General features: G+C 34.6%; 2 protein-coding genes and 1 pseudogene across 5 annotated transcripts; 2 read left to right on the plus strand and 1 right to left on the minus strand.

Moving 5' to 3' along the window:
• Positions 1-291,520: 291,520 nt before the first annotated feature.
• CNBD1 (cyclic nucleotide binding domain containing 1) lies at positions 291,521-854,938 on the minus strand. 2 transcript variants are annotated; one of them, XM_085024295.1, is made up of 14 exons: positions 854,797-854,938; positions 834,909-834,981; positions 788,224-788,331; positions 769,617-769,775; positions 555,593-555,738; positions 537,447-537,640; positions 469,882-470,019; positions 468,644-468,776; positions 448,222-448,278; positions 422,240-422,349; positions 420,518-420,668; positions 356,353-356,420; positions 312,285-312,344; positions 291,521-291,637 (listed from the first exon to the last, which is right to left on the minus strand). In XM_085024295.1, the coding sequence occupies exons 1-14, from the start codon at positions 854,882-854,884 to the stop codon at positions 291,521-291,523; spliced, it is 1,602 nt and encodes a 533-aa protein (XP_084880421.1). In that variant the 5' UTR covers positions 854,885-854,938. The 2 variants fall into 2 exon arrangements, with proteins under 2 accessions (XP_084880421.1, XP_084880422.1); XM_085024296.1 differs by lacking the exon at positions 448,222-448,278.
• Positions 591,688-593,122, plus strand: LOC100738396 (ornithine decarboxylase pseudogene; annotated as a pseudogene).
• A 141,837-nt stretch (positions 854,939-996,775) lies between the features above and the next one.
• Positions 996,776-1,147,205, plus strand: CNGB3 (cyclic nucleotide gated channel subunit beta 3). 3 transcript variants are annotated; one of them, XM_085021127.1, is made up of 19 exons: positions 996,776-996,886; positions 1,002,434-1,002,515; positions 1,020,665-1,020,791; positions 1,070,551-1,070,705; positions 1,072,354-1,072,482; positions 1,073,345-1,073,553; positions 1,079,327-1,079,377; positions 1,082,170-1,082,256; positions 1,086,219-1,086,283; positions 1,087,017-1,087,139; positions 1,097,170-1,097,311; positions 1,102,207-1,102,366; positions 1,104,710-1,104,807; positions 1,115,807-1,115,890; positions 1,122,980-1,123,098; positions 1,143,155-1,143,301; positions 1,144,046-1,144,220; positions 1,145,403-1,145,510; positions 1,146,842-1,147,205. In XM_085021127.1, the coding sequence occupies exons 1-19, from the start codon at positions 996,776-996,778 to the stop codon at positions 1,147,100-1,147,102; spliced, it is 2,433 nt and encodes an 810-aa protein (XP_084877253.1). In that variant the 3' UTR covers positions 1,147,103-1,147,205. The 3 variants fall into 3 exon arrangements, with proteins under 3 accessions (XP_084877253.1, XP_084877254.1, XP_003125633.3); XM_085021128.1 differs by lacking the exon at positions 1,145,403-1,145,510; XM_003125585.7 differs by lacking the exon at positions 1,145,403-1,145,510 and having other exon boundaries at positions 1,070,560-1,070,705.
• The last annotated feature ends 6,228 nt before the right edge of the window (positions 1,147,206-1,153,433 follow it).

Consider the following 1,153,433-nt stretch of genomic DNA (forward strand, 5'->3'; position numbering starts at 1 on the left):
AGTCAGGTATCTCAGTGTAAATTTTGTTACCAGTCCCTTAAACAGATATTTTTAAAAATTGAAATAAATAGAGTGGATTCATTTGGCAGTTAATGTTGGGGATCAATAGGGAGTCCCTTTTGTACCCCTTAGGTAGCATAGTATCAAAACCTTGTTTTTCAATCACATATGTGTCCATTTTATTTGTCCCACTTTATTTAATTAATTAATTTTTTTATTTATAGCTTTTTAAGGCTGCATCCTCCGCATATGGAGATTCTCAGGCTAGGGGTCAAATTGGAGCTACAGCTGCTGGCCTACACCACAGCCACAGCAACACCAGATCTGAGCTTCTTTGGTGACCTACATCACAGCTCATGGCAATGCCAGATCCTTAACCCAGTGAGCGAGGCCAGGGATCGAACCTGCAACCTCATGGTTCCTAGTCAGATTCGTTTCTGCTACACCACAACAGGAATTCCATATTTATCCCATTTTAGATAACTATCAAGATTTCTATATTTAAGATATGTCTTTTTCTAAATTTCTACCTTGTCAGAAAATGTATCTAGACTTTCCTTACAGGACTTTTTTTCTGTTAACATCAATTATTCTAAAGTTTTATTTAGCACTTCTAAGATACATTGAGACCACAAATAAGCTTCCCAAACCATTTTTTTTTATTTAAACTAAGGAAATTCTTAGTTATATTTCTTTTTTCTACCTTTAATTCCATTTTTGTTTTTATAAGTACCAGTAAAACAGCTGTTTATGAGAGTGCTCTAGAAATTCACAGATTAAGGATCCATCCTTTAGGCATTAATGAAATATATATTAATGGTAATTCAAATCAATAAGACACAAGAGGCTTAAGACGTCACCAAAGTAAGGTCCAGAGAATTTACTCTCAAAATCAGTATGGAAGAGAACAAATTTTCAAAAAATGTACACACATACATATATACAGGGAGTATGCTTTAGGAAAATCAGGTAGAACATTTACACCTCAAAGACACAAGAAGAGAAATACAAATCCCCCCACAGAAGGCCTTTGTTTAAAGTCAGAATTCTGAAAAGATAATTTTATCAAGTCAGGTTTTTAAACTTAACTGCATATGTGATAAAAGAGTCCTCTCATTTTTAGGGTGAAATTTCATTTAATTCCTGTTTAAATAAGTACTTGTATGTATGAGCTCCATACTTATTGCACATGAATCTCGCTGGGGTGTTAGTCAAAGATCTGTTTTCTGAGTACTTTCATTTCTCTGTTTGAGAGACATTTCCCATTTTAAGTTGAATATGTCTGGGATTAAATTTTCTAGCGAAATTAGAACCAGTGGGCTGGTGTACTGCTAGAGTTTAATTCCTCTAGGTTTTTGCTCCAAATATACTTTAGCCCCTTTTATGTGTTGGGCTTTCCTGGTGGCAGTATAAAGCTACCACAAGTGCTCAGATCACAGAATGACCAGTTCTTATTCATGTCCCTGATTGAGTATTTTTAATTAATAAATGGATTTCCCTATGGGACCACTGCATGGTATGAGTCCTCAGCCTCTACCACTCCCACAAACATGTCAGTAGCCTAAGAAATCTGTAAAAGTCCAGAAAGAGTTCTGTCCTTTTTCCTCAGAGCATACACTCTCATGTAATACCTTTAGTTTTGTCCTGACAAATTCTATTAAGGCAGACAAGTTGAGGAAAATTATCAGATCAGCCTCTTACTTAACATTCAGCCTAGACCACTGAGTGTACTTCAACTGAGTAAATCCCAGAATCTTTCTACTGGGTTGGTAAATCACTGGTATATTTCAATCAGCACCCCTCCAACCAGTTTTTATGTAGTAAAGGTGCATGTACCTGTTATACAGAGACAAATAAAACTCAGGATTATCAACAAATATAGGAGATAAAAGAACAAAGAGAGACACACCCAAATCTGTCTGGATTCCCCAAAGAGGCTGATGAGTGCAAAGGGCCTCTTTTGGTACCAAAGCTCCAGTTCCTCATACAGTTTAGGTAGAGATAATCTATAATCTGATCCAGGTCCCTTCATGGTCACCAAAACTGCTGAGGAAAAAAAATTGAGAGTTGTGAGTTAACTTTTATTTGGGGCAAAATGAGGACTTCAGCCCAGGTGGCAGGATCTCAAGTAACCCTGAGAAAAATGATCAAGGAGAAAGGGGGGGAGCCAGGATTTATAGGATTTTTGCAATAAAGAGTAGGTAGCAGGAAAAAAAAAATGATTACATTGATAAAAGAAAACTAGATGACTCAAATTAAGGAATTTTGTGCTTTTCCATGTATTGAAAGCTGCAAGTGTCTGGGATCACTGAAATCATTCCTTTGACATGCATCTCAACTACCTGGGGCCAGTATCCTCCTGAGGGCTCACCATCAGGAGGGCTGCAGTCTGATGGCTGCTAAATGGCAGGTATTCTTTGTTTCCTTTCTGAGTTCCCTCAGGGCTCACTGGTGTCAAATTTGGCTGTAATCACTGATGACTGTGATATCCTTTGTTTAGTTACATGGCAGGCAATATTTTCTTTCTCAGTGATTTACTACATGCAGCCCAAACTCTGTTCAGCTTCTTCATTAATTAAGCACTCAAAGCCTAACTGTCTTTGCCCTTTGTTTCAATTCCCCACAAATTTATTGTTTCTTTGTCTAAAAAGTACAAAGTCTGCCTGCTTTGGCTACTTCTTAGGTCCTATTTCTATGAGAACTCTACATGTGAATTTATTTTTTTTCGCCTGTTAATCTGTTTTGTGTAAGTTTAATGATAAGAACAGCCAAATGAACTCAAGAAGTGTAGAGGGGAATTTCCCCTCTACAATAGCACCCACAGAGAAACTCAAGGAGATAATGCCAATGGCTAGCATCATTTTGCTTTTTTCACCTCCAAAGTCTACCTCAAAATCTGTTGCCCAATTCCTCAGTTTTATGCTCATGTGAAAAAAGAGAAAATCATAAAAGAAATGTTATGAGGGTAAATTTGAGGGGAAATCAGAGATGAATTTAAAATTTTGATTTGATCCAGCACATCTAGACAAACTAAATTAACTATGACATTAAAAATGATACAGTGCAGGTATAAGAGATTTATAAAGAAATTGTGCATTAGTTATGTACATAATTGACCTGAAAACTGGTTAAAGGATGAGTAGTGGTAAAATGTTGTATTCAGTATGGTTTTAATAAATGAAAGAATAAATGAACGATAGGAGATCTCAGGTTAAACCACTTTTGTGAGTTTTCCTTAATTCAAAATCTATTAAAGATCTGGAAAGAACCATGATTAATGTCGCCAAAAGTATTTGCCACATCTCCATCTCACAGCTAATATCCCTCCACATGAGGCAACAGGGATTCGATGTTGTGTTATGGCCATATGGCTCACTCCTATCTGGTATGATTGACACAGAGAAGGAATGCTCTTAATTGAAGTTACACTTGATAAATACATGACAATGCATACAATGAAGTTTGATTTGATGTCTCAGAATCACTTTGCTTTCAGACTAGAGATGTGGTTTATGATATGGGAGATTTAGAGATGGTTCAGTCTTTGAGTAGGGGTAGGGAGGTAAGTATAATAAGTAAAATAAGCCAACTGGCAGGTAATGATCAGCAATGCTCTTTCAAATATAGTTTTACCTCACAGTTTAGGAAGAGCTTATTCAAAGAATAACCATTATAGTAGCACTATTTACAATAGACAAGATATGGAAACAACACAAAAGCTCATCAACAGATAATTGGCTTAAGAAAAAATAAATTACGTATATATATTCCATATATATACCAATGGAACAGACTAAGTAATATATAAGCCGTATATATTACTTAGTCATAAAGATAAATACTGCCATTTTCTCCAGTGTGATGGACCTGGAATATTTTATGTTTAGTGGAAAAATACAAATATTATGTGATCACTTACAGATGGAAGCTGAAAAAACAAACAAACATATCTATATACAATCTAGAAACAGATTCTCAGACATAGAAAACAAAAATTTTGGTTACCAAAGAGAGAGAGTGGAAAGTAGGGACAAAATAATAGTATGGGATTAATAGAGATGAAGTACTATATGTAAAATAGATACACAACAAGGATTTACTGTATAGCACAGGAAATTATACCTAGTATCTCATAATAACTTATAATGAAAAATAATCTGCAAAATCCTTGACTGAATCACTATGCTTTTCATCTGAAGCTAACACAGTATTACAGACCAACTGTACTTGAATTTAAAAAAAAAAAAAAAAAGAATAGCCAATTTCATGTTCACCAGTCAGCTTCACTGTTTCTCATTAATGGTCATAGTCCCAAGTATGTTTAAAAACATATAAATATGATGTTACAAATGCAGGTCCTCAAGCGTCAACATTTGTTTGCTTTAGGTTAAATTTTAATATTTATATTTTCTAGAAAAAAAATCAAATTAAGATTTGTTTTTATTATTTCTGAAAGATAATTCTCAAAAATATTCACTGGGAATTTCAGTAGGTTTGTTCAAGAAAAAGACCTTATTCTACCTTTATCAGCTTTTAAAATTTTTCTGCTGGTTTACCAGAGGAAAATTATAATTTTCATATGCATAATGGAATTCATCTTTATCCATATAGTTGGAAAACCAATTATATGGTAAATGTTTCCTGGAATCCAGTAGAGAAGTGCTTATTTTAAAAATAAATCTCAAATATATCTCAAAAGAGTTTAGGGTAGGGATGGGAAATATTCTCAGGAATGCGCAATATGTACAATTTTACTGGACAGAAGGAGAAACCGTATTTCATGTTTTAACATTATCCCATGGTTGACAAAATCTTTCTCCAGCTTACAATAAATTAATCAGTGAGATTAATCTTGGACTATGTATACCTCATTAGATCCATCTCTTGCCTTGTAACTCTACCCTCATTATCATATTGTTTTTCTTATAGCTTTTTTTTTTTTCTTTTGCATAAGGTGTTTCCTCTGTGTTTGCTTTGTGCTCTGCTTGGCAAGATTCTATTCCAATGTGATAATCCAACTCAAAATGCTCCTCCTTTGTCTTGCCTCAGTTGTCATTCCCAGGTAGAGTTGGTGGCATCTTCCTCTGGGTTCTTTTGCTATTCTGCTTATAATCTCTAATGGAGCAGCTATCCCTTTGTATTATAATTTACCTATTTGCCTGCCCTTACAAATAGGTATATTTAATGTGATACTCCTGCAGACTAACAATAATTTTTTGATATCACTGCTACCTGATATTGATATTTTGCTGTTAAAAGACATTTAGAAATGGCTTAGACTAAATGATGTATGACTAGTAGGGGAAATACTATGCAAGTACCTTTAAATTAGAGGAACACATGCAATACTAAAGGAAATAAAATCAAAAAGGAAGAGGTAAATATAAGCTGGGGCAGTAAAAGATTTTCAAGATTAAAGTGTCATTAATTTTTTAAAGAATTCAAATCCATTTTATAAAAATCAATATTCATACCTTTTTTTTAAAATGGGCGACTGTTGAGGAATAAGTATGTGTAAGTGTATGTACATATATGTGTAAACCACAGTGAGGGTGAGAAAGAGACAGAGAAAAGGAATTTTAAACATCCAGTTTCTGCTGTAAGTAGAATCTGGGCTTGCTTTTTCTAGTTACACTGGATGGATTCTTCCTCCACTCCATCATTCTATCCACTTCAAAAGGCAAGCAAAAAATTAAAAGTCTTTTCTCTGAGAAGAACTTGCCTGCCAAAAATGGGTTGTTAGCCTTTTTTCATGGAGCTGCACTCTATTACAAAGTTATATTTGCACTGTTTAATGTAACGGTGCATTTAAGTAACAATTACTCGGGTTTAGATTTTTGTTAATGAGCAAAAACTATCAGCTTCTGTGTCATGTTAACTCTTTTTCCATTGTTATTTCATTCCATGCGTTCTCTACCAAAGTTTAATATGGCGTGTTAAATATAGGCGGTTGCTTTAACTTTTTGAAACTCTTCCAGCAGAGAAATTCAAGGTATATACACTCTATGTTAAACATCAAGTCAAGACTTGTGTTAATACCTTAGTAGATTCTTGTGATCTTAAAAATTTTTAAAGCTATTATTTTTATTTTAAAACATCTTTAAACATATATGCACTTACATGACTAGGAGAACAAGATTTATATTCTGGATTCCAATAACTCCATCTTATTAAGATGTCTGGGGAGACTTTGTAAATAAATATTTCCTATTCTAAGTGTAGTCTCAGATCACATGGCATAGGTTCATAGTGTAGAATATGGGAGTTTACTTTATATTTCTATAATCTAAATCTTCCTCTTTTATGGTGTGGTTGAATTGACTTTAAAATCTTTTTTCTAGAGTTAACGAATTATATTGGAAAACCCTATATGATCTTTCAGAGTTACATGGCAACTATCTTTTTCTTTAATTTAAAATTGCCACCCAGGAGTTCGCACTGTGGCAGAGGGGGTGGTTAAGGATCCAGCATTGCTGCAGCTGTGGTATAAGTCACAGCTCCAGCTAGGATTCTGTCCCTGGCCCAGGAACTTCCATATGCTGTATGGGCAGTTAAAAAGAAAATGAATAGGGAGTTCCCGTTGTGGCGCAGTGGTCAACGAATCCGACTAGGAACCATGAGGTTGCGGGTTCGGTCCCTGCCCTTGCTCAGTGGGTTGACGATCCGGCGTTGCTGTGGGCTGTGGTGTAGGTTGCAGACGCGGCTCGGATCCCGCCTTGCTGTGGCTCTGGCTCTGGCTTTGGCGTAGGCCGGTGGCTACAGCTCCGATTCGACCCCTATCCCTCCATGTGCCGTGGGAGCGGCCCAAAGAACTAGCAAAAGACAAAAAAAAAAAAAAAAAAAAAAAAAAAAGAATAAATAAATGAAATAAATAAAATAAAATTGCCCCCCCAACTCTAACCTTCCAATATTTTAGATGACGCTTTGGTTGTAATGATAAAGTATGTGTAGATGAAATAATATGAATAAATTCCTTTTTTGGAATAAGTTTTATCTTGTGGAAGCAATCCATATAATGATTCTGCACCTAAGCCATGAAAGTAATACAAGGAAACAATTTTATACTTTATTTACTTCTTTTTACATAAGGCTGGGAAGACTTTTTTCCTCATTGGAAATAGCTTAATTTAATTAAACATATGGATTTTTAGTGGATTCTGGTAATGTGTTTTATACATATTGACATTTCTGACATACTTAGTTTCTGTCTTCAAGTACAAGTTTTCCAAATACCATATTCAGGGTAAACTTTTGCTTTTTAGTTTTTAAAAATTTGTTTTGTATAAAGATTCCTTGTTATATCTTAACTTCTAAGACAACCTCTAAATGGTGTTTAATACATAATACATACACATCATTTTAAAAGACCACAAGACAAATATTATATGGAAAATTAATAATGGAGAATGTAATATTTACTTTGTCCAGGAAATAAAAATGAATGTGTATTCAGTAGTATAGGTATGATAGTACAGAACAAGTGACTAGCAGCAAAGAGAAAATGAAATGGAAAGGACAAACATTAAAAAAGCTACCAGGAACTGGACAACTGTGTCATATTTGATTGGATGATATGAGCTCTAACTTCCCATCATACTGCCCTAGATTGAAAGACAGTTATTTCCAAAAGAAAATAAACTTAGAAAAGATAAAAAATTTAAATGATTATGTACTCCTGTGTTTTTAAAAAACTGGATCATCTATATTTTCATTTAATTGTTTTTACTTTGCTGATATGAAACCAGATTCAGGAAATATGAGTCACATTGCCTGATATCCTCTCCTGTGCATTATTGTGTGCTGGGAGATCTTTCTCCTGATTGTGAGGCATATAAAGCTTGAACAGGGTTGCTGACAACCTCTTCCTGCAAAAGCATGTAATTTTTAAATGGAAATAAACCTAAAGTTAAGTTTTCTCTTTTTTGAGCATGTGGAAAATATAAACTCTTTAAAAAACTTTAAAATAGAAATATATTTATTGTCTATTTAAATGGATCAAAGACAAAACTGATCCTTTTATCTTTTATTTGCCGTCAATTCTTTGTTAAATGATCTAATAGATGCCAGTAAGTCTTCAAGTCTGTGATAGTCTTTTCCTGTAACTAGCATTGCTCATTGCTTATTTATTCATTATTTCATTCAACTACCATTTTTTTTTTTTTTACCAACTTGATTGAAACATACTACAGAAATCCACCATCCAGGTCACTATTTTATCTTAACTCAGAACCTACAAGGACAGACACACATGAAAACAAACAATTATGAGATAATACAAAAAATTCCTGAGCACATACGCATATCAAGGAAGTTACTAATTGAGCTGAGGACAGTTACTCCATCTGCCCTCAGTCAGTTGAAGAGAGGTCCGAAGAAGAGAGGCTACTGAGCTAAGCCGGAAATAATTAATATAAAATTTCCAGATGTGCTTTATGAGGGCAGATGAGTTCTATCTAGTCTTACAGATTTCTTTTCAAGGTAGAGACATCTTTCAGATTTTTTTAAGCGTCATTTTCTTAGTCCAGGCAGTACAATTAACTCCATGAACAGTGAATTTAAATAAAATCTCTTATAGAAGATTTAGAAAAAGGTGATGTGAGCAATGGAGATCTCCACTTAAGCACATGGTTTTCCAAGTTTTGATTAGTTTCTGGTTTCACTATGCTAGTTCACAGATGAAGGATTTTCTCATTGCCTCACTGAGCTGCCTAGCTCCATTTTAATTAATTAACCACGAACCAGTTAGTGACTTTAGGCTGCTTCTGTCATATATCCTCTCCTAATTTAGTCTTGTGATATATACTTAGTAAATGTAGAAAGAATTCATTGTAATTGAAACTCTGAGGGTCTTAAAAGTGGGGTTTATTGACCAAATAGTTCTGTGGTGTATAAATGCAGTTCACACAATATCAGTCATCACATGTTTGAACACCCACTTGCTATTGATTTTGTGGACAATATTGGGACTTGATGATAATAGGGAATATGTAAATGTTATCCTGAAATATGATAATAACATCACTATCTGCCTTAAGTGTTGAAATATTTCAGTTCAAAAGTCAAAGAAAATTTTCCAATATTAGGCCTTAAAAACCTGCTTTAATTTTTTTTTTCTTTTTGATCAGAGAAGAGAGAAAATGCTGATCTCCTAAGAAAAACTGGAGTTCTCAGAGCATGAAGATACAAAGATCAGATCAGAGAGACAGAGAGATATAATTTTAAGAGCCAGAATCAACTCTTTGCACAATATAATGGAGAAAACCAAAGATGTTTGTGGATGTAAATCAATTCTTAAAAGTATATTGGAGTGAACAAAAACTATAACAAAGTTAGGAAGATTGAAGCAGAAGTCTAGGAAACTAGAGTTAAGAATATTTCCTTGATTTTTCTTTTTAAGATTGCATAGGTTTCCTAAATTTTTATATTGGGAAGACTATTGTATTCTGTAAGTCTATAGTTACTTCCTAAGAATAGTTTGTGGACTTTCCAGTGATTAATGAGGTCATAAATGCATTTCTATTTTTCTTTAAATTCTTGATCAGATTTTCACTAGAAAGACCTAAAATGCATATTTAATGAAATCGTGACAGATACTTAATGATATGCATGTCACAAAATGAACACATCTTTGCAACCTACCTATAGATCAAAAAACAATTTTAATGGCACCTCAGAACCACTCCCATGTTCATTTCAAGTCCCTACCGTCTTTCCCAAGGTAACAGTTATAATATCTTCTAATATTATTTATATTAATTTTGCATGTATATGAACTCTGTATAAAAGGAATCATACAGTAAAAACTTTTTAACATATGACTTCTTTTGCTTGATGTTTATCAGATTTATCCATGTTTTTGTATGTATAAATGCATATTTTCTTTAAGCAACCTAAGTATTCATCAATAGATGAATGGATAAAAAGATGTATGTGTTTGTGTGTGTGTGTGTGTGTGTGTGTGTATATATATATATAGAGAGAGAGAGTTATATATATATATATAGAGAGAGAGTTTTATATATATATATAGAGAGAGAGAGAGACACACGCAGTGGAATACTACTTGACCACAAAAAATGTAATTTTGCCATCTGCAGTGACATGGATGGACTTGGAAAGCACTACACTAGGTGAAATAAGTCAGACAGAGAAAGATAAATACTGTATGATACCACATATGTGGAATCTAAAAAACACAAAAAACTAGTGAAGCAGACTCACAGATATAGAGAACAAACTATTGGTTACCAGTGGGGGGGAGGGAAAGGGGAAAATGTGATATAGGGATGGGGGAAAAAAGCATTATCATGGGAATGTATGAGATTCAATGGGTGAAATTTTTGAAAATTACAAAGCACTATAGACTTTAAAGAATCATTCAATAAAAATTTAAAAATTTAATTTCATTACAAAATTCATTTTGTCTTTTTAACATTGTTAACCTCATGGTAACTTTGTCTTATTTATTTTAGAATTCAGCAAAATAGGAGTATCTCTTTCTGTGTATTACAGAAAGCAAAAGCTTAAAAATAGTGATATTAGTAAAATCTTGAGATGCCAGATTATCTTGAAAATAAATTGTAATGCTAGTACTAATTAATAGGCTAATATGTATTAAAGACTCATCTTCCTTATTCTGTGTTTTGATAAATTAAACTATTTTGTATACATATCAATCTTCTCTAAGTTTTGTAGGAATTCTTATATGATAGCCATTACTTATACAAATCCTGTACCAATTATTTTATTTCAGCTTTAAGTAATATCAGCAGTTCTGACCCAAATGAGCAAAAAATTTTAATTTCTGATATAAATTTGATATTGACTCCTTAAAACCTTGCGTGAATTTTGGTGTTCCTAGTCTAGTAAATTAGACAGTGTAACATGACAGAGCAAAATGGAAAGTTCTGCACCAAACTGATGAAAAGCTTACCAAGTCCTTAAGAAGGCAATAAAATTTCTCAGTGCAAATGGTTTTAAAGGTCGTCAAAGCACTTAAATGCTCATAGATGTAGTTCCCATCATATCCAAACCCACTACAAATTGATAGCTCATATTAGGAAAACAGGTTGAACAACATTGTCACTGCAGACTTTATTGGGCTATGTAATGGATAATGACAAAAATTTGTGCATTTAAAAGGGAGGTCAGCATTGCGGGTTCAGTCCCTGCCCTTGCTAAGTGGGTTAACAATTAGGCATTGCCGTGAGCTGAGGTGTAGGTTGCAGACGCGGCTCGGATCCTGCGTTGCTGTGGCTCTGGCGTAGCCCGGTGGCTACAGCTCCGATTCGACCCCTAGCCTGGGAACCTCCATATGCCGCGGGAGCAGCCCAAGAAATAGCAAAAAGACAAAAAAAAAAAAAAAAAAAAAAAAAAAAAATAAAAGGAAGGTCAGGATACTTCCTAGACCAAATCCTAGGTCCAATTTAAGTGTATAACCAGATGAAGTGTCAAAAGTATTAAAACCAGTTCTGATAATTAAAATGGTTAATTGTATATGACTTTTACAACTTTATCAAAATATAAAAGATTTATAAGTGGAAAGTCAGGAGACACTGAGAAAAATATAATTATCCCTTTATTTGATTTTTGGATTGTCTGATTACTAAATACAGAACATATTTTCCCTCCCATGACAGTGTTAAAAAAGAAAAATCCTGAAATTAATGATAAGTAAATACTAACGGTGTGAGAAAACTAATCTATGGCTATATTTATACTGTTTTGCTATGTGCATATTCTATGAGTATAGTTCAAGTAAGAGAAGAAATTTAAGTGTCTTTAGGTAATTTACACATATTTTGAGCATAGTCACATTTTGAAATAGAATCTTGTTATTTGAATCCATGTCAATCAATTGAATTTTGGCAAATTGGAGGAAGATGGTTGGAGTGGAATAAAGTAGAGGTGGTAAATATTTAGTAAGAAGGCATTTTACCTATCTTGGACCATCACATTAAAAGACGATATTATTTATGAATATATTTTCTAAGCATTCTTCCTCCCTTGTCATAAATTAAAAGAACTTCATAAATTAAAAAATAATGATATTGAAGTGAGCAAATTATTTTCTTGTCCTAAATTCTCAAGATAAGTAAAAAACTTTTAAAAGTAAGTAGAGATGTGAGAGCAAATGTTTCAATCAGAAAAAAATTATAATGGAGACTTATAAGATAGAAATATGAACATCATTCCAGGAATATACTATAATTCCAGAATCTGGTGTCAATTATAATAAAGGAAAACAATTTGAAAATACAGAATAAAGGTTTACCAAGTGGTGACTGATAACTACCAAAAGTTATTCAAGAAGTCTTTATATATATTCCATGTTCATGGATTGGGAAAATCAATATTGTAAAAATGGCCATACTACCCAAAGCAAACTACAGATTCAATGCAATCCCTATCCAATTACCCATGATATTTTTCACAGAACTGGAATAAACAATACATAAATGTATATGGAACCACAAAAGACCCAGAATTGCCAAAGCAATCCTGAGAAACAATAACCAAGCAGGGGGCATAACTCTCCCAGATTTCAAGAAATATTACAAAGCCACAGTCGTCAAAACAGTGTGGTACTCGTATCAAAACAGACAGACAGACCAATGGAACAGGAGAGAGAACCCAGAAATAAACCCTGGCACCTATGGTCAATTAATCTTTGACAAGGGAAGCAAGAACATAAAATAGGAAAAAGACAGTCTTTTCAGCAAGTATTGCTGGGAAACCTGGACAGCTGCATGCAAAGCAATGAAACTAGAACACACCCTCACACCATGCACAAAAATAAACTCCAAATGGCTGAAAGACTTAAATATAAGACAGGATACCATCAAACTCCTAGAAGAAAACATAGGCAAAACACTCTCTGACATCAACCTCATGAATATTTTCTCAGTCAGTCTCCCAAAGCAATAGAAATAAGAGCAAAAATAAACCCATGGGACCTCATCAAACTGAAAAGCTTTTGCACAGCAAAGGAAACCAAAATGAAAACAAAAAGACAACTTACAGAATGGGAGAACATAGTTTCAGACGATGCAATGAACAAGGGATTAATCTCTAGAATATATAAGCAACTTATACAACCCAACAGCAAAAAGCCAATCAATCAATGGAAAAATGGGCAAAAGACCTGAATAGACTGTTGTCCAAGGAAGAGATACAGATGGCCAGCAAACACATGAGAAAATGCTCAACATCACTGATTATAAGAGAAATGCAAATCAAAACTACCATGAGATACCACCTCACACCAGTCAGAATGGCCAACATCAATAAGGCCACAAATAACAAATGTTGGAGGGGTTGTGGAAAAAAGGGAACCCTCTTGCACTGTTGGTGGGAATGTAAATTGGTACAGCCACTATGGAGAACAGTTTGGAGATTCCTTAGAAATCTATACATAGAACTTCCATATGACTTTGCAATCCCACTCTTGGGCATATATCCAGACGAAACTCTACTTAAAAGAGACTCATGCACCCGCATGTTCATTGCAGCACTCTTCACAATAGCCAGGACATGGAAACAACCCAAATGTGCATCAACAGATGATTGGGTTAGGAAGAGGTGGTATATATACAGAATGGAATACTACTCAGCCATAAAAAAGAATGACATAATGCCATTGGCAGCAACATGGATGGAACTAGAGAATCTCATACTGAGTGAAATGAGCCAGAAAGACAAAGACAAATACCATATGATATCACTTATAACTGGGATCTAATATATAGCACAGATGAACATCTCCACAGAAAAGAAAATCATGGACTTGGAAAATAGACTTGTGGCTGCCTGATGGGAGAGGGAGGGAGTGGGAGGGATAGGGAGCTTGGGGTTATCGGACACAACTTAGAATAGATTTACAAGGATATCTGGCTGAGTAGCATTGAGAACTATGTCTAGATACTCATGTTGCAACAGAACAAAGGGTGGGGAAAAAAAATGCAATGTATACAAGTAAGGATAACTTGATCCCCTTGCTGTACAGTGGGAAAATAAAATAAAATAAAATGAAAAAAGTCTTTATAGAATAAAGTTGTTTTATTTAACTTTAACCTAAATTATTTCTATATTTTTCTACAATTTAATCTATCTGTTCATTTATTCATTTATGCTTTCTTTCAAAAAATTGCACATTCACATGCTAGACACTGTTGTAGGTATTGGAGAATAAAGATAAGCAGGACAGGGAAAGACCTGTTCTCAAGGAGCTTTTATTCTGGTATAAAACTGGAATAAAGGAGGAAACAAATGTATACTATAATTTCACGTAGCTAGTATAATATATATACAATTTTAAAAGTTTCAATGGATAGTGTATATTATATTACATTATATATGTTATAGCTTGTTCATCTTCAATTCTGTAACAATTAGTTGCTAAATCTTAAAATATTATACTCCAGGAGTTCCCGTCGTGGCTTAGTGGTTAACGAATCCAACTAGGAACCATGAGGTTGCGGGCTTGATCCCTGGACTTGCTCAGTGGGTTAAGGATCCGGCGTTGCCGTGAGCTGTTGTGTAGGTTGCAGATGCATCTCGGTGGTGTTCCTGTGGCTCTGGCATAGGCTACAGCTCCAATTAGACCCCTAGCCTGGGAACCTCCATATGCTTTGGGAGCGGCCCCAGAAAAGGCAAAAAGACTAAATAAATAAATAAATAAATAAATAAAATATACTCTAGAAATTGTCAGAAAGCCAAAAACATGAACTATATAAGCAATTAAGTATTCCATGCTTTAGTAATGACCATGATGGACTCCTATTGACTAAATTAAAGGTATTCAAGTTGTTTAGATGAGCTAAAATATTTTAGGGACACAACCACATTTGTATACTCTGGGTATAAAAATCCAGCAAACTATATCCTTTCTTTTAGAGATAAGGCCAAAAACTTGGTCCATAAATGGTCCTTTGTATACCCATGAATTCAGTGTATTTCTAGTTCTCTGTGCCAAAAATAAGAGTAACTATTTTGAATAAAATAATCCTGTCTGCCTCCGGTAAGCATTAATGAAAAGTACTTGAGGACAGAGAGTTGAAACTCCATAATTTATAGAGCAATCTACAAATTATTTTGGCATTTTCTCACTGGTAAATTATTTCTTTAAAAAACTTTGGATGAGTGGGAGAATTTATCATGAAAGTTTTCATTATACTGTTAATAGTAAGATTATAAAGGAAGACTTCACCTTTATTTCCTTCTAACTATGTTTAGTGATTTCCATTATGTACCATACATAATCTGAGGGTTTGTATGACAAAAGTTTAAGTAAGTTTACAAAAGTGGTTAAGTATTACAAAGAAATACAAAACAAGATGAACTAGTTTTTATATGGGAATGTGATTATAAAATGTAGTCTGGGAAGTCCTCACTGAGAAAATGGTATTTAGACAGAAACCTGAAAAAAAGTGAGAGAGTAATATGTGTAGAAATTGATGAAACTAACTCTGGCAGAGGAAAGATCAAGTTTAAAGGCTCTGAGGTGGGAACAAGCTGTGCATATTCAAGAAACATTGTGAAAACCAGACAACATGGGCAGAAAAAGAAAAATAGGAGGAGAGACGTTCAGAGAAATAAACAGGGGTCAGATGATACAGGGTATTGCTGACCATTTAATTTGCTTCTATTCTGAATAAAAGGCAGGTCATTGGAGGAATTTGAACAGGAAAGTAACCTTACATATTTATATTTTAAAATCATCTATCTGGTAGTTGTATGTAGAATAGATTTTGAAATGTCAAGATGGAAAGCCATGAGACCAGATAGGAATCCATCATAGTAGTATAGACAAGAGGTCTTGAAAACTTCATATATATTTTAGTAATTGAGGTAATAAGACTTGGTTACTTTGGCATAGGTGTTTTGGTGATGCCAATTGGATTCTCATTGGATTAGTGTAAGATGTAAAAAGAAGTTGAAAAATGTAGGGAAAAAAGATTCTGTAAAACTGGAATATTGTAGCAATGCAGGTAATAAAAATTTGTTACTTGGGGGATATGTTTTAAGTGAAACCATCAGGATTATATATAGAATGAAAATAAAGGAAAGTAATCCTAAATATTGCTCTTTTGGCAATGTTGGACTAGATGGTTTATATCAATATTCCTGCTAAGAGAAAAGCTAGAAATATGTAAAAAGAAAACAAGTATTTGAAGCAACCAGAAAAAGCTTTCACAGTGAGAAATTGTAGACAAAGATCTGGGTGAGAAGAGATCTCCAGATTAAGCCCAGCTGTGGGGTTCACTTTTCTCTACAAAGTGATGGCCGTTCCCACAGTAGGTTTAGAGAGACTGAGGAGCTGAGTGGATCTTCAGACACACACACACTGGTGGAACTGTCTTGTGGAAAGTTTAAGATTCACAAAAAAGTGTGGGACCAGATGATTTTCCCAGACTTTCAGTTAGAAGTCCAAAAGGCCTCAACTTGAAGGAATAGTGAACAGAAAATAGACCAACTCAGTTTTGAATATTTTCAATTAAGTGAAAGTGATCTGATATGGCTATTGCCTCTAGCCTAGATTTCAAGAAGAAAACATAATACAAAAACAAATGTAGCCAAAAGCCAACTGTGTGAAAAAGCAAAAAGATACTAGAGTGCTGAGACTAGCTCAGCAGGTGAGGGCTGAAGAACAGGTGATTTGAAACTTAAGCAAAAATTTAATATAACACAAACACAGAGCCATTTATCTTAATTAAAGGTGGGAATGAGGGGACTCCAGGTCTCAGGGACCAAGAGCCCCACCTCAAGAAACCACACTGCTTTTATTGTGCTCTTTAGGATTACATCAAGTGAGGAGGGGTTTGTAGGTGCAGGATATAGTTCTTTCATTATTTTAAAAGTTCTTTTATTATTTTAAAAGTCACATAGCTGGTAGATGGTTAAGCTTGTATTCTGACCTTTAGGCATTTAACAAGCATTAGCATTTGAGGAAGCTTGGCAATAGCTGACGATGCATAGCATCTAGAGAATCATCATTGTGCTTCCACAAATAGCATGCCTATCTGTGTCAACCCAGCATGCCTAGGATTGCACCTTGTTCTCCTTGCTGATGCATATTCTGCTAATGACCCACTCCTAAACCCCCTGGAGCCATGAGGTTCCACTTTCTCTTATTTTAACAGGGCATATCATGCTGTGCAAACAGCATGCCAATCTGCACAGGTCCTGGCATGCCTAGGCCATGCATTATGTCCTCATTCAGCTGACCACATGAATAACTTAGGCCTTTTGGTCTTTGTTCTTAAACTTAAATTATTTACCAGTACTGTGACTATTTTTCAAGCAGGAATATGGGTTAAAGTAAAGGAGGACAAGATGGCATTTTCGGCATAGAAAATAGAAGCAAACAGGCTAAGAAAAGATTGTAAAAACATGTCTTCTGATGCTAGAGCTCTTAATTAACTTATAATTTTTCAGATGCAATGTTCATTTAATCAATAGTGACCAGACATATTAGAAGACAAAATGGAACTATAAAGCAAGAGAAAAAATAGATAATAGAAGCAAATCCACAAGAGATATAAAGTCTTGAGTCATGTCATGCCATTTAAAACAAATTGGCTGATGCCTCAAGGAATTAAACAAGTTTGAGAATTTGACAGAGAACTATAAAGTGAAAAAAAGAACAAATTGGGAATTTTATAATTTAAAAATACAATTTATAAATGGTTAAAGTTAATAGCAGATTAGCTATAGCACAAAAGAGAATTAGTGAATTAGAAGGTAAACCAGAAGAAAATATCTAGAATGAAATTCAGGCAGACAAAAGGATAAAAACTACAGAAAATGAATATAAAATATATGCAAAGGAACTGAAATTTTATAAATTTCATTTGAAAAATAAAAGGAGCAAGAATAAATAAGACAATCTTAAAGAAGAGTGAAAAAAGGTGAAGGCAGACTCCACGTGATAATAAGATTTATCATCAAGATACAGTAATTTACACAACATGATATTGATATAAAAATAATTAATTAGGCAAAATTGATTAATTAGCTCAGAAGTACACTCATTCATACAAATATAGCTTATATTTGACAAATTTTGTGTTGTGGAGCAGTTGTGAAAAGGCAGACAATTTAATAAATGTTGCAGGGTCAATTAGTTATTCCTATGGGGAAAATGAAATAATCTCTAATTCATATCATAAACAAAACTCAATTTTAGTTGGATTATAAGTTATAATGTGAAAATAAAAATAAAACAATGTTTTAGAATATAACACACTCATCTTTATAAGGTTGAGGTGGAAAAATTTGTCTTAAAGGACAAAAGAATCAGAAACCATGAACAAAAAAGTAATAAATTGAGCCATATAAAATTTAACACCTGTTCATTAAAAATGCCATTGAGAGAGTGAAAAGGTAAGCCTTAAAGTGGGAAAATAAAATTGTAACATAGATAACTCATAAAGCACTAATATTCAGAATATATACAGACAACTCTGACTCAATAAGAAATAGATGGATAAGCCAATGTTTAGAAAAAACTGCAAGATTTTAACAGACTCACTAAAATACAAAATATTCAAGTGGTGACTAGGCATGAGACTGTGCTCCATCCCATTAGTAATTATAAATACAGAAATTAAAATCACAATGAGATATCACTACTCATTCAAGAATTAGTAATGGAAATATTAAAAATAGCAACAATATCAAGTGATTCTTAGGCTTTGGAACATGTGGAAATTTTATCCACTGCAGTTAGAAATATAAATTGATAGTCACTGAAAAATGCTATTAAATTTCAACATGTACATACTTTATTACCCAGAAATTTCTTATACATAAACATACACACACACAAACATACACATATTTGGGAGAAATCCATATATAAGTGCACCAAAAAACATGTCCAAGAGTGTTTATAAAAGTATTTTTTTGCAATTGTTCAAAGCCGAAACTCACCTTCTCATCAACAGTAGAATAAATCAATTTTACATATTCACACATAAGATACTATAAAATAATGAAAATAAATTAACTAGTGCAGGCAACAAAGTTGATTAATTTCACAGATTTAGTGTTGTGTGAAAGAACCTAGACAAAATAATTCATACTTTATGAATACATTTACATAAGTTCCAATATAGGCAAACCCCTGTTCGGTGTTATTAATTAAACACTGGGGATGAGGAAAAGAGTATTAAAACTAGTCTTGAGAAGGGCTTCTGGGATACCATAACGACAGGTAATTTTTGCTACTTTTTTTTCAGCTGTCTGAAACATCAAAGTGTATGATTCTCAGAAAGATATTTGGAAGTTGCTGGAAAAATATCATATCAGTGGTCTCCCAAAGCCCACAATCCTGCCTACTTTCCTCCCAGTATCTAAACATGTTTTGAACATCTCTCACAATTGTTAACAATTTAAAGTTATAACACTTTTTACTTCTTGGGAAATGTAGTTTCCAGTCTTTCTGCCTCTGTAATAGAAGGCAAGGAAGAGCTTGGCAGGGGCAGGACAATGGTAATGAATTGCAGAATGAAAATCCAACATACTGGATTGGAGCTCTTATTCAGAAAAATCAAATTTATTTATTCTGCTTAGAGAGTATGAGGAATTGTGAATAATCTCCCAAATCTTTCCAAGGAAGTGAGCTGAACCTGCAAACTGAGCCAGAAAAATTTGAATACTCAAAGAAATGTTAAATTATTATAGGACATCCAAGCAATATATCTTGAAGGATAAAAGAATTATACTTGATTTACATTTCTAAGAATCAGAGATCTATAAAGAATCTTTAAGAAAGTGCAATGATTAAATTTATTTATTAAGTTTAAGTCATCTTCTTTTCATATTACTATGAATTTTGCAGTTGCTGGGCTTTCAGAGAGGAGACCTTCAAGTCTACTTCCTGACCAATCTCTGCTGAGGACTTGAGAGCACTCCCTTTCAAGGAAGGGTATACAGCTATGAATCGGTAAGATTTAAGGATATTATCAGCTGTTGTGCTAATGGCTGCAATCACTGAGATAATTTAAAGATTATAATGGTCTTTATATAGAGTTTTCACTTTTTTTAGATAAATTCTTCTGAAGAAGAACTGTCCTCCCTTTTTGCTCATTCTATTGGCCTTTAGAAAATCTAGATCAGACCGCCTAGAGAAACTCCTCTCTGGGAATTAGAGGAAATATTTGTCCTGTATCTAACACTCCCACTTCTTTGCTTTGATTCCTTCCCCTAGGTGGCTATTTTTAGATCCCTCCAGAGTTCTGAGACTTTGGGTTCACATTTGGGTTCTGATGAAAAAATAGAGAGAAAGACACATATCCTACTTTGAGCCTTGGCCTTATAGGCCCACTTAGTTCAGACAAAGGGGTTCTACATGGGACACTGATGTAGTTCCATATAGGGTTAATCATGGTATGACACCAAAGCCCTATGAGTAATGAAAAGCATTTTGCCTTATTACCTGTAAATATATTTTCCTCAGGCACATTGAGAGGAGAAAAAATGAGTAAGGGATTCAGGCATTTCAATTTCTTCGGTGTAATTCTGTCTTAAGTAATTATTATCTGTTTATCATCCTTTGATTCTAGTGCCACATGTTCATTCAAGAGTATATATATATATATCCTTCTTTTCAGACATGTATTAGTCTAGTGGTGTTACTAAAGAAATAGATACAGGTAGGTACTCAGCCACTTATAAATCAATTTAAAATCATGAGTTCAGTATGTGTGTGTGCATGTGTGCACTTAGTCATGCAATGCCTATAATGGTAAGATTTTAATAAATATTCATATAATGAAAGCAAGAATTCATAATCAATGTGTTGCTAGGTATTCTCTTTGAAAAGCAAAACAGAATTAAAAATAAAGAAAACCCCCAAAGGATAAAGTAATAGATCAAAAGATTTGTTATTGTCCTCAGAATCAATGAACAAGAGGAAGATGAAAAAGGAGATAATGTATTAACTGATTTCTAATCATTTTTTTCTTGCTTACTAGACTTTTGTCTTCTGTTTTATCAATAGTGTGTGTGTGTGTAATTGTGAGTGTGTGTGTGTGTGATATCAAAACTCTTACTCTTCTGGTGACTGAAGCAACAGTAGAAATCAAGTATTTTTCTACTTCAATGCTAAATATTTTCCCTATTTGGATTACCTATTAATTTTGAAGGGCATCTGTAACTGCTTCTCTCAATGGTAAGATTAAGAAAAGAATGAACAAAAAATGTTTTCAATAAAGCGCTGCTACAGATGTATACAAAATGGCTTTTAAGTCATTTTTATAGTAAATATATCATTATGCCTCAAATTTGAGTGGTGAAATATTAAGTATCTTTTCTTGTAAATTTTTGTAGCCTGTAAGATTATCTCATTAATTACTTGATTTATAATGGAAGCACTCTAATACAATGCTAATTTTAGCACACTAGTTGCTTCATATTTTTCTACCTTCGGGAAATGGTAAAAAAAAAAAAAAGCAATAATTATTAAATCTTTCACTATGCATATCAGGTTGTTTGCTTTAGAATATAAATCTAATTGAATAGTCTCAATTTTTACTATTTTAACACAGCCTTGAAGGAAATGAACAAACTTTGAACACTCCCTATATTGCAGATACCCCTGTAGACTCTAGAATCTCAGAGTCTATGAACATCCACACACATAAGTATTTTTCTAAATTTTTTCAAATCTTTTCTAAAAAGCTTGAATTATCTTTATTTGGTTCAGTAGGGACTAATGGCAAAAGCCTTGTTTTGAAAACACTTTTAAAAGAGATGAATGCATTTGTATCAATTTATAGAAGTTCTGTTTACTCTCTTGGAATCAGTAGCACATGTATTTTTGTCTCATAAATTTTCTTTGTTTTGAAATCCCCATGTGTCTTCATAGCAGTAAACTGAAACTAAATTTTGAAAAACTGAAGAAACAAAAAAGGAACCTTACATAAAACTGTATCATACAACATCACACAAACAGAGAACTTACTGTAGTTAGTTTAGACATGATTTGGGCCATATTATGTGTAATTTCAAGCATTAAGAAACTGGAATAGGTAAATTTCAAATGTTTACAAATAAAATTATTAAGTGGGATGGTAATTGACACAGAAATTAAGAAAATCATGATCTTTCCCTTGGCAATGATTATTTTCCTAAACAACGTCATGTACTCAAATTTTGGATTCTAACTCAAACTACATTTTCCTTTCTAGCAAACATCCTCTCACATATCTGTAGAAATTACAGGATAGAGCCTTTTACTCTTTAGAGTGGTATTCATCACATCCCTTCAGGATAATTTGAGTGATTATGACCTATCTAATAGATTCATTGCTTTTATTTGGGGCTCCTGGTTGATTTTGTCAAAACCTAATTCCATGGTACTTAATTTCCATATTGGAGATCTGTGTGAAAGTGTATCTTGACTTTGGGTTTTCTCCTCTCAGCTTTTGAAAATAAAAACAGGCAAGACTTTTTGCTTTTCAGAGGAGAAACAATAAAATACGTTTATGTTCTTTATATTACAGCATATTATTGTTGTATATGCTAAGTCAGATTCTTTCAGAGCCTATGCTATTGCTTATGTTAAAGAGTTACTTTTGGAAGCTGTTTGAGTTTTCAGTGTGCAAGGATCAACCAAATATTACCCAAACTAAATGAAATATAAAAGAGGAGAACAGAATGATTTGAATTGCTAAAGAATTAAGGATTGCAAAGTTTGTAAAACTAAATTTAATTCTCAGAATAATTGCTTGAAGTAAAAACAATTATCCTCATTTTATTAATAAGGAAACTAACAATTAGGTCAGTTAGGTAAGGCTATAAGTAGCATTGACTTAGAGATAGCCCTAAAATTTAGAAATCCATTTTGCTAAAGTTTTTTTCTACTCAGTCATGTAACCATTCTTGCCCTGAGTTAGATATTAACTGGAAAATGCACTGGATATGAGCAATTTGTAGTAGCTTATTAGAATAAATTTTCACAGAAAAACAAACTTGACGCTACATATCAAAATATATTTTTATATGACTTAGCTACATTGTCTATTGCAATCAGAGAATTTGCTGATGATACTTTCTGCTTTAAAATTATCCTAGTTATTAATATTTCAGAGAGGGTTTGTCTTTCTGAAAACTAAATTTGGGGATGAAATGTGATGGATTTTCAAGCGGAATTATGGATTTTATTTGAAATGATAGTTAAGATTGTTAAGACAGTATACCAAGGCTGAATTCTGTTTCATCCCTTCCTTCCTAAATTCATATGCAGAAATTCCATCCCTCAGTATCTCAGAATGTAACTACATGGGGAGATAGGGTCTTTAAAGTGGTTTTTTAGGTTCAAATAAAGTCATTAGGGTGGGCTCTTATCCAATATGACTGGTTTCCTATATGGAAAGGAGACTAAGACATAGAGGAAAGACCATGTATAAAGATGGGAAGAAGAGAGCCATCTACAATCCAAGGAGAGACTCCTCAGAAAAAGCAACCCTTATGACACCTTGTATTCATCTAGCACCCAGAATTAGGAGAAAATAAATTTCTGTTGTTTAAGCCCCCAGTCTGTGGTGTTTCATTACGGTAGCCCTAATAAATACCATTTTATTTGATACTTGAAGAACTAAGTTTTGCTGATTCCATGTCTTTAAATAGTTCCACTTGGGAATCATCTATAAGATATAGAAATCATCTATAATAATATATGGAAATATAAATAGAATTAGTCAACCTATTATTAAATTTTTGTGAACAGTTATCATTGTGATGGTATTAAAGAGACACTCTGGATGTGATATGCGTATTTAGAGTCTCTATATTTAGATTGAATGAACTACAACAAAAATGTGTGCTATGCTGCTAAGAACATAAAATAACAATTGCTTATAAGGCTGATATTATATATTGGTGGTCAAAAGTCTACAAGATTTGATACAAAGATATTGAAAAAATGCTTTCTTTGTAAGATATTTTACCAGCAAGCATACAAAAAAGTTCCACATCACTGGGCTTTAGGCTATTATGGAATTCATTAATATGCAAATTTGATATATCGATAAATCAACAAATTAGGTTTTCATTATTCGTTGACATTATAGTATAAATTAATTTAATAAATCATATAGCCAATCAGCCAGTTCCTGTGGCACGTGGATATGTAAGTTTCAAGCGAGATTGTTGAAGGCTGAACCAGGTATAGTGTATACAGTGGAAGGGTATGAACAGAAGGAAGAGAAATATTAAAATAAATAGGTATGCAAGGAGAAATACAGCTCATAAGCAAAGAAAGATTATTTTCTTTAACTTGCAACCAGTACCACATAAAAGTATGACAAGAAATGTAGGCAGGTTTGCCGTTTATAAACTGATAATAATTTCAGAGAGGTGCCTAGTGATAATAGACATGTCTCAGACACAACACCAAGCCTCATATGATTGTGCATCTGATACAAGCTATGTCATGTTTTGTGATTTAAAACATTTCTAGGAGTTCCCATCGTAGCTCAGTGGTTAACGAATACGACTAGGAACCATGAGGTTGAGGGTTCGATCCCTTTCCTTGCTCAGTGTGCTGAGTGTGTTGAAGATCTGGCGTTGCCTTGAGCTGTGGTGTAGGTTTCAGATGCGCCTCGGATCCTGCATTGCTTGGCTCTGGCGCAGGCCGGCGGCTACAGCTCCAATTAGACCCCTAGCCTGGGAACCTCCATATGCTGTGGGAGTGGCCCTAGAAATGGCAAAAAGACAAAAAAAAAAAAAGATAAAAAACAAAAAAATAAAACATTTTCTAGAAAGAAATACAAGCATCCCAGTTTACTTAGGGCTTCTTCATTTTGTTCTTTTGCCTCCTAATAAGCACAGAGTGAACCAAATGAAATTGTCAATGTGTGACCATTTTGACATAGGAAAACAGCAATTTTCATGTAGCTTACTACTATCTCCTTTTACTCTCAAGAGTGCTTACATTTAATGAGAAATTATTTGGTCACCCTAAGTAAATATCTGTGGTATTGTTATTTTCCCAGGGTTATCTGGTAATGTTTTTCCTTATTTCCTTTAATTGACAGTCATAATTGGTTACATTTAGAAAGGTATTTTTGTTGTCGAAACATACACACACACTCACAAACTGAGAGTAGGTACCAAGGATAAAAGCCAATTTCTTCCACCGCAAAATATGAGACCAGTAAGGAGAAAATATTTTTGTAAGTTAATATATTAAAAGCTCATCATTTTAGCTTCTTAGATATGACCTATCTTTTGGAGGGATAAATGGAAATATTTTAAATGGAAAACCAATAAAATAAATTTCACTATGTTCCTAGTAGAAATTGAGCACATTTCTTGCATAAACGAAGCATAAATATTTCATTCTCCCTCTAGTACCTGACAGAGCTGCTTCAAACAAAATTCTGTAGATACTGGAGCCTCTTCTAGGACCTTGACATAGACATGTAATAATTAACTTTGTCAGATGGCTACCAACCAAAACAATTATGTAGCAATGCAGACATGTACTGCTTCTCAAAAAGAGAAAGGAAAATTGACTATAAAATAAAGAAAATCATTTTGACAATGGTGATAAGTAATCATTATTGCTTCATGGTGCTTTTACCTTATTCACTCTTCCTGATTTAAAATAATCAATAATTTAAACTCCAATGACTAAAATTGAATTACCAAGTCCTAATAAACATTGAATCTATCCTTTACTTCTCTATTGCTCTTTCTGCTGTCACCTATTTTTTTTAAATTTGTTTCTTTGTCCTTCATTTATTATACATATTTTAAGAAGGCCAGGAAACTGTTTTTCAGCTAAGGTTAATGCCAACATTTCTCTCCTTAACTGGTATTAAAGTGTTAATAGTTTTTCCAAGGGCAATTGTGCCTATCTTATTCCACTAATAGTGAGATGCTGAAAGGCAAAGAATCTTGAGAGGGTTTAATGCCAAGCCCTATTGAAGGAAAATTCATATCCTTGAAAAATGCAAAAAAGTATGGGCATCTTCAAAAAAATCTGCTCCAATACAGCAATTTACTATTGTGTGTGTGTGGGGGGGGGGGAGAGGAACCTAACTGCATATTTTTAAAGACCCAAGTAAGCCTATCTTTTATTAGAGGTCCCTTTTGACCTATGTATTCTTTTCTTTTCAAACTTGAGATCACTGAACTAATTAAATGTATTTGCTTAGACTCCGTTTTTTTTTTTTAAACCAGCTTTCTGATATGAAATTATTCTTTATAAACACAGCTATAATCACAAATGCAGAAACAAATGTTCACTTATCATTTCTTAGCCACCCAAGAAGAGTTGATATCACACACACACAACGCGGAAATTTAAATAATACGTTTTGAATGACACTGTTTTATATGGTTAGAATTAGACCTAAAGTGGCACAATTGGGTACTAAAAAGTTATTTGCAATTCCACAGTCAGACGGCATTATTTTTTTCTAAAACAAAAGCCTGAAACACCGTTCTCTTTTTCTTTCACAGTAAAGGTCAAGGTAAAACTGCTTGTTTCTCTTTTTCTTTCACAGTAACAATATCTCCTACTATGGTGTTTTAGGCTTCTGTTCACATATAAAATTATACTGTACATTGTACTTTATTTTACTTACATACATTATGAATTTTGCTTCTCATCTTGTATTCTGCACTTAATAATCATTGTGAATTTTATATGAACAAGTAACTTTTTTACTTAAGGGTAGTTCATAACTACAGCTTTGTTTTAGAAAGAAATAATGTCATCTGACTATGGAAGTGCAAATAACTTTGTTGTAGAGCAGAAACTGACAGAACATTGTAAATCAACTATAATAAAATTAAAAAAAAAGTAAAAGATCAAAAGATAATAAAAGTGTAAATTAAAACATTTAAATAGAAAACGTTTCAAGCCACACACGCTCACACACACACACACACACACACACCCCCCAAAAGAAAGAATTGCTGAATTGTGAGGACAATTTTCATCCTTACACTCTGGACTGATTTTCATCTACTGCTTTCACACTTTTAATGTCTTCATCATTTCAAATTAAGGTTACCCACATTGCATTCAGGTTGCCGCTTTCTCTGAAAGCCCACCTTAAATCACTCCTGCATTCTTTTTTGTCTTTTATTTAGTAATCCTTTCATTCAAGATATATTCCTTCCCGGGTGTCTCTTTTGGCCAGGCAGGTGCTAAGACTTACTGAGAAGAAAGGACAAAGTCCCTTCAGGATAAGAGCCCGTAGTTCATGGCAGATGACAACAAGTAACCAAATAATTGGAAACGTGAGAAGCATAGGTATATAGACAGTGCACGGGGGTGGGGGTGGGGACATTTTTGTGGGAGGTAGTATGTGGGACTATAGGGTAACCAAACCAGATGAGTTCAGACACCCCCACACTGTAGCTCTTGAATTCTGGCTAGTCCTAAAACCTGTCTGATCCTCTATTTCCTATTGGCAAAAATGGAATAATAATGTTGGCCTTGCCATATTGTTGTCAGGATTAGAGGAAATGCATGCAAAGCACCTGAAATTTAACAGATACTAAGAAACAAATGCAAGCTAGTTTATCTTAGAACGAGACTTGGTTTGTCATGTCAGTGAGCTGTTTTAAATGTTCTTGTGTCTGCTAGAAATTCTTTAAATATTTTAAAGCAGCAGAATGACAGGGTCAGAACGACTCTTTAGAGAGATTAGTTTGGCAAGAGTGAACAAGAGAAATGGGAGGGGGAAGAACCTGGAGATCAGAGCAAGTTAAGGGACTATTGAAATAATTCAGGCATGAAATTAAAGGACCTGAAAATAGAGGATAGAAGGCATCCCAGGTGACTAGACTGATAAAATGGAAAAGATTTTGCAAGGGAAAGAAATGGCACTTCATCTTCACAAGAACAAGCACTGATATCCTTCAGGGAGAAAGGAGCTGGCATTATCTTATAACTAACAGTTGCTCACACAAAATTAGATATTTAAGGCACTTTAACTCCCTTAAATATTCCAACAATTCTTATTTTTTTTTTTTAGATGAGAAAACATTATGAAGTTTAATTGACTTGCCCAACGATATATTGGTAGAAAGTGCTTGAGTAAGATTCAAATCCTGGCCTTTTGCTGCTAGAATATATGAGACACCCATTATCAACTAACCTGACTTACAGGCTTTTATATTAGGGAGTGTTGGTGATAAATGTAATAATAGAAGTAAGGCAGGAGAGAAGTTTATGGGAGAAGCAAAAGGCAACTGTTTGCTTTCTCTCCCACCAAACCCACTCTAATACTCATTAGTGGAAAACACATTCCTCAGCTGGCGTCAAGCCCTATTCCTGCCCTCTCTCACTGAGGCTTCTGTACTCCCTACATGTACACAAACTGGCTTAGATTCTCACTTCATCCAATTCTACTGAGGAGTATGGCTAAAGGACATATCAAACACATTACTCAGAGGTGAAATTTAATTGAGTTCCTTCTCAATTTTTATTCACTTTTTTTTTATCATGCTGGGCTGAAATCTGTAATTTTTTTTATTTTATTGGAATATAGTTGACCTACAAAATTGTATTAGTTTCAGGTGTACAGCAAAGTAAATTAGCTATACATATACATACAAGTTTTTGGTCATTAATTAATATCAGTATCATTGTTTCATTTTTATTTTAGAACAATGAAATATTTTGTGCATCACTTTTGCTTTTCTATTCCATGGATCTTAAATGGTATTTAGGCTAAAAAGTATGAATACATTGAACTTTGACAAAAGCTGAACAAAGCCCATGATTTTTGGACTAGACTACACAGGTCAGCTATCCATCATACAAATCACCTACTTGAATCCTTTACTAACTTACCTTGTCTGCTAAGAGAATTTTAGTTGAATGCAGTTAGAGCTGTTGAGGGCAGGATGTTTGAGTAAAGTCCATGTTTAAGTCCATGTTTAAAAATAACAAATAAGAAAACCATCAGACCATAATAAGAAAATGAGAAGGAAAAGGTTACATCTTAAACTGATAAATATCTAACATTTAAGGCAGCAACAGTAAATCCTATATTCCATAGAATATTAATCATAGATACAATCTCACTTGTATTTGCTTGACATTTGTATAATTCTCCCAACTGCTATTAAAAAATTACCTAAATAAAGAACATGGGCATTTTATCAAGTCAAAGAGAGAAGAGAATAATGTACCACCCTCATTTCTATATAATGTGTCACCATTTAGATATCTTAACAAAATTCTGACAAAACTATTCTCTTTTGTTGTTTATTTATCAAGGAAAGACTAAACTAAAATGACTAAATTTTAAAAGATGGCATGCACTGATTTGAGTGGTAAGTCATTTAGCTTTACCTTGCTTTTAAGTGAGACCAAGTGTATATCATCCTAGGAAGATGATAATGTATCTTAGACGGACTGACTTTTTATAAGGAATTGCATTGCATAGCTTCCCTGTATTATCAGGAATTTCAAGGAGAAAATATGTTATAGCTAGCATATATCCCTCCAGTTATAACTTGGGTACACTTCTTTCATGTTCTCCTGGTCATTTTTATGTAATAACTGTCATATACTTAAAGTTAAGTGACCTTTACTATATGGTGAATTATCTTTTAATATAGTAAAAGGTCACAGGTCGGGAAATGGCAGTTGCATAGGCTTCAACAGTAGGGAGATGGAAACATATTTTTTGATAATTTTATCTCTTCCTTTTTCTTTATACTTCTCCTAAAACAATAAGATTGTTTTTCATTCTGTGAGTATTATGTCATAGTATATACAAAGCATTTTCCACTTGTTCCTTGTTTTTTTTTAGGATTTGTGAGACAAAGTTTTCATCCCTTAACAGTTCTTGCTTAAGGTAGTTTTGACTCTAGTATAAGGAGAAATTTTAATGGGGACTTTTACCAACAAAATGCATGTTTATTTTTGTTTATTCATGAGACATGTCTGAGTGTTTATGCAGAAAACTGGCATTAGAGGATAGGAACAACTAAGAAGATGGATAAGTAGTCAATTTTATAATTTTAAGATGCAATTCTCAGGGCCTTTCTTAACAAAACCTGATGCATATTTTATAAAGGAGCAAAGCCAAAAGACAACATAAATATCCAAAAGGGGAAAGAAATACCTGAAAACTGCTGGTTCATATACAAACCCAAAAATATGAAGGATAAATCATAATAACCCTATCCTCCTACATAATATGGCATGCCTTGATATTCTCTTTTTTTATTCCCCCATTCATAGCGTGGTCATATGTGGTGTTTCTTCAAATCAGTATCCTGAACTCTAGTCCTATTCCATATAACACTGCTACCTCTCTCTCATGCTAGCACATTTTTTTGGCCACACCTGGGGCATATAGACATTCCTAGGCCAGGGATCAAACCAACACTACAGCAGCAACTCAAGTTGCTTCAGTGACAACACTGATCCTCAACCTGCTGAGCCACAAGGTAACTCCAAAATAATTTTTTTTTTTCTTTTGGGCCATGCCTGTGGTATGTGGAAGTCCCTGGGCTGGGGATCAAACCAAAGCCTCAACAGTGACAACACCAGATCCTTAATCACTAAGCAACCAGGGAATTTCCCATGCTAGCACAATGATATAAACACAATAGTGAAATTTTATACAACAAGAGTTTAGCAAGATAGCTTAGCAGATTATATTAGTTCACTATAAATTTTATGACATCATTAAAACAATGATTTTGAAGATCTCATATCAACACAAAGACATATTTACTATGTGATACTTGAGACAGGGAATAAGAAAAAAAGGTTGAATACATTGTAACTACTACTTTACTATTTCTGAATAGTAGGTATATGAAAAATGGCTTGAAGATATACGGCCAAATGAACAAATGTAGCTTTAGAGTGATGGGATTATTGCAAACAACTAATATTTTCTGTAATACTGCCTTGTTTCTGTAACATAGCCCTGAAATTTCTGTAATTTTATAATTTAAAATGTTTTAATGATAATTTTTTAATCACCCACCCAAGTAAGGTGAAAACTGAGAAAGAGGTAATTAATTCTGCCAGAAAAGATCAGATTTAAAATGACCATTTAAAGCATTTATTCCAAAGTGGAAAAAAAAGAGAGCAGCAAGCACCTTGCTATACCTTGACATATTGTGTCCTGGGGCAAGCCAAAACCTTATGTGGTACAGGAGGTTCAGCCATGAACAGCCAGATGGAGGCAGGTCTTGCTAAGAGTTCAACTGAGCTGGGAAAGAGCTGTTAGGTGTCAGAGTAGCAGATTAAAGCAACAAGCCCAAAAGGAGACTGAAAACAAAGCTTTTAGGGACTTAACCCTGATGGCGTATAATAAGAGTCTAATTTGGAGAAAATACTGACTTTCCCCTGTACATTTTCCTGAAAGAGAATGTCAGTGTGAGGATTTGACCACCCATGGACCTTGAGTTGGACCTGAGCAAACAAGGCTCCTCCTGGCTTTATAGTGTATGTGCTGGTCACCATAACCACACTAGGAGCTGTTCAAGAGCATAAACTTGAGAAGAAAGTAAGTCTCTGTTAGACCTTCAAGAAAGTACACATGACTGAACTCTACTGAAGCTGCTATAGAAATTCTTGGAGATTCTGATGGGCAGGTACCAAGATCTTCCACTCATTTTACGGTGCCAAAGAAAAGCTTCTTAAGTTCTCCTGCTTATTAAAACTGCCACCTACCTATCTGAAGTGGTCTGACTCTTTCTTTGGTCCCTCCTTCCTCACAGTGTATGGGGGCCACATTAAGATTTCACCCTGGAAAGTTACTGCTGAAGAAGCCCCAAACAAAAGTTTGGTAGTTTTATAGACCCTGGGGGTACTGAATCAGAGTGGGGAAAATTGCCCTCACATTTCCCCTCTCCTTGGCAAAGAAGCCTCAGGAATACGTCTGCCAAAGGTCTCAGAGAAAGACATCTAGGAATGAAAATGCCTGGGCTAGGAATGCAAACATGCCAAAGGTATGACTAACCACTAAGATTTGTGTCCTTGACTGTGTTGGGAGGAAGAAATTTCCCTCTGCCCTTCTAAATTCTTCTGGCTGGTCTAAGAATTAAATTGACGCGAGGTAGATTAACAAGAGAAATTGAATCAAAATTTTAAATATATACATGCGAGAGACCTAACTTGTCAAAGTGGCTGAAACCCTCACTTTAAATACTGTTAAATATCATTTTCTTCTAAAGAAAAAAAGGGATCATTAGAGGTAGTGGTCTGGGACTTCAAAAGAGAGGAAGGCAATTGACATAGAGATGGAAAAGCAAATGTGGCAAAAAAATGTTTGCTGGGCCATGAAGAGATAATGGGACACAGAGTGGACACTGATCCCTAAGAGTTTCTCTCAACTGCCTGGCCCATATTTTTGCACATGGTGATAGCGCTATTATCAGAACTGGCCCTTTATCTACATTTTTTTAGGCAAGTAAGGGAGAGGTAAAAAGAAACACAAACTGAGTTTTCTCTTTCTTAAAATATTCAGCCTAAATTTATGCTTATGCCAAAGAGACACATTTGGGCCGGCGAATTTTGCCCTTCTATAGACTGCAATGCCCTTCACCCTTCAAAGACCACAATGCACTGGCTATGCACAGATTTAGGCATAGGAGGTCACCTTTTCCCATGAGGCCTGTCAGGGGAAGCCATTTCAAGTATTAATAGCTAGGCTTGACAGGTCACAAAAAGGTTTTACCAGGAGGTTAACTCAAGTTAGGCTCAAAAAGTGAATACCGCAGATGTTCTCTTTGGAGTCTGGGGTTTCTAGATTTTTGATCAAGATGGTGACTCAAACAATAATAAATTTTAGAAAGATAACTGGTGCACATTGAGAGGATTAGCCAGAAGAAGGTTAGATGGAGACACAGGGACACTTTTTCAGTATTCAGATGTGGGCATGAAAAAATCATTTCCAAAAACAAAGAATTTATAAAGAAACTAAAGAGAAATTGATTTCTTGATGAGAATATAATCAGTTTCTTTCTTCTGAATTAATTTAAATTCATTTAAAACTTTTGCTTATACTCACTGGTCTACCTTTAGGATAGTCTTTTAGCTGCCTTTAAAAATATTTTACTCATTAAGAAAAATATAGCTGAAGTTGAATTTATACTATCAGAGTTATGAATCATGTTATCCATTTTCAAAACTAGGTCCCATGGACTAATTCTATGGAAACTACATGAAAAATTGCTTAAAGTTTTTCTTGACTAAGTTTGCATTTCCAAAGACATTTCTCAAGAGCAAGTTCAATAATTTGAAAGCCATCTGTTCCATAGACTAAAATAATACAGCCAAAGCAAGGAATTGGAGGGGGGAAGCATGTATTCTCCCCATGGGAAAGAGAAGAATGAAAAAACATAATGGAATTCTGCTGGAAATGTTGAAAACTCTTACTTCTGAAAAAGACTCTAATTGGGGAAACATTTACAACACACAGGTCTACAACCCATACATTCATCAATATATCATTTCAAGGTTGTGTTTAATGTGAGTAACTTGCACTTTCTTTGACCTAACATGTTTATTTTATCAATGTCAAGGAACACCAGTGTTTAAAATACACAAATTAAAAAAATAAAAACAATATAACTTTGGTCATATGGGTCAAATAATTTTGAAAACTATGTGAGAGGTTAAAGAACACTTTTATTTTCAGATATATAGTTTGTTTTCTGAACATTAATAGGAAATTATCTTTTAGAATGAAATACACTTTAATGAGACCCTGCTAAAAATAATGATAATATGTTGTTAAAAGAGTGGGTGCTTTTGCAAGAATGAAGTAAGTCAGGAAAATTGACAGAGTGTGGGGAATTCTTAGAAGATTTAAGCATCTTTCATTGCCCTAAGTTTACTTGGTGAAACATTATTCAGAACTACAACTAAGAATATCCAGCTGTTTAAGAGAATGCTTCTCTGAAGGGCCAGTGAAAGAATATTCTAAATGGATCTGTAAAACCAGTGACAACGTTCTATGTGGACACAGAAAATGTATTCATTAACAAGTTTTTTTATTGAATGGCTATCATGTGCCAAATACTATCTAAGTCCCTTAAATATAGTGATAAGCTAGATAAATTTGCTTGGAGACTATCCTCCACTGAAGGGGTGGAGATTTCTCATGAATGAATAAATACGTAGATATAATGATTTCCAAATCAATAAGTACAGTGAAGAAATTAGATAGCAATAAGGTGTTACTAGATGGAAGGATAGGAGAGGCCCCTTTGTAGAGGCTGGCCAGGGAAGATATCTGAGGAAGGGACAATTCTAAAGATACTTCGTGTATGTCCTAAACAATAAATAAAACTTTGGTGATTAGATGGTAGAGGTGAAGAAGAATCAGAGTGACACTTAAGTTTCTGGCTTAAGTAACTGGGTAGAGGATTGAGTCATATATCAAGTTAGAAAATAGATTTTTACTTATTTATTTATTTATTTATTTGTCTTTTTGCTATTTCTTTGGGCCGCTCCCGCGGCATATGGAGGTTCCCAGGCTAGAGGTCTAATCGGAGCTGTTGCTGCTGGTCTATGCCAGAGCCACAGCAATGCGGGATCTGAGCCGCGTCTCCAACCTACACCACAGCGCACGGCAACGCCGGATCGTCAACCCACTGAACAAGGGCAGGGACCGAACCCGCAACCTCATGGTTCCTAGTCGGATTAGTTAACCACTGTGCCACAACGGGAACTCCAGAAAATAGATTTTTTAAAAGTAGATTTAGAAGAAGATGTTAAATTGTGTTATGAACACAAAGAATTTTTAGAGCCTAACAATTTTAGGGCCTATGGAAAGAATACAAATGGAGGCTCACATGCCATACTTGTAAATATTTTAAAGTTATAAGCCAAGCTAGAAAACTATTAAAAAAACATAGCCTATTATCCTACTTTAAAAGATATGCTTCATCAGGAAAATTTTTATACTTCTTGTCTCGGTATGTGTGTGTGTTTATGTATGTATTTGGCCACTGCATGGAGCAGTTTGACAGTTCCCAGACCAGTGACTGAACCTGGGTTGCAGTGTTGAAAGTGCTAAATCCTAACCATTAGACTTCCAGGGAGCTCTCTCTTGTCTCTTTTTAGTTTTTTCCTTTTCTGGGCCATACTTTTGCACTTTTGATAATTATCATGACATTGAACCAACTGAATGATTTGAGTGATTGCAAATAAAATATAATTCTATTTAAATTGAATAAAATTTAAATGTCTTCATCAAAGTGTAAATTAAAATAAATGCAAAAACTACTTTCAGTTTTTTTCTGATTGTTATAAATAAAAGTCAAAGTATATTAAATATTAAATTTTAAAGTAAAATTATTAAAATAAAACAGAAATTTTTGGAATTTAGATATTTTTAAAATTTTTTATAAAAAACACATTACTGTATTTGTGACATGCTATATTCATCTAGTTGTCAACAGAAATTGGTATCATGTTTCATGCAAATTGTCTAGCTCTACATATAGACAATTCCCCAGTCCCCATATGGTACTATTGCAAATACCATGCTAATTCCTTAGAATCTTCAGAAAGAAATGGAAAAGAAAGATAACTTGTCAATACTGGAAAATGCTACTCTTTTTAGATGTTCTGCAGTTGGATTTTATAAGGTAATTAAGTTGTCCTTTCTTTTACCTAACTACTTCTGCAGTTCAAATTCTTCTTCTCTAAAGTAGTTAGTGTCTGTCTCCCACTGCAGAACCACATTCCAATGCAGTTGCCTTTTATTTTGCAGAATGTGGAGATGCAATTCCCAGGAGAAAACTCTGGCTTGAATGTAAAGATTGTGCTAAATTTGAGGTATCTGTGGAATATCTGGCTAAAAGTTTCTAGGCAAAATTATCCTTAGAGGCTTAGATTGAACTAAGAACACACAAGTTAGTTGAAGATTTGGGTAAAACTAAAATCACTGAGAATTCATAGAATGAAAATAGAGGAGTGTGAAGGGACTTTAGAAAATGCCAAAAATTAGGAGCATCTGAGGAGTAGAAACTGACAAAAGAGTAAAGAAATATTTAACAGAGAGGTACCAGCAAAGTCTGAAGAGAAGTCTGATGAGAGTGAGAGTCTAAAAAGAAAGACTGAAATGTATTTTTCACTTAGAACTTATAATTTATAATGAATATTAATAATAGCTCTGAGTTTCCTCTAAGGTATTTCATATATCTACCCCTTGAAACTAAGGTGTAAATCAGGTCAAATTTTAAATAACGTTAGGCCTGGGGAAATTTGTACAAGAGTGGTGCAGAAAGGGATGTTATTAATATAAACAATCGCTGAATATGTCAAGGGGTGTGATAGAGGAGAAAAATCTTGATTTTTTTTTGTTTTAATCATCCCCAAATCTATTTACATAAAGAAATGAAGACTTTGATTATACAAAGGATGCTGAGTGGTGCTATAGCAATCTGATGCACCCCAGGAGCAAAAGTACTTACCACCATCTAAGTGAAAACAAGACAGTGTATTAGACAAGCTCAAGTTTTAATCTCTGACTGTTTAGGCACTCATACTATCAAAATATAAACCAAGAGGTTACTTCCATCTAAATCTCTTGGATTACTACATTCTCCATTCCTTGTTCTTAAGGACAATGACATGATTTCTATTGATTCCACATGATGTACCAAAAATGATAGAATTGCTGTATGACCAATTTATAAAATACTTGTTTCATAACTTTAATTTAAATTATATTAATCCTCTCACTTTGGGTTCAGATTCAGTTTTAAACTGATTAAGTATAAAGACATAACTAACAAAACAGAAGCAGGTTGCGTTTTGGTTTTGGTTTGGTTTGCAGAATTGGGTTACCAGTGTTGTGCCGTGAAAGTACAGAGACCACTCCAACAGAGAAAAAAGCCAAATTAGGAGTCTTTACTACTGGCGAGGGCCACACATTGCCTAAAAGCGGCTTGAGTGTGAAGCCCCAACAAAGAAACGGACTGAGTTTATAAAGGCAAATTTACATCCAGATTAGGTATGCATGCCTAAGCAGGGGTACAGAAGTGAAGCAGTAGTTAAGTTACTTTAAACCTTAACTAGTGACAGTGTTTAGGTTAAATAGTAATGATTTAGGGTAAGGGCCATATTTCATGACTTCAAGCAGGCAGCTTATGCCTGCGCCAAAGAGGTGGTTAGATGAGTAACCATGTAGCAACTGCAGTTCTCCTTATCAGCTAACTTTGTTCTCTAAGGAAGGGGGCAGCGGCCAGAGGCTTAGGTGCCAAGTTGATTACATTACACCAGCGCTGTGGAGTGTCAATAAGGCCCAGGCATATGTCCTGAGCTGTGGAATGTTAACAAGGCCCAGGCTTATGTCCTTTACCAGGTTAACAAACAGATCTTAAATACTCAGAAGTTCAAAATACAGATTTTTTTCCAATATAGCACAAAGTCAGATTAATATTACCATGACATTTAGAATCTTATTTCTAAAATGATTCCAAAGGTATATCTTAACAATAATTTCTTTTCTAATGTTTCATTCCTAACCTTAAGTAAATGTTACCTCTTTTTGTTTTGGAAAAATTAAAAGATTTTTTCTAAAAAAATTTGAGAATAATTGGTTTTGCTATGACTCACTTTTTTTCATTATAAACAAAATAAATGGATTTATTTTAGACAAGTTTGTTGTGATGGCAGTTATTTTGGAAAATAAAATTTATGTTCAAAATATTGTTAAATATTGTTAAAATATTATTCAAAAGTTTCAAAATCAAAGATGAATTTTCAATAACAGTTTTTAGTGGCTGGTAGATTTAAACATTATAATTATAGTTGAATGTCTTCATTCTTGAAACAATGTGTCAAGTTTCACACAAATGAAATGAGCAGATTCCTCATAGCCTTGTCTCTACATTTACAAAAAACTTGTTAATCTCCAGGCAGAATACTTTTCCACAAAATGATACCTGTTTTTGATTCAGCTAGAAATATCAAGAGAATTTTCTTGGTAGTCATGTAAAAAAAAAAACTTCTTGACTAAGTCAGAAATCAAATGAGAAATAAAAAAATAGAGAGAGGAAAATGACAAAACCCATGCTCACATCATGCTGCATTTAGATTTTTCGGTATTTATCTCTCCTAAACATAATTTCCACTTTTATTTTTCCCATACTGTAACGTTTACCACTAAGTTTATTTCTGATAGCAGCAAGCAATTGTTTCTCATTTTGTCAATTTCCTAATCCTAACCATATGTGTAAAATATGTAGTGTCCTACTTTAAATATATTAGTCCTTTGGAAAGAATGTTATAGTATAGATAGTCCCATCTATTTGTTAGAAATCCCTATGTCTGTATTTCCCTCAAAATCTTTGATGGTGTTAAAATATTTGTTTATACGGTCAAAATACATTTGTTAAATAAAGTTGTTTACTAAGTATAAAATATAAGAAAATGAAGTCATGAGTATAAAAATTAACCTCAAAGAATAGAAGTTATCGTTGCAATATGTAGAATTTTTGCCTTATGCAGAATTCAGTGATGAAATTCTATATCTTTAGTATACATCTTTTCATTTAATTAACCATTTGTTCAACAAATAGAAAAATCTTCTGTGTCTAATATGAAATCAAAAGAGTATTTATAGCTCACATCACATAGGTATACCATACTTACAGTGAAATCGTTTGAAGAATTGGGAATCCTGGAGTTCCCGTCGTGGCGCAGTGGTTAACGAATCCGACTAGGAACCATGAGGTTGCGGGTTCAGTCCCTGCCCTTGCTCAGTGGGTTAATGATCCGGCGTTGCCGTGAGCTGTGGTGTAGGTTGCAGACGCGGCTCGGCTCTCGCGTTGCTGTGGCTCTGGCGTAGGCTGGCAGCTACAGCTCCGATTAGACCCCTAGCTTGGGAACCTCCATATACCGCAGGAGGAGCCCAAAGAAATAGCAAAAAGACAAAAACAAACAAACAAACAAACAAACAAAAAATTGCAAAAAAAAAAAAAAAAAAAAGAATTGGGAATCCTTGCCAAAAACATATTTCCCCTAATAGATAATCCAAATATACTTGGCTAAGCAGAATATTAAGAGTCAGAAACATGACTTTTTTTAATAAAAGTGTATAGTTAAGGTAGAATTTCAGTCCTGTCTGTGACAAAAAAGTAGTAGGTTTTTAATCAGTGAAATGTTAACATTTTAAATACTTGATCTCTCTGAATGATTAGACATAATAACAAAGGAACTACGTACCCTCTATTACAAGACAAAACGGAATAATAGAATGATTTATTCTGATTTAATTAAAATTTTATTTTTCAGGACAATTCATGAATTTTTCTATGTTAATTTCTTTAATTTTGCCAAGAGGGTTGTATCAATGGCATTTGAAATTTGATTGAAATGTATCTTCTTAACTATACTTTAGGTAAGATATTTCTGGTTAGAAAATGGAGAGTTTATTTTTTTTACATCAAGTAAAAGACTTGGGATAATGGGAAAAAAACCCTCTGAATAAAATAAAATAAATCTGAAGCTATAAAGAGTATAACATAGATATTACATTAGATCATAAAATCAACAAAAATAATGAGACTAGGCTTGTAGTTGGCAGTTGTTGACAGGTGCCCACAAATTCTTTTAGCCAAAAAGCGGCTGGGCAAGTGGCATCTAAATTAGGACATAGAGAGAGAGAGAGGAAAGCTAAGTGCAGAATGCTAAGAAGCATATAAATTCACCTCTATAAATTCACTACAGATCTCGACAATCGAAGGGCTTCAAAACATACTGAAAATAAGATTCATGGAGGTTTTAAAGTAGGATGGTTGATTAAAGCTCTGTTTAAGAATAGTTTGTACCTCTAGATTCCCTCTCCTGTATCAGCAATTCAGGCAATGCTTCTGCCTCCCAAACAAAAGCTGATAGATTTGCTCTCTAGAGCATTTGACTCAAAGAAATTCTGTACCTAGGAAAAACAGACATGCTTAAGTTTGAAGGTGCCATACAAAAACTCCACTTAAAAGTGAAGACCATCTAACCCCCTTCTCTACTTGATTCGTAGAACATAGCATCCAGGATTATCTAGAGATTAGAGGATTCCTTTCTGGGAAAACTGATTAGTACAAGAGAAATAACCTATACGTAATAGCAGATAGTGACCCCCGGTAAAACCCTGTCCCTGGTTCATCATTCTATAATAAAGCCTACCCCATGAAATGTTCTGCCTAAATGCAGAAACTTCTAAGAAATATTTTAGAGTTTAATCATTAAACATAGATGGAGGGTCAAGGATTATCCCTCATTAGGAAAAATCTCTAATATTAAAAAAAAAACAACAACAAAAAAACTAACGTTTCCATTGTGGCTCAGTGATAATGAACCGGACTTGTATCCAGGATGCAGGTTTGATCCCTGGCCTTGTTAAGTAGGTTGAGGATTTGCCATTGCCACAGGCTGTGGTGTAGGTTACAGACATGGCTTCGATCTGGCGTTGCTGTGGCTGTAGTGTAGGCCAGCAGCTGCAGCTCTGATTTGACCCCTAGCCAGGGAACTTCCATATGCTATAGGTGCAGCCCTAAAATAATCATACACTAATTATTATACACTAATAATCATAGATCCCAACAAACAAAGGAACTTGGAAAAGTCAAAGACAATACAGAGAACAGGAGAACACTTGCAAAAAGTAGGTGCAGCCCTAAAATAATCATACACTAATTATTATACACTAATAATCATAGATCCCAACAAACAAAGGAACTTGGAAAAGTCAAAGACAATACAGAGAACAGGAGAACACTTGCAAAAAGTATAATTTATACTCTCAGATAAGAGGATATATTTAATTTAAAAACTAGATGCTATAAAAAAGTAGGAAAATAATAAAGTTTGTTAAAATGAAAATACAAGACATTTTTAAAAAGCCAAAATATTAGAAAACAAAGTGAGGACATCTCAGAGAAAGTGGAACCAGAGCACAAAGAGATTAAAAATATAAAAGAAAGATAAGAAAATGAAAGTGACAGCTGTAGAGTTTCAACATCTATATTTTAATGGGAAATGGAGATCGTGAAGTGAAAGGAGAGAGAGGGAAGAAGAAAGAGGAGGAGGAGGGGGAGGGGGAGAAGAAGGAGGAGGAGGAATGGAAGAGGAGGAAGAAGAGGACAAGGATTTCTAAAAACAGAGGACATGAGTTTGAAAAATAAAAGAGCCCATAAAGTGACCAGCATTATGATCAAACAAAGACTCTCTTTCAGACATAAACTTGACATTATAGATCACTGGATTTAAATAAAATGCTCTAAAAGCCTCCAGACATGAGGAGTTGGGGTGGAACTAGTCACATAGGAAAATATCAAGAGTCAGAATTGCATACTTACTGACTGTAGTTCCATAATCTTAACAAATGAAGATAATACTTTATAAAATCTGAGGGCAAATCATTTTCAATCTAGGATTCTAAGCATGGCTGCATTAGTTTTCCTATTGTTTCATAACCAATTATCACAGTTTAGTGGCTCTAAAGGATATTACAACAACAGAGATACAAAAGTAATGTAAGAAACAAATGGGTGCATTATTAATTATCAATAGGCCATTAGACATATTGCCCTTGAAGAAATGAAAACTATGACTGGGTATATTGCCACGATGAGGAAATACAAAACCTTAATAAAACAATCACACCTTAAAATATGTTTGTGAAAGAGAAATGCAAGGAGAAAAGAGATAATATTGCAAATGGTAGAAAGTTGTTATATGAACTGGCAAAGTCTAGAAAGAGAAATCGGGGAAATGAAAAAAAATAGAAAAAGCATTTTTTAGGAAACACAAAACCATAGAAAAAGGAATGAGACAGTTGAACAAAACAAAATGGCATGTAGGAAATATTAAAACTTTTAGAAAAAAAATAATAGGTAAAAAGAAAGGGAAAGGGATTCATCAGATGCATAGTTGTAGTCTCCAATATAGAAGAAAGTAAATGTACAGACTAATATTGAATATAAACTTTTAATATGAAATAAAGCATACCTTTTATGTAAATATTTAAATGGCACACTAAATGTCAGGGAGAGACTTAAAATTATCAACACAAATATGTTCTTATAAAAATTACAAGTCTTCAAATATATAGAAAAAATACTTTATGCAGTTAGGCAAAAAGATCAAGTCACTCATAAAAGGGAGCAATAACCTGCTGGCCTCATATTTCTAACAGAACTGCTGGTGATACAAGGATAAAGACAAAAGAGAACAACCTTATTGTCTAAAATTTGATGATAAGAAAAAAAATGAGAGGACGGGAAAGGAGAGGTGACATTAATTTTATTATTCTTTCCAGGGAAATCACAGATACTACTTACAAATGTAAAGGATCAAGGAAAATATATAGAGGATAAAGTCTTCATTACAAAGGTAATCCTAAAATGAAAAGGCAAACTCTAAAGTATTGGGAAGTGGTAAAAACAGAAAATACATTAAATAATAAAGGATTCCAATTAAAAATAAGTAAATAATATGAAAGAAATAATAACAAAATAGTTATATCAACAAATGTAACTGGTCTATAATCATCTATTAAAATAAAGAATTTTAGATTTGACTACTATAAAAAAATCCCTATTCTTTTTTATGCAAATAGATAAATCCAAAAAAAAGTGAGTTTTAAAAGTAGGACTTTAAGTCATAGCAGGCAAATTGAATAGGAAGAAAGAAGAAGAAGTAGTGGGAGGAACAAGAGGAGAAAGAGGAAGAAGAGGAGGAGAGAAGAACAGAGAAAGCGTGAGAAGAACAGAGAAAGCGTGAGAAGAAAACGTAATAAAGGAAAAAAGTAAATAGGGCTTACAATATCAGACAAGATGAAATTTAGGTAAAAAAGTAATTACACAGAGCAAAGTGTTAAAGAAACAGTAGCTGCTATCACAGATACTATCAAATCTCAGAGACTTATTTAATAGGAGTTTGCTGTTTAACTGACCTAAGAACCAACCTAGGTAAACCTGGTCATAATTGGTCAGATGATTCAGTGACTCAGGCTTCTTTTATATGTGGTTCTGCCATCTTTAGCAAAGTACCTTTTGTTTCTGGTTGTTTTCAGTTTCACCTTTTCTCTTTTTCCACCCTTTTTATTTTGAGCCATTACCATAGCTTAAATGTTTCCCTGAATCTTTATTTTATAAAATTTTTTTGTTGTTTTTTTGCCTTGGATGACATGCACCTAAATCTCATCCCAAATTTTAAAATCTTGTGTTTTTCCTGCCTTATAGAAAACATAGATTTTCCTCAGTACTTTTTTGGTTCTAGATCACTTGCATTTTGTAGATCACGTGCATTTTGTTCTTATTTTCTTATTTTCTTGGCATATATCACCAAGTAACTTCTGAACAAAAATTTTTTAATAGGGAACATTTCTGAATCCTGGTAATATTTTTATTCTACCTTCACATTTAATTAATAGTTAATATAAAATTCTAGGTTAAATCATTGTCCATCAGAACAATGAATGTACTGTCCCACTAATTAGAACTTCAAAGACAATTTGTTTCTCATTCTTCTTACAGATATGTTTTGTTTTGTTTTTTCTCTCTCTGGAAGCTTGAGAGGTCTTTGATTTATCATTCTTGCTCTGACAATTTATATTGCTTTGATTAAGTTAAAGTCTTTTTTTCCCCATTTATCTTGTTTAACACTTGGTGGGTGATTTACATTTTTATATTTAGGAGGGTTTTCACTGGGACACTTTCCCGGATCATTGGTACTTCCATTAACAAAATGACAAATTAAAAGTTCCTGTCACTCACAAGTCCACCTGAGCTAGCCACCAGAGTTTGGACAACCTTTCTGTAATATCAGATTATGTCAGTGTTCAAAAAGTTCACTCTTAAATGATCAAAAACCAGAGATAATTAAATAGAACTCAAAAGAGTCCTAATATAATTAAAATATTAGGTTTTAGTAGTCTTTCTTGAATTTTATTTAATAACTCACTTGACATTTGTTTGACCTTGTCTAATAATTTAAATATTTCTTCCTTAAGGCCATGTAATAGGAGGGTGACCTTACAGGATGAAGAAATTGTTTCTCATCAGGTGAGGTAAGTATATGCTTGGACCTGAGTCCAGGCTCAGACTATGGACTTGGCTGGTATGGACAGAGATTATGACAGAGTCCACAGGGTAGGAAAGGAGAGACTATAACTAAAGTGCTGGGCTAGGGAGTCCTAGAGAGTTAGAGGTAAGGGCTATAAGAATTGTCAAAACATGCTGGCTTTGCCAGATCGTGATCTTTTTAAACTAAAAATATAATAAAATGTAGTATGTTATTCCCTTTCCTTACATAGCTTTCTCTTTACCCCAGAAACTTCTTACTCTTTCCCCACCTCCTCATTGCAGATATAGCATGTTTAATCCTAAAAAACATTGTCTTTCTATCTTTACTGTCTCTCCTAGAGTTGGAGCCACTGGTTCCTTTTCTCACTAGATACCTCACATCTTGTGCTGTCTCAGAAATGCAATATGTTCTATGCTTGCTTCAGCTTATTAGAAGTGGTGTCCAAGAATGTATTTGGCTATCCTTTGCACTGGACACCTTTTCTTCTAGTTCTTCATCCTCAGAATGGATTGGTTCTGATGAGGATACTTTTTCCCTGGGTATTCAATTATTTATATTATTATATTATCCAACCCCCCCATCTAAACTGTAAGGTTTTTGAGGGCAGGATGTTTTCCTCATAAATCATCCTTAATGTCATGAATACATTATTATTACACACACACAAATATGCATAGGTATAAATGCAAATATCTCAGGAAATCCTCACACTAATTGAGGTCATAGACCACAAATAAATAAGAATTCTTGATTGACAGGAATTTTTTTTCCCCTTATGTACTTTACAGATGCCATTCTACTGTATTCCAGGCTCCAGATTTTATGACTCAAAGTTAGGGGTTTAAAATTCTGCTTCCCTTTATGTAATGTGTCATTTTTTCTGGATGTTTTTAAAAGTTATAGTTATCTTTTATTTTTAGCAGTTTGCTTGTAATATACTGGGCATGGGTCTTTTCATTCTATTCTTGGAGTTTACTGAGCTAGGGATTTACTTGTTGACTCTGTAGGTTTATATCTTTCACCAAATTTGATATATTTTCACTCATTAACAAAGTATTTTTTTTCTATTCAATTCTCATTCTCTCTCCTTCTGGGAGACTAATTGTAATTGTAATATTGTAGATATTTCAACACATTGTATATTTTTTTAACCTTCTCTTCTCTCTTTTCTTGAGATTGGATAATTTATATAGATATATCTTCAAGTTCATTGGTTACTCCCAGTGATATTTTTGATTTGTTTTCAATATTAAAACCATTCCTTTTGGGATTTCCATTAGGCTTTCAAAATATCTATTTCCTTGCTTCGATTTCCTATATTTTCTTTTGATCAAGAATAATTTTCTTTATTTCTTTGAGTATATTTATACTATCTGCTTTAAATCCTTGGGTGCTCAAGGGTGCTCACTCCAAGATCTGAGTTATCATAAGGTTGAAGCTTGTTTATGTTTTTTTCTATTGAAAATAGGATATTTATTTCTGGTTCTTCATATATCAAGTAATTATGTGTTATGCTGTGGAGACTCTTACTCTCTCATAAACTTCTTAAGAGTGTTACTACTATTGTTGTTTGCTATTTGTGTTTCATAATGTGAAAAATTTAATAAACTAAATCCTAAATTGAATAGTCAGGAGACCAGATGGGGGAACTCTTATGCCCTACAAGGATAGTATAGCATAACAGGGAAAAGAAGAACTTCTCTTTTTTCCTGTCAAGGACTCAGCCAATGAAAAGCTGTGTGTTCTTTCCTTTTTATAGCCCCTCCAACTTCCTTTTCTACACTATAAAGCTGTTCTCCTTGTATTGACATGCGGGGAATTGCTCATGGCTTGCCATGGTTGCAGACACTGAATTTCAATTTGTTGCTGATCCAGAATAAACCTATCTTTGCTGGAGAGATGTGTATGTCAACAATAATAAGTTATTAAGTTGATTGGGCTCAGAAGCAATCTTTGGCTAATTGTCTTGTAGCATAGTCTTTGCTCATTTCCTTAATCTGAAGTTAGTGGTCCCATGTTAATCATTAACTTGTATCAAAAGCTAAAACAATTGGAGTAATACAGGAAAATGTACTTTCTTTAAGAGTTTACTTAAGAAGAGTGACATTTAATAATTTGGCCTTGAAAAATTTTAGACATATATTTGAGAAAATATATTCAGGGAAACTTTTTCTTGAACAAACAAACAAACAAACAAACTATTGGCTAAGTTTTGAATTGCTCTGTCTTTGGGATTATTCACCCTTTATTGGATATCTTCATCACAATTGACAAAAGTATTTTCATACCCATTTTAAATAATTTTGAATCAATACATGTGTAGTCCCTTAATTAAATGCGTAAGAATCCTTTTTCTGGAGTTCCCGTCGTGGCGCAGTGGTTAAAGAATCCGACTAGGAACCATGAGGTTGCTGGTTCCGTCCCTGCCCTTGCTCAGTGGGTTAAACGATCCAGCGTTGCTGTGAGCTGCGGTGTAGGTTGCATGGCGCGGCTCGGATCCCGCGTTGCTGTGGCTCTGGCGTAGACCGGTGGCTACAGCTCCGATTCGACCCCTAGCCTGGGAACCTCCATATGCCACAGTAGTGGCCCAAGAAATAGCCAAAAAAATAAAGAATCCTTTTTCTTCTCTGGTTCTTGAATTTAGTTGCTACTAAAAACAACTGAAGAACTTTGGGTAGTAGTTTTATGCACAGTGCAAAAGTTTTTGAAGTCAAGAATCAACTGGCACCATTTAACTAAGGCAATTAATTGTAACACTTTTGCATGGATAATATTTAGAATACATTTCTTACAAAAAATCTTGACTGAATTTATAATATGTCAGAGTAGTTAGGTAGAATAACTTACTATCTTACTTGTTTTATTTTTATTTAACTTGAGCTATGTAAAACCACATTTAAAAAATCCAGGTTGTCAGAAAAAAATATGTAATCAAAAATATACCCAAAGAATCAAAGCTTACTATCAACTTGAGAAATGATGCCTGATGCTGAACAGATGGAATTTGGGTTGGAACAAAATTACCAATACTATTATTACAATTGAATGCTTTTCTACAACTAGACTGTATTTTTGACAGATGGGAAATTTTAATTTTCCTTAGGTCTGATTATGCCATCAATGAAGAGACTTGAATCAGGGAGAGTTCAAATTTTGCCTGAGCAGTAGCAGATAGGATACTGTGGGAGAAATTTAAGATTTTAGTTTTCTACCCCTTGCTTTTTTTCCCACCCCTCTATTTTCTTATCTTTCTTTTTCCCGTCTTTTTTTTTGTTGTTGTTGTTGTTTAAAGAGAATGAAATTGCTTTTTAATTTTCAAAATCCAAATAATTAAAGTGTTTGGGGCAAATATATCATTGGTTGTGTTGTAAAAAATGGATTCCAGTGGTAAGATTGAAGGAGAGAGCTAGAAGGCAATTTCAAGATTTTGGCAGGAGTTGAAGTGATATAAGACTTAACCACTGAATTATCATTGGAAATGGAAAGGAGTTGGCCATAGCTTACTGTTCTTCATTGTGAGCTCTGGTTATATTTAGGGAACTGTGTGTGTGTGTGTGTGTGTGTGTGTCTGTGTGTGTCTGTGTGTATACATTCTACTAGTGCTTCCTTTTTTCATTTGAGAATTAAGTCAACAATTATGGTCATTTAAATTTTTTTGTGATTATGTTTTGCTTATTTGCTTTATCATGTTTTTTCCCTGGTCTTTTGTTTGCTGCCTTATACTTTTTAAATATCAGAAGCAGTTATTATTTAATATAGGAAAAACTTGGAACAAAAAAAATAACAAAATTAAGAAATCAAAATGCACTAAAAATAATTACAATAATCAAGACAGCAAACACAAAAGCTAAAAATGAGAGAAAACTGTCAGGTCTGGTAGCTGAGGATGGTTTAGAATGTCAGGCCACTCTGCATTCTCTATTTTTGCACACATGCAATCAAGATTTAGAGATGCAGGTGGTCTGGCTGTGAGTTGTTCTGGCTGGGAAGTGCTGCAGCAGTTCTAGGATAGAGCCAGTGGTCTCACTGTACAGGGATGGAGACAGGTAGTCTCTCTAGGCAGGAACTTTCACTTCAGGACTGGAGTAGCTCTGGGCATGACTACAGCTTAGTTTGAAAGTCAAAACTCTTTGATAGGGCAGTCTTCATTGCCTGTTTCCAGTTGTCTCCAAGTGAGTGAAAAACTGCTCCCTCCACAGGTTTCCTCTTGCTCACAATCAGGAGTCAAGGTCATAGCAGTGTATAGCAGATTTTATTTATGCCCTCAGAGAGAGTGGGCCATCCTGGGGTAGGGGCTGGCCCTGGCTGCAACTAGATCTTTTCTTATGTATCCATATAGCAGATATGTTTGGGGAGCCCAATTCTGCCCAGGCCCACTAATTTTCCTGTTCCAGCCCTCCTGCCCTGAGTGTTATTTGAACCCTAACCCTAACCCTAACCCTAACCTCTGTATAAGGGGTGCATTTTGATCCTCTGATTGGTTCTGGGCTGGCATGCCTTAATTGCATGGGGAACAGGTTATATAGAGGCAAGATATGGAATGAATGACATTCTTAAGTAGGGAGTGAGCAGCACAGGCTGTTCAAAGTTGGGGAAGGGGCGTTACAATGAGACATGGCTAGAGGCTTTTGGCTTTAATCTCCTTGAAGGGGATTTGAAGACTGTAACAAAATAACTGAGAAGCCTAGTTGATTATGATTCAGTATGATTCCAATATCACAAAGAAAGAAAAGCAAAGGCCAGTACAACTCTTTAAAGAAGTAGAATTATAAAATATTAATTCCAGAGAAGAAAAATAAATCTGGTAAATAAATAAAAGTATAAACTACTGCAATTTATGAACTTATGAGAGCAAGGAGTTCCCCTCACAGCTCAGCAGTATTAAACCCAACTAGTATCCATGAGGATGTGGGTTCAATCCTTGGCCTCCCTCAGTGAGTTAACCATCCTGCATTGCTGTGGCTGTGGTATAGACCAGCAACTACAGCTCTGATTTGACCCCTAGCGTGGCAACTTCCATATGCTACAAGTGTGGCCCTAAAAAGACAAACCATAAAAATAAAAATAATAAAAATAAACTTAGAGCAATGTAAAAGTAAGAATAAATTTAATTAAATAGGAAAGTCAAAGTATTTCCAAAATTAAGAATAAGAGAGCCTTATATATGCATGAGCTAAAGCAGTTTGAGAATGCCAAGAGTCCATGATCAAAGTCCTTGAAGTTGCAGTTAATGGGGCCTTCAAGAAGCCGGGCAGGTAAAAGAGTTGAAATCCTGGCTTGAGGGCATAAACAAGAGTTCTTCAGATATTCTCAGATAAGGGCAAACAAATTATGTCAGAGTAAACTATCAAGTGCTTCAAATTCAGTCTTCTTCAATAAAAGACAAAATAAATAGACACATTTTAATAGAAGTTAACCCTACCAGAATCAAATCTCTTATTTTTCTTTCTATTAAGTCAATACAAGACAAAAATATTTAGCTTAGTAGATCATAATATTTTTCCTTCAGAATCTCCAATTCTTTAAGAGATAGTGAATCATTTTCCCCAATGTTTCTCACTTAATTTTATATCCTGAGCACCCACAGGTCTTAAAAAAATTGTTGAGACCAGTCAATGTTCTTAGGTTTCCCAAGGGAGGAATGCACCAGGCCAAGTTGGTCACACAATAGAGATTTATTAAGGCATCAGAGAGGGACAGGCTGAGCTCAAGATGGCACCAGCTTTGACTGAGAGGAGGTGCTAGGCTTATAAAGGATCTTGTGGTGGGAATCTGTGGCTGGAGGTCATGGTGGGAACTTGTGGCAGGAACAATGATAAGGAGGAGGGAAGGTCAAAGGAGGGGTAGGGGGTTGAGTCCCAAGACAGAGGAAATTAATCCTTTTTGGCAGTTAATTTATGCAGGCAGTTGTTTTCCTCAGGCCATTGTTTCTTGCTGCCCAACTTCAGCATCCACATTCTGGGAGAGGCTGTCTACAGCAGGTCTCCAAGGTGAACAACCACAGTTGGTGTTGCGGGGGGTGGCCTGTCTCTATCCTCCCGGGACCCTATAAAATGTGCCACAGGCCAAATGTCCAACAATCCATATATAAACCCTCTGTTTTGGCCATTGAGATCCTGTACGCTAGTTACATTAATAATGTATTTGGGAAAGTCTCCCCATTAAAATTTATGCTAGTTGACTGACTTGTGACTGATAAACTATGTTGTCCAAACTCTGCTTAGAAACACTTTTGAAAAATGATTATCTTTTCCTCAGTGTTTTAAAATCACATTCCCAAGTTCATAACAGTATGAAAACTGCTATTATTGCTAATTCTTTTGTGGCAGCTTACTCCTGATACAATTTTCTGGACCTCTATGGAAGTAACAAAGCTGCTTCCTTTGCTATTATAACCTTACCATCAAATATAATTCCTATCACATACTAACTACCTAAGTATCTAAGGAATTAATGAATAAGCAATTAGAAAAAAGTCACATTTACAATCTTAGCATCTGTAATTGATGCTGATTGAGAGCCAATAGTTATATCGCCAATTATTTTACTAGTAGTGTTATACTTTTTTAAAAAGTACAATTGCATTTTCTTTTAAAAATATTAGTTTTGAATTATTTCTACAAAAATTGTTAGACTGAAGATGTTACATCTTAAAGCTTTAATCCTTGAGCTTTATAACATTTTTCTTCCTAATCAATTATCTGTAATTAACCAGAGTACAGGGCAAGGAGAAGCTGGGACCAAGATTTGTGTTTGAACTTTCTACTCTGATACAAGATGTTGATTTTGTAAAGAAGAATTCATTGTGTTTATATATAGAAATGAGAATAAGTAACAGCCTGAGGATTGAGTGACAAGCCTGTGAAAATTATTTGAAATGTAGAATGGTGGTTAAACTGTAGTCTGTCAAACAGGACCTATGAGTAGATCTACTGTGTGGTTGTGTGTTTTTAAGCCAGTAGGACAAGCTCTCTTGGCTTCAACTTTCTCAAAACTAAATCAAGTTGTATAAAATAGCATAGTTGTCAAAGTACTATGGTCTTAATACATGCATATTAAAATGATTGGCAAATTGCTTTTAAATATTAATAAGAATAAACACAAAAATTTTTAGTGCTGACAATAGTGACTATAAAGCAAGTCCATTGCTTGGTAGAACATATTTTATATTCAAATATCCAAACTTACCAACTCTATAGGGAAAAAATGAGGATCTAGAAAACTAGGTGTGAGGGAAAAAACAGCTAATGAATTGTTAAGCAAGTTTTATATATTATTTATAAAAATCTGTTCTAAATTTTTTGATGTGCATCATTAGGCTATATCTATCCTTCTTTATCTTTCTCACTTTCTGTATCTGACACTGTTCTGTCAAAACTTTTCAGAAGTATGTAGTTTGCTCCTTTTCTTTGTTTCATTTTCATCATATGTTGTTTAAATATTTCATAGTGAAAATCCTATTCTCATATCCACGAGGCTTAATGAAATAGTGTTTACTATGGCATTATGTTTTTTTCTACACTCGATTTCTGAGTTTATTTTTAAAAATTTATATTTCACACAAAATTTTTAGCATGTACCGTGTGGTATTTGTTTTTCCATGTCTGGCCTATTTCACTTGGCACTATGCCTTCCAGGTTCATTATATTGTCCAAAATGACGGGAATTTCTTTTTAAGACTGAATAATATTTCATTGTGTGTGTGTGTGTATACTATATTTTCTTTGTTCATTGATCTGTTGATGGATGTTTAGGTTGTTTTTTATCTTGACTATTGTGAATAATGCTGCAATTAACATGGAAGTGTATATCATTAAGGTAATAATTTCCTTTTCTTTGGATATATTTCAATAAGCGAGATTGCTGGATCAAATATAAGTTCTATTTTAAATTTTTAAGGACCTCCATACTTCTTTCCATAATGACTATACTAATTTATATTCCTACCAACAGAGTACAAGGTTTCCTTTTATCTACAACCTCACAAGCATGTGATATCTCTTATCTTTTTGATAACAGACATTCAAATAGGTGTGAGGTGATATCTCATTTTGGTCTTGATATGCATTTTTCTGATGATGAGTAGTGATGTTGAATACCTTTTTATGTACTTCTTGATTAGTTGTATACCCCTTTGGAAAAAATATCTATTCAGGTAGATATTGAATAGAAATTTTCAGACAATACTTAATTGTCTCATTTAATTTTTCGCTATCGAGCTATAAGTATTCCTTATATTTTTTGATATTAACCCTTTTTTGGACACATGGTTTACAAATATTTTATCCCACTCTATAGGTTATCCTTTCATTTTGTGGGTAGTTTCCTTTATGTGTAGAACCTTTTTATTTATTTATATTTTTTTAGGGCTGCACACAAAGCATATGGAGGTTCCCAGGCTAGGGGTCAAATCAGAGCTGTAGCTCCTGGCCTCTGCCACAGCCACAGCAATGCAGGATCCAAGGCACATCTGTGACCTTCAACACAGCTCAACGCAATGCTGGATCTTTAAACTACTGAGCAAGGTCAGGGATTGAACCTGCATCCTCACGGATGCTACTCAGATTCGTTTCTGATGAGCCACAATGGAGACTCCAAAAGCTTTTTAGTTTGATGAAGTTCTACTTGTTTATTTTGCTTTTGCTGACTTGGTTTTTGTTAATTCTAAAAAATCATTGTCAAGACTGATTCCAAAAACATACCCCTTTTGTTTTCCTCTGGTATTTTTATATTTCCAGATAATATATGAAGTCTTCAGTCCATATTGAATCGAGTGTGCATTTTGTGTAAAAGAAGTATTCACTTTCATAATTTTGCATTTGTCTACCCAGTTTTCTCAACACTGTTATTGAAGAAACTGTACTTTACCCATTGTATATTCTTGGCTCCTTGTATCAATAATAGATTGACTACATATACATGAGTTTACCTCTGGGCTCTCTACTCTGTTCTATATATCTGTGTTTGTTTTTATGTCAATACCATAACTGTTCATTTTTTAAATTTTTTATTACCCCAATACATTATTTCTTTTTCTACTGTACAGCATGGTGATCCGGTTGCACATACATGCATACATTCTTTTTTCTCACATTATCATGCTCCATCATAAGTGACTAGGCATAGTTCCCAGTGCTACACAGCAGGATCTCATTGCTAATCCATTCCAAAGGCAATAGTCTGCATCTATTAACCCCAAGCTCCCCATCCATCTCACTCCCTCCCCCTCCCCCTCCCCCTCCCCCTTGGCAACCACAAGTCTATTCTCCAAGCCTATGGTTTTCTTTCCTGTGGAAAGATTCCTTTGTGCCATATATTAGATTCCAGGTATAAGTGACATCATGTGGTATCTGTCTTTCTCTTTCTGACCTACTTCACTCAGGATGAGAGTCTCTAGTTCCATCCATGTTGCTGCAAATGGCATTGTTTTGTTCTCTGTTATGGCTGAGTAGTAGGCCATTGTGTCCATATACCCCGTCTTCCTAATCCCATCATCTGTCGATGGACATTTAGGTGATTTCCATGTCTTGGCTGTTGCGAATAGTGCTGCAATGAACATGCAGGTACATGTGTCTTTGTCAAGGAATGTTTTGTCCAGATGTATGCCCAAGAGTGGGATTGTTGGGTCATATGGTAGTTCTATGTATAGATTTCTAAGGTACCTCCATACTGTTCTCCATAATGGTCATGCCAGCTTACATTCCCACCAACAGTGCAGGAGGGTTCCCTTTTCTCCACACCCCCTCCAGCATTGGTTCTTTGGGGACTTATTGATGATGGCCATTCTGACTGGTGTGAGGTGGTATCTCCTGTTAGTTTTGATTTGCATTTCTCTAATAATCAGGGCTGTGGAGCATTTTTTCATGTGCTTGTGGGCCATCTGTTTATCTTCCTTGGAGAACAGTCTATTCAGGTCTTTTGCCCATTTTTCCATTGGGTTGTTGACTTTCTTGCTGTTGAGTTGTATAAGGTGCTTGTATATTTTAGAGATTAAGCCATTGTTAGTTGCATCATTCGAAAGTGTTTTCTCCCTTTCTGTAAGTTGTCTATTTGTTTCCTTTCTGGTTTCCTTTGCTGTGCAAAAGCTTGTTAGTTTGATGAGGTCCCATTGGTTTATTTTTGCTCTTATTTCTGTTGCTTTGGGAAGCCGACCTGAGAAAACATTCGTAAGGTTGATGTCGGAGAATGTTTGGCCTATATTCACTTCCAGGAGTCCGGTGGTGTCTTGTCTCATAGTTCAGACTTTTGGCCATTCCAAGTTTATTTTTGTGCATGGCGTGAGGGTGTGTTCTAGTTTGATTGCTTTGCAAGCAGCTGTCCAGGTTTCCCAGCAATACTTGCTGAAAAGACTGTCTTTTCCCCATTTTATGTTCTTGCCTCCTCTGTCAAAGATTAATTGACCGTAGGTGTCAGGGTTTCTTTCTGCATTCTCTATTCTGTTCCATTGGTCTGTCTGTCTGTTTTGGTACCAGTCCCACACTGTCTCGATGACTGTGGCTTTGTAATACTGCCTGAAGTCTGGGAGAGTTATGCCTCCAGCTTGGTTTTTGTCCCTCAGGATTGCTCTGGCAATTCTGGGTCTTTTGTGGTTCCATATAAATTTTTGGATTGTTTGTTCTCATTCTGTGAACAATGTCATGGATAATTGGATAGGCATTGCATTGAATCAGGAGATGGCTTTGGGTAGTATGGCCATTATTAATTTTTCCGACCCAGGAACATGGACTATCTCTCCATTTCTTTACATCGTCTTTAATTTCCTTGATTAATGTTTTATAGTTCTCAACATATAAGTGTTTCACCTCCTTGGTCAGGTATATTCCCAGGTATTTGTGCAATTGGGGGGTGCAATTTTAAAAGGTATTGTGTTTTTGTATTCCTTTTCTAATATTTCATTGTTAGTACACAGAGATACGACTGGTTTCTGAATGTTAATCTTATATCCTGCCGTTTTGGTGAATTTGTTGATCAGTTCAAGCAGTTTTTGGGTTGAGTCCTTAGGGTTTTCTCTATATAGTATCATGTCATCTGCCTACAGTGGCAGTTTTACCTCTTCTCTTCCTATGTGAATGCCTTTTATTTCTTTTGTTTGTCTGATTGCCATGGCTAGGACTTCTAGGACTATGTTGAGTAACAGTGGTGAGAGTGGGCATCCTTGTCTTGTTCCAGATTTTAGTGGGAAGGCTTTCAGCTTTTTTCCATTGAGTATTATATTTGCTGTGGGTTTGTCCTAATGGCTTTGATTATGTTAAGTATGTTCCCTCTATACACACTTTGGTAAGAGTTTTGATCATGAATGGATGTTGGATTTTGTCAAATGCTTTTTCTGCATCTTTTGAGATGATCATGTGGCTTTTGACTTTTCTTTTGTTAATGTGGTGTATGGTGTTGATTGATTTGCCTATGCTGAACCATCCTTGTGTACCTGGGATGAATCCCACCTGGTCGTGGTGTATGATCTTTTTTATATGTTGTTGGATTCGGTTGGCTAAAATTTTGTTGAGGATTATTGTGTCTATATTCATCAGAGATATTGGCCTATAGTTTTCTTTTTTGGTGGTATCTTTGCCTGGTTTGGGAATGAGGGTGATCGCAGCATCAGAGAATTACTTTGGGAGTGTTCCTTCTTCAAACTTTTGAAAAAGTTTAAGGAGGATTGGTACAAGTTCCTCTTTGTATGCGTGGTACAATTCACCTATGAAGCTATCTGCTCCTTGACTTTTATTTATAGGGTGTGTTTTTATGATGTATTCTATTTCATTTCTAGTGATCTATCTGTTCAATTGATCTAATTCTTCTTGTTTCAGTTTTGGCAGGCTGTAAGTCTCTAGAAAGTTGTCCATTTCTTCTAGGTCATCAAATTTTTGGCATACCATTGTTCATAGTATTCTCTCATGGTAGTTTGTATTTCTGTAATATCTGTTGTGATTTTTCCCTTTTCATTTCTTATTTTGTTTATTTGGGGTTTTTTTCTCCTCTTCTTAGTGAGTCTAGCCAGAGGTTTGTCAATTTTGTTCACCTTTTCAAAGAAATAGCTCTTGTTTTTACTGATTTTTTTCTATTGTTTTTTTATCTATATTTTTTATTTTCTCTTTGATCTTTATAATTCCTTCCTTCTGCTGACTATAGGTTTTGTTTTATCTTCTAATTCATTTAGGTGGTGGGTTAAGTTGTTGATTTGAGATTTTTCTTATTTTTTGAGGAAGGTCTATATTGCTATGAATTTCCTGCCAAGAACTGCTTTTGCAGCTTCTCATAGATTTTGAGTGGTTTTGTCTTTATTATTATTTTTTCTAGGTATTTTTTAATTTCCTTCTTGATTTCCTCATTGACCCAGGGGTTTTTTAGTATTATGTTTTTTTAGTCTCATGTAGTCAGTTTTTTCTCATTTCTTTTCCTGTGGTTGATTTCTGGTTTCATGCCATTGTGGTCAGAGAAGATACTTGAAATAATTTCTATTCTCTTAAATTTGTTGAGGTTAGCTTTGTGCCCCATTATGTGGTCAGTTATTGAGAAGGAACTTTCATGGTTTGTTCTAATCTCTGATCAATATGTCCTTTTCACAAGTGCTATTATTCTAGGCAATAACCCAGATGAGCACCACAAGGATCAAACCAAGATCTCCTGGATGCCAGCTTTAATGACTAAGATTCCCTCAAAGAAATAAGAATGTATGTTTGCCCCAATCCTGGTAGTTATTTGAAACCCTGCTTTTATCCTTTTAGACTAGAGAACTCCCTGTAATTCTTCCTCAAGTAGGGATACTGTCTTTAAGGCATTAGCCTGCTCTGGCCTCCTTTGCCTGGCAAAGCAATAAAAGGTATTTTTTTCCCTTTCATCCAAAACTCTATCTCCACATTTCTATTTGGTAAGATGGACAGAGACCTGAGTTTTGGTGATAATATATATTATGATGAATATTATTTAAAAAAAACCAGGAAATGGAAAGTGTTAAGGAGTTTGGTTTTACTATTTCTTCAATAATATTACTTTCTATAATAACTTATTTCAAATTAAAATATATTTATGTAGCCAAAAAATAAATCTGGCTTCCTAAAAAGAATCAGAGTTGGGAAACCATAACATAGAAAGCCTAGAGGAGATTAATAAACCTCTGGAAAACAGAATTAAATCTAAGTAATTCCTGGCTATTGAGATGTAAAATTTTATAATACTAAAAATTATTCTCAAAGAAATTAAATATGTATATTTGATCACACACACACATATAACATAAAGTGATAGCTGATGATATTATTTTGTTAAGGATGCCAAAATAAAATTCCATAGATTGGATGGCTTAAACAATAGAAATTTATTTTCTCAGTCTTGGAGGCTTGAAGAGCAAGATCAAGGTGTCTGTAGGAAATTTGATTTATCCTGAAGTTTTTCTCTCCTTGACTGGCAGATGGCTGACTTCTTTCTGTGTCCTTGTGAGGTCATTTCTAGGTGTAAGTTTATCATTGTTATACCACGCTCTTCTTATAAGGACATTAGTCATATTGGACTGATGGGCTCATTTTAATGTAATTATTTCCTTAGAGACCTGATCTCCAAATATGGATATATTCTCAAGTACTGAGGGTTGGTACTTCAACACATGAATTTGAAGGCATACAATTCAGCCTATTATATTTATACATATATAACTATTTGGAATATAAATACAAATGACTTAAACTATTCCTCAGGGTTCAATCCCTGGCCGAAGAACTTCCACATGCTGCAGACACAGCCAGATATATATATATTATATGTATTATATATATACTTTTCTGCTTATTTTTTTTGATTTGGCTTAAAATAAACATTAGGAAAAGTTTTAACACAGTGATTTTATTATTATCTGTAACAAAAAGTGTAGAATGCAAGAATTATACTAAGTTGGATACCAACAACAAAAAATAATTTTATTAGCCAGGATCCTGGCATGAAAACATGGCATACTCAAAAGGGCCTAAGTAAAGAAATTATTTACAAAGTTTAGAGCAGGGAACATGACAAAATAACAAAGCTGATGAAGCCCCCACAGAGTAACAAAATGGATATTATCACTTACTCTAGTGCTAGAGGAAAGTAAATGGTGTTACTAAACCCTTCAGAAAGCATAAGAGCAGGTCTTTAAGAAAATAATTACATTAAAATGAGCCCATCAATCCAATATATCAGAGCCTGGGTGGGACAGGAAGAGAGCAAGTGGAAAAAATACTAGTATGTGTTCTCTTACTATCTCTCAACTCTTGCAAATAGCTTCCATGGGCTAAAGCCATTCATCAGCCAGAGGCAAGGAAAGTGACAGTCTACAGGCTTAGCTCTCTGGAACACAGATGAGGGCAGAAAAGAATGTAGGATAGTAACTTGGGAGATGGAAAATAACAAGCAAACTATCTCTTTATATCAGTCAACATCTGTTCTTGCTGTGTGTGTGTGTGTGTCTATTCAACTTAGGGAAAACACAGGTGCCATCATGTAATGTATTGTGGCATCATGATTTAAATTCAGCCATACTCCTGCCTGAAAGAGAAACTATAATGCTAGCTGCCACCAGTACATTTCATTTACATAATACAGCTAAATAAAATAAAATGTTGCTGCTACAGCTCCCAATCTGTAGATGATCATGAGGCCTAATATGATATCACAGGTGATATCCTCCACCATATACTGCTGTTCTTCTTATCCTCTTCCAGAACCTCAGCAGATTGGTTTTAATTTATATTCTTTATTTGGTGGAGTAAAAAGAATCTTCACTCTCATTATTATTTTTACACAAATTCAGGTTTACATATTTTAATAAAAACTGATAAAATAAATAATAGCTAACATTTACTGGGCTCTTCACATGTACTGTCACAATGACAGAGCTTAACCTCGTCTTAAGAGTCTCATGCTCTACTGATTGAGCTAGTCAGGCAGTGCTTAACCTCTTTTTAGGTCTTTTAAACAATCCCAATACTTCCCAATTTTTTTTAGATGAGGAAACAGACTTTGAATGCTTTCATGATACGTAAGATTTTTTCTCTAATTACATGGTAAATATATGTAACTCCAAAGCTTACCATGGCCCCATGGCGCACATGGATTTTGGACTCTTACATACAAAAAACAAAAAACAAAAAACAAAAACACACTTCCATTTTTTAACAATGAAAAGAAAGTATAAATAATATACAAATTATAAGATGATATTAATACTGCATAAATCCTTAAACTTTGAAAGTAAAAATTAAATATTCATTTCTGTATATATATTATTTCAGTTGTGTGAGCATTTGCCCACTAATAAAATCCTTTTCTCCTTCACCAGTCTGTCAAAAAATATGCTATTTATTTATTTATTTATTATTTTTTTATTTTCCCACTGTACAGCAAGGGGATCAAGTTATCCTTACTTGCATACATTACAATCACATTTTTTTTCCCCACCCTTTCTTCTGTTGCAACATGAGTATCTAGACAAAGTTCTCAATGCTATTCAGCAGGATCTCCTTGTAAATCTATTCTAAGCTGTGTCTGATAACCCCAAGCTCCCGATCCCTCCCACTCCCTTCCCCTCCCTCCCCCTCCCATCAGGCAGCCACAAGTCTCTTCTCCAAGTCCATGATTTTCTTTTCTGAGGAGATGTTCATTTGTGCTATATATTAGATTCCAGTTATAAGTGATAGCATATGGTATTTGTCTTTGTCTTTCTGGCTCATTTCACTCACTATGAGATTCTCTAGTTCCATCCATGTTGCTGCCAATGGCATTATGTCATTCTTTTTTATGGCTGAGTAGTATTCCATTGTGTATATATACCACCTCTTCCTAATCCAATCATCTATCGATGGACATTTGGGTTGTTTCCATGTCCTGGCTATTGTGAAGAGTGCTGCAATGAACATGCGGGTGCATGTGTCTCTTTTAAGTAGAGTTTTGTCCGGATAGATGCCCAAGAGTGGGATTGCAGGGTCATATGGAAGTTCTATGTATAGATTTCTAAGGTATCTCCCAACTGTTCTCCATAGTGGCTGTACCAGTTGACATTCCCACCAACAGTGCAGGAGGGTTCCTTTTTCTCCACAGCCCCTCCAGCACTTGTTCTTTGTGGATTTATTAATGATGGCCATTCTGACTGGTGTGAGGTGGTATCTCATGGTAGTTTTGATTTGCATTTCTCTTATAATCAGTGTTGTTGAGCATTTTTCATGTGTTTGCTTGCCATCTGTATGTCTTCTATGGAGGACAGTCTATTCAGGTCTTTTGCCCATTTTTCCATTGGGTTGATGGCTTTTTTGCTGTTGAGTTGTATAAGTTGTTTATATATTCTAGAGATTAAGCCCTTGTCGGTTGCATCATTTGAAACTATTTCCTCCCATTCTGTAAGTTGTCTTTTTGTTTTCATTTTGGTTTCCTTTGTTGTTCAAAAGCTTTTTAGTTTGATGAGGTCCCATGGGTTTATTTTTGCTCTTATTTCTGTTGCTTTGGGAGACTGACTGAGAAAATATTCATGATGTTGATGTCAGAGAGTGTTTTGCCTATGTTTTCTTCTAGGAGTTTGATGGTGTCCTGTCGTATATTTAAGTCTTTCAGCCATTTGGAGTTTATCTTTGTGCATGGTGTGAGGGTGTGTTCTCGTTTCATTGCTTTGCATGCTGCTGTCCAGGTTTCCCAGCAATGCTTGCTGAATAGACTTTTCTTTTTCCTATTTTATGTTCTTGCCTCCCTTGTCAAAGATTAACTGACCATAGATGTCAGGGTTTCTTTCTGCATTCTCTATTCTGTACCATTGGTCTGTCTGTCTGTTTTGGCACTAGTACCACACTGTTTTGATGACTGTGGCTTTTTAGTATTTCTTGAAGTCTGGGAGAGTTATGCCTCCTGCTTGGTTTTTGTTCCTCAGGATTGCTTTGGCGATTCTGGGTCTTTTGTGGTTCCATATAAATTTTTGGATTATTTGTTCTATTTCTGTGAACAATGTCCTGGGTAATTGTATAGGGATTGCATTGAATCAGGAGATTGCTTTGGGTAGTATTGCCATTTTTACAATATTGATTTTTCCAATCCAGGAACATGGAATATCTTTCCATTTCTTTACATCTTCTTTGATTTCTTTGATTATAGTTTTATAGTTCTCAGCATATAGGTCCTTTACCTCCTTGGTCAGGTGTTTCCAAGGTATTTGATTTTGTGAGGTGCAATTTTAAAAGGTATCGTATTTTTGTATTCCTTTTCTAATAGTTCTTTGCTGGTATACAGAAATGCAACTGACTTCTGAATGTTCATCTTATATCCTGCTACTTTGCTGAATTTATTAATCAGTTCAAGTAGTTTTGGGGTTGAGTCCTTAGGGTTTTCTAGGTATAGTATCATGTCGTCTGCATACAGTGACAGTTTGATCTCTTCTCTTCCTATACGGAAGCCTTTTATTTCTTTTGTTTGTCTAATTGCTGTGGCTAGGACTTCCAGGACTATGTTGAAGAGCAGTGGTGAGAGTGGGCATCCTTGTCTTGTTCCAGATTTGAGTGAGAAGGCTTTCAGTTTTTCCCCATTGAGTATTATATTTGCTGTGAGTTTATCATAAATGGCTTTGATTATATTCAGGAATGCTCCCTCTATACTCACTTTGGCAAGGGTCTTGATCTGAATGGATGTTGGACTTTGTCAAATGCTTTCTCTGCGTCTATTGAGATGATCATATGATTTTTGACTTTTTTTTTGTTAATGTGGTGTAAAAATATGCTATTTGAAACCAAATACTGGAGTTCCCATTGTGGTGCAGCAGAAACAAATCCAACTAGGAACCATGAAGTTGCAGTTTTGATCCCTGGCCTTGCTCAGTGGGTTAAGGATCTGGTTTCATCATGAGCTGTGGTGTAAGTTGCAGACGCAGCATGATCCTGCATTGCTATGGCTGTGTTGCAGGCCAGCAGCTGTAGCTCCAATTCGACCCCTAGCCTGGGAACCTCCATATGTTGTGAGAGTGACCCTAAAAAAAAGCAAAAAAAATACTGATGATTGATATTTCATTTATAGTTAGAACCATAGGCAGAAATTCATGAGTGAATACTGTTTTAAAACACTTCCCATTAAAAAATATATCCTCTTATGAAACTCATTGAATTTGTAAAGGCAAGTGGCTTTAAGACAAAATGGTAATGCTGTAAGAATGATGGAAAAACAATTTGTGACCCATGCACATAAAGTACAGCACTTTAGATAAAGACACAACAAATCTTTAGATGTAATTCTCCTCGACTTGAAAACCACATAAAATTGAGTGCATGAAAGTTGCAGGTTCAGCTTCCCAGAAATCAGACTCTGAGCTAAAGATTAGCATACATAAAGTTCTCTCATAATTAAAACCTGTGATAGAAAAAGGAAGTAAGAAATCCAGCTTCTGCTGAACTCATGGGGAGCTCTGAAGCTAAGATGCCTCTTCAGAGTTATCTGATTTTAGTTTGAGGGGACTAGAATTTTATAGTAGTCATACAACCCTAGCTGAGACTAGTACAGAAGGCAGTATGTCCTTAGAAAAAGCAGTTATTTTTAGCTGAAACAATTCCCAAAGAGGACTGGACACTAAGAGCTGAGAGCATAAATCCTTCAGTCCTGAAAGAGGGACCCAAATATATTGGCACAACTTTCACAGGAGTCTACCTGGTGTGCATTTAGATAACACCCTCGTCATGTTATATATGATATAATGATCACAGATTCTGGGTAAATACTGCATTGTAGAGAGTAGTGACTCATACTTCAACATACCATCCCGAACCTCTCTTGGCCTTTCAGCAGACCATCCCACTATTCTTTCAGGCTGTAAGATTCTATTAAGCACAATATGGGATAGTGTTCCCACTGTATGTCTTTGCTATAAAGTAGATCTTTTTGCTCAAGGTCATTTTATGTAGGATCTCAGTGAGTTACAAAGTCTGCAAGATCTTAAATAGTGCTATTATTTGATACTCTGTAATCAAAGATGGAAAATCTGTGCTAAGTATCAATTCCCAACAAAATGAATCACTGCCCCTCTAAGATAAAAGGGGTCCAAGCCAGTCTACTTACCGCCAAGTGAACTGCTAGTCTCCTTGAGGGATAATATTGTATTAAGGATTCTGCATTGGTCTCTGATGTTTACCAATATATTAAGCAGCAGTAGTAGCTAATCAGTCTTGATAAATGGGAGTCAGTATTGTAGGTCCCATGTATAGTGTTCATCCCTACCATAATCACTACTGAATTTGTGAATACATTGAGTCAATATTGCTGTGACTTATAGAAAAACAAATGGATGTTAATTGTTTGATTCACCTCAGACTTGATGCTCAATTAAAAATAATTATTGCTGCCCGGCTTATAATGTTGAAGGCCCACCACTGGCCCCTTGCTTTTGGCTCCATATTATTATTATCAATAAACCCTGGTCTATGACAGCATCATCATTTAGAACAAGTCCTGGCCAAAAGAAGCCAACAGTGATCTTCTCAATAATGATGGTGCCCTTTACACCGTGAAAAATGTAGAGGATTAGCATAGCCACTATAGGAAAATTATGCCAGCAATCTATGAAGTTTTTGTTTTTGTTTTTAGCACTGAATGACAAGTTAAGACTCCAATATATGGTTATGCATTTTTTTTTTTTTTTTTTTTTTTTTTTTTTTTAGGGCCTCAGGTGTGGCATATGGAAGTTCTAAGGCTAGGGGTCAAATCAGAGCTCCAGCTGCTGGCCTACAACAACGCAGGATCTGAACCACATCCTACTGACCTATACTACAGCTCATGGCAATGCCAGATCCTTAACCCACTGAGCAAGGCCAGGGATTGAAGCCACATACTTATGGATACTAGGTAGGTTCTTAAGGCACAGCAGGAACTTCTTGGTTATGCATTTTACTTGTAATCTCTCAATTGCAGTAAGGTTCTAGGATGTAGCATTTTCTTGTAGTAGAAGCAGAGGTTTCTAAACGAAGCAATCCTAAATTTAGATTTCTGTTTCATTTTTTTCTCATAAAAGAAAATTATTTAGTCTTTTGTAGGCTTAATTTTCTCATATGTAAAATTAAATACACAAAATCTATTTACAGAGTGCCTATTAGAAACAATCCTTACTATACAGTGGTTGGCACACAGTGAATTTTCAGTAAATACGTCGATAAAGAGGAAATTGGGTAATTTAATGGCATGGAGTTGTCAAGCTTTAGGAGAGTTCTGATCAATTAGGGCATAAATCTCAGGGAGCAAAGGAATTCTAGGTGTGAAAAAAAATAAGGGCTGAAATTATGCACTTTGAGCTTCTATGGCTAGAGAAAGTTAAAGTCACACAAGGCTGAAAGTGGAAGAAAGAAAACAATCAGCTAAACTCTGAGATTGAGAAGCAATGTGGCATGAATATGGGAATGAGAAAGTCGGAGATATAGGGAACTGTAGTTGGGGATTAGTGTTGTAGAATCTGAAGTTTTATAAGTATTTTAATTCTGAGATACATAAAGACCCAGCATATGATATTTGTGGGAGGTTGCAAAAATGCAACAATGGCTACTTTGAAGTGCTACAGAAAAGGAATTTTGGTGCCAGAGCACTAGAAAGCTAGCATCTATGTAGGTAGTGAGATCTTCCATCATAGTGCCTGGAGCTAGGAATAGAGTGGATCTAAAACATGTATTAAAAAAAGGGAACATGTATGGTCCCAATGAACCCCTTTTATCTTTTAACCTAATAAAGGTTCTTTCTATATTTATCAGAAGTTGCATAATGTTCATGTCAACAAAAATAACCAGGGAACATCTTAATTTGGGGAATGTCTTATTTGCCCTATGTTTTGTATATTTAGTGTGAATCACGATGTCATTATTCTGACCAGGTTCTACATATGCCAGACTTCATTTGGTGTGACCCAGGTAAAGATTTAGCTACTCATTTTCATCTTGATAGTTAAGTAAAATGCAATTCATGTCCCACAGATGGTTCTGGATATGATTAATATCTGGGGTACAACTAACTTATTCCTGGAATTAATGTTGAACTTCTGGAGATAACAAATCTAGCAGTGTTTATAAAATTGGATTGTATAATCTACAGGGACAGAATATTAATACTTTGGTTATTTTCCCTCAAAACATTTTAGTTATAATTCTGCAATAAATTTTACATGGTATAATTTATGGAAATAAACAGGGTATTTAAAATATTTAAAGAACAAACATTCATTAGTTAGAAAAGAAAAGCAGTTATGTCACATCTTATACAATACATTTATCCTTTATTATCATCCTCTTATTTCCTCTTTTGATAAGGATTTTTAAATGAATAAGTGATTTTTATTGATTATTCAAGATATCTATATATACAGAGTCCAGGATCCAAATGCTGGCCTGATTCTTAATAAAACGATGCCTTTTAAACATCCTGCTTCATATAAACACATATTTTCCTGAATTATTTGGATTTGGAAGCCAAAATTTTATTGTGCTTTAGGTCGTGATCAGAACAAGCATAATTATAATAGCTTCGATTCTTTAACAATTGTGCGCATTTTGCAGAACGCATATATAAAAGAAGTCTAAAGTAGAGAAAGATTCAGTATGATTGGATTATGTATTGTTTGTTGTTGTTTAGATGTTAATATAAATTCTATAGTCGTAAGTTAAGGACTTTGACTTTAATAGCTTGAATTGCTTTAATGTGAACCTGGATTGTTACTAGAATATTTTACACACATATCTGGTTATTTTGTTAGCATAACAGTACTATAGAAATCCTCAATAATATACTATGTGCTAATGAATTGTCTTTGCTGCATAGACAAAAATCTGTATGCTATATTAAATGTTCATAAGTGAATTACTGGTTCTGCATAAGTCTATACCAGTAACTAGAGGCTTATTTTCAGGTAAATTGCTGGCTATTTATTAGCATGGTGTATTCTGAAAAGAAAAAATTGCCAGAAGTATTTCAGAAGATTAAGTAATAGTAATTCTCTGACAACTTGGAAATCCAATAAAAGTTTCTGATGGTTTCCAGATAAGGTGCAACAGCTTTAAGTTCAGAAATAAAATAATCAATTCTTCAGACCATTCTATAAACAAAAAAGTGATCAGTATTATTTTTCATTTGAAAAAGATAAACTAAGTTTCAGACAGCTGAACAGGGTGTTTTGTGAGCTTAATTTTGTGGAGGAGAGATATTTATGTGATAAAAGAAGACAAAGGGGAAATTAATTTCTATCTAATTCTAGTTGGTTTTGAAATCCTATTAGTAGTTTTTCTCTAAAAGCTGGCTATATTTTGCATTCATTTCCTGACTATACCAATATAATATCAAATATGAAGCAAACATCCAGCTAAAAAGTGAGAAATTCTGACAAAGCTGTATATTTAGCTTTATGTATATATAATATATCTAGTATTTAATAAAATTAATTTTTTAGGTAACTCACCTTGGAAATATGTAACTTGTGAATACCATCACATATAGCTGTATTTGGAGAGGAATGTGAGAACAAAAGATTTTGTTTTGTTTTGTTTTAAGATAGTAGATATTGCTATGATGGCAAAGTAGGATGATCCTGTGCTAACCTCCTAACCCTAACCACACTAAAATATAACTACACAGAGAAAAATTCTCTCTCAGAATCACCTAAAGACTAGCAGAATAGCTATTCTACAATGAATAATTAAAGGGAAAACACATGTTGAGACAGGTAGAAGGGGCAGAGATGCAATCTAGTCAAGACATAAACCCCTGGCAGATTACCCTAAATTGGAAGTGAATATCACTACTGAGAGGACGTCACTACAATTCAAAGAGTTTGAACCTCCAATGAGTACTACAGGCCTGGGGTCTGGCACCAGGAAAATGAGCCTCCACAACTGTTTTTGAAATCTAGAAAAACATTCATTCAGGACAGCCTGAGGGCTGTAGGAAAATGGCACTCCATTCCTATGGAGTCATGCATAAACTTACCTACTCTGAGTTCCAGTTTAGAGGCATAAAATAGAAAAGCACCTGGTGCTCTAGCTGGAATTCTTAAATCACACCAGCAGCCCCATGGCCCATACCCAGATTCAGCTCCAGCCCTCCTGCCAATATGATGGCCCCCATGTGGCCTGGTAAAGGCCTAACCCATAAATACACTAAGTCCAGTACTCCCAGCAAAACTGCACGACACACATTAGCTATAGTTGGATGTTCCTACACAAAGCTGTGCCTTCAAGACTGGGAGAGGTAATGTTTTGATTCACTCATAGAACCAAACACAGAAAGTCAAACAAAATGAGAAGACAAAAGAATTTCTTTCAAATAAGAGAACAATATAAAATCCAAGGAAAAAAAATCTTAATAAAATGGAGATAAGTAATTTACCTGATGACAAATTCAAAGCAATAGTAATAAAACTGCTTAATCAAATTCAGAAGAAAAACAGATGAACACAGTAAGAGTTAAAAAAATATTAAAAGAACTGGTGAGAGCTAAAGAATACAATAACTGGGAAAAAACACACTAGAGAAGATGACAGTAAATGAGGTGAGATAGAACGCATAAGTGACCTAGAATACAGCATAGTTAAATAACCCAATGAAAAAAGCGAAAATGAAAAAAGAATTTTAAAACTTTGATAATTTAAGCAACCACAGAGACAACATAAGGCATACAAACATTCATCTTATATGGCTCCCAAAAGGAGAAAAAGAAAGGGGCAAAAAAACCTTATTTGATTAAATAATTGTTAACAAATGCCCTTGCCTAGGGAAGGAAACTGTTATATAGGTATAAGAAGCACAGAGAGTTCCAAAGAAGATGAAATCAAAGCGAACCACACCAAAACATATTATAATCAAAATGACAAAATTTGAAGAGAATTTAAAAAGCAGCAAGAGAAAATAATAAACCACACACAAGGGAATTCTCATAAAACTGTCAGTTTATTTTCCAGCAGAAACTTCACAGCCCCAAAGGAAATGGCAAGATACATTTAATGTGCTGAAAGGGAGTAGAGGGCAGACAAGGATACTCTACTTTGCAAGGTTATTATTCAGAATTGGAAGAGAAATAGTTTCCCAGGCTTGTAAAAGCTAAAAGAACTAATCACCACTAAACTGGCATTACAAGAAATATTAATGGGTCTTTTTTAAGTGAAGATTCAAGTCATAACTATAAATAAGAAAATATATAAAAGAAAAATATGTCACTAGTAAAGGCAAATGGATAGTAGAACCAGTGGTTGAACTATATAAAATGCTGGTATGGAGGTTAAAAGACAAAAGAGATATAATGAGCAATAACCATAATAAATAGTTAAAAGATATAAAATATGACATCAAAACATAAAATGGGGAGTGTGGTAAAAATGTACAGCATTTAGAATGTCTTTGAACTTAAGTGAACATTGGCTCAAAAATGTGTATATGGCTAATGAATATACATATATTCATACATATTTAATGCTAACCACAGAATAAAAATCTACAATTGATAAACAAAAATAAAGAGAAAGGAACACAAATATAAACTAAAGAAAATCATTACACTGCAAGAGAAGAGTCCTAAACAGAAAGAAGGGAAAAAAGAATTACAAAATAAACCAGAAAAAAAATTTTTTAAATGGCAGTGACTACACACCTTTCAGTAATCACTTCAAATATAAATGGACAAAATGATCCATTCCAAAAAATAAAGTGTGCCTGAATGGATTAAAAAAAAAGTGCTCATCTATATTATGCTTCCTATTAGAGACTCGTTTCAGAGATAAGGACACACATAGACAAAAACTTAAAGGATATCAAGAGATAGTCCATGCAGATAGATGCTAGAGGAAAGCTGAGATATAATATTCAAAAAAGACAATAGTAATCTTAAGACAAAGATTATAAAAAAAGAAGGGCATTATATAATGATAAGTAGGTCAATACAAGAAGAAGATATAATACTCATAAAGATATATTTCCCAACATAGGAGTACCTAAATATACAAAGCAAATATTAACAGACATAAAGGGAGAAGTTGATGATTATATAATAATAACAGAGGATTTTAATATTCCATTTACATCAATGGATATATAATTCAGGCAGAAAATCAAGAAGGGCCTTTTGGCATTAAGGATGCATTAAGCCAGATGAACCTAATATCTACAGAACATGCCATACCAAAACAGAAGAATACACATTATTTTTGAGTACCTATGTAACATTCTCTAGGATATATCATATTCTAGGCCACCAAATAAGTAAATTTTAAGAGTTTGAAAATATATCAAGAATATTTTCTGATCATTGTGGTATGAAACTAGAAATCAATTATAGAAAGAAAATTGGAAAAATTCATATATGTGGAGACTAGATTACATGCTAGAAAAAAAACAATTGATCAAAACACAAAGTTAGTAGAAGGAAGGGTGAAAATCAAAGTGAAATAAATGAAACAGAGACTAAAAAAGAATACTTTTCTATTTTTTCTATGATACTAAGAAATGTCTTTTTAAAAGATAAACTAAATTGACAAATATTTAGCCTGATTCATCAAAAAGGTGGCAAAAATATTAGAAATGAAAGAAAAGACATTTTAACATTTTAGAGAAATACAATATATCAGAAGAAGTTGCTACAAAAAATGAGGTACTAATAAATTGGACACCATAGAAGAAATGGATTAATTCCTAGACACATATAATCTTCCAAAACTAAATCAGGAAGAAATAGAAAATCAGAAAAAAAAAATGCTGCAATTAAATTTATTCAGTATTCCAAAAACACCCAACAGACAAAACCTAGGACTGGACAGCTTCATGGAGGAATTTTACCACACATTAAAAAAAGAGTCAATACCTATCCTTTTCAAACTATTCCAAAAAACTTGAAGAGGAGAGAATGCTACCAAAATTATTCTATGAGGCCAAAATTACCCCAAAACCAAAACCAGACAAAGATACTGCAAAAGAAAGAAAAGAAAAGAAAACAAAACAAAACAAAACAAAAGAAGGAAGGAAGGAAGGAAGGAATTACTGGCCAGTAACCTTGACGAATTTAGATGTGAAAACTTTCAACAAAATATTAGCAAACCAAATTTAACAATACATAAAAGGGAACATACAACATGATCAAGTGGGTTTATTCCATAGATGCAAAATTGGCTTAATATCTGCAAAGAAGTGTGCAAAATATACATCATTAACAAAATAAAGGATAAAAATCACATGATTATCTCAATAGATGAAGAAAAAGCATTAAAAAAATCAACATATATTCCTAATAAAGACTCTCAACAAAGTTGGTATAGAGGCAACATGACAGAGGATATAAAGGCTATTTATGACAAACCTATAGCTTATATCGTGCTCAACACTGAAAAACTTAAAAGTGTTTCCTCAAAGATTTGGAACAAGAAAGGATATTCATTCTTACTACTTTTATTCAACATAGTTTTAGAAGTCTTATCCATAGTAATCAAACAAGAAAAATAAATACAAGTAATTCAAACTGAAGGGGAAGAATTAAAACCATCGCTGTTTGCAGAAGACGTGAAACTATAAACAGAAAACCCTAGGCATTATACTAAAAATCTTTTAGAATTAATAAACAAACAGTAAAATTTCAGGATACAAAATAAATATTCAGAAATCTGTTGCACATCTATACACTAGTAATGAATCAGAGAGTAAAATTAAGAAAACTATCACATTTGCAATAGAATTACAAAGAATAAAATGCCTAGGAATAATGTTATCCAAGGAGGGGAAAGGCCTAGTCTCTGAAAGCTATAAGAATTTGATAACACAAACAAATGGATCATGGATTTGGATCATCTGATCCATCTTGTTCATGGATCAGAATTAATATTATTAAAATATCCATACCACCCAAAAGAATATAAAGATTTAGTATAATCCCAATCAAAGTAACTATGATAGAACTATAACAAATACTATTAAAATTTATATGGAATCAAAAAAGGCCCCTAAAGTCCAAAGCAATCTTGAGAAAGAATGATGCTGGATGTATCATATGCCTTGACCTCAAAGTAAACCATAATGTTATAGTAATCAAAACAATGTGGTATTTACAAAAAAAGGCACACAGATTAATCACACAGAATAGGGATCTCAGATATAAACCTGTATTCATATACTAAATTATTCTACATCAGTGGAGGCAGAATATACAATATGGAAAAAATCAATCTTTTCAATAAACGATGTTGGGAAAACTGCACAACTACATATAAAATAATGAAACTAGATTATTTTCTTACACTTTATACAAAAATAAACTCAAAATGGATGAAACACTTAACTATAAGACCTGAAACCATAAAACCTCTAGAAGGAAAAAATAGATAGTATGCTCTTTGACATTAACTTTAGCAATATATTTGTGACTCTCTTTCCTCAGGCAAGAGCAGCAAAAGCAAAAATAAATCAATGATAATGTATCAAACTAAAAGATTTCTGTGTAATGAAGGAAACCAGCAGCAAATGGGAAGGTTAATCTGCTAAATGTGAGAAGATATCTGCAAATAATATGTTCAATGAAGGGTTAATATTCAGAACATAGAAATAGCTTATGAAACTTAGTATCAGAAAATCCAATTTAAATTTTGTGGCTCAGTGGTTGATGAACCCAGCTAGTATCCATGAGGACTCAGGTTCAATCCCTGGCCTTGCTCAGTGGGCTGAGGAACTGGCATTACTGTGAGCTGTGGTGTAGGTCACAGACTTGGCTCAGATCCTGAGTTGCATGACTATGGTGTAGGCCAGTAGATATAGCTCTGATTTGACCCCTAGCCTGGGAACCTCCATAAGCCACAGGTGTGGTTCTAAAAAGACAAAAGACTAAGTAAGTAAGTAAATAAATAAATAAAGGCAGAAAATCTAAATAGACATTTTTTCCAAATAAGACATAGAGATGGCTGACAGGCACATAAAAGTTGTTTAACATCACTAATGATCAGGGATTTTCAAGTTAAAATTACTGTATCATTTCACACCAGTCAGACTGGGTATTATCAAAAAGATAACAAATAAGTTCTGGAGAGTATATGAAAGCTTCATGCATTGTTGGTGGCAATGTAAATTGGTACAGCCAGTATGGAAAATAGTATGGAATTTCCACACACACACACAAAAAAATAGAACTACTATACAATCCAGCAATTCCACTTTTGGCTATTTATCTGAAGAAAACAAAAATACTAAATCAAAAGGCTATATGCTTCCCAATGTTCACTGCAGCAACATTATTTATGATAGTCAAGATATTATTTACAATAGCCAAGATATGCAACTTAAGAGCCCATCCATAGATGAATGAATAAAAAAGTTGGGCTATGATGTATATGTGTGTGTGTGTGTGTGTGTGTGTGTGTGTGTGTGTGTGTGTGTGTATAATTCAGTCATGAAAAGGAATGAGATCTTGACATTTACAACAACTTGGATTGGCCTAGAGGGTATTATTCTGAGTAAAATAAGTGAGAATGAGAAAGGAAAATACTGTATATTTTCATTTATATATGGAATAAAAAATACAAATGAACTTACATAACAAGACAGAAACAGACTCATAGATACAGAGAACAAACCAGTGGTTGCCAAAGGGCTAGGGAGTAGGGAGTTCGGTTAAACGAGAGAAGAGTATTAAGAGATACAATCTTCCAGTTATAATGTAATAACAAGCATGTAATGTACAGCACAAGGAAAATAGTCAATGTTGCAAAAAGATTTATATGATTGCAATGTATAAAAATATCAGATCACTATATTGCACACCTGAAACTAATATAGTATTGTGAATTAATGATACTTCAATAAAAATGGGATATATTACAATTTGAGGTGATGAAAATAATTCTGTAGAGAAGCACACTGAAATTTCAACTTCTAGTTTTAAAATATTAAGAAAAGTAAGTTATTTTAAAACAACGATGAGATATATCTACACATCTATTAGGTTATGCCAAATCTGGAATACTGATAACATTGAATGCTAGAAATAATGTGAAATAATAGGAATTCTCATACATTGTTGGTAGAATTGCAAAATGGGTATAGCCTTTTTGGGAGACAGTTTGGCAGTTTCCTATTAAAGTAAACGCACTCTTACCATATGCTCCAGCAATAATATTCCTTGATATTTACCAAAAGGAGGTGAAAAATAATATCCACAGAAAAAGCTGGGCAAATATGTTTATAAAGGTTCATTTATAATTGCCCAAAATTGAAAGCAACAAAGATGTCCTTCAATAAGTAAAGGGATAAATATATTCTTGTATGTCCAATGGAATAATGGCCAAAAAGAAATGAGTTGGCAAGACATGAAAAGGCATTGAGGAACATTAAATGAATATTATTAAGTGAAATAAGACAATTTGAAAAGTCTATATGCTATATAATTCCAACTATATGACATGCTAGAAAAGGCAAAACTATGGAGACAAAGATATGATCAGTGTTTGCAAGGGATGTGGGGTACTTAAATATGTTGAACACAGAGGATTTTTAAGTCAGTGTGATATTATGATGGATATATAAATTATACATTTGTCTAAACCCATAAAATGTACCACAACAAGAGTTAACCCCAGGGAAAACTGTAAACCTAGGGTTGTCTTGATACGTTACTATAGGTTTGTACCACTTTGCTGAGTGGTGTTGATAGCAGGGGAGACTATGCACATGTGGGGCAGGTAGTACATGGGAAATCTGTGCACGTCCCTCTCAATTTTATTGTAAGCCTAAAATGCTCTAAAAATCTAAAGTCTAAATAAATCAACACAAATAAAAACAACTAAATACATAAATAATAAATTGTTTTAATCCTTAAGGAACAGTGTTTAACTGCAACTTATCAGACTGTATTATTGAATCTACTGAAAAAATAAATTTCCACAGTTCTAATCCATGACATAGAAATACTTTAATCTTTACTCAGTTTTTCAATACTTTGTTAAAATGTATACTTTTAGTTATACAAACAGTTTTTACAAGTCATTAATTTTTCCATATTCATGTCACATTATTAATATTGGTGCTAAGTATATGTGCTAAGAATGTAATATCCACTGAGGCATGTGTGGCAGATAGTCAAGTGTGAACAGCATCAATATATTGAGAATTTCTCTCAATATGTCTTTAAAATTGTATTAAGCCTATTGCTTCAGGTACTCTATAAAGCCAAAATTTCTATTTATAATAACTAAGATTTATTATGAAGTAGATGCCAGGGAATAGTTTTTAGTATATCATATTCTAAAACATCTGCAGGGCATTTCATTAACAAAACTAGAGACTGTGAGGTCATACTCAAATAAATCACAACATTTCCAGTTGGGCTTTGGATGATTTTTTTTAGTTTGGGGAAAATTGTTTAAACCATCCCGAAATTATATAATATTCTATAGTCAGGGATTTATCTGTTGATATTCAAGTGAAGAAATCATACTTATTATTCTCATGTATATTAGTTCAACATTCATCTTTTGTGAAATATTTGGTTTGTGAATATCACAAAATAAATTTAATAATTGACAATTAGAAAACATTTTGAAGAGAGGAATGGGTAAATTTTTAATCTCCTTTCAAATACAAAGAAATTTTATCCTCTATTCTCTTTTATGTTGCATCTAAGTAAATAAATAAATTCAGAACAAGAAGCTCTGAAATACTGATGAAGCTAGACAGAATGTTTAAGATGCACATTGGCCAGTTTAATCATCCAGAATAGTAAAACTCTGAACTTGCACTCTCCTCTTCTATTCTGGGTTCAATAATTAACTGAGAACCACTGCATAAACTTTAAACTATTCCATAATAAACACTCCAAGTGCCCTTTCTTAATGAAACACTACTGTTATTAACAACAGAAAAGGTGACACAAAAAAATCTTGGATTAAAGACAATAAATAAACATTTTCTGCTTATCAATACAAGGTCAAAACCTTATATTACAATAACAAGGTAAAGGAAAAAGTTTATATTTCTCAATAATCACAGAAATAAAATGACTACAGTTATATAAGCTTAATTTCTCATGAAAATTTATACACATTGACATATAAAATGTGAACCATTCTCATAAGAAAGTTAATTAGGAGAAATTCAATTATTTTTCACTAAATTTTGAATTTGTGAATTAAACATTTTATGCCCATCTATAAATTATTTTGTTCACAGCTAAATCAGAGTATGTTTAGGCTGAATTTTGGCTAAACTAAGGCTTTAAAGCAATACATTTTACACGTGGAAAGTCTTTGATTGTTAGTGTTGTGTCATTTCTCCTTTTATTCACATACATTCTTGAACCAGTCTACTCCTAGTTCAAGTTTTTGCTATAAAAATTTTTCATGTAAGCCCCTTCACCAGCAAATATTTGCAAATGTTTCAACTTGGTGTGGCTGCTTTCTTTCTTTTTTTTTTTCATTGTTCTTTTTTAAAAATTTATATATTTTTAAAAATTTTACTGGAGCACAGTTGTCTTACAATGTTGTATTAATGTGAGGTGTATAGCAAAGTGAATCAGTTATGCGTATAAATACATCCATTCTTTTCTTCTCATATAGATTATTGCAAACTGTTGAGTAGATCTTCCTGTGCTATAGAGTAGGTTCCTATTAACCATCTATTTTATACAGTAGTGTGTATGTGTTATTCTCACCCTTTAATTCCTCCTTCCCCCCTGTAGTTTCACCTATGGTAACCTTATGATTGGATTTGAAATCCGTTTTTTTCTATTTTATAAATAAATTCTTTTGTATATTATATTCCACTTATAAGTGATATCATATGATATTTGTCTTTCTCTTTCTGACATTTCACTCAGTATGATAATGCTGTATGCAGCATGCCATGTTGCTGCAAATAGCATTATCTTGATTATATTTTGTTCCTCCTGTGACATGGAAGTAAGGCCTTAAGCCAATATTCACGTTATTCAAAAGGGAAAAAATTAAATTCAATTATCTGAAAAGTGATAGATTTAGCAAAAATTAATTGAAATCCTACTGTATTATATGTGTTATAACTATGCTTGGTTTTGAAAGTTAAGATAGACAAGATAGAGAAAATTCAGGAAAATCTATGTGTTTTCCAACCCATTTTTTTCCCATGGAAACAGAAACTTAATAATAAGTTCTTCATAAGTAAATATAGTAAAATTATCAAATAAATATCTAGAACATCCATTGAATAATATTATCACTGGAATTGATACACAGAGTTATCAGATACTATAAAATAAAAGGTTTTTAAGTATGCACATTACATTTAGTGAATTCACCTTATTTTGTATGATTTAGCAAGGAATTGTAGTCAACTTTTATAAGTTAGGAGATCTTAATAATAACATCTTATATAACAAGGTTTACTTTTTTTTACATACTTATTTACATATTTACTTTTCAAAAATATTTATAATGTAGTATAAAAATTGAAGATCATAAAGCAATAAAAATGTGCCCTCAAATCAGTCACTCATAGATAAAAACAATTTACAAAAAATATTAGTATTTGCCTTCTGAAGTTTCAAAGATATTTTTATACTATGGCAACATGACAACAGAAAGGTGTTCATTCTACATTATAAAATTATAAAATACCTACCCTAGGATTTTCTTAGTGAAACTGACCTCTCACAAGGCCAAAAATGCAATCATTTAGATTTTAAGAAGAGATCAAGAGTGTTGTACACAAGTGAAAGTAAAAGAGTTAAGTACCAGCTTTATAAAAAAGGTTAAATGGGCTTTTCTTTTTTTTTATTATTATTATTTTTTTATAATTTTTTTTATTTTATTTTCCCACTGTACAGCAAGGGGGTCAGGTTATCCTTACATGTATACATTACAATTACATTTTTTCCCCCACCCTTTCTTCTGTTGCAACATGAGTATCTAGACAAAGTTCTCAATGCTTAATGGGCTTTTCTAAGCAAAAAAAAAAAAAAGTTACAACTAGAAATATTAAAATTATTAAAGGAAAAACCTCATCGATAAAAGTGAATATACAGTAAAGAGAGTGGATCAAACACATATAAATTTAGTAGGCAAGTTTTAAAAAAAGCAGTAAAATGGGAGTTCTCTTTGTGGTGTGGCAGAAATGAATTTGATTAGTATCCATGAGGATGCAGCTAGATCCTTGGCCTCACTCAGTGGGTTAAGGATCCAGCATTACCATGAGCTGTGGTGTAGGTCACAGAAGCAGCGTGGATCTGGCATTGCTGTGGCTGTTGTGTAGGCCAACAGCTGCAGCTCCCATTCAACCCTTAGCTTGCAAACTTCCATATGCTGCACAGGCAGCCATAAAAAGCAAAAAAAAAAAAAAAAGGCTGTAAAATAATCATATAGATTATACCACAATAAATATTTAAATGGTACACAAAGCAAAAAGATATAAAATATGATGTCAAAAACATTAAACTTGGGAAAAGAGTAAAAATGGAATCCAATTTGTTAAAATGCATTCCAGGTTAACGTATCAGCAAATAAAATCACCATATATAAATATAGACTGGTATATTTAAATTGCATGGTAGCAACTATCAAAAATTTATAATAAATGCATGCATACACAAAAAAGAGAAAATAATCCAAACATAACACTAGAGATAGTCATAAAATCACAAATTGCTAAAACAAAATTAAAACCAATTAACAAAATGGCAATAGCTATACATCTAACAACAAATACTTTAAATATAAATGAATTAAATAATCCAATCAAAAGACATAGAGTGGCTGAATGGATACAAAAACAAGACCCATATATATGTTGCCTGAAAAGGACTCACTCCAGATCCAAGATAAACATAGACTGAAAATGAGTGCATGGACAAAAAGGTATGCTATGAAAATGAAAACGAAAAGAATGCTGGAGAGGTAATACTTATATCAGACAAAACAGACTTTAAAACAAACATGGTCACAAGAGAAAAGAAGGATATTACAAACCTTTAGCCAGATGCATACAAAAAACCAAAAGATAAGGCTTAAATAAATAAAACAAAAATGACAAATGAAGGTTTAAAATCAACAATACAGAAATGCACAGAATCATGACATTACTATGAAATATTATATTCTAATAAAATGGAATACTTAGAAGAAATGGACAAATTCTTAGAAATATAAAATCTCCCATGACTGAATCAATAAGAAATAAAAAATATGAACACACGAATTACCAGTAATGAAATTGTTTAGTAATCAAAAAATTCCCAATAAACAAAATTCCAGGACAAGAAAATTTCACAGGTGAATTCTACCAAACATTTAGAGAAGCATTATCCTCTCAAACTATTCAAATAAATAAATAACTAAATAAATAAATAAAAAGATACTTCTCAACTAATTCTACAAGGCCAGTATCATACTGATATTAAAACCAGAAAAAAGATATAAAAAAAGAAAATTACAGGAAAATATCCTTGGTGAATATAAATTTTAAAAATCCTCAACAAAATTGTAGCAAGCCAAATTCAACAATACATTAACTGGCTCACATACCAGAATTAAATGGCGTTATCTCAGTGATTCACGAATTTTTCAGTATCTGCATATCAGTCAATGTGAGGCACATTTATAAATGAAGAAGCATATGATAATCCCAATATATGCGGAATGCTTTTGACAAAATTCAACATTCCTTTAGGACAACTCTAATCAAAGTGAGTATAGAGGTAATATACTTCAACATAAGAAAGGCCATATATGACAAACCCACATCTAACATCACACTCAACAGCGAAAAACTGAAGCATTTCTTCTAAGATCTGGGACAAGTCTGCCCACTCCCACCACTTTTACTCAACATAGTATTGGAAATTCTAAATACAGCAGTTAGACAAGAAAAAAAAAAAATAACAGGAATACAAATTGGAAAGGAAAAAGTAAAATGGTCACTATTTGTAGATGACATAATATTATACTTAGTAAAATCCTGAAGCTACCACTAATAATTATTATAACAATTCACTAAAGTTGCAGGATACAAAATTAAAACACAGAAATCTGTTGTGTTTGTATACATTAATAAACTATTGGAAAGAGAAAATAAGAGAACAATTCAATTTACAACATCATTAAAATTAATAAAATACCTAGTAATTAATCAAAAATGATAAAGACCTGTACTCAGAAAACTATAAGCCACAGATGAAATAAATCAAACACAACACAAACAATGGAAAGATATACTGTACTCATGGATTTGAAAAACTAATAATATTAAAATAAACCATACTACAAAAGTCAGTCTCCAGATTCAATGCAATCTTTATCAAAATACGAACGGCACTTGCTTCAGAAGTTAAATAATTCTAAAATTTGTATGAAAACACAAAAAACCTCAAATAATAAAAAAATCTTGAGAAAGGAAAATAAAGCTAAAGGTAATATGGTCCCTGATTTCAAACTATACCACAGTACTACGATAATCAAAATAGTATGATACTGACAAACAAAAAAGATGAAGATCAATATAACAGATAGAGAGCCCAGAAATAATTATGTATTCATATGGCAGTTGACTAGGAGAAAAGAGCCAAGAATATACAATGGGAAAATACAGTCTTCAATAAATGATGTTGGGAAAACCAGACAGCTAAATGGAAAAGAATTAAAGTGGACTATCTTCTCACACCATATACAAAAATAAATTGCATTAAAGACTTAATTGTAAGATCCAAAACAATAAAACTCTAAGAAGAAAACATAGACAGTATGTTCTTTGACACTGATCTTAGCAATAAATTTTTGGGTATGTATCCTCAGGAAAAGTAAATGAAAGGAAAAAAAAAAGACTTTGGGGAATTCCTGTCATGGCTTAGTGTGTTATGAACCCAAAAAGTATCCATGAGGACATGGATTCAGTCCCTGGCCTCACAGAGAGGATTAAGGATCCAATGTTGCCATGAGCTGTGGTGTAGGCTGGCAGCTGCAGCTCCAATTCAACCCCTAACCTGAGAGCTGTCATAGGTGCAGCCCTTAAAAAAAAAAATAAATAAATAAATACTTTTGCACAGTGAAAGAACCTATCAAAAAAAAAAAAAAAAGAAAAGACTGCCTATAGAATGTGAGAAGATATTTGCAAATGATATATCCAATAAGGAATTAATATCTAATATTTTCTAAGAACTCATACAACTCAATATCAAACAACCTGATTAAAAAAAAAAAAAAATGGGCAGAGGACCTGAATAGACATTTTCCCAAGAAGACATACAGATGGCAAAGGGCACATAAAATTATGGTCAACATTGTTAATCATTAGTAAAATCCAAATAAAACCACAATGTGTTAACACCTAACATCCTAACATCTTCTAGTATAGCTATTATTTTAAAAGACAACAAATAGGTTTTTTTTTTTTTTTTTTTGAGTATACACCTAGGTGTGATATCACTGGGTCAAATCAGAGTTCTATTTTTAGTTTATTTTTTCTTTTTTGTTGGTCTTTTTTTTTAGGTCTGCACTTGTGGCATGTGGAGGTTCTCAGCCCAGGTGTCTAATTAGAGCTGTTGCTGCCAGCCCATGCCAGAGCCACAGCAATGTGGGATCCAGGCCATGTCTGTGACATACACCACAGCTCATGACAATGCCATATCCTTAACCCACTGAGTGAGGTCAGGGATTGAACCGCAACCTCATGGTTCCTAGTCAGATTTGTTTCCTCTGCACCTCTATGATAACTCCTATTTTTAGTTCCTTATGAAACCTACAGTGGCTGTACCAATTTACATCCCCATTAGGAGTGCACAAGTATTCCCTTTTCTTTCACATCAGAGCTGCAGCTTCAGTCTTCATAGCAGTTTGCAGCAACACTGGATCCTTAACCCATTTAGTGGGGTCAGGGATTGAACCCCATCCTCACAGATACCACATTGTGTTCTTAATCCATTGAGCCACAATGGGAACTCTTAACATAGAATTCTTAATCATCTATTATTTTTTTATTTCTGTGATCTTTAAAATTGGATAGATTATAAAATGCATCTGCATAGCATGTACTTTATATTCTTTATACTTGGCAATTATTTGTTTACTCATCATCATTTTCCTAAAGTCTTTTGCACTTGGGTTCTTTGATTGCAAGGACCACCAATCAATTAATATTGATTATTGGTTGGATAGCATTTTAAATAGCTACTTTACTATTGAATTACTAAAGGTGAAATAGTGAATCTGTGTCTCCATGCCTGAAAGAGTAAATAGTATATTTTGTTGAATGTTCACTAATAATCCCCTTTTACCAGAAGGTCTAGTTGGGAAATCATATCACAGATTAATTTATAAAATATAAAGTCCAATTCTGGCTTTGCAAATGGCCTATCATCTACACTGCCATGGGACCATAGGGTTAAACATTAAAATGTGTGAAGCCAGGGATCAAACCTGCATCCTCGTGGATGCTGGTCAGATTCATTTCCACTAAGTCACAACAGGAACTCCAGGGATAACTTTATAACTATTAATACACAAAGTAGTCAGTTTCCTTTCTAGTGAATAGATCAATCATCCATCTCAATACATGCCAAAGAAGCATCTGAACAAATTTATCATCTCAATACATGCCAAAGAAGCATCTGAACAAATTCAACATTCATTACTGATAAAAAAATAAATAAACTCAATGACCTGTCTATAGAGGGCATATGCCTCCAGATGATAAAGATCATATATGACAAGCTCACAGCTAACATAGTACACAACAATGAAAAGCTGAAAACATTTTCTTGAATATTTGGAACATCAAAAAGATGCCAACTCTCACCACTTTTATTCAACATAATATTGGAAGTTGTAGCCAGAGAAATTAGGCAGGAAAAAATAGATAAAAAGGAATCTAAACTGGAAAGGAAGAAGTAAAACCATCACATGTCACAGGTGACAAAATACTATACATAGAAAATTCTAAAGAAACCATCAACAAACTGTTAGATCTAATAAACTCAGTAAAGTTTCAGGATACAAAGTCAATATAAGAATCAACTGTGTTTCTATACACCAACCAAGTATTATCACACAAAGAAATTTAAAAACAATTCCATTTACACTAGAACCAGAAAGAGTAAATATTCATAAATAATTTTAAACAAGGAAGTAAAAAAATCTGTAAGATATTGGTAAAATAAACTAAAGACAGAAATGAGTGGAAAGCAATTCCATGTTCATGGATTGGGTAAATTAAAATTATTAAAATGTTCATACTATCAAAAATCATCTATGAGTTCAATGTAATTCCTTTCAAAATGTCCAATGTCATTTTCACAGAAACAGAAAAAAAACTAAAATTTGTCTGAAACCAAAAAAGACATGGAATAGCCAAAGCAATCTGGAGAAAAAAAGAAGCTGGGGGCATCATATAACCAACTTTCAAACTCTAATACAAAGTAATAGAAACTTATACCCATCCTCCTTAAACTTTTTCAAAAGTTTGAAGAAGGAACACTCCCAAAGTAATTCTCTGATGCCGCCATCACCCTAATTCCAAAACCAGGCAAAGATACCACCAAAAAAGAAAACCATAGGCCAATATCTCTGATGATCACAAAAATCCCCAACAAAATTTTGGCCAACTGAATCCAACAACATATAAAAAAGATCATACACCACGACCAGGTGGGATTCATCCCAGGTACACAAGGACGGTTCAACATAGGCAAATCAATCAACATCATACACCATATTAACAAAAGAAAAGTAAAAACCCACATGATTATCTCAACAGATGCAGAAAAAGCATTTGACAAAATCCAACATCCATTCATGATCAAAATTCTTACCAATGGAGTTCCCATCATGGTACAGTGGTTAATGAATCTGACTAAGAACCATTAGGTTGAGGGTTTGATCCCTGGTCTTGATCAGTGGGTTAAGGATACGGCATTACCATGAGCTGTGGTGTAGGTTGCAGAGGCAGCTCGGATCCCTCATTGCTGTGGCAATGGCGTAGGCCCGTGGCTACAGCTCTGATTCAACCCCCAGCCTGGGAATCTCTATATGTCACAGGAGTGGCCCAAGAAATGGCAAAAAGACAAAAAAAAAAAAAAACTTACCAAAGTGGGTATAGAGGTGGTGCCAGGGGCCAGATCCGGCGGCCAGGGAGTGTACACTTTCCCAAAGAAGAGGGACAGACGTCGGCTTTTGCAATGGAGATAGCTTCTTTGTCCCTTCTTTCAGGGTGCTGGACTGCTCAAATTTTATTGGCATCAGTGGTTGATTATATAGACAGTTTTTCATTACAGATTACATTACAGTGTTAAAAGTACATTGGTTAACTATTACATGGTATAGCAGCTATACATCCTGTTTTAAGATCTCTATCTTAACTGGATTTAGTGAGTACTTTGAAGAGGCCATAAACCACAAGAATTTGGCATTTACAAACTTTGTTTGTAGACTGGTGCTTATCTTCAAAGTGTTATGGCAGGGAGATAGTGTAAGTAAATACAAACCAACTTAGTTAAACTAGCTATCACTAAAAAGCTTTTAAAATCAAAGACACAACTCACAGCTAGTTTTTTTGGATAAGATATGACTAACTTCTATGGACCTCATTAAAATCCTAGCTCTATAAAGTTTACTATATAATTAGTTAATAGATAAACACTATGTTTTACCTAAGTTGGATTTAAATAGGGGAAAGTCTTTCAGGATGAAATTCTTATTATATTATTGTTGTAATTTTGTTAAATCACAAATAACCACAGGAAAATAAGAATGGAAAATAAGAATAACATGTAAATAATCAGGAAAGGCTGAGGAAAACTGAATAACAAATAAAACAACAGGAAAGACTAGGTACCCAAGAAACAATCCATGTTCTCCAGCATAAACATGGAAATTGTTTTCCCAGGAAAGCCCCAATTTTTCCCATCAACATCAAAATGAGAGCTGTATAGCCTGAGGCCTGCCTTTGGCTTGTACCATGCAGGCAGGCTTTTATCCTGACCAGAGGCCCACCTTCTGCATGTACCATTCAGGAGAATTTTTTCCTGACCAGGAGCCCACCTTCGGCTTGTACCATTCAGGTGAGCTCCCTTTCTTGGTTAGGAACCTGACTTCAGGGTTGTTTTTTTTTTTGCCATTAGGCAAGGTCATTATTTTGAGTCCCTGCATTTTATCGGCTCCCCACATAGAGAGAACATACCTTAACATAGTCAAAGCCATTAGGACAAACCCACAGCAAATATAATACTCAATGGAAAAAAGCTGAAAGCCTTCCCACTAAAATCTGGAACAAGACAAGGATGCCCACTCTCACCACTGTTACTCAACATAGTCCTAGAAGTCCTAGCCATGGCAATCAGACAAACAAAAGAAATAAAAGGCATTCACATAGGAAGAGAAGAGGTAAAACTGCCACTGTAGGCAGATGACATGATACTATATAGAGAAAACCCTAAGGACTCAACCCAAAAACTGCTTGAACTGATCAACAAATTCACCAAAACGGCAGGATATAAGATTAACATTCAGAAACCAGTCGTATCTCTGTGTACTAACAATGAAATATTAGAAAAGGAATACAAAAACACAATACCTTTTAAAATTGCACCCCCCAATTGCACAAATACCTGGGAATATACCTGACCAAGGAGGTGAAAGACTTATATGTTGAGAACTATAAAACATTAATCAAGGAAATTAAAGACGATGTAAAGAAATGGAGAGATAGTCCATGTTCCTGGGTCGGAAAAATTAATAATGGCCATACTACCCAAAGCCATCTCCTGATTCAATGCAATGCCTATCCAATTATCCATGATATTGTTCACAGAATGAGAACAAACAATCCAAAAATTTATATGGAACCACAAAAGACCCAGAATTGCCAGAGCAATCCTGAGGGACAAAAACCAAGCTGGAGGCATAACTCTCCCAGACTTCAGGCAGTATTACAAAGCCACAGTCATCGAGACAGTGTGGGACTGGTACCAAAACAGACAGACAGACCAATGGAACAGAATAGAGAATGCAGAAAGAAACCCTGACACCTACGGTCAATTAATCTTTGACAGAGGAGGCAAGAACATAAAATGGGGAAAAGACAGTCTTTTCAGCAAGTATTGCTGGGAAACCTGGACAGCTGCTTGCAAAGCAATCAAACTAGAACACACCCTCACGCCATGCACAAAAATAAACTTGGAATGGCCAAAAGTCTGAACTATGAGACAAGACACCACCGGACTCCTGGAAGTGAATATAGGCCAAACATTCTCCGACATCAACCTTACGAATGTTTTCTCAGGTCGGCCTCCCAAAGCAACAGAAATAAGAGCAAAAATAAACCAATGGGACCTCATCAAACTAACAAGCTTTTGCACAGCAAAGGAAACAAATAGACAACTTACAGAAAGGGAGAAAACACTTTCGAATGATGCAACTAACAATGGCTTAATCTCTAAAATATACAAGCACCTTATACAACTCAACAGCAAAAAAGTCAACAACCCAGTGGAAAAATGGGCAAAAGACCTGAATAGACTGTTCTCCAAGGGAGATAAACAGATGGCCCACAAGCACATGAAAAAATGCTCCACATCCCTGATTATTAGAGAAAGGCAAATCAAAACCAACAGGAGATACCACCTCACACCTGTCAGAATGGCCATCATCAATAAGTCCCCAAAGAACCAATGCTGGAGGGGGTGTGGAGAAAAGGGAACCCTCCTGCACTGTTGGTGGGAATGTAAGCTGGCATGACCATTATGGAGAACAGTATGGAGGTACCTTAGAAATCTATACATAGAACTACCATATGACCCAACAATCCCACTCTTGGGCATATATCTGGACAAAACATTCCTTGACAAAGACACATGTACCTGCATGTTCACTGCAGCACTATTCGCAACAGCCAAGACATGGATAGAACCCAAGTGTCCATTGACAGATGGGATTAGGAAGACGGGGTATATAGACACAATGGCCTACTACTCAGCCATAACAGAGAACAAAATAATGCCATTTGCAGCAACATGGATGGAACTAGAGACTCTCATCCTGAGTGAAGTAAGTCAGAAAGAGAAAGACAGATACCACATGATGTCACTTATACCTGGAATCTAATATATGGCACAAAGGAAGCTTTCCACAGGAAAGAAAACCATAGGCTTGGAGAATAGACTTGTGGTTGCCAAGGGGGAGGGGGAGGGAGTGGGATGGATGGGGAGCTTGGGGTTAGATGCAGACTATTGCCTTTGGAATGGATTAGCAATGAGATCCTGCTGTGTAGCACTGGGAACTATGCCTAGTCACTTATGATGGAGCATGATAATGTGAGAAAAAATAACGTATGCATGTATGTGCAGCTGGGTCAGCATGCTGTACAGTAGGGTAAAAATTGTATTGTGGCAATCAATAATAATTAAAAATAATAATTACAAGAAAAAAATAATAAAGAAACAAGTTCCTGAAAAACATTATGTGGTAATAATCATTAACCTACAGGTAATTGTGTTGCCTAATTTTTAGCTTAGAGTTGCTCGTGTTTAGGGTGCAAGCAAATGAGGGAGAAGAAAAAGGAAGGGCTCCATACTCTTCAATATTAAATTATTCATTTCTAAAGAAGCATAAGGAATATATCGTTTCTCTCAGGTGTATAAGATGCTGACATCATTATTTTTATTCCTTGAGGGAGGACCAGTATCCTTCTCCAAGGCTGTGCTATTGTTCCTCTACTGTTCCTTCCTTGAATTTGCATCTTCCCTTCCTTGATCAGCAAATATCTGAAACTGTCCCCTGGAAATCAGGGAAGTCCATGGGGGCTGAATGAGGCACATTTCCTAAAACCAAGAAATTGGGGACACAGAAAGTTTTTTGTGTCCAGAAGCCCCACAGGGCCCTGCTTGATTTCAATATGAGGTAATATTTCATTGTGGCTTGGATTTACATTTCTCTGATTATTAGTCATACTGAATATTTTCATATTTCTGTTTGTTCATTTGTATTTTGTATGTTTTCCTTGAAAAAATGTCTATTCTTTTTTTTTTTGCTTATTTTTAAATTGGATATTTGAGAATTTTTTTGTTGTGCTTTGTTTTTTTGTGACTTTATTTACAATTTTAAATATTGATTCCTTATCATATATGTGGTTTTCAAATATATTCTCCCATTACTTGATTACCTCTTAAATCTATTAATAATTTTCCAAGATGACACAATTTGGAAATGACAGTCTCAAACAAATGGCACTGGGAAAACTGGATCTCCTCATCTTAGGTATATTTTTTTTATCAATAATGACAACATTTCAAAAGAAAAAAGTTTGAAGCCTATGATATATGACAGAACAATGGACCATAAATCTTTGTATCAAAATAGAAATATTTTAAATTGCTTGTTATTGTAAATGTTTCTTTCACATAAGAGGTAGAAATTTCATTTTTTGCTCTCAGATTTGATTTCATTAGTCATATTGAGACAAGCACTTATTAGGGGATATGAGGATCAAGGAGAGTTAGTGAGCTGCTCTTTTCTCCTCAATTTTGTAAACTCTGTGAAGTACTAAAACGACTATGAGTTTCTGTTTGCAATTCTATTTTTTTTTCCTAAAAATTCTGGAAGAAAATGACTTGTTTACACAATTTTTTTAAGGTAAAGATCAATCCTTTCAGTCCGTTAACTTTAAAAATCTTCCTTAGGATTTGGCTTATAGATCCTTCAGAGTGAAACAATTTTTCTTGCTACTTTTTTTATTATCCTTCTTAGCATTTGTCATTATTCTAAGAGAATCCCCTTCTGGGGGTTGAGAAGGGGAGAAGAGAAAATGACTGGGCATGAAAGACATCTATGTTCTGTAAAATACAGCCTTGCACATAGTAACAACAATGTGTTTTTTAATATGATTCATATTGAATTTAAGAACTAATGTGAAATGAGCCATTAATAATAAAAGATAAAATGTAATTCGACAAACCTAGAGACTTAAATATACCTGAATTTCTTTCATTATAGTTATTACTGTCCTCTAGTAATTACTCCTAAAATTCACTCTGAAATAATATAATTTAGCCTAGTTTGTCAAATTACATTTAAAGTCTGCATTATATTATACAATGTGTTCATTTTATTTAATGTCATATTAATCAAATTATTCCAGATTCAGAAGAACCACAATGAAATAATTGTATCTTTAAAACTTAATATTTCCTTGGGAGTTACAAATTGTGGCTCAGTAGAAATGAATCTGAATAGTATCCATGAGGATGCGAGTTCAATCCCTGTCCTCAGTGAGTCAGCAATCCAGCATTGCCATGAGCTGTGGTGTAGGTTGCAGATGTGCCTTCAATCCTGTGTTGCTATGGCTATGGCTAGGCTGGCAGTTGTAGCTTCAATTTAACTCCAAGCCTGGGAAATTCCATATGGCCTGGGTATTGTCTTAAATGGAAAAAAGAAAAATGAAAAAAATTTCCTTAATATCCTCAACTGTCAAGTCAGCATTGAAATTTCTAAATGGATTACAATTTTATTTATTCTGATTTCATCATTTTGCATTTTGAACCAGGATAGAAATAAGGTCTACATGTTGTGATTAATAGTTACTTTTTTGTCTCTTTTACTCTACATATTCTCTCACATTCTTGACAGTGTATTTATTAAAGAAAAAAAAACCAACATACTATTTTGTAAATATTTCCACAGTCTAGAATTTCTTGGTTTATGTCCATAGTGTCATTTAACATATTCTTATTTTGCTGTATTTTCTGTAAATTCGTAGTTGATTACATAAACTTCATTCAATTTAGGTTTGTTAGACATTTTGCTAAGACTGAAGTATAGGTGGTATTTTTTTTCCATTCAGAGTCACATAATGTTTGGATGCCTTTCTTTCACCAATATTCTAATGTCTAAATCCATTAATTTACTTGGCTTGCAAAGTGATATTTGATCAATTCTTCTTTACTGATAATTAACTGTTATACATTTATAAAGTGAAACATTCCCCTTTTCTTACTCAGTAGTACACTTTAGATTAGATAAAAATCAGGATAACTCTTGATTCTCTTTCCCTTCATCCATCTATATTCAAATCAAGTGTTGGTTTTCTAGCATCTGAAGACATCATTCTAAATGACTGAACTTCATATGAATGTAAATTACTTTTTTCTCTTCAACCTATCAACTTTGTACAGTGACTAAAAACCAAACACAATCACTATCTTTAGAAAAGTGGAGCAATGGAAAATTTCATATATAATTATGGAAAACTAGAACCAGAAATAATGATACTAGAAATTATTTTTTTTTGGTGGTGGTAGGCATGTGGTTAATAAACTGGAATATATCCAACTTCCTGAAACACTTATAGGCTTCAATTCCCCTTCAAGGAGATTAAACCCAAAAGCCTTTGTCCATGTCTCATTATAATGCCCCATTTCCCCACTTTGAATACCTTGAGCTATTTACTCCCTACTAGGAAAGGAATGTCATCCATTCCTCACCCCACCTCCATATAACCTGTTCCCCATGCAAATAAGGTATCCTGCCCCAAACCAATCAGAAGATCAAATATGCCCCATATAGAAATCAAACAACACTCAGCCCTTATGCATGGATAGGTTGCTGTGGCAGGATAAATTGGGTCTACATCATGGGGCTATAAAAGCAAATGAGAAGGGCGTTTGGTCTTTCTTTTAACCCATATGTTAGACTGCATGTGAGATCTCCCTATTTCTGAAAATGTACTATTGCTTTAATAAATTTGTAAATCCCAGGCCACCTGCCTCTGCTGGCTCTCTCCCAGCACTACTATAGCATATACCAACAGCAGGCACCACCAAATCCTTGGTGTGTGTGGGCAAGAATTGAAAGAAATAACACAGAGGAACCTGAAAAAAACCACATTTGTTTAAATTTTAAACAATATTTAAGAATAATAAGGATAATAAACAAATTTAACCATTCTAGATTATTTAAAGTCACTATAAAAGTCATATTAACTCAAATCTGAGGTTATAAAAAGTCAAAATTTAACCCTACATTTACATCAAAATGTTTTAACCATTCTTTCATATATTGACAATAACATATTTATAGGTTTGAAAATACTTCTTTTTTTGTGTGGTTTTATAGATAGAAATGCAAGTGTTACCCTTTGGAATTTAAATAAGTTGTGGACCTTTGGCGAATATGTAGTCTATGTCAAGAGGAGGGTCTCAAGGAATAAACAAAGTTAAATGCTGTGTTGATATTGTGAATGATGTGTGTGTGTGTGTGTGTGTGTGTGTGTGTGTGTGTGTGTGTGTGTGCATGTGTATTTAGGAGGCAATGTTAATTATACTCAAACAGCTTTAGATATTTTATGTTCCTGTGTAAGTATAGATCCATAGTTGGGGAGGAGCACAAAAAGGAGAGGGGAAGCATCAGATTGGTGGGACCTTCAGCACGACTGAAAAAAAGGTTTGGTCAGTGATTAACAGGTGGGATTTATGCATCTCAAATACCACTAAAGTAAACTTCCTTATTGATATTTGCAAAATAGTTTGGGGATTTCATGTTGACCAAACATACATTGTAGGAAACTGACTTCCATGTGATATCCTTATTTCTTTTTAGTTATTAATTTAAAAAGAACATAAAACACAAAAGAAATAATTCTTCAACTTTGTGTAAAAAAATTAATAAGCAGAGGCCTCAATTAAATATTAAATGAAAAAACCTCCAAAAAGAGAGAGGGAGAATGGGAATCTCTCATGCCCCATGAAGAGAGCAGAGCCCAATAAGAAGCAAGACTCCTCTTCTTTCCTGGCAAGGGCTCAGCCAATGAAAAGTCATGGTCTCTTTGTTTATTACAGTTTTCCAAAAATCCTTTTTCCCACTAGAAACAAATTCTCTTTCCTTTGCAGTCAGGGACTTGCCAGTGGCTTACCATGGTTCCAGATTCCAAATTGCAATTGCTACAGAAAACCTCCCTCATTATCTGATGAAACAATCTCATAGGTCAAGAGAGAATAGTAAAAATCAGTGATATATTTACACTTTAAAATTGTACAACTCTTTACTCCTTTCCTCCTAGAAAAGATAGGATTTGAATACCTCAAACTCTTTTTCTAAAAGACAATCCTTACAAATCATATATAAGATATAGTCTCATATCTAACTGCATCCTCTAACTTCAGTTAAATTTGTCTTCACTTGCCACCACTGTTCCCCTTGAAAATCTCTTGATTAGGTGAGGGTTGTTGGGATAACAGATGTCTGGTATTGATCAGGCATCTACTTGGTCTATGTTTCTGCAAATCTATATTCGTACAATTTAATGACTGAAAAAGATGGATCAAGAAAGTTGTTTACTAAGCAAATTTACTTGGGAATTTGCTTAATGTTGTTATTGAAGGTCACATAGGTTATTGGGTTAACATCACTTTTTCAGATTTGTAGAAAATGCTGTCAATGATATACTATGAGGCAAGGTTCTCTACCTTAACTATACATTAGAATCTCCCAGGGCACTTTAAAAATATAAAAAAATATAATGATGACCACCCTAGATCAATTAAGTCTAAATCTCTGCTGAGGGTGAGGCTTGAAAATTGCTACTTTAAAAAATCCCCAGGAATTCTAATGTGTAATCAAAGTTGGAAAGTGTGGCCTGAGGGGATAAAGACCAGAAAATGAGTATAATCCATGAAAGTACTGGCAATGTGTGGTAGCTCCAGAACTTTTGATGTTCTTCTTCATAACATTTTATTTTGTCTCATTCTACTCTGTTTTTAGTCTATTTGTGGATAGTTTTTGTTTCTTTGGTTTTTTTTTTTTTTTTTGCTTTTAGTAGGGAAAGAAGACCTGATTTTTTTCAATGTATTTCAGTATTCTAGTTTTAAATAACTCCAGTAACTTAAAGTGAAGTATTTGAAGTAAGAAAGAGTGGCTTATATTCATTGTGATGCATCAGCACAAAACTGGAAGTACATAAATACCAGTGTGACTTTTCCCATTACAGCCTCACTCTGGTAAATCCAAATTTGTGGAACACTTTTTATCTAGTAGGTGACGAAATCATTTTGCAGTGATGGGCTTTTTATTGTTGTTGAAAAAGAAACTGTACAAAAATTGGGCACTTTAGGGGAACTGGAAGCTTAACTTCAGTTTATAGTGTTGACGTATTCCTTAACATACCTGTAGAATTGAATCTCTGCATAATTAATACAAAACCTCCAAAATTAAATTTTCATTTATTATATTTCTGTTAAAAAACTCATATTCTTGATACATGGGATAACTTTCCTAAAGGCTGTTTGTGTATTCCTTTTCATTTGAAAATAGTATCTTAGTATAGTATACAAATCCAATGGAAAATTTCACTTGCGAAAGAGATGAACTCATAGTTGAAATGTAAGTGCCCATGCAATAGGTGACACTGATGAAAGAGAATCATTTTTGGCCATATATAGACACCCTTAGCCAAAATAAGTTTTAACATGACTTTCTCATTTCTTGGCTAGTTCTGGCTATAGATAATGGCTGCTCTTGGTTGGGACTTCTCTTATTTTTTGTGGAGTCCCTGACTTACCAGATTCTAAGTTCTTGGTCAACTATAATTATTATAAATATTTGAATATCTGTAATGAATTTAGGAAAAAACTATTATGTTATGTTGCTTTAATTTTATTTTAATAGCAAAAGTACATTTTCATTTTAAATAATTAATGCATTAATTGTGTCCAGAAGTTTTTTATTTATTTTTTATAAAGATTCAGGTATATGAAGTATTAAAAGTTAATGTATTCTTAATTAGTTTTTGCAGAAAATATCATAAAGTTTGGCTGAATATACATCCAGGTAACACCAGACAATCCCTAAAAGGTGACAGGGAGGGATGGATTCGGGGTTTGGGATTGGCAAATGCACACTACTGTATATATAATAGATGATCAATGGGGACTTGGTATATAGCAAAGGGAACTCTCCCCAATATCTTGTAATAACGGATATGGAAAAAGAATCTAAAAAAAAAGATGTATACATATGTACAACTGAATCACTTCATTGTAGAGCAGAAATAATCACAACATTGTAAAACAACTATAATTCAATAAAATTTAAAAAAAAAACAATAAAACCCCACAAACTCATGTAGAGGCCAGTTGGCAAGGATTCCCTTAGCATTTTCTCCTTCTGAGCTGTTATATAGATCTTTTCATAGGTCTTTCTAGTGCTTTCTTAAATACTTTTAAGAGCAGTTGACACTGTTATGAATAGTATTTCTTTTTGAAGTTGCAAATTTATTAGTGTTTTATTCACAACAGCAAATTTTATTGGTTCATAAGCATCTTTGTAGCTTGTTTACTGCTACAGTAGAGCCACAGGGCCTTTATTGTTTTTAGAGACTTGAGAACTCCTATAGTAAAAACATTTTTCTGGAGATATTAACCTTAGGATTTTTTTTTAATGCAGAGCTAATAAGAGATTGTAATGTCTAGTGAGCTTAGGTTTGCTCAATCAGATCTCTCTTCATGTTTATTTTGGTTATGCTATTGGGCTGGTTCTCAGTCCTCACCATACTTTAAAATGGCTGGAGCAACTTTTAGAAAGAAGTTATGCTTGTGTCCAGTAGAAATGGAATGAGAGGGATATGGCTTGGAATATATATTTTCAAAAAAATCCCCCAATTGATTTTAATGTGCAGTGGTAATTGAGACCTATGAATTACAAACTTCATACCACAGGTCCATTCAATGTAAGACCAATGTCTCACCTGAATGGTGATTCTATTTGATACATTTGAATCTATGAGTAGGCTGATTTCCCACTAGATGAATTGATAAATAAAACTTAGTGGATATATACAATGGAATACTATTAAGCTATAAAATGAAGGAAATTCTGCCTATAGTGACAAAATGATGGACCTTGAAGACATTACGCTAGAGAACTAACTCAGAAGAGAAAGGCAAGTACTGTATGTTCTTACTTTTATGTATACCAAATCTAAGAAACCCCAACTCATAGAAATAGAGAAAAGAATGGCTGTTGCCAATAGGGAGATTTTGGTCAAAGTGTACAAACTTACATGTATAAGGAGCTAATGTCATTTATGTCAGAGAATGTTTGGCTGATGTTTTCCTCTAAGAGTTTTATAGTATCTGGTCTTATATCTAGGTCTTTAATCCATTTTGAGCTTATTTTTGTATATGGTGTTAGGGAGTGGTCTAATTTCATTCTTTTACATGTGGCTGTCCAGTTTTTCTTAGCACCACTTATTGAACAGGTTGTCTTTTCTCCATTGTATATTCTTGCCTCCTTTGTTTGTAGATTAGTTGACAGAAGGTGCGTGGGTTTAATTCTGGGATTCCTATCCTGTTCCACTGATCTCTATTTCTGTCTTTGTGCAAGTACCATACTGTTTTGATGACTGTTGCTTTGTAGCATAGTCTGAAGTCAGGGAGCCTGATTCCTCCATCTCCATTTTTCTTTTTCAGGATGTCTTTGGCTATTCTGGGTCTTTTGTGCTTCCAAACAAACTTTAAATATTTTCTTCGAGTTCTGTGAATAATGTCCTTTGTAGTTTGATAGTGATTGCATTGAAGCTGTAGATTGCCTTGGGTAGTATAATCATTTTGATAATATTGACTCTTCCAATCCAAGAGCATGGTATGTCTTTTCATCTTTCTGTGTCACCTTTGATTTCTTTCATTAGAGTCTTAGAGTTTTCAGAGTACAGGTCTTTTGTCTCTTTAGGTAGGTTTACTGCTAGTTATTTTATTCTTTTGGATACTATGGTAAAATGGATTGCTTCCCTAATTTCTCTTTCTGGTCTTTCATTGTTAGTGTATAGAAATGCAGTTGATTTCTAAGCATTGTGTTTGGGATACAAAGATGTTTAAGACACATTGCCTATTTTTAAATGGCTCAAATTTTCTCTGGGAGAGGCAGACACTAAGAAGGTTATCTATCACATGATACATTAATGATAACCACAGAGTTAGACATAAAGAATAAAGAGCACATTCTGTTGTTATGAGACAAAGCAATCTTCTTGGTTTGTTTAATTGAATTGTATATTCATATTTTTATAAATTATATATGAACATGTATAAAAGTAAAGTGGCATTTCTCAGCTATATTTCTTGAAAAAGTGAGTTGAATATGAGACCACTTTTTAATGTCTAAATGTGGCCTTACTTCCCAATCTTTAAGACCTGGGCTCCTTTGTGAATATGTATAAATTTTGAATGTTGATTAAACAGAGTGTAACCTAGTTAAAATAGCAAAAGGTAATGGCAAAATGTATTTTAGCCCTGGGGTCACTGGAATATCTTTCTCTCTATCTCTAGCTCTATGTATATTTCTATCTCTGTTTGTCTTTCTGTCTATATATTTGTCTTTTACCTCTATCTCATTCACACACACACACATACACACACACACACAAACACACACACATATTTCTAAAAAAATCAAAGACATCGGAAGAATGTGGAAACCCTAATATTCCTTTCTACTGTCTTATAAATAAGACTCAAAAGGGAATGTTGTTAGGGCAGCATATGATTTTTTTCTCTCTCTCTAGTGTTCTGGTTTATAAGCCTGACTATTACTAGAGACAGTTTGATATATTGCAATATATATATTTAAAAAATTATTCTGTAAATCATATATTGAAAATAATAAAAATGTATGAGAAAATAGAGTTAAGCCAGTGCATTTAGATGTTGCATGATGTTCTAAATAGAGCCCCAACTAACATAATACTTCATTAAAACAAAAAGCACAGTTAAAAGAACACATTAAATTTCTAATAAATAAATAAATCCAAAAATTAGGAGTTCCCGTCATGGCTCAGTGGTTAACGAATCTGACTAGGAACCATGAGGTTGTGAGTTCGATCCCTGGCCTTGCTCAGTAGGTTGAGGATCTGGTGTTGCCATGAGCTGTGATGTAGGTTGCAGATGTGGCTTGGATCCCACGTTGCTGTGGCTCTGGTGTAGGTCAGAGGCTACAGCTCGGATTAGACCCCTAGCCTGGGAACCTCCATATGCCATGGGATGGGCCTTAAAAAAGGCAAAAAGACAAAAAAAAAAAATCCAAAAATTAATGAAGAACTTATCTTTTAACATAAAGAAGATAGTAACTCATTGGAAAGGAATATAAAGAAGGGTTGAGTCTGTTGTGTGATGTAAACAAAGGAAAAATGCCCAAGGATTGTTGAGCAACACAATGTTTCTGAACAGAGCACATGCCTGAGTCAAACAAAGAAGACTGAAGTTGAATGGACATCTGTGGACACATTTCTCCTTCATGGCTCATTATGTTTAGCTCAGTTTGAACACTTTCCGTTCAACTGCTGTTGTTTAGTGGAACAAAATCCTAACTAGGAAGAAAATGCCTGTGAATGAAGGCAATTTCCGATTTACTTTGACATCACACCTAGAGTTATTATTGTGTGTGAGTTGATGTGCAAATAAAAATCTATTATACCAGAGGGTATATTTTTTTCATTATTCCTATCACTTGGACATTTCAGTTACTCTGGATTTTTTTCACTCTGCTTTTTTCCTTTCAGGTTTTGATTATATCTCAAGTACTTCCTACCAACCTGACCCTGCCTGATTCTTGACCACATCCTTTACAGATAGTTAGAATTTTGAAAGAGACTGTATGTGTTTAAGTCACATGAATTCTTTAGAAATATGGTTATAAGTCTTATCTTAATTTTGATAATTCTATTTAATTTAAAGGAAAGCAAGGGGACATTCCTTTTCTCCCAAATAAATCATATTTTAAAATATTTCTATAGCATAAAAATCAGAAAATTAATGTTTTCAGAAAGCTCAAAATTATACAGACTTCTGACTTTAACATTTAGTTTGTTAGGAAAGCCTCTTGATGTTGGAATCAATATTTGCCATGAGATATGTACAGTATGCTTTATTCTGGCACATTGATTGCACTGCACCCAACTTTGTGACAGGAAAGGCAACTGGAAGCTGGTGGTGGGTCATGGATGAATAATATTCAGGAGTATTAAGCAATGTGGTAATTATCAGCCCATTGATTGCAACAGGTAAATAAAGCACAGTATAGCGACCTGGATGTTCTGGGAGATAATGGACTTTTGGGGACCCTGAGTATTAAAATATTTTACTTAATGATCTTCTTCCATTTGTAAATGTATAAATGGTATTGTCAGCATTCTGTGTTGTCATGCTTATAATTGTCCAAGGAAAACAGAACTGCATTATGATCAAATTGCTGGATAGGTTTAAATACAGTTAATCTGTAAGATCATTATCATTGTAAACTGCTACTGCTCGATAATGCTTCAGTCCTCTGAAGAATTCTATTTGTTTCTTCCTTGGCCTTGGATAACCATAGGCAAGATGTTCCCCTGAAAATACTTCATACTGACTTGTTTCTGCTACTATATTAATTATAATAACAGTAGATTTTACTTATTTAATATTTTCCTTGGAGTTCCCATTGTGGCACAGTGGAAACTAATCTGACTAGCATCCATGAGAATGATGGTTCTATCTCTGGCCGCACCCAGTGAGTCAGAGATCTGGCATTGCCATGAGCTATGGCGTATGTCACAGACATGGCTCAGATGCTGAGTTGCTATGGCTGTAGCATAGGCTGATGGCTGCAGCTCTGATTCGACCCTTAGCCTAGGAACTTTCATATGCCTCAGGTACAACCCTAAAAAAAAAAAAAGACCTGTTTCAAAAGAATAAAAGAAAACAATTTGAGGTTTAAAATAGAAATCCTGTTTCCTTTCCATCTTTCACACTCCTGAAATAATGCTTTTTCAAAGAAAGACCCCATGTGGTGCTTAATGATCTCTCTACTTACACTGCTAATGTTTAAAGGCTGTCAACTCTATGGTCAAATGCCTAAATCATTTTTGGTATGTTCATAGGCAAAGATTTTATTGCTTTCTTCAGCAGCTTATTCCACACACTAATAATCCACTACTAAAGAAAGTTTTGCTAACTTTCCAAGCTTGCTTTTTCCTTAATTTAAAGCAAGATTTTTATATTTTGTCATATAATTTTGTGACATTCATTTCCTGGGATTTTTGAAATGCTTTCATCAGCTACTTTCCTTTTAGGGCAAGAGACATTAAATTCACCTCACCTTTCAGAAATGGTTGTAATCTTTTATTAGCTTTGAGACTTTTTACAAGATTTGATTTAGATAACTCAAGCAATATTTAGGGTGACAAGTATCTGTTAGTCTTCTCATCTCTTTTGATCTTTATCTCTTCAGTTGTAAAATGTTACAATTAAGACTTAGAATGTAATGAAGACCATTACTAAACTAAGAGACATCCAAAAACTTCTTTGTCCAGTCTTTTTTTTTTTTTTTTTTTTTTTTTTTTTTTTTTTTTTTTTTTTTGCTGATGTGAGAATTAACTTCAGTTTCAAAAGTCTACCATCTGGAAGCAGAAAACAGCAATGCAATTTACTATTTGCCTTAATGATTTCTCCACATACCAGAACATTCTCATCATCATAATATTCTGTATCAACATTATCCACTTTTAACATTTAAGAACATTTCATCTTCTTTTGACCTTACATTTCTTTGCAGTTATTCTCCATTTCTCAGTTCCTCTTCAAAGAAACTTCTCTCCTTAAAGAAGCATTACATACTTCTTCACAGCGTATTTCCCCCTCAATCTAAATCTGCCTATTCTTTCCTCTCTTCCTTCTGAAAAGTCTCACCAATGACCTACATCTTGCCAAAATAAATTGCTGGTTTCTTGTCTTTTTCTTGCTTCCTTGCAACTTTGACAGTTTGACTATTCTCTACTTCTTGAAATAAATAATTTCATTTCTAGACTCACCTGCTTTTCTTTTTTATTTGTCTTTTTTTTTTTTTTTTTGCTATTTCTTGGGCCGCTCCCACGGCATATGGAGGTTCCCAGGCTAGGGGTCGAATCGGAGCTGTAGCTGCCGGCCTACACCGGCCTACACCAGAGCCGCGTCTGGAACCTACACCACAGCTCACGGCAATGCCGGATCGTTAACCCACTGAGCAAGGGCAGGGACCGAACCTGCAACCTCATGGTTCCTAGTCGGATTCGTTAACCACTGCGCCACGACGGGAACTCCTTCTTTTTATTTTGCTAGTTTTCTACTATCTGCTTTTCTAGTAAAGCTTTGTCCTTTGTTCTTCTATTTACTGTTCATTGTATAAATTCAAACAGGCTCTATATGCTAAGTTCCCTTTCAAACTTTTTTCCCAACATCTTCATTTGGATCTCAGTCGTATCCCAAATACGACATTTCCAAATGGACGGCTTAATTTCCAACACCCAAATCTGCTGTCCCCAAAAGGTCCCCATTCTATTCCAATCTATTTCCTCAAGAAAAATATCAAAGTAGAAATTATTACTCACTCCTGCCTCTTCTTTACATCTCACACCCAGTTCACCAGGCAGCCTTTTCAGATTCTGCCATCAAAATATAGTCCAAATCTGGCCACATATTTTCATATCCATTGCAACAGTGCTAAGACAAATGGCATTATTTGTCACATAGGCTACTGCAATAGCTTCTTATTGAGATCCTATGTCAATTTTTATCCCTCTACAGTCTTTTCTCAATTAAGCAGTTAGCCAGAATTATCTTTCTAGAACATAAATGATTTTTCTGCTTGATAAACTTCACTACTATCCCAGTATTTTTAGAATAAAGTCTTAAGTGTCTTGCCATGACCTAAAATATTCAAAATAATCTGAAATTTGTGGAACTCTGGATAGAACATCAGTTCCATTCAAAGTGTCTTTTACACATGTTTTGTCTATTTGCAAGATACCTTATTCCTTTTCTTAAGACCAAGATAATAATTTAAAGGTATAAAATCTTGTCCTTTTTTTTTTTTTTTTTTTGTCTAGGTACTGCAATTTTTCCTCACTCTCCTCTGCTTTTCTTCTACCTTTTCCAATAGTCACTCCTCATTCAAGTAACTAGCCATTCTGTCTGTATTCCTTGATTAAAAAAATGAATAATATGAAAGAGTAGAGATCCTCCTACCACATCCTCACCCCCAAAATACTAGAAAAAAATTCCCAGGGCAGAACGAGGGGGCAAGATGGAGGAAAAGTTGATGAGATAAATACAGAGATTAGTGGAGCTTTAGAAGGATGGAGTTGGCCAGCATTCATTATTTTATCTGGTCACAAATGAACGCTTTACCCCTTGAATAACCTGAGACTTTCCTTAGCCTCTGTCTTTCTTACTCTCTATGGATGATGTCTTCTGCAAATAAAAAAGAGTGGGAACCTGAATGACAAATAGATTCATGGCTATTATGCAGGAGGCTCGTGGAGACCACCTGCTGCCCTTATACCTATTTGAGAGCTAAATGGAATACAAAATCTTCTTTAGGACAGTGATTTCTCACCTTATATGAGTACTTGTCCAGAACATTTATAAATCTGGGTACAACTTAGGTGTTATTATTTAACATCATAATTCTTTCTTACTAATCAAGTGTATATTTTTCCTTATTTATTTATTTATTTATTTTGTGGCCATATCCAAGGCACGTAGAAGTTTCCAGGTATCCTTTCACTCTTTAGTACCATTCAAGACTGCAAATAAATATGACCCATCTCTCATGGCATGAATGGAAGGAAACCTACAGCAGAAAACTGTCTCATACATAATCTATGTAAGTCTGCCAGAGAATTGACCCAGACAGGATTTCTCAAAAACTAGACAAAAGGAAGGAGCATGGAAAGTAACCTACAAACCTAAGTCCCTTTCCCACAGATGTAATCTTCCCAAAATATGACCTTGTAAACTGTTTTTTATCTTAATTACTTCCTAGTTCCCTTATTCTTTGTTCTGGACTATATTTAGAGGAAGCAAGACAGAGCAAAACTCAATTAAAAATGACAATTGAAAATCCATGAGTTAATTTGGTTAGCATTTTGATGTCATAAGAGGAAAATTATATTATAATTATACTTTATCTGTAGTAAAACTGTATGTGAAAACTTGTCTTGATGCCAACTCCTGTCACTAAATACTATAATCAAAAATAACCTTTGGAAGTTCCTGACATGGTTCAATGATATTGGTAGCATGTCTGGAACATTGGGACACAGGTTTAATACCCAGCCTGGCACAGTGGGTTATGGGTCTGCCACAGGTGTGGCATAATTCTCACTTTTGCCTTGGATCTGTTCCTTAGTGTGGGAACTCCATACACCACGGGGTGGCTAAAAAAGGAAAAAAAAAAATCTCTGAAGCACTACATCCTCAATAAATTAAATTGCAATGAATAGAATTAAAAAAGGAGAATCTTTTCCTTTTTTGAAACATAATTCTAAATTATCAGTCACCTTATATACTGAATGGCAGTTCCATACTCTTGACATTTGCATTACCTCATATTTTTCTGTTATGAGGATTTTATTCATACAAATTGGCATATTCACACACTTACATTAAATGCATTGACTAGATACCTATAAAATGTATCTACTTGAATTTGGTGGTGATTTACATATATAAAAAAACCTTGAAACTACAAATCTACCTTTTACAGATGTATGATATTAAAAATAAGCAAAAATATTGCTGAAACTGACACCTAAGATAATCTTTTTATTTTTATAATCTTTTTATTTTATCTTTTTATTTGCATTTTGCATTATGTGATTGCCATTAAAATCCCCATTAAAATTCCTTTCAGAACTAGCATGGCCTCAGTGGAAAATGTTCTTCTTGAAGGTAGGATAAGAGTGGAATTAGAAAGAAAAATCCAACTTTTCTCTAGTGGTAGTACACTGGTCAACAGTTAAGTTCAAAAGGTTGCTTTTTTTACAGTATCATAAGAATTGTAACATCTAACTTTTCTGATTTTCTGTTGTTTTATTCATTTCTAGTCCTGCATACTAAAAGAACTCCAACCAAGGTAAATGAAACAAAAACTAGTCCCATTGTGTAGGATACAATGAAAATACCCAGTCATTTTTATTCACATAGTTTGTCAAGACAGATTTAACACCTTTACATTATTTGTTAAAGTAGTTTGCTCTAAACTCTCCTAGCTACTTAATATTGGGAGAACTTTACTAATTTTCCTCAGAAACTGCATACTTTGATCTGTACAATGAAGAAAATAGTGATGAAATTTCAAGTCTTTCTTATGAATTAAGTAAAATAATAAACACCATTTTTTAGTAGATTATCCAGCTAAATTAAGTACTGAATGTCTGCTGGCCATTGTTACTTTTATTAGATACACTTATGTCTCTGGAAATTCTTCCCAAATTTCATGTGGATTCCTTTTTCCTTCTCTACTTCTTATCTGTTAGTGTTCTCAAATATATGCTAATACTTTCAGCTAACATCTATAGTTCAATGTCTTAGGTGTGTCCAGACTTTTCTCACTTTCAGTTGTTTTCTTGTTAGGATCACCAGATGTGTAGCGGCACTCCAAATTTAACCAGTCTTAGGATGCATTAAGATTCTCTAAAACCTATTTTGTCTCTAGGTTCTAATATACCATTGAATAATATGATTCTTTGTTTCATGGCTTCACCTCATCAATTTTTTTCTTATTTGTTACATCATAAAGATCACCAAGGCATGAACTTTTTTTTTTTTTTGGTCTTTTTAGGGCTGCACCTGCAACATATGGAGGTTCCCAGGCTAGAGGTTGAATTGGAGCTACAGCTGCTGGCCCATGCCAGAGCTGCAGCACTGCCAGATCCGAGCTGTGTCTGAGACCTACACCACAGCTCATGGCAATGCCAGATCCTTAACCCACCAAGCGAGGCCAGGGATTGAACCCACAATTTCATGGTTCCTAGTCAGATTCATTTCCGCTGTGCCACGATAGGGACTCTGGCATGAACATTTTTATGTGCACACTGTTACCTTTGTTCAGGATTTTATCATCTCTTACCTGTGCTCTTGCACTTGTTACTTTTCTGTATCCCTGATTTCGTAAAGACAATATCAAGTGCTTTTTCCATACAGCTGCAAAAATATGAACATCCTCATAATTCTCTTGAAAATTCTTAGTGGTTCTATTGAGTACAAAGTTAAAAGTTGGGAATTTTCATCATGGCTCAATGGAAATGAATCTGACTAGTATCCCTGAAGCTGCAAGTTCAAATCCTTGTCTCACTCAGTGGATTAAGGATCTGGCATTGCTGTGAGCTATGGTGTAGGTCACAGACATGGCTCAGATTTGGTGTTGCTATGGCTGTGGCATAGGCCAGCAAATACAGATCCCATTCGACCTCTAGCCTGGGAATCTCCATATGCCGTGGGTGATGCCCTAAAAAGACAGAAAAAGAAAAAAAAAAAAGTTAAACTCTGGCTCTTTATGATTTACTCCAGTCAAATAATCCTGGATCCTCAATTGCTATGGCAGCTGTTAATGTGAGACCATATACTGCTGTTTGTCAGACACCTTGAATGTCCACAATCACTGTTTTATGCTTTCATTTCTTGTCATAATTGTTTAAGTCTCTTTTCCTGCTTTGTCTGTTTGGCAAACACGTATTCATTACCCCTACTCCAAATTGTCTTCCGTGAAGTTTGTCCTAATCAATCAAAGGACTACTTTGTCATTACCATTCCTCTTTTGTGCTTCTCCTCTACCCAGTTGAGTCTTCCATCTAGGTACCTAAAAATGAACCGTTGGCTTCTTTTCTTTGTGTAGCAGTAACGTGATTAGGGGGATTGAACCACATGAATTGAACCACATGAAGGGGAGGCTCTTGATTTGTCTGAGCTTCCAGTGGAAAGCTTTTCTCTTTTTTCCAGGGAAAGACTGGCCTAAGCAGTATTTTGGGACTTTGAAACAGAAGAATTTTCACTGGGAACTGCTAGAAAATAAGTTTTATTACTTTTAAGAGAGAGATGTGGAGTTCTGGGTTTCTTATTTTACTGAATGTGAAACACAAATTAGGCTACTGGTAACAAGCTGAGAACAAAGCAGCTGTGAGAGAGAGAGGAGTAGAGCTAAGAAAACAAACAAACAAACAAAAAATATGATAGAAGTTCCAGTAAACTGTTTTTAAATACAACTGTGCCTCTAGACTTTTGGTTATGTGAACCAATATCATGTAATTGTTAGAAAAGTTTGAATTTCATGCTTTTGAATGCAAGTAACCAGAAAAACTCAGTGGAAAGAACATGTAACAAGTTCTTATGTTATTTAGTTAGATAGTTGTCTCTGCTTTCTATTTTCTTGAAGGTGCAAATTCTATCTAATTTATGTCACTCCAAGTCATATTTATGTCACCCCACTTTGACCTTGGGAGTTGTATTTGTTCAAAAATTGTTCGATGATTGAAAAAAATAATTTTCTGGCTTCCTATTCTGTTTCAGGCCTTTGTGGGAGGCTTTTTCACATACCTTATTTCATTTAATTTTTATAATGATGAGTGAAGTTTTCTTTTTGTTTTACTGTCACATATAGTGAAATTTGAGTGTCTTAGTGATGATGACCTAGACTTCCAAAAGAAGGACATTTTCCCCATTCTGTGAAGTACAGCAAGACTCTAGTATACTAAAAAAAAAAGCTCTTGGAAATGAGAATATATAGAGTTTCCTGGTCAAAACTAGAGTTCTCAAAATGGTTCCAGCACTACTTGGAAACAAATAATGGACATTAATAAAGGGCTAGGAATAAGGAAGAAAAGGTCATTTGTGATTATAAGTTAGAGTTCCTTAAGGATTATTTCTAAATACTAGGGTGATATTCTGCAGTAATTGTATTGGACTTTATTTATATTTGTTCAAGTGAACTTAAAAAAAAACATACCCACAGTCTATGAATCCTCGACAAAGAAAGTAACACTTAGTAGGCAGTGTTAAATTAAAATTACAGTCCAAATTTTACTTTTTGGAAGGCAATTTGGAAGAAGAATGAGTTAGGTCAGGCTTTGAAATATTCAGGAGCAATAACATGGCTTATACTTCATTTAAAGTATGTTTTTATATATATACACTCACACTCAATAGGAAGGATTACACAAGGACTACTACAAGGCAGTGATCATTGGAGGTACCTCAGTCTTCTTACCACAATTACTATTAAAAATATTCTCTATGGGAAAATATTCTTGAGTTTTAGATCCCTTATTAGTTAATAGTTTACAAGACAAAATTCTAGTTGTGCAGAGTAAGGTATTATTCACAAAGTATTCTAAATATTTATGTTAAATTATATCAAGATTTGATGTTTCAGGTGCTATCTCTTGATCATGTCTAAAATACACTTTTAATATTCTATTAATTTCCTTATGTGTGTACAGATGGTTATTTCTAGACAGATTTTCCCTCTCATGGTATTACTTTTATTTGTCCAACATTAATAATTCTGTGGTTGTAGGATTAGACAATGACACCTTGACTGAACTATCACTTCACAAACATCCCAGAAAGAAGCAATAATGACTACTTATGATGAAAATCTGCAATCATTTGAGTAAAATTGGAATATATGCTGTACCTTAGAAAAATATATAAATAAATGATAATAAATAAATAAATAAATGAAAATAATTTCCAAAGTAATACACATTATAACATTCATCATTCTTGATTCATTATTTCCCAGTGAGTAACAAATAATAAAATTATAGAGCAAAGGATAAAAATTAGATGTTATAAAAGGTCTCAATACTTTGCTGTAAACTAAAACTAATACAACATTGTAAATCAGCTATACTACTCTCCCTCTCAAAAAAAGGTCTCAAATAATATTTGTCCTTTCATTATTCTAGAACAGTGATTCTCAAGGCATGAGTTGACAATGCTTGGGAACTTCTAAAACCCCGATTTCAGAGGTCTACAATGTCAAAATTATTTTCATTAAAAAACTAAAATGTTATTGGCCTTTTACACTACTTTTCTCTCTGAGTGTATAATGAAGTTTCTCAGAGGCTACATAAAATATGTTACTATTTCTCTTATGTTTAAATATTTCTCAATTTTGCTTTCTAACGTATTACATATTGATAGATACAAATACTGTTATGCTGTTAACTGTTTGAAAGCAAAGTATTTGAACCTTAAACACCAAACCCTGATATAGCCTTTGCTAAATTTCTGATATATATTCTTCTATGATAATCAATTTAAAGCTAGCAAGGTGGTGTCATTGAACACAGAGTATGGAATAATCACACAGGATCAGTTCTTGTGAGTCGGTGTGAGCTGGATTGATTGCATCACTGGATATAACCCAAATAAATAGAACTTTCTGATTGAATCATTTTCAAAAGTGTAAAGAGGTCTTAAAATTAAAAAAAAAGAAAATGAGAGCCTCTGATTTGTTACTTGTCCCAAAGGATTTCCTGGTAGAATTGGTGTAGGCAAAGTTTTCTCAGGTACAACAGCCAATCATTTTCATGATTTTGTTTTCTCCTTTGGACTGTGATCCTTCACAAAGTCCTACAAATTTAATTAGTTTTACTTATAAAGAAAGAAAATGTTCCTTTTCTGGTGCTTCCATGGCACTTCTTACCTATCTTAAACAGAAAAAAAATAATATTGAATTTGTGTCAAAGTGTTTATCTCCCTCACCCAATAGTAATCTGGGACCTCATTGTTTCCTCTGTAACTACTTTGCTTTATCTGCTAAATTAATGAATAATAATCATAAATATTTTATGACATTGGAGTATTTATATTTTAAAAGAAAAGGTGAGAGGGAAATTTTGGAGCTGATGGATATGTTTATAGCATAGATAATGGTGATGATTTCACCGGCATATAATAACATCCAAGTTCATTCTTTTAATATATTAAACATGTACAGCTTTTTTCATGTCCATCACATCTCAACTCTAAAAATGGTTAATAAAGAAAAATATAAATACTCTGAATAATGCATAAGAGCACACATTATTTCTTATAATACCTTCATAGTAATTTTCTCTATGACATTAATTGACTACATATGTAACTATCTTTTATGAATTTGCTAGACGATTTAGTTCTTTCTCGGATTTTTTGAACTTTTTGTAATGATTCAGTTATTACTGTGAGAGACCATAGATAAAATAGACCAAAGAAGTTGGAGAAAATATATAAAAGAAATAATTTTTAATAGTGTAAGAGGTTCTTTGTCCTGGAAATCCTAGGATCGAACTGTTAGTGTTCATTTAAACTACAACAAATAGCCAGGTCTGACGTGTCTTGCTGAGAATCTGAGAAATTCATATTTCCTCATCTGATTTAGAAGATCTAAGGTTTTCTTTAGACTTCTGCTTCTTATTCAATGTCTTTGACTCTGTGGTGCTATTCATAAATGAATATATCCTTCCATATTTTCCATGTAGTTCATCTCTCATGGTTCTTCATTCTCAGGAAACTGTTTAATGTTGTGAATAGTTTTCAGTTCATAAATGTAATTATTGGATAAATTTCTCAGCCTAAGCTCAAAGATGCCAATTCATTATTTTATTGGGTGACCAGCCAGAATGGCTAAAGATCATGCTCTTCAATCTTCCAAAATGTGTTCTATAAAACAAGAATTTCAGAAACTTTATGTAGAAGGTACATAGATCTAATTATATTTGTGTTCAAATGTGTTTGGAAATATCTTGGTTAAATCAAATTTAACAAATTGCTGAAGAGTTTCTTGGAGAATTATTGTATCATTCTGATTATGAATCCTCTAGGGAAGATATTGTTTCCCAATTTTTTGACTGTGAAGTATGTTTTTCATAGAATATCCTATAGGAACACATTTTAAGAAACTTCTATATATATATATATATATATATATATATATATATATTCAAAGTGGGATACTTTAAGAGTGAATGAGAGCATTAAAACAAGCAGTATTATTTTGAAATATTAACTGTTTAAGCAACAAATTTGTTATTACTGGTGGACTTATAAAGATTATTCAATAATGATTTTTAACGAAATTATTAAGAAAATAAAAATAATGCATATTCACACACATTGTAGTCAAAAAACCCTCTCATTTTACTCATTATTTGAACTTTCATAAATAAACAATTTAAGTTATTCTTCATATGTATTTGTATTACTTGGTTAGTTCCTTTGCTGTATTTTTTTCTAATATAATTTTTGATGAATATATTTGAATATGGTCTCTATTTTTAATTTTTCATAAAATTATGAAATTTTTCATAATTACATTTTATGAGAATATAAGTGAAGTTGAATCTTTAATTAATTCCTTTCTGTAAATGATATTTATAATTGGCAAAATCATATTTTAGATGCCTTGTAAATGCAAAGCAAATTCTTCCAAAAGCAATTTATTTAAATTCTAATTTTAGTTTGGGCTTTATTATAAATACATTCATTCAAGTGTTTTCCTAGGTACTTTTTGCTACCATTTTAATTACTTGTTCTCAACAATTTTTTAATACAAATCTTACTCTTTTCTTGATTTGTTATTCGTTTCAATGTTGTGTCAAATGTATTTGCTGAAAAATCTTATATTTTTCAGTTTTATTCACTTCCAGTATAGATGATCAATCTAAATATGTATTACATTTCAGAACTCATAATTTAATTTTTTCAGTTTCCCGCTTTCTTTTTGATAAATTTGAATGTTTTGCTATATTCATATATCTTTTTTATTTTCATAATTTTTATTTTTTCCATTATAGCTGGTTTACAGTGTTCTGTCAATTTTCTTTGATACTGAACTTGCTAAAAGCTTCAAAAACTGAAGGATTGTTTATTTTTCCACTCTTTCCCTGAATTACTTTAATTGCAAACTTCTGATTCATGTGAGCAAGTAAAATTTTGGAGATATATAAAATTTAGACGACGTGAAAAAGACAAAAATTTAGAAGAGACATGACCTTTTGACTTACAAAGTAACTTCTCAGAGGTTCAAATATGTCTATATTCTATTTGTTGAAAAGCAGCAGTGAGAGAAAATCACAGCAGAGTGCTCCTTCTGCAGTTTTTTGTTTGTATTCAACATCAGCTTCTTATTGTAGGGTAGTTCTGCAGTTTAATTATGATGAATATATACAAAACATAAGTAATTATTGACATAATGTTTTTATGTCAATTGTCAGACTATTATAGATTTTTGACATGAAATTAGTTTACATACATTTAATTTATTAATAATATTCTTATGCCATAAAGCTGGATTCAGCAAAAATTTTAAATATTGTCATAAAACAATCTATCTTCTATGTTGAAATTTTTACTACTATAAATGCATATTTGCAATAATAGACATTAACTTAAATAGAATGAAATTCCTAAATCTTTATTTGATTTAAATAATTAGATAAAAACTAACAATTTTTAGATTTAAATAAATTGATTTTTCTATTTCAGGCATCTAATGACATGAATATAAAATGTGTATCATCTAAATGTATATTTTTTCTGCTAATGAAGCAATCATTAGCATCAATTGCGTGGTAATTTGTACATTGATAAGTGAATGAACAAAATTAATTTTAAAACTATCATTTGAGCTAGATAAAAATCTTACTTCACAGAGTATCATTAAACATGAATTCTACAGCTGTACTTTCCCTCCTTTAATAATCTTAAAATATTTACTTTCAAATTAGATGTCAATGTTTCTGTAAATTTTGTCTTCAGGTGATGTATTATATTAGGCATACCTACTCCCTCCCACCTGAGTATATGTTAAATGTGTTAAATGATGACAGTTTAGGCAAATCACATATACATTACCAATTTTTTTAGAATGAATTATATTTCATGTTTTATATTTTCACTTTGGAATATCTGACAAAACATCCATAGCAAGATATGTAGATACAACCTAAGACAGGACTGCTCAGCATTCATTTCCCATATACCTGCTACATTTTCTATTGACCTCACAGATAAGTGAGATGGCAGTTTTGTGAATCTGACAGAGATAGGATGAGCCAAAGAGCAACTGGCTAGCACATCAAGTAGCCAAAATGTACACTGTCATTAAATACTTTTAACTCCCACTAAAGACCGGAAGATATTAGATTTTTCTAACTTTTAATGTTAAAGAGAAATTAATCAGGTCTTCTTGAAAAGGAGGTGTTAGTTATGATGCTAAATCTAGATCAGATTAAGAAAGTGAGCCCGATTTCCTCTTGTAGGCTTTCCCATTTAGCTCTGTGTGTGTGTGTATGTATGTATGTACGTATGCTATATATGTATGTATGTATGTATGCTTTTTTCATTTTTTAAAGTTTTACTGAAGGATAGTCAATTTACAATGCTGTGATAATTTCTGCTGTACATCAAAGTGAGTCAGTTATACACATACTCATATCCGTTCTTTTTCAGGTTCTTTTCTTTTCCCATACAGGTGATTGCAGAATATTGAATAGAATTCCCTATGCCATACCACACAGCAGGTCCCTATTAACCATTCAGTCCATATACTACTTTTCTTAATGCTTTCTTTTTAAAAATTTTATTGAAGTATAGTTGATTTACAATGTTGTGTTAATTTCTGCTGTAAAGTGAAGCAGCTATATATATATATATATGAAATATATTTCATATTCTTTTCCATTACATTTTATCACAGGACATTTAATATATTTCCCTGTGCTATACAGTACTTGTTTATTCATCACATATATAATAGTTTGTCTTTGCTAACCCCACACTCTCAATCCTTCCCTCTCTCTCCCTTCCTAGGAAACCACAAATCTATTCTCTATATCTGTGTTAACTCAGTGTTAAACAGAGAACTGTTAGTGCCCATACCTCTCATACTATATTGGACAAAACCATGGCAGAACCTAGAGATACAACATGGAGGCTCATCAAGAGCATTTGAGTTTATTTTTGTGTTTGATGTTAGAGAGTGTTCTAATTTCATTTTTTTACATGTAGCTGTCTAGTTTTCCCAACACATTGATTAAAGAAGTTGTATTTTATTCATTATATATTCTTGCCTCCTTTGTTTAGATTAGTTGACCATAAGTGGGTGGATTTATTTTTGGACTTTTTATTCTTTTCCATCAATTTATATTTCTTTTTATTTTCTGTTCCAGTACCATACTGTTTTGATGACTGTAGATTTATAGTATAGTCTTAAGTTAGGGAGCCTGATTCCATCAGCTCCATTTTTATTTCTCATGATTGCTTTGTCTACCTGGGTCTTTTGTGTTTCCATACAGATTAAAAAAAAAAAAGTTCCAGTGCTGTGAAAAATGCCATTGGTAATTAATAGGGTTTGCATTGAATCTGTAGATTTCCTTGGGTATTTTCAAAGGAATGGATAGAGAAGATTTCCTTAGGAAATGGATTATATATATATATATAATGGAGTCTTACTCTGCCATTGAAAAAAGAATGAAATAGGAGTTCCTGTCGTGGCTCAGTGGTTAACAAATCTGACCAGGAACCATGAGGTTTCAGGTTCAATTCCTGGCCTTGCTCAGTGTGTTAAGGATCCTGCATTGCCATGAGCTGTGGCGTAGGTTGCAGACATGGCTCAGATCTGGCATTGCTGTGCCTGTGGTGTAAGCTATTGGCTACAGCTCTGATTAGACCCCTAGCCTGGGAACTTCCATATGCTGCGGGAGTGCCTCTAGAAATAGCAAAAAGACAAAAAAAAAAAAAAAAGAATGAAATAATTTAATTTTCAGCAACAAGGATGGACCCAGAGATTATCATACTAAGTGAAGTGAGTCAGGCAGAGAAAGACAAACATTGTAAGATATCACTTATATGTGGAATCTAAAAATCTAAAAAAAAGGGACATAAATGAACTTAATTTCAAAACAGAAACAGACACAAAGACTTCTAAAACAAACTTATGGTTAATGTGCACACTATTTTATGTGGAATGGATGGTCAACAGAGAACTACTCTATAGCACAGGAAACTACTCAATACTCTGTGATAATCTATATGGAGAAATAATCTAAAAAATGAATAAGTGTATTTATGTAACTGAATTTTATTATTACAACATTATAAATCACCTATGTTTCAATAAAAATTTTTAAAAAGGAAAAAACATCATTTGATAAATAAATGACTAACATGCTGGTGGTTTTTTGTTTTTTTTTTCAGTTGGGGGAGGCATTCTCAAGAGAGAAAGAAGTTGACCCTGTCATATCTTTTTATGTACTTCTACCAGCAAACAAAGCAATACTATTTTCTGGTGAGTCTTTATTTTTTAAATGCTTTTAACTGGGTATGTTTCCTTTATATTATGGTAAACAAACCTGTAATCTATAGTTTTACAGGATATGGCTCCCTAAGGAATGTCATAGAAGATATGTAATTATAGGAAGATAAATTGAGAAGTTTCCTGACTAAAATGGCTCCTTCTATGTAGGATACTGTATATTTGGGGCTATAGTCCATCTTGCTGCAGCAAGAAGGAGCCTGGGGAAATGCATTGGAGAACCGATACCATTCCTGTTGTGCTTATGCCTTGAAATTGCTTATATCCTTAAAATTATTAGTAAATCTTTATACTGAGTAAAATCTTTGATTTATGCAAGTCTTCGAAAATCTAATCTTTTATGTTATTATACCATTTTAGAAGATTTTACTGCAACCATGGTGCATTAATTATAATACTTACTTCCTTAAAGTGAAAAAGATGGAACAACATCTGAACTGGATGGGACTCTGTCAGCAGGAATAGGCCAGGACTATTTCCTCCTTATACTAGAAAAGTGCAGACCTCTAAAGGAGTCTGGTTTCCAGGAAAGAAATTTGCCCCCAATGGCTCTAACAGACATTTTGACATTCTGCTACTCAGTGTTATTCAGAATGAGACTTCCTCTTTCTAGACACCATCTGTCTGCATGGGATGGACTGATTGGCTGCTGCTTAGCAGTAGTTTCTGAATAATTGTTTGGTGTTGGGCTCATTCCATTGCTTATTTTGATCATAATGGGTCATAAATCTAGTTTAGTCAGCATCAGTAAGAATTTCATTAAAAAAATAGAACAGTAGTGGAAGAGAATAGATAGAATAGAATAGGCAGAGTGAGATAGAACCAGAAAAGAAAAATATACAGTCACACCTTCCTATGTAAGCTTAGGTATTTTTTCATTATACTTTTGGTTATTTGTAAGTGGTGTGTGTGTATGTGTGATGACAGAACATGAAGTATATTTATTACTGAGGATCAGAGCAAAAAAAAAAAAGGAATACAGTGAATTCTCTTATGAGATAATAGACTAAATCGTAAGCTGCCTTCATTGAGAGTACATTTTTTGAAAACTTAAGAACAATAATATTGCTTTATATGGAATCTGCTCTAATATTACGTAGCATAAATATTTTATGTAAAGAGACATTGAGGGAAGATGTTTACAAGGCTAACCATCAAAGCTTAAATCTTGAAATTCAAATATGAAATTGAGGTTTGAGGGTTCAGATTAATTTCTAATTAGCAAAATTATAATTTTTTTAAAATCACTGTAAATTTATACAAAACATTTAACATCAAACAGCTTTACCAAATGATGACTTGTGTACAAATGAATCATTAGATGTGAAATAAATTTCCCATGGCACACATTTGGGTTTTTAATTAAAAGAAAGGTGCTTATAAAATGTAGGTATGTATTTTGCACATGCTCAAATATTTGGAGAAAAAAATTTTGGTTTGCTTGGATGGTGCAAAACACAGAAAGTCTTGCTTATCTCTCGATGTACACTGTGGCATACACACACAAAAATTAAACATTGAAAAAGTATTATGAAAAAGAAAAAAGTAAAATTATCCATTTAAAGTTTGATTCTTACTCCAACTAAAATGTTTATGGTTTGCACTTTTTATAATGCTGTTATTATTATTTCAATTCAACCAAACTAGTTATTGAAACATTGAACAATAGTTATGGTCAGTCTATTAAAATCAATAACGTGCAATTTAAGAGATTTTTACACCATCAATCCGTGAAGACAGGCGTTTCCCAAGCTAGGAGTGCAGGAAGTTCTCAAAGATGGTCACAAAACCCACTTAACCTTTTGCTATTTTGGTATGAAAGCTGAAAACTATGTATATATTCAATTACTTTCCTCAAGATAAGTACATTGTAATGCTGATGTTGAACACTGATATTTACAGAGGACTTATTCTGTACCTGAAATGCTGCTCAATTCTTTAATAGATTATCTCATTTAATGTATGAAATCACCCTCCAAGGTAGTTATTATTATCCTTGTCACATGAGTAAGGAAAGTGGGAGAAATGTAACTTGCTATAGACTCCAGAAAACACTGAAATCACCTGAAACAACTCAGACCTACCCGGATCAACATTGCTGATCTCTTATATCATGTTCCCCCTTCCCCCTTTCCTCCCTCTCCTTTTCTTTATTTCTTTTCATTTTTCTTCTTCCTTCCTTCCTCTCCCTTTTTTTCTTTGTTTCTTCTTCCTTCCCTCTCTGTCTCTCTTTCTTTCTTTTTTTCTTTCTCTTCTTTCTTTCTTTCTTTCTTTCTTTCTTTCTCTTTCTCTCTTTTTTCTTTTTTTTCTTTCTCTCTTTCCTTTCAAACTCAATGCCATCTTTCTCAGAGTCATTGTCTGTTTCTTTCCTAGTACCTGTTCTCCACCCAGAGCAGTCAGCAGCTACCAGGATATGCCTTATAGTATACCTGGCATATAATCCAAGTCCACTCTGGTGAATAGTTGTTTTTTTTTTTAGGGCTGATGTGCAGCGTATGGAAGTTCCCAGGCTACGCATATACTTAACCACTGAGCAAGGTCAGGGATTGAACCCACATCCTCATGGATACTAACTGGGTTTGCTAATGCTGAGTCACAATGAGAACTCTGGAGAATAGCATTTTAAAATTACAGACTTTCACAATTGCTTGAAATTAGCTTCTCTTGTGGAATAACCTAATACTTAAATATGTGTTAACCAAATGCTTAACAATTTTGGTAATTAATCTTCCAGTAATAGGCAGCTTGCTTCTAACTTTGAATATGCCTATTATAACAAATCTTTGTATTAATGTGAAGTTGACTTTTGGCTTTATTCATTTATCAAGCAAATATATATTAAGTGATGATCATATGCCTATCATAGTTTTTATCCCAAAGATACATAAGTGGGAAAAAACTCAGATACCCCAGAATTTTTAGTCTTCTCAGGCCATAATAAATATATTTGTATTATTTTTATCATGTTCATCTTTCAGGTGTTAAATTACAGGTCCTATGTACATCTTTAATCTTCTTTTCCCTAAATAAAGTATTCTCTGTTGAAGATATATTTGTGGAACATATTTTAAAGCCTCATAATTTACACTCATCTGGAAGCTAACTATTCTTCAGAATAGTCCAAAAGGAGTATATCCTAATCTAAAAGTAGAATATTGATATGCTTAATCCAGATAATCCATAAACAAAATGAGCTATTTGAGTTTGGATATTTTCTTCTACAAATATACTAGATTTAAGGACTAATGTATTTGGTGGGTTATTGGATCATATAGCAATCCCTCATTAGCACACCTCTTTAATCTTTTTTATTTTCATAAGACTTCAGGTTTTTATAAAAATAAATCCTGTGTAAAGATCATTCATAACTGGTTCCTTTTCCTCGTATACTCCTACACATGATCTTCTCCCCCAGAACTATCCAACTCTTTTAGGTAAAAGTCTTTCAAAGTCTCAGTTGATTCCTTGCAATAGATTTGCATTCACAAACACAATTAAGTGGGGATAGTGAGTGAACAAGAACTATACACTGTCCAAATTTGTCCTATCATTTTCCCACATTAAATAGTATTGATATTTGAAGAAAAGGAGCAAACATCTTTGAGGAATAAATCTTTAACATTCAGGTGTTAAGAACACTTTTTTGTCAGTGACATGAATTTTACTGCTCATCTTTAGCTTAACCCATGCCCTTCGGAAGGGCAGGATTCAAGTGTCAGAAATGCCTATGCTCATCACACACAGAGTGAAAGTCACCTTGAAATGAGAACTACAGTATGTCTGTGGTCAGAAAATACAGAACCATGTTTGACCAAGTTTTTTTTTTTTAAGATCTGATAGCACAACATTTTAAAACATAGAAAAAGGAATTGTGAGAATTTAAGTTTTTCATCTTTTTTTTTTTGGAACTGCCAATTCTGCTACCAAGGAGAATTCTAAATTTAATGACTAGTATCTTTATGTGAAAGGCTTGTGAAAACACATAGAGAAAATTGTCATGTGACTGTAGAAAGCAGAGACTGGAAGGGTATATATCCATTCTTTTGCTTCCCTACTGGGAATATCTGTTCTTGCCTGTATTGCCATTGTATTTTGGAGCAGATAACTTGATTTCTTGTTTCACAGGCCCACAGATGGAGAAGAATTTTGTTCCAGAATGGCTCACACCCAGAGTCTCACCCACATCTGATTTAGATGATTTTGATGGTGAGATATGAAACTTTTTGAGTTGGTATTGGAATACAGTGAGTATATTTGGCACATGGGACAGATGCAGATTGGGTGGGGGCAGGCTATACTGTGTTGAACAGTGTCCCCTCAAATGTACATTTAGCTCAAACCTCAGAATGTGACATTATATGGAAATATGGTGTTTGAATATGTAATTAGTTAAGATGGTGATCAGTGTCCTTTTAAAAATGCTATTTGAAGACACAGAAGACACAGGAGAGGAAGATGCCATGGTGATGACAGAGACAGGGATGGGAGTGATACAGCCACAAGACAAAGAACACCAAGGGTTGCTGATACCCACCAAAATCTAAAAGGAGACAAAGCTAGAACCTTCAGAGTGAGCATGGCATTGTTGACACCTTCATTTTGAACTTCTATCCTCCAGAACTATGAGAAAATGTATTTCTCTCTTTTTATGTTACCAAGTTTGTGAAAATGTGTTGCAGTAGTCCAAGAAAGCTAATACACAAACATACAAAAACCACTTCATCTTTTTCTGTAGAACAACACATTATGAACTTATTCCCTTTTATTATGACAGAGCTTCCAATGCCTACCTTAATCTCTTAGTTTGGCCTTCTCTAAGCTAAAATCAACAGTTCCTTTAAACATTTTTGATGTAGTATAATTATATCTTGGTTCCTGTACCTCAAGATTTACAGTTTGTCAACCCCTTATTAAAATATCACAGCCAAGACTGAGCATTCTCCAGATGTGGGATATCCAAGGGACGTAAAATACGTCTGTATTTAATCTCTGAACAGAACAATTCTATTCTTTCCATGTAATAATTATGTGAGACTTTTAAAGAGTATCATTACAGTGTTGACATATTAAGTTTGCAATATACTAAAATCTTACAAATCTTTTATCCTATACTTTACCAAATTCTGGACATATCCAGCATACACTTGAGCAAGGGATTTGGGAACTAATATACATATTATTGTATGCCCATGAAAATTGACTTCAGTTTGAGGTTATGCATTTAGCTACAGTGCTTATGTCTAATTTGGATTTTGAATTCTGTACATAAGATCAATTCCCTAATTTTGCATTGCTTGAGAATTTGATAAACATGCCATTAATGCTTTCATTAATGCATCAAGAAATTTATCAATTTTAATGAAAACTATTCAATCAGATAGGAACCTACAGAATAACGTTAATATCATTCAATGTTATCACAGAGCCCACAAGAAGATAATAAATGATCTAGCATAGCTTATGTTAAGAAAAATTTAGCAATATTTATAATATACTAATTTTCCAATTAATAACAATTAAAAATAAAGTTATTTTGGCATGATTAACTTGAGGAAAATTTTCACCATCTTAAGTGTTCAAAGTTATTTAATATGATATTCTAAATTTTTATCTTAGGAATTCAGATTTGCTTACAAGTTTAGGTTTTCTAAAATCAGCCATGTGACTCTTAAAAATTTAACCTGTCTTAAAAGTCTAGATTCATCAGTGTTTTATTTTTTATAAAAATAATTAGTAGTTTTAGTATATATTCACATGATGCATTCCAGTTTTCTGTTTAAGGTGTTTATCCTAACCTTTCTGGTTTAATAATTGATCTCCTTAAAAAAAAAAGGTTAAAGCAAAAGGATATTAATAATATTTTCCTGATATTTTCATATGACTTCATTTCTCTTGAGCAAGAATTCCATTCTATCCTTGTTCTTTTTGCTATAAACATGGTAGAATAGACAGAATCCTTCTTTCGAAGGCTTCAAAGAGATTCTGTCCTTAAGAAGCACTTTCAACACTTGTCATCATGGCACATATATTCACAGCATTTGAATTAATATCTTGTGTCAAGATTTTCTATTTTCACAAATCTCTTGAGAAATTAAAATTTTATATTTTTTGTGATACGTGTTCTATATTAAGACAATTTTCTAAACTGTTCTGTGTGGGTCATTAGTATCTGAATGATATTAAATACATCATTGGAAGAAAATGAAAGTTTCTATATATAAATATATTTAGGAAATAGCCATTCTATGACTTTCTTCTTAATGTTTTTTTGTATTCTAGATAATATATAATATTAGTAAGAATGATAAATTCTGCAGCAAAAGTATCTCTCTAATTTAGTGTGATGAAAATTTCATAGAATTCCATGAGCACAAAACATTTTTTTTCTACAGAACATCTCTTAGCATTTCTTCGAAGTAATATATTTGAAAAAGAGTTAAGCCATTAGCACTCAGGACTTCAGTATGAATTACTTGATCATACGAGTTAGAATGACACAGAGATGTTCATTCTAGATCCCTTTTCAAAGAAAGACTTCTGTACAGCTGTCAGCACACTCTCAAGCTGACATCTCTGGATGGTGCTGTGCAAAAGTTCACAGCTCCTAGGGGAGTTTGAATGTGGTGATTGAACAAAGTAGGGGTATAAAACTTTGGTCATTTAGGCCAAACATCACACTTCTGATGGGCGGTGTTAGCCCCAGAACTCCCTGCTGATTGGCTGAAGTTATCTGGCCTTAATTTCAATTCTTTTTCTGCCTAATCTTACCTCCTTCCCCTTCTTTCAACTGCTAATCCCATATCGTGCACTCCAAGTTCTAACTCAGCATTTGCTTCTTGAGAAACCTCTGTGGATTGAAAGGCAAAACATTTTAAGAATTATTTGAGACAATTTTCTTTAGACATATATTTTAGAGAAAAATAGAACAAAGGAATTCTAGCACAGAAGCAGTGTTAGAGCAGAGAATCAAGGTACACTCCATTTTGGACTTGGTACATGAGAAAGGAAATTCTAAACTACCTATGTGTCAAGGCAGGAACAGTAGGAGAAGTAAAGAAAATGAATGATTCCAAGGACAAATATAGTTTCAATTCAGCTACATTCTTTTGGTTAACCTAATGGTAGGTCTAGCATGAAACATTTCTCTGGTCTCAGGACCAAAGACAAGCCCAACCTTAATTTTAAACAAAACTATAAATTATGGTCTGGGCCAGATAGTCAGCCCATTTCATTATCTCAAACTTCTGCTGAAATTAGTTTCATGGTGAGCTGAAGGAAGTGGTGATGCTGATTCAGAAGAAATATTTTTGAACTGAGATGTACATGAAGATAAATCAACTAGTCAGTTCAGGGGAAAATAAAATAGCTTTAAATTCATTGTTGGGATAAATTGTATCAATTCATTGGACCATGTAAGCAAGAAAACTATTCTAAACTCTGACTAAATTGAGTAAGTATTCTATGAAACTGTAGAAATAAATGTACTCAATTTCATCTAAAATAGATATAAAATTTACTTTGGCTATTACACATTGAATTATACCTTAATTTGGTTCTCAAGTATACCATGTCCCTGTAGAACAGTTTTTTAATTGAATCCTATTGGTCAACAAAATGAGTTTCTCTTTGACCCCTTTATAGAAGACTCTTTTCGAAGAAATGTGCCATTTTTTTGATAGTTAACAATACTACATTTTCAGTCAGGCTTATATATTGAGAGAAGGGACTGCTTTATTTCCTTTTTGGTGCAGATATATAGATACTGAATATAATTTAAAAGAACCAGAAAATAAATTAATATACCTCACTTCAAAAACTGAATTTAAGAATTAATAACCTCCCTCATGTTTTTGAGTGAAGTTTATTTCTTTACAGCTGATACACATGTATCAACTCAGAAACTATCAGAGACTTACAGGGCTTAGTTATTTGCCTATTTACAAATAATATAATTTTTGCTTCACTCTATCACCTGAAGCATAGCTTTTCGTTCAATGGAGTCCTTGCTTCATAGAGATTTACCTAATGCTGCAGTTTGGTTCACTGATGGTTTGACTAAGCTAAAACTAGAAGGTATAAAGTTGGTTTGTATACCTTTTCAACCTATTATCAATCAGCTATGGAGAACTAATGTTAGACCTTGTTATTCCACCCATAAATAGAACTCTACTGTTCTTAGAGCTCTGGATAATACTATCTTTGATGAACCTTATTATATTTTTAATAACCTTTTAAATCTTGCCAAAGGTGTAGCTGTTTGGTCTGCCACTTGGAAAATAAAAGACCGCCAAGTTAAAGACAGACATCCTTCTTTGTTCTCTTTTTCTTCCTCCTCCCTTTCTTCCTTCTCCTCCTTCACCGCCCCCTCCTCCTTCTCCTGTTTCTTCTCTTCACACTCTCCTCTCCCTTTCTCCCTCCATTTGCCCCCCTTGCCCACTCTCCTCCTCTTTCTCTACTCCCCCCTCCTGTTTTTGTAAATGCCAATCACAATGAGCCTATATTTGAGTCAAAGTATTTGATCAACATTTCATACCTCCTGTCTTCCACAAGCATCTGATTTTGTCTTGTGTTGAAAAATCTGCTTAAAAATAAAATAAAAAAAAACCTTCTAACTCTACTTTTCTCATTTCTTTGTGGTCCACACATTTCAGTAAGTTAATTTTTGTTCATTGAATACAACTGTCCCAAGAAATGGATTATCATTCCTAGTCTACTTCCTGGCTAATTTTCATGACAAGATGGGTATAGTTATATAGATCCTTTTTCAAAATTTAAGATTTAATCCATTCCTGGGCATAACAGTTATTTCTTGTCTGTAACAACAACTTTAGGCAAGTCTAGTTGGTACACTGCGTACAGCCAAAGAAGACCTATGGAATTCAAAATAATTCAGTCACATGGATTCTTTTTTTGAATTGAGATGGTTATAGATCATAAGTATAACAGCATTTGGTTGAGTACATTGGATACAAAGTCTCCCAATGGTGGTCTTCATAGGCTAAAGTGGCAGATGATGTATCTAAGTTACATATAAACACTATCCTTCTTTCACCTGACCTCTCTGGACAAAAGTTCTGTATTCAAGTAAGATATGGTTGAAGAAAAAATGAGTTTATAGCTGCTAGAATGGGACACATCAAGTCTGAGGTAGGGGAGTAGAGGGAGGAGGAATCGTGATGATATTTGAGGGTGAAAAACCACAGACTCTAAAGTAATATGGTGATGTGCGAGACAACAATGATCTTTTTTTCTTTACCAACCACCCTGGTACAGCTCTCATTAAGGAAAACTTTCTGCATCAAGCATGTAAAATTAGTTGACTGTTATTATCCTTGGTAAGACACTCTGATTATGACTTAATTACTACTTTCTTTCTTTACATGAAAGTCTGTGAAAACTGCAAAGCACAGCCTTAATTTGTATACCTTCCATGTAAAAACTACTGTCAGTACCTTGAAATATTTTTCCAACTTCCATTCCTACAATGGTTGCCGATTCATTTTCTGGGGAGACAAATGCCTCCTTCCTGGTGGCATGAACAACAGAAAAGAACTGGCTCCCTTCAAGATGTTTAAACCAAAACCACGTCTTAGTCATACTTATTTTAATTGAAATGGGAACTCTAAAATCTACCAGCTTACTGGCAGGCCACAATGAGGGCACTGTCAACCTGGTCCCATGCTGACAAAGGTCCTACTTGGGATCTCAATAACTGTAAAAGCTCCTTTTGTCCAATGACACCGTGTGCACCCCAATACTCTACTTACTGTCATTAACTCGCCTTTCTCCCCATGGTAATTTAGAGTTTAGAAGAGATTATAAGAGATTTTATCTATTAGAGAAATACCAGTAGATTCTGTAACTCTCAGATAACTACAGAGATCTCTCCAAGCCATACTACCCTTGATTATTGAGGGCAGCCTCCAGAGGTATAACTGATGTGAATTCTATAGGGGAAAAAAATCATTCCTGTGATAGGAGTCATACAATTAGAAATGATTGTATGAAATTTGTTGCTGATTTTAACTGAAGTGACATAACTCTGTTCCTGAAAGACATTTACACCAGTATCAACTCACTGTCCCAGGAATTTTTTATGGATGATAAAATTGCCCTAGGCATTCTCACATGCCAAGGTGGAGTAAGTGTAATTACTAATATATACTTCTGATCTCGGATTAATGCCTCAGGGAAAATGAAAGAGTCAAAATAGGAATGTAAGTACACAATCATCTGTATATTTAAGATAGCCTGTGATGGTTTATGGGATTTGTTCAGCCAGGAGTGTTCAGGATCCCTGGATCATGCTTGATGTCAATATTATAGGTCGCTTTCAATCTGTTGCTAAGTGTCCTGTTGATAGAATTTTTTATTAAATGTGCTATATAATAAAAATTACACAAAATAGTTTTATATTAATCATATTATTTTATCACTTAATCAATGTAGTTGATGGAGTAGGAAAACTCAACAGAGACCAAGAGTGTACAAAATGTAGATTAAAAGGAAGGGTGCATATTGTTGGGAGACACGAGTCTTTCACACAGGTCTTTTATATTTCTACTCATGTGGTATGCAAAGGACTGGCAGCTATAATTCCTGACTTTTTCCAAAGATGTTTGTAGATAGTGAACAACCTGAGAGGATAGAGATAATGATTCCCTCTAGAGGAAAGGTTTGATTTCCTTTTGCTTATAGCCCTAGAAGAGAGATGGTCTGGTTCTACACACACACACACACACACACACACACACACACACACACACACACACACAAACCCAGCATGCTTATAGTCTGTTATAATATATTTAGTTTCCCTAAGCCCAGGTTTCCTCACCTGTAACTTGTGTCATATTGCCCTCTTCAAGTGACCCTGTGGAGATTGTGGCTTAAGAACATGGCATAAGAAGATACTGATCATCTTGATACTTCTAATGCTTTGTTTACTTAAAGCACTTGGTCTCTGGTCCAAGACTCATGTCTTCTGTAAGCACCCATAACCTGGTGGAAGGATAACTTACTCACCTTCAAATACAGTGATACAATAAACATTTTGTTTTTTAACTTCAGAAACTGAATCTTGATGACAAAGGGAATATACTCTACCAGCTTTCTTTTATGAGTACTAAGTAAAGAAAAAGATGTAGTTAGTAGAGACAGCAAATAACAGGGCAATGTACTAAGTAAAGAAAAAGATGTAGTTAGTAGAGACAGCAAATAACAGGGCAATGTGCTAAGGTAGAGAAAAATGTATACATATGTCTAAGTAGGCTAACACAATTCATCACCAAATTAGTTGGTTAAACAAATTGCCAGCATTTATGGAGCTCCCGTCATGGTGCAGTGGTTAACGGATCCGACTAGGAACCGTGAGGTTGCAGGTTCGATCCCTGGCCTCGCTCAGTGTCTTAAGGATCTGGCGTTGCCGTGAGCTGTGGTGTAGTTTGCAGACACTGCTCGGATCCTGAGTTGCTGAAGCTCTGGCGTAGGCCAGTGGCTACAGCTCCGATTAGACCCCTAGCCTGGGAACCTCCATGTGCCGAGGGAAGCGGCCCTAGAAAAGACAAAAAAAAAAAAAAAAAGCCAGCATTTTGAGGAGTGAATTTTAAGGTAGTAAACTTTTAAGAGTTTACTTAAAAATTATGAGGTAATTTTTAAGACCAATTTGAGTATTTTAGGTTTATTACCTACAAATAAAAATAAGGGCTCTAAAACAAATAAATGACATATCATTACAGAGTGTCATGAAATAAGACATTGGCAGGGGGTGGGGAGTGCAATGGAGATTAACAGCTGATCTACAACGACCCAGGAAAAGAGAAATCCTACTCTCAAATTTTGACAGCAAATAATTCCATTAATCATACTTGTTCATGGTTTTACTCAATACTGAGAAAAAATTTGGAAGTTAGGACCATTAAAATTGATTAATTGTATATAGTTTTGCTTATGTTGGTATACCACAAAATGTATGTAGTTCTCACCATACAAGATAGAATCAGTCATTTTCAGCAAATTGGTTTGTTACCTTTCATAAAGATAGGAGTTAAACAATCTCTCCAAGTTACTGCCATGCATAGGTATCTCATGAGCAGAGTAGGTACAACCAGATGAGTAAGAGTGTTTCATATTGACTCATTGATCAACTCGAATGACTGCTTGGTGTCAACCAACTCAAATAGGCAGAATATGAAGAAAATAACTAAACACTATAATATCACCATACTGAGTCTTCTCTGCTGTGGTTATCCTGGTCAGGAAAGACCTCTTTGAGCAAGTGGCACTTAGGCTGAGGCCCGAAGTGAACATGCGAAGAGGAAGCATATTCTGAGTAGCAGGAAAACCAAAAACAATGGCTTTGAAACAGGCCATCTATTCCTACTGCCTTTTTTTTTTTTTTTTTCTGTTTGATAGTGATAATTAGAAGTGTGGACCACTTGAAGGACTCATTATTAACTGTGATATTTAAGACTGATATGCTCTTTTCTGAAAATAATATTTTGTAACTTCTTGTTGATGTTGCTAATGCTGTCAATAGATATATACATGCATATATATATTAAATTATAGTTGATTTACAATATTTACAATGTTGTATTAGTTTCAGGAATACAACAGTGATTTAATATTTTTATAGATTATAGATTTTATAGATTATACTCCTTTTAAAGTTATTATAAACTATTTGTTATATTTCCTGTGCAGAAATATATATATGTGTATATATTTCTACATAATAATTTGTAACTCTTAATCCTATACTCCTATTTTACCCTTCCTTCATCCCTCCCCCTTTAGGTAACAACTAGTTTGTTCTCTGTATCTAGGAGTCTCTTTTTTTTGGTTATATGCATTTGTTTTATTTTTTAAGATTCCACATATAGGTGATAACAAAATTTTTGTCTTTCTCAGTCTGACATTTAACTCAGCATAATATCTTTCAGGCTTTCCCATGGATTTGCAAATTGCAAAGTGTCATTTTTTATTGCTGTAATATTCCATTACACATTTAACCAACACACACACACACACACACACAGAATATCCCTATACAAATTGGACAGCAGCTGTCATTTGTATAGGGATATTCTCTGTTTTGTTTTTTTTGGTTTATACTTCTGTGGTATTTGCTGTAATTTTTCCTCTTTAATTTCTTCTTTTTTTTTTTAACTTAGGTCCTATTTCTTAATGAGGTTGGCTTAAAGACATCAATTTTGTTATCTTTTCAAAGAACAGCTCTTGTTTTCATCTGTCTTTTCTGTTGTTTCTTTGTCTGTAATTTATTTCCATCCTGATCCTTATTATTTCTTTCCTTTTCTGCCTTTCAGTTTTGTTTATTCTTTTTTTTCTAATTCATTTAAGATAGTACATTTAGTTATTTATTTAAGATATTTCTTGTTGTATGACATAAGCCTGAATCCTATATATTTTTCTTTTCGAATTTCTTTTGTTGTATCCCATAGATTTTGGAAAGCGATATTTTTATTTTCTTTGTATAGAAGTATTTTCTGATATCCTCTTTAATTTTTTATTGACCCATTTGTTTCTTGGCAGCATGTTGTTTAGTCCTCACATGCTTGTGCTTTTCCCATTTTTTTCCTGTAATTGATTTCTAGTTCCATACTAGTGTGGTGGGAAAAAATGTGTTTTTTTGTTATGTTTTGTTTTGTCTTTTTAGGGCCACACCTGAGGCATATGGAGCTTCCCAAGCTAGGGGATCTAATCAGATCCATAGCCACTGGCCTATACCACAGAGACAGAAATGCAAGATCAGAGTACCTCTGTGAATTATGCTGAACTTGTGGAAACTCTGGATGTTTTAACTCACTGAGTGAGGCCAGGGATAGAACCCACATCCTCATGAATACTACCTGTGTTCTTAACCTGATGAGCCACAATAGGGATTCTAGAAAAAATGTTTGATTTAATTTCTATCCTCTTAAATTTGTTAAGACTTGTTTTTTGGCCTACAATATGATCTATCCTGGATAATTCTATGTAAACTTGAAAAGATTGCTTATTCAGTGGTTTTGGGATGAAATATCCTGTAGGTACATATTAAGTCCAACTGCTCTAATGTGTCTTTTAGGATCACTCTTTATTTACTCATTCTTTTTGTGGATGATCTATCTGTTGGTGTAAGTTGGGTGCTAAACTTCCCTTTCATTATTATATTATTGCCTACTTCTTCATTTTTGTCTGTTAATATTTGCTTTATATAGGTAGGTATTCCCATATTAGGTGCATTTATGTTAACCAGTGTTATATCCTCTTATTATCATTTGATCATTTTATAATGCCTTCCTTTTGTCTTTTGTGATAGACAGTTTTAAATTATACTTTGTTATCATCATTGCTATACCAGCTTTCCTTTTGTTTCCATTTTCATAGAATATCTTTTTCCATTGTCTCATTTTTGTATGTCTCTTGCACTCAGCATACAGATGATTCTTCTTAAAAATTCAGTCAGCTACCCTATGTCTTTTAATTATACTATTGAGTCCTTTGACATTTAAAGTGATTATTGATGAGTATGTACCTGTTGCCATTTTGTTACTTGTTTTCTAGGTTTTTTTTTTTTTTAAGTTTTTCCTCTTTTCTTTCCTTCTTATTTTATTATTTTCCTTTGTGGTTTGATTATTTTCTTAGTGTTATGCTTATGTTCCTCTCTTTCTCTCTCTCTCTATATATATAATATATTTGTATTTTTTATAGGTATTTTATGTGTGATTACCATGTGGTTTGTATTGTTGACCTTTACCAATATCATGTTTTAAACTGATAGGCATTTAAATTCAAACATATTCTAATAGTGTTACATTTTTATTTCCTTCCCCTATGCTTTGTGTTTTGAAGTCATATTTTTACTTTTTCTATCTATCCCTTAACTCTTTATGGTAGTTATAATTAATTTTATAATTTTTGTCTTTAATATTTGTTTTAGCTTATTTAAGTGGTTGGACCTTGGAATTTCCTATGTATTTACCTTTAAATTAAACTTTAATTTAAATTTAAAATTCCTTTCCTATAAATTCTTACTTCTTGTCATAGCTTTTTCTTTTACACTTAAAAAAAACCTTTTTGTACTTATTTTTTTAATTTTAAAGTTTTATTGAAGTATAGTTGATTTGAAATACTGTGATAATTTCTGTTGCACAACAAATTGATTCAGTTTTATATGTACATACATCCATTCTTTCTCAGATTATTTTTCCTTATAGATTATCCTTATAGATTGTCTCTGTACTATACAGCAGGTCCCTGTTGGCCTGCTATTCCATATACCACAGTGTGTATACTTTTTGTAAGATCAGTTTAGGCATTAAATAAAACAGTTAGCTATCTGAGTCTTAAAGTGGTGTCCAGGTGTGGGTACATCCTTATGAAGTCAAAATGTATCCATTGGCTTTGGTGATAGAACTGGATCTGAATTGAGAATGGGTTGTGTCTTCATTTGGGGTGTGCTAGCAGCTATCATGCTGATGGAAAGAAAGGCTAGCATTGGTGGGGCTAGAGTTGGAGCCATATATGATCCAGGGCTTCTTCTGTGCTCAGTGACAGTCACAGTTCAAATTAAATATATTAAATTGTAAGTTTAAATTTGTTTTGGACCCAGATGCTTTGAATACTTTTGCATTATTCAGCGAATTTTACTACTTTTGCTTAATGATAAATTTGAAGTCAGTTTTCCCACTTCCCACACCCCCCAACATAAAAATAGTGAAAATACTGTACTTATCTTTTACCTCTATTGGCTTAAAATAAATTTTAATATTTATTAAATATTAAATATAGATTTTAAATATATATATTTGTAAGTATACTAGCATATATAATATATTTATGTATATTAATAATAACTGTTAGAGAATTTGGAGTAGCATGGAATGAAGACTAGATAGGCAATGAAAAAAGAGTGCTTATTGACACTTATCAGGTGTCCAATTTCAAAATCCTACTTAACCTCTTTGAGGTAATATTGGCATTTTCACTCACCTCATGTGGTTGTTCTAGAGATCCAAATTTAATAATGTATATAGAAGTGCTGTTTTTGAAATGTAAGAGATTATTATGACTAATAAAAAGAAGAGTAGACTTTTTTTTTTTCCTCATAGCAGATTGGGGAATTTTTTTTTCAAAAAATTACTTAATCTTCTCTTAATTTTGGAATAATTGCCTGAAACAAATTTCATAAATGTTATTTTCACCTACTATTTTCTGGGTTATTACTTTGGTTTTGACAGTGTTACTACCACTTTTTTTTCCCATCAAGCAGGGTTTTCTCAGATCTCTTGCAAAGAAACACTTAAGGTTTATTGTATTATGATATTTACACACTTCCAAATTATGGAATAAAAATTAATGTTATATAATTGGTCTATTAATGTCAAGAAAATATCTATCGTAATATTCACGTTACCAGAATTATTTAAAAATGGATATTTTGCAATCATATTCAAAGAAATATTTTAACACATTTACAATTTAAGGTAGAACAAATTACTCATTGAAAATACAAAAATTATTTGCTTCCATTTTCCTCATTTAAAATGAAATATAGCTAAAAGCTGCATTTTTTATGCATATTTTTGCTGACTATACATGAAACTTCAGTGAACTAATCTTTTGCTTCTATAAATGTGCATTATAAATGACTGCAAATTAAACACATTGATTTAAATGACCTTCATTGGTTTTCTTTAGGTAACTCACTATTGATCTTTTGTTTTTCCTGAAGAATCAGAAAAGTAATGAGATTGCAATAGCTGCATAAACAGAGCAAATGAAAATTATGATTAATCATGTAAGTTATACAGAAATAAATCCAAGCAGAAAATATTAAAATAACAACTATTGTATACAAAAGTTGTAATATATTAAATTGTTTGAGTAACAGATACATTTGAATTATTCTTATTCTATAGATAAGACCACTGGGTTTCACCCAGCTCTAACATCAACAGCAGCAGGAGCATTCCATCGTTATAACCAACATCAATATCCAACAATGGAAACAGCAGTAAATGCTATGAATGGAAAGGATACTGTCACCACAATAGTTAATATTTTTATCATTTTATTAAAATAATTTTTTCAGATAGATAATATACTCATTTCCTAGAAATAAGCTCAGGTAACCTGGTTCATTCCTATTCACCCAGCTAAAAGGTCAGATTATTTCCAATGCAGAAGTCAAAGATAAATTTGGGTTTCCTTTTCTTCATTCTTTATATTAAACTATGCAGCCTATGTATAAAGTAGTTTTTATTCCTGTGCCTTATCAGATAGTTGCTAAACTAAATTCTCATTATAAATTGCAAGAACGAAAGAAAATTTAAAAGAATATAATTAATACTCTCAATCATGATCATAAGCACTAAAATGGATTAAATTCCATTTGCTATGCTCTAGCTGTTGAGAACATAGCTTAGTTACCAAGAAGAGCCAACCAAATATTAGGGTTACATAAAAATTGATTACAAAGGTTCAACGTCCCAAGTTTTTCTTTTTATTTTACCAGTTATCACTTATCTATTTGTGATTTATGACTGCCACTGATTATCCCCTCTAGATATAAATGGCATTACAATCAAATTTAGCCAATTTATTTTCTTAATAATTTATTCATTAGTCACACAATATTCTTGGTGCTGAAGAATTAACGGTGGAGAATGGTACTTGCAGAGGGAATAGATATTAATTGTTGAATTGCATGTTGTTCTGAGAGCATGTTAGAACTTGTAATGGGATAATGAAACTATTCAGGTACATATATAACTCTGAAATTTGATCCCAAACTGAAGGAATAGAAGGTGATCTTGCATAAGTGATGGCAATGAAGGAAAAACTTTTCAAGAAGAGGACACACCATTTTTTTTCCCCTCCATTTTTTAAATTGTAATAAGATAGTTATGTTGCTTAATTTCTTTACACAACAGTTTCTATAGCTATAAAAAGAAGATACTATTAAAACCTTTCTCCAAGAGACTTGTGGTTGCCTGATGGGAGGGGGAGGGAGTGGGAGGGATCAGGAGCTTGGGCTTATCAGACACAACTTAGAATAGATTTACAAGGAGATCCTGCTGAATAGCATTGAGAACTATGTCTAGATACTCATGTTGCAACAGAAGAAAGGGTGGGGGAAAAACTGTAATTGTAATGTATACATGTAAGGATAACCTGACCCCCTTGCTGTACAGTGGGAAAATAAAAACAAAAACAAACAAACAGACAAACAAAAAAAACCTTTCTTCAATAGTTTTATAGTTAAATGAGATAAGGTACACATAAAGTGCTTCTGCACAATGCTTAGTAAATTAATCCTTATCAAATTTTAGCTATTATTATTGTTTTAAATACTATTAGTAATGCACTCTAAAATCCATATGTAAAATAACTACGTAGCAGGCCCCAGAGTAGAGTGCATGGCATGAGATATTAAATATGTTCAATTTCAAATGAGAGCAATTATTAATTATTCAAATATTTTGAATATGAAAAGAATGCAGGGATCAGGAGAAGTTCAGATTTGTGTTTCAAAAAGATGACTCTAGTTGGAATGTGAAGATATACCATAAAGAAGCCATAAAAAAGATTGAAATAAGGTCATTTCAGCAACACGGATGGACCTAAAGGTTATTATACTAAGTGAAGTTAGTCAGACAAAGACAAATATCATATAATATCACTTATATGGGGAATCCAAAAAAAGATACAAATTGGCATATACAAAACAGAAATAGACTCACAGACATAGAAACAAACTTATAGTTAAGGGGAAAGACTGGGGAGTTGTGAATTAGGAGTTTGAGATTAACAGATACATCCTACTATATATAAAATAGGAACACAAGAAGGGCCTACTGTATAGCACAGGGAACCATATTCAGTGTCTTGTAATCATATATAATAGAAAAGCATCTGAAAATGATTATGTGTATGGGTGTATGTGTATATGTGGGTGTGTGTATATATATATATTATATATGCTAAATACTGAGTCATTTTACTGTATACCTGAAAAATTGTAAGTCGACTATACTTCAAAAAAAAATTTTTAAATGGAAACATCAGAGATGCTATAGCAATTGAACCTGAAACACCTTTTTGCTATTTGAAGTTTGCCTTTCTAAATATATTCTTCTTAGTTCAATACTTGAAAGACATTAGTAGCCTCAGAGTAAGGACACAGAGTAAAGTCTTCACTTAATTTATCAAGTTTTACTGATTAAAAAAACTCCCTGGTAAAGATCAACATTTATAATACGTTCTATGCATTGAAATATTTTGAAGTACTAGAATATTCTTATTTTATCTTATCTTTGGGGGTATAGTTGTAGGGCAAAGTATTTCGACTCAATAATTAGCATATATATGATAAAGGAAGCAGTATTTTTAGTAGTAGCATTGTGAATTGTGCAAGTGACAGTGTCGGTGGGGAAAGGGATTTGATAGATATGTGGAACATTGTGTTTAGGCTTAGAGGAATAGACACCAAGAAGAGTAAGTTCAGCTGAGGAAAGAGCAGGAAATCTATGGATGAAGAAGAGGAGAGCTTTATGTTGTCCTACCACAAATAACACTAAATTCAGTCAGGAAAAAAAAAAATTCAAATAATTCTATTTGATGAAATAATGTTTTATGTTCCATGAAGATAAATGCAGATAATTTTAAAAATTAGAATGTCAGAAATGTAGAGGGACTGACATGTGAGAACTATTTTAAATTAGATTATAATGACAATGGAGAGCAAAAGGAATGCCTGGGAGAAATGATGGCTGGCTTTTCAATACTTCCAGAATTAAACAAAACTATTCTGTCAAAGAATTGAGTGATCTGTCAAATAATTTACATTGATATATGAGAACAATTTGTTTCCATTGATCAATTAATTCATAGTTCCTAAACGTTTATTTAGGAGTAATGAGGAGGAGTTAAACCTATTATTATTATTTTTTTTCTTTTTATGGCCACACCTGTGGCATATGGAAGTTCCCAGGCTAGGTGTCGAATAGGACCTGCAGCTGCCAGTCTAAACCACAGCCATAGCAACACCAGATCTGAGCCCCATCTGCAACCTATGCCACAGTTTGCAGCAATGCTGGAGCCTTAATCCACCAAAAAGGCCGGGGATTGAACCTACAATCTCACGGATACTGGTGGATTTTTAACGCACTGAGCCACAGTGGGAACCCTGAACTTATTGTTTAAAGGTCTACTTCGAAAAGTCATTTATTGAATTTGTCTTATTCTTTGTATTTCAACATTGACAGTATCTTGATTATAATTTTCACTTTGTTGGCCTGTGGATTATGTGTCAGTCCTCTAAGAAATGAAATCTCTAACCTCTAAGCATTCAGATGTCTTTTCTAAGGATTCCAGAAGACTAAGTTATGTTTGTTCTGTCCTGCATGCATTTCTATGTTTGTTATTACTGTTTGTCTCTTTTTGTGTGGAAAGGTATACATTTGGAATCAGATACAGTGTTGTTACTAGTTATATAATTTTAGGGAAAATAATGCACTTCACTAAGCTGTAATTTTCTCATTTGTAAAATGAGAATTATTCTATCTTATAGACTTATTTTTTATTCTTGGACTGATTCATTCATTTACTGACAGATATTGTTTGAATGACAATCCTAAATGCTGGGAGTCAAATGGAGAGTAAAAGTAGATATAATCTATGTTGTCATGGAGCTTAAAGGATAGTAGCAGAAAAATAAATTATTCACATACTCATAAAAATATTAAAGCTATGATTAATGCTAGAAAGAACAAAAAATGATATCTATAAAGAATGGATAGCAAAGAGTTGGGCATAATTAAAGAGTCATCTAAGGTTTCCTTGAAAAAATAACTTGAGGTTAGAAAGGTGAAAAATATTTACCAGTTGCACGTGTTTGTCAAGGGCAGATCTGAAAAAGAGCGAATAGCATGTGCAAAAGCCTCATGGAAGCAGAGAGAACATGTTATACAACTGACATATGGCCCAGGAACACAAAGAAAAAGTGTATTGTGATAAAAGTTAACATTGGATAATGAGTTAAGTGTCAAATTAAGCAGAAGAAACGAAGTGTTTTTGTCATTCTCTAAATAATATAGCACCTAAAGCAGAGGAATGGCAAAATCAGGCTTGTATTTGTTTATACATGTTCAGCCTCCAATAAGTGTTTTCTCCATTTTAAAGTAGTGATAATCTCTAGTAGATAGGTGATATGTTGTACCAGCACTAAGAAATATAATATTTCTTATATAATATTTCTTATATATTTCTTATATAAGGAGTACAGTATAATGTTTCAAAGGATGTGCATTCATTGATTTTTTTTTGTCTTTTTAGGGCCACACCCATGGCATATGGGGGCTCCCTGGTTAGGGTCGAATCGGAGCTGTAGACCCCCACCCAAGCCACAGCCACAACACCACCAGATCCAAGCTACATCTGCAATCTACACCATAGTTCATGGCAATACTGGATCCTCAACCCGCTGAGTGAGGCTGGGGATCAAACCTGCGTCCTTGTGGATGGTACTCAGATTCGTTTCTGCTGAGCCATGACAGGAACTCCCTACATTTATTGATGTATCATAGCAGGACCACTACATCCATTATGCTGACCAAAGATATTTCAAGACCAAAAAAATGTGGTTTCAGCAATAAATAGATACAAAACTCAAAAAATTTTTCTAATACATTTTAATGTAACAGTATTTCCCATACTGTGTTATGAATATGACAGCAATCTTGTATTCCATAAACTTTTATAATGATTCATTTTTTGGTATATAGGCTAGGCTACTGTGAATCAATCATATTGATTACACTAGGTTTCCATTAAATAACTATATTGCTGATTCTTCATTATCAGTGCATGAATTGTTATATCTATAAGTAAACATAAGTTAATCTGACTTTTTTTCATTTGTTATGTCTAGTGTTAATTATATGGACAACATCTACACTTGTATAATTTAAGACAGTATTGATATAGAGTACTGATAGACAAATTATTAGTCTTGTACACAAATGCCATAAACTTAGGGTATTGATAAAGTACAGTACTGTAAATATATTTTCTCTTATGATTTTCTTAATAATATTTTCTTTTCTGTAGCTTATTTTATTGTAAGAATACATTTTATAGTATATACAACATATAGAATATATGTTAGGTCTATGTTATTGGTAAGACTTCTGTTCAGCAGTAAGCTATTAGTTAAGTTTTATGGGTGTCAAAAGTTATATATGGATGGAGTTCCCATCGTGGCACAGTGGTTAACAAATCCGACTAGGAACCATGAGGTTGCCAGTTCGATCCCTGCCCTTGCTCAGTGGGTTAACGATCCGGAGTTGCCATGAGCTGTGGTGTAGGTTGCAGACACAGCTCGGATCCTGTGTTGCTGTGGCTCTGGTGTAGGCTGGCAGGTACAGCTCCGATTAGACCCCTAGCCTGGGAACCTCCATATGCCATGGAAGTGGCCCAAGAAATAGCAAAAAGACAAAAAAAAAAAAAAAAAAAAAAAAAAGGTATATATGGGTTTTCAACTGTGTGAGGGATTACCATACAAACACTAATAACAATAAAGCTGGAGTGGTCAAATTAAAAAACTTCAGAAGAAGAAAAATTACCAGGATAAAGAAAAATATTTTTTTTTTTCCTTTAAGGGCCACACTTGTGGCATATGGAAATTATCAGATAGGGGTTGAATTGGAGTTGCAACTACCAGCCATACCATAGTCACAGCAACAAGGGATCTGAGCAGCATCTGTGACCTATGTCATAGCTTGCTGTAATGCTGGATCCATACTGAGCAAGGCCAGGGATTGAATCCACACCCTCATAGATACTGACCATGTTCTCTTTTTCTCTTCTTTCTTTCTTTCTTTTCTTTTTTTTGTCTTTTGTCTTTTTAGGGCTGTACCCATGGCATATGGCGGTTTTCAGGCTAGGGGTCTAATCAGAGCTGTTGCCGCTGGCCTACGCCAGAGCCACAGCAATGCCAGATCCGAGCTGCGTCTGTCACCTACACCATGGCTCATGGCAACACTGGATCCTTAACCCATTGAGCACAGTCAGGGATCAAACCAGCAACCTCATGGTTCCTAGTTGGATTTGTTTCCGCTGCGACACAACGGGAACTCCCTGACTGTGTTCTTAACCCAAGGACCCACAATGGGAACTCCAGGAAAGATAATTACATAATTATTAAAGATGAATTTATATAGAATGTAAAATTATCTGAGGATGCAACCAAAAGTAGAGTTTAAAATACATTAATAAAGTGACAGAACTGGTAAAAGATTAATCTACGTTTAGGATGGTGATTTAGATATTTGGATATTCATCTCTGAGTTACTGATAAACAAGTGAGCAGAATGTCAGAATACCTGCCCTACAGCAGCAAAATACATGTCATTTTTCAAGTGCAATGAAATGCTGCCTGATGCAAATTGGTATATATTGTTGATGATTTAACAGAATTATATAAAGTATATTCTTTGAGCCTATGCAAACAAAGAACAAAAGAGAACTGAAAAAATCCACAAACTTTTAGAAATTGAACAACACAATTCAAAATAAAACTTTAGTGAAAAATAAAATCAATAAGAGGAATTAAATATTTTGAAAATAGTGAAAAAGGCAATAATCATATATGAAAATTGTAGAATGCAACTTAAACAGCATTTAGAAGGAAATCCATAAAATGCTTATTTTAGAATCAATAAAGCCTAAGATAAATCAACACAAGAAGAAGTTAGTTTAAAAATATCAAATTAAACCCAAAGTAGAGGGAAAGAACAATAATGTTAAGGGCAGAACTCAATGCAGGAGAATATAGACAAATAATATTTTTAAAACATTTTAAGCTAAAAGCTAATTCTTTTGAAAAATCTGTACTATAACTGAATCACGTTGTTATCACCACATTGTAAATCAAATATACTTCAATAAAATTTTTAAAAAATCTATCAGTCTGACTGATCAAAAAAAAAAAAAAAGAGGAAACAGATTACCAATATCAGGAATGGTATGATGATGCTATAAAATCTGCAGATACTAAAAAAAAATAAAATTCTATGAGTAACTTTGTCAATAAATGCTATACCCGGGGGAAAGAGAGAAATTTTCAGAACAATTTATCAAAAATGAATCAAGAATAAATAAAATCTTAATACTCTTAGATCATTTTAAGAAGTTCATAATTGAAAGCTTATCACTAAATAAAACTCCAGGCCAGAAGAAGTTGGCCTGGTGAATACTATAAAATATTTAACAAAAAATCACATAAAACCTTTTTAGTAAATAGAAGAAAATAAAATACTTCCCTTCTCATTTTGTGAGACAATTATAATCTTGATCTTAAAATCAGATAAAAACAATATAATAAAATAAATTTACAGAACTGCAAAAATCTTAAAATAAGCACAAATCAAATGCATAACATATAAGAGAACATAAACATAGGAGTTATCTCCCCTCCCAGGAATGAATGGTTGGATTAACATTTGGAAGGAAATTATTATAATTTGCTATTTGGTCAAAATAGAAGACTAAAAAAATTAAAGGTCTACATTCACCTAAAAAATAGTAACTGGGAAAATTCAATTACGATCATGGTAATATCAGTTAGTCCAGTAGAAATAGAATAAAATTTTCTCATCCTTTCAATTATTATGATAAGTAAAGCTTACATTTTAAGTTATACTTGATGCTGAAAGGCTAAGAACTTAGCACCTAAGATTGCAAACAATACAATGATATCGCCCCTCATTATTTCTATTAAACAATATACATGAGGACCTAACCACTGACATAGTCAAAGGAAAAAACTATGCATATAAAAAATTTTATTCACAGGAGACATGATTTGTACATAAAAAATAAGCAATGTACAAATAGAGTAATTAAAATCACCAGACTCAATTGATACAAAGACATTACAAATTCATATTTTCATGGTCCAAACCAAACTGGATTTTTTTTTTTTTTTTTTTTTTTGTCTTTTTGCTATTTCTTGGGCCGCTCCTACGGCATGTGGAGGTTCCCAGGCTAGGGGTCGAATCGGAGCTGTAGCCACCGGCCTACATCAGAGCCACAGCAACGTGGGATCCGAGCCACGTCTGCAACCTACACCACAGCTCATGGCAACGCCGGATCGTTAACCCACTGAGCAAGGCCAGGGACCAAAGCCGCAACCTCATGGTTCCTAGTCGGATTCGTTAACCACTGCGCCACGACGGGAACCCCCAAACTGGATATTGATATTAATAAAGCAATGACATTTCCAACAGCATTAAAATCTTCATAGTACTGATGGTAATACTGAAATCTATAAAACTCCGCTGAGAGCAGTTAAAACCTAAATAAATGAAAACATATAGTATGCATCTGATCAGAAGTTTCAATATTATTAAAACGTTAATTTTCCCCACTTCATAGAATTGAATAAAATTTAATTTCAATAAAATTTAATTTCAAATATTAGCAGTCTCTTTTGTACTTATAATGATCTGATTTTAAAATTTATATATCATAGCAAAGGACATGCAATAAGATAATTTTAAAAATGACAATCAAGTTGTAGACTTATACTATTTAATTCCAAGGCTTAGTATAAAGCTGCTATAATCTAGTGTGATCACAATATAAGAATAAACATGTGGATCAATGGAAAACCCAGAAACAGTTCCATACAATATACAGTCAATTGACTTTTTATATAGGTTCCAAAGTAATTTAGCAGAAAAGTTACTCTTCAACAAATGATGTTATAAAACGCACATATCCATATTCATAAAAATATATTAACCTTAAAATCTACCTTACTCAAACTTTACAAAAGAAGATGCTTGAAAGGAATCATAGATTTAGTAGGCTTTAGATGCATATTAAGAGTATTTTAATCATATTGATTATATATAAAGATGTTAAACAAGATGAGATTACTTAGGTAATGTGTGATAAATAAAAGTCCAAGGTACATTCTCGTAAAATCTTTAGATTTTGAGAAAGGAGAATGAACCTCTTGTTGGTTCAGTATGGGAAGAGCAGCCAAAGAATTAAGTGGAAAACTAGGAGTGACTGCAATCTAAGAAAGGGATTATTTCAAGTGGTTGTTTCTCTTGTTTCTGTTTTAAGAGACCTTGACTCCTATAATCCTTGTCCCATTGATAAACTTTCTTACTCCATCCTCTCTTGTTGACTTTGTGTCATCTTTGAGAATAAATGCTAGCATGTACATATGAGACTTTTTCCTAACTCTTGAGAGGCAGCTAGCCAGAAAGAGCAAGTAGCTTTGTTCTGTCCTTTCATGTTGTAGCTTTTGCAGGAGTATCTCCATATGGGGAAGCTAAGGTTTTTTCATTGCAACCAATATATGAAATTTAGAATCGGGAGATATATTATGGCCGCGCAGTTAAGTTGCAATTGCTAATGTGAATGTGAGCTTCATTACTAATATAGGTGATTTTTTCATGTCCAACTACCTAATTCCTTGTCTGTTTGTTTTAATATAATAGGCTTTAGATTTGTTTTAAAGAACTGTTAAACAAAACAGTTTAACAACAAAAAATTGAGCAAATAGTACAGGGAATTCCCATATACCTACAGCACACAGCTTAATCAATTATTAATGCTTTATATCACTATGGTAATTACAATTGATTAACCAATATTGATACATATTTATTAAATGAAATTTTTAGTTTATTCATGTTTGCTTAGTTTTAACCTAATGTTCTTTTTCTACTCAATTATTTCTTCTAGGATACCACATTATATTTAGTTGTCATATATCTCTTTAGCCTTCTCTTGGCTGACAATTTCTCTGACTTTCATTGTTTTAGATGAACCTGCAGTATAAGTACACTTTCTCATGACTAGACTAAGATTATGGATTTGAGAATTCTAGAAGTAAAGTGTTATTTTAATTACATCATATCAAGGTTACATACAATCAACACAATTAATGACTGACCTTTTTCACATGGTTGAAGAGGATTTGCCATGTTCCCCACCTTCCCCCATTTAAGGAAGAATTTTAAACATTGATATCTTCTTTTGAGTAAGGAATATTTTAAAATATTTCTAGGATGATTGAAAGGGACAAGTGAGAAGGTGAGAAAGAGAGAGGATAACAAGATTGTGAGTTCCAGAGAAAATTAGAGGGTTTCTGAGCAATGACACAATTGGACAGGATCACCATTGCTTGAGTTGGATCACATTTTAGAGACTATAGGGAAAGATGCTGGGAATAGTGAACCTATAATTGCGTTTGAGCATTCTCAAATGTTCATTTTTTAATGGCATATTTTATATTGTTTGTTTGGTTTGGTTTTGCTTGACCGAGTGAAAGGAAGTGGCTGAGACTAACCACATAAGAAAATAGAAAATTTAAGAGACTAGAAGTTAGTGAAAAGACCAGTAAGTAACAGTTGAGGGTCTATTTGAGGTTAGAAACTCTCAGTTTTTCTAGATTATGCAATCTTATCCAGATAAAGCAAATAGACCTTTGCTTTGAACCGTAGGAACTGGCAAAAGCAAGTATAGTGGAAGGTCATAGGGATGTGAGATTTTGGTGAGAGTAGAACCAAAATATCAGGAATAAAAAAGGGAATTGAAAGCATAAAGGAAATAGATGATGATAATATTTAAAAAGAGGTGATTTCTTGGGTTTGAAGTTTGAATTCAATGCAATGATCGAAATGGGGTTAAAAAGGTGTTATCAGAGAAATTTCAAATTTCAATATGTGAAAGATAATGTGAAAGTCTTCATCCAGTGTATAGCCATATTAAAAGTCTACCAAAGTAGATGGATGATTTAAAGAAACACATTGAATTACATGCGGTAACTGTATAGAACTAACCATAGGGCTGGCTACCATGGTGATAGTAGTACATATGGATATTCTGATGACAGTAGTTTATGAGGTTGATAAGAAAGTGAGTTAGGTATAATGATCTTTTTAAAATATCAAGTTGTAATTCTAAAGTTAATACATGTATGTGTAACTGGGTCCCTTTGCTATATAGTAGAAAATTGACAGAACACTGTGAACCAGCCATAATGGAAAAAATAAAAATCATTATAAATTAAAAAAGAAAGTTAATAGATAAATGAGACAAGGATAAGGAGTGGTAAACATACTTGAGATTTCGCGAAAGGAATGGCAGTTGGCAGGCAGTGTAGAACTAGAGGAATGTTAAACCATTCTAATCTTTCTTTATAATATTTGAAATAATGGGAAATGGAGTGGCCTCCTTTTAAGTGGAAATCAAGAGGAATGAAAAAGTAGGTTTTAGCTGATGAGATAATATGGTGCATTACAAGAAAATATGTATTTTATCACAAATTGAGGTCATAAAAATTCACAGAGAATTTGGTAATTTTTGTACTTTGGTTTTATTATCAGTTTAAATTTAGGATGATGGAATGTAATTTCCTCCTCCTACTCATCAGTGGGCTGCATATGACGAAGATTGAAAAGAGAATTCTACCTATAATTTGCCTCTAGAAAACAGGCTGTGAGTCAACTAAGCACTTGAACTACTTCTATTTAGACATTAAATACATTCCAATCAATATCTGGAATATGAAAATATATTTTAGTATGTATCCATTTTTTCAGAGGAGGTGTTCTATACAAATAAAACACCTATTTTTTTTTATAATAGTGACACAAGTTCTGTTCATTATTGTGTTGCTTAACTCCTACCTATCCTGTTATAAATTTATTTGGTAAACTTGTATGTTCAAAATTTCTCTCCACAAAATGAAATAAAACTATTCACTTTATATGTAAGAGAGAGAGTAAAGAAATCCCTATGCAAGGATTTCTGGCTTATACATTTAATATTTTAATAATTAAAAAAAATCCATATCACTTGTGATTTTAGGGTTTTCTTTAACTGAGCCCTCTGAAAATATTTCTGAAGTACTTAGAGTTGTACCAATATTTCTTCAAAGACTTAGCTTTTTTTTCACCAGGAAATATCCAAAATGAACACAGGAATTTCACTGTGTAGGATTATTAGTGTTAAGTCTGTGATTTTGCAAATAAGCAGTGTTGAATATCTGAAATTTTTAAGATGCTTCTTTCTATTTTTAGTAGACATTCATACTGCTTTCATGATATTTGCTTCGATGAATCATTTTTTGAACTTTAGCACTGGAATCACAAAATATATTAATAAATTAAATTTCCATAAAAATTCATAAAATGACAAAAACTAAGACACAGAGACAGTAAAAATTTGAATTTTAACCCCTATTTTCATGTAGCTGTCACCCTTTTTCACTCCTTGATGAAGTTTTCATCCATAGGTTATAAATCAATTTAAGAGAGCCTACATGCTAGGCATTGAAGATCAAGGTGTTAAGTTTGTTTTCTCCTAAGACCTGTCTCCTTGGCTTGTAGATGACTGCCTCTCCCTATAAGCTGATGTGGTCTTTTCTCTATTTGTGAATATCCATTGTGTCTCTACGTCTTTCCAAAATTTTTCATCTTATTAGGACACTGGTGAGGTTGGATTAGGCCATCATAGCAGCTTCCTTGTAACATAAATGCTTCTTTAAAGTCCTCATCTTAAAAATCAGTCACATTCTGAGGTGCTAGTGGTAGACTTTTAACACATGAATTTTGGAGGAGATGTAGTTCAACCCATAACATGCACACACAAACACTACAGATATATATATAAATATATGTATATGGCTATCTTAAGTAATGTCTACTTAAAGGTATTAGCATTCAATATATCAGTATATTATAAGTACATTTGGGGAAAAGAAACTGTGGGACTGTTTGTTGCATTTTCCTTTGAGTTTTATGAAATGAAAAATCATTATATAGCTCAAGTAATGTTACAAATCTTTGATCAAAATATGCAAAATAGGACTTGAAATAGAATTTTTTTCTAAATAAGACATATAGATGGCTAACAGACTATGAAAAATGCTCAACATCACTAATCATCAGAAAATTACAAATCAAAACCACAATGATATCTTTGGGTTTATTTCTGGGCTTTCTATTCTGTTTCATTGATCTATATTTCTGTTTTTGTGCCAGTACCATATTGTTTTGATAACTGTACTTTTGTAGTATTGTCTGAAGTCAGGAAGCTTGATTCTTCCATATTTGTTTTTCTTTTCCAATATTGCTTTGGCTATGTGGGGTCTCTTGTGTTTCCAAACAGATTTTAAAATATTCACTATAAGCCAATTATAACAGAAAAAATATAAAAATCCTTTAAAAATATTGTTTCTGTTATGTGAAGAATGTTCTTTTACATTTGATAGGAATTACACTGAATCTGTAGACTGCCTTGGGGAAAATAGTCATTTTGATAATATTGATTCTTCCAAACCAAGGGCAATGTATGTCTTTCCATCTGTTTGTGTTGTCTTTGATTTCTTTCATCAACGTTTTATAGCTTTCAGAGTATAGATATTTTTCCTCTTTAGGTAGATTTATTCCTAGGTATTTTATTCTTTTTGATGCAATGGTAAATGGGATGATTTCTATGATTTCTCTGATTTCTGTGTATTAATTTTGTAGCCTGTAACTTTGCCAAAACACTGATGAGTTTTAGCAGTTTTCTGGTGCTGTCTTCAGGGTTTTCTAGGTATAGTATTGTGTCATCTGCAAACAGTAATAGTTATATTTCTTTTCAGATTTGGATTCCTTTAATTTTTTTCTCTCTGATTGCTATTGCTAGGACTTCCGAAACTTTACTGAATAATAGAGATGAAAGTGGACATGCTTGTCTTGTTCCTGATAAGTTCCTGATAGGTGGAAATGTTTTCAATTTTCCCTATTGAGAATGATATTAGCTGTGGGTTTTTCATATTTGGTTTTTATTATCCTGAGGTAGGTTCCCTCTCTGCCCCCTCTCTGGAAAGGTTTTTTCAGAAATGGCTGTTGACTTTTGCCAAAAACCTTTTCTGCACCTATTGAGATGATCACATGGTTGCTATTTTTCAGTTAGTGATATGTTGTATCATATTGATTGATTTGCAGATATTAAAAAATCCTTGCATCCCTGGGATAAATCCCAGTTGATCATGGTGTGTAATACTTTTAATATATATTCATATGTGGTTTGCTAGTATTTTGTTGAGGATGTTTGCATCTGTGTTCATCAGAGGTATTGGACTGTAATTTTCTTTTATTGTGGTATCCTTGTCTGATTTTGTTATCAGGGTGATGGTGGCCTCATAGGATGGGCTTGGAAGTGTTCCTTCCTCTGCTATTTTTTGAAAGAGTTTCAGAAGAACAGGTGTTAACTCTTCCTTAAATTTTTGATAGAATTTGCCTGTGTAGCCGTCAGTGCCTGGACTTTTGTTTTGGGAAGATTTTTAATCACATTTGCTATTTGGTATTTGTGATTGGTCTTTTAAAATTTTTAATTTCTTCCTGGTTCAGGCTTGGTAGATTATATCTTTTTAAGAATTTGTCCATTTCTTATAGATTGTCCATTTCATTGGCATACAGTTGTTTCTATTTTCTTATAATCCTTTATATTTCTATGGAATCGGTTGTAATTTCTCCTTTGTCTTTGCTAAGTTCATTGGTTTGTGCTCTTTCTCTCTCATTTTTTTTTTCCTTGATGAGTCTGGCTAGGGGTATATCAATTTTTTTGATCTTTTCAAAGAACCGACTTTTGGTTTCATTGATCTTCTCTATTGTTTTCTCTGTCTCTCATTCATTTCTGCTCTGATCTTTATGATTTTTTCCCTCTGCTAATTTTGGGCCTTTTCTGTTCTTCTGTTATTATTATTTTAAAGTCAAATAAGTTTTCTTAAAGTTTCAAAGTTTTAATTTATAGTATGATAAATATCAATGTAGATATGGCCCACATTAGGAAAATTTCCTTGGGATCTTCCATTATTTTTAAGGGTGTAAAGGAGTCCTGAGATGAAAATGTATGACTATTGGAATATAAATGTCTATAATCGAAAAGTCAAAAGGTAGCAATATAAGCATTTTTTGAAGAGCTGTGTTGTTGGAAGAAATGCCGAAGAATTGAATACATCAATTTTTCAAATAAATACTTAACAATTTTGATAAAATTATTTCATGATATACAAAGCAATGCAGATCAGAAAATGTTTGCTTTTACTTATTACTATAATTAGTGGATTGTGTCCTGGATAAATTTGTAGTGATTTCATTTCTTCATTAATAGTAATAAAAAATTACATGGCCAGCAGACAGACAAGGTTTATATGAAAAGAATAATGTTGCTACTTTTCTTGGAATTTTGTATATAAGGCCTGATGCTTGGCTTGTTGTTGTTGTTTTTTGCTTTTTAAGGCCACACCTAGGGCATATGGAGCCCAGGCTAGGGGTCAAATCAGAGCTACAGCTGCTGGCCTAAGCCACAGCCACAACAATGCAGGATCTGAGATGTGTCTGTGATCTACACCACAGCTCTCAGCAAAGTTGGATCCTTAACCCACTGAGGAAGGCCAGGGATTGAACCCACAACCTCATGGTTGCTACTCAGATTCATTTCTTCTGTGCCACCATGAGATATCCTGTTATTATTTTTAATTACTTATAATTGTCATGGAGATGAATAAGGAAATGGTGACCTGAGAAAATGATACAAAATATTAGAATATACAATTATTTGTACACACCCCTCTGCTCTTCTTATTCAATCCTGTTGTTAACAGGGTTCTTAGACTCTTTTATCAACAGAAATTGATCATTCATTACTGTGGCTTTGTAATATTGCCTGAAGTCTGGGAGAGTTATGCCTCCTGCTTGGTTTTTGTTCCTTAGGATTGCTTTGGCAATTCTCAGTCTTTTGTGGCTCCATATAAATTTTTGGATTGTTTGTTCTGCTTCTGTGAACAATGTCATGGGTAATAGGATAGGGATTTCATTGAATCTGTAGATGGCTTTGGGTAGTATTGCCATTTTTACAATATTAATTTTTCCAGCCCAGGAGCATGGAATATCTTTCCATTTCTATCCATCTTCTTTAATTTCCTTGATTAATGTTTTATATTTCTCAACATATAAGTCTTCCACCTCCTTGGTCAGGTGTATTCGCAAGTATTTGACTTTTGGGTTGCAATTTTAAAAGGTATTGTATTCCTTTTGTAATATTTCTTGTTAGTATACAGAAATATGGCTGATTTCTGAATGTTAATCTTATATCTTGCTACTTTGATGAATTTGTTGATCAGTTCAAGTAGTTTTTGTGTTGAGTCCTTAGGGTTTTCTCTCTATATTATCACGTTATCTGCATACAGTGACAGTTTTACCTCTTCTCTTCCTATTTGGATGCCTTTTATTTCTTTTGATTGTCTGATTGCCATGGCTAGGACTTCAGGACTATGTTGAATAACAGTACTGAGAGTAGGCATTTTTATCTTGGTCCAGATTTTAGTAGGAAGGCTTTCAGCTTTTCTCCATTGAGTATTATATTTGCTGTAGGTGTGTCATAATAGCTTTGATTATGTTAAGGAATGTTCCAACTATACCCACTTTGGTAAGAGTTTTGATCATGAATAGATGTTGTACTTTGTCAAATGCTTTCTCTGCATCTTGTGGTTTTTGACTTTTCTTTTGTTAATGTAGTGTATGATGTTGATTGATTTGCATATGTTGAGCCATCCTTGTGATAACAGCAATCAAGACAGTGTGTTACTGGTACCAAAACAGACAGACAGAACAATGGAACAGAATAGAGAACCTAGAAAGAAACCCAGACACCTCAGACACCTGTGGTCAATCAATCTTTGACAAAGGAGGCAAGAACATAGAATGGGGAAAAGAGTCTTTTCAGCAAGTATTGTTGGGAAACCTGGACAGCTATATGCAAATCAATAAAATTAGAACACACACTCCCACCATGCACAAAAATAAACTCTAAATGGCTGAAAGACTTAAATATAAGACAAGACACCATCAAACTCCTAGAACAGAACATAGGCAAAATATTCTCTGACATCAACATCATGAATATTTTCTCAGGTCAGTCTCCCAAAGCAATAGAAATAAGAGCAAAAATAAACCAATGGGACCTAATCAAACTGATAAGGTTTTGCACAGCAAAGGAAACCAAAAAGAAAACAAAAGGCAACTTACAGACTGGGAGAATATAGTTTCAAATGATGCAACTGACAAGGGCTTAATCTCTAGAATATACAAGAAACTTATACAACTTAACAGCAAAAAAGTCAACAATCCAACTGAAAAATGGGCAAAAGACCTGAATAGAAGATATACAGATGGCCCACAAACACATGAAAAAAGGCTCCACATCCCTGATTATTAGAGAAATGCAAATCAAAACTACCATGAGATACCACCTCACACCAGTCAGAATGGCCATCATCAATAAATCCACAAAGAACAAATGCTGGAGGGGGTGTGGAGAAAAGGGAACCCTCCTGCACTGCTGGTGGGAATGTAAGCTGGTACAACCGCTATGGAGAACAGTATGGAGGTACCCTAGAAAACTATACGTAGAATTACCATATGACACAGCAATCCCACTCTTGGGGATATATCTATTCAAAACTTTCCTTAAAAAAGACACATGCACCCACATGTTCATTGCAGCCCTATTCACAATAGCCAAGACATGGAAACAACCCAAATGTCCATTGACAGATGATGGGATTACGAAGAAGCAGTGTATATACACAATGGCATACTACTCAGCTATAACAAAGAACAAAATAATGCCATTCGCAGCAAGATGGATGGAACTAGAGAGTAAGTCAGAAAGAGAAAGACAAATACCATATGATATCACTTATATCTAAAATCTATATATGGCACAGATGAACCTTTCCACAGAAAAGAAAATCATGGGAGTTCCCATCGTGGCATGGTGGTTAATGAATCCGACTAGGAACCATGAAGTTGCGGGTTCAATCCCTGGCCTATGCTCAGTGGGTTAAGGATCCGGCGTTGCCATGAGCTGTGGTGTAGGTCATAGACACGGCTCGGATCCTGTGTTGCTGTGGCTCTGGCATAGGCCGGTGGCTACAGCTCCGATTATACCCTTAGCCTGGGAACCTCCATATGCCATGGGAGCAGCCTAAGAAATGGCAAAAAGACAAAAAAAAAAAAAAGAAAAAGAAAAGAAAATCATGGACTTGCGAATAGACTTGTGGTTGCCAAGGGGAAGGGGGAGGGACTGGGATGGATTGGCAGCTTGGGGTTAATAGATGCAAACTATTGCTTTTGGAATGGATTAGCAATGAAATCCTGCTATGTAGCACCGAGAACTATATCTAGTCACTTATGATGGAGCAATATTGGGAGAAAAAATAATGTATACATATATGTGTCACTGGGTCACCATGCTGTAGAGTAGAAAAAAAAAATTGTATTGGGGAAATAATAATAATAAAAAAAAAGAAATTCATCATTGCATTTAATCACTGAAATTTTTAAAATGCCAAACCAAAAATTCAGTCAAGGCTTTATTGGGTTTGTGCCACAGCACAAGGGAGTGAAAACAAATGACAGGTGCTCTTGCTCACTCCCTGAAGGTCTGTGAGTTGATCCATTAAATGGGATGAGGTTAGGGATATGCTAATGGGTCAGGCCAGAGAGGTGGCTCAGGTGATTTATCCCCCCCCTTGGTGGTGCTGTGCACAGGACCCTGCTTTTGTCCCTGACACTTCAGAAGTAGTAGTTGAGTTTTTAATCTTTTTGTAACTTGTTCATAATTTGCAGCAATAGCACATGTACATGGTTATTTTTAGTTCCTTGTAGTTTCTTTATATTCAGTTGCTCAAGGAGATCATCATCTAGGTACAATCACTGCAGCCAAGACCCCAGCCAATGTCCCAGGCCCCAGTTCCCAGCCTGTCACATAGTTCTTTTCCAGGATTATATATGAAAGGCTAGAAGTATTTTCCAGGAAAGGAACTCATGGGCCACAAGATATAATAGCGTAACACCCCAAAATACCCAGCCATTTTCTTATCTGTTTTATATAGGTGATTACACATGAATATTGCACATTTTTAAAAGATAATTTGAAACCAAAATATTTTAAAACTACTGATCTATTCCAACCCATCATCTACTCATAAAGGACTTGTATTATGACAGTGCCACTGTTTTATTATACAATATCTAGCTAATTAAGGAAAAAATATCTGGAGTTCCCATCATGGCTCAGTGGTTAACAAATCCAACTAGGAACCATGGGGTTGCAGGTTCCATCTCTGGCCTCGCTCAGTGGGTTAAGGATCTGGCATTTCTGTGAGCTGTGGGTGTAGGTTGCAGACATGGCTCAGATTCCATATTGCTGTGGCTGTGGCATAGGCTGGTGGCTACAGCTCGGATTAGACCCCTATCCTGGGAACCTCCATCTGCCCGGGAGTGGCCCTAGGTAAGAAAAAAAAAGAAAAAAATCATAACTCCCAAGCAGATAAATTTCTCTCACCTAATTTCAATGGGAAGAGTAAATTAATTAAAGAGAGCATACACTTTCTAAATACTTCCAAGGTTATACAAACATTTATTTATTTATTTAGTCTTTTTACGGCCTCACTTTTGGCATATGGAACTTTCCAGGCTAGGGGTCAAATTGGAGCTACAGGGGCCAGCCTGTGCCATAGCCACAACAATGTGGGACTCAAGCTGCATCTGTGACTTACACCAGAGCTCACAGCAATGCTTCATCATTAACCCCCTTAGCAAGGCCTGATGTTGAACCTGTATCCTGATGGATACTAGTGGATTCATTTCCTCTGTGCCACTAAGGGAACTCCCAAGTTTTATTTTGGAATTAGCAAAGAGAGTGGGAATATCCTTTTTCCTAAAATAACTGCTCAAGATTCTGTCTTTAAAAGTGAGAATGAAGGTACACACAAGCAGATTATATCATTACCCATTTCCTCACATAGTCTCTTTTCAGATATTCTAGCTCTAAATTTAATTTACAAGTCATTTAAAAATAAACATTTTTGAGGGCCTATTAAATAACAAATTATTTCCCTTGTCTTGTTTCATTACTTCATGATAATTAATATGGAAATTATTAATTTAAGAAATTGAGGGTAGGTAAACTTAAGTAATTTTTATTTAAAATAAATAAATATTTTTTATTTTTTTGTCTCTTTAGGGCTGCACCCATGGCATATGGAGGTTCCCAGGCTAGGGGCTGAATGGGGGCTGCAGCCACTGGCCTATGCCACAGTCACAGCAACACCAGATCTGAGCCATGTCAGTTATCAACAACTCAGTTCAATGCAATGTCGGATCCTTAACCCCTGTGAGAGGCCAGGGTTTGACCCTGCATCTTCATGGATGCTAGTCAGATCATTTCTTCTGAGCCATGATGGGAACTCCCCTTAAATAATTTTTAAATTCTTACTATAAAAATAAAATGTTAAATCTTAACCCAGATCAGCTTTATTCCACCTTTTCTCGTGTATGATATATATAATTCTCACCAGGAATCCTGGAGAATGGCTATAACATGGGAAATTAATACTGAAGCAATTCACACTATGATGCTAATATTTACTTAATTGTTACATATTCTCTTCTGGCAGAGAGAAGTAGAAATTTTGAAGTACCAATTCCCTGGAATCTTGTGAACTTTACCAACTGTGTAAGGATTGTGTCTATAAAGAGATAATCAAGGTGGGCACTGAAAGTGTTCAAAACACAAAATATAAAATAAATTACCTTCAGAGTCTCAGTGTTGAGTGTCCCTACTCTGAAGACAATTTGATTCATTAACTTACATGCAGATGAAAGATTGTTCTTTTCTGTATCTCATAGTCACTATGGCTATTGGTTGTTGCGGGATATACCAAGGGCAGAAGGCCAAGTCTGGCAGAGAGGTAAATAGATTTTCTATGAGCTTCCAAAAAGTAATCGGACACCAACAACAAAAGCTCAGTCAGATCTTTTATTATTCAAACCATGTTATCAGGTAAAAATAACATGGGAGGGCTTTATTTGTGAAGTGTAGGATTAAGAATAAAACCAATTCTGCAAAATTGTTACAAACTTTTGCTGTTGGAGACAATGATACATGCTCCTCCTATTCTATTACTTTCATACTAAACCAACAAAAGCCATTGTCTAATGAGTCTACACATATGGTATTTATAAGAAAAGTTTAGTTTACGTCATATGATTTTATTTTACTCTGGACTTCCTGCAATTCAGATAGTCTTCCTTTTCAATTACTGAAGATAATTTAATAAAGCTGTTTTTCTTAGACAAAGAACTATTCATTGTTCAAAGTCAAAGAATATCTTTGGGAAACTTCAAGGATGAGTAAATTCTTGAAGCTTTTGGAAACATGTCGCCAACATTTTATGATACCAGGCCTTAGCTGAAAAAGTACGCCTTTCTTGAGTTTTTGAGATGACTATGAACGGACTAACACCACTTAAAAAAGTATTACATTCTATTAAAAAGTTTCAATGATAAAATTTAGAATTAAAAGTAAAAACTCTGAGATCTTTTATGCTTTCCTAAAAATTCAGGTATATGTCCATAGGTTAAAAAGAGAACATCCTGGATATAAAGTTAGGTAGACATTTACAAAAAGAATGGCAATAACTGTATGCTCTGAGAATTAATACATAATTTAATTGCACAATTTCTAAAGAAGAACTATAATTTATTCTAAATAACCTAATGCAGAGATACATTTTTTAAACTCTGAGGACTATGTAATGGTAGCAGAAGTCTGTCCAGGAGAGTGCTAATGACAGCTAACTTTTAGAAACTAGAAATACATACAAATTGTTTCATGTGATTGCGATGTGGTTCAAAGGGATTATACATACCTTTTGGTGACAAATATTGAATAGGTGTAGTTCATCTTCCCTTCCAGGATGAATAAAGAGGGAAAAAATTATATTATTGACCTTAAGTTGCAGAAAAAGGTATAAATATATTAAAAATTTCTACAAAAGGCAGAGCAATATTTTCAATACATATGCTAGACCTTCAATAAAATAAAATAATAAAAGACATTACAGAAGAGAAGAAACTGAGGTGAAAATAGAACTCCATTTTTGAGAAATAGAAAGAATTAATAGGCATTAATAAGAGATAGTGATAAAAGGGTAACGAAAAAGACAATAGCAAACAATGTTCATTAGAGGGTACCAAGAGAGAAAGTATTTCATTATATAATAGAAATTTATATCAGTGATGTTTAGAAATAGTTAGGGAAGTTGTTTTAAGAGTAAAGAGAAAGAATAAAGAGAAAAAATGATCAAAAAAATGATGGCTGTGGAAGGAAGGGGCATGACCCTTTTTATATAGATAATCAGAATCTTGAAAAGGAAATAGAACATGCCTGCTAGAAATGTAAATAAACATGCAGTATAAACCAAGGAATACCTACATTTTTAAAGCAAAACCACCCACTCTGGTGCAACTGCAGTGAAAAAAGACCATATATAGATATCCTTTCACCAAAAAAACTATAAAACAATATATATAGTATATATATGTGTGTGTGTGTATATATATATATATATATAAAATAAGAAAAAAATATCTATATGAGGAGTTATAGTACAATTCCTATAATCCTTATATTATCCTTGAATTATACATATACACAAACACACATTCACGCATATACATACATTTATATATGAAATATATGTCCTGTTTTGACTTTCACGAATAAAGAACATTTGACTTTTAAGAATAAAAAAAATATTCTTCATGAATACAAATTTAATGGAATTCCTGTCATGGCTCAGTGATAGCAAACCCATCTATTATCCATGAGGATGCAGGTTCAGGTTCAATCTCTGGCCTTCCTCAGTGGTTAAGGATATGAGCTGTGGTGTAGGTCACAGATGTGGCTCAGATCCTGTGTTGCTGTGGCTGTGGTGTAGGACAGAAGCAGCTACAGCTCTTATTCAACCCCCTAGCCTGGAACTTCCATATGACCTGGGTACAGCCCTGAAAAGACCAAAAAAAAAAAGGGGGGGAGGGGGAATACAAACTTAAAAATTAATAACAGTTTCATCACATGCAAGATGCATTGAATTTTAATATATTTAATTAAAATAAAATTATTTAAAATATATGTTATTGTTTGGATAACATGCACTTTACAAATTGGCTTCTTCCAGGAATGTAAGGGTGGTTTAACTTTAGGAAATCCACTGAAGTAATTTGTGGTATCCTGAGTCACTGGAAACATGTGGCAAGGGCAGCACTCTGTGAAACTCTTTTGATTCCAGGGCCACTAGAATTTTCTATAGAAAAAGTCTGCATGTCCCCTGGGGTCCTGCTCAGTCTCTCTGTGGAAGTGCTTAGCAGCAGGGCTCTGGAGTCCTACACTGTTCTTACAATAGAGGGGTATTTGGGGCAAAAGTTTGGCCTGTTTTGGGCTCATTTATACAAAGAGAAACTCCTCTCCAATCTGGAGAAGGGAGATAGTCTTAGTACACTTAGCTGACTTAAAAGGGAAGAATAATTTTTAACTGCTTGTTCACTTAACACTTAGAATCAAATATTTTCCACCAGACTGGATTGAATTTTGTGCCTCTAAATAAGACTGGAGTCAGTAGCATTTCAAATTCTTTCATGTCTCATCATCAAATTTTCACTGAACAGTCTCATTGCAATTATCATCCAAAGCACAAAGGCAGTTTAATTACATTTCCCAATATAGCTACATTTCATATAGCTGTCATCTTCATCCTAAAATAACTGTAGTCTGTTTTCTGTGAATGTTAACATATAATCAACCATACTCTCATAAAGTGACCTTTTCTTGACCCAAAGATGAAAAGAAATGGTGGTATATAGTTTCATGCTCAAAAGGCTCTTTTGAAAATTAGCAAACTCTTTACAATAGAAGCTCTTATTAGTGGCCATTGTAACAAATCTCACTGTGTATTGTCCAAAAAATTATTGTAAGTTTACTGCCAAGGATAAGCAAAGTTGGATCCACAAGAGGTTATAAAATATGGGCTTGCCCCTTTATTTTTACTTAGTATGAAAACTATATAAGAATTTGAATGATTAGATACCATTAGAAAACCTGAGAATTTGTGAACTTGACTACAATCCCAGCTGTTCTTCCTGTGGTGATTATTTCCCTGAATATCTGAACGAAATTATACCCACATACTGTCTCTTACTACATTTCCTTATGTCATCATTCAAACTAGTTGATTTTGCGTGGGCAACTCACTAGTATTTGCTTATTATTGTACTTCCATTTTAATAAACATATTTAGGAAAATAAAATCTACTAAAAATGAGTCTTGCCAAAGAGAGCTATATTTAATAACAGCCAACCTTGTATGGCATTAAAAAATATTTTTTCTTTGTCTTGGTGCTGTGATTATACAAGAAAAAAGAGAAACATTTCAAAGTGCAGAAATATTTCTTCATGGCTTTTCATAATGTGGGAGGGTAATTCGACAAACATATTGAACCATAGAATTATAAGGAGTAATAAGTGACTTTCTTTTTGTGTTTCAGACAACAGAATAAAAATTTGGGTCAAATTGGGTTTATTTTATCAATTGGATTTGTTCTCATTAGTGTTTTCCATATTATTTCTATGAGCCTAAAAATCCAAAATTTTAATTTTGGTCACAGTTGGGAATTTCTTAACTTTTCCTATTATTCCAATTTTCCCATTATCTTATTATTTTATTTGATTTCTCTTTGGCCTCACCTGCAGAAGTTTGAGTTTTCCAGCTCATACCTCATTATTATTTTTATCTATGTCAAAAATTCACTCTTTTTTCATTTTATTTTTTTCATCCTTATGCCATAATCTCAATGCTTCCTCTCACATAGGCACCTCTTCACTGTGTTTGATATATGTCTTTAAGTATACACATATCTGGCATAAAATATAATTTTGTATATATTTTTAAATCTCCATAAATGCTATTGAAATCTGTGTCTGAATAATTTATTTCTTTTCCAAACAATATTATGTTTTTGTTTGTTTGGTTTTGTCTTTTTGCCTTTTCTAGGGCCACTCCCGGGCAGATGGAGGTTCCCAGGATAGGCGTCTAATCCGAGTTGTAGCCACCAGCCTATGCCACAGCCACAGCAGTATGGAATCTGAGCCATGTCTGCAACCTACACCACAGCTCACGACAACACCGGATCCTTAACCCACTGAGAAGGGCAGGGATTGAACCGACAACCTCATGGTTCCTAGTTGGATTCGTTAACCACTGAGCCATGACGGAAACTTCAAACAAACAATATTATGTTTTTATGATTGTTTGCCATATATTTATTGAGTCTTTATTTCTACCTACTACATAATCTGTAATTTAATTTTAATGATCTGTTCCACAGAAAATGGACATCTTCTATTACAAACAAATGAGAAGGAGTTATGGAACTGAGTGGAAATATTTACCCAGAAGTGGAATTTATAAGTCCCAAAATATATACATAGTATTTTACTGAGCCCTGAAAAAAAGCACTTTCTACAATGGCTGCAACTATTTAAACTCTCAATAGAAATATAGGCAACATTCAATATTTTTTCTTCCCAACATTGGTATTATCTATTTTTTTCTATCTTCAGTATTCTCATTTAAAAAATTCACATTGACAAACTTCTTAGTGAGTTAGAAAATCAAATATTTATCAGAAATTTCATGATACTCTACTTCAAAATATTTATTCTTGTCCTTTGCTCACTGATTTTTATTAGATTTCTTATTATTTCTTGTTGACTTTTGAGACTTCATTTTCTATTCCACTTATATGGTTTTTTTGGGTTTCAGACAGGATATCATTTTCTAGGCTTTTGTTATGATATGTGTCCTTTGTTGAAGTGCATAATAGTTAGGATAGAATAGGCTGTACTACAGCAACAAATGACTTCAAAATCTAAGTGTCTTAATATATAGAATATCATCCAAAGTTTGTGGCAGTTCTGGCAGTCTAAATTAAGAGTCCCATTCAGAGTGTGGACTTAGGGATCTGAAAGCTTCCCATCTGTTGACCTGTCATTTTAAATATTGTCTCAATTAATACAGAGAAAAGGATAACCAAGAGCATGGCTTTCCTAAGTATCTTTTAAGAGAAATAACCCATGTCACCATGCAAATGGCTCATTGGCCAATACAAGACACTGTTCCCCCATATAGCTACATGAGAGGCTAGGAAATTTTTGATGGTATGTAGACAGTGATCACTATCTGCAAAAATAAAATCCTTAAAATTTACATAATTTATTCCATCAAATTTTTGCTTCCTTGTTTTCAAAAATTTAAATTGTGAAGTATTTTTCTATCATGAAGATATTCCTCCATGTTTTCTTTCATGAAGAAAGTAATCTATTTTCTGCCATTCATTTTATATTTTTAGCTTTTGCATTTAAGTCTTTAATTTATTGAGTGTTCATGTATGCATGGCTATAATGTAGAAGTCTTCCTACATCTTTTAATCTAAATTTCCTAACTTTATTGTACTAAATAATCTCTTCTTCCCACGTTAAACCATGCTACCCACTTTACCATCAAAAGCTTAATTCTAAAGCCACTTTTCTTATATTTCATTAATCCTTTCTTAATTTCATTGTTTACTAAAGTTTTTACATTCCCTTTTTAAAGTCCAAATAGCTTCTATCTCTTGATTTCTAAACTTGAATAAAATGTGTTAATTTATTAACTATCTTGCTTATTTAACAAATATTAAATGAAAATTTTCATATTCCATGAGCTAAATAGACAAGATAGATAATTGAGAATTTTTGCATGTAAAAATTATTTAAGAGTGACTGTGGCTAGCTATTTAGCTTTTCAGTGCTCTTTTATTTTGTCTATTAAATGACAGAAATTTTCCTCAAAAATTTTTTGGGAGAATTAAACGTGTTAATAGAGTATCCATCAAGCGCCTTGTATATAGTAAGTCTTTATTAAGTTTTAGTTATTATTATTCCTACTTCTATTTTTTGAATACCAAAAATACTTGAGTTTTTACATTCTCCTTTTCATATGTCTATATAATTATTGATCTCCCAGTTACTTAAGTGTTATAATAAATATAAAACAATTTAATAAATATTCAAGAAATACTCAAAGAAAAGAAACAAACTTTTCAAAACTAATCTTAAGGTTACCATAGGTGAAACCATTGAGGGAGAGAAGAATTGGGAGTGTGGGAAGAACATACACATACTACTGTATAACATACATAACTAAGGAGAATCTACTGCATAGCACAGGAAAATTTACTCAATAGTTTATAATTACCCATATGGGGAAAAGGAATGGATATATTTTTGTATATGCCTGCTTCACATTGCTGTACACCTGAAACTAATACAACATGGTAAGCCAAATATACTCCAATAAAATAGAATTTAAAAAAAGAAACAAAAATTGATCACAATGAAATAAGTCAACCAAGAGTTATTCTTCCTTTTAAATGAGGAAGCAAAGCCTTAGAAATGAGGAAGCAAAGCAGTAGGTGAAACAAAACTTAGCAAATCATGCAGAGTGCAGCAAAGTGCACATAACCCTGGAAGGCCTTTAAGAAATAATCACTATAAATCTTCAAATCCTCTTTCTACTTCCCCAAGGAAAGTTAAAAATGTTTCTGTACTCCATAAAAAAAGAGAACTAAGCACTTTTGCTGCCATGAGAAATAGCAGGTAAATAAGAGAGTAAAAATTCCAGTAGAGGAAATTCTATCCACTCTTTTTAATACTTCATCTTCATTAGAACCAAGAGTCATATGGCACATTATATTTTCCCTGACAAGTGTGCTATTAATAAAATTTTTCTCAAAATTACAATTATGACAAAGTTAACATAGTATTTAAAAATATATGATACACTAAATCTAACACCATAAATACTAGATTTTAAAAAAGTATATGAGCTTCAAAAACATATATAAACCTATAGCACCCAAAAAACTATCATTATAAGCTAGGATATTTATCACTCTTTGCCTATTACACTTATGATTTGTTTTTTAGTTTCCCACTATTACATTATACAAATATAAATGTAGAGCAATTTTCCCAGATTACAAATGAAGGCAGGTGCAAGCATATAATTTTAAGACTTGTTTGCAAATATTATTCCTGTCTATTAAAGTATCCCGTTCCTTATGACTTTAAATCTGAACATAAAGCAATTAAAAAAAATAGACATATTTAAGATGTAATTTTTCCACTATCACTTGCTCATTGGTAGGGGTATCTTGAGATATTTTGATTATAGAGTGCTAAATATTTTTCCTTTGTGGGCAGTCTGTTATTATTTTTATTATTATTATTATTTTTAGGGTTATGGCATGTGGAAGTTCCCAGGCTGGGGGTCAAAATGGAGCTGTAGCTGCTGGCCTACCCCACAGTCACACCAACATGGGATCTGAGCCATGTCTGTGACCTACACCACAGCTCAAGGCAAGTCCAGATCCTTTAACCCACTGAGTGAGTCCAGGGATCAAACCCACATCATTATGGATACTAGTCAGGTTCATTACTACTGAGCCACAATAGGAACTCCCCAATCTATCTTTTTTAAATTAATAATATGAGTTGTTTCTCTTTTCAGATTACCTAATCCTATATAAACTGAACCACATCTGGTCTATACAAAGAAAAGTTAATTAGAATGAAGCATAATCCCAGAAATTCTACAAAGATTGTAAGCATCAAGAATGAAACAGATTTTTATTTACTTACTGACTAGTGTTTTAAGTCACATATAAAACAAACAAAAAAATAACCTGACACTTTCCTTCCCAATGTCTTTAATTAGTCTTAACAAAACTAAAAAAAAAAAAAAAAAAAAAAAAAAATGCTGCCATACTGCTAACATATGCCTGTTCAACTGATTTTCACAGCATAATATGAATAACACAAAATAAAAATTGTGAAAGCAAGTGACCTTTCAGGTTTTCCACAGTTTTCTTCTTAGACTAGTCAGGTTTACATTACATGCACGTAGTTCAACTGACTCTATTGGATGGAAGTTAAATTTTGTCCAATGGCCAAATTGGGACACACACTAGGACCTCAAAGGAAAGAGGAAGAGAGTCATTAGGAAAAACCTCAGAAGACTGGCATACTTAACAAAGCTATCTGTATCTTTGTTACTAGATCAGCAGATTTTTCAGCCTACACTAGGAATATAAGTACATTATTATTCAGAATTTTTTGGTAATTTTTTCTATATTGAAAATTAAACATATGGTTATTACAGATATGTATATATAAAGCCAGGACAGAGTAAAATATTTTTTTCTTCATGTCATTATTTGTACTTTGAGTAGGCTTTCATCTACAGGAATGACTTTCTGGATGTTTAGAAAAGACTAAATTTACTCAAAGAAAACAAGGCAACCACTAAGGGCTATATACAGTAGTGTGGTAAAGATAAATACAAGGTACTTCCAATATGATATAAACTTTTAAAAATGTCCTAAGCTAGTTCAAAAGAGTTCCATAAATTTGACTTAACTCAGGGCAAGTTATTTTTCCAAAAGGTTCACACATCTGTATTTCCCATTTAAGTGTTTTTTATTCCTTATTGGATGCAATTTGCTTTCATTGCCAAGGAAAACAGACCCTCTTTCAGCTGCATCCGTTTGGCAGAGGAGTGACATCTAAAGACCAATTGAATTGAGGGAATTTATTATTTAGGGATCATAGTTTCAGCTTTTCCCTAGAGAAAGATATATTTGAAAACGATATTAAAATTTTGTACACTTTAAAGTGGATTCTTGAAAAATGAATCTTGAAAGATTAACAAGAACCTTAAATTTCAGTTCAAGGTAAGTTTTGGTAGGGATAGAGTAGGATAAATAAATACTCTGTTTAAAACTCCACTAGAGAAATAGACAGAAAGGAAATATTAAGTGAGTTTGGGAGATGGTTGCAAGCTCTTGACAACTCAAAAGAGAATCTAGTAACCTGGCAACAATATATACTACCTTGAAGGAAGATGTGGTGTATCTAAACAACAGGCACACTCAAGTCACAAATTCAAATAGAGCACAAGGTAATAGACATGAGATCTGAATCTTGTTATATGAAGTCAGAAAAAAAATAAAACCTCCTCTTCAATAAATCAAAACAAAACTATAACTAGGAAAAAGGGGATGTTATACTGAAACTTGAAATGAATTACCATTTCTTTGAGTCTTCTTTAATTTCTTTGATTGATGTTTTATAGTTCTCAGAATATAAGTCTTTCACCTCCTTGGTCAGTTTTATTCCTAGGTATTTACTATTTTGGGGTGCTATGTAAAAAATTATTGTATTTTTATATTCTTTTTCTAATATTTCTTGTTAGTATACAAAAATGCAACTGATTTCTTTCTTTTTCTTTTTCTATTTTGTCTTTTGTCTTCCCAGGCCAGAAGTCCACTTGGAGCTGTAGCCACTGGTCTACATCACAGCCACAGCAATACCATATCTTAGCTTCATCTGTGACCTACACCACAGCTCATGACAATGCTGGATCTTTAACCCACTGAGAAAAGCCAGGGTTCAAACCCATGTCCTAATGGGTGCTAGACAGATTCATTTCCACTGAGCCACAATGGGAACTCCCAAAACTGATTTCTGAATGTTAATCTTGTATCCTGCTACTTTGCTGAATTCGTTCATCATTTCAGTAGTTTTTGTGTAGATTCCTTAGGGTTTTCTATATACAGTACCATGTCGTCTGTATACAGTGAAAATTTTAGCTCTTCCCTTCCAATTTGAACACTTTTTATTTATTTGGTTTTTCTGATTGCTGTGGCTAGGGCTTCCAATTCTATGTTGAATAAAAGTGGTGAGTGTGGGCATCCTTGACTTGTTCCAGATTTTAGCAGAAAGTCTTTCAGCTCTACTTTATTGAGTATTATATTTGCTGTGTGTTTGTCATAAATGACTTTTATTATGTTAAGGTATGTTCCATCTATTCTACTTTGGTAAGAGTTTTTATCATGAATGGATATTGGAGTTTTTCAAGGAAATTAAAGATAACTTAAAGAAATGTAAAGATATTCCATGCTCCTGGATTGGAAAATTAATATTGTAAAAATGGCCATATTACCCAAAACTATCTAAAGATTCAGTGCAATCCCTATCAAATTACCCATGATAGTTTTCACAGAACTAAGACAAATAATTCAAAAATTTATATATGGACCCATATATAAACCAGAATTGCCAAAGCAATCATGAGGAACAAAAAACAAGCAGAAGGCATAACTCTCCTAGACCTCAGGCAGTATCACAGAGCCACAGTAATCAAGAAAGCATGGTACTGTGTACCAAAAAAGACATACAGACCAATGGAACACAATAGAGAACTCAGAAATAAACCCAGACTCCTACAGTTAATTAATCTTTGACAAAGGAAGCAAGAATATAAAATGGAAAAAAGACAGACTTTTAAGCAAGTGGTGCTGGGAAAACTGGACTGTCGCATGTAGGTCGATGAAACTACAACACACCCTAACACCATGCACAAAAATAAACTCAAAATGGCTGAAAGGTTTAATCATAAGACAAGACTCCATCAAACTCCCTGAAGGGAACATAGGCAAAATATTCTCTGACATCAACCTTACAAATGTTTTCTTAGATCAGTCTCCCAAGGCAATAGAACTAAAAGCAAAAATGAAACAATGGGACCTAATCAATCTGACAAGTTTTGCACAGCAATGGAAACCATAAAAAACAAACAAAGAAAAAAAGGAAAACATATAGAATGGGAGAAAATATTTTCAAATGATGCAACTGACAAGCACTTAATCTCTAAGATATATAAGCAACATGTACAACTCAACAGCAAAAAACCTAACAACCTAATTGAAAAATGGGCAAAAGGCTTGAATAGACATTTCTCCAAAGAAAATATACAGATGGCCAACAAGTACATGAAAAAATGCTCAACAACGCTAATTATTAGAGAAATGCAAATCAAAGCTACTATAAGATACCACTTCACACCAGTCAGAATGGCCATCATTAATTAGTTCACAAATAACAAATGCTGGAGAAGGTGTGGAGAAAAAGGAAACATCCTACATTGGTGGGAATGTAAACTGGTACAACCAGTATGGAAAACAGTATGGAAGTACCTCAGAAAACTAACTATAGAACTACCACATGACACAGAAATCCCACTCTTGGGCATATAGCCAGACAAAACTTTCCTTAAAAAACACACATGCACCCATATGTTCACTGCATTACTATTTACAGTAGCCAAGAAATGGAAACAACCTAAATGTCCAATGACAGATTAGTGGGTAAATAAGATGTGGTATAGAAGTTCCCATAATATCACAGCAGAAACAAATCCAACTAGGAACCATGGGGTTGTGGGTTCAATCCCTGGCTTTGCTCAGTGAGTTGAGGATCCAGCATTGCCAGGGGCTGTGGTGTAAGTTGCAGATGCAGCTCGGATCTGGCATTGTTGTGGCTCTGGGAACCTCCATATGCCACAGGTGCAGCCCTAAAAGGAAAAAGACCAAAAAAAAAAAAAAAAAAGATGTGTTATACATATGTAATGGAATACTACTCAGCCATAAAAAAGAATGAAATAATGCCATTTGCAGCAACATGGATGGAACAAGAGACTCTCATACTAAAAGAAGTAAGTCAGAAAGAGAAAGACTAGTACCATACGATATCACTTATATGTGGAATCTAATATATGGCACAAATGAATCTTTCCACAGAAATTAAGTCATGGACTTGGAGAACAGACTTTTGGTTGCTAAAGGGGAGGGGGAAGGGGTGGGATGGACTGAGAATTTGAGATTAATAGATGCAAACTATTGCATTTGGAATCCATAAGCAATGAGGTCTGGCTGTATAGCACCAGGAAATATATCTAGTCACTTGTGATGGAGCATGATGGAGGATAATGTGAGAAAAAGAATGTGTGTGTGTGTGTGTGTGTGTGTGTATGTATGTGTGTGAGACTGGGTCAGTTTGCTATATAGTATAAATATTTTTTGTCTTTTGTCTTTTTTTAGGGCCACTCCTGTGGCATACGGAGTTTTCCAGGCTAGGGGTCTAATCAGAGCTGTTGCTGCCAGCCTATGCCAGAGCCATAGCAACACCGGATCCGAGCTGTATCTGCAACCTACACCACAGCTCATAACGGCAATCCTTAACCCACTGAGATAGTCCAGGGATTGAACCTGCGACCTCATTGTTCCTTATCAGATTTGTTTCCTGTGCGCCACGAGGGAACTCAGTATAAAATTTACAGAACACTGTAAATCAACTATAATGGAAAAAAAATAAAAATCATTTAAAAATGAAATATATTACCATATTTTAGTATATGCTACCAACCTTTTGCTCCTATACATACGATTTAAATACCATCATGACAATACCAGTTAAACTATAAATGGTCAAAGGAGGAACTAACAATTTAAGCCTAGATACCTACCTAATGAGGAAGAGGATAGTCTCCCCCCTTTTTCTTTGCTTATAAAAACGTGGCCCTCTTTGTTCTCCAGGGCTGCTCTGAGCCAGGCTGCTTGTATCATTCACTCTTTGCCTGACATTTTCCCTCACACTGAAGTACTTCTGTGACAAGATGAAAGAAACTGAGCTTCATTAAGTTCTGGAATCAGGTGAACTGTTTTAATTAAAAGACAGTGGGTTTAGTCCTAAGGACTCCACACAAAAACCACACAATATAATCAATGAATTCAGGAAAGTAGCAGGATGTAAGATTAAACAGGAAATATTAGAAAAGGTATATAAAAATAATATTTTTTAAAGTCACCCCCCCCAAAATAAAGAACCTAGGAATAAACTTGACCAAAGAGGTGAAATATTTATATGCTGAGAACTATAAAATACAATCAAGGAAATTAAAGAGGATTCAAAGAAATGGAATGATATCCAATGATCCTAGATTGGAAGAAGTAATGTTGTTAAAATGACCATACTACTCAAAGTAAGCTATAGGTTTAATACAATCCCTATCAAATACCCATGACATATTTCACAGAACTAGGACAAAAAATCCAAAAATTTATATATGGAACCGTAAAAGACCCAGAGTTGGCAAAATCCTGAGGAAAAACAAACAAACAAACAAAAAAAACAGGAGGCATAACTCTCCCAGACTTCAGGCAATGTTAGAAAGCTACAGTAATCAAGACAGTGTGGTACTGTTATAGGCTTCAAGTCCCCTTCAAGGAGATTAAGCCCACGAGCCTCTGACCATGTCTCATTGTAATGCTCCTTCCTATACCTTGAATAGCCTGGGTCACTTGCTCCCTGCTAGGGAAATTATGTTGCCCATTCCTCACCCCACCTCTATATGACCTGATTCCCATGCAAATAAGTTATCCTTCCTAAAACCATTCAGAAGATTAAATATGCCCCATACAGTGATCAAACAATACTTAGTCCTTACGCAGGGCATAGGGGGCTGGGGCAGGAGAAATTGGGTCTCCACTCAGGTCCATACCATGGGAATATTAAAACAGTTGTAAAAGTGAGGTGGGTTCTCTTTTTACCAACATGCACTTGCCTGCACTTGCATTCACTCTCTCTCCCTGAAAATGTACTTTTGTTTTAATAAATTTGTAAAACTTCCATTGTTTCAGTATTTTGTTATGGCAGCATGGGGAACCAAAGAAACTGAAATTTTATCATTCTGGAACAAAGTCTATCAGTATTCATACAAAACCAGGTGTACGGATCAATGGAACAGATAAGAGAGTCCAGAAATAAATCCAGACATCTATAGCCAATTAATCTTCAACAAGGAGGCAAGAATATAAAATGGGAAAAATATGGTCTCTTTAGCATGCGGTGCTGGCAAAACTGGACAGCTGAATGTAAATCAATGAAACTAGAACACACCCTCACACCACACATAAAAATAGACTCAAGATGGCTTACTTAAAGACTTAAACGTTGTTACGACACCATAAAACTCCTAGAAGAGAACATAGGCAAAACATTCTGACATAAACCTTACAAGTATTTTCTTAGGTCAGTCTCTCAAGGTAATAGAAAATAAAAACAAAACTAAATAAACCCTCAAATCCCAGTCCATCCTACTCCCTTCTGCTTCCCCATTAGAAACCGAAAGTCTGTTTTCTATGTCTCTAAATCTGTTTCTGTTTCATAGATAGATTCATGTGTGCTATATTTTAACTTCCTACACTCTTGGTGGGAATAAAAGTTGGTATGATCCAGCAATCCCACTCCTGGACATATATCTGGACAATATTACAATTCAAAATATACCTAAGCTCCCATGTTCATAGAAGCACTGTACAGCCAAGACATGGAAATGACCTAAATGTCTAGCAGTAGATAAATTGATTGAGAAGATGTAGTACATGTATAAAATGGAATACTACTCAGACATAAAAAAGATGAAATAATGGCATTTGCAGCAACATGGATGAGACAAGATACTCTCATACTAAGTAAATAAAGTCAGAAAGAGAAAGACACACACTGTGTGGCATCTAAAATAAGGCATAAATGAAGCTATCTGCAAAACTGAAACAGACATACAGACATAAAAAGCAGACTTGTTGCCAAGGGGGAGGAAGGTGTGAGTGGGATAGACTGGGAGTTTGGGTTTAGTAGATGCAAACTACTACATTTATAATGGATAAGCAATGAGGTTGTACTGCATAGCACAGGGTACTATATCCACTCTGTTGGGATAGACCATGATGGAAAATGATATAAGTAAAGGAATGTGTATGTGCATATATATACGTGTGTGTGTGTGTGTGTGTGTTTGTGTGTGTGTGTGTGTGTGTATTTATAGCTGGGTCACTTTGCTGTACAGCAGAAATTGGCACATTATAAATCAACCATAATTAATAAAAAAATTAAAAGGAAGACAATGGGTTCGAGTACCCTTCTAGCCAGGGATCATGTGTTCAAGCCTCAATCTGAGTTTATTTATTTATTTTTTTCTTTTGAGGGCAGCACCTGCATCATAAGGAAGCTCCTGGGCTAGGGATCAAATCTGAGCTGAAGTTGGAGCCTATATTACAACCAAAACAATGTCACATCTGAGCTGCATCTGTGATCTATGCCACAGCTTATGGCAACACCTGATCCTTAACACACTGAATGAGGCCAGGGATGGACCCTGCATCCTCAGGGACACTATCATGATTTTTTAACCCATGGAGCTACAACAAGGACTCCTCAATCTGAGTTTTGGCTGCTTTGAGTCCCACCAGAGAAGGAACGACTCAAATTGTGTTTTTGTGTCAAATATAGCAAATATGTTTGAATATGAAACAAATATGATAATTCTCTCCCCAGTATAAGACAACTGCTCCTTTCACCCTTCCACTGAATAATAGAGACAAGGATTATAAATGTCAAGTCTAAATTATCTTCTCTGTATTGTTCGAAATATATTCATTTTCAGTGGAATGAGAGATAATTTCTAAATAAAAGATATTATCCAAATTCTCTTGTGGTGCAGGCTGGTTAAGGATCTGGCATTGTCACTGCTGTGGCTTCGGTTGTTGCTGTGATGTGGGTTCCATTCTTGATCCCTTGCACAGGAACTTCAACATGCCTTGGACACAGCCAAAATAACAACAATAATAATAATAATAATAATAATAATAATAATAATAATAAAATCTTACTATTTTCAGTGTCCATAAAAAGTCCTCACACAGAAAAGATTCAAGAAAATTTCTTTGAATAATTTTTAAATTTGTTTTCTTTTTAAGTGAAGAGACCAAAGAGAAATTCAGAAATAAAATCAAAATGTGTTACTAATTGTGGAATCTGAGCCAAAATTTCCTTCCTTTCAATGTGAACACATAGATTTTAAAAATCACGGAGAACAAAACTAGAGGGGAGAGTAGTGGGGAAAGGAGCAAAGGTGAAGAGGATTAAGAAGGAAAAACCACTAGATGCAAAATAAATAAGTTAAGAAGGGTGTAATGTACAGCATAGGGAATATATTCAATATTTTATAATTTGCATGAAGTAAATTCTATAAAAAGGCAAGTTACTATGTTGTACTCTTGAAACTAATATAATAAGTCAATTATACTTCAATAAAAATAAATTAATTGAAAAATTACAATTTTGCCATTTAAAAGTCTTCATGTCTGTTCCATTTATTCAATGCCTGTCTTCTGCATTTTCATGATTCCCCCCATCTGTAACTAAAATGAAAGCCCTATAATCTCAGAAAATTTTTTTCCCCTCTTTTGGGCTCTGCTATAAATCTAGTGGTTAAAAGAGTTCCAATCACTTGGTAGGCACTCATGAAAATGTGTAGTATATTGTTATTTGTATAGTTAATATGAAGACAATGTACATAATCTACAGAGTATAATTTGAAAAAGAATGAAATGCAATCTAATCTTACAAAGGTACACATACATATTGTGGGGATAAATATTTAATTTATATTATTCTGAAATTTTATTAGTGAAAAATATTACTTTTATGAAAAGTGCATTATTAGATATTATTTTCTTTCCAGAATACCTGGGGGAGAATGTGATAAGACTGAATACCTACTTATACTGTAAATTATTTTCCTATTTTTCTAGAATTTTGAAAAAGCCACAGAAGTTCGCAATTATTCAATTATTTTCAGCATGCAATTGTATGGAATTATATTTTTCAATGTATAAAGTTATTAATTTTTATCCATCTCTATACATGCCAATGTCATCATGATTTAATTCCTAAGCTATAGAATTCCAATGACTTCCGAAATCACTAAAATGGTAGAAATGTTTTTTGGTCAAACAAAATTATAGCTAGAAGAAAAATATAATTTCTATTCTGTGCAGAGATACAGCATTTGTGATGCTTGATAGTACATTCAGTAAAGATGGTCATTTTTGCTTGCATTGTAACTCAGTGTTTCTAGGCGTAAACATTTATGCCAAAGAGGTTGCTTATTGTTGAAAAGTCTTCATGAGTTTCAGGCCCTTCAACCATCATTTTTATCCCATGTATACGGTAAAGAAAAGAGGCAGAACTTGGTAATCTCTGTCTTTTCATGCAGAAACTCATTGACTTTCCCTACAATACTTCTTGAAGTATTTTTATCTAATAGTAAATAACCCCCACCGACTCTGTTCATCTCCATTCCTATACTGTTTTTTTTTTGTTTGGTTTGGTTTTTATTAATTAAGAGAAAAATAGTAGTAGGGAAGTTAATTCTCTTGATTTGAAACCATTATTCAGTTAAAAGAATAAGATATATCTACATACAAATACCTATACTCCCTATAAGAATAAAATACAAATCAGTGACTTACAATTTTGTCCATGGTGCAATCATAAAGAATAAGGATGAGACACAGTAGGATTTTTCAGGACTGTTGTTACAACTTCAGGAAAGGGGTGAAAATAATAAACTGGTCAATTTTCCTGAAAGAACAGAGAGAACATTGCCAGATTATCTTTGAATTATTTTGTATTGGTGAGGAAAATTTTAAATTAAATAATTGTTTTCTTACTGGCTTATCACTGATATACACCTTGGCAAAGGTAACCCATATTGGCTTGAGGACAATGATAGTAAAAATTCTCAATTCAAAATAGTCTTAAGGTGTTCTAACACTCTAAGGAAGGAACAGGCAAAGCAATCTATGTAATTCCCAAATCGTTTTTCATTTACTACCAACAAAATCAGAATTTAAAATTGAAATTCAGAGATGTAAAAGATCATTTCCCAAGGGATGATCTTTCTTTCTCATGCCAAATCATAAGTACTTTCTTCGTAACTTATTTTAAAATGTTTCTTTCTTTCTTTCTTTCTTTTTTTTGCTTGGAAGCTTTCTTGTCTGAATTTTGTATTATGAACTTTGCTACAATGTCACCTCCTCAGAGAAGACAGTGTTGAAATCTCAGTCTAAAGTAGACCCACTTCCAGTCCCTGTTACTATTATTACATTATCACGTATTATTTAATAAAACATATTATTATGCTGTCTAGACTCTTTAGTAACCCCAAATAGAGATGATCTTTCCAAGTAATCCTCGAAAAATGTATTAATTACATCTCTTTAATTTGGATGATCTGTCCAATGTTTAGCCATCAACAGTGATGATTGAGGTTGCTTGCCAGACTGGTGTTACATATTTATCTTCTTTAGGAAAATCAAGATGAAATGGATGGTAAGCAGTTTTATAATAATAGTTGATCACTAAGCCCAACAGTTTTACATTTATGTATGCCCACCATCTCCAAAGCCAAAACAACTCCAGAAATTTTAGATTTTTATTTTTTAATTTTTAAAATTATTTTAATTTTTTCCATTATAGTTGGTATACAGTTCTGTCAATTTTCTACTGTACAGGAAAGTGATCCAGTAGTAATACATATATACATTATTTTTCTGACATTATCCTACATAATAAAATGACTAAAAATATCTCCAAGAATATCTTCGCAGTTTAAAGATGTTTTAATAAAAATATATTGACTCTATTATGAGCCATACTACCTTAATGCTGATTTTGTATGATATCTTTATATGAAAATAATATTTAAAAGTATAAGTAGTTTGAATATTATATTTTCTTTCAGAAATTTTGGTCTAAATTTATTTTTTTTTTTTGGTCTAAATTTAAAGTCTAATAGCAGTAATATATCTCTCCTCTGAAAAAATGTATAATTTCCTATTTACTATGAAATTAAGGGTAAAGTGCTATATTAAAATGACACTGAATACAGTACCAGCTTGTGTTTTCACACATACTTTATTGCTCACATGTTGAAAATACATCTTAACACTTGTACATGTGATAGCTTTTATTTATTTTCAGAATTTTTGGAGTTATTAATATAACATCTTGACCAAAAAAAAAAAAGACTTAAAACTTTTACTGAAATTCAATTTAGTAACTCAATTGGTTATAAATTGGACTATAAATGGACTATAAATCTTACGGATTTTACAGAAACCCTTTAAAGAAAATATACATACATTATTTGCCTAAAATAAGTATGTATACATTTTATATTACTCTTGGGATAACTACTAGTTAATTCAATTTGCTTATTTAAAAGGAATTATTTTATATTCTTAATATATATCTAAAATAAATCTATTCTGATTATTTGTAACAGTTTTAGTTACAGCTTTTTTGACATTAGAGTTGAAATTAGGATATTTTGTTAAAAAGAAAATGCCATTGTTTCTGAGGATAAATGAAGAAGATATTTTCTCTCTCAAAGGGAGGGATATAACTCCTTCCTCTAAAATACAACATTCTAGATGCTTTTTGAGAACAATCAATATTATTCAGCAAAAATTAAGAGCTGTGGAACATTCAAGATCAGAGTAGGTAAGGATTTTGGGTGATTTGAAATGATATTATTTCTAAGTTTACCAAGCCTTTGATTTTGTGTTCTCTTCCCTAGTAACACCCCTGTTAAAAAATTAATTACTAGAAAACCTATGAACATGTGTGAAAGAGTTAATAAAGACACCTAGGTTATTTCCCAGATGCAATCCAAATTTCAGTTGTATGCAAACAATGTAAACTTTGATGCAGTATTTACACCTTATTGATAGGCAAAAAGTGTACTTTATTACTGTACAATTTAAACATTCTGAAATGTTTTCAATATTACTAAGTTTTTAAGAGTTAATTTCTTATATGACACTTTATGTGTTGACTCTGATTCTGATTGTAATGAGAGTAGAAAAATAGTAAAGTTCATTACAGATCAGGACGTTTTAAAACCAGCTTATGGAGTAAACTTAGGTATAAATTCCCTTTTCTAAAATTTAGGCTGCATGCTTTGAAGTGGAATCCTATCAAGGAAAGCCTGTGGAGCTAGGACAACAGAAGAGATCAATTGTACACTGGTAGTTTATTTAAAGGTCATTTTGCCAGAAGGATTTTCAAACTGGATTTCATGCTACAATCCACCCACCACATCTTTTAAGTGATAGAGAAATTTCTCTATGTTTCTTGTTTTTAATTCTGATTATTTTCTAGAAGAACTTATTCTTTGATTATTTATCCTGAATATTTAAACAAGATTCTCAATTACCTGTAAATATATCAAAAAGTAGAATTATGCATTCACAAGAAATATGGTACATGGATTTTTTTAAAAGAAAAAAGAAAAGAAAACTTTAAAAAAAAATTAAAATATAGTTGATTTACAATGTTGTGCCAATTTTTGCTATACAGCAAAATGACCCAGTCATATATATATATGTGTGTGTGTGCATGTGTGTGTATATGTATATATATACATTATTTTTCTCATACTATCTTCCATCATGTTCTATCAAAATAGATTTGACATAGTTACCTGTACTACAGAATAAGATTTCATTGCCTGTCCATTCTAAATGTAGTAGTTCACATCTACTAACCCCAGACTCCCAGACCATCCACCTTTCTCCTCCCCTCTGCTGCCCCTTGGCAAACAAAATTCTGTTCTCTTTGTCTGTGAGTCTGATTTGGCTCTGTAGATAGGTTTATCTGTGTCATATTTTAGATTCCACATAAAAGTGATATCATATAATATTTATTTTTCCCTTTCTGACTACTTCACTTAGTGTGAGAATCTCTAATTGCATCCATGTTGCTGTAAATGCCATTATTTTGTTCATTTTTATAGCCGAGTAGTATTCCAGTGCATACATGTACCACATCTTACTCCATTTATCCGTCAAGGACAATTAGATTGTTTCCATGTGTTGGCTATTTTGAATAGTGCTATGAGTGTATCTTTTTTAATTGTAGTTTTGTCTGGATATATGCCCAGTCCAAGAGTGGGATAGCTAGATTACATGGTAGTTTTCTGAGGAAAACCATCTAGTTTTCTGAGGAAGCTCCATACTGTTTTCCATAGTAATTGTACATTCTCAACAACAGTGTTTCTTTTCTCTCACCTTCTCCAGCATTTGTTATTTGTAGACTTATTAATAATAGCCATTCTGACTGGTGTGAGGTAATACCACATTGTAGTTTTGATTTGCATTTCTCTAATAATTAGTGACATTGAGCATTTTTTCATGTGCCTACTGGCCATCCACATGTTTTCTTTGGAGAAATGTCTATTTAGATATTCTACCTATTTTCCCACATTTTGATGCAGTTGTTTTATTATTGTTGAGTTGCATAAATTGTTTGTGTATTTTGGAGATTAAGCCCTTGTTGGTTGCATTTTTTGTAAATATTTTCTCCCATTCTGTAAGTTGTTTTTTTGTTATTTTTGTTGTTGTTTTTGCTGTGCAAAATCTTGTTAAGTTTGATTAGGTCCCATTGGTTTATTTTTGTTTTTATTTCTATTGCCAAGAAAACATTTGTACCATTGATGTTAGTAATATTTTGCCTATGTTCTCTTCTAGGAGTTTATGGTGTTTTACCTTATGTTTAAATCTTTAAGCCATTTTGAGTTTATTTCTGTGCATGATGTGAAGGTGTGTCCTAGTTTCATTGATTTACATGCAGCTGCCCAGTTTTCAGAGCACAACTTGCTCAAAAGTCTGTCTTTTTCCCATTTTATATTCTTGCCTCCTTTGTTGAAGATTAATTGTCCACAGGTGTCTGGATTTATTTCTGAGCTCTCTATTATGTTCCGTTGATCCATATGTCTTTTACCACATTGTTTTGTTTATAGTAGCTTTCTAATATTGCCTGAAGTCTGGGAGAGTTATGCCTCGCCCTGTATTTTTGTTTTATCCCCCTCAGGATTTCTTTGGCAATTCTGGATCTTTTTAATTTCCATGTATAAATTTTTGAATTATTTGTTCTAGTTCTGCAGAAAATGTCAACAGTAATTTGATAAGAATTGCATTAAAATTATAGATTGCTTTGGGTAGTATGGCAATTTTAACAATATTAATTATTCTAATCCAGAAGCATGGGATATTTTTCAATTTCTTTGAATTCTCTTTAATTTCCTTGATTAATGTTTTATAGCTCTCAGCGTAAAGTCTTTCACTCCCTTGGTCAGGCTTATTCCTAGGTATTTAATTTTGGGGAGTGTGATTTTTAAAGGTATTGTTTTTTATACTCATTTTCTAACATTTCATTGTTAGCATGGAGAAATACAACTGATTTCTGAATGTTAATCTTGTGTTCTGCTAACTTTGCTGAATTCATTGATCAGTTTGTGTAGTTTTTATGTGGAATTCTTAGGGTTTTCTCTATATAGTATTATGTCATTTGCATATGTTGACAATTTTGCCTCCTCTCTACCAATTTGGATACCTTTTACTTTTTTGTTTGTCTGCTGTGGCTAGGATTTCCAATACTATGTTGAATTAAAGCGGTGGGAGTAGGCATAATTTTTTGTTCCATATTTTAGCGGGAAGGCTTTAAGATTTACTCAATTGAGTATGATATTATCTGTAGGTTTGTCATAAATGGCTTTCATTGTTTGAGATATGGTTATACCCACTTTGGTAATTTTTTTTTTTTTTTTTTGTCTCTTTGCCATTTATTGGGCTGCTCCCACGGCATATGGAGGTTCCCAGGCTAGGGATCCAATTGGAGCTGTAGCCGCCGGCCTATGCCAGAGCCACAGCAACGCAGGATCCGAGCCGCGTCTGTAACCTACACCACAGCTCACGGCAATGCCGGATCTTTAACCCACTGAGCAAGGCCAGGGATTGAACCCTCAACTTCATGGTTCCTAGTCGGATTCATTAACCACTGTGCCACGACGGGAACTCTGGTAATTTTTTTTATATCACGAATGAATGTTGGATTTTATCAAATGGTTTTTCTACTTCTAATAAGGTGACCATGTGGTTTTTTACTTCTCTTTTGTTAATTGTATATATATTTATTGATTTGTGTATGTTGAACTTGGAATGACTCCTTTGTGAACTTGGAATGAATCCCACTTGGTCATGGGTGTATAATCTTTGTGAGTTTTTTTTTTTTTTTTTTATTAAGTTGGCTAAACTTTTGTTGAGAATTTTTGTCTCTATATTCATCAAAGATATAGGCCTATAATTTTCTTTTTTGGCAGTATCTTGGTCTGGTTTCGGTATTAGGGTGATGGTGGCTCCATATATTGCTTTGGGAGTGTTCTTTCTTCAGTCTTTTGGAAAATTTTAAGAAGAATGGGTATGAATTCTGCTTTGTATGCTGTTAGAATTCACCTGTGAAGCCATCTGGTCCTGGACTTTTGTTTGTAGAGAGCATTTTTTTACATATTCAATATTATTTCTGGTGATGGGTCTGTTTAATGCATCACTTTCTTCTTGAGTCAATTTAGGTGGACTATATTTTTCTAGAAAGTTGTTCATTTCATCTAGGTTGTCAAATTTGTTGGCATAGTATTTGTTGTTCATAGTATTCTATTAATTTTTTTGTTTGTATTTCTGCAGTTTCCTTTGAGTTTTATCCTTTTTCGTTTCTTATTTTGTTATTTGTGTTCTCTCTCTTTCTCTTGGTGAGTCTATTCAGATGTTTGTCAATTTTGTTACCCATTCAAAGAACCAGCTCTTGGGTCTATGGAATTTTTTTCTATTTTTTCTTCTTTATTATTTTTTTATTACTCAATGAATTTTATTACATTTATAGTTGTACAGTGATCATTGCAAGCCAATATTATAGCATTTCCATCACAAACCCCCAGTGCATTGCCCCACCCCCAACCTGTCTCACTTGGAAACCATAATTTTTCAAGGTCTGTGTTAGTGTCATTTCTGCAAAGAAGCCTATTGTGTCCTTTTTTTAGATTCCACATGCAACTGACAGCATTTGATGTTGGTGTCTCACCATCTGACTGACTTCACTTAGCATAGTAATTTCTAGGTCCATCCGTGTTGCTGCAAATGCCATTATTTCTTTCCTTTTAATGGCTGAGTTATATTCCATTGTGTATCTGCAACACTTCTTCTTTATCCACTCTTCTGTCAATGGACATTTAGGTTTTTTCCATGTCTTGGCTATTGAAAACAGTGCTGCAATGAACATTGGAGTACATGCGTCTTTGCGAGTCATGGTTTTCTCTGGATAGATGCCCAGGACTGGGATTGCTGGATCAGATGGTAATTCTGTTTTAAGTTTTCTGAGGAATCTCCATACTGTTTTCCACAGTGGTTGCACCAATTTACATTTCCACCAACAGTGTACTAGTGTTCCTTTTTCTCCACACCCTCTCTAGCATTTATTGTTTATAGACAGTTTGATGATGGCCATTCTGGCCAGTGTAAGGTGATATCTCATGCTGGTTTTGATTTGCATTTCTCTAATAATGAGTGAGGTTGAACATCTTTTCATGTGCATTTTGTCCATCTGTATGACTTCTTTGGAGAACTGTCTGTTTAGATCTTCTTGCCTTTTTTAATGGGGGTGTTTGTGTTTTTTTGGTATTGAGCTACAGAAGGTGTCTATAAACTTTGAAGATTAATCCTTTGTCAGTCGATTCATTTGCAAATATTTTCTCCCATTCTGTGTGTTATCTTTTTGTTTTGATTAGGGTTTCTTTTGCTGTGCAGAAACTTTTAAGTTTAATTAAGTCCCATTTGTTTATTTTTGTTTTTATCATCATTACTCTAGGAGGTGGATCTGAGAAGATATTGCTGTTGTTTATGTCAGAGAGTGTTGTGTCTATGTTTTCCTCTAAGCGTTTTATGGTATCTGGTCTTATATTTAGGTCTTTAATCAATTTTGAGTTTATTTTTGTGTATGGTGTTAGGAATTGTTCTAATTTCATTCTTTTACATGTGGTTATCTTTATTTTATTGATTTCCTCTCTGATCTCTATAATTTCCTTCCTTCTGCTGACTTTAGGTTTTGTTTTTCTCTTTCTAATTCTTTTAGGTGATATGTCATGTTGTTTATTTGAGATTTTTCTTCTTTTCTGAGGAAGGTCTACATTGCTATGAATTTCCCTCTAAGAACTGCTTTTTGCAGCATCCCATAGGGTTTGAATGCTTGTGTTTTCATTGCTATTTGTTTCCATATAAATAAATTTTTTTTAATTTCCTTTTTGATTTCCTCATTGAGTCATTGGCTTTATAGCAGCATGTTGTTTAGTTTCCATGTAGTCAATTTTTTTTCTCATTTCTTTTCATATGATTTCTGGTCTCATGCCATTATGGACAGAAAAAAATGCTTGAAATCATTTCTATATTCTTAAATTTGTTGAGGTTAGTTTTGTGCCTCAGTACATGATCAATTTTAGAGAATATTCCGTGTGTACTTGAAAAGAATGTGTAGTCTGTATTTATGGTGGGGGCTGTATAATGTCCTGAAAATATCACTCAAATATGAGTTTTCTATTGTGTCATTTATGATCTCTGTTCCTTTGTTGATTTTCTATCTAGTAGATATGTCCATTGATGTGAACGGGTTGTTAAATCTCCTACCATTAGTGTATTCCCATCAGTTTCTGCTTTTATGCTGGTATTTGTTGTACTATTTGGAAGATTTCTATTGATGAGTGTACTATCCTTTTCTTGAATTGATCCTTTTATCCTTGAATAGTGTTCTTCTTTATCAGCTTTGTAGCCTTTGTTTTTAAATTTATTTTGTCTAATACAAGTATTGTGAATCCCACTTCCTGTCATTTCCATTCACATTAAATATCATTTTCCATTTCCTCACTTTCAATTTATATGTGCCCTTTGCACTAAGGTGAGTGTCTTTTAGGCAACGTATTGTAGGCATTTTTTTCATTGGGTGTGCCACTCTATGTCTTTGATCAGAGCATGCAGTCCATTGACATTTAATTATTGATAAATATGTGTTTATTGCCATTTTAAACCTTGTTTTCCAGTTGATTTGGTGTTTTCCCTTTGTTCCTAATTTTTTTGTTTGTTTGTTTGGACAACTTCCTTTTATATTATGCTTGTGTCCTCTTCATTTTAGTTTTTGTAAATGTTGTTTGGTTTTGATTTGTGCTTGCCCTATTTCAAGTATGTTAACCCCTTCCTATATATGTTTGCTTTAGCCTGATAGTCATATAGGTTCAAACACATTCTAAAAAAAAAGAAATGTATCTAGATTTTCTTACTCTTCTTCTCCACATTTTATGATTTTACTTTCCTTTTTACATCTTCATGTTTATACTTTTGCATTTCTTATGTTTTCAATGATTTTTATTTTTTCCATTATAGTTGGTTTACAATGTTCTGTCGATTTTCTACTGTATAGCAAAGTGACCCAGTGAGTGTTGCTTGTTTTTAATCATTGTTTCCACAATTTTTTTAAAAATCTGTATTCTGGCTTAAGTGGTTCCTTTCCTTGTGATTTTCTACATCCTGTATCTTCTTAGCTCTTTCTTATTTAAAGAATACCTTTCAATCCTTGTTTTACAATGGTTTAATATTGTTGTAGTCTTTTAGTTTTTGTCTGAAAAATTCTTTATTTCTCTTTCTATTTTAAATTATATTCATTCTGGGTAGAAAATTTTAGGCTGCAAATTTTTCTTTTTTAGAACTTTGAATACATCTTGTCATACTCTTCTGACCTGTAGCATGAACCATTTCTAAAAAAAGAACTTCTTGTGAAAAAATAATTTAGAAATTGTAGTTTTGAGATGTGTGTAATAAAATTGTTATTATCTTTAGGCCTATCCAAGCAAAACACTGATCCTCCACAAAATCAAGGGTCTTCATTGGAACATAATTTAGATCTGGTAGAAAAGAGAAAAATTGTCATTGTAATCAGGGACCTATTAATTTCTTAGAAATAACACAGTTATATGTTTTGAATATGTGAGAGATTGACTATATAATAGTTATATTGTATTTACTATTTTATCAAAATTAACTTTTTATGTATTTTCATCCCATTTATATTTTTGAATTGAGTTATATCACTATATTTATACTATCAAAATAAAATAAAGAAGAAAAGGATAATAAATAGCTTATTCAGGGACATTTGCAATAACACAGATTTGACCAATTGGAAATGTAAATTATCTATGTAGAATTAGTGTAATTATTAAAAACAGCCTTTTTCTGTTCTTATAGCTTTTATAGCTCATATAATTCTGGTACACTTACTTTGATTGAATTCCCTCTACTATCATTCAGAAAGATCACCTTACACATGTTTACTTATAGTATTAATCACAATTTTATATTTACTGGAAATATTAAAATAAGTAGATCTTTAAACCCTGCATGGAGGTATGTTCTTTAATCCATGAAGAAATTAAAATATAACATTTAAATGGAATTGATAAGTATCAAAATGATTTTATAAACTTTACTGAATTTACTTGCAATTGAATATTTTCATAATTTCAAATGAAAAGTAAAAGACACCACATGACTAGCTAAAATTATAAGTACTATAAACCTTTCTTATATTTCTAATAAAGAAATATGAGAAATATGAGATTTCACCTAATTTCATTAATACAGAGAAAGTTAAGCAAAATGAGAGAAGTTGACCTCAATTGAAAGAGCAAGAGAAAGCCCCAGAAAAACAATCAATAAAACAGAAATAAACAATTACTAAATAAGCATTCAAAGCATTAGTAATAAGAATACTAATACTGAGTTAAGAGAAAAGAAAGGATGAACACAGTGAGAACTTTAACAAGGAATTAGACACTATAAAAAAGAACCAATCAGATTTGACTAATACAATAATTGAAATAAAAAACACAGTTGAAAGAATTAACAGCCTACTAGGTAATACAGAAAATGCATATGCAATCTAGAAGTTAGAATAATGGAAATAACCCAATCATAACAGCAAAAATAAACACAAATTAATAATGAAAACAAGAATGCAATTTGGTGCAGCCACTATGAAGAACAAAAACTAAAATTAAATTTATCATGTAATCCAATAATTTCACACTTGGGAATATTTATCCAGAGAAAGCTGTAATTCAAAAAGGTAAATGAACCCTAATGCTCATAGCAGTACTATTTACAATAGCCAAGGCATAGAAACAATCGAAGCACCCACTGAGAGAGGAATGGATAAAGAATTGAATGCTACTCAGCCATAATAAAGACTGAAATAATGCCTTTTGCAGCAACATGAATGGACCTAGAGATTACCATACTAAGCAAAGTTAAAGACAAATATGATATCACTTATTTGTGAACCTAAACAATGATAAAAATGAACTTTACAAAACAATAACAGACTCACAGTATCAGACATAGAAAACAACCTTATTGTTACCAAAGGGGAAAGGTGTTGGAGGGATATATTAGGAGTTAGGGATTAATAGATACACTCTACTACATACAAAATAGGTAAACAACTAGGGTATACTGTATTGCATAGGGAGCTATGTTCAATATCTTGTAATAATATATCATGGAAAGGAATCTGAAAAAGAAATATATATATATGTATAGGAGTTCCTCATGGCTCAGTGGAAACAAATCTGACTACCATAATGAGGATGCAGGTTCAATCCCTGGCCTTCCTTAGTGGGTATTGGTGTAGGTCACAGATGTGGTTCAGATCAGGTATTGCTGTGGCTGTGGTGTACACAGGTGGCTACAGCTCCAATGTGACCCCTGGCCTGGGAACTTCCATATGCTGCAGGTATGGCCCTAAAAAAGACAAAGGACAAAAAAAAAAAAAAAAAAAAAAAAAAAAAAGAATATATATACATCTGAATCATTTTGCTGTGCACCTGAAACTAACACAACATTGTAAATCAACCATTATTTAATAAAATATTTTTAAAAATTTGAAAACCATTTCAGGGATCTCTCAGACAACAAATTAATAGTTACTAGTGGAGTGGAGGAAAGAGAAGGGCAAGAGAGGGGTATGGGGTTAAGAGATACAGAATACAAATAAGCCATAAGGATATATTATTGCCCAACAAAGGGAAATATAGCTGTTATTTTGTGATAAGCTTAAATGGAGAATAAATGATAAAAATATTGAATCAGTATGGTGCACACCAAAACTAATGTAAATTGTAAATTAAGTATATTATGATTTTTAGTGTTCTAAATTATCACCAAATAATTAACGTATCATCCACCAATCATGCTCATCATTAAATATATACATATACATTTATATATACATTTAATTGTAAATGAGACACTAGAATATTTTTTCTCTATATCCATATAGTCCTCACAGCATATTATTTAGTATTCAGATAAGTGTTTTTCAAATAAAATTCCATAGCAGAATTTTCCCTTAAGGCACTTTGCCCCACCTAACACCAACCCCTAAGTCTCAACAAAAATAGTTCCCTTGATTATCTAATTTTGTGAAATAATTCATGTTCTATCATCCTCCTCAAAGATTGAAAAATACTTAAAGATTCCGAAAAAGTCTTGTAGTAAAGAAATATCTTTAACTTGCTTAATCCCAATGTTTTCCAAACCTATTAATCATAGAAATAAAAAGTAAGAAGAACAATAGCAGCAAACAGATATTTATTAATAGCTCAGGGAACTCTTTCTCATGGAGACATTTGGAAAATGCTTCTAAATATCAGTGAAAACTATGGCGATTGCCACTTTTAAAATAAGAAATATCAGAATTCGTATATTGCTAGATTCTACCTAAAAGTTGTCTCCAGGGGGCCATAAACTGCAGAGTTATAAAACACTCCATTTTTATGTTATATGGTTATATATATATTGGTAGATCTTTATTCTAGTTAATTAGTTTAAAACTTTTTTAGAGTATTTTTGAAATCAATAAGAATTTAAAATGAGGATAAGCCTATGAGTAGTTTTGAAGATAATCCCGTTATTTCATAGCTACAAAGAAGAAGGACGAAAGATCCTTTTCTGTGTCCCCATTTTATGTTCTTTTTCTTTACTCCAGATGTGAGTACCATTTTCACTGCTTTGGGGTGAAAAAATTACAGTAAAAGAAAAATAAGTCTGAGGCTAAACACTACAGACTTAAAATTTTCATAATGTTTACCCTGTGAAACTCACAAATCATATCCCAACAATTAAATGTACATATCCTTGAACTTTACCATTTAATTATGATTTTTAAGGTGCTCCCACCATGTTTTTTAATATTGCTCTTATTTTTTGTTTATTTGCTTTACAAAATAAGAGTTGTTATTGGTGGCATGTTATTGTTTTAATAATGTAGACCCACTGAGGATTTACATTCTGCCTTTGCCGAAGTCTTAAGTCTGTTAAGAGTAAGTTTTGCTCACGATGTGGGCAACTATTTGTTAGCATATATATATAGTCAGTCAAAATTGTACATACTTGACTAATATTTTTTAAAACTACAGTATCAACAGTATTGATTATTGTATTTTGTAAACTTCATTAATGCTGTCATTTTTTTATGATGTCACACAAACCATTACCTAACAATAGCTGTAAAGAGTCATGCCAACTTTCACCGTGCCATCATTAGTTCATCACAAATGCAGTATATAAATACATGCATCAGGAGTTCCCACTATGATGCAGTAATAGTATTGTCTCTGGGATAGCTCAGGTTTGATCCCTGGCTGAAGCAGTGAGTTAAGGATATGGTGTTGACAAAGCTGTGGCATAGGTTGCAGCTGCAGCCCAGATTCAATCCTTAGCCAGTGAATTTCCATATGACATGGGTGCACCTAAAAAAGAAAAAAATGTTTCAACTTTATTTATTGACTGGCTTCTGTATGTCAGAAACAGCAGTCATTATAGAGATTTTAAATATTTCTCTGTAACCATCTGTTCTCATCAATATATAATGGGGTTTTAACAATAGATACTACTACATCTCTGTCAGGGTACCACTGTACAGGAAAGTATGTAGAGAAGCACTCAGCATAAAAGCCTGCTTTTATCAGTTTTACTATTTATTACGTTACAAGCTACATACAAGGCCATGGTTAATATCATTACTCATAATTGATTTTCAGGATATAGGTGGAGGTGGTAGTGATGTGTCATAATTTTAGAAACAGTATCTCTGTACTGGTTTTCACCTATCATGAAACTGAAAATTTCCAGTTAAATAGCTGAGCTTAACAGTATTTAACTAACTCATTCAAAAACATGTGCAATCATATAGTGAAGTCATTTTTAGCCTTTCCTGACAATTTATCTTTAAAATGACTACAAATTGGAAAAAAATACTAAAGTGTTTACAACAGTCATCTCTGTGAGATAATATAGTAGATTCCTATAACTGATATGTACTGCATTTCTAATTAAATGATCAGTAAGTGTTATGTTCAAATATTTTCTCCTTTGATTTTTAAAGTATTTTAGATATATCTTTAAAATATAAATCTTGTTATGATCATTATACAACTACAGATATGATAAATTCATTTGAGTAATAAAAAAATAAAGTAAAATAAATAAATAAATAAATAAAATATCAATATTTCCACTGTTTGTTTCTACTTTTGCTTTCACTGTTTGTATGTGTGTGTGGGTCTGTGTGTGTATGGAGAGGGTTATGGAGGAAATTTGAAGAATTTAAAAATAAAAATATTGAGAATGAAACACTATGTATATTACCACAAATTTAGTTTGTTTCAATTCTGTATTACATAAAATTTGGAAATATTTATTACTTACTTCTTTTAATTATTTAGTCATTGCCTAACTAGTTATTAATTAACATTGAAAGTTAACTATGTGCTTGAGCCTATCATAGACATTCTGTATATAAATATTGCTATTTATGATAGCCTGTATAATGGTGAAAGCAGGTGTCTCAGCGAAGAGTAATTATGACTATAATGTTGTAAATCCACTGAAATATATCACAGTAATGGATGTATCACTATTATATAAACTCCAACATTTCATATACAGGAAATGTGGAAAAACAATAGCAATCTTTTCATAGCATTTGTCAAGTAGAAAAATTAAGAATTTGGAAGTGAAGTTTGTTTATCCTCAATGATCTAATACCAGAAAGCTAGATTTTATAAAGATAACTAAAATACAATTTGAAAGATTGTTTTTTAGATAAGACTGTAAATTATTAACTCTCAGGACCATTGTCAGCTTCATAAATTTATCTAATCCTTCATCTGTTACTCAGCATTAAAATGATACACTTTATAGTATTGCTTTGGCATCAAAATAGATATTTATACTGCTGAGTATGGTTTCTGTAGAAAGGATTACTTTTAGCTCACTAATGAGATCAATACTTCACATCAAATGACCGCCATTCTAATCCACATTTTATTTTCTCTGAGTCTGAATATAGTAAAGCATTTAATCAGATATTGTTTGAAAGAGAAGGAATTATCGAGTGGTTATCTGGACTAGAAATGGGGGATTAAGTATACTGATTTGACAGTATTTGTGTCTTTATTACATACATTTTACCTTGTCCAATACAGTGTCCTGCACATAGTAGGGACTAGGGACACAATATTTGTTAAATGAAGGATTATTTTCCATTATCACTTATATGATCTATTATATTTTAGTATCATTAACACTATCAAGAAATAAAAGATCCATACTTAGTTTCTAATTGGAACTGGATGACACCAAATGTAATTTGGGTAGTAACAGGTAAGTCTTCTAACATCAAAAATTAAATTATCAAAATAGGATTTGGAAATAGAGGACACTGATTTAGTCCTAAGGCTTTAGAGCCTGACATTGCTTGAATAAGTCATTTTACTTCTCTTAAAATGGGTTTTATCATCTTTAAAGTTGAGCTAGTATTATTTATTTCAGTGTGATGATAATTCTAAAAAGCTGTAATATATAAAAATGCACATTTTAAATTACAAAGCACTACATTTTTTTATGGGTAAAAATCATAGTATATCATTGTTTGGAATGATAGTACACTAAGAGTACATCATAGAAATGGGACCACTAAATACTGGTGGGGAACAAAGTTGGACAAGTGGAGAGAAAAGAGAATACATAAAGACAAACTTCATCTATTCCTTAATTGTGCCATGGTTTGCATTCTACAAAATTCACCCTCATAACAAAGTTTCTTAAAATTGAGAAATAATATTTTCTTACTATAAAATAATATCAAGTAAGCTAATCAGTTATATGATTTTTAAACTTTAAGTATGTTTGAATAATTAATTATGAAGACCCATTTTGGAAATACCAGGTTGATACTGTATTGATAACAGGTTGTACTACATTGATCATGTTGATAATGTATTGGATGAATTTAGCTCAGTTCAACCCACCTTTTTTGTTAATTAGTTCATAGTGAAAAAAATACAATGTATCGAAGAAAGGAGTCAATGTAAGCAAAAGATAGCAAAAAGGAAAATATTAGAACTCATAAGTAATTATCTGCAAAATGTTTAAAATGCTTAATACCTGGATTAGAAATATGAGGAAGAAATAGTAAGACATTTTTAAAAGACAGAAATAGAAAATAGCAGTAAAAGTTTAATAGCTAAAACTAAAAATTCAAGCCCCAGGCATTCATTTCCATTCCTATCCATAATGCAGCCACCAGCCCTTTGGTAGGAACACCATAAAAGAGGACTTACTGTAATCAACACATGCAAACACCTATTAGAAATACATTCAAAACTCTGAAATAAATAGAGACAAAATAAATAGTTTAAAATAAAGATATAAAACAAAACCATATTTATATATGTACATAAAAACTTTTAGTGAGGAAAAATAAAATATTTGAAAGGAAACCATCACCACAATTTCCCTCTGTACCTTGTTCATACATATTGCTTGTGGCATCTGGATACTCTCTGGGGCCAAGAGCTGCAGGAGCCAAGCACCAGGCATCTGAGAGGACACATGGATACCCCTCTGTGGGCTTGGAACTGGGCTCCTGGGAGCAAGGCACTCCAAGAGTCTGTGAAGCCACTCTGACTTTCCTGTCACCTGGAAAGGCAAGGAACCAAGCAAGATGAGGCTTCTGCTGTGGTTACTCACAGGAGTCCATAATCTGAGCTGCCTAACCCGAATAGCAGCTACTATGCAGACACGGAGCTGCACTTGTAAACTCTCTTTGCCATGAAGCTACTGTGCCACTAGCAGCCACTCAGGCACAGAGATCCAGCAGATTTTATTGGCTGAAAATATAAGTAAAGAAACTTTTATAAATGTGGGTTTTCAGAACTTCATGACAAAGAGGAAGAAAAGTCAGAATTCTGTCTTCCTAATGGACCTCCTATGCATAGAGTGACCTTCAAGTAGGACATGTTTTAAATAAGATTTTGAAAGACACCACCAACAGATAGCTTATGATGAAAGGTTCCAAAATACATTTATGTCAGGCTGAGATTGTAATGGGTTACTCATTGATGTAAAAGTATTACCAGAACTTGATGAAAAAGCTCAGAATTTTTCATCTGTGAAACTGGAAATTTCATTTGCTAAAGCAGCCAATGAGAAACAGAAATCGGCATTTATTCTTAGAATAATAATGATAGTTGACAATAATTACTACTCTACATTTGATGGAAAATATGAAGCCACACAATTGAGAATTTTCTATTATGTGTATAACAACTGCTTGGTTTATTGATTTTAAAATCTGGTTTTTGGTTTCCTAGATCTGTTTTTTGGGTTGAAGCAGAACTTGAATAAAATCCTGAGTCTGTCAGTTGTTCTATACATGTAAAACTCTCCCTCTTGAAACCCTCTAAGTTGAGGTCCCTTATAGTCTTATCACCTGTTAGCTTTTTCAGTCTGGACCTCACACTTTTGAACATTTCTAGCCTATCAGGTGGTTTTCTATGTGCCAGAATCCAAGTACCCTCTTAGAAAATGTGCCAATTCTGGAAATATCTAGATATAATGACTGCAGATAATATAATATCTACTGCCTCTGGAAAAAATATTCAAGGTTATTTAAATATTTTCGAGTGCATATTTAAGAAATGGTGTTTGTACCCATCCTATATTTCCTGATAAAACTCTCCTCTTTTATCTGTGAATTATGTGACCATGACAAAAGGAACTGGTAGGTTTACACAGTCCCAGCTCATAATATGGAAGATTACATTGAAGATTTTCAAAACAACCATATTAATGAATTTTGTAAGGGATGATGATGGTACTTCCAGAGTTGTTGCAGATCCTAAACTTCAAAATTGTCCTTGAAGAAGGACCTGATGTGGTAAGTGATTTAGGTGGCAAAGTATTTGTTGAAAAAGAATAATTTGATATATAGTTATCTTTGTGACTGGAAGACTAAGAAACTGGTAATTCATGTATGTAAGCACTGGTTTGTAAGATATTAAGAACACATGAATAATAAGAGCACAGCCAGAGAGGAACTTACTCCTTGTTCAAGAGGGAATCTGTGGTCAAAATATGCCTGGACATATTATATACTGATATATATTATGACAAAGAGTTTGAGGAGTTCCAACATTTGTGCTTCATCTTAATACAAAAGATAAGTTATTGATTGGCAATCAAATTTTGAGCTTGTGATTGAACAGTTGGAACAACTTAGCACTGATATCTCTTAGATTCCTTCCCCTGAGAAACTATTTCCAAAATAAGTCAAATCTCAGATTGGTGGTTCTGATGCCTTGGAATATGTGTTAAGCCTGAACATTTTGAAAATTTTGTTGACAGATTTTCATGGTCTTATATTCCCCTAGGTAAGAACTAAAGAGTATTTAAGAGGAAAAGTCCAGCTTGATGGCTGGTTTCAGTCTTTTTTGATTATCATGTGTGAAAACCAGGAAACAAACAAACACCTTGTAAGACAGCGTTTGTTCATGGATTTACATTTGGAGAAGGAGAAATAAGATGTTTAAACCTCTGGGAGCATCATTAACCCTAATGTTGTCATCAATGGAATAAAGATCAAAGCAGAGGGCCTCACTATGTTGCTGATATACTTCCTTGGTGGGTAGGTGAACCCTGTGTTGTCATTAAAGTGACAGTTGGCTCATCTATTTTTAATGCTGCCAGAAATTAGCAAATTTAACAGTACACTCTGCTTCTTTTTGTTTGTTTGTTTTTAGTGGGTGGAAGGAGGCAGGCTATGCTTGGTTTCAGTAGAGAAACTAATTTCATTCCTGCTACAGATATGTATGTCACAGACCAGTAGGCTGTGCTTCACTGTAGGATTTGCAAATAAGATTACTGAGTCATCTAAACAGTATGATTTTAGAAAAGTTCTTTGGTTATTACAAGCATTTTATGCCAGAGAACTCTCTAACTTTCATGTAAACATAATCAAGGATAGGCTTTATTTTGAAAATGAAAATGATCTCAAATGACACTCTTGTCAGAGTGCACTAACTAAAATATTGGATGTAAAAATTTTTATTCTTCCTCTTGACTTAAGAGGTATTCCAGCACATATCTCATGTTAAAGAATATGAGTGCTTTTTGTACTAAGTAGATTAGTAGAAATTCTATCCGGAAGAAGTCTGGAAGCAGTAAAGAACACCTACCTATACAATAAGAGATTCATTTATTGGAAGCTTTCCAGGCAGAAATGCAGCAGAGTACAAGGCATTCATGGTGATAGAGCTTGGGCTGCTTTTTGAGGTGCTAGAGATGCAACGAACTGAGACTTATGGCACTTCTCAACTGAAGGAATTAATGATGGTTTTTCACAATTTACTCACTCAACAACAATGAGCAACAAATGCAGATGTAATTGAGCTTAAAGAGACAATAATTATCAATTTTAAATTGTGATATTCCTGAATAGTTTTCATATAAAGCAATTGTCATGCAAACTACCAAAGAAAAACACCATCCTTGTTGGAAGTATACAGTCATATCTTCAGATATACTCTGTCACTTGTGTGCAGAAGTAGATGGTATGAAGTAGTACTTCTTTCTGATATTAATAGCTCTCTGGAGCAGGAAGTTCCCTGATAGCAATGACTAGAGTTTTAATGAATTGTTTATAATGGAAAGAAATCCAAGATTTAGATAACCAGCAAAAGAGTAAATGGTGGAGGATGGATATCACAATTATAAAAGAAGTATACCTATAAATAGAGAATAATATGCAAATTTATATGTGAAAAATATTTACATCTATATATTATACATCCATATCATGGACTTATTCAGACATAGATGCTGAATATTTTGCATTCAGAATTGGCTGAGCAGAGGATATTTTGTATTTTATAAATCTTTTTGATACAGTATTCAAAGTTCTACAGTGTCTGAAAGGGAAGACAAATGGATGACCTTAATAGCAGGGTAAATATGATAGGAAAAAAGATCAGCAAGCATAGGCATATCATGAAAGAAAATATCCAAATTAAAACAAGAAAAAAAGAGCTCATAAAAATATTAATTATCCCATACACATGCAGCAAGGGTTTCCACAAAAAAGGAAGGTAGATAGGTAAAAAACAAGAGAAATATGGCAGAACAGTTTCAAATTCGACAAAACTATAAATCAAATTATCAAAAAGATGAACAAATTTCAGTAGGATAAACACAAAGAAAACCACAAGTCACATCATCATCACACTGCTAAGAACCAGATAAAGAAAATATTTTAAAAATATAGAAAGGGAATTAATATAGGAGTTCCCACTGTGGCTTGGCAGTAATGAGTCTGACTGGTGTCCATGATGATATGGATTTGATCTCTGGCCTCCCTCAGTGGGTTAAGGATCTGGCTTTGCCATGAGCTGTGGTGTAGGTCACAGACATGGCTTGGATCCTGCATTGCTGTGACTGTGGCATAGGCCTGCAGCTACAACTCCAATATGACCCCTAGCATGGAAACTTCCATATGCAAAGGTATGGCCCTAAAAAAAACACAAAAAAAAGAAAAAAAAGAAAATAAAAAGGAAACAATACAAAGGGCAACAAAATAAGAGTAATTTCAGGCATATTATCAAAAACAGTATAAATCAGAAAGAATAGAAGAGTATTTATAAAGGCTGGAAAGAAAAAGAAAAGAAAAGAAGACAACAACAATGGTGACAAAAACCCTGTGAACAAAGAAATGTTTATTCAGTAAAAATATACTTCAAAAACAGAAATAAATATAGGAGTTCCCACTGTGGCATAGTGGGTTAAGGATCTGTCATTGTCTTTGTTGTGGCTCCGGTCACAGCTGTGGCTTGGAGGCTTTGATTTGACTCCTGGCCTGGGTACTTCTCTATGCCACATATACAGCCAAAAAAAAAAGAAAAGAAAAAAAATACAGATATTAGATATTTCAAATAAAATAGCAGATAAAATTAATCTTCTGTAGAACATTATTATAGAAGAAATGTTAAAGATAATGTTTCTGTGTGGTAAATTAAAATGTAAATAACAAATTTTGGAGCAACCACAAAATTGATTATATGATTACAACCCTTCTTATTTATTCCAAGTATAATATTAATCTTAAATAATCTATATTTCAAATACCTTCAACAGAGGTGATCACATACACATTTTATACAAGAAATTGTTCATATTAATTAAACATTTTGCACAATTATTCCTAACCATCTATGAAGATTTTGAAACATTCTAATGGCCAGGCCTCACCCAAAATAAACTGAATCAAAATATCTAGGCTAGCAGTTCTGAGCAATTCCGCAAATCCAAGGAATAAAAAAGCACACTGAAAAGTTTTGTGCCTATTCAAACTAAAGCTCTGAACTTTCCAAAGGTGAAATACCTTCATTTTTTTTCTTCTACCTGCTTTCTCCACAATAGCAAAATCAGATTTGCTGATTTCAATAAAATAAAAAACAATATAATCAAAACAGGCCTGAGGGCAGTGGGTGCAATGCATAAAGTTTCCAACCTAGCTGAGCGATGTACCTAAATTGCCACAGCACTTTAGCATTCAACATATTTTGTCTGTTCTAAGAAAAAATGGTAAAGAACACAAATTGTTAGGACCAGAAATGAAAAAGGGGACACTACTGCAGAACTTGTGGATGTTAAAAGATTAATAAAGGAAGCTATGACCAACTCCATGACCATAAATTGAATAATCTAAAAGAAATGGGCCCTCAAAGACATTTTCTGCCAAAAGTCATGTAGAAGAAATAGATAATCTGAATAGAGACATTTTTATCAAAGAAGTCAAATCAGTATTTAATCAAAAGCACCAGATCTAGATTTGTTCAATGGTGAATTCTACAAAACATTTAAAAAAGAAATTAAAGAAAAAAATCACCAGCTATTTTAGAAGATAGAGGTAGTTTGAATACTTCCTAACTCATTCTATGGGGCCAGCATTATCATAATACTAAATCCAGACATTTGTAGTAAGCAAGGCAACCACAGATCAACACTTCTCATGAATAAATTTTCAACAAAATATAAGCAAATCAAATTCAACCATGTATAAAATAATTGTACACCATTATGAAGTGGAATTTATCTGGTCCACAATTCAAAGAACAGTTAATGTAATCCATTACATCAGTGGGCTAAAGAAGAAAAATAACATGATCACATCAAAAGATATGGAAAAAGTATTTGACAAGATTCAACACCCATAAAATAAAAACTCTCAGCAAACTAGGAATAGAGATAAACTTCTTCAACTTGATTTAAAAAAATAGGAGTTCCTGTCATGGCTAAGTGGTTAACGAATCCAACTAGGTACCATGAGATTGCGGGTTCGATCCCTTGCCTTGCTCAGTGGGTTAAGGATCTGGTGTTGCTGTGAGCTGTGGTGTAGGTTGCAGACATGGCTCAGATCCCATGTTGCTGTGTCTCTGGTGTAGGCTGGTGTCTGCAGCTCTGATCAGACCCCTAGACTGGGAACTTCCCTATGCCATGGGAGCAGACCTAGAAAAGGCAAAAAGACAAAAAAAAATAAATAAATAAAATAAAAATAAAAGGTAAAAAAAATTGATAGCAATCATCATATTTAATGGAGGGGAACTTGAATCTTTCCCACTAAGATCAGGAACAAGAGAAGAATACCCCGACTCATGATAGATTTTCAGCCCCATGGTGTAAATTTTAGCTAATGCAAGAAGAAAAGAAAAGGGGTATATAGGTTGGGAAGGAAGAAATAAAACTCTTATTGTTTAGAGATGGCATAATCATCTACATAGAAAATCTGTATGAGTCAACAACAAAAAAAGAACTCCTAGGACAGATAAGTGATTATCTGTTGTAGGATAAGGTTGTAGGATACAAAATGATGTGCACAAGTCAATCACTTTCCTATATGCCAGCAATGAACTTGGGAGATTTAAAATTAAAAACAAAATAGTGCCCCTCAAAATAAAATACTTGGGAATAAATCTAACAATGTATAATATGTGAGGAAAACTACAAAAGTCTAATGAAGGAAATAAAAGACAAATGAAAAACATGCAGGGATATTCTATGGTCATATATCATGAGATTCAATATTGCCAAAATGTCAGTTCTTCCCAAATTGATCTGTATAAATTCAATGCAACCTTTTTTTTTTAATTGTCTTTTTAGGGCCACACCCACAGCATATGGAGGTTCCCAAGCTAGGGGTTGAGTCAGAGCTGTACCTGTCAGCCTATACCACAGCCACAACAATGCAAGATCTGAGCCATGTCTGTGACCTATACCACAGCTTGAGGCGATGCCAGGTCCTTAACCCACTGAGTGAGGCCAGGGATCAAACCCAAGTCCTCATGGATACTACTCAGATTCATTTCTGCTAAGCCACAATGGGAACTCCTAAAATCTTAATCAGTACCAGTTAAGTTATTTTTTGAGTGTCAGTGAACTGATTCTACAATGTGTATAGAAAGGCAAATCACCAGAATAAATTTGGGGACTGACACCACTTGAAGACTTACCAAGCTATGTCAATCAAGACAATGTGACATTAGTGAAGGAACAAATAGATCAATAGAACACAGTAGAGAGCCTAGATATTTCACCCTTTTAAATATAGTCAACTGATCTTTGATAACAAAGCAAAGGAGAACAGAACACCCAAAAAAATATGAATCTAGAGTCAGACCTTACATCATTAAAAAAAGTAACTCAAAATGGACCATAGGCTTAAATGTAAAACATGTAACTATAAAGCTGTATAGAAGAGAAGGAAATCTAGAAGTCCTTGGGTTTGGCAATTACTTTTTAGATAAAAAGGAAAAATTCAAAAAATATATATAAGTTGCACTATATTAAAGTTAAAAACTTCTCTGTGCAAACAATATCAAGAGAACGAAAAGACGAGGAAAAGAATGGGAGAAAATATTTGTAAAAGACATAGCTGATAAAAGATTTTTATGCAAACTATGCAAAAATCTCTTAAATCTTGAAAAAATAAGGAAACAACTCAATTAAAAAAAAATAGGCAAAGGATGTTAACAGATAACTCATTAAAGAAAAGATACAGATGGAAAATAAGCATATGAAAAGATGCTACACATAAGTTGTCAGAAAAAGGAAAATTAAAGTAACAATGAGATACCACTAAACACCTATTAGAATGGCCACCACCTAGAATACTGATAACCACAAATGCTGGTGAGGATGTGGAACAAAAGGAACTCTTACTTACCACTGATGGAAATAAAAACGGTTATGTATAATCTTTCTAGCTGGAATCAGTCAGTTTAATCAATTCTTAGAGATAACAAAGGGTCTGTTGAGAGCATGTTTTTCATATGCAAAGTAATAAATCCAGAGAGCCATTCCTCCTCTAGCAGTCCTATACACACTGAGAGACAATATTTTTCTGCCTGGGCCAGTTTAACAGCAATGAGTAATCACCCCTCTACCTTAGAGACCACCCAAATTATTCAAATTATTCAATCTTAAACTACTCATCCTGCCTTGCTTTGCCTTTTCCTATAGAATACCCATTAAGGCTCTGGCCTAAATGATTTCCCTTCATTCCTCTCTTCCACTTCCTGAACACCCTGGTTTTCTTCCATACCTCTTGTTTTTTGGACCTGTGAGAATAATAAACCCTGTTTATTTATTTCCGAGTCTTTCCCCTGTCTCCTCTTGTGGCCACACTTGACTAATAATTTCATAAAAGGGAACAAAACATACAGCCACTAAATAAGAGTTTGATGGTTTCTTATAACATTAAACTACATGATCCAGCAATCAAATTGCTTGGTATTTACCTAGGGTCGAAAACTTATGTCAACACAAAAATTTGTGGAGAGATGTTTACAGAAAAATTATTCATAATTGTTGAAGCTGGGAAAAAACAAGATGTCCTTTAGTATGTAAATGGATAAATTGTGGTACAAATAGGTAAATAGACTAAGGGCTAAAAAGAAAAACACCATCAAGCCATAAAAAGACAAAGAGGAAGCTTAGATACATATTACTAAAGTTAAAGAAGTCATTCTGAAAAGCTACATATTGAATGATTCAGACAATATGTCACTCTAGAAAAGGCAAAACTATGAAGATAGCAAATTAAAGAAAAATAAGTAGTTGTTGGGAGAGGGTGGAATGCAAGGTGGTAGAGCAAAAAAATTTTTACTGCAATGAAACTACTCTGCATGATACTGTGATACATGTTATTGTATATTTGTGAACTCTAATATAAATAATTTTGAGTGATTTGATGTGTTACTGTAGGTTTTTCAACTGTAAGAAATGTACCACTCTGGTGGGTGAATTATATAATAGGGAGGCTATGATTGTATGAAATCAGGTAGAATATGATATGGAAAATCTCTTTACCTTCTGCTCAGTATTGCTATAGACCTAAACATGCTCTTCATAATAAAGTCCAATAAAAAGTTAAAGGATTTGAAAATACATTAGGCAAAAGCTAACAAGAGTCCAATTACTCTTAGTAACAGGATAAGAATGAGAAATTTACCAGTGATAAAGAGGAGTCAATCTAAGTAATAAAAAGGTGAATTCATAAATAAGTTAGTATAATATATAATTAACTGAATGAAAAATAAACTTTAAAATTTGAGAGAGATCTAAGAAAACACTTAAAGATTTATAAGCTGAAGTTTTTAAAATTGAAGAGAAGAAAAATCTTACAAAATATCTACTTATGTACCTTTAAAGACTATGAAACAAATATGTGCTAAAGTAAATGAAAAGAACAAAAAAAGAAATAGCAACAAAAGAAAATAAAAAATACAGAAAAAAAATCTATGAAATCCAAAGCTGTTTATTTTTAAAGATAAAACATTTATATGATTTTAGATTGTTGAATATAAAAGGAGAAAGTGAGGCATATTGCAAATAGTATAAATAATAGAGAAGCAGCCCTACAAATCCTACAGATATTAAAAGGAAAAAAAAAAAAAGGAAGTACGATAAACTATGTGCCAGGAAAACTGGTTAATCAAAGGAAGTGTGCATTGCCCCAAAAATGTAACAAATTACCAAAACTTACACATGAAGAATAGAATACCTGAACAGAATTTATTCTAACAAATAAATAAATGTGAAGGCAAAATCCTAATCAATAAAGAGGTTTGAGGCCCATGTGGGTTTACTGGTGATTTTACCAAATGTTACCAAATAAGAAATAATTCCAATTTTATGTATAATTTTCCCCAGAAGTAACGGAGGAGGAAACCCTCCTTAACTCATCTGAGACCACCATTATCCTGATGCTATAACCCTATAAGTTATTTGCAAGAAAAAAATTGGCAACTAATACCTTTCCACATCATGAAAATAAAAATGTTTAACAAAATATCAGAAAGTCAAATTCAACAACAACAAAAAAGATAATACATGTTGAAAAAGCAGGGATGTAAGTCTTGGTTAAAAGTTTGAAGATAATCAAAATAATTTATCATAAAAAATGACATGATAAAGAAATGCAGAAAATTTTGACAAAATTCAAAACCCATTGACATTAAAAATTATCATCAGGATATAAATAAAAGGGAAGTTCCTTAATTATTTAAAAGACACATAAAAACAACTATAGCTACAATCATAATTAACAAAATGGTTAATAAATTTCCCTTCACATTAGTAAAAAGGCAAGATAAAGAAATAAAATCAGGGAGTTCCCATTGTGGTGCATTAGAAACAAATCTGACTAGTAACCATGAGTTTGTGGATTTGATCCCTGGCCTTGCTCAGTGGGTTAAGGATCCAGCGTTGCCACAAGCTGTGGTGTAAGTGGCAGACATGGCTCAGATCTGACATTGCTGTGGCTGTGGCGTAGGCTATGGCTCTAATTCAACCTCTAGTCTGGGAACCTCCATATGCCACAAATGAGGCCCTAAAAAGCAAAAAAGAAATAAAAGTCATGTGCATTGTGGATGAAACTTGCTAAAATAATTTTGAGTGAAAAATACAGACATAAAGTATAAATTCACAATATGTCAAATCTACACAGTGTTAGGTGTATACACTTAACAAAATAGTGAAAATCATAAAAACTAAGATAGTAACAAATTTTGGGTATGATGAAAACAACATTATATTTATTAACCTGAGTAATGATAACATTTTAAGTAATTTTTTTAGTTGTATATATTTTTACACATTAGGGGAAAAAAAGAGGTTAAAAAGAAAGTTAAACGGGAATTTGGGGAGGCCCACAGAGAGTGTGCCAATAATACCTTATGGTAGTCTAAAAAAAAATGGAAGATACTTTTTTTTAAATTACTTAATGCATTTTATCACATTTATAGGTGTACAACAATCATCACAACCAAATTTTACAGCATTTCCATCACAACCCTCAATGCATTCCCCCCCCAACCAATCTCATTTGGAAACCATAAGTTTTTCAAGGTCTATGAGTCAGCATCAGTTCTGCAAAGAAGTTTAATGTCTCCTTTTTTTAGATTCCACATGTAAGTGACAGCATTTGATGTTGGTATCTCATTGTCTGACCGACTTCACCTAGCATGATAATTTCTACATCCATCCATGTTGCTGCAGATGCCATTGTTTCTTTCCTTTTAATGGCTGAGTTATATTGCATTGTGTATATGTACCGCATTTTCTTTATCCACTCCTCTGTCAATGGACATTTAGGTTTTTTCCATGTCTTGGCTATTGAAATCAGTGCTGCAATGAACATTAGAGTATATATGTCTTTTCAAGTCATGGTTTTCTCTGGATAGATGCCCAGGACTGGGATTGCTGGATCAGATGGTAATTCTGTTTTAAGTTTTCTGAGGAATCTCCATACTGTTTTCCACAGTGGTTGCACCAATTTACATTTCCACCAGTGTACTAGTGTTCCTTTTTCTCCACACCCTCTCTAGCACTTATTGTTTGTAGACATTTTGATGATGGCCATTCTGGCCAGTGTAAGGTGATATCTCATGCTGGTTTTGATTTGCATTTCTCTAATAATGAGTGATGTTGAGCATGTTTTCATGTGTTTTTTGTCCATCTGTATGTCTTCTTTGGAGAGTTGTCTGTTTAGATCTTCTGTCCATTTTTTGATGGTGTTTTTTTTTTTTTTTAGTATTGAGCTGTAGGAGGTATTTATAAATTTTGGAGATTAATCCTTTGTCAGTCGATTTATTTGCAAATATTTTCTCCCAATCTGTGGGTTATTTTTTCATTTTGTTTAGGGTTTCCTTTGCTGTGCAGAAACATTTAAGCTTAATTAAGTCCCATTTGTTTATTTTTATTTTCAAAGACATCCTGAAAAAGAAAAATGGAGTTGGGGGAATCAGGCTCCCTGACTTTACACTATACTACAAAGCTACAGTCATCAAAACCATATGGTACTGGCACAAAGACAGGAATAACAATCAGTGGAACAAAGTAGAAAGCCAAGAATTAAACCCACACACCTAAGATCAACTAATCTATGACAAAGGGGGCAAGAATACACAAGACAGCCTGTTCAATAAGTTCAATAGTGGTGCTGGGAAATCAGACAGCAATATGTCAAAGAATGAAATTAGAATACTTCCTAACACCATACACAAAAATAAACTCAAAATGAATTAAAGACCTAGGTATAAGACCAGATACTATAAAACTCTTAGAGGAAAACATAGGCCAAACACTCTCTGACATAAATGACAGCAACATCTCAGATCTACCTCTTAGAGTAATGACAATAAAAACAATGGAACAGTCTCTCTTAGCTACAGGGGATTTCATTAGATGTAGAGTATAGTTCTAACCAGAAATTGTGACTTTTTTGTGTCACATTTCTATGGCAATTGTTATATTTATAAAATAATATATAATATTAAACATTGTATTCCTATAGTATATGCTAAAGTATATATTCTATGCATAAATTTTATAATTATATAATTCTATCACTATTAAAAATTCAATCATTCAATGAAATATTAAAAACTGATTAAAAATTCTAAACAGTGAGTGCGAAATTCAGTCTAGTTGTTACTTTGATTAAAAACAAAATTAGTATGGAATAAAGAGCATACAACTAGAAAGGCAAAGCTTTTGAGGATAATCTAGTTCTTGAGTTAGTGGGTTTACAGGTGTTTTTCTGCTGCATTGCTTCATAATTTACATGTATGAAATGCAAGTAAAGAAGAAGTTTTGCCTTTATCAAAAATTTCATGTTTAATATTTTATGAAACAAGTAAAACCAACAAAATATTTCTTAGTGATAGGAATTGTACAACAAGGAATCTCCTTCATTTACCATATAGAGCTGTGCCATGTCACTTCCTCTCAGGCTCACTGAGCATTATATACCAAAACTTAACTACCTTAGTCACCAATATAATTCCTAACAAAGGCGTTTATCATTACAAAAACAATGTTAATTCAGTGCCAAATTGCTCTTTCAATGGATGAGAAAATATTACCATTTTATTTAAGTAGCTGCTGTTAGTGAGCTGAATTTAGAAGATTGTAGACAAAATAGGCAAAGACATGTCAGGCTGGCATGCAATGGCTTTATAATGCCAAGAAGTCAGGTTTTTGTAACATTGGAAAGCAACTGTAGTGCAGTCTGTTATGCAGAAAGGAGATATGTTTTTTTAATTCACTAATGGTACTGATCTTCCTATTATAGAACAGTCTGTAACAATGTGTCATAAACTTTTTATTACAGTTGCTAACCTAGTAAGAATTTGTCCAAGTTTTCTCTTGGAAGAAGTTTCTTAGTCATTGACCTCTGTTAGTAAAACTCATGCATTTGAAACAAAACCCTTTAAAAGGTCCCAAAGCAGTTAATCTCAAAATTAATTATTCACAAATCAATTTGCTCCTACAGACACACACACAAATCTTCAGATGAACACTGAGTGCTTTCACACTATTAGTGGAATATATAAATAATTCTACAATGTACTAATGGTAATCATTTCTATACGCCTTGATCAAACTAAATGATATCTCAGGATTCCTTAATGGAAAAAGACAAAAGGGGAGTACCCATTGTGGCTCAGTGGTAATGAGCTTGACTAGTATCCATGAAGATGTGGGCTCCATCCCTGGACTTGCTCAGTGGGTTTGTTACAGGCTTCAAGTCTCCTTCAAGGAGATTAAACCCAAAAGCCTACAGCCACATCTCATTTTAACGCCCCTTCCCCCACCTTGACCAGCCTGGGCTGCTCACTCCTTGCTAAAGAACGAATGTCACCCATTCCTCACTCTGCCTCTATATAACCTGCTCCCCATGAGATTAACCTGCTCCCCATGAGATAGGTATCCTGCTCAAGACCAATCAGAAGATCATATTGGGGAGTTCCCATCATGGCTCAGTGGAAACGAATACGACTAGGAACCCTGAGGTTGCGGGTTCGATCCCTGGCCTCACTCAGTGGGTTGAGGATCTGGCGTTGCCATGAGCTGTGGTGTAGGTCGCAGATGTGGCTCGGATCTGGCGTTGCTGTGGTTGTGGCATAGGCGGGTAGCAACAGCTCTGATTAGATCCCTAGCCTGGGAACCTCCATATGTCGCATGTGCAGCCCTAAAAAGACAAAAGACAAAAAAAAAAAAAAAAAAAAAAAGATAAAATTGGGTCTCAACTCAGGGGTATAAAAAATATTGCATAGTGAGTCAGGTCCTCTTTTTTAACCTGAACACAGTGAGTCCTCTCTCCCTCTCTGAAAATGTGCTTTTGCTATAATAAATTTGTAAAACATCTGACTTTCAGTGCTTTGCACAGCAAGATGGGGACCAAGGAAACAGTGACTGTCAACAGGTTAAGGATCTGGTGTTACTGTGAGTTGCAGTGTAGGTCTCAGACCAAGCTCTGATCCTACATTGCTGTGGCTGTGGCAGAGGCCAGTAGCTACAGTTCAATTTCAACTCCTAGGCCTGGGAACTTCCATATACTGCAGGTGCAGCCCTAAAAAGCAATAAAAAAATAATTTAAAAAAAAGAAAAATATAAAAGGAAAAAAAAAGAACACCAGGGATATAGTATTAGTTTATTTTAAAACATTAAGATTTATTGAGGAATTACAAATGGGAAAATTCAAAGGAGCAAAATACGGAGAAAATATTTCATGACAATAAACAATAAGGGAACTGAAATAATATGTTCCATTTTTTTCTCTGATATTAGGAAAATTAGAGCATGATTTGTCCATAATTGCTGTGAGTCTGTTGTAACTGGTGTTCCGTGCATTGTCTCTGGCTATATAACTAGGTGCCATAAGTTTTAGAAAAAGTTTAGAACTCAGATTTCCCATCATCGCTCAGTGGTTGACAAATCTGACTAGGAACCATGAGGTTGAGGGTTCAATCCCTGGCCTCGCTCAGTGGGTTAAGGATCCGGCTTTGCCATGAGCTGTGGTGTAGGTTGCAGATGTGGCTCGGATCCTGCATTGTTGTGGCTCCAGAGTAGGCGGGTGGCTAAGGCTCTGATTAGACCCCTAGCCTGGGAAGTTCCATATGCCGCAGGTGTGACCCTAGAAAAGATAAAAAAAAAAAAAAGTTTAGAACTCAAAATGTTACACTATGTTAGCATAATACTATGTAGACATAAATAACATAAGTAAAATTTAAAAAAATTACAGAATATGAAGTTTTGTAAAATTATATTTATAATTAGGTAAAATAAATAGGTAAAAAACAATTTGGAAGCAAAATATTAATAGTACTTTTGTAAGTAGTTTATATTTTTTCTTGTTCTTGTAACTTCTTTAATATTACCAGACTATTTTATACAAATTCCTTAAAAACTTATTGAGAATGACTACAAGCTCATAGGATGAACTTTAATAAGATGCCCATTTATTGCATCCAATTTAAAATAGTAAAGTACATACTTCAGTTCTTTAATTTCCTGTCCCTCAAAAAATATTCATTCACATGTCATTGCATTTTACCTAAAGCATTGAAAAATATAATTAAATATATTTTCTTCATTTTAATCAGTGACTGAAATATTGATAGTTAATATCCACTAAGTAAATGTGTTCACAAAGGAAATTTGAAGTCATAAGGTAATAATTTAATAATGCCAGCAGAAAGTATAAGGTACATTCTGAGAGAGCTGTGTCAAGATGGTGAGTGGACCTTTGCCATCTATGTAGCAATTTTGCAAGCACTTGTCCTTACCTCTCAAAAGCAGGAATTGAAATTTGCTCATCTGGCAGAATGATTGGCATAAGAGTAAGCATTAATAAATGTTTGCTGAGTAAATGCATATACAAATAGCTGAAAATTAAATAAAAAATAAAAGCCTCTTTTTCCCCAGATATTTGGATGTAATAGACCAGTAAACTTTCAGCAAACATTTTCAGTTTGCCTGTTATGCCAATGTAATTACTAATTGAGCTACTTTCTCTCTCAAGTATATCTTCCCTGGGTGGTAGAATATATTTAATCTCAAGTGTATCTGGTGACAGGAAGTGAGACACAAAAGGCTTTGTTTTTTTTTGTGCATGTTAAAACTGACTTCTCCGTACAGTTCTGGCTTAACCTCAGTGAAAAGCCAGAGAGAAAAATAATGTTATAAAGCAAGGGGTGATATACTGTATTTGTCTTTAGAAAATACATTCTAGAGCCAGAATGGGAGATGAATTGCAGTGAGGAGAAAGTGGTATTAGGGATTCTAGTTGGGAGAATGCTCCAATTACCTAAATAGGTCTTTTAAAGGCCTTGGGTTACAAAGAAGGGACCATGTTCAAGTAGGTTGCTTTTTGTCCTGCATTTCATAGATTTCCACACAAAGCCAAATTGGTCCTAACTGAAGTTTTCTGTTTTTTACTGATTATAATTGACATTACCATATTTTTAAATGTTTGCCTTTTAAATTTTCTTGTAGAAGTTTTATAAATGTTGAACACTATTTTTTTACATATATCTATGTTATGATTTTGGAATTTTTTTTATCACATAAGGAAAACATTTATTCTGATTACTTCTCATTCAGTTCATCACATAGAACTAGGTTCATGAGCTAAATATGGAGAGACAGCAAATGCGGATTCAAAGACTTTTGCAAGAAGGCAGCCTTATTTCACTTCTCTTAGTAAAAGTAAGATTTTAACAATTTCACAAGTTGAAGATAGGTAAAAACAGATCATAGCCATTTGGTAGAAAAGTTCAAGTAGTTCAACTGTAAAATTTCTTTTTTAGTTCAGTTTAATCTGGGCCATTTTTGAATAAACACTTACAAGGAGGAGAAGCTACATGCAAATGGACAGGCTATTCCCTATAAAATAAATCAGATTAAATTATATGTGCTGCCAAATTATTCATTATATATATATATACATACACACATGCAGATATAAGGCATATGAGAAGGAAACGCTGTCACCATAAGTAAGAGTTAAACCTTCCAAAACATATGAATATTTATTATTCATGTACTCATGTAAGCCATATATAGGTGAGTATATGTATATATATGTGTGTATACCATATATACGTATATAAGGTTTATATATGCAGATGCACACACCATTTTATATTTCACTGTAAAGCATAGCTCAAAAGAAACTATGCATACAGACTTTTATTTTGAATCATATAGAAAGAAAATATGAAACGTGCTTAGAAACTTTAAATAATCTATATACCTCTGTAACACTTTTTTAAATTTGCAGCAATAGAGCCACCTTTGTAATTAGGCATCATGGAGAAAGCCTTTTACAAATATATCACATTGCAGTTTTTCCTTTTAAAGGAAGTACTGAACAGCATGTTATGTCTCCTTCCCCTACCTCCTAGAGCCTACATAGTTTGAGTAGAGGCAGGAGAAGACTTGGAGAGAACTCTCACAAAATGTTCAGACCTCAAGGCTAGCCAGCACAAAGTAGAATGGAAATGGTAATCTTGTGAGGCTCTTTTTTTCTCCTTAGATTTTCAAATGAAAGCAAGGCCATGTTTAACTCAATGAAGAAAAGAAGCAAAGGCACCCTAAAGTAACATAATGTACATTAGTGCAGAATTTCCCTCCAAGGTATAATTTTAATTTAAATTTAATGGCTCCACAATGTATTCCCCTGTCCCTGCTGTGTAAAATGGCATTGGAAAAGAACATGTACATTGTACTTCCTTCTTTGGAAATTTCCTAGATTAGCAGAATTACGTGGCAACTTGCTCTGCAGCAAAATAAGTGTTAATTTTAGAGGTTTAGTATTCTCCTAGAATGGGGTGAAAATGAGAGGTTAGTATTTATTCTTCCCTTTCCTCTCTAAATCTCTGAATATGGATACTTTTTCCTTCCACAATCCTAGATTTAAGAGACTAAAAAAAAAGATAGGAAAGTTTTTCTCTATAATAAAAACAGATAAACAATTTAAGAAAACACACACACAAACACACACAACAAAACAAAGCAAAACAGCAACAAAAAAAAGAAATTTTTTCAAATTTTTTTTGTTGCCAATGTCGACAGCATCTTTCTTCCCCTCAACTTTCTTTACTCTCAGTCATATCTGACGTAACTGAAAGTGCCTTCTTTCTTAAGATTTCTTTTTTCTCTTTCATAGCACATTTTCCTTATTTTCTTTTATACTTAGAAAACAATGTATTCATTATGTTTTTCATTTTATGTGTTATTTGATGCTTTGACAGCTTAGGGTGGAAAGCCTGCCCCTCCCAGGGCTAGCTAATTCCTAAAGACGGCAAATGATTCCTCTATGAATGTACCTTTCATGAACCAGTCAATCCAAAGCCTATACCCCAAACCACTTATTTTATCAGGCTCTCACAGGGCTGTTAAACTCAAAGTTAATATTCCCTCACCCTAATTGCCCCAGGCCCAGGTAACAGGTAACTAAGGACAATCCCTACACCCCAGAGCTTGCCAAAATTATTCCAACTAGCCACAGTTCAGCCTTCCTTCCTGAATAAAAACATATTCTTTGGCTCAACTGCTCCTCTACTTCTTCTCCCTCTTGACCAATCTTGGTGCTTTGCCATGTGGATCTTCATGGCTGCTCTTCCTTCATGACAGTCATTTCAGTGTCTTCATGTCTTGTCATACCTGATTAAAACAAATTCTGGGTACATATTAAAACAGTTTATCTTCACATTTCCCTTTTATAAAATTCTAATCATCTGCTAGAGCAACAAATGTCAGCATGACCTCAATATTATTTCTGAAATGTTCACTCTTCTTCAACTGGTGAATTCCATCTATATGCATCTCTACTCTCAACTTCTTCAAATGTATATCTCCATTCTAGAATTTCTCCCACAGCTTTGTATCCAATTACTTAATGAACCACTCCATGGAGGCCAAAATAAAATGCATATTTTCCCCAAACTATATTCTTCATCCAAAATTTCCTTAGTACATTTTACCTTGATGAACTCAGTTGGTCACACTGAAACTTTGACATTATTCCAGAACATTTTCCTTTTCTTACCTCACAGTCTTTTCCATTTACTGTTACCACTCTAGTCTAACATCATGTCCCATCTAAACTGCTTCAGTAGCAGCTAGAAAGATCTTTAATTCATATCATGACACTGTCCTGCTTCTAATTGTATATCATACACTGAAGACAATAAAGACAATTCAAGTTGTGCTCCAATGATTTCTTGGATTTTTAATATTTAGTCCTTGCCTACCACTTACCCTCTCTAATAAATACACACTGAGTTCTAGCCACCAAGACATTCTGGCTACTGTACACACATGCCAGACTCAGCCAGCTACTTTGCCAAGGCTTTTGCACGGGGTGATTTTTCTGTCTGTAGCTATTCCCAAAAAACTTGATGCAGCTTTTTCCTCCTGGCCGTATCGTAGCCTAATATAAGCCCTTCAAATGTTTCATATCACTTATTATTTTCAAAAAGTATTTTACCTCTTTACTTGACTGGTTCCATGGCCCCTAATATATGTAAGTAACTTATTAACTAATACTTTATTTTAACCTTTATTTCTAGAGCAAATAGAACTGTGATTGGAACATAGTTGGTTCTTTATATGTTTTTGAAGGCTAAATGAATGAACTGTAAATACAGTTACCTAGTTTCCAGATTTAAACCTTAAATCATGTATGTATTTTGGTTTGGTATAAAGCATTTATTAGGAACTACCCCTTTAATGGCTATGCTTTGTTTAACAGTTTTAGTATACTGGCATTTCCTGACATTTGAAAATTCCTTGCCAATGTCCTCAAACTCATTCAATCCTGAAACAGAAAATTCAGTGTATTTGTTTTATAACTATGACTCCTTTCTGATTCACTGAACTGTGTTTCTCTCATACTAGATTTGGTTTTTGAATATGACAGTTTTAGAGAGTTAACGGATGCTCTAGAAAATCACAGTAAGCATTGATGAAAATGGATAACACTTCCATTAATGTTACATAAAAATGAATACAGGAAGCAGGACATGAGTGCAGAAAGTTTTGACCCTGATTTTTCAAATTCTAATCTTTCTAATTGATGTTTTCCTCCAGTTTAAGTATAGTAGGACTGATATTAAAATTGACATCTTCAGAATATCTTGAAAATGGTTTCTTTCCTAAAATATTTGGAGCTACAAAAATAAAATAATTACTAGCTGTATTGCAATAGAGCCAGTGTGTGTGTGTGTGTGTGTGTGTGTGTGTGTGAGTGTGTGCGTATTAATTTGATTGTATAGTGAAAATTCAACTTAAATGGAGACTCCAACATGTAGATAAATAAGGGGGGGAGAGCTACTCTGCAGTATAGCAAGGTTTAGGGAATAAAAAGCATTTTGAGAAATTAGATGTCCTATCTAATTTGCATTATAATTTGAAACCCAAGCTGAGTGGTTGCCATGCTGGTCCCATAAAGGTTGATAAGGCCAATATAGTTTGTACTAAAAGACTCCAATCTTAACTTTTATGCTTGTGTGTGTGTGTGTGTGTGTGTGTGTGCGTGTGTGTGTGTGCGTGTGTGCGTGTGTGTGTGTGTGTATGTGTGTATCTAAGTATGTTTTAAAACTAATTAAAATTATTGTTTAATTACCACCCATGAAATATAAATATATGGAACACTTGGGACCCAGAAAAAAAGAAGTGTGGTAAAATGTTTTAATTGCATCACTTTCCCTGTTTTGCTATCTATCCTAACACAATTTAGTGTTTACCACAGAAAATACAAATGCTAAAGACTCAACAAGAATATTTATGTGCAAATCACCTTATGCAGTATTTCCTAAATGTTGAATCATAACTTTATATTCTAAGAGAGCCAAATTCTAAAGGGTTATTATGACTCTGAAAAGGGCAAAAAATATGCCTCTGAGATTGAAATATATTAATTTTAGAGAAGGGTGGAAAATGAATTGTGAACACTTGCAATATGATTCCCACTGTTTTAAACACTTTGCATGCATTGCCATAATTATTTCTGTCAATTGCCTAATGGTTGTAGGCACATTAATAAGCTTATTTTACAGATGAAAAAACTGAGGCCTCGATGGAGTTGTAAAAATTGCATAAGACACACAGTGAATACCCCCTAGAGAAAGGTTTATGAATCCTAATAATCTGGAGCTAATGCAGGCCCTAAATACTACCCCATAGTTGCTCTAAGTTTTGTTCCTTCTTCCTCTCCCTCTTCCCTGCTTCAATCACCTATATATTTCCTCTTTCATCTTCTTTATTTATCAAGGTATAAATATTAATCTGAAAAAGAACACCTTAAAAATTTTCCCACTCACTGAGAGATCCCAAAATGGACAGATTCTAATAAACCCAGCTATGGAATTAATTATCTAATGCAGTATTTAATGCATTATCTTAACTTGTAGGTTATTGCTTTTTATCAGAAAATTTTTAGGAAAAGTTATATTTCAAGTATTGTTGAATTAAAAGCATTGAGCCATCTGATTGTGTGTATATGTTTGTTGAGAGGATTTTTTTGGGCTATACTCCCTAAATCAAAGCATTTAGACGCCTGCCTTACATAAATTTATTTTGCCCTCTATAATTTATTGGTTACCTTCATTGATTTATTCATTTAATAAGTAGTTTCAACACCCACTACATGATATTGCAGACACTTTTTGGAACACAAAGGCAGGGCAAAACTAGACATGTGCCCCAAACTCACATCATTTATGGTATTTGTAGAAGACATATTCATCCAATAAGTACTAAAATAAGGGTAAAAATCCAATGTGATAAGTACTACAGAAAAGGAGAAGGACCTTAAGCTATAAGAGTCTTTAAGTGGGGGATGTTTGTAAGATGGAACAAGGCATCTATGCATAGTGAACATTGTGATGATATCTGAAAGGTGAACAGGAGTTAACCATCTACAATGTACATATTGGGTTTGTATTAGCTCTTAAAGAGAAATAACTTGAAATAGTTATCTGTGTCCTGTCCTGTACAGTTGTTCCCTCAACCTCAATGTTTGCTTCTTTTTTGTTTGTTTTTTTAGGGCCACACCCCTGGCATATGGAGGTTCCTATGCTAGGGGTCGAATTGGAGCTGTAGCCGCTGGTCTATGCCACAGCCACAGCAATACCAGATCTGAGACAAGTCTATGACTGACTCCATAGCTCAAGGCAACACCAGAATCTTAACCCACTGAGTGAAGCCAGTAATTGAACCTGCTTTCTCATGGATACTAGTCAGATTCATTTCTGCTGAACAATGATGGGAACGCCAATGTTTGATTCTTGATGCTATCAAGACTGGCATTAATTATCTGGGAGAATTCGTCAATAATTTTACCCCTAAAGCTGATGCACTGATATTCCATTTAGGAAACAACTGCCTGGATATATCAGAGACCAATCTACTGGATCTGAGATGTTGAAGCCTTTCCAGGAGACTTGATAAATATTGAATTTGAGAACTCATGACCATTGAGCCTCAGTGACCCTTATGGCCATATCCATGTGTGATAAAAGAGATGACATTTGTATGAATGTATTTGCCCTTTTATGTTACATGGTTTGCTAAAGTTGTAGGCATTACTGTTGAATGAAAATGTTGGATAGAATCATAAAGCAAGACTCAGTGTTGTGCCAATTCTCATTACCCAAGTGTTATGAACCTAATGTATCTCCCACAATATACAGAGTATTAACTACTGTAACAGGGACTATTTATCAGGGACACTCTAATTTTGAGACAAAAGCTTTACCCATTACACCATGGATAAGTGTTATAAAAACCGACAGTATAATTTACTGAGGCCAGACCATTACAGTTCAGAGAGCGTATTACTCTTTTCTTCAGATATGACATCTACTCTCAAAACAATTCCCCAAATGCCTTTTGGGAAGCATTCTAAGTTTAAAGAAATAAAGATATTTTTTATACTATGAGTCATTAGGATCTCTTCATATCAAGGCTGTTTTTTTTTTCTTTTTTTCCTCTCTGCCCTCCCTTCCTCTTCTTTTCTTCCTTACTTTTTTCTTTTTCTTTTCTTTCTTCCTTCCTCCCCCTTCTCTCTAGTTTCTTTTTTCTTCCTCCCTCCATACTCCTTCTTTCCTTTCTTCTTTCTTTCTTTCTTTCTTTCCCTTCCTTCCTTCCTTCCTTCTTTCAAATGTTAATCCATCAATTCAACTTTTACCCTGGCTAAAATATTCCCCCTATGTCTTTGATTTACTATCTATGAACTAATTATATTTGCTAAATAGATAAATTCAAATTTGAAACTAGGTAAAATTTTGGCCTAGAGTTCAAAACTCATTCAAGGGGATCACATTAATTTTCACTTCTGTTCTAAAGCATTTGAAATACCATCCAGTAGTCCCAATAGGAAAACACTTACTCTAATGTATCAAGTGCAACAAGGTTATCCATGGGATCTTAAGTACAAATGCAAAGGAGCTGACTTTGGAAAAAACAGAGAACTAGCTGAAGAAAAAAAAAAATCCCTTAATAACCTTACCCCTCCTCATAGTTCTCACTTGGTGGACTCACTTTTTCCTAATGTCTTGGCTTATACATCACTTGCTCAGAGATGTTTTCTTACCATCCTGTCTCCATCCAGTCAAACTTTCTACGTAAGATCTCCCATCATCTGTTTTCACAGCATATTCCACTTCTCCTTGGCAGTATTCATTATACTTTTAATTACTTCCTTGACATATATATATCCTATTAGATTGAAAACTTTGTTAAGGCTTGGGTTTTGGCTGATATGTATTCATCGCCCTATCCTTACACCTAATAAAGTGTCCCTTGATGTAAGGAAATGCTCAGTTATGCTTGGCTAAATAGATGAGTAAGTGAATGAATGAGTGAGTTGATATGGATGCTGGAAAAATTCTTAATTCAGTGATGTTTGCCTTCTGTTTCCAGTCAATATTTTTCAAGTCAATTTTTCTCTTTATTAATGCAAGATATCAACTTTACTTATACCTAGGTTTCTCAGTATTTTCCCCCCTTTTTGGAAACTGCTTTTTTGAAACCAAAAGATTATTTCTACAAAATTATTTATGATAGCTGATAGTGTACAGATTTTTCCATTATATTATAAAAGGATCACTGTCTTTAAATAAAGGAATGATGAAATCTGGGGAATGAATTGTCAGAGGAGTCGGCTAACTATGGGCCACTGGGCAGTTTTAGTCAGAGAGCTGTTTTTATTAGAACACAGCCATGCTCACCATGTATTTATGGCAGTTACATCTCCTTGCACACTACTATAGCATCTAATTGAATATTTACTGTAGAGCCTAAAATATTTGCTGGCTGTTTTCAGAAAAGAATTTTCAGAAGCTCAGAAATTGGTTTGCCTTAACTAGACTTCTAAGAATCCATGGATTCATACCATTTATAGGATTCCCCAACTTCCTTCAGGAAAGACTGTCTCTGAGTGATGAGAAAAATATTACCACCTGCTGTTCAACTTTCATATGGTTGAATAAAGTTAACAGCAGCTAGAAGGGACAAACTGGAATATTGCACAATCTTCCACAGAGTTAAAATTGAGTAGATATTGCAAATGATATGAGAGAACTGAATAAGGAATTCTGAAAATCAAATTTAGGATTTCCAGGTAGGCTGGGAACAGTTCCAACAAATACCAAAAGGGGCTCTGTAGTGCAGAGTGGAATGAAATATGTATGCCTTCAAGAGATTTGTCAAAATAACCTATACTCTTTCCTTTTCTTTGAATATATGGGCCATAATGAAGAATACCAAAATGGTATAAGCTGTGCATACTACTGAACAATTTTTTTTATCACCAATAAAGGAAGCTTTCTCTTCCTTTCTCAACGTAAATACCTTTAGGTAGAATCAGGGAAGGGGAATAAAATGTCCATGCCGCTCCTTCATCTGTATTTAAAAGTTAGTAAATGCCATAAAGAAAGACCATATTCAGAGCTGTTTAAAGAGTAATCTTGCATCTTTTCTGTCTGTAAAAAAATGTTGTTGCTTTCTATAGCGAAAAAGAGAACCTCAAAACTCTCTCATTATGATGGTCCATATAACCTTGCAAGTTGTTAAAAGCTACTAATTTTGTATTGTTTTGATTATATTTTCCTCATTTTGATAAGTTCAAAGTCTTTTATACATTTGACGTATTTGCATGTTACATGTCATATAGTACAAACTGAGATACTGTTTGCTGTGCAACTCGGGTCTCCTTGCTTTTAAAGAGAATGTAAGTCGAAGTTTTTCAATTTGTTGTTGTGATCTTTGCAACCTGTGCTTTAAATATAATACTTTTTTTAAGAGGATATTTGAAAATTAAAATGATCACAATTTGTAGCTCAATAAGCTCTAATTTTGCCTTCACTTCTTGATCATGGCCCCATGCTGGGCCCCAAATTTTGCATAAATTTAGGAATAATTGAAGTGCCTTGGTCTTATAGTATATGCTTGCTTTTCTGAGCATATTGAATGGATTTAGTATTCAGGTGCATAAAAATGGGGACTCCAAATAGAAACAAATAAAAGCTCAGATGCCAATAGATTTTTTTTTCGGTGCTTAAATGGAAAAATTCTATTCAATAAAGAATTACTACAGACTAAAAAATGTAAGATTTGGAATCGTGATGATCTGGAAGGAAGAGAACATGCTTAATTTAACAACAACAACAGCAATAAAGGAAAGTTGATGTCCACAAAATAGATTCAAGTGTATTTTATACCTGCGGGGGACAATTGTATCCATGTTAAAGTGAGAATAAATAAGGAAAACAGTCGTATTCAGGAATGTAGAATATCAGGTGATTTTAACTTTATTTGCCCAATTCAAGCATAATGCTAGTGAGATGGTAAGGAATAGAGAAGGTGAAATAGTGATAAACAGGGGAAAAATTGTATAGAGGATGAGGCTACTTTAGTGTTAGTCAGTATTTAGACATTCAAATGTATTACCTAAGGACAGATTAGACAATAAAATCTCAGATAACACACTTATAATAAAAGGCACTTCTCAGGATGCCTTCTGTAAAAGTAATTTGGAAGAATTTATTGCAATTTAAAGTCAGTGGTATACCTAATTCTGAGAATTTTGAGAATAAATATATCTTGCATATCTGAGATCAAAAGTCCAACTGTGTTATTGTGAATGAAGCTTATTTTATTTCATTCATACATAGAAGTAATTCCTGTTCAATGTATACGATTTAAAAAATTTATGTATGTATATGTATCAAACTTTCTATACAAAACAATTACAGTTTAAAAAAATTCTCTATTTTTTTGACAGAGTAGTCATAATAAACACCATTACCTGCTTCAAAAGCTGAGGAATATGATAAGGTCACATTTTTCAGGTAAACCTTTTTTGACATATTACATTCATCGCAAAGGTGCATAAGTTATAAATACATAAATCAATTAATTTTCACAAAGTGAATACTCTTGTATAATTATCATCCCTGTCAAGAAATAGAATATCTCCAGCACACTGAAAGCCCCTTGATGGTCCTTTACATAAACTACATAAAACTATATTTAAAATAGGTGGGTAACAAGGATAGATTATTGCACAGGGAAGTCTACTTAATACTGTGTAATAATCTAGATGGGAAAATAGTCTGAATAGGAATGGTATATGTGTATGTATAAATGATTTACTTTGTTGTAAACGTGACACTAACACAACTTTCTAAATCACCTATACCCCAGTTAAAACAAAAAACAAACAAAAACTTACATCTCATCCAAAGAACTACTGTCCTGAAGTCTATCATTGTAGATGGATTCTGCTTCCTTGTGAAATGTATGTACCTGAAATCATACAATGGGAATTTTTGTTAGGTTTCTTTCACTTCATATTGTTCGTGAGGTTCACCTATATCATTGCATGTATGCATATTTCAGACATTTTCATTGTTTAAAAGTGTCCTTTAATATAATTGAAACTAATTTATATAGTTCTTCTAATGTTTGATAAATGTTTAGGTGGTTTCCTTTTGGGGGCAGTTAGAATAGTGTTGCTATACACATATCCGTTCATGTCCTTTGGTACACACATGGATATATTTCTTTTGAAATAGAATTACTGAGTTACTGAGTTACTGAGGGCATACAGTGCATATTCTCTTTGGTAGATGCAGTCAATCAATTTTCCCAGGTGGTTATAAAAGTTTACATTTCAACTGGTGTAAGAGTTCCAGCTGTTCCAAGTCCTTAATAACACTTGCTATTGTCAGTTTTTAAAAAATTGCTGATGAGAAAGTAGAAGAATGTTATTATGATTTTTCATTTTCATTTTCTTCAAGAATATTGCCTTATGACTTTTGATTTGAGCACCTCTTCCATGTATTTATTGGAAACTTTGTATCATTTTTTTGAAATTACTCTTACAGTCTGTGACATTTTCTTAAGATTGTATTTCCTCATTGACTTGCAGTAAGTATATATTCTTATAATATCTCTTTCACACATGTCTATCTGTCAAGATATATTGATAATACCTTCTCTCAATATGTAGGCTGCTATCTATTGATAAAAAATTCTCAATTTAAATGAAGTCAGATTTATCCATGGCTTCCTTTAGTGTCTTTTTTCCTGTTCAATAACTTTTTGCTTACCCCAAGGTCTCTATTGTTAATTCCCCAAACTTATTTTATAAACTTGACCCTTCAGATTTAGATTTGAACTTTTTGTGAAATATTTTTGAATATAATGCGGAGAATGGTTCAAGAGTTGTGTTTCCTCTATGCATTTACGTAGACTTGACAAAATTTATTAAAATAGTCATACCTGTTGCATAACAGTGTAACATCTGTCCTAAGTCAAAAGGTAATATGCACATACATCTATTTTTAAACTCTTCAATACATGGGAGACAAATTTTTTTAAAGGCCAGATATTAAGTATTTTAGACCCTGTGGATCATATGGAAGCCATAAACAAATATGTAAATATGTAAATGAATGGCTATGGCTATGTTCTAATAAAATTTTTTAAAAGAGACAGCAGATTCACAGGTCATAATTTGCCTGCTGCTGTTCTTGTCACCTCCATTGTCTACCTTTGCACAATATCAGTCATGAATCATTGGTATGTTTATATACACATATGGAGAGCTAGCTGTCATATCATAGATGATGAATTAGCTCAGTTTTTATTTGTTTGAAAATATTTTCATTTAGCCTGTGTTAGGAAGAGTATTTTTGCTGGGTTCATTTTTTGTTTGTTTTTGTTTTGTTTTAGCTATTTAGAATGTTATTTCATTTTCTTCCAGTCATAATCTTTTTGGCTAAAAATTCAACTGTTGGTATTCTTGCTTCTTTAAAAATTCATTTTTCCTTTCGCTTTGTTTCTTCCTTTTTTCTTTTTCTTTATTTTATATGCTTTTTTATGATATGTTTAAATATGATTTAAATTTTATTTATTCTTATAAGTGGGTCATAGAACTTCTTTCATCTGTGGCTTAATGTTTTCCATCAGTTTGGAAGAGTCTTCATCAATATATTGTCATGTACTATTTCTATTTTCTGAACATCAATTACACATACGGCAGATTTTTTTTATGTTATCTTATTTGACTTTGATGTTTACTTCTGTATTTATGCTCTTTTCAGTCTCCCTAATTCAGTGCAGATATTTTCTACTGACTGGCTAATTAGAATGCTGTTAAACATTCTATTGATTTCTTTATTTTATGATATTTTTGGTTCAAATGCAATCGTCTAATTATTTACGGTTTCCATTTTTCAGGTAAAATTTTTCATCTTTTCTTTAAATATAGTAATCTTCAGAAATCCGTTCGTGGCACAGCAGAAACAAATTTGACTAGGAGCCATGAGGTTATGGGTTCAATCCCTGGCCTCACTCAGTGGGATAGAGATCCAGCATTGCTGTGAGCTGTGGTATAGGTCACAGACCCAGCTTGGATCCTGCATTTCTGTGGCTGTGGCATAGGCCAGCAGCTGTAGCTCTGATTAGACCCTTAGCCTGGGAACTTCCATATGCCATGGGTGTGGCCCTAAAAAAAAAAGCAAAATATATAGTAATCATAGTGTTCACTGTACATTTATCACTGTGGCCATGAAAACATTAATATCAGATTAGAACAATGTCTAATATCCCTAAGTATCTGAATAGGCTGTGGATCTATTTCTATCTTCTGTTTCTTTCCATTTTAATTTTTCAGCTACTTGAACTCTTGGCATATCTTGTGGATTTTAAAATTAAACCCTAGACATTGTGTATTAAAAAAAAAAAGTAGTAGTCTTTGACTGATGCCAGTTTTCCTTAGGGAGGATCTATGATTTTTTTGTGGAAAGCAGTTAAATTAGAGGGAAATAACCTTAATCCAGTCAGCAACTGAGATGATTAAAGACTATTTACAGTGATTTTTAAGGGCTTCCTCATAATTGGTTTCCTCTTAGTGGTAGGGTGTGGTCCTTTAGAGTCTCAACTTAAGGTCTTGATTACCAGAACCCATTTTCTTTGCAGGGGCATGAACTCCAGTTTTTATTTCCTCATCCATGTGGGACTTCTGAAGTCCCTGATTGATTTTAACTTCTCATATCTCAATTTTTTAAGTTTTCAGCATCTTGTACACAGTTTAGGAATTGGCAGAATGCCCCAAGAGAATATATATCCCCCAAATATTTTTTTTAAATCTTACCTTATAGTATGGTGCCTGCCTTGCTAACCGTAAACTTCAGTTTTATTTGTCCAGCCTCATGAGGCTGTGAGACAACAAGCTGATTTTGTCTGCTTAGTTGAAAAGGCCAGGAGGTGGAAGTTTCCTGTTGTGGTGCAGCAGAAATGAATCCAACTAGGAACCATGAGGTCGTGGGTTCGATCCCTGGCCTTGAAGGGTGGGTCAAGGATCCAGCGTTGCTGTGAGCTGCGGTATAGGTCACAGATGCGGCTTGGATCTGGCATTGCTGTGGCTCTGGTGTAGGCCGGCGGCTACAGCTCCGATTAGACCCCTAGGCTGGGAACCTCCATATGCCACGGGTGCGGCCCTAAAAAGACAAAAAAAAAAGAAAGAAAATACCAGGAGGGGAAAATTGTCAAACAATTCGGGACTCAGCATAAGGTACCTACCTTTTTACTGGGATCTTTCGTCCTTTCGGTCTGGCTGCTTTGTTTTTCTCCTATGCCTTCAAACAGCTTTTTTTTTTTCTTGTTTTCTGTTGTTTGTGCATGTGTTTGTGTGTGTGTTGTGTGGTCTAGCTTTCTTTGTTTCTCATGGTGGGAATATTGATCTTATATAAACTAATCTTTTACAGCTGGAGCTATTCAAATAAAATAGATAAAACCCCCATCCTCTCTATTACCAAATGCATCTCTCATTTCCAGGGGTTGTACACCCTACAATACTTTTAAGGATTTTATGAGTTATCCAAATTGGCAGTCTTAGTTACTTTCATTTCAAAGAAAAAAAAGGAAATCCTGAATAGAGCTCTGAGAATGATCATTGTTGCTATCCTGTTAACACAATTTCAATTTACAGTCCTAAATTCTATGCTAAATTTGACATCAAGATACCAATAACTTATATTCTGCATTATAGAATTGCCCCCAGTAATAGTCAAAATATACTTTGGCATTTTGGGCTAAAATACAATTTTCAGAATTCTCCTCCTTATATAGTGGCTAAAAGAATGTAGCATCCCAAAGTCTGAAAAGTGGACTATCGAGAATCCACAAATAAGGATGTTATGTCTGAGTATTATTTATGCTTTACTTAATATAGGAATAATTGGTCAAGGAGGCTTAGAGAACTTCTAAGGATTGGACCTAAGTCTTTTCTAGAAATGTCCCTAGAAATTACATTCTTGGAGTTCCCATTGTGGCGCAGTGGTTAACGAATCCGACTAGGAACCATGAGGTTGCGGGTTCGGTCCCTGCCCTTGCTTAGTGGGTTAACGATCCGGCGTTGCCGTGAGCTATGGTGTAGGCTGCAGATGTGGCTTGGATCCCGTGTTGCTGTGGCTCTGGCGTAGGCTGGTGGCTACAGCTCCTATTGGACCCCTAGCCTGGGAACCTCCATATGCTGTGGGAGCGGCCCAAGAAATAGCAAAAAGACAAAAAAAAAGAAATTACATTCTTGGTTTGTGCAAGTACAATTTTGTGGTGGATCATTCACTTCCTACTGATTGTGGTGTATTCTATTTCCAAAAAGCTCTAGGTTACTAAAAAGATATTGACTTTATATTGAACCAAAACCGACCCTGGTCTCAGTACTATCTCTTGAGACCATATAGACCAGGTTTAATGTCCTGTAACCTGATACATCTTATATATTTTAAGATAGCTGTCATATTTCCTATGTGTTTGTCTACACAAGACATACAGTTCTGGCTTCTGAATTGGGACAGTCTCAGGTTTTCAATTGGTTTATTCTCTTGTGGAAGTGCTCCAGCTTAAACATGCCTTTATTTGCTACTGTGTTCAAAATTGTACTTTATATTCAGGTATGTTCTGAGTAGCCCAGAATGCCATAACCCCTACCACATTTTAAAAATATTCTCTATATAGTGTTATTTATTATTTTTAGGATATAATTATCACATGGCTATTACACTGTTAACACATTCTGTCTATATTACAGGCTAAAGAAAATTAAAAGAACTTGTCTGCTAAAATGCTATATTCTTATTGTCTCTGTATTTTTTTTTAAATTCAAAGTTATCCTTAAGTTTTACCTTTTAAGATTTATTTAAAACATAGGAGTTCCCTTTGTGGCTCAGCAGTAATGAACCCAACTGGGATCCATGAGCATGCAGGTTTGATCCCTGGCCTTGCGCACTGGGTTAAGGTTCTAGTGTTACCATGAGCTGTGGTATAGGTTACAGACTCAGCTTTGATCATGCATTGATTGCTCTGGCTGTGGCACTGGCCAGCAGGTGCAGCTCCAATTTGACCCCTACCATGGGAATTTCTACATGTCATGGGTGCAGCCCAAAAAATACAAAAAATAAAAAATAAATAAATAAATAAAAGAGAGAGAGAGAGAAAATGTCTAGTTTTTATTTTTTTTATTAAGATATTTTTGGAGTTTTGGTTTCTCATAGACCTTTTTAAAAATATTTTTATACTTTTTATTAGTGTACATATGGCCTTTTAAATAAAATTTATGGGAGTAGAGTTACAAAATTGTGTTAGTTTTAGGTGTACAGCAAAATAAATCAGTTATACATATACAAATACACACTAGTTTTCAGATTCTTTTTCCATACAGGTTATTACACAGTATTGAATAGGTTACCTTGTGCTATAAAGTAAGTCCTTGAACCTATTTTATATATAGTAGTATGCATATGTCAATCCCAAATTCCTAATTTATCCCTCCTTCCCCCATATGTTTGCTTTTTGGTAAACATAAATTTGGTTTCAAAATCTCTGAGTCTATTTCTGTTTTGTAAGTACTTTTGTATCATTTTTTATTAGGCTCCACATATTATTGCTCTCATATATTTGTCTTTATCCATCTGACTTTCTTCACTTAGTATGATAATTTCTAGGTCTATCCATGTTGCTACAAATGCTACTATTTCATTCTTTTTTGTGGGGATGAGTAATAGTCCACTTTATATATGTACCACATCTTTATTCAGTCCCCTGTTGTTGGGCACTTATGTTGCTTCCATGTTTTGGCTATTGTAAACAGTGCCACAGTGAACACTGGGGTGCATGTATATTTTTGATTTATATTTTTCTCTGGATATATGCTCAGGTGTGGGATTGCTGGATCATATGATAGTTCTATATTTAGTTTTTTCAAGGAACCTCCATACTGTTCTCCATAGTGTTTTCACCAATTTATATTCCCACAAACAGTGTTGAAGAGTTTCTTTTTCTGCACACCCTCTTCAGCATTTATTGTTTGTAGCCTCTTTGATGAGGGCCATTCTGATTGGTTGTGAGGTGATATCTCATTGTAGTTTATATTTACATTTCTCTAATAATTAGCAATGTTGTGCATGTTTTCATGTGCTTTTCGGCCATCTATCTTCTTTGGAGAAACGTCTGTTTAGATCTTCTAACCATTTTTTAATTGGATTTTTTACTTCTTTGTTAGACAGCTATATGAGGTGTGTATTTTGGAGATTAATCCCTTGTTGGTGAGTTATTTTGCAAATATTTTCTCTCATTCAGTAGATGATCTTTTTTTATAGTTTCCCTTGCTGTGCAAAAGCATTTAAGTTTAATTAGGTCCATTTTTTTTTAAGTTTTGTGTTTATTTTCATTACTCTAGGAAGTGCATCAAGAAAGATATTGCTGTGATTTATGTCAAAAAGGGTTCTGCTTATGTTTTCATATAAGAGTTTTATATTATTTGGCCTTATGTTGTGATCTTTAATCCATTTTGAGTTTATTTTTATGTATGGTATTATACAGTGCTCTAATTTCATTCTTTCACATGTAGCTGTCCAGTTTTCCCAACAGCACTTATTGAAGAGGTTGTCTTTTCTCCATTGTCTATTCTTGCTTCCTTTGTAGAATAATTGGCCATAGGTGTATGGGTTTATTTCTGGGCTTTCTTTCCTATTCCACTGTTCTATATTTCTGTTTATTGTGCCAGTACCATACTCTTGATTACTGTAACTTTGTAGTTTAGTTTGAAGTTGGGGAGCCTAATTCCTCTAGTTCTGTTTTTCTTTCACAAAATTACTTTGACTATTTGGAGTCTTTTGTCCTTCCATACTTATTTTGAAAATTTTATTCTAGTACTTTGAAAGATGCCATTGGTAGTTTGACAGAGATTGGATTGAATCTGTAGATTGCCTTGGGTAGTACAGTTATTTTGACAATGTTGATTCTTCTAATCCTAGAGCACGATATAACTTTCCATCTGTTTTTGTCATCTTTGATTTCCTTCATCAGTGTCATAGCACAGGTCTTTTCCTTCTTTAGGTAGGTTTATTCCTGGGTATTTTGACGCGATGGCAAATAGAATTGTTTCCTTAATTTCTCTATCTAATCTTTCATTGTTAGTGTAAAGGGATACATGAGATTTATGTGTATTAATCTGTATCCTGCAAATTTATCAAATTCATTGATGAGCTCTAATAGTTTTCTGGTAATATCTTTAGGATTTTCAATGTATAGTATCTTTTCATCTGCAAATAATGACTGTTATTTCTTTTCCAATTTGGATTGCTTTAATTTTTTTTTTTTTTTGGTCTTTTTTCTGGGGCCTCACCCTCAGCATATGGAGGTTCCCAGGCTAGAGGTCTAATCGGAGCTGTAGCCACCAGCCTATGCCACAGCCACAGCAATACCAGATCCGAGCCACGTCTGCAACCTACACCACAGCTCACGGCAACACTGATCGTTAACCCACTGAGCAAGGCCAGGGATCAAACCTGCAACCTCATGGTTCCTAGTCGGATTCATTAACCACTGAGCCATGATGAGAACTCTGGATTCCTTTAATTTTGTATTTTTCTTCATTGATTTTGGTGGCCAGGACTTCCAAAACTATGTTGAATAAAAGCAGTGACAGTGGACATCCCTGTATCATTCTTGGTTTAGCAGGAAAACTTCAGGTTTTCACTATTTAGAATGATGTTAACTATGGATTTGTTATATATGGCCTTTATTATGTTAGGTAAGTTCCTTCTATTCCCAATTTCTGGATAGTTTTTATTAAAAATATCAGTGTTGAATGATGTAAAAATCTTTTTATGCATCAACTGAGATGATCATGTTGTTTTTTCCTTCAATTTATTGATATAGTGTATCACATTGATTAATATGCATATATTCAAAAATCCTTACATCCCTGGGATAAATCCCACTTGATCTTGTTGTATGATTCTTTTAATGTATTATTGGATTCAGTTTGTTAATTTTGTTGAGGATTTTTGAATCTATATTTTTTAAATGTATTTTTTATTGTTATTTCCCCCAACACACTTTTTTCCCCCCACTGTACAGCATGGGGACCCAGTTACACATATATGTATACATAAATTTTTCTCCCATTGTTGTGCTGCCTTGTAAGTATCTAGACATATTCTCAGTGCTACACAGCAAGATCTCATTGTTAGTCCATTCCAAAAGCAATAGTTTGCATTTGTTAATCCCAAACTCCCAATCCCTCCAACTCCCTCCCCTTCCCCCCAGGCAAACACAAGTCTATTCTCCAAGTCCATGATTTTCTTTTCTGTGGAAAGGTTCATTTGTGCTGTATATTAGAAACCAGATATGAGTGATATCATATGGTATTTGTCTTTCTCTTTCTGACTTACTTCACTCAGGATGAGAGTCTCTAGTTCCATCCATGTTGCTGCAAATGACATTATTTCATTCTTTTTATGACTGAGTAGTATTCCATTGTGTATATATACCATATCTTCCTAATCCAATTGCCTGTTAATGGACATTTGTGTTGTTTCCAATGAGTCTATATTTATCAATGATATTTGGTATCAGTATGATCATATCATATAGTGAGTTTGGCAGCATTCTCACCTCTACAATCTTTTGGAAGAGTTTCAGAAGAATTAATGTTAACTCTTCTATAAATGTTTGATAAAATTTGCCTGTGAAGCCATCTGGTCTGGAATTTTTTTTTTTTTTTTTATAAATTCTTAAATCACATTTTCAATTTCAGTACTTAGAATTGGTCTATTCACATTTTCTATTTCATCCTGGTTCAGTCTTGGAAGGTTGCACCTTTCTAAGAATTTGTCCATTTCTTCTAAGTTGTCCATTTTATTAGCATAGAGTTGATTGTAGTAATCTCTAACGATCTTTTATATTTCTGTGGTGTCAGTTGCAATTTCCCTTTTTTTCATTTCTAAATTTATGGATTTGAACCCTCTCCCCCCCCCCTTTTTTTTTCCTCCATGAATCTGGCTAACAGTTTATCAATTTTGTTTATCTTTTCAAAGAACCAACCTTTCATTTCATTGATCTTTTCTATTGTTTTCTTCATCTCTATCTCATTTATTTATGCTCCGATCTTTATGATTTCTTCCTTTCTGAAAATTTGGGGTTTTTTTTGTTGTTCTTCTTTGCTTAGTTTCTTTAGGTGTAAGGTTAGATTGTTTATTTGGAATTTTTCTTGTTTCCTGAGGTGAGATTGTATTGCTATAAACTTCCCTCTGAGAACTGATTTGCCGGGTCACATAGATTTTAGATCATTTTGTCTTTGTTGTCATTTGTTTCTAGGTATTTTTTATTTCCTCTTTTATTTCTTCAGTGACCCACCAGTTATTTAGTAACATATGTTTAGCCTCCATATGTTTCTGTTTTTTGCAGTTCTTGTGATTGATTTCTAGTCTCATAGTATTGTAGTCAGAAGCAGTGCTTGATATGATTTCAGTTTTCTTAAATTTACTGAGACTTGCTTTATGGTCCAAGATGTGATCTGTCCCAGATAATATTCCATGTGCACTTGAGAAGAAAGTGTATTTTGCTTCTTTCACATGAAATGTTCTATAGATATCAATTAAATCTATCTATTGTGCTATTTGAGGCATCTCTTTATTGATGTTCTGTTTAGAGGATCTGTCTATTGATGAAAATTTGCATGTTAAAATCCCCCTTTACTATTGTGTTATTGTTGATTGCTCCTTTTATGGTTGCTAGCAGTTGCCTTATATATTGAGGTGCTCCTCTGTTGGGTGCATATATATTTACAACTGTTATATCTTTTTTCTTGGATTGATCACTTGACCATTAGATAGTGTTCTTCTTTGTCTCTGATAATATTCTTTATTTTAAAGTCTATTTTGCCTGATATGTGTGTGCCACTCCAGCTTTCTTTTTAATTTCCATTTGCATTGAATATCTTCATCCATCCTCTCACTTTCATGTGTGTCCCTAGGTCTGAAATGAATCTCTTGTACACAGCATATATGTATATCTTGTCTTTGTATCCATTCAGCCAGTACATATCTTTTGATAGGAGCTTTTAATCCATTTAAATTCCAGGTAATTACTGATATGTATTACTTGTTGCCATTTCTTTAATTGTTTTGGATTTTATTGTTGGATTTTTTTTTCTTTCCTTCCTCTTTCATTCTCTTCTTTTATGATCTAATGTCTATCTTTAGTATTGTATTTGATTTTAAAAAAATTTTTAATGTATCTATTGCACTTTTTTTTTTTGGTTTATTTTTCCACGAGGTTTTGATATAGCATATAGCAATAAATACACACACACACACACACACACACACACACACACACACACACAAAGTTGTCTTACATTCCTGTTTTTTTAATTTCAAATACTTTTTAAATATTCGGCATTCATCATCTCCTTTTCTTTTGATTGCTGGTTTTGAGGTCATATTTGTCTGTGGATGATTTCCTGCTTTTATTTTATGTTTGCCTTTACTAGTTAACTTTGCCATTTATAATTTTCTTGTTCCCATAAATGTTTTAAAAATACATTTATATATTCATATAGCCAAGTCTCATTAACTGTTAATATTCTCAAAAATCACATTTTTGTGATTGATTTCATTGAAAGTTGCTATTCTCAATACAGTTTGTTGCTATGTGAAACTAATACAAATGAATCAAAAGTAATCTTTGCTATTTCTCTTATTTCTCTTTAGAAAACAATCTTGTTTTGTACTAAATTAATATAAATGACTAGTCTTCATGAGTTAATGTGTACATAGAATTAGCCTATTTTAGAAATTTGTGATGGTGTTAAAATGGAAACAAACTCATCTTTTAATAATATCTGTCATTCATGTAATTCATTGAAGTAATTAGTTCTAACATCTATAATATAAAGATGTAGTCAACCAAATAAAACACTTATGTAAAAGAAAAATAATTTTATTTTTTTCTAAATCATTGTTATTTTGAGTCTCTATTACAACTAAACATAATTGGTAGGTGATGCAGGAATTTGTTGGCAGCAGATGACCCTCACCAAAGGTATTCACATCCCAATTCCCAGAACCTATGATTATGTTACCTCATGTGGCAAAAGGAAATAAGGTTACAAGTGCAACTTTATAATCAGCCAAACTAGATTATCCAGGTAGGCTAAATCTCATTGTATGAGACCTTAAAAGAGGAAGAAGAGTGCAGAAGTTTGTTTCAGAGAGAAGCAATGTGAGGACTCAGTCCACAATTGGTGGGTCTGAAGATGGAGGATCTAGGGGCCAAGAAATCAGGGCAGCCTCTAGAAGCTGAAAAAAAATAAATGAAACAATTCTCCTTTTGAGTTAACAGAAGGGGATCCAGACCTGCCAATGCCTTGATCTTAGCCTAGTGAGACTTGTGTCAGATTTTTGAGCTCCAGGACTACAAGTTTATGAATTTGTGTGTGTATGTTTAATTAGTTTGTGTGTGTGTTTAATTAGTTTGTGGTACTCTGCTATGACACTAAACAGAAAATGAATATAGAATCTCACACAAAACAGCACAAAATTCAATGTCTTTTCTTTTATCTAAAAGTGTAATGAAAATTAACTCTGCAAACATGAACCTAGATAGGGAGAAACTGAGTATTTAAGCAAAATTCTTTGATTATCACCTTTTAAAATGTGAATAAGATGTTAATTAACTGTGAGGCCAAATGATCTTGGCTGTTTCCTTTTTTTTTTTTTTTTGTCTTTTTGCTATTTCTTGGGCCACTCCCACGGCATATGGAGGTTCCCAGGCTAGGGGTCTAATCGGAGCTGTAGCTGCCAGCCTACGCCAGAGCCACAGCAACGTGGGATCCGGGCCACGTCTGCAACCTACACCACAGTTCACGGCAACGCCGGATCCTTAACCCACTGAGCAAGGGCAGGGACCGAACCCGCAACCTCATGGTTCCTAGTCGGATTCGTTAACCACTGCGCCACGACGGGAACTCCTTGGCTGTTTCTAATATTTCTTTAAGCTGTAAGCTGGAAACAAAATATTTAAAAAAATGATGAAAAACCTTATAGCAGTTTTTACTCAATATTTTTGAAGAAATGTTGCAGTGGTTATTAAGATATCTTATTTATAGAACAGAAATAGAATTGAAGACTTTGAAACAAAATTTATGGTTACCAAAGGGGAAATGTTGGGACAAAGGATAAATTAGGAGGTTAGGATTAACACATATACACTACTATATATAAAATGGATAAATGGCAAGGACGTACTGTATAGCCCAGGGAAATCTTTTCAATAACCTGTAATATCCTATATGGGAAAAGAATCTGAAAAAAATGGATAACTGATTCCTTTTGTTGTACACCTGAATCTAACATAATATTGTAAGTCTATTATAGCAAATAAAGTTTTTTTTAACACCGCCAACAACAAAAAAAACATATATCTCAATGCTGCAGTCCATGCCCTTCCTCCTATCTTTTCTAAGCTTCTCAGATCCAGGCTACTGGCTGATGAACCACCCCTCCCCATGCAGCCTCTGAGGGAACTCTTGCCTCCCACTCTTACTAATTTTTGTTTTCTTTTCTTACTCATTGTGTATTGCCCTGAGAATGTTAGTACACAACTTAAATGTGAGACAATAATTATCTAAGCTGCTTCCTCTATTTTTCTAAGTTAATTCCTGAAGAAAAGCTGAATGCTTCTGATATTATACAAAGCCAATGATGCAGTTGTTTAAGAGCAGTCAGAAGTCTTTTTGTGCTGCATTCATCACTCAAATTGTTAGCTGAGTTTTAATTGCAGAACCTGTGATATGAACCAGAAAGGACATGGTATGATTCTTAAAATTCAAGTTCTGCTAACTGTCTGACATTGAGAAAAGGCATTTTAAAAATTTGTAAGTAGAGGTCATTGGCAGGTTGAATGCATAGGATTTTACTTCCCAGAAAATACATTTTTATGATTTTATGTAATAAGACAATAACATCGTTTAAACACAGGTTTTTGGTTTTTTTTAAGAACAATTTAATTTCTATAACCAAGAGGACAATTTTAGTCTCTACCTCAGAAAAATGCCATAAGTTCTGATATTACTACAAATAATGAGTTTAAATTAATTGATTTTTTTTCATATATCAAGGAATTCTTTATTTAAAAGGAAATGAGAAAAATTACACTAACAAGTGCAATCTAGAAATCGGTAAGTCTCTGAAGCCCATGTTTATTTATCATAAAGTGGAATCGCCCATGGGCAAAAAATAACTTCGACTTTTAGTGAGATGAATATCCTAAATAGTCTTCTGATTTAAGAAAGGCTCTGTTTCCCAACTGGAGATGAGGGAAAAATATAATGTGTATTTCCCTGGTTTATGAGTTTCTATAAAAGTCATTATTCTTAATATCTGCACATAAACAATATGCCTCTGGATACAGTGACTTTGCAACCACATCTCAGATCAATATTTCAGCTTGAAATAAAATGTGAACATCTTTACAGATGTTTTATTGGTTATGAAAAAGCATGAAGTAAACTGACAATAAGATAGCCAGTCACATTTGCCCAGTCACTAAAGTAATTATATCATTAAATAACTGCCATGTCAATTAAGAGATGTTACTGATCTTTTTGAGGCAAAGCGAACTCAAAGAACGTCAACCCTTTGAAGATTTCTTAAAAAACATCTGCTGGATTCTGTTTAAGCCAATTTTATTTCTAAAAATAAATTTTATACATGTTGAATATATGTTGATTATTGAAAAAATGGAAGTATAGAAAATTGTTAGAAGGGAGACTTTTAAAATCCTATTTGATATTAAATCTGTAAAAATTTGGGTAATGATAGTTTACAGAATATTATATGAAATATTTCTTTTGTCATTTTAAGATTCACAACATATTTTTATATAAGACCTTTTTAACAACTCTTAAAAATATCTGCAAATGCCTAGGTGTTTTCTTAAACATACTCTCCCTATATATACTTATAGATTGGTCTTAATGCCTAAAAATATCATTTTAAGGAAAACATTTATAAATTGAATTCTTAACTTGGGTGTCACTAATGAAAATTTTCATATGATACATGTCGATTGTAACAAGATAGTGTATAATCAAGTGTAGAACAAATTTTGGAATAAGTTAAACCCTAAAAAATTCAGTTCCTTTACTTAGATTTTGAATTATAGGTGTAGGTAGATGTTAAAATGAAACTTCCTCTGCAGTTTCAAAATTTCAGCTGAGGCCACAAAAATGAGAAGATTGGATGTTAAATACCCTATGCAGAATTTGCAAAGGGTAACATGGAAGATAGATAGATCAGTGTTTGTCTATTAGCTGCTTCAAGGTGATATGAAGAGAAGCAAAAAGTTCAGTAAGCAAAAATAATAACAAATGGGCTTCTGTAGGAAGAGTTGTATATTTTTCCTTTCTTCTCCATATCTGAAGCTAAGTGGGGAAACTTAAGAAATGCCCTCACAGAGCATAGGCAGGTTTAGCACCAGGCGGGAGACTAATCTGCAGCAAGGAAACTGAAAGACCCTCAGAACTTGACCTGATGCCTTGGAGTCAGAGGACCAAGCTTGGTGTTGACCCATCCTTGAAAATGTTTGATGTCAAGAGGCGGGGCTGCCTATAGTGGCCTGACTGGTGGAGTTGCAGAGAATCCTTTGATGGAAGCATCACCAACCACAGGTAGGGGTACATGAATATTTTTAGAGGCCTCATGAAACTCTGAAATGATCTAGCCCTGAATTATTTTCTGTGTAACGCTGGGAAGTATGTATGGTCACTTATGATGGAACATGATAATGTGAGAAAAAGAATGTATATGTGCATGTGTAACTGGGTCACCATGCTGTACAGCAGAAAATTGACAGAACACTGTAAACAAACAATAATGGAAAAAAATAAAAATAATTATATGAATAAGCAAAAAAGAAAAAAGAAAAAAAAAAGAAAGAAAGTGGGTTCACTCAAAGGGCTTCTTGCTTGAGGAGTGATGATCCTGGCTGAAAGAGGCAGGGTGTGTTGTCTAATGCTGAAGGAAAGGATGAAGATGGAGAGGGCAAGAAAGGACAAAATTTAAAAAGTTCCAGCTGGGGCGGGGGGCTCCATTAATGCTGTAGGCAATAGTGCTAAGTAAGATCTATAGCAAGGATGGGAATATTTCTGGCCTCCCACAACTCCCAGAAGAGAAAGAGCCAGCCCTCTGGTTTCAGCCACATCATTCCGTATTATACCATTTCTACCTTGTCCTCTCTTTTCTCTCCCTGCTCTAACCCTGAGGAGCCAGAGGCAGCAGAATGAGTGGAGGACAAGGAGAAGAGGAGGAGGAGATGAGTAACGATGTGTCCAGGAGGAAGAAATTTCCCTCTATTCTTCCAGGTTCCTCTGGCCAGTCTAAGAATTAAACTGACATGAGACAGATTAGCAGGAGAAATATCAGACAAATATTTACCAACATGTAAAATGGGAGAGACCCAGTAAAACTGAGTAACTGACCAAAATAGCCAAAACCTTCACCTTAAATACCATTCTCAAAGAGAGTGTTGAGGTGGGCAGTCAGTTATGGGAGATTACCAGGAAATGAACAGTAAACTAGGGTAATGTTGTTATGCAGATATAAGTCAAAGCCTTTTCCATTGATAAGTTTCTAGATATAGACCCTTATAAATAAAGATTTACCTTACAAATGTAAATATTTATTACAGGGGGGGTACTCGCATTGGTTTTCAGTTTTTTCCCATGTCTGATGTTTCTTAGGAAATAAGAAATTCCGCTTGGGTGGTAATGAGCACAACTAGTATCCATGAAGACACGGGTTCAATCCCTGGCCTCACTCAGTGGGTTAAGAATCTGGCATTTCCATTAGCTGTGGTGTAAGTCACAGACATGGCTTGGATCTATCATTGTTGTGGTTGTGGTATGCATGGGTGGCTGCAGCTCTGATTGGACTCCTAGCCTGGGAACTTCTATGTGCCATGGGTGTGGCCCTAAAAGGATTTAAAAAAGAAAAAAAAAAAAAAAAAAGAAAAAAGAGAGAGAGAGGAAAGAAAAAGAAAAAAGAAAATAACCAGCTTAAGTTAATTAATATGGCAAAGAGACAAATTTCCAAGTGGCAAACTTTTCTCCCCTGCAGTAGATAAATGGTAAAAAAGAAAACTTGCCTCTTTCTCTGGTGCTAATTTCTGAGTCTGATCATTTGTGTCTGGGGCTACAAAGATCACAGGTTTTATGCTTAAACATGACACTTCTGTTTATTAAATTTGAAAGTGAACAGTAAAGTTATGAGAGCTTCATAGACTTTCTCTTAGAGACAGAGGAGAATTGGCATAATAGGTTTAATAGGATTTCAGTGAGGGAGAACAAAACAACACTGCTTTCTATTTGCACTTGGCAGAGTCCAGTTCACTCATTAAATTTACCACCATTACACTCATGAAAATTTGAAATATTCAGAAATATAGTGATAACTGCTATTCATTTTCTATGACAAATAGGAATTTTTATTTTACATTTGGATCCCCAGAAGACCCTGAAACAAGGATTAGAATCCAAGTAATTTATTTTGGAACTGGCTCCAAAAAAAAAAATAATAAATTAAAATCAGTTTGTGGGATGAGAAAGTAAGGGAGATAAAGGAAGGCAGCCAGTAAAGTGTTCATTTTGAAGTGAGTTTTACACTGTTGGTTACTAGAGCTTAATCCTGCTAGAACTCTGGTAGCCTATGTTTCTACTCCAACGTCATCAGTCCTTGTTAGAGAACTATATTCAGAGACATTCTATGGAGTGCCAGTGTGCAAAGTTGATGACAAAGCAACACTAACAGTGAGGACGGGTATTCGGACAAAATACACATGCTGACAAGAGCCTGCCCTGTGTAGGGCAAGAATATATGAACACGGAGTTCCCCTTGTGACTCAGGGGTTAAGAACCCTACTAGTATCATGAGTTGGCAGGTTCAATCCCTGGCCTTGCTCAGTGGGTTAAAGATCTGCCATTGCTAGTGTAGATTGCAGATGATGCTCAAATCCCATGTTGCTATGGCTGTGGTATAGGCCTGAAGTTCCAATTTGACACCTAGCATGGGAACTTCCACATGCATGAGTGCAGCCCTAAGCAGGAAAACAAATGAATAAATGAATAAATAAAAAAAGTAAATAACATTTGAACAGGGCACTCACAGCATCAAGTATGTATAATGGATCACATACCAAGATGGGGGTAATACATGGTTCGATTTTTTAATTGGAAACAAATTAAGAATGATTTTATTTCTGACTTGGGAAACTTTATCTGTATTGTATCTGAAGCAAAGAATGTTGAATAACTCCTGTAGCTTTCTATCAGAGTGGTTAAATATATAGTTATAAAAATTAGTCATTGTTATTTGTACTAAAGATTTGATGTTTAAGCATTAAAAATATTCTTCACTAGAATGTTTTGAAAGAGAAAAATCTATTTTGTGAATAAGAATATACTTTTCTCTAATACTTAAAAGCAAGTGAGTTAACTCAGGTATTTCTAACTCTTTTATATCTGATAAATTGCATTAAGTCAACGCACTGAAATTAAAGTATCATAGAATTTTCACTGGTAATCTTTAAACAACTGTTTCTGTAACCACCAATTTAAATCATATTTTATGAATTGCAAATTCAAGATATGAACACATTTAGAAAGTGTATTAGCATTTAATAAATATACATTTCTGTTAGGTATTATACACTAGGCAGCAGCAATAATAGAGTGGGGAAGACTGACATGATTCCTATCTTCTAGTGGTGGAGGCAGGTATAATAATAAGCAAATAATCTAATACCATACAGTAACATAATAAATATGCAATTACAAAATGGAAAAGTGTTTTAAAAGAAAAAAGGAGTGTACTTTGGAAGTTTAAGTATCATGGTAGATTTTACTTTTTATAAATTTATATCTTTTGGATTCTCCCACGTACCAAGTTAAAGTAATAGAATGGGGCACCATACTCTTAAACTCATGACTCAAAGCATATCCAAAGTCAAACTAACTTTTAGAAATGACACTCATAAGCAACCAAGATGGCTAATTTTTTTTAAATATAGTGTCAACTTCAAATGTTGGTGAGAGAAATTGGATCACTCATATATTTCTGACAGGAATACAAAATGATATAGTTACCTAGAAAAAGTGTTTGACATTTTCTTTTTAAACTAAGCAACTACCATATGACTCAATAACTTCACTTTAGGGTATTTGTCCCAGAGAAGTAAAGACTCACATACACACAAAGTTTTATACAATTATTTGTAATATCTCCAAACTAGAAACCCTTCAATGAGTGAAAGATAAATTAAGCCAATATGGTGCATATATCTGGAATATTACTCAGAAATAACTTCAATTAACATATTAAAAAATACAGATATATATAATAATCTCTATGTTGAGTAGAGAACTATGTTGAGTGAAAAAGCCAACTCCAAAATGTTACACACTAAATAGTATTAGTAAAATTTCATTTATTTAACATTATTGAAAAGGCAAAATAATAAAAATAGAAAAGAGATTATGGTTGCCAGGGATGAAGGAGAGGGTGGAGGTGGGATAGAAGTGAATGTGGCTATGATGATAAAAATGTTTTCTATCTTGTCTATATCAATATCAATATCCTGGTTGTGATATTATGTATATGTCACTATTGAAGGAAACCATTTGGAGGGTACAGGGGATCTCTCTACCCCTGGTAGAGAGTCCCTCTCTCTGTGGACTTCTACCACAGCATGTGAATCTACATTTATCTAAAAATTATCTTAAAATTATTCAATTTAACAAATGATAGCAGCTTTTACTATTTTATTTTCTTTTTTTTGGCCGTGCCCTTGGCATGTGAAGTTCCTGGTCCTGTGTTCAAACTTGTGCCACAGCAGTGACCCAAGCCACCGTAGTGACAATGCTATATCCATAACCCACTGTGCCACAAGAGAACTTCTGATAGCAGCTTTTAAATAAATATTTTTTGTCTTGGTGGCAGGCAAACATTTTTTTCTTTATGTAGTTTACAAAAAGCAATAACCATGCCAGAAAAAAAAAGCAAGACACGAAAATTAATAATTTATGTTAACCAGAGTATGCTGCTTAAAAAAAAAAATCAATGTTTAGGCCACAACAGTATTTGGAAAAATATTGAAAAAATGTATCAAAAGACTGATATCCAGGATCTATACCTATAGTTATGCTTAATTTCCACCTCTCATTAATAATAATAAATAGATTAATAAAGCAATAAAAGATGGGAAAATATTTGGACAGAAATTTTACCAAAGATTTACATCTATCTGATATAAATATAGAAGTCTGTAACCTCATTTACTTATCCTTACATTTTGGGGCATGAGAATGATAGCATATCTTGACAAAAAAACTTTTGTAAGAATCATCATGGCAATTTAACTTCTAACCTCCATAATAGAAACCAGCCTAGATATCCATCAGAAAAACAGTATGTGAACTAGCTTTGATATATCCATATAAAGTAGTATGTCTTAGCAAAATAAATAAATAGCTAATACGAGCAACAACCTGAATTAATCCAGAAGACACTATGCTGAGTAACTCACACAAAAGTAGTTTTGCTCTATATTTCCCTTTTTATAATATCCTAGAACAGGCAACATTATGCTGAGAAATAATCAGAACAATCATTTCAGGATGTGGGGGCAGCTGTTCATTGGGAAGGGAGAGAGAGAATTTTTGGAGGTAATGTTAATAACCTGTATCTTCAAAAGTTTTGACTAATCTTAGAGAACATATACTTGCACAGTTTATTTTGATTTTACATCAAAAAGTATAATAAACAAATACAATGTTTCAACTTAAATTCTTAAGTATTTAGGGAAGATTGTCCTGTTGCTAATCACTTAAATGCATTTAAAATATATTAATAAATGAATATTAAAAAGAATGGTTGATAAAAGACATTAGGTGTTTATATATAAAGTTCTTTCAATTTTGTTTTTTGTTCTGTTGAATGCAGAAATTGCAAGTAAACAGGTGCTTTAAATAAAAATTAAACTTCTTAAGTTTACCTCTTTTTCACAGCCTCTAACCTCAAGATCAACATTCTTACAGATCATTAGTACTTTGCAGAGTGACTGAGTTGTTCATTTCTTGACAGCCATCACTTTGTTAATTTCTTCACTTCACCATTTCATCACAGCTTGGGTTCTTAGTGTGTTCTGTGATATCCAGTCTACAGTATTTCTTTAATAAATTCAATATTTGAAGTTGAGTTAAAACTGAACCAGTCAGAGTTCCCATCGTGGCTCAGTGGTTAATAAACCCGACTAGTATCCATGAGGATGTGGGTTCGATCCCTGGCCTCCCCAAGTGGGTTAAGTATCTGGAGTTGCTGTGAGCTGTGGTGTAGGTCATAGATGAGGCTCAGAACCCACATTGCTGTGCCTCTGGCATAGGCCAGTGTCTACATCTCTGATTCAACCCTTAGCCTGGGAACCTCCATATGCTGCCAGTGTGGCCCTAAAAAACAAAAAGACAAAGGGGGAAAAAAAAAAAAAAACCCTGAATCAGTCCCTTTTATTAATTACCCACAAATTCTCTAGATTCACTTTCTTTATACATTCCTAGAGTACTCTGTATACTCTGAAAGTGGAAACATAAGTTAGAACACTTTTATATATTTTGGCATAATGCATTTTATTATCAATTCAGATAAATGATTGTCACAAATCTCTTAATAAATAATTATCTTTTATCTTTTAACCACAAGGGGAAAGTATATAAGACTTATTATATTTATAAAATTATGTTGGCACATTTAAAATTTTGAAATTTATGTAAGATCTTTCCAAGTATAATGAAACAAACAAAAAAGTCATTGTTTGATTTAAACATGCATTCAACCAGTATTCACTGAGTACTGAACACTACTCATCTGGGGGACATGTCAATACTTGACTAAACTAAGTCATGTTTCATAATTATCTAACACGTGTCATTAAGGTTGTTGGAGACATGGCTCAGATCGTCAGTGTCGGAAAATGAGACATATGGACATGGGGAGATCTTGACAAGGCTCTTTACTTCTGCAGAAGGGCGCTGGTACTCAAAACACATGCTCAAAGAAGAAAAGACCTCTCTACTTATCCCTGACACAGGTGATGTACCTGTCCCCTTCCCATTAGTTAGGTCAGGGTGCACATTCTTCTCCGTTGGCTAATTACTGGGAGAAGAGGGAAAGAGGAGGGGAGTCTCAGGAAGGTGTTTCAGCCAAAACCAGAGCAAAATGGAGTAAGCAAGATTTCCTTCGATAGAAAAGACATTATGTTACTTTCCACAATTTTTAATATTCCAAATAAAATTTGATTTCTTGCTATATAAAACACAGAATTCAATAGGAAGAATGAGAGCCTTTTTCCACTTGGACAATTGATATACTAAACCATGCACTGAGGGCCCTTCTCTTAAAATGTGTATTACTCTTATTTTGTAACCACTCTAAGAAAATGTTCATCTAATTCTGCCAATTGGCAGTGTCCAACATGTTTTCTGAGCTCAATAAACCTTAAATTAGAAGTTGTTATAATGTTCTCTGTAAGATTCTGCCTGTTATTTTGTGGAATCCATAAAGCATTAAATAACTCCACTTTTCATAAAAATGAAAATATCACATTTTTAAACAAAAATTCTACAGAGGTTTTCCTTACACTACAGTTTAATTTTTCTTGCTTTATATGAAGTTATGTATTTTGAGAACATTGGTATATATAGGGGCAAAATGTCTCTTGCTCCTCAAACTAGTTCTTAGCAGGCTGAGTATAATTTAAAAGGCAGCTTTTATTCATACATAGTTATTTAAATAAAGCCATAAGGTGCAATGTTTTATATTCTGATACCTATCTTCCTTCCTCTCTTTTGTGGACTCAAGGGGTCACTTGGGATCATTGTTTCCTGAATTTACAAAATAAATGGCTAATAGTTAAATAATAATAGCATTTATTGGCTGCAATTTGTTTCAGAAGTAGTTCTTTTAGTTTCATTGGATACCTTGTACTCAGGCCCAACCCAACTACTAATCTGAATATCAGTAGGTGGTATTCAACATCAATAAACCTGGAAGATAAAGTGAAGTGAATCTTTTTGCCAATCCAGAATTCCCAGTCTCTACAAGTTTTTGGTATCAATGAGGTCTTAGCACTTGTGCTGGTTAAGCAGTTGCCTGTGATTATAATACCTTCATTCTCCTCTTAAACTTTGTATCCATTAATAAGATTCTTCAGAGTTTTCTCACAAGTGTTCAAGGATGGTGATGGTCATCTTTTAAGACATAAGTGTTTTTTATGTCCAAATTTATTTAGAATTACAAATGCATAAAAAATTTAAAAAAATCATGGATTATTTTAAAAACTTAAATCTTTAAGCAGCATTAAAAAAAATTCCTGGATCTTGAGGCTTCTTCCAGGAAATCTTAAAATCATTTTTATGACAGTAGAAAGTTTGTAGTTAAAGAATTAGTGTTTATGAAGCTATGCTTGCACAGTCACTAGGAGTTTTCAGTGAATTTCAAGGCAAAAATAACAATTTTTCCCTACCGATATTTATTAAGTTAATTCATTAATTAATTCAGTTACCATTATTGAGTTTGTACTACTCCCCATGCTTGCATTTCTACTTTTATTATTACCGGCAATGACTTAGCATCTCTTATTCACATTTAAACCAACAATTAGGAACAAACAAAAATTTTCTCATTCTTTACTCACAAAGCATAACTTGCAGACTTTTTCTGAGAGAATGAAATAATGCCATTATTGTCAAGTTACTTGTATTGTTGGAGTTGATGCAAAACACTGTGTCGTAACAAACATTCAAACTTGATAAGGTATTAGAAAGTGAATCTTGGTGTCCAAAAAAGCTCCAATTGTTTAACTTCTACACTCAAAACAGGTATCATCATAATAAGATTTCTTACTTATGAACTCTTATTTATCCTGGTTGATCTGAAGAACAATTTCAGATTCCCTACAAGCACTACTAGTCCATTACATACATACCCAGTCAGGGTTTATTTGTATAAGCAAAACTTTTGTTGATTTGATTTTAGTTAGTTCCACATGTATCAATAAACCCCTAAAATCAGCCTGTTATTATTTTTCCTTACTTGTACCTATAGGACATGATTCCTGGGGCTACTTCATAAACACAGTCTGCTTTCATTTCTTTACTTTCTTTCAAAAATGTGTGTCTATAATATAGGATATAGGCAGAAATGTGTCTGAGGTAGAGAGGCAATGTCCAGGAATGTCTTGAAATTCCTAGAGCTCCAATGAAAATATTTTGAAAATCCTTTTCTAAGGATAACATATTGTATTATTTTACCTCCCACTACTTCAAAGGGTAAAGAGGTACTTCATTTCCCTTGTTCTGGACCTATCTCTTCATATTTTCCCTTTTGTTCTGTTTATCTACAGTTGGATCAATAATTACTTATTTACCAGATCCTCCATTTAAAAGGTTCAGTCTGTCCATGACTTTCTTTTCCATGTTGAATAATGAATATAATAATAAACACTGAGGATTTAGTTTCTTCACAATACGAAAATGTCTCCACTTCTCAGATAATTATTATATTATTCTCTGGACCCTTTCTTGGTCCCATTCAATTTGTTTAAGGTTTGTTATTAACACATTTCTACCATAATTCAGGATGTAATGCAGTCTGACTGTACCTTTTAGGAAACCCTATCAGTCAACTACGGTAGATAAAAACAAAAAGTAAAAAAATACATGATTTTTAAAGGCTTCATAGATTCAAACTATTCCATTTAGAATGGATAAGCAATGAGGTCCTACTGTATAGCACAGGGAACTATATTCAGTCTCTTGGGATAGATTGTGATGGTAGATAATATAAGAAAGGAAATGTATATGGGCCACTTTGATATATAGAATAAATTGACACAACATTGTAAATCAACTATGTTTTAATAAAAAAATAAATTAAAAATTAAAGCCTTGGAGTTCCTATTGCGGCTCAGTGGAAACAAATCTGACTTGTATCCATAATATATTGGTTCAATCCTTGGCCTTGTTCAGTAGGTTAAGGATCTGGCATTGCTGTGAGCTCTGGTGTAGGTTTCAGATGCATCACAGATCCCAGCCTTGCTGTGGCAATGGGGTAGGCCTCCAGCTGCAGCTCCAATTTGACCCTTAGCCTGGGAACTTCCATATGCCACAGGTGCGGCCCTAAAAAACATTAAAAAAAATGAAATGGGATAATACATGAAAATACTTACTTCAGTGTCTTGTACTGTACAGTAAATGATTAAAAAATACATATGGCACATAAATGAAACATAATGAAAATATGTTATATAATACTATATATGTATATGAAAATTTTACTATTACATTGCACGACTCACTGAAGAAATGTTCTAAGTGATTTATGCTGCCATAATAAAATAAAATAAATAGTACACATTGATGAAAATTTAGCAATACACGTCTGAAGAATTCTTGCATAGTGGTTTAAATAGACATGCAGCTTCTGAACTTTGGCTAAAAAAAATTATCCACACTCTCATATTAACATTTTTCTATGTTACGGCAGCTACCCAGCAGCCCTGTGCCTCAGCATACCAGCTCTAGTGACAGCCCTGTGGCTGTAGTGTACTAACTCCATCAGCTCTGTGGCTGCAGTGTATCAACTCTTTTACCCAGCACTCGGAGATTTGGAGAACTCAGGTTTATTATCCCGGCAGGCTCAGAGGAGATCGATCTCCAGAGTCTGAGCCCTGAAGAAGGGTTTCACAAGGCTTTTATGGGCTACCTCTTCTGGGTCCATGCTTGGCTAGTTGGACCGGAGTGACGTCAGGCAAGGTAGTAGATGCGGAAACAAATTTACAGAAGCAGATGCGTGGGGGAGGGGTGGTTGGGGCAGTTGGCTAGATTTTGCTTAGTCATCATGGCTGGGGTCTCTCCTTTCTACATTTTTATCGGGACATTTTCCCCTACACTTTAAGATCTAAGCTCAGATGATGTTGCAAAAATATTTTATGTTTGCATTGATGATCTTATATACTACTTCTTTTACTGCCTTGATCCAGCTAAAGTCATGATGTTATGTTTCAGCCCCTATGTTAACTCTGGAATACTTAGAAATATTTTTGCTAATGCCCATGTATGAAGAAAATCAAAACTGCTTGTTATTGGTGTATTTATAATTATTTTGATGGAGAGCTGATTTTGGAGCAAAATATTTACTTTCATAAACTTACACTGTAGTCATGAAATGGCATTGCTCATTCCACCCTCACTACCCTCACCCCTGCACTCCAGTCTAAAGATCTATTGTGAGCATCTAAGAACTCAGTAAAGTTGCTGGTATAACTTTCTCTGTGTAAACAGGTCATAAGCCAAAGTTCAACATATCGCTGAGAACATTCATCTTAATGGATATAAGAATAGACCAAATTTATGATATAAATGTTTATCAGTGTTCTATAAGGCCCAATCATAGCAGTAGCCTAGAAATTCCTCTGATGGAATGTTTATGACTTCTTTTTTGGCCACACCTGCATCATGTGGAAGTTCCCAGGCCTGGGATCAAACCCCTGCAGCTGCTGGGGCAAGGCCAAAGATCCTTAACTTACTGCACCACAAAGAGAATTCCTCTTTATGATTATTTTAAACTCAAGCATTTATTAAATAAGATTTTCTCTCCTCTGGAAATATAGAAAAGTTTTCCTCAGAAAAATAAATATGTAAAGAAGTTTTGCTTCAAAATAACCCTCAAGTATAGACAGTTTTAATAAGAGTCATTTCTGTTTAATATTTTTAATGAAATTAAAAAATAGAAGTCCATTTTTCATAAAGTATATTTTTTAGTCTAAAGAATTGTATCCAATTTTCAATCTAGCATTTCAAATAAATCAAGACAGAGTCAACACTTTGAAGTTGGATGAAAATGAATCTGTATAATAACAAAGAAAGACATCCAAGAATTGATGTTAAAGTGTACTAGAATAAATCTCTTTTAGCTGTTCAGAGAACCCTAAGGTAACGGCTTCCTCCCCAACCTGATCATAATGTTTCAGTTCAACAGCTATTTCAACTGAACTAAAGGCCCTTATCTCAGCTTTCCAGATGGGCCCTATAGGTGCTTCTTTGACCTTAGAAAGGGTAATTGCTTAACACTTGAGGGAGGATGGTGCACGTGGCAACAAGAAGTTGAAAAGAATAATTTAAGAAGGAATAATAGGATCTGGATTTTAATAATTCATAAGATTCCTTAACAGGCAAGATTTTAATTACATCTTTATCAGCTGTCCCTTTCAAATTTGAATGCCTCACAACAATAAATAGCCTAACATTTTTAACTCCAACATACTAAGGACACATTATTTGAAATGCATTTCATGCTCTTCCTGCTAAAATTATGTGAGCCAAAATGGATCCTCAGATGTTATGGGATAACATTAAAATAGAAGCTGTTTTGGTGGTAGGTTTTTAATAAAAGCAAATGATTGAATTAGATTTTCATGTCTCCTCTATTAAAGATTAAAAAAGGACCTACAAAGCAAAATTAAACAATTATGTCGTGAACTAGATCACCCACAATAGCACATTGTTGACTGATTTCTATACAATGTTACCCCCAGATTTGCATTGTAAACGTATTTAGTCTAAAAATCTTCTTCCATTTTGATGGTTGCTCTGGCAACACAGATTATATTTGAAATATATTTATGAGAGCTACTTCATTTTCTTTTATCCATACATTTGAGAAAGATCTGAGATATTATTAATGATAACACCTTGAATTATGCATTGAGAGGTTAGAGTTGGTTCTATATTTTATTCACGTCTCTAATTTTAGCACTTAACAGAGTATGTGGGATATGGTATATGTACTCAATCAATATATCTCACTAGAACTGAAATGCTTGTCCTAAAATGAAATTCCACAGTTATCCTAGATTATTCCTCATTATGCCAAACTACTTGGAATGAAATCAATTTACTAACTGGTCTACATAATAGCAAATTGACATAAACACTGAAATATCAATGTTGACAAAGTAACTGGCTATTTTGGCATTGCTAGATATTTTGGGGAAATGTTCTGTAGTTAGACCTTTTTCTCCTTCAAGGCTGTGTATGAGTGGGTAAGTATATGAGCATTGGGTTATTTGTGGTGTAACAAATACTCCTGAATGAAATGTCTCAATATTGTTTATTTTCTTTTTATTTTGTGATTAGCTCCTTCAATTTGATTTTATGTAAATCACCAGACAGGGTTTTTTGGTATGTGTAAGAAATTGGATATTTGGGGAATATTTTGGCTGCAAAAAAATAGAAAACTCAGTTCAACTTGTCTCGAACAATATGAATGATCATCATCTTCATCGTCATCATTATTTATCTCACTGAAGAATAAAGCCAGAATTAAGCAGGCTGTTTCCTTGGTATATTCTGAAATGTATAAATATCATTGAAAATCCAGATGTTTTTCCTCTTCTCTCTGCTCTGTCACCCTTAAAGTGTTACATATTTGCCCTTTATATTAACTTTTAAGAGTTACAAAATAGCTACAAGCAATTCTAGACATCACTTTGCAGGAAGCCAAGGAAGAAGAGTTGGGGTTTTGTTTGTTCGTTGTAGGTTTTTTTTTTTTTTTTTTTTTTTGATGATAAAGAAAGGTACTTCCAAATACTTCAAGAAAAGTTCTCCTCCTTCCTCACTGGCCACAGTTGGAGTCGACACCCAATTCTAAACCAGTCACTGGGAAGGGAAGGGGAACTGGCGGGAGTGGCAGGATTGAAGCAGAAATGGGAAACTGTTAGGTAATGTGATGTTGATAAAATGATGTAGATATTTTTAACTCTTTTTTTAACTTATTTACTTAGATTTATTTTGTGGTCATTCCTATGTCTACATCCTAGGTTTTGAAAAATTTAATTGTGAATAATGATAATCTCTATTTGGAAGTACTACAATTACAGATTCTGAAATGTTTTGTCGCTTTCAATCATTTGGTTAAAATTTTGCATTTGTCTTAGGCATATGCTTTGGTCCCATTTAAATCTTAAAATTCTATCTACCTTCAGTTACTTTTTTTACTCACCTAATGTTATCTAAACCATATATACAGTGACAATCTGTATTCCTGTTGAAGACTGATAATATTATCTGAATAAAGATGTTTCATTATTAAAATTAAACACAACATTGTTTTTTTAGAATGTCAGGAAAACAGGTAGAATTTATTCATTTTAATATCCTTTGTTAAAATACAGTATCTGTTATAATGGAAAATAATTGAACAACCTCTGAAATAATTGCTTGTGCTTCATTTGAGAGCTTACTTTTTTTCATTATCAAGTATGTTTATGTTTGTAATTTCATGTGATACTTATATATTTCAAGTTCTCATCATTGTAGTTTATCAAAAACAGTATTGTCTTCCATCAAAAGCAACAGAGGGATAATTGAGCCCTTTAAAGAATCACCCAGCTAGAGCAAAGATAGTTAGTGCCTTGTTGATAGAGTTCTGCTCCCCCAAAAGATCTCAGAACAAAATCAAACAAATCAAAACAGAGGATAAATAAAAGTATAAAAATATAACTTACTGGACACTATTAGTAGTTGTGGTAGTATTTCTTATTTAGTTTTGGTTCTTGGATTTCTATCATGGCAAATTGAAATATTTCCTTAATGCAATGTCCAGCTCACTGAGGTAACTATTTTGAAATTCTATATACAATTATATTGTCACTCCTGAAATGTAAATGCAGGAGAAAAGAAAAGCAGTCTCTTATGAATTACAGTATTGAAACAAATCGTTTCCAGTATAGGCTGACTAAAAGGAAAGCAGAAGAACTGAAAAATCCACATTATTATTAACAGTAGGATTCTATTTGATATTTATTTTTTAAAAAATGGAATGTTGATAAGGAGAGATTTTGCTCATTGTCAATAGACTATTTTTATTAAGTTAAGAAGTAGAGGAATGATGGTACCTTATAATACCTAGTCGTAGGACTCTGTCTCATTAACTGTCCTCAGAATTCTTTATGTTCAGCCTGTACTAAGACAGATTTCTTGAGTACTTATGAGCTATTAGCAGCAGACCTGCCACTGATACTAACAAAGTAGTGATGTGCTTGATACAGAGGCTATCCAAACACCAGATTTTCTGGTGTTTCTCTGTGTCAGGCATTCAAAGGAAAGAGCATTTTGGAGCAGAGTTATTTTCAGTATTGCCTGCTGCAATCACCATTGCTATTTAGCATCAGTGGGGAAGAGCTGGTGTCAGACCCAGAAGCTGAAGTGAAAGTAATTACGTCCCTGGAAAATTGTGTACTTTTTCCCTGAAAGGAAGATAACTTCCCCACCCTTCTTTCTTTTGGAAAGCTTTTATTTCACATACATTTCTTTTTCATTCATTTGGTAAATGAATACTTCAGAATTTCAAATATGGCAATAGAGCAATTTTTTTTTCCTTTAAGGTTTCTCACCCTGTTGACTGATTCTTAGTAAATCATTTTTTAAATTATTTTATTTTATTTTTGTTAAAGTATAGTTAACAATGTTTCAGGCAGAGTTTCAAGTGTACAGCAATGTGATTGTTATGCATATATGCATATATATTCCTTTTCAGATCCGTTTCCATTATAGGTTATAGCAAGATATTGAATATAGATTCCTGCGCTATACTGTAAATCATTGTTTGTCTATTTTATACACAGTAGTATATATGTTAATACCAAACTCCTAATTTTATCTCTACCACCCCCTCCATCCCCCTTAACCGTAAGTTTGCTTTCTGTTTTTGTAAGTCTATTTCTGTTTTGTAAATAAGTTCTTTTGTACCCTTTTTCTAGATTCTACATATGTGATACCAAATAATATTTGTCTTTGTCTTACTTCACTGCATATGATAATTCATAGGTCATCCATGTTGCTGCAAAAGACATTATTTCATTCTCTTTTATTCTGAGTAGTAGCCCATTTTGTGTGTGTGTATATATATATATATGTATATATATATATATGTATGGATAACTTCTTTATCCATTCACTTGTCAATGTGATATTTAGGTTGCTTCCATGTCTTGGCTATTTTAGTTAGTGCTTCAGTAAACACTGGAGTGCATATATCTTTCCAAATTGTGGTTTTCTCTGGATATATGCCCAGGAGTGGGATTGCTGGATCATTTGGTAGCTCTAATTTTTAGTTTTTTAAGGAACTTTCCTTCTCTTCTCCATACTGGCTATACCAAATCACATTCCCAGGAACAGTGTAGGAGGGTTCTCTTTTCTCCACACCCTCTCCAGCATTTATTACTTGTAGACTTAAGTGATGGCCATTCTGACTAGTGTGACGTGAGACCTCAATATAGTTTTGATTTGCATTTCTTTAATAATTGGTAATGTTCAGCATCTTTTCATGTGCTCTTGGTCATCTGTGTGTGTTCTTTGGAGAAATGTCTATTTAGGTTTTTGGCCCACTTTTTTTGGGGGGGTTGTTTGTTTTTGATATTAAGCTGTATGGACTGTTTGTATATTTTGGAAATTAATCTCTTGTCATTAGCATCTTTTGCAAATGTTTTCCCCCATTTTGTGGATTGTCTCTTTATTTTGTTTATGGTTTCCTTTGCTGTGCAAAAGCTTTTAATTTTAGTTAGGTCTCATTTGTTTTTCTTTTTATTTCCATTACTCTAGGAGATATATCCAAATAAAAATATTGCTGCAATTTATGTCAAAGAGTGTTCCGCCTATGTTTTCCTCCTGAAGCTTTAGAGTATCTGGTCTTATATTTAGGTTTTTAATCTATTTTGAGTCTTTTTTTGTATAAGATTTTAGAGAATGTTCTAATTTCATTCTTATACATGCAGCTGTTAATTTTTCCTAGCACCACTTATTAAAGAGACTGTCTTTTCTCTATTGTCTATTCTTGCCTCCTTTGTAGTAGATTAATTGACCATACATGTGTGGGTTTATTTCTGGGCCTTCTATCCTATTCTTATTTTTTTGTACCAGGACCATATTGTTTTGATGACCATAGCTTTGTATTATAGTCTGAACTCAGGGAGCCTGGTTACTCCAGCTCTTTTTTTGTTTTGTTTTGTTTTGATTTTTCGGGGTCTTTTGTGTTTCCATAAAAATTTAAAATTCTTTTGTTCTATTTATATAAAAAATGCCATTGGTAATTTAAGAATTACCAATGGATTGCATTAACTCTGAAGATTGCCTTGTGTCATATGGCCATTTTAACAATATTGATTGAAGAACAGAATATATCTTTCCATCTGTTTGTAGCATCTTCAGTTTTTTTCATCAGTTTCTTACAGTCTTTGGAGTACAGGTTTTTTGCCTTCTTTCTTTTTCTTTTTTTTTCTTTGGCTGAGTCTGTGGCATGTGGATGTTTTCAGGCCAGGGATTGAACCCACACCGTTACAGTGATCTGAGCCACTGCAGTGATAATACTGGGTCTCTAACCTACTGCACCACAAAGGAAGAATCTTGCCTCCTTAAGCAGGTTTCTTCCTAGGTATTTTATTCTTTTTGACATGATGGTAAATGAGATTGTTTCCTTCATTTCTCTTTCTGATCTTTCATTGCCTGTGTAAAGAAATGCAAGAGATTTCTACACATTAACTTTGGTTCTATCAAATTTAATGAATTCATTAATGAACTCAAGAAGTTTTCTAGTAACATCTTTAAGATTTTCTGAGTAAAGGATCATGTCATCTTCAAACAGTGACAGTTCTACTTCTTTTCCAATTTGTGTTCCTTTTATTTCTATTTCTTCTCTGATTATTGTTGCTAGGACTTTCAAAACTATGTTGGATAAAAGTGGCAAGAGGGGGCATTCTTGTCTTGTTCCTGATCTTACAAAATGCTTTCAGCTTTTCACCGCTGAATGTGATGTTAGCTGTGGGTTTGTCATATATGGCCTTTTTTATGTTGAGGTAGGTTCCCTTTATGTCCACTTTCTGAAGAGTTTTTATCTTAAATGGATGTTGAATTTTATCAAAACTTTTTCTGCATCTATTAAAATTATCATATAGTTTTTATTCTTCAATAGGTTAATGTGGATATCACACTGATTGATTTGTAAATACTGAAAAATCCTTGCATCCCTGGCATAAATCCCACTTGATCATGTCGTATGATCATTTTGGATTTGGTGTGCTAGTGTTTTGTTTAGGATCTTTGCATCTATATTCATCAGTGATATTGGCCTGTAAATTTTTGTGTATTATATCCTTCTCTGGTTATGGTATCAGGGTGATGCTGACCACATAGAACGAGTTCAGAGGTATTCCTTTCTCTCATAGAGATTGGATCCTGAGAGAAGCCCTGTTTTCTCTCTGGGTTTTATGTTGTTTCTCCTTGCTTTAAATCTCCTTTATGGATGTTTTTTCTTTACCTCTTTGTTTTTTGCCTTATGGAAGTAATGCAACACCAGAAAAGGAGAAAATTTGAAAAAAAGTATCAGAGTAGTGACAGTGTAATCTCAGAAAATCTCAAGAAAGAAAAAATAAATCTAGTTTTTTACAACAGATGGACTTATTGTTTGTGTACTCATTTTGGATTTTAGAATCCCAGAAAACAAAGCATTTTCAAAAAAGTTTGACATAATCACACAATAATTTTTAAAATAATAAAATATATTAAAAATAATAAAAAATAAAAACAGTGAATTAAACGCAAATTTGTATCAAAACATTTCAGAGGAGAAAGAGAATCACAGTAAGTTCTTGAGGTAATTGAAATCTGAAGTTCTTTTCTCAATTAACAATGGGTATAACAATATGATTCTAGATTATTTGAATAATTGACTTTGTTCTCTAATTTTCTATGAGGTTATGATTATAGAAGAAACTGATGCATGGATCAAGGGCTATATCCATTTTAATGAAGGGAAATAACTCTACTTGTACATAAAATAGCCTCAAATTACCAAAATAAGACTTGGAATAAAGAAGGGGTTAAACTGCAACTTTTGGCATAAAAAGGGACAGCACTAAAGTATTATGGTATTTCCATTTCCATTCTCCCACCTTCTACCTATTTCCATCCACTCTTCCACCACCTAATGCATTGAATATATAAAAAGAACTATGAGTGGAAATAGAAGCAAAATATTTGTAACTGTTTAGCCTGAAATGGAATAAGAACTACCCCTGGTATTGCAAAACTTTTTCTTTTGCCTTTCTACCCCAACACAGAAAAGGTGAGTTATCTTTAAGAATAAAGAAAATATTATTCTCTTACATTTGATAGTATCCATAATTTGAATAAATTTTCTATATATATTGATGGATACTTTCTGTGTGGAGAGAATGATCCGGACCTATTAGCTGAGCTAGTAGAATCGATATCACAAATCCTCAGTAAAATTGCTTAAATATATCCCTAATTTTCCTTCAAATTCTAGTGTTTGAGGGGATCCAATAAATACTCCTCTTTCCTGCCTAAGTTCTGAATAAAATGTATGACAATACAAGCTAATCATTACATAAAAAATAAAAAATTTTCCTCTGTTTCTTATTAAGATTTGGTTACAGGACACAGCTAATGTGAGAGCTAGACCAGGTTTACTAACAGCTCTTTCTTTCTACTGTTGACCTTGGAATTACCTACCTGAAAGGGAGTTTGAGTTTATATGAACATTACCTAGTCTCTATTTTCCACTGGTTGATGTGGACAGGGAAGGAGGAAAAAAAAATGTTTCCTAAGTCTTAAGACATTAGGTAGATTTATTTCATCCAAATGGGAAAAATTATGGTGGTTGCTTATTTTCAGGAGAGATGGTACAGGAGTGTATAAAGAACACTGTTCACCATGAAAATCAGAAAGAAGAGTTAAACCCATTTCTAGTAAACTTCTTTGTGATGATACAAGAGAGAAACAAGCTCTAGCCCAAGGAAATTTTTTCTCTTTCATATACTTCCACAAGTTCAAAATGATATTCACAGCACCTTCTAAATTTTGGCCAAGAGTCAAAAAATGCATTTAAATTTTGGAACATTGGCATGTTTACAAGCAGAGAGACAATAGAAAGTAACCATGAGTTTTTAAGGGACAGGTCTGCCTAAAGTAAGGAATGTGCAAATATAAAAGACTGTGTACCTTTCTTAAATGCAAAAGATAGATTCTTTACCAGAGCCTGAAGTTACTGAGTAAGATAGGAACTAGTAGGATCTTGGACCAGGAAAGGAGATGTAGAGAAAATCCTACACAAGTCAGGGAATCAATTTCTACTCTTCAGTGCTTTCTGTTATGACTACACCCTGAGAGGGGGTGAAGTGGCATATAAATAAAATTTTAATGCATACTTTTCATTTTCTTTATTGTATTGGTTGAGAGTTTTCAGGGTTTCTATATCTATATTATAATTTACCAGTTTCAGTATATATAAGAATTTTGTGGAATTTATGGAATTTTGCAAGATTGAACAGTCAAAAAAAAAAAATAAAACAAAATGAATGTCAGAAAGAATGGTTATCAGATCAGCAGCCCACAAGTATTTAACTTTGGAATGAGTTTGGGACATCTCTCTTTGGAAAAATGATTCACATTGCATCATGTTGGGTGAGAACAGCCTTGGAAATATTGTGAAAGATTTGGTACCAACATGTGTGTGTGTGTGTGTGTGTAAGTGTTTACTGAGAAGTCAAGCAACGGACTGGGGTAGACTCCTATTTATTTTTATTTTCCATTGACCTCATCTTCTGTAACAAAACAACTCTCTTCAGTGAATTGTGTCTTCCCTCACTGTATCCTCATGATTCTTTGGCATGTTTGGCCACAGAAGTTTGGTTTAAAACTAGTGACTTGAACCAAAATGACTGTAATCTCTAATCCCAAGTTTTAATTGATGAATTCCTTAGCCTGTCATTGCAAAATCTTCCTTGACCTCAAAGTTCCTTAAAGTTTGATTTTAACCTAGACTGTAGTTTAATCTATTTCATTACTGGAAACTATTTATTATAATTAAAAAAATACTTCTCTATTTGTCAAAAGCATTGGTTTGAAGACTTCCCTCTACCAGCATTTTTTATCCTTTTTATATTGCAGCCACATAAAACTATGTGGAAAGAAAATTAATCTTAAATTAAAACAGGCAGCCAAACATCTTATCTCTCAATAATTAATATAGTAATTAAAATTGGAATTATCCAAATACGATAATAGATTAGGTATTTTATTATAAGAATAATTTTAAGATGATCCTAGAAAGCAAAATAACTTACCCATTCTATACAAAGAATGATTTAATAAAAAAGTACTTTAAAGATAAAGAAAATTTAGATCATAATAAACAGGCTACTAAAGAATAATTACTAAACTAAGTTTAGAATACTATTATTTTCTTTATTTAGAACAGAAATAGAGTAAGAGCACACATTTTGAAAATGAGTTTTTTGTTCGTTTGATTGAAAAGGGCTTGAATATAATTATCAGCATATTATCAAGTTGCATTAAAAAAAAGAAGCACTCCAAAATTTAGAAGTATACTAAAGATGCTACAAAATCTTCACTATAAAATAAAAATGTATACATAATTTAATTTAAAGATAATGATAATTTATAATAAGTAATGTAGTTTAATGAAGATTGAGTTTATATAAATCAAATATAGGACAAAATTCCTAATTAAATATATTTAATTATGGTATTAAATACATAAAGGTATTGTTTCTTGAAATAGAATAAAAATAATTGCAGAGAAGTTCCCAAATTACTCAGTGGTTTAAAGATTTAGCATTGTTACTGCTGGGCTCTCTCTGGTTATAGCTATGTCACAGGTTTGATCCCTAAGCCAGGAAATTCCAAATGCCATGAGTGTGGCCAAAAAAATAATTGCCCACATTTTCACTATTGTATATGTGTATGAGTTTCTGGCAGTGTAAGCTCTAGGATTTTGTTGCCTAAACTATAAGAACATTGGCTTTTATAAGCTTTATGTTATTATTTGGCATTCAAAATTAACTGAATTTAAATTAAATAAAAGTCAACATTTTGAGTTAAAATTTTGAATAAATATTCTAATATAATTAATAATTATAACTAGTATTCATTGAGCTTTACTCAATAAATTGTTTTACTCTTTTTAATTTTCTATATATCGTATTTTAAATAAAGTCACATCTACAAGTAGGAACTATCATTATCCTTACTTTAGAGATAAAGAAACTGATTTATCCAGAGTAATGAACTTGCTAAAGTTACAGATGAAACAGTGATGCTACACCAAGCCACCCATTCTACTAGATTATCTAGTCATCTACTAAATAAAATGCAGAATATAATTATCTGATATAGGTTTAGGGAACATCAACAACAATTTCCAGATAACACTTTATCAATAAAGTAAGGATGTTGAACTTGATAACCTCAGGTTAACTCTTAGTAATCTACAGTTTGTCAAGTTTGTAGTCTGGACATCTAGTAATCTCCAGTTTTTAGCACCTATATCCATATCAAATGACTGATCCTTCGCTAATTCAGTGGTGAAGAGAAATTTCCAACTGTTATTCCCACCTATACTGAAACCCTAGCTTTTAGTAAACACTTGTTTTGTTGCAAGTTGTATAAACAATTGACACAAAACAATAATATCAATTCATTTTGGATTATTAAATATAAATTATTAGAAATTAGTGTAAGGAATAAACTACATTTCAAATGGGGTTGTGTAAAAAACTATTTTGATATGATAGAAAGACATCAAAACCCATTTCTTTTTGAATGGAAAAATCATTCTGGAATTAGATATGTTCCACATATATATATATATCCCTAACATGCATAAAACATGCTGGTATATATGTGTGTATGTGTGTTTGTGTATTTGTTTTTCAGCTTAGGACACAAAGAAGAGTGAAAGGGAATCAATTTGAAAGAAGCTGCACAAAAGACAAATAACATCATCCATTTGAAAAATGACTTACAACTTCTCTTCTCTTCCCACTAATTCTGCACTTTTGAGCCATAATCTAATTCTAGATCTCAGTATTCCATCTTGTCATTACTATAAGGTAGAATTCCTGCTCCCAAAATGTGAAGGAGGGCATGAGCAGAAAACAGGTCCTTATTAAGTTTGAAAATATGTCAAAAAACAAAACAAGATGATCAATCAATAATGGAAAATGTTATAGATTAAAGACAGAGAGAAGAGTGAGAGAGAGGTGAGAAAGAAAGGGAAAGAGAAGGAATTAATATAATTCAAGCCTTACAAAATAAATATTTAAATAATTAATTTTCTTAGATACAGCACAAGCAAAAATAATAAAAAAATAAACTTTAATAAAAAATTTGAAACTGTCAGAACTGAAAGGCCTATAATTTTAATGCAGTATTATAATTGACTATGGAGTCATCAAGAAATGTTAATTCAGTTACTGTAAGCTAAGTAAATTAATTTAATTTACTTTAAATTAATAATAGTTGTTTACCTTCATGACTTTAGTTCTTGTTCATTGAAGAGCTAATTAGGGCAAATTGATATAACCTTTAAGAGGAAATAAATAAGGGATACAAACTGTAAGTCATTTTTATATAAAAATCAGGACCTCAGACCTTACATTTAGATAAGTCTAAACCTTAATTTGTGTCACCGAGTTGACAAACCTTAATTATTAAGACAACTTATTATTAGAATGTGTCCTTTAACATTTAACATAACTTAGAAATAATTTATGGTGCTATAAAACAAGATATATATATGGATATGTATCCATATATATCCATATAGATAGATAGATAGATAGATATCCATGTAAAATATATACATATTTTTGGTTTTTTTTAGGGCCATACATGTGGCATATGGAAGTTCCCAGGAAGTTTCCAGTTAAATTGGAGCTGCCACTGCAGGCTTATGCCACAGCCATACAACACGGGATCCAAGCCGTGTCTGTGATCTCTAGCACAGCTCACGGCAGTGTCATATCCTTAACCTACTGAACAAGCCCACATCTTGTCGATACTAGTTAGGTTCTTAACCTACTAAGCCACCATGGGAACACCAACATATATTATTTTAGGCTTGTCATGGGAGGCTGGAATTTCTTTTTACAGAAAAAATTAGATGTATTTTCCTTTATAAATAAATACTCATGCTATACAGAGCTGCATTGACCATGTGGTAGAGTTGTTGCTAAATACTTTAGGACTAGTATCTCAGGGACTAGCTGAGGGACTAGAAGGACAGGGGTGAGTGTGCCAACTTTAAAGGACGATTTCCTTCTCATTGGAAGAGGGAAAAAGAAAGTTTTTTTTGACAATGATAGGGAAGCTAGAAGCCTCTACCTTGAGACCCATTAGATACCTTCTGGGAATTCAGTTATTCCTATTCTGGATTCACAAAGAACAGATCAGTTAGATCCTTGCTACCATCTGTAGCGTAGCGATTTTCAAGAGCTGTGTTCCTAAGAGGCAGTTGAGAATCTTTTTAAAATTTGGTTCCTTGTTACATTCTGAACAGGAAGCTTAGGGTCAATTCAGGTATTTTTTCATTTATTTTTTTAATAGTATTCCTGATACTTGTTCAATATCTGATGGACTAATCTAACTCACGTCTTAAATCTCTTCATATAATAATGCTATTGCGGATATGTTGTTTAAGAGTAAGAGCTTAGATCTTGGCGATAAATTAGCCTAGGAGGATTAATGCAGAGCTTAGTGATTATAGTCAACAACATTGTACAGTTGATCCTTTGAATCAGCTGGTTCCACATCCAAGGATTTGACCAAATGAAAATTGAAGTTTCAAAAAGCAAAACTTGAATTTGCCATGTGCTGGCAAATATTTACATAGCATTTACATTGTATTCACAACTATTTTCACAGCTATAATATTAGTTGTTATAAATAAACTAGAGTTGATGTAAAGTATAGGGAGGTTGTGAGTAGGATGTAAGTAAATACTATACCATTTTATATATTGAGCATCCTCAGATTTTGCTATCCACAGGGGTCCAGGAATCAATCCTTATGAGATACTGAGGGACAATTTTATTACAAACTGCAAAGTTGCTAAGACTAGAACTTAGTTATTTCTCCTTCAAAAAATTAATGTTAATTTATCTTTTAATTTGTGCATTTGTCTTAAATATCATAGCATGACTATTACATTTTTAGTACCTAAATTACCAATGGGAAGACATACTATTCGTAAGACTGAAGTAAGTATCAAAATAAGTGGTAGAAAAAGAACTTTTAGAAAGTAAAGCAGCTTACTGATGATTTGGTTAGAATAAAAACAGCAAAGCATTTTTATTGATTAAGAGGTGGCTGGAGGTCATTATGACAGAGCAGTTCTGAACTGAAATATCTTAGATTGTACTTAGATTGTAGTATAGAAATGAGTAAACCAAGGAAAGAAGGTGTACTCCCTTTTATATCTCCAAAAATCAAAACAGGTTTCCTTAACTAAATGACACTAACCTTTCACTAATTTTCATGTTACTATTAATCAAAATAAACACAGATTATTAAGATTTGCAATAGATCTTAATTTTAGTCTATTTAAGACTTTTGTTTTCTGTAGCTGTATTAATCAAACTTGACTGCCAAAATCAAATCACAATTTGCTTACTTTCATATAGTAGCTTTTTTCTGCCCTGAGTAATTAAAATAATATTGTGGTTCCAAAAGAAAGTCTTCAAAGAATGATTCTTTTAGTACCTTCAATCTAGAAAATAGCATGATGGAGCAAAAGTATATTCTCTCTTTTATTAAGAGATTTTTTTCTCTCCTCTTTTATTTTCTGGGGTAATTGAAGAGAAGGGAGTTGTTAAGAATAAGACATCGTATTTTTTGTCTTTTTAGGGCCACACCTGTGGCATATGGAGGTTTTTGGGCTAGGGGTCAAATTGGAGCTACACATGTTGGCCTATGCCAGAGCCACAGCCATACCAGATCTGAGCCACGTCTGTGAACTACACCACAGCTTGTGGCAATGTTGGATCCTTAACACACTGTGCGAGGCCAGGGATAGAACCTGTGTCCTCATGGATACCAGTCAGGTTCATTAACCACTGAACCACGATGGGAACTCCAAGAACAAGATGACTTTTAAAGGTGACATCAGACATTAAAGAGGGCATGCTCAAAGTTAAGGATCTGTGGTGCAGAGGGTTAACAATCCAGGGTTTTCACTGCAGCAGCTCAGGTCACTGCTGTGGCAGAGGTTCGACCCCTGGCCCAGGAACTTCCACGTGTGGGGGATGTAGCAAAAAAAAAGTGGGCATGCTCATGAGAGCTTTAGAAGACCAGAGTGCTCAAAAACATTGCACCATAGATTAGTAATATTAGGATGGAAGTAACCATAAAAATATCATTGAATTCTCTCCTTTTACCAAAGAGAATTCTACTTACCACTCTGTCAAAAATAAGCTTTTGACTCATCCAATACCATAATTTGTAATGTCTTCTTCAGCATCTTTTAATAATTTTCTATCTTTCCTTTGGTCTTTTTAAAATTAAACGATTGAGTTAAACTAATTCTCTCTTCATTCATCTCATAATTCATGCAGTGGGCAAGACAAAAGCAACATTTCTGCACACAGAGATTGTGGTCAAAATCAAATAGGTCCATGGAAAACTGCTCTTTAGGAAGTAAATTGTTTCAGTATTTCAATAAAGCATCTTTCCATATGGTTTAATAATTTAAAAACCATGCCAATGACGAATTGAATCAGTCCAGAGCATTTTTTTGTATATAGACATATTCAAAGGATGGAAACTCCTACTTGCCAGAGATAGGCAAGAATAAGTTAAATACACCTTGAAAAAAGTGCACAGTAAATATTTGTGGAAAAAGAGGAGGAAAGAGTGAAAGAGAAAGAGATTGATTTAGACTTGAGACAGAGAGTAAATACGGATAGTGAGAAGGAATAGAAATATTTAAGTATAGTCTGATGCTTAAACTTTGAGGTGAAAAAATACATTTGGTCAGCAGCCAGGTTCCCCACCTTGAACCTTAAACATTTACAATGCACAAGAGAATAAGAAGTTCCTATAAATATTATGTCAGTCTTTCCCTCTCATTGTCTTTTATTAGAAATGGACCTACCACTGTGTGAAGACATCTGGAGTGTTCCCAGCATATGCTATTGTAAGCGTTATGGCATTTAACAGCTGTCAAAGAAGGAGGCACATTGCAAACATCCTGGTTGGAAACTTGGAAGTAGACTTGGCCTCTATGGTGAAGGAATTAGAAGCCCATTGTGGGCTGATTGCCACGCAGACAGTGAGAATTTCTGGACTTCTTTGTTCCAACACTGTAACAATCTTCTGGTTTTGTGGAAAAAAATCTGTTTTCAGTATCTATAATGGAAAATTTTAAGGGAACAGACTATTCAGAACTTCGAACTTTCCCTCCTAGTGCTTTTGTCTTGTGGTGACACTGTGTAAATTCAGGGTTTATGTTTGTTGATCCTCCAAGTAGGTGTGGGGTGGTCATGGATTTCTGAGTCAGAGTTACTACTTAGGATTACCAAAACCTGATTAAAACATGGAGGAGTGGTTGATTTTAAACACACAAAAAAGCAGAATTTTAAGAGAAAATATGTTGTGAAGGAGAAGAATAAGCAAACAAACAAGAACCTTGAAAATGTGGTATTCATGATGCATTTGAAAATAAATCTCCTTCAACAAGTAATTCTAAAGTAGCTAGAAAAATAGAGAGATGGTTGATGAACCTAAAGAAATGGGCTGAGAAACATAGCATAAAAACTGAGTTTATCATTATACGTCCTTGTTTTTCTGTTCTGTTCCCCAGATGAAGTTGTTTGTGTGGTGTTTTCATTATATTGCACATCTTGATAAATATTAGATGGGGTTTTACTGCATCCCACAGTGCATGTAAATCCCTGGGGTCACACAGTCTCACTCTCTTCAGGAGTGAAAAGTTTCTTATTGTCACTACATATCACCCAAATTCCCAGCACTGAATGAAATGGCACAATCTGCTTTTTCCCTTAGGATTTACTAACACTCTCTGCAAAGTGCTGTAAATCTTATTAATTCACTCTGATTTGGGTAAATGCTATAGATATTCAGACACTGAACTTTGTAAAATATTTTCTTTAGTCTCATAAATGTTCCTGGCTCACAAAAGCAGAGAGATAATTTGAAGTAAACATTGCAACTTTTTGCTTAACATTGTTAGGTTGATAAATATATACTACAAAAATAAAATTTCAAAATCTATAATCTTCTAATTTTCTATTCCCTCTTCTATCAAAAATTCCTAAAATTAAGCCCATACATATTATCATAATGTACATTGTATGTATACTCAATCCTCTACATTATGTTAATAAAAAAGAGAAGCCAAATTAAGCCTTTTCTGTGGTAATGTATAATGTTAAAAAAATTTCATTCATCTCTTTGACATATGTGATTTAAATGAAGAAAGAAGACTCAACTTGATGGATTGGTATATTTAATGGTATACAATTTAAGTAATTTTTTTATAATTTAAATAGATCTATAAAACTCTGGAAAAAAGCAAAATTAAAATCTTTTGATTAAAATTCAACCTATTTCTAACACTTAGGTAGGCAATTATTTAAAGGCTATTGAGAATTATATACACATTTCTAAAACAAAAAGTAACCATGGACACTGAAATATTTCTAGTGAGCACATGTGAAAATACTTATTAGAAAGAAAAGAGAAGCAAGTGGAAATATATCATTTGACGTAATGTACCAAACTTTTTCCAGAGAAGTATTCTTACTTAACAATTACATGTCAAAAAAATGCACAATTCTAACCTGAGTTTGGTCATGGCAGAATTGTGTTGACTTGCCAGATGTTTCCACATCTGTGATACATCTGTTTAAACAGAACTATGAGAGATGATGCAAAGAATAGACTCCAGTATAATGTGAATTTTTTTATAGATGTGACATATCCTAATTTGTTTAAAATTCTTAATTCCATGTTCTTCTGATAAGGAATTTATTTGGAAGGCATAATAATGCTCTTTTAAAAACAAAAATATGTCACTTATTGCAAACTTAATATTAAGCATTTTTTAAGATATATACATTAATGAATTGAATGAAGCAAATTCTGCTAGAATTCTGTATGTTAATTTTTCTCCTGGTTTGCTAGTTAAATACAGTCCCATTTTATTGTATACACTGTAATATCATAGGATGAGGCAGATAGTGTATAAAAGAGTACAGCAAAGTAGACTTACACTGGAAATCTCTGTGAATATCCACTTCTACAAAATTTCATTTCTCCTTTGAAAATTGTTGTAAATCCTCTTTCTAGTAAAATTTAAAAAGAAAAAAAGAAAAAAGGAAAGTGAAAAGAAAAATAAAAAGTGGGTGTACATAAACTTAACCATACTTATTATGTCATGAAGTAATTTACTTCCTAATATACAAACTTTAAATAAATAGCTTATGAATCTTAAGCATCTAAGTCTTTTTTTTTTTTTTTTTTTTGGTCCATTTAGGGCTGCACTCATGGCATATGGAGGTTCCAGCTAGGGGGTGAATTGGAGCTGTAGTTGATGGCCTATGCCACAGATACAGCAACCTGGGATCTGAGCCATATCTGTGACCTATACCACAGCTCATGGCAACATCAGATCCTTAACCCACTGAGCAAGGCCAGGGGTCAAACACTCATCCTCATGGATACTAGTCAGGTTTGTTAACCCCTGAGCCATGATGCGAACTCCGTATCTAAGTCTTATCCAGCCAGCAATTATGAAACTATTATCACTCATTAATCAAAAAAATTGTTTTGAGGCTCTAGAATCTAGGTACACAAAACTTAGTAAAATGAGACACCATTTGAATCTTTACTTTGTTTTCTTCTGGAAATATGCCGGAAATTTGTTTCACATCCATCTTTCAATCATTATTTTCTTTTCTAGATGCTCCATGAAGATTGTGATAAAAAATTAACAATTTAGTCAATTAGTTAACCCATTGGTTCATGTTTAGAATGTACTATTTTGCATCCTTATCATCATGCCTTATCTTTAAAGAAGATAGCTTTAATTTTCACTTCTAGTAGTAGTGACAATATATTTGGGGATATCTTTCCAAGATAAACTGGCATAAAATATGATTCTATATTATTAAATCATGAAAGTAATATGTTTTATTCTCCCTATCTTCTTTAATGTTATATTTATTCAAGAAATATGTTTTGGCTGAAAGTATTCCTAACTAGTATGTGGTGATCACAATATAACTATATTCTTTTGATTAGCATTAGCATTTGATAAGATAAATTGCTTGGAACTAACATTACTATTAAGGCAGCTGTAGTCACTTCCTTTTTTTAAGATAAATCTCCTTCTGCATTTTTCTCCAATTTATAATTTACATGGTAGCAATTCTATGAACTTTAATAGTGAATTCCTGTAATGACCTAAGAAATCTCACTTCCAGACTCATGGCTTTGTGCCCAATTTCAAATTACTGTTTTCATAATAGCTCTTGGGAATAACTTCTTTTAAAACTTTAATAATTATTCTTTGATTATTTCAATCTTTTCTTGTTATTGCTTTAGTTCTTTTGTTTCCAGACAGCTTGGGGAATTCAATATTCTTTGGAGCCTCCTATTTCTGTGAATTTAAGTGTTTATTTATTTTCTCTTAACCTATTTACAAAGGTTATCTGTGCATTTTCCTTTAATTCTTCTTTAGGTCACTCAATTTATCTGTTTGCTACAGTTTTGTAACAAAGAACAAACCTGACTCCATATTCGATCTTTTCTTTTAGCTCTAATCTTTGTGCACTGTTTCCTCTGCTTAGTCATGCTAGCTCTGTATCTTTGTAAAAGAGTGTTGCCTATAATCTGAAATATACATAATAGCTCTTTCTCAATGCCATGCCTAGTGGGCTTTACCTTTAAATGTATAATACTTTTCCACTCAGAACAGAAATTTAGAGTTGTCTTATTGGAGGATTATAGGAACATTGTGACCAGATCTACATGGGTAACCTATAAGAACAGGGATTATAACACCAAGAACTTTGCAACAATGAGCCATACCCTCCTTCATTTTAGTATAAAAGAAACCTGAATTCTAATTTAGGTAAGGTGGTTCTTTAGAACACTCACTAGTGTACCATCTTCTTGGTCTGCTGGCTTTCCAAATAAAATTGCTATTTCTTGCCCCAGTACCAGTGATTTGTTGGCCCGTTCTGCAGAGAGCAGTAAGAGTTTGGACACTGTAACTGTCCTTAATTATATTATTTTGGTTAATGAATTTTCCCTGTTGTCTGTCCTAATTATTAATTATTTGACCATAGCCAATTGAAAGGGCTGGATGTAGACATTAGAACTGAGCTAGGCCCTGTGGGGATCCTGAGCACAAAAGCCTTTCTGCATTCCCCGTTTCTTGTTTTTAGGAAATGGGCCTCATTCAGCTTCCATGGCATTCCTTGGGCTCTAAGGGGTAGGCCCAGACAATTGCTGATCAGGGAAGGGAGGGAATGCAAAGATAAGGGAGGAATAGTAAAGCAACAATAGTATAGACTTGGGGCAATATCCTGGTTCCCTCTCAAGGGATACACATAATGATGTAAACATATTATACACCTAAGAGAAAAGCTATATTCCTTATGCTTCTTTTATACATGAATACTCTAAAACTGAACAGCTTGGGGCCCTTCCTTGTATTTCTTCCTCATTTGATTGTACCTAAACACCTGAAAACTAAATATTAGGTACCCTGAGCACAATTGCCTGGGAGTTAAAGATTATTAGCACATGATGTTTTTCAGGAACTTTCCTAGTTTGTTCAAATCTCTGATCAATATGCCTTTTTGAAAGTACTCTTATTCTAGGGAATAATCCTGACCACCACCAGGATCGGATCACACCCAGATCTCCTGACACCAGCTTTGATAACTAAGATTTCCCCAAAGAAAGAAGAATGTATGTCTTTCCCAGCTGTGATTCTTATTTGAAAACTTTTTCTCCTTTTGTATTATGAAACTCTCTGCAACTGTTCCCTAAAAGGGGACACAGTCTTTAAGGCATTAACCTGCTATGGTTTCCTTTGCCTGGCAAAGCTAATTTTTCTACTTCACCCAAAATTCTGTCTCTGCATTTCTATTTGGTACCAATGGACAAAGGCTGAGTTTTGGTAACTGTATGAAAGTTTTATACTTTCATATATAAAGTTTAAAAATAAAAAAATTAAACATTACCTTTAGTAGCTGGAATCCAGGGAGCATATAGAATAATTGTAGATGTGTTTTGGTTTCAGAAAATTTCATGGAGTTTAATATGAACAATCTGTAACTCCATGCTTGGAATTAAAAGTATTAAAGGAAAAATGAAAGCCAAAGTCTTTAAAATGGGCAAATTATATATATATATATATATATATATATATATATATATATTTCAAAGACATGATCAAAGGACATAATTTCTGGTTATTAGGCAATAAATAATAAATAAGCATGTTTTAGAGATACTCTGAGTGAGCTGGGGTTTCACACTGAATTAAGATAAAGGAAAGATATTTGACTTAATTATGGAAAATTGACTGTTGGTTGAGGAGCTATATCTTTATATGTAGTAATTTGTTCTGACATATGTTTCAGCCTCAGAGAAAGTCTTACTCCCTTTTAGGAAACCTTAGAAAACTTGCCAAATAAATAAATTATGTACACTGTGTGAAACTGAGGTGAAAAGGTCATTTTATTTGAGAAACTAATAATTAAATGTTTTAAAATAAGGAGAAGTCCTATTTTTATGACAAGTGATAAGGTAGGAGAATGACATTTTGGCAATGTGTGGATAGGAATATAGTCAATGTTCTTATGTAGCTTACAGTCAAGTGAGGAAGAAAATATCTTTAAAAAATAATATAAATAATCTAACTTATATGTGGAATCTAAAAAATAATACTAATTAGTCTATATGAAAACAGAAACAGATTCACAGACATAGAAAAAAATTACGGTTACCAAAACAGAAAGGGAGGAGGCAGGGATAAATTAGGAGTAGGGTCTTAACATATACAACTGACTATTACATAAAATAGATAAGCAACAAGGATTTACTGTATAACACAGGAAACTATATTCAATTTCTTATATAGCGTATTTGTGAAAAAATCTGAAAAAACATATAACTGAGGTACTTTGCTGTACACCTGAAACAAACACAATATTAAAAATAAACTACGTCAATAAAACAATAATTTCACAAAATATTGCAAAATTGAAATAATAAAAAATACTATATTGGATATATACCATTTTGCAAGCTGCAAGGGCAAAGATCATTTTTCTGATTCATTATCCTATCTCTACCACCCAGTTCAGTGCTTAGAGGATATTTTTGTATGTTGCGGTATTTGGTCACAGTGCACTAAAAAAGGATACCAATGCTTATTAATTTATTTATATTCAACCATATTGGGGAAAAAGGAAAAAGAAACTAAACATTAAGGCTAAAGTGAAGTTGTACATAATTTTTAAAAGCACTATACAAAGATAGCCACATGGGCCTGAAAATTGGTTTTAATTTTTTTTTTTGGTTAATAAAGCTGGGGAATTCAATCAGCTGTTTAATTTTAAATACCATAAGATGAAAACAAAATAATAATTCAGAGGTTGAAAATACAAAAAGAAATACCTAATACATGAAAAGGATATATGCAAAAATGACACAGTAACATGGTGAGCATTTTCATCCAAGACTAAGTTCTTTGTGCAAACAAGCAACTAGGTTGAATTTAATCATGAAAAAAGAAACAGATGTAGCAAAAAAACAAAAACAAAAACATAAAAATGATATATAAAAGGTAAAAATAAATGGTATATTATAAACTGGGGAAAATTTAAGATATACTTGAAAACAAAGTGATAAAACAACTGTTGGAAGATAGTTATCCATGGGTATTTCTTCCCATCTTCAGAGCTTTTGAGCTGCTTCTAAGTCACAGAAAAGGCAATGTTTTAATTCCCTTAAGAAACTCCCAAAATCCTAGATAAGACAGGTAAAATGTTTAAATATTCATATGCATTTTCTAATATCACTGATCTTGATACCAAAACCATGTTAAACAGATGCTAATTAGTAGGAGATAAAAACCAGTACTACAAATGATAATATATTAAATTAAATTTAATTGAATATTAATAATCTACCATGACTAAAAAGAATATGTCTCCAAATCAATTCAGTGGAGATTCAAATTAACAGTCTAGCAATAAAACATATAGCAACAGGTCAAATAAGGCAAACTTATAGTAATCATAATATATAGTGAAATCTTTAGAAAATTTTAGAAAATAAGAATGAGAAAATTAACACAAAAATGAATATCTATTTCAAAGAGTAGACACTTGTTTGAAAAAAATACTTTTTTTTTATTTGCTAAAAAAAAAAAAAAAAACAGGAAACTACAGTTCATGAGTTTCTTCTTTTTTTCTTTTTATAGCCGCACCTGCAGTATATGGAAGTTCCTGGGTGAAGGGCCACATCAGAGCTGTAGCTGGGGCCTACTCCACAGCCACAGCAACAATGGATACAAGCCTCATTTGTGACCTACACGGCATTTGTGGTGACATCAGATCCTTAACCTTTTGAGGGAGGCCAAGGATCAAACCTGCATTCTCACAGAGATGCCAGGTTCTTAACCCACTGAGGCACAATGGGAACTTAGTTTTCTGTTTGTGTGTTTGTTTGAGTTTCTTAATGTATGTTTAATCAAGATTCTATTTGAACAAAACAGTTCCATATTAAAATATTATATGATTTAGAAATGCAGTTTATATATTCTTTTCTTAAGAATATGGTGTTGAGTGAGACAAAAGCTGAAATCAAAATTATCCTGGAGCACAGTCACGATGTGTTATCAGTTTAGAATATTTAAAAACAGAAAAAAATTGTGCTTAGTATGGGACAAATGAGTAGGACTGAATTATACTGAGAAAAGCCTTCTCTTTGTTTTCCCTGAGGCATATCTGTACCAGGGTGAGGAAATTATAAAATGACCACTTACAAGCTTTTGGATGCTGTTGTTTGAAATTAATTCTACTTATCAGATGTGAACTTTAGCTACAAGAAATCAAAACTTTCTGTAAATGCTAAATATAACAGATTTTCTGGCATTGTGTGAATCTTGTCATAATACATGCAGAGAACTGCATTACATTTCAAAGAGCTCTTTTAGTACAATCCAAAAAATGTATTATCAACTACATAAATAAGTAATTTAAGAAAACTTATATCAGTTTCCCTGTTCTCTAATACATTTGTTGACTTTGATATAAATTCTAACATGTTTAATAGTTTGTCAACTTTAAAATAAAATCATTGCTTTCAATACTATCCTTTGGGGACTATTTAAATTTGCAGAGATAAATTTCCAGTATTCAGAAAGTCCATGCAGCATTTCACCATTGCAATTGCTTGCCAGTGTTAGAATAACTATAGCTGATCTATCATTAACTACATATTTGTTGAATATTTCGCCAAAAGTATGTGCTTATTAATATGATAGATACTTAAAATAATGATGACTGATATTTATTATGATGTGGAAATTTCACCACTTCACTTTACATTAGTGCAGTTGATCCTCAAACTGTTTATAAGATACATTGTATTATTATTTTATAAATGAGAAAACTGAGGTTTGGAAGGTGTAGTGGTCACAGAGGGACTTGTGGAAATGTTAGGTTTCCAGGGTTGTGTACACAGTCACTATGATGTACTGTGTGTAAGAATAGGACATAGTTCTGCTCAGAGGGCTACAGACCTTGTATATCATGGAAGCAAAGAATTACATTAGAGAATAAGAAATATTATTAAAATGGTAAATAGAAAGGGGTTTTTCTACTATAAAACCATTGAGGAAGCCTAATTATTATGGATAACTATTACAAATCACATGAATCCTTTATACTTACACAAAGAATGTTATCTAAATTTTAAAAATGTGCCTCAAAAACTTAAACTGCGTTTTTAAAAAGATTAATGGTGAGATTTTCATCTCTTATAAGAAGTGATTAAATTAGTCACCAAAGTGTTTTTTTTTTTTTTTTTTTTTTTGTCTTTTTGTCTTTTGTTGTTGTTGTTGTTGCTATTTCTTGGGCCGCTCCCGTGGCATATGGAGGTTCCCAGGCTAGGGGTTGAATCGGAGCTGTAGCCACCAGCCTACGCCAGAGCCACAGCAACGCGGGATCCGAGCCGCGTCTGCAACCTACACCACAGCTCACGGCAACGCCGGATCATTAACCCACTGAGCAAGGGCAGGGACCGAACCCGCAACCTCATGGTTCCTAGTCGGATTCGTTAACCACTGCGCCACGACGGGAACTCCCAAAGATTTTTTTTTTAAGTACATTTTTAAAAATCTTAAAAGCCTTTAAATGGTCAGACAGTTGTAAGAAATCACTAAACTAGTTCTAGGGTAGAAATGGGAGTTCAAAGATATAAATGAGGAAAAAAATTACTCTTCCCATAAAATATTGCCTGATATGAAAACACTAAATTTTTATTTTTACCATCTTAAAAAGTGAGTGGGTCAAAATATCAAAACCAAGTATTCACAAAAGGTAAGGAGTAAAATAGGAAGTTCTCCCACTATAAGCTGTGGATCCAAAATCTGATACCTGAGGATGAGCTTGGATAAGAAACAGACAAGTTTTCACATGGATCGAAATACCTATGTAGGGGGTTACTTTACTTGTCTTAAAGTTGTTCTGGAAGAATGCAACACAAACCCTTCCCTAAGGAAGTTGTCTTCACTCTAGCTGTCAATTTAATTTTAAAGCAATTCATACAGGCCAATATCTATTAAAAATATTCAAAACCACAAACATATAATTTATAACTAGTAGAAATATAAACAATATAAACAGGCCAGCAAAGATTTCATATATTGAAATCAGGCATAGACTATAAAACCACTTCATTTTATATGTTTAAAGATACGGAACACTTGAAAATACCAATAGAAAACAGAAAATACAAAAAGTGGCATAGGAAATGTGGCAAAGAATGACATACAACTTCTAAAATTTAAAAATTTAAATAAACAAAGTAAAAACTCAATGAACAGGTTCAAAGGCAGATAAGCAAACAGCTAAATTAATAAATTATTGAATTATCAAATAAATTGAAATAATACAGAATTCAGCATGAGGGAAAAATAGACAATTCAGGTTATATTTTAGACAATATAGATGGAATAAAAAGGACAAACATATCTTTAATTAAAGTTCCAGAGGCAAGAGAGGTTTAATGATTCAGAAGAAATATTTGAAGAGGTAGTGGCTTAGAATTTTCCACAATTGATGAAAATACCTTATTTCACAAGTTTAAGAAGTCCAACAAAGAGCTACCATTGTGACTCAGCGGTAACAAACCTGACTAGCATCCATGAGAATGTCAGTCTGATAACTGGCCTCACTCAGTGAGCTAAGGATCTGGCATTGCTGTGAGCTGGGGTTTGAGTCACAGATACTGCTTGGATCTGGCATTGCTGTGGCTATGGTGTAGGCTGGCAGGTGCAGCTGCAATTCAAGCCCTAGCCTGGGAAGATCCATATACTGTGGGGCTGCAAGTGTGCCCCCCCCCAAAAAAAAACCCACAAAACTCAGATGTATATAAAAAAATCCAAACCTAAACATTTATAGTTTCATAGTTGTGAAAAAAAAAAGACAATCTCTAAAGAATTCTTAGGAATAATATAAATTCTCATTAAATGAATTACAGTTAGTGTTGCAACTGATCTTCCACCATCAGGGAGGGAGGGTTTCTTCTGATAGCTTGGAGGAAGAATTAATTCCATGCCTCTCTCCTAAATTTTAAGGGTTTTCTGGCAAACTTTGCTGGTACCTGGTTTATGGATGCATCATCTGACCATCCTACCTTCTCTGCACATGGCATTTTCTGTTCTTGTGTGTCTGTCTCCAAACATTGCCCTTTATAAGGACACTATTGGATTAGTGGCCCAGCCTATGCCACATAAAGAGGGGCATCATGACAAAATTGGTTCTATCTCAGGGATTCACAATGTATAAAGAATGGAAAGTTAACATATCAAGAAATTGGAGTTCCAGTCTTGCCTCAATGGTTAACGAATGCGACTAGGAACCATGGGTTGCAGATTCGATCCCTGGCCGTGCTCAGTGGGTTAAGGATCTGGCTTTGCCATGAGCTGTGGTGTAAGTCGCAGACGTGGCTCGGATCTGGTGTTGCTGTGGCTCAGGTGTAGGCCAGCGGCTACAGCTCTGATTGAACCCTTAGCCTGGGAATCTCCATATGCCACAGAAGCAGCCCTAGTAAAGGCAAAAAGACAAAAAAAAAAAAAAAAAAAAAAGAAATAGATGTTTTTTGCATATATATAAATATATATATATATATATATAAATACACACTCACACACCCCAAATACAAACACCAAAATAACTCAGAGGACTATACATAAAAAGAAAAAGTGATAACTTTAGAATGTATTATAAATAAATAATTGTACGATTTCAGAACAAGGGAAGATTTCATAGACATGGTGTAAGAAATAATAGACAAAATGAAAAATACTGATACATTAAAATTTCCTCATAAGTTTCCATAAAGAGTAAAAACAAAAAAAACAAAAACAAAACCAAAACAAAACAAAAAAAAAAGAGTAAAAACACACATCATACAATGGAAGAATATATTGGCAACATGTCTTACCAAAAAGAGACATAGTCATGTATGTAAAATCTACTAAAGGAATAGGGCTCAAAGGGCAAAAAAATGGCAAAATACTAAAGCAGACTAAAATAGATATTCTGAAAAAAAAGCATTTAAACATATGTACTTAATTGTTTCTACATATATTCAAAAGTGAAAGGCACAATGAAATAAAGAGAAATGAAAGAAGGTATGGAAAATAATGAACAGTGTATTTCCACTGTAAAAGCACCAGAAATAAAACCTTATGTAGAAGTGTATCAAGACTTGCTTTTGTTCCTTTATTATACAACTTATTGATCAGATGGAGAAAAGATGCAATATGATTGGAATAATGTTAAGTAGTGACATTATAACTGGCCTCATCACTATATTCTTTTCAAATAATGTTATTTTCATTGGTTCATTTTCAAATACACTGCCTTTTTATACTTTATACGATTCTTCAGCTGTTCATGTATGGATTAAACATATGTTTCTATTCTTAAATTCCATCTTCATATTGGATAATCATTGAGGACATCTTGATACAGCTTCCTTTATTGGTAAATATGCATTCTGATGTCCATAATATGGCATTAAAAACATTGCTGCAATTAGTAACCATTTTATAAATATAAATGTTGTTGTGAACTAATGTTTTTGTCTCCACAAAGTTTATATGTTGAAGCTTTAACTCCCAATATGATGATATTTAGAAATATGGCCTTTGAGAAGTCATTATGTTTAGAGGAAGTGCAGTCCGAAGATAGGTTTCCTGACCTTATGCAAAGAGGAAGAGGCTGGAGCTGGCCCTCTCTCCAACATTTGAGGATACATGGAGAAGTGGCCGCCTGCCAGCCAAGAGAAGACACTTCACCAAAAGTCCAATCAGGTGACATCCTGATCTTGGACTTTCCAGCTTCCAGAACTGTCAAAAAATAATGTGTGTGGTTAATCCATCCAGTCTTGTATTTTGTTATTAAAAAAAAAAAAAAGTTCCCAAATCTAAAATCTTTTCTTTGAGTCTCTATAGGATCTGTCTTCCCACTGATTAAATTTTTCTTCTGACATCAAATTAGTTAAGTTCATTTATATTCCTTACATTGCTGCCTTCTTACACAGAAACATTTGTTTGTGTACTATAAATGTATACTACTAATTGATTTAATATAATTTGTTATTTTTACGTTTCACACACATTCCAGATAGAACTATTCTATTTTAATTAATGATACAAATAAGTTTTTCTGGCATAAAATAGTTTTTAATTGGTTAAATGCTAGAGAAAGCACAAAGATGTTAGAACAAAACTTTGTGTTCACTATAATTTAATGATTGTTTTCTCTTAAAAAATAAAACACAGATAATATTAGGAAAAAAAATGTTTTAATGATAAAGTATATTTTGGTTTCACTTTATTTTAAAATAACTTGTGAGAAGTAACTTATTGTGTGCCTCTCAAAATGAGAACTCAAAATGTATTTGAGTAATATTAACTTTTCCATATTGTAAATGTTCTGAGAACTCTGTTCTAGCAGAGCCTACACAAAAGTGTACAGTCTACACAAAGTTAAAGGTTAGAAGGCAAAAGTGGACCTGAATCATAAACTCTGCATGATAAGGTTGAATAACTGCATGATAAGTTTTATGATACCAAATTTATTGATTAAAATAAAGACCATCGTTTCAGATTCTGCCTCTCTTTTTCTCTCCTGCCTCTACCCCCCAATATGACTATTTACCACATACTTCCACCATCAAATATATTCAATCTTTGTAGGAAAAAAAACTAATAAAATGATGTAAGGCATTTTGCTGACATTGAATGAAATCAAACTCTTTGTGAAAAAAATACATTCCAAGATTATAATGAAAAATGCTTAGGTAGACAGAAAACCAATTTGTTTCTTTCTGTGACTGATTTTTAGTATTTAAAAATAATGGGTAGTTTATTCCTCTTTTTTAAAGCATGGGCTGCCATTAGTTAAAAAAAATCCTTGTATGTATCAGCAAGATAACATTATTAGGCATTCTCTTTTTTTCCCCCCACACTATTTATTTTAAATGATATCATACTTCTATAATGTATAATGTATGATATAAAAAAGACATATCTCTTGGCACAAATAGAACATTTGTTGGCTAGAGAATTGAACATTTTTTGGCTCTCCCATTATATTCTGTTTTCATATTATTAGCTAACCACACAGCTAAAAACTCAGGCAAAGCCACCACACAAGAGGAACCCCAGGCTTGATAAATATAACCAGCTGCCCAAACCACTAGTTCTTTTCTTTTCTTGGCCCTGAGCCTTCCCTGGAAATGTATCATTTCTGAAAGATTATTCCTACATACTCAAATATATTCAAAGGAATAGCCCCCTTTATAAAATATATATTACAATTAAGACTCAAAAATTCATACAAAGCAAAGAAAATCCAATCTCCATTTCCAAGATGACTGTATAAAAATATTAAATGTGATAGAAATGAGGGGCATTGCATTTCTCATTCCTTGAGTTTATAACAATATAAAATACTTTCTTTTTTCCTCTTTCTATAATCAGGCTTAATATTTCTTAATTTTTTTCTATAAGAGTTTCTTTCTCATTCTATCTTTGTTTTTTATTTTTATAAATGCTGTTTCCAGACCACTATCCCACAAGTGTGTACACTCACACACACACACGTTTACATATGTTTACAATGGGTCTTTTATTAGGGCATCTATTTAGTGTTCCAGGTCATACAGCCATTCTTGTAGCTTTCTCTATTTAATTCCGAGAATCCTTAGGGAATTTCTTCCAAGTACTCATAAATACTTCTTAAAGTATTCCTAGGTCTATGCAGTTATAAAACTCTATGAAGGAGCTTAAGTAATACCAGCAATAATCTCCTTTGCTTAGCATAGACACTAACACATATAATACCACTCAATCATGTGCATGAATTGAATGAACCTGATATCTGGAGCCGACCATTTTCAGCTTGTCTTTTGAAGTAACAGTTTTAACAGCTCCAGCCATTCTCCTGGAGCTCAGGTCCACAGGCCTGAGGTAGGTGAAATATTTTGCAAAAATTTTATTGGAAATAAACAGAGAAACATCAAGAAACTTTCCTAAAAATTTTCAATCAACAGACTTTATTTTATTTTACATAATAATTTGATATTAAATAACATACATGGAACTATTACCTATATTATTGATCTTATCTAATTTTAGAGGCTGGATTAGCAGAAACAGAAAGTGAAGATATGAACCACATAAGCCATTACTAGAGAAACCCTGGTGAGCACTGAGCTAATTCACATGGTAGAATTTTTTTCAACTTTACCATTTTTATAAAGTTAACATAATATAAGGAAAGAATCTCTAGTAAGACGTTCCCCATTGGACTTTCAATGCTGAAATCAAATTTATTATTATTTAATTTCTCATGAAATGTTTACAACCATTTTAGTCTATCAGGTATCATAGATGTTTTGTTTATCCCCATATAGTAAGTTCCTAACACGTAGTGGCTACTCTGTAAATACGTTTGAGTGAATCAATGAAGGCAAAAGGGCTGTTCTGCAACTAACTGCAGTTTGGCCTAGAAAGTCTTTCTAGAAAGCTTCAAAAGTCTAAAAGCAATGTGAATTTTTTAAAGCTTTTGCTACTGAAGTTATGTATTCTTTTCAAACTATAAATGAGTATTATAATAACTGGAAATTATTATTTTATCCATCAGATTCATGATCTGAATTTACATGGTTTGCTCAAACCTTATAAAAAGTGTCAACCGCCCTCAAGTCTTGGAGTAATAAAATTTTCATAACAAAGAAAAATGCAAGGAGGATGTGTCCATTTTGAGGAAAGTTTATTGGAGGAATATCTTCCACTCAAAGCCATTTGATCCACCTAATTTCACGAGAAAATTTGCACTGGTTTTGACATAGTTAAAAAGAGTTATGACAAAGTTTAGTAGTAAACATTCTATGAAGAATCTAGAGATGAAAGTGAAAGGAGTCCTAATATTCATGGAACATTTTCTTAGCAAAAATATTTGGCAGACAATCATTTAAGTGTAATTTTCATTGTAATAAAAAGTGGGAGAAACACAGTGGAATGGGAACAGAAAAGCAAGAAATTGGTATTGTCGCAAGAATATATGTTTTCATAGTGCTGTGAAAAATATTTTTTAAACACTATTCACATTATTCAAAATATTTTAATTAAATGAGAAACATGATTTCATCAGTAAGAAATGTCATGATAAATCCTAAAAGTCAAACCAAGCTCATTGTTACTGACTTAATAGTATTTACCAGTATAAACTTGTTTATTCGAAAATGAGGGTCATATCCTAATCTAATAGAAATATTAGACTATGTGCTATTTGTCATTTTATAGACATATAATAAGTGCAATATTAGAAGTTTGTACTCTTTAAGATTTGGATAGATAAAACTTCTATTTTCGTTCAACTGAATAAAAAGAAAACAAAATGAAACTCCCCAAAACCCCAAATACATGAAGTCTTGAAATGTGTATTGCTAAACGAGTTCCTGAAATCTAGCATGAAAGATAGAATTGTTATTCAATGTAACGTTATTTGACCAGGAACTTCATTTTTGAGCACCTTATCAATGTATGTGCTTAATAATTGAATTATGGGGTAGCAGTGAGATAGAAGGAAATAAAACTATATGATGATTTTTCTCACACTTTACACATACAAACGCAATTTCTGATCCATGTATGCACACATACACCCACCCAAAACATTTTGATATTATCTGAGTGATAAACTTCCATTGGACTTCTATTTCTGAAGAGAATAGAATAGAAAAGTCAGAGAAATTCTCCTGCTGAGTATTAGATTGTCTATACAAAATAAAAAGAAGACTGTCTGAAGAAATTAGAATGCTAACAATGCTGGCTATAATTTACAGGGTCAAGATCAGAGAGAAGAAAGGCTTAAGGAGGTAAGCTTGGTATGTAGATCTAGAATTTCTTTACTGATTTTTAGAATGAGCAAATGAGGACCAAGAAGCAAAGCCAAGCCTCTTAGATTTAAAATGGCAAAATTTGAAGTCCAGGCCTTGGAAACAAGGGGATTGTTATAAAATTTTCATTTGGAGAGTTAGTACCTTGGCAGGCTACACTTTAGGAGCAAGAGTAAAATAGAGAAATGAATTGCACTTTCAAGGAGTGAAGTTCCATTTTATACATTCTTAATCAATCCCTGACACTGGATTAACATGATCCCAAATTGCTAATGGCTATTGCTTTTTGCAACAGTAAAATTTAAATAATCTCTCATTACAAAATAACCAGCCCACAGAAGGATAAATGACAAGGTGAGAGAGAGAGAAATGGGGAGTGGTTAATGCAAAAGGGAATCAGAGAGGGGAAAGGAAGGAAGGGAGGGAGAGAAAGAACTTAGAAATGAAAAATAACAGGGAACAGAATATCCAGAAAATCCAGATAATGAAAGCTATCAGATAAAGACTTTAAATAATTATGTTGTGTATGTTAAGGAAGAATAAGATTGAGAATTGAAACAGAAATAGTAACTATAAAAAGAATCAAAAGGGTTTTCCAGAAATAAATATTAAAATAACCAACTTAAGGAGTTCCTAATACGACTCAGTGGTAGCAAACCCAACCACTATCCACGAGGATGCAGGTTTGATCCCTGGTATCACTCAGTGGGTTAATGATATGGAGTTGCTGTGAGCTGAGTTATAGGTCACATACACGGCTCAGATCCCATGTTGCTGTGGCTGTGATAAATCCCACTTGATTATGAGGTGCAAAATCATAAAGATCAGAGTAGAAATCAAAGTAATAGAAACAAAGAAAATCATAGAAAAGATCAATGAAACAAAAATCTGGTTCTTTGAAAAGATAAACTAAATTGATAAACCCTTAGCCAGACTGATCAAGCAAAAAAGAGAGAACACAAATCAATAAAATGAGAAATGAAAAAAGGAGAAGTAACAACAGACATCACAGAAATACAAAGGGTCATAGGAGACTGCTATATGCAACTATATGCCAATAAAATGGAAAACATAGAAGAAATGGACAAATGCTTAGAAAAGTACGATCTTCCAAGACTAACCCAAGATGAAATAGAAAAGATGAATGGACCAATCACAAGAACTGAAATTGAAACTGTGATTAAAAAAACTTCCAACAAACAAAAGTCCAGGACCAGATGGCTTCACAGGCAATTTCTATCAAAAATTTAGAGAAGATCTAACACCTCTCCTTCTGAAACTATTTCAAAAAATTGCAGAGAAAGAGAAATTCCCAAACTCATTTTATGAGGCCATCATCACCCTGATACCAAAACCAGACAAAGATCCCACAAAAAAAGAAAACTACAGGCCAATTTCACAGATGAACATTGATGCAAAAATCCTCAACAAAATACTAGCAAACTGCATCCAACAATACATTAAAAGGATTGCACATCATGATCAAGTGGGATTTATCCCAGGGATGCAAGGGTTCTTCAGTATCCACAAATCCATCAATGTGATACACCACATTAACAAACTGAAGAATAAAAACCATATCATCCTCTCAATACACATGGAAAAAGCCTTTGACAAAATCCAACACCCATTTCTGATAAAAGCCCTCAGAAAGTGGGCATGGAGGGAACATACCTCAACATCATAAAGACCATATATGACAAATCCTCAGCTCACATCATTCTCAATGTTGAAAAGCTGAAAGAATTCCCGCTGAGATCAGGAACAAGACAAGGATGGCTGCTCTTGCCAGTACTCTTCAACATGGTTTTGGAAGTCCTAGCCACAACAATCAGAGAAGAAAAAGATATAAAAGGAATCCAAATTGGAAAGGAAGAAGTAAAACTATCACTATTTGAAGATGACATGATACTATACCTAGAGAATCCTAAAGACTCTACCAGAAAACTCTTAGAGCTCATCCATGAATTTGGGAAAGTCGCAGGATACAAGATTAATATGCAGAAATCAATGGCATTTCTATACACTAACATTGCAAGAGTGGAAAGAGAAATTAGGGAAGAAATCCCATTTACTATCACATCCAAAGAATAAAATACCTAGGAGTAAATCTACCTAAGAGACATAAGACCTGTACTCTGAAAACTATAAGACACTGATGAAAGAAATCAAAGATGACACAAATAGATGGAAAGACATACCATGCTCTTGGATTGGAAGAGTCAATATCGAAATGACTATACTACCCAAGGCAATCTACAGATTCAATGCAATCACTTTCAAATTACCTAGGACATTTTTCACAGAACTCAAACAAGGTATGTTAAATTTGTTTGGAAGCACGAAAGACCCAGAATAGCCAAAGACATCCTGAAAAAGAAAAATGGAGCTGGAGGAATCAGGCTCCCAGGCTTCAGACTATACTACAAAGCAACAATCATCAAAACCGCATGGTACTGGCACAAAGACAGACATATAGATCAGTGGAACAGGATAGAAAGCCCAGAATTAAACCCATGCACCTACAGCCAACTAATCTATGACAAAGGAGGCAAGAATATACAATGGAGAAAAGACAGCCTGTTCAATAAGTGGTGCTGGGAAAACTGGACAGCCACATGGAAAAGAATGAAATTAGACCACTCCCTAACACCATACACAAAAAGAAACTCCAAATGGATTAAAGACCTACATATAAGACCAGACACTCTAAAACTCTTAGAGGAAAACATAGGCCAAACCCTCTCTGACATAAACGACAGCAGCATCTTCTCAGATCCACCTCTTAGAGTGATGTCGGTAAAAACAAAAATAAACAAACGGGACTTAATTAAGCTTAAAAGTTTCTGCACAGCAAAGGAAATCCTAAACAAAACTAAAAGACAACCCACAGAATGGGAGAAAATCTTTGCAAGTGAATCCACTGACAAGGGATTAATCTCCAAAATTTATAAACACCTTCTGTAGCTCCATACCAAAAAAACAAACAACCCCATCAAAAAATGGGCAGAAGATCTAAACAGACAACTCTCTGAAGAAGACATACAGATGGCCGAGACACACATGAGAAGATGTTCAACATTACTCATTCTTAGAGAAATGCAAATCAAAACCACTATGAGGTACCACCTTACACCAGCCAGAATGGCCATCATCAAAAATCTACCAACAATAAGTGCTAGAGAGGTTGCAGAGATAAAGGAACCCTAGTACACCGTTAGTGGGATTGTAAATTGGTGCAACCACTGTGGAAAGCAGTACGGAGATTCCTCAGAAAACTCAAAATAGAACTACCATTTGATCCAGCAATCCCAGTCCTGGGCATCTATCCAGAGAAAACCATGACTCGCAAAGACGCATGTACTCCAATGTTCATTGTAGCACTATTCACAATAGCCAAGACATGGAAACAACCTAAATGTCCATTGACAGAGGAGTGGATCAAGAAGATGTGGTACATATACACAATGGAATATTACTCAGCCATTTAAAGGAACGAAATACCAGCATTTTTAGGATCATGGATGGACATAGAAATTATCATGCTAAGTGAAGTCAGCCATACAATGAGACACCAACATCCAATGCTTTCACTGACATGTGGAATCTGAAAAAAGGACAGACTGAACTTCTTTGCAGAACAGATGCTGACTCACAGACATTGAAAAATTTATGGTCTCCAGAGGAGACAGTTTGGGGGGTGGGGGGATGTGCTTGGACTGTGGGATCGAAATCCTGTGCAATTGGATTGTTATGATCATTATACAACTACAGATGTGATAAATTCATTTGAGTAATAAAAAAAGAAAAGAAAAAAAGAAAAAACAAACAAATTCAGTTGTACTATAGTCTGAGAATAAGGACTATGTGATGTTGGTTATTTGATTATTAAAACTTGCTCGGAGGAAAAAATGGCACAAATATGCCGTATTAGCAATGTCAAATGTATATAACTATATTCTACACATGTTATACAAACCATAAGAGGAAATTTAAACAACTTCATGTAATACATTTGAAAATTTTGATGACATGTATATTCCCAGAAAAACACAGCTATTCAAAGTGACTAAAAATATATATAGAAAAACTGATTACTCTTATGCAATTAAATAAATTAAGACCATAATGAAAAATCTTTCCAGAAGGCAAACTCTGGGCCTGGATAGAATCAGCAATAATTTCTGCCAAATATTAAGGAAGAAACTATTCAAATTCTTTAAGAGTATGCAAACAAGCATAACTTCAATCAACAAAGTATTACAAGGAAGGAAACCATAGGCCAATTTTCACAATCCTAAATGCAAAGTTCAGTGATATATAAAATGGCAAATAAAGGGACTTGAGTTTTTATAAGAAGGACAATGTGAAATTGGTGTTGGCATGCTCTTGACTCACAGGAACAGAGCTGTTAACCAGAGGAGCTCAAGTGCCAATCATGTACTAGTTTCTATTTAGAACCACCAAGTCATAATTTGGGCAGGCCCAGCAGCAACACAGTGAAGATGCAATTGATACATTTGGACTAGGCATGAGCTGGGTCAGAGGGCACAAATAAGTTGAATTGGCCTGAATTTTCAAGTCATCTTGCACTGACAGCCCTCCTTCAGCTCATATTTCTGCTGCATGGAGAATTTTTTATGATCATCCTACCAAATATGAAAATTCAGATTTGGATTCACAAAGGTTTAACTAGGTATATGTATACAAGCTAATAATAGACTGCTGCTCTATAACCGCCCCCCCCCCCCACACACAGGAGGAGCTCAAACACAGAGGAGAGGGGATATCCTCTTAATTGGCAAACTTCAGGAAGTATATTTCATCATCTCCTTGGTGTGGAAAGAGAATTGGCTTGAAGACAGAATATATACAGTTTCATAAGGAGTGACTAATGGCTTGGCTGGTTGTTCAGAGGCCTAAAAGGAAAAATATTGGAAGGCTAGGGATAAAGAGTTCCAGGGAAGAAATATATAGATGAACATATGGGTTTGGTCATGAAGTGAAAAGATCTATGCTTCACATGTTAGCACTCATCAAAGAGCATATTCTATGGAGAGCAACTGAACAACCAAGTAGATAGGATGACTTCAGTGTTTGACATGAGCCAACTCCAGTATGGCAAATGTTCAGATTAATGGCATAGCTATAGTGGCAACCATAGAAGTTATTCATGGGAACAACTTCATGAGACTCCACTCCCCAAGGCTTCCACAGCTAAAAGTCCAACTACCAGTAGAAGAAACCAATGCTGAGTCCTTAATATGGTAACACCCCTGGAAATACTAAATATTTTGTTAATCACACTAGATCATTTTATGCCTGGAAGATTCATTTTGACTGGAATGCCACATATTCTACATATAAGTTTGCCTTTCTTGCCTACAATTTCTTAGCTTGCTTTATGACCATGGGATTAAGAATATTGGAACTACTCTCTAGAGAATAAGATTTGCCATCACAATATCCCATTCAGTATTAGATCAGACCACAGGTCCTAGTTTATAACAATAGAGGACTGCAGTGGGTATATGAACAAAGAATATTTTCTAGCTTCATCATAAACACTACCACTCAGAAACTGGTAGGTTGATAGAGAAATTGATAATAGCTAATAGCCTTTTAAAGGCATACCTGGGGCTTCAGGTTGTGATGGCAACTTGTAGACGGGGTACCATTCTCTGAGATACAATATACACTCCAAACTGATGAATATTATTTTTATTTTGTGTGTGCCCAAATGGGTAGAATACTTTTATCTAGCTACCAAGGACTGCTAACAGGAAAGGCTTCACTTAGTAATGGTGACTTAATTGAGGAACTTAGACTTCTTTTCCCTGAAACTCTGGGCTCTTTGGTTTTAGAGTTCCTTATTCTCAAAGGAAAACACTTCCCACCAGTGAACACAAAAGTTTGAAGAAACTTTAAGCTACGGCAGTTACTGGTCACTTTATCCTCCTGTTATCAAGAGAACAACAGGAAAGAAATGAAGCCACATTTGACAGGGATAATTGACCATAATCATTAGGATCAGTTGTGTGATTCTCTTATACACGTGAGGCAGGCAAAAATATAATTCTCTCACTCCCACATACTTTAATACTTAAGTGTATTCCCCAATCAACTTCCTGCTTATAACATTTCATCTAAATCTATTTTCTAGGAAACTTATCCTAAGACAAAAGTCTTTGGTATGTTGGTGGAGCATGCCATTATAAGTATTGAATAGATGACGACTCTGTGAGTAAATGGTAAGTAATATTGGCAAACATTTATTAAGTACTGAGTAAGTATCATGCACTGTTCTAAGTTATTTACTCTATTAATTCATTTGATCCCACAACAACTATATAAAGCTGGATACATTATTACTTCTATTACACAATGGAAGAAATTGAGGATTAGCAAAATTTACTAACTTGTTCAGTGTTGCATAAGTTACAGAAGAGATTTTTCTTCCCACCATTCTTAATAACTATGAAAAATTTGAAATCTTCTCTTTTCAACTTTTTCCATTCTTTTCCTTCACTAAATTACAATGGAAAAATTAAACAATAACTTAGTGTTAATTAATCCAAGGCGCTCTCTAACAGTGAGAAAGGATTAATTCAAACTTTCTTCTATTTGTTTTACCCTTTTCTTCACTTCAGCCTCCCTTTACCACCCTGCCTCTCTCCTGGACTTTCTCTTAGAGATCTTTTCACTGTAGCAGGCTTTTAACCTTACTTGATATGTAGGCCATTTTAGTAGGAAATTTTTGATGTCTTGGGCCAAAGCTTGCTCTTATGTTATCTATCAAAATTAAAGGCACCAGATCCCCTACAAGCAATCATTTTCATGCATTCCACTACTCACTGGATAGTACCAGAGCTACTGTGTAGCACTGTAAAACCAGGCAACCAACAATTTTAGGTCTTCTCTGATGTTTGCTGTCAGACAAAAGATGATTTTACTTCCTTCTCCTTGCTCGTTAGTGATTAGCAGAGCAGTCAGATCACATGGTCAAATCACTATGTGCATTAATGGAAAGCCCAGTTCTGCTCCAACAAAGGTTGCTGAAGCATAGACCTCCTAAGAGTACTTTCTGAATCAACAATGAAGAGAATTGAGATCCAGTTTTCCAGCCAGCAAAAATACAACCTCTCATCCCCCAAAAATTGTCCATCCCATAAAGTATAAGATAAACACAGACCTTAGGAAGTTTTCAATAGCGGAAAAATAGATATTTAGGGATAACTGTTAAATAACACTTTGATTATAACTAATATATATTTGACGAAATAGTATCTTATCTGATCAATATAATAATTCTTAATTTAAAGTTTGCTCTTTGTGGCTATTTGCTTTAAGAAATCCAAATGCAGGAATAACAACCCAAAGTTTTAAGAACAGATGAGAAAGATTTAAAAACAGAGAACTCACAAATGGCAGAGAGCTGATAAATCGTTAATCCTCAAATAATAAGCACTTGACTGTTTCCTTTTCCCCATTGAGACATAACATCAACAAATTCCACATCATTGTAACCATGTAGTCACATAACAAATATTATGAAGTCATCTGCTAATATATAAATTAGTATTTATTATCTGCTAGTTATTCACACCTACAATATTTCATCATTTTTCATTTCTATTTCCCATTTTGTGTGTGTGTGTGTATTCCTGTTCAAAATCCTTGGGCTCCTTCATTAATTCTGTATATTTAGCACTATTATATATACTTTTGCCCTTTAGAGACACATTGTTCATTTATCAATAGAAATATTTTTGCCTTATTTAGTAGGTTATCTTCCCTATTTCATATACTTGCATGCTCCCACTCATCATTATTTTGCAGATTTATAAATTATTATCAGAATTATGTGTTCTGCTTAGTTGTTTTAATACACTTAGTCATATTCATTGGATATCAGTCTCTCAATGGATTTTTACAATAATCCTAGCAGTATGTGTTATGTCCACTATAGAGTCAAGGTTTAGAGAAGTTAACAAAATAAACATTGAAATTGTAGCTCTTGTTACCTAATAAAACCATGAAATACTTATTAGAACAATGGCTTATTTTTGGTGCAAGAATATGCATTAAACTAATGTACATTAATCACTAGTCCACTAACAACTGACAATTCTAACATGTTAGTAAAAACAGAACTATGCTATAATATAAATTTTTAGCATGCAGGTTTATATAGATGATCTCTTATATCTATTCCTGAAGAATTAAACATGATAGCTAGAGGTAAATTCAATTTGCTAGTTTGCTTACTTAATTTCTTATTTTCATTAGAAATTCCTATGAAATTATCTCCATATATAGGAAAACTATTTTATTTTCCATAGCCTATTTTGCCAAAATGGACACAAATCATTTAAGAGGAATAGAGTCATTGGTTATATAGATTACAATGCCATTCAATGTATGTACAGAAAGGAAGGAAAAAGCTTTTGAAAATTGATGAGTTAAGAAATTTTGGAGTTCCCGTCGTGGCGCAGTGGTTAACGAATCTGACTAGGAACCATGAGGTTGCGGGTTCAGTCCCTGTCCTTGCTCAGTGGGTTAACGATTTGGCGTTGCCGTGAGCTGTGGTGTAGGTTGCAGACGCGGCTCGGATCCCGTGTTGCTGTGGCTCTGGTGTAGGCCGGTGGCTACAGCTCCGATTCAACCCCTAGCCTGGGAACCTCCATATGCCGCGGGAGAGGCCCAAGAAGTAGCAACAACAACAACAAAAAGACAAAAGACAAAAATAAATAAATAAAGAAAGAAAGAAAGAAATTTAGCTCCCATGTTTATATGTGGCATTATATATATATATATATATATATATATATAGAGAGAGAGAGAGAGAGAGAGAGAGATCATTCTGCTAATAACATCATACTTTGAGAAACAATGTCTTAGACAGTGTACATGTAGGAAAAAACGGAATGGGGTTTGGTTTGGTTTGGTTTAGTACTTCCAGTACTTAGATAAGCAAAAAGTCAAACCTAGATTTTTTTTTTTTTTTACATTGTAAACTCTTTACTAATGTTTGGAAGTGGAATCAGTGATAACTACCTTATATCCAATGTCAAATCTTTGCTTACCTAGGCTACATGTTACATATATGATTCAATTGAAATGTTGCCTTTATAAGTGTCAAAGGATTTACTATCAGTAAAACGGAAGTGTGAAATATATGAAGAAAAAATTATGGAAATCCTTGCCATACCAATAAGCTTATCTCCACCATGCTTTCACATCTGGTAAGCAGAAATACATGTCTTTGTCATTTATTTTCCTTGTAGTTTACAGCAGATGAAAATATAAAAAAAGAACTATTGAATATCTGGGATCAAAATTTTTTCTTAAAGCCTTTATTTTTAAAAGATGATATAAAATATATCACTGATAGGTGACTATTAAGAAGACTGTTGGAAAGGCATGTTTTGTAGGTCATTAATAAAAATGATGACATTAAGGGAGAGGAAGTGCCAAAATGTTTTGCAACTAAGTCATTTTTTTAAAATGAAAGATTTAGAAAAATTGTTATAGGATTCAGGCCAAAAAAACTATTTAAATCATACTAAGACCATATAAATTAGAGTGGTGACAAATAAATAGTACATATAACTTTTGTAGCCATCTATTCTCAAATATTTAAAGTCTCTGAGGTATCAAGATTGCTTATAGAAACAGCTCAAATGTTTTTAATTTCATGGATACCTTTAAATTTGTATTCCCTATACCTTTCCAAATGGCTCTATACCTTTGTTAAATCTTAATGCCTTTTCCTCTAGGAAAAAAAAAAAGAAAATTCTTGACTTCAATAATTGAATTCAACAAATTTAAAAATATATGCTAATGGTTAGAAATTAAATTAAGAAAGCTAAAAAGTTATGTTGTGCAAAAAGGGCACTTATTAGTTGTTTTTTTAAAAAACAATCTATGCACAAACATTATATACAATTTTTGGGAAGAGTTTTAAGTCCTTTAAAATCAGTGAGAAAGTATTATGTTCAATTAGTAAGGAACCTTTTCTGAAATGATATTGAATATGGCAGAAACTGTAAAAGGTGTATTGTTTTGTAAAAACTGGGAAGTAGTAGGTACAGCATTACTGAACACTGCTGTGTGCCAGGAGAATATAAATGAACTGAACATGAATGGAATATAAATGCCAGTATATAGACTGACAATGTGGTTGATTCAAACTCATTTTACCCATACTTTTTTTTTTTTTTTTTTAATTGGCTCTTATGGCAACATATGGAAGTTCCTGAGCCAAGGGTCAGGGTCCAGTCAGAACAATAGCTGAGGCCTACAGCAACATTGGATTCTAGCCACATGTATGAACTACGCAGCAGCTTGTGGCAAGGCAGAATCCTTAACCCACTGAGCAAGGCCGGGGATCCAACCCTCGTATTCATAGAAACAATGTTGGGTCCTTATTCTGCTGAGCCACAGTGGGAACTCCATCTTTTTGATAATAACTGTATAGAAATACTGAGGGATGTGGGCTAGACTGCAAGCTAGATGCACATACATACACACATGCACACACACAAACCTGGGTCATTTCAGGAGCAGCAATGATGAAAGAGTTTGTTTAGTTGTTTCATTTTGTGCATAATTAGAGACAGGAAGCTTCAAGAGAGCAAGCTGAAATTCAAAGCACTGTGCAAAACAGCATCAACTCCAACTTTTAAAAGTTAAAACAGCCTAAATCCACCTACAGTCAAATCCCTTAGAACTGTCATAGGTTGTTTCAGGGCTTGTTTCCTGAATAAGAACTAGGAGATCTTGACTTTGAACAGAATGGGACAGTTGTGTTTTAACAGGTCTGGGTGTACAACAGAGAAGTTTCAAATATTGCATAAGGCTTCTGACCAAGAAAAGCATTTCACTCTGTTGGCTTATGTACCTAAGAGAAAGCAGATTGTTTTGAGAGAGCACTAGAAAGCAAATCATGACTGAGCATATGTTTTAAGTTTAATAAAGTAGATCATTCCAAATTGTTATTTCTTTGTCTGGTAACTATTATAACTAGTTATGTAAGTTTAAAACTTAAAAATTTGCCAATAAATTATTTTAGTTTTCCTAAAAAAGATCTCTATATTTTTGTGATTCTAGATGACAAATACCCAAAACTTCAGGCATAAAATTGGGATCATTTGGCCAACTTCTCTGCAAGCACTAGAAAGACATGATGTGAGAATTAAAAACAAATAAACAAATGTTGAATGAATAAATATCAGTAATGAGATAAACCAGCCAAGATGTGTTTCAGGAAATATTTGTTCTCTGATATTAGATAACAGGGAATAGATTCATCAAATAATGTTAAACACAAGAGTCCTCAGAGCCTTCAGTTTCTTTAAGAAATTAAAAAAATCTCAAAGTGGGATACTGCATGCAGTAGATGTTTCCACTATTTATTTAAAAATGGAGTAGCTGCCTTTTTATGGGAAGATTTAAGGAAAAATAGGTCAAATTAAATTAATGATCCCATTACATCAGATGAATCCAAGTAAAAAAAAAAAGAAGTTATGTAGATAGATAGATTTAAACTGACATGAGAGATGTGAGGATGTGAACATTAAGTGTTTTTGTTTAACATGGTGATTGGAAACTCTCTTAATGCCTATGGTTTTCTGCTTTCTTACCTGTAAACTAAAGGGATTAGAAGTAGTCAATTTCCTTCTGTCTACATTTGCTACTCTACAATCATGTTTATTAATGGATCAGTATGAACTAAATGTACATTAAGACCTGTTGCTTACACCTACTCATGTCTATATGATCTAATCTTGTGAGTTATCCATGATTGATTTTCAATCTGACAAGAAAAACATGAACAATTTCTTCTCTGATGCTATTTTATTTTTAATAAGAAAACTAATGTATTAGCATTGGAGAAACTCTGCAAATTTGTATGAAAAATTTGAATTGCTTATCTCTTCATAACCTGTCCCTTTCAAGTAGTCTGTTAACAATCTCTGAATTTTTCCACACACTATCTGCCAACAAATATTTAAATTACATTATATGCATAAATGAACTCAAATAATATATATTATTTATTAACGTGCTTTTCACACTGTCTGTTGTCAGCAGATGAATTTTGCTTTTTAGAGCATCCTTATAATGGCTGCCTGGTAGTCTATCCAATGACTGACTATAATTTAATCAGTATCCTGTTAAAATAATATTCCAAATAGCTTTATATTTGAGGTTTTATCTACTTGTGAGAGATCTTGACTTTGAAGGAAGTTGTAGAATTTTGTTATGAGACTGCATGTATAACTGATACCCAGTTTAGAAAGTGGTTCGAAATTTGAAAATGCTAAAGGTCTTGATAAATATTACCCAGTTCTCTCAGAATAATACTCTTTTTTAGTATTCCAAACATTCATAGCCTCACATCATTGAAAGAATTGTGAGTTAAAAATCTGATTATTTTAATATTTTCCAACTTGACATACTTCTTTTAACTCATTTAACCGTGAGAAGTCAATATGCTTTTCACAGCTTAATGACTTGAAATTTGCTTCCAGGAATTGCATGTTCAACATTTTGGATTTTTCTTAAAGGCTCTTATTCTTTTTCAAAATAATTATGATCATTGGTGTTTTTCATTTGACTTAGTTTAAAAATATTGTGTTGTCTAAGTTATCATTCTTATATTAACATTTAATCAATTGATGACTATTATAATATTAACTATTATATATGCCAGGGTAATATATACACATTATATCAAAAAAGAGATATTATCAAAAGCTTATAGAAAAATATAGACACTTCTGCCCCCTTCCTTCACACTCCCCCAGTTGTTCTCCTAAAAGGCAGATCAATTTCACTTTTTACTGTGTTTATTCATCTCTATATTTCTGGTAAACATGATTATTTTATTCCTCTTTAATTTTTTCAGAAATTTTCTATTAAAAATTATGATTCATACTGAGATTGTAGCACATCATGATTGCATTTCTTTCTTGATTTCGGTTTTTCTTTTTTCATTTAAAAAACAAGTTAAAATTCATGTAACACAAAATTAATGTGTTTTGTTTTTGTCCTTTTAGGGCCACACCCACAGCATATGGAAGTTCCCAGGCTGGGGTTATAACTAGAGCTGCAGCTTCCGGCCTATGTTACAGCCACAGCAATGCTGGATCTGAGCCACATCTGTGACCTATACCCCAGCTCGTGGCAACACTGAATCCTTAATACATTGAACAAGGCCAGGGATCACACCCACATCCTCAATGATACTATTCAGTTTCATTACAACTGAGCCACAATGGGAACTCTGAAAATCAGTGGTTTTAAAGAGTGGTTTTAGTATATCCACAAGACTGAAACCAACCCTAGGATCTAGTCCCCAAATATCTTTATCACCTAAAAAGAAAATTCTGTACCCATTAAGCAATAAATCCCAACCCCAATCCACCCCGCTTTCTGAAGCCCATGGACACTACAAATCTGCTTTTTGTCTCTATGGTTTGCTTATTCTGCGTATTTTATATAAATAAAATCATGCACTATGTAATCTTTTGTGTCATTTCACTTAGTGTAATGTTTGTGCAGTTTATTCATGGTGTGTCATATATAAGTACTTCATTCTTTTTTATGGATCAGTAATATTCCATGGTGTATATGTACCACATTTTGTTTATTCATTCAACTGATGGGGAACATTTGAGTTGTGTCTACAAATTGGCTATTGTGAAGAGTGTTGCTCTGGAGATTCATGTATAATTATTTGTTTGAGAACCTGTTTGTAATTCTTTGTAGTGGAATTTCAGGGTTATATGATAATTCTATGTTTAAACTGTGAAGAACTGCTAAGTACTTTTCATAGCCATTGTACCATTTTACATTACTACCAGTAATATATGAGGATTAAAATTTCTCCACATTCTCACTAACACTACTTAGTCTGTTTTTTTTTTTCCTTCATTACAGCCATCCTAGTAAGTGTGTGCTTTTTTTTAAGTCAGTAATTTCTGTGTTTTCTCTTGTTATTTTTCTTTCTAACTTCTTCCCCTATTTTCAGTTGTTCCTCAGGAAATTTTTCCTCAGTGGAAATACCATCAGGCAATTTACAGATTCTACTTCTTTTCTTGGAGACATCTTCCTGGAAAACTCTTCTACTTCCACCTACCTCTGTTGCTTTCTAGGCCTACTCTAACCATGTTGTCACAATGTTTTCTTCACTGTTCTAGAACCATTTTCTTTATCTGTCCCTTAAATTAGAGTCTTCTTATTCTGGATCTTATACTTGTCTTTGTCTTTATTTACTTCCATGTTTTGATAAACACAAACTAGAGTAGCTTCATTAGGTTACAAATATGACATATAATAATAAAGATGAGGTGAAGACAGACCTCAGCATATCTATCTGCCAAATGTATCAAATAAGAATAGGCTGTCCTCTATTCTTTTTTACAAAGCCATCATGCTAGAATATCATTCAATAACATCCTAGAGATTCTTTTCTTTCTTGTTTTGGACCTCTTAATTCCTAGAAATGTATGTCTTTAATTATGGGATTTTTCTTGAATTTTTTGGTGTGATATAAAGTGCCTTGATGTCTTTGACATCTCCAGCTCAGTGGTCTTCTATTATCTTCTACTAGGAATAAATATTCAGACTTTTACTGTGGTGGCAGAGGGAAAACCAACCAGCAAAGTGCAAAAAGGGATCCAAGACTTTAAGTTCTTAAGTAGCCATCAACCAACCTTACTGTAAGTCTCCCTCAGGAATCATCTAGAGATATCTTCTCCCATACTTCTTGAGGTTTCTCTTTTGAAGGAAAGGTAACAGTTGGCTTTCCTTACCCTTAGTTTAGAATTTATATTTCTAGGTCTCCTAAGTCAGTTGAAATCCCTCCATCTGTCTTCTAGCCTCTGAAATTATGCTGCTATTTGCTCCTATGTTGTTCTCACCATTTACGTACTAATCAATCAACAGACATTCCAATATACTTTGTCTCAGGTTATGGTCAGTCAACTCTCCACTTCTAACGTTTTAGTATGCCCTGCTTTTTCTGCCTTATTCATGTACTCCATCTTCATTTCTATATACTGTTCCACTAAGTAAAGACTTCTGAGGAATTCCTGGGTGCTTGTGCTTCTGGGTTTTTCTTGCCCAGTTGCCTTATTTCTAGATCAGCTGCTACTCAAATTCTACAGATTGGAGGCTGACAGAAAAGATGCCTTTCCATCTAACATCCCTTCACTCTCTTCTACATCTTTCCTTACAGAACAGAAGGTTTCCACAGATAAAACACTTTTTTTCCTCATAGTCTTACATTTCATGGGAAGCTGGACACATCCCCAAATCCAGAGGGTAAAACCTGGTAGGAGAATAAATCGGCTGCAGAAACTTAGTCTTTGATTACTGAACTGACATGCTGAGTCTGACAGAAGGGAGATATCAAAATGTTTCTGGGCCACTAAATTTATGAAACTTGGAGCTTAGAACTTAAGAATACATTGGTATGTGAAAAAATAACATAATTATACTAAGCACTTTAGTAGATTTGGTTACGTGAACCTCAAAGAGTTTTAACAAAATGTTTGATTATATTTTCCTTTCAAAATTATTATATTACTTTAATAAGTCATAATTTCAATGGAGAATATTTCTACACAGTATAGTCATTTTAAAAATATGAACCAAATTTTTTTATTAAAATCTAGAGTTCATTCATGGAAACAAACTTTATAAATTGCTGAGATTTATGGCTTGCAGTTTCTATAGTGAGATGAATTTAGATGGGGATTCTTACTCCAGAGTGATCATGTCAACCCAGAATAATGATTTTCTATGTTAAGAAAAGATCCTATCTTATTTTCATTAAGAAAATACCTTATTGTTATTGTTTATTGATTTATCAATTTGTAAAGCTGTACTATTTGTAGAAAACATTTGATTCATATGATTAATATAATTTTGAATTTTATTGATTTTTTTAAAAGCCCAAAAGTAGTATTCCACAATGTTACTTTGTAACACATATATAAATAATAATATGTACTCATTGATCTGTAGGGTTCTAACTTTTGAATCTTAAACTTGGATATGCCACCATCTGTTTGCTGTTTCCTTTCCTTCTAGCTCTTTTGATTTTTCTTCTCATTGTGTATGCTTTGACTTCATTGGGATTTAAAGTCTCACTATTCTACCTTTCATTTCAGTTTATTAGTTCTTTACCTGGCCTTACTTTATTCTACTTGCACACTTTAGTTGAGCCTTTATTTTTTTCCTCTTTTGAAAATCCCCTTAACTTTCTCATTATATTGCTAAATATGCTCCATAAATTCTGAAACCTGAATCAATCAAATTCCCATTTCTCTATTCCTATCCTGAAACTGTTGAGCTAAAGAGAAATCTAACAACTAATGTGGTGAGGCACTGCATCTCAAAAAGCCCTTCTTTTCTTTCTTTACATTTATATATCCTTTCTTAAATTCTTTACTTCCATGTCTTTCTTTAATTTAAGAACCATGTTCAAGTCTCCCATATATTTCAAAGTGAACGAAAGAAATTTAAAAAGAGAGAGAGAGAGAAAAGGAAAAAACAAAAAAAATGAACCCTGAATAAGAACCCATCCTGTTGGGTGATGCCAAATCTATGTACTTTCTGTCTAAGCCAAGCTTTCTAAAAGTGTAGTCCAATTTATTTTATTTCCTCTAGCTGCTTTTACCAAAATCACAGCGGTTCATCTTCTGCCTGTTATAGGAATTTTAAAAATTTATCTTAAAATTTTTCTTATAGCTACTTTTCCAAATGGTGAACAACAGAGTTTGAGTGATGACTGGCCTATTTTTGAAAATATGTTATTGTACTTTTTGTATATATAAAGGTAAAGACTATAATCTAGTCTGACAGGTAGTTGGTGAAGCATCAAGTGACAATATAATAATAAAGAGGTGTCTCCCTTGGGTGTGCCACTGTTAAGGTGATAATTGATTTGTAGGTCTCTCTGGTATTTGGGCCTCAGGGGACAGGGAATGCTAGAAAGAAGTTCTGAACTGAGGGAGAAGGACTCAGCAGCATTGGCATAGCTGAGAGGATAGTTTGAGGGATAGGAAGGAAAGTGTTGGACAAGTGATGTCTAAGATTCACTCATGTGTTACAATTCTCCTTCCCAAGCCATGGTTAACACTAAAGCTCTGTCAATGTTTGGGCTGGGATAGAAAGGGTTGTCATCCCCCTACTGCTTTTCTCCATAGTACCAGCATGGAGGAAGATTCACAGTTTCCAGGCAGAGTAGAAATCTGAGTAGAGTTCTGAGCTGAGGTTAAAAAAAGCAATAGGGAGATTCTAAGCACTGATTGGGAACCTTTAGAAATACAATGCAAGACCATGGCGAGTTTTGTCATTATTATTTTGGAGGTTTGTTTTTTATTTGACTATTAAAGGAAAAGAACTGACCCAAAAGGTTAGTTTTTAAATTATTTTTTTAATAATTAAAAATTTCAGTGATTCCTAGATATTATATTACTTACATTCTTTGTAGAGTTTAAAGATAATGGTGAAATGCTAAAATCTCCTTGAAATAAACTAGCTAATATTGGGTTCTGATTGCTGGCAACAACAAATCCTATCTGAGAGAGAAATTGGTTTCTGGAATTACAAAATTTCAAGTGAAAGGACAAAAATTTTGTAAATGATTATTTCAAAATGAATGGGAAATAGTGAATATCCTTCTATCCCTTAATAAATAAAATTGCCTAAAATTATAATCTTAGCCTTTGGCCTCTGTAAAGCTGATTTTTACTCTGTATTTATTACTAATATAGTAGCAAACTACATCAAATTGCCCTTGAAAGTCTCAATTTCATAAGTGAAATTCTTGTGTCCTAAGAAACTCCTCAGTCCTGGGTAAACCAGGATTGTTGGTCATTCTAGTCTTGGATCAGCACATTTCCTTTCTTTATATATTGGTGTAGTAATAACCCCCACATCCCATATCCCAATGTAAGGAAACTAAATTAGATCACCTTATATATTTATATTACATAGCAGCACTGTTTGGCAGTCATTAGTTATTATTATAAATATTTATTATTTTGTCCAGTTACTGGAAATATAAAATTTAATGTTATATAAGAAAGTAGTTGGTAAAATAAATGTATTTTGTTATTTTCTATATCCACAGAGGTTGAAGCTGAATGAGAATAACTACTTTATGTGGCCTTTAATGGAATACTAAAATAATATCAAAAAATATAGCTGGCTCATCTGAAAGAAGGTGGGAAAGACCAGACTGTGTGAGCATATGCTTTTTAGGTGATGAAGTCATTTTATGTCTTTGGTTGAGAATCCACACTGTTGAAGGTTAAAAAGATCATGTTTTCTGTGCTGTGAAAGATGCACTTGTCCAGTAAGGAATGCTGTATTACAACAGCTTTAAAAGTGTCCACCTTGGAAGAGTCAGAGGAATTGAGAATGTCTTCTGTTATCCACACCCCAACCTAGTATCTCCAGTTTTATACCTTCTTTCTATTAGTCAGGAGTATACGTCTGTGAAAACTGAGCTCTATTTCACATCTAAATATCCTGTTATCTAATATTAAATGATAGAATAAAGCAAGCCACTTTTAAAATAGAATATTAAAGAATAGGCTGAACTTACAGGCCTATTGCTTACATCCAGAAGAGAAAACAAATAGTAATGTAAGTATCAGTACAAGTTTTCTGACTCCAGATATTATGCAGTGAAATTCACCCAAATGAAATTGATATTCAATGGCCAAGTAAGTTTTTAGTAGAACTGCATTTCTGGAAAGTCCCCATGACAGTCAAATGGAAGCTTGGTATTTTTCAGCTTCTCAGGCATTCTCACCATCCAATATACCTGCTCCAAACACAGAAGAACAAAGACAATTCAATGCCTCAATAGCTATATAAATTGAGGGCACTGGAATGTTTCACAGGAAGCAGAGATTTTGGTTATAACGGAGCCTCCAAGACAGTAAATAAATAGGAGTGCCTCAGGTTCTTTCATGAGCTGGAGTAAGATGGTGGCTATTGCTGGGCTCATATTACAGATTTGTAATGAACCTGTCTGGAACCTGGCCTGAGAATATTTGAACAGTCAAGTTTTCTTGGATCTCTCTCCAAATGGCAAATCTCTCAAGCATGACAGCATCTGGGTAGCCCTACTTCTTACATGTTGGCTCCAAATTCCCAGAGTATGAGTTTGGAAAGAGAGCAGAAATGTGTCATATGGAACTCTTATAATCGTTTGTGATCTACCTTTCGTAATAATACAGTATCCTTTTTGTTTCATTCTAGTGGTCAAAACAGTTGCAAAGGGTCGCTCATGCTCAAGGTGAAGGAGCACATTCTTTATTTTTGGATGAGAAGGGTCTCAGCTTTACATTATAAAAAGACCATGTAGGTTGGGATCTTCATCGACGTGGCCTCCTTTGAAAACTACTATCTGCCAAAGAAAACTTTCACAGAATGATTTTCATATTAATAAAAGATGGAATATGGATACAGGGAATTCTTATGACACTTGTATTTTAGACTCTAGCCGTTCCTGAGGCTTAGCTGTATTCCTGCCATTTGCCTATTGTATTTTTATAAACTTCTTGCATAACCTACTTCATGTGACATAAAGGGTTTTCACAAATTCGGCTCCCAGATCCCCATTTTTAATGTCTGAAATCTAAATATCAAGTGATTTCCTAGACATATCAGTCTGTATTTACGTGGAAACTGAAAATTCAACTTATCCTAGACTAAATTCAGAACTTTCCCCTAAACCTGTTTCTTTTCTTGTCTTGGTGAAATTAATCTATCAGTACTCCAGTAGAAGATGATATTAATTAATTTATCACCCTGATATCAGTCCCCACTTCTGGGAATATCATTTATTATCCCTGTACTTAATTCAAATTTATGACAACTGATATATTTTTATAGTCCATGTCTTGGCCACATCTAACTGGCCCTAGGTATACCTTATGAAATCTGACATGGTACTTTTTCCTTGGGAACCAAAAAGGAAAATAAGAGTTACTTCTAAAGTAATATGTTTAAATGGATGATGACACCATCGGCTGAATAACAAAACACAGGATGAAGAGATAATTTTCAGAGGAAAATTGTGAACTCAGTTTTGAATGTATTGAGTTTGAGGCAACTGTGTAATAACTTTGTGGAAATATTCAGTGGGAACTTGGTAAAGTCAGTTTGTGAAGGAAGGGAAAAAACAACATCAAAAAAAAAGTATAAATCCAAAGTAAGAATGTTATTAAACACAGTGACAAGAATTAAAGTGATAATTGAGTGATATCACAAAATTTTTCTTTTGACATTATTTTCCAAGTGAAGATTTTTATAATTTCAATATTATTCTCCAGTTAACCCATAGTTGAGCCTTTTAAGGACCATTGAAATAAACAGTATGTGTGTTCCCTGATGCCTCAGTGGGTCAAGGATCTGGCATTTTCTTTCTTTCTTTTTTGTTTTGCTCTTTAGGGCCACACCCACAGCGTATGGAGGTTCCTAGGCTAGGGGTTGAATCGGAGCTGTAGCTTCTAGCCTACGTCACAGCCACAGCAATGCAGGATCCATGCCGCATCTGCAAACTGCATCATAGCTCATGGCAACACTGGATCCTTAACCCACTGAGTGAGGCCAGAGATTGAACCGACATCCCCATGGTTACTAGTTGGATTCATTTCCACTGAAACACAATGGTAACTCCAGCGTCTGGCATTTTCAGATTGCTGCTGTGCTGCAGGTTAGACCCCTAGCCCCAGAGCTTCCACATGCCATAGGTGTGGCCAAAAAATACACAATGTATAAAGATAAATGGACATATAACCTGTTTTAATCGAAATAACTTTTATCATAATTGGGGTCTAGTTATCTTAAGAGCATTTCAGTTCTAATTATGGTTAGTATAGTTGGATGGAATATATGAAAGCAAAATTCAATTGTTTTATTCAAAATCACAATAATGCACAGTGATTGAGCAACAACATTACTGTGGAGCATCATTCTACAAGGATTGACTAGTAAAATTTCAATTTTCACTATTCCTTTTGAAAAATTATCTAAGAATCTAGAAATAGACAGTGACAAGTAACAAAATTATCAGAATGATAATAATGAAATTCTAAGAAGCATGGTAGATGAATGGGTAAGCAAATTGTGGCATATTTGTGTGATGGAATACTGCTCAAAGCAATATGAAGAAATGAAATGCTGATGGCTACAATGCAGATGAATCTCAAAAGCATACTGAGCAGAAATAGCCAAGCACAGGAAAGTGCTTAATGTTGATGCCATCTATGTAAAGTTCTAGAATAGGCAAAACTAAGTTGGAGTGATAAAAGTCAGATCCCTGGTTTTCTGGAGGTGAGGATGGGGTAATTGATTACAAGTGGAGAAGAGAACTTTAAGGTAATAGAAATAGTCTGTATCTCTCTTGGGAAAGTGGGCACACCAGTGTATATATTTGTCAAAACATTAAACTCTATAGTTAAAAATGTTAAAAAAAAGGAAGCATGAAGATATTTGCGTTTATTTAGTTAAGAGGGAAAAACAAACTGCCATTTACTAGAAAATAGGGGGATTTTTTTTGTTGTACATAAGTAATTTTTTTCCTTTTGTGACCAAAATCATTTAAATGAGATTTTCTGGTGGGTTTGAGAGTTTTTTGCTTTGTGATATTCAAAAAGAGACTAGAAAAATATTTTCACAAAGTGTTTCAGACATTTACCTGCCTAAAGACAGGCAGATGGAACAGAAGATTTCTCAAGGCCCTTTATAGTTCTATTATCCTATAATTCTGTAATTTCACAGTGAATCAAACCACTTTATGCTGTCAATATTCTCCATTTATGTGAACAGGCATTAACTCCTGTATTTTATTTCATTTATAAGATAAGAGCTTGAAAACCACCTTCAGACAACAATTTGTACATGATCTGATATATTTTCAGTTTTTTAAGCATGAAAGATTTAAAAGAACTGTATGCAAGCCTGCATTATTTATAAAGGGAAAGTATGAAACAGCACACCATAAAATAAATTAAAAGAGAAAAGCTGTAGAGTGCTAGTTAAAGCCTCTATAGCTTATGCTTCTTTTTCAGATCAAACACAAGTCCACACCTTGAGAATGCTAATAAAGGATTATAGACCTCTTCTAGGAACCACTAAGGACCTCTCTTTTCTATAATAATGGACACACTTGCTTAATAAAGCCAGAGATTTGCTTTATTTTCATTTAGGATCATTTTATTTTATTGTCTTTTGTCTTTTTAGGCCTGCACTTGCAGCATATGGAGGTTCTCAGGCTAGGAGTCAAATTGAAGTTGTAACTGCCAGTCTACACCACATCCACAGCAATGCAGGATCCGAGCAGCATCTGCAAGCTACACCACAGCTCATGGCAATACCAGATACTTAACCCACTGAACAAGGCCAGGGATCAAACCCGTGTCCTCATGGATACTATCAGGTTTGTTAACCACCCAGCCATGATGGTAACTCCAATTTAGGGCATTTTAAAGCTTTGACAAACTAGCTACCTATTGGTTATCTTATTATGATTTGTACTTTTCCTTATGATTCTCATCAAAAATAAACTGACAAACACAAAACTAAACTTATTAACATTTACTAGAATACTAATCTTCTTTATCTGTACAACTGGGAATAGTAATAGAATCTACATCAAATGGTTTTTGAAAGAATTGAGTTTATCTGTAAACTTGCAATAAGTTCAAATTTAAAATTATTATTACAGTAGAGACTCTCCTAACTAATCACTGTTTAATAAATCTACCAAATTAACCAAGGTTCTCTACTTCCTACATAAAACATACTTATTAATAAGCAAAGCAAACCAAAAAATATGTGGTTAGAAAAATCCCCTTACATTCATTTGGTTATTCCAAAATCTTAGGTATATTTTTATACATATCCTACATATTGCAATTTTGTAACATAATTACTTAGTAAATATGTTAATATGGTTACCAAAGTGACAGGTGTCAGGGACGGATGGAATGAGGGTTTAGGATTGGCATATGTATATGGAATGACTGGCCAAGGGGAAACTTCTGTGTAGCACAGGGAATGATACCCAATATTCTGCGATGATCTATATGGGAAAAGAATCTGAAAAAAACAAAACAAAAATGAAAACAAAGCATGGTATTTAACTTAAATATACCAGTTGGGATTTAGGTTAGCAGAAATCTTTTAAAATTTTTGATCCTCTAAAAATTTGCTATGTAACATATTTATAACTCTTTTTATGATAAAATACCCAATACCATGAACAAAATAAAGATTCAGTTGTCCAGTATTAGTATATTGTTAGGATTTTATTTATACGAGTAAATTAATATGGAGCTGGTCAACCAGAAGAAGTAGAGCTGTAAGGTAATTTTATAGATCATTATAGTGATTTTAAGTGAAGAAAAAAAGAATTCTTGCCACAATCCCCAGTTTTCTATGAGTCATCATATTTAATATTTGACTAGAGTATCCTTGAGATGCCGACGGAGGCTTGTGCAGGAATGGTTCCATTTTCCAAAGCCTGGGATAATTCCATTATAATACAAGGAGTTTTTCATTGTCTTATCCTAGAAAAAGAAAGATTATTTTAAAAAACCCTATCAAATCTAAACTTTAAAACTCATAATATAATAAATTCCATATAGCAATTAAAAAATGCATGATATGAATCTCTCTTAAAAGTTTTGTAGGTAGAATTTTCACCTAATCAAAGTGTACAAAAATTATAATTTATACACAATTTTCTCTTAAATAAAACAATATTCATATATGTAAATTATTTCTCAATGGGGCTAACTATTTTTTTTCAAAGCAAGAAAAAGGAATATTAGAAACTATAATTCTGACTTTATAAAGTATGTTTTTAATTTTGAAATTTTCTATATATGTCATTTTTTTATTACTCAATGAATTTATACATTTATAGTTGTACAATGATCATCACAATCCAATTTTATAGGATTTCCATTCCATAACCCCAGCACAGCCCCCACCCCCCAAACTGTCTCCTTTGGAAACCATAAGTTTTTCAAAGTCAGTATCTGTTCTGCAAAGAAGTTCCATCTGTCCTTTTTTCAGATTCCACATGTCAGTGAAAGCATTTGATATCGGTGTCTCATTGTATGACTGACTTCACTTAGCATGATAATTTCTAGGTCCGTCCATGTTGCTATGCATTTAATTTATCATTTTGTTACTGGCATTAAGCTGATAAAACAAGGAATTATTTGTCCTATTTTTATCTTTTGCCAAGAGGATAAACTATTATAAGAACTGGAGTCACTTATTTTATCATTAAAATATTTGATGCCTCTTTTGGGAACCTCTTAATTTGGGAAATTTTTATAGTGTCCCTCCTTAGAAGAGGTTAGACCTCTCTGCTCCACTGATGGCAGCGGTGTCTCTGTAACTTGCCTTGGTCAGTGGATTGAGACTTGAGGTGTGCCATTTCTAAAAAAGAAGATTTGGGAGCCTTTGGGTGTTTCCTAATTTGTCTCTTTTTTCTCCAAGTGGGACAACAATCTGAATCCCATTGTATTGAAGAGAGAAGTCAACCCATGCTGGGTAAGGGGGTAAGAAGTGAACCCTTGTGGTTGACAGACATTGAGGACTTGGCAGTCATTAATGCCATAGCAAAACTTAGCTTAATCTGGAAGATTACATTAATATTTTAAAAATATATATTATTCTAAATTTGATTTTATCTATATTGAATTTATTTAATCTCTGAAAATAGACATTAAAGCCACAGATAACTTTATCAATGTGATATTTATAAATAAGTAAAGGGAATGAGTTTGTGTTGGCTGCCTACCATGTCTCAATTAACTTTCACTACAAACCTGAAAGATAGGGAGTATTTGATTACTTTTTAGTTGAAGACATTAAAGAGGTTTTTAATAAAAACTTCTGACTCCCAGGGTTTTGTGAATAATTACATGTTATTTAAATGCACAATGATAAAATTATATTTAGTTCTTAGAACATAAACATTTTGCAACTCTTAAAACAAAGCAATTATCCATTAAAAACTATGAAATCAATAATATTCAAGTTAACATTAATTTAATTTGAAAGATACTATAGTTATGCTGAAATTATATTGTGATTCAGAAAATAAATATGGTATTGATTATTGCAGCATAACTTTTTGGTTTTTAGTTTGATATGCTTAGACTCTTGTGCTCAACATATTAATTTAATACTTCTACCACATTTTTTTAATTTGTAGGACAGAAAAACTTTTTTTCCCACTTAATAGACCAACATTAGGTTATTTTCCATTCAGCTGCTACAAAGGAAATAATTATGTATTAAGTTTGTCAACTTTTTTTCATAAAACTTAGATAATTAAAACAGTACCTAATCCTGTGAAATTAGATTGTTATGATCATTATACAACTACAGATGTGATGAATTCATTTGAGTAATAAAAAACAGTACCATAAAAGACAGAGAAAATAAATCTGAGCAGTAAACAGATACTTGAGTGATAATCCAAATAGTTCAAGATGCATTTATATTACTTGTCTGTTCTATTAATTAATTTAATATTCTATTAACAAGTAGCAATAATATATAGATTTATAGTAAAAATAAGAGATACAAAATATTGTACATACATCAATTATTTCAATGAAATTTGAACTTATGAAACATAAGGAACTTGAGTTCCACATGTTGATCCCAAAGTAAGGCTTGGAAATGTTATGTAAACTGTCAGTCATTCAGCTCAAAAATGGTAAAGCACAGATTTGAATCCAATTCAATATTATCATGTTACCATGAAATTAAAGTTCTAAATATAACAGAATCCTATTTAAAGTAAATAGTTCTAAAACACCACAAAACTTATGATCTTATAATAATAATGACTGAAAAGTAAAAAGGAATAGAATTGTTGACCAAAAGGACAGCAGACCAAATACATAGACATGGAAGATGTGAATCATAGATTCTTTCTTGTTCAGAAGCTGATGGCAACAGAAATAATACTTTTTTAGAATTAACATCAAATCACTTTACGTTTGCTTATTTATTTTTTATTTACATTGCTATATTTGCAAAAACTATTGGAGATAAAAAATTCAATAAAATCAAGGAAGACAAAGTCAGCTAAGATGACAATTCATAGGACATAAGGAAAGTAATAAGATAAGAACTCTTGTTTGGTGGAAGTCAATGAATTTCTGAATAAAACAAACCTATTTCTCAGGATATAGTTAGACACCATTGGTAGTAATATGTAGCATATATTTAATAACAGTTTTTTTAGGAAAAAAGTAAACATTCAATTGTCCTAAAATTTACCTTACTGTATATCATATTTACTTTTTTATTTTTTTATTTTTTTTATTTATTTATTTTTTTTGTCTTTTGTCTTTTTGTTGTTGTTGTTGTTGTTGCTACTTCTTGGGCCGCTCCCGCGGCATATGGAGGTTCCCAGGCTAGGGGTTGAATCGGAGCTGTAGCCACCGGCCTACGCCAGAGCCACAGCAACGCGGGATCCGAGCCGCGTCTGCAACCTTCACCACAGCTCACGGCAACGCCGGATCGTTAACCCACTGAGCAAGGGCAGGGACCGAACCCACGACCTCATGGTTCCTAGTCGGATTCGTTAGCCACTGCGCCACGACGGGAACTCCTACTTTTTTATTTTTTTAATCTATAAAAGTAGCAATAATTTACTTTTCTAAATTAAGTTTAATCTACTCTGAACATTTCATTTTTGGGAGGACATACAAGAAATTGAATGGAGTCACACTTTAAAAAGATTTTATATTGATATATAGCTGATTTACAATGTGTTAATTTCTGTTGTATAACGAAGTGATTCATTTATACATGTATACATTGATTTTTATATTCTTTTCCACTATGGTTTATCACAGTATATTGAATATAGTTCCCTGTGCTATAGAGCAGGACCTTATTGTTTATTCATTATGTGTATAATAGTTTGCACCTTCTAATAACAAATACCCAATCCATCCCTCCCATCCCCAACCCTTCTCCCCCAACAGATCTGTTCTCTGAGTCTGTTTCTGTTTCACAGATAAGTTCACTTGTGTCATATTTTAAATACCACATATGAGAAATATCATATGGCATTTGTCTCCCTCTTTCTGACTTCACTTAGACCCATAAGCCCCAGGTAATTACTTTTCTACCTTCTCTCTCTATGAATGTAAGATAGAATTTGACTAAGAACCTCATATATGTGGAATCATACAATATTTGTTCTTTTATGTCTAGCTTATTTCACTTTGAAATAAGTGTTTTCACTTAGCAAAATGTTTTCTAGCTTCACCCATGTTGTGCTATGTAACATTCTCTCTTATAGTTTCTTTAGCTGGATGCATAAGCATGTTTGGAAAAAAGCTCAAAAAGAATTAGACAAAATGAGCTTAGTGGAGAGTAAATTGAAGTGTACCTTTTTTTTCATGAGAGAGAGACAGAGAGACAAAGCTAGAGAAAGAGAAAATGGGGGGAGCCAAAAGAGAAAATGCAGAAGCTGATATTATAGCACTTGCCTTTTTTTCCATTACAGTGGAAAATTAATTTGAACACTTTTCAGCACTTCTTAATTTCAGGTTCACATTAGTCACAGAGCTTTTTAGATTTATTGCTTGGTTTGAAAATGGACAAAAACTTTGTTAAGAGTCTCCCTATCCAACCTTCTTTTCCCAAATTTTATGAAAACCAGCAGGTTTTTCTATTAAGAACCTAGTCGTGGGAATCAAATAAGAAGATGTCATTGTTATAAAGTGATGCAGTGAGGACAAAGACTGCCAAGTTAAACACAAAGAGTAAAAGTCTGTCTGCATATTCCCACACTCTTACACATGTATTCCAGTGTGAATTTTCTGTGAGTTTCTAATGACAGAACTTGATCCACCAGACAATCATTCTGAAAGGGCTCAGCTCTCTCCAGAAACTGCATTTATATTTCCCAGATGATTGCATCTTTTATCAAAAGCAGCAGTGAAGAAATGGGCAAGCTCAGCATCAGAAAAGTAATCCAGCTGTGATGACTAGTTTCACCTACAGACAATATAGGAGAGGGAATGAAAGCAAGGCTGTTGTTGGGTTTGGATTCTTAAGAGTATCGTTAAGTGTATGTCATTAAAGATGGAAAAAAGTCACTGATTACCAGATGCAAAGTTTTTTCTTTGGGGAACCGAATGGTTTATTTATAAACTTAGTTTGTGTTTTTCATCGTTGACATATATGAGTCAAAAGCCTCAATAAATATAACATTCAGTACAAAAATAAAATAAACAGAATTTATGCACATCATACATACAGATATGCCTCTACATAAGTGTCCATAGAAATATATTTTTTAATAGATGGTTGTAATTCCTTCATAAAAGTTTCTTGTATGTACAAACATCATAAAAATAATTGGATTTACTGGCATTTTCTCCTAATACATAGAGTGCATTTTAATTTTGTTGATAGTTTCCTTTTCTATGAAGAAATTTTTTTAGTTTGATATAGTCTTTCTTGTTTATTTTTGTTTTTGTTGCCTTGTGTTTGTTTTCAAATCTAAAAAAATCATTGCCAAGACCAATGTCTAAATGCTTACCCCATACATTTTCTTTTAAAAGTCCTAGAGTTTTAGGTCTTACTTGCAAGTCTTTAATCTATTCAAGAGTTGATTTTTGTTTATGGTGTAAGATAGTAATTCAATTTTTTTTTTGTACGTGACTGTCTAGTTTTCCTATTACCTCTTATAAAGAGAGTCTTTTCTATCTCCATTGTATATTCCTGGATCTTTTGTTGTAAGTTAATTACTGTATCCACATGGGCTTATTTCTGGGCTCTCTGTGCTGTTCCATTTATTTATGGGTACATTTTTCATGCCAATAACCTAGTTTCTTAACTTTTTCTTAGGATTATACATCTTACTAAAAGTTTGCCTATCAAGAGATTACATTTGCAACCTGGCTTAGCCTTCTCCATGCTGAATCCTGCTTTATATATAATCATTTGTTGATTTTTCCTTCATACTCTATATCTGCTTTGATTTCTAAAATCAATGAAAGCAGCCAAATAAGAAATGTCAAAATATTAAATCCCTTGAAACCTTTTCTTTCATATGATGTGCTATTTTCTCACTTCAAGACTTATAATAATAACATATTCTGCATTTCATATAGATTGCTCCTTAATTTTTTTATGCTCAATCCTTGAATTTTTTTATCCTTCTATCACTGATAAATGGACTCTATCCTTTGAATATAATATATGCAATTGGTTTTTATACAATTTAGACAGATACTATATCATTAACCACTGTGTGAAACAACTTACAAATTACAGTGGTCTCAAGAAATACTTATGTCTTTACATTAAGAACCATGGAAATTGGCTTGGGTTTTACATTAAAGAAAGAATCACAGAGCTGCACATAATCAAAATAAGACATCATAGTGTATAATCCACACAATTAACATTAAATCTTTCACTTTTTCCATACAAATGGGGAAAATAAGGAAATTATAACTGATTCCTTTAGAATACTTTGAATTACATTAATATTCCACAAGTTCCATATTATTATACTAGGATCTAAAATAAATTTTAAGCTCCGAAAGAAAAGCTTCATGACAGCTAGCAACTTTCACATTTATGAATTGTTACAAAGATGATTGTACAGAAAGATCATGTCCTCCTATGGACAACACACCAAAATTACAACTTCATGTAGAGCAAGTATCTCTGAGAAAATATTTTCCACAGCAAATAATGAAAAGGAGGAGTTCCCATCATAGCTCAGTGGAATTGAATCTGACTAGCATCTATAAGGATGCAGGTTTGATCCCTGGCATTGCTCAGTGGGTTAAGGATCTGCCATTCCCATCAACTGTGGTGTAGATCACAGTTGTGGCTTGGATCCTGCATTGCTGTGGCTGTGGTGTAGGCCAGCAGCTACAGCTCCTATCCTGGGAACCTCCGTATACCACAATTGCAGCCCTAAAAACACAAAAATAAATAAATAAATAGGAAATGCTACAGTGAGTAGGTAGGAGGGATGGAGACACACTCTGGCTGAAAAACTCACCCCTATTACTGTAGTAATACCCCATTGGCAAGAGGGGTATTACAGCCTTGAAGATTTCCCCCTGAGAATAGAGGGTTTCAAACCTTACATCCCACTCCCCAGGCCAGGGGACCTGCACTGGAAATATAAGCCCCCATAATATCTGAAAACCAGTGGGGCTTACATCTTATGGCAGCTGGAGGGCTGTAGGAAACTGAAACACCTCTCTTAAGTGGCATCTGAAAAAACGAACTCTTTCTAACTTCCAGTACAGAGACAACCTTCTGAAAAGCACCTGGGCCATACATAAAGGAGATTTATTAAATATTTTATAGTATATAGCGAAAGAGTAGAGACCTATTGGAATTTACTCTGAGTACAGAGAGGCTGGTAGGTACCAGTCTTCATTCATTAAAAAAAATAAATAAATAAGTAATGTTTCAGTTTGTTTGTTTACTTATAGCTCAACTTTTACCTAGCTGGGTCAGTGCTGGAAAACATTTCTGACTCTTCCCATCCAACCTGCTGGTGATCGCCAGAGACCTTCCAAAGCAGCTCATGCCCCACCAAACTTGGTCAATTCCCTTTGCTTACACTGCCAATCCCTCAAAGCAATTTCCATGATGAAGGCCAGCCCAACACACCAGAGCCCTCATAAGAATTGTGACCAGGCCTTGCAGCCATCTGCATCAGTACCAGATACACATACTAGTGTTCTTGCAGCAAGTATGGCCCAGCCACAACAGTAGAAAAGATGAAGGACAAAAATAGAACACTCCTGAAGCAATGGCTCCAGTGGCCAGGGTGAACCACACTTCTGGGTCTCCATGGGACACCTTTTAAACAAGGTCACACTTTTAAAACCAGGAGACATAGCTGATCTACTTAATGAACAGAAACAAACACAGATAGTTAGGCAAATTGAGACTGAAAAAATAAGTTCCGAAAAAAAGAATAAAGCAAAACCTCAGAAAAAAATTAAATGAAACAGATAAGCAAACTTTCACATAAAGAGTTCAAAGTAATGGTCATAATGATACTGAACTCTGGAGAAGAAATGACGGACACAGTGAGAACATAACAAATAGAGAGAAAGTATAAAAAGAACCAATCAGAGCCAATAATAAAATAATATGAATGAAAAATACATAAGATGGAGCCAGCAGTAGATTATATGATGTAGTAGGAAGGATCAACAACCTGGAAGACCAAATAGTGGAAAACACCCAATAAGAACAGCAACAAGAAAAAACTAAACACAAAAATGAGGGGATAGTTTAAGAGACCTTTGTGACAATATCAAGTATACTAATATTAGCATTATAAGAGGTACAGAAGGAGAAGAGAGAAAGATGGTGAAAGATCATTTGAAGAAATAATGCCTGAAAACCTTTCTAACCTGGTGAAACAGACATCCAAGTCCAGGAAGCATAGAGTTCAAAACAAGATAAACCCAAAGAGACTCAAACAAAGACCAAAGATAAAGAATTAAAATGTCAAAAGTTAAAGAAATAATTTTAAAAGCAGCAATATAAAAGCAACCACTGGCTTCTATCATTTTATTGTATTTTATTGTTTATTGTAGATATTGTATTTTTTATGAATTAAAGGTTTCTGGTAACCCTGCAGCAAACAAGCCTGTTAAGTGCTATTTTTCCAACTACATTTGCTTACTCCATGAGCAAAGTCTGTGTCACAATTTGGTAATTCTCACAATACTTCAAAGTTTTTCATTATTACATTTACTATGTGATTATCAGTGATATTAATATAAGACCTACTGAAGTCTCAGAAGATAAATTTTTTAGCGTGAAGATTTTTTTTAATTAAAGTATGCGTACCCTTTTTTTAAGACATAATCTACTGCACACTTAATAGATTATAGCATAGTATAAATAACTTTTATATACACTAGAAAATTAAAACTATTGTGTGAATCACTTTATTGTGATATTCTGTTTATTGTTGTGGTCTGGAACTGAAACCTCAATATTCTTCAGTTATGCCTATAGTTACATAAGAGAGTGCCCATTAGACTTTATGAGGACTTTTCAGCAGAAATTTTAGGCCAGAAAGGGGTGTCACAAAATACTCAAAGTACTGAAAGGAAAAAAATTCAGCCAAGAATACACTACTCAGTACAGTTTTTCATTTAGAATTGAATGAGAGATTAAGAATTTGCTCCAACAAACAAAAGCCAAAAATGTTCATTATTGCTAAAGAGAGATTTATAAGAAATGACTGAGGAACTTATTTAAATAGAAAACACAATAACTAGAAATATAAAAATTGTGAAAGAAAAATATCACTCTTAAAGCAAAAATATAGTAAAGGTAGTAGATCAACCATGTATACAGATGTTACAAAAGAAAAATAAAACTAGTAAAATCATATATATACATTAATATATACATATATAATATACATACTATATATATTATATATACAACATGCAATATATAATTATATTATATAATATATAATATATACATTAACTAGCTGAGTAATAAAATTAACAAATGTAAAAATGACATTAAAACCCCAAATTGTGAGGGGGGAGTAAAAATCTAATGCTTTTAGAATGGACTGGAAAAAAAATAGTCATCAAATTAAAATACACTGCTATATACATAGATTGTTATAAAATAATCTCAGGGTAACCAAACCAAAACCAATAATAGATACACACACAAAAAAAAGAGAAAGGAAACCAAAGATAGTTCTTACAAAAGTCTTTAAATCACGAAGAGAGAAAAAGAAGAATAAAGGGAGGAAAAAATGATAAAACCAACTCCCAAACAATTCCATAAAATGACAATAATCATATACCTATCAAAAATTACTTTAAATGTAAAGTGTCTAAATGATCCAATCCAAACATAGAGGGGCTACATGGATTAGGAAAAAAAAATCAGGAGTTCCCATCTTGGCTCAGCAGTTAAGGAACACGACTGGCATCACTGAGTACATGGGTTCCATTTCTGGTCTCACTCAGTGGGTTAAGGATCCAGCATTGCTGTGAGCTGAGCTGTAGGTCGCAGACGTGGCTCAGATCCCACGTGGCTGTGATGTAGGCTGGCAGCTACAGCTCTGATTGAACCCCTAGGCTTCTATCCTCAACCCTCTTCAACAGTGACCTTCTCAAGTCAATCATGAATCTCATATTTCCAAAAGCAGTGTTTCTTCCTTGTTTTAATCTTCCTTGTTATCTGAGCAAGTAACATTGCTCATGCTCTCTTTAAGACAACAACAAAAGGCTTTATTTATTTCCTTTGTTTCCATACTACCACACTCTTCTGGTTTTCTCCTACCTCCTAGACCACTTATTCTCTCATTCCTTTTTGCAGACTTCTCCCCCTCTGCTCAATCTCTAAATATGGGGTCACTCTGGCCTCAGTACTGATTCCTAAAACTTATCCTCTTCTCCATCTACATTCACCACTGCAATGACTTCCTTCAATTACATGGCTCTAAATGCCCCTTACAGGCACATGATTTAAAATGTATATATCCACTATTTCCTCCTCTAGAACCTCCAGATGCGAATTTACCTGTATTAGTTTTTTGGGTCTGCTGTAGCAAAGTCCCACAAACTTGGTGGCTTAAACAATAGAAATTTATTTTCTCACAGTTCTGGAGGCTAGAAATCCAAGATCAAGATGCCAGTATGGTTGGTTCCTTCTGAGGGCTGTAAGGAAGAACCTGCTTCATTTCTTGATCCTATCTTATGGTAACTTTACAAATTCTTTAGCATGTATACGGCATTCCTCCTGTGTCTTCACATCATCTTTCCTCTATGTATGACAGCCTCTGTGTCCAAATTTCTCCTTTTTGTAAGGAGACATTCATATTGAGTTAGGGCCCACCCTGATAACCTCACCTTCACTTGATCATCTGTAAAGATTCTATTTCCAAATAATGTCACATGTCACATAGGTACTGAGGGGTTAGGCCTTCACTTCTTTTGAGGGGACACAGTTCAATCCATAACACCATCTAAGCATTCCCCTGATACTCTTCTTGTGTGGGAATGTCAAACAATATGCACAAAAGATAAATTTAGTGATGCTTTCACCAACCGAGTTTTTCTTCAGGCTTCTTTACTTTAACAAGTGGTATGACTATGTGCTATCTTAGGTGTCATCCTTGATGATTCTCTTTTCCTCATGCTCCACAGCCAACACCTCGGTAAATCATATCAGTTCTATTACACATTCTTTTTTTTTTTTTTTTTTTTAAAGAATAGCATAAGTGGCTTTTTCCTTTTATTTATTTATTTATTATTTTTTTTATTTTCTCACTGTACAGCAAGGGGGTCAGGTTATCCTTACATGTATACATTACAATTACATTTTTCCCCCACCCTTTGTTCTGTTGCAACATGAGTATCTAGACATAGTTCTCAATGCTATTACACATTCTAAATCTGTTCACTTCTCCACCACTGACATTCTGGTCCAAAGCACTGTCATCTCTTGGCTGGACCATGGAAATAGCCACTTATTTCCACCCTTACCTCTCTTCAATGTAGTCTCCACCACAAGAAACTTTTGCCTTAAGTTTTGTTTATGTACAAATACATAAACATAATTTTAAAACATGTAATAGTATTTAAAAGCTTCAGTGAGAAGTCCAATGGCGGCTCAGTGGTTAACAAAACCAACTAGTATCCATGAGGACATGGGTTTGATCCCTGCCTTGCCCAGTGTGTTAAGGATCTGGAGATGCTGTGAGCTGTGGTGTAGGTCAGCAGCTACAGCTCCAATTCAGCCCCTAGCCTGGGGACTTCTGTATGCCATGGGAGTGGCCCTAAAAAGACAAAAAAATAAGAAAAAAAGCTTAAAAAAGTAAAAAAATTAAAAAATAAAAACAAGTGAATATCAACAGTTTTTTAGCTCATTTCTTCTTATCTTTTATCTCATTATATCTTCTAATGTTTCCTTCCATATTTCTGAATAATATGATTACTAATTATTGATTTATGAATTTAGATATTATCGGCTTCCTTTTATGGTTAGTAAAGACAGCTCTCCCATACCACCATTGCCCACTTCTCATATCCCCTTAGTGATGTTACAATTACTGTTAGTGTTTTTATTTAGCATGTCCTTATTAAACAACTTATCAGAGTTTTCATTATTTTGTTTTTTTAAATATATTTTAATTTTAGAGCTAAGCAGTTTCTTTTTTATACACATTTTGTGTTTTACTTGTGGTTGTAATTTTTTAGACTTCACATGACTCATATGTATGAAAACAATTTTATTTTATCCTCCAAATTGATGATAATTTGGCTAGGTATAAAGTTCTAGATTGAAAAGAATTTTATTTGGTATTTTTGCAACCATTCCTTCATTGCCTTTGCAGTAGCATTGTTATTACTGAAAAGTGAAATGGTATGTTAAAAGTTGTTCCTTTGTAACCAGTGTATTTAGTCTCTAGAAGTTTCTAGAAGCCTCTCTACCATGGTGCTCCTGTATGTCATGATGGTGTTTCATTAAACAGTTTTTTTTTTCTTTTAATTCATTCTTCTGGGAATTTCATAATTTTTTCAATCTAAGGATACACAAATATCCTCAAATTGGAGGAAATTATTTTTTTGTTATTTTTTCACTATATCTTCTTTTGTATTTCCTTAGTTTCTGAAATACTCTGAATTAATGCTAAATATCCTGGGGGGAAAAAAAAAACAAAAACAAAAACTATGGGATGCCAAAAAAACATTTCTAGGAGGGAAGTTTAAATTGATATAGGCGTACCTCATGAAATAAGAAGTCTCAGAAAACAGTTTTACATCTAAAGGAACTAGAAAAAGTAGAACAAAGTCTTGAGTTAGTAGAAAGAAATAAAGATCAAAATATCAGAGCAGAAATAATGAAATAGACTAAAAAATAAAAATTTATGAAAATAAGAGGAAATTATTTGAAGAAATAAATCCCAGATTCATCAAGAAAAAAGAGAAAGGGTCCAAATAAATAAGGTCATAGATGAAAAAGGAGAAGTTATAATCAAAACCACAGAAATATGAAAGGTTATTAGAGATTATTATGAAAAATTTTATGTCAAAAATAGACAACCTAGAAAAAAAATGGACCATTCCTAGGAGTGGGCAGCAACCACTATCCAAAAAGGTATAGAAATTCCTTAAAAGATTAAAAATAGAACTACTGTAGGATCCTGAAATTTCACTCCTGGATAGGTATCTGGAAGAAAAAAGCCCAAAACACTAATTTGAAAAGATGTGTGCACCCTTATGTTCATTGCAGCATTATTTACATTATTTACAGTAGACAAGATATGGAAGCAAGATAATTGACTATACACAGACACACGCTCACACACACAAATCAAAATGTTGCTCAGCCACAAACAATAATGAAATCTCACAATTTGGGATGACATGGATAGATCTAGACTGTATTATCCTAGGTAAAATGTCAGACAGAGAAAGACAAATTACTGTATGACTTCACTTATATCTTGAAACTAAAAATCAAAACAAATGAATAAAGTTATTAAATAGAAAGTCATAAACACAGTGAACAAACATGTGGTTGCCAGAGAGGAGAGAGCTGGATGGAGGAGGAAAATAGATGAGGAAGATTAAGAGATAAAAATATCCAGTTACAAAATAATTGAGTCATTGTTATGAAATATATGATGTGGGAAAATAATAAATAATTATGTAATATGTTTGTTATTGTGAAAATTGGAACTAGACTTATTTTGGTGATCACTTTGAAAAAGTTTAGAAATATCAAATCACTCTGTTGTTACCAAGAACTAACATGAGTAAGTTGAACTTCAAAAACAAACAAACAAACTCATATTAAAAAAGATTAAATTTGTGGTTACCAGAGGCAAGAGTGGGTGGAAGGGAAGATTGGTAAATGTAGTAAAAATGTACAAACTTACAGTTATAAAAGAAATAAGTACAAGTGATATAATGCATGACGTGTTTAATAAACACTGCTATACACTATATGTGAAAGTTTTTTAGTAAGTAAATCCTAAGGGTTAATTATATAAGAAAAACATATTTGTTTCTATTTCTTTGATTTTTGTCTATAAGGAGATGATTGTCATGAAACGTTGTCATAATAACTTCATGATATATGTAAATCAAATAATTATACTGTACACCTTAAATTTATACAGTGGTGTACATCAATTAAATATCAATAAAACCGGAATAAAAAAACAGATGACTGGACAAACATTGTGTGATATATACATGCAAGGAATTTAGCCATTAAAATGAATGGAGAACATGCTACAATTTGGATGAACCTCCAAAACACTATACTGAGAAACAAGCCAGATGAAAAAGGTTGCGTAATGTATAATTCTATTTATAGAAAATATATAGAGTATGTTATTTCATAGAGTAATGATTGTTAGAGGGTAGGAGAAAGGGGACACTGGGGAATAACTGCTTAGTGGATATGGGTATTCTTTTGGGGTGTCAAATAATTTAGAACTGAATGAAAGCAGTGGTTGTTTAATACTGTGACTCTAGAAATAATGCCACTGAATTGTCCTCTTTTTTTTTTTTTTTTTTTTTTTTTTTTTGTCTTTTTTGCCATTCCTTGGGCCGCTTCTGTGGCATATGGAGGTTCCCAGGCTAGGGGTGGAATCGGAACTGTAGCCACCGGCCTATGCCAGAGCCACAGCAACGCGGGATCCCAGCGCGTCTGCAACCTACACCACAGATCAAGGCAACCTTGATGGTTCCTTGTCGGATTCATTAACCACTGCGCCACGACGGGAACTCCTGAATTGTCCTCTTTAAAATACTTTCATTTTCTGCAATTTTTTCACCTCAATAAAAATTTAAAACATTAAATATAAAAAGTTCTAAAAAGGATTGCATCAAAAATAATAATGCCTGGAGTTCCCCTCGTAGCGCAGTGGTTAACGAATCCGACAAGGAACCATAAGGTTGCGGGTTCGGTCCCTGCCCTTGCGCAGTGGGTTGACGATCCGGCATTGCCATGAGCTGTGGTGTAGGTTGCAGACGCGGCTTGGATCCCGCGTTGCTGTGGCTCTGGCGTAGGCTGGTGGCTACAGCTCCTATTCGACCCCTAGCCTGGGACCCGCCATATGCCATGGGAGTGGCCCAAAGAAATAGCAAAAAAAGACAAAAATAAAGCCTAATTTAACTAAGGTTTTCGGTTCAGTCTTAAACAAGATGATAAAGCAAATTCAGATAAGTCAAATGAAAACTGTTGGATGAACCTCTTATTCTATCCCATATGCCTATCTCTTTTCCTTTACAACATCCTTTAGAGAACTTTCACAGTATTATGCCTATACTTACCTGTTTCCTTCTTTCAATAATTTTTGTATCTGCCATTAAAGAGATCTAGAAGATCCATAAAAAGAGTGACTATTTCTTTTATGCAAACCCCTAACTACTTTGCCCGACGCAGAATAGTGCTCAATAAATATTAGCAATTTATAAGACTTCTTTTTTGTTTACATTTATTTTGATTATCCAGATATTCACTCATTCATCACGTAACAAATTTTTACTGAAGGCCTGCCATTCTTGTACGTAATTATGGGCATCCTACAGTAAACCAGAGACTTTACCTTCAAAGAATCTAAAATCTACATAGGTAAACGGAGAATGTCAAATAATGAGACAATGTTCTCAGAGATGAGAAAGATACGTTAAAAAAAAAGTTTCAATTCTCCATTTAAAAACTTTTAATACAATTCAATGGTTAATATTTATTTTCGTAATAGCCCTAATGAAAAGAGTAATAAAATGTTAATTTTATGGTAAAGAGATAACCTTAGTATAACAGGGAAAGAAAATTTTTGCATCTAAATAACATATTCCATTTTAGTCATGAAAATAGCCTGAGGCATCAGGTCAATTAATATGATAACTTGGTACATAAAAACTTAAGCATAAGAAGTGAAATTTAGGGAGTTCCTGTCATAGCACAGTGGTTAGCGAATCCGACTAGGAACCGTGAGGTTGAGGGTTCAATCCCTGGCCTTGCTCTGTGGGTTGGAGATCTGGCGTTGCCATGAGCTGTGGTGTGGTTTGCAGATGTGGCTCAGATCCCGTGTTGCTGTGGCTCTGGCAAAGGCTGGTGGCTACAGCTCCCATTGGAACCCTGGTCTGGGAACCTCCATGTGCCACAGGAGCGGCCCTAGATAAGGCAAAAAGACAAAAAAAAAAAAAAAAAAAAAAAAAAGGAAGTGAAATTTAATTTAGTAGTTTTATGTTAATCATTGGGGGTCAAAAAGAGCAACAAAATAACTTTAAAAAAGAAATATAACATTTATGAGGGTAACTGAAGGAACTAAGGAAATATAGCCTAAGAGAAGAATAGGAATATATATTTAATTTCACCTAAAAGGATATATAGTAGAAATATTATTTTAAGGTCAAAGGACTAGTGTGAATGCTGATTTAAATATATGTCAGTAATCAAAAATACAACATTATGACATAATATATACATAATTATGTAAAAATACATAACTATTGACATAATACATGTCAATAATCATAAATACTAGAATACATAATGCAAGTAAGCCATTTTGGACATTTATATTTACTTGAATGTTTTCCCCATAGAATTATGTGTTTTTGACTCTGGACTTATGGACACAAAATAATTTACATTAGCTATAACATAACTAACTGGTGAGAATTTTTTGTGTTGTTTTCTTCACATTTTTGTGGAATAATTGCTTGCTCTTATTTGAAGGTTTTTTTTTGTTTGTTTGTTTTTTACAATTTGGAGATATACAATAAATTGTGTCCATTTTTTCTTTTCTTGAAAGTAATAGGCAGTTAATACTCTTTAATTAATCTGAGATGCTTATTAAGTTTAAACACCGATTTAAATAAACCCAAATACAATAAATTATTTAATATGGTAAGTCAAAATGAGACTACCAACTACTGCCCACATTTTCCAAAATTTATAAAACCATTTAACCCACAAAAATTATAATTATAATTATGGGAGTTCCCACCGTGGCGCAGTGGTTAATGAATCCGACCAGGAACCATGAGGTTGCGGGTTCGGTCCCTGCCCTTGCTCAGTGGGTTAAGGATCCGGCGTTGCCTTGATCTGTGGTGTAGGTTGTAGATGCGGCTTGGATCCCTCGTTGCTGTGGCTCTGGAGCAGGCCGGTGGCTACAGCTCTGATTGGACCCCTAGCCTGGGAACCTCCATATGCCATGGGAGCGGCCCAAGAAATAGCAAAAAGACAAAAAAAAAAATTATAATTATGGATCAGAGCCCATGATTTGGACTACTATTTCTACAACCTATTGAATATTTAAACTTTTAAATATAGTTTGCAAATTAATATGGAGTTATTAATACAGATATTTTGAAATGGAATTCCATTCTAATTTCTTGTAGTGTTTTTAAGTTTTTTAATGTTAAAATGGATTTCTACTGACTCCAAATTCTATTTCAATTCACAATTATTCATTATTTTATTCTAAATAGAGTGAAATAATAAAAAATTACCAATCCATTCATTATCCAAAAATAAAACAAACAAAATCCCAAGTCCCTATGCTGAGAATAAATTTGAGTAAAGTACACAAATTGTAACTATTATCATGATATCATTTTTTACTTCAAATTATTAAAGGATTCCAATATTTTAAAATAATGAAAGTGAAATGTAATAAAGTTATCATAAAGTCATTTATCAAATTATTCTTCTTCCAGTTCTACATTCAAGTTAGTATTAAGTATTTCATTTTCTTGTGTTCAGTGCTATTCTGTTTTGTCTGGTCTCTGTAAGTACCTTAAAATAGAATAAAAGAGTGAGACAAATATATAAAACATGTAGCAAATAACAGTTCAGTATATAACAAATTACGTAACTGTAAATTATAGACCATAAGTATCCCCCCAATTTCTACCTTTTTTAATTTCTTTTTTTTTTTTTTTTTTTTTTTTTTTGCTATTTCTTGGGCCGCTCCCGCAGCATATGGAGGTTCCCAGGCCAGGGGTCAAATCGGAGCTGTAGCCTCTGGCCTATGCCAGAGCCACAGCAACGCGGGATCCGAGCCACGTCTGTGACCTACACCACAGCTCACGGCACAGCCGGATCGTCAACCCACTGAGCAAGGGCAGTGACCGAACCCACAACCTCATGGTTCCTAGTCGGATTCCTTAACCACTGCGCCACGACAGGAACTCCGATTTCTACCTTTTAATTAATCTTTCATAACAGCACTAAGTGGCTACTTCACCTCTCATGAGTTGTGGTGGAATGACACAACCTGTCCTAGAAGATTGGTTCCCTATCTCCTCATCACTTCCTTTATTCTCTGGAGGTTCTTAAATTAAAGACAATTTCCTGGACCTAGTTAAATCATATTTGTGTAAGCATGTAATGTCATAGCTGTCAGGAACGATTTGTGTACTAGATCCAGTTCATGTCCCATGAGAGCAGATTGTGTGCACCTCTTCCCAACTACGTGAACAGTGACATCACATTGGGAGCTTGAGGTTGGCTATGATGAAAATATTTACACCATGAAAATTTTCAAATTCTACATGCCAAAAATTTTTTGTTTATTTATTTGTTTTTCTTTGTTTTGAGAGGGGGGAGTAGTTAATGAACTCTGTCTGAGGTGCTCACTTGCACAGGATTTTTAAAGAAATGGCTATGAGTTTCACTATAGAAAAGAAATGTGTTGAACCATGAAAACTCCTTGGCTTTAGAACAGAAATCTTTCCAAGGGCTGATCATCAAATATTATGTAGCAGAACATTTTAAGTAAGAATTTCTGGAGTTCCTGTCATGGTGCAGCAGAAACGAATCTGACTAGGAATCATGAGGTTGCGGGTTCGGTCCTTGGCGTTGTTCAGTGAGTTAAGGATCCAGCGTTGCTGTGAGCTATGTTGTAGGTCACAGATGTGGCTTGGATCTGGAATTGCTGTGGCTGTGGTGTAGGCCAGCAGCAGCCGCTCTGATTAGACTCCTAGCCTGGGAACCTCCATATGCCATGTGTGTGGCCCTAAAAAAGGCAAAACACACACACACACACAAAATTCCTGTGGCAGATGAATTTTCACAATTGGCAAATAATCTAGATTTTAGGCCTTTTGACAAGAGCAATAACTTGAGAGACAGTTTTTGAATCACTCTTCATTAATTGTTGCCACAATAAATTTAATAAATCTAATAATCTTAAATATTCAGCTAGAAGTTCCATGAATCATTTTCTAAATATCTCATGACAGTGTTTCTGAAGCAGGGAATAATTCAAGAAACAACAGCATGAATGAAGGACCTTGAAATCCAGGATTTTCCAGGGATTCCACAATCATAAATTTGAGGTGACATCAACAAAATTACTGCATCTTTATTCTGGACAGTTTCAACAGTAAAAACATCTACTAATATTATGTATATCATTCATTCTTCCTTCATAATTATTGAGTTCCCATTATGCAACAGTCACTATGTCTGTCTTTACAGTCTAGAAGTGAAACTGACAATAAGCAGTTATAAATCAATTCAGGTAAAGGTGTTTCAGACAAGAGAGAATGGCCTTTTAGAGAACTGAAAGTTCAATAGGCAGATATTTTAGTAGGAGTGAAATTCTTATAAAATCACATGCAAATTTTTAAAAACAAATTTGGATTTCCTTAGGGGAAATTGGAAATTATTAAAATACTTATTTTTATTTTATATATAGTACAGAACTAATCAAAAGTTATTTTGTAGAGAACTATAATTTAAAAGAAAATATAATTAGTAAATTATAATATTTGGCACAATGCAAATTCCTGATGGGATCAAAATCAAAACTCACTGACAACATAAAAAACTTAAAAGAATTAACTTTTCTGGGGCATAGAATTAGGAATTTACCAGGCAAGAGCAAACTGCATTCTTCCAAAATTGCATCACTGCACATGGTTATAGAAGGTAGTGTTTTGATATGGGAATTCATCCCACTCTTTTGTTCACTGTTCTTCTCTTAACAGAAATAAATATTGGAAAGTCTTTCTTATACTCATCCTTTCTAAATGGCGAATGTCCCTACCATATCCTATACAACTTCAACACAAAGGATATATGAGAGATACGTGCTGGGTTTAAAGTCACAGAGTAGTTGTGTAGCACTTAGTTATGGTAGATTGAGCTATTTGAAAAATCTTTGCCCTTCTATTTATCTGAGGAGTCCAGTGTTGTATTTTTTTAAATAAAAATCCTTACTTAAAAATATCTGCCTATGATTTTTACTCTGTTGATGATGTGATATCTCATACTACAATAAAATACTGTGTTAACCAGAAAAATAAACAGAGGTTCCTACTTTAAAAAGTGTACATTGTCTTAGATCTTTTGTAGTGTTCCTTTTAATTTTTTTACACATACTGGAGATTTTGTGTCTCAGCTGTAGCACAATCTTCAATGTTATCCTTTTTTTCCTAAATATACTTAAAGGTACACACTAATTTAAAGCATTTCACCCACTCTGTGTATCTTGTAAAAAGGAACTGGATAAGTAATTGCAGAGATAATGATGGTGGTGGTAATAGTGACGGCAATCTGACAGTCAATTTTTCCAAGTGTCAAAAATTTGGATTAATCCCATAGCATCATGAAAATCATTATAGTCAAAATAACCTTTTCTTTGACATACATATTACAATTATAGTTTTATTTTCACTTGCCAATCCCATTCAACAGCATTCATAGAAAGCACCATAACATTACAAATAACTCATTGTTCCTGTAATTGGGCAAACTGGGAGTTATATCATCTGTGTTACTTAGGCAAGTCCCTTAATGCCCAGTCCTTGGTTTCCTCACTCATAAAATAAGAAAACCAATCCATTGCAGTGAAAGAGGTTAAATGAAACAGCATATATAAACTGCTTATTACACGGTAGGTGCTTAATGAATATTCTTCCAAGAAAAAAATGGAGTTGCTAAAAATTTATTTTGAATGTTTCTTATAAGACAATAGTATTCTATAAAGTATTAAGCAATAAATTTTCCTGTAAACTTTTTTCTTTACCATCAATGTATTATAACTACTTCATTTCCTTTAACAGTCATACACTCTGAAGAACTTATCACTAATATAGTTTAACATAGGAAAACATGATTAGTTCTCCTACATATTTTGTTGCAGTATACTGTTTATACCTTGAAACTTCTCCATTCCCTTTTTTGTTCCTTTCGCAAATATTCATTTTTGACATCTTCCTATAAGAAAATATAAGATCATATTGATTAAATGAGCTGATATTTCCCTTCAATTATTTAGTATCCTGCAGTGTGATTCAAGTCTTGAGCACGTATAACTGGGCAGCTGGAAAATAGTTTCAGAGAAGTTGAATAGCCACGTGGTAAAAATATGGGATATTTTGAGCAATGCATCAGATAGGAAGTCAGAGTCATATCATCAAAGACAAACATGGTTTTGAAATAATGTTGTAGCTTATAATGAATAACCAAATATTGAAATAATCTAATTATATCTATATAAAGGGACACACATACACACAGAGTCTTTCCAGGCATTCTTTTATCTTAATAAAACTTCCATTTTATGAAATATAAAACAACTAAGAAACGGAGGGATGGAATTAGGGCTGTTCCCATTTTTAAAATGAAGATTTAGTCAACATGATCTCTATGATGCTGTGTAACACTAAGACAAGTATTCTATTTCTATTGTATCATAGTTTTTATTTTTACTGCTTTTAATTTAGATTGTAAACATAGTGAGTGAAAATAAGTCTACATATATGTTGAATGAATGCTTATATAATAGGTACTAAAAATTAAAACCCACCAACTATCTTATTAATAGTCTCCCAAAGTTTTTTTTCATCAAATGCTAAAGGGCATTTTTACATTTTAGAAGGACACGATTACCTGTCTATTACATTTACATATTTTAAAAGAACACAATAAAACACTCCTATATTAACATAGATTTCTTGGAGTTCCGATTGTGATTAAGAATCCCAAAATAGTATCCACAAAGATGCCAGTTGGATCCAGTGGGTTTAGGATCTGGGTTGCCACAAGCTGAGTTGTAGATTTCTTTTTAAGGAGTTCCCGTTGAGACCCAACATAGTGTCCATGAGCATGAGGGCTCAATCCCTGGCTTCACTCAGTGAGTTAAGGATCTGGGGTTGCTACTAGCTGTGTATAGGTTGCAGGTGTGGCTTGGGTCACGCATTGCTCTGGCTGTGGTGTAGGCAGGCACCTGCAGCTCCGATTTGACCCCAGCCCAGGAACTTCCATATGCTGCAGGTACAGCCATAAAAAGAAAAAAAAATAGATTTCTTAAGCAGAAAAATGAGTGAACTACTTAACATTCCAACTATTTATATAAAACCTGTAATAGCACCTTCTGGATGATGTATGATCAAAATAATTCAAATCATTATGAACTGGTTTTACATATTATCACACATAATAAGGATATTAAAGATATATAATGTACAGCAGCTTATTTCTCTTCCAGAATATGGTCTTTCACATAAAATAGTAAGTTCCTAGTTGTTCAACATGACAGATAATAACTTGTTATAATTAATAAAATAATCAAATAAACAGTACAGAGTAAGTTCAAATAGATTATTCATTTTCAAAACGACTTGTTTTATCCACAATTCAAACCTTGAGAATTTAGCAGGTACATAAGAATCTACCTTGTTCATTACTTATGTTTTTACTTTTGTATTTAGATATATCGGTTTACAGTGATTCCCTGGTGATAAATATTGTGTAAAACTACTTTTGTTTTAATTTGAGATTTGTGATAGTTTGGCTTGTCCTTTGAAATCATGCTTGTAATGATCCCCAATATGAAGAAATCCTTAGGATTAATTGTCGTGGTTATGAATATATTGACATTATTATTCCACATACAGGGATAATCAGCTGGATAACTTTACATTTTAGAATAACTAATGACCCTGTTCTCTTTTGGCAGTCCAAATGAGACATCTTTCAATGAAAACATAAAACAGATGTTCAACATTAGCAGATGTCCAGGGTGACACAGTAAACATATGCAGGGAATGGAAACTCTAGATCCTCTATGTGTAACATTCTGACCAGGGAGTGTAGCATCATTCAGTTTTGTAAGGATACAATTGTGTTCATGTATTAAATTACATAATGATATCCTCATACATTCCAATCTCTACACTGATGTCAAAACTATTTTTCTTTCAAAAATAACAATCTGTTATATTTTAAAAATCATACTGTTTTATTATTTTCATACTATCTCTATGTAAAATAATGAAATAAAAGACTATTACATGCAAAGATCATTTATCTGCACTATCAAAATAAATTCTTAATCTCTTTTGTCCAAAAATTCCAAGTAGCTTCTTTCATTGTTCATTCTTATGTTACTTAAATTTCTTCTCAATGTTAACTTCCCTGGTTCAATTCAGGCGGAATATTTGACATTGTACTCATGTTTTTCTCCCTACTAGAAGCTTTGCGAAGGCAGTGAGTCAAGTGACTTGTTTATCAATTTCTAGAGTCTAGAATATAGAAGGTTCTCAGTAAATATTTGTTGACTAAATGAAAGAGAATAAAAATCAAGTCATGTTTTTGGTTTATTTGCCTTCCTCCCTTCCTCCTTTCCTCCTTCCCTCCCTTCCTTCCTGTCTTCTTTTCTTTCTGCCTTATTTTTGTGGATAAGGTGTCATCCTCACCCAGTCAGTATCCCAGTACCCTGAACTTGATAAGCAATAAACACTACTCAACTGAATTAAAATTCTGCTTTAACCAAGTCATTGATAAGTGATATTTCAGCCAACATTATTTTTAAGTTAAAGTATAAATTACGTACAATAAAATGTACTTTTTTTACATGTTGTTTGCTGAGCTTTGACAATTGTATACGCATGTATTACCAACATCTAAAACAAATAAAGAACTTCTCTATCACTCTGAAAACTTCCCTCATAACCTTTTTCAATTAAACCCTTTCTCACAAACTTTCTGACTTCTACCACTGTAGGTTCTTTTTGACTATTTCAGGAAATGAAATACCACAAAGTGTCTTTTTTTGTTTCTAGTTTTGTTTATTTTGCTTAGTATCTCTAGGATTCTTTGTGTTGTTCTGCGTACAAACTGTTCTGTGCACTGGTTTGTTACTTTACATTGCCAAGCGTATTCCTTTGATTTGGTGAATCACAGATTGTTCATTAATTTTCCTGTTGATGGGTATTTGTATTTTTCATTTATTTGTTTTATTAAGACTTAGAATTCTATGAACATTCTTGTTAAAATACTTTTGTATTCTTTGAACTTTGTGTTAAATATTTGGTGAAAAAATGCTGAATCATAGGGTGGGTATATGCTTAATATATAGGAAATGGTCAAAGACTTCTCAAAGCATGTTGTATTATTTTATACATACAGCAGCAATATACCAGTTCTTATTGCTCCTCATCCTGCTACATGCCAATATATGACATAAAGGTCATAAAGAAGTTCTCCTATGCTTTTTATAAAAGATTTATGGTTCTAGGTTTTAAGGTTTTTTTATCTACCTTGATTTACTATTACTATCTTTTTAACGAGAGGATAGGGTTGAAATTCATTTTTCCTATAGAAACTTTCAGTTACATTTTTCTTTTTTCACTTTAAAATTTTAGCTGTTTTACTGCCTATGAAATAGTATCTAATTGTGGTTTTTAAAATTGATTTACCCAATGATTAATGAACTGAACACTTTTTCATGTGTTTATTGATCATTCCCACATCTCATTCTGGGATATGCCTGTTCAAATCGTTGCTGTTTTATAGCTGAGTATTCATTTTTATTTCTATTGACATGAGTAATTTACATATTCTGTTCTACTCAGACTTATGTGCTGTGCTTATTTTTCTTAGTCTGTAGATACCCTACTGATTCTGCTAATCATGTATTTTCATAAACAGATACTGATAATATTGATGAAGAACTCTTTATCATTTTAGAAAAACTTATTAGTGACTTTTGTGTCCTTGGAAATATTTGTCCACATCAAGGTCAGAAACCTACTTGGCTATGCTTTATTCTAGAAGTTTTATGGTTCTGGGGTTTATGTTTAACTGTTTGATCTATCTTAGATTCTTCTTCATTTGTCTAGATGAAGAAGCAAGAGGGTAATATTCATTTTTTCCATAGACATATTCTGTGGTCACAGTTGGGAAAAGTTTTGTATTTTATAGACTCATAAAATTAAATTATTCCCACCTGGATAATCTCTCTTTATGAAGGTTCATATCCTTAGTTACATTTGCAAAGTCCTTTTGTCATGTATTATAACATATTCCCAGGCCCTAGGAATTAGGATATGTTATTATTTTCTCAACCATATTTGTCTATATTCTTTTATTTTCTATTTTTTTCTATCCAATTATTAAATTTAATTTTTCATAGGCAATTTTCCAACACGTTTTAAAAATTAAATTTATTAAGAGGTGGAAATCTCCCTTCTTTCTTTCAACCACGTTCTGTTCCACTCCTATATTTCTTAGGAAACTGTTATTCTTACTTTTTATTTAATTTCCAGAATCTTCAAAAACTTTTATTTATGTATAGGCCATTATAAATATAGATTCTTATTTTTTATCATTTTTATCACTAAACATAAGCATATTATGTGCCCTGCCTCATATCTCGCCTTTTCACTTAATAATATGTAGGGGATCTTTCCATATTGACACAATTGGAAATATTTCCTTTTATTTAGCCCCTTTGTATGCTTTGAAAGGGTGTATCAATCTTATTTTAGCAGACTCTGTTGATAAACATTTTGCCAATCCATTCTCCACTCTTACAATTTTGCATTTAAAAACTTTTCAGACATCATTTCATGTGAGTTCCAAGGCATGCGATAAATTCCCCAAAGTGGAAATTCTGGATTACTGGATATGTATCTTTTTAATCTTGATAGATGTGCCAAATTGACTTCCCTAGGTTTTAAGAACCTGTGTCTTCCTGACATATTAAACTTACATATTTTCTACTCACCCTACAAAAAAATTGGAAATTGAGCACACTTCCACACTTCCACACTTCCTTTGCTATTCCTCACAATTTTTTTTGCCAGTATAATTATTAGTAGCAGTTATTCTATTGGTTAGCTTCTTAAATTTATGTATACTTACTGAAACTTCTAGGTTTATTTTTTATTTCTTTTAAGCAAACCCACTCCTCATTCCCATATTCCTTAGTATTTCCTATCAACAAGGACATTTTCCTACATGCTCATGTTACAATCATCAAAAGAAAACTTTGATAATATAGTTAAGAATGTGTTTGCCAGACTTTTCCACTATAATATTACTTTCTTTCCTTTTTATTTTTTTAAATTTTTAAAAATTTTTTTGGGGGGCTGCATTTGTGACATATGGAGGTTCCCAGGCTAGGGGCTGAATCAGAGCTGTAGCCGCTGGCCTACACCACAGCCACAGCAACATGAAATCCAAGCTGAGTCTGTGACCTACACCACAGTTCATAGCAACACTGAATCCTTAACCCACTGAGTGAGGCCTGGGATCAAACCCACAACCTCATGGTTCCTAGTTGGATTCGTTTCTGCTGAGCCATAACATGAACTCCATTTTATTCCCTTTTTAATTAGGAAATAATTTACAGGGCAGTTACTTTGAAATTAGGGAAATATTCCATTCCTCTTTACATTTTTAAGTCCACTTATTTATTTATATGATAAATCACATTTGGAATATTCCAATCATATTTGGAAACATGATTTTTAATTTTATTCAGTCAAAATCAATATTATTATTCATTTTGGTGCTCAATTTTTTTCCCAGAGTTGTCTAGTAGAAATACTTCCTTCTGTGGCCTATTGACATATCATCATCCTTTGTTGAGTATGTACTTTCATACATGAAGATAGTTCAAGTTCCTATTTTAATTTCCCTTCTTCAGGAAATCCTAAGAATAGAGAATGTTGCTCAGAATCCGTGAGTTAGCTGCTGGGTTTCTCATTGCTATGTAGTGTCACTGCTCCCAAGCCATCCCAGTGGATAAAATGAGTACGCACACGCTAACACTAATACTTTTAATTCCAACACATGACTATAGGGTTCATTCTAGTTTTCTTTTTCTCTTTTTCATATTGTAACCAAGTTTTCTAATAGTGAGTAGCCTAACTTGAATTATCCTTAACATTTTTATGCATTTGATTAATCCTCCTCTATGTAACCAATTTCCTAACACCATTGCTGCCTAGTTCCCTTATCGGATTCCCTCCTAAGGAAGATCACTCTCAGACATCCCACTTTGGACCTAGTCCTGCTATCACAGCACCTTCCTTAGCAAGCTTAGATATTCACACCCCATGGGTGGATTCTTCCTAATGGATAGAGGACAACTTCTTCACTATACCTGGCATGATAATCTGAACCTGCTTCCTTCCCTGTGGCTGTCCTTCTCGCCCTGTCCAGGCTCCAACACTAGGGCCTGGCAGCACACTATGCAGGCACCCTGCTTCCCTACTTAAGCTCCCAAACCTTGCATGAAATATGCATACTTTCTGGAGTGACCTACTCTCTGCCCTCTCCCCTTTGCACTCCTAAATAGGGAAGCTCTTATTTAGGCAGCTTTCTCAAGTTGCAAAGGACACTCAGCACCTGCCCATCACACCATCCTTACCCTGTGCAATCTCTGACATTGCATCTACCATTGCTCTGTGGAGAAAGCCTCCTAACCATCCCTAACACCCCTACCAGGAAACCTTGCAAAGTAGACGGGAACTTGTCTTGTCTAGGTCTCTGCAACCTGCTCCAGCTGGAGTCCATCTTTTCTTGCTGGCACACGCCTCTTTCCCCAGGGTTATATGGTACAGGAAGGGAAGGAAATGGAATGAGGAGACAAAAAGGAAGCACCCTTATACTTTTTTTAAGTTGCTAATAATATGTTTATATATTAAATCCTAAATATATATCTACAATAGAGCACAAGCTAATAATGAAAAAAATCTTCTAATAATATTTAAACTAAGCACTTTGTCTCAGATTTTATATTTTGGCACAAATCTAGTAATTCTGTTGTGAATGCAAGCAAATGACTTAAAAGTAATTGTTTATCATAGAGAGATCAATTTTTACATATATTTATGATGGTCCTAAAATAGGACTCAGTTATTTCCTACAATTTATTTCCAATCATGAAAAAATTACTGTATAAAGATAAAGATTTCTTGGAGCTCATTTGTGGCTCAGTGGTAACAAACCCAACTGGTAACCATGAGGATGAGGATTCGATCCCTGGCCTCGCACAGTGGGTTGGGGATCCAGCATTGCCGTGAGCTGTGATATAGTTTGAAGATGTGGCTCACATCTGGCATTGCTGTGGCTATGGTGTAGGCTGACAGCTGCAGCTTTGATTTGACTCCTATCCTAGGAATTTCCATGTTCCGTGGGTGTGACCCTAAAAAAAGAGACAAAAAAAAAAAAAGGTAAAAATTTCTTTTATAAATACAACATAAAACACATTTTCATAGATCCAAGGAAAAAGATATATTCTCAATAGCTAGAGAAAGTTGAGAAGTACCTAGGAGAAAAATAAATTAGTTTTTTTGCTAACTCATTGACAAAGCACATTTTATCCCTCAACACTTGAAAAAAGTGTATTTTACCTACAATAGCTTTTTATAAGTTAGAAGGAATTTGGTTGGGTCCACACATTAATCAAGTCAACACATTATTTGGCTAGAGACACATTTGGTGTAAAAGCTGATTATTGTTAATTTGTTTCTACCTTTGGAATTAAAAATACTATTTGAATATATATATATATGTAATATTTCCTACATCAGAAATTAAATGTAATGGTTGCATATGCATAGTCATGATTATAAATGATTTAGATAAATAATGAAATAAGTATATATTTGGAACAAGTTGTACAATCTATTTGATATAGTCTCATCATCAGAAGTTTCTAAACCTAGAAACTCTAAATTTTTCTATTTTTATAAATCACTTAATTTCTTTTTCTTTTATCCCTTCTATGTTCTTTCTTTTATCTTTCTTTCTGTCTTTCTCTTCCCATTTTCCCCATAATTCCTTTATCTCTCATTCTTTTTCTACATCAAGGAAATATATAAAGCCCAGGTGACACACTAATTGACAAAACTACTGCTGGAATTTAAATTTAAAAGCTAATTATAAGGATTTTAAGGATTATGTTTCAGGATTAGAATAATATGGAAATGAGTAAATATTACCCTTCTAACTTTGTCATATCACCTTCTAGTAAAACCGTTAGATATGCATACTACAGCTGTATCTCCATACCACTCTGTCTTTAGTAACCACAGAACATGTCACTTCACTGATACAAGAAAATGAGCTTTGTGATTTTCCTACTATTATCATATCTTTACCATATATTTCAAAGTGAAGAGAAATTCTAACCAATATTGATGTTTGTCTTTTTTTATGTTGTTTTGTTGCTTTTTAGGGCCTCATTTGTAGCATGTGGAAGTTCCCAGGCTAGGGGTCACATCAGAGATGCAGCTGCCAGCCACAGCCACTGCTACAGCCACAGAGGATCTGAGCTGCATCTGTGACCTATAACACAGCTTATGGCAACTCTGGGTCTTTAACCCATTAAGCGGGGCCAGGGATTGAATCTGCATCCTCATGGATACTAGTTGGGTTCTTACCACTGAGCGACAATGGGAACTCCAATAATGGGATTTTTTTAACTGATAAATTTGGGGGATTTTTGGTAGGTCATAAATTGTAATAGATTTGTTCAGATTTTGTTATAAAAGAGGTTATTATATGAGGCAGTTCTATACAATATTCATTTTATCCAATTCCTATTTAAATAACCCTTAAGAAAGTACCCAATTTTAGAGCAATTAGAAATAGAGGATCCATGAAATCACCTACAGCTTAAGATAATGAATATGCTACACTTGGGAGGCAAATATTTGCTCATTTCGATTATTTCTATTTAAAGTGTTCTAATTTTCCACTTAAGCTCTCAAACTTATCAACAAATATTATCTCTGGAAAAAACAAAAAACAAAAAACAAGGCAACTGGAGTGAAAGAGAGAAAATAGTAATATTATATAAACTTTTTAAAATTTAAACTAATTTTTTTAACAGTGAAATTTAATCACAGAAAGGTCAGATTCTTATGATTTAAACATAACATTCATGTTCCAAGAAAGCAGAAACATTGTCTGCCATATTAAAGAAGGATAAATAATAATCAGATTATATTGTCATATTTTTATAATTGTAGAAAGAAATTCATTTGCAGTATTGCTAATGAATGAGAGGGAGTGACTACTTAAAAGTACAATAAAATCTGTTGTTCAGCAAAGGCAAAACACTGACTAGCTTTCTAAAAGAACTAATATAACCTAAAGTGAAGACACACAACTTTTGACCCTTGTATCTGAGTAGAAACAACACTTAGGAAAATATTATAACGTTTTTTAGATTGAATCTTAGACATAATTCACTTAGCACCATAGGAGTGGAATCCCCTCCATAATTCTTTTGACTCAAGGAATCCATGTTAGCTTGAGTACTTTCAATGGTTGGGCTTTCATTGATTCACAGGTCAATAGGGGTCATTGGTGGATATATAGAATCTTATAACATATTCTCTTCCATAGATTCAAAGGAAATTTTTTTTTGACTTTCAGGATGAGTACTTATTCTATGACCTCAGAAAATGGATACATTATATCTCCTCTGTAAAATATATTTAAATATGGATGCTAGAGATATAATTTATCTCTTCTTTATTCTAAGCAATTTTCTTTATATAAATTATCTAATATTTCTAGCTAAATTGTCAGCTCCCCTTTCCAAATGCCTAAGCTACTAACCAGAAAAACATGTATGAGATGAAAAATAATACACTGGGCATTAGTGATATCACTTTCAATGTTAAAAATGTGCACTAAAAGTAGCATATCTCCATAATGAAATTATGGAACTTCAGATCTCTTGTGCAAATTTGACCAGAAATCATGTTATATCCATATTCTCTTACTTGCATTTACTTTTTTTAAAGAATGGTGGTATTGTGATTTCACAAAATTTGGCATAATAACCTTAATTTCTCAAGAAAAAAATGTGGGACTAGAGCAAGATACTCAATAGGATTTGAATTATTGGAAGTGGTTTCACATGCAGTAAAACATTTTAAACTTGTTTATGCAAATGTAAATGTTTTTAAAGCAAAAATGGTCAAAGTAACAAGACATAAAAGTCTCCAATTTGTCTTAGCAAAGAACTTTGCTATTCATAGAACTGCAACTAATTAGCATTTGATAAGGTGAGGGAAGATTTGGAAAATATTATTTTAGTTTTTGACAAATACACTCTCTGTCAAGTACATAGTTTTTTTTAAGATCCAATAGTAGATTTAATCATTATTCAGAGACTAACTTATTTGACTAATATTTCACTTTGTGAAGAAAAAGTAATCTGATTTGCTTTTTTCAATTAAGAACCACACAAATGCAACCTATGAACTGGAAAAATGGAGAAAAATCATGTCAATCTTTACTATTTAATTTATACATACTTACTATCAAAGAAATTCCAAGTAGACATATCTACTCAGAACTATGTCCAGAGGAAAAATTTCTAAAGTATAGAAAAGTTCCTGCTTAGTTTTTGCTAACATTTATATTTTTATGCACCAAACTAGAGAAAGTACATCTGTTTTAGGTAGAGTAAATATCCAATGGGACATTTAATTTAACATGGTTGGAAAATACGTGTTGAGCATTTCTCCAGTCACATTCAAGTGAAGTGAAATAAAATTAAGTGCTTGAAATATCAGGAAGGCATCAGAACAAACCAGTAAGATATAAGATAAAAGGCAAACAGGATATGATAAACAAAGATAATGACAATGTCATATAAAGCAATGCTGTAAATATATATACATATATATATATACACATATATATATACATATATATATACACACACATATATACATATATATACATACATATATATATATATACACATATATATATATATACACACACACATATATATATATACTTTTCCTACAGAAGGAGTATTTTCTTCAGATACCCACCAGTTAATGAATATAGTAAGTGGGTTCTTTGAATATTTATTCACACTAAAAGTGACTGACTTCAGTATGGGTCTTCAGAATAAAGTTAAATTATTCTATGGTTAGAATGGTAAACTGTATTTTTCATTCAGAAGGAACCCAAAATAAGTTCTGGGTCAGAGAAATAGGGTGGCATATCAGAACTCCACACAATCCTGCTACTATAGGCTCTGAACACTTTCCCCCTGAAGGAATGAGACACAGGCTGCACATCAATGGGAAATTCATATTATCCCCCTGCTGCCCACTTTTTCTGTATAACCCAACAGAGGTAAGCCTCTTTTAAGCAGATTCTGCATTTCTTGGTTTTTTACAGAGTTCATAATGGGTTGAATATAGCACTCCACCTACCAATGTAGAGTCTCATCTATTAAAAAATAGACATGAATTCAAGAACCGTGACATGTGATATATTTGATACTGTATTATATCCTTGGAAATTAAAAGCATAACTAGATTTTTTTAATTTAATGTTTCAGATGGAGAGTAAACTGGATAAAATTGATGAGTCACTCTAGTAAGCTACAAGATTGAACTGGAGATTTAACACTTAAAAAAGCAAAATGAAATGAAAAGAATGAGAGTAAAGTTAGAAAGATGAAAGGATTTTCAATATTAATTTCACATGTGCCAGAAGAGATAACAGAGAATAGAGCCTTTACAATGTGAGAGCTTGTGTGTTCAGTTGTGTGTTCAGCTGCCTCAACCACTTTTCTGAATCAACTCCTTCCACTTTCATCCTTACTCCTTCTACACTGACTTCCTTTCCATTCCTTGCACTTGTATACCATGTTTTTCAACACAAATTAAGCGGTGGACCTTTTGATGCGCATGTTCCCTCTATTTGGAACACATCTGTAAAACAAAAGGCTCAGTACCTCAATTTTTTCACGTCTTTGCTCAAATATCAGCATATCCATGGAGCCTTCCCTATCTTTTCCTTATAAAATAACATGCCTCATGCAGGACATGAAAGACACCTCCCTGGTTTTTCTATATTTATCCCCACAATATTGATTATAATCAAAATCATTTATTTATGTTTTGTTATTGGCCTCCTTCCCCAGCTTGCTGGCACTTGCTCCTCTTTTTCACTTACTCTGTCCTCTGTATTCAGACACTGACTGAAACATAGTAAATACTTAATAAATATTTGATATTAATTTAAAAAATGTTGAATGGTAGACATCAAATAAAATTTCCCACAGTCTATGAATAGTTATGTGTTCAGAATGAGGGAGCACAACTTTCATCAGCAAGGATCCACATTTAGAAATATATATGTGAAATTAACAACCTCAAGAATAAAGGGAGAGTCAAGATATAAATTTAAGAGAAAAATAAAACCCAGGGGAAAGTGAGGTTGAGTTTAGATTACTTATCTGTAAAATGTGCAATGAACTGAAGTTGCAGTTATTTACCCAATAAACAGCAAGCAAATGTGAGTTGAAAATAAAACATTTTAATATATAATATCTGTATTTAAAAATTAATTTGTACTGGAAAAATAGAAGCATGTAACTAGATCATTGAATAGTGTTTATTTTGATTTCTATATATAGATTTCCAATAGAAATACTTTGTTTAATTTTGTGTTAAGGAAATAATAGAGGACAAAAAGGACTTTAGTTTTATTTTGTTTTTAACTTGGTGTTCCCTATTCTTATTTTTTAATTTTAAAATTTTTATTATAGTTGATTTATAATGTTCTGTGAATTTCTGTTGTACAGCAAAGTGACTGAGTTTATACATATAGATAGAGACTGAGAGACACATTTTTTTCTCACATTCCCCTGCATCATGTTCCATCACAGGTGATTGGATATAGTCCCCTGTGCTATGCAGCAGGGTCTTATTACTTATCCACTCCAAATGCAATAGGTTGCATCTACTAACTCTAAACTAGTTATATTCTGTATATATATTTCACTCTTGAAACATATGAGTCAAGATTTTAAAAAAAGAAACTGGTATTTCTGGTCAAGAGTATTAAAGACAAAGTGTAAAGACACTTTTCAACTCCCAAATTATTTCAAAGTGCAATTTTTTCAGCTCTATTTGCTGAATTTTATTGCTAAAGAAATAAGAACTATCCACTTGTGACTTCTTTAGAAATCCCCATTATCTTCAATTCTAAGATTAATTATAAATCTTACCATATGTATCTAGTCTAATTCATTAGTCAATCACCAATAATATGTCTGTGATTACACTATTGGATCTAGAGTTAGGATATCATAAGGCACATTGAGAAATACCACAGGAAGGTGATGAGAATACAGGATCCTTAACAATGGAAAAAATAGAATACATTAGTTCAAGTAGTAGAATTCACTCAAATTGCAATAAAATGTAAATAGACAAAGTGGTAATTTGTCTATGAGTCAAACCTTTGCAGATGAAAATTGAAGTTGTACTTAAACATTCAATCAGTTTCCAAAGCATCCCAGAGCACTTCTAGATTTCAAAGGGTGTGAAAGAGAGTAATATATCACTTGAATATCTGATGGACTAAATCTTGAATGCTATATATGGTACCATTTATTACCAAAGGTTGGTCAAGGATCACTATATCTCAAATGCAATAATTTCAGGAATAAGTTGAAAAGCATGTGAGGCCTAAATTATAACTAAAGAGATAAGATGTTGAATGTCTTGGCAATCAACAATCGTCCAAGCAATGACAGGATATCAGCATACATGTTATTTCGTCCTTGAATTAATGTAAATATTTTCATTCTCTCTCTCTCTCTCTTTTTGTTTTTGTATTTTTTTTTTTTTCGACTGCTCCATAACATATGGAGTTCTCCAGCCAGGGATGCAATCTGAACTGCAGCTGCAGCAACGTCAGATCATTTAACACACTGCTGTGGGACAGGGATCAAACTTGCTTCCTGGATCAACTGAGATGATGGTGATCCCATTGTGCCACAGCAGGAACTCTAAATATTTTCTTTGTACTAATTTTATTTTAAGTGGTATAAGAATTAAACTTCAAATTCATTTTAGTTATCCATAGACTATCAATGGTATTTTATAAGCAAAAGAATTGCTTATAGAATGTATAAGCAAAAGATGACAGTAGAAATTTCAAATTGAGACTATCTTACAACTATTAAAATAACATTAATAAAAATAAACATTCATACATATCTAATTGTAATATCATATCAGGTAAAAAAAAGAAGCTAAAATGAAATCGTTTGACAATTACACACTAGATAAAATTTTAACCAAGAATTCATAAAGATCTAGATCGAATACCTAGATTAAATGAAACAGAAATTTGTTATATTTAAATAAAATTATGGCTCGGTTAAGTTTTACCTAAGATTCCAAAGTATGAAGTATTACTATAAAAGATGACATTTCTAGGATGTATTACTAAAGATACCCATGGTTAAGAGTACGGTTACTGGATCTATAGAGGTCGTATTCCACCATAGGCCTTATTAGGCCAGTGACCTTGAAAAATGTATATTACTTCCTGGTACCTCAATCTTTAAATCTTGAAAAGAGATATTCATAGCACTACCTCATAGAATTTTATGAAGATTTAATTTATTAAATGTAAAGCATATTGTAAATGCTCTCTACTACTACTCAACTGTGGCAATATAAAATCAAAGATAATTGCAAATCAAAAAGATATTTCTAGCATTTATTGAAAAAGGAAGTTCTACAGATTTTTTTTACTTTTTAAAATGAAATAACTTGCACAAATATTTGGATGCTAATTTCTGTCATTGAAGATAAGCACTTGTATGATTTAGAGAAAAGAAGTTAATATAGGTGATAATCACAGATTATTTAGTTTTATTATTAACCTTAAACATTTTGGGGAAATTATTTGTTAGAATTCACTCTTTATTTTTCCATTTTTTGTAATGCCTAGTTATGACAAAAGAAAGCTTGAAAATTTTGGGTCTCACTACATAATTTCAAAAAACACAAAATTTGCACAAACTATAACAATCTGAATCCTTGCATAAGTGGATGAACACAGTGCGTTTCTTCCTTATTGTTATTATTTTTTGTTGTAGCTATCAGCATTGTCTGCTTCCTTTCCAACTTTGGTCTACCATTGAAGGTTAATCTTCAAATTTTATCCTCTCTAAGAAACTTTTCCAGGAACATAGCAAACTAAATTATCCATCTCCTCAGTCTTTGACCTTATAATTCCAGCTTTCCATAAGCATAGTGATTCTACAATTGAATAATATTTATACTTAGCCTAGATCTCAAACATCTATCTTATAAAACACTCATGTAACGTCTAAAAGTTAGTGGACAAATGTCAACGTGACAGAAGACATGGAACAAGATTGGAATTTATTTTTTCAGATGAAGGAGCTAAAGAATGTTTTAAACCAAACATGCACTTCTTTCAACATTCATATTTTATCCTTTTGTACCTTGCTCCTTGAGCCTCTTTTCTCTTTTCCTATTACACATCTTAGTCCTCTGCTTCTGGAAAATACTTCACTTATTATTAACAAAATTAATGAAATATTTAATTTTACAAAATAGTAATTCTATTTGCTAGGGGAGAAATAATTTAGTCTCTCTTTAACTTTTTAATATGGAAAGCTAAATATCTGACATCCCAAATGCCTGGCAACTATATTCAATTATGTGATTAAATAATTATCAAGTCTAGTATGTACCAGGACATTTAATGTAGCAAGAACTGGAGAAGACATCCCTGTTTTAAAGAACCAATTGTCCTCTCACTTCATTCTTATTCTTCCTTTTGTCTTGCTTTTGTTATTTCTTTTTTTAAAGATTTTTATTTTTTCTATTATATTTGATTTATGATGTTCTGTCAATTTTTTGCTGTACAGTAAAGTGACCCAATCATACATATTGGTTATTCTTTTTCTGAATCTATCACTTTTGATGGAACATTATGAAGAATAATGTGAGGAAAAGAATATATTTTGCTATTTAAATTCAGCCATTCATTTAATCATTATTTACCAGGCATTATGTTAGATACTAGATATACAAGGGTAACCTAGAAAGATAAAACCCATGCTAGATTTTCACAGTAGTGCAGTGTTGTTATAAACAGAGAATTAAATTGGAAATCAAGATAACATTATCTTAGACATTGTGTGTATTTTTTTATATTTAATAGATCAGCCCCATATTATAGTTCTTTTATCTATAAAATAAAAAGGAGTCATTAATTTATTCATTTAATGAACATTTACTGTGTTCAGGTCTATTATGTTCCATATACAAAAGTAAAAGACCTAAATACATAAACCTTGTTCTTGGAGGGCTTACAATCTGTGAAGAGTGGGGATAAACATACAAGGTAAATGTTGTAATAAATATATGCATAAAAGATACAGAAGCAAATGGGGAAGGTGGTCAGGGACTTCAGGTGTCAGCAAAGTTTTGCTGATGCAGACAACACTGGAGTTTATTATGAAGACAAAGTCTATGTCTTTTGAAGGAATAAGAAAATTAAATGCAGAGCAATTCAGATAAGCAAGATACACAAGCCAACATACTGGAAACTACCATCCAGGATGGTAGGACATGAGGATTTAAGGTGCTGGAGTTCACGTCATGGCTCAGTGGTTAACGAATCTGACTAGGGACCAGGAGGTTGTGGGTTTGATCCCTGGCCTTGCTCAGTGGGTATACATATATACACACATTCTTTTTCAGATTCTTTTCCTTTATAGGTTATTACAAGATATAGTTCCCAATAGGTCTGTGTTGTTTATCTATTTTATATATAGTAGTTTGTATCTGTCACTCCCATATATTCTTTATCTATTCATATGTCTGTGGACATTTAGGCTGCTTATAACAAATTATTTTTGTAAATCAATAAAGAACTTTTTCTATTGTAATAGGATTAAATAAATCAGCACATTCAGATTTATTTTATTTTGATGGTTAAAATTAAAACAATTATATGTTAAACTTGTTTTTGGTTCTTCTGGTAATATTAAATTTAAGATTTTTCATTTTGTAGTACATTATTACCTACAAATGTATATTATCATGTGGGCCTGTATATATATGTGTGTGTGTGTGTGTGTACTTGATGAAATATTAAGCATAATGTTTAATCTTGAACTGTAAATGTGTAACCCTACTGGAAAATACTATATATATATATATGTTTTAATTTTTATGTATTTATTTTTTATGGCAACATCCTGGTGTTTGATAATATGCTTGTGCTGTTGGCTGCAAAATATATGCAGACTACTGTACTAAATGTACTTAATATGGCATATGCATGGAAGTTCCCAGGCTAAGGGCCAAATAGGAGATGCAGCTGCCAGCATATGCCACGGCTACAGCAACTCAGGATCCCAGCTGCATCTGCGACCTACACCACAGCTTGTAGCCATGCCGAATCCTAATGAGCGAGGCCAGGGATCAAATTCACATCTTCATGGACACTATCTCAGGTTATTAACCCACTGAGCCATAATGGGAACTCCTACATTTATATCTATGTTCATTTACAAAATATTATCAATTTTCATTTTTAATACCCTATTATCTAATATACTTTTTTAGCTCAGTTCCTCCTTCCACTAATCTTCAGCACTTTTGGAAATGGATAGTCCCTCTGCTAGAGGCTGGATAGGAGAAGAAAATGGGAAAGCCCCAACAGGTTACACATATATTCGGGAAGGTTCATTGCAGTTTTTTTTTTTTTTTTTTTTACTTTTGCTCTATAGTTATGTTGTTATTATTTATATCTTTATTATCTCTTCTTACAAGCTATATATCATATCTGTTTAAAAGCCATGATTCCAAAGGAAGGGTTTAGGTATCTTCTTTCTCCTTCATTCCACAGAGATACTGATTGGTTTCTAGCTTGGTGTAATTCTGTCTTGATTTTGTGACTAGTGTTAGTGTGAGTCTAAAAGTAATGTATCAGAATCCTGCATTGGAAAGTAAGGGAGTTTGATAATATGCTTGTGATTTTGGCTGCAAAATATAAGCAGACTGCTGTATTTAATGAAAACTTCAACCTTCATCTGGCCTCTGCACACATTGACTAGGTTCTATTGAGATAGTCCAGATGTGACAGATACATGAATCCCACTGAGCTGATCTTTATCCTGGAGGAAATCCCAGAATATTCTGGCCAGAGAAGGTGAAAGAAAGCACTTAGAGTTACATCATATACAATGTTAAGTCCAGAAGCAATAATGAATAGCTTGCTTTGTTTATTTTTATGTGAGAATTTTAGGACAACACCCATTGTGAAATGCCATAAGGCATGTGTATCATTAAAAATAAACAAAATGTTAAAAACTAAAAGTCATTTTAATTAGCATATCAATAAATAAAATCTCAAAAGAACAGATGTCCCCTGCTTTGTGCCCAGAAGTTTGATGAACTGGAGCTCAGTCAGGTCAAGGAAAAAAAAAGAAAGTAAGAAAAGAAAAAGAAAGTTCAACAAACTAAAGGCTTTGAGACTCTTAATAGGAGCACTCTTGTTTATTTCACCCTTTGTAACTCATGTATATATTGATATCTCTCCAAAAATATCAAAAGTCACTGTCATATGGAGATGTAAAGATTACATTTGAATTACATCACTAATGAATTATATTATATTGCATCATCTCAATATATTCTGTATGGAAGTCACAGAACTAGGTATACCTAAGGTGGGTAACTTGCATCAAAACCTTCCTATACTCATACCCCCATCTACTTTCCACATTAGTAATTTTTATGAAACATCAACTGTATATATTCTGCATTATCATTATTTATGAGAATTATGATCTCATTCAGATGATCAAAATATGTTTCTAGTATATATTTAATTTTCATCCACAGATTCTAATTTTTCCTTCATCTACAACTCACAAAACCTTTGGAATTTCCTGAGACATAAGAGCAACGGGTGCATCTTTTGTCAAAATATTTGATTTTTTGGTTTGTTTGTTTTATGGCTGCACCTATGGAATATGGAAGTTCCCAGGCTAGGGATCTAAGTGGAGCTATAGCTATCAGCCTATGCCACAGCAACACCGAATCTGTGGGCCATGTCTGTGACCTACACCACAGTTCAGGGCAACACTAGATCCTTAACCCAATGAGTCAGGCTAGGGACTGAACCTACATCCTCATGGATACTAGTCAGGTTCCTTACCACTGAACTACAACAGGAAATCTGTTATGTTAAATATTTGGTCTAATGTCTTCAGTTCCTGAAAACACTTCAGACCCATAAAGGTGGGATGGTTGTCTTCTTATTCATAGTTAGTACCTTTCCACCAATGAAGAGACTTTTGGAAAGCACCCCAGAATGAGGGCTGGTTGCCAGGGGAATCAACCAAGAAGAAAGTGTTGAATTTTTAGTCCCGCATCCTGATTTCCTAGGAGGGGAGAAGGGCTAGAAGTTGAATCAAACATCAATAGCCAATGAGTTATACAATTACGCCAATGTAATGAAACCTCAAAACTTCTAGGTGCTAGGCCAAGCTTCACAAGGACAGAAGTTCCTTTGTTCAGGATTTTACCCTATTTATTTTCTTATCTGGCTATTCTTGTCCTTCAGTGTCCTTTGTAATAAATCACTAATCTGGTAAGTAACTGAGTTTCCTGAAGAGCTAGTCTAGAAAATTAACTGAACTAAAGAAGGAAGTCCATGGGAACTTCTGGTTTATAGCCAGTTGGTCAGAAGCATAGGGCTTGCATAGGCCTCTAAAGTGAGGGATTATCTTGTGGGACTAAACCCTTTATCTGTGGAATATGATGCTATCTCAGGGGAGATTTTGTCTGAATTGAGTTAAATTGAGTTAAACTTTTGGACACCCTGCTGGTATCTGAGAATTGCTTGTCAGTGTGGGAAAGCCTCTACAGCCTCTTTCTCTCTCTCTCTCTCTCTCTCTCTCTCTCTCACACACACACACACACACACACACACAGATGTTTACTCATGCATATGCATACATGCTTTTGAATTGGGTCCGTGAACCCAAGAAGACCCTCTTATTTATAAATGTTGGTGGAGGAGTTCCCATTGTGGTGCACCAGAAGTGAATCCAACTAGTATCCATGAGGATGCGGGTTCAATCTCTGGCCTCAGTCCATGGGTTGGAGATCCAGCATTGCATAAGCTGCGGTGTAAGTCATAGGCAAGGCTTGGATCTCACATTGCTGTTGCTGCGGTGTAGGTTGACAGCTGTAGCTCCCATTTGACCCCTAGCCTGGGAACTTTCACATTAAAAAAGAGTGAGGGAAAGGCAAAAAAAGAGTCAATGGAGTCATAGCGACCATAGGAGAAGATATGGCTATGTAAAAATCAAGCCACTAGCAAATATGATACCAAATTACTTCTCAGATTTATTTGCTATGGGGGTCCATTATTATTCTCTCTATTTCAACCTTTTATTTAGAGATTATCTTGCCACTTCCTAATCTCTACATCTAAAAAAACCCAAACTATTCATTTTTCAAGGCTTAGATAAACTATGGTATTTTTCATGTAGAATCATGAAAAATACATAGTAATTGTAATTACTATGTAATTTCTACCTGCAAAATTAGTCATTCTTTTCTCTTGTCTCATTATTTGTGGTAAGAATATATGTAGACTTATTGCAATGACTTGAAGTCAGAGATTGATTAGATTAATGATAAATGAAATCTGTGAGTAGGCTGCCCAATTAATAGATGTAATCAAAGAAACAGGTTCTTGCTATCTTCTTGCTACATCTTTACTCACAACCTGTGTTCCAGGTTAGTTTAATGGGAAAAGTAAATTTTTTGCTGGTGATATATTGACTGTTTCTTTAGAAATCAAGCCCTCTGCAGAAAACACCTGGAAGTATTTCATTGGCTAGAACTGGGCCATGTGATCATTCTAGCTGTGAGAAAAAAAATTTTTTTAATTTCAGAATCTAAAGTTGAGAAGATTGAAAGCATAAGTACGTAAGTGGCTCCGTGTTTCCTCAACTGCCATAAGACTAACTAATTTTGCTATTATATTACAGTTACTTATATTAATTATGTTCAAGTCTGTTTGTAATCTTAAATCACTTGAAGAAAAGCTCTGAAATTTTAATAATCCTATACCTCATGTAGGGAACAATTTCAGATGTTATTTTTAGAATGGAAAGCTCCAAGAAGATTCTGTTGTTAGAACCCCAAGGACCAAAAATGTAGCAGTCTTAATAAAATCAAGGTAAACTTCCCATAACCATTTTGTTCCCTAGAAAAAAAAATTAAAATTTTGGAGGAAAATGACATTATTCGGAACCTCTGTAGTTTTACCAAAATGTTTTTCAAAGAGGTTGTATCATAATTCATTCCCATCAGTATATGAAAGTTCCAGTAGGTTTACATCTTTGCAAACTCTCAGTATGGTCAGTTTTACCTGTGTGATGATAATTCATGACAGTTTTATTATTCATTTAAAGACTAATTTAATGTGGTTTTGGCTATTAGTATATCATGTTTTGTGTGTTGTGTGTTCAAAGCTTTGACATATTTTAATTAGTTTTTCTTTCCTTATTTTTCCCTCTGTAAGAGACTTTTTAATATTCTGGATAAAAGTATTTTATTAGGTATATATTTTGCAAATATGTTCTAACATGTGGATTATTTATAATTTAAACATATATTTTATAACAGTTTTATTGAGATATAATTTGCATAAGATAAAATTTATAATTTTAAGGTATATAGTGCAATGGTTTTTCATGTATTCTCAGAGTTGTACAATAATCAACACCATTTAATTTTAGAAGAGGAGAAATATTTTCAATTTTTAATTCAATTTATCACTTTGTTTTATATTTTCTGTTTCCTATAAAATACATATTTTTCCACTCAAAATTGTAAATGTTCTTTACTATTTTTTTCTTAACATTTGTAGTTTTGACATTCTTTAGTAAAGCTGTGTATGTGAGATGGGGTAAGGCACAACCTTTATATTTTTTCATACCTATATCCTATATTTCCATCATAGGAAGTTGAAAAGACCATTGTTTGTTCCTCAAAATGCCTTGATAAATTTATTGACCATATATGTATGTACAGGTCTATGTCTATATTGTATGTTCTGTTCCACTGATTCATATGTCAATATTGCATCATAAGTGTAGCTCTATAGTACATTTTGAAATTTGGTTAATCTATTCTAAATTGTGCTCATCTATTTTATTTTATTTTATTTATTTTTTTTTTAATTTTATTTTCCCACTGTACAGCAAGGGGGTCAGGTTATCCTTACATGTATACATTACAATTACAGTTTTTCCCCCACCCTTTCTTCTGTCGCAACATGAGTATCTAGACATAGTTCTCAATGCTATTCAGCGGGATCTCCTTGTAAATCTATTCTAGGTTGTGACTGATAAGCCCAAGCTCCCGATCCCTCCCACTCCCTCCCCCTCCCATCAGGCAACCACAAGTCTCTTCTCCAAGTCCATGATTTTCTTTTCTGAGGAGATGTTCATTTGTGCTGGATATTAGATTCCAGTTATAAGTGATATCATATGGTATTTGTCTTTGTCTTTCTGGCTCATTTCACTCAGTATGAGATTCTCTAGTTCCATCCATGTTGCTGCAAATGGCATGATGTCATCCTTTTTTATGGCTGAGTAGTATTCCATCGTGTATATATACAACTTCTTCCGAATCCAATCCTCTGTCGATGGACATTTGGATTGTTTCCATGTCCTGGCTATTGTGAATAGTGCTGCAATGAACATGCGGGTGCATGTGTCTCTTTTAAGTAGAGCTTTGTCCGGATAGATGCCCAAAAGTGGGATAGCAGGGTCATATGGAAGTTCTATGTATAGATTTCTAAGGTATCTCCAAACTGTTCTCCATAGTGGCTGTACCAGTTTACATTCCCACCAACAGTGCAGGAGGGTTCCCTTTTCTCCACAGCCCCTCCAGCACTTGTTATTTGTGGATTTATTAATGATGGCCATTCTGACTGGTGTGAGGTGGTATCTCATGGCAGTTTTGATTTGCATTTCTCTTATAATCAGCGATGTTGAGCATTTTTTCATGTGTTTGCTGGCCATCTGTATCTCTTCCTTGGAGAACAGTCTATTCAGGTCTTTTGCCCATTTTTCCATTGATTGATTGGCTTTTTTGCTGTTGAGTTGTATAAGTTGCTTATATATTCTAGAGATTAAGCCCTTGTCAGTTGCATCATTTGAAACTATTTTCTCCCATTCTGTAAGTTGTCTTTTTGTTTTCTTTTGGGTTTCCTTTGCTGTGCAAAAGCTTTTCAGTTTGATGAGGTCCCATGGGTTTATTTTTGCTCTAATTTCTATTGCTTTGGGAGACTGACCTGAGAAAATATTCATGATGTTGATGTCAGAGAGTGTTTTGCCTATGTTTTCTTCTAGGAGTTTGATGGTGTCCTGTCGTATATTTAAGTCTTTCAGCCATTTGGAGTTTATTTTTGTGCATGGTGTGAGGGTGTGTTCTAGTTTCATTGCTTTGCATACAGCTGTCCAGGTTTCCCAGCAATGCTTGCTGAATAGACTTTCCTTTTCCCATTTGATGTTCCTGCCTCCCTTGTCAAAGATTAATTGACCATAGGTGTCAGGGTTAATTTCTGGATTCTCTATTCTGTTCCATTGGTCTGTCTGTCTGTTTTGATACCAGTACCACACTGTCTTGATGACTGTGGCTTTGTAGTATTTCTTGAAGTCTGGGAGAGTTATGCCTCCTGCTTGGTTTTTGTTTCTCAGGATTGCTTTGGCGATTCTGGGTCTTTTGTTGTTCCATATAAATGTTTGGATTGTTTGTTCTAGTTCTGTGAACAATGTCATGGGTAATTTGATAGGGATTGCATTGAATCTGTAGTTTGCTTTGGGTAGGATGGCCATTTTCACAATATTGATTTTTCCAATCCAGGAACATGGAATATCTTTCCATTTCTTTACATCTTCTTTGATTTCTTTGATTAAGGTTTTATAGTTCTCGGCATATAGGTCCTTTACCTCTTTGGTCAGGTGTATTCTGAGGTATTTGATTTTGTGTGGTACAATTTTAAAAGGTATCGTATTTTTGTATTCCTTTTCTAATGTTTCATTGCTGGTATACAGAAATGCAACTGACTTCTGAATGTTAATCTTATATCCTGCCACTTTGCTGAATTTATTAATCAGTTCAAGGAGTTTTGGGGTTGAGTCCTTAGGGTTTTCTAGGTATAGAATCATGTCATCTGCATACAGTGACAGTTTGATCTCTTCTCTTCCTATATGGATGCCTTTGATTTCTTTTGTTTGTCTAATTGCTGTGGCTAAGACTTCCAAAACGATGTTGAAGAGCAGTGGTGAGAGTGGGCATCCCTGTCTTGTTCCAGATTTGAGTGAGAAGGCTTTCAGTTTTTCCCCATTGAGGATTATATTTGCTGTGGGTTTATCATAAATGGCTTTGATTATATTCGGGAATGTTCCCTCTCTAGCCACTTTGGCGACGGTCTTGATCATGAATGGATGTTGAACTTTGTCAAATGCTTTTTCTGCCTCTATTGAGATGATCATATGATTTTTGACCTTTTTTTTGTTAATGTGGTGTATGATGCTGATTGATTTGCGTTATGTTGAACCATCCTTGTGAACCTGGGATGAACCCAACCTGGTCATGGTGTATAATTTTTTTGATATGTTGTTGGATTCGGTTGGCTAAGATTTTGTTGAGAATTTTTGCATCTATATTCGTCAATGATATTGGGCGATAGTTTTCTTTTTTGGTGGTATCTCTGCCTGGTTTTGGAATGAGGGTGATGGTGGCCTCATAGAATGTCTTTGGGAGTATTCCTTCTTCTTCAACCTTTAGAAAGAGTTTAAGGAGGATGGGCACCACATCCTCTTTATAAGTTTCATAGAATTCACCTGTGAAGCCATCTGGTCCTGGACTTTTATTTGTAGGGAGTGATTTTATGACCTCTTCAATTTCATTTCTAGTGATCGGTCTGTTCAGTTGGTTTGTTTCTGCTTGATTCAGTTTTGGCAGGCTGTAAGATTCTAGAAAATTGTCCATTTCTTCCAGATTGTCAAACTTATTGCCATGTAGTTGTTCATAGTATTCTCTTATGGTTTTTTGTATTTCTGCTGTATCCGTTGTGATTTCTCCTTTTTCATTTATAATTTTGGTGATTTGGGTTCTTTCTCTCCTCTTTTTAGTGAGTCTGGCCAGGGGTTTATCAATTTTGTTCACCTTTTCAAAGAACCAGCTCTTGGTTTTATTAATTTTCTCTATTGTTTTTTGAGTCTCTATTTTATTGATTTCTTCTTTGATCTTTATCATTTCCTTCCTTCTGCTGACTTTAGGTCTTTTTTGTTCTTCTTTTTCTAATTCGTTTAGGTGGAGGGTTAAGTTGTCAACTTGGGATCTTTCTTCTTTTTTGAGAAAGGCCTGTATTGCTATAAATTTCCCTCTGAGCACTGCTTTCGCAGCATCCCATAGATTTTGAGAGGTTGTGTCTTCATTATCATTTGTTTCAAGATAGTTTTTAATTTCCTTCTTGATTTCCTCATTGACCCATTGGTTTTTTAGTAGCATGTTGTTTAGTCTCCATGGAGTAGGTTTTTTCTCTGTCCTTTTCCCATGGTTGATTTCTAATTTCATGGCATTGTGGTCAGAGAAGATACTTGAGATAATTTCTATGCTCCTAAATTTATTGAGATTCGCTTTATGTCCCAATATGTGGTGGATTCTTGAGAATGTTCCATGAGCATTTGAGAAGAATGTGTATTCTGCTTTTTTTGGATGTAGTGTCCTGAAGATATCAATTAAGTCTAACTTTTCTATTGTTTCCTTTAGGATCTGTGTTGCTTTATTGGTTTTCTGTCTAGAGGATCTGTCCATTGATGTGAGGGGGGTATTTAGGTCTCCTACTATGATTGTATTCTCATCAATATCTCCCTTTATGTCTGTTAATATTTGTTGTATGTATCTGGGTGCTCCTATATTTGGGGCATATATGTTGATGATAGTAACATCCTCTCCTTGGATGGATCCCTTAATCATTAAATAGTGTCCTTCTTGGTCTTTCTTTATGTCTTTTGTTTTAAAGTCTATTTTGTCTGATATGAGCGTTGCAACTCCTGCTTTTCTGTCATGTCTATTGGCATGAAATACTTTTCCCCAGCCTTTCACTTTCAATCTATATGTATCTTTTGTCCTAAGGTGAGTTTCTTGTAGGCAGCATATTGAAGGTTTTTGCCTTTTTATCCATTTGATCCTCGTGTTCCAGTTGATTCTATGGTTCTCCATTCTTTTTTTTTTTTTTTTTTTTTTTTTTTGGTTGGATGGTCTCCTGTTATTATCTGCTTGAGTGTATTTTTTTTTCATTTTTTGCAAATGCAATATTTGGTTTTGGCTTGTGGTTGCCCTGTTTTTTAAGTATGCTAACCCCTTCCCATAATTGCGTGTTTTAGCCTGATGGTCCTGTAAGTTCAAACACTTCATTATTATATTAAAATTAAGAAGAGAGACATACATACAAACAAAAAGGATTATTTACCTCCTAACATCCCTTGCCCACATTTTATGGTTTTGATGACTCTTTTATTTTTTTCTTTTTAATTTTATTTTGTTTGAAGCATGTTCATGATTAAATCTGTATGCTGGCTTATTTGAGTGACTGCTCTCTGATTGCGGTTTCCTCAGTCCTAGTTCTTCCTCTTCTTCTTCTTCTTTTTTTTTTTTTCTTTTCTTTTTTCTTCCCTTTCCTTCCTTTCTTTTTGGTTTAGAGAAGCCCTTTCAATATTTCCTTTAACCTGGGTTTTGTGTTGCTGTATTCTTTAAGTTTTTGTTTGTTGGGAAAAATTTTTATTTCCCCTTCTATTTTAAATGATATTCTTGCTGGATAGAGTATTCTAGGTTGCATATTTTTTCCTTTTAGCACTTTAAATATCTCTTGCCATTCCCTCCTGGCCTGTAGTGTTTCTGTAGAGAAATCAGCTGATATTCTTATGGGGGTTCCCTTGTAGGTAACATTCTGTTTTTCTCTTGCTGCCTTTAGGATCCTCTCTTTGTCACTAACTTTTGCCATTTTTATTATGATGTGTCTTGGTGTGGGTCTGTTTGGGTTCAGTTTGTTTGGGGCCCTCTGTGCTTCTTGTATCTTGAATCCAGTATCCTTTAGATTTGGGAAGTTTCCAGCAATAATTTCTTCAAATATATTTTCCATTCCCTTATCTTTTTCTACTCCTTCTGGAATTCCTATTATGCGTAGATTGGCCCGTTTTATATTATCCCATAGGTCTCTTATATTGCTTTCCAGTTTTTTGATTCGGTTTTCTGTCTGTTGACCGGATTGAGTGATTTCCATTATTCTATCTTCCATATCACTGATTCGTTCTTCTGCATTATTCATTCTGGTTTTTACTGCCCCTAGTTCAGTTTGCATCTCTGCAAATGAATGTTCTAGTTTTTCTTGGCTCCTCCTTATATTTTCTAGATCCTTTCTGAGGGTATCTGCATTACTGTTCATAACTTCTCTTAATTCCTTCAGTATTTTCAGTATTTCTCTTTTGAATTCCAGGTCTGTCTGACTGCAGAGATCTGTTTCATTGTTGACTATTTAGGTGAGTTCTCCTGTTGGTTTGACTGGGGGTGGTTTCTCAGCTTCTTCATCTTGGTTGTTGTCTTCTTTCTCCTGAGGGAGTTGTACTCTCCGTTATCGGGTAGTGTTTGCCTTGTCACTGCCGTGGAATATTTCCTGAGGGCTGTCGTTGTTGGTCAATCTTTTTTGAGGCAGTGTGGCTTTTCTGGAGTGTTGATGGGACTAACAGTGTTTCTTTGAAGCAAAGGAGGACTTCCTGAGGGCAGACAGGACTGGGAGGTCCACCCCACGATGGTAGCAGATTTCACTTGGTTCTCAGCACCCCCTGGGGTCTTGGGCGGGTAGCAGGGCCCTTGGAGACTCAAGAGGCTCCTCCCCAGGGCAGCCCGATTCAGAAAGACCGTCTGAGATCTTTTCCCGATTCGGCCAGGCTTGTTGCAGCTTTTCTGGGCTGCAGGGGGTCCTGCCTGGAGCTGGCAGTCCTATGCAGCTGGTCCACTAGGTCTCAGCACCCCTTGGGGTCTTGGGCGGGTAGCAGGGCCCTTGGAGACTCAAGAGGCTCCTCCCCAGGGCAGCCCAACTCAGAAAGACCGTCTGAGATCTTTTCCCAACTCGGCCAGGCTTGTTGCAGCTTTTCTGGGCTGCAGGGGGTCCTGCCTGGAGCTGGCAGTCCTATGCAGCTGGTCCACTAGGTCTTAGTACCCCCTGGGGTCTTGGGCGGGTAGCAAGGCCCTTGGAGACCCAAAAGGCTCCTCCCCGGGGGAGCCCATCTCAGAAAAAACGTCAGAGAATTAGGTCGATCTATTCACGGCCTGGCTAGGCTTGTTCTAGCTTTTCTGGGCTGCAGGCCTTTTCTAGGGGGCTGGTGGTGTTTGGTGCTGCTCTGTGGAAGTGTGGCCCCTCCAAAGGGCAAGCAGGCCTGTGCAGGGAGAGCCCCTGCGGTGGTAGGCTTCAGGCAATTGTTGAGGCCAGCCCTCCTGGATGGCAGGCAGCCCCAGGTTCCGCAAGAGCATAGGGGGTGGCGAGGGTCGGGGGAGGGAATGCACTGGGAAGCACAGCTTTCTGCTAGCTAGCGGGCCTGTAAGCTTGCTGTGGCGTGGGGGGTATTCTATGGGAACCCACCCCTTCTTCTCTCCGCTCCCCAGCACGGGCGCAGACCAGGCTCTTCTCCCAGGTTCCCTCTGAGGCGGCTTTCCACTTCCCCACCCCTAGAGTATTGCTCCCTTCCTCTGCGACAGCTTTGTTTTCTAGTCTCCCAGGCAGTCTCTGCCCTGTCAAATGGTTTAGAGACCTCCCAAGCAGTTTCCATTCTTCCCCGCCCCCCTAGCCCGGGGACTAATCTCTGGAGCCGAGGTCTAGGTGCCCAGCCCCCACCCAGGCGTCCCCTGGCCCTTTCCCGGGGACTAACCTCTGGAGCCAAGGATTCGGTGCCCAGCCCCCACCCAGGCGTCTCAATTTTTGGTGACTGTGCCCGTAGTTCAGATGGTCCGTTGGGTTCTTGATCTGTTTTTCCGTACTCCGACTTACTGCTACACTCTTCTCTGCATCTGGGGATTCCTCCGGTTCATTTGATCTTTCGCCCGGTAGGAGACTTTCCAGGGTGCGGGATCCCTTTCTCCTCCGCAGTTCCCTTTCGGGAGCGCCCGTCCCGCTCGGATTCACCTTCTCTCACTCTCCTCTTTTCTCCCGTTCTGCCCAATAATGTCACGAACTTCTTGCCGTTATTGGAGTTTAGGTTCCTCTGCCAGCGATTGGTTGCTGTTCTGTGCGAGTCATTTCTTCTGTAGATGTGCTTTTTTTGTTGTGTTTGTGGGAGAGGGCGAGCGTGTCCCCCTACTCCTCCGCCATCTTGTCCTCCCCCTGCTCATCTATTTTAAATGTTTTCTTGTATTTCTAAATCATTTTGCCTATTCTGTGCACTTAACATTTTCATATAAATTTTATCATCCACTTGTCAGTTTCTCGAGAAAAACATGGTGCAACTAATATTGTAATTGTGTTTAGATCAGATTGGTAATGATTGCCATATTAACAATTTTGAGTCTTTCAATCCATGAACATTGTATACTTCTACAATTATTTGTCTTCTGTGTTATTTCTCAACATATAAAAAAATACAGTATACCTAAACCCTTCATGGTTTTGATGATATTATATTTTGTTTATTTTTCCCAGCTTAATTGACATGCAATTTAAAAATAAAATTGTAGGAGTTCCCATCATGGTGCAGCAGAAACAAATCTGACTAGGGACGATGGGGTTGCAGGTTTGATCCCTGGCTTCACTCAGTAGGTTAAGGATCTGGCATTGCCATGAGCTGTGGTGTGGGTTGCAGATTCAGCTCAGATTCTGTGTTGCTGTGGCTCTGGTGTAGGCCAGCAGCTGTAGCTGTGATTGAACCCCTAGCCTGGGAAGCTCCAAATGCTGTGGGGACAGTCATAAAAATAAAAAAAAAAAAAGTAAATATTTAAAGTTTACAACTTGGTGATTTGATATATGTTTACACTGTCAAATGAATTACTATGATCAAGTTTTAACACAATTAACACATCAGATCACATAGTTCCTTTTTTGGCGAGTAGATGACAAAATTTTAAATAAGGAATTACTCTACTCAATATTATAACAAAATAATATCAAGTTGGTTTTATTACACTAGGACAACATTTATTGAATATGTGCACAGCACTGGTATCTTATTTTAAAGAAGGAAGGTGAATTTTATTATCCTTTCAAAAGATCAGACCATGCAAAATTCAATAATATTTTTAACAAAACCCTTCACAAACCAGAACTAGAGGAGATTTCCTTGATCTGGCAGAGCATATACATATAAACATGCAATACACATGGTGAAATATTGACATTATTCCATTATACCTTTTATTAAATATTATGGTACATGTGTTATTTGGTTAACAAGTCAAGTAAATAAATTATTCAGTGTAATAAATAAGGTTAAATAAATCTATCATTATTCACAGTTAACATGATAATGTTAACCAAAATAAGATAGAAAAATAGATATTACGTATGTGTGTATGTTATTTAAATCATATTGAGAATGATGCCATTTTTCTTTAAATAGGCAATAAACTTGGTTAGGTTCAGGCAGCAAGTACAAAGCACCTTTTGTGGGCTGTGGTTCCACTATCAGTTAAGTTTTCAAAGACTTTGATGTATTCTTCAGATCTGTCCCCAGTATATGCCACCCTTAACCAGGCTGGTGGTAGACTATCTCCTGGCTCAGTTCTCAAAGTCTTTATGTATATATATAAACACATACTGATTAGGAACAGATCTATGCCTGTGCAGTTTGGGTGTGAGCACAGGATTTTTTTTAAAACAAACTTATAAATTCATTTTTATGGTCTCTTTTGCCACATTTTTCTCTCTGATAATTTCCAGTCCCCTGTGGTTCTCCTTTCCAATTCCCTGGCCTGAAAACTGGGACATTAGTTAACCCATTCTGCCTTGCATTTCTGATGCTTCACTGACCTTAAAGACCAAGCAATATTACCCACCCAGGAGAAAATAAATGGTAAACTCACTGCCAATTTTGTGTTAATTTGATATTTCTTCCCCAATATACTTGCCACTATCTACTTTTTAGAATGCTCAATCACCTCTTTCTGCATTCTGTTTAGGATCTATAGCTTCATTTCAGTGAGAGAGACAGGAAGGAGTTTGTTTATTCTTATTTTACCTAGAACTAGGACCAATAGTATTAATCTTAATAACCAGAAACTTGAAAACATGAAACATTCAGAAAAGGTAAAATCAATTGTATATACTTATATCATTAAATAGTGTTATATTTATACCAAGTGTTAACATTTACCCATGAAAAAGAGCCCCAAACTGCTATACTCAATAGTACTGCTAAAAGTTGTAAACATAATAAAAGGAGATAAAACTAATAACTAAATAATGCTTACTATATAATTCCACTTACATAAAGTTCAAGAGGAGGTGAAACTTAACCTATGATAAGAAAGTCAGACAAATTGCTATCTTTAAGGAGGGATCATTGATGTGAAGTGGAAAAAAGGGAGGCTCTTGAAATACTGGTGAACCTTGTGAACTACATGGTTGTTGTCACTTCATGTAAATTAATTGACCTACACTCTAAGGAACTTTACACTTTTACCACATGTATAATATGTATTAATGTTATACTTCAATATAATAAACTGAAGAACACAGTGATTATATCACATTGTATATCAATTTTTCTGTGAAAAACTTCCAAGATTACTATAATTGCTACTTAGTTAATTTATATTGTTCTATCTTCCTCATGAGATCAATTTATATTGTTCTATGTTCCTCATGAGATCAATTTAACAAATTACCTACCACCTCATCTCTCAACCCCCATCTCTCTTTCTCTCTGTCATATATGTATTCGTAGAGTCATTAAACAGTTTTATCCAGAATCATATAAATCCTCAGATTTAAAAATAGCTAAATATTTATCACTAATTTGAAATAAAGCCAAAATAATGAAGGACTTCAGATTTTGGTTAAACCTAAATATGAAGAACATTAACCTCTAAAGTTTCAGGGAAAAAAAAGCCATAGTAATAAGGAATTCTATTACTATGTAGTAAATCATAACTTTCCTTAGAATTTAATCCTTTGGTCCAAAAAATAAATGCATAGCTATTAGAAGATTATCGCATATCAGAAATGAAAGTACTGCAATTTCCCAGTTGCGGTTCAATGATAATGAACCCGACTAGAATACATGAGTCTGCGGATTTCATCCTTGGCCTCACTCAGTGGGTTAAGGATCTGGCATTGCTGTGAGCTGCAGTGTAGGTCACAGAGGTGGCTCAGATGTGGCATCCCTGTGGCTGTGGCTCTGGTAGTATAGTATACCAGTAGTATAGCTGTGGTCTTGGTCATTCTGTTAAATACAGATTGAATCATTTGTATAGTATTTACTTAGGAGTACAAAAGGAACAACCAAGCAACATTAATAACTGTACATCAAATAACAGTTATCATTGATTAATTTGCATGTATCTGTACTTATGTATTTCATGAAGAAAAATATATTGCATCCTATACATATAAATAAATGAAAATAATGAAAGTATCATTGTAAGTGCAAATTTACCACTTGAATTTTTTCAAATATATTACTCATTAAAATAAGAGAACCTCAAATGCACTTTATTATTTTTAAATTATTTATGTAAGAAAAAAAATCACAGTTCCAATTAGAAAAATGTTTCCAGAAAATTTGAAAACATGTTTTCAAAAGCAGAAATCATTGCCAAGTTCTAGAAATTTGCTTTATGGTTTTATTTTTTCTGGAAAACTATTATTGCAAACAGAAGGACTTCTCACCATAATTAAGCATGAAAAGAAGACCATACTAAATCAAGAGTAATTTTGAGACCATAGTATTTGTTTTAATGAGAAGCAGAGAAATTTTCATATTATAACATAACATTTGATTTTTACTTCCTAAACTTTATTTTCATAATTTATTTGGTAGGAATGTTAAATATGGTAGTCACATTAAATCTTTTAAAAAATTCTTCTAGGTTTATAGTTATTACCTGTATTTATTTTAGAAAACATTACAGTTTAAGCTGAAGTTTTAAAATTATGTTATATATTAAGGATAATCCCTGGTAGTCATAATAATTAGGACTGGAAATGTAATAGAAAAAATTGACTATATCAAATTATTAATAAAATTAAATGCTAGCCTATTGAGTCTATTCAGAAGGTATCTAAAGAGAAAGGTCAAGTTTAATTAATTTTTTCTAATTTATTAATAGTATAATCATTATTTTTGTCCTTTATCATATATTAATTCAAGCTATAATTAAAAAATTCTTACTAAAATTCTCTGGTAATAATCTTGGTCATTTTAATATACTGCTTTATATTTGAACAATGAATAAAATAATATTCTAGTAATCAAAAGGATATCATTGAAAATTATATAATTTTGATTATATTGATTAAAGTTGTAAAGTTTTTAAGTTATGTGTTTGGTATGATTTGAAAATGATTAATCTAAATTCAATTTATTTTCTTTTCATGTTAAAAGATATATTTATCTTAAAAAGTTCTTCTATAAAAATACATTCAACACTGTGAATAAAATAAACCAAGATTGAGAAAATTGGGACAAGAGGGAAAATGAGGATAGGAAAAGGGGATGATGTCACAAGTGAGATGAGTACATAGGAAAGCATACAAATTATTCCCGTTCATCAGTCTGAGAGGCGACAAAAGTCTAGCTCAAAGCTTTCACCCCAAAGATGGATCAATGATTCATTTAATGGGTCACAGTATCCTCAAAATGAAAATCAAGTATTCATTCAGGAAAAGACATACTACTGGTATTATAACCAGAAAAACATTTCCCATGTGGTGTTTTGTTTTGTTTTGTTTTTTGTCTTTCTGTCTTTTTAGGGCCACACCCTCGGCATATGGAAGTTACCAGGCTAGGGGTCCAATCAGAGCTGTAGCCACCAGACTACACCACGGCCACAGCAATACCAGATCCAAGCTGCATTTGAGACCTATACCACAGCTCATGGCAATGCTGGATCCCTTAACCCACTGAGTGTGGCCAGGCACTGAACCTGTGTCCTCATGGATGCCAGTCAGGTTCATTAACCGCTGAGCCCTGACAAGAACTCCCCCATGTGTTTTAATAAAAAGAATATTAGACCAGGGATCAAACCAGAGGTCCTACTGCATAGCACAGTGAACTAGACCCAATCTTGTGGGGTAGAACATGATGGAAGATGGTAGAAGAAAAAAAAATGTATAAATATGTATGCCTGGGTCACTAGGCTATAGGGTAGATATTGACAGAACACTATAAGCCAACTACACTCTAATAAAAAAAATTATTAGAAATTACACCCACATCTACATCCTTACAGTATAGTACAGTCAGAAATGCCCTGACATTTCTAGTAATAACATTCTCAACTTAGGCTGTGCTATGACACAGAGAACGATTCAGTGAAGCCAAAGCAAGCTAATTTGGATGAGCACAGCTATCAGATGATAAGGCTTAATCCAGCAAGCCACTGCAGAATGTCTACTCTAGTAGGTTTAATATTATCATTTTAACTTAGGAACTGTCCTTTGTGCACACATGAGTGTTTAGGTGTACATATGGGCATATAGATAAAAGGAAATCCACTACAGCTTTCAACCAAAATTTTAATAATTTATTCTTTTTGCTCTGGTTTTAAATATTGTATGGCATAATATGTAGAAAGGTTTTGAATTTGTTAATCTGTTTCTAAAGGACAGTTTGAAAAGTTCCATATCTAAGCAATGAGCCAGCCGGAATATTGTTTAGGAATTTTCACTGATTCTCAAAAGTGAGTAAGAATAAGTGATAATTACTTCCATATTATCTTTCCTGACATGTTTTTGTAATATAACTATTTTATTTTTCTTGTCCAGTACAAAACCACTTATTTTAAGAGCTAGTGGAAATAAAAGATGATCAATGTCATTATCTTTTTAAAGGTAATGGAGCAGATGAGGAATGCATATATTTGAACAGATACCTGGATTGGGCTAATGGTCTTTAAAAAGTAGTTTATTTATTTTTTAAATTTCAAGACTAAATAACAAAGTATAGGAACAAAACTAAAGACTTCTGGGGTTCAAATATACAGTAAATCTTCCCCCTACCCTGAATCTGTGTCAGGCAAAAACCTAAAACATTTGACTAAAACCATTGGAAAAACCTGGGTTTTCAGCATTGTCTCCTGAAGAGAGAAAAATTGAGCTCAGGAATTTTAAAGGGTGGGTCCCACGTGATGTTTTCAAAATTCTATTGAAAACCCTAGAGAGTAACAGGATGAAACAGTAGGCTGAGCATTACCAAAATTGTGATGCAGCCTCAATGTTCTGATTGGTTAAAGTGTTGAAACCCCCAGTCCATCTGCCTAGTGAAGAAATGAAGAATCCTATCAGTAGGAAGGTATCATCTAAAGTCTGAAAAAATTTTATGTACAATATCCAGCATTGAGTTGAAAATTACCAAGAATGGAAGGAAGAACAACAACATGATCAGTAAACAAGAGGGGAAAAAATAAGAATTAGATGATCTAGACTGACAGACAGATGATTCTGATGACAAAGTTAGGAGATAAGGAATTTAAAATAACTGATATTTATCTATAGATTCTTAGAATTTTCTACATATAAGCTCATGTCATCTGCAAACACATAATTTTTCTTATTCCTTTACAATATGGATGCTTTCTATTTCTTTTTCTTTCTCAATTGTCCTGCCTAGATTTTCCAGTACCACACTGAGTAAAATTGGTTGTGTGATGGGCCTTGGTCCTTACTTAGAGGAAAAGCTTCTGGTTTTTAAAAATTAAGAATGAAACTAGCTATGAGCTTGCCATGATGCCATTTATTTTGTTGACATGTGTTCTCTACTATACTTAGTTTGTCGAGAGTTTTTATCATGAAAGAATAATAAATTTATCAAATGCTTTTTCTGTATATGCTGATATAATCACGTGATTTTTATCTGTCAGTCTATACATTTGGTGTACCACATTAATTGATATGTTTATGTTAAAACATCCTTGCAGTTTAGAGATAAATCCTACTTGATCATGATGTATGATCCTTTTAGTATGCTATAAAATTTGGTTCACTAGAATTTTGTGATAGCTTTTGATTCTATTTTCTTAAAAGATATTGGGTTACAGTATTCTTGTAGTGCTTTTTTTTGGTTTTAAAATTGCAGGATACAAAATCAGTATCAGTTGCATTTTTATATACTAACAACAAGTTATCTGAAAAGGAAACTAAGAAAATATGGGAGTCCCCATGGTGGTGCAGTGGAAACCAACCCGACTGGTATACATGAGGACTTGGGTTTGAGCCCTGGCCTTGCCCAGTTGATCAAGGATCCTGAATTGCTGTGGCTGTGGTGTAGACTGGCAGCTCTAGCTCTGATTCAGCCCCTATCCTGGGAACTTCCATATGCCATGGGTGCAGCTCTAAAAAGAAAAAAAGAAAGAAAGAAAAAAACATTCCCATTTACTGTGGCATAAAAATAATAAAATACTTAAGAATAAATTTAACCAATGAGAAAAAAGACTTTCACATTAAAAACTACAAAACATTGATAAAAAATTGAAGTCTCTAATAAATGGAGACATCTTGTTTTCATGGATTAGAAAAATTAATATTGCTAAAATATCCATACTACTCAAAGTTATTTATAGAGTAAATGCAATCCCTATCAAAATCTCAATGATATTTTTAGAGAAATAGGAAAAACAATCCTAAAATTCACATGGAACCACATAAGACGCCAAATAGAAAGTAATCTTGAGAAATAAGACCAAAGGTGGAGGCATCACACTTCCTGATATCAAACCCCAAAGCTACAGTAATTAAAACAGTATGCTACTAGCATAAAAGACCTATAGACCAATGGAACAAAATAGAGATACCAGGAATAAACCACATATGTATGGTCAACTGACTGAACTTCAAAAAGATAATAAGAGTGTACAATGGAGAAAGGGAAAACCGAATATACACACACAAAAGATTGAAACTGGAACCTTATCTTACAGTATACATAAAAATAAATTCAAAATGTCTAGAATGTAGGACTTGAAACTGAAAAACTCCTAGAAGAAAGTGCAGGAGAAAAACTATGTTACTTTGATGTGGGCAATGATTTCTTGGAAATGACACCAAGAGCACAAACAGTAAAAGCAAAAATAAACAAATGAGACTACATTAAACTAAAAACTCCTTTGCAGCAAAGGAAATAATAAAATGAAAAGATGACCTTCAGAATGGGATAAAATATTAGCTAACCAAATACCTAATATGAGCGTGATATCCAAAACATATTAGGAAATCAATCCTAATCCTGAAGAACAAAAACAAAAACAAAACAACTGATTCAAAAATGGGCAAACAACTTCAATAGAAATAGTTCTAAGAAGACATGCATAGGGTGAGCAGGTACATGAAAATGTGCAGAATATCATTATCAGCCAAACGAGAATCAAAACCACATGTGATCATCACTTCACCCATGTGTATTATCAAATAACCAAAGGATAATTGTTGATGAGGATGCAGAGAAATTAGAACACTTGTAGCTTGTGGATACAAATGTAAATTGGTTGGTTTTTCACTATGGGAAGCATTATGGAAGTTCTTCAACAATTAAAGTAGAACTACCATATGATCCATCAATGCCATTTACGGGCATATAGTCAAAAAAATCCTAAAATCAGGATATCAAACTCCCATGTCTGTTGAAGCATCATTCACAATATTTAAGATATGGATACAGCTTAAATGTCCATCATTTAGATAAAGAAATAGATACATACAATGGAATATTATTCTAGACACAAAAAGAAGAAAATTATGCCATATGTAACAACATGGATGAACTGGAGGAAATTACACAAAGTGAATAAGCCAGTTACAGAAGGGCAAATACCACATGATTCTACTTACATGAGATATCTAAAATTGTCAAACTTACAGAAATAGAAAGTAGAATGTTGAGTTGCTCTTCAGTAGGTGCAGTTTCAGTTATATAAGATGAGTAAGTTATAGAAGTCTATTATATGACATTGTACCTACAGTTAACAATACCATACAGGCATCTATAAGAGAAAATAGTATATATGTGCGTGTGTGTATATATATATATACACACACATATTCTCTTGTTGTGAATAACCAATTCACATGAAACTAATAAAACATTGTAAGTTAACCATACCTCAAAAAATTAAAAAAAAAATTTGTTTGGAGGGTAAATGTATGTTAAATATTCTTATCACAGTAAAGGAAAATCATTTTGACAAATGTGATCAAGAAAAGAGTGGGAAAAGATGTATTAAAATGATGAAAAATATACATATCATCTGATATGCACATATTATATATTTATATATATTACATACTTATATAATTTATAAATATATATATTTGAAATTAAGATATCAATGGATTTAATAGCACATTAAAGAGTAGAAAATAGGATCAATGAACTGGAAAGAAAAAATAATTTAAAGTGTGCAAACTGAAGCAAAGATTAAAAGAAATAAAAATATAGAAAATGTGTAGGAGAAAGACATACAGACTGAAAATCTCACATGTATATTTAAGTGAAGTCTGTGATGTGCAGGAAAATGAATGCGTCAGAATCAATATCTGAAACAATTCTGACTGAGAATTTTCCAAAACTAATAAAAGATATAAACCTGTAGATTGAAAAAGAACTGGAACAGAATAAGCAGAAGTAAAGTGAAAACCAAAGGTACTCACATCAAATAAAACTACTGAAAAGCAAAGACAAAGAGGAAACTTTAAAATCACAGCAGGTTATTTTATATATATATGTTGATAAGATAATTTTATTGTAAAATTTAAATGGAAATTCAAAGAGGTAGAGAATTGACAAGGCAATCATGAAGAAGAACAATGTAGAAGGATGGAATCTGCAAAAAGCCCCAAATTTATATATAAATCTCAAAAATTAAGCCATTGCAGCACTTGTGTGGAAATAGACAAATTGCCTACATTTAAAAAATAGAGAATGCATGAATAAACTTGTGCATATAGAGTCTCCTTGTCTGTATCAATGGTGGCAATACACTTCAGTGAATAAAGGACAGTCTTTTCATTAAATTGGATATCCATATGGAGAAAACAAAAACAAAAAACTTGGCCTTAAATTCACACCATTCTCAAAAGCCAATTTCAGATTCTTTGCAGATGAATTGCTAAAAGTAAAACAATAGTGTATTTAAAGTAAACATAGGAGAATTAAACACAGTTTTGGTAGTTGAGTGGAGAGGAAGCTCCAAGATAAATACTGAAGCTGGCTTTTTGTGGCACCAGGCATAAAAATTTGGTTTTGTTGAAAATTCTAATAATTATACAGATACTCCTGCTCTGTGTCTGAAACTCATCATTTTAAAAAATTAGTCCAAATTGTTCTAGGTCTGGAAAACTGCTGATTAGAATGAAAAAAATTAATAGAGAATACAGATGTTTTACTTAGATAGGTTGTATTCTGATCAAATAGTTTTAATTCTGCCAGAATTAGTTAACAAAAGCATTCTAGTTTGTGCACTGCACCCAAATAGATGCCCCTGAAGGAGCCAGAATTAAAGAAGGTTTAGAATTGTCAGAAAATAACATATTTACATATACAGAATTAAAAATGGACACTTGCACAATCATTAACACATTTAGAGAATAAAGTGTGTTTTATTTTCCTGTGCTGCATGGTTTAACATATGTGACTTTGTAGGCGGCATCTGTTCCAGCCACTGCTAAACTGGAAGTTGGAGTTGGCACATTTTTTCCATTGAGTTTTAAAAATTCAAAATCATTATAAGCAAGTACAGATTTTGAAGGGAAACAGAACTTTTACTTTACACCTGCCCCTGCAAACAACATAGTGTGTTTATAAATGTCTATTTTCTTCTAAGTCTCTGGCCACACTTCCAATCTAGGATTTTTCTCCTTGTTCCACTTTGCTTTTTCTGCTGCCTCAAAACCTTTTTAAATGTCATTTTCTCTGACACATCACACTCCCCTTTATGCTCAGATCCCCAGAATGCATTGGCTAGATTTCTGCTCACAAGGATGATTTTCCTAGCAAATTTGCCAGCCCTTCCCAGCACTTCCTGTATCCACTAACCCTGGTGAATAACACACATTCTTTCTTTCCTATTTGTATATTTCTTACAGAAAAAAATCCACATCCCTGCCTCCCCCAAAATCTTATCAAGGAGAAGACAACGCCAGGATTTACTTGTTATTCCCAGGGCTGCATTGATTTTATTTGTTTAAATTCCTCTCCCAACTAAGAGATAAGGGAGGCTTCTCAGTATCCTATCTCAGTGTGATGACTCGGCTGTGAAGAAAGTCTCTTTTCTTGAGTCTGGACTTTTCCCTCTCTCAGTCAAGTCAGGCAAAATTATACCTGTGTCAGCAGAGGTCAGTAGGTTTTCTTAATTCAAGAAGGAACTATATAATTATTTTCCATACAGAAGGGGAGATTTAGAGGTGAACTTAAAAGTTCAGTCCTCACTTACCACATTTCATTCTAAGAGCCATAGCTCCACCTACCAAGAACAACTTTAGCCCCTAGTATTGATATCTCTGCATTGTTTCCAACTCTCTTATTTTATGAACTTAATTTCTCTAGGACAAGATTATCATTTCTACCCATAAACCAACCAAAATGAATAGCTAAGTGTTTCTATTTCCTAGGGTCTTGGAAAACACTGCCTTTTATTTCCAAAACCTACTTTTTCATGTCTCAGATGGTCCTTCCAGCTCTATGTAGGACAACCACCAGACCAGAATCAAATTAGTGGGCAATTCCAGTGCCTAGGGCAAGTTCTGGAGGCCAGTTTCTTCCTGGTCTGTAGCATGTATGACCTCAGGCAGCTAAGCCACATGTTAGTAATCTGCAGATGGTCCACTTTAAACTGACAATTGAAGTTTCAAGTCTGCTTTTCTTTTTTATCTACTGAAGGCAGGCATTATTACCTCTATGGTTTTCTCCCTCTTGCATCGGTTTGACTAAGAGATAGATATAAAGGGGAAAGTTTGGTTTTTAATGAATTCAAGGTCTTTGCAGAAAAAGTAATTTATAAATTGCTCTTAAAGTGACTATGTCTGGATAGTCCAGCATTTTCTTCACATCACATATCAGAGGCTTATTGCAAAGTCTCTCTCTCTTTTTTTTTTTGTCTTTTTGCCATTTCTTTGGGCCAGTCCCGCGGCATATGGAGGTTCCCAGGCTAGGAGTCGAATCGGAGCTGTAGCCCCCTGGCCTATACCAGAGCCACAGCAACGCGGGATCTGAGCAGCATCTGCAATCTACACCACAGCTCACGGCAACACCGGATCGTTAACCCACTGAGCAAGGGCAGGGACCGAACCCTCAACCTCATGGTTCCTAGTCGGATTCGTTAACCACTGCGCCATGACGGGAACTCCTTCAATGTCTCTTAAGTTTTTAAAATATGTATGAAAGTATTTTAGTACCTGTCTTTTTGACTTATGATCAGAATCCTGTCACCTTCATCCCAATTACTTTGTGCTTTATATAATACTGAAGCAGAGACAAATCCACCTTACTTAAGTCCTAGCATTGTTCTTACAAATGATTTCATAATCACTTTATACATGATACTCCTGAACACTACAGTAGCATATTCTAGCCACAAATCAACTATTTTTGTCATGTCATTGGCATTACTCTCCCAATGCATCTCTTTATTTTCTGGTAGTTTTGACCTCTATAAATCATTCCAATACTTGCTTGATGACCATGTATCCCAAGAGAGTACTTGCTCTAGGGAATTCTACCTCTACAGGTGACATCTACCATGGGTGTCTTGGAAAAATCCTGGGAATGTTTCAATATCTTTAGATTTGGTTAATTATTGTGGCTCAATTATACATCCATTACTAGCCTAAAACTTCAGAATAATATTTCTTAATTCTCTCAAATATGTGGAATGCTACATGCACTTAGCATTTATTCGAATCTTTCAATATTAAACTGGCCCAACATTTATCTCATAATATCCTTCTTCTATTCATTCGTATGACAACTACCATCATGGTTTATGTCATTTGGCAACTAGAATAAGATAAACACTCTTGTATCATTTTAATTCTGGTGATTTAATCCAAAATACAGCTGAAAGCTGCACATTAGTTCATAGATCCCTGATGAGTTCTTAAAGTATAATCCAGATGTTGTCCCCTTTGGGGAACTTCTCTTCTCACCACACTTTAGTCTTAATGGAGTATTCAGTGTGTGTTCAAAATCAACCCTAAGGAATCACTGAAATCATCATGATAAACTATATGGATTTGGAGTTCCCGTCGTGGTGTAGTGGTTAACGAATCCGACTAGGAACCATGAGGTCTCAGGTTTGATCCCTGCCCTTGCTCAACGATCCGGCATTGCCGTGAGCTGTAGTGTAGGTTGCAGACATGCCTTGGATCCTGCATTGCTGTGGCTCTGGCATAGGCTGGCAGCTACAGCTCTGATTAGACCCCTAGCCTCGGAACCTCCATATGCCACAGGAGCGGCCCAAGAAATGGCAAAAAGACAAAAACAAACAAACAAACAACAACAACAAAAAACCTATATGGATTTGACTAAGGATTTTGTGGGGATTGAGCACCACACTACAAACAAGGTGGTCTTTAAAAATTCCCTTTAGGGATGTCTAGTCCTCAAGGACCATATTTGGTTAAACTACCAAACCCTATTTGCTTTTCCCTTTGACTTTTCTACCAATTTCTTATATCACACATCATAGTTTTCCACCTTTTACAAAACCTACTCCAGACACGTGGACATGGGTCCTCCCTTCCTTTCATGTAGAGTAATAGTACCAGGCCATCTGGCTTTATCCGGACCTCTCTGGAATGTTACTGATTTAAAATTTCTCCATATTAATCATTATATCACAAACTTGTTCAAGATTTTCATTTCTTGCATAAATTGTCAAATACTCTCGCATGCACTAACTAAATCTTCTAATATGGTCTAATTGATAATGGCCCTCTACACATTCTATAGTACATTATAAATATAGGTTTTATAGTGACTGGCATAGGTATATTTATTACAACTATAAGTATATTTTGTTCATATAAAAAGGACATGCTGAAATGAAAAATAAAATGACCTATAGCTCTTGAAATATTTGCTTAAATATTTGCACTGCTATTGAAAATATGAAATGCTTTCATTATTTTATTATGGCAAAAAACACTTATCATGAGACCAAACATCTTAGCAGATTTTTAAATATGTAATACTGCATTATTATCTATGGGTAGAATATCATGCAGGTGTTCTCTAGGACATATTTATCTTGCATGACTGAAATTTTACATCAATTAATTAGAAACAACCCATTTCCCTCTTCCCCCAGCATTTGGCAACCAGAATTCTAGTTTTTGTCCACGAGTCAAATTTAGATTCCGCATGTAAGTAAAATCATGCAGCATTTGTCTTTCTGTGACTGCCTTATTCCACTTAGCATAGGATCCTTAAGATCTTGTGTATTGCAGGCATACACAAGTATAAATTTGGACCTTTATCTAGCACCAAATATAAAAAACAACTCAAAATGGATTAAAGACTTACACATCAGATCTGAAACTGTAAAACTCCTAGAAGAAAACATAGATGAAACTATCCATGTAAGACATTATATGGAATACTTTCAATGAGATAGGCTGTGAAAGTTTTTGTTGTATGTTATAAATCTCAACATTATAAAGTATTATGATGAGTAATATTAACACATATAAGTAGATAGATGGATTATTATAAGAACTTTTATAAATATCCTATTCCCTTATTTTCTAGAGAGTGGATAATATGAAGTCATTTTTAGTAGTAATGCAACTAAATATTAAAACACAATAGATGCTTACATTCAATTGACATGAATAGTGATATTTGTTATATTTTGAACATTTTACTTACATCTGTCAGATGGCCAAAAGTTGGTTTAGCTGTTTGAAGCATAAGTTGCCTGGTTACTGCATCTAATTCTAGAGGAAAATCAAATAAAATATTTAGAATATCATCAAAAAATAAAAACTAAGTAAAAAGCAGAGACGTTGCTAATTTTTATCAATATTTTCATACAGAGGACAAAACTGGATTTTCCCTAATAAGAATATTGACTCATTAGAGCTTCTTTTTAAACTCACATTGACAGAAAACCAAGATCATCACAGAGAATTTTAGCATGAATTATTTAATCTAATTTGTACAATGCCTAACTTCATAATCAGAAATTAGAAATTGCTTAGTACTTAACATGTGGAAAACATTATTGGTTGCCTATGCCAAAGCTATTACCTTATCCCTTGCCAGAATCACTTTCCATGACAGAGGCTAAAAACACCAGACATATGCCTTTTTTACCAGATACCATGCTCCTAATTTCTAGCCAAACTTGAAGTATTCAGAGTTTATCAACCAAATGGGGGCATATTTGAGAAGAAAAATTTCATAATCCTTCTTGGATAAGAGAGCACATCAGAAATTTTACCAATGGAATTAGAGGAAATATGCCAGGGATTTTTGGGAATATCTAGACTCCAGGATATAAAAAGAACTTAGGATGGGCAATTGCCCTTTATGTTTTGGTTAAGGCAGTTGTGGATCACAAAGCTTGCAGCAGCATCTTGGATACGTGAAAATGACAACAGCCGACATACTGAGGATAACTGAGTGAAAAAACAGAAAGGGCCAGAATCCTTCTTGACATTATTGAATAGTTCATAGTTTGCTTTTTCTTATACATTACATAGCTTTACCTTTTTAATTAGCTCTTTTTATCTTCTCACATCAAAAGCAGTCTAAACAATATTTTATAAATATTAGCATGTAACAAAATAAGGGACTGTGGTATTTCACACACAACCCATTCAACTATTGTACAAAACTATTTTGATAATTTTTTTCTTCCTAAAGTTTATGTAATCTTTCTATTCTCTTTTTTCCTTAATAATGGAATATATAATGAATACACTCATTTCAGTTTCAAAACACACTACAGGATATAAGTAATATCTTCTATCTACTTAAAAACCAAAATTACAGTCTACTTAAAAAGCAATATTAATTTAAAATTCACAATGCAATTTAATCTTTAAAACTAACAAAATTTCCTCTAAACAACAGAATTTTAAAAACAATGGAGTAATTTATAACTCACATTTATTTGATGATAATTATTAGAACACATTTAAACCAACTAAAGTAAAAAAGATGTATGCCTAAAAAGGGTGTACAAAATAACAGGGCAAGCTCTAATGACATCATAACATATTGAGAATTGAATCTGAAGTCAGAAATATCAGGAAATAAGCTAGCTTTGTATGTTGGGAACTACATGATCCTTCTTTCTTTCCTTTTTTTTTTTTTTTTTTGGTGGGGGGAAAAACCATGGCATATGGAAGTTCGCAGGCTAGCATTACAACAGAGCTGCAGCTGCTGGCCCATGCCACAGCCACAGAAACACCAGATCCAAGCTTTGTCTGCAACCTATACTGTTGCTCACAGCAATGCCAGATCTTTCAACACACTGAATGAGGCCAGGGATCAAACTGGCATCCTCATGGATATAAGTCAGGTTCTCTACAGCTGAGCCACAGCAGGAACTCCTACATAAAGCCCTCTTTTACAGCAACATTTTCTTCCATTTACATTATCCCCTCACTTCCTTCACAGTCTCTTAATGCAGAAGCCCCAAAACCAAGTTTACATATTATTGTAATTCAGGAAACCGCAATTTGGCCCCAGTGTTTATGACTGAGTTTACTTATTGAGAAAAGATCATTTGTTTGGCCAAACCTATATATTTGTTTATATTAGGTTAAGGGTCTATCTCTGGTTCAGTTAGAAGAAATCAATTAAGAAAGTCAGACAGTGAGACACCAACATCATATGCTATCACTTAAACATATGGAATCTAAAAAAGACACAATGGACTTTGCAGAACAGATACAGACCCACAGACTTTGAAAAACATCTGGTTTCCAAAGGAGACAGGTTTGGGGGGTGGGTGGATGGGCTGGGTTTTTGGGATGGAAATGCTATAAAATTGGATTGTGATGATCACTGTATAACTGTAAAGGTAATAAAATTCATTGAATAATTTAAAAAGTTAATAAAAAGAAACTCTCAGTTCTGGGCCTATGAGTTGGTCACAGATATGAAAATTTCTGATATGAGAAACATCAAGCAAACTCGAATTTAATCAGGCATATTATATATGAGGCACCCCTCAGACAAGATTCATATTATCTCACGCAATCTTCACATAATTTCTAAAAGACAGTCTTGCAAGAATTATACAAATGAGAAATTGATGCCTCAGTAAAATCAAGCCAGTATCATTGCCAGAATTTTAGCCAGGGTATGTCTATCTCAATAAAAAGTAAAAAATGGATAATGACTTTATTGTAATTTATAGACAATGGTTTCTGCTTTTTTTTTTTCAACATAAGGCACAGCCCAGAATTGTATGGATTTTTCCTTAATTATATCCATGGAAAAGTATAGTAACATCATTTTTGTCCTAATAGGTGTTAGCAATATTATTCATGTTTTTATTTATTTATTTATTTATTTTTTTTTTTTGCTATTTCTTTGGGCCGCACCCGCGGCATATGGAGGTTCCCAGGCTAGGGGTTGAATCGGAGCGGTAGCCACCGGCCTACGCCAGAGCCACAGCAACGCGGGATCCGAGCCGCGTCTGCAACCTACACCACAGCTCACGGCAACGCGGGATCGTTAACCCACTGAGCAAGGGCAGGGACTGAACCCGCAACCTCATGGTTCCTAGTCGGATTCATTAACCACTACGCCACTACGGGAACTCCTTTATTTATTTTTTTTTAACGCCAACCTAAGATTACTCAGATCATGATGCAGCTTTTAACAGTTTAAAATATCAAGGAGTTTGCTTGTGGCTCAGCAGGTTAAAGACCTGGTGTTGCTGCAGCAGTTCTGCTTGCTGCTCTGGTGCAAGTTCAATCCCTGGCCTTAAAAAAAAAAAAAAAAAAAAAAAAAAAAGAAGAATATCAAGCAAGTTATCAGAGAAAAGAATGCACAACTAAACTGAAATTAGGAAGCAGTTTGTGGTGTTCTTATAGTATTATCATAAAATTTAACAGTAAAACAATACATAGGAGTGAATGTTCATTTGCCAGGCAGATTTTATTTGTGATGATGTTGCCTCTCTCCACTTCAGGTAACCAGTACAGACAGGACTTCAAAGAGGACTGTGGCACATGTAAAACTTCTCACTCCTTTCCTAACATTTTAACAAGGAATGGGGCACACTTTTGCAAAAGTGGGTGCAGAAATACCATGTGATTCCATTTCAGTTATTATGATAGCTATACAAGAATTATTATTTCCTTTTCTTTTTAGCTTCAGAAAGATCTTAAAAGGAACAGCTGAAAAAGTAATGTCAGATTGAATTTACAGAATATGATTCAAAGAGTCCTGATGTTACAAGCTTTTCCTGAAGAGTGCCCTCAAAAATTGACGTGTTTTTATGAGAGTGCTTACACAAAGCTCTGAAACCTCAATAATAGCTATAGGAATTGTGGTATGTTTGATTTCATTAAATGAAAACTTGAAAACTAAGGGTTTCTGAAAAATGGCTATAACATGTTTCCAATTCTGAAAATTCAGTGAAATATATGTTGATTATTTTTTTAAATGTGAAACTAACTTTACATTTCTGAAGCAAATCAAACTTGATTGTAATAAATAGTCCTTTCTATATATTTTAGATTCAATATACTGACATATTATCATAATTTTATGTATATATTTATTTACCAGATTCATCAGTAATATTTTTCATGCAATATCCTTGCCAGGTTTTAGTATAAATGCTAATAAAAGAAGCTTAGGATGGTTCCCCCCGCCATTCTTTAGCAGAGATTGTGTAGTATAGACATATATCTTCCTTAAATATTTAGTAGAATTCATGAATTACCAGAACAAATGGGACTTTGTGGGAAGATTTTAAATTACATATAAAGTTTATGTAATAGAGATGAGCTATTTGATTTCATCCCGTTCTTCTATTTATACCTATTACATTTTCCTCTATGCATGATGACTTAAATTATAATAAACATGTTTTGATTTTTAATTTATATTTTCACTTCAAATCAGGTAAAGTATTTTTCCATTTCCACTACTTTATTCTTTTTTTTTTTTTCTTTTCTTTTTTAGGGCCACACCTGAAGTGTATGGAAGTTCCTGAGCAAGGGGTCTGATTGGAGCTGTACCTACAGGTCTGTGCCACAGCCACAGAAACATAATATCTGAGCTGCATTTGTAACATATGCCGCAGCTCGTGGCAATGCAGGATCCTTAACCTACTGAGCAAGCCAGGGATCAAACCTGTATCTTCATAGCTTCTAGTCAGTTTCTTAACCTGCTGAGGCACAATGGGGACTCTTAACAGTGGTTTATTTACTTATTTATTTATTTCACCTTTTTAATCATTTTATTATATTTAAAATTTGTATTATAGTTGATATACAATGTTCTGTCAATTTCTGCTGTACAGCAAAGTGACTCAGTCATTTCATACATATATCATATATATATATATATATATATGTATATATATATATATATATATATATTCTTTTTTCCTGTATTATTTTCTATGTCCTGTCACAAGTGGTAGAATGTAGTTCCCTTTGCTATACAATAGGACCTCATTGCTTATGTGTTCTAAATGTAATAGTTTGCATCTACTAACCTCAAACTCCCAATCCATCCCACTCCCTCCCCCTCCCCCTTGGCAACTACAAATCTGTTCTCCAAGTCCATGAGTTTGTTTCTGTTCTTCAGATATGTTCATTTGTTCCATATTTTAGATTCCAGATATAAATGATATCCAATGGTATTTGTCTTTCTCTTTTTGACTTATTTCACTTAGTGTGAGAATCTCTAGTTGCCTCCATGTTGCTGAAAATGGCATTATTTTGTCTTTTTATGGCTTAGTAGTGTTCTGTTGTGTATATGCTCCACATCTTAATCCATTCATCTGTCAGTGGACATTTAGGATGTTTCTATGTCTTGCCTATAGTAAGTATAACTGCAAAGAACAGATGAGTTTATGTATCTTTTTCAATGAAAGTTTTATCTAGATATATGCTCAGGAGTGGGGTTGCTGGGTCATATGGTAGTTCTATATTTAGTTTTCTGAGGTACCTCCTTACTCTTTTCCATAGTTGTTTTACCAATTTTACTAAATTTTTTCTACTTTTTTTTCCATTGATTGATTGGTTTTTTTGCTGTTGAGTTGTATAAGTTGCTTATATATTCTAGAGATTAAGCCCTTGTCAGTTGCATCATTTGAAACTATTTTCTCCCATTCTGTAAGTTGTCTTTTTGTTTTCTTTTTGGTTTCCTTTGCTGTGCAAAAGCTTTTCAGTTTGATGAGGTCCCATGGGTTTATTTTTGCCCTAATTTCTATTGCTTTGGGAGACTGACCTGAGAAAATATTCATGATGTTGATGTCAGAGAGTGTTTTGCCTATGTTTTCTTCTAGGAGTTTAATGGTGTCCTGTCGTATATTTAAGTCTTTCAGCCATTTGGAGTTTATTTTTGTGCATGGTGTGAGGGTGTGTTCTAGTTTCATTGCTTTGCATACAGCTGTCCAGGTTTCCCAGCAATGCTTGCTGAATAGACTTTCTTTTTCCCATTTTAGGTTCTTGCCTCCCTTGTCAAAGATTAATTGACCATAGGTGTCAGGGTTTATTTCCGGATTCTCTATTCTGTGCCATTGGTCTGTCTGTCTGTTTTGGTACCAATACCACACTCTTTTGATGACTGTGGCTTTGTAGTATTTCTTGAAGTCTGGGAGAGTTATGCCTCCTGCTTGGTTTTTGTTCCTCAGGATTGCTTTGGCGATTCTGGGTCTTTTGTTGTTCCATATAAATGTTTGGATTGTTTGTTCTAGTTCTGTGAACAATGTCATGGGTAATTTGATAGGGATTGCATTGAATCTGTAGATTGCTTTGGGTAGTAGACCTGAATAGACATTTCTCCAAAGAAGATATACAGATGGCCAACAAACACATGAAAAAATGCTCAACATCGCTGATTATAAGAGAAATGCAAATCAAAACTACCATGAGATACCACCTCACACCAGTCAGAATGGCCATCATTAGTAAATCCACAAATAACAAGTGCTGGAGGGGCTGTGGAGAAAAGGGAACCCTCCTGCACTGTTGGTGGGAATGTAAACTGGTACAGCCACTATGGAGAACAGTTTGGAGACACCTTAGAAATCTATACATAGAACTTCCATATGACCCTGCAATCCCACTCTTGGGCATCTATCCGGACAAAACTCTACTTAAAAGAGACACATGCACCTGCATGTTCATTGCAGCACTATTCACAATAGCCAGGACATGGAAAGAACCCAAATGTCCATCGACAGATGATTGGATTGGGAAGAAGTTGTATATATACACAATGGAATACTACTCAGCCATAAAAAAGGATGACATAATGCCATTTGCAGCAACATGGATGGAACTAGAGAATCTCATACTGAGTGAAATGAGCCAGAAAGACAAAGACAAATACCATATGATATCACTTATAACTGGAATCCAATATCCAGCACAAATGAACATCTCCTCAGAAAAGAAAATCATGGACTTGGAGAAGAGACTTGTGGTTGCCTGATGGGAGAAGGAGGGAGTGGGAGGGATCGGGAGCTTGGGGTTATCAGACACAACTTAGAATAGATTTACAAGGAGATCCTGCTGAATAGCATTGAGAACTATGTCTAGATACTCATGTTGCGACAGAAGAAAGGGTGGGGGAAAAACTGTAATTGCAATGTATACATGTAAGGATAACCTGACCCCCTTGCTGTACAGTGGGAAAAAAAAAATTAACAGTTATTACTATAAAAAAAATTTTTTTTTCTACTGTTTTTTGAATCTCTATTTTATTGATTTCCTCTCTGATATTTATGATTTCCTTCCTTATGCTGACTTAGGTTTTGTTTGTTCTTTTTTTTCTAATTCTTTCAGGTAGTAGGTTAGTTGATTTGAGGTTTTTTTTTTTCCTTTGTGAGGAAGGCCTGTATCTCTATGAACTTCCCTCTAAGAGCTGCATCCCATATATTCTTCAGCATCCCATATATTTTGAATGTTTGTCTTTTCATTGTCATTTGCCTTGAGGTATTTTTTTAAATTCCCTTTTAATTTCCTCATTGACTTATTGGTTTTTAGTAGCATGTTGTTTAGTCTCCATGTAGTCAGTTTTACTTTTTTTTTTCATTTCTTTTCCTGTGGTTGATTTCTACTTCCATGCCATTGTGGTGAGAGAAAATGCTTGAAATAATTTCTATAAATTTTTTGAGGTTAGTTTTGTGCCCCAGGATGTGGAAAATCCTTGAGAATATTCCTTGTGCATTTGAAAAGAATGTAAGTTCTATGTTTGAGGATGTAATGTCCTGAAAATATCAATTAAGTTTAACTGTTGTGTGGTGTCATTTAGGATTTCTCATGCCATATTGATTTACTGTAGAGAATATAATGGCTCTGTCCAGTATATTTTGTAAATTATTATTGTATTCTCATCAATTTCTCCTTTTACACTGTTAGTATTTTTTGTACATATCTGGGTGCTCTTATATTGGGGCATATATATTGATGATTGTAATATACTCTAATTGAATGGATCCTTTTATCATTAAATAGCATCCTCCTTTGACTTTATGGCCTTCATTTTAAAGTCTCTTTTGTCTGATATGAGTATTGCAACTCCTGCTTTCTTGTTTTTTCCATTCACATGAAATATCATTTTCCATCCCTTCACTTTCAATTTATACGTGTCCTTAGCCCTAAGGTAGTGAGTCTTTTGTAGGCAGCATCTTGTAGGCTCTTGGTTTTTTTTTTTTTTTTTTTTTTTTTGCTTTTTTTAATCCAGTCTGCCACTCTATGTCTTTTGATTGGAGCATTCAGACCATTGACATTTAGGTAATTATTGATACATATGTATTTATTGCCATTTTAAACCCTGTTTTCCAGTTGATTCTATGTTTCTCCTTTCTTCCTTTCATTTTTTTGGTTGGTTAATTTCCTTTTATTTTATGTGCGTGCCCTTTTCTTTTTAGTTTTTATGAATGTAATGTTTGGTTTTGATTTGTGGTTGTCCTGTTTTTCATGTATGTATCTGCTTGCTTTAGCCTGATAGTCATATAGGCTTAAACACATCCCCCCCAAAAAAAAATTCCTGGCTTTTCTTACTTCCATTCCCCACATTTTAGGGTTTTGATGTCCTTTTCTTCACATATTCATGTTTATCCTTTTGCTGTTCCTTGTGTTTATTGTCACTTTACAAATAGATTTGTTTTTCCTTTTAAATCTGTATACTGGCTTCTTTAATTGAATCCTTTCCAATAGTAATTTCCTCCATCCAATTACTTCTTACTTCTTTCCTATTTATAGGAGCTCCTTCAGTGTTTATTTTAGAATGTTTTAGTATTGGTATATTCTTTCAGTTTTTGTTTGTTGGAGAAATTCTTTATTTCTCCTTGTATTTTAAATGATATTCTTGATGGGTAGAGTATTCTAGGTTGCAAATTTTTCCCTTTTAGAACTTTGAATGTATCTTGCCACTCTCTTCTGTCCTCTAGTGTTTCTGTAGAGAAATCAGCTGTTAACCCTGCATGGATTCCCTTATAATTACATCTTTGTTTTTCTCTTGCTGCCTTTAGAATCCTCTCTTTATCTTTAATTTTGCTATTTTTATTATAATATGTCTCGGTGTGGGCCTGTTTGGGTTCAACTTGTTGGGGCCCTCTGTGCTTCCTGTATCTTAATATCTGTTTCCTTTAGATTTGGAAAGTGTTCAGCCATAATTTCTTCAAATGTGTTTTCAATCCACTTTTCTTTCTCCTCTCCTTTTGGAATCCATGTTACCTGTATATTGGCCCACTTTACATTATTCTATAGATCTCTTATATTGTTTTCATGTTTTTTCATTTGTTTTTCTGTCTGCTGTCCTGATTGGGTGATTTCCATCATTCTGTCTTCCAAGTCAATTATTCATTTCTTTGCATGATGCATTCTGTGCTGCAATGCCTTTAACTCTTCTTAGTTCTCTGCAAATGAGTTTTGTAATTTTTCTTGGCTCCTCATATTTTCTATTTCCTTTTTAAAGTAATCCACATTACTGTTCATATCCACTCATAATTCCTTCATAGTCACTCTTAGTTACTTCAGAATTGTCACTACCTACTTTTTCATTTCCATCTCTGTTAGACTGTAGAGACCTGTTTCTTTGTTTGCTCCTTCAGAGGAATTCTCCTGTTTTTTTAATAATTTTTCCTGAGCTTCTTCATTTTGCTTATATTTTTCTTATTCTGTGAGTTTTGAGAAAACAACTACTGTAGTCTTGGAGGGCTATTTATAAATGAGAGTGCCCCTAGGTAGTTTGTGAGGGCTTACTATTTTATTTATTTTTTTTTGGCATGAATGCTACTTTTGGTTTGGATGTTTGCTGTCACTTTCATCAGTGTGTTCAGGTTGCTATCCCCTTGATAGTGGTGTGTCGGTATAAAGCCTGCATGTGCTTCCAGGGAGATGGAGGCCATGAGCAGGGCCTGTAGCCAGTGCCTGTTTCTGGGCCCTTGATAGAGGAGAGAACCTATGCAGAGGTGAAGCAGGCTATTCCTGGTTGTAGAGACCTGGTATGTAGCAGTGACCCTCAGACAGGTAAGGCCGGTGCCCAGAGCCTTTGGCAGTGGCAACAGCAGAGTCTTTTTGTTCCCAAGTGAGTGAGAGCAATAATAGTGGTGCTTGGTTGCAGTGCCCTCCTTTATGCCAATCCCTGATGTGACTGGGGGTGCAGGTGGTGCCTGTTCATGGAGTGGTGTGCTATGCCCATTTCTAGAGTCTGAGGTGGCTGAGGAGTTTTGTCCTTACTGCCCATAGCCCAGGCAAGAGGTGTCCCACCACCCTAGAGCCCACATATGTTCAAAGAAAGATATTCCTATGGCTGTCCCACCCCTCCTCTCCTCACCTTTTCAAAAATGGCTCCTTGCTTCTCCTGAGGGCCCAGGCCTCCTCCCCTGCTCCCTCAGCTGCACTGCTTTGCTCCCCAGCCCATGGTGCACAGTTTCTGCTCCCTATCCCCTCAGGTAGTTACACACAGCCAACACTTGTCCTCTTCTAGGAACTCACTTCTGCAGCCCTGCCCAGAAGTTCCCAGCCCCTGCCCAAGCATCTCAGGCTGTAGTGTACAGGGACAGTCTTAATGGTTTGTGCAGCTCTCTTTCTCTGCTTTGCTTCCTTAGTCTGGCTGCTGTGTATTTCTCTGAGGCTTTGAAGTTTCCTCTCCATCTCAGTTGATCCCTGTCAGTTAGATATCTTCCCTTGGTGCAGATTCCTTTCCTCTTTCACAGCTCCCTCTCAGGTGTACTGGTCTCATCCTGAATCCTTTTTTTTAATTTTTTTCTCTTCTCTCTCTCTCTCTTTTTTTTTGTTCTACCCAATTATGTGAGTGTTTCTTCCCTTTTTGGACGTTTAAGATCACCTGCCAGCATTCAGTAGATGTTCTGTGCAAATCGTTCTACATGTGCAATTCTTTTTTGATGTGTTTGTGGAAGATGGTGAGTGCCACCTTTTATTCCTCTGCCATCTTGATCCCAACCTCTACTATGATTTATTCTTAGTCTATTGGATTTTAGAAGTATTTTTCTAAATTTCCAAAAGTATTAAAATATTTTAGTTATCTCTTTGTTTTATTTTTGGATTAATTGTAGAACAGACACTGAATGACTATATTCTTTTAAATCAAACTGTGTCTAATGGTACAGTATAAGATCAATTTTTATAAATATTATAACAGTAATTGGTCAAATGTTATGCATTCTTACTGATATTTTTATTGAGATAGAATTTTCATAACAAAATAAATACTTTTCACCATTTTAAAAATACATAATTTGGTAGTTTTAGTATATTAACAAAATTTTGCAACCATCACTATTTTCTAATGCCAGAACATTTTCATCTGTGAAAATAAGTGCTATACCTTGTAACACTCACTCACCATTCCCACCTCAACCCAGACCTTTGACTGCACTAATTTACTTATTGCCTTTATAGGTTTGCATTTTCTGGATATTTTGTACAAATGGAATCGAACAATATATAGCTTATTGTGTATGGATTTTTAGTTAGCATAATGTTTTTGAGCTTCATTATGTTGTAGCATAATTGGGTAATTCATTACTTTTTCTGGCTGTGTGTGTGTATAGATATACCGTATTTTCTTTAATCATTCATCAGTCCATGTAATTTCGGTTGTTTTCACTCTAGAGCTATGAACATCCATGTAAAATTTGTTATGTGACATATGTTTTTAATTCTTTTGGGTCTATACCTAGAGGTGTTATTATTGGGCCATACGAAAACTGAGTGGTTTAATTTTTGAGAACTGCCAAACTTTTTTCCAATGTACCATTTTGCATTTCCATCAGTATACGAGGTCTCTAATTTCTTCACATCTCTTCTACATGTATTTTCTGTATTGTTTATTTTTTCATCCTAGTAGATGTGAAGCAATATCACATTTTTCTGATTAGCATTTCTCCTAATTTGGGGAAATGTATATTTTAAATTATTTGCTCAATTTTTAATTGGTTTATTTTGAGTATTTTGGCAGAATTGTAATAGTTTCATATATATCCTTGATACTAGACTCCAATTAGATATATGATTTGCAAAGTATATATTTCCAATTTTTTGGATGATCTTTTCACTTTCTCCTCAACAGTATCCTTTGAAGTACATGAAAGTTACATTTAAAAAAAAATTATGGAGTCAAACTTATCTATCCTTTCTTTGGTTTCTTGTTCTGTAAGTACATATGTAGAAACCTTTGCCTACTGCAAGGTCATGAAAATTTACATCTGTGTTTTCTTTTAAGAGTTTTATAGATTTAGCTCTTACATTTCAGTATTTGATGCATTTCTAACTTGTTCTCTGCATATGGGTGATGTAGGGATATAAAATTTATTCTTTTGCCTTTAGATACTCAGTTGTCCCAGCACCATTTATTTAAATTGTTTTGGTACTTTTTTTTTTTGTCTTTTTGCCTTTTCTAGGGCCACTCCTTTGGCATATGGATGTTCCTAGGCTAGGGGTCTAATCGGAACTGTAGCCACCAGCCTATGCCACAGCCATAGCAATGTGGGATCTGAGCTATGTCTGCTACCTACACCACAACTCATGGCAATGCCGGATCCTTAACCTACTGAGCAAGGCTAGGGACTGAACCTGCATACTCATGGTTCCTAGTCAGATTCATAAACCACCACACCATGGCAGGAACTCCTGTTTTGGTACTATCATTGAAAATCAATAAATAGGTGGCTTTATTTCTGGATTCTTAGTTGTATTGTTAGTGTAATATTTAACCTTATGCTAATAGTACACAATCATGACTGCTGTAGTTAGGTTAGTAGGTTTTAAAATCCAAAGTTTGAGGCCTCCTACTTCACTATTCTTTTATAAGATGCTTTTGGTTATTATAGGTTCCATAATATCATCAATATATTGATTTCTGAAAAATGAGAAAAGAAAACTGAGATTTGATTAGAATTATGGCAAACCTATAGATCAATTTGGTAAGTATGCCATCTTACAAGATTAGGTCTTCCAATCAATGAACAGGAAATATTTTTCTATTTATTTAGTCTCTCTTTAATTTCTTCCATGAGGTTTTTTAGTTTTCAGTATACAACACAAAAACTTCTTTTTCTTTGCTTCACCTGCTGCAATATGCCACACTGTGGCAATGCCAGGCTCTTAACCTGCTGAACTACAGCAGGAACTCCCCCAAGACTTCTTTTATTAAATTTATTCCTAAGTATTTTTTTCTTTCTGATGTTATTACATGTGGACTTTTCTTTTCTTTTTTCTTTTTTTTTGTCTTTTTAGGGCCACACCTGTAGCATATGGAGGTTCCCAGGTTAGGAGCTGTAGCTGCTGGCCCATGACACAGGCACACAATGTCAGATCTGAGCCACATCTGTGACCTACACCACAGCTCACGGCAACACCAGATCCTTAACCCACTGAGCAAGGCCAGGGATCGAACCTGCATCCTCATGCATACTAGTCAGATTCATTTCTGCTGAGCCATGACTGGACTTACTTATTTTCTAAATTGCAATTTCAGATTGTTTATTGCTAGTGCATAAAAATAGAGTTGATTCCATAGATTAATCTTGTATACTGCTGAACTCCTTTATTGATTCTGATTGTTTTTGTGAATCTCTAAGGATTTTCTATATACACAATTATATTATCACCAAAGGGAGATGATGTTAATTCTTCCATTTCAATAAGGATTTCTAATTTTTTCTTATCTAAATTTCTCACCAAGTAATCTTAATCAGCATCTGAAAATTCCTGTATTTTTTCTACTTTGTTCAATATTTTATTAAAGATATTATGTAATTTTTGTTCCTTATTCTTATAATTGTGGCATATTAAACATATTTGGTTATTAACTGCCTGATATTTGTATGCTAAATAAACTTGTGTTCCTAGTAGAACTTCCATTTGGTCATGGTATATAATCCCTTTTATATGGTGCAGGATTCATTTGACATTATGTTGAGGTTTTGCATCTATATTCCTAAAGGTGTTAGCTTATAGTTTTCTTATCTTTTAATATCTCTGTTGGGTTTTGGTATCAGAATAATACATTCCTCATAGAATGAGTTGGGAACCCTTATATTTTTTGGGGGGTTGTAGCTTCTTGTTTGCCCCAATTTTATCCACTGACTTCATCAGCTACCAGGGTTAAACAATCCCCTCTTATTGTTTTCATAGCACAAGAGGGAGAACCTGGGGAAAAAAAGTTTTGCACTGGTGAGCTGATTCATGTCACATAAAGACAATCTTTCACATTGTCTTCCAGAAAACCATTGAACAGGTGGTTCAGGGCCAAAGAATGTAACTTCTCTGGGAATGAAACTTGGAAGGGGTCGCAACTCTCTGTTCTAGTCTCTCCAGTGGCTACCAGACTTCCAGTTTTGACCACGAAGGTACACTGCTGATTTTCAAATCTACTGCATGGCTGGATAGGGAACATGACTCTAAGGCAAGTGCCATAAAGCTCCCTGGTCTTTCTGAGATTTAGCTGTATTACTTAAATAAATGCTCCCAGATTGCTATAAGCATTTGGTTAATTTTCAGTAAATTAAAAAAAAAGTTGATTTTCATGAATTGGACAGTATTGTTCTTTTTATTTTATGGAATTTAACTTTTGGTGGCCCTTTATCATTTCTGCTGATTTTTAATTTCTTACTTTGCTATATATTTCAAGAGGTATATTATATCCTATAATTGTAGATGTGCAGATTTCTTTAATAACTTTTGCAAAAATCTTAAAATTTGAGACTATATTGTTAACACACAAATTTTGTTATATCTGTATGAGAAGAGTTATAATTAGAAAGTGTTTTAATTCGAGTAAAGTTTCTTTCTTAAAACTTATTTTCTTTATTTTTGTATATATTTTTTGTTACTCTTCACATGATAAATATTTTTCTAACTTTCAATATTTTTATGTTAATTCTGCCTCTTGCAAGCAGTATATAGTTGGATTTTTTTTTATTTTACTATGTACCTTTTATCCCCATCAGCTTTTATTTAAAATTTTTTCTCAATTTATTTTAAATTTTAGTATTATTCCATATTTTTGTATTAATTTATTAATTTCATATTTATATATTTGCTTTTTTTTTTTTTTTTTACAGCTGTACCTGAGTCATATGGAAGTTCTCAGGCCAGGGGTCAAATCATAGCTGCAGCTTAGAACCTATGCCACAGACTATTTGCCACTATCTTTTTTTTGTCTTTTTGCCATTTCTTGGGCCCCTCCCGTGGTATATGGAGGTTCTCAGGTTGGGGTCTAATCAGAGTTGTAGCCGCCGGCCTACACCAGAGACACAGCAATGCGGGATCCTACACCATAGCTCACAGCAACGCCAGATCCTTAACCCACCAAGCAAGGCCAGGGATTGAACCTGCAACCTCAGGGTTCCTAGTCAGATTCATTAACCACTGAGCCACGATGGGAACTCTTATTTGCTACTATCTTTTAAAAGTGCACCCTGGAGATGAAAATATATATTCTTCTAAACACTAATCTAATTCTTTTAACTTTTTCCTAGACAATGTAAAAAAAAAAAGGAAATAATTTATATCTCGTTACCCATTTTTATTTTTTTAAATTTTATTGAAGTATTTATTGGTTTATAATTTTTTATTGTAGTTGATTTACAATGTTCTGTCAGTTTGTGCTGTACAGAAAAGAGACCCCGTCATACACATAAACATATATATATATATCCTTTTTCTCGCATTATCCTCTATCATATTCCATCACAAGTAACTAGATATATTTCCCTGTGCTACGACAGCAGGATCTCATTGCTTATACACTCCAAATGCAATAGTTGGCATCTACTAATGCCAAACACCTTAGTCCATGCCACACCCTCTCCCTCCCCCCCTTGGCAACCACAAGTCTGTTCTACATGTCCATTGGGTTCATTTGTGCCATATATTAGATTTCAGATATAAGTGATATCATATGGTATTTTTCTTACTCTTTCTTACTTACTTCACTTAGTGTGAGGGTCTCTAGTTCCATCCATGTTGCCGCAAATGGCATTATTTTGTTCTTTTTATTATATTTTATTTTTTTCTTTTAGAGCCACACCTGTGGCATATGTAGTTTCCCAGGCTAGGGGTCTAATCAGAGCTGTAGCTGCTGGCCTATGCCACAGCCACAGCAACATGGGATCTAAGCCACGTCGGCAACCTACACCACAGCTCATGAAAATCCTAAACCCACCAAGGAAGACCAGGGATTGAACCTGTGTCCTCATGGATGCTAGTCAGATCTGTTCCTGCTGATCCACAATTGGTACTGATATTTTGTTCTTTTTATGGCTGAGTAGTATTCCATTGCATATATATACCACATCTTCTTAATTCATCTGTCAGTGGACATTTAGGTTGTCCAATTACACATTTTTAGAACATATTTTATGTATCTTTTTAATAGCTCTTTTAACAGAAGGTTTATTTGAATAACCTAGGCCTTTGTAAAAGGAAATTGAACTCTCGTTTCTTGAGATTTAGAGAGAAATAACAGAATGTCCATTAATGTTTGCATTGCAGTGAAATAGGGAAAAATAGACAAAGTAGTCTTCATCAGTATATGATTACGTTCTGGGAAAATTTTCAAGAATTGCAACAAGTAGTCATCTGCATTCTATTGCTTAATACAGAGATGAGCAAGTAATACAGGGAGCTCCAGAAGCTGCAAGGATCTCATCTGTGTTCTGAGACTGCTTCTTTGATAATAGCACCTGAAATATTACCACTGTATAGAATTTCAAGAGCTTAAAACAGGATATTTTAAGGCAATATTTAGAAATAACCTATGGCCACAAAAATTCCATGAGGCAATAGTTCTCAAAGTGCGGTCCTCAGAGCAATATAAGTACCACCTTGGTCCTTGTCGAAATGACATACTCTTAAGCCACAGCCCAGACCTACTGAATGAGAAACCCTGAGTTTTGGGTCAGTAGTTGGAACTCTGTTAGTTCTCCTGGAGACAACTGCCAGTATATAGATGACTAATGCCACATACTCCAAAGCAGGGGTAACCTGCTGAAGTCAGTATCCACATGAGATGGCACATTTTGGGCTATGCTCAGATTTTTGCAGTGTAGCAATGAATGTCAATTGTTGCTCACATCACCACTGGAAGGTATTACTAGGAATTCAGCAGATTCCTCTCCACTTTACTTCTCTTAGAGAATCCTACAGATGATAGGTTACTGCCAGAGGAAACAGATCTGCAACATCCAGGCACCCAGGTCCCTGAGGGCTGAGAATATAACAGTTCTTGGACACATCCCTAAGTCATTTGGGGAAATGCTGCTCATGCTGGTATTATTATCAGAAAAAATGGATTCACCATTCCAACATTATATCCCCAGAAGCTTGCAAAATGAGATAAAAATCACTGACTACTAAAAGCATTTTCTCATGATAGAAATTAAATTATTTTATTTTTATTGCAGCACCCGCGACATATGAAAATTCCCGCATTTGGGATCACACTCCAAATACAGCTGCAACCTACTCTGGAACTGTGGCCATGCCAGATATTAACCTGCTGCCCCTGTGCCAGGGATTGAATTTGCTCCTCTGCAGCAACCTGAGCAACTTCAGTCATATTCATAACCTACTGTGCCACAGTAGGAACTCAATTTAATTCTTTAATAAGAAAAGATGTTCATTAAATTTTGGAAAAAAAGTAAAGGTATAAAGAAAAATACATAACAGTGTAACCAGTATGTTTAATTAATATTTTATTACTACCTTAAGGTGTAATATTATTAGTTTTTATCTATGAACTTCTGCTTTCCTGAACTTCTACCCACATATATCTAGTATATATTATCCATTTCCAAATCTGTATGAGGTAGGCACATTAAAATAGAATAGCTAAACAAAAGAAATCTGGCCATTTGACAAATGTAATAATACCATAAACATTTGACTATACAACCTAAACTAGTGTTTAAGTTCACTGGTTAAAATTCAAGTGTTATAATTAAAATGGGATATAAAATGCGCCAAGGTAAACACCTAAAACAAAATGATACTAGTTAAAAATAAAGCAATCCTTCTGGTGAATGAAAACATTAATCAGTTCAAACTATAGCTATAGAAATTTTAAAATAGCAAGAAACACAAATTTGAAAATATAGTGCCTCTTAGTACATTATGAAAGTTTGTATTTTTCTTGGTAATTGTAACATAACAAGGTTTAGCTTCATGTTGCACTTAAAAATAATTGTTCACACAGGGAACATTCAGATGATTGTTTTACAAAGCATCAGAACATAGACATGTCTTATTAAAATTACTTGTGCATTTTAGGCACATCATTTTATTTTATTTAATATTTGAGAGCAGAATCCTAGCCATATCGTTTGGCCAGAAGTGACATATTGATACAGTATAAACTGTTTTGCTTTTGTTATTTTTATGTTTTGCTTTGAACCCAGATGCCAATTCATCTAGTTTTAATATTCAAAAGGAACACATAGAAAATAACATGATATATTAGAGGAACTGGGATGTTATAAGAAAATGGACATTATGTTTTTTATAAAAAGTAAACATGAATTATCATTCTCCAGTTTGTCCACATGGACAAAATGAAGAATATGTTCTTCTCAATTTAAAATGAAAAACACCTGAACTTATTTAAATTTTTCCTGAACTTTTTTGTAACCTAATTTAATATATTGATGTCACATCTGATTAACAGGAAAGGGCAGTGTTCTCTTCATAGCTCAGCTGTTAATGACCCCAGCTAGGATCCAAAGGTATGTGTGTTCAATCTCTGGCCTTGCTCAGTGGGTGGGGGAATCAAGCATTGCCGTGAGCTGTGGTGTATGTCACAGACACAGCTTGGATCCTGTGTTGCTATGGCTGTGGCATAGGCCAGCAGCTACAGCTCCAATTGGACACCTAGCCTGGGAACCTGCATATGCCAGGGGTGTGGCCCTAAAATAGTAAAAAAAAAAAAAAAAGAAAGGGAAATCCAGTGGATTTGTGCCCCCAAAGTACCAATGAATATTGAGATAATCTTTTTAAAATTTCATTCATTTGCAATTAAGAGGGAGAAAAACACTTATGTCAAATATTTTTGTACACAATCAAAACATTAATTTCTGGAAAATTACATACTATTTAAACAATATTATTTAGTGTTCTATTCACTGTGTGGCCGTTCATCTTAGTATTTATGGAAAATTATATTTTTATGACATTAAGATATCATTTGTCTCATTATTGCTATGGTTGTTTTAACGGGAAAATCCAGCTAATTTACAAAGGAATGTTTCAGTATAAATAATTTGGTGGGGATTTAGGAAACTGATGAAATATTCTAAAATTGTTATAGAGATATATGCAAAAAAATTAAAAGAGAACATATGGCATGTCAGCAGAAGACTAAACAATGTCGATAAATTCCTATCAATAAAACTTCAATAAATATGCTTCAGTTTATCATTTACTCTGTGTTTATTAATGTCTTTTTAAGAACAGCTTATTTGGTAGATTATAAATCAACATATTTTGGCAATAGCACAATGTTTGTAAGAATCTTTCAGAATGAGTTTTTAAATATGTGTGAATGAAATAAAGATATCTTTGATATAGGCTAATCCTGCCTGTGAAATGCCTGAGGTTAGATATAGAAGGAAAAAGACATTGTCTTCTTAGTGTATCACAAGTTAATACGTGGATCTATAAGGAATTCTGTTATTCATTCAGTAAACATGGTTAGCTTCAACTATGTGGCAGAAATAAGGATAAATAAAATATAGCTATGGATGGCCATATATTCTATTGACAAAGAGAGAGAAGTAATTAAAATAATTACAATAAAATATGAGGCATTCTCTTATGGTGCAATGGGTTAGGATCCAGGGTTGCCACTGTAGCAGCTTGGGTCACTGCTGAGGCTTGAGTTCTATCCCTAGCCTGGGAACTGCATGCTGCATGCTGCAGGTGCAGCCATAAAGAACCAGTAAACTAATTAATTAATTAAAATATGAAAAATCCTATAATAAATACTATCAGAGCAGAAGAGAAAGAGAAAAATAGCCTAAAGCCCTTAGAAAAGATTCAGAAAGGTATAAATAATAGGAGTTGGAATTCTCTTATTCTCTTTATTAATAAGGCATACACTAAAAATTCATGGTCAGTATGTGTTCCTACATTTCAAAATGGGTGTAAATCAGGAAGAAATCTGGCAAAGATGATGCTAACTAGAAACAATTCCTTATGAAGGAAAGTAAAAATAATCGATGCTATTTAGTTAGACTATAAAGTTGTGACATCATGTAAATGATATTCCTGTAGAACAGCTCATGGCAAACCTATGAAAAATACATTATATTTGGGACTTTGCTTTTGTGTCTGAGAGACCAGCTCATGTCAGACCACTTCTAATGACAGAAACAACCAGAAGTTGGATAAAACATATAAAATTTCTTTGGAGTCATCAGAAAATTGCCAAGACAACCATGTCATTCTTCTATGACAGGAGAAAATCTCAGAGAAACAGGAAAATATTGAAATGAAACTGTGGCTTGGTGCCATTTTTTCTTTCCTAGTATCTGCTGATTCCTCAGCAGGAGAAAACCTAGAAATTAAGAATGAACTAGAGATTCCTGTATGAGCCTAAGAAACTATATAGATTTTTTTGGCAGTCTTACAGTATGGGGGAGGACGAAAACGAAACTCAGGGCCAATTAAAGAGCCTAACACATGAGACCCTCGAAGACTATACTCAAAGTATCATGGCAAACTTGAAATATACCAGCCCTAAAAATCTCAAATGCAGCTTTAAATTAATGCAGTTTAATATTCAACTCAATTTGCAAAGTAAATATCTATGATATAGATAAGATCATCTGGCAATAAAAATTAACCCTACATTTTTACATAACGAATAGGAATAAAGCATATATTAGCTGGCTATTAGAACACAAGATCAATACACATAAAACAAAAAAACAAAATGAAAAATAGAGATTCACAAAGTGATCTAGATGTTAAAATTATAAGTACTTCTTTTTTAATTTTTTTATTTTTTGTCTTTTTGCCTTTTCTAGGCCGCTCCTTCGCATATGGAGAATCCCAGGCTAGGGGTCTAATCGGAGCTGTAGCCACCAGCCTACGCCAGAGCCACAGCAACACGGGATCCAAGCCACGTCTGCAAACTACACCACAGCTCACGACAATGCCGGATCCTTAATCCACTGAGCAAGGCCAGGGATCGAACCTGCAACCTCATGGTTCCTAGTTGGATTCATTAACCACTGAGGCACAATGGGAACTCCAAAATTATAAGGACTTTATAATAACTTTGATTTCTAGGTTTATGAAGACAACTTCAGGATAGAGAATTTTAGTAGTTAGCTAGCATCTCTTAATAAAAACATTAATATAATCATAGAACTAACAATAAAATTGCACAAATAAAAGACTTGATATAAGGAGAAGATTAAACAGAGAGGATTAATGAATTGGTGATAGCTCAGAAGAAAATACTCAACTTGAAGACTGGAAAGAAAATGGAGAGGAAAAAGTTTAAGAAAATGTCCAATATACAAAAATTATAATCCATGAACAAAGGAAAAAAATACAGTAGAAGTAATATTTTAGGAAGTAGTCACCAAGAATTCAAACCATAAATAAACAAATATTTATAGTTAATTATAAAACTAAAGGGGAAATGATAAAATAAAGAAAAATATCTACAGGACAATGTAGGAAAACACCTTCAAGAATATGAGGTAGATATGAAATTCCTCAAAAGAACATTAAAAAAATGGGGGAAATGATGGGTTGACCTGCATTTACATGTAGAACTTCTCATCTAATGGAAATATAAAGAGAAATACACTAAAGGAAAATTCAAGACAAGAAATGGGCGAAAATATATGCAACATATACATCTGACTCATGTATACAACTTACTGAAATTTTTTCAAATCAATAAAAATACAGGCTACCCAGTATTCAAATGAGCAAATGTATTTACAAATCAAAAATGAGTAGTTTAAAGGTTAATTAACCTTATTATTCTTCAAAATAATGCAAATTGAAACTACAATGAGATAACTTTATTTCCTATCCAAATTGTTGAAAAAAATAAAAGACAATAATATCAAGACTTGGCAAGTATTGGAAGTAATGATAAATTTATACATAGGCTAATAGATGGAATGAAAATTTGTACATATTAATTTGATTTTTTCTCAATATATACTTAAATTGAACATATGCATAAACTATGACCTAGAAATTCAATTCTGAGAAATAGGACTACTTGGAATACATGCAATAAAATGCATTTATTAGAATGTAGGAATGTTTATGGCAGTATTTTTTCATGACAGATCTAAATTACAAACAAAACCAATATCCTCAAAAATATTTATCAATCATGTAACTGATTTTAAAAGTATAGTATATTCAGTAAGAAGATATTATTCAGAAACAAAAATAAAATATGATTTAAGCAATGACATGGATCAATTTTGCAAACACAATATTGAGCAAAAGAGGCCATATACTAAACTACACACTGTATTTCCTTATATAAAATTTAAAAATGAGCAAAACTTCTTCACAGAATTACCAGCAAGAACAGTGATTAACTTTGAAGATGCAGACAGGTTTTGTAAATAACTGGAACAGGTCAAGAGAGAATTGTTTTAAAAGGCTGATTTATATTCTGTCAATTTGAGGCTGTTGACCATGGGCAGGCATGAAGATACTAGCAGTAGCATGTAAATCCATATACAAATTATGGAATAAATGTGTATTTTAAGTAATATTTTAAATGCATTGAGGATTTATTTTGATGCAAAATCACTTAAAGTGTTATTGAATTCATAGTAGCTTTTTGCTATTAGGTGTTGTGTCAAATGATAGTTGTTAATAATGTCATACTAAAGATGTTTATAAAGTATTTCACATTAAAAATAATTTCATTTAGAATGGATAAGCAATGAGGTCCTACTGTACAGCACAGGGAACTATATCCAATATCTTGGGATAGAACATAATGTGGGATGGAAATCCTATAAAATTGGATTGTGATGATCATTGTACAACTACAAATGTAACAAATTCATTGAGTAATTAAAAAAAAAGAACGTAATGGAAGGCAGTATGAGAAAAAGAATATATATATATATATATATATATGTATATATATATATATTTGCTGTACAGCAGAAATTGACACAACACTGTAAATCAATTATAATTTAATTAAAAAAATTCCCTATTTATGAACAAAGGTTGGAATCGACAGCTTAGATGATATTCTTGGATACAAGTCATTAAATGAATGGATCTTCTAAAATCACTCTCAATTGCATGATTAATGAAAAAAAGATATATTTCAAATGATACAAGCTATCAAAATAGTTTTTGTAGTTGATGAACCCTAAAAGAAGGGTTCCACTTCCAGGTCCACATAGAAACATATTAAAGTAAGATGCAAATGTGCAGGGATTTCATATTGTCCCTGGGTGATTAATCTATCTAAATATTCTTCATGTGTCATCAGATAACAGATGTTTGTCATTTATCAGAGCTAAAATTTTCACTGCTGAAACAGATATCAATTCTAATATTTCCAATGGGAATCACAATAGAATCTGAGATACTCTGCTGAAATAGCGACCTGGGAATATAGGCGAGAATACTGAATGTAGGCTTTTCATCCACCATTGATATTGTTGGTCACATTTCATGCTAAATGAATTCTCCTATCTCAGGGGTGGAGTTTTCAAGAGCTGCAGAGCAGAGCATGAGTAATGCTTATGATGGCTCCTTTGCTTTATTCCATCCATGTGTTAGTGTTTCAGAAGATCAACCATGTGATCATTTACTCATTTATGTACCTCACAAAATCAAAGATTAAGAGAATTGGTAACTTTGTCTTAGGCAATTAGTAACCATTAGTGAATTATTGCTAAATGCATGCCATACACATTTGTGATATTATAACAAAATCAAAGAAATCCCATAATCTTACAACATTTCTCTCTGGCATATCACTCAACGAAACATTAAATTCTCTGCTTTTATGCTCCTGTCCTCTGCCCAGATTCATCTCCTGTGCTTGCTTATTAACATAAATATTTCCATCAGAGTGGTCCTACTACCCTATTCTCTTTCTCTGTTGATCAAATACCCTCCTTGATTCTGTATATTCACAATAGCCAGGGCATGGAAACAACCTAAATGTCCATCAACATTAGATGAATGAATTAAAATGTGGTACATATACACAATGGGGCACTACTTGATCATAAAAAAAAGAACAAAATAATGCCATTTGCAGCAACTAGAGATTCTCACACTAAGTCAGAAAGAGAAAGTAAAATACCATATGATATCACTTACATGTGGAATCTAAAATATGGTACAAATGAACAGAACAGAACAGAAACACACTCACCGACATAGAGAACAGACTTGTGGTTGCCAAGGTGTAGGGGGAGGGAGTGAAATGGACTACTAACCGGAGTTTGCGGTTAGTAGACACAAACTATTGCATTTTGAGTGGATAAGTAATGCGATCCTACTGTACAGCACAGGGAACTATATCACTTTCGATGTAATATGATGGAAGATAAAACTGTGTCAGCTTGCTGTACAGCAGAAATTGACATAACATTGTAAATAAACTATAATAAAAATTTAAAAAGTAATAAAATAGTTAAAATGGTAAAAGAAAACAAAAAAAGAATAAATCACAGCAACAGTTCCCATTGTTCCCATAGTGACTAGTTCACTATGCAGTATAGCAGAAATTGACACAACACTCTAAATCAACTGTACCCCCCCCAAAAAAAAAGCCCTCCCTAATTGTAGCCTTTTGTCATATGGTTCTGTTCTGGATCCATCACCAGAATACTGGCATTAATCCACTCCCTAATAGGGCCCTTGGTTGATGGATATTTGCAATATCTACAAAAACAAAAAATAAACAAATCCCTAAAACCTTGTCAATAAATCAGGGTCATTTACTATCAAAATAGTTACCATTTGTACTGTAAGTGAATCACGTTATAGTGTGTTTATGGGGTGGCTTTCAGAGGCTGGGTCTGACGCCCTAATCACTATTGATAACAATTTTTTGCTTAGGTAAAATACAGCATGTGTCCAAAAGAGCTGTGAAAACATGTATCGTGTGTACTGCAGCATATAAGAAGCACAATTTAAAATTGTCATTAAGTTTTTTTATTGGAGGAGTTCCCATTGTGCCACAGTGGAAACGAATCCAACTAATATCCATGAGGACATTTGTTTGATCCCTGGCCTAGCTCAGTGGGTTGGGGATCTGGGCGTTGCAGTGAGCTGTGCTGTAGGTCACAAACATGGCTTGGATCCCACATTGCTATAAGTATGGTGTAGGCCCGCAGCTGTAGCTCCAATTTGACCCCTAGCCTGGAAACTTCCATATCCTGTGGTTGTGGCTCTGAAAAGCAAAAAAAAAAAAAAAAAAAAAAAAAGTTTTTTTACTGGATTTACTTAGAAAACATGGACTCTTTATCTCAATAGGAGGAGGAGGAAATATAATAATAGTAATAATTATTTAAAAAGGAAAACCTCCCTACAGTGAGGGTCTACATTGTATGAGGCATTGTGCTAGACAATTAACACAATATTTTATTCACTTGTCAGAAGGATAAGAATATAGAGCATTAAAACCTCATTTTATTTAAATAATTATTTTAAAAACCTCAATAAATTTCCAATGTATTTGGTTTAGGTTTATTGAGTTGACTAGAAGCCACAGCCAAAAATGATACTTATGCACAGTTTTAGTATGTGGGATTTTCTGCTTCATCACAGCAAAGCTTTGTGCACTAAGCACCCTCTAGTTCACAAATTAATAGCTTCAGACTAAGGTAAATCAAAATCTGGCATATGGTTCTGTCCTCCAGGCTACATTCCAGAGACTTCTTCAATGAGAAAAAAAAATATTCTTCAAGAATTACCTAGGGACCATTCTTAAAAAAACAATGTTCAAATCACTTTCTAAAAAAAATACTTAAATAAAAATTTAAGGGGCTGGAAACAAAGCATCACTATTTTTTAAAAAGCAATGTGCAGCCAAAGTTGAAACCTCTGAGTTAACCAGAGGTATCTAAAAGAGGCTTAAGAGTTCATATTTATCCTTTACCTAATCTTATCCTCTGAGAATTCAATCTTTCTACTTCAGTATATCAGAACATAAATTTATATTACAATGTATTTTTCCAAAATACAAATAATCAAATTATCAGTACTTCAGTCAATATGGATAACAATTCATCAAGGGGGAGAAATATTTATTATGAAAACTGTCTTTTCCTTATTCCTTTTGTCCAGAAGGGCCTAAGTTGTCTTTTTAGAAAAAAAATATGATGGCCATAAGAAATAATCAGAAAACTGCAACATTCTGATATTTTCCTAACAAGTCCCTAAAGACATTGTTCTTATTCCAAATGTACAACAAACTATAATTTAACCAAATATAGCCAAAAAAATTAATTTCTACCCAGGAATTATAGAGCCCTTCAACAAAAAAATTCTTCATGTTAGGGTTTATCACTGTTAGTGATCCAGTCCTAGAATCATATTTTTTAAAAGTATTCTCTGTTGTAAACCAGAAAAATTAAATCTGGTTTGCTTAAATAAAAAAAGGATTATACTGGAAGGGTAATTGGTAGCTCATAGAATCTCTGGGAATTCTGGATAAACACTTCAGAGAGGGGCAAAATAAAGTTAAGGCATAGCCAGAATCTTACCACAGGAAAAAGCTACACAAGGTGATATTGTTGGTGCTATTGATTACCAATTATTAATCTGTGAAATAGGTAATGTGTGCTTAAGGGGATCCAATTCTTCTACATTTTTAAATTGATCTGGTTATGTCTTTGATCTTTTTCTTATATAATTACTATTTTCTCTAGAAAAACATATCTGTGGCTAATAGGCACATGAAAAAATGTTCAACTTCACTAATTATTAGAGAAATGCACACTAAAACTACCATGAGGCATCACCTCACTCCAGTTAGAATGGCCGTCATAAAAAATCTACAAACAATAAGTGCTACACTATTGGTGGGAATGTAAATTGGTGCAGCCACTGTGGAAAACAGTATGGGGGTTCCTTGAAAAATGAAAAATATAATTTCATATGATCTAGTAATCTCACCCCTGGGCATATATCAGGACAATTCTATAATTTGAAAAGATATGTGCACCCCTATGTTCATAGCAGCACAATTACAGTAACTGAGGCCCAGACAAAAAAACCACATATATGTTCATTGAAAGGTGAAATGATAAAGAAGATAGTGTATGGGTGTGTGTGTGTGTATATATATATATGTATGTATATATATATGAAAATGTGTATGTATATATGTGTGTGTGTGTGTGTGTGTACACACACATGTAATACAGCAGAGTACTACACAGCCATAAAAAAGAATGGAGTAATGCAATTTACTGCAACATGGTTGGACATGGAGATTATCAAATTAAGCAAAGTAAATCAGAAAGGGAAAGACAAATACCATATGATATAACTTATATGTGGAATCTAAAATATGGCACAAATGAACTTAGCTATAAAACAGAAACAGACTCCCAGACATAGAGAACAGATTTATGGTTACCAAAGTGCAGGGGAAGGAGACATGTTGGGGGAGGGATTCCTTGTGAGTTTGGATTAGCAAATGCAAACTATTAGATACATTTATAATCAAATCTGTTTGCTGTACACCAGAAAGTAACACAAAATTATAAATCCACTATACTTCAATAAAATATTTTTTAAAACAAAGAAAAATGTATCTGAAAATGATCTGATGTAAATAATTTAGAATCAGAGACAATTAGTTCTGGCTTACTTATTCAACAGGAACAATAACAACATTGAAATATTTACTCATCAGTTGAGTTAAATAACCATTCTCAAAGCACCATAAATACACCAAATATCCTATAAGTACCTCAGCTGCTCCAGTGCCTATGATCTCTGACTATTAAGTACATAATGATTGGCCCATCAGGATTCTTTAAGATCCTACTCTGAGCTCTTTTTTCTGAATGGATCAGGATTGGGCTCTTCCAAGTGTTAATATTTGAATAACCTACCCCTCCCCTGTCCCATTTGACTGAATCTTTTGCACAGGGAGTTGTAAAGTGGTTTCATAAATTATCCAAGAGAACTGAGAATGTAAATGTGAGTCCTGGGTTTGAAACACAGCAGGTTCATTCCAGAGTCAAGGCTCTAAAACAAAAAAATCATACTAGTATCCTCTATATAAATTTATATCCAATTAAGTGAATTTTTCCCACAAAATTCACAGACTGAAGTGGTGGGAGGTACCGGGAAAAGCTGATCAGAGAGAGTGCTTAAGCAGCCCTAAAATCGTAGCATGTGCGTGCATAGTGCCCCAAGCTAATGGTGCCTTAAGACACAGGCATCCTTAGTACTAGCATCCTCAGGACTAGCACATATTTGGCATCTGATTTTAATTATTTGCTTGTTTAGTTTCCATTATTTATATTTTTGCATAAAAGAATGCTAATAATAAAATGACCATCATCTATTGAATCATCAGAGGTTAAACTAGTGAATTAGAATGAGGCATGAAAACAGCAATGTATTTGTTATATTACAATGAAAATATGAATGAATATAAATAATTTTATTTTAGTATCTTTAACCTCTAGGGGGATTTAATTAAAGAATTAATCATTGAAGAATAGCAATCTAAGTAGAAAAAAATTCCCAATAATGGAATAATTTTTTCCTCATAGGATAATAAGTGGTTAGGAAGTTACAGCAGTAAAATTTGTAAGTTTGTTTTGGATTTACTGCCTGTCTTGGTCTAAAAGAATATTAACAATAGTGTTAAAGCTCAATAAGTCATAAGAAAAATTTTATAAAAGGCAGGTAGAAACCTTCAGGCAAAACATGTTTACCACTTAATGTACTAAGCATGGGTAATATGGTAAATTTAAACTTCTAAGACAAAGAAATTATTTACTACACTATAGGCCTCCCTGAGACTTAGAGTGATGAAAGGCACTAAGATATTATATTCAAAATGAAATATAATATCAGGATGATGAATTAGGTTTAAAGAAAGATGGATTATGTAAAGACATAAAATTTTATTGATATATATGCAACTGAGAGTAAAAGTATGTAAAGTAACATGTTAAAAATTAAAAGGGATCACCAGAATATATATTTAATGCACTTAACTATATTCAGCTCAGGTGTAGAAAGTGTTTATTACATTTCTGCTACAGATCAACTAAGAGGATCACATAGAACTAGGGAATTTCTATTTTCTCCAAAGATCTACTTTCTGTAAAACAGAGTGTCCAACACACAGGGAGAAAATGAGGTAGTTCTAGAAATAGAACACAGTTTAATTCTTAAAAAGCTTAAAATCCAAACAAAAATAGTTAAATGTCTCTAGGAAATAAATAGTTAAGAGGATATGAGAATATTTCATATTTACAAGGGAATACTTGCAGAAGTGTGTTTGCCTTTAACACAGGTATAATCTAGGACATAATATAAAGATACTGGCATCTAAAAACTTAAAGGATATTGCTGATTATAATTTAATCATCAATTTACAATAATAGCAAAATTGAAGCCATGACCATAGTTGCATCTAGGCAGTTATTCTGCTTCAGTAAAATGAAGGAAGTCTGCATAGAATTCTGAAGACTATGAAGACAAAATATAATTTCACTATATCTCCAACACTAACCAAGAAAGACAAGGTCTAACTGTTGTCAGGAACTGCCTAGTTAACTATATGAACTGTAGAGGTAAACTGTTTTGCGGCAAAGTTATGTTTCATCTATATTTTCTAGCAGTTAGGCAAAATAGTGCTTGCATATAATTTCTTTCAGTCTGATTTCACTCTTACAAAACAAATGATTTAGTTCATAATAGTACATCTTTATTAGGTTATTGTATCAAGGTGAAATAACACTAAAGGACATTTCTAGTCATGGAATGCATTTTATTCATCTGACTTGTACAAATATTATTGACATTATCTGCCCAATTTTAAGGTAAATGAAATTTGCAGCTCTGACAACTTAAAATCACACTGTAGGAGTAATTAGTTTGTCCATTTGCAGCAACATGATGGAACTAGAGATTCTCATACTAAGTGAAATAAGCCATAAAGAAAAAGACAAATAGCAAAGCTAGCACTTATATGTGGAATCTAAAATATGGCAAAAATGATCCTATCTAAAAAATAGACTCAAATCACAGCCATGGAGAGCACATTTGTTTTTTCTAGGGGTAGGGGGTGTGATGGACTGGAAGTTTGGGCTTGGAGGATACAAACTTACGTTTGGAATGGGTAGGCAATGGGACCTGCTGTGTGGCAGAGGAAACTGTGTGTGACTGGGTCACTTGCTGTACAACAGTAATTAAAGAAACATTGTAAATCAACTGTAATTTAATAAAAAAACTTTCCACCCACAACAAAAAGTTTCATATCATTAATAATTAAGGAAAAGCAAATCAAGTGATATTTTATTTATTTAAATTTTATTTATTTATTTTATTTGTTTATTCTTATTACTCATGGTATTTATGTTCTATAAAGTTGTCATCAAAATTGAACTATTTTTCCTCAGAGAAATAAAAGATTAGGTTTCTGTGAATTTCCAGTCACAAAATTTTCATCAGTTGATTAATACATAACATTGTTTAATGGGGGTTTCTGTTTAAAGGCAGCTTATTTAATAGATACTGTTGATTAATTAACATTGAACTCACAGCCAACAGCAATATAACTCATGCCTGATGAAGCTTACCTAACACACACTTGTCTCCCTAAGGTACATTACAGCCTTCTTGCACTTAAATAGAAAAATCACCACAAAGTAGAAAATATGGAAAATGTGGCACTAAACAGACTGCAAAAATTATACTTATTTACGGTATTAGAATTGAGCATCGTCTTATTCCTACTCAGCTGGGAAGGTATATGTTGGGTGACTGAAATTTTTCACCACCATTAGTATATCTAAAAATGATCCAGAAAGCACCATGAATATTGATCAAGGGTTAAAAATTAATTTTAATGAGCAGGCAAGTTCACAAATAGGGAATCCAGGGATATTAAGAATCATTTCAAATCATCTAATGAGCAAAGTCTCAAAAAATTATATATTCAATGTTGCTTTGCGGGAACAGGGATTTGAACATTCTGCTAGTGGAGTATAATTTTGTGGTATTCTTTTATATCAAACTTGACAGTATATACAAAATTTATAATGTGCATGCAGTATGACTAAGTAACACCACTTCTAGGTCTTGCCTATTTTGAAATATAAAAGTATATAAAAATGTAAATATAAGGGGTTTTATATATAAGAAACATTTCTCAAAGCAAAATTTCATAAACAATATAAGCATTTTGACATAAAAGACTATTAAAAAGAATTACAGTGCATCCTTACTATGGTATACATTATAGTAATTTCCACAGGATATATTATATGTTAGATCTATATATACTCCCAAAGACATCTTATATATATCACTAAGAAGGGGAAATTGAAAAGCAATACATTAATTTATGCTAATATACCAACTTATATAAATATTTAAAATTCTGTATATACAGTTAATATTGAAACAGTGCAGATGTTGGGGTGCCAAGCCCTGTGTAGTCGAAAATCTGCATATGAGTTTGGACTCCTACAAAACTTAACTACAAGAGTTTCCACTGTGGTTCTGTGGGTTAATAACTCTACATAGTGTCCGTGAGGATGTGGATTTGATCCCTGGTCTCACTCAGTGTATTAAAGATCTGGCATTGCTGCAAGCTGCATCTAGGTTGCAGATGTGGTTTGGATCTGGTGTTGCTGTGGCCAGCAGCTGTAGCTCTGATTTGACCCCTAGCCTGGGAACTTACATATGCCACAGGTGCAGCCATTAAAAAACAAAAACAAAAACAAAAACAAAACTTAACTAGTAATAGTGTAATAGTGATGAAAAGCCTTACTGATAACATAAGGATTTGATTAACAGATATCCTGTATGTTATATGTTATGCATATATTCTTACAATAAGGTAAGCTAGAAAAAAGAAAATGCTATTAAGAAACTCATAAATAAGAAAAAATGCATTTATAGTATTGGGCTATATAAAGACTGTAAAGAAATGTCTGTAAGATGAATTGTCTGTCAGGATTTGCATTAATATCTTATTTGATACAAAAATTATAGATGTTATACATATTACTAACACTAGACATCAAAATGAAAAGATAATGTGAAAAAACTCATATTTATTTATAGGTATAGTGATTTATGCATTGACAATGAAGCAGCAGCGATATGATTACTATATGATATTCTAGTGTAATCTATAAAATAGCTTCATGATAGCCTTGCCTAAAAATAATGAATTGCAAAGTTTTATAGCATACAGTACATTATAGTCATATTCATAATACAATATTAGATACACTGTTACATTTAAAAAATTACCTGCAATGATAGGCTGAGACACACTTTCTCTAATTATGAGAGACGCATACCATAGGTAAGGCAATTTTTTTTTAATGACTGCACCAATGGCATATGGAAGTTCCCAGACTAGGGGTTGAATCTGAGCCACAGCTGTGGCAATGCCAGATACTTTGAAGCCACTGCTCGGGGCTGGGGGCCAAACCTTCACCTCCACAGCAACCCAAGCTGCTGCATTTGGATACTTAACCCGTTGAGCCACAGCAGGAAACACCTGCAATTATTTTAAAACAAAATTATAAAAATTAGGAAAACTAACACATTATTTATATTATACTAAATGGCACATTCCTTATGCCTATGAAAGGATAGGCCATCTACTTCAGTACAAGTCTTGCCCATGATGTGCTATGTTATCAATACTTAGGTGATGATGATAATGACACAAAAATGTCATACACTCTTCTTGTCACAGTCTTCTGCTTGAAAACACTCACACAGACACAACAGGTAAGTGCATTAGCTGTTTGTCATGACAACTATTAAATGGAAGTTGTTCATCATAAATGTCTTCATCCAAATTGTCTTCACATTGAGTAGGCTGAGGAGAAGGAGGTAGAGGTGTAGCAGAGGCAGAAGAGGTGGCGATGAGAGGGGAAGCAGGAAAGGCAGGCACACTCAGTGTAACTTTAATGGCTGTCTGACTTTTCTTCTTTTTCACTTCTCTAAAAATGTTTCTGTATATACTAATCCTTCCTCCACTGTCTGTTTTAGTGTCAGTGCCCATATCATAAAAGGGTCCATGCTGTAAAAAAAAAAACAAAAACAGTCTTGAATAATCAGAAATCTTCTGTTAGACTATCCAATTTTTTTTTTTTTTGGCTTTGGCTTTGGCTTTTTTTTTTTTTTTTTTTGGCTTTGGCTTTGGCTTCTTCTATGTCTTCTTTAGCACGCGTCTATAAGCACTTCACTTCATCACCTTATCTTCTGTTCATTTTTCTGATGTGATGTCTATTAGCTCTTGAATTTCTCTAAGATCCATTTCTTGAAATCATTCACCCACTACTTTTATTTTATTTTTGTTTGTCATATCCACAATCTCTTTCATTATTTCCTTGATTGGTTCTATTGTAAACTCTATGAAGTCATGCACAACATCTGGAGACAGTTTTATCCATCAGGAATTTATTATTTCAAGCTCAATGGATTTCATAGCTTTTTCTATAAAGATGACGGCAACTTCAATAGTGTCATCTTTCCAGACTTTTATGATGTTTCATCAGGATTCTCTTCCATGGAGCTGACAGTCCTTCATAAAGAACCTTAAAGGTCCTTATGATACCCTGCTCTAATAACTGAGTTAGAGACATTGGGTTTGTGCACAAGATTACTTCAGTGTTGAATTCATAGGGTTCTAGGTGACTAGAAGCATTGTGAAATAGAAAAAACTTTAAAATGCAGTCCCTACTATCAAGATACTTCCTGACTCCGGAGACACAGCATCAAGGTTTCCCATTGTCCAGGCCTTCTTGTTGTCTGGCAGCTGGTGTTTATCTTTCGCCTTCAAAGTTCAGGAGTTAGAAGTTTTTTGAGATGGGGCAATCCTGAATGTAAACCTAACCGCATTTAAACAAAACACTGAAGTCGTCTTATCCCTTCCTATCTTAAATCCTGGGGCTCATTTTTCTTCCTTGCTAATAAATGTCTTTTGTTGAACTACTTTTCCTGAATAGGGAAATTTCATCTTCATTAGAAACCTGTTTTCAGGCAGGTTTTCAACATCATGTCTTATCCCTGCTTCTTGGGAGCACCTCCAGGATCACTAGAGGCACTTGGTGTGGGTATCATGGTGTTATTCAAGGTTTACAGTATCACGCTAAACATGGTGACAAATACACAGGAACCATGAGAGATCACTTTTTACTGTGATACACAATTTCCTGGGGAGACCACCTGCTCATGTGGAGGTGATTAGTATCACATGGCTTTTTAAGCAGATAACCAACAACACTTGAGTTCATTGTGCTCTTAACAACAGGAGGTGGCTATGAAATAATGACTGTAGGACAGTATTTACTACAGTTAATTTGATGCAATTCTTTGCATTTGTTTACATTTCTCTCATAACTGTGAAGGGCACCATGTATGGCATGTGTTAGTATGCATGAATTAGGATAAATTTTAATTTTTATAATATATTTGTGCAAATTTTCTGGTAGTAAATGATAAAATAGACTAGTATCTACTATGTATATTTTATGCATTTATGACATAACTTTTCTTAATTTTTTTCAATATTTCTAGGCTATACGATTTGTTTATGTTTTTCTAAGTTATTGCAAATCTACAAAGAATTTCCAATATATTTATTGAGAAAAGTCAACATAGAAGTTCAAACCCACATTGCTCAGAGGTCAACTCTTTTTAAACTCATAAAAATATATGTTTAAAATCTTATAGAAAACCAGAGTTCCTGTCATGGTGCAGCAGAAACAAATTCAACTAGGAACCATGAAGTTGCAGGTTCAATCCCTGGCCTCACTCAGTGGGTTAAGGGTCCAGTGTTTCTGTGAGCTGTGGTGTAGGTTGCAGATGCAGCTTGGATCTGATGTTGCTGTGGCTGTGGTGTAGGCTGGCAGCTGTAGCTCTATGGACCCCTAGCCTGGGAATCTCCATATGCCACGGGTATGGCCTTAAAAAGAAAATAAATAAATAAAGCATTGAATAAAATAAAGACAAATAATTGTTTGCTTATCTCAAAGATGGACATTGAGGATATATGAAGGGAAGTTTTACTACTTTTACATATGTTATTTATTTATTTTTATATTTAGGTGGTATATCATTGATTTTTCCCATAGTAATAATGTTAAAAGTAATTTTTCCTATGTAAAAATATATTAAGAAAAGAAAGATTTACTGGAAAACAACAACAAAAATCATCTTTGCCCCGAAGTCTTAATGATTAGTAAGAAAAATAAGAATACCTTCTGCTACAAATTTCAAAATTACATTACAAAATATTGTAAAAGATGCCATGAGAAAGAGCAGCTGATTTTCAGTTGAGCATGGACATTTCAGTGAAAAACAGCAATATCTGAGGTCCAATAGTCGTTTTCTCAGTGATTTAAGGAAAATTCTATAGTCCTATAAAACTAATGATATGGTGTTCAGAGAACGTTAATTGATAGAACTGCATAGATTATCACATCAGATTATAGAAAAACACTCACAAAAGACTGAAGAAGGTTGCTAGGTCTCATAACTTCAGTACCCTAATGAGGGAATAAGACGGGGGAAAATACAGATAGGCTCATCTCAACACGTCCTCTTCCACAGGCCTGCCTTTATTAGACTACACTGTTTTTATTTGCTTTCCATTAACCTCTATGAACTCCTAAAATGTAAGGAAAATATTCTGTTTGCAAATCTATGCAAACTTCCTGCCTTGCCTCTGGAGGGAATGATCACCAGATGTATGAGATTTTCAAAGGGTTAAAATGACTTATGCACACACTAAGGTTTTGCACCATGACAAAACAATTTTTCTTTTGCTAGGCTTTTGTTACTTTGTAAATATTGATCACAGCATTTAAAATTATTTGGCGTATATTAGGACATCAGTAAGTATTTCTTAAATGAGTCAACAATTCATTATTTATACTACATAGAGCATGCTTTATTTTTTAACGTTTCTTTTTCTTGTTATTAAAGTATAGTTTATTTACACTGTTTCTTCAATTTCTGTTGTGTACAACCAACAAAGTGACCTAGTCACACACAGTTACCTGTGATGTACATTGCCCATCCATTCCAAATGTAAAAGTTTGCATCCACCAACCCCAAATTCCCCATCCATCCCACTCCCTCGCTCCTCCACCCCTGGCAACCACAAATCTGCTCTCCAGGGCCATGCTATGTTTCTATTTTGTATATAGGTTCATTTGTTCCATATTTTAGATTCCACAAATAAGAGATTTCATATGGTATTTGTCTTTCTCTTTCTGACTTACTTCACTTAGTAGGAGAATCTCTAGTTGCATCCATGCTGCTATAAATGCCATTATTTGTCCTTTTTTATGGCTGAGTGGTATTCAACTGTATATATGTACCAGATCTCCTTAATCTATTCATCTGTCAATGGACATTTAAGAAGTTTCCATTTGTTGATTATAGTGAATAGTGCTGCAATGAAAAGGGAGGTGCACATATCTTTTTGAATCAATGTTTTTTTTCTGGATATATATCCAGGAGTGGGATTGCTGGATCATATGATAGTTATATATTTAGTTTTCTGAGGTACCTCCAAACTGTTTTCCATAGTGGTTGTACCAATTTACAATCCCACCAACAGTGGAGGAGGGTTCCCTTTTCTCCACACCCTCTCCAGCATTTTTATTTGTTTACTTGTTAAAGATGGCTATTCTGACCAGTGAGAAGTGGTACATCATTTCATTTTGACTTGCATTTTTCTAACAATTTGTGATGTTGAGAATTTTTTTCATGTGCCTATTGCCCATCCATACGCCTTCTTTGGAGAAATGTCTATTTAGGTCTTTTGCCTATTTTTTAATTGGGTTGTTTGATATTTCTTGTTGAATTACATGTGTTTGTATATTTCAATGATTAGGCTCTTGTCTGTTGCATTGGTTGCAAAGATTTTCTCCCATTCTGGGGTTGTTTTCTCTTTCTTTTTAAAAAATTATTTCCTTTGCTGTTAAAAAGTTTTGAATTTAATTGGGTGCCTTTGATTTATACTTCAAAAAAATTATTTCCCTCTCTTTTCCCTAGAACTATTCTAGAAGCTACAGAATTGCAGAAAAAATTTATTATTGCCAAAAATTATTTTTCCAATATCATAAGCATACAAACATCTACATACTGTACCTGAACAATCTTTTAATTCATTTATAACTATTTGATTTCATGTTAAATCTTTATCTAGAAAGAGTCTATTGCCATACATGCCAAGTTCAAAGAATATATTTAATTTTACACTATTATTTTCTCAGGGGGAAATCATTAAGCAAAGTACTTGAGCTGTTGATTATGTTTAGGAAGTCAAGTGGGAACAAGTTATTAAAACAATATCATTTCACTTTAATTCAATTAATTAATTTGGTGGCTTAGTGTCTTTACTGAAAAGGAAATAAATTATATCTCACCTTGATCTGCTTCATTATGGCAGTAGTAAGAATAATATAGGTATTTCTTTAACTCTAGGAAAAAGCGATGTTTTCTTTTTTGAGCCAGCAGAGAAAGAAGTGTACAAAATTTTAAAATCAAGATGGCCTAAGCAAATGAATAATGAGTTTAATTATCTGAAACAAAAGCTAAATGTTTTCATTAAAAAATAACTATTTAAGAATTTATGTTCCCTTTTGATATATGATAGTCACTCTTTTACCAGAAAAGTAAAACACAGAGGTTCTTAAATCTCAAATACCATCTAGGAAGATTTTTATCATCACAGCCTTGGAGATACAGCTAGAATAATATAAGTAATTATTCTATCCTTTCTTACTAGCCACAGAAAAGGAGGCAGGTATAAAAGGGAGAATGAAAATGTTAAATGCAAAAATTATTTAAAAAAAAAGAAAGCCCGAATACACACACACACACACACACACACACACACACACACAGACATTTTGCTCCCCAGCTCATAGACTATTTCTTCAATTAAACAGCTATTAGCTTTAGAGTTGGGAACAATTACTTGACATTTATCAGTGCTTTATAGTTTTAAGTGTTTTCTTATTTTATATCACTAAGTTAAAATGTGATCATTTAAGGCATTTCTAATTTTAAATAGTCTTTATTGTAGTAGCATACTCAGTATGGAAGATTATTTCCAATCAACATATGAAAAGATAAACCCTTAATCATGCCCACAAAAATAAATCTGTAGTTTATAATTTGATATCATTATTATTGTCATTATTGTATTTCAATTATTGTTTTTATTTTAATACACCTTTAACCTAGGAGGAGTTGATCGGATCCTCTTCTCCATTCAGCTAGTCATTTATTCAACTAACTTTATTATATATAGGACTATAAGAAATCCAAAAAAAAAAAAACATCTTTTATTCACTATTCCCTGAACAGTCAATGCACAAGCCAGCTGTCTCACTTGTATTTGCAATTGCTTTATTGAATTTTGGCTATCTTTGTCTCTCTCATCAATGTATCCACGTCTGCTGCCTTGGAGTCTGGGAGAAGTCACACTTATTTTATAGCACTTCTAGGACTGTGCCAATTCATAATGTGGTTTTCTTTTCCTCTTCCAAGATATAACACTTGTGATTTGTACACTTATCTTGGCAATTATTATTTAGTATGTTACATCTCATATATTTATCCACTATTATTATTATTATTATTAGCCTTTTATAGGGCTGCATCTATGGCATATGGAAGTTCCCAGGCTAGGAGCTGAATTGGAGCTGCAGATGCTGGCCTATGCCACAGCCACAGCAACACCAGATCTGAAGTGGGTCTGTGACCTACACTGCCACTTGTGGCAAAACCGGATCCTTAACCCACTGAGGCCAAGGATTGAACCCACATCCTCACGAATACTAGTCAAATTCTGAACCCACTAAGTCACAAAGGGAACTCCCATTCTTTCAAGTTAATTAATTAATTTATTTATTTATTGCTTCTTTTTTTTTTTTTTTTAAGGGCCTCACTTGCAGCATATGGAAGTTCCCAGGACAGGGGTCAAATCAGAGCTACAGCTGCCAGCCTACACTACAGCCGCAGCAACATGGGATACAACTGCATCTGCAACCCACATCACAGAGCAATGGCTGGATCCTTGACATACTGAACAAGCCAGGGGTAGAACCTGAATCCTCATGGATACCAGTTGTGTTTGTTTCCATGCACCACAATGGAAACCCCCATTATTATTTTTAAACTTCTTGCTGTAACTGACTTCTACCAACGGTCACAATCTCTTTGGGGAAAGAAACAGTGGTTTATATTTCTTTAATGTTTTCATAGCCTAGTTCTCATTATATACTAGATGCTTTCTAAAAACATGAATTAATGTTAGATAAAACACAAGAATAAATAATAATTTACTGCATATGTCTACTTCCAAACCCCAATCTTTTGTTATTTTGGGAAAGTACAAAGTTTACTTGATCATATCTAATAACAGCACAGATGAACTGTTTCTAGAGGTAGAATATTACCAGAAGAGCAAGAAAAATGTTCTAAGTCACACTGTGAACTATGCTTGAGTCTTGTCAGTAGAAACTGTTCTCTCACTTTTTCCTAAACAATGCACTGCTGCCAGTCTTCTTACTGGAATCTCCCCCCAGTGATTACCTAGTGTCTGTAGAATTAACATGTCTAAAAATTATGTCTTGATTCTATCCCCAATCTTAATCTACTCCCCAAATTTAGATTCCAATTAATGTCATCGTTATATTGTCAATTCCTTTGCCTAAGAATTTATAGTCATTTCATAGATCTGGCATAAAAACAAAACAAAACAAAACAAAACAAAAAAACCCCTCTGTAGATAGACCTTCGAAATATAAAGTTGAACTTTTTTTTTTTTTTTTTTTTTTGTCTTTTTAGGGTCATACCTGCGGCATATGGAAGTTCCCAGGCCAGAGGTCCAATCAGAGCTGTAGCTTCCAGTCTATGCCACAGCCACAACAATGCAGGATCCGAGCCTCAACTGCGACCTACACCACAGCTCACAGCAACACCGGATCCTTAACCCACTAAGCAAGGCCAGGGATCGAACTCACATCCTCAATGATCCTAGTCGGGTTCGTTAACCACTGAGCCATGACAGGAACTCCTGAAGTTGAACCATTTTAAATGGTCATTTTGTAGATAAAAAGTAGTTAAAAGCCAACAATGTGTGATGTTTACTCTTAACGTGTTGAGAAGCAGACCATTTCTCGTTGCCTTCAATGTTACCATTCCAGGCCAGGCCATCATCATCTCTTAAAAAACAAATAAACAAAAATATGAGAGCTTTGAGAGTTCCTATTGTGGTTCAGTGGAAACAAACCCCACTAGTATCCATGAGGAGGTGGGTTCAATCCCTGGCCCTGCTCAGTGGGTTAAGGATCTGGTTTTGCCATGAGCTCTAGTGTGGGTCACAGACACGGCTTGGCTCTGGTTTTCCTACGGCTGTGGTGTAAGCTGGCAACTGCAACTCCAATTCAACTCCAGCCTTGTAACTTCCATATGCCCTGGGTGTGGCCTTCAAAAAAAAAATATATATATATATATACATATAAAAGAATTTGTTGAGTTATATTTCACATACCACACAACTAACCCATCTGAAGGAGAAAAATTCAGTGATGTTTACTATATTCAGAGTTGTGCACATATTGCAATCTAATTTAGAATATTTTTATCACCTCCCCAAGTTTATAAGCTTTAGAAGTCACACTTCATCTCTCCCCATTTTTCCCTTCCAGCTCTAACAACCAATAACATATATATATAATATTTCTATATTTAAATATATAACACGTTTATATAAAATATATAATTTATATATATATCTTTATGCCACTACTATATAGCTTTGTAGTAAGTTTTAAAAGTAGGAAATAAAAAGTCCTCTATATTTCTCCTAATCAAGACTATTTTAGCTATTCTGCATCTCTTGTGTTTTGATATGAATTCTAGTATCATTTCGTCATTGTCTGCAAAAAAGCAGCCTGGGATTTTGGTGGGAATTTCACTGAATTTGTAGGTTAATTGAGAGAGTATGCCATCATCATTTTTATATGGACTTACTAATGCCTTCACAACTCATCTTTTCACTTCAATCCTTGCCCTTCAAATAAAAAAGTGTTTCTTTAAAAACTTGTCAAATTATATTCCTCCTTCATTGTAAAGCTCCAAAGCTTTTATGCATTGCCCAGAATAAAATCTAAGGTTCTTACCATACCTTAATGGTTTCACATCTACTTTTTTCTGCTGTTACTCTAATTTCATCTCTTACAATTTTCCCACTCAGTGACTTAATTGAACTACACTGAACTTAGCATTAATCATTATATGCAGGCTCTACCTCAGATTCTTTATACCCCCTATTAACTCTGCCCATATCTTTCCTCCTCCAGACATTTTACACTTTCTTCAGGTCTCAGATATAATATATTATTAAAGGGTCTTTTCTGATCCTTTTATCTAAAATAGCATGTTTCCATCTGTCTCTATTTTTTGATCTGCTTTGTTTTTCTTCAGAGCACTTACCACTGCCTGACATTTAATATATCTTTTTTTAGTATTTAGTATTTACTTAGTATTTAGTATTTATTTAGTATTTATCTCCCCAATAAGTAAGTTTCATGTAAACAAGGACATTGTTTTGTTCACTATTTTATCATCAGTGCTTAGAAAATTATCTTCCACAGAGCAGACACTCAAGTAAATATCTGTAGAAAGATGAACAAAATATTTTAAAACTACCTAAAACTACAGATGAAGTAGTTAATTTAAGCAGAGTTCTGTTAGACAATGTTCCAGGCAGATAACACACAAAACTTTTCCATGTTACATTCAATACTGTTGTACTGTTTAAGCAGTATGTTCTCTTTAAATGACCTACCAAATGATTTTAAAGACCAACATAGTCTTAAGTGAATAAATCTCCTTTGAACCTTATTTTCAGCAAGTCAAAAATACTAAGGTCCCATAATCATCACCAGTCCTGGTAAGCATTGAAATTTATATCACTATGATCTAAAACCAAAGAATTATTGGCATCTCATAAACAGTCATCTAGACTAAAAAGCCAAAGAACATTTAACTTCTTCACAATATTTATTTTTGTTAATTATTTTCCTGTAGGAGAAAATCCTAAAATCACATTGGTGAGTCAGGAGGTTTACACTTTGAAAGAAAAACAGCACATTCTAAAAAGCAACCCACTATAGCATTAGGTTAAGAATCTGACTACAGTGTCCCTGTGGAGGTGTAAGTTCAATCCCCTGCCCAGCTCAGTGGGTTAAAGGATGTAGTATGCCCTAGGATTCAAGCCTTGGCCCATATGCCTTAGGTGCGGCCATTGAAAAAAAAAATCACCTTACATTCCTCGAGTCATAGGAAAGCACTCAATTCTCCACAAGTAAAATCTGTATTTCCATGGATTGTATCTGTATTTTTTTATGATAGGACTACATGATTTTGCTTCAATTATTTTATTATATTATTATTATTATATTATTAATTTTCTAAACTTGAGATATTCATTGTTCCATATAAATATAAAATCACTTTATCTCATGTACTAGCTAGTGGTGGGACAGTTATATATTTTTATGGAAATATTAAAATACCAAACACATTGTATTTAAATTATATGTATATTTTGGAAAAGGTGACACTTTATGAAATTAAATTTTGCCATCAAATCACAAATGATATGCCCTTATTTATTTGCTTTACATTCTTTAATAATTTTATAAATTATATAGAGCCCAAATCTCTCTTATCAAATCACTTATTTTCATATTTTTTTTATTATTTTCATTTATAAATAGATAACTTAATTACAACAACTTATATTATTGATACTTGACATATTATTATTAAAATATTTGCATTATGAAGTTATATTGAATTTTAGCTAGAAATTAAATGAGCACCCATTTATATATGTAATCATAACAAGCAAATAAAGAATTATGGTTCCTTTTCCTAGAATTTCATGTTATTGCCTTATTTTATTATCTAAAATCTCCCCCAAAATACTAGTGGGTGATGCCATTTTGTCTTGATAAAGCTTTTATCTGCAATAGCTTTAGCATTCCTCACTTAAGAGAGATTTCCAATTGGTTCCTGGTAAATCATTTTTATCTACTTTAAGTATTTTTCTTGTACTTTTCTTTCACTCAGAATTTTCAGGCATTGCTACAAGATTCTAGAAAATATGTTTGCCATGGTTTCTGTAAAGCTATATTTTAGATCACTTATTTGATTTTAATATTATCTTCATTCTTTATACATGAGTAGATTTATGCATTAATATAAATTCACAAATAGTATATTTGCTTTTAAAATTTTTCTGCTCATTTTCTGAAATTATGTGTCTGAATTCATTCAATTTCCAGTTTTATGATTATTATATTATTTAGTGATTTTTTTTTCCTTTTTTTTCCCCTCTCATCAAGATTTGCATAACTGAAAGAGCTAATGGTTAACAGGTTTGTTTCTTAACTCAAGCTCCATATCCCTTAGACTCAGGTTGATGAAATAACCACTATCTGCAATATTTCAGATATAATCATAGAGAGAAAAAATAAATATGTTGGGGCATACTATGATGTTTAAACTTTCTGCTAACACATAACACACATCCTTGAATTTACATTTCATTGCCCAAGATAATTCATATGGCCAGGCCAGAGTGAGTGGGCACCAGGCATGGAGTCTATAATCATCCCATAGATATTAGGAAAAGTATAGATGACAAAAAAAAATACCATCTATACATTGTAAGAGCTCATTTGAATGTAGAAATTAATATACATATATTACATATTTTGTTTTTATTGTCATACTATCTGTGGTAGACAGAATAATGCTCTCCTCCAAAAAGCCCTATTTTCTAATCCCTGGGATCTATGAATATATTATGTTACATGGCAACAAAGCATGGGAGAATTAAGGTTGCCAATGGAATTAAGGTTGCTACTCAGCTGACTTTAAAATGGGACATTATCCCAGATTATTCAGGTGGGCCTATTGTAACCAGAAGGGCCCTTTAAATGTGGATTCTAACACCATATACAGCAAAAAACAAAGCAAAACAAAAACCAAACTTTAAGATGGATTAAAGACCTAAATGTAAGACCAGATACTAAAAAACTCCTGGAGGGAAACCAGGTGGAACACTCTTAGACATAAATCACAGCAATATATTTTTGAATCCATCTCCTAAAATAAAGAAAATTAAGGAAAAAAAAAGACAAATGGGCCATAATTAAACTCGAAAGCTCTTTCATAGCAAAGGAAACCATCTCCATAATGGAAAGACTACCTGAATGGAGAAAATATTTGCAAATTATATAACTAATAAGGGTCGTACTCAACATGTATAAACAGCTCATACAACCTAACATCAAAAAAACATGTTTATTAATATAACTATATGTTTATATATATTTCACAGTAGTATTCCATTGTGCATATATATCTCATATATATGTATGTACAATGGTTACTACTCAATCATAAAAAAGAGTGAAATTTTGTCATTCACAGCAACATGGATGGACTTGGAGGCCATTACACTAAGTGAAATAAATCAGAGAGAAAGACATACATGATATAACATATATGGAATCTAAACAATGTGCTAGTGAATATAACCAAAAAGAATCAGACGCACAGACACAGAGAACAAATTAGTAGTTACCAATGGGGAGGGGAGGAGAGACAACAATAAGGTGTAAGATGGGCTCACAGATGCATTGTATAACACAGGGAACATAACCAATTTTTTATAATAATTGTAAATGGAATGTAACCTTTAAAATATAAAATTTAAAAAATTAAATAAATAAAATTCCTTTTATAGTTAAAAAAATGTGGAAGAATGAGACAGAGTGTCAGAGTCAGGGAGAGATTTGAAGATACTACACTGCTGTCTTTGAAGATGGAGGAAGAAGTGACAAACAAAGGAATGCATGAAATCTATAGAATCTGGCAGATTTCTCCTGGACACTCTAGATGGTATACAGGCCTACTGACACCTTAATTTTCACCTAGTGACACCTATTTCAGAATTCCAACATCCAGAACTACAAGATAACAAATTTCTTTTGTGAAGCCACTAAGTTTTCAGCAATATATTCCAAAAGCAGAAGGATTTCAGTACCTCAGAGTAGGGCGGTGTTACATTAAATAGCTAAAGTATGAAAAAAAAAAGAGAAACTATTAAAAATATTTGGAATACTTTTGTATTTCTAACTCTTCATATAAACTGGAATTAATTTTATGTTTGCAATAAGATAGAGAGGGTATATTTTATTTTCTTCCAGATTAAATCAGTGTTCTAGTAAATTCAAGTTTCTTTTTTTCTCTAATTACTTCATTTTCAACTTTTTACATTTTCTTTTCTTTTCTTTCCTCTTCTCTCCCCTGAGCTAACCTAAGACTCATATTTTTCAGATTGGACTTACATATTTACATATAGTTCAATGATAGAAGCTAGTGGCAAGTGCAAGTACAGTAGGGAGACATCTGGAATATCAATGATGCCCATCAGGTCATTATGTCATTTATTAGACCTAAAATTTCTAGTCTAGACTACCAGATGAGGTCTCCATATAAGACATGTCAGTTACCTCATAGAGCCAGAAACATAAAGATTATGAAACATTTTTAGTTTATACCTAGATAGGTGATTTTTAAATTTAATTTGATTGGACTATAGCAGATTTACAAAGCTATATTAGTTTAGGGTATATAGCACACTGAATCAGTCATACATATAAATATATGCATTATTTTTTCCCATATAGGTTATTACAAATTAATGAGTAGATTTTCCTGTGCTATATAATAGGTTTTACTTAATCACCTATTTGATACAGTAGTGTGTATATGTTGTTTCCACCCTCCCAATTCTTCCCTTCCCTCAATGGTTTAACCTATGGTAACCATAAGATTGGTTTTGACAACTGAGTTTGTTTCTGTTTTTTTAGATAAGTTATTTTGTATCATTTTCATTAGATTGAGCACATATCATGTGATACTTGTATTTCTCTGACTTACTTCACTCAGTATGCTAATCTCTAGGTACATCCATGTTGCTGCAAATGGCACTATTTCATTTTTTTATGGCTGAATAATATACCATTGTAAATATGTACCACATCTTCTTTATCCATTCCTCTGTTGATGGACATTTAGGTTGCTTCCATATCTTGGCTTTTTAAATAGGCTGCAACAAACACTTGGGTGTATGCATCTTTACAAATTGTCATTTTCTCTGCATATATGCCCAGAAGTGGAATTGCTGGGTCATATGACAGTGCTATATTTACTTTTTTTAAGGAAACTCCAGACTGTCCAGATATGTGATATTATTTGATATTTTCCATAAAATTAAACATCATGTATATTAGGTTTGTTTATTACAAGTATTATAGCCAGACATCATTCTAAAAGGATTCCACTGATAAGGAGTTCTTCCTAACAAATATCAATAGTTTATTTCCTAAGAGCACCAAGGAATTATATTGGATCATCTGCCTTCTTTATTCTCCTTAAATCATATCCCTAGTAAAGATAAATGGATCACAGGGACGTTGTTTTACCTTATTCCTCTCCACAACCCATGGGAAACTCCTAAGTCTGTTTTGTTTTTCAGATATGTCACTCTTGTGATACAATATAGTCATAGCTGGATAAACGCAATGGCATTTCAAGTAGAGAAATAGAAATCCTTATTCAATTTACTATTTGTTGCATGAATTTGGTTACAATTACCTCTAACACGACGAAAGTAATTCTTAGCAATTTTGTTTCAGGTGACTGAAGAATGACATTTTTAGATATTGTTATCATCTCTACTGACTTCATTCTTTTATTATAACACTACTATTTCTCCTTACTTAACTCTTATGAAAACCCATTCAAAAATATTTGTAAAACTTTAGGCTGTTCCAGGCACAAAAATAGGCTAAAAAAGCTCCAGTTTTTATGACACAATTACTTTTCCTACATTGTACACAATCATTAAACATTTCCTGTTTTCTAAATATTGTCCTATCCCCAAACTCAAAAGATATTTTCATAGTTATATCTGATTTCATCATTTCTTATCTTTGAGGCAAAATAATCTAAAGTTTGTATTTCTCAAACCGTAAAACATTGTCATCAGCATCATTAGGCTAAAAGCCAAATGTATATTTTGCTTCTTTTTTTCTACCATTATGTATAAACTAGTATTCTCTGAAGGAAGGTGCATACACCTCTGGTTTCCTACACAAAAGCATGCAATATGGTTTGGAAATAAAATATTAGAATTTCTTCTTGTATTTACTTTACTCTTATACAAAAAATATCTCCTTTGATTTTATTACAATCATTAGATATTAATACAATAGCATGTACATAATATATGTATAGATTTATTGAAGTATATCTTCAAAAATGTTCCATTGATAAAATTGTGCCTTCAAAAATTTTGAAGATTACTGCAGAGAATTATGCCTATTAAAATAATAAATAGGTGAACAATCAAAAGTTTTTTCTTCTAGACCATATTTTTTGGCCCAAATTATCTCAAGAATTATGACAGACATTTTATCTATTATTTTTTATTTAAAAAATAATCTCTAAATATACCATAAATAGGACTTATAAAAGTTATATATCAAAGTTTCATTGATTTTTTTCCCACTGGAGGAACTCCAAAACTTTTTAAATGATCTTTATTTTAAAGCCACTCCTCTAAACAAATAAAAGTTACTTTATTATAAAGAATTTAATTTTTCTTAATTTTTATTTTTTCAAAAACATTACCTCCATAAATAGTATTTTAGTGTGGTATGTATTTTTCCATTATGCCTAAAATAGAATGACTCTACTTCTCATAAATTAAATGAATAGATGCAAAATCGCTTAATATTATATGTTAGTCAAGATAGTTGGTTTCCAAGATGTGCTCTGACATATGTTGGACACGTATCCTCAGTTAATCTTGTCATTCTTTCTAACATTCCAATTTCTACTCAATAAAATGAGAAGCCTAGGTAAGAGTATGGGCTTTGGACAAAACTGGGTCTGAAATCTGGCTCCATAATTTTCAAATGTGCAAATGGCTTATTCTCTATAAGGCTTCCTTCCTTAAACCAAGAGTGTCATTAGGATTACAAAAAAAAAAAAAAAAAAAAAAAAAAAGAAAATAAAGCAATTTAATTCAGTAAATAATTACTGGGTTAGCTATTTTAATTACTAATATGAGATTTCTAATAAGTTACCTAAATGTGACTATGCATGCCTAAAAGTGTATCAGACACTTTAAGTGATTTTAGCTGTGTCAGGAAATTTCCGAAAATTAATTATTTTAATACCAAGTTTTACTATTAAAACATTAGGAAATTAGGTTAGAGTAACTTCTTAAAATCACAATTTACAGTAAATTATAAAGGATAAATTAGAGCACTTTTTTTGTTTATTTATTTTGTTTATTTTTGTCTTTTTAGGACCACGCCAGTGCCATATGGAAGTTGCCAGGCGAGGGGTCAAATAGGAGCTGTAGCTGTTGGCCTACACCATAACCACAGCAATTCTGGATCCAAGACTCATCTGTAATCTAGACCACAGCTCACAACAACACCAGATCCTTAACCCACTGAGCGATGCCAGGGATCAAACCCATGTCCTCATGGATATTAGTCCAACTCATTACTTCTGAGCCACTATGGGAACTCCCTAGAGCACCGAATTTTTAACTGAAACATTCATGATCTTCTTACTATATCATACACTCTTCATCAAAAGATAAAATTAATGAAGGGATGTGTAAGCTTCATAGAAAAGGAGATTTTTATATAGGTCATAGAGGATAAATGTGATTTTGATATGAGGTTAAGAGAGAAAAAGAGCCTTTTAGCATTGAGCATAACGTTATAGAAATGAATGTAAACATCTGCTATGGGGGAAGGAACCTTAAGTGTTCAACTTGATTGGATTAAATAATATGTTTTGGAATGGAGAGAAAACATAATGTAGATAAGAACAAAGGTTACTATTCTCACTATTCTCAACCAGAAAGCCTAGACTTGATTATAAACAAATTGGTTCTCAAGTTGAAAGCTCCTAAGCTAAAAGTTAAATAGTTTCTTAACTGCAGTTTTTAGAGCCTATAAAATGCTAATCTGCAGTATATTCTATAGCATGTGAAGTTTTCCAAGGTTATTGACCATAGTTCCCGTAAAAATCTTTCTTAAACTCTCTTCAAGCATTTCTCTTCAAACAAGAATATTATCATGGCCTGGTGAATCTTACATCTTCTTACCACTTTCTATGTCTCCAGACTTCTCTCCTTCCTACATCCATATGACTGCTTCAATATTCTTTTGATATTCATGCCACAATTTTACCTTTCTCAAAACCTTTGTGCCTGTACTTCTTCCTTCAGCTTAAAATGTTCATCTCCACTCCAGATCTTCAGGCTATTATTGGATCTTTTCCTTAATTTTTTTTCTTTTTCTTGTTTTTTGTTTTATTTTATTGTTTTCTTTTTTTTTTTTTTTTTTTTTTTTTGCTTTTAGGGCCACAATTGCAGCATATGGCAGTTCAGATTCCGGACCCACTGAGTGAGGCCAGGAATCGAACCTGCATCCTCATGGATACCAGTTGGATTCATTTCCACTGCACTAAAATGGGAACTCCTTGGATCTTTTTCAACATGCAGGTCTTACCTCAAATTTAACTTTCTCAGAGAAGAGGACCCACAGCTAAAGAAGTACATCTAAGCATTCTCTAGTATAACTCCTGTTATCATTTTGTCTTACTCATCTGAAATAACCATTACATTTCCCACTTTTGTGTTTAATTGTGTATTGTCTATCTATTACTTTATAATGTGAACTGATGATATTAGAGTTCTTTTCAGGTGCCATTCTCCTAACACCTGGAAGAATGCCTGGATAGTGCAAGTGCTCAAAATTATATCTTACCTGACCCAATGATAGATGAATGAATGTATGTATGTATATATGGATGGAATTTGGACATCCTTTACTCACCCCTAATTTGCAAACATACAAGATGGTAAAAATTGCCTTCCTCCCTTTCCCTTGAGTTATCCACCCTGACCAGGTGACAAGAACATCATTTGTCTGCAGAATTACATAAATTCACCTTTTGGATTGGATACTGACCATACTCTGTAAGACTATCTAGAAAGCATCTTAGTGCCAAAGACTTTGGCAAAATACTACACTCTACTTTACTGTTCTTACTCTAATTTTGATTTTTCAGGCTATTCACCCATTTTTGCACATCAATTTTAATCTCATTTCCTGATGTGCTGCCCAGATAATCTTTTTTTTTGTCTTTTTTTTTTTTTTTTTTTTTTTTTTTGTTGTTGTTGTTGTTGTTATTATTGTTGCTATTTCTTGGGCCGCTCCCGCGGCATATGGAGGTTCCCAGGCTAGGGGTTGAATCGGAGCTGTAGCCACCGGCCTACGCCAGAGCCACAGCAACGCGGGATCCGAGCCGTGTCTGCAACCTACACCACAGCTCACGGCAACGCTGGATCGTTAACCCACTGAGCAAGGGCAGGGATCGAACCCGCAACCTCATGGTTCCTAGTCGGATTCGTTAACCACTGCGCCACGACGGGAACTCCCCAGATAATCTTATCTAGAGTCCTAACTCATGTTCTCCAATTATGCATTCCTTATCCCTACATCTGACCTCTCCAATTTACCAACTGAGTATCTGTCTTCTCTCTGTTTACTTTCTGAACCAATTGGCTGTCAAGTCCCAAGGAAGACCGCATTCCCAGAATACCTTAGTTATAAATCCCTATAGATGTTATTTATATACATATTTGTTAATTTGTCTTCAGATATTCTCTTATTTTAAAAAATATCTCTTATTTTTTCCAACTCCAATAAAATAATGTGTGTTGTTGTAAACATTAAATGAGCCTAGCAGAAAGATACAGCACAATACCATAGCCCAATATATAAATAACACAGAAGTCTCAGCAACCACAGAAATATCATCTCTGTTATTACTTGATGTACAATTCCTTTCCTTACATTATTTCCTAAATTGTTATCTATCATATAGTTAAATAGTAAACTATTAATAGTATTTAAATACAGAGTAACTCCTCTGTCTACAAATCTACGTACCCTTTCACTAATGACTGTCCAGAATATTCAGCATGCCTGAAAGTAGACAGACATGGGATCATGAATGTATTTCCTACTAGCAAATCAGGAAAGCATTAGGAAAGAAATCAATACTCCTGTGGAATACACTTTAAAAATTTAACTCAAATGAAATTCCTAATATATGGTAACTAATAATATGGTAAAAAATTCTAAACCTTATCCTAAAACCTGGCTTATGGTAACTATAAGCAGTATTGTGGAGTGCTCTAAGACATTTAAAAAATAAAGGATGAAAGTTTGCCTTGCATGTAATAATGCACTTCATTTTTTTCTTTGAGATTTTGGACTGTTTTCTAAACCAATATTTCCATTTAATAGCTTTAATTCAGCATTTATGACATAACATCCTAAGAAAAGAGAATCTGTGTAATATGTATACATATTTATAATGAATTCTGTGCCTTTAGAAAAGATTACTGTTGTGAACATTCTCAGTAGATTTACTAATAACTTTGCTTGCAAATATTTCTAGTCATTTTCTAGTAAATCTTTGTAGAAATTCATCAAACATAGTCTATTGAGACTAATTTTGATTATTGATTTGTCTAACTTTTTGCTTTCTCTTTGAAATGTACTAAATTCTACTTACTTCTCTGTGTGTTAACAGACAACACACTGAATACTCTAGAGCATTTGTTATGTTCTAGAAATATATAACTAAAGTATAAGCAGATTTTTAAAAATTTTGTCAGGAGATTTTTAATTACACTAGTTTTTTAAAACCGCTGAAATTATGTTTCTGCCATCTATTGTATATAAATACTTATTATAAAATTAATCAAATATAATTCAAAATCTTATCTAAAGCTTAGCATATACTTTCCTTATGCCCATATATTTTCTTATTCAAAAATGTTCCTTGAAAATCTTTGCGAGTATTTTTCTAAGATGTTAAGAATTAAAGAATTATCATGAAAAGAAGATTCATTTCATGTCCTAATTTGGGAATTCTTACTTTTCTAAGAACTCCTAAAAAAATCTTGCATTTTGCCAGTTGTATGACTCAGGGTAGCACTTCTAGTTTTTATACAAACAAAGCAAATCTTGGTTGTTTACTCAACACATGTTTGTCACTTACACAAAGTCTAATACAGATGTTCCTAGTTGAAATGTTTTTATAAGCAAAAACAATTCTATCCAAGAAAAGGATTCAAGGCTCCAAGTTCCCACCATCATGTGACTCAGCAATCTTAGAGAAGTTCACTTTCAAACAGAGTATAAGATCACAGAGGATGATATCTTTCAGAGCCAGGCTATGATAATTTCCTTCTATTCTATTAACCTGAGCCAGTAATATGGCTGCAACCTAATTGCACTGAAGACTGGGGAATTAAACCTTCTTCTGTGCTTAGAAAGAGAAAAGGAAGATTGTGAAACCACTAGTCAATATCTTCCATATAAGCATAATGGTCTAGAACATGGTAGAAGAAGCAGATATGGGAAATAAGAACAAAAATCCTCAGTGATATCTCCTTTTATTAAAATTTTCACTATTAGGATCTCAGTTTAAGCAAACAGATTTTAAAATGCAGTGCTTCTATTATTTGTGCATAACTCTAAATAGAAGTGATTTTATCAAATTACCAGATACATTTTACTTAAATGCTTTCCTGAAAAACTGAGTGATATTCAATATTTAGCAATCATGCAATACCATACAATACCAGAAATACTCTTGAAAAACAATGTGGCACAATACAAGACAGATAAAGTATAAAGTAGCTATTCACTTTATTTATTTATTTATTTATTTATTTATTTATTTATTTTTGCCTTTTCTAGGGCCACTCCCACGGCATATGGAGGTTCCCAGGCTAGGGGTCGAATCGGAGCTGTAGCCGCTGGCCTACACCAGAGCCACAGCAATGCGAAATCTGAGCCGCATCTGTGACCTACACCACAGCTCAGGGCAACGCTGGATCCTTAACCCATTGAGCAAGGCCAGGGATCGAACCCACAACCTCATGGTTCCTAGCCAGATTCGTTTCCACTGTGCCTCAATGGGAACTCTGCTATTCACTTTAATTATTATATTTCTGTGGCTATAACTGCCATGTACCTATTGATGGAGCACAGTATTAATTATATTTTCATTTTCTTTTTCATGAATTATTTGTAAGAGATCATAATTTTGTTTTTGTTTTTATTTTTGCTTTTTATGGCCATACCTGTGGCATATGGAGCTTCCCAGGGTAGGGGTCTAATTGGAGCTACAGCTACCAGCCTACACCACAGCTCACAGCAACGTAGGATCCTTAATCCACTGAGCAAGGCCAGGGATTGAAACTGCAACCTCATGGTTCATAGTAGGATTCGTTTCCGCTGCAGCATGACGGGAACTCCAGTATTTTGTAAGGAATTAGTTTTTTCAAATGATATAAATAACCAAAAGATAAAAATACTGTACTATAAAATATATTTGGAATTATAAGCTGTAACATTGAGTTAATCGGATGTAAACTATTTTTGTTTCCAATAATTGAGCAAGCTTTGTAACTTATAAACTTTAAAATTTATCAGAAATATAATCCAATTATAATTTTATAAAATTACATTTGTGTAATAGATATATTATGCAATCCATATACATAAATTTCAAGTCTGTCTAAAGATACTGAAGCATAGGTTTTATGGAGAAACTTGGCCTGAAATTTTGTGTGAATTAATTCAAAAACTATGTTTAAGAAATACAGGACTTTCATCAATATTTGGGTTGATTTGAACTTTTGAGATTTGATTAATAATTTTTTGGCAAGAAATTGGTTTATTGAGATAGGACACGTGAGAGATACAAGCAGGCAGACAAAGAAGCTCTGCTGATGTCTGATTAATATTTTACTGTCTGCTAAAGCAGCAAGGCACTCTGTCATGGATTGATAATTTCCTATTCTATTAGCTAAAACTTTACATTAATTTCCTTTTGTTTTTAGATAATCACAATTACAAATCATACAAAACCCCTTTTCTAAGTGAAGATAATATATTGCCTATAACTTTATATGACCTGTCAAAATTTGGGCTGAATGTACATTCATGAGTAAGGCATTATATAATTACAAGTTTGAAGTATCAAAACCTATGAAGGTTAAGGACTAAAACTGAACTAATTATAGTTATCAAAATTTTTCATGTCTAAGTAAGCAAGAGAGGCATCATGAACTCTGAAATTATGCACTAAAGCCAAAATGCTGCCTGGCTGCATTTCAAATTAAGTTATTTGTAGTCAGGGTCAACTATATATTTCAATATATCTATGTGGTTGGTGGTCTCAGCTAAATCTATTGAGCTGACGCTTCTATAATTCTGGGTCAGTAGGAGCAGTACTAGTCATTAATAATCAGCTTCAGAAAAGTCTACTTTTCAATAAAACTTGCTTTTTTTTTAAGAGAAAAACACCAGACAGTATTTAACTCTATTCATTAAAAACATATCTAAACTCTACCTTTCTTTACTATTGAACTAATGAATCCATCCACTTCCATATTATATACTTGATGTATTTTTATATTTTTAAAATTTTAAATATAGTTAAAAATCTGATATAAGGTAAATATGTAATCATAACTAAAATTTTATTAAAGTAAAAAAAATAGGGAGAGTAAGGAAGAATTAATAATGTGAGTTTATCTAGGTAAAGAAGCTACAACAATTACAGGCAAGTGTGACATTATTCTTTCTGGGAATCTAGTAAAAGTGGAAAATATCATGAATTTAACTGGATGTAAACACTATAAGATAAGAAAATTCCAGGGCAATATCTTTGATGAGAATCGATGCAAAAGTCTCAGCAAAATATTAGCAAACTGAATTCAACAATACATTAACATGAGCATACATCATCATAAGGTGGAATATATTCCAAAGATTCAAGTATAGTTCAATATCTGCAAATTAATCAATGTGATATATTACATTAATAAAGCAAAGGATAAAAATCATATACTCAATTCAAAAGATTAAAAAAATGTATTTGAAAAATTCAACATCTATTTATACTAAAAATTTTCAATTAATAAGAGGGAAAAAATCCCTGAAGATAATGGTTATATATAGTAAGTCCACGGCTAATATAATACTCAATGATAAGCTGAAAAATTTTTTCTAAAGATCAAATATTAGACCACTCAGTATACCCACTCAGCCACTATTATTCACCATAGTACTGGAGGTCCTAGCCAGGGCAATTTGGGGAAAAAAATACAAATTAGAAAGAAAGAAGTAAAACTGTCTTTAACTCTATTTGTTAATGATATTATATAGAGACAATACTTAAAACTCCTCAAAAACTGTTAGAAATAATAAATGAATTCAGGAAAGTTACAGCATATAAAACCAACACACAAAGTCAATTATACTTCCATTCATTAACAACAAACTATCCAAAAGAGAAATCAGGAAAGCAATCCTAGTACAACTGCATCAAAAAATAGAATACCTTGAAATAAATTTAGCCAAGGAAATGAAAGACCTATACAATGAAAACTATAAGATATTGATGAAGGAGCTTAAGAAGACAAAAAGAAGTGGAAAAATAATACATACTCATGCATTAAAAAAATTAATATTGTTAAATGCCCATGCTACTTAAAGCCTCCAACAGGTTCAACACAACCCCTACCAGAATTCTAGTGGTATTTTTTTCACAGAACTATGGAAAACAATTCTTTTTTTTTTTAATAATTTTTTTTTATTTTCCCACTGTACAGCAAGGGGGTCAGGTTATCCTTACATGTATACATTACAATTACATTTTTCCCCCACCCTTTCTTCTGTTGCAACATGAGTATCTAGACAAAGTTCTCAATGCTATTCAGCAGGATCTCCTTGTAAATCTATTCTAAGTTGTGTCTGATAAGCCCAAGCTCCTGATCCCTCCCACTCCCTCCCCTAATTTATATGGGAACAAATAGACCCTGAATTTTCTCAGTCTTGAGAAGTAAGAATAAAGTTTGAAGCATCACATCTCAAGCTCACATCCCTATTAAGGAATTATAAGTGAAAGGACTCTTTCCAATTTAAGACATTTCTAAAAACATTTCAAGGCACTCATTAAGAAATGATTAGCTTGAAACCACTGTCAAGTACAAAAAGTGAGAAGCCAATTTATAATAGAAATGATCAACTATGATATTTTCAGTCTGCTTATCACTTTTTTTTTCCCCATTGCCCCAACAAGTCTCACAGCAGAGAGATCAGAAACCACAGAAGGAATGCTGGTGTTAAGGAAGTAAAGATGCCTAACGTGCCTCCAGTATTGTGGTAGCAGCATTCTAAGATAGCCTCCATGACCATGGTGTAAGTTCCATAGCTATGTTGTAATACCCAGCAGAGAGATTTTGCAGATGTAAGTAAGGATATTAACCAGCTGTCTTTAACATGGGAAGGTCCTAGCCAGATCATCCATAGAATAAGCCCTTTAAAAGCAGAGAGCTTTCCTCAACCCATATAACAGTAGAACATACTTGCAAACAAAGTTATGGACAAGGGAATAATTTCCAAAGTATACAGACACCTCCTTCAGATCAATATCATATAAACAAACAACCCAATCAAAAACGAGCAGAGGATTTAAACAGACATTTCTCCAAAGAAGACATAGAGGTGGCCAGAAAGCACATGAAAATATGTTCAACATCACTATTAGATGCTCAATATCATTATTAGAGAAATGCAAATCAGAGTCTCTATGAGGTACCACCTTAGAATGGCCATCATCTAAAAGTCTATTTAGCAATAAATACTAGAGAGGGTGTGGGTAAAAGGGAACTCTCGTATACTGTTATTGGGAGTGTAAATTGGTGCAACCACTGTGGGAACAGTATGGAGATTCCTCAAAAAACTAAAAATAGAACTACCATATGATCGAGCAAACTTGGGCATCTATCCAGAGAAAACCATAACTCAGAAAGAAAAATGTTGCTTTCGGGATGGATTAGCAATGGGATCCTGCCATATAGCACTGGGAACTCTATCTAGTCACTTATGATGGAACATGTAATGTGAGAAAAAAGAATGTATACATGTAAGTGTAACTGGGTCACCGTGCTGTACAATAGAAAACTATATATATATAAATAAAGATTAAAAAAATAGATTCATGCACCCAAAATTCACTGAAGCACTATTTACAATAACCATAACATAGAAGCAACATAAATGCCTATTGACAAAGGAATGGATAAAGAAGATATGGTACATACATACAATGGAATATTACTCACTGTATAAAAGAATGAAATAATGTCATTTGCAGCAACTTGAGTTGACGTACTAAGTGATTATCATACTAAGTGCAGTTGGAGAGCGAAAGACAAACATCATATGATATCACTTATATGTGGAATCTAAAAAAAAAATGAACTTATATGCAGAACAGAAAGAGACTCACAGACTTTGAAAAATATATGGTTACCAAATGGGACAAGTTGGTGGCGGGTGGATTGGGGGTTTGGTATTGGCATATGTTCATTGAGGTATAAGGACTGATTGGCCAACAGAGAGATCTACTCAATATTCTGAGGTAATCTATGTAGAAAAAAATATAAAAGAGAATGGATGTGTGTGCACGTATAACTGAATAAATTTGTTGTACAGCAGCACTTACCACAACTTTGTAAATCAACTATACTTCAATAAAACTTAAAAAAACAAAGTGGCTGAATTTACAATGATTTGTTATGTAATAGTAGAAAACTAATATAAGCATGAAGCAAGCCCACCAAACCGTATGTCAAATTTGGATACATGCTTCTTATCAGGCTAGATATATTAATATCTCAATTGAGAATATTTGGAAGCTAAAAATAACATATAGGCTACTTTATGACTTAAGTGTTCATAAGATCATTAGATTGAGTTTTCAAAGGGCAGAGGAAAAGCTCCTCTCATTAAAAATATATCAAAGAATGTAGGAAACATTATAAAACTGCTTTGTGAAAGCAAATATAAACTTGCCCAATAAACTCGTAAGAGTCTGTACATAGTTTGTAACAATATTCTGATAGAAACATTCAAAAACCCAGAGTAATATTGGTTTTAATTTTTATATGCAATAGAAATGGAAAATGATTATGGTTATTTTTTAACTAAAAATGTCAAAATTGTGTAAGATCAATTTCACCAATAGCAAATAATCATACTCACAAGTAGGCTATATCATTGAGGGACATGGCAGGATGATGCAAACATAGAACCTTTGAATCACTGAATACATAATTCATCAAAGCTTACATTTGTATTAGAACTAGCAGTTTTATGTGTAATATAAAGCAGAGCATCACCAAATCTGAAATCTGTAACATGCTTTTGATATCTTTTTTGCTGCTTTTCCTATAATGGGCTAGAGTACACTCTGCCATCCAAAAATTCATAAATTGAAATGGTTCATATTTTTGTTTATGAAGTAACTTATTATAAAAGCAAACTCAATAAAATCATTGACTTATTTATGCAAAAAAACAACAGCAAATGTTTACAAAATTTATCAATGGTTAAATATATATAATGAAACCATAATACCATGGTCAGCATAGTTTTCTAATTAATGTTATCATTTCTTCATATATGTGTGATGTTTTCATATCTTTTTGTATATGTTTTTCATACATGTAATATATGTGACTACCTATATGTAATATATATGACATATGTAATGTAATGTAAGTAATATATAATTTAAACTTAATTTCCCCAATAAGAGGTACATGTCTACAGATGTTCAAAATATTTGGCAGGTTTTACCATTAATGAAAATGTTCTTTAACATAGGCAAAACACTCTCTGACAACAACTTCATGAATATTTTCTCAGGTCAGTCTCCCAAGGCAACAGAAATAAGAGCAAAAATAAACCCATGGGATCTAATCAAACTGAAAAGCTTTTGCACAGCAAAGGAAACCAAAATGAAAACAAAAAGACAACTTTCAGAATGGGAGAAAATAGTTTCAAATGATGCAACGGACAAGGGTTTAATCTCCAGAATATACAAGCAACTTATACAACTCAACAGCAAAAAAGCCAATCACCCAATGGAAAAATGGTCAAAAGACCTGAATAGACTGTTCTCCAAGGAAGATATACAGATGGCCAACAAATACATGAAAAAATGCTCAACATCACTGATTATAAGAGAAATGCTAATCAAAACTACCATGAGATACCACCTCATACCAGTCAGAATGGCCATCATTAATAAGTTCACAAATAACAAGCACTAGAGGGGTTGTGGAGAAAATGGAACCCTCCTGCACTGCTGGTGGGAACGTAAATTGGTACAGCCACTATGGAGAACAATTTGGAGATACCTTAGAAATCTATACGTAGAACTTCCATATGACCCTGCAATCCCACTCTTGGGTGTATATCTAGACAAAACTTTCCTTGAAAAAGACACATGCACCCGCATGTTCATTGCAGACCTATTCACAATAGCCAGGACATGGAAACAACCCAAATGTCCATCAACAGATGATAGGATTAGGAAGATGGGGTATATATACACAATGGAATACTATTCAGCCACAAAAAAGAACAACATAATGCCATTTGCAGTAACATGGATAGAACTAGAGACTCTCATACTGAGTGAAATAAGTCAGAAAGACAAAGACAAATAACATATGATATCACTTATAACTGGAATCTAATATCCAGCACAAATGAACATCTCCACAGAAGATAAAATCATTGGGCTTAGAAAATAGACTTGTGGCTGCTTGATAGGAGAGGGAGGGAGAGGGAGGGAGTGGAAGGGATCAGGAGCTTGGGGTTATGGGATGCAAACTGTTGCTCTTGGAATGGATTTACAAGGAGATCCTGCTGAGTAGCATTAAGAACTATATCTAGATACTTATATTGCAACAAAACAAAGGGAGGAGGACCAAGTTACACTTACTTATACATGTAAGTGTAACTTGGTCCCCAAGCTGTACAGTGGAAAAAATAAATTAAAAAATAAATAAATAAAGTTAAAATGCCAATATAAAAAAAAAGAAAGAAAATGTTCTTTAATGTATTTATAAAGTTCCTAAGAAAGTTTTACTCCATTAGTTACTGGGAAATAGTTAAAAGAAGCATATTTTTTTTACTGAAATTTTTTCGAAAATAAAGCAAAAATTATACTCAAAATGTCTGCATTTTTTAGTAGTGAGCAAAAAGGATTGTAAGACAAAAAATATTTTTGTTTTATATGTTATTTTTAACTAGTAATGAAGTTTTTATTTTTATACAAAAAAAGTTATCATCAACCAAAAAAAAAAAAAAACACAAAGAGGAAAATGAAAACATAGTTACTGTGGCAAATCATTCAAGAGTTTAAGCTCTTCTGATTAATGTTGTTACCAAGGAGACACCTGATTATAACTTGCCTCAGCACAGAAAAGTACTGATGTGCTGGAAAGAAGATCTTTTTAATAAGAATATATTCATTACTTCAGAAACATCTAACAGACTTATCTATAGTAAACAAAATGTGTTTTCCTAGGCTTTTGATTAAAATAATTACTATGAGAGATAAGAGGCTTTGGATCCTCTTCTTGTTTAAAAACAAAAACTTTCAGATAGTTTGTACTGATCTCAGCTTGGAATTGAAAATTTCATTTTTGAAAAGACCATTTAAATCCATAGCTATGGATTTAATCATGCACAGTTGAATGAGATAAAATTAATAACAGTAGCAATCCATTTTTGTATAAAAAGCAATTATTTATCATTGCAAAAGTACTGCACTTATTTTAGTGGTAGGATGAGAATTCCAGATGTCAGTAAAATTGAGATAGTTGGTATGCATAATTTTAATTTAAATGATTTGGGGTATAAATTCTGCATCTAGACAAAAATATATGACCTTCAGAAAAATGGTAATCAGGTAAACTTAATTTCCAGTGGCATTATATGGGAAAAAGAATATATTTACATTGTTTAAACCTAATAACCCTGTTCTCAACTTTTTTAGATAATTCAAGGTAATATCTGAGAAGCATGTATACAGCTGAAAAAGCACATTATTTCCTATTTCCAAAAGATAACAACCTAAATGAAGAAAGGAATCACTCCTAAAGTCTTTTTAAATATTGTCAGAATAATTATTGTATAGCCTCCTCTATGATTGTATATAGACAGTTACATACATAATTCTCCAGATGCAATATTTAACATTTATGCACTCTTTTTTTTTTTTTTTTTTTTTTTTTTGTTGTTGTTGTTGTTGTTGTTGCTATTTCTTGGGCCGCTCCCGCGGCATATGGAGGTTCCCAGGCTAGGGGTTGAATCGGAGCTGTAGCCACCGGCCTACGCCAGAGCCACAGCAACGCGGGATCCGAGCCGCGTCTGCAACCTACACCACAGCTCATGGCAACGCCGGATCGTCAACCCACTGAGCAAGGGCAGGGACCGAACCCGCAACCTCATGGTTCCTAGTCGGATTCGTTAACCACTGCGCCACGACGGGAACTCCTATGCACTCTTTTATATTTCTTGGATTCTGTTTTACTAATCTCCACTTACAGGTATAGTGAATATATTGCTTCCTTTAGGTATTTGCTAAATATTTTTGATAAACTGGATTATTTAATTGATATTGGCTCTTTATGTGATTTATACGGGAGCAAATAGAAAGCGTGAATTGTATACCTGACAAAAATATAAACTTTAATTTAGCTTTCCAGTACATTTTATAATTCCCCCAAATTTACTGTACTATTTGTTAAAATCTTTGATACTCTAGAATATGCAGGCAGCATAGTTCACATATGACTAAGAATTCTATTGTAACCTATTGGTTTTATTTTATTTTTCTAATAAACTACTTCAAATATAAACAATTATTCCTAGAACAAGTGTAACATAACAGGTAATAAACTAACATCTTCTTGATAGCAAGATAAATAGTATGGGTTTTTACTCATCTTTCTTATCCTAGTTTAATATTTTCAGTTTTCTTCAATTTGATATTTTCTAAGGCTTATTTTACTTCTCCTGGGCCCTACCCTATGCTGTTTTAAATAGATGGATCAATATTTCAGATGATAAAAGGAGTGGAATTGATGGAAATAGAATGAAGTAATACAAAAATTCAAAATTAAATATCATAATTGTTCATGGGTGAAGATGATCCTTTCAAGTAAAGTTAATAATTTTTCGGTCTTCTTGGTGAGTCTAGCCAGAGGCTTGTCAATTTTGTTTTTTACGGTTTGGGAATAAAATATAAAATTACTGGAAGTTAGAAATAAAAAGACTCTGATATCTTCTAAGTTTTAGCAAACAAGGAGATTTTGTCCTCAACATTTCTATTTAGGGAATATTTAATTATTGACACAAGTCAATTGCTTTAATATATCAGTTTCAAATGAATGAATTATTGATAGAAATTTAAAATAGGAAAAACAGACAGAAAAACACAAAGCTTATACTATACCATCTATTTGAATTTTAGTTTGCCAGTAAAGATTCTAATGCATGTTTGAAAGAAATACTTCTTACATAAAATGTTGGTTTACACAGAATAATTCAGTGTACTTACCTTGCATAAGTTAACATAACTAGTACAATAAATGAAAAATCTAGCTTATGTCAAATGAGAATATTATAAATATAATTGGTGGTTGGTAATTATTTTTAAGTGGTCTTTACATTGAGGGGGTGGCATTTGAATGTCACAGAAGGAAAGTTAATTATTTTAAATGTATGACTTTTAAAAATGGATATATGAGGAGTTCCCCTTGTGTCTCAGTGGTAACAAACATGACTAGTATCCCTGAGGTTGTGGGTTTGATCCCTGGACTTCCTCAGTGGGTTAAGGATCAGGTGTTGCTCTGAGCTATTTAGGTTTCAGTCACAGCTCAGATCCGGCATTGCTGTGGCTGTGGTGTAGGCTGGCAACTATAGCTCTTTTTTGACCCCTAGCCTGGGAACTTCCAGATGCCTCATGTGTGAGCCATAAGGAAAAAAACGGATATATGAATTTGAAGTTGAACCAAATCAGAATTACAAAAGTAGAGAGTACATATTCTCTAAGAGATATTAAAAAAAATCCTTGGGAGTTCCCCTCGTGGCACAGTGGTTAATGAGTCCGACTAGGAACCATGAGGTTGCGGGTTGGATCCCTGGCCTTGCTCAGTGGGTCGAGGATCCGGCGTTGCCGTGAGATGCAGTGTAGGTTGCAGACGCGGCTCAGATCCTGCGTTGCTGTGGCTCTGGCGTAGACCGGTGGCTATGGCTCTGATTGGACCCCTAGCCTGGGAATCTCCATATGCCGCGAGAGCGGCCCTAGAAAAGGCAAAAAAAAACAAACGAACAAACAAAAAAATCCTTGAAATTTAGAAAAGAGAATTCAGTCAAATCTATGCACAAACAATATGAAAAATTCTCTAATTGAATTAATTTAGGGGTAAATCTCTCTCCTATGCTAATTTATATGAGTTTCTAAATCTTTTACCAATGTTATCATTTATATTTCATTTACATTTACATGTCCTATTTGCATATTTATAATGTTTGTAGGACCAGTCACAGGTGACTGCATGATTATTCTTTCAATATCACTAGAGCTCTAAAATTTCAGATAAAGGCTTAAACACAGGATATTAATATACAATTGATCTAGATTGTCCATTAGAGTACAGTACACACTTGACCTGAACCAGAAGCATAGAAACAATTATTTTAGAGATAAAAAAAAAAGATATTTCAGAAAATGGGAGAAGGTTGGTATTAGTGGTAACTTGGGAAAAACAGAGAGTTTAGTAATTTAAAATTGAAGACTTTTAACATATTGCTAATGTATTCTAAAAGTAGCACAATTAAGTCAGATAGACTATGAAGTTATAAAGGAGTTACCTATAGGTTTGCTGTCTCTGAAAATAACATGACACATACATATTTACTTGACTGCCCCAACTTGTCTATGAAATATGTCTACTATTGTCAAACACTGATCAAATAAAATAACAGTTGAAATAAAATAATTTATGCATTTACCAAATAGGTCTTTATCTTCAATGATTGCCATCTCAACGTCTTTTCCAGTAATTATTGTGCATGTGAAAGGAACTTGAAGAAGAACACTAATCTCACCAAAAGACTCTTTCTCCTTAAGTCTACCCATATAAACACGTTTTTGATTTTTTTTCTGTAAGAGATATAGATAATTGATGTTCAGTGAAACCACTTTCATATAATGGATAAATAATGTTAATATCATAAACTCGCCATTCATAAATTATTTTGGTATATGGCATTTAAAATAAGTTCGCAGTTTTATGCAAATCAGAGACAATATTTACTTATTCATGTATTTCAACTATATTAGAACAATAGTAAATTGATGAGAACTTTAGCAGTACTGAATAATTGAAAACACTCTCCTTTAGTGACCCACACATTAGTTTTAATCCACCAAAATGTTTCTGTAATCTTTAACTCATTCCATTTTTCAAGGTCATAGGATACTGTTTTGTAAACATAGCTTAGCATGTTATGTGAACCACCATTTGTTATCTTAGCCCCAGTTGTAAGGCACAATTTTTGGTCTAACAAAGGACATTAAAAACAAGTAGAGAGTGCCAGGAATAGAAGAGATGAAAAGATTAACTGCAAAAGGTGAGATTCTACCCTGACTTTTCTGTATAAATAAAAATGAATAGTGGAAATCAAGTTTGATTAGCAATTTAAGTACAAAAAAGGAACTTTCTGGAAAAGAGTCAAGAGTACTTTCAGTATGCATGGTTCTGGAGAAAAAGTTAAAACTCCAAATCATATTTTTAGGGAGGGCTCAACAATAATGAAACAGGGAGGAGTTGCTGAGCAGTAAGTTTAAAACAATAAAATAGAATGCAGCCCTCAGGTTAGGAAGGTGACAGAAATTCAAAAGAAGTGAAACATTTAATAAGTAAGTGTCAAAAGCCAATATCTGAGTTGAAAACATGCCACTTATATGAACACGTCTTTGTGCTTAATATGACTGATACAGCAGAGTTCAAAGAGGTTTGCATATTAAGTTGAATTCCACTGAAGACTGCCTAACCAACAAAGATGGATTAGTTCTAACTTTCCTGTCATGACGTATTAGTGTTTTGCCTGTTCTAGATCTTCATAAAACTAGAATCATACAGAATACATTCTTCAGGGTTTGACTTTTTAACCAAACATAATACTTTGAGATTCATCCATTTCTTGTATGCACCATCAGTTCTTTTTATTGAGGCTGACATTCCATTGATTGAATATACCACAATGTTTCTATGCCTTCAACTGTCTATGGACATTTGGATTACTTAAAGTTTGGGGCTTATGAAGATTCATGTAAGTCTTTTTCTGAGCACATATTTCATTTCTTTTGAGTAAATATCTGGAGTGGAATTTCTGGAACATATGTTGAGGGTATTTTAGACAATCTGATATGCTTATAACAGTACCTTGTTATGTTTTTAGTTTGCATTTTTCTGATAAAGAGGGATGACCATCCTTCTTGGTCATTCCTAAATTGTACAACTCAACATATCTTACAATGTATTCTACATTCCTGTATCTTACAACTGAGTAAAAAGAAGAAAATAAATGCAACAAACAGTCAAAAATGGACAGAAACTTCACAAAATAAGACAACCAATAAATGTCCAATAAGCACAAAAAAACATGTTCAATATTTTCTTTTCACCAGAGTACATCTGATTTAAAAAAACACATGAGGTTAAAACTTACCACTCTTTTTGATTGTGTTTTTGAAAGTCCTACAATATTTCTATAAATTTTGCAATATCCAGAATTAATATAAGCCACAAAGGAGATTATATTTCCACTTTCCACTATCACTGAAAACAAAAGAGATAATTCATTATTTCACACATTTTTATATAAGAAATTATTTGAGATATTATGATAATAAAAGCTGACATTAACAACTGTTAATAGTAAATTTCCTAATGGATGCCAGTTAATAGGCAATACACGATAAAAATTTATATCATATTTATATCTTTAACTAATATAGAAGAAAACATTGACAACAATTGGGAAGTAAAATCAATGATGTGTATTAATCTGTCTGGTGGAGGAGAGGAAGAGAAGTGTGGGGCAAGCCCCAAATAGCAGCATTTGCTGATCTTCATGGTATATATATTTCTACCATGGATAGTTTGCCAGTGGTTAAACAACTGGTTCAAAAAATCTCTGAATATTTAACATCTGGATCTTGAGAGTTAAAAGTGTATAATAAAAAATCAAAAGGATATTTTATTGTCACCAATTATTTATTTTTCCTATATAAAATTATAGTAATTATATTTGCCTTACATTTCTAATAGTCAAAAATTTATATTATGAAGTTATCTTCAAATATAAAACTATAATATAGCTGTAGAATTGTGTGTAAGTTAAAAAGACATGGGCAATGTTTTTCATAGACCCTACTCTCAAAAGTAAAGAGTACTGTTTTGCCAAATGTTATATGATAGTAGAGACTGTAACTTTCTTTAGTGAATCAATAGGATAGTGATGTCAAAATAGATATTTTCATCTCCATACTCTATTTTGGGGGCTTATATAGAAAATGATAAACAACATAGATCCAAAGAATTATAATACAATTTTAAATGAAAAATTTTAGTCATAGACTATACAGAAAAAATGTATTCATTATTGTACAATGGTCATCACAATCCAGTTTTATAGTATTTCCATCCCACACCATTGTACAACCATAAATGTAATGAATTCATTGAGTAATAAAAAATGTATTTGTTATTACTTAAGCATCACATTAATTAATGTGGAAATAAAATTGATTTTAAAAATAGGTTTTAAAGAGCCTCAAGACTCAGATTCATATTCCAAAACCTGAAAGCATTAGACCATTATGAAAAGAACAAACTAGATTTTCTCTTAAAGGTAAATAAGAAGAAAAGCTGAAGGATTCATAGAAAGTGATATCAAATATTGATCTTTTCCTTTATGTTGTTTGTCCTATACCAGTAAATAGTCTCAAATGTAATAAAACTACTTTATTCCAATTTTCAGATCAGGTTAGAAGAAGAAACTTGATAAAAACTTAATTCCCAACTGGCTCTTAGCATCAGCACTGGGACAGCTAAGGTCTCAGTTTAAATGGAAACTTGTGATTAGAAAGATTGTTAAAGGGCATCTTCTTAATTAAGATAAACTCCAGTCCATTAGCTTAACAGAACAAAACACAGTTTGGAGCAGAAGTGTATCTGAGTATCAGTAAAACTGAGGCAGCTTCAAGCAGAATATGCAATAGTTGAATGGGTATCTGTTCTCCTTGTAAAACTAGACTACTAGAACAAGAACAATAGTAGATATTTTTAAATTTTATTTTTTATTTGGGGAAAACTTTTGAATTTTTTTTGCTTTTATAATCTTAAGCAATATCTTGGTTAGAAAGAGCTTTCCATTTACTGAATATTTCCATAGGGGCCCCTACTAAAGAAAATTTAACCAGTATTAAACATTACCTCTCTGTTATTTAAAAAAGTACATTTGCATGCAGATAAACAGCATTTATGGCCAAGTAGAAGCAAATCCTGAATAGAAATGCATATCAGAAAAATTGATCATTGATTAATTAATTTCTAATTATGCTATGCCTTCTGAATTCATGGTACATTAAAATGGGTCATTCTTATAAAATATGAATACCATATGTAAAATACTCTCATGCATATTAAGTACCTGTCAATTTGCATAAGAACTTTAAAATAAGTGAGCATTTCTCCAATTTCACAAATACGAGATTGGAAAAAAGTTATATTAATTATTGATAGAGGAAACCCAGAGATATATGAGTGGAAGAAATTTAAATTTTGAACATGCCTCAGAAACTATTCCAAGAAAATAATTTATCAAAATAAAACATTTATAAAACCATTTTTTAAAAGAAAAATAACAATATATATGACTGGTTACTCACTTCACATTAGGGCAGATGAAGGGCCAGGTTTGGTATTAGATGCCCTCCACCTCCTCTCCCCACCTCATTCTCCCCCATTTCCCCCTTTCCTTCTCTACATTTCTAAGACGGGACAAACGCTGGGACTTAGAGCTATTTAGAGGCAAGGATAGAATGGATATCTGATGCACAACCTGATAGCCAAGAAAGCCAGACCCCTATCTCACCTATCTGGCCAGATTCAAATCTTTGCTCAACTCTCGAAGAAATCTACATGATTCTGCTACCAAGAGTTTAACCCGCTCTTCCCAGCTCCCTCACCCTACACTGATTATTTTCTGCCATGGTTCTGTTACCATCTAACATACTATCTAATCTACTGATTTATTTCTTGTGCTTACTGTGTATTATTCCCTCTAGCCACTAGGATGCAAGCTCCATCAAGACCAGAATCTATATCTCTAGCTCACCTGCGTATCTGCAAAGTGGTCACTCAGTAAATGTTTCTTGAAAAAATATGAGATCTCAATATTAAACTGCAGTTTCCCTAAAAGGTTAAATGAGCACAAGAAGAAGCTCAAAATACAGTAGTTTAGGTTTTTATGAAACCAAGTAACACAACTGAAACTTCTGGATAATATTTTTAAAAATATGAAGGAGTAAAAGGCAAAAAAAAAATAAACCCTCAAAAATCATGAATAAAAAGAACTGAAGTCACAGGGGTAGGAAAACCGTGGAGTCAGTGGCAAAGTCTGTCTGAGAGATCAGATATGGACATCCTCCTTCATAGGACCTCAGATCAATATTCTTTGGGGGTGAACTGGAAAAAGCCCACCTCATAAAAAGAGTTCTGGAAGATAGTTTCCTCTCTTAGTTGTGGTACTAAAAGAGATGGAGAAAAGGGGAGAAGAGAAATTCTGAAAATTCCTAATCAGAGCTCATAGAATGAGAACTGGCATGTTTACCACCTGTGAGGTACCATTTATTTTTTAAAATTATATTGCTGTTTTGCAACTCTAAATGTCCGGAAAAATTCCTTCTGGATAAATGTTTTATATATATACACATTACTCTAGGTACTTTTGCATATATATATATATATACACACATGATTTATACACATATATAGAAAACATCAGAATCAAGAACTGGAAAGTATAAAATAAAATTATATTTATAAAAATAAGAGTATACTTAAATTAGAATTAATCAGTTTGAATACCAAAATTAACCAAATATAACTTTTAGAAAAAATGTGATCAATCCAAACAAAAATATAATCAAGTGAATTAAACATTAAACTAAAAAACCAAGGCTATATCCTAAAATTGTATTAATAAAACTAACTTGAATGTTATATAATTTTTTGCATTATAATTAAGATCACATTTCCTTGGGCCATCCTTTTAAATATTAGTTTATTTGAATAAAAATTTAAAACAGCCACCTCTTCAAGGAATGTACCAATAGTCCTTAATTACTCTTTATCTTCAGTAGTCAACAGATTTAACTAATCTTTCTTTGACACACTTTTCTGCTTTTCTTATAAGAACATTATTTTCTTAGTGCTGAGGACACAGACTATCCCCTATGTACTGCACTAATAGAGTCAGGTTTTACTTTCCCTAAAAAATATGTCTTCCATATTAAAAAAAAAATGGACTTGAATGGATGTTGGACTTGTCAAATGCTTTTTCTGCATCTATGAGAAGTTCATGTGGTTTTTGACTTTTCTTTTGTTAATGTGGTATGATGTTGATTGATTTGCATATGTTGAACTATCCTGGTAAACCTGGGATGAATGCCACTTGGTTGTGGTTTATGATCTTTTTTATATGTTGTTGGATTCAGTTGACTAAAATTTTGTTGAGAATTTTTGCATATATATTCATCAAAGATATTGGCCTATAGTTTTCTCCGTTGGTGGTATCTTTGGTTTTGGAATTAGGGTGGTGGTGGCCTCATAGAATGTCTTTGGGAGTATTCCTTCTTCTTCAACCTTTTGAAAAAGTTTAAGGAGATGGGTATAAGTTTCTCTTTGTTTAGTAGAATTTTCCTGTGAAGCCATCTGTTCCTGGACTTTTATTCATAGGGAGGGTTTTTTATGACATATTCAATTTCATTTCTGGTGATTGGTCTGTTCAGTTGACCTATTTCTTCTTGATTCAGTTTTGGCAGGTTTAAGTCTCTAGAAAGCTGTCCATTTCTTCTAAGTTGTCAAATTTGTTAGTACACAATTGTTCATAGTATTCTCTCATGCGTTTTTTTTGTTTGTTTGTTTTTGTTTTTGTTTTTGTTTTTGTTTTGTATTTCTGTAGTATCTGCTGTGATTTGTCCTTTTTCACTTCTTATTTTGTTTATTTGGGTTTTTTCTCTCTTCTTGGTGAGTCTAGCCAGAGGCTTGCCAATTTTGTTTATCTTTTCAAAGAACCAGCTCTTGGTTTTATTGATCTTTTTCTATTGTTTTTTTGAATCTCTATTTTATTGATTTCCTCTCTGATCTCCATGATTTCCTTCCTTATGCTGACTTTCAGTTTTGTTTGTTCCGCTTTGTCTAATCATTTAGGTGGTGGGTTAAGTTGTTGATTTGCGATTTTTCTTCTTTTTTGAGGAAGGCCGGTATTGCTATGAATTTCCCTCTGAGCACTACTTTTGCAGCATCCCATGGATTTTAAGTGGTTGTATCTTCATTATCATTTGTCTCAAGGTATTTTTTAGTTTCCTTCTTGCTTTCCTCATTGATCCATTGGTTTTTTAGTAGCATGTTGTTTAGTCTCCATGTAGTAAGTTTTTTCTCATTTATTTTCTTGTATGATTTCTAGTTTCATGTCATTGTGGTCAGAGAAGATACTTGAAATAATTTCTATACTCTTAAATTTGTTAAGTTTAGCTTTGTGTCCCAATATGTGATCAATTCTTGAGAGTGTTCCATGTCCACTTGAACAGAATGTATATTCTGATTTTTTTAGATGTAATGTCCTGAAAATGTCAATTAAGATAACTTTTCTATTGTTTCCTTTAGGATTTCTGTTGCCTTATTGATTTTCTATCTAGAGGATCTGTGCATTGATGTGAGTCGGGTGAATCACTTTTTGGTGCAGCAAAAATCAACACAACATTGTAAATCAACTATGCAAAACAATATGGAGTTCCCTGAGAAAACTAAATATAGGACAAATATTTGACCAGCAGACCAGCAATCCCATATCCAGACATATCATGCATTTAAAAATCTACATGCACCCCCATGTTCATTGCACAATAGCCAGACTTTATCTCACAGTTATCAAAACATATTCTAATAGTAAAATAATTGAAAGTGTGTTAGAGCACAGGATCATGATAAAGTAAGTGCAAAAAACCCTGCATGATGACACAGGAAGGGGTTAACATACTTAAAAACAGGGCAACCACAAATCAAAACCAGATATCACATTCACAAAAACTAAAAAGAAGAGTACTCAAGCATAAAATAAATGGAAATCATTCAACCAAAAAAAGAAAGGATGAAAAGAGAAATATAGGAGCTACTGGAAAACAAGGTTTAAAATGGCAATAAATACATATCTATCAAAATCAACTTAAATGTCAATGGACTTAATGCTCCAATCAAAAGACACAAAGTGGCAGATTGGATAAAAAAGCAAAAACTGTCAATCTGCTGTCTATAAGATACTCACCTTATGCTCACTTTAGGGCAAAGGACACATATAAATGATTCAGCCATACCTATACACATATCTATCCCCTTATATTTTGTCGCAGAATATTGAGTAGAGTTCCTGGTACTGCAAAGCAGGTCTCTATTGATCTTCCATTCCATGTACAAAAGTGTGCATTTGCTAATCCCAAGCCCCTAATCCTTCCCTCCAAGATCCCAATCCATCTCTCTGTTCAATCCTATACCTTTGGTAGTCATAAGTTTCTTTTTGAAGTCTCTAAGTATCTTTCTGTTTTGTAAATAAATTTGCTTTTATCATCACAGGATTCTTTAGAGGACCAAAAAATAACCTAAATTAATCTATAAGAGAGAATACTTTATAAGTAGCACTAAATTAATAGACACAAATTATTTTCATATTTGTGGAAAAATAAAATTTATTAATTTTCACCTGACAGTCATATATTTTAATCATAGTTAATCATGATTATTGTCCGTTTAATAAGGATACTCTGACTAGCTACTTTGTTCTAACAGTACCTAACCTTCTACATTGATTTCAGTTCAATAGCTTAAGCAGCACTATTTCAGACAAGAGTAATCACATAATAAATGGACTGTCCCAGGAAAGTACATAAATAGTGTGATTATCTTTTGTACTTAATACACATTATAATTAAGTTTTTTTCATTATTTGAAGTAATGATTTACCTCATTAACTTCACAATAATTAATTTTCACTCAAGATATTTTCCATTTGATACATCTGAATATAATCTGGACCAGTGTAGGTAAACAATTTGAGTAAAAAAATTAATTTTATTGCATACCTTCAGAACATTAGTTCTTTACACTAAAATTTGTCTAATCACTGTATATAATATTTGTGCAAAAGCATATTTCAGAACACCTACTCATGACCCAGCTTAATTTTTGTACACACTGTTCTGACAAGAAAAATGTGTCAAATTGTTGTTTTAAACATTTCAATATTTTTCAAAACAACTTTAAAAAGACTTGACATAGGATAGACCATGATGGAAAAAATATTAAAGAGTGTATATAGGAGTTCCCTTCATGGCTCAGCAGTTAACTAACATGACTAGGATTCATGAGGACGTGGGTTTGATCCCTGGCCTTGCTCAGTGGCTTAAGGATCTGGTGTTGCTCTGAGATGTAGGTCACAGACGCGGCTCTAATCCTGAGTTGCTGTGGCTGTGGTGTAGGCCAGCAGCTACAGCTCCAATTCAACCCCTAGCCTTGGAATGTCCATATGCCATGGGTGCAGCCCTAAAATATCAAAAAAAAGTTTGTGTGTATATATATATCCATAACCGACTCACTTTGCTATACAGCAGAAATTGGCACAACATTATAAATAAACTCAATTATATTTTCATAAAAAATTTAAAGACTTGATAAATCCTATTTCCATTAAAAGGGAATATGAATGCTTTTATCCCTAGGTTTTATAAACTCTTTCTATGTTAATCCTATTTTATATTATGTGTTATTGATTATTCTGACTGAAACTATTGTTCCCCTTTTAATCTCATTACTTATAAATATTGAACAACTCAATATAAACTGTATGCTCATAGTTTCTTCTTATTTTTTCTATTTTTAACTGGATAACTGTCCATTTTAAATAAATTTTGCCACATGATATCATGTTAAATAGCTAACTCCTAACATTTCCCCTGTGTACAGATTATTTCCTAACACTTATTATTTAAAAAAATACTATCTTTTCCCAATTGGTGTATACTTCCTCCATTATATACTGTACTTAATTCTAGTGTACACTAGAGTCTTTTATAAGATAGCACTCTAATAAAAACTTAAGGCAAGAGTATGAAAAAGTTGTTAGAGCTTTTATAACAAGTAAATTTACAACATGTTTCAAGAATGATATAATATTTTAGACAAATTGATAAAATAACTCATTCTAATTTTAAGAATTTTTCTTAGGGGAATAGTCATGTAAATAGTTAAATATTTATATAAGCTTTATATACATATGAAAATATAAGCATGCAAAGATGTACATGTAAGATATTTTAACTTAGATGATACTCAATAGGGAAATGTTTAAATAAATTATGATAATTCATAGAATATAGTAATTTCTACTAAAATTCATAATTTTTAAAGCTGTTACTGACATGGAATATGCTCATTTTATAATGGTCAATGGAAATGAGTTTTATTAACTTCATATTATTCAACTTTGGTTAAAAATATACAAAAACCATTTGCTTCTGAAATAAAAACCTAGAAAAATACTTTTGATTTATAATCTGTTTTCCGAAAATATGTACATTGTTTAGACATTATGTGCATAATTACATGAAAGAAAATATCTTCTAAAATTTATTCATAATGTGGTCTCTGGGAGAAGTATACTATAATTACAAAATAAAAATAAATTTATTGTGAGCAATATGATATAATAGGAAGCCCAAGATCTTCCTCCTTTCCACAGAGGCACTGATTCAACAACAATCCATAGACCAATTCCATTTGTAAAAAAATCCAGAAACCAATTAAGTGGCCCTTGTACTCCAGATGAGCATAAAAACAGCTTCATCAAATCTGGTGAAAAGAAGTCATGGCACCCTCTTTTGGTAGTCTTTCCCCCGCTTTACTGCCCACCCCACAGCTCCTTACGATCAAAACTCCTACCACCTGAATTTTCTCTGAGGAGGGAGAAGAGGTTGGGTTGTATACCTAAAGTTCTGACCTTTCTGAAGAACTGTCTGAGGGACTGGATTCTGCTCTGCATCTCTGACAGCACTGATAGGACCCAGCATACTCTATCTAGATGCCTGGGCTGCTGAGAACAGTCTGCTTCTCCAGACTACCCATGGCACAGAGACAAAGGCCAAAACAGGTTGATGGCCTCTCATTTGAGGAGGAGAGAAAGAAGAGTGGTAGGTACATACATCCAATGTTCAGACTTTTAAGCAGGCTGCCTGATAGACTGGCTTCTGTCTCAACTTTCTAGAATCATGGTACCTGGCATACTCTAGATGGGTAGGAGCTTCTGAGAATAAAAAAGAACTAGCGGTATCTTGCTTCTTCAGAAGTTCCTAAGTACAGCACACATGCACCATCTATGGTACGAGAGATTATTAATTCCAGAAAATAAATAAATAAATAAATAAATAAATAAATAAATAAATAAACAAAAAACCCCACCAAATGCCCCTAATTAAGAATCTACCCACAGAAACTCAGAGAAGACACATTCACAGAAAGGGTTTGAGTGGCCCCCCAGATTCTCTAATTGAGAAGACAAAGTTCTTTCCTTGCACAAACACAATCCTTAAAGATTGGGAGAAAAAAAAAAAGACTAGGAGAGGTATATGTTTTTTCAAACATGCAGATAATGAACACAAAGTTATAAAGAACATGAAGAAACATAAAAAAATGGCTCAACCACAGGAACAAAATAAATCTCCAGAAATTAACTGTAAGAAAATGAAAGTACATTAAACACTTCATAAATATTTTCAACAAGAAAAGCCAGCAATTGTAGAATAGGGAGCTCCAGGACCTCCTTACCCCAAGACATATGGACTTAACGTTACACAGACTAATTAATTGCCTTTTTGATAAATCCAGAAACCAATTAAGAAGTTCCTACACACACACACACACACACACACACACACACACACACACACACACACACGAGCAAACACAAAGCCAATCACACATCTGGTGGGAAAATACATGGCACTTTTTACCAGAGCTCCTCCACCAGTCATGGGATGGCATGATTGGGAGGAAACCCCAACTCTCAACTTCTTTCTGGGTAAGTAAAGATGTGTAACATTAAAAAAAATGTTTTAGAGAGGGAGAGAGTTGATTTTGGCCTAGGGAGTTGATTTCTGTTTTGTCTGAAACTAGGTTTAGGTCCACTGAGAATAAAATCTACTGTACCACAGAAAAATACTGGGTGGCACTCATGGTTGGAACTTGGCAAACCTCTTCAACAAGGAGGTTAGAAAAATAAATCCAAAGGAACAAATCCTCCAAAAGGCCTGAAATATCTCTAGAATATCCAACTGGGCTGAATGGAGAAGGTCTTCCCTGTTCAAAGCCATGAGACAAAGACTGGGAGAAATGGTTAATTTTTTCAAATTCTAAGTCCCAACAGAAGATAATGAGCCATACAAAAAGCAAGGAAATATGGGCCACTCAAGGGAACAAATTTAATCACAAGAAAATTACCCCCAAAGAAATGGATAAATACGAACTACTAGAAAAGGAGCTTAAAATAACCACCAAAGGATGTTCAATAAATTAAAAGAGAACATAGACAAATAACTACATGAAATCAGGAAAATGTTATGAACAAAAAAAGAATATTAACAGAGATAGAAACCGTGAATAAGAACTAAACAGGAATTCTGAATTTAAAAAATAATATAATAGAATTGAAAAATTCACCAGAGGTACTTAAGAGCCCTTGATCAGACAAAAGAAAGAGTCAGCAAACTTTAAGACAGGATTTTTGAAATTACCGAGGCACAGAACAAAATTGAAGAGCACTAAATAACTTGTGGGACATCATTAAATAGAACAACATACACATCATAAAGCCCAAAGAATCTATTTGAAGAAATAATAGCTAAAAACTTCTCACAATTGAGAAAAATGGACATACAACTTCAAGAAGTTCAATTTACTCCAACTAGGACAAACTAAGAAGAGTTACACAGAGAGGTATCACAATGAAACTTTTAAGTAATAGAAAAAGTTTGAAAGCAGCAGGGAAAAACAACTCATCACATACAAGGTGGTTCTAGAGATCTGCTATAAACATTATACTTATGGTCAACAATACTGTATACTTAAAATTTGTTATAGGTCTCATGTTACACAATAAAATATATAAATAAATAGTTTTAAGATTTAACCTGAGTTACTAATAGATTTTTTTTGCTTCATCAAAATACACCTTAAATAATTCTCTCTTTCTCTCTCTCTCTCTCTCTCTGTCACACACACACACAATTTTCTATGAACAAAAATGTCTCATTTGTTTCTGATTATTTTTTGTAAATAATTAAATGGAAAACTCCAGAAGAGAAGACAGCCCATGTGAACCTGACCCTGCCAGTCAACAGGCAGGTTATAAAAATATAACTTATGGCTGGGAGTCAAGATACCTCAGTCACAATCCAGAAAAATGAAATATTACTCTGGACTCCTGGGGAAGGAGGTGAGTGGGGGGATGTCTTCAGGGAGACCATGCTGCCCCCAGCAGTTCTGGTTGGAGACTACAGGGTATGGTGCCTCATCTTTGCATTTGCAATACCAGTTTTGTCTTGCCCTCCCTCACCAAACAGCCCCCTCAGCCTAGGGGACTAGTGGTTTTTTGGAATTAGGGAGCCGCTCTCTTCCCAGGTAGGCAGGGGGTTCCCCTCAGGCAGCGGGGGCAGGAGGCCCACTGATCACTGCCTACTTCCCATGCCTGTCTTCCTTGCTCTCTGACTAGGCCAGCACCAGGATGGAGTATGAAATATTTTTAATTAATCCCTCAAGACCTTACAGAGATGATATGTAATTTTAACTTTTGACAAGATAATTTTTCCCTATAGAAACTCCAAAATTGTGGTCATGTGTGTTTACTGAAGCAGATAAAAATAAGTCAAAACAGAAATTTTATTCAAATTTCTGAAAGTAATGAAAATGTGTTTTTTCGTAAGTTTGAACTGTTATTATTCAATATGAAATTTTCAAGCTAGCAGACCCAATTTTTAAAAATTTTATTCAGATAATTTTTAAATGTTGCAACTACTCAAAGAAAAGGCATAAAAAATAAAAGTGCATCAAAATAAATTATGCAGATTTATACACATTACCTTTATCAACTTTTTCAGTATAAAAAAAATTCATAAACTGCACAGACTCTATTTTTCCTGATTGGTTGATTCTGTCTCTATTATTCAAACTCTATAATTTCTACTGTTAATTTCTTTCTTACAGAGCAATGTTATTCTGTAATAAACAATATTTTAAATTGGAAAAATTAAATTAAGGTAAAACTATGTTAACTTTCTATAGCTCAATATGCTTTTATTTATCTATTGAGAGAAAGTATATTTTCCCCTTCTGCATTATAGAAAAGCTGAATTACCAAACTCTACTGTTAATTTTGCTCTTATATCTTTTTTGTGTTTGGTAGGACTTTCTAATCATGTAAAATTATTTTACACTTGTGCATTAATAATTCCTCATATGGAGCTCATATTGATTGTTTTCTTTATGAGTACTCTCTTCTACTCTCCATATATTTGAGGTAAAAATTCTACAAGTATAGTCAGTGGAAAAGAGAACTGCTCATTAGCTTTTGATTTTGTTACTTTAGGAAAGACCTTTAGAACAGTGTGAAAACTACTTCAGAAGGACATTAGACTCGTCACCTTTTATTGGGTCCTGAGTTTGCTCTTCACATTTGTTGCCTTTCAAACTGGCCCCCTTATCTGGAGGGAAGACACTGACCAAAGAAAGAGGTAATCTGCTCTAGGTTGACAGGTTGCAAGTTTGAAAAGACAAAAAGGAACTTACTTAAAAGGCTTGTTTTGGGCAGCTTCAACATGAGCAGATCTTTTAGCCGACCCACCAGAATCTTAAAAGTTTAGTTGCCTTCACTGGCTTCAGTCATGTACTACATCCAGATAGTCTTAATGCATCTTGTTCTTGGAAGAGCTCCCACTGTGGGAATTGTAGTCAGAGTGTACATGCCCAGCACAAGGTAGGGGTTGAACAACCTACAAAAGCCCAGGTACACCTCCAGTGTCAACTTATAGTCACATCATCTTGATTGCCTCTTCCAACCCTGGTCATCTCTCACTCTTAAAACTAAACTCTTGAAGGGAACTACTGACATTCTAAATGGGAAACAAGTGCTACTTTTCTCAGTCAATATCCTCATGCTCCCCAAATTGGGGAGCCAACCCTTTCCTGATAGCCTCGATATACGCTAGCTACATCCTAAACATACTGTTGAGTACATATTTGTCTAATTTTAATGATCTTATGATTGAGTTTACTATTCTTTTAATTATTTAAAAATGTTTTGCTCCGAGATTCTTTCTATGCTATAAACTTTGGCCCTCTCAGAATTCTCGCAAATTTGTTGTCACTCTTCTATGAAATGAAGGGCTAGGGTGCTATTTCCAAAAGGGCAGAGGCATGCTAAGGTATGATTATTTGATGTGACTGTCTTCATTTCCCTGAAAGCAAAGTATCTCCCATTAAATTGGCAAAATAGATATTTCTAGGACTGTCTCAATTATAGAAGATTGATTTCAGGTTTCTGAATTTCATTTCCTCTCTCTCTCTCATCTCTCTATCTTTCTGTAATTCTCTGACCTCACCCCTTATCCTCAGAAGAGAGTATTTCCATGTTTTTAAATATAATTCTTTTATTTTTATATATATATAATATTTTTATTTTTTTCATTGTAGCTGGTTTACAGTGTTCTGTCAATTTTCTACTGTACAGCATTATTTTATTGAGCACTTCCAATCTCTGATGAAAAATATTAGCATCCTCAAATATGAAGTAAACACACAACATTGGGGAAATGAGAGGGAATAATCTCTGAGGTGTAGAAATGGCTGGGGATATTTTCTCTTCCTATAAGCTTAAGTGTATTCTCTCAAAAATATATGGTGCATCAAGTAGAATATGCAGAAGAATTTTTCTTTGGTAGTGGGGAATAATTAGACCTAAGCTAAATTTGTTTAAGAAAGATATAAAAAAATGGAAGATATGAAAATAATGAACTGTTGTCAAGTACTGAACTGAGTCCCTGATTAATACTTAGGGAAATTTGGAGGAAAAAAAATTCGTCACTAAACCAAGTAAAATTTAGAATACTTGGAATTCAGTGCAAAATTATGAAACATGAATGCAAAAATAAATGAGTATATAACTCATCATGAAGAGAAGAATGAATTAATTGAATGTATACCAGAAGTGTTATAGATGATAGAATAAGAAGACAATGGCATTGAAACTCCTCTTGCACATACATCCCATAAACCAGTGAAAGAATGAGTTTTTTTAAGTAAAATCATGAACAATATTAAAAAGATGCAAATCAAGTTTCCAAAGATGAGAATTAAAATGTCTGATGTGAAAAAGATAGTTGATTTAATTTACAGATAAGACACTACAGACAAAAAGATCAGTGTTCTTGAAGATATGGCAATAGAAATTATCCAAAATGAAACACTGAAGAAAAAAATAATCAAACACGCACACACATACAAACAGGATATTGAAACAAGAGACAGGTTAATTGTCTAATATACATGTAATTTTCATACCCATGAAAGAGTGAATGAGCATTTGAAGAAATAATATCTCAAAATATTCAACTTTTAATTAAAACTAATATTCCAGGAGTTCCCATTGTGGCGCAGTGGTTAATGAATCTGACTAGGAACCATGAGGTTGCGGGTTGGGTCCCTGCCCTTGCTCAGTGGGTTAACGATCCGGCATTGCCTTGAGCTGTGGTGTAGGTTGCAGACGCAGCTCGGATCCAGCGTTGCTGTGGCTCTGGCGTAGGCCGGTGGCTACAGCTCCGATTAGACCCCTGGCCTGGGAACCTCCATATGCCGCAGGAGTGGCCCAAGAAACAGCAAAGAGACCAAAAAAAAAAAGTAATATTCCAACCAATGGCACCAAAATATATACTGTTTACAAGTGCACATGAAGGCCCCACACAGATCATATTCTGGAGTATAAAAATGTCTCAGTAAGCTTAAAGGAGGATAAATCATACAAAATATGTTCTTTGAATGAAATGGAATTAGAATTACAAATGTTAAAAGGCAAAATCTAAAAATACACTGAAACTTAATAACATATTGCCAAGGAGTTCCTGTTGTGGGGCGATGGGTTAAGAATCTGACTAGAGAAGCTCTGGTTGCTATGGAGGCACAAGTTTGATCCAGGTCCTAAACAGTGGGTTAAAGGATCTGGCATTGCTGCAACTGTGGCATAGATCTCAGCTGTGACTCGAATTCAATCCCTATGCCAAGGGTGCAGTCATAATATTAAAAACAAAAACAAAACACATATTACCAAATAACTGATGGGTGAAAGAGAATTCAAATGGAAAGTTAGAAAGTGTTTTGAATGGAATGAAAACTAAAAGGCAACATACAAAATTTGCATATACCTTTAAGTCAGTATTTAAAGGGAATAGCATTAAATGGCTCTATTAATAAAGAAGAAATATTTCAAATCAATAAACTCAATGCCTGGTTTAAAATAAAAAGAGTGAATTAAACCCCCAATACATAGGAGAAAGGAACTAATAAAGGCAAGAGTAGAAATCAATGAAAGAGGAAATAGAAAAACAATAGAGAAAATCAGTGAAAAACAAAGCTAATTCTTTGAGATCATTAAAATTGATTGATCTTTAGCCAGACAGATGACACAAAAAAAATCTCATTACCACCATCTGAGATAAGTAGTATCATTATCCTCATTTTTACAAAGGAGAAAAATACAGCACAGAGAAGTTACATGATTTACCCGAGGCCTCACAATTAGGAAGTAGTAGAGCCAGAATTCAAAAACAAATTCCCTCTTCCAGCCATGCTCTAATACATATTTTATAATTATAAATTCATATCAATATTTGTATAATTATATAGTTATATAGAGATATTATATAGTGAATAATTAAACAACTAAAATCTCTCCCCACGTCTGGCACGTTTTCACTATTTATCTTGACAATCTATACATTTGCATATATGATATGGCTCATTCTTTATATTGGTGGTAGAGTCCCACCATGTGAATATTCCATAATTTATTAACTAGCCCCTTCTAGATGGATATTTGTTACCATTGTAAAAAAAATACAATAAAAATTATTATACATATATCTTTGAATAAAGAAGTGCACATTCACTGATAGTATAATTTTTTTAGAAATAAAGTTTGCTTGTTTAAAGATTGTGATTTTTTTATAGGATTTTCCTAATTAGTCTTGAAGCATGTGGTTCCAATTGATATGCCTACCTAAAGTGCATAAATTCTTGTTTTCTAACTTCCTAGAGAATCTTTTTTATTAATGAACTTTTGAATGTTTGCCAGTATGATAGGTGGAAAATGTTAACTAAAATTGAATATTCACAATGATGAGTGAAGCTGAATTATGTAGTTTTGTTCTCTTTTCTTCATTTGCTCTCTCTTTTTGCCTATTTGAGATTTTACAGTTGATTGATGAGTAGCTTTATATTAAAATCATAATTTATTTCTCAGGTGTACAACAATTTTTATAGCTTGCTGTTGTGTGTATTAAGTATGGAAGGTATTACTGTTCATAATACTGAATTTTTACTACTCTGTGATTACTTCTATTTAAATTGTGAAATTTCAATTTCAAAAAATGTATATTAACCTTTTCTTTTGCCATGCTTAAAAGAACTTTCCCTGACAAAGATTAGGAAATAAATCTGCCAATGTTTTCTTCTAGCAAAATTATGATATCATAATTTACACAAAGGCATTTAATCCACCTGTATGTATTTATTCTCTGTTTAGTACTTGTTCAACAATCAGGTATTTAATAAACTATCTTCCTCCATGCTCTTTTGAAATAAGATCTCTAAATTATGCTAAATGGCTATATTTTTTTGCTTCCTTAGTTTTTCAATTAATCTGTTTACCAAATAAAATGTTTGATTTATAGTACATTCTCAGTGCTTTATATGTATCTAAGTTTTAGGTTAATTATTTTGTAGACATTGGTATAAACATCATCTTTCAAAAAAATCATATTGGTTTTTTTAAGTTCACATTGGGCCAATAAATTTAGTGAAAGAGACTTTGTAGTGATGTGTTTTCCCATTCAGTAACAAGTTATGACTCAATTATTGCCTTATTTATGTAATTCAGTTAAGTTTTATATTTCATAGAATACCTTCATATCTTATCTATTTCTGTATGTTTGACATTTTGGTTGCTATTAAATACAAAATCTCTTCATCTAAACTTTGTAATTAGCATAAAATAAATTTTACATATTAATCTTGCAGCAAATCCATGTTCTCTAATGGCTTTCCCACTGACTCACCATAAATATTCAACTATATGAAAATGAGTAAGTAATAATGATTTTAACTTCCTTTTCAAATGGCTGCTGATTATTTATTTTACCTAAAAATGTAAGTTCATCAATTTAATGAAAATGTTTCTGGTATTTTTGAAACAGATCATTCTATCATGTTATGGAATGATTCATCTATTCATATTTTATTAAGAATTCTTGATCTCTGTTTTCATGAAATACTCTAATGTCATTTAAAAAATATTGAGTTAGTTCTCACTGAATTCCTAGAATGTGCCAATTTTGTTTGGGTGTATCATTCATTAAAGTGCTGCTAGTTTATGTTTCCCAATATAATTTTTGGGTGTTGATATTGATATATCCATATTTGAGATCCCTAAAATAGTTTTTTTAAGAGAACATCAGAACAACATGTAAGATATCAGAGCTCTTTGTAATAAGCAAAAATATCACTTTCTTTTCAACTATATTCCAGGTTATTCACAGCACTGAATGAGTGGTTGAGGTAATTTGTTAAGTGCTATTTTTGTGGTTCACATGCATTAAAAATTATTGATGGCAACTTCATGATTGAAAGATTTATTCAAATAAAGTATATTATATTTCTGTGCTTTAAAATGGTATCTTAAATATTTGATAAATAACATGAATAAATAAGGGGCCAAAGTATTTCTTGAGAATAATTGCTAAGCACATAAAATTCTTCTGTTTAAAAGGACTGAATAATTAGTGTCACATTATTCAGACACATGCCATTTATTCCAAATTTGATTTATAATTCATATTCTATTGCAAATATTATTTCCAGATAAATTCCAGCAATATTTTCTAAAATAACATTTGTCAAGCAAACACAAGTGGATTAATATTAATATAGTATGTGCCAAAAGAAGCAAGCCTCTCAAGTTCAATAACACTTTGTCTTGTCTAAAATAGAATTAGGTACACAGTATTTTAATAGAAAGCTTTTCCAACCTTTCTGAGTCAGGAGTTGACTTTAAGTTAAAATAAACTTTGGAAAATGGCACTTTCCTCATAAACATGGTGAAAAAATAATTTAAAAAACTAAAAAGAAGGCCAGTTGAGAAGTTTAAGCAGAACTGCTATAGCATTTAAGCCTATTTTTGTATGAATGCCCACATTTTTCTCAGAGCAAGTATTAATCCCACAGCTGTAACTATCTTCTAAAAGGTCTTGTAAAATTTGGGAACCTAAAGAGACCAAAAGAGAAATACAGGTCTTTGACATGGCTGCCCTCTACTGATCCAAGATTTATCTTCTTTTTACAAAGGACTTTCATGGAGTATCATTATCTGAAGCATTTAAGTCTTCTAAAATGCTGAATTTAATAAAAAAAATGTAAACATGCAAATAAGAGTTGTATTAAAGTTTAAAAATCAGCATATGGACTTATGAGTTATTAATTGCTCATTGTCTGTCATTACCTGTAAAAATTTTAAAAATAAAATAGGAAATAAGAATACTCAAGTCAAAGGTAGATTGCCCCAGCAGTCTTATTTTTCTTTCTTTAAGCAGTGTGAATATCCATCATATTTCACAGAAGTTGAAAATCTGCTTATTTTTCCATTAACTAGTAGTTTGAGAAACCTTGGATAAACATTTGTTTGGGATCCAAAATGTACAGCAATACCACTGATATAAATTCGGTAGTGTCAATATTTAAAGTGATAAGACTAACCCTGTGGTTACTGTCCTAAAAGGATACAGAAGATTGTGCATACGTAACTCACACATAGTAGTGAGAAATAGTTAAAGTGAAAGGACTGCAAACTTGGAACAAAGTATCAATTTGTTGAAAATAGATTATTATTTCTAAGCATTGATATGGTGCTTTAAGGAGACAGAAAGTGCAAAAGGGTAACATTCTTTTTAAAAAATCAGAAATGTCTTATTCAGTACAAGAGATAATATAAATGATAGATATAGTTACTTGCTTTGTTAAAATTATGGAAGCTTACAAATCTCTTATAATAATTGTGAATTTAGAGTCATTCTAGAGATTCCAGAAAATCCATGAGGGGAGATTACATTTCTTAGAAGTAATAGAAAGGCAGTTGCAACTAAAAGTACGTGAAGCAGTACCACTAGAAACATGGACTTTGAGAAGTTTGGAGGAAAATTTGTAATTTAAAGACCAAAACTAATAGCAAGGTAACTTTTTTAGTTACCAGGAAATGACAGATCCTATTGGGTTATAGTGAGAGGCAGAAGCAGAAATGATTTGGGATCATGAAGAAATAAACTCACAAAGACAAAGCGTAGATGGCCCCAAAGGAGGCAGTCCTCTCACTAATTCTGCCTGAGTGCTGCACAAATACTTTAACGAAGTTTATGTAATAACCACACTCCCATTTAGATGAAGCATGTGTTTTTGTTGTCTCAGCAGCTCTGCAGAAACACGCTCATTCTCTTTGGCAGTCCAAGTGGTTTGAGGAGGACTTTACCATTTTCCAGGGACAGAACTGTGATCCAGCTCCAAATGAACAACAAATTCCATACTCTAGTCAGACTGAATTTTTCAGAAAGTACATGTGACTCAAACCTAGCCAGTGAGTCATACCAGATTTTTCCTGGAACAAGGAAAAAAGATTTTTCACAGGGATTGTTGGCTGTGATAAAAATGTATTCTGTAGCTATTTTTGTCATAACATGGGAAACTTGCTAGAGAAGAAAATGAGCACAAAGCAAAACGGAATAAAGGACTATAACAAATAATCACAGGGAAATAGTTCAGACCATGGATCCAGGCATTTCTGAAAGTTTCTGAAATTCCCAGGTAAACATATCAATAAATTATGTGTCATTTATTGTTATTTTTACTCATGATTCATTGTTTGATTTCATTAATTAAAATGCAAAAATGCCTAATAAATCATATTAAATTTAGAATCTATGAAGTCATCCTAGAATATCTTTGCTAGGCTCTGACCACTTAAATTTTCAGCAAAATCTCTGTAAACCAGATCCATTTAACATGTGTGCCAACCAAATGACTCTGTAAAATGTGGCACATTCCTTTCTCTCATTGAGTATCTGCAGCTAGTAAGTTGTACTTTAATTCATTTAATTGAAGAATGTGCTTCAATTACCATCAGATGAGTTGTATTCTTGACAACAGTCAATTGTGTTTGCTTCAAATGCTATTCATATCATTTGCCTTTTTCATTTTGATTAAAATTTTAATCAAATATTAAACCAATAAATATTCTAAGTGTGAGAGAGTTGATATTTGTAAGAAATCCATCAGAAATATCAACAGGTATTGAGTTGAAAAAGAAGATATCCTAATTAGATATAAGTAAGAGCCTAGGTAAAACAAAACAAAATTTAATCTTCACAAAAGATTTTATTTCTTGTTCTCTTTAAATGAAATAACACTCATATTACTGGGTGTATGAAAATACAGATCTCTAATATGCATCTATATCCAAAGAGGCCTTCTTACCCTATCATAACATAAGAAGTAGGGAATATGTGGTAGATATTTTCAATAAAGTAAGAGGCTTAAGCTGATAAGTCATTTTATATAAACTCTAAATTTGTTTCAATTAAATTATGACTTACTGGTTCTAACATGCCAGTACCTCTGTAAATTTTTGGCCTCTTAGTAGCTAATGTGCCTAGCTTTCAACTGAATAATATATAACCTTAGTTTTTTTTTTTTTTTTTTTTTTTTGGTTCTTCAATATGAATTTTAAACTCCGTGAGGACAGGTACTACTTCTGATGCCTTTACAGAGTTGTGGGTTTTGTATATTGTAAATACTAACAGATATTATTCATTTTCATTATAATTTCTTTATGTCCAGTCTCTGTATATATTCATAAACATATAAATAAATGTTTTGTAAAAATCTTTCCATTACTGAGAATATTAGCAAAATTAATCCATAAATATTTTAAATACTCTATAATATTAAAGGTATAACTATATTGATCTTTTGATTCATATCTGTATTTTTTAAACTGCTGACTTGTGAATGACTGACTTATATATGTTCTCCACATGTTAGCATTCACAGAGTTAAATCAAGTGTCCAAGAGACTAAGGAACCATCTTGTTTCACTTCCACTATTTTTCTTCTAGTTTTATTGATATATAATTGACATACAGCACTGTATAAGTTTTAGGTTAGGGCAAAATGATTTGACTTACCTCATGAAATGATTATCACAATAAGTTTAGTGAACATCCACCATCTCATATAGATACAATGTTAAAAAATAGAAACCAAAAATATATTTCTTGTGAGGAGAACTTTTAGAATTTACTCTCCTAACAATTTCCAGTGTTAATTATATGTATATGTCATACATTACACCCCTAATACTTATGTATAAGTTCAGGTTTCTAACTTTTGATTGTTTTCTTCCAATTTGCCCTTCCCTCACTCCACCTCTGGTAACCACAAATCTGATCTCTTTCACTGTGAGTTTATTTGTTTTTTTAAGTATAACCTACAACATTATATAATTCCTGTTACACAACATAGTGATTCAATATTTCCACACATTTCAAAACAGTCTCCATAAGTCTAGTTAAGACATGTCACAATAGAGGATTAAGATGGTGGAATAGAAGGACTGGAGCTCAACTTCTCTCCTAAAAACAACAAAATTCACAACTAAAACCTGAGCAATCCCCACAAAAATGGACCAGAAACCTTAAAAAAGATACCCTACTCCAGAAGAAAAAGAGGAGGACACATCAAGAAGTAGGAGGGGCGATTTCACGATATAAACAACCCCATACCTCCCAGGTGGGAAGCTCCACAGACTGAAAACTAACTGGTTCACAGAGAGAGACTCACCTACCGGAGTGAGAGGTCTGAGCCCCACATCAAACCCTCATGTGTGGGGATTTGGCACTGGGAGAAAGAGCCCCTGGAGCATCTGGCATTGAAGGCCAGTAGGGCTTGTGCACAGGAGCTCCACAGGACTGGGGGAAACAGAGACCCCATTCTTAAAAGACACACACGGACTTTCACATGCACTGGGTCCCAGGGCAGAGCAAGGTCTCCATAGGAATCTGGGTCAAACCTGACTGTGCTTCTTGGAGGATATCCTGGGAAAACAGGGGTGAATATGGCTTGTTGTGAGGGAAGGACATTGAAGGCAAAAGTCTCGGGAATATTCAGCAGCTGCCTTTCTCTGGAGGTGGCCATTTTGGGAAAATCTGGCCCCACCCATCAGTCAGTGCTGAGAAGTCCCAGGGCAAACAACAATCCAGGTGGGATCACAGCCCCACCCCTCAGTAAACAGGCTACCTAAAGACTCCTCAGGCACACAGCTGCCTCTAATCTCATCCAGAGACTAAGCCTCACCCATCAGAGGGATAGGAATCAGCTCCACCTACCTGTGGGCAGGCATCAGCCCCTCCCATCAGGAAGCCTACAGCAAGCCCCCATACAGACTTCAGCCACAAGAGGGGCAGACACCAGAAGTCAGACAGGCTACTACACTATTATCTGTAAAAAGATCACCACACCAAAAACCTATAAAAATAAAAACACAAAGAACTATAACTCAGATGAGGGAGAAAGTAAAAACCCCAGAAAAACAGCTAAGCCATGAGGAGATTCTCAACCTCCAGGAAAAAGACTTTAGATTTTTGATGCTGAAGATGATGCAAGACATTGGGAATAAACTGGAGGCAAAGATGGATAACTTACAGGAAACACGGAGCGAAGAGATACAAGATATAAAACCTAAACAAGAAGAGATGCAAAATACAATAACTGAAATAAAAAATTCACTAGAAGCAGCTAACAGCAGAATACAGGGGGCAGAAGAACAAATAAGCAAGGTGGAGGACAGATTAGTGGAAATTATGGATACAGAACAGAAAAGAGAAAAAAGATTGAAAACAAATGAAGAGAGTCTCAGAGAACTCTGGGACAATGTGAAATGCACCAATGTCCATATTATAGGGGTTCCAGAAGGAGAAGAGAGAGAGAAGGAGACAGAAAAAATATTCCAAGAGATAATAACCAAAAACTTCCCTAACATGGGAAAGGAACCACTCATTTAAATCCAGGAAGCACGAGTACCATATAGAATAAACCCAAGGAGGAATACACCGAGACACATATTAATCAAACTGACCACAATTAAAGACAAAGAGAAAATCTTGAAAGCAGCTAGGGAAAAGAAATAAGTAACATACACGGGAACCCCAATAAGGTTATCAGCAGATTTTTCAGCGGAAACTCTGTAGGCCAGAAGGGGGTGGCATGATATACTTAACGTGATGAAAGGAAAAAACCTCCAACCAAGATTACTTTACCCAGCAAGGCTCTCATTCAGATTTGAAGGAGAAATCAAAACCTTCACAGAGAAGCAAAAGCTAAGAGAATTTAGCAACACTAAACCAGCCTTACAACAAATACTAAAGGAACTTCTCTAGGCAGAAAAGAAAAGACAGCAACAGAAAACAAAAATTTCACAAATGACAAGGCTCACCAGTAAAGGTATATATACAATAAAGATACGAAATCATCCATGAACGATAATACCACCAAAATCCGAAATCATGAGAAGAGGTGGGTACAAATGCAGGACACTGGAGATGAACTTGCAATTAAGAGAACAACAATTTAAAACAATCTCATATACATATAGACTCTTATATCAAAATTCCAGAATAACAGCAAACCATAAATCTACAATTGATACACAAACAAGGAATCTCTGAAGAAGAAATATATCTTGTAGTAAATAAGTGCATAATCCACCATGAAGGGGGTCATTTGACATTATTCTTGGAATGCTGAAGTCTTTTTTAGATCTGATTCTGATTTCCTCTCCATCAAAGAATTTATGATAATTATAATTATATAATGCAACTGTACAATTAAATGATACAGTTCTACAATTATATTATTAATAACCATTTCTCTCCATGGTACAATGTAAAGTCTATAATGTCTTGTTTATCACATCACTTAGAATTGTGTAATGCCTTTATTGAAGAATCAATAAGATGTAACAAATTGTGAGGACATATTTATATAGTTACACTGTTTTTTAACCAATTTATGCATTTTATATTTTACTTATTTTCAGAGAGTGTATTATTTTTGTTATTCTCACCAGTTAAGTTATTCTTTTTATTTTATAAAATATTTAATGGTATATAAGGCTTTATTCTTTATAAGTTTTAGTTGCATAATATACACAATTTTAATATAATGCTAATTTTTAAATAAAAATTGAAATGTAATAGATAATACTACATAGTAAAGCTGAAAGCCATACAGAATGGGATAAAGTATAGAATAAATTTTCTATTTGTCTCAGCATATTTTCCATTCCACTTCTTCAGAGGGAGTCACTTAATCTGTTTCTTAAGATCCATGATATAATAATCTGTGTGAATGTAATAAACTGTGTTTAAGTATATGTATTTTATTTAAAAAAAAATTGTAAAGCACAGGCATTCTTCCTAAACCATGCAAACCAATCACTAGATATTATTGAACATGAGAAGAAAATTATATATAGTGATGAATATATTTGCTTTGGAATTTATTAACTAGCTAGTTACCTACAATTATAAAAGAGCTACGAAGATACAGCTGAAGGGTAAGGTTTAAAATGTTCTTTAATTACTGTATGATAGTTTCTTGCTACTATTTACTCAGAATTGTCAATTCAAACTATTTCCAATTTGAATTGTACCAAGTTTTCTTAATTAGCTTCTAACAAGATTTGCTTCATTAATGGAGTTTTTATGATTGTTGTACTTAAAAATAATTATGAAATATGTTCACGCTCCTCAAAAAATAAAAAATAAAGGGGACAAAAATAAATTAATTAATTTAATTAAATTAAAAATAAAAATAAAATAAAATTAGAATGAGAAACCCCCCCAAAAAAAGATATGTCACAATATAACGATATTCCACAGTTATTGACTATATTCTCCACCCCATACATTTCATATCCATGACTTATTTATTTGTAACTAGAATTTGACACCCCTTAATCTCCCTCACCTGCTTCCTTAACTATTTTTTATTTCACAATTTTTATGTGTATTTCCAACCCTTGTTTTCCCTAGTTACAATAACAATACCAGATCAAGTCTATAATGCTGGGATGTTATATGTACATGGAAAAAAGGAGAGAGGGATGGAAGCTCACTGGCACCTGGCTGCAGGGGTTAGTGTGGTTGAAATGCAGCTCACGTCCCCATCAGCATGCTGTGTGTCCTGACACTAGGGCTGCATCTGCCAAGAGGAAGTTATGTCTTTTTCTAGTTCACCCACAAGTGACATATGGTCTGGGGCAATTTCCGTAGCTACTCTTCACTCTGCCTCATATTTAGACTGAGTTTTTTGTCCTTACTCTGTTCTTAAACAAACCAGGGACCCAATAATCTTTACCAAATGTAGAATCCAAACTTCCTTCCACCTATGGTTTTCTGAGTAAAGTATTTAAATCTAACCCAAGATTCTGATGTAATAGTTTCATTTACAGTACTTCTCTATAAGGCCTAAGTGCAAAAAAGAAGGATGTAAAATGTTATGAGGAACTTTTAAATTATATATCTATTTTTCACTTTATTTATTTATTATTTATTTATTTATTTATTTTTGAGCAGGGGCCATGCTCAAGGTATATGGAAGTTCCTGGGCCAGGGATCAGATTAAAACCACACCACAGCCAGCAGCCCAAGCCACCACAATGACAATGCTGAACCTTCAACCAGCCGAGTCACAGAGAACTCCAAAATAAATGTTTTGTTAAAACATCAAACAGTTGGATGTTTCCTTCAGAAAGAGAAAGCAGGGCACATTCTATGAACTGACAGTGTCTAATAAGAACAGGATGACCAGCAATAAAAACTGATTAATAAATGTGGAAATTGATGAAGGAAGGTTAATCCCCAGACCTCACAGGGGCAAATAAGTGAAGTGATAGGAACTCAACTAAACTTAAAAATAATCAAACTCCAGATTTTGTGTTGTGTATTCTGACACACCTCTCTCTACTAACACATAGGCATTTGCTTTTGACTTTTCCAAATACTAGAATACCTCTTGGATAAATGGCATAATATAGTGGAAAAAAGATCCATTTTCTCACTAGTCTATTCTAGATTTCAAATATGCTATTTATTTAATATCTAACCTTGGAAAAGTAAATTTTGAACTTTAGTTTTCCTTAATATCAGTTTCTCTTAATATAGTATCCCTTTATTAATATAAAATGAATGCACTTAACTGATAGAGGTTTTTGGGAAGTAAATGAGACAATATGTGTAAAAGTGGCTATAGAGTATTGGACACAGAGCTCAATAAATCTTCATTTCCTCTTAACCAATCAGTTGACTTCCCTGTCTTAACACAGTAAAGCAATGAACATAAATTTGAGGCTGAATGCATAATCATTTGTCATTCAGTGGGTCAAGGTGTTAGTGGTGGACTAAGGGGTGCCCTCATTTCAGAAGCAGAAAATAATTTTTTTCAAGTCTTCCATCATATTTAGGGATGACATAGTTTAATAAGGTTTTATATTGCTCTAGGAACTTAAGTAGATAACACTGTTTCTTTGCAGGGTGGAGAGGGAAGCTAAGCACTAGTTGCAAATATATATATAAATTTTAGTAATATATAACATTATATATGTGATAATTTATATATGTATGCATGTATGTATATATCCTAGCTTTGTGAAATATCAAATTAGCTCCATAAAAAAGTACAGCAATGTAGTTAAAATCTCATTACTGAAAATCAGATTTACAAAGCTATTTGAATATCCTTTTCTCATATAAATTATTACAGTATATTTTTCAATACTAAGTTTTCTGATGCATGTAGAATACAATTGCATTCTACATTAAATATGTTAGAAATATTATGAATATCACTTTATCGGGCCCATTAAGATCTATAAAGATAAAGCTTGTGGTATCTCAATTTATCTGTTTATTAGTGTAACATAATCTGCTTAAAAATGAAAATACAAATATTACATATAAATATGTTTTTGTTTTCCTGAGATATTCTCACCTCCCAACACACATGAGCACACACACACAAGCTCACTCATATGTAAATATGTAATTCCAGAGAAATTTTAGATAGTCAAATGTTAGAGTAAGAAAAACAAATCTATAATGACATGGTTTACCTTCTTAGCTATAGCCACGTTTTAGGAAGTAGTAATTATAATGATTTATAAGATTATTTAAAAACACCATAAAGATCATCTTTACTGTCAGCAGTTTTAAAAATCCAGTTCTGTAAATTTGTTATATCCATATTTGCCTTTTTATGTTTTTCACTATCAGGAAGATATCGTGCTGTCCAATATGGAGCCACTAGACAGAGATGTGCTACCACTATAAAATACACAGTGCAGGAGTTCCAATTACAGTGCATCAGAAACGAATCCAGCTAGTATCCATGAGGATGCAAGTTGATCACTGGTCTTGCTCATTGTGTTGGGATCAGGCATTGCCCTGATCTGTGGTGTAGGTGGAGGATGTGGCTTGGATCCCGCATTGCTGTGGCTGTGCTGTAGTCTGTATGCTGACAGCTATAGCTTTGATTTGATCCCTAGCCTGGGACCCTCCATATGCCTTGGGTGTGGCCCTAAAAAGCAAATAAAATAAAATAAAATAAAATAAAATAAAATAAAATAAAATAAAATAAAATAAAATAAAATAAAATAAAATAAAATAAAATAAAATAAAAATACACAGTACATTTCAAATATTTAAAATGAACATATTTTATAAATAAAATGATTGAAATTATCTAATTAATAATTTTATGTTTACTGCCACAATACTTCACCCTTACCCATGGTTTTGCTTTCTTTGGTTTCAGTCACCTGCAATCAACAATGGTCTGAAAATATTTTTTTTTAAATTCTAGAAATAAACAAGTCACGAGTTATAAACTGCACCTTGCTCTGAGTAGCACAAAATCTCACATTGACTTATTCTGTCCTGAGCAGGATATGAATCATCCCTTTGTCTTGCATATCCTGCCCCTTAGTTTAGTAGCCTTCTTGGTATTCAGATCAACTGTTGTGCTAATATAGTGTTTGTGTTCAATAACCTTTACTGTAAAATCAACTATACTTCAATTAAAAAGAAAACATATTGTACTTAGTAATAGATCCAAAGTGCAAGAGTAGTGATGCTAGCAATTCATATATGCCAAAGAGAAGCCGTAAGTGCTTCCTTTAAAAGAACAGGTGAAAGTTCCTGAATTAATAAGGAATGAAAAAATGATATGCTGAGGTGGCTAAGGTCTGTGGTAATAATATTCTGTGAAATTGTTAAGGAATAAGACATTTGTGCTAGTGTTGCTGTCCTACCTCAAACTGCAAAAGTTACAGCCACAGTGTTTGATAAGTGCTTAGTTAAGATGGAAATTCATAGAGTAAGATATTTTGAGAAAGACCACATTCACATAACTTTCATTATATTATATTGTTATAATCACTCTATTTTATTACTAGTTGTTGAGGTTACACTCTAATCGTACCTAATTTTTACTTTAAATTTTTTTAATATAATGATTTTTATTTTTTTCCATTAGAGCTGACTTACAGTATTCTGTCAATTTTCCACTGTACAGCATGGTGACCCAGTTGTACCTACAAGTATACATTCTTTTTTCTCCCATTATCATGCTCCATCATAAGTGACCAGATATACTTGCAAGTGCTACAAGCAGGATCTCATTGCTAATCCATTCCAAAGGCAATAGTCTGTACGAATTAACCACAAGCATCCCATCCATCCCATGCCTTCCCCCTCCTGCTTGGCAACCAGGAGTCTATTCTCCAAGTCCATGAGTTTCTTTTCTGTGGAAAGGTTCATCTGTGCCATATATTAGATTCCAGATATAAGTGATATCATATGGTATTTACCTTTCTCTTTCTGACTTCAGTCAGTATGAGAGTCTCTAGTTCCATCCATGTTGCTGCAAACAGCAATATTTTGTTCTTTTTTATGACTGAGTAGTATTCCATTGCATATATACACACCACATCTGCCTAATTCAATCATCTTTCAGTGAACATTTAGGTTGTTTCCATGTCTTGGCTATAGTGAATAGTGCTGCAATGAACATGTGGGTGCATGTGTCTTTTTTAAGGAAATTTTTGAATAGATATATCCCCAAGAGTGGGGTTGTTGGGTCATGTGGTAGTTGTATGTATAGTTTTCTAAGGTACCTCCATACTGTTCTCCATGGTGGTTGTACCAATTTACATTTCTACCAGCAGTGCAGGAGGGTTCCCTTTTCTCCACACCCCTTCCAGCATTTGTTTTTGTGGACTTCTGAATAATGGCCATTCCGACTGGTGTGAGGTGGTATCTTGTGGTAGTTTTGATTTGCATTTCTCTAATAATCAGGGATGTTGAGCAGGACTATGTTGGGTAATAGTGTTGAGAGTGAGCATTTTTGTCTTGTTCCAGATTTTAAAGGGAAGGCTTTCAGCTTTTCTCCATTGAGTATTATATTTGCTGTGGGTTTGTCATAAATGGTTCTGATTATGTTAAGGGATGTTCTCTCTACACCCGCTTTGGTAAGAGTTTTAACCATGAATGCATGTTGGACTTTGTCTAGGGCTTTTTCTGCATCTATTGAGATGATCATGTTGTTTTTGACTTTTCTGTTTTTAATGTGGTGTACGATGTTGATTGATTTGGGTATGTTGAACCATCCTTGTGAACCTGGGATGAATCCCACCTGGTCGTGGTGTGTATGATCTTTTTTATATATTTTTGGATTCAGTTGGCTAAAATTGTGTGTGTCTATACTATAAGTTAAATTTTAACATAGGTATGCATATATAGGAAAAAACAGAATATATAATATAGTGATTTTATATATATATATATATATATATATACACACACACACACACATAATATATATATTAGTGATGTTGTACATGTTTTCATGTGCTTTGGGGCCATCTGTCGTTGATTTTTCTTTGCACAGTTGCACCTGCATCATATGGAAGTTCCTGGGCTAGGGGTTGAATTGGAGCTGCAGCTGCAGGCCTATGCCACAGCCACAGCAATGCTGGATCCCAGTCACATCTGTGACCTAAGCCTCAGCTTACAGCAACACTGGATCCTTAATCCACTGAGCAAGGCCAGGTATCAAAACCACATCCTCATTGACACTATGCCAGGTACTTAACCCACTGAGCCACAATGGGAATTCCAATATGCCTGTCTTCTTTGGAGAAATGCCTATGTAGATCTTCTGCCCATTTTTTGATTGGTTATTTCTTTATTTTTATATTGAGCTACATGTTTTCTGATGTTTTGGTGATTATATTCTCCCATTCTGTCAGTTGTCTTTTCATTTTGTTTATGGTTCCTTTGCTATGCAAAAGCTTTTATGTTTAATTAGATCACATATATTGATCTTATTTGATTTTATATTGATTTTAATTTTGTTTTTATTTTCATTATTCTAGGAGGTAGAGCCAAAAAAAATATTGCTGTGCTTTGTGTCAGTGTTCTGCCTATGTCGTTTCCTAAGAGATTTATAGTATCCATTTTGAGTTTATTTTTCTTTATCATATTAGAGAATCTTTTAATTTCATTCTTTTACAGATTGCTGTCCAGTTTTTTCAGCACCACTTATTCAAGAGCCTGTCTTTTATTCATTGTATATTCTTGCCTCCTTTGTCATAGATGAATTGAGCTTAGGTGAAAGGTTATTTCTGGGCTTTCTATTCTGTTCCATTGATCTATATTTCTGTTTTTATTCCAGTACCATACTGTTTTGATGACTCGCTTAGTAGTATAGTCTGAAGTCAGGAAGCCTGATTTCTCCAGCTTCATTTTTCTTTCTCATAATTGTTTTTACTATTCAAGGTTTTTGTGTTTCTATAGAAATTTTAACATTTTTTTGTTCTAGTTCTGTTAAAAAATATCATGGGTAGTTTAATCGGGATTGTATTGAATCTGTAGATTGCCTTGGGTAGGGGCATAGAGAGAACCTATCTAAACATATTAAAGGCCATATATAACAAACCCACAGCTAACATCATACTCAATGGTGAAAAGCTGAAAGCATTTCCCCTAAGAATAGGAACAAGATAGCATGTCCATTCTCATGTCTTTTATTCAACATAGGTATAGAAGTCTTGGCCGAAGCAATCAGAGAAGAAAAATAAGTAAAAGGAATATAAATTGGAAAAGAAGAAGTAAAGCTGTCCCTGTTTGCAGATGACTTGGTGCCATACATAGAAAATCCTGAAGACACTACCAGAAAACTACTAGAGCTCATCAATGAATTTAGTAAAGTTGCTGGATACCAAATTAATATACAGAAATCAGTTGCATAGCTATACACTAACAACAAAATATCAGAAAGAGAAATTAAGGAAATAATGACATTTACCATTGTATCAAAAATAAAATACCTAGGAATAAACCTACCTAAGGAGGCCTATAGCCTACCTATAAGATAGTTTTCAGAGGTCTTTTCAGATAGTTTCCCTCTGAAAACTATAAGATAATGATATAAGAAATGGAGGACAATACAGATTAAAAAATATACCATGTTCTTGGATTGGAAAAATCAATATTGTCATTCCTACCTATTTATGTCAACTTATTAGATGTAAGATCTCACCATACCGAAAAGGAACCCTTTGGTCCAATCCACCTTTTTTTTTTCTTATACAGTTTTGTAGTAGAACTATAATTTGCTTTCATCTGGTAATGAGCTAGGCCTTAGAATTTGGAAGTAAATGAAAATAAAACTATTTTCTATATTTACTTCAATTACTGCTTAAAATCTATCACACAGCAAACACCACATACCTAACTATTTCCATTATTTTAGTATCTGTCTTTGTGCATTGTATCTTTGCACATGTGAAAGAACCTTCCAAAGTGAAGACATTTCAGAAAGCATAAATCTTCAAATGAGATGAAATATCTTCAAATATGGCAAGAACTTACATTAATGGAGATTGGATGGTGGACCACAACATTCAATATAGGTCGCTTTTTAATCAATAGATTGCTTTGGGTTTTTAGAAACCAAATTATAATTATATTTTATTTATTTGTAAAAATAATAGTTATCACAAAATACTTTTAATAAACAGAAAAGTAGAAAAAAGCCATCAATACTATTGAGCAATGAGAATCCCTGTTAATATTTTGGCTATAAATAATATTTATTTTTCAGTAGAGGAGTTACCATTTAAAGAAATTCTGCTCTGAAATTTGAGATGATTTTGATTAAAACAAATGGTATTTGTAATTCAGCATTTGTATTGTTTTAAGCATCTCTATATTTTGTTTGCTTAGTGAAAAGAAAATTTATTTTCATATATTTGGTTTGCTTAAAATGTGAGAAAATGGTGTTGGGTCATTTTATTTTTTACATGGAAGAAAATGCAACTTTATTTCAAGTATCATGAGATAGAATGCCAAAAGTTAATTGTATTCATGAGAAAGATTATAAATTTTATAATTATGAAATAAAAGAGGCAACGGTCATATGAGGGAAGTAGAAAAAGGTAAAGCAAAGTGCTCCATAAAGAGCTTCAGCATTACATGTTAGCTAAAAAGGGTTCTATTTACTCATAGAGAATTTGAATAGACGAGTGTTTTATTATTCAAATATGTTTGTATCGTATCCTTTTCAAAGTATTTGAATTAAATAAATGATTTATTTTGATTACTATCTAGTAGTTAGATAATTATTTAAATCAGCAGTAATTGTTTTTCTGCTTTACATAATTGTTTTACATATTATTGATCTTTATCTTACTATAATTAAATTAACTGAGAAAAAAATTAAATGACACTTTCTACAAAGTTTGTCTGGATGTAGTCTATGGATATTTATATACCTTTGTCCAATTGCAAAATCAAGTGAGAACAAAATCAGTGGTTTTATAGTATGTAGTTGTATTAGTTTCCTATGGCTGCTGTAGTAAATTATCACAAACTAAGTGACTTAAAACAATAGAAATGTATTCACCGAAGTTCTGGAGGCCAGACGTCTGAAATGAAGACGTCAAAAAGGCTGTGCTCCCTCAGGAGTTTCCATAACTTCACTTTCCTAGCAGGTAGTTGCTGGCATGCATTGTCATTCCTTGCCTTCTGAAGGCACCGCTCCAAGCTATTCACATCACCCTCTCCTCTGTTTCTGTCTTTATCAAATCTCTCTCTGCATCCTTCTTATAATGATACATGTGCTGGCATACAGGACCCATCTGGATAATCCAGGAAAAATTTCTCTCAAGAGTCTTACCACATCCTTTGCTATGTACACTAATATTCACAGGTTCCAAGATTAGAAACCAAATATACCTTTGGGGAGTCATTTTTACACCTGTCATAATAATTATAAAGAAAAAAATCTCACTGCAATATTTAAATTTGTTATTTATCAAGATGTTCAGTATGTGTGCAATTTTCATGCACAAATGTTATGTCAACCAAACAAGAACTTCCCCAAAGTGACTTTTCAAGCAACAAAGACCTTTGGATTTTAATAGCAGTGTGTTTTATTTTCCATTGGAAAAATGTTCAGAATATTGCATGCAGAATCTAATAAACTTAAAGCTTAATTTTAAAGATCTCATCTAAGTGCATCTAGATTCACATATTTTCTATATGAGCAAATAGTTATGAAATAAAATTTTTAACAATAAAATATTAATATAATTACATTTAACAATATTTCTAACCATAATATTTTTGAGGTAATTTATTAAAGCTTCTATGTTAATAACAGTAAAATATTTTTTCATAAAATGTTAATTTAAGTATTAAACTTTACATAGTCATTACACTTTTCCATTATTAATTTTTACTCTAGCAAACAGATGTATTATCAAATCATGAGGAAAGAGTATTAAAGAAAAGCAGCAGCGTCATGAAAAATATTGCTTGAATTGTCAAAGAAATATAACATAGACATTTCCATGTAGAAATTTTGGGTTATATTTAAGTGATTGTGACTAATAAATTTAGAAAATAAAATAATAAAAATAAACATATTCTGAATTTGTATTTTTAGATAATCAGTATCATTATAAATCCTTTCGTAGAAACACAAACTAACAACGAAGCTTAAAAGTCAAATGGTGGAGTTCCAATGTGGCTCAGTGGAAACAAATCTGACTAGCCTCCCTGAGGATGAAAGGTCGATCCCTGGCCTTACTCAAAGGGTTAAGGATCCAGCATTGCCATAAGCAGCTCAGATGCAGCTCAGATCTGGTGTTGCTGTGGCTATGGTGTAGGCCAGGGGCTACAGCTCAGATTCAACCCCTAGCCTGGGAACCTCTGTAAGTCATGGGTGCAGCCCTAAAAAGGCAAAAAAAAAAAAAAAAAAAAAAAGTCAAGTGGTAAGCAGATCCTCCACAGCTTTGGGAACATTTGCAGATGGCAACAACCAAAGATCTTGGGCTTTAACGACAAAGAAAAAAGGAAAAATTTCATGCTTTTCCAAGGTAAGGAATAAGAACACGCTAAGTAATGCCAAGACTCTCAATGAAAACATGAATTACAAATATTTATCCATTGATGGAACAAATCTTTGAGAAAACTATGTTTACCTTGGGTTCTGGATAGCAAAAAATAAAATAAATAAAATAAAACCCAACTCTCCTATGAATATTTAAAATAATGGCTTATTTGCATTCACAGAGTTCTTAGGAGTGGGGATGGGGTGGTCTGTATTTAAATACCTCTGGGAAATGTGAGAAAAATTTTGTCCTAACCCAAGGTGTTGAGTAGAGCACAGGTTCATTTAAATCCCTGCTTGTGAATCCTGCCTGGTGGCTGGGGTAAGAGCTGACATCCACAGATATACACACATCTATGCAGCAATAAGCTATTCTGGTTGGAAAAAACAAACAAACAAACAAAACATGGCGTGTCCTGGTAACAGTGCTAAAGAGTGTTGAAAATATACTGGAAATGGTCTATTCCATACTACAATACCTTGAATAATTAAAATATCTCCCATATTAATTTCCTTCCATTATTACTGTCAAAATTGTCTTTCGACTTACTGCTTCCAGACTACCAAAGTAGACTTCTACTTTTTTTCTGTTTTTCTAGAACCTCTCTCCTTTAACCATCATTCACATTCCTCTCCTTGATCCATTCTTCAAAAACTTTTACTTCTCAGTCCCTTCCTATTATTTAAAAACCTATAATGATATGACATTAGCAATAAACTAACGTACATGCTCATGAATATGACATTTTAAAATGCCTCACACTTTCTACAGTTTTGACTGAGCTCCCATTGCTCATGAATAGGCACTTGACTTGAATTGGGTTGTTTGATATGCTGTCCTGAATCAATATCTGCAAACCATATATTGACTTATGTGTAACAACTATCACTTCCAGCCACTGTCCAACTATGTCCCAAAATTCCTCCATTCATCCATTTTCTACTGCATCTGTTGGAAAATAGTAATTTAACAATCATTCTCATAGATAATATATATGTCCGTGAGATATTGAAATTTATTTTAGTGTATACTTGTGATCCATCTAATTAATTTAAAACCACACTTTTTTCACATATTTTTTTCTAATTGTTAAATCTTTGAGACCAAAACCGAAGTTAAAGTACCTTACATGGTAGCTTCACCAAATAATTGATTTTATGACTTTTTAGTGCATTTCTTTTAATCTCTACAAAACAAGTACCATAGTGTTTTGCACATTTGCACATTGACTAAATATTAAATGAAGAAATTCTGAAAAAGGACTTATTTTCAATAAAGATCATCTTTAATACAAAGGACACCAGGGCACTACTCTTCATTTCTGGGTAAAAAAGATAGACTCTTTTAATATAAATTTAAATATAAGACTTATTAGAAGGTTTATAAAACTGTAGGAGGGCCATGGAATGTGGTTTAAAAACTATTAGAGTCAGGAAAAAAAAAATCAGCCAATGAAAAACTTGTCCCACAGTATGGCACTCTTAGAGGAAACCTCTTTCCTGTTGCTCCTGGCAATCTCCAGTAGAAATGCTAGGAGTGAAATTAGAACTACCATGCTCATCTCCATGCTTATAAGAGCTGCTCTGTGACCACTTTCAAATGGTGTAAAAGCACATCTGCTAGACAGAGCTCAGACCAAAATCAAAATTAAAGCTTTTACACAGGATCTACCATACTCAGAAATTATTTCATACAGGAATATTTGTAGTAACTATGTGCATTATGAAAAATTTTAAAAAGTGGGAAGGAGATCATATGTATATGTATCAGTTATTATTCCATTTCCACTTCCTTATATTACAAAAAGTTGGCTGGATATACAGTAAGAATTGAACATAATGACTAAAAATAAAAATGACTATTTGGTAGATTCAAAAATTTTTACCCCTGGTGATTTCTTGAAGAGAACAGACTTTCAAACTGCCTTTATTGAGTGTTATCCTTAAAACCATGTTAACGTTTACCTTATTTAATAGTAGTATATTAAGTTAAAATTGGTTTTTATCTAGGTTGAGTTGAAAACACTGGCCTCTAAGCATTCTCAGTGCCAACTGAAATAATATAATTTCCTTAAATCTCTATTAAATGAAAATAAAGCAACAAATTTTGTTTTAATTAAAATTTAAAAACAAAAGTATGTTTATGTGTGTTAAAAGTAAATCATTAAATATCATTTCTCTAAAAGATAGTATATGATAAGTATTAATGCAACCCATATCCACGTCTACACAGTAAAAAAAATTATTCTGGAAAAAATATGTCATAATTTTTGTCTAAAGGCACACACCAACATAAAAATGATTATTATTTTTAATTCAACATATATTTCAAGAGTTTACAAATCCTAAGCACTTGTTAGAAGAAGATTCTATGTAAAATTTGGAGACACAGAACTGGCCCAGATTCAAGTGGCCTTTTGTTACTTTTTTTTTTTTTTCGGTCTTTTTAGGGGTGCACCCACAGCCTATGGAGATTCCCAGGCTAGGGTTCGAATTGGAGCTATAGCCACTGGCCTATACCACAACCACAGCAACAAGGGATCTGAACTACATCTGTGACCTATGCCACAGCTCACAGCAACACCAGATCCTTAACCCACTGAGCAAGACCAGGGATTGAACCTGCATTCTCATGGATACTAATCAGATTCCTTTCTGCTGAGCCATGATGGGAATTCCAGAAGTGGCCTTTTAACGATATTAGGGTTTAGAATTTTAATCTAGATGACAAGGGGAAAAATGTTGGTTAGGAGATGAGTGATAAGATAAATTTTATTTTAGTAACAGCATGGCTGAGGTTATAAAGTATAGTATAACTGAGAGAAAAGGAGAGTGGGAAGAGAGGGAAGGTAAAAAAGAAAAGTGGTGACAAAATTCTGGTTCTGGGTAAAATGGAATAAGCACAGGGACATACAGTATACATGATAAAACCCAAAGACAAGGAGAGTATCTCAAAAGTAGCAAGAGAAACATGACTCATCACTAAAGAGTGAACCATAATGAGATTGACAGCTGACTTCTCATTAGAAACTATTTCTAGTTTTGAAATAATCCTTCAAAAGTGACAGAGGAGTTCTGGTTATGGTGCAGCAGAAATGAATCCAGCTAGGAACCATGAGGTTTTGGGTTCAATCCCTGGTCTCACTCAGTGAGTTAAGGATATGGCCTTGCCATGAGCTGTGGTGTAGGTCATAGATGTGGCTCTCTGCATTGCTGTGCCTGCTGCACAGGTTGGCAGCTGTAGCTCACATTTGACCCCTAGCCTGAGAACTTCCATATGCTGTCGGTGCTACCTTAAGAAACAGGAAAAAAAGAAAAAATGATAGAGAAATACAGACCAAAATAAATAAATAAATAAATAAATAAATAAATAAATAAATAAAGGACTCTGTACACTGTTTAACTGTCAAAATAAATTCTTTACAGAGAATGATAATGAGGTAGGCCAGAAATTCAGATCTATATAAAGGTAAAATAAAAATTGTATTTTTATTTTTATTTTTTTTATTTTTTTTTTGTCTTTTTGTTGTTATTGTTGTTGTTGTTGTTGTTGCTATTTCTTGGGCTGCTCCCACGGCATATGGAGGTTCCCAGGCTAGGTGTCGAATTGTTGCTGTAGCCACTGGCCTACGCCAGAGCCACAGCAACGCGGTATCCGAGCCGCGTCTGCAACCTACACCACAGCTCACGGCAACGCTGGATCGCTAACCCACTGAGCAAGGACAGGGACCGAACCCGCAACCTCATGGTTCCTAGTCGGATTCGTTAACCACTGCGCCACAATGGGAACTCCTATTTTTCTTCTTTTTAGTTATCTGACAGATAAAATTTTGTTCAAAATAATAATAGAAACACTATATTTGACTATGCATGCTTTTATATATATATATATGCTTAGCTATGTTGTACAGGAGTCAAATGAATGACAGTAATGTTAAAAAAGATGGGAGGGAGGAATGAGTATTATTTTGTTACTACAAGGTATTCACACTATTTGTGAATCAATAAGTGTTATTTGTAAGTGGGCTTGGATTAGTTATAAATGTATATTGTAAACTCTATGGCAAACACTAAAAACAGTAAGAAAAAACTTCCTAAAATCAGTATAATTGACATGCTAAGAAAGGAGAGAAAAGTGGAATCATATGAAATATTCAATTAAAGCCATAAAAAACAAAAAATGAGTAGAAGCCTAAAACAGGAACAAAGAACAATGGTAACAGATAGAAAACAGTAATAAATATGGTAAATATTATCCAACTATACCAATAATCACTGTGGACATCAATAGTTTAAATGCACCAATTAAATGACAGAGATTTTCAGAGTGGATAAAAAAAGAGACCCAAAAATATGGTGCCTAAAAGAAATCCACTTTAAACATGAAGACATAAATAGATTAAAGATAAATGGAGAAAAGAAAGCACTAATAGAAAAAGAGTGTGGATAGCTATATAATTTCAGGAAGAGCAGACTTCAAAGTTAGAAATGTTATGAGAGACAAAGAGGGCATTGCATAATGATATGGGGGTCAGTTATACAGGAAAGCATAATGATCTTTCCCTTATATGTGCATCAAAACATATTAGGCAAGGAGTTCCTGTCATGGCTTAATGGTAACAAACCCGACTAGTACCCATGTGGCTTCAAGTTCAATCCTTGGCCTCACTCGGTGGGTTAAGGATCTGGCATTGCCATGAGTTCTGGTGTAGGTCACAGAAGTGGCTTGGATCTCATGTTGCTGTGGCTGTGTCATAGGCCAGCACCTACAGCTATGATTCAATCCCTGGCCTAGGCATCTCATATGCCATGGGTATGGCCCTAAAACAGCAACAAAAAAAAAAAAAAAAAAAAAAGGAAAAAGATGTAAGGCAAAAATGATAGAACTTCAAGGAGAAATAGGTAAATACACCATTAAATCTGGAGACTTCAACTCTTCTCTTTCTCAAAGGGAAAGATCTACTAGGACATAGCTGAATTTAATACCACCATCAGTCAAATGAGTAAAGGACATCTATAGACTAAGTCATTCACAAAAGCAGAAAACTCATTCTTCTCAAGCTTGCGTGGAGTATTCTCAAGGGAGACCACTTTCTGGGCTGTAAACACAACTTAACAAATTTAAAAGGATAACAATCGTAAAATGTGTGCTCTTAGATCACAGACAACAGACCACAACAGAATTAACTAGAAACTAATAACAGAAAGAAAAGAGGACATTTTCATAATATGTGCAGATTAAACAACACATGTCCAAATAATACATGGGTCAAAGGAGAAATCTCAAGAGAAATTTAATATTTAGAATTAAATATAACAGAAAATACAATTTATCAAAATTTGTAGGATATAATGATAGCAGTGCTTTTAGAGAACTTTATAGCACTGAATGCATTTAGTAGAAAAAGAAGAAATAGGAATTCCCATCATGGGGCAGCAGAAATGAATCAGACTAGGAACCATGAGGTTGAGGTTTCAATTCCTGGCCTTGCTCAGCAGGCTAAGGATCTGGCATTGCCATAAGCTGTGGTGTAGGTCACAAACGTGGCTCAGATCTGGCATTGCTGTGCCTGCAGCATAGGGCAGCAACTAAAGCTCCAATTGGACCCCTAGCCTGGAAACCTCCATATGCCACTGGTTCAGCCCTAAAAAGCCAAAAAAAAAAAAAGAAAAAAAGAGATATCTAACATAAAAAAAAAATCTAAGCTTCCATCTTAGGAAATTGGAAAAGGAAAAGCAAATTAAATAAAAAGTAAGCAGAAAAAATAAAATAGTAAAAATTAATGCAGAAATCAATGAAACTGAAAACAGAAAATTAATAGAAAATGAACAAAACCAAAAGCTGGTTTTACAAACCAACATTGAAAAATGAAACTGGAAATTAAAAATGCAATGCCATTTACATTAACATCTCTAAAAATGAAATCTAGGTATAAATCTAACAAATATGTAAAGCTCTATATGAGGAAAACTATAAAATTCTAATAAAAGAAATCAAAGAGCTAAATTAAAAGAGAGATATTCCATTCTCAGTATAGGAAGATAATATTGTCAAAATGTCCTTTTTCCGAATTTGAGCTATAGATTGCATGCAATTTAATTCAAATTCCCAATAAACTTTTAATGAATATTGACTAAATGATTCTAAAGTTTTTATGGTGAGGCAAAAGTTACACCACAATATTGAAAGTGAAGAACAAAGTTGGAGGATGGACACTACCTAAGCTCGATATTATAAATCAACAATAATCAAATCATCAACATTATAAATCAACAGTAATCAGTGCAATGTTGATTTAAGGGTATACAAATAGGATAATGAAACAAAATAGAAAGCACAGAAATATACCTCATAAACATAGCTAACTGATCTTTGACAAAGGAGTAAAAGTAATAAAATGGACCAAAGATATTCTCTTCAACAAATTGTGCTAGAGGTGTTCCCATTATGGCTCAGGGGAAACAAACCCAACTATTATCCATGAAGATGAAAGTTTGATCCCTGGCTTCACTAAGTGGGTTAAGAATCCGGCATTGCCATGAGCTGTGGTGTAAGTCAGAGATGCCTCTTGGATCTGGCATTGCTGTGGCTGTGGCATAGGCCAGAGGCTACAGCTCTGATTTGACCCCTAGCCTGGGAACCTCCATATGCCACAGGTGTGGCCCTAAAAAAAACTGACCAAAAAAAATTGGTGCTGGAACAACTGGACTTCACATGTTAAAAAAAAAAAAAAAAAAAAAGAATCCAGACAAAAATTTAACCTCTCACAAAAATTAACTCAAAATGGATCATAGATATAAATGTAAATTTTTTTAAGTTCCACAAGGTAATATAAGAAAAAATCTAGATGTCCTTGAGTGTGGTGATGCTTTCATTAAAATTAAAGAGTTCTGCTCTGTAAAAGGAATATTAAGAATATGAGAAAACAAAAACACATTGGGAGAAAGTATTTGCAAAAGACACATCTGAAAAACACTCTTATCTAGAATATACAAAGAACTCTTAAAACTCAACAATAAGAAAACAAAAAATCTGATTAAAAAAAAGGACAAAGACTTTAACAGACACTTCACCAAAGAAGATATATAGATCACAAGCACATGAAAATATGTTCTACTCATATATCACCAGGGAAATTCATATTAAAACAATAAGACATCACTGGAAATCTATATGGGTGACCAAAATCTAGGATACTGACAACACCAAATGTTAGCAAGGATGTGGAAGAACAGGAACTCCCATTATTAGTGGTAATAAAAAATGATAAACCACTTTGGAAAAGACAATTCAGCAGTTTCCTACAAAATTAAACATATTCTAATCATACTATCCTGCATTTGCATTTACACAAAAGAGTTGAAAACTTATGTCCACACAAAAATCTATTGGAAGATATTAATGTTTAGTGTTTTTGTTTTGTTTGTGGTTGTTTTGGTTTTTTGAGGGGAATTTTTTTTGTTTTTTGGGGTATTTTTCCCTTTTTCTTTCTTTCTTTCTTTCTTTTTTTTTTTTTTTTGACCATGCCAGGGCGCATGGCATTCCAGGGCCAGGGATCAGATCTGAGTTGCAATTATGACCTAGGCTGCAGCTGTGGCAATGCCAGATCCTTAACCCACTGTGCCAGTCTGGGGAGAAAAACTTCATCCCAGCTCTCCCAAGATGCCACACATCCCATTGTGCCACAACAGCATGCAAATGTTTTTAGTAGCTACATTCAAAATGCCAGCACCTTTCAGTATGCAAAAGATTGAAACACTGTGGTACATCCAAACAACAGTATACATCCAATCTTAAGAAGAAATGAGCTATCAAATCATGGAAAGATTTGAAAGAAACAAATACCTATTATTAAACTGAAATAAACCAGTGTGAAAAGACTGTATCAGAATTGAAATTTTACATATTCTATGACAATCTGGAAATGGCAAAAATCAAAAGAATACAGTAAAAATATCAGTGGCTGCCAGTGGTTTAGGGAGGAAAGAGAGATGACTATGTGGCAGAGAATTTTTAAGGCAGTAACTATTCTGGAGTTCCCATCGTGGCTCAGTGGTTAACAAATCTGACTAAGAACCATGAGGCTGCCGGTTCGGTTCCCAGCCTTGCTCAGTGGGTTAAGGATCCAGTGTTGTCGTGAGCTTTGGTGTAAGGTTGCAGACGTAGCTCGGATCCCGCGTTGCTGTGGCTCTGGCATAGGCTTGGCAGCTACAGCTCCTAGCCTGGGAACCTCCATATGCCACGGGTGCAGCCCTAGAAAAGGCAAAAAGGCAAAAAGGCAAAAAAAAAAAAAGGCAGTAACTATTCTGTACAATAAAATAATGGTGGATAAATAACATTAAATATCTGTCCAACTCAAAATGTCCAACAACTAAAGTCAGCCTTAAGGTAAACTATGGGTTTTGTTTGATGATGTTTCAGTTTAGGTTCATTCACTGCAACAAATGTACCACTCTGGATGAGCATGTTAATAGTGAGGCGTAGTATGCAAGATTGGGAGCTGAGGGATAGATGGGAAATCTATATCATTTGCTCAGTTTTGCTGTGAACTTAAAAATACTCTAAATAGTAAAGAATACTAAAATAATTAAATGAACTAATATGCTACATTACATAATATTCATTTAGTGCAAAAGAGACCAGTAAAGGAGAATAGGAAGAAAAACATCGCAATCAATGGCACCCCTCAAGCACAAACCTGGTTCTGGGAGGCTCAAGAATGTGCCTTGAGGCTAAGTGTTGATACCTTGCAGAGTTAATTGACCTGAGAGGACTTGTATCAAAAATGTTGCAATTTAGAGCCTAGAACTTCAAATTTCCATTAAGTAGAAATTCTGTGGCTGAAACTCTATTTTTAGTTTGTGAAGATTAGAATTTTTTATCACTATCATATTGGCAAATTTTATCTCTTAAACTAAATTGATTACTACCTCTAATTGATTAGTATCTCTAGTTGTGATGTTTTCTATATCATATCTTACCTGGAAAAAATAGAGCATATGAACATAAGCAGGATAACAATAAAATGTACCCAAATGGTTTGTTGATGCCAAGTTAATTTACCTTCTTTTTTTTCCTTATATGCATAGAAATAAGTTGTGTAAGTGAGATCAACTGGTTGCCTTTATCCAGCCAGTCAGACCTTGGAAAAATATCCCATGGGAAGATTTTAGCTGGTGTGATAAAAAACCAGGCAGATCCAAGTTACAATCAACCTTGTACACATTCCTTATAGAAAGGCTCCTTTGCATTTGAAGCAAAAGTGAGAAGACTTAGGAAGTTAACAAGAGAAACAGAGCCAGAAATAAGCTTTAATTCTTTCATAAATTTCCAGGAATTAATCCTAAATCTCTCTGAAACATCATCCAATATACATTCTTAAAATAAGATCAAAACACACATAACTATGCTTTAGGAATCATACTGCTGCTAATTTTAAACCTAGCTAATGGAAATATAATTTGAGATTTGAGCTACACTGTTTTCTGATGAAAATTCAAAATAAATCTTGAGTAAAGTCAAGAAGTATATCTAATGCCTTTCTTTAATACATCAAGTTTGTCACTTTTGATATATCAAAAGAAAATCAGATAAGCTTTAAAGGACTTATTCTTCATCTGGGTATGTTTATTTTTAAGAACCATAGTATTTCAGAGCTTAAAGAAGCTTTGAAAAACATCTAGTGAAACTGTCATTCCTCTCTAAGTAGGATAAATGGTTTTAAAAACTGTATAAGTACAAGCACCAAATATTCAAAGGGCTGGGACTCAGTGGATAAAGAATGTCACCTTTGACTTATACAATATTCACAGATTGTTCAGTGCAATAGATAGTTTCCACCACTATTTTAAAAGGCATTTACCAAAAAGAACTTAAACCCAGTATGTCTGAGAAACTACGTATCACATCAGCATTTTATTGATTTTGTGATCTAAGTTTAAATCTTTTTTAAGTTGTATTTTAGACAGAAACACATATTCATCATAATTTATCAAATACATTAAAACATATAATCATTCCACTTTTCCAAATCTTATATTCTTTTGGCACACATAGTTGAAAAAAATCCTTGATTATGGTTTCTTTCTTCCTTTAAAATCATCGGGAAAATATTAATGTCCTGATAAATTAGCAAAGCTAAGAAGTTTTTACATAAAGTAGCCTAGAACTAAGGCATGGACCAAGATTTGGTATTACTAATATAAAAAGGAAAACACATGATAAATCCAACCATTCACATTTTAAAAAATTATTTTAGGTTAAATATGGGCTAAATACTGTATTTCAAAATAATTACAAATAAAACATTAAAATAAGCATAGGTATAAATTTGGAAAAAAAATTAGGAAAAGGTTCATAGTCTCATTAAATTTAATAAGTTTATTAGGGAATCTCGGTTTTCGAAGCATAACTGTGTTTACTTTTTTCTAGAAGGTGAACTTTCTGTATGGTGTTATGTTAAACCTCACTTTTCTATTATATAGTGACTCCATCAAAGCTTTTCTTAGCTAGATTCCTTAACTACTTCACCATAGTTTTATTATTAGAATAGTCACATTTTGGAATTTATAACTTACACCCATACTTTTTATAATTTTTTTCAAAGCCTCATCTGCAGCATATGGAAGAATTTACTGGCTAGGGGTTGACTCTGAGCTACAGTTGCCAGCCTATGCTACAACCACAACAATCCCAGATCCAAACCAAATACACAAACTACAAAGAAGCTTGTGGCAAATCTGGATCCTTAACCCACTGAGAAGGCCAGTAATTGAATCTACATCCTCTTGGACATTGTGTAGGCTTCTTAATCCACTGAGCTACACGGGAACTCCTAATTTTAAATTTAATTTAGAAATGTTCTCCTCCTCCTGGCACCACCTCCCTCACCACAGTCATGGCTCTGCAGGCTTGAGGTAGGCTAGTGATTCGTGACTGAAGGAAATCTAAAACTCTGACCCACGTATCATAGTCCCTTTTGTGTTGGTGTCAGTTTTGCCTGCTATAACAAATATCATAGATCAGGTGGCTTAAACTACAAACATTCCTCTCAGTGTTGGCACTTGGGAAGTCCAAGATCAATAGATTCAATTCTATTAAGAGCCCTCTTTCTGGTTTGCAGACCGCTGCTTTCTAGTGATATTTTTGCATGGCCAAAAGAGATCAACTCTCTCTCTCATCTCTTATTTTAAGGAAACTAATTCCATTCATCAGGGCTGTACTTTCATGTCTTAATTACCTTCCAAAGTTCCCACATCTAAATAGTATCACATTAGGGATTAGGGCTTCAACAAAAATTTTGTGGGACATAAATATCAGTCCATAGCAGTTGGCGTCTCTTACTTAGAAGGCTTTCCTAGATGGAATCATTGTACAGAATGACTCAATGTTACCTTCACTTTTTATGTATATATAAAACAGAAGAAACTCATGCATCATTACAACACTGAATATTGGAAATATAGGAAGCTTCACTGCTATTATCCCTTATCTCAGCTTCTCTTGTTCCCTACAATGATATTTTCCCTGATAAGGGGTATCGCAAGGATTGATAAGCAAACATGTTGCTTAGATAGGTGTTATACTAGGAGAACAGAAAAAAATGACAATAAACTCTCATTGCATAACTACTCTTTATGGTTTGGTCCTGACTTACACTGACTGCCAGGGTAGGACAAGGATAGAGCTGTGGGAAGAAATAAGAGGATGTAGAAGTAAGCCCACTTCTGAGATCCCTCTTCAAGTCAACATAGAATGATTTTTAATTTAAGAAAGCAATACTCCAATTCAAAGGTAAAATTAAATATATTAGAGAAACACTCATTAATAAATACTGTAAAAATATTAAAACTAAGAAAAATTACAAATTCCAATAATATAATGTCATACAAAGAAAATGATGCAAAACTGCATTAAACTCACCATGACCTGGAGGAAATTTTTTCCATTTAATGAGTGTAACTAGCTCATATATGGATAAAGTAGGCCACTCTTCATAATATGGACACTTACGAATTAATTTCACCTTATGTTTATTTTCTAGCTTTGTTTTTTCCTAAAAAAAAAGGCATTATCAAAAATTTTATATTAGGTGTTTTTTAAAAAGAAGAGAGAAAGGATATAATATAGATCAATGGATGTAAAAAAATAAAATCTATATGAATAAAAATTAATAAAAAATGCATTTGAATTTTAGGGGAGCATGTCCACATAACTATATTGAACTTTTAATCTTCAGATCTGCTACTAAAATACTTCCAATTTTTTTAGACATCTACAAATATTTTTACCATTTAAAAAAATCCTATTATATTCAAGACTGCACTTAAAGTTGAATTTGACATCACATATGTGATACTGACATTTTGAAAATAAAACAAACATACAAAACAATTTTTTTAGCCAGCCACTTGAAACCACTTACATGAAGATCATTGTATCAAAAGAAACCTGTTAGGGATTAAATAAAAAAAGATAGATGTCTCCTCACTGTTGCTGATGCCCATGCCCTATAGCACCTGCCCCAGGATCTGGCAGAGCATGGCCATAGGAGTTATGTTATCTATACCAACTTCCCCTGTCATCCATGGAAGGAGAAATAGGAGAGGGGATAAATTTTGGAATATAACTAAAAGACAATAAATTGTTACATTTGAAGAAAATATCCTAATGCAGCAGAATTAAACTGTGATCACCTATTAATATATCTCTGGGTTCGATGTGTGTTATAACTATGAAGTAGCATGTCAATAACTCCCAAGTATTTTTTTCTCCTAAGGTAGACAGTAGAGATTTAGATATCTGGCTGTCTGAACATTCTGGTATCCCTGATACAAGACATGCTCTTGAAGCCCAAAACATACAGTTGTGGAATTAATGAGAAAAATGAATGAGTGAATGAAGGACTGAATTTTAGATACATGAAAAACCAAAAACACTCTAAGATAATAAATTATATCCATAGAGAGCTTTCTTTCCACTTCAGCTACTCATCACAGGCTTAAATGATGTTCATCAAATAAATCATATTTTTGTGGTCTCTAGTTAAAGTCAAATTAAAATAGAAAAGACATATGGACATCTTCTGTCCAAAGAGGCAAAACTTAGCATTTTAATTTATACCCATATTGTGTTAATATATGGATTAGATATGGTCATACCGATTTTAACTTTGCATAATTCTTTGCAGGGATTTTAAGAATTTCGCAGTCTTCTTCTGTCACCACTGCATACTCCTTTGCTTCTGATTCAATCTGAGCTGTAATTTCCAGGGTTCCAAAGGTACTCCATTGCCCAAGCTGTAAAAATACCAAAGGCAACTTAACTTTCATTATTATTTTTCAATATAAAAATAACAGTGATGGTGATAGGAACAATCTAGAAGAGTTTGCAAAAGGAAGAAGTGTAGGTCAGACTTCAGGTCTTTGAAAGAAAGAGTCTGAACAGATTTGCATGGATTTTATACTCCTTCTGCCCAATGTCACTTGCCAAAAGCAATAAAACATTTTTATTTTTTTCACTAAGATAAAGAAAATAAAGGAACAGATCTCCTGTTTTATTCACTGATTTATTTTAAGTACCTGAACTAGTGCTTGGTACATAGTAGCCACTCAATAAATATTTGTTGAAGGAATGAGGACATAGTACAATATCCATGGTCTTCTGTAGATTTTAATATACTCATATATTGGTAGTAACAAAGAAAACGAATGTAGTGTTAGGCATTGTATACATTACTGTTATATATATGTATTCATGTAGGGCCTCCTAATTTATTATGTAATAAATAAATATTAAGCATGGCAAAAATGTTTCACTAGAATGCACATTGTAAGTTATTAGGATGTAGAGAGAATGTGTATATCTACATAGAGGATCTATATTCAGGTTTGCTGTGAAAAACTGGAGGACTTAAAGTAAAACAAGGAAAACTTCTTAGAGAAAGTATTGGGTCCATATGGCTATCTAAAAACGACATAGGCGAACCTCCTTTCTTCCACTTCAAATGCATAGAAAAACTGAATATTTTTATTTTAGTTGAATGAATAGCTGAGATTGAATCTGCAAGTTCAGAAATAAAGAGGGGATTTAAACAGTTATTCCAAAAGCCAAAGTGGCCCACAGTGATATCAAACTAGAACAAAGCCCTGAGGGATTAAGTTCTGGGGCTTGTCCTGCAATGGAAATAGGAGATGAGACTCAGAACCATATAAGGTGAGGAACTGGAGTTGAGCCTTTTTGCCTGAAGCCTAGAACATGGAAGGATTGCCCCTTGTGTGAAACAGAGACAACTGAAACAGAGACAACAAAACCTTCACTCATTAATCTACCTGTGGAACTGGGGAGAATTGTCATAAAATCAGGATCCTAGGTCTGCTACTTGTGTGAATGCAGAGTAAACATTCACACAAAATACAGGACCCAAACATAATGTAAAGCTTGGTACACAACTGAAAAAAAGAAAAACGAAACAAAGCAAAACTAGGATCCAGGAAAGTGCAATTTTAAAACCTTATGCATGAATTTGAGAGAAAAGAAATTCCATCAGAAAGCAATCTTTGCTTGATAATAAAATAATGATTAAAAATTGCAAGTCACACAAGTGAATAGACCCTTATGAGAAAAACTCAACAAAGAACTAAAAAAAAAAAAAAAAACAACCTAAAACAAGATGTACGTTTATTATACTTAGACCATAAAGGGAGAACATGACATTACAGAAGCAAAAAGAAACATTTTGTAAAAGGACAAAATGAAATTTTCATAAATAAAAAATTAACTTATTGAAAGAAAAAACATAAGGAATGCATTAATTAGTAGAAAAAATAAATAAAGAGTTCAAGACATGGAAAAAATATATGAGAAAATTATTCAGAATAAACCATAAAAATATAGAAGGAATGGAATAAGTGGGTATTTCTTAAGATATAGATGATAGACAGAGACCATTCAACATAAATCTACTAGGATTTCCAAAGAAAGCAAAAAGAATGAGAGTGAGGTAATTAATAAGTAACAATGGCTTCAAATTTCCAGAACAGAGATGAGTCTTGAAAATAAAGGAGGACACAAAATCTACATATATATATTTATATTTTATATCATTGCTCAAGATTTGCTGTATTTCCTTAAACTTTCTCCTCCAAATCCAACTTCATCATCTTATTAGCTATCAGAAATTTTGAATAGATGTTTTCTATATATTTTTCCAGATTTTTCTGATTGTTTTTATGTATAAGATTTAGCCTGAGTTACCTAATAAAGCAGTATAAGCATAAATCTTATGTAACTTTGAGTAACATTCTTAAGGCTTTATTTCTCGATTCATTAACCAATATCATCAGACTCCCTAATACTATTAGGAAAGTATTCAACTTCCAATACTCTTCACCCACTCGCTTATTTTGGTTGAATTAATTTTATTATTGCATTTCCATTCCATTCTGTAACTATAGTCATCTTCAAAATGCTCAGGAAAAAGAACAATCAAACTAGAATATTTGCTTAAAATAACATAGTGTGAGTATAAAACTAAAACAAAAGCAATAATTTTCGGAAGCATGTGGAACAAATTGCTAAAAAATTAATTTTAGAGGAACAACATGTAATCCAAAATAACGTTATGCAAAGAAATTAATATAGAAAATTGGTGCCAGTTTAGAGTAAGGTGTAGAAGTATAAATACAGTTTATTCAGAGAAGTGGGGTAAAAATGACAGAATACCTATTAAACTTTTCTTTAAGCTTTTTTGTATTTTATCAATAATATGAAGTATTATGAAATTGTAGACTTTTTAGACATTTAAAATGCAGGTTCAAAAACAATTTAAAAATGGGCAGAAGATCTAAATAGACATTTCTCCAAAGAAGACATATATATGCCCAAAAAGCATTGAAAGAGTGTTCTTATTATTAGAGAAATACAAATCAAAATTACTATGAGGTACCACCTCACATTGGTCAGAATGACCATGATCAAAAAGTGTACAAATAACAAATTCTGGAGGGATACGGAGAAAAGAGAACCTTCCTACACTGGTGGTGGGAATGTAAATTGGTACAACCTCTATGGAAAACAGTATGGAGGTTCCTCAAAAAAATAAAAATAGAACTACCATGTGATCCAGCAATCCCACTCGTGGGCATCTATCCAGAGAAAACTGCAATTTCCAAAGATACTTGCAGCCCAACGGTCATCAGAGCACTTTTTAAAAGTGCTAAGAAATGCAATCAGGAGGAGGAAAGATGGCAGAAAAGTAAGGGGACACACTTGCCCTCTCCCATAAACACAACAAAAAAAACACATCTACAGGTTAAATGACTCGCACAGAACAGCAATCAATCACTGGCAGAAGAACCTAAACTCCAATAACGGCAAGAATCTTGTGACATAACTGGGTAAAACAAGAGAAAAGTGGAGAGAAGGGGAATCTGATCTGGACTGGCGCTCCCAAAAGGGAACTGTGGAGGAGAAAGGGATCCCACACCTTGGAAAGTCACCTACTCGACGGAAAGATCAACCAAATCGGGAGTGCCCGTTGTGGCTCAGTGGTTAATGAATCCGACTAGGAACCATGAGGTCGTGGGTTTGATCCCTGGCCTTGCTCAGTGGGTTAAAGATCCAGCATTGCCGTGAGCTGTGGTGTAGGTCGCAGACACAGCTTGGATCCTGCATTGCTGTGGCTCTGGTGTAGGGCGGTGGCTACAGCTCCAATTTGATCCCTAGCCTGGGAACCTCCATATGCTGCAAGAGCAGCCCAAGGAATGGCAAAAAGAAAAAAAAAAAAAAAGATCAACCAAATCAGAGGAATCTCCAGATGCAGAGAAGAGTGCAGCAGTAAGTCAGAGTTCTGAAAAGCAGAGTGAGAACCAAACAGATCATCTGAAATACTGGCACAGTCACCAAAAATTGAGACGCTTGGGTTGAGGCTGAGCACGGAGACCGTGGCTCTGGAGGTTAGTCCCCAGGAAAGGGCTGGGGTGGGTGGAGCGGAGACTGCCTGAGGGGTCTAGGAATCGGTCTGTCAAGTTTGATGGGGCAGAGACTGCCTGGGAGACTAGAAAGCAGAGTGTTGTAGGGGGAGGGAGCAATATGTTAACAGCTGGGATGTGGAAAGCCACATAAGAGGGAACCTGGGAGAAGAGCTGGATCTGCAGGAGAGACAAGGCGTGAGTTTTGGGGAGGGGAGAGAAGAAGGGGTGGGCCACCATAGAATACTCCCCACGCCACAGCAAGCTCACCAGCCTGCCAGCTATCAGAAAGCTGTGCTTCACAGTGCATCCCCCCTCCCTCTACCCCTCACACACGAGCTGGACCTGAGGCTGCCTGCCATCCTGGAGGGCTGGCCTAAATATTTGCTGGAAGCCTACCACCACAGGGGCTTTCCCTTTCCTGGCCTGATTGCCCTGTGGAGGAGCTACACCCCTGAGGAGCAGCACCCAACACCACCAGCCCCTGGGAAAAGGCCTACAGCCAATAAAAGCTAGAACAAGCTTGGCCGGGCAGTGAAAAAAATCTGCCCCTATTCTCAGGCAGTCCTTCCAAGTTGGGGTGCCCTGGGGAAGAGCCTCTTGGGTTCGCAGCAGCTCAGCTATCTGCTCCAGCCCTCAAGGGGTGCAGCACTGCCCTGGAACAGGTGCCCAGCAACACCAGCCCCCTGTAAGAGCCCCACAGCCCAAAAACACCAGAGCAAACTCTGCCCGTCCAAGTGAAATCTGCTTCCATCGTGGTGTGGATCTCCCAGTCCTGTCTGCTCTCACGAAGTCCTCCTTTGCTTCAGAGAGACCATGTCAGCCCCTCCCACCCTCTGGAAAAGCCATGCTGCCTCAAAGAAGACTGACCAACAACGCCAGCCCTCAGGAAACATTCCACAGCAGTGCCAAGGCAAACACTGCCCGGCCACAGAGAGTACAACTCCACCAGGAAAAAGGAAAACAACAAGCAAGATGAAGAAGCTGAGAAACCACCCCCAGTTAAACCAACAGGAGAACTCACCTAAATCGGTCAGCAATGAAACAGATCTCTGCAGTCTGATAGACCTGGAGTTCAAAAGAGAAATAGTGAAAATACTGAAGCAATGAAGAGAAGATATGAACAGTAATGCAGACACCCTCAGAAAGGAACTGGAAAATATAAGGAGGGCCAAGAAAAACTAGAAAATTCATTTGCAGGGATACAAACTGAACTAAGGGCAGGAAAAACCAGAATGAATAATGCAGAAGAACGAATTAGTGATGTGGAAGATAGAATAATGGAAATCACCCAATCAGGTCAGCAGACACAAAACCAAATGAAAAAACATGAAAGCAATAAGCAATATAAGAGACCTATGGGATAATATAAAGCGGGCCAATCTACGCATAATAGGAATTCCAGAAGGAGTAGAAAAAGATAAGGAGATGGAAAATATATTTGAAGAAATTATCGCTGGAAACTTCCCAAATCTAAAGGATACTGAGTTCAAGATAGAGGAAGCACAGAGGGCCCCAAACAAATTGAACCCAAATAGACCCACACCAAGACACATCATAATAAAAATGGCAAAAGTTAGTGATAAAGAGAGGATCCTAAAGGCAGCAGGAGAAAAGCAGAATGTTACCTACAAGGGAACCCCCATAGGATTATCAGCTGATTTCTCTACAGAAACACTACAGGCCGGGAGGGAATGGCAAGAGATATTTAAAGTGCTAAAAGGAAAAAATACGCAACCTAGAATACTCTATCCAGCAAGAATATCATTGAAAATAGAAGGGGAAATAAAATATTTTCCCAACAAACAAAAGCTAAAAGAATACAGCAATATAAAACCCAGGCTAAAAGAAATACTGGAAGGGTTTCTCTAAACCAAAAAGAAAGGAAGGAAAGAAAGTGAGGAACAGAAAAAAAAAAGAAGAGGAAGAACTAGGATTGAGGAAACCACAATCAGTGAGCAGTCACTCAAATAAGCCAGCATTCAGATTTAATCATGAACATGTTTCAAACAAAATAAAATTAAAAAGAAAAAAAAAAGAGTCATCGAAATTGTAAAATGTGGGCAAGGGATGTTAGGAAATAAATAGACCTGATCTTTGTTTGTTTGTTTCTCTTCTTAATTTAACACAGTAATGAAGTGTTTGAACCTACAGGACCATCAGGCTAAAACACACAATTATAGGAAGGGGTTAGCATACTTAAAAAACAGGGCAACCACAAGCCAAAACCAAACGTTGCATTCACAAAAAATGAAAAAAATACTCAAATAGATAATAACCAGAGACCATCCATCCAAAAAAAGAAAGGAAGAATGGAGAACCATACAATCAACTGGAACATGAGGTTCAAAATGGCAATAAATAATCATCTATCAATTACTACTTTAAATGCCAATGGACTGAATGCCCCAATCAAAAGACACAGAGTGGCTGAGTGAATAAAAAGGCAAAAACCTTCAATATGATGCCTACAAGAAACAAACCTTAGGAGTTGCCATCATGGTCAGTGGTTAACGAATCCGACTAGGAACCATGAGGTTGCGGGTTCGGTCCTTGCCCTTGCTCAGTGGGTTAACGATCCGGCATTGCCGTGAGCTGTGGTGTAGGTTGTAGACGCGGCTTGGACCCCACATTGCTGTGGCTCTGCTGTAGGCTAGTGGCTACAGCTCCAATTCGACCCCTAGCCTGGGAACCTCCATATGCCATGGGAGCAGCCCAAGAAATAGCAAAAAGACAAAAAAAAAAAAAAAAAAAAAAAAAAGAAATTCACCTTAGGACAAAGAATACATATGGACTGAAATGAAGGGGTGGGAAAAAATATTTCAAGCCAATAGACATCACAGGAAATCAGGCATTGCAATACTCATATCAGACAAAATAGACTTTAAAACAAAAGATATAAAGAAAGACAAAGAAGAACACTATTTAATGATTAAGGGATCCATCCAAGGAGAGGATGTTACTATCGTCAACATATATGCCCCAAATATAGGAGCACCCAGATACATACAACAAATACTAACAGACATAAAGGGAGAAATCAATGGGAATGCAGTCATAGTAGGAGATTTTAATACCCAACTCACACAAATGGACAGATCCTCTAGACAGAAAACCAATAAAGCCACAGAGATCCTGAAGGAAACAATAGAAAAGTTAGACTTAATTGGTATCTTCAGGACACTAAATCCAAAAAAATCAGAATACACATTCTCTCAAGTGCACATCGAACATTCTCAAGAATCGACCACATATTAGGACACAAAGCTAACCTCAACAAATTTAAGAGCATAGAAATTATCTCAAATATCTTCTCTGACCACAATGCCATGAAACTAGAAATCAACCATGGGAAAAGAAATGAGAGAAAACCTACTACATGGAGACTAAACAACATGCTACTAAAAAACCAATGGGTCAATGAGGAAATCAAGAAGGAAATTAAAAAATACCTTGAAACAAATGATAATGAAGACACAACCTCTCAAAATTTATGGGATGCTGCGAAAGCAGTGCTCAGAGGGAAATTGATAGCGATACAGGCCTTCCTCAAAAAAGAAGAAAGATCCCAAATGGGCAACTTAACCCTCCACCTAAACGTATTAGAAAAAGAAGAACAAAAAAGTCCTAAAGTCAGCAGAAGGAAGGAAATTATAAAGATCAAAGAAGAAATCAATAAAATAGAGATTCAAAAAACAATAGAGAAAATTAATAAAACTAAGAGCTGGTTCTTTGAAAAGGTACACAAAATTGACAAACCCCTGGCCAGACTCACTAAAAAGAGGAGAGAAAGAACTCAAATAACCAAAATTAGAAAAGAAAAAGGAGAAATCACAACGGATACGGCAGAAATACAAAAAACCATAAGAGAATACTAGGAACAACTATGTGCCAACAAATTTGACAACCTGGAAGAAATGGACAATTTTCTAGAATCTTACAGCCTGCCAAAACCGAATCAAGCAGAAACAGACCAACTGAACAGACCGATCCCTAGAAATGAAATTGAAGAGGTCATAAAAACACTCCCTACAAATAAAAGTCCAGGGCCAGATGGCTTCACAGGCGAATTCTATGAAACTTATAAAGAGGATGTGGTGCCCATCCTCCTTAAACTCTTTCAAAAGGTCGAAGAAGAAGGCATACTCCCAAAGACATTCTAGGATGCCACCATCACCCTCATTCCAAAACCAGACGAAGATACCACCAAAAAAGAAAACTATCAGCCAATAACTTTGATGAACATAGATGCAAAAATTCTCAACAAAATCTTAGCCAGCTGATTCCAAAAACATATAAAAAAAAATCATACACCATGACCAGGTAGGGTTCATCCCAGGTTCACAAGGATGGTTCAACATACACAAATCAATCAAGGCCCTACACCACATTAACAAAAGAAAAGTCAAAAATCATATGATCATCTCAATAGATGCAGAAAAAGCATTTGACAAAGTTCAACATCCATTCATGTTCAAGACCCTCGCCAAAGTGGCTAGAGAGGGAGCATTCCTGAACATGATCAAAGCCATTTATGATAAACCCACAGCAAATATAATACTCAATGGGGAAAAACTGAAAGCCTTCTCACTCAAATCTGGAACAAGACAGGGATGCCCACTCTCACCACCTCTCGTCAACATAGTTTTGGAAGTCCTAGCCACAGCAATTAGACAAACAAAAGAAATCAAAGGCATCCATATAGGAAGAGAAGAGGTAAAACTGCCACTGTATGCAGATGACATGATACTATACCTAGAAAACCCTAAGGACTCAACCCAAAAACTACTTGAACTGATTAATAAATTCAGCAAAGTATCAGAATATGAGACTAACATTCAGAAGTCAGTCACATTTCTGTACACCAACAATGAAATATTAGAAAAGGAATACAAAAATACAATACCTTTAAAACTGCACCTCACAAAATCAAATACCTCAGAATACACCTGACCAAGGAGGTAAAGGACTTATATACCGAGAACTATCAAACTTTAATCAAAGAAATCAAAGAAGATGCAAAGAAATGGAAAGATATTCCATGTTCCTGGATTGGGAAAATCAATATTGTACAAATGGCCATACTACCCAAAGCAGTCTACAGATTCAATGCAATCCCTATCAAATTACCCATGACATTTTTCACAGAACTGGAACAAACAATCCACAAATTTATATGGAACCCCAAAAGACCCAGAAGCACCAAAGCAATCCTGAGAAACAAAAACCAAGCAGGAGGCATAACTCTCCCAGACCTCAAAAAATATTACAGAGCCACAGTCACCAAAACAGTGTGGTACTGGTATCAAAACAGACAGACAGACCAATGGAACAGAAGAGAGAATCCGGAAATAAACCCCGACACCTATGGTCAATTAGTCTTTGACAAGGGAGGCAAGAACATAAAATTGGATAAAGAAAGTCTATTCAGCAGGAATTGCTGGGAAACCTGGACAGATGCATGCAAAGCAATGAAATTAGAACACACCCTCACACCATGCACAAAAATAAACTCAAAATGGCTGAAAGACTTAAATATAAGGCAGGACACCACCAAACTCCTAGAAGAAAACATAGGCAAAACACTCTCTGACATCAACCTCATGAATATTTTCTCAGGCCAGTCTCCCAAGGCAACAGAAATAAGAGCAAAAATAAACCCATGGGACCTAATCAAACTGAAAAGCTTTTGCACAGCAAAGGAAACCAGAAAGGAAACAAAAAGACAACTTTCAGAATGGGAGAAAATAGTTTCAAATGATGCAACGGACAAGGGCTTAATCTCTAGAATATACAAGCAACTTATCCAACTCAACAGCAAAAAAGCCAATCACCCAATGGAAAAATGGGCAAAAGACCTGAATAGACTGTTCTCCAAGGAAGAGATACAGATGGCCAGCAAACACATGAGAAAATGCTCAACATCGCTGATCATAAGAGAAATGCAAATCAAAACTACCATGAGATACCACCTCACACCAGTCTGAATGGCCCTCATTAATTAGTCCACAAAGAACAAGTGCTGGAGGGGCTGTGGAGAAAAGGGAACCCTCGTGCACTGTTGGTGGGAATGTAAACTGGTACAGCCACTATGGAGAACAGTTTGGAGATACCTTAGAAATCTATCCGTAGAACTTCCATATGACCCTGCAATCCCACTCTTGGGCGTATATCCGGACAAAACTCTACTTAAAAGAGACACATGCACCCGCATGTTCATTGCAGCCCTATTCACAATAGCCAGGACATGGAAACAACCCAAATGTCCATCAACAGATGATTGGATTAGGAAGATGGGGTATATATACACAATGGAATGCTACTCAGCCATAAAAAAGAATGACATAATGCCATTTGCAGCAACATGGATGGAACTAGAGAATCTCATACTGAGTGAAATGAGCCAGAAAGACAAAGACAAATACCATATGATATCACTTATAACTGGAATCTAATATCCAGCACAAATGAACATCTCCTCAGAAAAGAAAATCATGGACTTGGAGAAGAGACTTGTGGCTGCCTGATGGGAGGGGGAGGGAGTGGGAGGGATCGGGAGCTTGGGGTTATCAGACACAACTTAGAATAGATATACAATGAGATCCTGCTGAGTAGCATTGAGAACTATGTCTAGATACTCATATTGCAACAGAACAAGGGGTGAGGGAAAAAAAATGGATACATGTAAGAGCAATTTGATTCCCATGTTGTACAGCAGGAAAAAAAATAAATAAAAAAAATATGAACCTCCACAGGAAAAAAAAAAAAAGAAAGAAAGAATTACAATAAATTTAAATGTCCATTTGCATAGGAATGGATTAAGAAATTTTGGTACATATTGGCAATGGAATACTATTCAGCCATGAAAATAGTGAAATAATGACATTTGCAGCAACATAGATTACCTAGCCATGATCATACTATGTGAAATAAGTCAAAGACAAAAATATGGTATTACTTATATGTGGAATCCAAAAATAGTATAAATGAACTCATTTACAAAATAGAAAAAGACTCACAAACATAAAAATTATAATTACCAAAGGGGATGGAGGCTAGGTAGCTATGAACTGAGAGTGTGGTTAACACATGAATACTACCATAAGTAAAATAGATAATCAACAAGGATATACTGTATAGCATAGGAATTCCATTCAATATCTTAAAATAAACTATAGTGGAAAAGAATAGGAAAAAATATATAGATATATGCAAACATACATATAATGGAATCACTTTGCTGTACACCTGAAATTAATACAATATTGTGAATCAAGCATTTTATTATCTTTATATTGATACTTAAAATGCCTTAAATTGTATACATCAAATATTTGCAGTTGTTATCTTTGGATGATGGAATTGCAGGTAATTATCCTTATTTTTATGTGTCTCTCTGAATTTTCTGAATTTTTCAATAAATATAATTTAAAATAGGACATTATAAGGCCATTTACATGACTTACAACTCAATCTTTCTAAATGTTTTTTGGAAAATATTCATTAAGTCTATGTAGATGTTCCTATTTTCCTGGAGATATTTATTAGAAATACACAAAACAAATAGTTTGTCTCACCTCTAAGCTTTTGTTATTTCATTGAAAATGGATAGATATCTTTATTGGGAAATGATGTTCTCATGATTTAAAAATTAACTTCTCTAATAGTGCATAACCCAACAACCTATCTCTGAATATTAGGAGTTGGTAAAATCATTAAGATTTCTTCTGAATAAAAACATCATGTTGAGACTTGCATTTTGCCAAAATGAAAAACAGAACACTTTCACAGGTATCGTTTTTGTTTTGTTTTATTTTTTTCCATTGTTTCAAGCTTCTAGGCACATTAAAAGAGATCAATATCTAAAATTACAGTTTCTATTTTTAAACCAAGAAAAGGTCTTGTTCTTAACACCATGAAACATATTTCCTTTTCTAAGGGACTGAAAAAGCAGAGAGAGAAAATGCAAAGGCTTTTTAGATCAGGGATTCATGACTGAGGTCTAAAGATAGACTTTTAAAGACTTTCAAACTCCTAATGTATTATGCCACATTGTGATTATTTGTAAATTTCCATTTTCCTTGAGTTTCTATAGCATTTATTAAATTTTCAAAGTTTTCTGTTTTCTCACAGGTTAAAAAGCACTGTTGCAGATAGAAAAATATTATTTTTCCACCATGATTAAATGGCTTATGTAGAAAGTACTTTCTTACAACTAAACAATGTTGTACAATAATAGAGGGATAAAAAGATGTATTTTATAATCTTTCACGTACTTAGAGAGATTTGGGCCATATTGGGGCTATACTGTGATATCTAGAAGGAAGAAACAGGAACAGACTTAATGTGAGGACAATCTTCTTGGAACTTAACTCATTCCACTGGCTGAGATATTGCACTGTGTGTCTCTGTAGTAGTTCCCGGGGTACACTCATTCCAACCTGTATGCTGAGTCAAAGAAGACATTTTCTATTGTAGGAAAATAACTGATATTTTAAGATTATATAGATAATGATGCAGGCTCTAAGTAAAACTACAAATCAAGTTGATTTTTAGATATAGTCCATAAATTCCTCTTTAAAAGTTTGGCTAAATGAAACATCTTTTATGTCCTTCACACATTTTAGCAAGAGACTAGACATCATAATGGATAAGAAAAGATGTTCTTTTTATTTGCTCTAAAACAGTTGGTTCTTTCAAACACCCTCAGGGTATTTCCACCTCTTCAGTTGTTCACATGACACACTTGTCTGAAATATCTAGCACACTGACTGTTTATCTGAATTCTACCCAGCTTCAAGGTCCAGTTTAAATCTTATCCTTTTCGGAAACTCTCCTGGTTTAATCACAATTATCCCTCTGATTTCCAATAAAATATGTACTATGCTGTTTTGTTATATAACAAGCAATGCTCTCATAAGTGAGGGCACTCTACAAAATAAGATATTACTATCTTAAAATTGCGAGGATAAAGAAATTTCCTTCCATATAATAATAATAATATAGGGAGATTTTCAACAGCAAATGAACTTGAGTTGTGTAATATCACATGGTGCCACTTTTAAGACCAGTAATATTCAAATTAAATGGCTTACCTGATGCCTTTTTAAATTCCACTCTGGTTATAGAATATTTCAAGTTTAAATCAGTTGAATCAACCATTTGATATTTGTTGAGAAGTAACCTAAGATTTAGCACCAAATCAATTTTTTAAATGTCCCAAATGCATTTAAAAAGAATGTACTTTCTGCAATTGCTGTTTGCAATGTTGAATACAGGTCTATTAGATCAACTTTGATAATTGTGTTATTCAGAATTTCTTTATCTCATTCTGCAGCAGTTTCCAGCTTTCAGACTCAAATTGGATATTGGTCACAGATTTTGAACTTGCCAGCTTTCAGAATTCCTTCGCCAATTTCTTCTATATCTCTCTATCTATCATCTGTCTATCTATTTTTCTATACATCTATCTTTCTATCTTCTATCGGCTCTGACATATAAGTAATTACAGAGTTCAGCGTTTTGTTCTGTGAAACTTGGGAATAGGCAAATGTCTAAAAGAAAAGAGAGACACCAAGTTCTTTTACTCTGATTTTCTTTTTCCAGTATCTTGGCCCCTAAATTTTTGACTGAACTCAAAGTTCTGTCACTCTGGTACTCTAAGACTTATGAAAGTTTGGATTCACTCTTTTCTTCTTAGTTGTTCCATCCCTATGATATTTAAAAATTGTCAGTTGCCTCAAAGAAAAAGCCACAGAAAATTTCTGTATCAAAACAATGTGTTTCTCTTCTTTTGTGAAGCATAGCCCTTCAAATCCTGGTTCATTTGGTTACCCTTAAATACCTTCAGAACTATTCTTTTTTTTAAAATTTTATTATAGATGATTTACAATGTTCTATCAATTTAAGCTCTACAACAAAGTGACCCAGTTATACATATATACACATTCTTTTTCTCATAATATTTTCCATCAAGAACTATTCATCTATTTGTACACATTGGATACTAATGAGAGTATGTGAGTACTTAGTATTAATTGCAATTTGCAAGTTGTCATGTAAGTGTGTCTTGTTTATTTTTCTCTCTGAATTAAATCTCTTTTCAAAGTCTTTTAAAGAGCTATATAGTTTCTATTTCATATACCAAATATAACTAGGGATGCAGAAAAGGGTAGAAGAACAAAGAAAAAATCACCCGGAGAATTCATAAGAAATATGTTCCTGATGTGTGTCATTCCATTCACAATGTAAATTCTTCTGAACAGCCCAGAATGCAACCTATCTCAGAATAGCTCAGCTGATAACCATAAGCTAAATCTCAGATGGATTCCCAGTATTTCCTCATGCATTTTTTTTATGTTTCATAGAGATAAACTCATATATTTCATAATTTCTAAACATTTTTGATCTTAAATTAATACTACTGATTAGTTATAGATGAGAAAAATAACTTTTCATATGTCTATTATTTGAGACTTTTTATTTTATTATTACAAAGGAGAATTTAATCAATCTGATATATAGGACTGAACCATTCAACCAGTAGAAATAATCATTCCAGCAAAATGACCCTTCTATCCTGAGAGGTTATACTGCAAGAACTATGCATGGTATAGTCACAATAATTTAATGGTAAGCATTAAGAAGTAAAAAATATTTCTGTATAATATGAAATTCAATGTCAACTAAAGGAAATGCTAGCTTCTACTTTAAATAGTCATAAGCTTTAAAAATTAGCATGTAATGGTCAGTAAAAAATTAATGGATCATGTGTTGAAATGAATATTTGATGTGATTTCATACATAAGTGCTCATCAAATGTCCAATAGCTATTGCAGTTATAAAATCTAGAGCACCTTAATGGGTTAACGCCATTCATGTGCTGTAGGGCTTATCAATTTTTAAATTAATTGCTTTTATGTGATTTGAATTTTACATAAAAGATTATATATCTTGGTAGCTTTATATAGCAGACTCTCTTTTTCTAATAAGCCAGAAACACTACTTCCTGATTTTATATTCAAAATGGAACATTTCCCCCACATAGCGCTGAATTCAATGTTCATATATCCATTATTTCTGAGTTTAATGTATTCTTACAAAGAAGATTCAGTTGAATAAGCTTAGATATGAACTAAAATAACGGTGTCAACCTAATCTGAATGTGAAAATGATTTAATATTTACATTTCAGTTATAGTAAAAGTTAAGTACTTAGAATTTCATTTTGGACTATTCCATATTTGCCATTAAAGAACTCTAAGTTTCTTAAATATACTCTCCACTTTTGCAACTGTATAGCCTATTTTTTAAACTTTTCAATGTACAATTTATCCTTGAACAACATGAGTCAAACTGCATGAGTCCACATAAATGCAGGGTTTTTTTAATAAATATATTGGAAAGAGTTTTGGAGATTTGTGACAATTTGAAAAGCCCCAAATTTTGTAATCTAGAAATATCAAAAAAGTTTAAAAAATAGATATGTCATGAATGTATAAACTATATATAGACACTAGTCTATCCTTACATAAATATAAGGTTAATGATATTTAATATAAATTAATAAAGGTTTTCTTTATTGTTTTAAAAATTTGTTTTCAAAGAATTACATTGCCATACAATTTGACTCTCACAATTGGAGAAGTTGTGATACATCAGCCTATATCACAGGTGTTTTTTTTAATAACAATATTTCTAATACTATATCATTGATATGTCTATAATACTGCATGCCATCAGAAACATATAACAATTTATTCATTAATGTATAGGTTAGGCCACTGGGAAGCAATTTTATAGATTACACTAGGTCAACCTACTGCAGCTATATCACTCCCTTGTCATTATTAATGTGTGAATTGTTTTACCTGCATATAAATATGAATCTTTTTAAATTTTCTTTTAACATTTGATGTCTAGTGTTAATGTAGATAACATCTACAGTGACGTAGGTACTGAAGATGATTTATCTTGTAAAAGGATAATGTAAACATATGGTATTGATGAATACAGTAGGTTACCATAAATGCATTTTCTCTTTCTCATGAATTTCCTAATAATATCTTATTTTCTCTAGTTTATCTATAATACAGTATATAATGCCTACAATATACAAAATGTGTGTTAATCAACTGCTTATATTATTGGTACTTCTTGTGAAGAATAATATTAGCAGTTAAGTACGAGGAGAGTGAAAAACTATACACAGGTTTTTAACAGTACAGGTATAAGTGTCCCTAAGTCCCACAGTATTCAGGTGTCCATTGCATAGTAAGTAAATGAAAATAATGATAAAATGTTTATTCCTAGATATTCTTTCTTTGATACAATTTTAAACAGGATTGTTTTAGTGTTTTTTCTTTCTAATACTTCATTACTTATGTATACAAAAGTAACAGATTTCTGTATATTAATCTTGTATCGTGCAACTTTACTGAATTGATTTATTAGTTTAAATAGTGTTTTGGTGGAGATTTTAGGATTTTCTATATACAGTGTCATGACATCTCCAAATGCTGATAGTTTTATTTCTTCCCTTTCAATTTGGATTCCTTTTATTTCTTTGCCTTGTCTGATTGTTGTAGCTAAGACGTTCCTAATACTATGTTAAATAGAAGTGGCAATAGTGGTACTCTGACTTTTTCCTGATTTAGAGGAAAGGCTTTCAGCTTTTCACTGTTGAGTAATGTTAACTGTGGATTTGTCATAAATGATCTTTCATCTATTAAGTTATGCTCCCTATTCTAAACCCATTTTGATGAAATTTTTTTATCATGGAGAATTGTCGAATTTTGTCAAATGTTTTTACTGCATTTATTGAGATTATCATGTGATTTTTAGCCTTCCTTTTGGTAATGTGATGTGTCATATTGATTAATTTATGAATATTGAAACACCTTTGCATCTCCATAATAAATCTCACTTGGTCATGGTGTATTATCCTTTAAAAATATTGTTGAATTTGGTTTGCTAATACATTGGTGAGAATTTTTACATCTATAGCCATCAGAGATATTGACCTATAATTTTTGTTTTTTTAGCGACTTTTTCTGGTTTTGGTATGGGGGTAATTGTAGCCATACAGAATGAAATTGGGAGTGTCCCATCCTCTTCACTTTTTGGAACAGTTGGAGAAGGACAGGATCTTCTTTATAGAATCCCTCTATGAAGCCATCAACTCCTGGAGTTTGTTTGTTGTGTTTTTTTTTTTTTAAATTCAAATTCAATTTTACTACTAGTGATTGGTCTGTTTGAATTATTTATTTCTTCCTGATTTAGTCTTGACATTGTTGAATGTCTATAGAAAGGTGTTCATTCCTTCTAAGTTGTCCAATTGTTGGCATACAAATGCTTACTGCATCAAAAAGAATAAAATTACCTAGGAATAAACTTGACCAAGGAGATGAAAGGTCTCTACTCTGAAAACTACAAAACATTGAAGAAGGAATTTGAAATCCACGAAAAGAAATGGAAAAAAAATATCCTATGTTCTTGGATTGGAAGAATTAATATTGTCAAATTGGCCACATTACCCAAAGCAATCTACATATTTAATGCAATCCCTATTCAAAATACCCATGACATTTTTCAAAGTGCTAGAAGAAATTATCCTAAAATTTATATGAAGCCACACTAGATCTGAATTGCCAAAGCAATCTTGAGAGAAAAAAGAAATAACAAAACTGGAAACATCACCTTTCAGACTTCTGACTGTACTACAAAGCTAGAGTGATCAAAACAGCATGGTACCAGCACAAAAAAAGAGACACATAGGTCATTGCAACAGAAAGGAGAGCCTAGAAATGAATTTATGCACATATGATCAATTAATCTATGACAAAAGAAGCAAGAATATACATTGAAGTAAAGTCAATCTCTTCAATAAGTGGTGTTGGGAAAAATGTACAGCTCCGTGTAAAAGAATAAGATTAGGACATTTCCTTATACCATATAAAAAATAAACTCAAAATGGATTAAAGACCTAAATATAAGATCTGAAACTATAAACCATAAATATAAGATCTGGAATAGAACATAGGCAGAACACTCATTGACAAAAGTTTTAACAATACTTTTTGGATTTATCTCCTAAGGCAAAAGAAATAAAAGTAAAAATAAACAGTGAGATCTAATTATACTTAAAAGCTTTTTCACAGTAAAGGAAGCCATCGATAAACCAAAAAGACAACTTACTGAATGGGAGAAATTATTTTCAAATGACATTATGAATTAGGACATGTTCACATCCAAAATATATAGACAGAACATACATGTCAAATAAAAAAAATAACCTCTTTGCTGAATTTATTAATCAGTTCAAGGAGTTTTTGGGTTGAGTCCTTAGGGTTTTCTAGGTATAGTATCATGTCATCTGCATACAGTGGCAGTTTTACCTCTTCTCTTCCTATATGGATGCCTTTGATTTCTTTTGTTTGTCTAATTGCTGTGGCTAGGACTTCCAAAACTATGTTGACGAGCAGTGGAGAGAGTGGGCATCCCTGTCTTGTTCCAGATTTGAGTGAGAAGGCTTTCAGTTTTTCCCCATTGAGTATTATATTTGCTGTGGGTTTATCATAAATGGCTTTGATTATATTCAGGAATGCTCCCTCTCTAGCCACTTTGGCGAGGGTCTTGATCATGAATGGATGTTGAACTTTGTCAAATGCTTTTTCTGCATCTATTGAGATGATCATATGATTTTTGACTTTTTATTTTGTTAATGTAGTGTATGATGCTGATTGATTTGCATATGTTGAACCATCCTTGTGAACCTGGGATGAACCCTACCTGGTCATGGTGTATGATTTTTTTGGTATGTTGTTGGATTCGGTTGGCTAAGATTTTGTTGAGAATTTTTGCATCTATATTCATCAATGATATTGGGCGATAGTTTTCTTTTTTGGTGGTATCTCTGCCTGGTTTTGGAATGAGGGTGATGGTGGCATCCTAGAATGTCTTTGGGAGTATGCCTTCTTCTTCGACCTTTTGAAAGAGTTTAAGGAGGATGGGCACCACATCCTCTTTATATGTTTGATAAAATTCACCTTTGAAGCCATCTGGCCCTGGACTTTTATTTGTAGGGAGTGTTTTTATGACCTCTTCAATTTCATTTCTAGGGATCGGTCTGTTCAGTTGGTCTGTTTCTGCTTGATTCGGTTTTGGCAGGCTGTAAGATTCTAGAAAATTGTCCATTTCTTCCAGGTTGTCAAATTTGTTGGCACATAGTTGTTCCTAGTATTCTCTTATGGTTTTTTGTATTTCTGCCGTATCCGTTGTGATTTCTCCTTTTTCTTTTCTAATTTTGGTTATTTGGGTTCTTTCTCTCCTCTTTTTAGTGAGTCTGGCCAGGGGTTTGTCAATTTTGTGTACCTTTTCAAAGAACCAGCTCTTAGTTTTATTAATTTTCTCTATTGTTTTTTGAATCTCTATTTTATTGATTTCTTCTTTGATCTTTATAATTTCCTTCCTTCTGCTGACTTTAGGTCTTTTTGTTCTTCTTTTTCTAATACGTTTAGGTGGAGGGTTAAGTTGCCCATTTGGGATCTTTCTTCTTTTTTGAGGAAGGCCTGTATCGCTATCAATTTCCCTCTGAGCACTGCTTTCGCAGCATCCCATAGATTTTGAGAGGTTGTGTCTTCATTATCATTTGTCTCAAGGTAATTTTTAATTTCCTTCTTGATTTCCTCATTGACCCATTGGTTTTTGAGTAGCATGTTGTTTAGTCTCCATGCAGTAGGTTTTTTCACTTTGCTTTTCCCATGGTTGATTTCTAATTTCATGGCATTGTGGTCAGAGAAGATACTTGAGATAATTTCTACACTCCTAAATTTATTGAGATTCGCTTTGTGTCCCAATATGTGGTCGATTCTTGAGAATGTTCCATGAGCATTTGAGAAGAATGCAGCAAAGTGGCAGGATATGAGATTAACATTCAGAAGTCAGTTGCATTTCTGTATACCAGCAATGAAAAATTAGAAAAGGAATACAAAAATATGATACCTTTTAAAATTGTACCTCACAAAATCAAATACCTCAGAATACACCTGACCAAGGAGGTAAAGGACTTATATGCCGAGAACTATCAAACTTTAATCAAAGAAATCAAAGAAGATGTAAAGAAATGGAAAGATATTCCATGTTCCTGGATTGGGAAAATCAATATTGTAAAAAAGGCCATACTACCCAAAGCAATCTACAGATTCAATGCAATCCCTATCAAATTACCCATGACATTTTTCACAGAACTGGAACAAACAATCCACAAATTTATATGGAACCACAAAAGACCCAGAAGCACCAAAGAAATCCTGAGAAACAAAAACCAAGCAGGAGGCATAACTCTCCCAGACTTCAAGAAATACTACAAAGCCACAGTCACCAAAACAGTGTGGTACTGGTATCAAAACAGACAGACAGACCAATGGAACAGAAGAGAGAATCCGGAAATAAACCCTGACACCTATGGTCAATTAGTCTTTGACAAGGGAGGCAAGAACATAAAATTGGATAAAGAAAGTCTATTCAGCAGGAATTGCTGGGAAACCTGGACAGATGCATGCAAAGCAATGAAATTAGAACACACCCTCACACCATGCACAAAAATAAACTCAAAATGGCTGAAAGACTTAAATATAAGGCAGGACACCACCAAACTCCTAGAAGAAAACATAGGCAAAACACTCTCTGACATCAACCTCATGAATATTTTCTCAGGCCAGTCTCCCAAGGCAACAGAAATAAGAGCAAAAATAAACCCATGGGACCTAATCAAACTGAAAAGCTTTTGCACAGCAAAGGAAACCAAAAAGAAAACAAAAAGACAACTTTCAGAATGGGAGGAAATAGTTTCAAATGATGCAACGGACAAGGGCTTAATCTCTAGAATATACAAGCAACTTATCCAACTCAACAGCAAAAAAGCCAATCACCCAATGGAAAAATGGGCAAAAGACCTGAATAGACTGTTCTCCAAGGAAGAGATACAGATGGCCAGCAAACACATGAGAAAATGCTCAACATCGCTGATCATAAGAGAAATGCAAATCAAAACTACCATGAGATACCACCTCACACCAGTCTGAATGGCCCTCATTAATTAGTCCACAAAGAACAAGTGCTGGAGGGGCTGTGGAGAAAAGGGAACCCTCCTGCACTGTTGGTGGGAATGTAAACTGGTACAGCCACTATGGAGAACAGTTTGGAGATACCTTAGAAATCTATCCGTAGAACTTCCATATGACCCTGCAATCCCACTCTTGGGCATATATCCGGACAAAACTCTCCTTAAAGGAGACACATGCACCCGCATGTTCATTGCAGCCCTATTCACAAAAGCCAGGACATGGAAACAACCCAAATGTCCATCAACAGATGACTGGAATCGGAATAGGTGGTATATATACACAATGGAATGCTACTCAGCCATAAAAAAGAATGACATAATGCCATTTGCAGCAACATGGATGGAACTAGAGAATCTCATACTGAGTGAAATGAGCCAGAAAGACAAAGACAAATACCATATGATATCACTTATAACTGGAATCTAATATCCAGCACAAATGAACATCTCCTCAGAAAAGAAAATCATGGACTTGGAGAAGAGACTTGTGGTTGCCTGATGGGAGGGGGAGGGAGTGGGAGGGATCGGGAGCTTGGGGTTATCAGACACAACTTAGAATAGATATACAATGAGATCCTGCTGAGTAGCATTGAGAACTAGGTCTAGATACTCATGTTGCAACAGAAGAAATGGTGGGGGAAAAACTGTAATTGCAATGTATACATGTAAGGATAACCTGACCCCCTTGCTGTACAGTGGGAAATTAAAAAAAATAATAAAAAAAATTTAAAAAAATTAAAAAAAAATAACCTCAAACAATATTATTTAAAAATTGGTCAGGAGAATGAAATAGACATTTTTCTAAGGAAGACATAGAGATGGCCAACAGCCATGTGAAAAGATTCTCTGATGATTGCTTACCCTATCAGAGAAATGCAAACAAAAATCATATGATGTACCTGTTAGAATGGCTATTATGAAAAAGTCTTCCAATAACAAATATTAGCAAGAATGTGGAAAAAAGAGAAACATTGTGCGCTGTTGGTGAGAATGTAAATTGGTGCAGTCACTATGGAAAACCATATGAATTTTCCTCAAAAAGCTAAATATAAAACTACCTTACTATCTAGCAATCCTGGTATACATTAGAAGAAAATGAAAGCAGAAATTTTAAAAGATACATGCACTCCAATGTTCATAGCACATTATTTACAATAGCCAAGATATATAAGCAACTTAAGTGCCCATAATGCATGAATGGATAAGAAAGAAGTGATATAAAACTCTGTATTGATTATACATCTTTAAGTATTGCTATCTGGTAGATCAAGTATCCCTTTCTCAAGTGTCATCTTAAGATATAGCTACACTATTTTTGATCTTTTGATCTTTAGTACAATATTTAGAATCATCTCATCAAGTTCCACAAGGAAACTAGATTTTTTTTCACTGAAACTTATAGATAATTTTAGGGGACTTAAAATATTGAATAGTTCTGTCCATGAACAGAATGTAATTACATTCAAGCCTTTTCTAATTTTTTTTTAATGGAAACACATAATGTTCTCTAAACAGTGTTGCCACACAATTTTTTTTTATATTTTCAAGTTTTTAATGATATTTTCTAAGTGATTATCTATAATTCTGTGAATATTTTATTTTCACATCAACAATGTATTTACAATAATGTTTCATTACATTTTAGTCAATGCTTTAGTATTTCCCATTTAGAGAAGGGGCTGACAAACCTTTTTTATAATGGACTAGAGAGCAAATATTTTCAGATTTGCAAGCTGCTTAGTATCTGTCACAACTATGCACTTCTGCCATTATAGACTATAGCAGTCACAAATACTATATAACAAATGAGTGTGATTTCATTGTAATAAAACTTTATTCACAAAAAAGGCTATAGTCCAGATTTTGCCCAAGAGCTTGAGTTTGCCAACATCAAATTAGAGCTTTATTCGTATTATCAAGTCCCTATATTATTTATTATTGATTTTTAACTTTTCAAAAGTATAATATAATTATGCTACTTATGAAAATGATCCTATTATTTAACATATAATACATTAATATATGGCATAAAAGAGTATAACTAAGATATGATATTTATGTAATTTAAATTAAAAAAAAATAGTATCATTTTATTTTTAAATGATACACTTTCTCCTATAGTAGCTCCTTGTATTCCCTGCCAGTGTTTCATATCTGATTTTTCTTTGGCCTTAGAAATTTGATTTCAAAGCTTGTTATACTTATATGTTATATAAACATCTATTATAATATTTTAGGAGTAACTTATAAAGCTTGAAAAGAGCCTCCCTTGGTAAAATTTAATGGACCTGTTATAAATTCTTTCAGGTTTATCTCTGTTAATAATAAACTGACAAAAACAAACACATTCTTATTAGATGAGATATTACTACATGAATATAAAGCAAACACTCTGGGAAAATAATAATTACAGTTAGTCTGAAAACAATGATGTGTTATATATTTATAAACATTTAAATATAAACATTTATAAAATTTTAGTCACATCTTTAAGGAATTGTCACCATCTAGAATATATTACAGCAAAATTTAACTAAAATCTTTAATAAATATTTTCATACTGATTTTGAATAATATCATCATTTATTTGTATATTTCATCCAGTTTGATTTAAGCAGATAGATTACTGAAGATGGGCTCAAGCAGTATTTTTAAAACTTATTTGCAAAAAACTATAAAATTAATTTTCAGTATTATCACACACACATATGATTTTCATACAAATTACAAACTTATAAAAAAGAAGTGAATTATGGTGATCATAGCCGATAAGGACACTACTGTAAATATAAAATTTTTTAATGTTAATTAAACGTTAAAGACATTCAGGATTGAGACCAGTATTTACCACCATGATTTTGGTCATTCTTTTCACGTGATATCATGCAAAGAACACATATAAGAGTAGTTCCACTTAAATTAAGGAAGTTCATTCCCCATTCTCAAAGCAGGGCCCACTGTTCCATCTTTTTGCTCCCACAGTGATCAGTGCTTACTTTAATCACCTAATCACATTGAACTGAAGCTACAATTGCATTTTTAGCTGTTGCTACCACACCGTCACTTCCAAAACTAAGGCCATTTCTTATTTATATAACTACCAAATACCTAATAGATGTCCAAAAATATCTGTGGAACTGTACTGACCGTAAGGAAAATGCCTAAATATAGTCATTTATCAGAACAAATAAGAAACTCAAACCATTTAAATATTTTGGAGGCTAAAGTGGTAAATTTCATGATAATCTATCTCAACTGGAAGAACCAAGCTGAAGATTTACAGAGTTCCCATCGTGGCACAGTGGTAAACGAATCCAACTAGGAACCATGAGGTTGCAGGTTCGATCCCTGGCCTTGTTCAGAGGGTTAAGGATCTGGCATTGCCATGAGCTGTGGTGTAGGTCGCAGACGCACCTCAGATCTGGCGTTGTTGTGGCTGTGGCTGTGGCTGTGGTGTAGGCCAGGGGCTACAGCTCTGGTTAGACCCCCTAGCCTGGGAACCTCCATATGCCGCGGGAAGTAGCCCTAGAAAAGGAAAAAAGACAAAAAAAAAAAAATTTATATTCTTACCTTTGCCTAGGGCATATGCTAATGGGATTCTTAAAGGCAGGGAAAGATTCCATCTACAATTGAAAAGTCATGTTACTAAAGGGGAAGGGTCTATCCCTAGACTTAATCAGAATGTTTTTCTTTTTTGATTATATAAGTAAAACATAATGTTTGACTATCTTCTCTGCTGTGCTTATTAAAGAATTGACTAGGGACAAAGCATAGTTCTTGAACTATGCCTATACGTACTTGGATTTATGTCATTGATAAGTTAGACAGAGGTATGAACTTCAGGCCTGTGATACTCTTACTGGTATGCTCAGATTAATTCAGTATTAAATCTTGGAGGAACACACTAATCAACAAGGGACCATTTTTTCATCATCAGATTTTATCCCATAGGGAAAAGAAATGATGTTTGGGAGTTCCCTTTGTGGCTCAGCGATAACAAACCTGACTAGTATCCATGAAGAGGCAGGTTCAATCTCTGGCCCCACTTAGTGGGTTAAGGATCTAGCGTTGCTGTGAGCTGTGGGGTAGGATGAAGATGCCAACTGGATCTGGTTTTGCTGTGGTTATGGCATAGACTGGCAGCTGAAGTTTCAGTCTGACCCCTAGCCTGAAAACTTCTATATGCCATGGATGCAGCATTTAAAAAGACAAAAAAAAAAAAAAAAGACATTTGATATTCATGGTGTATCTGTACTCAGCTACACCTTGAATATTTGGTGGTTTAATCCCAAATGCCTCTAAATGGTATAGTAAGAAATAGTATAGTAAGAAAGAATATTACAAAGAATGTAGGGTGAATCGAAATATCAATGTATATTTGAATAAAATATTGAGGTCTTTCGCTGCTTGAACAAATGGAAAGAATCAAACAACTCTTGAAAACAGCATGCTATGGAAGGCAATCTGCTGGAGGAATTTTTAGCAAAACATAAAGCCAACTTCAAACAATTTTTGTTGTTGTTGTTCTTTTCTAGGGCTGCACCTGCAGCATGTGGAGGTTCCCAGGCTAGGGAGGGGTCTAACTGGAGCTGTAGCCGCCAGCCTACACCACAGCCACAGCAATGCAGGATCCGAGCCATGTCTGCGACCTACACCATAGCTCACAGCAACGCCAGATTCCTTAACCCACTGAGCAAGGACAGGGATCAAAACGCAACCAAGTCATGGTTCCTAGTCGGATTCGTTCACCACTGAGCCGCGATGGGAACTCCAAAAAATTTATTACTATGTGTTTTCACAAGCTGTCAAGAATGTCATAAGAACACTTTAAAGATTTATGGTGCTAGTAGAGAAAAGAAATTGTTATACCGAATCAAATAAAAATATTTTTTTGTTTTGTTTTTCAAAATAACTGATCTTTAGCCATGGAAAGGAAAAAAAAAAGTTAGTAGTCAAAACTCTCTTGGGTCAAAGAGGGAAAAAAGGGGTGGATTTGTTGAAAAGGAAATAAACTTTCAGCAGATGTAGAACACCTGCAATGGTGAGGAAATTTACCTGTAGAAACCTGCACATCAGTTTGGGACTGGCAGAGACAGGTCAGTAGTTGGTCAATGGGAGAGTCACCCAGGAGGCTTGAATTCAAAATGTTTATTTATGTTTTTATAGTTACTAATCATATTATGTCAGAATAGATTGTTTTCATACATGTTAATCTTGCAACCTCCATCTTATGTGGTTTTCTAGTTAAGAAAGACATAAACTGCTTCCTGATAATAGCACCACATTCAAGACTTTACAAATATTAGCTCACTGAATTCTCATAACAGCTCTATGATTGTGAGTTTGTTACTATCCTCATTTTCAAGAAGATGCAGGTGAGATTCATAAGTTTCCAAGGTCACCTAGCTAGTAAGTAGCAGAGTCAATATAGGGACCCAGGCAGTCTTGCTTAAGAGCCTGAGCCTGCCCAGTGACTCCATTATGCCACCTGTGTATGTGCAGAGCCAAGCACAGAAAAGGTGAGGAAAAATTGATGTTGAAAAATGATAACTTACAGGAGTTCCCATTGTGGCTCAGCAGTAATGAACCCAACCAGTATCCACGAGGACATGTGTTAGATCCCTAGCCTCACTAGGAATGAGTTAAGGATCCGGCATTGCACTGAGCTGCAGTTTGGTTTTCAGATGATGCTCGGATCTAGTGTTGCTGTGGCTGTGGCTATGGCAGCTACAGTTCTGGTTGGACCCCTAGCTTGGGAACTTTCATATACCACAGTGCAGCACTAAAATGACAAAAAAAAAAAAAAAAAGAGGGCAACTTACAGATATTCAATTTAATACTCACTATATTTAAAAAATCTGATTGTACTTAGAGATTTTTTTCAAAAATTTGTCTCAAAGCTATGTATGAAATAACAGAAACAAATTATTCTACATGGATTTATCTTTACCTCTCTGGATCCTTTCCCTCCATAAATTGTCATCATTTATTCTCTCTTTATAGCACAGCTCTACTTTCATGCACAGACATAATTAAACCAGATTGTTAACAGCAAATAGAATTATACCTACTCAATAAATTGTTGATGTGTACCAGGTTCATTCCTATACCTTCTAAGTCTTATTTCCTGTGGCCTTGCTTTGTCTTTCTTTGCCTCATCCTTTTTCTCCTATCCCCTTCACTGACTTCAGATTGTCCCTGGGGTCCTGAGGTCACATATGTGGTGCCTCAAATACTTTTTTTTGAGGCTTTATTTTTTAGGGCAGTTTTAAGTTTACAATACCATTGATAGAAGGTACAGATTTAACAAATACTCTGCTTCCACAGATGCATACCTTCCCTCATTATCAACATCACTCACCAAAATGGTACATTTTTTATAAGTTTTCTTTGGATTAATACCAAAGAACAAACTTTCTGGATCATATAGTAATACTACTTAATTTTGTAAGAAACCATTATTGTTCTAGAGTGGCTTTACGTTCCCATAAGAAATGAATGAGCATTCCGGTTACTCCACATCCTCACCAATATTTGGTGGTTAGACTTCCAGATCTTGACTATCTGAACAGATGCGTGGTGAAATCTCACTGTTTAAATTTGCATTTCCATAACATAGAGTATCTTTTCACATTCTTATTTTCAATCATATGTCTTCTTTGGCAAATTTTCTGTTAAGGCCTTTGGCCTATTTCTTAATCAGGGTGTTTTTCTTATTACTGAGTTTTAAGAATTCTTTGTATATTTTGAATAACAGACCGTTATCCAATTTTTTTTGGAAAATATTTTATCTCTGTGGTTTGTCTTCTTTCTCTTGATACTATCTTTTGCAGAGAAGAAGATTTTTATTTTAATGAAGTACAGCCCATCAATTTTGCTTCATGGATTACATCATTGCTGTTGTATCTATAAAGGCACAGTCAAACCCAGGGTCACCTAAAGTTTCCTCTTGTTAGGAATTTGACGTAAACATTTTGTGTTTTACAACTGGATTTGTGATTAATTTTGAGTTAATTTTCTGAAGCATGTAAGGACTATGTCTAGATTCAAATTTTTGCCAGTGAATGTCCTGTTGTTCAACTACCATTTGTTGAAAAGACTATCTTTGCTCCTTTGTACAGCCTTCACTCCTTTGTCAAAGACCAAATGACTGTATTTATGGGGCTCTATTTCTGGCTACTGATTTGTTTGTCTTTCCTTTCGCTAATGCCATGCTATCTTTATTATTGTAGCTTTATATTAAATCTTGAAGTTGGATAGCCTCAGTTCTCCAACTTAGTTCTTCTCCTTAAATATTGTGTTAGCTATTCTGAGTCTTTTGCCTCTCTGTATAAACTTTAGAATTGGTTGATATCTACAAAACAATTTACAGGCCATTTGACTGGGATCTGAATAAACAGATCAAATGAGAAGGACTGACATCTTGACAATATTGAGACTTCCTATCCTCAACATGGATTTTCTCTATATTAGTTGTTCTTTGATTTTATTCATCAGAGTTTTGAGGTTTTGCTCATATAGCTCTTGTATACATTTTGTTAGATTTATACATAATATTTTATTTTTAGGGGTGCTAAAAAAATTTTTATTTTTGTCTTTTGTCTTTTTATGGCCTCACCCACGGCATATGGAAATTTTCAGGCTAGGTGTCGAATCAGAGCTACAGCTGCAAGCCTGCACCACACGTAGCACACAGCAATGCTGAATTCGAGCTATGTCTGAAACCTACACCATGGCTCATGGCAAAGCCTGATCCTTAACCCACTGAGCAAGGCCATGGCTTGAATCTGTGTCCTTATGGATCCTAGTCAGGTTTGTTAACCACTGAGCCGTGACGGGAACTCCCTGGTTTTGTGTTTTTAATTTCAATTTCTACTTGTTCACTGTTAGTATATAAGAAAACAACTGGCTTTTTAAATTAACCGTATATCCTGCAACATTGCTATATTATTTGTTCCCGAAGGGTTTTTTTTGTTGTTTTTGTTGTTCTTTCAGACTTTCCACATAGATAATCATGCCATTTGTAACAAACATTGTTTTATTTCTTCCATCCCAATTTGTATACCTTTTATTTTCTTTTCTTGTCTTGTTGAATTAGTAATGACTATCAATACAATGTTTAAAAGGAAATGTGAGAAGGAATATTGTTGCCTTGATCTTAGTGGAAAAATTTTGAGTTTCTCATTATTATGCATGATGCTAGCTATAATATTTTTGTAGATAGCTTTTATCAAGTTAAGAAAGTTCTCCTCTATTCCTAGTTTACTAAGTTTTTAGCATGAATTTTTTTTCTGCATCTATTGATATGATCACGTAATTTTTCTCTTCAGCCTGTTGATGTGACGGTTTATAATAATAGATTTTTGAATGTTGAACCAGACATTCATACCTAGGATAAATCTCACACCATCATGCTATATAATTATTTTTATACATTTTTTGAATTTGGATAGTGTGATTATTTTATTAATACTAAATAATCCTAATTTCTTCTTCTAATCTATTGTACTGTTGCTGTCATCCTTTCCACTTGTACCTAAGCAGATACATTCTCATAAGCATACATAGTCAAACACAATGTTGCCATTATTACTTTGAATAAACTGTTATTTGTTACATCAATTAAGAAGAAAAAAGTTTTCATTTCAACTTCATTCATTCCTTCTCCAATGCTCTTCCTTTCTTCTACTTAGATCCAAATTTCTGACTTACTTCCTTTATCTCTAAAGAAGTTAAGATTTACAGCAAAGTAGGCATAACAAAAAGTTATGACAATTTTTATTTATTTTAGACAGAGTTCATTTCTCCTTCATTTTTGAAGGATCATTTGCCAGGGTACAGAATTCTAGGTTGGCGTTTTTTTTCTTCCTACACTTTCAACATTTCACTCCCCTTCTTTCTTACTTTCATGGCTTCTGAAAAGCCTGATGAAATTATTAATTATTCTGTATACTTAAAGGTTTCTGCCCTCTCCCTGGCTACTTTTAGATTTTTTTTCTTTATCTTTGATTTTCTGTAATTTTAAAATAAAATGGTAATGTGTAGTTTTGCTCTTGGATTTTTTTGTTTTTATAGGGTTTGGGTTGTGTGTGTGTGTGTGTGTGTGTGTGTGTGTGTGTGTAAAGAAATATTTATCCTGCTTGGTGTTCTCTGAGCTTCTGGATCTGTGATTTAGTGTCTGACTTTAATTTACAGAGATTCTCAGGCATTCAGGCTTCAAACATTTCTTCCGTTCCTTTCTCTCTTTCTTCTCCTTCTGTTACTTCCATTGGGCATATATTTTATCCTTCATAGTAATCCCAGAGTCCTTGAATACTCTGTTCTTTTTTTTTTCCAGTCTTCATTCTCTGCTTTTCAGTTTTGGAGATTTCTAATGAGATATCATCCAGCTCGGAGAGGTTCTTTCCTCAGCCATTTCCAGCCTGCTAATAAGCCTATTGGAGGCATTCTTGATTCCTGTTACAGTGGTTTTGACCTCTAACATTACATTTTGTTTCTTTCTTAGAATTTCCCTCTCTCTGCTTACAATGTCCATATATTTTTTATACACTGTCTACTTCATCCATTTGAGTCTTGAGAAAGTATTTTAAATTCCTAGTCTGATAATTCCAACATTTCTCCTAAGTCTGGTGCTGGTTTAAAAAGAGGCCCTATCATGCTTTACAATTGTTTTTATATCCCCACACCATGGACCTGAGTGGGGACCCAATTTCTCCTGCCAGAATTCCCTACCCTGTGTGTAAGGGTTGAGAGATGTTTGATCTCTGTAAGTAGCATCTTCGACTTCTCATTGGTTTCAGGCAGCATACTTTATTTGCATGGGAAATGGGTTATGTAGTGGTGGGGTGAAGAATGGACAACATTTCTTCCCTAGTAGCAGCTCATGCCATTCAAAGTGGGGAAAGGGGCATTATAATGAGATATGGCTAGAGGCTTTTAGGCTTAATCTCCTAGAAGGGGACTTGAAACCCATACCAAATATTATAATCTGTTCACTTTTTACTTGCTAAGAAGAATGGTGACTTCCAAGCTCTTCTCATGCATAATTGCCTCTATTTAGTTTCTATACTCTGTGCAGTATATGACATAATCTAACTGTAATTCAAAGGATTTTGGATGACCCAACCCCCAGACTCCTGTAGCTCACAATTAACAAGACTAGGATTTGATTCCAGGTCTTTAGATACTAATTCTTTACACTTTAACATATTTTTCTTATGTAGAAGATTATAAAATACATTTGTGACTATCAATCCTTGGTTGATTGAAGAAAAGTAAAAGTGATATTAATTACCTGTAGGAACTTTTCCTGTCTGATTGCATCATTAAGGTCTATAATCCAACCCTTTCTTGGAACTGTAGATACATAGGCCTTACTGAATGCATATAGGATCAGACAGTAAACATCTTTTCTTAAGCAATGTAGCGTGGATTTTTTTCAACTGGTCACTGAAATATGACCAAAAATATGATGCGTTTTATTTTTACTTACTTTAAGAGAAAAAATCATTTAATAATATTATAGAATAAGTTATGACTATTGATTGTAACATACAACTAATAAGATTAAAAAATATAGATAAGCTAGATAGCATCAAAATAGGCTTTTTCTTAATTTTTTTTGTCTCTGGGTCCTTGTCCAACAATCTCTCTGGAATCTTTTCTTCTGTTTCTTTGGCTGCCCTTTTTTTTTTTTTCCTTTTCACACTGAGTGGATGGGTGCTTTTTAAAAAATTAGAATTAGTTCTCAGGTCTCCACTAAACAATATGTAACTCTTCTATCTGAGAGTTCAATATTAATGACAGGGTTTTATCACTACTTGGAATACTCCTATACTGCTCTCCATTTCTGACCAAAATCTACAAAGTCAATCACATCTCAAAATGGCTACTCTGATTTAGCTATCATTCTACTTTTATGTTTTGTATATGATAAAATAATCTTATTGATTACTCAAACACAACACTTCAGTTTTTACCATCATTATTTAATTAAATTCTCATTCCCTTCTAATTCTCACATACTTGCAATACTTGTGACTATTCAATTCACATTTAATATTTTGTGATCATCTTTATTGTCTATCCCTTTCTGTCATTACTTCTTTTATGGTAGTTATATATCTTCATTACATGAATATGGCCTTTATGTTCTCAATTCTGCTCATTAATTCTCTCCATAATTCTAGTTTGCCAATCTATTTCTTCTTCTCTGCCACAGTATTCATCTTCCTATAGCAATTACTTCAATATTTACCTCTTGGTTAGTCAGTGGAGAGATACCATATGTCACTTGAGTAATATGGAAAGAATGTAATGAAGGAACTACTTACTAAGGATATAGGGAAACCTGATAGGATGGTGTAACATCCTGGGGCTAAGAAAACAGGGCAAGGAATCTCCCCTAAGCCTGACAAGGGAGATCCTGAAGACTGGAGGAGCTGTGTGGAAAGGGCCGTCGGACATGAGCTGTGACCTTCAGGTGGGGGAGCTTCAGCCAGTGACACTACAGAAAGGGAGCCAGGGAACACATACCTTGACCTCTGTTCTCCTTACCCTTTCCATTCTCCTGCTGGTGCTGTCCATGTGCTAAATCAAACTTTGGGCCAGTGAGCAAAAGAACCCTTGTCTTTAATCCCTGCAGGCTAGTCATGGTGTGTAAAGCAAGGAAGAGAAGGATGGAGAATAGCTTGGGAGAAGTTATCTGAACTTTGTTGCCTTAGCTTTTCAGCTTATTGTTTAGATACCTTAGGATATCTGGCTTGTCTCTACCTTTTAACTTTCTCTTTCTTCTCTCCTCCTTCCCTAGACCTGTACTTTATTCGCTTACCACTAAAGTTTCTAAATTTTACACCTCCCAGATGTTTAATCATTTTCTTTTCTAAATTATAGCTTAAAACAGAATTCTTCACTGAAAATTTATATGTCCTGTTTCTTCATAGTCAGACCTTTCTTGTCTCTTAAAGTTATCACAAGCTCCCCTTTCTCAACAAGCATTATTTGATACCCAGCCCATAGTATTTCTCTCACCTCTGACATCCTATAGAACTTTTAGTTCCAGCTATGCAGACGTCAATAAGGACATCTCATATTGTCATATAATTTGTATGTGTATATGTATTGAGCCCTTACTAGATTGTAAACTCTTTAGAAGTAAGAAAATATTTCCTCTAAGTTTTGGATTTTTCATAACATACAGTAAAGTTTTATAAATATTGCATGCTAGATTTCAAATTTAAGAACAGGAACAAGGAGTTCTCATTGTGGTGCCGTGGAAATGAATCCAACTAGTATTCATGAGGATTTGGGTTCGATCCCTGGCCTCACTCAGTGGCTTAAGGATCTGGCATTGCCCTGAGCTGTGGTGTAGGTCACAGATGTGGCTTGGATCCCACATTGCTGTGGCTGTGGTGTGGGCTGGTGGCTACAGCTCTAATTCAACCCCTAGCCTGGGAACTTCCATATGTCATGGGTGCATCCCTAAAATCAAACAGAAAAAAGAATAGGAACAATATTGAAAGCATTTTTGCTTCCCTAGTATTCAGTAGTCAATACATGGCACAACTTGGGCACTTACTTAAGGTTTGTTTAATTAACATATTAAAACAACCAGTGAAAGAATAAATTATCTGTTTCTATGAACTTATTCTCTAAGTAAAATAACTAATTGCTTTTCTGATCATAAAGAAGTTTCCAAAGTGTAGATTGAAATTGTTTTTCTTCATGTAAATATAATCATTGAAGTAAAATCATAATGATTTTGAATAATGTTAAAACTCTCAGATGTTATTCAACCAGTTTCATAGAGTCAGATATAAAGAAAAAGTACACTTTGTTTCATGTTTAAATAAATATAGAAAGAAAAACTTTCTTTTTTCTATATAAGATCCAGTATATCTTGAATCACAATTGCACCATATTTATCATAGTAATGAATATAACTCTGGTTATAATAGAATAGAAAAAATAGAAATGAATGTTGGAAGGCACACCAGGGATTCAATTTAATTTAAGTATCTTTATCTACTTGTTGGTCCATAAATATACTTAATATTATTTTCAATTTATGTAGGAATACATGAATGTGCCCATTATGTGGTATTATAATCAAGATAGATTTCACAATGATGTTTTTCAAATCTGCCTACCCTCACCTCTTGAAAAATAACTTCTTCAAGAAAACTTTCTTAGAAGTGCAACTATTAAGAAGATGAATATGGAATAGTTCTTGACGTAAGAGTTAGGTGCCTGAAAATCAGCATATGAGGATCAATGGAGTGTTTTACCCCAAACTTATGTTTGCCCATGCTGGTCTTAAAATGACTAAAGAGTGAAATTGGACAAAATAATATGATGGAACACATTTAAGGCATCTGCCATTGAGTTGTACCATAGCATTTGGAAAGAATAAACGTGAAATGGTGATAGAAGTGGTCAATCCAACTTCTAAGAAAGAATCTCACATTACAAAAGCACCAGCTATGTTCAACACTCAAAATATTAGGAAGGCAATACCACAAAAACTAAGGAACTGAAATTACATTAATGGTCTCAAGGTGGACTGTTCCTGTCAAATCTAGGAGTTCCCATGGTGGCACAGCAGAAAAGAACCTGACTAGGAACCATGAACTTGTGGGTTTGATCCCTAGCCTCACTCAGTGGGTTAGGGATCCAGCGTTGCTGTGAGCTGTGGTGTAGATCACAGACATGGCTTGGATCTGGCATTGCTGTAGCTGTGGTATAGGCAAGCTGCTGTAGCTATGATTCCACCTCTAGCCTATGAACCTCCAAATGCCACAGGCACAGCCCTAAAAAGCAGAAAAAAAAATCCAAAATATCAAAGTACAGATGGCTTATAAAGAGCAGCAATTTATTTCCCACAGTTTTGAAGCTGGGGGTCTAAGATCAGAGTACAAGCATGGGTGAATGAAAGCTCTCTTCTGGTTTGTAGACTTCTTATATCCTCACATGGTGGAAGAGTGATGAGATGTCTCTATGGAGCATCTTTTATATTAGCACTCATATCTCTCAAAGTGCCTTTCCCTCATAACCTGAAGATCTTACTTCCTAATACCATCACTTTGGGAGTTAGTATTTCAATGTATGCATTTTGAGAGTTTACATACATTCAGACAATAGCATGGGCCTATGACACAATCTGGTCAATGAGACAAAAGTGGAAGTTTGTGCATTCTGTGGATTCTGTGGAAATGTTTTCTTTACTGGTAAAAGAACGCAGTAGGAACAATTTTCTCTACTCCATGTCTGGAGTAGTGACAATTGAAGGGCAAATCTGAGAAAGAAATGCAATATTCTAAGGATGGCCGAATGGAAAGATGGGGAAGCCCCAGAGTCAGGTAACATTGTTCTGGCCCTCAATTAGCCAGTCCCTAAACCATCTATTTCCAGATTTCCTTTATGGATATAATAAATATACTTAATTCTTCAGCCATTACTGATGGGACTTAGATTATACACATCAAAATCCTCTTAACTTAATACAAAGTTTAAGATCAAATTCTCTAAGTGTTTTGAAACGGATTTCATCTATGAGAGGAAAAATAACATATATTTAAAAACTTACAGATCATACTCAAAGTTTCTAATAATGTCAAAACCTCTGGCAATCTAGTTTGTTAGTAACTAATCCCCAAGACTTCTCATTCTCAGTGTGATCAATGAGAGGAAGCAATTAGAGAAATTATGACTTGGAAAATGAAAACATGTAAATAAACTTATTCTAAAAGTAATGGGAAAACTACATACCAGGATTGCCAATTTGTTTCCCATCATATTTTCACCATTTTGTTTTTGAGCTGAGGCAAAGATGTTTGCATGGCAGTGTTGAAATGTCAAGTATTTATTGTTAACAATTTGGGTGGGGATGCGAACAAGTTACAGATACCTGGAAGTAGGAAATTAGCTTTCCTAAAATCTTTCAAGAAGTCTCGGATGAGGATGTGCAGGTTCACACCTTCTTGAAGGACATGGGTTGGACAAACTGTGTCAAAGACCTCAACATATGGAGTGAATTGACCACAGAGATAGCATAAATAATTTCATGAAAAATAACAGTTGAAAGTTGACAGTTTGGGGGAGTTCCCATCATGGCTCAGTGGAAACAAATCTATTGTCCATGAGGACTCAGGTTTGATCCCTGGCCTCACTCAGCAGGTTAAGGATTCTGAGTTGCTGTGAGCTGTGGTGTAGCTCACAGACAAGGGCTTGGATCTTGTGTTGCTGTGCCTGCAGCCTAGGCCAATAACTGCAGCTCCGATTTGACCCCTAGTGCCAGGGAAGTTTCATATGCCACAAATGCGCCCCCACCCAAAAAAGAAAAAAGGTGGACATTTTGGGTGATTCTGTTGTGTTAATGTAGGTTCATCAATTGTAACAAATGAACCACTGTCATGGGAATATTGATATGAACCTAAAAGTTCTCAAAAACAAGTGTAAAGCCTTAAAAAATATAGTAAAATTTCCTAAGCAGATATAATGATAGAAGCAAAAGAGTTTCTGGACCAAAACAACAACAACAAAAAAAAACACCCAATTTTTTCAAATTTAGAAAATTTAATAGAGGAATTTAAAAAATGGACAAGTATAAAAATTGAATTTGCAATCTGGAAATTAAATAGAAGAGCCTTTACATAACAAACTGCAAAACTGCTAAGAAATAAAAATCACACAAAAAAGTAGAAGAGATGTCTGGGAGACAGTGGATATAAATTCTGAGATTTCTCAAGAAGGAGGGGAATCAATGATTAAAGACGAAAATGTAATTAATAGGACAGGTTATAGGGAGCGATGTTTCTTTCAATGTACAAGTATCAAAGCCAGATTGCCCAAATTAGAGTTCAAACTCTACTATTTTGGGGGTGTATATTTTTGAGCAGTTTATTTGATTTTTTATTATTTTGGCTTATTCTACTATAAAATAGGATAAAAATAATAATACCAACTTCAGAGTTGGCTTTTTAAATTATCATGATCAAAGCATTTAATTACTTACCCCTGATCAAGAGTTTTAAATAAACACAGCATTATGGTAAGCATTCAATATTTATTAGCACCCTTATCATCATAAATAATATTAAGAATGAGAAAATAAACATTATCAACATAAAAATATATAGTAACACTTCCAAAAATATTTGGGAGAAAAGAAAAGAATTAATGTTGAATTTCAGAGTGTATAAAATAAGGCAAAAATCCCTTAAAACTATGAGTATAGTTTCATTAATTCACAATGTAATTTGGATAATTTTAATAAAAAATTAATAATATTACAAATTAAGCAGATAAAAATGTGTTGTAGTAGCAAGGAATATAATGATGCAACCAATATTTTAAAGTGCTTAAAAATTAATTTCTAATTCAATGAGGAAGTCAAAGCAGAAATTACAATTATTTAGAAATTTAATGGTAGTGTTGGTTCAATAGGACTCCCAAATGAAAAACCATAAAGTTATTTTGCAGCTACATGAAAATTATATTTCAGATCTTCAGAAGCTCCTAATGTAAAAGTAAAATTTACAAAAGTATGGATTTTAAAAACATTTGTGTAAAATCATGGTGATAGAATAGAAAATCATGGACATGGAGAACAGACTTGTAGTTTCCAAGAGGGAGTGGGAGGGAGTAGGAGGGACTCGGAACTTGGAGTTAATAGATGCAAACTATAGCTCTTGGAATAGATAAGCAATGGACTCCTGCTGTATAGCACTGGGAACTATGTCTGGTCACTTATGTTGGAGCATGATAATGTGAGAAAAAAGAATATATATATGTGACCGGGTCACCTTGCTGTGCAGAAGAAAATTGATAGAATACTGTAAATCAGCTATAATGGAAAAAATAAAAATCATTATCATAAAAAAATAAATAAAATCATGGTGAAAGAGCAGCTTAGAGGTATTTAAGGTAGAAACCAATGCATAAAGAACAATAAATTAAAGCATGAACAACATAATATATCAGAAGATCATATTCGCAACACATGAAATGGAAAAAAAAAAGTTGAGCCCATACTATACTCAAAGATCTTATAAGTTAATAAGCAAAAACACAAAGAAAAACCTGAGAATTAATTAATGCAACATGAAATAAGCATTTCACAGAAGACATACAAATGTCTGTAAACCAGAAACTACAGTTATATTTCTACTTCCAAATAAGTATTATGTAGGAGTAACACCTATTTTAAATTTACATAAAGTTGAAATTGTTTATCATTTAAACTTCTTAAATCTAATATTTTAGGAGTTCCCGTCATGGTGCAGTGGTTAACGAATCCGACTAGGAACCATGAGGTTGCGGGTTCGGTCCCTGCCCTTGCTCAGTGGGTTAATGATCTGGCGTTGCCATGAGCTGTGGTGTAGGTAGCAGACGCGGCTCGGATCACACTTTGCTGTGGCTCTGGCGTAGGCCGGCAGCTACAGCTCCGATTTGACCCCTAGCCTGGGAACCTCCATATGCCGCGGGAGCGGCCCAAAGAAGTAGCAAAAGACAAAAAAAAAAAAATTAAAAAAATAAAAATAAATAAATAAATAAATATATCTGATATTTTAGAAGATGATTAAAAACAAAAGCATACTTGAATATATTTTGGTATCTTCAAAATAAATAAGGTAGTCAAATAAGAAATAGTCCCTAAAAAGATTGGGGGAAATATAAAATGAACTGATTTAAAACTTTAATTTTATTAAATATATATTTTTGAAATGAGATATATCAGTTAATACTTATATCTGAAGTGCTTTTATTTTATGATATGCTTTAAAACCATTTGTAAATAGAAAATATGTAGCAATAAATATTTTATTATAAGAGCTGTAAGAACATCTTACAGATAGTATAATTTTTACTCTTTTTCTAACTTATTTTCAATTAATAGTAAATTTTCTATGACAATTTTTATTTTTAGTTACATCATACATTTTAACTCTGTGAAAATAAGAGGCCACTACATGTAGTAGTGATAAGAAATAGCTTCACACTTTAAATTTATCACAAATTATCTACATTGAATTTTTACGTGACTGGAAAAGTTAAAGGTCCAATTCCATTAACCATAGCAAAAATATTTCTTAAGTGGCTTGTTGGTTTTTAATTTTAAATATTCTAGTATTTACATTTTATTTTCAATAACAAATTAGTTGTACTTATTTTAAACATATCAGTGTAGATTTTAAAAACACAGTACGCAAAAACAGCAGCAATACATATACATTCAATTAGATTTATTCTTATTGAAGACCTTAAAATTTCCTGGAATACTAGGAATTAGAGGAAAATAAGCTTCCCAACCTCAAGGATGTCACCTTCATATTGGGAGCTGAGAAAGGCATTAAGGAGATCCACAATTAAGTTAACATCCATCTAAGACAGTTTATGAATAAATGAAATAAGAGGTAGAAGGTATCAGTAGAAGTCTGGACTAGGGGTGACTTCATGTGGAGAGACAAGAAAAAGACAAAGCATGACTAGACTAAAGAAGAACATCCCAGAAAGGCAACTTTCATTGTCAGAAATCTGGAAGCCTAGGAAGTAGATATCCTAATGATAAATACCTTATGCTTCTCAAACATGGCTTTACCTTTCCTCATTAAGATACTCAAATGTTCTGGCTGCTCCATAGCTTAAAATTGACTGGAATATATTCCCATTTGAAATTATTTATTGAGTTTTATTCTGGATCTAGAGATAAAATAGCCATTCAGAGAGTGGAGGAGGCAAGATGGCGGAAGAGTAGGGGGACACGTTCGCCCTCTCCCACAAACACAACAACAAAAAACACACCTATATGATAAATGACTTGCACAGAACAGCAACCAATTTCTGGCAGAAGAACCTAAACTCCAATAACAGCAAGAATTTCATGACATTACCAGTTAAAACAAGAGAAAAGAGGAGAGCGAGAGAAGGGGAATCCAGATGGACGGGCACTCCTGAAAGGGAACTGCGGAGCAGAAAGGGAACCTGCACCCTGGAAAGTCACCTACTTGACAGAAAGATCAACCGAACCAGAGGAATATCCAGATGCAGAGAAGAGTGTAGCAGTAAGTTGGAGTTCTGAAAAGCAGAGCAAGAACAGAACAGATCATCTGAACTACGGGCACAGTCACCAAAAATTGAGACACCTGGGTCGGGGCTGGGCACCGAGACCTCTGCTCCAGAGGTTAGTCCCCGGGAAAGGGCTGGGGGGTGGGGTGGAGCGGAGACTGCTTGGGAGGTCTAGAAACCGGTCTGTCAAGTTTGATGGGGCAGAGACTTCCTGGGAGACTAGAAAGCAGAGCCTCGCAGGGGGAGGGAGTGATATGCTAAGGGCGGGGAAGTGGAAAGTCACATCAGAGGGAACCTGGGAGAAGAGCTGGGTCTGCACCAGTGTTGGGGAGGGGAGAAAAGAAGGGGTGGGCCACCACAGAATACTCCCCACACCCCAGCGAGCTTACCAGCCCACTAGCTATCAAAAAGCTGTGCTTCCCAGTGCATGCACCCCACCACCCACTACTTACACGCTGGACCTAGGGCTGCCTGCCATCTGGGAGGGCTGGCCTCAACAATTGCCAGAAGCTTACCACCACAGGGGCTGTCCCTGCCCTGGCCTGCTTGCCTTCTGGAGGGGCTACACCCCACGGAGCAGCACCAAACATCACCACCCCGGGGAAAATGTCTGCAGCCCAGAAAAGCTAGAACAAGCTTGGCTGGGCCGTGAAAAAATCTGCCTAATTCTCGGACAGTCCTTCCAAGTCAGGCTGCCCTGGGGAAGAGCCTCTTGGGTTCTCAGTGGCCCAGCTAGCTGCTCTATCCCTCTGAGGGTGCTACACTCCCGCAGAACAGCTACCCAGCACTGCAGGCCAACTGTAAGAGCCCCTGCAGCCCAGAAAAGCTAGAACAAGCTTGGCCAGGCTGTGTAAAGAGCTGCATACATTCTCAGACAGTCCTTCTGAGTCAGGCTGCCCAGGGGAAGAGCTTCAGGGGTTCTCAGTGACCCAGATAGCTTCTTCAACCTTTGGGGGGCACTGCACTCCTGCAGAACAGCTGCCCAGCAACGCCAGCCCCCTGTAAGAGCCCCACAGCCCAAAAACACCAGAGCAAACTCTGCCCATCCGAGTGAAATCTGCTTCCATCGTGGTGTGGATCTCCCAGTCCTGTCTGCTCTCACGAAGTCCTCCTTTGCTTCAGAGAGACCATGTTAGCCCAGCCAACACTCCAGAAAAGCCACACTGCCTCAAAAAAGACTGACCAACAACGCCAGCCCTCAGGAAACATTCCACAGCAGTGCCAAGGCAAACACTGCCCGGCCACAGAGAGTACAACTCCACCAGGAAAAAGAAAACAACAAGCAAGATGAAGAAGCTGAGAAACCACCCCCAGTTAAACCAACAGGAGAACTCACCTAAATCAGTCAGCAATGAAACAGATCTCTGCAGTCAGACAGACCTGGAGTTCAAAAGAGAAATAGTGAAAAGACTGAAGGAATTAAGAGAAGATATGAACAGTAATGCAGACACCCTCAGAAAGGAACTGGAAAATATAAGGAGGGCCAAGAAAAACTAGAAAATTCATTTGCAGGGATACAAACTGAACTAAGGGCAGGGAAAACCAGAATGAATAATGCAGAAGAACGAATTAGTGATGTGGAAGATAGAATAATGGAAACCACCCAATCAGGTCAGCAGACACAAAACCAAATGAAAAACATGAAAACAATATAAAAGACCTGTAGGATAATATAAAGCCGGCCAATCTACACATAATAGGAATTCCAGAAGGAGTAGAAAAAGATAAGGAGATGGAAAATATATTTAAAGAAATTATCGCTGGAAACTTCCCAAATCTAAAGGATACTGGGTTCAAGATACAGGAAGCACAGAGGGCCCCAAACAAATTGAACCCAAATAGACCCACACCAAGACACATCATAATAAAAATGGCAAAAGTTAGTGATAAAGAGAGGATCCTAAAGGCAGCAGGAGAAAAGCAGAATGTTACCTACAAGGGAACCCCCATAGGATTATCAGCTGATTTCTCTACAGAAACACTACAGGCCGGGAGGGAATGGCAAGAGATATTTAAAGTGCTAAAAGGAAAAAATACGCAACCTAGAATACTCTATCCAGCAAGAATATCATTGAAAATAGAAGGGGAAATAAAATATTTTCCCAACAAACAAAAGCTAAAAGAATACAGCAATATAAAACCCAGGCTAAAAGAAATACTGGAAGGGTTTCTCTAAACCAAAAAGAAAGGAAGGAAAGAAAGTGAGGAACAGAAAAAAAAAAGAAGAGGAAGAACTAGGATTGAGGAAACCACAATCAGTGAGCAGTCACTCAAATAAGCCAGCATTCAGATTTAATCATGAACATGTTTCAAACAAAATAAAATTAAAAAGAAAAAAAAAAGAGTCATCGAAATTGTAAAATGTGGGCAAGGGATGTTAGGAAATAAATAGACCTGATCTTTGTTTGTTTGTTTCTCTTCTTAATTTAACACAGTAATGAAGTGTTTGAACCTACAGGACCATCAGGCTAAAACACACAATTATAGGAAGGGGTTAGCATACTTAAAAAACAGGGCAACCACAAGCCAAAACCAAACATTGCATTCACAAAAAATGAAAAAAAAAAAAAAACAAAACACTCAAGCAGATAATAACCAGAAACCATCCAACCAAAAAAAGAAAGGAAGAATGGAGAACCATAGAGTCAACTGGAACACTAGGTTCAAAATGGCAATAAATAATCATCTATCAATTACTACTTTAAATGCCAATGGACTGAATGCCCCAATCAAAAGACACAGAGTGGCTGAGTGAATAAAAAGGCAAAAACCTTCAATATGCTGCCTACAAGAAACTCACATTAGGACAAAGGATAGATATAGATTGAAAGTGAAGGGGTGGGGAAAAATTTTTCATGCCAATAGACATGACAGGAAAGCAGGCATTGCAATACTCATATCAGACAAAATAGACTTTAAAACAAAAGATATAAAGAAAGACAAAGAAGAACACTATTTAATGATTAAGGGATCCATCCAAGGAGAGGATGTTACTATCGTCAACATATATGCCCCAAATATAGGAGCACCCAGATACATACAACAAATACTAACAGACATAAAGGGAGAAATCGATGGGAATGCAGTCATAGTAGGAGATTTTAATACCCAACTCACACAAATGGACAGGTCCTCTAGACAGAAAACCAATAAAGCCACAGAGATCCTGAAGGAAACAATAGAAAAGTTAGACTTAATTGGTATCTTCAGGACACTACATCCAAAAAAATCAGAATACACATTCTCTCAAGTGCACATCGAACATTCTCAAGAATCGACCACACATTAGGACACAAAGCTAACCTCAACAAATTTAAGCATAGAAATTATCTCAAGTGTCTTCTCTGACACAATGCCATGAAACTAGAAATCAACTCGGGAAAGAAATGAGAAAAAACCTACTACATGGAGACTAAACAACATGCTACTAAAAAATCAATGGGTCAATGAGGAAATCAAGAAGGAAATTAAAAATTACCTTGAAACAAATGATAATGAAGACACAACTCCTCAAAATCTATGGGATGCTGCGAAAGCAGTGCTCAGAGGGAAATTGATAGCGATACAGGCCTTCCTCAAAAAAGAAGAAAGATCCCAAATGGGCAACTTAACCCTCCACCTAAACGTATTAGAAAAAGAAGAACAAAAAAGACCTAAAGTCAGCAGAAGGAAGGAAATTATAAAGATCAAAGAAGAAATCAATAAAATAGAGATTCAAAAAACAATAGAGAAAATTAATAAAACTAAGAGCTGGTTCTTTGAAAAGGTACACAAAATTGACAAACCCCTGGCCAGACTCACTAAAAAGAGGAGAGAAAGAACTCAAATAACCAAAATTAGAAAAGAAAAAGGAGAAATCACAACGGATACAGCAGAAATACAAAAAACCATAAGAGAATACTAGGAACAACTATGTGCCAACAAATTTGACAACCTGGAAGAAATGGACAATTTTCTAGAATCTTACAGCCTGCCAAAACCGAATCAAGCAGAAACAGACCAACTGAACAGACCGATCCCTAGAAATGAAATTGAAGAGGTCATAAAAACACTCCCTACAAATAAAAGTCCAGGGCCAGATGGCTTCACAGGCGAATTCTATGAAACTTATAAAGAGGATGTGGTGCCCATCCTCCTTAAACTCTTTCAAAAGGTCGAAGAAGAAGGCATACTCCCAAAGACATTCTAGGATGCCACCATCACCCTCATTCCAAAACCAGACGAAGATACCACCAAAAAAGAAAACTATCAGCCAATAACTTTGATGAACATAGATGCAAAAATTCTCAACAAAATCTTAGCCAGCTGATTCCAAAAACATATAAAAAAAAATCATACACCATGACCAGGTAGGGTTCATCCCAGGTTCACAAGGATGGTTCAACATACACAAATCAATCAAGGCCCTACACCACATTAACAAAAGAAAAGTCAAAAATCATATGATCATCTCAATAGACGCAGCAAAAGCATTTGACAAAGTCCAACATCCATTCATGATCAAGACCCTTGCCAAAGTGGCTAGAGAGGGAGCATTCCTGAACATGATCAAAGCCATTTATGATAAACCCACAGCAAATATAATACTCAATGGGGAAAAACTGAAAGCCTTCTCACTCAAATCTGGAACAAGACAGGTATGCCCATTCTCAACACTGCTCTTCAACATAGTTTTGGAAGTCCTAGCCACAGCAATTAGACAAACAAAAGAAATCAAAGGCATCCATATAGGAAGAGAAGAGGTAAAACTGCCACTGTATGCAGATGACATGATACTATACCTAGAAAACCCTAAGGACTCAACCCAAAAACTCCTTGAACTGATTAATAAATTCAGCAAAGTAGCAGGATAGGAGACTAACATTCAGAAGTCAGTCACATTTCTGTACACCAACAATGAAATATTAGAAAAGGAATACAAAAATACAATACCTTTAAAACTGCACCTCACAAAATCAAATACCTCAGAATACACCTGACCAAGGAGGTAAAGGACTTATATGCCAAGAACTATCAAACTTTAATCAAAGAAATCAAAGAAGATGCAAAGAAATGGAAAGATATTCCATGTTCCTGGATTGGGAAAATCAATATTGTACAAATGGCCATACTACCCAAAGCAGTCTACAGATTCAATGCAATCCCTATCAAATTACCCATGACATTTTTCACAGAACTGGAACAAACAATCCACAAATTTATATGGAACCCCAAAAGACCCAGAAGCACCAAAGCAATCCTGAGAAACAAAAACCAAGCAGGAGGCATAACTCTCCCAGACCTCAAAAAATATTACAGAGCCACAGTCACCAAAACAGTGTGGTACTGGTATCAAAACAGACAGACAGACCAATGGAACAGAAGAGAGAACCCAGAAATAAACCCCGACACCTACGGTCAATTAGTCTTTGACAAGGGAAGCAAGAACATAAAATGGGAAAAAGACAGTCTATTCAGCAAGCATTGCTGGGAAACCTGGACAAATGCATGCAAAGCAATGAAATTAGAACACACCCTCACACCATGCACAAAAATAAACTCAAAATGGCTGAAAGACTTAAATATAAGGCAGGACACCACCAAACTCCTAGAAGAAAACATAGGCAAAACACTCTCTGACATCAACCTCATGAATATTTTCTCAGGCCAGTCTCCCAAGGCAACAGAAATAAGAGCAAAAATAAACCCATGGGACCTAATCAAACTGAAAAGCTTTTGCACAGCAAAGGAAACCAGAAAGGAAACAAAAAGACAACTTTCAGAATGGGAGAAAATAGTTTCAAATGATGCAACGGACAAGGGCTTAATCTCTAGAATATACAAGCAACTTATCCAACTCAACAGCAAAAAAGCCAATCACCCAATGGAAAAATGGGCAAAAGACCTGAATAGACTGTTCTCCAAGGAAGAGATACAGATGGCCAGCAAACACATGAGAAAATGCTCAACATCGCTGATCATAAGAGAAATGCAAATCAAAACTACCATGAGATACCACCTCACACCAGTCTGAATGGCCCTCATTAATTAGTCCACAAAGAACAAGTGCTGGAGGGGCTGTGGAGAAAAGGGAACCCTCCTGCACTGTTGGTGGGAATGTAAACTGGTACAGCCACTATGGAGAACAGTTTGGAGATACCTTAGAAATCTATCCGTAGAACTTCCATATGACCCTGCAATCCCACTCTTGGGCATATATCCGGACAAAACTCTCCTTAAAGGAGACACATGCACCCGCATGTTCATTGCAGCCCTATTCACAAAAGCCAGGACATGGAAACAACCCAAATGTCCATCAACAGATGACTGGAATCGGAATAGGTGGTATATATACACAATGGAATGCTACTCAGCCATAAAAAAGAATGACATAATGCCATTTGCAGCAACATGGATGGAACTAGAGAATCTCATACTGAGTGAAATGAGCCAGAAAGACAAAGACAAATACCATATGGTATCACTTATACCTGGAATTTAATATCCAGCACAAATGAACATCTCCTCAGAAAAGAAAATCATTGGACTTAGAGAATAGACTTGTGGCTGCCTGATGGGAGAGGGAGGGAGTGGGAGGGATTGATAAAACCTGAAATGTATTGGGCAGCATAAGTAATTACTCTCAGATATAAGAAAGATGCAACCTATGCTGATAACACAAGATAGAAGAATTTGGTAGCTGGAATATTGAAAAATTGAAATTCAATGATCAAGTGATTAACTTGCTCAAAATATGTTTGCTCTAACTTAAGGATACATACATACTGGCAGCACATTGTATTTATCAATTCCCATCTCGATCCCCATGCTCAATATCTAATCCTTACTCACGCAGTTTGTTATTGACTGACTAGCTAGCAGTTGTTATACATCATTATAGAAGACCTATCAGAGGGGAGTTATTCCCATAAGGCATATTTATTAAGGTAAATAAGACAATAAATTTATGTAACAAGCAATTAAATTATGCACATGGGCTTATTATCTCTGGTTACCCAATTTATTCAATGACAAAGAGAGATAGAGTCATCACTTTTTCCTGTCTTAACAAGTGTATAAATGGTATAATTATAACTCCCAAAATGATTGCAAATAAAAATCATTTTCTTCCCTTTATGCACTGGTACTTGTATCATAGTATTTAAACTATTTGATTTACAGAGGCACAAACTAATAATTTAATCACTTGCATATTACAGCCATTATAATATTACTCCTGTACCACAGTAGTGATCATAGAACTGTTCTCCTTTCTTCATGTACCAGACACCATAGATAGTTCTATTGTTTTTTTTTTTTTTTTCAAAAACATGCCACATATAAATTGTTGTGCTAAATGCTATTGGGGTATATGCCAATGTCCATGATTTCAAGCAGTGCCCAAATAAATACAAACCCTTTAAACCTCAAATTCAAGATCATCTTTCCTCCTACTTATTTTTAGAACTATTTCCAAAATACTCTTAGATGAATTAATCTTTCTAGTCATAGAGTTTATTCACTAATAACAAAAATATTCCATGGATTTTTATTAAGTATTCTTAGTGGCCCTTTACAACAGCAGTGAACACCTTCTCTAATTTGTTATATCCATTTAAAATTTAACCTTCTCAATCTATCTTCTTTAAAGCACTACTCTTTCCTTTCATCTTAAATATTAATTGTTCCATATATAGCTTAAGTAGCAATTTATATCTATTGCTAACACATAATAACCAAAACAGATTTCGTGTTAAGCACTTTCACAAATCATCTAATTTAATCCTCAAAACAGTACTATGAGAAGGATATTATTAATATTACTACTACTAAATGTATTTTATAGATAAATAAACAGAGCTTTAGAAAAATTAAGAAATATATACGAGGCCAAATGGCTAGTAAATAGCAGAGCCAGAATTTGCACCTAGGATTGACTCATATTAAGTTCTGTGCTTTTATCACCATTTTTATTATTTCAAACTGCACCTGGTATTTCCCTTGTTCTTTACCTTCTCACTCACATACCTATCATTCTTCTTCTTTTTTTTTTTTATTTTTTATTTTTTTTTTCTTTTTAGGGCTGCATCTGCAGCATATGAAGGTTCCCAGTCTAGGGGTCGAATTGGAGCTGTAGCTGCAGGCATACACCACAGCCACAGCAGCACCAGATCTGAACTGCGTCTGTGACCTACACCACACCTCACAGCAACGCAGAATCCTTAGCCTACCGAGTAAGGCCAGGGATTGAACCTGCGTTCTCATGGATTCTAGTCAGATTCTTTTCTGCTGAGCCATGACAGGAACTCCCATATCCTTCTTAACATGGATGTATATGAGTATCTTATACATTCTGTTAATCATACAAGTATCTACAGCATAGATATATATACTTCTATTTGGTAAGTAATGAAATGAATTTTTGGATATTGTGACTGAGCTGGAGAGCAGACAGAAAGCACACCTTAATTAGCAATGATGATTATATAGAATAGCCAAGTAAAACAAAACATGATCCAGAGGTGGGTTTCAAGATCATGGATTAGCCAGATACACCCACTGGAAAACTGACTAAGCTTTCGTGTAGCCTAAACAATAAATGAGAATAAATAATTTATAATGAGTTAATTAGTAAACTGAGGTGGGTCATGTTATATACCTGAATCAGTAGGTATGGGAGCATGGAAAGGAAGTTCTGTGACATGTTTTGGAGGCAATAAAGGGGATAGAAGGAAAAACAGAGTGTCTCCATGGTGCATATAAGCTTCTCCTCCAATCCCTATAGCACCTAAAATTGTTACTTAAGGGGCAGAGGTTCTCAAATGGGAATGAAAAGGAAAACACCTAATTCTTGATACATTGAGTAAGCTTACTGCTAAGGAAGACCAACTGCATGTATCATACCTGAGAAATGATCTTCCTGGTAAAATATGATTTGGTGGAAATGTCTTAGGAAGTATTTACCTTACAGACTGACTCCAGCTTAGTAGCCACGGTAAAAGTTGGAGAAGAGTTATGTCTGTAGAGATATTGTTCTTAATTTGATTCAATTACAATAGTAATCACAATAATAATACAGTATTATTTATTAAACCTATATTTTTTGCCAGAAATAGGGTGGCATTTTCTCATTTAATCTTCACAAAACTTCCTAAGGTGGATGCTATTATTCCAATTTTACAGATGAAGAAACTGAGTCTCAAGTAACTTGTCAAGTTGTAGCACAATTTGTAAGTGACCAAAGGATGCTTATTTTAAAAAGCTGCTCTCAAAAATCTATGCTACACTACTGATTTTATGATGCAGGTCTACAATGCTTTATATTTACCAGCAGTAGCCAAACAAAAGATAAAATTGTGGTAAGTTAGTTCAATACAACTAGGCAAGGCCATTTGAGTCACCAATAATATCTTAAGTCATTAAGTTACAACCATAATATTAAAGATCTAGTATCATATAAAATTTCTGCTAGAGATGAATATTCACATATCAGCAAAGATATATTTTCGTCTGGTTCTTAACACAAGTGATAGCAGCTTCTGGGGCCAATGAGTTTATTTAGATATCTAAAGGTCATTTTAGTTTACCTTTAGCCAAGTCTCTGATGACAGCATTCTCAACCACTACAACACAGGACAAAGACACAGCATTTCTACTTGATAGTATTTCAGAATTTCTGTTTGTCATTGTACGTGTGATTATTTGTCACTCAATGATGTGGAACTCCAATTTTAAAGCCTATGCTAAAGGTTATTTGCAGTTATTTTATTTTAAAATTTCACTTGAGAAATAAGTATTTGCTTAGAAAGACAAGAAGTCTCGGTGATCAAAAGTGTGAGCTTTAGCATAAACAAACCTCAGTTCTGCATTAGTATAATTGAGTGTTTACTAGCTGTGTTACCTTGAACAAGTAAAGAAAGTGTTAGTCTTTTCGAGAACTATAAAATTATAACATATGTCTTATAAGATTATTGTGAGGATTACCTGAAATACTCTATAAAAGTTTGAACTTAGTTCTAACTTAATGCAAGTACATAGCAAACACTCATTAAATAAAGGCTGCTATTATTACTCATCATCTTTCTCATCATCATTATCATCATCAGCCTTATGACTGTAGTATTAACTATATTTACTTCTTAGTCTCATTTAACACTGTAATCAAACAAATCCATATAATAGTTCATGTTATACTTAGCAATATAAACAACAAAATGCTAGGTCATAGATTTAGTAATAACAGCATAATTTTAAAACCTATATTTTAATTTATTTTTTAAACATTGTACACTTGTATTAACTTATTATTATTTTAATTAAACAAGGTTTCTCCATGAGTAATAATGTCACATACAGGTTTGTTCCCTTGTTCAGGAGTTGTAAAGGGATGAAAATTTCTTGGAATTTTCATATAAAGAGACTCTCTTTTGACCTAACACACTCTCTATTCAGCCTCTCAATGCAGCTTTTCTCAGTTTCTAGGACTCAAGTGACTAAATAAAAAACCAAGTTTCCTCTGAACTATAGATGACTTACAATTGTAGAGACCAGTTTTGCCACTTAAAAAAGATTTCAAATTAATACCCATGTCATTCACAAAAGTCTAAATTAGGTTTTTATATGTTATCCATTCTTATTGCTCCTTCATTGTGAATGTGAATAAATAACAAAATGTTAGGCCACATGCTTAATAATAACAATATTATTTAAAAATCCATACTTCTTAAAGTTACAATTTCTTTGGAGAAATATTTAGCAATTTCATCAAAAAAATTAAATATCTGGGCTTTTAGATGTAGACTGTTACATTTAGAACAGATAAATGATAGGATCCTGCTGTACAGCACAGGGAACTGTGTCCTGTATATTGGGTTAGAAAAAAAAAGGAATGGGTGTGTATGGGAGGCTGGATCACTCTGATGTACAACAGAAATTGAAGGAACATTGTAAATCAACTATACTTTAATTTAAAAATATGCATCTTCTCTATGAACCAATAACTTCATTCCTGGATATTTTATCCAAGAAATATACAAATATTTATCACAAAAAGTCTTGGTACATGAATGTTCATTACTTTGGAAATACCTGAGATGCCTAGAAACAGAATAATGAATAAATGAATTGCTGTATATTCATTCAATTTACTGCTCTTCAGAAACAAAAGGTAAAATCTACTGAAACAAAATGGAAATGTGATACTCTTAAGATCTAGACTTCTATAACAAGTCATTATTATATCCCTCCCCTGGATATCTAAGTGGCATCTCAAATCTCAAACTTAACTGGAGCATTCAGTGTCTTTCCCAAATCCTCCTGTGTCTGTCTTCCCAATCCTGAGAAGTGATGTTATCATCTACCAATTCTATCCAAAATTTTAGAAATAATCATTGACTTCTCTTTAATCCTCCTTCATTTCTAACCCATAATCAATTCCTGTCAATTCTACATCCAGAACGTATCCCAAAGCCATCTATGTCTGTAATAAAGCAACACCATCCCAGCAAAGAACTTTGTTCACGTGCATTATTACCAGAGCTTCACTGATTTTTCTGCTTTGCCTCCAGCACTATATTATCTAAATCCACTCCACTGTATCCATAGCAGCCAAAATGAATTTTTCATATGTAAATAATATCATAGTACTCCTCTGCTTTTCAAAAAATCCTGGTAGATATTTAAAACATGGCATTTTTCTTTTTATATTCAAGCAAAGGATTACTGGAATGCCCCAAAATAATTCGATCATTTCTTTGAAATGCTATTTTTTTTTAACTAAAATTATGTAGTGGAAGAGTTGTAAAAGCTACTACAATGAAATATTCCCCAGAAATCTTACTTTTTATGAATATCTAGCATATACTAGTTAGGTTGGTTATTTTTAGTGCAAAATTTATGAAGACATTCTTTGGAGTAAAGGAAAAGTTTAATTTAAAAAGTACATTCTTTGACAGAGAGCAAAGCAATTAAATATGCAGAGAAACCCATTGGCTCTGACATTAAAATATTAAATTTGCTCAAAAGGTTATAAAGAGTAGTTATCTGTAGGCATGCATCAAATCTCTTGAAACAACAGTAATCAAAAGACATGAGAGTATAACCATAAACTGCCAGATTCATCTTCCCAGAATTCGTGTGGTTAGAGTTCTCTTCAAGTGACTAGTATAGTTCTTTACTATGCTTTAATCTAAGATAATTGTTCTAGCTGGTCTAAATACAAACTGCCTGCCTGAACCTGCCTAAGTGACTAATAACTGCTTTCTACATCCAATGGACCAAAGTATTTTCTTGCTGTCCATAATACCACTTTCTGCCCACACTGCTTTTTCTATTGAGATATTTTTATTCTTTCATTTGTCCATTCTTTAAGTTATCTTATTCAAAATTATTTTATTTTAAATAAGCTACGTATCCATACTAACCACCATATCTATAAACAGGAGTAAAATTTCAATGAAGGGTTACAGTCAAATGAAAACAGAAACTTAAAAAAAAAAAAACAACTAAGTCACATAAAAAAACTAATTATACAGTCTAAGAACTTATACTAAATACATGAGGGCACAGGGGACATTAAGGGACTTTTTTCAGAGGAAGTAAAGCCTAATTAGTTTCTTGAGAATGCATGAAAAACTGCCAGGAAACTCCAAAAGAGCATGTTATACCAGGTGCAGAAAACAAGATGTGTAGAGACATGGAGACAACATAAACTGCCAGTGAACTATAAGTAGTCTTTTATGGCTAGCAAAAAGTTGCACTAGAGAGCAGAACTCCTTGTGGAAAGCCCTGAAATCAATGCAAAATAATTTAAATTTTATCTTGTAAGTGACTAGAAATAACTACAGCATTTTACGTAAGGGAGCAACATAATCACATTTGATTTTACAAAAGTCACTAGTGACAATGTGGATGACAAAGTGAGGAAGTTCAAATATTAAACACAAGGATAGGAGGTGGTCATAGCGTTATAAAAATAATATAAGAGACTGAAGGTAAAAATTAGTAGAAAGAATGGAATGAAAGACAAAAACATAATTAACAATAAAAATGGTAGGTAAAAACTGAACTCTCACAATGTGCTAGGCATTGTTCTCAGTGCTTTATCTGATCTCATTTCATTCAAACAATGATGTATGTTGTGGGTACTGCTACTGGCTCGGTTTCTACAGATAAGGGACCTGAAGCTTAGAGTCTTACCAAGTTGTCCAAATTTCCACAGCTATAAAGTATATGATCTGACTTCATCATCCATGCTCTCAAAAATGGAACTACAACGGTCACACCATTTGGACAGGGCACAAACAGCTCACAGCTTCTTCATTATATGCTATATTCTATGGAATTCTATAAAATAATGAGGCAGTGCCTGTTTTCATCAATGACCTATAAACAGGGTTCTCTTAGAGACATAACACAAGTTCTTAACTCCATGATATGTTCCTGGCCACTTGAACCCACAATGAACCTGCTCTTATCCAAATGCCATAGATCTCCTTATCAGGACCTGTTCATGTAATCATGTAGTGTCTTTCTCATTCTTGTAACAAGAGTTAGTTCTGTTGCCCTACTGAGGACTAAGAACATTTCCTATGTTTTATTTCGGGGATCCCCGGCTCTATCACAATGTTGTCAAATAATAGATTGTGTATGTGTGTGTTTGTGTGTGTGTTGTTATTTTTTGCCAGTTTGTAGACATGCTGACCAAAATCCAAAAACAAAAAGTCAAATCTATAAGAGGTGTGCATATGTATTATTGTCTTGATATTTACAAGAGCAGGATAATGGGGAAAAACATATATTTTGTGTTTATTACTTTTATCATTGTGAAATACTAATTTTGTAAAAAGATATCAAGACAACAAAGCATCCAGTCTGCTAAAGGATAACAAGCAATTAGGTCAATCATGTTTTATTTTTAGAGTAAATTAGATAACTTACCAAAGAAAAGCACAAAAAATATTCTCAGGTTAAACGTTTGAACTTTATCAATTAAATTATATTCCTCAAATGAAATGTATTTTTTCCCATCTAGGATGATATTTTTTTATATAACAAATACTCACAAACTGAGGTCAGGGAATTGATGGAAAAGCTTGAGAGGGTCTGTTTAGTGAGAGTTATTAGAGTCCTTCAGTCATCTCCTTCCCTCCTCTACCCCTTGCCTGAAAGCTCAAAATAAGAATGAAAGGAACTCTTTTGCTCCTTTCAGGTCTGCCTTCTTCCCCTCTGACCTTAAATTAACTTAATTACAGGAATGAGGTAATTTAACCTAACTCCTGATTTATGCTCCACTGAATACACACAATGCCATGCCTAACCTGTTGATTCTTTTTTTAGATCAAAAGAAATAAAAAAGAATTGAATAGTTCAAAAATGACTAGTTCTCTTCCCACAATACCCCCCTTAGCAATCAGATCGGAGAAGGTAACCATAAAATTTTACCTCTAATATCCACTCTCCCTTCCTTCCTGATCCTCTGAAAGGAGCAAAAAAGCTGCAGGTGAATAGAAGAGGATGCAGAGTAAGAAAAGAGGGGAAAAAACTGATGTTAACTCCTTTCCCCAACTGCAGACTTATGCACAATAAGGCAGAGTGTTATTAAGCATGAGAGTGCAAATTTTGATATGAAGACAGGACTGGAGGTTTTAATATATAAAAAATGAGTATATTTGTTAATAACCAGGATCTGACTTAGATTTTGTCCAGGGAGAATGGTAAAATATTATATAGCTTGTTTGAAAGTTTTGAAAAAAATAAAGCTATTATAAGTTCACCCGACAGAGTCCAAATTGTTCAATATATATTTTTTATCAAATTATTTTCTTTCCACATGGCTTCAAATGTTGATTTTTCAAAAAATACTTCTTTTCATAAACTATAAATTTATTTACTTATTTATTTATTTTTGTCTTTTTGCCTTTTCTTGAGCCACTCCCACAGCATATGGAGGTTCCCAGGCTAGGGATCTAATGAGAGCTGTAGCCACCAGCCTACTCCAGAACCACAGCAACGCAGGATCTGAGCCGTGTCTGTGACCCACACCACAGCTCATGGCAACGCCAGATCCTTAACCCACTGAGCAAGGCCAGGGAACAAACCTGCAACCTCATGGTTCCTAGTCGGATTCGTTAACCACTGCGCCACAATGGGAACTCCCAACTATAAATTTATTTTAATAATTACCGAGTGTCTTCAGCTTAAAAAATGCATGATATTTCTAAATGTTATTATGTCAAAAATACATTTTAATAAAAGACAGCAATATAGCAAAATATATATATCAGATATAGGACTATATAAAGTATAAAATGAAATGTAAAGTATAAAATGCAGAGTGTGTGTATGTATGTTTGTATGTGTTAGCATATACCATACCATTAAGAGTTGACTCTAAAGAAATATGCTTTTTTTTTTTAGAGCCACACCTGAGGCATATGGAAGTTGCCAGGCTAGGAATCAGAGCTGTAGCTGCCAGCCTACACCACAGCAGATCAACACTGGATCCAAGCCACAACCGTGATCTACACCACAGGAAATGGCTGTGGTGCGATCATGGTTGTGGTCAGATCCTCAACCCACTGAGCATGGCCGGGGATCTAACCTACCTCCTCATGGATATTACTCGGGTTTGTTACCACTGTGCCACAATGGGGATGCCCAGAAATATTATCTTCATGATTTTGCTTTGAAAAATTGTGAGGCTAATTAGAAAAGAAAAATAAAGATTTCAAAACTATTAGAAGCATCATTGGTGATTTATAAAGGAAAGTATAATTTTCCTTTCTTTTTTATATAAAACATTATAATAAAAATAGTTTTGCTTTATTATGGATAGTAATATAAAGAAAAGCAAAACCAAAAATCATGCTATATTTTTGTACTATAGTAATTCTTTTTTAGTCCAATTGACATTAAGGGAGTAATTACAATAGATACTTGCATGTCATGAAGAATGAATTTGATCCTTAGACTGTACACTGTTCATTTTATGTTCATTATACTCAGATAATATCCCTTTGTTTACAAAAATTTTTAGAGAGCTAAATTGAAGAAGGAATATGGTATTACTTTTTTTTTGCTTCTTCGTAGTTTGGTACTCTGACACAACACAATAAAAAAGCAAAGAAACCAAATAGATGGAGGAAAAAATAAAACACAACCCTTGGTGAAAAACCACAAAAACTCTCCTAAGCATAAATAATATTTAATATTTTATTTTTAAATAAATGTATGAAAAATCAGTTAATATAATTCGACAAGGGGTAGCATGTATAACAATATAACTCACATTTCTTATAGGGGACAGAATCAACAAAGATAATTTGCATTTTTAACAATATGAAATAAATTTTAGTCAATAGTCACATAGGTATCCTTCAGTAGACTTAAGAACAAAAGCCCTAGAATTTTGAGAATTAACAAAATTGTCTGCTTTTATTTCTATTATATTTTCAAAATGTTCTATCAGAAGTAAAATAAAGGAGGATTTAGAGCTATGAACTGCTTAAAAAAGTCCATCACTGTAGTACTGATAATCCTGGCATGCTGTAGCAGTACAACTGATAAAACTTTTAATGTTGTTGAACATGGATAGGGTATTGGCAGAAGAGAACACTCAGGACCTTTGAAATGCTGGAGAATGAGTAATTAGAAGAATCATAGAAAATAATATCTGTTGCTAAAGGATGTGATTACACTTCAGAATGATAATGAAAGGTTAAGGAAAATCAACCATCAGTTTAAGGGTGATGTAATCCAAGGGCTCATATGGTAGCATACAGAGAAAATCTCCACCTCTATGGTTGGAAGAGAGAAAAAAATTGAGGATTGGACTCAGTATTTAATTATAAGGAAATCACAGCTTCAAGTAACTTTGCATTCACAGCCACAGCAAATACTCTATTGAACCCCAAAACTTGGGATGGACTTTAAAACCTGGTACATAAAGTGTCATGACTGCCATCATTACAGTTAAAAAATATAGTGAATGCATTAAAAAAATGGAGTTTTGTCCAGGTCTGGTTCACAATAGCTCCCCTGGGTTCATAGACCAATCTGATGGAAATTTCCATATACTTTAAATGTGTAATTTGAATGGATACTTGATAGAGGCGCCACATTGAGTTCTTGGTCTTTGTGGTAAGAGCTATCAGTAAGGAAGACCAAGTGGAGGCATCTGAAATTTCTCTCTCCATACTCGCCTCCACCTTTGCCAAGATAGTAAATCAAAACAATATCACAGGAGTTCCTCTTGTGGCTCAGTGGTAAGGAACCCAACTAGGATCCATGAGGATGCAGGTTCAATCCCTGGCCTTGCTCAGTGGGTTAAGGATCTGGCATTGCTGTGAGCTGTGGTACAGGTAATAGATGTGGCTTGGATCTGATATTTCTGTGGCTATGGAGTAGGCTGGCAGCTGTAGCTCTGATTTGAGCCCCTAGCATGGGAACTTCTATATGCTGCAACTGAGGTCCTAAAAAGCAAAAAAAAAAAAAAAAAAAAACAAAAAAAAAACAAAAAAAATCACACACATCAGGAAGATGGAATATTAGGCGGTTCCATCCAGCCCTCACACCCCCCAAATCAATGATTTAACAACTGTCCACAAATAAAAATAGAATGTCAGAGTACAAGTAAAAAGCTACAACACCACATTGGAGCACAAAAACTGAAAATGGTCAACTAAAACATGAAGAAAATATTTTGCCTCTGTCACCCAGGTCCAGGGCAGTGTAGCTAAGTGCCAAGAGGAATGCTTTCCTTTGTGACATCTCCAGGGGGAGTAAATAAGAGCAAGATGATATCACAGCTTTCATCACTGAGGACTTCCAAAATATTTGCCAGTGTAGACCCCAACTGCCAGAGATGACATGTTGCTATGCCTCCCTGAAACTGAAACCACTGTGCACTCCTCAGGGTCAGCACCACCATAGCCACAGACATACACACCCTGGACACAGAACTGCTACAGCAAACATGCTCTACCTATATAAGAGAGAGAGAGAGAGAGAGAGAGAAAAGGATATAAAGTTCAAAGAAATAATACACATACACACCCTGGACACAGAACCGCTACAGCAAACATGCTCTACCTATATAAGAGAGAGAGAGAGAGAAAAGGATATAAAGTTCAAAGAAATAATGATCAAAAACTTCCCAAACATGGAGATGGAAATAGACACCAAGATTCATGAAGCCCAAAGAACCCAAGTATTTTAAATGTAAAGAGGTCTATACCATGACATACTAAAATTTGAATGTCAAGACATATTATTTTGAAAGAAGCAAGAGAAAAGCAATTTGCTGCCTAAAAAGAACCTTCCGTAGATTTTCATAGCAGAAACCTACAAGGCCAGGACAATGTGAAATGATATATTGAAATTACTGAAAGAAAAAAACTGCCAATGACTATACCTGGAAAAACTATTATTTAAAAATAAAATAGAAATAAATGTTTTTCCAGATCAACAAAACCTGAGGGAGTTCATCAGCACTACATATGCCTTAAAAGAGTTGCTAAAGGAATTTCTTCCAGTTGAAACAAAAACATGATAAATAGAGATGTGAAAGTATATTAAAGCATAACTCTCATTGGTAAAGGTAAATATATAGTCAAATACAGAATAATCTATCATTGTAATGGTGGTGCCTAAATTTCCTCAAACCCTAAAATAAAAGTTAAAAAACAAAAATATCAAGAAGAAGTATAACTACCTAGATTTGTTAGTGGTACACAATATAAAAAGAAGTATCTCTGACTACAAGTACACAAAGGCAGGTGTAAAAGTATAGTTTTATGTGACTAAAGTTATCATCAATTAAAATAGATGGATATAACTACGAGATATTTTATGCGAGTCTTGAAGTAAACACACACATACAAACTATAATGGATACACGAACGATAAAGGAAAAAGAATCAAAGAAATTCCCACAAATTTTATAACTCAAGAAGCTGGAAAAGAACAAACTAAGCCCAAAGTTAGCAAAAGTAAAAAATAATAAAGATCAGAGTGAAAATAAATCACATTGAGAATAGAAAAGCAGTAGAAATAATCAATAAAGTTTTGTAAATATAAAGTTGACAAACTCTTAGTCTAAGAAAAAAAGAGAGAAAGAAGTCTAAATAAATAAAATCAGAAATGAAAGAGAAGACATTACAATGGATGGTTCAGAAGTAAAAAGATTAACTAAAGATTTAAATGAAGAATTATGCTCCAAAAAATCAGACAACCTAGAATAAATGGATAAATTTCTAGAAATACACATTCTATCAAAAGTAAATCAAGGAAAAATAAAAACCTGAGCCAATGAATAAGAAACAGGATTATTAAATCACCAAACATCAAGCAACAAAGAAAAGCCCAGAGCAGAATGACTTCACAGGTGAATTCTACAAAAAGTACAAAGAAGAATCAATATGAATTTTTCTTAAACTATTCAAAAAAAAAATAGAAAGATCACTTTCAACTCATTGCATTAGGTCAACATAACATTGATACCAAAACATTGATACCAAATCTAGACAAATATACCAAAGAAAAGAAAACTACAGGCAAATATCCCCAAGGAACATAGATGCAAACATATTCAATAAAATGGTAACGAACTTAAAGGATAATACACCACAACCACATGGGACCTATCCCTGAGATGCAAGGATGGTTCAATGTTTATAAATTAATCAATGTGAGGGACCACATTAACAGTATCAGATATAAAATTACATGATCATGACAATAGATGCAGAAAAAGCATTTGACAAAATCCAACATTCACTCATGATAAATACTGAATAAAATAGCTGTAGAAGTAATGAACCTAACAAAGTAAAGGCCATATGTGAAAAATCTGCAGTAAACATCACAATCAATACGGTACAACCTAAAAGCTTTTCCTGTAAGATCCAATACAAAGCAAGGATGCCCACTTTTTCTACTTCTCTTCAACATAGTACTGAAATTTTAGAGCAATTGTACAAAAAAAAATAAAAAGAAGGAAAAGGAGGAGGAGAAGGAGCAGGGAAGAAAGACATCCAGGTCAGTAGGAAAAAGTAAAATTATCTGTTCACAAATGACATAATATTATATGTACAAAACCCCCAAAACTCCACCAATAATTGTTAGCAATAATAAATAAATACAATAAAATTGCATATTACAAAATAAACATACAAATAACTGTCTTTTCTATACACAAGAACAAGCTATACAAAAAAAGAAATTGAGAAAGCAATTCTATATACAAGAATAACAAAAATAATAAAATACTTAGGAATAAACTTAACCAAAGAGGTGAAAGATATGTGCACTGAAAATTATAAATCATTAATGAAGAAACTGAAGAAAACACAGATAAATGGAAACATTGTGTTCATGATAGAAAAAGTTAATATAGATAAAATGTGCACACTTCCAGCCCAAATTCAACAACATATTAAAAGAATTATACACCATGACCAAGGGGGATTTATCCTTGGGATGCAAGGAAGGTTCAACATATGTAATCAATAAATGTGATACACTACATTCATAGAATGAAAGATAAAAATCCTATGATCATCTCAATAGATACAGAAAAAAAATTGACAAAACATAGCAGTCTTTCATTGCAAAGCCTTCAAAAAATGGATACAGAAAGTAAAAAACCTCAACGTAATAAAAGCCATACCTGACAAAGCCATGGCTAACATCATAATCAATCATGAAAGAGTAGAAAGCTTTTCCTGTAAGATCAGAAAAAAGGCAAGGGCACCACTCTCACTGCCATTATTCAATATAGTACTGGAAGTCCTAGTTAGAACAATTAGTCAAAACAAAGAAATAAAGAAAGGACACTATAATCTTCTTATTTTCAGGTGATAGGATCTTATATGCAAAAAAAGACAAAAATAACTGTTTGGTTAGGGTTAGGGTTAGGGGTTAGGGTTAGTGTTAGGGTTAGTTCAAAGTTTCAGAATATAAAATTCTTACACAGAAATCAGTGGTATTTCTATACATTAACAAAACATCTGGAAAAGAAACTATCCCATTCGTGATAGCATCAAAGATGCAAAATAATTAGGATCATGTATAAACAAAGAACTGAAGTGTCTGTGCAATGAAAACTATAAGATTTTTATGAAAGAAACTGATGAAGATACATACAGATCCCATGCTCGTAGATTGGAGCAACTAATATTATTAATATGTCTATACTACTTAAGGCCATATATAGATTCAATGTAATCCCTATCAATACTCCATTGGCATTTTTCACAGAAATAATATATTCCTAACATTTGTATGGAACCACAAAAAGACCCTGAATTGCCAAACCAATCCTGAGAGGAAAAAAAAAAGGCAAAGTTGGAGGCAAAACACTTCCTGATTTCAAACTATACTAAAAGCTGCAATATAAAACAGTATGGTACTACCAATAAAATAAACACAATGAAACAAAAAGAGAGCTCAGAAATTAACACCATTACATGCAGTCAATGTATATTTGACAAGGGTGCCAAGAACACTCAAAAGAGGAAGAATAGGTTCTTCAATAAATGGTGCTTAGATAACCAGATAACCAAATGCAGAAATTGGAGAATTATACCACACTGCAAAATTTAACCTGAAAAGGGTTAAAGATTTAAAGATAAGATCTGATGTAAAACTAGAAGAATATATAAAAAGAAGCTCCTTGACATTGGTCTTTACATTGATTTTTTGGATACAATACCAAAACTACAAATAATAAAAGTAATAACAAATAGAACCATATTAAACTTAAAAATGTTCTTCAGAGCATTTATTTTAATCAAAAATCAAAATGAAAAGCCAATCCAGGGAGTTCCCATCATGGGTCAGTGCTTAATGAATATGACTAGGAACCATGAAGTTGCAGGTTCAATCCCTGGCCTCGCTCAGTGGGTTAAGGATCCGGCATTGCCGTGAGCTGTGGTGTAGGTCACAGACCAGCTCAGATCCCTCATTGCTGTGACTGTGGTATAGGCCAGCAGCTACAGCTCTGACTAGACCCCTATTCTGGGAAACTCCATATGCCACAGGTAAGGTCCTAGAAAAGACAAAAAGACAAAAAAAAAGAAAAAGAAAAAAAAAAAAAAGAAAAGCCAATCCATATTATGGAAGAAAATAGTTTCAAAGTATATATCAGATAAGGGGTTAACAATGGAAATTTAAGAACTCAATTCAATAGGAAAGAAATAGATAACACAATTTTTAAAAATGGGAAAATGACCTAAACAGACATTTCTCAAAAGAAGATGTAAAATGGCCAACAGGTACACGAAAATGTATGTAATAAAAATTGAAACCACAATGAGATATCACCTCATACATGTCAAAAGGCTATTATCAAAAGGACAAAGGGTAAATATTGGGAAAAAAGGGGTGGAAAGGGAATCCTTGTGTACACCAACTCTTGGTGGACATGTAAATTTGTACAGCCATTAGGAAAATAGTATGGAGCTTCTCCAAAAAAAAAATTTAAAACAGAACACATGATCCAGCAATCCCACTTCTGTGTAGACATCTAAAGAAATAAAAACAGGATCTTGAGATATCCATATTTTTATGCTTATTGCATTATTATTCAAGATATTAGAAACAAACTATGTGCTTATACATGAATGACTGGAGATAGAAGATAGGTTATATAAATACATAAATACAGACATAGATAAATAATGGGGTATTATTCAGTCTGAAAAAGGAGGAAATCCCATTTGTGACAACGCTCATGAATCTGGAAGACATAATGCTGAGTTAAATAAGTCAAATATACAAAGTCAAATATTGTATTATCTCACTTATACCTGTAATCTAAAATAGTTGAACTCAAATGTCCATTGTCAGATGATTGGATTAGGAATATGAGGTGTATACAAAATGGAATACTACTCAGCCATAAAAAAGAACAAAATGATGCCATTTGTAGCAAGATGGATGGAACTAGAGATTCTCATACTGAGTGAAGTAAGTCAGAAAGAGAAAGAGAAATACCATATGATATCACTATATCTAGACTCTAATATACAGCACCAAGGAAACTTTCCACAGAAAAGGAAATCACGGACTTGGAGAATAGACTTGTGGTTGCCAAAGGGGAAGGGGAGGAGATAGGAAGGACTGTGAGCTTGGGGTAAGTAGATGCAGAATGTTGCCTTTGGGATGGATTAACAATGGGATCCTGCTGTGTAGTGCTGGGAACTCTGTCTAGTCACTTATGATGGAAAATGTAATGTGAGAAAAAAGAATGTATACATGTAAGTGTAACTTGGTCATCATGCTGTACAATAGAAAAAAAAAATTATATATATATGATAAAAAAAGCAAAAAACAACAAAATCTAAAAAACAACACCTATCAATATAAGATTAAGGAAAAACAATATTTTATTGCTTTATTGTTTTATAATTTATAGATGGTAAAATTTAACCATCATAAGTATACAATTCAGTGTTTAAGTAACTTTATAGATGTGTGCAAATATAATCCAATTTAAGTACAAAAAAATAAAATAAAATAAAATAAAATAAAATAATCAAACTCATAGAAGAGAATAGAATGTTGTTTACGAGTAGGAATAGGTCAAATGGAGAGATGTTGATTAAAAGGTACAAACTTCCAGGTATGCAAGATGAGTAAATCTTGGCATGCTAAAGTACAGTGTGGTGACTATAGCCAACAATACTGTATTGTGTGCTTGAATTTTACTAGGAGAATTGATAGGTGTTCTCACCACAAACAGAAAAAGCTATGTGAGATGATGGTTATATTAATTAGCTTGATTGAGGTGCTCATTTCACAATGTAAACATACCGGAACATCAAGATATACACCTTAAATATATACACCTTAAATATATACGCTTTATCAATTATACCTCAATAAAGCTGGAACAAAAACAATACTATATCCCAGGTAGAATGACAGAGATTGGTAATGCATTAGTAGACCTAAAATGCAGGATTCAGAGATGGTAGTCCCATCTTATTCTCATTTAATTCATGAGTTTTGCCCACCCTCCAAAAAATAGATCCTAGAGATTGGAGTGTACTATGACAAAGTCAACAAAGTAGCAGCAGTAATTACATCTGCTGTGCTAAATGTGCTTTTGTTTCTAAAGTAAACTGACAAAAAGTATCCCGTACATGGTACTTGGCCATTGAGTGGTGAATGCATTCTTTTCCATCCCTATCAAATATGTTAGAAACATTACCCTTTATGTGTGATCAAAAAATGATACTTTTACGGTCTTGTCTCCTTTTAAAATTCTCTTTATTGGTTTCATCCATGTTCATCCTTCTTTAATCTGAGAACATTCAAGGTTTTCCTGACTTCAATTTATAGTGCCAAACAAATTTGATTTTAATTGCTTTCTTTGGCTCTTTCTCCTCTGAATATCTTGATCATCATAAATCCAAACTGGCTTTTGTTAGTCACAATTCTGGTTCGTTGGACTGTATCTGATTCTCATATGGAATATCCAAACATCCAGAAATATACTGAATTTTATGTTTTTTACTAGCTTGAAATACTATATATATATTCTTGAAATACTACATATAAGTAAAGAATTTTCTTCAAGTACAACTTTCTGATTGTAATGGAATCAATCTCTTGATTACCTTAGCATTGCCTTTGAGATAAACAGCGTAAGAACATATTTTTAACTTGATTAACTCCCTTTTTTGCTTGATGAGTCTGGCTAAATACTTATCAATTTTGCTGATCTTTACAAAGAACTAATTTTTGATTTCATTGATACTCTCTATTGTTTTCTTTGCCTCTATTTAATTTATTTCTGCTCCCATCTCTATGATTTTTTCCTTCTATAATTTTGGGCTTTGTCTGTTCTTCCTTCTCTAGATGTTTTAGGTATAAGTTTAGGTTGTTTATTTGAGATTTTTCTTATTTCCTGAGGTAAGATTGTATTGCTATAAACTTCCCTCTCAGAACTGCTTTTCCTGTGTCCCATAGGCTTGGGATTGTTTTATCTTCATTGCCATTTATCTCCAAGCATCTTTTGAGTTCCTCTTTGTGATCCGTTGGTTGTTTAGTAGTGAATTGTTTAGCTCCTGGGAGTTTGCATTTTTTGCTTTTTTCTTTTTCTTGTAGTTGATTTCTAGTCTCATAGCATTGTGGTCAGAGAAAATGCTTGAAATAATTTCAATTATTTTTAATTACCAAGGCTTGATCTGTGGCCAAAGATGCAATCTATCCTGGAGAATGTTCCATGTGCATTTGAGAAGAATGTATATTCTGCTACTTTGTGATGGAATGTTCTATATATATCAGTTAGGTCTATTTGATCTAGGATGTAATTTAAGGCCTATGTTTCCTTGTTGATTTTCTGTCTGGATGATATGTCCACTGATGTATGAGGGGTGTTAAAGTCCCCCATGAATATTATATTGCTGTTAGGAGTTGCCTTATATATTGTGGTGTTCCTATGTTGGATGCATATATATTTATAATTATTATATTTTCTTGGATTGAGCCTTTGATCATTATGTAATGTCCTTGTCTCTTGTGACCTTCATTTTAAAGGCTATTTGGCCTGATATGAGTATTGCTACTCCAGCTTTCCTTTAATTTCCATTGACATATAATACCTTCTTCCAACCCCTTACTTTCAGTTTGTGTGTGTCTTTAGGAAACTGAAGTGGGTCTCTTGAAGACAGCATATATATGGGTCTATTTTTGTATCCATTCAGCCAGTCTGTGTCTTTTGGTTGGAGCATTTAATCCATTTACATTCAGTGTAATTATGGATAACTATGTACTTATTGCCTGTATCTTAATTGTTTTGGATTTGTTGTTTTAGGTCTTTTTTCTTCCTTTTCTCTTTTGTTCTCTTCTCTTTTGATTTGCTAACTATATTTAGTGTTGTATTTGACTTGCTATTTCTTTTTTATGTGTTTATGCACTGTAGTTTTTTAGTTTGTGGTACCCATTATATGCTGATATAACCATCTATATATGTACTGAATTTTTTTTCTTAATTTCTTATCTTTTTATTTCAAATGCAGACCAGGGAGTTCCTGTCGTGGCACAGTGGTTAACGAATCCGACTAGGAACCATGAGGTTGCGGGTTCGGTCCCTGCCCTTGCTCAGTGGGTTAACGATCCAGCGTTGCCGTGAGCTGTGGTGTAGGTTGCAGACGCGGCTCGGATCCCGCGTTGCTGTGGCTCTGGCGTAGGCCGGTGGCTGCAGCTCCGATTCGACCCCTAGCCTGGGAACCTCCATATGCTGCGGGAGCGGCCCAAGAAATAGCAACAACAACAAAAAAGACAAAAAAAAAAAAATCAAATGCAGACCAAAAAATGCAAATCAAAACTAAAATGAGGTACCACCTCACACTGGTCAGAATGGCCATCATTAACAAGTCAACAAATAACAAATGCTGGAGAGGGTGTCGCGAAAAGGGAACCCTCCTTCACTATTGGTGGGAATGTAGATTGGTACAACCACTAGATAAAACAGTAAGAAGGTTCCTCAGAGAACTAAATATAGAACTACCATATTATCCAGCAATCCCACTCCTGGGCATATACCCAGACAAAACTATTATTCAGAAAAATACATGTACCCCTATGTTCATTGTAGCACTATTCACAATAGCTAAGACATGGAAACAATCGAAATGTCCATCAACAGATGAATGGATTAGGAAGATGTGGTACATATATACACGGAATATTACTCAGCCATAAGAAAGAATGAAATAATCACATTTGTAGCAACGTGGATGCAACTAGAGATTCTCATATTAAGTGAAGTAAGTCAGAAAGAGAAAGACAAACACCACATGATATTACTTATATATGGAATCTAAAATATAGCACAAATAAACCTATATATAAAACAGAAACAGACTCAGGGACACAGAGAAAATCTTGTGGTTTCCCAGGTGAGGATGGAGGGAATAGGATGGATGAGAAGTTTGGGTTTGGTATATGCAAACTATTACATTTATAATGGATATGTAATGATGTCACACCATACAGCACAGGGAAATCTATCCAGTCTCTTGGGAGAGAACATGATGGAAGATAGTGAAGAAAAAGAATGTGTATTTACAGAATTGTTTATATATATACATATGTGTGTGTGTGTGTGTGTGTATGTATGTATGTAGATGTGTGTGTGTGTGTGTGTGTGTGTGTGTATAAACTGGGTCACTGTGCTGTACAGCAGAATTTGGCACAACTATAAATCAACTATACTTTAAAAAAAGGCCTTTATGATCAGTATTCTTTTTTTGTTTCTCAAATCACCTATTCCCTTTGTGTTATATCAAAATGACCTTCCTTCTTCTTTCAGTGATCCAACTACAGTGGCCTTTTCTCAATAATCACATATACCACATAACACTAGCCAGTGTGCAGTATGTTGTGGAAGGAATCCCTCAGTAATTTTTTTAAACACATTCAAGTTCAGTGTTAGATAATTTTTATTTTTAAATGATATATCATCTTAATATTTCAGGATGCACTGACTATACTTAGATTTAAATATCTGGAAGAGATACATTTTTATAATAATAATAACTTGCTGATTATTGAAAAAATAAATATTCATTTCTTACCATTGAGTCACATGGAATTAACTGCTTCTCAGTCAGTTCAGAGTTTTTGAAGTCTTCACTGAAAACAAAATTGTGGAAACTCTGAGGTATGAAAGAAGTCGTTGACTCATTATCTTCAATCAGATTTTTATATACCTGTGTTTGAGGTCGAGCTAAGCCTTTCAGTATTATATAAAATCCATCATTTCCAATCACTGAAACAAAACCAAATCAAACAAGATATACTGTAGACTTTATTTCTCAGATTTCTTTTTGATATTAAATATGACTACAGTACATCTTACAATTGCTTCACGTTTAACAGATTTCTTTTAGATACAACAACAGTGACTTTAGAGTAGCACTAACAAGTAGTTACTCAAATAACAAAAAAGACAAAGACATGTCTACACATTTAGAGTACTCTTTTCTGAAATTTATTTATAGTAATCAATCCTCTTATGAAACTGATAAATTCTAGGAAAGTACCATATCACAATTAGTAGATTTAAGACTTCATGAGAAAAAAGACTAGAAAAGCACTCTAAGTTTTTAAAGTGTTAACATCTACATCAAAAATTCCATTCTGCCTATTTTATATAAGTAAGAACATATTCCTACTGACTTTCATTTATCTTTGCTCTAGACAAGATTATGGTCACTCATAAAACTGAGTCAATAATATAATACAGCAAAGGAAATTGATCATACCAAGAAAAACAGGTTTTTTTTTCCATTATTTCTCATAATCCATACTGTAACTCTCCACAACCTGTCACCTAATCATCCCAACTTGTGAAGTTTAACTATGTGCTGGCAGTTCTGGCAGGTGTGTTCACATGTGAGCATTCTGAATGCAATGAATCAATTTTAGTTCTTCTGAAGCCTGTCATTTCAGATAATCAGGGAATAAGAAATGGATGGTGTCTCTCCATTTCTTGTCCTTTACATGACTTCCAAAGATTGAAGAAAATTAGTCAAGTGCTGTGAGAAGTTCTTTTCTCACACTTTGCTTATTAGCTTCCTATAAATGGAAACTTTACAAAGTGATTTAAATGGACAATTGTGTTTCTTTTTATGCCCTATGACATATTAACTGCTTGACTTTGCTCTTTTCTGAAATAAATCCTTACTGGTGGGGCTCTTTCAGTCACCATCTCTACACAGTCACTCTAGGAGAGTGATGGTTTTTTTTTCAATCTTCACAAAGCAAGGGTTGTGTTAGTTTGGATGACTGGGCTTAAAATATATTCTTCCTGGGTACAAAATATCACTTCTTATTAAACATCTAACCTGTGTGGTGAGGGTGCTGCAGAAACATTGCTTTTTAATAGCTATCAAGTGACCTCTATGAGGGCTGCATTGTAGTAAGTACACTGGAAAGGTAAAAAAATAATAATACTGTAGGAGATGGGATTAAGATGGTGGAACAGAAGGACTGGAGCTCAACTTCTCTCATAAAAACAACAAAGATACAGCCAAATGTTGAGCAACCTTCAACCCAATGGACTGAAAACTTTCAAAAAGATATCCTACTCCAGAATACAAAGAAGAGGCCACATCAAGAGGTAGCAGAAACCCCATACCTCCTGGGTGGGAAGCCCCACAGACTGGAAAATAACTCTATCACAGAGACTCACCTATAGGAGTGAGAGTTCTGAGCCCCATGTCAAATCCCAAGCCTGGGGATCTGGCACCAGAAGAAAGAGCCCCCAGAGCATCTGGCATTGAAGGAGAGTGGGGCTTGTGCTCAAGGAGCTCCACAGGACTTGGGGGGAAACAGAGACACCATTCTGGAAAGGCACACACAGACATTCACATGCTTGGGTCCCAGGACAAAGCAAAGTCTCCATAGGAATCTTGATCGGACCTGACTGCAGTTCTTGGTGGATCTCCTGGGAAAACAAGGGGTGAATGTGGCTTGTTGTTGGAGAAAGGCATTGGAGGCAAAGCTCTTGGGAATATTCATCAGTGTGTGTTTCTCTGGAAGTGGCCATTTTGGGAACCCTGCCCACCAACACTAAGAAGCCCCAGGCCAAACAAAAAACCAGGTGGGATCATAGCCCCACCCATCAGTAAACAGGCTGCCAAAAGACCCCCAGAAACATAGTAACCTCTAATCTCACCCAGAGACAAAGCCACTCCCACCAGAGGGATAGGAATCAGCCCCACCTACCCTTGGGCAGGCACTAGTCCCTCCCATCAGGAAGCCTACAGCAAGCCCCCATACAGACTTCAGCCACAAGGGGGGGAAGACACCAAAATTAAAGGAGGCTACAACTCTATTGCCTGCAAAAAGGTCACAATGCAAAAAAGCTCTAAAAATGAAAAGACACAGAACTGTAACTCAGATAAGGGAGAAAGAAAGAAACCCAGAAAAACAGGTAAGTGATCTGGAGATTATCAGCCTCCAGGAAAAAGACTTTAGACAGTTGATGCTGAAGATGATGCAAGACATTGGAAATAAACTGTAGGCAAAGTTCAATAATTCACAGGAAACATTGAGCAAAGAAATACAAGATATAAAACTTAAGCAAGTAGAGATGCAAAATACAATAAGTGAAATAAAAAAAAACATTTGAATCAGTCAACAGCAGAATACAGGAGACAGAAGAATGAATAAGTGAGGTGGAGGACAAATTAGTGGAAATCAATGTGGTGGAACAGAAAAGAGAAAAAAGATTGAAAAGAAATGAAAGTCTCAGAGAACTCAGGGATAACATTAAATGCACCATATTATAGGGGTGCCAGAGGGAGAAGAGAGAGAGAGAAAGGGACAAATAAAATATTCAAAGAGATAATAGCCGAAAACTTCCCTAACATGGGAAAGGAATCACTCCCTCAAATCCAGGAAGTACAGCGAGTACCATATAAAATAAACCCAAGAAGGAATATTAATCAAACACATATTAATCAAACTGAGGCACATATTAATCAAACTGACCAAAATTAAAGACAAAAAGAAAATATTGAAAGCAGCTAGGGAAAAAGAAACAAATAACATACTAGGGAACCCACACCATAGCTCACAGAAATACCAGAACCTTAACGGGCTGAGTGAGGCCAGGTATCAAACCCACAACCTTATAGTTCCTAGTCAGATTCGTTAACCACTGAGCCATGACAGGAACTCTGATACATAGACTCTTATATCAAAACTTCAGAGTAACTTCAAACAAAAATTCTACAATTGATACACAAACAAATAAGAAAAATCAACTCAAATACAACACTAAATATAGTCATCAAAACACAAGAGGAGAGAACAAAAGAAGAAAGGAATAAAAAAGAAAAAGAAAAACTAAAACAATTAATAAAATGGCAATAGGAACATATATATCAATAATGACCTTAATGTTAATGGACGAAATGCCCCAACCAAAAGACATAGACTGGCTGAATGAATACAAAAACAAGACCCATATATATGCTGTCTTCAAGAGACCCACTTCACTTCTAGTGACACGTACAAATTGAAAATGAGAGGATGGAAGAAAATATTCCATGAAAATGGGAATCAAAAGAAAGCTGGAGTAGCTATACTCATATCAGACAAAATAGACCTTAAAATGTAGATTATTTTAAGAGACAAGGAAGGTCACTACATAATGATCAAAGGATCAATCCAAGAAGAAGATATGGCAATTTAAATATCTATGCACCCAACACAGGAAAAGAATATATAAGGTAACTGCTAACAACCTTAAAAGGAGAAATGCACAATAACACAATATTAGTGGGGGAATTTAACACCCCATTTTCAGCAACAGGCAGACCATCCTGACAGAAAATCAATAAGGAAACACAGGCCCTGAAGAACTCATTACACTAAATGGACTTAAGAGATATTTATTGGACATTCCAACCAAAAGCAACAGAATACACATTCTTTTCAGGTACACATGGAACATTCTCTAAGACTGATCATATCCTGGGCTTCAAATCACACCTCAGTAATTTTAAGAAAATTGAAATCACATCAAGCATCTTTTCTGATCACAACACTATATGAGTGGAAATCAGCAAGAAAAAAACTGCAAAGAACACAAACAAGTGGAGACTCAACAACATGCAACTAAACTACCAATGGATCACTGCAGAAATCAAAGAGAAAATTAAAAAATACCTAGAAGCAAATGACAACAAAGATACAACACTCCTAAATCTATGGGATGTAGCAAAAGCATTTCTAAGAGGAAACATTATAGCAATATAAGCACACCTCAGGAAACACGAATAAGCTCAAATAAAAAAACCTAACTTTACATCTAAAGCAGCCAGAGGGAGAGGAACAGACAAGACCTAAATTTATCGGGAGGAAAGAAATCATAAACACCAGAACAGAAATCAATGAAATAGAAATAAAAACCATAGAAAAGATCAATGAAATGAAAATCTGGTTCTTTGACAAGATCAACTAAATTGATAAGCCTTTAGCCAGACCTATCAAGAAAAAAGAGAGAGGACTCAAATTAATAAAATTAGAAATGAAAAAGAAGTAACAGCAGACATCATAGAAATACAAAGGATCATAAGAAGCTACTATATGCAACTATTTACCAATAAAACAGAAAACTTAGAAGAAATGGACAAATTCCTAAGAAAGTACAATCTTCCAAGACTAAACCAAGATGAAATAGAAAAGATGAACGGATAAATCACAAGTACTGAAATTGAAACTGTGATTAAAAAACTTCCAATAAACAGAAGTCCAGGACCAGATATCTTCACAGATGAATTCTTCCAAATACTTAGAAAAGAGTTAACACCTGTCCTTATGAAACTATTTCAAAAAATCACAGAAGAAGAGAAACTCCCAAACTCATTCTATGAGGCCATGATCACCCTGATACCAAAACCAGACAAAGATACCACAAAAAAAGAAAACTACAGGCCAATTTCACTGATGAACATTGATGCAAAAATCTTCAACAAAATACTAGCAAACCAAATCCAGCAATACATAAAAAGGATTGTACATCATGATCAAGTGGGATTTATCCCAGGGATTCAAAGTTTCTTCAGTATCCACAAATCCATCAGTGTGATACACCACATTAACAAACTGAAGAATAAAAACCATATCATCTTCTCAAAAGACACGGAAAAAGCCTTTGACAAAATCCAACACCCATTTCTGATAAAAGCCCTTCAGAAAGTGGGCATGGAGGGAACCTACCTCAACATCATAAAGGCCATATATGACAAACCCTCAGCTCACATCATTCTCAATGTTGAAAAGCTGAAAAATTTCCCACTGAGATCAGGAACAAGACAAGGATGGCTGCTCTTGCCAATACTCTTCAACATGGTTTTGGAAGTCCTAGCCACAGCAATCAGAGAAGAAAAAGATATAAAAGGAATCCAAATTGGAAAGGAAGAAGTAAAACTATCACTATTTGCAGATGACATGATACTATACCTAGAGAATCCTAAAGACTCTACCAGAAAACTGTTAGAGCTCATCCATGAATTTGGGAAAGTTGCAGGATACAAAATTAATATGCAGAAATCAATGGCATTTCTATACACTAACAATGCAAGAGTGGAAAGAGAAATTAGGGAAGCAATCCCATTTACTATCACATCCAAAAGAATAAAATACCTAGGAGTAAACCTACCTAAAGACACAAAAGACCTGTACTCTGAAAACTCTAAGACACTGATGAAAGAAATCAAAGATGACACAAATAGATGGAAAGATATACCATGCTCGTGGATTGGAAGAGTTAATATTATCAAGATGACTATACTACCTAAGGCAATCTATAGATTCAATGCAATCCCTATCAAAGTACCAAGAATATTTTTCACAGAACTCGAACAAAATATGTTAATGTTTGTTTGGAAGCACAAAAGACCCAGACAAGCCAAAGACATCCTGAAAAAGAAAAATGGAGCTGGAGGAATCAGGCTCCCTGACATCAGACTATACTACAAAACAATAGTCATAAAAACTGTATGGTACTGGCACAAAGACAGAAATATAGATCAGTGGAGTAGGATAGGAAGCCCAGAATTAAACCCACACACCTACAGCCAACTAATCTTTGGCAAAGGAGGCAAGAATATACAATGGAGAAAGGACAGCTTGTTCAATAGGTGGTGCTGGGAAAACTGGACAGCCACATGGAAAAGAATGAAATTAGCACACTTCCTAACACCATACACAAAAATAAACTCCAAATGGATTAAAGACCTAGATATAAGACCAGACACTCTAAAACTCTTAGAAGAAAACATAGGCCAAATACTCTCTGACATAAACGACAGCAACATCTTCTCCAATCCACCTCTTATAGTAATGATAGTAAAAACAAAAGTTAAAACAAGAATAAACAAATGGGACTCAATTAAACTTAAAAGTTTCTACACAGCAAAGGAAATCCTAAAGAAAACAAAAAGCCCACAGAATGAGAGAAAATCTTTGCAAGTGAATCCACTGACAGGGATTAATCTCCAAAATTTATAAACACTACCTATTGCTCAATAACAAAAAAATAAACAACCCCATCAAAAAATGGGCAGAAGATCTAAACAGACAGTTCTCCAAATAAGACATACAGATGGCCAAAAAATACATGAATAGATGTTCAACATCCCTCATCACCGGAGAAATGCAAATCAAAACCACTATCAGGTACTACCTTACACCAGCCAGAATGGTCATCATCAAAAAGTCTACAAACAACAAATGCTGGAGAGGGTGTGGAGAAAAAGGAACCCTAGTATACTGTTGATAGGAATGTAAATTGGTTCAACCACTGTGGAAAGCAGTATGGAGATTCCTCAGAAAACTAAAAATAGAACGACCATTTGATCCAGCAATCCCACTCCCGGGCATCTATCCAGAGAAAACCATGACTCGCAAAGACATGTGTACTCCAATGTTCATTGCAGCACTGTTTGCAATAGCCAAAACATGGAAACAACCTAAACGTCCATCGACAGAGGAGTTGATCAAGAAGAAGTGGTACATATATATCACAATGGAATATTACTCAGCCATTAAAAGGAACGAACTAAAGGTATTTGTAACAACATGGATGGACCAAGAAATTATCATGCTAAGTGAAGTCAGCCATACAATGAGACACCAACATCAAATGCTTTCACTGACATGTGGAATCTGAAAAAAGGACAGATGGAACTTCTTTGCAGAACAGATGCTGACTCACAGACATTGAAAAACTTATGGTCTCCGGAAAGATAGATTTTGGGTGGTGGGGGGATGTGCTTGTGTTGTGGGATGGAAATCCTGTGCAATTGGATTGTTATGATCATTATACAACTACAGATGTGATAAATTCATTTGAGTAATAATAAATAAATTTAAAATTTAAATTAAATTAAATTAAAAGTAATGTAAAAATCTATGATGAACAAAATATCAAAATTTAAATGGACTGTTGTTTTCTTGATTTTTTTTAACAATCTTGATTTTTTGTTCAATGGCAAGTGCTATTGTTTTCCATCTGCCCACAGTTTCTGAACCACTGGGTGGATGGGTCCCTGCAAGGTGGATTTATGAAGGTTAACAATGCTATGTGAACAGACTGGGCAATGCAGAGCTTTATAAATACTCAATTTTTGTTACAGAGCTTTTTATGAATATTTTCCACATGACTCAAAATGAAGGTTAAGTGGTAGGTATATATAGAGGGCATATTTTCCTTTTTGCTTCAGTTTCTAATATAGCTCCACAGGGCATTGCTAGATGACTATATTGTGGTTTATTCATCCAGGAAATATGATTGTTTATTATGTTCCCTTAGTCTTCAATTTCTCAAGTATGTTGTCCAGTAGTGGTCTCAATTAAATCCTATCACACTAAATGCAGTCTGGCAAGATTATGTCTGTTAACTCAGATTAAAACTCACTTTTTCAGGAGTTCCTGTCATGACACAGTGGAAAAGAATCTGACTAGGAACCATGAGGCTTCAGGTTTGATCCCTGGCCTTGATCAGTGGGTTAAGGATCTGGTGTTGCTGTGAGCTGTGGTTTAGGTCATAGACGTGGCTTGGATCTGGCGTTGCTGTGGTTGCTGCTGTGGTTGCTGTTGTGGCTTAGGCCAGCAGCTGTAGCTCCAATTAGACCCCTAGCCTGGAAACCTCCATATGCCATGGGCATAGCCCTATCAAGCAAAAAACAAACAAAAAACCTTACTTTTTCATAATACTTACTAGGAACATTTACTGACTTTTCACTTTTAAGTTAATATTTGTAATACAACATACAACAGATATTATTTGTTTCTTATTATTGCTGACTTCATAGTTTATGTAAAATAAAGATAACTATAAATAAGAGTCATTTGGATAAAATTCTTTTAAGAAAAATATTATTTCTGTATTCTTCTTTAAGCAGAATAACAAGACAGGGGAAAAAATGATATCTACAACCAGGCTTCATCTGTATATTAAACTATCAGTATTATCTTGAAATCTGAGGTTTCTCATGTTCTTTAAATAATGAGAAAATATCAAATATTTAAATTTACAGTGTTATTGTTCAAGTTAAATGACACATTATAAGTGAAACTGCTTTGAAGATGTCAAAATGCAATTCAAATGTTAATTATTTTTATGATTATATGCATCATTTTTTTCCTTGGAGGTAGTAGGAAACATTTAAGAAATATAAAGTGGAAGTAAAATGCGAAAGGGAATATTTAAGAAGTAGTTGTCATGATCCAAATTGTAATACTGTGACTAGTTTTGCTACTTCCTAAAAATAGATTTAGGACAAATAATGGATTTAGGACAATAGACTAAGACTGATTCCTAAGAAACCTCATGGTATTGAGAATTATTTTATAAAATCATTATTCCTATGGGGAGAAAGATTGGAATTTCAAGAACTAGAAAACTTTATCTTAAAAATAATGAAGTTATTTTCTTATAGGAATTTCAATACTGGAGGTTTTTTTTTTTTTTTAGTAATACAATTGCTTAGTTCTAAATCCTATTACACCATTGAACAAATCCAGCACTGATAATGTATATCAGCATCTGAAGAATATGGCTTTTGTTTTCCTAAAATCATTGGAAAAAAATTAACATAGTACTTATCATTTTATCACACATTTTTATAAAAATGCAAAACCTCAAAGTTTTATTACTATCCATATGTCCTAGCTTTCAGCCACTTTGTAGCCAGCAATTATGAGATAAATGCAATTCATAATCTTTAATTATTTATCATGTTATAGTAAATAAAGTTATAAATTCTTACACTGTAGTAGATTTATATGTATTATAAAAATAACCATACCTTTCTAATATGCTAAAAAGAAGTCAGCTCTGAGGAGAAGTTGAACCAATAAAAGGTTTGGATATGTATGGCATGAATTTCAGTAGTTATAGAAGGTATATAGAAAAGACATACAAAGTAATATGGTAATAATAGATACTGAAGTAAAATTCACTCACTTTAAGCAAATTTATCGTCATGAATTTTGAAAAAAAAAATGGAAGAAGTAAAACTATCACTATTTGCAGATGACATGATACCTAGAGAATCCTGAAGACTCTACCAGAAAACTGTTAGAAATCATCCATGAATTTGGGAAAGTCGTAGGATACAAAATTAATACACAGAAATCGATGGCATTTCTATACACTAACAATGAAAGAGCAGAAAAAGAAATTAGGGAAGCAATCCCATTTACTATCACATCCAAAAGAATAAAATACCTAGGAGTAAACCTACCTAAAGACACAAAAGACCTGTACTCTGAAAACTCTAAGACACTGATGAAAGAAATCAAAGATGACACAAATAGATGGAAAGATATACCATGCTCTTGGATTGGAAGAGTTAATATTATCAAAATGACTGTACTACCCAAGGCAATCTACAGATTCAATGCAATCCCTATCAAAGTACCAAGAACATTTTTCACAGAACTCGAACAAAATATGCTAATGTTTGGAAGAACAAAAGACCCAGACTAGCCAAAGACATCCTGAAAAATAAAAATGGAGCTGGAGGCATCAGGATCCCGGACTTCAGTCTATACTACAAAGCAACAGTCATCAAAACCATATGGTACTGGCACAAAGACAGAAATAGAGATCAATGGAACAGGATAGAAAGCCCAAAGTTAAACCTATGCACCCACCATCAACTAATCTATAACAAAGGAATCAAGAATATGCAATGGAGAAAAGACAGCTTGTTCAATAAGTGGTGCTGGGAAAACTGGACAGCCACGTGAATGAAAAGAATGAAATTAGCACACTTCCTAACACCATACACAAAAATAAACTCAACATGGATTAGAGACCTAGATATATACCAGATACTCTAAAACTCTTAGAGGAAAACATAGGCCAAACCCTCTCTGACATAAACGACAGCAGCATCTTCTCAGATCCACCTCTTAGAGTACTGACAATGAAAACAAAAATAAACAAATGGGACCTAATCAAACTTAAAAGTTTCTGCACAGCAAAGGAAAGCCTAAACAAAATGAAAAGACCACCCACTGAATGGGAGAAAATCTTTGCAAATGAATTGACTGACAAGGGATTAATCTCCAAAATTTATAAACACTTCCAACAGCTCAATACAAAAGGAAAAAAAAAAAAAAAAAACATCCAAAAATGGGCAGAGGATCTAAAAAGATAATTCTCCAAAAAGACATATGGATGGCCAAAAACACATGAAAAGATGTTCAACATCACTCATCACTGGAGAAATGCAAATCAAAACCACAATGAGGTACCCCCTTACACCAGCCAGAATGGCCATCATCCAAAAGTCTACAAACAATAAGGGCTGAAGAGGGTGTGGAGAAAAAGGAACCCTATCACACTGTTGGTGGGAATGTAAATTTGTGCAACCTCTGTGGAAAACATTATTGAGATTCCTCTGAAAGCTAAATGTAGAACTACCATTTGATCCAGCAATCCCACACCTGGGTATCTATCCAGAGAAAACCATGACTCAAAAAGACAAACGTACTCCAGTTTTCATTGCAGCACTATATATACAAGACATGGAGACAACCTAAATGTCCATCAAAAGATGAGCGAATAAAGAAGAAGTGGTATATATACACAATGGAATATTACTCACCCATTAAAAGGAACGAACTAAAGGTATTTGTAACAACATGGATGGACCTAGAAATTATCATGCTAAGTGAAGTTAAGTCAGACAATGAGATGCCAACATCAAATGCTATCACTTACATATGTGATCTAAAAAAGGACACAATCAGCCTCTGTGTAGAACAGATACTGACTAACAGACTTTGAAAAATTAATGGTTTCCAAATGAGACAGTTTGGGGGGTAGGGAGTTGCACTGAGGGTTTGATGGAAATGCTGTAAAATTTGGTTGTGATGATTGGTATGCACCTATAAATGTAATAAAAAGCATTAAGTAACAAAAAAATAAAATAGAAAAAAAAATAAGAGTTTGTAAAACTAGTAATGGTTTTGACCACTTACAAAAAGGAGAACAGCTGTTGGGGAAAATGTTTATTCTAATATATGCATTTACATTGTTTAATAGACACTTCTGAGTATAGAATAAAAGCTATAGAAATAAATCCATTGTGTGGAATAATTTTATTGCAAAGATTGCTAGTGCCCTTCCCAATATGAATGCTTTCCTTTTCTTTTACTAATAGAACCAAAATTTTTTGAGGTATTTCATCGGCTAATTTAAAAATTGCATTTCCCAGAGTTTTCTTGTGGTGCAGTATGTAAAAGATCCAGATTCTCACCACAGTGGCTTGGGTCACTGCTATGGCGTGGGTTTGATCCCTGACCCCTGGAACTTCTGCATGCCTTGTGTGCAGCCAAAAATAAATAAAAAGTTAATTAATTAATTAATTAAAATTTCATTTCCAAGACACTTTTACTTGTGTGGCCATCTGACAACATTCTGCTTAATAAAAAAGTGGTAAGATTTTTGCTTTTCAAATGTGCAGAGAGCATACCTTCTTCCTTGCTACCTAGAAGAGGGATAGGATATTGGAGCTAGGACAAGTATCTTGCAATAAAAAGCAGCAGGCAAGGGGAATCTCAGAGGCCTCATCCTACACCTTTAAACTGTCTTGTGAGTTATCCTTATGCAACATCAATAAACCTAAAAATTTTTGTAAAGTAGTTTCTTCCAGTTTTCTATTACTCACAGCTGACACAATTTCTGTGTGGCTATTGTTGGAGCTTTGCTTAACTCTACCCATAAAATATGTTCACCTTACTGGTGAAAATAACTCTTCCGTTCCTCTGGGGAAAATCTCCCTTTTCTTCCAGCCTTGGCCCAGTGACTGTGGATTTGATTAAGTAATTTCTGCTTACAATACATTAATTTTCATGTTTGCACTATTAAAATATCTAAGGTATTAAGGAAACAGACCCTTAAGGACTTTAAGTAATATAGGGAATTTGAGATCAATGGAAAACTTTTTTCATCAGAAAATATCTCATCAATACTCAGATTACACATATTTTTAAAAATTATCAAATTAAATTATTCCGAAAGTTTTTTGTTTTGTTTTGTTTTGCTTTTTTTAGGGCCATACTCACAGCATATGGAGGTGCCCAGGCTATGGTCAAATCAGAGCTACAGCTTCCAGCCTACGCCATGGCCACAGCAATACCAGATCCAAGCCACACGTACACCACAGCTTACAGCAATGCCATATCCTTAACCCACTGAGCAAGGCCAGGGCTTGAACCCGCAACCTCATGGTTCCTCTTTGGATCTGTTTTTGCTGCACCACAATGGGAACTCCTTTTTGTTTTTTGTTTTTTTGTTTTTTGAAAGTTTCTAAGTCCACTTCTATAAAAGAGATAGCTGTACTTGAAATGGCATAGAAGGAGGCTATATTTTAAAAGAAAATTTTTTATTAATATTAAGTATATATTTAATTTTTTACTGAGGTATAGTTGATGTACAATATTATATAAGTTTCAGGTGTACAATAATGACTCAGAATTTTTAAAGGTTGTGTACTATTTATTGTTACTATAAAATATTGTCTATATCTTTGTAGCTTATTTATTTTATACAAAGTAATTTCCTTTTCTTAACCCCTATCTTGCCCCTCTCCCATTTTCTTTCCCCACCAGTAAACACTACTTTGTTTTCTACATCTGTAAGTCTGTTTCTTTTTTATTATATTTAGTAGCTTTATTTTTCAGATTACATGCAAGTGATATAATTTAACATTTGTCTTTCCCTCTCCGACATTTCATTTAACATAATACCCTCCAAGTCCATTCATGTTGTTGCAAGTGGAAAAATATTCTTTTTATGGCTGAATAATATTCGTGTGTGTGTGTGTGTGTGTGTGTGTGTGTGTGTACTACATCTTCTCTATTCATTCATCTATAGGTGGACACTTAGGTTGTTTCCACATCTTGGCAATTATAAATAATGCTGCTATGAACACTGGGGTACATGTATCTTTTCAAATTAGTGGTTTTGGCTTTTTTGGATAAATACCCAGAAGTGGGATTATTACGTCTAAAGCTAGTTCTATTTTTCAGTTTTTTGTTTTTTGGTTTTTTTTTTTCAGAAATTCCTTATTGTTTTCCATAGTGGATACATTTCTGCATACCTCCTAACAGTAAATGGAATCTCCCTTTTCTCCACATATTTGACAACATTTGTTATTTCTGGTCTTTTCGATGACAGTGATTCTAACAGGTGTGAGGTGATATCTCACTACGTTTTAATTTGCATTTCCCTTATGATTAGTGATGTTTAGCACCTTTTCTATTCCTGTTGGCCATCTCTATGTCTTCTTTGAAAAAAGATGTCTTCAGGTCTTCTGCTTGATTTGTTTGGTTTTTTATTCAGTTTTGATTTTTTGATGTTGAGTTGTATGAGCTGTTTACATATTTTGGATATTAACTCTATTTATATAAAAATCGTATCATTTGCAAGTATTATCTCCTTTTCAGTAGGTTGTCTTTTTGTTTTGTTGATGATTTTATATGCTGTGCAAAAGCTTTTAAGTTTAAATAGATTCTATTTCTTTATTTTTTACTTTTATTTCCTTTGCTTTAGAAAACATCCAAAAAAATATTGCTACAATTTATGTCAAAGAATGATCCACTTATTTTCTCTTCTAGGAGTTTTATAGTTTCCAGTATTACATTTAGGTCTTTAAATATATAACATTTTAAATGGTTTACTATATAGTAATCAATATAACATACTATGTATATACTTTATGTATACTATATACTTATTTTCAAAATATAGTACCATAAATAGATCAAGTACTATTTTAGGAGGCTTGGATTTAGTCCCAGTGTTGCATTCATTATGTACTCTTGAGAGAGTCAAGTATTTCTAGGCTCAGCTTCCAGTTCCAAAATTGTCATTCTAAATAAAATAATCTATATGTATTAATTTTTTTATTTTGTTAATTATTCAATGAATACAATACTTATTAATGTTGGAATCGCTATAAAAGTTTAAATACATTATAAATTTAAAACTAATATAAATAACCAAACTTTACCAATTAAGAGATTATTTTTAAGAAATTTGGCTAACTTCAATTAAAAACTTTTAGAAATGCATATTAGAAATGACTTATCTAATAATATTTAAATTAGTTAATAATGCTTAATTTAAAATCTCATATTAAAACTCTGGAAATTTTTTGAGGCCCCAATTCCATTCTCCCTTCCCCTATCCAAGAGATGATTGTGAGGTTTTGAGAAAATTAATGCACTTTCAAGGATGAATCTTAGGAACCATAAGGAACATTTTAGTTGCAGTGAAAGCATCCACACTTTAGAACTGATGCATATTCTTCAAGGCCATGCTTGCTTTTAAGGGAGCCATGGTCATTATGACAGAAATAAATATTTTACTACTTCTATTGTAAGAGCATATTATTTGGATTATGGTTAATTTATATAAAGGAAAGATTACCACTAAATTTTTCATGAGATTTAGCTACTTTTTTTTGTTATATGAAATTTAAACCATGACAGAAAATAAAGTCTAATTAAGAAATGTTAAAAAATTCAGTAATCTAAAGCTATTTTCATCATGAAAATAAATATAAGATTTTTTTAAATGAGGAGCTATGGTGTTTTTGAGATATAACCTCATAAAAAGTGGAATAAAATGAAGTAGAATGGAACACTATAAGAGTTAGTGGACTTAAAAAAATACTAAAGATGATATAAACCTACAAAGAGAAAACCCTATATTAAGTATTTCATGGGGATGTTTTAATGTTAATATAAAGGTAGATATGAATGAAATTTTTATCTGAGATCTAATTCCTAGTTAGCCATTAAATTGGATTCTCAAGTAAGCTGATTCTTTTAGCTTTTATGAGCTTTAGTTCAGCAATCATAAAAATGCTTTCTTCCCAGGTCATGAAATGAGATCCAAGAAAACTCTTTGAATAACCTGAATTAAGTAACCTATTTCTATACCTATACAACATATAGAAAGAAGTTACTATATGTAATATATGTTACATAAAGTATTTTACTATAGTAACATAAGCAATCTATATATAGTGATCTTAATATAAGAATCATGTTTTAGCACCATTTATATGTGTTCTTCAGCACTTGAAATCATAACATTACTATCCTTGATAATGTTTTATTGTTTAAGAAAACGGAATGCATGAGAGGCTTGAGTGAGTAACGGTAAGTTTAGAAAACTGCCTTAAATAATGAAGTTCCAAAGAACCTGTGGCCAGAAAAGAGACCAGAAGGTGCAAACAGCTGTGTGGAATTGCAGGAAAGAAACAAAAGCCTCAGCAGCAGATTGAAGTCAGCAGCCTGGTGATGAGGTTTTACAAGAGGGAATACTTTAGATAACAACAGAGGGAGGGCAATGCACACATGAATAAAGAAAAGGGAAAAAGAAAGACACCTGGTTGGGCTTGTTTTTTAAGTTGGATGAACAAAGAAATTTACAAAGGTCAGATATTTAATGAGTTGACTGCTTTGATAGTGAAATAGATCTAAACTGTCAGAATTAGATGTCTTAAAAACTCAGGAGGAAGGTTGAGGCACAGGAAGTGTAAATACAGAGAATTCCAAAATTTTTTAATTGCTTGAAAATATGTGATATTGAAATGAGTTACAAAGCCTTATTTAATATAAATGATCAAATTAAAGTTGATATCTGTCAACGAATGGAAGTTCATATTTTAATACATGGGTTATTAAGATACAGTGAGGACACAATGTTTGCTTCTAATAATAGATAATAATTTTTAAATCTTACTGAAAAAATAAATGTAACTACTTCCAAACACTAACACATAAATATTTATTTATTATGGAAAAATTCAACGCAAATATAGGAAAAGATGGAGTTTCCATTGTGGCTCAGCAGAAATGAGTCTGACTTGGATCCATGAGGATGTAGGTTTGATCCCTGGCCTCACTCAGTGTGTTAAGGATACGGCGTTGCTGTGAGCTGTGGTTGTAGGTCAAGATGCAGCTCAGATCTTATATTGCTGTGCTGTGGCTCTGGCTATTCCAGCAGCTATAGCTCCGATTCGACCCCTAGCCTGGGAACCTCCATATGCTGTGGGTGCGGCCATAAAAAGACTATACAAACACACACACACACACATACATACACACATACATCTTTATGGGGAGAAGAAGTTAAATATTTCCTTTCACTACTCATCTATTCCTCCTCCCCTTCACAAAGATAACAATTTAAAAAATACGTATTTTTGGAGTATCCTTCTGAATCTACTTCTATGTAGTTTCACAGTGTGTTTTTATCTGTGTATATATATATGCACATATACTTTCAAGATTTATACTGTAAATATTATCATGTTATTTATATGGTTCTGCAATTATTCTGTTTTCATTTATAGTCCTAAGTTTCTATGTCCATGTACGTAAATCTCATTCTTTTTAACCCCTGCCTAGAATTCCATAGAATAACGTATCACAATGTAGTCTATCTTCTATTAAAGGACATTTAGGTTGCCTCCTTATTTTTTACCTTAATAAGTTTAATTTCAAAGGTTTATGATAGAACAAATTAATTTTTTAATTACTATCCTCAAGCTAATGGGAAAGCAATGTTGAATTTTGTTCTTCCTTTTCAAAATCATTTATTCTCTGCAGAATTCCTATGATTTAATTTTCACTGCTTGCCGTTGGATTAAATGAAACTAATTCTGAGAGAGAGCATTGGGAGGAAACCCTCAAAATATGTAAATCTTTTTATGAGACACATGTTCTCCAAAGTTCCAGTTCAATTTTAAATATCATCATCCTGGTGAACCATTTTGTAAGAGCAGTGGTGTGGTGGACAAAGATTGAGTTTAGTATTAGGGCTAAAACGTATTTGAAATTCAGTTCTTAATAAGGATCAATCTGCATGCTATTTTGTGCCTTATGTTCCTCATCTGTAGAGAATAATAATATCTATTTTTATTGGATACTGTGAGAAATAAATAAGGGATATCTCTCACACAAAGAATGGATTAAATAAATTGAGTTCCTCTTTCTAATAATTACTCAATAAATCAAAAAAAAAAAGTGAACTCTGCTGGTTTAAGTGTGTGTGGGCCTCTGTGTGTTTATTTGTATATCACTCCCCAAAACATTAAAATATAAAATATTTCTAATAATGTATCCAATATATCCTTGGTAAAGGGACTAGAAATTTAAATTGGGAAAATAAACTAGAACCTGAAGAGATTTTTTCTCAGTATCTGAATCAATATCTGGATCAAACAATTGTTTTGACCACTTACTCTCTTAATTATGAAAACCAATACTAGATGGTTATTAAATGCATCTGTCAATGAGTGGTTTTCAAAGTGTGGTTCCCAGACTAGTAGCATCATCTGCAATATTATTGGAAGTGTAAATTAAGCTCCCTCTCAAACCTACTGAACCAGAAACTTTAGGGGCTGAACATAGCAACACATTTCAGTAAGTCCTCCAGGGGATTCTGGCGGATGCTCAAAGTTAAGAATCACCACCGCACATCTTAAAAATATAACTAAAATGCGAAATGTGAAATGTTATTTGTTTAACTATTTATAACCTTACCAATGAAACACATCCAAACAATAAATTTAACATATCAAAAGAAATTATGAATATTATAAAAATAGAGAACTCAAAATAGTGATACACATATTGTCTTGCCAAATGTCCCTCCACATTCGTTTGTTACCTGTGCTGCCTTTTATCCAGGTTTCAGAAATGACATTCTTACTAAGTATTTTCAGATGCTCATCACTTAGCTGAGAAGTTAAATCTGGAATTGTTTTCAACATCTTCCACACAGCATTGTGTTCGGATGGCGTCCTGTGAATGGGCCTTTAAAAAAAGATGGCAAATTGAGAGACCACAGCATAAATACAAAGAAGCAAACAAACCAAAAGCTTCTAGGTTTGTATTTCCCTTTTTTTTTTTTTTTTTAACACGGGTTTCGGATACTTGTGATGTTCTCTTTTGTCTTAGTAATCTTTAAGATTTGCTCTCTTTCCAAATAAAGACGCAGCTCCATGAAACTTTAAACTTTAGAAAATTACATGGTGTCTTTACCTTCTTTTTATAGAAAGTTCAGTGCTTCAATTTTAAGACTATACTTTTCATTATTAGTCATTATAATAATAAAACCTCTTTTAGACAGTAAAATGATTGATATTTTATCTACTTTTTTAATTCTTTAAGTACCAGTAAAGTTAGATCAAGTGAAGCTGTAATTTAATATTTGAGGATATAAATTTTAAGTGAAAAGATGCACATATAATTTATAATAAAACATATTTATCATATGATAGATGACATTAAATGTAATTTAGTAAATTAGATTTATTTATTTAAATTCATTATTTAATAAACATAACACTATAATCAAGATATAAAATTCATATTGATTCCAAGTCCTCAAGGGACTAACCCAGCTGTCATGCCATTGCTAAATGTTCAATAGTTTAAAAAAATCTGTGAAGAATCAGTTTAACAGTAGAAAGGATATTCAGAGTACTCACATAGGTTTGCCAGAAACAGTCCCAGTTTGGACATGATAACCTGTTGGGCCCATCTGCTGTGTGTGTGTTTATGTGTGCATGTTTACTAGATGACAACAGAAATTTCTTTTGCTGGTGTTATGTGTTGTAGCAAAAAAATATAGTTGGAAAAACACTAGTTTAGTAGATAGTCTTAAAAAATGGTCTTGAGAAAACTGTTTCCACACTTTATATCATTTTAAAATGTACACTTCAGATGCAATAATTAAGAATTAATATTCAGAAATGGCATGGTATCATAACCAAATCCTAAAATATATGCCATTGATTTAACAGCTAAAGAGGGGGATGACAAGGAAATAATATCACAGCATTTTTAAACAAATATACAATTTTTTGTGGCAAAATATTTGCTATATTTGTTGCCTGTAATAATTTGGAAGGTAGACCAATAGCCTAGGTAACCTGCCACTTCACGGAAAATCATTGGTGAAAGCTCAGGAAGTTATTGTGTTTTGTTTGTTCAATGTTACTTGTTTATAGTAATATATTGCCTAGTTGGAAAAAATAGACCAGTTTTTTCAAGCATAAATGAAAAATAATAGAGAGGATCAGAAATGTGGGGCATAATTTTAAAAGCCATGTCATTAGATGAATATAGTAACTTTTACAGTAGGGATGAATAGACTAACGTTTTTCATCAAATTGAAAAGTTTTGGCTATTCTTTCTTCAAATAGTCTCTGCCTCGTTTCTCTCCTCTCATTCTGGGATTCCCTTTATGTTGATTCTGGTATACTTGATACTGTCTCATAGGTCTCTGAGGTTCTGTTCATGTTTTCCATTCTTAATTTTCATGTTCCTCTGACTGGATGAAATTAATTGATATATCTTCAAGTTTGCCACACTTTCTTCTTCCAGATCTAATCTGCCAGTGGGGTTGTCAGACCCCACTAGTGAAGTTTTTATTTCAATTATTGTGCTTTATAATTCCATAATCTCTATTTGGCTCTTTTATTTATTTTTTTGCAGTTTCTTTTTATTGATATTATCTATGTGATGAGATTATTGTCATGAGTTCCTTTAATTCTATAAAGTCCACATCCCTTATAATATGCAGCTACCTAAATTTCTGTTCATTTCACTTAGTAGTCATCTAAGAATTATTCGCAGATTTTCTTAAATCCCCCAACTTTTGCTGATGGGCTGCAAAAGGCTGTTGGTCATCATGCTCTACTTTTATCATTTAGTTAGTTTTCTTTATTTCTTTGAACAGGTTCATAGCAGTTTATTTAAAACCTTTGTCTATTATGTCTAATATTTGAATCCTCTTTGGACATTCTTTGCTCTGCCTGCTTTTTTCCTGACATATGGGTCATACTTTGTTGTTTCTTTGTATGTTTCATAATTTTTGTTTGAAATTAGATATTTTAGGTAATGTGGCAAGTCTAGAAATAAGTTTTCTTCTCCTTCTTACAGTCAAACAACAACAACGATGTGCGAATGTGGCTTGTTCAAGGAACTACTAGACAAATGACAGAGCAGCAAATGCTCTGAAAGTTGACATTGTGAGGAGCCTCTCACAGTCTGCCCCTCTGATGGCTTCATGCTTGCCAGTTTTCAAGATTATCACAGAATTTTAGAAAGAAGGATTAAAATAGGACAAGATAAAAAGCTATTAACCATGCTATTCTAAGGTTATGCTATTTTTCTTGACAAACTGCTCCTTATTTTTTGCAAACATTTAATTAATTTTCAGAGAGCAGTATTTCATTCTTTGTATGAAGAAGTGGATGTACAGAGGTTCTTACTCTGCATTGTAGAAGTCCTGCACTCTGTAACAAGTTTTAAATTTTCTGATTTTCAACAATACCCTTAATTTCCTCCCCAGCTCAAAGTCAAATATAGATTTTAATCAACTAATGACAAACAGTAGGGAAGTGCCATGTGGTCATTGTGAGTGGAACAACCAAAAACATTTGGTAAATAATACCATTAACAGAAGAGATTTAAAAAATAATATTTAAGGAATTCCCATCATGGCTTAGTGGCTAATGAATCTGACTAGCATCCATGAGGATGCAGGTTTGATCCCTGGCCTTTCTCAGTGGGTTAAAGGATCTGGCATTGCTTTGAACTGTGCTGTAGGTTGCAGATGTGTCTCATGTCCTGCACTGCTGTGGTGTAGGCTAGCAGCTATAGCTCCAATTCAACCTCTAGTCTGGGAACCTCCATATATCATGGGTGCAGCCCTAAAAAGCAAATAATAATAGTAATAATAATATTATTATTACTATTATTATTTAAAACTCTGGAAGTCACTCAAAAATTATAATTATTAGTTTGATAAAATAATGAATTTATTCTGACTAAACATACAAAACATCTTTTCTTCTTACAACAAAGCTAATCTTACTTTGGAAATCCTATAACTAATAAATCCCTATTTTTCAATTTTCTCCTGCTTTTCCAACATGGGCACTCCAGAACTTTCAAATATATGGAATACCATGCTTGAAAAATGAAGAAACTGGAGGGGTGGTAACTTACCCCTCTATCTTCATAGTACCACAATTTCTACTTTTCCTGTTCTGTCCATTTGGGCACTGGCTTTAACAATGCAAATGATGTGCAGTTCTGAAATTTCCCCGAAACCTCTCAATAGATTCTAACATACATTCTTGTGTTTACCATCTTGGAATGATAAAACAAGCATGGCTTGTTGGTCTAGGGGTATGATTCTAGCTTTGAGATGATAAAACAAGATATTCAGGTCTGAAAACTAATCCTTCACTTCCTCTCTTTAAATTGGCCTTAATTCCTCTTCCAATCTCCGCATTTCTTGTTTGGTAGGAACTTTTATATACATCATACCCACTCCTTCTTACCATATCTCCTGACCTACTCTCAATGTAGAAAAGCTTCAGTAAAAGAAACTACATTAATAAAAAAAAAAAAAGTGCATACATTGAGAAATGTTTCAAAAAGTATAATGACCATGGGGTTCCCATCATGAAGCAAAGGAAAATAATCCGACTAAGAACCATGAGGTTGCGGGTTTGATCCTTGGTCTCACTCAGTGGGTTAAGGATCTGCATTGCAGTGAGCTGTGGCATAGGTCGCAAACCCAGCTGGGATCCTGAGTTGCTATGGCCATGGCATAGGCCAGCAGTTGTAACTTGATTAATGACCAAGTCATTACTAGTAAATAGAGTTGCTTAATCTTCCAATTCTTTTTTTTCTGTTTGTTTTTATTTTTATTTTTATTTTTTTTTGCTTTATATGGCCACATCCATGATGGCATATGGAAGTTCCCAGGCGAGGGGGTCTAATCGGAGCTACAGCTTCTGGCCACAGCCACAGCCACAGCAATGCTGGATCTGAGCCACATCTGCGACTTACATACACATGACAATACTACATACTCATGACAATGCTGGATCCTTAACCCACTGAGCGAGGCCAGGGATCGAACTGCAACCTCAAGGTTCCTATTTGGATTCTTTTCTGCTCCACCAAAAGGGGAACTCCTAATCATCCAATTCTTATCAATATCATCATTATGAATTATCAGACCACTTTCAACAATCTGAAAAAAATTATTTTCCCTTGTATTTTCATTTACTCACCTTTAGCTTCTATTTCTAGCCCCAAGTCTAGCTTGTTACAAAAAGCAAAATTCTAATGAATTCCATGTATTTCAGGTATTACAGTTGAAAACAAAATAATGATTAGATTTCTTTTCTACTTCTTTCTCTCCTGGTGATCATTTCAAACCTAGGAGCTTATAAAGAGTCATGACAATTAGGTATCTGGCCTCTGATCACTAGTACCTATGTGCTTGCATTGGCATCTGCTGAGTTCTATTATGTATGGCCATTGGCACCCATCCACTGAATACCTAAATGTTTCAAATTGTAGGAACACATGATCTATATTTTGAAAAGTTCCTGTAAACCTGTTGACTTTTTTTACTCTCCTGTTTCAGGAAACATCTCTGTGGAAGTAGGAAACTGGTTAGGGCTCTCCTAGGTCTCTATACCCCTAAAACTAATTTACTCAGATGTGCAAATGAAGTGGAGCTTCTGCATTTAATCTAATCTTTCTAATAATCCCCAATCTATTAGGTTGAAGAATAAAACAAAACAAACCAACAAAAATCCTTGCACTTGTCTCCTAACAATACTACAACTCTTCTAATATAGATAGTCTCCTTCAATTTAAATAGAGACTACACGAAATTTAGCTTCCAACACAGGCTGATTCACATGGCCTTTTTCAGAGGATTTAGACTCTTTAGCAAAAGTGCTTAGTCTTCCAGAGTCACTCCACCCCAAATTCTTCTCCCCAAGAAGGGATTTAAGTGTGTAAGAGGATTTACTGGTCCTTGTGGGAGTGGCTATAGGAATAATTGGTCTGTATGTACTGAAAATTTTGTTGAAGAAGTATACTCAGCTTATATTACAGAATGCATAAATAGACATTTAGTTTGGGCAGGATGTTTGCCAATAAAACAGTAATAAATCAGAAAACTGAGGTACAATTGAGGGAGAGAGCAGTGGCAGAATATGCCATAAGAAGTAATATTTAAAATGAGAATTATAGTTTAATTTCTTTAGGATGCATAATTAACAATGATTAAAAAGAAATTGAAATAATGAAAATTGCTAAAGAACAAATCTTACTAGCACACACACACACACACACACACACACACACACACATGCATACACACAAACACAAAGAACAGAAACAAAAAAACAGGAGGAGGAATTCTGATTGCAAGAAAAACTTCATTCAGCAAGTCATACCAGAAGGCATATGAAGGTCTCTAAAACTAAAAGTAAACTTCAGATGCTGATTAATTTTTACACCTCAGTGATTTATAAACATCAAAGAAAATATCTCTATTTCTTGTTGTAAAACAATTTTTAATTAAAAGTGAAGATATTTGTGGATAGATTTGAATCATATATCTGAAGAGCTTTCAAATTAAAGAGAGAATAAGATTATTCTGTCCACAAATTTGAGTAGAAATTATAAAGAGGTCACTTTTTTCTAATTAAAAAGCACAATTAAAAATACTAAAAATACTAAAACAGATTCTTGGGGAAATATATATAAAATTCAAGTGTTACTTCCCTACCAAGGTCCTCCTGCTGTTTGAGTTCATATTTTCTAATAATGGTTGAAAATAACCAACCAGGGAGTTCCCGTCGTGGCGCAGTGGTTAACGAATCCGACTAGGAACCATGAGGTTGCGGGTTCGATCCCTGCCCTTGCTCAGTGGGTTAACGATCCGGCGTTGCCGTGAGCTGTGGTGTAGGTTGCAGACACGGCTCGGATCCCGTGTTGCTGTGGCTCTGGCGTAGGCCGGCGGCTACAGCTCCGATTCGACCCCTAGCCTGGGAACCTCCATATGCCATGGGAGCGGCCCAAAGAAATAGCAACAAGACAAAAAAAAAAAAAAAAAAATAACCAACCAAACATAAAGTGACAGGAGGCTCAGTTTTAGGTGTTATAGGAAACTTGATAATTCTCAAAATCCCTGAGAATTTAAGGGAAGCTTATATTTCTCCCAGGTGTTTCTTGTCTTTTATTTTCACTGAATACTTAAGCTCTGATCTGGACAGTTTGCTGTGTTTGGTCAGTTTTATTTTGTTTACTTTATTTATTTATTTATTATTTTGCTTTTCAGAGCCAAACCTGCAACATATGGGAGTTCCCAGGCTAGGGGTTGAATTGGAGCTACAGCTGTTGGCGTACACCACAGCCCCAGCAACACAGGATCCGAGTTGCATCTGCAAGCACACCACAGCTCATGGCAACATGGAGTACTAATGAACTGAACAAGGCTAGGGATTTAACCTACATCCTCATGGATACTAGTCAGGTTTGTTACTGCTGAGCCACAATTGGAACTCCTAGCTTGTTTAATTTTAAATGACATCTTATCATCCCCACATATGAGATTCAGATAAGCTAGAGAATAGATTACTACTTGTTTTCAATTTTTAATATTTTTACCAATGCTGTCAAATGCCTCCTCATACAAGGATTGGATAAGTGTCATGGTGTTCAAACATTTACACACATAGTCACAGAGTGTTTTGTTCAAACCAAATCCTACATAGAGTGTTTATAAATAAAAGTAGACCTACACTAGCTTAAGGAGCGAGAGTTTAAATGAATTTTGATACTAGACTCATTTCTCCCCTCACACATACATCTGAAGGAGCCATGAGAAATCCACAGGGCTGATGTAAAATTATGGAAATTTAAGTTTCCTTTCAATATTAATGTTCTATTATTTTATTTAGTTGTTTGCCCACTATATTTTTTATATCATCAATACATTTACAAGGAATTATATTTTCTAAATCCAATCTCCTTTTAAAATAAGAAAGTTGGAATTCCCATTGTGGCTCAGAGGATTAAGGATTCAGCTGGAATCCATTTTGATGCGGGTTTGATCCCTGGCTTCCATCAGTGGGTTAAGGATACAGTGCTGCCAAAATCTACAGCATCTTTTTGTTTTGTATAGGGTTTCCTTTGCTGTGCAGAAACTTTTAAGTTTGATCAGGTCCCATTTGTTTATTTTTGTTTTTACTCTAAGAGGTGGATCTGAGAAGATGTTGCTGTCATTTATGTCAGAGAGTGTTTGGCCTATGTTTTCCTCTAAGCGTTTTATAGTGTCTGGTCTTCTATCTAGGTCTTTAATCCACTTGGAGTTTATTTTTGTGTATGGTGTTAGGGAGTGTTCTAACTTCATTCTTTTCCATGTGGCTGTCCAGTTTTCCCAGCTGAACTTCTTTGCACAACAGATGCTGACTCACAGATACTGAAAAACTTATGGTCTCCAAAGGAGACAGTCTGGGGGATGGGGGAATGTGCTTGGGTTATGGGATGGAAATCCTGTGAAATTGGATTGTTATGATCATTATATAACTACAGATGTGATAAATTCATTTCAGTAATAAAAAAAATAGACCACAACAAATATCTAATCTATCATACCAGTGATACTATGCATTGCTATATTATTCATATTGAAAACTTATACCTGTATACTTACATCAATAAAGTAAGGGAAGAAATGACAAAAAAAAAAAAAAATCTACAGCATCAGTCAGAGACGTGCCTTGGATCCAGTGTTGCTATGGCTCTGGCGTAGGCCCCAGCTATATCTCCATTTTGACCCCTAACCCTGGAACTTCCATATGTTGCAGATGTGACTATGAAAAGAAAAAAAAAAAGAAGAAAGTTGAGGCTTAGATATGTTACGTAATTTGTCCAAGGTCACATAGATAATAACCTGCAGAGTCAGGATTTTATCCCAGGTAGTCTTACTCTGGACCTTCTGTTCTCATCCACTTAGCCACCACACTAAGTCAAATCTTCATTAGAGTGGTTTACATTTTTTGAGTTATAGGGCTAATTGAGCTAGGGTAGGGGCTTTTCCAGGTTTAAAATAAGTAAAAATAAAACTAATTTATAAATTAGAAAATTGGAACAAATGTGAATAATTCTTTAGAAAAGGAAGGACAATACATTATAATTTTTTAAAAGCTAGACAATTTAAAAACATAAAAAATCCAGAAAAAGTAGTAGTTTTTAATCAATTAATTTCTTAAGAACCTCTACTATTTTTACTTTTCTAAAAATTTTATTGCATTTATTATATATTTTTACCTCTTTGTATGACAATAATTTTTTATCATTTTTATTTAATGAATAAATTCTTGAGCTTGGTTGGTAATTTTTTAAAATTATTCTTTTATTAAGGGCCACAACTATACCATATGGAAGTTCCTAGGCTAGGGTTTGAATCAGAGCTACAGCTGCAGGTTTACACCACAGCCACAGCAACACAGGATCCTACACTGCAGCTTGCAAAAATGCCAGATCCTTAACCCACTGAGTGAGACCAGAGATCAAACTCACATCGTGAGGGACATTATGTCGTGTTCTTAACCCACTGAGTCACAGTGGGAACTCCTAGAAAGTTGTTATTGAGAAATGTTTCTTTTTAAACATTAGGAATACTGTCGTATTTGGGAAAATCTAATTTCTTAATTTATGAGTCTTAAGATTTGGAGAATGTTTCCACAAGTTCAGTTTTCTCTTCACTGATTTCAAAGTATGTTCCATTCCATTGCCCACATGTTTATGGTACCAGATTGCCATAGGATAATTGTATATGGTTGTGACAACTCTGGTCCATATTGAGAGGCTGCTGAGTCCACTCAATGAGTGATATAGTTATTCCTGATAGTCATTCATACACTAGCACAGCAAACAATAATCACATTCATGTACATCAAGGACTAAGAACTAAAAATTACAGCCCACTAGACCAAAAGGAAATGTATCTCAAACTCAATTTTCCATAAACCAGATCCACTAAATGCCTGAAGCCACTGTAATGCCAGGTGCCATGAATGTGAATTATAAGAAGAAAAAGTTGGCAGGTTAAGAGAAAACAAGTGATTAAAGTTAAAAATATCTCATTTTTGCAAATTTTATGAAAATTTATGAGCATGTGAATACATCTCTAAGACCTTTCCCAAGGCCTTGGAAAGAACCTGTACAAATCAAATGTCAAACCTAAAGTTTAAGCTTCATTACCTTCAGGGTACATCTAACTCTGAGTTAAGATCTAGTCGTTAAGCAAAAAAAAAAAAAAAAACAATTAGAAGAAAATTGGATCAGTAATCAAACTGGATTACAAACCAAAGGCTTTGAATCGTAAATAAAAAGAGGTAGAAATTTTTAAAAAGTGTGAAAGTGAAGAACTTGGAGCAAAGTAAAATTATGAGCAGCCCTGCAGGAGTTGGCTCAGATTTACAATTTGGGTGAAAGGAAATAGTGGAAATTCCAATGTGATTTATCAGCTGGAAGGAGAATACCAGGGAACCTGTTCCATTTGGTTATATCTGTCCCTAGAGCACATGCCCAGTGTGCCAAGCCACAAAATGCATCAAGGAACCCCAAAACTAGCCGTAATTTGATGATGTTATGTTTGGGGATATAAAAACATTCTCAGAAATTGCACAGCTAAAGTTCCTGGGTTTTAGCAAGAATGTAACATTTGATCAAATGTTCTATGAACCACAGATTAATGTGATAGAAAAATCCAGCTGAAAATGTCATTTTAATTAAGGGATGCAAATATACACATCCTTGGGTCCCCCAGTAGTTTTAAAAAGCAGCATTTATGACAATTAAAAAATTATTTAAAACAGTTAAAAATGTGATTTTTCCCCAAATGTAATTTATTTTTATCCATTTTTTCCTTATGTTTTCATAAGTAATCCCCTATAGAAATATTTTCCTGAAATCTAATGCATCCTTGAATTTTTCTTGAATCATTAATCATTAATATGTACATCACATTCTGTCTGACTTCTCATTTGAATTGCCTAATCAGTCAAGGATGAATGAACAGAATTAACAATTATTTTATTTGATCATCGAAATTCAGAAGACAAATGATCATTATCAGTTTTTTTCCCATAAATTAGGCTTTATCATTCATGAAGTAGAGATATCAAAGTCACAGCATGATTTGGGCTCTATTTGTTTTTCTTATACACAGTTGAAAATTGAAAGGTTAGTACCAGTAACTTTAATTCTTCTTTTCAAACTTAAAAAAATATTCTATGATTAGAAAATATATTATTAAAAAAAATCTCTCTTTATTTGGGGAGGGAAACCTGGGCTTTTCCTTGTGGAGGGAAAGAAATTAAAAGACACAGTGTACCATCAGAGTAAAATAGCAGATTTTCTTTCATTTCACAAGGCTATGCCTAAAGAAAATATTACATTTGCCTGTTAATTAAAAAAAATGGGGGGGGAGTCATAAAACAAGTTTCAAAGAGAAAAATTAGGCTCTAAAAATATTTATATATTTGTGATTCCAACAACAAATTTGAGAATTTTGAGAATCCTTAGGAAAGTACCTCATCAAAGAGCACTTAGCATTTTTCACAGACTCTGTTCCTAAGACCTGAGTGGATAAAAGTAACAACACAAAAAGTAAGGCCTCAAAATATTTCAAAAGTCACCCATAATCTTTCTAAACACATTCAGCAGCAATAAATAAGATTAGATTACCAAAATACACAGCTATTTAGGATTTTATTTAAGGTCACTATATCCTTTTTCCTTACACATTTGAAAGAGCTGCATCCAAGACACAAAATTGATGTGATGGATCTCTCTGTAAGAGACACTGACAAGCAATTTTGTCAGGAATCTTAATTATTCTTAACTTAAACCCCCCTAGTTCTTTGTGCTCAAAAGAATGTAATAGCTACATGTCAGAATCAGAAGGCAAGCAGTAGTTTCTACACATATTTGGATTTTTGAGGTCAGCTAAAAAAGAGCCCCTATTGTCTGATCATTCATTCATCTCTTTATTCAGGAATACTTTTTTGCAATGATTAATTTTCATGTATTATTCTAAATATTGGCATGTAACAAGGAAAAACACAAATATGGTTCTTGCCTTATACAACATAAAATCTAGTAAGGAAGTCAGATGTTAAAGGAAATTTATATCTTGAGTGTTACAAAAAGTAGAGGTACTATGTTCTATGGAAATTAATGAGACATACCTAGTCTAGTGGGGTTAGACATATTCTCGAGATATGGTAGCATGTAACTGACACATGAAGAATAAGTTGGGCAATGGGAAAATGTTGAAGGCATAGGAAGTGCATGCATGTTCAAAGGTCCAGAGACAACTATTCAAGAAACACTGGTGAAGAAAGCCCAGAGAAGTCAGAGAGGAGAGGGCAGTGAGGAAGTGGAGCACTAATGTCAAGCAAGGAAAAGTCCTAGAGGGCATTGTAAACTTTGTTAAGAATTTCAGACTTGTCATAAGGAAAGGGAAAGTAATCTAAGGGCTTTTATTAATAGTAATAACTATAAGGATTTAGCTTTGAAATTTCACTTTGCCGCATAGAGGAATATTAGAGTATTGTAGGACTAATGCACTGGGATTGGTTAGAAAGCTATTACAGCACATTATACAATGAACAATTCCATTTAGAATGAAAAAGTTTTAAAATTAGTTTGGAATATAGTTAGTTAGCTTAATGGGTCAAGGAAAAGGCAGTAAAGTCAATGTCAAGAATGCTCTCCCACAGGAGTAACACTTAATTATCAATATCATGATTGGAGAGACTCCTTTTCTGAAGATGGCTGACTGGTAACACCAGTTTAAAATGTTTCCATTCCAGGAGTTCCCATTGTGGCTCAGGGTGATGAACCCATGAGGATACAGGTTCAATCCCTTGTTTCTTTCAGTGGGTTAAGGATACAGCATTGATCTGTGATGTAGATCAGAGATGTGACTTGGATCCCACATTGCTGTGGGTGTGGTAGGCTGGCAGCTGCAGCTCCGATTTGACCCCTAGCCTGGGAAATTCTATATGAAAAAAAAAAAAAGAAAAAAAAAGAAAATAATAAAATAAAATGTTTCCATTCCAGTTTGTTAGGTTTAGTGTCTTGAATTTGTGATTGCATCTCAGTTACTGTTAAAATGCTAGCCAGAAAAAAATGAACTCTATGAAATACCCTATCATTCTCCTCTTGAACATATATTTTAGGATATGATCTATTCTAATCTAAAATGAGGATCAAGGAAATCTATAAACAAATTTTACTGATTAGTTTTATTTTTTTCATAATGTCAGGGGAAATACATGCTTAGCCAAGCCATAGTCACAAATCAGTGGATGGGTATGTAGGTATATATATTTGAAATCAGTGGATGATTATGTATATATATATATTTGAAATATTTCAGAATTCCCATTGTGGCTCAGTGGGCTAGAACTTGACATGGTCTCTGTGAGGATGAGGGTTTGATCTCTGGCCTTGCTCCTCAGTGGGTTAAAGATCTGGCATTGCCACAACCTGTGGCCTAGGTCACAGATGTAGCTCTGATTCAGCATTGCTGTAGCTGTGGGGTAGGCTGGCAGTTGCAGCTCTCACTCAGTCCTTAGCCTGGGAACTTCTATATGCCGGAAGTGAGGCCCTAAAAAGAAAAAATATATATATATATACATATATATATTTATAGCTGTATTTCAATATCTATCTATAGTTACATATCTATATATCTATATATCTGAAATGCATATATAAATGTTGAAATAGATATTGAAATTTACATCTATATATCTAATCCAAATCTATATATTTATCTATAATATATGTATATATCACAGATAGATATTAAAATATGGCTATATAAATATTTTCATATTAAAAATTAAAAATGCTTACTGTTTTGAAGACTGGTAATAAAAACGACAATACAGAGAAAATCTCTTAGGTTAGGCATTGAGTAAATAAATAGCATAAAATATTGCATTATGCTCTCAATTATGCACCTCAATATTTCTGGTTTTGGGCAGAAAAAGAAATTGACACTAATATTGTTTCTTTTAAGTTGATTATAATGTACTTCTATTTCCTTCTGAGATGTATAAAAATGTTTGAGCTAAATTCAGTGCTAAAACACAGCAAGTAGGTTAGCTAAAGTGGTTAATAATATTCCTCCACTTCAAAATAAACTTTGCTTATTTTTATTGTAACAATATTGTCATAGGCATGCCTTTAGTAGAAATATTTTTGGAATATATCTTTCAGTATACATTTCAATAATAAACTTAAAATCATTTAAATGAAATTTAAAACAGGAATTTAAGATTAAATTTTAAATAGTAATTACACATAGTAAATTTCAAATAAGAACATTGTATTGTGGTACATTGATTGAAATGAGATTCAAAGGACAGACTATATTTGTTTTTATCAGCAGTTATAGAATATTTTTAGAAAAATTCCTCTTTGTTTTTTACAGTTTTGTTTTAATTTTGATTAGGATTGAAAAGGACATGGATAGTTGGTGATGTCTAGGACTAGGACATGGAATGCAGCAGATAAAAATTATTGTTTGAACTTGATTAGATTGGGTAGTTAAAGAGAGAGAAAAAATTATTGTAAGACCACCAGCTCCTTGACTTATAAAATTATATGTTGGCAGAATATATTGAGATGGAGGACTTCAGAAGATTCAAGTTTAGTATAATTAACAAAGATTCAATTTTAAATTTACAAAGTGAGATGTATAAGTGAACGTATCAAGTAGGTAAGTAATTATAAATAAATCCAAATTACTACAGTAAGAAAAAAAAAAGAAAAGAAATGCTTATTAGGCATTTCTTTCTGGGAATGATGTATTAACAGGGATTAGATTTACTATCCTACTTGAATCAGCTAAAAAATAAAATATATAAAATAATGATTTTATAAACATTGAACATCAAATGAAGAAAACTAGTGATCCATGGAAACAAGATACAAATGAAGGTAAGACTTATATAATTTGCTGTGCACAGAGGAAAGAAAATTTCTATGCTGCATCATGAGGAGAAGGCATATCCAAGAGTCAATTGAAAAGACATGTCTAAAAGTCAAGAGATGTTAAGGTGCCCAGAGTTCATAGAGAAAACTATTGTAAAGGAGAAAAATGTAGAAAGAGAGGAACAGAGAGAGCTTCAGAGATATGCAAAGAACACTGGTTCTTTATCATAGTCTGGAAAATGAACTGCCTGAAAATATTACAGGGAACAATATTTGGAACACAACCATGTCTGGGATTAGTTACTTTTACCAAAAGGCAAAATGGGAAATATATAATTTACAAGACTGGATACATGAGGGTTTGCTTCAAGATTAGGGTAAAACAAGCCCTAGACTAAATGCTATTCTGGTCCTGCCTAATAAAATCTAAAATCAGTATTTTAAAGAATCAACATGCTTCCAATGAATTTTACTAATACTGGAACAAAGTGCAAAATTATTTATAATAATACAAAAATATTCAGCATCCAACAAGGTAAAATCACAATGACTGGCTTCCAATCAAATGTTGCTGGGCATGCAAAGAACCAAATACTAATAGAACTTCAAGGATAAATAGACAAATTTACAATTATAATTATTAATTTAAACATCCGTCTTCCAAAAGCTGATAGAAAAAATACAGAAAACCAGTAACAAATTGATCTAATTAATATTTATATAACAGCCCCACCCAAAAAATCAAAATATACATTCTTTTCCATTATAAATGGAATGTTTGTCAAGATAAACCACATTCTGTACTATACAAAGTCTCAGTATATTTATAAATATTCATATCATAAAATATATATCCTCAGACAATAGAATTAAATTAGAAATCAATAACAGAGTTCTCTGAATACGTCTCCATATGCCACAAGTGTGGCCTTAAAAAACGTTAAATTTGAAATTGCAAGTTAATTAAAAAACTCTGGGAGGTGATGGATATATTATCCATATATTATATATTATCTTAATTGTAATGATGGTTTTGCAGATGTATATCTTTGTCAAATGTATTAATATTACACTTTGTATATATGTAGATTATTGTGTCTTAACTATAACTCAAAAAAGAGCTTTTTTAAAAAAATGAATCATTGCTTTTGAGTCAACATCCAGATATTGCAAGAAAAGATCAAAATAGGAGGATGCTAGGCTCACCTCCCCTCCTGAATATATCAAAATTACAACTACATGTAGAACAACTTTCACTGAAATTTACCTGGTGATTAGCAGTACAGCTCCTCTACAATCCAAGTTCTAAAGAAAGATATGTACAGTCTGGTGGGAAGGAAGAAGTTATTCGGTCAGGATCATCCCTAACTGGGAGGTAGGAGCACTGAAGAGTGGGGCTTGGGAATCACAGGCTTAAGGATTCTCCCTTGGGAGTGACTGTTTCAATATGTGAGGCATAATATGTGAGGTTACATATCATATACTCCAATCCTAGGGTCTGACACCAAAAAGATGAGTCTTTTTAGCTGGTTTAAAACACAGTGGGACTTAATGAAGGGTTATAAGAAACTGAGAACCCCCTCTTGAAAAGTGAAGGCACAAACTTGCTTACTCACAGTAAAAGCTAAGAAGCAGCAGGTTGAAAACTGCCTAGGGATTTAACTGGATCGCCAGGACCACAACAGCCATATTTCAAAGGAAGGAAAAAGAAGAAAACCCTTGGGAATTAAAACAAACAAACAAACAAAAACTAAATGAAACAGGGATAAATAATTTAGCTGATTAAAAGTTCAAAGCAATGGTAATAAGAATACAAATTGAACTTTGGTAAAAAATAGATGAACACAGTGAGAATTTTAACAAAGAACTGGAAAGTGTAAAAAAGTATTAGAGCTGAAGAATACAATAACTGAAATGAAAAAAGCACTAGAAAGAATGAACAGAATAGGTTCTACAGTATATGGAAGTGAACTGCAAGGAAGATAGAATCACAGAAATGGCCTAATTAGAACAGGAGAATGAAAAACAAGTTTTTGAAAATGAGAATACTTTGAGGGACTTCTGGGATAACACCAAGTATACTAATATACACATAATAGGGGATCCAAAGAGGAGAAGAGAGAAAAGAGTGTCCAAAATATATTTGATGAAATAATGTCTGAAAAATTCCAAAATCTGAAGAAGGGAACAGATATCCAGGTACAGGAAAAACAGAGAGTTCCAAACCAAATGAACCTAAAGAGACTAACACCAAGGCATATCATAAGTAAAATGGCAAAAGTTAAAGATAGAATTTTAAAAGCAGTAAGACAAAAACAAAGTCACATATAAGGTAACCCACATAAAATTATCATCTGATTTCTCTGGAGAAATTTTGCAAGTCAGAAGGTAGTGGCATAATAAATTTAGTCTTAACTGCAAAAAAATAAAATAAAATAAAACCTAGGATCCAACAAGGTTATCATTCAGAATTGAAGGAGAGAGACAGAGCTTCTTAGTCAAGCAAAATTAAAAGATTCATCAATACTAAACAATCTTATAAGAAGTTTTAAAGTGTCTTCTTTAAAAAAGAAGAGTCTACAACAAGAAATTATAGAAAGCAAAAAACCCCACTAATAAAGTCAAATATATAGTAAAGACTCTAGATCAATTACTTAGAATAATACAAAAGTTAAAAGATAATTTGTAGAAAGTCAACTATAACTACAGTAAACAATTTATAGACATGAATGTGTAAAACATGACATCTATAACACAAAATGTGGAGAGGTGCATATTAAATGTACAGTTTTTAGAATGTGTTTGGACTTAAATGACTATCAGCTTAAAACAAGTAGATATAGTTCTAAGGCAACATATATGAATGCCAGAATAACCACAAGTCACAACCTACAATGGATACTCAGAGAAAGGTACATAAATGTAACACTAAACAAACAAACAAACAAAGGTGTGTGACTAAAAGAAGAAGAAAATTACAGAGAAAAACTACAAAACCAACTGAAAAACAAATAACAAAATAGCAAATAAGTACAAACTTATCACCACTTTAAATATTAATGGACTAACTGCTCTAATCAAAGGAATTAAGGTGACTGATTGAATTTAAAACACTCTCTCTGTAAATATATGTATATATGGTGCCTATAAAAGACTCATCTCAAAGATAAAGACACAAACAGACTGAAAGTGAGGTGATAGAAAATATATTCCATACAAAAAGAAATGAAAATAAAGCTGGGGTAGCTATACCCATTTTAGACAAAGTAGAGAAATAAAAAAACAATGAATGGCATTATATAATGATAAAGGCATCAATCCAAGAAAAGAATATACCATTCATAAATATATATGCACCTAATATATAAAGCAAATATTAATGGACATAAGGGGAGAAATTGGCAATAATACAATAATGGTAGGGCATTTTATCAATGGAAAGATCATCCAGACCAAAAAAATCAATAAGGAAACAAAGGCCTTAAATTGCTCCTTAGACCTGTTAGACATAATAGACATCTATAGGACACAAACAAAAAAATAAAACACATTTTTTCAAGTGCACATGATCTGTTCTCCTGAATAAATTACATGCTAGGCCATAAAACAAAGACCCATGAATTTAAGATGATAGAAATTATATCAAATATCTTTTCTGATCACAACAGTGTGAAACTAAAAATCAATCATAGGAATAAATAGGGGAAAAACAAAAACACATGGAGACTAAACAGAATGCTACAAAATCCAGACACAGCTGTCTTAATCACTCTCCCAAAATTACTCTTCAAAATAGGAATATAAAAACAATAACAAAACATTAAGAAAATAAGGGAAATGTAATCAGTCAGTGGATAAGAGAGTCCATCATATTCCTGTGGGAAGAATGTGTACAGAAGTTCATAGACAAATGAAATGCAGTGGAGAAACACAGAGTCCAGAGTAGTCATAAGAGTGGCAACTGCAGCTGAGGAGATGATCTGTGTGCTTTGTTAAGTCTCAAAAGATACTCTAGAGTTGTCTTTAATAAATTAAATGAAAGAAAAGAATAGATGTGGAGCTGCAAAGAGAAAAGGCAGTTTGAAGGTCACTATTCTGCAAAATTACTTCCTAAACTAGTATGAAACAGGAGGATACATGCAAAGGTAAGGAAGTTGTAGTTAAGGAACAATGCATAATGTAACATATTCGATGTATTTTTTAAGAAATATGTTCAGAATTGGCACAAAGTGGTAATTCAGTGAAAGTTAGTTGATAACCAATATACATAATGTTTTCCAAAATATAACTAAAAATATATCTGCACATAAATTTATCATTAATCTGAAAACAACTAATTCATGTTTAAAATACAATAAATAAATTGTTTTCCTTCACTCTACCTCTTCTAATGTTTTTTAGGAAATATTATTATAATCTGTGGGCTTTTAAAAATTTCTACATGCATTTCCCAGGCAGTCCCATACATGCCTTGATTTCTATTTGCAGGCAAATGATTCTGAGATGTAGGTTTTCACTTCTCTTTTTGAATTGTCCTGTAGACTTTTCAGCTTATATGCCTTACTAATTTATCACAAAAAATAAATCATTTACAACTATAAATTGCTTGATTTGGAGTTATTTATGTTTTCCTTTTTTCTCTTTTTTTTTTCCTTTTTTTCATGTTCAGAGTAGAACTACATTTAATCTCTTCTTTAAAAGAAAAAAATAAATTTGGCCACTTTTTATTTTTACATATTTATTTATTTTTGCTTTTTAAGGCCACACCTGTGACATATGGAAATTCCCATAGGCTAGGCATCAACAAAGTGCTGTAGCTGCTGGCCTACACTACTACATATTTAAACTCAATTACTCTATTGAAGTCTTTAATGCTTCTGCTTTATGGAAACTAAGTATTCACGGATTCAACTACTTCTCTAGAAATATTTAAGACCTTGGTTCTAGGTATCTATTGCCATTGAAGTGAATCTCTGTCTTAGATTCTATGAAACACTTGTATTTTCTGGGTAGGTTTTGGAGAACATGACCATTTCTTATCCTTCACTGTTACTAATATAATCCAATCCTTATTTTTCTTCTGGATTAATGTAATATTCTCTTAAATGTGCCCCCTATTTACATCATTGTTCCATATTGCAAACAGAGAAGTCCTTTTAAAATAAGACAGCTTTTATTCTTAAATTCCATCAGGCTCCAAGTAAAACTTCAAGTTTTTTACAGTGGGCCTACCTATCTCTTTACCCTCATCTTCTGAAGTTCACACTTATTCATTACCGCTTAGTCACATTGGTTTCTTTGCTGCCTTTCACATACAACAAGATAACTCCCGCTTTAGGGTCTTTGCATTTCCTATTTCCTCTGTTTCAAAAGTGCTCTTTCAAGACATTTCCATTGTATGCTACCTCACTTTGTGTTTCTGCTCACGTCAGATTCTTAGTAATATTTTCTCTGAATACATCTAAATACAATCGAATTATCTACCCATACTCCTACTAAGACCCATAACTCCCTGATTTTTGTTCATAATTCTAATTACATTCCAGTAATCATGTATTTTGTTGTTGTTGTTGTTCTTGCTTTTTGTCTTTTTGCCTTTTCTAGGGCCACTCTCGCAGCATATGGAGATTCCCAGGCTAGGGGTCTAACGGGAGCCATAGCCACTGGCCTACGCCAGAGCCACAGCAATGTAGGATCCGAGCCGTGTCTGCAACCTACACCACAGCACACAGCAACACCAGATCCTCAACCCGCTGAGCAAGGCCAGGGATCCAACCTGCAACCCCATGGTTCCTAGTTGGATTCATTAACCACTGCGCCACAATGGGAACTCCTGTTGTTGTTGTTATTGATGGCTATGTCCTACAAGAACATAAGCAAATAAAGGCAGGGTTTTATTAGCTTCTGTACTATGAACAACAGTGCTAAGATGTTCAATATATATTTGAGAATAAATGAATTAGTTCACATTTTCCTTAGGCTATTTCTGTCTGCTAGTAAATTCCCCCATTTTTTTTTTCAAAATTCATGACGATAAATTTGCTTAAAGTGAGTGAATTTTACTTCAGTATCTATTATTACCATATTACTTTGTATGTCTTTTCTATATACCTTCTATAACTACTGAAATTCATGCCATACATATCCAAACCTTTTATTGGTTCAACTTCTCCTCAGAGCTGACTTCTTTTTAGCATATTAGAAAGGTATGGTTATTTTTATAATACATATAAATCTACTACAGTGTAAGAATTTATAACTTTATTTACTATAACATGATAAATAATTAAAGATTATGAATTGCATTTATCTCATAATTGCTGGCTACAAAGTGGCTGAAAGCTAGGACATATGGATAGTAATAAAACTTTGAGGTTTTGCATTTTTATAAAAATGTGTGATAAAATGATAAGTACTATGTTAATTTTTTTCCAATGATTTTAGGAAAACAAAAGCCATATTCTTCAGATGCTGATATACATTATCAGTGCTGGATTTGTTCAATGGTGTAATAGGATTTAGAACTAAGCAATTGTATTACTAAAAAAAAAAAAAAACCTCCAGTATTGAAATTCCTATAAGAAAATAACTTCATTATTTTTAAGATAAAGTTTTCTAGTTCTTGAAATTCCAATCTTTCTCCCCATAGGAATAATGATTTTATAAAATAATTCTCAATACCATGAGGTTTCTTAGGAATCAGTCTTAGTCTATTGTCCTAAATCCATTATTTGTCCTAAATCTATTTTTAGGAAGTAGCAAAACTAGTCACAGTATTACAATTTGGATCATGACAACTACTTCTTAAATATTCCCTTTCGCATTTTACTTCCACTTTATATTTCTTAAATGTTTCCTACTACCTCCAAGGAAAAAAATGATGCATATAATCATAAAAATAATTAACATTTGAATTGCATTTTGACATCTTCAAAGCAGTTTCACTTATAATGTGTCATTTAACTTGAACAATAACACTGTAAATTTAAATATTTGATATTTTCTCATTATTTAAAGAACATGAGAAACCTCAGATTTCAAGATAATACTGATAGTTTAATATACAGATGAAGCCTGGTTGTAGATATCATTTTTTCCCCTGTCTTGTTATTCTGCTTAAAGAAGAATACAGAAATAATATTTTTCTTAAAAGAATTTTATCCAAATGACTCTTATTTATAGTTATCTTTATTTTACATAAACTATGAAGTCAGCAATAATAAGAAACAAATAATATCTGTTGTATGTTGTATTACAAATATTAACTTAAAAGTGAAAAGTCAGTAAATGTTCCTAGTAAGTATTATGAAAAAGTAAGGTTTTTTGTTTGTTTTTTGCTTGATAGGGCTATGCCCATGGCATATGGAGGTTTCCAGGCTAGGGGTCTAATTGGAGCTACAGCTGCTGGCCTAAGCCACAACAGCAACCACAGCAGCAACCACAGCAACGCCAGATCCAAGCCACGTCTATGACCTAAACCACAGCTCACAGCAACACCAGATCCTTAACCCACTGATCAAGGCCAGGGATCAAACCTGAAGCCTCATGGTTCCTAGTCAGATTCTTTTCCACTGTGTCATGACAGGAACTCCTGAAAAAGTGAGTTTTAATCTGAGTTAACAGACATAATCTTGCCAGACTGCATTTAGTGTGATAGGATTTAATTGAGACCACTACTGGACAACATACTTGAGAAATTGAAGACTAAGGGAACATAATAAACAATCATATTTCCTGGATGAATAAACCACAATATAGTCATCTAGCAATGCCCTGTGGAGCTATATTAGAAACTGAAGCAAAAAGGAAAATATGCCCTCTATATATACCTACCACTTAACCTTCATTTTGAGTCATGTGGAAAATATTCATAAAAAGCTCTGTAACAAAAATTGAGTATTTATAAAGCTCTGCATTGCCCAGTCTGTTCACATAGCATTGTTAACCTTCATAAATCCACCTTGCAGGGACCCATCCACCCAGTGGTTCAGAAACTGTGGGCAGATGGAAAACAATAGCACTTGCCATTGAACAAAAAATCAAGATTGTTAAAAAAAATCAAGAAAACAACAGTCCATTTAAATTTTGATATTTTGTTCATCATAGATTTTTACATTACTTTTAATTTAATTTAATTTAAATTTTAAATTTATTTATTATTACTCAAATGAATTTATCACATCTGTAGTTGTATAATGATCATAACAATCCAATTGCACAGGATTTCCATCCCACAACACAAGCACATCCCCCCACCACCCAAAATCTATCTTTCCGGAGACCATAAGTTTTTCAATGTCTGTGAGTCAGCATCTGTTCTGCAAAGAAGTTCCATCTGTCCTTTTTTCAGATTCCACATGTCAGTGAAAGCATTTGATGTTGGTGTCTCATTGTATGGCTGACTTCACTTAGCATGATAATTTCTTGGTCCATCCATGTTGTTACAAATACCTTTAGTTCGTTCCTTTTAATGGCTGAGTAATATTCCATTGTGATATATATGTACCACTTCTTCTTGATCAACTCCTCTGTCGATGGACGTTTAGGTTGTTTCCATGTTTTGGCTATTGCAAACAGTGCTGCAATGAACATTGGAGTACACATGTCTTTGCGAGTCATGGTTTTCTCTGGATAGATGCCCGGGAGTGGGATTGCTGGATCAAATGGTCGTTCTATTTTTAGTTTTCTGAGGAATCTCCATACTGCTTTCCACAGTGGTTGAACCAATTTACATTCCTATCAACAGTATACTAGGGTTCCTTTTTCTCCACACCCTCTCCAGCATTTGTTGTTTGTAGACTTTTTGATGATGACCATTCTGGCTGGTGTAAGGTAGTACCTGATAGTGGTTTTGATTTGCATTTCTCCGGTGATGAGGGATGTTGAACATCTATTCATGTATTTTTTGGCCATCTGTATGTCTTATTTGGAGAACTGTCTGTTTAGATCTTCTGCCCATTTTTTGATGGGGTTGTTTATTTTTTTGTTATTGAGCAATAGGTAGTGTTTATAAATTTTGGAGATTAATCCCTGTCAGTGGATTCACTTGCAAAGATTTTCTCTCATTCTGTGGGCTTTTTGTTTTCTTTAGGATTTCCTTTGCTGTGTAGAAACTTTTAAGTTTAATTGAGTCCCATTTGTTTATTCTTGTTTTAACTTTTGTTTTTACTATCATTACTATAAGAGGTGGATTGGAGAAGATGTTGCTGTCGTTTATGTCAGAGAGTATTTGGCCTATGTTTTCTTCTAAGAGTTTTAGAGTGTCTGGTCTTATATCTAGGTCTTTAATCCATTTGGAGTTTATTTTTGTGTATGGTGTTAGGAAGTGTGCTAATTTCATTCTTTTCCATGTGGCTGTCCAGTTTTCCCAGCACCACCTATTGAACAAGCTGTCCTTTCTCCATTGTATATTCTTGCCTCCTTTGCCAAAGATTAGTTGGCTGTAGGTGTGTGGGTTTAATTCTGGGCTTCCTATCCTACTCCACTGATCTATATTTCTGTCTTTGTGCCAGTACCATACAGTTTTTATGACTATTGTTTTGTAGTATAGTCTGATGTCAGGGAGCCTGATTCCTCCAGCTCCATTTTTCTTTTTCAGGATGTCTTTGGCTTGTCTGGGTCTTTTGTGCTTCCAAACAAACATTAACATATTTTGTTCGAGTTCTGTGAAAAATATTCTTGGTACTTTGATAGGGATTGCATTGAATCTATAGATTGCCTTAGGTAGTATAGTCATCTTGATAATATTAACTCTTCCAATCCACGAGCATGGTATATCTTTCCATCTATTTGTGTCATCTTTGATTTCTTTCATCAGTGTCTTAGAGTTTTCAGAGTACAGGTCTTTTGTGTCTTTAGGTAGGTTTACTCCTAGGTATTTTATTCTTTTGGATGTGATAGTAAATGGGATTGCTTCCCTAATTTCTTTTTCTGCTCTTTCATTGTTAGTGTATAGAAATGCTGTTGATTTCTGTGTATTAATTTTGTATCCTACGACTTTCCCAAATTCATGGATGATTTCTAACAGTTTTCTGGTAGAGTCTTCAGGTTTCTCTAGGTATCATGTCATCTGCAAATAGTGATAGTTTTACTTCTTCCTTTCCAATTTGGATTCCTTTTATATCTTTTTCTTCTATGATTGCCATGGCTAGGACTTCCAAAACTATGTTGAATAGTAGTGGTGAGAGCGGACATCCTTGTCTTGTTCCTGATCTCAGTGAGAATTCCTTCAGCTTTTCACCATTGAAAATGATGTGAGCTGAGGGTTTGTCATATATGGCCTTTATGATGTTGAGGTAGGTTCCCGCTATGCCCACTTTCTGAAGGGCTTTTATCAGAAATGGGTGTTGGATTTTGTCAAAGGCTTTTTCTGTGTCTATTGAGATGATCATACGGTTTTTATTCTTCAGTTTGTTAATGTTAATTTTTTAAAAATTCCACTGAAATATATTTCATCTTGATTACTGGGACTTTCGGTATACTCCCTTCAATTTAGCCCCTGATCTTAATCCCAGCCTTGATCCCAGATATAAGTATCATCAAAAAAATTTAACTGAAAAGTTCTGTCTTTTGAAATAATCTACCTCAACAAAAGGTGCATGTTGTTTTAGACTAGAGCATACTAAGATAATGAGTTCTTAAATCAGACTTCCAAATCTAAATCTTAGCCTCATCACTTAGGCAACATTTCAAGGATGTTTACTGCAAAACAATTTAGAGAATATGCTTCTCAACTGGGAGATTGTTGCCAGAAATACTACAGATACATTACAAACAATTATTTCTACAATCATTGAGTGGGGAGACATTTACATGACATAGTAGATAACAGAAAAACAATACAAAATATATCAATATTATCCCAATGTTGTAAAACTAACCACTGTAAATTCTTTTGATCATATACGCATTTATACAGCAATGTGGTAGCTTTTAGGATAGTCACCTTGAAGAGAAAAGGAGGAAGAAAAGCAGGTTTATTTGGGAGTAAGCCAAATTTCTAAATGACATTTAAAAATAAATGTTCATATAAACAATGTATTCATATTATGATTTCATTAGTATAAGCATAAAGGTGTTTGAATAAGGTAGAATAGAGATACTTGAAAGAATGGCCACAAAAATATTAATGATGATAACATCAAAGTTGTGGGATTTAAGGTAAATATTATTATATGCCTAATATTTCCAAGGAATGCTGAAATTTTTCACAATGAATGCATATTATTTCTACAACTAAAAATTTTAAGTATTTTATATAATCACACAGCAACAACTGCATTTGAGTTTCAAAAATGACTTTGAGGACTTTGCTCAAAATGACAGATCAAGCACGGGCTGTAATTTCCTTGTTAATAAAAAAGAAATAGTAAATACATAACTATACTCTGTCATAGAAAAGGGGAAAAAATTGTGTGGTGGGGATGCAGAGCTCCTGACACTGGTTGTGCATGAAAAATTTCTCTCAGAGAGGAACATTTAAGGGTAAACAGAAGTATGAGAAGGATCCAGCCATAAAATTTTGTGGCAAGAATAGTTGGGAAAGAACTGTCCAAATAAAATAAGCAGATGTGCAAAGATCAAAAATTCTGAGGAAAAAAAGAGAAGTTGACCAGGTATTTGAGTAGCCAGGGATCAACGAAAAGGGCTGGATTTTGGGAAGAATGGTCAGGGTCAGATCCCCTAGGACATGTGGATTTTTTTAAGGAATTTAGTTTTTATTAGAAGAGCAATGGTAAGTCAATAAACAAATTTAACTAGAGAATCAATGAAATTCAGTTTGTGTTTTGAAAACAACATTCCAGAAGCTAAGTAAATACCAGACTGGAAGGCAGAAGTAGTAGCCACCAAGAAACTACATAGGAGACTATTACATTATCCAAGTGGAAAGTTAGGGTGACTTGCACAGAGATGAAGTCAGTGTGATTGGAATAAAGCAGAAAAATAAAACCAAGATATATTTTAGAGATAAATTGAAAATACTTCCAGATATTTGTGTGTAAATGCGGTAGGGAGTATCAAGTATAATGCTTAGGTGTGTCACTTCAGTGGATCCTGATCTGATTTACAGAGAGAGAAAGAGAAATGGAAGAGAGAGTTTTAGAGTTATTTGGAGTGAGAAAGGTGTTCCATTTTGGGCATGATAAAGTGGATAAGCCAAAAAATGGCCCTAAACATGAACATAGAGTTCAGAGAAAGAAATCATGGCTTATTTGCTTTTGTATTTTTTCAATACCTAAAAACTTACTTCATTTTACAAGTTCATAAATTTTGACTTAGAAATTTCACTTATGGAGGGAAAGAGTGAGTTATACTGAGGGTTTGGAGTTATGGATGGAAACTATTACATTTAGAATGCACAATCAACAAGGTCCTACTGTATAGCACAAGAAACTATGTCCAATCTCTGGAGATAGACCATGATGGAAAAGAATATAAAAAAAAAGAATGTCACTTTGTTGTACAGCAGAAATTGGCACAACATTGTAAATCAACTATACTTTAATAAAAAAATTTCATTTATGGAAAGTTATATTTAGGAAATTTTTAAAATGTGGACATAAATTCATTTACAATAATTTCATCATATACGATAGTAACGAAACTAGGAGAATGTGCATAAATAAACAATATTACAAAGAAAATTTAGGATTTGGTGAAAGAAAATGGAAATCAACAAAATGAGAAGGCAACATATAGAATGGTTTCCATATCTATCTTTTCCTCCATGTACATATAACATCCCAGCACCATAGACCTGATCTTGTATTGGCATTGTCACTAGGGAAAACAAGTGCTGGAGATATGGATAAAAATTTCAGAATGAAAAATAGTTAAAAGAAATAGGTGAGGGGGATTAATAGGTACAAAGTTCCAGTTGCAAAATAAATGTCATGTATATAAAATGCACAATGTGAAGAATATAGTCAATAAATATGTAATATCATGGTATGATTACAGATGACATCTGGACTTATCATGATGATCATTTTGAAATGTATAGAAATATCAAGTCACTATGTTTTGAACCATGACCTAACATAGTGCATCAAAGAGAGGCAGAAGGTCTAAGTCTGTGTTTTAGAAACAACTTGCAATATGTTTGAACACTCAGTGTCTCTGGATTAACTCCCTGAAAATGCCCTGTACAGAGCAACTCTTCCGCATCAAGACCTAAGTTTGAAATGGCTTTGTAATCTAATAAAATTGTGCTCTGGAGTTTCCATCACTGCTCAGTGGTTAAGGAACCCAAATGACATCCATGAGGATGCGGGTTCGATCCTTGGCCTTGCTCAGTGGGTTAAGGATCTGGCGTTGCCATTGAGCTGTGGTGTAGATGGCAGATGCGGTTTAGATCCTGCTTTGCTATGGCTCTGGCATAGGCCAGCAGCTACAGCTCTGATTTGACCCCTACCCTGGGAACCTCCATATGCTACCAGTGAGGCCCTAAAAACCAAAAAACAAAAAGGACTCTGATCACATTTTGAACTTTAAATCTCATATTCTAGAGGTTTTCAAGGTTCAAAATAAACTTATGAAATACATACTGTATTTTAACAATATGGCATATTTTATATTCTTCTATATTTAGAAGTGGATAGGTTTTCAAGGTTCAAAATAAACTTATGAAATACATACTGTATTTTAACAATATGGCATATTTTATATTCTTCTATATTTAGAAGTGGATTCTTAGTTTTGCTGAATTCCTGGTAAGACATATCTGACAAATTATATTGTCCAGGTAAGTTAGACTGGGTGCTATAGAAATTGGTTTAGAACTTTCAGGGGATTCCTCAATCAAACCTGAAAGATAGGCTTATCAAATTTAATGCTCTAGCAATTTAAAATTCTCTATTTTTACTATTTTGTGGACTCTAGATGGATTTTTATGTGCATTCAATTTTGCTTAATGATTTTGCTCAGTATTTTCTATATTTAAAATTAACAGATCATGTAGGTTTTGTCATTGTATTAGTCCCTTTTGATGATATCATTAAGTATAGGAGAGATTGCAAATTTTCTGTTACAATCAGCCTTCTCTTGAAGTTTTAACGGTGCAATAGCTGTCCCCCTTAAAGCTGATTGTGTCAATAAGAGTAAGTTCCTGCCAAAGCATTGTGAATGAGGTGATGTGGATAATTTTCCAGATTACATACACAAAGGGGAAATTATTTTCCCTTCCACTTCCACTCTTATGTTTTTCCTTGCAGATATATGTGTAGGTGACCTTATCTTTCTCCACTTAAGAAAAACTCAATATCCTAAGGAATGGCAGAGTAGCATGAAAGCAAATTTAGTAACATCTCTAACCTGTTACACAAGCAAGGAAAAAAAACAACTCTAGATTATTTAAATCCTTAAATTTTAGGATCTCTTTGTTAGAAACAAAATCATTAAAATAAAATGCTTGAATCATAGGAAATACATCTTACCATAGTTCAGTCATCTAAAGCTGCACTACAATATGTCCTGGATTTTTTAATTATCATAGGGAATTGCATCTAGTGGAACAATTCTACTGAAAGAAAAGTTTAAATGAGTTACAGCTAGTTCAGGAATCTTCCCATTCTTTACAGAAGATTCGGTGTCTTATTGAATCTGTTATGCACAGATTCCTCTACAGATTTATGTTTTGACTCAAAGTGATTTCAATAAAGACTGACTGTTGAGTATAATATATAAAAATTTTAATAATTTAAAAACATCCTATTGCTTTAAGTTGTTGACATTATTGTTCTAGAAGAATATATTAATAATTCAAGGACACAGTGATTTTTGAGCTTCATCTCAAATGTCACTCTGCTACAGATTAAGTCATAGAGGATATATGAATACTTTTTTTAATATTTAGTTTTTAGATGGTTTTGATGGGTTTTGTTTTATGACAAAGTTAGTACTACAAACTAGATCCAAATAAAAAAATATATTCTAAAAATCTCCTTGGTTTTTCCATCCCTTGGTTCTTTACACCTATGATTAACAACATATTTACATATTTGATAATATTTTTCAGAAAAATATAAACAATTTTTATAGGTAGTATTTGGAAATTAATTTTTATAATACTATTTGCTTAAAAATAACTTGGAGCATAGAAACACTTAAGATGACAAAATTTAATCATCTTACAGATAATGCAATCTACTTGATGATTTGCACATGAAAAAGTTTGTATATATATTTAAAAGTGATATTTTTGGGGGGGTTTAACATCAGATGTTTAACCTCATCCTAATGGATAGCTACACTTTCTCTCGCTCATGCATTCTCTATTTCTTCTTCAGATAATTTTCTTTCTCTCCATAGTTCTATAAATTTTTATGTATTTGGATGCTGTTTTGGTAAGGACCCACAATTTTAGAACTAATATATTTTCCTGAAGAATTAAACTCTTGCCATTGCCTAGAGTACTTACAGTTGTTGCCTCATAGTAAATTTTGTTTTATATCAATAGAATTATATTTTTCTTTTTCTTTTTTTTTTTTTTTTACTTTTTTTGTTTTGTTTTATTTTTTTAGGGTCACACTTGTGGCATATGGAGATTCCCAGGCTAGGGGTCAAATCAGCTGCAGCAGCCAGACTATGTCACAGCCACAGCCACGTGGGATCCCAGCTGCGTCTGAACTATACCACAGCTGATGGCAATGATGGATCCTTAACCCACTGAGTGAGGATCAAACCCACATCCTCATGGATCCTAGTCAGGATTGTTAACTGCTGAGCCATGAAGGGAAATCCTGTTTTCTTATAAATAGTATTTTCTTGGCGTATTTCTTTTTTCACATTTTGTGTGTTGCCTTTTCATTATCTTGATAGTATTCTATGAAGCACAGACATTTTAAATTTTGATTAAGTCCATTTTATATTTTTTCTTTTTGCATTGATGTCATATATAAGAATCTTTTGCAAAATCCAAGCTTATAAAAATTTACCTCTTTGTTTTCTTCTAAGAGTTTTATACTGTTACCTCTTAAATATTTGATCCATTTGAGTTAATTATTTGTATATACAATGTGAAATAAGAGTTTAGTTTCATTCTTTTACATGTTGCCTATCTAGTTGATTCAGCATCATAATGTTTTATTATGTCTTTGAGTGTATCTTTTTGTGTGGCTTTTGTGTGTGTGTGTTTGCTCTAGGTATTACATTATATACAAAACTTTTCAAAGTATCCCGATGTCAACATTGTACAACTTAAGGTATATAAATTTTATGTCTTTTTATTTTCCCTTTCTTTGCTTCAATCATTAAACATTATAAGAAAACTCAGGAAGAGAAGGACAGTCTCTTTTATTTATCCACATTTTTCCTGTTTCCTGTTTTCCTGATGTTCCAAGATTCTTTATTTTGACATTTCCTGTGTTTAGAGAATTTCCTTTAGCCATTGTTTTAGAATAGGATTGCTGGTGACAAATTCTCTTACTATTCATTCATCTGAAAATGTTTTTATTTTTCCTTTATTCTTGAAGGATGTTTCTACTTATATACAATTTTGAGTTTTTTTTTTTTTTTCAGCACCTAAAAATATTGCGTAATTTCCTTTTGGCCTCCAAGGCTGTATATAAATAAAAAAATAATTATATATGGGTGTGTATAGTGAAGATAATATCTCATTTTCTTTTTTCTTATTTTTATTTAATTATAATTGACATACAATATTATATTATTTTTCAAGTGCACAAAATAGTGATTTGACATTTATACATGTTATGCTTAGATCATTATGACAAATTTAGTAACCATCTGTCATATACAAAGTTATCACAGTATTATTGACTATATCCCCTGTGTTATACATTACATCCTTATGACTTACTTTACAGCTAGAAGTTTGTATCTCTTAATCTCTTTCACTTATTTTACCCAACCATCAAACCTATATCCCTCTGGCAACCACCACTTTGTTCTCTATGAGTCTATTTTTGTTTTGTTATTTGTTTTGTGTTTTAGATTACATATATAAGTGAAAATAAACAGTATTTGTCTTTATATGACTTATTTCACTAAGCATAATACCCATAATTTTTTCATTAATTTTTATAGCTGAATAAAATTCATGTATATATAAAATTCATCTTCTATATCCATTCATCTGTTGATGGACATTTAGGTTGCAGCCATGTCTTGGCTATTGTAAATAGTGCTGCTATGAACAGTGGGGTGCATGTATCTTTTTGAATTATGGTTTCTTAGTGTATGCGCCCAGGAGTGGGATTGCTAGATTGTATGGTAGCTCTATTCCTAGTTTCTTAAGGAATTTCCATACTGTTCTCCATAGTGCCTGCACCAATTTACATTCTTAGCAAGAGTGTAGGAGTGTTCCTGTCTCTCTACTCCCTCTCCAGCATTTATTATAGGTAGACTTTTAATGACGACCATTGTGACTGGTGTGAGGTAATACCTCATTGTAATTTTGACTTGCATTTCTCTATTAATTAATGATTTTGAGCAGTTTTTCATGTTCCTGTTACCCATCTGCATGTCTTCTTTGGAGAAATGTCTATTTTGTTCTTCCATTCATTTTTTGACTGTTTTATTATTATTACTATTATTAAGCTGTATGAGGTGTTTTTATATTTTGGAAATTAATCCCTTGTCAATTGCATCATTTGAAAATATTTCCTCCCAATCGGTAGGTTGTCTTTTCATTTGTTAATGGTTGCCTTTGCTGTGCAAAAACGTTTTCTTCTCTCTCTCTTTTTTTTTTTTTTTCTGTCTTTTTGCCATTTCTTGGCCTGCTTCCATGCTATATGGAGGTTCCCAGGCTAGGGGTCCAATCAGAGCTGTAGCCGCTGGCCTACGCCACAGCCACAGCAATGCGGGGATCCGAGCCGCGTCTGCAACCTACACCACAGCTCACAGCAACACTGGATCCCTAACCCACTGAGCAAGGCCAGGGATCAAACCCACAACCTCATGGTTCCTAGTCAGATTTCGTTAACCACTGAGCCACAACAGGAACTCCGATTAGTTCACATTTCTTTATTTTTGTCTTTATTTCCATTACTCTAGGAGGTAAATCCAAATCAGATATTGCTGTGGTTTTTATCAGAGAGTTTTCTAAATGTGTTTTCCTCTAGGATTTTTATAGTATCTAGTCTTTCATTTAGGTCTGTAATCTATTCTGGTGTTTTTGTATATGGCATTAGAAAATATTCTAATTCCATTCTTTTACATGTAGGTGTCCATTTTTCTCAGAACCTCTTATCTTTCCTCTGCTGTATGTTCTTGCTTCTTTGTCAAAGATTGTTGGTCACAGGTGCTTGGATTTATCTCTGGACTTTCTGCCCTGTTCCACTGATCTATATTTTGTTTTGTACCAAAACAACACTTTTTTGATAACTGTAAAGTTTTAGTTTAGTCTGAAGTCAGGGAGATTCCTCCAGCTCCATCCTTTCTCAAGACTGTTTAGGCCATTTAGGATCTGAGTTGTTTACACACAAATTTTTCAATTTTTGTTCTAGTTCTGAGAAAAATTCCATTGGTAATTTGATAGGGATTGCATTGAATCTGTAGATTGCATTGAGTAGTATGTTTATTTTAACAATACTTCTTCTTCCAATCCAAGAAAATGGTGTATCTTTCCATCTGCTGTGTTGTCTTTAATTTCTTTCACTGGCATCTTGTAGTTTTTGAATTATAGCTTTTTAGTTCCTTAGGTAGTTTTATTTCTAGTTATTTCATTATTTTTGATACAATGATAAATGGCATTGTTTCTTTAATTTCTCTTTCCTATATTTTGTTGTTAGCATATAGATATACAACAGATTTTTGTATATTAATTTTGTATCCATCAACTTTACTGAATTAATTGAATAGCTCTCATAGTTTTCTGGTAGTGTCTTTAGGGTTTTCTATGAATAGTATCATGTCATCTGCAAACAATGACAGTTTTACTTCTTTTCCAATTCACGTTATTTTATTTTTTTAAATTATCTGATTGCTGTGGCTAAGACTTCCAAAACCACGTTGAATGAAATAGACAAGAGTGACGGAGGCCCGCTCATCAACCCAGGTTCCGAAGTCAGCAGTGCTGCAGAAATAAGAAGAAAGAGACACAGAAATAGAGTGGGGATCAGGGGGCTCCCTCCTTCAAGAGGCAATAGCAACCCTCTGAACCAACTCATGGTTTTTATTTACTATTTTCTACTTCCTTGTATGTACAGGGCATACATCGGTATTTTACTTCAAACTTATTGGAAGCAAGATATGCTAGGACAGTCATTCCTGAGCATATAAAGTAATCATAAATGTTTTAGCCCTCCCAGGCCATAATTTGTTGTTTGCTTCAAGCCATCTATGGCTTCTCCCATAAACCCCCAAGGCTCCAGTCCTGAAAATGTCAGAGCTGATGGTTTTTCATCAGCAACCTCAGTGCTTCAGCAATCTTGTTTTCAAGATGCCATTTTTTGATGTTGTTCTCATTTGTTTTGCCTCAAGGAACAAAAGAGAGTCACAAGACTTTATAAAGTATAGACTGACCTTCTACAGCCACTCTTTGGCGCCAGTCTTTTCTTTCCATTCTTTGTCACGTCGCATATTCATGCCTGCAACACAAGAGCATACATCTTTGTCTTGTTCCTTATTTTAGAGGAAATGCTTTCAGCTTTTCACCACTGAGTAGGATGTTAACTATGGATTTGTTATAAATGGGCTCTATTATGCTGTGGTATGTTCCCTCTATGACAACTTTCTGAAGAGTTTTTATCGTAAATGGATGTTGAATTCTATCCAAACCTTTTTCTGCATCTATTGAGATGATCACATAGTTTTTATTTTTTGATTTAGGTATTGGAGAAAAAAAAGGGAGAAGGGCCAAATCAATAAAGTCAGAAATGAAAAATTTACAACTCATACCCCGGAAATATAAATGACCTTCCTTTTTTTCCTTGATGAGTTTGGCTACAGGCTTACCAAATTTGTTTATCTTTTCAAAGAACCAACTCTTGGTTTTAGTTTTATTGATCTTTTCTTTTCTTTTTTCTTTTTTTTTTTTTTCCAGTCTGATTCCATTTATTACTGCTCTGATCTTTATTCTTTTCTTCCTTCTTCTAACTTTGGGCTTTGTTTGTTCCTCTTTTTCTAATTTGTAAGTTTAGAGTGTTTATTTCAGATTTTGCTTGTTTGTCTTAAATATTTATTGCTATGAATTTCCTTGTAGAACTCACTTTGCTGCATCACATACACTTTTTGACAGTTGCGTTTTCACTGTTGTCTATTTCCAGGTGTTTTTTAATTTCTTCTTTCATTTATTCATGGTTCCATTTGTTGTCCATAAGCATCTCTTTTAGAAGCCACATGTTTGTGTTTTTTCTAGTTTTCTTCTTATAATTGAAAATGATGGTGGTCAGAAAATACCTATGATATGATTTCAGTTTTCCTAAATTTACTGAGACTTATTTGTACCCTAAAATATGATCTATCACAAAGAATGTTCCATGTGCATTTGAAAAGATTTTGTATTCCATGTGTTCCCCTCCTCCCGAGTGTTCTGTATATATTTATTAAGTCTATAATGTGCTCTTTACAGTTAATGTTCCCTTATTGATTTTCTGTATGGATAATCTAAGTTGATCGATATAAATGGGGTATTAAAATACCCTATTACTGTATTACTGTCAGTTTCTCCCTTTATGTCTTCATATTTGCTTTGTGCATTTAGGTGTTATTATGTTGGGTGAATAAATATTTACAAATTTTATATCCTCCTATTGGATTAAATTTTTATCACTATGAAGTGTCTTTCCTTGTTTCTTGATTTAAAGTATACAGCTTTTTAAAGCAGATTTTGAGGAGTTCCTGCAGTAGCACAAAGGATCTGTGGCATTTTGAGAGTGCTGGGATATGAGTTTGATTCCCAGCCCAGCACAGTGGGTTAGGTTGTGACTGTGGTTGAGATCTGATCCCTGACCCAGGAGCTCCATATGCCATGGGGTGACAAAAATTAAATAAATAAATAAATAAATAAATAAATAAATAAGCTTTTGAAAGTCTAGAGTCACCCCTCAGATTCCACAGGAAATTGTTTCAAGGACCCGCAGTGAGTACCAAAATCCACAGATGCTCAGGTCTCATATTGGGCCATCCCAATCCATGATTTCCATACTCATGGATATAGAGAATCAATTGTATACTTATCAAAAAAAAAAAAAAAAGACACATATACATGGTCCCCCACACAGTTTAAACTGGTGTTGTTCAAGGGTCAAATGTATTTGGTCTAAGTATTGCACCCCAACTTTCTATTCATTTCCACTTACATGTAATAATTTTTCCCATCCATTCACTTGGAATCTGTGTATGTTTTTAGATCTGAAGTGAATCTCTTTTAGGCAGCATATATATGGATCTTATTTTTTTTTAATCCATTCATGAACCCTATATCTTTTAATTGGACATTTTGTTAATTTACATTTAAAATAATTGTTGATAGGTATGTAATTATTTATATCTTGTTATTTGCATTCTAGTTGTTTTTGTAGTTCTCCTTCCTTTCTGTTTTTCTTCTTATCCACCCTTGCAATTTGCTGACTTTGTTTTTGGTTAGATTTACATTCCTTTTTCTTTATTTTTTTGTGTATCTGTTATAGGTTTTTGATTTGTAGTTACCATGATGGTTATATATAACAACCTATGTATATAGCTATATATTTTTAAGTTGATAGTGGTTTAAATTTGTGTGCATTCTCAAAGCAGAATGTTTTTATGTCCTCCTACTATTCAATGCTTTTGATGACATATTTTATATATTTTTATTTTGTGTGTCTCCACTATTTTAGATATAAATAATTTTACTACATTTGTCTTTTAATCTTCATGTTAGCTTTACAGATGATTGATCCACTACATTTACTATATGTTTTCTTTTATCGGTGAGATTTTTTTTCTTTCATAATTTTCTTGTTTCCAGTTATGGCTTTTTCTTTTCCATTTAAAGAAGTCCCTTTAAGGATAGTCCCCTCAGTCACCACCACCACCACCCCTCTGCCAGCACTCCAGTGTCACCTTGCACTGGTGGTCCTCTGTGAGAGGGAGCAAAGTGGCCAGTGTCTAGGTGTATAACAGACAGAGGCCATGTGGACAGCAGTGAGGCAGCCTGTGGTCCTGCACACTGGGCAGTGGTATTTCCATGAATCCAGTCTGTAAAACCCATGCATTTTAATGTGGACAACAAATTCTGTGTTCATCAGAACATTTCCACTGTTGCACTGAGGACACACTCATCTTCAGTGGCCTTGAAATTCCTGGAGTACTGTTTTTATGAAAATATTTTCTTTTTTTTTTTCTTTTTATGGCCATCCCTGAGGCATATGGAAGTGCTCATGCTAGAGGCTGAATTGGAGCCACAATGCAGGCCTATAGCTTAGCCACAGCAACACCAGATCCAAGCCACACCGTGACCTACATGGCTCCTTGAGGCAATGCCAGATCTTTAGCCCACTGAATGAAGCCAGGAATTGAACTCACATCCACACAGATACTATGTTGGTTCTTAACCTTCTGAGCTGCAATGGGAACCCCAATGGCAAAAATTTCTTAAAATCCATCTCTTTGTTTTCCACTTTGTTTTCTTTCATAAAATATCAGGAAACCTTGAACACCTTTGGTATTAAAGAGTTTGACTGCCTTTTCTTGAATAAAGGCTTTAGTGCCAAGTATATTATGGACCAAATAAATTAATAAAGTTTCTTTGTTCTGATAATAAGGATGCTTTCTCTGTTATAATGCAGACCTGGGAGATATTCTGAAGAAACATCTGAGATGGTTAAAAAGTCTTCCTCTGGTCATCCCCTTTAATGCAGTCAAATGCAATGAATGCAGAACCATAGTGAAAAATTTAGCTGCCATCAGAACAGAATTTGATCGTGCCAGCATGACTGAAAAACAATTGGTGCAGAGTGTCGAGATGTCTCCAGGGAGGTACCTGTATGAATTCCTATAAAAAGATTGTGTAGCAAATTAGGTATGCTGTCAATAATGTAGTTCAGATTATGACTTTTGATAGTGAAGTCAAGTTGATGACAGTTTTCAGGGAACATTCAAAGGTAAAGTTGGTTTTGTGGATTGCAACTAGTGATTCCAAAGCAATCTGTCTCCACAGTGCTAAATTTGGCACCACACTCAAGACTAGCAGGCTTCTTTTGGAATGAGCAAAAGAGCTAAAAAAGTATTAATGTCATTGGTGTCAGCTTCCATCAAATGTCTGTGCTCATCCTAAGACTCTTGCAGTCCATCTCTCGATATCTGCTGTGTCTTTGACATGGCAGTTGAGGTTTGTTTCAAAATGTATTTGCTTGATATTAGTGGTGGCATTCCTGGATCTAAGGAGATTTCCACTGGGCTGTGATTGCTTCAGCATGCCAGTGGGTGGAGTTGGCCCCCAGGCCAGCTAGTTATAAAGCCTAGCCTCCACTGCAATTATGCTAGTGGCATGGACTGGTCCTTAACCTGGCTTTCTATGAAGCCTGGCTGTAACTATTACAGGTGTGCTGATTTACAGGCCTGGCCCCTGAATGACTGGCTGCAAAACCTGATGACATCTGTCATAGGCATGCTGTTATGGGGGGCTGGCCTTCCAGAGCAGGAGCAACTTTGGAGGGGACCAGTACTGGCAGAGTCCACTCATCAGATGGTGCAAGGCTGGATCCCAGGAGTAGAAGCCACTATGAAGGGGCATTAGTCCTGGCCAGTGTAGCCTGCCAGGTAGGGGGAGGCAGGAGCCACCCCCAGAGACTGGTCAGGGTGAGCGTTTTGGGTGGGGTGGTCCTCAGGGTAGTGTCAGGGCCTAGCACATGCTATTAATTAGGTTGCTGAGAGTGACAGAAATGGTGCCCACCAGCACTAGGCCAGCTAGGTTGAAGTATTTTAAAAAATGGTGTCTGACAGCATTTTTTGTCCCTATAGAAAGTTCTAATGGATCCCTGCACTTCTGGCACTCTCCCTAAGTTTAGCAAATGAATCTCCTTCTTATCCAATACAGATTTTTTCAAGCTGTTGCCCCTGTGCTGGGATTTGGAGCAAGTGAGCTTATGCATGAGCTCTTCAAGAGAACAATCTTGGCTTCCCATAAACTCAGGCTTTCCCAAATTTTTCAAAGTCAGACAAATGGGCACTCATGTTCCAGAGCAAGTCCCCCTGGGGTAGGGAGCTCAACATGGTCCTAGAACCATCTCTCCTTGAGGGAACTCTGCAGTTGTAGTACCCCTTCTGCTTATAGGTCACTGCCCCTGGAATGTGGGTTCTGACTGGACCATATCTCTGCCCTTCCTACCCACCTCAAGGGCTTTGTCTTTATATTCTTAGTTGTAGAAAATCTGTTCCACCAGTCTTCAGGCTGCTCTCAGAGACAGTTGTGCTATATACAGTTGTAGTTTCTAAGGGTCTGTGGGCCAATGTTAGCTCAGGATCATCCTTCCATTATCTTGATCCAGACACTATACTATCTCATTTTTTAAATTATCTTTTTATTACTAGTTAGGCTAACCTTTTTAAAATGTATTTATTAGCCTATGTATTCTTTTTTTGTGAATTCACTTGTGAATCAATATGGATTTTTTTTTTTTTTAGCCTTTCAATTCCCTTCATCCATTTCTCCCACCCCCCACCTCCAGCAACCACCAATCAGTTGCCTATTTCTATAAGCTTGGTTTTTTTTGGTTTTGTTTTGTTATGTGTTTTCCATATATAAGAGAGATTAGATGGTATTTGTCTTCTCCAACTTATTTCACTTAGCACACCACTCTCCTGAACCCAAGGTATGGAGAAGGTTTCTTTTGTTTTTGTTGTTGTTATTGTTGTTGTTGTTGTTAAATACTAAAAATATTGACACTCACTTGTATTTGTAAGTATTATTATATCATTAATTGGAATAGGGTATCTTACTCAGTGTCTTGATCATAGGAGGCCCCCAAGCCAGAAGTTAAGTGCCTAGATAATTTGGGAAGCAGAAATGTAAGACTAAGAGCTGGTGGCTCCGGCATAGTCATGATGCTTTGAACAAAAGAACCAACTGCTTCAGAATGGTTACAGAAGATGTCTTCAGAAACTATAATCAGAAAAACTACTTTCACATTATAGCAGATGAAAAGTATCGTCATTTGACATAATGACTTCAAAAGGCATAACAGAAATTTGTCATATATATAAGAAGGCAGATATGGAAGTGAGAATTCCTTCAACTTCCATTCTACTCCTACCTCACAAGGCCACAAATACAGAGAAGCCACAGCCAAGACTGCACCATGCTGCATTTTTTTTAAATTAGGACTTTCTGCTTAATTCCACTTCCTATGGGGGCTAGAAGAATAATATTTGAATCAGTCAATTTTTTAATATCCCATGAAAATTCCTAGAACTTATATGAGACTTTTTTTTTACATATATCTTTGGGACTAAACTAAAAGAATATCCTGCCTCATTTATATCAATAAAAGCCCTTGGTGTTTATAAAATACAGTTTGAAGGATTATGCACTTAGATTACGGCAAATACTGGTGGAACCTGATTCTCTGCTTATTTGGAATTCATAAACAAATGCAAATAAATACTCATTGAAATATAAAAAGTAAAATGATACACTCGGATTCTACTATAAAACTGAGTTTGGCAGCTCTTTACATATAAAGGAAAAAAGACTACTAGAATTTTTTTTTAATTGAAAGAAGTAATGGATACCATAATCCTTTCTCAAACTGTGTAAAATACTTTAGCTTGATCCTGCCAAATGATAATTAGCAGGCCATTAAATTGCATGGAAAATGAGATATCTTATTTCCTACACAATGTAACTTGCATAACAATGAAAAGAGTTTATTAAGGAATGGTTCTGTTTTAGTTTGTGTTCACTTTCTTTTACTCCAGATAGTATACTTAATGTAAATCCTTGGATTGATATTATGCTAACAATTTTTATGTGATATTTTGAACTGATTAGACTAAGAACTAGACTAAGAGCAAAAAGTCTTTAAAGATAGTACTAGAGTATTCATTACTTTGAATGACAGATCTTTGGACAGACCCTCAACTCCCGATTTTATCTTAATGATGAGATAAACTTGCTGTTGAGCATAAAATTCATTGGGTAAAAATTAAACTCTCATTATAATTTCCCATGATAGCACTGCACAATGATCATAATTTTGATACAGAACATAATCCATTTCATTAAAATCATTTATTGAGGCTTAGTGTGTGTCTAGAGCCATGCTAAGAGCTCTATGTGTTAACTCATTTAGTCTTCTCATGAACCTAAAAACTAGATCCTGTTTATGAACTCCTCTTAACAAAGGAAGTAATTGAGCAGAGATATTATGTATCTTATCCAAGGTCAAAGCTGCTAAATGTTGAGTCCAGATCTTATGCCAGGCAGTGTGACTCAAAAGAGATCAAATCTAAGGACTGGCAAATAATAATCTAGGCACACTCTGTTTATCTTCTCAGGATCAGACATTGTCCTAGGCACTTTGTACATGATAACCCATTACATTTGTATAAAAACCTATTACATATATTAACCCAATTTAATTTTATTTTTATTATTTTTAATCATTTATTTATATATTTTTTTCTACTGTACAGCATGATGACCCAGTTACACTTACATGTATATACATAAAAAGTATCATAAATTTAGTAATGTGCTCATAGTCATATAATGCAATGATTAGTGGATCCTGAATTCATCTGCCTGATTCAGAAGCCCATGCTATTGACAAGGAAAATTTATGGCCACCTTCAGTTTACTCCAACTTTATGAGATATATCAAATAGAGAAATCATAGCTTTTTACTTATGCCAAACATTTTATTTTGCATTTCAAAAATCAAACAGACTGCTTTGCACAATAAAAGGGAAAATAGACAAAAGTACCAGGAATGAAAATACATCAATCATACAGATACTAAAGTTACAACCAAAACCTCAAGATTTTGAGATCTCGCTGACCTGCCTGAGCTTGTTTGACAGCAATAGTAGCCCTGGGAGCCCATTCAAGCCTCCAAGCAAAGCCCCCTGTGTATAGACACTTCAAAAAGGAGACGGGGAAAGGCAGGGGAAAAAACATCATTTTTTATTTTTATGTCAGTCAAAGTATTGTCTGATGCAGTCTCCTGAAAGAAAAAGAAATCAAATGTGTCTTTATATTTAGTCAGTTGTCAATGACTCTAAGTAAACAGGGCAGTCATAATGTAGGGTACCAATGTATTTTTTAACTTTGGCCAAGATAGTCACCTTATTGTTATTACTTTTGGCTTGAATTCTGCAATTCGAACTGACATAACGTCATCCACTGTTGTTAAAGTTTCTCTTCCTTGTTTCCCACTAGATAAGCTCCATAATTTTCTATTTTTGATTTATTGAAATATGTAGACATGCATACAAAAAATCTCATTGCATAAATTATTCAAAGTCAGTTGGACAGACCAATGATTTAAAAAGCTATTACAAAAGAAATAATATTGTTAATCAACTTTAAATCTTAGAAATAAAATGGTGTATAAACAATTGCTGATAAATTTGCAGCATTAACTTGCTTTCTGGAGAGAATTATTTTTTGAGATAATGTTCATCTTCTGGTACCTCTGCCATGAAAACTCATAAATGCAGAGACTTTCCATAAGCTTTACTATCCTAATAACTCACCCGATGCAAGGGGTCACAAGCTCATTTAACTTTGTACCATAGACTTCAAAGTAAGAGATTTTCATCAAATTGTAGATCTTGGTCCACTTCCCTACTCCAAATGCATGTAGCAAATAAGTGTATGCTTCCTTTTTTACCTTTTTTCTGACTAGAATTCTATCAGGAAACTGAGCTTCTGACTCATAACTACTATAGACAGTATGCTTCTGAATTTGACCTTTGATAGAGAAATAAAAAGAGAATGACAGCACCATGATTCTCTCTTCTTTATTCCCATAACAGACTGAAATCCCAGCCCTGATTAAAATTAAATTGGACAAAAGGCATTACACAGCAACATTTTTAAATATAACAATAATTGATATATTGAACCACAAAGACATATCTATGTATATGTCTGATTATAAGTATATTTTATCACATACAGTTAAAGGATCATGGGGATAATTATGAGCCAAAGAAATTATTAGTTGCTGAAAGAAGCAGAAATGCTTTAGTTTCATTTACAAAATGGTAGTAATAGTGTTCACTTTAAAAACTATCATGAGGATTAAGTGAAACCATGCATGCAAAATATTTACTATTGTGCTGATATACACTGCACACATAATAAGATGTTAAGTATTGATAGTGAACAGGCCTATTACCCACACACTCCTCTTAAGACTTAACTATGACTTTAAGTACCACTAAACATGAACATCTGCCATGTGTATTCTCTAGACTATAAATATGCCTGAGCTTCAGGAGAATATATATAATGAACAACTGTACATCTCTACTTGGATGTTTACAAAGCATGCCCAGCTCAGTGTGCTGGAAAAAGTTTTACATTTCCATCCAACCAAATATAATTCACCTCCATTCAAAAATGTACAAGTTGTCCTAGATTTTCCCTTTTTTACATCACACATGTTTCCTACTTCTGTTGATTCAATTTTTTTTTTCTGTCTTTTTGCCTTTTCTGGGGCCGCTCCTGTGGCATATGGAGGTTCCCAGGCTAGGGGTCTAATCGGAGCTATAGGCACCAGCCTACACCAGAGCCACAGCAATGCGGGATCCAAGCTGAGTCTGCGACCTACACCACAACTCACGGCAACGCCGGATCCTTAACCCACTGAGCAAGGCCAGGGATCGAACCCGCAATCTCATGGTTCCTAGTCGGATTCGTTAACCACTGCACCATGATGGGAATTCCCTCAATTTTCTAAGTATAGTCCATGTCCATATATCCTTATCCATTATCACCAGGGCCATATGTGTATTTCAAGATCTGATCATTTCTTGCCTGGATTCCTGCTGGCCTTTTTAATTGATTTCTCAGCTTCCATTTGTGTACACTTCAGTATATCTTCAACACTGCCACGACAGCTGTCAAAGGCAAATCTGACCATGTTACTCACTAGTAAAATACTTTAGTGACTCCTAATTACCAACAGGATAAAGACCAAATTCTTTAATGTCTGGATCTTTTAGATAAATGTCATCTTCTTACTACCAAATTATGAAGATAATAAATAAAAGGAAGAGAAATAGGTAAGTTAAACACTTCCTTAATTACTGATAAATATGATGAATATATAGTTTATACTTTCAGTTAAGTGTGCTTCTTAACATTGAATCCCACAATCAGAAAAATTACCCTCCCAGCCCCAGGTGGAGCCAAACTAGAGCAAGTCCTCCCACCTGAAGAATGTGTTCCCAGATGGCAGTACAACTGCCATTCTCAAGAGGAAGAATGGTCTCTACTAGAAGTATTACAGTTTCAGGTCTTATGTTTAAGTCTTTAATAGATTTTGTGTTGATTTAAGTGTACAATTTCATTATTTTGAACGTGGATAACCAGTTTTCCTAACACCATATGTTGAAGAGACTATCCTTTGTATACTCTTGGCTCCCTTGTGGAAGATCAGCTGATGTACATGTGAGTTTATCTGAGGACTTTCTATTTGTTGAGATAGGCTTCTGTCTTTATGTCAAATATTAGCCTTGGCGATGATTTCTTAAATATGACACAAGAAGCATAGGCAACAAAATCAAAAATAGATATGTGGGCCTACATTAAACTAAAAAGCTTCTGCATGGCAAAAGCAACCCAATGAAAAGGCAACTCATGGACTAGGAGAAAATATTTACAAACTATGTATCTAATAAATGGTTAATATCAAAAAATAATTTTTTTTCAATTTTATGTTTTTTTCGATTCAATAGCAAAAAACCAAGTAACCCAATTTAAAAAAAAAAATAGTCAGAGAACTTGAATAGACATTTCTCAAAGAAGATATACAAATGGTCAGCAGTCACATGAAAAGATTCTCAACATTTTTAATCATCAATGAAATACAAATCAAAACTTCAATGAGATATTATTTCACACTTGTTAGGGTGGTTGTTATCAAAAAACCTAACCACAAAAAACAGCAAGTGTTGATGAGGATGTAGAGAAATTGTACACTGTCAATGAGAATGTTAAAATGGTGCAACCATTCTTTTTTTTTTTTTTTTTTTTTTTTTTTTTTTTTTTTTTTTTTGTCTTTTTGCCATTTTCTTGGGCAGCTCTCGTGGCATATGGAGGTTCCCAGGCTAGGGGTCGAATCGGAGCTGTAGCCCCTGGCCTATGCCAGAGCCACAGCAACATGGGATCCAAGCCGCGTCTGCAACCTACACCACAGCTCACAGCAATGCTGGATCGCTGGCCCTCTGAGTAAGGCCAGAGATACAACCTGCAACCTCATGGTTCCTAGTCGGATTTGTTAACCACTGAGCTATGACAGGAACTCCAAACCATTCTTAAAATAGTACAGAATTTTCCAAAAAGATTAAAATTAGTAATATCATAAGATCCAGAATTCCTACTTCTGGTTGTTTATCCAAAACAGATGAAATAACTATCTCAAAGTGATATCTTCATTCTCATATTCAGGATTATTTACAGCAACAAAGATGTGAAAACAAACTATCATTCATCAATGAATGGATGGATGGAATGTACATATTAAATGAAATATGATTTAGCCCTGAAAAAAGAAATCCTATTATATGTGGCAATACGTATTATTCTTGAGCACATTATGCTAAATGAAATCAACCATTTGCTAAAAGTTGATACTGCATGATATCACTTATATGAGGTATAGCTGTACATACTGCATGATATCATTTACATGAGGTATCGAAAATACTCAAACACAAAATAGAGTAGAATGGTGTTGTATAGTCTGAAGTCCGGGAGCCTGATTCCTCCAGCTCCATTTTTCTTTTTCAGGATGTCTTTGGCTAGTCTGGGTCTTTTGTGCTTCCAAACAAACATTAACATATTTTGTTCAAGTTCTGTGAAAAATGTTCTTGGTACTTTGTTAGGGATTGCATTGAATCTATAGATTGTCTTAGGTAGTATAGTCATTTTGATAATATTAACTCTTCCAATCCATGAGCATCATATATCTTTCCATCTATTTGTGTCTTCTTTGATTTCTTTCATCACTGTCTTAGAGTTTTCAGAGTACAGAAGATCTAAACAGACAATTCTCCAAAGAAGACATACAGATGGCCAAAAAACACATGAAAAGATGTTCAACATCACTTATTCTTAGAGAGATGCAAATCAAAACCACTCTGAGGTACCACCTTATACCAGCCAGAATGGCCATCATCAAAAAGTCTACAAAGAACAAATGCTGGAGAGGGTGTGGAGAAAAAGGAACCCTAGTACACTTGGTGGGATTGTAAATTGGTTCAACCACTGTGGAAAGCAGTATGGAGATGCCTCAGAAAACTAAACATAGAACTACCATTTGATCCGGCCATCCCACTCCTGGGCACCTATCCAGAGAAAACCATGACTCACAAAGACATGTGTACTCCAATGTTCATTGCAGCACTATTTGCAATAGCCAAGACATGGAAACAAACTAAATGTCCATCGACAGAGGAGTGGATCAAGAAGATGTGGTACATACACACAATGGAATATTACTCAGCCATTAAAAATAACAAAATACCAGCATTTTTTACAACATGGATGGACCTAGAAATTATCATGCTAAGTGAAGTCAGCCATACAATGAGACACCAACATCAAATGCTTTCACTGACATGTGGAATCTGAAAAAAGGACAGATGGAACTTCTTTGCAGAACAGATGCTGACTCACAGACATTGAAAAACTTATGGTCTCAGGAGGAGACAGTTTGGGTGATCGGGGATGTGCTTGTGTTGTGGGATGGAAATCCTGTGAAATCAGATTGTTATGATCATTATACAACTACAGATGTGATAAATTTGAGTTATCAAAAAAAAAAAATTAAAAAAGAGTAGAATGGTGTTTTCCCAGGGTTGAGAGGAGGGGGAAAAGGGGAGTTGACTTTCAGTAAGTATAAAGTTTCAGTTTTGCAAGATAATTAGCTTTTAGATAAATGCTGTATAGTGTTTCTATAGTTGACAATACTGAATACACTTAAAAATTTTAAAAAAATAAATAAATAAATAAGGCTCTCCTAAATGTTCTTAACACAGTGAGGAAAAAATTTAAGTTTAAAAAAGGAAGAATGGTGAATATATGCTAATACTTTCATTTAAAGATATATTAATTGACCTCTCAAAGAGGTGGTCCCGCACAAGCCCCTTAGAATGGAATAAGTAAGGCTGTGTATATTGTACCAGTGGAACTCCTTTCACTGGAAGAAAAGTCATGTTTGTTCTGCCATAATGACAAGCCTGGCCCACCAAGGCCTTTGTGATCTGACCACTAGCAACTACTCCTGTATCTTTATCCGCAACACTCCCTGTCACCTAGGTCTTACTGTCAATTTCAAAGTACATTTCATAGCTGGTTAATAGTTTTTTAACAAGAACAACAAAGTTGGTAACAGCAGAAATTCTGTAATTGAGCAATTTTGAAAAATGCTGCGTCAAATAAAGATAAACAGCTTTCTTCACTTTGAGTATATTCATATCCTTTAATATGCTAATGGGCATTGTGATTTTCCAAGGAAGGGACAGACCATACATGTTTGCAGATCATACAGGATTGTTCTTGAGGCATTCTTTGGAAAATAGTAAAAGCATTCCACTCACAGTTCTGAATATATCTCATTCTCTCATGTCTTTAAACTACTGAACATGCTGTTCCACTGCTTAAATATACTTCCCTCCTCTTCTTAACCAACTCTCCATGGCCTTTAAAACTCAATGCAATAGTCACATCTTCAACCTTTCTCAGTCCTTAGACTTTTCCCCCCATCTTCCTACTTCTGTGTTTCCATAGCGCTTCAGGCTCCTACAATCATATTACTTCTCATTCTGCATCATTGTTGGTTTTATTTGATTTTCCATCTTAACAAACTGAAGATACTAAAGTTTAGAAAATATTTTATCTTTTTATCTTAGTTAAAAAATGGTAAATTTTTCATTTCATTAGGTAAATCATTGTAGAAGGAAGAATGAACTGGTATTTGTTTGGGTAATTCTACTTTAACATGATGTTCTGTGCCTGCTACCCTGCTTGGGTTCCAATTCTTGTTTCAGCCCACTTGCCCCATGCCAAATTCCAGTCGTCCTGAATTTCATTCTGTTGAGCCCTATTACTTGTCTCTCTGGCCTTCCCAGGTACTGTTCCCTCTTTCTGGAGCTCCCTAAAGCTTCTGTATACTGAACCCCTTATTTATTGTTCATGCATTTTAGTCCTTCTATCCTCTCTCATAATGAGATGAGATGTCCTTGTACAATTATCAAAAAATATGGCCTCTCTCTTTCTGACGTAAGTTTTTGCAATGCTAATTTAATTGTATATCCTATCTAAATGCAGGGATTATGTCTACTTTGCTGACTAGTGTATCTCCATTGCCTAGCAGAGTATCTGATACACTGTAGGTGAGCAAAAAGTAGACATTAAATAAATGAAGCATAGAAATTTGTTATGTTTCTCACCCGGGCTCCAGACAACAGTCTAGAATTTAATTACTGTCCCACTATAGTATCTGCTTTTAGGTAAAATGATAGGTACATATTTTATTTTTGTTTTTCCTATTCCCAATACTTCTGCCTATAATTTGTCACCTGCATGCAAGGGCATGACTTACAAATCAATCCCTACTTCTTCCATGTCATGCCATGGTCTTTGTCTACAAATTATAGCTTAAAAATCCCTCAGGTTAACTAGAGCACTTACAAAAGACTGAGAAACTCTACAGGGCTTATTTCTGTTGACATTAAAATAGTAGGTCACACTCTATCCAGAAAATTCATGTGGAAATGGCAGTCTGATATATATCTTCAGAGAGCAAAACAATTACAGATAAACAATTCTCTTTCCCAAGAGACTAGCAAAATGCTTTCCTCATGTCACCTTCCAATATTTTATGTTGTGGTGAGTAAATACACCTTTTCCATCCAATTAGGGAGGACTTCAACAAGCTAAGAGTAAATAGCTAACCAGACAAGCTAGAAACATCTGTGAGCATGTAAACCCAAACCACTGTTTTTCAAAGTAGGCCACATACAGGAATGCTATGGAGTATCTTTCTCAACAAATGTGGAGGAAATCATATTAATATATGTTTTCCTTGCATCTGGTGTTTACTGAAAATTGTTTTGATATTATTTTAAATGAGGAAGAAGGCTAGGATAAAAGCCTTAAAGAAGGTGAAATTAGTGGGACATAATTTCCTAAAATCACAATGGTTCCTACAAAGCAAACATTGACTGCCTTATTTAATCTTGAGATCTTGTTTGTAATTATTTTCTTCTGTTTTAAAAAAATAATATATTTTTTATCACCGAAAATTGGCTAAATAAAAATAATCTGAAGACCCACTATAAAAATACTGGCACCATATGAGACTGGAATTATATGTGAGCATTCAGAACATGCCAAGAATAGGTCGTTTAATATGGAGGGATGATTGAGAGTTGTAAACCTAGAGCCTTCTTGACAAGAAATGTAGGATTTGTTCTATAAAGTATTGTGAATTAAGTGAACTCTTGCTTATTCCAATTTGCAAAATGTCTCTTTAACCTTCTTCTTTAGCTAAACCCTAATAGTTTCTTCCTTCTATAATTACACTCATATCTCTACCCACCCATGTCTTGGCCAAATCAAGATTCTCCCCATATGATCCACCCTACAAAAAACTCACATGTTTTCTTTTTCCAAAATAAATAAGATGGTGTCAGTCTTCACATTAAGCACATTTAACTCTTCTATTGTTAACTCTCTAACGTATGTACTAGGTCTTTGATATTCTAACCTTAATTTCACTAACATAATTTTTTAGGACTTAAATAAGACAAAGAAGATGAATTCAGTCCTAGAAGTGCTTATTGTAATAATAACTATTATAATAATGATAATGATGTTATACACAAACTTTTTAAATTAAAAAAAATTCAATTATTAAGATGAAAGTATTATGACCTAGGATGAAATTTTTCAAAATACCAAAAAGAGATGAAAATAATTTAACCACTGTTAATATTAATATAGCTCTTTACAACCTATTTCATATGTACTTAGTGCAAACTTACAAATGTATTTAATTTAAAAAGGACAGAGACACATTTATGATAATTTAAATAATGAGAGTGCATGGTGCAGACACATATATGAAAAGGGCATTATAAACACTAATTTAGGTATTTCTCCATTTCATTACAGTTCCCTCCCACTTGGTAATTACCTAGATAATATAGCTGGATCCTCCAATGTAGCTGGGGGACTATACATTGGGCATGTGTGACCATGGTAGGTAGAGATAATATATTCCCTATACTTGGTTTTAATTTTCTTTATGGCATTTAACACCATTGCTATGGTCTCAATGTTTGTGTTCCCCTTAAAATTCACATGTTGGAAATTCTAACTTCCAGTGTGATGGAGTTAGAAGATGAGGCCTTTTGGCAGTGCTTAAGTCATGAGGATGAATGATTAAAAGTAAAAATTAAATATATTTAAAGTATATAATGGATATATGTATATAATCTAAAATGATTTCCACCATGAAGCTAAATAACATATTCTTTACCTCATGTAGTCACCATACTTTTGTGTATGTTGTATAAAAACTTGAGATTTACCTCCCCCCTCGGTAAATTTCAAAAAAAAAAAATGCAATAAATTATTAATTTTAGTCACCATGTTGGATGTTAGGTTTCCAACACGTTTATATTATAATTAAAAGTTTGTACTTCTGATCAACATCTCCCTCGTTTCCATACCCTATCCCTACTCCCACCTGGTTAAACTCAGTTCTACACTCTGTTATGAGTTCAACTATATTAGATTCCACAAACAAGGGAGATCATGTGGTGTTTTTCTTTCTGTGTTTGTCTGTTTCACTTAGCATAATGGTCTCCAAGTTTATCCGTGTTGTCACATATGGCAAGATTTTCATCTCTTTTGAAGCTAAATAATATTCCATTGGGTATATTACCTTTTTATCAACTTAATTGCTAATGAACAATGTTTTTTCCCATATCTTGGCTACTATGAATAATGCTGCAAAGAATGTGGAAGTTACAGGTATCTCTTTGAGATACTGGTTTTATTTCCTATGTATATACCCAGCACGAGATCATACTGTAGTTCTATCTTAATTTTTAAGGAAGTTCCATACTGTTTCCTATAAAGGGCTTACCAGTTTATATTCCTACAAATAGTGTTCAAGGGGTCTATTTTCTCTATGTCTTCACCAACATTTTTGTTTTGTTAATTTTTTAAGTAAAACACATCCAAACAAGATTGAAGTAACATCTCATTGTGGTTTTGTTTTGCATTTCCCTGATGATTAGTGATGTTAAGTATGTTTCATATTCCTGTTGGCCATTAACATCTCTTCTGTGGGAAAAAAAGGTCAATTCAGTTTCTTTGTATGTTTCTTTTTTTTCAAATATTGAATTGTAAGATATATCAGATATTATATATATATACACACATATAGGATTTATACATTGGATATTAACCCCTTATTGGATGTATATTTTGAAAAATATTTTCTCCCATTCCATAAGTTGCCTTCTAATTTTGTTGATTTTTTTTTTTCCTTTGGTGTCCAGGAATTTTAGTTTGATATAGTGCCATTTTTCTATTTTTCTTTTTAATTTTATAGTTTTATTTTTCCTTGTGTTTTAGTATCACATGCAAAAAATTGTTTCCAAGACCGTAACAAATAATTTCTTCTACATCTTACAGAGTTTTACAGTTCAGGTCTTATGTTTAAGTCTTTAATTTAATTAAAGTTGATTTTATGTATGGTGAAGATATAGGTCTTATTTCTGCTTTTGCTTGTCATTATCAAGTTTTCCCAATACCCTATATTGAAGAAGCTACACTTTCCCAATTGTCTATTCTAGACTCCCTTGCCAAGTATTAGCTTACGGTATATACACAGGTTTATTATTGATATGTCAATTGCATTCCATTGATCTAAGTGCTTCTGTGCAAGTACCACACAATTTGATTATTACAGTATTTTAACATAGATTGAAATCAGAAAGTAAGAGTTATCCAGTTTTATTCTCCTTTCTCACAGTTAATTTCATTTTTGAGCCTCTGTTGTGGTTCCATGCAAATTAATTTTTTTTCTATTTCTGTGAAATTTACCATGGAATTTTAATAGGAATTGCATTGAATTTACAGATCACTTTTGTTCATATGGATATTTTAACCATATTAATTCCACCTACTTTATTAAACTTATCTCCAAGTATTTTATTATTTTTGATGAAATTGTAATGAGATTGTTTTATTTTCATAATTTCAGAGAGTTCTTTGTTAGTGTATAGAAACACAACCAGTTCAGCAGGATTTATGTTGTATCTTAAAACTTTACTGAAGTTGTGCTTTAGTTTTATCATTTGTGTATATGTGTATAAAATATTTAGGATTTTCTTTGTATAAATCAGAGCATGTTTTTTATTTCTTTTTCTCTCTAGATCGATTTGTTAGAACATCCAATATTATTATTAGGAGTGATGAGAGTGAACATCTTTGTCTTAGATAAAAAACTTCCAGTTTTTTACTGTCGAGTATGATAGGAGGTGTGCTTTTCTTATATAATCTCTATTATAGAAGGTACATTCCTTCTACACTCACCTTGTAGAGAGTTTGTATCATGATAAGGTGTTTTGTCAAATGTTTTCATCAGCTATTGAGATAATCATGTGATTTTTAATCCTTCATTCTGTTACTGCGGTATATCACATTGACTGATTCGTATGTATTGAACCATCCTTTTATCCTGAGGATAAATCCTACTTGAAAATGTTGAATGACCCTTTTAGTGTGCTGTCAAATTCAGTTTACTACTATTTTTTGAGGGTTTGGATCTGTATTTATCAGAGATCAGAGGCTTATAGTTTTCTTTGCTGTAGTATCCTTATCTAGCTTTGTTGCCAAGGAAATACTGGCTGTACATAATGAGTCTGGAAGTGTACCCTTCTCTTTCACTTTTTGAAAGAGTTTGAGAAGTATTTGTTTTAATTCCTCTTTAATGTTTGTTAGAATTCACCAGAGGAAAAAACTGGCCATGGACTTGGTGGGAGATTTCTTATTACTAACTCAATCTCCTTATTCACTATGGGTCTGTTCAGATTTTCTATTTCATCCTAATTCAGGTTTGTTTGGTTGTACATTTCTGGAAATGTATGCATTTCTACTAGGTTTCCAATTTTTTTGGTGTATAATTATTCATAGTAGTCACTTATGATCTGCTTTATTTGTGGTATCAGTTGTAATGCCTCCTCTTACATTTCTGAATTTGTGTCATCTTTTTGTACTAGTATATCCTAAGATTTGTCATTTGTTCAAAAATATCTCTTAGTTTGATAGATCTGCTGTATTGTTTTTCTAGTCTCTATTTCATTTATTGATCCTCTATTTTTTTGTTATTTATTTCCTCCTACTTTGTGATTTGTTTATTTTTCTAGTTCCTTAAGAACTTAAATTAGGATGAGAACTTTCCTTTTTTTAATTTTTGTTTACTAAAATTAGTTGCCATAATCTTGTCTTAGAACTACTTTTGCTGCATCTCATAGGTTTTGGTATGTTGTGTTTCCATTTGTTTGTCTCAAAATAACTTTTAGTTTCCTTTTTGATTTCTTCTTTGAAAATCAGTTTTTAATGGTATGGTTATTTTGTTTAGGTTTTTTTTTTTTTCGTCCTTATCCTTTTTTTTTTTTTTTTTTTTTTTTTTTGTATTTTCAGGGCTGCACCTGCAGCATATGGAGGTTCTCAAGCTAGGAGTCGAATCGAAGCTGTAGCTGCCAGCCTATGCCACAGCACAGCAATGCGAGATCCAAGCCAAGTCTGTGACCTATACCACAGCTCACTGCAATGCTGGATCCTTAACCCTCTGAGCAAGGCCAGGGACCAAACCCACGTCCTCATGGATGCTAGTTGGGTTGTTAACCATTAAGTCATGATGAGAACTCCTAGTTTTTTATTAGTTATAATTAAGATAAAATATTACATTAGTTTCAGGTATACAACACAGTGATTGAGTAATTTTAATGTATTATTAAATGATCAATGCTATAAAATCAATTACAATCCTGCAACATGCAAAGTTATTACAATGTTACTGACTCCATTCCCTACATGTATATTATGTCCCCATGGCTTATTTTAAAGCTGCAAGTTTATACTTCCTAATCCATCCATGTATTTTATCTGTTCTGCCAACTCCTCCTCTCTGGCAACTACTAGTTTATTCTTTATAACTATGAGTCTGTTTCTGAGTTTCTCTATGTGTGTAGTTTTTATTTTTTAGTATGTTATTTTTTTTTACTTCAGTTAGTTGGTTTCTTTTTTAGATTCCACATAAGTAAAATTATATGGGATTTATTTTTTCTCTGACTGACTTATTTCACTTAGCATAATACTCTTTAGGTCCATTCATGTTGCTACAAATGCCTGAGTAATATCCCATTGTGTTTATACACCATCTTCTTTATCCACTCTTTTGGTTTCCAATTGCCTGGAATATTTGGAGTATTTTTTTCCATTCCTTCACCTTAAACCATTATGTTCCTGAAGCTGAAATTCATCTCTTTTAGGTATGATACAGTTGTGGTTTTTTAAAATTCACTCACTCTATGCTTTAAGATTGGAAAATTTAATCCATCTACATTAAAGTAATTAATGTTATGTAAGGATTTTCTACTGCCATTTTATTGTTTCATGATTTTTTTTTAGTTCATTTGATTTTCTCTTTCTTGCTGTCTTCCTTTGTGATTTGACAACTTTCTGTTATGACATATTGTGATTTCTTCACTTGCTTCTTTTGTGCATCTGCCATAGATTTTTGTGGTTAACATAAGGATTGTATAAATCTCTTATAGTTTTAACTGTCTACTTTAAGTTGATAATAACAACTTCAATTGCATACAAAACTGCTCCATTTTGTTTATGATGGCACAATTTACATCTTTTAAAATTGAACATTTGTTAACAAATTATAACTACAGCCATTTTTAGTATTTTTGCCTTTTAAACTTTATACTATTATTAAAAGTGATTTACATATGTCAAATTTGACCATTTACTTGCCTTTACCAGTGAGTTTTGTACTTTTGTTTTATCCTTATAAATTAGCATTTCAAGTTCACTTTGGCATGAACTCCTTTTCAAATTTCTTTTAAAGCAGGTCTTGTAGTGATAGACTCACCTTTTTTTTTTTTTTTTTTTTTTTTTTTTTTTTTTTTTTTAGGTCTGGGAAAGTCCTCCATTTCCAAAGAACATCTTAGCCAACTAAAATATTTTTGCTTGGCATTTTTTTTCCTTTTCAGCAGTTTAAATATATCATTCCACGGCCTCCTGGCCTGCAAGTTTCTGCTGAGAAATCCACTGATATATTTATTGCTGTTTATTTTCTGTAATGTGTCCATTTTTTCTTGTTGCTTTTAAACTTTTCTTTCAATAGTTTGATTTGTCAGTTAAATAATCTTTAGGCTAAATATTATGATGGAATTTTGATCTTCATGCACTTGGATGTCTATATCTGTCTCCAGATTTGGAAAGTTTTCAGCCATTATTTGTTGAAATAAATGTTCTGCCCTTCTCTCTCTCTCTTCTACATCTGTGACTCCCATAATGCAATTAGTTCACTTGATGATATACCATAAATCTCATAGACTGTCTTAGATTTCTTTATTCTGATTGATCAAATCTGTTCTTGACAGTCTATTCTATTTCATTCAATGTATTCTTCAGCTCTAGAATTTCTGTATTTTTTATAATTTCTATCTCTCTGTTGAACTTCTCAATTTACTTACATATTTTTGTCCTGATTTCATTGAGTGATCTATTTGTATTTCTTATAAACTACTAAACTTCTCTAAAACATTTATTTTGACTGCTTTGTCAGACACTTTGTATATTCCTTTATGGAAAGTCAGTTACTGAAGTTACTGAAAAAATTATTGTATACCCTCGGTGGGGTCATGTTTCCTTGATTGTTCATGTTCATTAAAGTTTTAATAGATAAGAACTTTCACTAGTCACCCTGGCTGGAGATTATAAGGTTTTATCAGATCTTTTCTATGAATGCACCTTCTCTATACCTCTTGCTCCTTCTTGAGAGGAAATTCTTTAAAGTGTATATCTTCTGTAAATCCTACAAAGCCAGACTGGATGTTGAGAGCCTCCCATTTTTTTTTCCAATAGGGCAGTGCCTGAAATGCTTAATGTATCCTTTCCCAATCCCATAGAGTTGGCCAGCTTTTTATGCATGCTTGTTATCCATCTGCAAAGGCTTGCTATAACTATATATGGGGCCACTTGGGGAATATAAAAATTGGTGATGGATAGGGAGAATGTAATAAGGATGCACATGTGTCAATTGGAAGAGTGTGCAGTCTAGACATCCCAAGTAGCTCATGGGAGGGCTTTTTGAGTCCACAAATCTTCTACTGGCTTTTGATGAAATCTGAGACCAGTCTCTTTCTCCTTCCCTCTCATTTTTATAACTTCAGTATTCTGGGTGCAGTGAGAAATAAGTGAGCCCCTTTAGCAGCATCCTTCACAGCTGGGGAAGAAAGGCCCTTATTCACTATGTTCTCACTTCCTCCCATGAGAGAAAATATGTGGCACTGAGCTCTGCTGCCTTGGGAGAGGGATGATGCAAATGAAGTCAAACTGTTCTTTCCTTCTTCAATGCACTTCTTCTCACATTTTTTGCTTAATAGTGTGCTGAAACTTTTGTGCTAGACACCTGAACTCACAAAAGATACTTTCATCTGTGGGTTGTCAGACTTGATATTCTGTGGGAGAATGATGGCAGAAAATTCCCATTCCACAATCTTGCTGACTTAAATCCTACACATTTTGTTTACTTATTTTAGTCATCATCTATTGCCTTTCTATGAATTTAGGTATAGAGAATTTTGAAACATTTTCTTCACTGATAAATAAATCCTTACTGTTTAAAAAGTGTCTGGTTCATTGTACTTAATAAATATTTCCTGAATGAATGCACATATGTCCACGTTTTCTAATTTGGGTCAAAATTATTATTTTGGTAATTTTAAATGAACTGCAAAGATACAGCCAAGGAGTAGTTGGAACTGTCTTACCTTAATGACAGTATTTTGGGAGGACACAGACCTCTTACTGCCAACATCACTACAACTTTTCTACTGCCTGAATTCCCAAATCTTGGTTGTAAAGGTTTTAAGGTTTTAGCTCTTTGAATACATGAGTAATTGACCAAAAAGGCCTTAACATTCCCCTCAGACTGACTAAACTTTAGACAGGTTTATTCCTGACTATAGGACCCTGACCTTTTTTAGAGCATTCACTTTAGGAAAGGGTAACTGTAAATTCTTTCACTGCTCCTTTGAGATGTAAATCTCACAACCTCTGGCCTGTTTTACAATCCAGGAATATCTTTCTCAAGGACTTTCAAGCCGTCTCTTTGAAAGGTAATCAAGAAAGACACCCCTATCTCCTGGTCTTTGTAGAAAATTAGAAGTCTTTTAGTAAGTGCCATTTAGCAAAGACACATGGTCTAATCAAATTGACAGCCTCTCACCAATGCCCTCCAATATTTTTTTTTTCACTAGCTCATCCCAGTACTTAAAACTCTCCCACGTCTTGTTTCAGAGAAGTTAAGTTTAATCTCTTTTTTCTATCTCAATGGTCTTGACCCCTTTTGCAACTGAATGAAGTATTCCTTGTCTGTTTTATTCTGTCCAGTGATATTTTGCTTTCACATATCTTGAAATGAATTGTGGATTTTGCCTAAGCTGTTCGCTGTTCAGACTTAGTTCACTTGCGTGAGAGAAAATGAACATCAATTCCTACGCAAAGAATCTTTGTTTATTTTTATTTATGTATTTAGCTTTTTAGGACTGCACCTGCAGCATATGGAGATTCTCAGGCTAAGGGTCAAATCACAGCTACAACTGCCAGCCTACATGACAGTCACAGCAATGCAAGATCCAAGCTGCATCTGTGACCTACACCAGAGCTCACAGCAATGCTAGATCCTTAACCCACTGAGTGAAACCAGGGATCGAACCCACAACCTCATGGTTCCTAGTCAGATTCATTTCTGCTGCGCCACAAAGGCAATTCCAAAGAGACAAAGAATCTTAATCAAATATGGTTGGGCCTAAGAGGAGCTACTAATGAAATCTCTTTTATAATTCAAACGACTCTAAGAACTGTAACATAAGTGGAAAACCATATAGATCTTCATTCCACTGCAGTCATTGTTTGACTTAGTGTTTCTCTATTCCTGTTGTTTAGGCTTTGTAAACAAAATGCTTTAATTTTTCTATTCTGTATTGCGACCCTCTACTTCATGATTTTTCCTTATTAAGTCCCTTCTGTTCCCTAATGATTTTGGTTTATCAATGGTCCTTGATTCTCTTACTTCATTAATTTGCCCCATCATTTTAGCTTTTATTCCCACTACTGCTTGACTCGTACCACTATTTTTCAAGTTTAAATTGTCAAGAGAAAGACTCATTTTTATCCCCTCACAAAGGTGCATTTCATATCCTGTTGGCCAATCTATGGATTGGCTGTTCTTGGATCAAGTTCTACCCACAATCCAATTACATAAGCTCAGGAAGTGCAGGGGTGGGGGTCAAGGCACATGGAAATCTGTTTGGCCATGGCTACTCAGTCTGGATAGTGTATTGCAGATGACCATTGTAGACACAATGATGGTCATGTGTAATACATTTCTCCCTTCAATTTTCAGCTATACTCTCCCTTTCTATACATAGTGTGTCAAAGATGTTCCTTACCTAACATGATTTCTTATCATGATTCAGCTATTAATACATCCCAACCATTCTCAATCAAGTAATAAAGCAAAATAATACAAGCTTTCTTCAGATAGAGAAAATGTCATAAAACTATTTGAAATTGTGCTTGCCAGTAGTCTTATGATCCTAATCCGAGGGAGTTCCATTTCTCTTCTAACACATTCATAATGCCACCAATGTTTTTTTTTTTTTCTTTTTTTCTGAAATCGGTGAACACCATGTTACTTGTAATCAACATCAATGCATACTGTATAATCAGTAGCAATAACAAATAAATAATATGTTCTACCTAAGTATAGAAGAAAAAAATCTATCCCCAGATTTCTAACTGCAGGTGTGCAGGCTGTGGATAGGGTTCACAACAAGAAGACTGTTGGTTCAAAGCAATAGAATAAGATGTTCTGTAGAGCAGTGCCACATCCTTGGAATATGGATTTTCATGTTTGTGGTGGTTGGAGAAGGTAATAAAACAGATTGGGGTCTCACTCCTTTTTCAGTGAAATGAATTATTTGGTCAATTAGATTTCTTTCAGTTTCCCATGGAAACTGATCCCCTGTGATTAGAATCTGTACAATCATAGGAGTCCACTTTAGGGTGGTATCATCTAGCCTATGCAGACTTCTGAAAATATGGCCTCAAATTTGTTTTTATCCTTTATACTTAGATCTGGAAATTGTCTGAGTGACAGAGGACATATACAAATGGTTTTGAGTCAGATTTAGATATCTCTTCAACAAGGCTAGAGAATTTGGCAGTACATGACTCACGAAAGCATGGTAGGCTACATGTCAACATTCTCTACAGAGATTCTGTAGTCTGTAAATTAAAGATTGCAGCATGTTAATATATTCACCTTTATATTAGTATTCCTCCTTGGCTGCCACATAACATTCTGAGTTCAAATCTAATTCTGCCTCTTCCTGGATATGTCTTATAGAAAGGTTATTAACCTATCTGAATCTCTGTTCTGTAAAATAAACAATATCAATAAATATGTTTTACAGGACTACTCTAGGGAATGATCAAAATTAAAAGTATTATTATATATTCATGTTTATTCATGAAGTCCAACATCTTGTAAACCAAATTAAATTAATAACAGTTCAAACCACCTCTAAGGCAAGATACATTTGAACAATGTTAACTACTTTGGCAAAAGACTATTACCTAAAATAAAAAAATGATTAAATCCTGACAAGTTTGAAAGTAAGAAATATGACTAATTTACATGAATTTAACTTACAAAATCACTATTCAGAACAGTAAACTATTCTCCTACAGTACTTATACAGGAATTAATCCGTTGAGTATTCAAATATATAAGAAACTTTTCTATCTGATAGTATATTTCCTTCAATATAGGGTTAAAATTTCAAAGAAAAAACTAATTGGATACGCTAAAAAAAAAACGCTTAGAAACTTCATAAAGAAAATTTATACTGAAAATATAAAAATGGGAAGAATCACTGTACATAAAGCCAAAAAAAACAAAAACAAAAACAAAACAGTAATAGTAAAATAGCTTTTTAAAAACACAATTCAGGAGTTTCCTTTGTGGCTCAGAAGGTTACAATCCCAACTATTATCCAGGAGGATGCGGGTTTCCTCCCCAGCCTCACTCAGTGGGTTAAGGATCCATATGTTGCCATGAGCTGTGGTATAGGTCTCAGACGTGGCTCAAATCCAGCATTGCTGTGGCAGTGGCACCTGCTGGCAGCTGCAGCTCTGATTCGACCTCTAGCCTGGGATATTCCATACACTGCAAGTATGGCTCTAAAAATACCAATATAAAAAAAAAAGAAAAGAAACCAAAACAAAAAAGAAAAGAAACAAAAAAAAAATCAGTTCTTCAGCACAGAGGAATTCACTAATAAATGAATCTACCCTTACATTTTTATTTTTTTGTCTAGGATGTTAAAAATTAAAATTTATCATTCTTGAGGTTGTTCACAGTGCAAAGTACTCAAAAATAGGCATGATTTTATCGTGTTGAACTTCTGTTTGACTAGATAGAAATAAATTATTATTCATGTGGTTTTAGAATTTCCCAAAGTTCAACAAATTTAGTAGAAACTGGTATGAAATATATCTCAAAAAGTTTTAATTTAAAACTTTCCTTAAAAAAGACACATGCACCCACATGTTCATGGCAGCAATATTCACAATAGCCAAGACATGGAAACAACCTAAAGGTCCATTGACAGTTGATTGGATTAGGAAGATGTGATACACAATGGAATACTACTCAGCCATAAAAGAACAAAATAATGTCATTTGCAGCAATATGGATGGAACTAGAGATTCTCATACTGAGTGAAGTAAGTCGGAAAGAGAAACACAAATACCATGTGATATCATTTATATCTGGACTCTAATGTATGGCACAAATGAACATTTCCACAGAAAAGAAACTCATGGACTTGGAGAATAGACTTGTGGTTTCCAAGGGAGAGGGGGAGGGAGTGGGATGGATGGGGTGCTTGGGGTTAATAGATGCAGACTATTGCCTTTGGAGTGGATTAGAAATGAGATCCTGCTGTGTAGCACTGGGAACTATGGTCACATAAGATGGAAAAAGAATGTATACATGTATGTGTAACTGATTCACCATGCCGTACAGTATAAAAAATATTGTATTGGGGAAATAACAATTTAAAAAATTAAAAATTAAAACATTAAAAATAATAATTTTAAAATAAAATTTAATAATTTAAAAACAAAACAAAACAAAAATGTAATACAACTTTTACAAATGTTGTCATAAATGTACATTTAAATACTTGGATGATAAGACCAATAGCTATTATTAATAAATAATCATATTAACAAAATTTTCCACAAAGTAAAAATGTATTAATTAAAAATGGCAGAAAAGTAATTTTTTCATGCACACGATGGAGATTTATTGAGCAACATCCAAGGGGCAGACACACTAATGAAAAATAAATACAATCTTTCTGTTTTCATTGATTATATTATATTCTAAGTACATAATATTCTGAGAATAGGTGTTAGAGAATATTATATAGATAGATAGAGAAGTAGGTAGACATAGAAGAAAATATCTGGTAATTCTGTAGAGAAGTCTGATTGGCTTTGATGGTCAAAAGGACTCTAAGAAATGGCATTAGTATGAGATAAAAATAACACTAAAGTTAGTCTTATAAAAATGGGGAGAGGGAGTTCCCACTGTGTCTCCATGATAATGATCCTGACTAGTATCTATCCATGAAGATGCAGGTTCTATCCCTGGTCTCACTCACTGGGTTAAGGATCCAGCATTGCCATTATCTGTGGCATAGATTGCAGACACATCTCAGATTTAGTGTTGCTGTGACTGTGGTGTAGGCTGGCAGCTGTAGCTCTGATTCGACCCCTAACTTGGGAACTTCCATATGCCCAAGATGTGGCCTAAAAAAAGATGGGAGAAGATAATTTCAGCAGAGATGAATAAATAACACCAAAGACATAGTGGTTTTGGAAGAGATGGTATGGGGGTGAAGATTTTATAGACATGAAAAATTTGGGGATTTTACTTTGTGATGTAAGCCACTAGAAGATTTAATGTAGAGGATAAGCATAATTTGATTTGCATTTTTAAATATATTTTTTCAAAAAAATCACTGTAGCTACTTTGGTAAAAAAATATATACTAGGAAAAAGCAAGACTGGAAGCAGAGAAGAGTCGGAGGCTGCTACAGTGACATGGGTGAGAGATGAAAGTGACTTGCACAATGGTAGTCATAATGGATATGAAATGAAAAGATTGAGGACATGAAACAAATATTTAATAGGACTTGATACTGGAGCAGAAATGAGGCAAAAAGAAGAATCATAGATAAATTTTGCTTTGACTAGAGCAAGTAGGCTGATGGCATGCTTATTATCAAAGTAGAAAAGTTAGGAATTCAGAACTGGTAGAGAGGGAAATTTTCTTTGATCCCTTTATGTTTATCAGCATAAAGAAAACATTTAAAGACATGGGACTAAATACTGTAAGTGAAGTTGAAGACAATTTGAAAACCTGAGACTAAGGACATTGCAGAAATGACATATGAATACCTATTTCATTATTTCATGATTCCTTTTAAGAAAGCTTACAAAATCATATATTAGAAAATCCAAAAAGTAAAAACATAGAAATGAATATTAACTGAGTACTCAGTTCTAGTGCAGAGAATTTTATTAACATTTTAAAAATAACTTAATGATAATGTATAAAAATGGCATTTTGTGGAAATATATTAAGAATTTTAGAAGAGTGAGCAGCAGCAACATAGAGAAAAACTCCATTATAATAATTATAAAATGGAGAGTGGACATTGTACACTTTTAAGCTTTAGCAATACATAACCTAAATATTATTTACATTTAAAAAAAATTCCAAAGTATCTGAGGACAAGACTTCATTTTCCAATGCAGAGACAAAAGGGGGTTAGAAAATAACATTTATAAGTTTTCAGTTGAAGGCATTAACTACAACCAGAGAATTTTCTGTATTAGTGATAAGGTAGATGAGGAAGCCAAATGTATACAGCAAAGTAGAATCCTATAGACTGTTAACTTTCACTGAATACACTGCCTCATTGTTTTTATTAAGTATAAATTGGTACTTTTTGAGAAAACATGGTACCCCATGAACTGGAACAGGAATTAAAGGAAACATTCAAAAACTTTGAGAATCCAGAAATCCCAAACCCTTCTCTATAGTCTGTTCTTTCCAGTTGAAGGTTTATTCATCTTTGTCCATTGAATTTAAAGTTAATCAGTATCTTAAACTGTCTCACAAATAACAAAAATGATTTTGAGAGGTCCTGTTGTGGCTCAGCAGGTTACGAACCTGACTATCCATGAGCATGCAGGTTCAACTCTCGGCCTCACTCAGTGAGTTAAAGATCCAGCACTGATGTGAGCTGCGGTATAGGTCACAGACACAGCTGAGATCTGGCATTTCTGTGGCTGTGGCACAGGCAGGCAGCTGCAGCTCTAATTCAACCCCTAGCCTCGGAACTTCCATTTACTGCAGGAACAGCCCTAAAGAGTAAGAAAAAAAAATTTTTTTTCAATACCTAAAACCTATTCAAACTTCATCTTACGTACTATTGTTTATTTTGTTTTTATTTCTGTATACTTAATTGAGTATTTCTATCACTTATTTTAATTTTATATAGACAATATTTTATTTACATGAATTTTATACAGATCATTTCCCTATAATTTCTTCTTGCATCTTAAACTTGGAGTCTGGGATCATTTTGCTTCTTCCTAAAATATAACCTTTAAAAGTTCCTTTGGTGAACATGTATTGAATCTTTGGTATCTGAAAATGTCTTCATCTTGTCCTGATCCATAAATAATACTCTGACAAGTACAAATTCTAAAGTTCACATTATTTTTTTCTTGAGAATTCAGAAACATTTAATCTACAATCCTTTGGTATCCACCATTGTAGTATTGAGAAATCTCCCCTCAGTTGATATTTTTTTTAATTGAAGTATAGTTGATATACAATATTATATAAGTTATGGGTATACCATATAGTGATTCACAATTTTTGAAGGTTATACTACATTTATAGTAACTATAACATATTGGCTATATTCTCAGTGTTTACAATATATTCTTGTAGCTTATTTTATACATAATAGTCTGTATTCTTTAATCTCCTACATCTATGTTGCCCCCCTTTACTCACTAGTTTATTCTCTATATCTGCTGCTTCTTTGTGAGTCTGCTTCTTTTCGTTACATTCACCAGTTTGTTGTATTTTTAGATTACACATAAGATATCATATGGTATTTGTCTTTCTCTATGACTTATTTTACTAAGCTTAATACCCTGCAAGTCCATCTATGTTGTTGCAAATAGCAAAATTTCATTGTTTTTTATGACTGAGTAGCATTTCATTGTATATAAATATACAATGTGGTATGTATATCATATCATTATGCATTTATCTGTTAAAGGACACTTAGTTTGCTTCCATATCTATAAATATCAGGGTGCACATATCTTTCTTTAAGTGTTTTTCTTATCTTATAAATTTTATTTTATTTTTATTAGAGTATGGTTGATTTACAGTGTTGTGTCAACTTCTGCTGTATAGCATAGTAATCCTGTCATACATGTATATATACATTCTTTTTCTCATACTTTCTTCCATCATGTTCTATCCCAAGAGATTGGATATAGTTCCCTGTGCTGTACAGTAGGACCTCATTGCTTATCCATTCTAAATGTAATAGTTTGTATCTACCAACCCAATCTCCTTACTGAATTAGTGTTTCTGTTGTCTTTGGATATAGGCCCAGGAGTGGAATTGCTGGATCATATGGTAGCACTATTTTTAGTTTTTTGAGAAACCTCTGTACCATTTTCCACAGTGTCTGCACCTATTTATGCTCCCACCAACAGTGTATGAAAGTTCTCTTTCTTCACATCCTTACCATTTTTATTTGTGTTCTTTTTGATGATAGCTATTCTGAGAGGTTGAGGTAATATCTCACCTAGAACCAATAGAAGAGGAGTTGCGATTGAGACATCACCAAGCATGTTATGGACAATGGAATATGAAAACCTGAAGTTAGAAATCAAGAGTTGGCTATATCTTGGCTACAAAAGCAGCTGAAAACCTCAAAATTAAAATGAGTTGCCTCTAATGAGGCTCTAGTACCTCTAGATGAAAAATCCACTTAACAGCTACTAATTATAACAATGAGGAAACTATGGTAATAAAATACCTTGTATTGTGAATATCTTAGGCTGTGACTAATTATAGAGCCCCAAAAAGAGAATTAAAATCTCAGATTCGGAACAGATACTATGTATGTTTTCCGTTTTGTTCGCTACTATATCTTCAGTGACTAGAACTATGTTTGGTAACTAGCTGGACCTCAATAAATATTTTTTAATAAATAAATACATGGACACACTAAAATCTTATAAAAACAAGCACAGCAAATATTCCAGGCTTGTTAAAAAAACAGTTGCTTTAAGAACCAGATAATGGAAATGCTTCGCCAAATTCTCATATCAGCATGTCTATAAAATAGTATTTATTTTAGCCTAAATTCCTTCAAAATTATTAATAGATCAGAAACAACAACAAAAAAGCATCACTATCTGTGCACAAACTGAATAATTCTGTGTAATTACAAACGTGGAGAGACAAATGCACATTTTTGCAAATGTTTATAAATGCCACATTAAATATGATTTAGTATGAATTCAATGTAATTTTATATTTGTTTTATATTTATTTTAATAACTTTACCAAAAGTGTTTTTCATAACATTACAAAAAGTTATATATATATATAAGATAATATCATTATAGTTAAATATGGTGAATATTTAAACAATTTTGGCTTTATATGATGTCATATCATTTCTGAACTTCATAGTTGAACATTGCAAACAAACTTGTCATCAGTCCTACTCTTCACGGGTAATCCTAGTTCTCCTTGGCAATTTCCAACCCTGGAAAAGCCTGACATTCACTTTGTCTGCTCTTGTTTGAAGCTCCTAGGAAAATATCATATAATTGTGCTAAAGAATTTCATTGCTGATTATTCACAACTCCCATTGTTTTTCACAAAACTTTTATTCGTCTCTAAAAAGCTTTCTCATTCACCTGCTGAAACAGCTTTTCCAAATATTGATACTCTCCTCTAAACAACTATACAGATCATTTTTTTTTTTTTTTTTTTTTTTTTTTTTTTTTGGTCTTTTTTGCTATTTCTTGGTCTTGGGCCGCTCCGGCGGCATATGGAAGTTCCCAGGCTAGGGGTCCAATCGGAGCTGTAGCCACCGGCCTACACCAGAGCCACAGCAACGCGGGATCCGAGCCGCATCTGCAACCTACACCACAGCTCACGGCAACGCCGGATCGTTAACCCACTGAGCAAAGGCAGGGATCGAACCCGCAACCTCATGGTTCCTAGTCGGATTCGTTAACCACTGCGCCACGACGGGAACTCCAATATACAGATCATTTCTAAAGGTGATCCAATGGCCTTAACTTATTAATTTGTTACCTTTTTTATTCTCTTTGCTCTTGCTTACAAAATAGTTAGACTTAAATGCTGACAAATATGTTAATAAAATGACGTTCAAGTGAAAGTAAAGGCTACTGATTTAATAGCAAAACGTGAATATTCCAGTTCCTTTTGTGCAATTAAATCTGTTTAATGGTTAAGGGAGTTTAAAAAAAAAAAAAAACTAAAGAAACAATTAAATAATAAATATAATTCATGCACATGACTGGTATTAAAAACATAAAAGATCACTGTGAGCCCTGAGTACTGTAAAATTTAAAAAGATATATTTTTCTATTTTTTCAGGATATAAAATATAATTAGACATAAGGTCAAATTAAAAATTTTATGAGTGTTCCTGGATCTTTACTAATTGATTTTGTCCTTCATTTTATGCATTAGGTTAACAGTATATCTGCTGTTCTTAATTTATCTGATATTATTATGAATATATTTTCATTTTTTAACCATTATTATTTGAAAATATTATACACAAAGACCAATATAGGATCAATTAGTGAAATAAGCTATACTTATGAGGATTTCAGAAATATCTAAATCTAGAAAATACTAAAAATGGTTGGAAAATCATCTATCCTAAGGGGATAGAAAATTTGACTATAGGTAGGAGAGTTGGCCATGTGCTCTCATTTTCTGACAGTTTAAACTATAGATACACAGAGTTACTAAACTAATATTTTATAATATGATTAGCAGAAAGAAAGGTATAGGAACATATAATTACTCAGTTTATTCTTCTTCACAGAACAAAGAAATCAAAACCAAACACAATTTATACATTTCCACTAAGTTAGTCACTACTTCATTGATCTCTATATTTTATGTCACCAGAAATATAGAAGGATACTGAAAGAAGACATGGTAAGATTTTATAATCAGAGAATAAATTTTTATGTGGTAGTTACATTGTTAAATGGAAACTGGACATCTTTTTTAAATACTATGGTCATTTCCACTCAGTATATTGATTCTGAAAAGCTCAATAGTGAACAGAATGTTATGAACTTTACAACTTATGGATGTTTAAAAGTAAAATAATGAACAATCTTAACAGAATATTTTTAATGTTCAGAAAGTGAATGCCTTAGGAGATATATTTCATTTGTAGTTATTTCCTAAAAATAGCAAAATATTCATCAGACCAAAAGTAATTTTGTATTATTTATGACAGGAAGACAAGATCTAGGAATAATCTGGATCTTTTAGGTGAAATGTGATAATTGTCACCATTGTTACCACACATACTGCCACAAGTTACACCTTCTCTAGGGCTTCTTCTCATTTTACCCCATTTTTTTTTCTTATTAAATTTTCTGATTCTACATACTATGGTATCTTGACAACTGAAATGGTTGAGTCTTTGAATTTTTAATATATCTAACATGAATCTTGCTACATTGCTGTAATTTCAAAAAATTGAATATAAAAAATTTATAAGGAAATGTGTCATTTCTCTAGATAGGAATTGATGTAATCTCTCATTCCATATTATAGACTTCAGTAAATATCAATATTTTAGGAAATCATTGTGTTTAATATTAACAGATTATGTAGCCCACAAGGCTTTTGTACATTTATAGAATATTTTATAGGATAGTTGTTTTCAAGCTCAAAATTTTATAATCATTTTCCATTGGTTAGTAAGAAGAAATATAATGAGGAGGAATCAATTCCTTCAAGCCACGATAATAAATGAGAAGAGCAAAATCTTCGATGGTAGGTAGACCTGAATTTACAATTTACATTCTAGTTCATTTATAATGCAGATTTGATCAATCTAAATGACATCTTCGGTTTCTTCATCAGTTAAATAAGAAGGTAAAGAGTATGCGTGTTTGTGTGTGAATGCGTGAATACAAGAGAGAGAGATATTTAATGCAAAGTGCAAAGTGTATGAAGTGCTGATGTAACTAGTTAGCATGTACCTAGCCATAAGTGGGGAAAATATGTTTGTCAGTATTAGAGTACTTCTCTCTGTGTAACAGATCCCTGCCTTGCAGCAATTACAAATTGTGTTCCTCTCATTTTTAAAGAGCTTAATCTGGGTGAAATAAGTGCAGCAAGTAAAATACTTTCATACCAAGAACTTAGGAATGTAAATATAACTTTCCTATACCAATCCTGGCTACAGAAATCTCGGCAGTAGTCTCCCTATGCCAATATATGCCAAAAGTTCAGTGGATTGACCTGTTGCCAAACATTGTTCATGTGGTAAAGGGAAACTGAAAACCCAAGGAATATTCTGGCTTTCTGAGTTCCTGAGTTACATTCTAAATAATTCACATTTATATTTTAAACATTTTAGTCACACAGGTCTCACTGACTTACACTGCTAGTAGCCCTATGTCAATGTACTTCATGAACAAGTTTAAAAGTAAAAACACTTTTTGAATGTTACAAACATTTATATAAAATAAAGGAGTCATCAACACTTTACATGTTTGGCAAATATACTAATGTGTGGTAATTTCTGGTCTGTTTTAACATCCAAAAATTGCAACTATAAAGCAGAAAATGAAATGCTTTATTAGGTAAAAATTTTCAGAGAGGAGCTAACTTCCCTTTTCTCTACTTGTTCTTAGTATTAGTGTGGGAGTTGAATACATGTTGATTGTCTGATTCATTCACCATATAAACCAGAGGTCTAGTTGAGCTCTAAACTATCCAGGTTAAATGCACATACAAGCAGCCCACATACAGCTAAAAATCTAAACAGAGCTCTTAGCTTCTGCTCATTAGAGGAAAGACTGAGTTAGGAGTTTCAGTCCAGCCAGCTAAAATAAAAAATCAATAACACTGAGAGAAACACAACTTAATCCAGAGCCTTTGAAGAAATAATTCAAAATTATCAGATATATGAAAAATAGAAGATGACTAGTACGCAGAGGGAAAAAATATAAATTGATACTAAAAAATCACAGATGTTAGAATTAGTAGAAAAAGGGTTTTAAAGCAGGAGGTATAACCATTGTCAAGAAGTATTTCAAAAAAGAATTAAAAAATCTCAGTAAAGAAATAAGTATAAAAGTAAATTAAATGAAAATTATAGCACTAAAAACATGATTTTTAAAAAATATTCTCTTAAGTAGTAATAGTCAATTAGATTAAAAAAAAAACTATAGTCAGTGGACAGTAGACTTGAAGATGGATCAATTAAAGCTAACCAATTTGAAGAAAGCAAAGAAAAAAGATCAAAAACAGTTTTAACAGAACCTCAGTGATTCGTAGAATATTATCAAGTCATGATATTCATGCTCTGGAGTTCAGCAAGCCCCAAATGCATTAAATATAAAGAAAAGTATTGTCAAGCCAGCTGAAACTCAAAAAAAATGTAGAAAACATTAAAAGTAATTACTCAAAAAGTCATTACTTACAGATAAAAACACCACAAATATTCATTTATCATCTCAAAAAAATTAGAGATCAAAATAAATTGGAACAAATACTTAAGTTGCTAAAAAAAAAAAAAAAAAACCCGGAAAATTCAGATTTATAAATCCAGTTAATATGCCATGTAAGAATTAAGGGAAATAATGAATAAATTTATAAAAACTAAGAGCATTCATCTTTAGCAGAGCAACACTTTATGAAATAATAAAGGAAGTTCTAGTTGAAGGGAAATGATACCAAATGAAATCTCAGATTCTAGAAAGGAAATCAAAAGCATCAGAAATGGGATATGTTACTACACACAAATATTTTCCTCTTAATAATAACTTATGAGTGACTAAAGCAAAACATAGCATTGTACAGTGGGACTTAAATACAAATATGTGTGTGTGTTCTAATATTTCAAAACAAGAACCAAAAAATTAGCCTGTAGATGAAAGAAAAACTCAAGAGAAATTTTCAAATATTTTAAATTTAACTATAAAAATAAAAAATTATGATAAATTACTAAAGCAAAATTTACAAGTAAATAGCTTTAAATGCTTAATGAGAAAAGTAAGAGTGTAAGTCCAACACATATAGTTAGAATACATATAGATGTACTATATACTATAACTATAGCCAAAGTGGCATAGGTCCTATATTGATGCAAAGTTTTTACATTTTTCATGGAATGATATAATGATATAATATTTAACTCAAATTAGAGTGTGAAAAGTCAAACATATGTTGGAATGATTGGAGAAACCATTAAAATTTGCAAAGAAATAGAACTATAAAGCCATTATGTAAGTTAAATTCATTTTCAAAGATAAATTAACACAAAAGAAGTCAGGAAACAAGATAAGAGAAACAAAAAAAAAATGGGGAAAATAGAAAACAAGTAATGAAGTGGGAGGTAAAAATCTAAACATATAGTTATATTAAATGCAAATAAATTGAGGATTCCAATTTTAAAATGTAGAGATATTCAGAAATTATAAAACAGTAAGATAACTATATACTTTCTACAGAGGCATACTTTAAAATGTAAAAATGAAGGTAGGTTGAAAGTAAAAGAATGGTAGGTTAACCAGGCAAATCATTTAAGAAAGCTAGAGTTGCATATTAGTATTAATTAAAGTATAATTTGAGGCAAGAGTAAAATAAATATTTCATAATGGGAAAAAAAGTAAAATCAGAAGGAAGGTGTACAAAAATCATAAATATGCCTGCATATAACAATAGAGTCTCAAAATATATAATGAAAACATGACTAAATTAAAGGAAGAAATAGAAATATTCACAATCATAGTTGTATAGCTTAACAATCCTCTCTCAAGAATTTCAAAAAAGATAAAGAGAAAAAAATTGGAAAAGGCAAAAGAGCTGAACAACACTATCACTTACTTTGACCTAGTTGATAATTATAAAACCCATATATCCAGAGGCTGCTGCATACACATTCTTTTCAAGGGTACATGGAAAATTCTCCAAGATAGCCCATGCACTGAGCCATAAAATAGGTCTCAATACCGTTCAAAATATTGAAATCCTGCAAGAATGTTCTTTGATTGAAATGAAAGTATTCAGAAATCAATAAGAATAATGCACTTAGAGTAAAGGTCAAATACATATCAATAAAAAAATCACACTTCTTAAAAACAATGAGTATCAAAGGAAAACTCAAGGAAGAAATTTTAAAATATTTTAAATGAATAATAATAAAAATATAACAAATTAGGGAACTTTGTTAAAGGAGTTGGAGAAACCATTAAAATTTGCAAAGAAATAGAACTATAAAGCCATTATGTAAGTTAAATTCATTTTCAAAGATAAATTAACACAAAAGAAGTCAGGAAACAAGATAAGAGAAACAAAAAAAAAAAAATGGGGAAAATAGAAAACAAGTAATGAAGTGGGAGGTAAAAATCTAAACAGGAGTGAAGGAAAAGCATCATTCTTTCTAAATACACTTATATAATAAGTAGCTATTATCTTCAATGTAAAAACTAAATCTGGAAGTTCCCGTAGTGGCACAGTGGAAACAAATCCGACTAGGAAATATGAGGTTGAGAGTTTGATCTCTAGCCTCGCTCAGTGGGTTAAGGATCATGCGTTGCCTTAAGCTGTGGTGTAGGTCGCAGAAGCGGCTCCTATCTGGTGTTGATGTGGCTCTGGCATAGGCCAGCAGCAACATCTCCGACTAGGCCCCTAGCCTGGGAACCTCCATATGCTGCAGGCGCAGCCCTAAAAGGACAAAAGACAAAAAACAAAAACACAAAAAAACCTAAATATTCATTTTTTTATTTTTAATGTCAAATGTTTTCTTTCCTTTCCTTTCCCTATTTTAAATTTTCATTGTTATGAAGATACAAATCTTAGGTGTTCAGTATAGTATTACAAGAGGAAAGAGTAAAATTGTATTAAGGCAAATAAACTCCTTAAATACATTCATATATATAATGGCCATATCCATTGTAAAATATTTCTTGCAAACATGGCACATATATATTCAGTCTTCATTCAGTGACAAGCAGAACTGAATTAGAGAAATAGGATTAGTGCTATTGATTTGAATAATATTTTAAACCTCCAACATAATCCATTTTAACATTAGAAACCACTATACAGCTGTCAAAAGTCATTGGAATTTCTCCATTACTATGTCTGTATGTTGTGAGAAATATTTTGACAGCATTAGAAAAATCTCATAATTGTGAACAGCAGAAAAAATCAGAGCCATGTGTGGATTAAATACAGATTTCCAAAGCAAGGAGTTTTTTTCCTCTAAGAAATTTTGAAATATTGTTATGTGTATATACAGATTTTATATATAAGCAGATTATATATGTGTATAGATATATATACATACACATTTGTGTATAGATAGAAGGAATACAAATTACAGTCACTTAATATATTCTAGCATATTTTATTTGTATTTTTTTTTTATTGTTTGCCTTCACCCACAGAATATAAATGTTACTAGGACAGGGATTCTTATTTTGTTCACCAATGACTACCAAGTTGCTACTACATTACAGACAATCAAAAATATGTTTAAATAAATAGAATATACTTGAAAATAGAATTGTCCTAATATTCCAAAAGTATTTCAAAAAATATAGCCAAACATCTAGAATAGCTTTTGCCTACAGTTCACAATGGTGCATCTTCCCAGCTATCAATCCAAGGACTATGTTAACAGTTAAAAGTCTTTGCCGCTTAAATTTCACTCCTTATTTGATTTCTAACTTTGGCAGAAAATTGTTTGGCAAGAAATTGTTCCTCTCTGTAATTTAGTAAAGTATGTGATGAAAGACCACAATACCTATGCATTCCCATAAATGCTTTTTTCCTAATTTTTATTGGGGTATAGCTGATTTACAGTGTTGTATTAGTTTCAGGTGTACAACACAATGATTCATATATACATATATATATATATATATATCCATTCTCTTTAAGATTTTCTCCCTTATAGGTTATTATAGAATATTGAGTAGAATTCCCTGTGCTATACAGTAGGTCTTTGTTGATTACCATATATGTATTATAAATTTGACATATATATATAAATATATATATATATATAAAATAGGTATGCGTTTATATTAATCCCAAACTCCTATTTTATCTCTTCTCCCCTGACTTTTGGTAACCATAAATTTGTTTTCTATGTCTGTGAGTATTTTGGTTCTATTTTGTAAATAAGTTCATTTGTATCATTTTCATTAGATTGCACATTTAAGTGATATCACATATTTGTCTTCTGTCTGACTTCACTTAGTATGATAATCTCTAGGTCCAGACATGTTGCTGCAAATGCCATTATTTAACTTTTATTTTATGACTGAGTAAAAGCCCTTTGTATATGTGTACCACATCTTATCCATTCCTCTGTGATTGGATATTTAGGTTGCGTCCAAGTATTGGCTATTGCAAATAGTGCTGCAATGAAACTTGTGGTGCATGTATCCTCTCGAATTATGGTTTTCTCTGGATAGATGCTCAGGAGTGGGACTGTTGGTTCATATAGCAGTTTTATTTTTATTATTTTTTTAGGAACTTCCATACTGTTCTCCATAGTGGATGTAGCAATTTATATTCCCATCAAGTAGGAGCATTCCTTATCTCCACACCCTCTCCAGAGTTAATGGTTTTTAGACATTTTTTCTTCATTTTTGGCTGCCCCATGGCATATGGAGTTCTGGAGCTAGGGATCAATTCTGAGCTAGAGTTGTGACCTACACCACAGCTGCAGCAACTCGGGATCCTTACTGCACTGCACTAGGCTAGACATCAAACCCATATTCCTGCTAATGGAGACACTGTCAATATTGTTGTGCCACAGTAGTAACTGATTTGTACTTTTTGATGATGGCCATTCTGATTGGTATGAAATGATAACTCACTGTAGTTTTGATTTGCATTTCTCTAATAATTAGTGATGTTGAGCATCACTGCATGTGCTTTTTTGGTGATCTGTATGTCTTATTTGGAGAATCTCTATTTAGGTATTTTTCCAATTTTTGATTTGGGTTTTACATATATATATATATATATATATATATATATATATATATATATATAAGCTCTTGGTATATTTTGGAGGTTAATCCCTAGTCAGTTGTAAATAGTTTATCCCATTTTATAGGTGACCTTTTTTGTTTATAGTTTGCTTTGCTGTGCAAAAATCTTTTAATTGTCCCATTTATTTATTTTTGTTTTTATTTTTATTACTCTAGGAGGTGGATCCAAAAATATATTGCTCTGATTTATGTCAGAGTGTTCTACCTATGTTTTCCTTTAAGAGTTTTATAGAATCCAAACCTGTATTTAGGTCTGTAATCCATCTTGAATTTATTTTTATATATGGTATTTGAGAATGTTCTAATTTAATTTGTTCATATATAATTGTCCAGTTTTCCTAGTGCTACTTATTGAAAAGATTGTCTTTTTGCCGTCATATTTTCTTGTCTCCTTTGTTGTAGATTAATTGACCATAAGTGTATGGGTTTATTTCTGTACTTTTTATTCTGTTCCACTGATCTATATTTCTGCTTTTGTGCTAATAACATGCTGTTTTGATGACTGTAACTATAGTATAGACTGAAGTCAGAGAGAATGATTCCTCCAGCTGCATTTTTCTTTCTCAAGATTGCTTTGCCTATTCTTGGTCTTTTGTATTTCATACAGGTTTACAATTTTTGGTTCTTAGTTCTGTGAAAAAAGGTAATTTTGAGAGGGATTGCATTGATTCCTTAGATTGTCTTGCTTAGTATGGTCATTTTGACAGTATTGATTCTCTCTATCCAAGAATATTGTATAAATTTCCAATAGTGTCATCTTTGTTTTCTTTCATTAGCATCATTGTTTTCAGAGTACAGATCTTTTGCCTCCTTAGGTAGGTTTATTCTTAGCTTTTTTTTTTTTTTTTTTGGATGGCTTGTAAATGGAATTGTTTCCTTAATTTCTTTTCTGATATTTCATTGTCAATGCATAGAAATACAAGAGATTTCTATGTATTAATTTTGTATTCTTCAACTTTACTGACTTTATTGGTGAGCTCTAGTCATTTTCTGGTAACATCTTTATAATTTTCTAGGTATAGTATCATGGCATCTGCAAATAGTGACAGTTTTACTTCTTCTTTACCAATTTGTATTCCTTTTATTTCATTTTCTTTTCTTCTTATTGTGGCTAGGGCTTCCAGAATTATCTTGGATAACCATGGCAAGAATTGACATCCTCGTCTTCTTCCCAATCTTGGAGGAAATGATTTCAGATTTTCACTGATGAGAATGATGTTAAACTGTGGTTTTGTCATATGCAGTCCTTGTTATATTGAGGTATGTACCATATGTGCCCAATTTCTGGAGAATTTTTATCATAAATTGGTATTGATTTTGTCAAAAGGCATTTCTGCATCTATCAAGATGACCATGTGGTTTTTATTCTTCACATGTTGTTAATGTGCTTCATCACACTGATTGATGTGACTATTGAAGAATCCTTACCTTCCTGGGATAAATTTCACTTACTCACAGTCCATTATCCTTTTAATGTATTACTGGACTTGGTTTGCTCATACTTTGCTGAGGATTTTTGCATATATATTCATCAGTTACATTGGCTTGTAATTTTCTTTTCTGTGGCATCATTGTCTGGTTTAGGTATAAGGGGGATGGTGGCCTCATAGAAGGAGTTTGGGAGCATTTCTTCCTCTGTTACTTTTTGGAACAATTTCAGTAAGATAACCATTAACTCTTCTCTAAATATTTGGTAGTATTCACCTGTGAAGCCATTTGATCCTGGACATTTGTTAGAAGTTTTAAAATCACAGTTTCAATTTCAGAATTTGTAATTGGTCTATTTATATTTTCTATTTCTTCCTAGTTGAGTCTTTGAAAATTCTACCATTTTAAGAATTTCTTTTCAAGGTTGTCCATTTTACTGTAATATAGTTGCTTTTAGTAGTCCCTTATAATCCTTTGTATTTCTGCTGCGCCAGTTGTAACTTTTTTTAAAATTTTATTGGTTTCAACCCTCTCGCTTTTTTCTTAATGAATCTGACTAAAATTTTATCAATTGTATCTTTTCAAAGAGCCAGTTTTTTTTTTTCATTGTTTGTTTTGTTTTCTATTTTCTTCTCAACTCTAATTCATTTATTTCTGCTCTTGTCTTTATGATTTCTCTCCTACTAACTTTGGGTTTTGCTTGTTTCCTTTCTTTAGTTGCTTTAGGTGTGAAATTAGGTTGTTTATTTGAGATTTTTCTTGTTCCTGGGGTAAGACTGTATTGCTATAAACTTCCCTCTTAGAACTGCTTTTTCTATGTCCCATAGGTTTTGGACCATTGTGTGTTTCATTCTCATTTGTCTATAGTTATTTTTGTATTTCCTTTTTAATTTTTTTCAGTATTAGTAGCATATTTTTTAGGCTCTACAGTATATATGAAATATTGTCTTAAGTTGCTTGTCTCTTAATTCCAAATGCATTTCCAATATCCTGCATTTGTACTATCATCTTCTCACAATTGCTGGTTTTGCTATATTTGTGTGGGAGTGATTTCCTACCTTTACTGTATGTTTGTCTTTACCTGTGAGGATTCCCATTTGTAATTTTCTTGTTTCTAATTGGGACCTTTTCTTTTTCACCTAGAGAAGTGAGACAGCAGAGAAATATATACAAGACAAAGGAACTAAAAAAAATAAATAAATAAGAATAGCTAAGTGGATTGGAGATAGGTACTGTACTCAAAAAACAATTCAGAGTAATGATAGCAAAGATGATCTCCAAGATCTCAGAAAAAAAGATTGGATGCATAGGCCAAGAAGAGACAAAAAATTGTTTAACAAAGAACTAGAGATAAAGAATAAAACAGAGTTGAAAAAATAAAAAATAAAAAAATACACTAGAATGAGGCAATAGTAGGATAAATGAGATAAAAGATAAATGAGCTTGAAGGCAAATCCATGCAAATCACTGATGTGTAACAGAATAAAGAGAAAAGAATGAAAAGAAATAAGGACAGCCTAAGAGACTTCTGGTGCACCAATAAATGCACCTATATTCACATTAAAGAAGTCCCAGAGGGAGAAGTGTGAAAGAAGGGGTCTGAGCAAATATTTGAAGAGATAAAAGAAAACTTTTCTGTGGAAAGGTTAATTTGTGCCATATATTAGATTCCAGATATAAGTGATATCATAGGGTATTTGTCTTTCTGACTTACTTTACTTAGTATAAGAGTCTCTAGTTCCATCCACTGTGCTGCAAATGACATTATGTTTTTTTTTATGGCTGTCTGGTCACTCATGATGGAGCATAATAATGTGAGAAAAAAGAATGTATACATGTATGTGTAACTGGGTCACCATGCTGTACACTAAAAAATTGACAGAATACTGTAAACCAGCTATAATGGAAAAACATAAAAATCATTATATATATATATACACATATATATATTTATGTATATATATGAAAACTTTGCTAACATGGGAAAGAAAACACTCAAGTCCAGAAGTTCAGAGTCCCATAGAGAATAAATCCAAGGAGGAACATGTCAAGACATGTATTAAGCAAACTAACAAAAATTAAAGACAAGAGAATATATTAAAAGCAACAAGGGAAAAACAACAAATATCATATAAGGGAATCCCCATTAGGTTATCAGTCTCATTTCATCTAATTTTTCTGTGTTTGCAGTCTCTGTTCTGCAAAGTGTAGGACTATAGTTCCTCTAACTTCTGGTGGCTGCCACGTGGTGGGCGAGGTTGGTCTAGGGGCTCGTGCAGGCTTTCTGGTGGGAGTGACCAGTGCCCACCCTCTGGTGGGTGGAGCTGCATCTTGTCCTCTGGTAGACAGGGCAATGTCAAGGAGTGTGTTTGGAGGCAGCTGTGGACTCAGGAAGACATTAACAGTGTGTATGCTTATGAATGAAGCTCTATTGCCATCTTATTGGTTATTTGACCTGAGGCATCCTAGCACTGGAACCTGGGGGGAGTGGGGGGCAGTTCTTGGTGCCAAAATGGCAACCTCCAGCCCAGGAGAGCTCATGCTGATGAATATTCCCCCCAGGGTATCTGCCATCAGTGTCCTTTTCCCCACAGTGAGCCACTCCTGACTTCTGCCTCAGGAGAACCTCCAAGGTCAGCAGGCAGTTATGGCCCAGGCTCTTGTACAGTTCTGGCCTTTCCTTGTGTCCCAGTTCATGTGAAAACTTGTGTGGTGTTCTCTAAGAGTGGAGTCTGTTTCCCCCAATTTTCTGGAAGTCCTGCACTCAAGCCTCACAGGTCTTCAAAGCCAGATACTATGGAGCTCCTCCTCCTGATGCCAGGCCCCCATCCTGAGGAAAATGACGTTGGACTCAGAACTCTCACTCCTGTCAGAGAACTTCTGTGATATAATTATTTTTCAGTTTGTGGATCACCCACCAGGATGGTATGGGAATCTATTGATATCGTGAATGTTTTCTTCCAACTGTCTCATTGTGGCTGTTTGCCTTTGGATGTAGAATATCTTTTTTGGTATGTTCCAGTATTTTTTGTCAATAGTTGTTCATCAGTTAGTTGTAACATTGGTGTTTTCTTGAGAGGAAGTGAGCTCAAGTCCCTCTACTCTACAACCTTGTCTCTAAACTAGCAGTTAATTATTTTTTTTTTTTTTATTTTCCCACTGTACAGCAAGGGGGTCAGGTTATCCTTACATGTATACATTACAATTACATTTTTCCCCCAGCCTTTCTTCTGTTGCAACATGAGTATCTAGACAAAGTTCTCAATGCTATTCAGCAGGATCTCCTTGTAAATCTATTCTAAGTTGTGTCTGATAAGCCCAAGCTCCCGATCCCTCCCACTCCCTCCCCCTCCCAACATCTCCTTAAACTAGCAGTTAATTATAACACATTTTTTTTTAAAATCAAAAATTGGATGGTCAGGAACACCTAGTTGTTGGAAATAAGGTAGCTCTAGGCTGATGATACTCCTAGTTGCTATTGGCCATCCTTTTGTGGTCAATAACTCTAAAAAGTGCCCCACAACAAGTCCAATACACCTAGGTTCATTATCTTCATTTGAAGTTGTCTCAAATATTCAAATTCTTCTCACAAATTATGCTCAGAGAGATATGATAATTCATTCTACCATTTACTCAAAGCTGCTAATTTAGTACCTCTGTGTGACACCTACATTGCTAGGTGGTGAAGATTTAATAGGCTAAAAGACAAATGCTGTGCTCTCAAGAATTCTGGTAAGAAAAAACAGGAAAAGTAAGAAAGTAAGAAATATGTAATAATAAACTGTGATAAGCACTGTTTAGGGAACTAGAATTCTTGAAGAGGTGAAAAATGTGTGTGTTGTTTTGCAGGGGAGTAGTTAAAAGGGGCTTATTTTCAATAGTGTTAATGGCAGCTACTATTGGGTGTGCAGTAGACACCAGATCTGAAGGATAATAAAGAACTGAAAGAAAAAATTCTATACAGCTAGAGCAGTATGAACAAGGTTTGTGTAATAGGATAGAATGTTTGAGAAATTGAAAAATAGACAATTTGATGGAGTATAGTTAGTTAAAGAGGAATGATGTCAATAAGGTTTGGAGAGGTGAGTAATAACCAAACTTGCAAAGGCTTATGAGGCCATGATGGAAAGTTTCCATTTTTTTCCCCCATTTGTTAAGGAGGCATTGGGAAGTTGGAGAGGAGATAATAGCAGGAACGGATATTCTTGGTACCATGTGCAGAGAAAATTGGAAGGGCACTACACGGGGTGTAAAGGGTAAAGTTAAGAGCTATTGCATTGACCCAGATAAGATTTCTTGACTGGAGAGGAGGTAGTAAGTTAGACATGAACCAATTTGAGATATATTATGATATGGAAAGAATAAGATTTGAGGTATATTCAAATATAGAAAGAAAATGGCTTGCTGATAGACTTATATGGATATGAATAAAATAAATATCAAATATGACTATCTTCTATTTCAAGCTCCCAGATTAATATCATTTACTGAAACTGGGGACCAGATGGGAAAGATAGATAATGTGCATGAGAGAAGGAAAGGAGCACAGATTTAGGCGGCAGGAATTAAAATTGAGCCTGGTAATTCAAAGATCTATGAGACGTTTAAATCAACACATCAAAAAGGCAATGAAATATATCACTTTGGTACACAAAAATTTTTTAAAGTGCATATAAGAAATGAGAATTGAATAGCAAAGGAATATAGACAGAGAAGAGATTCAGGACAAAATTTACAGCTCAGTAGATAAAGAAAAAACAGCAAAAGAGGCTAATAAAAATGACCAGTGAGTTAGGAAAATGTCAGAGAAATAAGTGGGAATGGTGTTCCAAGAAAAGAGATTTGGGATTCATCTAGAGTTGGCATTTCGAAAGGCAAAGATAATCTAAAGATCGTGGCACTGGGCAATAAAAGTGTTTGCAATAATGAGCTGGATACAGAGGGTAACAATGATAGGAGGACCTGATGGATAGTGAGAAAGTAAAGTAATCAATTCATTGAAGGTATTGTGAAACATGAATATTTGCAGCAAGGAAGCCTCTGTAGGATTTAAGCAATGTCTTTGGCCTTTGAGAGATAGTAAGTAGAAAGTAAAGCCTACTTGTATCATTTCAAATGTATTGGATCCATGTTCTGCGTACCTATGCCATAAGCTCTCTAGTGGGAACTCCTATCTTACAAACTATTTCACATGTCGAAATACCGTGTATATGTGCCTTTCCACTTCATACAACTCTGTAAACATGTGTGGCTATTTTTTCATGTCTATAGTGTGGACTCCTCTTTCCACTATTCTTTTTGAAGGAAAGCCTTAAGAACTAGGAGCAACTTTAAAATCTATTTCCTGTCATTTATATTAGTTTCTGTCAAACATAATGTAAATAATTTGAAATTGGTTGATATTAACATTAAATACAAGAGTTCTCACTGTGGCTCAGCAGGTTATGAACCCAACTAGTGTCCATGAGGATGTGTGTTCCATCCCTGGCCTTGATCAGTAGGTTTAAGGATACAACATTTCTGTGAGCTGTGGTGTAGGCCACAGAGGCAGCTCAGAACATGCATTGCTCTGGCTGTGGCATAGGCTGCCAGAGGCAGCTCCAATTCAACCCCCTAGCCAGGTAATTTCCATATGCTTCAAGCAAGACCCTAAAAAACAACCAAAAAAATGAAAAATAAATGAAATGCAGTGGATGTCATAATCTGCACAGTAAACAGAGACAACATAATAAATACATATGCCATTTTACAATCCTTTGGAAGTTTTTGGAAACAAAAGAATAGTGCATTAATTAATGTCATGACTGCATATATTTCATAGTTTTTATTGTTGCTATTGTATTCTGTATTTTTTTTTATGAAGTGAAAAAGAAAACTGTATGCCTGCAAGAGATGTGTTTTTGGAAAGCCAATGTTTATACATACATTTTCTAATAGCATTTATTGATGGAGTCAATATATTAGTCATTACATATCACCTTGGTAGAACAGATTAGGTTAAATTATAATTAAGAACCAAATAAATTAATTCATGCTGCAGCCTTAACCTTATGATTACTTTCTTCAATTGCATCATAGTATGTTTTAACTTTATATTAGAAGCTGATTGCCTATTTCTTGTTTTGAAACAAATATGAAGGAAATATGCTTACCTAGAGGGCAGCCTCCCAGAGTGAAGTGGTTAGCAATAAGAATCTTATTCATTATATGTGAATGAGAACATGTGTGTTATTGTGTTGGAGAGGCACAAGTGGCAGTCACAAAGGATATCCAAAAGCTCTTCGGTAAATTGTGATCATTCACTACATGCAAACAGATTTCTATAAGTAGATGAAGAAATTCAAATACAAGAGTACTTGCCAAGGTCCTTCTCTAAATGGAGCTAGAAAATAAGAATTAGCAGATAAAAAAGCAGTCTTTCAGAGATGAAATGAAATTGAATTAAAAAAGGTGAGATAGAAAGAGTCAAGAAATAGCCATTGTATATATCCAATGCCTTGCAATGTAATAAATCACTTATGTACAGTTAGTGCAGGGCCAATGTCCATAGGAAACAATACTTGGTTGTGCAGTAAAAAAGATCAACATCATACACCACATTAACAAAAGAAAAGTCAAAAACCACATGATCATCTCAATAGATGCAGAAAAAGCATTTGACAAAGTCCAACGTCCATCATGATAAAAACTCTCACGAAAGTGGGTATGAAGGGAACATCCCTTAACATAATCAAAGCCATTTATGACAAAACCACAGCAGATATAATACTCAATGAAGAAAAGCTGAAAGCCTTCCCACTAAAATGTGGAACAAGACAAGGATGCTCACTCTCACCACTGTTATTCAAGATAGTGTTGGAAGTCCTAGACATGGCAATCAGACAAACAAAAGAAATAAAATAATCCAAATAGGAAAAGAAGAGGTAAAACTGTCACTGTATGCAGATGATATGATACTGTATATAGAAAACCCTAAAGACTCAACCAAAAACCTCTGGAACCAATCAACAAATTCAGCAAAGTAGCAGGATATAAGGTTAATATTCAGAAATCAGTTGCATTTCTGTATACTAACAATGAAATATTAGAAAAGGAATACAAAAATACTATACCTTTTAAAATTGATTATGTGTGAAAATAGAATGTGTACATGTATGTGTAACTGGGTCACCATGCTGTAGAGTAGAAAAAAAAATTGTATTGGGGAGATAACTATTAAAAATAATAATAATAAAAAGAATAAATTAAAAAATTGCATCTCGGAGTTCCCATCATGGCACAGTGGTTAACAAATCCGACTAGGAACCATGAGGTTGAGGGTTCGGTCCCTGGCCTTGCTCAGTGGGTTAACGATCCGGTGTTGCCATGAGCTGTGGTGTAGGTTGCAGATGCAGCTCGGATCCTGCATTGCTGTGGCTCTGGTGTAGGCCGGCAGCTACAGCTCCAATTGGACCCCCAGCCTGGGAACCTCCGTATGCCACAGGAAGTGGCCCTAGAAAAGGTAAAAAGACAAAAAAAAAAAAAACCCAAAAATTGCATCTCAAAAAATCAAATACCTGGGAATAAACCTGACCAAAGAAGTGAAAGACTTATATGTTGAGAGCTATAAAACATTAAACAAAGAAATTAAAGAAGATGTAAAGAAGTGGAAAGAACTTCCATGCTTTCGAGATGGAAAAAAAAAAAATACTGTAACAATGGCCATACTACCCAAAGCAATCTACAGATTCAATGGGGCAATCCCTATCAAATTACCTACGACATTTTTCACAGAACTGGAACAATCCAAAAATTTATATGGAACCACAAAAGACCCAGAATTGTCAAAGCAATCCTGAGGAACAAAAACCAAAACAGGAGGCATAACAGTCTCAGACTTCAGGCAATATTACAAAGCTATGGTAATCAAGACAGTGTGGCACTGGTATCAAAACAGACAGACAGACTAATCTTACAGAGTGGGAGAAAATAGTTTCAAATGATGCAACGGACAAGAGAGAACAGAATGGAGAACCCAGAAATAAACCCAGACACCTTTGGTCAATTAATCTTCGACCAAGGAAGAAGGAAAATAAAATGGTAAAAAAGACAGTCTTTCCAGCAGTTCGTGCTGGGAAAACTGGACAGCCTCATGTAAATAAAACTGGAACACACCTTCACACCATGAACGAAAATAAGCTCAAAATGGCTTAAAGACTTAAATGTAAGACAAGACACCATCAAACTCCTGGAAGAGAACATATGCAAAAACATTCTCTGACATCAACCTTACAGATGTTTTCTCAGGTCGGTCTCCCAAGGCATCAGAAATAACAGCAAAAATAAACCAATGGGAACTAATCAAAGTAACAAGGTTTTGCACAGCAAAGGAAACCACAAAAAAAAAAAAGACAACTTACAGAATGGGAGAAAATAGTTTCAAATCATGCAACAGACAAGGGCTTAATCTCTAAAATATACAAGCACCTTATACAACTCAACAGCAAAAAAGCCAACAACCCAACCGAAAAATGGGCAAAAGACCTGAATAGACCATTCTTCAAGTATGATATACAGATGGCCAACAAGCACATGAAAAAATGCTCAACATCGCTGATTATAAGAGAAATGTAAATCAAAACTACCATGAGATACCATCTCACACCACTCAGAATGGTCATCATTCATAACTCCACAAACAACAAATGCTGGAAGGGGTGTGGAGAAAAGGGAACCCTCCTGCACTGGTGGTGGGAATGTAAGATGATACAGCCACTATGGAGAACAATTTAGAGATACCTTAGAAGTCTATACATAGAACTAACATATGACCCAGCAGTCCCACTCTTGGGTGTATATCTAGACAAAACTTTCCTTGAAAAAGACAAATACACCCATATGTTCACTGAAGTACAATTTGCAATAGCCAAGACATAGCAACAACCCAAATGTCCATCGACAGACGAATGGATTAAGAAGATGTGGTATAGATACACAATGGGATGTTGCTCAGCTATAAAAAAGAATGACATAATACCATTTGCAGCAACATGGATGGAACTAGAGACTCTCATACTGAGTGAAGTAAGTCAGAAAGAGAAAGACAAATACCATATGATATCATTTATATCTGGAATCTAATACCCAGCACAAAATGAACCTTTCCACAGAAAAGAAACTCATGGACTTGGAGAGTAGACTTGTGGTTGCCAAGGGGGTGGGAGAGGGAGAGGGAGTGGGATGGACAGTGAATTTTGGGTTAATAGATGCAAACTATTGCCTTTGGAATGGATAAGCAATGAGATCCTGCTGTGTAGCACTGGGAACTCTGTCTAGTCACTTACAATGGAGCATGATAATGTGAGATAAAAAGGGTGTGTATATATGTGTGTGTGTGTGTGTGTGTGAGAGAGAGAGACTGTGTCACCTTGCTGTACAGAAGAAAATTGACAGAACACTGTAAACCAGCTATAATGGAAAAACATAAAAATCATTAAAACATAAAAAAAAATCAGCTCACTTGCGTGAAAATCTAATTCTAAACTAAGGCACTCAAATTAGGGTGCCCAAAGAGCAACTAGTGAAAAAGTGACATCCTAAACTCTGTAGAGAGATTTATATGTGCATGAGGAATTTTACCTCATGCACAGATTTTTACCAATAACCTTTTCAAAAATTACTGAGTTGTATGCTGAAAAGAAATTCTAAGAGTAGCCTGCTTTTTTGAGCATTAATAACATTGATTATGAATATGTAATGCCTTCTTTATCATGGTTAAATATTACGAACTTTTATTCCTACATGTGATGTCAATGTTGCATTTTTCTGATTTTTTTCATTTATTTTGCCCTGAACTAAGAGGTACAGTGCACATTTTCTTTTCTTTTTTTTTTTTTTTTTTTTTTTTAAGTAATTGAGAGTGTAGGAGTTCCCGTCATGGCTCAGTGGAAATGAATCCAACTAGGAACCATGAGGTTGTGGGTTCGATCCCTGGCCTCACTCAGTGAGTTGGGGATCCAGCGTTTGCCAGGAGCTGTGGTGTGGGTTGCAGACACCCTTGGCTCTGGTGTTGCTGTGGCTCTGTTTGTTGCTGTGGCTCTGGAGTAGGCTGACAGCAACAGCTCTCATTAGACCCCTAGCCTAGGAAGCTCCATATGCTGCAGTTGTGCCCCTAAAAAGACAAAAAAAAAAAAGAGGTTAGATTAACTTTCTGTGTTAAAGGGAATTAGATAAATGTACATATGTTTCCTGGTAAAATAACCATGTTCTACCTGCTTTATCAATATAATATTAATTTAGCACTTATTACAAGCCAAGTACTCTACTGGCTACTTTGCAAATTCATCTCCACTTGTAAGTTTAAAGTGAGTTATTATCCCTATTTTACAGTTTAGGAAACAAAATTAGAAAGGTTAATTATCTTGCCCAGATGAGTGCAGGTCCATAAAATTTGAGAGGTCAAGCTATTAACAATACATTATTTTTCAATTCTCTATCATGGGATGCTGCAAATGCGTGGCTGTTTCCACTAGACTGTCCTTATCAGGCTGCTTCACCCATTCCTAAATACTGCCAATGGCTCACCTGGAACTCTTCTCTGAAGACTTGTATTTGACAGGCATGAGCCAACTTGTCCAAAGATGCCCAGGTGGTCTGTATCTACTCTCTGCCTGGGGCAACTCTTGGTCAATACCTACCTTCTTTCCTCCCGGAGAGAATAATCTTAGTGCAAATATGCTTCAGAACCCCTGTGAAATCAGGCTGAAATGTCCAAAATTTCCCGTCTTCTTCTCTCCTGGCCTACTTATCTTACTCCATTACAGGCTTTCCCTAAGAACTCTAGTTCACAAAGGAATTCCTTTTTCAATCTTTGCTGATAGGAAACCTGTCCTAAGACAGTTGATGCCAGGAAGTAGACTCAAATGATAGGACTTTAAAATCAAATTTCTCATTAGTTAAATAACAATGACGACCCTATCATTTGTCACGGTGGAATTTGGTAGTCTCTAGCATGATGAAGCAGGACAATTGCTGAGACTTTCACTGTAGTTGATCCAGGACAGGATATAGGTTACAGATGGTATTAGCTCATTTGGTGTCTTGGCATTTCATAGATACAGGAGAAAATGTAACTAAAATTAGTGTGCAATTGAGTATTTCTGAGAGCTACTAATATATTAGAAAGAAATGACAGGCTCCAATCATTCAATCAGCAATTTAAAGCAAAGTGTGAGAGTCACAGTACGTCCTTGGCAGGGTTTAAGGAAACAGTCATCTACTACAGCTAATTAATTATAGGACTTAACTGTAAAAGTAACAGAACATCAGAGAATGCTGAATTTTCACCTAGGCCATGCTCACATACCAAAATTAGAACTTATGAGAAAAAGACTGGGACCTTGAAGTTTGGGATGTGGATATTTGTATGGCTGCAGTGAAGCAATGTGCATCTCTAGGTTACCCTGAGTCTTCTGAGCTGGAGAAATACTCCATTTCCCCTTGACAATATTAAGAACAGCTCTTATTCCTTAAAGACTATGAAAAGGCCTCAAAAAAATGTCTTATAGAATAATGCTTGCCATCTTTAGTGTTGCCCACCTCTTCTTCTGTCTACCAGTGCAACCATGGGTGTCAAGTCTCATGAGGGGCAAATAGCCTGATAATAGATGAACTGCTGAGCCCATTAAGGGAGAATGTGATTTTATGATGAAAGAATTATAAGATATAGCTGGTTTTTCAGTAGTTTTGGAGGAGCTTAGCCTGGAAATGGATCCTGAGAATTGAACATTTTTTTCATGTTAAACTGGATAGAAGAAATCCTGTCAGAAATAGGTCATTCTCCCATGACTCAGAATTTAACTCCCTAGCAATGGCCCTTAAAGGCACTTTAATACACAAGAAGCTCCACTAGAAGATCAGAGAAGGAAGTGGCCTATATTAAATACAAAAGAGATTTCGGAACTCCGGAAGTAAAAATTAAAAGGCTCGGATAAGTGATCATGCTGGAGTTGATCCTTTATATAAGACCAAAACATCTTCACTTGATGCTGTTTTCAGGAGTGTCCATGACACCTTCTATTTATCAGAGTAGCAAGGAATGCCTTCATAGGGAAGCACCAATATTTTGGAGAATTTTGTAGTATAGAAACAAAGCTGCAGTGGAGAGAAACAAAGGCTCCTTGCTATTAATAAAGACAATGGCTTTCAAAAATATTAGAGACCATGTGGCATCATTTAATTGTCAGAGATAAGGAGAGAGTAATTACCTTTTTAGGAAAAACAGTGTAAATGATTCACAGATCTATGGAGATGGCAAATAGAGCATGATGTTCCCTGAGCAAGGGTAGATGAGCAGTCACCAAGAGTATAGTTTAGTAATAATCAACAACGATCAAGAATGGATGAACCAAAGGCTTATCAGCTCCCTCAATAGAAATTTAGTCCTTTGTCCAATTCTCAGCCTTGAATCAGTTCTCAGACCAAGACTGCATTGACTGAAGGAGAGGCCAGATGTGTTTGAAGAATACCCAGAAGTACCTTGCCAAATGCCTACAGAAGAGTTCTCCCCTAGTCCATCACCAAAGAGGCCCTGCAAAGAGGGAAGTGTTTTCTAGGTTAAGGAGAATACTTACATTTTTCAAAGGCTGGTAGACATAGGATTAGAGCTAATAGTGATATTATAGGATCATATAATAAATGGAGTCTTAGCAGAGGTTTATTTCAGTCTTGCACTGGGTCCATGGGCCCACGTGGTGGTCATTTCCCAAGCCCCTGAATGAAGTTTTCAAGTGAACATACTTGAGCAGCCATCAGAACTTTTACACTGATTCCTTGGCCAGTGGTATAAGGATGTTTGTTGCAGGGAAAGACAAGTGTAAGACCCTGAAACAGATAAAATTTATAATTCAAATATATATGTATATATCAAATCCTGGAGTTACTTGCAAAGCTTAGTTTTACCCACTGAGATGCAGAGGTGGTGGTCCTCATCATATCTCATTTACTTCACCTGTCTGTCACATGCAAATATAAAAATAAAATAAATCATCATGAATGAGATTGGACCATTGAAAATTCCACTATGTGGTGGTAGCCCTAAAGCAGCTAACATGTCAGATGTGATATCCTTACTGGAATGGATTCTTTTTTGCCCTGGTATGAGATGTGAAGCTATTGATCTAGCAAATATGTCCTTTTCTTCACGTCAATTATTAAGATTAGAAAATGTTACATTCTTGTGTAATGGATAACATATATATTTTATTATGTTCTGACAAAAGACTAATTTTAACCCTCTGCTACAAGATACTCCAAAAAGACCTGGATCATCTGGATACTGGACAGAATATCAGATATGCCCATTGTATTGTATACCATGTAAAGGTATTATATCAACTTTACTTAATGAGCAGGTAGTGGCATGCACTCTGGATGTCCTGATCAGATACTCGCTCCAGAAGACAGGAGATATCTGCTATATCAGTAAAAGTTTCAGGAGTTCCCTGGTCTGGGGCATGCTGAAACAATTTAGCATGTAAAAGGCCAGTTATCACACCTTGTGTCACCAACTACAAAGAACTATTTGGTAAACCTCTTTGATCTATTTTTTTTAGGTGTTGCAGAAGGTCACTTTCAAGTGGAGGCAAGGAAGAGTATGGAAGCAGGTCTAAGCTGCCCATATGCTTAGGTCATATTCCAGAAGTATAAATTTCTGCATAGAATCTCTAACAAGCTCCAGCAGGGTTTTCACAGGATGGTACCTAATATTATAAAGCAAGTGCCTGCCTGCAACAGAGATCTATACACCTTTTGAAGGTACTGTTACTGTACCATAGCCCCAATCAAGGCCTGAAGACAGTGGTGAGGAGACATCCTCCCAATGGGCAGAGCTTCAGATAGTGACTTTTGCTCATCCATTCTTTTTGCGTGGAGAGAAAAGTAGATACTAATATAAACAGATTTATTAACAGTGACAAATGACCTGATTCATCAGATGGCTGGAAGAAGCAAAATGGTAATATCCTGGACAAGGAAGTGGGGGAAGAGGCATAATGTAAACAAACTGCAGAAGAGTACTACTTTTGTTCTTTTCCATGACCATTCTCTTTAAGCCTGTCTAGCCCAGGATTCTGTATTTAAAAAAAAAAAAACCCTTTGACTTTAATGTTTTCCTCCCAGTTCAGGTACACTAATACAGCTCTATATTATAATGATATTTATGTGAATTGAATTATAATAAATATTTTTTATTTAATCAGATATTAATTTAAATATAGAGTACTCATATTTCTTAACCAGAGTGTGCCAAGTCTACTTTATACAAAAATATTATCCTTCAATCTCCATGCATCAATACACTAAATATCAACCAAAGGATACTCTGTCACTGCATGTAAATTTGATTTGCCCTTTAGGGTCTCTGAGAAAAATCCCAGAGATATGATGTACCACCTTCTACTGCTGGATATACTTAGAGTATTATCTCAGCCTTTATTTATCTTCCTCTCAACAGGAAATAATATCATATAATTTACAAGAGGTGATATATCATAAATTTCATATCATCCTTTCTGCATCTTCATATACTCCAGGTTTTACTGAAATTAAATCTAGTTTTGATTATGTATTTAGATAAGCCAAATACATTAACACTTTCAGTTTAAAACATTATGCATAGCACAAAAAACTCTACCTAATACTCTACAATAATCTATCTGGGAAAAGAATATGAAAGAGAATGGATATGTGTATATGTACGACTAAATCACAACTTTGTAAATTAACTGTATTTCGACAAAACTTAAAAAGAAAAAATAACTACCATATGATCCAGCAATCACACTCCAGGGCATATAGCCAGACAAACTTTTATTCAAAAAGATACATGCACCCCCTATGTTCATTGCAGCACTATTCACAATAGCCAAGACATGAAAAAAAACTAAATGCCCATTGACAGACGAATGTATTTTAGGAAGATGTGGGACAGGAGTGCCTGTTGTGACTCAGTGGTAATGAACCCAGCTAGCATCCATGAGGATGTGGGTTTGATCCCTGGCTTTGCTCAGTGGGTTAAGAATCTGGCATTGCTGTGAGCTGTAGTAGAGGTCACAGAAATGGCTTGGATCCTGCACTGCTGTGGTATAGGCCTGCACCTACAGCTCCGATTTGATGCCTAGCCTGGGAACCTCTGTCTGCTATACCTGTGGCCCTAAAAAAATGTGGCACATATATACAGAGTGGAATACTACTCCGCCATAAAAAAAACAAAATAATACCATTTATAGCAACAAGGTTTCAACGAAAGATTCTCATACTGAGTAAAGTCAGAAAGATAAAGACAAATAACATTTGATGTCACTTATATATGGAATCTAAAATATGGCAGAAATGATCCTATGTACAAAACAGAAGCAGATCATGGACAGGGAGAGCAGGCTTATGGTTGCCAGAGGAGAGGGAGGAGGAAGTGGGAAGGACAGGGATTTGGGGGTTGGTAGATACAAAATATTACATTTGGAATGGATAAGCAATGGGGTTCTACTGTACAGCACAGGGAACTATGCCCAATCTCTTGGGGGTACAACATGATGGAAGATGGTATGAGAAAAAGAATTTATGACTGGGTCACTATGCTGCACAGCAGAAATTGACACAACATTGTAAATCAACTGTACTCTAATAGAAAAAATTTTAAAGATACTATATAAGCAGAATAAAGTGGAGGATATATTAAAGTAACATTTTGCCAGCTATAGATAGCAGCATTTTATCAAGTGCTTTCTTGTTATATATGAAGGCCTACATTTTGTTCCTATAGAAGTCATACAAGTTGTTTGGCTATAGTATACACTAAAGGATTAAAGACACTGAAACACAGTAAGAGTATTTATTTCATTGTAAACCAAGGTAAGCTATTAAACATCCTCAAACAAACCAGAAAAGCCTGTATCATAAATATAGGAATGGATTACAGATTAAAAAAAAGTTAAGAAGTCTCATACATATGAAGAAGGAACCAAAATTCAAAATATATGAAGGAGATAAAGAAAATTAAAATGATCCAAGACCCCAAATTATAACTGCCTTAATATACATATAGTGAAGTTCTTACGGTTTTCCTCCCCTATGCTCTACAAAGCTCCTTTAATCTGTGGGAAATTTGGATAGTAAGTTACCTTGAGTGTTGGTTCTTAAGAGATATGTTTCAAAAATGTACACAAAGCAATAGCCATGATCCAGACTCACTAATTCATAACGTTTCAGATTGAGTCTAGTCATTAGTGTAATTCAAAAACTTCACAAGAATTCTTTCATCACGTATACATCTATCTAATCATCACATTGTACTCTTTAAACATAATTTTGTCAGTTATACCTCAATCAAGGTGAAGAAATTATCCATGAGTGTTTCTGTTATACACCCTTACCTGAGAATTACTGATTATTTGAACAAATGAAATTTGTTTACTCAAGTCTAAGCTCCGAACCCTATTTTTCATAGAATACAAAACATTTTTAACAAGATCTTGTTTGAAATCATAGCTTAAGATTTTACTTTAAACATATTCAATATACTTTAAAAACTAGCTGGAAGATTAGGCAGGAAGCTTAACAACCACACATATGATATAACTTTTGTGGGAAAGTATGATTGAAATGTCAGTTCACCTAGACTCAGGGATTACAGCTGTGGGGAAATACTTATATGCAAGATTCTTATGTCACTAAAAGAAGAGAGTTCTTTTATCAATTAAAAACTATTTATTATTCCTACAGTTATATAAATATCATCATATGATTTCACTTTTAAATGAAACAAATAAATAGAGGGATAAATGAGTATGTTTTTGAAAGAGATAATGAATATAGCTAAAAAAATTGATAGCAGAGATATTAAAGGAATTCAAATTGATCAGTTCTGTGAGTATTTTTCAGAGTGTGGGTTGGATTAAGCTATTCATAGGAAAGAGAAGTCTGGGTTTTCCCAGAGGTCAGATTCAAGTCTAGACTTGTTCCTTTGGGAATACATTCCAGTGACATCAACACCAAAGTGCTGAAAGACAACTAAAAGGAAGTACCCTAACAAAATAAAATTTTAAGATGCAGTCATTCATCAAATATTTAGTGCATAGACACTATATAATAAATTAGGTAATAAGGATATTAGTATTATGATGTGGTTTCTACCTTCCTGAAGTTTATGTTTTTACAGATAAAAGAAATCCAATATTTTCAAACTAGAGTAAATAGTGGTATTAAAAAAAAAAAACTGAGATGCTAAAATAGAGAATAATGGATGTTGGAGATAACAATTTTAGAGGAGTTGTTGGAAATGGGTTCCCTGCAGAGGAAATATTTAAGCTGAGATGTAAATGAAGAATGTGAAAGTCAAAAAGACCAGAATGGACAGCATCCTGAAGTGGGAATATGCTTTCTTTGTGCAAGAAATGAGCAAAATGTATTTTGCTTGAACTGTGGAGCAAGGGGAATGTTGTTAGGAAATGAAGGGAGAGATGGCAGTAGAGAGTTAACACATTTTCTTATAAGCAACAATTAGAAGAATTACTCTAAGTACAATCAGAATTCAGATTTTGGGGCGGGGGCTTAAACCAAGAGTTTAGTTTTGTATATACTATTTTTGTGATATTAGTGACATGAAACATAAAATACATAAAACCAGGAGCATCTCAGAATACAAGAAAATCTATCTTCAGAGTATGGGTGTAGGAAAATGAAAGCCAGAAAAAACATTCAGGGAAGTTGAAGAAAAGGACAGATAAATATGGCTTGCATTTCTGTCACAGAAGCTAAAGGATAAGAAGGGAATGGAATGAGGCTGGAGGAAAAAAACAGATGTGAAAAAGGAATGAAAATGTTGCAAAAGTCAAGATGGCTCTCATGTATCAGAAATATAATAGTTGTTATTTTATTAGAACCTCAGTGTATTTGCTATAGAAACATCTACCATTTGTCTCAAATGTGAACAGTAGAAATCACTCACATTTAACTCTAATGCAGAATATGATTGGGGAACATCGGAGAAAGAACTGCTGCCCAGTAACAGATTTTATAGGGTGATGAGTTGTCAAGTGACAGCTCTGTCAAATATATACTTTGCCTTTCGTTCCATTTGGTAGATCAAATTATTTAAGTATATGACAAAGTAAAGAAATTTCCCTGCTGACAAAATAAAAACTGCATTGACAGTGATTCTTCTCCTGAAAAGATACCGGGACCTTATCTGAAGGTCAGAAAACAAAAGGAAGCAAACTAGACCTCAGCTTCATTAGGCTTAGGGCTGGCATCCAAAATATGGACCATACATTTCATCTTCAGTGTCCAAGATCCAATCTAAAAAGGTCTCAGCCTGAATGCCGAATCTATAAGGATGAAGGCATAGTAGCCATACTCATTGCTGAAAAGGTAGTCCTGCTTTTGTCCTGGGGTCGGGGAAGACTCTCTAGATTGAAACAGGGCATGTACTCTAAACAACTGAACAAATTGTGAAGGTCCCAGTGAAAGAGCTTGGTATCCAAGGGTAACAAAGGAAGTAAATCAAGGTTTTTACAAAAATATAGGGTAATTCCATGTCTATGGCATCCCTGGCTATTTGGATATCTATAGTACATCTAAATCATTTTCCACCTATTTGTTATGGTATACTCAGTAAAATACAAACCTGAATTTGTGATGCTTTTATTAATGTCCCTATTAATTTTAGGAGAAATTTAAAATAAATATTCAGGATATTCATCTATTATCAAAAAATATGTCCTTTTAAAAGAAAAGTTTTTCACAATCTTGATTTGGCCAAAAATGAGTGCATTTGGCTTTAGATTTAGAACCCACCATTTTGTCATAATTTAAATGAACTGCTTAAGAGATAATTTTACTATCTCTTAAATAGTCTAATATGTATCAATAGATTTTCACAGAAACTAACACAAAAATAAATAAATCATAACAATTCGTATCTGATGTGACTTTTTCAAAACATATTTGAAAATGATTGTTTCTGACATATTCTATCATATAATAAAATTGTTATTTTTATTTTTCGAAATCTATTTTAATTTGAAATTCATTTTTATTTTCATTTATAACAATTGGTATCTAATGTGATTTTTTCAAAAAGTGAAAACAATTATTTCTGAGACATTCTATTGTGTATTGAAAATTTTTTCGGTCTTTAAAATCAATTATATATCACTGCTGTACTTCTAAAGGAAAAATAATGTAAAATCAAGTATAAAAAAATTCCATACAATGGAATAAAAATTACTAAACTAAATCTATTACATGAAAATTCTTTACCTGTGTAAGGATGGTTTTATGACATAAAATTATAGAATTACTTAGTAAGGCATGACTTCTATAATAATTATATTTCATAAACCAAGCAAATAGTATTTTTTGTTTGTTTTTGTTTTTTATCCTTTTAGGGCCACACGCATGGCATATGGAGGTCCCCAGGCTAGGAGTTGAATCGGACCCACAGCCGCTGGCCTATACCACAGCCACAGAAATGCAGGATTCGAGTATTTGTTTTTTATATTTCCATTGGGAGAAAATAATGCTTAATTTCATGGCCAATAAGAATTTTTACATTAATCATAGCATAAGTTAAAAGCAGACAAATATATACAAGGAAAATATTAGACCAGAGCACTGTCTCTCTTTTCTTGAGTTCTTATTTTGGATGGATTTCCAGCTTAGCGGGTGTTCTTGGTGTCCTCCACAGTCCATACTAACACTTCTATTATCATCACTTCTCCATTCTCCTGTGAAGTACCTTTTCCTTGGAAATTAAACACAGATCTTTATTCCATCTTATTGGTCTCCTCAAACAATTCATTATGCCTCCACCTCAATTTCTGAATATTGGACTTCAAATGCCCATTTTTCTTCTCCATCCCAAATTCTGCCAGCATTCTTGGTATTTCTAATCCATGGAAGAAAAGTCATCCAATCATCTATTTGTGCTTATCTTTGCCCTTCTCATTTCCATTGCCTTAATTCCCACTAATTCCCATAACCATTCTTGAAACTTTCCATCATTAAGAAGTATATATACACAATGGAATACTACTCAGCCATAAAAAGGAATGACATAATGCCATTTGCAGCAACATGGATGGAACTAGAGAATCTCATACTGAGTGAAATGAGCCAGAAAAACAAAGACAAATACCATATGATATCACTTATAACTGGAATCTAATATCCAGCACAAATGAACCTTTCCACAGAAAAGAAAATCATGGACTTGGAGAAGAGACTTGTGGCTGCCTGATGGGAGGGGGAGGGAGTGGGAGGGATCGGGAGCTTGGGCTTATCAGACACAACTTAGAATAGATTTACAAGGAGATCCTGCTGAATAGCATTGAGAACTTCGTCTAGATACTCATGTTGCAACAGAAGAAAGGGTGGGGGAAAAAATGTAATTGTAATGTATACATGTAAGGATAACCAGACCCCCTTGCTGTACAGTGGGAAAATAAAAAAAAAAAAAAAAGAAGTGCTCTAGTTCTGAAATATTTAACTCAAAGACCCCAGCTTCAGACTTCAACCGCCACATATTTTTGGTTCTGCTTTTGCTCACCAACTGACATTAAATTTGTCTTTTGATCTTGCTGGGGCCACAGTCCTTGACATTTATATATTCCAATTGGCTACTTATCCAAAGGTGCATGGCCCAGAATCATGCACCTTTAAATCATGGCTTTTCAGTAGACCTTCAATTATTTTCTCTTTTCCATTCCTTTTCTTTCTCACTCTCCACACTTTTCCTTGGAGACCACAACAATCCTGTGGCTGGCTGCAAATAAAATCTCTATCTGTATGTTTGCAAATATTTACCTTTATCTCAGACCTCTCAGAAGAACTATAAACCTACCTACCTAACCATTTCCAAACCTAAACTTGTATTTTCCCAACTTTGTTCTTTTTAGGATTTTATTTCAGTAAATACTATCACCTTAAAACCAATTGCCTTAAATTAAACTCCTGGGCATTTTCCTCAGTTCTGTGAGTCTGTCTCTCCCTATATTTTTGTTATCTATCGTTTGACAAGTACTGTTGCCAATACATGTCAAATACTTTTCAAATGTATCAACTGTTTACATAACCACTAATTCTAAACCATTTCATATAATCACTATTTCTTATTTGGGTTACAGACACCTCATAATGAGTAGAGCTATTTGCGACCTTACCCACAACAATACTTTATCCACGCTATAATTAAAATAGCTTTCTAATACACAAATCTAGGCAGATAACTTCTCTATTAATGACATAAAATGTGGATTCCTAGAAACCCCACTATCCCATCTCCTATATTTCAACATCTCCACACATACACTATGTCTGCTCCTATGTGAGGGAAACCCATGTTCCATTTGTCTCCTTAAGGATCTCAAAGTATCCTCTCATATCAAGTTTGCCCTCACCAATTGATTATATTCAGCATCATATAAAAACTCTAATCTTTTGATCCCACTATCCTTTCAGCTACCTATAACAGAAAATTACTCTCAAAAGTACTGTCTCAACGCTTCTTCCACTATCGTCTTGATTTTTTAATTTTATTCCACGTGGATAAAGAACATATTCTATCAGACATTAACGGATGATTTTAACTGACTTCTTAATAGCCTAGCATGTCCTATCTTCATGAAATTCTGCATGCACTTGAAAAGAATGCTGATTCTGCAGTTGTCATGCGTAAATGTCAAAAAAATGGAGGTGATAGAGTAGATAGACTTTCATGCAGTCAATATCTTCACTGACATTTTTTCAGGCTAATTTCCTGATAAATGTGTAAACAATTATAAATATATTTTTTCTATGTTTCCCTTTTAGTTCAATTCATTTTTTTCTTCAAGTACTTTTAGAGTTGTAATATTATATATTTATAATTGTACTTTCCTGAGATAATTACCTTTTTATATTTGTGATTTTTTCTCCAGTAATTCTATTTTTTTCCTGCAATGTTTAATTGACCCACAACAGGTATTTACATATAAAAAAAAGTTAAAACTTTAACATACATTTTACAAATATATTTTCAATTTTGTTTGCCTTCTTTTTTAACTGAGGAAACACTAGTTTATAACATCTATTTTCATATATACAAAATTATATTTTAACTTCTGAGTACATCAGCATAGTCAGCAGGAAAAGCATAATTTCCATCTCTCACCACGCAATTTACCCATTTTTCCCTTTCTTTCTGGTAGTGACCAATCTGTTCTATGTATCTACGTGTATGTTTTTGTTTCTTTTTTTTTTTTTTTTTGAATTAGGTTGTTTTTGGATGTTTAGTTGTATGAGTTCTTTGAGTATATATACACATGTATATATACTCAAAGTATATAGCATGCAGAAGTTCCTGGGCCAGGGACTGAACCCACACCACACCAGTGAGCTGTGCCACTGCAGTGAAAATGCCTGATTCTTAACCAGTTGCACTTCAAGGGAACGCCTTTATTTTATTTATTTTTTTAAATACGCTGTGCATAAGATTGAAATCATATGGTATCAGTTTTCTCAGTCTGACTTAGTTCACTTAGCATAATATCCTCGAAGTCCATCAAAGTTGTTACAAATGGCAAGATTTCATCTTTATTACTGAGTAGTATTACTTTGTGTGTTTGTATGTATATTATGCATATGTATACACATACTATAGTTTCTTTATCCATTCACTCATAGATGGGCACTTAAGTTTTTCCCATATTTTGGCTATTTTAAATAAAGTTGTGATGAAATAGTGGTGCATGTATTTTTTGAGTTAGTTTTTTTGTGTTCTTTGGATAAATAGCCAGAAGTGAGAGAGCTGAGTCACATGGTAGTTCTATTCTTCTTTTTTATAATGATTTTTATTTTTTCCATTATAGCTGATTTACAGGGTTCTGTCAATTCTCTGCTGCACAGCAAGGTGACACAATCACTCATACACATGTACATTCTTTTTTCTCACCTTATCATGCTCCATCACAAGTGACAAGACATAGTTTCCAGTGCTGTACAGCAGGATCCCATTGCTTATCCATTCCAAAGGCTATAGTTTGCATCTATTAACTCCAAATTCTCAATCCCTCCTATTCCTTCTCCCTCCTTCTTGACAACCACAAGGCTGTTCTCCATGTCCATGAGGCAGTTCTATTCTTAATTTTTTGAGAAATCTCCATACTGTTTCACATAGTGGCTACACCAATTTACATTCCCACCAACAGTGTGCAACTGTTCCCTTTTCTCCACATCCTCTTCAACATTTGTTATTTTTTGTCTTTTCGATAATAGCCATTCTAACAGGTGTGAGGTGATAACTCATTGTGATTTTAATTTGTACTTCCCTAGTGACTTGTTATGTGGAACATCTTTTCATGTACCTTTTGGCCACCTGTATGTCTTCTTTGGAAAAATATCAACCTAGAACCCCTCCCCTTTCTTTAATTGGGTTGTTTATTTCTTTGTGTTTGAGTTGTACAAGTTATATTTTTTGGATATTAACCTTTTATTAGATATATGATTTGCAAATATCTTATCCCATTTAATAAATTGCTTTTTCATTTTGATCACAGTTTCCTTCACTGTGTAGATACTTTAGAGTTTCATATAGACCCATCTGTTTATTTTCTCTTTTATCCTCCTTTCCTTTGGAGTCATCCACAAAAACATTGTTAAGACAAATGTCAATGAGGTTATACTTACATTTTCTTCTAGAAATTTTACAGTTTTAAGTCCTACATTCAAGTTGTTAAGTTATTATAAGTTAATTTTTTTTGTATGGTGTAAGATAGTGGTCCAGTTTCATTTTTTTGCATGTTGCTGTACAGTTTTGCAAACACAATTTGTTGAAGGTATATTTCTTTCTTCACTGTATGTTCCTAGATCCTTTGTTATGAATTCATTGCCCATATATGTGTTGGTTTATTTCTAGGCTCTTAACTCTATTACATTGGTCTCTGTGTCTGTTTTTCTGCCCATACTATATTATTTTGATTATTATATCTTTGAAATCAGGAAGAGTGATACCTACAGCTCTGCTCTTTTTTTCTCAGGATTTCTTTGGTTACTTGGAAGTCTTTCACTTTTAGGATTTTTTTTTGTTCTATTTTTGTGAAAAATGCCATTTGGATTTTGATAAGGATTGCGCTGAATCTGTAGATTGCTTTAGGTAATATGGACATTTTTAAAACATTAATTCTTTTACTTTAGGATTTTTTTTTGTTCTATTTTTGTGAAAAATGCCATTTGGATTTTGATGAGGATTGCATTGAATCTGTAGATTGATTTAGGTAACATGGAAATTTTTAAAACATTAATTCTTCCAATTCATGTGCACAAAATATCTTTCAATTTCTTTCAACAATGTCTTAGGTTTTCAGTATACAGGTCTTTCCCTTCCTTGGTTAAATTTATTTTTTGTAATTTTATTCTTTTTATTATGATCACAAATGGGATTGTTTTCTTAATTTTTCTTTCTGCTAGTTTGTTGTTAGGTTTTGTATATTGATTTTGTTTCCTGTAACTTTATTTATTTATTATTTCTACTAGTTTTCTTTGGGGAGTCTTTAGAATTTCTCAAGTCATAATGACTGTTTAGAGTACTTTCCTTTCCAATTCATATGAACTTTATTTCTTTTTCTTGTCTAATTGCTCCAACTAGGACTTCTAATACTATGTTAAATAAGAGTTCCAAGAGTGAGAATCCTTGTCTAATTCCTGATCTTAGAGAGATAGTGTTCAATTTTTCACCTTTGAATATTATTTTAGCTGTGAGTTTGTAATATATTGTCTTTATTATGTTGAGGTACATTTCTTCTATACTCATTTTATTTGAAGTTTTATCATAAATGGGTGTTGGATTCTGTCAAATGTTTTTCCTGCATCTATGGAGATAATCATATGATTTTTATTACACATTTTGTCAATGTGGTGTATCATGTTGATTGATTGTGGGTGTTTTACCATCCTTACATCCCTGGAATAAATACCACTTTATGATGATGTCTGATTTTTTAAATGTATTGTGTTGGGTTAGCTAATATTTAGTTCAAGGTTTTTGCATCTATATTCATCAGAGATATTAGTGTATAATTTTATTTTTTGAGTTTTCCTTGTCTGGTTTTTTCATCAGGATAATGTTGACTTTGTAAAATGAGTTTGGAAGTGTTTCTTTGTGTTTGATTTCTTGGAAGAATTTGAGAAGGGGGTATTAAATCTTCTTTGAATGTTTATTATAATACACCTGGGTAGCCAATGGTTCTTAGACTTTTGGGGTAAGTTTTTGATTACTGTTTCAAATACACTACATTATTTTCTTTTTTTTCATGCTTCAGTATTAGAAGGTTGTATGACTTTAACAACTTATGCATTTCTTCTATGTTATCCAATTTGTTGGCTCTGGCTGTTCATAGTGTTCTCTTTTTATTTCTGTGGTACTCATTGTTATTTATCCTCTTTAATTTCTGATTGTATATATTTGAGCCTTTTTTCTTTTTTTCTTAGTGAATTTAGTTAAAAGTTTGTCGATTTTGTTTATATTTTCAAAGAACCAGCTGTTAGTTTCACTGATCTTCTCTATTGTCTTTTTTAGTCTCTATTTCATTTACTTCCAGTCTTATTTTTATTTTTTCCCTTCCTTCTAGTGACTTAAGGCTTTGCTTGTTCTCTTTCTAGTTCTAGATGTAAGGTTAGACTGCTTATGTGATATTTTTCTAATTTCTTGAGGCAAGCCATATAATTTTGATATATATGAATTTTTATTTTCATGTCTTCAGATTGTTTTTAGTTCTTCTTTGATTTCTTAGTTGGCTCAATAGTTGTTTAGTAGCATGTTGTTTAGTCTCCACATATTTATGTTTTGTCCAGCTTTATTTCTGGGTTGATTTCTAGTTTTATACCATTATGGTCAGAAAAGATCTTCATATAATTTCAATCCACTTTAGTTTATTTAGATGTGTTTTGTGTCCCAACATATGGGCTACCCTTGAGAATGTTTCATGTTCATTTGAGAATTATGTGTATGCTATTGCATCTGGATGGAATGTTCTGTATAAATATATTACATTCATCTGTCTAATATTTCTTTTAAGGCCAATGTTTCTTTATTGACTTTATGTCTGGATGATATAAGTGGGGCATTAAAGTACCCTTCTTACTGTGCTGCTGTCAATTTCACCCTTTAGGTCTGATAATAATTGGTTGATATATTTTGATGCTCCTATATTAGGTGCATATATATTAATATATTATTCCTTCTTGGTGGATTGTCCCCTTTATTGTTGTATAATTTCCATCTTTGCCTCTTATCCATTTTGGTTTGAAGTCTATTTTGTCTGATATAAATTTGGCTACACCTGCTTTCTTTTGTCTGCCATTTTCTTAGAGTTTGATATCCCACCTTTTAGATTATTTTGTCTTTAGAACTGAAATAAGACTCCTGGAAACAGCATATAGTTTTTGTTGTTGTTGTTGTTTGTTTGTTTGTTTGTTTGTCTTTTTAGGGCTGCACCTGCTGCATATGGAAGTTCCTGGGCTAGGGATCAAATCAGAACTGTGGCTGCTGGCCTACACCACAGCAACAGCAGTGTGGGATCTCATCTGTGTCTGTGATCTACACCACAGCTCATGGCAATGCTGAATCCTTAACTCACTGAATAAGGCCAGGGATTAAACCCACATCCTCATGGATAATAGTTGGATTTGTTACCACTGAGCCATGACAGGAACTCCTGGCTCTGTTTTTTTAATCCATCCAGCCACTCTAGGTCTTTGGTGAACTCAATCCATTTACATTTAAGGTGATTATTGATAGATAATGATTAGTTCTGCCATTTTGTCTTTTGTTTTCTTGTTGTCTATATCTCAGTTGTTTCTTTTTCCTTGTGTTTCTGATGACATTTTAATGTAGTGGGTTTTTTCCTATGATGTTTTTCTTGGTTTCCTCTTTTTCATGTTTCATGTCTCTGCTACAGACTTATGTTTTGTGGTTACCACGAGGTTATATAAACATCTCACAGATAATAGAGTCTTTTTCTGCTGATAGCATATTTTCTTCATTTGTCTATATAGATTCTATCCTTTTCATCTTCTCTTTTTATGTTTCTGTTGTCTCAAATTATCTTGCTTTATGTTGTGGTTCATTACCAGATTGAAGATGTTTTGCTATATGTTTCTCTTTAACCTTTATGCTATAGTTAATTGTTCAACAACCTATTATGACATGAAGCTGTAGTTTATGATTTGGAGTCTCTATTTGTCATGTCACACAAAGTTTTGTACTTTTTTCTTTTTGTTTTAGGCAGAAAAATTCCTTTGAACATTTTTGGTAAGACAAGTCTAGTGGTGATGAACTCCCTAGCCTCTGTTTGTCTGGGGAAGTATTTCCTTTTCATGCCTGAATGATAATATTGCTGGATAGAGTATTCTGTGTGAAAATTTTATCTTTCGGTATTTTTTTAGAATGTCATTTCACTTCTTCTTGGCCTGTAGAATTTCTGCTAAAAAAATTGATAGCCTCATGGGGATTCCTTTGTAAATCACTGTCCTTTTTCCTGGGCTGCCCTTAAAATTCTTTATCATTGACTTTTGACAATTTTGATATAATGTGTCTTGAAGAAAGTCTTTTTGCTTTGAGATAACTAGGTGCTGTTTTGTCTTCATAGACATGTATCCAGTTCCTTCCCCAGGTTTGAGAAGTTCCTAGCTATTATTTCTTTAAATAAACTCTCTGGTCCCTTTTCTATCCTTCTGGGAGGCTCATTACCTTTATATTGCCTTTCCTGATGGACTCGAATAATTCCTGTAGAATTTCTTCATTTCTTAAAAAATCTTCATTTGTTTTCCTCTTTTACCTGAATCATTTCTAGATTTCTATCTTCAAGCTTGCTGATTCTCTCTTCCATAAGGTCTGGTGTATTTCCAGTTTAGTATTTCTATTACATTTTTCTTCTCATTTGTTGAGCTTTTCAGTTCCAAAATTTCTGTAAGTTTGTTTGATTAGGGTTTCAATCTCTTGGCTAAAGTTTCCTTCTATTTCTGAGCTGACTTTTTGTATTTTCTCTTTCTTTAAGAGTTTTTTTAATTGAAATACGTTTGATATAACTTTTGAGTTTTCTTGTAGCTCACTAAGTTTCTTCATGACAACTATTTTGATTTCTCTATCAGTTAGATTGCAAATTTCCATGACTTTAAGTTTAGTTCCTGGAGAGTGGTCTTTATCCTGTGCGTGTATCATATTGTTTTACCTAATTTTTTTAATGGTGCTTAATGAGTTGTGTTCCATTGCTGGTACATTTGAAGTAGGGAAAAATTTTCTTATATAGGTAAAATTAAAAAAAAATTGCTTTAATTCTAACAATTCAACGTTTGTAATTAGATGCTTTTCTTTTCCTCCTCAGTAGGTGGCACCATAGCACAAGTTTTGGGTTTCTCTTACCTGTGCTTCCTCTGGTTATTATTGAGTCTGCACTTTGAACCCTCCACCACCCCTGCCAGAGATGCTGCTGGTGCTGTTGTTGGAACTGCTTGTGCTTCTGGGATTACTGGTGACTTACTGCAGCCAGTGTCACTATTGCCATTGGCATTGGATGGCACCTGTGCTGCATCCAGGGTTTCTTGGATTCCAGGCACTGCCATTACATTTTGGAGAGGGAGAGGTTGCAGGAGGTAGCCCGGATTACAGGGGTCTCCGCCATTCCTGAGTTGTCAGGTTTACGGGCACTGCTGCTGAGGGAAGGGGGCTAGAGTCATAAGCCTGTCAAGGCTGGAGGGACCTGAGTCTCAAGCCCCACTGCCATTGCTTTCTAATTCCTTGTGGTTGTAGGCACTACTATTGCCAGGAGACTGGAGTCATATGTACCACTTTTTCTACTGCTATTTGGTTCTCTGGGGTTATGGGCTCAGAAGCCAATGCTAGGGAGTTGAAATCATGGGTACCACCTGTAGTATTCCCCCATTCCACCACCTCCATGTATTCCAGACCACCCACCTTCAGATATACAAATGTGTGGATCTATCCAGCATCCTAATGTTTTGCGCAGAGGAACCTTTATTGAGTTATGGATGTTATACTAGGTGTAGATTAAAGGGGAGAGAAGAAGGGAGCTTCTCATGCTGCCATGATGTTGATATCATAATACTGCTTGTTTTTAACTCTAGAAGTTTAATGTGATTTTGCTTGGAATCCTTATCTGTTAATTCATTATGATTCTGTTTTTCCTTTTGTTCTTGAATATATGCATAATAACTTATTTATTATTTACAACATCTGTATTGTCTTAAGAGTTTCTATTGATGGGTATTTTTATTGAGTGAATTTTTCCTGCTACTTTATGCCTGTTAAGATTTTATTGTGTGCTTGGAATTGTGTTTTATACATTGCAGATACTCTGGATTTATTTTTCTCTGAAACGTGTTGAGGCTTTGCTCTAATAGGTGGTCATATTAAAAACGCAAAATCTACCTCCTGCAATAGGAAGAAAATTTCTGTTCATTTATTTCTTCCTGCTGCTGATTTTAGTAAAACTGGAACCCTCTCTACAGGCATAGTTCAGTAAGAAAACAAAGATTTTGGTAGACTTACTATATGGACTTTGAGGCTCACCCACTTAAATTTTCCAGCCAGTTTGCCTGCTCTGCACTCTAGCCTCTGACAACTTAAGCCTTTAGGATTTAGATTTCTGCTAACTTGACCTTAGACTGAAAATTCCATTAGAGCAAAATAAAAGTTGCAAATATACAAATCTCATCTGATACTGTTTTCATTCTTAAATGTTAGAGTCCCCATAGCTTCTGCCTGTTTTTTGGTTGTTCTCCAGCTCCCTCAAAGAGATGTTTTCTTTTAAAGCATCTTAATCCATCCAGATATTATTACTGTCATTTGCAGATTCATTAGGATAACAAAGATCCTCTAGTACCAAAAGCCATAGCCCCAACTCTAAAGAAACTACTTTTGTTAGTATCACTAATAGTCCCACATTACTAGATCTGATAGTCAATTCTCAGTCTTCATCTTAACCCAAACTTTCAGTAAAATTTGAAATGCCTTCCTCCTGGGATATGGTTCCTCACTTGTTTTCCAGGCAATCCTATTCTATTTTTCTCCTACCTAACTGGCCTCTCCTTCTTAGGTTGTTTTCAGATTCGTGATCTTTTCTAAACCACCTAACTTTAAAAGTAGGCCATAAATCAATTTTGCAACTTCTATTTTATGTCTATAAGCATTTCCTTAGTGATGTCATCCAATCTAGTGGCTTTAAAAATGTCCAAAGGTATAGCTATTCTCAATGAATTCCATTTGCAGTGAATTCTCCATGTATCTAACTCACAACTCACAATTTCCACTTCAAAAACTGATATCTCAAATACGAATATGTTAAAACTTGAACTCAATATTACATTGCCCAAACATGTTTAACCTGAATTCTTCAATATATCATTATTGATTATGCCAAATTTAGATTTGCTCAGATAAATAGAAAAGTTAAGTTCTTCCTTGGATTTCCATTCTCTCATATTCATATTCAAACTATCAGAGAATATTAAATTTGTATATTCATATAATAAATATATTATAAATTTATATATATACTTATATAATATTGAAAATATTTAAGCATTTAGTATTTAAGAATATGTTTCCTATTTGCCTTTGGTCAAATGCACTCTGGTCATTATTGCTTGTTTTAATATTATAATTACCTCCTAATTCATTTTTAAAGTTCCACCATTGCCACCACACTCTTCTTCTCAAATCATTAGCTGTTATTCCTTTAAAATATAAAACATACTATTTCTGTGCCAAAAATTATCTTTAAAAGTATAAAACAAATATTTCTCTGTTTGATAATTTCCATTTCAATTATAGTGAGAGCCGAAGTCCTTAAAATGACCTAAAGTGTCCTATATTGTCCGGCCTAGGACCACTTCTGTTATTTGCTTAGTATACAGCTACCATTCTGGATTATTTTTTCTAAAAATGCAGACCCTTCGCTTTTCTCCCTATTTTTCCCTAAGCATTGATATTCTTGCTTCAAATGCAATCGATTTATTTAATATTTAGGTTTTCTTTTCCCACTAGAATGTAAGCATAAGGGTAATAACTTTTATTTTTGTTATTTGTTTAGTACTATGTTGCTAGAACCCAGAATAGTGCTTAACACAAGCTTGATAATGAATAGTTGTTGAATGAATAACTAAAGGAATGAAGCAAATCTTATCTGACTTCTCTTTGATCTTTGGAAATAGTCCAGACTTCTAATATGTCTTATGACCTTCTAGATAATATTACTTGTATATACCTCCAAAAAGACTCATGACTCTAAAATAATCTTTCTCCCCACATGAATAATATATATTTATGTTTTAAGCTTCATCTTTCAAAAATATTTCTTTTACTTTTTAGAAACATTTTATCCCAGTCTGGACTAGCTTTATATCTTGCCCAGCATACATGTTACTCAATGTAGTATTTGTTTATTACTTTGAAGCTTAAAATGTTAGGTCATTCATAGCAAGATTGCCTCTTTTCTGTGCTCTATTTTAATCCAAATAGTTGGTCAAATATAGCATTTGTCAAAAATAAAGCTTGAAAAGTATTACTACCATTAACCTAAAATATTTAGAAGTGAGTAAACTAAGGTTTGCTTATGGCTATAATACCATGATGTGAATAAACTAATATCTCAACATCTGTCTTTCTATCACCACATTCTTTCAACACAAAATATTCAGGAGTTACATAATTATCTTATAAGAATGCTTGACTAAAAATTTATCATAATGTATTACACCTTTTTCCCAGCATAAGTTATTGATCATCCCTGGGAATTTTTCATTGGCAACATGAGAGATTTTCTCTACAGTAATATGCAAAGGGTGGCATTACTATGTTATACTCATCTTTATATATACATATTTATGTATCTTCAATCTTCAAACCATTTAAAATACTTTACAAGGGTTGTATGTCACAACAGTCAGAATTATGATGACTACAGTGGAATTTGACAGATCATGAAGTTAATTTATCTGTTAAGGAGTCAAGAGTGCAAATCTCCTTAGTTGCTGACCATTGCAGGAAACTAAAAAAGCACCTGAGGCAACAAGGAGGAAAGTTTGAAGCAGAGAACAATCAAATACGGTTGATCTAATCAAATATGTGGTGACATGAATTGCAGTAAAATTCTTCAGAGGAAAGCAGAAAGACAAAGAACTCAACATGGTGTAAACTAATGAAAAACAAAGTAAAAAATAATCATAGTTAAAATGATATTCTTCCCTACAAGACATACATCAGAGCAGAAAACTGCTTCCTGACCCACTGTGAAGACTATAATTATTTCTAACAGTTTATAAAGACAGAGTCTGTGCTTATGAAGTAAAGAAACGTAAATGTTTTTCTTACTACACATTGAAGTGTTTTATATGAAAAGACAACAGTTTTTGGAGTCAGACTTTCTTGAGTGTGAATCAGCTGCACCAAGTGATTGTATACGTTATCTCATGAATGTTACATAAGCTGTGAGCCTCAGTATCTTCTTTTGCAAATTACAGAAAAAATTTTTACTCCTCACACTCATTTTAGGTTCAGCTAGTGAATCAAAAATTAGTTTTAAACAATATAAGTACAGATTTAAAAGAAAAAATTGTGTGGTAGCAAAATCAGAATAGAAATGGAAAAGCAAATTGAAGTTTACATATACAAGGTTCTTTGCATAAGGAAATAGTCAGAAAACCCAACACTTTCCTTTAGCCCCCCAAAATTCAACATAGCCTATACATTTTTTTTCCATCACTAAAAGTGAACTGTTGATGCTCAGCAAGTGCTCTGGAAAGGATAATGTCAAATGAGAAAGAAAGCCTTGTGATTAAGGCTTTCTGTCTGATTCCTGTTATACTATCACCTTCCTCTTCTCGCATTAATTTCCTCTTCATCCAGTGCTTCGTGGAGTCCTCTTTGGCATTTACATTTGCCTTCTTTCAAATTTATTACTACTATGCACAGCTTTGTAAACAAAAAGTAGGGAGAGGAAGCGTAAAAAAGAAGAAAAAATGAGCAGATTCAAAAGAAACAAAGATCCCTCATCTTGATTTGCTCTGTGAACTTTTTTTCTAACTTGTGAGCTGGAACTCAAGAGTCTAATTGATTGTACTGGAAATAAGATACATAGTTTTCCTATTTTTCTTTTTTTTTTTTTTAGGGCCGTACCTGCGGCATATGGAGGTTCCCAGGCTAGGGGTCAAATCAGAGTTGTAGCTGCTGCCCTATACCACAGCTCATGGCAAAGCCGGATCCTTCACCCACTGAGCGAGGTCAGGGATCAAACCCACATCCTCATGGATACTAGTCGGGTTTCAGCTGCACCACCACAGGAATTCCATCCTATTATTTTTCCATCTGGAGGGCAGAAAGTTTGTGGAAGGAAAGTGCCCTATTGCACAACAGTAGCTTTGCTGAATTCTCTCAGATTCCTCATATTCAATCATACTTTTCAGCAATTAAAAATAGACCTTTACATTAAAAATTACCCAATGCCCCTCTAAGGACTGGAGTTCCCAAAATTCATCCTAACCTCCATATGACTGTACTTAGAATTAGTAATTAAGATTAAATGAGGTCATAGTACGCAGCTCTAATTTGATGGACGAGTGTCTTATAAGAAGAGAAACCAGACCACTATCACCACCACGAAAACCACCTCACCACACCCCAGCCATATGAGGACAAACAAGATGGCAGATATCTGCAAGTTAGGAAGAATGCCCTTACTAGCAATTGAATTAGCCAACACTTTGATCTTGGACTTCTCAGCCTCCATGTCCAAATATAAGATTCTGTTATTTAAGCCACCTAGTACATATAGTTTGTGTTACAGTGGTTTGAGTAACTAATAAAGCCCCTGTTTGATTTCACAGAAAACAATTCCTTTCTGTGGTATTTAATGCCTCAGAACAATTGCTTAATAATGATTACCTAACATCCTCTGAGGTTGCATTCAATAATACCAAAAAAAGGATGTTTCAAAGACAAAGGCAAATACATAGCCATTCATTCATTCACTCAGAAAGTAATAATCAAGTGGTTGCCATAGGACTAGTCGCAAGGACAATAAAATTACTGCTTGTCAACAGGCAATTTATTAGAGAACAAAGACACATAATCTAGTAATTATGATGCAAAATCACAAATTAAAAATGAAACCTATCTATTGATTGTTACAATAGCAGAGGAGAGTGACATCTAATCTAGTTAGAGTAGAGGAAAATAAGGAAAATAGTGATATTCAAATGGGAAGCTATCCAAAAAAGCACAAACTTATCTTCCAATCAATTTAGTATGTTCAATATAGAACCACTTATCTTAAGGAAGTCCTAAATTTTCCAGAAGTCCAAATCCAAATTAAATAATCTCTTAGACCCCTAAAGAGAGTAAAAGGTAACTCTAATTTGCTGCTTCTAGGTTATTTAGCTTTGCATATTTCACTTTGTATAAATAAAACACTCTAGGTAACATAATTCACATTTATTTAAACTGAAGCTTTCACAGTTTAGGTGAAGAGGGTATGTTACTGTGAATATGATGTTTTAATGGGTTGGACATCTACTCACTGTGCATAAATAATTTTTGTTGATTTAATAGAACTGCACTGAGCAAAATTCCCTGATAAGCTGACTTCCAGATTAAAGTTTCTAGGTCCTGCAGCCACTGTGCACACATGGTTTACAGGATTAAACACTGAAAATATCATAACAATGGGACCAGTTCATCTAACATCTCAGAAGTTTGAACATATTTTGAAAATGTTAAAAAATTAATATTCTCATTGTGAAATGAATAAATGCATAAGTATATTTCTTTTTTGATAGTTTTTTTTTTTTTTCCCCTTTTCTAGGGCTGCACCTGCAGTATATGGAGATTCCCAGGCTAGAGGTCCAATCGGAGCTGTTGCTGCTGGCCTGGGCCAGAGCCACAGCAACGTGGGTTCCAAGCCACATCTGCCACCTACACCACAGCTCATGGCAATGCCAGATCCTTAACCCACTGAGCAAGGCCAGGGATCAAACCTGCAACCTCATGGTTCCTACTTAGATTCGTTAACCATTGCGCCACTATGGGAAATCCTGATAGTTTTTTTAAATCACTCTATAAAAGAGAACCTGACCAGCAAAATAAAAAATAATAATAATAATAATTTAAAATTTAAAAAGCACTGGAGAAGAAAGAAACATCAAGGAAAGTAACAAGAAGAGGAAACATTTGCTCTCCAAGACCTGAGAAGAGCTTTACCAAAGAGCTCATGCTTGATGTTTCCAAAGCTTGGGCCATTCCTACCTGTAGTAATAACCTCTAGGTCTAAGTGTAGCAGTGCCTTCGAAGAAGAGAGAAAAAATGCTAAAAAGTGAATTCAAATGACCTTATTCTGAGAAACCTGAGCCTTTAATATATGTGCTTATCCATGTTCCTAGCACAGTCATCAATGGACCTGCCCAATCCAATTCCTTTTCTCTCATAATTAAAGTAGAGATGAGTGGGAAGAGACACAGATACCACTCTCAGAAAAGCAGAAAATTATGAAAAACACCATGTTGAGGTGTGTTCTGAAATACATCTAGCCATGAATTCAATAGTTATTGCATACCTAGTGTGCACTAATATGCCTAGAAAGGGATAAATTTCTAAACAAATGATTGTAGGGCTTTATGGAAGCATTTCCTAGTCTCTTGCCAAGACTAGGCAAGTAAAGGAAAGGAGTTGCAAAGAGTTCACAAAGAAAATAGCATACATTAATCCTAGAAGTCAGAAGATGAAAATACTGTACTTATTTATATATGAATAACACTTAGGCCCTGTAGCAAATATTAAGGAGGAAAAAGCAGAAGACTCAATGATAAATTCAAAATTGCAGATATGAATAAGAGAGAGGAGGAACTGAGGTGACTCACAGTTTCTGTCTTACATAACTAGATTTGTGATAATAAATTTTACTAGGGGAGGAACCTGTTTGAAATCACAGGGTTTTTGAAGAGATGATTAAGTTAATTGTTGAGGATGCTGAATATGGGTGGCCATGAGACATCCAGTGTCAGAACTGATAGATGTATCTGGAGATCAGAAGAGAGGTCAGGTCTGGGGATACAAATCTATGAGATGATGACTTATAATCTCTTATCTATGTCATTGGTAGTAAAAATAAATAGAATAAGAAAAAATAATAAGCTCAGAAAATTACCAAAATTTGGTAGTCAAGTACAGGAAGAGGTGCTAGCACAGAAGATAAAAATAAACAGCAAAACAGGTGAGAGGGAAGAAAATTTTATTTCATATATATCATATTACATTAAAATATATTATATATTATAGAATATATTATGTTATACTATAATTTGAATTTAGTTAGAAATCCTCGCTCCTGCATATTTTAATTTCAGTGTCTCAATTTTGTCTTTAGGAAAATTAAATTATCTACATGTAATTGTTAGATGTAAGAATTAAATCAATGGAACTAATAATCTCAATATGGAATATTGAAAAGTAGTAATCATTCCATAGTACATATGTGTACCAAATCATTACAGTCTATAATTTAAATATATATAATTATAGTTGTCAATTATTGCTCAAGAAAGTTGAAAAAATTAAAACAAAAAAATTAACTTTGAAGATAAACTAAGAATCCTATTGTAGACATTTTACATCAGTTGCATTTGACTATAAATGTACTTTAAAAGTACCTCAGCTGTTAATTCAGTAGAATATTGGAAATAGATATTCTGATGGATTAATATATTTCCAATCACTTCCTCAAATTCAGCAGATATTGATGAACACTGCATCACCATCAGTCAAACATTTTAGAAGATTATTGGCTTTCACATAAGGCAGTCATTCACATAAATTGTCATTCTTCAGAGAACATATTAGAGAGTGTCATTCTTCAGAGAAATAATCTTATTTGAGGCTAAATTTATTAAATATGCCCTGTGTTTTATATTCTAAAATCATTACTTGCTTATCCTTTGTGAATTATTTATCTTCCTCACCCACAAACTGCACTCTAATTAAATAGCAATTAAATGAAAAAGAAATTTTACATTCTTTGGGTATACCAGAAGAACAATGTGATTAAAAATTAAAATATTATAAAGGAACATTCAGTTTACATTTGCATTTGTAGAAAAATAAAATAGGAGAAAGGGACAAATAAAATGAAAAGAAAAAGAAATATGTCCAACCTGAATTTCCTATATATATCTGTAAGTTAAGACTGTATCTGAGTATCCAATCTGAGGAATTGATTAGCTATATTAACAAATACCTACAAATAGAAGATATTTTGTATGAACAAGTGATATTTTTAATACTATCGAAGTCTTATACTATAAAACTATTTTTAAATAGAAGGAAAGAAAAAAATTATTGGGAGAAAAGCAAGAGTATATCATAACTCCCAGCCCATTTTCTCACCTCTCACTTATTTTCAAATTTTGCAGTATGCTCTCACCTCTATGACTCTATAAAACTGATCTTTGTAGAAATAAGGGTCTTCAGTGATCAAATTCACTATGTTCTGTCGTCAATTTTTATAATAATAATTATGTTTAACCTCTTCATTCCAATTCTCACTACCAGGACTAAACTTAATATCTCTGGTTAAGAATATGCAGTAATATTCAAATTTTTTCATATGCCTTGTTCTTTTACACACACACACACACACACACACACACACACACATTTGAGTCTATTCAATACTGTTGCAAATTTTTTTACTTAAATTGAGATACTTTGATCATGTGACTCTCAAGAGCATAATTTTAATGACTATCACTGACCCTAGAATCAAGTCTATAGTCTGCCTAAAACTATTTACAGCATTATTAGATCTGGTTCCACCAGGTTCAACCTACTTTTTCATTTGTGACTCCATTTACTTCACTTCATAGACCTATCTTTCCCATAAACAAGACCCCATGTCATTCCCCGAAAATTGTGTGATACTTCCTGTTTTCATGCTTTGATGTTTATTTTGTCCAAATTTCTATTAAGACTTTTTAAAGCCTAGCTCAACTACATTCTTACCTATGACATCTTCCCTAAATCTCTGCCATTGAAGTCATCTCTTCTGTGTTCTCAAATTACTGTATATTAACCATGTAATCCATATTGTATTTGGCTATATCTTCATTCCATATTTCTCCTACAAGATGTTCAGTTTTGTTCAGATAGAAATTCTCTTTTGGTCATACTTCTGTCCACTAAAATACCTAGAACAATGTAAGTGCTTAATTATTTTTGTCATATTACATTAAATATTTCAATTTATTTTCAAGAATATTTGGCTTATAGACTTGTTTTTAAAAATACACTTTGCCTTTAATATAAAGAGATATGGGGTTGATGAGGACTTATGATTAAAAAATTCTAGTAAAACCAATGCCAAATTTACTCCTCCTTAAGAAATTTAATCATACTACTACTACTGCTATTAATTTTTTATAATTTTTTTCTTCAAATGTGATTTAAAATTTTATCAAATATTATTACAAGCTAATTTAGCATGATTTTTAAAAACAAGCACTACTCAAAAAGGTCATAACTATGAATGGCATAGCACAGAAAAAGTGGTTAATTTATCAACAATTTATAAAATGATTTATTAAAGTCATATATGCTCTTTTCAAATACTCTTGAAAGACATAAATTACATATGGATATACAAAATTATTGTCCTCAAACAGGCATAATATCACTAAGATTACTTAGTTTTGCTATAAAAAGATCATTTTACTGGGCATTTCATGCCAAAAGGTCCAAATGAGTTACAGCAACCTATCATTAGAGTGCATTAACCTCTAACATTACTTAATATCCATAAATGTTAGTAGGTGGCAGTGTCAAAGGTGAAACATTTGAATGTCTTTGAAACAGAGGGGTAAAATCTAACATGCCTTTCAATCTGAAAGTTATTTTTATAAGCAGGCATACATACAACCTTGCCTTTGCAAAGAGAATAGAACTTTTGCAATCAATTTATCACTTGAAAAAGGCAATTGTATAATGACAGATGACTTTATGTTCACATAAATGATCACAAAAGTTTTCTGTTTCAGAATAAGCACAGGGAAATAGAAAGAGCTACAGACTCAAAGCTAAAGCAACTGTATTCTCTCCCAGGCTGCAACACCTGCCACACATGCGACCTTTGTCAAATAATTTAGCAAATCTGGTTTCTGTTACTTCACCTGTAAAATGAAAAAAGTGAACTCAATGATCTCTCAGGTAGTTCTAAGCTCTAAAAACCTAAACTCTCAGGAATATATTTCAATAGAATTTCTAAAAGTTCTCCCTTAGAATATTCCTCAACAACATGTTTACTGATATTTTGCCACATTCTTTCATATTTTGCTCTATTTTTACTCAATTTTAGGTATAGATTTAGATTTTCAATATCTAAAAATATTTAGATAGTGAATTTTCTCCATGCACTCTAAATCTCCAAAGTGTCTACTTCAATAATTTAAGTGGGCACTTGAAAATGTAGGCATGTGACAAAACCTAATTTGAACAGAATGACTCGAGTTTTCGTCTTGAATGCTGGGCCCTCTTCCTTCTTTTGACAATATCATGTCCACATGTAAGGTTTAAAATAGCTAGGTTTGACAAAAAACACTCAAAGGAAGGCCAAGGGAAGTGAATGCAGAGAAATATTACTAGAGCAATGTTAAACATTATAAGCCTCTTGTTCAACCAGTAAATAAAATTCTTACTGCTTTTGGATTTTTGCTTTTATGAGAAAGTGCATTTACTTTTCAGTGCAAGGCAGTTTAAATAGAATTTTCTTTCACTTGCAACCGAAGTATTCAAATGCAGGAAATTGATGAACTTGCAAAGGTTCTGATTAGCAATACCTCAGGGATCTCTTAAAACTAAATATTCACTATACAAGATATTATTACAATACTTTGTTTTGTTTTATAGTTTAACATAAATTTTATAGTTTGTATTTTTAGTAAATATAATCCATAATTTAAAGAGTTCATTTATTTTTCTTAACTATCATTTTGAAAATAAATAATGATTTGGCCTTAAAGGCAGACTTATAACATTTGTATTGCTCAAGTGACAATATTTCTAAATAGCAACATCTGAAAATATGAATATAATAAGCATTGCCTTCAGAAATATCTCCATATACTTGTTTAAAAATATTCTATTCCCTATTTTTCTATTTTTACTTTTCAAAATCCTATTTGAATTCTGAGAAGCAAGTAGAAAGCTAGGAAGAATGTGTCTCCTATGCTTTAATAATCAGAAAAAGCCAAAAAGCCTATAAAAATACAATGCTTTTTTAATAAATTAGAGAGCTGACATGTTTCTACAATATTTTCTTAGGCTCTTTGCTGAAAACTCCATCTTGTCCTGCTTTACTTTATCCCATCTTCCAGCTTGAAAAACAGTCACAGTGCTGCTAAATGACTTAAGCTTAAGAACAAAGACCTAAAAGCATAAGCTATTCATGGCGTCAGCTGAATGAGGATATAATACATTGGTCTAGGCATGCAGGACCTGTGTAGATTGGCACGCTGTTTGCACAAGCATGATATGTCCTTAAGGAATAAGAGAAAGAGGAACCTCATGGCCAAGTGGTTTAAGAGCGGTCCTTAGCAGAATATGAATATATATGAATTAGCAAAGAGAACCAAGGTGCAAACCTAGGCACACCGGGTTGCAGCAAATAGGCAAACCCTTTGCGGAAGTACAGGGAGGATTCTCTGGAATGCTATGCATAGATAGCTAACTCAAATGCTAGTGATTATTACGTGCCTAAAGGTCAGAGTAAAAGCTTAAACTTCTACCAGCTAAGTGGCTTTTACAATACTAAAAGAATTTATACAATAATAAACAACCCTAATCCCACAGCCCCTCCTCACTTGACATCATCTTAAAGAGCACAATAAAAGCAGTGTAATGTTTCCTGAGGCAGTGCTCTTGGTCCCTGAGAATTTGAGGCCCCCAGTTCCCACCTTTACTTAGGATAAATGTCTCTGTGTCTTTTTTTATGTTAACTTTTTCCTTAAGTTTCACAGCACCCGTTCTTCAGCACCATCCTGCTAAGCTGGTCTCAGCAAAATTGTAGTGCATAAAACACACACGAAATCTAAGGAAAGCCAGCTGTGACGAAAAAGAGAAGTGACTAAGCTGAGCATGAAAGGAAGAGGTAGTACTGAGTGCTATACTGTTAAGAAGAATCAAACTAAAAATCATTTTAAATTTTCTAAAAGGATGTGAGTGAGGGTTACAGTGATATTATAAAATCTTTAGGACCTTCAGACTCAAGGACAGTTCACATCCATTCATAAAATCTTCACTGATCTCACCAGGACCTTAGGAGAGATCCTTGTGGCAACACAGAATGAAGAAACTGAGGGTAACCACACAGCAATAAGCCATAGCAAAAAAAAAAAAAAGCTGTCTTCCATTCCAAACACTGAAGCGAAAAAAAATTAGTCCTACAATCAGTGTAAATACTCTTTAACTTACCAAGTTCACGTCAGCTTACCAAGTAAGCTGAGAAACACAAATTAGATTTAATTCAACCACAGTGATGCTTAAATGAAGTGTAAATGATCTATAAACCTGAATTAAAATATAGTGATTTAATTAAACACACACAGGCAATTCAGGTACATGCACTATATAAGAAACCTACCCCAAATGTAAAGACATAAATAATTTAAAGGTAAAATGAAAGGGGAAAATATACCTTTTAAACATTCATCAAAAGCAAACTATAGAGGCTATGTTAATGCAAATAATGTAGACAACATGGAAGGAATATTATTAGGATTAAGACGGACTTTGCAGGATCATAAAGGGGTCAAGAAGGCATTAATATGTTAAGTGTGTATTCTCCTAATAGCAATGTTTTTAAATGAATGAAGCAAAAATTAATAGAACTGAAAGGAGGAATAAACAAATCCACAATTACTGTTAGAAACTTCAGTATTCAAAGTCCTCTGTCAGTATTCAAAGAAGTGCATAGATAGGAAAATTAGAGATGAGATTGTATACCTTAATAACATGATCAGTCTATTTGAACTAATTTACATTTATAAAATAATCCACCCAATAACAAAGTAATACACAAGGTATGTTCATTAAGATAAACTACATTCTAGGTAATAAAGCAAACCTAAATTAAAAAAAAAACAAAAACAGCTAAAAACACAGAAGGGAATTAAATTAGAAATAAATAACAGAAAGATATTTGGAAAATCCAAAATACTTGAAAATTAAGCAACACACTTCTAAATAACCCATGGGTCAAGAAGAATCAATAGGAAATTTTGAAAATATTTTTAATTAAATAAAATGATAACATCAAAAATTACAGGATGATGCTAAGGCAGTGTTTAGAGAGAACTTTAGAGCAATAAACGCTTATTTAAAATATAGTAGCAGTTTTGAATCAATGATCTAAAATCTACTTTAAGAAACAAGATAATAAAGAGCAAAATAAGCTCAAGCCAAAAAGAACAATAAATGCAAAAAACAAATAAATTTAAAATATAAAATTTTTATAAATGAAAAGCACAAGATTACAGAAAAAAATTAGGAAAATTGATAAATCCTTAACCACAAATGCAAAAAAAAAGAAAGTAGTCATAAATTGCTGATATCAAAAATGAGAAAAGAAACAATATTGCTTGTAAATCCTACAGATATTAGAAGAATAGTTGGTTAGCATTATGGCAAAAACATATTTAATTTTATTTTAAATAGACAAATTGCTTGAAAGACTCAAACTATACCAGTTGATGGGAATAGAAATAGATCACCTAGATAGACATAAATCTGTTAAGAAATATAATTTGAATTCAAAGCCATCCAACAATGAAGACTTCTAAGAAAGTTCACTGCCCTGGAAAATTCTACAAAATATTTAACTATGAAATGATATAAAATCCTACATAATCAGAGTTCCCATCATGGCTTAGTGGAAAAAAAATCTGACTAGCATCCATAAGGATGCATGTTTGATCCCTGGCCTCACTCAGTGGGCTAAGGATCCAGCGTTGCCATGAGCTGTGGTGTAGGCTGCAGATATATCTCAGATAGAGCATTGCTGCAGCTCTGGTGCAGGCCGGCAGCTACAGCTCCAATTTAGCCCCTAGCCTGGGAACCTTCATATGCCATGGGTGTGGCCCTAAAAAGACAAAAAAAAAAAAATCCTATATAATCTTTTTTAAAAAATAGAAGAAAAATTGGCTATTTCTAAGAATTACATAAAAATTTAGTGATCTAAGATATCCTAATTAATTTTAAGAAAGAACAAAATTAGAGAACTTATCCTATGTGATTGCAAGACAGATGAAACTACAGATTTTAAGACAGTATGATATTCATGAGTAAATATACACATCAATGAAGTAAAATGAAGAGTTAAAAAATAGACACACAAACACATGTTCAACTGATTTTCAACAATGTTGCCAAGAAAGCCAATAGGGAAATAAAATTTTTTCAATAAATCTTGTTGGAGAGATTAGATATTCATATGGACAAAATGAACACTGACTTTTACCTCACATCATACATATAAAAATTAACTCCGAATAAAACAAAAATCTAAATGTAAAAGTTAAAACTGGAAAAAAAAATTGAAGAAAATCTGCATCAGAGCACATTTGTTCACAGTTCCCAAACTGGAATGAACACAAATACACAATGAATGTGAAAACCAAATGTAATACATCCTGACAATAGAAAATAATGCAGTATTAAAAAACTTAATATAAAACATGAATGATCTCAAAATCAGTATGCTGAGTGAAAGAAATTAGACACTCTAGAGTACGTATTGCATAAAAATTTTTTAAATGGAAAAGAATCACACAAAAAAAGCAACTGGTGGTTTCCTGGGGCCAAGAGAGAGAATGAAGAGGAAGGGATGGACTGCCTATCTTCCCATGGGAACAATGAAACTTCTGGAAGTGACAGAATTCTTTTTTTATCTTGTGTTTATAGTTCTGCCATTCAGTAATATTTGTCATACCTCATCAAATTATATATTTTAAATACATGCAGCTTATTGTAAATAAATTATGCCTATATAAAATTTATATTAAAGTAATTCTGAATAAATTCCTAAGATCAGATACTATTCAGTGCTCTAGATTACAGTATTGGGCACCACTTATAGTATTCTGGAAGAACCTCAAATCAAGCTTGAATAGCCTTTAAAAATCCATAGCTCTTTCACATACAAGCATCTCAAATGTTTTTTTCTTAAACACAAATGAAAGACTTAAAGCTCTTAAACCTATAGTAGTTGCTTTTAACCTTCTAGTCCCAACTACAGCAGACTTCTCATAAATGGGGAAACCCAAGAATATGAGTGTCTTTGATGAAGAAGCCATGGATCTAATGCAATGACTCCCCTCAAATTAACTGTGTTTATTTTTTAAGGGAGACATTAAAACCAGAATCTTGTCTGTGCATTATTTCCTAGGTCTTTTTAATTATTCCTATGGCATTTGTTCCTTGTTCCATTGCTTAGAATTGGTATTTTATCTACAAACACACTACTTTAGGAAGTGAAAACCAGCCACATATATATGGCTTGCAGTTTATATTAACAGTACTATTCTGGCAAATTCTTTCCAAGAAAATAAAATTGCATATATATTTAATTGGTGTTTCAGGAACTTTTTGAAAGTACTCATCTAAAAACCATAGCTTAATTAGTTTCATGGACTCTCCAAGATTTACTTAGAAACTCTTGCCTCAATATTCCTGTCTCTCTGTTCTATCACTTATAAAATATTATATCCTGAACCTTGCCCAATCCTAACCAAGCCCAATCATTGAAAAGAACCCTGCTAAGCCATGTCACTCAAAGCTTCATAAATATCTTGTCTTTGCCCTTCATATTTTAAGACACTATTAAAGACTATTAAGACACATCTCCCTTTCTGTGGTAAGCCATTTGTTTCAACGAGTTATTTTGTTGGTTTTCAAGAAACAAATATTTTATAGCTTTTGATATCAACAAAGCCAAGAAGCTTCAGAATGCTTAATTCCTCATTCAAATCATGAATCATTCAAGACAGTGTCAAAGAAATCAATTCATACAATATCTGTATTTTTCACCATGAACGATTGTTCCAAATTTTTCAGCAAATTGCTCAGTTATATTTTCCTAACATGTCACTCAGAACTTTATTGTACTTAACCAGGTGACTAGTTATAATTATAATTTCAATTGTAATTAATATTTCCTTATATTATGTAATATTTTAGTACAATTAGGATGATTACTAATTTAAGTTATAAAAATGTAAATCATCAAAAATATAGTCAAAAGTCCTATTTAGCAAGTAATTGTAATTTAGGGACAAATTTCATCAGGCCCTATTAACATACCATCCAGATGAAGGCTGTAATTACCATTATAGAATCACCCCTCTCTGTGGACTCTAGAAACCAGGGCATTTCTCAGAGGTTTAATAAGAACTGCTCCCTGCCCTGTCACTCAACCTCCTCTGTAGTCTCACCTCACTCATTATAGGAATATTATAGCTTTATTCACATAAGAGGTAAATCTCTACCTTCCTCTCTCTCAATCCATCTGTACTGTCTTTCAGAAATGTCTTGAAGTTGCTGCATGTGTAATGGATACCGATTTACACCATCGATATGTATGTTCATTTTAGTATGTCAGTGGAAATTTGAAAGACAGAGGCTAGACTCATGGGCTGAAAAAGTCGCTCTCAGTGAGCTATTAAAAACAAAAATAACAAGATAAACAGAAAAACATTCCAAAACTCCCATGTATATGCAGTTTAAAAAGGAGTTCAAATGGCACATGGGCATACTATATGTTTTTACCTTATTAATTATTGAGAAGTACAGATAAAAGCCACTTTGTATTATGTGCTTTTATGTGTCAGAGAGCATTCTAAGAGTTCTACACATATTAACTTGTTTAATATTCATAAATTTCTAAGAGATAGTTATAATTATTATTACTATATACAGGTGAGCAAACTGAGATGTACAGAGGTTATAAAATCTACCAAAAGGATAAAGTAATTGTAAGAGCCAAGACACATACTCTTACCCGCAAACTTATACTGCACTCAATCCCTAGGGCTGCAAGAAAAGAAACCAAACCTCCATAGATGCTTTCAGAAAATGGAAAATTGGGAATCATTTCATAGTTCACTTTATGAGGCCAGTAAAATCTTAAAAATAAAACCTGACAAGGACTATAGAGAAAAAAAAATTAAAGACAAAGTTTACTCATGAAAATGAGTCCAAAAAAACTTAAAAGAAATATTAGCAAAAGTAACCCAACAATAAGAATAAGACATTTATAGCAAGAATGAATGATGCTTTAATCTTCAAAAACTTACCAACATTTTTGCCATTTGCAGAATAAAGGAGGAAAAAATTATAAATGATAATCATAATAGATGTACAAAAATAATTCAAATTCAACAATCTTAAGAAAAAAAATAGAAAACCAGAATACAAGATAACTTAAGAAGCTTTATTATGATAAGGGAAACATAGTTATTTTATTTTTTAAAAATTTTTTGTCCATATCCACAGTAATAGAAGTTCCCAGGCCAGGCATAGCAGTGACAATGCTGAGTCATTAACCACTAGGCCACTAGGGAACCCCAAAACATTTATTTTTAAACAGTCATCACATATAAAACTAAAAGCTTTCTCTCTGATGAGACGCAATGATGTTTGAAAGTTATTATCGTTTGTAATGATAGTGGAATATAGGCCCAATATAGTAAGACAAGGAAAAGAAGTTATACAAACAGGAAATAGAGAAAAATGCTTTTGTTTGCAAATGAAATGATTACACATGTAAAAAAATCCAAAATAACCTAAAGAAAATTTAATAAAATAACAAGTCAACAATGCTAGATACAAGATCAATATAATAATCAGATGTATTTCTATACATCAAATGAAATTTTAAAAGATACTCTGCACAATAGCATCAAATATAACAAATAAGAGTTCCCACTGTGGTGTAGTGGGTTAATAATCTGGCGTGTCTCCACGGAAACCCAAATTGATCCCTAGCCCAGTGCAATGGATTGAGGATCTGACATTGCTGCAGCTGTGGAGTAGATTGCAGCTCTGGCTTGGATTTGATTTTTGGCCTGAGAACTTCCTTTTGCCACAGATACAACCAAAAAAAGAAAAAAAAAATAGATCTAAATAAAATAAATCTAATAATTTAAAGAAAAATAAAGCATTATTGAGAGAAAATAGAAAAGGCCAAATAAAAGAAGAAACAAATTATTATCATACACAGGAAGACTAACTACTATAAAGCTGCAAGTTCATTATTGATTAATCTCCAGATGAATGAAATTCCAAACATTTTCAGGTGAACTGTAGATATAAATGTGAAAGACAAATACAAACGCTGGAAGATGACAAAGAATGTCTTCTAAAGCATTAGTAGGGAAAGATTTCTTAAACAAGACACAAAAATTTTTAATCAGAAAGGAAAAGATGGATGCATTAGACTATATTAAAATGCAAAATAGTGCTCATTTAGTATTAAGATACTAAAAAGTAAAGTCTCACAGTGGGAGATTTTTGCAACACATGTAACCAACAATGGGCTTATATTCTCAATAAGAAAAAGACAATCTAGTTTTTAAAACAGGCAAAATATTGGAGTCCCCTGCTGGTGCAGCAGGTTAAGTATCTGTTGTTGTCACTGCAGTGCCTCAATTCCCTGCTGTGGTGTGGGTTCAGTCCCTGGCCTGGGAATTTCCATATTCCATGGGTGTGGCCAAAAACAGCAACAAAAATATGGGCAAAATATTTGAACATCTTTCATTAAAAATAATATTTTTTGTCAATAAACAAATGAAAATGCCCTCAAACTTACCGATCATCAGAGAAAGTCAAACTAACTAAACAATGAGATAGAGCCACACCCAACAATATAGTTAAAACTAAAAACTGATCTCTCTCTCTCTCTCTCTGAGTGGGAAAGAAAGAGTGACTTGGTCTCACTTCGCTTATTCCAAGAAATGGAAACTTTTAAATTAGATACTATCATATTTCGAAGGAAGGAAGGAAGGAAGAAATATTAATCTATGCTTTGAAAGACAGAAAAACTAAGGTTATTTTAATTTAGATCTTACAAAGCATTATTAGAACAACTCTTCCAAATTTTATGAGAACTCCTCTTCCTTCATATCTATATATTCCACCCCCACTACCCCCACCTCTAGCCACCTTCATAGAAACCAGACATGGGTTTTTGAGGGTCTGCATTTTCTTTCTTTCTTCCTTTCTTTCTTTCTTTCTTTCTTTCTTTCTTTCTTTCTTTCTTTCTTTCTTTCTTTCTTTCTTTCTTTCTTTCTTTCTTTCTTTCTTTTTCTTTCTTTCTTTCTTTCTTTCTTTCTTTCTTTCTTTCTCTCTCTCTCTTTTTTTTTTTTGTCTTTTTAGGGCCACACCCACAATCTATGGAGGTTCCCAGGCTAGAGGTCAAATCGGAGCTGTAGCAACTGGCCTGTGCCACAGCCATACCAACACCAGCTCTGAGCCACATCTGCAAAGTACACCATAGCTCACTGCAAGGCCAGATCCTTAACCCACTGAGTGAGGCCGGGGATCAAACCTGGGTCCTCATGAATACTAGTCAAATTTGTTTTCTCTGAGCCACTATGGAAACTCTTCTCTTTTTTTTGATGGGAGGTCTGTGTCTTCACTCAGATTTCACAATATTCATTCTCAGAAATCTTAATAAGACAGCCTATCCTAACTCCTTAACTCTTTCTTACTTTTACAGTTACTGTTTATATGCTTTTTATTAAAAAAACCTTCAGTATCTCACAAAGCATGATAGTAAATGAATCTATGCCATGAAAGAGTTAAGTACTCAAAAAAGTCTAAATCCCAATAGTGAACGCAATTGAGGCTGCATTGCCACATACAGAACAAAAACATGCAATCATGTGTAAAAGCAAAAATGCTATAAATACTTGAAAACCTTACAAAGTGTTTGGAAGGAAGTAGAGAAATTTGTGTATTGGGTAACAATGAAAAAATGCAAAAGAATTTAATAGGAAAACTTCACAGAATATTTGGGGGCATTATCATTCAAAAACTACAGCAGAAAGAATTTACTTGCATCAATCGTACAGATGCTTCCTTTGCATTTTTTATTGATTTTTTTTGTTTAAATTTCTCTTCCAAAGAATAATTAGCTCATCAAAAATTGAAGTAAATAAACAGAAAAATAAGGAGTTTTCTCATATTCTTTTTCCATATTTTGAAATTTATTATTCTCTAGTGTCTTGGAATCACAACAATAAAAGACACTGTTATGCTCTATTATTAATATAATGAAAATATCGACTCTCTGGGTGAATGGGATCAATATAAAAATATTTATTACTGTTGGCCTAATATTGTGCCTAGCACATGGTAAGGCTTAATACAGATTAAATGCTTAATTAATTAATGAAAAGTCCAAGTAATTATTCTTGATTCTATTTCCCTTATCTCCCTTTCCAAATTTAATCCAGCTATTGATCTGTTCTTCATAACATAAATGAATCCTCCAAAAACATACTACAGGCTATACAATTCTGCTGCTTAAAAATACTCCAATGGCTTCCCATTACAATTCCAAAAAAAACAAAAAAGTCTTCTCACTATTCCCTCAAAGTTGTACATAGTATCTACAAGGGAGCAGAGATCTTTTTTATTTTTATACAATGTGTTATTCTGAACATTTAAAAGGGTCCCTAACAAGTAAGAGGCACTTGATAAATATGTGATGAACAAATACATGATTGAGGTTTATCTGCAATTAATAATAACCATATGTCATCTTTATTTTCCTCTCTCTCACCTCTTCCTCCAATTATACCAAATGTTCCCTCCCCCATTCCAGACAGAAATAAGACTCTCTATTCAAGAGAGAATAGTCTGATATATCCTGGTTAGGATTAGAACAGTGAAAAGAGAAAGAAGGCAGTATAACAATGACTGAGGCAAAGAGGAAGACATAAAAAAAGAAGGAAGCTCAGAGTAGCAGCAGCAAAGGGGTCTTCTTTGACAAGGACTAGGCAGTGCAGGAGACACCATGCCCAAATGTCAGGGAATATGGACACCCCCTTATTTATTGCCTGTGAGACGGCATTACAACAATGACTGAGCCAGAAAAAAGATGTGAAAAGAGAAGAAAGGTCAGAATAGCAGCAGAATAAGGCTCTTCTCTCATTAAGGACTAGGCGCTGCAGGAGACACCGTGCCCAAATGTCAGCGAGAGAGGACATGCCCTTATTTATTGCCTGTGAGCATCCAAGTCTTTGACAACTCCTGAACACAGTGAGGGATTACACATTTATTTGGAGATAGAGACATCAAATAAAAGCCTCATTCTCCAATCAAAATGAGTCTGACAGAACCATAAGGGAATTCTCCTAGGAGCTGAGCAGCTGTGAACACATCACCACTATTTATGAATGAGTGAGTTAATGAGAAAAATAAGTTGGAACATTCGAGCAGTGTAAAAGCTCAAACAAATGCTTATATGAGATTTACCTACACTTAAAATGCTAAATAGCAAAAGCATGAAAGATTTATAAGACTAAGTCAAAGTGGAATGAGAATGGTGAGTGGATCCCTAGAACTTTTCATTCCAAGTTTCCACTGTTCACTATATTTGTTACTTCTTAATATAAGCATCTACAAAATTTCTTCTCTATGGTTGTAATTATTCAAAACAAGGACAGGAGAAGTGGCCATAGTTACAACATATAAATGATGAAATAACACCAGAATCATTTAGATAATACAGAAGATATTAATAGATAAGTTTACGAAGTAGAGGTTTATACATTCTAAAGTCCTTCATCTTTGCTCAAAACTAGGAGGTATAGCTTATATAAGAACAAGACTTGTTCCTTTTTCTCACTTTGACCAGGCTTATATTCTTTGTTCACATGTCTCAATGAACACACAGTTTTGTTGAAGATATTTTCTGCATTTGGCAATATTCCTCAGCAATCCTAAAAGTTGTCCACTATTTTCCTTTCTGGGTGAGATAATCTTACATTTTACTCTAAGAGATCTAAAGCTTTACATATTTCCAGGGCGCAATATTTAGATCCTTCCAAAGCATGGCCTTCCTGGCTGAGAGATACTTTGAGAGAAGGGAGAAGACTAAGTGAGCGGAAATGGTCTGGTTGAGAAAGAGAAGAGAAAATAACTATTTTCAGATTCTTTAAGTGCATTTTTAATGATATTTTGCATGTTGAACCTCAAACTCAAAACATTCTGACAAATTATCCTTTTCCTCTGATTTATTAAGTTTGTATGAACTTACTGTCTGATACGTCCCTTTGCTCTAGAAAAGATTTGATATCAGCACATCAAAACACAATGAAGGTTAACTATGCAAGTTCAGCTCAAATCCTGGCCTAAACACACAAAAACTGAGCACATGTACATATTGGCACATTGGTGAAATATTTAACCACCTGGACCCTTGGTTTTCTTATGTTTTTTGTTTTTTTTTTTTTAATGAACACACAGTTTTGTTTGAAGACTAAATTAATGCAGAAAAGCAATTAATATTTCTTTCTTAGACACTTTAACACATTCAAAATGAAAAAAAATGGGATATTTTCTTACCATTTTAAGAAATATTATCTAAAACTTTATTACATTTATTCATTGAAAACACATTTTAAGTGTCCCCATGTCCAAGGCACTGTAGATTAACTAAAAACTTTGTTGGAATGCAATGAGTAAGATACCATACATCTACAAGTGATTCTGCTGCTCGATGAGCAACCCAATAAGTCATGCTTGCTTTACATTGGAGATCAAAATCACAGATGCAATTTGAAAAGCAATTACATGCTGAAAGAACAGATGATTACCTGTCCACACCTCAGAATGCTTAATGCATTATCAAAGTCTAATTTTCTAAAGCTATAGAGGAGAATATTTGTTACATCTTTTTAGAGTACAAAGTTATTCAGTATTTTTTTGGATAATTATTTCTTAGAAAACCTTAGTAGATAATTATTCTTAGGTCAAAACTCCCCTATTTGTGAGTGATTATTTAAATTATTTATTGGAGAGAAACATGAAAATGAAAGGATAGTCTTAGGTCTCCTCAATTGAAAACCTTCAATACATTAGGAGGCCTGAAAAACATTACACAGAAAAATAATATATTAGTGGAAAACAATCACATTTTTAAAAGGCAAATTTTAAAAATACAAAGATACAAAGTTATGATTTAAGTACTGAGTGAAAACAGATGGACATTGATTAATAATTAATTTGTGATGATTGAAAAGTGAAAAGAATGCTCCAAAATCTCTGAAAGAAAATGCTGACATTTACCCTAGAGAAATATGGAAAACAGTTTAAATATTTGTGACTTAATACAACTTGCTTTCACTTTAAAACTTCCTTATTGGTCTTATTTTAGTATTTCAGTGTGTATAGGATCACTCTGTCATAAAACTTCAATAAATACTATCTTCAAAAACCAAAGAAAAAATGCTATATTTGTGCACAACAAATGTTTTCTGTTAACATCAGGCGATTTAAGATCTTGAGAGCAAAGTCAAAAGACCACCAGGAGAATTAGAAATATATATATATGTTTGTGTGTGTGTATATATATATAGACATGCTTGATGTTCCATCTCTAAAGAAATGAGCTCTCTGGAGTTCCCATCATGGCACAGCAGAAACGAATCTGACTAAGAACCATGAGGTTGCAGGTTCAATCCCTGGCCTTGTTCAGTGGGTTAAGGATCCGACATTGCCATGAACTGTGGTGTAGGTTGAAGATGCAGCTCGGATCTGGCATTGCTGTGGCTGTGGTATAGGCCGGAGGCTACAGCTACAATTAGACCCCAAGCCTGGGAACCTCCATATGCCGTGGGTGCAGCCCTAAAAAAGAGAAAAAGACAGGAAAAAAAAAAAAAGAAAGAAAGAAATGAGCTCAACACTTAAATGCATGATGTGCCCCTAATGATGGCAGCACAAGAGTACCTAAATTAAAAACGCAGTACCTAAGTTAACAGTAGCTAAGTTAAAAATGCAGGTGGTATAATGATATTTTTTAAGCCTACATGAATCATAGAGTCATGAAATTTTAGATCTGGAAGGAAATTGGTATTATCTAATCCAAAACTATTATTTTACAAATAAAACCCAGAGAAGCAAAGTCACTAGCCTGGAGACAGGAGGAACTAATTATAAGTTGTAACACAATTAGTAGTTTATAGGAAGTAAAATGAAATGCATTTTAAAAATTATATGGACCTATACAAACATATAGATATATATTTTTTAATCACACTTTTAGAAAAAATTATTAGTTTTTAAAGTATTAAATTACAGTCTAATATAGGCAGTTTCCAGAACTTGTGAAGTTCTAAATACATGGGTTTATCAATAAATTGGGCAATGAAACATACATAGCTTCTATTAGTATACATAAGACTACATATTAAATTAAAAAAAAAACTCATCAACACAATCAAAGTAATTAACCACTCTAGAAATAAACCAAGAATATCTGTAATTCTTTGGTTGAAAATACCTAGTACCCACTGTGGTGCAAAGGGATCAGTGGCTTCTCTGAACCTGAGGATGTAGTTCAAATCCCAAAATGGTACAGTGAGTTAAAGGACCTGGCATTGTCAAGGCTGTGGGTTAGGTTGCAACTGTAGCTCTGATGTGATCACTGGCCCAGGAACACATGCCATGGAAAGCCAAAACAAAGAAGGAAAGAAAAGAAAAAAAAAGAAAAAATACCTTAAATCTCTGATCAAAGTATACAACATATTTTTTTAGGGAGGCAAGGGCTGACACCTTAGTTCATAAAAAATGCAAGACCAAAATTTATAAGGCAGTATCACTCTCATCCAGAGAAGAGAATGTTCTGAACCATACTTGGCTCTGAGAGTAGGGTAGCCTATGTAACATACAAGTAATTCTTTTTCTGATTACATATGACCTTCTGATTATAGTTCATTTTTTTTCCAGTTACTTACCAACAGTAATAGAGAATAATAATTTGGTGACATAAGATATTTTTATTTTTTAACCATAGATGAGTAGGTTGGCATTTTGACTTATACATCACCTTCTTTGAGCTTGGTACTGTATCCAAGGATTTGTCACTATTAAGCTTACAATATTGGGTCACTAAAACTAACAGTATGAAGTCTAGTTCTGGCTGTGGTGAAATGCCAAAGCTTGCTACAGAACTTGATTGGAATTCATAACTTCCAGTAATCTGCACTTCCTTCATATGGCATCTAGGAATCACTGTGTATTGTCCTTTGAAACTTAGACATAGTGTTAGTAGGAAAAAGCTACATATTGGTTAGGAATATATGCTTTAGTACTAGACAGAGCTGGCTTTGAGTTAAGCAAAACTATTAATAAGCATCTGCATTTTGACAAGGCACAGTTTATTACTAAGTTTAATGGAAAATTGGGAGGGCAATTTTAATGTATGAAAAAATATAAAAATATTTACATGAAGGTATCAGAAAGTTAATAATGCCATGAAGAAAAGTACCCTCAGTATTTGGAGTTGCCTTTACCTTAGAAATCTCTTAATTCCTAAACTATTAAGATGGAAAATGGAAAACAAAAATTAGAATCCAGGACTGATAAAGGTGTACCAGTTAAATACCCTACAAATTGGTTGGTAGTCCAAAAAGTCAATTTTCAGACTAAGAGTAAATTAGAATTAGGACCACAGAGGGACTATAGTTCAAAGTTGAATAACTCCAATTCCTCAAATTTAATTAAAAAGACCATAGTGCAGGTGCTCCTGAAAGTACACCAGAAGCAATATAAATTCTGTTTAGAGAGAAGTAAAATTACTAATGCTCACAGCGTTTCTATGATTTTTCAAATACAGTGGCTGGCACTTTAAAAAAAAATCATGTGCAGAAGAAGAAAGAGACCATAAATAAAACAAAACAACAGAGAAGCAGTCATAGACATAAACTCACAATTCTAGATACAAATCAAGCACAGGCTATAAAATAAACCATATTTATGATGCTTCAAAGAGACATTAGAACTTCTGCAGAGAACAGGAAAAATCTGCAAAAAAGCCTATGGAAGATTTGAAATTACAAAGATGAAAAACAAAGCAATCAAATTAAGAATTGAATAGATGGAAGTAGCAGAAGAATAAACATAAATATAGAATTTATGAACCAAAACTAATTAGAAGAAAATAGCCAGACTGAAGCATGAATTGAAAGAATGAAAATTATAACGAGGCTAAGATTTATAGAGAATACATTGAGAAGGTCCAACATACATGTAATTGTTGCAAGAAAAGAGAAGTGTGAATGGAACAGAGCAAAATTTTAAGTAGTGTCTGTTTTATTGAGCAATAAAAGACAACAAGGCATAGATTTTAAAAGCCCATGGAAAATAAAAGAGAATTAATAATGAGAAACCTACCTATACCACAACAAAATCCCACAAATCTATCTATAGAGAAAAATAGCCTCTAAAGTAGAGATGTAATAACATTTTCAGGCAAACACACAAATGAAAATGAGTACATGTGTCACTAGAAGACATGAGCTATAAATAAAATATTAAAAGGGTGTTTTTCAGACTAAGAAAATTGGATATATAAGTAGAAATAAAGGCATTTAAAACATAATACTGACTTTGTAAAATAATAACATTTTTCGGAGTTTGAATATAGAGAAATTAAAAGACATGGAGTTACCTGGGGGCCTAGCAGCTAAATATTTGACATTGTAACTGCTGTGGCTCCAGTTTGATCCCTGGCCCCAGTTCTTCTGTATGCCATGGGCACAGCCAAAATAAACTAAAAATTGAGTAAATAAAAATAAATAAAGAAAAACAATAAAATTTTAAAATAAATTTAATTTAAAAAAATTTAAAAGACATGAAAAAATGGCATGTTATCAGGGCAGAGAAGAATGGATTTACAATGTCCTAAGGCTCTTTCCCAGTCTAAGAAGAGAATAAAATATCAATTAACATTGCACTTTGACAAGTCAAGGATATATGTGGTGATTTCTAGAAAAACAAACAAACAAACAAAAAAGGAAAATAATCTCTTAATTTTCAAGCTAATATACTGGAAACTTACATGATAAGAAACATCCAAAAGAAGACAAGCTAGTAGAAAACAGAATATAGAAATTTTAAAGTAGAAAGGAAGTGAGATAATTGATTTAAAATTAGATATGTTAAGACTTTGGGTAAATAACAATGGACTAACTCCAATAATTAAAGCTTCACCGAGTAGAGGGAAAAATCACAATCTTGTTTCCAAGAGGCACATTTTATGATAATAAAGCCAGTGTAGTAATAATGTTATGGGGAAAATATTATAGAGTTTGGAATGAAGGAAAAATACTCTCAACATTCATAGATGATAAGATTGTGTCCAGGGAAAACACAGAGTTGCAGATGAATTATTTGAATTAACAAGTGAGTTTAACAAGGTACTAATTATATTGCTATTTAGTCAATATACCAAAATTAGTTACATTTCTATACAGTGGTATTAATAAAACAGAATATTATTTTTTAAATATACCATTTGTAATACTAAAATCCAAAACTCTTACAAATAACTTTAAAAAAGATATCAAGTCCTATTTTTAAAAAACTGTAAATGTTATTTAGAGAAATTTTGAAAGTTATAAATAAATGAAAGGACATGTTATTCATGAGTTGGAAGACATATTAAAATGAGGTCAATTTTCCTCAAATCAATATATTGAAAATGGAATCTCAATATACCAAATAGTTTTCTGGAAATTAATGAATTGATTCTAAACTTTGTATGGAGATTCAAGGGTAACTATGATTCTCATAGTTATAGAACTAGAGTTGAGAAGTTTTGAGATCATTAAGCCTAATTATAAGTATTTAAGGTGATCACGCTCAGCATAAAGCTATACAAATAGACTATAGAGGCCAGAAGCAACCACTTGAATTTGGACACTTCATCTACAGCAAACATAGTATTGCAGAGCATTGGAAAATTCATGGTTGGTATTTATTTATTTATTTATTTATTTATTTATTTATTTATTTATTTTGCTTTTTAGGGTCTTAACCCACAGCATATGGAAGTTCCCAGGCTAGAAGTCAAATCAGAGTTACAGCTGCAAGCATATGCCACAGCCACAGCCATGCAAGATCCAAGCTGCATCTTTGATCTACACCACAGCTTACAGCAGTGCCAGATCCCTAACCCACTGAGTGAGGTCAGGGATCGAACCCAATCCTCATGTACATTTGTCAGATTTGTTTCCCCTGAGAAATCATGGCAACTCCAAATTAATGGTCTTTTCAGTAAGTAATTCTGTGGCAGCTGGTTATCCACATGGGGTCCACATGGACTATGACATTTAATACTGATTCAATAAACAATTGCTTTTCCAGGAACACAGGCCCTGTGTTCAGGAGGTGCAGTGAAGTTAAAGGCAGCTATCACTGTTGAAGCACTCCTATGTGTTCTTGTCTCTAACTAAATTCCAAAGTTGCTTGAACTGTCCATCATATGACATAGCTTCTAGGCCACTCACTACTACTGTTACTTCATCCCAGTAAACCACAATTTACCAATCACTTTTTCAGGACACAACCAAAAGTGAATAAACACTTTGAGTGAATCTTATCTGCACTATAATTTCTTGTGTTTCAGTTTTTATACTGTTAATATAATTATATGTTATTTGGCAACCACATCAGTAGATACCTTGTACTAAAATATAATCAGCAAAAACTTTTTTTTTCCACATATATTAAGACCTATCTCCACAATTTTGAATTGTGGAGTAGCGTAATACTTTTAATCTAAGCCCCAAGGTTTACAAAAACTTATTAAAGTTATGGGGAAGGTGAGGTATAACATATATGGCACTTTGTTTTTATCATTTTTTATTTTTATTTTTTAATATTACTCAATGAATTACATTTATAGTTGTACAATTACATTTATAGTTGTGCAATTTTGTATCATTTAAATCCCCAACGCCCAGTGTATCCCCCACCCCTCAACCTGTCTCATTTGGAAAACAAGTTTTTCAAAGTCTGTTAGTCAGTATCTGTTCTGCAAAGTTCAATCTGTCCTTTTTTCAGATTCCACATGTCAGTGATAGAATTTGATGTTGGTGTCTCATTATATGTCTGATTTCACTTAGCATGATAATTTCTAGGTCCATCAATGTTGTTACAAATACCATTAGTTCATTCCTTTTAATGGCTGAGTAATATTCCATCATGTATATGTACCACATCTTCCTTATCCACTCTTCTATCGATGGACATTTAGGTTGTTTCCATGTCTTGGCTATTGCAAATAGTACTGCAATGAACGTTGGAGTACATGTGTCTTTGTGAGTCATGGTTTTCTCTGGATAGATGCCCAGGAGTGGGATTCCTGGATCAAATGATAGTTCTATTTTTAGTTTTCTGAGGAATCTCTATACTGTTTTCCATAGTGGTTGCACCAATTTACAATCCCACCAACAGTGTACTAGGGTTCCTTTTTCTCCATATCCTCTCTAGCACTTATTGTTTGTAGACTTTTTGATGATGGCCGTTCTGGCTGGTATAAGGTGGTACCTCATAGTGGTTTTGATTTGCATTTCTCCAGAGATGAGGGATGTTGAACATGTTTTCATGTGTTTTTTGTCCATCTGTATGTCTTCTTTGGAGAATTGTCTGTTTAGATCTTCTGCCCATTTTTCAATGGGGTTGTTTTTTTTTTTTTTTTTTTGGAATTGAGCAATAGAAGGTGTTTATAAATTTTGGAGATTAATCCCTTGTCAGTCGATTCGCTTGCAAAGATTCTTACCCATTCTGTGGGTTGTCTTTTCATTTTGTTTAGGGTTTCCTTTGCTGTGCAGAAAATTTTAAGTTTAATTAAGTCCCTTTTGTTTGTTTTTATTTTTACTGTCATTACTCTAAGGTGGATCTAAGAAGATGTTGCTGTCATTTATGTCAGAGAGTGTTTGGCCTATGTTTTCCTCTAAGAGTTTTAGAGTATCTGGTATATATCTAGGTCTCTAATCCATGCTGAGTTTATTTTTGTGTATGGTGTTAGAAAGTGTGCTAATTTCATTCTTTTCATTCACGTGGCTGTCCAGTTTTCCCAGCACCACTTATTGAACAGGCTGTCCTTTCTCCATTGTATATTCTGGCCTCCTTTGTCATAGATTAGTTGATGGTGAGTGCATGGGTTTAATTCTTGGCTTCCTATCCTGTTCCACTGATCTATATGTCTGTCTTTGTGCCAGTACCATATGGTTTTGATGACTGTTGCTTTGTAGTATAGTCTGAGGTCAGGGAGCCTGATTCCTCCAGCTCCATTTTTCTTTTTCAGGATGTCTTTGGCTAGTCTGGGTCTTTTGTGCTTCCAAACAAATGTTAAAATATTGTGTTCAAGTTCTGTGAAAAATGTTCTTGGTAGTTTGATAGTGATTGCATTGAATTTGTAGATTACCTTGGGTAGTGTGATCATTTTGATAATATTGACTCTTCTAATCCAAGAGTGTGGTATATCTTTTCACCTGTTTGTGTTATCTTTGATTTCTTTCATCAGTGTCTTAGAGTTTTCGGAGTACAGCTCTTTTGTCTCTTAGGTAGGTTTACTCGTAGGTATTTTATTCTTTTGGATGTGATGGTAAATGGGATTGCTGCCCTAATTTCATCTATAGCACTTTAATGTGATATCTGGTTTATAGTAAGCAATGAAAAAGTGGCTTTTAAAAAAAAAGTCAAATTTTCCTTAAATAATTTAGGTACCTTCTAAGAAGATGACAGTCAAAGCTCACTTATATGCAAGCATTCGACACAAATACACATATAGGCATTGATGTGTCTATTTTTCTCAAGCCTAAAATCACAATGTTGAAAGAAACTGCCAATATCAAGACTTATTCACTGAAACTAACTTTACCCTGAATGATAAAAAATATATAAACCTATGTGGAAATTGGAAGTAACTGAGTCATCATTGCAGACCTCTGCAGTTGGCTAGTATTTTTCAATGGATGTTACCACTTGCCCAGGAGTTGAGTTGCTGACTAGCAACAATCTCAGTTCACTTTTCATTTGGCTGGTGTCACACATTTGTGTCACTAATGGCCTATACACACCAACAGATAATTGACTATCTGTGCTCAGCTGAAAATAGATCCTGAATAATATTGATCATTTCATTTTCTCTGTCAGACTTTCACAGGGTATAATAATTATGGAGATGCCTGCAGAGAAGCCATTAAAGAGAGCTATATGTCCTCTGTCAGAACTACTGTTTATTTTTTTATATAATTCCTGGGGGAAATGTGCTTGTATAGGAATACTACTCAACCATAAAAGAATGACATAATACCATTTGCAGCAACATGGATGAAACTAGAGACTCTCACACTGAGTGAAATAAGTCAGAAAGACAAAGAAAAATACCATATGATATCACTTATAACTGGAATCTAATATACAGCACAAATGAAGGTTTCCACAGAAAAGAAAATCATAGACTTGGAGAATAGACTTGTGGATGCCCCTGGGGGAGAGGGAGGAAGTAGGAGGGATCGATCGGGAGGTTGGGGTTAACAGATGCAAACTATTGCTCTTGGAATGGATTTACAATGAGATCTTGCTCTGTAGCATTGAGAACTATGTCTAGATACTTATATCACGACACAACAATGGGAGGAAAAATTATATATACATGTATGTGTAACTTGATCGTCATGCTGTACAGCGGAATAAATAAAGAAAGAAAGAAAAGAAAACAAATATTCTTATGCAATTTTCACATCCTCTGAAATACATTTGCTTGGAACACACAAAAGAAAGACAAATTAAGCTACTAGGAATGTGATCAGCTTACTCCCATACTCCTAAACAAATCTCAGAATGGGGCACACATAACTTATTCAGCCCTGGTAAATTCACACAAAATGGTTATTTCAAATTGTGAATGAAGCTCCGTTGGAAAAAAAATAGCAAATTCAACATAAGTATAAACATTATGAAGGCTATTCTGAGAGGTCAGTGAGGATGGAGATTAAGAGGATTAAATAATTGTGGTTAGAAAAGTTCAGAAGGAAAAAAAATTAAATTACTGTCTGTAGGGATCATGGAGCATCTTAAAAAATGAGACTGTTTGCAGTATTATTATGCAATCTGCTGTCAGTGTAGTCTAGTCAGTCAGATCCAAGTGCCTTTTCTACTTGAAATGACTGATTAACCCTGATTAAGGACACAAATCCGATTTAGTAACTTCTTAATTCCCAATGTCCTGCTTGTCTCTTGCATGGTACAAAATCCAGGGAAGCTGACACTGATGGGTGGATGTTGAGCAGAACCTTTTTTCCACTAGTACAAGAGAAGTGAGTACACTACTTAATCACTTCACAGAGTCTTATCACCAGTTTGACAATCCTGACCTCGGCGTTTTTTAAAGGAATTTTGCATTGAAAGAGGAATTTGATTTTCACTACCCCTGATATCTCGTCTTTTCAAATAATTTTTTATGACGACCAGGGACAAAAGATTCTGGGAGCAAAAATTTCTCAGACTCAGCCCTATATTTTACCTAGTGCTCACACTCTTCAGTATTTGACCACAGGAAGAAATATCTATCACTGACCAATTTCTTCTTTCATGGGTAAAATTTTTCTGATAATAACATTTACAAATGTGTTTATACTTTCTGAATTATATTCTTTACACATTTTCTCTTTCAGATTCTATTAGCTTCTCATAATATATTACCCTTTTAATATTCAATAGAGGCTTTTTAATTTAAAATTTTTTACCTTAGTTATAAGACTGCTGTGATCAGAAATTTTAAAACATCCATGAAGACTATCATTTTTCCTTGACATTTTTGTCATGATATTTTTTATCAGTCCTAGCTTCAATAGACTAAGATTTGAAAAATACCTTAGTTTCATTGTGATTTGATTTTTCTCAGTATAACACACCTAATCTGTTATTTATTTCAAAGACATGAGAGTGATTCTCAAATTGAGACTACAGGGTGTAGGTATCAGTACATTCAGGTGTGAGTATGTACCTAACAGTAATTTGTGATGTTACTTTATATTACTTATTATATATAATAAGGTTAAAGTAAAAAATATCTCTTCTTTTCCATTGATCTGATATGTTCATGTGCCTATATTCTACTTTAACAAGAGCTGTTATAATATGGGATTTAATATTTTCCTATGTTAATTTTATGTTGCTAAATAATGAATTACCACAAACTCAGCAGCTTAAGAAGACACACATTTATTATGTAACCATTTATGTGGGTTCAGGGTCTGGGCATGGCTTCACTGGATCCACTGAATAGGGTCTCACGGGGCTGTGGTCAATGTCTCAACTGAGCACATTTCCATCTGGAGGCTTAACTAATGAAGAGAAAACTTACAGGCTTACTCAAGGGCAGCAGAATTTATTTTCTTGCATTTGTGTGACTGAGGGCCCCAGTTATTATTGGCCATCAGGTGGAGGTCTTACTGGCCGTGGACAATTCCCTGTCACGTGGAACTTTCCATAACCAGTCACAGCATGGCAGGACACTTCTCTAAAGTGGAAAGTCCTCTCCAATCTGCTAAATTGTCTAACAAAATGTAACAAAATCATGAGAGTGACTTTCCATTACCTTTTTCATATTCTATTCATTAGGAATAATTCACAGTTTCCATTCACACACAAAGCAAGTCACAAGCATAACACCAGGGACAAAGGACATGAGACCCATTGTAGAATTTGATCTACAGATTTGCTCAAAAATAAGTTTTAATGTTTTTTCAGATATGTGTTTGTTATTTTTACAAATTTAGTTTTCTAGTTGTGAAATACATCTATTTAAATTAATTATAAATTTTATTTCAGAAGAAAATGTTACCTTTACAATATATTATATTCCCAATTGGAAACATTAGTCACAGATCTATCCAAATGCTCATGTTATTAAAGTATTATAATGAGAATAATTATCTTCACATAGTTTATATATATACTGGTTGAGTGATTTTTTTTTGAAATTAATGGCCAGTGAGACTGACTTTTTTTTTTACTTTTTTATTGAAGTAAAGTTGATGTGCAATATAATGTAATTTACAGGTGTATAATATAATGATTTATAATTTTTAAGGGGTATATTCCATTTTTAGTTATAAAATATTGGCTATATTTTCTGTATTGTACAATATAACCTTGCAGCTTATTTTATACATAACAGTTTATTCATCTTAATCTCCTACCTCTATATTGCACTTCCCCCTTCATGAACACCACTGGCAATGCACTAATTTATTCTCTGTATCTGTGAGTCTGCTTTTTTTTATTATATTCACTAGTTTGTTGTATGTTTTAGATTCCATGTTTAAGTGATATCATACAGTATTTATCTTTCTCTGACGTTTCACTTAGCATAATACTCTCTAAATCCATCCATTTTACTGCAAATGACAAAATTTCATTCTTATTTTATGGCTGAGTAGTACTCAATTTTATACACACACACACACACACACACACATATATACTACTCATGTGTTAATGGACACTTAGGTTGCTTCCATATCATGGCAATTGTAAAGAAAGCTGCTATGAAAATTGTGATGCATGTTTCTTTTTGAATTAGTGGAGAAAAGGGAACTCATATACTGTTGGTAGAAATGTAAATTGGTGCAGCTACTGTAGGAAATAATTTGGAGTTTTCTCAAAAAGCTAAAAGTAGAGCTACCATATGACCCAACAATTCCACTACCGAGTGTGTCTGAGATTAAGATTTGTATTTATTAAACGTTAAATGCTGTGATTATTTATTGCTCATGTATTAAAATACATTGATTTATATGCTGTAATTATATTGGATCTAAAAACATTTCTGAAATATTTTGTTCTTTCTAATATAATTTTTAAGAAACTTCTTGCAGATTTCTAGGATCATTTTTTTAAGGGCCACACCCATGGCATATGGAAGTTCCCAGGCTAGGGGTCCAGTCAGAATTACAGCTGTGGGCCTATCCACAACCACAACAATGGTGGGATCTGAACCATGTCTGCAACCTACACCACAGCTCATACTGTATCCCCAACCCACTGAGTGATCCCAGGGATCAAACCCACATCTTCATGGATTCCAATCAGATTCATTTCCACTGCACCACGAGGGGAATTCCCTGGGATATTTTTAATAATATAAGTGTTAAAGTTCATTCTCCTTTATCCTCCTTGTCTCTAAAGCTAAGACACTGTGTATGGTTGTGTGGTTTGTGTACTTCCCAAAGGAACAGGCAAAAGTGCAAGAGGAGCCTGACATCCATTCCTGCACTACTGGCTTACTATAGTGCACTATGTAGTGAGGCATCGCTGTGGAAAGAATGCCTCTTGTTAAAAGTGGTTCATCCCCTGAGAGATGTTTTTGTAATCTCTGCACTCAGAGGTAGAGGTGCTTTTTTTTATAAACTGTCCAAGGGCTCTGTATAGGCTAACAACACTTCTGTTTTATCTATTTTTTCTAGGTAATACTGGGCAAGTTGTTGAACCTCTCTGTGCCTAGATTTCTTCATCTGTAAAGTGGTGATAAGAATATTACTCACTACATAGATAATTAATTTGTGTAAACAGTTTCTGGCTCTTAGTAAGAGCTTAGTAAGCTTTAACTGTAGTTGTTGTTGTTGCTGTTATTATTACTATTTTAATTTTATGACTGCGACAACACATATGGAAGTTCCCAGGACAGAAACTGAATCCAAGCCACAGTTGTGGCAACTCCAGATGCTATAACTCACTGCAACAGGCCAGGGATCAAACCCACACCTCCACAGTAATCCAAGCTGCTGCAGTCGGATTCTTAACCCACTGAGCCACAGCAGGAACTCCTATTAGTATTTCTTCCTATAGCATTTTCCATTTTTCTTAGGAATATTAAGATTGTTAGAACAGTTTAAGAAAGAAGAATAAAAGGAGATGGAGAAGAAGGAAAAAAATCAGTGAGAAAAATGAGGGAGGAAGGAAGGGCAAGAGGAAGGGAAGGAAGGAGGGAAAGAATGAAGGAAAAACAAATATTTTACTTAAAATATCCAAGGGTGGTGGAGGGTGAAGGAGGAGGAACTGGGTGAAGACAATCAAAAGGTACACATTTCTAATTATAAGATAAATAAGTACTAAAAGTATAATGTACAACATGATCAATAAAATAACACTGTTGTAGTTTGTATATGAAAGTTAAGAGAGTAAATCCTAAGAGATCTCATCAAAAGGAAAAATTTTTTTTCTTTTTCTTTTCTTTTATATCTATATGAGATGATGGATGTTCACTCCAATATGATAAATCATTAAAATGTGATTATCACCAAAATGTAATAATCATTTCATGATGTATGTTGATCACCTTATACCTTATACATTATTCAGTGCTGTATGCCAATTATGTATTCATAAAACTGGAAGAAAAGTCCAAGGGCTTTTCCAGATTTTATAGAGCTAGAGTTTTGTATAATATTGGCTCTCTTTAATAAAAATAATACAAAAATAATGTGGTTTGCAAAATTACAAAATCATATAGACCTGTGAACAAATTGCTAGGGTTTGTCCCAGGGCCTTGGCAACACTATTCAGGTTAATGACCCTGAAAATCAATTTTCATTAGATTCAAGAAATGTATGCTTCACCAAAATTTAATATATGGACATGCTTTATAGGTGACAAAAATTGAATTTTGAAGAAAGACGTCTTCAAAGTAATACGAAACTCCTTTTAAAATCATTTACCTTGCATTAATATACAAGAGTGATTAATATCAGGGGATTTTGCATACTGGGTGGTTCTTTCTAGATTACATCAAACAATGAGTGTGCTGTTGAAGAGGAAGAGGAAATCCCTTCTGACAAAATGATGGCAGGGGACATATCAGTGAAGCCAAATACCAAATTTCTCACTGTTACCCCCCAAGAAGAAAGAAGGAGTTATCAAAAATATCAGGAAAGGTAGGAGGGAGCCTAAGAACATTATACTCACCCTTCCCAGTGGCAGGGAGTAGGGGAGGTTGTACACCTCTAAGATATACAGCTGACTCCAACAGAGTTGGACAGAAGTAGTGGTGAGTTCTCTGAGGCAACAGTTCTGGTTAGCTATAGCCTGTAAGTGATCAACACGTGATCCAGAGGTTCTTTCCCACCCTGCTAAGAAAACTGAAAGACTCAGAGTTTCAAGGGGACTTACCTGGTCCTAATATCAGAGTCCAAAGGCCACTGAGTATAGGACATGAGCTGCCTTGGATAACAAAACTAAAGTGTCAAAAATTAGAAAACATTAGAGTAAAATTTATAAAGTTTATATATAAAATAAGTTGAATCAAGAGTTCTATAGAGAAAGAGTTACCATATGATCTAGCAATCTCCCTCCTGGGTATATATCCAGCTACAACTATAATTCAAAAAGAATACTACACAGCCATAAAAAAGAATTAAATAATGCCATTTGCAGCAACATGGATGGAACTAGAGACTCTCATACTGAGTGATGTAAGTCAGAAAGAGAAAGACAAATATCATATGATAGCACTCATATCTGGTATCTAAATGAAACTTTCCACAGAAAAGAAATTCATGGACTCGGAGAATAGACTTGTGGTTGCCCCAGGGGGAGAGGGAGGAAGTGGGACAGATCAGGAGCTTGGGGTTAACATATGCAAACTATTTCTTTTGGAATGGATTAACAATGATATCCTGCTGTGTAGCACTGAGAACTATGTCTAGATACTTCCAACACAACCCAACAACGGGAGAAAAAAATTATGTATATGTGTATGTGTAACTGGGTCCCAATGCTGTACAGTAGAAAAAAAAGAAGTGTGTTGGGGAAAATAACAATAAAAAATAAATTTAAAAAAAGATACATATACCTCTATGTTCATAGCAACAGCATTCATAGCAATACCATATCCAAGACATGGAAGCAACCTAAATGTTCGTTGACAGATGAATGGATAAAGAAGACTTAGTACAAATATACAACAGAATACTACTCAGCCCTAAAAAAGAATGAAGTAATGCCATTTGCAGCAACCTGGATGCAACTAGAGATTATTATTCTAGGTGAAGTTAAGTCAGAAAGACAAATACTATATGATATAATTTATATGTGGAATCTAAAATATGACACAAACGAACCTATCTACAAAACAGAAACAGACTCTTGGACATGGAGAACAGACTTCCGGTTGCCAAGGTGGAGGGGGTTGGAGGAGGGATGCAGTGGGAGGTTAGGGTTAGTTGGTATATGCTACTATACATGGAGGGGATAAACAACAAGATACTACTGTACAGCACAGAGAACTATATTCAAAGTCCTAGGATAACCATAATGGAAAAGAATATTTTTACAAATATGTGTATATATATATATATATATCTGAATCACTTTGCTGTACAGCAGAAATAAACACAACATTGTAAATCAACTACAATAAAAAGAGTTCTATATATAGAATAACATAAAAAGAAATTGGTAAAACCAAAATTTCAGATTATAAATATATATTTTTTCTGATGTTATGGAGAAATAAAACTATAACTAGTATATTTATAATTGTGTTCTAATATATTTTATATAGTATATGTTATTAAATATACATTATTGTTATTGTATAATTGGTATTTTTAACACTTGTTAGTGATAGTATACATCTCTCTATCTATGCATTTACAATTTTTTTCTCTGAAAACAGATTAACATAATATGCTTTGTTGGGCATAGAATTTTTGTAAGCATTCTTTCACATAAAACTCCCCAAAGGAGTTTTGCTTGCTTCTCATTGCCCAATCTCTCTTTAATCCACTTCAACCAAGATTTCTTTTCCATCATTTAACTTTTGTTGAAATCACTAACTACCTCAGATTTCCACAGACTCACTATATTGCTTATTATTTAACTCTTTTCTCTACATATATGTCTTTAAAAGAATCACTTCAGGTGATTCTATTCAGGCCCATCATTTTAAATACTATCCATGAGCTAATGACTCATTTATCTCTTGCCCTAGGTCTTCACCTGAGCTTCAGGTGCTTATAAACCATTGTCAAATCAATTTCTCAACTGCAATATATTGAATAGATATATCAAAATTAATGTATTGAAGACATCTCTTGAGTCATCTGTCCCCCAAAAGTCTGCTCTCCCCTGAGCCTTTTCCTAGAGTAAAAGAAACCACCATAGGAGTTCCTGTCGTGGCTCAGTGGTTAACAAATCCGACTGTGACCCATGAGGTTTCAGGTTTAATCCCCGGCCTCAGTCAGTGGGTTAAGGATCCAGAGCTGTGGTCACAGCATTTATCACAACTTCAGATTACACTTTGTTTTTTAATTTTTACCTTATATTGCCTGCAATCTCCCTAAAAAATATAATCTTTTTTCTATATTTGAGTATTCTAAAACATTTACATTACTTTTGTAATTTGAAAACAATAAATTATTTTAATTAGAAAGCAAAATAATGTACTACACAGAAATTAATAATAGGAAGAATACTTCCAAACAAAACATATAATAATTTATAATATCTCAATTGAAAATTTAAAAACTTTTTTATTCTTGGAGTTCCCGTCATGGCACGGTGGTTAACGAAGCCGATTAGGAACCATGAGGTTTCGGGTTCAATCCCTGGCCTTGCTCAGTGGGTTAAGGACCCGGCATTGCTGTGAGCTGTGGTGTAGGTCGCAGACGCTGCTCGGATCCCCTTTGCTGTAGCTCTGGCGTAGGCTGGTGGCTACAGCTCTGATTCGACCCCTAGTGTGGGAACCTCCATATGCCATGCAAGTGGCCCCCCAAGAAATGGCAAAAAGACAAAAAAAAATAAATAAATAAATAAATAAATAAATAAAATAAAATAAAAGATTTTTTATTCTTAAATGAAAAATAGTAAAAATAGGTTAATTAAGCATTCAACACAATAATCAAGAGTAAGAACCACAAAATACTAGCAAGAAAATTATATGTTAAGAATTAAGACAAAAAAATAATTAATCCATTTTTATTACACTTTAAAAAAAAGAAATAGTAAAAGTGGGAAATAAAACCAAGAATAGTTTCATAGAGAAAGACAATGGAATAGATGTCTGTGATAAATGTGACACCCCAAAATGGGAGGACTCATGAATATTCAGAAATAAAAATGAGAAAAGGGCTAAGGAAAAGATCAAATACCTGTCAGCACAAAAATATTTTAGAGATTTGTGATCCACTCTCTGTATTTGTAAGGCAAATTTGGGAAGAGGTAGAAAACTTGCATAGAAAAATCATTGTTTTTAATCCCAAAGATATACACCCATAAAAAAATCATCAGAGATTAAAAAGTACGCATATGCAATAGATAACCAACATGCAAACAAACATAGCAGGTTCAAGATTTCTCCTCCTAAAATATCACTAAAATACAAGTGATAGAATTTTAAAAGATATATAAATTCAAATACACTCATACATAATGCAGAAAAATTAAGTGCAGACAAGAGAGGTCAACAAAATTTTAGATAATACTAATTAAGTTTCAACTTTCTTTGCTATACTAAAGCTTTGTGGTTGGGAGGAAACCCACAAAAATAGAAGATTTACTACACAAACCCCAGGAAAGTCTCAGGAATTAGAGGCACTGGTCTCACTAAAGGCATTCATGGGAAGTGGAGGTGGGACTTCTAAAAAAGGGATGCTGATTGAACATGAGCATAGAGGTATTAGGTCTCTAGATTCCCTTCCTTACCCATATAGGTGACACTAGAATGTTTATGATTTGTGTAGGCTCTGGGAAACAGAAGACAGAGTGAGGTATGTTACTGAAAACAGGAAGATTAAAGTGCAAGTTTATCCAGCAAGCTGTGAGACCCCTCTTGGCTCACTTCCCCATCATCAGGTGCCAGGAACATTGGCCATGACCCACTGACTCTGACCCACAGTCTAAATAGACCAGAGATTGAAAAATTACATGTGGCAGAAACTAACTCATTTACTGGAGGAGGTCATTAGAGGACATGACCATCATTTGACCTTAAAGCTGGACCAGGGCAATAGGAGGCTCCTTACTCCCTCCCCTATTCTTAGAAGGCCCCACACTAGGAACTGTTTTCATAGGACTCAGCCTAAGAAAGCAATGTGTTGTTGAGACCATCTGGAAAATATATGTGACCAAACCAAGTTAAGGCCCTTATAAAAACGTTTAAGGGTCTAGTTGGCAGGTTCAGAGATCTCCTTATCTTGCAGCTGCCCAAGACAAGCCTTGTGCATAAGTTCTGGCCTATTAAACCTGCCCCTATTTAGCTGGATTGGTCTCTTTCTTCAGTCGCTCCTTGCCCTCCATGTATGAGGGCCAGTTTGTGAATGAACATAGCCCTAGGAAATGACACAGAGATACTCGGCAATTTCTTAGTAACAAGCTGTTTCATCCAATGGAAGGCCTACAAGCACAACTGTGAATCAGCATTTTAGTATCTCACTCAAATATTAATAGACAACAGGTGATAGTCAAGAAAAGTTTCCAACATGAAATACAGTGGCAAAAACAAAACCACAAAAATAAACTTATAAATAAATATCATATATTATCCCTTATATGAGGAATCTAAAAAAAAAAGGATGCAAATAAACTTATTTGCATACAGAAATAGACTCACAGACTTTGAAAAACTTATGGTTACCAAGGGGATGGGAGGAGGTAGGGGAAGATTGGGGTTTTGGGATTGGCATATGAACACTGAGGTATATGGAATGATTGACCAACAGGTACCTGCTCGCAGAATATTGGGCAAAGTTCTCTGTGCTATACAGCAGGTACCTAGCACAGAGAACTTTGCCCAATATTCTGCGATAATCTATGTGGAAAAAAATATGAAAGAGAATGAATGTACGTACATGTATAACTGAATCACTTTGTTGTTCAGCAGCAATTATCACGACCGTGTAAATCAACTATACTTCAAACTTTTAAAAATGAAAAAAAGAAGAATCAAAAAATGTTCTATGAAGGGTTTGGAAATATACGTATAATAATACATACAATAATATTTTTATTTAGTAACAAAAGAAAGACAAGAGAACAATAAATCCTTAAAATAATGAAAATATGCTATGAAAGAAAAAATATTTGAAAAAAAAGCACCTATACTAATTTAATAGAAGGTGTTGGAAGATTTGAAAGATATTTATCTCCCAGAAAAAATGGAAAATGTGAGTCAGTTATCACGGAAATAATATAAGAAATTTTCATATTGCGCAAGGATATAACTCGGAGCCCTCAATGGAAATCAGATGGTGAAAAAAATAAATGAATGAAAAAAATGCCCACAAGAGTTACATCATTGTGAAATTTCAGAACTGTATAAAGATACTAAAAGCTTCCAGAAGGAAAAAACATTTTGAAAAAATAAAATACACTTTTCAAGAACTGTCGATCACAATAATATCAAACCCCCTCACAGAAGCAAACTGGAAGCTGAAAGACAAGTTAACAAAATTCTGATTAAAGTTATTTTTACCTTGACAATTCCATGTCTAGTAAAGCTAATAATTAAATGTAAAAGTAGAATAAAAGACCTATTTTTTATTCAAGTTCTCAAAAAATGCATGCATGCTTGGAAATTCATAGAGGAACTGCTACCCTCAAAGGAGGGAGTCAATAAAGGAGGGAAGACACAGAATTTTCCAAGTGAACTATCACAAGTGATAGTTAAAGGGACTTAACAGGGTGAAGGATGAGAAAGTCCCAGGATGGCAGCTGTGCATTAGGCTTTGGCAGCACTTATTATAGATTGAAGCAGGAGGACAGCAGTCTCCAGGCAGCTTGCCTTAAGAGAAAAAAAAAACTTGCTGGATAGATGATAGATAGATAGATAGATAGATAGATAGATAGATAGATAGATAGATAGATAGATAGACAGACAGATAGATGATAGATAGATAACTTGATACATATGACCTAAGTGAGAGTACTCTTTTTTTGAACAAGTTGGAAATAAATTTAAATTAATCATAAATATAAAAATAAGTGAATAAGTAAAAAAATCAAAGACTTTATTATTTCCAGGAAAAGCAGAAAGTTTTGTGTGAGAAAGGAAATATAAATGCTATATAGAACAGCTGTGACTAATATTTACTCTGTAAAAATAATGGAAAACATCAAATAGAGATTTACTTAAAAATTATAAGAAGCATGAATGATAGGGAGAGGGAGTAAGACCTGGGATTTGATGGATATCCTAAATTTCCATAATAAGAAATAAATAGAGAATATCTAAAATTGAAAAATAAAGAAATAAAAGTGTGCCAGAGACAACTGGTCCCCCCCCCCATATTTCTACACCCCCATATGTCTCCACAGCAACAATAAAAACTATGGAGGTACATAGCTGCTCTAAACAAAGGCTGTATTTCCCATTTCTTTTGTTTCCAGATACAGTTACAGAATTGAATTCTGACCTGTAGATATGACACATGTTAGTTTTCCAGGGTCTTCCTTAAAACACAGACTATCTCTGTCTCTCTTGCTTATAAAAGAAATGTCCTTACACTTCATGTTAAAGCAATCATGAATTTTAGAGCTTTATCCCTTATTACCTGATACTGGATTACTTAACCCTCACATGTGTAATTAGCCAGAGATCTTTGGGCACATTTCCCTGACAAAGTATATTTGAAGGTTATAATTTAGTAATTTTCATCTAAAACTTCAATGTGGGCTTAACACATCTTCCTTCTCCACTTTTCCCATCATTAATTCTCTGGGAGAGACATTGCTGGTTGATTATTAAAAAAATGCCTTTTTCAAGCCTCTTTCCCTTACCATAATATCTCACTACACATTGATGGTGGAAAGACATATTTATATTTTTTCAAACTTTAAACCTAGGAGCATCCATAACACCCAACTATGAAACATGATCAAAAATATGCCTAGTGAAGAGGGCTTCTAGGAAAGAGCTATATTTTTCTGCCGATAAAAAAGAAAGACCATCGTCATCATCTTTTCTCCTTCTTTCCTTGAACACAGACGTTATGGATGCATCTGTATTTCCTGCCATCATATCCTGAGCTCTAGCTGAATAACTGCATATCCCGTTTCAGATAAGGTGACAAATGTGTGTGTTTTTGCTAAGAATACTAATGATATACTGTATCCCTAAATAAATTCTGGAGCATCAAAATACACCAGCAATTTTACTTCAAAAATATTAAATATTTAAAAATGTTTTTAGTCAGGTAGACTAGGAAGAGAGGACATGGGAAGAATGACCAAAAGGAATGGATTATACAGATATAAGGAGAAAAAACAAAACAAAACAACAAAAAACAGATGATTTCTGTGTACCTGGATAGGATTTCTAGAATTTTATAATTTACCCAGTCCTTCACTACCTCCCCAAACGTAGGCCACTCTATAAAGATAAGCCAAATTACTTCATAAGAATTCCAAGAATATCTAAAACTGCTCCTGTTTTAATGCTTATCTCTCCCATTTTTGAAATAATGCCATCAATTCAAACTTGAGGCAATGTAAACAGTCTCACAGCTGTCAAAGTGTTTATGTTTTAAAATGGATATTTTAAGACCCATTCAACCACAAAGCATTGTAAGACAGTTTCCATGGTTACCTCTATTAGCTCCACAAACCATAAAACATTTAGCAGACTACTTAAAAAAAGATAGTGTCATCAAGAATTAATAAAAAACTTTTAGAAACGTTTATCTTGACTACTAATCGTCTCTGTTGTATGATGATAATAATTTTGAAAACTCAGCATATGTGTTAAATTCAGCGAACAATGTACAGCATTCACTAAGAAAATGCATATCTAAATTTATTTCATCTTCAACTGATTATATTTGTGACTCCAGTTTCTATATGGAATGCTGAACCCACACATATATATGCCTGCAACAATATATGAAAAATCAGATTGTCATAAAATTAGTCAAGGTCTTCACTTTTATGGCAGATTATAATTATTTTATTTTTTAAATAGGTTAGACTTGGTATTTCAGGAAATTAATCCCTCAAAATGAAAGTATACCTTAAAAACAACACCTCATAATCTTACAATTTAAATAGAGTAGTTATACCAATAAAGTAAAATTAAGATTCAAAGTAATGATATATAAATTATTTTCTGTTAAGGTTAAGGTTTTTTTTCCAGTGACACAATTTTATTTTCCAAATATTATTTTTAAAAAACTTCTAACAAAATACTTGAGACCCTTTCTCACCCCTTCCTTGTCTCTGTCACATATAGGTCAACCACTTTGACTATTTTTGTTTTCTTTATCTACATTAGTTTAACTCCCCATTTTATAATAATAATATAACTATATGAAAATTGCAATAATTTTGGTTCTGTCTGTATTTAGCATTTAAAAGGCATGGTACTCCACCCTTGAAGAGTACCATGACTGTGATTCTTTTGTTGTTTGTTTTTTGTTTGGTCTCTCCTGCACGAAACTGCTGTATGTTTTGCTCTTCATGTAAGCAAATCTGAAAGAATATTTATTATTTATTTATTTATTTTAGGGCTGCACCCAAGACATATGGAAGTTCCCAGGATAGGGAATGAATCGGAGCTGTAGCCACTGGCCTATGCCACAGCCACAGCAACACCAGATCTGAGCTGCATCTGTGACCTACTTCACAGCTCACAGCAACACTGGATCCTTAACCACTGAGCAAGGCCAGGGATTTGAACTTGCATCTTCATGGTTGCTAGTCAGATTCATTTCCACTGAGCCATGATGGGAACTCCCCTGAAAGAATATTTTTCAATGAGACATACTCTGATTTCAAAATGGAAAAAAAAAAAAGAAGGATATTGGGAAAGAGAGGTAAAAACATTCTTCTCACAAAAAAATTTTTTAGGACAAACAAATGCTTTTCTTTCCTCACAGATCACCTTCAATTTAAAATCAAATATTTTGCTTGTTTTATAGTAGAATAAATAGATATTACAAAAGAACTTTTTTATATGTGTTTCCTTATTCATATGTAATAGTCATTTAGATGAGACACTTTAATATTCTAGCATTACTCCTCTTCCTGAAATTGTTTCTAAAAAGGAGTGATTATTGGGCCCCAAAGCCTCTCGAATCATAAAATAGTCTCCTAGACCCCATATTTCATTTGAACTTTAAGTCCATAATCTGAAAATTAGGTAGCTTTTAGAAGAGTTTTTATTTATATATTTTAAAGATTAGAAATATCACATGTTCCTCTCAAGTAGAGAAACTCTATACTTTCAGCAAAAAGAAAGAGACAGAAGAAAAGAGAACGAGAGATAAACAAAAAGAAGAAAAGAAAAAAATTTAAAAAGAAAACTCTTTAGTCATGGCACTCTAAATGGAATAAAATCATCACTATAAATACAGAATTTTGGTTCTCCCAGTGTTTATGGCTCACTGATTTGTGTGGAACTGAAAAGATGTTTTAAAAGGAAAGTTTTTGCAACATCAATTTATTCTAATTTAAAATAAAGGAGTTCCATTGTGACTCAGAAGTAATTAACCCAACTAACATTCATGAGGATGTGGGTAAGATCCCTGGCCTCATTCCGTGGGTTAAGGATCTGGCATTGCTGTGAGCTGTGATGTAAATCACAGACTAGGCTTGGATCTGCTGTGGCAGTGGTATAAGCAGAGAGCTGCCACTCTGACTTGCCTGTAAAGTCAAGCCTGTAAACTTGCATATGCTGCAGGTGCAGCTGTAAGAAAAACAAATTAATTAATTAGTTAAATTTAAAAATAAAACAAAAGGAAAACTTTTTATCTTAAATAAAAGATGACTTGTGGGGGAAAAAAGTAAAACTTCAAAAACCTGCTTAAAAACATAATGGTGTTTCTTTTGGAAAACTTGTAAAATGCTTCCTATAAAGTAAAATATATCAACCATAATTTAGGATCATAGACTTTATCTCATTTCCCTTCTTTTCCATCAATCCATTTTCCCTACTCTGCACTTCATCCCATCCCACCCAACAAATTATCCCAATATACACAAAAGGACGTCAAATTATTTTTGTTTCTTACTTCCTATGTTTTCAAGTAAAGTTGTCATATTTCAAATGATTTAACTTTGTTTTTTATAAATCTTTCTTCCATCCTCATAATATAATTTCTCAAAGTTATTCTTATTTGCACAGTCTCAATAGGATAAACTGCCATTAAGAAATCATAGAAATTGTTTCAGAATCATCTAAGTTACCAAATTATCCCACTGTCATCTAGTTGAGGAAGTGTTTAAAACAAAACAGACAGGATGAGTTTGCAATTATAAAAATGCTATGCTTTATCAAAACTATAATATTATAAGTAATGAAATATTTGATTCTAAAAAGATATTTCTATATTTTATGTATTGCAAATTCATGGACAGCTCTCTTTTTTGTGAAATATTATTCAGGGATGATCTGTCTTTTAACATTAAGAAAATGTATATTTAAAGTTAAATATCTGATTATACTTGTTTTCATTAATGATCAAGATAAGTAAATTTAAGAAAGTTTTTAAGTCATAATAAACATTTAAAGTGATAAAGCCTAGGTTTTCTGGCAGGTGAAGACATTCAGCCATATTATTAGCCATATTATTGAACCATGCTCACACATTAAGAGAGTGGTTAGGAATTCTAACTCAGTATAATATAGACTGTTTGGTGTTCAGGCTTACAAGGAAGAGGTGGTTGAGATGACAACTGAATACTTCAATTAAAATTTTACGAAGGAAACTTATGATCCAATTACTGTTTTGCATAAGAAGTATTAAGTGTTCCTAAAGATAAATAAATAGTACAGAAAGTCCAAGTGTAAAAACTGTATTTGGATATGTGACATTCATTTTCAGATTCAAAGAGCGCACTAAGAGAATAAAAGTGCAATATAAAATAAAGCAGTTTGCAAATTCTATAATTAATTTGAGATGATTATTTAATATGTTTTAGAGGTGTTTAAAGGTATATTTGACTATAGTATTCCATACTGTTAGCAGGTTTCTGTGTTCAATCTACAAAATCCAAAGAGTCTTCATTGTGAGCCCCTTATCAGCAATGCCTATGTATTTTCCATTTGTTATCCTCAGCAAAATCACTCATACAAAAGAAATTCAATGAAGTCATGAACATAAGTACAGTATTCTGTCAAATGAGGAAGCATGATTTGAAGAAAAACTGTTTTAGTTGACTTGGGCTGCTGTAATAAAATATCACAAACTTGGTAACCTATAAACAACAGAAAAACAGTTCTGGAGGATGGAAAGTCCAAGATCAAGGCACCAGCAGGTCCAGTGTCTGGTGAAAGCCCACTTCCTGATTCATAGAAAGCTGTCCTGCTGTGTTCTCACATGGTGGAAGAGGCTAGAGAGCTCTCAGGGTTCTTTTTATAAAAGCACTAATCCCATTCATGAGGACTCTACCATCATGACCTAATCATCTTATAAAGCCCCCCACTTCAAAATAAAACTACTTTAGGGTTAAATTTTAACATACGAATTTGGGGGGAAGGGGGCCCAAATTTTCATTCCATAACAATCACTTACCTTTGCTTTTAAGTTTCATCTCTCGGAGTTCCCGTCGTGGCTCAGTGGTTAACGAATCAGACTAAGAACCATGAGGTTTCGGGTTCGATCCCTGCCCTTGCTCAGTGGGGTAAGAATCCAGCGTTGTCGTGAGCTGTGGTGTAGGTAGCAGACGCGGCTCGGATCCTGTGTTGCTGTGGTTCTGGTGTAGGCCGGCAGCTACAGCTCCGATTGGACCCCTAGCCTGGGAACCTCCAGATGCCGCGGGAGCGGCCTAAGAAATGGCAAAGAGACAAAAAAAAAAAAAAAAAAAAAAAAAAAAAAAAAAAAATTCATCTCTCTAATTAGGGACTGAGAGACACTAAAAATACTAGTTTCTCTTTCCTTTTATGTGAGGATAATTTGCATTTAGAAGGGTTACTGTAATGTTTAAAAACTGTAATATTTGAAGATGGCTGGCCTCAGAATGTCTTTTTCTTATACTGCTCAATTTTTTCCCTCCCTTCTTTTAAATTCGGAATCCAAATTTTGTGATTTCAAGCAAGCAAATTCAAGTTGTCTAGCTTTCTTTCTCCCTTCCTTCCTTCCTTCCTTCCTTCCTTTCTTTCTTTCTTTCTTTCTTTCTTTCTCTTTCTTTCTTTCTTTCTTTCTTTCTTTCCTTCTCTTTTTAGGGCCACATCCATGGGATATGGAGGTTCCCAGTCTAGGGGTCAAATCAGAGCTATAGCTACTGGCCTATGCCACAGCCACAGCAATGCCAGATCTGAACAGTGTCTGCAACCTGCAGCACAGATCATAGCAACGCCAGATCCTTAACCCACTGAGTGAGGCCAGAGATTGAACCTGCATCCTCGTGGATACTAGTTAGATTCATTTCCACTGAGCCATGAAGGGAAATCCTCAAGTTGTCTTTGTATATCAAATTATCTACATCAAATAAATTATTAAAATGTTTTTAGCAATTAGGTATTTACTGAGAAATGATTTGGTATTATACTCACTTTTCTAAGAGTTGAGCCGTAGATTTGACAATACGCAAAAAAAAAAAAAAAGGCTAAATCATTTCAAAACTATGATAGTAACAGTGGTTATAAAAAGCTATAATATAAATGTGTATTCAGCTGAAGATTTCTGCCTTAAATAAATATAAAGGCCAGAGTAAACAAAGTATAATCAAGATCATCTGAAATTTGAAGCAAAAACTTTAAAGCTTAGAGCATCCAATATTTTTTGTTGTTGTTTTCTTATGGTACAGTACTCCACTTGGAAACATCTGAGATAAACTATTGTTCATTTCTTTGCTTCATTGGGCCTCATTTGATGCAATCTTTTCTTTCTCTTCTCACCAAGAAAAAGAAAAAGATATAACTCTCCACAATAAATTTTTATTGAAGTATAATTGATCTACAGTATTATGTTAGTTTCAAATACACAGCAAAGTGGTTCAGTTATATATTTTTTCGGATTTTTTTTATTACAGGTTATTACAAGATATTGAATATAGTTACCTGTGCTCCACAATAAATCCTTGTTGCTTACTTATTACTTTATATATAGTAGTTTGTATCTGTTAATCCTATACTCCTAATTTATCCTTCCCCCTTCCCTTTCAATTTTGTTAACCATAAGTTTGTTTTCTATGTCTATGGGTCTGTTTCTGTGTTGTATACAGATACATCTGTATTATTTTTTCAGATTACACATGTAAGTGATATCATGCAGTATTGTCTTATGCTGTCTGACTTATTTCACTTAGCATAGTGCCCTCCAATCCAGCCATGTTGCAGCAAATGGCATTGTCTCATTCATTTTTTTCATGGGTAACTTTCCATCATGTATATATTCTGTTGTGGTATATATATCACATTTTCTTAAATCAATTATCTATTGATGAACACTTGAGTGGTTTCCATGTCTTAGCCATTGAAAATAGTGCAGGTACAATTATAAGCCAAAATGAAGACATGACCTAGCATGCACATATTCTTACTATTAATACCATTTTTATTACAAAAATTATTTTTCATGAAAAAACAGATTTTCATTTATTAAAATGTATGTTTATGTGCTAATTTTTCTCTAACACAGGATCTACATGTATTCACTTTTGAAAATGTATGTGTCTGATAAATATTAGACGTTCATCATTCTTGCTGATTTGAATAATAGTGTATATATGCGTATTTTCTCCAAAATTTTACTTATATTAATTTTATCTTTAGGTCAAAGTTTCTCAATCTTGACACTATGGACATATTGGGCTAGATATGCTTTATTGTAAGGGGATACTTCATGTACTTTAAGGAACTAAGGAGATTTCCTGACTTCTACTCCCTGGATGCCAATGGGAACGTAATCCATGTTATGACATAAAATATCTACAGATATTGCCAAATGTCACCAAGGAGGCAAAACCATCCCCAGCTGAGACCCACTGGTTTAAATCAATGAATATAAATTTTAACTTTTCATAAGAAAATAGAGTCATTAAAATGCTAAAAACTAGAAAGTCTGTAATTCAAAGTAGCTCAAATATGTAAGAAATATAGCTCTCAAATCATATTTAATTATCCATACCTATTTCTTGTGTCTATACAAGATGAATAACACACTGAAATATAACATGAATAATAATATACTTATTATGAAAGCATTTTCCAGCTGTAGGAAAACTCTAATATTTATAAAAGTACTTTAAAAGAATAAAAAATGCCTAATAAGCTATATGTCTCATGTACAACCCTGTCCCTACAAAAATCAGCAACCACCACCAACAAAATCAGATAAAGGTTTCTGCTATAAAGCTGGACAAGTTTCCTGCTCCTTCATCAGATGTTAAAGATGACATTTCTCCAGTCTTTGCTTAGTGACTTTCTAATACTTTGTAGCTTGTAAGTTTAAAAACCACAATGAGCTTGTCCCACAAGAGATCTAGATGTCCTCTAGGGAATTTCACCTACGTGGTTTTATTTACAATAGAATTTCTTGCTTCATAGAAAAAAAGTACAAAAACAAAGTTCCCAGATGTTCCTTATCTTTTATACTCCAATTAATCTGTTCTCCTCCTTCCAACACAAATTTCCCATTTGCAATTATTCTTAGTGTCAATTATCTGTGTTACTCTTCTAATATTGTTTATCTTCTCCAGAGTTTCAATTAGTCTTCTCTGAAAACATTATGATCCTCATGTTTATTCTTTAAAGTATTGTCATGGAACGAACTGACAATACCTAGTATTAACTCTGAAAACAAAGAATAAGAAAATGTGTCCTTTCAACAAAATATTTTTCTTTAATCAAAATTATTACTTGGTTATTCAAATGAAAGGAAATAAAGGTTTAACCCACTTAATAAAGTATCTTTAAAATGTATCCGGAAGATATTAGATGAAGATTTAAACAAGTACTCTGCTCTGGCTAGGACAAAAAAAAAAAAAAAAATGAATAAAAAAAAAAAAAACTCTTCTCAGATTACTTCCTCACAACAAGAAAGAAAGAAAAATCATAAAATGTTGGGTAAATTAAATAAAAGGAAAAAAACAAAAACATGATTTTAAATGTATCAAAGCAAACCTGGGTAGACAGGAGTCAAAGTGCTGCCAAGAAGGGAAACTCATAGAGATGAGCCCAACCGTTTTTGCAATTTTCCTCCCAAGGCATTCGGTAATTCATAAGCTACATAAGCTAAGAAGTTAAGAATCCAAGCAGAATACAAAATTTAACAGGATAAAAACTAAGCAGAGTTTTCTGTGGTCTCATGGTACTGGGGAGATTAAATATTAGAATTCAGAGACTGCCAAAAAGGAAGAAAACCCTAGTAAGCCTCCCATATTTTCAAATGAAATCCCTGGAGAACTATACTTTAGGAAAAAAGACAAAACAAACAAAACTATCCCTAGGAAAGACTAAATCTAGTCCTAAATTCTCCAACTACGTCTACAAAGTGGTGCTCTGTTTCCATTCTCCAGTCAGAAAAAAATTTAATTTCCTCCAAAAGATTTCACTATTCAGTCTCTACATGCTAAACACCCAATGTCTGACTTACAAACAAACATTACTAGATGTGCCAGGAGAATAAACCAAATAATTAAAAATCAAGAAAGAGGAAAAAGAGAAAAAAGAAACATTCTTAGAAGTAATCCAGATATTATAGTTTTCAGGCATGGATTTCAAATAAATGTTTTCAATATATACAAGAAGATAGATAACAATGTGGATACTTTTAGCACAGACCTGGAATTTATAAAAAAGAAAAATATATAATTCTAGAGTTGAAGATACAATAACAGAAAAAATAACCTATTAAATAGATTTAACAAAAGATTAGACACAAATAGAGCACTATTAAATTGGAACTTAGATCAGTAGAAAATATCCAGACTAAAGCTTGTATATATGAAAAGATAATAACTAGAATAATTTCAGAAATACATAGGCCATTTGATTATACACCTAACACATACATTTAAAGTGCCAGAGAATTAAAAAAAAAAAAACAAACAGGAGGGCAGAAGCAATATTTGATGAGACCGTGCGAATTTTTTCCAGAAGTAATAAAAGAACTGTAGATTTATTGCATTTTATTAACCTGAAATATTCATACTAACAAACAACAAATCAATGTATTGCAGGAAAAGATTCTAAAAGTCAAATATAAGGAAGAAAATTTAAAAGCAGAAAGAGTGATGAAAGGATATCTCATTCAAAAAGGGAAATAAGATTCTCAGTCAACTTTATTTCAAAGAAAAAAGAACAAAGAAAAGAAGGAGAAGGAGGAAGAGAAAGATGAGGAGGAGAAAGGGGGGAAGAGGATGGATGGGGGCAAAGAAGCAGCAGCAGAGGCCTGAGGCAACGGAACAGTTTTTTTAATGCGCTTAAAATAAAAAGTGGAAAAGCACAAATTTATCATAGACTATCTTAAAGCAAGGTTACATGTAATAATTACTAGGGAAATAAATGAAATAAAACATGGTAACAAGATAATGTATATCAAAGAAAGCATGAAATAGGAAAAATAAACAATAATCAATAGTTCAAATAGAAAACCAAATGCAAATTTCAACCCAAATATATCATACTTACATTAAATAGTAAATGGAATAGATGTCATAATTAAGGCAAAGATTGTAAGAAAATAAATTTTTTTCTACATAAACTTTTTGAAAATGTGAACAAAACCTTTTTTGCATTGAAGGAAAATGTTTTTGCAATTATGAACAGGAAATTTTTATTATAAAAAGATGAATAAATGTTTGGTAAAGCAAAGAAATACAGGTTCCCCAAATAAGCTTACAGGAATATTTTGGCACAGGCCCATTCTTTCTTAATTGCTACTATTGGCTAACATCAATTCAATTTTGTTTCTGGTGGGTCTTTCATACATCAAGTTAACTCCCTGATGATTTCTGCTTTTCTTTCCAGACATTTAGCTGTGGCAAAATATTTCACGCAGCAGGACCTGAGATGCAGGGATACATTTGACTTGTCAACACCGAGCATTCAGATACACATTGAAGATAAACCACAGCATATCTAAAAACTAAGAGTGCTTCCTGGATAAATTCTTCAAGAAGCACTTTTAAGATAAAAAAAAAAAAAAAGCTATAGTAAGGAAAGCAATTACTGTGTAAAACATCTGAGAAATACCAGAACAGTGACATTTAGCACTACAGTTCCCTATCCGGTGTTTCTAAAATTAAATTAGGCATATAATAAAAAACACATAAAACTAAGAGTACATCAAGCAACATGCTCAGAAACAAATGTAAATAGATTCACATAAAGATGACATTTAAAACAAATAAACAACTGGGAGAACATGAGATTTAATATTGGCCTTTATACCAACCCACTACATTAGCCCTGAATTGACATTTTGAAAAAGAAGAAATAAATGATGTGCATTTCAGACTAGTAGGTGATAAGAGAAGTTTCTCCATCTCACAGAAGTAATGTATATAGATAAAATTCTAAAAGCTTAATGTAATAGGCCAAACTGTTTGAAAGTAAGTATGTAGACCAAAATATTAATTTACTAGGATTAGTTCTTCTCTTGTCCTTCACCTAAAATACCATTAAAGAATGTTTATGCAAAAATTATGTTTCTAGAAATATTTTGTGATAATATGAGCACTATCCTACTAAAGAAAAAGATTAATAAAGTTGCTTATTTTATTTAGACATTTAAAAATTTAATAAATGAATTTTTAAATTAGTAAAAAAATTTTGGATCCATCTCCTAATGTAAAGGAAATAAAATCAAAGATAAACAAATGGGGTCTAACTAAACTTAAAAGCTTTTTCACAATAAAGGAAAATATTGACAAAATAACGGGAGAAAATATTTGCAAATTATATTACCAATAAGGTATTAATAACCAACATATATAAACAGCTCATACAACTCAACATCAAAAAAACCAAACATAAGTGATTAGACATAGTTCCCAGTGCTACACAGCAGGATATCATTGCAAATCCATTCCAAAGGCAATAGTCTGCATCTATTAACACTAACCTCCCAATCCATCCCAATGCCTCCCCCTCCTCCTCCCCCTTGGCAACCACAAGTCTATTCTCTAAGTCCATGATTTTCTTTTCTGTGGAAAGTTTCTGTATATTAGATTCCAGATATAAGTGATTTCATATGGTAATTGCCTTTCTCTTTCTGACTTACTTCAGTGAGTATGAGTCTCTAGTTCCATCCATGTTGCTGCAAATGGAATTATGTCTAATCACTTATGATGGAGTATGATAATGTGAGAAAAAAGAATGTATACATGTATGTGTAACTGAGTCACCACGCTGTATAGTAGAAAATTGACAGAACACTGTAAACCAGCTATAATGGAAAAAAATAAAAATCATTACATATATTAAAAAAAAAAAACTAAATTAAAAAATGGACAGAATGGAGTTGCCACTGTGGCACAGTGGGTTAAGAATCTGACTGGTGTGGCTCATATCACTGCAGAGGTACAAGTTCTCTCCCTGGCTTGGTGCAGTGTAAATGATCCACAGTTTTGTGTATGTTGTTAAATAGCATTTTCTTTTCATTCTTTTAAATGTAGCTTTGCAGTTTCCCCAGCACCATTTATTGAAGAGACTTTCTTCTACTCTACGTTCTTTCCTCCTTTGTCATTAGTTGACCAGAGGTGCTTAGGGTTATTTCTGGGCTTTCTGTACTGTTCCATTGATCTATATTTCTGTTTTTATACCAGTACCATATAATTTTGATAACTGCAGGTTTTTTTGTTTGTTTTTTGTTTTTTGTTTTTTTGGTCTTTTTGCCTTTTCTAGGGCCGCTCCTGCGGCATATGGAGGTTCCCAGGCTAGGGGTCTAATCAGAGCTGTAGTCTTCAGCCTATGCCAGAGCCACAGCAATGCAGGATCCAAGCTTCATCTGTGATCTACACCACAGTTCATAGCAACGCCAGATCCTTAACCCACTGAGCAAGGCCAGGGATCAAACCTGCAACCTCGTGGTTCCTAGTCAGATATGTTAACCACTGCGCCATGACGGGAACTCTGATAACTCTAGTTTTGTAGTATTGTCTGAAGTCAGGAACATTGATTCCTCCATTTTGATTTTTCTTTTTCAATATTGCTTTGGCTATTCAGGGTCTTTTGTGTTTCCACACAAATTTTAAAATATTCTGTTCTGATTCTGTGAAGAATGTCATTGGCAAAAATAAACTCAAAATGGATTAAAGGCCTGAATATAAGGTCAGATACAAAAAAATTCCTAGAGGAAAACATAGGTAGAACTCTCTTTGACATAAAACACAGAAAAAACATCTTGTTTGAGCCACTTCCTAGAATAATGACAATAAAGACACAAATAAACAAACGGGACCTAATTAAGCTCAAAAGTCTTTGGACAACAAAGGAAACCATTAAATAAATGAAAAGTCAGTCTATAGAATGGAAGAAAATCTTTGCAAATGATGCAACAGATGAGGGCCTAATCTCCAAAATATACAACACATACAACTCAAGAACAAAAAAACAAACAACCCAATTGAAAAATAGGCAGAAGACCTAAATAGACAATTCTCCAAAGAAGACATACTTATGGCCAACAGGCACATGAAAAAATGCTCAACATCACTAATTATTAGAGAAACGCAAACAAAACTACAAGATAACACCTCACACCAATCAGAATCGTCATCATTAACAAGTCAGTTTGTACAATCACTATGGAAAATGGTATGGAGGTACCTCAGAAAACTAAATAAAAAACTACCATATGATCCAGCAATCCCACTCTTCAGTATATATCTGGAAAAAACTTTCCTTGAAAAAGATATATGTACCCCTATGTTCAAGGCAGTGCTATTCACAATAGCCAAGACATGGAAATAACCTAAATGTCCATTGATAGATGAATGAGTTAAGAAAATGTGGCACATATATACAGTGGAATACTACTCAGCCATAAAAAATAAACTAAATGCCATTTGTAGCAACATGGATGGAGCTAAAGTTTCTCACACTAAATGAAGTAAGCCAGAAAGAAAAAGATAAATAGCAGATGATATCACTTATTTGTGGAATCTAAAACATGACACACAGATGATCCTATCTACAGAACAGAAACATATCACAGCCAAGGAGAGCAGGGGTGAGGGGAGAGAGAGTGGGATGGATGGGCATTTAGGGTGTTTTGGATGCAAACTGTTGTATCTGAAATGGATGGGCAATGGGGTCCTACTGTACAGCACAGGGTACTATGTGTGATTGGGTCACTTAGTTGTAAAACAAATTGAAGCAATATTATAAATCAGCTTTACTTTAATTTAAAAATGTGGGAAAAAAATGATGCACTATTGCCACAGCTGCAGTATAGGTTGCAGCTGTGGCTAAGATTCAGTCCCTGGCCTGGGAACCTCCACATGCTGCAAGTGTGTCCAAATATATGTATTTTTTAATGGGCTGAAGAACCACATAGACATTTTTCCAAAAAGAAAATGCACTTGGCCAACAGACACATGAAAAGATGTTCTGCATTGCTTACCATCAGAGGAATGAAAATCAAAACCATAATGAGATACCACTTCACACCTGTCAGAATGATTATCATCAAAAAGAACACCAAAAACAAATATTGGTGAAGATTTGGAGAAAAGAGAACTCTTGTCTACTGTTGGTAAGAATGCAAATTGGTGCTGCAACAGTTGATAAAAAACGGAGGATTAAAAAAAAACCTAAAAATAGAACTACCAGTAAACCACCATAAGGCATAGCAATTCCACTCCTGGGTGTATATCTGAGAAAACTAATAATAATTCAAAAATGTACATGCACTCCAATATTCATAGCAGCATTATTTATAATTACCAAGATATGGAAGCAACCTAAGTTTCTTCAATAGATACATGGATATATATATATATATATATATATATATATATACACATATATATATATAAAATTGAATATTAAACAGCCATAAAAAGGATATTTTATAATTTTTAGTTAACATGGTGGAATTGGAGAGGATTATGTTAGGTGAAATAGGTCAGACAGAAAAAGGCAAATATTGAAAGATATCATGTATATGTGGAATCTAAAAAATACAACTAGTGAATACAACAAAAAATGAAACAGACTCACAGATATAGAGAACAAACTAGTGGTTACCACTGGGCAGAGGAAATGGGAAATGTAGGCGTTGGGGGATTGGGAGGCACAAAAAATTGAGTGTAAGATAAGCTCAAGGATGTATTATACAACATAAGGAATATAGCAAATATTTTTAATAACTGTAAATGGAGAGAAAATTTTGATTCTGTATAAAAGTTTTGAAGAATTAAAAAAATAAAAACATATCGAGTCCTGAGTCCAACCTCAAAAAATGTAATAAGAAAATTACTAAATTGCTGTAATCATATAGGTAGGAATATTTAAACATTCTTTTGCAAATTTTTTAAGGAAAACATTAACAATGTCATCTTTAATGTATGTTTTAGTAATAAAAGTTTTTTCATTCCACTGAAGTACAATAAGGGAAAAAATTTAATAGGCTTGGCAAAATTAACATCAAGAACCATTTCTTCATGTGATAAAATATCAATAACATGAAAAAAGAGACCAAGATAACTTAGCTCAATGAACAAAAATGGGAAGTTACAATTTCAGATAAAGCAAAATTCCTGTCAGTTGTTGAAACCTAGCATTATAAACTCAAAAGATACTTTTATATCCAGTAGGCATGAAAGATAAACTAAGGGAAAATTAAGTCATGTTATACAAAAGCACATGGTACTTGAAAATATAAAAACAAGTGCTGAAATTTTTTAAGACAGTATTTTCCAGTTTTCTGAGAATTGAGTCTCCAACGAGTTTAATATTTCTGCATTCTCTAAAGTATAAAAAGATGGAAATAAATGAGGGAATATATTTAGGAAAATCAATAATAATGTATATTTTTATTTCACAATGTTCAATTAAATGCTAACAAGAAAATCATAATAGTTAATGTCTTTAGTTTTAATCAGCAAAACAGCTTATATTAGGAAGTAAAACATATAGGGCAAGAAAGGAAGGAGGTTAAAATTGTCTTTCTTGGCTCATTCTTTTTACAACTTGCTATAATTATAGAAAATGGGAGTACTAATGCCTTCTGTCTGGGAAATATTATTTCCTACCAGGAACTTCACTTAGAACTAATGTAAGGGCAGAGGACATGGACAACAGGGAAACTTAATAAAGAAGGTCACTGTTGTTACCCCACTTAGAGAAATGGAGTGAAATAGTCAATCAGAATCTAGACAGATTTTATGGAAAAGAGATGCCTGAAGCAGGTTGCTCAGTCTTGCCTTTAACCTAATTCTCAACTCCAAAATGTGTCTATAAGATCTTTTGACCAAGAGGACTTTAACTTTCCCCTCAGCTTGACTAAATTTCAGACAGAATTTTTCTTGACTCTAAGCCCATAATCTCCGTTTTCTTAGAGCATTTACTTTAGAATTATAAATTCTTTTTCTAACTCTTTGAGGCATAATTGTTCTACAACCCAGGAAGGTCTTTCTCAAGAACCTGGGAGCTGTCACTTGAAATATATTATCCAAAACCATAGGGACCCTATTTATCAGTATCGATGGGAGGGTAGGAGCCCAACTTAGAAAAGCACGATTAAGAAATACAGATGGCTTAAACACATTGACCAAACTCTCTCCTGTTAGCTGTCTGGTACTTTTCTACAAGCTCATCCCAGTGTTCAAAAACCCTCCCATCTTTTGTTTCAACAGATTTGAGCTCCATTCTCTCTCCTTATTGCAATAGTCTTGAATAAAGTCTTATTTTCCTATTTAACATATCTAGTATTTTTTTTTCTTTGATACTGTGGCCCTACTCAGTTACAAGGATAAGAGAAAGGCATATCTTTTGCTCAATAAATAAACAAAGTGCTAAAAATGTGGGAAGAAATTATGGAATTAATATTTTATTTCCGACATGAGTAATAAGAGTCAACACACTGTTACACAGAGATCTTACAGTGTTTTAATTAGAAGGAATATTAAGTTAAATTAATCAATCAAATCTTCCTTCTTATGATCACAAGTTATAGCTTTGGTGACCCAAAGATTTCATTTTCTTATTTAGAAGTTATAATTTTATTTTTATTGAGATTTGACTGACATACACAATCTGTACATAATTAATGAATACATTTTGTAACCAGGCAGGACTTTATGAAGCCTTCCTGGGACAGATGTTCCCAGATGTCATCCTCCTGCGTCTTGATGAGTTTGAAGATAAGTAAACACCCACAAAACCATCATCATATACAATGCAATAAATTTAGCATCACCTCTAAAAATTCTCTCCCTCTTTTTTTATAAGAACATTTAATAAAGTCACCTTCAACAAATACAGTATTGTTAACTATATGCACTATGCAGGAGAGTAGATCTCTAGGGTTTATGCATTTGCATAAGTGAAATTTATACCCTTGACCAACATCTCCCTGATCCCAACCACCACCCAACCCCTAGTAACTACCAAACTACTGTTTCTGTAAGTTTTGCTATTTAAGAATCTCAGTATAAGTAGGATCATGCGGTATTTGTTCTTCTGTGTCTGGCTTATTTCACATATCATAATGTCTTCCACATTTATCCATCCCAAGCTTTAACAAATGACAGGATTTTCTTCTTTTTAGAGATTGAATAACATCCCTTTGTATGTATATATTACATTTTTTAAACCATTTATCTATTGAAGGACATTTAGGATGTTTCCGTATCTTGGATATTGCAACAATACGACAATGAACATGGAAGTACAGCTATCTCTTTGAAACACTGATTTTGTTTCCTGCATATATATACTCAGAAATCTTGAAATTTGGATCATATATTAATTTTATTTTTTAATTTGTTGAGGAGCATCCATACTATTTTCCACAGCAACTGCACTAATTTATACTGCCATCAATAATCTGCAGTTTCCCTTTTCTCCACATCCTTCCCAATACTTTTTTTTAATATATAGTAGCCATCTGAAAAGGTATGAGTTGATATCTCACTGCTGTTTTGATTTGCATTCCCTTGATGATTATTGAGTTTGAGCACATTTTCATGAACAGATTGACCATTTTTATGTCTTCTTTAGAAAAATGGCTATTCAACTTTTTGCCCTTTTAATAGATTATTTAGGTTTTTGCTTGTTGACTTGTATGACTTTCTTAAATAGTTTGTATATTAAGCTTTTAGAAGATATATGCAAATATATGCAAATGTTTTCTCCCATTCTTTCCTTTTTCTTTTGTTGATGTTGACATTCCTTTGCTGGAGCTTTTGGTTTTTTGTAGTCCCACTTGTTTATATTGCTTTTTTTTTTTTTTTTTTTTTTTGCCTGAGCTTTTGGTGTCATATCCAAGAAATTATTGCTAAAGCCAATGTTAAGATTTATTTGTATGTTTTTCCCAATGTTTTCTGCTAGGAGCTTACACTTTCAGGTCCTATGTTAATACATTTTTTCAAATACTTCAACAACCATTTTAACATTAAATAAATCAAATGAAAACTTCTATTTCAGAATCTGTCTTAAGTTGGGATTATCCAAGATAATTTTGGGAACTGTGGTCAAAAAAATTATTTTATTATCACTCATTAAAAAAAAAAAACTTTAGTTTTCATGTATCAAATTTCAAGAACTAGCAGTATTATATTCAAAAGTCTTAAACTTGAAGGTGGTATGCTGGTGGAGTAGGGTTAGTCTAGGAAAGACTTCGTATCAGTTCTCTAGTATAACACATACATTTAAAGACTCAACTTTGAGGACTCATTTATACATTACAGCAACCCATGCATAGGATAGATACACTATCTAGAAGGCATTTCTTGCATAAAAATACAATATATAAAAAGAAGAGGTGAGAAAAAAACCTGGAGCTAGGACTATACCTGTGTTACTTCAACCAACATAATGAATTGTCTTACATAATATTTAAGTAAGTCTGATTTTGTAATTTATATTACCTTTAGAGCAAAAAGTTTAAAATTTAAACTGCTGATTGTTGAATTTTGATACTATGTTGTCAAATCCAATATTCAATTGTCCATCTTCATTTTACTACCCTCCCAGCATGATCTCTCCCCTCTTGTTTGGTTTCCATCACACCACACTGTTGCTTCTTCTACCTCACTGTTTGTTCCTTTTCAGTCACTTTTGTTGAATCCTTCCTGATTTCTGAATATTGGGAGATACCCTGAGCTTGGTTCTCCACAACTCTCCATCCAGGCTCTAAATATCATATCTCTTGCCCTGAAGTCTGCCTTGGAAGCTAAAGAGGGTGTCTTTTCCACAAGGTGTTGAAATCTGGGTTGGGCACCAAAGGAGGAAATGAATTGGCCGAAGGAAGTGGAGTGGCATTTTCCTTAGGGGAATAATATGAGAAAAGGCACAAAGGTGTGGCATTTTGAGAAAAGGCACAAAGGTGTGAAATAGAAAACTGTGTTCAGAGAAAAGAAGGAAGTCTGGTGTAGGCTGAAAAATGACTGGTAAGGTAGGTTGTAGCTACTTGAGAAGAACCTTTATTTACAGCTAAAGAATTTGAACTTTATACTGATGACAATAAATAATTAAGAGAGGTTCTTAAATATGAGAGAAATATGAGAAATAGATGGTAGGCAGATAGAGACAGAGATACATATATCCTTAGATTTTTGTGCTTTGTGTATTAGAAGTAAAATTACATCCATTTCTGACAGAAATTATAATTTTCAAAAACAGAACTAAGAAAAAATAAGTATAGGAGTAGCAATAATAAGAAATACAAAGTGATGATTTACTATAGGCAGGAGCAAAATAATAGGTTCTTTATTCATATATTGTATCATATTTAATTAACAAGCATTTGGGTCAGTGTTGGCATATACATTGCATATATTCCTTGATTTTCCCCAACTTCTCTTTCTGTCTGCAGAGGGACTGGGGCAGAATTGGAGGATAGGCAGGAGAGAGAAGCCAGAGAATTCTTCCCCATGTTCTTTCTTCCTTGGGCACCATCTCCCACAACTGTTAGCCTCCTACTTAACTTCAGGCTCATCTGATCCAGCCCATTGTTATCATTTCTACTGGGGACCCTAATTCATGGACTCTACTTTTTCATCTTTTTCTCTTGGTCCCTCCTGTTGTAATAGTTTCTGATTTCTTAACTTTTTCTTGTTTGGCATTTCATCTGTTACCAGTTCCATAGGTTAAAGTCCCTCTTTTTTATATAAAAGACTTTATTTTTTTCTAATAAACTTATTTATGTTTTTCTTTTCAACTGAAAAGTCTTTGTTATGTCCTACTTGACAAATAAAGACCCCCAAAATTCAATAGTATTTTGCCAAAATCACATAGTGATAAGTGGCAGCTGAATTAAGATTTGTACTAAATCTACCCAACTGCAAAACTGCTCTTTCCATACTACCCTGCCTCCATATTACCCTGTTACAAAAACAAGGAGTCTCATATCCTAATAGTCTAGATATTTTAGGATATCATAAAATAAGGAATCACTCCCTCATTTTTAATCAATGATTTATTTTTGAAAGTTGTGACACAAACATTTCAACTACTAAGAAGCAAGGAATGTGGAACAATCAAAGGTTTTTCCAAAATATCTTTTCATTTATGCACAAGATCATATTAAATAAAATATTTTACATTGTTTTTCTGATCTTTGATGTATAAGTGTCTTTTCAAACATTTAAACAAAACTGGACTCCTTCCAAAATGAAGAGCATAAAAGGAAAAATATTGTGCCCTTGGCCAAGTTTCATGGGCATGAACTGGTAAGTGCTTCAAGGAATAAAGGTGACTGAACTTCATTTTCTTATCATCTGTCCTAAGAAAGAGATGATGAAAATAGTAAATATATTCTTACACACACAATACATGCTAGGCACATTTCTAGGTACTTGAGATGCAAGAGTCTTGGGACATAGATGCTTGTGTCTATGAACTTAACACTGTAAAGAGAGGAGATAAATAAGTATAATTAAATAATTACATAGCATGTTAGATGATAATAAGCAATATGGGAAAAATACGTTAAGGTAAGGAGGATGAGGAAAGTAAAGCAGAGCAAATAGGTTGCCAGTTTAAACTGGGTGACCAAGACAGGCTTTACTGAAAAGGTGACATTTGAGCAAAGGCTTGAATGAGGAGTTACCATAAGGATATGTGAGAGAAGGGTTTCAGGATAAGTAAGTATCAATGCAAAGGAGAGGATGTACTTGGCATTTTTGACAAACAGCAAGGAGATCATGGAGCTAGATTAGAATGAACATTGGAGTTATTACTAAGAGATGAGGTTAGAAGTAATAGAGGGAGGGAAAAACATATACCACCTTATGGAATATTTAAAGAACCCCGGATTTTATCTTCTAGGATTTGGAGCAGAGGACAGACATGATCTAATTTATTTTTTAAAGGACCACTCTGTTAAGTGGTGAGAATGGACTGCAGGAGATGAAGAATAGAAGCCAAGACAAGTTAGGAGGCTATGAAAATGAACCAGGAGAGAGATGATGGCAGCTCTGACTGGATTTGTGTCAGTGGAGACATAGAAGAGTAACTGGATTGACTTCTGGAAGTACCCTATTTTTAAGGTTATCTGAGAAGGACTAACTTTTGAACTAGATGTAAGGTATGAAAGATAAAAAGAGTACTATGCAATTTGTATGTGAATTTCCATCAAATTAAAATTTCTATAGCAGAATGCAATGTGCAACGGCATATACTGGAGACTCCTATCTCTGACTCCACTCTCCAAAAACCATATCAGCAAATAACAGTATCTATAGAATTTGATTATTCCCCCCAATATTGAGATAAACAAACTGAGGGGATGTCTCTCTCTTCCCCTCTTCTTACAAAGAGCATCTATATGTGACTACTAGAAGTAATAGTTAAAAATAATTAGAGAAAATAAAAAGGGAAGCTGACTTAAAGAATTAAAGATTTCACTGGTAGTCACTAAAGTGAAATTTGGATTGAGTGGGAGACTTTGATATGCTCCACAGTGGGTATAAAAAAAATCTCTCCCTAACTAAGTAAACTGAACTTCAATTAAAGACTTTAAAAAAAATCCCAGGAGGTAAAACATTTTTTAAGGTAAAAAAGTATTCTCACAAAAATAGACTGAACATTCTCTCAGTTGAGTTTATCCCTGTTCCTTTATGCTCCCAGGTTATAGGAGCATAACCTATAACTTGTGTATAAATAAACTTGTGTATAAATAAATAAAACTTGTGTATAAATAAATAAAATAACCAAGTCTTAAACATCCGCTTATTGGCAAGAGCCACTGGGCTCAAAAAGAGTGTAAAAAGACCCCCTCCTCCAATCACATAGGCTCTATCAGACAGAACACAAATATACTACCTTATCTGATCTGCTTACATATGGTCAAGAGGAAAAGAAAGAGCTGGCACCTATCCAGAGAGTGTAGAGCCACATGTTCTCCTGAAGAAAGAAAGAGGGAAGGAAGGAAGGAAGGGAGAAGAAGCAGCAGAAGAAGAAACAGAAGAAGCAGACGCAGAAGAAGCAGAAGAAGAAGGAAAGAAAAGAAAGAAAGAAAGAAAGAAAGAAAGAAAGAAAGAAAGAAAGAAAGAAAGAAAGAAAGAAGGGAAGGAAGGAAGAAAAAGAAAGAGTGAGAGAGGAAATGAATGAAGGGAAGGAGGGGGAGGAAAGAAAGAAAGAGAGAGAGAGAGAGGGAGGGAAATAAGAGGGAAGGAAGAGTGACACCTAAAAAATACGAATAACTCAACCAGAAAGGTAACATAACACAAGCAATGCATAAAAATCCAATAAAAACTTTTCCTAAAATGAAGAATTAATTAGGACAATTGAAAAAACAGCAGTGTGGTATTTCATTGCATGTGTCACCTTGACTAACCACAGGGTACATTAATATTAAACATTATTTCTAGGTGTATCTGTGAGAATGTTGTCAGATGAGACTGACACCTGAATTCATGGACTCAATAGATGGCTCTCCCCAATGTAGGTGGCATTTTCTATCTGTACAAGGTTTGAACAGAACAAAAGGCATAGGAACATAGTATTTCCCCTCCTCTCTGATTAAGCTGAAACATGGATCTTCCTTGAATGCTCTGGTTTTTCAGGCATTCACATTCAGACTGAATTACACAACTGGCTTTCCTCAGTCTCCAACTCACAGGCACAGGTCATGGACTTCTCAGCCTCCTTGACTGCATAAGTCATTTTCATATTCTTCCTTCCTTCCTTCTTCTTCCCTTTCTTTATTTCTTTTTCTTTCTTTTTCTTTCTATCTTTCTTTCTTTCTTTCTTTCTTTCTTTCTTTCTTTCTTTCTTCAGGAGAATGTGTGGCTCTACATTGCATATAGTCATTTTAATATTTATATTTCATATATATATACTATATTTGTATTTCTAAATACATTAATATAGATGTAAATATAGATCTTATTGCCTTTATTGGTTCTTTATCAAGAAAATATGAAGATTACAGGAAAAAATTTGATTGTTAAACGCCTGATATTGAGACCTATTCTGGTTATATTAATGAACTTCAGAGATAAATAATTATTCTAGTAAATGACCCACAAAAAATAAAGTTAAGGTGACATCAGATTTCTGCAAAGTAACAATAAATGGCATGATGATAGAAAAGCATTTCAGCAAAAATTGACAGACATGGTAAATCAATTTTAATAGAAAAATTAAAATATTTAAAAATAAATAAAAGTTCTAAAGATTGAGTCAAGATTATTATACCCACCAAGATGTTATTCAGATATAAAAGCAATCATAATATGTTATTGAGCATAATAACTCTTATTACATATCTACCATCTACCATGTGTCAGGCCTGTTTTTAAATGCTTTAGAATTGTTCATTTAACTTTATAACATTATGGGAAAGGTCCTATTATTTATCCAACTTTATATATGAGAATACTAATGTATAATGAAATTACATAATTTGCCCAAAGTCCCACTAGAATCCAGACAGCCTGGCTCCAGAGACTATGTTTAGCTATACTGTCTCCTTTATGAAAAATGAAAGCTTAAGAACTTAAAGAATATTTGATGACTACAGCACCTATGAGCTTTTCTCAGTAAACAAAAATGAAAAAGAAAATTGATAAAGTTCAGCCTCAGGCACACAAAATAATAAGTGCCCCACTGCAAAGCAAAGTTGTAGAATACATAGATAGAACGTGCCAAGTAATTATGCGGTTGGTTCTCACCCAGTGAGTTAATGCCCATGTGTAATCAATAAAGGAATGGAACAGATGCCTGAAGAGCATCACTGAAGTATTTGTAGCTTTCTTACCAGAGGTAAAGGGAAGAGAATATCCACTTAACCTCAAGATAAGTGAAAAGAACTTGAAAAAATCAATTGTAAGAGTTTTACATGGTATCCTCTAAAGTTTGATGAAATAAGGGATTAGTCTCTGATATGTGCTTAAGAAACCTAAAAGACTTTCAACCTGAGGGGCAGGCAAAGGGAAAGAGACCAAACTGCTTTGGAGAACAAGTTGCCCTTTGAAATAAAGAACATATGATTTTTTCCTTGAAGGGTTGGACTCTCAGAAGGGAGTCAGCTGGAGGTCCAGATAGATATCTCATAATGGAAGGTCAAGAAAGGAGAGGTTCAGCTGAAGTTTGGAAGCTACAAAAGATAAACAGCAGAAGCATTGATCACATTATTTAACTGCACATGAAAGTTCCAAGAAGTACTATACCTGAGAAATCCACAAAAGGTGCAAAATGAAATAGTTAGCACAGAGAAGGTGATCCAACCAGAGGACAAGTAAAGATCACTAGAATCCTAGATACCAAAGGCTGCATTTTTTCCCTAACCTCCTATTCCTCTGGACCCTGAGAGTAGCAAAATTTTAGCTTGTGGGTTTTTGAAAGAAAAAGCAAAAAACTGTTCCACAAAAGTGAGAAGAAGCCTAAAACAGTCCCTCTCTTCATGCAAAAGTCACTCTTCCAAATGAGACTTTAATTAGGAATGAAGTTCAGCCCTAAAAAGCAAAGTAAACAAACAAAACAGCTACACTGAGATGCAGTGTGGGAAACTCTGAATATCCATATAAGGGAAGACACATTTGTAGGTATAAATCTGCCTGTGTATAAAATCTCTGTGAAAGGATATGAAAACTGGGTGAGACAGTCTACACTGGTTAGTATGTTTCATTATTGAGATGTTCTAAAATGTACATTTCTAATTTATTCTAAGGGTTTAGAGTACAGAAAATATAAAATTAAGTATGGTGCCAGTGGTATACAGATTCACATCATTCATGGATTCTGTATTTTTTAATTCACCTACCCACTAAAATTTATTTATAACACCAAAATCAATATTTATGATGTTTTCACAGTGATTCATGAGCACATGGAAAGTGGGCACCAAAAAACTCCCAACACAGAGGACTCCAGCTAAGGTCAACAAAGGTAACATTCTGTCTTCTTCAGCTTTCATACTATAAACAAGTGTCCTTTTCAGGGTCTATTTAGTACCCCTTTTTTTCACATTGTTGCACTTTTTTTTGGTGATTTCAAGAAAAATGGCCATCAAGCACAGTGCTGTGCTTACCCTCTAGTGTTCCTAATATAAGAGAACTGCAGTGTGCTTTATGCAGAACATACATGTGTTAGATTAGCTTCATTCAGGTATCAGTTATAGTGTTGATGGCCATGAATTTAATGTTAATTAATCAATAATATACATTAAAAAAAATCTCTAAAGAGAATCACACAAAAAACAGGATATGCATTCATCAAAATAGGCACCTAGGAGTTCCCATTGTGGCTTAGCAGGTTAAGGAATCAACATGGCTGTGTGAGGATGCAGGTTTGATCCCTGGCCTTGCTCAGTGGGTTAAGGATCTGGTGTTGCTGTAAGCTGTGGCATGTGTTGCAAATGCAGCTTGGATCCGATATTGCTGTGCTGTGGGGTAGGCCCCAGAGGCAGCTCTTATTTGACACCTAGCCTGGGAACTTCAGTATGCCACAGATGCAGCCATAAAAAATAAAAATTAAAAATAAAAAAAGAGCCCAGAGGCCACAAGGGAGCTAACCCTATATTTCCCATGGAAGCAATGGTCAGTACTGATAACAACATTATAGACCACAATTACCGCAGATAATGAAAATCAGTGATATCTACTTAGTATTTATGAAATAGATTTGCCTTTGTTTTGCAATGTGGGTGTGTAGGAAAGGAATCTTGAGTGCACAATGGGCTTACTCTCAGTATGTGAGTAAAAGAAATGTGCTTACCAAGGAATATTAAACTCTACTTCTGTTTTACTCTTGCGCTGCACCTAAAGGTAGGAACTGCTTGTAGTAGAGAAGCCATATTATAAGGAAGCACAACCTTGCCACCAAGAAAGATTGAGAACTACTAAAAAAGTAGCCACCCCTGGGTCTGAAGGAAAACTTATGAGAAGAAGGTTAAATCAGCTGGAACAATACCTATAAACCCTCCTAGATGTGACTCCTTAGAGAGCTTGAGGTTACTGCAATAAAGGCCATTTTAGAACACACAAGCCAAAGTCACAATGGGCCTGGGAAGAAGCAATCAGGACTCACCAACTGTCTTCCACCTTTACAGGCCAGTTTCAATCAAATAGGAAATCGGCCTCAGAGCAAATATTTTTCTAACCATTGTTTCAAAGAATAAGGAAGCCCCAATGGCGACTAATGGCTTAATTTTTTTCAAGAAGGACTAAAAGTTTGGAATAGCCAAATTTGTGATTATTGAAAAATTAATCATTACCTAACCACATTTGATAATGTAGGAAATTACCGAAGATAGTTTCTTCCTTCAGGAAGAGCAAAATGAAACTGTAATAATGCCCAAGGAGATTGATTCATATCTGGATTTTTCTAAGATAGGCCTAAAGGACTAAAGAACTCTTTTCTGAAAAGAGTTTTTATAATTTTATGTTTAAGCAATAAGCCCCTCTAAATATGTCACTTAATTCACAAAAATTAAAAAAAAAAAGGTTAAAGTCTCTTAATTATGTTGTGTGTCCTCAGGAAATGTAGCAAGGAATTTATGATCTTAGGACAAAAATTTCAGTGGTGGCTTTGTAGTATAATAAGCATTGGATCTTTGAAGGTGGAGAATACATCATTGCCTAGAATCTAACCTCATTATGTTTTCATTGCCTCATCTTTGTGACACTTAACTCTTCTCCTATCTCCTCTGAATCTAATTATTTAAGATAGAACATGTCTTTCTGCCCTAGGGCAGAAAATATGTTAGTTTTTAAAACTGAAAACAGAAGGTATAAAACTTTATAAATACTCTGTTAAAACTACAGTGTTTTAAAGCACAAATAATTCATGTATAAATATTAAACAAGAACATGAAGAATGTTCTAGAAATCCTAATAAAAGCATTTTTTGGTTTATAGTTTTTGCATTAGCTTGCTCTCAGGTAGAATTAGCAATGTTATTGATATTTGTATCAGAAAATCAATGTGTTTATTGTGCTTTCTGAGCATGATAATGATTCACAGCATTAGGATAAGCACTTGGTAGGAAGCCATGATTTCTATGTTCAGGAAGTTTATAATCCTGGTGAGATATAAGAAAAAAAAAAAAAAAAACAGGAGTTCTATTGTGGCACAGAGGTGAAGGATATGACATTTTCACTGCAGTGGATGGTGTCACTTCTATGGCACAGGTTCAATCCCTGGCCCAGAACTTCCACATGTCATGGCTACAGCCAAAACAAAACAAAACAAAACAAAAGCATGCATAACACCTTATATAACTATGAACAGCAGTCAACAAAGGAGAGGTGAAGTGGAAGAAAAATAAGCTTTAGGAACCTCTAGAAGTATTTCCCAAATTAAATATATATATATATGTAATAATAAAAATAAAATTAATAATAGTAATAAACAGGGACAGTTGATCCTTATGGCTTATAATAGATTCCAAATTACCAAGTAGGAATCAGCCTAAGAGATGAGATTTCTACTTGAGGGAATAAGGAAAAATTAAATTAGACTGATATTATGGATGGAGATCATGGAGGGTCTCAATAGCAACAGGAGTTTAGACTTATTTGGCAAGAAAGAGGAAGCCATCAGGGTGTTTTGACAAAAATATTTCTACTTTTATCCATCTCTATCTTTCACTAAATGTTATCTAAGCATAAGTATGGTTATAAAACACTTTAAGACTCTACATCTTAGCCAGTTCCAAACACCTTAGCACATTTTTCAGTCCTGCTACCTTACTAGTCTAATTTCTGGTCATTTCACTACATCTATATCACACACTCATACACACACCCACACAGGCACACATACCACCACCACCCTTATAAAAAACTGCTGCCCAAATAGTACCCCATTTGATGCCACTTCAGCAATAACATATTCTCTTTTACATCTCTATGCTTTTCTTGACCTAGCACAATAATCCCCACAGGTTTTTTATTTTTTTATTTTTTTGTCTTTTTAGGGTCACGCCCGCAGCATATGGAAGTTCCCAGGCTAGGGCTACGCCATAGCCACAGCCAATGCCAGATCAGAGCCGTGTCTGTGATCTACACTATAGATCTACACTATTTTTATTTTAAAAAGTAGTTCTCACTCTTGAATACTCCACTTAAGTTCCCAACTGTGCGATTTGTAGTCTAAATCAGAATTAAAAGTGAAAACTTTTTGTTTATGCCAAGAGTCAGAAAACCACAGCCTATAGGCTAATCTAATTCATGACTGTTTTTTGTTCTTGTTTTTGTTTTGGTTTTTAAACAAGGATTTTTTGGAACACAGCCTTGATCACTTATTTATTTACCATGACTGTTTCAGTCCTATAATACAGAGGTAAGTAGTTGCAACAGAGATTGTATGATCCAAAAAAACTGATATATTTCCTATGTGGACATTTAAAGTAAAAATGCCAACTTTGGTTTATAATTTATACCTCCATGGTAGAACTTACTATGCTGTTTCATAAATATTTACTTATGTATGCTTATCATACATAAATTAAATCAGAAACTGTTTCCTACAATGTTCCATAAATCCCAGCTTAAGCTAAATCCTGCCTTACTCTTCAAACTTATTGATTTATTTGCATCCTCTTCAATCTCTACTGACTTTTCTATTCAGTTATTTTAATGCTTTTAGAAAAGTGTTCTTAACTGGAGACCCTCACATAGGTTTTTCCCTCTGTCCAGAGCAACTTTCACTTTGCTATTCATAAGGCATGCTCTTTGTCATGCTTTGTATTTAAGTTTAATTATCATAGACTTTACCTCCTTCCTGAATATCATATGTAACCCCTAACCCTCATCCTCCACTCCTATTACTATTCTTTATCAAAATACCTTAATAGGAGTTCCCGGTGTGGCGCAGTGGTTAACGAATCTGACTAGGAACCATGAGGTTGTGGGTTCGGTCCCTGGCCTTGCTCAGTGGGTTAACGATCCGGTGTTGCCGTTAGCTGTGGTGTAGGTTGCAGACGGAGCTCGGATCCCGCGTTGCTGTGGCTCTGGCGTAGGCGGGTGGCTACAGCTCCGATTTGACCCCTAGCCTGGGAACCTCCATATGCTATGGGAGCGGCCCAAGAAATAGCAAAAAAAAGACAAATAAATAAATAAATAAAACTACTTAAAAATATATATATAAAAAAATACCTTAATATACTTAATTCATAGCACTTAACCAAAGTGGTACTATCAATTTACGTTTTTACTTGCTAATTATCTGATTATTTTGTGAATTTCCATGGAAGTGAGCAACACGTCTGCTTTTTCATCACTATAACCTCAGATGACCTAATAATTCTACCACAAATACTAGCACAGTTTCTGATTCTGAAATTGATAAACCTCTAGGTGGACTGATCAAGAAAAAAAGACACAAATTAAACAATTAAGAAATGAAGAAAGGATATCACTTCAAGTTCCATAGACATTCAAAGAAAAAGTGAATATTATAATACCTTTAATTTTGAGAATCAATTTCGAAGACTAATTCTTTGAAAATCACAAATTAGCAAAACTGATAAAGAAAAAATATGAATTTTGAATAAGCTTTTATTAAAGAAACTGAAATTATAATTAAAAATCATCCTTAAGAAAAATATCCATGCACAGATATCTTAACCAGTGAATTCTATCAAATATTTAGATATAAATAAAATGAATTCTTACAAACTCAGAAAATAAAGAAGGGAAAATTCCCTTATTGATTAATATGACTCCAATGTTAAATCTAGAAAAATATAAAGTTGAGGTCTCAAAATAAAACTAGAGACTCATACCGCTCATGAATATACAGGTAAAAATTCTTAAGAAAATACAAGCAAATTGAATGTTACAATGTGTAAAAAATATAATGCATTATGATCTATTGCAATTCAACTGGGATCACAAGTTAAATATCTGAAAATTGATCAATGTAATACCATATAATAAAATAAAATAGGAAAAACTTAAGATGATTTCAGTAGATGCAGAAAAAACATTTGACAAAACTGAACTCCCATTAATCCCATTCTTTTAAAGTATTAGTAGGGAGTTCCTGTTGTGGCTCAGCAGTAATGAACCAGACTAGCAGCCATGAAGATATGAGTTTGATCCCTGGCCTTGCTCAGTAGATTAAGGATCCTGAGCTGTAGTGTAGGTAGCAGATGCAGCTCAGATCCAGTGTTGCTGTGGCTGTGGCACAGGCCAGCAGCTGCAGCTCCAGTTCAACCCCTAGCCTGGGAACTTCCATATGCTGCAAGTGCAGCCCTAAAAAGCAGAATGAGTAAATAAATAGTAAAATATTAGTAAACTAGAAATAGAAAAATTTTCCTCAACCTGATTAAGAACATCTACAAAAAACCTGCAACCAACATACTCAATGGCGAAAGATTTAATTTTTCTAAGATTAAGAAAAAACCGAAAATAATAATAAAAAAATAAATAAATATAAAGGAATTAAAAAGAAAAAAAATACATCTAAGGATGACCTGACCCTCTTGCTGTACAGTGGGAAAATAATAATAATAAATAAATAAATAAATAAATATAAAGGAATTAAAAAGAAAAAAAAGAAAAAACCAAAAGGAATACCTGCGGTGGCATTAAGAATCCAACTGCAGGAGTTCCCGTTGTGGCTCAGTGGTAACAAATCCAACTAGTTCCTATGAAGATGAGGGTTTGATCCCTGCTCCCACTCAGTGGGTTAAGGATCTATTGTTGCCATGAGCTGCAGCGTGGGTGACAAATGCAGCTCGGGTCTGGTGATGATGTGGCTGTGGTGTAGGCCAGTGAGTACAGCTTAGATTTGACCCCTAGGCTGGAAACTTCCATATGCCACAGGTGCAGACTTAAAAATACAAAAAAAAAAAAAAAGGTTGGAAAAGAATAATTAAAACTACTATTTCCTATGATATTATGGTGTATGTAGAAATTCTAAGGGAATTACAAAACAGCAACTAGGACTAAGAAGTAAACTATCAAGATCATAGTATACAGTCAATATAAAAACCAAAAATTAATATTTTAATAATCTACCAATAAAATTAAAAAACTCAAAACCAAAATTATAAAATTTCACTTATAAAAGCTGCAAATAATTGGAGGTTCCCTTGTGGCTCAGTGGTAATGAACCAGATTAGTATTCATGAGAATGTGGGTTCAATCCCTGGCCTCACTAAGTGGGTTAATGATCCAGAATTATAAACTGTAAGTTGAAGACACGGCTTGGATCTGGTATTGCTGTGGCTGTGGCATAGGCTATCATCAGCTGCATCTCCAATTTGACACCTAGCCTGAGAACCTCCATATGCCACAGGAGCAGCCCTAAAAAAAAGGAAAAACATCAAAGAATTAAAATTCCTAGAAATCATTTCAACAAATGATGTGAACAATTTACACACTGAAAATTATAAAACATTGCAAAATGAAATTAAGATCTAAATAAATGGAGAAAGATAATATGTTCTTGCTAAGACACTAAATTTTGCTAAAAAGGCAATCTCCCCAAGTTGATCTATCCATTCACTATAATCCTATTCAAAATCATAGCATGCATTTTGTATAAAATTATCAATCTGATTCTAAAACTTATATGGAAAAGCAAGGGACCTAAAAATGAAAAAATAATTTTAACAGAGGACAAGTAGAAGAACCCTTACTGCCTGATTATAAGACTTAATATAAGCTATTATAATCAAGACAATGCTGTACTAACACAGGAATCAATCTATAGATATACACAACATAAAAGAGAATTTAGAAAGAGACTCATAATTATTGACCAACTGATTTTTACAAACTTACTGAGGTAATTCAGTGGGAAAAACAGCCCTTGCAACAATGGCACTAGCTATCTGTATGGAAATAAAAGAACATCCGGAGTTCCCTTTGTGGCGCAGTGGTTAACGAATCTGACTAGGAACTATGAGGTTGCGGGTTTGATCCCTACCCTTGCTCAATGGGTTGACGATCTGGCATTGCTTTGATCTGTGGTGTAGGTAGCAGACGCGGCTCAGATCCCGCGTTGCTGTGGCTCTGGCATAGGCCAGCAGCTACAGCTCCGATTCGACCCCTAGCCGGGGAACCTCCATGTGCCGTGGGAGCGGCCTAAGAAATGACAAAAAAAAAAAAAAAAAAAAAAGAACGTCAGCCCTTATTTTACACCATATACAAGAGAAAAACAATAATTTGAATCACAGACCTAAATGTAAAAGCTGAAATTCTAAAACTTTTAGAATAAAACATAGGAGAAAATTATTATTATAAATTTACTTATTAAAACCTTTGCTCTTTGAAAGATACAATGAATAAAATAAAAGGGAGAGGTACAAATTGAGGGAAAATATTTACACAAAATACATCTGAGAATGGGAGAAACTCACAAAACTCAGTAAGACAGCCAAAAAAATTTTAAGGGGCACAAAAGGAGACGTAAAAGTGGTAAATAAGCACATGAAAAGATGCACAACCTTATTATAGAAATGAAACTTAAATTCACAGTGAGATACCACTACCCACTCACAAAATAGCTAAAATTTAAAAGATGAGAGCCCTGAATGTTAATGAAGAATGGGAGTAAACAGTACATGCATGCATGGCCCAATAGGAATGAAAGCTGGTACAGATTATTTGGAGAACTGTCAGTCTGTTTCTTATGAAGTGAGACATAATACAGTACGACCCAGCAATCTCACTTCTATGTGTTTACCCAAGGGAAATCTAAACAATGTCCAAATAAAATTGTACATGAATGTTCATAAAAGGATCATTTACAAAAGTCAAAAACTCAAAACAATTCAAATGGCTATGGCCTGGTAAATGGATAAACAAATTGTGGTATAGTCACACCATGGAATACCACTTAACAATAAAATGGAATAAAATACTAATGCTTGTAACAACATGAGTGAATTTCAAAAAAAAAAATATTAACATAATTGAAACAAAGTTAAGCACAAAAAAGATTCATGCTATATGATTCTTTTTCTATAAATTTCTGGTAAATGCCAAACTCTAATGAAAGAAAGTAGATTAAAAGATACATTGGCCCAGGGATGGGAAAAAATGGACTACACAGGAGGTGAAGGGTCTTTTCAGGGTAATGAAATGTTTTGTCTTTTGATTGTGGTGACAGTTAAACAAGTGTATACAATTGCCAAAATCTATCAAACTGGGCACTTTAATGTGGGAACTTAATTTTACATAAATGATAACAAGGCTTGGATTAAAAAAACAGAAGCTCAGTAGTAACTGTGATGCCACCAAGGGAAGTGGATAACAAAATCCTTAGAGCTCTATAAATGAGAGAGAGAAACAGTATATGTGAAGAAAATAAAACAAATGAAACCAAAAATGACATCATAAGAAAAAGAAAGTGGTATACCATGACGTTTCAGTGATATCTAAAACCCTTGTAGTCAGGTACCTATACCATGTTTTTGGAAAGGCTTGAATATGTATAAACACACACATACACTTTGCACACAAAGAGCAAGGCCACAGTATTCCTACAATCTGCATTAATCCAACTGGCCTTCTATTCTTTTATGTAGAATGTTGAATGTTCTTAATTTTATGTAAAGCTTCAAGAGCCTGACTTATTTTCTGACAAAATTACTGTTTCCAATCTCCCACCCCCACCCACTGAACACATTTTCTGAAAATACCCTCTATGAGTAAATCAAAGGATGTTGAGTTTATGTGTGCAGCAGTTCTGCAGGTCACTAATATTCAAGCCCATATATTGCATTGATTGAGAACTGAGGTTCTACTATCAGACTATTCTGAGTTTGAGTGCCAAATCCAAGTCCTAATAAATACTGGCAAACCCTAGTTTCTTCATCTGTTAAAATCGGGGTGAGGGAGGCTTAGGAACAATAACACCCACCTCATTAGATATAATTAGATGTTGTAAATATTAAAAGTGATAACAAATATAAAGCTCAATAAATGTCAACATTTTTATCATAGCCTATATCTTAAGATATTCGCAAATCCCTTAAAAACACTAGAGCAAATAATTTTCCCCATAAAACACAGTAAAGTGTAACCAAAAATTTTAAGCAATCCTTTTAGGCTCTTAATGATTCTCTGATACATATGACTGGAGTCATTTACAAAGCTATTAAAATAAATTTTATCTCTAAAATAAAATCTACCATATATTAATTTTAATTTACTATAGCATGTTAACTGTGTATTTGCCTGAGTCAGTGAACTTTTTATGTAGTGCTTATACTTCAACTGAAAGTTTTTAAGAATAGACATCAGGATCTAACTGATGTGGTTTTATCTGCTATTTAGAGAAATACAAACAGGGTGATTTACTCAAAAATGTATAAAGGTAACAAGTAGATTATTTGAGAATTACTAATCCTATTTTACGGTTTGGGAAGAATACATGCTTATTAAATAATTGGTATAAATGTATCAGGGATTACTTTCAGTCATAAAATTAGGTTACTTTCATTTTTTTTTTACATATTCACTCACCTAGTGAAGGACATCTTTGGTTGCTTCCAAGTTTTGGCAATTATGAATAAAGTTTCTATAAATATCCATGTGCAAGCTTCTGTGGGGATATAAGTTTTCAATTTCTTTGGATAAATGCAAAAGAGTATAATTGCTGGATGATAAATATGAAGAGAATATTGAGTTCTGTAAGAAACCACCAAACTACCTTCCAAAGCATCTGTGCCATTTTGCATTTCCACTAAAAATGAATGAGGGGTCCTGTTTTCCACATCTTCACAAATATTTGAAATGGTCAGTGTTCAGCCATCCTGATAGGTGCATAATGGTATCTCCTTGTTGTTTTAATTTGTATTTTCCTGATGACATGTGATGCAGAATATCTTTTCAGATGCTAATTTGTCATCAACATATCTTCTTTAATGAAGTATCTGTTAAGGTCTTTGGTCTAGTTTTTAAATGGGTTTGTTTTCTTATTGTCAAGTTTTAAGAATTTGTTATATCTTTCGGATAAGAGTTCCTTATCAGATGTGTCTTTTGCAAATAGTTTCTCTCAGTTTCTCAAGGTATCTTAACTCCTCATTCTTTTGACATGGTCTTTCTCAGCACAGAAGGTTTTAATTTTAATAAACTCTATTTTATCAATTATTTCTTTTGTGGATCATGTCTTTGGTGCTACATCTAAATTAGTGAATTTTCTATATTTTATCAAAATGTGTTTAAAATATGAAAATAAATCCACACTGAGATACAAATTGAGAAGTGAGCTAGACATCCACTAAAGAAGTAAAGAAATGTGTAAAGTGAATGTGGTATAAAACAACCTCCAACCCTGCCGGAGTCATTGAAAGCCAGAAAGAGAACAGAAGCTTAGGCTGGACAGCTCTCTTACTCAGAGATGACAGCTGAGACCCAGGAGCTGAGACCCAGGAGCTGGTGACACTGCTAAGAGCCGTGGGAATAATCACCTTGAGGGCAAGAAGACTGTTCATACCAAAACTGAAGTAATTCTTCTTGGTATATTGTTTGATTTGCGTCATTCTTTAAAGTAATACATTTCCAAATGTTATAAATTCTGTCTCAAGCATAAAGGCAACCAAAAAAGTAGTCAGAAGAGAAAACAAATGCTTGAGAGCTGTTGATAAATCTGCCTTTTAGAATGTATAAGTATCAAAATCACAGAAAATAACAAAAATTGAGTAATATGTGTTTGTGGGAGTGCAGTTATTTATTATAAGTAAAGTTATTCAATCAGAAAGATTTTTCTGTCAAGCACCTTAAATTGTTACATTTTTCAATAACACTGCAAGAATCTGGTACATCACCACATTGTGCTTATATTCTATTGTTACTCTGTAAAAAAATGACTGTTAACCTGAGAATCAGATGGTAGGTGGTCCAAGCTGAGATTTTGAGACCATATGCAGCCTTTGGGACAGGCAATAGCTTTAGAAACACAGCTCTATAGGACCACCTATAGGAGACATCTATTTTGCTTCTAAATAAAAGTTATTTCTATAGTGAAAAGCTAATTTATATGAAATACCAAAGTATTAAGAAATATTTTTAGGAGAGTAATAATTTGGAATTAGATGTTCAGAGTTATTATAGTTTTCATTCTGACACTTTCTTATTTAAACTGAGGGAAATATATTGCCCATATTATAAATAGACAAGAAAACAAATACTCATTTTCTTTAGTGATTAATGATAAAATGTTGATTAAAACCAGAAAATGTGACCTTATTTTTAGGTTTACTTTATGAATTAATAACTCATTGATAGATTCAAAACTTGAACTGATTCTAAGACATGATCATAATATTTCCATAAGTAAAAAAAAAAAAGAAGAAGAGAAATTACATTGTTTGTGTGCTTTGTTATTTGGAATGTTCAGTTTGAGTATATGTATACTCAAATTCAAATGCCTAGATTGCATAGATTGAACTTTTTTCTATAAAAGGATATTCATTTGCTGCATAGAGAGATATAAGAATACAGTTACTAAAACAAATGAACCTTTCCACAGAAAACAAAATCATGGACTTGGAGAATAGACTTGTGGTTGCCAAGTGGGAGGGAGAGGGAGTGGGGTAGATTGGGAGTTTAGGGATAATAGATGAAAACTATTGCCTTTGGAATGGATTATCAATGAAATCCTGCTAGGTAGCACTTGAAACCATCTAGTCACTTATAATGGAGCATGATAATGTGAGAAAATAGAATGTATACATGTATGTGTAACTGGGTCACTATACCATACAATAGAAAAAAATTGTATTGGGGAAATAACAATAAAAAAGAATTAAAAAAAGCATGTCATTTACAAACATTGAAATTAAGATAAGTTACAAGGATTTTGTGTATGTTCTGTGAAATGAAAGCAAAGAGACATGCTTACTTATCAGGAACACTAAATTCATAATGTTTTATAAATCTAATTTCAAGTAAATCCACTGGTCAATATAAATTTGTTTCGCTTTTTTAAAAATTCTATTGGAGTTAGTTGATTTACAATGTTGTGATAAATTCTTCTATACAATAAAGTGGTTCAGTTTTATATATGTGTGTGTGTGTGTATATATATATATATATATATATATATATATATATCCATTATTTTCCCATATAGGTTATTACAAACAATTGAATAGATTTCCCTTTGCTACACAGTGAGTTCTTGTTAATTATCTATTTTATACAATAGAGTGTATATGTTAATCACCTTCCTTTCTCTTAATTCATCCCTCCTGACCACGGTTTTCCCTATGGTAACGGAAAGTTTGATTTTGAAATCTGTGGGTTTGTTCCTGTTTTGTAAATAAGTTATTTTATATAGTTTTTATTAGTTTCCACAGATAAGAGATACCATATGATGTCTGTCTTTGACTTACTTCACTTAGTATGATAAACTCTAGGTCCATTCATATTGCTAAAAATGGCATTATCTCATTCTTCTTTATGGCTGAGTAATATTGTTCTCTCTGTGTGTGTGTGTGTGTGTGTGTGTGTGTGTGTGTGTGTGTGTGTGTGTGTGTGTGTGTGTGTGTCTCCCATATTTTTTTATCCATTCTTCTGTCAGTGGACATTTAGGTTGCTTCCATATCTTGGCTCTTATAAATAGCACTGCAATGAACATTGGGATGCATGTGTTTTTTGGATTATGGTTTTCTTTGGATAGAGGCCCAGAAGTGAGATTGATGGATCATATGGTAGTTTTATTTAAGGTTTTTCAAGGAACCTTCATACTGTTCTCAATAGTAGTTGGACAAATTTACATATCCAACAATAGTGTAGGAGGGTTCCCTTTTCTTCAAACCCTCTAGCATTTGTTAGTAGACTTTTTAATGATGGCCATTCTGACTGTGTGAGGTGGTCCCTTATTGAAGTTTTGCTTTGCATTTCTCTAATAATCAGAGAATCTTTTCTCTAAGATTCTCTTCAAAGATGTTGAAAATCTTTCCATATTTCTTTTGGCCATCTATCTGTCTTCTTTGGAGAAATGTCTATTTATATCTTTTGTCCCTTTTTTGATTGGGTTGTACAGAGTTCTTTACATAATGCTACATGAGATATTTATATACTTTGGAGATTAATCTCTTGTCAGTTGCTTCATTAGAAAAGATTTTTTCTATTTAGATGGGTTATCTTTTCATTTTTTATAGTTTTCTTTGCAAAGACTTTTAAGTTTAATTAGGCATGATTTGTTTATTTTTTGTCACAAGACATGTTTCCTTGAAAACTCCATCTTGTCCTTCTTTATCCCATCTTCTTGTCTTACTTTATCCCATCTTCCTTCTTGGAGAAACAGTCACAGTGCTGGTAAATGACTTAAGTTTAAGAGCAAAGACCTAAAGGCATAAGTGACTTAAGCTTAAGAACTGTTATGTGCCTAGAGGTCAGAGTAAGAGCTTAACCCTTTACCACCTAAGTGGCTTTTTAAATAGTAAAAGAACTTATATAATAGTAAACAAACCCTGTATCATCCACCCATAGCCACTCCTCACTTGATCTCACAATAAAAGCAGTGTGGTTTCTTGAGGCAGGGCGCTCTTGGTCCCTGAGACCTTGAGTCCCCCGCGCACTTGGTCCCAGAGACCTTGAGTCCCCCGCGCGCTTGGTCCCAGAGACCTTGAGTCCCCCGCGCACTTGGTCCCAGAGACCTTGAGTCCCCCGTGCTCTTGGTCCCTGAGACCTTGAGTCCCACGCTCTTGGTCCCTGAGACCTTGAGTCCGCCGGCTCCCACCTTTACTTAAGATAAATGTCCTCTGTGTCTTGTTTTATGTTAACTATTTTTCCTTAAGTTCCACAGCACCCGTTCTTCAGCCCCATCCTGCTGAGCTGGCCCCGACAATTTTTGTTTTTATTTTCATTACTATAGGAAATGGATCCAAAGAGATATTGCTGTAGTTTATGTCAGGGAGTGTTCTGCCTATATTTTCCTCTAGGATTTTTATAGTATCCAGCCTTAACATTTGAATTAGTGACACATTTTTTAAATGCAATGTCTAGATTATTTCCCCTCATTTATGTTTTTAGAAGATAAGATTAAAAGCTGAATTTTATTGCCATTAATGTTATTGCTGTTTCCTCAAGAGAAATCTCACCAACCCACACTGACACGTAAAGCAATGAAAGTCAATATGGAGATTGGCTTTCTAGAAATTAGACTAATGCATCAAGGTAAATTTTAGTGAAAAGTGACTTGTTTATTCTCTAAATTATCTACTGAACAATTAATGGGACTGTAAATGACAAACATAAGCTCAAATGACAAGAAAATGGGGGGGATGGAACAGTACATTCTCATCTTGTGAAACCAAATGAGAATGTACTAATTCATAAGTCGTATAGATTACTTTAATAGGAAGGGTTCACTTACAGCAATGTAATTTGTCCAAACAGAGAATATTGTCATTCCATTTGTTCATTAAGGAGTTTTGCCAATAATTTTTATCACCAAATTTTTAGCCTTACATAGAATGGATTTATAGTTTTTGCATTTTAAGATAGGATTAGACTTAATTTAAGGTGGTCTACTTATTTTTATTAACTCTCCTAGTATGTCAGATATGTAAAAAATATAATGCACCTGCATATTTTAAAAAATAACAATAAAAAGAAACTGAACACCCATGTATTCATCACTTAGCTCAAGAATAAAATATTTCCAAGATAGTGTCCAATATGGTATGGCAGGAGGACCCTGAACTCACCTTCTTCTCCTGAGCAAAACATCAAGCTATTTATAGAGCAACTATTAATGAGCATGATTTGAAAACTTACAGAATTTGTATCCTTTTTTTGTCATTTTTTTAGGGTCACACACTAAAACTTCCCAGGCTATGGGTCGGATCAGAGCTGCAGCTGCTGGCCTATATCCCAGCCACAGCAACACAAGATCCCATCTGCAATCTACACCACAGCTCACGGCAATGCTGGATCCATAACCCACTGAGTAAGGCCAGGGACTGAACCCATGTCCTCATGGATACTAGTCGGGTTCATTAACTACTGAGCCACAATGGGAACTCCCAGTATTCTTCAACTAAATATACAAAGGAAGAAGTACTGTGAGAAAAGTAGGAGGTGCAGAGATGCAGTATAATCAAGACCCATACCAAAAGGGTAGGGGCTCACAAATGAGGGAATAATTATAATTGTAGAGTTCTCCCCAAGGAGTGAGAGGACCAAGCCCCAAACTGGGCACCCAAACCCAGGGGTCCTGCACCTGGAAGATGAGCCCCCAGAATGTCTGGCTTTGAATAAAAGTAGCACTTAGTTTAGGGCTGTTGGAAATAGACACTCTATTCTTAAAGAGCACACTTAAAATCTCACACATTATGAGATCCAGGGTAGAAGCAGTAATCTGAAAGGATCCTGAGTCAGACCCCCACTTGATGATCTTGAAGAGCTTCCCAAAGAAGCATAAAAACAATTGAAAATCACCCAGGTCCAGACCTGGCACCACCTATGAGTGGGCCGGCACTAGATCCAGAAGCCACTGGCCACAGTCTAACCAACTAGTAGGCCAGAGCTGGAATTTCCATGACCAATGACCAAAGACCAAGGACATGGATTTGCTAATCAATGAGCTGGCACTAGCTTTAGGACCTGGCCTCACCCACTAGAAGGTGTGTACCAACCCAAGGACCTCCAGGGCCTTCCCCCCATCAACAAGTAAGTAGAGACCAGACCAGGAATACCCAGGACCATGCAGCCAGTCATATAAAGACCTGGCCTAGCCATCAGCAGGCTGGCATCGTCTCAGGACACCATGGGTCTTGGCCCTGCCCACCAGCAGGCCATCACTGGCTTAAAGACCCCTGGCTTCACATCCAACCTGAATCTGGCTCTCCCCATCAGTGTGCCAACCCTAGCCTAAGGATCCATTGGAGCTCTGCCGCCAGGCAACTCATGACCAAGTTTAGCCATGAGCAGGCCAGCACCAGGACTGGGACTCCCCTAACCCCATAGCAAGCTGTGCCAGGACCCAGCCCCAGCCACTTGCAGCCAGCAGCCTCTGCCAAAGATAGCCTGGCAACCAAACAAACTGGGCCATACATACCTACCTGCATTGTACACTTGCCATTCTGAAACTACAGGAGGACCCATACAGCCCACATAGAGGGTACTTGTAAAGCATATAGCCCCACCATAGGATTTCTCTATATAAGACTACTTCTCCAAAGTCAGGAAACTAATCAACCTACCAAATACATAGATATAAAAACAGCAAATTAGGCAAAAGGAAGCAACAGAGCAATATGTTCTGTTTTTTTCTTCTTCCCTATCTGTGACATATGGGATTACCTGGGCCAGGGACTGACTCAGAGCTGTGTCTGTGGCTTATACCACAGCCATGGCAACACTAGATCTGCGTCACATTTGTGACCTATGCCACAGCTTGCAGCAATTCAGATCCTTAAACCACTGGCCAATATCAGGGATCCAACCTGCATCCTCACAGCACACTGGGTCCTTAATATACTGAGCCACAACAGGAACACCAAGGAATATGCTCTAAACAATGGAAGAAGGTACTACCACAGAAGAGCTATAAGTGAAGTGAAGATAACCCATTTACTTGATAAAGAGTTCAAGGCAATGTCATAAAAATGCTTAAAAAATTCAGGAGAAGAATCGATAAAATCAGTGAGAAGTTTAACAAAGAATTGGAAAATATAAACAAGAAAAATCAGCTGAAGAATATAATAATTGAAATTAAAATGTAGTCAAAGGAATCAACAGTATATTAAATGATACAGAATAAAAACTCAGTGAACTGGAAGAAATTGAAGGGAGAACAACCCAAGCTGAACAACAATAACAATATAGAATATTTAAAAAATGAGAAGTTTATGAGACTTCTGGGATAGAATTAAGCACAATAAAATTCTCGTCAAGGGTACCAGAAAGGGAAGAGAAAAAGAACTGGGCAGAGAATATAATTGAAGAAATAATAGCTTAAAACTCCCCTAAACTGGAAAAAGAAAAATATATCTAGGCCCAACAAGCAAAGGGGGTCCCCAGTTGGATCAACCTAAGAAGACAACTATAATGTCTAAATAGACATTTCTCTAAAGAATACAGAGAGATAGCCAATATATATACATATATGTATATGAGAAGATGCTTAGCATCACTAATTATTAGAGAAATGCAATTTAAGATTGAAAGGAGGTATTGCGTCACATCAGTCAGAATGGTCATCATCAAAAAGTCTACAAAAAATAAATGCTGGAGAAGGTGCAAAGAAAAGGGAATCCTCCCACACTCTTGGTGGGAATGTAAAATGGGACAGTATGTAAGTTCCTTAAAAAACTAAAAATAAAACTACCATATGATCCAGCAATCCCACCCCTGGGCCTTTATCCAGAGAAAAACATAATCCAAAAAGATATGTGCACCCCAATGTTAATTGCAGCACTACTTATAATAGACAAGAGGTGGAAACAACCGAATGTTTATCGACAGAAGAATGGATAAAGATGCGATATGTATATGCTATGGAATATTACTCAGCCATAAAAAGGAATGAAATAATGTCATCATTTCAGCAACATGGATTGAACAAGAGATATAATACTAAGTGAAGAAAGTCAGACAGAGAAAGACAAAAATTATGTGATATCACTTATACATGGAATTTTAAAAATAGGATACAAATGAACTTATTTCCAGAGCAGAAACCAACTCATAGACTTTGAAAACAAATTTATGGTTACCAAAGGAGACAGGTGAGGGGAAGAAATGGATTGGGGGTTTGGGACAGGCATATGCACACTATGGTAGATGGAATAACTGGCCTACAGGGACCTGCTGTGTATCATGGGGAACTTTATCCAATATTCTGTGATGATCTAAATGGGAAAAGAATCTGAAAAAGAATGACCATGTGTATATGCATAACTGAACAACTTTGGTGTAGAGCAGAAATTATCACAACATTGTAAGTCAACTGTATGTCAATACAACTTTTAAAAATGAAAAAAAGAAAATAAAATAGGAGATGGTCCAAATAAAATTAGAAACAAAAATGGAGAAGATCCGAGTTCTGTCATGGCTCAGCAGTAACAAGCCCAACTAGCATCCATGAGGTTACTGGTTTGATCCCTGGCCTCATTCAGTAGGTGAAGGATTTGGCTTTGCCATGAGCTATGGTGTAGGTTGCAGACACAGCTCAGATCCCACAGTACAGTGGCTGTGGCATAGCCTAACGGCTGGAGCTCCAATTCAACCCATAGCCTAGGAACTTCCATATGCCATGGGTGTGGTCCTAAAAAGACAAAGAAAAAAAATAGGGAAGATAAAGTGATACTGTAGGCATACAAAGGATTATAAGATAATGCTACAAATAATTATACACTAATAAAATGGACAACCAAGGAGAAAGTGACAAATTCCTAGAAATGCGCAATTAATGTGACAGAATCATGAATAAGTAGAAAACATGTACAGACAAATTACCAGTAATAAAATTGAATTAGTAATTAAGAAAATAAAAAGCTCCCCAAAGACAAAAGTCTAGGACTAAATGACTTCGCAGGTGAATTATACCAAACATTTAGAGAAAAGTTAGAATTATAGACACGTGTGTGTGTGTGTGTGTGTGTGTGTGTGTGTGTGTGTATCTGGGTCACTTTGCTGTAGAGTAGAAATTGACAGAACAAAGCAAATGAAAAAACACAACTAAGAATCTGAATCATTGATACAGGCAACATACACGTAGTTGCCAGAAGGGAAGGGGCTAGAGGGAGAAGAGAAATAGGTGAGAGATATTAAGAAGGTCAAATCTTCAGTTACAAAATAAATGAGTCATGGGTATACACAGTATAGAAAATACAGTAAGTATGTGATACCTTTGTATCATGATTTATCATGGTTATTTTGAAATTTATCAAAATATCAAATTACTATGTTGTATACTAGGAACTTACCATAGTGTTATAGGTCAATTATGCTTCAGAACACCATAAAAACAAACTCATAGAAAAACATTAGATTTGTGGTTTCCAGAGGTGTAGGGTAGGGGAGAATTGAATGAAGGTAGTCAAAAATTACAAACTTCCATTTGTAAGAAAAATAAGCACTAGGGTAAGGTAAAACATGAAAAATGTAATTAGGACTGCTGTTATGTTATATATGAAAGTTGTTAAAAGAGTAAATCACAAGGAAAAAATATTTCTCCAACTTCTTTAGTATTGCATCTACATGAAATGATGGATTTTTTTGATAAATAATAATTTCAATGGTATATAACTCAAACCATCATGTGCTGTATGCTGTAAGTATATATAAGTATATATATATATATATATGTCTATACATATGTATCTATTTAGTGCTTTATGTCAGTTATATCTCAATAAAACTCAATTATATCTCAATTTTCAAGACATTCCATTCTGTTTTCTTTATATTTTGCTATACACGTATGTATTCTTATATAAATAACATTATCTTCAGTATTACTTGTTTGGGAATTTCATACAAAAGGAATAATGCTGTATGTCACTAAACTCACTTTGTTATTTTACATTTAGTATGTTTCTGAGTTTTATCCACGGTGATATGCATGAATTGTTGTAAGAGTCTATTCATTAACTGCAACATACAGTTCCATTTATAGATATGCTGCTACTTTTCTACATCCCACTGTTACCATGCATTTATAAGGTTTACAGTATTTCTATCTAGAAAAATGCTACTGTGAATAATCTTACATATGCCTCAGTACATATATGTGTTAATAGTTGCTCTGTGGTATATGCCTAGGAGCAGATTGTAATTACATGAATATGCAACTGTGCTAAGGAACACTAATTGCATTCAAAGTGTTTGCATTGTTTTATACTCTCAAAACCAGTGTGTAATAACTATTGTACTTCATTCCTGCCAAATGTTTTTATTTTCCCATTTAGTGATGTTTTCAATCTGTATGGCATGTGCTGGTATTCCACAATAATTTTAACTTGTATTCTCCTGTTTTTCATATGTGTTTTGTTCATTACTATTTCCTCCTCTATAAAATTATACAGTCTAATTATGCCTTTGAACTTTTAAAATTAGCGTTACAAGACAAAATATTTCCCTTTTTCAGAGTGATAATTTGGGGCATGTTTTCCAATATAAAATATCTCTCTAGAATATTGAATCCTTGTGTGTGAAATAGTCAATAAAAATTAACTCTACTCTGTTCCAGGTGGACTCCGGGGGGGGGGGGGGAGGCGCTAAATTCCGTGGTAACCAGTTACTACCAGAAACCAGAAAATTACTGGTTTTTTTTAGAAGTTCAATAATTAGTTTCTTCAAACTCCCACCATCTGCCTCAGATATGTCAGGAAAAGAGTTAATCCCTGTCAAGTCAAGCCCTGTGGAATTCAACCTAGTATTATAAAACAGAATGCTTAATCAAAAAAATTAAAATAATTTCAGGGCAGTAAAACATATAAGCCAGATTTTCACCTTAAACGTAACTTCTGAATCATTGTGGTTTACACCTTATCCACAATATTTCAGTCCTAACATAGATTGTAATAGATTAATTCCTATAAATAATGACTAGATTAGATTAATTCCTATAAATAATGACTAGATTCTACTATTCTGTACATATTCCTTCAGTACCTACATTCTACTAGAAACCATATACTAGGCATTAAATAAAAAATGATGAGGAAACATGTCCCAACCTTCAGGAAGATTCCAGTTTAATAACAAAATTATAACATTTGATCATGCAAACAAACTATTCTTAGAGAAAAGTTTATATACATGTTTGCTCATAGAGGTTCAAAGAGCTAATTGCAGGTTTTTACCTGGTGTGTCAGAAAAAGCCTTCATAGAGGAAGTTGAAAAGTTGTTTGAAAGAAACATGCTCAAGGCAGAGGGAAGAGCACTAGCATAGGCACATGAAATAGCAGCCTGGTTGGAGAACTACAGTTGATTTGGCATGGCTAGGTCTTAGAACACAAAAAGATAGGGACCAAATATAAGGTTTACAGTATTTCTATCTAGAAATAGAATGCTGATATAGCATTCTAGGGAGTTTAGTAAAAAAAAATATATATATATATATATAAACATGAATATGAATATGAACATATACATAAACATGAACATATATAAACATGAATATATATATAAACATGAATATATATAAACATGAATAGGAATTAGATTATACACACTCAGAAAGAATAATTAAGAAGATTTTAATGAAGGAATTACTTACTGGAGTTTAGACCAAATTGAGGGAAAACTACAAGGGAGTAAAGACCAATGAGAGACAGTGGGAAGTTGTTACCACCAGTAGGTCTGAAAGTACCAGGGAAAGGAAGGGTCCTTTTTATATCAAGAGGGCTATAGTTGTACAAGAGGTTCTACAATATCATTCAATGTAAGGGCATAGCCAACATTGTCTACTTGGCAAGAGAGGACCCAAAGAAGTAATAACTATGACTTCAATCTCCTTCCATCCACTTTTATCCTCTAGTGTCTTCTATTGCACTAAATTCAACAAGATGCCCAGGAGGAGTAGCTGACAGTTTATATAGGTTATCCTTCTGGGGTACAGATCAGGGTAGAAAGGAATAAAGACGTGTATGTGTATATGTGTATGTATCTCACCTACTATGTGTACAACTCTGTACATTTATGTACCTCATACGCACTCTTAAGCATCATAAAAATTATGGGAACTAGATATACTTAACACATTTTAAAAATAAAGAAATTCAGTTTAGATAAATTGTCAATGATCACATAAGCAAGTTAGTTTTTTTTTAATTTATTTTTTATTGTTATTTCCCCAAACACACTTTTTTTCCCACTATACAGCATGGGGACCCAGTTACACATACATGTATACACAATTTTTTCTCCCATTGTTGGGCTGTGTTGTAAGATTCTAGACATAGTTCTCAGTGCTATACAGCAAGATCTCATCGCTAATCCATTCCATGAGCAATAGTTTGCATCACTGACCCCAAGCTCCCTATCACTCCCACATCCTCCCCTCCTCCTGGGCAACCACAAGTCTATTCTCCAAGCCCATGATTTTCTTTTCTGTGGAAAGGTTCATTTGTGCTGTATATTAGATACCAGATATGAGCGATATCATATGGTATTTGCCTTTCTCTTTCAGACTTATTTCACTCAGTATGAGTCTCTAGCTCCAGCCATGTTGATGCAAATGGCATTATTTCATTCATCTTTATGACTGAGTAGTATTCCATTGTGTATATATACCACTTCTTACTAATCCAATCGTCTGTGGATGGACATTTGGGTTGTTTCCATGTCTTGGCTATTGTGAATAGAGCTTCAATGAACATGTGGCTGCATGCGTCTTTTTCAAGGAAAGTTTTGTGTGGATATATGCCCAAGAGTGGGATTGCTAGATCATATGGTATTTCTATGTATAGTTTTCTAAGGTACCTCCATACTGTTCTCCATAGTGGTTGTACCAGCTTCCATTCCCACCAACAGTGCATTCCCTTTTCTCCACAACCCATACAGCATTTGTTATTTGTGGACTTATTAATGATGGCCATTCTGACTGGCATGAGGTGGTATCTCATGGTAGTTTTGATTTGCATTTCTCTAATAATCAAGGATGTGGAACATTTTTTCATGTGCTTCTTGGCCATCTGTATATCTTCCTTGGAGAATGGTCTATTCAGGTCTTTTGCCCATTTTTCTATTGGGTTGTTGGCTTTTCTGATGCTGGGTTGTATAAGTTGCTTGTATATTCTAGAGATTAAGCCCTTGTCCATTGCATCGTTTGAAACTACTTTCTCCCATTCCGTAAGTTGTCTTTTTTTTGTTTTCTTTTTGGTTTCCTTTGCTGTGCAAAAGCTTTTCAGTTTGATGAGGTCCCATTGGTTTATTTTTGCTCTTATTTCTGTTGCTTTGGGAGACTGACCTGAGAAAATATTCATGAGGTTGATGTCAGAGAATGGTTTGCCTATGTTCTCTTCCAGAAATTTGTTGGTGTCTTGTCTTATATTTAAGTCATTCAGCCATTTTGAGTTTGTTTTCATGCATGGTGTGAGGGTGTGTTCTAGTGTCATTGATTTGCATGCAGCTGTCCAGGTTTCCCAGCAATTCTAGCTGAATAAACTGTCTTTTTCCAATTTTATGTTCTTGCCTCCCTTGTCAAAGATTAATTGACCGTAGATGTCTGGGTTTATTTCTGGGTTCTCTATTCTGTTCCATTGGTCTGTATCTCTGTTTTGGTACCACTAGCACACTGTCTTGATGACTGGCTTTGTAATATTTCTTGAAGTCTGGAAGAGTTATGCCTCCTGCTTCGTTTTTGTTTCTCAGGATTGCTTTGGTGATTCTGGGTTTTTTGTGGTTCCATATAAATTTGTGGATTGTTTGTTCTAGTTCTGTGAAAATTGTCATGGGTAATTTGATAGGGATTGCACTGAATCTGTAGATTGCTTTGGGTAGTATGGCCATTTTTACAATATTGATTTTTCCAATCCAGAAACATGGAATATCTTTCCATTTCTTTACATCTTCTTTAATTACCTTGATTAATGTTTTATAGTTCTCTGCATATAGGTCTTTTACCTCCTTGGTCAGATGTATTCTGAGGTATTTGATTTTTTGAGGTGCAATTTTAAAGGGTATTGTATTTCTATATTCCTTTTCTAACATTTCATTGTTAGTATACAGAAATATGACTGATTTCTGAATAGTAATCTTATATCCTGATACTTTGCTGAATTTGTTGATTAGTTCAAGTAGTTTTGGGGTTGCATCCTTAGGGTTTTCTATGGATTATGTCATCTGCACACAGTGACAGTTTTATCTCTTCTCTTCCTATATGGATGCCTTTTATTTCTTTTGTTTGTCTGATTGATGTGGCTAGGTCTTCCAATACTATGTTGAATAGCAGTGGTGAGAGTGGGCATCCCTGTCTTGTTCCAGATTTTAATAGGAAGGCTTATAATTTTTCTCCATTGAGTATTATATTTGCTTTGGGTTTGTCATAAATGGCTTTGATTATGTTAAGGTATGTTCCCTATATACGCACTTTGGTGAGAATTTTTATCATAAATGGATGTTGGGCTTTGTTAAATGCTTTTTCTCCATCTATTGAAATGATCGTATGGTTTTTGACTTTTGTTAATGTGGTGTATGACGTTGATTGATTGTGTTAGGTTTTTAACTCAGGATTTTTTGAAAGGAATGTTCTAATCTAAAATGTTTTCTGGAGTTCCTGTCGTGGCACAGTGGTTAACTAATCTGACTGGGAACCATGAGGTTGCGGTTCGGTCCCTGCCCTTGCTCAGTGGGTTAACGATCTGGCGTTGCTGTGAGCTGTGGTGTAGGTTGCAGACACGGCTCGAATCTCATGTTGCTGTGGCTCTGGCGTAGGCCAGGAGCTACAACTCTGATTCGACCCCCAGCCTGGGAACTTCCATATGCCGTGGGAGTGGCCCAAAGAAATAGCAAAAAAAGACAAAAAAAAAATAATAATAATAAAATGAAATAAAATAAAATGTTTTCTCTTGGATGTGGAGAAAAGGGAACCCTCCTACAGTGGTTGGTGGGAATGTAAACTGGTAAAATTACTATGGAAAACAGTAAGGAAGTTCCTCAGAAAACTAAATATGGAAATACCATACGATCTGGCAATCCTACTCCTGGGCAAAACAATTTTTCAAAAAGATACATGCACCCTAATGTTCATAGCAGAACTATTCACAACAGACAAGACATGGAAACATCATAAATGCCCATCAATGGATGAATGTATTAAGAAGATGTAGTACATATTATATATACAATAGACTACTACTCAGCCATTAAAAAAAAAAAAGACATTTGTAGCAACATGGACACAACCAGAGATTATCATAAGCCAGTAAGCCAGAAAGAGAAAAGCAAATGCCACATGATATCACTTATATGTGGACTCTAAAATGTGGCACAAATGAACCTACGTACAAAACAGAAACAGATCAGGGACATGGAGAACAGACTTGTGGCTGCCAAGGGGGAGAGGGAGGGAGTGGGAGGGACTGGAAGTTTGGGGTTAGTAGATGTAAACTATTTAGAATGGATAAGCAATCAGGGCCTACTGTATAGCACAGGTGACTATATCCAATCTCCTGTGATAGACCAAGATGAAAAATAATATAAAAAAGAATGTAAATGTGTATGATTTGCTTACAGCATAAATTGGCACAATATTGTAAATCAAATATACTTTAATAAAAAAATTAAAAATAAAAACTAAAGTGTTTTCTCCCTTCAACTGAGAGCCAATATCACACAGTATGGTAAATCACTAGAGGCATACTATTAAAATAAAATATATGAAAAAAGCTTCTTGCTATCCCCACAATTGTTTATTTAATATTATTGTAATGTTATATTTAGTTTATTAAGATGATAAATAAAAACAAAATATATCTATTTGAAAGGAAATAAAATGACAATTACCCTCAGTATTATGAAACTTAAAAATAATCAGTCAAGTCAAATGAAATCTATTAGAAGTAATATTTGCTCAGAAAGGAAGTCAGTTACAAACATATATAGACCTAGTTAAATAGATTTCCCATAGAATTATAATACTTAGAAAATTCTCTTAGTTAAGAGAGTAGATCCTACAAGTTCCCACCAAATGGGAAAAAAAAATTTATGTATCTATATGGGATTATGGATTTTAACTAAATTTTTGTAATCATTTCTTAATCCCTATAAGTCCAGTCATTATGCTGTATAACTTTGATGTGTGTATGTCTTTTAAAGGCTGCACCCATGGCATATGGAAGTTCCCAGGCTAGGGGTCGAATCAGAGCTGCAGCTGCCAGCTTATGCCACAGTCACAGCAACATGGGACTTGAGCTGCCTCTGCAACCTACACCACAGCTCATGGTGGATCATTAACACACTGAACGAGGCCAGCGATCAAACCTACATCCTCATGGATACTAGTCATGTTCATTGCTGCTGTGCCACATAGGCACTCCCTATGCTATATATTAAATGTATGCAGTACTGTATATAAATTATACATCAATAAAACTGAAAGAGAAAGTACTTTTTAACATAAATTCTGTTCACAAGTTTCCTTTGAGACTGGCCTTGAAAAAAATACGATGAGAAAAAATGCATTTATAACATTCGTAAAAAGATATAAAAACTAGGAAATTACTCCCTCAAAAAATAAAGAATTTAAATAAAACTCTACTAAGAATCACAAAAGAAGACTAAAATAAATGCAAAATATACTTCATGCTCTTGAATGAGAAAGTCACTATTTCATACATCTAAATTTTTTTCTACACCCACAGCATATGGAAATTCCTGGGCCAGAAGTTGAACCTGTACCACAACAATCACCTGAACCACTGCAGTGACAATGCCAGAACCTTAACCTGCTGCACCACGAGAATTCCTTATATGGAATAGTAAGAAATTGTCTTGCCAGATATCAACACATTCCATAGAGTTAAGATTATTTTTAATTCAGATGAATTTGGCGTAAGACTAGACCTCAATAAAACAATAGTCATCCCAAGTATATAAGTTTAAAATGGGACCAAAATGCATCACATATCAATAATTATGACTGAAATATCCAAGGACTTAAGAGATAATATGAAAATTTCAGCAAAGAACAGCAAACAATATAAAAGTTTCCACTGGAGGTTTTTAGAAATGACAAATGCAGTAACTGAAATTAAGAAATCCATGAATAAGCTGAAGAGAAAGGATTAACAGAAAAATAAGAGCAAAATAAAATACACAAAATGACAGATAATGGGAAAAAATGATTGCAAATACAGGGGAAAAAAAGAACACATATAGGACATTATAGGAAGTTCTAACATATGTGTAAGTGGAGTTCCAGAAAGGCAGGATAAATAGAGTTCATCAGAAATAACGTTTGATAAATTAATGGTTAAATGTTTTCCAAAACTAAGGACATCAAGTCTTAACTTTGAGAAGAATCTTATTTTTTATTTTTTATATTTTTGTCTTTTTGGGGACATACCCACAGCATATGGAGGTTCCCCAGCTAGGGGTCAAATCAGATCTGCAGCTGCTGGCCTATACCACAGCCACAGAAATGCCAGATCTGAACCCCATCTGCAAACTACACCACAGCTCAGGGCAATGCGAGATCATTAACCCACTGAGTGATGCTAGGGATCAAACCCACGTCCTTATGGATACTAGTTGGGTTCATCAACTGCTAAGCTAATGACCTTGAGAAATGACCTTAAATGAAAAGAAGAAAAAGTCAAATTTTAGGGAAATCAGAGTAAAGTTTTTAATAACTGAATAAAAGGATAAAAATAGTAAAAACAACTAGGAAAAAAAGTCATATTACTTTCAAAGAAGTAACAAAGTGGTAATAACAGGACAGCTGACTTTGTAGTTGAAACAAAACCATAAAGTGATAAAAGAAAATGATTGCCAATCTCAATTTCTATATTCATCAAAAACATTCTCCAAAAATGAGGAGTAAAGTCATTTTTTAAAAAACAAAACTTGCAAGAATTTTTCATCAGCAGACCACACAAAAGAAAATATTAAAGAGTATACTTTAGGCAGAAAAAAATTAAGAGATGGAAAGGTTAAAACTGTGGATAAATCTACCTGGAGAAAAAAAAGTGTCTTTAAAGTCTTAGTAATATTGATTTGTAGGATTTATACACAGTAGGAAGTTTTTCAGATCCCACCATCTCTCAACCAAAATAGTTATGGTTTTATGTAACAGATTATTTATCTATATAAAGTTTATTTTGAAATGAGATCTACAGCTAGATTTTTTTTAAATCTATTAAGAATCAACAGTTTATGTTACCTAAAACAAACATAAAATTAAGAGGCAGATAAAAAATGAGGGAAAATTTGCAATAAATAGGTAAAATTTCAAAGAAGATTTTCTTTTTTAGAAACATACAAGCTGATTCTAAAAATTCATATGAATACACAAAAGACTGAAGATAAGCCAAAACAATTTTGGAAAAAGAACAACAAAGTGGAAGAATTCAGACTGCTTGATTTCAAAACATGTTTAAAAAGTTATAGTAATCAAGGCAGTGTAGTACTAAGATAAACATAGATCAATGGAACAAAATAGAAATTCCAGAAGTAGACTCACAAATATACACACAAATAATTTCCACTAAAGCTACAAAGGCATTGCAATCCAGAAAGAGTTTTCTTTTCAATAAATGTGCTAAAGACATCAATGAGCAAAACAAAACAAAAAAACTTCAAGTTATACTTTATACCATATATAAAAATTTAACTTAAAGTGGAAAATAGACTTAAATGCAAAACCTAAAACTATAAAACTTGTAAAAGAAAACATATGATAAACTCCTTGAGATTTTAAGTAGGACAAATGCTTCCTATATACAATATGAAAAGCATGTTCATAAAAGAAAAATATTAAATTGGATTTAATTAAAATTAAATATTTTTACCTTTTGAAACACTGTTAAGAAAATGAAAAAGAAAAATCAAAGACTGGGAAAATATTTACAAAGCATATATCTGATGTATATTTAGATGTATGTGCACAATATGTAAACAATTCTCAATATTTATGCAAATATTTTCCATTTTTAAAATTAGGTTTTCACTTTCAAAATGTGCAAAATATTTGTACAAATCTTTCACCAAAGAATACATATGGGAGTTCCCACTGTGGCCCAACAGGTTAAGCACCCAACAGTTTCCATGAAGATGTGGGTTTGATCCCTGGCTTTACTCAGTGGGTTAACCCACTGTGGCATAGTTTACAGATGCAGCTAGGATCCAGCATTGCTGTGCCTGTGGTATAGGCCAGGAGCTGCAGCTCCAATTCAACCCCGAGCCCAGGAGCTTCTATATGCCCCAGGTGTGGCCATCAAAATAAAAGAAAAAAAAAAAGAATAGGTTTTAATGACACACAAATACATGAATCATCATTAGTCATTAGGGAAGTGAAAATTAAAATCATGATATATTACTACAAACTTATTAGGAAGACTAGAATTTAAAGAATGGTCAAATCAAGATTGGACAAGAATTGTAACAGGACTAAAACTTTCATAAACTAATAGTGAAAATGCCTTGTGGTATAAGAATTTTGGAAAGTGGTTAGACATTTTTTTAAAAGGTTCAAAATACACTTACCATATGATTGAGTTGTTCCATTTCTAGGTTTTCATTTAAGAGAAATGAAGGCAAATGCCCATACTGACTTGTACATGAATGTTCATAGCAGCTTTATGCAATAGCCAAATACAAAAAACAAACAAAATGTCTATCAACAGATAAAGAAACTGTTGCATATTCATAGAGTTGTATTACCATTCAGAAAAAAAGGTATGAATTACTGTTACACAAAACAACATCAACGAATCTACAAAATGACTGTGTTGAGTGAAAACGAAGACTAAAATACACTATGTGATTCCATGAATATAAAATTCTGGAAAACATAAACCAATCTATACTGAAGGAAAGCAGTTGAGTGATTGCTTAGGGACAGGGAAAGGGGTATAAGGTTGTGGAAGAGAAAAGGATTACAAAGGTGCACAAAGAAACTCTTGAAAATGACTATGTTCATTATCTTGATTGTGGCTATGGTTTCATAAATGTTTCATACATGCATCAAGACATATCAAATTGTATGCTTAAAATATGCATTTTATTATATGTAAATTATACCTCAGTAAATTTGGTAACATATTAATAAGATATGATATATATTTTGTAGTAATATTATATATGCATATATATTCTTTCTGTTCCATTTCTTCTATCATGGCCTATGAGTATATGCTGAATAAATATCAAGTATATTGGGCACCTATATGTACTAGGTAAAATCCTTTTCTGAAGCTTTTGCTCTCCATTTCATAAATGACACTCAATCCATATTATATCCATATCTACAATATATACAATATAATATACAAAGCTCTTTATGTCAATAATTCACAAAACACAATAGAAAAGATGGGAAAAGGCTATGATCAGATAGACCATACCAAAACAAATAAATTGACAAAAGGTCAATAAAAGAATGAAGAAAAAAATCAGCTTAAAAAGGAAGAAAAACAAAGGCAAAGTGACAGCTTTGTTATTCTATGAACCTGAAAAATATTTTAAAGCTAATTTCACTGTTAAGGGCAATATCAGTTAGTTCACTCTTTCCAAAAATAAATGTAGCTAGAAATATCAATACTTATGTTATCTGTACTCTTTTATCTACTAGTAATTTCATTTCAAAGAAATCATTCTTTTTTATTTTTATTTTTTTTGTCTTGTTAGGGCCACATCCATGGCCTATGGAAGTTCCCAGGCTAGGGGTTGAATCAGAGCTGTAGCTGCTGGCCTATACCACAGCCACAGCCACAATGCAGGATATAAGCTGTGTCTGCAACCTGTCACAGCTCACAGCAGTGCTGCCACAGCTCACAGCAATGCTGTGTTTGTTTGCTGCCAAAGTTCACAGCAACACTGGGTCCTTAACCCACTGAGTTAGCCAGGGATCTAATCTGCATTCTCATGGATACTAGCCAGGTTTGTTACTGCTGAGCCATGACGGGAACCCCAAGGAAATCATTCTAAATAACCAGAAATTTGATCATTTCTCTTAGCTAAAGAGTCAGGTTTTGTTGCTTTCAAATAAGAATCTTACACGTTAAAAACTTAAAAAAACCAAGTAGAAATTAACTCTGAAATTATTAAATATGTAATACCAAATAGCAAACAGAAAAGTAATGTTTGGAAATGTTTAGCAAGAATATGACAATAATTATCAATTAGCGGAATAGAGAATGAATGCTTCAGGGAAGAATTTTTGCCAATATAGTTTTCAGATCAGTTTAGTTGACAATACATTGAGCACTGAAGAAAGATCTAATGCTTTGAAGAAAGAACACTGAAGAATATGCTGACAGTATAACTTGCTGTACAACAAGCCCAAAGAAGTAGATCATCTTGAAATTAAATTCCATGCAGACCATGAGATAGGAAGCAGAGTCACAAATCCATTGAGAGGTACACATGGATATTGGAAACAGCAGACGACTATCCACTCTCTTTAGCCAAATCGAGGCATGTATAAGGCCCATGTCATCCTTGAATATTAAAGGAACCAATTAAATCACTGTTTTGTAAGAATTAATGTTTAATGGATGAAAGAGGAGACACATAGAAAATACGTTCCAGGGAGTTCCTGTTGTGGCGCAGTGGTTAACGAATCAGACTAGGAACCATGAGGTTTCGGGTTCGGTCCCTGCCCTTGCTCAGTGGGTTAACGATCTGGCGTTGCCGTGAGCTGTGGTGTAGGTTGCAGACGCGGCTCGGATCCCGCGTTGCTGTGGCTCTGGCGTAGGCTGGTGGCTACAGCTCCGATTCGACCCCTAGCCTGGGAACCTCCATATGCCACAGGAGTGGCCCAAGAAATAGCAAACAACAACAACAACAACAAAAAGAAAAAAGAAAATACGTTCCAGGCTTTTATCCTTTTTTTTTTTTTTTTTTTTTTTTTTTGGTCTTTTTAGGGCCGCACCCGTGGCATATGGAGGTCCCCAGGCTAGAGGTCTAATCGGAGCTGTTGCTGCTGGCCTATGCCACAGCTCACAGCAACGCCAGATCCTTAATCCACTGAGCGAGGTCAGGAATGGAACCTGCAACCTCATGGTTCCTAGTCAGACTCATTTCCTCTGCACCACATCGGGATTGTTCACTACTTCTCTCTAGTTAAACCCAGGATTTGAAACACAAGACTATAAAGACCCACACTCTGTTAGAAACAATCAAATATTTCTAAGATTTTCTAATATGGTATTACTTGAACCTGGACTTATTTTTGAAGTCTCTCCAAAATGATGCTTCGTGCCATAAGATAATAACTCCTCGAGCATATAAAACACACAATTTTATACTTATGAAATTAAGACATCTTGCTTGATAAAGTTAGAACTAAGTTTCAAGATGGCTTTAATAGACTGTTAAAATAAGTAATTACATTAAGATGGCAAGTAATGTTCTATGTAGGGCCAGATATTAAATTTGTAGCAAAAATTTGCATTTTTTATAATGTTGGCAGTTGTCACAAGAAATATTTTTAAAGCATCATATTCTATTGTGTCATTAAATCTGTAATACAACACATGATAAAAACTCCCCTTGCACTTATTTCATTCTGATCTCTCAATGCACAAAGTGTGATCTTCATTACACATAAATCTAATATAGTAAGAAAGAATATATACCACTTAGTAAAATATTTCTGTGAGGAAAAAGGATTCTAACTTGAAATGCACAAATGAATAGTCACCCAAGGTAAGAAGTTTCAGCTTTAACATACACATCTATATTTAAATAACATATATCTTATAGACTGACTGTTTCTGTCATCCCAACATTCAGGTTAAAATCTCAAGCCCAAATGTGATGTGGTAATGGGAGGGGGAGCCTTTGGGAAATGATTAGGTCATGAAGGTGGAGCCCTCATGAATGGGATTAGTGTCTTCAATATTGTGATTTACCAGTAATATAGATCTGATCATTCAGGTGACCAAAAGATATTTCTCATGTTTTGTTCTTTGTCCATAGTTTTGAGCACATGGATCCCCAAAATCTTGGACTTTTCTAAGCATTGAAAGTGACAAAAAAATGTCTCTTTTTAGGTTAATAAAGTAACTTTTAGACCCCACTTTAGAAAGGGGGCTTTTTGCTAGGAGCACCAACCATACCACTGGAGTGTTGGAATTTTCAGAACTATCTTCTACCCACAACCCTTACCACCTCACCTCCCCACCACAACCTAACCTCCAGGAAGGGAGGTTGCATTAATCCCAATGGCCAGTGATTTCCTCAATCACGGCTATATAATGAAGCTTCCATAAAAACCCAGAGGGCAGTTTGGAAAGCTTCCAAGTTGATGAACATGTGAAGATTTGGGGAGATGTGCTCTAAGAGGGCATGGAAGCTCCCCATCCTATACATATACTGTGCACTATACATCTTTTCCGTCTGAGTTATATCTTTTTATAAGAACCTAGTGACTTTTTTTTCTTTTTAGGGCACACTTGTGGCATATGGAAGGTCCAAGGCTAGGGGCTGAATATGAGATGGAGCTGCCGGCCTATGCCACAGCCACAGCAATGTAGGATCTGAGCAGTATCTGCAACCTGCACCACAGCTCATGGCAATGCTGGATTCTTAACCCACTGAGCAAGGCCAGGGACTAAACCCACATCCTCATGGATACTAGTCATGTTCATTGCCACTGAGCCATGATGGGAACTCTTAACCTAGTGATCTTGCGAGCAAATTGTTTCTCTGAGTTCTACAATCTACTCTAGCACATTAATTGAATCTAAGGAAGGGGGCATTAGAATAATTTATAGTCAATTGGTCAGAAGTACATGTAAAAATATGGATTTATAACGGGCATCAAAAGTCAAAGGAAGGCCTTATGAGAACCTCTAATCTATAGGAGGTCAAACAGAAGCACAGGCTTTCAACTGGTGTCCAAAAGGGTAGGTTGTGGTGGGAAAGGGGCAGTGGTCTTGTAGGACTGAAACCATAACCTGTGCAATCTCATTCTCTCTGAGTAGGTAGTGTCACAATTGAGTTAAATTGATTGTTGGTGTGAGGAACCCCCACTCAACACATTGGACACTGGGTTTCAGAACACCTCAATTAGTGTCTTTGTAAAAGAGACCCCAGAGATCTCTCAATACATCTTCCATGTGAAGATACAGCAAGAAGGGCCATCCATGAATTAGGAAGTGGGCCCTTACCAGACAGAATCTGAAGGTGCCTTGATCTTGAACTTCCCAGACTCTAGAATTTGAGAAATAAATTCCTGTCATTTAAGCCACCAAGTCCAGGTATTTTTGTTATAGCAACCCAGATGAAAGAAGATATAGCAACACAGTGAAAAAAAAATTGCAAGAAATATTGTAATCAAGGGCATTTGCTTATTTCCAAACAACAGCAAAAATATAAAGCTATAGTTTTCTTAAACATCAGTTAATTTGTGACCAAGTAGTTTCTGAAAATCTAGTACAAAAGTATCATTGGCAACTTTGTAAACTAATGTAAATATATGATAAATAATTAATAGCTATTATTTATTCACAAACTGTAAGCAAAATTTGCATATGCTTTCTAAAAAGAATAGAAAAATGAGACACATTATTATTCTGTGATACTTTGTACTTCAGCTGTAGCAAGTAAATAGCAAAATATTTTACAAAAAAACTCTACCATAATACGGAAGGGCTTTTGGAAAAGGGAAGACTGACCTGTACAAAAGGTCTGTGATGGACCAAGCAATATCCATTTACATTTTTAACTTCATTTAGTCTTCACAACAATGATTCTATGAGGTTAATAACTGTGCCCATTTTTATTAATTCGTGAATTGTGTATCAAGAGGTAGAAATTTGCCCAAGGTCATACAACTAATTATTAGAAGAGTCCAGTTCAGAACATATTCCTTCCTAATTCCAAAGTCCAGGCATTTTACAATATGTGTGACCCAAATGTAATTTTAAATATCACTGTCATTGGTGGACCAAAATTCAGTACCTTATTCTTCTATACTATCAATGCCCTGTCAAGGATGTTTTAGTATCTGTCATTTCATCTCCTTCACACAAATAACTTGCATTTTTTAGTTCCCATTCTTATAAACAATAATGGTTTGTATCAGAAATCTAAATTACTTTTAGCATTCATACCAATGTTTATTGACTTGTTTCCTTTTAGCTTCAAATACTTTCTTTTCTAGGGCATAGGGCCTCTCCAATTTCACTTACTTTTTAACCCAGCTCTGTATTTTTAAAAGAATTAATAACCCAGAAAGTGTTTTTCTCTCATCAGCACATAGCCTAAAAATATAGTTTGAGATTACAATTCCTCATCTTATATGCCATTTGACTAGAAAACAGCACTGTAAGAACCATATTGCATTTGGATTTCAAACAGCCTGAATCTGAAAAGCAAAAATCCTCACGTCCTTTCAGGGAGCAATTCCTCTGAATCATTCCTGAGAAGTAGCTTTGCATCACTGCTCCACTGAAACATTATGAACTTCAGCTGCCTCATTCCCTCAAAGGTAACATCTTTAATTGGAGAAAGTAGGAGAAAAAAACATTTGGGCCAAGTTTTCTCAGAGGATCTTAAACTGCTTTTCACAGCTCATTTATAAATTTCTCTTCTCCTACTCTTTCTACAACCCCCACAATTACATATGCACATCACCTTTTTTTTTCAGAAATTAGTCATTTATAAAGAAATCAATTATTTTTACCAAAGCAATCCATAATTACATTTTTAAAGCCAATGGTGTTATAGACAATACCATAAAAAAAGAAACATGTGAGAACATTAGATGATTTGCCCAGTATTCTTGTTGTTAGTCAAGTTGAGCAAATCATCTAATGTGCTTCCAAGAATATCAAATTGAAAACTGTTCAGCTCATATCTTTTTTAAAAAATATAAATCAAATTCTACATGTCAAACTGAACTCCCTAAAATAGAAATCAGTCCACGGTCACCATGGTCCTCTCTTCTAGACCAATTCCATGTAGCCTTCTGACAGGCCATCCCAAACCAGCTCCTGGCACCCAAAGTAGACTCTCCACACATGACCCATTACCATGTAAATCAAAACACATCATTCCCATGTTGCCAATCACACCAAGGTTAAAAACCTACTATAGCCTATAAGACCCTAATGATCTGCTTTCTAGCTACCTCTGAAGACTCACCTCCACCAACTCTTCTCTACACTAATGCACTTTCACAATACTGGCCTCCTTGCTTATTATTTTTTCTGTAGTTTGCAAAACACATTGCCATCCTGTGCTCTGGCTCTCATGTTTCTTCTGTCTGGAATGCACATCTTCAAGGTAGTTTAATGACTACCTTTCTCATTTCATTAACTATCTGACTTTTTAAATCATTTCCAGCATGCCCTGTGTACTTATTCTGCATTAGTTTTTATTTCTAGCACTTATTACTAATTGACATTATATATATGTGTGTGTGTGTGTACATATATATGTGTGTGTGTATATATATATGTATATATATACTTATTATTTATCTTACATTAGAATACAAGCTCCCCATGAAGGCACAGGTAGTGTGTATTCACCACTGCAGTCCCAACATCAAGAGTATTACCAGAAGCATATAGGAATTCAAAAGTATATACTGAATTCCTTAAGAGGTAAAAAATAAAATAAGTCCAAATTATTTATAACTTAAAATTCCAAGCCATGTTTTAGTTCATTACTTTGAATATTGTTTATCCATGATCCATTTCCCTCTCCTCCTGAAATACTTTCTCTTTTGAAATTCTACATTTTACCAATTGAATATAAATTCAGTGAAATTGTAAACTGAAATATACTGTCCCCTTCAGAATTTATCCAAGAGGTGGATATGAAAACAAACTGTAACAATCTGACTTCCTATCCCTAAAACTAAAATATGAGCCTAATAACCCCAATCAAAAAATAATTGTAGCTGATTTGAGTCATTGTTGTACCTTGAGGAGATACCCAGAGGTGCATATCATATACTACATCTAGTAGTTCATCTTTCATTTGGGGAGATGTCCAGTTTTCCTCCACAGGTTTTCCCTCTCTCCCCTACCCTTCACTTTTTTGTTTGTTTTAATTAACCATAGTTTCTGTTTCTTAGAATCCAAAATTTCACACATGAAAAGCTTATATTAAATTTGATATGCCTCAAAATAAAAAATTTAACAGAAAGTCTCTCAATTCTCTTTTCTCTCGCTCATCTCTCCCACCCACTGTCTGTTCTCTACATGTGCTTCCCAATTACACAGTGCCTTCTAGTTCCTTAAACCCTTCCTCTCTGGCGACATCCCCCATAGGCACCCTTTCCAATTATTTTAATGTTTCAATATCATTTTTCCTTCCTCCCATCTAGCACTGTTAACTCAGAGCTGCTGAACAGGAGTTAAGAGGTAATCAGTACGAGTAAGCCAAAATACACAAAGTTATCAATAATCAATGGCTTCTTAATCTTGACATGTATAGTTTAATTTTTTAAAAAGAGGCTATTGTTACTTAAAATGAAGTCCTTAAAATGTCAAGTTGGATAACAAAGTGAAGAATTTTAGAGAGTATAAGTTAGTTACCTTTAATAATGTATTAAATAACATCACTCAAGTAGCACATCAATCTGATCATGGTTCAGTTAGAAATAAACAGAGGTCTTATAAGCATGACAACTTATCCATCAACTAAACAAATTTTAATCAAAATAGTTTTTCGTGAGTACTTAAAGCATACAGGCTCATTGAAAATGTGATTAACAGAGTCACAATGAGATTTATAATGTTATCAAAAATGGTTAACACACCCCAAAGAGACCCTCATCCCTTCTTGGACTTTGGCAGATGGGAACAAAACCTGTGATTGCTTCTAACCAATATACTATGGCAAGAGTGATGGACTGCAAATGCCCTTAATTAGGTTATATAAGACTTCATCTTAGCAGAATGAGAAAGGGAGGGATTCTCCCTTGATGTCTTTGAAGATTTAAGCTTCCATGTTGTAAGAAGGTTTGAAAGACAATGATGCAGCAAAAGGACCTTTGGGTCCTCAGGTGCTGAGAGGGCCCTTCAACTGGAGCCAGAAAAAGAGTAGAGACTTCAGTCCTACAACCACAACGCACTAAATTCTGCTAAAAAGCACATGCTCTGAAAAAGAGTGTAGCCTGGCAAATACTTTGGTTGAAGGCTTCTGAAACATGAGCAGCTAAACCTTGCACAGAGAGATAATAAATGTAGCTATTTTAAGCCACTATATCCATGATAATTTGTTACACAGTAATAGAAAACAATTATCTTAATGTATCAAGGAGACAAGAAAATAAATTCTATGCCTGTAGGCCTAGAGATTACCATGCTGAGTGAATGAAGTCAGATAAACACAAATATCACATGATATCAATTGTATGTGGAATCTAATAAAAATGATACAAAAGAACTTATTTTAAAAACAGAAACAAACTCAAAGATTTCAAAACCAATCTTTTGGTTACTATAGGTGAAACTATTGGGGGAGGGAAGAATTGGGAGGGTTGGAACAAAATATACACACTACTGTATAAAATAGACAATTAACAAGAACTTACTGCATCACATAGGAAAATTCACTCAATAATTTTTAATAACCTATACAGGAAAAAAGAGTACATATTTATATGCGTGACTGATTCACTTTGTTATACACCTGAAACTATTACAACATTACTCTAAATTTTACTTTATTTTTAAAAAGCATGTCTGTAGAGCAAACATAGATTGTGGATTTAGCATATGCATTTTTCTTTCACTTACTAGTTCATCATACCTTCAAAGCATTGGTGAGAGGATTAAATCAGAAATTTTATTATAGAGATTAAGGATTTGTGTGAATATTCAGCATCTCATAAAAGTGAGTTTCCTTCTGGCATTTGGAGTGGAGGGGCAATGAGATCTTGCTAAATAGCATAGGGAACTACATATCTAATCACTAATCACTTGTGATGGACATGATGGAGGATAATGCGAGAAAAAAATATATATGTATACACATAGATGTATATGTGTATGTATATATATGTGTGTGTGTGTGTGTATACATGACCAGGTCACTTTGCTATACAGCAGAAATTGAAGAACATTGTAAATCAATCATGATGTTTTTTTTAAAGTGAGTTTCCTTCTCATTCACAGTGTCACAGCCCCACCCACTGGCAACTGTCAAGGCCCTTAAGAATTGGCCTATTCTGAGCCACTGAAGTGGAAGCTTGCAGTACTTCAGTATCTTTTCTGCCCATCTACCCATTCTCTCGCATTTGAGTTAGGAGTGGGATATGGAAATTGCCACTGTCTCAGCATCTATTGCCTATGGTATTTGTAGACTTATTGTTATGTGGACCACTGAGGTCAATATAAGGATGCAACAGTAGCTTATTTGTTCTCCCTTATGTTTATTTGTAGTTGACTTACAATGTTGTATTAGTTTCAGGTGTATAGCAAAGTGGATCAGTTATACATTTAAATATATCCATTTCTCCATATAGATTATTACAGACTATTGAGTAGATTTTCCTATGTTATACAGTAGGTTCTCATTAATCATCCATTTTATACAGTAGTATGTTACGTTATTCCCACCCTCCCAATTCCTCCTTCCCTACAATGGTTTTACCAATGGAACCATAAGATTGGTTTTGAAATCTGTGTGTTTGTTTCTTTTTTATAATAAGTTATTTTGTGTGTTTTCTTTTTTATAAATAAGTTATTTTGTGTTTGTTTTCTTTTTTATAAATAAGCTATTTTGTGTTTGTTTCTTTTTTATAAATAAGATTGGTTTTGAAATCTGCATTTTCAAATAAGATTGGTTTTGAAATCTGTGTGTTTGTTTTCTTTTTTATAAATAAGTTATTTTGTGTTTGTTTCTTTTTTATAAATAAGTTATTTTCTTCTGTTTAGATAACCTTCTACCATGATTCCTTTTCATAATAGTCCATTGTTAACATGATGCTTGCTTCTCATTCATTTCTTTTTCCTATTATGAATTGAACATAGACTTCCAAGTATTTTGACATTTTTCTGGCAAACCATAGCCACAAGAACCCCTCCTGCATAAGATAAGAAATTTTTTGTTATCCAGATATTGCTACCTTATTTTCAGAAAGATGCGATTGAAAATCCACTGAAAATTCTGCAGCCACGAACAATCTGAAATCAGCAGTTATTCATGGGTTTCTAAGAAAATTAAAATGTTTAATCCAGTATAATTTTAGTTAATGTTATGACTTAATGAAATAAAATTGGCTGTAGCATCCTATAGCTCCAATAACTTTCAGTGCTTTGGTTATTTTCTACCAAAGTATATTTTTAGCACATTTGGTGAACACTTTCTAGTTAAATTTCCTATTTTTTAAAGCTTACCAGTTTATTTTTACTTCTGTGTGTCAAGAGTTATGATTTGCCTCCCTAAAATTCCCTTCCACATGCTTTCTTATAAAGTAACAGGTCTTTATAGTGTTTATTTTTTTGTCGTTATTACAAGTAAAAACATCAGAAATCAGGCCACCCTCAAATTTCCTGGAAATTCTTATCATATTTTCTCAAATTTGCAATTACAATTTTGAAGAACAGTGCTCATAGCATAGAATTCTTAGTGTCTTCCTCCAAACATAAATGCCAAATTTTTCATTTCTTATCGATGCTTTTGGTCTCTCTTTTAGGTACAGTTCTAGTTTGATAATTTCACTTTTGGCTTTGTTTCTGCTGCTAATCTCAGTTCCAATATCCAACACTTTTCCATGATCTCGGTTCAACTTTAGTTTTATTCACAAATCTGATAGCATCTCCAGTAAACAGCCTCCACCCAGATATAATCCTCTCTTCCTCCAGCTTCTTCTCCTTCAGACAGTTGTACTCCATTCACAGCATAAAGGGATCCAGAAACTTGAGGAGAATATGAGGTAAATTTATGTAAAAGCCCTTTGATGGGGAAGACAGTTTAAATTCTGTGAAGGACTGCCTAATCATAAGTTAATGAAATCTTGAACACAATTGTGATTTAGCATAATCAGTAAATGACACCTATTTTTCTTGCAACTTAAAATTATGTGCCAGATTTGGATATATTACCAACATATCCATTCTATGCCATGAAGATTAAATTGATACAAATTGCACTCATATAGAAATAGTCTCCAGTATTTCCAGCTCTCTTAAATCAACCATTAGTGCTAGATTATAAATAAAGTATACTTAGCTTCAAACACAGCTTTTCAAAAAAATTATTCAACTATAAAATGTAATATATTTAAAATACTTACAGTACTTTTAAAATGGCCATGAATTCTACTAACTTTTCTTCAGATTTTTTGGGTCCATATAAAGTACGGCCACCACGTGCTCTTTTAACATGAACAGCTATATTGTGAGAATCATCAGGTTTTTGGGGTTTATCTTCTTCTGCACCTTCAGCAGTTTTTCTGAACAAGGAAACAATATTTTATGGTGTTGCATTAAGCACAAAAATTTACTGACATGAACTCTTTATTGTCAAGAGTAGAAGTGCAGTTTTGAGATAATTTGGCCTTTTAATAACATACTCTTTTTTAAATGCCTATTTTTTTCCACTCATCAGTAATGAAATTAAATATTAAGTCTAAAAATTAGCACATATGTATACATGCATGTGGTACTGGGTCCCCATGCTGTACAGTGGGGAAAAAAAGCTTGTTGGGGGAAATAACAATAAAAAAATAAATTAAAAAAATAAATATATTTCTACAAAAAAATTAGCACATATAAAATATTTTGTATGTACAGAATTTGACTAGAGGTATTATAACTGCCCCAAGTGATCAAAATATCTTTCATAATAAATTAGGTGCATATATTTAGGGAAATATTTCCATTCAATGGTTAATACACTTCTTTTACACTCTCACAGTTGTTTTTCAGTGTTGGTGGGAGGGTTTTGGGGTTTTGTTTTGTTCTGCTTTTCCATCAATGACAAAAGTGCTTTTCTTAGACTTTTGTTCCCAAAAGGTACATTATTATGAACATCTTGAAAGCAGCTACATACTTCATTCTTATGCTATAGTATGTTATGTGTAAGTTTCTAAGAGTGGAGTGAATGATCATTTCCCATTCATTTCTCCAGGTCTTAGCTTTCCTATTAGGAGGTCATCAAAAACATAAGGAAAAGCAATTGAGCAAATGTTATTTATCCTTATGGAAAAAATAATTAGTGAGGGAGATGATTAAAAACACAAAGTATTGGAGTTACTGCTGTGGCACAGATGAAATGAATCTGACTATTACCCATGAGGATGCAGGTTCAGTCCCTGGCCTTGCTCAGTGGGTTGGGGATCCAACATTGCCGTGATCCATAGTGTAGGTCACTGACATGGCTCTGACACCACACTGCTATGAATGTGGTGTAGACCAGCAGTTGTAGCTCCAATTTGACCCCCAGCCTAGGAACTTCCATATGCCATGGGTTTGGCCCTAAAAAAGAAAAAGAGAAAAAGAAAAAACTCAAGCTATCATATTAGTTACCTTTAACTATATACATGAAAGATAAAAATAAAGTTAAATATAAGGTAAACATTGTGTGGAATAATAATAACAATAATCACATCAACACCTAATATATACTTGAGTTCTTTTAAATGTGATGGTTACTCTATTAAACAGTATATACATAAATGTCATTAGTGTTACCTATGTAAAATAAACACTATCATTCCCAACATATAAGATACAGAAATTGCAGCTTAAAGAGTTTATATAATTTGTTTAACCACTTATATACAGTAGAGCTGGAAAGAGTTTTGTATATTCTAAAGTTCACAGACTATTAAAGCTTAATAGCAAAACTTACGTACCTGACATATTCAGAAATAAGATATCCTAACATAACTTTCAAAAATAAATTAAAAACCAAAATCCATTTCCTAAAATCTATAAGGCAAAATCAGTTTCTTTTCTCTCACTTTCACAGAACCTCAGCCATTCTATCCATAGACACGTATAATGCTATTTATTTAAAACTCTATCCCTACTTACTTCTGTAGTCAGTACAGTAAAATTCAGCATCGATCAAGATTCAGATATAAAGCAATTGGCTGCTTTCCTCCACCTAGCTCTGATTCTCAAATGAAAATACAGTAAAGTTCTTATCTTCTAGAGAAGAGAGGTTCATGTACGAGGGCAAAGTGGAGGTAGATATGGCAGATATTGCAGTAGAAATTTGGAGAGTGATTTCCCATGGACCTAGTATTCTTCTAGGCCTAATACATTATATTTGCCCAAGGCAAGAAATTCCTGGAATTCCTGACTTTGCATTGAAAATCTCAAGCCAGACAGAGTGTTTAGGATAATTCTCAATGATATTTAAGCCATTTGCAGCCAACCAGGAGATACCAAACCACCAAAAGCAAAAAGCACAAATAGAAGATCATATACTTTAATCGTTTAATTAATTAAGTTGTCTTCTATGCTTTTTGGGAAATGGTAGGACACCATCAACCTCCTGGAAGAGAGCATAGGCAAAACATTCTCTGATATCCACCTTAAAAATGTTTTTTCAGGTCAGTCTCACAAAGCAACAGAAATAAAAGTGAAAAGAAACCAATGGGACATCATCAAACTGACAAGCTTTTGCACAGCAAAGGAAACCAAAAAGAAAACAAGAAGACAGCTTGCAGAATGGGAGAAGATAGTTTCAAACCATGCAACTGACAAGGGCTTAATCTCTAAAATGTACAAGCAACTTATACAACTCAATAGCAAAAAAGCCAACAACCCAATAGAAAAAATGGGCAAAGGACCTGAATAGATATTTCTCCAAAGAAGATATACAGATGGCCAACAAGCACTTGAAACAATGCTCCACATCCCTGATTATTAGAGAAATCCAAATCAAAACTACCATGAGATACCAGGTCACACCAGTCAGAATGGCCATCACTAATAAGTCCACAAATAACAAATGCTGGAGGGGTTGTGGAGAAAAGGGGAAACCCCCTGCACTGTTGGTGGGAATGTAAGCTGGTACAACCACTATGGAGAACAGTATGGAGGTACCTTAGAAAACTATACATAGAAATACCATATGACCTGGAAATCCCACTCTTGGGCATATATCCAGACAAAACTCCCCTTAAAAAAAGACGCATGCACCCGCATGTTCATTGCAGCAGTTTTCACAATAGCCAAGACTGGAAACAACCCAAATGTCCATCCACAGATGATTAAATTAGGAAGATGTGATATATATACACAATGGAATACTACTCAGCCATAAAAAAGAACGAAATAATGCCATTTGCAGCAACATGGATGGAACTAGAGACTCTCATCCAGAGTGAAGTAAGTCAGAAAGAGAAAGACAAATACCATGTGAAATCACTTATACCTGGAATATAATATATGGCACAAGGGAATCTTTCCACAGAAAAGAAAATCATGGACTTGGAGAATAGACTTGTGGTTGCCAAGGGGGAGAGGAAGGAGGGGAAGAGACTGGGAGCTTGGGGTAAATAGATGCAGAATGTTGCTTTTGTAATGGATTAGCAATGAAATCCTGCTGCGTAGCACTGGGAACTCGGTCTAGTCACTTATGATGGAATATGTAATGTCAGAAAAAGGAATGTATACATATAAGTGTAACTGGATCAAGATGCTGTACAGTAGAAAAAATATACACACAAATAAAAGAAGTATTTAACGAATAAAAAAATAAAAACAAAAAACAAAAAGAGAAAAACCATCTACCTCATCATTATATTTATATAGTAAAACTATTCAACATATATAGTATTAAAAATTCAGTCATATAAAATACAAAATCATTTTATGTGATAATGGCAATGCAAGTGGGAATATAGCAGGTCATGGACAGGATTTCATATCATTTCTGGGGCGCTATGTTGACAATATCCAACTTCTCTATGTTTCTGTGTTTTCACAATTACCTGTACCTTTAAATTTTTAGTGAAGTTTGATACTGGGCAAGATCTCTGATTCTTTTGGGTGTAATATAATAATTGACTCCTTTGTGTTATTCTTGGGACAGTAAAGGTTTTTTTCTTAATACAAGTCTTACTTGTTACATAAGATTGTTCCAAGATATACAATATTTGAGCTATTATTTTACTTGTATATATGTAATAATATTTCTGTATCTGATGTGTTTAGGATTTTTTTTTCCTAAAATTGGCTTTACTGACCACTGTGGTTGCATAGGAAAACTATTTTTTCCTTTTCCCAGTAATAATCTAATTTAATGAGCTCTCTTTATTTCAGTTGACAATCTTAAGAATTTTTTTACGTGGCAGATAAAAGGTGCAGGTAAAATATATTTTATTTCTTTAGATGCATATTTTTAAGAAAAAATAGTTGAAATCTATGAGCTAAGGATCCATCTCAAGAAGTGAGGGAAAAAAGAGAAAATTACATCCAAAATAAGTACAAGTACACAGTAAAGAGGAAAATGTAATAAATTTGGAAAAAAAAATCTAATAAGCTTGGCAAAACATTCAAGCACAAAGAAAATGCAGAAATAAATAATATCAGGAACGAAGAAGGAAACATCACATATCCCAGCGAATAAAAGATAGATTACACAATGAACAATTTCATGGTAATAAATTTGAAAATTTAGGTAAAGTGAACAAATAATGACAAAAATATAAATTGCCAAATTACACAAGAATAAATAGAAAATTTGAATTTTTCTAGACATTTTAAATACAATTAATAAGTAAGAATCATCTCACAAAGAAACTCCTGGCAAAAGTGACCTTCCTGATAAATTCTACAAATTCTTCATAAATAAATAAAACCAAACACTTCCAGAAAATACAAAGGTCAAACATAATTTCTGTCTAGTTTTTTTGAAGCCCACGTAGTCTTGATATCAACATCTGGCAAGGATTTTACAAGAGAGGAAAATTACAAGCCAATACCAATGACTATAGATGAAAAAAAATCTGAAGAAAAATATTAACAAACTGAATCCAGTGATAAATTTAAGATAAGAAAACATAGCCTAGTTGAGATTATACCAGGAATACTATTCCAAGAATGTTATTCAACATAATAACAGAACACAGGCAAATAATAATAGTAATAATATCTAAATACTGTTTTATATGACACAATATGTATTTGTAATCAAAATTTTACCAAATTGAAAACAGAAGTGAACATTCTTAATATAACAAAAGTTTTTGTAAAAAAAATACAATACTTAGAGTGAAATATTAAAAAAGCTTTGCCTTTGAAATCAAAAATTGTTCTAACCTATATGATACCATAGTGGAGGTCTTGGGCATTAAAATTTTTAAAATAACTGAGAACAGAGTTCCCACTGTGGTGCAGAAGAAATGAATCTATTATCCAAGAGATGTGAGTTCAATCCCTGGCCTCGCTCAGTGGGTCATGGATCTGTCATTTCTGTGAGCTGTGATGTGGGTTGCAGATGCAGCTCAGATCCTGTGTTGCTGTGGTTGTGACATAGGCTGGCAGCTGTAGCTCCTATTCAACCCCTAGGCCGAGACCTTCCACACGCCATGGATGCAGCCCTACAAAGCAAAAAATTTAAAAATGAAAATAAAAATAACTAAAACGTATAAGAATTAGGAAAGACAAGTAAAGCTTTTTTTTTAGATGACAGATTATATACATGGAGAATCCAAATGAATCTACACTAGACACTAGACACTAGAATCAATAAGGGAATTCAGTAAAAAAGTTGAGTAAATGTTTACTACGCAAAATATCAGTTGTATTTCTGCCTATATAGTCTTAATATCTAATGCAAGTAAACACTATTAGAACAATCAGTTCTGTAAATGTGTTACTGAAAGCCGTTAAAAGTGATGTGAAGAATATACATGTTTTAAAAAAAAGCACAGTGGACTTAAAAGCTTAAAAGAGCGTAGAACCTTCTCTTGCCGAGAAAAGACATTGTCTCTTAAAAAGAGAGATTTAAGCTAAGACATAAAATGACAAAGAATTAGGCAAAGAATATTCCAATAAGAAGACAAAAGGAATTTTTCTGGAGGTAAAATTTCTAAAAAATGCTAAATTTTACTCAAAAATATATTTACTGAGTCAAACAGGTAAAGCCACTGTTCAACAAATAAGTATCCTCTATGAATCTACTCATACTTTTTTGGTTTTACCATGTCCAATTATTTGTGAATTAATTTTTACTCCAAGTAAATTATACCATTGCATGAAATTATTTATAGAATTAGATATCAAAGAGTGCCAGTAATTTTATAATTCTATTAGTTTCTCTATTACTGACTTTAAAAAAATTTTGGCATTGTTCTGCGTGTAAGCATGAATCAAAACAATGGCAACAAACTACCAGCAGTCACTGAATTTCTCATTGCCACACATTTGCTGTTTTAAAAAGCCAGTAAAATATTGATATTATTGAATCTTAACCCTTTGACCCTCGAATATACACTCTCTCTGACAAAATAAGAAGGGAAACTAAAGCATTTTTTTCATTTTTTAAAGTTTTATTGAAATGTAGTTGATTTGCAATATTGTAATAATTTCTTCTGAATCACAACAAAGTCATTCAGTTAAACATGTATACACATCCATCCTTTTTCAGATTCTTTTCCCACATAGATTGTCACAGAATATTGGGTAGAGTTCTTTGTGCTATACAGCAGGTCTCTATTGACCAGTCATTCCTCAGTATGTATATGCCAATCCCAAAACCCCCATCCATCTGTTCCCTTTAGTAACCAGAAAGTTATCAAAGTCTGTGAGTCTGTTTCTGTTCTGTAAATAAGTTCATTTGTATCCCTTTTTTAGATCCCACATATAAGTGATGATATTTGTCTTTCACTGTCTAACTTTACTTAATATGATAATCTCTAGGTCATCCACTTTGCTGTAAATGGCATTATTTCAATCTTTTTTATGACTGAGTAATGTTCCATTGTATATATGTACCATATCTTGATCCAGTCCTCTGTTGATGGACATTCAGGATGCTTCCATGTCTTGGATATTGTAAAAAGTGCTACAGTGAACACTTTGGCACATGTATCGTTTCAAATTATGGTTTTATCTTGATAGATGCCTAAGAGTGGTATTGCTAGATCATACGGTAGTTCTTATTATTCTTTTTGCGGGGGGGCTTTTTAGGGCTGCACCTACAGCATATGGATGTTCCCTTCATAGGGGTCAAACTGGAGCTACCGCTTCTGGCCTTTGCCATAGCCACAGCAACACTAGATATCAGCCACATCTGTGACCTACGCCACAGCTCACAACAATGCTGGATCCATAACCCACTGAGTAAGGCCAGGGATTGAACCCCTGTCCTCATGGATACTAGTCAGGCTCATTTACACTGAGCCACAATGAGAACTCCTATTTTTAGTTTATTGAGGAAACTCCATACTGTTTTCCATAGTGGTTGCACAAATTTACATTCCCATCAACAGCGTAGTAGCATTGCCTTTTCTCTGCATCCTCTACAGCATTTATTATTTGTGAGCTTTTTGATGATGGCTATTCTATCTGGTGAAAGGTGGTACCTCATTGTAGTTTTGATTTGTATTTATCTAATAATTACACAAGGTGGTCATTTTTTCATGAGTTTTTTGGCCATCTGCATGTCTTTGGAGAAATATTTATTTAGATCTTCTGCCCATTTTTGGATGGGGTTGTTTGTTTTTTGATATTGAGCTGCAGGGGGTGTTTATATATTTTGAAGATCCTTGTCAGTATATATTTTGAAGATTAATCCCTTGTCAGTCACTTCATTTGCAAACATGTTCTCCCATTCTGTGTGTTGTATTTTCATTCTGTTTATGGTTTCATTTGCTGTGCAAAACCTTTTTAATTAGGTCCCATTTATTTTTTTTTTTTTATTTTCATTACTCTAGGAGGTGGATCTGAAAAGATACTGCCACAGTTTGTTTCACAGAATGTTTGGCATATGTTTTCTTCTAAGATTTTTATAGTACCCTGTCTCATATCTAGGTCTTTAATCCATTTTTCCAGTTTTCCCAATACCACTATTGAAGACACTGTATACAATAGAGAAAAGATAATAGTGTTTTTGTAGCACTCCAAGGAAATTTTTGTCCAAAGAAAAGTTCTTCTGCTCAGTTATCTACTGTCTTCATTGCACTCTATTATTTACTTGAAAGAACAATCAACAAACTCTAATAATTGACTTGGATATTTTAATATGACTTGGATATTTGGAATTTTTTTTTCAAAAAATATTAAAATGAAGATTGTCAGTTCAAAGAAGTTGCCAATGATAAAATGCAAGCTTTCAAGTGAAAATTAGAATTTTGGAAAACTTCCATTTATCACCTTCTATAAACTTGACAGCTTCCCAATACTTAAAGGCTTTTCTGATGAAGTAAGTTCTAATATTAACAATTGTGATTTTTTTTAATATTACATAAAGAAGCACCAACATTTGCAAGTTCTGCATAGCTCAATGGACCAATGTTTTCCAAATGACCAATGCATGTATTACAAAACCATACATTGGTGAAAGAGCCAATCATGTGCAAAAATATAGTTTTTATAGATATCAGTGATTTAAACTTGCTGTATTCTAGGTTATTTAAACGTCTCAGTAAACTCAGATGATAAAGATTAGCACCACCACCAAGCAAAATAAAATTTAGCATACATTATCTCATCAAATCCTCCAATATCACTGTAAAATATTCATTACTGTCCTCATTTTCAGAAGAAGGGCCTAAGATTCAAAATTTGAGGTAATTTTCTTAAGGTAATTGCCAAATTTCAGAACTGAAATTCAAACCCAGATCTGATTAGTCCGGAAGCTCTCATAGAACTTTATTCTCCATAAATTCTTGCAATAGAGTTCTTACAAACTCTTTTTATCATTCCTCAAAAGTTTTCTTTAACCCCTCCATCAATTTTTGGAAATTGATACAAATTTTACCAAGTGGTAGTTAGATCCAAAGTAATTTATGGACTCTTTCTTTAGATGTTTGGATTCCTCAATCATTTTTTTTTTAGATTGAAGTTATTTTGACTCATAAAAATACAAATTAAATTGTCACTTTTCTGCTGAGCAAGAATGCTGATTTTGTCCCACACATTGCCAACATATCCAAAGTTAAAACTGAGGAGAGTTGAAGGCAAGTTCCATTATAAACTCTTGAGAGTCAACACTGGAATCCTGTCATCTCTTATAGGAAAGAATATTTTAAGGTTAGACAGAGGTAAGCAATATTTCCCTGGTTTGTACTAAGTTAATGTCCTTGCAGTCTTCTCTTTCACTTGCAAAGAGCAACAGAAAATCCACAGACAGAAACAAATATTTGGACTTACATGCATTCTATAGAATAAAGCAGCAATGCATTTTCTAGAATATGTGACAAGTTATACAAATATGTAATAAACTTATTTAAATACTGTTACACAACTCTTAGAGGAAAACATAGGCTGAACACTCTCCGACATAAACCACAGCAATATCTTCTCAGACCCACCTCCTAGAGTAATGACAATAAAAACAAAAACAAACAAATCGGACCTAATTAAACTTAAAAATTTCTGCACAGCAAAGTAAACCCTAAACAAAATGAAAAGACAACCCACATAATGGGAGAAAATATTTGCAAATGAATCAACTGATAAGGGATTAATCTCCAAAATTTATAAACACCTTCTGCAGCTTCATACCAAAAAAACAAACAACCCCATCAAAAAAATGGGCAGAAGATCTAAACAGACAGTTCTCCAAAGACATGCAGATGGCCAAAAAACACATGAAAAGATGTTCAACATCACTCATTATTAGAGAAATGCAAATCAAAACTAAGGCAAGAATGGCCATCATCAAAAAGTCTACAAACAATAAATGCTGGAGAGGGTATGGAGAAAAGGGAACACTACTACACTGTTGATGGGAATGTAAATTGCATAAACCACTGCGGAAAGCAGAATGGAGATTCCTCAGAAAACTAAAAATAGAATTACCATTTGATCCAGCAATCCCATTTCTGAGCATCTATCCAGAGAAAACCATGACTCAAAAAGATATATTTACCCCAAAACTCATTGTAGGACTATATGCAATAGCCAAGACATGGAAGCAACATAAATGTTCATCAATAGAAGAGTGGATAAAGAAGATGTGGTACATATACACAATGGAATATTAATCAGCCATTAAAAGGAAAGAAATAATGGCATTTGCAACAACATGGAAGGATCTAAAAATTACCATGCTAAGTGAAGTTAGACAGTGAGACACCAACATCATATGCTATTACTTATAGTGGAATCTAAAAATAGGACACAATAAACTTCTTTGCAAAACAGATACTGACTCCCAGACTTTGGAAAAACTTATGCTTTCCAAAGGAGACAGGTTGGGGGTGGTTTACATATCGGTGGATGCACTGGGGTTTGTGATTGAAATGCTATAAAATTGGGTTGTGATGATCAGTACAACTATAAAATGTGATAAAATTCATTGAGTTAAAAAAAAGGCTGTTACACAGATTTACTTCCTAAGGATTAATTGAAGTTAAAGCTCAAGTCAAAATGAGATATATTAGGAAAACTTTTAATATGGCAATAAATTAGTGTATATATTATATATATATATATATATATCAACTTCCATGTGCTACCTTTACTTATAATCTAAATTTCCTCCAGTCACAATTCAATTCAGTAAACATTCATTGATCATTTAGCCCAAGAAAAATTCATTGTGTTCACCATCTCAGCTCCCACATATGAATCATTTCCATTTTTCTACTGAAATCACCCTTTCTCCACCCATAGAACATTGCTGAATTGGTCACACACTTGAATAATTACAAATCCATATTATCTAATTTTAACTAATCTTTGATTTTGCTTAGCATTCTTAAATTAACTCACCTCAATGGCTTTCATCTACTTCCTTTCCATCCCCATTTCCACATTCTATAGACAGCCTTGTTTCAATAATAACACTCCCTATCTGACCTCTATATAGGAAATGATTATTATTAATGGTTGTTGAGAAATAATTATAAACACCATTCCAATCATTCAGGTGTTCTGTCACTCAAGTTGGGCAAAATTTTAATTTATTGTAGAGGAAAATTTAATGTGGCAAAAAGTGTGACCTGTGAATTTTCAGAATTTCTACTTTGATGTCATACTAATCTTCTCAAGTAGATCTTAACCCCATAGGGTTAACATAAATAATGAATGGAATACTTAACATGGCGGATGAGATGGCCAATTTGGAGTCAGGGAGGGAAATTTCATGCCAAGAATGATATAGGATCTGGTAAAAGCTCCAAACTTTCAACTACATCCTTTTGAACCATAGAACTAACTCCCTTTGAATCAAAAATGACTTTTTAACATAAGTTGTATATGGTCAATGGGATTTATAAGACAAGACATCAATGACATTATTTCTTCTGCTAAACTCATAATTTCATCATATCCACTGGACCTAACTCTTAACTGATGGTATCACATTTTTCCCATTATTGGGGTATTAGTCAAGAGTTACATGCAACACAGATGGTATCAGTTGGGATCTACTGGCCTCTTAAAACCTAAACAAAGTCCCATGGGAGTTCCTACTCTGGAATAGTTGGTTAAGAATCCAACTGCAGTGGCCCAGGCTTGAGTTCAATCCTCAGCCAGGAACAGTGAGTTAAAAGGTCTGGTGTTGGGAGTTCCTACCGTGGCTCAGTGGTTAACAAACCAGACAAGTAACCATGTGGTTGCAGGTTCAATCCCTGGCCTCACTCATTGGGTTACAGATCCGGTGTTGCTGTGATCTGTGGTATAGGTCGCAGACGCAGCTTGGATCCATGTTGCTGTGGCTGTGGCGTAGGCCAGCAGCTACAGCTCCAATTCAACTCCTAGCCTGGGAATTTCCATATGTCACAGGTGCGGCCCTAAAAAAAAAAATCCGGGAATTTCCATATGCCACGGTGTGTGGCTGCAGCTCAGATACAATCCCTGGCCTGGGAACTTACATATGCCATAGATGCAGCAATTAAATAAATGAATAAATAAATAAACAAATGAATATCCCATGAAAATTCATGAAAGTGGAAAGCTTTTCTTAAAATTTCAGTAATTTCCCAAGAGATGATATCCTGATGTCACCTCTGCCACTGAGCTTCTTCCTTAAATGCCCTCTTTGTTCCATGTCTTGTTTAGCTAAAAGTAAAACCAAGCTTTCCTATATTTCCACAGCAAAACTAAGCTAAACTAAGCCAAGTACTCAGAGCATTTATAAGCATAGTAGAGTCCATCAAATACTGGGGTTATCTTAAAGAGATGTTTATATCACATATGACCCAGGGTACTTGAAAATAATTAATAAATCTTCCTTTTCTTAAATGTCCTCACTCTTTTCCCCAGGACAAGGGGGTTCATCTCTCTCAGTGCACATCTTTCTCATTTCCCAGATATTCTCATTTCTTTCCTACCCCTTTATCTCTGCCTGTTCTCGCTCCTGGCTTTCTCCACAGCTCCAAATTAGAACACCTCTGTCAGGCAGAGCAGTTAAGCCCTCATCAGCATCTACTCCCAGACACCATAACAGGAAAAAAGCATAATCTACCATTCCTAGGTGTTAGCTGTAAACATAAATGGCACTTTTTTACACTCAGTTTTGAAACTTTCTTATATCAGCCCAGGTGGGTAAACCGTATTCATGTAGGCAATTTCTACAAATTGTCACTACTTCCCTACAATACTGTCCCAGGCTGTATAGAGTTTCATTTTTATGTCATAATTTGGGCCACAAAGAATGGCATCAGAGTATGACTGAGGCAATTTATTTCTATAAAGTTCCTACCTTTTCCCTTCACAGAATTCTTCAAAAGGTCAAAATATTACTCCTGAGCTGGCATGTTGGTCCTTTATTTCTCCCTTGTATTTCTCCCTTTCTGTTTCTTTCTTCCTATATATTTCCTTCTTTGCTTTTCTCTCTCTCTTTCCTCTCTCCCCTTCTCTTCTTTCTTTCTCTTCCTGCACCGCCTCAACTACCACTTCTATCTTGATATCCTTGGAGGGGATCATGTACAAGTTTTGAAAAAAAAATTGTTTTCAGGTGTCTGGTCACAACTATTAACTGGGTATCATTTAAGACAGCTTCAAAAGCATTTGGACAATCAATGGTGACGACTATCACATGCAGTTTTTTGCCTCAGGGACCCTTTCCCTTCTTGATCTAGCCAACTCTTACTTTCCTTGAATTTAAACATCCTTTCTTGGGGGATGCTTCCACTGATCTGTCAAGACAACATCTGAGTTAATATAAGAATTCTCAGCATAATGAGCCCCTGAACCTATAATCACCTCTGTCACCCATTACACCTCATTTATCCCTTTTGTTAGTGGCTTGTCAGTGCCATCAACCTGCACCTTCTGTATACAGAGATCCTGTCTGACTTAACACTCAGCACACGATCACTTCTCTCCCTCTCCCTCTCCCCCTCCCTCTCCCTCTCCCTCTCTCTCTCTCTCTCTCTATATATATATATATATATATATATGATATATGATAAAATAAGATTTTGTGATGATTTCCTTCCAGATAACATAAAATTTTACTTGTCTTTTTAGAATAAAATAGTGAAACAGAATTATTCTAGTTCTTACTTCAAATTACTTCAAAAAAAAATACAAGGAGAATCTCACTCAATGGATCTCAGAACTTCAGTGAAAATATGGGTTTTACAATCATAACAAGAATAGTTGCATTTGTTCTGATGTTAAATACATATTGTTCAAATAGACTATGGTTAATTATCCTGAAGCCAGATCCAGGCTAGCATGAAATAAGTATGACTTGGATGTAACTTAACACATGAGTAATTTTGACAAGGCTAGAGAATTGAGTTGAATCCAAAATTTCAAAAGAAAATCACAAGCAAAAAAGCAATTTTGCAGAGAGATATTTCTAAGTCAATCTATCAGAATCCAATTGTCTAGGTATTCAGTTGCTTTAATCTCCAAATATGCATCTTTATTTTCCAATATCTTTCACCCTTACACTTTTAGAGATAATATATAATCCATCTACCTAGTATATGTACTATATCAAATGATTGTTTTAAAATGTTTGGAACAATATGCGTATTACAAAAAAGTTTCACACCATTTTAACTCAGATAAAAGCCATTTGCTACTACAGCTTTTAGATCTGGAAGTGAAATTCTGAGCTTCAATTCAAGCAGCTGGGATATCCTAGTCTTTTTAGAATCTAAAGTCCAAAAGGAAGCATTAAATCATTGCACAAAGCATACTTTGACAGCTTTGGAGTGGTTAGTAATTTGGCCAACTGAGCATATAGACTTCTGGGCCCATGAGGAACATCGCCAGCTGGTCAGGCTGTCTTTGGCACCTTGGAGAGTTCTCTTAGTGGGGTCCTGGGGCTGGAGAGTAGGGAGAACAGCATTTGTACACAGCCAAAATCCTTTTGCTCTTCCAAAGTTAAATTATTCAGTTGCTTGTTATATAACACAAACTAAGAGAAAATAATTTTACAAAATATGACCATCATCTGGTTATCAACTTGTCATAACCTGTTACAAGTTATAAACCTAGACTCTCCTTTTGAACACAGCAAGCTACTCTCTTTTTTCCCTTATCTGATTCTTTGCCTAATTAGAATTCAAAATTTTAAGATAATAGAGGCTAATTGGACTTCATTAAAATGTCCTGAGTAAAAATCTACCAAATAAATCTCAAATGCCACACTCTGCATATTAAGAGCAACATGAAATTTGCTGCTAAATTGAATGAAAGAAGTACATTATTACTGAAGGCCCAGCACAACAATGTAGTTTAACTAACTGAAAGAAGCCCTTAGATGAACTTATTATTTTAAATGGTGGCTAAATTTCCCTACTAAAAAAAAAAAAAGTTGAAGTTTAGTTAATTTTTTTTTTCATTTTCTGAAAGAAAAAAAAAGTCAGATAGTTGCTAGGCTTAATACTCAAATTGTGGTCTGTTGACCAGTAGCAGCAGCAAGTAACTTGTTAGAAATACTGAGTCTCAGCCCCACCCCAGACCTTCTGAATCAGAATTCACCTTCTGAATAAGCTCCTACTCACAACCCCTGAGAGAATTTGTGCACATATTAAAATTTGAGAAGCACTGATCTGGAGTTTTTTGAAAGTTACTTTAAAAGAAATGTCAATTTTTTTTGTCATTGATCTCAAGTAATGCTACCTCTGTAAATGCCTAATAATTACCCCTTAACAATAAATTCCCACGTAGGAGAGATTACTATTTTCCACAGTATATCTTTTTGGATCACAAAATAATTGAATCCTATATGTATTTGCATCTCTCTGTTTATAAAAAATGAACAGAAGGTACAGAGATATATCCCCTGCCCCCCCCCACATACACAGTTTACCCCACTATCCATATCCTCCACCAGACTAGAGCATTTGTTACAATTGACGAGCCAACATTGTTACAATGTTAATATTAAATTTAATTAAACAATATTAACAAAAGCCCATAGTTTACATTATGGCTCACTCTCAGTGTTGGACATTCTATGGGTTAGACCAACATATAATGATATATAGCCACCCTTATAGTATTTTATAGAGTATTTTCATTAAAAATCCTCTCCGCTCCACCTATTCATCCCTCCCTTCCCCCAACCCCTGGCAACCACTGATGATTTTACTGTCTCCATGGTTTTGCATTTTCCATAACAAGATACAGTTGGAATTATAGAGTATGTCCTTTTCAGAATGGCTTCTTTCATTTATTTATTTATTTATTTATTTTAGGAAGATGTGGTATATATACACAATGGAATACTACTCGGCTTCTTTCATTTAATATAACATTTAAGTTTCCTCCATGTCTTTTCTTGGCTTGATGGCTCTTTTTTGGCACTAAATAATATTCCATTATCTGATGTACCACAGTTTGTTTAGTTATTCACCTAATGAAGGACATCTTGATCACTTCCAGGTTTTGGCAATTATGAATAAAGTTGCTATAAATACTCATGTGACAGTTTTTGTGTGAACATAAGTTTTTTTAACCTTCTTTGAGTAAATGCCAAAGACTGTAATTATTGAATTACATGGTAAGAATATGATGAGTTTTGTAAAAAATCACCAAACTAGCTTCCGAAGTGGTTGTACCATTTTGTATTTTACCAGAAAAGAATAAGAGTTCCTGTTGCTCCACATTCTTGCCAGTATTTGGCCCTGTCAGTTTCTGGATTTTGGCCATCCTAGTAAGTGTGGAGTGATAACTCATTGTTTCAAGTTGCATTTCCCTGACATGATGTAAAGCATCTATTCATATGAGGTTGTTTATTTTTTTATATCATTACTCTATGAAATTTCCTTTGCACAATGTCCTAACTAGATTTCCAGTTGCTTTTATCCTTAAAAGTGTTATGACAGAATCCGTGTTAGTTGTGCCATAACACAGCCACCCTGAGTTGTGATAATTTAGAATAACTTTTTTTTGAAGTTTTATTGAAGTATAGTTAATTTACAAGGTTGTAATAATTTCTTCTGCACAACAAAGGGACCCAGTCATACATATACACTCAACCATTCTCTCTGATTCTTTTCCCACATAGATTATCACAGAATGCTGGGTAGAGTTCTCTGTGCTATAGAGCAGATCCCCATTGGCCAATCATTCCACAGACCTCATTGTGTATGTGCCAATCCCAAACCCCTTTTTATACAGATAGGAACCACTGTAGCCTCTTGTTCAAGGACATTTTCCTCTTATTCCTCTTTATATAGATGCAGGTTGTATATTTTAATACCTAAATAGATTAGTGGGGTTGAAATTTATTTAAATCTTAAGATGTACAAAGAAGGAAACTTGCTTATTTTTATAAAGAACATAAGACTTTCTCATAAGGTCACAGACACTCTTCCCTCAATATCATCAAATGCGTCTGTCCATTAATGTGAAATAGTTTGATTAAAGTAAGTTTCTCAGTTAAATAAGGCTCAGTCATACCAATTTTCTGTCCATTCCACTTCCTTTTGGAACTTGGTTTGGGTATGTGCTGGGGAAGGTTGGGTCGGAATTCTTCTCACCAGCTGATTGATATCATGTTCCTGTCACAAGGTGGCTGTAGGTCTACACAGGCAACTACACTGGCATCTATTGAGGCAAGACTTCTTATTTTGGTTATGTCATCAGCTCTTGCTGACTGCCTTTCCCTTGGGTCATCCAGATTTCTACCCTAGCAGCCTTCTCTTCCCCCTCCAGGATTGTCCATCCCTTCAGTCCTTTCAGCATCTCATTGTCTCCTCACCAGTGTTCGTGAAATTTTATGGACTTCGTACATGTTAGACACAGACCATGTGGAACCAATGGCATTAGTTCCAGGTTATCTCTAGACATCTTTGTCCACAAACACTGTGCTATTATTCTTAAGTCATGTTAAAAGAAGCCCAGTTTAGGTCTTACTGTAACAATGATTCTCAAGAATCATCTAGGTATTTATCTAAATATTTGTTTTATTTTATTTTATTATATTGTATGTTTTATTTTGTCTTTTTAGGGCTACACCCATGGCATATGGAGGTTTCCAGGCTAGGGGTTGAATTGGAGATGTATCCACTGGCCTATGCCACATCCACAGCAATGCCAGATCCAAGCTGTGTCTGCAATATATACCACAGCTCATGGCAATGCCAGATATTTAACCCACTGAGCAAGACCAGGGATCAAACCTTCATCCTCGTGGATCCTTGTCAGATTCATTTCCATTGAGCCAAGATGGGAACTCCTAGATATTTATTTTAAATACTTAGACCTTGGCTTCAAGTCAGGAATTTCAATTTAGACAGTCTGAGTTTGATAGAGACCTCGAACCAGTATTTTGTAAAAACTCTCCAGGTGACTCTAATGTGCAATCCAAGTTGTTCATCACTGCCCTAGAGGGTGAAGCTTCCTCAAAAGTTATCTGGATGTTCCTAGAGCCTTCATATCCTTATGGACATATTCATACCAAGGATGAGAGTGGATGAAGACAGTTCTGGAGCTCATCTAACATCCTATTTTTCTATATCTCTCCTTTCCCCCATATGCCTCCATTGTATATCATCCTGCTTCTCAAAGTAGTATTTATCCTGCTATTTTCTCTGAAACCAATGTAATATTTGGTTATATATTAACCAAATATAATATGGTACCAATATGTATCTTCCTTACATATGTCTCCTTAAGGTAGCATCAAACAGTAGTTTTCATAAAAATCAAGTAAGATATTAACAAGAAGGCAGGTTTTCTTGTAAATAACTGAATTCCTATACCAATCTCATTTTTAAAAAACATCTTTTACACAGATTTCCACAATTCTGTGGATGTATACTATTTGTTTCCTGTTGGTATCACTTCCTTAAACTTATTTTTCCTCCAGAAATAATTGATTAAAATGTATTGATTAAAAGTCTGAATGGAAATTCTCATTGTGGCTCAGTGGTAATGAACCCAACTAGTGTCCATGAAAATGTAGGTTCAAACCCTGGCCTTGCTCAGTGGGTTAAGGATTTGATGTTGCCATGAGCTGTGGTGTAAATTACTAACATGGCTCAGATCCTGACATGGAGCACTGAGAATTGATCAAATTCTTTTTGTACTGAGTTTCACTTATTCTTCCAGGCACACATACACACACACCCACTTACCCATATGTACACATGTCAACTTTGCTTTCAAAAGAAGACATCATTAGGAGTTCCCACTGTGGCACAGTGTGTTAACGCTCTGATGTTGCCACAGCTGTGGCATAGGTCATAGTTGTAGCTTTGATTCAGTCCCTGGCCTGGGAACTTCCATATGACACTCATGCAAATATAATAAAATATAAAAATTTTTTTAAAAATTAAATTAAAAAAAAGAAATCATTACCTTTTCACTTCCTCTTTGACAATTTTAGGCAGTCTGGTTTTTTTCTTAATGAATATTTTAGGATATTGCTTTATAAATGCATTGTGAGCTGACAGGATATTGGTCCGGCTTTCAAAAAAAGAGAGAGAAATTAAATTATAAGCTTCATAAGATAATAGATTCCAAAAGGAAAGATTTTTAACTCAATATATACAACTTAATCCTATACTATTCGATCTAAGAATCCAATGACAAAAATATGAAACATTTTATACTTTAAAAATAGCCATATAAAAATTGTATATAGTGTCCTTCATTAGAAAATATTTTAAGAATGTGAAATTTATGGTAATTGCCAAAATTTTAATTTTTAAGCTTAGCCTTTTTAAAACTTAGATTTCTGTAGTTGGTTAAAGCTCTTGTATAAAATATACCACATAATTAAAATTCCCCCAAAATGATTCATCTATAGATTACATATACACTAGTAGAAGGTATATTTATATGAATCTTTGAAATAACTTATGAAAGTTTGGTGCTCTATTGTTTTGAGACTGGACTACAGATGTATTAGACCAAAATGTCCGCATTTCCCAAATCCGAATCACCGGAATTATCTGCAATTTTTTTTAACAAGTAGAGATTTATAATCCTTTTACTGATGAAGCAAGAGCTCCAAAGTTAGAGTATGGGTAGATTTCTCTATTTTAAATATCAGCCTCCATGTGATTCTTAACTGCAGTCAAGTTTCAATCTACTGTGAATACTAAAAATGTAAATAAAAAGATTCACGGGAATATAGAAAATTGTCATTCCATGTCAGGTAAAGATATTTGTTTCTGGAAAATCTGCCCTATTCAATTTTCAATTGATAACAACCATGAAAATGGTCAGTTTTTTTTTTAATGCAGAACATTCAACTTGATGCTTTATTTCAATAATCATCAAAACAATCATAAAAATTGAAAACTTACAAACATCTTAATATTTGCCTCCTGACAATGAATATGAAAATCCTTGAGAAGGCTTTTCTTACTGCATTGTCAATGTAAATATTAACAACACATTTTAAAATATTTATAACAAATTTTTTTCCCTGGGCCAGAGTTCATAAAACACCATGTTAATTCTTTACACAAAACAAATGCTATTTAGAATCCTATTTAATTTAATTTGACTTGATTCAAATAATGCAATGTGAATATGATTTAATATGTCATTAGGAATTTTCATCCCTGCTCACACCATAGAGATACATTGACCAAAAACATACTTTTTTTAATCTCCAACCACTAAAATCATTGGAAGATTTCCCAAGATCTTTCTCCCTTTTTTCCCTATTTGTAACTCATATTCTACAAATATCCGTTTTACAAGTTTACCTGTTATATTTTGGGTACTTGTTATATGCCAAACATTGTGTGCTAAGGTCTTGACATTGTTTTGTCTTATTGTATATTTATATTTTGGTATTGTTTAATTCTCACTTTACACACTAAGTATGCAACTTAATAACTCAATTCATATAACTAGTAAATGGATGACAAAGGGCACTATGAAAAATGAATTGGCTTCTGAACCAATTCTCTAAACCTTTTAGATATACTGTCCCCCTAAATAATAAAACATACTGGTTATTAACAATTGTCAGGCATTATTATAGGAAGTTTACTTGCATCAGATCTTTTCATCTTTACACCAATATATTAGCTTATATCCTATCACCTCCGTTTTGTAGTTAATAAAACCAAGGCCCAAAGCAGTATGAAAGTGTGATATTTTTATTTTTCTACATGGAGCCCATGCTAAAAGATTTGGAACATTATTCCAGTCTGTGCTCTAGATAAATCACCCTTGGAGTGGCCAGTAAGTATATACCAAAATGCCAAAACCTTCACTCTTGTCCTTTGCAATGTGTATGACTGAAATGTCTGCTTCATCTGCTTCATCCTCAAGAATTTTCAAGATGTGGTGGCTGGTATACATGTACCTGGTGTTTATAACTTGTACCTGCAAAGTAATTGGTCCAAGAAGGGAAAGATGTGGAAGATTGAAATGAAAGATGCTAGTCAAATTCCAGAGCTAAATATGACTATCAGAATGAGACCCTAAGTGTTCTATGGTAGATATTCTGTGTCATAAAATGTGACTTAGCAGTTATTCTTATTTCTAACTCTATTGTTAAAACAAAAACATATAGTCCTATATGTTCAGTAGGAATACATTTTTTTGTCCAAAACCATGTGAAACCACAGATCAGGAGAAAATATTTGCAAATGAAGTCACTGACAAGTAAATAAACTCCAAAATATACAAACAACTCCTGCAGCTGCAGTATCAAAAATACAAATAACCCAATCAAAAACTGTTTATATCTAAACAGACATTTCTACAAAGAAGACATACAGATGGCCAAAAAATACATGAAAGGTGATTAACATCATTAATTATTATATAAATGCAAATCAAAAATACTATGAGGTTTCACCTTACACCAGCCAGAATGGCCATCATCAGAAAGTCTACAGACAAAAAATTCTGGAGAGGGTGTGGAGAAAAAGGATCCTTCCTACACAATTGGTGGGAATGTAAATTTGTGCAACCACTACAAAAAACAGTACAGAGAGTCCTCAAAACCTTAAGACAGAACTACCATATGATCCAGCACTTGTGGGCACCTATATGGAGAAAACCATGATTCAAAGACACATGCACCCATATGTTCATTGCAGCCCTATTCACAATAGCCATGACATGGAAGCAACCTAAATGTCCATAAACAGAAGAATGGATTTAAAAAGTGGTACATATGTACAATGGAATATTACTCAGCCATAAAAAATAATTAAATAATGCCATTTGTAGCAATATGGATGGATCTAAAGATTATCATACTAAGTGAAGTTAGTGAAAGAGAAGCATCATATGATACCACTTATATGTGGAATCTAAAAGAGATTGCAAATGAACTTATTTTCAGAATAGATACAGATTCACAGACTTTGAAAAACTTACATTACCAAAAGGGATGATTGTGGGGCAGAGGGAGGGATGAACTGTGTTTGGGATTGGCTTATGCACACTGAGATATATGAAACTATTTGCCAAAAGGGACCTGCTGTGTAGCACAGAGAACTCCACCTAATATTCTGTGATAATCTATATTCAGGATAATCTATAACCTGAAAGAGAATGGATGCATGTACATGTATAACGGAATCACTTTGTTTTCCAGCAGAAAATATCACAACATTGTAAATCAATTATACTTCAACAAAACTTTAAAAAATGAAAAAAAATCTGCAAATGAACACCTCTAAATATGAATAAGAGACGTGGATTAGAATAAACATGAAATAAATATAATCAGAAAGCCAGAGTCAAAGAAAGATTTAGAATTATAGTCGGGTTGGAGAATAAATCGTGGATCCAAATAACCATTTTATATTTGAATACTTTCCAGAAGATACTTTCATAATTTCCCAGATTATGAATAAATACTGCCTATGAACAAAATTCTCCACTCCATTAAAGTTCATCTGCAAGGAATTTTTTTCCCATAAGGAAAAAATATCCCAACTTTCTCAAGAAGATGAAGGAGAAATACATGCAAAACCTATAGATCTAAGAGATCAATCAAGATGTCAGAGTAAGAGCAATGGAACTCATCTCCCCTTAGCAAATACATCAAGAAATACATAGATAGTATGAGGAAAAAGAATAGGTCATCATGGGTACAAAAAAAAAAAATGGACTATAAAACTAAATCAACAATACCTTAACAAAAGTCAAATTAAAAAACAGAAAAATATATCAGTATGAAGAATGATCCTCACTGAAAACAAATGTGAAATTGGAAGGAATTCTGTACAACCAAGGCTGGTAGGAAGGGGAGAAAAGTGATGGAGTCCGGCCTGTACCCATGGGAAGGGTCTCAAAGGAAAAGAAAGATAACAAAATAAGACACTGCCCTGGAAAGTGAGTGGTGAAAATCCAGACTGTGTGCCCCAGTCCAGATGCCTTACATGGGTGGGAACCAGCCCCTTTGGCTGGTTGAAAGATTTATAGGACTAAAAGGAGGACTGCAGGAAGCCTGGATTCCACTTTTAAGGGACATGCACTCTGGCTTTCCCCCAAGGCAAGGAAGAGAAAGATCTACTCTAGACACTGCTGATTTCTTATGATCACCTTGACAAGCACCCCAGCCTCAGTCGAACAAACACTACAGCCTTGCTCACTCCATGTCACAGTGTGGCACTGGATCTGGAGAGGCCAAAACACAGAAAGACCCAACTTTGGGAAGCAGAGGCAATATGGCACCAGGGAAAAACTCAATATGTGAAATAAAAAGCACACTAGAAGGAATAAAGAGCAGAATAAGTGATAGAGAAGAATGTGTAAGTGATCTGCAAGAGAGAATAATGAATGGAAATTACCCAATCAGAATAGAAAATGATGATGATAGATAAATAGATAGATAGATAGATAGATAGATAGATAGATAGATAGATAGATAGATAGATGATAGATTAAGGCAATTTAAGATAGCTCTGTGATAAAGTTATGTACATCACCTCTTGAATTATAGGGGTCTCAGAAAGAGAAGAGAAAGAGGAGAACACAATATATTTGAGGAAATAATGGCTGAAAACTTCCCAAACCTGAAGAAGGAAATAGATATCAATGAAAGGAAACAGAGTTTCCCATACAAGATGAAGCCATAGCAAGACACATCATAATTAGAGATCATAGAGAAAATACATAAAATAGAGACAAAAACAATATAAAAGAAAAATGAAACAAATTTTTTAAAGATAAAAAAAAATTGATAAGTATTTACCTAGGCTGATCATGAAGAAAAGAGAGGAGAAAAGAGATGGCAGTGGAGGAGTAGGACACGAGGCTCACTTACTTCCACAAATTTTTTGAAATCCATCTATATGTGGAACTACATGCCCCCAAAAATTGTTGAATGCTTACAAAAAAACCCAGGATTCCAATAGAAAGAGAAAATCTTCACAAGACTGTGTAGGACAAAAGAAAGAAGAAAAAAAAAAAGGAGAAAAAAAAAATGCACATTGACACAAGCCCATGGGAGGGAGCAGGAAAAGGAGGAAAAACTAACAAACAAACAAGCAAAACTCTGCATCCTGGAAGTCACCCACACCAGCGAGGAGACCAGCTGAGACAGAGGAGGAACTTTGGAGTTTTGGAGGAGAACACAGCAATCAGACTAAAGTAGTTAAAATGGAAATGGTCCTCTACAAATGGTTAGTGTCATCACACAGCACTTCCCAACCATAAGCAAGGGCAGACAGGGGCCAGGAACTGAAATTCCAACTTTGGAGATCAGACTCAGACAGAAAACTGGGGCTGGCTACTGGTGGAAAACTAGGATTGGTAGCCCAGAGAGAGCCTGGAGGGACTGAAGTCTAGAATGACCACATTTGAAGTTGTAAGCTGAGGAATCCTACTCAGGCTTGGAGACTAGATGCCATTGTTAGGAGGTGCTGGAGAGAAGGAATGGGATCCACCACTACAGTTTTATCCCCTACAAGTGTTCTTAGACTGCAAGACCACAACTTCCCCAGCTCCAGGGTTTATCCTCAAGCAGTGGCTGCTCAGCAGCAGTTGTGAAGTAGCCCAGAGTCATTAAGACTACAGAGAAAGTGGAGCAAGCAGAGGGACATCTTTGAGCAGATAGAGGAAACTTGGGAATAGTGCAGTCCACACAGCCACAGCCAGCAGCTATGTGGAGGAGTGCAGGAGTGACTGCTGTAACAGTACAGAAGGCTGAGGGGGGGGGTCTAAGAAGACCCTTTGTGTAGGTGAAGAGCCCCTTTTTCCCCTCTGGGACAAGTATTTTTGGAAAATGTGGATGATCTGGGAATTCAGCAGGAGGTCTCCTGAGTTGATGGAGACCTCCAGATTTCCTAGGGGGTAGAGAAAGTTATTTCTGAAGCAGCAGGGAGGGGCAGAATTCTGCAAGTTCCCCCCGGGGTGGGCATAGGGCCGCTATCTCCTATCAGGGTGGAGAAGTTTACCTCAGAAACAGGGAAAGTTCCTAGATATCCACATAGGGTCTTCTGGGCAGGTGCAGACCTGCAATTTGCCTAGGGGAGAGAAGGGGATTTTGGAAACAGCACAGACTGTCTGGAATTCTGCAAGGGGACATCCTGAGCTGACAGAGACCCACATATTTCCTAAGGGATAGAGAAAGTTATTTCTGAAGCAGGGGGGAGGGTCAGGATTCCAAAAGGGGCCTTTGGGATAGTCACAGAATTGCAATCTGCCTAAGGGACAGAGAGTTATTAGGGAAACAGCATGGACTCTCCAGGTTCTATAAGGGAATTCCTGGTTGGGCAGAGAGCTGTGATTTGCCTAGAGGGTGGTGAAAAGTATCTTGGAAGCAGCACAAAGAATCCTAGAAATTTGCAAGAGACTTTATGGGCAGGTTGAGAGCTGTGAAAAGACTGTTGAACTGGTAAAGCTATTTCAGAAACAGCACAAAAGACCCTGGGGATCACAAAAGGCCTAGTGGGAGGGTAAGGAGCTACAGTCTGCATAGGAGATGGAGAAAGTGAACTTGGAAACAGCACAAAGGATCCTGGGACTTGCAAGAGGCCAGGTGGGTGGGCTGAAAGCCCCAAAAGGCCTAGTGAAGGGGCAAAGTGAACTTAGAAATAATATGCACAGCTCAGGTGAATGTTATTCACATTCTGGTGAATTGGCAGAGTGATCTTAGGAAAAGCACAAGCTCTGTGATTCGTGCCAACAATCAACCAGCGGGCTGCAGAAGCAGCTTGTGTTGCATGGCTGGCCAAAGGTGTTAAGAGGGACCCCCAACATGCATTTTTATAGTTCAACAGCTATAGGGAGCTCTCTACCATCAGCTGGTAGGGGGAGGGACCACTGGAATGGAGGAGGTCTTACAGCTACAGAGAAAGCCTTTAACAACAGTTAGGGAGCAGGCCCTTCCCCTAGGGCTACAGAGAATGCCTCCTAGACTGGCCAAACTAAGGGAGTGACTACAGAGAGGCACCTATACCCCAGCTGCAGAGAGCTAGAACCTCGAACATCCCTGACAAAGGAAGGGACTGCAGGATCAAGTGCTAATATTACAAATCACAGAAAACAGTACTGAGAGCTGCCTGGAAGCAGGATTAGTCAAAGGAGCCAGGCCTGACCACCACCACCACCCCTGGCATGAAAGAAATCCTGTGAACCATTAACTACTACCAACATTCACAAGGACCTCATCCCTAATAGCCACCTAGATTCACAGAGGTAGTGTAAAAAAACTGCTCCCATCTCATGCTCTATCTAGGTACATGTGAGCCACTGACAGCCTTGCAAACTTCAAGAAAGACACCAACCATGACATCTGCATACCTGAGATAGAGGGGACAATATACATACAGAAAGTTAGACATTATTTAATTTAGTTAGACAAAGAAATAATAATCAGACAATGGAAAAAGACAAAAACATAAAAACAACTAAATGAAGAGGAGATAGGTAATCTACCTGAAAAAGAATTCAGAGTGTTGGTAGTAAAAATGATCCAAGGCCTTGGGAAAAAAATGAAGACACAAATAGAAAAGTTACAAGAAATGTTTAACAAAGAGCTAGAGGACCTAAAGAAAAAGCAAACTAAGATAGCACAACATCTGAAATGAAGAATACACTAGAAGGAATCAACAGCAGGATAACAGAGGAAGAAGAACAAATAAGTGGCATGGTGGAGATCACAGCCACAGAAAAAAATAAATAGAAAATAATAAAAAGAACTGAGGCAAACCTAAGAGATTTCTGGGTCAACATTAAATGTACCAACATTGACACCATATGGGTTCCAGAAGGAGAAGAGAGAGAAAAAGGGCCATAAAAAATACTTGAAGAGATTATAGTTGAAAAATTCTCTAATATGGGAAAGTAGACAGTCACTCAAGTCGAGGAAACAGAGAATTCCACACAGGATGAACACAAAGGGAAACACAGCAAGACATATACTAATCAAACAGACAAAAAATAAATACAAAGAAAAATATTTAAAGCACCAAGGGAAAAGCAACAAATAATATACAAAAGAACTTCCATAAGGATAACAGCTGCTCTTTCAGCAGAGACTATGCAAGCTAGAAGGAAGTGTCAAGATATATTTAAGGTGATGAAGGGGAGGAACCAAGAACCAAGGATACTATACCCAGAAAGGCTGTCATTCAAATTTGAGGGAGAGATCAAAAGATTTTCAGACAAGCAAAAGCTAAGAGAATTTAGCAACTCCAAAACAGCCCTACAGCAACTACTAAAGGATCTTCTCTAAGCAGAAAAGATATATCACAAATAGAAACAAGAAAATTTCAAAAGAGAAAACTCATCAGTAAAGACAAAGATAATATAAAGGTAGAAAATCACCCATTGACAAAATATCAAAACTAGGAGACCTAAGAAGAGGAGAAGACAAATGGAAAACTTCGAAAAAGCATTAAAAAAATAAACAAACTGCAAACAAAAGCAATTAGTAGACACACACATAAAAAAGAAAAAGCAATCCAGACACAACACTAAAGATAGCCAGCAAATAGCAAGAGAAAACAACAAAAAAAGGGAAGAAAAAAAACCCCAAACCATTCATAACAATTAACAAAATGCCAATAAATACATACTTATCCAAAATTACATTGAATATAGAGGCATTAAATACTCCAAACAAAAGACACAGACTGGCACAGTAGATACAAAAACAGGACCTATATATATATGCTGTTTACAAGAGACTCACTTCAGACCCAAGGACATATACAGACTGCAAGTGAAAAGATTGAAGAAGATATTACATGCAAATGGAAATCAAAGGAAATCATGAGTAACAATACTCATATTAGACAAAATAGACTTTAAAATAAAGAAAATCACAAGAGACAAAGAAGGACACAACCTAATAATCAGAGGAACAATCCAAGAATAATATAAAACAATTGTAAATATATATTCACCCAATATATAAGGCAACTGCTGACAGCCATAAAAGAAGAAATTGACAGCAACACAATAATGGTGGGATATTTTAACACCCCACTTACATCAAGAGAGAGATCATCCAGACAGAGAATCAACAAGGAAACACAGGCCTTAAACAATACTCTTGACCAGATAGATTTAACTGATATTTATAAAATCCCGTAGCAGCAGAAAATACACTCTTCTCAAGTGCACCTGGAACATTCTCCAAGGGAGAAAATCTGTCACTTCTTGGGACAGAGACCAAGCCTTGGTAAATGTAAAAAAGTTGAAACTATCCCATGCATCCTCCCTGACCACAATGCTGTAAGACCAACTACAAGGAAAAACAAACAAACAAACAAACAAACAAAAAAACGCAAGCTCCTAGGAGCTAAACTGAACAACCAATGGATCATTGAAGAAATCGAAGGAGAAATTAAAAGATACTTATAGACAAATGACAGTGAAGCTACAACAACCCCAAACCTATGGGACACGGAAAATGTAGTTCTGAGAGGAAAATTTATAGCAATACGATCTTACCTCAAGAAAGAGAAAAAAGGTCAAATAAACAAGCTAAATTTACACCTAAACCAATTAGAGAAGGAAGAGTAGACAAAGCCCCAAATTAGCAGAAAGAAAGAAATCATAAATATCAGAGCAGAAATGAAATAGAGACAATTAAAACAATAGAGAAGATCAATGAAACCAAAATTGGTTGTTTGAAAAGATAAACAGCATTGATAAAACTTTAACCAGACATGTCAAGAAAAAGAGGGAGAGGGCTCAAATCAATAAAATTAGAAATGAAAAAGGAGACGGTACAACTGATACCACAGAACTACAAAGGATCATAAGGGACTGCTATACAAAACTGTATGCCAATAAACTGGACTACCTAGAAGAAATGGACAGATTCTTACAAAGGTACAACCTACCAAGACAGAACCAGGAATAAACTGAACTATGAACAGACCAACAAGTACCAAAATTGAAAATGTGATTTAAAAACTTCCAAAAGAATTCCCATCATGGCTCAGTGGAAACAAATTGAATTAGTATCCGTGAGGGTGCAGGTTCAATCCCTGGCCTCACTCAGTGGGTTGCCATGAGTTGTGGTGTAGGTCACAGAAGCAGCTTGGATTTGGCATTGCTATGGCTGTTGGGTAAGCGGGCAGCTGCAGCTCCAATTCTACCCCTAGCCTGGGAACTTCCATATGCTATAAGTGCAGCCCCAAAAATCAACCCCCCCCAAAAAAAAATCCAACAAACAAAAGTCCAGAACCTGGTGACTACACAGTTGAATTCTATCAAACATTCAACGAAGAGTTGATGCCTATTCTTCTGAAACTCTTAAAATATAGCAAAGGAACACTCCCCAGTTCATTCTATGAGGCCACCACCATTCTGATACCAAAACCAGACAAGGATACAACCAAAAAAATAAATAAATAAAGACCAATATCACTGATGAACATAGATTCAAAAATCCTCAACAAAACACTAGCAAATTGAATCCAAATATATATTTAAAGGAATATACACCATTATTAAGTGTGATTTATCCCAGGGATGCAAGGATTCTTCAATATCTGCAAATCTATCAATGTAATAAACCACATCAACAAACTGAAAAATAAAAAACATGTGATCATCTCAGTAGATGCAGAAAAGGCTTTTGACAAAATTCAACACACATTTCTTATAAAAACTTCCCAGAGAGTGGGGATGGAGGGAACTTACCTCAACATAATAAAAACCATATATGAAAAACTCAGCTATCGTCATTCCCAATGGTGAAAAGCTGAAATAATTCCCACTAAGATCAGGAACAAGATAAGGATGTCCATTTTCACCACTATTATTCAAGATTGTTTTGGAAGTCCTAGCCACAGCAATCAGAGAAGAAATAAATTGGAAAGGAAGAAAACTGTATCTCTTTGCAGATAAGAGTATAAGTCAATATAAAACAAATGCTGGAGATGGTGTGGAGAAATAGGTACCCTCCTGCATGGTTTGTGGGAGTGTAAATTGGTAAAACCACTATGGAAAATATTATTGGGGTACCTCAGAGAACTAAACATAGAACTACCATATGATCCACCAATCCCACTGCTGGGCATATACACGAAAAAAACTTTCATTGGAAAAGATACATGCACCACAATGTTCATAGCAGCACTAGTCACAATAGCCAAGACATGGAGATAACCTAAATGTCCATTGAGAGATTAATGGATTAAAAAGATGTGGTACATACACACAATGAAATATTACTCAGCTATAAAAAATACAAACTAATTCCATTTGCATCAGCATGGCTGGAGCTAGAGAATCTCATCCTAAATTAACCAGAAAGAAAAAGACAAACAGTATATGATTTCACTTATTGGTGGAATCTAAAATATGGAACAGGTAATCCTATTTTAAAAAAACAGAAACAGATCATGGCCCAGGAGAGCAGATGGAGTTCCTGGAGAGGGGAGGGGAGGGAGTGGGATGGATGGGCATTTGGGGGCTTTTTTTGTTGCAAACTGTTATACTTGGAATGGATGGTCAATGGGTCCCTACTATATAGCCCAGGGAAATGTGTATGATTGGGTCACTTTGCTGTACAACAGAACTTGGAGAAACATTATAAATCAATAATATTTTTAATAGTGATTTTTTATTTATTATAGTTGGTGTACGGTGTTCGTCAATTTTTTATTGTACAGCAGAGATCCGGTCATATACATATATATGTGTATATATATATACATATATAATATACATTCTTTTTCTCACATTATCCTCCATCATCCTCCATTACATCTATCCTCCATAGATATAGATCCCAGTGCTATCAGCAGGATCTCATTGCTAATCCACTCCAAAAGCAATAGCTTGCATCTATTAACTGCAGATTTCCAGGCCATCCCACATCCTCCCACTCCTCCTTGGCAAACACAAGTGTGTTCTCCAAGTCCATGAGTTTTATTTTCTGTGGAAAGGTTCATTTGTGTCATATATTAGATTCCAGATATAAGTGATATCTTATGTTATTTGTCTTTCTATTTATGACTTACTTCACTTAGTATGAGAGTTTCTAGTTCCATCCATGTTTTTTGTTGTTGTTGTTGTTCACTTTTATGGCTAAGTAGTATTACATGGTGTATATATACTACATCTTCTTAATCCATTCATCTGTTGATGGACATTTAGGTTATTTCCATGTCTTGGCTATTGTAAATAGGGCTGCAGTGAACATATGGGTACCTGTGTCTTTTTCAAAGAAAAGTTTTGCCAGATATATGCTCAAGAGTCATATGGTAATTCCATATTTAGATTTCTGAGGTACCTCCATACTGTTTTATGTAGTGGTTATACCAATTAACATTCCCACCATAGTGCAGGAGGGTTCCCTTTGCTCCACACCCTCTCCAGCATTTGTTATTTGTGGACTTATTAATGATGGCCATTCTGACCAGTGTGAGATGGTATCTCATGGTAGTTTTGATTTGCATTTCCCTAATAATCAGTGACATTGAGCATTTTTTTATGTGCCTGTTGGCCATCTGTACATTTTCCTTGGAGAAATGTCTGTTCAGGTCTTTTCCCCATTTTTTCACTTGGTGATTGGCTTTTTTGCTGTTGAGTTGTATAAGTTGCTTGTATATATTAGGGATTAAGCCCTTGTCAGTTGCATGGTTTGAAACTATTTTCTTCCATTCTGTTTTTTTTAATGGTTTCCTTTGCTATGCAAAACTTGTCAGTTTGATTAGGCCCCATTTGTTTATTTTTGCTTTTATTTCTGTTGCTTTGGGAGATTTACCTGAGAAAATATTCATAAGGTTGATGTCAGAGAATGTTTTGCATATGTCCTCTTCCAGGAGTTTGATGGTGTTTTCTCTTACGTCTAAGTTTTTAAGCCATTTTGAGTTTACTTTTGTGCATGGTGTAAGAATGTGTTCCAGTTTCATTGATTTACATGCAGCTGTCCAATTTTCCCAGAAATACTTGCTGAAAAGGCTGTCTTTTCCCCATTGTATGTTCTTACCTCCTTTGTCAAACATTAATTGACTGTAGGTGTCTGGGTTTATTTCTGGGTTCTCTCTTCTTTTCCATTGGTCTGTATGTCTGTTTTGGTACCAGTACCATACTGTCTTGATTAGTATGGCTCTGTAATATTGCCTGAAATCTGGGACAGTTATGCCTCCTGCTTGGTTTTTGTTCGTCAAGATTGCTTTGGCAATTCTGGGTCTTCTGTGGTTCCGTACAAATTTTTGGATTGTTTTCTTCTTTTTTGAGGAAGACCTGTACTGCTATGAACTTCCCTCTGGGCACTGTTTTTGTGGTATCCCATAAGTTTTTAATGGTTTTGTTCTCATTATCATTTGTCTCAAGATATTTTTAATTTCCTTTTTGATTTCCTCATTTATCATGTGTTTTTTAGTAGCATGTTGTTTAGTCTCCATGTAGTCAGTTTTTTCTCATTTCATTTCCTGTGGTTGATTTCTAGTTTCATGCCATTATGGTCAGAGAAGATACTTGAAATAATTTCTATACTCTTAAATTTGTTGAGGTTAGTTTTGTGCCCCAGTATGTGGTTAGTCCTTGAGAATGTTTCATGTGCACTTGAAAGAAATGTGAAGTCTGATTTTTTAATATATAATGTCCTGAAAATGTCAAGTCTAAGTTTTCTATTGTGTCCTTTAGGATCTCTGTTGCCTTATTGATTTTCTGTCTAGATGATCTGTCCATCGATGCGAATGGGGTGTTAAAGTCTCCTACTGTGATTTTATTCCCATCAATTTATCCTTTTTATGTCTGTTAGTATTGTTGTATGTATTGGGGTGCTCCTATATTAGGGACATATATACTGATGATTGTAATATCCTCTTCTTGAATGGATCCTTTTACAATTAAATAGTGTCCTTCTTTGTCTTTCTTTATGGTCTTCATTTTAAAGTCTATTTTGTCTGATATGAGCATTGCAACTCCTGCTTTCCTCTCTTGTTCATTGACATGAAATTTCTTTTCCCATCCCCTCACTTTCAATCTATATGCGTCTTTGCCCTAAAGTGAGTCTCTTGTAGACAGCAGATTGTAGGCTATTCCTTTTTTATGCAATCTGCCACTCTGTATCTTTTGATTGGAGCATTAAGTCCATTGACATTTAAGGTAATTACTGATGGATATGTGTTTATTGCCATTTTAAATCTTGTTTTCCAGTTGATTCTATGTTTCTCCTATTGTCCTTTCCTTTTTTTGGTTGGATTATTTCCATTTATTTTATGCTTGAGAACTTTTTAATTTCTGTGAATGAAATGTTTGGTTTTGATTTGGGTTGCCCTGTTTTTTAAGTATGTTAACCACTTCCTATATCTGCTTGCTTTAGACTGATAGTCATATAGGTTCAAACACATTATTTTTAAAAAAGAGTGTAGATTTTCTTACATTCCTTCCTTTTATATGATTCTGATATCCTTTTTTAACACCTTCATGTTTGTCCTTTCCTTGCTCTACTTTTACAGTAGGTTTTTATTTTCTTTTTAATCTGTATACTGGCTTACTTGAGTGATTGCTTTCCAATTGTGGTTTCTTCCATCCTATTTCTTCTTGATTCTTTTTTATTTAGAGAAGCCCTTTCAGTATTTGTTTTAGAATGGATTTAGTATTGCTATACTTCTTTAGCCTTTGTTTGTTAGATAAATTCTTTATTTCTCATATTTTAAATGGAATTCTTGCTGGATAGAATACTCTAGGATGAAATTTTTTTCCTTTTAGAACTTTGAATGTGTCTTGCCACTCTCTTCTGGCCTGCAGTGTTCCTGTAGAGAAATCAGCTGATAGCATCATAGGGGTTCTATATAATTAATGATTTGTGTTTCTCTTACTGCCTTTAGAATACTCTCTTTAACTTTTGACATTTTTATTATAATACGTCTTGGTGTAGGCCTGTTTGGGTTCAGTTTGTTTGGGGCCCTTTGTGCTTCTTGTATATCTTGAAATCTGTTTTCTTTAGATTTGGAAACTTTTCAGACATAATTTCTTCAGATATATTTTCAATCCCCTTTTCTTTTTCTTCTCCTTCTGGAATTCCTATTATGCATAGATCGGCCCACTTTATATTATCCAATAGATCTCTTTTATTGCTTTCATATTTTTTCATTTGGTTTTTTGTCTGCTGTCCTAATTGTGTGATTTCCATTATTCTATCTTCCAAGTCACTAATTCATTCCTCTGCAATATTCATTCTGCTCTTTAGGCCTTTAGCTCAGTTCACATCTCTGCAAATGAATTTTCTAATTTTTCTTGGTTCCTCATATTTTCTAGTTTCTTTCTAATATAATCTTCATTATTGTTTATATATGCTCTTTTTTTAAAGTACATTTCTTTTATTTTTTTATTTTTTAAATTGTTATTTCCCCAATGCAATTTTTTTTCTACTGTACAGCATGGTGACAGTTACACATACCTGTATACATTCTTTTTTCTCACATTATCATGCTCCATCATAAGTGACTAGGCATAGTTCCCAGGGCTACACAGCAGGATCTCATTGCTAATCCATTCCAAAGGCAATAGTTTACATCTATTAACCTCAAGCTTCCAATCCACCCCTCTCCCTCCCCCTCTTAATTCCTTCATATTCACCCTTAATTCCTTCAGTATTTTCACTCTCTTCCTTTGAACTCAGTGTGTATTAGACTGCAGAGTTCTGTCTCACTGTTCACTGCTTCAGGTAAACTCTCCTGTTCTCTTAACTGGGCATGGTACCTGAGCTTCTTCATTATGCTTATATTTTTCTTTTTCTGTGAGTTTAGGGGAGCCAAGCTGAGGTCTTGGAGGGCTATTTCTATGCCAGTGTGTGCCTTTGTATTTTTTGGGGGGTGTGGGGTTCTATTTATTTTTGGCTTGGGAGTTTGGATTTTTGCTGTCTCTTACTTTGGTGTGAGTTTTCTATAATCCCCAGGGTGCTGAGTGTGTTTCCAGGGAGGAGGAGTCATTGGGTAGGGCTAGTAGTCAGTGCCTAGTTGCTGGCCCCTTGACTGTAGCAAGGACTACAGGAGGGTGGCATAGGCTACTCCTAGTTGCAGGGCCCTGGGAAATAGTAATGAGCCTCAGGCAGATTTAGATAGTCCCCAGACCATTTGGCAGTGGCAGAGGCAGAGTATGTGAGTTCCCAGGGGAGGGAGAGTAACAACAGGTGGTGTCCAGTTGCAGTGTCCTCTTTTTTTGCTGAAATCTCAGGTGTTTGGGGGCCACAAATGGAGCCTGTTCAGAGACCCCTAGTGGTGGCAGGCCATGCTGACCTCTGGCTTCTAAGATGACTACTTTGGTTTCTCCCCACTGCCTGTAGATCAGGCAAGAGGCGTTGTGTCACACTTAGACACCTGCAGCCCTTAGCCCACACAAGAGATGTTCAGCCACCTGTAGTCCACAAAATAAATGCCGGGTCTCTTATGGCTTGAGCACATGGCCTCTAGCCATCCATAGCCTGCACAAGAGTCACCCCATCCTCTGAGAGCCCATGTGTGCAGGAATATTCCTATGGTGGTCTGCCCCTCCTTCTCCTGCCCTCCCCGACAATGACACCTTGCTTCTCCTGTGAGCCCAGACCCTTTCTGGTTTTCCTTGGCTGTGGCATTCCATTCCCCAGCCTGTTGCACACCACTCCCTAGCCTTCAGGCTGTCTCCACACAGCCAACACTATCCTCTCCTTGAATTGACCTCTGGAGCTTGAGTCTCAATTCCCAGCCCCCGTCTGACCTTCTCAGGCTATGGTGGTCAGGCTGGTTTTGCAGATAATATGTGTGACTCCTACTCTACTTTGCAGCCCTCAGCCCATCTGCTGTATTTTTCTCAGAGATTTGCTGATCTCCCACAAGTTAGGTTTCTTCCCAGGGTGTGGGTTCCTTTTTATCTTTCACCACTCTCTCTCAGGAATGCTGGTCCCATCCTGATTCCTTCTCTCTCTCTCTGTGTCTCTCATGCTCTCTTTTTCTTTTGGTCTACCCAGTTATGTGGAGGATTGCTTGCCCTTTTTGGAGGTTTAAGTTCTTCTGCCAGCATTCAGTAGATGTTCTGTGCAAACCATTGTCCATGTAGATGTGGGTTTCTTTTATGTTTGTGGGAGAAGGTGAGTGCAACCTCTTACTCCTCCACCATCTTGACCCTTCTCCCAACTATACTTTAATAATAATAAAAAGAAGAAAAGAGAGAGGACCCAAACGGACAAAGGAAGAAATGAAGGGGAGAAATTACCACTGGTATCACACAGATGTAAAAAAAATCAGAAGAGATTATAAACAGTTATATGCCAACAAATTGGCCAACTTAGAAATGGATAAATTTCTAGGAGCATACAATCTTCCAAGACTTAATCAGGAAGAAATAGACAATCTAAACATCAGATCACTAGTTGCGAAATTAAATGTGTAATCAAAAAAAGTACCAGCAAACAAAAGTCCAGGACTGGATGGCTTCAAAGGGGAATTCTACCAAACATACAAAGAAAAGCCAATACCTATCTTTCTGAAACTATCCAAAAGACACTCCCAAATTCTTTCTAAGAGGCCACGTTTACTTTGATACTAAAACCAGACAAAGACACTACAAAAAAGAAAATTACAGGACAATATCTCTGTTTAATATATGAAAAAATCCTCAAAAAAATATTAGGTAACTGAATCCAACAATATAAAAGTGATCATATACCACAATCAAGTTGTATTTATTCCAGGGATGCAAGGTCAGTCAATAAACTAATGTGATACAGCACATTTATAAAGGGAAGGATAAAATTCACGTTTATCTCATAAGATGTAGCAAAAGCTTTTGACAAAATTCAGCATCCATTCATGATAAAAAGCTCATCAAAGTGTGTATAGAGGGAACATATCTCAATAACAAAAGCCACTCATGAAACCCACAGCTAATTCAATGGTGAAAAGACAAAAACCTCCCCTCAGGAGCAAGACAAGGATGCCCACTATCACCACTTATATAAACACAGTTATAGAAGTCCTAGACACAGCAAGATAAGAAAAAGAAATAAATAACATCTAAATTGGAAAGAAAGAACTAAGACTGCCACTATTTGTGAATGATATAATACTTTATATAGAAAACTCTAAACTCTCCACCAAAAACCTTTTACAACTAAAAAATAAATTAATCAAAGTGGCAGGATACATGTTTTTTGTTTTTTAATACACGCATTATGAACTATCAGAAAAAGCTGTAAAAAACGCTTTTAAAATAACATCAAAAATACAAAAAAAAGGAGTTCCTGTCGTGGCACAGTGGTTAACAAATCCAACTAGGAACCATGAGGTTGCGGGTTCGATCCCTGCCCTTGCTCAGTGGGTTAAGGTCCCGGCGTTGCCATGAGCTGTGGTGTAGATTGCAGACGTGGCTCGGATCCCACGTTGCTGAGGCTCTGGTGTAGGCCGGCAGCTACAGCTCCAATTCGACCCCTAGCCTGGGAACCTCCATATGCTGCAGGAGTGGCCCTAGAAAAGGCAAAAAGACAAAAAAAAAAAAAAAAAAACACTGATGAAAGAAATAGAAGATAATGGAGTTCCCTTGTGGCAGAGTGGTTTGGGTATCCAGCATTGTCACTTCAGCAGCTTCTTGCAGGTTTAATCCCTGGCCCAGGAATTTCTGCATGCCAAAGGTGTGGTGTAAATAAATAAATAAATAAATAATCAAACATGCAAAGAAATGTAAAGATATCCCATGGCTCTTGGATTGGCAAAATTAATATTGTTTCAAGGGCCATTGTACCCAAAGCAATAATAAAATAATACAATGTAATCCCTATCAAAATGCCCATTTTTTCACAGAACTGGAATAAACAATCATAAAGTTCATATAGAAGCACAAACATTCCCAATTGCTAAAGCAATCTCCAGAAAAAAAGAATAAAGTTGGAGGTATTATCTTTCAAGACTTAAGACTATACTACAAGGCTATAATAATCAAAACAACATGGTACGGGCACAAAACAGACACAAATATCAATGGAACAAAACAGAGTTCAGAAATAAACCCACACACCTATGTTCAGTTAATCTTAACAAAAGAGACAAGAATATACAGTAGAGAAAAGACAATCTATTCAGCTAGTGGTGCTGGGAAACTGGAGAGCTGCATGTATATCAATAAAGTTAGAACATGTTTTTGTGTGTGGTGTGACACCATACACAAAAACGAACTCAAAATTGATTAAATATCCAAGTGTAAGACCAGAAACCATAAAACTTTTAGAAGTCAATGGGCAGAACACTTTTTGACAAAAATCGTAACCATATTTTTTAATCTGTCAATCTTTCTACGACAAAAAAAAAAAAAAGGAAAAACAAATTGGACATGGTTAAACTTAAAAGTATTTGCACAGCAAAGGAAACCATCAACTAAATGAAAATATGGCCTATGAACTGAGAGAAAATATTTACAATGTTATGACTAACAAGAGGTTAAAAAACAAGGGGGCTTCCCATCTCCCCTAGATCCTCCTCAGTTCAGCCAGATGTTTCTGATGTAAATGTTTTATTTTGCCTTTTCATTTTGGTGGATTATCTTTCCACCCTTCTTACCACAAAGGCCTCTCCCCAATCCTTCCCTGGCTTCCAGCCTCTGAGAGCAACTGGGATGGGATCCCTGGCTTTTTCCTATCCCTCTGTTATCTTTCTGTTTGCTGTTGCTCCAGCTGGCTGTGTTGCTTTTTAATATTGCACTGAAAGTTTTTTAAATAATTTTTCTTAAAGAGAAAAGGAAACAACAGTGATCAAGTGCACCTGTTGGAATATCTAGCATCAAAAATATACAAAGAGCAAATTTTGTATAGTGCAGGGAGTTGAGTTATAGCCATTATATTGTAATAAATTTTAATGGAGAATATTCCATGAAAATACTGAATCACTATGCTTTACACCTGAAACTAACATAATATTTTAAGTCAACTACTGATTAAAAATAAATAAATATACAAACATATAGTTTTACACTCCAGAAATCTAGAGCACTTCCGGGATGCTGTATGTTCAGGGATCACAAAATTAAATGCTTATAATGGCCAAGCAGGTTTCAAAAGATGTGTACTGTGGTGAATTGGGGAGATCATGCCCACAAATAAAGAACCATATCCCCTCTTTTAAGCCCATTTTTTTTCACCTAGTAAAAGAGGTCTGAAGTGGTCTGATCCCACAATTTTTTAACAGAGGCCAGAAATCTGAACTCTCATGAGAAAATTTCTGATTTTTAAATATTAGTAACTGGAAGTTCCTATTGTGGCTCAGTGGTTTAAGAATCCATGAGGATGCAGGTTCAATCCCTGGCCTTGATCATTGTCTCAAAGATCCATCATTGCCACAAGCTGTGATGTAGGTCACAGATACAGATCAGATCTGACATTGCTGTGGCTGTGGCCTAGGAACTTTCATTTTCTGTAGGTGTGGCCATAAAAAGAAAATAAATAAATCTATAAATCAATAAATAAATTGTAGCTACTATAGACTGAATTATGTCTCCCCTAAAATTTATGTTGAAGTTCTAGTACCCAGTTTGACTGTGTTCAGAGACAGAGTTTTAGGATATCATTAAGGTTAAATGATATTATAAGGATGAGTATCTAAACTAGCATGATTGGTGGCTTTATAAGAACAGGAATAAAAATGATATCTCTCCCTCCATAGGCGAGAACCAAGAAAAGGTCATGAGAGGACAGAGTGAGAAGACACCTATCTACAAATTAGGAAGAACACTCCCACCAGAAACTGAATTGGCTGGAATTTTGGTCTTAGAAAACTCAGCCTCCATAACTGTGAGAATTTCTGTTGTTTAAGATAGTTTATGGTATTATCTTATGGCAGCTAAAGCAGACAAGACAGTAACTAACTTTTTAAAATATTTAAACTTCTATGTGGATCAATCAAAATAAGTCTTTGGGTGGTACACTTATCTGAGGTCAGGAGAAGGGGAACCAGTTAATGACTTTGGGAGAGTTTCCTGATTGGATAGCATGTAGTTACTTCCTGTCTACTCTACTAGACTGTGTTTATGATGAGAAATGGAAGAATCCTAGTCTTGAAGTCAAGATGACCTATTTGTGTACTAATTTTTATATTCTACATAAATTAGGCAAACATTTATACTTTATGTCCCTCATTTCCTTACCATGAAATGATAGCTTTGTCTAAATAAGATCAACATCTCTATGTCTTTTATTCATTGGCTTTATATCTATCTCAAAAATTTCTTTATGCTCCCCCAAACCATATCTTCTTCCTGGACACAGAGCTGGACTCTATTTCCCAACCTCCCTTGCAATCAGGTATAGTATGTGGCTAAGTTATAACCAAGAGAATATGGAAGAGGAAGTAGGAGGGATGTGTACCACTTCTAGACTAGGATCTTCAGAATTGTTCCCCAGCCTCCAAAAAAGTTCCTTCCATGGGAGATCCTCCATGTCTTTTTCCTTACAAGCTTGAAGCAAATGAGTAGTTTAGGCTTGAAAGACACACACACACACACACACACACACACACACACACACAAAGATTGCAAAGCAAGACTCTGGAAGTTCCTAAACCAGAAAAACAGCCTACTGGTCAAAAATGGCCCTACAAGATTTGATGTGGAAAAGAAATAAATTTCTGTTCTTAAGCCATGGTGATTTAGGGTTTATCTATAGCAGCTAGAAATTTCCTAACTACTACACTGTGTCTTCTGCATCCCATTCAGTTATGCTTAAAGTCTGGGAACATAATAAGCTTTTACTAAAATGCTTATTAATTAATTACATCTATGTGATTACCCTAAGGAAATTTACATTTTTGTTTTGAATCAATTAAAATAAGTAATCAAATCTGAATCTATTTAACTGCTTATAGATTTTTTCTCCTGAATTTGTCATACAAATATTGTAGCTTCTATACATTTATTTGATGAATTGAAAGCAATAGGAATGTCATATGTATATATATACATATTTATATAATGTACATGATATATATGGATATAAAATACACTTTATATATTATAATTTATTATGTATAATAGATTTATATATTTAGTTAATTTAGTATATTATGTATAATGGATTCATACTTTTCTTACAATATTAAGTTGAAGAAGAAATTCTCTGTAATAATTCCAACATATTTAACATGCCCTAGGCCTAAATGAAAAGAGCAATAAATCAGCAGATTTCAGATATTGCCACTACAAAGCATCACTTTAATCAATATCCTCAGTACTTGGTTTTTTTTTAATTTTTGGAAATGTTAGTCTCCATTTATGAATTCATGTAATCATCTTCATTATCCATGGATAAAGTGCATTCAAAATAATATTTTTTTCAAAGGAGTTCCACATGCCACTGTAATTAGATAATCATAAAAAATTAATTCCTAACTTTTTTTTATTTTCACAAAGTTCCTGGAAAATAATTTAAAAATATGTTTTAACAAAGTTTGTTGACAAAGTGAAACTACAAAATTAGGATTCAAAAACTGAATTGAAGCTTTTAAGAGAGACAATAATCTGTTAAAGTTTTACTTCCTGTAAAACCACTGAAAGCCTCCCTATTTTGATAACAAATATCTGAATTGTGTATAAAACTAAATTTATGATGAAGAAGATTCAAGATGATGGTGTAGAAAGACCCTTAACTCACCTCCTTCTGTGAACACAGAAAATATACAGCTACATGTAGGATAATCCCTCTGAAAGGGACCTGAAAACTTGGTGAATAGCATCTTCACAGAAAGGGTAAAAAGAAAGTATCAAATGGGGAGGAGAAACAGATACAGTTTCACTAATGGAAAAAATCACACCCTAGCCACAGTAATCCATAATCAGGAAGTATCACAAGGCAGTTATTTTCCTAGAGGAGTAAGTGATTCAAACTCCACATCAAGCTGCTCAACCCTTAGATCCTGAACAGAAGAGACAAGTCTCCAGATACCTGGCTTTGGAAACCAAAGGAGAATATGTGCAGGAAAATTATGCAGTTCTACAGAGAACACTAAACCTACGTTTAAAGGGCTCACATACAGGTTCACCCAATCTCTCTTGACTCAAAAACCAATTAAAAAAACACTAGATTGAAAAGTGCATGGACCATAAGTGAGGGAAACCCACTTACAAATCTAGAAGCATCGTCTAGAGAGGCAAGAATCAGTTGAGACACCTCCTGTGACTGAGAAACTAGTAGGGGTTATTTTTATGATCTCAGGCTACATTGCTAATATCAGCACTGGTGGACATCATTTTGGAAGTTTCTATCTAACATGTTAATGTCAGTGGGCATAACCTGTTGAAAGACTCATCCACCCTTACATTTCTACCAGGCCTCAAAAACAGCTGGATGATGACCCTACCCTTTGGCACCTAGCAACCACAGTGACCAGGTCCTGCAGTTTTTCCAAGGCCCATCACCACCCTTTAGCATACTGTCACAGCAGCTACAGCCCTGCCACAGTAGGAGGTTGCATGAAGCCCACACAGGGGACACTCCTCGAGTGCCTGGCCTTAGTGACCAGGAATAATTGCATTTCTCAGCCCCACAGGACATCTATTATGTAAGGCTATTCCTTTAAGAATTGGAGAGGTCTCTAATTTGCATGATACATAGAAATAAACACAGATAATTAGGAAAATGAAGCAGCAGAGGAATATGTTACAATTGAAAGAACAAGTAAAGTCCCCAAGAAAAGAATTGTTTAATTCATTTTTAAATGTATATAAGCAATCTACCTGAAATGATGGTTAAAACAATGTTAATAAAGATGCTTAAAAAATTCAGAAGAATGGAAGAACACAGTTAGAACTTCAACAAAGAGACACAAAATACAAGAGATTTCAAAAAGAAGTTATAACTGAGCTGAATATACACTAGAGGGGTTCAATAGTTGATTGAAAGAGGTAGAAGAATGAATCAGCAGGGTTTAAGACAAAGTAAAGGAATGTGCCTATATAAAAATAAACCAGAGGCACACACCAAGACACTATAATTAAAATGGTAAAATTCAAAGATAAAGACAGAATCTCAAAGGCAACAAGAGGAAAACAATTATTATATGTACTACAGAAATTCCATAAACCTCTGGCAGAATTTTCACCAAAAAACTTATAGGCCAAAATGAGGTGGGAAAAATATTCAAAGTGATAAAAATAAAAACTTTCAAGAATCTTTATTCATCAGGGTTCTCATTCAGAATAAAAGGAGAGATTAAAAGTTTCCCAAATAAGCAGAAACTAAAGAATCTCACCACCACTAAAATATCCCTTTAAGAAATGTTAAAGTGAATTATTTAAGCTTAAAAGTAATTGCACTAATTATAAATAATAAAATCTGTAAAACTAAAATCTCACATAAAAAGATAGATATGTAATGGATCAATCATTATAGAGCAAGCATAAAGGTTAAAAGACAAAAATAATAAAATTAACTAAAATCACAATAATTAGTTAAGGAATACATAAAATGATAAGATGTAAATTGTGACATCAAAAGTATAAAACATGGGGCAGAGTATAAAGATACAGCTTTGGAATGGCTTAAAAATTAAGTTTCTACCAACTTAAAACAGACTGTTTTTACATAGCATACTGTATGTGAATTTCACATTAACCACAAGAAAGAAAAGAAAAAAGAAAACTTGTAGTAAGTACACAAAAGAAAAAGAGAAAGGAATCTAAACATAACACTAAAGAAAATCACCAAAGCTCAAAGGAAGAGAGAAAGAGAAAGGCATAGACAAAAACTACAAAACCAGCCAGAAAACAACAGAACACTAATTTGTTCATATCTATCAATAATTACTGTAAATGTAAATGGATTAAATTTGCAAATCAAAAACCATAGAGTGTTTAAATGGGTTAAAAAGCAAGGCTCATCTACAAGAGACTCACTTCAGGAATAAAAACAGGATTTCCCATCATGGTTCAACAGAAACAAATCTGATTTGCCTTCACAAGGATGTAGGCTGAATCCCTGACCTTGCTCAGTGGGTCAAGGAACCAGCATTGTTGTGAGCTGAGGTGTAGGTTGCAAACATAGCACAGATCCTGAGTTGCTGTGGCTATGGCATAGGCCAGCTGCTGCAGTTCCAATTCAACTCCTAGCCTGGGAACTTCCATATGCTATGGGCACAGCCCTAAACAGACAAAAAAAAAAAAAAAAAAAAGTAAAAACACATGTAGACTAAAGATGAGGGATGGGAAAAGATACTTCATGGAAAAGGAAATGAAAAGAAAGCTGGAGTACATATATCAGACAGAATAGACTTTAAAACACACTGTAATAAAAAAACAAAGACAATTATATAATGATAAAAGGGTCAAGTCTTCAAGAAGATATAACATTTATAAATGTATAGGCACCCTACATAGGAGCACTAAGATATATAAAGCATATATTAACAGACTTAAAAGAAGAATTTGAAATCAATAAAATAATAGTAGGAGAGTTTAACCCCCACTTACATCAATGGATAGATCATCTAGACAGGAAACCAGTAAGAAAACTTTTTAGATTTAAATGGCACATGAGACTAAATGTACTTAATAAGTATATATAGAGCATTTCATCCAAAAGCAGCAGAGTGCCCATTCTTCTCAAGTACACTTGGAACATTTGTCAGGATAGATCACATGCTAGGTCCAAAATAAGTCACAATAAATTCAAGACTGAAATCATATTGAGCATCATCTCTAACTACAGAGGTATGAAACTAGAAATCACACACAGGGAAAAAAACTGAGAAAAGCAAAAAAGTGGAAATTAAACAACATGTTACTTAGTAACTAATGGGTCTTCAAAGAAATCAAAGAAGTAGTTAAAAAATACCAAGAGAAAAATAAGAACAAGAATACAGCATACCAAAATCTACAGAATACAGTAAAAGGAGGAAGTTTATAGTAACACCAGCCTACCTAAAGAAGCAAGAAAAATCAAAGAAAAGATCAAACTTTATACATAAATGGAATAGAAAAAGGAAAAAGCTCATGATTAGCAGAGGTAAGGAAATAATAAATCTAAGATTGAAAATAGATAAGATATGGGCCAAAATAAATAAATAAATAAAATGAACCATACTAAAAAATAGTTATTTGCAAATACAAGCAAAATCTAGAAATCATTATCTAAATTCACCAAAAATAGAGGGCTCAAATAAATAAAATCAAAAATGAAAAAAAAATTACACCCAACAGCAAAATAAACAAAGGTTCAGGTGACTCCTACACAACCTAGAAAAAATGGGAAAAATTGTAGGAATATACACTGTTCCAAGAATGAATCATGAAATAGAAAGTCTTAGTAGACTAATTATTAATAAGGAGATTAAAACAGTAATCAAAAAACTCACAACATGAGTTTCCATTGTGACTCTTTGGGTTAAGAACTTGATGTTGTCTCTGTGAGGATATGGATACAATCCCTGGCCTTGCTCAGTGCATAAGGATCTGGCATTGCTGCAAGATGTAGCATAGGGGGCAGATGAGGCTTGGATATGGTATTGCTGTGGCACAGCAAACAAAAACCCAACCAGACAGATTCACCAGCAAATTCTATAAAACATTCAAAGAAGATTTAATACCTAGTCTACTCAAACTCTTCCAAAAAATTGAAGCAGGGTGGGGAATCTTCCAAACGCCTTTCACAAAGTGAGCATTATCTTGAAATCAAAACTAGACAAGGACATCATAAAAATATAAAATTAAAGGCCAGAGGGAAGTGGATCAATGGTGGAGGAGTAAGATGTCCCACTCACCTCCTACAAATACATCAAAAAACCACATCTACATGTAAAACGACTTGCACAGAACATCCACTGAATGCTGGCAGAAGAACTTAAACCTCCAAAAAGGGCAGGAAAATCTTGACATAACTGGGTGGAACAAAAGAAAAAAGAGAGAGAGAGAGAAAAGGAATTAGGACAGGACTAGCATTCCTGAGAGGAAGCTGTGAAAGAGAAAAGGAACCCACAACCTGGGAAGCCACCTAACTGACAGGGAGATCAGCCAAGATGGAGGGACTTCAAAGTTGCCAAGAAAAGCACAACAGCTGGACTGAGGAGGGTAAAGTAGAATGAGAGCCACACAGATCATCTGTACCACTGCCCCAGACACCACAGCCTGAGACACTCAGGTGGGGGCTGGGTGCTGGGAGCTGAGACCTAGGTTCAGAGGTCAGTGCTGGGGAGAAGACTGGGGTTGGCTCTTTGGAGACAGCCTGAGGGGGTAAGGAGAGGTGTGCCACAGGCAGGGGAGCCTTGTGCTATGGGCTGGGGAGTGGAACGCCATGGCAGAGGGAACCTGGGAGAAGATCTGGGCCTGCAGGAGAAGTAAGGTGCCATTGTTGGGCAGGGTGAGAGGAGGAGGGACAGACCACCATAGGAATCTCCCCATGAATGCCCACAGGCTCTCAGAGGGTGGGGAAGCTTTTGCACAGGCTACAGGTGGTGAGAAGCCACTTGCTCAGGCTACAGGAGACTGGGTGCTTCTTGTACAGGCTGCAGGAGGCTGGGTACCTTTTGTGTGGGCTGGGAAGAACAGGGGGCTAAGTGCAATATGGTGCCTCTTCTGTGATCTACAGGTGGCAGGGACAGACTGCAGCAGTCCTCTCAGAGACCAGAGAGAGGCCTGGCCTGTCACCATAGGAGGCCTGTAAGTGGGCTCCACCTGCAGCCCCAGTTACCTCAGGGGTTGGCAAAAAACAAAAAGGGCACTTCAACCAAGCACCACATGTTATTGCTCACAACCGTGGTAACACACCTGCGCTGCAGCTGCACTACCAAACTCGCTGGGTGGTACCTAGATGCTTGATCACTGTCCCTTCCCAAAGCCCTAGAACTGGGAGCAGTTGGTGCAGCACATCCTGTGTAGGCTATGTGGGATGGGGTGCTTTCTATGCAGTCTGCATGTGGTGGAGGCAAACCACTACAGTTATCAATGACTCCACAGGTAGGCATGGCCCACTGCCACTGGGGATCCCTTAACAAAAACCACTGCAAAGAACACAAACATGTGGAGACTAAACAACACGCTACTAAACAACCAATGAATCACTGAAGAAATCAAAGAGGACATTAAAAAATACCTAGAAGCAAATGACAACAAAGATACGACAAAACCTATGGAATGCAGCAAAAGCAGTTCTAAGAGGAAATTTTATAGCAATACAAGACTACTGAGGAAACAAGAAAAAGCTCAAATAAACAAGCTAACTTTACATCTAAAGCAGCTTGAGAGAGAATAGACACAATCTAAAGTTAGCAGAAGGAAAGAAATCATAAATATCAGATGAAAAATCAGTGAAATAGAAATGAAGAAAACGATAGAAAAGACCAATGAAACTAAAAGATAGTTCTTTGAAAAGATCAACAAAATTGATATATCCTTAGCCACACTTATCAAGAAAAAAGGAAGACTCAAATCAATAAAATTAGAAATGAAAAAGTAGAAATAACAACAGACGTCACAGAAATACAAAGTAACATAAGAGACTACTATATGCAACTATATGCCAAGAAAATGGAAAATCTGGAAGAAATGGAAAAATTCTTAGAAAAGTACCATCTTCCAAGACTAAACCAAGATAAAATAGAAAAGATGAATGGACCAATCACAAGAACTGAAATTGAAACTGTGATTAAAAAACTTCCAACAAACAAAAGTCCAGGACCAGATGGCTTCACAGGTGAATTCTATCAAACATTTAGAGAGGAAATAACACCTCTCCTTCTGAAACTATTACAGAAAATTGCAGGGGAAGGGACACTCCAAAACTCATTCCATGAGGCCATCATCACCCTTATGCCAAAATCAGACATGGGTACCAGAAAAAAAGAAAATTACAGGCAAATTTCACTGATGAATATAGAAGCAAAAGTTCCCAACAAAATACTAGCAAACTGAATCTAACAATACATTAAAAGTATTGTACATCAAGATCAAGTGGGATTTATCCCAGGGATGCAAGGATTCTTCAGTATCCACAAATCAATCAGCATGATACACCACATTAACAAAACTGAAGAATAAAACCCATATGATCCTCTCAATAGATGCAGAAGAAGCCTTTGACAAAATCCAACACCCGTTTCTGATAAAAACCCTTCAGAAAGTGGGCATAACGGGAACCTACCTCAACATAATAAAGGCCATATATGACAAATCCAGAGCTAACATCATTCTCAATAGTGAAAAGGTGAAAGAATTCCCTCTGAGATCAGGAACTAGACAAGGATGTCTGCTTTCACCACTACTCTTCAAGATAGTTTTGGTAGTCCTAGCCACAGCAATCAGAGAAGTAAAAGAAATCAAAGGAATCTGAATTGGAAAGGAAGAAAGAAAACTATCACTATTTGCAGGTGACATGATATTACATCTAGAGAATCCTAAAGATTCTACCAGAAAACTCTTAGAGCTCATCCATGAATTTGGCAAAGTTTCAGGATACAAAATTAATACACAGAAATCAAAGGCATTTCTATACACTAACAACGAAAGATCAGAAAAAGAAATTAGGGAAGCAATCACTTTTACAATCGTATCCAAAAGAATGAAATACCTAGGAGTAAACCTACCTAAAGAGACAAAAGATATGTACTCTGAAAACTATAAGACACTGATGAAAGAAATCAAAGATGACATAAATAGCTGAAAAGACATACGACACTCTTGAATTTGAAGAGTCAACATTATCAAAATGATTATACTACCCAGGGCAATCTACAGATTCAATGCAATCCCTATCAAATTACCAAGGACATTTTTCACAGAACTCAAACAAAATATTTTAAAGTTTGTTTGGAAGCACAAAAGACCCAGAATAGCCAAAGATAACCTGAAAAAGAAAAATGGAGCTGGAGGAATCTGGCTCCCTGACTTCGACTATACTACAAAGCAACAGTCATCAAAACCATAAGGTACTGGCACAAAGACAGAAATATAGATCAGTGGAACAGGATAGAAAGCCCAGAATTAAACCCACATACCTACAATCAACTAATCTATGACAAAGGAGGCCAGAATATACAATGGAGAAAGGACAGCCTATTCAATAAGTGGTGCTGGGAAAACTGGACAGCCACGTGTTAAAGAATGAACTTAGAACATTCCCCAACACCATACACAAAAATAAACTCAAAATGGATTAAAGACCAAGATATAAGATCAGATATTATAAAACTCTTAGACGAAAACATAGGCCAAACACTCTCTGACATAAATGACAGCAACATCTTGTTAGATCCACCACTTATAGTAATGACAGTAAAAACAAAAATAAACAAATGGGACTTAATTAAACTTAAAATTTTCTGCACAGCAATGTAAACCCTAAACAAAATGAAAAGACAACCCACAGAATGCAAGAAAATATTTGCAAATGAATCAAATGACAAGGTTTTAATCTCCAGAATTTATAAAAACTTCTGACAGCTCAATACCAAAAACAAAAAAAGAAAACAACCCCATCAAAAAATGGCCAGAGGATACAAACAGACAATACTCCAAAAAAGACATACAGATGGCCAAAAAACACATGAAAAGATGTTCAACATCACTCATTATTAGAGAAATGCAAATCAAACCCACTATGAGGTACCACCTTACACCAACCAGAATGGCCATCATCAAAAGTCTACATTCTGACTGGTATGAGGTGGTACCTCGTGGTAGTTTTGATTTGCATTTCTCTTATAAAAAGTGATGTTGAGCATTTTTTCATGTGTTTGCTGGCCATCTGTGTATCTTCCTTGGAGAACAGTCTATTCAGGTCTTTTGCCCATTTTTCCACTGGTTGATTGGCTTTTTTGCTATTGGGTTGTATAAGTTGCTTATATATTCTGGAGATTAAGCCCTTGTCCATTGCATCATTTGAAACTATTTTCTCCCATTCTGAAAGTTGTCTTTTTGTTTTCTTTTTGATTTCCTTTGCTGTGCAAAGCTTTTCAGTTTGATGAGGTCCCATGGGTTTATTTTTGCTCTAATTTCTATTGCTTTGGGAGACTGACCTGAGAAAATATTCATGATGTTGATGTCAGAGAGTGTTTTGCCAATGTTCTCTTCTAGGAGTTTGATGGTGTCTTGTCTTATATTTAAGTGTTTCGGCCATTTTGAGTTTGTTTTTGTGCATGGTGTGAGGGTGTGTTCTAATTTCATTGCTTTGCATGCATCTGTCCAGGTTTCCCAACAATGCTTGCTGAATAGACTTTCTTTTTCCCATTTTATGTTCTTGCCTCCCTTGTCAAAGACTAATTGATCGTAGGTGTCAGGGTTTATTTCTGGGTTCTCTCTTCTGTTCCATTGGTCTGTCTGTCTGTTTTGGTACCAGTACCACACTGTTTTGATGACTGTGGCTTTATAATATTTCTTGAAGTCTGGGAAAGTTATGCCCCCTGCTTGCTTTGGTGCTTCTGGGTCTTTTGTGGTTCCATATAAATTTGTGGATTGTTTGTTCTAGTTCTGTGAAAAATGTCCTTGGTTTTTGGATAGGGATTGCATTGACTCTGTAGATTGCTTTGGGTAGTATGGCCATTTTTACAATATTGATTTTTCCAATCCATGAACATGGAATATCTTTCCATTTCTTTCCATCTTCTTTGATTTCTTTGATTAAAGTTTTATAGTTCTCGGCATATAGGTCCTTTACCTCTTTGGTCAGGTGTATTCCGAGGTATTTGATTTTGTGAGGTGCAATTTTAAAAGGTATCATATTTTTGTATTCCTTTTCTAATAGTTCATTGCTGGTATACAGAAATGCAACTGACTTCTGAATGTTAATCTTATATCCTGCTATTTTGCTGAATTTATTAATCAGTTCAAGTAACAAGTGCTGGAGGGGTTGTGTAGAAAAGGGAAGCCCCTGCACTGTTGGTGGGAATGTAAACTGGTACAGCCACTATGGAGAACAGTTTGGAGATACCTCAGAAATCTATACATAGAGCTTCCATTTGACCCCACAATCCCACTCTTGGGCATATATCCAGACAAAATTCTACTTAAAAGAGACTCATCCACCTGCATGTTCATTGCAGCACTATTCACAATAGCCAGGACATGGAAACAACCCAAATGTCCGTCAACAGATGACTGGATTCAGAAGATGTGGTATATATACACAATGGAATACTACTTAGCCATAAAAAAAGAACAAAATAATGCCATTCGTAGCAACATGGATGGAACTAGAGATTCTCATACTGAATGAAATGAGTCAGAAAGACAAAGACAAATACCATATGATATCACAGAACTGGAATCTAATATCCAGCACAAATGAACTTCTCCACAGAAAAGAAAATCATGGACTTGGAGAATAGACTTGTGGCTGCCCGATGGGAGAGGGAGGGAGTGGGAGGGATTGGGAGCTTGGGGTTATCAGATACAACTTAGAATAGATTTACAAGGAGATCCTGCTGAGTAGTATTGAGAAATATGTCTAGATACTCATATTGCAACAGAACAAATGGTGGGAAAAAAGTGTGTACATGTAAGAGTAACTTGATCCCCATGCTGTACAGCGGGAAAAAATAAATGAAAAAGTAAAATTAAGGTAATTATGAAAAAAAAAATGTCTACAGACAATAAGTGTTGGAGAGGATGTAGAGAAAAAGGAACTCTGTTACACTGCTGGTGGGAATGTAAGTTGGTGCAACCACTGTGGAAAACAGTACAGAGCTTCCTCAGAAAACTAAAATAGAACTACCATTTTATCTAGCAGTCTCACTCCTGGGCATCTACCCAGAGAAAACCTTGACTCAAAAAGACACATGTACTCCAATATTTATTGCAGCACTGTTTTCAATAGTCAAGACATGGATACAACCTAAATGTCCATTGACAGAGGAGTGGATCAAGAAGTGGTACATACACACAATGGAATACTACTCGGCCATGAGAAAGAATGAAATAGCAGCATTTTTAGCAACATGATGGACTTAGAAATTATCATGCTAAGTGAAGTCAGTCAGACAGTGAGACACCAACATCAAATGCTATCACTGAACAAAGGACAGAATGAACTTCTTTGCAGAACAGATACTGACTCACAGACTTTGAAAAACATATGGCTTATAAAGGAGACAGTTTGGGGGATGGGGGGATGTGTCGGGGGTGTGGGTTGGAAATCCTATAAAATTGGATTGTGATTATAATTGTACAACTATAAATGTAATAAATTCATTGAGTGATGAAAAATAAAAATAAAAAATGAATAAAAGTAAAAAAAATTAAAAAAATGAAAAATAAAATAAAATGAATGCCATGTAGAAAGACAAAGAAGGACATTATTTAATGGCAAAGGATCCATTCAAGAAGAGGATATTACAATCATCAATATATATGCCCCTAATATAGGAATACCCAGATACCTACAATAAATACTAACGGCCATAAAAGGAGAAATTGATGGGAATACAATAATCATGGGATACTTTAACACCCCACTCACATCAATAGACAGATTCTCAGACAGAAAATCAATAAGGCAACAGAGATCCTAAATGACCCAATAGAAAAATTAGATTTAATCAACATTTTCAGGACATTACATCCAAAAAAAATCAGAATATACATACTTCTCTAGTGCACATGGAACATTCTCAAGGATCAATAACATATGGGGGCACAAAGCTAACCTCAACAAATTTAAGAGTATAGAAATTATTTCAAGTATCTTCTTTAACCACAATGGCATGAAACTAGGAATCAACCACAGGAAAAGAAACAAAATTGACTACATGGAGACTAAACAACATGCTACTAAAAAAACAACTGGTCAATGAGGAAATGAAGAAGGAAATTAACAAATACCTCGAGACAAATGATAATGAAGACACATCCACTCAAAATCTATGGGATGCCACAAAAGCAGTGCTCATAGGGAAATTCATAGCAATACAGGCTTTCCTCTAAAAAGAAGAATAAACCCAAATTGACAACTTAAGCCACCACCTAAATGAATTAGAAAAAGAAGGACAAACAAAGGAAGGAAAGGAAGGAAATCATAGATATCAGAGAGAAAAACAATAAAATAGGGATTATAAAAACAATAGAATAAATCAATAAAACCAAGAGCTGGTTCTTTGAAAAGATAAACAAAATTGACAAATCTCTGGCCAGACTCACCAAGAAGAGGAGAGGAAAAACCCAAATAAAAAAGGAGAAAAAGGAGAAATCACAATGTATACTGCAAAAATAAAAAAAAAAAAAATAAGAGAATACGATGAACAATTTTATGCCAACAAATTTGACAACCTAGAAGAAATGGACACCTTTCTAGAGACTTAACAGCCTGCCAAAACTGAATCAAGAATAGATTAACTGACCAGACTGATCACTAGAAATTAAATTGAATATGTCGTAAAAACATTCCCCACAAATAAAAGTCCAGGGCCAGATGGCTTCACAGGCAAATTGTACCAAACATACAAAGAGGAAATTACACCCATCCTCCTTAAAATTTTCCAAAAGTTTGAAGAAGAAGGAACACTACCAAAGACATTCTATGATGCCACCATCATCCTAATTCCAAAACCAAAGATACCACCAAAAAAGAAAACTATAGGATCTCTGATGAATATAGACGCAAAAATTCTCAGCAAAATTTTAGCCAACTGAATCCAACAACATATAAAAAAGATTATACACCACGACCAAGTGGGATTCATCCCAGGTGCACAAGAATGGTTCACCGTATGCAAATCAATCAACATCATATCCCACATTAACAAAAGTGCCGGAGTCCAGCTCCAGCAGCCAGGGTGTCCCTCCGGGGATGTACAAGTGTCAGCGAAGCACACGGAGACAGCCTCTTTGTCCCTTCTTTCAGAGTGCTGGACTGCTCAAATTTTATTAGCACAGGTAACGGTTTATATAGACTGCTTAATTGTATCTTACATCACAGTGCTTAAATCATATTTTCAAAGGTTAAATTTCAGACTACAGCCGTGAGCTGTGGTGTAGGTTGCAGACGCGGCTCAGATCTTGCGTTGCTGTGGCTCTAGCGTAGGCCGGTGGCTACAGCTCCGATTCGACCCATAGCCTGGGAACCTCCATATGCCGCGGAAGCGGCCCAAGAAATGGCAAAAAAAAAAAAAGATGAAAAAAAAATAAAATAAAATAAAATAAATTTCAGACTACATGGTACAGTAGATATACATTGTGTTCTAAGAATTTTAATTAAAACTAATGGATACAATGCATCATGTAAAATTATAATGGGTACAAAATATTATATGGAAAAAACATTATATGAAAATAAGGCAATTCGGTATAAAACGTCTTGTGGTTACTCTCAGCAAGAGCCACCCATTATTGTTTTAAGCTAATCTTTAACAATAGAAAGGTCACAAGCACAAGAATTTAACATTTACAAAAACTCATTTTTTAGATTAAAGCTTGGGGTACTAACTTCAAAGCATTATAGTCAGGGGACAGTATGAGAAAATATTTTTTATATCAAAGCAACTTAATTTCATAAAACTACAAAACTTATTAAAAGCAAGATTATTATTTTTTCCACCAAGAATAATGTATGTCTAATCTATTCTAACCTATTGTACACTCCACAATTACCTAACTCTAAAACCTATTCTTACTTGTAACAAACCAATGAACACTTTGTTTTTGCTTACATTAGATCTGAATAGGGGGAATTTCACCAAGGTGAAAACTCTTACTATTTTATTACTGTTCCAATTTTTGTTGTTCCAATTTTATTGAATCACAAAACAATATAGGAAAATAACAAAAAATAACAAACAAATAACAGGAAAGACTGAATAATAAGTAAATAACAGGAAAGACTGATTTTTCCAAGAAGCGATTTTTATTCTTGCACTGTTGTGCAAAAGCCTTCATTTTGTTATTGTAGCCATTGCTGTCAGGTTAGCAGGTGAGCCTCATTATTTTTAGAACTTGCCCTCGGAACTGTGCCGCCCGCTGGGTAAGCCCCATTCCCTATTTCTATACCTGCCCTCTGAACTGTGCCGGCGGGTAGGCTTTTTTCCCTCAGTAGGAACCCTGCCTTCGGAACTGTGCCCGTCAGGCTAGTTCCCTTCCTCAGCCTCCTGTATCTCCTCGGCTCCCCGCACAAAAGAAAAGTCGAATAGCATTGAGAACTATGTCTAGATACTCATGTTGCAACAGAAGAAATGGTGGGGGAAAAACTGTAATTGTAATGTATACATGTAAGGATAACCTGACCCCCTTGCTGTACAGTGGGAAAATAAAATAAAATAAAATAAAGTAAAAGAAAAGTCGAAAACCACATGATCATCTCAATAGATGCAGAAAAAGCATCTGACAAAGTCCGACATCCATTCATGATAAAAAATCTTATTAAAGTGGGTATAGAGGGAACATACCTTAATATACTAAAAGCAATTAATGACAAAAATACAGCAAATATAAAACTCAATGGAGAAAAGATGAAAGTCTTCTTGCTAAAACCTGGAGGAAGACAAGTCTGCCCACTCTCACCACTTTTATTCAACATAATATTGGAAGTACTAGCCACAGCAATCAGACAAAAAAAGAAATAAAAGATATCCAAATTGGAAGAGAAGAGGTAAAACTGTCACTGTATCAGATGACATGATACTAAATAGAGAAAACCCTAAGGACTCAACACAAAAACTACTTGAACTGATCAACAAATTCAGCAAAGTAGCAGGATATAAGATTAACATTCAGAAATCAGTCGCATTTCTGTATACTAACAATGAAATATCGGAAAAGGAATACAGAAATACAATACCCTTTAAAATTATACCCCAAAAAATCAAATACCTGGGAATACACCTGACCAAGGAGGTAAAGGACTTATATGCAGAGAACTATAAAACATTAATCAAGGAAATTAAAGAAGATGTAAAGAAATGGAAAGATATTCCATGCTCCTGGGTTGGAAAAATTACTATTGCAAAAATGGCCATAATACCCAAAGCAAATCTACAGATTCAATGCAATCCCTATCAAATTACCCAGGACATTTTTCACAGAACTAGAACAAATAATCCAAAAATTTATATGGAATCACAAAAGACCAAAAATTGCAAAAGCAATCCTGAGAAACAAAAACCAAGCAGGAGGCATAACTGTCCCAGACTTTAGGCAATATTACAGAGCCACAGTAATCAAGACAGTGTGATACTGATACGAAAAGAGACACACAGGCCAACAGAACAGAATAGAGAACGAGAAATAAACCCAGACACCTTCAGTCAACTAATCTTTGACAAAGGCGGCAAGAACATAAAATGGGAAAAAGATAGTCTTTTCAGCAAATGTTGCTGGGAAACCTGGACAGCTGCATATAAATCAATGAAACTGGAACACATTCTCACACCATGCACAAAAATAAATGTGATGATCATTTACAACTGTTAAAGTAATAAATTCATTGAGTAATAAAAAATTGGATATAAAAAAATAAAAATATAAAATAAAAAAAAGAAATGGCTTAAAGACTTGGACATAACAGAAGACCATCAAACCCCTATAAGAGAACATAGGCAAAACATTCTCTGACATCAACCTTACAAATGTTTTCTCAGGTCAATCTCCCAAGGCAACAAAAATAAAAGCAAAAATAAACCAATGGAACCTAATCAAACTGACAGGTTTTTCACAGCAAAGGAAATCATAAAAAAAAAAGACAACTTGCAGAATGAGAGAAAATAGTTTCAAATGATGCAACTGATAAGGGCTTAATCTCTAGAATATGCAAATAACTTATACAACTCAACAGTAAAAAAGCCAGCAACCCAATGGAAAAAAATGGGCAAAAGACCTGAATAGACATTTCTCCAAGGAAGAGATGCATATGGCCAACAAGCACATGAAAAAATGCTCTCTAAATGTTATGAGAGAAATGCAAATCAAAACTACCATGAGATACCACCTCATACCAGTCAGAATGGCCATCATTAATAAGTCCACAAATAACAAATGCCAGAGGGGGTGTGAAGAAAAGGGAACCCTCCTGCACTATGGTGGAAATGTTAATTTGTACAACCACTATGAAAAACAGTATGGAGGTACCTAAGAAAATTATATATAGAACTATCATATGACCCGGCAGTCCACTCTTGGGCATATATCCAGACAAAACTTTCCTTATAAAAGACACATGTACCTGCATGTTCATTGCAACACTATTCACAATAGCCAAGACAGGGAAACAACCTAAAAGTCACATTGACAGATGATTTGATTAAGAAGATGTGGTATATATACACTATGTAATACTACTTAGCCATAAAAAGAACAAAATAATGCCATTTGCAGCAACATGAATGAAACTAGAGACTCTCATACTGAGTGAAGCAAGTCAGAAATGGAAAGCCAAATACCATATGATATCACATATCTGGAATCTAATATATGGCACAAATGAACTTTTCCACAGAAAAGAAAATCATGAACATGGAGAACAGACTTGTGTTTGCTGAGAGGGAGGGGGAGGGAATGGTAGGGCCTGGGTATTGGGGGTTAATACATGCAAACTATTGCCTTTGGAATGGATAAGTACTGGGTCCAGTTTTATAGCAATGGGAACTATGTCTGATCACTTGTGATGGAGCATGATAATGTGAGAAAAAAGAATGTAACTATGTATGTATATTGTTGTGCAGTAGAAAATTGACAGAAAACTGTAAATCAGCTATAACAGAAAAAATAAAAATCATTATAGAAAAAAATTAAAGGCCAATATCATTGAACATATATGTAAAATTTCTCAACAAAACATTTGTAAATCAAATCTAACAATACATTAAAAATTATCATACATGATAATCAGGATATATGATCAAGAGAGATTTATCCCTATAGATGCAATGATCGTTCGACATCCTCAAAGCAATTAATGTGATATATCACATTAATGAAATGAAGGATAAAGACCATATGATCATCTGAATAGATGTATAAAAAAGATTTCACAAAATTCAAAATCATTTATGATTAAAACAAACTGTCTATGAAATGGGTTTAGAGGAAACATATCTCAAATTATTTATTAACCTTCTTAAATAATGGGCAAAACATCTGAACTGAGCTTTTTCCAAAGAAGACATACATATTGCTGTCAGACACATTAAAAGATGTTCAATATCACTAGTTATCAAGGAAATTCAAATCAGAGCCACAGGAAATAACACCTCACATCAGTTAGAAGGGTATAAAAAACAAGCACTAACAAATATTTGAGGGAATGTGGAGAAAAGGGAATCCTCTCAAGCTGTCAGTGGGACTATAAATTGGTGCAATCACTGTGGAGAGCAGTAAAGAGATTCTTCAAAAGGTTATGAATAGAATTACTATATGACCCAGCTATTCTACTTCTAGGTGTTTATCCAAAGAACACAAAACCTTACTTTGAAAAAAATTGTGCACTCCAATGTTTACTCTAGCATTATTTAAAATAGCCAAGATAGGGAACCAACATGTGTCCATCAATGGATGAATGGATGAAGAAGTTGCAGTATGTACAAATAATGGAATTATACTGAGCCATAAAAGGAAAGAAATCCTGCCATTTGTGACAATGTGGATGGACCTCAAATGTACTATGCTAAGTGAAATAAGTCAGACAGAGAAAGACAAATACTATATGATTTCACTCATGATGAATCTAAAAAAAAATGAACAAAATAAAATAAAAACAAACTCATAGACACAGAGAACAGATTAATGATTACCAGAGACAAAGGGAGTGGAGCAATAAAATGGAAGAAGATCAACTGTATGATGATGGATGGTAAGTAGAAGGGGTGATCACTCTGTAGTGTATACAGACGTTTAAGTGTAATGCTGTATGCCTGAAACATATAATTAAAATTTTTAAAGCTGAAGTTGTGTTTTATCCTTATTTAAGGTATTTCAACCTCTTATTTATATTTTTACCTCTACCTATTTATAGGACAGCTACCTATAGGACAATTATAGACAAATGTAAATGCTGGCTCACTGTTGAAAATATATTATCATGTAAAAATTATAACTATTAACATAAATTAAAGTACAGAATATATAGCACTACTAAAAAATTATTTATTTTATTTAAAATGTTGGGATATAAACTCCATTTTCAATGGAAAGGGGATAAGAATTTAAGTCCTTATCTCCTATAGTACCATTTTTGAATTAAACTCATGTCAAAGCAAATGTTATTGGTACTAGAGTATTCTATCCATGAGAAAGAGATTTCATTATTAAAAAAAGGACCTAGACCATCAATTTGAAGGAGATGTTTCATCACTGGAACAGAACGTTAAAGATGAAATACCTGCTACTCATTGTCCTGTAGTATAGAATATTTTACCTTAGAAAGAAAAATCTGGAGTTCCCGTCATGGCTCAGTGGTTAATGAACCCGACTAGCATCTATGAGGATGCAGGTTCAGTCCCTGGCCTTGCTCAGTGGGTTAAGGATCTGGCGTTGCCATGAGCTGTGGTGTGGGTCACAGATGCAGCTTGAATCCTGTGTTGCTATGGCTGTGGCCAGAAGTTGTAGTTCCAATTCTACCCCTAGCCTGGGAACCTCCATATGCCGCAAGTGCAGTACTAGAAAGACAAAAAAAAAAGAAAAGAAAAATCTTCAAGTTCCTTACATCATGACAGTCTTGATTCTCTGAAAAATCCTCTTGTTGCACATATCTTCATAAGTCTTTGGTGAACTGTATGTCTTACAAGAGGTAATCAAGATCACCAAGGACTACCAAAGGTGGTAAGAAAACATCAGTGAAACTGACCGTGATGTGAGCAATGAGCACAGAAGAAGGATAAGGTCATGTAGAGAGCAGTCACTGGATAAGAGCACTGCTCAAAAGAATGTGAGCCTTGGCCCAGGATAAAAAAGGGGACCCCAGCCTGAGAACCTGCTTTGAAGAAGGACTAGGAAAAGAATGAAGTAGTCCTAGCTTGATGGTAGCAACCTGGCTCAAAGTAGAGACAGATATAAATTATTTCTGGGGAAAATTTAGCACAATTTAGGTCATACATTATTATATGTCAAGAAAAAAAATTCATGGAAAGATTACCTATAAAGGCCAGCTACCATGAGTGCATGTCAGCAGAAGCAACAAACATAAGATTTGCACTCTTAGAGTCCATAATTCTTAATGTGCTAGATATAGAGTATAAAACATGAGGGTATAAAAGATTATAGAAATAAAAGGTGAAATTACAATGATGATCAACAACAAAAGACTATCAGGAATGACCAGGCTAATTTGTGGACCTCCTCAAAATGAAAATTATAATTATTAAAATTAAAAACAATGAATGGGTTAAAAATTAGAGACAGCTGTATGAGAGATTAATAAACTTGAAAATATATATCTATAGATATTTCCAAATATCTACATAGAATAATAAAGAGATCAAAACCAGAATAAAGAATTACAATACATTCTCTTTTTAACTAAAAACATTTATTGAGCCCCTAGGGTATTCTAGGTTCTAGTAACAGATGGATTAGTACAATAGGATTTTTTTTGACCCCACTCAAATTCACTGTCCACTTTTTCCCAGACTTAATAAAGACTGCATTTCCCAGCCTCTTTTCAACTGAATTTGGCCTAAGATAAGGTTCTTGCCAGGGGAATGTAAGAAGTGATTGCAGAAATTCTGCCTCCTTTTGACAAATAGGAAATTGCTTTCCTTGACTTCACAGTTTTCTTTTCCATGGAGTAGAAACCAGATATGGTAGTGGCTGTCTTCAATCATATTGAGAAGAAAATGATGATAAGCTGATATCAAAACACCAACATGAGGCCAGTAAACATGCTTGATTGATTTCATGGGCTAGAACTTCTACACACAACCAGAGTGTCACCTTCAGACTATTAAGTAAGGATGAAAAAGCTTTTACTTAAACCATAGTCATTTTTAGTATTATTTTTAATGTCATACTGGGCTAATCCAATGAATGCAGCCTTCAGGGAGCAACCTATATCAAAATATAGAAAGAGACTTTAAACAAATGAATAAGAAATTATCAGGAGTGTTCTGATAGAAAAAAAATGCAGAGTAAAGTGGAAATCAAGAAAACTCTTCTTAGAAAAGGAGATTTCAGATTGAATAAAAAGGTTAGTTCACCTATTTATTGGTGAATGAGGATGAGTGGGAGGATGATATTTCAGACAGAAAAATCAATATGATTAAAAGTACAAGGCTCTCAATAACATGATGAGGGTGTAGTCAAGAAACTACAAATCATGCCATGGCTGGGAGGAAAGGGAAAGTCACTGGGAAACTAGGCTCTAAATGTGGAAAATGTCCCAAAATAAAAGCTTTTATAAATAGTGTGATTACAATTGCCATATCAAATGTGTGCCTAAGATGGAGGAAAGATGGGATTCTGTGTTTTAAAAGTTTCTGGCTTGGACAGCTGGGTAGATAATCTTACCATTCACTAAGATTAAAATATAGATAGAAATATAACTTCGGCTTTATATAGTAATAAGACTAAAAGGTTTTTTTTTGTGTCAAATAAAATGCATGTCCTTCCCCTTGCAAGTGAGAAAACTAAGGCCTTAGAGTTTAACTGATATTCCAAGAGCTTCAATCATATGTAATGGTAAAGCAAAGGCTAGAATGCATTCCTTCAGACTCTCAGCCCACAGTCTTTTTAGCACAGACGTATAGCGGAATAAAAAGCTATGTTGGAATAGAACATGATGGGAGATAGTATGAGAAACAGGATGTATATCCTGTATAGGTATGTATGACTGAGCCACTTTGCTGTACAGCAGAAATTGACAGAACATTGTAAATCAACTATAATAATTTAAAAAAAAAACTATGAAGTTTGATGGAAGAGAATCCAGACCTTGAAGGATAAGTAAAATTAAACTAGGAATTGGGCAAATTAATAAGTATATCAGGATAAATGAATTTATAAATAAAGGTTGGGAGTTTAGAGGTTATTTGCTCAGGAGTAATATTCACATTAGCAAGTGGTAACAAATATATATTGATTGTTTCAGATTGTAAAGGATTTTAACTACCAGATAGAAAAGATTTATTCAACAAATATTTACTGTGCACCAACATTGTGCCAGATACTATTCTAATCATTGGGAATACATCAGCAAATAAAACAAATTTTGTCCTCATGAAGTTTTCAATGTAGAATGAAGAATTGATAAAGATAAATTTGTAAGTATAAAATTTGTAACTGTACATCAGATATACTATTAAGAAATGAAGACGATCAGGGATAAGAAAAGCTAAAAAGTATCTGTTTCATATAGGCTAGTCACCAATGAAGGAAATAAGGGAGAAAGGAGAGTAGACATCTGAAGAAAGAGCATTCCAGATAGAAAGTACAAGTGTGAAGGCCTTGAGGCAGGAACTTACTTGTGTTAGGAACAGAGAATGGACCACTGTGACTAGAGCAAAACAAGCAAGAGGGTATTGTCCAGAAGAAGCAGTCAGGGATGCAGTGTGGATGAAACCATGTGTAACCTTGCAAACCACAGTGAAGATTTTAGCTTTTGCCTTGAGTGATATGGAAGCCATTAGAATATTATGAGCAAATAATGTTCTGACATGTTTTGATATATATTTTAACAAGTTTCATCTGGCTACTGTGCCAATCACAGACTATAAAAGGTCAAGGGATGGAGTAAGAAAACCAATCAACAGGCTATTGCAGTAATCTAGGTAAGAGCCTTGATGCTCTGGACTAGGATGGTATCAGCAGAGAAGTAGTAAGAAATCGTTATATTCTGGATGTATTTTGAGGGTGGTGCTATCAGAATATCTTTAAGGTTGGGTACGGTGTATAAAAAAAGAGATCAGGCTCTGATGATTCCAAGGTTTGGGGCTCAACCAGTTGGAATTTGTACAGTTGTCATTCATTAAAATGTTAGTTCAGGAGATTAATAGATGAAAAGAAAAAAGTCAAAAGTTCTGCTTTAGATTTGTGAAGTTTGAGGTTACCATTTGATGTATAAGTAGATTTGACTTTATCTTTTACATAGCGAAAAGGCATTGGATAGTCTGACGACATGGTATTCAAATATATTAACCTAAATGTGTCAGATAGATAACATTAGGAAACTATCGAAGCCAACACAGGTTCCCACAATCCCCACCTCAAGTTTGAACAGTTTGTTACAGTAGTTCAGAGAATTCAGGAAAACTGTTTATTTACATTGACCAGGTTATTATAAAAGGATATGATAAAGGATACAGATAAGCATGCAGATAGAAGAGATCCCTAGGGTAAGGTGTGTGGGAATGGGCACAAAACCTCCATGCTCTCTTCAGGCATCACTACCCCAGTACCTCCATAGGTTCACTAACTCTGATGCTCCTTGAACCCAGTCCTGGGTTTAGAAAGAGGCTTCATAACATAAATACTATTGATTAAATAATTGGCCCAGGGTCAGGAAATAGGAATGAAAGTTTCAATCCTCCAATCATAGAGTTGGTTTCCCTGGCAACTTGGACCCTTAGGTATGGGGGAGGGTCCCAAAGTCACCTCATTAGCAAAACAAAAGGCCCCCTTTTATCATTCTCATCACTTAGGAAATTCCAAGGGTTTTTGGAGCAGTATGCCAGAAATGGGGTTGAAAACCAAACATACACTTCATATTACAAATTATAATACCACAGAGGTCTATTGGCCTTTTGGATGGAAAAATGTGCAGGATTTTAGGGCACATTGCTGTTCACAATGCCTAACTTAGTGCTACCTCTCAGTCATTTTGTGATCTATAAATGAGTAACATTTCCAAATCCCCCCTAGGAGAGGTAATGCTCAGGTAAAGAATCCTGCTCCAGACAGCTCAATTCTGGAGTATAAACTTTAGGTAAAATAACATCAATAGGTAACCTAGAATCATAAACTTCCAACTTGTTTTTGACCTATTAAATAAAAACAAGATTCCTCAGTCTCTGCCCACATTTTTGGCCAGCAAAAAAGACAACAAATCTGTTTTGGATTGACAGTGCCAATCAGTAGCTGTCAATGGAAATTGTTCAAAATAAAAATGGACATCATTCCAGTCAGAGCAATGTTTATGGGATCACAACTCAGTTAATTTTTTTTTATATATACATAAGCCATCTTTTTAAAGCTCTTCCTGTCTCCCTTATCTCTTCCAAATTTTATTTTCCCTAAAAAAATTATCTATTTCTTCATATCTTCTTTTTTATGAAAATAATGTCCATATCTGGTAAGTCAACAAAACTAGCAAAGCACCTTTATTTAGAAACTAAAGATAACATATTTTGAAATTAAAATAATTATAATTAGGAGTTCCCATCATGGCTCAGTGGTAATGAACCTGAATAATATTAATGAGGATGCAGGTTTAATCCCTGGCCTTGCTCAGTGGGTTAAGGATCTGGCATTGCCATGTGATGTGGTGTAGGTTATAGACTCGGTTGGGATCCTGCAATGCTGTGGCGTAGGCCAGTAGCTGCAGCTCCAATTCAACCCCTAGCCTGGGAACTTCCAGATGCCACAGGTGCAGCCCTAAAAAGCATAAAAATAAAAAAATAAAAATTAATTAATTAATTAAAGTTTTGATCTTGTCCAGGAGTCTCCTTAAAATCATAACTGTCTCTTTCAACTTCTAATACTCGACTAATTTGATGTACTTTACCTTAATAGGAAGCAATGCAAGAAAAATAATCATTCAACTTTTTTGGTATCATAATTAATTACTGTACTTTAAACAATATCATTTTTATCTTTAAATCATGAAAGTGTGTAATTTAAAGATACATTTGGGGTCAATTGGGCACATTTAACAATCTGTAAATTAAGGAGTTTCCACTAGATGATTTCTAAGTTGATTTCCTCTTCTCCAATCCTTTAAATTTACAGTGCTGTATCCATGGGAAAATCCTGAATGCTAGGTAGTCTAATTGTAAGTGAACTTTAGGCTAAACCTACTTATGAATTATAGTCTCTCCAAGTATACAAATAAGAATCAGCATAACTACAACTGTATTTGAGTATATGTGGCTCCATATTGGTAATATTAATCAGTGTTAAAGATTGAGCTTTTGTGGTATCCTCTCCCTTTCTCTGAAAAAGGAGGAGTGGAAAGATCAATGAAGATATAGAAATAATTTGAAGTGGTTAAGAGGACATGACTTAAGATGAGGCAAACTCCTCTCCTAGTGAAGAAAGGCAGGAGGGTACATGGACACTGATGGATAAGGGAGAAACTAAGTAGTTTTATAATTTCAAAAATCCATCTTGGGAAAAGGAGTTGACAAGAAAATAGATTTTTAAAAGTTATATCTTCAAGTATCATATATCTTAAGAATACTGAACTTTGAACCATGATATTTCTTGGTTCTTCGGCGCCAATATATTTCAACTGGGCATTTCCTAGGCACTGCTAAAGTACTTATTTCACTGAGGATTTGTGTTTTCAACCATTTAAAGCTTTTTTCCTTTATGACTGCTTTTTGAGTACTAGAAAGGGCTCAGCTAGGGATGAGTTATGTTCGTTTCACACTAAGTTGTTTCCTTAAAACATGACATATATAGTCTGCCCTTCAGTCTGGAGAAATAACCTCCAGGTTTTCAAATGTTTTTATCTGTGTGGTAAATCAGGTACCTCTGAGAGTCAAGAATGGTTTTATTACTATACTTTATCCATGAAACAAACATATTCATATTTATTTGACTGACAGGAAAAGGAGTCCATGATAACTTACCTATGCTGTAGCCCTCTCATGTGGCATAATGCATTCAGTTGACTATAATCAATATTCTTAGACATGTGCAAGCCTGCAAATTTTTAAAAAAATCAATTAGAATGTGAGTAATTTTCTGTAATTTTATTAACCAGATTTGTAAATAGAGTTTAATTGTGAATATTCATCATAGTAAAATAATTCTGTGACTATAGGAGTGAGGTATTAACAATGTTTGTTTGATACACAGGCAAAATTGAATAGAGTGATTAAAATGAGAAAAGAATTTAATGTTTTTCATTGATGTCAAATCTGGTCTGGCATGGTTTGTTTATTTGCTTAATTCCAGTAAATGCCAGAATTTATATGAGTCATATAATGTCACTACTCAGGAAGTAAGCCTTTCATAATCCTTTTCCTATTCCTTTAGCATGTGTACTGGTTCCAAAACTCCAGATATGAATTCAAAGAAGAGCTTCCCTGAGGTCTACCTCTCCCTCTCTGGAATATTAGTAATTTTTAATCAGTCCTATACAAGGCCGATCTTTGGCTAGCCCCTCTTAAGAGCAGCGTTTAGTGTCTGGATTCAGTCTGCAATTCTTTCTGAAGTTCAAGTGTAAGCAAATCACACACTCTCCTTCATGAGCAGAAAGATAGTAATCATAGCCAAGAAGAAAACTAATTGTGATTCTCCTTTAGTGCCAGAAAGAACTGACCTCCTTCAAAGGAGATGAAAAGGAAGATAGAATATTGACAACAAGCACCTTTGCAAAGATGGGCACTCACATCACACAGGTCTCTCCTTCCCCCAGGAGAATTCATGCTATTCGAAATGTTGTAAAAGAGAAAGAAAAAATAAATACAAAGATGTACATCATTCCTTCTCTTAGTGAAAAAGTATGGAGAAAATCAGTGGTCTGATGCATTTCTAAGCTTTTTAAAATGTATTCATGGACCACATCCCAATAATGAAGAATTAGAATTTGACCTGTCCAAATTTATCTATTTTAATTCCTGGTACTGAGTCATAAAATATCAAAAACATTTTGTTTAAGCCTTTGGTGATCTAAAAATGAATCATCAATAACAGATACCACTTTCTAAATATGAAATTTAAATGAGGAAAATTTGAACAGAAAACTAGTTGCTATTAACATAAATCATTACCATTTAGTAAACTTGAAAATAATAATTACATGATTTAGATATTTTCTTCCATTACTCAGGCCTTAAGAAAAAAAAAACCTAATTACATTTTACCATTATACAGAAAAATTATTTTATTTTATTTTATTTAGTTATTTATTTTTGTCTTTTTGCCATTTCTAGGGCCGCTTCTGCGGCATATGTAGGCTCCCAGGCTAGGGGTCGAATCAGAGCTGTAGCCACTGGTCTACACCACAGCCACAGCAATGCAGGATCCAAGCCACATCTGCAGCCTACACCACAGCTCACGGCAATGCCAGATCCTTAACCCGCTGAGCAAGGCCAGGGATCAAACCCGCAACTTCATGGTTCCTGGTCGGATTCGTTAACCACTGAGCCACGATGGGAACTCCCAGAATAATTGTTTTAAATGAGTTAAGTTACAGCTAGATTATACCAAAAAATACTTTTCATACAATAATATTCCCTAGGAATATAGGATATTATATAAAATCTTTATATAGTATTTTTATATACATGGATTAAGAAAAGACTTCTGCTAAATACTGGTTTAGTTTATTTTCCTAACCCTGTTTAAAAACAGGGTCAGAAAGAACCCTGGAGACTGGTGTGAACATGAAAGGGGGGTGGTGCCATAGAGATTTGGAAAATAGACAAGGTTTGAGAAATTCTGACTTTAAAAGGCACTTCAAAAAAGTAAATATCTTCATCTTTCAGTTAAACCAACTTACAAAAATATAAAAATCGCAGGACAGATATCATAAGACTAAGAATTGCCAGCAAAGAACAGAAAAATTGAAAATTCACTTGGCCTGAGGAAAGTTACAGCACCTGACGGTATGGCTTTGCACTAGGCTTGGCACAGCCAAATAAACTCAAAACCCGAACAGGCTATATAGCACTCATAGCTTAGAAGGACATTTTATTTTATTTTATTATTTTAAATGAGTTTTATTTTTCCCATTGTAACTAGTTTGCAGTTTTCTGTCAATTTTCTACTGTACAGCAAGGTGACCTAGTCACACATACATATATACATTCTTTTTCTCACATTATCCTCCATCATACTCCATCATAAGTGGCTAGATATAGTTCCCAGCGCTATTATACAACAGGATCTCATTACTTATCCATTCCGAAGGCAATAGTTTGCATCTATGAACCCCAAATTCCCAGTCCATCCCACCACCCCCCCAGGCAACCACAAGTCTCATCAAAAAATGTCTTCACTAATTCACATTTCCAAGAAGTATTTATCACAGGGGCTTTTATATAGGCCACTGAGTGAAAAACTAGATCTTGTCACTGAAGCAGTTTCATTAAAAAGAAAAAAGCAAAAGACTTCACCATGAAATTGTAAAGTTGAGCTTCTCTGGTGATCAAATTTAATATAGGTATAAAGCTCAGAATTCCCATCGTGGCGCAGTGGTTAACGAATCTGAATAGGAACCGTGAGGTTTCAGGTTCGATCCCTGGCCTTGCTCAGTGGGTTAAGGATCTGGCGTTGCTGTGAGCTGTGGTGTAGGTCGCAGACGCAGCTAGGATGCGGTGTTGCTGTGGCTCTGGTGTAGGCCGGCAACTACAGCTCTAATTGGACCCCTAGCCTGGGAACCTCCATATGCTGCAGGAGCGACCATAGAAAAGGCAAAAAGACAAAAATATATATATAAAGTATATAAAGTCTAAAGAGTTCAGAGTACTAGGTTTACATTTTTTTTTAATATTTATATTTCTCCTCAGGAAAATGTCTTGCCCGGACTTTTGGCAAAGTAGAGGGGTCTTAACCTTGTAATAGGAATAAAAATCGAGGATTTTTTTAATTGTTATTTCCCCAACACATTTTTTTTCCACTGCACAGCATGGGGACCCAGTTACACATACATGTATATATATTTTTTCCTCCAATTGTCATGCTCTGTTGTAAGTATCTAGACATAGTTCTCAGTGCTACACAGCAGGATTTCATTGTTAATCCATTCCAAAAGCAATAGTTTGCATCCCTTAACCCCAAGCTCCAGTTTGAAAGAGGTTTGGAGGCTGATATAAAAGGTGGTTACAAAGAACTTCAAAATCCATGATGCAATTTAAAAAATTATCTTTATTCATATAAGGCCCACTGCATATTACTGAATACAGAAATTGAAATCCAGTGTTTTATCTGAGTGTCACATCAATGATATTTAATTTACACGTATTAATGTTTGCTTAAGGGTAGACATATAATTTTCATATTTGCATAGTATGGTAAATTAAGTGTATTTGTGATGGGGGTTTAAAAGATATGTTAAAAATGGGTTTGGGGAGTTCCTTTGTGGCTCAGCGGGTTACAGATCCAGTGTTGTCACTGCAGAGGCTTGGGTCACTGCTAGGGTACAGGTTCAATCCCTGGCCTGGGAAATTCCACATGCTGTGAGTGTGGCCAAATAAAAGGGGGTGGAGGTTGTGAGTCTTGTTTTTGTTTTTTGTTTTTTGTCTTTTTGCCAATTCTTGGGCAGCTCTCGCTGCATATGGAGGTTCCCAGGCTAGGGATAGAATCATAGCCATAGCCGCCAGCCTACGCCAGAGCCACAACAACGCAGGATCCAAGCTGTGTCTGCAACCTACACCACAGCTCATGGCAACGCTGGATCCTTAACCCACCGAGCAAAGCCAGGGATCGAACCCGCAACCTCATGGTTCCCAGTTGGTTTCGTTACCCACTGAGCCATGATGGGAACTCTGGAGGTTGTGTCTTAAAACTATTTTTCTCCAGTGAACTTTCCTTTAAAAGATAGATAAATATCCCTTGTGTAGAGCTAAAAGGAAGCAATAGAATAAGTGAAGACTTAGCAGTATTATAAATGTTTACTGTTTACAGTGAGGCTAAACTCCCCCGCGTGGCTCACAGGACAAGGTAAAGGGGACAGACAGCAGAGCTGAAGAGGAAATGTGACAACAACATGTATAAATGTCAGAGTACAGTAGACTAGAAAGCAGACTTCTTCAAAGTAATTGTAGTGCATACTCTTATAGTTAATCCAGTGATAACTTTCCTTAATACAATATTCAGAGCACAAAGAAACACTTCAGCACCAATAGCAATAGAAACATTATCAACAAACTTGTAGTGAGAACAGCAGTTCTTGCACTAATTCACAGAAGTGAGTTCTAGAATAGGCCTAAAGTATAGAGCAAGAAGCTGGACAGAAGAAAAAGAAATATCCATCAGAGATTATATGTGTAACTATTTCCCCCTATATACTTGGAAAATTAATTGATCCAGTGCTATATTTTTAAATAAATTTAAGTTTGTATAATAACAGGGAATTAAACATACTTATGTTAATGGTTAATTGTGTGTTTATTTTCTCCCTTTAAAATAATTTTTCATTTTATACAATCCCAAAGTTAATCCTTCTTCAAATAACATTCAGTAAACTTAAGGCACCTTAAAAACTTTGACATCAAGAGGCAGAGCAATAGTGTCTAATCAAGGAGTTCTATGAATAGAAGTTGGCATGCCAACTTGGACAATTATGCAAGTGGGCTTATGTTGTCCCTGCCCCTTATATGAGTCGTTAGATGTTAAAATAGAAATATATTAACACAAAATGAAAAAGGGGGAAATGTATACAACAAATTATCAAAATAACTTCCTTTTATATCCGTTTTTAGAAAAGTCATCTATATTCATCTTTATTTCCTCAACTCAAATTTGCTTCTCCACTCTTTAAAATTTATCATCCTCCATTACTTATTAGTATTTGTTTCACTAAAGTTATAGGAAATCTTGTAGTTCCTAGTACAATAACCTCTTTTCAGTATTCATCGTGTTAGCCTGTGTGACATTTAACACTGGTGAAGTTTCTATAGGAGGCTTCTGACACCACTCTCTCTGCGCTTGCTTCTTCCTTGTTAGACCACTCTACTAACTCCTATCTTCTTCCCTCGATAATTGATGTTGTCCACCAATCCATTCTCAGTATCTTCCTCTTCTCAATTTAGACTCTCTCCTTGTCAGCACTCACATTTCCAGCTATCACACATACACTTCAGATCCTCAAATCAAACTCTCCAGCCCAGGACTCTAACCTTCACTCTACTAACAGTCACATAAATTTCATCCAGGAAAATCAATTTCAGGATAACAAAAATTTCACTTAAAATTTCTCTCATACTTCTCTTCAAAAACTTGATCCCCCTCATGAATTCTCCACCTGGATTAAGAAAATCTCTATTGGGAGTTCCCACTGTGGCTCAGCAGGTTAAGAGCCCAACTAGTAACCATGAGGATGCAGGTTTGCTCCCCAGCCTCATTCAGTGGGTTAGGGATCTGGCATTGCCACAAGATGCAGTACAGGTCCCAGATATGGCTCAGATCTCACATTGTTGTGGCTGTACCTGCAGCCTTGATTTGACCCCTAGCCTAGGAACTTACAAGTTCTGCAGCTGCATCCCTAAAAAAAAAAAAAAAAAAAAAAAAAAAAACCGAAAAAAAAGAAAAGAAAAAGAAAAAAATCTCTACCACTTTTCATAAATCTGTCACTAACCTTGGGATCCTATTCTATTTTTCCCCTTTAGGACCAATGTGTTATGAAAACTATCAGTTCTGCATCTTTTGAAACGTATCCTATGCATCTTTCAAACATATCCTCTCTAATTCTAACGGCAGGGCCAATAATAGGGCTATATGGTGTGCACACTTTGCATGCAACAAGTCAGCATTTTTTTTTTCAGTAACCTCCTGTCTAGTCTCCCTAACTTCAACTTCCTCTTTTCCAACCCAACCTTCACACTACCACCATAGTACTTTCTAAAATTCCAATGTTATTGTGTCTTTGTATGGAATATGATGCCTTTTATAATCATACCCAATTTACCTTCATTGACCCTCACTGAATACCACCGCCATGTTTGTCACCCATGGCTCCCATCTTTCAACAACAAACTTTCTGGCTATTCCATGAACATAACTTATCCCTTCAATACGATATTCTCTCTAGTTCTTTCTAACTTATGAAAAACTTATCCATCCATTTCGAGCCAGCTCAGAAGTTAACCTCTCTGTGACATTTATACTTATCTTTCCTAGAAAAAAAGTGGTTGCATTAAAACTGAAAATAGTTGCAATGAATCAAGCTTTATCCTTTTCATTTATACCTAATGTTTTTTTCAATTTATCACTATCACCTAAGGGTAGGATCCTTTTCCTACTCATATATGAAACACTAGAACTTATCACAGTGCTTGAATTTAAATAAATATATTTTTTAAATTATTATGAATAAATAAATAGAACATGGCTGTAGTATGTCAGGTGAGGGTCAATGGTATGTAAGGAAAATAAATCAAGGAAAAATAATTAAGTCAGGAAGCAGAATATCAAGGTGTATTTAAAGAATGTGGCAAAGAATATTCACCAAAAACTAATTAAAAATAAACAACAATAAAAAGCAAACATTCTCTACCTCTCGTAAGGTATTATACTTTAATCATCACACCTCCCTTTCTACATGAGATTGAAGATCATGTAATTGTAATTTTTGACATTAAAAACATGTTCACCATGGCAAAGATTTGGCTAACAAAATGTAAAAGGGCAAAAAAAATTTGATCTTTATTAAATATGAAGATTAAGCACATTTCCTTACTACTAATTCTGAAGAATATCAGCCACATAGTGTAATTTAAATAAACTTTAAAAGAAGCATGCAAACGCATACTTCTCTTGTTTAAGGGAGTAAGTAAAGTTCTCCAGGAAAAGGTGGTGCCCTGAAGAGTAAAACCAATGAACTCTTACCTGGAATGGAACGTTTTTGAGACTGGACAGACTGAGGAACCTCAAGCCCATGATATATATGGAATGTAGAGCAAAACAAGGATGCCACATATACTCATATTTTTTTTAAGAGTTGTGTTGTGGTGGTGGTAAAATAAAGGACAGATGTGAGGTAGCAATCAACACAGAAGCAGCCGATCTCAGTCACTGAAGAGAAGTAGAAATCAAATCACTACCAAGAAACCATGGGAATATGAATTATAATAGCATTAACAAAAGACATATGATTTAGGGAAGAGTACAGAACAGAGTTGATGAGAAAGTGTTGAAAGTTAACATACAAGAAAATTCCATCTGTCTGCTATCCAGGCTCATTCCCCACCATTATTTATTTTTCTAGCAAGTAATCTACTTTCAAAAAATATCCGTCATTCAATAATACTGATATATAGGTATAGCATACTCTTAGGAAAAGTGTGAAAAACAAATACCAAATAAAAATAAAACAATACACATCAGAAGATGTAGTATGGTAGGAAATGAGGAGAAAGGCCACACACACACACACACACACACACACACACACACACACACACACACACACCCTTGATGAAAGAAAAAAAAAAGAACTCTAAGGCATTAAATATAAATAAGATAATATAAATAAATTACAAACAAGGTATATTCAGGAAATGACAAAGATATTTTTATGACAAAATCCACATTAGAAACAGCAAAAATGGCAACAGAGATTTAAGAAAATATAATCACAAAACACAGAGGTTAACATACTCAAATAAATTGATGAAAGAAAAGGAGAAAGTGATAAATCAAGACAGATAGATACACTTCATGTGAAAGTGGTTCCTGAATAAGAAAATAATAATGGTACCCAAAAAATGATCAAACATATAATACGAGAGTATTTGTTTCATATAAATACCTGAGCCTAAAGAGTTAAATTCAGTACCATGACCCAGAAAGAGAAAAAGAAATAATAGTACAAAGAGACTAGATATTCTAGATGTCACTAGGTTAATAACTAAATGTTAGTTTCAAAGATAAACAATTATTTTAGCATCCAGCCAAAACAGGAAGTCTCATACAAGTGTGAAAACTCAGTTTGGACTTAGTCTTCCCCCCAGCAAATTTCTGGCAAATAGCAAGGCCAAAAAAAATCACTCATGAGTTTTAGTCTAAAATTAATATAAAGTTAATTAATAAATATAAATATAAGACCTCAGATAATATAAAGTACCATGAGCCCTCTTTTGAAAAATACAATTTAATGAGCATATAACTAATGCTTAAATAGTATGGACTCTGTAATAATAAAGAGTGGGTAAATTCTGTAAACCTTAATATAAATTCTTCATAGAGTCTAGTGGAGATAGCATAAATAATAATAATTAGAAGTTTCAGAAGAGAAGTAAAAGAATAAAATACATTTATATAGGTTCCCTCATATAGCAGATAATTAATAGTAACAGTCTAAATAATATTTTTATATGCTAGATGTTTAATAATAGTATTTGAAGGCATGAATGTAATTAGCCAAAGACTTAGATGTTAATATTCAAGTTAGACAATAATAATCAAATTAAGATGTGAAGGAAAGTTTTCTCATTTTACACTGGATTGTGAATATTTGTTGTCTAAAGCTGATAAATTAAGAAATAGAGGTTTAGTTATGGAGTCTTACTATTAAATATTTTTTGCATTCTAAATTATATGGCATAAATTTATAAATCAGAAGTCTCAGGAGTTGTAAATTTAACTATACTTCAATTTTTAAAAACAGATTAAAAAAAGAGCAAATTGGAAAAAAAAATCAGAAGACAAAATAATTTCCACATAGTTAGTAACTTCCCTTACTACCCCAAAATTAAGTAGAAATGAATCAGTGAACTATTGGGAACTATGTCTAGTCACTTATGATGGAGCATGATAATGGGAGAAAAAGAATGTATACATGTGTGTGTAACTGGGTCACAATGCTGTACAGTAGAAAAAAATTGTATTGTGGAAATAACAATTAAAAAATTTTAAAAAGAGAAATGGAAGAGAGAAAATAGAAAAGCAGAAATTAATGAACTTATAAACCAGGAAAGACTGTAGATAAGTAAACAAGTTCAACAGTTGGTTCTATAAAAGGAAAAAATAAACTACTGGCTTATCTAAACAAGGAAAACAGTCATAAATACCCAATGTCAGACACATAATTGGGAAGTCATTAAATATGAACATCATTATAAAGGTGATCAAAGTGTTTTTCAGAACTACATACCAAAATAATTAAAATTCTGATTAGAAATGAATGACTTTTCGGGAAAATGTGTATTACCTAAATTGACCATAGAAGGGAGGAAAAATGAATCAATGCCTTGATAGAAGTAAAAAGTAACTTCACAGCAGTTTCTCCCTGCTACATGCATACACACATAAACACACACACTAATGCACCATACCAAAGTGTTATCATAAGTTAATTCTATGAAATCCTTATAGGAGAAAAATTCTAATACCAACTAATGTTAGAGAACACAGAAAAGCTTCCAAATTTCTTTGATGCAGCAAGCAAAATAATCATACCCAAATGTGACAACAGTGTGAAAAAGAAAATCAGAAACTGATCTCATTTATAAATGAAAAATAATAAGTTTATGGTGCCCAGGAACATATTAAAAAGTAACTCTACAAAAAAGTAAGATTTATTTATCCAAGTAATTCAAAGAAATTCAAATACAAAATATATCCACTTAATTACATTTGAAAATCATAATCTTTACAGATACAAAAGTATTCAATAAAACTCAATGTTTTTTAAATATTTTTTTAAAAAGTTTATTTTCTTAATTTTATCAAAACAAAGGAGCGCACCATGTTTAATGTTGAAACTCTAGCAGCAATAGCATAAATCCAGGAATAGGATACTAATATCCACCAGTGCTACATATTTTTGGAAGTATGAATAATATAATCTGATAAAAGAAATATACGTTATAAAAATTAGAAAAAAAGAGAGGTGAAAGTAATTATATAGAAAATAGAATTCCATAGACTGAAAATCCATTAGGATATTGACTGAGGTGGTTGATTATGAAAATAACTAAATATTCAGAAGCTCATTTCTTTCTCTGAAAAAATGAGTCCTAAAATGCATAGGGCAGTAGAGGAATGTAGGCATCAATGCCAGCAGTAGGTGTGGGGTGAGTGGTGGAGTGTTAAAATGAACAAGACCAGCATGTGGTGGTGAGCATCCACATGTGAAGTGGGCCTGTGCAGAGTATCAGACACCAGGAGGGGTAAGGAGAGCAAGCGATGGGAGGTGGGGGACAGAGGTGATGTGCCAGTGCTGGGTATAGGGATGAGATGGCAGTGGTGTGAAAGATTGGCTACACACAGGGGAAATGATCAAAGGTGTTAAGGTTAATAGGAGCCAGGTTTCTCACTTGAGGGCTCTTCTCTCAAGTACCTCTCTTAGGTACAAACACTGAAAGGGAGAAGACCAGAAAGACTGTAATGTTGCACTGGACTTGAACAAACTGGTGTAAATACTTGGTTTTCAGTAGATACAAATTGATGTGCAAACAAACAAAAATGTAAATTTTATTCTTTAGATCTGTCCCCTGAGAGGGCCTGGGAGAGGTGACCCTCTAACATCAATGAACATACATAGTGCCCAGATCTTGATTTTTAAATGCAATCCTGGAGTTCCCATCATGGCTCATCAGTAACAAAGCTGACTAGGATCCATGAGGATGCAGGTTCAATCCATGGCGTCACTTGGTGGGTTTAGGATCCAGCGTTGACATTGCCTGTTGTGTAGGTTGCAGGTGTGACTCGGATCCTGCATTGCTGTGGCTGTGGTATGGGCCAGCAGCTGCAGCTCCCATTCAACTCCTAGCCTGCAGAACTTCCTTATGCCACAAGTGTGGCCCTAAAAATACTAACTAAATACAATTCTGCATTAAAATGAACTAAGGCTCTTTGGGAAAATGGCTGGCTCCAGAGTTTTGTACAAGAAAAGTACAAGATGAGCCTGAAAAACATTATTGCTCCAGAAGTCAAATAAATGTTAAATCACCTTGAGTACAGTCCCAGTGGCCAGACTGTGAACAAATGAACAATTTGGGAATCAAAAAATATGATAGTAACTCATTAAAACCCTCTGAATAAACTAGGAAATCATAATCTTACATTGATTGATGGTTGATTAAATATTTGATGAGAAATGGGATATCTATACACCTTCAAAATACTTTTTCACAAAATACTTATTCATTGCAAAAGGGGAAAGAGTAAATTTATAACAGAGAAACTCTGTGTATCACCTTAAAGTGAAATTATGTGCCACCTGACAAGACAGAGAGAACGCAAAATTACTTCTATAACATTCCTGCCAAAGATATCTAACTTTAATCATAAGGAAACATCAGACAAACAAAACTGAAGCATATTCTACTGGTTTGTAATCTCCCAGCATCAAGGTCATGAAAAGCAAAGAAAATTTAGAAGCTGTTCCAGACTAAAGGAGACCAAAGAGACAAGACAGTGAAACACACCATGAGATTTTGAATTGAATACTTTCACTTAAAGAACATTATCAGGAGAATTGGCTAAATTTGATTGGAGTCTAAGGATTATATTACAATAATTTCTCTGTGTTAAATTCCTCCTTTTGATGAATGTATTGTGATTATATACTAAGATAATGTCCTCATTTTTAAGAAATAAACACTAAAATATTTAAGGATGATAGAGTGTCAAATGACTCTGGAAAAGTATATTTCTTTATCATGAATTTGTAATATTTTGATAAGACTGTGGTCTCAAATTGTTTTATTTTATTTTTTAAAATCGATAGCTTTCTCCTATGATGACTTTTATAGTTACAAAATATAATAAAAAATCTTTATAATAACAAGAAAAAAAGATAAAATGCCCAGTAATAATTTTTGAGTGTTATAAAAGGACACTGCATAACTTGGAAGTAGAAAGGTTAAATAAAGATAACAGATCCTCAGTAGGAATATTCAAGATCATAAAGATGTCAATTCCCCATAAATTAATCTTTAAATTTTGTACATTTTTTTCAATTAAAATACCAAAATATTTGTTGAAAGAGCCAACTTATGGCTACCAATGGGATAGCTGGGTGGGGGGGATAAATGTACTGGGGGTTTAGGATTGGCATATGCACACTGACATATGTAGAATGATTGACCAAAGGGAACCTGCTGTATAGCACAGAGAACTCTACTTAGAATTCTGTGATAATCTATGTGGGAAGGGAGTCAGAAAGAGAATGGATATGCATATATGTATGACTGAATCAGTTTGTTGTACAGCAGAAATTATCACAGATTATTATGTAAATCAACTATACTTCAATAAAACCCCAAAAAAGTAGAAAGGTTAAATAAAGTTCACCTAGAAAAATAGAAATGAGAAAATAGCCAGCAAGTCTTTTTAAAAGGAGTAATCAATAAAGGTTAATCTTACTATACTTTGAAATATAATGCTTCAAATTTTTAACTGTTCAACACAAATACATAAATAGATGAGAGATAAGTGGAAAAAATAACATATTCCAGAAATAGATCCATAGTGCACATAAAAATTCGTATGTAATAAAAACTGGCCTTTCAAATTAGTAGGAAAGAGAATTACTCAACAAACAGCATTAGCACAGTTGGTCGGTTACTTTGAAAAATAGTAAGTTGTAGCTTTACATCACTATTTTAAAGTAAATGCATGCAAAATAAATTTCATATGCACCAAATATTTAAAAAGCTTAATATTGAAAAATAAAACTACATAAGTACTAAAAGAAAGCAAGGAGGAATTATGCTTAAATTTTGGCATCAAGAATGACATTCTTGGAGTTCCCGTCGTGGCGCAGTGGTTAACAAATCCGACTAGGAACCATGAGGTTGCGGGTTCGGTCCCTGCCCTTGCTAAGTGGGTTAACGATCCGGCGTTGCCGTGAGCTGTGGTGTAGGTTGCAGACGCGGCTCGGATCCCGCGTTGCTGTGGCTCTGGCGTAGGCCGGTGGCTATAGCTCCGATTCAACCCCTAGCCTGGGAACCTCCATATGCCGTGGGAGTGGCCCAAGAAATAGCAGCAACAACAACAACAAAAAGACAAAAGACAAAAGACAAAAAAAAAAAAAAAAAAAAAAAAGAATGACATTCTAAACAAGAATCAATAACAGAGGACAAAAAAAATACACAACATTCTAAAACTCTGTAGAACACAAAAGTCATAAAGACAAAAGAAAAGTGCAAACTGAGAAAAATATTTTTAAAGTATACACCAAAGGGCTAATTTATTTTATAAACAAATAGTGTTTTTTTTTAATAAAAGGAAAAATAAAACTCAGTGAATGGGCAAGGAACACAAAACAGGATTTTCATATAAATATAAATAGCCATACATACCTGAAAAGATTCTAAACATTACTCTTTAAGGAAAACAAACTTGAGCAATTAAAACTCTTTTTAACTAACTTATTGGTGAAATATTTATTTTATAATACATGATATAGAATAATGTGAAATAGAAGTTTGCATATACTGATTATAGGACTAGAAATTAGTACAACCTCTTTGGAAGACAATTTCTCAGTAGTTATCAAAATATTAAAAGTACATATCATTTGGCCTTGCAGTTTTATTGATATACTTGCTTAACAACTTAAGTCAGGTAGAGGATGTTTATTTGATTTTAATAGTAACAGGAACTAGAAATAGGGTACCACCATATTAATTAGGACCCACTAGTCAGGAAACAGAAACCAGACCAGTACTTTTAATGGAAAAAAAAAAAAACTGATACAAAGGACCATTAGGTATTAAAGAACTAAAGAGACTAAAAAGAGAACACCAAGTATCATGCATCTACCATTACTATCTCTGCTGATGAAGCAAAGGAAAGAGGTTTAATTACTAAAACTTAGGAATGTGGAGCCATGTACCCTCCAAGGTGAAATGTGATCGTCTGAGGACAGGCCATAAGCATCTGGCATTGGAATTTTGAGGAGGTGAGATTGGAGTTATTTCTGGGAATGTTGGGAAAACTGCAACAGGAATTAACTGCTTCTGTTGGAGCAAAAAGCCATTGCTTGGGTGAAAAAGATCCACTGCTAGAGAGATGTTCACAAAGAGAGGCAAACCAGAAATGGAAATTAAGAGAATAAACACTTTCCTTAACCATCGTCTTGTCTTCTGATCTCCCTCTAACACCTGCTGTTGACAGATCCTAAAAGGAAGCCCCCTGGCTTCCTGGGAAAAACTGGTTTGTGGAGTCCCAACAGAATAGAGAAGGGTAGGTTTGAAGATGAGACACAATAACTAAAACATCCGTTAGTAGCATTTTGGTGTATTCAAACAATGAAACACAACATAACCATTAAAATAAATGTATGTACATACAAACATGAATATTCATGGAAAATTTTAAGAAAAAAATTGTGATAGTTATTTCTGATGGTAAGATTAGAGTATGGGTTGGGAGGAAAAGTCACTCACTTTTTGATATTCCCTTGTGCCTGATTGCAGATCTTATTTATGTAATAATTTTTGAATGAGAACTATTCACCAAAATTCCCATAAATTGTGTGAGATTTGTTCATTCTTCTGTCAATTTACTACACACTTGAATGCCAGGCATTGGAGAAACAAAGACAGGTGAAGAATAACCACTTATCTCCAGATAATCATCTAGTAAGAATCATAGCCCTAAGGCACCCAATATGAGGGGTCTAATGTGAGGTTAAAAGGTGGTAAGAACAGAAAGGGTGTAGAGAAAGTGCTAAGGGAGTTCAGAGATATGTAAGATATTATTGCATACTGGAGAAGACAAAGACTGAATCTGTGCAGATTGAAGATGCAGAACTTGGAAAAACTGGAATGACAGGAACAAATAGAAGGAAGACCCAAGGGGAAATATGAGCTAGGGCAGAAGGGTAGAGTGGGACTGTGATGGTGTAACTCAAGGAGTAGCTCCCCCCCGCCGCCCCCTGGGGATGAGTACTCTCTAGCTCTATTCCCTAGAGTGGTGATAAAGTGCCAACCAGACTGCTGGGTAACGTTGCTCATGATAATAGTGATCTCTGACTGGTGAGTGGTACCTGGACTAGGAGAAGCTCAAGATGATCTACAAAACTTGATGGAGAGCCTTTGAAATGGACTTCCCTCAGCACAATGACCTTCTAACTGAGAGGTTCCATGGAGGAAACAATGCCTATGGAATTTTTATAAGAGACGTCGCCTGCTATGTATGTATGGGGCTTCTAAGTTAGAGCTTTTTAGGGTCTGCCCTTTGGGACTCTTATTTCCTTAGACCTGAAATACCACCTGAGGGTCTAAAAGAGAACTGTGTGAGCTGCTGCCCAGGCAGCTGTGAGGCCTGCTTCCACAAAAGGGACACAGCTGACACTGCCATTCTGGATGACTGTGATTCTATCCTACATCTATCTGAGCACGTGTTCCAAATATGGCCATCTGAGGGTTTACCTGGACCTAGAAAGTTCTCTTGTTCCCCTGAGCAGTGTTATGGATGGGTTTAGAGTACATCTATCAAAGTATTTTAGCAGAAGTGGAGAGTTCTGTCGATAGAAGTGTAAAGTCTCAGACATGAGAGAGAAATTTTAGCCAAGTCATGAAAAGTTTAAATGCCAGATTGAGAGAAATGGATTGTAATCTAAATTTTGGAGGAAAGTAAGGCCCTGACAACTTTTGAGCAGAGAATAAATAGGATCACAGTTCTGCAATCATATAAGAATGGAAATGTAGTTGATAATATATATTGGAAGGCAGGTGATAGATGATGTGAATGGCTGAAAGATTGATATCAGGACCAATGCAGAAGTCTGAGACAGATGGCGAGGAACAGAGCAGTAGCTTGAGACTGAGGGGTGACCTGCTGTGACCTCTAGTAGAGAGACCTGATTTTTTGCACTGCACTTTACTTCAAGGTTTGCTGCCTGAACACCCCAGTCATGATTAAGCTCAAATTTAAGTTGCTATAGCTTGATTTCAAAAGGTCACTAAAGATTTTCTGACAGAAAGCATAAGCACATTGAGATAGTTGTAACAGTAGTAATTAAAAAAAATAGAAGCACTGCTTTTTCAATAAAAGTCATCTTTTCTCTTTTACACTAAAAAAATAGAGAAAATATTTTCCTAATATTTCTTTTCCTAAATTATCTGATGGTGTTTTCCATAGGGACTATTATTACACCAACGTAAAAACATAAGCATTCAACCACTTTTTCCAAATTGAATTCCTTCTTATAATGTCACTCCTCATTTCTTTCACCTCTGCTTTTCAACCCTGCTTTCCTTACACCTTACGAAATCTGCTTCTCCTCTGACAAGCTCCCATTTTTATTACTTGAACTCATAGGATTTGAATGGTGTAAAACTTACATGGAGAAACATTCACCTTTCTAGATATATGTATATTCCTTTCATCTTTCACTGCTAAAGAACTGAAAACTCTCAAATTACAGGAAAAGCCCTTGAAGTGTTAGGAATGATGACAAGTTTTTTTTTTTTTTTTTAGGTTTTCTGTAAATGCATGCTCATAAAATGAAAAAAAGAGCAAAGGAAAAAACATTCACTTAAGAGTAGCATCTTATTTCTAAATTCCTTGAAGTGTCTCTGGTCTCCTCGTGAACAATTTTTTTTTTTCTTCTACATCCTTGTATATTGGAACAAGCAAAATGTACCTACAGATATCTTGTGAACCTGAAATTCTTATATTACTGGGAAAACAAACTAAAACTTTTTATTAAAGCACAGAAATTCTTTCTCCCAGATACACCAGTAGACAAAATGTAAAGTACATTTCTGAAACTGTCTTTTCTCAGAAGGATAAGCCCAGTAAGCATGAATAAAATAAAGGCAATCCTTATTAACCCAAATTATAAGTATGAGGAGTTCTCTTGTGACATGGAGGGTTAAGGGTTAGTATTGTCACTGCACCGGCTCAGGTGACTGTTGTGGCATGGGTTCAATCCCTGGCCTGGGACCTTCCACATGCCACAGCTCTAGCAAAAAAAAAAAAAAAAAAAAAAAGGAGGACATTTTTCAACCTTTTGTCTTTTGTCTCTTCAGAAAATCAGCTTCTAATAATAACAGGTCAATGTCTGTCACTAGACCAGGTGCTTTTCACATAGGTTGTAAAACTAAGGCAGGGTTTACTAACCATGTTTTTGAAACAATTCTCATTCAGAATAAAAACTGGCATGGCCTTTTGGCTTCTGAGAAAAATCCTCTTTCCTAGAGTTAGCATGCTATGAAGAATCCAGAGACACAAGTCAGAGAGACTGTAGAAGGAGAAGACTTGAAAGTTATAAGGAAAATATTTTTAAGTGACTTAAGAAGCTTAACTACTTGGAGTATTTGTGAGTCTGAATTTCAGAGTTAAGGAGACAACATTGGATGGGTGTTTAAAGATGCTTGATGTGTTCTCTTTTTTAAATCAAAACAGTGTTGGTTGAAGTAGCCAAAATGGCAAAACTCAACAAATGCACAAGCATCATTTAACTGATAAAATGTGCAAGAGATTTCAGTGTACTGGGCCAGGAGGAAACCAGAGCGCTGCTGACTTTGTTGTTTTTATGAGGAGAGAAAATTCATCACATGGATGACATTATGAAGAATTTCTACCACTTGACAATTATGTGAACTTTAGTATGAAAGCTAAGCCTAACTATCCCTAACAAGAAAATAGAATATGTGTTAGTTTTCTATAGCTATTGTAAAAAATTGCCAGAAACTTATTGTATTAAAAACAACACAACTTCATAGTTCTGGAAGTCAGAAGTCTGAAACAGGTCTCACTAGGCAAAAATCACATTGTCAGTAGGACTGCATTCCTTATGGAAACTCTAGGTGAATCAGTTTCTTCGTCTTTTCCATATCTAGGGGCTGCCGGGATTCCTTGGCTCATGGTCCCCTTTAAAGAGAGTAATGGCCATTGAGCCTTTCTCACCCTGGATCTGACTCATATGCTTTTCTCTTCTACTTATAAGGTGATTACAGATAATCCAGAATATTCTCCTATCTCAAGGTCAGCTGATTAGCAGCCTTAATTCCATCAGCAACATTAATTCCACTTGCCAAGCAGCATAGGATGTTCACAAGATCAGGGGATTATGATACGAATACCATTGAGGGCTGTTATTCTGCTGACCACAGAGTCCATAGGTTCTTGTAAGAAGTGAATGAACTAACAACATAAAATGCTTATACACTGTGTATAGGAAGCCCTCGATAAATGTTATTCACATATAAAATTTATAGAGAAAGTAAACATGACTCACTAAACATAACCTAGGTAACGTCGCCCATAGTAAACAAGAATGTGTATGATGCCTAGATTTTCTTTACAGTCCTTAACTGTACCTCCCTATGTATGTCCATTGCATTTGCAATCACTCCCTTTAATATCTTCTTTATAATTCAGACTCATCCATATTATGGATTAAAAGCACCTTCACATACTCTTTCCTGAGATCATTGTTTCAGCACTGACAATTTCACTAAGGGAAAGTGCCACCTTGCTAGAGTTAGCACAAAGACACAGCTACTAAGCAAGCAGGACACGTCTACAAAGAGAAGTCACACACAGAACATCAAGCAGGAACATCTAAAAGGAAAATCAGGAACTCCACTGCTTTCCATTATGCTCTATTCAGTGCTGAGATCTAAATTGCTGCTGATTTTTCATCTTTTAATCACTTCACACAAGTTAAGTGTTTCCTTGGGAGACACTACAGAGGGTAGCACATATCTCATCCCATTGATTCTAAATTAATTTGATCTTTTAACTCCCAGCTACTGCACTTCCTAGACTGCTAAAAAAAGAATCTGTCTTAGGGTGAATTTTTTTCCTGCACAGTAGAAAATGTGGGTTTTGCAAAATTACATTCAATACTTATTTCAACTTGCACTGAAGTATAACTGACTACATACAAGAAGTCTTTCACAATAATAATGAAAATGTATAAAATAACATATGTAGGAATTAATTTGATTTAATGTAAGGACTTCATCTAAAGCTGTTCAAGACATAAGGATAGGCTTTCAACGGATACCAACTGCTTCCTGTGACAACTTTTCCCTGGAGACTATGATCATTAATTTTAAAATATATACACATAAAAGAGTAAAGTCTCACAAGAAGATAAAAGAATAGATGGATTAGCTTTTTCAAATCAATGCTAGAAATCTATCAAATGAATGTTAAAATAATAGGGTAAATGCTTTATTGAAGTTGAAAGGGTCACAATTATTACTGCCAGTATCTAAAAGATTTTTAAATCTCAACCATCTCTAAGACTGACTATATATATATTATTAGTCAGTATACTGGTGATCAAATAATGGATCTATGACTTTGATGGCTATGAAGTCTTGAGAAAAATGTGCTGAGTTAGTCTAACTATATAAAGTAAGAAAATATTGTAAATTGTATAAACTTCAAAATATTTAACTCTGTAATTCTTAGGATATTATTTTAAAAACACTACAAAATTAAAACAAAATGGGAATAAATTTCATAGCAAAGATGAGAATTATCTCTCTTCCTTAAAAATTTATGTAAGAATTCTCCTAGTAAAAGTTATGCATTAATTTTCTCACAAAGGGCAGTAAAAGTAATTCTAGGTGGGCACCGGAAGACATGTCAGAAACAAGGCCCCAATCACTGGCTAGCCCTGTGATCTTTCTAAGCCTTTGTTTTCTCTCTTCTTCAAAAGAATTGTGTTATTTGAAGCTCTAAGAGTTCATACAGATCCTTTTACTAAATAAAGTACCGGAGACCTAGAAAATGGAAATGGCTTCAGGAGGACAAAGCTGGATTAAACATCTATGTTCTTTCCATCCCACTAAAATTCCTAGTGTGCCTATCAATGCCTCTTTTCAGTACCACTGAAAACTTTGGCAGGCCCTCTAGGTTTTCCCCACTCACTTGGAATCCTGCGAAGTGGAGGAGGAGGCACATTGCTTATTGCTATCATATGAGACAAAATGGCTGCTGGGAGAGAGGACATGGGCATCTTGACGGTTCAAAAGCAGCTGACCAAAGGCTACTTGAGGGTCAAATGACCACTGTTATCCTTGAGGAATCACAAAGCAGAACCCTCAGGGTACTCTCTGATAGGTTGAGTCTAATGGAATCTTCGTAGCACAGTTCTACAACGTGTGTACAGTATTTTGGGGCATGAACCCTACCTGGACCAGAACAAATCCTAGTCCACTGGAAAGTATGAAAGGGGCTTTGTGAGCTATAGCAAGTAGTAGGACTTATGAGGCAATTTATAATCCACGGGCAGATAGGGCAGAATCAATAGCACACATAAGTGAAGTTAGATAAGGGAAGAATTCATGTAATTGGTTTTCCATTGTCCAGAGCCTTTTTTCTGCTTATTGAATGCCTATGTTTAGAATCAGAGATCTCTTTGTAGCAGCAGCAAGAGGATATTTATATTGGTCTGCATGACTACATACATAGGGTAAAACATACCTTCTAATTGTCAGACAGAGATAAACTCACCTCTTTATATTTAACCATATTCTGCTAGGGTGTGGCATATGTTTTTGTTATTTTCTTCTGCTTCACGATAATTAAGGCTCCTTACAGTGGCTAGGGTTTAGCAATTAATGTATCTTTTAATTCTCTGTGTCGTCTCTGAAGGACTTCAAAAATATTTTTCTGGTGTCCTAACTGTAATGCGCAATGCACAAAAGGGCTGTGACTGACTTCTGAGCCTGATATACCATAGTAACTATTTATAGACCAACCTCATCTAGAAAACATTAGTAACTAGAATTGAAAATTTTAGTTGTATTACAAAAGTTACACACCTCTCTTGCAAAATTCCTATTAAATTAGCTCTGAACAATATTAAAGTCCTAGCATATTCTCTAGATATAGTAATCACTCAATTATCATTTTTACTAGTAACAATATTATTGCTGAGGTAAATCTTGATAAATTCACATGGATTAAAAAAATTTTAAAAGCTTTAAATAATTTTACTCAAATATTCACTTCTTATGAGTTCCACCCTTTCTGTTATATAGTTAGCAAGAATATATTTTAGGCACTTTTTGAGATATTCCTTAGGTATCCATTCCACATTACAAAAAAAATATAATAGTAATAACCAAATTTACCATAATTTCCCACGCACTATGAAACTTTCAAATGAATTCCAGATAGACAAATGCTTAAAGTTAAAACAATTCAATTAAAAATTATTGCATTTAAAGTATAATTATCAAAATATTTATATAAATAAAAATTGATCAGATACAAAACTGATTTATATAAAATAAAATGTTACATATTATATTATTGGCCAATCTGTCCTTTGAAATGACAGTCTGTAAATTACATGTTCACATGCCTATCATAACTACAAAACAAATTAAATTATTAATATATAAATATATTTATATATGTACATATTTTTCATGTGCATGGTTAAAAATAATATTTAAATTAGCTGAAATATATATAATCTGTATGTAATATTACCTTGATTAATGAAGTACAATATTTATTTATACAAATATACACATGTATTAAATGAAACATGGTAATTTGTATACCTACTTCAATTTATATCAAATTTGCTAATAAAAAATGAGTAACAGTACAAAAATATTATCATTAACATTAAACAAATTCTGTTGTTTCATTTTTTGAAAATTTCTCTGGGGTATAGCTTTTGCATCTTCCCAAATGGTAATTTTTACTTCAGGATTAATTTATAAGCAATTTAAACCCCAACTGATAAGTTGGATAATGTATTGATAAATACACTATTAAAGAAACAAATTTATTTCCTAGACCCAGTTGGCAATGATATATTGGTGTACACACAGTTGAATATCTATTTATAATGTAAAAATAATATGATACATAGTAATTTTAACAATCTTATTTTTTTATACAATTATTTTTATTTTTTTCCATTACAGCTGGTTTACAGTGTTCTGTCAATTTTCTGCTGTACAGCATTGTGACTCAGTTACACAAACATGTATACATTCTTTTTTCTCACATTATCATGCTCCAAATTTAAAAATCTTATTTTTGATTCATGACAATCTTTTGCCATACTGCACCTAAATAATAGTATGTTCATGTACAAATGTTCACAGTACTTACACAGATTTGCATATATTCTTTAAATGCATATGAAATTTTAAATCACAAAAACGTGGTGTTCTATTTTAATGAATTATTTATTTACTTAAAGAAGGGACCAGATTTCTCAACAGATGTAGTTACACACATCTGTGTAATTTGTTGCTCTACAGTTAAGACAGTTTCTCCAGAGGTTCACTAATCATTGCACCTGTGAACTTAGACCTATTTTGAGTGCTTCATTCTGGTATATTTGTAACTTTATTTATTAGGAAAACTATCTCAACTTAAGATAAACTTGCATGATTTAATAGAGGATCTCAAAAGGTTTACCAAAACAATTTTCCTGTCATCCTGGAGCCTCCCCAGTATAGCATTTGTTATATTTAAGTAGCTTTATTGGAAGAATAAAACTAACTAGTCACATTTCCAGTCCTTCTGTAATCCTTAGCTCAGGCATGTAACTCTTAAATAGAAAAGCCCTAGAAAGAAAATAAGCAAAAGTCTGAAGAATTATATAGAAAATAGACCCCAAATACAGACAAAGCTGGTCAACATTTGACTCAGAAAATAGAAAACAAGATCAAAGGATGATAAGTAGGACAGAGAAAATACTCAAACCTCTCCAGGCTAAGAGCTTCACCAATAACCTATGGAAAGGAATGAATCAATTATAGTAACCCACACTACTCTTACATGTATATTGTTATCATATAAAGGTTCAGATAGACAGAGGTTCAGAGGGCAGCTCAGCATTAACTAACTCTGCACCATATGGCAAGTTATTTATAGGCCTCAGTTTCCTTGTATGTAAAAATGGAAAGATATCTATTCATAGGAATATTTTGTAGAACAGAAAAAAAAAATAGATAATGTAATACAGCTTGTTTAATACAGTTGTCCAATTAGTATTAGTTCATCTTTTTTTAGTTTTCTCTGTATGTTCATATATTTATGTTACTGTTTAATGACCATAATAGCTCAACCTTACAGGACTGTTATAAGAATTAAATGAAATAATGTTTTTAAATGGCTTAGCACAGGGCCTTGCACATGTAAGTACTCAAAATCATTTCATGTAGTTAGACATTTTCAATAACAGCAATAAGAGCAGCAGTAGTAATAGTATTCCATATGTTGAGTTTAACATTCTTCGACTAACAAATCTGCTGTCATTTTAGGTAGAATCCACTACCTAATTTGAATGCCAACTTGAGTGTGCATTTTTTACAATAAGAATAAGAACAGAACAGATATGTTAAGCTCCTGTCTTTGTGTCCCCAGTTCTGGCAAATAGTGGCACACACAAAAATCATGTAATGAGTGATTTATACTTTCCTGACACACTCCCTTTTTATGTGTGGTCCAATCTTATTCCAGACTAAATGCATGTAATTTTATTCAATGAGTGATATAAGCTATTTTGAAAATGTAAGGATAAACCCAATCACATCTAATATATATTTAGAATTCTTCTAAATCAGGCTTCTGTTAGTTTACATCTTAATAACTAATACTGCATGGTGCTTTATGAAATCAAAAGGTTCTGAAAGCACTTGAGCATTGTAACATTTCCACATAAGAAAGGTCAATAGTTGTTTTCAAATGAAGAAACCAAGAAATGTGAAGAACAAGAAATTTTTCCAAAATATGCAGTGGCCCCAGGGCTCAGAATTTTAATGAGGTCTGTTTCAGAGCTGAACTCTGGGGCTAGTGGACTATAAATTGCAGATGGCAAGGTGAATGAAAAGGGACCCAGTAAGGGGCTGTTGGAATTGTTCTGGGTAGTGACGGTGAACGTTTGAGTTAGGGCAGGGTAGCAGGGAAGGAAAAGGAGAAATAGTTAATTACAAGCAAATGAAAGGGGAGAATAATGAGTTACAGAATTCCTGGGACTTTGCATTTGTGTTAGGATAGATCCAGCTATACTAACTGAAACAGAGACCAAAAGATATGATGAGATGATGATGATAATGAAGATGATCACGATGATAATGACATAGCCAATATTTTAAGAACACATTTTTTGCCAAGCATCAATTTTGACACCTTCTTTTACAGAAAAAAACTGAGGTATGAACTTAAGAGATAATAAAGGGCAGAGCGGATCTACTTTTTAATCTATAGCAAAAGGGTTAGAGAGATTAAACCTAAAAAGGGGTTCTTAGGAGTTCCTTAAAGAATGAGTGGCTTTTTTGCTGTTGAGTTGTATAAGTTGCTTGTATATTTTAGAGAATAAGCCCTTGTCAGTTGCATCATTTGAAAATATTTCCTCCCATTCTGCAAGTTATCTTTTTGGTTTCTTTTTGGTTTCCTTTGCTGTGAAAAACCTGTCAGTTTGATGAGGTCCCATTGGTTTCTTTTGCTTTTATTTCTCTTGCTTTGGGAGACTGACCTGAGAAAATATTCGTAAGGTTGATGTCAGAGAATATTTTGCTTATGTTCTCTTCTAGGAGTTTGATGGTGTCTTGTCTTATACCTAAGTCTTTCAGCTGTTTTGAGTTTATTTTTGTGCATGATGCGAGGGTGTGTTCTAGTTTTATTGATGTGCATGCAGCTGACCAGGTTTCCCAGCAACATTTGCTGAAAAGACTATCTTTTTCCCATTTTATGTTCTTGCCTCCTTTGTCAAAGATTAATTGACCATAGGTGTCTGGGTTTCTTTCTGGGTTCTCTACTCTGTTCCATTGGTCTGTATATCTGTTTTGGTAGCAGTACCATACTGTCTTGATGACTGTGGTTTTGTAATATTGCTTGAAGTCTGGAAGAGTTATGCCTCCTGCTTGTTTTTTGTTCCTCAGGATTTCTTTGGCAATTCTGGGTCTTTTGTGGTTCCATATAAATTTTTGGTTCATTTGTTCGAGTTCTGTGAAAAATGTCCTTAGTTTTTGGATAGGGATTGCATTGAATCTGTAGATTGCTTTGGGTAGTATGGCCTTTTTTACAATATTAATTTTTCCAGCCCAGAAGCATGGAGTAGCTTTCCATTTCTTCACGTCTTCTTTAATTTCCTTGATTAATTTATAGTTCTCGGCATATAAGTCTTTCACCTCCTTGGTCAGGTGTATACTCAGGTATTTGATTTTTGGAGGTGTGATTTTAAAAGGTATTGTATTTTTGTATTCCTTTTCTAACATTTCATTGTTAGTCTACAGAAATGCGACTGATTTCTGAATGTTAATCTTATATCCTGCTACTTTGCTGAATCTGTTAATCAGTTGAAGTAGTTTTTGGAGTGAGTCCTTAGGGTTTTCTATGTATAGTATCATGTCAACAACCCAGTGGGAAAATGGGCAAAAGACCTGAATAGACCATTCTCCAAGGAAGATATACAGATCACCAACAAGCACATGAAAAAATGCTCCACATCCCTGATTATTAGAGAAATGCAAATCAAAACTACCATGAGATACCACCTCATGCCAGTCAGAATGGCCATCATTAATAAGTCCACAAATAACAAATGCTGTATGGGTTGTGGAGAAAAGGGAACCCTCCTGCACTGTTGGTGGGAATGGAAGCTGGTACAACCACTATGGAGAACAGTATGGAGGTACCTTAGAAAACCATACATAGAACTACCATATGACCCAGCAGTCCCACTCTTGGGCATGTGTCCAGACAAAACTCCCCTTAAAAAAGACACATGCAGCCACGTGTTCCTTGTACCTCTATTCACAATAGCCAAGAGCTGGAAACAACCCAAATGTCCATCAACAGACAATTGAATTAGGAAGATGTGGTATATATACACAATGAAATACTACTCCGCCATAAAGCAGAACAAAATAATGCCATTTGCAGCAACATGGATGGAGCTAGAGACTCTCATACTGAGTGAAATAAGTCTGAAAGAGAAAGACAAATGCCATATGATATCACTCATATCTGGTATCTAATATACAGCACAAATGAACCTTTCCACAGAAAAGAAAATCATGGACTTGGAGAATAGACTTGTGGTTGCCCAGGGGGAGGGGGAGGGAGTGGGAGGGATTGGGAGCTTGGGGTCAATGATGCAAACTATTGCTCATGGAATGGATTAGCAATGAGATCCTGCTGTGTAGCACTGAGAACTATGTCTAGAATCTTACAACACAGCCCAACAATGTGAGAAAAAAGAATGTATACATGTAAGTGTAACTGGGTCCCCATGCTGTACAGCTGAAAAAAAAAAAAAAAGAACAAGTGGATTAATGGGGAGTTCCCACCATGGCTCAGTGGAAATGAATCTGAGTAGTATCCATGAGGATGTAGGTTTGATCCCTGGCCTTACTCGGTGGGTTAAGGATCCGGTGTTGCCATGAGCTGTCGTGTAGGTCACAGACGTGGCTTGGGTCTAGCATTTCTTTGGCTGTGGTGTAGGCCAGTGGTTACAGCTCTGATTTGACCCCTAGCCTGGGAAACTCCATATGCTGCAGATGCATCCCTAAAAATGACAAAATTAAAAAGAATGAGTGTATTAGGAAAAGATGAGACATAGGATATATGCTCCTCTCTCCTTTATCACAATAACAAAGCTGTATTTTATCCATGAGTCACAATTATTTTCTATGTCTATATTCTTAGGCAAATATGTATAAAATGTTGGGGCCTCACTTATAAGCCTATCATTTTAACATATAATTCACTACGAGGATGAATCCTGATGTAATTTAATTTTTTAGTTGAGAATATTTCTCCAAAGATATAATACCAGACAAATCCTTTCTTAAAACACATAAACTCTTTCTTAAATAACTCTTAATAGTATTAACCAAAAGGATCAAAGTAAGATTTTGTGCCAAACCTATTTATAATAAATATAAATATTCAGCAGGAAAGGCAGAACATATTAACACTGCAGAATAACTGTCTAAAATGATCAAGATGTTATCAATTGTTGATTGTAAATGAAAAACACTTTAAATGAAATCAAGTCTTCAAGCAAATAATTAAACTCTGTAACAACTCTGTAGCTTGGAAAACCACTGAGATCAGAAATCCTTGTCAGATTTGATGGCATTAGCAGTCCCCATGATAGCTTTCAGAGCTTTCAGGAAAAATTATTTGAAGCACATTTAATATGTCACAAAACCTTAAAAAAATCTCCTCTTGCTGAATTTAAAATTATTTCCCTTTATATGTGCTCAGAAACAGATGGAGTCTCCCTGTTTAAAATAGATTTTTCCTAAGCAAAACAGGGGAAAAGTACAAAAATATTTACATTACCAAGAATTTTAACCATGGTGGCATTATCAACTTAAAAAATATGCACAACCTAAAAGTTGAGAGTTAAATTTTATTGGGGACAAAATGAGAGCTATAGCCTGAGAGATAGCATATAAGATAGCTCTGAAAATCTGTTCTAAAGAAGTTGGAGAATGTCAGCATAAATGTGATCTGAGTGAAGAGGTAGGTACATGCAATCAAGCACACATTTTGCAGATCATTGCTCCTAGACTTGAGAAGGTTACTACTACTTACGAGGAGCAGATGTCACCATGAAGGATTCTAGATATGAAGAGATACAAGAATTGGGCTCATAAAATTTTCTCCTGAAAACATCCAACTATCTGAAGACCTGTTCTGCCAATTTTCCCAGAGCACAGAGTGCCTCACTCCTGATCTCCACCCTGTGCTCCTTTCAGGGCATGTTGAAGGTCAGTTGTTGCAATAGCTCATGATTCTGTCATTGTAGAGGCAGATGGAAAGTGCCAATCTCCCATTTACATATGTTAAGCCATTCATTTTACTAGATTATTAAGTGCCATAGCATGGCAATATGTTTTCAAAATTCACTCTGAAAGCACAAACCTGTTTGTAGTCAACTTTCTACCAAGGTCTTTGAGTTTATTTGATCAATAGCATGGTGAGACAAGTCTAGTTCATGGCATTTCTGTTTGAATTTCTATTCTCATAAAAGTAATAATCGAATGATATATAACATCTGTGGACAATATTCCAACTGCCAAGCTAATTTCCATGCATTGTTTCCTTTTTAGTTCAATCTTTGCAAAAGCCTGAGGCATAAACTGGTATTATTCTCATTTTACAATTTGAAAACAAATTCTTGATGATGATAAATAATTTCTCAGGTCTTTCAGCCATTAAAAATGCACTTTCAGGATTCAAATTCCACTGGAATCTTCAGACTGTTTGTTCAGCATTCAAGCAAAGGAAAATATGTTCATCAGTCACTTTCCCAAACTTTTTAAAAATGTCAATGCCTTTTGTTTGAAGGAAGCCCCTATTTAAGCAAGTGTTTTTTAACAAAGACAAACATTACTGATTGTTCTTGCATGCTTTGAATACTGACTGGCATGAGTTCCTTAGATGCACAATCAATTGTTTCTCTGGAATTTTTTCCAAATATATTACTCTGAACTCATAACATTTTGCTCTGCAGGTGCTCAAAATTCATTTAAATTTAAAAGTGCAATATCCCCTTTAAACACAGGAGGATGTGAACCATGTCCCCCTAAGCTAAGAGGGGAAAAAAGTTCATTTTTTTTTCTTTCCTCCTCTATTGCATTTTCTCTTGTATGACTTAGATATTCTAAAGACTCACTTTACTATATCTGAACTGCCCAGAGAAGCATCTAGAAGGGTAACAGAAATATGCATGACATAAGATTGCTTGTCCAATCCTGCCCATTCTTACTTTCTGGTTTGTAGGATTATATAATCAGAGGAGTGAAACACACACACAGAGCCTATGAAGAACATGAGACATTTCCTCCTTCTCAGAGTGAGACTGTTGAGCACTTCTACATCCTGAACATATGATTCTCCTTTTCATTTGTACCCAGACAGAATTGTACCATATACCTCATTTCATCTACCTTCAACTTTCTGAAAATCCCAAAATGAATCAAAAAAGGGGTCATTATTGAAATCTGGATTAAAGTTTTTGCCCAGCCAAATTCTGCCACCTGGTTAACTTCTCTTCCCTCAGTTATTATTTCCCTATTTACCTAATTATTTGCAGAATTTCCCAGTGTTCCACACCATAAGTGACTTTAATGAAGATACCATTCACAATGTCAAAGGAGCCACTTGCCATCTTGACTTTTTTTTCTTTGTCATATAATATCTTTGTCATTTAGGTTTGACATTTCAGAGATGAACTTCAATGTACTATACTATTCAAAGTTGCCTGGGGACATGTGCTGAGCTGTGCTTTTCCTCAATGATTCAAGGAAGAACATTATTCTTCTTTCTTTATTGCTCCGGTCTTCCACTATACACTTCCACAAATCACTATAATTTCCACCACACAGTACACTATCTGCACAAGTTGTCCTGTAGCAACTTCTGAAATTGCCCGTAATATTATAAATCATTGTGCTATTTTAGCATAATATGTTACTTAGGTAAATATCCACTGTTGTGCATTTTTTCTCTAGAGAACTATAGTCACATTTTATTATTCAGAAATCCTGGTACAAGTCATGTTATCCTGGATTTTTTTGGGGGGGTAGTTGTTTGGTGGCTGCTATTGTTTAAACAACTACGCTTTAGTCCTTATTAGATACAATGTCTTTGAATAAAAAAACCTGCATATTGTTTAGGCATTAATAAACTGTAGGTCACTAAGAGATAGCTGATGTCTATTTAAATATTTTTATTGATCATTACTTTGTTATATGGTATCTGCAACAAACATAGAAAAGATTTATAGGCAATGACAAATGGTTAGGTTGAAGGAACTCCCTGACTTTATTAGGTCAAATACCAAAGAGAAACAACTATCCCCCAAAAAATTGGCTGAAAAACAGCTTTGGATCACATCAATTCTGATGCTTTGTCTACTTTCTGGGACATATCAAATTACCCTTCAAAATTGTACATGATTCATTTTTTTTGATGGATTAGATTTTAAAAAAAAATTCTGGCTGATTTTCAGAACTTGAACTGCTCCTTCCTCTATCAATTGTATCAGTCAGTGTTTGATCAGAGAATAAGAACCACTAGGAGATATATGGAATAAGGGATTTATTATAGAGATCTAAATCCACCTCATCAACTCATTGCCCAAATTTTAGCTTATCTGATTTCCATTTTTCCTATAAACATCTTCCTAAAAATATTTAAAATATTAATAAAATAAAAATAAAAATGCCAAATCATCGTGAAATATACATTAAAGAGACCAGAACACCAATATCATTCAAAATGTTATATGCTAATACATTCCAATCATTATACTAAAAAATAATATATGGATACCAACTCCAGGATAACTCTTCTTGGCTTTTAATAAATTAGTTATAAAAATTTCAATAAAGACAAAAGTGTATGAAATCAATAATTGAGAGTGATAGACAACATGATGACAAAATCATAGTGAACTGTGAGAATAGTTAAAATAGTCAAATAGAACAATTTAGTTGATTTAAGCAAGTTTCATTTCACACTTTCTGAAGCAAGCTGTCTCCCCTCTCCAGAGTCCAGAGAATTTCAAAGCAAGGAACAGGGCTATGAGCTTTTATAAAAGAAAGAAATCAGGGAATAACGGGAGAGTATTTGGCTTAAATTTATTGGCTAGACTTTCATATATGACCTTATTTATAACAAAGTTTTTAAAGATTCTTGGCAGTTGGGGATTGGCTGCCTGGACATACTTAATGTCTGGGGATTATTTACAGAAACATGAAAGTCATTTGAGTTTTGGTTTGCTGATATGACATCCCATCAGGAATGGCTCCATGTTGAGCCTAGAAATTTATTTCAACAAGTCTTAATCCCCAATATTTTAAAATACGACCTTATTTGTAAAAAGAGTCTTTACAGAGATGATCAATTTAACATGAGGTAGTTAGGGGGGTCCATCCTCTAAAATGACTGGTGCCCTTATTAAAAGGGGTAATTCGGACATTCACAGAAGGAAAGAATTGTGAAAACAAAGAGGGGAGATGACAATGTGACCGAAGTGATGGAGTACAAGCCAAGGAGTCACAAGGACTTCCAGTAAACACCAGAAGCTAGAAGAGGCAAGGAAAGATTCTCCTCTAGAGCTGCCAGGAAGAACACAGCCCTGCTCACATCCTGACTTCTGATTTAGCTCTAGAACTATGAGACAACAAATTTCTGTTGTTTTATGCCACGAGGTTTTTGGTGCTTTGTTACAGCAGCCTCAGGAATGTAATACACTAACAATGATATTTCACATAGCATAATTCATAATGTGGCCCTATGCCAGCTCTTTTTAAAGTATCCTTGGTCATCCCTTCAGGTTGGTGTGTGAACTACACTAAAAGCTTCTGTAGGGACCCATCCATGACCTTGCAAATTCTTTCAGATTTGCTTTTTATGGTATGCTCTAACAAACTTCAGTCATCTATTCCATCTACTCCTGCTCTTTCATTCCCCAACTGGTTCCCACACTCAATTTGGCCCCTTTCACAAGTAGCTCAATTCTAGACTCTCTCTGTCCTTTATTTCCCCTCTTGAGACCAGGCCTGTGTGGGCCAATGATTCAGAGGAGCACAGCACCTGAAATACCACCCATTCATGTTGCCTCTTACCTTGCCCACAACCTGATATGACAACACTATCATTAGGTAATAGGAAGACCAATAACATTTTTTTCTAGGTAATTGAACCTAAAGTTTAAAGCACCAAAATACTTTTAAAGTTTTTTCCATATTTAAATTTTTAAAAAAATTTTATTGAAGTACAGTTGTTTTACAATTTTGTGCTAATTTCTGCTCTACTGAGAAGTGATTAAGTTATACACTCATCCATTCTTTTTCAGATTCTTTTACCATATAGGTTATCACAGAATATTGAATAGAGTTCCCCATGCTATACAGTAGGTTCCCATTGACTATCCATTCCATATATAATAGTGTGCATGTGCCAATTCCAAACACCCAATTCATCCCTCCCCTCTACCTTTCTCCTTTTTCTCCATAAGCTTGTCTTCAGAGTCTGTGAATCTGTTTCTATTTTTTAAATGTTTACTTTCGTCATTATTTAGATTCTACATATAAGTGATCTCATATGATATTTGCCTTTATCAGACTTACATCACCTAGTATGATAATCTAAGGTCCATCCATGTTGCTATAAATGTCTTTATTTCATTTTTTATGGCTGAGTAATATTCACTGAATAGATGTACTACATCTTTTTTTATCCATTCCTCTGTCATTGGACACTTAGTTTGCTTCCATGTCTTGGCTCTTATGAATAGTGCTACAATGAACAGTGGGGTTCATGTATTTTTTCAAAGTCATGTTTTTTTCCAGATAGACACCCAGGAGTGGCATTACTGGATCACATGTTAGTTCTATGTTTAGTTTTTTGAAGAACCTCTGCACTGTTTTTCATAGGGGTTACCAATTTACATTCCCACCAACAGTGTAGGAGGGTTCCCTTTTCTCCATATCCTTTCCAGCATTTGTTGTTTGTAGACTTTTTGATGATGGCCATTCTGACTAGTGTGAGGTAATACCTCATTTCAGTTTTGATTTGCATTTCTCTAATACTTAGTGACATTGAGCACTTTTTCATGTTTTCACCATTTTAGATGGAAAATTTTCAAATATATACATACATACACACATGTATAAAATAATAAGCTGATGAACATACTTTTTGGCTTGTAGTTCAGGGTTGTAGGAACTAAATTATTATACTATAGTATTGTAATGATGACTTGGATGTTATTAAGTTGTGTAATGCCAACAGAAACCATTAATGGACTCATTTTTTTTAATTTCAGATAATTCTTCCTAATTTTAACATATTTGAAGTTACTTCTAGAACTGTTAATGTGGCAACTTCTCTCACTTCTAATTTGTTCCTTCGAATTAGCATTGTCCAAGGATATCTGTTAAACTGGCTTATTAGAGTTGTACTTATGAATATGGACATGAACTACCAGAATCTTCATTCAATGAGGAACTTGTTGCCCCAGCAACAGGGTTAGTCTCAGCTATAAAGAAAATTGTCTCTCATTCACAAAGGTATTTCTTTCCCAGAGGAGTGCCCATCTAATAATCAATAGATACATACATATATCTATGTAAGTATGAACATATATGTATGCATGTGTGAGAGAGAGAGAGATGATATATGATATATCATCATTTCAGATTGATGGGTAAGTTGAGAAGAATTTGCCTAAGTGTTCTAATATCTCACCACAACTCTTGCTGTATTTCATTATATTTAATGAAGTATTTATTTTGTATTCTGAACATGCCACATTAATTTTCTAAAATTCTTTAGCACTAACAGATTTTACTTTTAAAGTTTTTAGTTATTAATTATTGTTATTGTAATTTATATAATGTGTCAGTGCTTTATTAATAAGAATTACTTTTATTTTTTACTTAATTGGCAATTTCATTAAAAGGATTTTCATCACAAGTGGACTTTTGTATCAGGTTCTTCTTAGCAAATACAATGGATTTACATAATTTTCTATTACATCTTTTCAACTGATAACTGGAGTTATGAAATTTATCCTTAAACTTAAGTGTACTTCTTTCTTGGGCAATTAAAATGAATTCTGGGTACCAAAGACTTGCTGCCTCTACTTAGCCATTCTGTGGCTTCACAAGAAAATGGAGAAGGAAACTTAGCACCCATCACTATTTTTTTATTATAATGCAGATATTTTGAAATAACATGCACAAATAATATTTTCCTACATTGTCTCCTGTTCAAAAACAGGGATCACTTGCTTTTAAAAATTCTATGTACGATGAATGTAATTTGGTCTTAAAGTTTCTTGATAATGATGATGATAATAGTGGTCAAAGTATTTTGAGATAGCTACATTGCAAAGAGAAAATAAGGAGGGCTGTATTTGTATGTCATTGCTAAGAATGTATTAGCAGCATAAAAAATATTCAAAGACCTTAAAAATATTCTCACTCTTTTACTCACTTATTTTATACTAAATTATACTTATGGACTGACATCAAGTTTAAGACATGCACTGAGCCCCAAATTTAGAATGCCATCCCTATTTTTTAAGTTTTAAAAGAAGGTTCTCTGGGGAAAATATCATAAAGATTCTTCAAAGGAAAAAAAAATACTCCAGTGCAGTCTTGACTAAACATTGAAAAAGACTGTCAAGCTGAACAGTTGACCCTACTTGAGATGTCTGTTCTTAGCTCTGTTTTCAAAAGCATCAAAGTCATTTTTCAGTCTCCTGATAAATTGGCAAATCTGTCTGGAATTGCTGTTAGATTCCAGCCATATCTGTCTATTCATGAAAGTTGGAAAAAAAAACTACCAAAAAAACTTTGGCCTTTGAATTTGAGTTTTAATCAAAGAGAAGGTGTTTATTTTCTTCTTTCCTAAGAGCATTTACCCCTTTGTGAATCTTCTGAATTACACTCTGCAATAAAAGCAAATTTAAGTATAACTTCAAACAATTAAAACAGATATCTTAAACAACTAAGAATTCAACCAACATAAAACTTTAATTTAAAAAATTTTAGGACAGTTTTAGAATTACTACTAATGTACCAATTGATTTAAGAGGCATGGCAGAGTTTTTCAGCACTAGAATATTTTGAGAATAATGGTGTACCTAAGTACCTAACTTAGAACAGAAATGATATGGCAGGGGCAAAGAGAATAGCAACTCTGGTAAAGCATTTCCTTTTCTTCAGTTCAATTCAGGGAACATTATAGCATGAGAATCCCAAAGTAAAGAGAAACTTCATCAGAAGTCCTACCTATGAATTCATGAAGAGGAATCTGGAACTAGCAAGATAGGCAGGCCACAAAGGAATGGGGACCCAGAAAAGAGTCTGCCCAATAAGGATTCGAGAAACTCAAACAAAATTGTTAACTAGTACAATGCACCAACAGCAAAAATTGAACTCAAAACTTCTGAAGGAATTTATTAAATCAGGTCTGCATGGGTCTCTGTGTCTCCAACTAGAGCAGGATTCCATGCTGACGTGACTCCTGATCCTTTGTCTAAATGTAATACTGAAAAATATATTTGATTTGATGATACAATCTGTGGCTACTGCTGGAATAAAGTGAAAAGTTCCAAGAGAGTGATAGTTCTAATTACCTCTGAGTATCAGCTACATCTATCATTTTAACTATGTGGACCCTCTTTCTTCTTTTGTGTCTTTTCTTTTCCTTTTTCTTCTTTTGTGTCTTTCACAGTATTTGAAACATACAATTCTGGTCTTGGAATAACAGAAAAGCCTTCCTGCAATTCCATGCAACATTCTTTTTTTTTTAATTGTTATTTCCCCAATACAATTTTTTTCCTTCTGTACAACATGGTGTCCCAGTTATACATACATGTATACATTTTTTTCCCTCACATTATCATGCTCCATCATAAGTGACTAGACATAGTTCCCAGTGTTACACAGCAGGATCTCATTGTTAAACCATTCCAAAGGCAGTAGTTTGCATCAATCCACCCTACTCCCTCACCTTTCCCCTTGGCTACCACAAGTCTATTCTCCAAGTCCATGATTTTCTTTTCTGTGGAAAGGTTCATCTGAAAATTGATACTGTAAAAATGGCCATAGTGCCCAAAGCAATCCACAGATTCAATGCAATCCTTATCAAATTGCCCAGGACATTTTTCACAGAACTAGAACAAACTATACAAAAATTTATATGGATCTACAAAAGACCCAGAACTGCCAAAGCAATCCTGAGGAACAAAACCAAGCAGGAGGCATAACTCTCCCAGTCTTCAGGCAATATTACAAAGCCCAGTCATCAAGACAGTGTGGTACTGATACCAAAACAGACATACAGACCAATGGAACAGAATAGAGAATGCAGAAATAAACCCTGACACCTATGGTCAATTAATCTTTGACAAAGGAGGCAAGAACATAACATGGGAAAAAGACAGTCTTATCAGCCAGAATTGCTGGGAAACCAGGACAACTACATGCAAATCAATGAAACTAGAACACACCCTCACACCATGCACAAAAATAAACTCAAAATGGCTGAAGGACTTAGGTATAAGACAAGACACCATCAAAATCCTGGAAGAGAACATAAGCAAAATATTATCTGACATCAACCTTATGAATGTTTTCTCAGGTCAGTCTCCCAAAGCAACAGAAATAAAAGCAAAAATAAACAATTGGGGCCTAATCAAACCATACAACATTCTTCACATTGCAGGGAAGGTCAGGAATAAATCTAAGATAAAGATGTTATTATTCACGAATGGTTAAGCATGTCCCCAAAGAATATGATACAGGAAGTGTTTCTTAAGCCTATTACTTTATGATTGTAATCATAGGTGAATATAAACATAAAGAAACATAAATAACTGTATGACTTTTCAGAGTAATGTAATTTAATAGAAAACATAACATCACGCTTTCCTATGAATAATCCTGGCTCCTATTAATATACATATCTTTAACAATTATAATGATACAACTTTATACAGAAAAATAGGGAAAATGAAATTGTGAATGACTAGTCAAGAAATCATTAACTATCCTCTCCTAAATGCATGAGTGTATTGTGCATGTCCCACAATTATAATTGTTCTTTAGGTGTCATGGTGCTTTACGTTAAAATTTGAACTATTGGGAGGTCCCATTGTGACTCAGAGGTAACAAATCTCAGTACTATCCTGGCTTTGATCAGACGGTTAAGGATCCACATTGCCATAAGCCGTGGTGTAGGTCACAGACGTGACTTGGATCCCACATTGCTGGCTGTGGCTGTTGTCAGCAGCTGTAGTTCAGATTCAACCCCTAGCTTGGAAACCTCCGTATGCCACAGATGCGGCCCTAAAAAGCAAAAAAAAGAAAAAAAATTGAACTGCTGAACTAAACACCCCTGAGGAAGAATGATAATGAACTTACTTCAAAATTAAGAACAGTTTCTTGGGATTATCAGGGTAGGGCATGGCTGTGAATTTGAGCTGTGACATAGTTAGAACAAATGACTGACCTAGTTGTTAACTGAAGTCAGACAAGTGACTTAGAAAAAGTCAAAATCAGATAAAGCCTGGGGGAAAAGCTAATATTGAAGTCAAGAGAACACATTTCACTGCAACCAAATAAAATAAACCCCAATTCAGGAACCAAAAGGGCCACAGGAAAATATAGTTGGCTTGTTTTCCAGGAGAAAAGCCACTAAGAAATGATGAGGACAGACTGTGGCCTTTACGTTTGGAAGACTAGGCCTAATGGACAAATCCAATCTCTCACTGAAGAATCCCAATGGAATAAAATAATCATTTCCAAGTCTTTAAAGGCAGTTATGGTCACATGATCTTGTCTAACTCTTGGAGATGCTACTTCCTGTTATGTCTGCAGTTCATAAAATTGTGCCTGGTACATGGTAGAAAATGATGTGCTTAATACACCGAGAACACATTAAAGTTATCAGTGTTCTCATGGGTTCAAAATTGTCCATGAGCCTTTATTAAATAATACAGCAATACAGTTTCACCCATAATAAAACTTTACACTTCATGAAAGACTCACACAAATATTATCCTGTTTGATCTTTAAAATCATTCTAAAGTAAATGTTAACTATAATCATCATTCTATTTATGTGAAAAACTGAGGCTTAGAGAGATCAAATGACTTTTCCAACAGACTCATGATAAATAGAGGCATTAGGATTAGAAATTAATTCCTTGGATCTGAATTTTTATTTTTTTATTTTCTTATTTTCTATTTTTTTAATTTATTTTTATTGTTATTTCCCCCAACATGCTGTTTATTTGTTTTTGTTTTTTTTTTTCAGCTGTACAGCATGGGGACCCAGTTACACTTACATGTATACATTCTTTTTTCTCACATTGTTGGGCTGTGTTGTAAGATTCTAGACATAGTTCTCAGTGCTACACAGCAGGATCTCATTGCTAATCCATTCCATGAGCAATAGTTTGCATCATTGACCCCAAGCTCCCAATCCCTCCCACTCCCTCCCCCTCCCCCTGGGCAACCACAAGTCTATTCTCCAAGTCCATGATTTTCTTTTCTGTGGAAAGGTTCATTTGTGCTGTATATTAGATACCAGATATGAGTGATATCATATGGCATTTGTCTTTCTCTTTCAGACTTATTTCACTCAGTATGAGAGTCTCTAGCTCCATCCATGTTGCTGCAAATGGCATTATTTTGTTCTGCTTTATGGCGGAGTAGTATTTCATTGTGTATATATACCACATCTTCCTAATTCAATTGTCTGTTGATGGACATTTGGGTTGTTTCCAGCTCTTGGCTATTGTGAATAGAGGTACAAGGAACACGTGGCTGCATGTGTCTTTTTTAAGGGGAGTTTTGTCTGGACACATGCCCAAGAGTGGGACTGCTGGGTCATATGGTAGTTCTATGTATGGTTTTCTAAGGTACCTCCATACTGTTCTCCATAGTGGTTGTACCAGCTTCCATTCCCACCAACAGTGCAGGAGGGTTCCCTTTTCTCCACAACCCATACAGCATTTGTTATTTGTGGACTTATTAATGATGGCCATTCTGACTGGCATGAGGTGGTATCTCATGGTAGTTTTGATTTGCATTTCTCTAATAATCAGGGATGTGGAGCATTTTTTCATGTGCTTGTTGGTGATCTGTATATCTTCCTTGGAGAATGGTCTATTCAGGTCCTTTGCCTATTTTTCCATTGGGTTGTTGGCTTTTTTGCTGTTGAGTTGTATAAGTTGCTTGTATATTTTAGAGAGTAAGCCCTTGTTAGTTGTATCATTTGAAACTACTTTCTCCCATTCTGTAAGCTGTCTTTTGGGGTTTTTTTTTTTTTTTTTTTTTTTTGGTTTCCTTTGCTGTACAAAAGCTTGTCAGTTTGATTAGGTCCCATTGGTTTATTTTTGCTCTTATTTCTCTTGCTTATTTCTCTGAGAAAATATTCATAAGGTTGGTAGCAGAGAATGTTTTGTCTATGTTCTCTTCCAGGAGTTTGATGGTGTCTTGTCTTATATTTAAGTCTTTCAGCTGTTTTGAGTTTATTTTTGTGCATGGTGTGAGGGTGTGTTCTAGTTTCATTGATGTGCAGCTGTCCAGGTTTCAAAGCAATTCACAGCAAATATAATACTCAATGGAGAAAAGCTAAAAGCCTTCCCACTAAAATCTGGTACAAGACAGGGATGCCCACTCTCACCACTGCTATTCGACATAGTCCTGGAAGTCCTAGCCACAGCAATCAGATAAACAAAAGAAAAAAAAGGCATCCAAATAGAAAGAGAAGAGATAAAACTGTCACTATATGCAGATGGCATGATACTATACATAGAAAACCCTAAGGACTCAACCCAAAACTACTTGAACTAATTAACAAATTCAGCAAAGTAGCAGGTAAAAGATCAAATTCAGAAATCAGTCGCATTTTTGTATACTAACAATGAAATGTTAGAAAAGGAATACAAAGATACAATACCTTTTGAAATTGCACCCCCCAAACCAAATACCTGAGTATACACCTAACAAGGAGGTGAAAGAATTTTATGCAGAGAACTATAAAATATTAATCAAGGATATTAAAGAAGATGGAAAGATATTCCATACTCCTGGGTTGGAAAAATTAATATTGTAAAAATGTCCATACTACCCAAAGCACTCTATAGATTCAATGCAATCCCTATCAAATTACCCAGGACACATAACCAGAACAAACAATCCAAAAATTTATACGGAACCACAAAAGACCCAGAACTGCCAAAGCAATCCTGAGAAACAAAAACCAAGCAGGAGACATAACTCTCCAGACTTCAAGCAATATTACAAAGTCACAGTCATCAAGACAGTGTGGAACTGGTGCCAAAACAGACATACAGACCAATGAAACAGAATAGAGAATGCAGAAATAAACCCTGACACCTATGGTCAATTAATCTTTGGCAAAGGAGGCAAGAACATAACATGGGAAAAAGACAGTTTTATTCAGCAAGATTCCTTGGATCTAAGTCCTTTTCTCTTGTGGTAGAACTCTAATATTCAAAATCCCATTAATTTTTTTTCTTTTCTGATGGCTGAAAAAGGAAATTATATATCTAAACTTGTGCAAATTTCTCAAATATAGGCCACATCTCCCCTCCATAAAATACAGTGCAGAGCACCAATAAGATGTTTAGCAAAAGGAGACACAATGTTGAAAGCATTCCCTCTAAGATCAGGAACAAGATAAAGATGCCTACTCTTGCTACTTTCATTCAACACAGTATTGGAAAAATCAGACAAGAGAAATTAGTAAAAGGAATCCAAATTTAAAAAGAAAGAAATAAAACTGCCACTGTTTGCAGATGTCATAATATTACATATAGAGAGAAAATCATAAACACACTAACAAAATAAGTGAAAGACCTGTACTTTGAAAACTATAAAACATTGATAAAAGAAATTGAAGATGACACAAACAAATGGAAAGATATACTGTGCTCATGGATTGGAAGAATTAATATTGTTAAAATGATCATACTATCTGAGACACTCTTCAGATCATTTTAATCTCTATCAAAATACCAAAAATATTTTTCACAGAAGTAAAACAAATAGTTCTGAAATATACATGAAAACACAAAAGACCCTGAATAACAAAGCAATCTTGAGAAATAAGAACAAAGGTGGACTTATCTCACTCTCTGACATCAACCTATACTACAAAGCTACAGTAATCAAAACAGAATAATCCCAGCACAAAAACAAACACACAGATCAATGGAACAGAATAGAGAGACTGGAAATAAACCCACACTTAAATAGTCAATTAATCTACAACCTAGGAGGCAATGGGAGAAAGAATCTCTTAAATAAATTGTTCTAGGAAAGCTGGACCAATATATACAAAAGAACCTTTCCACAGAAAAGAAAATCATGGACTTGGAGAATAGGCTTGTGGGAGGGGAGAAGGAGTGGGATGGATAGCGTGCTTAAGGTTAATAGATGCAGATTATTGCCTTTGGAATGGATTAGAATGAGATCCTGCTGTGTAGCACTGGGAACTATGTCTAGTCACTTATGATGGAGCATGATAATGTGAGAAAATGAATATATACATGTATGTGTAAGCAGGTAACCATGCTGTACAGTAGAAAAAAAATATATTGGGGAAATAATTTTAAAAAAAAGAAAAGAAAATTTTAAAAAAGTCAATAACTCATCAATGTGTAAAATTTAAAAACTATAAAGAAATATTTTAAATGTTATTTTAAATGTCAGCTGTTTAGCAAATAATATCCTATTAAAATTCATCTGTAAGATACTTCAAAAAATCATTATATAAAAACAAACAATCAAAAAAGAATAAAACTGAACTACTTGCTAACACCATACACAAAAATAAACTCAAATGGATTAAAGATTTAAATATAGGACCTAAAACCATAAAACTCCTATAAGAAAGCAGGCAGTACACTCTTTGGTCCTGGTATTAGCTATATTTGGGGGGGTGTTTCCACAGGCAGAAAAAACAAAAGCAAAAATAAACAAAAGGGATGAAATCAAACTAAAAAGTTTTTCATGGTGAAGGAAACTATCAACAAAACAAAAAGCATAATGATTGGGAGAAGATATTCACAAACAATATATCCAATGAGGGATAAATATCCAAAATATACAAATAACTCATACAACTTAACCTCAAACAACCTGATTTAAAAATGAGAAGATGAGGAGTTCCCATCATGGTTCAGTGGAAACAAATCCGACTAGGAACAATGAGGTTGCAGGTTCGATCCCTGGCCTCTCTCAGTGGGTTAAGGATCTGGCATTGCTGTGAGCTGTGGCATAGGTTGCAGACACATCTTAGATCTGGTGTTGCTGTGGCTTTGGCATAGGCCAGCAGTTGCAGCTCCTATTAGACCCCAGCCTGGGAACCTCCATATGCCACGAGTGTGGCCCTAAAAACAAGACGAAAAGACAAAATAAATAAATAATAAAAATAAAAATGAACTAATGAGCTGAATAAACATTTTTCCAAAGAATACATGCAAGTGACCAATAGACATGTGAAAAGGTGTTCAACATCACCAGTAATCAGGGAGTTTCAAGTTAAAACCACCTCACACCTGTCAGAGGGGCTATCATCAAAAAGACAACAAATAAAAAGTGTTGGTGAGGATGTGGAGAAAAGGGAACCCTCATACATTGTTGGTAGGAATGTAAATTGGCAGAGCAAGAATGGAAAACAGTATGAAGGTTCAACAATTTAAAAATATAACTTCCATATAACTCAGGAATTTTACATCTGGGTATTTACACAAAGGAAACAACATTAACTGGAAAAGACATATGCACTCTTATGTTAACTGCAGCATTACTCACAATACCAAGGTATGGATGCAACCTAAATGTCCATCAATAGATGAATGGATAAGGAAGATGTGTTACATACATATATATGTACATATATTCAATGGAATATTACTTAACCATAAAAAATGAAACCTTGCTATTGTGACCATACGGATGGAACTGGAAGGAAGTGAAATAAGTCAGTCAAAGAAAAAAAATACCATGTGATCTCACTTATGTATGGAACCTAAACAAACAAACAAAACAAGAATAGACTCTTGATATAAAGAATAAATAGTAGTTTCCAGAGGGGAAGTGGGTGAAGAATGGGTGAAATATGTCAAAGGGATTAAGAGAACAAACTTCCAGTTATATAATAAATTAGTCACATGTATGTAAAATGCAGCCTAAGAAATATTGTCAATAATATAGTAATAAGTTTGTATAAGGACTCTTGGTTACTAGACTTATCATGGTGAAAATTTCATAATGTATGAAATGTCATTACTCCGTAGTACACCTGAAACTAATATCATAATATTGTATGTCAATTATATTTAAATTTTAAAAAGGAGGCAGAATGTTAAAAGAATACAGGTGTTTGCTAAAAAGAGTCAAAGAGGAGAGTAAAAGACATGAATTTAAACTCAGATAAGAAAAAAAGATATAAATATATAACATGTTTTCCAGAAACATGAGTGAGAGAGAAACAAGAAACCATTTATTTGCTAACCTAAAGTATAGAAATATAATTCATCAAAAACTATTCAATTTCCTGCTATTATTCTCTTCATTACAACATGACAAAAGCAGAACTGCATTACAAATTACTTTTTTAAAAAAATTGGGTAGTCAGTAAAATTTTAAATATTATTTTGACCAGAATATTTTTAAAAAACTCAACTTTTTATATTAGATTTTTTCTTCCTGACTTTGACTTCAAATACAATATTCTAGCAAAATACTCTATGAATATAGTATCTAAATTTCAGAACAAATTGGATCTTTACATAGAAAATTGAGCAATCTTTTTAGGGCTGTTTTTCTCTTTTATCCTGCAAGATGTTCAGTGGAAATGTATTCTGTGGCTCCAGGAGAAAATAGACAGGTATCTCTGCTTCAGAATGGAGAAGTTATAATTTCGTTCCCATTCCCCAAAAATATATTCAAGCCCAGAGCATATAGTCCTTTTGACATCTCTGAATTTGTTACTGCCCAGAGTAGCAGCATCTATCTAAACCTAGATGCAGATTATCTTTGCCTAAGACTTAGTCCTCTGGGCAACTGAATCTCTAAGTGCCTTTTACTAGGGCATGTTCATGAAATACCTACTTGGGTAATAGTACACACGTGAAGCTCCATCCTAGGGGCAACTGTGGAAACTGAGAGATGTTGTTCCAAATGGTTTGTCTCCAAAAGACCACACTATAACTACCTCTTTCTCACAGAAGTTCTTTTCTCACTCTTCCTATCACTGATAAGAAATTCTTCTTCAGCTAGGGACATTTGTTCTCTTATTTGGCTAGATAGACAGCCTGATTCTGGAGTATTAAACTCAACACTATAAAGATGGTATACCTGGCCAAATGACTGCCCCTCTCCAGCAATCAATACCTACAAGGTAGCCATTCACTTTTTTTCTGCCCCATCCCCCACCTCTTGGTGTAAATCATCCCATTCTGTTTTCTGTAGCCAGATATGTGTGTCTTAATTACCATAGGCTAGGCATGTTCTACAAGACACTCATAAAAGAGTGGGGATAACAAGCAGTCATATTGAGTCTGGCAATAACCATAGCACTCAAGTCAGTGGCTTTTTTCCAATGTTGCCCATCATTAAGAGAATAGAGGTCTTGTATTCCTAGAGTGCAAATATAAATAATCTGAGAAATTTTGACATGAGTTGTCCCTTTGACCACCATTCCATTTAATTCCTTCCATCCTAAAATGAGCACCCATATTCAGTTACAGTAACTAAAGCCTTCAATTCTTAGTGACAATAGACCTGCAATTTTTTCATATACAGTTGACCCCTAAACAAGTGGAGATTAGGGGTACCCACCTTTCATGCAGTTGAAAAATCCCTGTTTAACTTTATAGATGGCCCTTGAAATCCAAGATTCCACATTAATTTATTTAACTAACAGCAGATCATGTGGTATTGTAGTATATTATTTGCTGAAAAAAAATCCAACTATAAAGTGATACACATAGTTCACGCTTGTGTTGTTCAAGGGTCAACTTTAATTTGCATGCATTTTATACACCTGTTTAAAATCACTTACACCTGATAAAGTAGTAAGTGATTTTGACTAAACAAAAACTCCCACATAATAGATAGTAGCCAGAGAAAGAACATGGATAAAGAAGTGAGTGTGATATACATAATAAAGAATATCATTAAATTCCTTGTAAAAGTTTAACACAAATGAATAAAGGTAAAGATAGGCGTCTGAGGAGAAAGGCATTTTCTAACTGCCTGTGAATATAAGATGGTGAGCAACATCATGATGACAGCGTAGCAACATCTCTCAATCAGTGCTTCCTAGTTCCCTCCCTCATACTCCACATCACGTATACTCAAGGCTGAGTTCAGGAAATTTACCACTTTTCATTTTAAACTTCACCTCTATGGGCTAAATATGTCGGGGATGGATGTGGAAGCCATGTAAAATTGATTTATCTGGTCTAATGGCTGCAAGTCTGTGAAGGAATATGCCTTCCCAATAAAAATGAATAAGAATGTAAGTAACATGGTTAGTGTTCAAATTCAGTTTTGCTCATAGTAGATAATTCTATTTTCAGATAAATCTCTGTTTCTACAGAAAATCTGAAGATTTACAGTGCAAATGTATGATATATTTACATTATTTTTGTGTAACATGGTCAGGGAAATTCCTGAACTTGAATTTATAATTTACCTAAGTGGATTAATAAAAGGGAGAGTAATTAAAACACTAAAATTAAATCAAAATGTTGGTATATCCTGTACAATATTATTCATCAATCCACTCATCTATTTAAAAATACCTGCAGTAAGCCACTATGATATACCCCTTACGATTTATCAACTTTATCCCCTTACCCCTTGTTCCTTCCGAGTGTAAAAATTTCTTCCCTCTTCCAATATTGAGCCAAACATCATTTTCTCTACTTTGACAAACTTACTTTCCTCCTCCCCAGATATACTCCTTCATTAAGCCTTCTTTGTATTTACACAAAAACTCAACACAGAACTTATGCTATTTTATTTAACATATTTCTCCCTCCACTACTAGAATGATTCCTCCTTAGGACAGGTACCTTGTCATCATCTAGTGTTTATTCAACCTTGCACTTTCAAGGTAAAGTATAATGCCTGAGACATATTAAGTACTTAATAAATGTCTACAGAATAATCAACTGATTGGTTAATTTATTGAATATTAGGAAGTAGAAGTATATTTAATCATTCAGCTGTTTTGAATTATATTTAATCTTTCCTTTTACTATTTTCATCTGACTGAAATAAGCAGCAGAAAGGAAGCAGCTGTAAAAATTCCAAAGAAAAAAATTATTCTTCAGTATATCTGATTATTCCTCTAAAAATTTTTGTAAGGATTGCTCAAATTGTTTCTGTAAGGATTAATTTACAGGTAAATTAAGTATTTTGGCATCATTAAATAATCAGTATTTTCTTCACTTTTCACAGACCCTGGCTTATGTATTTACTCATATTTATTCATCCATGAGTCATGATAAGTAAGTAACACAAATATCATATCAATATGGTTCTTTGTTAGGGGAAGTAGAAATAAATTATAGTTTTAAATAAAAAAGGTTGACGAGAAGAGTATTAGGAGGCCCACAGAATCAGCTATATGCTGGAGGCTTAAAATGTGAGGTGGGCAAGAGCCAAAAGAATGCGGAGAACCAGAAATGACAGTAGAAACCAAAGGAGCAGTTTTGAGCAAAAAACATTCTGGTAATTACTCCATTGTTACTTCACCACTCTTCCCATTCTGGCATTACTTATTTATGCATTAAAGTTCTCCTGGTGATCAATGGACCTGACATAGGTTCATAAGCCCATCACCTAGCAGAGAAAGAGAGGTCATCAATACCTCTGCTTTCATAGGGGGAAATTGCTACCAGTGAAACTGCCCACCAAGACTGTCCATGATGGAAAAGAGACAATTCCATGAAGCAAAAGAAGAGTATAATTAGGAAAGGAAATTGATATCATCCAGCCAGAAAATTTATAAATATTCCTTATAATGTTTTGTATTATATGCAAAACTATCTTAAAAAAATGTATAGATGAGAAAGATGAACCAGATACGAATCCTGTCATTAGAGTCTGAGGAACTAGTTGCTTTGGACTTACATTATATCACTGTAGCCTGAAAAAATTGAACTAAATGGAAATTTCACATGGTTCAACCTGAAATTTAGGCTAAACAGACAATAAACTAAAATTACCAAATATTGAGAATCAATAGGCAGTTTATATTCAGTTTTTATTCCTGAAACCTCTCTTCCTAAACTTTTAGTTATTATGACAAACTTACATAGTGTGTTTGTCAACATTGGCCTCTATTTGCCCAAGCATTCATCTTTATTTCTTTTCCCTTTTTTCAGTGGCATCTTTCAGACTCAAAACAAAATAATCTTATAGCACGTCTTTTATATCTGATATTATTAAAATGAGTACATTTTAATGAGTGCAAATAAACATGGAGAATAAGAAATAGACAATTTGGCCAATGGGAATTAGCCCAAAAGAAAATGATTACCACATAATGACTACTACAAAAATAAATTAAATGACTTTCAAAGGCAATTATCATGAAAAATAATTGTACTAGATTCTCAAGTTAAAGTAACCTATCCAGAAGAGTAAGCAGGAAATACTGATTTTCAAGGAAGCACATAACTATAAATAGGAGGAAAAGTAAGAATTAAAATCAGAAAAGAATTGCATTGTATTAAGGATCGGCAACCTTCTAAATTCTGTACCAAAATGTCAAGCCCTACCTTTCTGGTCCTTTAGGATCATGGAAAAGATGGTTTCCATGCCAACTTGTTGAAACAATGTTTCCCTGCCAACTCAAATGATGAGTAGTAAAAGGGTGTTGTTTTTCCAATTCTATCCTTCAGATAGATCTCTAATACAGCGAACCTTATCAAGTATGATAAAGTAGTGCTTGACAATGCTTGCCCCCTCACTTCAACCTCAGTTGCTGAGACCTAATCAGTTTGATGCTGAGTTGAATGAATGTTTTTGATTCTGTAAAACCCTCTAATGTGACTCAATGCCAGAGTTGCTGAGCTACAGAGTATCCTCGTTACTTGAAAGAGTTAACACAATTTCTCACATACCCAATTTATTCTCAGAAACTTTGAAAAGGAGGGAAGGAGGACTTATTTCTGGCATTTTTTTTTCATTTCTGTGGCACATGGAAGTTCCCAGAATAGGGACTGAATATGAGCCACAGCTGCAGCCTATGTCACAACTGTGGAAACGCTGGATCCTTAACCTGCTGTGCCACAGTGGGAACACCTGAAATGTTTATATATTAATGCACTTGGTTGCAAGTATTTTTAAAGTATTGAATTCCTTTCTTTTTTCAATATTTTAAGAATGAAATTTGAGTGAGTCAGGAGTCCCCAAGGCTACACCAGACTCCATGATTCACCAGAAAGATCATCAGACCCAGGAAAATCTGTTAAACTCACATTTATGGTTTCAAAAAGATACCAGTTAAATCAATAAAGGGAAAGGACTTTTATGGGACAATTTCCAGGAGAAACCAGGCACAAGTTTTCAGGTGTCCTTTCAGTGGAGTCCCCAAAACAATGGTGTAACAACATGTGTCAAATATTGCCAACTAGGAAAGTTCACTGAGCCTTGAAGACCAGGGTTTTTAGTGGGGGCTCAGCAACCTAGGCATATGGTGCTTGCTTGCATGACTGACCTCAGTTACTCATACCTTAGCCCCTCACAGAGCAAAAACAACTGTTCACTATAAATCATATTGTTTACATAAATTATCAAATCATACTGGTACCTCATGGCCTACAGCCCCTGGCATACAAACACACTCTTATCAGGTAAATATTCCAAGGTCTCAGAGCTCATCTTCCAAGGGTCAGTTCTGAAGATAAACTTTTCTTGGGACTGTGAAGTAGTTAAGTAACCCTGGTCTTCTGAGTTAACTCTTCCCTACATGGCAGACTGTTAATTGCTACATAAAATCTATTTCCTTTTCTTATATGGTAATAATTTTATCTGGGCATTTGGCAAGACAATTAGAAACATTTCCCATCTTTTCTTGTAGCTAATCATGACTATGTAACCAAGTTATCTCCAAAGATTATATGAAAATCCCACTATTCTGCTTAAAAGGAAAATGTTTACCATGGGATTTCTTAGTTTGCTCATTCCTATAAGACCAATGATGGGTCAACAATTTGGCTTCAATTTATGACCCATAAATTCTGTATCTGACAATATATCCCCAAAATGTTCTCACATGTCCGCAAGGAGACACTTACAATGATGTACATCAAGCATTGCTTGACATAGCAGCATTTTGGAAGCAATCTAGTTGTCTGTCACTGGAAGAACAGAAAGGTAAAATGTGGTGGGTTTATACAAGTCTGGGTGATGCTCAAAATATGTAGCAAATTTTGTGATATCAGTATCAGTCAGTCTAAATGAATACCAGCTTGGCACGGAAGTAGGATCCTAGAGATTTCCCATCTCTCCTCCCCCAAAAAGATCTCAGTGTCAACACTGTAGATGCTAGATGGTAGAGAAATCCAGAGATATATTGAATGAGCCCTCAGTAGACCTTAAGTAGAGACTATTTACCAATCCATGTGAAGGCATTTCTATATTTTAACAACTTGTATGACCATATCAACCGAGAAACAGCCCTGTATGGAGTACTAAGCATGAATTAATATAAATGGACTAAATGTTCACATAGAAATATATATCAAGAAAATTACAAATAAGAGTTCTTTGGTGGCCCAGACAGTTAAGGATCTGGCGTTGTCACTAATGTGGCTCAGGTGACTGCGGTGGTGCTGGTTCTATCCTTGGCCCTCCCTTGCCTAAGAACTTCCACATGCCATGGCATGGCCAAAAAAAGTTAAATACTAATGAGAAAGAAATTAACGAATAAAATGAAATGTATATAAGAATACCATTTTTTAAATTTTTACATGATTTATTTACAATGTTCTGTTAATTTATGCTATACAGCAAAGTGACACAGCCATACATAAATATACATTATTTTTCTCACATTACCCTCCATCATGTTCCATCACAAGTGATTAGATATATAGATCCCTGTGCTATATAGCATGGTCTCATTGCCTGTCCACTCCAAATGCAAGAGTTTTCATCTACTAGTCCTAGACTCCCAATCCATCCCACTCCCTCCCCCTCCCCCTGGCAAACACCAGTCTGTCCTACATGTCCATGATCATTTCCATTTTGTAGACAGATCATTTGCACCATATTTTAAACTTCATATGTAAATTATATCACATGATGTCTGTCTTTCTCTTTCTGACTTACATCACTCAGTATTAGTCTCCAGTTCCATCCATGTTGCAGCAAATGCCATTATTTTGTTCTTTTTATGGCTGAGTAGTATAGAATTATATACATGTATCACATCTTCTTAATCCATTCATCTGTGGGTGGGCATTTAGGTTGTTTCCATGTCTTGGCTACAGTGAATAGTGGTGCAATGAACATATGGGTGCATGTATCTTTTTCAACGAAAGTTTGTCGGGATATGTACCCAGAAGAGGGATTGGTGGGTCATATGATAGATCTATATTTAGTTTTCTGAGGGGTTTCCAAACTGTTTTACATAATGTTGTACCAATTTACATTCCCACCAGCAGTGTAGGAGGGTACCCTTTTCTCCATATCCTCTCCAGCATTTGTTGTTTGTTGACTTGTTAGTGATAGCCATTAAACTGCTGTGAAGTGGTACCTCACTGTAATTTTGATTTGCATCTAATAATTAGTGATGTTGAGCATTTTTTCATGTGCCTGCTGGCCAACTGCATGACTTCTTTTGAAATGTCTATTTAGGTCTTCTGCCCATTTTCCAGTTGAGTTGTTTGTTTTTTTGTTGTTGACTTGTATGAATTGTGTGTATATTTTGGAGATTAAATATTGGTCAGTTGAGTCACTTGCAAAAATTTTCTCCCATTCTGTGGGTTGTATTTTCATTTTGTAATGGTTTCCTTTGCCATGCAGCTTTTGAATTTAATTAGATCCCATTGGTTTATTTATGTCTTTATTGTCTTTATTATAGGAGGTAGGTCAAACCCAATGTTGCTATGATTTATGTCAAGAAGAGTTCTGCTTATGTTTTCCTCTAGGGCTTTTATAGTATCTGGCCTTACATTTAGGTCTTTAATGTATTTTAAGTTTATTTTTGTGTATGGTGTTAGACAAAGTTCTAATTTCATTTTCTTATGAGTTGTCCAATTTCCCCAGCACCATTTATTGCAGAGTCTGTCTTTCCTCCACTTTACGTTCTTGCATCCTTTGTCATAGATTAATTGACCATAGGTGTTTGGGTTTATTTCTGGGCTTTCTATCCTGTTCCATTGATCTCTATTTCTGTTTTTGTGCCAGAACCATAACATTTTGATGACTGTAGCTTTGTAGTAGAGTCTGAAATCAGGGAGCCTGATTCTTCCAGTTCTGTTTTTTTCTTTTCAATATTCCTTTGGCTACTCAAGGTCTTTTGTGTTTTCATACACATTTTAAAATATTTTGTTCTACTTCAGTAATTAATGTCATTAGTAATTTGATAGGGATTGCATTAAATCTGTTGATTGCCTTGGTAGTATCGAAAAGATTATGCACCATGATCAAGTAGGATTTATCCCAGGGATGCAAGGATTCTTCAATATCTACAAATCTATCAATGTGATACACCACATCAACAAACTAAAAAATAAAAACCATATGATCATCTCAGTAGATGCAGAAAAAGCTTTTGACAAAATTCAACACCCATTCCTGATAAAAACTTTCCAGAGAGTGGACATAGAGGGGAACTACCTCCTAATATAATAAAAGCCATTTGTGACAAACCCACAGTTAACATCATTTTCAACAGTGAAAAGCTAAAAGCATTTCCGCTAAGATCAGGAATAAGACAAGGATGTCCTTTTTACCAATGTTATTCAACATAGTCTTATAAGTCCAAGCCATAGCTATTAGAAAAGAAAAAGAAATAAAAGGAATCCAAATTAGAAAAGAAGACATAATACTATTACTGTTTGCAGATGACATTATACTGTATCTAGAAAATCCTAAAGACACTACCAGAAAACTATTAGAGCTCATCAATAAATTCAGTAAAATATCCAGTTACAAAATTAATACACAGAAATCTATTGCATTTCTACATACTAAAAACTAAAGATCAGAAAGAGAAGTTAGGGAAACAATCCCATTTGCCATTGCATCAAAAAGAATAAAATACCTAGGAATAAACCTACCTAAAGAGACAAGAAACTGTACTCTGAAAACTATAGGACGCTGATGAAATAAATCAAAGAAGACACAAATAGATGGAAAAACATACCATGCTCTTGGACTGAAAGAGTCAATATAGTCAGAATACCATTTAAATTAAATATATTTGCACACAAGCAACAGTAAACATTTTAAAAGAACACATAAACAAAAGATATACTTTATTTGCAGAAGCTAAATTAACAGAGGGAAATGGCAAAATGGAATGAAGATGAAGGGGAGCAAATTAACAAGAGGTGTCTTTTAATCAATGATGGTAAGGTCCAAAATATTCCATTTTCTGTTTAGTTAGGCTGTCTCTATAATTTTTTTGTCTCTTACTAGACTTACATAGAAGAAAATGACTGCCCCAGAAGCAAACTTTTGCCCAGATAACTTGTTTCTACACTGTTTCTGCACACACACACAAACACACACACACACACACACACAAAATAATAATTTTTAAAACTCAGTTAATAGGAAAAAGGAGGGAGGGGACTTATTAAGAAACTGTAGAAAGATACTCATGTTGCAACAGAAGAAAGGGTGGGGGGAAAACTGTAATTATAATGTATACATGTAAGGATAACCTGACCCCCTTGCTGTACAGTGGGAAAATAATAAAAAAAAAAACTGTAGAAAGAAATACAGAAAAGATGGGGTTTGGGATAAGCCTTATGTGATAGAAAAGATTTCAACTGGCAAAGATTGGAGAAGACAGAATTTCTGACAAAGAGAACAACACGCATAAAAGAATAGGAATGGAAACACCTAAGTTGATGAGAAACAGGAATAAAATGAGAAAGCACATAAGATGCATGAAATAGAAAGACAATGGTGGAAATAGTTGGGTTGGAATCGGAAGAATTGTGGGTGCTAGGTAAAGAAATTCAGAAGAAAATGAGAAGCAATTGAATTTTGTTGTAGTAGTAGTTGTTATTGCTGGTGCTATTATTATTGGCCCAAGTATAATGTGTTCAAGGCTGTATTTTGAAGGATTAATCCACAGTTCTGTGCAGTATGGATTAGAGGGAAGTAGTTCTCAAGTGAAGAAACCACTTTGACAGCAAGTACAATAATTCAGATAAGAAATTATGAAAGTTTCCTCTTGGGCAGCAAGGTTAAAAAGAGTACAGATATGAAAAACAAAGGAGTTGATAGATAAAAAGCTATAGACTATGTGACAGATTAGAAAAGAACTTTGAAGGTAAAGGAGTTGAAATGACTCTGTTTTGATATTTGAATGATAGAAAATGTTTTTCCCAGAAACAAGAAGTCAGGGGACCAGCAATTGTTATAGTAAGAGGAAAAAGAGAGACAGAAAAGACAGTAATTTTAGATATTAGAAGGAAAATTCTTAAGAAAATTATTTTAAAATATGCAAAATGTGAGCATATTTCTAGGCCAGGTAAGAGGTAATGATTAAAAATGAAAATTCAAGATAGAAACATTTTAACATAAGGTCCTAAAGGAAAAGCAAGGGAAAATCATGACCTTGGTAAACAATAAGGGAATGTCTTCTGGCCTCACTAGATGAATATGTAAGGAAATAGGTCCATTATTTTGTCATGAAATGTCTCTGGTATCTTGAAATTTTCTATATCCTTGCAACATAGAAACAAGGTCACAGTCTAAACTCACCATTATTTTCAAATAATGAATTGCTAGAATGTTGAGGTGATTTCAGAGGGGAGTGAGCTGGAGTATCAGTAACCTTAATAGTTCTATTAGGCATAGTGTCTGTGCAAACCTAAAAGGGTCTATAACCACTTCCCCTCATTGAATGGCTGTGCACTTTAAGTTGGGAGGAGGCCATATACTCCTTCCAAGCACTGATTTTTTGATAGCATGATTTGAATCTGGATAATAGTGAGAAAACTCTATCATCTTTTAACTGTTAATTTTAGTTAACTGTTAATTTCAGTTGTGAAATAGTTTTGCACAATACAATAACCATGTCACAATAACAGCAACAGTACAATAATGGTTATGCAGACATTACAAATGAGAAATGAAAAGAGATTTGCCATTTAAAGCCAGTCAAAGCATTTTTTTTACTTTTAAAACAAATTATTTGACATATCTGGGGGATACACTTCAGAGGGCATAACTAGTACTACATGAAAATTTTCGGCTATGCTTCTAAGACACATTAAATCTTCTATTTCTCTCAGGTCCAACAGTGATTTTTTTAATAATAGAAAACTATATTTCCCAAAGTGGTTAGAGGTTTTAAAAGTAATTTACTCAAAAGCTATTTTTAAAGGGAATTTTTTGGAAACAAAATCATAGATTATTTGAAGTCCTTCTTCATTCCTTCCTACTGGGCACATATAGTGATGTTTGAAACACAAAGGCAACATATTTATTATTTTGTTTAGTTTCACCTTGATGGTGTACTTTCAGGAATAAGTGATGAAAGTTTTGCAGAAAAATCTACTAAGGTTTCCATGATTCCCTAAAATCATTTTAAAATTCCTTCTACTGAACAATTATTTCTTTCCTTCAAATTACCTCAAGGCCATAATGCTGTGACAAATATGTAGTGAGCACTGCGCTGCATTAATTAAATGTAATCCTGTAGATAAAGAATTATAATGGTCACATAATGAGGGGTGGGAGTTATCAATTTATGTTCATAATTCATGGATATTTATTTATTTATTCATTTATTTCGTCTTTTTGCCATTTCTTGGGCCGCTCCCGAGGCATATGGAGGTTCCCAGGTTAGGGGTCAAATCGGAGCTGTAGCTGCCGGCCTACGCCAGAGCCACAGCAACGCGGGATCCGAGCCGCAGTCTGCAACCTACACCACAGCTCATGGCAATGCCGGATCCTTAAACCACTGAGCAAGGCCAGGGATCAAATCCGCAACCTCATGGTTCCTAGTCGGATTCGTTAACCACTGAGCCACAACGGCAACTCCAAAAACTGAATTTCTTTTTTTTTTTCCCCTCTGTCTTTCTTTTAGGGCCACACCTACGGCAAATGGAGGCTCCCAGGCTAGGGGTCTAATCGGAGCTGTTGCTGCCGGCCTATATCATAGTCACAGCAATGTCAGATCCCTAACCCACTGAGCAAGGCCAGGGATCGAACCTGCAACCTTGTGGTTCCTAGTCAGATTCATTTCCGCTGCACCATGACGGGAACTCCTCCTCATGGATATTTCTTCTGCCATCCACTCTCTAGGCTAAATTTCCATACAGCTTCCCCCACAATTAAATTCATCCTTCATATATTTTTAATATTTTCAGCACATAAATTTTATTTTCATGGCTTAAATTTAACTGGTCAGTAACTCTTTTTATCATATAGGTTAAAACTCATGATTCTCTTTCCAGGTTTATCTTTCACTCTTTTCTCTTTTTTCACCTTTTAAAGCAATCAGTTCCCAGATTTTGCAGTGCCTGCCACAGTCAGTGTTCTTCCATGTCTCCATGCCTTCTCTAACTCAGCTTCCTCTACCCAGGACTTTCCTAGCCCTTGTGCATCTTTGATGAGAGCCACCTACTGCCTCTCATCCTATCCCATTCACTACTTTTTGTTAGCCTGGAAATGATGCATTTGCCTTCGAAGACTGATTTCAAGCATCTATCACATGAAGATTTTCTTTTCAGTAAATTCCAGCCCTACCCCAAAAAATTACCACTTGAAATTTGATACATATATTCACGTTTTACCTTCATCTTTCTTTTTATCTAATTAGCTCTGTATCAAAATATCTCTGATATTCAATCATACCTATTTGTTTTTATATTTCTCTATTAGACTACAATGTCTTTGGAAGAGGGACAATGTTATATGCAGAGGGTCTGGCTTATTGTAGGTGTTCAATAAATACTAGTTAAATGAATGCATAAATAGTCAGTACTAGATCTATCTTACTGTACTCTTTCGAGGGACTAAACTATGATAAATTTTCCCTTGATTTTTTTCCTACTTTAGGAGATCTAGAGTAATGATATATTTATTGAATAAAAGGAAGCAATTGAAAGAACAGTAAAATTCAGTGATTTGTTGCTGGATCTCTGTAATCTTATAAAAACTGAATTTGAATCCCAGCTCAGTCATTTTCTGCCTGTATAATATTGGCTATATTTTTAAACTCCTGAAGATTTTGTTTGGATCTCTTAAATAAAAGTAGTAAATGTACCACTTTCACAAGGTTGCTGTGAGGGTTGAATGAGATGATACATCAAAAGGCTGGCCATAGAAGCTTAAGTGGGTAAAGTACTAGTCAGTACTGTAATTACATATTATTGCTGCTACCAGGTAATGGAACCCAATTTGAACTATCCAGTTCTAGCCTATTCTTCTGCTTGACTAATGTTTTATGAACATGAAGACTTCTTCCTTTTCTTCAACCTTCAAATAGATGTGCTCTGTACAGAATATTATAATTAGAAGCTAATAAATGGAAACATAGCCACAACTATTGCGCCATAGGCAAGGTCCGAAGCCATTTCATCAATCTTGCTCAAAAAATTAGTAATCCTGGAACCTTAGTTACCACACTGATAAAGTGTATACATTGACATTTCTATGGAATGTAGGATAAATGGTTGGATGGCCTGCTATGTTTTTGCTGAGTCAACTCTCTACCTCAGGTACCCTAAAGACTTTAGAATCTGCATTCGAGCAAATTTTTCTGTGTTAAAAATTGGATGTGATCTTTGTATCATATTTTGTAACTTAATTTTGTTCCCTCTACTTGTCTTTTTATGCACTGACCCTGCAGTCCAACTGTACTCCTGACCATAACTGATCCTCTTCTGAATACTCCCCACCCACAAAAATATATAGGCCGGGCAATTGAGGAAAAAAGTATATTTACTTTTGTTATATTTTACTCACTTGTAAATAACCTTACTTTAGAACTTATAATATAGTTGATAATAATTATTTTTAATAAAAATATATTCAATTTCAAAATAGATTTTTCCATGAAACTTAAGAAAAACCAGAGAGTAATTAGAGATTATTACTGAATTTCTATTACAGACTATTTCTGTCTTCATGTACCTGGATGTGATGCTCTTTAAAGAACTGTTTGTTTTTATAAGAAAGTAGTGAAAGTAATAAATGAGGGTAGTCAAAGTAATAAATACAAAAGTAGAAATCATATATGCACCAACTGAATGTCCAAATTATGACTTATGAGTCTCAAAAATTCTCAAAAATATTTCATGTTTAGTAGCTCTACAAAGAAAAGTATAGTTTAAAGCTGACAGTTTTACTGTCAATACATTTTTTCCACTCAATAATTCAATATAAAAGTAGGAGGCTTTAAGGGATTAATCATATCTATTTAATTTTACATGTCATTTCTTTCCTTATGACTTTGTTCAATCGTATTGTAGCAGCAAGTAAATATACTTTGGGTTCAAAATACTATCAAAAAGTGGCCAAAATTAGATTCTTTTAATATAAATAATTGTATATTCTCATCCTCTCCCTGAATACTAAACTGTATAACTTAAAATGTTGTTACAGGATATAAAAGCATTCTCCCATCTTCAGTGAATGAAAGAAGAGTATGAGGCTTAGTTTATAATGTATGTTCAGCAGGGGTGCATTAAATTAATTGGATCTAAGTTTTCAGATAGTTTTGGAAATAACTGCATCATTTGTGAATTAATTCTGTTTATGTGTAATTCTAAAAATGTGACTTCAAACAAGTTATTCAGCTCAAAAATTCTCTACTGTGAGTATATTTGCCTCATCTGAATACTAGAGGAAAAATCAGCAGACATATTCAAGTTCTTTTTTGTCTCCTGATAAAAATGAGAGGGCTTTCTGATTTCAATGGTGTGCCAGAAAATTCTATCTTACTCAGGTACTATGTAGGGAACAGATATCTCTATTCCCAAGAAACAACACATAAAACTTAGTGACAAATCAGAAAAGAATGGATGGAGGCTGAAGCAGGCCTTCCTGCCTGCCAACTTATTTTATGACAGTTTCTGCATTCCCAGGGACCCTTTGCACCTAAGGCATAGCCTAAATTTTGCTGATCAAATGCACCATATGGAGTTGGGTTTGCAACTTAGCAATGTAGAGACTGCACTCTGGGGAAGTGATCTGGCAAGTTAGGTGGCAAAGGGAAGCGAGGTAGGTGATAAGCTTCTTAAAGGAGGATATATATGTGTAATGTTCACTAGTTTGTTGCCTCTGATAGCAGATTGTAACATAGCATCAGTATCAGAGCCTCTGGTGTCCAGTCCCACCTGTCACCTGTATGAGCAGTAGCAATTGTCTTTATTACATAAGCTTCCAGTTTAGGCATTTATGATTACTAGGCTTCCCTGGTCCTTCTGTGACCATTGTAGAGATTCTATGAGCTACATAAGCTCTATCAATAAATTCCTTTCCTACTTAAACTGACTGTAATGGATTCCATCTCTTGTAGTCCTTAGTGGAAATGCCAGAATCTAGGTATCAAAAAGTCAAAGTTTTTGTTTAGGCTCTGATGTTCACTAGCTGTTTGCTTGAAAGTTATCAACATCGATGAGCTAGCAGTGGGAACCAAATTCTAGATGTTTCAAAAACTTAAACATTTCAAAAAATGAAATCACTAAAATTCTAGAATAAATGTAAGCGCAAATATATTTATAATTATGATGAGAACTTTCTAATGATAAGAAAAACCCCATATATTAAAATGTATAAGATTAATCACTTAAAATTACAGAAAATACCTTAATTTTGGCAAGTAAATACCTTAAATAATGAAAAATGAATGAAAGTGTACAATATGTATGACAGATAAATCTAATAATATTCAAAGGGCTCATATTAATAAAAACAAAAGATAATATGAATAGAATCTCCCTCTCCCACCCCCAATTAAAAAGAAATTGTATAAGGCCAATAAGCTCAGGGAAAATGATCAGCCTCGCTCACACATAAATCATTGAAATCAAAAGAACAAGATAATATTTTTAATCTATCAGATTGGCAAAATTTTTAAAGTTGTATGATTACAAGTATACACCAAGATATGGGAAACAAGTTACTTTCATTCACTGTTTATAAGAATGTCAATTAGCAGAGCCTTTGAATAGGCAATTTGGCCATATATCACAAACTTAAAAGCACATAACTTCTGACTTACTAATTTCATTTCAAAGAATTTACCTCAAGGATAATATTATAAAATTCCATAAAAATATAGACTATGATGAAAATGATATACATTAAAAATGTGTATATATGCATGATGTATATGTATGACTGGGTCACTTTGCTGAACAGAATTTTGGACAGCATTGTAAATCAACTATACCTTTAAAAAATAAAAATAATAGTAGATACCTGGATTGCCTGAATGCAATGAAATACCCTGAAATCTTTAGAAAAAATGAATTTGGGTGTTCCTGTCCTGGCTTAGCGGAAATGAATCTGACCAGCATACATGAGGACACAGGTTCAATCCCTGGCCTCGCTCAGTGGGTTAAGGATCTGGTGTTGCTGTGAGTTGTGGTGTAGGTCACAGATGTGGCTTGGATCTGACGTTGCTGTGCCTGTGGCATAGGCTGATTTGGCCCCTAGCCTGGGAACCTCCATATGCTGTGAGTGTGGCCCTAAAAGAACAAAAAAAAGAATTTGATCTATAGATAATGTGGACGAGGCTCCCAAGATTAAAAATTAAAGGAAAAGAATCATAGTGCACAGCATTGTCACTTTGGTAAATTTTGAAAGGATGTACACTAGTTCGTTGTTTCTAGCGGAAGATTTTATTTAAAATTTTCAATAACTTTCTTAACCAAAACTTCAGAAACAGAGACCTGATTGAAATAAAGAGGTGTTTATTTGGGATTTGTCAGGACTACAACCCAGGAGACACAGATTAAGAAGCCCTTGATTTGTGTTCCATTGAACTACAAAATGGATAAAATATATGACGCTGAAAACCACAAGGCCGCAGTAAGTTATTTGAGTTTTTTATCAAGTATTATAATTGGAGGTAGCAAAGAGTAAAGGTGTTTTAAGCCAAAATTTGTTGAGGTCCAAAATGGCTGAAAGGGGGGAAAATCTTGAGACCAAAAGTTTATAGCTATCAGATGTTGTTTTAAAATGGTTGGTGTTGGAGTTACCATCATGGCTCAGAGGAAACAAATTCAACTAGGAACCATGAGGTTTCGGGTTTGATCCCTGGCCTTGCTCAGTGGGTTAAGGATCCAGTGTTGCCATGAGCTGTGGTGTAGGTGGCAGACATGGCTTGGATCTGGCATTGCTGTGGCTGTGGCATAGGCCAGTGGCTGTGGCTCCAACTGGACCTCTAGTCTGGGAATCGCCATACGCCGTGGGTGCAGCACTAAAAGGACAAAAAAAAAAAAAAGACAAATAAATAAGTAAATAAATAAATAAATAAATAAATAAATAAAATGGTTGGTGTCCTTGAGTTTGGTATATTTCAGAGAAAATTCAAGTTCTCATTGGTGTAAGGACGTGATTGAGGACAGATGCTCAGTGGCTTCCCAACTCCATTTTGTAGGCCCAAACTATGATTACTCATATGATATCGTCTGGCATCATATGTTTTCCAGCTGTCATCATTTCCTACTTTTAATAAAAATCTTTCTTCCAGAAAGCATTGACGAACAAGATTTTGTATCAATTAGATGGAGTTGCGGCAGGTCTGCCCCAGGAAGTCTGGCTTAGAGGAAAAGGAGAAAGAGAAGAGTGTTTCAGGTTTGGGTTGGATTTGAATAACAAGGTACCTTAGGGCTATGATCCCAGGCAGGTTATGTCTCAATCAAGATCCTGAGGAGTTGGCCCCTCAGGGATATAATGGCGAGTGATGAGACAAAGATTCAGTAAATAGTCTCCAATCTCTGGTTCCCTATTATCCTAGTAGATCTAAATTTAGTATTTTTTAGATAATAACACATTTGCATATCAATAGAACAAACAGGTAGCACTTAGATAACATTAGTTATTTAAATTAGAGTCCTGTTATTCAAAGGGATTTTACTCTGGGAGGCAATGAACTAAATAGGTCTGCCCAGTATCAGGAGATTTCATGGACATTTTTTTAAGATAACAATATTAGCTTTTAATATTTCTAATTATTGGACCACTTTTCCTAATATATTTATACATAATATCATGAATATTTCTATAGGGATTATATTAAATTTGTAGATTGCTTTGGATACTGTGGACATTTTAACAATATTAATTCTCCTGATCCAAAAGCACAGGATGTCATTCTATTTCTTTGTATCATCTTCAATTTTCCTCATAAAACATATATAAAACTATAAAGGTTCAGATTATAGCTCTTTCACCTCCTTGATTAAGTTTATTCCTTGGTATATTGTTCTTTTTTTTTTTTTTGTCTTTTTGCCTTTTCTAGGGCTACACCTGTGGCATATGGAGGTTCCCAGGCTAGGGGTCAAATCGGAGCTGTAGCTGCCAGCCTACACTTCAGCCACAGCAATGCAGGATCTGAGCAGCATCTGCAACCTACACCACAGCTCACAGCAATGCCGGATCCTTAACCCACTGAGAGAGGCCAGGGACCAAACCCGCAACCTCATGGTTCCGAGTCAGATTCGTTAACTATTGCACCATGACGGGAATTCTGTCGGTATATTATTCTTATTTAATGCAATTTTAAACAGGATTGTTTTATTGTTTTCTCTTTCTGATAATTCATTTTTACTGTATAGAGAAGCAACAAATTTCTTATACTAATCTTGCATCTTGCAAATTTACTGAATTCATTTATTAGTTGTAATATTTTTTTATGGAGATGTTAGGGTATTTGATATGTAGTATCATGCCATCTGCAAATGTAACAATTTAATTCTTTACTTAAAATTTAGATGCTTTAATTTGATTGATATGGTTGTGCCTTGTAATACTACATTAAATAGAAGTAATGAGGGTGGGCGTCATTGTCTTGTTCCTGATCCTAGAAGAAAAGCATTCAGTTCACTGTCTGGTATAATTAGCTGTGGTATTGTCAAAAATGGATTTTACTATGTTGAGATATGGTCATTCTATACCAACTTTGATAATAGTTTTATAATGAATGGATGTTGAATTTTGTCAATTTTTTTCTCTATTTAAGAGATCATGTGACTTTTATACCTCTTTTTGTTAAGGTGATGTATTACAGTGATTGATTTGCAGATATTGAACCATCCCTGCATCCTTGGAGTTGCACTTTGTCATGATTATGATCCTTTTAAAATATAGTTAAATTTGGTTGGCCAATATTTTGTTGAGAAGTTTTTTATCTTCATCAGAGATATTGGCCTGATTTTCTCTCTCTCTCTCTCTCTTTTTTTCCTTTGGCGTGTCTGTCTGGTTTTGGTATCAGGGTAATTGTGACCCAGTAGAATAAATTTGGGAGCCTTTCTCCCCTTTAATGCCTTGTAATAGTCTGAGAAGGAAGGATAGGATGTCTTGAGTCCATTAACATTTAAAGTGATTACTGATAAGCTATGTATTTATTGCCATCTTTTTACTGGTTTTATGGGTTTTTTGTAGTTCTGCTTTTTTTCATTTAGTTTCTTCTTCTGTGATTTGATGTTTTTCCTCATAAGTTTATGTTTCTTTCTGTAGAGTTTTTGTGTATCCATTGTGGGATTTTGATTTGTGGTTAACATAGGATTCATATATGTTAACTCTATCTACTTGGTCGTTTAAGTGCAATCATACTAAAAGATCTATGTTTTTATTCCCTTCCCCCACATTTTGTGTTTTTAATGTCATAATTTATATCTTATTTATCCCCTTATTGATTATTGTAGTTAAACTTTATAACTTTTTGTCTTTATTCTTCATGTTAGCTTATTTATGAGGTTGCATTTATGTATACTAACAATGAAAGATCAGAAAGAGAAATTAGGAGAACAGTACCATTTACCATCACATCAAAAAGAATAAAATACCTACGAGTAAACCTACCTAAAGAGACCAAAGATCTATACTCTGAAAACTATAAGATGCCAGTGAAAGAAATCAAAGATAGCACAAACAGATGGAAAGACATACCATGCTCTTAGATTGGAAGAGTCAATATTATCCAAATGACTATATTCCCCTAGGCAATCTACAGATTCAATGCAATCCCTATCAAATTAACAAGGACATTTTTCATAGAACTAGAACAAAATATTTTGAATTTTATTTGGAAACACAAAAGACCCAGAATAGCCAAAGCCATCCTGTGAAAGAAAAATGGAGCTGGAGGAATCAGGCTCCCTGACTTCAGACTATACTACAAAGCATTAGTCATCAAAACCATATGGTACTGGCACAAAGAGATTTCCACTTGTCTGTCCTCCACCTCACTTATTCATTCTTCTGCCTCCTGTATTCTTATTTTGGCAGCTTCTAATGAATTTTTTATTTCAGTTATTGTATTTTGCATCTCTGCTTGCTTAAGTTTTAAATCTTGTGTTTCTCTGCTCAGTGTTTCCTGCAAATTATCCATCTTTGCCTCCAGTTTATTTCCAATGTCTTGCATCATCTTCAGCATCAACAGTCTAAAGTCTTTTTCCTGGAGCCCAAGAATATGCTGATCACTTAGCTGTTTTTCTGAGTTTTTTTCTTTCTTCCTTATCTGAGTCATAGTTCTCTGCCTTTTAATTTTAAAGGGTTTTTGGTGTGGTGTCCTTTTTGTGGACAATAAAGTTGTAGACTGTCTTGCTTTTGATGTCTGCCCCCTCATGGCTGAAGTTGGTACAGGGGCTTTCTGTAAGCTTCCTGATGGGAGGGACTGGTGCCTGCTCACTACTAGGTGGGGCTGATGCCTATCCCTCTGGGTGAGATTAGAGGAGGCTGTGTGCTTTGGGTGTCTCTAGGCAGCTTGAATAATGATGGGTGGGGCTTTGATCCCACCTGGTTTATTGTTTGGCCTGAGGCTTCTCAGCACTGTTGGGTGGGGCCAGATTTTCCCAAAATGGCCACTTCCAGAGAAACACATGCTGATGAATATTCCCAAGAGCTTTGCTTCCAATGCCCTTCCCTCACAACAAGCCACAGTCACCCCCTTTTTTCCCAGGAGATCCTCCAAAAACTGCAGTCAGGTCCAACTCAGATTCCTATGGAGGCTCTGCTTTGTTCTGGCAACCAGTGCACATGAAAGTCTGCATGCACCTTTCAAGAATGCAGTCTCTCTTTTCCCCAGATCCATTGAGCTCCTGAACACAAGCCCCAGTGGCCTTCAATGCCAGATGCTCCAGGGTTTCTTTCTCCGACTGCCAGATGCCCAGGCATGGGGACTTGATGTTGGGCTCAGAACTCACTCCTGTAGGTAAGTCTCTGTGATACAGTTACTTTCCAGTCTGTGGGCTTCCCACCCGTGAGGTATGGGTTTGCTTATATTGCATAATCACCCCTCCTACCTCTGATGTGGCCTCTTTTTCTTCCAGAGTAGGATATCTTTTTGAAAGTTTCCAGTCCATTTGGTTGAAGGTTGTTCACCATCTGGTTGTAATTTTGTTGTTTTTATGAGAGAAGTTGAGCTCCAGTCCTTCTATCCACTGTCTTCTGATCCCCCTTATCTTTGATTATGGCCCATATTTTAAAGCCTATTTTGTCTAATATAAATATTGCTGCCCTTGCTTTCTTTTAATTTCCATTTACATGAAATTTCTTCTCCATCCCTTCACTTTCAGTCTTTGTGTCCTTAGATGCGAAGTGAATCTCTTTTAGGCATTACACAGATTGGTTTGCCATTTTTTGAAATCCATTTAGCCACTCTGTCTTTTATTTGAAAATTTGGTTCATTTGCACTTAAGTAATTATTGAGAGATATCTATTTATTGCCATTTTGTTAGCTGTTTTCTGGCTGTTTTGCTGTTTTGCACTATATTTTTCTTCTTTTCTCACTCTCTTAGTTTGTGACTTGATGAATTTATAATGTTACTCTTAGATTCCTTTCCCCTTATCTTTTGTGAATTTACTATAGGTTTTGCTTTGTAGTTACCATGCAGCTTACATATATCAACTTATATTTATAAAAATCCATTTAAGTTGATAACAACTAAAGTTTGAACATGTTCTACATTTTTACTCTCCCCCCAAAGTTTTATGTTTTTTATATCATTTAATTTTTGTGTGTTTATCCCTTAAATGATTATTGTAGTCAGAGTTATTTTTACTAAATGTGTCTTTTAACCATCATACCAGCTTTATATGTGATAATTTTATTTTACTTTATATTTACACATACCAGTGAGATTTATACTTTCATATGTTTTCATGTTTATACTTTCATATACTCTCATATGTTATTAATTAGCACCCTTTCTTTTCAGCTTAAAGAATTGCCTTCAACATTTCGTGTAAGGCCAGTTTAGTAATGATGAACTCATTTAGTTTTGTCTATCTGGAAAATATCTCTCCTTCAATTCTGAATGAAACCATTGTGAGATAGAATATTTTGGGTTGGAAGTTTTTTCTTTGAGCACTTTAAATATATTGTGCCACTCCCTTGTGGCCTGCAAATTTCCTTCTGAAAAATCTGCTTATAATTTTATGGGAGGTTCTCTTGTAGGTAGCAAGTTATTTTTCTTTTGCTTCTGTAAGATAATATTTTTGTCTTTACCTTTTAACATTTTAAATATAATATGTCTTTCTATGAGTCTATTTTGTTTCATCTTACTTAGCACTTTTGGGGCCTCCTTCATATGCATAGACTTTGTATATGAAGTCTATTTCCTTCCTCAAATTAGACAAGTGTTCAGCCAGTATTTCTTCAAATAAATTTTATGCCCCTTTCTCTTTCTCTTATCTTTCTGGGGCTCCTATCACTGACTATTTTTTCTTCCTCATCTAGTCTGCTATTGAACCCCTCTGGTGTATTTTGGTTCAGTTATTGCATTCTTCAGTATGACTTCTATTTTGTACTTATATTTTCTATCTCTTTGTTGGAGTGTTCACTGTGTTCATTCTCTCTAATTTAGTGGACATCTTTATGACTATTACTTTTAACTCTTTATAGGATACAGTATTTATCTCCATTTCATTAATGCTAAGATTTTTCTGAGGTTTTATTTTATTCTTTCATTTGGGACATATTCTTCTGATTCTTTATTTTTCTTGACTCTCCATATTGGTTCTATGCATTAGATAAAACAGCCGTGTCTTGTAGTCTTGAAGGGGTGGCTTTGTTTAGAAGATAAACCTTTCATTCACCTCTGTCCTAACTCTTGATTTTTCTCTCAAAATTTTGTAATTACTCATACAGGCTTCTACTTTATTTATTTATTTATTTATTTATTTATTTTTGTCTTTTTGCCTTTTCTTGGGCTGCTCCCGCAGCATATGGGGTTCCCAGGCTAGGGGTCTAATCGGAGCTGTAGCTGCCAGCCTTCGCCAGAGCCACAGCAACGAGGGATCCAAGCTGCATCTGCAACTTGCACCACAGCTCACGGCAACACCGGATCCTTAACCCACCCTAGCAAGGCCAGGGATCGAACCCGCAACCTCATGGTTCCTGGTCGGATTCGTTAACTACTTCACCATGACGGGAACTCCAAGGCTTCTACTTTAAATGGTCCCCAGTAGTTGGGGGCAGTGTCAGTGCCCCAAAGGGAAGAATATCAGTCAGCACGTGCATACAGACTGATTGGAAGCCAGACTCTCAGACAGCAGTTTTAAAGTATGAAAATATATACAGCTCTGTGATGCTGCAAGCATAAGGCCTGCTGGCTACCAGAGCCAGGTGAACAGGAGATATCCCCTGCAGAGAAGTTGCAAAAATAGGGATTCTATTCAAGTATCTAGTCTCCATTCTGGGAGTGATCAGCAAGATATAGTGAGGCATTGGGAGAGTGAAAAGATGGTATCAACTAACCTACATTCCCTGAGAGTACTTCCTAGGCCCCTAGTTGTTTGTAATACCCAAAGCCAGCCCCTCAGTCCAAAGTTCCAGGACAAATAGGTCTCTTTTAGAGAAAGACAAGGGACGTGTTTCAGTTGGGTATCTCTGCAGTGCCCTATGGTTGTAGTCTCCAAGAACTGTCTCTTCAATTGTTACAATATCATGGAACACAAGAACACAAACTTTCTGGCCATCAGAGCCAGGTGATCAAGAGGTGCCCTCTGGGCAACATCTGCAAAAGCCAGAGAACCAGACTTTAAAAATGGAGAACCAAATATATGTAAAATTCCCCTCCTTGGGGTTATTTGCTCTCTGGAGCATGGCTGGGAGAGGGCATTAATATTGTGCCCATCCTCCAAGGTCTCTGGAAAGGACTACAGTTAGCCCTTAATGTGTGTTTAATTAGAAGCCTACCTATCAGTTTTCAGTTATTATGCTAATAGATAACTTTCATAGAAAGACAGTTCCTGGGTCTTTTACCTCTCACTGAACCCTGAGAGCAGTAGCCATTTAAGAATTATGTTTCTTGGTTACCCATAGTCACAAGCCCTATTGCCCACCAGAGACAGCAGATCCTGGTGGCAGTTATAAAAATCAGAGTGCCAGACATGGATATAAGCTCCCTTCTGAGAGAAACAGGTGAGTTGGAGCAAGGCAGAGAGGAGCAAAATGATTGCATCCACAAGCTTCCATTCCCTAAGAGCACTTCTGCAGGCCCCTATTTAAATGGCAGACCTGAACCTTGGCCCCTCAGGCTGAAGCTTCTAGACAAAGAAATAGACTTCTTTCATAGAAATACTAGGTGTGTGTTTCATCAGCTAGAATGATGTAGAGGATGAGAATATAGACAGCATTCTAGGAAAAGAAGAGTGTAAAAATAATACCAGAAAAAGATGGTGCTTGCTGGCTAGATTGAATCAGAGGGAAAGTCTTAAGATGATGTTTCTAAATGTCCTAAATTACGTATGTGTCACTATTGCTGTCACTTTAAATTAGCAAATGAGCTTCACTCACATAAAGTGTAGACACCTCTCAATGGGCTTCCTCTGAGCTGAGTCCTGGGACAGGTGAGTCCAAGCACCTGAGCCCTTTAAGGGCCATTTCAGAACATTATAGCCTTGTGGTTCTCATGGACATGAGCCCCATTCATTTTCAAAGCTACATGTTTTGGGGTCTCATCTCTCAGGTTCACATTTTAAAAGTTGGAGTAACCAATGTGAGGTTTCAACCCTTTGCTCCCCAGGGAGAAGTTTCCAGGAGTGAGTCCCCTCCTGATAGTGGGTTGCTGTGCTGGGATGGGGTTTATGGTGAGATTGTGTCCTAGTGTTTACTACTCACTTTGATGTAGGCTTTCTTGTATTCACCAGATGCACAGGAGTTACACAAGAAATTTTTAGTGTCTTTTTTCAGAGGCATTTGTTCCATATGTAGCTGCAAATTCTGTGTGTCTTTGGGAGGATATGAGCCAAGGATTCTCTTGTGTCACCACCTTGAAAGAGAACCTCTGAAAATCCAGAAAGACCTGATAGAAAATGATCAAATTATCATAGACTTGCACATGGTGGAAAAGTCTTCTCTGATTTTCTAAGCAGTTTGAGAAATAGAAGTTGATCAAAAGCTAAAACACAGTGAAGAATCACTGAAGAAGTGTGTGGAAGATTACATAGGAAGAATTGAAAAGATAAGCCAAAGATACCAAGCACTGAAGGCCCATGCAGAAGAGAAGCTTGAGCTGGCAAATGAGGAAATCGCCCAGGTCCAGATTTTCCTGGGCTTTCCAGGAAAGCCTGAGGGAGGAGCATGTATACATCCACTCACTGGGCAGAAGACTAAAGAAAACAATGAACTCGACAGAATCTGTGACAACTTCATTTCCAAGATGGAAAACTCATGCCATCCTCCCTCCTGTCTGCCTATCTTACTCTTTCTCTTAGAAGGTGTCCTATTCTTTCTCCCCTTAACTTCAACTTCTTTCTGAACCAGATTGCTTTAAAAAGAAAACTAAAGTTTCCTTTAAGTTAAAAAGAATGGGAGCTGGTGTTCTATGCAGGTGCTCTGGTCAACAGTCTTAGCTGGGACCAGCATTACAGCCCAGCTTTCAGAAACATGAGTAAAAAATTCTGTAAAAGATTTCAGTCCCTAACCAAATTTTATACCATTTACATCCCAAACCCTCAGCACATCCCCCTTTGGTTGTGATGATCATTGTACAACTATAAATGTAATAAAATTCATTGAGTAATAGGGAAAAAAAGATTTCAGCCCCTAAACTTTGATATATTACCAGTTGACACATTAGATGTTATGAAGACAAGATACTCTCTCCGTGGCTTGACCAAATTCCTGATACACCAAACTACTGAGAGTGATAGAGCGATAGTTGTTTTAAACCACAGAATTTGGGGGTGGCTTGCTGCACAATAATAGACAACTAGAACACCTCCCCATCTTTGTATCCCATTCTCCACTTTCCCCATTCATTTGGGGAATGAATGGGGAAATGTCCCCCATTCATTTCAAGTCCATGTCATTCTGAGACAACTAAGTTGTCTCCCAGCTCCAAGAGTAGGATAGGTGATACAGGGCAATCAAACTGTCAATATTTTCTCCTCTGCTGAGATTAGTTCATGCAGGTGCACTTGAATGAAGCCAGAGTCTAATATTCAAGTTGAGTTTTAGGATTTTTGCTAGGAATTTTCTGTAAAAGTTCTTTTCTTTGTCTGGATAATCCATAGCTGCTGATATTATTTCTTTTTTTAACCATAAGGGAAGCCAATTTAAAATAAGGCCAACACATGAAGGATAACAGAGTTGAGAACCCCCAAAACTCAGACTTGGGGCCCTGAGAACATCATAAACTTTTAGATTAAGCTCTTGCCTTAAATTTGACCCTCTAGATATTTTAGTTATTATCTTATTAAATTATCTTTATTATTTAAGCCTTGGAGTTGAGCTTTATGTTGCTTGCAATGAAAAACATCCAAAAACATCCTAAACTTTTTGTGTGTAAATCTACAAAACTTTCAGAAAGTCTTATATCAGTGGCTATCATGAATGAAATAACAAGGGGGAGAGGAGGTAATCTCTTATTTTTCATCTTATACCTTATTGTATTATCTAAATTATTTAACAGTATACACAAATTACTCTTTAAGCCATGACAAGACTCATCTGGATGATGAAATTAGCTATTTTTTGGCTTTATTATTTATGACTTTCTGCATAATATCCCACCACTCTCGTGTGATCTTTTAATTCCTTCCTACAATATAAAAAAGTCTTGGGGACTTACCATGCTGGATAATTTCACATGTATTATGTCTTTTAATTCTCATAAAAAGCCCAATGGAGGACTTCCCATGTGGCTCACAACATAACTACCCGGTGTTGCTTCTACAGTGACTGTGGCTTGACTCCTAGCTCAGGGACTTCCATATGCCACAAATGCGGCCACTTGTGAAAGAAAAAAAAAAAAAAAGCTCAATGGTTAAGCCACGTTATCCCCATGTTATAGAGCAGGAAAGGAAACCTGAGAACTATTAAGGGATTTGCTAAAGGTCACAAAACTAGTTGAGTGGTAAAAGTAATATTCAAATCAAGGTCAGCCTAATGTCATTGTTTATACTCATAACTGTCCCAGCATCAATGATTCAAGTGCATGTCCAACTTCTATTTGAACATTCTATCCTAGAATAAGGATAAACCTGCCAGTCTTTCTTTATGTTTAAAAGCAACAAAAATTAGTCCTCTGTTAATTCTACTCACTGAGATTTTTTTTTTTTCTGTCTATCCCAAACCACTTAATCCCTCATCCAGGTGCTAGTCTTTTGAATACTTGAAGACAATTATTATGTCCCCCCTCCAGTAGCCCCCTCTCCACACTCACCACATCTATGCTCACCTGCAAACACATAAACATACACACACACACACGCATCTGAAACTTTCCTTCTTCAATGTCTTTAAATTCTATCAAATCAAGTCTATCAAAACTTCCTTGGAGTTCCCATTGGGTCTTAGTGGGTTAAAAACCCAACAGGGTGTCCATGAGGATGTGGGTTCAATCCCTGGCCTCTCTCAGTGGGCTAAGGATCTAGTGTTGCTGCAAGCTGTGGCCTAGGTTGTAGATGCAGCTTGGATGTGGCATTGCTGTGGCTGTGGCATAGGCCAGTGGCTGCAGCTCCAATTCAACCTGAGATCTTCCATAAGTGTGGCCCTAAAAAGATAAAAAAAAAACTTACTTAAAGTCACATTTTTTCATTGCCTCACCACATAACCCCACTATCCTGTAACCTCACACCCTCTTAAAGCTAAAGCTTGCAAAGGTAATGATTTTCCCAAAGATAACAAAGCCCAAAGATACAAAGTTGAACATAGGATGTTGGATTACCAATTTCCTATGGATCGACCTCAATATTCCTCATCAGGCACAACTCACACAATTCTTTACAGTGATATTTATACACATTTATTGACATTCAAGTGATAGACAAGCAGACACATCATCACTTTGATAAATGATGAATATATCATTAGCAACTTGGATGAGAATCCAACTATGGAGGACTAAGTTGAATATTTCAGGTCAGAGACTAAAAATTCAGAATGCTTACCAACGTGATAGCAATTGAGATCTTTTAAGGGTTGTGACAGACATTTCAAAGAAGCAGTGCATCTAAATCAGCCTGTATTTAGTTGCGAATTGGAAACAATTCAGACTAAGTGACATATGCCCAGTTTAGAATTTTGCATTTCTGGTCCAGGGAGAGCATTTCACAAGGAAGTTTTATCAAACGCATCATCAGAGTCTATGTAAAAATGATATCTGGAAGAATTGCAGAGATGCCAATAAAGAGTCAACAACATAAAGGCATATTAGTTTCTTGTATCTTTATCTCCTAGATTATCCAGAGTGTACCTTATTTCCTATCCAAGTCCTTGAAAGAGTTGTGAGCTTTGTCTTCTCATTTAGTATAAACTCTGCTTCATGACAATATTTTCCTATAGTAGGTGATAATTAATAATTTCCTTATGTGAAGTGCTTTAAGCTCTTGCATATTACCCAGGAGTTTTGCACAGCTTCATAAAAACTCAGACCATATGTGAAACTGCCTTGAACATACTGACTAATTTACTTGATCTTATTCTGACTCATCACATGTCATTGTTTGCATCAAAGTTCATAAATCTTGCTTTGTGGAAAAGATGATTCATGTACAAATCTCAACAGATTGAATAAAAGCTGAGCTTGTTTACAATATAGTAAAAAAATGCATATGATTTTGGTATATACATTTTCTTTGATAGAAATAAACTACTACAAATGGATTTTCATGTTTCAACTTAATAAATTCCAGTAGCTCATTATTGTGTAAATTAGACAAGGCCACTGTAAAGCAGCAATTAGAAATATGGTATGGAACAGCCTCATATTAAGACCTTAATCATCGTATGTATTAAGTTTTAGCTCAAGAAAGCAGCAGTTGCCCATCTTTAACCTTGCAGTCCAGATAAGTTTGATTTATCTAAACTTTAGGTAATGTATCCAACCAATATGAAGTAAAACAAAATCACCTAATATATAACGAGCCTGTATTATAAGAACATCACCTATATATAACATCTAGTTGTGATCTAAACAGACTGGTAAGACTTGTCAGATAATTTTCCTCACATGAACAGCCATCATTTTACATTTTGGTTATGATTAGATCCCATCTGTTTGATCCTATCATATTTCTATTCTTATAAGCCTCTCAATAATCAAAACATTGTTAATAACAGAACAACTCAAATTAGATTGAGTCTTCCAAAGTGAGGATTACATTGTCATTGTCAATGATAGGAAATTCTTAACATTAAATTGATTGAGGATAATCTCAAAAAACATTAATTCCATTAAAGTGAGGCCCAGAATTAAAGAAAGGAATTTTCAGTATAGGTTTAAATATATGTGAGGATACTAGACAGATGTTTAAATGTTACTCTGCTTCCTTGAGCAGATGCATCATTCACTGTTCTATTTCAGTAAGCAGGGAACATGATAATGAAACAGACACATTTGGCAACAAGAGATCATCATTTTTATGAATTAAATTTTTGAAGGTGGGACATTTTAAAGGACTCTGCTGCAGTATATCATCATACCTGGTATAAATTTGTGAAGTCCTTTTCAAACTCGACTCAATTAAATCAAGTTTCAATGAGATGAAGTGAACTGGTGAAAAGCTGTTTCTGAATCTTTGAAGTGGTATGGGCTTTTTTTCCTTATCAAGGCAAATCTGTCTTGTAGCAAGTTAATGTAAATTATGGTAGTGAATGTCAAATTTCCATCTGCTCCAACAATCTGCTAAAATACACAATTCTTTTCTAGGGAAAAGAGTTTATAATCTTTTAGAATATTGTCATCAGCACCACTCTTGAATAAATAGTCTTGGCAAAATCTGTTCTTTACCAATGACCTAATTCCCTGTCCTGGTAAAATTTGTTGGTGATATCCCAAAGCTTATACATTTTTTTTCTTCATGCCTAGAAAGGGTTTTATAAGCTCTTGATAACATCGCCTACTCTGTGTATATCCATCCATATCAATGTAGCAGACACTGCACTTAGAGATCACCATGGGAGACAGAAGTTCTTCTCAGGAGGATACTCACTTTCAAAAAGAGGGGAAAGAAGTCAAAGGGGAAAAGAGAGATTTCAATCATAGCAAGGGTGAGTTTAGAGTTTGGGTTCAGTTTCCTAAAGCACTAGCAATGGTTTGATGGAAAGAGGCTGTTTGTAGAATAAAAAAGCTCAGAGGCTCTGTTGCTTTCTATAAGGGGAACTTGTGCAAGTTACTTCATGTTCCAAGAGTCACTTTCTACATCTCTAAATAATAATATCTACATCTATGAGCAAATTAAATCTTTTTGGTGAAAGACTTAAAAGAATATATTTTACAAAAAAAAATTACAATCATTTTGCATATGCCAATGCATGCTGTCATGAGAACATATATGGGGTTTTAGGTAATTATAAAAGAAGGCTTTACTCAGAAAACCTTAAAGATACAGCTTCACTGTTGAGAAAAAGTGCATCAATGAGCATTTAAGAGACATTCTCAGAGATTTGGTGCCCAAGAAAGCATACAGAACACACTCAGAAGAAAAAGCTTTTTGGCAACACATAATAAACCCTCTCCTAGAGTTTTGATGTTTTCAGAAACAGCACACTGCCTTTTGATACTTACCACAAAATAAGTGTATCTTGAGTCCTTTGCTCCCAAACTCACCAAAATTACATAATAAAACTGTTATCATTTGTAAAAAGCAAGAGGAAATAATTCTTTGAGTTCAGAAAATACTACTTGATTTTTCCTAGCTATTTTATTAGATATTCTTATATTACTCTTTCCAGAAAAAAAAATTAGGTTGGGCAGCCTAAAATATATATATCAGGGTTCTTTGCTTAAATTTGAAATCAAACTTTTTCTAAACTTCACTAATGAAAGACTTAGAAAAAAATGAAAATTCAAAAGAACCTGTAAAATCTAAGTCCCATACAAATAATAAAATTCTATTCAACTATTACTAAATGCCAAAGTTAAAAAAAAAAAGAATTACGTTTTCCTCCATATTTAGACATTCATGAAGGGATATTTTAGAGATGAGAGAAAGTTTGAACCTGACCACAGAAGCCTGTCTTTTCGGTTTCATAAAATATGTTGTTGATGGGGCTGATAACTACATAGGGACTGATCCTCCTTGCTTAGGTACATATGGAGGGAAGGAGGAACTTCAGCACAAAAAAAGTTTCCCTCGCTTTGAGCAGACCACTATCAACAAAGTCCAAATACCAAATCAGGGTTCATATTGTTTGCAGTAATTGCTATTTAGGAGTTGAATTTATGCTTAGGATTCATTACTCCAAAAAAAAGTCTTTGGCTCACAGATATACAATCTTATGGAATCAAGATGATTCAAGGAAATATGAACAGACTGCACTCTTTAAAAACAACGTCTGTTTCATTACAGTTTTACAGAAGTGACCCAAATTACTCTGCATGGCAGTTGAGAACAGCAGTTACAAATGTGGATTTATATATGTAAAAAATATTATAACATGCTTCCTAAGATATTTTCTTTTCCCAAAATTCCCATGTTCCCTGATTAACAGAAGCTAAAAATTCTTGTCAAAATAATCTAAATTTCCCATTCTAAAAATATATATAATTAACTCAGTTTATGTTTCATGAGCAGGGGAGGCTACTAAAATGTGATAGGTCATATAGGTAGATTAAATGATGATGATGAAGATAGATAAACAGGCTGGTATTTTTCACTCATGAACTGAAATTTGTTTAATATATAAATATATCAAGAATCATATAGTAGGATATGAACATTTATGTTTTTTATGGAAAGCTAACATTTTAGTTTTCTTCTTCTATCTTTTGCATTAGAAGAATGAAATACAATTATTTCCTCCTCTCTTTCTGAGAGTTGGAAGATTGTACCCTTCTTGACCTCTAATTTTCATTTGCTTATATTTTTTTCTGGTAAATATTGAGGACTCATTAAGCTTGAATGTAATGAGTCCTCAATATCTACCAGAAAAAAATAAAAAAGAGAGTGAAGAACTGGAGAGACAAGGAATTGGGGGAAGTAACAGAGTAATCAAGAAAATGTAAGGAAAAGAATCTGAAAGGAAAAAGAGTGAGTTTGGGGTCTTAATGGGGCACCTTAAATCACAGAACTCAGCCCAAACAAGTTGCCTGAAAAGGAGGAAGGCTTACTACCACAGAAAATTCTACTTCACCAAGAAACTGTCACCCTACTTTAACTGCTCAATCTTTACCTGTTATCTGCTTCACTAAGCCAAAGCCTCCTACCACCTGCAACCCCAGGAACTAGGACAAGTTGTCCAACCATCACTGCTAGAGAGGATTTCACCATAGAGTCAAGTAGCACCACACTTTTGGTTGCCCTTTGGGTGACACTGTATATGACAAGATAGGCTTAAGAAAATGGTGGTGTTTGCATTGGGCCTCGAAGAAAAGATAGTGTCTGAGAAGGTAGAGAGAAGGAAAAGTTATTATGATTAGGAAATGGGAAGAATAAGGTTGTCTCATTGTGAATGGATTGCATACACTGGAAAATGTCTCTAAATGGAGACTTTGAGGAGTTCCCATTGTGGCGCAGTGGTTAACGAATCCAACTAGGAACCATGAGGTTGCGGGTTTGATCCCTGCCCTTGGTCAGTGAGTTAACGATCTGGCGTTGCCGTGAGCTGTGGTGTAGGTCGCAGATGCGGCTAGGATCCCGCGTTGCTGTGGCTCTGGTGTAGGCCAGTGGCTACAGCTCCAATTCGACCCCTAGCCTGGGAATCTCCATATGCCGCGGGAGCGGCCCAAGGAATGGCAAAAAAGACAAAAAAAAAAAAAAAAAAAAAAAAAAAAAAGACTTTGAGTTGTAAGTAAAGCTGAACATCAGACAACTTTAAATGATTCTCATGAACTAAAAATGAACCATAATTGATCATATACTGTGGGCAGATATCATCCCTATATTTTTCCAAGTACTGTGCTCACCACTTAGGATTTAACTGTGAGCAAAAACAGTCATGTTTCTACCTCTGACATTGATGGTAACAGATTTTCATCAAAGATACCCTCAGATTCATATGAGACTGAGAAAAATTAATAACCTGTCATTCTATTAATGAACAGAACAGAGACCATATTAATTCAGTACTGGGGAACCCAAAGCTCATGTTCGCAGTGGAAAAGTGATTATACTTAATGTGACAGTGGAGGAAAGATTGGCTCCAAGGGTTTAAGCAATAGAGACACAGATTTTAGTCCAATAGTTTCTGTAACAATTACAAATGTCCCAAATTAGACATGCCTGCTTTTTCAGATAGAAATTTAATCGAAGGCTGAATTACTGCATGTTTGGAGTATCGTAAGGAGAATTCTTTCACTGGATGAACTCCAAAGTCCCTTTCAACTGTAAGAGTTAATTAAATCACAATTTTCTTCTATGTGTAATGTAATTACTTAACTAATAATAAAACAGTGATGATCCCTGCACAAAGATATGTTTAATAACATAATTTTAAAAAACAAGAAATTACGTGACCTCCACTTTAGTCTAAAATGATTGGATATTCACGTTGGTCTTTTTCACTGATCATTTTATTCCTAAATTATTCCTAAATTCTTCTTTCCACCTGAAAGCTCCTTTATTGATTATTCCACTTCAACATTATCAAATCAAGGGGAAATTTGAAACATTTGGATTTCTTAAGCATCTTATAAATACTCAACATAGTCTATATCAAATTAGTATTCACATCATTTCTTCAAAACCTTAAATTAAGACTTGATTTTAATTACCTCCCAATTACATTTTGCACCACTCCTGTGAGTTAGTATTTTTAAAGGAAGGGAAACTGCTGGGAAGAATTAAATTTTAAAATGCAATATGACAAATTTAGACTTCTGTTGCAATTAGGAAATGCTTCACCAACACAAGTTGCCTTCATATAATTTTTAAAATTACATACCTCTCACTTGTTCCCTCAAATTTCTACATGTATCTATGACTTTGTCAAAAACAATACACAGAGGAGTTCTTACTGTGTTGCAGTGGGTTAAGAATCTGACTGCAGTGGCTCCCATGACTATGAAGGTGCAGGTTCCATCCCCAGCCCAAAAGTGGGTTAAAGGATCTGGCATTGCCACAGCTTCAGTATAGTTCACAGCTGTGGCTCAGATTCAATTCCCAGCCCAAGAACTTCTGTATGCCACAAGTACAGCCATAAAATAAAACAAAACACATAAAACAATAAAGAAGCCCTGGTTGTCAGATAAAAGTACTAAAATTAGACAACATCTGAAGTACAAAGACATAGCTGTGAAATTGTGAAATAGTTCCAGAAATATTCATAAATATTTTAACATTTGTAAATGTTAACCATTCATAGTTCAAAAAAATTCATAATTTTATGGATTTATAATTTGATCACCTCCTTCTTAATTTGGCTTCAAATTTTTGCTGGTGTGATCAGAAAAGTTAAAGAAAAGTTTTCCTAGTGAACAGAGGTTCCTATAATCATTTAAGCTTATTTTTGATGAAAAAAGCATGCGCAGTAGTAGTGAAAATAATTATTATGATGATGATAATGAGATGGTAAGAGCTACATTTATCAAATATTCATTATTATGTTCAAGCACAGTTATAAGCACATTACATGTATTTGGTAATTTAATATCCACAGCTATATGAGCAAGACTCTGAGTTGTTTTCTGAGTTTGTTTTTGTTTTCTTATTTTTTTTTTTTACCATATTGCAGATGACAAAATTGAGGCATAAAGATTTCATAGCCAGTGAGAAATAGGATCTAGTTTCTAATCCAAGCAGTAAGGCCCCGAAATTTATACTTAAGCCATTATATCAAAAATGATATCATTAATTTTTACTTCTGTCTTAGAAATAAACAGATGACTCCTTCACATCACTTCTCCAACCTTGAAGAAAGAGAACTAACTGCTTTAAAATACAACACTGTGCATACATTGATGAATTAAGAAATGCAGACAACTAGTCATAGCATCATATTTGGAGAGAATAAAACAAGAGATTTTGACAAAGAAGATTGATAGTGACAATGGGACGTCTTATTTTAAAACAGTATTGACCCCTTCTCATCTCAGAAATTACCTACAACAAGAAGGAAAAAAACCTGAAACACAGCTCTTGTGTTTTAAATTAGGAGATAACTAGGGCCTAACAAGAACAGAGCACACAAGCTAGCTGTGGGAATGTCTCAAAAATGGCTTGTCATTAAACAGAAGCTGGCAGCAGAGATGGATGAGGAGTCAGGCAGGCAGACTGTGTTGTCAGGAAGTAGTCTGTTGGTGAGACAGGTTGAAAGAAAGACTGAATCATCAATAGCCCTGGAGTTGCCAATCTTAGATGACTGGGAGGAAGTAAATACTATAAAATACCTCACTCCACACATGCTGTTTTATAACAAGAACTTCTACCAGCCTGAAAGACTACTTTGACCTTTTTCTCACATAAACTCCTGGAAAATATGTCCAGGCAGAATGTATGTTAGTTAGTCACCCATTTGTTAGTCTCTTCAAACTAAATGGGTGATAGTATGTAAGTACTTTGTACAAGCCCCTACTAATATACCAAAAAATAAATAAAAGGAGTAAAAAAACAGGAGAGATTAGTAATTCACCAGAAAAATATTGATAAAAGCAAATAAATTTAAATGGAGTAAAATCTATAAAAATATTTAATCACTGGAGTTCCCATTATGGCTCAGTGGTAATGAACCTGACTAGTATCCATGAGGATGTGGGTTCGAACCCAGAACCCACTCAGCAGGTTAAGGATCTGGCATTGCTGTGAGCTGTGGTGTAGGTTGCAGAAGCAGCTTGGATCCTGCATTGCTGTTGCTGTAGTGTAGACCAGCAGCTACAGCTCCAATTCGACCCCTAGCCTGGGAACTTCCATATGCAGCCCGAAAAAGACAAAAAACGAAAAAAATGAGTCACTATGTTGTACACCTGAAGCTAATATAATATTGCAATCAACTATATTTCCATAAGAAAAGCAAGTAAATTTTGTGACCATTAATGTCACCATTTTTTTAATATAATGAAAATATCGCACCAAAAAAAAAAAAAATCTCAAAACAAAGAGACATGAACTCTGGTGAGAAATAGTAGGAAAACAGAATAAGGTAAAATATGGCATGGCTGAACTTTGATAAGAAATGGGGGAAAAAACAATGCCATCCTAGAAATGAGGTCCGTGTGCAAAGCCAAATCAGTAAATACTGCTGCAAATATAGTAAAGATATGGAAGGCAGGATTGGGAAGAGGAAGAGAATAAGATAAAAAATGAATAAGTTAATTAGAGAAAAATCATATATATGGAGGAGAAATGACATTCCATCATCTACAAAATTGATGTTCATAAAAAAGAAATCTAATATAATGGTATAGAAAAATTAAAAGCTTTGGTTTAAGAAATGTATCCAGAAGCTTAAAAATACTAAAACATGGATCCACAGGACACAGGCTATCTCAGGGAAAAATGCATACAAAATTTCTGACACCAAGGTACTTCTGAGTTTAGCTCCTATTTTCATATCTTTTGTATCTGGTGTAGAGGAAAGAGATGTCACCAAAAGCTGATAGTTGAAGTCCAAAAATAATCAAAGGAAAAATGTAAACTAAGAAAAGCATTTCTGGAGTTCCTGTCATGGCTCAAAGGTTAATGAATCTGACTGGCATCCATGAGGTCACAGGTTCAATCCCTGGCCTTGCTGAATGGGTTAAGGATCTGCTGTTGCCATGAGCTGTAGTGTAGACTGGCAGCTATAGCTCCGATTGGACCCCTAGCCTGGGAACCTCTATATGTGGCAGGTGCAGCCCTAAAGAGGAAAAAAGAAAAGAAAAGAAAAAAGAAAAGCACTTCTATTAATTAAAATCAGGTACAGAGAGAAACAACCTAAGGTGAGAAAACATAGACATATAATTATTTTATTATTAGTAACAGTAACTAGTCAATAGACTCTACATTAAAAAGTAGAGAACTGGAGTTCTCATTGTGGCTCAGTGGGTTAAGGACCCAACGTTACCTCTGCGAGGATGCAGATTGGGTTTCTGGTCTCACTTAATTCATTTAAGAATCCGGTATTGCCACAAACTGTGTTATAGGTCTAGGTTGCAGATGCACCTCAAATCTGGTATTTCTTTGTCTGTGGCCCTCAGCTGCAGCTCCAATTCAACCCCTAGCCTAGGAACTTCCACATGCCACAAGTGCAGCCATTAAAAAAAAAAGAGAGAGAGAGAGAATTAAGTTCATTTTATAAATTTACATTTAGGAATGTTATTTTCAGGAAAAAGCCAAAATAACTAAAAATAAATAATTTAAAAAATTAACTATAAATTACACAAAACAAGAAAGCAGCAAAATAAATTCAAACTATTATTGAAATTTTAAAAAACAAGCAAAAATATAAAAACATAAAAACAAAAAAGTGCAATAATATGATAAAATATAAAACACCAAACATATCTTTTATATATTAGTGGACTAAATCCACCTGTTAGTTTGACCATGGAGATTTCTAAAACTAATCAGGAAGGTAAAAAATAAAAAGATGGACATATGTGTATGTGGATACACATACTCATACACATATCCGTAAGGCAAATGAAAACAAAACAAATACCATAACCATTTTTTGTTGTTGTTGTTGCTCCTTTTTAGGCCCACATCTGATGCAAATGGAGGTCCCCAGACTAGGAGTCAAATTGGAGCTACCGCTGACAGCTTACACCACAGCCACATCAACACATGATCCAAGCAGTATCTGTAACCTACACCATAGCTCACAGCAATGCTGGATCCCCAACCCACTGAGCAAGGCCAGGGATCAAACCCACCACCTCATGGATACTAGTCAGATTTATTTCCATTGTGCCACAATGGGAACTCTGCCATAACCATTTTTAATTGAGGTAAACATATTAAAAAGCATAAACTATGAAAAATAGCATGCTCTATAAGAAAATGTGCATGATTCATGATGCACAAGTACAGTCATGATCAAATAACACAGCAGAAATATTCACAAAATTAAAACTACAGGCGCACTTCATTTTAATTGCACTGCCCTTCATTGCACTTTGTAGATACTACATTTTTGACAAACAAGTTTCACGGTAACCGCATGGCACAAGTCTATCAGTGCCACTTTTCCAGAAGCATTTGCTCATTTCATGTCTCTGTGTGACATTTTAGCAACTCATAAAATTTCAAACTTTTTCATTATTATTATTATATTTTTATGGTGATCTGTGATCATTGATCTTTAATGTTATCATTGTAATTGTTTTGATGTGCTATGAACTGTGCCCATACAAAACAATTAATTTAGTTGATAAGTTGTGTGTGTGTTCTGACAGCTCCGTAACTGTTCTCTGTCCTTTCCTTCTCCTCAGGCTTTCCCTGAGACACAATATTGAAATTAGGCAAGTTAATAATTGTACAATTGGAGTTATTCTGTGGCATAGTGGGTTAAAAAATCCAACGTTTTCACTGCAGTGGTTTGGGTTGCTGCTGTGGTTTGAGCCAGATCTGACCCACATCTGTGAGCTACACCACAGCTGATGGCAATGCTGGATCCCTGACCCAATGAATGAAGCCAGGGATTGAACCCGCATGCTCATGGATACTAGTTGGATTTGTTTCTGCTGCCCCACAACAGGAACTCCCTAGGCTAACCCTCTTCTTAGGAGCTAATACAGCTACTAAGTTGAAGCCAATCCTCCCTTGCCATTTCAAAAGTTCTAGAGTTCTTCAGAAATATGCCAAATAAACTCTGCCTGTGCTCCATAAATAGAAAAAGGTATGTTTACTGAATATCATAAGCCCATTTTTGAGACATACTCCTGTGGAAAAAAATATTCCTTTCAAAATATTACTGCCTATTGACAATGCACCTGGTCATCCAAGAGCTCTGACGGAGATATACAACGAGATTAATGTTGTTTACATGCCTGTTGGCGTGACATCCATTCTGCAATCCACAGATCAAGGAGCAATTTACTCCTTATTTAAGAAATATATTTCATAGGCTAAAGTTGCCATAGATAGTGATTCCTCTGAGGGATCAGGGCAAAGTAAATTGAAAACCTTCTGGCAATGATCCACCATAATAAATGCCTTTAATTACATTTGTAATTCATGGGAGAAGTTCAAAATATTAATAGGAGTTTGGAAGAAGTTGATTCCAGCCCTCATGAATAACTCTAAGGGGCTCAAGTCTTCAGCTGATGAAGTAACTGAAAATGTGGTGGAAATAGCAAAAGAACTAGAATGAGAAGTGGAGCCTAAAGATATGACAGAATTGCTGTAATTTCATAATATAACTTCAATGGATGAGGAGTTGCTTATTATGAGTAAGAAAAAAAAATGGTTTCTTGAGGTGGAACCTACTGTTGGTGTGAACATTTTTGAAATGACAACAAAGGATTTAGAATATTACATAAACTGTTGATAAAACAGAGGCAGGATGTGAGAGGATTCACTTCTATATTGAAAGCAGTTCTACTGTGTGTAAAATACTATCAAACAGCATTGCGTGGTACTGAAGCCATTCATGAAAACATTCATGAAAGAGTCATTCAAAGTTTATTGTTGTTTTATTTAAGGAGTTAACACAGCAACTTCAACCTTCAGCAACAACCACCCTGATCAGTCAGCAGCCATCAGCATCAAGGGAAGACTGTCCACTAGTAAAAAGATTACAACTCATTGAAGGCTCCAATAATGGTTAGAATTTTTTAGTAATAAAATATTATTTAATCAAGGTGTGTACTTTTTTTAGACATAAAGTTGTATGCTTAATAAACTAGAGTATAATATAAACAAAAATTTTTATTAACTGATAAGCCAAAAAATTCATCTGACCCTATATTGAAATATTCACTTTATTGTGGTAGTCTAGAAATGAACCAGCATCATCTTCAAGGTATTGTCTATAGGATATAAAAGGAGAAATAGTCAAGTGCATTAGTCATAAGGAATTTTAATTTGCTTCTCTCATCATTGATGTATCTAATGGACAGGTAAAAAGTATGGAAATCACAAAGAGTACAATTAATAATGTTGCATGCAATCACTGTGTTTTCAACCCCTGTATCATAAAAAGAAAAAAAACTGTTAACTGCTTTTTAGAACTGAAATATTAAGAAAATTTGTCTATTTAGTAGGCAAAAAGAATTCAACCAAATTCCAAAAGTAGAAATAATGAAGGCAATATATTTTGGATCACAAAACAATAAAACTAGAAATTAATAACAAAATGAGAAAAGAAAACATACCACCTAGCTTAAAAAATTGTTGAATCCAAAATGGAAATTAAAAAAATCAACTACAAATCATCTAGAAAATAATAAAAAGGAAATTAACTTGTATTGCAAAATAATGTGATAACATTTACTCAAAGGGACAGTGTCTTAAATATTAACATTTGAAAAAAGAAAATAAAAACAAAGTATCCAATTCAAGAAGCTGAAAAAAAAAGGAAACCAACATAATGACATCAGCTGTTAAAAATAAAGTATAAATTAATGAAAGTGATTGCACAAAGTAATTCTTTGTAAAAAAACTTTCAACAGGCTATTAAATTAATCAAGAGGAAAGGTGATAAAAGAAAAGGAGCATGTAAAAGCACAAAATGATAAATCATTAACAGAAAATGACTCAAAGACAAGATTAGAAGCTACTTCCCTCACATGTATTCAAAAGCCTATATGAAATGGATGACGTTCTAGGAGAATATAAATTATGGAAACTCATCTCATTGTATTACCTACCCTCAGGACATTAGCCATTGAATTTATTCTATACCAAGTCACTAAAATGCCTCACTTTTTAAAAAATTCCAAGTTAATACAACACATATTTCAAAATCCCCATTTTGGAAATTTAGAAAGTGAATAGTACCTAACCCCTCAACAACTATCTCAGAGAGAATATTTCCAAGACACACAATCTTTACTTTTACCAAAGCCTGCAGCAAAACTTTAGTAGCATCTGAGGGAAGGAGAGTAGCTTGACATCATCTTTGTTTCAACCTTGCCAAGATGCCAGTCAGTTTAAGCAAATCATTCAGGATCTAAAGACTGTGAACTTAAATTCAATTGAGAAAAAGCTCTCCACAGAAATTTAATCTAGACTGTAAATATTTATCACACTATATTTACTACACATACTGTCACTTCTTTCAAAGAGTATCATCTGAAATATTGACATATTCACAGCATTGTAGAGCATTTACAGCGGTGGCAGTTTCAGTCATCTGCTCTTATTTCAAGTTCCTTTCTTTCACATGTGGCACATCCAAAATTTTATAATTTCTATTGCTGCCAGCAATGGAATTGTCAGCTACTGATAATTAAAACCTAAAACCTTACTAATGCTTTGATAGAATATCAAAAATTCAGCTGGCTTATAGGTTTTCATTTGAGCATTTGTTATTTCCTCTGTCTGTATGTGCATGCCTGTACATTAGCAGAAATGGAGAGGGCTTAAGTTATGGCAACCTGAAGGATGGAAGTGTAAATATGAGATACCTCTGTTCTTAAAAAAAAACAAAATAATGCCCTTCAGTCATTTCTACCTACTCAGTCTCCTGCCTTCCACCAATGTGCTTACCATTTCTCATGTCTTCTCAGCTCTCTCTTATTCATAAATTCCTAAAGAGGTTTGTAATTGTTAAGTCTGTTCAGATAACAAAGAAAACATTGAAAAGGAGAGATCTGCAGGGAAAGGAAATAATATAAGCTTCAAGAAGGTAGAGATTATTGTCAGTTTTTTTACTAAATTGTCACAATTCTGAAAACATAACCTTGGTAAATATCTATTGAGCTAAAGAACAAAGAACAGGACATGAGGAAGGGGTGGATGGCAGAAATAAGGATGAAATTAAGGTGATTTCCAGTTATAACCAAGCTGTTCCCTAAATCCAAAATCCTTAGTGATTGTCCATGACTAAGACCATAGAATTTGGACTCTTTCTTCCACCCTGATCAGGCTCCAACTTCCATTTTCAATTTTATCTGGCAATTTATTAGGGTACCTATACATATAACAAGCTCATTCATCATTGCTCACATTGTTTCAACTAAGCCCTACAAATATTTAAGACACAGCTCAATTTTTTCCCCTCTTTTCCTTTCCTAAAGCTCTTCTGTATTCTCTCTACTCATCCATTCCTCAACACAATGTGATTGCTTTTTTATGTGAATCTCCATTTTCCTCCATTCTTACTTTACTCTAGACTCTTGGAACATTTAGCCTTAAATTATATTCATCTATAATTTCGTCTTTTCTCATTGTCAAATGGTTATCACCCTTTTGTTGCTCAAAAATTATACATCAAACAGATGATGTTCACATGTGCAATACTATGTCATTGGGCTCTGTCATTCTATTTCTTTCTCTACCACTCTGGAAAACAAATTGAGATGGAGGGGAAAGGTAGAGAATTGACAGGAATGAGGTTGAATTTATATCCTGTTATTTTAAGTAATTCGAGATTACATTACTCTAAATAATATTAGTCACAAATCACTGTAAGTTATCCCACAATTGATGATTAACATCCAATACTCTTTAAGATATTTAAAAGGCATTTTTATATTCTCAGTTTTTTTCTGTATTACCTAACATTGTACCATAAATAGAAAAGCAAATGAGCCTCATTTTTTAGGAGGCATAGCAGAACATCCAGTGGGTCATGTACCTGTAACTGAGGCAGTAGGTTTCTTATCTTCAGCCTCATAATGAGTCCTGTAACACTCTGGTGAAAGTAAGAGCATCAGTTAGCTTTCTTCAATCAAGGCATCTCAGGTAATTAGTGAATATTAGAACTCTTCCTCTCCCCATTGTTAGAAATGGCAAGGGAAGAAGGAGGAAGAGACAGGAGCAATGAGATCTCAAGCAGGTTTATCAACCAACGGTGTGGCTGGGAGCACTGAGCAGAGAGAACTCAGGCTCCCTGCAGCTTAGGGAACAGCTAGTTATATAGGGAAAGAGGTAGTTTCTATTTTTAGCACAGGTTCTTGATGGAATATGAAACAGGGAAGATATGTTATGTTGTTACAATTTAACAGTTTTCCCAGCTATTCTTGACTTGTAGCTTTGTGTTTCATTTTGTACAGTTACCACCTAACACCTGGCACTGAAGAGCCCTAAGTTGCCTGACATTGTATGTTTCACCTCAAGTCAAGAAAGTAGCTGAAAACCAAGTACACATGCTACCCACCCTCTATTTTTTAATACCTTCTTATCTCTTCCCATTGAGAACTAATGAAATAATTTTTATTAATGGAAATGGACTATATACTTCAAGAATAATAGGAAAGGGAAAAAGTTGGGAATAAATGTGCACATACCAAATGAAATGACTTAAAATAATTAAATCAAATGAGAAAGACATTTCTCATTATAAGAATTGCCTGGCACAAATGAACCTACCTATGAAACAGAAGTAGATAAGCAGACATAGAGAACAGACTTGTGTTTGCCAAAGGGGAGTGGGGAGGGAGTGGAGTGGATGTGGAATTTGGGATTAGTAGATGCAAACTATTACATTTATAATAGAAAAGCAAAGAAATCCTCCTGTACAACACAGGGAATTATATCCAATCTCTTGGGATAGAACATGATGGAAGATAGTTTGAGGAAAAAGAATATATATATATATGACCAGGTGACTATGCTGTACACCAGAAATTGGCACAATACTGTAAATTGTTATACTTTAATTTAAAAAATAAAAAAATATAAAAAGAGCTGCCTGAAAATGAAACTGTTATATAATGAAGTTACCAGAAATACAGGAATTAGATAATTTTCTCTTTTTTTTTTTTCTTTTTTAGGACTGGACCTGCAGCATATGGAAGTTCCTGGAATAGGGGTTAAATTGGAGCTGCAGCTACTGGCTTATGCCACAGCCTCAGCAATAGCAACACCAGATCTGAGCCACGTGGCATCTGTGGCCTATGCCATAGCTTGCAGTAATGCCAGATCTTTAACCCACTGAACAAGGCCAGGAATCAAACCTGCATCTTCATGGATAGTCATCAGGTTATTCACTGAGCCATAATGAGAATGCCTAGATAATTTTCTAAGTGCTATCGTAATACTCTAAAATTAATGTTATCATTGCACTCTGCACATTTTATTATATATGCTGGTATGTCTGTCTGACTTCCCACTCAACTATAAACTCACTGAGGACCAGACCATATTTTAACTAGCTCACCAGAGCCTGGATCAGAAGAGGTACTTGATAAATATATTTTGAATGACTATATGAATTAATGTTAACATTTGGAGAGGATTTTTGTATTTGATTACTAACAGAGTAGTATTTCTGCATCCAATTCTAAAGATTTGTGCATCTGTGATTTCGTATGAAGATTATTCTAGAATTATTTTGCCTCTGCTAAATCTCTGAAGAAACAAAAGACCAAAACTCTGGCAGATGGTAACCAGACTTTAGGGGGTGATCACTTTGTAATGCAGGCAGGTGTCAGCTTATAACATTGTCCACATTTAACTTATACAATAAAAAATACTGGTGCTAATACTTAAAAGTAAAGTGACAAAGAAAAATAGCACAACCACACTGTTAAAAAAACAATACAATGTTCTCCATTAACAAAGGAGAACATTTCACTTCTTAAAATTGGTAATGGGAAACAACAAATTTCTTCCCTAACACCAAAGTAATCAAAGAGGGAAAGGAAAGAAAATCAAAGATTTTATATCCTAGGTGGGCTATAACTAAAAATGTTCACATTCACTGTATAAGTTTTTGGTGTGACAATTCACTGTCTTTGTAAAACTAGTAGAGAAAATTCAAGAAGTATCCCCACTGTAATCATTAACAAAACATATTTGAAAGTTATTGAAAATTTAAATCTTTAAATTTGTTTGAATATTTGAGAAATTATTTTTTAACTTTTTTATGATTTTTTTTCTACTGTACAGCATGGGGACCCAGTTACACTCACATGTACACATTCTTTTTTCTCACATTATCATGCTCCATCATAAGTGACTAGACAGAGTTCCCAGTGCAACACAGCAGGATTTCATTGCTAATCCATCCTGAAGGCAACAGTCTGCATCTATTTGCCCCAGGCTCCAAGTCCATGCCACTACTTCTCCTTCCCCCTTGGCAACCACAAGTCTGTTCTCCAAGTTCATGACTTACTTTTCTGTGGAAAGGTTCATTTGTGCCATATATTAGATTCCAGATATAAGTGATTTCATATGGTATTTGTCTTCTCTTTCTGACTTACGTCACTCAGTGTGGGAGTCTCTAGTTCCATCCATGTTGCTGCAAATGGCATTATTTCGTTCTGTTTTATGGCTGAGTAGTATTCCCTTGTGTATATATACCACTTCTTCCTAATCCAATCACCTGTCAGTGGACATTTGGGTTGTTTGCACGTCTTGGCTATTGTGAATAGAGCTGCAATGAACATGCGGGAGCATGTGTCTTTCTTCTTTAAGGAGAGTTTTTTCCGGATATATGCCCAAGAGTGGGATTGCTGGGTCATATGGTAGTTACATGTATAGATTTCTACGGTAGCTCCATACTGTTCTCCATGGTGGTTGTGCCAGCTTATATTCCCACCAGCAGTGCAGGAGGGTTCCCTTTTCTCCACACCCCCACCAGCATTTGTTCTTTGTGGACATATTGATGATGACCATTCTGACTGCTGTGAGCTGGTATCTCGTGGCCGTTTTGATTTGCATTTCGCTAATAATCAGGGATGTGGAGCATTGTTTCAAGTGCTTGTTGGCCATCTGTACATCTTCCTTGGAGAAATGTCTATTCAGGTCTTTTGCCCATTTTTCCATTGGGTTGTTGGCTTTTTTGCTGTTGAGGTGTATAAGTTGTTTGTATATTTTAGAGAGTAAGCCCTTGTCCGTCGCATCGTTTGAAACTATCTTCTCCCATTCTGTAAGTTGTCTTTTTGGTTTCTTTTGGGTTTCCTTTGTTGTGCAGAAGCTTGTCAGTTTGATGAGGTCCCATTGGTTTCTTTTTGCTTTTATTTCTGTTGCTTTGGGAGACTGACCTGAGAAAATATTCGTAAGGTCGAGGTCAGGGAATCTTCTGCCTATGTTCTCTTCCAGGAGTTTGATGGTGTCTTGTCTTGTACCTAAGTCTTTCAGCTGTTTTGAGTTTATTTTTGTGCATGATGCGACGGTGTCTTCTAGTTTCATTGATGTGCATGCAGCTGTCCAGGTTTCCCAGGAATACTTGCTGAAGAGACTCTCTTTTCCCCATGTTATGTTCTCGCCTCCTTTGTCAAAGATTAATTGACCATAGGTGTCTGGGTTTCTTTCTGGGTGCTCTACTCTGTTCCATTGGTCTGTATGTCTGTTTTGGTACCAGTCCCACCCTGTCTTGATGACTATGGTTTTGTAATAGTGCCTGAAGTCTGGAAGAGTTATGTCCCCTGCTTGGTTTTTGTTCCTCAGGACTGCTTTGGCAATTCTGGGTCTTTTGTGGTTCCATATAAATTTTTGGATTGTTTGTTCTCATTCTGTGAAGAATGTCCTGGGTAATTTGATAGGGATTACATTGAATCTGTAGATCACTCTGGGTAGTAAGGCCATTTTTATAATATTAATTTTTCCAATCCAGGAGCATGGAAGGTCTGTCCATTTCTTTACATCTTTAATTTCTTTGATTAATGTTTTATCGTTCTTGGCATATAAGTCTTTCACCTCCTTGGTCAGGTGTATTCCCAGGTATTTGATTTTTTGGGGTGTGCTTTTAAAGGGTATTGTATCTTTGTATTCCTCTTCTAACATTTCATTGTTAGTATACAGAAATGTGACGGTTTTCTGAATGTTAATCTTATATCCTGCTGCTTTGGTGAATTTGTTGATCAGTTCAAGCAGTTTTTGGGTTGAATCCTTAGGGTTTTCTATATGCAGTATCATGTCATCTGCATACAGTGACAGTTTTCCCTCTTCTCTTCCGATTTGGATGCCTTTTATTTCTTTTGTCTGATTGCTGTGGCTAGGACTTCCATGACTATGTTGAATAATGGTGGTGAGAGTGGGCATCCCTGTCTTGTTCTAGATTTTAGTGGGAAGGCTTTCAGCTTTTATCCATTGAGTATTATATTTGCTGTGGGTTTGTCATAAATGGGTTTGATTATGTTAAGGTATGTTCCCTCTATACCCACTTTGGTGAGAGTTTTGATGATGACTGGATGTTGGACTTTGTCAAAGGCTTTTTCTGCATCTATTGAGATGATCATGTGGTTTTGGACTTTTCTTTTGTTAATGTGGTGTATGATGTTGATTGATTTGCCTACGTTGAATCATCCTTGCGTACCTGGGATGAATCCCACCTGGTCATGGTGTATAATCTTTTTGATATGTTGTTGGATTCATTTGGTTAAAATTTTCTTGAGAATTTTTGCATCTATATTCATCAAAGATATTGGCTGATAGTTTTCTTTTTTTGTGGTATCTTTGGTTTTGGAATTAGGGTGATGGTGGTGTCATAGAATGTTTTTGTGGGTGTTCCTTCTTCTTCAACCGTTTGAAAAAGTTTAAGGAGGATGGGTATAAGTGCCTCTTTGTATGCTTGGTAGAATTCACCTGTGAAGCCCTCTCGTCCTGGAGTTTTATTTGTGGGGAGTGTTTTTATGACATATTCAATTTCATTTCCAGTGATCGGTCTGTTCAGTCGATCTAGTTCTTCTTGATTCAGTTTTGGCAGGCTGTAAGTCTCTAGAAAGTTGTCCATTTCTTCCAGGTTGTCAAATTTGTTGGTATACAATTGTTCATAGTATTCTCTCATGACATTTTGTGTTTCTGTACTATCCATTGTGACTTCTCCTTTTTCATTTCTAATTTTGCTCACTTGGGTTTTTTCTCTCCACTTCTTGGTGAGTCTAGCCAGAGATTTGTTAATTTTGTTTACCTTTTCAAAGAACCAGCTCTTGGTTTTATTGATTTCTTCTATTGTTTTTATAATCTCTATTTTATTGTTTTCCTCTCTGATATCTATACTTTCCTTCCTTCTGATGACTTTAGGTTTTTTTTGTTTTTCTAATTCATTTGGGTCATGGGTTAAGTTGTTGATTTGATATTTTTCTTCTTTTTTGAGGAAGGCCCGTATTGCTATGAACTTCCCTCTGAGTACTGCTTTTGTGGCATCCCATAAATTTTAAGTGGATGTGTTTTCAGTATGATTTGTCTCGAGGTATTTTTTAATTTCCTTCTTGATTTCCTTATTGACCCATTGGATTTTTAGTGGCATGTTGTTTAGTTTCCATGTAGTCCATTTTTTCTCATTTCATTTCCTGTTTTGACTTCTAGTTTCATGCCATTGTGGTCAAAGAAGATACTTCAAATAATTTCTATACTCTTAAATTTGTTGAGGGTAGCTTTGTGCCCCAATATGTGATCAATTCTTGAGAATGTTCCATGTGTACTTAAGAAGAACGTATATTCTGATTTTTTTGGATGTAATGTCCTGAAAATGTCAATTAAGTCTAACTTTTCTATTGTGTCCTTTAGGATCTCTGTTTTTACTTATTTTCTGTCTAGAGGATCAGTCCATTGATGTCAGTGAGGTGTTAAAGTCTCCTACTATGATTGTAATCCATCGATTTCTCCTTTTATGTCTGTTAGTATTTGTTGTAGGTATCTGGGTAATCCTATATTGGGGCATATATATTGACAATTATAATATCCTCTTCTTGAATGGATCCTTTAACCATTAAATAGTGTCCTTCTTTGTCTTTATTTATGGTCTTTGTTTTAAAGTCTATTTTGTCTGATATGAATATTGCTACTCCTGTTTTCCTTCTTGTCCATTGGCATGAAATATCTTTTCCCGTCCCCTCACTTTCAATCTATTTGTGTCCTCTGCCTTAAGATGAGTTTCTTGTAGGCAGAAGATTAAGGTTTTTGTTTTTTATCCAATCTGCCCCTCTATGTCCTTTGATTGGAGCATTCAGTCCATTGACATTTAAGATTGATTATTTATTGCCATTTTAAAACTTGTTTTCCAGTTGATTCTATGTTTCTCTTTTCTTCTTTTCTTTTTTTTTGGTTGGATGATTTCCATTTATTTCATGCTTGAGTACTTTTCTTTTCAGTTTTTGTGAATGTAATATTTGGATTTTGATTTGTGGTTTGCCCTGTTTTTTAAGTATGTTAAACCCTTCCTATATCGGCTCGTTTTAACCTGACAGTCTTATAGGTGCAAACACATCTTTAAAATAAAATGAGAAACTATATTTTGTTACTTCCCTTGCCCACATTGAATGATTTTGATGTCTTTTTTTTTGTAAACATCTTTATGTTTAGATCTGTTTATTATGTTTATTTAAGTGACTGATTTCCAATTGTGACTTCCTCCATCCTAGATCTTCCTTTTTTTTTAATTTAGAGGAGCCCTTTCAGTATTTATTTTAGAATGGTTTTAGTATTGCTGTACCCTTTTAGCTTTTGTTGTTGGAGAAATTCCTTATTTCCCCTTCTATCTTAAATGATATTCTTGCTGGATAGAGTATTCTAGGTTGCCAGTTTTTTCCTTTCAGAGCTTTAAATACATCTTGCCACTCCCTCCTGGCCTGTACTGTTTCTGTAGAGAAATCAGCTGATAGCCTTATTGTGGTTCGCTAATTAAGGCTTTTGTTTTCTCTTGCTGACTTTAGAATACTCTCTTTATCTTTAACTTCTGCCATTTGTATTATAAAATGTCTTGGTGTGGGCCTGTTTCAGCTCAACTTGTTTGGGGGTCCTCTGTTCTTCCTGTATCTTGATATCAGTATCCTTTAGATTTGGGAAGTTTCCAGCAATAATTTCTTCAAATATATTTTCCATCGCCTTATCTTTTTCTTCTCCTTCTGGAATTCCTATTATGCATAGATTGGCCCACTTTATGTTATCCCATAGGTCACTTATATTGCTTTCATGTTTTTTCATTTGGTTTTCTCTCTGCTGTTCTGATTGGGTGATTTCCATTATTCTATCTTCGACATTACTAATTCATTCCTCTGCATTTTTCATTCCAGTCGTTATTGCCTTTAGCTCCATTTATGTCTCTTCAAATCAATTTTCCTCTTTTTCTTGGCTCCTCCTTATATTTTCTACTTCCTTTCTGAGGGAATCTGCATTACTGCACTATTCATATCCTCTCTTAATTCCTTCAGTATTTTCACTATCTCCCTTTTGAACTCAAGGTCTGTCAGACTGCATAGGTCTGTTTCATTTTTAACTGCTTTAGGTGAATTCTCCAGTTGCTTTAACTGGGAAGGGTTTCTGAGCTTCTTCATCTTGCTTGTGTTTTTCTTTTTCTGCAAATTTGGGGATGCCAAACTGTAGTTTGCCACAGTCCAGGGAAGGCTGGTGAGCAGCTTCCCATGGGCAGGGGGCCCAGAGTGCAGCAGGCTGGCAAGTGGCTTCCTGCTGGTGGGGGAACCCAGTTTGTGGCAAGTGGCAAGTGGCTTCTGGCCATGGGGGCAGGTGTTGTGCCAGGGATGCTCCACCCCCTGGGAGCCTGCAGGCAACCACACACACTGGGGCTCAAGGAGTTTTCTATGGTGGCCCACCCATTCTCCTCTCCCCTCCCCAACAATGGTGCCTTGTCTCTCCTTCATGTCCAGACCTTCTCCCATGTTCTCTCTGCCATGGCTTTCCACTCCCCAGCTCCTAGCATGTTGCTCCCCTTGCCTGCAGTGCACTGCTCCCTATCCTTTTAGGCCATCTCCACACTGCCAACCCCAGCCCACTCCCAGGGACTGATCCAGAGCCTAAGTCTCAGCACCCAGCCCCCACCCAAGCATATCAGGCTGTGGTGTCTGTGCCAGTGGTTCAAATGATCTGTGCATCTCTCACTCTGCTTTTCCATTCTCAGACCTGCTGCTGTGCTTTTCTTGGCATCTTGGAGAACCCTCCGACTCCATCAGTTAGGTGACTTCCCAGGGTGTGGGTTCCCTTTCTCCTTCAGAGCTCCCTCTTGGGAATGCTAGTTCCATTCTGATTCCTTTTCTCTCTCTCTCTTTTTTCTTTTGTTCTACCCAGTTATGTCAAGAATTTCTTGCCCTGGAGTTACCATCATGGTTCAGTGATTAATGAATCCGACTAGGAACCATGAGGTTGCAGGTTCAATCCCTGGCCTCTTTCAGTGGGTTAAGGATCTGGTGTTGCTGTGAGCTGTGGTGTAGCTCACAGACGTGGCTCGGATCCTGCATTGCTGTGGCTCTGGCATAGACCAGCAGCTACTGCTCTGGTTAGACCCCCTAGCCTGGGAACCTCTATATGCCATGGGAGCGGCCCTAGAAAAGGAAAAAAGACAAAAAAAAAAATTCTTGCCCTTTTTGGAGGTTTAAGTTCTTCTGCCAGCATTCAGTTAATGTTCTGTGAGAGTCATTTTACGTGTAGATATGTTTTTTTGATGTTTGTAGGAGAGGGTGAGTGCATCCTTTTACTCTTCCACCATCTTACCTCTAAGAAATAATTTAAAGTTCATTGAACTTTGAAGTATTAATCTCTACTGCTCATCACTGAGGATATTTTATGAAGGATGTGACAGATTCTAAGCCCTAGGGTCAAGAGAAGAGGACTGACTGGGAAAGTGACATGAAGGAACTTTCTTGACTGGCAAACCCCACTGCTTTCTGGGGGGACAATAGGATGGAATCCAGGTGCTAAGGTAAGGTCACACCTCTTCTTTTGTGCTTAGCATAGTTTCGCTTGCCTACAGAAGGCCATGTGCAGAGGCCTCACCCCAAATAGTCCAGATTCGAGTTCTCAGTGCAGAACCATGGCTTTCAACATCCCCTTTTGAGAAGCCCAACGGAGAAGCACCACGCTAACACCTCAGTTTGAGATGGCAGCAGTGGGCTCTAAATCTTTAAATTTTATGGAATTCAATTTTTATCCCTTGTAGATAACCACAATTATTGATGACCATCTGAATGCCTTTAACTTGCTCTTTATTTTTCCTTCAAAAAATATTATTTTTCTCACTCTCTCTGTAGTGAAGATAACTCAAGAAGAAAATCAACAACTATATTCTTCCTATAGAGTTTTTCCTGGGTTTTTAATAGAATAGAGCATCTTCATAGTTTGTTGTTCAACATGATGTGGGACATTTACAACCTATAAGCTAATATCTTACTGATCATAATTTCAGTCTTTCAGGAGTTCCTGTGGTGGTACAGTGGTTAACGAATCCAACTAGGAAACATGAGGTTGCGGGTTCAATCCCTGGCCTTGTTCAGCGGGTTAAGAATCCGGTGTTGCCGTGAGCTGTGGTTGTAGTTCGCAGACGCGACTCGGATCTGGCGTTGCGTGGCTCTGGTGAAGGTCAGGGTCTACAACTCCAATTGGACCCCTAGCCTGCGAACGTTCATATGCTGCGGAGAGTGGCCCTAAAAAAAAAAGACAAAAGAAAAATAATAATAATTTCAGTCTTTCATTCATTGTCTTTGATTACCTCCAGGGAAAAGTTTGTTGAGCTCATATATGAGTTTAATTTTTTCCAGCATATGTTCATAGGTAACTTAAAAGTATTATTACTCACCTTGCTAGATAGATACACATTTTGTATACAGAAATTCTGTATTCTGGGGAGTTCCTGTTGTGGCCCAGAAGGTTACAACAAGTATCCGTGAGGATGTGTGTTCAATCTCAGGCCTAGCTCAGTGGGTTAAAGATCTTGCATTGCCCTTAGCTGTGGTATGGGTTACAGATTGCTGTGGCCGTAACATAGGGTGACAGCTGCAGCTCTGATTTGACACCTAGCCTAGGAACTTCCATCTGCCACAGGTGTGGCTCTAAAAGAAATAAAAAGAAAAAGAAAAAAAATGATTTCCCTGAAAAATATTAATAGAAGGAATCTTTTTTTATTTATGTATTTTTTTTTTTTTTGCTGCACCCATGGCATATGGAAGTTCCTGAGCCAGGAATCAAATCTGAGCCACAGCTGTGACCTTTGCCAAAGCTGTGACAAGGCCAGATCCTTAACCTGCTGTGCCACAGTGGGAACTCCTAATAGATGGAATGTTGATAACAATCTTCCATTGTTCCACATTAATTTTAGTTGTGAATTAATTTATTTTTATGTGTCTTTTCAGGATTGACTTACAATTTTTTTTTAATGCAGGTTTAACCTTGAGCACAAATCCACCAACATATATAATATAAGAGATGTCCTATTCTTTCTTTAATGGACTTGGAAAGTGTATGGCTTTGGTCATTTTGAAAAAAAAAGGAAATGTCCTCATCCACTCTTTAAAAACTTAAGACAGAAGATTTACTTTCATTTACATAGTACTCTATGAATGATAGATTTAAATATTTCCTCCATGTAAGAACATCAAATGTTTTGAGACAGTAAAGTCCATGATTTCTTTACCAACATAAGAAGATTTTTAAAAGTCCTTTTCTTTCATTATGTAACTTTCCTCAAACTAAGTCTACTTATTATAGTTGCATTAAACCAAGGCAGAAACATTTGGTTGGTGTGATTGCCATCATAATAAAACACATGAGGAATAACAGAAAATGAAAAGTCTAACCGTGTTCTTATGTCTGGTTATGATCATTCATCTTCCAAAAGCTTAAATCTAACCCACAGCATAAACATTTTTCCTTAAAATAAATGTTCAATTAAAAATCTCTTTAATTGCTCTTAATTTTTCATTTTCTATTTTTCCAGTATCATTTATTTACAAACTATAATAAATGTGCATTATTTTTAATGAAAAAATTTGTAAGATAAATAAAATTAATGCTGTGTGATTTATCTAATGTTAATTAAAATATAACCAAAGTTGTTAATTATAACTAAACATTAAAGTAGCTTTATAATTATAATTTTATGGGCAATAAAAGGAAAAATAAGGTAACTAGGATAAACTGAAATGCTTCAAATGGTTGCTAAGTTCTTCTCAAACAATTATTTAGAAACTAAAATTTTCTTCCTCAAAGGATGCAATAAAACAACCCATTTTTAAAGTGCCTATGCTTAAAAAGTTGGTTTGCAATACATCCTTGGTAAATATCATAAATCTTAGAAAATATTCATAGTGTTTGGTAACTAGTCTTAAAGTATCTGAAATTATGAAAACAAGCAAATATTTCTAGATGCAAAACAAATAATAAATAGAGAGTTAGAAAAGATTTTGTAAATACAAACTGATTCATATCCAAATAAGAAAAAAAATATTGTACAACACAGTCTCTGAAAATCAGACTCCTGGGATTATAGGCACCTAATTTTTTAAATCCTTTTTACTGCTAGTATTATATAAATTATGGATAGACAGAAAAAAATGGAACAAAAATTCTTAAATTGAATCTAGGTTTGCACAGACAAAACTAAAAAAACTAATTAGAAATGAATTTTGAACTGAAATATTTTATAAAAGTTTGTCAAATCAGTTCTATTCATTTCTATAAATAGAACTTCATATCTACACTACAATATAATCCTGTCACACACAAAAAAAATTATCTATGAAGAAGGAGTTCCCATTGTGGCTTTGTGGTAATGAACGTGACTAGTATCCATAAGGAAGACACAAGTTCAATCCCTGTCCTCACTCAGTGGGTTAAGTATCTGGCATTTCAGTAAGCTACAGTGTAGGTCACAGATGTGGCTTGGATCCAGTGTTGCTCTGGCTGTGGCGTAGGCTAGCAGCTGGAGCTCCAATTCTACCCCTAGCCTGGGAACTTCCATATGCGCAAGTATGGCCCTAAACAGCAAAAAGCAAAAGAAAAAAAAAAGGAATGTAACTTAAAATACACCTGCATAACTACTATGTTAGAACCAAACGAATATTTCCTGACTTTTAATAGATTATTATATAAAATATATATTATATGGAATATTCAATGTTATAAATATATACAGCAAATAATATTAAATTAACCCACAGTGAAAATATCTCATATTAAAATATTCTGCCAATCACAAGAAACCAATAAACCAGAAATTCAAGTTTTCCTAAACTAGAATAATCAGAGGGAAACAGATAATAACACCCTACATAACTATGATATTAAAAAGTTGGATGAAATTAAGACCTACTAAAATCTTCAGGTCAATGATAAAAATTACTCCATAAAATTTATGTTTCAAAAAAATGAGTACTTTCAATTTGGACAAATGGGAACCAAAAAGTTAATTTTAATAATTTATTATTTAAAATGATATAATCAAATCTGTAAAATCAGAAAAAGGATAGGGTGATTGATAATTTTTCACCAAATTCTGATATACTCCAGCCTCAGTAAACTCTCTGCTCCCAACCTCCAGCCTCCAGTCCAAGACTTTTATAAGGTTGTTAATCAAGAGTCATATTGAAGAGCCCATTTTACAAAAATTTGATTCAGTCTAAAATTTGATCAACAAGAATGTAAAGGCTAAATCCTTTTGGATTTTCAAGCAGAGTAAGAAGTGTGTGAAACCAAAATTTTACCTTCCTGGTAAAAAAATCCTGGCAACAAGGTGTCTTTTGTAATCTCTCTCTCCTTTTAACAATATCAACAATATTGTTTATCAATATCTTTATCAAATGTGAAATCAAACTATATCACTAGGCAGTGAATAGCCTTATCCAGGACTGTTAAGTAAATTCCTATTTTGAAAATATCATTTAAAATAAACACTTCAAATAAAGGTATTTAAAGGTTAGAGATCATTTATGGAGAAAGAGCTGAAGTTGATTATAAAATATCTAACTCAGAGTTTCATTTCCCTATCCAAAACATAGAGACTTAAAATAATTTGGCACAGCATTTATATATTATAAATTATTCTAAGTCAGTATTCTAAAATATCTTTTATCTTGGACTCAAAATATTTTAACGTCAATTGACTTCCTTCTTTAGTGTGCTAAAAGAGAAATCTGATTCTATTTACCTAAATTTCCTTTAGTCTGTCTTTCAAGAAGGGTATCCCTACACAGAATATGTATTTTTTTCCTCATTAAAAGTAAGGTAAGTAGGTAGAGTATTATAATATTTACTTCATCTTTATATATATATTTAGTTTTTTTTCTAATCAACCACTGGCAGCAGGGTTCAGGTACAATGCATTCTAGATCATTTCTTTTTCTATAGGATCCTCTTAACAAATGGAGATCCTACTATTCAGTAATCATTTATTAATCCAAGCTCAGTTATCTAATATATTTCTAGAACAAAGTCAACTTTGAGTTAAATCCATATTTTTCCTGTTTCTAAAAATTAAACATTTAAAGATTACTGTTATTTTCATTCATGATTTCAATCATGGAATTATTTGTCAATCATGAAAAAGCTGGACTATTTTTTAAGATGATATTTGCTAATGGTAACCTTTAGAAGAAGGTAGTAATAAACTTCTACTATTCAGAACTCTTCTGACAATGAATGAAGCTGGTATTTTTCCCAACTATTCTCCCATCGTTAGATTAACCATTAATGAATCCACTATGAAAACAGTATTTTTTAATTTAATTAGGATTTCAGGCTTGTTTCTTTCATCCTTTATTTTTTTCTTTTTTAAACATCTTTCTTCCCCATCACCTCACTGATCTCTTTTGCAAAATGGCATATTGATAAGAAGGGTTTAAGGCAATTGCAAAAGGCCACAGACTTGGGTTTACTAAGAAGTGAATCATCACCCTTTTCCTCACTCTTCTCTGAAATACACGCACAGAAACACAAACAATGTATCAGTCAAGTTCCTTAGATGATATATTCTAAGAGTTATACATTATCCCCAAAGGTATAGTTTGCTGGTGTGTAAGCAAGGTTAAGGGAATCCAGGGACAAGCAACCCAAGACTTGAGCCATTACCTATGGAGTCCTGAAGGGGCAAAAGGAGAGTTCAGGTTGAGGTTGGTGAGCTCTATTGTCACAGGAATGGAGCTTAAAGAGAGCAGTGTCCTTAGGAAAAGGAAGAGCACCCCAGACAAATGGAGGCTGTAGGTCAGAACAGAGTATGGAGGACATCTATACATCAACCTCGCTCTCTTCCACTCTTCCGTCTCCCAGTAGTTGGTGACCTTTGGTGGAACCAAATAAAAGCTATAGGGCAAAGGAGGTCAGGAAGTGACATGGTGCTTGGAGTTTACAGAGATTGCAGTTCTGGCAGAGAGGACCAAAGAATCATTAGGGAGAGGGGACGGGCCAAATGGAAAAATACTAATGTTCAAAGACACGTAGAAACTCACATATACCCCTTCCTGTTCAAACATTCAATTCGTAAATCACCATAGATTGGTGATTGCACTGAAATGGCTAGGTATTTTAGAAAGAGAAAGGAAAGAGAGCTCTAGTTGTAGTTTCAACAGCATGCTCTCATCAAATTTCATTTCTGTGGTCTGTGTTCATTATCCAGTATGTGGCATAACTTCCTTCTTGCATACAGAGATGACCTACTTTGCAAAAACCTTTCCTTTGCTTAGTGTTCTGTTGTGTTTTTTCTTAAAGTGAAATATTTTTACAACTTTACTGAGGTAAAATTGAAGTACAATGAAATGCACATATTTAACATGTACAGTTCTATCAGTTCTGACAAATGTAAACACCCATAAAACCATCTCCACAAAAGTTAATTATTTCTCTCTCCCTAAATTTTCTTCCAGCTCCTTTGTTCCCTCTACCAAGATCTACTTAGCAGTTTTTAACATGTGATTCCATATTGATGGTTTAGCATCCCAATGTTCAGGAAAATGTCAAAATTTTAGCAGTTATTCTTTATCTCATTCATATCACATCGTCACTGTGTTAACAACTAGCGTTTACTGACTCTCCTCTTTCCCTGACAGCATATTTGTAAATTTATATGTGTTAACAGATTCAGCATTTAAAACAGTTCTATGAGGGAGTAAGAATTTTTAGAATATATTTTTTAGGAAAGAATTAACGTTTAGAGGTTAAGTAACTCCTTCAAGTTCATTGTGGTAGTGATGGTAGAGCAAAAGTTTCAAACCCCATTCTTGCCAGCACCAAAGCCTATTAGTTTCTTATTATATTATACTGTCTTTTCTTGGATCCCAAGTTATCTTCTAAGTTTATGTCTTGATTTCAGAGACCTTGCACCTGAGCAACATTCAAAGCACTCTGAGGGGCATTTTCTTAATATTGAAACTCTTATTCAAAGTAGTCTCCATGTATACATTTTTCCTCATAGGTACCAACTTGCACAGAAAGTCATTCATTCTAAATTCCTTATTAACATATGAGCATATTAATATTCAACTTATTTTTCTAAAGCAATAATTTATGAATGTCTATTCATGTTACTTATTTTATCTTATTACTGCAAGTTATGATAATAATAACCTACTGATATGAATGGCAAATGACAAATAATATATACTATGGAGAGCAGGAATGAATATGAGAGTAGGGAGGCCAGCTGGGAGGCTTCTGCAAAGTCTGAGTAAGAGATACTGGTAATAGCAATGGAAAGGAAAGAACAAAAATAAGCAAGGCTGGCGGTCCCAGGGCTAAATGAAAATGTGGAGACCACTTGTCCAAAAGAGGAGGGGAAAACTATCATTAAAGTTACTGAGACATAAAACTTTTTTTTCTTTTCTTCCCTAGTTTTTCTCTGGATCTGTCATGGTGGTTGTTATTTGCTATGTGTCACCATGTCACATGTGTTTAACTCTTACAAAAACTTCACAAGTTAGGTGAATGTACTGGAATATTATTATTATTATACTGGAAGATTTTGCCTTTTGCAGAAGAAAACTAACTGAAGCTTTGGTCTGATACAGAAGTCAATGCCATTTGCAACTGATTCCAGCAGCTATTTGGAAACTCTTGCCTTTTTTCAGGAAAATTCTTTTTTTTCTTTTTTTGTCTTGTCTTTTCTAGGCCACACCTGTGATATGGAGGTTCCTAGGCTAGGGGTCTAATCGAAGCTGTAGCTGCCAGCCTACACCACAGCCACAGAAATTCAGGATCCCAGCAGTGTCTGTGACCTATACCATAGCTCACGGCAATGCCAGATCCTTAACCCACTGAGCGAGGCCCAGGATTGAACCTGCAACCTCATGGTTCCTAGTTGGATTCGTTAACCACTGAGCCACGATGGGAACTCAGGAAAATTCTTTTTAAAAATATATTTCCTGTATTTAATACCAGTTTGTATTGCTATCTTTAGAAGGATCATGGATTATTTCCTTCAATGTAGAGAATAGATACATTCAAAGAAGGATAGCTAGGTAAGTTAGGGCTTGAATATGTATGAGTTTTAAATATAAACTTGGTACATTTTACTTTTCTTACAAAGTACTTCTTAAATAATAAGGATTCTACAAGTGTGTCTCATAAGCAAAATAAATTAGAAAAAATCCACACTTCTCAGTTGAAGAAATGAGCTTATCTAACTGCACACTTCAGTGAAGCTGATTTGAGTGGGGTGTTGTTTTGAAGTTCATGGAAATAATCAGGGCAGCATGCCAAGTGTAAAATTTGTCCCAGCTTTAGTCATTGGAGTCTAGACAATCAAAATAAAAAAATATTGGTAGTTAATTACTTATTTATAGGGTACTATTAACTTTTCTATTCCCATGATTAAAATCTTGAGCCTGATTTCCCAAACCATTGGTAAAGAGACAGTTTGTTTGTTTAAGGCATTCATATGGATTTGCTGCACAGAGGAATTGGGATAAAAGTGTTTCCCTCTTATGCAGTGATTCAGTGATTTTTTTTTAAAATTTCAATGAATATAGTGAAATGATTGAGTAGGAGAGGCTTATAGCAACAACTGTAACATTTCTCCCCAGATGTTCCTCCAGGTACACAGCTCTAACTGCAATTCCAATACAACATCAATGGCAACCTAAGCCATTCTGCTGAATAAAACTGAAAGGATATAGACAAAATTCTGGAAGGCTTATCATCACCTTTAGTTTATGGGTTAGTTTTTTTTTGTCTTTTTTTGCCATTTCTTGGGCCACTCCCGCGGCATATGGAGGTTCCCAGGCTAGGGGTCTAATCAGAGCTGTAGATGCCAGCCTACACCAGAGCCACAGCAACGTGGGGTCTGAGCCACATCTGCAACCTACACCACAGCTCACAGCAACCTCGGATCATTAATCTACTGAGCAAGGGCAGGGATCGAACCCGCAACCTTATGGTTCCTAGTCAGATTCGTTAACCACTGCGCCACGACGGGAACTCCTATGTTTTTATTTTTCTAATGATGACGATAAGAGTGATCATTTCCTTAACACATATTAGGTGTAGGAGACTATGCCAGGTGTTTCATTGTCTCCTTTAATTTACATAACAATCTTAAAAATTATATATCATCATTCTGCAATGAAGGTAGGAACACTGAGGCTTAGTAAGTTTAAATAAAATTTCCCAAAGTTATGAAATGGAGGAGAAAGAAGGAAGGGGATCAAGAAAGGTAAATTTTTGCAAACTGGGAGCCATATGGCAAATTTTTCCCCCCCTCTCCCTAGCTGTTGGAATTTTAAACTGGCTGCTCCCTTGGCCTAAAAAGCTTTTTCCACTGATGAGTCTTTCTCATTGATGGGACATGTATTTCCAGAGTTCTTTCCTGACCTATGGTATCCTCTCCTATTGTCTCTAATCACCTTACTTATTGCCTACAGTGTACTTATCAGAGTCTGTGATTATCTTAAGTTTTCTCACCAGTTAAATGTGTCTTTTTTCCTCTTGAACGAAAGCTCCGTGAAGACTGAAAACTTACATTTTATTTAAGTAAAACTTTCCTTTTATTTCCAAAACTGAGCATACCTCTTGATACATACTGTTTAGTAAATAGTTATTAAATGCATGACTGAATTCTGACAGAAAAGTGTCTAAGAGTATGGCTTGTCCTTAAGGGAAGGCAATGAGAGCCCCTACCCAGGATATCAAACTCTTGGGTTATTCAGACACTAATTCAAACACACAAAGTAAATAGGACGGCTGGACAAGAAGCTGGGTTTTCAATGTTCATTGTAGCACCATTTACAACAGTCAAGATATGGAAGCAACCTAAATGTCCATCATCAGAGGAATGGATAAAAAAGATGTGGTCCATATATACAATGTAATTTTACGAAGCCATAATAAATAATGAAATAATGCTATTTGCAGCAACATGGATGGATCTAGAAACTATCATTCTAAGTGAAACTAGTCAGACAGTGAGATACAAACATCATATGATATTACCTGTATGTGGAATCTAAAATAAAGGATACAAATGAACTTTTTTGCAGAACAGAAACAGACTCACAGACTTTGAAAAACTTATGGTTATCAAAGGGGCCAGGTGGGGCATGGGAGGGATGGACTGGGGATTTGTGATTGGCATATGCACACTGAGGTATACGGAATGATTGGCCCACAGGGACCTGCTGTATAGTAATGGTGAACTCTACCCTATATTCCGTCATAATCTATGTGGGAAAAGACTCTGAGAGAGAATAGGAGAAAAAACAAAAACAAAAACAGAAGCTGGGTTTTCTTGAGCTACCTGACTGATTAGCTTGATATTTATGGAGGTCAGTCTCCTCTTTGTAGGACTATCCAACTATGAAATATGAAATGAGCAGCCTCTGAAGTTTCATACCACAAGGGAGACTTGATCATTGCATGAGAACATAGTCACACAAATCAAATCTGGCCCCCATGTCAGGATGCATAGTAGTTGATCCCCTGAGTGGTTAGGGAGCAGAAATTTTCCTGCTCCCCTAGGCTCACTCCCATCCAGGTAGGGTTTTCCAATTATGAGCCTTATGTGCTCATAAAACCTGTTTGAGCCATAACTCATGTGATTCAATTCAAGAGCAATATTACATTTAAAGAAGTACAGTCCAAACATGCAAATAATATTACTAATAACAATAATTAATAAAGCACTGTGATCAGTACAACATCAATAAATTTTGGGCTATCAAACTCACAAAAGTTTGATATTTTCCCTCCAAGAACAATAGTGGAAAGGTTTTCTTTTTTATTTCTCTTCCTATTTATAGATAGCTGTTATTTACACAAGAGTCTATCAGCTTTTTTTGTGTGACTGCCTAAATGCATTAGGAAATAATTTTTTATCTGGCAAAGAAAATATATTTAACTTCCATATGTCGATAGATTTGAAATGTGTTAAATTTTTAAATATTTGCAAAGAAAGGTAATGATCAATTGTGGGAAAATAGTGTTATTTCTAAAAAAAAAAAAAAAAAAAAAAAGGAACTTTTATTATCACTCAAGTGTCAGCAGTTCTGTATTTGTTCCCATTAAAATTTTTGAGGTATGTGTCATCCTTAGATAACCATTATCGGTACAAGCAAAGAAGAATCATACACCTATAAGTTACAACAGTAAGTTATCTCGAAGTTCCCATTGCAAAGTTATAGTCTCTCCCCATAGCAAAAGTAATAGTTTTAAAAATGGCTTGCATTCATAGTAACTTCCTTTCCAAAATAAAACTCTTTCAAGCCAAAATATTTCCCTGAGGAGGGTTTTTGTCAGAGGATAGACACACTGTTTTTTCATTTGAAGAATTCTCTCAATGTCCCAAATATCATGTTCTCTCCTATAGTATATTCTAATGAATAATTACTCAAACTACTCTTCCTGACAAAATCAGAACTGTATTCTGCATAAATGAGTTACATACTCAAATCACCAGATGAATAAATGAATAAAACACCCAGGAGGATTTTTTAAATTAATAAAATCTCATTTAATTGGTGAAAACAAAGGAATGTAAAGCTGTGGGAATTGTTATAGATTACATTGTCATTAAGCTTTTGGCACCATTTCTATCCACCTGCTCCATGTTCCCCTTGATGATGCAAGAGATAAGAGCCTGGAAGCTACATTCTTCAAAATTACTGTGAGCAGAACTCTAGGTTAGAATGTGCCAGCCAGGAGCACTTGCATAAAATTTGAGTAGCAAAAGAAAAGAGGAAACTGTATTATTGTTTCTCCACTGGTGGCAGATAAAGCCACAGATGTACAGGCTTCCATAGATGGGATATTTTACATCTGCCTTTGGGTGTTTTCCTGGGAATTACTCAGCTCAGCTTTGGAAGCACATGTGAAAATAAGTGGTAGTTTCCAGTAATTCCAGAGTTGTCAGCAGTTTTAATTGCTTAAAACTGCAACACTTGAGATTAAATGGCACTATTCTGTCACTCTTCCAGCTCTGCCAATGGTTTTGTAAGCATGTAAGTGCTTTATAATCTAGTTTAATTTATTGAATTAAATGTATCTAATTTTTATTATATTATAGTTGATTTATAGTATTGTGTCAATTTATAAATGTATCTAATTTAATTCAATTCATCATCTGATTTATTGAATCCTTGTCAGCTTGAGGTATCTTGAGTGGTTTTTGTTTTCCTGACCAAACTTTGGACACCATATGCTATACTTTTCTAAGATGGCATATGGCTTGTTAGCAGATTTTATAAAGTTAAGAAAAATCAATAGAAATGTGTTCTTAGTTTTATGACTTGGTACATCACACAATGGTTCAGAGCTTGTGGGTGGTGTTATGTGTTCAGCTGCTGTTTTGATTGAAGTACCACTTAAATACAAATGGGTTGACACTTTGTATATTTGCTGAGCTCTTCTTTTCCTGCCAAATAACAGAAAAATTAGAAAATGCCATAGCCCTTGCCTTCCAAATACACAAAAGCTCAGAGGAGAAGTAGTAGTAATATGAATTTTAAAATATTGATCAAAACAAGGGAGAACCTTGTCAGAGAGAATGATTCCATGTCAGAGAAAAGATGATTCATCTCTGGTCCTTTTCACACATCCTCTCCATTCATCTCATCCCATCTTAACAGCAAATTACCTAGATAACAATCTCTAAGGGAAGCCTTTAATGGGTTAGAAAATGTTCTAAAGGCAAAGAGGATCAAGACAAAGCATAAAGAAGGAAGTGAGAAAGTGGGCTGGGGAAAAGGTCACAGGAAGAGATACTGTGGGGAGAGACACATTTTCAAATCCATCATCTCGCTTGGAGGAAAAGCCATATGAGGAGGTTGAAATGCTTACCCCTTAAGTCTAAGAAAACCCAAAGATTGAAAAATATCAGAAATGGCATTAACCTGGAGCTCTGGAAGCCTGGATTTTGATCGCATTTATGCTACTAAATCTGACTTTTTTATCACTTCAGCTGTCTGAGTCTTCAACTCATTGTCGCTAAAGTTATGGCTTGGAATGGATTATTCCTTGAGTCTATTTCAGCTCTACCATTTAGGCATCAGACCAACAATTCATCCAAGGTGTGTGGCATCTTCCAGTATCTTCCAGACAGTCCCAGAATTCCCCCAGGGCACTAGGCAATGATCCATTCACTCTATGTGGATGTTTTTAAGCAGAAATAGATATGTCAATTTTCAAATTCAGATAGTCAATATTTGAAGCATTATATGCAATCAAAAGGAATAAGAGAATAAATTATTTTTTCACAGCCAAGGCAAAAGCATCTTTATCCACTCCATCTGACTCAGGAGAAAAACTCCCTCATTGCTATTCGCTACATTTTAAATATACAGAAAGCTAGACAGACATATTCCATAGCTTTCCCAGAGCTCCACCATGGGGAAAAGGATTGATTTATACGAAATGTGAACGTACCTTATCTTTAAATACAGCATCTAAATTTGGAGACATTTTCTCATGAATATTTAAATAATCAGTAATAGTAGTAATCATTCTCATTTTATAATTAAAGTAGATGAGTCTTATTTTTAATTTAAGGTAGTTTCTCTCTCTCTCTCTCTGTTAGGCAATCACAGCAATTCTTGATGAATATGTTCTTTATCTGGAAAGAAATATCTACCAAAGTAATGTCACTCTTCTTTGTAAAAAAAAAAAAATAGTGAATTAAATCATGCAAAATCTTTTGACTATAATTAAGATGTGTATTTTTTTAATTTTTTGCTATGGATATACAAGCAAAAATACGTAACATTAGTATACACACCTGCAAGAATTCAATTCAGTGCAAAACAGAACTATGAAATCTCCTTGCATTCAAAAAGGAACCCCATTCCTAAATCTATGTCCATGTTCACATTACACTCTATATTCCCACCAGTACTTTCTACTCCTTGATTCTGTGTCTGTTGGCTTGGCATAAAGGGGATACTCTTCTAGCACAATCCAAGTATGAAGAGCATCCTTTAATGTAAAATCCCATCATTTACTTTGTGGACTACTCAGGAAGTATCACACCTTATTGTACTTGTCGAATGAATACCTTGTTCTTCCACAAGGTGTTATACACCTGTAGGATAGACACCATGCCTCAGCACTTGTATAGCTCTTTGCCTATAGTAGTGTTCCAGAATGAATAACTCTTCTTCACCAACACAAAGACTGCCTAAAACTTGGCTCAAAATAAACCACCCCATCTGTCACTGCTTTTTCTCTGCTTCCCTGAATTCCTCAGACATTTTCTCTGCTTCCCTGAATTTCTCAGACATTGAACCATCTTTCAAGTTTTCTAGGCATATAACGTGAATTATTTTTGTTAACCATCTCCCTGTTATTCACAGCTATTGGATGGCATGGAATATTTATCTTAGAGGGATCAGAGAGATATGTCTGAAAAGGTAGATTGAAGTTAATACAAGTTAAAAATAGCAATAAAGCCAAATCACTCCTTCTCTTTTTATTGGTTATGTCAAGTCATTTCCTTGAAATATGTTGTGGGGTTTGGTGTTTTGTTTTGTTTTTTTCAATTAGTTTACCAATTTATTTGGTATCATAAATATACTCTGAAGGAGAAGTAAAGTGACATCATATAAAGGTTATAAATTTCAGAGTCCAAAATGCCTTGTATCAACTCAATCTCAGCCTCTTCCATCCATCTATTAAATATACCCTTCTGAGCATTCACTTAAAGCTTGGCCCTCGAATAATCATCAAGCAAGAAATGATCATGAGGACACGATTCCTTCATCAAAAAGTCTGAAATAAAGAAGTAGTAAAAGAGGCATAAAAATGCAAATGAAACACATAAGTGCTATGCTAAGAGAAAGTACAGGAAATTGTGGAAACAACCAGGAAGTGAACTTAAACATGTGGGGAGGCCAATGATACAATATATGGAATGTGCTTTGTAAATTAAAGCCTTGTACAAATATGAATCGACTTAGTTCCGTCCTTAGTTTAATAACATAGAACGTGGTAGAAAGTAGGAGTGGATGGAAAAATCAGGAGTTAGTGCAAATATCTTCTTTTGAAGAAGACATTAGTTGCATCCAAATAATATTAAACAGTATTTGAGAGACATTTCTGGTGCTCCTTTGTATTGAAAATTTGCCAATGATTACCTATCAAGGAAATCTCCATTAGCTTTCTTCCAGAAACTGTAAGAGTGCTAAACAATTTATAAATATTGTATAAATATAAATTGTCAAATATAAATAATTGTTTTGACTTACCCATTTTAATAACTCAAATAAAACATTTTAAGGCAGTAGTTGACACTAATGTTTTCATTTATTTTCTAACAAAAAAAAAAGTATCTTGTGGAAGAAAACAAATTATAAAACACATACCAAACAAAATATTCTTCCTGAAAAAATGTGGGTATGGTGATCAGGAATTAGGTCAGAAAAACAGAAGCCAGTCTAAAGCAGTTCATGCAGAAATAAATTTAGTAAAATGTGTTTGAAGCTTATTAAAAAAGCAGTTAAATGGGTTGAGGCAGCAAAGGTCAGGGAAAGCATTTTCTGGTTTTCAGGAAATTAGGAAGTGCAGGCCACTACCACCAGAGAGCTCAATTGCCCGCAGCTTCATCAAAATGTGTGATTCACAGGAGGATGCTGGGAAGCTGCTGGCAGGGTTTCACATATGCCCATCTGCTAAATCCATGAACTTGCCTGCAGGAGCAATAATGGCTTCTGCTGCTCTTCCACTTTCCAAATCTTGCACAAGAGCCTCTCATGGGTGGAATCTAATCCAGAACCCTGCTGGCATAGATTTGGAGAAGTGTTGTTTCCAAGAATTCAGGAGAAAGCATAGGAGGGGGAAAATAGTGTTGAGTTTCTATCAGACCATCTGGCCCACATCTCTTATATTACAACACTCTTGTTTATGAAGAATAATTTTCCCAAGTTCATATTTTTAGTAATTTATAAAACAAGCCCTTGTCCTGTTTCTCATTCTGTGCCACCCAATGAAGCTTATCTACTTAAGAATTATTCCTTTCTTTTCTCTCATTCTGGGACTTATTGGGGAAAAAATAGTCAAGTAAAAAATGCATTTCCAGTGAATGTACTAGAATGGAAACAATACTTAACTTCTCTAACAACCTGACATAAACAAATTAATAAATACTCAGTAAATTTTCCCTCTCCCATAATTTTATCCAGAAACTCCTGATAAAACTTTTAATAATATTAAAGTTTGTTCAAGTAAATAATTTGTTGCCATGTTTAGAGCAGTAGTCAAATGTTAAAAGTTAACAGCATACTACAGTTATATTAATTTTTAACATCTTACAGTAAGCATAAAAATGAAAAATACAATGTGAGATTACACACAGATAAGCATTGGCTTTTAGAGCCACATTATCTAGATTCACATCTGGTTCTAATGCCACTAGTTGTGTAAGTTTGCAAGTTACATGGCCTCTCTCTGCTTCAGCTTCCTCATTTGCAAATATTGAAAGGATGAAATAAGTTAATATACTTAGAGTTTTTAGAATAGTTCCTGGCTTATCAAAAGCTCTTGATCACTATTTTGTATGTAACTCATAGAAGTAAATTTGCCAAGTCTTTTCTTAGATTCTTTCATGTAACAAATATTTACTGGTATTTTCTATATACCAGACACTCTTCTATACCTGGTAATTAATGGTATTGAAGACAAAGACTCTACCATTCTAGCCAAAAAAAAAAAAAAAATAGGAAACAAAGAAACAATAATGTGATATCAAGAGGGATAAGTACCAGGAGGAAAAAAGTAAGGGAATAAATGCGATGGAGGCTGACATTTCAAGTAGAATCCAGAACGGTCCCCTTCTCTGAACAGCCTCCCTGTTCAGAGAAGGGAGAGTTGACCAGAGATTTAAATGAAGTTGGGAATTAGGCTATTCCAATATCTAGATGAAGAATATTCCAGAGCTCTCAAGTACAAAGGCACTAAAGCAGAAGTGTGCTTGGCATGCTCAAGGAGCAACATATTAGCCAGTGTGGCTGGAGCAGAGTGAGCACAAGGGAAAGACACAGCAGAAGGGGTTGCAGACACAGTCTGGCGGGGCCATGATTAGGATGAGGCCAGGGAGAGTGAGTCCTGAAATTTTACCCCATTTGAAGCTTAAGTTCAAAGCTCTTACCAGGCCTATAATTTACCTCTTGGTCTGGCTACTCCTCCCAATGTGTCTTCTACCACTCTTCTTCACTCACTCTATTCCAGTAACCCTGGCCTCAGACACACAAAGTAGGAAGAATACACCTGCCATTCTTCCTACCTGGTGAGAGCCAGAGTTCATGCCCTCACTTCATGCAGGTCTCAATTCAAATGTTACCTACAGAGGCATCTTCTGCCATCTCATCTAAACTAGCAGCTTCCTGATCTACCCTCATTCCTCTATCCTGATCACTCTATTTCTCATGACAGTTACCACTGTTGGATTTTATATTATATTTTTAACTTATTGTCTGACTCCTTCGGGAATTCCCCACGTTAATTTCTTAAATGGTGACATTCGGTCTGTTTTGTTCCCTGAAATATTCCCAGTGCCCAGTTGCTCCATGGCACTCAGCAAGTACACAATACTTGTTCAATGAATGAATGTGAAAGAGGAGCTAAGTGACTATTTTGAACCATGAAAAAAAGGTAACCAATCTGGCTAGAATTTCTAAGAAGACATCCTTGCTAGGATTAAGAGACACAGCCAACATGATTTGTTGAAGTACTCAGTCTATTCAATTGAAAACAGATTATAGATTAAAATAAGAAATACTCACAGATTTTCAGGATGAGGTTAGAAAATGTCAATCTACAAGGCTAAAGTCAATAATGAACAGATTCTGAAGGCATATTGACCTGCTAGCCTACAAATGTACATATATAAGATATATGTGGAAACAAGGTGTGGCCCTACCTCACCCCTACTCAGTCCCCAAAGTGGCTTTTGCAGGCCTCGCTATCAGGACTGAAGAGGAAATAACATACTGGAGAGGCCAATTTTTATGGCTGAAAGTTATACATTTGAACTTGAACTTTGCCATTTCCTACCTGAGTGGTCTTTTGGAGGAGACCTCCCTCCTTTCCTTTCTGTGCCTTCTTTTCCTTCATTTAACTGTATTTATGGAATGCTTACTTTGAATGAGGACTTTGTCTGGGAGCAGGAGGAGAGTGCGTAGAGTGGGAAAGGGAAGGGAACACTGAGAACAGGGTCTGAAAGGAAAAGCAGCCCAGGCTGAGGAGATCATCATCATCAGGAAGGCAAGAAAGAGTAGAGCCTGTGAGAAGCATAACCATCTAATCTCTATATCTAGTCAGACAGCTAGTGGTTCAGGAGCTTACATTCAAGTTCAAGAGGAGAGTAAGAAGAGTGTAAAAAGAATACAGTTAAGGTGAATTAATAGCAAAAGAAATCCACAAGGGACATAAGCAACACTCAGAGAGCATTAGGGAGAAGTAAGAGGTCCGGGCATAAAGAAGCAAGTGATTAGAGGAGAATAAAACATAAAGAGTACAAGTATACCCAGTAATTGTTTGGGAGAAAAAATACACACAGAGACAAGGCAACTAACTCCAGGAGAATAAAAAGAAGCAGAAATCAGATTGCACTAGGTGAGGAAAGAGAAAGGCACAAGATTTCCTTGAGCAATAGTTATGTATTTATTAAATGGGAAAGAATACTTACCAAATAGGGATGCTGTGGTACCTGAAGTAGAAATAAAGGTGATAGATGATAGAGAAATTAGAGACAGAAGAAAGAGAAAAGAGAGAGAGAAAGAAAGACAGAAAGAAAAAGATTTAAAAAAAGAAAGAGAAAGGAAGGAAGGAGGAAAAGAAAGAAAAGAGAAACATTTTAGAGATATACAGACTTGGCACACACATACCTAACACAAGGAAATGATATCAAAAATATTATCTCTTGTGTAGAGAGTGAAATCCCTTTAAAAATGCCATTGTTCTGACTCCATACTCACCAAGCAACTTATTTTAAGCCTCAGGTCATTTACACATTGGTCTGAACAAGGTCTCTCTTCATTCGAGTATTTTTTAACTTTAATTCACCTACCTATTTCCCTAACTTCACATATGTATCCAATCTGGTGTGCCTAATGAATGCAAACCCTTTTATTTGTATGTGTAAAATGTGCAGTTTCACTCCTCTTTCCCTCTTTTACAATTGGCTTTCAGATTCCTAGATCTCTATTCGTCCACATTAAAATTATTAAAATAAATGTATCATGTTCTTCAAAAAAACCCTAGAATTTTAATATGATTGCATTGAATTTATACTTTAATAAGAAAATTTAAAGTTTTAAGCTTAAATTTAATTATAAGCCATCCCATTAATGATATGGAAACTTTTCTTTTTATTATGATCTTTTTTATATATTTTAAAAGATCATCTAAGTTTTCTTTGTAGATGTCGTTTGTTCCTTGATATATTTATTCCTATTTGTAGGTTTTGTTGCTATTGTGACTGATCTATGATTGCATTTTCTACAGTGCAGAGGAATGTCGAGGATTATTAAATGTCAATTTCATGTCTGACAATTTTGCCAAAACTTTATATTTATTCTAATTTCATCTCTTAATTCTGTTGGATTGTTTATTTTATGCTGATTTACTAGATTGAACAGTGTCCTTAAAAATTCATATTCACCCAGAACATCAAAATGCGACCTTATTTAGAAATAAGGCGTGTGCTTATGTAATTAGTTAAGATAAGGTCATGCTGGATTAAGATGTGTCCTAAAATCAATGACTCATGTCCTTATATGAAGGCCACATGAAGACACACAGATGAAGAAAAGGCCATGTAATGATGGAAGCAAATTTTGGAGCAATGCAGCTATAAGCCCAGGGATGTCAAGGAACCACCAGAAGCCAGGAAAGAGCATATTATCCCTCAAAATTTCCAGCTGATTTTGGAACTTGATTTTGGACTTCTGGCCGGCTGAATTGTTATAGAATTAGTTTCTTTGGTTTTAAGCCAACCAGCTGGTGGACTTTTATCTGCTTACATTGAAGTGTAATTGATTTACGAAGTCATGTTAGGTTCAGGTGTATAGCAGTGCTTCTGTTTTATATAAATATATGTCCTTTTTTAGATTCTTTTCCATTGTTAGGTTATTACAAGATATTGAGTATAGTTCCCTCTGCTATACAGCAGGTCCTTGCTATTTATCTGTTTTATGTCTAGAAGTCTGTATCTGCTAATCCTAGTTTATGTTAATTTGTTACACCAGCCCCAGGAAAATAATACAGTAGATAATCCTAATATCTGTAAATAACAACATGTATTTCTCCCCTACCAATCCTCATAGCTCATCTCTTTTTCTTTATTTATGATGGTATTTGTCAAAACATCCAATATTGTGTAAAACAGTGACAGTGACAGAAATTTTTGTCTTGTTCCTGATCCTCAAAAGAATACATTTATTTTTTTCCATCAAATGTGCTTTGTAGCAAGAATTTGGTACATAACCTTCCAAATTAAGGAATTTCTCTTCCATTTTCTGTCTTCTAAGGGTATTATAATATATAGAATTTACAAATGTATCTTTCAGAATTTTAAGATAACTGATTTTTTTACCTTTGGTCAATTAAATTATTAGATGTTTTAAAATACCCATGAATATATTCTGACATCCATGAATTCCTAGATGAAATGTTTCATAATGAATTATTTTATATACTTTTAAATTCAGTTGGCTAATTATTTATTAAGGAGTTTCACATGTGTGTCTGTAAGTAAAGTAGGTATTTTTCTTAAGCTGCCGTTACCCAGTTTTAGAATCAAGCTTAAGCTAACTATAAAAATTTTGCTATTTTTATATTCTGAAAAAAAATTTTATGTTTGTAATTAATAGATTCTTGAATGATTGGTAAATTTTGACCCATGTTTCATCAATAGGAGACTTTTATTACCATTTCAACTTATTTATGTTTCTCAGTCTATTCAATTTTCCATTTTTCCAATTTTGTGCCCTCTGTGTTTTTTCAAGTATGTATATATTTCATATTAAATTTTAAATTGGTTAAAGTACAAGTCATTTTAATCCTTTCACATTTAATCCCTATGTTATTAAAACTTTTCCCTTTTTCTCTCTGTATTTTGTCTACTTGCATGGTATCTTCCTTTTTTTCTCTAACAGTCTTGTCAGAGGTCTCCATATTTTATTAATTACTGAAAAGATCCATTTTAAAATTTCTCTATTGTTTTTGCTGATGTTATCTGAAGTTTTGGTATAAGAGTCTATATATATAAGGGATTGTTTTAAGTTGTTGACCTCTTAATTGCAAGTGCATCTCCAGTTCCTGCATTTGTACACTCCTCTTCTCACTACTTCTGATTTTGGTGGCATAATTGTGCTTGGATGATTTTGTATCTTTACTGTTAAGCCTTATAATTTGTGGTATTTTTTTTACTGGTTGTGGCCTCTTCAGTCTAGAGAAGTTCCTTTAGCATTTTTTGTAAAGCTGGTTTAGTGTTGCTGAATTCTCTTAGCTTTTGCTTGTCTGTGAAGGTTTTGATTTCTCCTTCAAATCTGAATGAGAGCCTTGCTGAGTAAAGTAGTCTTGGTTAGAGGTTTTTTCCTTTCATCACGTTAAGTATATCATGCCACTCCCTTCTGGCCTCCAGAGTTTCTGCTGAAAAATCTACTGATAATCTTTTCGGGGTTCCTTTGTATGTTGTTTCTTTTCCCTAGCTGCTTTCAAGATTTTCTCTTTTGTCTTTAACTTTGGTCACTTTGATTAATATATGTCTCAGGGTATTCCTCCTTGGGTTTATTTTACGTGGTACTTGTCGTGCTTCCTGGATTTGACGCAGTGGTTCCTTTCCCATGTTAGGGAAGTTTTTGGCCATTATCTCTTGGAATATATTTTCTGTCCCCTTCTCTCTCTCTTCTCCTGCTGGCACTCCTATAGTACGGATGTTGGTGCGTTTAATGTTGTCCCAGAGTTCTCTGAGACTCTCTTCATTTCTTTTCAATCTTTTTTCTCTTTTCTGTTCTGCACTCATAATTTCTTCTAATCTGTCCTCCACCTCGCTTATTTGTTCTTCTGCCTCCTGTATTCTGCTGTTAGCTGCTTCTAGGTTTTTGGTGTGGTGACCTTTTTACAGATAATAGAGTTGTAGCCTCTCTTACTTCTGGTGTCTGCCCCCCTTGCAGCTGAAGTTGGTATGGCGGCTTGCTGTAGGCTTCCTGATGGGAGGGGCTGATGCCGGCCCACTGGTGGGTGGAGCTGATTCCTATCCCTCTGGCAGGTGGGGCTTAGTCTCTGGATGGGATTAGAGGCAGCTGGGTGCCTGAGGGGTCTTTAGGTAGCCTGTTTACTGAGGGGCGAGGCTGTGATCCCACCTGGGTTGTTGTTTTCCCTGGGGCTTCTCAGCAGCTGACTGACGGGTGGGGCCAGATTTTCCCCAAATGGCCACCTCCAGAGAAAGGCACAGCTGCTGAATATTCCCAAGAGCTTTGCTTCCAATGTCCTTCCCTCCCAACAAGCCACATTCACCCCTGTTTTCCCAGGAGGTCCTCCAAGAACTGCAGTGAGGGTTGACCCAGATTCCCACAGAGACTTTGCTTTGCCCTGGGACCCAGTGTAGGTGAAAGTCTGTGTGTGCCTTTTAAGAATGGGGTCTCCATTTCCCCCAGTCCCATGGAGCTCCTGCACACAAGCCCCACTGGCCTTCAGTGCCAGATGTTCCAGGGCTCTTTCTCCCCGTGCCAGATCTCCACACATGGGAGTTTGATGTGGGGCTCAGAACTCTCACTCCTGTGGGTGAGTTTCTGTAAACCAGTTAGTTTTCAGTCTGTGGGGCTCCCCACCCATGAGGTGTGGGGTTGCTTATGTCATGTAAGCACCCCTCATATCTCTCAATGTGGCCTCCTCTTTTTCTTCTGGAGTAGAGTATCTTTTCTAAGGTTTCCGGTCCATTTGGTTGAAGGTTGCTCAGTATTTGGTTGTGAATTTTGTTGTTTTTAGGAGAGTAGTTGAGCTCCAGTCCTTCTATTCCACCATCTCAAGTAAGGTTCTGTTTCTTGCTACTAGAGTAGATTACTGACAAAGATCACAGATCCAATAAGACAAGGTTAAACATGTGCCCAGACCAGCTCAGCAGGATGGGGCTGAAGAATGGTTGCTGTGAAACTTAAGGAAAAAAATTTAACATAAAACAAGACACAGAAGCGTTTATCTTAAGTAGAGGTGGGAGCCAGGGGACTCAAGGTCTCAGGGACCAAGAGCCCTGCCTCAAGAAACCACACTGCTCTTATTGTGCTCTTTAGATGACATCAAGTGAGGAGTGGCTATGGGTGGATGATACAGGGTTTGTTTACTATTACATAAGTTCTTTTACTATTTAAAAAGGCACTTAGGTCGTAAAGCTCTTACTCTGACCTCTAGGCACATAACAGTTCTTAAGTTTAAGTCACTTATGCCTTTAGGTCTTTGTTCTTAAGCTTAAGTCATTTACTAGCACTGTGACTGTTTTTCCAAGCAGGAAGATGGGATAAAGACAAGAAGATGGGATAAAGTAAAGAAGGACAAGATGAAGTTTTCAAAGAAACGTGTCTTGCGACAAACATGGTCAGTACAAAGTCCTGCTCCTAGGAACATCACTGCAATGATAGGCACAACTGGGCTGCTGCATGGAAAAGGCCAGGGTATGAGAGGCTGGTTGACATGATGCTTGGTATGAGCTAAAGGTCTCACTGGGCTTTGCTTCCCTATCAAGGGGATGAGTGGTTTTCCAGGTACCAGATGGAATTGCAGGGCACTGTGGTGAAGGCAGCTGCAAGCCTCTGTGCCCTTGGTCCTACCACATCTGCAGGAGGCCTCAGCCTGGCCAGGAAGGTGCGACACCGGGATCCATCCACCCAGGGTCCTCAGCATATAGTTCTCAGCTCTGCAGTCATGCTGCCCATTCCAGTCGGGGGCCTCATGAGCCCTTCCCCCTGGCCTGTCTGCGGGCACCAGGGCCTTCCTCATGCTCCTCAGAAAACAGCTTGCAGTGTGCAGCGGGTACCCTGTACTGTGTGGATACTGGTCCTGCCAGGTGTGTGCAGGCCACGACCTCGCCAGCCCAGGGGGCAGGAACCGCAGTAGAGCCTCTGGGCCAAGGCTGGCCCTGGCACTGAACAAAATGCTCACCATTCCCTCTTCCCCTCTGGCCATATCACTAGCTGGATGTGCCATCCTGTTCCAGACCCATGACAGCTGGGCTGAGAGCTCAGGGACTTGTCCAGAGCTCACTAGACAGCAGGATGGGGCCGTGCTCCAGGCCTCTGGGGTCTTTCTGGGCTTGGGAGGCTGCAGCCTCGAAGGTGTGGCCCCAGTGGGCCGAGGTGAAGCAACAGCTGGTGGAAGGCCGTGTCAGAAGGAAAAAATGTTTTTCCTTCCTTCCCTTTTTTTAAAATGATTTTTATTTTTCAATTATAGCTGGTTTACAGTGTTCTGTCAATTTTCTACTGTACAGCAAGGTGACCCAGTCATACATACATATAGAAAAAATGTTTTATATAACTAAAGAAAAAAAAAAAAAAACAAAGTGCAAGTCATGATACAATGCCTTAGCACTTAGACCCTTTTTCTTATATTTATAGAAAAATATTTCTAGGTTCATTTAAACATAAACTAAAAAATAATACATTACTATTTTCTGTATTTGTATTTGTATAAAACATATATTGATTAAAATGTTTTTCAATAAGATCAGTAATAAACTTCTTTCTTCTGAATCATTTTTCAATTTAGAGCCATTGACAGAAATGTTTTCCATACACTATCACCATCAATGTCATCAAAAACACTAATGATGCAGTGTTCAAAAAGTGCTCTATTGGTTTATAAGTTTTGATGTTGGTCCTTTTCTATCTGATTACTCATAATTACACTTTTTTCCTCCATTGAATCACAGGTAGCTGGAAGGTAAGTGATTCCCTTCGAAGATAGCAGGAAGTTTTTTTTTCTTGTTTTATTTACATATAAATGATATCTAGAACTGTTTAAGGTATACAGCATTATAACTTGACTTACACATATTATGAAATGATTACCAAAAGTTTTAGTAAACTTTCATTTCATATAAATAAAAAATTAAAGAAATAGAAAAAATTCCTCATGATGAGAACTCTTAGGTTACTCTCATAACAACTTTCGTATGTAATGATAATTATATTTATCATTTTGTATATTATATTCCTAGCACTTATTTATCTTATAAGTGGAAATTTGTACTTTCCAAATGCATTCATCTAATTACCACTTGTTCTACCCTTTCCCCAGCCTCTGGTAATCTCAAATTTTATCTCTTTTTCTATGTTTGTTTGTTTGTTTGTTTGTTTTGTCTTTTGTCTTTTTAGGGCCGCACCAACAGCATTTGGAGGTTCCCAGGCAAGGGGTCTAATTGGAGCTGTAGCTGCTGGCCTGCACCACAGCCACAGCAATGTCAGATCCAAGCCACATCTGCGATCTACACCACAGCTCATGGCAACACCGGATCCTTAACCCACTGAGTGAGGTCAGGGACCAAACCCACAACCTCATGGTTCCTAGTTGGATTAGTTTCTGCTGTGCCAGGACAGAAACTCCTGTTTGTTTGTTTTTGAAGTATAGTTGACTACAGCACTGTTAGCTCCATAACTGTTAGCACTGTTAGCTCCACTGTTGGCAATATAGTGATTCAATATTTCTATACATTTCAAAATGATCACCATGAAAATTTAGTTATGTCACCACACAAAGATATTACGTAGTTAATAACTATATTCCCCACACTGTACATTTCTACCCATGGATGAGTCATTTCACTGGCATATATAGTGTTTGTCTCAGCAGAAAGTTTTTGACAAATGGTAGTCCTATGTAACATATAAATTGATCACACTGGTTTTTCATTGCTTTCAATTGTTTCCATTTACCTAGAGGGAATTTATCCCACCTTCAGTTGCATTGCATAATATAGAGCAGTAATATAGCACCTTGAAACATCAAAATCACCTGGGAGCTCATCAGCAGTGTAGAATCTCTGGCCCCACCCTAGACTCACTGAATCAGAATCAGCATGTTTAACAAGTGATTCAAGTTATTCATACATTAAAATACATCATAGCTTTATCCTCTTGTGGGATTCTTCTTTTCTTAATTGCTGTAAGGTTCTTGATTGCTGCTTTGCAAGAAAATATGGATTGTGTAATTTCTCCAATGATTATTTACTTACCATTTCCCCACTCCTCTATTTCTATGTTTTCTGTCTTTAATGATGAATTGTTATCTAGTATTTTGAAGACATTTTGAATAGTAATTCCACTCCTAGTACCAATAGGACACATAATTCAATTGAAGAATTAGCAATATGAACAATTTATGTTCATGATCCCTGGCCTATAGTGATTATAAAATGGTGTAGCTCACTTTCAGATTTGTTAAATATGGACAAGATGTGTGTACACTATCTCTAGGGTTAGGGAAATATGGTAATTATTTTGCTAAATACTGGGCTCTTTCCTAACTTTTGATTCTTCGCTTCTTTATCCTGAAAGAAAGGAGATGAATGTGAAGTTGAGATTTTAAGTTTAAGCTTGTGTTTGGAGGATGAGAACTCTGTGGAGATAAGAATAGGGAATAGTACTGGGAGAAGATTTCAGGATGGCAGATCAAACCTATGGCTTCAGAGCCAGTTTGTGAAAATACTTATTTCTTTCCATATTCATCCTCAACACAGCAATAACTGCCCCTAATCTGTTGTATTCATAGGTCTCACTTCTCCAGAATCTCCATGGCTCTTTGGATAGGGTTCTTACATATGGTATTTGCACTGCCACCAGTTCCAACAGATAGAGTCAGTTGCGAGTACCACAGAATGGCTCAGGGTCTAAGGCCAGAAGTAAAAACCCATCAAACTAATTTTGTTGGAGCAAAATAGGGATACAGATTCAGTTTAGTGCAGAAGCGTTAGATTGCTCACTCCATATTTTTTTCTTTGCAAATTCTCAAGTGGTTTGGGGCTAAAGTATAGACAAAGCACTAAAAAGTTGTTATACTGAGCTTAGAACAATCTAAGTTCATCCACATGAAAGCTAGATCTTAAATGCCTTTTTTTAATGAATTTTTATTATTTGCATTATAGTTGATTTACAGTGCTATGTCAAATCTACTAATTTTCATACAATCATTTATCCCCCCTGTATTACCAAATGAAATTCTATAATATTTCTGGGCAAATTTGACTTATAGGTCATGAATTGGTGAGAAATGTATACTTTTGAACTTTAGTATGTCTTTCAAAATCTTCAGGATAATATTCATGCTAAAAAGCAAACCCATATAATATTTACTTGATATAATTTTCTCAAATTATATGAACCTTGATCATTTATTTTTATTTTTGGAAATATTTTATATTCGGAGTAAGTAATTACTAGAGGAAAAATACGCATCTATTTTGTGGACAAGGTCCTATAAGCCTCAGGGCTTTTACACATCAAAGAAAGAAAAATAATGTATTTTTCTTTCAGTAGAGAGTGAAAATAGAAACCTTTGCTTGTATTGACCTTTAGTAACCTGTAGTTCCTTGGGAAACTAAAATGTGCCATGATATCAAAGAGATATATTCCTTAAAGCTCTCTTGTTGTCTGCGCTTCACCAGTACTTCTTTATTCTGTGTTGATACTGAGACTCCTGTTCTTTTATCATGAATATTTAAAGCTTGTCAGTGTAAAAATCACATTAGATATTTACAGGTGGAACCTGAATATCAAATACTTCAGAGAGTGGAACTGGAATAGTCAAAAGTGAGAAACACAAAACAAAACAAAAACAATCAGGTGTGCATTACTATATGAAATCCAAAATAGGAAAAATCACAGATTTATTATAATTACATTATGAAGGAGTTAGGCAGATTTATTTTAGCCCAACTCATTATTCTTTTGAAACATTTAGATGGAAACTTATCTATGTATCAACTGTGACCCTACTAGAATGTTATTTACTTACCTTAATATGTAATGCTACCCTGCTGTGTTCACTTGGTTCTCTTGAAGGATGTCTATGAAGCATGTCTATTGCAGAATTACAAGGTTATAAGACACCGGATCTTTCTGAAATTTTGCCATGAAGCCACTAATATACTTTTACTTCCATTTTATTGCTATATTGTGGAATGAAATTAACACTTAAAAAATTGGTAGTTGTTTATGATGTATGGCTTTTTAAGTAGTAAAGTGATTTCAAAAGCATGTTTAGTGCATAAATACATGTGAATATTAGAAATACAAGAAAGTATACAGGGCTATAGCTAACTCAGGCTTCTACTCTTCGGAGATAATCCCTGTAAAAACCTTAGTTTTCAATCTCTCTCTTCATGTGGATAGATATGAATATAACTATCTACTGACAAATAGATATAATACCTTGGATTATACTGTATACGATTTATACTTTTTTATTTAGTAATAACATGTCATGAACATCATTCTGTGTCTGTAAATATTATAGTACAACCTTATCTTCAATGACGTAATAATTGCATGAATTTTACAAATTAATTAGGAAAATTCCTTGATGTTGAAAAATTTACCAGGAAATGGAAACTTACTAAACCAGGTACTAATCACCTTGAATTTAGATTATCAGACTGTGTTTATACAAACAAGAGATTAAAACGTGTCAAGGAAGAAAGTGTTCAGCATTAATTATACGTTTCCTGTATGCAAGATATGCTAGGAAAAAAATGTGCTCAACTTTCAGGTTAAATAATGAGGATGGTTATAATATAAAATGGGATACAGTTAACTTTACCACCCAAACAGATTTAAGGAAAACAACCCCAGGGAATCTTGGGCCACACACTTGTGCTTAGTTAGACAAGACTTTGAAACAGACCTGCTCTGTATTTTCCTGTCTTTTGGGTATCTGGAACTATTAACCATTCTAAAGAACTTTAGACTTGAAAAGATTGTGTAAGGACCAAGGAATAAAGATCAGATTTTGAAAGCTGTTCAAACTGGAGACTATGTAATTGTAGGGAATTATTGGCAAACATCTTGTTCATACCACTTACGAACTAGAATTATTTCGTGGAACTATGGTATGACATAAATAGATGGCAAAATGATTTTTTTCTCTCTAAACTTCCACATTCATTGAGGAATATAATTTTCTCCAAATAATAACTTATACTTTTAATTAATATCCTTCATAATATTATTTAATATATTGTTAAATTAGAATATTATTAAAATACTCATTTGTTTTAATTATACATCTTGAAATGACTGGAAGAAATTCACTCAAATATTTCAAATATTATTTAAATATTCTATGAAATAATTCCTCATTTAAAAGTGTATGGATGTTTTTTACAAGCTCTCTCTGATCATTTTCTACATACATATATATATAGGCTTTCTCTCATCTTGTATGAATGAGGTTTTTAGGAAGATGTTAGTCTTAGTTAAACATATCCTGCCATCTATTTAGCCCCTACTATCTACACATTTTTCAACTTGTTGCTATAATATACATATGAACTGAACATAGTTTTCCTGCTGTGTCTCTTAATTTATGCGCTAGGATTATGTTCCTGTGTATATAACAAAGGCTAAGGAAAAGTGGCTTATGATAAGGAAAAATGAGTATACTTACGATAAGTATTCTGGGGGCATTGAGAGGATATGACAAGTTCAGTTTCAATAAGGAAAGTTTTTTGGGGTAAGTCAAGATTTGAGCAATATCCTAAAGGAAGACTAGATAAGAGAAATATCAGGAAGTCCTATAGCATGAGATTAAGTGAGGATGTTGGATTTTGACAGACTGGGTTCACATTTGTGCTTTCTCTGTTTTGATCAGGGTCTAGGTCCACAAACTCTTTAAATTTCAGTTTCCTTATCTAAAGAATAAAAAAATACTGTGAATACTACCTAGGCTTTTGGGAAAGATTAATAGGATAATATTTGTGTCAAATAGACATTCAATAAATTACCATAACTATTCCTACAATCTAAGCTCCAGCACCTGGGATATAGGGCTTGGCATTTAAAAAGGGCTCACTAAATATTTATTAAATAAAAGAAATACCAACTTGGGCAAAGACACTGAAAGTGTATTTAGGACAAGCTAGAGGAATGGTGACAAAGTTTGTATGATGTTCCACAGGGAAAGCATTGACAGTATTGATCACATGAGTTTTATACGAATGCATGGTAATGGACGCATCAACTCTGGCAATGTCAGGGAAGTCAGATGGAGGAGGTGGGTCGATACTGTAGAACGTTTAAAGAATGTCATGTTTGTTTGATGAAATGTGAGGGAAGGGAATTATGAAAATGACCCTGATAGTCATAGGAGAAATATTCCAAAGGTGGACTTAATACATTCTATTTAAACAACAGAAATTTGATACTCTTAAGGGGCAATCTTCCTAACATAGAATAATGGCACAAACACTGATTTTTGGAGACAGGAGACTCATGCTTAATATTTGATTCTTCTGCTTAACATATGGTTACTTTAGGGAAGTTACTATACCTGTTAAAACTTCAGTTTCTTAATTTCTAAAATAAGGATAAGAATATTCATATATTCATATATATGTAGTAAACAGTTAAATATTTAACAGAATTAATTGCTTTTGCTTGATTTAGGTTCAGAGATTTTGAAAAAGGTGAAGATTAGAGGAAGATTTGAGAATATGTTGCAATAACTGTTTTGGCAATAGAAGTTGTTAGAAGAAGAAAGGATGAAAGATCTATGTATTATACCCATATTTAGATGAAGAAGCAAATCCAGAGACCAAATGGAGAAGAGACTAGATAATTGTAAGAATGTAATTGGAAGCAGGACATAATGATAATCTGTTTTCTTTGCTGTTATACTTCTAATATCTAGAACAGTGCTAGCCATATATAGGCCCTCAATAGATATTTGCAGTAAAGGTAAATAAACAATGGCCAAGAGATTGTAGATTTGAAACAGCAAAAAAGAATGCTTAGTTGTTGATATAATTGGAGATAAACAGAAATTAATGATCTTCCTATATGGCAATTTTATTTAGCCTAAAATATAAGGAAGCACAGAAAATAATGCAGAATAAATTGACTAGTTGTCCATCAGGTTTATAGGAAATGTAAAGTAAATAGTAGTACTGTAAGCTTAGAGGGATGCAGTTAGTGTTGGCCCTGTGCTTTTCTAATTCTGTACACTTTACCTAGATGAGAGCATGCATTCCTGTTCCTTTAATGAATGTCTATCAAAATGTGACTCTAAAGCCTTTTCCTCCAGCTTAAATCTTTTTCCTGAAGTCTAGACCTGTATATCTAATGACATACTTTTACATATTTATATTTTAATTTCACAAAGAAAACACAAACTCAGTACTAAAAATCTGAACTAGTTTTCCACAAATCACTTTTCCTCATATATTTTCTACTGAAGTGACCATAACCCTTATCTACCTACTGTGAAACTTACCTTTCCCATTCCAGTAAAACATCTGTCCATTCTCTGTGGTTATGAGGGACAGAATCCTACTCAGTGGTGCCTCAAAACATTATAGGGCTTATTGCAAGAACTAAGAGAATCATTTAAAATTTTTTTATTGAGTATAGCTAACTTACAATGCTGTGCCAATCACTGCTGTACAGCAAAGTGACCCAGTTAGATACATATATACATAACCTTTTTTATATTATTTTGTGTCATGGTCTAACCAAAGAGACTGGATATAGTTCCCTGTGCTATATAGCAGGACCTCTATACTGCTCATCCATTCCAAATGTAATAGTCTGCATTTATTAACCCCAAACTCCCCATCTGTCCCACACACTCACATATTCCCCTAACCCTAACCCTAACCCTAACCAAACTCCCATCCATCCCACAGTCTCACATCTCCCCTTTGGGCACCACAAATATTTTCTCCATGTCTGTGTGTCTGTTTCTGTTTGTAGATAGGTTAATTTTTACCATATTTTAGATTCACAAATAAGAGATATCATGGTATTTATCTTTCTCTTTCTGACTTAACTTCATTAAGTATGAGAATCTATAATTGTATTCATGTTGCTGCAAATGTCATTATTTCATTCTTTTTAATGGCTGAGCATTATAGCATTGTATATATGTTCCACATCTTTTTAATCTATTCATCCATTGATGGACATTTAGGTTGTTTCTGTGTCTTGGCTGTTGTGAACATGTAGTACATGTATCTTTTTTTGTTGTTGTTGTTGTTGTTGTTGTTATTGTTGCTATTTCTTGGGCCACTCCCGCGGCATATGGAGGTTCCCAGGCTAGGGGTTGAATCGGAGCTGTAGCCACTGGCCTACGCCAGAGCCACAGCAACGCGGGATCCGAGCCGAGTCTGCAACCTACACCATAGCTCATGGCAACGCCGGATCATCAACCCACTGAGCAAGGGCAGGGATTGAACCCGCAACTTCATGGTTCCTAGTCGGATTCGTTAACCACTGCGCCACGACGGGAACTCCACATGTATCTTTTTGAATTATAATTTTGTCCAGATATATGCCCAGGAGTAAGATTTGTTTTTGTACTCTTCTTTTTTTTATATCCCCAATACATTATTTTTTTTTCTACTGTACAGCATGGTGGCCCAGTTACATATGCATGGATACATTCTTTTTCCTCACATTATCATGCTCCAACATAAGTGACTAGACATGGTTCTTATTGCTACATGGCAGGATCTCATTGCTGAGCCATTCCAAAGGCAATAGTCTGTTTCTATTAACACCAAGTTCCCAAGCCATCCCACTCCCTCCCCCTCCCCCCTTGGCAACCACAAGTCTATTCTCCAAGTCCATGATTTTCTTTTCTGTGGAAAGGTTCATTTGTGTCATATATTAGATTCCAGATATAAGTGATATGCAAATCAAAACTACAATGAGATACCACCTCACACTAGTCAGAATGGCCATCATTAATAAGTCCACAAATAACAAATGCTGGAGAGGGTGTGGAGAAAAGTGAACCCTCCTGCACTGTTAGTAGGAATGTAAGCTGGTACAACCACTGTGGAGAAAAGTATGGAGGTACCTTAGGAAACTATACATAGAACTACCTTATGACCCAGCAAATCCCACTCTTGGGCATATATCCAGACAAAACTTTCTTTAAAAAAGACACATACACCAGGAGTAGGATTGCTGGATCATATGGTAGTTCTACATTTAGTTTTCTGAGGAACCTCCTTACTGTTTTCCGTAGTTGTTATATCAATTTACATCCCACCAACAGTGTGGGAGTGTTCCCTTTTCTCTACACCCTTTCAAACATTTGTTATTTTTAGACTAGTTAATGATGGCCATTCTGACCAGTGTGAAGTGCTACCTCATTGTTTTGATTTGCACTTCTCTACTAGCAATGTTGAGCATTTTTTCATGTGCCTATTGGCCATCTGTATGTGTAATTGGAGGAATATCTATTTAGGTTTTCTGCCCATTTGTTTCAATCAAGTAGTTTTTTTTTTATTGTTGTTGTTGGGAGTCTTTTTTAGCACAGGAAAATTAGCAAAAATTCAAAAGTTTTCTCAGAAATAAGATATTTAAGAAAGGATAGCTGGTGCTCTGAATGAGATGCTTCAATTTAACACTTTGAGAGCAAGGACTGTGTTGAATTTTTACACTCTTATTTCCCCAATTCTTAGCACGGTACCTGGCATATGGTAAGGGCTCATTGAGTCTCACTGGGAATCAGAAGCTAACTTGCTAATTACAGAATGGGAGAAAAAGAAAGTAGGTAGACTGATAAAACATTTTACTGATCCTCTAGTAACAAGAAGAACTTCTTATAAGAGCTAGAGATCCTAATAACCAAAATACCTAATATTTCAAAGACAGTCTCAGTATCTGTCTTGCCTCCAGATTGGTTTTCTCCCCATTTACCCAGCAATGTGGATAAACCTAAGCATTTCTTACTTTTCCATTCTCTACTTAATGTTTGCCCATGCTTCAAGTTAACTATATTTGATTATTGATGATAAATGGTCTGGAGATATCCTTCCCTATCAGCCCCTATTGGGCACATTCTCTGCCAAGAGGCAAACTCTGCATGGAGACACATTATATGATTCCCCTCCCCACTTCACACCTTATGAAATAGCTAAAGCGGCACTCAAGAGAAGGTGATTTATAGTATTAAACTTTTTATCAGAAAATTAGAAAGATTAAAAACAAACCAGCTAAGCATTCAACTCATGAAGTTAGAAATAGAGCAAACCCAAATAAGCAAGAAGGAAAGAAACAATAAAGGGCAGAAATCTGGGAAATGTAGTACAAAGATAACGCAAAACAGGATGGGATTAAGATGGTGGAATAGAAGGACTGGAGCTCAACTACTCTCCTAAAAACAACAAAATTCACAACCAAATACTGAGCAACCTTCAACCAAATGGACCGGAAACCTTAGAAAAGATACTCTACTCCAGAAGAAAAAGAGGAGGCCACATTGAGAGATATGAGGGGTGCTTACATGACATAAGCAACCCCACACCTCATGGGTGGGGAGCCCCACAGACTGAAAACTAACTGGTTTACAGAAACTCACCCACAGGAGTGAGAGTTCTGAGCCCCACATCAAACTCCCATGTGTGGAGATCTGGCACGGGGAGAAAGAGCCCTGGAACATCTGGCACTGAAGGCCAGTGGGGCTTGTGTGCAGGAGCTCCATGGGACTGGGGGAAATGGAGACCCCATTCTTAAAAGGCACACACAGACTTTCACCTACACTGGGTCCCAGGGCAAAGCAAAGTCTCTGTGGGAATCTGGGTCAACCCTCACTGCAGTTCTTGGAGGACCTCCTGGGAAAACAGGGGTGAATGTGGCTTGTTGGGAGGGAAGGACATTGGAAGCAAAGCTCTTGGGAATATTCAGCAGCTGTGCCTTTCTCTGGAGGTGGCCATTTGGGGAAAATCTGGCCCCACCCGTCAGTCAGCTGCTGAGAAGCCCCAGGGAAAACAACAACCCAGGTGGGATCACAGCCTCGCCCCTCAGTAAACAGGCTACCTAAAGACCCCTCAGGCACCCAGCTGCCTCTAATCCCATCCAGAGACTAAGCCCCACCTGCCAGAGGGATAGGAATCAGCTCCACCCACCAGTGGGCCGGCATCAGCCCCTCCCATCAGGAAGCCTACAGCAAGCCGCCATACCAACTTCAGCTGCAAGGGGGGCAGACACCAGAAGTAAGAGAGGCTACAACTCTATTATCTGTAAAAAGGTCACCACACCAAAAACCTAGAAGCAGCTAACAGCAGAATACAGGAGGCAGAAGAACAAATAAGCGAGGTGGAGGACAGATTAGAAGAAATTATGAGTGCAGAACAGAAAAGAGAAAAAAGATTGAAAAGAAATGAAGAGAGTCTCAGAGAACTCTGGGACAACATTAAACGCACCAACATCCGTACTATAGGAGTGCCAGCAGGAGAAGAGAGAGAGAAGGGGACAGAAAATATATTCCAAGAGATAATGGCCAAAAACTTCCCTAACATGGGAAAGGAACCACTGCGTCAAATCCAGGAAGCACGACAAGTACCACGTAAAATAAACCCAAGGAGGAATACCCTGAGACATATATTAATCAAAGTGACCAAAGTTAAAGACAAAAGAGAAAATCTTGAAAGCAGCTAGGGAAAAGAAACAACATACAAAGGAACCCCGAAAAGATTATCAGTAGATTTTTCAGCAGAAACTCTGGAGGCCAGAAGGGAGTGGCATGATATACTTAACGTGATGAAAGGAAAAAACCTCTAACCAAGACTACTTTACTCAGCAAGGCTCTCATTCAGATTTGAAGGAGAAATCAAAACCTTCACAGACAAGCAAAAGCTAAGAGAATTCAGCAACACTAAACCAGCTTTACAAAAAATGCTAAAGGAACTTCTATAGGCAGAAAAGAACAAGGGAAGGAAAGAAAAAAGAGCAACAAAAACAAATCCAGAACAATTATTAAAATGGCAATAAGAACATACATATCAATAATTACCTTAAATCTTAACAGATTAAATGCCCCAACTAAAAGCCCTAGACTGCCTGAATGAATACAAAAACTAGACACATATATATGCGGTCTTCAAGAGACCCACTTCACTTCTAGGGACATTTACAAATGGAAAATGACAGGATGGAAGAAAATATTCCATCAAATGGAAATCAAAAGAAAACTGGAGTAGACAAAATAAACCTTAAAATGAAGAATATTTTTAGAGACATGGAAGGACATTACATAATGATCAAAGGATCAATCCAAGAAGAAGATATAACAATTTAAATATATATGCCCTCAACATAGGTCACTTAAATATATAAGGCAACTGCTAACAACCTTAAAAGCAGAAATTGACAATAACACAATCATACTGGGGGACTTTAACACCCACTTACAACAATGGACAGATCAACCAGACAGAAAATCAATGGGATGTCTAGGACATCCCATCCGAAAGCAACAGAATACACATTCTTCTCAAGGGAACATGGAACATTCTCTAAGATTGATCACATCTGGGCTACAAATCCAACCTCGGTAACTTTAAGGAAATTGAAATCATATCAAGCATCTTTTCCAACAACAATGCTGTATGACTAGAAATCAACGACAAGAAAAAAACTGCAAAAAACACAAACACGTGGAGACTAAAGAACATGCTACTGAACAACCAATGGATCACTGAAGAAATCAAAGAGGAAATTTAAAAATACCTAGAAGCAAATGACAACAAAGATACAACACTCCAAAACCTATGGGATGCAGCAAAAGCTGTTCTAAGAGGAAAGTTATAGCAAGACAAGCCCACCTCAGGAAACAAGAAAAAGCTCAAATAAACAAGCTAATTTTACATCTAAAGCAGCTCAGTAGAGAAGAACGGACAAGACCTAACGTTAGTAGAACGAAAGAAATCATAAAGATCACGGCAGAAATCAATGAAATAGAAACAAAGAAAACCATAGAAAAGATCGAGGAAACAAAAAGCTGGTTCTTTGAAAGGATCAACAAAATTGATAAGCCCCTAGCCAGACTCATCAAGAAAAAAAGAGAGAGGACTCAAATCAGTAGATTTGATCATAAGAGACTACTACATGCAACTATATGCCAAGAAAAGGGAAAACCTAGAGAAATGGACAAATTCTTAGAAAAGTACAATCTACCAAGACCAAACCAAGATGAACTAGAAAAGATGAATGGACCAATCACAAGAACTGAAATTGAAACTGATTAAAAAAACTTCCAACAAACAAAAGTCCAGGACCAGATGGCTTCACAGGGGAATTCTGTCAAACATTTAGAGAAGAGCTAACACCTATCCTTCTGAAACTATTTCAAAGTATTGCAGAGGAAGGGACACTCCCAAACTCATTCCATGAGGCCACCATCACCCTGATACCAAAGCCAGACAAAGATACCACAAAAAAAGAAAACTACAGGCCAACTTCACTGATGAACATAGATGCAAAAATCCTCAACAAAATACTAGCAAACTGCATCCAACAATACATGAAAAGGATTGTACATCATGATCAAGTGGGATTTATCCCAGGGATGCAAGGGTTCTTCAATATCCACAAATCCATCAGTGTGATACATCACATTTGCAAACTGAAGAATAAACCATATGATCCTCTCAAGGGATGCAGAAAAAGCCTTTGACAAAATCCAACACCCATTTCTGATAAAAAAAACCCTTCAGAAAATGGGCATAGAGGGAACCTACCTCAACATGATAAAAGCCATATATGACAAACTCTCAGCTCACATCATTCTCAATGGTGAAAAGCTGAAAGAATTCCTGCTGAGTTCAGGAACAGGACAAGGATGGCCACTCTTGCCACTACTCTTCAACATAGTTTTGGAAGTCCTAGCCACAGCAGTCAGAGAAGAAAAAGAAATAAAAGGAATCCAAATTGGAAAGGAAGAAGTAAAACCATCGCTATTTGCAGATGACATGATACTCTACCTAAAGAATCCTAAAGACTCTACCAGAAAACTGTTAGAGCTCCTCTATGAGTTTGGCAAAGTTGCAGGATACAAAATTAATACACAGAAATCGATGGCATTTCTATACACTAACAATGAAAGAGCAGAAAAATAAATTAGGGAAGCAGTCCCATTTACCATCAGACACAAAAGATTAAAATACCTAGGAGTAAACCTACCTAAAGAGACAAAAGACCTGTACTCTGAAAACTATAAGATGCTGATGAAAGAAATCAAAGATGACACAAATAGATGGAAAGACATACCATGTTCTTGATTGGAAGGGTTAATATTATCAAAATGACGATACTACCTAAGGCAATCTACAGATTCAATGCAACCCCTATCAAATTACCAAGGACATTTTGCACAGAACTTGAACAAAATATTTTAAAGTTTATTTTGTAGCACAAAAGACCTGAAATAGCCAAAGACATCCTGAAAAAGAAAAATGGAGCTGGAGAAATCAGGCTCCCAGACTTCAGACTATACTACAAAGTGACAGTCATAAAAACAATATGGTACTGGCACAAAGACAGAAATATTGATCAGTGGAACAGGATAGAAAGCCCAGAATTAAACCCACACACCTACAGCCAACTCATCTATGACAAAGGGGGCAAGGATGTACAATGGAGAAAGGACAGCTTGTTCAATAAGTGGTGCTGGGAAATCTGGACAGCCACATGTTAAAGAATGAAATTAGAACATTCCCTAAATCCATATACAAAAATAAACTCAAAATGGATTAAAGTTCTATATATACGATAAATGTAGGTTTGAGATGTATAAAACTCTTAGAGGAAAACATAGGCCAAGCACCCTCTGACATAAATGACAGCAACATCTTCTCAGATCCAACTCTTAGAGTAATGACACTAAGAACAAAAATAAACAAATGGGACTTAATTAAGTGTAAAAGTTTCTGCACAGCAAAGGAAACCCTAAACAAAATGAAAAGACAACACAGAATGGGAGAAAATATTTGCAAATGAAGCAACTGACAAGGGATTCATCTCCAAAATTTATAAACACCTCCTACTGCTCGATACCAAAAAAAAAAAAGCCCCATCAAAAAACAGGCAGAAGATCTAAACATACAACTTTCCAAAGAAGACATACAGATGGCCAAAAAACACATGAAAATATGCTCAACATCACTCATTCTTAGAGAAATGCAAATCAAAACCACTCTGAGGTACCACCTTACACCAGCCAGAATGGCCAGCATCAAAATGTCTACAAACAATAAGTGCTGGAGAGTGGGTGGGGAAAAAGGAATCCTATTGAACTGTTTGTGGGAATGTACATTGGTGCAACCACTGTGGAAACAGTATGGAGATTCCTCAGAAAACTAAAAATAAAACTACCATTTGATTTAGCAATCCCACTTCTGGGCATCTATCCAGAGAAAACCAGGACTCGCAAAGACACATGTACTCCAATGTTCATTGCAGCAGTATTTGCAATAGCCAAGACATGGAAACAACTTAAATGTCCATCAACAGAGGAGTGGATAAAGAAAATTTTGTACATATACACAATGGAACATTAGTCAGCCATTAAAAGGAAAGAAATAACAGCATTTGCAGCAACATGGATGGACCTAGAAATTATCATGCTAAGTGAAGTCAGCCATACAATGAGACACCAAAATCAAATGCTATCACTTACATGTCTCATCTAAAAAAGGACACAATGAACTTCTTTGCAGAACAGACACTGACTCATGGACTCTGAAAATCTTATGGTTTCCAAATGAGACATTTTGGGGGGTGGGGTGATGTACTGAGTGTTTGAGATGGAAATGCTGTAAAATTTGGTTTGATGATTGCTGTACACCAGTAAATGTAATAAAGTTCATTAAGTAATTTTAAAAAGAAAGAAAACACTTCATAAGACTTCCTTTAAAATCAGTAGTGTCTGATTTCATGAGGTACAGTAAGTCAGAAATTATCTAGGGTATGGCACAATGAGACAAAACAACATGGAAAATAAAGAGGGAAGGAAACATTTTTTAATGAGAGGATCAAAAAGGGCAAAAGAGAACATAGAAAAACAAGAAAAAACACAAGAAGATATATGGTTGGCAGTTTTCCAGAAATGATAAAAACACTGTACTAATTATCTATTATGATATAGCAAATTACCCCCAAGTTGAGTGGGTTAAACAACAAATATTTACTATTTCATAAAGACAAAATCAGGAACCCAGAAATGACTTAAATGGATGATCTGGCTCAGAGAATTTCATAAGGCTATAATCGAGATGTCTGTTGGAGCTACAGTCTTCTGAAAGCTTGGCCAGGGTGGAGGATCTGCTTTCAAGATCCCCAACATGGCTTTTGGTGGGAGGCTTCCATTCCTCAGTACATGGGTATATCAGAAGAGCTGCTCACAACATGGTTATTGACTTCCTTAGATAAAACGATCAAAGAGAGAGAAAGAGTGAGATGAGAGAAGGGTTAAAACATAACCTCAGAAGTAGTATACCATCACTTCTGTCAATATTCTATTGGCCAACAGAAACCAACTCTGGTGAATGTGGTAGAGGACTAGATAGGGTATGAATACCAGGAGGCAGGGACCAGTGGGAGGAGGTTGTCTGTCAGAGACACTAATCCATAGGTTTAAGGTGCCCAACAATCTCATAAAAATAAATAAAAAGTTACATTTAGGTACTGCATGGTGAAGCTGAAGAATAACAATATGAGATAGATCTTTAAAGAAAATAAAGAAAAAGGATTATCTTCAAAGGACAATCTTTAGAGTGAGAGCTGATTTCTCAAAAGCAGTATAGAAAATTAGAGGATAATAATATGCCAATGTGAGAATATATCTAGAAGAAATTTTTTAAGAATGAAGGTAAATAAAGACATTTTCAAATAAAGAAATGAGAGAATTTGCCTTTAGAAAACTCTCATGAAAGAAGATCCAATAAAAGTATTTCAGGCAAAAAGAAAGTTATGTCAGTTAAAAAGTCGAAAATGCAGGGGGAAAGTGAAGGGCCAAAAATGATAAATAATGTGCATAGATCAAACCAAATTTTTACTCTACAAAATCATAATATAAATAAGGTGCATGAAGTTTTAACAAGAAAATGAGAGGTAAAACAACAATAACATTTATATCATAAAGAAAATAATTATAGTTGAATATACTAAGGTCCTTGTATTGTCTGGAAGAAGAGTGAAGGCATTTGTATCAAAGTTTGATAGATTGGGGATAAATGTAGGAATTTTTAGCATAGCCATAAAATGAATAGAAACAGAATGGATATCCAAAACATTGGTGGGGGGATGGGGAGAGAAGAAGAATATAATTTTAAAAAGAGTACTAAAAAAAGATTAGAAGGTAAATGGATATATCAAGGCGGAGGGGGAGCAGCAAGTTGCCAGTCCCTTTTAGGTAACAAAAGAGCTGTATTGATTTTAGATAACTAAAGCATAATAATTTTATTTTACCACATACTCACAATATTAAATAATAATCTGCAATAAAAATTCTTCATACCCAGAGCAAACTGTTCACATCACAAATAAAATAAGACAAATTGAAAGCACAAAATAAGACAGTATATTTGAAACTAACACATTGATAATTTACATTAAATATAAATACACTAAATAGTTCAGGTAAAATTTTTAGACTGGCTAAAAATAATATAGGACTACTGTATTTCCTGTTTATAGGAGATACATATAAAACAATGTTACAGATAATTGGAAGTGTAAGAAAGGAAAAAACATAATATGCAAAGTTAAAAAAATTGGAAGAAGAGAGGAGATTAATATGACAGAGATAGATACTAAGATCACCTTCCCCCACTGACATCAAAAATAGAGCAACATGTGGGGCAATTCTCCCTGAAATAAAATTGGAAACTGCCAGAAAGACTCTTATACAACCAAAGCTATAAGTCCACACAGAGTCAGGTAGGAAGGGAAGAGAAGTGATCAGGTCAGGACTTGTGCCCCTGGGAGGTGGCACAGAAAAGGAGGGGGGTTAGTTGGGTTCAGCCCTTGGGAGCAGGCAATTTTAACCACATATTGGGGTGGGGCTCTAGGGTGTGACATCAGGAGGACAAGTCCCCTTGGCTGGTTGGAAAACCAGTAGGACTAACAGCGTGGCTGTAAAAACTAGGCTACTCTCATGAAGAACACATGCATACATGCTTACTCTCAAAAAAGGCAGAGGAAGCAGACTGAAGCTGCCCTGGAGCTCTGGGCATTTTCCCACAACCACCCCAGTGCCCATCCAGGCCCAAGCTAAGTGCCCACTCTGGTCGCTCTTGCTTCACAGTACAACTCCACATAAGGGCAAGGACTGCCACAGCCAAGTACAGTGCACAAGGAGAGTGAGGGATGGAACTGTCTTAGACTTGGCACAGCACAAGAGTGGGGAAAGAGCAGACTTGGGTGCTCATGGAGGCAGCAGACTGGGAGCAATCTGGAACTCTGGTATTCAAGAACCACCCCACTATTCACTCCAGCCTATTCAAGACACCCACTCTGGCCCCTTTTGCTCCAGCACTGCTCCACTCTAGGGCAAGGATTAAATGCTTAAAGGGGAAGATCAAACAACTTACAGGGAATAAAACTATCTCATACTCAACCCTCAGAGCTTCTTCTTCAGCAGCTTTCTCAATTCCTCTCCCTCAGTTTCCAGTTCTTCAAAAACATATGTTATATTTAAGATCAAAAGGGAGCACTATTAATTCAGTCTGAAGTGCTCAATTTCAGTGTTCTTAGATAGTGGAAAGCTCATTCCAGCTGTTGCCTCTCAAACTAAATATAAGATAGAATCCTTTGAGCTCAGGAAGGTTAATGTAATAATAACCCGTGTTCAAGAAGTTTCCATGCTGGGCTATACAGGCTTGAAGCATCACAGGTAGTTCTCACACCAGTATAAGCACTAATTAAAGAAACTAATTGGGGGTGGGAATGGGGTGTATAAAGACAAGGAACTCTGCCTTTCTCATGTTCACATTCTCAGCGGAAGATTACCTTCTTTTCCATGGAATCACACCAGAAAGGATAGAGTTGCCACAGAGCAGAGGAGAAGCTCTGGCTCACACTTGGCTCTGGCCACAGCCTGTCCATTTCCAGCCCTATCACCTACCTAGCTGCCAGCACAGCATAGAGGAAGACATGACCCATGTACATTTCAGATATAGCTTTCCCACTAAAGTCACTGGCCACATGCAGACTGTAAAACAATGCTCACAAACAAGGACACTCCTTCCAGACAAGGATATGTAACTGTTCCACCTAATTTCACAAAGACAGGGAAAGTTAAGCAAAATTAGAAGTCAGAGAAACCTGTTTCAAAAAAAAATAAGGAAAAAACCCTGAAAAAAACAACTAATGAAACAGATTAATAATTTACCAGATAAAGAATTCAAAGCTTTAGTAATAAGAATGGTAACTGCCACACAAAAAAAAAAGCCCAGAATCAGATGGCTTCAATGAGGAAGTCTATCAAACATACAAAAAAAAGCTTATGTTGATCTTTTTCAAATGTTTCCAAAATATTGAAGAGGAAGGAATACTCCCAAAGTCATTATATGAATCCACCTTAACACTGATACCAAAACCAGAAGTAAACACTACCAAAAACAAAAAAGAAGAAGAAAGAGAGAAAACACAAGCAGTATCTTTGATGAATGACTGGAAGAATTGAAATTGTTAAAATGTCAATACTATCCAAAGCAATCTAACAGACTTAATTCAATCACTACAAAATTAATACGGGACATTTTTCAAACAACTGGAAAATATAATCATAAAATTTATAGGGAACCATAAAAGATCCAGCATTGCAATCCTGAGAAAAAAGAACAAAGCTAGAGGTATAAGCCTCCCAGACTTCAGATAATATTACAAAGTTAGGTTAAAAAAAAAAAAAAAAAAAACCAGTGTGGTATTGGAAAAAAAACAGATAAATGGCTTAATGGAAGAGAATAGAGAGACCAGACATAAGCCCACACACTTACAGTCAATATTCAACAAAGGATCCAATGGAGAAAAGACAGTCCCTTCAGCTGGACAGCTGCATGTAAATCAATCAAGTTAGAACACTCCCTCACATCATACAGAAAAATAAATTCAAAATAGGTTAAAGACTTAAATATAAGAAATGACACTCCTAGAAGAGAATATAGACAAAACATTCTCTGAAATAAATTTACCAATCTTTTCATAGATATTTCTCCCAAGGCAAAAGAAATAAAACAAAAATAAGTGAATGGGACCTAATCAAACTTACGAGCTTTTACATGGCAAAGGCAATCATAAGTAAAATGAAAAGACAATATACAGAATGGGAGAAAATATTAGTAAGCAGTGTGACCAATAAGGGCTTAATTTCCAAAATATACAAACAGTTCAAATAATTAAAAAACAAAAGAGACAACCCAATCAAAAATGGACAGAAAACCTAAATAGACATTTCTCCAGAGAAGACAGATGGCCAACAGGCACATGAAAAAATGCTTAACATATTTAATAATTAGAGAAATGCAAATAAAAACTACAAAGAGGCATCACCTCACACTGGTCAGAATAGCCATCATCAGAAATATATAAATAATAAATGTTGGATAGGGTGTGGAGAAAAAGGAACCTTCCTACACTGTTGGTGGGTATAAATTGGTGCAGCCACTGTGGAGAATAATATGGAGGTTCCTTAAAAAAAAAGCAAAAACAAAAACAGTCACACTCCCAGGCATATATCTGGAAAAAAAACTAACTCTAATTCAAAAAGATACCTGCATCCCAGTGTTACTTGCATCACTACTTACAACAGCCAAGATATGAAAGCAAAATAGGTATCTATCAACAGAGGAATGGATAAAGAAAAATCCATTATAGATGCAATGAATATTACTTAGCCATAAAAAAAGTGAAATAATGCTGGTTGCAGCAACATGGATGGACCTAGAGATTAACATACTAAGCAAAGTCAACAAAAGAAAGACAAATATCTTATGCTATCATTTGAATGTGGATTAACCTATAATGGAAATGAGTTTGAATTGCTCTCTCTCTCTCTCTCTCTCTCTCTCTATATATATATATATATATATATATATATATATATATAAAATATAGTATATATATTTAATATATTTAATAATATAAATAGAAATATATATGTAACTGAATCACTTTGTTGTACACCAGAAACTAACACAATATTATAAATCACTGCACTTCAATTTTTTAAAAGAAAATGAAAAGAATGTTAACTGAACTGGGGGAAACAGTGGATAAATACAGTAAGAAATTTAAAAAGGAACTAGAAAATATATAAAATAACCAGTCAGAGATGAAGATTAAAATAATTGAAATGAAAAACACATTAGAAGGAATTAACTGCAGACTAGGTGATGAAGAAGAATGCATAAGTAATCTGGATAGAAACCACCCAATCAGAGGAGCAAAAAAAAATTTTTTTTTCTTTTGAGGGCCACACCCACAGCATATGGAAGTTCCCAGGCTAATGGTTGAATCAGAGCTATGGCTACAGGCCTATACCACAGCCACAGCAACACCAGATCCAAGCCTCATCCGTGAACTACCCTGCAGCTCATGGCAACAATGGATCCTTAATCCACTGAGTTGAGCCAGAGACTGAACATGCATCCTTGTGGATACTAGTTGGGTTCGTTACCACTGAGCCACAATGGGAACTCCAAAGAAGACAAATTTTTAAAAATGAGACCAGTTTAATAAACCTCCGGAACAACATAAGCACACCAACATTATAACTCCTATAATGTGTTATAGGAGTCCCAGAAGGATAAGAGAAAGAAAGGAGTCTCAAAAATGTATTGATAAAAGTATGGCTAAAAAATTCTCAAACCTGAAAAAGGAAACATATAGCCTGGTACAGAAAGTGCAAAGATGAATCTAAACAGACTCTCATCAAGACATACTATAATTAAAGTGGCAAAGATTAAATATAAGAAAGTATTCTAAGGGCAGCAAGAGAAAAGCAAAGAGTCACATACAAGGGAACTTGTATAAGGCTACCAATGGATTTTTCTGGAGAAACTTTGCAGGACAGTAGGGAGTGGTATCATATATTTAATGTGCTGAGAGTGAAAGACCTACAAATTAGGATACTCTGCCCAGCAAAATTATCATCCAGCATTATAGGAGAGCTAACAATTTCTCAGACATGCAAAAACTAAGAGTACATCAATACTAAGCCAACCCTAAAAGGTTAAAGGGTTTCCCTAAGTGGAAAAAAAAAAGTCTACAACAAGAAGTAAGAATCTATAGGAAAGTAAAAATCCCACTAGTAAAAGTAAATATAGAGTAAAGGCTGTTGTTGATCAACCACTTAAATAAGCTAGTACAAAGATTAAGACAAAAAAAATGTAAAATTAACCAGAACTACAATAAACAGTAAGGGATAAATATGAAAATGAAAAATATGACATCAAAAACAAAATGTGGGAGAGAAGAGTAAAAACAAAAATTTTTATGAGTTTGAATTTAAAACCACTTAAAACAAGTAGATATAGTAAGTCAATATAGATGAACACCATGATAACCACAAATCAAAAACCTACAATAGATACAGACAAGCTAGAGAGAAACATAAGCATAGCACTAGACCAAATCTTCAAATCACAAAGGAAGAAACCAAAAGAAGAAAATAACAAAGAACTGCAAAAACAACCAAAAAACAAGTAGCAAAAGGTAAATAAAGATACCTATTAATAATCACTTTAATAGTCAATGAACTAAAGAATCCAGTCAAAAGACCTCCAGTCAAAAGACCTAGGCTGGTTGACTGGATGAAAAAGCAAGACTTACCCATATGCTGTTTACAAGAAACTCACTTCAGAGCTAAAGACACACCCAGAATTAAAGTTAGGGGATGAATAAAAGATCTTTCATGCAAATAGAAGTAAGAAGTAAGCTACAATAGCAATATTCATATCAAACAAATATAGATTTTAAAACAAATTCTATAACAAAGGACAAAGAAGGACATTATATAATGATAACAGATTAACACAGAAGATATACCATTCATTAAAGTATATGTATGTAATATAGGAGCATCTAAATACATGAACAAATATTAAAAGACATAGGGAGAAGTTAACAATGATACAATAATACTAGCAGACTTTAACATCACACTTACATCAAAGGACATGTCATCCAGACAGAAAATCAATAAGGAAACAGTATCCTTAAATGATGTATTAGAACAGTTGGATATAATAGGTATCTATAGGACATCCCATTGAAAAACAGCGAAAAACATATTCTTTTCAAGTGTACATGTAACATTCTCCAAGACAGATTGAATGTTAGGCCACAAAACAAGACTCAGAAAATTTAAAAGGACAGAAATTATGTCAATTATTTTTTCCAACCACTACAATTAGAAATCAATTACAGAAAGAAAAGTGGGGAAAATGGAAACATATGGAGACTAAATAAAATGCAAATAAAAAAATCAATGGCTCAGTGAAGAAAACCTAAAAGGAAATCAGAAAATATCTCAAGACAAATGAAAATAAAAATACAACTACAAAATCTATGAGATGCAGCTAAAAATAATTCTAAGAGGGAGGGTTTTGCTAGCTTTCTAAAAAAATATACTTTATTTTTATTTTTATGTTTATGGCTATACCCACAACATATGGAATTTCCCAGGCTAGGGACTGAATCCAAGCCATGGTTTCAACTATATTGCAACTGCAGCAATGCTGGATACTTTAACCCACTGCACCAGGCCAGGGATTGAACCCACACCTCCACAGCAATCTGAGCCACTGCAGTCAGATTTTTAACCCACTGTGCCACAGCAAGAACCGCCTAAGTGGGAAGTTTATAGAGATACAACCCTACCTCAAAAAAAAAAAAAAAAAAAAAAACAAGAAAAATCGCAAATGAACAACCTAACCTAGCATCCAGAAGAATTAGAAAAAGAAAAAAGCCCAAAGTAAGAAGGAAAATATAAAGATCAAAGAAGAAATAAAATAGAGATCAAAAAAAAGCCAGTAGAAAAGAGCAATTAAACAAAGAATTAATTTTTTAAAGACAAAACAAATCAATAAGCCTTTAGCCAGGATCATTAAGAAAAAAGAGGACCCAAATAAACTAAGTAATAAATGAAAGAGGAGAAATTACAGCCAATATCATTCAGATATGAAAAAAAATAAGAGAAAACTAAGAAGAGTTATACGCCAATAAATTGGACAACCCAGAAGAAATAGATAAATTTCTAGAAACATAAAATCATCCAAGACTGAATCAGGAAGAAACAGACAATCTGAACAGGCTGATTACTAGTGGTGGAATTGGATTTGGAATTAAAAAAATCTCCCAGCAAACAAAAGTCCTTGAGTGGACAGCTTTATAGGGGAAGTTTACCTAACATACCTAACAATAACTAATAACAATCCTCAAACTATTCCAAAAACTGAAGAGGAGGAAATTGATTTTATGAGTCCCAAATTGATTTTATGCGTCTACCATTACTCTGATACCAAAACTAAACAAAGACAGTACAAAAAAAAAAAAAAAAGAAAAGAAAAAGAAAAAGAAAATTAAAGCCAATACCACTGATGAATATAGATGCAAAAATCTTCAACAAAATTATTAGTCAACCAAATCCAATAATATATATATAAAAGGGACGCACAATAATCATCAGGCTGGATTTATTCCAAGGTTGCATGATGGTAAAATATCTGCAAATGAATCAATGTGATACACACCACATTAACCACAAAAAAAAATCACTTTATCACATTAATAGATGCAGAAAAAGGATTTTAAAAATTTAAAATTTAAATCCAGAAGGAGAAAAAAAAAGAAAAGGGGTTTGAAAATATATTTGAAGAAATTATGGCTGAAAACATTCCAAATCTAAAGGATACTGATGTCAAGATACAGGAAGAACAGAGGGCCCCAAACAAGTTGAACCCAAACAGGCCCACACCAAGATATATTATAATAGAAATGGCAGAAGTTAAAGACAAGATTCTAAAGGCAGCAAGAGAAAAGCAAAGCGTTAATTATATGGGAACCCCCACAAAGCTATTACCTTATTTCTCTACAGAAACACTACAGGCCAGAAGGGAGTGGCAAGATATATTTAAAGTGCTGAAAGGAAAAAATATGTAACCTAGAATACTCTATCCAGCAAGAATATCATTTAAAATAGAAGGGAAAATAAAGAATTTCACCAACAAACAAAAGCTAAAAGAGTACAGCAATACAAAAACCATTCTAAAAGAAATATTGGAAGGGCTTCTCTAAATTAAAAAAAGAAAAGGTAAGAAGAATTAAGATGGAGGAAAACACGATCGAAAAAGCTGTCAAATAAGCCAGCATACAGATCTAAACAGAAAGATGTTAAAAAAAAAAAATCAAAATCATACAATGTGGGGAAGGAAAGTAAGAAAATATAGATTCTTTTTTTTTATTTTAATGATATGTCTGAGCCTATATGACTATCAGGCTAAAGCAAGCAGATATAGGAAGGGGTTAACATACTTAAAAAACAGGGCAAACACAAATCAAAACCAAACATTACTTTCACAAAAACTGAAAAGTACTCAAGCATAAAATAAATGGAAACCATCCAACTTCCCCAAAAAAGGAGAAAAGGAAACATGGAATCAACTGGAAAACAAGGTTTAAAATGGCAATAAATATGTATCTATCAATAATCACTTTAAATGTCAATGGACTGAATGCTCCAATCAAAAGACGCAGAATGGCAGATTGGATAAAAAAGCAAAAACCTTCAATCTGCTGCCTACAAGAAACTCACTTTAGGGCAAAGGACACACATAGATTGAAAGTGAGGGGACGGGAAAAGACATTTCATGCCAATGGACAAGACAGGAAAGCAGGAGTTGCAATACTCATATCAGACAAAATAGACTTTCAAACAAAGGCCATTAAGAAAGACAAAGAAGGGCTCTATTTAATGGTTAAAGGAGGCATACAAGAAGAGGATATTTACAATCATCAATATATGTGCCCCAATATAGGAGCACCCAGATACCTCCAACAAATACTAACCAACATAAAAGGAGAAATGGATGGGAATACAATCATAGTAGGAGATTTTAACACCCCACTCCCGTCAATGGACAGATCCTCAAGACACAAAATCAATAAGGCCACAGAGATCCTAAAGGACACAACAGAAATCTTAGAGACTTAATTGACATTTTCAGGACATACCATCCAAAAAAAATCAGAATACACATACTTCTCAAGTGCACACGGAACATTCTCAAGATTTGATCACATACTGGGGCACAAAGCTAACCTCAACAAATTTAGGATATAGAAATTATTTCAAGTATCCTCTCTGACCACAATGCCATGAAACTAGAAATCAACCACAGGAAACGAAATGAGAAAAAAAACTGACTACATGGAGACTAAAAATCCAATGGGTCATTGAGGAAATCAAGAAGGAAATTAAAAAAATACCTCAAGACAAAGAATAATGAAGACACATCCACTCAAAATCTATGGGGTGCCACACAGCAGTGCTCAGAGGGAAATTCACAGCAATGCAGGCCTTCCTCAGAAAAGAAGAAAAATCTCAAATCGACAACTTAACCCACGACCCAAATGAATTAGAAACACAAGAACAAACAAAACCTAAAGTCAGCAGAAGGAAGGAAATCATAGAGATCAGAGAGGAAATCAATAAACAGAGATTAAAAAAACAAGAGAAGAAATCAATAAAACCATGAGCTGGTTCTTTGAAAAGGTAAACAAAACTGTCAAACCTCTGGCTAGACTCCCCAAGAAGAGGAGAGGAAAAACCCAAATAAACAAAATCAGAAGTGAAAAAGGAGAAGTCACAATGGATAGTACAGAAACACAAAATGCCATGAGAGAATACTATGAACAATTGTATACCAACAAATTTGACAACCTGGAAGAAATGGACAACTTTCTAGAGACTTACAGCCTACCAAAACTGAATCAAGAAGAACTAGATCGACTGAACAGACCGATCACTGGAAATGAAATTGAATATGTCATCAATAAAAGTCCAGGACCAGAGGGCATCACAGGTGAATTCTACCAAGCATACAAAGAGGCACTTATACCCATCCTCCTTAAACTTTTTCAAAAGGTTGAAGAAGAAGGAACACTCCCAAAGACATTCTATAATGCCACCATCACCCTCAGTCCAAAACCAGACAAAGATACCACCAAAAAAGAAAACTATCGGCCAATATATTTGATGAATATAGACACAAAAATCCTCAACAAAATTTTGGCCATCCGAATCCAACAACATATCAGAAAGATCATACACCACGACTGGGTAGGGTTCATCCCAGGTTCACAAGGATGGCTCAGCATAAACACATCAATCAACGTCATACACCACATTGACAAAAGAAAAGTCCAAAACCACATGATCATCTCAATAGATGCAGAAAAAGCCTTTGACAAAGTCCAACATCCAGTCATCATCAAAACTCTCACCAAAGTGGGTATAGAGGGAACATACCTTAACATAACCAAAGCCATTTATGACAAACCCACAGCAAATATAATACTCAATGGAGAAAAGCTGAAAGCCTTGGCACTAAATTCTGGAGCAAGGCAAGGATGCCCACTCTCACCACTGTTATTCAACGTAGTCCTGGAAGTCCTAGCCACGGCAATCAGACAAACAAAAGAAATAAAAGGCATCCAAATCGGAAGAGAAGAGGTAAAACTGTCACTGTATGCAGATGACATGATACTGTATATGGAAAACACCAAGGACTCAACTCAAAAACGACTTGAACTGATCAAAAAATCCAGCAAAGTAGCAGGATATGAGATTAACATTCAGACATCAGTCACATTTCTGTATACTAGCAATGAAATATTGGAAAAGGAATGCAGAAATACAATACCTTCTTAAATTCAATCAAATACCTGGGGATACACCTGACCAAGAAGGTAAGGACTTCTATGCTGAGAGCGATAAAACATTAATCAAAGGAATTAAAGAAGATGTGAAGAAATGGACAGATCTTCCATGCTCCTGGATTGGAAAAATTAATGTTGTAAAAATGGCCTTACTACCCAGAGTGATCTACAGATTCAGTGTAATCCTTATCAAATTACCCAGGACATTCTTCACAGAATGAGAACAAACAATCCAAAAATTTATATGGAACCACAAAAGACCCAGAATTGCCAAAGCAGTCCTGAGGAACAAAAACCAAGCAGGAGGCATAACTCTTCCAGACTTCAGGCACTATTACAAAGCCACAGCCATCAAGACAGGGTGGGACTCGTACCAAAACAGACATACAGACCAATGGAACAGAGTACAGCACCCAGAAAGAAACCCAGACACCTATGGTCAATTAATCTTTGACAAAGGAGGCGAGAATATAACATGGGGAAAAGAGAGTCTCTTCAGCAAGTATTCCTGGGAAACCTGGACAGCTGCATGCACATCAATGAAACTAGAACACACCGTCGCATCATGCACAAAAATAAACTCAAAACAGCTGAAAGACTTAGGTACAAGACAAGACACCATCAAACTCCTGGAAGAGAACATAGGCAGAAGATTCCCTGACCTCGACCTTACGAATATTTTCTCAGGTCAGTCTCCCAAAGCAACAGAAATAAAAGCAAAAAGAAACCAATGGGACCTCATCAAACTGACAAGCTTCTGCACAACAAAGGAAACCCAAAAGAAACCAAAAAGACAACTTACAGAATGGGAGAAGATAGTTTCAAACGATGCAACGGACAAGGGCTTACTCTCTAAAATATACAAACAATTTATACACCTCAACAGCAAAAAAGCCAACAACCCAATGGAAAAATGGGCAAAAGACCTGAATAGACATTTCTCCAAGGGAGATGTACAGATGGCCAACAAGCACTTGAAACAATGCTCCACATCCCTGATTACTAGAGAAATGCAAATCAAAACGGCCACGAGATACCAGCTCACAGCAGTCAGAATGGTCATCATCAATATGTCCACAAAGAACAAATGCTGGTGGGGGTGTGGAGAAAAGGGAACCCTCCTGCACTGCTGGTGGGAATATAAGCTGGCACAACCACCATGGAGAACAGTATGGAGCTACCGTAGAAATCTATACATGTAACTACCATATGACCCAGCAATCCCACTCTTGGGCATATATCCGGACAAAACTCTCCTTAAAAAAGAAAGACACATGCGCCCGCATGTTCATTGCAGCTGTATTCACAATAGCCAAGACGCGCAAACAACCCAAATGTCCACTGACAGATGATTGGATTGTGGTATATATACACAAGGGAATACTACTCAGCCATAAAACAGAACGAAATAATGCCATTTGCAGCAACATGGATGGAACTAGAGACTCTCACACTGAGTGACCTAAGTCAGAAAGAGAAGACAAATACCATATGAAATCACTTATATCTGGAATCTAATATATGGCACAATGATCCTTTCCACAGAAAAGTAAGTCATGGACTTGGAGAATAGACTTGTGGTTGCCAAGGGCAGGAGGGGAGGGAGTGGGATGGATGGAGTGCTTGGGTAAATAGATGCAGATTATTGCCTTCAGGAATGATTAGCAATGAGATCCTTCTGTGTAGCACTGTGAACAAGTTCTGGTCTCTTATGACTTATGACGGAGCATAATAGTGTGAGATTAAAGAATGTATCCATGTATGTGTAACTGGGTCACCATGTTGTACAGTGGAAAACTGACAGAACACTGTAAACCAGCTATAATAAAAAAATAAAAATCATTATATACAAAAAAATTAAAATTTATTCATGCTAAAAAAAGCAAGCAAACAATCAACAAATTTGGTAGAGAGGTAACATGTGTCAAGTAATAAAGGGGAAAAAACAAGGTACTATTTGTACTAAAAGCATAAGGCTATACCAAATGTTCTTGACACATTTCTTCCCAGGATGTTCTCCAAAATTTTCTGGAAATTATTCCCATTCTATATACGTTAGCCATGAGAAATGTTACTTTACTTTCCATGGTTTTACCTGCCCTCAATGAGCAGGCATCTACTAAGGACATCAAACAGGCCAATCAGTGTGTCAAAATTTTGGACCTGTGACAGACATCATTGTCTCTCTAAGATTTTGAATTCTAATATCAATGGCCAGGTGTGTTAACAGCTATTTTCTGTCAAAGAGTGAGGATCAAAATAAATAATTTATGATATGAGAAGGGACGAATATTGGAGAATTTTAAATATCCTAAGAGCAAAATAGAATTCTCCCTGGGATCCACAAGTTATTTCCATATCCCTTTATTATATTCCTCTTTGTGCTTACTAGTATAAATTGGTATTCTCTTACATGAAATCAAAAGTAACTGAAATAGTATAAAAATGGTAAAATTTCTAATATACCTACAATGGGTTTATTTATAGTTTGTAAAATTTTTTTTCAAAAATTTATTCTTGCCAGCCTTCCCTTTAGCTGCTAGGCTTTTAAAGATGAAACTGTGATAAATTCTATAACATGGCTTAATATATTTATTTAACTACCTCTTGATGAATTATCTTGCCTAGGTAAAATAGGTTAAAAAAGGGAAAATAAATATATAAAACAAATTTTAAATGAAGATTCTTAAAAATGTTATTAAATTCTTTCTTGCCACATCAAAAGGGGTATTCTACCTTTCTAACTATTCAAACTGGATTGAACACATTATTTGCTTTGGCATAGCATAATATTACCAAAATTACTGCAAAAGACATAAAAAGAATTTACATATAGAGATTTGATTCCTTGGTACTCTAAACCTACTATGTAAGAGATCTCAAGTGAGGTGGAGAATGGTAGACAATATGAAAGATAATCAAGGAAGCCAGATCAAAATCCTAACTATTAGACAAAATCCACTAGCTGCCAGCACCAGCTGAAATGCCTGCTGACCACAGTCAAACAGGCCCACATAATTGTGAGAAAAACTAAATGATTGTTCTTTTAAGTCACTAAGTGTTAAGGTGATTATTATCACCTTAGAAAGGTAGCTAATTGAGCATTTAAGCTTCTTTTCTTAATATGACCAAAAAACAAATAGGAGATATCATCCAGAAATGCAATTTCTAGAGGATAGCTTGGTCTGATCTTCATACAAATTCAGTTCAGTCTCTACAATTCACAGTCATCTTTCCTCTGCCTAGAATTCTCCCCCTCAACAGCCCCATACAATTGAGTCCCTCCTTACATCTCTCCCTTGCCCCTACTTGACTTCCCCACAAGTTTCTATTTAAGCCATCTAGAATCAACTTCTGAGAAGCCTTCTGAAAACCTCATGCAACAAATAAGTAAAATTTTCCATCCTTTGTGCTGTCCCTGTACAGTGTACATCCCTCTATTGAAAGATTATTATAATTATGTATCTTCAGCTGCTTTATCACTCTTCACCTTCACTGGGATGTGACTCACTCAGTCCAAGACTTCATCTGATTAATCTAGATGTAAAATGTTGCCTCAAAGTAAAAACCACTCACTATATATAAATGGAGCTCATATTAATATACAATAAAATGCACAAGTATTAAATTTAGACCACTAAATTTCTACAAATATAATACACCCATGAAAGCATCACTCAGATCAAGATATAGAACATTTCCACCACCAGAGAAAGTTCCCTCCTGCTTCTTTCCAGTTAACTTCCCCTAATATCCCCAACCCCATCCCACCACTTAGAGGCAACTGCTATTCTAATTTATAACAGCATAGATTAGCTTTATCTGTTATGTCATTTCATATAAATGAAATCATTAACTGTGTATTATTTGGTGTCTGGCTTCTTTGAATATATGGTTTTAAGATAACTCATGTTATTGCATACATCAGTCCTCTGTTCCTTTTGACTGCCTTGAGATATTTCCATATATGAATAGGCCACAATTTTAACTATTTTCTTGGTAATGGCATTTGAGTGATTTCCAGTTTAGAACTAATTATGAATCAAGTGGGTCTGAACATTGGATCATATGTTATTCTGTTGTATATATGCCAGAATAACCTATTTTTAGTGTTTCAAATATATGCTAATTTTTATTTTTAACCTATTATTTATAATTACCATTAAAACTTGTATTGTCAAGCACTTTCAAACTTGTAAGTGTAATTCTGTAGATTACTATCAGAAAGATATCATTTAGTTAAATATCTAAATATTTAATTATGGATGGAAATACTGTAATGGAGGCAAGCTTATCTCCTTTTCACAGAGGAGAAAATTACGGTTCATATAATAATACAAACAAGTTTATTTTTGAGACACAGCCTAAAAACAAAGGAATGGACTAGGTGACATTCATAAATGCTTTAGTTACAACTGTTCTATGAAATCAGAATAATCATAACAGAAATTTTACAAAAATTTACAAAACTGGAATTATATAGCTGGTAGTACTCTATAGAAGTAGAACAAGGTGTAGAATTTATAAAGTATCCTATGAATTAAATGCAATAATTTAACTCCGCTAATATAGACTCTCCCATAATAAGATCCATTTGATAGTTTATTATACAAATTTATTAGTAACAATCAAAATCTCTCCATTTATCTGCCTGTGTAGAGATAGTTTGCAAACAAAAACTATCAACTGTTTTGAAATTACATACAGTTTTAAATGGAGGATATTTTTACTGAATATTCAAATTAAAACATACTTCGAGTTAAAACAGATTTGTAAATCTTAGGTATAATTAAGTAACTAATTAAACACAGTTTTTTTAACCTTTCTAATTAATATATTTATTTATTCATCAGGATATAGTGAATGTCTGGATATTATAAGGCACTTCCAGGTCTCAAAATGGATGAATTATACTCCCTGCATCTAAATACTTACCCTATTCATCTGTATGACTATATCTTCCACTAAGCTGTAAGTTTTTGAAGAACAGAGTATCTTAATTTCTACATCACTAATCCATGACAAATAAGTACTTAAAAACATTATAGCTTTGGCATCAGAGCCCCAGGCTTGATGTTTATTACTATATGATTTGGCAAATTACCAATAAGTTTCAATTTTTTAATCTGATTAATGAGGCCAATAATGAAACCTATCTGATAAGTAATTATTAGCTTTAAGTAAAATAACGCATGTATTGTGACTACCTTCCCTGTCTCTGATTATGTTTGCTGAAACATTTAATGACTGAATAAATGAATCCCTAAATCAACAAATGCGTGAACACAGGCATCATTTGTGACAATATCTAATAAATGACATGAGTGACAAAAGCAACATTTGGAAACCCCTTGACCTCCAAAGTCAACTGTAAGCATGAGAGAGTCTGTATGTGGAGTCTCTTTTGGCATGGCAGGTTAAGGATCTGGTGTTGTCACTGTAGCAGCTTGGATTGCTGCTGTGGCGTGGGTTTGATCCATGGCCCAGAAGCTTCCATATGCCACAGGAATAGTCAAAAAAAAAAAAAAAAAAAAAGCAGAGAAAGAGAGAGAACCAGTGTGGAAATTGGACTGGCACTATCTGAAAGATTTGATTAAAATTTTTAAGAATACTAATCAGACAAGGTTGTATAAAATAGACAGTGACATCCTATGGGAAGACAGGCTGGTACTTTTTTTTTTTTTTGTCTTTTTGTCTTTTTAGGCCCGCACTCGTGACATATGGAGGTTCCCAGTCTAGAGGTCTAATCAGAGCTACAGCTTCTGGCCTACGCCACAGCCACAGCAACACCAGATCCAAGCCATGTCTGAGATCTACACCACAGCTCACCGCAATGCCGGATTCTTAACCCACTGAGCGAGGTCAGGGATCAAAGCGGCAACCTCATGTTTCCCAGTTGGAGTCATTTCTGCTGCACCACAATGGGAACTCCAGGCTGGTTCTTATTTATTTATTTATTTATTTTTATGATTTTACTCTTTAATAACCAGACTGCAGTTATGACGGAAAAAAATATATAATTATTATGATAATCAGCTGTTCACTATGACTGACAGACAAAAAAAAAAATGTTGGGTGAAATAACAAGCTGATACTTTTTAAAATTGTCAAGGAGTTCCTGTTGTAGTGCAATGGGATTAGTGGCATCTCTGCAGCACCAGGACACAGGTTTTTATCCCTGGCCCAGCACAGTGGGTTAAAGAAACCAGCATTGTCACAGCTGTGGTGTAAGGTAGCAACTACAGCGAGGATCTGATCCCTGGCCCAGGAGCTCCATGTGCCATGGGGTGGCCAAAAAAGAAAAAAATATATATTGTCAAGGTAATGAAAGACAGGAAAGGACAGAGGATTCATTCTAGATTTAAGAGACAGAGGAGGAATTCCTGCCATGTTGCAGTGAGTTAAGAATCTAACTGCAGAGGCTCATGTCATTGCAGAGTTGCAGGTTCTATCCCTGGCCCAGTGAAGTTAGTTAAAGGATCTAGCATTGCCATATCTATGGTGAATGTTGCAGCTTTAGCTCAGATTCAATCCCTGGCCCAGAAACTTCTATATGCTGTGGGTATGATCATAAAATTTTAAAAAATAAATAGAGACTGAAAAGTCATCTGACATAAATTGTACAAATGTTTTCTTAGGTCTGTCTCCCAAGGCAATAGAAAGAAAAACAAAAATAAACAAATAAAACCTAATCAAAGTTTCAAACTTTTGCACAGCAAAGTAAACCATAAACAAAACAAAAAGACAAACTACAGAAGGGGAGAAAATATTTGCGAATGATGTGACCAAAAAGGGCTTACTTTTCAAAATATGCAAACATCTTGTACAACTCAATAAAAACACAGAAAATCCAAATGAAAAATGGGCAGAAGACCTAAACAGACATTTCTCCAATGAGATTAGCCAGTAGACATAAGAAAAAAATGCTCAACATCACTAATTATTAGATAGATGCAAATCAAAACACAGTGAAGTACCACCTCACACTGGTCAGAATAGCCATCAATAATAAATATACAAATAACAAATGCTGAAGAGGATATGGAGAAAAGGAAACTTTCCTACACTGTTGGTGGGAATGTAAATTGGTACAGTGACTGTGGAAAAGAGTATGGAGGCACCTCAGAAAACTAAATATAGAAGTACCACATGATCCAGCAATCCCACTCTTGGGCATATATCCATTTAAAAATTTCTATCAAAAAGATAACATGCACCTGTATTTCCATAGCAACACACAATAGCCAAGACATGGAAACAACCAAAATATCCGCTGACAGATGAATGGATTAAGAAGATGTGGTACATACATAAAATGGAATACTACTCAGCCATAAAAAGAACAAAATAATGCCATTTGCAGCAACATGGATGCAACTAGAGATTCTGATTCTAAGTGAAGTTAAGTCAAATACCATATAATATCACTGATATGTGGAATCTAAAATATGACACAAATGAACTTATCTATGAAACAAAAACAGATTCATGGACATAGAGAACAGAATTTTCATTACCAAGGGGTAGGGAGTTGAGGGAAGGATGGATTGGAAGGTTGGAGTTAGCAGTTGTAAACTACTACATATAAAATTATAAACAACAAGGTCCTACTGTACAGCACAGGGAAATATATTAAATATCCTATGATAAATCACACTGGGAAAGAATATTTTTAAAAAGGATGTACATATGTGTGACTCAGCCACTTTAGAGCAGAAATTAACACAACACTGTAAATCAACTATACTTCAATGAAAATAAATAAATAAATAAACAAACAAACAAACTAAGGAGTCATGACAATTAACTGCAGTCCATGATCCTAAACAGACTCTGGATCAGGAAGGAAAGGGGAATGGTTGAGACAGTTGGCAAAAATTTAGATAATCTGTGAATTGGGTGGCAGTGCTATATCAATGTTAAGTCCATGATTTGGAGGTTTGAACTGTGGTCATGTATGAGAGCCTGTTTGGGAAAAACACATTGGAAAACTTAGGAGTAATGAGGCATAATATTGGCAGCTTGTACTCAAATGGTTCAGGAAAAGACTATCTTAATTAGTATATCTATAGAGAGTGAGACAGGGGAAGGAAAAAAATGTAGTAAAATGTATTTCAACTGAGGAATGTTTTTTGTTTCGTCTTTTTAGAGCCACACCTATGGCATACGGAGGTTCCTAGGCTAGGTGTAAAATTGGAGCTGCAGCTGCCGGTCTACACCACAGCCATAGCAATGTGGGATCTGAGCCACATGTTACCTTCACCGCAGCTCACAGCAACGCCAGATCCTTAACCTGCTGAGCCTGGGATTGAACTCATGTTCTCACGGATACTAGATGGGTTTGTTACCTCTGAGCCATGATGGAAACACCCGATTGAGGAATCTTAATTAAGCAAATACTAATTTATTAATAGTGTTCTTGAAACTTTTCTGTAAATTATAAATTATGACAAAATAAGGATTTCTTTGATTTCTAATGCATGCATTTGGAAATTCAACATGAGAGATATTTATAAATCAATTTTAAAACTCATTCAATGAAACCAGTTACTTCATTGAAATTACAGAAAAATGTGGACAACATTGCTCCAAAATCTGCTCTGCTGGACTCCTCATTACCTTTCAGGGATGGACTTCTCGCTTCTCCACATACACAAGCCAGCCATCTGGACACCAAATGCATTGCTTCCAGCTTCCTCCCGCCAACCCAGAAGTCATTACAATAGTAAAGTATTCTCTAAGTGCCTAGATAGGATGGTGAAAATGAGAATGAAGAGGAAAGGATAAGAATAGAAATTGTAAAGGAAAAATCAAAGAAACAAGTAAATACTTCATATAGTTTGGATAAGAGAGAAAGTTTAAGGAATAATAATGCATTTAACAAAACAGGAAGTCAGAAGAAGTTGCTACTTTGGTGATAAAGACAAATTTGTTGTGTCGATCATAAGTGAATAAAAGACACTTCGGATTAAACATCTTGCAGACTGTAAGAACCATGAGACTAAAACCCAAGAATGAAATGGATTCTGGCTTCTAAATAAATAATAATCATTCCCAGAATATTTTCAAACTGCCATATATTACATTTATCCCTTAGAACTAAGAGATTGATCAAAGTTTTCACTATTGGTAAATATGAGTGTTGAAAAGTAATAACATCCTCATGTTGGGTCAAGGATTAATATATTCACTTTTATATAAGATAACCAACAGCTATTATTTATAAATCAATACCCACTTTCACTAGTAGCTGGATATATTTTTATTAGAATTACGAACACCCTGGTGTAGGCCAAAAATTATTAAAACATTAGGTTTAGATCATTGATAAATTTAGAATATAGAAAACCAAAAAATCCAGTTAAAAGCAGCTTATCTAGGGAGCTAATTGTACAGACAATCTTCTTTACGAAATGCACTATTAATCTCCTTACATAACAGTAGATCATGATGTTCAATTAACTGAAGTGCTTTTTGTTAGCTCACTGGATGATAAAAAAATAAATAAATAAGCAATGATAGTCTATAATTGGAACCAAATACTGAAACAGGCTAATCAACTTTTAAAAAAAACTGTAAAAGAATAAGGAAACTTCACATAGTTACCCATCCATATTCACATAACAAATCCATCACGACCTGATTACTGTTGATAAAATACTAACAGAAGGGTTTTTTTTCAAAACATTTATTCTATTAGTCACAGTCTAAACCAATATAGCATTCATTAGTCACAGATGCCACTAGTTATTAACAATTTCCTGAAGGCATTTTTACCCTTAATATCTGTTACATTTGCTGCTCATGCATTTTAATTATAAATTAAAAGCAATGCAAATATTATAATCAGAGAAACAGAGAGCATTTCTACTTACTGAAATACTATATTTAAAATCACTTAAGTTTCAGAAATTCGTCATGTCACCTGAGTTGCATTACATCTAGACCCATTACACCCGCAGATGATTGAAAAAAATACCTTCTCTAAATTTGTCATCACATAAAATCACACTGGCAAGTATTTCTAAACAGTGTTATACATATTTTATTATGGAAAATTTGCTCTAAGTTAAGTTGCTATAAATCTACCTTGTAAGATCATTAAATAGTCAATGTCATCAACTCAAAAAAATGTATTCAGAAGTTTCCTTTGGATATTTTTTTAACTTAATGCAAAAGTTTTGCTAACCCTACAAAAATGAAAAGAACATAAAAATCAGGGTCTTTTGTCCACTTTGGAAATAATATAGACTTTGGCTAACATGTAATGTAAAGAAAACTGTGTATGTAAGCATATTTATTGTTAATATTCACCAGTAGTTCAATAAAGCTTGTTACATGTCTGCTAAGGTCAATGTGCTGACCACATTAGCTGTCACTTACTGTAATACCTTGATTAACTTTATGCTGTGTCTGTGTCTGGAATGTCCTATCTTTCCACAGCTGTTCAGTGAATTTCTCCTCCTCTAAACCCACTGTGAGCATTAATTTCTCTGCAAAGATTCACTCTCCATTTTACTGCCCACTCACACATAGGCAGGCTCAGTCACCTGCTCTTCTGCTATAGCATTACTGACATTCATCCTTCAGAGTAAGTGAATTGTGATTGTTTTTATATCTCTCTGACTGTATCACAAGGCACAGGTTGATTATCTCTATACACCAAGAGAAGATAGCAGGGCACAGGCTGATCATCTCTATGGACCAGCAGAAGCTAGCAGAGGACCTGAAACACAGTAAGAATGCAAACGTTTAATGCTCCATTAAAATATATACTTTAGTAAGCAGAGCATTTAAAATTTTAGCAGTCTCCAGAAACATAATTTGTTTTGTTAAAAGAAATTAAATTGTTGAGCACTTTAATTTTTACCAGATACTTTTTACACATAATCATTATCTTTTGTAACCTTCCCCAGATCCTTGTTGTTCGATTTTGCAGATGAGGGCTCAAACTGGCTTCACAGATGATGCAACAGTGTGCCTACTTTTTCCTTTAAAGTGTTACAATCATAGACTTGGAGAATAGACCTGTGGTTGCCAAGGGGGAGGGAGCAGAATGGATTGGGAACTTGGGGTTAATAGATGCAGACTATTGCCTTTGAAATGGATAAGCAATGAGATCCTGCTGTGTAGCACTGGGAACTATATCTAGTCACTTATGATGGAGCATGATAATGTGAGAAAAAAGAATGTATCCATGTATGTGTAACTGGGTCACCATGCTGTACAGTAGAAAATTGACAGAACACTGTAAGCCAGCTATAATGAAAAAAAAAATTATACATTAAAAATAAATAAATAAATAAAAGCTGGGTATCCAAGGGAAAAAAAAAAAGGAAAAAATGCTCATAGTTTATCTACATTCCTGCCTTACTAAATGTAATGTATTCAGCACATTGACTTTTTTAGGACTTAGTCAAAGTCCAGACTTATTATCAGTTTATTATGTTCTCCTAAAAATGGAACTCCCTCAAAACCTGGAAAGAAAAGACTTAAGATTGTTTCCATTCAAGTAACTGCAAACTTGTTATTCCCTTTATAACTTAGTGGTTACTCTTCTCATATTGAAATAATATTCATATTATTTGAATTTAATTCAGAGTGATCTCAGAAAATTATCCAAAAGCTACTTCCTTGGGTAGGCATAGGGGAAAATATAACCTAAGTTTTTGTTTCCAATATTTTGCAAGGAAAAAAAAAAAAAGAAATTCCAGCCCATGATCCATCTTAGAAACAGAGGAAGCAGTGATTTTATAACTACTAGGAATTCCTCCCCATACAAAATCATTCCTCAGTGGGAATGTCTGAAATCTCATCACTGAAGATTCTTTCAAAGAAACTTAGTGCTTTTCAAACTTTATTTCTATTAAGTGAAAATTTTTATTAATGATTTGAATAATTTAATAAGAATAAGATGTGTGTTCAAACCTGCAACTAGATATAAACTCCATCTGCCTATTTGTACATAAATACAAAGCTAAAACTTATTTGTAAAGTTAAAACTCAAAAATCAATAAAATCAGTGTAAATAGTATTGAAATGATGGATAATGGTCTACTGAAATTAAACAGGAAGACCATGGTACTATTTTCCACTGACAATTCCTTTTTTAAAATTTAAGTATGACTTTATTACCATCTTTGTGTTCATGTGTATAATAACACTTATTGGTATAAATGTATAGACATGCATGTGCAGAATACAATATCATAGAATCTAGAGGAGTTTTGTATAAAATGTTAATGTGTGCCATTTATAAACTATATTTGTGGAGTTCTCATTGTGGCTCAGCAGTACCAAACCCGACTAGTATCCATGAGGATGCAAGTTCGATCCCTGGCCTGGCTTAGAGGGTTAAGGATCTAGCATTGATGTGAACAGTGGTGTAGGTCGCAGACGCATCTCTGATCCTGCATTGCTATGGCTGTGGCATAGGCTGGCAGCTGCAGCTCTGATTCAGTCCCTAGCCCCAGAACTTCCATATGCTGCAGGTGCAACCATAAAAAAAATAAAAATAAAAATAAAACATCAGCCCCTTAGTACATTAGCACATGAACACACTGTTCACAGAAGAAATTTAAATGTCCAAAGAATATTGAGAATGAAAGATCTCAATTTCATTAGTAGTCAGGGAATACAAAACAAAATAAATAAAATGATAGAGATGCAATGAAATAACACCATATTAGATGACAAGGTGATACTAGAACTGACAGAGCAAAAGTTCTGATGGTAATGATCCTTCCATCTATTCGGGGAGAAGACACAGATACAGGAAAACATTACTTTAAAAATGGCATATTGTGTTGCCAAGTATTGAAGAAATGTATAAATTTAAATGCTGCCTGTGTAATATATTTACTTAGTTTTGAATTAAAGCAGATATAAGTGAGGACTAGAGTTGTCAGATCTTTTAAAGAACCTTCTATCAAATTCTATTCAGCAGATTCTTGAGTTTCTTTCTGTGTAAAGGCATTGTGGGAATAAAATAAGTACTGCATTGTGTCCTTCAAGGATTTTAGCCTTCTTGGTTAAATGGTGAATTAGAGAAAAAAAAATTCGTGCTGGAGAAAGACACATATTTTTTACAATTTATGAAATTAAAAATCCAACAGAATTTTCTAGACTTATAAAACTAGTAATCACATATATAACTGATAACATTTCATCAATTTGTGAGAAAATAATAAACTTGTAAGATGTTTTGGAACAAATGTCTTCTGAGTAATGAAATTCATGTCCTCTAAAGTAATATTTATCAAACATACTATCTCTCTGTTATGGGCTGAATAGTACCCCTCAAAAATTCATTTTGGAGTTCCCATTGTTGTTCAGTGTGTTGAGGGCCCAACATACTCTCTGTAAGGATTAGGATTCAATCCCTGGTCTCACTCAGTGGGTTAAGAATCCAGCATTTCCACAAAGCTGCAGGGTAGTTTGCAGATGCAGCTCAGATATGGTGTTGCCATGGCTGTGGTATAGGTCTCAGATACAGCTCCAGTTCAACCCCCGGCTGAGGATTTTCCATATGGTGCAGGTGCAGCCCTAAGAAGAAAATATATATATATATATATATATATATATATATATATAAATCACATTGAAGTTCCAATCCCATGTGCCTCAAAATGTGACTTTATTTGGAGAGAAGGTCTTTAAAGAGGTAAGTTTAAATGAGGGCACTGAGGTGGCCTTTAATCTAATTTAATATTAGATTATAATGTAATCTAATACAATTTACAAGAAAAGAGAATTTGAACACAAACATGAACATAGTGAGAACACGGGGGGAAGATGACCATCTACAACCAAGGGGAATGACTTCCTTTGCTCACAGCCTTCGAAAGAAACTAACCTTGTTGACATCTTAATATCAGACATCTAGCCTCCAGAACTGTGGGGAAATAAATTAAGTTACCCCGTCTTTATTATGGCAGCCCTGAAACCTCACTCCTTCTTGGCTATGCCTCAAGCCCAGCCCAAACTCAGATTGGGATGCAAACCCATGGGCTCAGCCTCAAATTCACCCACACTTCAGACTGAGACTTGAGCCCATAATCTCTAACTTAGGAGGAGACTCAAACCCACTGTCTTTTAATTGAAATTGCTCACCTAGTGTCAGGATTTATGAAAGCTCAGGTTCTTCTGTCTCACCACTGTAAGAATTCAACATGAGGCAAAGTGGCAGACAAAGAGTGAGTTTATTAGTACAGGACATTTGTGAGAGACACCAGTGGGCTGGCAAAGCCCAGAACAAAGAGGACTACATTTTCATAATCAAAGAAAAAGTGGGGAGGGGAGAAGACCACCTTCTTCCTCATTTTTGGGTAGACATCAAGGCTTACATCATTACTTCCTCCTTTGACCCTACATGGTTTAATGGGGACTAACATGGAGCTACCTAAATAATACATATCTTTGCAAAAAGATAGTAACATACACTAAAATATGGTAATTCATCCCAGGTGTCAGTATAATGTCCCCTTTTACACAGTTTATTTCCCCTTTTACCTATATTTGTATCTTGGCTACATGCAGATATGCTACTCTTCAGGACTGTTAACACCCTGATTCTATGTAACAAGATTCAGACCCCATATCTACTGTCTTGGGTTTTAACTATAGGGTTTGTAGCTTGAGTATGCCTGGGCTTAGATGAACCTGGTTTCCCTTCAAGATAGTGTAGATTGATTCCAGATACTGAATTTTTTCTTGAGTTGTCATGAGCTTAAAACAGTCTCCCCATACTCCCTCAAAATTCACTTTCTGTCTTTAATCACCTAGTGGGATTTTTAGGCTGACTATTTAATCATCCTATCCCTATCAGCCCCTCCCAACAAACTAACATATTCTCTTTGCTTAATTCTAATATAATCATCATTATGCATCAAAGGACTACTAGGAATGGAAAGCACTACGTCTCATTTTTCATTATATTTTCTAAGAATGTCACTAATCTAATTAGGTAATAAAATACTATTTTTTAAATGGAATCACCATAAGTACAGAAAATGAAAAAGTATTTATTTCACAGTGCAGAACTATAGGTGGACTTTAGTGGAGTTGCTTTAAGCACTTATGCACATTGTTAAATCATTTGCGTGTATTATTTTGACAAAAATTAGGTAGACGGAGATACATAGGTAGATAATTAGAAAAAATAAATAAACAAGCCAATGGGCAACTTGATCACATTTAAATCAACAATGACGTTTTGTCTAATTCTCGCTTATAAATTATTCACAGGGGTATTTTGACTCTCTAAAGTTCATAAACAGAATTCAAAGCACTGAAGCAGAAGTAATTTGCTGCTTTTAAGCCAAAGCCCTGACTAGCTAGAGAGTTGTTTCTAAGAATTATCCAGAGCACAATCCTGATTAAACCACTAATTGGCTTGTCTGCTAATGAAAAGAAAAACAAAGTACACTTCTCTACCTCAAGACACAGGGTCATAAAAACAGAGGTTTTCAGAACCACCTCAGAGATGTTTAAGTCACTGACAATAAGATTTAACAAGGTGAAGCCTAGTGAAGAGAACAATGAGAATAAACAAGATCCCCATCCAAGCAGTGAGTTGGAGCAACCCACAAGACAGGTACGTTTCCTACTCCTTAAATCACTCTTGATTCTCATCATTCCTTATCTGGGGATGGGTTTTAATAAACACTGTTATATATGATTTTTCTGCAGTTTTACCTGCTACCATCTGGGTCATGGACTGTTTGTCTTTGGGGTTCAACCCATCATTTTATAGATTCTGTATATATTGGCTTTAAAATGGAATGATAACTACTTAAAAGACACTACGATTTGGAAAAGCCAACTAAGATTTCACTTTGCAGATTTTCACTTCTAACATCATCCAAAAAGAAATTATTTATCAGATGTTAACCTGGCTGTATGATCTGGTTCCAATAGAGAATGTCAAACATCATGGTCTTAGTAAACTACATTTCAACAGTTATTTCTCTAGAACAAGTCTTCTCAATAAGGAGCAGTTTGTGCTAGGGACAATTGGCAATGTCTGAAGAAGTTTTTATTTGTCACAGCTCAGGCGTATGGAAGCTACTGACATCTAAATGGTAAAGGCAAGAGATGCTACTAAATGTCCCAAAATGTGCAGGACAGCTCTTCACAACATAAAATTATCCAGTTCAAGATTTTTAATATTGCCAACATGGGAGGAACCCTGCTCTACACAAATCTCTTCATATGTTCTAAGTCCGCCCATCTATAAAATGATGATTACTGCTTTGTAGTCTTGTTATACAAACTAGAGACAGTAGAGACAGGGCATATAATAGGGACTTCCCTAAGTGTCAATTATTATCATTATTATTAACAATTTGTGTTATTATGACAGATTTAAGTCCACATGATAATTGCATGATCGCTATTCACTCACAACTATTTATACAACAATTTTCATGAATTATTCACTAGATTTACCTAAAAGCACTGCATAAAATTTTTAGAGCAACAATTATCTTCCCATCCAAAAGAACTGGATGAAAGAAGTCAACTACAAGCAGGAGGGTACCTCGGGGACTAGAATAACATGGTCTAATGATTCAGTTTTAAAGTAGCCTAGAGTATAAAAATACTGAGATTACCTGATGTTGACCCTGGGAAAATATGCCTCCCTTTTCTTTTTTTATCATTTATTTATATTTTTTCTACTGTACAGCATGGTGACCCAGTTACACATACATGGATACATTCTTTTTTCTCACATTATCATGCTCCATCATAAGTGACTAGACAGAGTTCCCAGTGCTACACAGAAGGATCTCATTGCTAATCCATCCTGAAGGCAACAGTCTGCCACCTATTTGCCCCAAGCTCCAAGTCCATCCCACTCCCTCCCCTTCCCCCTTGGCAACCACAAGTCTATTCTCCAAGTCCATGACTTACTTTTCTGTGGAAAGGTTCATTTGTGCCATATATTAGATTCCAGATATAAGTGATTTCATATGGTATTTGTCTTCTCTTTCTGACTTAGGTCACTCAGTGTGAGAGTCTCTAGTTCCATCCATGTTGCTGCAAATGGCATTATTTCGTTCTGTTTTATGGCTGAGTAGTATTCCCTTGTGTATATATACCACAATCCAATCATCTGTCAGTGGACATTTGGGTTGTTTGCACGTCTTGGCTATTGTGAATAGAGCTGCAATGAACATGCGGGAGCATGTGTCTTTCTTTTTTAAGGAGAGTTTTTTCCGGATATATGCCCAAGAGTGGGATTGCTGGGTCATATGGTAGTTACATGTATAGATTTCTATGGTAGCTCCATACTGTTCTCCATGGTGGTTGTGCCAGCTTATATTCCCACCAGCAGTGCAGGTGGCTTCCCTTTTCTCCACACCCCCACCAGCATTTGTTCTTTGTGGACATATTGATGATGACCATTCTGACTGCTGTGAGCTGGTATCTCGTGGCCGTTTTGATTTGCATTTCGCTAATAATCAGGGATGTGGAGCATTGTTTCAAGTGCTTGTTGGCCATCTGTACATCTCCCTTGGAGAAATGTCTATTCAGGTCTTTTGCCCATTTTTCCATTGGGTTGTTGGCTTTTTTACTGTTGAGGTGTATAAGTTGTTTGTATATTTTAGAGAGTAAGCCCTTGTCTGTTGCATCGTTTGAAACTATCTTCTCCCATTCTGTAAGTTGTCTTTTTGGTTTCTTTTGGGTTTCCTTTGTTGTGCAGAAGCTTGTCAGTTTGATGAGGTCCCATTGGTTTCTTTTTGCTTTTATTTCTGTTGCTTTGGGAGACTGACCGGAGAAAATATTCGTAATGTCAAGGTCAGGGAATCTTCTGCCTATGTTCTCTTCCTTTTCTGATTAATATTGACTGTTTTTGCAGTTAAGGGAGGTGAGGAGAATGTGCTCACCATGGCTTCGTGAGAGTGGCCTGACTCCTTTCTAACTCTTAGGTCAAAATAAATAATCTCACACTTTAAAAGTTATTTACATCCTGGAGTTCCTGCCGTGGCGCTGTGGAAATGAATGCAACTAGGAGCCATGAGGTTGCGGATTCTATCCCTGGCCTTGCTCAGTGGGTTAAGGACTTGGTGTTGCCATGAGCTGTGGTGTAGGTCACAGACTCGGCTCAGATCTGTCATTGCTGTGGCTCTGGTGTAGGCCGGCAGCTGTAGATCCGATTCGACCCCTAGCCTGAGAACCTCCATATGCCGTTAGTGCGCCCCCCCCCAAAAAAAAGTTATTTACATTCCCACCAATAGTGTAGGAAATTTCCCTTTTCTCCATACCCTCTCCAACATTTATTATTTTTTGATGTTTTTTGATGATGGCTTTTTCTTGATGGCCATTCTGACAGGTGTGAGGTGATACTTCACTGTAGTTTTGATTTGTATTTATCTAATAATTAGTGATGTTGAGCATCTTCTCATGTGCTTTTTGGCCACCTTCTGTCTTCTTTGAAGAAATGCCTATTTAGATCTTCTGACCATTTTTTTTATTGTATTTTTTTCACCATTGGCATATATTTTGTCATTTAATATCTTTCAACTTTGTCTCTGAACTAATTATTTATTCTTTTTTTCATCTTAGGTTTGTTTCTTCAGCCCTTCAATTGTTCTGTATAGGAGTTCCCATTGTGGCTCTGTGGAAACAAATCTGACTAGTAACCATGAGTACACAGGTTCGATCCCTGGCCTCGCTCAGTGGGTTAAGGATCCAGTGTTGTCATGAGCTGTGGTATAGGTTGCAAATGCAGCTCAGATCTGGCATTGCCATGACTGTGGTGTAGGCCAGTGGTTACAGCTCTGATTTGACCCCTAGACTGGGAGCCTCTGTTTACCGAAGGTACGGGCCCTAAAAAAGACAAAAAAAAAAAAAAGTTAATCAGACCAAATTGTTCTATATAATATTACAATCAACAAAAAATAAATAAAAGTTACTCATATATTTAAAAATGTTGATCTGGCTACTTCACTTCAGTTATCCTTGTTGTGTTTCTCTCTGGGAAAGTCATTACAACGATGTTTAACCCTTGCCAACTTTATGTGCTCACAGAGCACATAAAAATAGCTAATACATTTTTCTCTTAGAGAACAAATAGCTAACAGCAATTACTACTTGAAAAGCAAGGTGCTATAACTTTCCAAGCATTATTGTATTAAATTCTCACAATTTGCTGCTTACAAACAACTAACCCATTGCAGAGTCTGGATTGGAACCCTGTTCTCTCTGACATCTGTTCCTAAGAGCTAAATCACTAGGTTATATCAGTTCAAAACAGGAGGAAGAGTAGTCACATCAACTTTTTCAAAGACTTTAATTATAGGATAAAAGGATGTTAGGGAGAAGGCAAAAATTGCAGAAACTCCTTAAAGAGTTACCTTTCCTTTAGAAATGTTAATACTGGAGAGCTACTCAGACTAGACACAAGCAGAACAACTCTTGGATTAATCTTGTGCCACTCTGACAGCTGTAATTTATGGATGTTAATCAGGAAGTCTATTGGCATCATGTATCTTAAAAGTCATATTTGGGGAGTTATTTGCATCTCTTCTTTCCAGAAACATGTGGGTAAAAGAAAAATAGACTTTTTTCCTGTTTCAAATATGCTAAATGTTAAAAATGACACAGAGTTGAAATCCTATTTTCTTCTGCAGAATTTAACCTTTTAAAATGACATATAAACATGTTTCTGAAATACAAATAGATTATTTAAATCCTACAAGAGAATATCTAGGAATGAATAAATCAATTTACATTGTATTTTAAGTGTCAAATAGTTAATTCTCAAACCAAAATATCATAAGTAATTCAATTTTGTCAATAACCATTAAGTCAAAAACTGAAAACTCAGACTAATCTAAACTCTCTCTCATGCTCCAGAATAAGACATTATTCACATAAATCTACATTTATATGTACATAAAAATATGATGGAAATGTTTATAAATAATATAGCATGATGTACAAATACTTGATTGAAGTCAGAAGGCTTTATTACTACTTCATAATATATCCAGAGATCATATTTTCTAGCCACTTAGTCATTTCCTATGCAATAATATATGAATAATATAAGAAGAACAATAACAGAAGAAGAAGAATAGCTGTCTTGTCTAAAACATATGGTTATTATGAGGCTTAAATCATCTGATTAATTCACTTTCAAGTTTAAAATATTTCTGACATACAGTGTCTATAAATAATGTCAAACTCATATATATCAAGGCTTACAATCTCTCAAGGTCCTCATCCCTTCCTACTTTGCTAGCCTCATCTCACATTTTTTTCCTTCTAAGCACTTCTGCAATCTTCCTTCACCTACATGCAACCACACCTTAGGTTTTTGCTAAACATGCATCCTCTGCCTGGCATATTTTTCATGCCTTCTCCATCTGAAAAACAGAAATCTTGTCTTGATTTGCAGATTCAAGAGTCCTTTCCTTTTGAATAGTGTCCTTCCCTTCCCTTCAACTTGAGTATAATTGACAATTCCGCCTTTATGCCCCACGTCTAGCATCTACAAACATTGTCTCATCACCTTTAGTATTTTGTGTCGGTTCCATTTTTGTGTTTTTGTTCCCCCTACTAGACTGTAAGCAGCTTTGGAGTCAAGCTTTCTATCTTCTAACTTTATATCTTGTTTTAACTCCATCCCAATAGGAAAATCTTCAGGTATACATTGGCCACATCCAGTGAGCTATACGTACATTTCAAAGAAAAGATTAAATGTTCAGAAGAATAATGAGGTAGTGGCAAATCGTGGAGAGAAAAAAGAAGAGAGCTCTGAGTAAAGGCAATAAAGTGTTTTATTTTCTCCACCATTTTATATTCCACCACTAAAGACTTAGACCAGGACCAATGCTATGGCTGTGGGAAGTTGGGACCAGAATTGAGAGAAATATTCCAGAGAGATGCAGCAACTACACTGACAAAAACAGAGTGCCTGTGACACACAAACTGTGGGAATGAAGTTGATTCTTCAATAGTAGAGAAAAGAATATTCATTTAAGTGAAAGAATTATCATTTTTTAGGATATTAGAAAAAATGATCAATTTTCCTGATTGGCTTGATAATGGAATGAAATACTCTGTTACATTTTACGTTCAACATTCCTGTTATATAAAACCACATGTACAACCTCTATTTTTTTTCTCGAAGGAAGAAAACAAAAATGAAAAGAAGTGTCTCAAAACCAAGATGCCCCCTGCCTCATCTCAAGAGTCACACACCAAAATCCAAGGTAAAAACCCAAATCTGTATTTAAAAAACCTAAAAAGTAAAATATGTATTTTTTTGAAATGTCCGATAAAACACTTGTCCTTGACTAGATAAATTATCTAGGGTCGCACTTGAGACTATTTGAAGATCTGAATATTTACAAAAAATATTTCTTTATTCAGTCACTCATTCAATCAATGCTTTTTATCACCTACTATGTGCCAGGCATGGGTCTATGGGTTGGAGATACAGTGGTGGACATTACATGCCAAGTTGGTGTTAACATAAGCATCTAATGAACAATGAAACCTCAGACAAGTATTATAAAACCAATAAAACAGATGTGGATTGTACATGTTTAAAGGTTCTATCTTTGTAACTCTGCTCTTCTCTCTTTAAATTCTCATCAACTCCTAAGGCTACCACATTCATTTTTACATTGAGGATTCTAAATTCATATCAGACCAATTTCTTTTTTAAAACCCTGTCTAATATTTTCCAAGTAAGCACTGGACAAATATACCTTTATGTTCTGCTGCCTTCCCAAAGAAATCATGTCTAAAATTGAATTATTTATCTTCCCCTTCAAATAAGCTCCCTCTCCTGATTTAGTTCTATTTCTGTTCCCATCACTTTTTCGGTCTCCCAAGCTCAAAACCTAATTTATGCTTTATTCCTCAATCTAGGCTGTCCTATAAAGAAAATATGTCACCAAATTTCCTTTCATAATGGCCTTCTAACCCACTTCATTCCTTTCCAATCCCACCACAATACTATTCTTATTAGTAACTCATGCCTACATGACTCCCAACCTCTAAATTATCTCTCCTGGATGTTGATTTCACCCAGTCTCTCACTTTTTTCATTCAGCCCTAAAAGTATTAGCAGATTACTTTCCATTAGTCACTATTTTGATCTCATGTCTCTGCTAGTCTCTTCTAAAGGAACTTAAGTGCCTCAATATTGCCTGTAGGACAAAATCTAAATTACTTCACCTGACTTGGTAGGAACTAATGAAATCTATTCCCATATCCTCTTTCTGGGCCTCCTCTCCTATTTCTCTCATGTATGAACACTACACTATCACCTAGAAAACACAAAAATGACAAAATTCCTCAAAAGGAGTAGCCCCACAATCAAAAGCTGGAGAAATGGTCCCACTTTCATCATACTTAACTACTCTTATTTAAGAGAAAAACAAAAGGCCTATGTGAAGAAAATCACAATTTAACACAAAGATACAGAATAATCTTAAATAACCATAGGAAAATAATATGTTCCCAGTTTGGAAGATAGCATTATAAATTCTATTTTTGAAGTTAATTCATATTTCTATTTTCATGATCTCCTCTTTCCCCACTTTCAGCATTACATTAAAAGAGGGAAGAATTTCACTTCATTTATTTTATTTTATTTATTTGCTTATTTATTTTAAAGCAAACCCTAGGGTTTTAATATTTTGATTATAATGTAGAGAATACTTCCTTTTTAGTACAAATCAAATGTTTTCTCTTCTCTCTTTTGCATTTTCATCTCAGCCAAGAAGACAGTAAAACAATGTCTTCCAAACCATCAGCATTTACTTACCTGATGAGAAAGAAGAAAAAGTAAAATGTTCTACAATAAATTTTTCAACATGAATGCAGTTTAATATTACATGCCAAATGATTACTAAATCTAGGTTCTTCAATTGTGTGTGTGTGTGTGTATATATATATATGTTCTCCTTCATATTATTTTCCACTATGGTTTGACACAGGATATCATCACAGGATATTGTGAAGTTCCCTGTGATTTACAGTAAGACCTTGTTATTTATCTATTTTATATATAGTAGTATCTGCTAATCCCAAACTCCTAATTTATCTATCCCCCAAACACATCCTCATTGGTAAGCTTAAGTTTGTTTTCTATGTCTTTGAGTCTGTTCTGTTTCATAAATAAGTTCATGTGTATCACATTTTAGATTCCACAAATAAATGATATCATATGATATTTTTCTTTCTGACTTCACTTAGTATGATAATTTCTGGGTATATCCGTGTTGCTACAAATGGCATAATTTCATTATTTTTAAAGCTGAGTAAAATTCCATTGAATATATGTAGCATATCTTCTTTATCCATCCATCTTTCAATGGACATTTAGGTTGCTTCTATATCTTGGCTATTGTAAAAAAGTGCTGCTATGAACATGGGGGGCAGGTCTCTTTTTGAATTAGAATTTTCTCTGGGTATATGCTGATAAGTAGGATATGGCAACACTATTTTTAATTTTATTAAGGAAGCTCCATATTATTTTCCATGGTGGCTGATGTAATTTACATTCCCAACAAGAATATAGGTTCTGTTTTCTCCACACTCTCTCCAACATTTGTTATTTGCAGAATTTTTAATGATGGCCATTCCCATCGGTATGAGGTAGTACTTCATTGTAGTTATTTTGTTGTTATTATTTTTTAATAGATATTTCCTGAATACAATTTTTTTTCTAATGTACGGCATGGAGGCACAGCTACACGAAAATGTACACATTATATTTTCTCACATTATCATGCTCCATCATAAGTGACTAGACAGAGTTCCCAGTGCTACACAGAAGGATCTCATTGCTAATCCATCCTGAAGGCAACAGTCTGCCACCTATTTGTCCCAAGCTCCAAGTCCATCCCACTCCCTCCCCTTCCCCCTTGGCAACCACAAGTCTATTCTCCAAGTCCATGACTTACTTTTCTGTGGAAAGGTTCATTTGTGCCATATATTAGATTCCAGATATAAGTGATTTCATATGGTATTTGTCTTCTCTTTCTGACTTAGGTCACTCAGTGTGAGAGTCTCTAGTTCCATCCATGTTGCTGCAAATGGCATTATTTCGTTCTGTTTTATGGCTGAGTAGTATTCCCTTGTGTATATATACCACAATCCAATCATCTGTCAGTGGACATTTGGGTTGTTTGCACGTCTTGGCTATTGTGAATAGAGCTGCAATGAACATGCGGGAGCATGTGTCTTTCTTTTTTAAGGAGAGTTTTTTCCGGATATATGCCCAAGAGTGGGATTGCTGGGTCACATGGTAGTTACATGTATAGATTTCTACGGTAGCTCCATACTGTTCTCCATGGTGGTTGTGCCAGCTTATATTCCCACCAGCAGTGCAGGTGGCTTCCCTTTTCTCCACACCCCCACCAGCATTTGTTCTTTGTGGACATATTGATGATGACCATTCTGACTGCTGTGAGCGTATCTCGTGGCAGTTTTGATTTGCATTTCGCTAATAATCAGGGATGTGGAGCATTGTTTCAAGTGCTTGTTGGCCATCTGTACATCTTCCTTGGAGAAATGTCTATTCAGGTCTTTTGCCCATTTTTCCATTGGGTTGTTGGCTTTTTTACTGTTGAGGTGTATAAGTTGTTTGTATATTTTAGAGAGTAAGCCCTTGTCCGTTGCATCGTTTGAAACTATCTTCTCCCATTCTGTAAGTTGTCTTTTTGGTTTCTTTTGGGTTTCCTTTGTTGTGCAGAAGCTTGTCAGTTTGATGAGGTCCCATTGGTTTCTTTTTGCTTTTATTTCTGTTGCTTTGGGAGACTGACCTGAGAAAATATTCGTAAGGTCGAGGTCAGGGAATCTTCTGCCTATGTTCTCTTCCAGGAGTTTGATGGTGTCTTGTCTTGTACCTAAGTCTTTCAGCTGTTTTGAGTTTATTTTTGTGCATGATGCGACGGTGTGTTCTAGTTTCATTGATGTGCATGCAGCTGTCCAGGTTTCCCAGGAATACTTGCTGAAGAGACTCTCTTTTCCCCATGTTATATTCTCGCCTCCTTTGTCAAAGATTAATTGACCATAGGTGTCTGGGTTTCTTTCTGGGTGCTGTACTCTGTTCCATTGGTCTGTATGTCTGTTTTGGTACGAGTCCCACCCTGTCTTGATGGCTGTGGCTTTGTAATAGTGCCTGAAGTCTGGAAGAGTTATGCCTCCTGCTTGGTTTTTGTTCCTCAGGACTGCTTTGGCAATTCTGGGTCTTTTGTGGTTCCATATAAATTTTTGGATTGTTTGTTCTCATTCTGTGAAGAATGTCCTGGGTAATTTGATAGGGATTACACTGAATCTGTAGATCACTCTGGGTAGTAAGGCCATTTTTACAACATTAATTTTTCCAATCCAGGAGCATGGAAGATCTGTCCATTTCTTCACATCTTCTTTAATTCCTTTGATTAATGTTTTATCGCTCTCAGCATAGAAGTCCTTACCTTCTTGGTCAGGTGTATCCCCAGGTATTTGATTGAATTTAAGAAGGTATTGTATTTCTGCATTCCTTTTCCAATATTTCATTGCTAGTATACAGAAATGTGACTGATGTCTGAATGTTAATCTCATATCCTGCTACTTTGCTGGATTTTTTGATCAGTTCAAGTCGTTTTTGAGTTGAGTCCTTGGTGTTTTCCATATACAGTATCATGTCATCTGCATACAGTGACAGTTTTACCTCTTCTCTTCCGATTTGGATGCCTTTTATTTCTTTTGTTTGTCTGATTGCCGTGGCTAGGACTTCCAGGACTACGTTGAATAACAGTGGTGAGAGTGGGCATCCTTGCCTTGCTCCAGAATTTAGTGCCAAGGCTTTCAGCTTTTCTCCATTGAGTATTATATTTGCTGTGGGTTTGTCATAAATGGCTTTGGTTATGTTAAGGTATGTTCCCTCTATACCCACTTTGGTGAGAGTTTTGATGATGACTGGATGTTGGACTTTGTCAAAGGCTTTTTCTGCATCTATTGAGATGATCATGTGGTTTTGGACTTTTCTTTTGTCAATGTGGTGTATGACGTTGATTGATGTGTTTATGCTGAGCCATCCTTGTGAACCTGGGATGAACCCTACCCAGTCGTGGTGTATGATCTTTCTGATATGTTGTTGGATTCGGATGGCCAAAATTTTGTTGAGGATTTTTGTGTCTATATTCATCAAATATATTGGCCGATAGTTTTCTTTTTTGGTGGTATCTTTGTCTGGTTTTGGACTGAGGGTGATGGTGGCATTATAGAATGTCTTTGGGAGTGTTCCTTCTTCTTCAACCTTTTGAAAAAGTTTAAGGAGGATGGGTATAAGTGCCTCTTTGTATGCTTGGTAGAATTCACCTGTGATGCCCTCTGGTCCTGGACTTTTATTGATGACATATTCAATTTCATTTCCAGTGATCGGTCTGTTCAGTCGATCTAGTTCTTCTTGATTCAGTTTTGGTAGGCTGTAAGTCTCTAGAAAGTTGTCCATTTCTTCCAGGTTGTCAAATTTGTTGGTATACAATTGTTCATAGTATTATCTCATGGCATTTTGTGTTTCTGTACTATCCATTGTGACTTCTCCTTTTTCACTTCTGATTTTGTTTATTTGGGTTTTTCCTCTCCTCTTCTTGGGGAGTCTAGCCAGAGGTTTGACAGTTTTGTTTACCTTTTCAAACAACCAACTCATGGTTTTATTGATTTCTTCTCTTGTTTTTTTAATCTCTGTTTCATTGATTTCCTCTCTGATCTCTATGATTTCCTTCCTTCTGCTGACTTTAGGTTTTGTTTGTTCTTGTGTTTCTAATTCATTTGGGTCGTGGGTTAGGTTGTCGATTTGAGATTTTTCTTCTTTTCTGAGGAAGGCCTGCATTGCTGTGAATTTCCCTCTGAGTACTGCTGTGTGGCACCCCATAGATTTTGAGTGGATGTGTCTTCATTATTCTTTGTCTTGAGGTATTTTTTTAATTTCCTTCTTGATTTCCTCAATGACCCATTGGATTTTTAGTCTCCATGTAGTCAGTTTTTTTTCTCATTTCGTTTCCTGTGGTTGATTTCTAGTTTCATGGCATTGTGGTCAGAGAGGATACTTGAAATAATTTCTATATCCTAAATTTGTTGAGGTTAGCTTTGTGCCCCAGTATGTGATCAAATCTTGAGAATGTTCCGTGTGCACTTGAGAAGTATGTGTATTCTGATTTTTTTTGGATGGTATGTCCTGAAAATGTCAATTAAGTCTCTAAGATTTCTGTTGTGTCCTTTAGGATCTCTGTGGCCTTATTGATTTTGTGTCTTGAGGATCTGTCCATTGACGGGAGTGGGGTGTTAAAATCTCTTACTATGATTGTATTCCCATCTGTTGCCAGAGGCCAGCTCCGGCAGCCAGGGAGTGTACACTTTCCCGAAGAAGATGGACGGACCTCAGCTTTTGCATCAGAGACAGCCTCTTTGTCCCTTCTTTCAGGGTGCTGGACTGCTCAAACTTTATTGGCAACAGTGGTTGATTATATAGACAGTTTTTCACTACAGATTACATTACAGTGTTAAAAGTACATTGGTTAACTATTACATGGTATAGCAGCTATACGTCACGTTTTAAGATCTCTGTCTTAACTTAGTGAGTACTTTGAAGAGGCCATAGACACAAGAATTTGGCATTCACAAACCTTGTTTGTGTACTGGTGCTTATCTTCAAAGCGTTATGGCTTGGAGATAGTGTAAGTAAATATAAACCAACTTAACTAAACTAGCTATCACTTAAAAGCTTTGAAAATCAAAGACAAAACTCACAGCTAGGTTTTTTGGATAATATATGTCTATTTTATGAACATCATTAAGATCCTAACTCTAAAGTTTACTATATAACTACTTAATAGATAAACACTATGTTTTAACTAAGTTGGATTTAAATAGGGGAAAGTCTTTCAGGATGAAATTCTTATTATATTATTGTTGTAACTTTGTTAAATCACAAATCACCACAGGAAAATAAGAATGGAAAATAAGAATAATAAGTAAATAATCAGGAAAGACTGAGGGAAACTGAATAACAAATAAAACAGCAGGAAAGACTAGGTCACCCAAGAAACAATCCATGTTCTCTGGTGCAAACATGGACATTGCTTTCCCAGGAAAGCCCCAATTCTTCCCTGTAAACATCAAAATGAGAGCTGTGTAACCTGAGGCCTGCCCTCGTCTTGTTCCATGTAGGCAGGCTTTTTATCCTGACCGGAAGCCCACCTTCGGCTTGTACCGTTCAAGTGAGCTCCCTTTCTTGGTTAGGAAGCTGCCTTCAGGTTTTTCTGCCATCAGGCAAGGTCCTTTTTTTGAGTCCCTGCATTTTCTCAGCTCCCCACACCCATTGATTTCTCCTTTTATGTTGGTTAGTATTTGTTGGAGGTATCTGGGTGCTCCTATATTGGGGCACATATATTGATGATTGTAAATATCCTCTTCTTGTATGCCTCCTTTAACCATTAAATAGAGCCCTTCTTTGTCTTTCTTAATGGCCTTTGTTTGAAAGTCTATTTTGTCTGATATGAGTATTGCAACTCCTGCTTTCCTGTCTTGTCCATTGGCATGAAATGTCTTTTCCCGTCCCCTCACTTTCAATCTATGTGTGTCCTTTGCCCTAAAGTGAGTTTCTTGTAGGCAGCAGATTGAAGGTTTTTGCTTTTTTATCCAATCTGCCATTCTGCGTCTTTTGATTGGAGCATTCAGTCCATTGACATTTAAAGTGATTATTGATAGATACATATTTATTGCCATTTTAAACCTTGTTTTCCAGTTGATTCCATGTTTCGCTTTTCTCCTTTTTTGGGGAAGTTGGATGGTTTCCATTTATTTTATGCTTGAGTACTTTTCAGTTTTTGTGAAAGTAATGTTTGGTTTTGATTTGTGGTTGCCCTGTTTTTTAAGTATGTTAACCCCTTCCTATATCTGCTTGCTTTAGCCTGATAGTCATATAGGCTCAGACACATCATTAAAATAAAAAAAAAAAGAATCTATATTTTCTTACTTTCCTTCCCCACATTGTATGATTTTGGTGTTTTGGTTTTTTTTTTTTTAACATCTTCATGTTGTGTATGCTGGCTTATTCAAGTGATTGCTTTCCAATTGTGGTTTCCTCCATCCTAATTCTTCTTTTTCTCTCTCTTTTTCACTGTAGTTTTGATTTGAATTTCTCTAATAATTACCAATGTTGAACATCTTTTCATGTGGCTGCTGGCCATCTGCCTTTATTCTGCCCATTTTTCTATTGGGTTGTTTGTTTTTCTCATTATTAAGTTGCATGAGCTGTTCGTATATTTTAGAAATTAAGCCCTCATTGGTCATATCATTTGCAAATAGTTTCTCCCAGTCTTTAGGTTGTATGATTTTGTTTTGTTTATAGTTTCCTTTGCTGTGTAAAACCTTATAACTTTTTTATAATGAATTTTATTTTTTCCATTAACCTTACAACTTTAATTATGCCTGATGTGTTTATTTTTGCTTTCATTTCTATTATCTTGGAAGACTAATCTAAGAAAACGTTGATACGATATATGTCAGATAAATGTTTTGCTTACATTCTCATCTTGCTATTTTATGATTTCATGTCTTATAAAATGTAAGTCTTTAATTATTTTGAATTTATTTTTGTGTATGGTGTGAGGCTATGTTTTAACTTCATTGATTTACATGCAGCTATCTGGCTTTCTCAACACCACTTTCTGAAGAGACAGTCTTTTCTCCATTGTATATTCTTGTCTTCTTTGTGGAAGATTAATTGAATGTAAGTTGTGGGTTTATTTCTGTGCTCCCTATTCTGTTCCATTGCTCCATTATGTCTGTTTTTGTGCCAATACAATGCTGTTTTGATTACTATAGCCTTGTAGTATTGTCTGAAGTCTAGGAGGGTTGTGCCCCATCTTTGTTCTTTGTCTTCAGGATTGCTTTGGCAATTCTTGGTCTTTTATGGTTCCATATAAATTTTAGGGTTATTTGATCTAGTTGTATGAAAAATATCAGTAATTTGATAGGGATGATATTATATCTATAGATTGCTTTGGTAGTATGGCCATTTTAACAATATTAATTCTTTCAGCCCAAGAGCATGGGATATTTTTCCATTTCTTAGAATACTCTTCAATTTCCTTTATCAATGTTTTATAGTTCTCAGCATATAAATCTTTCACCTCCTTGCTCAGATTTATTACTAAATATTTTTATATTATTTTAATACTAGGAGTTATTTTATAATAGTAATGGTTTCAAATCTATAGTTCTCACATAAAAACATAGGCTTAATGGCAGGTAATCAAGGATCATATCTTTGGGATTCAAGTTCATTCTTATTTTTGCTATATTTTTTTTCAAAGTATAATTGTAAGCTTAGTTTTTCATGGCTGGTAATAAAAACTCTTTTGTACAAGCTTCATTTAACAGAGAAGCTATTTGAGTGGGAAGGAAAAAAATAGTTTCATTTAAATTTGCAGGCTTAGCATGTCTTAAAAAACTTTAATAGGAATAACAGTTATATTTAAGATATTTTGTTTTGAAAAGCAAAATTATTAGTGTTTAAAGATAGCCTCTTATACATGCTTGGTATTTTTGTGTCTTCACTTCAAAACATGCAGGTGCAATGTCATAATATCTGCAGATGTTGATTTCTGATTATAGAACTCTTATCTTCTGCAGAGCATGGTTTAATTTATATCTGCCATGGAAATGAAGAATGCAATGTATTTTGGATTCAAATAAAGATAACTTACTAAAGTCCTCTTTTGATTACAATCATCTTTCTTAGGCTTCCACTTCACTTATATTGCATTAAATGCTTCTTTAAACAAACATTTTGGTTCCAGCAGAGGATATGTAAATGACTCACCTAGTGATTTATGATGCTGTAAAATGACTCTGCTTGTTTGGAAGTGGATCAAAGTTAGGTTCCCATAACTGGTATAGCATAGTAGGCAGAACAGTAACCCCTCGAATATATCCACACCCTAACCCCCCAAACCCATGAATTTGTTACCTCACATTAAAAAAAATTGCTGACATTATTAAATTAAGGATCTTGAGATGGGAAGATAATTCTTCATTATCCAAGGGGGCTCAATGCAGTGAAACAGTCTTATAAGAAGAAGGCAAGAGAGCCAAAGGCAGAAGAAGGAGTTGGAATGATGGAAGCAAAGGTTGAACTGATGAATTCTGAAGACAGGGGAAGGGACCATGAACCAAGGAGTTCAGGTAGCCTTTACAAGCTGGAAAAGATGAGGAAATGGATTCCCTCCCAAAGCCTCTAAAAGGATTCCCACCTGTCTTAGACTTCTGACTTAACAGAACTACAGTTTGTGGTAATTTGCTACAGTAATAGAAAACTAACATAAATGGCTTTAAAATATTCCATACTTTAAAAAGTCACAATGAAAAAAAAAGAAATTTTAACTCCAAGCAATCATGGAATTAATACTAAAGAGAGCATGTTATACTAGAAGAGCACTGGTTTTAGAGTTTGACACACAAGAATTCAAATTATAACTCTATTACTTACTAGATTTGTGTGACCTCATCAGGATATTTAATTCTGAGTCTCAGTTTACTCACGTATAAAATAAGGAAAATACTGTCATCTCTAGGTTGTGGGTATGAATTTAATTAACATAGGTAAAGCATTTAGCATTGAGGCATTGAGGTTGGTAAATTCCAAGGTTGATAGAAGTCAAATAGTATAAATGAGGATCGTGTATGTCCTGTCTAAAGAGCCCAGAGGCCATTAAGTGTCTACTAATCACTGCCATGTGGGAATGAGGTCAAGTGCTGCCAAGCATTCCATCTTCAGTCTAGAGAGACTGCAAATACAAATTTTAACTTGAGATTTCCAATTTTTTGAATGTTGACTTTCTAATGTTTTAAATATTCTCTTTTTTAAATCACTGAAAGAAAAACTGAATTCTTGTTGTATTATTTTCAAGCCAAACTTGGGTCTGCTTGCCCTCATACAGTAAAGCCAATCTAATGACATTAGGTTGTGGTGAAGGAAAGTGCAGGTTTTACTGAAGGGCACCAAGCAGGGAGTCCAGGGCAGCTAGTGCTAAAACACCCAAGCTCCCCAAAGGCTTTCAGGAAAAGGTTTTTAAAGAGACTGTGAGAATAAGGGTTGTGCCTGTGTAAACAGCTTGTGGAAATTCTTCTGATTGGTTGGTGGTGAGGTAATCAGGAGTCAAACAACATCAACAGGTCTGGAGTCTACATGTTTGTGGGCAGCATGCAGTTAACTTCTCTCACCTGGTGGGGACTTCAGTATCTGCAAAACCATTCAAAGGATATGGTTCAGAATATTATCTATAGCACTTGAAGAGGAAATAAAAGTCTTTGACTTTGCTGAATGGATAAACTATTATTATTTTTTCTTGCTTGATTGTTTTTCTTTCTTTCTGAATTTTCTCACTTCGATTAAATTTGCTGTTTGGAACTCAGGAAAGGCCTGGAAGGCTACAGTTTTTCTACATGTAGTAGAGGAGTCTGTCCCAGGAAGGCCCTATAGGGTCCTACTCAGTTATAATATTTAGCTGAGACTACCATTCTGTGACCTCTAACCAACCACATATTGGTACTCCATGTTATTCAAATTTATAAGCATTAACAGCCCTAGACAAGAGGGATTTTTTTTAATCCCCTTATTCTTTCCTTCCTCTTCACTCTAGTACAGACTTTGTGTTGCAAACAAACTACAGGTAGGGTTTTCCCTGGACCTTCTGGGCCAAATAGTTCTCCACAGCCAAGATGGCAGCATTCCAGGTACAGCAAATTACCAGATCAGCAGAAGCCCCCCAAGCCCCACCAGTCCCCTACCATCCACCCAAATTGACCTAGCCTGCATCTCAGCCAACTCTTCATTTGAACAGAAATCCAGAGCTAAAATTCCATTTAAAAATATAGTAATTTTTTATGGAGTTCCTGTCGTGGCGCAGTGGTTAACGAATCCGACTAGGAACCATGAGGTTGCAGGTTCGATCCCTGCCCTTACTCAGTGGGTTAACGATCTGGCGTTGCCGTGAGCTGTGGTGTAGGTTGCAGATGCAGCTCGGATCCCGCGTTGCTGTGGCTCTGGGGTAGGCTGGCAGCTACAGCTCCCATTAGACCCCTAGCCTGGGGACCTCCATATGCCACAGGAGTGGCCCAAAAATGGCAAAAAGACAAAATAAATAAATAAATAAATAAAAATATAGTAATTTTTTAAATATAGACAGAAAAAAGGAAGGAAAATCCTAGCTTGTTTAAAAAAGAAACCACCCTTTAGTTCTTGGCCATGGCAATTATCAATCACAGGGTAACAATGGGAATACAGGAAATACAACAACAAAAAAAGAATGTAACTTTTTATTAAAATTACTCAAGCATATTTCTCTGCTTCATCCAGAAAGAAATACTCTTATATAGTATACAATTAGAATGACACAACTCAATAATACATATTCTTTCAAAAATGATATCTAATGTGATGATGAATGGAAGAAATGAGAAAAGAATAAACCTGGGATGTGAAATTTGTGAAAACTTAGTCTAGAAAAAAAGATAACTATCATGTGCTCCATAGTTTGAAATGATGAAGAAAATCCCTAAGAATGCTAAGTTGTCAAGGAACGAAGACACAGTCAGGGCACCTTGTGTGGCAAGTGCTCATGGTAAGAAAATTTGTAGATAACTGGAACTGAAAACCCATTCAGGGGACAGAGGCAGCTTCGAGGAGGCAATTACTTCCTCTGACTTGCCCATAGTCAATACGGCTTCATTTATCAAGACTGCTGTTACCTCTCTGCATAGCTACTCTGGATGGCTTTCACTCCCAGCTACCCATTGCCCAGTCCACATTCCAGAGAGTGCAGTCCGCCTAACTTAGATACAACCTTTGTTTCCATTCCACACCACCACATGTCACCAGCCAGCTGTGGATGGCTACCTCCTTCATGTCAGTGTCCAGCTGTGCGCAGTCAGGCACCATCCCTGCATGTTGAGACAGCAGAAGTGGAGGGAGCTGTAGCAGCTAAAAGGAGAAAGTAGACAGAGAAATCACACACTGTTTTAAATAGCACAGAGAAGACCAGATTCAAAAAATTCCTTAGTTTGGGACATTTTTTTGTTTTGTTTTTATGGCCACAGCTGTCCCATAGGAATTGCCCAGTCTAAGCATTGAATCAGAACTGCAGCTGCTGGCCTACACCACAGTCACAGCAACAGCAACAGCATTTGAGCCACATCTGAGACCTACGCCACAGCTTGTGGCAACACTGGACTTTTAACCCACTGAGGAAGGCCAGAGATTGAACCTGCATCCTCATGGAGACTACATTGGGTCCTTAACCTACTGAGTCACAGCAGGAACTTTCAATTTACACCTTTTTTTTTTTTTTTTGTCTTTTTAGGGCTGCGCCTGTAGCATATGGAGGTTCCCAGGCTAGGGATCTAAACAGAGCTGTAGCCATCAGCCTACACCAGAGCCACAGCAACATGGGATTCGAGCCGCGTCTGCAACCTACACCACAGCTCAGGCAACACCGCGTCCTTAACCCACTGCGCAATGCCAGGGATCAAATCCACAACCTCATGGTTCCTTGTCAGCTTCATTAACCACTGAGCCACAACAGGAACACCTCCACCTATTTTTTTTTAACTAAAATCTTGAGACTCTAACCAATGTGGATAGGATGGATGTTTCCGCTTTTTCTTATTTTTCTTTTTTTGGGGGGATAGAAATCCATATTTTTTTATATTTTTCATGATTTAAATACATTTGCATAATTTAATTACATCAAACTTAATGTTTTTAGGCTTATTTCTGCCAAAGAATATAACTGATTTGTAGGAAATTGCATTATGATTTCCTGATCCCTGCAACCCCTTTAAGTAAATAGAAACTCGTGCATGTTCCACATACATCAGGGCTGTGCAGACATGAAAGAGTTAATGTATATTTAAAAAAAAAAAAAAGACAATTTAAATTTACCCCAGTCTGACTGGTGGAACACTTTGTGTTTATACTGCATTTTTCTCGAATGGAGTCTTTATCTAATCCTCACAGAAATCCCCATGACAAAAGTATTTCTCATTTTATGGATGAGGAAACTGTTATAGAAAAGCGACTTAGCCAGAGTCACCCAGAGAATTAGTGATGTAAGGATTAGAGCTCTCTATTCGGTACTCAGCACCACTAACTCACCACATCCCTTAATACCTGCATGTAAAATGTGTTTTCTAGATGAATTAATCCCAACAAAAAAGTCCCTGAAACCAAGCATGACATTAAGAGAGGACAGGATTCCTTGATCTTGACACAGTACCAAAGTTTCCTTTGATGGATCTTTATTCTTTTGTTTGCTTTTATTCATTTCTTTATTTGTGATGAGGTATCTTAAAGCAAAAACATGCCCAAATGTAAAAGTCCCTCAGGACTTTTTAGCATGTTAAATCTGCCTAGAGGAACTCTAACCTCTGACCCGACTGAAGGACTTGATCTTACCTTTGCTGCACCCCTCCAGCAAGGGGGCTTTCACTGCCTCACAAAGCTGTATGTTTTGCTGTTAGACAAGTTTAGTTGTTAGAATATTTGGGATTTGGTTTGTTTGCTTCTTTTTAAATCCCATTGATGGATCCCTCTCTTACCTTCTGCAATGTATGAAATAAACCTATTTTTTTCTATAAAACAGCCCTTCAAAGAATTTGAAATAACTGCTAGGTTGCTAGTTAGTCTTTGATATGTTAGCTGAAGAACATAAGTTCCTTAGCCATTCCTCTTATAGGATGGTTTCCATAATTCTCACCTACTGTGATTCCTTCCCTCTATATTTTTATAGATTGCATGAGCACTTCTTAATATAAAGTACTCCATGCTTTTATTCTGTGAAATTTTAGGGCACTCCATCAGATCCCATTCTATATGCATTGCTATAATATTTGTCAACTTCCTCAATGTCATTTTTCAATCTACACAGATGTAATAAAATTTCAAATTTCAAGTGTGATAAAAGTGTTATAATTATTCTAAGAACAATTTTGTAGTCTGTCAACTACAAAATTAACCATAAGCTGAGTCAAAAATATAATCTCGGGTGCCAGAAAATAATCACTAATCATACATTTCTTAAAACTGTGTTATTATTGTAACTCCAAATGTTCATTCATTAAGATGAAAATAATAGTACCATTTATGCATCTAATCAAAGTCCTCAGATTTAGTCCTTATTAATTCATCTAACATCTAACACTCAGATACTCTTTGGATCTAATAAAAGGGAATTCACGTTTGAGACAGATCCCACAATATATTTGGTGTTTTAAGAGTTGTAATTCTATGTGGCGCAACAGGTTAAGGATATGGTATTGCTACTGCAGCGGCTCGGGTCACTGCTGTGGCATGGGTGGGTTGTATTCCTCGCCCAGGAACTTCCACAAAGCGAGAGAGAAAAAAAAAAAAAAAAAAAAAAAAAGCTAGAAACTTAACTAAGTGGTATCATCATCTGCATCAAATATTCCAACCAAGGAAAGCATTTTCAGGTCTCCTTTTTATAACCATCAAAAAAAAGAGCCAATTTAGCCAATTACTCATTAACAACCTTATTTCCAAATTAGGTTCTTTCTTTGAATCCCTCCTTTTCCAGCAATTATTTAGTGCCACTGATAAAATGTGGACGGTTACTGGCTTTCTGCATCATTATGTCTTCTCTTGGAAAGGGAAACAGGTGTTTAACACCTGTGCAGGGCTCCACCATGCCCTGCTACACGGAGGTCAAACTGTTTGGAAGTATATTACAGAAGCCAGAATGAGATGCTGCCAGGCTGGAGACAGAATAAGCCAGGTGTGTGGGGAGCAAACTCAATTCTCACTCTTGCACATTCAATAAAAGCAACCATATCAGAACGCTTTGATATCTGCCAGGGGCACATATTCCAGGGCAGAATTTGACCCAGCGTACTAATGAGATCTGGCGGTTGCTACACTACATGCAAAGAGCACAGTTGGCAGAAAGACTTACTCTATTCATTGGGGAGGTACAAAAGAGGAAATCCGCTGTCCCTGTGTGAAGCTGGGAAGAAGTATAATGCACAGTTCACAAAACTTTACCCAGATGCCAAAGCAAGATTGGCCATGTATTGTAGATCTCTTTCATGATGAGGATGGTGTAACCAATCTGACCATCTGTTCCCACAAACAAATAACATTCTGCATGGATTTAAAAAAAAAAAAAAGATACCCACACTGACTATAATTAATGGAGATGCTTTTGTTTTAAGCACTCATGAGTATGTCTGCATTGAATCCAAGAATGGGAAATAACTGGTTTCTCATCTTCATCATCAACAAGCTATGATTAAGGATTTATTTTGTAATTAAAATGCTTATCCACAAAGCAAATTACACTGTTAATTAATTTCTAAATCACCTAGATTTGTCATAATAGAGGTGGAATCATCTTAGAAGGGCTGCATAATGTCTAGAGGAGACCTGGTAAGTATGAAGATCTACTTAGAGTTAGTTTAATCCAAATGTTATGAAAATAAGCAAAAATTCTTTATTGGAAAGGAAAAAAAGAACTATTGCAGAGCATTTAGTCATGACATTCGTACTAGCAGAAAAATAACACTGCAAATGTAACACATCTGCTTTGGCTTGGATGAGTGATGGAAGACTATGCTATAGCTTATACTCATGTGCCTCTATAAGAAAGAGTCCCTAAAAGCCTCTTAAGGAATACTCTGTTTTACAGATTCTCCTATTTTATATTCAAGATGGTTTTTTTTTTTCAATTCTTTTACTCATTTTTCATTTTTATTTGTATCCTAATATTCTTTTGGGGACATGTGTTCCTGGAAACATGCACAAGCACAAAGGGATTCACAGCCCTTTTTTTGATCCAGACTTCCTTGAGAAGCTCATGTTAACCCCAGATCCTCTCCATGTAAAAAATTCATATACAATATACAGTCTCAAGGGTTCAAAATCCATGAAAGTGCTAAATACCCATGGCCAGAGGTTAAGAACTCTGTTTTAAAATATTTTACAGCAATTGTCCTCTGTATTTGTAGATAGAGGAAAAAGATTTGGATAACATTTTCTTAGGCAGAAATACATGGCACAGTGTTAGGGATATGAAAAAAAATGATTTTTTGAAGAGTTTGGATTTTAAAAATGCAAAAATATGGCTTGACCTAAGTACATAGGGAAAAATATATTTTTCTCTTATTTATATCAAAAAGCTCTTCATGCAAAATGACATATGGAAAGTGTGTGTTTCTTATCTTCCATCCAAAATTACTTCATGATTCCAAAATAGAGGTAGATAGGAGATGCATAATGAAGAAAACCATCTTGGGAAACCCAGGGGTTTAAGCTTTCTTTTTCATAGTGACTCAACTTTATGATCTCCTTTATTCTTGAAACAAGTTCCTGAAAAGTTTAGTACATAGAAACATTTTTAAATGGATCACAGAATTTTCTTATTAAAGTATTTGGATGTTGATAAATTTTGTAAAGTAAGTGATCATCTCCTGACTCATCAGTTTTGCAAATCCAGGTTTTCAATACTGTGTTAGCATAAGTTTTTCAAACTATAATGTATTATAGTGAAATAAGAATTATTATTTGGGCCTTGGTTTCAATTTCTAAGTATAGTACATTCAATTAAAAATAAATTAGAAACAGTGGATAGTGAATTAAATTGTGTTTATTGTATTCCTTTGCTCTCTCTATATTTTCTTTTTATATTAAGTAATTTACTTTCATTAAAATCTTTATGAAAATACAAATATTTACCAGTGAATTGATTATTCTCTGGGTAAATTACAATTTAAACTATAATAATTGGAAATCGTATTTGTAGGCTTGAAGAAAAATTTAATTTTTGGATGAAAATGAAGCTAGTACATATTAGTTTTCATTGCTTCTTCAGAAAAGAGGTCATAGGTAAAGACGATCGAACCAAAACTAAAAATTTTTATCAAAAAAAATTAGAAGGTAAAATTCTAAAATTATGTCAATGATATCATTTCTACCTATTTTTTTAATTTTATGATGTAATCAACTTCAGCTATAAATTATGAATAATTTATCAGAAATGAAAATGCCTTTTGAACAATAATTCTTAATTTCTGCTTTGCTAATATCAAAAAGAAATATACAATGTGAATTTTTTGTACCATAATACACTAAATTTAAGTATATATTTTCATCAGTCTGTAGCTGTCTGCAGGTTAACTCCTGCACAAGGACTTAGTTTATTTAGCAGAACCCCTAGGGGAGGTGTTTCTGGGAAGACTCTTCTGGAAAAACAAGAAGCATCTCTGTTACTTATGTTGTCCAATATAGTTGTACTAATAGTGGCATATATTCTTCTATCTATATGTTATTTCCTTTCCATAGATAAAATCTCCGAGAAAAATGCGCTCAGAGATCAGACCACAAACCCTGACTCTCAAAATCTTGCAGAATCAGCAGGAACAAAGCCAGAGCAGAAGGAAGAGGGGACTGAGAAAGAAGGCCTGGTCAGGTGAGAGTTCAATAAAATACATAATGCTGCACTGAAAAACTCAGCTATCCCCCATTTTAGCTGAGCAAAGGTCAAGAGAACTGCAATCATCACATAACACAAAGGAACTGGGCCAGAACTAAAAAGTTGTTTCTGTCTAGTTCACTGTTCCTTACCAGCCTGTCAGGGCCACTAACCAGGATTCTAGGCAGCTTGGCCATAAGCTGAAGCACAGAAACAAAAACACTGCAGTCACATGTCCCAGTCATTAATAGCATCTTGAAACAGCCTGCACATTTACTAGACATGAATTTTTTAAAAAAGAATCAAAGAGAATGTAAGATTTTTCTCTGAATTCACCAAGAAATAGCTTTTCCAATTCTGTAAATAGTTTATTGTTCCAGAAGATTGATTATTATTTCCTTTCATGTGCTAAAGAAAGTGTGGTATGATAACCAAGAATAATAGAAACAGATCATCTTTATGCCACTGAAGGAATACAGCTATATAAATACCTCTTACAAAATTACTGGAAATATCCAAAGGAGATGGCAATTTCAATGGGAATCAGTGAATCCACAATAAAATCCAACTAGGAGCCCATTTATTTTGACACTTCTTGGCAAGTTATTATGTGTCCTCAAGTCCAATTTGAATTGCTTGACTGGAGTTAATAAGCACACTTTTCTTATTCAACAAGCAAGAAGAGTTGTCATTTATAAAATTTATAAAAGCACTTATTCCCTCCCAACTCCCCATCCCCATTGCTCTCTCAGCAGCTATACTACATGCTGCCAATAGGTGTTACCATAATAATTTAGGGCCTGGTGTATTAGATTAAACAATAGGCATCAGAAAGAGTGCATTTTCAATAAGCACACATTTGATTGTATATGAAAATAAACACAAGCTCACTCTACTACGCACACACAAAAAAAGACAATTTGACAAAAATTAAGCGTGACATATTATTTAGGCAGAGAAAAGATACTTAAACTCTGAAGTCAAGATTAGACACTTACAACTAGGGTGATTATGGATGTTATTTCTATAACTGTTGGTGTTTACAGATGATTTACAGTCCCATTAGTGAGTCATTGTTATCTTTACTCCACAGATAAGAAGCAAAGGCACAAAGAGGTTAATTAGTTTGCCTATAGTCATAAGGTCAGCTCTGCAAAAGACGAATCCCTGAGAGGAATTTTTTCCTCCCTTCTGCCAATACACTCACTCTTAATCAACAGCTGAACATTTTCTGATCTCTCTTTCTAGCACTTATTTTAGTATATTTAATTTTTGGTAATAACTAGAGTGATAGGTAGGTTTTCAAAGAGCTGAAGTAGAAGCCATAACTGACATTTTTAGAGATGTATACTTGTTAACCCAGTATAGTACTTTCACTCTTCTGAAATATGAAAATTGAAACATTTCAATTACCCAGAAAGTGGGTCATATCTCAATAACACCAAACTCCTTGGCATGGCTTTATCTGTCTCCCACCTGTTTTTAACTTGTCCTGTCCTGGCACACAACTCACCTACCTTCCTCTCTCTGCCCCATCACATCAGTTGTATTTCAGACTCTTGTACTCTGCAATTGATTATTCTCTGGGATAACCCATTACTTTTTTGTAATATAGGCAGCAAAGGCACTTGAAAATTATTGACATGCTGAGTAGACTCAAGTTAGTTTCAAGCTCTTGCTTTATGGCTGGCCAACTTCTCCTCAGGATTGAGACAGTAACAGCCTCATTCAAGGGGCAACATAAAAGGGCCACTGAGGTGTTCCTTTGTGGTTCAGTGGATTAAGGATCTGTCTTTGTTACTGCTGTGGCTCTGGTTACTGCAGTGGTGCAGGTTTGATCCCTGACCCAGGAAACTTCCACATGCCACAGATTCAGCCAAAAACATTTAAAAATAAAAGATAAAATGGTCACTGAAATTTCCAGTGTCACTTTTGACTAATGACTGGGAATCGTAATGTTCCACATCAGACTTACCAAAGCCTTCCTACTTTGATTTCATGGACATCACTGGTACCACATCTAGAATCCTAGAAAATAGTTTTTAGACATAACTAGAAGATATCAATAATGAAGTAACTTGCTATTAAAAGTGTTATTTCGGAGTTCCCGTCGTGGCGCAGTGGTTAATGAATCCGACTAGGAACCATGAGGTTGCGGGTTCCGTCCCTGCCCTTGCTCAGTGGGTTAACAATCCAGCGTTGCTGTGAGCTGTGGTGTAGGTTGCAGACTCGGCTCAGATCCCGTGTTGCTGTGGCTCTGGCGTAGGCTGGTGTGGCTTCGATTCAACCCCTAGCCTGGGAACCTCCATATGCCGCGGGAGAGGCCCAAGAAATAGTAAAAAGACAAAAAAAAAATAATAATAAAAGTATTATTTCATAATCCTCTCAGTGAGTAAAAATGATTTTGGTATCTGCAGTCACTACAAATCGACAACTTTAATAGTGAGCAAGGCCAGGCTTTAAAAAGCTTTTTCTCCTTGAATCAAGGATTTGATTGATTGCAGGCACTAAATATAGATGCTGAGTGAACACTAAATATAGATACTGATTCTTACCTCAACTTTTGAATTTAAAAAAGTCAGATTATTAACAAATAAAATTTTAAAGTTTTTTTTTTCATTTTAAGTTTGTTTACATTATCCTTTGGTCTAAGCCCTAGGTTGAATAGTAATTATGTTTCTAGGCTGATCAATGAGCATTTGGGAGAAGGCATGTGGTGGATTTTGCTGTCTCTGTGTATGAAGTTCAGTGTGATATTATTGATTATACCTTTAGTTTCTGTCACATTCAGCATAAGATAGAGGTAGATACCAATAGAAGCAACAGGATATGGATATAGATATAGATATGACAACAGGATATATTTTTTAACAAGATTGTATACATATATACATATACATACATATACATATACATATGTGTATATATATGTATACACATATGTATATGTATACATAAAGAGGTTTATTATAAAGAATTGGCTCACAAGATTATGGAGGTTGAGAAGTCTCAAGATCTTTAGTTGGTGAGCTAGAGACCCATGAGAGCCAATGGTACAGTTCCAGTCTGAGTCTGAAAGTATCAAAAACAGGAGGACTGATAGAGTCATCCCAGTTCAAAAGCTGGCAAGTTCAAGATCCAAGGAGAGCCAATATTTCCATTAGAGTCTGAAGGCAGCTAGAGATCATGTCCCAGCCCAGTCAGGCGGGAGGAATTCCCTCTCACTCATTGAAGCATCAGCCTTTTTGTTTTCTACAGATTGGCCTTCAACTGTTTGGATAAGGGCCACTTACATTAGGGAGGGCAATCTGTGTTGCTCAGTCTGCAGATTCAGATGTTTATGTCACCCAAAACCATCCTCACAGACATACCCAGAAAAACGTTTGACCAAATAGCTGGGGGCCCCATGCCCCAGTCAAGCTGACACAAAAAAATAACCATCACACCATTTCCATTACTCATGTAAGGGGATTCAAACTGTACGAGCTCTTCTTTTTCTGTTGCTAAAATGCAGTCTTTTCTCACCATTTCACATGGTCCTCCCATCTCCCCTGCAATGGACTGAGTGTTTTTGTTCCCTCAAAATCCATATGTGGAAGCTCTGACCCTCAATGTGACAGCACTAGGAGACGGGTCCTTTTGGAGGTAATTTAGGACATTAAGATGGACCCCTCCTGAGTGGAATTAGTGCCCTTCTTAAAGGTAGAAGTCTACCCTAGAGAGCTCTCTTGCTCTCTTGCCCTCTTTTCACCACATGAGGATACAATGAGAATCCTACAAACCAGAAGAGGGCCCTCACCAGAACCCGACTATGCTGCCACTGTGATCTCAGACTTCCAGAGACCCTCCAGAACTGAGAGAAATGAATTTCTGTTGTTTATATACCACCAGTTCATTGTATTCGCTACACACAGCAGCCCAATCAGAACTGAGAGAAATGAATTTCTGTTGTTTATATACCACCAGTTCATTGTATTTGCTACATACAGCAGCCCAATCTAAGTAAGATATCACCCAGCCCAGCCTTACCCAAAACTCTAACACAGAGCCTCAGTACCCTCGGGCATACATAGCAATAACCATCTTCATCTTGCCACAGAACAGAAATTCTACTGTTAACTGTTTACAAAGTTGGATAGCTTGTTTATAAAATAATCCCTTGTCTCAAGTATTGTTTTGTTAGGATAAAAGAGTATGGATGCTTAAGCCAAAATTCACATATTAGGTCTATTTAGATCTGTAACAAAAACACAAAAAGAAGAGGTGGCTAAAGTTTACATTATGATTATAAAGATGTGAATTTCATAAAACAAAAATCACTTCTGTAATTTTTTTCATCCAACTCTAAATATTCTAAATAGACCCTAAAATTAATTTTGCAGCCACAGTAATAACACTTATCTCAAATACATATCAGCCTAGGAGGAGATTTCTTTTTTAAGATATCCAAGTATTACATGTCCAAATTTCTGACTGGAATCTTTTTCTATTAAACTAGCTTTATTTTTTTTTCTTTTTTATATCCTTTCAGAACATTTTCTAAATTGTTTATCCAGGGGAAAAATATTCTTTCCAAATCTTCCCAGAAAAAAGCAACCAATTCATTATCTTGTCAGATGAATCATTTAGCTTCTGAAAGACATGGTGTTCACCCCTGGAAAGTGCCATTGATGCCATTTGTCCATTACCAAGAAAAACAACCTGTTTCTGGCATTCCATCTCAGCACATTCTTATTTTTTAATATAAAAAAAAGTGTATTTTGATGGACACTAATGAATAGCAAGCAAAATATGTGTTTTGCCTGGAAATGTCAAATAGCTATGTCTGAAAAGAAGGCAGAGTTGAATTCCTGATAGGTTAAGTGGTTAAATGATGAACAAGCAAGTGACTGAAACATTCAATGCCCATGACTGGGGTGCACCGCAAGACTGACTTTTATAGTACAGTATATGGCTTTTCATCACCATTGCTACCCATAATGCCGAGAAGGAAGGTTATTTCTATGAATAGTCTTCTTTGTTCATAATAGCAATCAGTCTCTATTTGGGTGGTTTTAAAATAGGCAATCATTTCACAGCAGGAACAATGAGAGCAGAATAGAATTCAGAATCTTATCAGCACTTATAAACACTGACGTTTATTGCCTCGTAGCTAGAAAAAGCAAGAATCGCTGCAGTAAAGATGCTTAAAAATCCATGTGGCTTTAGAGTTGAAATAGAAAAGGAATGTCACCTATCAAGTTTACAAAAATAAAATACAACTTATACTTCAACAATTTATAATCTTGTCAAAAATAAGTTAGCTACACATTTGCCAAATTTGTGGGATGCATAATAAAAACAATGCACTATTACTTTTAGCCTCGAATTAAAATTAAAATTTTCTTGTGATTAGCAATACTTTTATAATTAAGCACAGCAAACACTTTTTACAACAGCTTGGCAATTCATCTTTAGTAATGATTGCTGACTTATATTTCTGGCACTATAACACACTAAACATTTGTAGAAAATTCCTTGGGGAGAATTCAATTACAAATACTAGGTAGAATATAAAACCTCTATTTGAATGTAGTCTGAGCTAGTGATAAATAAATTCTATGGATAGAAAGTTTTAAGAACTGTTGTTTGCTCTGAGAAGTTTTTCCAGCCTAGATCTGAGTTGAAATATGTCACTAGTGAAACAAAACCTGGGATTAAACTAGATGCAAGAACAGGTTGGAGATTCTTTTATAAAACTAGGATTCTAAAGGATAACTCACTGGTAGGTAAACTATTCCTCAGAGAGAAAGAGTATGTGTAATATTTGTCTTTGTCCTAGCTCTGAGCAGGAAAAAAGGGAAAGAAATTTAAAATTGGGGTCATTGGATGGGGAGGAGAAGAGAAAGGAGAGGGGAGGGAAGGAGATGAAAGAGAAGGGAAAGAAAAGGAAGAAAATTCTTAGCCATAAGTCCATCCTAGAATAGATATGGAGCACAAATTCTTAAGATATCTGTGTTCTGAAAAAAATATATTTGGAATAATTGAGGTTGAGGGCCCAGACATCTGCCAAAAATCCAACACAATCTAGAAGAAAACAAACTTTAAGACCAGATCTCACTGTAGGCTTCAGCTGAAGCTCCTATTCAACCTAGCCTGGGAACTTCCATATGCCATAAGTACAACTGTAAAAAGATAATAATAATAATAAAACCGAATCTCAAAGTATCCCTATGGGTAAAGTTTCAATGAACATGAACTCAAAGCCAAAAATTACTAAAAACATTAGGAAATAAATCACTGTGATCAAGACAACAGAAAAAACAAACTGCAGAATCAGACACTTAATACCTACAGATGATGAAATTATCAAAAACAGTATACAAAATAATGTTATTTATATTAAGAGAAACAAAAGAGAAGATTGAAAATAAGACAAAGGAACAAGACATTGTCAGAAGGGACAAGGCATCTTTGCAAGTTAACTTGAAATGAAAAACACAGTCTCTAAAATTAGTAAGTCAGTGAGCCTCACAGAAGATTAAACAAAGAGTTAGTAAAATGAGTGAAAGATCTGAAGAAATCACTCAAACTTCCACCTTAAAGAAAAAAAATGGATAATATGAGAGTGACCCCAAATTAAGAAGCATGGAGGAAAGTATGAAAAAGTACAAAATGCATAGAATCAGAATTCTAGAAAAAGATAAAAAATAAAATAAATCAATATTCAAAGAGAAAATACAATTGATGATAGTAATCCTTAAATTCAGTAAGCCGAATAAACGCAATGTAATAAATTAACACTGAATATAGTCCAGTGAAACTTAAAAATAGAAAAGACAAAAGAAAAGGATTTTTAAATTAGCCAGAAAGAAAATACAGACTACATAAAATAGGAAGGGAAGGAACTAATATCTGACTTCTCAGTAATGGCAATGAGAACCAGTAGAGAGTAGAATGGCATTATCAATATTCTAAAAGTAATAGTCACCCTAGGACTCTATACCTGGTGAAATTATTATCCAAAAATTAGGGTAAAATATAAATATTTTCTGGCAAGCAAAAATGAAAGGAACTTAGAATTTTTTTCATGTATACATCTGAAAAGAAAAATTATCTAAGGAGGAAATATTCAAAATGGGGTAGTCAGGGACGAGTTAGGAAAAAGAAATTGTTCTAAATATTTGAAGAAGTAATTAAATACAAGGAATTTGGTAGTTTAAAAATTGTTGTAAGATGTAGGAGAGCAAAGTTCAAGAGTGGAGATTGCAACCTGGAAATTAAGAAAGTACAGAAAGTAACTGCCAAAGCCACAGTTGCACCTTCATTCCAAAGCTGGAGATGAGCAGTAGAATATAGAGTCTGAAGAAGGTTCAAGAAGCTGGTGCTGATTCGGAGGAAATATTCCCTGGGCTTCTTTCAGATGACAACTGAATTTTGCCTTCCTTTCAACTTCCAAACCTCCTACACCTCGCTCATTGGTGGACTCTAAATCAGAACCCTCCTGTCAAGTGATTCTTAAAAATAAGGTTCTCAGGCTTTCAGCCACTGCGATAACATGGGAGAGTATAAAAAAGAAAAGAAAAGCCACTGATTGCAAGTAGACACTCCAGCACAGATTCAAGAAGTGAGTGAGGAAAATGGCAGCATGTGGATAAATTAGAAATAAACATGACACCTTGAAATAATTCCAGGAATGTCTAAGTTGAAGGTAAAAAAGTGAGATGGAAGAAAACTACTCCCTCTACATGGGAGTAATTGGCATACAAAAGAATTAAGAATTTGATGAACTTTAGAACTTTTCAATTAAACATGCATGTTAAAATATATTTGAAAAAAATTAATTTAATTAAAACAGAGTATTTAGCCTTCTTACACTAAACTTACATGATTCTAATACTATAAGATGGGAGATAAGAAGTAATTCTATCAATTACAAGATGAAATTGATGATTCCATTCTCCTGGAGTGGGTGGCTTTAAAATTCTTGTTTTTATTTATTAATAGAAAAGTCACTGATGATATAGCACATTTGAACAACACAATTAAGAAATTAAATCTAAAGGACAGTTAGAGAAACTTTATGTCCAGAAACTGAAGAATAAGCAGTTATTTCAAGCCTACATAGAACATTACAAAATTTCATGATATACTATGTCAAGGCACACCGTAAAACCTTCCAGGAGCTCTTTACAAATACAAATGTTTGGAGTTCCCATTGTGGTTCAGTGGTAATGAACCCGACTATTGTCCATTGGGTTGCAGCTTCAATCCCCAGCCTTGCTCAGTGGGTTAAGGATCTGGCATTGCTGTGACCTGCAATGTAGGTTGCAGATGCAGCTCAGATTTGGAGTTGTTGTGGCTGTGGTCTAGGCTGGCAGGTTCAGCTCTGATTCGACCTCTAGCCTGAGAACTTCCACATGCCAAATGTGCAGCCCTAAAAAAAAAAAAAAAAAGAAAAGAAAAAAAGAAAGAAATACAAAATTTTGGGCTCTACCCCCATGATTTCATTCGTCTGGAGTGGGTTCTAGGCATTAGCGTGTCTGAAAACCTCCTCAGGTGATTCTAAGTTCCTTCCAGGGCAGAAAACCATTTCACTAGAAATGACTATTTCACAAGCTGAAACCTGAAATAGGTCTTAGAAGTTAATTTTTTAGGAGTTCCCATCCTGGCGCAGTGGAAACGAATCCAACTAGGAACCATGAGGTTGCGGGTTCGATTCCTGGTGTTGCTCAGTGGGTTAAGGATCTGACATTGTGGTGAGCTGTGGTGTAGGTCGCAGACACAGCTAGGATCTGGCGTTGTTGTGGCTACGGCGTAGGCTGGCAGCTATAGCTCCGATTAGACCCCTAGCCTGGCAACCTCCATATGATGTGGGTGCAGCCCTAAAAAAGACAAAAAAAAAGAAAAAAGTTAATTTTTTAAAAGCTAAAATTTTGAAGGAAAATCTTTTATAATTAAAATTTAAAACAAGTGTTTAAGTGGCCCTTGGTCAACAAAGAAATCATGAGTGAAATAAGAAACTATTCAGAAAGAAACCAATGAAAATATTGCACATCAAACTTGTAGAATGTTAAAAATATGGTTATGGTTTTTTCTTGTCTATTTTGAATTTTTCTTTCCTTTTCCCGCTTTTAATTAGAAAAGTTGATTATAAAGTTTCTTGGAAGAACAAACAAGCAAAAATAACAAGGAAAACCCTAATATATATTTTGTATATATTTGTATAACTGGGTCACTTGCGGTACTGCAGATAATGACGGAATATTGTAAATAACTATAATAAAAGTTTTTTTTAAAAAACAAGAGTAATGGAGGTGACGTTGGTCCTACCAGATACTAAAACCTATTTAAAACTTCTATAATTAAAAAAAAAAATGTGGTATTGACACATGAACAGATAAACCAATAGAATAGAGAATACAGAAATAAGTGTAATTTCATATAAAAATGTATGATAAATTTGGCATCAAGAAAGGTAGATTTAAATCAGTGGTATTAGAATAACTGGATAGCCATATAAAAAGTAAAATTGGATCTGTCCCTTATGTAGCACATGAGGATAATTCCCAGTGAGTCACAGTTAAATGTAAAATAGTGAAATCCAAAAAAAGTGCCAATTCCTCCAAAACCTAGAAAGGTACATTAATCCCAAAATTCAAAATTCAGAAGCAAAAAAGAAGAGCTTAACACATTTCACTATATTAAAGACGTCATATTATGAAAAAAAGTATAAGACAAAAAGAAAAAGAAAAAATCTGCAAATTATGCAGATATGAAAATTCTCACTGCTACTTTCCTTGAAGATCGATCATTTTTCTTGGGGATTAACAGATATCTAAATTTTTTTCATTAAGATACTTTACAATTGTTAATGACTCAACCAAGTTGATATCTTTATGATATGTTACTACTGCAATTTCATTTTCCTCTTTTCAAAATTTAATACCAGAAGCCCAATGTACTTAACTAATAGCACAGAGTACAACCAATATGTCATGTAATCTCAGGAGTAAAACAATGATCCTAACACTCAATTTGATGAAATCTAAAGGTCTATTATCTTCACCTCAAAAAAAAAAAAGTAATCATTAGTGGTGTATCTAAGAGCATATATTATACATAATAAATATACATATATAATTATACATTATTATATATATGTATGTTAGGTGGCAGATTATCTGCTTAATGCTCTGTCTGTGCTTTCAATTCTTCATAGTCACTAGTACTGCTGCCAGAAATCAGACATGACACATCAAGAAGAAACAGTCTCGTATCAGAAACAACAAGGATTATTTACCAGTAGGCAGTTAGATATGAGTCAGCAGACAAAAGACAAAAATTTTATGAATATGTGTAGTTACCCTGAAAGAGGAACAAGCTTGCAGACCCAGTTTGTGGTCCTATTTAAATCACTTCACTCTTTAGCACGGAGAGATGACAAATCATTTGCCTGTTGCCATAGAAAACCAGAGCAGACAGAGTTTGTGCCTACTTTCTTTTCTCCTTTTTTTTGGCATAGAAAGAAGGAACAATTTTTGTATTGTTTTTGTATTGTTATTGTTATTGTTTTCTATTGTTTTTGTATTGTTTTATTATGTTTATTATGTTTTATTATGACTTTTTAAAAAATAGGTCTTCTTATTTACTTAGTACAGAGAAAAGAACCAGAGAATAATTGGTGGATTGATTGAAAATTTTTAAAAATTATGCAAGTGGGCAAATTCAGGTTACTATGAGGCAGGCAAATAATACCCATGAGGAAAGCACACAGGGTATTGAAACAGTACAGCATGCACAGCAGTAAGAGACAGGAGAGAAGGGGGTACTTGAAGTGAACTTGAGTGAGAGGTTCCTCCTTCCCACAAAGAGCCAATTCAGCTGAGAGTTGCCATGACAAAGAGTCTAGTGATGCAATAGCATCTGATTTTTTTTGTTCAATGAAACCTCAAAATGAATACCACCAAAATAAATGAAATTCTTTTAAACTATAGACTCTGGACTTCCTGTTCTGGCTCAGTGGGTTAAGAATGCAACATAGTGTCCATGAGGGTTCAGGTTGGATCCCTGGCCTCACTCAGTGGGTTAAGGATCTGGTGCTGCTGCAAGCTGTGGTGTAGATCACAGATGTGGCTTGGATATGGAGTTGCTGGCAGCTGCAGCCCTTATTCGACCCCTAGTCTGGAAATTCATATGCCACAGATATGACCATTTAAGAGAAAAATAAAAAATAGAAAAAAAAAAAAAACTATAGTCCAAACTATAGGCCAGTTTATACCACTGCCTTAAAAGAGTAGGCTAGTTCTAAACAAGTTTTCAATTAAAAAATATAAAATTTTTTAAATTCATAAAATTAGAGATGTGGTCTATAGGAGAAACATTCATTAATGCTATTCCCAATGTAAAAACCACATAGAGGAGAGAATTGAAACTGAAGACTATTTTGTGGGTTATAATTAATAACTTTGTGCATTTCCTTTCAGTATTATTTTTGTTATTTTGGGGATTTGTATTTATATTGTAGTATTTTTTTAGATAGTACATCTTGGATATTTTTGATATCTTTCGTCTGACATTATTTAATAAGCAATCTTCCATGAGAAGAAGAGGTTTTTAATGCATTCATAAGAGTCCAAATATGCATCCAAATAGCAAGAGCCAAGAAAAGAGGTTTTGTTTGTTGATTCTCTTTGAAAGTTAGTTGACTGATGGAAGCTGAAAGATCTGGTTAAAATAGGTAAAATGGAAGCTCCCTAATGTGAGAGAATAACTAGATGACTCATTGGGTTTTTTTTAAATCTTTATCTCCTTGGGAAGAGGAAAGTTATGGGTCTGCCTAGAACTAGCAGAAGACAAGAACATGATGAGACCAAGGAGTAGGTACCTCCCCACCTAGTGACAGTAGCAGACAAAAGAGCCTAGTCATTAAAGAAATAGAGATTTACACCCAGTAAGAGAAAATTTCAACCATGGGGAATTACAAAACTGGCACAGAGATTTGCAGCATAGAGAGTTTCAGGAAGTAGCAAAAAGGTTACAATTAAGTTGAGCAGAGCAACCCCATAAGCAACCTAAAAGTAATCTGATTTGGGGGATCAGGATGGGAAATGGAAGCTTAGCAGACACCCCGATACTCTCTCCTCCCTTTCTGAGGAAGGAACTTGAATGTTTTAGCAAGTCAACAAAGGTAATGAGGAATTATTCATCTGCTAGAGGAGGGCAATTGCCAGCAGGGTTGAACGTCTTATCCCAAATGTGTAGCACAGGGTCTGGCACTTACTTATGCAGTGGAAGAAAATTGCTTTGTGAATAAGACATTATGTCTATTTTTTTATTTTATTCCATTCCAAGCAGATTTCCAGAAGGGGAATCACAAAGTGAAACATATACATATTTTTCTAACTTTCTGATAAAAATTTTATGAGTTCTTATATTTTAAGGCCTAAATACTGTCCTCATTTTAAATATAGGAAACTTTTCAGATATGGTTGTTTTCACTAGCCATGAAATGTCATGATAGTTTTTCCTTTATTTTATTTATTTATTTATTTATTTATTCATTTGTTTTTGCTTTTTAGGGCTGCACCTGTGGCATATGAAAGTTCCCAGGCCACAAGAAGAATCAAAGCTACGGCTGCCGGTCTATACCACAGCCAAAGCAAAGTGGGATCCAAGCTGTGTCTGCAACCTATACCACAGCTCATGGCAACCCCAGATCCTTAACCCACTAAGCAAAGCCAGGGATCAAAACTGCATCCTCATGGATACTAATTGGGCTCATTACGGCTGAGCCACAACTGGAATTTCTAGTTTTTCCTTTATGTTAAAGGTAACGTTTTCATTTACTTTACCCTCTTCCAGCATCCCATTGTATCTGGTCACTTCGTTATATGATATGGTAAATTATAAAACTGAGAGCTTAAATGTCTAATAATCCTGTACCAATAAATGTTCACCCTAATTCTGCTGAGACAAGAAGTAGTCTCACAACTAGTTTATGTGCTGACCATCAGTTAGGTAAATAGCTTTTACCTAGCCTGATGATTTATGTCATTCTAACTGTTCATGTGCAAGTATTCACCAGAGCCCATATTCGGGTAGCCAGCTCACAAAAACAGGGCTTGTTTGAGCCCAGCCAAGCCCTGGTCATGGTAAGACATTGACGGACAACAGAGAAACAATGCTGCAAATAGGAAAAAGCAGCAAAGGGACAAGTTGACAAAAGAGAATCAATCAGAAGAGAAGTTCCACATGCTTCCACCACCATGTGTAACAGGAGCCTGGGTCTGTAGCCTTTTAATCAGCCTTTGTTCCTATTACAATGGATGGCTGAACACACTCTCTTTCAAAGCTGGCTCCTCCAGGAATGCTCACCACCACCACCCCCCATCACCTACTCAACAATGTCACTCTGGCAATGTTCACTTTCTCTCCTGCAACGTCTAATTTTTCCTCTCTCTGTTGAATCATTTCTATAAGTGTATAAACATGTTGTAGCAGTTCTCACATTTAAACAATGGCAACAGGAGTTCCCGTTGTGGCACAGAGGAAACTAATCCAACTAGGAACCATAAGGTTGCAGGTTCAATCCCTGGCCTCGTTCAGTGGGTTAAGGATCTGGCATTGCCATAAGCTGTGGTATAGGTCGCAGATGCGGCTCGGATCTGGTATTGCTGTGGCTATGGCAGAGGCTGGCAACTACAGCTCCTATTAGACCCGTAGCCTGTGAACCTCCATGTGCCACAGGTATGGCCCTAAAAAGACAAAATAAATAAAGTAATAAAAATAAACAATAGCAATTCCTCAAATCAATTACCTATGTTCACTTTTTCTACTCTCCATCCACCCATGTCCTAATGAACTTGTTTCAACCAGATTTTATTCCCTCATTCCACCAGTTTATATCTACTCTTATGAAAGTTTTTATTGTTTTTTTCCACTTTTACCAAAGTCGGCGATGCCCTCTACGCTGCTGGAGCCAGTGGCCAGATCTTGGTTCTGCATTTCTCCACCCATTAGCAGCCATGCAGTATTGATCTCTCAATCCCTCTTTGAAGCATTATCTTCATTTGGTTTCCCAAATGCCTCTCTCTCTGACTGTCACCCTACCTCACTGGACATTGTCCTTACTGGTCATTGATGGCTTCACCTCAGCTGCCCAAACTTTAAACTTGGGAAAGCCCCAAGCGCGATCTTCATACCCTTCCTTTGTTCTTCTTACATTCTCTTACTACATGACTGTATCTGGTCCTATGTCTTTAAGCAACATTGACACCCTAATGACTCCCCTAAATTTATACTTCCAGTCCAGATCTCTCCCCAGAACCTCAGTTTCAAATACCAATTTCCTACTCAATATCTCCACTATGGTGTTATTAGACATGTCCAAAATCTAAAGAAATTTCCCTCATTTCTTCCAAATGTGTTCCTCCTACAATATTTCCTTCTCAGTATAAGGCACCTTCATTCTTCCATTTGCTCAAGCCAAATATTCACCTAGTCCTTTCTCTCATACATTACAGCCCATCCAATAGCAAATTCTGTTGGCTATTCCTATGGGATATATTCAGAATCTTAGCACATCTCAAAAGCTCATCCACTGCTAATACCTAGTACATCATCTCTCCATAGCTGATGAAATATCCTCCTAACAGTGGGAGCATACTCCATAGCTGATGAAATCTCCTCCTAACTGATGAAATATCCTCCTAACAGTGGGAGCACACTAGCTCCCACTGTTTGCCCCCCTTATAATCTGTGTCCAACAGAAATGCCTGGGTGATTGTGTTAAAATGCAAACCACCCCTTTCTCCTCCAGATTTTCCCATGGCTTCCCATTTCATTCTGAGTGAAAGCTGATGTCCTCACAATGGCCCATGGAGCCCTATATTATCCTCCCAACCCTCTCCACTGGTCCTCTGACCTTAGCTGCCACCACTTTTCACTCACTCACTCTGACCAAGTCACACAGGAACAGGCTTTCCTCAGACCTCCACATAACTTATTCTTTCATTCCTTTCAGTCTTGGCTCAAATGTCACCTTATTGGAGGGACCTTCCCCAACCACCCAACAGAAAATAGCACTTCCTTTTACTTTTCCAACTCCTTTACCCTGATCTGTTTTTCTTGGTAGCATTTGCCATCACCTGTGCCATCACCTGACATATTCCATATTCTTTAAATGCCTATATCATCTGTCTCTCTCTTCTAGAAAGTAAGGTACTTGAGGGTAGGACTTCCATTATGTTTGTTTCTTTATTCTCAATGCCCAGAGGACTCCTGGCATATAAAAGACCTACCATAAATGAATGAATGAGTAACTGCATGATTGAATGGGATTCCCAAATTACATAATTTTGGCGAGAAGGTAATGTTTTTCCCATAAATATTTACTTCATTCTTAAAATTCTTAAATTTTAAATGTTGTCAAGCTAATTTCACTTAGTAACTGCACATCTTCTTTCACAAATATATTTGATCTACCTACATGTCTGAGTTCACAAGATTTTTATCATAAAATACCACCAAGTCTTTTCCTATGGCTCACAGCAAACTCACAATTTAATGTGCTTTTAAGCTATTTGGGGTCAAAAACAAAATTGGACCCTCATGCTTAAACTGATTCCAAACATATAAGTAGAAGGCATACACTCAATTTCCTCTCTAAAATTGTTGGTTTCAACCGCAATCATTTTAATGACTCATGTGACAGCCAGATTTGGAGAAAACGCTGTAATCAGGAGGTGATTGCACCTGGTATTCACCTCCAGAATTTTGCACGTGATTTTGACTCGAAAGGAAAACAATGGTTAAAATCTGGACTTCAGGAGGCATCTGTCCATATAACAAAAGCACCAGGCTATGCGACACAGTAAGCTTTCTATTCAGGGCAAAGCTAATTGGAGAAAGGTTCTGCTTCCAGGATTAAGATACAAATGGTGGCCACATGAAAGAACTCTCAAGGCTGTTGCACTTTCACCCACTTGGAGCTTAAAGCAGTGTTTTTCTCGCACTAATGAGCAATGCATTTACTCACATGCTTTCAAAATTAGAATCAGAGGATATTTTTTAAAGTAATGAATGTTTTGCTTAAACCGTACCAACATGTGTTTTGAAAGGAACTGGAAACGTAACATATGGTTCATGTAGACTTAAATAGGCCTTGTTCAGACATTAATCTGAGGGGAAGAGGAGCTGTTTGCCTACTGACCCCCTTAGGCACAGCAATCTTTACTCAATCACTAATGTATTCTTCTTAGATAAGATATCTGGTTTTAATGGGACCTGAAAAAGTACCTCATTCTCTACTTTATGAAGACAATTTTGAAACGATTCACTAAGGAATATAAACTACAATATGGAAGGAGATGTATTCTAATTAACAGGCAATTTATACAAGCAACTACAATTAAATTACCATACTTAGCTTATTCTTAAGGGCCTCAATAAAGAGTAATCCTGAAGTTAGCAATTCCTGTTCATCAGCGACTTCGTGAACATTTAGCCAGGTGTAACAATAAGTTCCTGTCTTGGCTGCTTCAGATCAGCACCTGGTTCTGCATCACCCCTGTTCCTATTCCATGTCTCGCTATGTCCACATCATTTGGATCAACACTATGCATTGGGACAAACACAAATTTAGCAGGCCCAGCAATTAACCATTTCACCACCCACCAGAAGCCAAAGCCTCTGGCACCATATGTAAACTGTCTACAGTTTCATCCCAGAAGCTCAGGCGATAACTTTCCTCTGAATTGTCATACGCATGACAGGTGTGTCCCTAATATCCAACAGTATTTGGATTAAACAATTTTTTGTCTGCAGAATCTCTTCTGCTTGCAACCAGAGACAATTTTCTGCTTTTAAGGGCTTACATGATTACAGTGGGCCCACCTAGACAATCTCCCATTTTAAAGTCTGTAACCTGCAAAGTTCCTCTTACCATTAACATCACCTATTTATAGGGCCAGTTTGAAAGCATGGACATCTTTGGAAGAGCCACTTTTTGCTTTGTTGCTGTTATTGGTGTTTACTCACTGAAATTCTTTTTTATTTTAATTTTCATTATAATTGATTTACAATGTTGTCAATTTCTACTGTATAGCAAAGTGACCCAGTTTATATATATATGTATATATGTAAATATACATATATGTGTAAATATATACATATATATGTAAATATATACGTATATATATACACACACACATTCTTTTTCTCATATTATCTTCCATCATGTTCCATCACGAGTGATTGGATATAGTTCCCTGTGCTATACAGCAGGTCCTCGTTGCTTAGCCTCTCTAAATGCAATAGTTTGCATCTACTAACCCCTTTTACTCATATCTGAGGTTTAACCACTCATGAGAATTCAAATAGTTTACTGAACCACAGCATAATTTTAGCAAGTAAATACAGCAAAAGACTGAATGAAATTTAAACAGTGACAATGAAAACTTTGTAAGACCTATGTTTTAATTGGCCAAAGAAAACATTGCCTATTTACTGACAGAAATACATATGAGAATTCTACTCAAAGTGAAATACTGGCAAACAACTTCAGCAGATAATTAGAATTCCTAGGCAACTGGCTTCTTCCAAGATGCTTTTTGAGAGGTGTGAGGAGGGGTTTGTCATCTGTGGATAACTTTAAATGTTTGGACATTGGCCAATTTAAATTAATTGCAAATTTAATTTTAACTCTAATCTGTTCTTAAATATAGCTGCTAATATGATATTTCCAGTTCCTCAGAGGCTAGTGACCCCTAACTGAAGAAGACCTACTACCCCCTGTCATTTTCTTGTACAGATGAAACCCAAAACTTAAAAAAAAAAAAGATTAAGTTTTGAAAGTCACTGGTTGTTTGAAACTCCTGATGCATTTCTCCATTGTAATAATGTTAAAAGTAACAGTTGGATGACAATGTAGACCTACAGATTTCAATTTAGATTATAATTGATTTAAGACTACCACTGCTTGGAAAAAACTACAGAACTCATTTATGTGTAAATGTATTCTGAGTTCCAGCTTAGAACACATCAGTCCTGACACAGAGTTTCATCATTCCCTTGGATGAATCAAATCAGCTAGAGATGCATCCACTAGAGACGGGCCTTCCAAGCCCATGATGTGGTTCCAAAGCCTAGGCAGAAAGCCCTTCTGATCAAGGCCTGCAAGGAACCAGCAAAAGCAACAAGGCTTTTGGCTTTTGAGGGTGAGACACAGCTTCCCAATCAAGCAGCCTTAAATAGGCCTAGTCTCCAGTGATTTACATTTTTCTTTTCTCCCCTACCAACAATTTCCATTGGCTCCATCAATACCTGATAGCTGTTTTCAGTACCCATGGTTAACAATATAGGAAAATATAGCTTGGCAAATTTCTCCTCCCCTCTGACTCTATCATAAGCACAACACTTTCATAATTTGCAAAAGTTTTGACTGAGAGAAAAAAATAAGTATTAATTTTTATAGCATTTATTCTTTCTCATAATGTTTTTACTATGAGAATTCCTCTGTAGGAATTCTGAAAAACAGCACAAACTAAAAGTAAAAACCATTCATAATCACAACAGTCAGCTATAACACTAGAGCTATTCACTCTTTGTTGAAAAATATGAATGAATGAATGAGTAAATGAACAAATTCATGGTGTAAGACCAAAAGGAGATTTTACTCAGTTGTATAAGCTTTGTGACAGTCTGCAATAGTCTGCCTAGCACTGGATCCCACCATGCTGTGGGTTGCTGAACCAAAGCACATATTAAATTAAGAAAAAGAGGCACAGCGGCTATCAGCCACAACAAAGCTTGGACTTGCCTCACAACTAAGCCTTTGAGCAGCGTCAGTTTGCACCCATAAACGTGCACATATACTGCCCTCTAGTGCCCATGCTCTAGATGTAATGCAGCAACATGCATCATCGGAATAATTGCAAAGCTGAAAAAAAGATCAAAGTAACGCAATGACTAAGGGGTAGAAGGAAATGATTAGAAAAGAAATTAAATTGTGGGCCCTTAGCAAACTTTTATTACGGCAAAATAAATTATCAAAAAGCCCTCGTTTTCTCCTCCTCTTTCCCAACCTATCCCCACCCCCATCTCTCGTTTCCAACACAATACACAGACACACATCCCTACACATACACACACACACACACACACAAACACCTGACCATACCTGTAACTGGAAGGAAAAGGATCTTATAATAAGCTATGGATTAAGAATTACATGTTATTTATAAATATTTGGATAGATGTGAAGGATTAATTAGCCTTGTCTAAAATAGAAATCTGATTAATAGAAAAAAATAATACATTAATGGCAAATGAAGTTAACATCAAAAATCAAAAGAAAAATAAAAGACCATTCAAAGAATTGTGTTAAGTGATGAGCCATTCTGAAGAAGATCTTCACATCTGTCTAAGGAGCCGAATAGATTTCAGGTGCATGAAATTTAAACCAAAATCAATTCTCAAAAATTATAAGAAAATTAAAGCAAGCTTTATCAAATACATGGAGAACTTTCTAAGCTGGAAGAAATTATAAAGAAAATGTGGATAATTTAACTATATCGAAATAAAACTTCCCTATTGAAAAAAATGAGCAAGGACGTAATAAGCAGAGAAATATTTACACTTATATAGCATATGAAAAGCTCATATGAAAGATAAGAAAAACACTACGACTTCAAAACTGGCAATGAAAAAGTAAAAAATGGCTTACAAATAAATGTGAAAGAATTCCCCTTTAGAACAACCCCCCAAAAATGCTAATTAAAATTACAAGTCATTTTTCAGCCTACCAAAAACAGCAGAAATGTTTTCAAAATAACAGCCAATGCTGAGGAATGGGGGATAAAGTAAACATTCTCAAAGGTTAAGATAATAACAAGGTCTGTCTCTGCAGCCAAATGCCCTGGACAGTTGCCTCTGACTTTAATCACTTTCAGAGTTTCTCTAAAATTCATTTTCTAGGTATGCTATTATATGTTAAAAGAAAAAAAGTTATTTCATTAAAATGTTAAAAGAAAAAAGTTAGATGATGAATACTCACTAAAACTTTTTTTGTGACAAACATTTCATAATAAATGTAAGTCAAATAATTATACTGTACACCATAAACTCATCAGTGCCACATGTCAATTATCTCAATAAAACTGGAAAAACAAACAAGACACATGCACAAAAAGTTAGACTATTAGTCACAAAAAAGAAAATAGAAATGTACATATTACCAATTCTCAAATATATGTTTTCAAGTCTATACGTATGGAACAAAGACTTACAGAAAATACGCCAGAATATTAATAATGATTTTCTTTGAATAATAGGCTGAAAACTCATATTGTTTTTATTCTTTCATCTTTATGTATTTTCCAACTCCTCAATAATGATTACTCATCTTTAATCATTAAAAAGTCTTAAACTGAGGAGTTCCCGTCGTAGTGCAGTGGTTAACGAATCCGACTAGGAACCATGAAGTTGCAGGTTCGATCCCTGCCCTTGCTCAGTGGGTTAACAATCCAGCGTTGCCGTGAGCTGTGGTGTAGGTTGCAGACGCGGCTCTGTTGTAGGCCAGTGACTACAGCTCCAATTAGACCCCTAGCCTGGGAACCTCCATATGCCACGGGAGCGGCCCAAGAAATGTCAAAAAGACAAAAAAAAAAGTCTTAAACTGAAAACCATACAAAAGAATATAAAAACACTGGAGGAGTTCCCGTCGTGGCGCAGTGGTTAACAAATCCGACTGGGAACCATGAAGTTGTGGGTTTGGTCCCTGCCCTTGCTCAGTGGGTTAAGGATCCGGCGTTGCCGTGAGCTGCAGTGTAGGTCACAGATGCTGCTCAGATCTGTTTTTCTGTGGCTGTGGCATAGGCTGACAGCTGCAGCTCCTATTTGACCCCTAGCCCAAGAACTTCCATATGCTGCAGGTGTGGCCCTAAAAAGCAAAGAAAGAAAGAAAAAAAAAGGAAGGAAGGAAGGGAGGAAGGAAAGGAAAATACATTAAGGACATTTTCCAGAATTTTTACTATAGCTACTTTTTAAATACAACTAAGCTGAAAATATTTATTCATGGAAATTCCCTAATGGTAAATTTTCATATGGTCAACTAAATGGGGTGAATATATAAGGGTTTGAAAATGGCAGGCAATATACCTTCATAATCTCTAAGATGTATACAAAAGCCCTAGACAGAGCTGAGTTCATCACTGATAATTTTTTTAATTATCACAAAGGGTTTCAGATGTTTATATTAAAGTGAAATAATCCTATTAAAAATAATGCTTCTTATAGGATGTTGTTCTTATTCTCTAATAACTAATTTGAAAAGTCTTAGCCTCCTTTTTTTAAAGTTTATAGCAGTGAGGTATTTTTGTATTAATAAGAGATTGAGCATGTTAAAATTTTGTCAAGTTTTTGCTATTTTTGTTTTTCTTTTTCCACCACACCCACAGTATATGGATGTTCCCAGGTCAGGGATCAAATCCAAGCTGCAGCTGGGGTCTACACCACGACTGTGGCAATGTGCCAGGCCAAGGATCAAACCAGCACCACCATAGAGACAACAGCCGGATCCTTAACCCACTGCAACATAGCAGCGACTCCCAAGATCTTGCTATTTTATTTAGCTTGATTTGGACTGAAAAAGAAACAGGGAAAGAAGGAAGGATGGAAGAGAGAGAGGGAAGGAAGAGGGGAGGAAGGAAGGAAGGGATGGAGGGAGGGAAGGAGGGAAGGGAAAGGAGAGGGGAGGGAATTGGGATAAGGATGAAGAGAGGAGGAAGAAGGGAAGAATAAAAGTAGAATAAAAGGATAAATTTTATTTTTTATTCCCATTGACTCTCCTCTCAGAGAGCCTGGGAGGGAAGGTTAAAAGATTCACCACCTGCTAAGACTGGAATATTATGACCGTTGTACAAAAAAAAAATACCCTGACAACATCATAAATTTAGCAAAAAGAATCTAACACAATGAGATTGAAATATGGGAAATTAAACTTCTATCCAGACTAAATGCAATGTTCAAGCAATGAAAGACTTGAAAGCTTTAAGCAGTTTTTTTTTTCTTTTTATTGATTATTATGGACATCAGGACATTATCTGTCCTGGTCCAGCATCATATACAATATTCAACAAGAATCAATAAGTGCTGGAGTTCCCGTCGTGGCGCAGTGGTTAACGAATCCGACTAGGAACCATGAGGTTGTGGGTTCGGTCCCTGCCCTTGCTCAGTGGGTTAACGATCCGGCGTTGCCGTGAGCTGTGGTGTAGGTTGCAGACGCGGCTCGGATCCCGCGTTGCTGTGGCTCTGGCGTAGGCCGGTGGCTATAGCTCCGATTCAACCCCTAGCCTGGGAACCTCCATATGCCGCGGGAGCGGCCCAAGAAATAGCAACAACAACAACAACAACAACAACAACAAAAGACAAAAAGACAAAAGACAAAAAAAAAAAATAAGTGCTAAAAAGTGGTCCACTGAAAATTGTACACATATGCAACATTTTGACATTCAATAGTCTTAATTCTATTGTTTATTTTTAAATAAGAGCCAATTAATTTATAACTAAATTATTAACACAGTAATAGAAGATTATAATGAAGATTATTTTTAAATTATAATTTCTAATATGACACTAAGGTACAATAGTTGGAATAGAAAAAGAGGGTCAACTTGAGAGGAACTTAAAATATATGCTTTCAGATGAAAAATAAATTGTGGGAGTATTCTACAATGTTAAACTTCAAAATGGAAAGCTGTACCCAAATAATCACCTCCCCTGTTATTGATCACTAATTTTAAGAAAACAAACATTAGCTGAGAAGAGTAAACCCAGCATCCAGGACAGCAAATTACATGCTGAAGTAGATGAAGGGCTAATAAAAAAGGATGGCGGTGTAGGGGGCAGAGAACACAGAAGAGTCCAGAATGAGAAAGTTCAAGAGAGGAAAAGAAGTAAGAGAGAAGAGGGAAATACTTTCAATGACAAACTCTTTTCATGGCCTTAATTGTAAACTTGCTGTGGTCTAGGAGGATCCAGTGTTAAACTGTGAAGTAGCTAAAATTTGTCATGTTGGCCCACATGCTGGCTCTGGACTTTACCCTTGCAGAGTGCTTTTTAACTGATTTTCACCTTCTTCATCTCTCCCACATTGAAAATCCCAAGATCTTAATACTCCATCCAACATCCTACCCTTTCCCACTATTCACTACTGCTCACTCCATTATCTACACCCCCATTCCTAAATCTACTTCAGGAAATAAAGCAATCTTGGTAATTTATATCTTAACATAAATTATATAATACTTTTCCAAAAACCAACTTAAGCCTCATTCTAGTTGAGAAATGGAAAGATTTTTTCCCCTAGTAAGAAATGTTGAATATCATCAAACATGTAGGGAAGTGCTAGGAAGGAAATGGGGCGAAGGAATCAAACAACAGTCTTTTCCTTTCTTTCTATGAAGATGTCCTTGACTCAGTCAAAGCCTCCAGCCAGCACAAGCTTGAAAAATGTGTTCTATTCCACTCAAGAGAATGACTTACCCTTGACTGTAAGGTCACAATAATGCTCACACACAGGAAGATTCTGAAGCATCATTTTGCCTTGATGAAATTTATATTTCATCAAGGCAAAATGATATTTATATTTAATTTCCAAGGAACATCTAAATAACAAATAACATTTAGAAGAATCTTCAATTACAACTGATTTGAATCTGCTACATAAAAATATGCACATGTATTAATTTTCAAAGAGGGGTATGATGTAGAATCTGGAAACTATAGATCACACAGTTTTATGTTGACCCTTGACAGAACTTTAGAATAGATTGTTAAATATTATTTTTGAGCACTTGGAAGATAAAATAATGCTCCTTAGACAGCAAATGAGAGTGCAAAAAAAAAAAAAAAACAAGTAACATTAACTTCATTTTAGAAAAGAATTTGAATGTGTTCAGTGAATTCATAGTTAGCTGAAAAAACAGACCTACTAAATTTTAATAAGCGAACCAAAATAAGTCTGATCTCTAATGATATAACTACAGATTCTATATGTTATATTGTATAGCCCAATATTTTTTTTCAGTGACTAGGAGAAAGCCATAAAAGATACAAGTCCCAAATATATGAATGAAACAAAATAAGGTAGGATAGCAAGTACATTTGTAATTGTGTAAAAAAGTAGCAGATTGGGGAGTTCCTGTTGTGTCTCAGTAGGTTAAGGACCCAACATTGTCTCTGTGAAGATGTAGGTTCGATCCCTGGCCTTGCTCAGCGGGTATGGATCCAGCACTGCAACATTAAGTTACAGATGCATCTCAGATCTGGTGTTACCAAGGCTGTGGCATAGGCCTGCTGCCGCAGCTCCTATTCCACCCCTAGCCCAGGAACTTCCATATGCAGGCCCTAAAAAGGAAAAAAAAAGTAACAGATTGGAATAATAGATTAAAACAAATGAGACTAAAGGAACTTGATTCTTCTATTCAAAGGTCCACTTACAGACCTGAATAAAACTCTTAATTTGGTAGAACCTCAGCTTCCTCATCTGAAAAGGAGGATAATCACAAGAAGCTTCAATCCATTAGAAATGATCAAGGTGCATCTCTCACCAAATTATCTCCTTTTGTTTCTCACTGCGTCTAAGACCACTAGGAATGCCTGTATTCCCACTATGCCCCTCACTCACAATCTAACAGGATTGGGAGGGAAGATTTTCTGTGTGTCTGTGATGGAAAACTGAGCTCCCCTTCCAGGCACAGCACAGACCAACATTGTCTCCTACCACAAACATGAAATCACTCCTATTCCAGTGGAATTGATCTCTTTGGTTAGGATACCAACCCTCTTTATTTTAGATAAAAGCTACTTCCAAAATAAGACATCCCTTTTACTATTTCAGACCCAAAGTTAAGCTTCTGGCTCTATGAAGAACAAGCATTCCTAAAACATGAAAAGAAGAAGAGGGTTTGCTAGCAATTTCTTAGCAGCATATGAACTTTGCTAAATCCTAACCAATGAAGTGTTACCCTTTGAAAATCTACTAAAAAATATAGAGAGATATTTTCTCCAGAAAACATGCACATTTTAAAAATTGTATGCAATTTCAGGGTTTCAAGGAATTTCTGAAATCAAAAGAAGAACCATTAAATAATCAATGAACCTTAAGTTGAGATTCCCTGCAGGAGCATACTTGATAGTTTTACTCATGCTATTTCTCCCACTAACCTCCTTTCCCACCTGCCTCCTGCTGGGTCACCAATTCGTTTTTATTGTTTTATTTTGGTATTTTTGTTTGTTTGTTCTTAGGAAGGACCACACCCATGGTACAGAAATTCCCAGGCTAGGGGTTGAGTCAGAGCTGTAGCCTTGGGCCTATACCACAGCTCATGGCAATGCTGGATCCTTAACCCACTGCGTGAGGGCAGGGATCAAACCCAAATCCTCATGGATACTAGTGGGATTTGTTTCCACTGAGCTGTAATGGGAATTCCCTGGGTCACCAATTCTATAATCTATTCCCATAATAGCTAACCAATTTATACACAACATCTCTCTGCTGGTCTTCTCTTTAGCTCCTATGAGATCTGCACTCATTCACACCTCCATGCATCTGCTCACTCCCTCACCCCTTAATTTCCTCCGTTAGTTAAACCCACATAACCTTCACAATGCTCTCAAGCCTACCTGCTTTTTGAAGCCTTTTCTGACAATTCCATTCTTTTCTTTAAGTTTTATTGAAGTATAGTTCAATTACAAGATTGTGATAATTTCTGCTGTACAACAAAGTGATTCAGTCATACAAATACCCATATCAGTTATCTTTCAGATTCTTTTCCCACATAGATTTTCACAGAATATTGAATAGAGTTCTCGGTGCTATACAGCATCTGCCCATTGGCCAATCATCCCATATACTTCAGTATGCATATACCAGTCCCAAACCCCCAGCCCATCCCCCCTCCACATGTCTCCTTAGTTAACCATAAGTTTTTCAAAGTCTTTGAGTCTGTTTCTGTTTGGCAAATAAGTTCATTTGTACCCTTTTTTTTTTTAGATTCTACATATAGGACAATTCCTTTCTTAACACTCATTGTGAATGTTGCACATTCTGTAGATGTGTTAATGATTATATTTTTTTAATTTTTATACTGAATTATTTAAGAACAAGTAATGTGACTTACCTTCTTAGCACATCCAGATACCTAGTTCATAATAGGTAGCCCATAAGCATTTGATCACTTCTCCTTGGAACTTAGCACACCGTAATATAAGGTAATATTATAAGATTACAACATTGGTAACAGTGACTAATTGAATGAATGAATGGATGCTGGACTTTTTAAAATAAAATTGATTGTGGTGAAATTCATAGAGCATAAAATTAACATTTTAAAGTGAACAATTGTGTTATATTTAGTACATTCACAGTGTTGTTTAACTTCTACCTCTAATTTCAAAGCATTTCCATCACTTTAAGGTAATACTTACACCCATTAAACAGTTTCTCTCCATTTTTTCCTCCATCCAGCTTCTACTGTCCACCAATCTGTGTTCTGTCTCCATGTATTTATCTGTTCTGGATATTTTGTTTAAACAGAATCATGTAATATGTAATATGTAACTTTTTGTTGCTGGCTTCTTTCACTTAGGGTCATGTTCTCAAGGTTCATCTGTGTCACAACAAGTATCGGTACCTCATTCTTTTTTATGGTCAAATAATACTCCATTGCATAAGTATACTATAAGTTTATCCACTTATTCACTGATGGACATTTGGGCTACTTCCGTCTTTTAGCTATTGTGAATAGGGTCTGTACATGCACATGATTAACTACCTGTTTTCCAATATTTAGGTTATGTATTTAAAAGGAGAATTGTGAGCTCTTATAATAATTCTGGGGTTAACGTTTTGAGGAATTGTCAAATTACTTTCCACAGCAGCTGAATTATATTCCCAATAATGTATGGGGTACAAGGAATCCAATTTCTCCACAACCTTGCCAAAACATATTTTTCATTTTTTTAATTTAAGGCCATTCTATTGGGTGTGAAGTGGTACCACTTCATGGTGACTTTAAAACATTGGACTGTTTTGAACACATCTTGAACATTCTTAGAGGGGAATTTACTAAGAAGCTAAAAAATCTTATTTCAGAGTTCCTCTCTGAAGATTCTGTGTTAAAATTAGAATTCAGTTTTCTATTTTTTCATTAAAAGAGCCCTCTAAATTATGTTTCCAGCCACAAAACTTAATTTTCTGTGCACACAAGCAACTAAGAATATCTGCTCTTCAGGAGTATAACAGCAATATCCTCATCTCCAGCTATGGTGGTGTATTCTTTTGCTTTTGATGTCACCATATTTGACTTAAAGCCTTTATGACAAATAATCTTACCACCTGAGTAAGATGTTTAAGAACCTAGTATTGCAGGTAGCACAACAGGAATCATAATAATCCCAGCCATTTATCAACTATGGGACACCTTGAATCCAGCTTATTGTTAGAAAGCCAAACATAAATTTCTGTTTCCAAAAGGATACACACACAATTCTGCTGACAATTACCTCTTTTTCTCAAATATCAAATTAAAAAGAACAGAGCAATAGGGTGTCAGCAATATTTTAAAGTTGTAACCTCCTTTACATTATTTCTGCAGTTTGCTTGTAGTCAATAGGATGATTCTGTCACATTCACTAAGAGGAATCAAGTTGCACATGCAAATTTATGTGACTATTGATGTCCCTGATTTACATAAAAATCTGTGATGCACATCCGAGATCTGTACTGACTACAAATAGATCAAATGGCAAGCTCTCTCAACCATGCTCATATAATTTATGAGTTAGTTTTACCACTATGTGCTGTTATGTCCTTCAGGAACTAGGTTATTTGAATGAATATTCAGTGTAATACAGTGTGTGACAGACTATACAAATTATTTGCACAAGATGTGGTAAGTGTTTTTGAATGTAAAGCTTGGTTATAATGTTCATCGGCAGTGTGGCCTGACTCTGCAAAAAGCCTTGGAAATTTGTTATAGTTCATTGTTTTCCACATTTTCTTCTTAAAGATTCAAGTGTATTCCCATAGTTTATCATATTATTCTCCCCTGTAAAATATTCACTTTACTTTACATATGAGCAAACTAAGTTTAAGTTAGTGTTACTCAGATTTAACAAGTTCACCTTCCAGCTCCTATTGCTAAAATAGGACCAACTGACTAAATTCTCATTCAGTTATGTTCCATGTAATCTGAATGTTCTCTACTTTTTAAGAAAAAATAATCCATTATAAGACTAGCTTGGCCTCTTAAAATCAAAATACTCTCATTTCACAGGTCACCAAATATTCTAATTATTTCCATTTTTTCTTTTCTATGGTTCTGTCATAATATGTTACTAAACATCTATTATCCATCTTCATACAGGGCTTCTTAATCAGATAGGCTGGGCCTCAGTTCATCAGAAAAGGGATGATAAAGCCCATCTCATTGAGTTTTCTGAGAAAAATATGATATTGACACAACCAGCATTCAAGAAAAATTAGGATTTTTTTCCCCTTGCCTTCATGAAGAGAAAATGAGTGCTTAAGCAAAGGAAAAAATGTGGTTTCTGCCAACATATACAAATTTAAGCTTGTAGGACTACTCTTATGCAATAATGTTTCCCAAATTTTACTGTGCATACAATTTATCTGAGGAGCTTATCAAAATGCAGATTCTATTTCAATAGATCTTAACTGGGGTCTGATATTCTGAGTTTCTGAAAAGTTCTCAAGGGATGCCAATTCTACATGTCCACAGACCACTCTTTGAGTATCAAGGTTATAGAATGCCATGTTTCTTACCTAAGTATGCTAAATGTAACTAAGCAGGTAGCCCGCCATCAGATTAATGATGATTTCTTTTTTATTTAATGATGGTCATCAAGTCACAAAGGGAGAAATCAATAAAAGAAGAAAGGAATAGAGAAGATTAAAAAAAAAAACAGAAAACATTCAACAAAATGGCAATAAGTACATAGCTATCAGCACTTTAAATGTAAATAGACTAAGTGCTCCAATTGAAAAAAAAGTAGAGATGGCTGAATGGATCCAAAAACAAGACCTATCTATAAAATGCCCATAGGAGACACACTTCAGAGCTAAAGATAAACAAAGACTTAAAGTGAAGGGATAGAAAAAGATACTACATGCAAACAGGAAAAAAAAGAGAAAGCTGAAGTAGTAATATTTATGTCAGACAAAATAGACATAAAAACAAAGGCTCTAAAAGAGATTTTTTTTTAATTTTACATAATGATACAGGGATCAATGCAGCATGAGGATATAACACTTTTAAATATTAGTGTGCCCAAAATAGGAGTACATAAAAATATAAAAACAATATTAACAGACAAAAAAGAGAAATCAACAATAATACAATAATAGTAAGAGACTTTAATACACCACCCAAAGAAAAGGAGAGATCTTCCAGACAGTAAATCAATAAATAAATACTGGACCAGGAAACACTGACATATTAGACTTTATAGATATATATATATAGAATACTCCATTAAGTACAAAAAATACACATTCTTCTCCAGTGCACATGGAACATTTTCCAGGATAAAACACATATTAGGCCACAAAATAAGTCTCTGTAGTTTGAAGAAGACTGAAATCATGTCAAATGACATTTCTGACTACAACAGTATGAGACTAGACATAAACTACAACTTTTAAAAGTGAAAAGCACACAAACACACGTAGTCGAAATAATATACTACAAAACAACAAAAAATCACTAAAAATATTGAAGAGAAATCCAAAAATACCTGAAGGCAGATAAAGATGGAAACACAACATTCCAAAATCAATGAGAGTCAGCAAAAGCAGTCCTAAGAGGGAAGTTTATAGCGACACAGAGCTATCTCAAAAAAACAAGAAAAATCTCAAACGCTCTATCCTTAAACCTAAGGGAACTAGAAAAAAAGAATAAAGCTCATTTAGATGGAAGGAAATAATAAAGATCAGAACAAAAATTAACTCCTTAAGCCAAACTCATCAAGGAAAAAAAGAGAAAGAATCCAAATAAATAAAATCAGAAATGAAAGAGGAAAAGTTGCCTCTGACACCATAGAAATACAGAGGATCATAAGAGACTACCATAAGGAATTATACACCAATAAAATGGACAATCTGGAAGAAATGGACAAATTCCTAGAAACATACAATCTTCCAAGACTGAATCAAGAAGAAATAGGTTATTTTAACAAACCAATTATCAATAATGAAAGTGAATCAGTACTAAAAAAAACTTCCAATAAACCAAAGTCAAAACCAAAATGGCTTTACAGGTGAATTTTACCAACTGTTTAAGGAAAAGTTAACACTTAACCTTCTCAAATTACTACAAAAAAATTGAAGAAGGAATGCTTCTAAACTTATTCAATGAGGTCAGCATCATTCTGATACCAAAACCAGACAAAAATATCACAAAAAAGAGAAAATTACAGGCCAATATCCTCGATGAACATAGATGCAAAAATTCCCAACAAAACATTAGCAAGCTGAATTCAACAATACATTAAAAGGATCATACACAATGATCAAGTGGGATTTATTCCACCTATGCAAGAAAAATTCAGAACTGCCATCATCAAAAAGACAAAATATAAGAGTTCCAATTGTGGCTCAGTGGGTTACTATCATGAGGATGCAGGTTCAATTCCTGGCCTTTCTCAATGTGTTAAGGATCCTGAATTGCTATGGCTATGGCATAGGCCAGCAGCTGCAGCTCTGATTCGACCTCTGACCTGGGAACTTCTGTATGCCAAGGGTGCAGCTCTTAAAAAAAAAAAAAGAGACAAAATATAACAAGTGTTGATGAAGATATGGAGAAAAGTTAACCCTAAGTCTCTAATGATAGATGAATAGATAAAGAATATGTGTGTGTGTGTGTGTGTGTGTATAAAATATATATCATGGATGTCCAGGTGTGGCAGATAACCCAGTGTGACTATAGCTGGAACCACCACCACCCAGGCCAAGAGCCCGAGCCCCTAGCCCAACAAGGAACTGGGAGACCTTTTTCAGAGCCTGTGAGGACACCATGCTGGCTGGGACCAAGCAACGCTGATCAGTGTTGAAATGTGCCAACCACACAGAGCACAGGAGCCACTAACAAAGCACCAAAAAATATGAGCCAAGTTGCTATGGCTCTGACGTAGGCCAGCGGCTACAGCACCAATTCAACCCCTAGCCTGGGAAGCTCCATATGCTGCAGGAGAATGGAACATTGCTCAGTCATAAGAAAGAATGAAATCTTGTCATTTGGGACAAGCTGGGTAAAACTGAAGGGCATTATTCTAAGTGAAATAAGTCAGTTAGAGAAAGACAAATACTTTATGATCTCATTTATGTGTAAAATTTAAAAACAAAACTAGCTTAACTAAACTAAAACAGACTCGTAGATGCAGAAAACAAATGTGTGGTTGCCAGAGAGAAGGAGAGTAAAGGATGGGTGAAGAAGATTAAGAGATACAACTTTTAGTTATAAAATAAATCCTGGGGATGTAATATGCAGAATAGGGAATATAGTCAATATATTATAATAATTCTAAATGCTGACATCTGATAACTAGACTTATCATGGTGGTCATCTCGTAACATGTATAAGTATCAAATCACTATGTTGTAAACCTGAAACTAATATAATAATGTATGTCAATTATACTTAAATTCTTAAAAAGCTGACCATGACTACATTCAGGCCACCAGAGTTTAGACTTCTGTTCAATAGTCCTGTACCCCAAGGTGCAGAATCCTGACCTAATAATTCCACATGTCTGATGATCAGCACCCTGAATTCTCTTCCACTCCCTAGTCAGATTTACTTCTGTGCTATTTCTAGTATTTCTGAAACTCTTGTGATTTTGCTTCATTTTGCTTCATTGACTCAAGACAGTCTTGGTTTCCCTCTTTCTACAAATTGCCTCTTGTCACATATAAAATATTGAATTGCTCCACAGGGAACCCCTTCCTCTCAGGAGCTCTCTGCTGGCATTCCCTCTTCTTTTTTTTTTTAGGATCACACTGTGATATAAGGAATTTCCCAGGCTAGGGCTGAATAGGTGTATGGCTGCTGGCCTACACCACAGCCACAGCAACACAGGATCCAAGCCACATCTGTGGCATACACCACAGCTCACGGCAACACCGGATCGTTAACCCACTGAGTGAGGCCAGGGATCAAACTTGCATCCTCACGGATACTAGTTGGGTTGGTTACCACTGAACCATAACAGGCTCTCCTCTGCTGGCATCCTTATAAAGGAAACCAGTCTCTGCATCATGAGCTTGTGCTCCGTCCTCAGACCACAACAAGGCTGCCAAGACAATGACAAATCTGCTTCAGGGTAATTGACATTTCCTTGGGGGTTGGGGGTGAAATATTTCTGTACTCCCCTTGTTACATCTGCCTCTTGCTATCCATGCTCTCATTCCCAAGTTACTCAAAACAGGAGAGTCAGAACCCAAAGCAATTCTCCGCTATGGTTGAGTAATGGTTGGGATTACTTTGCCTTAAAGGAAGGAAACCAAGTCTTGCCCTTTCTCTAGGTTTTGTCTTTGCCCATGTAGTAATCCATGAGGGTGTGGTTTGCTATTTAAAGATTTTTACTTAAATTTACTAAGTGGCATAACTAGACTGTAGGCCACAGTCTGCCCTACAGAAATAGCTTATTTCTCTTCAGCATGTGGTTTCAAAATTTAGATTCAGAGAATATTGGAGAATTTACTTTAGTCTAAAATGAATTTCTCAACATAGCTTTTATCAGAGTCTATATTCTCCACTAACAAAAATCCCAACTCCTTCATCTTCCTCCTCTTTTTAAACCATTTTACATTTTAAATTATATTCCTAGTGTCAAAGGAAGAGGCAACCATACAATATCGGACATACCAGATTTGTATTCATAAATATTGAAATAGTCAATATTAATAAGTACTGAATTTGCTGCTTTTTAAACTAATCAAAGCTATGCTTGGAAAGTTAAATTTTCCTGAGCAAAACAAAGAGATGGTCTTTACATAGGGTTTGGCGCCATGGAGTTCAAGGAAAATTTATTTTCCCTTAGAAATTTCTAGATCTAGTAATTTCTAGAAATTGTTTAGTACCCAGCAGTGCCAATGAGAAATCTCATGCCAATATCATGCGTCTTTCCTTATAGGGATTTTTTTCCACCTCTGGAAACTTTTAGGGTTTTTCTGTTTAATATTAATGTTCTGATATTATAACAGTTTGCAAGGTTTAAGTTTTATTCATCTGACTCACATTTGGTGGATTTTTAATTTTTTTTAGGGCCACAACCATGGCATACGGAAGTTCCCAGGCTAGGGGTTGACTCAGAGCTGCAGCTGCCGGCCTACACCACAGCCACAGCAACTGGGAATCCAAGCCACATCTGCAACCTACATTACAGCTCAAGGTGACACTGGATCCTCAACCCACTGAGCGAGGTCAGGGATTAAATCCACATCTTCTTGGATACTAGTCAGATTAATTTCTGCTTTGCCACAATGGGAACTCAACATTTGGTGGATTTTTAAATCTAAAGACTTGCGGAGTTCCCTCTGTGGCACAGCACGTTAAGGATCTGGCATTCCTGCCGCTGTGGTCACAACTGTGGCTTACATTCAGTCCTTGGCCCAGGCACTTCCAAATGCTGCAGTTGTGGTCAAAAATTCAAATTAAATTAAATCTAAAGACTTGCACATTTCCTCAGCTCAGGAAAAAAAAAAGTTTTCTCTATAGTTTTTGATTAATTTATCTCCTCTCTATTTTCTCCCTTGGGAACATATCTAACTTTAGTTAGATCTTGTAGATTTACCCTTCACGCCTTCCTTACCTGTCTAACTGTCAATCCTCTCTTACCTTGCTTTGCACATTTTTACATCTCCCATCCTAATGTGTTATATTCTGGGAGAATTTCTTCAGCTCACTAATTCTCTCTTCAGTTGCGTCCATTCTGCAATTTAGCTAATCTCTTTTTTGTTTTTACTTTTGTTGCTGTTTTATTTTTGTTTTTTGAATGATTAAAATTTTTAACTGAAGTCTCTAGTTGATTCTCCTTCCCTAACATTCCAACTGACATAAAATAAATACCCTTGCTTATCGCCAAGAAGATATTAATCTTTTATAAAAATTATTATCTATTTTGTTCATTTTATTTTCAGGTATTGGTTTTTATGTTTGTTTTATTTAATGCTTCTCAGAGCGCTGATTTTGCAAAATTATTTGACAATTTGGGGCTTGTGTGATTTTCTTTATATTGAAATTTTCCATAACTTATGTAGATCAGTAGTATACAAAAAGGGAATTATAGGCATGGTCTTCCTTAGGAATAGAAGTATTTTGTCATCAAGAATGTTAGAATTATTAGCACATATTAACAACTGAAAGACTGATTTTTAGTTATGTATAGGTTTTTTTAATTTCCCTGCAGACAATATTCGCCTTATTGATATCATCTGAGGAGGATCAGTCCCACTACACCTCCTCTCACTCCACCTTCTCAACTCATGCCACCATTTGATAATAACTTGCTACAGATTCTGTTACATTTACTGTCTTCTTTCTGCAGTGATGGTAGGGAAGAAAACCGCTAAGAAAAAAATAGATAAGCAACAAGAACTTCCTGTATAGCACAGTGAATTATACCCAATATCTTTAATAACCTATAAACCTGAAATTGTATCAGCAAAAAAAAAAAAAAACAATCACCATGCTGTACACCTGATACTAAAACATTGTAACTACACACTATAATTTTAAAATTGCTAAGAAAGTTATAACTAACACTCATTGTGGACTCATAGAGTTCCCTATGCCCTCTGATTTTTCCCATCAACTGGGAATACAGCTGTGCTTCTTCAGTGCAAATGGCATCTTACTGCACCAACCTGCAGACAATTTCTTCTGCCTTCATCCACTCTGTGAAGATCTGGTGAGCAAAAAGGCAACCTACTTCATTTACTGTGAACATGGTTTCCCATGTAATCACCCTAATGGTTGACCATGGCTCTTGAATCCACCCTCTTCAAAGGTAGAGAACTTCCAGAACCATTCTCACTTTGCAAGAAACATTCCTGTGAGTAGTTTGGGCAATGCTTTTTTTTTTTTTCATTAATAATAACAACAGTGATCTTTTCTAAGTCCCTCATATTGTGTAAGAATTAAATAAGTTACCATATGAACCCATGTGCTTTCCATCATTAAGAAACTTCTCAAATTTCCTGTTTTCCAGCTAGCAATTTCCTGTTTTCCAGTATTGCAAGCTTTTTTGTCATTTCTAGAGATTTATGGCATTCAGCCTATTATCTTGATCTAATATTTTATCTGCTTTTTAAAATAGCTTTAGCCCTTTTGTTCCCAGACATGTATGCATTTTCTAATAGACTACTCAGGCTGCCATAACAAATAGTACTGACTGGGCAGCTTAAATAACAGAAATTTATTTCCTCACAGTTCTGGAAGTTAGAAGTCCAGATCAAAGTGCTCTCAAGATTAGTTTGTTAAGGCCTCTCTTCCCGGCTTATAGACAGCTATGTTCTCATTATGTCCTCACATACCCTTTCTTCTGCAAATGTACAGAGAGAGAGAGACAGCCCTCTGGTGTCTCTTCCTCTTCTTATAAGAAAACCAAGCCTATTGGATTAGGATCTAAACCTTATGACCCTTTTTAACTTGAATTACCTTCCTAAAGGTTCTGTCTGCAGTGGTTGCATTGGGGTTTAGAGCATCAATATATGAATGGGAGGGTTCAGTTTGTAGCACATACCAATAGACCAGTTCTTAAATAAGAAAATACGATTTACTCAGAAGCAGATAATAAGTTAGAACAGATGTAAGGGCACAAGTAAAATGAAAGAGAGGGGTATTAACTAAAGAATCTCCAAAGTGTTAGGTTTAGGTATGTTTGTGTTCATTTCATAATTAGTATCTACAATTTACCTATTATACACACCAAATATTTCTGTACTTTATAAAAATCTTAGAGTTCCCATTGTGGCTCAGTGGTAACGAACCCTACTAGTATCCATGAGGATGCGAGTTTGATCCCTGGCCCCACTCAGTAGATTAAGGATTGGGTGTTGCTGTGAGCTATGGTGTAGGTTGCAGATGCAGCTCAGATCTGGTATTGCTATAGCTGTGGTATAGGCCGGCAGCTGCAGCTCCAATTCCACCCCTGGCCTGGGAAAGTCAATATGTTGTGGGTGTGGCCCTAAAAAGAAAAAAAAAATCTTTATAGAAAAAAAGAATCTTTAAAGTAAGTGGTGAATGTAGAATATGCTGTCTTTCCTGATGAAAAGTAACATGCAAAAATATCTATAGAATAAATGAATGAGACATTGAAAATGCACCTCACAACTTCCCCATGACACCAATTTTTAGGAACATTTGTAATACATACTTTTAACTATTCAAACTGATAGTGTATGAAAGAAATAATAAAAATATAGTTATAGCTTACTTTACTCTCAAGCCTGAAACTCATTAGGGAATTTAAGATGTTTATTAAAGTGAAATATATTAGTTCTTAAGATTATTTTATGTTTATATTGAAATGCTATAAAAGAAACCCAAATTCTCTTTCCCATTGGGTTAAGATTTGGAGAGGATTCTTATGTGTGTTAGTGTACGTCTGTATGCTATGTGTGCATATATGTGTACATATGGATTTTATGGCTATAAATTTGAGCATGATGGAGGATAAATGTGAGAAAAAGAATTTTATATATATATATATATACACGCATGGTGTGTGTGTACAGGAGAAAACTGAAAGAACACTGTAAACCAACTATAATGGAAAAAATTAAAATCATTAATGAAAAGTTATTAAAAATAAAAATAAAATGAAATTTATATGGCAATATTTTTATAAATTTTATGTGACTTTAGTCTTAAACAGTTGTTTAGCTTTCAACGAAATTAGGTACCAAATCTATGGACCATTAGAAAGTGATTCACTGACAATAAAATAAGTGTTATATATACAAATTCCAGCACAGTTTAGCAGAAGAGGTCGAGAGAGTAGACTGCTGGAGGAGGTTTGCAAACAAGATTTGGAGCCATAAATGCATCATAGGATGTTCTGCACAGATCAAGAATAGTTTAGGTTAGAAAACTGTGCATCATAATATCCATATGTACATTACCATATGTACAAACTAATGTGTACAAACAATACCATATGTAGAAGGGAAATGTGACAAACAGCTCAAAATTTTCACAGTATTTAGAGGTAAATGTGAGAAGACAGCAAAGTGAGGCTTGGTTAAATTATATCTTAATGACCCAAGTTTGCCTAACATTTGTAGTTTATATCATAGAGTACCAGACACATTGGTGAAAAATCAGAATTTTGTGAAAATTTCAAGTGTTTCCATTCAGAAATTTAATCCTGAAAAGTTTTTCACTTATTCAAATCAGATTTCTTTTCTTCAGTTGTACCTTTTGAGGACAACTCTCTGAATTTATCCTTAATTAATATAAACACAAGTCAAAAAAAGTGACCCGTGACTGTCTCCCCCTTAAATTTCCCAAACTAGAATATAATATTCTTTTTTATTTAAACATAGTTGATGTACAATATTATGCTATTTCAGGTGTACAGCAAAGAGATTTGACATTTGCACAAATTATGAAATGATCACCACCATAATTCACCATCATTAAATATTATTAACCTTTTATTATGATGTCATATCCTGGGGTGTATTTATTTTATAATTGAAATTTTGTACCTCTTAAACCCTTTCATCAGTTTTACCCACCTCCACCTTCTCCTGTCTGGCAACTACCCATCTGTTCTTTGTATCTATGAGTCCATTATATTTTGTTTTGTTTGTTTGTTTTTAGAATTGACATATAAGTTATTTGTCTTTTTCTAGTTGACTTATTTCACTTAGTGTAATACTCTCTAGATCCACCCACATTGTTAAAAATGTCAATATTTAATTTATTTTTATGGTTGAATAATATAACATCAACAATATTAATTTATATATAATGTATAGTTTATACATACATACACACATACACACACCATATCTTCTTTATCCATTTGTCTCTCAATAACACTCAGGTTGCCTCAATATCTTGGCTACTATATTATTGTGAGCCACATGGGAAGTCCTTGGCTACTATAAACAGTACCACAATATACATTGGGATATATATTTTCCAATTAGTGTTTTTATTTCCTTTGGATAAACAAACAGAAGAAGAGTTGATGGACCATATGGTAGTTCTGTGGTTTTAAATTTTTTAAAGCTTTATTGAGGTATAGTTGATTTACAATTCTGTGGTAATTCCTGCTGTAAAACAAAGCAATTCAGTTATACATATACACATATCCAGGATTTTTCAGATTCTTCTCCCACATAGGTTATCACAGAATATTGAGTAGAGTTCCCTGTGCTGTACAGCAGGTCCCCGTTGGTCATCCAGTCCATAGACAACAGTGTGCATATGTCAATTTCAAATCCTCATTCTATCCCTCCTCCCCTCCTTTCCCATTGGCTAACCATAAGTTTGTTTTTTAAGTCTATGACTGCTTCTGTTTTGTAAATAATTTCAGTTGTATCAATTTTTTTAGGTTCCATGTATAAGTGATATCATATGATGTTTGTCTTTCTCTGACTAACTTCACTTAGTATGATCATTTCTAGGTCCATCCATGTTGCTGCAAATGGCATTATTTCATTCTTTTTATGGCTGAGTAATATTCCATTGTATATCTATTTACCACCTCTTCTTTATCCATTCCTCTGTCAATGGACATTAGGCTGCTTCCATGTCTTGGCTATTGTAAATAGTGCTGCAAAGAACACTGGGGTGCATGTATCTTTTCAAATTATTGTTTTCTCCAGATAGATGCCCAGGAGTGAGATTGCTAGATCATATGACAGTTCTATTTTTAGTTTTTTGAGGAATATACATATACTGTTTTCCATAGTGGTTGTACTAAGATACATCCCCAGCAAGAGTGCAGGAGGGTTTCCTCTCCTCCACACGCTTTCCAGCATTTATTGATAGTAGATTTTGATAATGACCATTCTGACCTATGTAGGGTGAAACTTCATTGTAGTTTGATTTCTATTTCTCTAATAATTAGCAATGTTGAGCATCTTTCTTTGTGGTTTTTTGTCCGTCTATATGTCCTCTTGGAGATATATCCATTTAGGTAGTGTAAAAATATTGTTAACTTTTCCTTAAATGATTGCTAAAACTCAGTTGTGAAGCTGTCTTGTCCTTGCCTTTTTTGGGAGGGGGGGTAATTTTCTTATTCCTGATTCACTTTCATTAGTAATAATTGGTCTATTCACATTTCCTGTCTCTTCAGGATTTAGTCTTGGAAGATTGTACGTTTCTAGGAATTTATCCAGATTGTCCACTTTATTGGTGTATAATACTCATAGTAGTCTCTTATGGTCCTTTGTATTTCTGTGATGTCAGGGGCAATTTCTCCTCTTCCGTTTCTGAATTTATTTATTTGGGTTCTTTCTCTTTTTTTCTTGATGAGTCTAGCTAAAGGTGTGTCAATTTAGTTTATCTTTCCAAAGAATCAGCTCTTAGTTTCATTGATTTTTTTCTATTGTTATGTGGGTATCAGCTGCAATTATTTCTGCTCTGATTTTTATAATTTCCTTCTTTCTAACTTTGAGCTCTGTTTCTTCTTTCTATTCTAGATCTTTTAGGTTTAAGGATAGAGAGTTTGAGATTTTTCCTGTTTTTATGAGATACATCTGTATCACTATAAACTTTCTACAAACTTGCCTCATGGAACTGCTTTTGTTGACTCCCATCGATTTTGGAATATGGTGTTTCCATTTTCATTTGTCTTCCAGTTTTTTTTTATTACCTCTTTGATAATTTTAGTGACCCATTCATTGTTCAGTGTCATATTGTTTAAACTCCATGTGTTTGTTTTGCACTTTTAAAAATTGTAGCTGAGGAATTCCCTTTATGGCTCAGTGGGTTAAGGACCTGACATAGTGTCCATGAGGGTTCAATCCCTGGCCTCACTCAGTGAGTTAATGATCCAGTGTTACTTCAAGCTGCAGCATAGATCACAACATTGCCACAGCTGTGGTGCAGGCCAGCAACTGCAGCTCCAATTCAACCCCTAGCCCTATGCTATAGGTGTGGCCCTAAAAAGGAAAAAAAAAAAAAAAAAAAAAAAAAAAAAAAAAAAAAAAAAAAAAAAAAAAAGGTAGTTGATTTCTAGTCTCATACTGTTGTGGTCAGAAATGACATTTGACATGATTTCAGTCTTCTTCAAATTATCAAGATTTGTTTTATGGTCTAGTGTGTTCTATCCTGGAGAATATTCCATGTGCACTGGAAAAGAATATGTATTTTGCTGTTTCTGATGGAATGTTCTATATATTTCTATTAAATCTACTAGTCTAATATATCATTCAAAGACAGTCTTTCCTTATTGATTTTTTTGGTCTGGATAATCTTTCCATTGATATGTTTGATGATAAAGTCCCCTACTATTATTGTAGTACCTTCATACATATATATATATCTTTTGAATTAATGTATTTTTTAAGATTTTATTTTTCTAATATAGTTGATTTACAATGTTCTGTCAATTTCTATTATACAGCAAAGTGAGCCAATCATATATGTGTGTGTGTGTGTGTGTGTGTGTGTATACACATACACATTATTTTTCTCACATTATCCTCCATCATGTTCCATCGAAGTGACTAGATATAGTTCCCTCTGCTATACAGCCAGATCTCATTGCTTATCCACTCCAACTTATATGGTTCTTAATAGTTACTTTACATTTAGGTGCCCTTACAGTGGGTGCACTAGTACTTAAAAGGGTTATGTCCTCTGGTTGGCTCGATCCCTTTATTATTACGCAATGTCCTTCTTTGTTTCTTGTTGTAGTCTGTGTTTTAATGCATATTTTATCTGATATAAGTATTGCTATCCTGACTTTCTTTTTGTTTCTATTTGCATGTAAAATTTTTTTTCCATCCCCTCACTTTTAGCCTGCGTGTCTTTGGATCTGAAATAAGTATCTTATGGGCAGCATATAGATGAGTCTTTTTTTTTTAACCCATTCAGCCATTCTATGTATTTGATCAAGTCACTTAGTCCATTTATATTTTAAGTAATTATTGATAGGTACATACTTATTGCCATTTTATTAATTGTTTTCCAGTTATTTTGTGGCTCTTTTTAAAAAAAAATTTATAGCTGCCCATATAGCATATGGAAGTTCCCAGGCTAGGGACTGAATCTGAGCCATAGCTGCAATCTATGCCACAGCTATGGTACTGCTGGATCCTTTAACTCACTGTGCCAGGCCAAGGATTAAACCTATACTTCCTCAGCAACTCAACTCAATGAATATTCTTTTTTTTTTTTAATCTTTGGTCCTTTTTAAGGCCACACCCGCAGCATATGGAAGTTCCCAGGCTAGGGGTCTAATTGGAGCTGTTGCCGCCAGCCTACGCCACAGCCACAGCAATGCCAGATTCTAGCTGCATCTGTGACCTACACCACAGCTCACAGCAACATCAGATCCTTAACCAACTGAGCAAGACCAGGGATAGAACCCACAACCTCACAGTTCCTAGTCGGATTCGTTTCCATTGCACCATGATGGGAACTCCCCAGTGAATATTCTTAACCTACAATGCCATGGTGGGTACTTCTGTTTTGTAGTTCTTTTTCTTTCTTTCTTTTTTTGCTCTCTTCCTTTGTGATTTGATGACTAATTTAGTGTTATGTTTGAATTTCTTTCTCTTTTCTGTGTATGTATCTACAGATTTTTGGTTTGTGGTTACCATGAAATTTAAATATAATTTTATATATATATATATATATTCATATATGTGTGTGTGATTATTTGAAGCTGATAATCTCTTAAATTCAGCTGATAGTTCTTAAATCAGCTGGTAGTCTTATTAGAACCTTGTACATAAGTGGTTACTTTTACTGCTTTTCAAATGGTATTTTTCCTTTTTCTTTCTTTTCTCCTTCTGGCACTCCTGTAATATAAATGTTAGTACACTTGATATTATCTCAGTATTTTTTTGTTTTTGTTGTTGGTTTTTTTTGTTTGTTTGTTTGCTTTTTAGGGCTACACCTGTGACACGGATGTTGCCAGGCTAGGGGTCCAATCAGAGCTGCAGCTGCCAGCCTGAACTACAGCCACAACAACATGGGATCCTACTCACATCTGCCACCTACACCATAGCTCAGAGCAACACCGGAAGGCCAGGGACTAAACCTGCATCCTCATGGATACTAGTAGGATTTGTTTCCTCTGCACCACAACAGGAACTCCTCAAAGTTTTCTTAGGTAGCATTCATTTTTTTAAATTCTTTTCCTTTTTATCTGTTTAGCTGGGGTGATTTTACTACTCTGTCTTCCAGATCACTGATCCATTCTTCTATATCATCTAATCTACTATTGATTCCTTTGAGTGTATTTTTAATTTCAGTTACTATATTCTTCATCTCTTGTTCTTCTTATATTTTTATCTTTGTTGAAATTCTGTGCCATCTATTCTTCTCTCAAATTCAATGAGTATCTTTATGATTATTATCTTAAACTCTCCTTCAGGTAAATTACTCATCTATATTTCATTTGGTTTTTTTTCTAAGGTTTTGTCTTATTCCTTATTTGGGGACATATTCCTTTGTCTCTTCATTTTGCCTAATTCTCTGTGTTTATTTCTTTTTTGTTTGTTTGTTTGTTTTTACCTTTTTTAATTTTTTTTATTACTCAAATGAATTTATCACATCTGTAGTTGTATAATGATCATAACAATCTGATTTCACAGGATTTCCATCCCACAGCTTTTATTTCTATGTATTAAGTAATTGAGTTACAATTCTCAATCTTGGAGAAGAGACCTTATGTTGGAGACACCTTATGTGACCCAGCAACACACTCCCCTCTGGTCACCAAAGATGGGTGACCAAATAGGGGTGCCCCTTTGTGGGCTGCGTGCCCTCCTCTTGTTGTAGTAGGTCTGACTCCTGTGGGCACACTGGTAAGCAAGGCTCTCCCCATTCACTTGACTGCAAGGAATTGCCTCATGCAGTGACTGTGACCTACTGGCAAGTGGAGGTGAGTCCCCACATGCCTGGCTACTTATGCTGGGGGACGCCAAGGGACCTGCCAGTGGCTGCAGCAAGATACCCTCATGACTTGCAGTATAGTAAAGGAGACAATGGATCTGGTGCCAATCCACTGGTAGGCAGGTAAGCCACTGGTGCTAATAGGCTAGAGGGAGGATTCCTAAATGGCGCTTTTTAGCACCAGTGTCCACAGAGTGCAATAAGCTCCCCAAAACGGCTGCAGCCAGCATCTCCATTCCCAGGAGAGTCCCAGTTGCCTCCTGCCTCTCTAGAAGGCTCTTCAAGATCAACAAGCAGATCTGAACCAGGCTCCTCTTAAACTATTGTCTCTGTGCTAGGATGTGTAGTGTGTGAGATTTCATAGACACTCTTTTAGAGCAGAATCTTTGTTTTTTGTTGCCTTCTGGCTCTCCCAAACATAAGCCCTGCTGGTTTTCAAAGCCTGACAATCTAGGGGTTCACCTCCCAAATGGAGGACCACTGGGATGAGGAGCCAAATTCCCTCACTACTTGGGGAGAACCTCTGTGATTGTGATATTCCTCCCATTTGTGATTAATTGGCCCTGGGGTGTGGGTCCTGACAGCGCCATGTCTCCACCCATCCTACACTCCTTGTTGTGATCCCTTCTTTATCTCTTTGGTTGTAAAAAAAAAAAAAAAAAAAAATCTGTTAGTCTTCAGGTCTTTCTCATGGATGGGGGCTCTGTAAATAGTTGTAATTTGTGTGTGCCTGTGAGAGGAGGTGAATTCAGGGTCTTCCTACTCCTCCATCTTGACCACCTCTTTCCCGAAATGTGTATATCATTTGCCTAATTCTTACGTATTATTTAAGACAGAAATAGCAGGTTTTAATGACTTTAACCAACTGAAATTTTTTAACGAGTTAAGCCACTGAAATGTGAATTAATTCTTAATTAGGCATTAAGAAGAATCTAGCAAAGTTTGCAAAAGCCAAAAGTTATTCAAGAAGAATTTATTACTGGAAAGAAATACTACTTTCAAATGAGTTTAGGAACTAATGAATGGAAATCTAAAATATTATTTAGCTAACAAAGGCAGATTCTAAGTGCTTTTCTTACAAAATATTTTTAAGACAAATGAGGAGAAAAATGACAAAATTTGATGACATTATACTTTTCCCCAACCAATTTTCTTAAAAACTACCAATGAAATCTTACTTGCTAAATTTCAAGTCTTCTTTTATTGCCCGTATTACTCACTTTCTGTACAGTATAAAACACTACTGACTTCCTTTTTCGAACTCTTAGCTTCCCTAACTTTTGTGACATTTTTCTTTCTCAGCTCTACCTCCATAATAGCTATTTCTCAGGTCTTTTACTTAGGACACTCCTTAAATGTCAGCAAATTCCAAGGTTATGACTTCCCAATCCCTGCTTGTTCTGTGCAATTTCCACCATCTCCTCTAGACAGGTGATTCCTTGTTCAACATATCCAGTTCTGTCTCCCCTACTGTCTTCCAGACCCAAATTCTCTACTGCCTGATATACTGAATGTATTTTAAAGACCTTAATTCTTCATTCACACCTCAAGTTTAACATATACTAAATTTAATGTATTTATATTTATCTTACAACTTATGATTCCATCTGTGCTGCCCATGTGGTATCACAGTCATCCAGTTTTAGTCCTGCTAGTTTCCTAGGGCTGCCATAACAAATTACCACAAATTGAGGGGCTTAAAACAACAGAAATTTTCTCTCACAGTTCTAGAGGCTAGAAGCCTGGAATCAAGGTATTGGCAAGGATGGCCCTTCTGGAAGTTCTGAGGGAGAATTTGTTCCATGTCTCCCCCCTAGCTTCTGGTCATTACTAGCAATCCTTTGTATTTCTTGGCTTCTACATGTGTCACCCCAGTCTCTGCCTCTGTTGACACATGGCATTCTCCCAGTGTGACTCTTCTGTGTTTTCACTTGGCCGTCTCACAAGAACTCCAGTCATTAGATGAAAGGTCCACCTTACTCCAGTATGACCTCATCTTAAATAGTTACATCTGTAGAGATCCTGTTTCCAAATACAGTCACATTCTGAGTTTACTCTGGCAGAAAGCTATTCAATGTGTACATGAAAACTTTCCTAGAGTTCAAATAAATACCAATTTAAAAGAATCAATTTCAAAATCTACACTTTACCTATGTACTCCTTCTTGTTTTGTTTTTTCATTTTCTTAATTTTTTATTTCCCCAAACATTATTTTTTTCTACTGTACAGCATGGTGAACCAGTTACACATACATGTATACATTCTTTTTTCTCACACTATCATGCTCCATTATAAGTGACTAGACATAGTTCCCAGTGCTACTGATATTCCTGGGTACACCTGCAGACCATTCCTTTCACACTGGCTTTCCTATCACTTTACAAAAGAAAGGTCTATTTAACCCATCTCAATATTACTGTGATGCATTGCCCTGGAAAGCAAAATTTTCTGCAATTCCAGACACAGGGCCAATTGTTGATTATATAATTTTTTTTTTCTGCCTATATCTCTGATTGGACTCCAGTCATTAGACTTTAGAAAGTGAGGAATACTGCTATAATTCTCTTACTGGGTATCAGCTGTTTTTAAAGAAGAGTTTCCTATCAAAAAAAGAAATAAATTGTACTTAACAATAACCAATTCTTTATTCTTCCATAGGTACATATAAAATTTTAAAAATATTACCCATCTCAATCAGAGATGACTACCAATAAAACTTTCCATTCATGTTTGTTTACCAAAATTTATAAAATATATTTACTGTTTCCCAAATCTTCATCAAGAAATTGTGAGAAACAATTCTTTTAAAATTATACAATTAAGAGTTCCCATTGTGGCCCAGTGAGTGAAGAACCTGACATAGTATCCATGAGAATGCAGGTTCAATCCCTGGCCTCATTTAGTGGGTTAAGGATCTGGCACTGCCACAGGCTATGACATAGGTCACAGATGTGGCTTGGGTCTGGTTTGCCATGCCTGTGGTATAGGCTGGCAGCTGCAGCTCTGATTTCACCCTTAGCCTGGGAACTTCCATATGTCACAATTATTGTCTTAAACAGAAATAAATATAATTAATAATATAAACTAGAATTATCAAATATAGTTCAAATGTAGCATTATTATGTAAGGCATATCCATTGGTTCCCTCTTATACTTCCACTCACGTCTTTGTTTATTCTATGAAATATATGTTTTTTCATCTCCATTTAACTTTTTCTTTCATTCACAAAATTACCTAAGGATAAATACACTCATGGCTTCTGTAAGTGTTTAGGTGGGAAAGAAAACAGGCAAGGATTACTGTAGAAAAGAGCTGGGGGGAAAAAAAGGCTATAATAGATTGACATATTAATGCTCAGCTAATACAAAAGAGAAGTACATAGTAGCTAAAGTACAGCTATGGTTTAGAAATGCTGACATGCTTTCTAATATAATTTTCAGTATTTTAACTATGAGGTATATTTGTATAGTACAAACTTGTGTTAAGTGGCAATTATATGGACAACAGGGCTTATAGATAATTCAAGAAAGGAAAACATTCTCCTTAGGTCTTAGGGCTTGAATTAGACATTTTGACAGTTTGACTATCTGACTTTACAGTTAATGATCCACCAACACTCATCTTTATTTTTTATAGATATTTTAGTGCATTGAGACACATCAAATAAGGTCCAAAAAAAGGTTGGAAGTAGTGGGTAAGCATTTATTTGAAAATTTGCATTGTCCTAGATCTCGTGAAATATAAAGAAAATATACCATTCTTGACCTTGAGAATGTCAGTTGATGATTATGTCATATACTAACATTGCTTTAAATATCCAATATGCACTGAATCATCAAGATCTTGTTGCCAAAACTGTATACCTGAATTCTTCATGGGTATCACAAACAAAGTCTTATTACAAGAGGTCCTATAAATACCATGAATTGAACACACACACACAATGTATGTCCACACAACTCATTTTTTTCATATACTCACTTCATACAACCATTTCATTTCTAAATTCCAATTTATATTAATGTTTTCATGGATCTAGTCTCTTGTAATAGTGATCTTAGTGAATATAGTCTCTTGTACAAATTATTCTTGATTATTTGGATTTATCCAAAAAGTTCAAATTCTTTGATCTGCCTCTAAAATACTTCTTTAGTCACTCTCTTTTTTCCTCATCAACTTTAACCTATTAACGTCCTTCCTCACCTCCATGCATTTACCCTGCTCCTCTTCAACTCTCCCATATTGTTACTTTTCCAAAACGTCTATCTCCTTATACTCCTCATTTGCCTAATATTCTCCACAGGTTCCCATCAGCTTTCAGGTTAATGTTTAAACTCCTAAGCCCATCATAAGGAACCATCAAAAGCTGACCTCACTCACCTGTCCAGACAGAACCCCCATCACTCCTGTCACCCCCACCACCACCTGGCCCCCTCCACAGGCACACTTTCTTCCAGTCAAACCAAAATACTTGCTGAACACGTCATGATTTTTTTTTCACATCTTTGAACATACTGTCCTCAAGATCTGGAAGTTCCTTCTTTCATTTTTCTGTCAAAGTCCTTCTAATCCTTTCGAACTAAGGATTCTTTCTCTGTGAAGCCTCTCCTTGATACTGCAGGCCAAATTCAATGTGAGCATGGCATTTTGTACATATTTTTAATTACTTATTATTAGCTACTTGTTTACCTCCTTGCCTCCTCCATTAAACTGTGAACCTCCATAGGAATAGCCTCTGTCTAAATCATCTTTCTATTTCTGATACAAAATGTAGAAACTCAATAACTGCTCAATAACTGCTAGGCATGTTAAGATTTTTAATCAGAAATTTGTTAAATGATATAAATGGCATTTCTTGATCAGAAAAAAAAAGTTTTCCTGATTTTGTGTACCTAATGCCCTCTTATTTCTGTATTGCTTAATATGTATCAGATTTGCTTCCATTGACACTCCATCTTCACCATCCTTGAATTGTTTGTAAAGGTCTTAGTGGGACACACCTGAAGAATCTTGATGCATATAAATTATATGATGATAATTAGAAGAGGAGGGAGAAAGACATCAGTAGTCTGGGACTTTGTAAACAATCAGATATGATGTGTTTGTGATTCATGTGGAAAATGGAGATTAAAGGAGAAGGGTTCATATTAAGGTCCCATTTAAATGGAATCCACTGGTTACGAGTGCCAATGTGAACCCCATGGGTTCCAGTCTGGAAGTGAGATGGAAAGGGCAGCTATGGATGTAAGAAGATGAGACTGGTTAGAACCTATATGGGCCCATGTAGACCCAGTTTCAGACCTCAAAAGAAAGGCAGGGAGTGAGGGAAACCTAGATCATTATGAAATATACTGGTTTATATGTTATACTGTGTTTGTATGTTTTCTTAGAGAAAAGAAATTCATTAAAACATATGAGATAAATTAGTTTTCTACAACTAATTATCAATTTCTATGACAAATTATCACAAACTTATAGACCTAAAACCACATTCATTTATTAGCTCACAGTTCCTTAGATCAGAATTCTCAAGTGCTTGGTTGGGTTTTATGCTTAAGGTCTTACAGAGATTAAATCAAGGTGTCAGCCAGGCCTGACTGAGTTCTTACCTGGAATCACTGAAGAAGAATCTACTTCAAAACTTACTCAAATTATTGGCAGAATGTGGTTTCTTATGGCTGTAGGACTGAGGTCCTTGTGTCCTTGCTATCAATGCACCAGGGATCAATCTCAGCTCCTAGAGGCTTCATACAATTCTTATCAGGGGGCCTCTTTCTCCTTCAAAGCCAAAAATGGGGAATTAATTTCAGGTAAAATTCCTTTTTGCTTAAAATCTCTGACTTTCTGTTCTGTCACCAGCTGGAAAAATTCTCTGCTTGTTTTTAAAGGGCTCATTTGATGATATCAGACCCACCTATATAATTTCCTTATCATAAAAGTCAACTCAGTCACATAACACTATTAATTATGTGAGTAAAATCTACAATAATCATTGTCCCTGGGTTATGCAGAACATATACACCAAAAACCCACATTAATGGCATTGCCTACCGTGACACTTACAGCTTTTTATCTTCCCAGGATACGATCTAATGGCAGAGTTATAGTCATCAAGATTCAATATGGCCAAGAACAGTTATTTGGTACTTGTGGATTCTATTTTTTTTTTTTTTCTTTTTAGGGCAACACCTGCAGCATATGGAAGTTCTCAGGCTGGAGGTCAAATCGCAGCTGCAGCTACTGGCCTATGCCACAGCCACAGCAACATGGGATCTGAACCACATCTGTGACCTACACCACAGTTGAAGGCAAAGCCAGATCCCCGACCCAATGAACAAGGCCAGGTATCGAACTTGTATCCTTATAGATATTAGTTGGGTTCATTTCCACTGTGCCACAACAGGCACTCCAGGATTCTAATTTTTCAATGGCAAATCTGTATTGCATAGGCACTATTTCCAGCAAACGTAATTCTTGAGTTGTTCTTTTCCATTGTGGAAGGAGCACTTAATAATGTTGGGTATATAAGGAAAGTGAAGATAACCCCTTCCTTGTGTGTATCTCCTCATGGCCAACTCTGTCATCATTTTTTTTTTTTCTCCTTTCATCCAAAAAGCAAACCGCTTGAAGCCCCAGTTATTAATGAGTATGCCGATGCCCAACTACACAATCTGGTGAGAAGACTGCGTCAGAGAACAGATTTCTACAAGAGAAAGTTGGTGGAAGGTGAACTGTCCTCACCTGAAGCCAGCCCCAAAACTGGTGAGCAGTGTTACCTCAAAGTACTGGAAAGGAGGAGGTTATGAGTGAACATGTATTCTGCAAATGTTTTAGTTCAGGTTCCCCTAAAAGCAGACTCCAAGACAAAGATTTAGCTACAAATATTTTATGTTAAGAATGATCCAGGGAAGTGAGAGTGGTAAGAGAGATAGAGAAGGGATTTAAGACAATAAAAATATGCTAATGACAGAATTACTGCTGTGGGCCACTGGGATTTGCTTCAGCTGAAATGTATGTGGATAACACCTAAGAATTATCCTGATAGAGGAAGATGGGGTATCAATCCACTAAGTCCTGTCCTTCAATGGCTAAGGGTTGCTGCTGGGACATGTACCTAATATTCCAGCACTCCACAAACCAGCTGGGAGAAAATCTCCAGAGAGAAAGACGCAGATCCCTCTGCACATGACCTCCGGTCCATGGTATAATGTGCAGGCCAATGACAATATCTGCTCTAGCAAGTTTTATTGCAAATATTAATTAATAATACCTACACTATACAAAGCACTTCTTTTTAAGCTTTTTTTTCAGGGTCGCACTGGAGGCATATGGAAGTTTCGAGGTTGGGGTCACATCAGAGCTGTAACTGCTGGCTTACACCACAGCCACAGCAATGCCAGATCTGAGCCATGTCTGTGATCCACACCAGAGGTCATGGCAACTTTGGATCCTTAACCCACTGAGCGAGGCCCGGGATGGAACCTGTATCCTCATGGATACTAGTTGGATTCACTACCACTGAGCCATGATGGGAACTCCCTACAAAGCATTTATAATAAAAATACAAGAACACTATCTAAGTACACAACAGAACAAAGGACATCAATGAGCTAATCACATAAGGGGAAAGACAATTATCAGTCTCATAATTATAGAAATGCATTTATGAAAAATTAGTAAATACAACAGAAAGCAAAAGTGATATGTCATATATAGAGATATATAGTATATATACCAAGATTACATCTATATAAAACATTTATATATGTATAGACAAAGTAGAGGAGAAATTTTGGTTGTTTAATAAAAGATAAATAAAAATAAAATTGTTAGTTACATGGAATGGAGTTGAGAGTTTCCTTATAATTCTTTAGAAAGGAAATTGGCTTCTCAAAATAAACTACGTATTGTATACTAGTTTCTTTTTAAAGAGAAGAGTCTAAAATATAGTCACCATAGTTTGATAAAGATTTGAATTATTTGAAAGCAATATTTTGAGCTTTACTTACCCATAACTAGAAAGATATATATGCAGCTAAAGATACATGAAACTAAAACCTGTGGGAGGGTGTAATTTGTAATTTCTCTGTTCAGTGTAAATCCAAAGCATTATTTCTGCTCCATGTACGTGGGAATGAAGCTCGGTATTTAAAACATTCCTTTCGTGATAACCTTTGGGACACTTAATTAGTGAGATTGAAATCTGCTATTTATATCCAAATTTCATTGTTTTCATTATCTGGATATTCTCATAAATGACAATGTATTAAATGTCATGAAATGCCTCATTTGCCTGCATTGAAAGGGAAAGAAGTTTCTGGAATGTTTTGACTCCAAGAAATCCAAGTTTTTTCTTTGCTATGCTAACCTAACCTCTTAAAAATGTTTTCCTCGCTTTTTTCCTAAAAAGCAAAGCCCACAGTTGTATCATCAACACAAGAAAGCAGTGCTAAGCTAAAAGAAGAACCTTACCAGAAGGTGCCTCTGACAGAGTACCTAAAGCGAATTAGACTTCCACAAAGCATTGACTCCTACACAGGTACCATCAAATGGTGGACCATCTCAGTGGGAGGGCTGGCTATTACCAGGAACCTCTGAAACCCAAAGTCAAAAAGAGCTTCCATTTTCCCTGCCCGCATTCTCTCTAGAAAGCAGAATTTAAACTGTATTACTACAATGAATCATTTTCCCCTTTCTGGTGAAAATAGATTAAATATTCCTGTCTGTTTTTATAAGACAGTCCAGGGCTTGTCTGTACATAATTACTTTTGAAAAAAGTCCCAAAGCATTCAGCAGTATGTTCACTGACAAACCCACCCCTCAAAAAAGAAAAATTTTGATAAAATATCTATCTTCTAACATATGGCTTCACATTGTTAATTAATTTCATTGAACAAATCCCTTCCCACGGCCTTCCTTGGGTATAGGAAAGCCATGTGTGCAGGGTCAGGGACTGCTTTCACCAGCTAATTCTTCCCCTCCTCACTTCAGTCACATCCCTGCAGGCAGGCTGGAGCCTTTGGCTCACTGGTACTGGGTGGCCCTGCAGGGTAACTACCCACAAGCAGAAAGCCCTCTGAGGAAGTTCTCCCGGACACGGTACCTCCAACTTTTCCTGGGTTCCCCTTTCCTGATCCAACTAGTGTAGTTACTCTTGGGGACAGATTCAGTGGGCACATCTCTAGGAGAAAGAAAAGCTGACAAGATGACTGAACATCCCTTGCAAATCCCGGTGCTTCTGCTCTAGGGGCAGAACCGTGCTGAAATGTTTTCAATAAAACCTCTTAAACAAATTGCTTATCTCCAGGGGGAAGTGCCCCAACTTTACCAAACTAAGCAACAGAATTATTTTAAGGTTTTTTTTACCTGCCGCGGGATTACTTCAGTCGCTATTTTTCCAGATCGATTCTATCTTCTGTGGCTCTTGCTTGTCACCATTGCTTATAATTGGAACTGCTGGCTTATACCGCTGCGCGTCGTCTTTCCATATCAAACACCAGACAACGTCCACTACTGGCTTTTCACGGACATCGTATGCGACATCATCTACCTTTTTGATTTGTTATTAATCCAACCCAGACTCCAGTTTATGAGAGGAGGAGACATAATAGTAAGTAGGGCTTGGGAGAAATAAAAACTGACAAAGGAATATCAGATTGAACTACAAAAAAAAGTTTATGACATTGCTTTATTTAATGTCTGACTGGTAACAACATTGCTTTATTTTCTCACTGTCTGTATGTCTTTAACCACTGGAACCACCAGTATAATAATACTTGCAATAATAATAACAATAACACAACAGCCATTGACCACTCACCATGTGCTGAGGACCATGAATTTCCTTGTGCTTCAGTTTCCTCCTTGTGCTTCAGTTTCCTCATCTTAAAAATGGGAATAACAATAGCACCTTCATAGTACTGATGGGAAGACTGACTGACTTGATGTATGTAAGGTGCCTGGAACTGTGTCTGGTGCCTATCTTCTTTTCACTCTTCAGTTTCCAGATTCATCACACTCCATTCCTTATCATCAAATGCAGCAGTCTATCTCAGAAACATTCTTACCCTTAGAAGAAATTATCTTCTGAATTTATTCTTCCTGTTGAGGGAATTTCATAACCAATCCAATCAATCTAATACAGAAATAGAATATATTTCCACAAGCACTGTACCCAAATCTTATAGCCTCTTATACCTCTGCCCACAGGCCCTTCCCTAGCTAACTAGAATGATGCTTCCTTTCCAACTGATGGCCACTGTGATATCCTTGTCACAGCCCCAATGAGGGCCACACAGAACAAATCCTCCAAGGTCACAGTAGGAAGAGCATAGCATCCAACTGTATGGCACCTTGAATTCATATATGCTTTTAAAGAATAGAGGTAAATTTCTGAATACTTTATTTTGAATCTCCAGATGATTTTAAATTATCAGAAAGCTGAAAGGAGTCATTTGACTTATTTTTTTTTCTTTAAAAAAATATTATTTGTTAGGGAATGTCTCCTGTATTTGAAATCTTTTCTAGGAATAAATTCTAAAGGCAAAACTAAAACTATAGCAAAAATCTATTCAAATACTCATTGTGCAGATTTTAGAGTATTAGTTAACTCACCAGCATGATCCCCAGAGCTTACTAGCAGTTTGATGAATGATGATGATGATGTGCAAATAAGTAAACAACACCCCCCCGCAAAAAAAAAGAGCGCTAATTTTGACCTCCATTAGATGCACAAAGGGGGAGAAAATCAATGTTTGACAAATGGAAAATGACAAAATCAGTAAAGAAAGACTTTTATTTTCAATTTTCTAAAAGGCCTTTGCACACAATGGAGTGTTAAAACCAAGAAAAATAACCAATAAAAACACACTCAGTGGGCCCTATTTAAAATACATTATCCCAAGCTGCAAATACAGAGCAGGAACTAATTGCTTTGTTTGTTAAAATGTAATTTAATGGGTTCTTTAATTTAGAGTAGGTAGTTTTAGCCTTTGAAACTTGATTACATTTTGGTAAGAGGACTATTCAAGTTGAGTACCCAACCTGAAGACCTCACTACATTTAGCTATCTATATGACCTTGTTGGACAAAACATTCATTCATTCATTCAACAAATGTTTATTAAATACCTAGTTGCCAGATATTCCAGGGCTGGAGGATAGAAATATTAATTCCCCAAGAGCTTGAGAGAAAACAGATACCAGACTAAGGTCCTGGAGGCCACAATAAAGGGAACTGGGAAGATTTACAAGTTTTCCATAGTGTTTATATGCAATATCTTTCTTCAAAAAATGGTACTGCACAGAGAACAGAATTTGACTCAAGAACCAACAAAAAAAAATCTATCTAAAATTTCCTTTATAGAGACCACGAAGAGAGCCGGAATTGACAGTGGCGGTTATTTAGATGTGAGATTTAAATGCACAGCACTTTGCTAAGCCTACCAATCACAAGGGTCCATGGAAACACTCAGGGCCGCCTAGTGACCATGTCTCGCAGGCCCACCATTATAGTGTTTTAGTAACTATTTATAAACTGGGGTTACTATTTATAAATCTGGAGGAGATTAACCACTCCCTTCTCTGTGCTGTGCACACTTTACTAATTCTTCCATGGTTTTTTTTTTTAAGTTTTATTGAAGTATAGTTGATTATAATGTTGGGATAATCTGCTGCACGACAAAGTAATTCAGTCATACATATACACATATCCATTCTTTTCCAAATTCTTTTCCCATATAGCTTATCAGAATATTGAGTAGAGTTCCCTGTGCTATACATCAGGTCCCCATATTGTTAAATAACAATTAAGCTCACAATAATGTAATAGAAACAAATATACCAGCATCAAATTTCACCCCTGATATTTACTAATAGCAATGCTTTAGGAAAATAATTTACCCTTTCACTGAGTACTATCTTTTTCATCTATAAAATAGGACTAGTACCATCCACCTTATAAACTTATTGTAAGACTAAGTAAGACAATGTAAATACCTAGCCCAGGGTCTGGCTTCTAGAAGATGTGCTGTAAATTGCTGACTGAATCAAATGAATGAATGTCCACACACTAATCTCTTGTCTCCTATTTGTATATATATCTCACTTTCTTTGTTTCACTTTTTTATTAAATTATAGATGATTTACAATGTTGTGCCAATTTCTGCTGTACACCAAAGTGACCCAGTTTTATATATATATATATACCCTTGCTTATGTAATCTTCCATCATGGTCTATCCCAAGAGAGTGAATATAATTCCCTGTGCTATATAGTAGGACCTTGGTGCTTATCCATTCTAAATGTAATAGTTTGCATCTACTAATATCTCACTTTCTTACCTGGTAATAAATTTCTTGAGAGTTTGGGCAGTGTTCAATTCATTTCCCTATTTTTCCCTGGAACTCAGAGGGTATACTTAGGAAATGTTTGAAGGAGTGAAGAATGGCAGTCTTAGTTCAAACACTTTCTTTCCTTGAATAACTGTTTAATCTACATGGTAGTTTTATATAATATTATTATTCCTGAAACATTTATATCTCTGTGAAATTTTGGAATTTCTATGAATTGCTTAAAGGAAGAGATAAACAATAAATAAATATAATAATACTTTAGTTAGGAGTCTTCAGGAGTTCCCATTGTGGTTCAGTGGTTAACGAATCCAACTAGGAACCATGAGGTTGTGGGTTCGATCCCTGGCCTTGATCAGTGGGTTAAGGTCCCGGCGTTGCCATGAGCTGTGGTGTAGATTGCAGACGTGGCTCGGACCCCAAGTTGCTGTGACTCTGGCGTAGGCCAGCGGCTACAGCTCCGATTCGACCCCTAGCCTGGGAACCTCCATATGCCGTGGGAGCGGCCCTAGAAATGGCAAAAAGACAAAAAAAAAAAAAGTCTTCAAAGACTATCTGTTGGAGAAATGCTTAAGTGCAATTATCATACCCTTTCTAAAGTAAGCCTTTAAGAGAGAGAAAGAAAGAGTTAAATAGGGTTACATGTTAAAAAAAAAAGTGCCTGGAAGTTCCGTTGTGACTCAGCAGGTAATGATCCTGAGTAGTATCCATGAGGGTGCCAGTTCAATCCCCAGCCTCACTCAGTGGGTTAAGAATCTGGCATTGCCCTGAGCTGTGGTGTAGGTCATAGACTCAGCGTGGATCCTGCGTTGCTATGGCTGGGGCTAGGCCAGCCGCTGTAGCTCTGCTTAGACCCCTAGCCTGGGAACTTCCATATGCCACAGGTTTGGCCCTAGAAAAGCAGAAGAAGAAAAGGAAAAAAAGTGCCTGGAGTTCCCTAGTGGCTCAGCAGGTTAAGAATCCAGAATTATCACTCCTATGGCTCTGGTTACTGCTGTAGCACAGGTTCAGTCCTTGGCCCCAGAACCTCTGCAGGCTACAGGGATGGCCAAAAATAAATAAATAAATGCCTAATTGATACCAGTAAGTATGCTGATCCTCAGAAGGCTTAATGATGCCAAATTAATTTAGTGCACCAAAGAGGGTTTTTTTGGGGAGAGAGGGGGTTGTCTTTTGGGGGGGGGGGGCTGCACCCACAGCATATGAAGTTTCCCATAAGGGTCAAATGTGGAGCTGCTGGCCTGCACCACAGCCATAGCAACGCAGGATCCAAGCCACATCTGCAACCTACACCACAGCTCATGGCAACGCTAGATCCTTAACCCACTGAGCAAGGCCAGGGATCAAACCTGCATCCTAATGGATGCTAGTCAGATTCATTAACCACTGAGCCACAACGGGAACTCCCTTTTTTTTTTTTTTTTCTTCTTACGGGAAATCGTTGGGTTTTGTGATATGAGTCATAAAAAAGGTAAGCCCTTGGGGCTGGGTGATGCAGAGGAAATTGTATAAAGGATGGAACACCTGGTCCAAATTTTGAGGGATGAATTAAATTATCTGCACACCTTTGTCCCCATAAAAAAGTGAAAGATACGTCCCAAGTTCTGGGAACAGAATAGGTAAAGATATCAAAGTAAGAAACTGATGCACTGCTAAACAGACTAAGTGTGAGATGCTGCTAGAGGTAAGTGAAACAGAAAAAGGAGAGCCATGTGTAGCATGAAAAGGAGCTTGGATTTTCTTCTTTAAGTCATTTGGAATCATAGGAATTGACATAAATAGGAATTATTAATGATCTAATCTAGCAAGATCATCTGGCTGCCATTGTAGAAATATTCAAAGAAAGCTAAGACAAAAGGCAAGGAAACCAATGCCCAAAAGAGAAAATAGGTATGAGAAAATTTTAGGAAGGAGAATCAGCAGAACTTGGTTGCTGATTAGATGAGGGCTGAGAGTGAATTGTCTAGGATTACTATCCAGTGGAGACAAAGGTGTTCCTGGGCTTCTCAGCAGAAGGAGGAACATGGTTAGGCTTGAGGGGAAATGGAGAATGATGATGAATTCAGCTTCATTGCAGGTTACATTTGAGGTGAGTAGAACTGCTAAGTGAGGAAGACAATAAGCATTTGCTATACAGGTTAATAGCTCCAAAAAGTGATATTAAGGGGAGGTGAGGTTTGTAGTATCAACATGGTGATTTTGAAACTGTGAAAGTGGATGAAATTTCCCAGGAAGTTAATAGAAAGAGAAAAGAGGAGAAGGCTGAATCCTAGGAAATATAGATTTTTTTAATGGCTAGCCTTAGAATCCAAGAACACTGGAAAGTTGGAAATGAAGAAGTAAAGCAAGAATGTCATTACATATCTTTTGGAAAGAGATAGTTTCAAGGACCAAATCGTTCTCCAAAGTCAAATACGTCAAAAAAAAATTTTTTCATCTCTTCATTCCTTTATCTATTCATCCACTCAAATATTTTTGGGCTTTTAATATATACTAGTCACTAGTTATGTATAGTTAGTTGCTAAACAAAATCAAACCTGTCCTGAGATAGATTGCCATTTCATGGAGTAAACTTATTTTAAATAAATGGACCAAGAAATGTATGTGTAATTTTAAAACATGGTGAGTTCCATAAAAGAATGTTAGAATTATAAAGGACTTCCTGGGTGTGATCATTAGGAGGACATTGTTGGCTTTCACACTGATAGCCTTGATGGAAGAAGGGAAGTGAGCAAAAGTCAAATTGCCACCAAATTTTCATGAATTGAGGAATAAATATGAGGGAAGGAGGTGGAGCAAAGCAAGGTAGGCAACTTTCTTGAGAAGCTTGAGTATGACAAACAATAGAGCAATGATAAAAAGGAAACAAAGCCATGGAAGATTTTATGATTTAAGATATGGGAAGAAAGAGCATATTTATAGGCTAATGTTGGGAGGAACTAATAGAAAGAAGGAGCTATAAATATTTTAAGTGAGAAAATGATTAATGAAATTGGCTAAAATTAATATGAAATATAAATATAACATATTTCAGGTGGAGTCAAATGAACTGAAGAGACACTACAGAAGTTCTAGAAAATTTCAGGTAGGTGACCTACAATTCTGAAATTGTTCAGGTAATCCAATACCATTTTGACTCTAAGTCCCACCTGTAAATTTGTACCGAAAAAAATAATAATCTACTTTCAAAATTGTAGCCTTTGTAACAAAATTTATATAGACAAAGTTTTACTAGGCAAAGTTTTTGCTTCTCAAAATTACATGATATACTTCTTTAGATATGCAAATGTGTAATTCAACATAGATAATTCAACATGTGAGTCTTTATTAGGCAGAACAAAATCTTAGTGCCCACATTTATATTCCTATTTAAACATCAATAGGAGTTCCCATCATGGCTCAGCAGTTAATGAACTCAACTAGCATCCATGAGGATACGGGTTCGATCCCTGGCTCCACTCATTGGGTTAAGGATCTGGCGTTGCTGTGAGCTGCTGATGTAGGTTGCAGACACTCCTTGGATCCCATGTTGCTATGGCTGTGGTATAGGCCAGCAGCTACAGCTCCAATTTAACCCCTAGTCTGGGAACCTCCATATGCCACGGGTGCAGCCCTAGAAAGATAAACACACACACACACACACACACACACACACACACACTCACATCAGTAGATGAGTATGGAGTGTACTTTGTCTTGTCCATACAGAATTCTAGACTCTAATTCATGTAGCATGATGATGTAGAAGTCCACAAAATTATTTCTACTCCTATTTCTTTCTTGTTGGTATAAGCAAAATAAAAAAAAGAAGCAATTATTTAGATAACATATCAACTTTCTTCTCTCACATAACTGTATAATATTTTTCCATCGATATATGGTTTTTCTCACCCATAATTATTTACAAAGTACTTTATTATCTCTTATTTTTCCTCCTAACCCTGAGAATTAGACCGAAATTTGGAGCGTTATCCAAGGTTACCCAATCTGTTTGAGTGACCTCCAACCTCCAATTTCAAGGACAACACTTAATTAGTGGCTCCAGATTTTGTTAAAAGTACAAATCTGGGTTACGTACCAAATTGTCTCTATTGGCTATCTATGGTGATTAAAATTTCTTTCATTTTGTTTTTATCACCAACCAATTTTCTTTGTAAAATATTGCCACTTTCTTAGACATATTCATAAAAGATCTAAAATAATTTGATGAACACTACAAAGAGGATTAATTGTTTTATAAGTGCAACAAAGCTTATTCCAAATGCTTAATCACTTTCTTGAATTTGAATAAGAGCAAATTAACTCGTATATTTAATTTCAGTTTATAAATGTAAACTTTTACATCTATTTAATTACAGTCATTTCTCCTTTTGAATTTCCTTAGTGCATCCCGCAATTCTTATAGCATTGTATTATAGTTGTTTTTGTGCTTGGTTATTCCACCATTATATTGTTGATTTCTTGAGCACAGAAACAATGTCTTACTCTTATTTCAACCCAACACGCTTTGCAAAGTTCCTTGCACAGAGTACAGTGTTAGTCAATGCTTAATTCAATTTTGTATAATTCAATAAGAAATAAATCCTCTCTATCTAGACAAATCCACCCTAGTGGATTAATATCAAACACAATTAATAACTGCATAGAAAAGCCAGATGCACAGTCAAGCAGTTGGATGCTGAAATAGCACCAGGCAAGTCAACAGTTCCATGCCCCTGCTTGCTTATTTATAAGACATTATTTTAGTAACTGCTCTGTACACCTCTCAATTTGTTATGAGGCTCAATATCTGTAGGATAACATCGATGAGGTTAGATTATATTATGCAATTTTTAGTCAATACTTTTAGTAAGTAATTTTTTTATAATATCCAATGTGGTTTATTCAAACTGAAAGTCCCATTTCTTTTAAACAGAACTAAGCTTTGAAGTTCTAATACACAATTAATTGCCTCAACTTTCTATTTTATATGTATAGTCTTACAGAAAAGTCTTAACTGCTCTTAATTGTCTTCAATAAATTAAATGTTTTTTAATGCACCCTATTTTTCAAGATGAGATAAAAATTAATGGAAATGAATAATGATCTTTCATAAAACAATTTTTATTGTTATCACTACAGTCAGAAAAGTATGCAAGTGTGATGTCATCATTTCACAATTACTAGGGTAATAGAAAGCCAGAGTAATTTAAATAGATGACAAATTAAAAATATGTATCTTTAGCTCTAATAGTACTTCCAATATCTTCTACCATTAGACCTATTGATTAATTGTAAATGGGACTGATTTCTTTCCTCTCTCTTAGCCTGCACAGTCTCTGATAGATATGTTCACAGCAGTTTATTGCTAGCAACGTGATCTAAAGTAGACAGCAGTAGAAAGAACTGAGGACTCTAGATGAACCACCAACAATATAATCAACCCTGAACATTGAAGAATTGGCTAAAATATAAATATATATCATTACAATGAATGTCCAGTAGTTTCAAATAAAATCAAGAATAAGCTCAATTTTCAGCCCAAGAGTTCCATGCTTAAAACACTATTAAAATATATTTTAACATTAGCGACCTTGCCATCTCTGAAATACATGTGACAGCTCAAAAAATCCCAGAAAATGAAGTGCCTAAGGCAAGATCAGTTGTATGACGTTGGAAAGGAAATTCATTGGAAGTAGGCTACGAGATAGTGTTCTTGTTTTCATGGTATTAATACACTTTTCAAGAACACCATGCACATCTAACTAAAAGCAATTTCGTATTAAACAACAAATAATTCATGATGACTGGTCAGCTTTTACATACATTGGTATAAATCAATTCATGTTCAAAAAAGCATGTAAACACAACATAATTGTGAATGTGTTCTTCCAACAGTTGGATGTCGCATCAATAATGCCATTTGATGTTTTCTACCTCTTTTTTGGATTTAAACCAATATTTAGGATAAATAGGATGTTAAAGGTAAGATAGCTATATTTAATTGTCTTCTTATAATAATGGAAATCTTGAAGTATTACATTCTTAATTTTTCCCAAACTGTCCTCCATTTTTCTGCCCTCGTCAATGCTATAAATTTTAAAAACTGAATGAAGGAAAAACATTATTGCTTCTACTGGTAAAAGTTGCTCCTGCTTGTTTTGATTCTACATCTCATAACAGGTATTTTTATAACTTAAGATAGGAATGCTTTTGTATTTCTAAATACAACTATAATTACAAATGAATATTTTATAATTCTATTATTTTCCATTTGTTCTTTTTTTATTACATAGTCAGTGAATGCCTGGAATATTGGCTGTAAAAAGGAGAGTATTAGAGTAGATGACCTCTAAGTTAATTATCCAAAATTCTATAGTTATAGAAGTTCCCATCAGGCTCAGTGGCAATGAACCTGACGAGTATCCATGAGGATGTGGGTTCAGTCCCCGTCCTTGTTCAGTGAGTTAAGTATCCAGCATTGCCTTGAGCTGTGGTATTGGTCACAGACATGGTTCGGATCCTGCATTGCTGTGGCTGGGGTGTAGGCCGGTGGCTGTAGCTACAGTTCAGCACCTAGCCTGGGAACTTCCCTATGCTGTGGGTGCGGTCCTAAAAAGATAAAAAATAAAATGAGATAAAATAAAATTCAATATAAACACATTTTTGCATAATAAACCTATTTACATACTTTGATACAATTCAAATGTTCATCAAGAGGGACATTTAAAGAGATTGCAGTACATCTATACAACAAAATACTTTGTAATGCAAAAATAAAAAGTTTTCTATGAATTGATAAAGACCTCCAAGTTAAACTTCTAAGTTTAAAAAAAAAAAAAAAACTGGGGTGTTCCCACTGTGTGAAGTGGGTTAAGAATCCCACTGCAGCAGCTCAAGTTGCTGAGGAGGCAAGGGCTCAATGCAGGGCCCTGCACAATGGGTTAAATGATCCTGCATTGGCACAGCTGTGGCATAGGTCATAGCTATGGCTTGGATTCAGTCCCTTGCCCAGGAACTTCCATATGCTGAGAGTGCAACCATAAAAAAATATATATTTTTTAAATTACTGATCACTCAGAATATAACATATACTAATAAAGAAAAAGTATGAAATATTTTTTTAAAGCTAGTTACAAAACAGTTTATAGAACAATACTAATTTTTGTAACAAAAAGGGAAAAGTATTCTACTTCTCTGTATTGCATAAGCAGTGGAATACTACCAAAAAAATCTAATAAAAATGGTTAACCGAAGTGGGATGGGAGGCTGGAGGGACAATCAAATGGATAGGGGCAGGAATAGGAGAAAAGACTTTGAACTGTTGTTTTTGAACTATAAGAATGTATTATCTATTCAAAAAAGATTCTAAGACATAAATATTTTATAACTCGTAGCTTTATCATGTACCTAAAATGAATCTGAGGAGAGTCAGGATGTGAAATTTTATATTGTCTTTAATACTCAATTTTATATTGTCTTTAATACTAGACAGCCTTCTTTAAGGGAATACCAAAGATTTTGTCAATTTTAGATGGTTATTTAAGGGAATACCAAAGATTTTGTCAATTTAGGTGGTTGTCTCAGGAAGACAAGATGACATAACCTAGAAATGTGGGTGGGTCTTTACCCTCAGGATCCACCCACATCTCTAGGTCAGAATCCAACCACATCTCCAGGTTATATCATCTCAGGGCTACATACTTTGTTAAACTTTATATCCATTATTTCATTTATTCCTCCAAACAGCCTCATTTTAGAGATGAGGAAAATGAGAATTAGCAGGTTAAAAAAAAAAATCTGTCTAGACACGCTGCTGGCGAGTGGCAGTATCTGGATTCTATCACATAATTTTCTGATTCCTAATGCTTTACCATATTCAGTGGGCAAATAACTCCAGACCAGAAGGACTTTCCTTCCACGCTCAAGATTTTTCCAAGTCAAGAGGGACTTTACTCTATATTCTCATACATTAAAGACAACTCTAGAGATTTCTGATTTCACCACAGAATGTGGGTTTAGATTGAGCAGCACTTAACATTCTAAGCAGCTTAGTGAGTTGGCTGTTTAGCATCAAATTTCCAGTTCAAGAAGCCACTGCTCAGAGACAACCAACTTTGAGAGAGACTCAGGTTCTTATGGATTAGAGTGTTTATCTGGCATTATAATAAAAATTTATAAAATGCTAACTCTTCATCCTCCATCTCTATATCCCTACAGAGCTCACTATGCTCAGAAGGTTTTTTTTTTTTTTTTTGGAATGTAGATCTTGAAAGCCAACATCAGTCTTCTCTTCATAGCCCCATAGTCCAGTCATTTCCACATGTGTATAATGTTAATGCATGATTCCCCAGGAAAAATACTTATTTGTCTCTAAATTATACATGACATAACAGGTTAAAATTATAAATTTTCTCTACAGTGAATAAGCTAAATTTTATTTTTATTTTTTACCTTTTTTTTTTTTTGGCTTTTTTGGGCCACACCACGGCATATGGAAGTTTCCAATCTAGGGGTCAAATTGGAGCTGTAGCAGCCAGCCTACACCATAGCCACAGCAAGGCCAGATCCAAGCTACGTCTGTGACTTACACTAGCCAGATCCTTAACCCACTGAGCAAGGCCAGGGATCTAATAGGCATCCTCATGAATATTGGTCAGATTTGTTTCCGCTGAACCATGACAGGAACTCCTAAGCTAAATTTTAAAATGTACCTTTGGTGCAAACCTTTATTAAGAGCATACGATAAACAAGTTACCACAAACTGGGAGTTCCCACTGTGGCACAGTAGGTTGAGGATCTGACATTGCCACAGCTATGGCTGGGATTCAATCCCTGGCCTGGGAACTTCAATATGTCATAAGATGCAACCACGAAAAAGGGGGGGGGGTTGAAATTATCTTAATTTGAATGTTTAATGGATGTTTCCTACTCAGGAATTCTAGAAAAACAATTCATTCGTGTATATTTCTACTCGAATAATGATTGCTATTATAGATATTTTCTAATACTAAATGTTCTATTACAGTCATATCTACATTGGATGAAATTTTGAGCTAAATAATCTATCTGTGAGAGCCAATGAGTCTAAGTACATTATATAATTAAATGCATTAACTCATGCATGCATGCAACTCCTCTAGGAAACACGTTCTTATTGCCCCCATTTTACAGATGAGGAATCCAAAGTATGGAAACAAAAGACTTTTCCAAGGTTGCAAGGCTAGTAGATAGCAAAGATGAGATTGGTGTTTGTCTCTGGATTCCATGCTCTTGCTCTTGCATGTAGGTTAAAAAGAAGAGGTGGTAAGTAGGAGGGTGTGTAGGGAAGGAATATGGATGGGTTCAGATAGAGGTAATATAAAGAAAAAAAACTTGAGGCAAATAACAATTCTCTTTGGATTAAATGCATATAAACTCACTGCATCTGTGAACAATGTCAAGAATAGGTAACCAATGCTAATATTTACTGAACTTTAAATTTTATTTGAAATAACTATATATTTAATGCAATTTGCTTAAGTATAATGGTAGTGATGAGCAACAGGGCTTAACACCTATTTATGACTTCAATGTATTATATTATTCCATTCCTATTTTATTTATGTTTTGGTAGGATATGATTTTAATTATTGTGGAATCAAGTTCTATTATATGCTTTAAAAACAAAAAAAGGAAAAAAATCTTTTTAAGCTTGATTTTCAATAAGCATTACAAACAAGATGATAACCAGAGGATAGAAATAAAATAAAGCAAGAAGCTATGGAAGTTTGGCACTTTGCTAAAATGCACTGCGCAGAGGAAAATACCTTTAAACAGACCTTAATTTTTTTTTAAATATGGATAGAATTATTTTCAGTAACAAAATCTATTTTTTATTGTTTTATTTATGTAGATGTACTTAAAACTGGTGTACTTTTGGATTTCTTTTTCTTCTTTTCTCATAGTACACTTCATTTTTTGAGTTTAATCATCACCTAGAGTCTACAATGAACAAGGCATATATCTACAGGTAACATAACTCAGTGAACTTTGGGGGTGGGAGAGAGAGCAATGGTATAACATATTAGTCAGGATTTATGAAGAATATGACCCTCTGAAAAAGAGAAGGGAATAATGTCAGATTTGGGGGCTCTGTAAAATACTGGGCTTTGTTCTAAAACAGATTTGAACGTTTTGAAGTGAGATGAAAATTATATTAGATTTTAGAAGACTACAGGACCAAAAAAAAAGAGGACATATTACCTGCTTCAGTGAGAACAAGGACAGACAAACATGCTTGTTCACAAGTTGACTTTACATCTCTCTCATGACAAATTCGTTCTAATCTGAATTTTCATTCATTTGCTGCTCAGAACTTAACTTGCCCAGAGACCTCTATAGTCAGTCAATCATAACATAAAATCCCATGAGCTTTTCAGAGATATCCAGTGAAATCAGCGTGGTGCATTTTATGAGACTCGAAGTGGAGAGGTGACCCTAGAGGCATGTCTTTCAGGGTGTTGACTCATACAATCTGTGAAAAGAAAGAATTTTTTTTTTCCTCCACTCTGTCAGTCTCAGTGAAGACACGGCAATCAGAAAACATGTGATGGCACCATCATTTTACACTGTACTAATGAGAATTAACAGCTCACAAATTTAAAGCAGGGAGATTCAGTGGGGACTATGGAAAAGAAAATGTTAAAATAGGCTGTATTCCAGAAACAACATGAGTCTTACTTGGCATTTATTCTCCTTGACAGAGTCATTCGAACAACTGGATACTTGCTATTTATTCTGCACATTAATGCCTGTATGTATTACTGGGCTTCAAACTATGAAGGAATTGGAACTACTAGATGGGTGTATGATGGTGAAGGAAACAAGTAAGTTTAAATTTTAAAGGAAACACTTATAATTCTTCTTAACTTTCTGTTTCAGTGTGAGTTTTTTTTAGCCAGTGTTTTTGAAACTGTAAATCACAATCCATTAATAGGCAATAAAACTCTTTAGGGGGTCGGTATGTTTTTAAGTGAAAATGGATAGAATAGAGGAGAACAGAAAAAAATTATCAGTCTGTCGTACCTGTAGGGTGTGTGTGTGTGTGTGTGTGTGTGTGTGTGTGTGTGTGTTTCCTGAGTTGACCAGGAAAATGCATTTCTTACTCTGGATTATAATCAAAAAAGTTTGAAAGTCTCTGCTTTAGACAGCTGAGTGGTAAGTTATAATAACCCTGATGCTGATTGTTAGTAATGAATGATGTTAATTATTTGGAGGGCAGGTGCAGCAGCTAATTAGTTTACCACTGAAGGGTTTTATGGGTTTATGAGTCAGCCATAACCACTAACTCAATTAAACACTTATGGAGTAACAAGGATCATAAACTAAACTTGACAATTAGATATGCAAGTACCCCCAGAATAAAAAAGATCATCTGAAAATTTTAATACAGTAGAATAAGGACTCAATAATGGCAACTGACTTATTTAATAGTGATATTTCTTTTTGGTAGCTACAAAGGCCTGGCGGAAAGTAGATTCCACTAACTTTCTGCTCCAATGAAATGACATTGAGCATATCATAAGGCAATATCCGTACTGAAAAATAGCAGGTCCCAGCATGACTTTGAAGGGCAACTCACAGAAGCCTTGGGAAGGAAAGCAATTATAGGATAGAGCAAAGAGAGTGAAGATACCTCACATAATTACACACTAGCTAGAGTGAGTAGGATGTGAATGAGGGATTATAAGAACATTTTTTGAACTTTTAACCAGAACTGATTTTTAAAATTTAAAATCCAAAGCTTCACTGAGAAGAAAATACACACACACACACACACACACACAAGCACGAATGTTTATAACCAAATCTATAAGTAATGCCCTTTAGAATGTGAATTAACCTAAGTATGTATTTTGTTTAATATAATTAACTATATAAAAAACTGAATAAGATACCAACTATTTAAAATATGGCCTAGAAGTGTATAATTCAACATCCTTAGATGCATGAGTCTAATAACCGTTTTTATTAAATTAGCAAAATAATATATAGTTGCTATCCATTTTAAAAAATGGAGCCATTTCTCTTTTCAGCAGTCTGGATGCCAGTCTTCAGCATTTCTAGCGCATATATCTTATTCTCAATGCCTATAATACTGTTAATTATATAATTAACACTCAGTATATGTTAGATATTTAAAGAAGGCAAAAAGGAAGAGAGAGAGAAAAAAGATAAAAGGAAGGAATGACCAAATCTGTATTACAAAAAAAAGAAACCTCAGCTTCAAACTTAAGCTACTGTGTCCTAATATTTTGGAGTTCTAATTCCAGCTATAGTGTAGACCAGATATCCAAAGTGTCTTTCACTGAAATACAGGAAAATGTATGTTTTTGTTCTATTTTTTTATTGTAATTGGTTGTTATAAGATAAATTTCTAGATAAAGTATAATTACAACAGTTTTTAATAATTGTTAAATTCTCTAGAAAGTAAAAAGGATCTCCAAAGTCTAAAAAACAAAAGTGTGTACTGAAGCTGGAGTAGAATGGTAAGATAATCACTAAAGAAAATAAACAGAGAGGCTAACAATTAGCAGAAGAAAAAAAAAAGTGATAAGATGGTAGAAACAACTGAAAATATGTCAATAGGAAGAGTAAGTTAATATCAACTAAGTTCAGCAACTAAAAGAGATTGCTAAATAAAATTATTCAAAATAGACTTTAAAACAAAAGTTATTTTAGTGAAAATGGTAAAAGTTTTAATTTACCATTGAATTTCCCAATTCTAAATATGTATGCACCTAATAAAATACTTATGATGAATCAAAAATACTCATAAAGCCAACATTATTAGAAGATAAACTGGCAAAGACACCATCAAAATATGAGACATGAACACACAGCTATTGAATGATCTGGCAACCAAAGACAATTATTAAAGTTATAAAAGATTTGAGAACCCAATTAACAAGCTTGATTTAATAGATACAAATGAAATCTTGTACCCAAGAATTAGAGACCAGTCACTTAAAAAAAAATGTTAATTAGAGTCGTTGTACAATATTAAGTGACGTATGTGCAATATAGTGAGTCGCAATTTTTAAAGGTTATGTTCCACTTATTGTAATTGTAAAATATTGTCTATATTCCCCATGTTGTACAGTACATCCTTGTAGGTTTTTTTTTCTTTTTAGCACCACACCTGCGGCATATGGAAGTTCCCAGATAATGGGTTGAATTGCAATATCTTAGACACATCTGCAAACTCTGCCACAGCTTGCAGCAATATTGGTTTGTTTACCTACTGAGCAAGGCCAGGGATCAAACCCACATCCTTACAGATACTGTGTCAGATTTTTAACCCATTGAGCTATAACAGGAACCCCATCCTTGTAGTTTATTTTATAGCTAATAGTTTGAACCTCTTAATCCCCTACCCCTATATTGTCTCTCTTCTCTTCCCTCTCCCCACTGGTAACCACTAGTTTGATCTCTCTACCTGTGAGTTTGCTTCTTTTTTGTTATATTCACTAGTTTGTTGTATATTTTAGATTCCACATATAAGTGATATCATACAGTATTTATCTTTGTCTGACTTACTTCACTTAGCATATTACCCTCCAAGTCAATCCAAATATTGCGAATGGCAGGATTGTATTCTTCTTATGGCTATTATTCCATTGTATATATAGCACATCATCTTTATCCATCCATCTTTTTTTTTTTTGTTTTTTTGTTTTTTTTTTTTGTCTTTTTGCTATTTCTTGAGCCACTCCCGCGGCGTATGGAGGTTCCCAGGCTAGGGGTCCAATCGGAGCTGTAGCCACCGGCCTACGCCAGAGCCACAGCAACGCGGGATCCGAGCCACGTCTGCAACCTACACCACAGCTCAAGGCGACGCCAGATCATTAACCCCACTGAGCAAGGGCAGGGACCGAACCCGCAACCTCATTGTTCCTAGTCGGACTCATTAACCACTGCGCCACGACGGGAACTCCTATCCATCCATCTCTTAATAGACACTTAGGTTGCTTCCATATCTTGGAAATTGTATGTGAAACTGCTATAAACATTGGGGTGCATGTATCTTTTCAAATTCACATTTTGGGGGGTTTTTTGGATATATGCCCAGGTTTGTTTACCTACTGAGCAAGGCCAGGGATCAAACCCACATCCTTACAGATACTGTGAATTGCTATTTTTAGTTTTTTGAGAAACCTCTGTACTATTTTTCACAGCAACTGCACCAATTTACTTCCCATGATCAGTGTACAAGGGCTCCCTTTTTTCCACATCCTCTGACAGGTGTGAGGTGATATCTCATTGTGGCTTTGATTTGCATTTCCCTGATGATTATCAGTGTTATCTTTTCATGCGTCTGTAGGCCATCTGCATTTTCTCTTTGGAAAAAGAGGGACTCATCCTTCTTAATCACACATGGAATGATTACAAAAAGAGGTCATTTTCTAGTTCAAAAAGCAAGTTTCAGTACATTTCACAGCATTGGTATCATACAACCCATATTCTCTTCTCCTTTTGATAGGAGCATTCTCATTCAAAATCAAAGCTCCAGTAATCCTGTTACCAACTGTCAGAGGCATGTTCTTACAACGGAAATTCCTTTAGGAGTTCCTGCTATGGCACCCTCAGTTAAGAATTTGACTGCAGTAGCTCAGGTTGCTGCAGAAGCATACGTTCAATCCCCCGCCCCACCCAGTAGGTTAAAGCATCCAGCGTTGCCACAGCTGTGGCATAGGTTGCAGCTGTGGCTTGGATTCAGTCCTTGGCCTGAGGCATTTCCATATGCTATGGATGTAGCCATAAAATAGAATTTTAAATAGAATTTTAAAAAAAGAAAGAAAATGCCTTTAAAGCAAATATGTATGTATGTGTTTTAAGATAATGTGCAATTGGCAATTATTAGTATATTTACATTTTCTTAAATGTAGATATCCTTCTGTCACATCGCATTACCCTTTGACCTTATAAGCTTTAAGCATTTTTTTAGTTGACCCTTGCAGTGGTTTCTGATGACCTATAAAACAAAGGTGGCTTGCGAGGTCATTGGACTTGTAAACTTTGTCCTGGTTTGAATTATGCAGCAGCTGTGAGACATAAGTGGAGCATAGTGAACACTTAAAATAAATGTCGTTTATTACTATTCCATTAATCCTCATCAGAACAACATCATGTGTTCATTTCAATAAAGGACAAGAAGTCATTTTCATTTATCCTAAGTAGATGGCATTCTTCATTTGACCATGAAATTTGACAAAGCAGGAAAAGACTTACTTTACTCAAAAGGAAAACATAAGCAGTTAAAGTTATTTGGTACCCAGAAAAGTTCCCAATGTCCCCTCATCTATATATACCCCAATTTATTTATTTTCTAACATAAATTTCCCAATATGCACAAACTTCTTAGCAAATCCCTAGCCTCAATTCCTAAAACTTAGATCATCAAAAGAAAGAGTGAAAAAGCAAGCAAGTTTATCATGGGAATCATGACTTCACGTGGGGTGAAAAAGGAATCAGATTTTCCATACCTTAGAGCTAGGGAAATTTAAGATAATTTGTTCCCTTTATTTTATGCATAAAGAAGATGAGACCTGGGTAGATCATGGCATTAACTCAGTGTTCCCTAATATTTCAGTTCAGACACTGACAAAACAAACAAATAAAAAGAGCAGTCTTTACACTAGACACTTAGTCTTTAAATGTAACAAAAATATACCAGAACCACAGACCGGCATTCAGTGGACCAGAAGGAGATGAAGGCAGCTGGCAACATGACAGGGAGGATTCTGGAAGGGAATTACACAGATGTGCTCACAGATACAGCCTTCCTATGTTCTCAAGTCAGGGTATGCATAACCATTCACTTATTCTTTCAGATTATTTAGCAAATATTATTAAGCCTCTATCATGCGATACCTATCTTTGAGGAATTTATCTTCCAATGAGACCATTCTCCAAGTGAGTGATAAATTTAGAGAAACCTAGAACCAGGATGGATTAGAGCGGTTAAAAGGTCCAGTATTGAATTGGGTACTTTTAAAAGTTGCATGTCCCACTCCACATCCACCACAAGGGCTAAATTTTTTTTAGGGCCCCTCTTGTGGCATATAGAAGTTCCTGGGCTAGAGATTTAGTCAGAACTGCCGCTGCCAGCCTACACCACAGCCATAGCAACATGGGATCCAAGCCACATCTGTGACCTGCACCACAGCTCACTGCAACACCTGATCCTCTAATCCACTGAACAAGGCCAGGGATCAAACTGGCATCCTCATGGATACTAATCGGGTTCTTAACCTGCAGAGCCACAAAGGGAACTCCCACAATGGCTAAATTTTAAAAGATTGACAATACCAAGTGTTAGGGTAAGAATATGAAAGAACTGGAACTCTCATACATTGTAGGAAGTATAATAAAATCTGACAGTTTCTTTTACAACTAAAAATAACACCTACTGTAAAAACAAAAAAACATCACTCAAGAGTTCCTGTTGTGGCTCAGAGAAAATGACACTGACTCATATCCAGGAGGATGCAAGTTTGAACCCTGGCCTCTCTCAGGGAGCTAATGATCCAATGTTGCCGTGAGCTGTGGTGTAGGTCACAGATGTGGCTCAGGTCCCTCGATGCTATGGCTATGGCTGTGGCCTGTAGCTGCAGCTCCTATTCGACCCCTAGCCTGGGAACTTCCATATGCCATAGGTGCAGCCCTAAAAAGCCAAAAAAAAAAATTCACCCAAAAGAAATAAAAATATATGTCTGTAAAAAACCTATATAAGTATATTCATAGAATATCTATTCATAAGAGCCAAAAACTTGAGACTGCCTAATAGGAGAACAGATAAACATACACTGCTATATTCATGCAATACTGTTCAGCAACAAAAAGGAGCAAATTACTGATACCCACAACAATATGGCTAAACCTCAAAAACATGATTCTAAGTGGAAGATATCTTACACAAAACTGCACGTTTATGTGAAATTCTAAAGCAGGCAAAAGATAGAAAAAATTAGTACAGTATTTGGCTCTAGGGGCAGAGATTGGGAAAAGGAATGAGAAAACATAGATGGAAATATTTCATGTCTTGATGGGGTTCTAGGGTACACAAGTGTATGAATTCATTAAAATTCATCACAAAACTTAAGATTTGTGCTTTCAATGTATGTTCAAAAATTTTTTTCTTTTCTCTCTCTTTTTTTTTTTTCTTTTGCTTTTTAGGTCCGCACCTGCAAGTTCCCAGACTAGGGGTCAAATTAGAGCTGCAGCCGTCAGCCTACACCACAGCTACAGCAACACAGGAGCTGAGCCACATCTGTGACCCTCACCACAGCTCACCGAAATGCCGGATCCTTAATCCACTGAGTGAGGCCAGGGATCAAGAGAGGCCAACTTCCTCATGGATACTAGTTGGGTTCATTACTGCTGAGCCACAACAGGAATTCCTGTTCAAAATTTTAAAATAACGCTTATACAAATATTGAACCCCACTGTGTGTGTGTGTATGTGTGTGTAGTCTGAGGCACTGTATTTAGGCGGAAGTGTCTACTGTCTGCAAATTACTTTGAAATGCATCCAAAAAATAAGATGGATTGATGGAAGGAAAATGGAGTACCATGGACAAAGCAGGTAGAGTAAAAGGTCCGTACTGGAATCCAGGTTGTAGATATATGTGTTCACTGTAAAATTCTTTCTTTCAATTTTTCTGTTTGTTTGAAATATTTCAAAACAAAACACTGTAGAAAAAGTTTCATGTCATGTTTGTTTCATAGAGGAGGAATTTCTGTTTTCACACTAAATGTGTTCTATGGTGTTATGTCAAATTCTGCCTTAGTGCTTTAACTTGGGGCTGTATATATACAGCCTGTTAGATAGCTCATGTATTAAATCAGCCAGACAGAATCTCCTTGAAAAGATCTGTCTGCCTGGGGTGTAAATATTAGAGGTGGACACACTTGACTAATTAAGTTAATCCTAGAAGATCAATAAGATGCCATCTAATTAAATTACAAATCTTACCTTTGGTTGTGCATGTCTGGGTGTAAGACATGACTGAGAACAGAATCCCAAAATAAACCTCAAAGCATCAGGGCAGAAAACTTCCAATTAATATAGCAGACTATTTCATTATGAAAAAATAGTTCAAAGCTAACCCTTCATATTTGGAAAATCGATGCCTACATTTTACATGTAATTAGAATTTTTAACATCTGTAAATAAGAAAAAGATAAAAAGTAATTCATATGTTTGTTCCTGTTAACACTAGAGTGACTTTGTAGGGAAAAGCAATCCGAATGCTTGTAATGGAGTTGTCCTCTTAGGTATAGAATCAGGTCCCCCTCCCTCTCATGGGTTGTATTGGGGTCAATAACTTTCCTTAATTCAAAGAGACCCGCAGTTCCAGGACCTGTGATCAGATGAAATCAGGTGACTGGATATTCTAAATTGGAATTGAAAAGTTAAAATGCAATCCATAAAATTAATTCCATAGTTCTTCAAGGTGGTTTTCTTTGACATCAAGTTCACTATAATATTTGTAAGGCCTAGGAAGCCTGCTAGAAAAAAATCGCAGAGTAGTAATATTTTTATTCTCTTGGCACAGTGGTTTCAAACCCTACCACAGAGCTAATTATTTGTGTGTTCGTATATCCACCAGGTAAAACAACAAACAAAAAAACCTCATGTCCTTCAAGGTTAGAATTTCAAAACAAGTGATTTCTTTCTAGATCTGTTTTTATTTTAATATTGACTTTAACTTCAGTTTGATTCTTTCTTTGTAAACCTTAAGGTCTTACTATTTGAAGATCTGAAAATTGTAATCTATTTTCCCAAGAAAAAGACCATCCTTGTTCAAAGAGACACAGTCACCTAAAATACAGATGTTTATATGGCACACCCAGACAAGACATAAAAGCCTTACTATGGCAGGATTCTGTTAAAAAAAAAAAATGCTACTTTTCTATGTCTAACCTGAAAACTAGAATAGGTAGCTAGAATCCACTAAATCCAAATGCTTCTCTATAACCCTGTCTGGCAATGTTCTGTATATGCAGGACATCTTTAACCATTCAGTGGAAATGCTGATTCAGACAAGGTTATCAGAGCACCATATGAATTTTCCAAATAGTTTACCTAATTATGCACAAAAATTACAATATATATACAATGTGGTTGTAATACTAACTTAATTCCTACTTCGCTCTGGACTCCAGGAAACCCTTCACCAAATATAGCTAAGTGAATCTTATATGTTCTGCCCTAACCTTTATCATATTCTTTTTTTTTTTTTGTCCTGATTCCTGATTTTCTTCCTATTTGGGCTATAATAACTGGTCTTTCCATATGCTATTGCTTAAGTTAAGAATCTTTATCAAGTATATTTCTGAGCATACTTGGTTTTCTTCAATACTAAATTTCTAGATAACCTATTACACCCAAGAGTAATTTCCCTTTTAAGATAGAATTTAGCTCTCCTCTGTCTCTGCCATAGATTGTATGTTCAATAATATAATAGGATATGTGTAGAAAAGAAGAGAAGAGATATATACTTTATACTCTATATATAGAGATATATACTTTATACTATATACATAGAGATATATATGTATATATCTACATAGAGATATATATGTATCTACATAGAGATATATATGTATATATATACACACACACAGAGATATATACTTTATACTATATACATAGAGATATATATGCTCTATTTTTCCATCATTAAAAAAATGACTAGTTCTTAACTGTAACAGTCTCTCCCATATCCTTTGATGTCTATGATATTTCTCACAAATCACTAATTTAAAGGTTGCCTCACATTCTTTGCTGCCCCTCCTATTCAAAGGTAGATTCAAATATCCCTTCCCCTGAATCTGGGCTGTTTAAGTGACTTGCTTGACAAATATAGGTGACAAGAGATTAAGATGTTCAGGGCTTCTGAGTTATAAGAAGTGTTACAGCTGCCTGGGTTGCTAACACTCCAGGGGAAACCAGCCACCAGGCAAGAAGTTCTCCTTCGGTAAGATTTCCAAGATGTAAGAAAGCCCAAGCTAGTCATCCTGAGAGACAATGAAAAGAGAGTGATACCCAGCCAGCCACAGCTGTTCCAACCATCCTAGCTCAATTTCAGACTGTGAGAGAAGACAACCTAGACATTCCAAACAGACATAACCTGGAGAACAGAGGAACCCAGTCAACAATTAGAATATGGAGTTTCCTTCATGGCTCAGCGATAATAAATCCGACTAGTATCCATGAGTACACCAGTTCAATCCCTGCTCAATGGGTTAAGAATTCGGTATTGCTGTGAACTGTGGTGTAGGTCACCGAGTTGGCTCGGATCTGGTGTTGCTGTGGCTATGGTGTAGGCTGGCAGCTGCAGCTCCAATTTGGCCCCTAGTCTGGGAATTTCCATTTGCCATGGGTGTGCCCCTCAAAAAAAAGACAATTAGAATCAAGGTCTCAGACCTCTGGCCTCAATCAAGTCCTCCCAGCTGTCTCTAGTCATTCAAGTCACTTGAGGATCCTCTCACCGGGGAGCACAGACGAGCCATCTCTGGGGGCCCTTTCACAAATACTTGACCAACAATATTTTGAGGCTAATAAAATCGTTGTTGTTTTAAACCATTAAATTTTATGGTGATTTGTTTTGCAGAGGGAAATAAGGGGAATGGAACAGCTAGTAAATGCCCTCCTTGGGTTTGTTTAGTCATTTCAATGTTTATCAAGAAATTTACATTACTACAAATGGTATTTGCTAATGCCACCTGCAAAAAGAAAATCTGGTTTAGGAGGAAATGTGTTTAAATCTAGTAATAATCTATATTCCCAAGCATAGGGGTATTTTACTGTCATGGTAAAAAGCGATATATATATCTTCTTTTTTCACAGGTATCTTAGGTGTTATTATTGGGCAGTTCGAACTTTAATTACCATCGGGGGCCTTCCAGAACCACAAACAACTTTTGAAATTGTTTTTCAACTGTTGAATTTTTTTTCTGGAGTTTTTGTATTCTCCGGCTTAATTGGTCAGGTAAATTGAGATGTGAATCCATAGATACATAAAGTTGTCGCTTTTGAAAGGCTAACAAGTCTTAAACGTTACAGAGGAACAATCAAAATCCATCTGGTGCTTCTTTTAACTGACTTTCATCTATTTTAATAAATTGAAGGTAATGCGAATAGGTCAACATTACCTTTCAATTTTTAATCCATTAAATCTATCAGAAGACCTATAGAGAATGAGTGTCAGGTTAGTCTCGCAGAGAGTAAAGTTTCTAAGTTAGTTAAGAAGTTCTTCCTCGGTGTTCCTTAAAAAACTGTAGAAACTCTCTTTACTTATCAAATATTGTCATAAAATTCCTGGGTTAAAATCCATTAAACCAGAGGCTTCCAAATGCTATCCAAAATAATTTAATTAATAAATCATTGGTTTATAAATATCTATTATGGCATCCCCTTATCCTTATTCTCAAGGAGTCATTGTCTAGTAAAAAAGTAAAACAAATATACAAATAACTCTATTGAATGACAGTGATAGTTGGTGTTTGCAAGGGATAGAACCCAACACTTTTGCGAATCCTCAGATTCACAAGAAATAAAAAGCTCAACCACATAGCATCTTTGGAAGTCATATTTCTTTGGGGAGCACTTTACATATTATATGTTTGATAGAAAAAAAGCCATGTTGAGGAGTTCCCTGGTAGCTCAGCAGGCTAAGGACTTAGCCTCTTAATGCTTTGGTTCAGGTCGCTGCTGTGGCATAAGTTCAGTCCCTGACCCAGGAACTTCCACACGCTGCAGGCGCAGCTTTAAAAAAAAGGAAAAAAAAAAAGCAATGTTGAGATTTATGTACTAGATAGACAAAAATCACTAAATTATTATTCACACTAGATAAATGATTGGTTCACACAATGGTATAAAACAAACCCATGCCTCAATGAAACTGAGCAATGAAAACTATTCTTTATAACATTTTAAGCTGATTACAAATAGTCAAAACTCAAATCCTACCTCCATGAATGTCAAGGGGCTGCTCTCCATGGCAAGTGCCAAAGGAGAGTTTGAAAGCTTTGTATTAGATCAGAAAAGGGAAGTTCCCAGGAGGTCTCATAGAGGAGAATGTATTTGCAATATCTTAAAAACACAGAGGTTTTAATAGTTATAGATAGGTACTTCAGTCAATCAGAAATAATGTGTGGAACACAATAATGATAAAGTACAAGATATGTTTGAGGAAATAGAGTATCAGAGCAACTGGAATGAAAGACACTTGTAAATAAGGCTAGAGATGAGACATTTTAAGGGCTATGAAGGTTAAATTAAATATGTTGAACTAAATCCTAAGAGCAATGGGAAGTTAACCAGGGGAGAATTTTGAACAAAGAAGATATTTAAAATTTAATCAAAAGAAAATATGAATTCAGAGTTCCCTGGTGGCCTAGTGGTTAAGCATTGTCACTGCTGTGGCACAAGTTCCATCCCTGGCCCAGGAACTTGCACATGCCAAAAATAAAATAAATAAATAAATAAATAAATGTAAATTTAGCAAACATATATATGAGTTAGGGAGATTATACTGTTTTAAAATACAGGTTTATTATCACTTAGAAATGGTGAGGCCAAATCAGGAGACTACTGACATTAAAAAGAGAGTCTGTTATATAAACAGATCCAGGAGGAGGGGGTACACCTTTCCAAGAGGGCTACATAAGAAAAACACCAGGAACTGGTGGGAGGATAAGCAGGATAAGCGGGATTAAGATTGGCTAGTTTGGATAATTTCAGCAGGCTATTGGGTGTAGGGAACTATCTCTCTATCTCTCGCTGCCTTACCTGGCTCTGGGGTGATTAGGGAAGGTGGATTTTAACCTCATGTAGAAGTGCCCATAAAGAAGGCCACTGGAAGACGGGCTCTGGATTGGCTATTTTGCCTATGAAAGGTGCACTTCCACTAGAATTGTTTGCTGTTTTAAGAATTAGCTAACTCCAGAGATAGTCCCAGGTATCAAAGCATCAAAGTACAAAAAATAAAAAAGTGGTTAACACATACTCAGCAATATGGCAACTTGAGCCTGAATGTGGTAATCAAGTAGTGAGAAAGACTGTAAAGGAAACTCTATCTAGAAAATATTTAGGTTTGAAAGATGAAGACCAAGCAGTTAAAAATTATAAGTATAAACTATAATAATCTTAAAGGTTGGGGAGACTGCATTAACAGTGATTGAAAATAAGAAGCTGGTGGAGTTCCCGTCATGGCTCAGTGTTTAACGAATCCGACTAGGAAACATGAGGTTGCGGGTTCGATCCCTGCCCTTGCTCAGTGGGTTGACGATCCGGCGTTGCCGTGAGCTATGGTGTAGGTCGCAGACGTGGCTCGGAGCCCAAGTTGCTGTGGCTCTGGCGTAGGCCGGTGGCTACAGCTCCGATTGGACCCCTAGCCTGGGAACCTCCATATGCCGCGGGAGCAGCCCAAGAAATGGCAAAAAGACAAAAAAAAAAAAAAAAGAAAGAAAGAAAGAAAATAAGATGCTGGTTTATAGAGAAATGCAGTTAATGTGAATATAAATGGTAAAAGTAATGTTATTTCATAATTCCTCCTAAAATCTATGTGAGATAACCAGATCCCCTTCAATATTTTCTGTTTTGCGGTTGAGAAAACTCTAGTTTAAAGAGATTGAGGCATCCCTAATTCATATATGTAATTCAAACAGTCATGATAAGGCCATATAATATTAATTAAAATAATAAAGTCTAACATACATGTATGTAGTGCTTACTGTATCTAAGGCAATTTTTACAAAGTTAAAAAAACTGTGTCTATCTCCAGTTAAATTTTGCTCTAAGTGGTCTTTGGACTACTGCATCACTTGGGAAATTCAGAATTCAGGCCTAGCCCAGACCTACTGAGTCAAAATTTGCATTTTAATAAGAAATTCAGGTGATTCATATGCACTTGAAAGTCTGAAAGTGCTGCTTTATATACCAGACCACAACTGCCTTTACATTGACTGTAAGGTTTCGGCAGGAACAAGAAGAAATATCAGGCCACTAAAAATGTAGGACCCTGAGCCCAAAAGAAAGGTTGAGGCAGGAGATAGAGATTTGTGCCTTAAGAGTCCCTGTCGTGGCACAGTGGTTAATGAATCCCACTAGGAACCATGAGGTTGCAGGTTCAATCCCTGGCCTTGCTCAGTGGGTTAAGGATCTGGCATTGCCGTGAGCTGTGGTGTAGGTCGCAGACGCAGCTCAGATCCTGTGTTACTGTGGCTCTGGCAAAGGCCGGGGGCTACAGCTCCGATTAGACCCCTAGCATGGGAAACACCATATGCCGCAGATGCGGCCCTAGAAATGGCAAAAAAAAAAAAAAAAAAAGAGAGAGAGAGAGAGAGAGAGATTTGTGCCTTAACTTTCACAGTGAATAAAAGATGCTGAGAAGGAGGACAGTTAGAAATGAAAGTAAGAAAGCCCTGAACAAAATCTCCACTGATTCAAACTTCTCACATATAACCATACCAAGAACTACACTCCGGATGTGATCATCATATCCTAAATGCAATATTCTTTTCTCACATACAACTCATAGAGATTGACATTTACTTCTTTTCACCTGGAACACACATCTTAGAATATACATCATCGCCACCTGCACCATCAAAATCCAGCATTGCACATAATGCATTCAGATGACTGTTACCACAAAGTCTCAGCCCTCAACACTGATCAATAATGCTTTAATTGTCCCTTGACTTCCAATTTAAAATTGTATTAAATCTCTCAACCCATTCTCTAATATCCCACTTCTCAAGGCCTTAGGTGACTGGGTAATGGAAAAAAAGGATCTGAGAATTGAGGTTGTTGAAGAATATTTAGAATAGCCCTTAAGGTTTAAGTCGGGAAGTGAAAAAGATGTACCCAGTTTGACTCTCTGCATAGCTGCTCAGCAGATAATTTGACAGGTAGAAGAACCTATTAACTCTAAAGATGGAAACCAAGGAAGACATTGCAATAAAAGAACCATTTGATCTAGACCTCAAAGAATGAGTAGTTTTTCCATAAGCAGAAAAGGCTCAGCTACTAGAATGAATGAGCAAAGTCTTAAGAGTATGAAAGTGAGGCCCAGGTTTTCCTCCCTATTATAAATCCACAGTCAAAGCAAATTTACAATCACTTGCTTCCCTCTATGTGAGAGGAAGAGTCGAGCTATATATCTTTTTTGTGCTGAGACCTTAAAGATCAGCTTTTAACCTAGAGTGGGTTTTTATGGCTGAGTTATAAACATCCAAGAACTAAAACCTGACAGTTCCTTAAGTATTGTCACAGCAGTAGATGATGCTTCAGTAATTTCTGCACATTTCAACTTCTGCTGAATGCTATGCCTTAAGCATGATGAGATTTGATTTTATCTGTCTAAACAACACAAAGGGAAGTACAGAGGTTGCAATTTCGTGATGAATGGAGTCTATATAGCCAGCCACACTGCAAAATCTATGAAGGATGCTTTCAAAGTGAGACTCACCAAAATGGACTAGCTGTTCTGCCAGGTAATTGCTCAACTTTCTTTGCACATTTCTTGCATAAGCCCAAGATATACAAGTTTTAAAATATCAACTAACATCTTTGCAGTAATATACAAGTTTGCAAAGAAGATTTTGTGCAGTCACATGCACCATGTGACTGAATTCTCACAAAACTCTCACATGGTAGGTAAAACAGGTCCTGTTGCCCTTATTGGATCAGAAAGAAGATAGGATTTGCGCAATGTTTTAAGTAAATGGTTGAAATTAGGATTCAATATCAGTGTGTTAAAAATCAAGTAGTCCTCATTTGAATGGAATGTGTCGTGTGAGAACTCTTAATTCAACTAAGCTTAGAGTAGCTCTTCCACTTCCTCTGCTGGGTATGGAGTGACTGTATTTGTAATTGTAGATGCAAGATGTAATTGGGGCTGCTACAGCCAATCAGAACAACTTCCGCATCTGCATGGATCATACCATTGCCTACATGAATACTTATTCCATTCCTAAGATTGTGCAGAATCGGGTCCGAACTTGGTATGAATACACATGGGACTCTCAAAGAATGCTAGGTAAGCATGGAAATTACTGATAAAATCCCTGTAAACTCTGTCCTATAATGAAAATCCTGTAGAGTAGAAGCAGAGACTATTTGGATTTGAACAAAAGATTGGGAAAAAACTAAATAATCTTTAAAGCATTAATTTAATACAGTGTGATTTTTTCTTAACTATCTATACATAACTTACTGGTTATGCAAATCCTGGGAGGACAAAGATAGAGTTTTATTCAGTGCTTCCAGACACTATATATTACACATATTACTCCCATATAATCTTCACCAAAAAAAATGGGGGGAAATTAGATATCATCAACCCTTTTTAGGAGACAAGGAAATGGAGGCTTCTAAATGAAAGATTGGCCCAGGGCACAGAGACAGAAAATGGCCTAAATGGAACTCAGATGTGCACCTGTTCTCCAAACCCTTGCTCTCTCTGCAATATCACCGTCAGGATAGTGATTTTATCAGGCCACTTCCAACCTGCTGCATGGCACACAGACCATGGTACTATAAAACTGGTGTCACAAATAATGTTACTTAAAGAGTAAAAAAATAAGTTAAAGATAATATGCTAGTTGACAACAGTCAGATTCAACTTTTAGTTTGCTCCTTAATATAAAATATAAAAATAGGGATTAGGGCTACTGAGAGGCCAAAAAAAAAGAAGCTACTGCCTTCAGAAGGCAAGTTACATGATTCCCAAATCACAAAGGGTCATAAAAACAAATAAGAACCGCTGGTTGTTACTGGTAAGACCATTTTTTCTCCTCTCTGCCACTCTTGCACCAACCATTGGAAGAATGCATTCCTGAATCTAAATGGCGAAAATAACATACCTTTTTCTTGAACATCCCCAGCTTCCCGAGGACAAAGCAGGAGGGCAGGGCAGGAGGAGGGGCCATAACAGGCTGTTTCCCTATCTCCCTATGGTCACTGCTCCAACTCCTTTTTTTTTTTCTTCTTTTTTGTCGTTTTGCCATTTCTTGATATAGTATAGAAATTTTTTTCTTTTCTAAATAGATGTAGGAAAACATCAAAAATAGGAGTTCCATTGTGGCTCAGTGGGTTAAGGACCTGATTTTATCTCCATGAGAATGTGGGTTTGATCCCTGTCTTCACTCAGTGGTTTGAGGATCCAGCATTGTCACAAGCTGTGGCATAGGCTGCGATGCCGGTTGGATCTGGTATTGCTGCTGCACCTGTGGCATAGGCCTCAGCTGCAGCTCCAAATAAATCCCTAGCCTGGAAACTTCCATATGCCAGAGGTGCCACTGTAAAAAAAAAAAAAAAAAAAGAAAAAAGAAAACATCAAAAATAATCAACCCTGGAGTTCCCGTCATGGCTCAGTGGTTAGCATATCCGACTAGGAACCATGAGGTTGCGGGTTTGATCCCTGCCCTTGCTCAGTGGGTTAACAATCCAGCGTTGCCATGAGCTGTGGTTGTAGGTTGCAGATGCAGCTCGGATCCCACGTTGCTGTGGCTCTGGCGTAGGCTGGCGGCTATAGCTCCTATTTGACCCCTAGCCTGGGAACCTCCATATGCCGCGGGAGCAGCCCAAGAAATGGCAAAAAGACGAAAAATAATAATAATAATCAACCCTCAGAAACCCATGTTACACTGTAGACTAAAAATGGGCAGTTTTGTTCATGGAATATTATATCAGCCTGGAGGCACATTGTTTTCTAATTCATCTATAGAAAAATCTTTAATATAATCACATACTTCATTGAATTAATGAGCAAGTAAATAACAATAACTTGAATTTATTCACTTATCACTTTTTTTCTATTCCATTCTCAGCTCAGCCACCCACCAATTATGCACAAATAAGCAAGTCCCTTACAGATTCTTTGAGCTTCAGTTACAATTTTATTTCTTTTTCTGGAACACAAGAATAGGAATATTTACCCTTAGGGTTGTCATGAGGTTCAAATAAGATGGGGACAGAGCTCTGTAAGCTACATGGTGCTCATTATTCTTTGCTATCCCAAGGATGTTAGGGCTGGTCTGCCGAATCATACGATAAGCCCTAGATCTTTCCCATCCCAGTTGTTTGCTAGTCTTGGACCCATTATCACTAAGCTTCAAATCAGCAAACACAAAGTTCTGGAATCATTCAGAACTATTATGTCACCAATGACGAAAATACTTCTTTTCTGTCTTGAATGTCATAGTGCTATTATGATAGATATGTACATGGAAGGGAAGTAATGAAAATATAGACTATGGTGCAGCTGTGTATTTATAAAAAGAGTTGATATTTTGTTTCCTCTATTTTAAATTTTTCTCAAACTTTGGTCTTTTATATTAATTATTCTGCTTTGTGGGTTGATGTGTTTATCTTTGTGAAGATGAGTCTGATCTACTTGAGACCCTGCCAACCACAATGCAGTTAGCCCTCACCATTGATGTGAACTTCAGCATCATCAGCAAAGTCGACTTGTTTAAGGCAAGTAGTTTTCCAATTCATAGGAAATCACCATATCAATTTCTCTGTAAAAATCAAATCTCTTGCTGAGTACAGCACGTAGGACTTTCTGCCTTATGTTTTAACAAAATCAAAATAATCTGGAAAATTTATGTGAAATTAGAGTCAAATAAACTATGGCTCTCTCTTCAGAAGCCTCTCTCTCCTAATTGGTGTCAAAGAAGAAGAGTTCTTCAGGCTCTTCCTGCATGAATTTAAATGTAATTAAATTCTACAGCTCTATGTCTTTGCTACTACGCACATCATTTCCCATTTACAAATGTACATCGGCAACGCATGACAGATCAGTCCCCAAATTAGCTCTGGATTGGTCTGACAAACAGAGAATCATACCTAATCATGTCTCCAACACAAATGCTTTCAGTTTAGACTTTTTACATGGCCAGATTCAATACAGAGGTCTAGATTTAAGGGGGGAAAAAAAAGTATGCCAGGAGTTTCCATTATGGCTCAACAGGTTAACCACCAGCATCATTTCTATGAGGATGAGAGCTGGGTCCCTGGCCTCAATCAGTGGGTTAAGGATCAGGTGTTGTCACAAACTGTGGCATAGGTCACAGATGCAGCCTGGATCCGGTGTTGCCATAGTTGTGGCATAGGCCTGGAACTGCAGCTCCAGTTGGACCCCAAGCCTGGAAATTTCCATATGCCACAGGTACAGTTGTAAAAAGAAAAAAAAATGTACGACAGAGAAATTTTTAACATTTTGCATGTTTTTCATGTCACAACCTTCTTCTCAATGCATTATACTACAGGTAAGTTTTTCTCACCTAACATTCATTCTGGGTATGGCATTCACTGATTCATCTATTTAATTAATCCATTCAACAACCATTTATTAAATTCCTACAATATTCTAGGCACCAATTTTGCCCCTCGGAATACAACACTTGAAAACAAATACTTACACACATCGAGCTTAAATTCCAAAAGAAAGGAATGAAAAATAAATATATAACATGTATGAAGGTGATAATGTTGTAAACAAAATTTAACAGATTAAGGAGAATGAGGGTAGTACTGAGCTTGAAAGTTCTGTTCTGATGAAGTGCAATTGAGCATCTGGGCAGAGGACTGCAAGAAGCAAGGGAGTGAGCCATGCAGGTACTGGGAGCCAGAATGGAGGGATGGACAGAAAGGGAATATTACAGGAGGATGGATGAGACGAAGCCCCAAGCTGAGAGGCTGGAGCGAAGGCAGAGTGATGGAAAGCAAAAGTAGTCAGAGGAGAATAAAAAGAGGGAGAAGGAGTCAGGGGGTAAGTTAATAGAGGGCCTTGGAGATTGTAGCATAAACTTTGGATTGTACTCCAAGGTGCAAAAACCACTGCAGACCCTGAGTGGAAGGTGACCTACTGGACTGTTTGAAAGAGATTATTTTTCCTGCTGTATGAAAATAGACCATGAAAGCAAATATGGCAGGCAGGGAGGTCAAATAGATAGGGGTAACGATCTATAGACATCTATAAGGATGATGGTGATCAGACCCAGGATAGTAGGAGTAGAGTTAAGAAATGGCCAAATATTGGATGTATTCAAAGGAAGAGCCCACAGTTTTTGCTATTTGATGGTGGAAGGGAAAAGGGGGGAGGGAGGATATCAAGGATGATTCAGGATTTAAGCCTAGGAACAGGAAAAACATACTATTTGCAAAATTGAGAATTTTAGAGTAAATGTAAGGTAAGGAGGGTAGATATAGACAGTTTGGGGATGTGTTAGTTTAAAGTGGGCATTAGAGTTCAGATAGAATGTCATGTAGGCAGTTTGATAAATAAATCTGATTTCGAGGGAGAGATCCAAGCTGGAGCCATAAATTTGAGCAAATCAAGGTATTGATGGATTTTAAACCAGGAACTAGATATGATCCCCTATGACGTAATCCAGACAGAAGGATATGCTTTGAAAATGCATAATCGATCCTGTTGTGGACATGATAAAGAAGCAGATACTATATGTCAAATGGTTAGTCAGAGTCACTCATTGTTAGCTTAACCCAAGACTCGGAAAGAAACTAGAGTTACGTCAGTATCCTAGACTCTTTTCTTGATATGTCCTGTTGTAAATTTCCATCAAGATTTTAATGAAAATATAAACCATGCAATTTTCAAATTGGCAGATGGCACAAAGCTAGAGAAATGGTTTTAAATGTGTTAGATTATGAAACTTAAAATTAACTGAATACTTTGAAACAACGACCAAAGCCAAGATTAACTTCCACAAGCATGAAAGTAAAATTTTGAATTTAGTCCTAAAATTAAATATTATAAATATAAAAGAGCAATAGTTTTATAACAATTTTTTTACACTTGGGAGTTTTAGTTGACCTCAAACTCCACATAAGTTAACAGGGGTCATTGCCCTGAATTTTAACATAATATTAGTTTTCTTGATTATTTCTACTACATCTATATTAACATTGTTGCAAATAATGTTTTAAGAAAGACTTTGACAAATAAGAGTGTTTTTCAGGGGATAAGTATGGGTTGAGTAGTGGACCAAGGATACAGCAAAATGATGGTTTTAGAAATAAAATTATTCTATAATGATACAAATCAGAACAAGGACTGCTTCTAGTGGGGAGTGGGGATAACTAGGAGGAGGCATAAGGGAACTTGATGGGTGATAAAATTTTTTTGTCTTAACTAGGGAAGCTCCACAGTGTATGCATTTGTCAAAATTGATCTAACTATCCCTTAAAATTGTTTATTTCACTGCATATAAATTATTCATCCATTAAATAAAAAGAATAGTTTCAAAAGAAAATGTGTAGGTATTGAGGACATTTCATTACAGAGAAAAATTAATTCAAGAGCAGCAGAAGTTACATGTACATGTCTGTCCATGAACAAGGACTAAGACTTACTCTATGTTGTCCAGCAAAATAACACTCGACTGAAAAGCCTATTTCTGAGCTGCAAACACATCTACTGAAATAAAATGTCCTTGGAGAAAGGCTTGGTCCTAACAGTCTTGATACCCACAGGGCACAGCACAGTTTCAGACACAGAATAACTGCTGAGTAAAGATCTCAGAAAAGAAAGGAGAGAGAGGGAAGAAGGAGAAGGAAAGAGAAGGGAGGGTAGGAAGGATGTACTGGAGCCAGTTCCTGGAGATTACAGGAAAGTAGTTTCCTAATTTGAAAGTGGTTCCCAGTTTCTAGTGGGAGTGCTACAATGGAAGCTCTGGTAAAGCAGAAGCATCAAGGAAATGTGCACAGTTTTCTGATCCTCTATCAGGGAGACTGGGAAAAGATTCCTATTTCGGTTAACAGGTTCATCTAGATAAACAGCGGTTTTCAAGCTACAGCTTGCAATCCGTTGGAGGATCCTGAAATCAATTATATAGGTCATAACAGGCATATAAAAAAAGATGAGAAAATATCAGAGTGCCTTACACATAAGTAAGGGTAAGCATTATATTACAAAATTTTTGTTTTTATTATTTATTTTTTAAATACACGTACACATATGCGTGTACTGGGCACAATGTAAATGTCCATGTTACTGTAAATTATGGCCAAAAAAACGTATGACAGCTACAAGGCTAAATGGTATTTTTAAACATTATAAAATTCTGTATAACTTAATGACTAGCTAGCTTAATTAAATTTGCATGACCAGCTCTCTTTTAAAGAAAACAAAAGCTTTAAATTATATACCAATGACTTTTATGGGATTATCTCTTATTTGGAAACTTAGTTTTCAGCCTCAGAGTTTTCTCCTTTGTTTTTACATATATTTTTGGAAATCTATAAAATCAGCAACATCCGACTGAGAAAAAAGGTTAAATCTTCACATCTTGGCTAACGTTGTACATAAACATAGATTCATTCTTTCCTGACATTTCCATTAAAGATGTAGTTCCTTCCAGAAAGAATCCGTTTCTATTTATATTTCTGGTAAATGAAAAAAAAAGTGTTTTTTTTTTTTCCTAAAGCCAAATGAGGTAGGAAATAAGCAGGTATGGAATCTTCCTAAATTTATTCCTTTTTTGAATCCAAGACAGTCAGTCATTTATATACATTTGCTATTAGAAAGGAAATAGTTTGATTAACAAACCTACACCCTTACCTCATAAATTAGACCCAGTTGATATGTGTTGTTACTGATTCAGTCATTGAATGCCACCTATGCCTTCAAGGGCTGAGACATAAAGGAGGAAGCCTTTGGAGTAAGTGTGTCCAGAGGATGCTTAGGAGGCTACAGAGTGAAAAAGAAGAGGTTTCTGAGAAGGTGTCTCATTACCACTCATTAGGACCAGAACTTAGGCTAACAACCAAAAGTGAATCTAGAACTGAAGCCAGGTCATGGCATGTGGGCCCAGTCCTAGGGGCCAAGGAAGCTGGAAAGGGGGAAACCCACAGCACAAATTTCAGTTTTACAAAAGACAGAAGATGAAGATACATTGAATAAACCAGAATATCCAGAGATAACAAAGAAGGGTGACTGTCAATGGTTAAAAATCCTGAATTCTCCCTGAAAATGAATTGTCCGTATCTTTGAAAAGCAGGCAGCAGGAAAGAGAGAAAGAGATAAGGAAAAGAGCGAGAGGAGAAGAGAAGAAAGATCTAACACCAAGATTGGAGGCTGGCAGTCATGCTTTGTAGCTTTCCAATCTTCAGGATCAGGGTAAATTAAAGGTACTTGAAAAACCTTTTAACTCACAAATACCTAGTTTAAGTTGCCCTAAAGAATATTTTAGGTTTATATCTTGGTCCCTGAGTCAAAAATATCACAAGGACTTTTCTCCATTTTGTAAATTTGTGAATGGATACAGATGTAGAAGAATTTGTTTGCAATGCAGCACCAGAAAATGAATCTAAGTAAACTTGCTTCAGTTTTTCCAGAGACACACGTCTGTTGTTTTAATTGTGTATCATATTCAATTTTTAAAACTCAAAAAAAAAAGATGTGCTTATATTCCTTTCCTTTTAGACTTGAAAATTTTGTTTAAATATTAGAGGAACAATGAGTGTCCTAATGTTTTAACAAAAGTAAAGTAAGTAATGCTGGAGTGTCACACATTGTAATATGAACAACATTACATGAAAGTGGTCCCTGCTGTCCATAATCCTTCATTCCACTGCTGTCACCACATACCTTGCTATAGCCAGTTCTTCCATGGCCTCTGTATTAGTCAGGGTACTCCAGAGAAAGAGAATCAATAGGATATATATACAGAGAGAGAGAGAGAACGAGAGAGAGAGATTTATTCTAAGTAATATCTCGTGTCGTGAGGGCTGAGAAATCTAAAACCTTCAGGGCAGGCCAGCATGTTGGAGACCCTGGGAAGTGTTAATGTTGCAGCTCAAGTCCAAAGGCAGTCTGGAAGCAGAATTCTCTTTTCCTCAAGGAACCTCAAACATTTTTCTCTTAAGGCCTTCAGCTGACTGGGTAAAGCTAACCCACAAAGTGGTATGTACCTTGCTTTCCTGAATGAAGGTCTACTGATTTAAATGTTAATCTTATCTTAAAAATACCTTCACAGTGATGTTTAGACTTGTGTTTGACCAAACATCTGAGTACCATGACCTAGCCAAGTTGTATCTTCTCAAAAACAATAGCTACTGCTTATGGAGTTCTGACTGTGTGCTACACTGTATTATCTGCTTTGATAATTAACTGTCACAGCAAGCCTCTGAGAAGTTTTACAATCCCCATTTTACAAAAAGTGCCAACAACTTATCTGACTGAGACCAAAGAGCTAGAAGCAATGGGACAGAGTTTGAACATGTTTTTTTTGTTTGTTTGTTTGTTTGGGTTTGTTTTTTTTTTTTTTTTCTTACTCCAGTCTACAAACTTAACCATTCGATGATGCTACTTTTTAGTTCTCCACCAGACCTGTCATGGATAAGTGATAAAATCCCGAGAAGTTTCCCTAGAGTCAAAAACCAGTTCAGGCTTAAGGCCATCCTTCGGCAATTTTCACAGACTTAGACTTGGCAGGTCAGTTAGCTTCATATCCAGATATCTAAATTCACACACTTTGCTACTCTCCTACTAAGAAAAGACCTTGAATCTCATGACCTTTTCTCCCTCTTAATCAAAGCAGGTAGAAATAAAGTCACAGACTTTCACACAAAAAAATTTGCTTAAATCAAGTGCGGTTAATTAGCAAAATTTTCTGCTTCTGCATGAGGTCATCAGAGTTTCTAAAGAGCTTAGAGATGAATAGTCATATTTTTTAAATTTTTTTCACAAAAATGTTTCCCTTCCTTACAGATCACATGTTTTTCCAGCCTAAATCAAGTGTTAGGCCAATAAGGAGTGATTCATTTCTATGAGGTTGGGCAGTTTCCCTTCCTTTCTGATGATGTAATATTTTGATTTTGATTTTTAAATATATTTTATCAAATTGTGCTAAGGAAAACACATTTTGCTTCTACCACTAAATTATAAAAATTGGGGAAAAATTTAATAAAAGTTCTGTTGTGCCACCTAGTGTCTGGAATTAAAATTTCATCCTTTAGAAACTGAAACAGCCCTCTGCTAAATATTAGGAAAGGAAGGACCCAGAGACACCAAAATGGGAATGTAGGTACCACCAGTCTGACAAGGAAAGCACAAAATGTCTCATTATCTTCTGCTCTGGTGAAAATTCAGAACTCATCCCAAACAGAACTTGACTCATTGTCATTATGTGCCGAGTAGAACCTGGAAAGAATGTGACTTCAGTGGCCCGAAATATGTGGAGGAAGAGTTTTATACGTGAGTGGCAGACTGAGCCAGGAATGGATTGGAAGTGGTAAAGCTATTTCTTCCCATCACAGAAGAATCCTCCGGCCATGACAGTCTAATCGCATATTTCCTCCCTAGGGCCTGAAATCAGAGCATTACGGGAAGACTTACTACCTTTCATTTTTAACCTTATTTTTAATCCTGGTGTTATCAGTAACTGTAGCATTGTTGCTAGACTTTTTAAAGTATTTTGAACAATGAGTTTATAACCCCAGATGAACTCCATTCAACTACACATGCTGAGCAATTACTCTGTCTAAAGCACTCCTGGGATACCCCAGACACTACTCTCATACAGTTCTTGTCTTCCCGTGCCTCCTGGAAGGAAGGGTCAGGAAACTCTAAATAAATAAGATGACACCCTTGGTTGCTGTGTGATGATTCAGTGTCTTAAAACATATAAAGTGCTTATATCAATACCCTGAATGTAGTAAGTTATATTATTATTATTACTCTTATTACCAAGAATTATAACTGAATCAATTCCAAGGGAGTTTCCATATGAGTAAAATCAGTGTATGTCTCTGCCAATCATAAGAAGATGGATTAGAATCCTCAGGGTTCCATCCAACTTGCGACTTCTCACTTTAACTATGTGATACTGAAGCTCCTAGAAAAATAGAATTATGGTCAGTTCTCAAGGAAAGCTTGATGCCAATGACTCTATTAGTGTTTGAAACTGTTAAAATTAGGGTTAAGTCTGCTATCACTTAGAACTCAGTGAGTTATGACATCATAGTACCTTACCAATTATTTATCGCATTTGACTTGGCTGCTCCCAACAGCTACCTATCAGTAGCATGATTGGCAGAGTCAACAGCATGGGCAACTAGATTCAGAATTCCCTGTCCTAGACATATCATCCATCATTTGCTCAGTGGGAATGGAGTTTAATATGGAACAAAGCATTTATTTTTATAATAAACAAGGCTGAGTTGAGAAAAGCCCTGAAAACTGCTGATTATACTTGAGGGTGACTTAAAGTCATAGTGAGTTATATATTACTGATACTATCTTAAGTTCCTTTTCAAAGGAGGCTAGAAATGGAGATATCCTTCAAGACTGAGAAAGTAAGCATCCAAAGATAAATTTTACCAATTTTACAATTGTGTTCAATTGTATTTCTCCCAACTTCATTCAAATCGCCAGAAGCTTTATTCAAATATGTAACAGTTTTTATACACCACCAAATTTTCCAGTGTTGAAAATGGAATAATCTCTAACAACTTCATTCTACACATCAGCCCATATTTATCTAGTGTCTGGCATGCCCCAAGCACTGGCAATACCCTGGGTGTATGGAAATGACTAATACATAAATCTTTCCCTTGAGTTGCTCAGAATGAAGATCACATACACACACACTCACTGTCTGATGAGTCTCTTCCTTTGACACCTATTGCATGGGTGACATTTGGAAAATAATCAGTAGACTTTCTGAGCCTGTGTTCCTTCATCTAAAAGCCAAGAGTGTTAACAATATATTAATTAATGCTAAGCAACACAGAGAGGTTGGAAGAATTAAACAGGTAAAAATAAGAAAATAGTACAATTTAATACAAACATTGTGTTAATATAATGTTAATATTGACATTTACATGGGTACTCTCACTTTATAGAAAAAGGAACATGTATGAAGCAATAACTGTGTTCCGACTTTCTCTAAATCAGAAATTTCCCTAATTACTTCTATAAAGGAAATGGAGGTGCATTATAAGGATTAAAATGCTGGGGTATAATTCTTTTTAATCATACAATAATAGAGCCAAACTGTATCACACAAAAATAATCATTTGGGGAGGTCACTTGGGGAGACAATTGTTCTCAAATGCATCATAAAATATAATGACTTCATGATGCAAACTGATTTCACTAAACCAAAATACAGAAGGGAAGAGTCTAGTCCTAAATTACAGCTGCCCCAAGGCCAGTGGCTCTTGTCCGTAAAGCAATCATTAAGGGAGAGAATCGCTTAAGTGACTAAGTGACACTACGGCTGCTGGCCTACACCATATCTCACAGCAACATGGGATCCTCCACCCACTGAGTGAGGCCAGGGATCGAACCTGCATCCTCATGGATACTAGTCAGATTTGATTCCACTGTGCCACAATAGGAACTTCCTGTATTGTACTTTTTATTATACACTACTATGTTCCATTTACATGAGTTAATACACATACTATGCAAGTATGTTGATAAAAACTCGTACTTATAATGGTTTAAATGTTTTTCTCTGAGGAAATCCAAGCTATAAGCTAACTGCTATCCATATATTTGGGCATTTCTACTGAGGAAAGCACAAATTGTTTGCTAATTTATTTTAGGGTTTATCCCCTATTTTGGTCCAACATTTTCTATTAATTGGGTTTCTTTATAGTGCTTTCTGCTGGTGAGCTAAGCTGAAGGATAGAAAAGATGAAAAACATTCCTTCACAAAGAGGACTTTGTTCCTCCAAATGATATTGGGATGTGTGTTTTACTTTATTTTTATTAATATAAGTAAAATTAAGTCAAAGTCTCATCAATTCTAATCCCCTATTCCATTCTCCTTTCTCCTCCCCAGAGGTGGCCACTAAGATGATTTTAGGGATATCCTTCCAATCTCATTTTTATTTTATTTTTATCTATATAAATATCAATGATAGGCAGTATTATTTTGTATAGTTTTTTCATAGTCAGAGTCATATTGAATATATTCTACAGCTTGCTTTTATGCAGACCTCATTATTTGTTGAAATCAATCATATCTATGTATAGAGAGAAAACTGGTTTATTTATTTTAACCACTCTATGGTTATTGCAACCTGGAAATCTTCAATATTTTTATCTGCCCACAGATTGTCATTTTGTTGTCTTCAGTTGAAAATAATCCTGCCACAAACACCTTTGTATATTCATAGAATTATTGCCATGGAAAACAACATTTAAAATCATTAGTAATTCCAATGAATATAATTTAATACAGTTGGGAATTGTCATTAAAGTTCAATCCAACAAGAATTGTTCAAGTAATGAATAACTTTATTTTGCCCTACAAACTATAACTGTAAAATTTAACACCAAAAACTCAAATTGTACATATGGAAGTAAGTGTAAATGGGTTTTTAGATACTCTCTTTCTGATCATTAATAATAATAATGCTATTATTCTTTATAGCTATGAATGATTGAGAGTTAACTTCATTGCAATGATACCCAGATATATTTAAGCTTAAGAACTTCCAAATATATTTCTAATGAATTTTCTCAAAAATAACAAGAATACCAACTTTCTTTAGTGGGGGAGTTCCCTAAAATCAATCCAAAGTTTGTGTTTTTTCCTAAGAGACATCTGAGCAATCAGAATAATTTCCAAAATGAAATGACTCTGAATCAATGACAGCATTAAAAGAAATAGGACACATGAGCTACAAATTTAGAGAATCTTTACTGAAAACAAAATAACAATATTTAGAAAGAAATTAATGTTTGTCATTTGCTTGAGCATATATGATCATTTACGCGCAAAACAAATACATAACAAGTAAAGAAAAAGTAAATATCCCTCTGCCTGAAAGGACCTTTGTGAATCTTTGCAAATACAAATCACTGTCATCTTCAAATGACTCAAATTGCATCACCTACACAAGTACCTTCTTGCTGCATCTCTATTCCCAGGCAGAAGTAAACCCTGCTCCTCTTAAAACTTTTAAAGATCTTTACTTGGGATGTCTTATGACATGATTAACATCTACCACAAATTACAGCTTTTCTGTTTATATAAAACATTTTCCCAACTAGACTTACTCTCTTTCATCTTTGATTGCACCAAGGGCATGTTTCAAAGGCTTGCTCATAGCAGTTTCTCAGCAGTATTTGTTGGAGGTATTCTTGTTGGCTTTTGCCTTTTCTTTCCATTCAAGATAACCAAAAGCTATAGCTTCTCCAGTCTGAGACTGACGGCATGAGATACATAGATACATAGCAATAGGTAGTAGAAACAGGATTAAAAACCAAATCTAACTGACCAGAATCCAAATTCTTGCCATTATATTATAGATATTTTTTTTTCTAAATTTTGGGTAAAGACAAGTCCATATCTACTGGCAATTAATATTTTAGAGTTAATGCAGACATCATCTATTACTGTTTATTAATATTGCATTTTAAAATTATTTGGAATATTGGCTTTTTAGCTGATTCCGTAGGAATTATTTTTCTCTTTATTATTTTTCTCTTTAGGGTTGTGATACACAGATGATTTATGACATGTTGCTAAGGTTGAAATCCATTGTCTATTTACCTGGTGACTTTGTCTGCAAAAAGGTGAGTATGTGCTATTTTTCAAATACATGCCTAGTAAATAAATACATTTGAAGAGTTCAGACATAAGTCAAGTGAATAGTTTAAAGAAAATTTGTCCAGGGTGAATTCCATAGTATAGAACTAATCATGAGATACAATTCTTTAAAGTGATAATGTGCTCTCAGAGTTCAAATGGAGCAAGACAATATGGATTTCATTACTTACAATTATAGAATATAAATGTGGGTGGTCTAAAAATTTGCTTTGTGTAAATGTAAACCATTGATTGTGACACCGCATTAATTCCAAATGTTGGGAAAAGTTACAGAAATGAGAGGTGGTTCCCCCCTTTTTATGTCTTTGGCAAACCATCAGTTACCTCTATTTAGCTCACCCAGTTAGTGGATAATAAATACCACATTTTTAAAATTTTTATTGTACTTTTTGCGATTACATAGTAATACATGTTCATTAATTTTAAATGGAAAACACTTAAAAGCACAAAGACAAAAATTCTACCACCCAGAAATAGCCAATATTAATATATTCTAATCTGTGTTTTTTTACCTATTGATGGAAAAAAAATTATAAAATCGGCATCATACCTACTTATGTTTGAAACTTGTTTTGTCATGTCAGGATGTATCACAGAAACTTTTTACATATTATTAATAAATATACAACCTCCTTTTTTAAAGCTGCATAATATTCTTGTCTATAAATATATACAATAATAAATTCCCAAGTGTCTGCTATTACAAAGAACTATAAAATGAACATTTTTGCATATCTCTGATTACTAAGGAAGAAGAGAAGAAATAATGACCTTGAGTTTTAAATATTGAGATATTAAATCAGTTGTGAAGGTAACAATCATAATGAAACATAGAAAAAACAAAATAATGTATTAAGTGCCATGGCAGAAGTAAGCACAAGCAGAGTGACACAGAGTGAAGACACTTATCCACTGGGATACTGGAAGATTTCCTGGAGAAGACGTTAGTCAACCTGTCTTTAAAAATGAAGCAAGAAGATCCTGTTGTGACTTAGAGGGCTGAGAACCTGACATAGTGTCTATTAGAATGGAGGTTCGATCCCTGGCCTCACTTAATGGGTTAAGGATCCAGCGTTGCTGCAAGCTGCAGCATAGGTCGCAGATGCAGCTCAGATCCGGTGTTGCTATGGCTGTGGCATAGGACTGCAACTGCAGTTCCAATTCAACCCCTAGCCTGAGGACTTCCATGTGCCACAGGTGATTAAAAAAATTAATCAGCATGAACCAGGAGAAAGAATAGGACTTCCTGAGGGAGGAAAGTATTCACATGAGCTAAGGAAGAAAGGAGGGAATTGTATCTTCAGAGGGAGTGCACAGAACTACGGTAAATCAAAACTTAGAAAATTTTAGTATCATTTACTCCATGGAATAAATAATTTTGAAATACCATGGACCAGCCCTGTGCTGGGTACTGAATATATTCAGCAACAAATGAAAAAGGATGGTTCTGGAGTTTCCATAATGGCGCAGTGGAAACAAATCCAACTAGGAACCATGAGGTTGCAGGTTCAATCCCTGGCCTCACTCAGTGGGTTAAGGATCCGGAATTGCCTTGAGCTGTGGCGTAGGTCGCAGACACGGCTTGGATCTGGCATTGTTGTGGCTATGGCGTAGGCCAGCAGCTATAGCTCTGATTAGACCCCTAGCCTGGGAACCTCCATATGCCTCTGGTGGGGCCCTAAAAAGAAAAAAGAAAAAAGACCAAAAAAAAAAAAAAAAAAGGATGGTTCTTGTCCTCCAGGGGCTTATAGTCCAGCAGCAGGGTATTCAATTCACAGTGTACACCAGAATCAGGTGAACTTAGAAGTTTGGGTTCTATATCCAGTAATTCAAGTGGTCTGGGTGGACCCCACAGATCAATATTTTTTGAAAGCACTCAGATGATTCTAAATTGCAGCCAAAGTTGAGTGTCACTGGCCTAATGGAAGACACAAACAATAACAAATGAAATTACATGAATGCATAACTCCAAAATGTGTTAACTATTATAAAACAAAAATAGAATTTGACAGGAGACTGTGGTGGTGAAGCACTTAATTTAGATTGGGGGACTCAGGAAAGGGGAGATTATCAGGTTGTCAGACATGATCTTTGTGAAAATATAAAGAGAAATGGTTCTCAAGTTAAAAAAAAAAAAAAAAAAAAAAAAGGGAGAGGGAGTTCCCGTCGTGGCGCAGTGGTTAATGAATCCGACTAGGAACCATGAGGCTGCCGGTTCGGTCCCTGCCCTTGCTCAGTGGGTTGACGATCAGGCGTTGCCATGAGCTGTGGTGTAGGTTGCAGAGGCGGCTGGAATCCCGCATTGTTGTGGCTCTGGCGTAGGCCGGTGGCTACAGCTCCGATTCGACCCCTAGCCTGGGAACCTCCATATGCCGCGGGAGCGGCCCTAGAAATGGCAAAAAGACAAAAAAAAAATGGAGAGGACAGTATTTTAGGTGAAGACTTGGAGACATGAGACAGGACAAAGCTTGACGTATTCAAGGAATAGAACCAAGTAATCAGCTGGGATAATGGTGAAAGACAGTCAAATAGAGTGGAAGGCACTTTAAGGCACCCAGTGGAGATAACTAATACACAGGTAGAAATGATCTAGTCCATGAGAGAGGACAGAACTGGAGGTAAATCTTTGGGGACTGGCATAAAATGGAAACTGATTTCATAAGAAACTCAAGAAAAGGTAAATGAAGAAGACCAACTCTGAAGAATACGGTATTTATGAAGGAAATCAATGAAGGATCCTACAGGGCACCTGAAAAGGAGCTGTCAGCGGTAAAAGAGGAAAAATGGAGGAGGGATCGTGATATTGTGGGAACGAAGAATGTAGAATCCCACACAAATCATTACAAGTTAAAAGTAGGCAGATTTGGAGTTCCCGTCGTGGCTCAGTGGTTAACAAATCCGACTAGGAATCATGAGGTTTCGGATTCCATCCCTGGCCTTGCTCAGTGGGTTAGGGATCCGGCATTGCCGTGAGCTGTCGTGTAGGTTGCAGACGCGGCTCGGATCCCGCGTTGCTGAAGCTGTGGTGTAGGCCAGCAGCTACAGCTCTGAATTGCCCCCTAGCCTGGGAACCTCCATAAGCCGCGGGAGCGGCCCTAGAAAAGGCAAAAAGACAAAAAAAAAAAAAAGTAGGCAGATTGGTGATATGAAATCATTTTCATGAAAATGGGAAGTACAAACCACGGCTCAGTTTAAGGACCCCTTTCGAGCCTTGGGAATGACATGGCCTTAATGCACCAAAATGGCCTTTCAATTTGTTCCAATAGCAGCAAGGACTGAAATTTGAGATAACTTATAGAAGCCTCAGCACCCATGCCCACGGGCAGTGAAAATTTGCTTAACAAAGTGTGAAATGCAGAGTAGATGCAGCCTTCTCATTTCTAATTTCTTCCTCACATCACATCCATCACTCAATAATAAAAACAAAATCAGTGAACACAGATGAGAAAAGAATGGGAGTGGGGAGCAGAAATAAAAAGCCATGAGATTCCAAGCCACATTTCTTTGTTTCTATTTTTAAGAAGTGATTGAATTAATAGCAGATATTGACAGAGAGGAAAAGTTGCCTTGGCCGGATTTTAATAGCTGAATTCAGCTTTATTTTTGCTTTATCATTTCCACAAATCACTGTAGGAAAAGGTAAGAAAAAAAAAAATGTTGCATTGGAGGAAGTCCAAATAATTGAAGAAATTGCAGGGCTCAGACTGAGTTTGCTGACTTGCTTAATCCTCTGAATGGCCCTAAAGTACCAAGTGGATAGCTTGGACTCCTTCAAAGAGCATTTGGGAATTTTCCCAGGATTAATTTGCAAGAATTAATTTGAGTGTCACAATGCCCCACTAGCCTCAGAAATAGCATTCTACACAGGAACCCCCAAAATTTGAAGTGCTTTCTCTCTAAGTGTTACCTATTGTACATGAAGGGCTTGCATTTCTACACACAAAGCAACCATAAGAGCTTGGTTTGATCTTATTTTGCACATGCTGTCAGACCTTGTTCTCTAAGGGACGTCTACTTCATTTGAATGCTAATTAAACTTGCAGGAAAGTCTTAAATTAGCCTAGAAATATGCAAGAAATAGTGGAAGTTTTGGTTCGTTGATTATGCCAGATCTCCTTGGAAAATTATTGAAATGATCGTTAAAAAATAATTAAAAGTGCTGAACTATATTTAAGTACCCATTATGTACTTCTCCCTCCAGTCAGTTGTAATAACTGCTTTTGAAAAATCATTCCAGTTCCTTGAGAATTACTTCATGCAAAGAATTAAGGAATATGACCCTGTCCTAATCATTACTTCCTAGAGTATCTCTTGGAAAACTAATTTTTAGACAGTTTCTCTTATTCTTAAAGTAATTCATAGCCATGGTATTCATTCTTAAAGAGGTCAATCTTGATATTGGATTCATCATTAGATATGGTCTATCTGTATATTATATTATTAAGTGACATAGGTGTCTAGTTCTAATGCTATCATCTGTCAGCCTTGTAATTTTGCTCAAGACAGTTAACTTTTCAAGCCTCTACTACAAATGTTTAAATAAGAATAATGATATCTCTCCTCTTTGACCTTCCTGGGATTTTTGCAAGAATTAAATGTGTTCATATCTATGAAAATGCTTTGAAACTATAAAATAGCATGTTCTGATAGAAGGAATATAAGCATTAAAATAGGAAACAATGAAAAATCAGATATTATGAATTTTAAAAGTCCTTGGCAAATACAAGATGTATTAGCATTGATATCATGGAAATAACTATAATTAGGTCCATCTGTATTGGAATTTCTACTTAGATCTATATTTGAGAATAATATTCTGCACTATGCAAAATTTAAATATACTTTTTGCATTGCTTAGTTAGGAAATGTGCATTCTAGGCTTCCTTTTCCTTCTAATTACTGTCACGGGAAGCACTGGTTACTCAGCCAAATGTTGATTCATCGATCTTAACCTTTATTTTTCTTTCCGTAAAATGGAAGTAATAATATTCTAACTTCCTTATAAAGGTCATGGGGAGATAAAATGAGAATTTCAGTCATAGATATTAAATAAGAAGTGGGTCTGAAAAATTTAACCTTAATCTAACAATTAAAATATGACAATAATTAATGTTTAGGAAAATAACCCTTCATATTAAAGGATTTCAAAAATCCCCAGAGAATAGTTAGTTTATAAATCATTCATAAATGAGCACCTATGTCATAATCCCTGTGCTCAGCACTCAGGAATGAAATAGACGTTGTCTCAGCCATTGCAGAGCATAAGCTATAATCAACATTGTTTAATCTTATCAATTTTAGTGTATTCTAATCCTTTGAAAATATGGTTAACAAGAATATTTGATGAGAATAAGCAATGAGGTCATACTATATAGCACAGAGAACTATATCCAGTCTCTTGAAATAGACCACGAGGGAAGATAATATGAGAAAAAGAATGTATATATACATGTATGTATGTATGACTGGGCCACTATGCTGTACAGCAGAAATTGACACAACACTATAAATCAGCTATACTCTAATTTAAAAAAAAAATAAAAGAATATTGGATGAATTCAAATACTGGATGAATTCGAATAATCCTAAACCACCTTTAAGAGAATTTATTGTATGCTAATATTTTTAATAGCCCAAGACTCAACTTACTAAGATGTGTAGGTACTATTATCTAAATATTTTGCCTAGTAATATACACACCGGTTTAAAATATAACATATACACACTATCATATGTAAAATAGATAACCAACAAGGACCTACTGTATAACACAAGGAACTATACTCAACATTTTGTAATAAACTATAAGGGAAAAGAATCTGAAAAAGAATATATGTATTATATATATAACTGAATAGCTGTTGTGCTATGTACCAGAAACTAACCTAGTATTATAAATCAACTAGACTTCAATTTTTTAAAAAAGATTAAAAATAATAATAATAAAGTTTAACAACTTTTCTTGACCCAAGTGCCATTTAGGTCTCTTGTGAGACATATTTATTCTTTTCAGATCCTGGAGTGAGAAGATATGTTGCACAGTTCCACAATCACCCACTAGTTCAGTGATGTACATGATTCAACATAAAATTATATGTATCACTTAATATTTATTACAGCAAATCATACAGCACAGGACCAGCAGGGAGAAGATATGCATAGGCAAAGGCTAGAGAAAGCAGGTCCTACTTCTGAGAGGGTCACATGGATGCATTTTTATCTCCCACTGGGGACCATGGAGACAAGGGCAAAATATCTCTGCCTCAGGAAACTCATCAGAGTCTTGGAGTCCAAAAATTTTAAATGGGGCTGGTCACATAGCTGCATAACCAGCCATGGCTCAGATTCCAAACTAGATACCAAGCACACATCATAAATCATTGTGTTTACATTGAACAGTGTTGACAGCCTTGTATATCCTGCCACACTGCCTAAAGCATACAGAATAACATCATTAACCAGTGGCTATGTGAACATTTCAGAATTTTAGTTTTCAGGGCTTGAACAAGGGTCACTTCCCCAGCTCCAGAGTCCCCAGAGATAAGCAAGAACTGAGTAAAACAACCTGCTGCATTAACACTTTCCTCTCAATAGAGAACAAGAATAATGGCTTAAAGGTTTCCTATGCTCCAATTACTACAATCAGACCTCAGTGTTATAGACAGAAGAGCGGAGTTGACATTTGAATGGCTGTAACACATGCTTTTTGGATAAACCAAGCAACTTCTTTAAAGCAATAGCAGTGGTCACCAAAGCTAAGGAGACCATGCTTAAAATCTGTTCTTTCCTTTATCCATGCCCATTCTGGAAACAATGTGAAACAATGGCATACAGTGTTCACATTCTGGAGAGTATCACTTTCCTAATAATTTCCTTTCACATGATATGTCTAACCAATGTCCAAAACTACCTCAAGTGTTAAGATACTTTTACACTGGTGTTCCTTGCTTCCTTCATCTACATTTAATCCTCTAGAAGAGTTTATATTTCTTAATTTAGGACATAATTGTCAAGAAAAAAGTTACTACCATTTCCTCTTTATATTTGGCATATAGGGAGAAATTGGCAAGGAGATGTACATCATCAAGCAAGGAGAAGTCCAAGTTCTTGGAGGTGCTGATGGTGCTCAAGTTCTTGTTACTCTGAAAGCGGGGGCAGTGTTTGGAGAAATCAGGTACTGAAAGATTCTGGACATTGTTCTAAGGGTTGGTAAGTGAGTTAATTTATTAAGAGCCCTTAGAACAATGTCCATTATTGTAAGTAATTGAGTCTGTCATTTTTCATAAAAGAAAACTGTTAGGTCATAAAATAAGTAAAGTTACAGAGTTACCTTGTTGCACAGTATGTTGAGGATCCAGTATTGTTGCTGTAGCAGGTTCAATCCCTGGCCTGGGAGCTTCCACATGCCATGGTCATAGCCAAAAAAAAAAAAATTAAATTTCATGCTCAAATTCATCAGTGGTTTGATTATGCTGACAGAATTCATAAAATAAGTGTTTTCACATTTGTATGTATCCCTTCCCTTCCCCAAAAGACCTAGCACATTTAGCCCTTTGGGTCCGGGACTTAGATCAGTGCCTGGCATAAGGTAAATGCTCAATAAATATTAAATAACGAATGAAGGGATTGGATGAATGAATGAATGATGAAAAAAGAGACTGGGGGAGTTAATTGTCAGACTGCTGGAAAATTTGAATTCCAAGCTAAGACAGTGGTTTTGAGTAGATGAGTGATAATGATTATTACTGTAGAACCAAATTGCCTGAGTCCAGATCCCAGTACCAACACTTACAAGCTTTGTCCCTTTGTCACTTGACCCCTCTGTTCCCCATCTTAATAATTAGAATAAAAATAGTACATATCCTAGAGGGTTGGTAAGTTAATTTATTAAGAGTACTTAGAACAAAGTCCAGCATCTTTTGGAGCTCAATAAGTATTAACTATAGTTATTATTATTTCCTATTGGCCAGGAGAAATTTATCCTACAAGTCCCCAAGTGTAAGAATAGTGACAACTTAGTATCTATGGGGAGATTGGTTCCAGAACCCCAACAGTTACCAAAATCCATTAATACTCAAGTTCCTTATATAAAATAGTATGATAGAGTCCACCCTCCTTGAGGGTTCCACACCCCAGGATTTAGCAAAGCAGATTGCACAGCCCATGTGGGACTGCACAATTCATGGGTACAAAGATCTGACACTATAGATAGGAATTTTAAGTGTTTTGTGGGCTAAATATTTTCTATGCATTATCGTATGTAAACATATTCATGTATTCATCCAATAAACACATATTGAGTATCTCATACATGCTAGACTGTCAGATAGCACTCTAAGCTCTGGGAATATACTGTGAAAACAGTAGACAAGAGCTTACAGTCTTGTGGGAGAAAACTAACAATAAATAAATAACTAACTAGATAAGATAAATTCACACTGTGATAACTGCTAGGAGGCAAAATTGTTAGAAAGTGATGCATACAGTAGAAATTATCACAACATTTTAAAACAACTACACTTCAATAAACTTTAAAAAAGACAAAAAAGAAAAAAGGTTTAAGAAAAAAGAATGTGACTGGAGATGCTATTTTACATACAGTGGTCAGGGACAACCTCTCTGGACAGATAATATTCCAGCTAACCCTTGAGTGTAAATGGAGCAGCCATCCATAAATGGGGGAAGAGTTCCCCAGATGGTGAAACAGCAAGTGCAGAAGCCTAGAGGTAAAGCAAGGTGCTTGTCTGGTTGGAAGACATAGAGGTCAGTATGGCAGGAGCTCAGTTAATAAGGAACACTGTGGGGAGATGAAGCCAAAGAGGTGAGCAAGGACCAAATTATACAGATCTTTTAGGCCACAGTAAGGAATTTGTATTTTATTCTAAACACCAATGGATGCCAATGGAGGATTTTAGGCAAAATAATTATACAATTTGAATTATGATATTAAAGCCCCCTCTAGTAGCTATGTGGAAAAGGGGCAGGGAGTTCCCATTGTGGCTCAGTGGGTTAAGAACCCAACTAGTATCCATGAGGATATGAGTCCTTAACCCACTGCCTCTTTCAGTGGGTTAAGGACCCAGCATTGCTGCAAGCTGTATCTCACGTCGCAGATGCGGCTCAGATCCAGCATTGCTGTGGCTGTGGTGTAGGCCTGAAGCTGCGTCTCCAATTTGACCTCTAGTCCAAGAACTTCCATATGCCTCAGGTGCAGCCCTAAGAAAAGAAGAAAAAAAAATTTTTTTAAGTAAGAAAAAAAAGAAAAGGGGCTGTAAAGGAGGAAGAATGAAATAGAGGAAATCAGTTGGAAGTCAGTTGCAGCGGTTCAAGTGAAAGATAGAGTTCTGAAGTAAGATGCTGGATCTTAAGGTGAAGAGTGCACTGTCAGGCAGTTACTAAAATAGTCAGTTCACAACTAGGAAAATTGCCATTCTGAGGTATCAATTATTTTGCCCAGGGTAACATACTAAGAAGTGAAAAGGACAATATTCAGACATGAGTTTTATGGTTTAGGGCCTAGTGATTTTTCCACCACACCGCAGAAGAAAGGTGTTCAACCAACCTCAGATTTCATAGCTGCTAAGTTATCTTCCAACAAGAGTGAAACCTAATGTAAACTATGGGCCTAGGATGACATTGATGTGTCATTCTAGGTTCGTAAATTACAATAAATGCAATAAGGGATGTTGGTAAAACTATACCTATGGGGGAACAGAAGTATATGGGAAACATTTGTACCTTCCCCTCAATTTTGCTGTAAAACCTAATCTCTAAAAAATAAAGTCCTGATTTTTATTTATTTATTTATTTATTTATTTTTACTTTTGTCTTTTTATGCATACACCTGTGGTATATGGAAGTTCCCAGGTTAGGGGTAGAATCACAGCTGTAGTTGCAGGGCTACTCCACAGCCACAGCAACACGGGATTTGAGCCACCTACGTCAGTAACCTACAGCTTACGGCAACACCAGATCCTTAACCCACTGAGTGACACCAGAGATTGAATATGCATCCTCATGGGTATTAGTTGAGTTCTTAACCCACTGAGCCACAATGGGAACTCTCCTAATTTTCAAAAATGGAAAAAAAAAATAAAGAATAAGAAGAATTTATCTTCAGGTCTAGAGATACAAAGCGTAATTTATAACTTTATAATTAGCATAATGAGGGCTTCCTTAGAATGTTAAAGCATGTTATTTGTCTATTGATAATGAGGCTTTTCGTTTTTATTTTTCCTCCTGGCTTAGAACTGGGTGGGCACTTCTGTGAGGGTTGTGCCCTGGGGCAGTGGTGGAAACTGGGGCAGTGGCACTTCTCAGAATGTCCAGCTCTGTATGTTCTTTGCCTATTTTCAATCACTTCCTTACTGGGAGTCCTTGCAAAAGTTATTTAATATTTTAGTGACTTAATAATCACCATAATCTTCAAGGTCATAAAACAAGCAACAGTCTAATCTAAAACATTGCAGAAATTAATTAGCTGACCTCTTCCAAGGGTTGAGTACTCCCTGAAGAACAAAGCTTTGTAAATACAAGTATGTTAATTGTTGATATTATCATAATAGAAGGAAATACACTAGGAATACAATCCAGGTGCTGCTGAGTTGCAATTGAAAGGAATCAGAGATTCTTGACAGCAGCTTCTCAAATAAATCTCCTATTACCCATTGGGTTTCTAAGGCCAAGTTGAAAGCAGTAGACCAGACAAGCTCTAAATTTGCTCAAAATTGGGTGGATTCAAGCAAAAGGGAGATTTTTGCCTTAACTCTTTTCTTGGCAGTGGTTGAGAAGACAGTCTGCATCTGCCTCTTCCCAGGTATCCCCAGGCTTCACAGGCCCACAGCTGTCACACACTCTGGGGCTCTAGTTATTTATTCCAGCAATGGAGGCATGTCTGCCAAACATCTAGATACTAGAAAGATCTAGTAATCCTGTTTACTACTCAAAAATGCTGTGACCTTTGTTAAAATGAGCTAAATCCAGCACTATAACATAGCTTTTTAAAGAAGGTTCTTTTTTCTTAGAAAAAAGTAAGAAAGAAAAGAACTGAGGGCTTTCAAGGACATTACATACTAATCCAAAAGAGCAAAGCCCTGACTGAAATATAGATTTACAGCCTGTCCTGGAGAAAACCCAGACCACGTTTCCAATTAACATCTGAAGAGTTCAGACACCCCATTTTTAATAGAAAGACCCAGGGTCTGCAGGGGATGGCCTTGTGGTAGTTCTAACTCCACTGTTTTCTTTACAAATATATTTATTGCCAAGTCTTATTCACCGAATGTGTTTAACCACTTCCTGTCCTCTTTCTGCATCTGTTAAAATATCACTTTTCTTGAAACGCATCTGAATTTTTAACCTTGCTGTTGCTATCATGATTTCAATAGGAGTCCCCATTGGTTTCATCTTCCTCTGAAATGTCCTCTCCCTGGAAAATACCTGTTCACCTCTCAAGACTTCAATTCAGATGTCACCTCCCTAAGGCCATCTCCAATTGCCCCAACTAGTTGCTCCCTGTTCTATGCTTCCATAATATTTCATTCATGACTTTACTATAGGAATTACCACTAATTAATAATTAATTTGTTCAGATGGAGCTCCTCAATAGCCTAAGCTATTAAAATATAAAAACTAGGACTTTCCATCTTTATATCACCAGCAACTACATAAAACTCTGGTTTTCATTGATATTCTGCCTCCATTCAAAAATAATTTGCAGGGCCCATTGTGGTTCAGCAGGTTAGGAACTTGACATAGTTTCCACAAGGATGCAGGTCCACAGCCCAGGAGTCTCCGGTGCCACCTGAAGCTGGAAGAGGCAAGAAGGGATTCTTTCCTAGAGTCCTTGGAGGGAGCCCAGCCCAGTCAACATCTTGATTTTGGATTTCTGGCCTCCAAAACTGAATACATTAAGTCACTGATTTTTCAGTAACTGTAAGCAGCCCTAGGAAACAAAGGTAATACTACATTTTTACATTATTAACCTTTGAAATTTTACTAGGGGAAAGGAAGTTCTGCTTGACACTCACATTCCCTGGCCAGTCTACCTCTCAGACCTATCAATTCTACCCCCAAATTGTGTGTCCAATCCATTGTACCTTACCTTCTCCACTGCCCTTCCTTTTGCCCAAAGCACCTCCCTCTCTCACTGGACAACTGCAGTTGCTACTCCAAGTCTCCCAGTCTAACCATCGCACCCTCTTAATCCAGGTTCAACTAACAGCCAGAGGATATCCTTGGGAAACACAGGTATGATCACATCACTGGCCTCCTGCTTGACCTCATGCCGTGCTTTCACATGTCCTTAGAAACAAGATCAGAGTTCTGTCCCTAACCTACAAGATCCTGCAGAGCAGAGTCTAGCCTGTGCCTACCTCTATACTTCAGCATGCACCCCCTGCCCTTTCTCTCTTTAATCCAGACTTCAGTTCCCTGAATGTTACCCATGCCATCCAGCCATAAGGAGCTGGGGTTTTTTCCACCTTATTTTGGAATTAAAAGCCTTTTTAAATTGAGTTTATAACATTATATATGTTTCATGTATACATTACATTATGACTTTTGAATGTCCCACAGTATGTTCACCACCAAAAGTTTTGTTTCCATCTGTCACCATATAGTTGACCCCCTTTACTCATCTCACCCTCTCTCAACCCCCTTCCCCTCCAGTAACTACTACTCTGTTCTGTGTATCTATAAGGTTTTTTTGTTTGGTTTGGTTTATTCATTTATTTTGTTTTTTTTTTTTTGTATTTCACCTATGAGTGAAAAGGTACAGTATCTTGAGTTGGAGTTCCTGTTATGATTCTGCAGGTTAAGAACCTGTCATAGTCTCCATGAGGATGCAGGTTCTATCCTAGGCCTTGCTCAGTGGGTTAAGGATCCAGTATTGCCCCAAGCTGCCACATGGGTTGCAGATGTGACTCAGATCCAGTGTTGCTATGGCCGTGGCATAGGCCTGCAATTGCAGCTCCGATTCAACCTCTTGCCCAGGAACTTCCATATGAAGTAGGTGTGGCTGTAAAAAGAAAAAAAGAAAAAGGAAATATACAGTATTTGTCTTTTTCTGCGGCTTATTTGACTTAACATAATATCTTCCAGGTCCATCCATATTGTCACAGATGGCAGGATTTCATCTTTTTTCGGCTAAGTGGTGAAACCACTAGGTGGCACTTCGGTGGGTGGGAGGCTCTAAGGAGTTTCAGTTCCTTGTCTTATCACAGAAAGGATTCAGTAAGTGGCAAAGTGATAGATAAGAAATATTATTAAAATAGGACCCTTGTGAGAAATACAAGTGGGCGAGAAAGGGAATGTGGCACCCAGAGAACTAGTGGGCTACAGTTTTACAATCAAAGGAAGAATGAGTGGGGAGGGGGAGGAGACCACCTTCTTCCTCATTCTTGAGTAGACATCAGTCTTCTATCATCAGCTCCTCTTCCAGGTTGAGCAGGGGAGTCTTCTTGTCCCTACATTGTCAAGCTGGGACTATCATTGTGCGATGGATATGAGCAAAATGGCGATGACGTACACTAAAATCATCTCAGTTTCAGTATGACATCACCTTTTTCTATATTTTTATTTTTAGTATATGCAGAGAATCACGTCCTAGGAATTTTAACCTACTAACCTCACTGAAAACTGGGTTTCATCCACCATTGTTTTCTTATTTGGGGGCATGTCTCATGCTTCAGTTGCATGGTTTTGTTGCTAAGCAAGGCTGCTCTCTTAAGTGATACAATACTTTTTTTCTACTTATAATCACCTAGTGGGTTTAACTGTTTAATCACCTACTTTGTCCCTTTACTCTGTCCCTATTCATAGTATTCCATTTTATGTATATAACACTTCTTTATTCTTTTACTGATGGACACAGGTTATTTCCATATCTTGGCTATTGTAATTAATGCTACAATGAACATAAGGGTGCATATATCTTTTCAAATTAGTGTTTCTGTATTCTTTGGATAAACATACAGAAATGAAATAGCTGGATCCTATGATGGTTCTATCCTTAATTTTTTGAGGAATCTCCATACTGTTTTCCATAGCAGACACAGGGAGTTTTTGGCACATGTTTTACCTCTGCCTAGACAGGCTGCCCACTCCTTTAACCTAATCTTAGCATCTTTCAGGACTTCCTTTATTCTCCACTGTAGGAACCTCCCTGGTCTCCTTGCTATATGCTCTGACTGGACCACATTCCTTTCTTTCAGAGCACTTACTTGAAATTATACCCTTGCTGATGGATTTATTTCTTCAGTGCCTTTCTTCCTTCCTCACTAAATCATAGGCATCCGGACCACTACATATGTCTGTGCCAGTCATGGCCTGATCAGCATGTCCAGAGAGGGGCTGGGAAAGCTGGAATGCAGCCTGAACTCCACTCCTGACCACGGGCCCCACTGTTGCAGTCCTTTTCATAAACAGATGCCTTTTATTTTTCAAAGGGGGGCATTTTTCTGGCCAAGCTTTGACTCTACATGATTCATTCACCAGAGAGGATGTATTTTTCCATTCTGCACAAAAACACAGGCCCTAGCAGATACCCCATTCGATCTGCACTTGATTTCCAGCCCTTAGGGCAGTGCCTGGCCTACTTAAGTACCTAATAGTTATTTAATAAATAAACAAACATAATTATCTTTCTACCTTTGCAAATGTACAGATACACATTCATTTTTGTCATAAATATGCATATTCAACCTTTGTGCCCTTTTTGTCCATTTATTATTAAGAATAGCTCTGCTATGTTTATTTTTATAAAATCATTTCACTTTTCTTTTAGTTCTTTGAAGTTTATTCCCCAAAGTGAAATAACTAGGTCAAAAGGCAGAAACATTTCTATAATTCTTAGAATGTATGAGCAGATGATTTGCTAGAAAAATTGAACCAATTTACTATATAACATGCAATGTATAACTATTTTTCCCTAGCATCAGTGATATTACCTCATTATTCTCATTGTTTTTGCATTTTAATAGGTTGTTTTAATTTGCATTTCTCTAAATAGTGCCTAGAAAATAACAGGTCCTCAATAAATATTTGCTAAATGAATTAACTTCCCCTGGGCTTATTTATTTTCATAAACACAGTCATTAACTTTCTGCATTTCTTTCTTTGTGCTACATCATTTTTCTATCATATATAACAAGTTATTGAGTAGAATTTAGATACTGATATATCCTTATATGTTTTAGACAATCTGGTTTTCATTTAACGTATTTAAGTTCTGACTTTTCGACAGCTGTATCAGTCAAATCACCCATTCTACATATTTAACAAATATTTACTCTATACCATTGTGAAAAGGCCAAATATTTTTAAAAGTAATTTTAAATCTCTTTGTTCTCTCCAAACAATGTTTGTCTAGTCCTCCTAAACACTCTGTTTTCAAAATGAGAGTACCAAGGTACACTTTTAGTTTTTTGGACTATTTTAATTACGTAATCTTATTCTTCATCAAAATAATTCTGTTATTCCTTCTCCTCCTACCCTGCCTTCCTTAAAAGACAAAGAGAGTAGTTATATTGGAAGTATGAGCAGGGGTAAGAAGATTGATTATTCTTGAAGGGTAAATTTTTCATTTACATTTTTTCTAGCTCAATCCTGTGACTACTACCTGTGGTAAAAATATTTATTTTCATTTGCAGCAACATGGGTGGACCTAGAGATTATCACACTGAGTGAAATAAATTAGGCAGAGAAAGACAAATACCATGTAATATCACTTACATGTGGAATCCAAAAAAAGTGACAAAAAAGAACCTCTTTGTAAAACAGAAACAAACTCACAGATTTCGAAACCAATTTTGTAGTTAGCATAGATGAAATCGTTGGGGGGAGGGAAGAATTGGGAGAGTGGGAATATATATACACACTGCTGTATAAAATGGATGATTAATGAGAACCTACTGACTAGCACCGAAAAATCTACACAATGGTTTTTAATAACCTATATGGGGAAAAGAATGGATATATTTATATTTATGACTGATTCACTTTGCCACATACCTGAAACTAATACAACATTGTAAAAAATGTGTATTTGCATTTTTACTACATTCTTTTACATGCAGTCTCTGAGATTGTGAGGCATCTTTTTGCTTAGATCAAAGAGCAGACTTTATCTAGTTTTACAATAGTTCTGTGAACAACTCTATTATCAGTACCATTATTTAAACATGTATTCAAATATTCTCAGGGCTCCTAATAAAGTGACTTTATCTGGTGACTCTAATTCAGCGAAAATCAAAGCTCTTTACCACCATTTGGAATAGCAGGGAGGGAGAAAAGAACCTGATTGTCAGACCTTGGCATAGCTTACCACAACCAGCCTAACCAGCTTCATCTTTTTTTCTAACATCCATGGGCAAATCTGTATCATCAGAACAATAACAATGAGTTCATTAGCAGCACTGGAGTTAGGGTGTAAAGAAAAGACTCCATGACTTAAAGTTAGCTGTGGTCTTGGATTTGAATTTCAACAATGAAACTCATTAATATTTTTGTTCTTAGTCATTTCACTGGATTCTGGTCCTTAGTTTCCATGTCAGTAAGTGTAGGTAAGAATTTCACCAGTTTGATGTGGTCCATAATATACGACATTGTCAGCTATTTTGAGTCCAAAGAACATTTAGTTAAGTTAGAATTTTGGTCTGTTTGAGACAGTATTTTTTTAGCCAGAGAGTATCATATATTCTCTGAGTACCTGAAGGGATATAAATGAGCAGGGCATGGAATAAAATGTACATGTTATTCTTTTTTTCCTCTCTCCTTCCTTAGAATTTTTGCCTAGATTCTTCATCGATCACTCACTCAACTCTGAAATCAAGACCTCCTAGGGGAAAGGGGGCTACCTGCTTTGTACCTGGGAAATCTGAACTCTAACTCATAAAAATCCATACATACAGATTTTCCTCAAACTGTTATTTTACCAAAAAAAAAAAAAAATCTAGGTTAACATGTGTTTGCCTTGCAGGAGTTTTATGAATATCAAAGTATCTACAAAGAGCAAGAAGCCTGGGCAGGGGTGACACTAGAACATCTTCTGATATTTGCTCACCCACAGAAATTTCGTTAGAATTTATTTTAAGTGAAGTGGTAAAAATTTTCAAGCAACAAAGTGTTTTCCAGTAACATTGAAAAGGATAAGAGAATATCTCAGAAAAAGTCTACACAGGTGACCTAACCTCCTGACTTCCAAATATAACCCGGTTGGAAATTTGCTTAATGAGAACAGATAGTTGAAGTCATAACCTCTTGCTTAGCATTGGATGTGATTGATACTCTCTATCAATAGTATTCACAGTTAGTTTTATTTCCACTATAGGAAATGATTCCACATGGAAAAAAAAAAAAGCTTTTAGACAAGAAACGTCTTTATTTTAGGAAGCATTCTCATTTTTTACAGTTAGCAAAGCATTAATCATTCTGAATTATGTTAATCTGTTGAAGAAGTATGTCTAGGTTTGCATCCCAACTCCACAACTTATGACATGTATGACTCTAGGCAAGTTACTCAACTGAAGTGTCATTTCTTCATCAATTAAAATGGAGAAATAATAATACACAATTACCTCATAAGATTGAAAAGCATTGTATGTATTAATATTAATAACTTAGAGGGGTTCCCATTGTGGCTCAGCAATAACGAACCCAATTAGTATCCGTGAGGATGTGGATTTGATCCCTGGCCTTGCTCAGTAGGTTGGGGCTCTGGCATTGCTGTGAGCTGTGGTATAGGTTGCAGATGCAGCTTCAATTCCAGGTTGCTGTGGCTGTGGCATAGGCCGGCAGCTGCAGCTCTGATTCGACCCCTAGCCTGGGAACCTCCATATACTGTGGGTGTGGCTCTAAAAAGGAAAATAAAAATACTTAGAAAAATATGTCTCATAATAAGCAGCCAAAATATTATCTAGTACTATTATTGTTACTAATGTCATTCTTTTAAATATTTGCAAGTCAACTAGACAACTCTTACTCATACTAATCCTACTCCTATTTTATAAGCAGTTTGAAGGCAGATTTTTTTCTTTTTGGCTGCACTCATGGCATATGGAAATTCCTGAGTCAGAGACTGAATTCAAGCTGCAGCTGTGACGTACACCACAGCGGCAGCAGTGCTGGATCTTTAACCTACTGTGCCAGGCCAGAGATTGAACCTGCACCACTGCAGAGAAAATGTCAGATCCTTAACTTGTCACAGCAGAAACTCCCAAGATTTTTTTTTATTGAAGTTTAGTTCATTTACAATATTTTGTTAGTTGCAGGTATACAGCAAAGTGATTCAGTTATACATATATTCTTTTTTTGGACTCTTTTCTATTGCAGTTTATTATAAGATATTAATATAGTTCCCTGTGCTATATAGTAAGTCCTTTTATCTCTTTTTTATATGGTAGTATTCGTCTATTAATCCCATACTCCCAATTCATCCCTCCCCATGCTTGTCCTTTGGTAACCACAAGTTTGTGTTCTATGTCTGTGAATCTGCTTTTGTTTTGCAAATAAGCTTATTTGCACTATTTTTAGATTCCACATATAAGTGATAGCATATAAAACTTGTCTTTCTCTATCTGACTTACTTCATTCAGTACAATAACCTCGAGGACCACCCATGTTGCTGCAAATGACATTATTTCATTCTTTTCTATGGCCAACATTCTATTATATATAAACCACATCTTCTTTACCTCTTCTGCTGCTGATGGACACTTGGGTTGCTTCCATGTCTTGGCTATTGTAAATACTGCCGCTATGAGTATTGGAGTACATGTATCTTTACAAATTAGAGCTTTTGACTTTTCCAGATATATGCCCAGGAGTGGGATTGGCGGATCATATGATAACTCCATTTTTCGCTTTTTTTAAAGGAATATGCATACTGTTTTCCACAATGGCTATACCAATTTACATTCCCACCAACAGTGTAGGAGGGTTCCCTTTTCATTTGAGGGCAGATGTTAGTCATCTTTTAAACCCCAGAATTTGGCATATTATCTAGGTCATTATGGAGTATGTTATTTCTACACACTCCTAATTTATCTCTAATTTCTTTTTTCTTTTTCTTTTCAATTTATGTAGTGATTTCCATAAGGAAATTGTGCATGATTGGCCTCCAAAACATAATGGTCTGCACAATCTCAAACTCATCCAAAAAACCATCAAAAGTCCAGCTGAGAAAGGTGAGGTTTAAGAATTATTTTTCTCTAGATATTCTAGGTACCATTGAAGACAAAGAGAGCTGAATTTCAGATATGCACTGCACTGGCCTCCACCCTATCTACAGAATTGCTGTTATGGAATTGGCCTTTAGAGTGACACACAGCCTTTACTGAGGACTACATCACAAACAGTCCTAGCAAATTTAGCTTTGCATCTATAATAAGAATATGAAGATATTATCCAACAATTACATAAGGGCCTCTCTACTAAAGCCTTTCAGGGAATACTTCTGTCTTAAATCTAAGAATTCATCAATTTTTATGAGATTTAAAGCCAAATTTGAAGCTCTCTTGGAGCAAAAACTATGTTTTTGTGTGAATCCCATTTTAGGTTTCTTTTTTTTTTTTTTGGTCATCTTTTTGTAGGGCTGCATCTGTGATGTATGGAACAGCCCAGGGGTTGAATCGGAGCTACAGCTGCCAGCCACAGCCACAACCACAGCCACATTGGATCTAAGCCTCATCTGCAACCTACACCACAGCTCATAGCAGTACTGGATCCTTAACCCACTGAGTGAGGCTAGGGATTAGAACCCACATCCTCATGGATACCAGTTGGGTTCATTACTGCTGAAACATTTTATGTCTCTGTTCTTGTTTTCCTATTGTTCTTCCATTCATTTTATGCTCTTTTTTTTTTTTCTTTTTGGCTGCACCCACAGCCTGTGTAAAGTCCAGGCTGGGGATCCAACCTGTACCACAATAGCAACCTAGGCTGCTGCAGTGACAACACTGGATCCTTAACCCTGTGCACCATCAGGGAACTCCCTAATTCAATGCTCTTTTGTACTCTACTTATCCCTGTGGGTGCTTTCTGGATAAACTAGCTCTGCTAAAAAGGGCTGTGCAGGTTCTGTTCTGCACAACTCCAGTTAGCTCCAGTCACATTATAGTCAGTGTATGCAGTGCACAATTTATGATGCCATATGTGGCAGCCCTGGAAAACAGCTGAGAATGAATAACTGACTAGGGACAATGAATAACTGAATATTCTTGCTCTTCCTGACATATACACACACATATATCTATGTATATGTAAATACATATACATTTACATATTTTACATATATGAAGATATTATATATGCATGTATTATATGTACATGTATATTATATACATACATATATAGCTACATGGTATATATATAAAATGTATGTATAAGTGTATATAAATACACTTATTAGTGTATGTGTGAGTGTATATAAATATTCCTGGCATTTACAGTGTTTTGCACATATGGGTCATCTCACACTAAATATACCTTCTCCCTCTGACGTTTATGATTTCATTCACTTATTCACCTTTGACGCACCAGTACTCTCATGGTTAACTTTTTGTGTCAACTTGACTAGGCTAAGGGTTGCGCAGCTGACAAAACATCATTTCTGTGTGTGTGGCTAGGGTGTTGGCGAGATTAGCGTTTGAATCAGTAGACTGAGTAAGGAAGATCACCCTCACCAGTGCAAATGGGATCATCCAACCCATGAGGACCTGGATGGAACAAAAAGGGGCATGAAGGGCAACTTCGCTCTCTCAGCTTGAGCAGACACATCCGTCTTCTCCTGCCCTCAGACATCAGCCATCAGTGCCCCTGGTATCTGGGCTTTCATACCCAGACCTGGACTTACACCAGAGGCTCCCCCAACTCCCCTTCTCAGGCCTCTGGACCCAGACTGAATTCCACCACCAGCTTTCCTGCGCCTCCAGCTTGCAGATGGCATACTATGGGACTTCTCAGACTCCTAACCACGCGAGCCAATTCCCATAATAAATTTCCTTTTTTATATATATCTGTATATGTCCTATTTTTTCTATTTCTCTGGAGAACCCTGAGTAATAAATATTATTATACTTATTGTTACTTTTTACAGTTACATACCACAAATTAGGGTTTCAAACTTCTCAGCCAGGAGTTGTGCCTAATAACCCCTTCATAGTTGAATATCAGGAATCTGTAAACACTTGTCTCTCCCTAAAGATAATAAGATACCTATAGTAGGTCCTAAAAGATGGTCTTGTTTCCTAAAAGAGATATTATGTATCTTGCTTAGAAATACACTTAATAAATGATAGAATTCAACTATACTTCAATTTAAAATTTTTAATTAAAAATTTAAAATAACAATTAATTACATGGTAGAGCTATCTGTTCCCAAAATCTATATTCTTTCCACAAAACTATACCATGCTTTAATATTTTTCCTTCTGCACTGCTTCACTTGCTGAATATATGATGTGCTTAATAAATACTTACATGATTGGCATGAAAATCAGATAGGTTTTCAGATTCAGAACAAACAGAGGTGGATCTAGAATTACAATCCACTCCTTTATTTCCTAGGCCACTGCTTTTTTCACAGTTTTTGTGACCTGGGGACAGTCAACATTAACCTCAGCTGTTTGTCCTCTGGCACATGCTTTTTCAGAAATTCTATGTGAGCTTGGGGATATTTAGGAATCTTCTTACTAAGCTATTTAGTGAGTGAAACTTTCCATTGGTGGATGCTGGAGAAGCATTTTGTGGACAGGAAGAGGAGAAAAAAAAGATGCTATTTTAAACGTTGCTGAGAGAGTTTTGGGCAAAATCCATCTGGCAGACAATTTCTTCCGTTCAAAACCTCATCAGGCACTCCAAACTTGTAACCTGTAGGCAAGTTTAATTAAAGCTTGAGAGATCTCAAAATAACCTGACATTTAAATATGTTATTTCTGTCCTGCTCTCATAGTCTGACACACAGAGAGATATTCTCAGGTCCAAATTAAGCTCCCCATTGCCATCACTCCTGTCTAACTACTGGAGGATTACACTGTGTCCAAGGCAACAGGGCTGTGAATGAAATAGTCTCGTCCAATCATTGTCCTTCAAATATTAACATCCATTTCATAGACAGATGGGTAGAAAGATAGAAGGTTGAATAAATCAGTGACTGAAGAGATTACTATGGATAAATAGTAGATGATAGATAGATAGATAGATAGATAATAGATAGATAAAAATAGATGTATGATAGAGTAAAATTCATTTCTCTTCCTTAAAAAAAAACAAAAGGTTAAGTCAGAGCTTATTTAAGGGAAAACTTCAAAAAAGGATTAAAAATTAAGTGGGAGGTTTTGCTATGGAGCAAGAAACAAATTTTAATGTGAAATCAAGCAAAATAAGTAGGCATTAACATGGTCAACATTTGTGGATTCCAAGTATATACCTTCTGCCTTAAGGAGTAAATCCATTCCAAAGTGGCCTGACTAGTCCTGGCCCCAAGTTTAATACGAAGTATGGGTAAGAAGTCCTGTTTGATGCTTTAAGGTGGCTTTGCAAGAGGCTTTTTTCCCTCTTTTTCTATTTTCTCTGTTTTTTGTTTTATTTTGTTTTGTCTTTTTAGGGCAGCACCTGCGGCACTTGGAGGTTCCCAGGCTAAGGTCCAATCGGAGCTGTAGCCTCCAGCCTACGCCAAAACCACAGCAATGCAAGATCTGAGCCGTGTCCGTGACCGACACCACAGCTCACAGCAAGGCCAGATCCTTAACCCCTGAGTGAGTCCAGGGATCGAACCACATCCTCATGGATGCTAGTTGGATTCATTAACCGCTGAGCCACAACAGAAACTCCCTACCTTCTCTGTTTTCATTGAGAATTTTATTTTTTACATGGTTCCACTTTCCCTCTTATCTTAGCATATCAATTATAATTCTTTTCCAAAAAATTCATGTTAACACTATGCCACTTCACATGTAGTACAGGAACCTTATAACATTCTTTTAAAAGTAGTTCTGTTTATGTCAAAATCACTCAGATTTTGGTTTACTGAGGAAAATCTTTGTCCCTCCACTTTTGAAGGATAATTTCACTATACCTAGCATTCTAGGCGGTTGATTTTCTTTCAACACATATTTCACTCCACTCTCTTCTTGCATGGTTTCTGATGAAAAGTCTACTATAATTCTTATCCTTATTCTCTTATAGGTAAGGTTTTTCCCTCTCTAGTTCCTCTCAAGATTTTGTCTTTGGTTTATTACTGTTTGAATATATTATGCCTAGGAATAGATGTTTATTCAGCTTGGTATTCTCTGTGCTTCCTGGACATATGGTTTGTTGTCTGTAATTAATTTGGAAAAGTATTTGGCCATTATTATTTCAAATATTTCTTCTAGTGTTAGAGAATGGTAAATGCTTACGTATATATCTCATATATATGTATATACCTTATGAATATGTCCCACAGAATTTGATGTTCTGTTCTGGTTGGGTTTTGGTTTTTTGGTTTTTTTCTCTTTGCATCTCAGTTTGAGAACTTTCTCCTGACCTTTCTTCAAACTCATCTATTCTTTTCTTGGCCATGCCCATTATATTGATGACCCCATCGAAGCCAGTATTAATTTCCATTACAGCATTTTTGATTCCTAACATTTCCTTTGGAATTTGCCTTAGAATTTCTCTCTCTCTGCTTACATTAGTCATCTGCTTTTTCATGGTGCCTACTTTTTCCAACATAGCCTTTCACATACTAATCATAGTTATTTTAAATTCTCTGTCTGATAATTCCAACACCTGTGTCATATCTCAGTCTTGTTCTAATGCTTTCTTTGGCTCTTTAAACTATATTTTCCTTGTTTTTTAGTGTGCTTTGTAATTTTTGTTGAAAGCTGTACATGAGGTAATGGGTGGTAGGACCTGAGGTAAAGAGGTCATTAGAATGAGGTTCGATGTTAATCTGGCTAGGAGTTGGGCTATGCTTAATGTCTGCTGCAGCTGTAGGTGGTAGAGCTTCTAAATGTCTCTAGTGCCCTTGTTTCTATTTCTTTGGCTTTCCCTAAGTACTCCTCTTCAGAGAAAGTCTGCATTTTGCAGCTAGGGTCCACTGTTATTATATAGAAGCCCCACTGGCATGGTGCTCAGGTATGAGGGAGAACTCTAACCTAGTGATTAAATCTGAATCTTTCAATGGATCTGTGTCCCTGGGGTGTGACCTTCACAAGTGTTTCTCACCCCCTTAGTGAAGGCAGATAGGCTAGAGGTGCCTGGGGTGAGAAAAGTGGATCTCCTCCAGGTGGGATAAGGCTCTGGTAATCTTTTTCCCTCCATAGTAGGCCTTTATAATGGAGAACAAATAAGCGCTGAGTGTATTTTACAATTATTAATCATCCCCTTCTATTGCCAGAGTCACAAGATCTTTCTTGGCTTTCATTTACTTATTTTGCCTTTTTTTTTTTTTTTTTTTTTGCCTTTTCTAGGGCCACTCTCATGGCATATGGAGGTTCCCAGGCTAGGGGTCGAATCGGAGTTATGGCCACCAGCCTATGCCAGAGCCACAGCAACATGGGATCTGAGCTGCATCTGCAACCTACACCACAGCTCACAGCAACACCGGATCCTTAACACACTGAGCAAGGCCAGGGATCAAACCCGCAACCTCATGGTCCCTCAGATTCATTAACCACTGAGCCACAACGGGAACTCCATCTTGGCTTTTAATCATGAGAAACTGCTGAAATGTTTCTTGAGGAAAACCCACATAAGTATCAGCTTCCCCGTAATTGTGCCCCCCACCCCCCCAGAGCTTTTCACTCTCTCAATAGGTCACTCTCAACCTACAACAATTTGTCAACATTATCATCTAAGTGTTCCTACGAGTTATTGCTCCAAGGGCTTCTACTCCAGGTAAGAGGGTCTGGCCACAGCATTCTGGATTCACCTGACTCTCCAGATTGGGGCAGGAGTTGACCCTGCACCCTCAGTTCTCTGACAGGTCCAAAAAAAGTCATTGGTTTTCAGTTTGATCAACATTTTTCATGTTGTAAGGACAGGAGACACGAAGGCTCTTTACAAGTCAGAGTTGAAACCCTGTGTTGGTTTTCTAATGATTAACAGCCAGTCAAAATGTTCCTTTTCTGCAACAACAGCTGAAGAAATACACATGGTCTGATATCAATCTTCAGGCATGGGGCCCATGCAGATTCTCACACCTCATTGCCCCCAAAGGCAGGGCTGTGAAAGCATAAATATTCCTATTGCCAGAATGCTTTCTCTGTCCTTTCCATCTCTGAAGATTGTTTCTATAATGTGAGACTTCTTTCCAAATGATCGACTCCAAGAGATTGCATCTCTTGTGTTACCATCTCACTGAAGAGCCTGTAGTGGTTTGTTTGTTTGTTTTTTAACATTTGAAATGTTTTGTTTTTTGGTTTTTTGGTTTTGTTTTTTTTTTTTTTGTCTTGATTTCAAAGGCCAACCCTTATTTTCTAGACTATTATTGAATGATAGATGTTATATTCATTTGTTTTATTCACCCAAGTGTTCATTTCTTTCATAACTATTTGTTGGTCACTTCCAAACAAAATGCCCCAGCTCTGTCCCTGAGATATAAAGCCCAGAATTCACTGACATTCCAAGAGGAGAGTTGTCTGGGAATGACTTTACTACAGAGCAATATATGATATTGAGGAACAATTTTATCTGGGAGTTAAGTATGGGAAGAGATTGGAATTCATCTCATGTAACCAGAGTATCATCAAGGTGTTTTTGTTTTGCTTTGTTTTGTTTTGGCCACCCCAGGGCATAAGGAGTTCCTGGGCCAGGGATCAGATCTGCCGTTGTAACCTCTGTGGCAATGCCTGATTCTTTAACCTGCTAGGCTGAGCCAGGAATTGAACTTGTGTCCTGGTGCTCCAGAGATGCCACCTATCCTGATGCTCCACAGCAGGAACTCCTGAGTATTGTTAAGATTAGATGTCAGAGCTTTATCTGACAGAGTCCAAGAGTCCAGGCCAAAAACAGAAGTACACTAAAGTGAGGTAACTAAGGAGACTTTATTAAAGGAATTATTGACAGAAGTCAATAGAAGGAAATTAGAAGGGAAATCTAAAACTACCAACAAGGGAGTTCCCATTGTGGCTCAGCAGGTTAAGAACACGACTAGTATCCATGAGGATGCGGTTTTGATCCCTGATCTCGCTCAGTGGGTTAAGGATCTGGCGTCGCCTGGAGCTATGGCATAAGTCACAGATGCAGCTCAGATCGTTGCTGTGCCTGTGGCATAGGTCAGCAGCCGTAACTCTGATTCGACCCCTAACCTGGAAACTTCCATATGCCCCAGGTGCAGCCCTAAAAAGACCAAAAAATAAAAAAAAAATAAATAAAACTATCCAACAAGAGATGGTGATACATTTGAAGCTACAATGGAGCTATTACCACCTCTAGGCCTAAAGGGGACCAGGGCAGGCTTGTTACCAGAACTCAGACAGAAACTGTGGGAATTATACTTCTAGGAGATGACCATGTGTCAGGAGCTGTGGATTTTGGTAGGAACTCTAACCATTGCTAATGCCTGGCAGGGAAAGAATGGGGGAATAAATACTCCAATACTACTCTCTTCCTGTTTTTCCATTTCCTACTGGTATTTCCCACTGGCCGAACCCAAATGAAAGTCAGAGAGCAAGAGCACAGAGGCAGCTTCCTGGGGTGCAAAGAAGATGGGACAGGATGAAAAACGAGTCTGGGAGTTCCCACTGTGGTACAGGGGGTTAGGAATCTGACCGCAGTAGCTTGGACCAATGCAGAGGTGTGGATTTGATCCCTGGCCCAGCAGAGTGTGTTAAAGAATTCGGCACTGGTGCAGCTGTAGCCAGGCCAGGGATTCAATCCCTGGCCCAGGAATTTCCATATGCTGTGAGTGTGGCCCTTAAAAAAAAAAAAGAAAAGTGAGTCCAGAAGAACAAATGGAGGATACCCAGTCTGCACTTCTAGACTCTGGGATAAAGACTTCCCAGCGTTCTGATAGCTACAGGCCTTTGATTTGTGAAGAGAGTTAGATGCAAAACATGTTGAAAACCGTTGCCACTTCTATCACCACCACACCTTGACTGTTTCCACACAATCATTCAAACTCTCACCTCCAGGGAATGAGCTGAAGCAGTATAAATGGTTATAATATTCGCTATGTATTTTTTTTAGAAAGTTGTGGTGGAGGAAGAGTGAAATTGTTGGCAAAGATTTGCTTTTTTCTCTTACAGCCTTTTAGCAGCCAGAGGAGGAAACCGTAGAACTGCCAACGTGGTGGCCCATGGCTTTGCTAATCTTTTAACTCTGGACAAAAAGACCCTACAAGAAATTCTAGTACATTATCCAGATTCTGAAAAACTCCTCATGAAGAAAGCCAGGTACCCTTCAAAACCCCATTAGAGGAGTTCCCACTGTGGTGCAATGGGATTGGTGGTGTCTCTGCAGTGCTGGGACACAGGTTCAATCCCTGGCTTAGCCCAGTTCATTATGGATCCAGCGTTGCTGCAGCTACAGCATAGGTCACTATAGCACTTGTGTCTGATCCCTGGCTCAGGAACTCCATATGCCACAGGGTGGCCAAAAAAGTAAAAAAAATAAAATAAAAATAAAAATAAAACTCCATTAGGGAGTTCCCATGGTGGTGCAGCACTAATGGACCAGACTAGTATCTATGAGGACGTGGGTTCCATTCCTGGCCTTGCTAAGTGGGTCAAGGATCCACCATTGCCATGAGCTGTGGTGTAAGTTGCAGATGGGGTTCAAATCCCACATTGCTGTGGCTATGGTGTAGGCCAGCACCTACAGCTCTGATTTGACCCCTAGCCTGGAAACTTCCATATGCCATGGGTGTGGCCTTAAAAAAGACAAAAAATAAAGAAAAGGAAAAAAAAAAAAGACACCCATTAGAAAGAAGATGGTTTTACTTTGTAAAAATCTAAGGCAAAAACTATGTAATGATGGTTGCAGTCAACTTTCTCCATGAGATACACTTAGAAAACCACTGTTTATGCAGTTAAACATTGAAAACCTCACAGATTAGGAGAAATGATAGTATTTTTGGTTAAGTGTTTCTAGAACTCTCACAGTGCTATCCAAAAATGTCTTTTCTTTCCTGTCCACAGAGTGCTTCTAAAGAAGAAGGCTCCAGGCCCAGGTGTAACCCCACCAAATAAAGGACTTGCCTTTCTCTTCCCACCAAAACAAGAGACACCCAAAATGTTTAAAGCTCTCCTGGGAGGTTCAGGAAAAGCTGGTCTCGCAAGACTACTCACCTTGAAGAGAGAACAAACCATTCAGGTAATAAAATACAGTGAAAGGAGGTCTGTAACAGAGAACACTGGGCTAAATACACCCAGACAAGCGTCCTACTTTAGTTCCATTTCAAACACTAGCAAACTGTGGATTCATCTAATGCAAATGATTACTACTTTATATGTAGCACTTATTATTATTCTAACTGTATGTCTGTATATCATCCCATTTAATCTTCATGGGTTTATTATGGATAGTTTGGGGGGTTTTTGTTTTGTTTGGCCACACCCATGGCATATGGAAGTTACCATGGATTGAATCCAAGCAGCAGTTATGACAGACACCACGGTTGTGGCAATGCCAAATACTTAACCTGGTGTTCCTCAGAAGGAACTCCTATTATGGATAGTTTTAACATATATATGCATAAATACAGTTGACCCTTGTTGTTTATGGATTCTGTATTTGTGAATCTGCCTACTCACTAAAATGTGTTTGTAACCTCAAAATCAATACTTACAGTGTTTTTGTGGTCATTCACAGATATACATGTGCACAGCAGTGAAAAATTTAAGTTGCTGGAGGCACATATTCCCAGCCAAGGTTGCACAAGGAGACACTCTGCCTTCTTGTTTCAACTCTCACGCTGTAAACAAGTGACCTTTTCACGGTCTACTTATGGACATGTTTTTGCATTTTTGTGTCTCTTCCTCTGCTGTTAAAAATGGCCCCCAAGCATAGTGCACTGTCTACTGTTTGTAAGTGCAAAAATGCTCTGATGTGCCTTACGGAGAAATACATGTGTTAGATTAAGTTTCATTCAGGCATAAGTTAACAGCGCTGATGGCTGTGTGTTCAATGTAATGAGTAAACAATGTGTACTAAATAAAATGTCTCTAAACAGAAATCCACACAAAACAAGATTATGTACTAATTGATTAACAAAAATGTTATAGCCAGAGGCTCGCAGGAACTTAAACCTACATTACCCCTAGGAGCGATTAGTTCAGGCTTTGCTAATTCAGTGTTTGTGGCAGTTTTATAGACCAAAACTATGATGAATAATGTGGATCAACTGTATACGTATAAACACACATGCATTTTTAAAAACATACATTTTCACTAATTATTAATTAGTGAAACTGATTCATTCACTAACAATTACTACCACTAATGTTTAAAGCCAGAAATAATCTCATAGATTGCATCCAAGCCTTCATGATACAGATGAGAGGAAAGAAACTGAGCTCCAGATCAATTGATTTGGATAAGATCACAATCAATGACAGAGCAAAAGCTGTTACTTGCATATTCAGACTTCCAGGTCCACACCAAGCTATCTCCCAATTCCTAGAAATGTCAAAAAATTCAAATGTTACTGGTTTTCTCTTTTTTCCATATATATTTGATTTTCCGGATAAGCCTTTGAGGGCAGGTACTGAAAAGCAGAACAGGGAATTCTGATTTTCTGAATCTGGTCATTTTGTGATCTCTGAAACTGTAAGAAATGGCTGTGCATCTTTCAGAAAATTGGTAAAGCAAATATTATATAGTCAGTCACACTTAAGAGACTAAAACTTGCCTCTTCCATTTCTACACACAGCATTGCAATGAAAATCAGTGTATACCAAATGCCTCATTTAATTAGCATCAAAATAATAATTTGTGTAAAAGACTTATGGGAGTTAAGAAATATGGAAATCAGTGTGTTAAGATTCTCAACTTTGTATGTGCACATTCATATCCTGTACAAGCCTCTCTCAAACTGATCCCAGGCATCACCAATAAAGAACATAGCACTTTTTTGCTAATTTTATTATGAAATTTCTGCAGATGACACTAAATACAATAGGTCCTAAAACTATATCAAACACCCGTGGGACAAATGGAGGAAACTGTACTGGGAAAGAGATTTGAATTATCTCCCTGAGGTTTTCCCATGAGCTTATGCAGGAAGAAAACCATAGTTTCTATAGTATTTTTATGGTATTTAGTTAATATTTTTATTAAAAAGTAAATATTTAAAATTTCATGTTTATAAAATAAATAAGTAAATATTTAAAAAGCAAAGAGTCCTTAGCACTAAGTCGATTAATTCAGAGACCACGAGGGCCAATAGGAAGCGAACTCCTGGGCAGGGACAAAAATGCAATGCAGACTAAGACCATAATTCAAATGTGACAGCTTAGCCCCCTTCTCTAGCACCTCAGAAATCTTAGTCATGGAGTTCCCATCGTGGCACAGTGGTTCCTAGTTCCTGACTAGGATCCATGAGGTTGCAGGTTTGATCCCCTGGCCTTGCTCAGTGGGTTGAGGATCCAGCATTGCCATGAGCTGTGGTGTGGGTTGCAGACGCAGCTCTGATCCTGTGTTGCTGTGGCTCTGGTGTAGGCTGGCAGCAACAGCTCTGATTCAACCCCTAGCCTGGGAACCTCCGTGTGCCGCAGGAGCGGTCCTAGAAAACACACACAAAAAAAAAAAAAAAAAAGAAAAGAAAAAGAAAACTTAGTCAAATGATCATCGAAAGCAGACATGATTCTCATTAACTTAATTCAGACAGTCTTTGTATTGGTGGTGTTCCTTAGCTGTTACATATTAATCAAAAGTCTCCAATGCCCTTGACTGTGATTTCAATACCCATTCTCTTCAACAACTGTTTCTTCTAGAAAAAAAGTGAAAACTCCGATGGAGAAGAGGATAAAGGAAAAGAAGACGAAGATAAAGGAAGAGAGCCAGCAGAGAAACCACAGGACACATCCAAATGTCAAACAAATTCTATCGCAGCAGAGGAAACACCCCAGTCAGTTAGAAGGGCAGTTTTACCCAGAGGAACTTCTCATCAGTCACTCATCATCAGCATGGCTCCTTCTGTAGAGGCTGGGGAAGAAGTTCTGACGATTGAGGTCAAAGAAAAAGCTAAGCAATGAATGTTTGATTATCTTTAGGTATAATCTACCTGGTTCCCAAAGAGATTGTAGGCTGGATGGGAGCTTAAATTAATGAGAGGAAAAGACTTTGCCAAGACCCATGAGAAACCGTAGGCAAATCCCTAGCTTAGTTTCCAGGACTTACCCAAGAGTGTGATCTTATGCAGTGGCAATAAGAAGATTATTAAAAAAGCATCCCTATTCTCTACTGTCATTAGCTTTTTTCATTTGGCATTTCTCCTAATTGTATGTAGAAGGTTATTTTTCTTCCGTTGTTTCTTGATGTTTCTTCCCTCCATTTTGATTAGCTTGGTCTTGGCTCTGAAAGGATGTGCTGGAGAAGGGGCCTGAGCTGTCACATTTGAATTATGGTCTTAGTCTGCACTGAATTTTTGTCCCTGCCCAGGAATTCACTTCCTGTTGGCCCTCTTGGTCTCTGAATTATTTAACTTAGTGCTAAGGACTCTTTGCTTTTTAAATATTTACTTATTTATTTTCTAAACATGAAATTTTAAGTAACTTTAAATAACTTTTTCTCTCTGCGTGTGTGTGTGTGTGTGTGTGTGTGTGTGTGAGCGTGTGTGTGAAAGTCTTGCATTGCACTTTTAGTCTTGGCTAAATGCTCTATGTGTATGAATATTACCTCTTACTTGGGTTCTAGGAGTTTTAATAAAATGTCAAAAGTCAGGTGATTTCCATTCAAGAGAGACTGATGAGTCAGTCAATTATCAAATCAACCCAGCAGCTGGGACTAAAGGAAAGCAGAGATAATGAGCCTAGGAATGTGAAATCTGACTTGCAGAGGAGTCCTCTGAAGGGTGCTGTCGGTCAGCAGTACTAACAAATGGGAGCAAAATCACATGGCAACAACATGTTGGAAAAACTGTACCCTTTGCTAAAGAAACAAACTTTAATATTTTCCCTCATATCAACATAAAAGGATCATCTGGCTCAATAAACAGGAGTCAGATTGTCCCCATCTTCATGTAGGCTAAAGTGACATTTCTTGGAAAATTTTTCATCTGTAGGAAAAAATGATGAGGTTAGGAGGGCAGACTGTACACGTCAAATTGACATATCCCTACACTTTGCGGAACCTACATGTACAGCTGTTTACAAAATCTCCAAGTTAATTAAGTGCGCTTTAGGAAGTTGTCCTCATGAATCAGCTTGCATTAGCATAATTACCAAAGTCTCATGCTGTGAGGAGGCTAAAAAAGCCAGTCTGATGTCGGAAGTAATAATACAAATAGAATTCCATTCTAAAAAATGCCATTAGTGTATAACATTAAGTTCTGTATAATAAGGCTATTTTCAAGTCCCAGAAGATGGTCACTGTAACAGCACTTTGCTGAGAAGGCTTTAACAAATTATATTAGCCAAAAGGTCTACAACATAGATACACTCAGCAAACCATGTATAAATTGATCACTATAATAAAATTTATCATTTGGAACTCACTGTTTTTTAAATATAATATTCAAGTGTCACAGAAACATGACAAGTTTTACAAAAGGTTGCTTGGTGTTTTCCAGGATTTAAGGGAATGGAGAGAAAGTGTTAAATAATGCTTACTTGGAGTTCTCATCATGGCTCAGCAGTAATGAACACAACTAGCATTCATGAGGACTCAGGTTCGATCCCTGGCCTTGCTCATTGGGTTAAGGATCCAGGGTGGCCTTGAGCTGTGCTGCAGGTCATAGATGTGGCTCGGATCCTATGTTGCTGTGGCTGTGGTGTAGGCTGGCGGCTGTAGCTCTGATTCGACCCTTAGCCTGGGAACTTCCATATGCCACAGGTGTGCCCCCCCAAAAAAAATTTGTGTTTACTTGATAATGGGAGTTTTTGTGTAGAAAGAGTGATTAGAAAAGCCAAAAAGAAAAAAGTAAAAATAGAGCCTGAAAAATGTCTGAGAATAGGCAAAAAGACAAAGGAAGAAATCCTGAAGTTGTGAACTATATGTTCTCCCCTCACATCCTATAAGGAAATAAAACATAACTCCATTGCAATGCTCTTTACCTGTCACTGCTTTCCCCTCCCAAAGTATCCTTTTTTAGATATCTTCATTTTTCCATTCTCTTAGACTAAAATCTTAAGAATAATCAGTACGTCTTCCATTAGTGTCACCAAATCCTTTTTCTTTCTTAAGTCTGTCCTTTCTTTTTCAATTCCAATGCTAATACCTCAGTACATATTTTCTGTTTGATTCAAATAAATATTCACTTTTTACCAGCTATTGGCTACAACCACTTGTCTTTCTCAATCCTTTTGCCATGGGTAAAGTCAGATCTTTCTAAAATACAACTATCTTAGTCCATTCAGACCACTATGACAAAGATACTACAGACTGGGTAGCTTATAAACGCCAGAAATGTATTTCTCAAGGTTTTGAGATTGGAAAATCCAAGGCCATGGCCCAGCATGGTAAGGGGAGGACCCTCTCCACCCCAGTTTACAGTAGGCGCCTTCTTACTGTGTCCTCACATGGAGGAATCCCTCTGGAGCCTTTTTTTTGGGGGGGGGGGGTTGGGGTTTTTTGCACCCACAACATATGGAAGTTCCCGGGCCAGGGGTTGAATTGGAGCCGTAGCTGCAACCTGAACCATAGCTATGAGAATGCTGGATCCTTAACGCACTGCACTGGGCCAGGAATCAAGCCCTTGCCTTAGCAGCAACTCAAGCCACTGCAGAGACAATGCTGGATCCTTAACCCCCTGTGCCAGGGCAGGAACCCCAGAAGCCTCTTTTATAAAGGCACTGATCCTATTTGTGAGGACAGAACACCTCCCAAAGCACCTCCTAAGGCCCTACCTCCTAATACTGTCATCTTCGGTGCTGGAATTTTAATACATAAGTTTTCTGGGGGAAAGGGTGGTAGAGGGGAGGCACACTAACTTTCAAACAAAAGCAACCACTTTCGACCATGTTACTTCTTTGCTCAGGGAATTACTAGTCCCTCCTACTAATTAAACCTTATTTATACAAATTTAATTACCACTATCCCAACTCTACCCTCCACTGAAGCTAGTCTTTTGCTTTTTCTAGAACCACTCCTACCTTTCTTTCTCTGGCATTTGTCCATGTCGTTAACATAGCATGAAGCATTGTCTCTGCTCCACCACTTACTTCTTTCCTAGACTTTCACATCTCTCCCACTGCATCTAAAAATATCAATCCATGGATTTCCCTTGTGGCACATGGAATTGAGGTTCTGGGATTGTCACTGCAGCAGCTCAGATACCTGCTGTGGCGCAAGTTCAATCCCTGATCCAGGAAGTTCTGCATGCCACAGGCATGGCCAAAAAAAAAGCAAAAATCAACCCATGATGGTTCTAATTTCAAGGGATTATCTTTTGCACTTTCAGGATGTACCACAGAGTACAGCATTCCATTGTTCTCTAACTTCTGATTAGTTTTAAATGATAATAAGGCAAAGATTTGGATAAGACAGAAACCCCAGTTTTTCTTAAAGGAGAGAAGGCATTAATTGTCAAATCATGGAAGCAAAATAAATAAGAAAGCAACCTAGAAAAGGTTGTGATTTCACTTGTGCTCAAATAAATATATATGGAAACAAAAATGGAATACCACTTTATACCCATCAGGTTGGAAAATATTTGAAAGTGGACAGTGATACCCAGTGCTGACAAGCATGTAAATTGGAGTTACTATTCTGGCAGTACTACTTCAGATACATATCCCAGAAAGTCCTCAAGCAGCTCTGTAAAAGAAAATGCAAGAGGAAATGCATGGTCTGTAGTACAAAGGAGCTGAAGGCAACTGGGGTGTGTGCACTAGGAGAATGGGTTTAAAAATAATGGTGTGTGGAGTATCGATGTGTTTTTAAAATTAAATTCTATTTATCATTTGAAGTAATGAATTAGATTTACACATAAAAACATGGGTAGATCTCTTTTTAAAACTAGTGTGGATTTTTTTTTAAGTAAGAAAAAAGAATGAGGAGTTCTCTAGTGGCTCAGCAAGTTAAGGATCCAGTGTTGTCATTGCTGTGGCTCAGGTTTGGTTCCCTGGCCCAGGAACTTCCACATCCCATGGTTCTGACCAAATAATAATAATAATAATAATATATGCATGGTATCACTAAAGGTCTCATTCTATATTTATTCATTTTTTATTTATATTTTTGGCCATGCCTACAGCATGCAGAAATTCCTGGGTCAGGGAATAGAACCTGCGCCACAGCAGAAACTGAGCCACTGCAATGACACGTGGGGTCATTAACCCACTGGGGTTACACCATGGAGAACATTATACATGTATATTTTTATAAATCCTATCTGATCAAGACTATCAGGGACAAATCCGTAGGCCAACAAAACTGAGCTTATTAACTTGCTTCAGCAAGAAAGACCATTCACCAGAGGAAACATGGATTTCTCACCAAGCGCAGGTTATGATAGGATCTTAGGGAAAGGTAGAGGTTAGGTAGAGGTTAAATGAAAGTCATGCTTCCAGAAGCTCAAATTAAAGCAAGATCGTATGTAAAGGAGATAACATCAGTCATGGGCCAAAAAGCAGACTCAGGGTCCTGTTCCTTGGAAACTACTCAGTTAAAATAGACATAGAGGGCTCTTCTCCCTGCTTCCAACTCTCCTGGGAGGTATTTGCTTTCCTGTAATAAAGACTTTGCTTGCTTGCTACCTGTGTGTTTGTGAATTTCATTTTTTGTCTTCATGAACAAGAACCCAGATTCCGCTAATGTCTTTCTGGCATCATCTTTTGGGGGCTAGTCTAGAATCCTGTCCAACACACCAGCACTCACAAGAATGTGTCTGATTCCTTGCAAGATGTCCAGGCAGCGGATTCATAAGATGTCCAATCCAGCTCCAAACTGGTTGACCTCTGGAACTAGTTGACCTCTTCCTGGTGGAAATATTTGCTCACCATAGTCATTGTTGTGATCTTGGTCCTTTTGTTCAGACCCTGTATAATTAATTGTATTTCTCGCTCAACCTTCAAATGGTGATAGAAATGTTACCCAATGTAATATATGGAAACCCATTCAACCAGCCCATGAGGGAGACCTAACTGCTTTCCCCCAATGATGCCCCTTTACAGAAGGAAGCAGTCAGAGCAGTCGTCACCCTTTCTCCCTGAAGAGTCTCCAACTCTAGAAGGGGGGACTGAGGCAGAATAATAACTCTGGTAGTCAGTGTAGGAACATGGGCTTTGATGCATTCTTTGATATGGTTATTGGTTAACATTTGTGGCTTGAGAGCTCCAGAGAGTAACATCCCCTTTTTTTTATTATAGGAAGTGTACCTACGTCCAGAGGGACATTAATCCCTAACCCCCTGTGACTCGGTTTACAGGAAGAAAAAGGCAAAGAAACCATGAGACTTATGGGACATTTCCACCCCTAAGATCCCTATTGGACAAGGACTGATATAGATAATTGGGCAAGGACCAATGGAGAAAACCACATCTTTCTGGATCCCACATTGGTACCCCCCCCATCTATAAGGGATAAAAACCCCTATAAGACAATGGGGGGGGCTCTTCTCCCCCTTCTCAGCAGCCCTGGGAGGTATTTGCCTTCCTGTAATAAAGACTTTGCTTGCTAAAATAAAATTAAAAAAAAAATTTAAACATAGATGTGTCCAGAATCCCCTGATCTGAAGCTGTATACCTACCTGGCTGCTTCTCATGTCAGAATGACTTAGGTGGGAAAAAGTGGAATGTTTTAGTCTTACTGATAGGATTTCAAAGAGTAGGAGTGTAAATGAATCTGACTAGGAACCATGAGGTTGCAGGTTCAATCCCTGGCCTCATTCAGTGGATTAAGGATCCGGCATTGCTGTGACCTGTGGTGTAGGTCACAGATGTGGCTCAGATCTGGTGTTGCTGTGGCTGTGGCTGGCAGCTACAGCTCTGGTTCGACCCCTAGCCTGGGATCCTCCATATGCCATGGGTGCGGCCCTAAAAAAGACAAAAAAAAAAAAAAAAAATTTCAAAGAACAAAGTTTCTAACAATGTGTGATTTTGTAGAATAAATTTCCCAGGACTATGTCCTTTGTTGAACTATGTTAAATGCATTAGATAGAGTGGCTTTGAGGGGAGAGGAACATGGAAGTAGCAATAGGAACAGATAGATGCGAGAGAAAATAATAAACATCAAGAGTTTCAACTAAGGAGGATAATGTGCCATGAACTGAGAAGCATGATTAACTCAGTTCTATGTGCTTGCACTGTGTCTAGAAACAAGCTAGTGGAGAAGTGAGATTCCCATCAACCACCCCCTCCCTGGATCTCACCTCAATAATCAGTCGCCAAAGGTATAATGCAGAATATAATACAGAATGGGCTTCTT

The sequence above is a fragment of the Sus scrofa genome, chromosome 4 (genome assembly GCF_054392235.1).
Source record: "Sus scrofa isolate SSC_HxYL_T2T_F1_AM1 chromosome 4, Sscrofa_HxYL_maternal_Yorkshire_Landrace_v2.0, whole genome shotgun sequence".
In the NCBI taxonomy this organism is placed as follows: Eukaryota; Metazoa; Chordata; class Mammalia; order Artiodactyla; family Suidae; genus Sus; species Sus scrofa.

Excerpts from the sequence above, each read along its gene's own strand:
- CNBD1 (XM_085024295.1), bottom strand. The coding sequence starts at position 854,884 with ATGCCCATGTCCTCTCTCCCAGCAGCCATTTTGTCTCATATGATAGCA. Across the intron at positions 788,332-834,908 it reads ATGAGAGGGCTACAGCATAG|CCGGACCAATATCCTGTCAG; the intron begins GTAAGTTATCAT and ends TTTTTTTGAAAG. Across the intron at positions 470,020-537,446 it reads TAATTCCATGTGACTCAATG|CTTGGGCAATGGAGTACCTT; the intron begins GTAAGAAATGAA and ends GTATTTTTACAG.
- CNGB3 (XM_085021127.1), top strand. The coding sequence starts at position 996,776 with ATGTTTAAGTCACTGACAATAAGATTTAACAAGGTGAAGCCTAGTGAA. Across the intron at positions 1,102,367-1,104,709 it reads GGACTCTCAAAGAATGCTAG|ATGAGTCTGATCTACTTGAG; the intron begins GTAAGCATGGAA and ends ATCTTTGTGAAG. Across the intron at positions 1,143,302-1,144,045 it reads CTCCTCATGAAGAAAGCCAG|AGTGCTTCTAAAGAAGAAGG; the intron begins GTACCCTTCAAA and ends TCCTGTCCACAG.